This window comes from Mirounga angustirostris, unplaced genomic scaffold (genome assembly GCF_029215605.1).
Source record: "Mirounga angustirostris isolate CCGP_5_RB_7025 unplaced genomic scaffold, mMirAng1.0.hap1 SCAF_2, whole genome shotgun sequence".
NCBI lineage: Eukaryota > Metazoa > Chordata > Mammalia > Carnivora > Phocidae > Mirounga > Mirounga angustirostris.
In genome coordinates, this window is record NW_026991710.1 from 107,145,845 (window position 1) to 108,299,277 (window position 1,153,433).

The 1,153,433-nt window shown below is 38.4% G+C and overlaps 5 protein-coding genes, 1 long non-coding RNA gene and 2 pseudogenes across 44 annotated transcripts; 5 read left to right on the top strand and 3 right to left on the bottom strand.

The window, feature by feature from the left end:
- Positions 1 to 3,695: 3,695 nt before the first annotated feature.
- On the bottom strand, positions 3,696 to 22,829 carry PGRMC2 (progesterone receptor membrane component 2). The gene is made up of 3 exons (XM_045880465.3): positions 22,395 to 22,829; positions 7,006 to 7,161; positions 3,696 to 5,872 (listed from the first exon to the last, which is right to left on the bottom strand). The coding sequence occupies exons 1-3, from the start codon at positions 22,810 to 22,812 to the stop codon at positions 5,775 to 5,777; spliced, it is 672 nt and encodes a 223-aa protein (XP_045736421.1). The 5' UTR covers positions 22,813 to 22,829; the 3' UTR covers positions 3,696 to 5,774.
- A 427-nt stretch (positions 22,830 to 23,256) lies between these two features.
- Positions 23,257 to 250,457, top strand: LOC129045977 (uncharacterized). Of its 7 annotated transcripts, none has more exons than XR_008506538.2 (4): positions 23,283 to 23,690; positions 27,874 to 27,981; positions 28,574 to 28,752; positions 249,795 to 250,457. It is a non-coding gene; the product is annotated as an uncharacterized LOC129045977 (long non-coding RNA). The 7 variants fall into 7 exon arrangements; XR_008506539.2 differs by lacking the exon at positions 249,795 to 250,457 and adding an exon at positions 164,105 to 164,267; XR_010409548.1 differs by lacking the exon at positions 249,795 to 250,457 and adding an exon at positions 50,518 to 51,202.
- Positions 250,458 to 260,823: 10,366 nt separating this feature from the next.
- JADE1 (jade family PHD finger 1) lies at positions 260,824 to 554,113 on the top strand. Of its 23 annotated transcripts, none has more exons than XM_064585051.1 (13): positions 260,867 to 260,958; positions 343,444 to 343,492; positions 356,196 to 356,265; positions 511,733 to 511,810; positions 523,876 to 523,961; positions 526,990 to 527,147; positions 529,086 to 529,273; positions 532,208 to 532,419; positions 535,398 to 535,565; positions 537,028 to 537,144; positions 540,766 to 541,287; positions 546,638 to 546,755; positions 550,259 to 554,113. In XM_064585051.1, the coding sequence occupies exons 2-13, from the start codon at positions 343,478 to 343,480 to the stop codon at positions 551,164 to 551,166; spliced, it is 2,640 nt and encodes an 879-aa protein (XP_064441121.1). In that variant the 5' UTR covers positions 260,867 to 260,958; positions 343,444 to 343,477; the 3' UTR covers positions 551,167 to 554,113. The 23 variants fall into 23 exon arrangements, with proteins under 23 accessions (XP_064441122.1, XP_064441121.1, XP_064441127.1 ...); XM_064585056.1 differs by lacking the exons at positions 260,867 to 260,958; positions 343,444 to 343,492 and adding exons at positions 396,899 to 397,002; positions 524,304 to 524,346 and having other exon boundaries at positions 356,236 to 356,265; XM_064585052.1 differs by lacking the exon at positions 343,444 to 343,492 and having other exon boundaries at positions 260,824 to 260,958.
- LOC123847540 (FAS-associated factor 2-like) lies at positions 356,237 to 450,550 on the top strand. The gene is given in 3 exon segments (XM_045879390.3): positions 356,237 to 356,265; positions 396,899 to 397,002; positions 447,339 to 450,550. A coding segment is annotated over 1 exon segment (1,578 nt). The 5' UTR covers positions 356,237 to 356,265; positions 396,899 to 397,002; positions 447,339 to 448,291; the 3' UTR covers positions 449,870 to 450,550.
- Positions 553,955 to 755,872, bottom strand: SCLT1 (sodium channel and clathrin linker 1). Of its 9 annotated transcripts, none has more exons than XM_045880459.2 (21): positions 755,485 to 755,872; positions 744,218 to 744,282; positions 734,211 to 734,269; positions 733,318 to 733,390; positions 729,582 to 729,637; positions 713,680 to 713,815; positions 708,105 to 708,227; positions 701,822 to 701,892; positions 671,127 to 671,217; positions 665,617 to 665,708; positions 656,058 to 656,235; positions 653,171 to 653,269; positions 641,538 to 641,609; positions 632,206 to 632,280; positions 629,736 to 629,881; positions 619,862 to 620,054; positions 612,856 to 613,052; positions 569,757 to 569,835; positions 567,140 to 567,235; positions 561,874 to 563,102; positions 553,955 to 555,468 (listed from the first exon to the last, which is right to left on the bottom strand). In XM_045880459.2, exons 2-20 carry the CDS (start codon positions 744,248 to 744,250, stop codon positions 563,040 to 563,042), a joined length of 1,932 nt encoding a protein of 643 aa, XP_045736415.1. In that variant the 5' UTR covers positions 744,251 to 744,282; positions 755,485 to 755,872; the 3' UTR covers positions 553,955 to 555,468; positions 561,874 to 563,039. The 9 variants fall into 9 exon arrangements, with proteins under 9 accessions (XP_045736415.1, XP_045736414.1, XP_064441135.1 ...); XM_045880458.2 differs by having other exon boundaries at positions 755,260 to 755,872; XM_064585065.1 differs by lacking the exon at positions 744,218 to 744,282 and having other exon boundaries at positions 755,260 to 755,872.
- On the bottom strand, positions 621,823 to 623,312 carry LOC123847702 (proteasome subunit alpha type-2-like; annotated as a pseudogene).
- A 121-nt stretch (positions 755,873 to 755,993) lies between the features above and the next one.
- CUNH4orf33 (chromosome unknown C4orf33 homolog) lies at positions 755,994 to 776,515 on the top strand. Of its 3 annotated transcripts, none has more exons than XM_045880446.3 (7): positions 755,994 to 756,304; positions 760,311 to 760,530; positions 765,878 to 766,067; positions 770,249 to 770,309; positions 772,855 to 772,906; positions 773,053 to 773,252; positions 775,459 to 776,515. In XM_045880446.3, the coding sequence occupies exons 3-7, from the start codon at positions 765,887 to 765,889 to the stop codon at positions 775,562 to 775,564; spliced, it is 600 nt and encodes a 199-aa protein (XP_045736402.1). In that variant the 5' UTR covers positions 755,994 to 756,304; positions 760,311 to 760,530; positions 765,878 to 765,886; the 3' UTR covers positions 775,565 to 776,515. The 3 variants fall into 3 exon arrangements, with proteins under 3 accessions (XP_045736402.1, XP_064441138.1, XP_064441137.1); XM_064585067.1 differs by having other exon boundaries at positions 756,009 to 756,093; XM_064585068.1 differs by lacking the exon at positions 760,311 to 760,530.
- Positions 776,516 to 814,647: 38,132 nt separating this feature from the next.
- On the top strand, positions 814,648 to 816,052 carry LOC135363654 (prothymosin alpha-like; annotated as a pseudogene).
- Positions 816,053 to 1,153,433: the final 337,381 nt, after the last annotated feature.

Below are 1,153,433 nucleotides of genomic sequence, written 5' to 3' on the forward strand. Positions count from 1 at the left end.
ACTTACTCAAGTTCACCAGAAGGCAGCAGACCTCCTTCGAGGCCTAAACTCATTCCACTAGACACGGCTGAAACGCAGAAGGAATGAAAATGCTTGCTCCTGCGTTTCTTACATAAGAAAGGTGATTTATTCCTATCTTATCTTGCTTTTGTCTCCTTTTTCAGTGTTAGCACAGGTTTTAAGGGCAAAGGTCTTGCTCTACAAATAAGGCATTTCTTCCTAGGCAAGTGCAGCAGGTTGGACTGTTCTCATTATATTTTTATTACATCGCAGTTTATTTTGGGCAAGATCAATTCAACTTGTCTCTTCCTAAATTACCCCTGGAACAGACTAGCAACTGCGATGAGCAGCTCTGTAATGGGAGTAGTGGGGATAGAGGGGGAGCGGGTGGTGAGGTCCATAGTGGAGGGGGCAAAGGACTCCCTGGGTGGGATTTCAAAGGCACTGATGAATGTTTTTAGCCATAAGGGGAAGAAAGAAATGGAAGTCCTCTCCCTTTCTCCATTTTTTCCCCCTTTGGTGCAGCCCATGCCCTGTAGCTGCTGCAAAACAATTCTTATTAGACAGGCAGGTGGGTCAGGGTTGCATTGTGGTGCTCAGGCCGTTGTGAAGATCTATCTGTATTTTGCAGTCGTAGAGTAAGTATTGCTAGGTATTTCTGACTGCAGAGTTCTGCCCTTGAATTGTATTCATAAACAGAAAGGGTACTAGAGATCATCTCGTCCACTGGTTTCCCCACATTTTTTTCTGCAGCACAGACTTCAAAGTCCTACTTGCAAGCCCAGGAAGCAAAGCCAAGCAGAGGCGCTGCTCTCATGCAGCCCTAGGCTCTCTTCCGAGTCTTTAAAAGGTTTCCTTGGAGACCCCGTTTTAGAACTATTGGAATGTCTACCCTCTGACTTTATAAATTTAACAAAAAACATTTTGAACAAATACTATGTGTCCAGCACTATACCAAGTTTGGGAAAACTGGGGCCTAAAATAGGAGGACGTTCTGGTCCCTGGCTCATCAGGGGAGACAGATGATTACAACACATGAATAAATCACTGATACAAATGCACCTGGGATATTATGGAGGCATGGAATGGGGGCTCCCTAATTCATTCTGGGGGCACTAAGTTGAGTCTGAGCCTGAGTCTCTAAGACTGAACAAATGATCTGGGAAGGCAGTTAATTTGGGAAGGTGTGGAGGACAGTATAATTCAGACTGAAGAATGGAGTGGGTAAGTTGCTAGCGGCATATTCTGGAAGATACAAGTTGTTTTATGTAACAGATAGTGCTGTGGGAATTGATGAAGAGGGCATTAGCCTTGTCTTGATTCTTTAGGAAATAGGGAGCCACTGAAGGCCTTAAGGAAATGAGGTCAAACTTACATTTTAGATTGCCAACAGGGACTACGAATCTGATGAGAACAAGGGAGGTCGGAAGGTAAGTCAGGAGACTATAGCAGTGGGTCTCTGACAGAGAACATAAGAGTAGGAGCAAATTTAAGGGGAAAATGATGCATTCGTTTTGCGGTTCCAGGTAGAGATGTCCAGCATGACTGGGTGGATACCTCTTGTCTGAAGCCTTGAAGAACACACTGTGATCCTGTACATAGAAAGGGACTGGAGAGATGTAGGAAAAGGTTAAGTTTGCTTAACTGTTGGTTATTTTCTTAATCCTTTTCTATACGCTGAGCATATATTACTTTTAAAATCAGGGAAAAGCATCGTTTAGTTTTTAAATTGTTGATCTGGCTTCCAAACTTTGCTATTTTCTTTAACCAGGTTGGCACCACACCATATATGGAATATCCTGCATTTTCACTGAAAATTCTGTTTGGAAATGATACTATGTAGTCATTAAAATCATGCTTTTAAAATAAATATACAAATATTTACCAGTCTTCTTACACCAAACTTTATCATTTGGTTTATTTAGTTGGGTCCTATGCAGATACAGTGATAGAAAAATCTCGAGAACAAACTGGAGTGTTTACAGCATGTCAAGTGCTCTCTTGAATGGAGTAATCACAGGCAAATGTTCTCTCAGTCACTAGTGATGGTATAATAAATGTGAAGCTGAATCTAGCTCCGGTCACCTCAAAGTCTTGACTTACAGAAGTGTGGTAAGGAGATACAGCCTTTTCTGACAGTGCCCGGGAATGATGATTCTTGCCTAAAAACATTAAGTTGGGGGGTCTTTATTTGAACTTTCTTGCCACAACAAATAGATCATAATGTTATTAGAATCTACCAAACTGAGAGCTGCTTAGTGGGACACATACTCAAAAGCTATCTTTGAGCATTTGGTACTTAAAAAAAAGATGTATTTATTTATTTGAGAGGGCACACACCGGCATGCGTGAGGCGGGGAGGGGGGGGGGCGCTGGAGGGAGAGAGAGAAGCAGATGACCCGCTAAGTGTGGAGCCCAACAGAGGTCTCGATCCCATAACCCTAAGATCATGACCTGAGCCGAAATCGAGTTGGACACTTAACCGACTGAGCCATCTAGGTGCCCCAAGCATTTGTTTTTAACTCATTAGAGGAAAAGAACCATCACTATAATATTTGATGACTCAGTTCCATTATGCTCAAAGCAACTTGTAAACTTTATATATTTATTACCAGCTTATTCTGATCCATAAAAACTCTGTAAGGTTATACACTGTGTTAACATGCCAATGGCATACATTTCTGGCAACTTGCTGCACTTCTCAGTTACTAATAGAAGTAAATGGAATAATCAGATAAGGAGTCTGATTCATCAAGTTTTCTGGAGACAATTTTCTTCAGTCCTAGCTTTCCCGATTATAGGTAGAGGTAGGTATAGTGTTGGATTCTACAGATTTCAAAAAAAGGCAGGTAGAATTACTGTCAGGAGAATATATATATATATTTTTAAAGATTTTATTTACTCGACAGACACAGCTAGAGACGGAACACAAGCAGGGGGAGTGGGAGAGGGAGAAGCAGGCTCCTGGCTGAGCAGGTAGCCCGATGTGGGGCTCAATCCCAGGACCCTGGGATCACGACCCGAGCCGAAGGCAGACGCCCAACGACTGAGCCACCCAGGCGCCCCTGTCAGGAGAATATTAAGAAGCCTTCACATCATGGTCAAGGTTTTAAAAACTTGATGTGTATCTGAATGGGTCCATTTCCTAATGGAGAGAAACTGACTAGTACACACAGTATAGATTTGAAAAACATGCCAACTTTGAGATGTTATCAAAAGATAAAAATCTGAATATAAAATTCTTTAAAAAAATCACATTAGATTTTTTATGTGGAATCTCCTGATACTTTAACTCTGAGGAAGTTTGGGGGATGATATGAAACCAAATATAGGAAATTAGACCAAAATTATCCAAGAGTAAGTTCCATTTCAAGTGGATGACAAAGATGGACAACATACTTGAAAAGATTACGGTGGTTTCTCAAATGTGCCTGACCACAAGAATTACCATGGCACTTCTTACAAATAAAGAGTCTGAAAACCATTCTCTTTCAGTTCTGGCTCAGTGTGTGGTAGGTTTGGACTGGGGACCAAGGATTTATATTTAAAGCACTTCCAGTGGTTCTAATCATCAGGAAAGTTAGGGAAATTGAGGCTAAGGGGAAATCAGCAGCAAAAATACCACCATAGCTCCCATCTCCTTACTCCAATACTACCCAGCAAACTACCTGAGAATGAGAAACATTCAACTAAAATTGAGGAATTGTCTGTAGAACACGGTTTATTTCAAGTCCAAAACACAAAATTACTCAATTTTCTTAACAGACTGCATAATTTTTACTGCATGGATATTTAGGGTTTCTCTATTCACAGGTGTAGATTTATTTCTGAACTTTAGGCTCAAATGATTCATATATATATATTTATATGCTTACTACAGAGGACATGTACTTTAACAAATTTGTTTAAAAAATATTTTACATAAAAACACACAAAGCATTTACCAATACTCCTCAGTTTTTACAACCAGTCTTCAGCAAAGATTTGGCTGATGTTCATCATTTTCTACAAAACATTCCAAGACTGAATATAATAGAATGTAGTATTTTACATACTTTAGCTTATTATTGCAGTTTACATTTCCCCTTTCTTTGATGGCTTCTGCATATATTATACTCATAAAGCAGAATAAATCTTTTCTTTAACTGGTGACTTGTTTAATAAAATTATCTTTTTTGGTGTAACTTGTATCCAACCAAGAACCTAAGTAGTCGTGATGAAATCAAGTAACCGACATATAGGGCTTTTACAAATGAACAATAGAAGGATTCAGTACCTATCAGTAGAATATCCTTTATTATTTTGTGTTCAGTAACTACCATCTGGTGCTATTACTTCTAGTATAATCAGTTGGCATCAAAATATAAAGTAAAAATATGTACATTTTTATATATCAATTCTTACCTGAATAATCTCAGATCTCTTGAGAATGTTCCACAAAGTGGAATTTCTTCCTAAAGTTACAGTGAATGTGGTACAATGTGTACAACTTGTTTAACCAGTGCCTGCTTTTCATTTCCAAGATTTTTCCTTATCTTGAATCAAATGCACAATCCTGACTACCATATCATAATGCACTGGCTTACAGTTTGTATATAAAGTCCAACTCAAGCTTATTTTGGTTTATTGTACATGCTTTATTAAAACGGTACTGGTATTTACAGTATCTGCAGAGTCCCTTCCAAGGCGCTCTCACACACATTCAGACACACCCATACAACATCCATACTACGGCCCCATGCACCCACACCAATGAGATGTGAGGGTCAGACTCCTAAAATTAGGCAGCTGTTGGGGGACAGAGTTGATTTGTTTTTCAATTTTTTTTAAAAGAGAAAAAGCATGAGGGAATGCATTTGGCCATTACAATGCTAATTAAGATTGTGTATATTAACATATGTGGCAGTAACACTGAATATTCCTTTTACATTCTATATACACAGAATGACTTCAAGGTTTTGCGGTCAAGAGAATATCCCAACTTCAGTCTCAATGCTGCTTGTAGTGACTTCTGAATTCACATAGGGGCTTTCCCTAAAATAATTCAAGTCTATATAAGTGAAATAAGGCACAATTAATATTGATTTGATCAATAGGGGAAGGGAAGGGATAAAAACTAGTTTCAAATGATCTTACTATTGGGGAATTAGCTTTGACTTAGATCCACTTGAAATCCCTTCTCTTAATTTCTTAGAAATAAAGGTATTTTTCTTTTCCCTGACAAAACCCAAAAAGAAAAGTTTGGGAATTCACATTTTAATGTTTCAGTAACCTAAACTACCCAAATTGATGTGCACCCCCAACTTCTCCTGCCCAAGTCTCTTCCCTCAAAGCTAAAACAAGAACACAGCACATGAATCCCTTGCTGTTTTTGAGATTTGTACACTTATGTAGCAAATACATATCTGGTTGTCTTTGATTTAAAAAAAAAAAAAGAGGAAGGAAGGGAGGGAAGGAGGGTAGGAGGGAGGGAGGAAGCAAGGAAGGAAAAAGTAACCTTGTGACTTTCTTGCTCTTTAAAAAAGTCCCTGTTTCCTCCTTTTCAGGATGATGAAGCCCCACCAGACATTACAAACAACTGCAATAAATGAGTTTGGCAGCATAAATAATGTCTAGTATTCAAATCTTCGTAGTGAGACTCATTTAGCTTGTATACAATCTGTTGAATGTTTTTTGCAGCAGGTGAACCAAACCCAAAGATGCTGGACATTCTGTGAAAGGGAGTAATAAGAATTGCAGTTCTGAAGGCCCCTGACTTTGGTTGTTTACAAAGTTCAATCCTGTTTATTGTGATCCTTGGTATCTTCTTCATCTGTATATTCTGATGGTTCTTCCCCTGGTTTTAGGAGTCTGCCTACATAATCATATTTTTCTGAAAAATACATCAAAAGAAAATCAGTAGTGATCAAATTCGTTTCGCTATTCCATTATACAGTGAGGAAGGTGTTTGCCTCTTTTAAAATTATATAGAATAGGCTAAGTTGTTCCTATTGTTCACTGTGGCTGGTCTTTGTACTCATGTAAGGCTTGAACAAAAGAAAATGGGATTAAGGAATTTACAAAGCTTGGGGACTGTCTTTGCAGGAGAGTGTTCCATATATACCAGCTCTTAACCAAGGACATTTCATCAGAATCACTTAGAGCTCATGATAAGGAGATCCAACCAGAAAATATTCTTGGGAAGAAAATGTGACATAGGGTACTACTCTCCAGGAAAATAAACCAAATGAAAAGCAAAGTCATTTGTTACTTATTATCCTGTGTTCTTTGAGATCTCAGTGTGTGGCTCCAGTCATACCATTATTCTTTCTCCTATCAAACTCTCTTCTTACATCTCTGTTAATATTGTTTGTTTCATGTTACCAGGTATTAATTTAGAACATTGTGGTGTCCAAGGTGATCCATATTTAGTTATTTCTTGGTCAGGAATCTGAACCTAGGTTAAGTGAATTAACTGACAAACCAGGAGGATAAGATAGGAGGACTGCTTCCTACAGTAGAACCGGTTCAAGTGCCAAGAAGCCAGAAGAACCAGAAGTGTTGCCAAGGGATGCAGAGGTCACATAAATAGCTATCTGGATTGTCACATAGGAGGTAATAACGGATGCCACGAGGGTATAATAAAGGGGAAAGATATTTTTTCTTTATGGTTTGAGAGTAAGATCAATAAAATCATTTTGGAATAAATTATAGTATCAATATCAAAATAAATTCAGTTTTAAATAGAAGCCTATATTTAAAAATACTCTATCTTAATTAAAAAGCCTTATAAGACTAAAGGTGCCACAGTTTTTGTTAGACTTATAGGTTGTAACAAGTCAAATTTTAAATATGAATTTTTAAATAATAATAATATGCAATCATTTTCATACTTAGCTTTTTTATCATCAAATAATGATGGTGATGAAAAGAGATATCCTCAGGCTCTTAAGGAATGTGACATAGTATACACTTTCTTTGGCCATAAATTTAATATTTCCGAAGAACCCGACAAAATGAAGGTACCTTTAAACTGCATTTCCCATTCTCGAACACTCTCCATTTGTACAGCATTCAAGTCTGAGAGATCATCATATTCATCTTTAAGTGCATCTTTATCTAGGCAAAATGTCGCCAGTCCTCTGGAGGCATCCCTACCAGCAAATATTCCATATGGACCAGCTGGGGGGGAAAAGAAGAAATTATTGACATTACCTTAACATTATTTTAGAATGCCTCAAAGGAAAAAGTGAAATAAAAGAAACCTCATAATGACTCATATTTGGTACACAGCCTTAATTTTTAAAACATGACAGATACTAAATGGGAAAATGAGAAGAAACTTCTTGGAAATCTGCCTGTAGAACAAAATAAAGTTTTTCTCTGAAATTTAAATACCTCAAAACTTGTATTCAAAGTTGAAGACTATAACATATTAGGGAGAAGAGGAAACTTAAGCAGTTAGTTAGGTTTGGAAGCTGGTTTGTTTGAGGGGAGATAATGCTTCACTGATTACTGTTAATTAATTGTGGCATCTAAAAATAATCAACAGAACATCCACTAGATAAGCATTTGTTAAAGACTCAAGTCAACTGTGGATCTAAAATATTTTTCTTTCTCTTTTTCAAAGTAGGTCGTATGAAAGCAGAGACTGTATCATCTTTGTACCCCCAGTGACTAGTTCAACGCACAGCACATGCACATCCTCAACAGGTCTTTGCTGAATGATTGGTTTTATCAGAAATATGACCCATTTTCAAAATAAGTATCACCTGACTACCAGAATATACTCACAATTACCTATATAAACTATGAAAAGTCATTAAAAAATGGTTTTCATTTGTCACAGCTCTTGCGAAACAGGAGATGTGGCTACAAGGAACAGTTTTTATTTTTTAAGTTTTTATTATTTTTATTTTTGGGGAGAGTAGAGTGTGAGGAGTGGTGGGGGAGGGGGCAGGGAATCCTAAGCAGGTTCTAAACTCAGTGCTGAGCCCGATGCAGGGCTTGATCTCACGACCCTGAGATCACGACCTGAGCCGAAATCAAGAGTTGGACGCTTAGCCAACTGAGCCACCCAGGCGCCCCAACCGTTCTGAGTGACACAAAATGATTAGCTTTTTGTCCAAGGAATTAGGAACCACCCTCCCTAGGGAGGAATGGCATGATTTTTATGCTGACAGAAATGAGCCATTCCCAAAGTCTGTGCTTGAGAGCAGCAGTTGTCATGCTCAGGTCAGTACTCAATGCCTAGCACGGGCCTGGCATAAAGCAGAAACATAGGAAACTTCTTCCAAAATATTAGCTGCAATTTCAAATAAGGAGTAACTCTCGATTTTGATCCTTTAAACAGATTCACGATGGTGAGCAAAATCTCCACCCAAATACATGATAAAAAAGACACTTCAGTTCTTTAAAACATATAATAAACAAAACTGAAACAACCTAATTTTCCCTATCAAGAAACTGGTTAAATTACAGTACATTAATTTAATGTAATAATAGTACATAACTATCAACAAGAATGAAGTATCTCCATATGTATACACAGACAGAAGTTCATAATAGAGTAACTGAAAAGAGCAATTCAGAAGAGTATGTATATATAGCGTATGATTTGCTTTGAATTAAGAAAATACACATACATGTGTTTGTGTATCTGTGAAAAACACCAGAAAGAATACAGACCACACACTGAACAGTGGCAATCTTTTCTGGGGAATGGAAGAAAAAATTTTACCTCATATAACTGGTAAAGTCTGGCTATTTAGAAAATTATTATTGTTATTACTACTACTACTTTCCTTTATTATTATTAATTGAAGTAGAGTTGACACATAATGTTATATATTAGTTTCAGGTGTACAACATAGTGATTTGACAACTCTATACATTATGCTATGCTCACCGCCAAGTGTAGCTACCATATGTTACCATACAGCACTGTTACAATACCACTGACTATATTCCCTATGCTGTACCTTTCACCCCTACGATTAATTCATTCCATGACTGGAAGCCTGTATCTCCCACTGCCCTTCACAGATTTTGGCAATCCCCTCAACCGTCTCCCCTCTGGCAACCATCAGTTTGTTCTCTGTATTTATGGGTCTGTTTCTGATTTTGGTTGTATATTTGTTAAAAAATTATTTTTATAATAAAAATCTTTTGAGAGTTACTTCTGTCTTCACGTTAGGCCGCAGAGATCATAAAGTTTTTCTGTTTAAAATGTTGGTTTAAAAATTAAGTGGTGTCTGGCTGGCTCAGTCAGAAGAGCATGCGACTCTTGATCTCAGGGTCATGAGTTCGAGCCCCACATTGGGTGTAGAGATTACTTAAAAAAAGATTGCCAAAATACCTAATTTTACAAAATAAAAACATTTTTTTCCTGAGGCTACAGTTTTCTGTATATGACCAAGGTAATTTAGAGAAAATAATTTTAAAACCAGAATTACTATTATGAGCAACGGAGTGGTAAGAGAGCTTATTGTCCAGTTAACAAAATAAAATACTTTCTAAGGAGAAGTAAACAAGAAAAAAACCTAGAAATTTGTTAATTTTTAAATGAGTAATGATTATACCCATATTCATATTTGAAAACATTTAGGAAACTTCAAAATCTACTTAAATGGGCAATAATCTAAACATTTATGAACATTAATTTGAGTTACAGAAAGCAGTGCACCATAAAGTTCATCAGGTCTAAGAAAGCCATTGTCTGCAAAGTTTAAGGCATGGAACCAGAAGCGGCATTTGCGATAAATTTAAAAAGTAGCATTACTAGGTATTACTAGGTACAACTTACATTAACATGAAAATAAAGGTAATTCTTCCCAGTAAAGTACTTTTTTATCCCAAGTATTTTCCATATTGCTCCTTAATATTAGGTGACATTCACAATTACCATTTAATGGTTATATATTTTCTTACTGAATGAATATACCTAAAATTTAATCATTTTCCTATTAGTATACACTTAGGCTACCATTTTAAACTTTTAAATTTGTCTTCTATAGGGGCGCCTGGGTGGCTCAGTCGTTAAGCGTCTGCCTTCGGCTCAGGTCATGATCCCAGGGTCCTGGGATCGAGCCCCACATCGGGCTCCCTGCTCCGCGGGAAGCCTGTTTCTCCCTCTCCCTCTCCCCCTGCTTGTGATCCTGCTCTCACTGTGTCTCTCTCTGTCAAATAAATAAATAAAATCTTCAAAAAAATAAAAAATAAATAAATTTGTCTTCTATATAAGAAACTGGGACACTATTTACAATTGGCCAACATTTATAACCTTCAAACTATTGCCCATTATATCAATTCACCTTGCAAAGGGTATTAAGCATTTAAGAAAAAAATTCAATATTGTTCCTTAAATTGGAATTATTTTAGAGAAATATTAACTTTGAAAATTAAGCAAGAACAGTCTCTAGGGAAGAGAAAAGTAGTTGTGTTTTTTTTTTTCTTTTGCATAACTCCACATGCTTTGCGCCAATAGCTGTTTTTCCCCAGATGGAGGCCATAAATAGATAGATAAACAGATAGATAAATTAGATAAACAGAACTACTATGACTTTTTTTTTCCCTCAAAACAAAGCAATGCTGACAAACTTAAAACAGCGATGAGTCATACACACAAAAGAAAAAATAAAATTGATCAGGGCTATAAAAACCTACCAGTGTAAAACGATAGTTTTCAACCTTTTAAAGAACTTTCTAGCATGTGACTTTCCTTTCTCACAGTCTTGCAAAGGGGAAGGAACAATTTTTGTCCACCGGGCAGGTGAAAAGGAGCAGAGACATTCAGTAACTTGCCTAAAATGACCACCAGACTTGGGAAGTACTATCTCTACTTTTCTACCCCAAACACAATACACTTGAGAAAACAGACGATCCGATCCACAAACCCAAAGATGGAATGACAACCCTGAAAATTGGAGCATTTCATTAATTACAAAATTTCAGGGGAATAGACACTTTGGAATACCTGGTTAAATCAAAATGAAGGAGAATTAACAAAAAAGCTGTATACACCGACAGCTTTTCTTATCATTTTGTTATAGTATTTACCTCCCTGGCCTGCAAAAGTCAATCTACTTCAGTGTACTTCAGAGTGTAAATCATTAAACACATCTCAATGGTAAAAAGGAGAGAAGAAAAGATGATCATTATAAAAAACAGCAACCAGAAAATCCTCCATCTTTGAGTATATTAATTATGTACCAATGCATTCTCTAATAAAATTCTCTGCCAATTTCTCTAAGGAGACCTCAACACTGAATAAATGTAAAAACGAAACTTCATAGAACACGTTCTTTTTTTGGTTTTAGATGGCCGATTTACTCAGAGTGAACTAGAGTCAACAACCATCCCCATTCTAGGCAAAATGATGTTTTATTAACTCTTGAATAGAAAATAATGATTCAGTGATTAATGTACTGCCCCACCCTCTAAACTATATTAAGCTGTCTTCTCCACATTTTAGGATTTCCCTCAGGAAGCATTTAACTTCTGAAAAGGTCTTTTTGGAACAGTTTTCTTTACTTTTTCCCGTAAGACCATAAAGAACATTAACAACTAGAATTGGAACTGGACAGATGTGCTCAGAGAAAGGAGGATCTGAGGTCTACATAAAGTACATATTTCTGCATTCATAATTCAACCAGAAGCGTTATCTGAGAAGCCAGTAATACCTCCCCATTCTACTACCCCCTTATACAACAAACATAAATGTTACGGATTCCAGTATTTTGATAACCGTACTTGCCTATCCATAATACTAAAATAACAGAACTACCCAAGGAAAGCAAATTTTAAATGGTACTAAGTCTTTTGGTAAGGCCAGCTTATATAAACTGTTATTTTGACTATTAAGGCTCATTTAGACATTAACATTTCAGTAATAGCTAAGGGAATTATATTCTGTTGCTTTATCAAAGACTATAATATAATGCTGATATAAAAGTGGATTTACAACTTCAATAAAATTCTTGCTACAAAAATGAACAGCAATTATTCAACCAAAGCAGTTTCTCTTAAATATACTTATATAACAAATGTTCTAAGACATCATTTTAACAAATCTTTTTTTAAAAGATTTTATTTATTTATTTGAGGGAGCGCATGAGTGGGGGTGGTGGGAAGGAGGGCAGAGGGACAAGGAGAGGCAGACTCCCTGCTGAGCAGAGAGCCCAATGCAGGCTTAATCCCAGGTCCCTGGGATCATGACCTAGGCGGAAGGCAGATGCTTAACCGACTGAGCCACCAAGGCACCCCAAAGTAAATCTTTCAAAAATATTAAATATATCAAAATGACATTATACTAGAATTCAGATTTCATTAATACTCTGAGAGTTAAACACAACCTGTGGCACAGATTTTTAAAATTCAAAATTCAATAAATCTACTAGTTAGTGTATCCTGAAACTGCTTACTTTAATAAAATCAGGTAGAATGGGGTAACATTTTTTTTTTTAAGATTTTATTTATTTATTTGACAGAGAGAGATAGCGAGAGAGGGAACACAAGCAAGGAGAGTGGGAGAGGGAGAGGCAGGCCTCGCACAGAGCAGGGAGCCCGATGCGGGGCTCCATCCCAGGACCCTGGGATCATGACCTGAGCTGAAGACACTTAACGACTGAGCCACTCAGGCGCTCCTGGGGTAACATATTTTTGAAAAGGCAAAAACATATGGTCACTGTAAGAAAATGTTTTAAAGAGTAATTTAATGAACAGAAAATTCCAGGAGGAAATAAAATATCTAAAATATGTTCACAGATAATTCTGTGATTATTAGGATGACTGTGTAGCTACATTAGTATTTATGAAGAGGAGAAAATTCCAGAATGAATAGTTCAGTTATTTCCATGGTATAAAAACCATAGTTCTCAGGGACAAACTATAATCCATTAAAGTTCATAAACAGCCTAGTTTTCTGGCCTGTTTTGATAATAGTCTTTTGTGATTATTAAAACAACTTAAAAAAAACCTAATTATACTTGGTATTTGAGTAATTTATTCCAAATAAGATCACAATGGGCCTTGGAATAAATGAAGCAATAATGTAAAAGTGATTAAAAGAAATCCAAGTAATAAATATTATTTTTTTTATATTTAGATTTAGGAAGTCCCAAGACTTTTAGAGAGAAGGTAGTGTGGTCAAAATGAAAGAATACTCCTCAAGAAGCCAAGATACCTGGGTTCTAGAGGCTTCAACCAACATTTAACAATGGGCAAATCTTAGAGGCATTGGTATAAAATGGGTCAAGTATCTATCTAGTTTGGCCCTAACTTTAGGCAGGTAAAATACTTTTCCCAGCTCAATCTTGTTTCTGAAATTCAAACTAGAAAGCTGTCAGCAATACTGTGGGTTCAGCTCAGTGGCCTTGGCCCCAAGGCTTATGGCTAGAGTGGGGACCAGGAAGACTGAAAAATTAAAATCCCAGGCCTGTGCCAGATGTGGGAGTGGGGACTGAGTTTACACAGCCACCAGAGAATGAGAATTCTAAGGTGAAGAAATAGCATGGACTTGCTCTTTTCCTCCCCAGCTGCTTGAAGCTTGGCCACCATCATGAACAACACAGTAACTATCTAGACCAGGAAGTTCATGACCAACCGACTACTTCGGTGGAAACAGATGGTCATTGATGTCCTTCACCCCAGAAAGGCAACAGTATTTGGGAAAAAATAGCCAAAATGTACAAGACCACATCAGAGGTCATATTTGTATTTGGGTTCGGAACCCATCTTGGTGGTGGCAAGACAACTGACTTTGGCATGATTTATGATTCCTTGGATTATGCAACAACAACAAAAAAATGAACCCAAACACAGACTGGCAAGACATGGCTGATATGAGAAGAAAAAGAAAACAGCGAAAGGAAGGCAAGAACAGAATGAAGTCAGGGGGACTGCAAAAGCCAATGTTGGTGCTGGCAAAATGTGAGCTGGAGATTGGACAAGAGAAGGAGTAAAGATGCAGCAGTGGCTTTATCTGTGGTGGTTGTGCAGATTTTACATGAGAGGATTAATAAACCATGAATGTTAATGTGATAAAAAAAAAAGAAATAGCACGGACTTAAATATCTATTGGAATTTAGAGAACAATAAAAGTAATACTGCAAGTGTTGGGGGAAAAATTATTCTATAAATAGTTGGGAACTTAATTTAATTAAATTAAATAATTTTCTGTAAAAATCCTTATTTCACATCTTAAAATAAATTCCAAATGGAACTAAAAAACCCAAACCATAAAAGTATTTAAAAAAAACTACATATTTTTTTAAAAGATTTTATTTATTTATTTGACAGAGAGAGACACAGCGAGAGAGGGAACACAAGCAGGGGGAGCGGGAGAGAGAGAAGCAGGCTTCCTGTGGAGCAGGGAGCCTGATGTGGGGCTCGATCCCAGGACCCTGGGATCATGACCTGAGCTGAAGGCAGACGCTTAATGACTGAGCCACCCAGGTGCTCCAAAAACTATGTATTTAAAAAAAATAATCTTTTTAGTGCAAAAAACCTTTAAGTAACTTATGATAGAAAACTCAGCAGCCATAAAAAGAAGATAAATTTGAATACATAAAACCAAAAATTTCTGTGTGGTTTACAAAAACACCATAAATAAAGTAAAAAGACAAACTAGGAAAAATGTTTGAAGCTAAGGTTGATTCACTTTTTGAAGAACACCTAAAATCTCTAAGACCAATACCATGATTGAAAAACTGTGGCAATGAATGTATGAACAGGGGCGCCTGGGTGGCTCAATCGTTAAGTGTCTGCCTTCAGCTCAGGTCATGATCCTGGGGTCCTGGGATGGAGCCCCGCATCGGGCTCCCTGCTTGGCAGGAAGCCTGCTTCTCCCTCCCCCATCCTCCCTGCTTCTGTTCCTGTTCTCACTATCTTTCTGTCAAATAAATAAATAAAATCTTAAAAAAAAAAATATATATATATATATATATATATATGAACAGATAATTTGTAGGAAAGGAAACATAAATGGCTCAAAATTCAGAAGGTGTCCAACCTCACTAAAAAAGAGAAATATTGTTAAATTAAAACAATACTGAGATACCATTTTAAATTCTCAGACTGACAAAGACCAAGAAGTTTAATATCACATTTTTGGCAAAGGGGTGAGAAATAGGCATTTTCATGAAGTGTAAATTGCTCCAATTTCTCTGGAGGGCAATTCAAAAATAAGTACCCAAATTAAAAAATGTCCCATACCCTAAGAATCCGTGATTTTACTTCTGGGAATTTATAAGTTTACTCACATGTGTAAAAGGACATGTACATGAATATTTACAGCAGCACTAAGTATTAATAAGAGATTGGAAACAAATGTTTCTTAATAGTGGACTGTTAAATTATGATACATTCATGTAACAGAATATACATATATTCAAAAGAAAAAGATGACTCTTTTTATGCTGAGATGAAAGGCTCTCCAGATAGTAAAGGCTGTATAATATGCAACAATATATGTGTGTGTGTGTGTGTATGTGTGTGTCTGTGGAGGGAGTACACAGGGAGTACATATCCACATGGTCATACTTACAGATAATAGCTCTGGAACAATACTCAGATTGGTTCCTCACTTCTAGGAAGGGGAACATCGTCACTGGGTTACTTTTCACAATATATGCTTTAAAATATTCTATTCTGAATATGTATTATCTAATAAAAATATAGTTTTTTTAAAAAAACTTCCATGAGGCCCTATTTAGAAATAAATCTAAGCTACTCTACAGGAAGACTTCTAAAACCCAGGGCTTAAGGAACAGCATAGAAAAAAAATCCCCCAGAAACAAAAAGACTGTAATTGCTGAAGATGTGTTTTTGTAGTAAAAATTATAAACTACATGAAGAAACAAACCACCATGAAGTGAGCATATATAACAGATGAGAACTGGCATCCCCAGAATAATACAAGCAGATTAAAGAACTATAGTATGTTTGCTTAAAATTTTTAAGTAATTAAGAGATGGAACATTAAGGAAAGATTAAGAGACATGAAGGATAGAATGAAAAGCTAATGTGTATCTATTAGAAGACAATGGGGGAGGCAATAATTGAAGAGGTAATGGGTTCAAATTTTCTAAAATAAATGGATGACACACATCCTCAAATTTTAGTAGAGTCTGGCACATGTTAAAAAAAATCAAATCCCCACCTCGGCAAATCCTAGTAAAAGAGCAAAACTCTAGACAAAAGGAAAAACAGATTAATCAAAGGAATGAAAATAAACCAAAAGCAGACTTGAAGAGAAGTGGAAGACAGTGGCATACTACTACTGAAGATCTAAAGGTAAAACAATCAGCCTACAATTTTATATCCAAAACCTATACTATTATTCCTGCATAAGGGCATATACAGAATTTTTTTTGTGTCAGTGAAAAAACTACAGGACATACCTTACTAAAATAAGAGCTGAACCCTGAGCAAAGGAATGAGATGCAAGAAATGACAGTGAATAAAGACAATGGTAACTATGTTGGTAAATTTAAATGAGGGTGACAATAAAAAAAGGTAATACTTTAATCAATTTGGGGGAGGAATTTGAAAAAATACAGTAGATCTACAAGTCTAATAGTAATACCATAGAAAATAAGGGTGGAGGAAGGATTAAAGGTTTCCTAAAGCAGGGCCACAACCTATGGCTGTATACTACACAACCCAAGGGACACCATCCACATTTGTGTACATGGTAGTTTTGTATATTTATTAAGAAATATTCTCTCAAATGACAGTAAAGTGTCTTAAAGAGAGTTTTTCTAATTCACACAGATAGGGTGGCTAACATTCCTATATTCTTCAGAAGAATAGTGTCTTCTATAGCAAAAACTTTAAGGATATCACTAAAAGAATGTTAATAGAATATATCCAAATAAGTAGGGAGAAAAAGTGGAAGAATTAAAAAAAAAATTAATCTGAGAAGGAAAAAAGGTAGAAAAAAGAAGCAAAGTATGACAAAGATAAATTACTAAATAAGAAGGTAGAAATATATCTAAATATATTAGTAACGTGAAAACATATAAACTGATTAAGCTGTTAAAAGACAGTGTTGAGGGGCACCTGGGTGGCTCAGTCAGTTAAGCACCTGCCTTTGCCTTCCGTTTGGGTCATGATCCCAGGGCCCTGGGATGGAGCCCCGAGTCCGAGTCCAGCTCCCTGCTCAGCGGGGAGTCTGCTTCTCCCTCTCTGCCCCATCACCCCTCCCCTTCATTCTCTCTCTCAAATAAATAAATAAAATCTTAAAAAAAAAAAAGTATTGATACTAGATTCAATTAAAAAAAATCTAGCTATATTATAAAAGGATAATAAAACATACCACAGATCAGTGGAAAAAGAATCACTGAGGTAATACTAACCAAACAAAGGCTGAAGTCAAATCTCAAAATCAGTAAAGGTTAAGGATGTTTCTTTCTCTGATGATTAACACAATATGATCAGTTCTAGATCTAGTGCTAGATGGCATCAGAACATTCTCACACCCAATCTTTGTAAGGCTGACTCCTTTAGGTTTTTGCTTAAATATCAACCCCCTTTTCCTGATAAACTAATATAAATAAAGCACCTTTCTTAACCATCTATTCTAAAGTCCTTTGTTACCCTCTATTACATATCCTATTTCTTTCATTGAATATTTAATTACAAATTATAATTATATGCTGAATGCTTATTTATTGTCTGTTTTCCCAAATATACTATAAACTCTACACAGGTAGGAACCTATCTGTTTTGAAAACTCAGTTAACTCATTTTTCACAGCATCTTATTTAAGCAACAGTGTAATGAAATCCAGAGAACTCCTTCTCAGTATTTAAAATGGAGATGAAGTCCTATATTAGTGATCTTGAGACAGGATGCAGGTTCTAAGGGCACAGCAGTTATTTAGTCACGTCTAACATGGGTACAGAGGGGAGGAGAGATCTTGGTCATATATTATTGAAAGAATTATTATTATTATTATTATTTTTTAAGATTTTATTTATTTATTTGAGAGAGAGAATGAAAGAGAGAGAGCACAAGAGGGGGGAGGGTCAGAGGGAGAAGCAGACTCCCTGCTGAGCAGGGAGCCTGATGCGGGACTTGATCCTGGGACTCCAGGATCATGACCTGAGCCGAAGGCAGTCGCTTAACCAAATGAGCCACCCAGGCACCCCTTATTGAAAGAATTATTAAAAGAATTTGAATAGCTAACTCCAGATGTTACTAAATCTATTTTCTTCCAGCATGAATAACATAGTCTGGTTTCATATATGCTTTCAGCTATTCTTTAATAATTAGCATTAGCATTTAACACAAATACAATTCCCTCAAAGATTAAAAACAATGGAATGATGCTGAATTCAGAGTAGGTATTATAGAAATAACTAGTATAAATTTGAGCAGAGTATCAAAACTCATCAGAAAACTCAGCTGATCCTTTTATTTTACTGAAAGGTAATGGGTGTGTATGGCCATTAGCCCAAACAGACCCAGTTGGCCTTGAAGCAAGTAGCTGGGATGTGAGCTGAGTAGTGTCAATAGGATATCCATGAAGGAAGAGGTCAGGTTGGGCCTAGTCTATATGTTGCAACTCTTGCTTCAACTGTAATTTTGCAAACTATAAATAAAAGTTAACATCGCGAAGATAAAGTTATAAAAAGGAGGAAAAACACTTGAAAGCTACATGTGCTCCTTTCCCCATTCTCCTAGATATTAGGCATCTCATGGGGTACCTCTTTTATATATGACTTTTTCTTTTCCAGTAGAATTCAAAAGGTAAGTTGGAGAAAATACTGCTTCGGTCTGTGTCAAAGAATATGCTACATGGAATAAGGGGGAAGCAACAGATTTAAATTTCAGAAATGCAGGATAAACTATTAGAAAGGTCAACTGTATAATTTCTTGCCATTCTAAAGAATAAAAACACTATTTTGGTAGAATTTCATTGTAGTAATATTAAATCAAGTTACTTAAAATTATACTATCTGTTCCAGTCTTCCTACTCTGTTATGACGCTAGAAACATATGAAAGTATATTTTGTAGTGCTACAATGGGAAGGGATGGCCTGTAAAGCCAGTTAGACTGTGTTTGATTTCTAGTTTTGCCACTGAGTATGTGATTTTGAGCAAAACCTCCCTGAGTTCAGTTTCCACATTTGTAAAATGGGAACATTACTTACCTCCTAGGGCTGTTTGAAAATGAAATGAGATAATAAGCTCAATAAACGGAGTTTCCTCCTCCTCCTCCCTTGACCTATAGAATCAACGCTGTTGAACAGAACTCTTTGGGAAGATGGAACTACTCTATAAAGTGCACTAACATGGTAGCCATGTAGCTACTGAGTAGTGGAAATGTGGCTAGTGTGATGGAGGGACTCAATTTTAACTATATTTAATTTTAATTAACTTAAAATTAAAAAGCCCCATACGGTTTATGGCTACCATACTGGACAGCACAACATACGGCCATGAAAGCGTATCTGAGGCTTTAAATCCTTATGGGAACCAGAAGAGGATATAAAAACAACAGTAAGATTCTCCAGAAGTTTATCCCAGAACGCAGTTTACCTGAAGTACAGATAGGCTTTGTGGTTAAATATATCTGGATTTGAACGCCATGTCTGTATGACCCAAGCCAATTTACCCCAAATACCTACACCTCAGACTTCCCATCGGAGGACAGAAATACTTACTAACCTCACTGAGGCATTGTGGAGATGACAAATTAATGGATCTGATGTAGTAGGTGCTTAACAAATCTTATTCCCTTTCTCCTCCCATATTCATTGTTTCTTATATGACCACTTTCCTCACATGCTGGCCAAGTGCCTGAAGTGTTACTAAATTTAATGATGGCAAATGTAGTTAATGCCAACTGTTTGCCAACATGTGTTTACTCCACTAAATTGTCAATATTTAATTTTTTAAGAACTTGAACTTTAAAAATGACTAAGAAAACAGCATCTTCGACATAGGAAAAAAACCTCACAAAAAAACTTTTAACTCCAAGACCAATACTGTGAAATGGGAGTAGATATTGGCTAGGCATAGAAACGAGGTTTTCTGGCTTCTTACCTCATTCTTTCAAGCTACTAAGATTGTCAGGCTAAAATCATTGCTTCTGAATTATTCTGTTACAAAGTGCTCAACTGACTTGAGGATGAAAATAAAAATTCAAACCCAAACTGAACTTATATCTGTTTCATAGTCAGAAATTTGGCTTTTAAGACTTTTGGAAAAAGTGTTACATCTCCTATTAATGTGAAATATCAACATATTCCAAGCCCATAGATGATCTGGCTACTTTCAAGTTCCTTTCCATAATATAACATTCCAAACGTCTGTACTAGGTTGATCAATAAATACTTAGAAAATAACTAATTACCCCTAGGCTGTTCATCAGGACCTGGGAATTGGTGGAAGCCAACCTAAAACTGACTTCTCCCCCCAAAAAGAAAAATAAATAAAACTGACTTCTCCCTTGTTATCTGAGGAGCCCCCTCAATGCCCAAGCCACATGAAGGCTATCTACATCACATCTATGACTCTCATCTTAATTTTTAATTTCTGTTGCAGAACATTTGCCACTGGAGGCTGCTAAACTGTGTCTAAAACAGCCTTTCCTAGCTATTCCCAGATAGTGGCAAAGCATAATGTGTGAGGACTAATATGCTTCTTTGCACTAATACTTTTGTTTGTTTCATCATCAGTTTAGATAGGGGCTACAAAAGCAGATCTTTTAGTTGGGTAAGTGCTATATTAAAAATCTAAGCCTGTACACAATTTTTAATTCCTGCACATACATTTTAATATCAATGAGGAAAAAACTTCAGGTACAAAATACTGTGTAAATCCTTGATTTAAAAATAATTAACTATTTAATTTGGTCTGTCCATTTAATTACTGTACTTTGGCCCTATTCCCTATTCTCTTGTCCCATATACTTTAAACAAAAAAAAGTATTAACCGTTTCAGTAGAGTTAAGTAGGTAGACATCTGCTTTTCATATTTATACAACCAGAAGCACTATCTCAGACTTGCTTAAACTGAATATAGTTCTACACACAAAAATACAAGCAACTAAGAAATAGTTCAACACATAAAATCTCCAATTACTTATCTCTATTCCACTTAACAGCAAACCAAAGCACTTCTAAAATATATTCCAACCACCAAGCACTGAAATCAGAGGTACATATTTGCAAGTGCCAATAAATCTCATGTACCAACAGATTAAATCAAGAAGAAAACCAATTTTTCTAGACTTGCCAACCCCCTTGACTTTAAGGCTTGGATGTACTCTTTCGAACACCAGGTCACTCTAGGTCCCTAATTTTATTATTTTTTATTGTAGTCACTTTTTTAAAGCTTAGAATTAATTACTACATAATCAAGATGTACAACGTTACTCAATTTTACTGTATACCAGCAGGTTCCATGAGTTTGGACTGAAGTTTATTGGCATAATCTGGAATGTATGCTATAACTACATTGTAAAGGAAGGGTTTCTAACCCAACTACCCTACACACACGGTTCTCTGAAAGCAAAGTTCTAAAAATCTTCAACTTGCAGAAGTGGTGCACTGGGGTGTGGATTTATAGCTCTTCTAAGTTTTTTCTGCTCAGTGAAAACACAGTAAGTCATTATCGACGTGTATTTGAATACTTGCCTTCCTACTATCAAAAAAAAGGAAAAGAAAGAAACCAGACAGGCCCGCCTGCTGGGTAGTTGAGCTCCACCCCCAAAACTCAGGGAGACTATCCTTGCCAGTCTTTATTAAGATCTACATTCTGGTCTGTCCTCATCCTACATACATTGTTAATCTTAGAAAGCATCTCCATCCTAAAACTGGTTTAAAAAAAGAGTCTGAGGTGTTGCTTATATGCCCAGACTTCACAAGCTAAACGCTGGGGACTTGGAACGACGTGTACCTAAACGTGGCCTTATGGGGAATAGTAGAGAAAAGGGAGATCAGTGGCAAAATAGAGTAAAGAAGGGAAAGCTGCGAATTACCTGGCCCACAACTTTGGGTCCCTACTTTAGATAATCTCCCGTCCCTCCTGCCCCCACCCATCCCAGGAATCAGAAAGCTCAGGGAAGGTTGGTTGTGGGCCAGCACGGGCGACAACTGAAAGGATTTTGAAAAATTCTGCACAAGAAAAAGCTTCGTGGAGGAACGGGATGGTAGACAGATGAAAGCTGAGAGCTGGTTCCTGGGGCGACACTGAAACCCGGACTTCGGGGGGGGAAAGCTGGAGGTGCCCGCGGCTGGGGGTGTGTGTGGGGCGGGCCGTCCCAGGTGCAGCAGCCAAGGCGCAGGGGTCCAGACGTCGAGAAGGCTCGGAAACTAACCCAGTGCCCAGGGGCCTCCCCATCAGAAGGGGGTCGCACCTGAGCTGCAGGAGGTCCTCCCCCTCCCGTTCCAACTCCTCCTCACCCGGGCCGTAGAACTTGCTGCCTTTGGTCACGTCGAAGACTTTCCCATTGACCGCGAGCAGGATGCGCGGGGTGCGGGACCCGTCGTACTGGCGCAGCTGCTCCAAGCTGAAGTCCCGCTTCTTCATGCGAGGCAGAGAGGCAGCGGGACTCTCCTCGCCCGCTCCGGCCCCGGCGCCCAGACCCCGCCGCCCCCAGCGCACCCACAGCCGGTAGGCCCCCAGCAGCACCAGCGCCACCAGCGCCACGTTCAGCAGCATTTCCCCGCCCCCCGTCAGAAGCGCCAACACTGCTGCCGCCCAGCCGCCCCCTTCTGTTGCCGCTCCCGCGCCGCTGGGGCTCTCGCTGCTGCCGTCGCTGCTGCTTTCACTGCCACTCCCCAGGGTGCCTAGCTTCACGTCCCCATCACCCGCCGCCATCACTGCCCGCCAGCGCCTTCCTCCTCCTCTCCGCCCCCTGCCCTCCCCAACCCCACGGCCAGCCCCGCCCATCTGGGGGCCTCCCAGCCAATAACATGAGGCGAGGGGGCGGGGTCAAGCCTGCTCTCCATTGGGTGTTGACGGGGTAACGATGTCTTGGATCTCTCCCTCCTCCTCCCTTCTTTAGCAGGCCGCGCTCGCGTGCGACGCCCCGCCCACCTCGCCCCACACTTCCCTGCTTTCGCTCCTCGCCTCCGCTTGCTGAAGTAGAAGAGGGGGGCGGGCCTGAAGGAAAGATGCAGCGCCGGCCGCGCGCGCGCAAAGGCCGGGTGAGACTACAGCGCGTGCGCGGGTTCCGGAGCGCCACGCGCTCTCCTTTCCTTTGCACCCCTTCTGGGAGGCTGGCTCCGCCCCGTCCCTCGCTATGCGCGTGCGCCCCGGAATCGCTGCCCTTCCCAGGCCGGGGTTCGCGTCCGCGAACTCCCGTCACCTCGCTGTCACTCCGCACGGGGACTTCACGTGCGCCGAGGCCGCCTCGGAGGCGGGGTCTGGTTGGGTCGCCTTTTCGAGGGCGCAGGTTGGTGGCTTGTGGGAAGCCACGACACAGTTTTAATTGTTGGAGCCAACTACTGAGCGGCGTCTCTTTTTCACCCGGGCGCCGTCGCGCCTGTCCGGAAGCCTGGAGCGTGGGCGCGCGGACAAAGCTACCACCCAAAAGTTTTGGCGACTGGCTGGAGTCTTCCTGGCGCAGAATGAGTGCACGGAGCCCTCGCCGGGGCTGTTTGGCATCCGGAATCTACTTGCTGTCTTCGGTGGCACCGAGCAGCCGCTTCCCGGGCGGTTTTGGTCACGGCTGCTCTTGCAGAGTTTTCTTTCAGGTTTTAGACTAAAGGTGTTATTCCGATAGGGAAGTTGATAGAATAAGGTGGTCCTTCTGTTCTCTCATTCAGCTTTATTTACAGCTTCTTTTGATCTCCTTAGGTCTTGTCTTTTTAGACTCCCAGGTCCTTAAAAAATCTGGCGTAAATGTCACCTCTGAAGCCTCATTCTGGGCCCTTTACTTAAAGCACTCAACTCGTTTGACTTGCTCCTTCCTGCTCTAGTTTGTTTTCTTTGTTGTCAGTGAGTTCCCTCACACCCACCTCAAGAACAACCTGCTGTGAACTACTGGTGTGATGAGTGAATGAAGGTGTATTAAGGGAGTAACAGTTTCGGTTTAATCTTGAGGAACCGGTGCGATGGAGGAGAGACATGGGCAAGCAATGGGGGCGTGTGATATGGACTAAAGTTCTTATTAGGGAAACGGCAAGTGGTCCATTTAAGGTTTAAGTAGTCAGGAGGACCAAAGTCTGGAAAACTAGGTTGGTAGTCTTCAGTCAACGGATAGGCTTGGACTTAATACTCCCCGTTTTGGAGGAGCCATTGAAGATTTTACAGCAGCAAATGACAGGATCAAAACTTTTCTAGAGGAGGGGCGCCTGGGTGGCTCAGTTGGTTAAGCGACTGTCTTCAGCTCAGGTCATGATCCTGGAGTCCCGGGATCGAGTCCCACATCGGGCTCCCTGCTCAGCGGGGAGTCTGCTTCTCCCTCTGATCCTCCCCCATCTCATGCTCTCTCTCCCTGTCTCATTCTCTCTCTAAAATAAATAAATAAAATCTTAAAAAAAAAAAAAAACTTTTCTAGAGAGATTATCTACCAGGGATATTAAGGATTGGAATGAAAAAAGAATGGAAAACAAGTTAGTAGGCTACGGTATTTGTGCAAGAAATGAGGAAACTTAGAACTAAGTGGCATTAGAGCAGGGGTCTGCAAGCTTTTCTATAAAGGGCCAAACGTTAATATTTTAGGCACTGTCTTTCGTAATTAGTTATCTGTCTTAAAATAAGAAAGCAACCGTAGAAGATACTTAAAGGTATGAGCACGATTGTATTCCAATAAAACTTATTTATGGACACTGAAATTTTAGATGTCATGAAATACTGATTTTTTTCAACCATTTAAACATGTAAAAAACTTTTTTTTTTTTTTTTTAATCTCCAGAGGTATAAAAAGAGTCTACAGGCCATAGTTTGCTCACCCCTGCTTTAAAGGTAACTTTCTTGAGGCAGAGTGAACAGCATTTAGTTGGGAAAAGTAAGTGTCCATATAATCTAGCGTCCAATCTAGAATACTTCTAGAACTGAAAGGGGGCACTATGTACTGGGAGAACGGGATTAAAATTAGATTGTCCCAGACAAATCTGAGTGAATAGTCATACTGAGGTTAATGGTTAGAAGCCAAAACTGCTTTAGGACTTGGTAACAGGAAATGCCAGTGATGGAAACAGGATGATTGGGAAGAAATTGGTTTTGGGGAGAAGATGGATGCTTGTAGCAGTACCAGGTGTCATACAGTTGGGATGACATCAACAGCAGGAAGAAACCACCCCAGAGGTTTCATAGCAGGCCAATCCTTATATGTTATTGACCAGTGAGTCACTATTCCCTGAAACAGTAACTGACAAGGAGCTTGGGACTACCATGATTGGTAAGAGTTTATCTAGCTTTTGGCAGGTTTTGTGCAGGATTGTGGCATGCATTTTAGCATCTCTGGTCTCTTCCCAGTAAATGTCAGTAGCACACCTCTGGCATTGGGGCACCAAAAAAACCAACCCTCTTCCCACCCCACACACTCCCTAGAAAGATGATGCTAGTTGAGTGGTTAAACCAATTGGCTTAAACCTATCAGGATTTACCTTGGAGCTCAATTATATATGTGTAGATTTCTTTTCCTTGATTGGTTTGGAGGGAAGAGAGGAAATGAGCAGTATTGTCAAGAAAGTAGGGTGGGGAATGTTGGGTAGGTAACCAACCTTCTCTGCCATGGAAGTAAAAAGTTAAACATTTTCTTTTATATCCTTTTTCTTTTTTAAAAGATTTGAAAGAGAGAGAGAGGGCACAGTAGGCAGAGTGGCAGGCAGAGGGAGAAGCAGGCTCTTGCTGAGCAGGGAGCCCGACATGGGGCTCGATCCCAGGACCCTGGGATCATGACCTGAGCCGAAGGCAGCAGCTGCTTAACTGACTGAGCCACCCAGGTGCTCTTCTTTTATATCCTTGATAAATATCTCAACTCCTCCACACTTGAACCTCCCCCCCCCCTTTTCTTTTCAGTTCTCTTAGCAACTTATTCTAAACCTCCTGAACTGGTCTAGAAGGGAGTTCTCCCCCTGGCCCCCCGCCCCCACCCCCGCCAGGTAATTCTCCCAGTAGGATACTCCTGCTTTGAATACTGTAATTTTCTGACTCATGGCTTGCTCTGTCTTTCCCTTCTTCATTCTACATGAAGGGACTAGTGCTGTATACTGATTTCCTTTACTCAGGCACCCTATCTCCAGTGGTGCTCAGCTATTTAAAATGAAATAACTCAGAAATCTCAGTTAGCAGTCAAAGGTCTCCATAAATCCACAAATGGCTTTCCCTGCAGCAAACGTAATCTACTTTACACATAACTTTTATTACATTGATGTGTTTCCCTTTACAATACCTAGTCCCTGTTCTCCCAATTGCTAAATTTATTCCCCACTTCAAGACTTTATTTCCTCACTGAGAGTGACCTTCTTTCTCCTTTCCAACCATCCAAATTCTGTTGTCTTTCATTTCCTTCTCTAATTCTACCTCTGTTCCAGGCCTGTGACTATATCAGCTCACATTGATCTCTTTGAATTTTTACAAATTCCTTGCCTATACCATCCATTTTATTTTATGTTCTTGACTGTTCTGTTCTTGAAACTCCTTTGGATCCCTAGATGTCTCCTTTTGCCTTTGTAGATGTTTCTTTTCTGAGTCTTTTCCACCTTCCTTTACTTCCTTATATCCATCCCTACCTTACCTAGAAGTCATCTACAAGCATCTGTTGTTATCTATGTTCTTTTCTTCTCTTGTTACTCTTTTTTTTCTTGACATTTTATCTACTTAGTGATTTACTTGTCTTCTCTATGGAGGATGTACCTCTCCAGCCCTGACCTTTCTCTGGGAGATAATAGTACTAGCCACCAAATATTTCCATTTCTTTTCTACACACATAGTAGAATTGCATTTCTCTAGCCTTTTGAACTCAGTGTGGCCAGTGAAATGTGATTGGAAGTGATCTGTGTCACTTCCTAGTAAAAGCTTTAAGAATGCACAGTTTCTCATGCCCTCTTTCCCTTTCACACAGTGAGGGAATGTTTTAGTTATCTATTGCTGCATAACAAACCACCCCAATCTTAATGACTTAAAACAGTAATTGTTTTTACTATTGCTAATGGTTTTGTGGGCTCATGGGCAGTTGTCCAATCTTTCTTGGGATCTCATGTGGTTCCAGCCAGGTATTTTCTGGGGCTGGAGATGCTAGAATGTCCAAGACTTTCTACTTCCCATTGTTATCCGAGGGCCTCGCTTTACATGGCTTCTCCAGCAGAGTAGCCTGATTTCTGACATGGTGGGTCAAGACTCTCAGAAGTGCAAAAGCTTCTAGGTCTTGTAAGTCTTAGGCCTAGAAATAACACAGTCTGTTGGTTAAAGCATTCACAGGGCCAGCTCAGTTGCAAAGGGTGGAGAAATAAACTCCACGTCTTGATGGAGATTGAGGAGAAGAATGACAAAGAATTTGTGGCATTCTTTAATTTGTCACCCCAACAATGTTTCAAATGGTGGCTGTTTCTGTCAGTGAGGGTCCTAAAGTCAGGACAAAGTGGAAAAGAGCCCTCAGCTAACATACACAGTTGTATGAATGAGAAACACATCTCTGCTGTTCTAAACCGCTGAGATATTTGGGGTTGTTTGCTAGCAAACAAAGCCTAATCTACACTAATACAAAAATTGGTACTGGAAGTAGGGTACTGCTGCAGCAAAAACCTACAATATGTGACATATCCATATACGTATATGTTACAAATTTTAGTGGTTGGTCGTTAGGCAGCATCCAGCTCTGATTCACTTATGAATCTGCCAGCAAATCTAGCTCAGAAATTTGTGCTCAACAAATATTTCTTAAATAAGAGAGCCTATGTCTTATAATTCTTTTCTATTTCTTTATTTTAGGGGAAAACACTTCTTTCCCACATCAGATGTTTCTTGAAGTATGGAGTGGGTGCCACTACCATAACTCTCAATACTCTATTCCAGTGCTCCTAGCAAGTTTCCTGATGTGTAAGTTTGGTGTGTGTAGCCCACCTTCTTCCTCTCCCCTTTCCCATAGAAGTCAGACCTCCCACAGAAGGTGTGCCTTCTACTTCATACCGTAAGTTTCACAGGGTCCTGCCCATGCCAGGGGATGTTTGGGGTAAGCTTAGCAAGATAGGCCCCTTGGGGGAAGGGGAGCTTCAGTTTTGGGAGCTAAGTTCATTGCCAGGGAGTGACAAAACCTGTTGTTTGAACTTTAATTCACAAGATCATGAAAGTTCAGTGTTGGACATCAATAATTTTAGATTTAATAGGAGGTTAGTACTGATTACTTTGGGCTATAACTTAGAAGAACAAGATAATTTAATATCTGAACTTTTCATTTCTCCCTGGAAAATTCATATTGGGGAGGGTCATAATCAAATTGAGCACATCTTTTTGGCTTTTAATTTTTGGAGTATTTTTATGTTATTGTTTGATCCTTTTAGAACCTCTGTTAATGTTGAAAAAGGTAGGGGGACATAATTTGAGATGGAATAGAATAGGTTGTCAATTATAGCCTTGGGTACAGAACAGCATTGGAGCTGATTTAGTGATATGTTGTTCTGACCCATTCAAGGCATTCTGGGAACAAAATCTACACTTTACCAGTGACTCCAGGAGATCCCACAAAAGAGGTGAACATTGTATTGGAGAAGTGACCTTATGAAGGTGGGAGCAGAAAGTGGGAGCAGGACTGCCCTGACTGCTGACTTCTTATCCAAGGAGGATAATCATCTCCCAAGTTGATCTCAGTGGGTAAGCTGAAGGGGTTAAGGCAATGGTCTTCATACATTTTGCTGACATAACCCCCAAATAATTTTTAAGTTGACATGTAAAATTTTTTTGTCCTTAGTTGCAAAAGATGTAATTTCTGGTTAAAGTAAATACGAATATTTTAAAATAAAGAAGTTTAAAATACATTTAATGAAATTAAATTCCATAGAAATTGAATACTCATCATCTATTTTTACAGAAATTTACATTATTTTTTCTCTTTGAGTTTGTATTTTCATTCTACTTCCCCACAAAAGGTTTAAAAATATATTTTATGTTCAAATATATTTTATTGCTTACCTTATCATTCTTTTCTGCAATAAAAATTTGTTTATAATTTAAACAATTTTCTATTACTGAAAGGTTCTAAGTGTCAAAAACTTCTTTTGGATTGAATTATTATTACAATTATTATTAGTACATAATTGATCATAACTGTTATAAATTTTTTTTTTTAAAGATTTTATTTATTTATTTGAAGAGAGAGACACAGCGAGAGAGGGAACACAAGCAGGGGGAGTGGGAGAGGGAGAAGCAGGCTTCCCGCCGAGCAGGGAGCCCGATGCGGGGCTCGATCCCAGGACCCTGGGATCACGACCTGAGCCGAAGGCAGACGCTTAACGACTGAGCCACCCAGGCGCCCCCTGTTATAAATTTTTATACATCATTACTAAAGAGAACTAAAATTTTATTGGGAATATGTCTCTCAATGAAATGGTTGGAGCTCCCCCCCATCATTAGTTCATGAATGTAATTTTTGTTAGGAGACAGAATAGGAAAAGACAGAAAAAGATAGGACTATTAGGTATAGGGCTTACCAAAAATGATTAAAATACAATAGAAAACTATCTAAATCTACAAGATGGGGATGAATAATGAGGTGAGATGGTTAACAAGTGACAATGAACAGTCGTGGGAGTAAATTAGTATAGATTTACTGTATTCAATAATCGTTAGGTAAAAATTAATGAAATTAATGAAATATTAATGAAAATATTTTCTCCTATGAGTCTGTATAATTGCTCAAGAATACAGAACATTGACTTACCTCTGATATATGTATGTTTCTTTTACATGTAACATTGATCTGTTGATGGAAATTTGGAACTTTTTAACATCCTTTTCCTTAAAATCATCTGAAATATGTAACTGAGACATAGAATGAGCCTTTACATCAAGTTCTTTCTCATTCCTGAGGCAGGTGTGCCTTGTAGCTGACTGGTATTTACCAGAATATTTTCCACAAATCATCCATACTTGAATTCTGAGATAGATATATGAAATCTTGCTGTGAGTTTGTTACCCAGTTGAAGTAGGGCTCAACCTCCTTCAGTATTTCTCTTGGCTATCTCAACAGTGTTCTTTGGCATTAACAGGGAATGGAAGAGGAAATGGCATTGGGCAAAAATGATCATGACTCCTGCCATCCCACTCTACAATGTAGATAAAACTCAGAACACCCCTGGAGCGTCTGGGTGGCTCAGTCAGTTGAGTGTCTGACTCTTGGTTTCAGCTCAGGTTATGATCTCAGAGTCATGAAATCAAGCCCTGCCTCAGGTTCAGCGTGGAGTCTACTTGGGATTCTCTGCCTATCCCTTTGCCCTTCCCCCACACATGCTCTCTGTCTCTCAAATAAATAAATAAATAAATAAATAAAATCTTTAAAAAAAAACTCAGAACACCCCAACACAGACCAAAATACCCGATTTCTAGCACCATGCTTTTCTCTCTTTTTTTTTTAATTTATTTATTTGGCAGAGAGATAGCCCAAGTAGGCAGAGTGGCAGGCAGAGGGAAAGGGAGAAGCAGGCTCTCTGCTGAGCAGGGAGCCTGATGTGGGGCTCGATCCCAGGACCCTGGGATCATGACCTGAGCCGAAGGCAGCTGCTTAACCGACTGAGCCACCCAGGTGCCCCACCATGCTTTTCTCTTAATAGAGTATGTATAAGATAAAGAAAATCAGGAAGTCCTCCTATAGGTTTATCATGCCTCGATTAAATTAAATATTGACATCGATATTAGAGTTGTTCTTTAGTGTGGTGACTCAGAGGCTTTTTGTACATGGGAACATTTGCCATGGTAAGATCTGGGATGAGTGAGAGGATGCTTGTTTTTTATAAGTGGGAAAAAAATGATTTTTAAAGGGAGTTGGATAAACAGAATTGTTGTGACATTTCAACCTCAGTCACATTTTAGGCAGCTCAGTTTTAGGAAAGAGTAGGTAAAAGTTGAATAAATGGACTTGATTTCCTAAAAATTATCTGTGTTCTCCTTGGAAAGTACTTGTAGAATCCCATGGTAGACTGACTCCAGTTTGGAGACTACTAAGGTTAAGACAACAAAATTATGTGAGCAATGTGTAGTTGCAGGGGATTCTATTAATGCTCTCAGCCTCTTGGGTCTCTTAGTGGCCCACTGGCAAGATGCTGGATGGTGAGAAACTAGGTGAGAAAGCTCAGCCCTTTGCCAGCCTCACTCTTGTGAGGCTGCCATCAGGAATCATGCCTTCTGGTCTGTTTCTTTATACTGCAGATTTTACAGGGACAAGTCTGTGAAATGGGTGGAGGGGAGAGTTTCTATAGTCCTGCTCTGCTAGTCTGTGACTCAGTGGTATGTATGCCTGGTCCCAGGGTTCAATGTTGGGAGGCCCATTAGTGCTGCCTTGTTCCCAGCATCAGCTTTATCAGTAAGAGTGATAGTTCTCAGCTGTCTACTCTTTTGCCTGTTTTTCAGTTGGTTCACAACTTGGTAGGAAGAGGGGTATGGTTTATTGTGTTCCCTAGATACTCTCCATCCTTAACAGTGCTCTGATTATTAACACAATAAATATATACTGTGAATTTTCGTAAGTTCTTTTAGCCATGAAATTATATTCAATCCTGCTTGCATTTTTTCCAATAATATTTTGTATATATCTTATAGGTTTGTGCATAGTAATAAGTGTAGTTTGTTTTCAAAATGTTTTCTTTTTTTTTTTTTTTTAAGATTTTATTTATTTATTTGACAGAGAGAGAGACAGCAAGAGAGGGAACACAAACAGGGGGAGTGGGAGAGGGAGAAACAGGCTTCCCGCTGAGCAGGGAGCCGGATGCAGGGCTTGATCCAGGACCCTGGGATCATGACCTGAGCCGAAGGCAGATGCTTAACAACTGAGCCACCCAGGCACCCCTCAAAATGTTATTTTCTAAGAGACTATCACAGGGCAATATATAAAACATCAAAGGAGTTAAGTTCAGGAGAAAAAGAATCGCTCTGTAGCCTTAAACAGTTCTTTAAGACATACTATCTCCCGAGTTTCACAGGTGAATGAATACATTAGGGGGTTGACTAAGGAAATCAGGCTTGCCATTCTGTTTCTTTTTGTGCTATAATTTACCGGGCCTCCTAAGCCTTGGTTTTAACATTCGTAAAACAATGATATAAAGTATAGCCATGATATGAGAAAATAAGATTATAAAGCAAAATAAGGAAGTGATAACTAATAGAAGCTCTGGGCATAAAGATCTGTAACATTTCAAGGAAATGACACTTTGTGAAGGGACACAAGCCTAGGTTCTATAAGCACTTGGGTCTTTTGAAAATGAGCTATGTTCTAGATTGCCAAAAAAAAATATATATATATCAGCAGGTTAAAAGCTTTAGTTTAACACAAAATAAACTTCTTGAATTCTCTACAATAAATCGATGTGGGTAATTCAAATATTGTCATACACTAGGAGAAATTTTTGTTGTCGTTATTGAAAGGAAGTTCTCCAGCAGAACACTAATTTTTAGGAGCAAACAGGTGCAGGAATTTCTTTTTAAAGATTATTTATTTATTTATTTATATTTGAGAGAGAGAGCACAGGAGCATGCAAGCAGGAGTCAGGGGGAGGGGCAGAAGGAGAAGCAGACTCCCGCTGAGCAGGGAGCCCTATGCAGGACTCGATCCCAGAACCCTGGGATCATGACCTGGGCTGAAGGCAGAAGCTTAACCGGCTGAGCCACCCGGGTGTCCTGGATGCAGGAATTTCTGACAAGAAGAGCCAGAAGATCACAATTTTGATTCTTCTTTTCCTCTTGCCTCCAACATCTAATTTTACATCAAATCCTATTGACTCTGTCTCCAAAATATTATCCCAAACCTGACCAACCACCTCTCACCAGATCTACTGCTACTGTCCTAGTACAAGCTATCAGTTGCTCTGATTTGGACCACAACAATAGCCTCTTGTTGTCTACTCTTGCCTTCTTAGAGTTCATTCTTTGTCATTAGCCTTTTAACAATATAAATCAGATTCTATTACTTCCCTACTTATACTTTACTAATGTCTTTCTTTTGCATTAGAATAAAATCCAAACTCCTTATAGCCTGTATGATCTATTCTGTACCTACCCTCTGGTTGCTCTCATATCACCCTTCTTGCTCATTATGCCCCAACCATACTGATTTTCTATCTTTGTTTGAATATTCCAAGCTCATTCCTATCTTAGAGATTTTGGATTTGTTCTTCTGTAGGCCTAGAATCTTCTGCCTCCAGATTTTCTAACGCCTGACTGAGAATATTCTCATCACTTAGGACTCAGCTCAAATATTCACCCCTCAGAGAAGCCTTACCTTGATCATATGTCTAAGGAGCTCTCACTCCCTCTCCCTCAACTTTAATCATTTCTTTTCCTGTTTGATTTTCTTTACAGCATTTAGCACTACCTGAAATTATCTTATTTTTACATGTTTATTATCTGTCCCTCTGTTAACCCCCAGTAGAATGTGATTCTGTGATGGTAGATCTTGTCTATCCTATTTCCTGCTGTATTGTCATAGCTTAGAATGAAGGTTGCCATTTGGTGGGAGTTATTATATTTGCTGAATGAGTGAATGAATCAAGGTCCAGATATAACAGGAAAGTCCTTCCAAAAGGCCTTTGCTATAATAATTTGCCATAGTTTAGACTTGTGGCCCTTCATTTTGAATGCTCAGACATCTGCTTTTGCCAGTATATAGAGGTTTTTTCCTCTAGGGCAGAACTTAAATTAACCAAGATACAGAATTGACATATAAAATCCCTATGCCAATTTGTTAGTTTTAAGTGAGCAATATGACTGTCACATGGACCCAGTCTTGCACTGATATGACCTGTTGAGGATTCTCTGCCTATGGGCTAACATATATAAGACAGGGAATTAAAGCAGAAACTTCTTGGGAAAACATGGAATACAAGAAAGGGGATTAGATGGTTTGTATAGTTAAAGATATCCATTTGTTTATTTGTTTATATTTTTTATTTATAGATCTCTGTGTTTTGTGTTCTGTGCTAGGTACTGAAGAATGAGCAAGGAATAATATCAAGTACCACCCCTTAATGGATTTCCAGTCTAGTTGGCAAGGCAGGCAATAAATGCACAGTTACGAATAAATGTCAAAAGTACTCTTTTTAGGTTAGTTTCAGGGTGATAGGAGAGGACCTAGAAGGGAAACTGAGCCTTGGGAGACTGAGCTGAGTTTCCCAGGAAATGGAGTGTTTTAGCTGAGCTCTGAGGAGTTAGCCAGGCAGAACAAGAATGGCATAGGGGAAGGGCACTGCTGGCAGAAGCTGTAGCCTAAGCAAAGGTCTTAGAACCTGGGGAAAGCAGAGCTTTCTAAAAACTCCAAGTAGTTCACTGTAGAGTTTTGGGGTTGGAGTAGAGTTTAGGGTTGGAGTAGGGTGGAGTAAGAAGGCTGGTGATAAGACCCATGGACTTAGGTTTGGACTTTATCCTGATACAGAGTAAAAGGGAGCCACAGAAAAGTTTGTGTTTCCTACTATCTATGGACTCTGAGAAACAAACTGAGGGTTCTGGAGGGGAGGGCGGTGGGGAGGATGGGTTAGCCTGGTGATGGGTATTAAAGAGGGCACATATTGAATGGAGCACTGGGTGTTATATGCAAACAATGAATCATGGAACACTACATCAAAAACTAATGATGTAATGTATGGTGATTAACATAACATAATAAAATAAAATTTAAAAAAAAAGTTTGTGTTTTGGTGGAGAGGTGTTCATCTTTCATATTGCCGGGGTACAGCCAATACTTTGCATTTCTTTTGTTCTACAGAATTTTCCATGAACATCTGGGTAAAGTCCACACTCCTTTTCCTTGAACACACGACCCTTCCTTGGGTCACCCTCAGCCTTATACCTGCGGCTCTCCATTGTGCATTCTGTGCGCCAACCTGCCAAACTTCTCAGTTTCCAGATTCACTCCCCAGTCTTTAATTATGCTTTTGTATCCTCCATTCCTGCTAGCACCCTCACCCACCCCACTTCCAAAAAGCAATACATGTTTGCAACAAGCCAAATGACACAGAAATGTGCAAAGAAAAAGTTAAAATGTTCTTTCCTCTCACCACCAAACACATCTACATATACAGTGTGCTGAAAATATTTTTATGCTCTAAATGTTCAACTATATTTAATAAATGCTGTAAAGTATTTTTTAAAGATTTATTTATTTTAGAGTGAGAGAGAGCGTGCGCATGAGTGGGAGAAGGGGCAGAGGGAGAGAATCTTTACGCAGACTTCCAGCTAAGTGCAGAGGCACATGAGGGAATCTATCCCATGACCCATGTGATCATGACCTGAGCCAAAACCAAGAGTTGGATTCTCAACTGACTGAGTCACCCAGGTGCCCCAGTGGTCTAATATATTTTTAACTAAAATAGACCTATGCTATGAAATGTGTACAGTTCTCACCCCCACCTCCCAGAAAGTATGGACATTATTCCAATACGTGCTAGATGCCAGGTCCTATGCTTTATCTCATTTACTCCACAACTACCATATGAGATAGGTAGTTATCCCCATTGGGTTGATGAGGAACTGAGATGTGATTAATTTGTCCTCAATTGCACAGCTAGTGATTGTGGGACCAGCAGTTTGAACTTGGACAATGTGGCTCTTGAGTTCACATTGGCTAGTAGTAAAAGTAGTAAAAGGCTAGCCACTGCCTTTTACTACCTCTCAAATAATGTTATTTTTATTCTTTTTAATAACTACACAATGTTTATATGGATATTCAGAATTTATTCAGTCATCCCCCTACTGGTGAATGTTGAGGGTTTTTTTTCCCCACTACTTAAAATGCCTCAATATCAAAGTGAATACGCTAGTTATTTGCTAGCTTACTTTGTTTTGGAAACAAATGTGTCCAATCTTATTCAATAATTATATAACACATTTCAACACTTCAAAAAACAAAGACTGGGACTAGTATTCAGCATGACGATTTATTCAGAGGTTGTTCCTTATATGGATTTTTTCTCCTGACTGTACTTTCAGCTTACATCTTAGTTTGTCATTATCTCACATAACACAAAGTACTCCCTAAATGACAGCTGATAAGTGAGTTATTATTGTTTTAAATACATTTATTTTTCTTGCATTATTGAATGATCTTCCCCTAGAGAGAGCAACCTATTTTATGAAGAGTTTATTTTCATTTAGCTTTATGTATATCTTCAAATAAGAAAATTAAATCCTATTGTTTTCATAAATGGCAGTCATCAATTCTGAATTATTTTCTTGTTGTTTAAAGAATAACCCAGATAGAAGTGCTAAAGGGCATAGCCATGGCTTACCTGAATATTTTATAAAATATTGGCCATCTACTAATACTGCAACTCGGCAGATATCTTCCTGCCCATCTCAGACAAGAAGTTTGAAATGGCACAAATAAAAAATATACATCATCATTTGTTCCAAAACTTTGAACATCCTCACCATGAATGACATTATGTGCTACATTTTTTTTTAACCTACACACTACCATGTAAAAACAACTATCAGAAGGTTTTGTTGTCTAGATTCATTTTTAAAAATTAAAAAAAAAATTTTTTTAAAGATTTTATTTATTTGACAGAGAGAGACACAGTGAGAGAGGCAACACAAGCAGGAGGAGTGGGAGAGGGAGAAGCAGGCTTCCCGCTGAGCAGGGAGCCCGATATGGGGCTCAATCCCAGGACGCTGGGATCATGACCTGAGCCGAAGGGAGACACTTAACAACTGAGCCACCCAGGTGCCCATCTAGATTCATTTTAATATTGCATATTTTTTACATTATCTGAGCTTGTGCACCAAAGATGCAAGACAGGGCTGGAATTAGGGCAGTGAGGCACTAATTTCATACTCAGAATTTAAGAGGGTGCCAAATAACTCCATAATCAAGGTATATCATATTTTAGTGCAATAGTTTTTAAATAAAAATTAAGCCAAAAATGTCAAAAAACTAAAGATCAAAAGAGATCTACATTCTGGCATGTTAGGGAACTGTTCTCTGACTACAGGGTGAAAAAATGAGTGGGGAAAGAATCTTGCTGTTTTCTTCTTTGGTTTAAAGACAAAATGGGTCTAAACTTAATACCCCCAGCTCATAGAATCATTAGATAAGCATTATTTTAGTCAACATGATAACTTTAATGAATTGAAACCATTATTTCCTATCTATATTTACTGTATGAAACTTAAGTGTCATTATCTTACCTATGAATTTGTTTAAAGTATTATACCACTTGGAAAGCTGAAAGGAAGTTTACAAAGAAATCCAGTTGACCCTTGAACAGCACAGGTTTGAACTGCATGGGTCCACTTAGGGATTTTGCGGCATACTTATTTTTTATTATACACAGCCAAATTATGATTCAAGGATTATATATATAGCATTCATATACTCCCCAAGAAATGTGGAATAGTATCTGTTTCCCTATGCCCTTACTAGTCCTGATGTACTGATATTTTTAGTTCTTTAGGTTTTTTTTTTTTTTCCCCCAGCACTGTGGTTGATAAAAACAATGTTCCTTAATTTGGTATGTTTCCTGACTGCAGGTGAGGTTGAGAATTTTTCTGTATGTTTTTGAGATATTTGCATTTCCTGTTCCATGATCTGTCTATTCATTTCCTCTCCTGTGCATTTTTTGTTGTTGGGTTGCTTGTTCTTGATCATTTTTTTTGGTGGAGGGATATTTATGGTAGTGGTAATATTAACCCTTTTTCTAACATGTGTTCAAATAGGTTCTCCTCTTTTATGTTCACTAGTCTTGATTTTTTTTTTAAGGCATCCTTTACCTTATAAAACTGTTTAATTTTTTATGTGGTTAAATCTGTTGGTCTTTCCCTTCATGGCTTCTGGGCTTCCTGAAATTGACCGGTTTTAGGCATTTCTTTTCATTGAAGGCCAAGAGTCTGGAGAGTGCCTAATGGGCTTTGATAACTTTTGTCTCAGGCTCTTTTACTTGTGTTGCTACCTCCCTATCTCCTTCAGAGGGATCTGTTCTTTTTAAAGATTTGTTATTACATTCAAGCAAAGCCTTTCTGGCCTAGGAGTCATTTGTCACTTATAAAAGTGTGTTTGCATATCTTTGCTCTGATTCACTATGTGCTGATTCTCTGTTTCTTTCATTTTTTTTTTTAAGATTTTATTTATTTATTTATTTGACAGAGAGAGAGACTGAGAGGGAACACAAGCAGGGGGAATGGGAGACCCTGATGTGGGGCTCGATCCCAGAACACCAGGATCATGATCTGAGCTGAAGGCAGACGTTTAACAACTGAACCACCCAGGCACCCAAAATTTCTCTCATTGTTTTAAGAAGCAATCATCATGTGGTCTTCTATTTTATGCTTTACATTTTGGGCCATATTCAGCCTCTTGAGTTCTTAAGCTTTTTAGAGGTAATGTAGAGGGAAGATCTGCCCTTGGTATAAGACCTGTGGATAGTGAAGATAAATTGGTAATGGGGAGGTCATGGGCTTGAGAGTAAGATTGACTCTGTCTTTGATGATAACTGTATAATCCTGGGGGGTTGGTATAAGCCTCAGAGCCCTTTTCCATAAAATGGAAGTATAGTAATACTGCTCTGAGGCTATTTTTTGACAGTGCAAGAAAGGCCTCTAACAATTTAGATGTTTCTTTCTTTTTTGTCGTATTTCAAGAATATTTTAATGAGGTCAGGTCTTCACAAATTACTTTGGTACCCCTTTTGGCAAAACAAACTTTCATTTGCTGTCAGCCCATAAAAGAAGGATAAAATTTCTTGGCCTTAAAGACTGGAATTCTTTACAGCGCATCTGGAACGAACTGCCTATATTTCATTATTGAAAAGAGAAACTTTTAAACTCTCAGTGGAAATTAAATTTGAGACCATTTTACACAAACCATGGCTTAGGACCAAAGATCCAAGATAGAGCATGTGTAGGTAGGGGGTGGACACTAGGGAGAAGAGTCTGGCCTGCATTTTGATGGATTTCAAAATGTGCACAGAATTTGTTCCAAGTCTTCATTAATGGGCTCATAGAAAATAAAGTTATAGGGACGCTTGGGTAGCTCAGTTGGTTAAGCGTCTGACTCTTGATTTCAGCTCAGGTCATGATTTCCAGGTTGTGAGATAGAGCTCTGCATTGGGCTCTGTGCTGGGCATGGAGCCTGCTTAAGATTCCCCTCCCCCCACTCCTCCCTGTCCCCGAAAGAGAAAAGAAAGTTACAAGGGACCTCGAGTCATCACCCACGCCTGTCCCCTGCCCTCAAGCTGGTGATCACAAAACCAATTTGTGAAGGCAATTTGTTGAATTACTCAACTGATAGTATTCCTGGATGGTAGCTCAATTTAGAGGATTTGGGGCTAAGTACAGGAGCTGAGAAGCTAAATAGCAGAAGTGGGTCTCAGGAGAACTTAATGCCTGACTCAGTGTAGTGTTCTGCTTTATTCTTTGCTCCCACATCCACATTTGAGGCAGCATAGACCTGCTCTGAGGTCTGGATCCAATAAACAAGGGGAAAGAGGACTGACTAAACCAGCTCCTAGCTTAGAAGTCTTACTGTCCTTCAAGCTCAGGCCTTGAAGTGTTCTGCTTAATGCAGGAAGTAAAAGCAACTAACATATTTGAATGCTATCTTAAGACACTGTGGGATGGTGAGTGTGTATGTATGAGACAGAAAGAGAAGGGGGTAAGGGAGAGGGAGGAGTGGATGTAGAAGTAAGGCAGGGTTTTTGCCCTCAAGTAGCAGAGGTTGCTAACTCAAATGCCTAGGAGGCCAGGCACATTAAGTTAGTTAAGTGGTTTTGCACGTGTAAGGAAACAACAGAGAAAGCATGATGAATGACAAGATACTTGTGTCACCGACAATAGGAGGTAGTGGGGGCTATGGCAAACTGGAGTGTGCATCTCTACTCACCAGGAGCAGCCCATGCAGTGATCTGTCTAGCACAGTAATTCTCAAAGTAGGATCCCTGGACCAGCAGCATCAGAATTGCCAGGAAACTTGTTAGAAATGCAGGTTTTCAGGGTATCCCAGACTAATAGAATCAGAAATTCTGAGGGTGGGGTCCTGTATTCCATGTTTTTTTTCTTTAAAGATTTTTTAAAAATTAGCATATAATGTATTATTTTTTTCAGGGGTACAGGTCTGTGATTCATCAGTTTTACACAACACTCAGTGCTCACCACAACACATAACCTCCCCAGTGTCCATCACTCATCCCCCCACCCTCCATCCCCCTCCCCTCCAGGAACCCTCAGTCTGTTTCCTAAGATTAAGAGTCTCTTATGGTTTGTCTCCCTCTCTGGTTTCGTCTTGTTTCATTTTTTCCCCTGTGATCCTCTGCCTTGTTTTAACAATCTCTCTGTGATTCTGATCCTCCCTAAAACTTGAGTGTTGCCTTGTGGGAATTTGGACCCAGTGTTGCTAGATATTTTTAATTTTTCAAGAGATTCTAGAAAACTAAATTTTTGGGGTGCCTGGGTGGCTCAGTCGTTAAGCATCTGCCTTTGGCTCAGGTCATGATCCCGGGGTCCTGGGATCGAGCCCCGCATCGGGCTCCCTGCTCTGCGGGAAGCCTGCTTCTCCCTCTCCCACTCCCCCTGCTGTGTTCCCTCTCTCACTGTGTCTCTCTCTCTCTGTCAAATAAATAAATAAAATCTTTAAAAAAATAGAAAACTAAATTTTTATGGAACTCTACAGATTTTTAAATATTTTTTTTTTTAAGATTTTATTTATTTATTCATGAGAGACACAGAGAGAGAGGCAGAGGGAGAAGCAGGCTCCCAAGGAGCAGAGAGCCCGATGCGGGACTCGATCCCAGGACCCTGGGATCATGACCTGAGCCGAAGGCAGACGCTTAACCATCTGAGCCACCCAGGCGCCCCAGATTTTTAAATATTAAGAACTGTAGTGGGTATGTGTAATTTGGGGAGGAGGAGCAGAGAGGTACCTGTGTAGGCCACACTGTAGCCAAAGAAAGTATATCTGTGGGCCTTGTGGTCTCCAGGCCTCCAGTTTCAACTTACAACATAAATCAAATATCATGTTGACAATAAGTAACTGAAAATACTGTTGGACTGGAGGAATAACTCTCACTGTGCGTCCGTGGGGTTGGGGGGAGAGAGACAGCGGGGCATTGGAGTCTGGCAGGAGGAGGCTTTTAAAAGCTTGTAGGTTCTGATACTTTCCCAGCCCAGATACTTCTGTACTTCCCTCCATGGTAAAAGTTGAAGCATTAAGAACTATTGTTCTCTTATAAATCCAGAGTGTCCCTCAGGTGTGCAACAAAAGGGAAAGAAGCCGTGTCACAGGTCTAGAACACTGTGTGTGTGTGTTTCAGAACTTTGTGGTTTTTAAACTGCTTTCACACCTGTCCTTTCATCACACCTGTCCGTTAAACCTGTGCAACAGGTGTGACAGGTATTATCTCCTTTAGAGCTGTCCAAATAGGCTGAGTGAGATTAGTGATTTGCTTAAGGCTCCCAGTTTGTAAGGAGTAAACATGAGACTAGATACCTAATCTTATAATTTCTAGAATTTTTCTCCCATACATAGTTTTATGTATTTACATGTATTTTTCTATCCCTACCACCAGTAATTCCTAAAAAGATCTGATTTGGCTCACTTTATTATGGTTGGTTACTGGTTTTGCCATGTCCTATGACCAAGCCCCAGATTATCTTCCTGGCTTGGTGTGCTGCCTGGGGCCCTAGATCTTCTTTTTGTCTCCTGTGAAAGCCAAATACCAGTCATCCCTCTTGGGACCCTTGACCATCACCAGCTCTACTCCTGGGCTCTATTTGGAGTTCCTGGTTTCCCTCTTCTGGCCTGTCTTGCCACTCACTGAGCCTCATGGGGATACTCTGAGTCCAGATGTCCCTGGTACAGGTGATAGGTGACATGGACATTGGTTGTCTGGAACTGGAATGAGTACCCTGACTCATTTTGTGTAGGCTGTTGAATAGCTGCCATAGCAGTGGCTTTCTGACACATGGCAAATTTGGATGATAAAAGATGTACGTTACTAGGGGAGCTAGAAGTTAAAATTCTTCAAGTATTCTCCCTAGTTTAGCTTAAAGTGGAACAGTCATGCATCTGAATAGCACTACCAGAGAACTGTAGTAGTTTGTAATTTCTAGGATACGTTAAATACTACTTTGAGGAATTCTGGAATATACAGGGTTTATGTGGACATTGTGACTATCTTCCACACAGTCTTTTGAAGGAGGTGGGGGTTAGAGAAAGAGAGACACACACAGAGAAATCTAGAGACAGAAACAGAGAGACACACGGAGACACAGTGAGAGACAGACAAAGGGAGAGAGAGAGAGACAGAGAGTGAGAGGTAACTACTTAGCGACTAGGAAAGTCCTGCTGTGGGTATTTGTAAGAGGAAATGGAGAAGGTTCCTTTTGCTAGCACATCGCTTTTGCCAGGATTGGCTTTGTTACAGTTTTTTAATCAGGGATAGCAGATCCCCAGTGGGAAGGGTGTATTTTAGCCTTATCTTGGATGCTTTCTTACTTTACTTGACTTAATTCAAAACTACACACAGCTTAGTGTGTAGCTTGTACCATTTCCTTTGCATATACTGGAAGTTTTATTTAAAGTCCCCATAACGATTTTTGCTGTTTTTCTACAGAAAATAATCAAATGAGAATTGTAAACACTTTTTGAGCCATTTTTTACTTGACAAAACAGTTCTTCTGAGCCAGACCTCTCTCTTTCTCTCTCCGAAACATAGGGGCAGGAGAACCAGACTTTTAGAGGAAGACTAATTCTTGTGCATTGTCACATATTGCTCAAGGCCTTTTTATTTTTATTTATTTTTTATTATTTTTTTAAGATTTTATTTATTTATTTGAGAGAGAGAGAATGAGAGAGAGAGAGCACTTGAGGGGTGGGGAGGGTCAGAGGGAGAAGCAGACTCCCCGCTGAGCAGGGAGCCCGATGCGGGACTCGATCCAGGGACTCCAGGATCATGACCTGAACCGAAGGCAGTCGCTTAACCAACTGAGCCACCCAGGCGCCCGCTCAAGGCCTTTTTAAAATAGATTTTTTACTTTTCCTATTTTTATTAGATGTAATGGTAAAACCCAATTATTATCCTCAAAATAAGGAGAACATCAAACTTCAAACCAAAATATAAGAAGAGAAATTTCTTGCTGATTCCAACTTATATCTTTTTAGTGAAAATATTAAGCAGAAAAGTCATCATGTAGGAAAGTCAAGTAAAAAAAAGCCATCTTTGATTTCAGTACAGATTTCAAACATCGTATTTTTAAACTGTGGGAGAAATGTGTAAGTTCTGTTTTTCCCATTGGCCTGGACTCAGCACCTGTCTTTCTTTTGCACAGTTACACCTCCCTTAACAAATGATCTGGAAGCAAAGATCCTTTAGTCAGCTGTGGTCAAACAAGAAAATCCTCATGAGGTATGCCAGACAGGAAAGCATGAGCTCAGCCAAGCCTGCCTGAGAATAGTGTCATCAAGGACCCTCAGGCAGCAGCATCTGTCTGTCTGCACTCAGCTACAGAGCAGCAAGGCTACAAGTTCTCACAGTTTCTCTTTGGGGTCTCTGTCTTTTTCTTTCTCTGCTATTCCCCTGTCTTGGCCATGATTCTCCCCACCATCACAGGGCTGGTCTCTAGCCCTTCACTCTGATATCAGTTGTTTTCACGCATTGTCAGGCCCCCAGACTCTCCTTTCTGGAGCCTGGGATCCTCTTTGTGATGATTCTTCCTGTCCCACCTTCAGGCACTCTCTCCTCCTCCATCTAGATCAAAACATAAAAGGATCATGAGGCCCATATGGGATGGTTCCAGCTGTACACTTCTGCTGGTGAGCCCTGTTGTTTTGGGGAGGAGGTATGTAGGACTAACCACGGTGTACTTTCTGGAGGCCCAGGTGCCTCATCCTCAGGCAGTGAAGACAGCAGCAAAATCACAGGTCACCTGTATGCAGTGAATTCTCATGCAGCAGGTGTTGCCCACTCTTCTCTCTTGTGTCCTTACTCCCTTGACTTTAGCCTCTCCCTTCCCTCTGCCTTAGAGACTTCTGTTGCATATTTTATGTTTTCAGAATGGTTGGTGCTATTTTAGTAAACATTTAATTCTGTTTTCATACTGTATAAAATAGTTTTTCAGAAGTTGGGATAAGACTCTCAATGCCTTGGGGTGCCTGGGTGGCTCAGTCGGTTAAGTGTCCAACTCTCTCTTTTTTAAGATTTTATTTATTTATTTATTGGAGAGAGAGAGAGAGAGAGAGTGCACCTGTGCGTGCACGCAGGCAGGGGGAGGGGCAGAGGGGGAGGGATAGAGAATCTCAAGCAGACTCTGTGCTGAGTGCTGAGCCAGACGCAGGGCTCGATCTCACGACCCTGAGATGATGACCTGAGTTGAAACCAAGAGTGGGACACTTAACCGACTGAGCCACCCAGGAGCCCCTAAGCATCAGACTCTTGACTTTGGCTCAGGTCGTGATCTCAGGGTCATGGGACTGAGCCTCACAGTGGATTCCATGCTGAGCATGGAGCCTGCTTAAGATTCTCTCTCTCCCTCTCCCTCTGCTCCTACCCTCCCCCCACTTGCTCATGCTCTCTCTCTTAAAAAAAAAAAAAAGAAGACTCTCAGTGCCTCTTATAGTATTTCCATGTCAAAAATGAAGTTTATTACAAAGAAATATATTGATGGGCTTTAATATCTTCATTAATAGAAACAATTTTAGTAAGCTGACTCAGTTGTCATTAAGGAATATTTTAATTTGCTTTTTGACAAAATAGTGATGGGTAAATAGCAAGTAATACATTAACAATAGTTAATTCCTTATTTATTGCATCCATATTAAAATAAAAATAAGGGAAAATAATATAGAAAACTTCACTTATAATCCTACCAATCTACATTATTGCTGTTTTTATCTTCCTATGTTCCCTTCGAGGCCCTCACCATATATTTATGAATCTGCTCGTTGGGATTCCTAATGTACTTCTATGATATAGGAATTCTTGTGAAAAGTTGTATTCTGTTTGAGGATTATGTTAAAAATAGCTCTCAGTAGTATCCACATTTTAACTAGCTGCATTAACTAGCTTTATTCTATTATCTCAGAACTCTGGCTGTACCATTATAGTATTGAGATGCATGCATTTATTTATTTATTTACTTTTTGTTAGTGGGGCTATGACTTTACCACCAGGACATGGAAGAATAGCTGTGTGACACTAAGATTTTCATTGTATGTTTCACTACATGTAGTGAGTTTGTGAGTATTAATCGGCCTTTATACATAAGAGTTAAAATCCCTCTTTATCTTGGATTCCTGCGGACATCATGGAAATTTTCTCTTCAAGATGGGCAGTGGATTGGACCTGAAGTAATAATCTACCTTGTCATATTCCCAATGCATATTCCCAAGCTCAGGGGAGAAACACCACTGGCCTCTCCCTCTTCATGGTTTTCTTTCTGAAATTGCAGATTTCAAAACTACAAAACTTGTGCTTATAAAACTTGCTTGAGGGCACCTGGGTGGCTCAGTTGGTTAAGCGACTGCCTTTGGCTCAGGTCATGATCCTGGAGTCCCGGGATCGAGTCCCGCATCGGGCTCCCTGCTCAGCGGGGGGTCTGCTTCTCCCTCTGCCCTCTTCCCTCTCGTGCTCTCTCTCATTCTCTCTCAAATAAATAAATAAATAAAATCTTTAAAAAAATAAAATAAAATAAAATAAAACTTGCTTGATTTCAAAAATCATCTGAAGTACCAGTGAAAATTTCCTGGGCCCTTTTCAGATATTTTGAATCAGAATTCTGAGGCATGGCTTGTTTTAAATAGGCACCCACTAATTTTTACAAGCCAGGCAGATCTAGGAAGCAGTCATTTATTTGAAACTAGCTCATAGCTGCTGGCTCACACATTTGCTCAGCCCACATTTAAAGAGAGGACGCCAGCAATTCCATCCTTGGGAGACCAAGAGCTGTGCAGGTCCTGTCCTTATTCCACTCCATATACGGCTGTGGTCATGGCTATATGAAATGTAGCACAGGAGAGCAGGCCAGTGTGGGAAGATAATCCCCTCCCCCCATACACACCCAGTGTCATCATATAGGACTACTATAGTCTTCAGTTTGCCTTAGTGAAGAGGGGGAAATATATGGATGGGGTTATTTTCTCTGCATCATTTACAACTTTAGAATTCTGTTCCTCACCGAAATTATAGTTATGTACATGATGGGATGTGTACATGTGTGTGGGTTTAGAATTTTTCCTTATGCTTTTTTCATGTGGTTATTGGGTTATTTTAAATTCAGTTTATGTACTGAAAAATTGCTCCTCTATTAATCTCAGTACTATTAATTTGAAAGTTAATCAGAGTTTATGCCAGATTGCCCAGATCTGGAGTAGTATTCCCTGAAGTAGGCTGGTCCCAAAGTTGGGAAATAATAGGGTTTTTTGAGTTTGCACTCATTTCCTGGGTCCTTCTCCTTGCCCTGGGGGATCAAGGCCCTCCTGTTGTTCTCAAGCTGCCCATTCTATCTACTCCCCCTCCTCAATTCCCTTCCCTGGTAGTGCCCCATGCTCCAAAATTCTCTTTCCCTCCTTTTTAAGTTCTTCTGGGTCAAAAGATAAAAATAGACTAACAACAATACAACATAACCCAATAACTCTCATCCCCTAGATTTGGTGATCTTAGCCAGCTGGTAGAAAGAAAGGAATGGATGAAATGAATTCATGGCATAGTGAGAATGATTGATTGGATGACTTACTACATTAACAAAGTATCCCAAGGACATTTACATTTTAAGGCAATGCTTTTTTTTTTTTTTGAGAGAGAGCGCTAGCGAGCACGAGCAGGGTGGGGGAGGGTCAGAGGGAGAAGGAGAGAGAATCCCAAGCAGGCCCCATGCTCAGCATGGAGCCTGACACGGGGCTCGATCCCACAACCCAGAGATCATGACCTGAGCCAAAATCAAGAGTCAGACACTTAACTGACTGAGCCACCCAGGCACCCCTAAGACAATCCTTATTAAGCTAAAGGAATACATTTCAAATATAGGCTATCAGCCACTTTTAAGGAGAAGGGTAATTTGGGGGCAGAGGGATCTTTAAATCACACCATAAGGGCCGTAGTTTACTCTGCCACCTAAGTTCATCTGTTGTTCTTGGAAACATGTTGATACGGTATTCAGCCAGGAAGGGCAGAGAAACATGCTTGGGTTGGGTTAAAGGGCAAGTCCAGGCCTTTATCCCCACCCTCGTGATGTCTCTCATCTCCAGCAGGGCACTACATGGGTGCACTCTGTGCAGGGTGGATTGTCATGAGAATAAACGGATCACCTGCTAGTGCAGGGTCCACCCCAGCAGAAGGAGCCAGGAGCCGCACAAATCTGCAGTCAGTGTCCTTATCTTTTCATTAGTTAAGGCTGTTGACTTGTGGACTGGGTGTCAGTTATAGCCCTTTCATGTAGACAGGATCAAGAACCTTTGGCACAGTTGTTATCACTGTGTATAAAGGTTAAAAATTGATTGGAAGAAAATGTGGTACTTTATTCTCCCTTGTGTCAGTTGAAAGTTTAGTTTCTATGTCTTTTTGTGTCACCGAAATAATAAACAACTAGCAGGCTTTTTTCTTCATTAGGAAATGGAAATCTTTTACAGAGTAAATGCAGAATGAGTAATAGAGCAAGCACACTGTACCCCTGCCCATAAGCCTAGATACAAAGCTAGTCATTTATTAGGCTATGTGTTAGGACAGATTATGCTTCCTGCTGTCCTTGGGTCCTTAGGTATCATGACTGCTTGGTGATTTTCACTCAGATGGGATAGACCTAGGGAAACAAGGCTGGATGTGGCTCTCTTGAATTTTAGTTTTCCTTTCTCCCCCACCCATTTAATATTTCCCATATTAAGTAAAAATCTGAAACATTAGCAACAGAATTTTGATAGGCCTGTCTTCCATCTGCAAGGTGTACCATTTGAATGATACTGAAGAAACCTTTTTGGCTCAAGAGCAATGATTTTTTTTAGTGCCTTTGTACTTAATGTGCCACTTTGAGTGACTTCTTTTGAGTTAGGGTGTTTAAGTTACTTACTCTTCAACTGTATTGAAGGAAGCAAGTGTAGATATTTTATTATGAAATAGTGAACAGTTTATCAGTAATAACTGATACTCCTGGGTTCCAGGCTCTGTTCTGTTTTATGTGTGTCATATCTAGTTCTCACAACAACCTCGTGAATGGTTGCTGTTTTTCTTTTTTTTTCTTTTTTTTAAGATTTTATTTATTTATTTAATTGACAGAGAGAGAGAGAGAGGGAACACAAGCGGGGGGAGCAGGAGAGGGAGAAGCAGGCTTCCCGCTGAGCAGGGAGCCCAATGCGGGGCTCGATCCCAGGGCCCTGGCATCATGACCTGAGCCGAAGGCAGTTGCTTAACCAACTGAGCCAGCCAGGCTCCCCTTTGTTGCTATTTTTGGATAGGGAAACTGAAGCATGGGGAGTTTGGGTGACTTCAGCAAGGTTCTACACTGGCTAATGGTGCTACTGGGCAGTAGACCTGGGCAGCATTACTCCACAGTGTTCATACTTAGCCACAGAACCATACTGCCTCTTTAGCCATAACAACAAAACAAAGCCTATAAGAATACACTACACCCTGGCAGGATGGTCCCCTCTAGGATTATGAGAAGGGGGCTGGAGGGAACATTTGCTTTATCTATATCATTTGAATTTCTATTTATAATGATAATATATTCATGTATTACTTAATATAATTGAAACTTCTTAGGTTAAAATTGTTAATGTCCTAAGGTTATTAATTTCCATAAATTCATTGCTACTTTAAAAAAACTGTCAGTTAGACTCTCTGGTAGGGAACTTAGGAACTGTGTTAAAGAGATCATTTAACACAGTCTCCTTGCTTTTCAGATGAGGAACCTGAAGTTATATGATGTTTAAACTCACAGAATTAGTTTGTGGCCGAGCAGGTCTGCTGGCACCTAATTTTGTGTGCTTTCTACTGCATTTTTTGGGACATATCTTATGTGGAATGAAACATACAGTTCTTAAGTGAACAGTTTTGAGTTTCAACAAATGCATGTACCCATGTAACTGATTTCAAACTGAGATATGCATCGTTTCCATTACCCTAAACTTTCCATGGTGCTAGCAATCTCTTTGAAAACTTTACTCTTGTTCATTTGTATTAGTAAGAATTCAAGTGCTTACATTCTGTATATATCCACACATTTTATAGTTCTCAGCTTAGATACATCTTTGTTTGTGTTGTATACTCCTTGATAGGTTTCCACGAAGTCCCATGTTTCTCTTATACTTTACAAACCAGTTCCTAGTTGCTGAAATTGCTAATTGGTGTTCCTTGTTTACAGTCATTCATTCAAGTTGGTCTTTAGCCTGACATAATTATCATTACATACACATTTAGTCTTCTTTTGGTGCTCAAGCTCTCTCAACACATTTATAGTCAAAGTATATATCTTTTTTGTTATTGTTTTTTAACTAAGCAGTTCCTATATTAATATCTTGGGAGTTCTGTAAGAATAAGACATATTTACCAAAACCAATGCATTTGAACATAAACAAGTTTGGTCGTCAGTGCTTTGTGTTAACCAGAAAAGCTTATTCTCCATTTGCTTTGCTCTACAGGCTTGGTGAATGGTGTGGGGGGGGGAGGGGAGAGCTGTTATCTGTCAATGGTACCATGTGCTAATGAGCAATTTTCAAAACTGACTCCATGTTAGGAAGTATGGAAATGTCCTCTGGCATGAGTATATATCAATCCATATAAGTTTGACATCTAAAACATTTTAGTTTTGAGGCGCCTGGGTGGCTCAGTCAGTTGGGTGTCTGCCTTCAGCTCGGGTCATGATCCCAGGGTCCTGGGATCAAGCCCTGTGTTGGGCTCCCTGTTCAGCAGAGAGTCTGCTTCTCCTTCCCTCTCTGCCTGTACTCTCTCTCTCTCAAATAAATAAATAAAATCTTTTTACAGGAACAGTATAGTTTTCTTTTTAAATCTTGTTCTATAGAATTATTCTAAAACCCCTAGAAAATTTTCCCAAAGGAAATAATTTCTATAGATATTGTCACAGGAGTGACATCATAATTGTGAAAACTGGAAACAACAGAGTGTCTAATAGAAGAATGATTACATAATAAAAAACTATATAGTTACTAAAAATGATAGCTATGTGATCAAGTTGATACATGGAAATGTTTAAATAAGACAGTATTAAGTGAAAAAGAGGATCTTAAAGTTTTAAGTGCTATATAACATAGTAATTTACACCTATGTAAAAATATGTATACCTTAATAGAAATAAGTTATGAAACTTTATGCATGAAAATACTTTTGATTTTAATATTTTATAGTCTTTAAAACTTTTTATTTTGAAATTATTATTTTTTGCTAATGACAAATATTTATTTATTTTAATTCCAGTATGATTAATACAGTGTTACATTAGTTTTAGGTGTACAATATAGTGATTCAGCAATTGTATATATTACTCAATGATCATGATGGTAAGTGTACTCTTAATCCCCTTCACCTATTTCACCCATCACCCCACCACCTCCCCTCTGGCAACCACCAGTTGGTTCTCTATGTTTAAGAGTTTGTTTTGGGGGTGCCTGGGTGGCTCAGTCGTTAAGCGTCTGCCTTCGGCTCAGGTCATGATCCCAGGGTCCTGGGATCGAGTCCCGCATCGGGCTCCCTGCTCAGCGGGAAGCCTGCTTCTCCCTCTCCCACTCCCCTTGCTTGTGTTCCCTCTCTCGGTGTCTCTCTCTCTGCCAAATAAATAAATAAAATCTTTAAAAAAAAAAAAAAGTGTTTGTTTTGTTTTCCTCTTTTTTTTCTTTGTTCATTTGTTTTGATTCTTAAATTCCACATATGTGTGAAATCACATGGTATTTGTCTTGTTCTGACTGATTTATTTCACTTAGCATTATATCCTCTTCATCTATCCATGCTGTTGCAAATGGCAAGAAAACAAAAGTTAAAGGAATTCATCACCACTGAACCAATCTTACAAGAAATGTTAAAGGGGATTTTTTGAGTGGAAAGGAAAGACCATAAGCAGGACTAAGAAAAGTGGGAAAGGGAAAAATTTCACAGGTACATATAAACATAATAAAAGTAGTAGATTAATCACATAAAACCAGTATGGAGGTGAAAGCACAAAAGCAGTAAAATCAAATATATTTATTAAAAAACAGTCAAAAGATTCACCATATACCTAAAACATTGTGGGGAGGGGAGTAAAAATTTAGTGCTTTTAGAATGGGTTCAAACTTAAGTACCATCAACTTAATATAAACTGCTATATGCATAAGATGTTGTATATAAACCTAATGGTAACCGCAAATCAAAAACTGGTAATAGATATGCAAAAAATAAAGAGAAGGAATCCAAGCATTATCACCAAAGAAAGTCATCAAACCACAGAGAAGAGAGCAAAAGAAGAAAGGACCAGAGAAGAATTACAAAAACAACTGTAAAGCAAGTAACAAAATGGCAGTAAGTATATACCTATCAATAATTACTTTGAATGTAAATGGACTAAACACTCCAATCAAAAGACAGGGTATTAAGGAGGGCACGTACTGCATGGAGCAATGAGTGTTATACGAAAACAATGAATCGTGGATCACTACATCAAAAACTAATGATGTATTGTATGGTGACTAACATAACATAATAAAATTTTAAAAAAAAGGATGACTAAATTGAAATAGTTTAAAACTGCAGAGAAGGTGCAAGAATTATTCCAAGAATTCCCCCTTACCCTATATACCCTTTACTTGTAGTCATTGATTTTTAACACTTTGCTACATTTATCACTTGCTTTCTCTCTTTCCATATACATATGTACATATATATTTTCTGAATTATTTAAGAGTAGATGGCATGCATCATGCCTGTTTACTCCCTAATTCTTTAGTGCATTTTTCCTAAAAACAGGGATATTCTCATATGTAATTACAGTAGAGTTATTAAATTCAGGAAATTTAACATGTAGAGTTAAAATGTACAGTTTATATTTCAATTTTGTCAGTTGCCTCAAGATTGTTTTTTCTAGCATTTCTCCCCTCCAGTTCAGGATCCAATCCAAGATCATGTATTGCATTTAGTCTTGTCTTTTCAGTTTCCTTCAATCAGGAAGAACTCCCCACCTTTGTCATTTATGACTGACGTATATGAAGAACGTGGGCTAGTTATTTTATATTATATTCCTCAATTTGGGTTTGTGTGATGTTTCCTCATGATTAGACTCAGATTTCCTCATGACTAGATGTCTGGCTAGAAAACTACATAGAAATGTGGTATCCTTCTCAGGGGGTATGGCATCATGTTAACACTGATCACTTGATTAAAGTGTTGTCTGATCTCTCCACAGTACAGTTACTATTTTCTTTCTGTGCTTCAGCCCTAGAGGGGAGATGTGTTAAGAGCACATAGACATAATGCTCCTCATCTCACTCTTTTCCCTAGACTTAGCATCTATCTCAGTTCCTTTTAAAAGTCACATTTCCCTAAGTGAATTAAGTCAATCAGAGAAAGACAATTATCATATGATCTCACTCATGTGGAATTTAAGAAACAAAACAGAGGATCATAGGGGAAGAGAGGAAAAAATAAAACAAGACGAAGTCAGAGAAGGAGACAAGCCATAAGAGACTCTTAGTCAATCATAGGAAACAAACTGAGGGTTGCTGGGGGGGGAGGGGTTGGCAGATGGGGTAACTGGGTGATGGACATTAAGGAGGGCACATGATGTAAAGAGCACTGTGTATTATGTAAGACTGATGAATCACTGACTACCTCTGAAACCAATAATACATTATATGTTAATTAATTGAAATTTAAATTTAAAAAAGTCACATTTCCCAAGATTTATTTACATATACCCTAGGTAAACAGAAAAACTTGAATGATTTTGCTGAGGCTCTCAAAAATAATACTCCCATCCAAAGCTGTCTAGTTTGTACCACGATGTTAAACCTATCTCAAAATGCTATCTGATTACCTGTCCATAATCAGATTTAATGTCTTCCTCTTTGACCTCCAGGAACACTTTGTACTTTTCTTGGGGGCACATATTAACTTCTGCTTTATGCTTGTAACTAAAGGTATACTTCCCTTATCCAACTTACCAGACAGCAGGTGCCTTGAGGGAATGGACTGTGTCCTAATCATTTCTATGTCCTCTGCAGAGCCTAGAAGAAGCAGTCAATGGGAAGCACGTGATCAGTGTTTATTCATAAAATGCATATTTATTCCTACTACATACTGCTCTGATGTCCTAAAGACCCAATTGCATATTTAAAGAACTCATCTCTAGCATCTCTACACCTTCTGTTTAACGTGTTGCTATTTTGCTCTTGAAGAATGGAAAACTTCAGTGTCTGTCGTTTATGTATTCTTAACTCAGGCGTTAAGAAGAGTGTTGTTGAGTAAATGAGTCGCTTCCTCATCATGAGGATTTGTGTTTGATGTTTTCATCTAAGTCTTTTACTAGGGCACTGGGCCAGCTTCTCATTGCTCTGATAAGAAGGCATGATGAGGTCTGCTCTTCCTTCAGGGCATTCTTCTAACACTCATTAAGAATAACTCCGTATGTGTATTGATAGGACAGCAGATCCCTACCTAAGGATTCCCTTATGTACAGTCTTTAGAAAGTAAAATATAACCTGCCAAAATCACAGGAGTTAGGAGCCTAGGTTATTAATTTGTTTGGATAGTATTAATTTGTTTTGCCAAGACATGTAAGTTTAATTAATGATTGGAAGAACCAAAATTCTAAGTAGGTCAATCAAATCTTATGGTACAACTAATTTGCAATTAATTATAATGGGAAAAGTCCAGACGATGACACTGAGCTGCTTGTTACATTATATAGAAAATAAAGAAATTACATAAAATCCATCTTTTCTAAAGTGTACTTTTTATGTTAAGTTTTTGAAATGGATAAAGCCACATCATTCTTTGTAGTGGGGCTTTTCTTTAGAATATGAACTGATCTATTATTTTTTTAATAATTTAAAAATTTTATAATAGTTTTCGATTTCCAGAAAAGTTGCAAGAGAGTGCAAAGAACTCCCATATACTCCTCACCCCATTTCCCCTATTGCTAACAATCTATATCACTATGTACATTTGTCACAGGTTAAAAATAAACATTGGTACGTTAAAACTAAACATAATGCTTTATTCAGATTTTACCAGTTTTTCCTCTAATTCCCTTGTTGTTGTTGTTCTGGGATCCCACCCAAGATATTACATTACATTTAATCATAATACCTCCCTAGCCTCTCCTGGTCTGTGACAGTTTCTCAAACTTTCCTTAACTTAATGACCTTATAGTTTTAGAAATACTAGTCAGGTTTTTTATTTTTTGTTTGTTTGTTTGTTTTTGTTTTTTTTTTTTCAGAATGTCTCTCAACTTTGGATTACTCCAGTGTTTTTCTCATGATTAGGCAGAGATCATGGGTTTTTAGGAAGAAGACCATAACATGTAGTGCCATTCTCATTACATCATATAAAGGTGACTTATCATGTTGATCTTAATCTTCATCACCTGGCCAAGGTAGTCAGGTTTCTCCACTGTTAAGTCACTTCTTCCTCCTTTTCCATACTCTTCTCTTGGAAGCCAGTCAGTATGTCCAGCCTACTGTAAAGGGGGAAGGAAGGGTGGGAAGTTAAATTCTACCTCTTGAAGGGGAGAGTATCAACATAAATTATTTGGAATTCTTTTGTAAGGGAGATTTGTTTCTTCTCCCTATTTATTTATTTCAACCATTTGTTTACATCAGTATTGATCCATGGATATTTATTTTATACTTTGGGTTATAATACAATATTTTGTTATTTATTAGTTGCTCAAATTGCTCCAGCATTGGCCATTGGGAGCTCTTTCACCTGGCTCCTGTGTGTCTTTGATATGCCCCCATCATTATGTTTTTTTAGTACTTCCTTACTTTCTAGTACTACAAGATGGTCTAGACTATCTTGTATATTCTCTGCTTCAGCCCTAGAATCAGCCATTTCTCCAAAGGGCCTTGGTTCATTTTATAGGAAGATTGTATTAGAGACTGGCCCATATTTTGATAATATAATAATGAATTTTGGAAATGAAAGTGAGAGCTGTGAAGAGGTAGGACACATAGGCTTTGATGATAGGCACTGACTTGGAATCATAACTCTGCCATGAGTAGTAGGCTGATCAACATTCCCATTTTGCCTGTGAGTGAGAGATTTCCAGGGATGTGGGACTCTCCACGATATAACAAGGATGAGTTGGCCACCTTAGTCATGGAATTGGTTATGTCTCATGGGTGCAAGGGACAAAAACTCAAAGTACCTCAGTTTAAAAAGGGAATTTAATGACTCATTTAACTGGGAAAGCTAAGGATGTATGGGTTTCAGGTGGAGCAGCATCCAGGGAGCAATTGATGTAATTAGGGCTCCCTTTGACTCCATGTTTCAGCTCCGCATCCTTCTGTGTGTTGTTTTTTTTTTTTCTTAGATTCTCTGCATGTGGTGGGAAAAGTGTGGGCTTTCTTTAATGGAGAAGAACAGCTGTCCTCATTCCCTAAGACAGGGGTCAAAACTGAAATATCTAGAAGGGTGAGGCACGTAGTATAAAGAGTGGAACAGGCTGGGTGGAAGACAACAGAGAGTGATGGGACCTTTAAGGGGGAAGCTTTAGTTGTTGAAGCTATGTAGGAATGTAGGTTCACTATTGCCAGATACTCCAGTTTTTCAAAATAAGCCAGAAATGTGAAACTCTGATTTTTAAATGTTGGTAAGTAATTCAATTAAATAACAACAACATAATTCATACCAAGAAAATATACTCATGGATCATATCGCTGTCTACCAGTTTATAACCTCCTCCTTCATTAGTCCAGGGCCATTTCCCGGCTGCCTTAGGGATACTTGGGCACATACCTGCAAAAGGTGGTTCCCTTAGTAGTTTCAAGATATATTTACTGTTTTTGAAAATAGATCCCATTTGACTAGCCTAGTGGTTAAGTGCTTGAAAGTTCACTGTGTCTGAACCATCCTTCAAAGAGCATCTTTCATTAAGATATGCAGGTATATAAACTTATGTGTGGAAGCATATGGGAATAACCTTTAGTTAATTGCCTAAAACTACAGTATGCATAATGGTTCCCTTCAAGTAACATCTTTTAATAAGATATAAGTGTTGGTAATCTTATATATAGAAACATACTGGGATAGCTGAGTGCTAAACTGCTTGAACCCGCACAATGTATAAAGCATCCATTAAGTACCATCTTCTTTCATTAACATATATGTGGTTGTAAACGTAGGTGTAGAAGCATAAGGGAATAAGTGAATGCTTAACTGCTTGGCGGGGCGGGGAGGGGGGTAGGAAATAGATCCCATTTAAGTTAATAATCATGAAATTCATCAAGTGCTTGCTATGTGCCAGGCATTGTGCTAAGCAATTCACTCATCTCTTTTAGTCCTTACAATAACCCTTTGAGTAGTTACCAATATTATTATAACTTTCCTGCAGATGAAGAAACCGAAGACAGAGAGATTATCTATCTTCCTTGATGTTACACAGCAGAGGGGTCAAGGCAGGATTTAGACCTCTGCTGGGTCTGACTGTGGTGCTCAGATTGTTTGCACCTTTGCTGTATTGCTTCAAATGGCTGCAGAGCAGAGACATCTTAATATCTCAGATTCAGAGACGATCAGGGATAGAAGGAACCTTAGAGATTACTCAGTATGTTGACTTACTTATTTTATAGATAGGGAAATTGAGACCAAAAGCAAGGAGTGACATTGATAAGGTCTCATAGGCTATCAGTAGCTGAGCTGGGATAAGTCCAAAGCCTTTTTGCTGCACCATGTAGCTTCTGGGACTTGCTAACTGCAAGGATTGAAAGTCCCTGTGGGTTTTACAAAGTATTCTGAAGCCTTGACAAATTATCCCTGCCACTCCTGTTTCTGAATTGAAACATTTTTCATCTCTCATTTACTAGGCTCTTCAGAGGAGGAAATATTTTCTTGTCTTTTTAAACAGGAAAGAAGATTACAACAATTACTTTTCTCTAAGTTGATCATTTCATCCATAAGGTCAGCCATCACTGTGATTTGAGGGAGAGGCCAAGGTGGGGTAGAGAAGATACTTCACGGCTATGATAAATATCTGTCTTTAAGACCTTTATGTCAATTCCTGGGAGATATGTCACCAAGAAACCTTGAAAACTACATTTTGTCCACATAGATAAATGATCCTAATGATCGGTTTCAAAAACACTTAATTCCAGTATGTGATTTCTTAAAGATACACATATGTGAATTTAACAGATAATTACTGTTGGCCTTTTAGGTGCAAAGAATATTGCTGGGTCCTTTGAGGGTATAAAAATTAATAAAGCATCATCCCTATCTTCAGGGAGCTTATTAAAGAGTAGCAAAGGCAGATATATAAGCCCTTTATTACAATAGAATAAGAGTCACAAAAATAAAAACTATTGAGGAAGTACTAGAAAAAAACCCAACTCAGAAGGTCAGGGAAGACTTTCCAAAAGATTTAAGCTGGGCTTTGAAGGCTGGTCAGCTTTCAGTAGCTATAGCTGGAGGACGAAAGCTCTACAGGCAAAAGAAAGCACATGAGCAAAGACAGAAAGGTGAGACACACAGGGTGTGTTACAAAAAAATGTAGTAACAATTTTGATCGTATGTGCAGGGCTCTAAGGGTTGGGTGCTGGGAGCTTATGATGATCCTCCTCATGGGAGAATTCATATGTACATCAGTTTAAGAACTTATGGTCCAGGATATGTCTGTCTTCTCATCTGAGTCTCTGGAATGTCATATAGCTTCTATAGCCAAAAATAAAGCCACAGTGTTTATTTAAAAGAAGAACGGAAGTCTTATGGCCCCTGAGAGAATAAACTCACTATGGGGATTTTAAGTGAGTACTGCTCAAGCAGTGGCTCTTGAAACTCTGCTCCTGACTCCCTTCTTCAGCTGCCATAATCCACTGGCTGGTCCTTCTTGAGAGATGATGCCAGTTCTTCATTATTATAGTGAGATTAATGTTGACTTAAGAATCTTGTTTTCCTAGGAAGTGCAGGGTTCAGGTTAGCAGGTCTTTGGACTACAGCTCTCTGTCTTTGCCTCTGAATGGATTCTTTTACCCCAGGGATTTTAAGATCAGTTCTGAGTCAGAGGTTAGGAAGACATTTCCAGAGTGGCCTTCCAATTTTTCCTCATGGCTTTTCCTACTTCAAATTCACCTTTGTGTGGAAGCTGTCATAATGTTTTGAATGTAGAAGTCGGGGAATGAGGAAATTAGCTTTAATTTTGCCAATTAGATTTCTAAACAAGATTATTCTTTTCACATGGGATTAGTTCAAAGAATATCTAGACATTTTTTCTAACCATCAAAGGGTTGCCCAAATCTTATCTCCCTCTTCTCCTCCCCTATCCTCCCCTCCCCTCCTTTCTTTTTCTCTTCTCTGTTTTCTCTCCCTTTTTTGTCGTTCCTTCCCTTCCCTAATTTATCTATTGTCCATCTATCTGTCCGTCAGTCTATCCTATTCTTTCTTTCTGTCTATCCATCTGTCTGTCGTGTGTCTTTGTCTACCTATATTATTTTGTTTTGATGCAAATTGGAACAAAGGGTGATAGGGAGCTGTAGTCATTGTCTGAAATCTCAAATATCATTGGAGTTTGTTTGAAATGTGACAGCATTTGAGCAACTGACGTTTGTAGAGAAAGTTCATGCAACCATGCTGACTGGGCTTGCCTCAAGTTTTCCACCCTAAATCCCAAATAGTATCCAATGCTGCCAGACAATGCTATTATACTTCCCTAGCACATTCACTCTGCCATACTCTAGGACAACCTTTCTTTTCAAACCTCCATACTTTCATCTCATTTATACTCAATAATCTTAACCAATTAAATGCAATTAACTAAAAAATTCCCCCATTTTGCCATCACTATACCTACCAAACTACCTCCATCTGTACTCTCCACATTTTTACTTTTCCTTTCTGTTTCATTGGGAGTAGTGTTTCTGCTGCTAACATCCAGCCCCTCCATTGGTGTCTTAGATCACATCCTGCTTGTTTACTCAAGGACCCCAATACTATCCTCTGTCTACTGTCTACTGCTTTTCTCTTTCATCATTTAATTATTACCCACACAATACAAAAATGGATTATTATGAGTCATCTTTAAAAATAACTTCCAGGCGCCTGGGTGGCTCAGTCGGTTAAGCGACTGCCTTCGGCTCAGGTCATGATCCTGGAGTCCCGGGATCGAGTCCCGCATCGGGCTCCCTGCTCAGCGGGGAGTCTGCTTCTCCCTCTGACCCTCCTCCCTCTCGTGCTCTCTGTCTCTCATTCTCTCTCACAAATAAATAAATAAAAAAAATCTTAAAAAAAAAAATAACCTCCCTTGGCCCCACATCCCCCTTTTATGTTCCATTTCTCTCCCTCTCTTCACATAATCCTCAAACTATTTGTTTATACTTTGTCTCTACTTGCTCACATTACATTTTTCCTTTTATAAGCCCTTTCCAAGTGTACTTTTTGTTCTCACCATTCGGCTGAAATAGGTCTTATTAATAGCATCTAATCTACCAGTGATCAATAGCATCTAAGCTAATGGTCAGTTTCTGCCCTAATCTATTCAGCCTCTCACTAGCATCTGACACAGTTGACTTCTCTTTCTTCCTCCTCCCATTCACATTTAATGCTGTTTATTGTTTGTTTCACAAATGAAACATGGTACTGAATAATTCTGAAGTGAAGTTGTAAATAGGTAATGAAAGCCTATTCAAGAATTCACGTTGACTCTTTCATAGATGCAGCTTTTCATTTTGAAAATTTTCAGATATCTCCTGATAATTCACACTTGGAGATAGTTGAATATATGACATGTTTTGAAGGGTAAATGATTATTCCTAATTGAGTGGATAAATATCTCCTTCCTTCTTGAAACTCTTGCTTCATTAAGCTATCACATTTTCCTCCAGATTTTCTCTGGTTTTCTTCTACCCCATTGGTTGATCTTTTTGGACTTTTGTTGGTGTTTTTCTTTACTCAACTCTATGTTGGAATAGCCCAGTATTGGGAATATAGACTCTAGAGTCAAATTTCTTGGGTTTGAATTCAGATTCTGTCACTTCTTAGCTGTATGACCTTGGGAAATTTACGACATCATTTTCCTCTTTGAAAACTGTAGGGGGAGGGGATCATAGTACCTGCTTCCTAGAGATGTTGGAAGGATTGAATGAGGTAATATACTAAGTGCTATATTAACGGAAGCTATTATTATTCACCTGACATTTTTATTTGGTACTGAAGTGGAAGAGAACTTGCTTTTTGCGTTATAAAGCTGGAAAATGCTAATTAACACCTGCTGGTTGTCCTTTTCTCTGCCATGCTCATCATGATAAGCATAGTCACTATACAATGTTACTATGCTATTATTATGTTCCCTATGCTGTACTTTTCATCTACATGACATTTATTTTATAACTAGAAGTTTGTACCCCTTAATGCTCTTTATCTATTTCTCCCATCACCCCAACCACCTCACCTCTGGCAGCCCCTAGTTCTCGGTATTTAAAAGTCTTTTGTTGTTGCTTGTTTGTTTTGATTTTTAGATTCCACATCTAAGTGAAATCATATGGTATAATCCTTCTCTGACTTCTTTAACTTAGCATAAGACCCTCTAGGTCCATCCAGGTAGTCACAAATGGCAAGATCTCAGTCTTTTTTATGGCTGAGTAATGTTTCATTATATATATAGATATAGATATATAGGTATATCTTTATCCATTCATCTGTTAACTCACTATATATATATCTTTATCCATTCATCTATTGATGGACACTTTGGTTGTTGCCATATCTTGGCTATTGTAAATAAGCTACAGTAATTATAGGGGTCCATATACCTTTTCAAATTAGTGTTTTTGTTTTCCTTGTGTAATTACCTAGTAGTGAAATTACTGGATCATATGGTGGTTTTATTTTTAATTTTTTGTGAAACCTCCAAACTTTTCCACAGTGGCTACACCAATTCACATTCCCACTAACAGTGCACAAGGGTTCCCTTTTCTCTACATCCTGACCAACACTCGTTTCTTTCTTTTTGATACTAGCCATTCTGACTGGTCTGAGGTCGTTTCTTGTGGTTTTGATTTGCATTTCCCTGATGATTAGTGATGTTGAGCACCTTTTCATGTGTCTGTTGGCCGTCTGTATGTTTTCTTTGGAAAATTGTCTATTCAGGTCCTCTGCTCATTTTTTAATCAGATTGTTGTTTTGGATTGAGATGGTATGAGTTATTTATATATTTTAGATATTAACTCTTCAATACATCATTTGCAAATGTCTTCTCCCATTCAGTAGGTTGGCTTTTTGTATTATTGATGTTTTCCTTTGATGTGCAAAAGGTTTTGAGTGTGTTATAGTTCCAGTAGTTAATATTTGCTTTTGTTTCCCTTGACTGAGGAGACATGTCCACAAATATATTGCTAGGGATGATGTCCAAGAGATTACTGCCTATGTTTTTGTTTAGGAATTTTATGGTTTCAGGTCTTTTTTTAAAATTTAAATTCAAGTTAGTTAACAGGTAGTATAGTATTGGCAGTATTGGTTTCAAAAGTAGAATTTAGTGATTCATCACTTACATATAATACTCAGTGCTCATCCCAACAAATGCCCTCCTTACTACCCATTAACCATTTAGTGTGTCCACCTACCTTCCTCCCCTCCAGCAACCTTCATTTCTCTATAGTCAAGAGTCTTATGGTTAGCCTCCCTCTCTCTTTTTATCTTATTTTGTTTTTCCTTCCCTTCCATTATGTTCATCTGTTTTGTTGCTTAAATTCCACATATGAGTGAAATCATATGATATTTGTCTTTCTCTGACTGACACTCTGACACTCTAGTTCCATCCATGTTGTTGCAAATGGCAAGATTTCATTCTTTTTGATAGCTGAGTAATATTCCCTTGTGTATATACACCACATTTTCTTTATCCATTCTCTGTTGGCGTTTGGCCTCTTTCCATAATTTGGCTATTGTTGATAGTGCTGCTATAAACATTGGGATGCATGTACCCTTTCGAATCAGCATTTTTGTATCCTTTGGATAAATACCTAGTAGTGCAATTGCTGGGTTGTGGGGTAGTTCTATTTTGAACTTTTTGAGGAATCTCCATACTGTTTTCCAGAGTGGCTGCACCAGTTTGCATTCCCACCAACAATTGCAAAAGGATTCCCCTCTCTCCACATACTGGCCAACATCTGTTGTTTCCTGACTTGTTAATTTTAGCCATTCTGATAATTGTGAGGTGGTATCTCATTGTGGTTTTGATTTGTATTTCCCTGATGATGAGTGATGCTGAGCATTATTTCAAGTGTCTGTTAGCCACTTGTATGTCTTCTTTGGAGAAATGTCTGTTCATGTCTTTGCTCATTTCTTTTTTTTTTTTAAGATTTTATTTATTTGAGAGAGAGAGAGAGAAAGAGAGAGAGCATGAGAAGGGGGAGGGTCAGAGGGAGAAGCAGACTCCCTGCTGAGCAGGGAGCCTGACGCGGGACCCAATCCCAGGACTCCAGGATCATGACCTGAGCTGAAGGCAGTCGCTTAACCAACTGAGCCACCCAGGCGCCCCTTCTGCTCATTTCTTAAGTGGATTATTTATATTTTGGGTGTTGATTTTGATGAGTTCTTTATAGATTCTGGATACTAGTCCTTTATCCAATATGTCATTGCAAATATCTTCTCCCATTGTGTTGGTTGCCTTTTGTTTTGTTGATTGTTTCCTTTGCTGTGCAGAAACTTTGTATTTTGGTGAGGTCCTATTAGTTCATTTTTGCTTTTATTTACCTTGCCTCCAGAGATGTGCCTAGTAACTAGAAGTTGCTACGGCCAACGTCAAAGAAGTTGCTGCCTATTTTCTTCTCTAGGATTTTGATGGTTCCCTAGGTCTTTCATCCATTTTGAATTTATTTTTGCGTATGGTCCAGTTTCATTCTTGTACATGTTGCTGTCCAGTTTTCCCAACACCATTTGTTGAAGAGACTGTCTTTTTTCCATTGGATATTCTTTCCTGCTTTGTCAAAGATTAGTTAACCATAGAGTTGAGGGTCCATTTCTGGGTTCTCTATTCTGTTCCATTGATCTATGTGTCTGTTTTTTTGCCAGTACCATACTGCCTTGATGATTATAGCTTTGTAACATAGCTTGAAATCTGGGATTGTGATTCCTCCTGCTTTGCTTTTCTTTTTCAACATTACTTTGGCTATTTAGGGTCTTTTGTGGTTCCATACAAATTTTAGAACTGTTTGTTCTAGTCCTGTGAAAAAATGCTGGTGTTCTTTTGATCAGGATTGCATTGAATGTGTAGATTGCTTTGGGTAGTATAGACATTTTAACAGTATTTGTTTTTTCAATCCATGAGCATGGAATGTTTTTCCCTTTCTTTGTGTCTTCTTCAATTTCTTTCATAAGTGTTCTATGGTTTCCAGCATACAGATCTGTTACCTCTTTGGTTAGGTTTATTCCTAGGTATTTTATAGTTTTGGTTCATTTGTAAATGGGATCAATTCCTTGATTTCTCTTTCTGCTGCTTCACTATTGTTGTATAGAAATGCAACATATTGCTGTACATTGATTTTATATCCTCCAACTTTGTTGAATTCATGTATCATTTCTAGCAATTTTTTGGTGGAGTCTTTTGGGTTTTCTACATAGAGTATCATATTGTCTGTGAGTGAAAGTTTAACTTCTTCCTTGCCAATTTGAATGCGTTTTATTTCTTTGTGTTGTCTGCTTGCTGAGGCTAGGACTGCCAGTACTATGTTGAACAACAGTGGTGAGAGTGGATATCCTTGTTGTGTTCCTGACCTTAGGGGAAAAGCTCTCAGTTTCTCCCCACTGAGGATGATATTAGCAGTGGGTCTTTGGTGCATGGCATTTATGATGTTGAGGTATGTTCCTTCTATCCCTGTTTTCTTGAGGATTTTTATCAAGAAAGGATGCTGTACTTTCTTGAATGATTTTTCTGCATCTATTGAGAGGATCATATGGTTCTTTTATCCTTTCTTTTATTAATGTGGTCTATCATGTTGATTGATTTGCAGATATTGAACCCACCCCTGCTGCCCAGGAATAAATTCCACTATTCATGGTGAATAATACTTTAATATACTATTGGATTCAATTTGCTAGTATTTTGTTGAGAATTTTGCATCCATGTTCAAAAGGGATATTGGTCTGTAATTCTTTGTAGTGGGGTCTTTGGTTTTAGGATCAAGCTAATGCTAGCCACATAGAATGAGTTTGGAAGTTTTCCTTCCATTTCTAATTTTTGGAACAGCTCTAGAAGAGTAGGTATTAATTTTTCTTTAAATGTTTGGTAGAATTCCCTTTGGAAGCCATCCAGCCCTGGACTCTTGTTTGTTGGGAGATTTTGATTACTGATTCAACTTCTTTGCTGGTCTGTCCAAATTTCCTAATTCTTCCTGTTTTAGTTTTTGTAGTTTATATGTTTCTAGGAATGTATCCATTTCTTCCAGACTGTCACGTTTTCATTTTCATTTGTTTCCATGTATTTTTTAAAAATTTCTTCTTTAATTGCCTGGTTAACCCATTCATTCTTCAATAGAATGCTCTTTAACCTCTATGTATTTGTGGTCTTTCCAAATTTTTTCTTGTGGTTGACTTCAAGTTTCATAGTGTTGTGGTCAGAAAATATGCATGGTATGGTCTATCTTTTTGTACTTGTAGAGGCCTGGTTTGTGACACAGAATGTGATCTGTTCTGGAGAATGTTCCATGTGCACTCAAAAAGAATGTATTCTGTGCTTTAGCATGAAATGTTCTCAGTATATCTGTTAAATCCATCTATTCCAGTTTGTCATTCAAAGCCGTTGTTTCCTTGTTGATCTTTTGCCTAGATGATCTGTCCATTGCTGTGAGTGGGGTGTTAAAGTCCCCTATTATTATTGTATTATTATCGGTGAGTTTCTTTTTTTTTTTTTTAAGATTTTATTTATTTGACAGAGAGAGAGACAGTGAGAGAGGGAACACAAGCAGGGGGAGTGGGAGAGGGAGAAGCAGGCTTCCTGCCAAGCAGGGAGCCCAATGGGGGGCTTGATCCCAGGACCCTGAGATCATGACCTGAGCTGAAGGCAGGCGCTTAACCAACTGAGCCACCCAGGCGCCCCTATCAGTGAGTTTCTTTAAGTTTGTTTTTAATTGATTTATGTATTTGGCTGCTCTCAAGCTGGGGGCATAATTATTTACAATTGTTAGATCTTCTGTTGGACAGACCCCTTTATTATGATATAGTGTGCTTCTTCATCTCTTATTATAGTCATTGGTTTAAAATCTAGTTAGTCTGATACAAGGATTGCTACCCTAGCTTTCTTTTGATGTCCATTAGCATGATTGATAGTTCTCCACCCCCTCACTTTAAATCTGGAGGTGTCTTTGTTCTAAAATGAGTCTCTTATAAGCAACATATAGATAGGTCTTGTTTTTTTAATCCATTCTGATACCCTATGTCTTTTGATTGGAGCATTTAGTCCATTTGCTTTCATAGTGATTATCAATAGATACGAATTTAGTGCCATTATATTACCTGTTTCTCTAGATTATCTCTGTTCCTTTCGAGTCTTTATTGCTTTTGGTCTCTCCTTCCCGCTCAAAGGGTCCCCTTTAATATTTCCTGCAGAGCTGGTTTAGTGTTCATGAACTCCTTTACTTTTTGCTTGTCTTGGAAACTCTTTATCTCTCCTTCTACTCTGAATGACAGCCTTGCTGGATATAATTTGCTTGGCTGCATATTTTTCTCATTTAGCATGCTGAATACATCATGCCACTTTCTTCTGGCCTGCCACGTTTCTGTGGACAGGTCTGCTGCTAACCTTATGTGTCTGCTCTTGTATGTTAAGGACCTTTTGTCCCTAGCTGCTTTCAGAATTCTCTCTTTATCTTTGTATTTTATAAGGTTCTTTATGATATGTCTTGGTGTTTGCTTCTCCCTCTGACCCTCCCCCTTCTCATGCTCTCTCTCTCATTCTCTCTCTCTCTCTCTCAAATAAATAAATAAAATCTTAAAAAGAAATGAGCAAAGACATGAACAGACATTTCTCCAAAGAAGACATACAAGTGGCTAACAGACACTTGAAATAATGCTCAGCATCACTCATCATCAGGGAAATACAAATCAAAACCACAATGAGATACCACCTCACAATTATCAGAATGGCTAAAATTAACAAGTCAGGAAACAACAGATGTTGGCCAGTATGTGGAGAGAGGGGAATCCTTTTGCAATTGTTGGTGGGAATGCAAACTGGTGCAGCCACTCTGGAAAACAGTATGGAGATTCCTCAAAAAGTTCAAAATAGAACTACCCCACAACCCAGCAATTGCACTACTAGGTATTTATCCAAAGGATACAAAAATGCTGATTTTATTTATTTATTTGACAGAGAGAGAGACAACGAGAGACGGAACACAAGCAGGGGGAGTGGGAGAGGGAGAAACAGGCTTCCTGCGGAGCAGGGAGCCTGATGTGGGGCTCAATCCCAGGACCCTGGGATCATGAACTGAGCCGAAGGCAGACACTTAATGACTGAGCCACCCAGGTGCCCCAGTGTTAACTGTTTTTGTTGATTTTTTGATGGGAGTTCTCTGTGCCTCTTGGACCTGAATGCCTGTTTCCTTCCCCAGATTAGGGGAGTTCTCAGCTATAATTTGTTCAAATAAACCTTCTGCCCCTTTTTCCTACTCTTTTTCTGGGACTCATACGATATGGATATTATTTGCGCTTTGTGGAATTGCAGAGTTCCCTAAGTCTGTATTAATGGTCTAATAGTTTTCTTTCCCCCTTCTTTTCAGCTTCATTATTTTCCATGATTTTGTCTCCTATATCACCTGTTCAATTCCCTGCTTGTTCCATCCTTGCTGTGATTACATCCAGTTGGTTTTGCATCTCAGTTATAGCATATTTTATTTTGGCCTGACTAATTTTTAGGTCTTTTATCTCTGAGTCAGGGTTTTTTTCTCTGGTCTCTTTATGCTTCTTTCAAGCCCAGCTAGTATTCTGATGACTGTTGTTCTAAATTCTTGTTCGGATACCTTTCTTGTATTTTTGTTGAGCAAATCCCTGGCTCTTGATTTTTCTTTTGGGGAGAATACCTCCATTTTGTCATTATGTCTAGGTTTTTGTCTTTTGTGTGTAATGAAAGCTTGTTATATGTCCTGCTCCTGAGAGTAATACTTTATTAATTAGGGGTCATACACTCTCCAGGGTCTGGCGCTTCCGGAAGTTTTTCTGGTGTATGCTGTGAACACTCCGCTGTTGTATCTTGGCTGCTCTTTCCCACAGATCAGTCCTCTGCAGAGTTCCTCCTTTCTTGCATGCAGTGGGGAGTGTTTGGACCTTTAGGTGTGCTTTGATTTGTTTGTTAAGGTAAACCTGATTAAAAAAAAAAAAAGCCTGATCCAAGAAAAAAGGAAAAGGAACAAAAAAAGCAAATAAACAGACAAACAAAAAACTATAAGCCCTGATGAAAAAGAAAGAAGGAAAAAAGAAAAGAAAAAAAAAAAAAGCCTGATCCAAAAAATGGGAAAAGGAAACCAACCAACCAACCCACCAACAGACAAAAACTATAAACCTGATTCCAAAGAAAAAATAAAAATTAAATTAAATTAAAAATTAAAAAAATAATAATAAAAAAGAAAGCCTCGTCCTATTTCCATAACTGAAGCTGATGCTTTGGAAAACTTTATGATCAGTAGACTTGGTACATGCCAGGGGCCTGTGTTGGTCCTCTGAGGGAGAGGCCTGGTGTGCTGGCTTACAGATCTGTCCTAGTAAAGATGCCCCGGCTGGACGAGGTGGGTGGGGTTTGGTGTAAGCAACTCTAGCACCCACTGGAGGTGTTGTGTTTCTCTCTGAAGTCTGACTGTGCTGATGGGCTAGGGGGGTGGGGTGGTGGAAGATGGCGTCACACCACCCTCTTGTCCCTGGGGAGTGGGACTTGTGGCCTCTGCTTTTCAGGAGGCCCTCACAGAAAAGTGAACAATTTCCCCTCCTGTGTCCCAGGCTTTCTTCAGATCCCTGCCCTCAACCTTTCTTTGCCTGGGCCATTGGCACACTGAGCACCATAGTTCTCCTGTGTTTTATCTCTTGCTGGTGGCTGGGATTCAAAACTCCACTCAGGCGCCCCTCATCTTCATTTTTTTTCTACAGTGTCCTATAGTTTTCAGAGTATAGGTCTTTCACCTTGGTTACATGTATTCCTAGGTATTTTATTCTTTATGGTGCATTGTAAATGGAATTGTTTTCTTAATTTCTCTTTCTGCTACTTCTTTATCAGTGTATAGAAATGCAATAGATTTCTGTATATTAATTTTGTATGCTGCAACTTTACTGAATTCATTTATCAGTTCTAATAGTTGTTTGTTTGTTTTTTGGTGGATTTAGGGTTTTCTATATATAGCATCGTGTCATCTGCAAATAGTGACAGTTTTACTTCTTCCTTACCAATTAGGATGCCTTTTATTTCTTCTTCTTGTCTGATGGCTGTAGTTAAGACTTCCAGTACTATGTTGAATAAATGTGGTGAGAGTAGACATCATTGTTTTCTTCCCTATCTTAGAGGAAAAGCTTTCAGGTTTTCACCATTGAGTATGCTATTAGCTCTGGGTTTGTTATATATGGCTTTTATTATGTTGAGATATGTTCCCTCTAAACCTACTCTGTTAAGAGTTTTACGAACAAATGCTGTATTTTGTCAAATTTTTCTGCATCTATGAGATGATCATATAGTTTTAATCCTTTCTCTTATAAATGTGATATATCACATTGATTGATTTGTGAATATTGAACAACTCTTGCATCCCTGATTATGGTGAATGATTTTTTTAATGTATTATTGAATTTGGTTTGCTAATTGATTATGGTGAATAATTTTTTAATGTATTGTTGAATTTGGTTTGCTAATATTTAGCTAATGTTTTGTTGAAGATTTTTGCATCTATGTTCATGCTTTTTTGGTAATGTCTTTGTCTGGTTTTGCTATCAGGGTAATGCTGGCTTCATAGTATGAGTTTGGAAGTTTTGCTTCCTTTTCTATTTTTTGGAACAGTTTGAGAAGAACAGGCATTAACTCTTTTAAATGTTTGGTAAAATTCTTTTTTAAATGTTTGGTAGAATTCATCCATCTGGTCCTGGACTTTTGTTTGTTGGGAATTTTTTGATTACTGATTTAATTTCATTACTAGTAATCTGTGTTCAAATTTTCTATTTCTTTCTAATTCGGTTTTGGGAGATTTGTATGTCCCTAGGAATTTATCCATTTCTTCTAGGTTGTCCAATTTGTTGGCATGTAATTTTTCATAATGTTCTCTTATACTTTTTATTTCTGTGGTGTTGTTATTCCCCCTTCTTCATTTATGATTTTATTTGAGTTCTCTCTCATTTTACTTAATGAGTCTGGCTATAGATATATCAATTTTGTTTCTCTTTTCAAAGAACCAGTTTCTGGTTTCATTGGTCTGTTCTTTTGTTCTTTTAGTCTCTATTTCATTTATTTCTGCTCTAATCTTTATTATTTCCTTCCTTCTACTAGCTTTGGGCTTTGTTTGTTCTTATTTTTCAAGTTCCTTTAGGTGTAGTTAGGTAGTTTATTTGAGATTTTTCTTGTTTGTTGAGCTAGGCATGTAGCCCTATAAATTTCCCCTTAGAACTCCTTTTGCTGTGTCCCAAAGATTTTGGACCATTGTGTTTTCTCTTTTTTTGTTATTATTATTTTGTTCAGTTAGCCAACATATAGCACATCATTAGTTTTTTTTTTTTTTTTAAAGATTTTATTTATTTGACAGAGAGAGTCACAGTGAGAGAGGGAACAGAAGCAGGGGGAGTGGGAGAGGGAGAAGCAGACTTCCCGCAGAGCAGGGAGCCTGATGTGGGGCTCGATCCCAGGACCCTGGGATCATGACCTGAGGCGAAGGCAGACACTTAACGACTGAGCCACCCAGGCGCCCCGCACATCATTAGTTTTTGATGTAGTGTTCAACAGTTCATTAGTTGCATATAACACCCAGTGTTCATCACAGCATGTGCCCTCCTTAATACCCATCCATTGTGTTTTCATTTTCATTTGTCTCCATGTATTTTTTATTTCCTCTTTGATTTCTTGATTGATCTGTTTTGTTTAGTAGCATGTTGTTTAGTCTCTACATATTTGTATTTGTATTCTTTCTAGATTTTTTTTCCTGATAATCTAGTTTTATACTGTTGTGGTTAAAAAGATGCTTGATATGATTAAATCTTCTTAAATTTATTGAGATTTGTTTTGTTACCTAACATTGATCCATCATGGAGAATGTTTTATTTGAACTTGGGAAGGATATGTATTCTGCTGTTTTTGTATGGAATGTTTGGTATATATGTTAAGTCCTTCTGGTCTAAGGTGTTGTTCAAAGCCACTGTTTCTTTATTGATTTTCTGTCTGAATGATGTCTCCATTGATGTAAATGAGGTGTTAAAGTCCCCTACTATTAACATATTACTGTCAGTTTCTCCCTTTGTGTCAGTTAATATTTGCTTTATGTATTTAGGTGCTTCTATTTTGGGTGCACAGATATTGGCAGTTGTTATATCCTCTTGTTGGACTGATCCCTTTATCATTATATAGTGCCCTTTTTTGTCTCTTGCTACAGTCTTTGTTTTAAAGAATATTTTGTCTGATATAAGTATTGTTACCCCAGCTTTTTCTCACTTCCGTTTGCATGGTATATGTTTTTCCATTCCTTCATTTTCAGTCTGTCTGTGTCTTTAAGTCTGAAGTAAGTCTCTTGTAGGCAGCATATAGATGGGTCTTGTATTTTTATCCATTCAGTCACCCTTTGTATTTTGATTGGAGCATTTAGTCCATTTATATTTAAAGTAATTATTGATAGGTATGCTTTTATTGCCATTTTGTTAATTGTTTTTTTGTTGTTTTTTAGTTCTCTTCTGTTACTTTCTTCTTCTCTTGCTCTCTTCTCTTGTGGTTTGATGGCTTTTCTTAGTGTTGTACTTGTTAAATTTCTCTGTAGTTTTTGATGTATCTATTATAGGTTTTTGATTTGTGGTTACCATTGGGTTCATATGTAACAGCTTATGTGTATAATAGTCTTTATTAAGTTGATGGTCGCTAAGTTTGACCACATTCTAAGTGCACTAAATTTTTACTTCTTCCATGTTTTATGTATATGATGTCACATTTTACATCTTTTTATTTTGTGTATCTCTTGACTAATTTTTGTAGAAATAAGTAATTTTACTACTTTTGTGTTTTTACTTTCATACTGGCTTTATAAGTGATTAATCTACTACCTTTACCATATGCTTGCTTTTATTTGTGAAATTTTTTCCTTTCATAATTTTCTTACTTATAGTTATGGCCTTTTCTTTCCACTTAAGGAATTCCCTTTAACATTTCTTATAAGACTGGTTTAGTGGTAATGAACTCCTTTAACCTTTGTCTGGGAAACTCTTTCTCTTTCCTTCTGTTCTGAATGATAACCTTTCTGGGTAGAGTATTCTTGGTTGTAGATTTTTTCCTTTCAGCACTTTGACTATATCATGCCACTCTCTTCCGGCCTGCGAAGTTTCTACTGAAAATTCAGCCGATAGCTTTGTGGAGTTTCCTTCATTTGAAACCGTTTTCTTTTGCTGCTTTTAAAATTCCCTCTTTATCACTACATTTTTCTATTTTTAAAAAAGATTTATTTTTTTCTTAGGGAGAGAGAGAGAGAGAGAAAGCATGTGCATGTGAGTAGGGAGAGAGGCAGAGGGAGAGGGAGAGAATCTTCAGCAGACTCCCTGCTAAGCATGGAGCATGACGTAGGGCTTGATCCCATGACCCTGAGATCATGACCTGAGTCAAAATCAAGAGTCAGATACCTAACTGACTGAGCCACCCAGGCACCCCTACATTTTTCCCTTTTAATTATTATGTGTCTTGGTGTGGACCTCCTTGGGTTCATCTTGTTTGGGACTCTCTGTGCTTCTTGGACTTGGATGTCTGTTTCCTTCTCCAGATTAGGAAAACTTTCAGCTATTATTTCTTTAAATAAAACTTCTGCTCCTTTCTCTCTCTTCACATTCTGGAATCCCTATAATGCAAATGTTATTACACTTGACAGTGTTGCTGAGTTTCCTTAACCTCCTCTCATTTTTTATTATATTTTTTCTTTTTGCTGCTCAGCTTGGTTGCTTTCTATTACCCTGTCTTCTAGGGTATAGATCGCTGATCCATTCTTCTGCATCCTCTAATCTGCTATTGATCCCCTATAGTATGTTTTTTATTTCAGTTATTGAATTCCTCCCCCTCTGACTGGTTCTTTTTTATATTTTCTTTCTTTGTTGAAATTCCTATTCAGTTCATCCACTGTTTTTTGAAGTCCAGTGAGTACTTTTATGACCATTACTTTGAATTCTTTATTAGACATATTGCCCATTTCAATTTCATTTAGCTCTTTTACTGTGATTTTGTCTTGTTGTTTCATTTGGGACATATTCCTGTGTCTCCTCATCTTATCTACCTCTGTGTTTGTTTCTCTGTGTTAGGTACATCAGCTCTATCTCTGGGTCTTGAAAATAGTGGCCTTGTGTAGAAGAGGTCCTGTGGTGCCTTGTAGTACAATCCATCCTGGTCTCCAGAGCTGGGAGCTTCAGGGGTGTCCCCTGTTTGGGCTGCATGCATCCTACTGATGTGGCTGAGCAGCAGTTGCTTTCAGCTAAGCTGGCTACATTGACCCACTTTGCACCTATGGGTGCATGGGTAGGGTTTCGTCCATACATTTTTGAGATGCCTGTCTATGGCTGCCATAGGCTCATTAGTGGATGGGGCCAGCAGTCGGCCTACATGTCTATAGTTAGCCTCTCACTACTGCAGGCACATGGAAGAGCAGGGCTTGCTTTCTGTCCAGTGGCTAATTGAGAGGCCCTCTTTGGTGTGCTGGTCTGGCAGTCAGCCTAGGTGTCTGTATTTAGCCTCTCCACCACAGTTGCAGGCACACTGAACCACAGGGCTTGCTCCCTACATAGCCAGCTAAGAGGGCAGGCTGCTGGAACTGTGGGCATGCTGGTTTGTGGGGTTATCTCCCCCTTCTCCAGGGCAGGAGTCATTTTGGAGTGGGCTGGTCCCTACTGGGGCTGCTTGCAGGGTGTGGTGGGGCAGGAGCTTCTTTGGAGGGATCTTGTAGAAGTGGGTGGGTTGGATGGGGTGAGTCTTCAGGGGAACATGAGGTTTGGGCACCTGGTTAGCCAGGTAGATGGAGAGTGTTAGTGTTGGCTACTGCAAGTGTTGGCTATCTGGGCTGGGGATGGGGGAAGAGAAATTATGTCCACCAGCACTTTGGTCCTGGAGAAATCTCCTGCAGATCCCTACCCCTCCAGCACATGCTCTAAGATTAGTCACTAAATCTCCTTTACTTATATACCAAGCACTTTTCAAACTGCTGCTTCTGTGCTATGTCTTGGGCTGAGTTATTTTTTATTCTGGCTCTTTAAGGGCAGCAACTCAGTTTCCTATTGCCCTTTGGCTCTCCTGGTGTTAAGCCCACTGAATTTAAAAGTTCCTGAAGTTAAACACCACTGGTTTTTGAAGCCACAAGTTATGGGGACTTGTCTTTCCAGTATAGGTCTCCAGGGACCAGGGTGCCTGGTATGGGGTCTGATCCTCTTGCTTCTCCATGTTTGTGGTGCCCCTCCTGTTTATGGCTATTCCTGCCAGGGGTTTAGTTCAAAACCATGTCTTTGCCTCTCCTACCCTTTTTGATGTGACTTCCTCTCTACAACTGTGGAAGATCTGTTTTGCCAGTCTTCAGGTTATTTTCAGAGTTAGTTAAATAGATGTAGCTGTTATATTGGTGTGTCCTTGGAAGAGGTGAGCTCAAGATCCTCCCACTCTGCCATCTTCCCCTGACTTCCTGGTAAATGTAATTTTTTACATTCTACTTTTGGGAGGCAGGATTCACAATGTAGAAAACTCTAAAATTATAAGAATGATTTTGGGCAGACATAAGTGACATATTTCCAATATAGATTTGTGTGGTGAAGGGGGGCCTGTTGACTTCATGTGAATCCCTGGGTCCAGGTGCACCTAAGGCTACTCCTTGGACCTTCCTGTTTTATGAGCAGAGAAGTTTCTCCCTTTAATTAAGCTAGTTAGAGTTAGTTTTTTGTCAGTTCTCTTTAGTGTTCTTATTAATACAGCTTTTTCCTCTTCTGATCCAAGCTCCACTATTGCATTATCCTCTTAATTGGTCACTCACTGTAGGCCTGCCCTCCTTTCTGTGCATTTTCTTCTCTGGAGTCAGGTAATCTTTCATAAATATTAAGTCTGTTTATGTCACTCTTCTGGCTAAAACCCTGGCTTTTAATTGCTTTAGGATAATAACTATAGTCCTAGCATAGTATATGGCTCTAATCTGGTTTCTGCTCCCTCTTTCAGGTTTATCTTTTTGCTGCTCTCTCTGTTCAAGTCATGGTAGACTTCATTCTGTTCTCTAAACATATCACCTTCTCATTCTTATCTGGGCTCTTAGAGAGGCTGTTTCTCGCTCCTGAAAAGCTCCTTCCACTCTCTCATTTCTTCTCCCTTATTTTCCTCCTACTTACCTCTAACAAACTGCTCTTTATTTTTCATCTTTCAGCTAAGATGTTGCTTCATGGATGTCATTAGAGTGGGAGCTTCTAGGGACCCAATAATTTGTCTATTTTTTTTAAAGATTTTATTTATTTTTATTTTTGCGAGAGAGAGAGTGCATGAGAGCACGAGCAGGGAGGGGGATGGGGCAGAGAGAGAAGCATACTCACCACTGAGCAGGGAGACTGATGTGGGACTTGATCCCAGGGTCCTGGGATCATGACCTGAGTCGAAGCCAGGTGCTTAATGTATTGAGCCACCCAGGCACCCAGAATTGGTCTATTTTGTTCACTGTTGTATCCCCAGTGCCTTAATTCAGTGAATGTTGAGTGAGTGAATGAGGGGGGAAGACCTTCAACTTCTCAGTCTAGGTGAGGTTTCTTATTATTTATCCCGATATCTTTAACAGTATCCCTAACACTTATAATATTTAAGTCTGTGTTCACATCAAAGGGCACTATGAACAGAGTGAAAAGACAACTCATGGAATGGGAGAAAATATTTGTAAATCATAAATCTGATAAGGGATTAATATCCAGAATATATGAGGAACATCTACTACTCAATATCAACAAAACAAACAACCCAATTTGAAAATGGACAAAGGACTTGAACAGACATTTCTCCAAAGAAGCTATACAGATGGCCAATAAGCACATGAAAAAATGCTCAACTGGGATGCCTGGGTGGCTCAGTCAGTTAAGCATCTGCCTTTGGTTCAGGTCATGGTCCCAGGGTCCTGCGATCGAGCCCCACATCGGGCTCCCTGCTCAGTAGAGAGCCTGCTTCTCCCTCTCCTCCCCACTCATGCTCTGTTTCATTATCTCTATCTCTCTCAAATAAATAAATAAAAATCTTTAAAAAAAGAAAAATGCTCAACATCATTAACCATTATGGAAATGCAAATCAAAACCATAATGAGTTACTACTTCATACCCATTAGGATGACTCTCATTAAAAAAAACCCCAGAAAATAAGAAGTGTTCATGAGGATGTAGAGAAACTGGAACTCTTGTGTAATATTGTTGGGAATATAAAATTGTGCAGCTTCTGTGAAAAACAACATAGTCATTTCTCAAAAACTTAAAAATAGACTTACCATCTAATCCAACAATTCCACTTCTGGGTATATACTCAAAAGAACTGAAAGCAGCAACTCAAACATATATTGTTATACCACTATTCATAGCAGCATTATTCGCAATAGCCAAAAGGTATGAAACAACCCAAATGTCCATTAACAGATGAATGGATAAACAAAATGTGGTATATACATACAATGTATAATACCAATGTATATACCATATTCCTTAAAAAGTAAGGAAATTCTGACACATGTTCCAATATGGATAAACCTTGAAGACTAAGTGAAATAAGTGAAATAAGCCATACACAAAAGGACAAATGTATGATTCTATTTATTTTTTTAAAGATTTATTTATTTATTTATTTGACAGAGAGAGACACCAAGAGAGAGAACAAAACAGGGGGAGTGGGAGAGGGAGAAGCAGGCTTCCTGCTGAGTAGGGAACCTGATGCAGGGCTCGATCCCAGGACCCTGGGATCATGACCTGAGCTGAAGGCAGATGCTTAATGACTGAGCCACCCAGGTGCCCCTGTATAATTCTATTTATTTTTATTTATTTATTTTTAAAGATTTATTTATTTATTTATTTATTTGACAGAGAGACAGCAAGAGAGGGAACACAAGCAGAGGGAATGGGAGAGGGAGAAGCAGGCTTCCCGCTGAGCAGGAAGCCCGATGGGGGGCTCGATGTCAGGACCCTGGGATCATGACCTGAGCTGAAGGCAGACGCTTAACCGACTGAGCCACCCAGGTGCCCCTGTATGATTCTATTTAAATGAAGTACCTAGAGTAGTCAAATTAGCAGAGATAGAAAATAGAATGGTGGTTGCCAGGCCCTAGTGGGAGAAGGAATGGGGAGCTATTATTTAATGGTGCAGAGTTTCAGTTTGGAACGATGAAAAAATTCTGGAAATGAATGGTGGTAATGGGTACACAACAATGTGAATATAATTAAACATTAGGGGAACTGAACTATATGCCTAAAGATGGTTAAAATGGTAAATTTTATATTTTATTTTACCTCAATAAAAAGTTGCAAGTAAAAAAATCTATATTCCTTGCTAGATGTAAGCTCAGTAAGGGTAGGGATTCTGTCTATCTTGTTCACTGTTATATTCCCAGCATCTAACACAGTGCCTGGAGCACAGCAGGATCATTTGTTGGGACTGAATGAATGAGCATATGAGGACTGCTGTAGGGGAGGAAAAACCAAGTCATTTGGAGTCCATTCAGGGACTATTGGCCAAAAGTCAGTCTATCATTTTATGGTGTAGATCCTGGCTTTTCTCCTTACAAGTTGCCTAAACTAAGTCATAATCTCTCATGGTCTTAGTTTCCATGTCTCTAAAATTTGGTAGATAGTTCTTGGCCTGCTTCTCATTGGAGTTCTTGAGACAATCAACTGATGCACTCTGTAGGGACTTTTCCAGTGTAACGAGTTACTCAGTTACCTTTTGTATGTGTCCTGGGCTTTTCCCTGAGGTGATATCTTTTTTTTTTTTTTTCCCCCTGAGGTGATATCTTTGCTGCCCATGCCACGGGAGGCTTAAACTCACCTCCCTCATTGTGCCTCTCCACTGTCAGATGTATCCTTATGTATTTTAGCTGCTGCCATTCTTTCTCCTACCCTGGAAGCATTGGAGCTGCATTGTGCTTTAAATGGACGGACTATAAAGCCTTTGTTAAGTTGCCCGTATATCCTTTATGTCTGTACATATATCAGATTGTAAGCCCCCAGAGGAGCAGAGCCAAGTTGTTAACTCACATTCATGGTTCTAAATTCAGTGCAGTGAGCAGATCGGGTTTATTCTCATGATGATGATGAAGAGGAGTTGGAAGATTTTTCTTCCATTATATCGAATGAAACTACTGACTTTTATAGGCTCTCTCTTAGAATTTTCTGGATGGTCTCCTCTTTTTCATTTGAATACCTTAATCCCCTGGAGTGAAATGCAGGATAGAAAGGTAAATGGTCTGAAAACAAATGTACTGTAATACATTCACTTTGGCTACAAAAATAAAACAACCCAAACCTAGTTTTTCTTGCAGTTTTTAAATCCAGATGGTAGTAAAATTTGACATTTCAATTCTGTTTGTGAAATTCATTTTGTTTTTAAATTGGGAAGAACCATAGAGCTAAAAATTGTCTGAAGTACTAGGAAGGCCTGGTGAGACCTCTTTGGGAGTGTTATTAATAAGGACTTGGTATTTTAAAGTGAATTTGGAGGCACTATAGATAGAGACTGCAAGTAACTGTGATGGATATGAATACTGAGAAGTAACGTGCTACTAACGTGCACCTAATATGAAAAAGGCAGAGGATTGGCCTAGACAATAAAAAAAGGGAAATCTGGACAACAAGAGACTGTTTTGGTAGCCGAATTTAGTTAATTTTTAATAGTTCTCATTCCAAAAGGTCGGCTATTGTTCTTAATAAGTCTATCTTTATAAAGTTCTGAAATTAAGGTTATGTAAGTTTTTTTTATATAAATAGATATCTATACTGTCAGATCCAGTTTAATTAAGTTCAAGATTTAGGGGTCCAGAGTGTTCAGAACAGGTAAAAGCCCCCTTACAGAATACTTTATTGGCAACGTTTATTTCTCACTGGATCTGTTCTATATATATATTCTTGGAAGAAATCATAGAAACATTAGCATCTGTACCTTAGAAGCAGTGTATCAATTAAGTTTCTTTTGGTTAAAAGTAAAGAAAGCTCAATCTAAATGGATTGAATCAAAAGGGGAATTTAATGACTTTTATAACCGGCAAGTCCAGTGGGGAGATTGGCTTAACTGTTGCTTGACACACGTGCTCCAGAAACATCTCCAGGGCTGGGTCTGACCTCATCTTCTCTCTCTTCCACATGTAGCCCTCATTCTTAGACAGAATCGCCCCTCATGGTTGGAAGAAGGATTGAATCTGCTGATTAACTTAATCCAGTCATGGCTCACACCTGATTTAAGTGTGGGGCCAAGCCATTCAAGCCATATGGCCTGAAGTTGGATGGGCCTGAAGTTCCTTTAAGGAGATTCATGATGAATACAGGAGCTAAAACAATAGATATCAGCTATAAGTAATATTCAATTAAAGTACTTGAAATTTTAATAGAATATTTACTAATACTGAATGTTTACTGTGTGTTAGAATTTGCAAAGATGAATAAGAAAAGTCTTCAGGTTTGTTACGGGAAACCTAGGACACCATCTAATTCTTTTTTTTAAAAAAGATTTTATTTATTTATTTTGAGGAGAGGGGTGGGAAGAAACAGAGGGAGGGAGAGAGAGAATCCCATGCTGACTCCCAGCTGAACGCAGAGCCGGGCATGGGGCTTGATTTCACGACCCTGAGATCATGACCTGAGCCAAAATCAAGAGTTGGACGCTCAACCGACTGAGCCACTGGGTGCCCCAGGGACACCATCTAATTCTTAAAGTTGATGCTGCTATGACAGTTTTATGTTTCCTAGTTCTCATGTATGTAGTTATGAGCATATGAGTACCTGACTGCTCTGATATATTGTAGAAAGATACACTAATGAGCTATTTTCTCCCTACCTTTCTCCAGGGAAACACACATTCTTTGGAGATGGAGAGAACAAATTTCTTCAAATTCTCCCTTTCTTTTACTAACCACATTCTATGTATAGACTGAAAAGAGAAAGAGTTATTTCTGGCACTGGGCTGAAGGAAATTCCTCTGTGTGTGTATTGCTACTGTATATATAAACTGTATATTTGTGAGTGCAATGACAGTTATAGTTTCCTCCACTGGCTCTGGTTCAGTTATTTTCTCTCTGGTGATTTCTTCTCTGTTTCTTTCCATGTCTCTTCCCCCGCCTCCAAAATTGTATAATACATATGTGTGTGTGTTTGCCTGTGTACGTACATGTGTTTGTGTACATGTGTGTATGCACCGTTGATACTGAAAATATTTAACAGACGATACAGCATATTCATCTACCAATCAGAGTGGATACCACTAGAAACAACCAGTACAACTGTAGAGGGACATAAAGGGACATATTTATGAAGAAGCAGAAGCCATGTCTTAGGTGAGGAAGCAGAGATTCAATGTACAGAGAAGAGGGTGTGGGAGCCAGTCAAGACAGAGAGAGCAGAACTAGGTCGTGAGTGAAAGAGCAAGTAAAGTAGAGAGAGTACTCAGCATCCAAGCTATATCCAAGTTCAATGGCTTCCCATTCTCCTAAGGGCTGAGGGCTGTCTGTACTATGGTTCCTCTGACATTCCCATTTCCCTTATTGCTTAATTGATTCTTCCACTAAATACACCGCTTCCCTTTAAAAGCTACCTTGAGGGACTCTTAGTAGAAACTAAAGCTAGCTAACTAAAATGAATGGACCTTACTATATATAACATTTTGTAACTTGCTAGAATAACTCTGTTATTCCCTTATCAATAACAGATATCTTTCATGTCAATAGGTAATAGAACCATATCATCACTTTTCTGGCAATATTTGTGTTAGACACCTCTAGCTCTCATACCTCACATCCTCTCAGCCCCAATTTTACTCCAGCCATTGCACAAGTGTTACCTTACATGTACCTGCTTTAGCTGCACCATATATTTCTGTTTCTGCCTGGGGCTTCTCACACTCCATGTGGGATGCCTGTGGGGGTCTGTTTGGCACTTGAGCGTGGGCAGACTTGGCAGTATGAGGATGTAAATCCTTATGGGAAAACCTTTACCAGTGGGAGATGAGAGCCAGTGAACAAATGTTCCCCAACTCTGTTGTGTAGGCTGATAATTCTGAGTGGCACATTCTGTGTGGCTTCTTAGAGGTCTCCAGGCAGATCAAACTCCATTTCCCATAGTTTCTGGTTTGATAATACACCTTTAAGTGGATTTTCCTTCTTCCTTGTGCCATTCCTCTTGGTCCTGCACTACTATTCCCTGAGTTCACCTCTCAAAATAAACTACCTGAGTGCAAGTCCTTGGCCTCTTCTTTCTGGCAAGAATCCAGACTAAGACAGTTTTGCATTGCCTGGTTGCATCTTTATTTAATAATTATTTCTGTATTAATTTCTTTATTAATGGACACTTATTTCCTTTCATTGTTATAAACAAAGTCATGATGAACATTCTTACAAATATATCTTTGCATACTTAATGCTTATTTCCTTAGGAAAAAATTATTACAAGTTAAAATTGCTGAGTCTATTACCGGTCAATAGACTTACACATTTTAAAGGCTTTTGATACACCCTGGAGCAAAAACATTTGTATTTAACAGTTTCATATGTTTGTCCAAAAAAATTAGCCACTAATTTTTTGTGGTAGATATAATTTTTATAGATAGATTATGTCAGCATAATCACATAAATGACTGATTATATCTTGAAGGCTGGCTGCCTTCCATAGCTATTAGCTGACAGCCCAGTCGTGACTGAGGTAAAGAGACTTGCTTCACTTGGTCCCAGTCAAACTTAGTACTGAGTTCTTTGTGCTTAACTTTGCCTACCACACTTTAGGTCTTTTTAACACCATGAAATAAGAAGTGATGAGAGATTAAAAGATGAAAATTTAATTGAGAGGCTCACTTTTAGTTATTATAGGGTGATTGTGGTAATAATACTGCCATTCAAGAAAGTTTTCAAACACACAAAGATCTTTAATTTAATCTCTAGCACTTAAGCTTTTAAGTTTACTATAAGATTTTTTTCTTGAGAGTAAAAAAGGGTACCAACCATATGATATGTCTGAACCAGTATCACTGAAAAATGTTGCAAGTAATCCTAGGTCTCTTTTTCTCAAAGATGCTGTCAGAATTGACCCAAGTAAACCTTCTAAATTCTATGTCCTTAGTGAAGATGTCTCTTACCTTCTGCATTACTGCAGTAAAAATAAAGTGGAAGTTATCAAGTAAACAAAGAAAATTATATAATGTTTTGATAACATATTAAATGCATACTTATGATTGTATTACCTTGATTACTTACATACACTTTAGAAATACTTATATTTTACAGTTACAAAGAGATGACTTATGGTTAATAATAGATGGTGATTGTGGGTTCCACAGAGGGGTGCTTGGTGGATGTGTAGTTAGAAGTATAGCTTTTTCCACAGAAAAGAAAATCCTACTGACATTGTTTTAACTTACAACATTTTTCCACTGTCTTGACCTGCAATAAAAATGTTGGGCATTAGCTTCTTATTCAAGAGTGATAATATTTATAATAACATTGTTTCTATGGGAAAATAAAAGTCTATTTACTTTACGTTGATTTAAAATAATTTTTCCAGGAACTTAACCCATATAAACAAAAGAATTGCTCTTCTTACAAATCTTTTCTTTCTTTGTGTAAACTTATAGGATATGTGGTAAAACGAAACAAAACATTAATTCAGTTTAAAATTGCTTCTGAATAGTATTCTTGTTGATTAAGTTTGGGCAGAGAAGTGGAGCCAGGACTCAGAGGCTGGGATTTGGCAGTCAGGAGTTTGAGGTAGGCTATGTGGAGCCATCCGAAGCTTTTGAGAATTGAACTAACTAGAATAAATCAGGATTTTTAAAACTATTATTTGGTCATGGTGTACATTTTAGATTGAAAGAAGATCGGGAGTTTGAAAACTGTTTTAGGCCTGAGACAATGAAGCCTGGGCTAATGTGCTAGTTCCAAAAGCAAATGTAAAGGAGAAAAAGAAATAAAGGAGACACTGGAAAGGACACAGGACGCTGGATAATAGAGGGGTTAGAAAAGAAATTGTCAGAAGGTCTGTGACTTTGTGTTTGAGTGACTAAGAGCAGAGACTTTGGCTTTTCTACCACTGGATCTTTAATGTCTAAGTCAATTCTGGGTACAGAGTAGGTGCTCAGTAAATATTTGCTGAGAGAATGAAGGGAATTTGGGGGCACCTGGGTGGCTCAGTCGTTAAACGTCTGCCTTCAGCTCAGGTCATGATCCCAGGGTCCTGGGATCAAGCCCCACATCGGGCTACCTGCTCGGCAGGAAGCCTGCTTCTCTCTCTCCCGCTCCCCTGCTTGTGTTCCCTCTCTCACTGTGTCTCTCTCTGTCAAATAAATAAATAAAATCTTTAAAAAAAAAAAAGAATGAAGGGAATTTTTATCTCCAAAAATGAGATGAAATTACCCATATGACTTTCTCAAATTAATTTCTCACTTGATATTTGTGAATCACCCACCTGGAATTCAGTGCAAATATTTACCAACATATGGTGTGAACTTTTTCTCCCACCAGCAGACCTCATCTGGCAGATTTGTTTTGTAGCATGTATATCATGTTAGCCCTTCATCTTTCTCTAGGGATGAATTTTAGCCTCCCCAAGAGGTGATGCTTATGACTCTTCCTTTATCTTTGGAGCAACAAAATAATTTGCTGGTAGACCTGGCTATCAATTTACTTCCTCCATAAAGTCATGAGGAGAGACATGTTGTATTAGTATTTGTTTGTTTTGCATGTGTATGGGAGCTAGAAGGAAAGGGTTGACTTGAATGGAGGAAGCCTAAGGGGCCAGAGTTTATACCCATGAAATCCCTGATTAAACAAGGATTATGGAATGCAAGGATGGTCTAAAAGTCTAAAGTCCCTGTCCTCAAGAAACTTAAGTAGGGGAAGCCAAAATAATATGGTTAAGAGTCTAAACAGGGAATTAGGAAAACTCATGTGTCACTGGGCAAGTAACAACTTTCCTCGGTCTCGTTTTCTTCATATGTTAAAAAAGAGAGTCTTGTGTTAGGTAATCCTCCAAGATTCTTTCAAGCCCGAATGTTTGTCATTCTTTTTCTGACCATAAATGCGTTGATGAAAATATCATTTATTCTTCACCATGACATCTGTTCAGCTTCCTTCTGAATCCTTAACCTGTGTTCCAGCACTTGTTTTAAGCCTTTACCAACATTTGACTGTGTTCCATAGCTTGTTATCATAGCAGCAACTCCTCCTCATTTGGTTAAGACTTAATAACTTAGTCTATTTAAGTCAGACAACACAGCTGTTGTCTTTGGAGCAGCTAGTTTGGTAAGGTTGTAAAAGGTACCCAGAAATTTATTAGAAGCTTCCTGAGACACAAATCACCCTGTCTGCCCTTAGCTAGCGTCTATAACCCACATATTTACACTTCCACTGTATTTTCCCTTGAACCACAATATTTCACTTAGCACTTTGTGTCTGTGGTTGGCCTTTTCAACCTTAGTCCATCCCTGGGAACCATCTTTCTTACCTAATGCCACATGGATACATAGTCCATCATAAACAGTAAAGAATAAGAAGGTGTCTTGTTAGGTGGCATCTCTTACTTACTGTGAAAGAAGGTCTGAGCTCTCTCTCATATGCTGATTCAACAGATTTATTATCAGATCCTTGCCTGTTCTGTTTTTAAAAGGCTACTACATCATTTTTCCTCTTTCAGAAAATTCCTAAATAAATATGTGTAGGAGTGTTAACCTCAGATTCCTATGTACTTATTAAAGAGAGAGGGAGAGCAAGCACGAATTGGGGTGGGGGCAGAGGGAGAAGCAGACTCCTTGCTGAGCAGGGAGCCCGATGCAGGACTTGATCGCAGGACCCTGGGATCATGCCCTGAGCTGAAGGCAGATGCTCAACCGACTGAGCCACCCAACGCCCCCTGAGTAAACTTTTAACCTATGCTTATAAATGTGATGGTGTTGACACCCTTATAAGAGGCATTTTCTTATGATAATAGCATAGAGGTGCCAAGTATCCAAAGAGTACTTTTTTTGTTGTTATTGTTTCCAATGCTTGGATCACTGTCTGGAGTTAGTAACTATCTCATCTGGATATTCATGGAGTTACAATGGGGACTCTCTTGTTAATGAACCCTTCATTCAAAATAGAGACTAACCAAGGCTTTCAATTTCAGAGCTTGTTTCTTAGGGAAACTTGTATACCCCTTGATATATTTTACATCAGGAAGTGGAAACTTGGAGAATGCATATCTTCCCACACATTGCATGAGGTTTTAAAATATAGAGACAAAAATAAATCTTATTAAGATTGGATTCCTTAGGGATGCCTGAGTGGCTCAGTTGGTTAAGTGTTTGCCTTCGGCTCAGGTCATGATCTCTGGGTTCTGGGATCGAGCCCTGCATTGGGCTTCCTGAACAACAGGGAGTCTGCTTCTCTCTCTCTTTCTCTCTCCCCCTCTGCCCCTCCCCACTGTTCATTCTCTCTCTCTCTCAAATAAATAAATAAAATCTTAAAAAAAAAAAGACTGGATTCCTTAGAGTGTCTGCTTGGGTAGCTCTATAGTCAAATAGGAGCCACTCAGACCAAATGCCTGTGATTGGGGTAGCGTTTACTACTGTCTAGTCCCATTCAAGTTCACATGGTGCTGAGGCCTCCCCTTTCATGATCTGCTGCTCCTCTGGGTGTCATGGACTTCTGAGTTTATTGGGATGTCCTCAAGAGGCAGTTCAGAATTCAGCATGCTTTAGGCTTGAGTGGGTCTCCATCCAGTAGATGCTTCAAGGATGATGTATAAGCCTTTGTCAATGGCAGACTCTCATTCTATAGCTCCCCAGCTTGGCTTAGGAGCCAAGGTTTGCATTTGAATGGTTTGGTGGTTGATGAGGATTGGCTCAGCCTCCATTTGGTTCCCTGGTATTAGTTACCATGTTGTTCCTTCAAGTCCATTTTTCTTATTTGCTCAAAATGTCACCCCTACCCAAGGGATCCTTGGAGAGAGAGAGAGATTAACCTGGGAGAGGAGAGAGGATCATTTGCCTTTCGCTATTCTCTTTCCAGTTTATTATTAAATAGGACATGAAGTTTATACCCCGCTTTTTTCAGTCTTGATATAATTCTCTGTAAGGATAGAGTACAAGAAGTACAGAAAACTTAAAAAGCCATAAAGGTTAATATTTCAAGATGCTATTTTACTACATACTTCAATATTATAATGCCTGAAAGGATTCCTTAACTTGAGGTTTTATTAAGATGTCGAAAATAGTTGTTGGAGCAACTGAACCTAGATTGTCAAAAGAAAATTGTAGAGGCTTTCCAGGGGTTCTGACATCCCTAACAAGCCAGTGAGAACACAAGTTGTGTGGCTTAGAAAACAGTTTAGGTTAGGATCCTGTTCCCGTTGCTCTACATGGCTTAGGGAGATCTCTTCTAGATCTGAGTCCTTTATTACTGATTCCAGTCTTGTGCATTTGCCCAAAGTCTAGTCTTAAGCACTGAGCCTTCATCAACTGGTTTCTACAGGATATTTTGCCTCTATCTGTAATATTCCACCAGAACTGGCAACGTGTGTGCAATATCACAATCTCTAATGAGCTTGGTATCAGTGTCTGTGTCCTCCTTAGCAGATGAATTCTTTTTGAAGGATCAGATCTTTCTGTCTCATTGTGTTGATGTGAGAGAAGTTTTAGAGCTTTTTTTGGTGGCAGTCCATTTCTTCTTAGTGTTCCTCATGTGGGCAGTGCCATAGACATTCTGAGTAATAACTTTAAAAATCTCCTGAACCCAAAAAATGGTCCTTAAATATTCAGTGTCCACTATATAACTGGATTTGGTCTTGGGCATTTAATTTTTAGGAAGATGTTTGATGATTAAAAAAAAAAAAAAAAGAATGGGGCACCTGGGTAGCTCAGTTGGTTAAGCGACTGCCTTTGGCTCAGGTCATGATCCTGGAGTCGCGGGATTGAGCCCCACATCGGGCTCCCTGCTCAGCAGGGAGTCTTCTTCTCCCTCTGACCCTCCCCCCTGACATGTGTGCTCTCTCTCTCTCATTCTCTCTCTCTCAAAATAAATAAATAAAATCTTAAAAAAAATTTAAAAAGGGTGTGACTATTTTGCCAACATCTTTGAATGGAAGCAATTTGTCTTAGCTACCCCCTTTTATTTTTTTTAAAGATTTTATTTATTTATTTGACAGGGAGAGAGGGAGAGAGAGAGAGAGAGAGAGAGAGGGAGCACAGGCCAGAGGAGCTGCAGGCAGAGGGAGAGGGAGAGGCAGGCTCCCCGCTGAGCAGGGAGCCCTATGTGTGGTTTGATCTCAGGACCCTGAGATCATGACCTGAGCCGAAGGCAGACGCTTAACTGACTGAGCCACCCAGGCGCCCCGCTACCCCCTTTTATATTAATATATACACATCACTTAGGTGGCAATGTGAATATATTTTACCAGGTATGGTAAGAGAAATGGTGGTAATCTTTTTACACGTAAGTGAGAATATAACATATTCTGATGTTTGTGTATATGTTTTATATGTACATTGACTAGCTTTTTACCACATCTCTTTCTTTAATTTGAATAATGTTCAGTGTTTACTTGAATAATGTTTATGGAGATAGTAAATAGGTTTTTAAAATTAACAGTATCTGAAGCTTTGCGTAGAGAAGAGACCAGCTTACTTTTAAAAAAAGACTAAATGAAAATTGTGTCCAAGTGAAAAAAATAATCTCCTGGACAACAATGGCTTGGCACATTAGTGTTTCCTCACTTCATTCCCACTTTTCCATTACATTTTCTCTGCCAAGTTTGGCCTCAGTTGGGCCTGAGAAGTTAGTCATCTTGGCTCCTTCTTGATATTTTCACTTTAGATATTATTTCCTAGTATGAAAAATGAAGTTTAACTTTCTTCCACTCTCTCCCTTGCACGTATCACATATTTGCATATTTCCCATTCCTTCATCCTTCTAATATAGATATATAGTTATTTTAGTAGCATCAATATCCAATAGTTACCCGATTATGGTTATGTAAATTTTATTCCCATTTCTCTGAGCCATGATAACATTTACTTCTCTGCACAACTTTTATTTTCCTGGGAATTAGTAATCTTCATGTTTATAAAGTTGAATTTTTTCTTTTCCTTTTTCTTTTTCAAGTTTTTTTTTCCTTTTTTATTTTATTTTTTAGAGAAAGCACATGTGCATGAGCAGGGCGGGGGTGGTGGGGCAGAAGGAGAGAGAGAATCTTAAGCAGGCTCCACACCCAGTGAGGAGCTGTACATGGGGCTTGATCTCAAGACCCTGAAATCATGACCTGAGCCAAAATTAAGAGTCTAATGCTTAACTGAATGAGCCACCCAGGCACCCCTAAAGATTTTTTTTAAAGTAATCTCTATACTCAATGGGGGGCTCAAACTCACAACTCCAAGATTAAGAGTTGCATGCTACACTGACTGATCCAGACAGGTGCTCCTGTTGAGTTTTTCTATGCTTATATCAGGAGTCAGCAAACTGGCTCATGGGCCAAATATAGCCTGCCATCTGTTTTTGTAAATAAATTTTATTTGAAACATAGCCTTGCCTGTTTGTTTACATATTGTTTATGTCTGCTTAACCCCACAACAGCAAAGTAAAGTAGTGTAACAGAGACTCTATGGCTTGAAAAACCTAAAATATTTACTAACTGGCCCTTTACAGGAAAGTTTGTCCACATTCAGTTTATATAATTCAACCTCAAACTCTGTAGATTTTCAGTATTACTTTTCAGTATATTCAGAAACATCAGGTATTCAATTGACTTTATTTCTTGGGGCAGTCTTTCTGGAGTTTTCTGACTTGGCTTTTGATCTCTCAGTCTTGACTGGTTGCCCCTGGCCTGGTACACAGTTGTCAGTCTGGTGGCACCCTTTATCCCAAAACTGGGGATTCCCATTGTTCTCTTCTGTGTCAGATCCTTTGTTAAGAAAGGAGCTCCTGTCTTATTTTTTCTCAAAATATTCTTGTTACTCTTTCATTTTAATGGAACACAATCTCCAAAAAAGGGTGTGTGGAAAGTCAAATTTTGAACCCTTACATGTCTGAAAATGCTTTTTATATTACCTTCATATTTGACTAATAGTTTGGCTGGGGGTAAAGTTCTAGGCTGGAGATAATTTTCTTCTGATTTTGAATCCATTGTTCCTTTATCTTCTAGTTTCCAGTATTGTTGTTAAGATGTCTAAAGCCATTCCTATTCCATATTCTTTATATATGACTTTAAAAAAAGGAATCTCTTCAGAGTCATTTTCTTAGTATTCTGAAATTTCATAGTTACCATGCCTTCATGTGGATCTATTATCATTTAGGCCATGCATTTGTTGAGCCCTTTCAATCTGTAAATTCATGTTCTTCAGTATGTGAAATGTTCTTGAATTATGTAATTGATGTTTTCTTCCAGAATCATATCTGAAGGCAGAGCTTCTTAACCAGATGAGTGTATAAAACTTGGGGGAGTTTTTAAGATATATGTGCCCAGGCCCCACCTCTATAGTTTCTGATTGATATATCTGTGGTATGGCTCTCAGTATGTATATTTTGAAAAAGCTCTTGGGGTGATTTTGAGAAGCACTTCTGGATAAGAGCCATTACTTCGGGACAACAACTCTTATTAGAGTATAATGTAGGGAGTGTGGCACAATGGAGCAAAATAATGTGGAAAAAATATTCTTTGAAATTAAACTTGGGTTCAATGACTGCTTTCCAACCATCCTATTTTGTTGCTGTGTGATCTTGGGCAAGTATTAAGTGGGAATAATGATGATGATAAAACTAGCTTGGGTTTTTGTGAGGTTAAATAGAAAAATGCCTACCAAAGTGCCTGGCAACATAGTCCTAGATTTCCTCTCCCTGACCCCTACATGTGAGATGAAGAAAATAGATCAGGATTAGGATTGTTTCTTGACTTCAGAGGAGTGAGTAAACCATAGTCTATGAGGTATGAGAAGGGCAGTGGGTACCAGATAAGTGCTCTGATTTTGTGTAGTTCATATTTCACATTCTCACAGCACATAAAAGCTTGGTTTACACTATATTGACTCATATGTGTTTAGAACTTATGTTACTCTATAATTACTCTTAAATAGTCCTAATGGGGGACGCCTGGGTGGCTCAGGGGGCTGAGCGTCTTCCTTTGGCTCAGGTCATGATCTCAGAGTCCTGGGATCGAGCCCTGCGTCTGGCTCCTGGCTCGACTGGGAGCCTGCTTCTCCCTCTCCCTCTGCCTCTGCTTATGCTCTCTCTCTCTCTCTCTCTGTCTCAAAAGAATAAATAAAATCTTAAAAAAAAAATAGTTCTAATGGGCATTTTGCCTACCCAGTCAGATGGGAAATTACACAAATGTAGGGATATCTTCCATGAACTCTGAGTTATCCATCGTGCCTAGAACAGGATTCTGTGTATCAAACATTTCTTTCCAAGTGATAATAGCCCAAAATGAGATATTTACCCACTCTTCTGATTTATTGAGGAGACAAAACATGAATAAAACAGGGCTTAGAAGTTTAGGAGAATGTGATGACCAACTCAAGTATCCAGCATAATGTTTCTTAGTAGTTGTTTGGATGACAACATGATGATTCTATTAATTGGTGCTTTGTTTAAAATATCACTTAGGAAGCTAATAGCAAAAAGTTATTTATGTGTACTTACAGTTGACTCTGGTTGCCTATTTATCCCTCTACTGTTCTGGGTGGCATTATTGGCATATGTAAAATCATATGTAAAACATTCATGGTTTCCATTTTATTCCTAAGATCCTTCAGGGAAAGGACTTTGTTTCAATAACTTTTGAATTTCCAATGCCTAGAAAAGTGCCTGACATATAATAGGCACTCAGAATAAATTTTTTTGGTGAATCTTCATATTTAGTCATGAATCTTCAGGTTTATATATAATGCTGAATAATGATATAGGCCAGTTGTTCTTTGGGATGCTGTAAGTTTATTGGTTTTCAAAATAAAGCATTAGTTTTTCTCAGACTTCTGAGAGTTTGTGGTCTTCTAAGGCATTTAACTGTAGATACGTGTAAGAATCTTACATTAACCAAACTTATAAATTTGGGGTTTATGTTGACTTCACAGTATTACTACTTTTCTTTGTTTTTTAGTTGAAGTATACTTAATATACAGTGTTATATCAGTTTCAGATGTGCAATATATTGATTTGACAATTCTATACATTACTCAGTGCTCACCAGGATAGGTGTAGATAACATCTGTCACCATAAAAAGTTATTACAGTATTATTGAGTATATTCCTTAGGTTGTACTTTTCTTTTTTTTTTTTTTTGTTAATGTATTTTTTTTATTTTTGATGTTTTTTATTTGGATTCAATTAACATATAATGTATTATTAGTTTCAGAGGTAGAGTTCAGTGATTCATCAGTCTTATATAATACCCAGTGCTCATTACATCACATGCCCTCCTTAATGCCCATTACCCAGTTACCCCATTCCACCCACACCCTTCCCCTCCAACAACCCTCAGTTTGTTTCCTATGATTAAGAGTCTCTTATGCTTTATCTCTGATTTCATCTTGTTTTATTTTTCCCTCTCCTCCCCTATGATCCTATATTTTGTTTTTTAAATTCCACATATGAGTGAGATCATATAATTGTCTTTCTCTAGACTTATTTCGCTTAGTATAATACCCTCTAGTTCCAAAATGAAGGGGGAGAAATCAGAGGGGGAGACAAACCATGAGAGGCTATGGACTCTGAGAAACAAACTGAGGGTTTTAGAGGGGAGGGGGTGGGGGGGACGGGTTAGCCCAGTAATGGGTATTAAGGAGGGCAGGTATTGAATGGAGCACTGGGTTTATATGCAAACAATGAATCATGGAACACTACATCAAAAACTAATGATGTAATGTATGGTGACTAACAACATAATAAAATAAAATTAAAAAAAAATACCCTCTAGTTCCATCCATGTCATTGCAAATGGCAAGATTTCATTTTTTGATGGCTTAGTAGTATTCCATTGTATATATATACCACATCTTCTTTTTTTTTTTTAAAGATTTATTTATTTATTTATTTGACAGAGAGAGACACAGCGAGAGAGGGAACACAAGCAGGGGGAGTGGGAGAGGGAGGAGCAGGCTTCCCACAGAGCAGGGAGCCCGATGAGGGGCTCGATCCCAGAACCCTGGGATCATGACCTGAGCCGAAGGCAGACGCTTAATGACTGAGCCACCCAGGCGCCCCCCACATCTTCTTTATCTATTCATCTGTCAATGGACACCTGGGTTCTTTCCATAGTTTGGCTATTGTGGACATTGCTGCTATAAACATTGGGGTGCAGGTGCCGCTTTGGATCACTACATTTGTATCTTTGGGGTAGATACCTAGCAGTGCAATTCGGGGTCATAGGGTAGCTCTATTTTCAACTTTTTGAGGAACCTCCATACTGTTTTCCAGGGTGGCTGCACCAGCTTGCATTCCCACCAACAGTGTAAGAGGGTTCTCCTTTCTCTGCATCCTCGCCAACATCTGTCGTTTCCTGACTTGTTAATTTTAGCCATTCTGTACTCTTCATTCCTGTGACTTATTTTATAACTAGAAGTTTATTCCAGTTATGAACCTTTTAATCTCCACCTATTTCACCCACACCCCTCTGGCAACCACCAGTTTGTTCTCTGTATTTAAGAATCTGTTTCAGTTTTGTTTGTTCATTTGTTTTGTTTTTCAGATGCCACATATAAGTGAAATCATATGGTATTTGTCTTTCTCTGTCTGACTTATTTCACTTAGCCTGATACCCTCTAGGTCCATCCATGTTGTTGCAAATGGAAGATTTTATTCTTTTTTTATGGCTGAATAATGTTCTGTCATGTAGATATACCACATCTTCTTTATCCATTCATACATTGATAGATAATTCAGTTGCTTCCATTATTTTGGCTATTGTAAGTAATGCTGCAATAAACATAGGGGTACATATATCTTTTTGAATTAGTGTTTTCATTCTCTTTGGGAAAATACCCAGCAATAGATTTACTGGAGCATATGATATTTTTATTTTTAATTTTTTCAGGAATTTTCATACTGTTTTCCACAATGTTGTGCCAATTTTGTTGTGCTGGTGCCAATTCCACCAGCAGTGTGCAAGAATTCCCTTTTCTCCACATCCTCAACAACACTCGTTATTTCTTGTCTTTTTGATACTAGCAATTTTGACTGGTGTGAGGTAGTATCTCACCGTGGTTTTGACTTGCATTTCCCTAATGATTGGTGATGTTGCACATCTTTTCATGTGTTGTTGGCCATATGTATGTCTTCTTTGGAAAAATGTCTATTTAGGTCCTCTGCCCATTTTTGGATTGGATTGTTTGTTTTTTGTTATTGGGTTGTATACATTCTTTATATATTTTGGATATTACCCCTTATTGAATATATCATTTGCAAATATCTTCTCCCATTCAGTGGGCTGCCTTTTTGTATTATTGACGGTTTCCTATACTGTGCAAAACCTTTTTATTTTGATGTAGTCCCAATAGTTTATTTTTGCTTTTGTTTCCCTTGCTTCAGGAGACATATCTAGAAAAATGTTGCTATGGCTGATGTCAGAGACATTACTGCTTATGTTGTCTTCAAGGATTTTTAAGGTTTCAGGTCTCATATTTAGGTCTTTCATCCATTTTGAGTTTATTTTTGTATATGGTGTAAGAAAGCAGTCCAGTTTTGTTCTTTTGCATGTAGCAGTCCAGTTTTCCCAGCATCATTTGTTGAAGAGACAGTCTTTTCCCATTGGATATTCTTCCCTGCTTTGTGGAATTATAATTGACCATATAGGTGTGGGTTCATTGCTGTATTTTCTATACTGTTCTCTTGATCTGTGTGTCTGTTTTTGTGCTAGTACCATACTATTTTGATCACTACAGCTTTGTAATATAACTTGAAGTCTAGACTTGTGATGCTTCCAGATTTGCCTTTTATTTCTTTTCTTGTCCAATTGCTACAGCTGAGACTCCTGGTACTGTGTTGAATAAAAGTGTCAAGAATGGACATCCTTGTCTTGTTCCTCATCTTAGAGGAAAAGCTTTCAGTTTTTCACCATTGAGTATGATATTAGCTGTGGGGTTTGTCCTTTCTGGCCCTGATAGCATTGCTGGTTTCTAATGTATTACAACAAATATTCACCATACATCATCTATTTTCAAGATTCTTTGAAACTCTACTGTAATGGTAAGCTTATTTAGAAATGGAACAATTACATTAAAACTAACATTTGGTAATTTAAGCAATTTATAAATGCTTGTATTGATAAGCATACTTTACTCAGAAGTATTTTTACTGTGGAATATCTCAGAATTGCATTACATCTTTGAGAATTATTTGGTTTGCCAAATGATTTTTTTTATTGTGGTAGAATTCACATACTATGAAAGTCACTGTTTAACCATTTTTAAATGTGCAATTCAGTGGCACTTAGGATATTCACAGTGTCATGCAACTTTCAACACTATCTTGCTCCCTCATTTTCATCACCCCAAAAAATCAGCAGGAGACATTAAGCAATCACTCCCATTTTCCCCTCCTCACAGCCTTTAGATACCACTAATCTGTTTTCTGTTTCTGTAAATTTGCCTACTCTGGGTATTTCATATAAATAGAATCCTACACTATGTGGCCTTCTGTGACTGGCTTCTTTTACTTAGCATATTTTCTAGGTTCATAAATGTTTTAGCATGTATCAGTACTTCATTCCATTTATAAGGCTAAATAGTATTCCATTGCATGTATATACTACACTTTGTTTATTCATTTATCTGTTGATTGACATTAACATTTATCTGACCTTTTGATGTGAATAGTGCTGCTACGAACATTCATGTTCCTGTTTGAGTCCTTGTTTTTTATTCCTTTGGGTATATACCTAGGAATGAAATTGTGGTCATATGGTAATTATATGTCTGAGTTATTGAGGAATTGCTAAAAAGTGTCACCATTTTACATTCCCACCAGTAATTGTATGCAAGTTCCAATTTTTCCATATCCTCATCAACATTTGTTATTTTTGTTTTTTAAAAATAAGTATAGCCACTCTACAAGTGATTTTAAACCTTAATATAAATTCTTATCCCTCCTTGGGGCATATTTATAACTCTACATTGTGTATTTTCTGGACACTTTTGAGTTGGTCCATTGCTGCATTGAGGGCACTTGTTCCCTGGGCAGGAGTGGGGTGCTCTTTGTGATTTCTGGTTAATGATAATAGTGCTCTCTGACCACCTGCACTATGTTGTTTGGGTATGTTAGACTTGGAGTGTTACTGTTGATTGCTGTGGACAGTTTTCATCTTTGCAGGGAAAATTTAAAGGTTTATGGCTAGAGTGAAGACTGTTCCTGGACATATTTTTACCACCTCCAAGTAATTCTATGCCAACAAATATAGGATAAGTAATTATTCATACTGTTTTGATGTCAGAGGGTACATTTGTAATAACTTCTGTAATTAGAGTTATTTGTAATAACTCTTATTACACTTATAATAACTCTTCTGCTAAAAAGAATCAGTGTCTTCTATTGTTAGAAAATTGTTTTAGATTGCAGTATTTTGGCAACTTTAAGAGTTTTACTGTCTATTTTATGGTAACATTTTCTTCTCTGAGAGACAAATTTACATAATAAAATATGTAAGGAATTGTATTAAGCAGCAGTGTTTAAGTACGTTGTTATATACAGGCTTAAGATCCTAACCTGAACTTTTGAATAAATATACAACAGAGGTGTTTTAGTTCACTTAGGGGTGATCAAGGCTACAGTATTTATGCCACATTTTCAATGTCACAGTCTGCTTTCAGAACCCAGAGGAGGTCTTTGAATTAAGTACAAAGATCTAGAGATAAATATAGAAAGACAGAGGTCCATTCTATTACTTAACAGTCTTCCTCAGGATGTGAGTTAGATGCTTAGGTCATTCAATTAGGAAAAAAACAAAACAGAAACCAAATACAACTTATTGATTGGTTAGGGATGTGGGTTAAATATTAGGCTGCTATTTACTTTATCCTGCACTTCCCCAAAGAAGCCCATTAAGTAGAAACACAAATGTATGGAAATCACTTTAACACTACCTGATACTATACTATTGGGAAAGAAATTCTAGCTTTTTCGGAGAGAAACACTTATTACTAGTATAAAGCATCTCAAAAGATATCAGATAGTCTTCAAAGTGCTAATAGTCTGTTTAACTGGGGCAGAAACCATTAGTTAAATAAGAAAATTAATGAAAGAGTGGTAGAGAATAAAAGGCAAAGAAACCTATATCTCATAGTTTTTAGCACATAAACATTGGATTTTAAGAAACACTGCTATAGAAAAAGAAAGAAAAGAAACACTATTGTACAATGACCTGCATAGTAGGCTTTCAAAAAGTTTGTAGAAATAATTTGAATAATGTAGGAAAGAGAAAATGCTATAAATTGAACTGAACTAAAATACTTAAAGAAACAATCTGTATTTGTTGCTATCCTCAAAGGAGTTCAATTTTTCTATTTACCTGTCATTCAGTAATGTTTATCTAGTGCCTTCTACATGCCAGGCACAGAGCTGAAGCAAGGAGTTGAGATGATGAACGGACAGGGAGTGAGAGGAATACAAACAAAGATGTGCAGTCATAGAAGTACGTACAAAGGTCAGGAGCATTCAGGAGGAAGAAAGAGGAGGAAGACATTATCTGTCAATGGTGGCATATTTGAGGAAATTAACAAAGGAAGTGACTTGAGCTCAATTTTGAAGGTAAATACTGGTTTATCAGGAAGACAATGTGCAAGGAAATTTTGAGTAGCTAGAGCAACGTGGGCTAATACAGAGGCAAGAAACAATACAGTGTGCTCAGGAAAGACAAATAGTTTGGCATTGGTAGTTTTGAAAGTGTAAGGTTTGAGGAGGAATAGTGAAACATGAGTCTGGAAAGATATTCAAGGCCTGGGTCATGGAGTCTTTTATTCCATGATAAGAGGTTTAGAATTTATTCAGCAGGTACTGACCAGCCATTTGATTGCTTTAAACAGAGGATTGGCTTGGGATTTTTGCCAAGATATTATGTGGAGCAGTGTTTCTCCTAGGACCATACACATTAAAATCTTCTTCACTCATATGTGGAATTTAAGAAACAAAACAGAAGAACATAGGGGAAGGGAAGGAAAAATAAAATAAGATAAAAATAGAGAGGGAGGCAAACCATAAGAGACTCTTAACTCTATGAAACAAACTGAAGGTTGCTGGAGGGGAGGTGGGTGAGGGATGGGGTACCTGGGTGATGGGCATTAAGGAGGGCACTTGATGTAATGGGCACTAGATGTTATATGCAACTAAATTCTACCCCCAAAACTAATAATATACTATATATTAACTAAATTGAATTTAAATAAAAAATTTAAAAAAAATTGTGGATTTGTTAATACCTGTTAGAGTCAACTTACCAGGTAAATATTTATTCATTTAGTTGTATTTCCCAAAGTACCTAGTTGCTTCTATGAATAGAATGAACAAACAGTTTTATTTCTGATGTTTCTGAGAGAATTTATACTTATAAAATGTAAAGTCTAATTAATCTTACAACCAAAGCCATTGGAAGCATGAGCAATGAGCTGGAGACACAGTGAGTTTAGTAGATTGATCTTTCAAGTCAGGCAAAAATCAACAAAATTTCAAGTATGTACATTTGTCTCTGTCACTGTCCCTTTTTTATCTCTTCCTTTCTAGTCCTATCCTGAAGAAGAGATTCCTCATATATTCCTTGGGCCTATTGTTACTCTTACCAACTAAAGTGCTGACAGATAAGAACCAAAGCTATAATTCTTTTAAGGAGTTTGGCAGGGATTATAGTGCTCACCCATCTCTATGCTTCCCTACATTTCCCAGCTGCCTATGCAATTAGGTTGGCCATGTGACTGAATTCTGGCCCACAGAATATAAGTGGAAATGATATTCTCCACTTGTAGGCTTCCATGATCTGCATGCTGTGAATCTAAAACATCCTTTACCATCCATCTTCTATCCTCTCTTTATCTCATCCCTGGTTCCCTTAAAGGATTCCAAACATCTGCATTAGATGTTACATGAGCAAGAAATACTTTTATTAATGTCAGGTCACTGAGATTCTAGTTTATTCTATAGCATAGCATTGTTTATTCTGATCAACGCATAGATTATTTTTAGTTGACTAAGGGAATTTCAGTTACAGATGGATGAAAATAATGATAAAATGACAGTAACCAGGGTGACTTTCTTGGGGTAAAAAGGGATTCTTTTGATACAGCCTTAAATCACATCATGAAGACTGCTCTCCTTGAGCCCTGAGAATATTGTATTGACATTAGAATTTGTTTCTTACTTCTTTGGTCCTGCTCACATCATGTGTCAGGTTTTTTTTAATTAAAATGGGGTGACTAATACCCATGTAATAGAATTATTATGGGGATTAAAAGAGATGCCATATGTAAAGTGTCTAGACCAGCGCCTAGCACATAGCAGGTGCCAGAGCCATCCTGGGAGAGCATCAGAGATGCAATCCCCATAATTAACTTTGTAAATTTCTGATGTGATTCACAGATGGGTGTTATTTACATTAGTGACATTTAGTAGTTTTTAAATTCTTATTTAAAAATTGCACTCTCCAAATTCCAGTGTCAAGGGGGTCTGACTGCCCTGCCCAAGTTGATGCATAGATAAGTACCCAAGTAAATGATAATTATTGTTATTTCCTGTTGCTCTTCAAAAGGAGGCAAGGGCAACACTGCCATTGTGAGGATGATTATTCTCCAGGCTTGGGCCAGAAAGGCTGAATCTCTATGGTTTTGGCTATTAGCTGGGCTGTGGTGTGCAACTGATTGGATTGATGCCAATCTGACTGATTTGTTCTAAAGGCCAGAAAAACTGGACTGAGTCGTGGGCATAATAACCATGTGTTCTAATCATGTTTATCCTCAACTTGTTTCTTTCTGTTAACAATAGCAGGAAGAGTGTTGGTGGGGGTGGTGTGATGGATTTCAAAAGACCTGAGATCAGACCTCAATAGTTCCCAGCTTTACTACTGTGTGACCATGAAAACTTACTTAACCTTCCCAGCTTCATTTCCTCACCTTTGAAATGAGAGGTTGGACTAGAGGATCTTTAAGGATCCTTTCTCTAATCTATCATAACCCAAACGTAGTTGAAGTTCCACATGGCTCAGTCTCAGTGCAAGAATGAATTCAAAGAAGTGGTATGGTACCCAAAAAGTAACTAGAGTTCTTAAAATATTTTTTTACTTTCTCAATAAACTGCTAGGTGGGGTGTGCATTTTCTTGGGAGGGTATTTTTTTTTTTTTAATATCTTTATTGAGATACAATTCACATACCATACCATTCACCCATTTAATGCATACCATTTAGATTAGATTTTAGTATGTGATAGGCATTCTTAATATAAAAAAAATCTCTCTACTTCACTGTCATCCTCATTCCCTTCCACATGTACATTTGGGGCTCCCCAAAATTCTGAATCTCTCACTGACACCACCCAATCTCACAAATTCTCCCCAGCATCCATTCCACTTGATTCTCTGGCCTCCCTCCCTCCTTTCTCCTCTTAACACCTCTCTTAGCTCTTTAATATAGAGATCAACTGGGACTGGTTTGTTTTCTATTTTTATCTCTATCTGCTCATTATTCAGATTCTGAGCAACAAAGGAGAGTCCAAGAATAACCTGGACAGGTGAGAAAATTTTCCCTTTAGACATAAGAGGGGGACATGGGGTCTGGAGAGAAGACTGTGAAGGTTTCTGCTTAAATATTCCTCTTCCTATTGCACTATGGGCACAGCATGGCTTGTTCTCCCACTTGTTCTTCCTCTCTGTGCCTCCAGTCAGCTCAGCCATCGTGCAGAAGTGGAAGTACAATGTTCTTCTGGAAGGCCTAGAGTTTCAGGGGTTAAACTGTTGAATTAATTTCTCACAGAGTGACACAGATTCCATTTGTCTCATTTGTGCTGTAAAATTGTAAGGCTGTACTTGCATTGCTTTTCACCTCTACCAGAAGGAAGCAGGGCTCTTGATAACATCTCTGGTATGATGTGGGTGTGTCCATGCAGTGCAGGCCTGCCCTTGCCTGCTGCGGCAGGTCTCTGCCTGATAAGGCCACACCAGGCCTCTCAGCATTTTGGGAAGTCATCTCCATGCAGGGTGAAAATTTCAATGTGACCCAGTTTATTCAGTGGGTTGTTTTACTGAATTTCATACTGATGAAAATCAATTAAAGAATAAATATTTATTAAGCACCTGCTGTGTTCAAAATACACCCTAAGTATTCTGTGTAATGCATAGTCCCTAGCCTCACGCAGTTTTAAAATGGAGAAGTACATAAAAGCACATTGAACATTATGATATTAGACTGGAAAAGAAGCTTATCTTTTAGGACAAACTTGAATTTTGTTTAATGGAAAATATTTTTGTAATAGATTGATTAATAATACATTGTTTTTTTTTTTTTTAGAAACAAGTCATTTATTTTTTTAAAGACTATTTGAGAGAGAGAGAGAGCGTGCATGCATAGGAGTGGGGGGAGGGGCAGAGGGAGAAGCGACTTCCTGCTGAGCAAGGACCCTGGGATCGTGACCTGAGCCGAAGGCAAACACTTAACCAAGTGAGCCACTCAGGCACCCCAATAATGCATTGTTTATTGTAAAATTTTCTGTAGCACACAGAAGGAGAAAATATAAAGGATGAGAAATTCTGCTTCCTAGAAATAACTAGTGTTAGACTTTTGATGAACATTCTTCCAGCCATCTAGCTATGCATACACACACACACACACACACACATATATTATACATACATAATTTTACATAAATAGATTTATAATATACTTACTATTTGTAACCTGCTTTTTTCTCAGAAGTTTGTCAGAAACTGTTTATCAGTAAATATAGATGAACATCATTATATTTAATTATAGCAGAGTGTTCAATTGTATCACCATAATTTAACTAATCCTCTATTAATAGAAATTTAAATTATTTCCAGTTTTTAAAATATTACAGACAGTCATTACATATGTGTCCAATTATGCCCTTAACATAAGTTCTCTGGAGGTGGAATTGCTTGGTCAAATAATATGAGCATTTAAACTTTTTTTTTTTTTTAAAGATTTTATTTATTTATTTGAGACAGAGAGAATGAGAGAGAGAGCACATGAGAGGGGGGAGGGTCAGAGGGAGAAGCAGGCTCCCTGCCGAGCAGGGAGCCCGATGCGGGACTTGATCCAGGGACTCCAGGATCATGACCTGAGCCGAAGGCAGTCGCTTAACCAACTGAGCCACCCAGGCGCCCAGCATTTAAACTTTTGATACATAATACCACACTTCCCTGAAAAAACAAAGCCCCTTGTTTCAGATGCTGTCATCCCCTTGGTCCACTCTGGAGGGCCCTCAGATGGAACAAACTTACGGCCTCTTGTGTGTCTTTGTTAAGGACATTCTCTAGCTGTGGAGTCCTTCCACAATTGAGGAGCAGGAAGTGCCTAAAGTTTGGGAGTTAATGTGACCCCTGACTTATAAATGACATGAATTGGTAAATAATGCCCCAGGTTTTTTGCCGCTTGGTGGGACTGTTCTGAAGGTGTTCAGAGGAATTCAGTCCATTGCCTGTAGTGGTACCCTGCTCATTAACTCACTTATTTGCCTTCCTCTCTTACTGCCTCACTTCTCCACTCCTTGCTTGGCTTCCTGGGACTTGTACTTAAATCTTAGACTCAGTGTCTGCTTTGGAGGGAACCCATCCTTCTTATTGCAGCTGAAAAGTATGCAGAATATGCCCCCACCAAAGTGGCCCATGTCTTTTTTTTTTTTTTAAAGATTTTATTTATTTATTTGACAGAGAGAGACACAGCGAGAGAGGGAACACAAGCAGGGGGAGTGGGAGAGGGAGAAGCAGGCTTCCCACTGAGCAGGGAGCCCGATGCGGGACTCGATCCCAGGACCCTGGGATCATGACCTGAGCTGAAGGCAGTCGCTTAACCAACTGAGCCACCCAGGCGCCCAGGAGGTCCATGTCTTAATCTCTGGAAGTTGTGAAAATGTTATCTTACATGGCAAAAGGGACTTTGTAGATTTAATCACATATTAAGAACCTTGAGATAGGAAATTATCCTGGATTATCTGAATGGCCCCAGTATAATCACAAGGGTCCTTCGAAGTGAAGGAAGGAGGGAGAAGAAGAGAATCAGAAGGAAATGTGAAGAATAGTCAGATGCAATGGTATTTGCTTTGAAGATGGAGAAGGAGGGCCATGAGCCAAGAGTTATGGGCAGCTTCTAAAAGCTGGAAAGGGTAAGGAAATGGATTCTCCCTTAGAGCCTCTGGAAAGGAACCTGCCCTGCTGACACCTTGATTTTAGCCCAGTAAAACTTGTGTTGGACTTCTAACCTAATAGAACTGTAAGATAATAAATTTGTGCAAAGTTTGTAGTAATCTGATATAGTAGCAACAGAAAGTTAATACAGGAAATTAAAGAATACAAGACAACTTATGCCAGAAGCATCATATGGTACTTATTATTCCAAAAGAGAGGTATGAACAATGGGACTTGAAGAAGGAAGGAATCATGAAATGTGTTCCTTCCTCTTGAGTGCTGTCATTGTTGCTTGTGGGTGAGTTTAGAGTAGATGACTCAAAGACCACTAAATATATACTTGTGGCCAGAAACTCTTCCCAACAAGCTGAGGGTTTGTGTGAGTTTTAATTTACTTGAAAATTCTGTCAGGCTTTTAAAAAATTTAGTGTGTATAAAAATTACCTGGGAAAATAAAACGTCAAAAAAAAGATAATCTGGGGAAATAGTTAAAAATGCAACTCCTTGGATCTCATTTGCCAGAGGTTTTGAGTCAAAGGTCTGGATTAAGGTCCAGGAATTTGCATTTAGAACTGTTATTCTGGGGCACCTGGGTCGCTCAGTAGGTTAAGTGGTTAAGTGTCTGTCTTTTGATTTCAGCTCAGGCCATGATCTCAGGGTTGTGAGATCAAGCCCTGCCTTGGGCTCCGCCCTGGGAGCCTGCTTAGGATTCTCTCTCTTCCTCTAGCTCTGCCCCTCCCCTGCTCATACTTTCTCTCTCTCTCTTAAAAAAACAAAAAACAAAAAACAAAAAAAACACAAGGGATACCTGGGTGGCTCAGTTGGTTAAGTGTCTCTCGGTTTTGGCTCAGGTCATGATCTCAGGGTCATGAGATCAAGCCCTGCAGTGGGCTCTGTGCTCAGCGTGGAGTCTGCTTGATAGTCTCATTCTCCCCCGGCCCCAACCCCCTCACACTCTCTGTCTCTCTCTAAAATAAACAAATAAAATCTTTACAATAAAAAAAGCAAAAAACAAAAAAACTAGGTTATTCTGACACATGTTGCTTCAGGGACTCTCTCACTAAAAACCCTTGCTCCTTGGAATGGCTAGGGATGAGGTCGCCATGGCACATACTTTGTCAGGCAGATTGTGTAGATAAGATCAAAAAAGAAGGAAATCACTAGAAATTATCTACTATTGTATCGTGAAAAAATCCTATTTTAGTTTCTGTTTGAGGGACTCAGTCACAACAGTAATTAAAGTGAACTGAAGCCTGCTTTTAATAGATGGAAGTGAACTATGTCACTAGAGACAGAGTATCTGGACCCTTGGACCCCTGAGGATCCTTTGATCTTCTGGTTGCAGTAACATTTCCTCATTTAGCTAATGGGCATATCATTTCCAGATGACCTTGGAGAGCAGGGCACTTCGGCTTTTACTCACTGGTAGAAGCACACTCAAACGTTTGGGCCATGCTAAGGATTGCAGATGTGCTAAAGGGTGTCTTGGATCTTGTCCAGTGAGGGCTGTTGGAGGTCACCAGAAAAGAATGCTTACATTTGCCTCATGCCTGTTTGAAGGAGGGTCTATGCTTGTCTAGCTCCGTGCAGCTCTCTGAAATGTCAGAAGATAAGAAATGCCTCTCAGCACGGAGGCTTCCAGACACATATGTGACAAGAAATCTGGCATGAGCTTTACAAGTGTCAGATGTCTAGGATAAAGCAATATGGGTATAGTATTTCTAGTGCTATTTTGGTGCCTTGTGCATGAGTCTGCAGCATTAGAAAAACTGCTTTTCAGCTTTGGGTGATATAGCCTTACTGGCGCTCAGTGTGCATGTCTGAAAGTACAGTTGGGTCACAAACTAGTGACGGGCCTCAGCAAGTCACCTACCATCATGGTACCAAGATTTGAGGGAATGCTCTTGAGGGACCCAGGCATTCCATAGCCTATGATAACTGTTAACAGCCACAGAACCTCTCATCAGATGGTGCTGTATAAGCATTAATCAACTCTTGCAACACTCGTGTGAAGTTGGTAAACACTCTTATCCTTGTTTCTCATACAGGGAACTAAAGCACGGAGAGGTCCAACAGAGAGGGTCACAGACTTAGCTGATCTACTTTTCTTATTGTTTAATGATATCAGGTGAATGATTTCAAAATGAATTTCCATTTTATATAATTCAGGGAATATGTCTCCTGGCGAGAGAGCATTTTTGGCAGTTGTGACTTGCTGAAAGACTTGAAGTTCCCAGTCTGGCTGTTCATTGGTTAGGAGCAAATGCCTGGGGCACTTGGCTTAACAACTGTCATAAATGGTGAGAAAAAATGTGTAAGAAAAAACAAAATATGGTAATGTAGTGAGGTTGTTACGGCAATAATATCCAAATAGGAATATTGTATATAAAGTCTGAATATTACTCCCTTCTCACCCTAGATATTTGACACTGACTGGATCCTCTTTTAGTTTTGTTTCTATTTATTTATTTTTTGGAAGTCCATTGGTAAGCTGTGGACACCATAGTTTAAGAAGGTTAAGAAGAACTTAAAATGGAAAGTCCCTTGAATGATTCAAATGTGGAAAAAGAAAACCTTTGAGAAAAGATAAAGGTATTGTTATTAACTTGTAGAAAGAAGGTTGATGGAGAATTGTGTGGTCTCTAAACATATCACAAAGTATTATTTTGTAGAAGGCAACTGATTCTCTTAATTCTCTTAATTGATAACAAAACTTGAAAAAGTGGGTTCAGACCAGAGTCTGAAGTGTTTGAAGAGTCATAAGAAATAATTTTCTGGTGTTGAGAATGACTAAAAACCAAAATGAGCTACCCAGAAAGGAGCTGCCCCTTTCGGAAGGTCTCTTATAAATAGGTTAAATCAGCAAGGCATGGTAGTGTTTCCAATACCCTAAATGGTCCGCCTGGTAGTCACAGGAGTGAGTTTTTTTCTTTCTTTCATCCTTTTACTTGGAAATAAGTTTAGACTTACAGAAGAGTTGTAAAACTAGTACATAGAGTTCCTATACCTATAGGTATACCCATACCCAGCTTCTCCTAATGTTAACATTTCACACAACCATGGTACAATTACCAAAAGGAATTAACAGCACTACAAAGTGGGAGTGGGAACTTTTGAAGAGGAGGCAGGATGGGCCTATGGACAACCACAAATCCTTCAACAGAACAAATCATTTTTATTTGTTTGATATATTGGAATTCCACATGAGACTTTAAACAAATGGTTTTATTGCAAAAACTTTTAAAAACATAAACCTAGAAGCAGGTATAGTTACACTGACCTGTTAGGGATATTGTGTTTGGTAGACATTTGTTGATATAGCTCAATGGTACATATACTTTTTGTTGTTTCTTTATCTCTTCTGGTTTGTCCTGATTCATGCGGGGTCTTTATACTTGCTTTCTCACCAGCACCAAAAATGATTCCTGGCCCATAGTATATGCTTAATTAATATTTGTTCATTGAATCAAATAGGTATATTTACCCTTTTTTCATTTCTTCACATGGCTTGCTCCTTATTCAAATATCTGCTCAGGCCTTTCCTGACCACCCTAACTAAAATAGCATTCCCTTCCTCTCTCTTTCTACCCTGTGCTATTTTTTTCTTTTTATTCAGAGTGTTTTTCACTACCTAAAATATTATTTATTTGTTAATATGTTTGTTAGAAGTGTATGGTCTGTGTCCTACTAGCAGTAAGCTCCTCAACTATGACTTTGTCTTGTTTTGGATCCTTATGCCATTCTTATGCCTAGAATGATATCTATTACCTGGGAGTTTACATGAACACTTACTAAGAGAGTGAATGAATGAACACAGATATTATCACCTGTACTTTAAAGATACAAATAGTCACCTTCAGAAAGGTTAGCTTATTCATTTTTTTAAATTTACAATTTGTATATATAAAGACAGTTTGACTATTTTTTCCCAAAGATTTTTATCTATTTGAGAGAGAGAGAGAGAGAAAGGAAAGAAAGGGGCATAGGGAGAGGGAGAAAGAGTCTTAAGCGGACTCTGTGCTGAGCACAGAGCCTGACGTGGGGCTCGATCTTATGACCATGACTCTGAGATCACGACCTGAGCAGAAACCAAGAGTCGGATGCCTAATCGGCTGCATGACCCAGGCGCCCCTGGTTTGACTATTTTTTCAATCAGATCATTATATTTATAAACTTCCTTATGCCTTTCACTGATGTTGGAAAATTATTTCTCATTTTAATCTCAAATAGTTATACTGCAGCCAGTAATGTTGTAGGCATATTTTTGAAAGAAAAAAGATAAATCATATGAAACTCCTTGAGCTCTGAGAAAGATAACTACATTCAAGATCATTGTATTGTCATTATTAATTAGTGTTATGCAAAAGCAAAAGAATCACACAGCCCTATCAGTATCATGGGAATCACACCACTCACTAGCTTAATAGGAACTCAGATCCCAGTAAATGAATTAAAATCATTCAAAATATTATGCATGTGGACATCCCACAGTAAGACAGCTGGACCATTTCTTAGGGCCAGCATCATTTATACACAGAGAAGTGTTAAAATGTTCTTGTTATCTGTCTGTATGCATATGAGGAAAGTGCCTAAGGTATGTCTGCTATTTTTTTAACATTTTTTTTCACACAAAGGCAAAAAAAAAAAAAAAAAATCCTCATCATGATTCACTTGTGCAAGGTTTTAGAGAGGGCAATTTAGGGCAGCTCAGTCTGGACCTCTGTGTTTTATCATGGCAATTTTTGGTTTAAGAGCTAGATAGAGGCTTTCCATTCCATTCTGAGTGTAGGGGGCAGAATAATGGCCCCCAGAGTTGTCATGTCCTAATTCTTGGAACCTGTGAATATTTAAGTTTATATGGGAAAGGGGAATTAACACTGCTAATTAGCTCACCTTAAAATGGGGAGATTATCCTGGACTGTCTGAGTGGGCCCAGAGTAATTACAGGATCCTTAAAAGTGAAAGAGGAAGGCAGAAGAAAGTGTCAGAGGATAACGATGTGAGAAAGACTGACCATTGCTGGCTTTGATGTTGGAAAAGAGTAATGAGTCAAGAAGGTAGGCAGCTTCTAGAAGGCAAGAAAATGGATTCTCCCCTAGATCATCCAGAAAGGAATGCCCATTTTAGCCTAGTGAGACCCATCTTTGACTTTTGGCCTTTAGACTTGTAAGATAATAGATTTATATTAAGCCACCAAGTTTGTTATAATTTGTTACTGTAGTGATAGGAAACTAATATACTGACTTTCATTTATACCCCTCCACAATCTTATCCCACCCGCCCTACCCAACTTTATCTCCCTTTTCTATCCAACTTCTGTTTTTCTGCTCCAGGGAGATCAGTTTCCTCTCTCCACATGCACCATGCTCATTATCACTCCCTAGCTGTTTGCACTTGTGGAGGTTTCTATGATAGGGAAATAATTTCTCTATCTTGCTGAATGAATCTGTGTGGACATGCTTTCTTCTTCCCATAAATTGCTAGGTGAACCTTTTATCTGACTCTTCCGATGCCCAGATATAAAAGATTTCACCAGAATGAATTGAATTTTTGCATGTGCCAGCACTGATGTCATGAAAATGACAAAGATTAAAAGATGTCCATCGACTGATAAATAAATAAAGAAGTTGTGGCATATATATATATATATATATACACACACACAATGGAGTATTATTCAGCCATCAAAAAGAACGAAATCTTGGGGCGCCTGGGTGGCTCAGTTGTTTATGCATCTGACTCCCATTTCAGCTCAGGTCATGATCTCAGGGATGTGAGATGGAGCCCTGTGTGGGACTCTGTGCTGGGTGTGGAGCCTGCTTAAGATTCTGTCTCTCCCTCTGCCCTTCCCCCACTGCTCATGTGCTCACATGCTCACTCTCTCATATGATTTCACTCATATGTGAAATTTAAGAAACAAAACATATGAACATAGGGGAAAGAAAAAAAAAAGAGGGAGGGAAGCAAACCATAAGAAACTCTTAACTATAGAGAACAAATTGAGGGTTGACAGAGGTGGGCAGGGGATGGGCTAAATGGGTGATGGGGATTAAGGAGGGCACTTGTTGTGATGAGCACGGGGTGTTATCTGTAAATGATGAATCACTAAATTCTACACCTGAAGCCAATTTTACCATATATGTTAACTAACTAGAATTTAAATAAAAACTTGAAATAAAAAAACCCACTTTTGCAGACACACACATTCACTAGTTGAAGAGATGTACACAGAAGCAGTTACAAAGCATCATGCCATATACTATAACTGAAATATGTTTAGAGTACTTAAAGAATGGAGGGAAAGGAATGACTGATTGCTTAATGGGGGCAGGCATAAGGATCACCGGTGGGGTTTAGGCAAGACTTCTCAGATAAGGGGATATATGAGCTGATTCATGAATGATGAAGCACCAAAAATATCCAAGGCCTCTGCTTCATTTATAGCATAGGCATGTTCTATAAATCTCAGAAAAGTTTTAAGATTTTTTGCTTTGCCTTTGAAAATAATAGTTGGCAGGACGCCTGGGTGGCTCAGTCGGTTAAGCGTCTGCCTTCGGCTCAGGTCATGATCCCAGGGTCCTGGAATCAAGTCCTGCGTCGGGCTCCCTGCTCAACGGGGAGCCTGCTTCTCCCTCTGCCTCTGCCTCTCTCTCTCTCTCTCTGTCTCTCATGAATAAATAAATAAAATCTTAAAAAAAAAGAAAATAATAGTTGGTAAGATCTAACTAAAGTACAGAATAAAGATGGTAATAGGACCCACAGAGAAGGATCTGGAACCCTGGCAATGTTTTCAGAGGGCACCAATATAGCCTAGCCAATGCAGCAGTCCCTGAATCACTGTGTATGCAGGCAGATCAAGATTAACATGAGCAAATGAAGTGATTCCAATGCCATTAACATACTGATTGCAGTTAAGTGCATTGCTTGTTCAATAATTCTTCAGTACACTAAAAAATATTTAAAGTAATGGGAAACCAAAAACCTTTCCTATTCATAATACTACAAAAGTATATTTGTTTTGCCTTCAACTTACAGTTCTATGTTTATGATTCTCAAATATATCTATCTCTAGTTTGTTAATTTTCACTTTTACTCTAATCCTGGATTGAAAACCTCCTATAGGACATTTCTGGTTAGAAGTTCTGTCATCACATCAGTGTTTACATGTCCAAAACCAAATTAATATTATCCAAGAACCCCAGTAATCTCTCTACAAATCTCAATTTCTGTTATATATTACCAATGTTATAGTCCCCAAGATTTTCTGAATTGAAAACAAGTTATAGCAGAAAAAATTCAGGAATAGTTGTCAGGATTTGGGGGTTTAGTTTAGATTCTGTTGCTCACACAAATAATTTTGGTTAATTCACATAACCATAAGGATCTGTTTCCTCATGGGAAAAATGAAGGGCTTAGGTTGGTAGTAGATGACTCATTCATTTATTTGACAAACATGTTTTCAGCATATATGATGTGTCAGTGGGTCATTAATAGAGCCTAGTGTGAGGATATGATGTTAATGAGCTAGGCACAGATCCTTACGTCACAGACCTATTATTCTCTAAATGTCTCCTATATCAGTCTTTCACTAAGCCCTATTGATTTTGTCCTCACTGTATCCCTTCTTTCTTTCTGTCTCCTGCTGCTATCACTTGAGTCAGAGAGAGTGCTCACTGACTCATGCTGAGGTGCCTGCGGGAACCCCCTCCCTGTCTTTCTCCAGTTTCTCCACACTAAGCCATGCTATGTGGTGTCCTCTTGTCAGGTAACTCTCCTCCTCAAGAATCTAATGCTTCTTATTGCCTCTTATAAATGATGTCCAGTTTTTTTAGACTATGTCAAAGGTCTTCTGTAATCAGTCCTTACCTTATGTCTAATTTTATCTCTCTTTACAACCCATCTTTTGTCAGGCCATTCTTCCCCAAACAAGGCTCACATCTGCATCTCCACGCTTGCTGAGTCTCCCTCCTGAAATATTTCCCGCCACCACACCTCCTGACTAACTTGATCCCACAAGACTCAGTGAAAGCCACATATTTTCCAGGAAGGCTTCCCCAGAACCTACAGGCCACCACCCCCTCCCCCTCATTTATCTTCCAAGGCCCCTGGTGTGTATTTTGCATATTTTGGACATTTGGCTATAGAGTATTATAGCATCTTCATTTGTTAAATGTGTAGGTCTTATAGCTTCAATACATCTGAGAGCCCTTTAAGTATAGGTACTGTGTCAGACATTTCCTTTATGGCCCAGCCCAAGTCCAGGAACATGAAAGTCAAGTTTAAGATTGTAAAGACCTAAATCTAGCTGCCTGAGTTCTTAACATGGCTTCATCTTTTCCTAGCTATGTGACCATGGGTGATTTACTCCTCTTCTCTGAGCTTTTGTTTTTATATTTGCAAACTTGGAACAACAATATTACCTGCCTCAGTTACTCACTAGTTAATATGAGTAAGGGTCTAGAACAGATCTTGATACGTAGTGAGTGCTCAAAAAGTGTTAGCTAATATTCTTTCATTAGATTATTATTAGAATTAAATGAGGTAATTCATATAAAACCCTCACCGTAGTGCCTGGCCTGTAGTAAGTGTTCAGTAAATATTAGCCCTCATTATTACTATTCTATTTAACAGGTGAGGAGGCTTTGTGGGGGAAAATGGCCATCATCATAATTATTGTCAGGTATTTAAAATTTATGAGATAGCATTATAACAATCTCTATTTTTTAAAGATGAGGAAACTGAGGTTTGGAGAGGTTGAATAACTGATGAAGTCACACACCTAAGAAATAACAGAGCAGATTGAATGCCCAGGATACCTGACTGCAAAATCTGTACCTCTTAAGCCATTATTCTTCTGCTTCTGGTCCTGGACTAGGCAGTATGGGAGAAATTTGATCTGGTAGTGAAAACAAACATGGAATTTGTATCACATGGTCTTGGTCCTCATCCTGACTTAACCACTTACCTGGGTAGGATATTTAATCCTTCAGAGGTTATGTTTCCTTCCTTATCTGTAAGATGGAGACAACAATACCTCCTTCATATGATTGTGTTGGGAATTAAAGAGGTAACATAAGTAAAGTCCCAGCACAAGGCCTGGCCTTTAGTAGGTATTCAATACATTTTAGATTCCTTCTTCTTGCTCTCCCTTTTGAAAATTTGTGCTCAAGATTGTACTTTTTAGTGTGTTTAATTAGTCTGTGATATTAATTAAAATGCAGCATAGTGACCAGAGAAGATTCCTATAAGAGTCAGTATTCCATTGCCCTGACTTTGTGTTATAAATAACCAAACATGGCTGGTATTCATGACATGCGAACTCCTGGCACAGCTTATTCTCGACCACTGTCAATGCAGTGTTTCTAACTGATATAATTCTTTCTACAAGTTGGGGCATGTCCCAGGAGGGAAAATCTTTTGCCAAGCAGGTGGGGGTGAGTAAAGTATTTGAGATTGCAAATATAGTCTGAGTTGGGACTGCTTGGTTGTGCATGTGAGCAACAGAGAATGCTGGGACTTTGAGCAGGCATTTGAGTGAGCCTTTTGAAGGTCATATCCCTCTGGATGAGTATGCCACTGGAATTTTCCAAGGATTGTTTTATTTTAGTCTTTGGACTGAGTTGATGGTGATATAATATGTGGTTGAAAATAGCATGAATAAGTTAGAGGCAACATTAATGTCCCTAGATGTTAATAAAAACAGCTACCAGGAATTCATAGATAGGAATTCCCTTCCCAAACTTGATTCCTAAGTAGGCACAAATTATAAGATACATTCCAACAGCTAGTAAGAGAAAACATCAGCCGGTTGTATGTGCCCTAACTTTCAAGTGGCAGTACAGAGGCTACACTTTCCTTTTCTTCCTTTTAAAATTTAATCAAGACGTGTTACATTACAGAGTGGATGATCCCCTGTGACTTCAATGCTCCCTCTGAGGGACAACTGCTGGGCAGTACAGCCGGCAAAAGACAATCAGCACCTTGCGTTTCCATGTGCCTTCCTGTTCTGTTTCCCATCTGAGCTCTCATTTCAAAGATTCTTCATAATAGAATTCTATCTCATTCTATGGGATTAATTTTTTTTTTTTTTTTAGAGAGAGAGAGGGTGGGGGTGGGAGGGGCAGAGGGAGAGGGAGAGAAAGAATCTTAAACAGGCTCCATGCCCAGCAGGGTTCGATCCCAAAACCCTGAGATCATGACCTGAGGGGAAATCAAGAGTCAGACGCTTAACCGACAGAGCCACCCAGGAGCCCTCATGGGATTAGTGAAATTATTTCCTAAGTATGTCCTGCTTAATAATTAGCATTAAAATATTTGAAATATTGCACATCTGTGATAGAATGAAAGCAGTTGATCATTAAGAATAAAACCCTCAAGGGTTGCCTGGGTGGCTCAGTTGGTTAAGGGTCTGACTCTTTGTTTTGGCTCAGGTCATGATCTGAGGTTTGTGAGATCAAGCCCCGGGTGGGCTTCATGCTCAGTGGGGAGTCTGCTTAAGATTCTCTCTCTCCCTCTCCCGTTGTCCCTTCTCCTGCTTGTGCTGTCTCTTTAAAATAAATAAATATTTTAAAAAAGAATAAAACCCTCAAAACAGCTACATAAGAGACATGTGGGTGATTTTATCAGAGAGATAAAAGTGTAGAACTCTGAACTTAGACTGAGTTCGAATTCTGGCTCTTTTACTTGTTAGCTGTGCATCTTGGGTAGGCTACTTAACCTGTCTGAAGCTCATAGGGTGTTGATGAAGATTAAATAATGCAATATATGTAAAGCCATAACACATTGCCTGGCATGGAGACCTCTCAATAAATGTCAGCTTTTTAAATTTTTGTACATATCAATATTACAGTGGTCTGCAAGGTTGGACTCTTCAAGAGGGAAATGAGGTGACATTTAAAAAGCCACTGAACTTGAAACTGACTGAAAAAAACAAACAAACTGACTAAATGTATTCTTTTAAAGAAACTTGCTTATCTGTAAAGAAAATGGCTGGATGGAGGAGCCTGGGACTCTTTTCATGGCCTCTTAATGGCTAGGAGAACCACAAAGAGAAAAGAAATAGGAGATGTTGGTTGATGGTATTGTCATCTCTATAATCTCTAAATTTATAGTCCAGTGAAAAGATGACACCATAAAAGAGAGAAATTCAAGTTAGATTAGCTTAAACATCTGCTTCTTCACTAAATCTGTCCACCATCCATCCATCCATCCATCCATCCATCTGTCCATCCATCCATCCACTTGTTGATCACCTACTAGATTTCAGAAACAGCATTTTGCTGAGGATACAAAGACAAACAAAACAAAGTTCCATCTCGTAAGGTACTTACAGACTAGTAGGGGAGACAAATATGAAAACAAATGGTTTTAAGGCATTTCTAGACTAGTAGGGGAGACAGATAAGAAAATAAATGGTTTAAAAGATGATAGAGGAACATACAAAATACCATGGGAAATCAAAGGAAGGTATTGTCTTTATTTGGCTTTTACTGAATTCTAAGCAGTTTGTAAATGTCGATGCATCATTGTAGTAATAATTTTTGAGAAAAAAAGGGATACTTCCACATCAAATGCATGCATCTATTGTGTGACACATTCTGACTTCAGAAATGAAAATGGGTGAAAACTTTGTATCTTGCTCTTACAAGTAACAGAAATTGGAAGACAGGAATTTAAAGGAGTCTCTCAGAGCACCCTTCGTCCAATGTGCCTTTCTGTTGAGACGCATGTAAAGATTTAGGAAAGGTCTTGCTGGAATTTAGTCTCCTGAAGTATCAAAGATAGCAGTTCCTGATGGATGAGGAAAGGTATAGAGGAGAGTGGTAATTGAACCCAGAACTGGGAAGAGATAGAACCTTGAGTTCTGGGCCTGAATTCTCCACATTCCTAGCGCTAGTGAGTGACCCATGCCAGAGCCTGAAAGCAGCAGCCCAGATGTTGCCTTTTCCACTCTCCTCCAAACAATGGGGCCCCCAACTCCAGTTTAAGAAGTCAGTGCCTCAGAAATGATTAATTGATTTGGAGCCTTTACCTATAAAGAGGCTTAGAAGAGCCATAGGCCCAAAGTCTTTGAGATAAACATCATTGCTGGGCTTCTCTTGGGAAGTCATCAGTGCCTGAGGGAGGATCACTTCAGGTTACGTTGTAAAGACACATCCTTGTTGACTTCAAAATAAAACTTCAAAGATGACAATCCAACAGTTGTGAGGATGATTGTATGCTTATGAACTGTGGACAGAAACTGAAATGGGCTGGAGTCAGACATCTTTCTGGAGTGCAGATTAAATCTGTGAGTGTGTCGCTAATTTCACTGTAACTATGTCACCAATGGAAGTGTCTCATCTTCTGAAGCATGAGAGGCACCTTGGCTTAATGGAGAAAACAGGGGCTTTAAATAGCTACTGGCTATTCTTTTATTTAAACAAATTAACTTTGGGTAAATGACTTCTATGAGCCTATAAAAATAGTGAGAATGATGTTTACTTCAGTGGTTGTTGTGAATATTAAACTATGTGAGCGTGGTCCAGAATAATGCCTGGCAAAAAAAGGATTTACTTTTAGAGTTTTCTTGCTGGATATGGCAATCAGTCAGGCATTAAAGTGATTCATTCTCAGGGTATAACAATAATGAACATTTACTAAGTGTTTACTATGTGCAACATACTATACTGGCTGATTTACACATTTTGCCGCATCTATATAATAAACCTTTAAGATAATAGTGTTATCCCTATTTTACAGATAAGAAGACTAGGCTCACGCAGGGTCAGTAGTTTACCCAAGTTCACAGAATTAGCTGAGTATTAGATCTAGGATTCTTTCCTAGGGGGCTGACCCTGGAGCACATGTGTCTAGCCACAGTATTATGACATATGTGGACTTGATAAGTGAGGACACCCAGAACTGTGGCATTCTCTCCTACACTATAAGGACCACTGTGGGCTGTGGTCAAGTGGGCAGTGAAGGGAGCATGGTACCATTCTGGCGTCTGGTGGGTTTATAGATTTGTGCACAGTAGGCACAGAATCCTAGGCAAGGAATTAGGATTTCCACAGACTAACAAGGCGCTATATTCTGTGACTTTAAGTGTAGTATGAAGGGTGGGCAGAGACAGAGACCAGGTCATAGGAGGACTGTCTGTGAACACACAAGTGGTGGCTACCATGTAATTAGAAAAGTTGGGCAAGGATGGCATTGTTGAAGTCTTTCATTACTCAAATACAATGAATGAAAGGGGAGATACTATTGTCAATGATATCTCATGTGAACCCACAATCTGATGAAATTTAGATTATATTACTTTGTTTTTAACAGTATGGTGGTTCTCTCCTCACCATATGCACTGGTGAAAAATGGTGGGTCTGGAAGCTCATGGAGGCTGGTTCACTGTATCTGTGTAGTCTGAAGTTGTCATGGTGGCCTCAAAGTGCTTCCTTTGTTTGAAAAAAATGTTCTTAAAATTTTAAGATTTTTATCATCCTAACCTTTAGTTTGAGAAGGAGACTCAGTTTATTTCCTTTTTTCAAACTATAAGTTAGTTTGGAAGTTCAGTGATACCAAGGATATACCTGATCAAACAGATATTAAACATCTACTTAGGCTTAATACCTTGCCAAATATCGGGTAGGATACAAAGGAAGTGGAAGCCACAATCCTGTCCTCAAGGATATTTTAATTTTGATTAAAGAGAAAACCAAAAGATCAAAACCAGCTAAGATTAATTGCTGTTTTAAGGAATAAGATCACATCTATCAAGTGGAGTTAATTGAAACACTTTATGAGGAAACTCATGAAATTTTACTGGCAAAATTATTTAAATGTTTACAGGTCTGAACACTTGACATTTGGATGTGAGCCTAACTGAATGTTTATGAACAGAGAACGATGATTAATAACTATTTCTCTCAAAAGATTGAAATGTTTAGGTGGCATGAGACAAGTCTCTTTTTAAATTTAGCACATTTACTAATAGACTAGACGAGGGGGTAAATAATATATAATACAAGTAGTAATTAAAGCCCATTCGTGATAATGAAGAGCAAATGGTGCTAGGTTGCTTCTGTGTCACCTCAGGCAAGTCATTTGATATCTTTGGACTCAGGTAAGACATTTTTTAAAAAATCATAGAAAACTCATTATTTTCCAGGCATTTGCTAAGATATTTATGTATGTCATTATCAATTGGTTCTTACTATAATTCAATGAAAGTAGGTACTATTATAATCTGCATTTGAGCCCTGAAGAAACAAAAGATCATAGAGGTAAATAAACTTGCCCAAATTTACACAGCTGCTAACTGAAAAACCCAGAGTTCAAAGCCTTGTGTCTCTGACTCCAAAGCTAATACTTTTAATCACTCCTCCCATAAATTTTACAAGTGTGGTGGTTGGGAGTGAGGTAGGGTTGTTGTATGCAGCAAACCTCAGAGATAAGGTTCCACAATTATGAATAATGAGGATTTGATGTGACTTATCTGAGCTGTTTCTCTGGTCAGCATTAACTCCCTTGGAAACATCCCACAGATGCAGGTGTTAAAGCTGATGCTTGAGCCCAGCCAGATGTAGTGGACAGAGAAGACTCTCAACCCCAAAAGTGGAATCCAGTGAGAGACTATGGCAGTACTATGATGGACTATTTAGGCAACCATGTCTCCTCCTGTGTGCTGTGGTCTTTTCAACTAGATGGATTAAATCTTCGGCCAGAAGTACTTCTCAGCCTTTGGTATTTCTTAATTCAGCAGAGTATTTCATGAGCTTCAGAATTAGAGACATAATCAACATGTCTCAAAATCAATTCCCTCCTTCAGAGACCACTGACTGGTTTGTTTGCTTTTGGATTCTGTGGATTAAGTACATAGCAAATAGTTCTTTGAATTTTTTTTTATTCTGTACTTTCTCTCTTTGCCCTTCTTATTCTTCCATCACACCCTCTAATGCATACTTCTTTTCTCCTCCTTCTTTTTCTAGCCTTCTTTCCCAGTGACCTCTGAGAAATGGTGTTGAGTGATTTTGTCAGTGTCATCTCATAACTCGGAGCCCTGTATTGAGCTGATTTCCTCATGGCTTCTTGAGTGGGGACGTGCTAGAAATGCTAAATACACTGTGCGGGTGTTTGGGCTTCTGATCTACATACTTGAAACCAGCAGTCCCTGGGCTCTTGTGGTTCATGCTGGTATTCAGGCCTGAATACAAATCAGACCTCCATATTCTTCAGGAAGTGTCAGCATTCATGAAAGTTGTATATGAGTGAGCGACTCTTATTTTTATAATTTCATTTAAATAATATAATTTATTATCATAAATTTACATGTTACTCTACTGTAAATTAAACCATACTAGGCTTAGCTCCAAGCACAAAGTATATCCCTTGTGAATATTATCCTTTTCATAGAGACTCTTAGGAGGGGCATAGATTGCATTTTACATTTTAAGAAATCATTTATTTTCAGAGAATTCAGGGACTCAACCACTGTGATTCTTTGTCCAGTCTTAAACCAAGATCCCACAAAGCAGTCAATGTCAGGCTGGATGGAATAGTGCAGTTCATTTATTTATTCACTGCATATTTATTGCATGCTTCCCTGTTCCAGGCCTTGCTGCATGTTCGAGTTGTAGGGAGAATGGAAATGGAGTCAGACTGATGCCTTGCCTGTAAAATGTGTCACTTGAGTCCACACCAAAGAGCCCAGGTGTCCAGAAGTAAAACCACTTAGCAATGGACACCAGGGAAAATGTCTTCTCACGAAATGCCTGCTTCAACACTGAAGAGAGCTTTATGACTAAAACAAAATATTGCCTGCCAGTACTCCCAGCTGCTTTAGGGCTGTCTACCTCAGCTTGCCTGCCGAGGGTAACCTCTTACCTCTCAGAACTGGGTTTTTTTCAGGTGCCACCACTCAGAGGGCCACAAGAGGGTGCTTTCCTCCTTTCAGGTTACGCTGTTTTGAAATGCAGCTGCTCTTTGCACTGAGTTCCTTGGGCCCTGGAGAATTCAGTATATTCAGCTAATTCTAGGGAAGAGAAAAGTGTAGGTTTGTAAGTGTGTGTTTATTTCTCTAATGTCTGTGTCCGCCATTGAAATGTAAGCTCTGTGGACAGGGTCTTGTCTTTTTGCTCATCCCTCTTTCCTGTGACTGGCTTCAAGTCTGGCACATACAAGGCCCTTAATAAATATTTGTGAATTTAAAGAACTGATCTTCACTGTGAGTTTTAGCTCAAAGTTTTTCAACTTTTCTGCTCATCAGAATCACTGGGGGTCAGCCAGCCCTGGGATTCTCATTCAGTAGTTTGGGCAGAGCTGGGAATGTGATTCTGAAAAGTTGTTGTGTTATTCTGATTTGAGGACGGCTGTCCGGCTCTTCCTGCCTTATACACAGCTATTTCATTTTGCTGTTCTGGTCTTTTGGGCCTGTGGGTCCTCAGCTGCTTGAGTCTGGGTAACACATTCCTGCTTCCGGAGCCTGCTGCCGTTATGCCTTCATTATGACCCACCCTTCTTCCCACCTTCCTCTTCCTGTTCCTCTTCTCATGAACATCTCTTCCTATCATCCCATCCTTAGGAGAGGGGAATGTCGCCAGAGATGCCTTCACCTGCTGATCCTGGGAGGATATCTGGGAAGACACCTACAACACAACAAGATCTTGGTTACCACCCACAGGGGTCAGCCTCTTATGCAGGCTTATGCTTAGGGACATTGTTGATAGGCACCACCTACTTCAGTTACATTTAAATGAATACTTAAATAAACACTGATGCTGGAATAGAAAGCACCCCAAAGTTGAGGAGAGCCTTTCTCTTACAACAGAAACTTATAATACTATCTCCTGAGAAAATTTATTTTCCATGTTTTTGAGAAGGAAATACATGTGTATCATGATGACTTTGGAGGAGAATAACTTTTGATTAAAAGGAATCCTTTTGTTATGTGGTTTAGCATTGCTGGAGTAGTATAGATAATACAAAGAGCTTGGACCTTGAAGTCAGTTGGCCCTGTATAAAACCCCAAAACCTGAGTGTTCATCTTATTGGGTGTGTCTTTGGACATACTGCTTAACCTCTTTGAGTCTTAATTTCCTTGTCTACAAGGCTAGAAAATAATACATACTTCATAACTCTGTGAAATGCAGACTTGCTTTTAGTTAGTTATAAAGTCATCAGCTTTTATTCAACATCAATATAAGAAATAGTGTTTGAAACTTGTATTTAAAATTCTATTTTGGGGTGCCTGGGTGGCTCAGTCGGTTAAGTGTCTGCCTTCAGCTAAGGTCATAGATCTCAGGGTCCTGGGATCGAGTCCCATGTCAGGCTCCTTGCTCAGCGGAGGGCCTGCTTCTTCCTCCCTCTCTGCTGCTCCGCCTGCTTGTGCTCTCTCTCTCAAATAAATAAATAAATAAATAAAATCTTTTTAAAAAATTCTATTTTAAGGATACTGTTGAGGAACTTGTTTTGTCCATCATGCAGTGTTCCTCTCCATTGCAGAAATTCTTATTTGGTCTTAATACCAAGAACAGCTTCACTTCTCTTGCTCTGCTTTAATCTTATGGACTTGGTGATTTATATAACTGACTGGTTTTCCTTCTTTGAACTAACTGCTAGAAAGCCTAGAGGCAAATGTATGGTCCATCAGTACCAAGTGTGTACACATCATATGGTATATGCATTTTGGGCCTCATACATGGCTCTATTTAGGCACTCACCATTGTGTACTTCTGTTTTTTAAGTTTGCTCTCACTTTTCATTTATGTTATTGTGTTTCAAGTACTCCTATAAGCTGCTTTTTAGCCTTTCTGAAATGAGACAGGATAAAAATATTTCATTACTACAGAAGGGAGCAAACACATTTATTTTTAATTTTTTAAAAAATTTCATTTTATTATGTTATGTTAGTCACCATACAATACATCATTAGTTTTTGATGTGGTGATCCACGATTCATTGTTTTCATATAACACCCAGTGCTCCATGCAGTATGTGCCCTCCTTAATACCCATCACCGGGCTAACCCATCCCCCCACCCCCCTCCCCTCTAAAACCCTCTGTTTGTTTCTCAGAGTCCATAGTCTCTCATGGTTCATCTCTCCCTCCGATTCCCCCCCTTCATTTTTCCCTTCCTTCTCCTAGTGTCCTCCATGCTATTATGTTCCACAAATAAGTGAAACCATATGATAATTGACTTTCTTTGCTTGACTTATCTCACTTAGCATAATCTCCTCCAGTGCCATCCATGTTGATGTAAAAGTTGGGTATTCATCCTTTTCATGTCTTCTGCCCATTTTTTGATTTGATTATTTGTTTTTTGGGTGTTGAGTTTGAGAAGTTCTTTATAGATCTTGGATACCAGCCCTTTATCTGTAGTGTCATTTGCAAATATCTTCTCCCATTCTGTGGGTTGCCTCTTTGTTTTGTTGACTGTTTCCTTTGCTGTGCAGAAGATTTTTATCTTGATGAAGTCCCAAAAGTTCATTTTTGCTTTTGCTTGACTAGCTTTTGGAGATGTGTCTTGAAAGAAGTTGCTGTGGCCGAAGTCAGAGAGGTTACTGCCTATGTTCTCCTCTAGGATTTTGATGGATTCCTGTCTCACATTGAGGTCTTTCATCCATTTTGAGTTTATCTTTGTGTATGGTGTTAGAGAATGGGCAAGTTTCATTCTTCTGCATTTGTCCAATTTTCCCAGCACCATTTATTGAAGAGACTGTCTTTTTTCCATTGCATATTTTTTCCTGCTTTGTCAAAGATTGTTTGACCATAGAGTTGAAGGTCCATATCTGGGCTCTCTATTCTGTTCTATTGGTCTATATGTCTGTTTTTGTGCCAGTACCATGCTGTCTTGGTGATCACTGCTTTGTAGTATAGCTTGAAATTGGGCAATGTGATGCCCCCAACTTTGTTTTTCCTTTTCAACATTTCCTTGGCGATTCGGGGTCTTTTCTGATTCCATACAAATTTTAGGATTGTTTGTTCCAGCACTTTGAAAAATGTCATTAGAATTTTGATCGGGATAGCATTGAAGGTATAGATTGCTCTGGGTAGCATAGACATTTTAACAATGTTTATTCTTCCGATCCATGAGCATGCAATATTTCTCCATCTTTTCATGTCTTCTTCAATTTCTTTCATGAGTGTTCTGTAGTTCCTAGAGTATAGATCTTTTACCTCTTTGGTTAGGTTTATTCCAAGGTATCTTATGGTTTTTGGTGTTATTGTAAATGGAATTGTTTCTCTAATTTCTCTTTCTACAGTTGCATTGTTGGTGTATAAGAAAGCACCTGATTTCTGTGCATTGATTTTGTATCCTGCCACATTACTGAATTGCTGTATGAGTTCTAGTAATTTGGGGGTGGAGTCTTTTGGGTTTTCCACATGAAGTATCATGTCATCTGTGAAAAGAGAGTTTGACTTCTTCTTTGCCAATTTGAATACCTTTTATTTCTTTTTGTTGTCTGATTGCTGTTGCTAGGACTTCTAGTACTATGTTGAACAATAGTGGCGAGAGTGGGCATCTTTGATGTGTTCCTGATCTTAAGGGAAAGGATCTCAGCTTTTCCCCATTGAGGATGATATTCACTGTGGGTTTTTCATAGATGGATTTTATGAATTTGAGGAACATTCCCTCTATCCCTATACTGTGAAGAGTTTTAATCAGGAAAGGATGCTGTATTTTGTCAAATGCTTTTTCTGCATCAATTGAGAGGACCATATGGTTCTTCTCTCTCCTCTTAATGTGTTCTATCACACTGATTTGCGAATGCTGAACCACCCTTACATCCTGGGGATAAATCCCACTTGGTCATGGTGGATGATCATTTTAATGTATTGTTGGATCCTATTAGCTAGGATTTTATTGAGGATTTTGGAATCCATATTCATCAGGGATATCGGTCTGAAATTCTCCTTTTTGATGGGGTCTTTGCCTGGTTTGGGGATTAAGGTAATGCTGGCCTCATAGAATGAGTCTGGAATCTTTCCTTCTGTTTCTATTTTTTGAAACAGCTTCAGGTGAATAGGTATTATTTCTTTTTGAATGTTTGGTAGAATTCCCCAGGGAATCCATCAGGCCCTGGACACTCTTGTTTTTTGGGAGGTTTTTGATCACTGCTTCAATTTCGTTACTGGTTATTGGCCTATTCAGGTTGTCAATTTCTTCCTGTTTCAGTCTTGGCAGTTTATAGGTTTCCAGGAAGGCCTCCATTTCATCCAGATTGCTCAGTTTATTGGCATATAGTTGTTGCTAATAATTTCTAATAATTGTTTCTATTTCCTTGGTGTTAGTCATGATCTCTTCCCTTTCATTCATAATTTCATTAATTTGGGTCCTTTCTCTTTTCTTTTGGATAAGTCTGGCCAATGGTTTATCGATCTTATTATTCTTTCAGAGAACCAGCTTCTAGTTTCATTGTTCTGATCTACTATGTTTCTGGTTTCTAATTCATTGATCTCTGCTCTAATCTTAATTATTTCTCTTCTAATGCATGGCTTAAGCATCGTTTGCTGCTTTTTCTCTAGTTTTTTAAGGTGTAGAGTCAGTTGATGAATTCAGGATTTTTCTATCTTTTTGAGTGAGGCTTGGATGGCTATATATTTCCCCCTTAGGACCGCCTTTGCAGCATCCCATAGGTTTTGGACCAATGTGTTTTTGTTCTCATTGATTTCCATGAATTGTTTAAGTTCTTCTTTGATTTCCTGGTTGACCCAAACATTCTTGAGCAGAGTGGTCTTTAGCTTCCAAGTGTTTGAATTTCTGCCAAATTTTTTCTTATGATTGAGTTCCAGTTTTAAAGCATTATGGTCTGAGAATATGCAGGGCATAATCTCAGTCTTTTGGTATTGGTTGAGACCTGATTTGGTGACCCAGTATGTGGTCTATTCTGGAGAAAGTTCCCTGTGCACTCGAGAAGAATGAGTATTCTGTTGTTTTAGGGTGGAATGTTCTGTATATATCTATGAGGTCCATCTGGTCCAGTGTGTCATTCAAAGCTCTTGCTTCTTTGTTGATTTTCTGCTTAGATGATCTGTCCATTGCTGAGAGTGGAGTATTGAGGTCTCCTACAATTAACATATTGTTATCAATATGACTCTTTAGTTTGGTTAATAATTGGCTTACATAGATGGCTGCTCCCATGTTGGGGGTGTAGATATTTACAATTGTTAGATCTTCTTGTTGGATAGACCCTTTAAGAATGATATAGTGTCCTTCTGTGTCTCTAATTATAGTCTTTAGTTTAAAATCTAATTTGTCTGAAATAAGAATTACTATCCCAGCTTTTTTTTTGAGGTCCGCTGGCATGAAAAATGGATCTCCAACCCTTCACTTTCAGTCTGGATGTATCTTTAGGTTCAAAATGAGTCTCTTGTAGGCAGCATATGGATGGGTTCTGTCTTTTTATCCAATCTGCAACCCTGTGCCATTTTATGGGAGCCTTTAGGCCATTCACATTGAGAGTGATTATTGAAAGATATGAATTTATTGTCATCATGTTGCCTGTGAAGATGTTATTTTTATAGATTGTCCCTGTAAATTTCTGTGGTGTATCACTCTTGGAGTCTTTCTCCTTTTATAGAACCCCCCCTTAATATTTCTTGCAGGGCCAGCTTAGTGGTCACATATTCTTTCAGTTTCTGCTGGTCTTGAAAGCTCTGCATCTCTCCATCCATTCTAAATGAGAGCCTTGCTGGATAAAGTATTCTTGGCTACATGTTCTTCTCGTTTAGTACCCTGAATATGTCTTGCCAGGCCTTTCTGGCTTGCCAGGTCTCTGTGGATAGGTCTGACGTTATTCTGATGTTCCTCCCTCTGTACGTAAGGAATCTCTTCCCCCTAACTGCCCTTAAGATGGTTTCCTTGGTTCTAAGATTTGCGAGTTTTACTATTACATGCCAGGGTGTTGGCCTGATTTCCTTGATCTTGGGAGGGGTCCTCTCTGCCCCTAGGACATGAATGTTTGTTTCATTCCCCAGATTAGGGAAGTTCTCAGCTATGATTTGCTCCAATATATCTTCTAGTCCTCGCTCTCTCTCCACCCCCTCTGGGATTCCAAAAATTCTGACATTGGAATGTTTATTATTTATTTATATGTATATTTATGTATATTTATTATTATTTCTCTGATTCTATTTTCATGGATTCTGAGTTGTTTTTCCCTGGCCTCCTCTTTTCCCTTTTTATCTATTAAATTGTCTTCCAGGTCACTAATTTGTTCTTCTGCCTCACTTACCCTAGCTGTTAGATTATCTAGATTAGATTGGATCTCATTGATAGCATTTTTAAATTCTGCCAATTCAGCTTTCATTTCTGCCCTTGAGACTCTGTGTTGCCATTAATTGATTTCTCCCTTCTAGCTATTGTCTTCACAGTTGCTAGCCTGAATTCCATCTCCGACATCTTGGTTATATCTGAATCCGTTTGTAAATCTGTGGCATAAGTCATAATCTCTGAGTCTTTCCTATTTTGGGGGTTCCTACTCCTAGTCATTCTGTTGAAGGGTGGTTGAGGGAATGTATAGGGTCCAAATTATTCACCACAACCCAAGCAAGATGCACCTGTTTTCTAGGGACCTTAGGGTTGCTGGCCTCTTGTTTTCCCAGCCTGTCTTCTGGGGGAGGGGCCTGCCGTGCTGTTACTCAGGCAACCCTGTTTGGGCAGAGTTGCCCTGCCCCCTGTGGTGGGGGATGGGCTAAGTGAAAACCGGTTTTTTGGGGCTTTTGTTCTTTGGTGGCTTTCCCTGGTGGCTTTCCGCATCTCTTCTGCGAATCAGAGCAGAAGAGACTATTTCCCACCCTCTGCCTCAGAGCAGAGAGATCGCAGTCTGTTCTTCAGTGAGCTCTCCAGGACACACTATCTCCGTTTCTGTCCATGCTGCTATAAACTGTAGCATCCTGGGTTGTGTGCCCTTCTGCTGTGCTCCCAGTCCTCGCGCAAGGCTGTCACTCACTGGTGGTGCAGGATCCCCATGGCCAGCCTCCCTCCTGCTGCTGTTTATCCTCCGATATCTGCCTGCAGAATCACGGCTCCCTGCTTCATACCTCGAAACCAACCACCTGCAATATTCTGTTTGTAGACATCCAGATCTATCTTCTTACATCTCAGGCTGATTTCTTGGGTGTTCAGAGTGGTCTGGTAGATATCCAGCTCAATCCCGGGGACTGGTTAGAATAGGATCCCCTACTCCTCTGCCACCTTTTCCCCCTCATCCTATTTTTAATTTTTTTTTAAGATTTATTTATTTGAGAGAGAGAGAGCATGCAAGTGGGGGGAGGGGCAGAGGGAGAAAATCTAAGCATACTTCCTGCTGAGTGCAGAAACCCAACGTGGGGCTCAGTACCACCACCCATGAGATCACAACCTGAGCTGAAACCAAGAGTTGGACGCTTAACCAACTGAGCCACCCAGGCACCCCAGGAGCAAACACATTTAAAGCAGTTTTCACAGTGCCTGGCCAATAGTAGGTATATAATATAAAAGTTAATTTTATATCTACTTTGTAAATTTAAGTCTTTATTCTTTGTGGATCCAAGTTGGTCCCTCATGGATTATATTAGAAAGGGTATGGTAAAGTGATTCTCACATAGACAAGTTTCCAAAGATGGAAAGGTATTACTGAATTTAGGGGGTAAGTAGGTACAAGTGTAGAACAAGCTGAGAACCCAAACAGTCGAATCTCTGTGGTGGAGTTTCCTGTAAATAAGCCAGCTAGACCAAAAATAATTTAAAAGTGATTTCAATCTGTAAGTCTCTCTCAAAGCACATTAAAGGGGAACTTGTTCTTATCCACCAGCCACATATCATAAAATTTTGCTACTTTTCCTTTCGAATTATCTTTCATTCATTATCTCCCATCATATCTACTGACAATTAAATTTACACCCTCTGTCCCTCCCCACCCCGCCAACTCTTTATAGACTGGCCAAACTTCTCTGTTTAGTTTCCTGGTTTTCTCACACTTCTGTGGACTTATTTCCCGCTACTCATTCTCTGATTCTGTATCATAAAAGATTTATGAACTAGGCTGACAAAGACAATACTTTTGCTTGCGGGTGCGTTGAGGAATTCTCACATGTTAATAAATCTTCTCTGTCATCTAGGAAACAAAGGGTGATTAATGTTGTGTGGGTAGAAGAAGAGAAACCTCTGGAATGTGGCTCTACCTCAGGAATACACTCAGGCATGTTGGGGCACACATCTGAGTTTCATTTTTCTGGTCCTGCCTCTGCCCAAGGTTCCCTTGTCCCAGGATAAGGGACTTTATGGTAACCCTGGGAATAGGGTCATAATACCCTTATGTTGGATGGGGCTGATGGTATTGGTGCAGAGTCAGGGGATAATGACAGGGAACAAATGATCCATCCAACTCTTGGTCTCCTGTGGATTATGTGGGAATGGCCACCCAGGCTTGTTCTTCTTCCGGGTAGATAAGGAGAAAGGAACAGTCTCAGATTCATACACCCAATTTACTAATGGAAAATGGAGACATCCGTACACTAGTTATTTTCTTGCTCCAAGAAATCCAGTAAATCATATGTCAATTTATTATAAGCCTATATGCATATATATCTCTTATGTATCTGATACTTTAGGGTAACTAATCCAGTCTCTGAATTAAGAATCAGAGTTGAAGAGAATCAGAATGAGAGCTAGGCCAAGTCAGAAAATTGAGCCACAGAAGTATTGACCCAGTACCACAGGGTTAATTAATTAATATGATCATTCTGAATTGCACTGATGCGTTTTCTCCCTCATTTTAGATCACATTCTTTTCTTCAGTGAATATTTATTGAGTGCCTACTTGCCAATTCTGCTAAGTGCTGAGAACATTAAGGTGATAAGACACTGGCCCATGCCCTCCAGGAGCTATAGTATAGATAATAAGGGAGACAGATAGAAAAATGGTAATTAGAATACAACATGCAGTGCCATAATTGAGGTATAAGCAGAATGCCATGGGAATGTAGAAGGAGAGACTAACTTGACTTGGGAGAGTTACGGAGGAAGGAACACTGAAGCTGGGATTTAAGGATCAAGAGACATTTGCTCATTTTCTGGGATTATATTTACCAGACTTTAGTTTGATCACACTAACTCATAAATATTAGAAAACAAGTCTGGCCAAATGTGGTCTTAGCATTTGGTCTTTTGGTTCTGCAATTAGTGACGGTCCACAGTAGCATCTCTGGAATGTTCTTCTGAGCTGAAGAATTTAAAAGCTGTCATACATAGTCAGAGATAAACCACATCCTTGGGGTTTAGCAGATGAATGCTCTGGTACTTTCTTAATGAGGCTTATGGGAGACTTTCACTTGGGCCACCCAGTATTTACTTCCTATGAAAATAACACCATGTAAAATATATACTGATGGAGAAAGATGATCATTCTGAAGCATTAATGTAGAAGCTCTAGGTCTGGACTGAATGGACAGAAGTTGCTGTCACTGGGGATGTTGGAAATGACTCTGCACACACAGTGGGGATCCCCTTCAAGCAGGGATAGCAAGGTTGTTGGATTACAGCTTGAAGCTGGAGGTCTTATTTGATGCTTGCATCAGAATTACCACCAAGGAGGGTACATGGTGGCACCATCTCTCTGTGGCCTTCCTTAGCACTCCAACACCTTTCTTTCCATTCTTTAGAAATAAGCTCTGATTTAGACCTTTGTATCTCTTTCCTAGTGTTTGTTATAAAAGTGACCGTTAGGGCACCTGGGTGGCTCAGTTGGTTAAGTGACTGCCTTCGGCTCAGGTCATGATCCTGGAGTCCCGGGATCGAGTCCCGCATCGGGCTCCCTGCTCGGCAGGGAGTCTGCTTCTCCCTCTGACCCTCCTCCCTCTCATGCTCTCTGTCTCTCATTCTCTGTCTCAAATAAATAAATAAAATCTTAAAAAAAAAAAAGTGACCGTTAAATACAAGGTTTTAGTGACTAAAACAGTTGGAGGCCACAGCCAGGCTGACAGCTTTAGGAGAGAGTTTATTTTCAATTTTTTTTCCCCTCTAGCCTGGCTTCAGCTTTAAATTAGATTGTAATAATCATAACAAAGCTCCTCCCTGCCTTAGTTGAAAGCACATTGCAGACCTGGAATCTTTCTGGGACTTTATTTATGACAGAATTTCACATCATTTTAGAGCTTTCATCTTCTATATTGCTCAGCATTTTATGGGTCTTTGTTTTCTGTAGCATTTTACAAACCATGGTTCAAAACAATAAGATTCTCTAGGGCACTAGAAAGATCTTTAGGGAAAGCAGGCTCCCCCCATCCCCAGCCATTGTCTTTGTTGTTATAGCTCTTACCGTGTTAATACTGGAATACACAGTAAAGTGGGTTAGCAAAGGTATTGGTTCTGGGGCCTTATTATCTGGGTATATTTCCCAGCCTAGTCATTTACTAGCTGCTTGACCTTAGACATCTTACTAAACATTTCTTTGCTGCAGTTTTCTCAGCTGTGAAGAGAAAACAATGGTCGTACCAACTTTGAAGGATGTTTGGGAGGATTCAATGAATTAGAATAACTTAAGCACTTAGAAGAGTTCTTTGCAGTGGCAAGTGCTTAACACTTAATAGCTGTTGTTATTAGCTCAGAAGTTTGTGAAGTTATGTAACATAATTGATGAAACTGATTGGCCTAGTACTCATCAGATAATTATACTGTGATTGTTTTGTGTGTACATGCTTGCTAATAGTGTGGTTAGAGAATTTTAAACTCTAGACAACTGTACTCAATTGGTTTCTACTTTCTTATAATTTCCTACAGACAATAGGAGGCAGAGCAAAATAGAGCATTGGGTTTGTTCAATTTGAGCTACTAACAGCATTGGGTTTAGAGTCAGAGAGTGTAGTCAAGTACCAATTATGTTACTTATGTAGCCTTTTGGTGGTTTGGCTCCCTCATCTATAAAATGGAGATTATGTCTCACAAGATCATTATAAGGATAATGAATGTGAATGTTTGGAACACATACCAAATACTCAAAACAATTGTAGAGGGGGATGGGAGGAGGGATTGACTGTGCGTCAGTTCTGTTTATGATTAGTTCCCTGGTAACAAGTGATGGAGATGGGAATTTGCTCAGGGCATTAGGGATCCAACAGCAGAGGGGAAACAGTCCTTTTAAACTTCAAGAGTGTTGGGAGAAATTACAAAACTAAGAAGGGCAAATGGCAATGTGTTGCTTTTGTATTATAAACATAAGTGTGAGGGTGGACATTTTAGTTCAGATGAGTCATTTTTCATGTGTTCAGTCTTGTCCAGGAATTCTACTTGCATAAGATGGGCAACACAGACGGAGAGAAGAAGACGAAGGACTTAATCTTGCCTCTTAATGTTGGAAATAGTGACGGTGGTTGAACTGCCCCAGGGTTTATTCATTGTATAAGATTCTCAAATTTTAGTGGATATATAATCAAGTGGGGAACTTGTTTAAAGGGTACTTTCCAAAGCTTAATCCACAGAAATTCCATTTTAGTATACTGTCAATGTGGCGTGGCAGTCTACTTGTTGGGGGCTTTCTAGGTGCTTCTGATGCAGGTGGTTAGAAGACTACACTTTAGGAAGGACAACTCCAGTGAGACTGGGCAGAGTAAATTCCCTTGCAGAAGGCAGCTGCCCCATCCACTGACCTTTTTCCCAGCATGATGGTTTTTCTCTGAAAAAGCAGAAACAAAAAAGCCAGTTTTGCTTTATTTTGAGCCAAAGCACTATTTAATAACCTATGTTAATTGTTTCTCACAACACTGCATGGAAGACAGTGTTCATTCCATTTGACACAAGAGGAATCAGGAACACAAGGAAGATTTCTTTAGGGGTGCAGTGTGGTTTGGTGCAAGCATGAATTATGGGCAAACATTACACAGGTCCTTCAATTTGTCCCCAGCCATCTGGGTATTGCTAAACACATCTGTTCCTTCTCCTGGAGAGGATGCTCCACTACTGCCACATGATTTAAATTATGTCAAGAGAGGGGGCTCCATTTGTCCACTTCTCTGGTTCACAGGAATGGCTCAGGGGAGCCTTGGTTTTGCTGTGATTGGCATTCATTCAGGGCCAGGGTACTTAACTCTGAATTTTGATTTGGGCATTTGCCAGGTACAGTATTCTGCCAGGGCCTTCCCAGTCTGTTCTCTGCTGTTTTGTTCCTGAAGATTTACAGCTAGTGAAGGGATAAAGAAAGGTCACTGCAAGAGGCGGCAGCATGTGGTGGTGACTCATGGTCTGGCCCTGGTGTGGAGCCAGTTTGGGTGGAACGCTTGACTGGCTGCTGCGCTTGTTTTCACGTGGCTCTCTGCCATAGCCCTGCAGGAAGCAGTTTCTCTCCTGTTGCTGGTCAGAGGGAAGGCCTGGTCATTCTCCCCATGCCTGCTGTTATGGACTCAGGTCAGACCAATGAAGCCTGGTGGCCATTTGACAAAGAATCCGACCAGCTAGGAGCTCAGGAGCTCAGGAGACCATGGAATGGGCCAGTCCTGGGGAGGGTCAGGTCTTAGATACCAGCCACAGCTCCCAGCTAGGGGCACATTGACAGCAGGGGCTAAGGGAAGTTGGGAGATGCTGGTAAGCATGGATTTCTGGCAAGCAGGATTTCTCCGCTTTGGCACGATTACATTTTGGACCAGATAATTCTTTGTTGTGGGAGGGAGTGGCTGTGCTGTGCATTATAGGATGGTTAGCAGCATCCCTGGCTTCCACCCACTAGATGTCAGTAGCACACCCTGCTGCCTTCCCATTGTCCCCCTCATTAAAGCAACAAACAACTTCTCTAGATATTGCCAAAAGTCCCCTGGAAGCAAAAAAATAATTCCCAGTAGAGAACCACTGCAGTATGGTTGAGTCCCTAGCATGTGGCCAAGGTTAAGAAGATCCATTCTCTATCATGATATCCTCATCCTTTGTCATCATTATCACCATCATCATCATCAAGTTTATTGAACACTTACCATGTGACAGGTACTATATTTTGCATCTCAAATTCACACAACAATTCGAGGATGAAAGAGCTCTTTTTTAAAAGATTTTATTTATTTACTTGAGAGAGAGAGAGAGAGATAGCAAGAGAGAGCACAAGCTGGGGGCAGGGAGAGAAAGAAGCAGACTCCTCGCTGAGCCGGGAGCCTGAGGACGTGGGTCTGGATCCCAGGACCCTGGGATCGTGACCTGAGCTGAAGGGAGATGCTTAACTGACTGACCCTCCCAGGTTCCCCAACGGATAAAGAAGCTCTATTGCTCTCACTTTATGGATAAGAAAACTGAAGTTTACAGAAATAACTTGCCCAAGGTCACACAGGTGGTATTTGGGGCTTAAGCCCAGGTATAGATGCCTCTTGCTCACCCTGTTGCCATCTGTAATGGAGCCATAATATAGGAGAAAAGCTGAGATGCTGGACAAAAGCTGGCATGCCACATAATGTGGCTGCCAGCTGGAGGCAGAGCCTCTACCTCAGGGCTGGAATTCAGAAATATAGCTATAAACACTGTGGAAATAATTAAGGGCTTAGATGAACTTGAATACCAGGTAAATGATTCAAATAGAGATCCAGCTCCTTGAAACGAGATGTAGGTTGGGACTTGGTCACAGATAAACCTCTACCTGTGCCCAGCTGTTCTCCTATCTGTTCATGGTACCTGACCCCTGAGATATAACACCTGATATGAGCCCAAATGTGTCTTTTTCATTTCAAATACTGTTCACTGGCCTGTAGCTTTTCATATTAACCTCCATTCCTTCCTTAGGTCCCAGTCCTTCTTTTTTCTGCTTTTTCTGCTTACTCCCAGCTACCTTGGGTTGGGGGCATGTATGTTGGAATGAATGGACAACATGAGGTTGCCAGTCACCTCTGGTACACTAAAGACCCTGTAACATGACAACTGAAGCTGGTGTGATCTCTGGTGTGTGTAATATACTTGTAGTTTGTAGGACTGATGATTCTGCACTAAATGTCAATAATCATTTGACACTAAATGTCAGTAAGTCCCAAACCTGGGAAACTTTGTTTGGCAACAACTTCATTTTTTAAAGGAAGGGTCAGGGTTTCCGTTATTGTGGTTTTCTCACCACTGCGGTGGTGGAAAATGTACTTGAAACCAAACTGAGCCTCTCCAATGGGCCCTTTAAGGAAATTTTTTCATTAATGGAGTAGCAGAAGAGATTTTAAAGTGCATAGTTGTTTTGTAGTCTGCCTGATACCTAGAACCAAATGGCCTTTGCTTTGAAAACGACATTATCAGATAGCACTAGCTTCAATTATAGGGATTTCTCCATCCACACCCAATTAATTAGTACTTAAACTCATGCCCAGTTTGCAAACTGTGAGTACCCTTGGGAAAGGGAAAAGTCCAACTAAGTTGCACAGGGCCTACCTGGGATTGGCAGTAGTTTGGGGGCTTTTGCTATTCATGGGTCTGGTAGGTGCTGATGTTCCACCAAGCCTCCTCAGAATGTTAAAGTGTATATTCCTATAAGACTGTGAAATCATCTCTGTGGTTTCCTTGTGTGCTGAATTCCCTTTGTCCTTCCCTGGTGGTCTTGCCCTTTCTAGAGGATATTGCAGTTGGTACTTGCTGGTTCAATGAGGTGTCATTTGAGGGAACATCATAAAACAGCAAGGCTGCTCATTGGAAATGTCTTGTTTTTGCTCACTCTATTGTTATCTTTAACATAGTAGAAATACTCGAAATTAGAAAAATAATACATGTTTAAATATTAGAAAATTACATATTTATTGAAGACAAATTAGAAAGTACAAAAAACAAAGAAAAGGAAAAAAATTACTTTGTAATCTCACAACTCCGATATAGCCACTGTTAACATTTTGTTTGTATCCTTGTGTTTTTGTTTTGCTTTTCATAAAGGGAGGGGGTAGAAGAAATTGGTATAAGACATGTAGCATATTCTTAATAAGAATATTTAAAATGATGCTTAAATAGATCTTTTGATTTCTTGACAAATGGTTCCTGATAATTTTCAAAGATATACATGCTTTTAAAAATTGAAAAAGAAATGCCATATTTTTCTCCTTGCTGATAAAGGGTTTATCTACAAGATAGTGTGTATGCATGTAAGAGTGTTTGTGTGTGTGTGTGTGTGTGTGTGTGTGTGTGTGTAAATGGACTGTCTGTGGTTCCTGAAAAAGAAATTCTGTTGCTGGATTTGCTGACTCACTGCCAAACCCTGCTGTAGGCAGGGAGCAGATTCTGAGTTATTCAAGCCAAACATTTGGCCCTCATGGTTTATTGGCCACTGTGACAGACTTCTTCTCACACCTCACCTCCTCACGTCTTCCTTGTTGGCATGTGGGCATATCTGGCATTTTGTTCATTTTGCCTCCTCATCTCCTCCTCTTTCTTTCAGTTACTCTTTAGCATTTCTCAAATTTATCCTAGTACTACCCCAACTCCCTAATGCACAGTGTTAGAAATACCCAGACACTTCCTTCCTGAGGTCACTGCAGGAGTTTGCTGTCTCCTTCTAAGTAAGACCTCATTTGTTCATAAGTGTGCCTTTTCAGGGTCCTGTGCTGTACAGACAACTCATCAGTGGAGGCAGCTTTAGTCACCTTCATCTGTTCACAATCACTCATGGAGGGATTCTCCATTCTCTTTCCTAGCCCGGAGTAAGATCAAGGCACACAGCTGAACTCTGAAACCCTGAGGTGGACAGGCTTGGTAAGAGGAGGGAGAGAAACTGTACAACTTCACTGGATAATTCCTTAACATACTGGGTAAAAGATAGTTTTGTACAGACTGGCATGACCAGCACTACTCTCACTGAGAGGATGCATCCTAGGACCATAATTTTTAAAAGTTAAAAAAAGAAATGTTTAGCTTTAGTTGGCAAAGAACTCGACACGGGGAGAGTTGCTGTAGCCTGCCTTAAAGCATCACATGGTATTGAGGTGACTGGGATGGCAGAGTTTTGTGCGAAGAGCTTGTTTTCCAGCTCCATGGTGTTTCTTCCCTTTTCCAGTCAGGTTTTTGTTGTTTTTGTTGTTGTTTACTGTTTGAAAAATTTGGGAAGAATCCTAAGCTAGAATGAGGCTAACAATGATTGCTTTCTAAGTTCCAATAAGTGCCATTCTAAACATGGATCATATAGTCACTCATTTAAACCTTAAAAAAAAAAAAACCCATGTGAGGATCAATCACCCCCATTTTACAGTATAGATGTGGAAACAGTATAGACTTTAAGAAACCCAAAGTCACGTAGCTGGTCAGCCACAGAATCCGTATTCAGGTCAAGAGTCTACCCTCAGCTTCCTCTTTTAAGAAATCAGGTGCTAGAACTTTGAGTTCCAGTCAGAGGTCTACTAATAATTTGCTGTGTTATCTCAGTCAGTCACATCACCTTTCTGCCCCTCAGTTTCTTCATTTAGCTAAAACATTCTGTGATCCTATGCATATATTTATGCCATTCTCCTCCCCAACCCTTCAATTCCTGGATGTAACTATAGAGAGAAATGCAGTTTGCCTCAAAGGAAATCCAGACTTGGTTTTGCATCTAGCTCTTCTTTTGGTCTTGAGTCTGCTTCCTCTGCGGGAAAGAATTGCCCTTCTACAGCAGGACCACAGTTATAAGCAGAGACAATTACCTGGGGGCAGCTGATCTCATTGAGCCAATTCTACTTAGTGAAAAAGAGAGATTTGTTATAACTTATCCAAGAAAAGGTTTAAGAGAAGGCAATCCAGAGAAATGGAGACATTCTTCAGTTAGGAAGTATAACCATTTCATGTTTCCAAGGGAAGTTCATAGCCCATAGAGCAGGGACATGTTTAAAAGCAGAGAGAATATGATTCTGAGGATGGAGCACTAAATTGGCTGAGGGAAACCCCTTTTTCCTGCTGATTTGCCACATGTTCCCAGAAAGTTATGTGGCCATTTTGGGCTTCTGTTTCTTTGGTGAGGTTGCTATGGTAAGGCCTGAAGAATCACCTGTAAAACTCTCTGCAAATATTGATTTCTGATGATCTCATTCAATCTCAGGAAGTGAGGTTTCTCAGCATCTCATATGTCCTTAAGTCTGCTGGGGGTCCTGTAGCCCTAGACCTTACTGGTTGAGCAGTATTTTCTGTGGTCTGATTCTGTGTGGTGGTCTGATTCCATCATTGCAGGGCTCTGGGTGTACAGAGAACCTACTCCAGGTAGGAAGGCTGCTGTTGACCCAAGCAACACAAATCCCTCACTGTTCTTGTTCTGATGATATGATCAACTGAAATTGAGTTCTTTGTGATAGTGATGATAAACATGCAGGATGGACCAGTGGTGTTGACTCTATGTTCACCCATCATTACCAATAAAATAACTTACTTCATGAGATACTGTGTAAGGAACTATGCATATATTTGTGAAACTAGTTCTGTTCTGGATGTTAAATTGTACTTGGGATCAACTTTCAAATTATTTATTTCCCAGAGCAAAGCCCATACCTTTCCCCCTTTTCCTGTGAATAGGTAAACAGTACTCACAGTCATGTTCTAGTCTTAGAAAAAAATATTTAAGCTGAAATTTCTTCTCTCATTCTTTTACAATGTCTTTGTTTTCTGGCTTTTGTTTCCTGCATTCCACGACTGACTCTTGTCTCTGCTTCTGACCTTTATGGGAATACCTCAAGACTCAACTTCCATTAAGTGAGATCATCATTCATAAATGTCTAGGCAATGTGCCTAGGAGGAGAGCAAATCTTTGCCTTGACACTGGAGAAGCTGAACCCAGATACGGTGCTGAGGTGCAAGAGCAGGGGATGATGCCAGAATGGAAGACTGGCGTCAGACTGGGAAAAAGCCCTATGTCACATTGAGGAGGTTAAATTTTAAGCTATAAAACAGCAAGACATTCACAGAGGCTTTATACAGACCACGCACACACACACACACACACACACAGATTCAGGCATCTTGTTTAATAAGGTTTCATTTATAGTTCAACACAAACGTTCAATAATCTCCAATTTTGTGTTAGGCTACCAAATTACAAGGCTATAAATATGTCAAGTGTACCTTCCTATAGGTAGGTGATTGGGGTACAAAGATGGGTAAAACATGGTTCTTGCTTTCAATCAGGAGTCTGAACTACATCGTGACAAATAATAATACAGGAAGAGTTCAGATTAAATGCTTAGTCTTCATGCTAAAAAGATTTTAGACAGGAGAAGGATAATTTTTTAAGTTAAATAAAAATAACTCTGTTGTTGGTGAAGAAGGTAAACTAGAGAGAAGAAACTGGCAGTGTTAACTATAAATTTCCATTCATTGTTGTCTTCATTGTTAGAATGTTGCCAATCAATTTGGGGGTCCTTTTGATACACACCTTGGGAAATGCTACTCTTTTGATTTCTTTCTAATATTCAGTAGCTAACACCCACTTGGAAAGAACAAAATGATGATACCAAGAGGAGTCATGGTCAGATTTGCTTTACATACCAAGAATTCTTGCCTATTTCCAAATGTTCTGGGTAGATGTAGATTATTTGGAGATAGTCCAGCTAAGACTTCTTATGAATAAAAAATGTTGCTATAATTAAAATCTTTCAGGCCCAAGTTACCTTTTTCCAATAATTCACTTGTGATTTATACTTAGAGACACATATAATATCAAATTACCTAAGTGGAGGGGAGGAGGGAGGGAAAGAAAACTAAGCTCTGTTGTAAGGATCAGTTGTCAGAATATTGCTGACTTCATAAACCACTCGGGCTTTTTTCCCAGGCCAACACTTGATGTATTTATAGCCTTGTAATTTGGTTACCTATCACTTAGCTTATATGTGGGTCACCCATGAAATATATGCACAGAGACCAGATGTACTAATTACAAAGGTAGAGTGCAGGTGGGAGGGCCCTGTTAAAAACCCTGTTTAACAACAGTGGCAGATTGTGGGGAAAGGATCATTTATCATTAAAAGGCAGTAAGACTTAAATGAAAGAACTTTCAAGTCAGGCTTTAGAGAGCTATTCAGCTTTGCTCCTGTCAAGCTGAGCTTCCTTTCTTGGAGTCACAGTTTTCCAGTTTGATGTGGTATGGTATGTTTCATAGAACAGGGAGAGGCAGCAGAGAGAGGATCACAGTGGGAAGGATGGTAAGGGAGGCTATGGGAGAGGGAAAAGCTGTTTGAGTAGAGTCATTTGTGGTGACTTATTTTTCTTCAGAAGTGATTTTGGACCTAGCTGTCAGAAAATACTTTTTATTTATTTATTTTTAAGCTTTTCTTTTCCTGGAATGATTTTTCATTCCAGATTCTATCTGGCTGAAATCTTTTTATTTTTAAATGGAAGTATAGTTGATACACAGTGTTACATTAGTTTCAGGTGTACAACATAGTGATTTGATAAGTCTATGTATTGTGCTCTGCTCACCACAAATGTAGCTAACATCAGTCATCACAACTATTACAGTATCATTGAATGATATTCCCTATGCTGTACCTTTTCTCCCTGTGACTTATTCATTGCATAACCAGAGGGCTGTATCTTCCACTCCCCTTTATCCATTTTGCCCATCCTCCCACCCCTTTTCCTTCTGGCAACTATCAGTTTGTTCTCTGTATTTATAGGTCTGATTCTGCTTTTGGTTTATTTGTTTTGTTTTTTTTAGATTCCACTATCAGTAACATCATATGGTATTTGTCTTTCTCTGTCCAATTTATTTCACTTATCATAATACCCACTAGGTCTATCCATGTTGTCACAAATGGCAAGATCTCATCCTTTTTTATGGTTGAGTAATATCTTCCTTATCCATTTATCTATTGATGGATATGTGGGCTGCTTTTATATCTTGGCTATTGTAAATAATACTGCAGTAAACATAGGGGTGCATATATCTTTTTGAATTAGTTTTTTCATTTTCTTCAGGTAAATACCCATTAGTGGAATTACTGGACCATGTCATAGTTCTATTTTTAATTTTTTAAAAGATTTTATTTATTTGTCAGGGAAAGAGAGAGAGAGAGCACACGCGGGGGAGTGGCAGGCAGAGGGAGAAGCAGGTTTCCCAATGAGCAGGGAGCCTGATGCTGGACTTGAACCCAGGACCCTGGGATCATGACCTGAGCCAAAGGCAGACACTTAACCAACTGAGCCACCCAGGCGTCCCTCTATTTTTAAATTTTTGAGGAAACTTCATATGTTTTTGATGGTGGCTGCACCAATTTACATTCCCACAAGACTGCACTAGGGTTCCTTTTTCTCCACATCCTTGCCAACACTTGTTATTTCTTGTCTTTGGAATTCTAGCTATCACCTGGTGAAACCCTGTCTATCTCTCAAAATCCATTTCAAAAATGACTTCCTCTATGGAAACTCAGGTCTTATATTGTCTTTTTTTTTAAATTTTTTCTTAAGATTTTATTTATTTGCGAGAGAGAGAATGAGAGACAGAGAGCATGAGAGGGAGGAGGGTCAGAGGGAGAAGCAGACTTCCTGCCGAGCAGGGAGCCTGATGCGGGACTCGATCCTGTGACTCCAGGATCATGACCTGAGCCGAAGGCAGTCGCTTAACCAACTGAGCTACCCAGGCGCCCAATAGCAGCTTTTTCTAAACAGTTTATATATCATTTTAAAAATAACTTTTTAAAATGTAAGTAATTGGGGCACCTGGGTGGCTCAGTCAGTTAAGTGTCTGCCTTTGGTTCAGGTCATGATCCCAGGGTCCTGGGATCGAGCCCCGCATTGGGCTCCCTGCTCAACAGGGAGTCTGCTTCTCCCTCTCCTGCTGGCTTGTGCTCTCTCTCTCTCTCTCACTCTCTCAAATAAATAAATAAAATCTTAAAAAAATAAAATGTAAGTAATCTAGTTAATCTATGACAAAGGAGAAAAGAATGTACAGTGGGAAAAAATAGTCTCTTCAATAAATGGTATTGGGAAAACTGGATAGCTACATGCAAAAGAATGAAACTGGATCACTTTCTTACACCATACATAAATGTAAACTCAAAATGGATGAAAGACCTAAATGTGAGACCTGAAACCATAAAAATCCTAGAAGACAACACAGCAGTAATTTCTCTGACATCAGGCATAGCAACATTTTTCTGGATATGTCTCCTAGGAAAGGGAAACAAAAGCAAAAATAAACTATTGAGACTACATCAAAATAAAAAGCTTTTGCACAGCAAAGGAAGCCACTGGCAATACAAAAAGGCAACTTACTGAATGGGAGAAGATATTTGCAAATGATATATCTGATAAGGGGTTAATATCCAGAATATATAAAGAACTTATACACTCAACACCAAAGAAACCAATCTGATTAAAGAATGGGCAGAAGATCTGAATAGATATTTCTCCAGAGAAGACATCTAGATAGCCAACAGACACATGAAAAGATGCTCAACATTACTAATCATCAGGGAAATGCAAATCAAAACCACAATGAGATATCACCTTCCACCTGTCAGAATAGCTAAAGTAAAAAAGACAAGGAATAACAAGTGTTGGTGAGGATGGAAAGAAAAAGGAACCCTTGTGTTGGTGGTAATGTAAATTGGTATAGCCACTATAGAAAACAGCATGGAGGGATGCCGGGGTGGCTCAGTCGGTTAAGCTGATAAGGAAAAATATGTATCCTAAGATGGCCGATCAAACCAGCAAGGGAGTCCCAGCCCCTGCCCCAGGGTTCTCCCGGGTTCTTCTCTCTGCTCTGCTTCCTGCGAGCGCCATTCTGGGTTCCTCTCCCTGCCTCGCTTCATGCACATGCCAAGAGAGCCCAGTATGTGGAAGTAGAAGTGTATAAATTACCCCCTTTGTGCTTGGGGCTCAGACCTTTGGAGATCACTCTCCTCTAAGTCTGCCGGTGTTAAATAAACCTCCTATCCTCCAAGATCTCTGAGTGCTGCTTGGTTCTTCTGTCGGGTGATCCAGTCCAGGTTCTGTAACATTTGGTTCCCTGACCGGGTCTATAGTTTCTGATCGTTAAGTCACAACACTGAGACTGCTACGGCTAAGCCTCACCTAAGCTCCTTTGGGACACAGCCAGACGGGCATCTGATTGGTCTCCTCACCTCAAGAGGCACCCACCCCATTGTCTGTCTCTGTGCCACCACACATGGGAACATCACCAGGAGGTCAGGGCAGAGTAAACCTATGGTTTTAGAGACGATGATCAAAAATTTCAAGAAGGGGTTTTTGGGAGACTATGGAGTCAGGATGAACCCCGGCAAGTTGAAAACCCTATGTGAATTGGAATGGCACACCTTTGATGTCGGGTGGCCTTCAGAAGGGACATTGGATGTCCCAGTGATTCGCTGAGTAAGGCTAGTTGTAATAGGAGAACCAAGACACCCTGACCAGTTTCTGTACATTGACTCCTGGCTAGGAATTGCCCAGACCCTTACCCCAGGGTGTGATTCGCTTGCAATAGGCAGGGACAGGTCAGGGCCTTAATGGCCTCATCTGAGAGACCTAAAGAAAATCAGCAAAAGCCCCAGTGTCCACAAATCTTAGCTGGAGATCCTGAGGATGAACCGATCCTGCCCCCACTGTTCATACTTCCAAGACCATCTACACCTGGCCCTTCGGCTCCAGACACTACACTGCCATTGGTTTCAGGCCCCAGACCCAGAGGATCCACCGATGCCCCCAGGCCCAAAGAATCCACCAGCGCCCCCAGGCCCAAAGGATCCACTTTCTCCAGGATCAGCAGCCAGGCTGCACCCCAGGCCAGGTGCAAGCGCCCTCCAAATGCCGGTACGAGAGACACGGGAACCTGAGAGGCACGATGAAGATGGGATGGTCCAACCTGGTCGTCCCATGATGTATTATCAGCCTTGCGGGAATGGACTCAGACTGAGGGGGACCAGGCTCTTTCCTCCTTGGCCCCCATGAACCCACAGTCAGAATGAAGGTGGGGGGCCAACCAGTGACTTTTATGGTTGATACTTGGGCTGAGCACTCTATTGTCACCTCCCCAGTGGCCCCTTTCAGCAAAAGGACTGCGACCATCATTGGGGCCACCAGAACGCGGACAATACAACAGCCCTTTTGCCAGGCTCACCAGTGTGAACTCGGGGGGCCACAAGGTCTGACATGAATTCCTTTATCTGCCTGATTGCCCCATCCCTCTCCTGGGCCGAGACATACTCTCCAAGCTTAGGGCTCAGATAACCTTTGAGCCCACTGGACACACTAGCCTCTGATTGAACCCAAGGCAAGAGGAGACAGGGTCTCTGGTACTAGCAATTACCATGCTGAGGGAAGAAGAATGGGGCTATTCTGTGCCCAGGCCCAACCGAGCAGCCCACTGGAGTTCAGACTCGCCTTCCCTTCAGTATGGGCTGAAGACAACCCACCTGGACTAGCCCGGAATCGAGCCCCTATCATTGTTGAACTGATCCCAGGAGCCCAACCTCAGAGGCAAAGATAATACCCCCTTCCACAAGAAGCTAAGACTGGCATCCAAGAACATCTGGCCAAACTCAAAGAAGCAGATATTCTAGTCGAGTGCCAGTCGGCCTGGAATACCCCACTTCTGCCAGTCAAGAAGCCAGGAGGGGGATACCGACCAGTTCAAGACCTGCGGGCCATCAACAAGGTGACCATCTCTCTGTACCTGTGGTCCTGAATCCACACACCCTCCTTGGCCAAATCCCAGGGTTGGCCAGATGGTTCACTTGCCTAGATTTAAAGGATGCCTTCTTCTGCCTCTGCTTAGCTCCCCAGAGCCAGTCACTGTTTGCCTTTGAATGGACTGAACCTGATACAGAGCGCCAGATGCAACTAACTTGGATGCGCCTCCCGCAGGGGTTTAAAAACTCACCCTCTTTGGGGAAGCGCTGGCCACGGACCTTGCCAGCTTCCCAAGAGAGGCCACATGATGTACCCTCCTCCAGTATGTGGATGACCTCCTCCTCGCCAGTGACACACAAGAAGACTGCACAAAAGGCACAAAGGCCCTCCTACAACTCCTGTCAGACTCGGGATACTGAGTCTCATGGAAGAAAGCACAAATCTGCCAACAAGTCCATACCGTGGTTTCTTCCTCACCCAAGGGAAGAGAGAACTAGGGCTGGAGAGAAAGAAAGTCATCATCTCCCTGCCACAGCCCCAGACAAAAAAGGGCCTACGAGAATTCCTGGGGGCTGCAGGATTCTGCCGCATCTGGATCCCTGGGTTCTCAGCACTAGCAAGACCCCTTTATGATCTCTTAGGGGGACCAAATCGAGAACCCCCTGCCTGGACTGAGGAAGCAGAAGCCACCTTCACAGAGCTCATGCTGTTCAGTGACGGCAGCAGTTACCTACAGGAGGGTGCCCGGAAAGCAGGTTATGCAGTAACCACAACCACTAAAGTCCTAGAAGCTAAGGCACTATCAGCTGGATGGTCAGTTCAACGGGCTGAATTATATGCCTTAGTCTGAGCCCTCACCCTTGGTGAAGACAAGCAAGTCAACATCTATACTGACTCTCGTTATGCCTTCGCTACTGTACATATACATGGGGCCATCTACAAGGAAAGGGCCCTCCTAACCGCCACAGGAAATGCTATCAAAACCAAGGAGGAGATACTGAGACTCCTTGAAGCCATCTGGCTTCCAAAGGAAGTAGCAATCCTGCACCGTAAGGGACACCAGAAAGGAGACGACCCCATAGCGTGGGGAAATTGTCTGGCAGATGAGGCAGACAAGACCGCAGCCAGTGAGGACATGGACAGAGCCCCTTCCCTCACCATGGTCCTGACACCCCCGGAAGAAGTCCCTCCTCCCAGTTACACTGACAAGGAGAAAGAATGGGCCATGGCTGAGGGAGCCACCCTGACTGAAAAGGGATGGTGGGTAATGCCAGATGGGCACATCTTTGTTCCAACAGCGACTGGAGGGCATCTAGTCAAGGAATACCACCAACTCACTCATCTGGGAAAAACTGCATTAGAGGCCCTTCTCAAGAAGCACTACTACATCAGTCAGCTGCCAGCACTATGCCGAACAACGAGTGAACAGTGCATAACGTGCTAAAAATAATCCTCTATTTGCACCATGGCCCCCCCAGGTGTCCAGAGGATGGGAGCAACCCCCTTCAAAGATCTAGAGGTAGACTTCACAGATGTGCAGCCAAGCAGGGGGTTCAGATATCTCCTAGTAATAGTATGCACATACTCTGGATGAGTCAAAGCCTTCCCGGCCAGGACGGAGCAAAGCTGAGAGGTAGCTAAAGTCCTCTTGCTGGAGATTGTGCCCCAGTTCGGCCTGCCATTAACAATCCATAGTGACAATGGACTTGCATTTGTGGCAGGCATTGTACAGGTCTTGACCAAATCTCTCAACATCACCTGGAGACTCCACACCACTTATTGGCCCCAAAATTCAGGGAAAGTAGAACAAATGAATCACACCCTCAAGGGAACCTTAGCAAAGTTTTGTCAGGAGACTAACCTCCCATGGCCGGATCTGCTACCCCTAGCTCTCCTGTGTGTTCACTGCACACCTGGGACACTAGGTTTCTCCCAATTCTAATTAATATATGGATGGCCTCCCCCATGCCGGGGGAGCCTTCCAGGAAACTTACATCAGGGTGGAGATAAAAAAATAAAGGAGCAGCTTCAGGGCCTGGGGGCCACCCTAAATAAATTACAAAAGTACACCATTGAGAGGGCCATAATCTCCTTAAGGTCTCAGGTACACTCCTTCCAGACAGGGGACTCAGTTTGGGTCAAAGATTGGAAGAAAGACCCCCTCAAACCACAGTGGACAGGGCCCCACACTGTTGTTCTAACCACCCCTACTGCCCTCAAGGTCTCAGGTGTCACCCCATGGGTCCACCACTCAAGAGTGAAGAAAGCTCATCATTCGGATGAGGATCCGTGCCAGTGGAGAGTCCAGCCAGATCTCACGAACCCGCTCCAGCTTCCCTAGGGTGTATTATTGCACTTACTTGTCCACAGGTTTCATCTGCTGATGGGTTAGCCATGATGGCTCCCTCTACCTAAGGTCATATTTTACTGGCCTTCTGCTGTCTACTCCTGAGTGCATTTCACCATGGTTTTCTTGGCCCCTGTCAGTCCCGGTCTTCTGCTACCTGGTGTGGTGTTCCTCCTCACTGCCTCTAGCTTGTCCAGCCCAGCAAGGGGGGCAAACTCTCGTATCACCGTTACTGGCAAATGGACTTTCCAGCTTATCCCCCTCAATCCTGCACCAACGCCCCCACTGACTTCTTCCACCTGGGATGGACACACACCGAAGTTTGACCTCCACTCTGATGGATGCCAACTTCTTGATACCTCCTGGGAACCTCATAGACGGTGTTCCTACCATGGCCCTCACTCAGGTTACCGGCTGGTAGATATCTACATCTGTGGGGGCCCTACACCTCAACAGCCAAACACCTGCTCCCAGTTCTGCTCACAAGCCTGGGGATGCGAGTCCTGGGTGGCAACTTGGCCGGGAATGGAACAATGGTTCAATGGGTGGTGGAGCCTCAAACAGTGCAGTGACATCCGGATTTCCTTGTCACGCAATGCCACCCCATCCTCTTGCCCTAACAATCACTGCATACCGCTCACTCTCTCAGTCCTAGAACCCAATGCCACATCATGGGCCACAGGAATCACTTTCCTGTTGGGCCAATATCACTCTATAGGGACCGACCCAATGGCCAAGTTTATGATTAAGTCCGTGTTCACCCCAAGCCTTGCAGTCAACCCTCAGAGTCAGACAGAAAATAACTCACCCTGGCGTATCCCTGGGTCCCCCATCCACACACAGCAAGCATCTATAGCACAACAGTTAGGTTTGATAAACGCCTCCCACCAAGCGTTTAACCACTCAAATCCACCCTTAGCATCTGACTGCTGGATCTGTATGAAGCCCGGTCCCATCCCATACTGAGGTGTCATCCTCAACCAATCCACCGTGTCATCTCCCACCTTGGGACCGGGGACCTCAGATTATCCCTTTCTGGCTCCAGTACCACTGCATGGAAACACTTTCTCTCCCGTCACGGGTCACAGTTGGGTCTGTGCGCCTAACAACACTTTTTGGCTTGTGATCAAGATGTATATATTTGCATCACTCCGCACAATCAATCATGCATGCTTGTCAATCTCTTACCCGATCTTTCAGTCCTCCCCGGGAGCTATGCCCCACTTATATGGAGACCTCCTAGCCACCCCCGACATTCCCCCATGGCCATCCCTCTTATTGTGAGCCTGCTGGCCACATCCGGTGTTGCCCTCGGCACCACCGGTGTCAGGATGTCTCAAGTACAGTACCAGGGGCTAACTCAACAACTCACTGTGGATTTTTCCACCCTCACTCAATCAGCCCTGGCCCTGCAGCGCCAACTTGATTCACTGGCCTCAGTGGTCCTCAAAACAGGCACAGGCTCGACTTGCTTGTGGCCGTACAAGGGGCACTCTGCTTCTTCTTACAGGAGGAATGTTGTTTCTATGCTAATGAGTCAGGAGTGGTCCAAGAAACTCTGACCCAATTACAGGAATGAGTGAATCACAGGTGGGAAGCACTCCAGCAGACGACTTGGTGGGATTCCCTCTCACAATGGTTCCCTTGGTTCACCCCCCTCATCGGCCCCCTCCTAATGCTCCTCCTCACAGCAGCATTTGGTCCTTGTGTTCTTAATGCCCTTACTAGGTTTATCACTGCTCAAATTGCTAAGATCAGACTCCAGTTGCTCCTTACTCACTATCTCCCCTTAGAGAATGAAAATGATGCCCTCTAAACTAGGTGTTTAAAGGGGCATCAAAGGCGGGGATGATAAGGAAAAAATCTGTGTCCTAAGATGGCTGACCAAGCCAGCAAGGGAGTCCCAGCCCCTGCCCTGGGGCTCTTCCAGGTTCTTCTCTCTGCTCTGCTTCCTGCGAGCGCCAATCCGGGTTCCTCTCCCTGCCCTACTTTGTGCACGCACCAAGATTGCCCAGTATGCAGAAGTAGAAGTGTATAAATTACCCCCTTTGTTTGTACTCAGGGCTCAGACCTTTGGAGATCACTCTCCTCTGAGCCTGCCTGCGTTAAATAAACCTCCTATCCTCCAAGATCTCCGAGTGCCACTTGGTTCTTCCATCAGGCGATCCAGTCCAGGTTCTGTAACAAAGCATCTGCCTTCAGCTCAGGTCATGATCCCAGGGTCCTGGGATTGAGTCCCAGGTCGGGCTCTGTGCTCAACAGGGAGCCTGCTCCTCCTTCTGCCTGCCGCTCCCCCTGCTCTTGCTGTGTCTCTCGCTGACAAATAAATAAAATCTTAAAAAAAAAAAAAAAAGAAAACAGCATGGAGGTTCCTCAAAAAATTAAAAGTAAAAATAGTGTATGAGCCGATAATTCCAGTACTGGGTATTTACCCAATGAAAATGAAAACACTAATTTAAAAAAATATATTCACCCCTATGTATATTGTAGCATTATTTACAGTAGCCAAGATATAAAAGCAACCTCAGTGTCTATTGATAGACAAATGGATAAGGAAGATTTTATATACATATATATGTATGTATAAAATGGAATACACATACATACAATGGAATGTTACTCAGCCATAAAAAAAAAAATAATGAGATCTTGCCATTTGTGACAACATGGATGAACCTAGAGGGTATTATGCTAAATGAAATAAGTCAGACAAAGACAAATATCATATGATGTCACCTATATATAGAATCTAAAAAACAAAACAAATGAATAAGCAAACAAACCAAAAGCAGATTAAGACTTAAAAAATGCAGAGAACAAACTGATGGTTGTCAGAGAGAAAAGGGGTGGGAGGATGGGCAAAATGGGTGAAAGGGGTAGGGAATACAGGCTTCCAGTTGTGGAATGAATAAGTCATAGGAATAAAAGTGCAGAATAGGGAATATAGTCAATGATATTTTATAACAGAGTATGGTGACAGATGGTGGCTACACTTATGAGGAGCATAGCATAAAATGTAGAGGAATTGAATCACTATGTTGTATACCTGAAACTAATGTAACATTGTATGTCAACTATACTTAGATAAAAAAGAACTAAAAAGTGTAAGTAATCCATGAACAAGGTTTTATTTTTTTTTAAGATTTATTTATGTATTTTAGAGAGGTGGGGGAAGGGCAGAGGGGGAAGGAGAGAAAGTCTTAAGCAGACTCTGTGCTGAGTGTGGAGCTGACGTGGGCTCAGTCGCAGGACCCTGAGATCATGATTCAAGAAGAAACCAAGAGATGGATGATTAAGTGACTGCGCCACCCAGGCGCCCCTCCATGAACATGGTTTTAAAAAGTAAAAAATATGTCAAGGCTTAGACCAAAAAGTATTATTACTGTGTCCCACTCCTCACTTCTCAGAAGTCCCCACCTTGGGGTGTGTGGGTGGCTCCGTCATTAAGTGTCTGCCTTCAGCTCAGGTCATGATCCCGGGGTCCTGGGATCAAGCCCTGCATTGGGCTCCCTGCTCCATGGGAAGCCTGCTTCTCCCTCTCCCACTCCCCTTGCTTGTATTCCCTCTCTTGCTGGGTCTCTCTCTGTCAAATAAATAAATAAAATCTTTAAAAAAAAATGTTCCTACCTTTAACCATTTCTTTGTTTAGTTTTTTGTCAGTGATCCCCATACCTCTTAAAACATGCTTACTATGAATTCTTGATTCATCTGCTGCAGACACTTTATACTGATATCCTGCAATGGTAGGTGAGAATTTAGCTCATTTACAACCCCCATCTTTCTTTCTCTTTGTATTGTAATTATATTAGTATTTTTAGTTCTAAGGGTTACTTTTGTAATTCAAAATAAGGTACCTAAAACCTCTCTTGATCTATTGACATAATCTCTTGACCATTCACTTTATTAGGTGAGAATATTGATATTCTGCCCTTTGTGATACACACACACACACCCCTCTTCACCTTCCATCTCCTCTCAACTGTAATTTCATAACGTCAAGGTTGATAATATTTATACTCTATTCTGTAACATAATTATTCTCAAAAGTCAGAGTGATTTATTGTAAGATTTTTTTCTTCTTTCTTTCTTTCTTTCTTTCTTTCTTTCTTTCTTTCTTTCTTTCTCTCTCTAAAGATTTTATTTTTTTATTTGAGACAGAGAGCATGAGCAGAGGGGAGGAGCAGAGGGAGAGGGAGTGGCAGACTCCCCGCTGAGCAGGGATTCTGATGTAGGACTCGATCCCAGAACCCTGAGATCATGACCTGAGCCAAGGGCAGACACTTAACTGACTGAGCCACACAGGTGCCCCTCATTGTAGGATTCTCTGAGGATTCATGTCAAGCTTAGTGGATCATTGCTTCTGGAAAAAAGCCCCTCTTTGAAAATTGGAGCAGTATTTTGTTTTCAGTATTCTGGCCTCCTACCTACAGACTGTGGTTTCTCAGTTTATTGAAAATGGTTCTGAGCTCAAACCTAGAAGTCCTTTTAGTACCTTGTATTACAATGTATCTGGCTTAGAGTTTTGAGTTAAAGTTGTCCAATGATTTTTTTCTTTTTTTAAATTTTATTTTATTATGTTATGTTAATCACCATACATTACATCATTAGTTTTTGATGTAGTGTTCCATGATTCATTGATTGCATATAACACCCAGTGCTCCATGCAATACGTGCCCTCCTTAATACTCAACACTGGGCTAACGCATCCCCCACCCCCCTCCCCTCTAGAACCCTCAGTTTGTTTCTCATATCCATAGACTCATGGTTCATCTCCCCTTCCAATTCCCCCCGCCTTCATTTTCCCCTTCCTACTTTTTTTTTTTTTTAACATATAATGTATTATTTGTTTCAGAGATGCAGGTCTGTGATTCATCAGTCTTACACAATTCACAGCGCTCACCATAGCACATACCCTCCCCAATGTCCAGTGATCTTTTAATATCTTTTCACCCAATCTTTTTAGCCTTCATTTTCCTCCTGATGTTTTTGTTTGGTCTTCCGCACTTGAGGACATCCTTAATGGAGGAGAGTACAGTCATTCTCTGTTACCATCTTCTACCATCTGTTGATGCTGTGCCACATTCCTGGGGCTACTCCAGTCCTGCTTTATTCTTTTTGTCTAAACAGAACTTTAAACATCCCTCATCCCAGTATGCAGTACTTTCCTCGTGAAAATGAAAGCTCAGGCAAATTGTGTGTCAATAATGAGAAATTTGGGTTTAGTTATTTATGTTGCTGGATTCACATTGTGACAGTAAGAACACTAATTAATTAATTAATTTTTACTTATATTTATATTTTTTGAGAGAGAGCGAGAGAGCATAGGAGTGAGTGGGGTGTGGGTGGGGAGGGGGGGCAGAGGGAGAGAGAGAATCTTAAGCAGGCTCCACACCCAGTGTAGAGCTCTACACCGGGCTCCATCTCACGACTCTCTTCCATGCTAACATGCTGCTGGTACAAGTTCTCACTATTAGGACATTTTTGTAAGTAACCTAAAACTCTCTTGCTGTAATATAAACCAGTTCCTTCTTTTCTCCCAGCTTTATTGAGATATAATTGATATATTACACTGTATAACTTCAGGGTGTATAATGTGTTGATTTGGTACACTTATATATTGCAAAACGATTACCACCATAGCATTAGCTAACCCTTCCATCCTGTCACATAATTACCATTTCTTTTTTTGTGGTGAAAACATTTAAGAACCACTGTCTTAGCAACTTTCCAGTATATAATACAGTATTCCTAGCTATAATCACCAAGCAGTACATTAGATCCCCAGAACTTGTTAATTTTGTAACTAGAGGTTTATACCTTTTGGCCAGTGTCTCTTCATTTCCTCTACCCTCCATTTCCTGGTAATCACTATTCTACTCTGTTTCTCTGATAAACTGATTTATTCTTGTTCTATTCTCAGTGAATTTTTTTTTAAAGAATATTCAATCACCCTAAATTAAAGGATTTTTCCAAAATGGTATGATTTCATGCAGGATTAAGGTTATAGGAACCTAAGGAGAAAACACTGAAAAAAACTGACAGGTTTCAGATGAGGCTTACATCACATGGCCATACTTCTCATTTCCAAGCAAAGTGTGTGTGTGTGTGTGTGTGTGTGTGTGTGTTTGGCTGACATGATGGTCCCTTCTTCCACTTCTTTCCAACACACTAAAGCCTTTTCAATCTAAAGTTTAAAACTATAGTGAAGAATGTAAAATTGCAAATCTAGGTGTTCACAGGTATTATAAGCTTCTGAAGGAATGTCAAAACACTTTTTTTGTTCTGCTCATGGATCATCCACATGGCACTTTCTCTCAACCTTGTCCTAAGTGACATGTTCTTTCTGGGGCTGAGTTCAGAGGCTCAGATCCATCAATCTAGAGTGGACTAAGACCCTGGCCTGGCTTAGATGAGGGTGCAGGGATCAGTATCAGAGTTATGATCAGGACTCAGGCTAAGTGATTATGGGGGAAATGGCTGACAGGTGGAAAGAGGCTGAGGCAAGTCCCAGAACAGGTAGGCTTGGGAAGCGAGGAGGCCCTCAGACTGGAGATGGGAAAATTTCTTATCTAATAGTTACAAATACTAACTGAAATAATCAGTGCCTCTTATCAGGAGGCAACCAAAATTTATGCCTCTAATGCTACCCCCAAAGAAGGCCCTTTTTGTTCTATAGGGCTGAAATCTTTATTTAGTTTGGTGATCGAGTGAGAGAGATGGCTCTTCCATGCAAATGTCCTCAACACCTCATCTGCTGGTAACACTGCACCTTCAAATGGGTTTACATTTCTTTGAGGAGTCAGGTTTTCATTTTGCCTTAATTTGGAGCAAGTAGATTACCTGGGATCATTGTGTTTTTCTTCATTGTAGTTTTCCTCCTCGGGAATTTTGTGTCCTAGACTAAAATAGGCTTAAGCAGAACCGTGTGACTTGGTTTTGACAGGCTTGAATCTTTTCCACAGAGAGTATGATTTCCCTGGATACTTATTTGGTTGGGGATGGCTGAATCAACATGTTTTAAGTTGTAATTCACTTTGTGGGTTCCAGAAACAAGATTTGACCAGTTTTTTTAAAATTAGGAAGTTTTTCAGATCATACCTATTGAAGAAAACATAAGAAATACGCATACTAGTGTAGAAATTACTTCAGAACAAATGTTCATGGATGGATTCGTTTCATCCCATTCAACAGATGTTTATAAATGTCTAATACTAGAAATTGAGATAATAAGAAAAAATAAGGAATTGTCTCTTCCCTTAGGACATCCATAGGAGCCGTGGAGGCAGAGAATTACCTATAGAAAGTGCGATGAGTGCTATGGCCATTTTACTTCGTATTAGAGAATTTCAGCACAGCTCTGCAGCCAAAGGTCTTCATATCCAATATTGTCCTCTAAACAGGAGGTTTCTTTAAATGACCAATCTGATATGGTGGCTAAGTATAGCTTTCATAGCATGTGGTTGTTTTGATTTATCACTATGTGTCCTATATCCCCAAAGAGACTAAAATGGATTGGTTTGTGTTTCCCACACTAGCTTGGAAGCACTACAGATATATTACATTTGAAGTGTCAAAGAGAAAATTATCAGTTTGGAATTTAATCAATCAATCTTTATTTCTGCTGGAAGAGCTAAGTGTATATTATATTGTATACTTCAGAGTCCCTCCTTTCTGAAAACAACACAAAACCCTACTTTTTATTAATTAGCATGTTAATTTTTTCAAAGGTGAGCAGGAAATTGTTTTAGGTTAGTTCCTATTTAATGCAGTTTCCTGATGAATATTTATTTTGAGATGTGAGGTTTGTCTGTTTCTTGCTAGAAGCCCAAATGAGAACTCAAAGTGTGTGTGTGTGTGTGTGTGTGTGTGTGTGTGGTGATGGGGGGGCATCCATTACTTTCCAGTGCATCAGTATAAGTCCTTATTCTTATTCATTATTATTCACTTGGTTCCTCTTACAATGTGAATAGAAGGAGAAAAACATTTATAGATCACTTAAAACATTTTACCAGAAGAAAGGGAACAAATTAGCCTACTTGAATCACTGGCTTTGCAGAGGAGAATGAGCAGAAGATATATTTAATCTTTCATCAAAGACTTTATTTGAAATTACTAATATACAGTTCTGCTCAGAACAGTGCTAAATGAGTTATTAGAACATTTAAACAAGATCATCATTGTTTTTATTAGCAGTATTATTCCTTCCTCCTTTTGTTAGAAAAACACCCTGCAGTGTGTGCAGATCTGTTTAACTGCAATGCTTTTACATTTTCCCTCAAATGTAGTTGACTTATTTTATAAATATTTCAAGTACATAATTGCTATTTTGCTTTAATGAAAATTACAAATGTATTTAGATAATCTAAGGGGTTAGAACTCATTTGCTCCTGTGTCGGGTTTATAGGAGAGGTAAGTGTAACTTGCTGACTGTATGGACTGTCATTCTGAGAGAGGGTCTCCTACCCTCAGAACCTCCTTTTATATATTTTCAGAATGAAAGATCAAGGGATGTAGTGAAAGCTGTGGTATCAGACAGACTTGGGCTCCAAGCCCAGTTCTGTTACTTACTAGTAGGGAGAACTTGGGCAAGTTCTTTACCTACTTTTAGCCTCTGGAATGTTTTGTAGAATTGATTGAGAATAATAATACTAAACTTGCCAGAACTATATGAAGATAAATAGGTAATATTAAATACCTAACAGAGGGTCACGCAAAAAAAAGTACTCCAGGGCGCCTGGGTGGCTCAGTTGGTTAAGCGACTGCCTTCGGCTCAGGTCATGATCCCGGAGTCCCGGGATCGAGTCCCGCATCGGGCTCCCTGCTCGGCGGGGAGTCTGCTTCTCCCTCTGACCCTCCTCCCTCTCGTGCTCTCTGTCTCTCATTCTCTCTGTCTCAAATAAGTAAATAAAATCTTAAAAAAAAAAAGTACTCCATTAATGTTAATTTCTTTCTTTGTTGGCTGTTTTTGACTGATAGAAGAGGCTTACTAAGGAGATTCTTGAGGTTCTGATGCCAGTCAGCAGAGATCCAACCGCTTTTCTTTATTTATTGGGGTTAAGCACCTCTGATTTAATCCAGAACCATTCCTTCTGTATGCTGTGCTGAGAAGTGGATCTTTATCCTCAACCATCCTCATTGTTATGGATCAGCAGTGATCATAATAGCAAATGTGAAGATGTGGTGCTCATCTGGAATGGAAAAAAAGTGGAACAGATGTAGAATCTAGGGCTTAGCTACTGATGCTGGGAAATTATCATGAGGTGGACTCTCTGTAATCCAAAAAAGCAGATGTCTTTGCAAGGATGTGACAGAGGATGGGGAGTGGTGGTGGGGGGGGGGGGTGCTGGGGAGGACAGGAGCAGGGAGGTGAGCAGGACTATTGTTCTTCTTATTGGGGAAGAGATGGCTATGTATATCTGCAAAGAATCTGTCCCACAACCAGTGATTGCTATTTGCTCCTAGGAATTATCTGGGAAATGATCAATGTTCTTGTTACTTAACCCTACAATGTTGTGCCCACACTTTGAAATGAAACTGGTAGTGGGGCACCTGAATGGCTCAGTCAGTTAAGCAACTGACTCTTGCTTTCCACTAGGGTCATGATCTCAGGGTCATGGGGTCAAGCCCTGCGTCGGGCTCTGCATTCTAGACATGGAGTCTTCTTGTCCCTCTCCATCCCTCTCTGCCCCTCCCCTGCTCTCTCTTTCAAATAAATAAATAAAATCTTAAAAAAAGAAAGAAATGAAACTGGTTGCTTCAATTAATGGCATAGTTAGGTGACATCCTATACAGATACATCTTTCTTAAGGCCTTGTGCTGCTGAAGATAAATTGCAGGCATGAACTCATGTGGCTTTCATATGCTGCTATCCTGCTGTGGTCATAGGAGTAAACTTTTCTTGAATGCATGGCCTTGAAAATGTGGAAAGTACAGTGCTTTTCCTAGTGTGGTTGCCCAGAGAATGAGTAGAATTTACTTAGCTTTGTTGTTATTTGTCCCATATGCTATTTTCCTGGGCCAATTTTCAGTCCTCCTTAGACATGTGATGGAAACTGAGGCAGCAAGCCTAAACTATCTGTCAGTCATTTCTGAGGCCTGGAGAAACCAAAGGCTGTCCAGGGAATTTCTACCCATTTCAGAGTGAGCTTGTAGGATCCCTAGGCCTTCCTATGGGTGGAAACATTTTATGAACATCTCACAAAGCCCAGGGCAACATCTTAACCACAAAATAGTTGTTCAATAAACACTTGTTAGAGGGTTAAAAGTTTCTTTCTTTTCTCAGACACTTAACCAACTGAGCCACCCAGGCGCCCCTGGATAAAAGTTTCTTTGGGATGGGCTCTTTTCCTATTTGCCACTTAAACTTGTGGACAGCTATGCTTTTCACTGTCATCATCATCGATATCTTTACAGTAATTGTCATCAGGCAGAAATATCTATGAAACACTATGCAAGGTGTGATGCAAAACAAAAACCAAAAACCTGGAGACACAATCTAAGTAGAATTTTTGAGGACAGGGACCAAGTCTTAATTGACTTCTTATTGTTAGAGCCTGGCACAGCGCTAGTCACATAGTAGAGGCAGTTTGTTGAATAATACCTGAAAGAGTGAATGTGGAATAACCAGTCTGTACTTATTACACAATATAGCTGAAGAGAAAACTTTTCCATTTCCATTTCTCTTTCTTATTATCAAACCACCTCTCTAACACCTCCCACCTCCCACCTGAAAGAACTCTTTTTTTTCTCCTTCAGTTTGGACACGTAGTGCATATTGTATTTCAGTACTATTACTTGGATCTGTTGAGGTGAGGACAGAATGTAGTGCTGCTGTGATGTTAGGATCTTGGCTGCCTTGAAATTTACAGAGAGAAGAATCCTTTCGAATACTAGAAATAGATCAATATCCTGCTCCTGTTCTTTCTCTGTGCCCAGAAACCCACTGAAGTCAGGAGGAGCTGGGTGGGGGGTGTGTGTGTGTGGGAACAGTGGAATGGGGGCCTTTGTCTGGTAATTTGAGTTTCATTCTGTCATTTCACTCCATAAGGTGATTCTGGAGAATGAATGCATTTGTAAGGCTATTAATAACCATATTTCTCCCCTAATCATTATGATTAAGTCGTTGGTACTGCCAGGTGCCTGGAGCTTCCATCACAAAGCCCTGAAAAATTTTGCTTTACCATTTGACTACAGTGGGATGCTCTGACTGACTATGCCAGAGGAGTTGCTGCTGATTTTCCTTCTCCTGTCAGCCAATTTAAATTCATACTGAAAACAGAGAGTAAAGTTTAAAATAATATTCTAAATCATAAAAGTCATTCTTCAGTTAAGGAACAATAAGTCAGCTTTCCTTTTATTAGACTATTCCCAAAGAAGGTTTTATGGTCAAAATGTCACAGCTGGTTTTTCCCACATTTTCTCTTCTTCCATCCTGTGTGTCTCATGATCCAATCATGTAATTCCTGACACTTTATTCTCCCCTTTGTATTTACTGCAAATATGTCCCACATCTCCACAGATTAATTGCTCTTTCTCCTCCAGTATTCCAGTTTATACTTGGCAGTACTACAGGGCAATTCAGAGTACTGACCCTGGAGAAAGACTGCCTAATTTTGAGGCCCAGATCTGCTTTACTAGCTGTGTGACTCTCGGCAAATGAACAACCACATTAATCCTTCATTTCTTTTTTTTTTTTTTAAGATTTTATTTATTTATTTGACAGAGAGAGAGCACAAGCAGGGGGAGTGGCAGACAGAGGCGAGGGAGAAGCAGAGAGCCTGATGTGGGGCTCAATCCCTGGACCCTTGGATCATGACCTGAGCTGAAGGCAGACGCTTAACCGACTGAGCCACCCAGGTGCCCCAATCCTTCATTTCTTCATACGAAAATTGGAATTATAATAGTATCTGCCTCCTGGGTTGGTACTATTATACCAACCCAGGTCTAATAGAACCAACTATTGCTACTATTCCAAAAGCATATTAAAAGTTTCCTAGCATATTAAAAGTGCTCATTAGATGGTAGTTTTATTATTATGAGAAAGAGAAAAGCACTTCCCCATGTCTGGGAGCTGGTCTGACACAGAGAGTTCTTGGTATTCCATGGTTGAACATAAACAATTTCACAAAATATCAACAACAGACCAGGCCACTCTGTGACCATGGATTAAGAGAAAAAAAAAAAAAAAAAAAGACCACTATGTAGCCATGTTTCAACACAGACAAAATATGGACATCATCCAATCCACAAATATGACCAAACATCTTTATTCTAGCTGATATGAGTGACTGCTGATTCTTTAACAATTACAGCTTTAGCCTGGCTCCAGTCTTCCCTCTTTCTAAATAAGATTTATTAAAACACTCCATCATTGAAGTGCTCCCACTTCCTGGTAACATCCAATCCATAGCGAAACTCACTTTCTTAAACCCTCCCCCAAATCATCTAACAAAGCTCAAATTCTGTAATAAGTCCTTTTTGCACTTTCTTACACAACCTCCCACAGTTTCTTACAGTGTGTGTTTTTCTTTGCTGCAGCATGCAATAATCCCAATTTATTCAGCTACGGGTGCGTGTCTGGTGGCCGCTGGCTGGAGGGCATTGACAATTATTATTCCTTTTGCTAACCACAAATCACAGGATTTAAATGCATGTAGCATAGAGCAATGGGAAGGACACTTGGGGACCTTGAACAAATTATTTAATGTCTCTGTTAGTTTTCTCATTGTTAAAATTAGGGGATTGGATTTAGGAATTTTATGGTCATTTTCAGCACCAACATGCTCTGGATATCTGTGTCAGACACTTACCAACGTTAGGAGTGCTATGGAACAAAAATAATTAACATGGGAATGTTCTCAAACTTCCTATCATTTCTAGCCTGCCAAAGGGAATTCTGTAATTACCAACCCAATTTCTCCCCTCCTCCCACCTCTTTATGAGAAAGCTCTGTCTTTATAGGAGATAGGCTAATACACTGAACTAGAGGGGGGAAAAGGGAGGCTGGGGATAGAGGAGGTTTTCTGAGGATCACAGAGGGTAGTAGAGAGAGAGACATTAGACTATCAGAAGGAAGTAGATGAGAGGAAGCAGGGAAAAGAGGAAGGTCTTGTGTAGATCATGTATTTGGATACCCTTTATTGCCTTCAAAAAAGAAGCAAGTAAATAAGTAGGATTAATTATTAATTATTAAATAATTTGGGTTGTTGAATTATGCTTTCTGAAGGGAGATCTAATCAAAAACTGAAGAATGTGAGCTTGATTTTATTAGGATTACAGGAGTACCTTTCTTATATGTAAGAGAGAACCCACCAAAGAGGGGACTTCTCTTCTGGAAGGCTTGCCATTTTATAGTTAGTAAAGGAAAGAACATTTCCAGCAGGACCCAAGATTTATCCACACATAGCTGCTTCTGATCTGCAATTGGAAGGACCCATAGAGGCAAACCCTTGTGTAGGTGATAGTGAGAATATGCTTAAACAGAGCTGGGCAGAAAGGGCAGAAAGTATCATTTGTTGAAAGAAGGTAATTCATTATCTCCCAGTCAAGGGATTCATGAGGCTTAATTAATTAAAGCTTTTAGTCTGCATGGAAACCCAAAGAAGCTAATCTTTGTCAAATCCAAGTAGTAGGGTGACTAGCCATCCTACTTTGCACAGATTGTGGGGTTCCTGGGAATGTGGAACTTCCAGTGCTAAAACTGGGACAGTTCTTGGCAATCTGGGATCACTCTAGTTAATATTACTCTTTGTTCACAGCCTCAGCTTCTCTTCATCTTTTCATCCTGTTATAGGCTGAGTGCTTTTTTCTAACGTGTTCCTTGTATAATAGATCTCTGCCAAATAATGGAGTCCCAGACTGGAAGGGATCCTCAGATGTCATGAAGTCATCCACTACCTCCCAGCAGGTTTCATTTGGATGGTCTGTTCGGATCGTCTGTTCCCAGTGGCAGGCTGGGCAGGGATATCTACATATAATGAGCAATCAGTCCAGTGCTCATTTCTGTCATTTTATCATCCTTACTATTTGCTATTTGAATTTCTTCCCTCTAACCAATTTTTTTCTTCTTACAAGTTATTATGGGATTGAAGAGAGGTGTGGCTGCCAAGTTTTTTTGCAGGGGAGTTATGAGGGTGTCCTAGAGTTTAGAATTGCAGAGATCTTAATATTTAGTAGGAACAATGGTTTGGGGGTAATTACTGCTTTGTATTGGAACATTTAAATAAAAATTTCCCAGGAACAAGGGCCTACAACTGAGAGTTCATTGTTTACAGCATTCCTCTAAATTGCTGTTAGAATATAAAGAGATAGCTTGTCTGGTTCTTTTAAAACATTTAAAAAAAATTTTAATTGCGGTATATTTGACATAAAATATTATTTTAGTTTCAGGTATACAACATAGTTATTCAGAAAGTATATACATTATGAAATGCTCACCATAGTAAGTGTATTTATCATCTATCACCACACAAAGTTATTACAGTATTATTGACTGTATTCCCTATGCTGTACTTTTCATCCTTGTGAATTATTTATGTTAGAAGTTTGTACCTCTTAATCTCCTTCACCTATTCGCCAATCCCCACCAAACACAAATTTATTCTCTGTATTTATGAGTCTGTTTCTGTTTTCTATTTGTTAATTTGTTTTATTTTTTAGATTCCATGTAAAAGTGAAATGATACTGTATTTGTTTTTCTCTGACCTTTTTCATTTAGCATAATATCCTCTAAGTTCATCCATGTTGTTGTGAATGGCAAAGATTTCTTCTTTATGGCTAAGTAATATTCCATTGTATGTATATGTATATATATTACATCTTCCTTATCTGTCAATGGACACTTAAATTGCTACCATATCTTGGCTATTGTAAATAATGCTGCAATAAACATAGAAGTGCATATATCTTTTTGAATTAGTATTTTGTTTTCTTCAGGTAAATACCCAGAAGTGGAATTACTCATTTGGTATTTCTATTTTTAATTTTTTGAGGAAACTCCATATTGTTTTCCACAGTGGCTGGACCAATTTACATTCCTACCAACAGTGCATGAGGGTTTCCTTTTCTCCAAATTCTCATCAACACTTGTTATTTCTTGTCTTCTTAGTACTCACTATTCTGACTACTCTGAGAAGGTATCTCATTGTGGGTTTGATTTGCATTTTCCTGATGATTAGTGATGTTAAACATTTTATATGTCTGTCTGTTAGCCATTTGTATATCTTTGGAAAAATGTTTATTCTGGTCCTCTGTCCATATTTAATTGGTTGGTTTGTGGGTTTGGTTTTGGTTTGGTTTTGGTGTTAAGTTTTTTACATATTTGGATATTAACCCTTATTGTACATATCATTTGCAGATAATGTTCCCCAGTTCAGTAGGTTGCCTTTTCATTTTGTTGATTTCCTTTGCTGTGCAAAAGCTTTTTAGTTGGATGTGGTCCCGATAGTTTATTTTTGCTTTTGTTTCCTTTGCCTGAGGAGACATATTCAGAAAAATATTGCTAAGGTCAATGTCCAGGAGATTACTGCCTATGTTTTTTTTCTGTTAGGATTTTTATGGTTTCAGTTCTTAAATTTAGGTCTCTAATCCATTTTGAGTTTATTTTTGTGTATGGTGTTAAGAAAGTGGTCCAGTTTCATTCTATTACATATTGCTGTCCAGTTTTCCCACATTTTATTGAAGAGACTATCTTTTCCCCATTGTATATTTTTGCCTCCTTTGTCATAGATCAACTGATCATATATCAGTGTCGGTTTACTTCTGGACTTGCATTTTGTCCGATTAATCTGTGTGCTGTTTTTGTGCCGGTACCACACAGTTTTGATAGCTATAGTTTTGTAGCATAGCTTGAAATCTGGAATTGTGATACCTTCGGTTTTGTTTTTCTCTCTGAAAATTGCTTTGGCTACTTGAGGTCTTTTGTGGTTCCATACAAATCTTAGAATTATCTGTTCTAGTTCTGTGAAAAATATTGGTATTTTGATAGGGATTGCATTGAATCTGTAAATTGCTTTGGGTAGTATGAACATTTTGACAATATTAATCCATGAGCATGGTATATCTTTCCATTTGTTTGTGTCATCTTTAATTTCTTTCATCAATGTCTTATACTTTTCAGAGTATAGTAGGTCTTTCATCTTCATGGTTAAATTATTCCTAGGTATTTTATTCTTTTTGGTGCAATTGTAAATGGATTTATTTTCTTAATTTCTCTTCTAGTTTATAACTAGTGTATAGAAACTCAACAGACTTCTGTATATTATTTTGCATTCTGCAACTTTACTGAATTCATTTATTCTAATAGTGTTTTGGTGGAGTCTTTAGGGTTTTCTATATATAATATCATGTCATCTGTAAATAGTGACAGTTTTACTTCTTTCCTAACAATTTCAATGACTTTTATTTCTTTTTCTTGTCTGATTGCTTCAGCTGGGACTTCCAATAGTTTGTTTAATAAAATTGGTGAGAGTGGACATCCTTGTCTTGTTCTGATCTTAAAGAAAAAGCTTTCAGCTTTTCACCATTGAGTATCATGTTAGCTGTGGGTTTGTCATATCATAGCCTCCATTATGTTGCGATATGTTCCCCCCCAACCCCACTTTGCTGAAAGTGTTTATCATGAATGGACGTTGAATTTTGTCAAATGCCTTTTCTGCATCTATTGAGGTCATAGGATTTTTATTTTTCATTTTGTTAATGTGGTGTATTATGTTGATTGATTGTGGATTTTGAACCACCCTGGCATCATTGGAATAAATCCCACTTGATAGTGGTGATTGATTGATTGATTTAAAAAATTTTATTTATTTATTTGAATGAGAGAGAGAGCGAGAGCCAGAGAGTACAGGCAGGGGGAACAGTAGAGGGAGCAGGAGAAGCAGGCTCCCCACTGAGCAGGGAATCTGATGTGGGGCTTGATCCCAGGCCCCAGAGATCATGACCTGAGCCAAAGGCAGACGCTTAACTGACTGAGCCACCCAGGCATCCTGTGAATGATCCTTTTAAGGTACTGTTGAATTTGGTTTGCTTATATTTTGTTGAGGATTTTTGCATTTATGTTCATCAGGGATATTTTTAATTTTCTTTTTTTGTAGTGCCTTTGTGTGTTTTTGGTATCAGGGTAACTGAACTCTTGTTTGTTGGGAATTTTTTGATTATGGATTCAATTTTGTTATTAGTAATCAGTATGTACAGGTTTTCTATTTCTCCCTCATTCAATCTTGAAAGATTATATGTTTCTAGGAATTTATTCATTTCTTATAGGTCATTCAAGTTGTTGGCATATAACTTTTCATAGTAGTCTCTAATAATCCTTTGTATTTCTGTGGTATTGATTTTTACTTCTACTCTTTCATTTCTGATTTTATTTGAGTCCTCTCTTTTTTTTTCTTGATGAGTCTAGTTAAAGGCTTATCAGTTTTATTTTTTCAAGGAACCAATTCTTAGTTTCATTGGTCTTGTCTCTTTCCTTTCCTTTCCGTCCTTCCTTCCTTTCATTCCCTCCTTTCTTTCTTTCTTTCTTTTTTTTCTTTCTCTTCTCTTCTTTCTATCTTTTTCCTTCCTTCTTTCCCTTCCCTTCCCTTCCCTCCCCTCCCCTCCCCTTCCCTTTCTTGTCTCTATTTCATTTATTTCCACTCTGCACTTTATTATTTCCTTCCTTCCACTAATCTTGGGCTTTGTTCTCCTTTTTCCTAGTATGCTTAAGTATAAGGTTAGATTGTTTATTTGAGATTTTTCTCATTTCTTGAAGCAGGCCTGTATCACTATAAACTTCCCTTTTAGAATTGTTTTTGCTGCATCCCAAAGATTTTGAACCATTGTGTTTCCATTTTCATTTGTCCCCAGGTATTTTTTTTTTAATTTCCTCTTTGATTTCTTCATTGACCCATTGGTTTTTTAGTAGCATGTTGTTTAGTAGCCTTCACATATCTGTATGTGTTCCAGTTTTTTCTTGAAATGGATTTTTTTTTGTTTGTTGGTTTTTTTGGTTTTTTAATATATCAAATATATATGTAATATATAAAAATATATTTACATGGTAGAATGATTACAAACATATTTTGCTTTCCTGATTGGGTTGAAATTGCCAATATGAAAGCACTTTGACCTATAAAAATGTCCATATCACATGGGTTGACCTGAGATTTCAGTGCTCCATGATTTGGCCCACAATAAGCTTGTGACAGCTCCAACTTCACGGTGGACCAGATTGTATTTCCATCATGATGAAGTGACTGTCTGTGTCTGCTTTAATGTCTCTTGCCTTCTGAGTGATAAAGGTAGTATAGTCCTTGATTTCTTTTTATTTGCATTTGCTTAACGTACCTCTGTCCATGCTTTTTTTTTTTACATTTAAATTCAATTAATTAAGATGTAGTGTATTATTAGTTTCAGAGGTAAAGTTCAGTGATTCATCAGTTTTATATAATACCCAGTGCTCATTACATCACATGCCCTCCTTAATGTCCATCACCCATCCCCCCACCCCCCCCCTCCAGTCACCTTCAGTTTGCTTCCTATGATTAAGAATCTCTTATGGTTTGTCTCCCTCTCTGATTTAAATGTATTTCTAGTTTCATACCATCATGGTTGGAAAAGATGCTTGATATGATTTCAGTCTACTTACATTTATTGAAACTTATTTTGTGGCCTAACATGTCATCTATCCTGGAGAATGTTCCATGTGCACTTGAAAAGAATGTGTATTCTGCTGTTTTTGGGTGGCATGTTCTATATGTATCTGTTTAGTCCATCTGGTCCAATGTATCATTCAAAGCTACTATTTCTTTGTTGACTTTCTGTCTGGATGATGTCTCCTTTGATGTAAGTACGGTGTTAAAATCCCCTACTATTATTATATTATTGTCAATTTTCCCTTCATGTCTGTTAATATTTGCTTTATATATTTAAGTGTACCTATGCTAGATGTATATTTGCAATTGTTATATCCTTTTGTTGGGTTGATCTCGTTATCATTATGTAATGCCCTCCCTTGTTTTTGTTAAAGTTTTGTTTTAGAGTCTGTTTTGTCTGATACAAGTATTGCTACCCTACTTGTTTGTTTTTTGTTTTGTTTTGCTTTTTTTGATTATGTTGCTTCCATTTGCAGGGGATATCTTTTTCCATCCCTTCACTTTCAGTATGTAAGTGTCTTAAAGTCTGAAGTGAGTTTCTTGTAGTTGCATATAGACAGGTCTTGTTTTTTAATCCATTTGGTCACCCTGTGTCTTTTGATTAGAGCATTTAGTCCATTTACATTTAAAGTAATTATTGACAGGTATGTATTTATCGCCATTTTGTTAATTGTTACTGGGTTTTTTGGAGGTTTTTGTTTGTTTGTTTTTGTTTTTTTGTTTTTTTTGTAGTTCCTCTCTATTCCTTTCTTCTTCTTTTGCTCTCTCCCCTTGTGATTTGATGATTTTCTTTAGTGTTATGCTTGGATTCCTTTCTCTTTATTTTTGTGTATCTACTGTAGGTTTTTGGTTTGTGTTTACCATGAGGTTCATATATATATACTATGTATATAGCATTCTATATTAAGTTGATAGTCACTTAAATATGAACACATTCTAAAAGCACTATTTTTTAACTCCTCTCCTCCATGTTTTATATTGTGATGTCATATTTTACCTCTTTTTATTTGTGTATTCTTAACTAATATTTGTTGATATAATCGATTGTACTACTTTTGTATTTAACATTTATACTAGCTTTATAAGTGATTGATCTCTACTTTTACCATATGTTTGCTTTTACCAGTGAAAATTTTCCACTTTCATAATTCTCTTCCAGTTATGGCCATTTCTCTTCTGCTTAAAGGAGTCCTTTTAACATTTCTTATGAGGCCACTTTAGTGGGTGATGAACTTTTTAAACTTCTATTTGCCTTCAATTCTGAATAATAACCTTGCCAGATAGAGTATTCTGGGTTATAGGTTTTTTTCTTTAAAGTATTTTGAATATATCACACCACTCCCTTCTGGCCTGCAAAGTTTTTGCTAAAAAAAAATTAGCTTTTAGCCTTATGGGGTTTCCCTTGTACAGACTATTTAGTTTTCTCTTGCTGTTTTTAAGATTCCCTTTTTATCTTTAATTTTTGCCAGTTGATCATCATGTGTCTTGGTGTGGACCTGCTGTATTCATCTTCTTTGGGATTCTCTGTGCTTCCTGGACCTGGATATCTGTTTCCTTACCCAGGTTAAGGAAGTTTTCAGCTATTCTTTTGTCAAATAAGTTTTCTACCCCTTTCTTGCTTTTCCTTCTGGGACCTTTATAATGAGGATGTTACTATACTTGATGTTGTCCCAGAGGTTCCTTTATGTATCCTTATTTTTTTTAATTCTTTTATCTTTTTGCTTTCAGCTTGGGTGATTTCCACTACCCTATCTTCCAGATCACTGATCCATCAGCTCTAATCATGTAATTGAATCCCTCTAGCACTCACCATGGTACGTACCCTCCCCAATGTCCATCACCCAGCCACCCCGTCCCTCCCACCGCCCCTCCACTCCAGCAACCCTCAGTTTGATTCCTGAGATTAAGAGTCTCTTATGGTTTGTCTCCCTCTCTGGTTTCATCTTGTTTCATTTTTCCCTCCTTTCCCCTATGATCATCTGTCTTGTTTCTCAAAATCCTCATATCAGTGAGATCATCTGATACTTATCTTTCTCTGATTGACGTATTTTGCTTAGCAAAGTACCTTTAGTTCCATCCACATCGTTGCAAATGGCAAGATTTCATTTTTTGATGGCTGCATAATATTCCACTGTATATATATATACCACATCTTCTTTATCCATTCATCTGTCGATGGACATCTAGGCTCTTTCCATAGTTTGGCTATTGTGGACATTGCTGCTATAAACACTGGGGTGCACATACCCCTTCAGATCACTACATTTGTATCTTTGGGGTAAATACCTAGTAGTGCAATTGCTGGGTCATAGGGTAACCCTATTTTCAACTTTTTGAGGAAACTCCATACTGTTTTCCGGAGTGGCTGCACCAGCTTGCATTCCCACCAACAGTGTAGAAGGGTTCCCCTTTCTCTGCATCGTTGCCAACATCTGTGGTTTCCTGACTTGTTAATTTTAGCCATTCTGACTGGTGTGAGGTGGTATCTCATTGACGTTTTGATTTGGATTTCCCTGATGCCGAGTGATGTTGAGCACTTTTTCATATATCTGTTGGCCATTTGGATGTCTTCTTTGCAGAAATGTCTGTTCATATCTTCTGCCCATTTCTTGACTGGATTATTTGTTCTTTGGGTGTTGAGTTTGATAAGTTCTTTATAGATTTTGGATACTAGCCCTTTATCTGATATGTCACTTGCAAATATCTTCTCCCATTCTGTCGGTTGTCTTTTGGTTTTGTTGACTGTTTCCTTTGCTGTGCAAAAGCTTTTTATCTTGATGAAGTCCCAATAATTCATTTTTGCCCTTGCTTCCCTTGCCTTTGGCAATGTTTCTAGGAAGAAGTTGCTTGGCCGAGGTCGAAGAGGTTGATGGCTGTGTTGTCCTCAAGGATTTTGATGGACCCCTGTCTCCACATTTAGGTCTTTCATCCATTTTGAGTCTATTTTTGTGTGTGGTGTAAGGAAATGGTCCAGTTTCATCTTCTGCATGTGGCTGTCCAATTTTCCCAACACCATTTGTTGAAGAGACTGTCTTTGTTCCATTGGACATTCTTTCCTGCTCTGTCGAAGATTAGTTAACCATAGAGTTGAGGGTCCATTTCTGGGCTCTCTATCCTGTTCCATTGATCTATGTGTCTGTTTTTGTGCCAGTACCACACTGTCTTGATAATGACAGCTTTGTAACAGAGCTTGAAGTTTGGAATTGTGATGCCACCAGCTTTGCTTTGCTTTTTCAACATTCCCCTGGCTATTTGGGGTCTTTTCTGGTTCTATATAAATTTTAGGATTATTTGTTTTATTTCTTTGAAAAAAGTAGATGGTATTTTGATAGGGATTGCATTAAATGTGTAGGTTACTCTAGGTAGCATAGATATTTTCACAATATTTGTTCTTCCAATCCATGAGCATGGAACGTCTTTCCATTTCTTTGTGTCTTCCTCAATTTCTTTCATGAGTATTCTATAGTTTTCTGAATACAGATTCTTTGCCTCTTTGGTTAGATTTATTCCTAGGTATCTTATGGTTTTGGGTGCAATTGTAAATGGAATAGACTCCTTAATTTCTCTTTCTTCTGTCTTGTTGTTGGTGTATAGGAATGCCACTGATTTCTGTGTATTGATTTTATATCCTGCCACTTTACTGAATTCCTGTATGAGTTCTAGCAGTTTTGGGGTGGAGTCTTTTGGGTTTTCCACATAAAGTATCATATCATCTGCAAAGAGTGAGAGTTTGACTTCTTCTTTGCCAATTTGGATGCCTTTGATTTCTTTTTGTTTTCTGATTGCTGAGGCTAGGACTTCTAGTACTATGTTGAATAGCAGTGGTGATAGTGGACATCTCTGCTGTGTTCCTGACCTTAGGGGAAAAGCTCTCAGTTTTTCCCCATTGAGAATGATATTCACTGTGGGTTTTTCATAGATGGATTTTATGATATTGAGGTATGTACCCTCTATCCCTACACTGTGAAGAGTTTTAATCAAGAAAGGATGCTGTACTTTGTAAATGCTTTTTCTGCATCTATTGAGAGGATCATATGGTACTTGTTCTTTCTTTTATTAAAGTATTGTATCACATTGATTGATTTGCAGAAATTGAACCAATTTGCAGCCCAGGGATAAATCCCACTTGGTTGTGGTGAATAATCCTTTTAATGTACCGTTGGATCCTATTGGCTAGTATTTTGGTGAGAATTTTTGCATCCATGTTCATCAGGGATATTGGTCTGTAGTTCTCCTTTTTGATGGAGTCTTTGTCTGGTTTTGGGATCAAGGTAATGCTGGCCTCATAAAATGAGTTTGGAAGTTTTCCTTCCATTTCTATTTTTTGGAACATTTTCAGAAGAATAGGTATTAATTCTTCTTTAAATGTTTGGTAGAATTCCCCTGGGAAGCCATCTGGCCCTGGGCTCTTGTTTGTTGGGAGATTTTTGATGACCACTTCAATTTCCTTACTGATTATTTTTTTAATTCTTCTTTAGTTTCCTGGCTGACCCATTCATTCTTTAGTAGAATGCTCTTTAGCCTCCATGTATTTAAGTTCTTTCCAACTTTCCTCTTGTGATTGAGTTCTAGTTTCAAAGCACTGTGGTCCAAAAATATGCAGGGAATGATCCCAGTCTTTTGGTACTAGTTGAGACCTGATTTGTGACCCAGGATGTGATCTATTCTGGAGAATGTTCCATGGGCACTAGAGAAGAATGTGTACTCTGTTGCTTTGGGATGGAATGTTCTAAATATATCTGTGAAGTCCATCTGGTCCAGTGTGTCATTTAAAGCCTTTATTTCCTTGTTGATCTTTTGCTTAGATGATCTGTCCATTTCAGTGAGGGGCGTGTTAAATTCCCCTACTATTGTTGTATTATTGTCAATGTGTTTCTTTGATTTTGTTATTAATTGGCATATATAATTGGCTGCTCCCATGTTAGGGGCATAAATATTTACAGATGTTAGATCTTCTTGTTGGATAGACCCTTTAAGTATGATGTAGTGTCCTTCCTCATCTCTTATTATAGTCTTAGGTTTAAAATCTAATTTGTCTGATATAAGGATTGCCACCCCAGTTTTCTTTTGATGTCCATTAGCATGGTAAATGGTTTTCCACCCCTCACTTTCAATCTGGAGGTGTCTTTGGTCTAAAATGAGTCTCTTGCAGACGGCATATTGATGGGTCTTGTATTTTTATCCAATCTGATACCCTGTGTCTTTTGATTGGGGCATTTAGCCCATTTACATTCAGGGTAACTATTGAAAGATATGAATTTAGTGCCATTGTATTGCCTATAAGGTGCCTGTTACTGTATATTGTCTGTGTTCCTTTCTGGTCTGTTGCTTTTAGGGTCTTTCTTTGCTTAGAGGACCCCTTTCAATATTTCCTGTAGGGCTGGTTTCATGTTTGCAAATTCCTTTAGTTTTTGTTTGTCCTGGAAGCTTTTATCTCTCCTTCTATTTTCAATGACAGCCTAGCTGGATATAATATACTTGGCTGCATATTTTTCTCATTTAGTGCTCTGAATATATCATGCCTGTCCTTTCTGGCCTGCCAGGTCTCTGTGGATAGGTCTGTGCCCATCTAATGTTTCTACTGTTGTAGGTTACAGATCTCTTGTCCCGAGCTACTTTCAGGATTTTCTCTTTGTCTCTGAGACTTGTGTGTTTTAGTATTAGATGTCAGGGTGTTGACCTATTTTTATTGATTTTGAGGGGTGTTCTCTGTGCCTCCTGGATTTTGATGCCTGTTTCCTTCCCCAAATTAGGGACGTTCTCTGCTATAATTTGCTCCAATATACCTTTTGCCCCTCTCTCTCTTTCTTCTTCTGGGATCCCAATTATTCTAATGTTGTTTCATCTTATGGTATCGCTTATCTCTTGAATTCTGCCCTCGTGACCCAGTAGTTGTTTATCTCTCTTTTTCTCAGCTTCTTTATTCTCCATCATTTGGTCTTTTATATCACTAATTCTCTCTTCTGCCTCATTTATCCTAGCAGTTAGAGCCTCCATTTTTTATTGTACCTTATTAATAGCCTTTTTGATTTCGACTTGGTTAGATTTTAGTTCTTTTATTTCTCCAGAAAGGGATTCTCTAGTATTGTCTATGCTTTTTTCAAGCCCAGCTAGTATCTTTAAAATCGTCATTCTGAAATCTAGTTCCAACATCATACTAATGTCTGTATTGATTAGGTCCCTGGCAGTTGGTACTGCCTCTTGTTCTTTTTTTGAGGTAAATTTTTCCATCTTGTCATTTTTTCCAGAGGAGAATAAATGAATGAGAGAATAAAATCCTAACAGAGTAACAACGACCCAAATCAGAAGAGACCTGAAACCAGGGGGAAAAGAAGAGGAAATAAAAAAACAAAGAATATGATCAAGATGGCGAATAGAACAGAGCCACACACTAGATTTTGGGCGAATTTTGGTCTGATAGAAGAAATTGCCTCCCCAAATTTTAAAGAATGAAAAACTTATACACACACATACACACACACAAATAAGGGTAAATACAATGAAGGATGGAATATGATTGTAATGATGAAAATTTTAAAGATTTTAAAAAAGGAATTGATAAGAAGTTGGTTGAAAAAAGAAAGAAAAAAAATTTTTAAAAAAGGGAGAGAATGTGATCAGGTGGTAGACTAGGACAACATCATACACTAGATTTGGGGTGTATTTTGGTCTGTTCGAAGATAGTGTGTCCCAAAATTTTATTTTATTTTTTTAAAGATTTTATTTATTTATTTCACAGAGACACAGCAAGAGAGGGAACACAAACAGGGGGAGTGGGAGGGGGAGAAGCAGGCTTCCCGCTGAGCAGGGAGCCCAATGCGGGGCTTGATCCCAGGACCCTGGATCATGACCTGAGCCGAAGGCAGACACTTAATGACTGAACCACCCAGGTGCCCCATGTCCCAAAATTTTAAAGAAAGAAAAACTTATGTATATATATAAAAAATAAGGTTAAATACAATGAAGGGATAAAATATGTCTGTAAAAATGAAAATTTAAAAAGATTTTTAAAAAGGAATTGGTAAGATGTTGGTTGAAAAAGGGAAGAAGAAAAATTCAACTAAAAAAATGGAAAAAGAAAAAAAATAAAGAAAATTTAAAAAAAAATACCTTTGAAAGGTTAAAGAATTATGGGGAAAAAGCCATGAATTCTATGTGCTGTATTCCCCTAGCTCTGGGGTTTTGCTGTTCTCATTGATCGGTAAACTTGGTCTTGGCTGGATGTTCTTGCTGATCTTCTGGGGTTTGGGCCTGCTGCAATGATTCTCAAATGTCTTTGCCTGAGGCGGAATTGCACCACTCTTGCCAGGGGCCAGGCTAAGTAATCTCGGGTTTGCTCTCGGGAGCTTTTGTTCCCTGCAAGCTTTCCGTACAGCTTTGGAGGATGAGAATGAAAATGCGGGCTCTCAATCTCTGGTCCTGGAGGAGCCGAGAACTCAGGGTCCCCACTCCTCAGTGAGCCCTCAGAGAAAAGCAGTCAATCACTCCTGTCTCCCTGGTATCTGGCCGCACTCCGTGCTCACCCTGCCTGTGACCGAGCGTTTCTATCTCTGGCACACGACCCCATTTAGAGTCTCCAAACCCAGCAGATTCCTGCAGCGGGCTCCTGCGCCACTCCTCCTGGGGTGGAGGAATGGGAATCTCCATGGATCTTCCACTTGTTGGGTCCCTGCTGGAAGAGTAGTGGCCCGACTGTGCCACAGATCACAGTTTATGGCAACCCTGAGCTGAGAGCCCACTCTTTGGCTCTGTCTTTGCAGCCGGCTTCCCTGCTCCAATACCTGAGAGCTCTGCCATACTCAGGCACCCCTGGTTTTTCTGTGACCCCGAGGGTCCTGAGACCACACTGTCCCAGCAAGGGTTCCATCCCTCACTTAGCCACTGGAGCGATGTCCCTCAGTGGAGCAGACTTCTAAAAGTTCCGATTTTGTGCTCTGCTGTTCTATCACTTGCCAGTAGCTGGCTGAGGGAGGCTCCCTCCCCCTGTGGTCTGTCTTCCCATATATTGCCTCAGATTCACTTCTCTGCACATCCTACCTTCCAGAAAGTGGTTGCTTTTCTGTTCAGAGAGTTGCTGCTATTCTTTTCTTTGATCTCCTGTTGAGTTTGTAGGTGTTCTGAATAGTTTGATAACTAGCTGAATTACTGAAACCAGACAAAATTTAGGTCTCCTACTCCTCTGCCATCTTGTTCCTCCCCCATGTATTCTTCAACTTTGATTGGTTCTTTTTTTCTATCTCTTTGGTGGAGTTCTTATTAAGTATATCTACTCTTCTTTCAAATCCAATGAGCATCTTTATGACCATTTGTTTGAACTGTTTATCAGGAAGACTGTTTATTTCTGTTTCATTTAGTTATTTTTCCAGGGTTTTGTCTTTTCTTTCATTTGGAGGGCATTCCTCTGTCTCATTTTGTCTGACTCTCTGTGTTTGTTTCTATGTGTTAGGTAGGTCAGCTATGTCTCCTGGACTTGAATGTTGTAGTCTTTTTTTTTTTTTTAAAGATTTTATTTATTTTTTTGAGAGAGAGGCGGGGTTGGCGGGGTGGGGGGAGAGTGCAGGCATGGGGGTGGGGGGAAGGAGAGGCAGAGGGAGAAGCAGACTCCTTGATGAGCAGGGAGCCTGATGTGGGACTCAATTCCAGGACCCTGGGATTATGACTTGAGCCAAAGGCAGAAGAAAATTGTAGTCTTATTTAAAAGGTGTCCTGTGGGGCCCAGTAGTACAGTCCCTCCCGGTCCCCAGAACCAAGTGCTGTAGTGGTATCCCCTGTTTGGGCTGTGTGTCCTCCTGTTGTGACTTGGCTGTAACTGCTGTGGGTACAGTGGTGGGCAGTACTGGCCCTTAGTGAAGCTGTCTGCAATGACAGACTGTGACTATTACAGGTGCACTGGTGGGCAGGGCTAGGCCCTGATGTGGCTGGCTGAGAGGTTCAGCTGTAGCCACTGCAGGACACTGGTGGACAGGGCTGGCCTTTGGTGTGGCTGGCTGAGAGGCCCAGCTGTAGCCACTGTAGGTGTGTTGGTGAGTGGGGTCAGCCCCTGGTGCCACTGGCCAAGAGGCCCAGTGTAACTGTTGCTGTTGTGCTGGTGGGCAGTGTTGCCCCCCCCCCCCCACCATGGGACAGAAATTGCTTTGGAGAGGGGTTGTTGCTGGCTGACCTGCCCACTGGGTGTGGCAGAGCAGTAATCACTTTGGGGGAATGCTGGTGCCAACTGAGTCTGCCCGCCAGGTGTGGTAGATTGGGAGCAGCTTTGGAGGGGTGTCTGCTGGGGCAGATCCACAGGAAATGCTAGAGTGGGGTAAGCTATGCTAGCAAGGTAGACAGAGTGTGTCAGAACTGCCTCCCACAAAGTCTGGCCAGCTAGGCTGAAGGAAGGTAAGAAAAAAGGCACCCAACACTTCTGTTCCTAGAAAAAGCTCCTACAGATCCCTGCCCCTCTGGCACATACCCTAAAATTAGTCAGTAAATTTCTTTCAGATATAACTCAAACACTTCAAACTGCTGCTCTTCTGTTGGGTGTTCGACTGAATGATACAGGGTGCTGACCCTTTAAGAGTGGAGTTTTGGTTTCCTATAGCCCTCTGGCTCTAAATAAGCCCTGCTGTAATTAAGCCCTGCTGATTTTCAAAGCCAAACGTTTTGAGGGGCTCATCTTCCCAGTGCAGGTTCCCAAGGCTGGGGAGGCCAACAGAGGGCTTAATTCCCTTGCTTCTCAGGGAGGACCTCCATGCCTGTGGTATCACTCCCTCTTGTGTGCTGCGACACCAGATATTTAGTTCCCTACCATGCCTCTGCCCCTCCTATGGTCTCAGTGTGGCTTCTTCTTTATGTCTAGCTATGGAAGATTTGTTATGCCAAGTCTTCAGGTAATTTTCAGAGAGAGTTGCGTTATATGTAGTTGTTGTCTTGATGTGTCTGTGGGAGGAGGTAAGCTCAGGATCCTTCCTCCCCTGCTCTTATCAGCCTGTCTAGTTCTTAAATAAGAAAGTTGCTGACATTTCAAATTCTGCTGGTTTCTCTTAGACATGGCTGAATTTCAATCTTTGGCTGGTTAATTATTTATATTTGCTTTTTTCTCATATCCTACTCAGATATATGTATAGGTCTCAGTAACTCTTATGGTTCAGGAAATGGAATTCATTTTGTTTTGTAAATATATTGTCCTTTTCTAGCTCACTCAGGGTAGACAATCTATATAACCTGGTAGCCAAACTGATAAGGGTCCCAGTTATTTGCCTGGGGTAAACTATAGAGAACTGGTTCAGATACTCTATTTGTCAAATTCTGGATCCCAAACCTTGGCTCAGTTTAAGACTTCAGACACACACACATATATATTTGTTGTAGTTTTAGTTAGAGAAGTTGTTTTGCCCCAAAGTTACAACTAGTACATGCTCCCTATAGCAACATTTGTAAAATACAGAAAAATACTAGGAAAAGGAAAAAATTACTCTGATTCTGCGTAGAGACAATGACTGATTTTGGTGGTATTTTTTTCTCTTCCTTCCTATTTCTTATGCATTTTTGCTTACTTCATATATTACTGTATTGCACCCTACTTTTTCACTTCAATTATAACATCAGCATTTTTCCATTTTACCACAAACTCTTTTTAATAACATGTTTAATGGTTGCATAACATTCCATGGAGTGCTGTAACATTTCAGGTAAGACACAGCTTGGTGGAAGATACTACAGCATACACATAGAGTCAGCTTTGCTTATGTTCCCAAATTAGTAAAGCAGGAATATAAAATCTTAGGCATAGCAGGATGTCTTCAGAAGATGGGAGTGGATGTAGTATATCTCAGCATAGCTTCTCTTGCTCTATACTGATCCAAATGTGGCACATAGTATCAGCCAACACTCTCCATAGTAGGTCTCTGGATCCGGAAGGTTTCACAATCCTTTCACCACCCTTTTGTGTCCTTGGAAGAATTTATACCAACAAACCATGCACTTTTGTTGAAGATACTTATTACAACACTGAACTTTCCTGGAACCACACTCAATAAGAATAAGTGGTGTTCTTGTCTTGGAGGCTATGTCAGTTATCAATTTATTGCCTTGCAATTTACAAATTCACTCTTTGTTGACTATTCTGAGAAAATGGATAAAGTCCCTTTAAATAATTTTTCTTTACCAGATGGTACCATGTTAAGCTTTGTCAGTAGGAAGTGCTTGAGAGACATTGCAAGAGAAAAAAAAATTGCTTCCTACTCTGGCCTGTTCCCTAAACAGGCTCTTGCAGTGCCTGTAGCTTCTCAAGCACCTGGATCCTGCCATGCATGGTAGCTAGCAGCAACCAGTGGCCAGGCACTTACCCTTTTACCTCATCTTGGTGGTTTTATAGTGGAATGCCTTCAGTGAGACAGTGTGAACAGCCTCCCAACACCTTAGAGAATGTATTTCCAGCAAGTTCCAGAGAGTAGATTTCCAGTAAGTTTGGTTAACATGGCACCATGGCAATTTCTCTGCTATTCATGGAGCCTTGACTGTGCCCTCTCCACTGAGGTCTGAATTTCAACCCTGGTTGGTGAAGATTTGTGTCCTTCCTTGGGCACTGTATCTCAGCCCTGAGGGGTAGGGAATGCTCCTTACTCCTATATTCTTTAGAATTCTTTTTACTTCTTAGTAGCCAATTGCCTTTTACTCCAATCTCTGAATATAGTTAATAACTATTTATATTAAACATTCCTGTTCAAATCACTGTACTGTGTTTTTCTCCTGATTGGACTCAGGCTGATAAAGGGGAGCGATCAGAGTGAGAGGTCAGGTATTTCTGTCTCTACCTTTCTAGTATGATGGAAAAGCCATTTCCCTCATTAGTCTACTCCCTGACTCTTAGCCTTCCTGAGCCTCAAATTCCTCATTTGTAAAATAGTGTTAAAAATGGTATCTGTCTTGAAAAACCATGAGAGACTCTTAACTATAGGAGACAAACTGAGGGTTGCTGGAGAGGGGTGGGTGGGGAATGGGGTAATTGGGTGATGGGCATTAAGAAGGGCACATGATGTGATGAGCACTGGGTGTTATACACAACTGATGAATTATTGAACACTACATCTGAAACTAATGATGTACTATATGTTGGCTAATTGAATCTAAATAAAAAATAGTATCTGTCTCATGGGGTTCTTGTGTTGGTTAAAAGAGATAATACATATAAATTATTTAAACATTGCTTGACACATAATAAGTACTCAAAAAATGTTATCTGTCATTATAGTTTAATCTGGATGTGTCTGACATAGATTTTGGTTGGAGGACCACAAGTACAAATCCAATTATCAACAAAAGCATATACCACAATTTACTTAACCATTTCGGGATGGTAGACATTTGGTTGCTTTTACTATTTTACTATAATAAATAGTGCCATGATGAACATTTTTTTATATAAAACCAATTTATTCTGGGTTTTTTTCTTTATGGGGGGAGATGTAAAATCATTTAGCCTTAGGGAAGTGCTTCATTAACAGGCATTCTGGCCTGACCCAATAAAAGAAATAGAATTAGGAAGTATAGGATAAATTATCTTGAGAATCTCAATGACTCTGAGATTTTTGCCTATTTCTCAAGAACCTCTTTCTGATTCTGCTCCTTAACTTGTGACAAAATTAAGTTTTTCTTAAAGCAAAGCTTGAGGTATCACAATTCTGGACTTCAAGTTATATTACAAAGTAGTAGTAATCAAAACAGTTTGGTACTGGCACAAAATTAGACATGTACATATATCAATGGAATAGAATAGAAAACCCAGAAAGGGACCAAAACTATGTGGTTCTTTTTTTTTTTTAAGATTTTATTTATTTATTTGAGAGAGAAAAAGAGAGCACAAACAGGCAGAGCAACAGGCAGAGGGAGAGAGAGAAGCAGGCTCCCTGCTGAGCAGAGAACCCCATGCAAGGCTTAATCCCAGCGTCTTGGGATCATGACCTGAGCTGAAGGCAGATGCTTAACTGACTGAGCCACCCAGGCACCCTCACATTTTGTTTTTTATTGAAAGAATGTACTGTAAAGAAGCATGTTTCTAGAAATTATAAAATGTATCAATAAGTTTGCCAATCTAAAGAATGCTAATGTAATAGACAATTCACGATTGCTTATTTATTAGCTTTCACTAGAAAGGCTTGGCTTTTTTTTTTTTTTAAGATTTTATTTATTTATTTGACAAAGAGAGATCGTGAGAGCAGGAACACAAGCAGGGGGAGTGGGAGAGGGTAGAAGCAGGCTTCCCGCTGAACAGGGAGCCCTATGTGGGGCTCGATCCCAGGACCCTGGGATCATGACCTGAGCAGAAGGCAGACACTTAACTACTGAGCCACCCAGGTGCCCCAGGTTGGCTTTTTTAAAGGATAGTTAGGGTAGGCCTCCTTGAGGTAGCATTTGAGCAAAGATTTGAAGGAGGTAAGGCAGTTAACTATGTAGCTATATGGGGAGAAGTATTCTAGGTAAAGAGGAGAGCAAGTACAAAGACCCTAAAAGCGGGAACAAGTTAGGCATGTTTGAGGAACAGTAAGCACACTGTGGTTGAAGCAGAGTGAGTGAGAAGGAAAATGATAGGTAACAAATCTCAGATCATGTTGGACCTTCTAGGCCATTGTCAGAGCTTTGGTTTTACTCTGAGTGAAATGGAGAGTCATGGAGGGTTTTTCACAGAGGAAGAATGTGATTAGATTTATATTTTATCAGAGTTATGCTGGCTCTTGAGTGAGGACAAACTCTGGGCGTGAAGGGTTTTATTGCAATTCCATCTCCTTCCTGTTCCTTGCCACATGGTAGAAATAGCATGGCAGCTGAAAATGTGGGGATGTGAGGGGCTTTGGGGAGCCATACAGAGGCAATGGAACCCTAGGAACAATAGTACAACAAGCACCCAGATATTGGTTTCTAAATACCCATCCTGTACTAAAAGAAGCCAGGGTCCTTGGAGAAATGGCCAATGGCTGGTTCCAGAGTGGGGGACATTGAAAGTGTAAGATGGGCCTGGAACATCTTCTTATACTGGAAAATAAGGAAATGCTAAATGAATATGTGGACATTTCAAAAGGATATTGGGGTTCCCACTGGCCAAATCAGGGAAAACTTAGCTTTAAAAATATGATAATAATGGATTACAACCCACTGAATAAAGTAGGAATTCATGAGTCCATATAGATAAATAAATAAATGAAAAGGGAAAGCTTGTCCTTACTGTAGAATGCCAACTAATAAGTGTAGAAGGAATCATGTAAATAGAGAATCACCATTTGGCAGCCTTCACAGATGTGGTTGATTTTGTGAAGATTTCATGAGGAACAGGGCACTTTGACATAATCTAGGAATATCTCCCCATAAAATATTAATTACAAAAAGAAAAAAATGGTGAATTTAAGTGGAGAAACCTGGCAGACATCAACATGACGAATGACCAAGGTTAGCATCACCATTATGGTATGGATTGATGTTGTGTGCTTTTTGATGTAATGCACTGAGAAATGCATGGCATTGTTTGTTGGAATTCTTACCAAGAGTAAATTGTCTGAGTCTGATCATGAGGAAACATCAAATGTTCCATGTTGGAGGTTGCTATCATCTGAATGTTTGTGTCCCTCCAAAATTTACATACTGAAATCCTAAAGCCAACATGATGTCAGAAGGTGGGGCCTTTGGGAGGTGCTTAAATCATGAGAGTAGAACCTTCATGGATAGGGTCAGTGCCTTATAAAAGGGGCTCTGGAGAGATTCCCTAGATCCCTTCCACCATATGAGGACACAGTGAGAAGGTGCCTACTGTGAACCAGGAAGAGGGCCTCACCAAAATATGACCATGCTGGCACCTTGATCCTGGACTTCCCAAGAACTGTGAGGAATGAATGTTTGTTTGTTGTTTTTAAGCTACCCTGTCTGTGGTCTTTTGTTAGGGCAGCCTGAATGGACTAAGGCAGAAGTCATCCTACAGAATGTAATACATCCTACAGAGTGTCTAGTACATGAAGAATGGGGAAACACTGAGGAATTGTTCCAAGGCAAATGACTCTAAAGAATCATAATTGCTAAATGCAACGCACGTTCTTGAGAGGATCCTGGCCCACAGAGGAAAAAGAGCATTCTTGAGATAATGAGCAAAATTTGAATGAGATTGGATGGTAGTGTTGTATTGTTATTTCCTAATTCAAAGAGTTATAGGCTCATTACATAGAAGACTGTATTTGTTTTTGGAAAATACACATTAGAGAATTCTTGGGGTGATAGAACTTACTCTCAGAAAGTCCAGAATATCGGGGCGCCTGGGTGGTTAAGCATCTGACTCTTGATTTCGGTTCAGGTCATGATCTCAGGGTCATGGGATTGAGCCCTGCACCGGGCTCCCCACTCAGTGTGGTGTCTGCTTGGGGTTCTCTCTCTCCCTCTCCTTCTGCCCCTCCTTCTGCTCTCACTCCCTCTCTCTCTCTAAATAAATAAAATTAAAAAAAAAAAAAAGGAATTCAGAATATATAGTTTACAACTTTTCTTTTTTTTAAAAGATTTATTTATTTATTTTACAGAGAGAGAGAGAATGTGAGTGGGGAGAGGAGCAGAGGGGTAGAATCTTGAAGCAGACTCCCTGCTGAGTGCAGAGCCCAACATGGGGCTTGATCTCACTACTTACGAGATCATGACCTGAACCAAAACCAACCTGTTAAGCCACCCAGGCGCCCCTAAAAATAATTTCAAAATAGTTTTCTTTCTTACTTTTCTTCTTCCTCTTCTTCGTCTTTGTAGAGCACATGTGCGAGTGAGTGCGAGCAGCAAAGGGAGAGGGAGAGAGAATCTTAAGAGCAGGCTCTGCACCAATCATGGGGCTCGATCTCACAACCCTGAGATCATGACCTGAGCCGTAATCAAGAAGCCAATGCATAACCAACTGAGTTACCCAGGTGCCCCTAAAATAGTTTTATATCTAAAAGAAGCCTTTTGGAGGTGAGAGATGATGATTTAGACCAGGGAGCTGACAATGGCATTGGTGGGAAATGGCCAGATTCTAGATATATTTTGAAGGTAGAACCAATGGGACTTTCTGATGAATTGGACATAGGTTATGAAAGAAAAACAGAATGACTCTAAGGTTTTTGGCTTGAGCACCTGAATTAATGGGATTATCACCAACTGACATACAGTCTGTGGGTGGGCAGGGCTTTTTTTTTTTTTTTTTTGAAGATCGAGAATTCTACTTTGGAACTCTGTGTGGAGTTTGGGATACTCACTAGACATCCTAATGAAGATGTCAAGTAGGCAGTTAGATACCAGAATCTGGAGTTCAAGAAGAGATCTAGGCTAGAGATGTAAATTTAGAAGTTGTCAGCAAGCAGATGGTATTTAAAGTCACAAGGGGATGAGATCACCAAGGGAGGGAATGTAGATTGAATAGAAAAGAGGACATTCTCAGGACTGCTTGGCAGGGATTTTTTAGCCTAGGTACACTTACTGAAAAATTACTCAAAAATATCCAACTATGTAAAAATCCATGTCTAAATCCCAACATTTTTTGTCCTCAAAGAGAGAACAGTTTGACACATGAAAAGAGGGTTAACAAAATTAAAAAACAGTAATACTATAAACATTAACATTTACATTGTATTTACTATGGTCAGGCACAGTGCTAAGTCACATTTAATCTTCACTTCAATGTTATGAGGGAGGTAATATCATACTATTTTTCATATGAGGAAAGTGAAGCTTAGGGGATTTAGAGAATTTGTTCAAGACCTCACAGCTAGTAAACAGTATAGCTAGAGTTCATACTCTTGTGGTCTACCTACACAGCTTTCCATTTTCGTGACTGTGTTACCTGCCTGAAGTCCTGGAGAAGGGCAAAAAGAGGACTGTAATGGGGCTCAAGATTGCTCTTGACTGGCTAAAACAACCAAACCAAACCAACATATTCACACACACACACATAATAGCTGAAGATTTAGAGAATTTGAGAAAATTCCACTCCCCAGAATGACTGTCTCTCACTTACTGGGAGTGCCATCCCTCAGAGAGGGGTTCTAGAAACTCTGGTACAACAGAGAGAGGACTATAGGGCAGTAAACACATGTTTCCAAGGACCACAGTCCAATAACAGGCAGTGGAGAGAGTATCCCAGGCTCCAAAGAGAACCAGCTGCTCCTGGATTCTGAATATGACCAACCCTATGTTTTTAAGAGCCTTGTCTTTCCTGAAATTCCCTTCTTTTGGCTTGCTGTTATTTGCCACTTTTACAAGCTACTGAACCACATCACTGGTGTGAACAGTTTCAAAGCTTACATATTTCTTCTTGTAATCAGTTTAGTCGATCTTGTAACTATAAAGAGTGAGATGGTAAATCCCGAGCTCCCATTCTGAGTCAGAATTTATGACAAGAACAACATGCTTGTGCCCAAACAGAACCATGCATGTATGGTAATATGGCACTTGAAATTTATGTACTTCCTTTTATCCAAGGAACAGAAAGTGCTTCTATAAAATGGATTGAGAGCCAACTGTCTACAGCAGGCAATGAGAACAGTTCAAAATAGGACTGCTGAAGGAATCACTTAATTTCTGCAAGGCCAGAGTTCATGCTAAGCAACCAAGTTTCCCAATGTTTTACAGAAGTGGTTCCAGGAGGCCACTGCCATTTTAACCCCTGCTCAGCAGTGATGAATTTAACTGCATCTTTGCCTACCAGTTGTATAATTGAAGACATTTCTTCATCACTGCTGTTTGGTGTTGGTTGCCATACAGGATATCTCCTGGTATTTGCTGAGGTTGTCAGCAGAATGGATCCCTGTCATTCCCTTCCATTGACTAACTAGTTAGCTCTTCTCCTTAGTAAGGTCAAATTTATGATTCTCTTTGCTAGCTTTAAAAACTAGTCTTGTACATAAGCCCACTATTATTTACAATCACCCTCTAAAATAAAATGGCTTCTACATATTGCGTACTTTATATACTATATATTTGTATACTTTAATGTGGCCATGGTGCAATAGGTCCTTGTATTAGTTACCTGTAGCTGCAGCATAACAAATTACCCAAAATGGCATGCCTTAAAACATTATTATCTACTAGTTTCTGTGGGTCAGGAGTCCTGGTGTGGGCCTGACTGGGTCCTCAGCTTCAGGGTCTCTCACAAGGCTCCTGTCAGGATGTTACCCAAGGCTGTGGTCACCCCAGGCATTGACTAAGGGAGAAATTGCTTTCACTTGGGTTATTGGCAGAAGTTCTTTCCTGTGGGCTGTTGGACTAAAGCCCTAGTTCCTCACAAGCTGTTGGTCAGAGGTCTACCTCAGTCCCTTGCCATGTGAGCCTCTCATAGGCGAGAGGGCAAGGGAGAGTGCCAGCAAGAGAGAGGACTAGCAAGATGCAAGCCACAGTCTTTTGTAACCTCATCACAGAAGTGACATCCCATCACCTTTGCCCTATTCTATTAGTTAGAAGCATATCACCAGTTCACACTTAAAGGCAGGGAATTATATAGGGCATGAAAACCAGGAGTGAGGATCATTGGGAGCCATTTAGAAGGCTGCCTACCACAGTTCTCCACATACATTGTTTCACTTTATCCTTTTAAAATTTCCCAATGCAGTGCTAGTCCTCCCATTTTGCTGATGGGACAAGTTCTTGGAGTTTTCTACTTGCACCAACTGATGTTGAAATTCATCTTTAGGGGCGCCTGGGTGGCTCAGTCATTAAGCGTCTGCCTTCAGCTCAGGTCATGATCCCAGGGTCCTGGGATCAAGCCCCACAACAGGCTCCCTGCTCCGCGGGAAGCCTGCTTCTCCCTCTCCCACTCCCCCTGCTTGTGTTCCCTCTCTTGCTGTATCTCTCTCTGTCAAATAAATAAATAAAAGCTTAAAAAAAAAGAAATTCATCTTTAGTGATTCATAATGTTTATTCATTTATGTATTTATTCCTTGAGTATGTAGAATTAAAAGATATTAGGTGTGCTTCTATGCTAGGTGCTGGTGAATTTTTGTTCTTGGTGAACAAAATATATAGGTGTATACAAGTATCCTAGTAGTTCTTAAATTAATGTTCTTTGAGAGGAGGAACTATTCATTAAGTATATATATCATAGTGTCTAATTTGTTGTGTTATACCAATAGTGGATATTCATAAGAATTATTATCTATTTTTAAAATTTTCAAATTTATAACTGGGAGCACTCTTCTGGTTTTTAAGTGGTTCCATTTCAGAGATTAAGAAACACAGATGAATGGTGGTTATGATGTGAACAATGCCCCAGAAACTGAAATGGAAAATTTCATTCTAATCCTATTTATAGCTCGACTTCTGTGTACAAACTACATGGGGAAAGCTTACATGTAACTTGAGTTAGCTCTACATTAAACACATGCGTACCCACCACAGGCATTAAAGAGATTTGTAAGTGTATTGCTAGTGAGATAGTATACAAAAATAATTTTATAAATTGAAAAATGCTCTTAAGTATAAAAGGTAAATTTTAAAAATTGTTGGTGTTGGGGGTGCCTGGGCGGCTCAGTCGTTAAGCATCTGCCTTCAGCTCAGGTCATGGTCCCAGGGTCCTGGGATCGAGCCCCACATCGGGCTCCCTGCTCCGCGGGGAGCCTGCTTCTCCCTCTCCCACTCCCCCTGCTTGTGTCCCATCTCCCGCTGTATCTCTCTCTGTCAAATAAATAAATAAAATCCTTAAAATAAAATTGTTGGTGCTGCTGCTTCCTCAACTCAGGGGCGTCTACAACATGCCAAGCACTTTGCTAAGTGCTTCTTAGAATGTTCCTCATTTAATCCTCCTGACAGCTGCTCCAAAAAACAAGGTCAGTGCTGGTGGTCACCGATGATGCAAAAGCGGTCCTGTTTTCTTTGCTGAGGTGGGTCTGGGGTCTGCAAGTCCTTGGCAGCCAAAGACAGGGAGCGTTCCAAGTGAAACTTCCCTTACTGACGTAGTGAGGTCCCAGAGTTTATTGAAGTGGGGATACGCCCCATCACCTTGCCCCACATAGAAACAGATCTGTGCAAGCATGTTTGAACTTTTTAGGAAGATACAACACCGTTTGAGATAATGGAAGATACTCTGGGATTTGAAAGTTAGAGTATTTCTTGACTATCAGAAAGGCAGGAGTTCTTGCGGGAGCCATCATCTAACAGACTAGATGTAGCCTAGAGACAGTGATGTAGTCATCTCTGATCTATGCAATTACTCAGAGGCCAAAAGAAAAGACAAGCTCAGTTTAATAAAACCCAGCAGCCGGCATCCAGAGAATCAATAAATGTTGGTTGATGCCCACAGGGCAACTTGGAAGCAAAGTTACTCCAACTGGAAGACCTTTTGCAGATAGTTATTTTTGAACAACAGTCTAAGATGTGTAAAAACAGAAATAGAAATGACTGATGGCAGGAGCACTGACTTGCTGCTTTGAAATCATTAGTATGCTGTGGTTGATTTGCAGCTTTTTATAGTGTGGTCAAGAGGTCCCCATGATTCAATACCTCCTTTTCCTACCACCTACCTCTCCTGGGGCGGGGAGGGGGGAACACAATACTAAAATATTCTATAGAATCAGTACTCTAAGTAGCAGCCTCTATAGCAACAAAGTAGGTAAAAGGTATCTGCTGTAGTTTCTTTTGCTTTTTTTCCTCCAAATATCCAGACTTCTAAGTGGTGAGAAAACACAAACATCAAAAACCTCATTAGAATTTTGGATTAAAGACAGCTATCTGTCTTGTCTCCTTTTTGATACGCCAGCTGATAATTGGGCTATAGCTGAGTCTAAAAATAACATACAGTACATTAAAATAATATTCCTTGGCTACATTTCCAAAGTGGTATTCTGGGACTTCTGTGCATTAATCCTGTAACAATAACAGGATTTGCGCTTTTAACTCCCCTGGTCTAGCTTTGAAAATCTACCCTAAAGCAGCTAATGTTGCGGTTTAAATCATCCTCTCACTATCCTTAGGGAAATGGGGAGATTAAAAAAATGACAACCCAACTGCTCAAGTGACCTATACCTGGGAGAATAAGAGAAACAATCTATTTCCTCTCAGGAACTGGGCTGATCAATATAAATATTTCAAAAGGACCATCATACAATAAAGGCCTTAGCATTTGTATCCTACTTCAGAGTACCCTAGATATTTCCAATGTGGACATATTAGGTTTCCCACAGGCGAGGGAGATGTGGCCACTGCATCACTGGAATTGAACTGGGGTGCACGTGTGTGTGTGTGTGTGTGTGTGTGTGTGTGTGGAAGAAAGGGAAAGAAGTTGTCATTATGGTGTATGTTTCTGGTAAACATTCTTTTTTCCCTGCAGAAACTTGGGAGTATCCCAGAAATTAGGTGCTGTTTATCATGTCAGCTAAAAAATGCATATCCTAAAATTTGCACATAGTTCTAAATTGAAGCTCTAAATAGCTCTAAAGTGAAGTGTCAGGAGTTTTTCAATGATGCCATTAATTGCATTTTATTAATTGAGAAAAAGAGCTTTTGTGTAGCTGTGGTTGTGATGGGCTAGATTTAATCAGTGTAGGTACCACTAACAGGCTGGCACTGTTTTCTGCCTGCAATGCCTTTGAAATTCTAAAATGGAAAAGGAGGCCAACACACTGAGCAATTATTTCAGAACAGATTGCCCGTTAACATTTCATAATATCACCGAAATACATCCTTTCTGGGACAGAGACTTGCTTTGGCTACAAATATCCAAGAGGTGGCAGCACCCCATGCTCTGTTGGCTGGCAACATCCCTCCAGACAGCTCACCGCAGAGGTCTCATCATTGCGTCACCTGAAAGCCAGTTTGCAAGGGAGGGGGGATGAAGAGGAGATATGGCATTTTGCATCTCAGTTCTTCCGGAGAATTCAGGAAACAGCTGCATGGATTGTTTTAAATGGATTTGAAAAGGCCTTTCTTTCTTCCTTTCTTTCCTTCCTTCCTTCCTTCCTTCCTTCCTTCCTTCCTTCCTTCCTTCCTTCCTTCTTTCTTTCTTTCTTCTTTCTTTCTTTCTTCTTTCTTTCTTTCTTTCTTTCTTTCTTTCTTTCTTTCTTTCTTTCTTTCTTTCTTTCTTTCTTTCTTTCTTTCTTTCTTTTCTTTCTTCTTTCTCTCTCTCTTTTTCTTTCTTTCTTTCTTTTCCTGAAATCTTCTGCCCTATGTGATATCTTTCTAAGGGGACCACAGGCATACCCTTATGTGTTCTCTGGTTTACTGCCTGAGGGAGGAAGAGTTTCAATTGCCAGAGATCCCCTGAGTCCTCATTTTCAATTGCCTATACTTGGCCTTTATAAACACAGGGAGGTGGGATTGACATGGCATCATCAACCTTTTTTTTTTTTTTTTTTTGAGCATGTATGTGTGCAAAGCACTTAACACAGCATGGAGAATGTAACACCATCCTGACCTAGGACAGTCCTCTTCACCAACTGCTCTTCTAGCACCTCCCTCATCTCATGCTAAAAATATTCCACAGCACAAATAGCTGTTGAGACAGCATCAAAACCTATACAAATAAGTAACAATATAACCTGACACGCTATGCATCAAATGCCTAGGATGAAAAACATCTGGTGACATGGGTGAAGGAGCATCAGGGCTGGTCTAGACTGGCCGGTGTCTAGATGTCTGAGGAACCTGGCCCTCTGTGTGTGTTTTAGGCAGTTTGACGACAAGAGCTGGGACACACTAAGCCAACTTTGCTGATGGGGTTTATTGGCAGGGTACAGGAGACAGGAGTCTCATGGGAAACTAGTCTTCAGGAGGCCATGAGGAAGCTGGAACTGGGAGGTCCAGCACAGCTCAGCCTTGGGAGTTCCTGCCTCCTCCCTATCCATCACAGTTGACTTGGCCTCTGTGTCCACCACAACTGTTGCCACCAATTTGGCCTAGCTTTCAGCTCTGTGTACCTTTTCTTTAGCTCATTTCTTCAGCTTAGTCTTGACTTTGGCACTCTTATACCCTCTGTCCCATAGCTTTCCAACATGGCACATGCTCTCTGTATACATCTTTTCAGCTTCTGTTCCCACTAACAACTCAATGGCTATCTTCCCTATATTACCCATTCAATTTCCAGAAAGAGAAGAGAGTGCGGGAGAGACACATTGGCTCAGTTAATCACATAATTACATAGTCTCTTTCTAGACAGAGCTTTGGAGGCCAGACCACCTCCCCCAGTTTATGATCGGCAGTTCTTGAGTTGCCTTTATTAAAGACCTGCCCAGGATGCTCCCCAGCCTGGACAGTGGGCATAGCGATTCCCTTCAGAAGGTCTGTGGATGTGGATGGCACTGACTTTGCCATTTTGTCCCTTTCTTTATTGCAAAGGAAGAAGCAACAGTGTTCTCTCAGACTTAATGATGCTGGATGTTCTGGTGTCGGGAGGCTGCTACCTGGTGGGTTGCTCAAACTCTAGTAAGAAATGAACTCTTCACCCCTTACTTCTTTGCAGGAGTTCAGTCATACAGCTTAAAGAACTCACTTAGGGGCGGTAATTTACACTCAACCTTCAATGACTCCAGAGACTTGGAGAAAGAGGAACAGACCTTCATCTGAACCATGATGTCATGTAATTCGTACAGCACAGGTTTGTTGGGGCCAGGATTAGTCTCCTTGGTATCAAGTTTTCCTTAATAAGATCTCAAACTTATATTTTAATTCAAAGACAGATTCTCAAGTGCTGCCTCTAGGTGCCATGACATATGCAGCAGTGAGCTCCTTACCTGTTGCCCAGTGAGTTGGCAGCATTCCTGCTTGTTATAGACAAGCCATCTGGAGCAGGGCTGGTGGCCGTGTGGGGCACATGAATATGATAACCAGATAGCTGCTGCATTTCTTGGCTTTGGCCTTCCTCTAGTCCTTTCACTGTTACACTGAGGGCATGCAGCAAAACAAGGCAGGCCCTGCAAGGCAGCTTTTTTTGCTTTTGAATATTTCTAGTTGAGCCACCAAGAACTTGAGGAACTCTTTCTTCTTCCGCTATTTGCTTTGAGAGACTGAACATCCTCTTCATCTCTTCTACTTGTGGCCAGTCTCAACCACAAGGCACTGAAAGGAATATATTAACTGTGCGTGTGAGGATGAAGCAGTATACAAACTATGGTAAAGTTTTCAATGGTGATTGAATCCCTTTAGGTCATCAGTAGGGATTTCTATATATGGTGAATTTGGTCACTAATTTCACTACTTTGTGGGAACACATTTATCCTTTGAAGCTTTTATTTAAAACTTTCATTACTTGATGTTAACTGGTGTTAAGTTTGAGCTCACTAATTAGATATAAGTTCCCTGAAAGAAAGAAGGGGCTTCTGTACTCTTGAGCATCTCCCGCAGTGTTGAACACAGTGTTTACAAGGAGTAGGCCTTCAATAGATACTTGTTAAGTTGATTTGACTCAATCTCAATTCCATGTTCAGCTCAGGAGATTTCTTATTAGGTCCTTAGGAGTCTAGATACTTTCCAGTCATCCGTTTAGAAACCTGAGGGTACAGATCCATTCAACTTTTCAACTTCTACCTTCTTTTGCCCACTTCAGGAAGAATGGCGGCCTAGACACTGAGTTTTCCAGCACTCAGAGTCCCAGGTTTCCAGTGGAATTCAATATGTCCAGGACTCTTTAGTTTTGGCTTCTTTTCACTTTTTCTCCTAGTTAACCTTCTCATCCACCAAGCTATTCTTCTCTCCTATTAGGATAGGTAAAGTTATGCTGGGGTAACAACAGGTTCCAAAACTCAGTGGAGATTCTGCCTGACAGGAGTAACTCTGAGACCCAGTTGGCAGGCGGCCTGTCGTCACAGTGTGTGAGGCCACAATAGTGGCAGCAGAGGAAGTGAGCATGGATAATTGTGCACCGACTCCTCCACTCAGAAGTGACACACGTTACATCTGATCATATTCATTGGCCAAAGTAAGTGACATGGCTATGCTTAACCTTAAGGGAATGGAGAAATGCCGTCCTTCCATGTCCTGGAAAGGATGGAGAACCAGAAACACCGGTGACCTCCATAATGCTGACCACACCTCCTCAGAGAGCTTGGAAGTCTCTGTCTTCCAGTTCATTCTTTAGTGAGGCATGGACCCCTTGAGAATAAATAGACACATTTTATCATTTGGGTTTCACAGGAATTAAAAACAAAATAAACCTGTAATAAAGATGACTTAAGTCAATAAAAACTTTTCCTCCTATATTATGTAAATATCAATGGGGGGGGTTGTTCGTTTTTTTGTTTTTGTCAGATCAGTGCTCAGAAGTAATAGGTTGCAACCCTTTCTAATGCTGTCTGTAAATAGATGGTTGATGAAAGCAATCTGCTTTGTTTATGGTCACCAGGCCTGTTCATGCTTCCGTTGCTTCCTTTACCTCACAAACACTCAAGGACTCCTTCTCCACAAAGCAGAGTCACTTCAGACTCATGGGCTATGGGCATCTGCTCTTCTTTCTCTGCCCTATGCCTGATTAGATTCTGTCAGTCAGGAAGCAAGACCCCAGGTTCCTCAAAAGCAGGCAGGGAGTTGACCTCACTCACTTAATCATCCTATGTTCCTTACTCATTCAATAACTCCCCTCCCTCCCAAGAATTAATTCTAACTATAAGAACAAGAAGTTTACTTACATATGTAATGAGTTTGGTAGTCAGCTCTCTTTTAACCCAAGTCAGAGGACTATTACTAATATGCCAGATAAGAACCAACCATGATGTGTTGAAAGAGCCTTGGCATTAGTGTCTGAAGATAGTTAGTGCCAGCTCTACCACATTCTAGCTGTGTTACCATGGAAAAATCACTTGACTTCTCTGAATCTTCACTGGTAAAATTAGGATAATTACACTTACCTTTTAGGATGGAGTTGCTTGTCTATAAAATGTAAATTACAATATTTCCCTCTCAGGGTTGTGGGGATTTAAATTATTTTGACAAAGATAATTTCTGAGCAAAATATATGTGTATAAGTATGTATATCCCAAGCTGGGAACTTCTTCCCTCCTTTTTTGCTTGCTAATTAGGAGTCATAAATAAAATGCTGACGAGCTGCAGTCTGCCGTCTGTGCTGTAGCTGGAGGGCTGTTTTGACTTTGCCTGACAAATGGCTAACCAGCCGCTCCCACCATGCCCAACTCAAGTGTTCAGCACTGAGAAATCCAGCTACTGCCAACAGCATCTTATAAACTTGTCACTGTTTACTTACTTGGTGACAGTGTTTTTGTTCACTGATCATCCCTGAGATTTCACCCGTCAGGGTGTGTCTGTTTCCCTCAAAATGCCAAAATGCCATTTAAGTACAATCCTTTCCCAAACCACATGAAAATAGTGAAGATCTCTAAATGAGACTTGATGCCTTTGCAGTATATCCCCATGAATTGCAATGCAGCTGGGGTGGATGTGGTCTTTACAGAGCAGTAACTGGGCACGCATGAAACTTAATTAAATGGACATAAACTTCAGAGCTGATTCAGTATGCTGCTAGCCAAGACTTCCAAATAACCTATCAAGTGGCGTGCTTGAGATAACTCATACCAGCTTGGGAGAACTGATTTTCAGGAATTCTGCAAGGTGGTTGATGTCATGTTAGTAGACTGAAATTGGCTATGGTGGGAGTGTTTACACCATGGAAACTGGCAAACACTACAAAATCATGCTTTTTTCCCCCAGAGATCTGATTACTAAACATATAGCAGCTTACCACATACAGTGCACCTGTGTCAATCCCAAATGTGACTGAGGATGTGAGAAGGAACATCCCAAGTCAGAAGTATAAATAAAATCATGGTGCTGGATTAAGGGAGAAAGGAACTAACTTTTAGTGAGACCCTACTGTATGCCAGGTTCTATCCTAACTTAGATTGGGACTGATACATATCAGGAGGTGTGTAACAAATTAATGGGGTGGGTCAACAAAAATGTGTTCACATGAAGGATAGAGAGCCCCCCGAGCCTGACTCAAAGCTGGTTGTGGGAAAGGAGGGATAATGCAAGGTTTGCATTGAACCTGTCACTCAGGTTTTGATCCAGGCCCTGGCTGAGACTGGTGAAGCGTGGGTTGGAGGAAGACTGTAAGTAAAAACTAAAAAAGCTGCTTCAGCAAAACTCTGTCATGGAAGGCAATGTATTTGGATTTAGCATTATATTTGTTCCAGGACCTCGGCTGTAGCAGTTTGAGGACAACAGAGGCTTGGCTGACCCACTGGAGTTCAGCAAGGTGGGCTTGCCTTATGAGCACCTTTTCCAAGAGTACTTTGCAGTTGGGTGCCTGGGTGGCTCAGTTGGTTAAGCGACTGCCTTCCGCTCAGGTCATGATCCTGGAGTCCCAGGATCGAGTCCCGCATCGGGCTCCCTGCTCGGCAGGGAGTCTGCTTCTCCCTCTGACCCTCCCCCTCTCATGCTCTCTCATTCTCTCTCTCAAATAAATAAATTCTTTAAAAAAAAAAAAAAAGAGTACTTTGCAGAGGGGCACAGTTCTGTGTGAGCAGATAAGAGCAAGGGCCAGTAGGACTTTTCTATGTGATCACATATGTACCTTACACTAGTAAGGTGAGGGGGAAACTGGTGGCATATTTATTTTCTTTCACGCCCTACATTGGGCTGCCCACTCAGAGTCTGCTTGTCCCTCTGCCCCTCCCCCTGCTCATGCTCTTTCTCTCTCCTCTCTGTCTCTCAAATAAATAAAATCTTTTTTTATAAAGGGATTCCAGATGAAGAGAACATTGTGAGCAGAGCTTGAGCACATGCATGTGTATTAATTTATTTGAAGGTTACCCCCTTTATGCCCTGAACTCCTTAAAGTCAAGAATTGTGCATTTTCCCCCATTTTGATTCCCTGATCCAGCATAATACGTACTAGGCGTTCAATGAATGTTGAATGAATGAGTCCAAATTTGCTGATAACTTGGTGCAAAATTGTGGCAGTCCTTATATAGGAATTTAGACTTTATTCTGTGTGCAGTGGGCTTGGAGCCAACAAGGGCTTTTTCCTCATTTGAGTGACTCGATTGGAGCTGAGTTCCAGGATGACTCATCTGGCTGCAGTTTGTATTTAAAAACTTGCGCCATCTTCCTCCCTTGCCCTTGCTGTTCCGTCTCTAATCAGTGGTCCAATCTTGTTGGTTTTACTTCAGAATATGGCTTTATGGCTTGTATCTGTGTTTTTGTTTCAATTCTCATGGCCACCTCCCAAGGTCAGCCCTAATTACCTCTTGCCTGGACTTCAGGGCTGGTCACTCCCACTCCAATCACTGTTTATCCCTTTCCTGTATGCCACAGGCTTTGAATATTTTACTAAGGGCTAGTCCTGTGTTTGAAAAAGAAGAAAAAAGAACAAAGCTGAATTGGTTCTGGGAAAGTGAGGATAAAGAGGGCTAATGTAACTTTGCGTTATCTGCCTTTAATCCTGTGGGCCCTTTAAATCTGCTGGCTGCTTTGGGTTTTACCCTTGACTTGTTTGAGTGGGTTTATCCTCTCATTGCTCCTTGTAACAAAGACTGGGGTCCCATCCCCACAGTAAAGCCAAGTTCTGGGAGAAAGAGAGTGGACCGTTGGAAATGTGAGTTGACTGCGATGTTGAAGAGAGGCAAAGGTCAGGGAAGAATATCCTTTAGGCAAGGGAGAGCAAGAGAATGGGAAAAATCAACAAGGAGATAGGGAGAAGGTCTTCGAGATAATATTTCTAGATGGAGGGAAGAAGAAAAGAGGAAGACAAGAGCTGAACTCCTGCCATTTTCTCATAGCTAACTGTGGGTAAATAGGCCTTTTCTGAAAATCTTTTCTTAGGATTTTTGTGGGTCTAGAATTTATCCTGATAAAATAGTGAGCTAATGAACTTTTGGGGGTCTCTTTGGGGACTCTTACACTTAAAGCATCTAGATTAGTGTTAAACAAAATGTCATTTGCCTTCTGCAAATGTACAGAAATGACAGTATTTTGAAACTTTATAGTAATCGGACATTGCTCAGTGATGTGCTGGAGGTGGGTGGTACTGGCTGGAGGGAGCTGATGTGGGCATTTCTTTCCACCTTTGTGGCTCAGTGACTTCATGTTGGTAAGTTGAAATCAGCCATGCGGAAGGTATTTTTATCACAAAAATGGGCAAATGCTACAAATCAGGACTCCTGCCATCCCTAACAACTGGGTGCTGAACATTTACCAGCACATTACTACTTGGCCATGACATCCATGCACCTGATTGGGGGACATTATTGGACAGGGTGTTGTTAAATTTGTGTGATGAGTTTCTTGCAGCTGCTGCTGCCTATCTAACATGTATAGTAGGATCATGTATCTGTTAGCAAAGGAATGGGGGATAATTGGTCCTTCACTATAGGGAATTTGAAGTGCACTGCCTTAGATCACCTTCAGCTCATTTCGGAGGTCCAAGTATTCCAACAGAGGTCTTCATGATAACCAAACAGAATAGCTGCCCTCTTTAGAAATCCGCTACTCCAAGGTTCAAACTCTCTAAGACAGGATCAAAGGTAGCATAGGACTGGGTGGCAGGTCCAGCCAGGGCAGGGAAATTATATGTGAAGTAGCTGCAGGTGTGTGCAGTTGTCTACGAGGACTGCCATAACAAAATAACAACAGAAATTTATTCTTTCATAGTTCTGGAGGCTGGAAGTCCAAGATCAAGGTGTTGGAAGGTTTGCTCTCTCGTGAAACCTCCTTAGCTTATAGGTGGCTGCCTTCTTGCTGTGTCCTCACATGGTGTTTCCTGTACACTTGAGCATCTCTTCTTATAAGGACACCAGTCCCCAAACAAACAAACAAACAAACAAACAAACAAACAAACAAGTCCTATTGGATTAGGGGCCTGCCCTTATGACTTTATTTAATTTGACTCACCTCTTTAAAGGCCCTATGTCCAAATACAGTCACACTGGGGATTAGTTTCAGCACACAAATTTTAAGGGGACACAATTCAGCCTATAGCAATGTCTCATTGTGCTTTAACTATCTGGGGTCACACTGTATTCTGATCAAGCACCTTGTAGTGAATGATGCAAGACTGTGGATGGAGCAAGGAAACCTCTTGCCAGGGATTCCTTCTCACTTCTTCTGGATGCCCCTTCCACTTTTCAGTAATCACCAGCCTCACCAAGTCTTACCCCATCAATCAGTTCCCACTTCAAGTCCCATTTCTCTGATCTAGTTTTACCTGACTCCTACTGGTGGAGAGAATGCTCCCTCACCAGACTCACCTTAGCACTTTTGCTCTGTATTGTTAATTTGGTAATGAATCTCATCCAGCTTTGCACTGCTCTTTTTTATATTATCTAAATATATACATAGCATGTATTTAGGGCTTGTCTGCCCGGCTAGATGGTAGGTACACCAAGAAATGGACCACATCTTATTCTTCTCAACAACTTCCTCCATTTAGTGATTAATTAGCTGTGTGCCTTTTATAGAGTAAGAAGTCAATAAATATCACAGTGTTGATGTACTTTTTCTTGAGTTGGTTAAGGTCATTACATGCTCACAAGTGTGTGTGGAGTCAGTAAGTAATACAGAGTATTACTTAGTAAGTAATATACTCAGTATGTACTGAGGCTTTTTTTTTCTCTTTATCATGGATATCAAGCTGGAATTCACCAGTAAGTGCTCCTGGAATGTCATTTGTGGGTACCATCATTCCAGTGAGTTATAATGACTTCTCACTAACTCTGGTATAAAAGAGACCTAAATTTGAGCTCTGATTTTCCCATTTACTGGCTGTCTGGCCCTGGATAAGTTAGCCTCTCCAAGGCTCAGTTTCTTCATCTGCAAAATAACACTTTATCTCACACAGTAGTGACAAAGGAGTAAAATAGAAATAGTAGCACTAAATAAATAGTGGGTGTTTATCATTAATATTGCTATGGTATACAGAGATAAAAAAAAGTACAAACTTTAACCATAAACATCAGTCTCTATTCTGAACCAAGAGTAACTTGGATAAAGAGAAATATTTGCACACTATCGAAGAATCAGTTCTTTGAAGAGCCTATTTAGTGCCCTGTGCCAAGTGCCCCTGAAATTAAGAATATTGTGAAGAATCCAAAAAGAACACTTTCTTATTTATGACGAGTTGACTTCTAAAAACTTTTGACCTCGTAGTGTCATCACGTCTCTCCCCAAGTTCTACTTCTCTTTGTAAAGCATAAAACATTTTTACCTACAAAACACTGTATTTTGAATTTTATTATTCTGGAGCCAGTGAGGTTTCAAGGAAGTACTATGTCATTAAACAGAAATAAGTCAGCATGACATTTGTCCTGAAGTTAATGATAAAATGAAATCATATTCAGTGTTTCTCAGAGATGTTAAAGAAAAAATCTTAGTGAAGCAAGAAGAAAGTGATAGAGGAACACAAATCCCACATAGTCTTCTAGCTGGACCTTCTGTGTACTCAGGAGTGAGCTCAGGTGGGAGGGATCCTGTAGGAAGAGCAAGAGAGTGGTGAGTAGGGAGACAGTGCAGTCCTGTCTTTCTTTAGGGCAGCCTGTACAAAGGAGAAGCTTCCCGAAAGGTACAAAATGGCTTGTCAGCTTCTCTACATGTTCTAACAAATTAAACATACATCCCAAAAGGTATACTGCAATATTAAAGTCCATTTATATAAGCTGTAAAGTTTCCCTTGTGTGTCCTGGCAGGCACAAATGTGACTGGAAAATGTCTGTGGGTTGATTCCTTTGTGAATTATATGGAGCTGACACAGCCGAAACCCACAATGACCCAACGAGGACAGAAGCTTGTGCTGGTCAAGGGGCTGTGGCTCATATGTATATGAAAGTAATATTAATCCCCACAGAGCAGAGTGGTGAAAAATTATCATTCAGGCTGCTTCCTGAAGAAACTTCTAACACAATGCATAATGAAAATGTCAGGTGCAGTGAGGTATTAGGTGGCCGCTCTGCTGTTCCGAAGTGCCAGGTTATTTCTCTACCTGTTATTCAAGTAGGCGAGTCTTGTGGGGAAGGCATTTCCAGCCTGAGGAGAGCCTCAGCAGTTATCTGTGCTGAGAAGATCATAAAGTGAGTGACAACAAGGAAGCTAGTAGGAAGTGCCTAAGGAAATGGTGGGGACTTCTGTAGGGGCGGTGACGTGAAGAGGTGAGCCATGGTGAAGGTGTGCGGAGAAAGGACACTGCCTGGTGTACAATACTAAGTAATGCCATGGCCCAAATCATCTAGCCCTGTGGATTTGAAAATTGTTCTCAGGGAAGCCCTTTATTATGAAGAATTAAGAGGAGATCACTGAAGCAAGCAATATGGCTTTGGTTATTCCTGTAGTCATTCTAGAAATCCAAGCTCACTGTTAGGCATTTATTTGTGTTTATTATTTATTTTAGACTTCCATAGCAGTTTGAGTCTCTCTGACTTGTGTAATACTTATCTCAGATGGCTTCTTAGAGTCTCTGTAGATGCTTCTCCTCCCTTGGTCGTGCCCACTCGTCGTCAAATGGCTTTGAGGAAGTTAATCTTTCTTAAGTCTCTGTTTCCGTGGATTCTGCCTTTGTAGTGTCCCTTGCTTTCTATCTCATTTTCTCTTTGCCACTCCCCTTACCTGAACTCCATCCAGCCCAGCCGCTCTGTGTCTTACGGGGACCTCTCTGAACTCCCTCTACCCGTCTCGTCCCCGTTGACCTTCCTACTTGGAGCACAGCTCAGTGTTAGCACATGCCAGCTAAGACTGTTTAACGGGTACTTTTCCTGCACCTAGCCCTGGGGTGGATGTGTTACATACATTTTTTCTAATGTTGCAGTAACTTTGGAAATGGTATTGTCACTTCCACTGTATAGCTTGAGAGGCTCCAAAAGGGTGATAATGTGCTTATACTAGCTAATGAGAGCCAGTGTTAGAGTTATAACCCAGGGCTGATGGACCCCATAGCTCATGCTATTCCCTACTCATACTGTTTTCTCTCCTCAAAAATCTTCAGTGGCTCCCATTGTTTAATAGAGTAAGTCCAGGCTCTTTTATCTTGCCATTCCAGGCCCTCTAAAATCTAGGCTTTCCTATCGACCTTGCTCACACATCCTACTCTTTAGCAAAAAAAATAAGCGGCCAAATAAACAAAAACCTTATTTTTATTTACACCTATGTTTTCTTTCCTAAGTACATTATGCATGCTCTTTCTCCTGCCTGGAGCAGAGACTCTGTCACTTCTTCTTCTATATAAGTAAATTTTGCCCAAGAAAACGTTGAGCAGAGTTGGGCCAGCGATCCATTCATTTTCTGGTTCACAAAGGGTATATTGGATCTTTATTAAATAGTTTAAAATGTCCTTTCAATAATTGTTTTTCTTTAATATCTTTTTAAAAGACATTTAAAGTGAATCAGAAAGCAATTAAATGATTAATTGCTGCAGTCTGATTCTGCTGCCCTCAGCCTCCGTGGATGCTATCTGACCGATTAACCCCTGTTTCTGAGCCCTGTCTGATTGAGGAAGGCAATGACGGAAAACGCTTGGCCTATCACATGACTGATCTTTGCTGTCATGAGCCATCGTTTTCTAACTGCAAGCTTTCATTTTCAAAGTCCTGGCATGATTTCAGGAGCTGTAAACCCTCATGTGAGTAAGCGAGCAGTAAGAACTGGCAGTTTTTCAATCTCAAGTCTTTTCAGCTTTAAACCCACATTTAGCTGTGATTTTTTTCTGCTTAAGTTGGACATTTTTTTTTTTTTTTTTTGGTAAATACTCTTTTGATAAATAAAATAGGGTGGAGGTGAAAATGACTGAGACAAATATGGGTCAATTCAGTTAGGGCTGACTCTAGAAAAAAAGTCATAAGAGCCCCAACATTAATTATATAGTCAGAGCAGGAAGTTAGAGAGTAATAGGTAAATGTATGGGGTTCCCAGCCTCTTCACTATAACCATTGACTCAGGATAGGGAGCACTGAAAATGCACTCCCAAATTATGAATACATTGGTGGAGATAGCCCACATGCTAGTTTGGACAGGTTATTTTTGATGTCTTGGGGGAGGTCAAGGAATATCTACTCCAAGTTCTAACTCTGAATGGAACAGGTTTGTAGAATATTGGGGAAGGGTATATCATTCAAAAGATTTCTAGTTACAATGCTTAAGTAATTAGGTTCAATTTAATGCAGAATTAATTGTTTTTAGTTCATTCTTAGCTGAACAATGCGGCTAATAATATTTGCATTAATGTTTAAGAAATGAGTAGTCTGAAAACAAAAGTGTGAATATAATCTGAAGGACTTTCTCAAAGATTTGTTCCTGTCTCTTGGTTTGGTTTTGGTTTGGTTTTTGTTGTTGTTGTTGTTGTTGTTGTTTTGTTTTGTTTTGTTTTTAGAGAAGGAGAGAGGTGGGGGAGGGGCAAAGGGAGAGGGAGAGAGAGAATTGAGAGAATCTTAAGCAGACTTCATGCCCAGAACAGACCCTGTTGCAAGGCTTTATCCCACAACCCTAAGATCATGACCTGAGGGGAAATCAAGAGTCAGATGCTTACCCAATTGGGCCACCCTGGCGCCCCTCCTGCCTGATGGTTTTATTTTGAAATTTTTATATCCAATATTTTATTATCCTCTTTCCATTTTATTTCTTAGATTTCAAAACAAATTAGAGGAAGAAAGGGGAGGGGGAGAAACTGTACACAGCATCAGAATGTTATAGTCAGCAATGTAATGAAATGGATTGTAACTTCTTACTAATTTTTGATTGTGCATCTATTTTTTGTTATTGTCTTCTTCATCTTCATATCTAGCAAATAATTATTGGCCATCAAATGTCCTTATAGTACCATCTTGGGAAACTGAATATAAGGAATTCTATAAGTAAACAAACAAACAAACAAACAAAAAACATATTATCAATGTATGGAGTTCATTTAGAAGACAGTTGTAGACACCTGCAGAAATAATAGTAGCTTATATTTATGGAGCACTCATAATATGCTGAGCATTGTTCTAAGTGCTTCACATAGTATTTGTTCATTTAATCCTCTCAACAGCTGTTTGAGATAGGTTTCCCCTGTTTTATGAATGAGAAAACTGAGGCATAAGGAGATTAGGTAAATCATTATAGTCACATATGTAGGAAGTGGTAGAGCCATAATTTGGACCCAGGCAGTCTGAATCCAGAATTAAAAAACTTTTAAAGTATAACCAGAATTAAACTGATTGTGTTCTTTTTAGATTTCTTAAACTTACCATCACCACCAGTGAATTCTGAGTAGTGATTTAGTATGGAATTTGTAAGAATAGAAGAATTATTTAGAGTAGAGAGATGGGGAAAGGGAATGTAAATGAAGAAAGACACTGGTAAAAACACTATAGCAATCCTGAGATAAGGATTCTAGGGGGGTTGGCCTGTCTATATCCTCTACTCTGTGCTCACCTGGGCCTCAGCCTGCACTGGTTGACAATGATAGGCATTTAATTAAGTAGTGTGGCTGGTTACTAATTTTTGTCACTCATTGCACTGATTTCCTGTACCTCATGCTGGGATGGATAACACTGACAGCTTCCTTTGGATTCCCATCCATGTGAAGCACACCACCCTTCTAGATTTGCAGTTCATGTTTCCTTCTTAGAGCCAGAATATGTCTTTTCTTTTCAGACCTCTTCCCACTCAGAACACTTAGGACAGGTCCACCATCCTTTATCTAAACCCATGGGGCCAGTTATGTTTTGAATTCAAAATTTTTCAGATTTTAGAAAGGCTAAATGATATATATTCCATATATTGTATAATATTTCTAATGGGATCTGGGTCAGCACCCCATAAACAAATACAGTCATATATCTACCACAAAATGTATGCATCTTCATCTTAAGTGAGACAAATAATGACCATACTCAGCTACATGTCAAGAAAGTAAGATTTTGCCACCAAATGAATTTTGTGTCAGATTGTGGAAAAACCTTTGGTTATAGGACTTTTGTATTTTGGAATTTAGGATAAAGGAATGAGAACAGTTTCATCACCTATTCTTTCCATTCTAATCAGAGGCATGGGAATGAAGATGCCGACAAAGCTATTCCTACATTTCCTGGACTGGCCAGGAAGGAGTCTGACTCAGGCTCAGCCTGAAGAACCTCAGGTACTCAGGGAGGTAGAGTCAGTATCTACACTGTCTACATTCCCTGAAGATTGGCTGAGCAAAAAGTAATAAAATACAAACTCAGGAAAGAAAAGATTCAGATTTTTTTTCCTTTGAAAGACCTATTTATATTACTTAGAAAGACCTCTCCCCTTCTTCCCTTGGGAGTTACTTAGCTTAGCTTGGAGGACCACAGATTAAAATACAATATAGAAAGTATTATTAAAAACAATCTGTAAAAATGTATTATCCTAAAGATTTAGCCCTAATTTTCTGTTGTCTTTACTTACATCATTTTTTTTCCTCCTCATTATATAACCTTCTTTAAATTTTATGTTCTGCTCTCAAATTCCTTCTGGGTTTAATGACTAACCTCTATTTGTGTTACCCTGGTGAAGCCTATAGAAGGAAAATCATAAATCAATGGCATATGTTTGTAGCTATAAACGGGACAGATTCAGAAATATACAAACATGCCAAATACCCTATTTCCTAGAATTGCAATGCTCAACTCCCAATTAACCAATAGTAGCAAATATTTACTTACCACCCATCTGGGTCAGCTAGGCATTTAAAAAAAAATCTCTCTACCTATGAACTCATTTAATCCTTTTAACAAAGAGGCAGGACCCATATGATCTTCGTCTTATAGATGAGAAAGCTCAAGCACAAGGAAGTTAAGTAAATGGACCAGCGAGCCTCAGCTAGTGAGTGTGGGGAGTGGGGCTCTGAATCCTGGCAGTATTTCTCAAGTCAATCCACATAATCATTGTCATGCTGCTTTCCAGGATATTGCATGTCCTGTGACAAAACCTGTCCCAATGGTATGAAGCTTACCACTGGGATTTCCTTAGAATGTCTCCAACCCATTAGTTTTCCAACCTTGAGGCTCTTTAGAATTCTTAGGGGTGATGGGAATGAGAGGAAAAGGGGACTTCATACCCATTTTAGCGAGAACAAGTCAGCATTTTAGGTATTACTAGCTGGCACTAAGATTTTATTTGAATGAGGAGTTCTGCAGCTCACAGAAGCTAGAAATGACAGCTCTAAACAGTTGAGCCATTTAGCTCTCACCCAGTGGGCATACCAATTACAAAGAGAAATGGGATGTAGAAACCTGGATTCTAATGCTATATGATGCTATAATACTCTTTCTTGCTCTAGACGAAGTCATAAATGTGAAATACATGTGGATTTTGGAGATTACATTTCAGGGTGAACTAGATGCTGCTGTCTGGGTGAGACCATAGGATGGTCAGACCAAATCAAGAGCCGATGAAGTGGAAGGTGGAAGTCTACCCAATTCTATGTGCCTGGTCTATGTTTGAGGAAGGGGTGATGATAGAAGAAAGCTTGGTGTGTGGGGTGCCTGGCTGACTCAGTCAGTAAAGCATGAGACTCTTGATCTCCGGGTCATGTGTTCCAGCCCCACATTGGGCCTAGAGTTTACTTAAAAAAAAAAGAAAGAAAGAAAAAGAAAAGGAAAGGAAAAAGAAAACTTGGTGTGGAAGAAGAGGCTTGTGATTAAGGAAGGTGGTAAACAGAGCTGGGGGCAGGAACTGAAATGAGAAGCCATACTGTGTGAATTAGATTGCTGAAAGTAGGACCAGAAGAAGTAGAAAAGAAACCAATTGAGGGAGGCAAGATCAGAGCCAGAATGGAAATTTCCCATAGAAAATGACCAGAGCACAGAGGACCTAGGAAGAGACTCTCAAGGCTTTATATGAATAAAGCCCAGAGGCATAAAAAGCTGGTATGCAACTTTTTAAAATAAAGTTTATGAGTTGGTAAATTTGAGAAAAGCAAAGGGTTACTACAAAGCATTTTACCAGGTACCTTATCTTGTTCTTGATTAGGTGCACTGCAACCTGGTTGAGTGATCTTTTTCTAAAGGTTGCTTTCAGTCTGGAGGGCAAGTGTGGGCTGCACTCTTCAAACTTTGTTTTACAAAGCAAATGTTCTATCAAGGCTCTGATGCTGTATGCCATCAAATAATGATGTTCTCTCATTTATCCTATGTGTTAATTTCCTTATTATTTAATAGGTTGTTAATGTGTGATTCCTGGATGAACTTGAGGAGTTCCTGAATGACCCCTCTGAAATTATTATACTAGGATGATCTCCTTATATTTCTGTCTCCCTTTTTAGACTATAAGCAACCTGAGGGGTGTTAAAAAACAAAATTAAACTGAGTTAATTTGAAGATCTAATTGGCTTTGTTTAACAACTCATGAATCAGGCAGCATCCTATCTAGCAAATAGAAATGAGCTCAAGGAGCTGAACAAAATGGAAGACTTTTGGGGTGCCTGGGTGGCTCAGTTGCTTAAGGATCTGACTCTTGATCTCAGCTCAGGTCTTGATCTTAGGATCTTGAGTTTGAGCCCTGCGTTTGGCTCCACACTGGGCATGCAGCCTACTTAAAAAAAAAAAAAAAAAGGAAGACTTTGATAATCAGAAGGGGAGAGAAGTAAGATTCTAACAAAAAGTAGATTGTTTCAGACAAGATCACCTTCTTTTGGGGGAATGGCAGGCATTTGTCCTGCAGATTACCTCACTAGTGCTGATCAGGTAATTCTAGATTGACTGGTTTGAGGTCACATTCTTAGGAAAAGCTGAAACCACAATTAGGTTAGATATTAAATCTTGGTTTGCTGGCTTGGGGCTTAGCACAAGTGACTCGAATTTGGGCTTGTTGTCTTTTTTTCTTTAACAGGAAGTGAAGCAAGTTGAAACTGGAGGGGAAAAAGCAGAATATATATTAATCCATGCTTGAGCTATAATTCACTTGTTCACTCATTCAACATTTTCTTGAGTGTCATGCTTACAATTGAGTAGTGAACTCACAGGAAAGAGGATTATAAAGAAATTAACAAAAAGCAAAATAATAATAATTATTATAATGTGTTTTATAATAGAGGAAGCACACAGGAGGGACACCTAACATAGCCTTGGAGACTTGGGGTTGTTTTCCTTCACAGGAAACAGCAGTGCAGCTGTTTTTGGAAAGATTCATGGGAGTCAGTTGGGTTGGGAGTCCAGCAGGAGGTAAGGGGGAAGGGCATTCCAGTAATAGAGGTGGGAAATAACACTCTGTACGTGCAAAATGCAAGTTGTTTGGGATGGCTATGGCAAGGGACACATGTAGGGCCTGAGATAGACAGGGCTGGGTAGTGATAGGCCTTTTATACTATGCTAAGAATTTAGATTTTATCCCCAAGACCATAGGGACTATCAGAAGATTGAAATGGAGTCACATGACTGAATTTCTATTTTGGAAGAATTACATTGACAGCAATGTGAAGAATGTAATAAAGGGAACATCAAGGCCAGGGAAAAGTCTTAGAAGGCTCCTGTAATAACTAAAGTTAGAAACGATAATGCCATCTGTGCTATTACTTACTGCTCTTGCTACTATCACTACCATTGGTGCTATTCCTCCACCTACTGCCACTACTCCCACAGCAACAGTAAGGAGAGCAAGGTTGTCTAAGACTATGAGTGAGGATGAAGTCACTGACAGTATGTAGAATGAGGACAAAAGTGGACTGATGAGGAGGAGAGGCATGAGAAACTCAAGAAGAGTCTATGAGAAGAGTGACTGTGATATTGTGATTTATAATAAGAAATATATATTTGGTCTTTGTCCTGGAATTTCCTAAATGATGAGAGCAATAGGGTGTCTTCTTTTGTTAATGAGTAATAACTTTTGGAGAGCTGAGGAACCTAAAGATTGGGGCTGGTTGCCAAGACATCCAACCATGTGATGAGAGGGGTTGGAACTTTTAGTCCCACCCCCCCAAACATCCAGGGAGGGGAGAAGGGCTGAAGATTGAGTTCAGTCACCAGTGGCCAATGATTTAATCAATTATGCCTCTGTAATGAAGGCTCCATAAAAAACCCAAAAGAATGGGGTTCTGAGAGCTTCCAGGTTGATGAACACCTGGAGATTCAGGGAGAGTGGTTTGCTCAAAGAGAATGGAGTCTTGGTACCCCTTCCCCATGCCTTGTCCTATGCATCTTTTCTGTTGGCTGTTCCTGAGTTATATCCTTCTATAATAAGGCAGTAACCTAGTAAGTAAAATGTTTTTCTGTGTTTATGAGCTGTTTTAGCAAATTAATCAAACCCAAGGAGGAGGTCATTGGAACTTCCAAACTATAGCCAGTGGATAAGAAAAACAGGTGACAACCTGGACTTGTAATTGGCATCTGAAGTTGAGGATGCAGTCTTGTAGGATCTGATTGCTATCTCCAGGTAGACAGTGTCACAACTGAATTGAACTGTAGGACATTTAGCTTGCATGGTTGCTTGGTGGGGGGAAAAAAGCCTACACCCTGGAATTGGGTGCAGAATCGGAGTAAGGAAGGACAATCCAAGAGGAAGAGGAAATTCAGGAGATGGGAATCTCCTGGAAACCAAGAAGAGGTGATGAACACTAACAAGTGATGAGGAAAGGTGAAGGAAGAAGAGAACTCAAAGTGCATTTGTTTTGGTAGTAAAAGAGTTTGCTCTCCAAATGCCTCATCAACTGACTCTGATTTGATTAAGTTACACTAGGGGGAGGCAGAGCATGAAAGGCTTAATACCTGCTCCTGGGACTTATCACAATTCTTTTCAGTTTTTGAGAAATACTTAAATACTTAGTTAATGAGGTCTGCCAATGATGGGTGCCTGTTGTTGAGGATGATTCCTTTAGAAACTTCACCACAGAGGGACGCCTGACTCAGTTGGTTAACTGTCTGCCTTCAGCTCAGGTCATGATCCCAGGGTCCTGAGATCGAGTCCCACATCAGGCTCCTTGCTCAGTGGGGAGCCTGCTTCTCCCTCTGCCTGCAGGTCTCCCTGCTTGTGCTCTCTCTCTCTGACAAATAAATAAATAAAGTCCTTTAAAAAACAACAACAACTTCACCACAGAGAAAAGATGACTTATTCATTAATTATTATTATTGTTGTTGTTCTTCTTTATTTTAAACAAGCTACCTTGTATAAATCTGTTCTCAGATAATAAAATACAGGCTAAGATATAATTTGCAGAAATACTGCATCATGATCAAAATGTGTACCAAGGAAAAAAATGTGTACCAATTCACATCTGATGGCTTCAGATACTACATGTATTTTCTTTTTTAAAAATTTTATTATGTTATATTAGTCACCATACATTACATCATTAGTTTTTGATGTAGTGTTCCATGATTCATTGTTGGCATATAACAAAAACCCTGTGCTCCATGCAATACATGCCCTCCTTAATACCCATCACTGGGCTAAACCATCCCCCCACCCCCCTCCCCTCTAAAACCCTCAGATTGTTTCTCAGAGTCCATAGTCTCTCATGGTTCATCTCCCCCTCCGATCCCCCCCCTATCATTTTTCCCTTCCTACTATCTTCTTCTTCTTCTTCTTTTTTTTTTTTTTTAACATATAATATATTATTTGTTTCAGAGGTACAGGTCTGTGATTCATCAGTCTTACACAACTCACAGCACTCACCATAGCACATACCCTCCCCAGTGTCCATCACCCAGCCACCCCATCCCTCTATCCCTACACTGTGAAGAGTTTTAATCAAGAAAGGATGCTGTACTTTGTCAAATGCTTTTTCTGCATCTATTGAGAGGATCATATGGTTCTTGTTCTTTCTTTTATTAATGTATTGTATCACATTGATTGATTTGCAGAGGTTGAACCAAACGTGCAACCCCGGAATAAATCCCACTTGGTTGTGGTGAATAATCCCCTTAATGTACTGTTGGATCCTATTGGCTAGTATTTTGGTGAGAATTTTTGCATCCATGTTCATCAGGGATATTGGTCTGTAATTCTCCTTTTTGATGGGGTTTTTGTCTGGTTTTGGGATCAAGGTAATGCTGGCCTCATAAAATGAGTTTGGAAGTTTTCCTTCCATTTCTATTTTTTGGAACAGTTTCAGAAGAATAGGTATTAATTCTTTAAATGTTTGGTAGAATTCCCCTGGGAAGCCATCTGGCCCTGGGCTCTTGTTTGTTGAGAGATTTTTGATGACTGCTTCAATTTCTTTACTGGTTATGGGTCTGTTCAGGTTTTCTATTTCTTCCTGGTTCAGTTTTGTAGTTGATACGTCTCTAGGAATGCATCCATTTCTTCCAGATTGTCTAATTTGCTGGCATATAGTTGCTCATAATATGTTCTTATAATTGTATTTCTTTGGTGTTGGTTGTGATCTCTCCTCTTTCATTCATGATTTTCATTATTTGGGTCATTTCTCTTCTCTTTTTGATAAGTCTGGCCAGGGGCTTATCAATCTTATTAATTCTTTCAAAGAATCAGCTCCTAGTTTCGTTGATCTGTTCTACTGTTCTTTTGGTTTCTATTTCATTGATTTCGGCTCTGATCTTTATTATTTCTCTTCTCCTGCTGGGTTTAGGCTTTATTTGCTGTTCTTTCTCCGGGTCCTTTAGGTTTGGGTTAGGTTGTGTATTTGAGACCTTTCTAGTTTCTTGAGAAAGGCTTGTGTTGCTATATACTTTCCTCTTGGGACTGCCTTTGCTGCATTCCAAAGATTTTGAACAGTTGTGTTTTCATTCTCATTGGTTTCCATGAATTTTTTAAATTCTTCTTTAATTTCCTGGTTGACCCATTCATTCTTTAGTAGGATGTTCTTTAACCTCCTTGTATTTGAGTTCTTTGCAACTTTCCTCTTGTGATTGAGTTCTAGTTTCAAGGCATTGTGGTCTGAAAATATGCAGGGAATGATCCCAGTCTTTTGGTGCTGGTTGAGACCTGATTTGTGACCCAGGATGTGATCTATTTTGAAGAATATTCCACGGGCGCCAGAGAAGAATGTGTGTTCTGTTTCTTTGGAATAGAATGTTCTGAATATATCTGTGAAGCCCATTTGGTCCAGTGTGTCATTTAAAGCCTTTATTTCCTTGTTGATCTTTTGCTTAGATGATCTGTCCATTTGAGTGAGGGGCGTGTTGAAGTCCCCTACTATTATTGTATTGTTGTCGATGTGTTTCTTTGATTTTGTTATTAATTGGCTTATATAATTGGCTGCTCCCATGTTAGGGGCATAGATATTGACAATTGTTAGATCTTGTTGGATAGACCCTTTAAGTAGGATATAGTGTCCTTCCTCATCTCTTATTATAGTCTTTGGTTTAAAATCTTACTTGTCTGATATAAGAATTGCTACCCCAGCTTTCTTTTGGTGTCCATTAGCATAGTAAATGGATTTCCACCCCGTCACTTTCAATCTGGAGGTGTCTTTGGGTCTAAAATGAGTATCATGCAGACAGCATATCAATGGGTCTTGTATTTTTATCCAATCTGATACCCTGTGTCTTTTGATTGGGGCATTTAGCCCATTTACATTCAGGGTAACTATTGAAAGATAGGAATTGTGCCATTGTATTGCCTGTAAGGTGACCGTTACTGTATATTGTCTCTATTCTTTTCTGGTCTATGTTACTTTTAGGCTCTGTCTTTGCTTAGAGGACCCCTTTCAATATTTCTTGTAGGGCTGGTTTCATGTTTGCAAATTCTTTTAGTTTTTGTTTGTCCTGGAAGCTTTTTATCTCTCCTTCTATTTTCAGTGACAGCCTAGCTGGATATAGTATTCTTGGCTGCATATTTTTCTCATTTAGTGCTCTGAATATATCATGCCAGCCCTTTCTAGCCTGCCAGGTCTCTGTGCATGGGTCTGCTGCCAATCTAATGTTTCTACCATTGTAGGTTACAGATCTCTTGTCCCAAGCTGCTTTCAGGATGTTCTCTTTGTCTCTGAGACTTGTGAATTTTACTATTAGATGTTGGGGTGTTGACCTATTTTTATTGATTTTGAGGGGTGTTCTCTGTGCCTCCTGGATTTTGATGCCTGTTTCCTTCCCCAAATTAGGGAAGTTCTCTGCTATAATTTGCTCCAATATACTTTCCACCCCTCTCTCTCTTCTTCTGGGATCCCAATTATTCTAATGTTGTTTCACTTTATGATATCACTTATCTCTCGAATTCTGCCCTCATGATCCAGGATTTGTTTATCTCTCTTTTCTCAGCTTCTTTATTCTCCCTCATTTGGTCTTCTATATCACTAATTCTCTCTTCTGCCTCATTTATCCTAGCAGTTAGAACCTCCATTTTTGATTGCACCTCATTAATAGCCTTTTTAATTTCGACTTGGTTAGATTTTAGTTCTTTTATTTTTCCAGAAAGGGATTTTCTAGTATCGTCTATGCTTTTTTCAAGCCCAGCTAGTATCTTTATAATCATCATTCTGAACTCTAGTTCTGACATCTTACTAATATCCGTATTGATTAGGTCCTTGGCAGTCAGTACTGCCTCTTGTTCTTTTTTTGAGGTGAGTTTTTCTGTCTTGTCATTTTGTACAAAGGAGAATAGATGAATGAGAGAACAAAATGCTAAAAGGATAACAAGGACCCCAGAAAAATATACACTAAACAAATCAGAAGAGACCTGAAACCAGGGTGGGGGTGGGGGGAGGAGTGGGGAAGAAAGGGAAAGAAAGAGAGAGAAAAAAAAGAATATGTCAGGCCAGTGAATAGATCAAAGCCACACACTAGATTTTGGGCGTATTTTGGTCTCTTAGAAGAAACTACCTCCCAAAATTTTAAAGAAAGAAAAACTTATATATGTACAAAAATAAGGGTAAATATGATGAAGGGATGGAATATTACTGTAAAGATGAAAATTATAAAAGATTTTATAAAAGGAATTGATAAGATAAAAGTTGGTTGAAAAAAGAAAGAAGAAAATTAAAAAAAAAAAAAGCAAAAAAAAAAGGGAGAGAATATGATCAGGCAGGAGACTAGAACAAAGCCATACACTAGAGATTTAGGGTATATTCTGGTCTGTTAGAAGAAACTGTATCCCAAAATTTTAAAGAGAGGAAAAACTTATATATATATAAAAAATAAGGTTATCTACAATGGAGGGATAGACTATGACTGTAAAAATGAAAATTAAAAAAGATTTTAAAAAGAGGGATTGATAAGATGTTGGTTGCAAAAGGGAAAAAAATTCAAAAAAATAGAAAAAGAAAAAAAATAAAGAAAAATTTTTAAAAATTAACTTTGAAAGACTAAAGAATTATGGGGAAAAAAGCCATGAATTCTATGTGCTGTATTCCCCTAGTGCTGGAGTTCTGCCATTCTCATTGATTGGTAAACTTGGTCTTGGCTGGTGGTTCTTGCTGATCTTCTGGGGGAGGGGCCTGTTGTAGTGATTCTCAAATGTCTTTGCCAGAGGTGGAATTGCCCTGCCCTTGCCAGGGGCTGGGCTAAGTAATCTGCTCAGGTTTGCTCTCGGGAGCTTTTGTTCCCTGAAAGCTTTCCGTGTAGCTTTGGAGGACGAGAATGAAAATGGCGGCCTCCCAATCTCTGGCCCCAGAGAAGCCAAGAGCTCAGGGCCCCACTCCTCAGTGACCCCCAGAGAAAAGTATCCAATCACTCCTGTCTCCCCGGTCTCTGGTCGCACTCCGTGCTCACCGGCCTGTGACCAAGCATTTCTATCTCTGGCACACGACCCATTTGGAGTCTCCAAACCCAGCAGATTCTTGCACTGCACTCCTGTGCCACTCCTCCTGGAGGAGGAAGGGGAGTCTTCTGGATCTGCTGCTTGTTGGGTCCCTGCTGGAGGAGTAGTGGCCCAAATGTGCCAGGCATCATGGTTTATGGCAACCCCGAGCTGAGAGCCCACTCCTCGGCTCCATCTCCGCAGCTCCCTTCCCCACTCTGATACCTGGAAGCTTTGCTGCACTCAGGTCTTTCTGTGACCCCAAGGGTCCTGAGACCACACTGTCCCAGTGAAGGTTCCACCCCCTGCTTAGCCACTGGAGTGACGTCCCTCAGCGGAGCAGACTTCTAAAAGTTCTGATTTTGTGCCCTGCTGCTCTATCACTTGCTGGTAGCTAGCTGAGGGTGGCTCCCTCCCTCTGCACTCTCTCTTCCTGTGTATCTCCTCGGATTCACTTCTCTGCACATCCTACCTTCCAGAAAGTGGTCGCTTTTCTGTTCAGAGAGTTGTTGCTATTCTTTTCTTCAATTTCCTGTTGAGTTTGTAGGTGTTCAGAATGGTTTGATACCTATCTAGCTGAATTCCTGGGGCCAGACAAAATTTAGGTCTCCTACTTCTCTACTCCATGTATTTTCAAGTTAGCAGAAATGAGGAAGTAAAGATGAAACTTGCTTTTCACTTCTCCCCATGTATTTTTTAAATTGTTTCCTCCTTGGTTCCCCTGTAATAGACCAGCAGTCCCAGTGGTGTATGTTCAGTGACATGTGGGGTGATTCACTTGTCTCAGGGTCAGCTGTCCCCTGCCCTTCTGTACTTGCTAGGTGTACCTGAGGGGAGAAAAAGCACTGGCACTCTAACCTCTGACCTGATTTGAAGTGTCAAAGCATTTTGGAAATCAGGTCTCCATGTTAAAAACTCTCAATTAACTCTGGTGGGCTGCAAGGGCAGTGCGCACCTTAGAATATTGATGAGGAAAAACCACCTGGCCTATCCATGGTGAAAACCCTCTAAAAACCCATGAACAGAACTATTTTGAGTCATGGGTAAGAAGATGAGAGAAACTGGTTTTTGCTATTTGCCTATTATTTCTCAGAAACACAAGAATTTGTACACGTCTTTTCACCCTCTCCCCATCTTCTTGCAGCTATTTAAAGTATTTTACAAAAGGGAAATTCCAAGGGGGAGCTGTGTTATGAACAAAATTGAGATATCTTTTACTGTAAAGTACAGGCTCTCCTGGCATTTACAAAGATCTAGATAACAAATGTATTCCCCTCAGTTCCTGTAATTTTTATAAAGAAAACAATCCCAGCATCAATGGAATCTTTTCCAATGTTCTCTGAAGGGTCTTTTGTCAGTTGAGAGTAAGGCACATGTTTGAAGAACTTTCAAGTAATTCTCATTTGCACTACTTATCTTTAGTAAATCTGGGGGTTGACCCTAGATAAAGATAGGACTATGCTGGCTGAGCTCCCAGCCTACACCAGCAACTTACCAGCCATATGAGTGAACCACCTTAGAGATGGGTCCTCAGGTCCAGGAGAGTCATTCTGTCTGATGACTGACACTGCAGGAGCACAGATGACAGGTCCACTGAGCCCTGCCAAAATTGCAGATTTCTGAGAAAAATAAATTACTGCTGTCTGGTTAAGCCATGAAGTTTTGGGGTGGTTTTTTATGTATCAGTAGACAATTGGAACATTTGATTTCTAGGATACCATGCTTCTGGTTTTCTTCCTGCCTCACTGTCATTTTTTCTTGGTCTTCTTTGATAATTCCTCTTTATTTCCCTTCTTTATTTTCACTTCTTATTGTGTAAAAATTTAGTCATAGAAAATAGACAGCAGAGTATAATGAACCTCCATGTACCCATTACCCAGCTTCAACATTTATCTACTCAGGCCAATCTTATTCATCTGTGCTCCTACCCACTCCCCTCCATCTGCCTCCATTTTATTTTTAGACAAATTCCTCAGATCCTTTTTGCGATCATTTTCTCTTAGTGATCTCACCTTAATTAATAGATTTAAATACACTTCATATACTGAAGACTCCCAAATTTATTACCTGCACTCTAGCATTATGGCTCAAGGCATGGATTTTGATACTTACATGCCAGGATTTGAATCATGGCTCTTCCATAAAGTACCTTTGTGACCTCAGGCAAGTTAATCTCTATGTGCCTTAATTACTCAATCTGTGAAATAAGATGATAATATTTCCTACTACCTCTTGGGGGTTGTTGTGAGGATTAAATGAGTTAGCGTATATAAAATGCTTAGAACAGCGCCTGTACATATCCACTTGTTGGCTTTATTATTGTATCTCCAGGCAGGCATCTTGCCTGAACTCCAGGCAACTCCAGATGGATTTACTTGGCACTTTCACTTAGATGTCAGATAGGTATCTCAAGTTTATTATTCCAAATTCTTGATCTCCCCCCAAACCCCACACAACTCCTCCCTAAGTCTTCCCCATTTCAGTTAATGGCATCTTCATCTTTCCATTTGCTTAGCCCCAAGTGCCATGATGTCATTCTTGACTTCTCTCTTGCCTTCATATCTTACATTATATCCTGTTGGCTCTGCTTTCAGAATATATCCAGAGCCCATCACCATTATTACTCTTGTGTAAACCTCCATCATCCCTCACCTGCAATATTGCAATAGCTTTTTAACTGTTCTGTGTACTTCTACCCTTCCCTTCCCATTCCTCCCCAATCAGAGTGGTCCTTAAAAAATTTAAGTCAGATCATGTCACTCTTCTGCTCAAAACTCTACAGTGGCTTCTAATGTGATTCAAAGTGAACACCAAAGGTTTTACAATTCTCTCTGATCATATCTCTGTCTATACTCACTCATTTTTCTCTAGCCCCACTGACCTTTCTATTCCTTGAACATGCTAGTAGGGCTCCCACCATAGGTCTTTACAATTCAGCCATACCTCTTCTTGAAATTCTCTTTGCTCAGATCTTCATGGCTAACCCCCTCACCCTCTTTGGTCTTGGATTAAATGTTATGTTCTCATTTAATGAACATTCTTTTCAATAAGCTTGACTCCTAGTCAACATCCTACTTCCACCTTCAACACTCTCAGTCTCCCTTTGTCTACTCTACTTTTTCTTTTTTCCTTGGTATTTATTATCTTCTAACATACTTTATAATATATTCATTATTTTGTACATCATTTATTCTTTATTTCCCTCTACAAAAATGTAAGCTTCATCAGGTCATCTTTATTTGTTTGCTACTGAGCCCCAAACATCTAGGACAGTGACTGTCACAAAGTAGACACTTATAGATAGATAGATGATAGATAGATAGATAGATAGATAGATATCATACAGCTGTACATACATACATCTGTGTTTTAGAAAGATCACGTGGGAAGCAATTAAAGGATAATTTGGAGGGAAGAGAAAGGAAACTCTGAAGATCTGTGCAATAATCCTTGTAAGAAATGATGATGAGAGAGAAAAAAAAAAGAAATGATGATAAAAGCCTGAGCAAAAGGGAGATGAGTAGGTATTTATTGGTAGAACCAACAGAAATGGATGGCAGTCTGTTATGGGTTGGGGGTGAGGGAAGAGAGAGAGACAGTGGTCAGTGGTGACTTTTAGATAATTTTCCCTCTAACCTTCATTGTTCTTGGCTGAGACCCCCCCCCCCATAATAAAAGATAGTTTAAGAGAAAGGTCAAGAGAAAAACAATCAAGTTTAATAACATGTATACCTCATATATACATGGGAGATACCCAGGAAAACTGAGTAAAATTCCCCTAAATGGCCCAACTCATCATATTATACCACCTTTAGATAAAGACAAAAGAAGAATGTTATAGGGTGGGGAGGCCAGTTACAGGAGTTTATCAGGAAAAGTACAGTAAACAAAGGTAAGGTCCTTAGGCAAATTTAAGTGGCCTTCTGCATTGGTATGAATTTCTTGTGATTTAGAGTCATTCTTCTCTTCCTGGTATAAATGGAGATTTCCCTTATACAGGCATACTTTGTTTTATTGCACTTCACTTTATCACACTTCACATATACTGAGGGTTTTTGTTTGTTTGTTTTTATAAACTGAGGGTTTGTGACAACCCTGAGTCAAGCAAGTCTATAGTGTAATTTTTCCAACTGCATTTGTTCACTTTATGTCTCTGTGTCATATTTTGGTAATTCTTGCAAAATTTCAAATTTTTTCATTAATGTATTTGTTATAGTGATCTGTGATCCATGACCTTTGATATTACTGTTCTGATTGTTTGAGGGCACTACGAACTGCACCCATATAAGATAGCAAACTTAATTGATAAATTTGTGTATGTTCTGATTGCTCCACTGACCAGCCATTCCCCTTCCTCTCTCCCTCTCCTCAGGCCACCCTATTCCCTGAGACACAACAATATTGAAATTAGGCCAATTAATAATCCTACAATGGCCTCTATATGTTTAAGTGAGAGGAAGGGCCATACATGGTCTCACTTTAAATCAAAAGCTAGAAATGATAAAGCTCAGTGAGAAAAGCATGTCGAAAGCCAAGATAGAACAAAAACTAGGCCTCTTGAGCCAAACAGTTAGCCAAGTTTTGAATGCAAAGGAAAAGTTCTTGAAGGAAATTAAAAGTGCTACTCTAATGAACACATGAATGATAAGAAAGTAAAACAGCCTATTGCTAATATGGAGAAAGTTTCAGTGGTCTGGATAGAAGATTAAACCAGTCATCATTCCTTTAAGCCAAAGTCTATTCCAGAGCAAGGCCCTAACACTCTTCAGTTCTATGAAGTCTGAGAGAGGTGGATGGTGAAAAAGAAAAGTTTGAAGGTAGCAGAGGTTGGTTCATGAGGCTAAGGAAAGAAGTCATCTCTATAACATAAACTGCAAGGTAAAGCAGCAAGTGCTGATACAGAAGCAGCCCAAGCTATCCAGGAAACCTAACTAAGATCATTAATGAAGGTAGCTACACTAAACAACAGATTTTCTATGTAGACAGAACAGCTTTCTATTGGAAGATGTCATCTAGGACTTTCATAGGTGGAGAGAAGAAATCAATGCCTGGCTTCAAAGCTTCATAGGACAGGCTGACTCTCTTGGTAGAGGCTAATGCAGCTGGTGACTTTAAGTTGAAGCCAATGCTCATTTACCATTCTGAACATCCTAGGGCCCTTAAGAATCATGCTAAATCTACTCTGCCTGTGCTCTATCAATGGAACAACAAAGTCTGGATGACAGCATGTCTATTGACAAAATGGTTTACTGAATATTTTAAGCCCACTGTTGAGACCTACTGCTCTGAAAAAGATTCCTTCCAAAATATTTCTGCTCATTGACGGTGTGCCTGGTCACCCAAGAACTGTATTGGAGATGCATGAAGAGATTAATGTTTTTGTGCCTGCTAACACAACATCCATTCTGCAGCCCATGGATCAAGGAGTGATTTTGAGTTTCAAGTCTTATTATTTAAGAAATACATTTTGTAAGGCTATAGCTATCATAGATAATGATTTCTCTGATGGATCTGGGCAAAGCCAATTGAAAACTTTCTAGAAAGGATTCACTATTCTAAATGCCATTAAGAACATTTGTCATTCATGGGAAGAGATCAAAATATCAACATTCACAGGGGTTGGAAGAAGTTAATTCCAACCCTCATGAATGACTTGGAGGGGTTCAAGGCTTCAGTGAAGGAAGTAACTGCAGATGTGGTGGAAATAGCAAGAGAATTAAGATATATACCTTATTTTTTAGACATAATTCTATTACATACTTAATAGATTACAGTGTAGTATAAACAATTTTTGTATGCACTGGGAAGCCAAAAAATTCCTCTGACTCTCTTTATTGTGATTTGGCTTTATTGCAATATTGGCTTTATTGCAGTGGTCTGGAACCTAACCTGCAGTGTCTCCAAGTTATGTCTGTAAACGTAAATTTCCCTTACAAAAGAGTAAATTCTACTCTGTATTTAGAGATCTCCTATGCCTGCTTTTTCTAAAAAATAATTAGCTCAAAATAATCTTTAGGCCAAAGAAGTATATTTTGGGGTGGCATATTCTGCTACCCTTCAGTTGTCACCTCATTTTTGTGTTTCTTCTACCACCAACAGTGAGCTAATAGCAGGACTTTGACAAATACAGATGGTCCCTGACTTGGTTTGTCTTATGATTTTTCAATTTTGCAATGGTGCAAAGGTTTTCTACATTCAGTAGAAACCATACTTTGAATTTTGATCTTTTCCCAGGCTAGTGTTATGAGGTACAATACTCTCATGATGCCAAATGGCAGTGGGCTGCAGCTCCCAGTCAACCACGTGATCATGAAGGTAAACCAGAGAAATACTTACAATCTTTTTGTACCCATGCAACTATTCTGTTTTTTACTTTCAGTACAGCATTCCAATAAATTACATGAGGTATTAAACACTTTATTATACAATAGGCTTTGTATTAGATGATTTTGCCCAGCTGCAGGCTAATGTAAATGTTCTAAGCTCATTTAAGGTAGGTAAGGCTAAGTAAGCTATGATGTTTGGTAGGTTAGGTATATTAAACGTATTTTCATTTTTTAAGATTTATTTATTTATTTGAGAGAAAGAGAGCAGGAGTCAGAGGCAGAAAGAGAAGCAGACTCCCCACTGAGCAGGGAGCCTGATGCGGGGCTCGATCCCAGGACCCTGAGATCATGACCTGAGCTGAAGTCAGGCACTTAACCAACTGAGCCACCCAGACACCCCTTAAATGTATTTTTGACCAATGATATTTTCAACTTAACAGTGTATTTATCAGTTCATAACCCTATCACAAGTTGAGGAAGATTTATAGTTGTGATTGACTGATAGGCTGAAGCATATTTTAAAAAGTAAAAAACAGATGAATGGATAAAGAAGATGTGGTATATATATACAATGGAATATTATGCAGCCATCAAAAGGAATGAGATCTTGCCATTTGCAACGACGTGGATGGAACTGGAGGGTATTATGTTGAGCGAAATAAGTCAAACAGAGAAAGACATGTATCATATGACCTCACTGATATGAGGAATTCTTAATCGCAGGAAACAAACTGAGGGATGCTGGAGTGGGGGGTGGGGTGGGAGGGATGGGGTGACTGGGTGATAGACTGGGGAGGGTATGTGCTCTGGTAAGTGCTGTGAATTGTGCAAGACTGTTGAATCTCAGATCTGTACCTCTGAAACAAATAATGCAATATATGTTAAGAAAAAAAAAAAAGAAGAAGAAGAAGAAGGTAGCAGGCGGGGAAGATTGAAGGGGGGGAAATCGGAGGGGTAGACGAACCATGAGAGATGATGAACTCTGAAAAACGAACTGAGGGTTCTAGAGGGGAGGGGGGTGGGAGGATGGGTTAACCTGGTGGTGGGTATTGAGGAGGGCACATTCTGCATGGAGCACTGGGTGTTATGCACAAACAATGAATCATGGAACACTACATCTAAAACTAATGATGTAATGTATGGGGATAATATAAGAATAAAAAAAATTAAAAAAAATAAATGGTGAAAATATATGTAAAAAAAAAAAAGTAGAAAAAGGCTTAATTATCTCACCCCCAGTATTTGCTACAGTTATAGCTATGACACACTACTAGATTATCTCCAAATATATTTTCCCCTTCTTTCAGAATAATGGAATTTTAGCTGGATACATGGTCACTTAGCTAGAAACTATTTTTTCTAGATATCCTTGCAGTTGGATAAGCCATATCATTGAGGTTAAGTCAAGTGATGAGAGTAGAAGTGTTGTGTGCCATTTCCAGAACTTGGCCTTAAAACAATAAGCTTGTGCTCCCATTTGATCTGGCTCCTTTCCCCTGAGATGAAACAGGGCTCTTTCGTGGCTTAGCTTTGACCATGCAAATTAAGCAAAATGCCCCATAGGATGGTGGAAAAGTGAGATGAAAGGTATGTGGGTCCTTAAATGACCAGAGCTACTCTGTCAGAATAGACTTCCCTGACTTTTATTTGGGAGAGATAAATATTTATCTTCTTTAAACCTCTGTCTTTTGGTAGCTTTTTGTTACAAAAGCTTAGCCTTCATCCTGACTAACACAATAGATAAATTCAATTGATGTCTTTGTTCCTTAGTGTCTTTTAAAGGAAAGATGAATACATTGAATTGAGAAGTTCTTGATTAGTAATGAATTAAAATCCCCCTAGTTCTGTTTTTGTGTTAGTGAATACTTGTTCTAGGGATGTGATTAAAAAAATACAGAATCATAAAGGAAGCAGAGTTAGAATCAGCCCTATGGGCACTCAAGGTAGGTTAGTACTTTGCTGAATACTTTGATATTCATGGCAGATTAGCAATTTGGCACATCAACAAAGTAATATTCTTAATTTTTCTCACAGCATCCAGATCTTTTCTTACAGTTTTCATTCATTCCTTTTTAAATCTTTCTAGACATCCTGTTTTAAATAGCTCATTCCAAATTATTTTACTGTCTCAACTATTTGGGGGTGCTAATCCTTCACAATTTTTGTGTCTATTCTCACTCAATGTAGATTATTTCTGTGTATGCTTTGTGAACTCATCTTCAGTGGCAATGGTTTTTCCTATAAAGTCTGTGTGCCTAGAGAATGGTTTCCATTTGCTGCTGTCACATGCCGTCTGGCTCCAGTTTTTATGTTCATTTCTAGCACCTCTCAGTGTAAATGTGAACTTCCAAACTGGACATGACATAGACCTGTGTTTTTTATTTTTCACCCAAATGCTCTGGAAGAGACACCCTCCCTTGTGTTGTGCCTTCTCTCAACTGATGAAAAGATATGTTTAGTTCCCTTCATTATGGATGTTTAACTTTGTGGGCACCAGCTTTATTTAGGGGTTTCATTTCTAGCTTCCTGTCATATATGAGCCTAAGGCCATATCTCCTGACACTCGTCACTACTAAAACCCTAGCACTTAGCAGACCAAGGTCTTAGTCCAGTCCCCTCTCTGGTCCACTGTTACTATTTCAATTTTATGTTTCCTTTTTATTTCTGGTATCTGGGATATCCTTTCTTTTAATCTCAACTATGTTAAAAATGTTGGTTATATTATGTCTGTCATTTTTAGTCTATAAGATGAAGAGGATTCTGCATTAGCTTAGTTGGCTACATGTTGAAATGAGATGCCTCTAAGTATTTTTTAGTATTTATTTAGAAGAAAGATTGAAATATTTTTGTTTGTCATGTTTTCACTGGTTTATTCCTAGCACCTCAAACAGAACATATATAGTAATCACTTGATACATATGTATTGAATGAATGATTAAATGTTGGGTGGCAAGGCTCAGCCTCTCCCGGGAAATCCAGCTCTGGATTCAAATATACAAGCCCCACCCTATAAAACAAGGGCCCTATAGTCCTTTGGCCCTCACCTCCTTAAAACACAGTTGAGGGCTTATCAGCCATGACTTTATCATACCCCTTGTGAGTCTCTTTTGCTTACCCCAAGCAGCTTATTAAGGCATTCTTTTCCACCACATATAGTATACTCCCTGACAGGAGGCCTGATAAACAAAATTTTCTATACTCTTAGGTTATATTTCCAATAAACTTTGAGCTCCCAGTCCTGTTATAGTGCCTGGTAAAGACTGGAGTCCTGGGCTTTTTTCCTGGCTAACCTGTGGCTTACCCATCTAGGAATGGAAGAGGCCATAGTCTCTCCATACTTTTGTCCATACAGAGTTCCAGTAAAAGAGAATTAATTTGTAGTCAGCAGAGTTAGTGCTTTCTATATGATTGTGAGAGCTCAAAGAACTTCCCACCAGGTGATTAGGGGCTTTCTGGAAACCCTGAAATGAAAAAGGGATCAGATTGGTCCTTAAGACTTCTGTCAACTTGAGAGTGTTGGCAGCCACACATCTTCAGTATGCTCGAGGTATCAGAGTTCTCTCACTCCCACCTATATGAGGGTGTTTCACCTGTTATGATCCAAAGTACTAGGTAAAATAAGACAACAAGAATAACATATTTTATTGTGTTGTGCATGTTGTAAAGTCTTTTATACCATAAACAGTAAGGCAGTCTTAGATTTATATTGGCTCTGCCACTTACTATCTTCATGCATTAGGCAAGTCACTTGGCCTTTTAGAATTTCAGTTTTTTTCATCACAAAGTGAGGATAACAATACTCACTTTATGAGGATAATTATGAAGATTAAATAATGGTTATAAACACTTAGCACAGTACCTTGCGCAAAATAGACATTCAATAAATTTTTTCGGTACTTTTATTCCCGTCTCCTTTCCAAACCAGGAAAAGTACAACAAATATTGCATTGAATTTCTTTTTAAACCTGTGAACTTGGGGCACCTGGGTGGCTCAGTCATTAAGTGTCTGCCTTCGGCTCAGGTCATGATCCCAGGGTCCTGGGATCGAGCTCCGCATCGGGCTCCCTGCTCTGCGGGAAGCCTGCTTCTCCCTCTCCCACTCCGCCTGCTTGTGTTCCCTCTCCCGCTGTGTCTCTCTCTGTCAAATAAATAAATAAAATCTTAATAAAATAAAATAAAATAAACCTGTGAACCTCACTTCTCAAGAACCATAGACTTGATCCTAAAAGTTACCTGTATATTGAAGGTTTTATAAATAAAGTTCTATTTTAAATGTACAGAGGAGCTTTCTGATAGAATTTCTCTCCCCTAAAAGTCATTGTGAGTTTGGCATCCTCTTCAACCTGATGAGGGTCAGGGAAGCTGAACTATAATGACATGCAGATGTACTATTGTTCTATAGAAATGGCCTGCCTCCAGATGGGGTTAAGGAGAAAGGCATGATGATTCCTGTTGAAAGGAGTGAGAATGCTGATCCACTGAGCTTGCTGGTGAGGAGGGAGAATAAGAGATTAGGGGTTTATGGGGGGGGTGCAGGTTAAAAGAAAGGAACTCTGGATCAACAGAGAGCCTACCGGAAAAATACTAAAAATAAACAAGGAGAAAAAAACAGACAAGAGAAAGAAAAAAGACAGGAAACACCCAGGATCATAGTTCTCATCATGAAAGCTCCCATTTATTAAGCACCTGTTATGTGACAGGCCCAGGACTGGATGCTTTATCAACATTTAACTCATCCTACCACTCTTCAATGAATTGGATATCATTACTCCCATTACTGATGGGAAAACTGAAGCCCCAGAATATTGCAGTCAGTTGGCTACTAACTGTTGGGGTTAGGATTGGAATTCAGACTCCAATATTCATATTCTTTCCATTGAACGTAGACTCAAATGAGAAGAGATTGAGTGCCCAGGACCATGAAAAAAGCCTTGCCAGAGGGCCCCTGAAATGCTGGTTAATTGTTTTTACATAAAGCTGAGGATAGAAGACCAAAGGTTGTGGACAGCTAACAATAGGCCCCCTTTCTGACACAGGGTGCAAGGATTGGTAGCCAACTTGCGTCAGACTCTTAGATGTGCTCTCAAAAATGGATCTTGTCAGAGAGAGGAGGCTGGGAAAGGTTTACTCTTTCTTTGAAAGAGAAATAAAACCCTTCTCTTTGATCCCCCAAATGTTGACAGGAGAAAATTACCCAAAGTGCATAGTAGCAAGAGCCCACCTGAGAGTTACAGGTTCTCTATTTCATCACAGGGGTTTGCTATGAAGGAATTCTGTGGTGAACCGTTGCAGAAAATGTAAATATTAGGGGTACCTGGGTGGCTCAGATGGTTAAGCGTCTGCCTTCAGCTCAGGTCATGATCCCAGGGTCCTGGGATCCAGCCCCGCATCAGGCTCCCTGCTCAGTGGCAAGTCTGCTTCTCTCTCTCCCTCTGTGATCTCTCTCGCTCTCACTCTCTCTCTAATAAATAAATAAATAAATAAATAAATAAATATTTTTAAAAAAGAAAATGTAAATATTATACATCCTCTCTCCAATTTATCTTTTCTGTAAATCTGGCTTTTCACATCTTAGGTTTTTTTGACAGTAAACTGAAACCTTAAAGAATAGATCTCAAAATAGTTACTAAATGGCCTATTTATTTTGAACAATATTCAACACCATAACACTACAATATTGGAAAGATATTTGGACAACCCCTCAATGTTCATCATGATGATTTGACTTGTAACTAAGTATAAAGCGTTAATTAAAAAAACACTTTTTTTGGTACATCACTTTTGTTTTCAAAACTTGAAGTAAATTACCATCCTGAATTTGACAGTTTTTATCCTAGCAGGCGTGGAAACATGTGATATATATTTAATTACAAAGAATGCCACCCAGTGGTAACAGTGGTACTGGGGTTATGATTATGTTTTAATTTGTTTTGTGCTGAAAGGCATGACCATTTACAGAGCGGTCCTATAAAGCATGTCATGTACTAGCCGCCTCACATTATCAGCATCCTCCTGGAGGAATAGGCAGCGTATTTTTTTCCATTTCATGCTGTGCAATCTCTTCTTCATGTATGTGAACTTTGCAGGATGTCAAGTACCCCATTAAAAATGAATGGAGTATTTGAGGGGCTCCTGCAAACCCTCTAATGATCTTCCCCTTTGAACAGACAGCATTTGATTGTGTAAATTACAAAAAACAACAGAGCCTGGCATAAAGAAGACAGAAAACTGGCATTAAACCAAGAAAGAATCTGGACCTCTGTCTTAGACCACAGGAGCCGTCCAAGTATTGCAACATAATCATTTGAGTTACATAGGAACCCTGACAGACCAGGATCCTTTATAATGTGGAGTTTGGAGCTAAGTCTTATTGTCGTGGAACCAAGTGAAGAATCACTGTACTCTTTGTTGGGCCTTATCCCTTGTTTCCTAAATGCATTAAGATCCCCTTTGATCAGCCACAGTGTGGGAAAAACCCTCCTTCAGCATCTGCTATTATCCTCAGTGTTATTTGATATCTCCACTACTTGCAGTTGCCGTGCCTGTTTTTGTTTTTTTTTCAGCAGAGCTTTCACAGTACCCTAAAAACTAGAGACTCAGTATTAGAAGGTTTATTAGAGAGCTTAAACTCTTTTTTTTTTCAATTTTATTAAGGTATAATTGACAAACCAAATTATAAGATACTTGAAGTATATATCATGGTGATTTGATAGGTGTATACATCATGAAAGGAGTCCGCTCCCCATCTAGTTAATTAACACATCCATTACCTCACATAATTAATTAATTGATTAGTTAATTAATTATTATTTATTCATGAGATCATTTAAGCAAGTGATCAGTTATACAATACAGTATATATTATCAACTGTAGTCATTAGGTTTTACATTAGATCCTCACACTTTATTCATCTTATAAGGTTAAAGTTTGTACCCTTTTACCAATGTCACCATATCTGCTCCCACCACCACCACCCAGGCCTAGCAGCCACTTTTCTACTCTGTTGGCATGAAGTTTGACTTTTCTTAATTTTAGATTTCACCTATAAATGATACCATGCAGTGTTTGTCTTTCTCTGACTTACTTTGCTTAGCATAATATCCTTTAGTTCCATCCATGTTGTCCCAAGTGACAGGATTTTCTTTCTCAGGGCTGAGTAATATTCCATTGTGTGTATGCTTTATATTTATATCTGTCTTCTTTTTTATCCATTCTTAGGCTGTTTCCATATATTGGTTATTGTGAATAATGCTGCAGTGAACTTGGGAGTGCAGATATCTGTTCAAGATAGTGATTTTGTTTCCTCCAGTTATATACTGTGAAGTGAGAATCCTGGATAATATGATAGTTTTATTTAAAATTTTTAAAAAATATATCAAACCTATATACTGTTGTTTTTTTTCCCCTGTGCTGAGACTATATTTTACTATACTTCTTTATTATACATCAGTACCTCTCCTCCCATTTCCAGCCAGCAATTCATCTTACTTTTTCCATGCATTTCAAAGTAATGCCAGTTCACCCCTAAACACTTCATAGGCATATCATTAACTATATTTGTTTATGGTTCTTTTCTTTTAAAAAATATTTTGTATATTTATTTTAAATTTTAATTCCATTGTAATTAACAGTGTTTCCATACTATTTTCTATAGTGGCTGCACCAATTTATGTTCCCACCAACAGTGCACAAGGTTTCCTTTTTTCCACACCCTCATCCAATCTTGTTATCTCTTATCTTTTTTTTTTAAGATTTCATTTTTAAGTGATCTCCACACCCAACGTGGGCCTTGAACCTACAACCCTGAGATCAAGAGTCACATGCTCTACCGACTGAGCTAGCCAGGCACTCCTATCTCTTGTCTTTTTGATGATAGCAATTCTAACAGCTGTGAGTTTCGATTTGCATTTCCCTCATGATTAGTGATGTTAAGCATCTTTTCATGTACCTGTTGGCAGTTTGTATGTCTTCTTTGGAAAAATAGCTATTCAGTTCCTCTGCCATTTGTTTTTTTTAATTTTTTTAAAGATTTTATTTATTTATTTGAGAGAGAGACTGAGAGAGAGAGAGCATGAGAGGGGGGAGGGTCGGGAGGGTCAGAGGGAGAGGCAGACTCCCTGCCGAGCAGGGAGCCCTATGCGGGACTCGATCCAGGGACTCCAGGATCATGACCTGAGCCGAAGGCAGTTGCTTAACCAACTGAGCCAACCAGGCACCCCTTCTGCCATTTTTTAATCAGATTGTTTGTGTGTTTGCTATTGATTTATATGAGTTATTTATGTATTTTGGATATTAGCCCCTTATCAGATTTGCAAATATTTTCTCACATTCCATAAGTTGCCTTTTCATTTTGTAATTTCTAATTTAAGGGTATATCTTACATGTTGGATATATTATTATGGTTGTTGTTCTTATTTTAGACAGCAAATAAAATGAGAAAACAAAATAGCTTTCATGCTGTAGAATTATGAGTTTATTAAAACTATCAACTGACACTTAGCCTTGAATTATTTATATTTTTTCATAAACTGTTGACAGGGATAATGGGACCAGGACCACAAGCTGGTATAGAAAGGTGATTGACTTGTCTCCTTTCTTGCCCTTAGGGGAAGTTGCAGACAAAGCATTATCTTTATCATGACTTGTCCTTTTTTATGTATTAACTACTTACAGGTGCATTATAGCTGCATGAGGGAGAAAGGGAAGCAGTACACCTCTTTCCTCATGTGTGTCCCAAGTGTGCCTAAATTCTGATAAAGGAATACCTGTTAGAAGAGGCAGAATGTGAAGGGTTCATTTCAAGATACTGAGTCATTCCCTGGCTCCTTTAAGTGCCGGAAGTGGTCAGATCAAGAGACCAGTCCTAAAACTTCACAATATAACAGATTCTACTTGATCCCCATTAGACTCAATTTGTATCTTAGCTTCTCATTAATCTCCTATTCCTTATTTAATCACTGGCAACTTAGTTTATTCTCTGGCTCCTCCCTTGTTTGTTGCATTTTAGCTTGAAATGACAGACACTCCATTCTTCCTCTGACTCATTTTCTTGGACTGCTGACTTTCTCCTAAGAGAGGTAACACAATTGGCCTCTGATCTTTCCAGTTTTCCATACTCCACACAGATTGTCATCCCCAAACTTGGGGCAGTGGCCCGTGACCAGAAGGGGAGTCTAGAAATAAACACAGTTTTCCAGTGGAAGCTGGAAATAGGATTGTGGTTGTAGCCAACCTACCCTTTTGCCTTCTCCACCCCTGAGATCCAGAACTCTACCCTACCAGCCCTGCTTCAGGCTCTCTCACAATTGCAATGAAAAAAAAAAAATCTATGGAGGGGGAAAAACATCTCAGCTTGGGGTCATAGCCTGAGGGGAGGAATAAAGTGAGACCAAGAAAGTGTGTTTGGTGAACTGGCTTGACCAGAGCTCATGTTTCAAGTTGAAAAGTTTCAAGTAGGAGGAATGTAAGTGAGATAATAATATTAAAGAATGTTTAATACTAATATTAAAGAGTTTGGAATCTGATAGTCAAAAATAACTAGATATTTTTATGATACTACTGATTTTTAGGATTGTCAGTTACTGAGTAAAGTGTATAAAAATCTCCCACTATGATGTTAGAATGTTTATTTTCCTTGACATTCTCTCAATCATTGCTTTATTTATTTTGAGACTGTGTTATTTATTGCATACAACTTGAGAACTCTTATATCTTCCTTGTAAGTTGACTTTTGTCATTATATAGTAACTCTCTTACCTGGAATAATTAATTTTCTCTTTAAGTCTACTTTGTATGACATTAATAGTCATAGAACATTAGTTTTCTTTTGGTTAGTGTTTGCCCCAGACTAAAATACTGTCTTTGCCTTTGGCACACTTTGGAGTTTTTCCTCCTGCTTTTCCAACCTGACCTTCTCCTTCTTCTTTGTTTTCTCCTACTCTGAAGTGCATTAAACACCCAGGTCTTGAACCTGTAGGTATATGAGTATGTGTACATGGATGCACACACTAACTTGTATGTGTTGCTCATTAATCTCTCCCTAGGAGAGCTTATCTCATGCCTTTAACTGTTACTCTATTTTTGAAGCTACATTTCACATCTCTCCAGTCTCATATTCCTAACTGCCTCTCAGCCTACCTCTGTCCTCTTTCCTTCAAAAATTAACCCCTTGCCTATATCCTCTACTGCATTCTCTTTTTCTCTTGGGCTTGGAGTCTGGGAGTCATCTTCCTTTCTCATTTATTCTCTATATTATGTTGTCATAAATCCATTGCCTTGGCTGGAATGTCTAACAGAATCTCAACAATAAGCTCATAGGGAAAGAGCAAAGCCAGAATTGGGGGAGGGGGTAATTAATAGCAGCTATTTTATAGATTATCTACTATAATTCTTTCTCTTTCTCTCAATTTCTACTCCTTTGAAGTCTGGATTGCAATAACTATCCTGGAAAGTTTTCTAGTCCAAGATGCCAAAATTCTTAATCAGGATCTTTTTGGTGAAAGTGACATTCAGTGAAAATTTCTGGATTCATTTCCCTAGATTGGAAAAGGAAACAAGAATCAGATGAAGATGCTGGAAAGCCATGACTTCACAATGTGGAAAACATGTGCTCATAGCTTATAAAAGGGAGCAAAAGGAAGTGCTTGTCCCAATGAGGGTAACTTCTTTCTAATTAGAATCTTTCTTCCAAGTTCCTTCTAAATCCCAGGATGAACTTTTTTTTTTTTTTTTTAAGATTTTATTTATTTTTATTCATGAGAGACAGAGAGAGAGAGGCAGAGGGAGAAGCAGGCTCCCAAGGAGCAGAGAGCCTGATGCGGGACTCGATCCCAGGACCCTGGGATCATGACCTGAGCTGAAGGCAGTCGCTTAACCAACTGAGCCATGCAGGCGCCCTCCCAGGATGAACTTTAAAGAGGAAAAAAAAAATCCTTCCTAGATTTTTCACTATTTTTTCTTTTCTGTATGGATGCAGCATGGATGAAAGAGTTCTGAGACTGAGTTGAGGTTCACATCTACCTGTCAGGCCATGGCAACAGATATTGAGCATCACTATTGGTTGACATATTAGGAAGTTACTGGGGTTTATAGTTTTAAATGTTACTGTCTTTCTCTATTGTAAAATCCCTACAGTCCCCTTGGTAATCTCTCTAGGGTGATATAAAATGCCCTGATTTTTGTCAGTAATTTGTCCTTAGAAAAGTCCCTAATCTTTTTAAAAATCCTTACCCAGCTTTCTTTAACCTGGAGAATTTGTTTTCTTCCTGAGAAAAACCACCTTCTTTTTACTGAACAGTAGACTAAAGAGCTCTTAAATAGAGTGGTGGGAGATGGGAGTGGGGTGGGTTGAATTTGCCATTCTGTCTTTTCAGGAAAATGAGGGAATTAACATCTAGTTGTCTGGGATCTAGAGTTTCAGGGGTCTATTTGAAAGAAAAAAACATTCTTTGGTTATTGTGACCTATTTAAACATTCTGTATAAATTGCAATCATTTGAGGTTTTCTAAGAAAAGAAAAGAAAGTCTAACTATAATAGTAAAAGGCAGCTAACTGGACAACAAAGTACACTAGTTGGAGATTATTTCTCTGGAACTTGGTAAAATAGGCTAAAACTCTTCCCTGGACATTACTGAATGTACCTGCTGCTACACCTTATTTAGTGCTCCCTCTTCCTGGCAACACAGTTGGCCTTCTTCCAACTTGGCTTTTCCAAACTTCATGCCCAGGGATACACACATCCCTTTCCTCCCATCTGGAAATTTCTGCTCATTTCTCACAAGTCCTCTTCCCAATGGCCTTCAAAGAGTTGCTCAAGACCTTCCCCTGTGGACTATGGAAAGATATCCTGAATGCCATTTCCTCCATTATGCCCTTAGGTCTTTCTCTTTTCAGTCCACCCCCAGAGCTCTTAGAACCTGTTAGCAGTATATCATACCCAATGTGCTGTAATACAGAGATAGCAAAGAATGCAGGGCCAGTAGTAGGAATGGTTTTTTCCAGTTTACCCACACTCTGCCATTCAGTCTCCTTATGATGAGGATTTGCCAGCAGAGGCTGGTAGTGCAGGCCAACCATGGAACAACATGAAGCTCATCACAGCTCAGTTGAAGAGATGCAGCCTGTAACAAGCAGTGCATTGTTTCATACATTCCTGTCCTTGATCTTTATGCACATTTGAATTTCATCTTTTCTCCTGGTGACAGGTATTTCCATAGGCTTTGTGCTTGCATATGTTAAGGAATGTTACATAGTTGAAAGATGATAATAAAAGCAGCTAATAGTTATTGAGAACTTAAAATGTTGTAGCATTCATTTAACATGTATTAAACTCATTAACTCATTTAATCCTTGCAACAATACTATGACATAAGCATCATCCTATCTTATGGTTGAGGAAATGAAAGCACAGGGAGATTGATTAGGTTACTTTCCCAGGACCAAACAGCTAGTAAATGCCAAAATACATGCTCTTAACCCTGAGCCTATGATCACTCTAGGCTTTGGAGTCATATAAGACATGCAAAGCTAGTGAACATTGATTAGACTAGAGAGGCAGTTCAGTTATCTATTGTTTCATTAAACTTGATTTGAAGGAGTGACTCAGAAAGAAAGTTCATAGAGCTTAGAAATTTAGTTATAGGTGAGACCTTAGAGGTCATGTCATCAAGGAACCTGAGGCCCTAGAGCAGTTAAATGAGAATCCTATGTACTTCATCTCATCTGACCTGGATTGTCCTATCAAGGCTGCCAGCAGGAATGAACAGGGAGTAGGACTTAGTCTGTGTTGTGTATTCATAATGTTCCAGGTGCCAAACAGAATTCTCATGAAGTAGAAGTTTTGCCTCTGTGGAGTTTTCTATACTAGGACATGGCTGTGGTTTTAATAGTTTTTGTTATTAAAATCATCAGAAGGTAAATGTGTACTACAATGAAAACCTTTCTATTTTATATGAAAGAGAAACTTTGAAAAAGATTTAGTAACTAGCTTTTATTTAGAAATGCCATATCATCTAATGTAAAATTTGTTCACAATCTGAATCTGAAACTTTCAGAATTATTTTATTAAGATCTGAAAAAGTAATTTGACATACTGATTATAAAAGTGTGAATTACCCTGGGGATTAGGAGGTGAGTTTCTATAGTAATTAGGTGTGCCAGAAATAATTCCCTCCCTTCCTCCACCTCCTTCTCCCTCCTTTTCTACATTTACTTATATTGGTCTTGGTCTCTCATGTCATTCTTCCGGGATTGTCTAATATAATGAATTTCTCTTCTTCTACTCTAGAAAAGTACCACTGTTTCCATTATCTCATGGACCTATAAGTGTGTGCATTTTGTCGATCTTGCAGTGTTTCAAAGAACTGTCAAATCTCAGATCAGGAATGCCCAAGAAAATGGAATTTTAATGGACTTGGTTTTTCACTTGAACTAAGGGTTAATCAGGACCCTTTTCGTCACAGCTTCTCAACTTTTTGGTTGTAAATTTTTTCCTAATCCATGAATGCACTCTCCAGACTTTGATGAAATGAGAGGCTATCTGGTAAAAAATACAAATTGAGTGGCAATTAATAAGCCCTGGTGTTCAAGTCTACATGTTTTCACTTTCTAGCTCTTTGATCCTGGGGAGTTATGGATCTTCAGTAAACCATCTGTAAAATGGAGGAAGTAACACTTGTTTTACCCACCTTATCAGGGCTGTAGAGTGTATTGAATTAGATAAAGAGAGTGGAAGTGCTTTGAACAAGTCTTAGGTTTTATCTTGATGAAGATGACAACCAAGTTTTGAGTGCCTAGGGGCCATGTGCTCTATACATATTATTGTTATTTTGTAACAAGCCTAAAAGGTATTACTTTTTTTATAGATGAGAAAAGTGAGGCTTGGGAGATAAGTAAATTGCCCAAGATTACAGAAATAGCTGTGAACCAATTTCCTTTATAACAAATTGCTTCTTGATTAATCAAAGGCTTTTACCCTGAGTACCAGTTCTTACAGATGAAGTATAGAAGATTGGTCAGAAGTCCTAACCTTAGGATGCATTATTTTGCTTAGGGTACTTTGAGTTACAAGGAACCTTAGGTTTCACCAAGATTTCGGAAAAATCCAAGGACAGTAACGGGAATTACAGTTGGGTCTAAAGAAGAGTTGTCATGAACCAAAGCTGCTCTTGCCTACCCCCACCTCCTCCTCTCTCTGGCCACATGATCAAAACATTCCTTTTGTGTGTTGCCCCTACCCTCTTGTCTCTGTTGCTTGGCTCCCTTACACTGTAGCTTGCACATGGCCCATAATAGGAACTCAGACTTTGCTATATCATGGCACCTGCTGAAATGTCTGTTTGGCTTTTGCTCTTACTGCTAAATGAAAACTTCCCCAGAGTCTCCTGGTTCAGATTCCTGAGGGAGGAATCTGATTGGCCCAACTCATCTCTTCTACTCAGATCCCAGGTCATTGCTGATAAGCCTGTGGATTAGCTGTCTTTGCACCAAATGTTCTCTGCTGGTTATGCCCACTTAGCAGAAGCTATAGGAAAAGTAGGAAATGAGAATAATATGATAGCTATGTCTGTTATATCAATTATGGAAGGTATTTTTGCTTTGTTTTGGGAATTCCCAATATTTTTCCTACCTTTATTGAGATATAATTGGTGTATAACCCTAATATTTTATTGTTACCTTTTAGCCCTTATTCCTTTTTTTCCCAAAATACCCCTGCTTCCAACATAATTCTCAATAATTGGGTCCCAGGTGACTCAAATTTTATGGTATAGGCTCTAGGAAACACTGCAGCTTGTTTTTAGCTTCTGCTCTGCTTCTAGATTTTGGTGGGAAGATACTCTCTGTTTCTCTGAATATCTATTTTACCCACAAACTTTTTTCTTTCATTATGGTTGGTAGTAAACATGTAGCACCAGCTCAGCATTTTAAAGTGCAGTGGGGTGGGGTAGTTTTTGTATCAGCTATGAGCCAGAAATGGAACTGGAACCTAATTAATATCTATGTTTTTATTGTAAAATGAATACCATACATCTAAAACCCCATCACATTGTGTTAGATAGCTGCAACTTCTAGACTATTCATGGCCTAACTTTTAAGATTTATATGCCTCTTGAAGAGGAAATGTTCATCACTACTGAAAGTTTAACTTTCTATTTTTGGTAGGTCTCCTTTCTGCTTCCAAACATTATTCTTCTTAACTTTATCTATCACTTTATTAGTGTGATACCAGATTCTTTATAGATGAGAAAAGTGTATTGTAAAGTGTGGGCTCTTGTGTTTTTAGGCCTTAATTATACAATTCTTGTCTTAAAGTACTCAAATTGGGCTAAAGAACCTAGTCCTCTATGAGTTGGCATTAGGCTATTGTTACAGGCCCTCTTCCTACTCTATATGCTTCATACTCTCTTGGGGCAAATATCTCTCCAATAGTCTATTAGATATTTCCATCCAGTTTAAATCCTGGCTCTGCTATAATTACTAACTGTAATCTTGGGCAAGTTACTCAACCTCTCATTTTCTTCATTTCTAAAATAACCATATGGTATTATTATGAGGACTTAATAAGTTAATATATATAAAGTGCCTAAAACAGTGCCTGAGACATTTTGTGCACTATATAAGCATGTACTATTATCGGTATTCACCTTTGTATTCCCACACCTAGCACAGTACCTACCACTTAGCGTACCAACTTGGTACCTACCACATGCATTAACTAATTAGCCATGAAATGAATGTTGATACCTAGTTACTAAGTCCTAATCATCACCCAAAATTTGTAACATCTCATCAGCACCAGCCCTTAAGCCATCATCATTCTTATTTAATATCTACTGTGTATAAGGTATTGGTGCCTTAGGGATACCATCATGACCAGATATGGTGTTTACCCCCAAGGGAATTATATAGCAATAGGAAAATAAGACAGAGCAAAAAGTTACTGTGACACTAAACAAAAGACAGTAAAACTTACAATGAGTTTTAGGATGTCACAGATAGGGAAGAACAAAGGTGTGGTATTTCTCGTTTTTGTCTGCAGGGTACTGAAGAACAGTAGGAATGATCTTATGTTCTTCATCATATTGACAAATGTGATAAAAAAAACAAGGTAAATGGGTATATTTTTAGAAACATGAAAAATAATTACGGCAATGTATTTGACATTCAAAAAATATTGCTGGGCTAATGGAAATGAGAGAGTAACTTAAGCTGCTACTTCTGACCAAAAATGCCATTTGACTGCTCATGATATAGCCACTGGCTAAATTTTTTTGAATGGCTTCCTCAAGTCTCTAGTTTTCACTTCTGTCACTACATTTCTTTCTTTTTTTTTTTTTTTAAGATTTTATTTATTTATTTGACAGATAGAGACATAGCGAGAGAGGGAACACAAGCAGGGGGAGTGGGAGAGGGAGAAACAGGCTTCCCGCCAAGCAGGGAGCCCGATGCAGGGCTTGATCCCAGGACCCTGGGACCATGACCTGAGCTGAAGACAGACACTTAATGACTGAGCTACCCAGGCGCCCTCATTTATTTATTTCTAATATCATACTCCATGTTGATTTTTGACTCTTGGACCTGATGGCATTTGCACCTTAGATTAGGACCATAAAAACAGAGTGCCTGGGTGGCTCAGTCAGTTGAGCATCTGCCTTTGGCTCAGGTCATGATCTCAGGGTCCTGGGATGGAGCCCTACATCAGGATCCCTGCTCAGTGGGGAGCGTGCTTCTCCCTCTCCCTTTGCTCCTCCCCTCCCCTACCCTCCCCCTCTTCTTCCCTCCCCTACCCTCCCCCTCTTCTTCCCTCCTGCTCCTCTCCCCTCCTGCTCATGCTCTCACTCTCTCTCTCTCAAATAAATAGATAAATAAAACCTTTAAAAAAAGGACCATAAAAAGACATATTAATATTAAGATGATCATTTCCTTTTGTAAACAGGGAAGATTTTTGCAAATATTAAATGTTAAAAATTATTCACTTTTCCCCATACAAATCATGTTTCCTCGCAGTTGTCCATTTCCTAGTCTTTGCCATAAGAATTTATGTGCTGGGAAGGAGAAAATGGGAATTACCTGGAACAGAAAAAATGGATTGAGTTAAATCGGGGTTAACTTTCTTGACTTCTTTAGTCAGGTAGTTGCCTTGAAAGGCAGGCTTTGTGCAGAGAGAAATTTCATTGCTTTGCTTTTTTTTTTTCCAGATCTATTTTTTTAAACTTTTATTTAGAAATAAATTTAAACTTACATAAAAGTTGCAAAAATAGGACAGAGTTCTTAAATACACTTCACTCAGTTTTCCCTAATGTTAACATTTTACATAACCATAGTAAATTTATAGAAGCCAGGAAATCAACACTGATTTAATACTGTCATCTTATCTACAGATCTTTTTCAAACTTTACTAGATTTCCCACTAATTTCCTTTTATCTGGTCCAGGATCCAATCCAGAATCCTACGTTACATGTAGTTGTCATGAATCCTTAGTCTTTTCTGATCTGTAACATATTTTCAATCTTTTTTTTTTTTTTTGTCTTTCATGGCCTCAACACTTTTGAAGAGCACCGATCAGTTATTTATAGAATGTAATTTGGAATGTTCTTTTATTTTTTAATTTTTACACTGAAGTAATGGTCTTTGGACCATAATTTGGGATGGTTTTTAATTTTTTTATTATTACATTGAGGTTATGCCTTTTTGGCAAGGATACCACAGAAGTTATGTTGTGCTCATCTTAGCACATCATATCAGGGGACACATGATGTCAGTATGACTTATTACTGTTGATATTAACCTTCATTTCTTGGTTAAGGTGATGTCTGCCAGGTTTCTTAACTATAAAGCCACTATTTTCCCCTTTGCAGTCAATAAATATCTTCTGGGGGAGATACTTGAAAACTTTGTAAACATCCTTGTCATACTTTTGCCCACTCATTTTAGCATCTTGCCTGAAACATTTATTACTGTGGTGTTTGCCTAATGGTGATTTTTCTATTTCCCAAATTTCCTCTAAAATTATTAATTGAAATCCATTTTAAAAAAAAAAAAAGAACTGTCCCTTTCTCTCTCTTTTCTTTATTCAATTTTTATTTATATTAGTATGGAGTCATGGGTCATAATTCAATACCATTATTATTATTATTTTTTTTTTTGCTTAAATGGAATAAGCTTTGGTCTTTGGGAACTCGTTCAAGCTGTTTCTCTACCCTTTCAACATGCCCAAATTATTATTTTTATTCTTTTTTTTTTTAAGATTTATTTGTTTATTAGAGAGAGAGAGAATGTGTGCATGAGTGGGGGAGGGGCAGAGAGAGAATCTCAGGCAGACTCTGCACTGAGCACGAAGCCCAACTTGGGGCTTGATCTCATGACCCATGAGATCATAACCTGAGCTGAAAGGAAGAATCGGACGCTTAACTGACTGAGCCACCCAGGTGCCCCATCGTGCCCAAATTATTTTTGAGCACATTCTTACTTGGCAGCATAGGTTGTTTCAGACCATCTTCTATTTGCCTTACCCTACCCCTGGAATCAACTTATTTCTCTAAGGTTGAGTCTGTAGTCCTGATTCCTTTTATTGAAGAATGGTATTTTGAATGAAGATCTGGGCACCAAGTATGCTCATTGCTGCAAGATGTCTTTGTTTCTAGTCCTTCTCAGTCAGCAGAACTAGGAAATATATACATTCATATTTATTTCTGCATATATCCATATGTATACATATTAAAAACCATGCATTCTTACCTTGCTTAACATCACAAGTTTCATTCTAGCCTTTCTCCTCTCCTTTGTAGCTTTTTTTTTTCATAGTGAAAAACCTAGCTCTTATTATCCACAATATATTTATTAATTTTTTGATCCTAGTATAAATATAAAGTAGTTTCAGAATTCACAATGCATACTAACCTAGAGTACAGAATTTCTGTAGTTTTATTTTTGGTCTTCAGCCTTATAGGTATCCAGTCAAAATACTTTTTTCCAAAGATACTGAGATAATTTCTTTTCTTTACCACCCCCTTCCATTTGGTTATGTTAGCCATTTATAATTCAGTTAGGTTCATTTGTTACTATTTATATTCCATTTGAGTGTCCTATCACATTCTGGTTGATTCTTAATTATTGGGTTTTTTTGGTATGTGAAATAATAATGTGTACTAGTCAAGGTTCTCCAGAGAAACAGAACCCTGGAGTTATGTGTGTGTGTGTGTGTGTATTTATATTTATATATATTTAGTATTTCACATAACAAAAAAATTATATATATAATTTAGTCCATGTCTGAAGGTCTGAGAACCAGTGGAGCTGTTAGTTTTATTTTTCCTTCATTTTTTTATTAACATAATGTATTATTTGTTTCAAGGGTACAAGTCTGTAATGCATCAGTCTTACACAGTTCAGAGCGCTCACCCTAGTACATACCCTCCCCAATGTCCATCACCCAGCCACCCCATCCCTCCCACCCGCCTCCACTCCAGCAACCCTCAGTATGTTTCCTGAGATTAAGAGTCTCTTATGGTTTGTCTCTCTCTCTGGTTTTGTCTTGTTTCATTTTTCCCTCCCTTCTCCTCTGATCTTCTGTCTTGTTTCTCAAATTCCTCATATCAGTGAGATCATATGATACTTGTCTTTCTCTGATTGACTTATTTTGCTTAGCATAAGTTCCATCCACGTCATTGCAAATGGCAAGATTTCATTTTTGATGGCTGCATAATATTCCATTATATATATATATATTTCACACATATACATATACATATATATACACACACACACACCACATCTTCTTTATCCATTCATCTGTCGATGGACATCTAGGCTCTTTCCATAGTTTGGCTATTTTGGACATTGCTGCTATAAACATTGGGGTGTACATGCCCCTTCAGATCACTACATTTGTATCTTTGGGGTAAATACCCAGTAGTGCAATTGCTGGGTCGTAGGGTGGAGCTGTTAGTTTTAATCTCAGCTGGAGGGCAGAAGAAAATGAGAACAGATATCCCAGCTCAGTAGTGAAGTAGGAAAAAGAGGGTGAATTTTTCTTTCCTCTGTCTGTTGTTCTATTTAGGGCTTCAATAGGTTGGGTGGTGCCCACCCACACTGGAGAGGGTAATGTACTTTACTAAGTCCACCAGTTCAAATGTTAATGTCATCTAGAAACATCCTCACCCAGAAATAATGTTTAATCTAGGATCACTTGGCCAGTCAAGCTGACACATAAAATTAACCATGATTTTAAGATGATTTTAAGAACCAGAATTATGTAAAAAGGTATCCTCAGAGAAGTAGGACTTCCTCACTCTTCTCTGTTCTTATTCTCCCATTCTTTCCACTCTGTTCCCACCTGCCCCTGCTAGGTAACCAATTTTGTAAGTTTCTGGTTTATTCTTCCTACATTTCTTTTATATTTGTACAAATGAGCAGATACGTGTATTTTCTTACATTTTTGTTACTTTGAGGGTAGCACTATAGATATTCTTTTGAACTTTGCTTTTTTTAAAAAAAAGTCACATAGCTCTTCCATATTCTTTTTTTTTTTTTTACTGCTTCTTAGTGTTCCATTGTATGAATGTACCATAGTTTATTCAACCATTCTATATATGAGAATTTTGGTTGTTTCCAACTTTTTGCAATTACAAAGCCACAATGACAAATCTTAGGCCTACATTTTTTTTTTTTTTTTTTTGCATGTTGTCAGAAGTATATCTTCAGGGTAGATTCCTAGAAATGAGATTGCTGGGTCAAAAGGTAAGAGGATATGTGGTTTTATTAGGTACTGCCAGACTTTCCTCCAGAAGGCTGTACCAGTTTGCATTAACACTAACATTGTATGAACATGCTTTTTCCCCATAGGCTCATCAACAGATTGCATCCTCATGCTTTTTAATTTTTTTTCTAATCTAAGAGGTACAACATATCACAGTATTATTTTAATATTAGTTCTCTAATTATGAATATGTTTGAAGATTTTTATACCTATTTTCTATGAATTATGTTCATGTCTTTTGTCCTTCAATTTTTAAAAAAAATTTATTGTTATGTTAATTGTCCCTCAATTTTTAAGAATTTGTCATGTGTAGGGCTATTAGCATTTTGTGGCATATGTTTCAAATATTTCCTCTCAGTTTTTCAGTTGCTTTTGCCCTTATTTTTTTGTAATGCAATTTAAAACATTTTTTACGTAGTCAGATTTGTCAGTTTTTTTCATTGTTTTCTGGATTTTGAGTCATAGAAAGCCTTGCCCATACCAAGGCTGAAAAGGAATTCCCCTATGCTTTCTGGAATGGTTTTATTTTTTTCCATTTATATTTCTAATCCATTTGGAGTTTTTGTGTGTATGGTGTAAGTTATAGATCTAATTGATCTTTTTCCCAATGAATGCCCAGTTGTTCAAGCACCATTTATTATAAAGTCCATTTTTGTACCAGTGATTTGAGATGCCATCCTTATAACATATTAAAATTCCATATGAACTTGTGTCTACTTCTGAGCTTTCTGTTTTAGCCCACTGGTCTATTTGTCTGTTCTTATACTAGCATCACACTATTTTAATCATAGGAGCTTTATAGTATATTTAATATGGTAGGGCTACTCTCCTCTGTCCTCCATTGGCTTCCTTTTTTGGTGCTTTCCTGACTTTTGCTTCATGTTTATTTTTTTTCATGTGAACTTTAATACCAACTTGTCTAACTTAATGAAGATGTTTGCTGGTATTTTCATTGAGATTGCTCTAAATACATGAATTAACTTAGGGAGAACCAACATGTTCACAGCATTGAGTTGTCCTATCTAAGAACAACAAACATATCTTTCCATTTATGGAAGTCTACTCTTGTGTGTTTCAGAAATGTTTCTTGTTTATTCTTTATTCTTTTATATGCATTAGAAATAATTTATCAAGTTCTATTAAAAACCTGGTTGATTGGAATTACATTAAATTTATAGATTGATTTGAGGGTAACTGAGATGTATATTATTTTGAATGTTCAATTCATGAATAAACCTGTATCTCCATTTATTTAGTTTTTCTTTTAGACTATCAATACATTTTTATAATTTCTTTTCATAAAGTCTTGCACATCTGCTGTTTAATTTATTCCTCAGTTCTTATTTGTTTTTCTTTTTGTTGCTGTTGTTGTAAATGGAATCTATTTTAAAAGTTACATTTTCTGGTTGCTTGTGGCTGATGTATAAGAATGCTATTTATACATACATGTTGATATTTTAATCCATCAGCCTTGATAAACTCTTTTGCATCATCTACAAATAATTATAGTTGTTTCTTCCTCCCTAATCCTTTACTCATTTTATTTCTTGTCTTACTGTGCTGTTTATATCCTCCAGAACAAAATTAACTCAAAGTGATGATAATGGGCATTCTTCTTTTATTTGGAATTTAAATAGGAGTATTTCTGAATCATATCATTAAGTATAATATTTGCTGTATATTTTTAGTAAATACTTACAAAATTTTTTCGAGTATAGTTGACACATTGTTACATTAGTTTCAGGTGTACAACAAACTGATTCACTTTCTCTATATATTATGCTACACTCACCACAAGTGAAGCCACCATGTGTCACTATACAATGCTATTACAGTATCATTGTCTATATTCCCTATGCTGTGTTTTTATCTCCGTGATTTATTTATTCCATGACTGGAAACCTGTGTCTCCTACTCCCCTTCACCCATTTTGTCCATTCCCCCATCCCTCTTCCCTCTGACAACCATCAGTTTGTTGTCTTAATTATAGGTTTGATTCTGCTCTTTGTTTGTTTGTTTATTCATTTGTTTTGCTTCATAGATTCCACATTTAAGTGAAATCTGGTATTTGTCTTTCTCAGTCTGGCTTCTTTCTTTTTTTTTTAAAAGATTTTATTTATTTATTCAACAGAGAGAGACACAGCGAGAGAGGGAACACAAGCAGGGGGAGTGGGAGAGGGAGAAGCAGGCTCCCCGCCGAGCAGGGAGCCCAATGCGGGGCTCGATCCCAGGACCCTGGGATCATGACCTGAGCCGAAGGCAGACGCTTAACGACTGAGCCATCCAGGTGCCCCAGTCTGGCTTATTTCACTTAGCAGAATACCCTCTAGGTCCATCCATGTTGTCACAAATGGCAAGATCTCATTCTTTTTTATGGCTACATAATATTTAATTGTATATATACACCATATCTTCCTTATTCGTTCCTCTATCAAAAGACACTTAGGTTGTTACCACATCTTGGCTATTGTAAATTATGCTGCAATAAACATAGGGATACATATATCTTTTTGAATTAGTATTTTCATTTTCTTTGGGAAAATACCCAGCAGTAGAATTACTGGATCTTATATTTCTATTTTTAATTTTTTGAAGAACCTCCATACTGTTTTCCATAGTGGCTACACCAATTTACATTCCCACCCATAGTGCATGAGGGTTCCTTTTTCTCCACATCCTCACCAACACTTGTTATTTCTTATCCTTTCTATTTTAGCCATTCTGACAGGTGTAAAGTGATATCTCATTGTGGTTTTGATTTGCATTTCCCTGATGATTAGTGACGTCAAGTGTCTTTTCATGTGTCTGTTGTCCATTTCAATGTCTTCTTTGGAAAAATGTTCTTTCAGGTCTCACATTTAGGTCTTTAATCCATTTTGAGTTTATTTTTGTGTATCATGTTAGAAAGTGGTCCAGCTTCATTCTTTTGCATGTAGCTGTCTAGTTTTCCCAACACCATTTATTGGACTGTCTTTTTTCTATTGTATATTCTTGCCTCCTTTGACATAGATTACTTGGCCGTCTAAGTGTAGGTTTATTTCTGGGCTTTCTATTCTGTTCCATTGATCTATGTGTCTATTTTTGTGTCCAGGCCATACTGCTTTGATTACTACAGCTTTTTATTATATCTTGAGAGCTGAAATTGTGATACCTCCAGCTTTGTTCTTCTTTTTCAAGATTGCTTTGGCTATCCAGGGTCTTTTGTGGTTCCATATAAATTTCAGTATTATTTGTTCTAGTTCTGTGAAATATGCTGTTGGTATTTTGATAGGGATTGCCCTGAATCTGTATATTGCTTTGTAGAAAGTACTTTCTATCAGCTTAAGGAAGTTCACTTTGTTTTTTGTTAGCTATCAGTTTAATCATGAAAAGATGATTGAATTCTATAAAATGCTTTTTCTACATGTATTGAAATGTATGTGTATTTTTCTCTTTTAACAGAATTTTGAGGATTTTAAAATACTTTAATATGTATTTAAATATATTGCTGGATCCATTTGGTAATATTTAAAGTTTCTGGGTCTTTGCTTAGGAGTGTGATCGACTTTTCAGTTTGTATCTGTTTTTTGGGATCAAAGTATATTTGCCTCATGAAATAAATACACTGTGTGTAGATTCCTTTCCTTTTTTTCTATTCCCTGAGTGGTTTTGGACTTGTTTATTCCTTGAAGGTATAGTAGAAACCTCCTAAAAAACTATTTGGGCCTCGTGTTTTTTAATGGGTACATTTTAATCTCTGATTCAATTTCTCTAGTTGTTCAAAGCTTTATTCAGATTTTATTTATTTTTGAGTCAGTTTTGCTTCTGTATTTGTTTCAAGAAAATTGCCCATTTTACTTATTTTCTAATTGATATAATTATCCAAGGCATTCTTTTATGATTAAGTATCAACCATATTTATAACTAGGTTTCCTTTTGTTCATAATATCTTTTAGTCTTACTTTCTCTTTTACTGAAAATCTTATATGAAGTTTGCTTTCAGAACAGTTTTGGGTTTTGGGATTCCATTATTCCATTGCTTTAGATTCATTAATTTTCAGTCTTATCTTTATTATTTTTTTCCTCTATTCAACTGCCTTTGCTGGCATTTTTAAAAATTTTTTGAGCTGCTTATGTAGTTCATTAATTTTCAATATTTTATGTCAAACATATGTATTTAAGGCAGTAAATTTCCAAGTGTAGCTTTTTCTGAACTTCACATATTTTTATAAATAGAGTTTTAATTTTAACTTAGTATTTTCTTTTTTTTTTTTTAAGATTTTATTTATTTATTTGACAGAGAGAGACACAGCGAGAGGGAACACAAGCAGGGGGCGTGGGAGAGGGAGAAGCAGAATCCCAGCGGAGCAGAGAGCCTGATGCGGGGCTCAATCCCAGGACCCTGAGACCACGACCCTAGCCGAAGGCAGACACCCAACAACTGAGCCACCTAAGCGCCCCTTAACTTAGTATTTTCTAATTCCCATTATCGTTCATTTATTTTTTTGATCCATCATTTACTTAAAGGCATTTTCAGAAACTTCCTTTCATAAACGTATTAAGACTTTTTCTTCTGGATAATAGGTTAAAACTAGAAGTTGACTAAGATCTTGCCTCCATTTAGAAAAGCATGTTTAAAATCCCCCAATATATGGAGTCTTTTGCTTTTTTTGATTTATATCATTGATTTATAACTCAATTGCATTGTGGTAAACAACATGGTATATATGATATCTGTTCTTTGCTGTATGTTGAGATGTGCTTTGTGCCCTAGAATCTGGTCAGTCTCTGCAAATGTATAGTGCACACTTGAACAGCATGTGAATTTTTTTTATTGTTGCTAGGTACAGAAATTTATATATGTGAATTTATATCAGCAATTCCTATCTTTTTCACACCATGGCACTTATAGAAAATTGTAATAGTTGTACAGCACAGTAGCATAAGCTGGAATTGATTTTGAAAATGTTTTATAAGGCTTAACAAAACATTTATTACACATTCTTTATTTTATATAATTATAAGGAAAATGTAAAACATTAGATATTAACTATTAAATTTCTATAAATCTAGGGGCACTTGGCTGGCTTAGTGGGAGCAGCATGTGACTCTTGATCTTGGGGTCATGAGTTCGAGCCCACATTGGGTGTAGAGATTACTTAAAAAAAAATAAAATCTGAAAAAAAGAGAGAAATGATTATATATCATTCCTGGTTAAGACTTTTCAATAATGATCTAATCTCTTCCAAATCTTGGTAGTAAAAAAGAAATTAAAAAAAAAAACAACGAAAAAACTTTGCCCAAATCAATGACAAAAAATATTTAAAACATTTAAAAAAATCAACATCATTGAAATTATTTTGAAAGCATATAAAGCTCTTTCTTATTTCACTGACAAATGTTATGTTGAAATTTCTTGTGATATGGCATGAAGGCTCTGTAATGTGTCAAATTGGTTAAGTGGACTTCATTTCCCAGAAGTCCCCTCTCTGTGGGTTTATAGTTAGGATGGCCTATAAGAGATATTTTTACATGAGATTTGGAGGGTAAAATGAAACAGAAGCAATTTTGTTTTGTATGCTGGGAAGTTGGGGCAGGTGCTTGTTTATTTAGCTCACACACATTGCTTTATCTGTTGCCTCATCTCATTTGCTTAGGGTTGCATCCTGGCCTGAATCTGCTACACCTTACCCAGGGTCTTCCCTCAGCTTCTCCAATTCCTGAGCCAGGTGTGTGGTTAGCTTTGTGACAAAGGGCATCAGCATATACTGCAGACACTTCACCAAGGTTGGAGATGGCAAGAACTGACACTGGTTCCAGGCCATCCTTATGGGTTCCAGCTCATGCTGGTGGGTTCCCATTTGACTGCTCTCCCTCATTTATGTGCATCTTGCCTATTTTGTGGGCTTCCAATACAGCATTAGATGGAAAAATAACAGCCTTAGAGAGACTGCTTAACTAGCTCCCATAACTGCATAAGGCTGTTATCTATCTATCTATCTATCTATCTATCTATCTATCTATCTACCTACCTACCTAGCCAGCTAGCAAGCTAGCTATCTGATCTAGTGTTTTTGCTTCTGGGACTGAACCCTTACTTATACAGGGCAAATAGATTTCAAATCCAAACAAAGTTTCACATAGAGAGTGATAAAAATTCTAGTGGAAGTGTTACTATGCAAATGTACTGGTAGAATAGTTACTTGCCTCTAGCTTGAAGATCATTCAAGTGCACTTTAGTTACAAATAACTAAAGCATTGGTGGTAGATTAAACATGACTGAGAATTCTTTGACACTCCTCCCATTAAGAGGTGGTGTCTAGATCCCCTTCCTTGAATCTGGGCTGGCCTGTGACTTCTTTAACCAAATGAATAAGGAAGAGTGATGCTATACCATTTCTAGGCTTGTTCTTTTTTTTTTATTCTTATGTTAATCCCCATACATTACATCATTAGTTTTAGATGTACTGTTCCATGATTCATTGTTTGTGCATAACACCCAGTGCTCCGTGCAGAATGTGCCCTCTTTAATACCTATCACCAGGCTAACCCATCCTCCCACCCCCCTCCCCTCTAGGACCCTCAGTTTGTTTTTCAGAGTCCATCGTTTCTCATGGTTCGTTCTAGGCTTGTTCTTTAAAAGGACTTGGCAGCTTCTGTCTTGGCCTTATGGCATCTGAGCTGCCATGTAAGAAATCTGATAACCTTGCTGGAGAGACCGCATAGAAAATACTTGACACTATGTGGAGAGGTAAGGGGCCCTGATTAGTCCAGCCATCCAGCCATCTTGTCACAATAACAGATGTGAGTAAAGCTGTCTTGGGCCCTCCAGCCCAACCCAGCCACCAGCTGAATACCACCAAGTGACCCCAATTTCATGCCCTCATGTGGCATGACAGAACTGCCTAGCCAAGCCCTGCCCAATATCCTGACTCAAAATATTGAGATACAATGAAGTGTTAAAGCCATAATGTTTTTTTTAAAAAAAAAAAAAAGATTTTATTTTTAAATAGTCTCTACACCCAAAATGGGGCTCAAACCTACAACCCTGAGCTCAAGAGTCACATACTCCACCAAGTGAGCCAGCCAGGTGCCCTTTAAGCCATAATATTTTGAGGTTGCTTGTACATTAACAGATTCAATATTTATGAAGACAAGTATTTGGGTCCCTTGCCTGAAACAGCACCTACCAGGAGTCATGTCTCCCCATTCCCCTACCCCATGGCTGCAGTTTAGGCTACATCCCTTGCTCCTTGGGCACCTGAAACACTATCTCACCTATAGCTGCACTGGCCTCTTGTACCCAGTAGGCAGGAGCTTCCTCAAGTACACCTCCAGGTGGGAGAGCATCTTAGCTATGCAAAGTACATGTGACAGAGAAGTAAGTGCTCCAGATTGCTTATTGTGCTCAGTTTCTCCAGGAACTGTGGTCTCCCTGTCATACCTTTTCCCGTTCCCACCACCCTCCAAGGAGCCTTGGATGAGGCTTCTTATAGCCTGGGGATTCCAGGAAGCCAAGCCCTGCCACACTACCCAGAGGGGTAAAGGGAATCAATATCTGTAACAGATTCTTGGCATTCCAGTGTACCTGGCATATCTGTTAGCAGGTCTGAATTATATGAAGCTTCTTAAGTGTGTCGCTGAGATTTTCTAAATCCTTACTAATTTTTTATTTACTTGATTACTCCTTTCCCATCTTATATCTTTTATTATTTAATTTTATCCTTTTTTGAAACCTTAACTTAGTCATTATTGTTGTGCTAATCAGCTGCCTTTTGCTCTCAGATCCATTTCCTGCCCTTCTGTACTTTTGCTAAGTACTAAAGGCAACTACATTTCCAGGCTCCCTTGGCTGCTTTCTGAGTAAGTTTACTCAGTGGAAGACAATGGTAGAAGATTGGGTGCCTCCTGTAGCATCTCTGACTATTGAGTATGCTCCGTAGCTGCAGCTCCCTCTGGAAGTAAGCTCCTACTTACTTCATGGTCCCGGTTCCAGCTGAGAAGCCTTGTCTTGATTTTAGTGCCTGGCTTCTCATCCCTGGTCCTCCAGGCCAGGGATTCGTAGCAGCTTTTTGCTGTTGCTGATCTCTGGGTTGCCTCATTTCTATGTTTGACTTCTGCACACATCTATCATCTATGTAAGCAATTAAATTCTCTCTGTTATAAGACTTAGGTATTTCTTGGGTTAAAGGAGTATTGTCAGCAAAATGGTAGTATAGGAGTTTTCTACCATCTTCCCCCAAAAGAACACTGATTTTGACAATCACCCACAGACAAGAGTACCTTTGTGGGAGTCTGGGAATCCATTGGAAGAGTTCTAGCACACCATTGGTGGAAAAAAATCTGAGATTACATGTTTTGAAGAGGGTAAAAAGAAAAGTTTCACTTGATTTGTGTCACCCCTTCACCTAGTCAGCAGAGCTCAGTGCCAAGAGAGACTCTTTCAGCCTGTGATTTCCCTAAAGGGGTAAGTGAGAGCGTGTGAGTGAGCCTACCCAGTTGTGTGGATGCTGCCAAAGAGGCCCAGTTCTTTCCCACCCCATCCAGAATATTGAGGTGATCTGCCGACTGTAGGACAGAGAGGCTGGGAGCACAGCAGGCAGGAGTTAGATCACACCAAAGGAACAGCCAGCCTCCTGAACGGCTTTACAGACCCCACCAGAAAGCCCACCAGAAAGCTGTTGGGAACACCTGGTGTGTTTATTTCCCAGCTGGGCCATGGGCACCCCCAATGCTCCTTGTGCCTCACCCCTCAACCCTCTTCCCAGGATCAGCTTTTGCAGATTAAGTTTAGTGAGCACGCACAAAAAACCCACCTGAAAGCCAGTCTGACTCTTCGGGATTAGGAGAAAGCATCATCACTGCCCTAAGGAAAGCAAACAGAAGCTGTCAGCACTTGGCCTGGCTGACTTGAAAGTGTCCATCAAGGGATGAATGGATAAGGAAGATGTGGCATATATGTTACTGAATGATCTGTCATAACCATTAACCCAGGAAACAAATGGGTAAGCCCTGGCAGGCTGCCAGAGCCCATTGCTTGGTCCCAGGGAATCCTGAGGGGGCTAGACAAATCGAAACCATAGCTCCTGGCTTGTTTTATCAAAAATGTTGCCGAATAAACTCAGGTAAACTCATTGCAAGAGAAGCCAATAACTGAAGATGAGGATTTGGAAAAGAGAAAGGGAGAAATTTATTTTGGGTGCTGGCAGCTGGGGGCAGGTGGCAGGCTCAAGCCTTAACAACTGACCTCTCCACGGGCAAGTTGAACCTCTGGAGTTTAATAGGAGAAGTTCAGGGGGGTACATGCAAGAGAACAGGCAGGGAGCTCATGATTATGGGTGGGGTCGGAATGTGTTCAGCCCATGATCATGGGCAGGGAAGGGAGATGTGTGGGATGTGGTCTTCTAGGCATTCCATTGCTCTCAGGGCTTTGTGGTTGGGATGTTCTGGGTCATTGCAAAATACCTTCATCAATGTCTCAAGAAAGTGTGATAAAAAATAAGCACAATAGGTTTTAGTTAGAGCATGAGTTAAGCAGTCTTGTCTATTTCTGGTTTTAATTGTTGGGGTCTATAGTTGAGCAAGATGGTTCATTAACATATATATATAATGAGATATTATTCAGCCATGAGATAAAAGGAAATCTTGCCAAAGTGGTTGAACCTAGAGGACATTATGCTAAGTGAAAATAAGTCAGAGAAAAACAGATACTGTATGATCTTATTTATACATGGAATCTTTAAAAAAAAAAAGTAAAATTCATAGAAACAATGGAGAATGATGGTTGCCAGTTATCAGGAATTGGGGTGGGAAGGGGGAAATATGGAGATGCTGGTCAAAGGGTATAAGCCTTTAGTTATAAGATGAATATGTTCTGGGAATCTAATGTACAGCATGATGACTATAGATAATAATACTTGAAATTTGATCTTAAGCATTCTCACCAAACATACATACACAAAAATAACTGCGTAAGGTGCTGGATATGTTAATTGACCAGACTGTGGTAATCATTTCACAAAGTATATTTATATCAAATCATTATATTGTACACTTTAAATATATATAATTTTTATTTTTCAGTTATACCTAAATAAAGCCTGAAGAAAAAAGAAGACTTAGGATGATTCCTGTTCCATGGCTGGGTGCTGACTTATTATTACCTTCAAAGCTATTATTATTACTCTTTTTCTTATTATTTAATACTTTCAGTACTTGTGATGGTTCATTTTATGTGTCCAACTTAACTGGGCTAAGGGATACCCAGATAGCTAGTGAAACATTATTTCCAGGTGTGTCTGTGAGGGTGTCTCTGGAAGAGATTAGCATTTGAGTCTATAGACCGAATAAAGAAGATCGCCCTCACCAATACATGTATCATTCAATCTCTTGAGAGCCTGAATGGAACAAACAGGTGGACAAAGGGCAAGTTCTTTCTCCCTGTACTGAGACATCTGTCCTCTTCTGACCCCAGGCATGAGTGCTCCTGATTCTTGGGCCATGGGACTCTGATTAGGACCTCTCAGGCCTTTGAACTTGGACTGAATTACATCTGGTTACACCAGTTTTCCTGGTTCTCCAGCTTGCAGGTGGTGGTTTATGGGACCTCTATAATAAATTTCCTCTTCTCTCTCTCTCTCTATGTATACATCTCTCTCTCTCTCTCTATATATATATATGTATACATATATATATGTATATATTTCCTAATGGTTCTGTTTCTTTGGAGAACCCTGTCTAAAACAAAGCTTGTTAAATTTACCCACATGTTTATTAATTATTCTGAGCATTCTTGCTCTTTGCATTCCATTTCTTTACTTTGGTTATAGTTTTCTTCTTTGTGAGTATATCCTTAGTATTTCTTTCTATAAGGGTCCGTGCTTTGGAAAACCTACAGATTTATAATTTTAAAATATGCCCTTTTGGGGTGCCTGTGGCTTAGTTGATTAAGCGTCTGCCTTCAGCTCAGGTCATAATCCCAGGGTCCTGGGACAGAGCCCCTCATCAGACTCCTTGCTCAGTGGGGAGCCTGCTTCTCCCTCTCCCTCTGCCTGTCACTCCCCCTGCTTGTGCTCTCTCTCTGTCAAATAAATAAATAAAATCTTTTAAAAAAATAAATAAATAATAAATAAATAAAATATGCCCTTTTGTCATTTATTTAAGATCTATTCTAAGATTTATTTAAGATAATTTCAGCCATTATTTTTTCAAAGATTGCCTCTGTGCCATTTTTTCCTATTTCCCATTTTTTAGAATTAAATATATGTTGGACCTCCTTATTACATCTTCTATATCTCTTTATCTTTCATATTTTCCAAATCTTTATGTCTTTGTGCCTTCTAGATAATTTCCTCAAATCTGTTTTCCAGTTTATAAATTTCCTTCCTGGATCTAATTGCTATTTAACTCATCCATTTACATTTTTAATTTTCTTGATATATCCCTATGCTAATGGCTGGATTTTTACTTAAGCTACTCTTTCATGTAGGATACAGGCCTTTAAGGATTGCAGCTTTTATGCAGTGTTCCTAGTTCCAATTCCTTGCTTGTTTGGGCCCAATGCCTACTTTATATCCCCACATGAGCATGAAATTCCAAGTCCTTAGGTGAATAGATCAATAATAAACCTCTGTCACTATAATATAGCCACATCATGAGCTGACACTTTGAAACTTTGTTCTGTTTTCAATTACCTCTTTGTTTCTGGTGCATGAGGATTTCTCTTTCTTTCTTGAGAGCTTGGCTATGAATAGAAAACATTTTAAAATTTATATTTTATCCAGCATTTCTAGGTTTTTGTCATGAAATTTATCTTAGCCTGCATTTTTTTAAAACAGAATACCTTGAGTAATACTTTTATAATGAGAAGAAAAAAAAACCCTCCTTATTACTTTAAAAAAAGAGAGAGAAAAAAGCAATCTGTATTGTTCGGGGACCAAGACAAATTACTCAAACAGGACAAGCCAGAAAGTTGGCTGTCCTTCTTTTGAAGTATGTTGACCAATGGATCCCAAAGCTATCCTATATTTGCATCTTTGTGGCCACATAATCTGCCATCAAAGAGCAAGAACAATTACATGATGGGTTTCCTGGAAGTCCCTGTGAAGTAGCTTATCACAGTGGGTATCAGAATTTTGAGTTCTAATCATTGCTCTACCACTGACTCAAAAGGTCAGGGTGGCCACGGCCTAATTAGTTCATTCAGTAATTTGTAATCTTAACTAATTAATTGGATTTTATTAATACAACAATATCATCAAGCACCTATTAAGCCAAATCCTGGAGATAAAGAAGAGAAGCAGATAAATTTGCTGTTCTCGAGGAACTTAGAGTTTAGTAGTAGGATACTAGCTTTGGAATCATCTATCATATAATAGAAGTTTGGATGGATATTGTTAAGATACAAAGGACAGAGTGGCCTATTGAATCTTGATGGGGTTATAATCAAAAAATTCTGAGAGTGAGAAATGAGAGAATTAGAGGCATAAAATCTTGCAATCAGAGATTTGTAGAAGGGTATTTAAGGAGTGCAGAGTCCTCAATGCCTTTGGTGGAATGGATACAAATGTACAGGATTTTATATTCTTTCCCAGGTATCTGGAGGCTTACAAGCAATATCTGCAAAATGTCTGAGCTTGCTGAGGAGCAGCCCTACAGGACCCATGGGGTCTTGCCCTTCTCTAACCATTCAATAAATAGCACTCAATGGAGATTCTGGCTGAGGATACTTGTTTTCAAAACAACAATCCTGAGCCAACCTACTTAAGTAGTTCCATATGTTTCTATGGAGAGTTTATGGATTGTGGCCTTCAGAATTCTTTTGTTTATCACCGGGAATCCAAGTCCTGAAGGCTGCTAACTAACCATGAGGTTTGCTAGTTATACAAGCTGTTGGACCTCTTAAGGACTTTGACATAAAGACCACTTTCTGTGGCATAAGAATTAGTGGTTTAAAAAGGGTGCACTTAACAGTATCATGTTATTATCAGTTTCTGTATGCCATTACTGGCTGGCCTTTTTTTTTTTTTTTTTTTTAACTTGTCTGCTGCCTTGTGTGTGCATTTAAACAAGGCCCTTAAAGGGAAATCTAAGCAGAGCCTTCAAAGACTTATAATCAGAGGGGTCTTAAAAAAAAATGAATGACTATCTTCAGTAGACCTAAAGCTGGTACAAAAGGTGGGTTCTTCACTACCTGAGGCCCAAGGCACAGCCCCTCAAGATACTCAGGACCCATCCTTGCCCTGGGCAACTATTCCTCCCCTTCCTTCCCCACCTCCATCAATACCCAGCTGACAGTGATATTCCTCTACCCTTTACCCATCTAATACCAAACACATGGGGGATCTATCCTGTTTCCAGGAAAGAGGTTTCCATGGATTGTCTCAACAGCCTTAATAAAAGCTACTATTTATTGAGCACTTTGTGCCAGGCACTGCATTCTTTTTATACTTTATCTCCTTTAATCCTCACAATAGCCCAAAGAGGTGGGTGCTATAATCATTCATCATTTTACAGATAAGGAAATCAAAGCTCACAGAGTCTGAGGAATTTGCTTAAAGTTACTTAATAGCTACATTAGCTTCCTATTTAGAATTCCAGTCCAAGTGGCAGAGATGGGACATGAATTCAGGATGCTTGATTCAAAGCTCTTACCCATTTTACTATACACCCTCTCACCCTCTCTCAGCAAAGTACTTTTAGCTTGATCTCTAAGCCTCCCTTGTAGTTTAGAAGTGCTGTGATTCTTCCCGAATGTCAGTTGTGCTCCTGTCCTTCATATTTTCATATGAACCAGTGCAGGAAAGAGGCTGGTCATCTGCCTCCATAAAACAGTCCTTCACACACCCGTGGCTCCTTATAGAAGCTTCACCACAAAGCAAATGGACGTGGCTGGGACTGAAGGGTAACACCTTAGAAAGGCAGATCTGAGACTTTGCAGCTCTGCCCAGGTACACATTTCTTAGGGCTGACAAGTGAGTCAGCAGAAGTGAACAGACAATACCATGTTTAGTTTTAACATGATGAGTCAGTCCTGAAACCTGTCCAACTTTAGGGTAGCCCCCTGAAGTTGTAACAGAATATTAATTGCCCTGTCACTTCCCGTTCCACACAGCTGGGTGGGATTGCTACCAGCCACACCGTTGAGAAGTTACACATTTCAGCCCAGCCCAGAAAGGTTTCCTGTGGTGGGTGAAATGACAACATGCACAAAGGTCAAACTCCAGATGTGAGATCTGACTTTTTCTTCTCTTGGGGAAAACATTGCCTCATTATAATCTCAGAAGATATTCAGTACATGTTTAAGGCCAAAGTCTACTGAAACATCTGAGTTCCTCTAACCTGGAGGATGCCAGTCTGCTTTATGTAAATTTATCTAAGACTTTGAGACCACCTATTAGATTCCTGAGCCAAGGGACCAGAGGAAAGAGGAGGGTGTTTAGGCATCTCTGAACAAAGGGAGCTAGACCTGAAAGTAGCTTCTTGCTCCTTGAAGTTGGAAGGCAGTTCAAGAGGAGGAATAAGTTATTTCTGGACTAATACCTTAACTGGATAGAAATGCCAGAAGGTGGTGGGAAGAGTATATGGCAATATGGTGGGGAGTTTACCATCTGTTTATTCATTCCACAAAAATTCATACCAGGTTTGCAAAATTCATTCATATTATACTGAGAGATAAGAAAATATAACTTCTTAATATTTCTGTATCAATTAAAATAATGTTACTTCCAAGTTTCCACTCCTGGATCCCAGGGTGGGAATTAAATCTTAGTCTAATTTGGTAAACTTAATCCATTATAATAATCTAAGTAAATACTCAGTTTCCTTTCATCTTTCAGATTTCTTCTCCCTACCTCTGCTCCTATGCAAGCTGACCTCTGGGTATGCAGCTGACAGTGCATGGAATCTCTAGCTTATAGATTTTGTGGTGCTGTCAGCAGGATAAGGGGCCTTTTGGATCCTCACTGGTCACCATGGCAGAGAGGCTGATGTTGTTATGCTCCTGGACTGGGAACCACTGAAGAATGTGACATTCTTTGATGCACTGGCATTCATCCTCGGAGCCCCTGGTCATGAAGTCCATGCCTGTGGTGGTGAAGAGGAAGGAGCTGGTTTTGTTCTGACGCTGGGCCTCAGCTTTTCCACCAGTACTCTTTGCTGGGGGGACAAGAGAAAGGAACTCACTTCCGGAGGACAAAATGTGTCAATGAACTTTTGCTGCTGTGTAATAAAATACCACTAAGCCCCAGGGGCCTACAGCAATGAATATGTATTTAGTTCAGGGTTTGGCAATATTTTTCTTTAAAGGGCAACACAGTAAATATTTTAGGCTTCTCAGAACATGCAGTCTCTGTTACAACTACTCAACTCTGCCCTTGTAGTGCAAAAGCAGCCATAGACAATATATAAAGGAATGAATGTGCCTATGTTCCAATAAAACCTTGTGCACACTCAAATTTGAATTTCATATAATTTTCATGATATGAAATATTATTTCATATGTTATGAAATGGTTTTTATATATTTTTCTGCCATGAAATTGAATGGCTTGTGATTTTTTTTCCATGGGCTGTACAAAAACAGGTGGTGAACTGGATTTGGACTATGGGTCACTGTTGGCTAACCCCTGATTTAGCTCTTTTTTTTTTTTTTAAGATTTTATTTATTTATTTGTCAGAGAGAGAGAGAGAGAGAGAGAGCACAAGCAGGGGGGAGGGGCAGAGGGAGGGAGAAACAGACTCCCTGCTGAGCAGGGAGACCGACGCGGGGCTCGATCCCAAGACCCTGAGATCATGACCTGAGCTGAAGGCAGACCCTTAACCAACTGAGCCACCCAGGTGCCCCCTGATTTAGCTCCTGACTCTGCTTGGGCTTCGATGCTCTGGGCTGCACTTGCTTGTTGAATATGCAGTCAGTTGTAAGATGGCTCAGCAGTTCTCCTGATTTAGGTTAGCGTCATTCACATGTCTGGGGATTGGTGGACCGCTGTAGGATAACCTAGCTTGGGTGACCGTAGCAACTTGGCTCTATTATATGACTGGCCAGCAGGTCAGTCAGAGCATGTTCTCATAGCAATGGCAGAGGCATATGAATACAAGTGGAAATGTACAGGCACTTTCAGAAGTCTCTGCTTGAATTATATTTGCTCACATCCCATTGACCAAAGCAAGTCACCTATCAGAACCCAGAGTCAGGGTAGGGCAGAATGCTCCACCCAGAGTGTGAGGGCACTGCCAAGTTACATGGCAAAAGTGAAGTACTAGGGTCATTAATACAATCAACCTACTAAAGAACCTAAATTGGGAAAAAAATTGTAATATTCTACTTGTGACCTCTTCCTTTAGGGGTGATGCTAGACCCAGGTATGAACATGAAAGACATAAATGAGGAACACAGGCATGTGAAACAAATAAGTATGATGGGAAAGGGAAGACTGTGTGCAAAGGTAAAGAGGCATGAAAGAGCTTGTTCTTTATTTTTTAATTTTTTTAATTTTTGGAGATAATAAGAATGTGTTCTGTGTGTGTATGTGTGTGTGTATGTGTGTGTGTGTGTGGGTTTAGAGCTTGCTCTTTAGTAAGATAATTCTAGTTGTAGTGAGTATAATGTTTGAGGGGAGAGTGGAGAAAAGCAGGCACATTTCAAAGTAGACTTGATAAAACTTGGTTATATATTGGATGCAGTGGGCAAGGCCAAGTTCAAATAAACACCATTTGAGAATGAGAGAAAATGGGGATGCTTGTTTTAACCTTTTAGCAGTAGAATGGCACTGTAGTAAGGATGTACAAAGCAATAGCTCTCCTCCCTTTTCTTTTCAATAAGATGAAGGCACAAGGAAAAACACTCAGAGTATAACATCGATTCTCAATTCAAGGTGAAACTTAGGATTTTAAATCCGGTTTCATGTTGCAGTACTTTTAGAGTGAAAGATCAGGAAATATGTTATTTTCTGGTATAATGAGAGGAACCATATACTTCCTTTGCCCTTGGATCAAGATTTAACAATTCCAGGAAAAAGCTAAGCTTTTTCTTTGACCTCTAGGAATAAATTCATGTTTTCCTTCCTCCCTTCTTCTCACCCTCCTTCCTTCCTTCCTTCCTTTCCCTTCCCTCCTCCTTTCTTCCTTCCATATCTTTCTTTATATCTGTCTTTCTCTTTCTTCCTCTTCTTTCTTTCTTTATTTTTTTTAGTTTTTCTATTTATATTTTAAATCAGTAACAGGGAAAAATGGTCCCCCATATACTGAAAACTCAGACTAGAGTCCTTGGCATCATGGGAAATTCTTTGACTTGTTTTGTGAAGGTTGGCTGCACCCCAAGATTCCACTGTTTCAAAGTAGAGTCATGTATACAGCTTAGGTTTTGTGTAAGGACTCTGGAGGATTTTGGTTATGAAACATAATGTGCAGTCTGCCTAGTTTCCCAGTGGCAAAATAGAAAACTAGATCTATTTGTTATAGAACTTTAAGCTTTAGTTTTACAGATTTTAGTTTTACAAAATTACAGATGTGCCTTTGAAGCTTATTGCAATAAACACAATGAAACCTTACAATTTAAAATGAAAATCAAATATATTTGGGACGAAGTATCATGGGATACCAAATATTCCATACTCAGAATGGAATATTTTTAAAGTGTAAAAAAAACAAAAATGTTCTGTGTTTATGTTACCTAAATGTTAATGGTTTGCCCTTTTTCTTATCTGCTAAGTCCTGCTGTCCAAGATGTCTTGATTCTTTGGCTAGAAAATTGTGTCATTAAAAAGGAATGTTTGGAGGCTCTTTTCTACCTCCACCCCCAGCATTTCACATGGCATTAGCTTCACTAAAAAAACAGACTTGAAACCAAGTTAGAGAAGAATGATTATTTGTGATTGCTTTTATATTTTGCTGCTTTCCCCTCTAGATTGTCTAGTTTAAAAAGGAGCTTTCATCATTCCTGAAGTTTCATGTAAATCAGACATTTTGTCCCTATAATTTTCCCTAATTTGTTCACATTACATCAACAAGAGAAACAAGAATGTGTCTGAAAGAAATCTGGCTATGAGCTAGCAGGATGCTGGGGAGCTCTCCACTAACCCAGAACTGGTCATCACTGCAGAAGATGCTATTGATGCAAAGCTATTCTGCCTGTGTGGTTTCATCTAGGCCCAGAGTTTGTCCTACCATGAATATGCTGATGACTCCTGAGTCCCTATCTGCAGCCCTGTTTGTGCTCATACCTTTAGATTAGATCTGTATATCCAGCTATTGCTTGACATCATGAAACACTTGAATGTCTAACAGTCAGCCTCAAATTCAACATGGCTAAAACATATTCTTTTTTTTTTTTAAATATACTCTTGATTCTGTACCCATCCCATACACCTGCTCCTCTCTCAAACTCCCCACATTAGCAAATAGCACCATCATCCACTCAATTGCTTAGTCAAAATGCTAGAAGTCACACTTCATCCCTCATTTTATTTCCTACCTCATCTGCCATCTGTCAGCAGGTCCTGCAGCTGTATACTGTATCTAAAGTTGACCACTTCTTACAACCTCCACTGCCACAGCCCAATCAAGCCACAGCAATGATCTCCTAACTGGTCTCTCTGGTTCCCCCCATTGCCATTCTTCACACAACAGCAGGAGAGATCTTTTTAATGAGTAAAGATCAGCCTACTCCTATGCTTAAATTCATTTTATGGTTTCTTTGTACTCAAACTAGAATGTCAGCTCCTCACCAAGGACTTCAAGGACACACACCTCAACTTTCCTTCTCCTCCTCTCAGCTTCTCAATGCACCTGTGTCTCTGGGCCTTTGATCTGGCTGGTTGGAATGTTCTCCCAGAAGGCCCCTGGCTGCTTTCTTCTCATTATTCAGGTGTCAGATCAAATATCTGGTCCTCAGAGAGGTCTTGTTGGACTGTCCTCGCAGAAGCAATAGCACTGCTCTTCCCCCATCACTCTGTCCTGTTTTTTTTTTTTTTAATTTATTTGACAGAGAGAGACAGAGAGAGAGAGAGAACACAAGCAGGGAGAGTGGGAGAGGGAGAAGCAGGCTTCCCGCTGAGCAGGAAGCCTGATGTGGGGCTCGATCCCAGGACTCTGGGATCACGACCTGAGCCGAAGGCAGACGCTTAATGACTGAGCCACCCAGGCACCCTCACTCTGTCCTGTTTTAATAATTATATTCTTCTTAGCACTTAAAGCTCTCCAAATTACCTATGTGTTTGTCTTCCCTACTAGAATGTAAACTTCATGGAAATACGGATTTTGTTTTATTTATTGTAGTATGTCAAGCACTCAGACAGTGCTTAGTACAATATAGGTACTCAATAAATATTTGCCAAATTAACAACAACAAAAACAAAACACTAATAAGGGAGGATTTGCTTTGATGGTCTAGTTTTTTTCTTTTTAATTAACATATAATGTATTATTTGTTTCAGGGGTACAGGTCTGTGATTCATCAGTCTTACACAATTCACAGCACTCACCCTAGTACATACCCTCCCCAATGTCCATCACCCAGCCACCCCATCCCTCCCACCCCCTCCACTCCAGCAACCCTCAGTTTTTCCTGAGATTAAGTCTCTTATGGTTTGTCTCCCCCTCTGGTTTCATCTTGTTTCATTTTTCCCTCCCTTCTCCTATGATCCTCTGTCTTGTTTCTCAAATTCCTCTTATCAGTGAGATCATATGATACTTGTCTTTCTCTGATTGACTTATTTCGCTTAGCATAATACCTCTAGTTCCATCTACGTCATTGCAAATGGCAAGATTTCATTTTTTGTTGGCTGCATAATATTCCATTATATATATATATATATATATATATATATATATATATATATATATATATATATATACACACACCACATCTTCTTTATCCATTCATCTATCAACGGACATCTAGGCTCTTTCCATAGTTTGACTATTGTGGACATGCTGCTATAAACATTGGGGTGCATGTGTCCCTTCGTATCCCTACATTTGTATCTTTGGGGTAAATACCCAGTAGTGCAATTGCTGGGTCATAGGATAGCTCTATTTTCAACTTTTTGAGGAACCTCCATACTGTTTTCCAGAGTGGCTGCACCAGCTTGCATTCCCACCAACAGTGTAGAAGGGTTCCCCTCTCTCTGCATCCTCACCAACATCTGTCATTTCCTGACTTGTTAATTTTAGCCATTCTGACTGATATCTCATTGAGATGATCTAGTTTTTAAAAAGTCTGTGATGTGTGTTGAATTTTGCTGGTGCAGCTACCTTTGTCTTACTTCTAGTGCATAAGAGCCAGGCCCATGTTGCTGAGTTCCTTCTGATTCATACTCTCATCTTCTCTGCATCAGCACCAACCCACCAAACACTAATCCAGCCCCTATAACATGCCAGGAACTGTTCTAGGCCCTGGGGAGGTAGAAATGAATAAGGTATGCAGAAACACCTGCTTCTGTGGAGCTCATATTCTGTGTATCTGGCCCATGTGTACCTTCACTCAGTTCCCGATACCACACAAATATGTGAGGGAATCAGTACCACACCAGGATGGCCTTGATGGGAATTGGTCCCGACAGTGCACAAGTTTCCTCTATTTATCAGAAATGTAAGGGGTTTCCCAACTGGATTGCTTGGTTGACCCAAAAGGAGAAGGTGAGGCAGATTCTTGGCCGGGGTAGGGCCAGGATGGCCTTAAGCATGGGGTACAAACAGTAGAACAACAAGTTCTATTTGGCACCTATGCTTGGCCTCATCAGAGCCAAGTCAGCTCTGTTTGAGAAGTACAGGTGGACTTAATTAGAGCTCAGAATCATGGAACAACCCAAGTGTGCCAGTATCTACTTCCTGCTCAGAGAAGGAGGGCCTCAGGGAGCCAAAGCTGCTGTCCTTGGTTTGTCTTTGCTGTCTGTGGGCAAAGCTGTATTTTAAACCTGAAATTATAGTGAGTTCACTAGTAACACTGTTGGAGACCATTGTTAATTAGAAAACTCCTGTGCAGTCCAAGTAAACTAAATTATGAAGATAAAGATTTTGTCTCAAAGAACAGCTCACTGTTAAATTTTTAAAGCTAGCTTCCAACTTAAAAAACAAAAGTCACCATATTTAAAATCATTTCATTATCCCAAAAAGAGTCAACTTCTTTTCTCTACAAAAACTACCAAAACAAAGAGAATGTTTTACTTGACAACATCTTTTGCGGCTGTCATTCTAGAGATCTTGAAGACCTGGTGGTGGAGTTCCCAGAGGTCACAAAGAGAGGACATTGCAAAGCTCAGACTTGCCAGTGCTTTTGAACACAGGCCAACTATCATCACCTCCAGCCCTACTCCCACCACCTTCCTGGTAACTCCACTGCCTGGAAAGTTAAGTGTGATCTTAAGGGCCAGAAGTGACATTCTGGAATTTAGGGTGGATTAGATGTATATCCTCAGATGGGCTGCTTCTTGTAAGTGAATAAGCCTCTTGATATTTTAAGTATTTGCCATCTCTCTTGAGACCAAGCAGATTAATGATGGAAGGAGGGATGGGTTTTTGGGTTTTTTTTCTTTCTACTCTTAGCCTTTAAACTTCCTGCTGCCACAGTGAGAGTTCTTCCTCCATATTTGTCATGTCACCGTCACTTGAACAAGCGTTTGTCCCCAAGGCCCAGGAACAGTACTCTTTCATTTCACCTGCTGAGCCTGACACACACTTCCTCTTAAGGGTGTAGTTGTTCTAAATACCACGGGGCCCTTCTGAACCTTGGATTTGAGATATTGGTGCCTACTAGTAGGCTCTTGCACCTTGTAATTTAGAAGGTTACCTCTGCATAGTCCATTATAAATCTAAAAAAAAGAACAAGACCTATGATAGTTCTAGTTTTTAAAAGAAGGGCAGATTCTGGGACGCCTGGGTGGCTCAGTCGGTTAAGCGTCTGCCTTCGGCTCAGGTCATGACCCCAGAGTCCTGGGACCGAGTCCCGCGTCGGGCTCCCTGCTCCACGGGGAGTCTGCTTCTCCCTCTGCCTCTGTCTCTCATGAATAAATAAATAAAATCTTAAAAAAAAAAAAAAAGGACAGACTCATGACTTACACCTGGAGATGCTAAATTTTCCTTAAGTTTGTTGTGCTTCTTTGGTAACTGCTGAGATACATAGTCTAAATTTAGTCACTTTATCAAATGCCTAAGAATTTGGCTATAGAGAATCATTTTAAAATCACACCCATGTTAATTTTGATTACTTGTTTATATCCATGGTAAGTGTCTCCTTCCCTCTTTGTAGATGTCCTTCAGGGTCTTTTTCACTTCTAAACATTTGGTGATTCCAAATAGTTTGCGTTAGGGGTTTATTTAGACCATTTTTTAGTCCTTGAAAATCCTGAGGAATAAGCATGGCTGTTTCTTTGTTTGTCTTTAAGGTGGTTTACTTCCTGGGTGTTTTCCCACCTCCTTAGGAGTGTTTATTGAGTTATGTTATTTAAGGCTGCTCATCTTAAGGGTAGTCCCTTACGTAGGTGATTATTCCAAAGCTGACAGCTGCCCCCAGTACACAATAAACTCTTATGTATGACTTAAGAGTAAAGGTCTGCTTGGGGCACCTGGGTGGCTCAGTTGGTTAAGCGACTGCCTTCGGCTCAGGTCATGATCTTGCAGTCCTGGCATTGAGTCCCGAATCGCGCTCCCTGCTCAGCAGGAAGTCTGTTTCTCCCTCTGACCCTCCCCCCTCTTGTGTTCTCTCTCTCATTCTCTCTCTCTCTCAAACAAATAAATAAAATCTTAAAATAAAAAAAGAGTAAGGGTCTGCTCAATTGCTTCCTGTCAAAGTTTCTAAGAACTGAGTTTTTCAGTTATTTCTTGAGCTTACAAATCCCAGTTTTTATTTAATCAAAGGAGCTTCAGGGGAAAGCAGCAGTATATGAAATATTCATTCACAACAGTGATAGTGAGATTGAAGAGTAGCAGCAGCTGCCCTAAGTCCATGGCTGTGAAAACACAATTAAAATTTTAACACATTTTTTGAAACATTCTTTTCTGAAGTGCTCAGTTTTCAAAGTAACGGGGAAATGTATATGGTACTTAACTATTAGCTTCTACTTGAAACCCTGTTGTAAGTTTAATGATGAAAAAGTATCTTTCCTTTTTTTAAGATTTTATTTATTTATTTATTTGACAGAGAGAGACGCAGCGAGAGAGGGAACACAAGCAGGGGGAGTGGGAGAGGGAGAAGCAGGCTCCCCGCCGAGCAGGGAGCCCGATATGGGGCTCGATCCCAGGACCCTGGGATCATGACCTGAGCCGAAGGCAGACGTTTGACTGAGCCACCCAGGTGCCCCAAAAAACTATCTTTTTGCTTTGACAAACTCAAACATATTGACCTTATGGATCTTGATAATTGCTGAAATTCCTGGGCTTATTCTCAAAGTAAATCTTCAAAATATCAAATTCAAAGATTCTCAAAATTTCTGTGTGCATAAGAATCAACTGGTGAACTTGTTAAAAATGCAGATATGGCTCAACTGTTGATGGACTGTTAGGTAGTACCAAGTTTTTGACTATTAGGAACAGCAGTGAACATTCTCGTTTGTGTCTTTGTGATAAACATATGTATGTATTTCTGTTGGGCCTGTATCTAGGAGTGGAATTTCTGTATTGCCAGTTAGTTATATACTCAGCATTAGTAGGTACTGCTGGAAGGTGTTCCAGAGTGGTGGTATATTTATGGTCTCTCTGTCAGCGTGTAAGAGTTTGTATTGTCTCCCATCCTCACCAACACTTGGGTATTTTCTGTTTTAATTTTAGCTTATTCTGGTGGTACTGTAGAAGTATTTCACTGTAATTTAGATTTAAATTGAATGAATACATACATTTAGGTCTAATCACACAGTGAAATACCATTTAGTCAAAGAGAGTGAAAAATCTAGAGGTACAGCAACAATATGGATGAATCCCACAAATACAATTGGTGAAAGATGCCAGACACAAAAGAATGTATATTGTATGATTCCATTTGTAGACAGTACCCCTCCAAAAATCCCCCCAAAACCAAAAAACAACAACAACAGATGAAACTAATCTCTGGCGTTAGAAGTTAAGATAATGGTTAACACTGGAGTCGGGGAATAGGTTGTGACTGAAAGGGAACAACCTGGGAAGGTGATGTTGTGGTTCTTGATCTAAGTACTGGTTTTACAGATGGGTTTAGCGGTGAAACTTCAGCAAGGTGTCCACTTAGGGTATACGTACTTTTCTGTATGTATATTATACTTCATTAAAAGTTTTTTTTAAGTACAGGCCCTTACCATGAAAAATGTAGTCCTTTGATGGGACCTGGGACTTTACATGTTTAACAAACATGAGGGTGGTTGGGATGCAGGTGGTCTCAAAGTGCACTTTGAAAAACATTGGTAATTGCATTCAGTGCAGAGATTTTTAAAGCATTCATCAGCTCTTCAAAATAATTTAATCAGCTGCTTTGCACACTGCAGCTATTTTGGGTTATTTCAGAGATGGTTTCAGAGCCCCCCCACCTTTCACTTCTAAGAGTGAATCAATCCTAGAAAATGAAAACACTGAGTGAGCTCCGTGTGGGAAAGGGCCGCAGCTTATACTTAATGTGGAAAGGACAGTCAAGTGAGAAGTAAATCCATTAGGTGGGAAGGAAAAAAACCCCATCAAGTGCTGGAATCATAGAAACTCTCTCTGGGAGGAGAACTGATCATTTCTGATGAAAGCCCATTTATTTTGCTAAGAGTGATGGAGTGTGTTTTGGTCTGAGGCATTTGGTAGAGGCTCTGTAAAAACTAGGTTAAGGACTGAATCAAAATCTCTTCCAGTTACATGAAGGAGGAAGCGTAGAATGCAAATAAATGTAAAACTATTGCTTGTTGTGACTAAAAGTCCCCCACATGATAAGGCCTGAATCAGCTTTCATTTCATTGCAAAGGGGAACAGCAGAACTACCCAACACAATTAAAGGCAAGTTTTTAACGGGGAACAAAAAGAGTGAAAAAAATCACTCAGTGTTCTTTTAGGGCTTGTTCTATCCACCTAAGTTCTGAGAAAGTGTTCTCAAATGTCAAGAGCTAATAAAACCCCTCAGCTCTTAAAGGAGCCATTATTCTCCCCGGACATGCAGAAGTATAGATAATATTACCCGATTTACCTATAGGCAACCTGATATTAAGCTGATAGTCACTGGTGTGGCTGTCCCAATTGTTAAGAAATTGAAATAGTCTCATACCTGTTGGAAAATAGCCACCATTGGGGGTTCTCTGAGAGCCCCTCTCTACTGTCCATACTTCCTGCCTTCTCTGGGATCCCTTAGACCTCCGGACAATACAGCAACTACAGGGTTAATGTCTGACAGTCCCTGGTTTTCCAGCCCTCTCCAGCCACAGATTACCTCTGAGATCTTTGCTCAGTGGTAATACCTGTGATGGGGAGAAGTGGCCTTGTTTGGGAGGGTGGGATGAGGGACCACTTCCAAGGTCCTCTCCTCTCCTATGTCTTTTCACTGACCTCACCTCCCCCAGTTCTGCTTTCCTTATAATTTCTCATTCTTTGGAAATTTCTTATTGGAGTCATATTCTTAGGCAATGAAGAATCAGTAATTAAATGTAAATGTTTTGTCACTGGAGTAACCTTTGATTCTGTCAGTCCCAAATATCCAATGGCTTACATATGCTCTGTGATTCACTTGCTCACTCACTGTCTCACTCATTCAGCAAACATCTATGGAATGCCCGCTACATGCCAGGCACTGTGCTCACCAGTAAGACTCCATCCTTGGCCTGAAAGAAAGCTCACAGTCTGCTGGGGACGACCAACCCATAAACAGATAATTCTGGTGCGGTGAGAGAGCCATGCAAAAGAGTATGACAGGAACATAAAGGAGGGCCAACAAGGGTAGCCTGCAGTTGGTCAGAGAAGACTTCCTAGAAGATGTGGTTTGAACTTAGTTTTAACAGAAGAATAGAAGTTGGCTAGATGGGGACTGGGAGTGGAGCACATTTTGGACATAGAGGACTATATGAACAAGGTAAGAAATAGCATGGTATGCGCAGGCAACAGAGTATAAAGTGTGAGACTTAGGTTAGTAGGAGGTGAGACTCAGAGGACAGCAGGCTCAAGAACACTGCTAAGGGTTGAGATCTGATGCTGTAAGAGGCTTTTTCACTCACCAGGAAGCAGCCAAATAATGTGTTACTAATAATAAAGTATTAGATTTGTGATAGCTTTACTCCTTAAAAATCTTAAATTAGAGCAAATTCAAGGTTATCCCTATAATATGGTGACTCTCCCCCACTGGCATTCCGTATGCTTTCTTCAGAGAAAGAGATAGAGAAAGAAAGGGACTGAGCTAGGGCTAGGAGCCAGGGCTTGAGAATAATTCTCTGCTCACCTCATCCAAGCAGCAAGCTAGTAGACGTATTAACAAATTGTTTCTGTACTTTATCTCCTTATCAGTATTTTGGGGTTTCATCAAATCTGCATACACCCAGGGGATAGGACACTTCCATGAGTGTATTTCACCCCTCTTGTTGGTCATGACAGGACTGTGGCTGTGTAGACGGGGAAGCCGTGGAAGGGTTTCCATGCTGTGGGCCCACATGCATTTTATGGCGAGTCCTCTGGCTTCATAGAGCAGTGATTGGGCATCCTGTGGGTAAGGAAATCTCAGCCACACATGCCCGATGTAGTTATTTTTCAAATAAATTACATGCTTATTACTGCATGACTATATTGTGCCCACTTAAAAACATACTCCAAAATGGAAATTTAAAAGAATGAGATTAAAACATTTAGAGTAATTTTTATTTTATTTATTTATGATAAACAAAACCTCATGATTTAGTGTGTCTATTTTTTTAAAATCTTGGTTTATACTTGTGATACTATGTAGGTCTTGCTGTAAGTTTATTTCAGTTTTTGGGTTTAATGGCTGATGGAGATGCCAAAAGCCTCTTAAAGTGATATAGCTCCCAATGAAAATATACCTCCTAAATGATGAGGCTCGGTTCTAGTTCTGTGCAATGATTATGCATACGTTTTTGTTGAAATTCAAGTTAGTACGTTTCCTTTATCCCTGGTATCAATCAGTTATTCTTGTGAGCTAATTGGAGGGGTACATATTTTTCATAGTGTTGACAAAACACTCTGCTGCACTTCTGTTTAAAAATTTAAAAAACAGGTTAGTAAATTCTGTATCCCATGTCTTTAAAGCATTCTGATACAAATATTTGTACACATGACACCCTTATATCATTTTTGGCAATAAAATTTCAAAATGATGGAAACATTTCCAAATGTCTGTTTTTAAATTTCTCTTCAGGAGGAGTTTCTTTTGAAATGTAGTTATTTTCTCACTTGTTAAAATGTTAACTTTACTCTGAAGGGCCTGAATAAGGTTTTTTTTGTTGTTTTTTTTCTAAAACAACTGTGAGGTAGTGTACTGACCCCATCAAAGAAAGGGGCAGGAAACGTAGGCTATTTGTCTTTTTGTAGAAGAAAAAAATATGGCTCTTATTTTGGTTTGGCAGTTTGAAAATTGGCCTGATTGAATGTTGGAATAAGTGAGAGAAAGGAGTCCAGAGTGAATTCTGAGCTTTGCAGCTGAACAACTGCCTGAACGGTGGTGTCACCAAATGAGGTAGATGGAGGAGAGAACAGAAGCCAGTTTAGGAAGAAGATGATGAGACACCAAGTGAGACTCTAGAGTTGTTGAGTTCAGTTGTTGAGCTACAGGACTTCCTATGGTTACTTTATGCCCAACATATTAAAAACCAAACTAATCTTTGGCTTTATATCCCAAATTTATTTTTCCCTTCTGTTCCTCTATCTCTGTCCATGGCACCACCATCTCTCAGTCATTTAAGGCTAAAATCTTCAGAGTCACATGCGACTCATCCTTTAGTTTCCACCTGTATCCAGTGAGTACCTTAGACCTTTCAACCGTCCTTTGTTCATTCCACATATATTTACTGAGGACCTCCTCTGTGCCTGGTACTGATCTGGGCCTTGACGAGACAAGTGTGAAGAAAACAGACAAGGTCCTTGCTCTCGTGGAGCTTATATTCTAGCTGGGGAATGTATGTAATAAGTAAATATGTAAACATAAATAAGAAAATGATCCGATATTGGTAAATGCTAAGAAGAGAACTAAGGTGGGCGCCTGGGTGGCTCAGTCGTTAAGCGTCTGCCTTCGGCTCAGGTCATGATCCCAGGGTCCTGGGATCGAGTCCCACATCGGGCTCCCTGCTCAGCGGGAGCCTGCTTCTCCCTCCCCCACTCCCCTGCTTGTGTTCCCTCTCTCGCTGTGTCTCTCTCTGTCAAATAAATAAATAAAATCATTAAAAAAAAAAAAAAAAGAAGAGAACTAAGGCAAGTGGTATAATACTACCCGGCTGGCTGCTGAAGAGAAGCTGTCTGGGAGGTTCTATTTAAGGTGAGGTCCGAAAATCCATGCACTATTAGGGGAAAGAGCTTTCCAGGCAGGAAGGTCTAAGTTCTGGATGAGCTTGGTGAGTTCTAGGAACAGAGAGAAGGCCAAAGTGGCTAGGGCTTGGCAGTGGTATTAGGTAAGGGTAACCCTTTCATCATGGCTACTCCCTTCTTGTGCTCCATCGCCTCATACCTGGCCCCTTATATAGTGCCCTTTAATTGCCTCCCACTTTCACTCTTTACTCCTAACTGTTTCACACACTAATCCTTATTAGCCTTCTGAAGATTTCACATTGCTGTGCTATGGTAAAAGCCTTCAGTAGTTGAAGAGTAGTAGGCTGACCTTTGGGAGCCAGGAAGACAGGCAGTTCTGCACCTGGGGTGTTTGCTCCCTGTGAGGTCTCCAAGAGGCCTTGGGAGGAAACTATGTCTCTCATTACCCTCTGTTTACCCACCTGTGTATTAGTTTTCTATTACTGCTGTAACAAATTACCACAAACTTAGTGGCTGAAAACAACATAAATTTATTCTCTTACAGTTCTGGAGGTCAAAAGTCTAAAATGGGTCTCACTGGGATTAACATCAATATGCCAGCAGGGCTGCATTCTTTTCTGGAAGCTCTGGGGAGAACCCATTTACTTACCTTTTTCCAGCTTTTAGAGGCTGCCCATAGTCCTTAACTTGTGGTCCCTTCCTGCATCTTCAGAGTTAGCAGGGTAGCTTCTTCCCATCTCTCTCTGACCCTCATCCTCTTCCTTCCCACTTCCACTGATAAGAATCCTTGTGATTACACTGATCCTACCTGGATAATCCAGGGTAGGATAATCTCCCCATCTCAAATTAACTCCTTAAAAACCTTATTCCACCCCCCCCATATATCATGTAATATAATATATCTATAGATTTCAGGGATTAGGATGTGAACATCTTTAGGGGATTATTATTCTGCCTATCACACACCCTGCTTCTTTGATATATTAAGATTTAGTAGATATTTGAAGCTAATGGAGACTTCCTATAAATAGAAAAGCCACTGAGACTAAGAAAAGGCCTATCATGGGAGTCTCATTGCTTTGGCTCTGTAAACATGGTAAAGCTATGCCCACGGATGGGGCAGGATTGCTAGTTTTTCCTGCACGGGAGACTGAATGTGGGATGGCGGAGATAGCGGTAGCAGTTCTTGGATAGAACTGGAACAGCAGGGAATATTTCTTTTTCTCATTTATTTTCTATCCAGATGGAGATTTGGATCATTGACCTGAATGTTTATGATCATCCTATTTGGTGAGATGGTTCTCACGAAGGAACTCATTTCTGTATGGAAATAGAGGGATCATAGCACAAGTTCTAACCTCTTGAAAGAGTTAATATTATTCTGTCATCTCCACACTTGGAAATTTATAGGAAAAGAGGTACCAGAACGTTCCTCAGTGAGACATTCTTTTGTTGTCTTCAACCTCTATGTTATGTCTACATGCCAAAGAAGTTATTCTTTGGCAGGAAACGCAAGCAAACTCTCATTATATTGATCTCCTTTGGACAAGGACCGTATGTCCTAAATTTCTGGAATAGTTCTTGTTTCATATAATTTTATTCTTCTCAATAAAGAATTAATTAAATGTATAACTAAATACAATGTAATTTTATATCTTGGTAAGACTTTTCATACAAATAATTTCACAAATCAGAGAAAGCACCTCTGTCTTAATTCATCTTAATTTTTAGTTTGAGCAAATGTGGTCAAATATCTGTTTTTGTGGTGGTGGAACTTTTTGCCTGAAAAATTATATTGCTACTAAACATTCCTAATCTGTAGAGCTAGAGACAAACAAAACTTATATCCAGGCTCTCTGTATAAGCAGCAAATTGGTACCTGGTAATGAATTTGCTTTGAAAACAGATGAAAGAAACATTGAGAGTAATGATATCTAATGTGTATAAACACCTAGCATAATTTAGGCACTGTGCTAAGTGCTTTACATATATAGTTTTGTTTCAGCCTTAAAAATGAAAACTCTATGAAGTATCTCCTCCCTGTCCTTATTATAGATGGGGAAGCTGATAAAGCACTTTGAGCAATATGTTCTAATAATGTATAAAGCTAGAAGGGAGAGAATTGATATTTGGATTATTCACTGCCTCCTAATACTGCTTCAACATTATGCCTTTCTTCCTCTAAGCTCCTCAGGCAGAGGAGAGGCTTTGGAATGTAGGTGGGTTTTGATGGGGGAGGTGGTTGGGGTAACTTGGACAAGAAGGCCAATACAGCTAAGGCAGGATTACGATGGTGTTCTGAAAAGTTAGAAGTCTTTGGGTTGCAGAGAGAACCAAGAATTTCTCACCACATCATGATCCAGGGACATTGATATCTGGGGTTGTAGAGTTCTTTTTTTTTTTTTTAAAGATTTTATTTATTTATTTGAGAGAGAGAGAATGAGAGACAGAGAGCCTGAGAGGGAGGAGGGTCAGAGGGAGAAGCAGACTCCCCGCTGAGCAGGGAGCCCGATGTGGGACTCGATCCCGGGACTCCAGGATCATGACCTGAGCCGAAGGCAGTCGCCCAACCAACTGAGCCACCCAGGCGCCCCTGGGGTTGTAGAGTTCTTGCTTTGGCATCTTCTGTGATAACAACCTGGTCATGCACTCCAATCTGCCCATTCTAGAAAATAGCTCACCATCCGCCCAGCCACTCAAACCTAAGCTAAGAGTCATCTGCAATTTTTCTTTTTTTCTCCTTAAATTCTATTGTTTTTAAAGACTTTATTTATTTATTTGGCAGAGAGAGACACAGCGAGAGAGGGAATATAAACAGGGGGAGTGGGAGAGGGAGAAGCAGGCTTCCCGCGGAGCAGGGAGCCCGATGAGGGGTTCAATCCCAGGACCCTGGGATCATGACCTGAACTGAAGGCAGACATTTAACAACTGAGCCACCCAGGTGCCCTCTCCTTAAATTCTACTCTTCAGCAACTTCTGGTTGTCCTACTTTAAAATACATCTAGAATCTGGGCCTTCTGTCCATCCCAATAATAACCACCACCTCCCTTAGTCCAAAGGTTCATCTGCTCCCTCTCTCCTGAACTACCATAATAGCTTCCTAACTGGCCTCCCTGCTTCTACTTCTGCTTGCCTAAAATCTCATCCTAAAGTAATCTTTCAAAACATAAAGCAGATTTTCTTTCTCCCTATTGCTTAATCTTCAACATTTACCTGCTACACTTAGAATAAAATCCAGTCCCTTAGCATGCCACGCAAGGGCCATTGTGGGCTAGGTTTTGTCCGTTTCTCTAAACTCGTTTCGTGTTCCCTAAGTCTTTTCCCATCTCAGGACCGACTTTGCATCTGCCTTCCCTCTGCTGGGATCACCTCTATCCTTAGATATTTAACATTATCTCTTCAAAGAGGACTCAAGTAAACTCCACATAAACCTCTAAAATACTTTATCACATCACCCTTTCAATTTTTTTATGTAGCAATTATTCCAATCTATCATTATTTTATTTGCAAGCTTGTTGTTCTTTTGCTTATCTCTCTCACTGGAGGGCTGGACCTCTGTCTAAATCCTCAGAGCCTCGCACAGTGGCTGACAAATTAAGGATTTACTAAATATCTGTTAAAGAAATGAAAGAATGCATCATAATGATTTAAAAAGCATTGTTGTATTCTTAAGCACAGGTGCACATATTGGACATATTTTGGAGCATCTGCTTAGCTTATAATGACCCTCTTAATAGAGCTTCCTAATTCAGGGGAAATGGCTCCCATGACCATTTGTTTGAACATGCCCTTGACCTCTAGCTCTGGTGAATTGGACAGACTCAAGCTGGGCCAATCAAAATTGGAATCCTGGCCATTTGGAATTGGGGCTGACAGTCATATAGTTGGATTATCTTATGTATCCTCAGGAGCCCCAGACAGTCATGAGTTCTGATCTGGGGATCAAAGAAGGCTGGTGATCAGAGAAAGAGAAATCAGACCGAGTCAATGGGCAATAAGAAAATGTGATATAAGACACAGGCGGAGAGTCTGGGTGACTTTCCAGGTCTTGATTTCAGTATCTTCTTGCTGCCCAGCTAAACTCCTGCCCTTGGGTTCAGGAAAATATCAGAAGCCTGCCCTCCAAATGCCATCTCATGGGTGAAGCTACTGTGGTAAAGATATCTCAGTCAGTTTAACACTTCATGAAAACAAATTTGCCATTAACATGTTCGTTCTGCTTTAGCACATGCTACTTCGTGCCACTTTTACCTCATATGATGATAGATGACTTACTTGCTCTTTAGCTAGCAACTGTGTGTAAGTGAGAAGGTTTCTAGAAGAAGAAAATGGAGAAAAAGCAGTGAGAGCCGAACATGTTTGTGGCATCCCCTACAAGGAGAGGGCCGAGTAAGCAATGTCTAAAAGGGGGAGGTGTGGGTGATGAGAAAGCAAGTGCCGAAGCAAATAGTAGGGAGCTCTGTGGGCTTGATCGTAAGTGAGCTGGGGTTGCTGATGACTGGGAAACTTGCAGAATATAAAATGTCTGGTTGCAAGATATGAGTTTAGAAGCAGCAGAGTGAATCTCTTCAGGTGATGGATCATTATGCTGAAATCAATCTTCACAATGGAAGACAAAGTCGGCAAAAATGAAATATTCCCTCAGAACAGGGAGTTTAAAGTATAGTAGGCTGCTCCACTGTTAGTAACAATTAATATTGACTCAGTTTAAGACCACGCAATCCCCTCTTAGCTTGACCTCATTATACCTGATACTAATGAGGGACTAAAGTCCAGTGGTCATGGATGGGCGTTTAATATTGCAACAATCACATTGATTCAAAAGTCCTTTATCAGCAAAGGCATGGTTGGGGGCGGGGGGAAATACATTGGCTTCTCAGCAATGCAACCAGCTGTAAAATATCTCTCAACGAATCCACCAAGGTGTGAACATCAAAAGCCCAGGAGGAGCTATTTATATTTGAAGATTATTAGGCATTAACTGCACAGAGGAATTACCTCCAAAAATGGCACCCCTGACTAGATACTTCTGTGGTAAATCCTAGAAAATGCTGAGCTCTCCCAAGCAATTTTCATTCTTATGAGATTCTGTATCTTGGTTTGGAGTGTTGTTCCTCCTATGGTGTGTATCTGGACAGGATGGGGAGGGAAAGTGGATTCCGAGGACATGGGTGAGTTGAATGTCAGTTACTTTTGTACAGACTGCCTACCATCCATGGCTGGCACTTTTAAACCCTAGGTGAGACTGATATATACAGTTCATGTCTGTTGATGAGGACATGTGCAAATATAACATACTAGGATTCTTAGACCCAGGAAAAGCTCTGCATCTGCGGCTGCATCCTGGTCCTGCTGGAATAATGGCCATGAATCTTGGCTGGACTGATTCTCTCTGCCAAAAAAAGGAGGTTTTAAAGCCTAGGGCTGTGTTTCCCAAACTGAACACAACAGGGTGTGAATATGTGTGAGGAGATATAAGGATTACATGGACAATGCTTGTGAGAACTGAGTTAAACAAATTAAATTAAAATTTGGAATGTTTGCATGTAATATTCATACATAAAAATATATAAAAGCATATATAAGGGATAAAGAACAATAAAAACCCACCTTAATAAATACAATATTACCAATCCCATCAATCCCCCTGGTTGCCCCTTTTGATTCTGTCCTCCTTTCTCCCCAGGTAACCAGTTTTCTGAATTTTGTGTATGAGTTTTATTTTTCATAATGGTTCAACTATATATGTACATATCCTTAGGTAATATATTTTGAAATTTTACATGCTTTTGAATTAGCTTTGTATCAATCACATACTGTAAGTACTCTTCTGAGACTTGCTGTTCATTCAATTCTATGTTCCTGGCCTTCCTATGTATTGATACACACAACTGTAGTCCTTTTTCATTGTTATTATTCATTCTATGGATATACCACAATTTATTTACCATTCTTTTGTCTGAGGGATATTATGTTGCTTACATTATGTTGCTTATTCTGTTTTGCTATTACAAACAATGGGATTGTGAACTTCCTTGTACATGGTTCCTGGAGCATATGTGTAAGATTTTCTCTAGGATAGGGGCGCCCGGGTGGCTCAGTCAGTTAAGCGTCTGACTTCGGCTCAGGTCATGATCCCAGGGTCCTGGGATCGAGCCCTGCATTGGGCTCCCTACTCAGTGGGGGGAGCCTGCTTCTCCCTCTCCCTCTGCCTGCCGCTCTGCCTACTTGTGCACCCCTTCTGTGTGTGTCAAATAAATAAATAAAATCTTAAAAAAAAAATAATTTCTCGAGGATATATACCTAAGGGTAGAATTACTGAATGTGAGGGTAGGCACATCTTTAACTATAGGATAAATCAGATTGTGGTCAAAAATGATGGTTGCTGGGGCGCCTGAGTGGCTCAGTTGGTTAAGCTTCTGCCTTCGGCTCAGGTCATGATCCCAGGGTCCTGGGACTGAGCCCCACATCAGGCTCCCTGCTCAGCAGGGGAATCTGCTTCTCCCCCTTCCCCCTCCTCATGCTCTCTCACTCACTCTCTCTCTTTCAAATAAAGAAATAATATCTTTTAAAAAAAATGATGGTTGCAGGGGCGCCCTGGGTGGCTCAGTCAGTTAAGCATCCGACTCTTGGTTTCAGCTCAAGTCATGATCTCAGGGTCATGGATTCAAGCCTCTCATTGGGCTCTGTGCTCAGCATGGAGTCTGCCTGAGATTCTTTCCCCCTCTCTGTCCCTCCGCCTCTGTTCCTCCCCTCCCCACCCCTGCTCCTGCTCTCTCTCTCAAATAAATGAATGAAATCTTTTAAAGAAATGATGGTTGCAATTTTCATTCATTCCAACAGGCTTTAAGAGTTCATTGTGCCACATCCTCATCAACAGTTGGTAATGTCAGACTTAAATTTTTTGTCCATTTTGTGGTTTTAATTCTTATTTCTCTTATGAGTAAGTTGGATCATCTTTTTACATATTTATTGGTCCTTTGAGTTTTCTCTTCTCTAAATGAATTTCTTATTCTTGCCCAATTTCTGTTTGTGTTGTTTATCTTTTCCTTATTGATTTGTAGTTCTTTATGCATTCTTCATTATAATTCTTAAATCACGTTTGTAAATTTCTTCTCCCAATATCCGATTTGTGTTATTACTTTCTTTTTTTTTTTTTAAGACTTCATCCATTTATTTGTGAGAGAGTGAGCAAGAGAGAGAGAGAACACAAGCAGGGGGAGAGGCAGAGGGAGAGAGAGAGGCAGACTCCCTGCTGAGCATGGAGCCCGACACGGGGCTCCAGGACCCTGGGATCATGACCTGGGCCAAAGGCAGATGCTTAACCGACTGAGCCACCCAGGCACCCTGTGTTATTACTTTCTTAATGGTGTTCTTTCATGAAAAAAAGTTGTACATTTTAATATAGATATATCATTTTTTTATGTTGTTGTGCTTTGGGGTCCAATTTAAGAAATAATTTCTCTACCCAGTACCAAGAGGTTATAAAGATATTGTCCTAAATATTCTAAAATTTTGCTTTTCACATTTAAGTCTCTAATCTCTGTTTTCGTGAGATTTTTTTACTTCAGGACTTCTCTTAATTGTTAATAGGCATTGTGGATTTCCCTGAAGGGAGACAGAATGCAACATTTCCCTGTTGTATTCCAGCCTTGGATTTATTTTTCAGAGCATCTCCAGGGATGCCTTGGTATGTATTTTGGGAACTGTTGCTCTGTAGAGTAGGAAAAAAGTTTCTACTTTCTACTACATTCTTGACCAGTTCTGGGACCCCGCCCTGGATCAATTGCTGCGTAACTTCCTTGTGATTTGGTGTTTGTTTTTTTTTATTTTGAAAATAAAGACATTATTACCCAAGTTAAAATATAAAAAACAATAAATAATTACTATGTATTGCAAACACTAGTTAGGATGATAATATTAATGTGTAAAAGGATAAAAATTATTACTGTATGAATATTCTCCATCCTTTCTCTTCATTCCATGCCTCTCACTGGGATATGGGAGTGTTGTGTGGACGGTTCCTGCCTGCTGGATTCTCCCCTAGGCTTTGCTGTGGAGAAGCTGGAGGATGACTGGGTTGTGGAAGGCAAAGAAGCTAAAATGATGTATGTGATGAAAAGTTTAAAAAGCTTAAGGCAAAGGGGCAGTACACAGGGGTTAAGGATGAGAAACACATAGACAGGCCTCAAGTCCTGGCTCTTGGAGTCATTTTTCTTTTACTGTAAAACCACAGTAACACTGACCAATTGGGGTCCCACATACTATAACTTTTTTTACTCATATGATTTTATTTGATCATAACAATAATCCAGTGACACAGATAAGTAAAACATTATCTATCCCCTTTTAATCCCTGAAAATACTGACTTAGAAAAGTGGAGTGACTGCCAAAGGACAGAGTTTGAGAATGGTTAGACAGGATTCAAATCCAGGACTAACAAATGTAGCATCTGTGTCTATCCAGCATATCATGCAACATGTAGGGAAAACGAATATATAAATGCTCTTTGAGAAAAATATTTACACAAATACTAACCACCTCCAAATAAAGTGGCTATTTTCTATTATTTGGGTTTAATAATCACAATTTCTTAAGAAATGCTATACAAAGATTACTGGAAAGTACCTGTATCTTATGTAATTGAGTGAGATAATTTTGTTTAACTCAGCATTTCCCAAGTTTAGAATGATGACCCTACTTTTTAAGTGAGGGTGCATTTTTATGATAATAACAATAATGTATTCACTTCTCTCTATATTCCTAAGAAAATGATGGCAGAATGGCAATGGAAGAGGCAGCTTGATATTTGTATTCAAAAAGATTAAAAAGTTGACCATCCCTAGGGAAATAAGCCCCCCTAATAATTCAGTGAAATAGAGCTAGAAGTCTTCATTTTCTGACGAATGTAATTAACACTATGGTTAGATAGATCTCACAAAATACATATGTACATTACTGTGTACTCTCATGTGGCTGAACGGGGCCATCTTACAACTGGAAATGAACATAACTTTTTTCCTTCGTGTAACATGGATGATAGTCAAAATATTTCAGCTGCAGGAAATATTTTAAGTGATTATTGTTATTTCAGTAACAAAGTCTCTCCTACTTCTAGCAATTAATTTTTACCACTTCCAGCTGAAGTTATAGCTTTCCTACTTATTCAACTGTGGGATTTTTTTTTTCTTCAATAATGCATGGAAGTACATTTCCTGTAGTAGCCCCCTCTTGGCTGCAGTATGTGGTCATTCTGTGCATCATTTCCTCTAATGAATGGAGCAAACCTGTGAGCATACACAGCACTACAAAATATATAAAGTCAGATCTGTGGTCCCAATACAATTGCAACAAAAGTGATTAATAGTTTGTTTTAATGAGGTAACTGGGATTTAATAAGTTATTGATTTTTCTTAGCATCTGACTAAAATGCTTTGGAATGTGGGGAAAAAACCCTCCACTCATATAGGGCAGTATTGATTAAGTATGAATTCATACATTGGGATTCTGGATGCTTTGTTATCTCAGGGCCAGTGCATATTACCTGATTAGTATTGATTGCACTGTGGCCATCAGTGAATTCTCAAGGCATCATTTTTAGTCAAGGAAGAATGAATTGTTTAGTGTGACCCTGAAATCACTTTGTAGCAGATCCAGAAAAAGTTGAGTTGTTGATGACTCAGAGCAAGAGGCCATGGATTTAATTTGTTGAATGGATTTAATTTGTTCCAATGATTTCAATATTATAGTTATGGTTAGGAGATGTTCTCTTTTGATATTCTTTTACTTCATTTTTCTTACACATTTTCCTCTGCCCTGTATATGCTTTCTCCTATTTTCTGCTTGGCAAACTTCTACTCATCCTTCAGTACCCAGCTGAAAAATCATCTTCTCTGTGACTGCATTCTTGATTTCCTTAGAGAGATTCTGTTCTTCTGGGTCACCCTATGTTGTGCTTAAGTCTTCACGACTGAGTGATAAGTGCCAGTAATTATGTTTTTATATCTGCTCCCTACTAAACCATGAGCTTCTTTTGAGGGTTGTATTTCGTCTCTTATGACTTGCTTGGCCCTTAAAATCCCCCGTATTTAAGAAGAAGGTACATGGTTGGCAGTGTGTAAATGCTTGCTGCTGTTACACATTGGGTGGATATCTCTTTTCAACGCTCAGAATCTGAAACCTCTGGTCCCACAAGATTTAAAAGGGCTTTACTGCCTTGGAGTTGGGAGTTACAGGCACCACCATACTAAATACCTTCAATACTCACACCACCACCCCTACATACTGAGTGCGTCACACTCGGTGCTGAACACTTTAAATACAAAATCCCATTAATTTCTCACTATGGAGCAAGATCATTGCTCCATTTTAGAGGTAGATAGAGGCTTAATACGTAATTTTCCCAGGGCCACATCACTAATTAATGGTGAATCAGGGAGTCAAACCAAGTTCTCTCTGACTCCAAAGCCCATGTCTATAGTGTGATTTGAGACACTCTGAGAAAGGCCCATCCAAACCAGGAACCTAAAATTCCACCCTTAGAGATTTTTTTTTTTCAGTCTTCAAGGCTTTATAGAAGTGAGAGGGTGAAACACGCCCAAATAGAGTATTCTAATATTTTGGAAATAGTTGGTGAATAATATTTTTAAGTTCCTAACAACTAACTTCTCAACATGGATCAGTTGACAATTAGAAAAAAGTTTTCCCTTTAGCAGTAGTTCATATGGGAAAGAGGATACAGAGAAGAGAACCAATGAGGGGCCAGAGAGAAAGAGGGCGTCTAAAGTTCTAAAGAGTGAATTTTGTAAGACTGATGAATCACAGACCTCTACCCCTGAAACAAATAATACATTATATGTTAATAAAAATTAAAAAAAATAAAGTGGGTTTCTTATAGACAAAAATAATAATAATAATAAAGTTCTAAAGAGAGCACAACGAACGTGCTAAAGACCAAAAAAGGTGGTGGGGGTGGGGGGTCCTTTTTGTTTTTATAAAGGCTGATCACCACTGAGATAAAGGTGTTACTTCGAGTAGCTCAAAATGAGGAGTAAATGCAATGCCCATCTAGAGCATTGTATCAGTTTCCTATCGCTGTTGTAAAACCCTACCACAAATTCAGTAGCTTCAAACAACACAAATTTATTCTCTTGTCGTTCTGGAGATCAGAAGTCTAAAAGGGTCTCACTGGGACAAAACCAAAGTGTCCCTAGGATTGCATTCCTTCCGGAGGCTCTAGGGAAAAACCCATTTCCTTGCCTTTCCCAGCTTTTCTAGGCCACCGGCAGTTTCTGCCTTGTGAACCTTCCTCTGTCTTCAAAGTGGCTTTGGATCTCTGACTCTGACTCTGACCCTCACTCTCCTACTCCCTCTTTCTCTTATAAGGACCCCTGTGATTACACTGAGCCACCCGGATTGACCCGGGATAATCTCCCCATCTCAAAATCCTTAACTTAATCATACCTGCAAAGTCCCTTTTACCATGTAGGGTGCCGTATATACAGGTTCTGGGAATTAGGGTAAGTAGACATCTGAGGTGCATTATTCTGCATACAATAAGTATGTTAGAGGGGAAATTAGAGATCAAGAGACAGTGTTCCAATCTCGGTGCTGCCATTGAGGAGCTATATTCTTTGGGGGCAAATCTCAATCTCCCTGGGTCATTGCTTCCTCATGGTGCCTTTAACCTAAACACTGGGAGGCATGGTTCTGGCTAATTAAAAGCCAGACCTGTTTTACACACCTGCAGATGACACCATAGCATTTATTTAAGGCCACTTCTGAACAAGTCACTAGTCCTTCTAATGGTGTTTCTGCAGGTTCTAAGCTGATTTCTGCTTACCATCCGACATTTACTTACCCCTTGCCTACAGAGCATGTAAGTTTTCCATTTCTCATTTTAAAGAGGGGGCTCCAGTTCTGTAGCATGGCTGCTGCATTAAATATCCACAGCCAAATTGCTTAACGCCCAGGTTTTTTATCCCCTTCAAATTAAGGCTTTTAAAACACCCAGACTCCATGCTGGCTGAATGACACACACAGACTTTCTGCCGGCTTTTGGGGGCAGGCGATACTGGTTCCTGTCAAGTTCTAAATCTGGATGCTTTTTTATAGTGGAACAACTAAAAGGAATTGCTGCCTTATGATATATAACTACTACTTATTATAGACTGATCCATTTTGCAGTAGGGAGGTGGAAGGCAGGGGGCTGGAGGAAGAACAAGAACCAATCTTAAACCTGAGAGAAAGTAACCTTCTAATTGCCTTTTCCATGACAGCATCATAAGCTTCTTTATGGCAGCTTTATTTCACAGTGACCTGCCACACTGCTCTAATTTTCCTGGTGTCACTCATGCAGGTTTCAAAAATGATTGGTTTTATGGCTTTTATTTGGGAATTTGTCAAGGTTTCACATTTGTGGAAGCCTTGAAGCAGTAGCCTAATAGTCCATAATTTGGTGTTTAAAGGAATATTGGTGGGTAACCTGCTTTGGCCCACAGGTGCCTACAGTGATCCCATCCTTATGCCTAGCGGGAAAATCTCCATAATTTCTTTTACGCTACAGTAAACCTTCGCTGTCAGAAAACTCCATTCCAGGTTCCAGAGAACTCCTGGCATCCTGAGATGGGAGAAAAGCCTTTCAAGCTTCATGATCAGGCTGATACTTAAACCTAATTCCCATGAAATGTACTTTAGGTGTTAGTAAACCCAGACTCGGGTCAGCGTATTCTGGCGATCTAGATTTACGCACTCTTTTTTTATGACTCACAGTCTGGAAATGAAAAGCACTGGACTCGGAGTCCAATCTCTCTCTCTCTCTCTCTCTCTCTCTCTCTCTCTCTCTCTCTCTCTCCTTAGGATCTCAAAGCCCCTAACAGATGTTTTTTAAAAGCCTCACTTTTGAGGACTGTTTTGGCCTCCTGCCACTGTGTGTACTTTTAGGTTTAATGAAAATTGGTGCCTCCCAAGCTCTCCTAAGAGGGAAAGAGCTACTCTTGCAGTGAACTTGCTTTCCTTGCTCAGCCAGAACACAAGGGACCCCCCCCCCAACACACACACACACCTGCTTCACTGGGCTCCTTTCTCTTCCAGTTGCCTGGGTTGGCCTCGGTTTGGTGCGTACCTGCTAGTGTTTATCACAGTTGGCATTTCTCCCCCTCAGTGTGCCTCAGCATAGCCAGTGCTTATTTGAGCAGCAGGCGATTTTTCTGAAGTGACCTCCGCCGGGCGGGAGATTTATGGTGGCGTTTGCTTTCATTATGTGTCGAGGCTGCCTCATAAGCTTACTGCCTCGCTGTCAGAGGAAGAGCAGAACGCTTCCCAGAATAAGCCTCCGGTATTATCTTTGAACATATGTTCTTGATTAAATGAGAAGAGGAAAGTCTCTTCGTTTTTCCCATTTGGAGGTTAAAGTGGAGGGTTTGTCTAAAAACAGATTGCAGTAAATTGTGGGTTTATTTGAACAGTATGTCAACATTATTTACTCATGGAAAAAAAATCTCAAATTGATAGGTTTCTTTTAATTACCTCATCCTGAAAGCTGCTCTCAACAAACAGCAAATATTTCAGAAGCCATTTGGATAAGTCTGGAAATGTTGAATTACTGGAAACCTGCCGAGAATAATACCTTTGAAAATATTTCCATAGTTCTGAGTGTAAGAAAACTTGATTAGAAAACAGCTTGTCTCTGAGCAAACGGGGTATTGCCTTCTGTGATCTTGCTGGCCTCCTTGTAAAAGATGGTTTGCAAGATTCTTGCCTAATGCTGATCACACCACCCTGAAAAACAGGTACCTTTTTTGGAGCTAGGTGTTACAGTCTGTCACTCAGACCAGATGACCTTGTTTAACCCCAATATAATAATATCCTCCTCTTGGGTTCTGTCCAGCAAACACAAAAGCTGAACGAAAGAAGATTCAGTAATTGGGCAAGTTCTGGGCAAGTCCAAAGGGCTCTTCCAGCAAATCCAGGCCAAAACACATTTTACCAGATAATGTCTTTTGACTTTATTGCTTGGTTCTGACTAGATGAAAAGATGATCTGAAAGATACAGCCATTTCCAGGGCCTAAACCTGTTAGGGGAAGTAGCTAAGGGGAAGAGGACAAAGAGATTTACATGCAAGTGAAGGACCCTTGGACACATACACCCCTAGACTCATATTTTTGTGACTTCCTTTTTAAAATTGCCTGTATGCTTTCTTTGTGTCTGTTGAAGGGATTGTGGCGGGGGGCTGTGTAAGTGAGAGGTTGGGGTGGATTGGGAGCCTACACACTATGATTTACCCTGGGCCTCAAGTTCTTTGGGCACAATCCCACACTTCAGGAAACATGTCATGCGGCACTGTATTGTATTGAGTTTACTTCTCTGAAACTTAGAAGCTGAGTGTCTCATTAAGAGTATTTAATCTGAAATGTATGGGGATTAACATAAGAATAAAAAAATTTTTTTTAAAAAGTATTTAATCTGAAATGGACATATGCAGGGCTGATTTCAGGACTGCTGTATGTGCTAATACAGTTGTTTGGTTAAATATTATTGTTAAATATTGAAATCTCTCCCAGTTGGTACATCACTGCCTGAGATCCGCTGTCAGCACGAAGTGGGGGCCTCCAGGACTGTGCCGGGGCCCCCGCCACGGGTACTTGAGCCTCATGGTGAATCGTGGCCCTGGGTATATGTATGGATGCCAGTGGCCTGTGCCCCAGAGAAATAAACTCTCCTGTCCAGACCCACTAGGCAGCCAGAGTGCTGAGCTCCCCTGGCTGCAGTTTAGGTTTATGTGGAGGAGATTGGACAAAAGAGACTTGCCAGGGCAGTGCTCCCAGTCATGCCAACAAAAATCACTTTTTAAAAGACGTTTTGAGCCATTTGGGAGATCAAAGCTGCTTTCTTCCTACCCTTGCAACTCTTTTCCTCCACATACCAGTGTGAAGTCCAGAAGCCTCCACCGTGGAGACCAGATGTAATTCTAGTCCTGGCTCCAACACTTAATAACTCCATGACCTTGGGCAAGGGACTTAACCCCTCTACACTGCAGTTTTCTCATCTATAGACTATTGATGTTGGACTCAATTTCTTCCAGCTGTAACAACAAATGATTTTTAGTCCTTAACTTTCTGTTTACTAGCCCATTCACCCACCCCTATCAATGGATATGCCATTTTCACTTCAAGAAGAAAGAAAAATAGTATCATCTGCTAACGAATAATGTTTGAACACAAGTTAAGGTAAGAATGATGCCAAGTGCTCCGATGTGGCCCGAAAGAGGGAGTTGACAGGCACGGGATGCGGCTAGCTTATTCCACCCCTGTTTACCACATCAGTCACCACAGGTGTGCTCTTTGGCTGAGCTCAGTTGAGAGAGCTTCATGCTAAGGAGGCTATGGCCACTGGTTCAATTCCTGCTCCACCTGGCTAAGGTCATCTGTCTTGTGGTCCTACCCTGGCAGCCACCTTTAAAATGTATGTTGTGGGGCGCCTGGGTGGCTCAGTTGGTTAAGCGCCTGCCTTCAGCTCAGGTAATGATCCCGGGGGCCTGGAATTGAGCCCCACGGTGGGCTCCCTCCTTGCTCACGGGGAGCCTGCTTTTCCCTCTCCTCCCTGCTCATGCTCTCTCTCACTCTCTCTCTCTAATAAATAAATAAAATCTTTAAAAAATGTGTGTTGTGACTCATCAAGGACCCCTAAAAATGTATGGATGGGTTAATGCAAATCCAGTATAATTAATAGGGAAAATTATCTAAACATACATGAAACAGTGTCATATATAGAATGGCATTGTGTTATTTATGGAATTTGCTGTGTCTTTTATTTTGTGCCAAATCCTGAGGATTGGTAGTTATAATTTATATATTATGTTATTTCTTTGTGATTTTTTATAAGTTTGGTCTTTCAAATTGTAATTTTTATACCTTGGGGGTAATTTTGGAGTGAGGGAGAGGAGGGAAAGCTTCCACCTCTTACATTTTAGAATAAATATCAGTCATAACTTCAGAGCTAATATCTAGAAACTTATTTTATAGATTTTTTTTAATCAACCTTTTCCCTACATGGAGATTGTTCTTTAGTCAGGTAACATTATGGTCATCAGTGAAGATAACTAGGACTAAAATACCATGATACTTACAGCTGTCTGCTATTGGGAGGATTGTTTAATGCTTGTTAGGAACAGAAGTTATAGATACATGTGTTTGAGTCTGTGGTTTTCTGGAAGTTTGAGTTCTGGCCTGGAAGTTGATAAATGCCACTTCCAGGTTCATGTAATAAATTCAGTCTCTATAATAATGCCAAAGTGCAGTATGGATGGGTTGTTCCTTCAGCAATTTAACCTCTGTCAGGATCTCATGCTGAGGGTTTGTCAGTCATTGTTATGATTACAGTTTAGCTTTGATCCTGGCTTTCCTATAATGCTAAACTTACCAGCCAACCCTCCCCACTCCTCCTTCACATGTTCATAAAGGAAACTGCAAGACTCCTTTGTAAATCAAAGCCTGATCCATCAAGATTTAGCAGTGAAGGAAGAGTCTTCACCTTGGGAGGAACAGCCAGGTATTATGGCCAACATTTGTTCCCAGGATTCCTCTCCCCTTGGGGATTTCTTATTTATGCTGTTGTCACCACATGACTCCTTCTGGGATTTTCCTCTTCCAATAATGCTTAGGCCCGAAGGCAGACCTGCTCTCTCCTTAGTTCTCCAAAGCACACATGTCTGTGACCAAACTAGAACAAAATTTTTAAGTCCCCAAAACTTCGGGATAACAAAAGGGAAATAAGTTCTAAGGTTTACATAAAAACAGATGATCTGGTTTGCCAGATTCAGCTCTCTGCCCTGTTTCTACCTCCTTTGGAGGAAGTCTTCAATTTCTTCCACCAGGCAGTGGCCTCAGGCCAAATCCCAAAGAGAGATGACTCTTCCCTTTCTACCTATCTCACAATATCTTTTTCCAGCCAGAGACCCTTTTCCTTGGATGACACATATTGGGAATGTCCACCCCTGCAGGGTTTTATTCTATGGGTTCCATAAGATCAGAGTGTACCTGGACTGGCCCAGGAGCCCCATAAGACCTTCAAGAAGAGGCTGGGGCTTGGGCTTGGGCATTGTAGTAAAGTCAGGACCAAACCCCAAAGGCTTTCTTGTTATGATGATCTTCACCCTTTTTGTGTTTACAACATACTTGCAAGTGTTAGGATTTTTGTCAGAATACTTGAAGAAATTGAAAAATTAGCAAGTCAACAATAACTATAAAACAATCACTTCTATGATGTAACAGCTCATACTGGTTGCATTTTATCACTTTGCTTCTGTTGAGCAGACCAGTGTGTTGACCTGACTTATTCTCCTCAGGCCCCTAAAGGCAGAGTTCTCCCTTGTTCCAGTAAGAACTTTTTTGTTTTGGTTTGATGTTATCACCACCTATGTCCCACTCCCAGCAACTGTCTATTTGCCCATTGAACTCTATGGGCCACCTGATGGACATCTTAATAACAGCTTTCATACTCAGATGTAGCCAAGATAGATTTTGCACACTGTTCAAGATTTGTTAGGACCCTTATGAAGCTTTCTCTGACATGTCAAAGTGCTACAGGACCCTGGTTGACAATCACTGTACTATACTATTAGGATAATTTGAACAAGATCACAATTTTTATACTGCATATTTCTGATTAATCTTGTAATATAAACTTGCTTTTAGCATACATATGAAAGGTATGCAAAAAGATATTTACATTTTGGGGTGCCTGGGTGGCTCAGTCATTAAGCGTCTGCCTTCGGCTCAGGTCATGATCCCAGAGTCCTGGGATCAAGCCCCGCATCGGGCTCCCTGCTCTGCTGGAGGCCAGCTTCTCCCTCTCCCACTCCCCCTGCTTGTGCTCCCTCTCTCTCTGTGTCTCTCTCTGTCAAATAAATAAATAAAATCTTAAAAAAAAAAAGATATTTGCATTTAGATTTCCTACATGTACGTGAATTTAGGTGTATGCATATGTTTTATATAAACAATATGGCAAGGAAGGCTGGCCAAAATACAAAGAATTATAGATGCCTTTCTCAGTATGGGCCCTTGGGTTTTGTGGTGTTGTGACTACTTCAAAACAAAGGGAAATGTTTTGCTATGAATTTCCTGTTCCTGGAAAACTACATGGTTGAAAAAAATCTCTTCTTTCCTCTTGAGAACTATCTGTGTGCCAAAGTAAGAAGAAGCCATTGAAAGGATTACTCAAGCTTCCCCCTACATCTTCTCACCCCCAAAGTCTAATAATTTTTTAAAAAGAATGAACGGAAGAGCACTTGTCACTAAACTTCTTTGCATTTAAAATAACCAGAATGCATTGCATGCAACTGTGTCAAGTTTGGACTCACACCAGCCGTGAAGATACTTTGTCTTTTTTTAGGAAGTAAATTGCATACACATCACCAAGCATATTCAGAAAAGTGGTTTCCTGGGCGCCTGGGTGGCTCCGTTGGTTAAGCGACTGCCTTCGGCTCAGGTCATGATCCTGAAGTCCCGGGATCGAGTCCCGCATCGGGCTCCCTGCTCTGCAGGGAGTCTGCTTCTCCCTCTGACCCTCCTCCCTCTCATGCTGTCTCTCATTCTCTCTCTCGCAAATAAATAAATAAAATCTTAAAAAAAAAATGGTTTCCTTTTTGCTTTGTCTGAACTACTAGCACATCAGTTTTAACCATGTTAAAAAAAAATACAAGAACACTTCAGCCTTATTATTTAAAAAATATATTAAGAATTTTAGATTTTTGATAATCTAGATACAAATACATAATTCTTATAGAGTAACTTCAAAATAATCATTTGTTTTCAAACTGATAAATACTTATAAGAATAATTTTGTTTAAAATCAGTAGCTCAGATGGGGCACCTGGGTGGCTCAGTCATTAAGCATCTGCCTTCGGCTCAGGTCATGATCCCAGGGTCCTGGGATCGAGCCCTACATCGGGCTCCCTGCTCTGCTGGAGGCCAGCTTCTCCCTCTCCCACTCCCCCTGCTTGTGTTCCCTCTCTCGCTGTGTCTCTGACAAATAAATAAATAAAGTCGTTAAAAAAAAATTAGTAGTTCAGAAAATGAAAGATCTCATTAAAATGACTTCATATTCTAGGTTCAGCATCTAATTCTATAAAAAAAAACATAGCGTTTATATTTTAACATAACTATGCAACATTCTGAGGTCCACTGATATGTGATGATTTTCATTCACATTAATCTTAACTTTTATCCTTCCTTTAAATATGGGCTGTATGTTATTGCAATCACAAAAATAAATAACAAAATAAATGATCCACTCCCCTAATTCTGTGACTAGCTTTTGTATCTCATTTTTCTATCCCTTTTATCCCTTCTTCTAGTGCATCCATATGATCGAGGTTCGAATATGCATCATTTTCCCAATAAGTCAGAAAGAAATCCCCTAGAAATAGAGGCAATGGAACAGAGCCACTTTCATGACAAAGATCCCAAGGAAGCACCTTTTGCACTAACTGGGTTATATCAGACATCTTCTAAAGTGTATTTCCTGTGGGTATGATTTGGGCTGTGGTATCTGTAAGTCTATAAAAACATGAACCATGAAATTTGTTTTTAATTTGTTTGGAGGCCAGATTTCCTTAGTTCCTTGTCCAATGCTAATTTCCATGCTTCTTCATGGAACCATACCCAAGTTTATGCAGAATAATTTGAGACAACTATGAAGCAGGGTCAGGCTGCCTGCCTTCTGGGTGAAAGTAACTTGATTATTGAATGGCCAAAACTCAATGAAGTTTATTCTTCTCCTGTCAATACCTGCAAACACGCTTTTAGATCTCCCTTCCCACGCATAGCTTTCTAGCCACTCTCAGGTGTGGTGTTGAGGTCCCCTTAAGTTAAATCTCCCTGCTTCCATATCAGACCTAACCACAGGTTTGGTGTCCCTGAGAGGGAAAGAGTGTGGTCTTTTCTTTTACCTGTTTTCTTTTTCCTCTCATTTTCCTTCTCTGTGTAGAGCCAGGGAAGAGAGATCAGATGTAAATGTATTTTACCTGTCAGTGTTGTTGTAATCTCATCTCTGTACCCTTTAGGTTCTTCAAGAGCCCTTGACTCTGTGACTGACTTACTGTTTGACCCTTAGCAGTATACACCAAAGAGCTAGGGTCTCCCTGTATCCTGCTCAATCCTGGAATATAACCTACTCTTCAGTAGGTTCTTGGATTACTGTCAGCACCTATCTTCAGAGTAATTTTGTCCTTCATGTATATGCTGTTTTACTTTCAAATCAAGAGTTTTGTTGTTTTACTTTGGCTTTGTTTTTCTACCGTGGGTGCTTATCCTTATTTGATTGGAGTCTACCTGTGTAATTAAAATTTTGTTTCATGCAGGATCAAGATATTGTAAGTGTATCAAGTCTGCTATACTGGGGAAGCAGAGGTTGGACCTTTGAGTATGGGAAGCTTTGCAAATATCCAGATGGGAAGTAAGATGACCATCTCCCCTCATTGTAGGCTCGCCTGTCCCTATGAATGTGTCTCTTGGAGAGATGGTGTCAAAGACCTCTCTATTTCTACATGGTCTTTTCTAATAATCTATATAAAGATTTCTAGTCTTGGGGCACTTGGGTGGCTCAGTCGGTTAAGCGTCCAACTCTTGATTTCAACTCAGGTCATGATCTCAGGGTCGTGAAATCGAGCCCTGCTTAAGATTCTCTCTCTCCCTCTCTCTCTGCCCCTCCACCACTCTGTGCACATGTGTGCACATACACTCGCCCTCTCTCACTCTCTAAAAAAAAAAAAAATAATAATAATCTAGTCATATAGAGAGTCTAGAGGGGATGGTAATTGATGGACTGTTTTTTCCATGTTTCATTAAGTCTTTTTTAAAAAGGTTTTGTATAAGTACTTAGTACTTACTGTCCTCAGCTTTGGGCCCTTAGCCAAAATTCTGAGACAGCAGGAAATGTCCCATCTTGTTCTGTTACTTAGAGCAAGGTTGATCCCTAGGGTTTTTAGGCCATAATTCTTAGTCTCATTCAGGAACTCCAAACATCACTTAAGCCAATAAATCTCAGCCTTCCTAAAGACCTGGACTCTACCATTGATTGAGATGGTTGGTGAAAACTTGGGTTGGTCAAACTATTTATATGTTGACTTGAAGTTTCTTGTGCCTTTTGCAAGGTGTAAGGATTTAGAATATAACCACCACGGCATATTTAGAATCTTTTTTATTTTTTATTTTTTTTAAAGATTTTATTTATTTATTTGAGAGAGAGAGAGAGAGAGAGAAAGCAAGAGTGGGAGAAGGGGCAGAGGGAGAGGGAGAAGCAGACTGCCCGCTGAGCAGGGAGCCCGACGTGGGGCTTGATCCCAGGACCCTGGGATCATGACCTGAGCCAAAGGCAGACGCTTAACCGACTGAGCCACCCAGGTGCCCCACATATTTAGAATCCTTAATGTAATTTCTAGAAAAAGAAAATCAGAGCAGTCCATCCTACAGTGTTTCCAACTTGACCTTGGACTTCTCTCAGACAAGACTCTTTCTAGGCTTGATCTTTCTTTCAAGAATTTGGAATTGACACCAAGAAATAGGTAGTCTGTACTTGGAGCTGAAACTTAAGTAATATAAACTCAGGAACTGTGCATGAAGAAACATAAATTATATTCCTTGTCTACTGACTGTTTTCCAGTTCCCAGAGCACTGCACAGCTCTTAGTATCCTAGGGAATTTTCCTTTTAGACAAAAGATAGCTCAAGTTAACGTCTCTTATTTAAAACCAGGACAGCCTTGACTAAGACAGTTAGCCCTCTAGTTTGATAGTATTTCTTAGAGAAATTTATGTGAAATTTTAAACATGGTTATACGTTGGTTTATGTTGTGAAAGGAGGAGAAATAGGAGTAATGGAGAGAGGGTTACCGCATTGGTCAGAGTTCTGAGTTGCAGGCAACAGACTCCACTGGAGTCAGTCTAAACAGAAAAGGATAAATTAAAGCGTATTAGGCAGTTCATAGAATCTCTGAACAGAAGAGGCTCAGAGGTTATGTGACTAAGAACAAATCAGCCAAGTACAACACATCCAGAAGAATTGCTCAATTACATTATGGAATTTTTCTTAGAGGCACCTATGATGTTAGGAACTGACGGCAGAAATGCTTCCACAGCAAACCCAGGAAAAGCCAAAGGCTTCTTCTACCATATTTATTAGAAGAGCCTGTCTCACTGTAGGTTCAGCCACTGCCTCAAATTACCTCCACCTCCAAATTAGCGGTTCCATCTGCACCTGAAAGGAGTACACAGAGGTTTTGGTTAACTGGTGAATCTGCAGGGACCTGGGGAGAAAACAAGGAGGTTGCAAAAGGTGGAGGCCTTAGCCCTGGAGCCCTGCGACCAGCAGTGGGTTCCAGCATAACCCCCACGAGACCAACCAAGATTACCCACACCTTGTGGGCACCAGCAGAGGGCACTCAGAGACCAGACCAATAAGAAAATCTAGCGGGAAGACCAGAATTCCCATTCCCGACTTCTGTCTCTCTTGAGAGGCCATCTTGGGAAGGAGGGAGAAAAGAGCCCCCTTGAGGGATTTTGGAGAATCAGCACTGATAGGAGATTGAACTTTGCATTGATTGAATATTTACCTCAGAGTTAAGTTAAATTGAAAGAGATTTTTCTAAAAGCAGACTGAAGTTTAAGTTTTCAGAAATTGTCTCTGTTGCTGAGTGGGAATGGGGTCCCCATAGCAAGCTGAGATCCATAATAGAAAATAAGGGAGGGGACGCCTGGGGGGCTCAGTCGCTTAAGCATCTGCCTTCGGCTCAGGTCATGATCCCAGGGTCCCGGGGTTGAGCCTCGCATCGGGCTCCTTGCTCAGTGAGGAGCCTGTTTCTCCCTCGCACTCTGCCTACTTGTGCTCTCTCTCTGTGTCAAATAAATAAATAAAATCTTAAAAAAAAAAGAAAGAAAGGAAGAAAGAAAAGAAAAGAAGGGAGAACTGCATTTTTTGCACATCTGAGTTGTAATGTTTGCATTCCAGCCTCCCTGAATGCAAACTGCAAATATGTAAGCTCCTTTGCAGCAGCATCTGGTGGTGGTTTGGAAATCACTTGGTAGCATGATGAGAGTCAGGAAAGGACAAAGGTAGTCTTTTCCTGTTTGTTGGGGCTGACATTGACATTGTAAGGATTCCAAGGTTTCAGTGGGCCTAGAGAAAACCAAGAGCCTGCTCAACAGGTTGAAGGGACTCAGTGCCGAAGCTGAGGGAGTGGATGGTTGCGGTGGAGAGTGGACACACCTCCATGGGATCCTCAATGCCAGCAGGCCGCAGCAGAGGTGCCCTTCTGGCCCCTCATGACCCCTCTGTCATGGCATGGCATGAGATAGCCAGCTGCTAGACACTGCCAGTGCCAGAGACCAGCCAGGTGAAGAGACCAACAAAGAACAGACTGCAGGACTTCCCAGTATCCTCTCTGTAGTGATGTCTACTACATGCACCAGCAGGGCCTCTGTCCTAGACACAAGCACATGATTGAGCATTTACCCAAAAGAGATTGACTTTGTTTGAAAGAGACTATTTAAACTCGACATGAATAGATCCTTTTAAAATTGGAAATTTTCATTTTCTTCCTCACAGTTCTTATAGTGAGGAAGAACATGAACTCTGGAGCCAGATGACCCGGGTATGAATCTACTCCATTTGAGAGCTATCTGGCCTTGGGCAAATAAATTAATTCTCTGATATTGGTTGCTCATTCTAAATGGGGATTCTAATAGCACCACGTCCTAGGATGTGTGAGGTTTAAATGGTTACTATATATCAGGGCGCCTGGGTGGCTCAGTCGGTTAAGTGTCTGCCTTCCGCTCAAGTCATGATCCCAGGGTCCTGGGATCGAGCCCCACATTGGGCTCCTTGCTCAGTGGAGAGCCTGCTTCTCCCTCTCTCTCTGCTGCTCCCCCTGCTTGTGTGCGCGCTCTCTCTCTCTGTCAAATAAATAAATAAAATCTTTAAAAAAAATGGTTACTATTATCAAGTCATTAGATGACTTCCTGGCACACAAAGCAACCACTAGTAAGGGTTTGCTATGATCATTGCTCTACACAGGATGATGGTTCATGAAGAAGTCAAAATTCGTTAGAGAAAGTTTTATTTATTTTATTTTTTATTTTTTAAAGACTTTATTTATTTATCTGACAGAGACACAGCGAGAGAGGGAACACAAGCAGGGGGAGTGGGAGAGGGAGAAGCAGGCTTCCTGCCGAGCGGGGAGCCCGATGCGGGGCTCGATCCCAGGACCCTGAGATCATGACCTGAGCCAAAGGCAGATGCTTAACGACTGAGCCACCCAGGCGCCCCTCGTTAGAGAAACTTTTAAAAAGTGCTCCATGTTTGCTCTATATCATCTGTGCTGTGTAAATTTTGGACCCTACCACAGACAGAGACTTGGCTCCAACAGAGTCACACCTAAGAGAGCTGCCCCTAGGGGTAGTATGTCAAAAGTCCTGCTTCCTTCTGGAGGCTAAGCTCAGAAACACAGGCTTCAGAAGTCTGTTATATGCACCCATACACCCCTCTTTAGAGTGATTTTTTGTCTTTCAGCATTCAGGGCCATTTTCAGCCCAGAGACAACAGACTGCTTCCCTGCCTTGGTCTGACTGCCTGTTTTAGTTGCTATTTTTTTATCTTCCACAACCGGGTGACGTCGCTCTCTGAATTTTTATAGCACTTCAGGATGAGGGAAGCTATTGTTACCAGGAGAATCTTGAAGCGTATTGTTCACTCCTTTGAAGAGAGATTTGTGGTTGTTATTTTAAAATGCTAAACCTTTGGGGCAGTGAGAGTTGTAGGAGAACAAACTCTTCAGTGTACAATGAGCCTGGATCCGTGCTATTATAAAGTAAGAGGATCCTAGTGTCAGTTGCTTGTGGTAGAGCCTGGTGTTAACAAAACTCAGGTCAGGCTTTTGTCTTACATGGGCTGAGGCTAACCGTGCTCCCCGTTCCCTGGCAACAGACCCTCAGGCGGCCACCTGTGGATTCATACAGGTATTTACTCATTGAGGAGCCAATGAAGACAAGTGAGGAACCCACTATATACCACCATTTGCTGAGCACTTGTCACATATTAGCATCACACCAGGCACTCTGCATTGGATATTGTGTTAGTGTCCTAGGGCTGTGGGAACAAATTACCATGAACTTGGTGGCTTAAAACAACAGAGGTTTAGGAGTGCCTGGATGGCTCAGTCCTTGAGCATCTGACTCTTGATATCGGTTCAGGTCTTGATCTCAAAGTTACGAGTTCAAGCCTGTGTTGGCCTCCATGCTGGGTATGGAGCCTACTTAAAAACAGACAAACAAACAAAAAAACAGAAGTGTATTCTTTCACAGTTCGGGAGTCTAGGAGTCCAAAATCAAGGTGTTGGCAGGGCCATGCTCCCTCAGTAGGTTCTAGGGGAGAAGCCTTCCTTGCCTCTTCTGATCCTTGGGATGTGGTTGCATCACTCTAATCTCTGCCTCTGTGGTCACATTGCCTTCTCCTCTTTTCTGTGTCTTCTCCTCTTCTGCCCCTTATAAGGACAGTCATTGGATTTTTTCCCCTAAGATTTTACTTAATTATTTGAGAGAGAGAGAGCACAAGCAGGGGGGAAGGGCAGAGGGAGAGGGAGAAGAAGACTCCCCACTGAGCAGGGAGCATGATGTGGGGACTCAATCCCAGGACCCTGGGATCATGACCCAAGCAGAAGGCAGACACTTAACCAACTGAGCCACACAAGTGCCCCAAGGACAGTCATTGGATTTAGGACCCGTCCAGATAATCCAGGAAGACCTCATCTTGGGATCCTTAACTTAATGACATCTGCAAAGCTCTTTTTCCCAAATAAGGTCACATTCACAGTTTCTGAGGATTAGGACATGGATATATCTCTTGGGGGACCACCACTCCATCTACGATAGGTACTTCTGAAATTCTCACAATTATACTCTGAAAACAACATTATCTCAAAACTTAACTTCAGAAAGTTTTAAGTTGCTTAGTGTTATGCTCCTTATAAGTGACAGAGCTGATTTAAATACAGGGTTGTATGGTTTCAAAGCTGTTGTTCTTTCTACTGTATCATGCTAAAAATAACAATAACAGATACAGCTATTATTTATTGAATACTATCAGGTGTACTAGAAATATTGTTTCTAAACAAAAATCCCAGGACTTTTTATTCACAATTTATAAATGAGGAAACTGAGGCTCAGCTGAATTAAAAAGGCTCCAAGTCATACATATAGTAAATGGTTTGGCTGGAATTTGAAATCAAAGGCAAAGCAAGTCCAATGCCACTAGAGAAATCTTCAAAGCACTGAGGAAACCTGCAAATAGTAGGTTAGCAGCATGACTTTTAGTAGATGAAGGCTTGGCTAAGTCTCTTAAAAAGGCATTTAAAATTCCTAAGACATTTAGGATCAGTTTAACCCTATCTGATGCGGTGTGGTTTGGGCATTTTCCACACTGTGAGCAAAACAGAGATTTCAGGCATTTTTTTTTTTTTCCAGCCCTTTAGCCTGTCTCGGTTGTCAGGTTCTGTCCATGCCTTGACTTCGCCCAGTTAAAGAGGACTGCCTATGACTTTACAGAAAGCACAGTAACTTCATTTTGAAAAGCACTTTAGTATTTTCAGAGCTCTATCTCATTTAGTTCTTCAAACAGTCCCTGAGGTTGGCAGGGTAAGTACTATTATCTTCATTTTCCAGTCAAGGAGACCAAGTTTCAAAGTGAGTTGTTACCAGCTATTTGCTTCACACAGAGTCAGAAGCAACTTGAGGCTAACTGTTTGACTGGAATTCTAATTCCTTTTTCAGTGCACCAAGCCTATTTTAGATTAGAAAAAAAAAAAAATCCAAAGGAAAAATAAGGATTAATTTGGCTAGTGTCAGCTTTTGATTAGTTAAAAAGTAGGAAAAAGGTCTCCTTTCCCTCTTCAGTCTTGAGGGTGAACTCTTGCATTCTGGCACTGGTACTCAAAAGGGATCGGCAATTGAGAATTTTTTCTCTCAGAGGGCTCTTTTGTGACCTTATTTTCCTTGCAAACAAGAGGCCTAAGTGTGCTCCAGTATGTCCAGATTGGTGTTTATAGTCCCATTCTCAGATGATAAATGTTACTTCATGATGCTGAACTTGATATTACACAGTTCTGAACCCCTCTTCCAAAGACTGGGGCCGTACATGCCAAAATTTTATGACAAGTCATAGAATTGAAATGAAAAAAAAAAATGTAATATTCAGGTCATACTAACTCAGATAATATACAGGAATATCTTTAAGCCAATGGTTCTCAAGCTTCAAACTTGAGAGAGAGGTGATTTTCTAAATAATGTTGCAGGGTAAAGGGTTTAACCCAAGAGACATAATTGCCCACCAAAACAATTATTCCCTAAGTATGGTATGAATGAATGCTCCTCTTTTCTCTTGAATCATTATTTCCAACACAAAACTTATACACCTCCTTAGATATCATGGCCACTGCTCACTTCTAGGACCTTCAGAAACTCAGCTACCATCTCCTACTTCCTCTCCTACCCAACACTGGCTGAGACTGACCAATCGCTTGTCTTGGCAGTCCCTTGACTCCTCACCTCTCAACTACACACACACACACACACACACACACACAGCCAAGCTGACCAGCACTCACCTAGAATTGTTAGCTCTTCCCGTAACTCCCAGGCTTAGATGAAACACCATTCATTAGGTTGTGGGATCTGGTGACCCTAGGAGTTGGGCATGTCACTTGATTTCTGAGATAATTAATTCTCAGTGGGGCCTATTTTGACCAACAAGAAACAGGCAGTGGGAGGTAGCTGAGAAGTAGACTCCCTCTCTTTTGTCCTTCCCAAGGAATACTAGAGGCAAGGTTTTTCCTTGTGCCCTATTCCAAGATGTTCATTGCCACCAGGAACAGATCTGCTGAGCTACTCACTTTGCCTCATCATGGCTTATCATAAAGTAGAGGCTAGTTCCGTCAGGCATTTTTCTTTGCATTACTTCATATCCTTCCTTCCCTTCTTTCCTTTTTCGTCAGCCTCACTGGCCTAGGTTTGCAATTCCCAAATAATGTATTAGCACTTTAATCCTTGCTTCAGGCTCCGTTTTCTAGAGAATGAAGGCTATTTCTAATTGGATTGTTACAGAATATATCCAGTGTGTTGGTGTTCTCACTTCCAGGCACTTCCCTTTCCAATTTAGTCCAACACACCCCTGAAGCACACATTGAATGTGGCATTCATTCTCCTTCAGTGGGATGCCATTGTCTGTAAAATAGAGTTTACATTCTAATCATCTGGCATTAACAGCCCTGTAGATTTGCTCTCAAAGTAATTTTCTAGTTTTATTTTCCATGATCTTTCATTTATACACCCTGTTCTCTGGCCAAAAGGAACTACTTGAAACTTTTTTTTTTATTACCCCATATTTTCTGAGCTCCATGCCCTTAATCATGCTGTTCCCTCAATCTGTAATGTCCACACTTACATCTTCTTTCCACATTTTTAAATTCTATCCATCCACTTCTCTTATGGTACTTCCTACTTTTTACCTTACATTGTAGTATTTTGCTATATTTATTCTCCCCAATTAAACCATAAGTTCCCTGAGGGCATATCTGACTTATTTACCTTTGTTTCTTTGACACATAGCATGGTAACTTGCACATAATTGGTGCTTAAGAAAATTTCATGAAATGAATAAACACTCCATACCTTATATAAAAGCCTAGGATTATGGCTTAAAACCAAGTAAATTAAAATATTTCTTATCTCAAGCCCTAGATTCTTGGTTTTTCAGGGATATACAAAAGAAAGAAAAGGCCACAGAGATGCTTCTATTTGTAAATCAAAAGGTCAAGAGATATTAATAGTGAGAATGCTGTGGTTTTGTGCCTGTGGCCATCAAACAGAACACGCCATAGCATTTTGCTGACCTTGGACAGTTAGCTAAGACACATTACCAAATGATCTAGCTTCTTAAGCAATAATTAATCTACAAGGTTTCTGAATAATTATTCCTTCTGAAAATGGAAGAAAATTTTGATTAAAAAATTCCAGGCTGAGGGTATCTTTACAGTTCTTTTATATCATTATAAAGTCTAACAGGTTAAAGCCCACAGCAAAAGAATAACTACACAGAAAATGTATAAACTATTTAAATGAACTATTTATAGTGACTCCATATTAATCATTTCTAAGACAAGTGAAATCTTCATAGGAAGATTAGGCAAAAACATTGGCTGAGTATTTCTCTTGCATGAAATGATAAACTATGAAATTCAAATATATTTTGGAATCCAATCATTTATTTATTCATTAATAACAATTAATGAAAATCATATATAGAAATTCAGTAGCATTAGAAAGGTAAATGAACACACTAATGGGCATTGTTATTTTCCAGTATATATTAAAACTATGGTATTATATCGCTGACATCTGCATGATAGTATTTTAGATTAGGAAAACATTTTATTAAAACAAAGATAAATTTTACTCAATAAATTAGTACGAATGGAAAATTAAGAAGTTCCACATATAAAAAGGTATAATGATGTGGTCATGCATAGTTAAATTCTGTTGGTAGAAATTGACTTTATTAAATCAGTAGAATTGGATAAGTAAGACTTGGTGGGCAAGACACTTGGAAAAGTAATCATGGTGAAGAGAAAGACGTGGTCAAATTTTTCTTTCTTATAACCACAAGAGAGGGAGGGAAGAAATGGTGTTCAGTTGGAACAATAACAGAATATGTAGAAATGGTTGGGTTGGGGATCAAAGAGGATGCAGTGAGCCTGTGAACTCAGGAATTTGTGGGCAGATCATTGTCTCTGGTTCTCCCATTGACACCATCATGCCCAACGTAAGTAACCCAGGTGTTTGTGGATCCATGTTGCCTTACTACTCCTACCTGTAAGTGTCATCCACTTCATGGGAAGCAGCACAGCTCATTCTTTTCAGGGCCCTTTAGTGGGTTGATCCCTCTTGGGAATTACTGTGATAGCTTGCTGCCCCAGTGGGTCTCCTTGCCTCTGCTAAAAGTGGACATGTCCTCCCAGAGGAGTCAGTCCAGGTTTCTCCCAAAGGAACCAAATGACTTCAGTCTGGGGGCAGGCTCACAAAGGCCCTGTTCTGATTAATCCCCTATAAATAAAAGAGGTATACTTTTTGCTGGCATGATTTCAAGAACTTGTGTTTTATAACTTCCTCTTAAAATGGTAAAAGAAGATACTTCATTCCTTATAGCTATGTATGAAGTTAGTTTCCCAACCACTTTTTTTTCCCCTAGAAATTCAGAGAGACCACAGTATTTGAAACAGTTTCAGTGCATCCTTGAAATGCTTTTTTCTGTCTTTTCTGATGGTGACTCTCATAAGTTCTCTGTAGTGTTTGCCATACAACCAAATCAATTTACTAAATTAAGTATGCTCTGTGTGAGATGTGAGCAAAGAAAAACCTACTCGGGACAGAATGAGTGCAAAATAAGATATGAAAATCCTTTCACCCTAACACAAACAAAAACAAAAATTAGTATCTTGAGTTTCACTTATTGTGGTTCTTTTAAAATTCCAGAATGTTTTTTATGCATTAAATAGGGACAGTGCAAGGCTCAAAATTGGATCAAAGACCAAGAATTCTAAAAAGTAAATCCAAATAAAAAGTATAAGCTATTGATTGAAAAGAACTAAAAAATAGTTGGGCAGCAGCAGTCAGAGAATTTTGGTGAATTTCCAGGGTTTCTAACTTTTTGGTTGTGTTTGTCCTATCAATAATAGGCCCTTTATAGCAGAAAAACCCAGGTCAGAAAGCACAGCCCACACACAAAACCTTCAGTATAGTAAGTTTTCATTATTCCCAGAAGAGTGAGATTGGCTGAGGCCAATTGAAAACTGGTAGTCATAGTATTGAAGAAAGTGCATTCTAAGAATGCTTCATGGAGGGGCATCTGGGTGGCTAAGTTGGTTAAGTGTCTGACTTCGGCTCAGGTCATGATCTCAGGGTCCTGGGATTGAGCCCTGTGTTGGGCTCAGCATGGAGTCTGCTTTTCCCTCTGCCCCTCCCCCTGCTCATGCTCTCTCTCTCTCTCAAATAAATAAATAAAATCTTAAAAAAAAATGCTTCATGGAGTGACTCTTCTATTATATCCGCAAGATGTTTTTCTTATGTATGCACTTGAGTTTGGGATTCAAGTAGTCAGTCAGTGAATGTCTAAATCTACATCTCCACAGAATCTGGTCCCCCAGAGGACAGTAAGAATTAAATATTAAACAGTGGTAATAATGCTAATCTCAAAGAGTGTCTAAAGTTTAATGTTTAATTCTTACTATGCTCTAGGGTGCTAGCTCCAAATACCTGTCAAATAATAGTTACATGGGCAAACCCATACTTATCTACTCCTTTGGTTGTGATGCCTTCCAATTATATAGCTTTTTGAGAAACACTTTCATTGAAATAATCTCACTTAAACCTTTAACAACGCTTTGTGTTATATATCATTATTATATTCTCACAAATGAGATCGAAGAGATTAGGTGATTTGCCTGTCTCACAACTAAATAAGTGTCAGAGCTGAGATTTCAGCTATTACATATGACTCCAAGTTCAACGCATGCTACAGCCAGAGTTGCCCCATGTAATTACTTTCAAGACATAGTCTCAAGGGGCGCCTGGGTGGCTCAGTCGTGAAGCGTCTGCCTTCGGCTCAGGTCATGATCCCGGGGTCCTGGGATCGAGCCCCGCATCGGGCTCCCTGCTCCGCGGGGAGCCTGCTTCTCCCTCTCCCACTCCCCCTGCTTGTGTTCCCTCTCTCGCTGAGTCTCTCTCTGTCAAATAAATAAATAAAATCTTAAAAAAATAAAAAAGTCTCAAAAGAACACTTTAAAAGAGCTAAGATGGCGTCCAAGTAGGAGGACCCTAGGCTGGTCTTACCTGTGGAACACAAGATAACTATCAAATCATCCTAAATACCCCAGAAATAGGCCTGAAGACTGACAGAACAAACTCCACAACAAAAGGGAAAGAAGAAGCCTCACCGAAGAGGCTAGGAAGGGCAGAGACATGGTTTGGGGCAGAAGGGGATCAGGACTGCTGTGGAGGTGAGGGAGCCATGGTCGCGGAAGCAAGAGAGAAACACAGAGAGAGAGAGAGGGCAGAAGGCACAGGAACAGCCATCTGAAGGGGGCCTGTAGCACACCGCAGGGAGATGATTTGCTCTTCTTGGAGGAGTCCCGGAGAGGTAGTATTCCCCGAGACAGCTCTCTGGGCACACAGGAGACGGCTGGCGCCATTTCTCTCCCCGCCCCCCAGCAGAAACACGGACGCACCAGCAGGAGGCAGCACCGAGCCAGCACAGGCTGCCTCACTTGCTCCCCGCAAACCCCACTTCCCCGCATTCTGGTGAGACTGTCTTTCCAGGTCATGCTCGCCTCAGTCCCAGCGCAGTGAGACCCTTCCCCAGAAGACCAGCGCAGGCCCCTTCCCAGGTCACGTCCCTAAAGGTGGAGTTTGCATGAATCACTGAACTCTACCTCTGAAACTAATGATACACTATATTGTTAATTAATTGAACTTAAAATTTAAAAAAAGGACCCCCCCCCCCCCAAAAAAAAGATGGAGTTTGGAAATTCAGCAGGCTTGGCTGGGATAGAAGCCGTAGGGCTCTGCACTGCTCCTGGTGAGGAGGCAGGCCAACAAGCCAGGGGCAGAGGGTGTGGAAACAGCGATCTGGAAAAGGCCTGGACACACCAGGGCAGATGATTTGTTCTTCTCAGAGTGCCTTCCTGAGAGGCAGAGGGCTGGGAGACTGCTCTCCGGGGACAAAGGAGGTGGCCACTGCCATTTTCCAGCCCTGCATGTCAGCATCAACACAGAGCCATCTGGGGCAGTCAGTAGAACAGTGAGGACACGGGCTGCCGAACCTGCTGACGCCAAGTCCTGCACCTTTGTAGTCCGGCGGTGCTGCCCTTCTCAGCCAGGCTTGCCTCAGTCCCAGAGTGGCGGGCCCCTTGCCCAGAGGAGCAGCACCAGGCCCGACACAGACCTCAGCCCCTGACCAGAGAGTTCTGTGGGGCTGCGGTTCTAGTGCAAGGCGTGTCAGGTCCCCTCTCACAAGCGGAGCAGAGCGCAGCTAGTCCGAACTTGAGCCACATTCAGACCAGGGACCAAACACTGCCCACAGCAGGCCAGGGGAGCCTCTGCAGGTGACCGGCCTGAAGACTAGAACAGCCAAACCACAGCCGCAGAGCGCACGCAGCACAGCCCAGAGACGCTCGCTCAAGGGCCGGACACCGAGCACTGCATTCCCTCTTCTTCATAAAGCCATTTCTCTCCGAAGTGGGAAACAAACGAATGGACTTTTCCTGCACCTAGAAGAGGGCAGAGACTTAGACGAAATGCCAAGATGGAGGAATTCATACCAAATGAAAGAAGAGCAAGTCGTGGCCAGAGATCTAAGTGAGACCGATAGAAGTAACATGCCTAATGGAGAATTTAAAGTCATCCTAAGGATACTCACTGGGACTAAGAAAAGAATAGAGGACTTCAGGGAGGCCCTTACCACAGACATAAAGAGTTAACAAAAATCAGTCAGAAATGAAAAATACAGTAACTGAGATGGGAAACAGACTTGATGCAGTGAACACAAGGATGGAAGGAGCAGATCTCTCCACAGACACTTGGCAAGCCAGAAGGGAGTGGCGTGATCTATTCAACATGCTGAATGGGAAGAAAACTCTGATCACAAATGGTAGGATTTCATATTTTTGGTGGTTGAGTAATATTCATATATATATATATATATATATATATATATATATATATATATATATATATATATATCTATCCCACATCTTCCTTGTCCATTTATCTGTCGATGGACATCTGGCCTCCTTCCATGGTTTGGCTATTGTGGACATTCTGCTCTAAACACTGGGGTGTAGGAGCCCCTTCTGATCACTATGTTTGTGTCCTTTGCATAGATGCCTAGTAGTCTAGTTGCTGGCTCATAGGGTAGCTCAATTTTTCACTTTCTGAGGAAACTCCATACTGTTTTCCAGACAAATGTGGAAATTAAGAAACAAAACAGGATCATAGGGGAAGGGAGGGAAAAATAAAATAAGACAAAAACAGAGAGGGAGACAAACCATAAGACACTCTTGACTATAGGAAACAAACTGAGGGTTGCTGGAGGGGGAGGTCGGTGGGGGGATGGGGTAACTGGGTGATGGGCATTGAGGAGGGCACTTGGTGTGATGAGCACTGGGTGTTACATGCAGCTGATGAATCACTAAACTCTACCTCTGAAACTAGTAATACACTATATGTTAATTAATTGAATTTAAACAAATTAAAAATTTAAAAAAAGAGTGGGAAAAAACCCTCAGCTGAGAAGACTCTATCCAGGAAGGTCACCATTCAGAATTGAAGGAGAGATCAAGAATTTGCCAAACAAGCACTAAAGGAGTTTGTGACTCCTAAACCAGATCTTAATTATTATTGTCAAATGGGGTTTTTGTGAGATGTCATTTCCCATTCTATTCTTTTCTGGGTGGTAATTATTACATAGAATGCCATCTTTTTTTTTGTTTTGTAGAATCTGCTTATTTTTCTGTTGCCTAACAAATTTTTTTCTCTCTAAAAGAAAAAAGAACACTTTAAGGAAAGTTTTACACACGCATCTATCATCACAAATAAAAGAGACTTTACTACCCAAGACAAGTCAATAGTTTGGTGTAGACTGCCTTAAAATTCAAATCATAATCAACCTGGTTGGAAACAAAACTAAGACGATAGAGGAATGGGAGTATAATTTAAGAAAAACCAAGTGGTTGGTTTTTACTGCTCAATTTTATTTTTTTAAAAAGCTAAATATTGGTGACTTAGTCGGTTAAGCATCTGACTCTTGATTTCAGCTCAGGTCAAGATCTCAGGGTTGTGGGATGGAGCCCCGTGTTGGGCTCGGCGCTGGGCATGGAGTCTACTTAGGATTCTCTCTCTCCCTCTGCCTCTGCCCCTCTCCCGCTTCAAAAAAAGCTAAATGTTTAGAATTATTTAAGATCAGGTGAAGCTGATACTATGGTTTCAGCACAATGTTTTAAGAGGTCTCAAGAATATTGGCTTGTTTTCACCAGCAGGGGGCAGTAGGCATTCCCCATTTGTTACTTATGCATTGTATAGGGGCTCCCCATCTCCAAACTCCCCATTTGAGAAGTCTAAGGAAAATGGACTGAAGTGTGCTGACTTAGTTTAATTCTTAAAAGTACTCCTAAAGGTCTGGAGCACTAAAGCTTTCTAGCAGAATGCATCATAGTATTGAATTTCTCTACAAATTTTAGGTAAATTACAGGAATTGGGGAAAAGAAATTCAAGAATGTGCAATTAACTTTCATTATTCAAGATTAGAATAAGCTGTTTAAATACTCTTTATTATTGGAAGTTCAATTTGTACTTGTCTCTAAACAAGGGATACCAGGGTCTGCCAGGGACATTGATGGTAAATAGTGTGCTCATTTTCTAGGGAGAATCCTTTTCCCTCTACCCCACAAAAAAAATGCTGAAAAAAGAAAATCACAAATTTGTATCTGTCTGGGTAGTTGAGTTATGAGTTAATTACATCAAGGCTAGCAAAAATGGCGGAATGCCTGGATGGTACGAATTATGTCGTGAATAGTGAGAAAGCATGAGGAATGTAAGAAACAGACATAGCCCCCCAAAGAGGGGTTCTGCAGATAAAGCTGCAGCAGCCTGACCTCTGAAGAATCCTGACTGACCCTTCCTCCACATCTTCAGCCTCTAACCCTTCACTTTCCATACCTCCCCAAAAACCCTCAGGTAAGATGTAAAACCTTAATATGCACAGTCTATCAGAAAGCACTGATGTGTTTTAAACTCCTGAGAGAATTTCAAGGAAAAACAGGCTAATACCTCAGGACCCTTGGTTCCCAGGCTATGAACTGATCCTGAAGCCAAAACTTAATTCACAGAGAAGTCTCAGCATCTGTCACAGAAGCATTTTAAATTGGAATGTACGGTGCCTGAAGGCCTCCTTCCCCCATTCACTGGGGGCAACCGTCTCCAGTCCTGGACCAGACCCATCACTGTTACCTTTTAGGAGAGTTACTTAAAAGTATGAGAAAAATAACAAGTAGTGCTTCCTCACCAGAAAGGTTACAGGCTCTTTCAAGTGAATCCTGATGAGGAGAAGCTGTGACTTTAGGCTTATGGGCTCTATAGAAGGCCAGAATTATTACAGATGGAGGTTTAAAAGTGCATCTTAAAGAACAACAAATGCGGGTGCCTGGGTGGCTCAGTTGGTTAAGTGACTGCCTTCGGCTCAGGTCATGATCCTGGAGTCCCGGGATCAAGTCCTGCATCGGGCTCCCTGCTCGGCAGGGAGTCTGCTTCTCCCTCTGACCCTCCCCCCTCTCATGTGCTCTCTCTCTCGTTCTCTCTGTCTCAAATAAATAAATAAAATCTTTAAAAAAAAAAAAAAGAACAACAAATGCATTTTGTTGGGGTGTAATTTTAATGTTTGAGTGGGCATCAGTACATGAAGTGGATGGAATCTAAAACAAAGGCACTTTCTTCTTTAATATGCCGCATTTGACATCTAATATTATTCTGTCTCTGGGAACTGGATTCTGAGTTTTACAGACTCCCTCTGCCAAGTCCATGCCCCGAGCTACCCCGGTCTGACACTAGTGCTCTACTGTCCGGCTATGTCAGCATCACCGAAAGAATGCCCTAGCATCCAGACCATTACTGGTAAAGCAGATCTTGAAAATCAGTGAGCCACTGCAGGGGAAGCAATTGAAGTTGTTAACTTGATTTCTGACAACACAGAAAAGGGCATTTCCTTTGTCCTCAACTGACCAAAAATGCTTTTAAATACTCAAGCGGGAACAGTTTGCAAGTGGCCAGTGTGCTCATGGTTATCAATTCAAGTCCTGTTTCCCAGGTTGGAGAAGCCCATGTGTGCAGTTGCCTTTCTGAAGGCACACCTCCTGCAGAGGTGTTGACAGAAAGGAGGAGGAAGGGAAAATAATGTGACCTGCTTTCACCAGGAAGCTTCAGATCATTTCCCTTTGTCTCTGCGCCTCTTTGGGAGATTTTGATCTAATCTGCTGTGGTGAGAAGAAACTCTCAACATTTAAAAAAAAAAAAAACCCAACTTTCATTTTCCTCCTAAGAAATGGAATTTTATTTCTGGATGACAAGGGCTTTGGAAGGCCATGGTGTGGTATATGACTGATCCTTTCACAGCTGTTGAACATCAGTGGACTACACATCCAAAGTATAGAGATAGCTCTTAAAATATCAGCCAAAGGAAGAGTTTAGAGAGAGCAGTATGTCTTTAAGGAACGATTGAATGTTACTGAATCTTTCAAGTAATGGTGTAACCTTGGTGACAGGGCAACAATCTTCATGGGCTGTATTCATACAGCACTGAGTTCATGGAGATAGCACGGGGGGTCGGACATGTGGGGCCCCTGTTAGCCATTTATCTATTATTAGTATTATCCTACACCCATTATCTACTTTTTCTCCAGTCCCTTGGATCTCAGCAGAGATGCTTTAAGAATGTCTATAACTTAATCTCCTGCCTGGCATAACCTAAAAGTACAGTTGTACAGTGACAGGGGGTTAACTAAGCTCTTAAAATAGGTGCTATGGACACAGAGGTACAAGATGGTGGAGGGACACTTCCCTTGATGACAGGGAAGAAGAAGGCTGAAATCCCAAAGTGCTTTCTGACATTTGCCACCCAAATAAATTGATGAGTTCGTTATTAAGGGCCTTTCTGCTTAATTAGAAATCAAACCAAAGACCCTGGTGTCATAATTTATTCTCCTGCAAAATGATGTGACCCAGAGGTTCTAGCCATAACCACAGAGGAATTGGAGGTTGGTAAATGACTCTCTGAGTGAAAACGTCAAAGACACAGGAGGAGCAGAGGGAAGAAAACGTATCATTAATAAACAGGATGAGGCAAATGGGCAAACATTCACCTATGATGTCCCCTACCTGCTTCTATATGATGAAATATTACACAGCCAGTTTCAGAACACTATATATCATAGGATTCCATTTTTCATTACTTCAGCAATGTGAGGTACTAAATTAATGTTACATTATTTTTTATAGTTAAATTTAAAAAGAGTCCAATTCTGTTTGCTGAAAGCCACAAATGAGTGAAGTACATGGTATGAACGTACCATGGTTTCCTCAACTACTGCCCTGTCAGTGGGTGTTGGCATCGGTCCCAGTTTTACAAACATCCTTGTTCATGGAATCTTACGTATTGAACCTTTTGAATTTTTTTTTATTTCAAACATACAGAAAAAAAAAGTTGGAAATCCAAAAACACTCAAGTACTTAACATTATTTTTTAAACTGTTGTTAACATTTTGTCATATTTATTTAAGGATTTAAAAAAATGTTATTTATAAAGACCTCTTTATTCCTCTTCCATTCCACTTTTTTCCCTCCCTAAGCACTATCTTAAATCAGCTATATATTTTTCTCATCCACATTTACTATGTATTTTAAAATTCATTTAACTAGGCTCATACTTTAGGTATCTATTGCAATTTTTTTTTATTCAACATTGTATCTTTTAAAACTTCTCCACATTGACACATGTAGATCCAATTCTTTAATTTTGACAAATTGACTCTACCACAGTTTATGTAACTGATATTTACTTATAAAATATCATGCTATTGGGGTGGCTGCGTGGCTCAGTTGGTTAACCGTCTGACTCTTGGTTTCAGCTCAGGTCATGATTTTGCAGTTGTAGGATTGAGCCTGGCATCGGGCTCTGTGCTCAGGGCAGAGTCTGCTTCAGATTCTCTCTCCCTCTCCCTCTGATTCACTCTCTCTCTCAAATAAATAAATTAATTAATTAAATTAAAAAAAAAATACCCTGTTATTCATATTGTTTCCAGTTATTCTCTATTATAAACCATGCTTCATTAATCCCCCTTGTACAAGTCTTCTGAGATTCTAGTTGGTGTATATACCCAGCTATGAAGTTGATGGTCAGCTACTGTGCTTTTCATCAACTTCACATGGTATTGCCAAACTGGTACCAATTTGCACTCCTATAGTGTGTAAAAATTTCTATTTCTCCACATTTTTACCAATATATTTCATCTTTGTCAACCTTGTAATATGAAACAGTATCTTATCATAGCTTTTCTTTTTCTTTTTTTAAGTAGGCTCCATGCCCAGTGTGGGGCCCTTATCATAGCTTTTATTTCACAGATTTCTAGTGAGTTAAGCATATTTTCATTTATTGGCCATTTGGTTTTCCTCATCTGTGAATTTATATCTTTTGTCAAATTTTTTTTGCTTGGATTAGTTATGTTTTTCTTATTGATTTGGAAGAATTCTTCGTAGTAGATTGAAACGTATGAAATTGCCATTTTTGTAGGTGAAAAATTACTGATTATTGGCAAGTTCATATAGATAAAACAAATATTTCTGGATATTAATCTTTTGCTCATTATATGAAAGGCAACTATCTTCTGCCAGTTTATAGCTTTTCTTTCAAATGTGTTCTGGACATCCTTTGGTATGTAGAAGTAAATATTAATAGAGCCAGTTTATCAACATTTTCCTTTATGTTTCATGCTTTTTCTGTGTCTAATCACAGGAATCCTTTCCTACCCTTATACCATAATATTTCTATGGTATAGATTTCCCAGAAATGGGATTTCTGGGTTAAAGGGTGTGTGTGTGTATGCGTGTGTGTGTTTAAATTTTACTTAAATTTCTAGTATCAATGTGTGAGTATATCTCTTTCAAAAAACTATCTAATGAATGAGAAGAAAAATATCATTGTTATTTTAATTTACATTTCCCTGACAACTAGTGAAATAAAGCATCCATCATTTTATGGGTTTAATCATCATTTGGATTTGTTCTTCTGTGAATTTTCTATTCATATTATTTGCCATTATGTCTATTGCTTTGTTTATCTTTTCTTATTAATTTGTAGGAGTTGTTTGCATTTTATTGATATTAACACCTTATCTGATATATCTTTGCCAGTTTTCCCTTAATCTAGGATTTGTTTTAACTTTATCAATTGTATGTCTTTCCATACCCAAATTTTTACATTTTTAGGTATCATATATATCCATCTTTTCTTTTTTTTTTTTTAAGATTTTTTATTTATTTGACAGAGAGAGACACAGCGAGAGAGAGAACACAAGCAGGGGGAGTGGGAGAGGGAGAAGCAGGCTTCCAGCTGAGCAGGGAGCCCAATGCGGGGCTCGATCCCAGGACCCTGAGATCATGACCTGAGCCAAAGGCAGACGCTTAACCACTGAGCCACCCAGGTGCCCCAAATAAAATCTTTTTAAAATAAATTAATTAATAAAGTTTAAAATATTTGTGGGGCACGTGGTTGGCTCAGGGGGAAGACCACGCGACTCTTCATCTCCAGGTAATGAGTTCGTGCCCAACGATGGGTGCAGAGATTACTTAAATAAATAAATAAACTTTAAAAAAATGTTGTAAAATATAAAGAAGATCTAAAAGATGTACACCAAATCTTTATTGTGGCTCTCTCTAGAGGTTGGGAATTATGAAAACTTCTATTTTTTATTTCTGTATCTTTTGAATTATTATTTTCATCTTTGCAGTTAGAAGAATAAATATATTTAGGAAAATGTCACAAAATGTTAGAAAGGATGTTGGCAGCAAATGAAAACCTTCTAAACAAAACTTGCAAAATCTTTCCAGATATTTACCCTCAGAAACACCCTCTTTAGATACTTGGGGGAAGGGAGCTATGATGACTGTGCGGTGACAAGAGAGAAATGTTTTACATGTCCACAAAAGCTGTTAGGTATAACGAAAAGATCCCTGGATTAGCAGTCAGGCCATTGGGGTTTTCATCCTGGCTTTGCCATGAGATGGCTGTGTAATTTTGGTAAGTCTCAAACTCTCCTGATTCTTTCCCAAAACTAGACAATCTCCAAAGTCCCTTCAGCTCTAGAATTTCATGATAAAGATGATTTAAAGAATCTTGGTTGGTAGCTATGACTCTAGTTACAAGTATCATATTGTAACTAGCCATAAAACATCCAAATTAACTTTCTTCTTTGAAAGGGTAGATGTATCTGCCTGTCATTCATTCAGCCCTTCCTGATTTACAATGACCACTGAACTAAATGCTTACCAGAGCTTTTGCCTGGAAAATGCCCCACTGACTAGAGAGCTGGAATTTTGCTCCCAGTATCATCAGGAGCAAAAAATAGACTGCCACCAGACCAACAGCTGGACTGGCTCCTTCTGGGCAGCCTGCCAGCATGTGAGTACAGGGACGCATTCTCTGGGCACTGGGATCTCCACAAACATGCTCGCCTCTGCTCGCTTTCTCTCTCCTTAGGCCCTCAAGGCCTGAGCAGCTGTGCGACTCATGTCCTGGTCACTGAGAAGAGCCACCTTGGTTCCATCAGGATGGCTCTGAGACACTGTTCTCCACAGCTAATTGCATTTCTGTAATAGATTTGTTCTCAGCTTCTACCTTTTAATAATCTCACTGAGCTCTGCCTTAAGGCAACACAAATGGTTTTTCAGTCTCCTATCTGACCTAATTGAGTAGTCCTTCTCAACCAGGTCGAAGAAGGATCTATTTCCACCTTTCTAACACCAAACCCAACCCACCTTGCTGTTTGCCTTTCTAGCTGGGGCTTCTTAAAAATAGCATTTTGGAGAACTAGACTGAGGATAGCAAAAGATAATGCTGCTTCTCTATAAGAGAATCAATAGGCTTTTATCCCTAAAGATGAAACTGCTATTATACTGAGTGGTTTGGACTAGAAATCATAGGATTTTAGGTCAGGTGGGTCTCAGTGTCACATTATCCAGCTAAATTTCCATATACTTTATTGGCTCACATTAAAGTATGGATATATAACCTGCCCCAGTTCCTGTTGACCATCCAGCTTAGGAGTATAATCTTTTAATTTATTAATCAACAGGTATTTACTGAACATTGTGCCCTACTTAATAGTGGATAACAAGATAGAATGTAACGTGATTCTAGAGTAGCTTATAGAGTTAGAAATGCCTAGAACCGAGATGACAAAAGATTCAGTCTTATTCAAACCCAGAAAGGTATTAAGTGTAAAGTTAAGAAACTAAACTTCTCATTTCTCTTGTGCTTTTGGTATGTTGCATATCCAAGCACACTGTTGTGTTCTTTCAGCCTATTGAAAAGACAGCCATAGGAATGAGGGAACAAAGAATATGGGGAGATGGGTTCCTGCATACATTTCAGTTATGAAAACTCAATATGTATTTCTCTCAATAAATATATAGAGAGAACCATTTTAATTGTACTGGTGATTCTTTCTGCCATTTCACTTACTGAGGATATGTTTGAGAGAGTGTGATCTGGGAGACATGTGTAGCTGACTTATAATGCATTAACTATTCATATGAGCAGAAATGTAACTTTGTTTTCTATAACTGAATATAACTTAACTCTCAAGCCCTCATTTCTGACACAATGTAAACATACCGTTATGTCAAAAATAACTCAGTCTCCTCTAGTTTAATACTTTTTCTGTTAGGGTACATATTTAGGCAACTGCAGGATTCTTCTCCTTACCATCCTTCTGCCCTTTTGCTCAGGAGAGACCCAAGTTATGGGTCTCATCTGAGCACTCTACTCTGGTCTTTGCTGACCTCAGTTGAGATGTGACTTTTTCCTTCCTAGTGTCTGGGCATTGTGACAACATCCCACTGTGGATGGTTGGCAGTCCAGGCTCCAGATCCACTCTCTTCACATTGTCCTTGACCCAACCCAGGCTTCTTTTGGTCCTCTAAGCATGTCTGCACCTTCCCTGGGGAACTCAGGAATGCTCAACTGGAGATAGTGAGGCTACTTTCAGACCCATCCCCATAGACACTTCAGTGCATTGACTCAATGGTTAGGATCTGCAGGGCCATTAGAATTATTAAAAGCAAATGTAACTCATCAGTTACTATTTCAAAATAGCCTACATATTGATCTGCTGTTCTCTCAATCTGTCCTAGTATATCAGATGCTGAATGTAATCCTAGTGTTTTAAAGATACATTTACATCAATAATATTACCCCTAAATGCAAGTCAACCATTTAATTTAGTGCCTCACCAAAGCTGGAGGAAACATGGGCTGAGTTAGATTTATTTAAACATGGTGTGTGTTGGTTTCCAGCATGGTGTCCTCCTAAGGGAATTTCAAAGCTACTTTTGCTTGCTTATGATTTTCACCTTATATTCTGATTTTATAAATGTTTTATAACATTTTGAAGATGGGATGTCACAGAACCTGTGGTTAATGACTTGGTTGCTAAAACTGGGTGTAGTGCTAAAAGAGAACTAATGACAGCAGTGTTCTTAGAGCATTGCTAGAATCAGGATTTCTTGGGAGAGTTTAGAGAAACCCATTTAAGAAGCCCAGAGAGATGTGGTCTGTACCTGCTTGCTGGAGAGCAGGAGCCTACCTGTCTTGTCCTCCTCTGGATCCCTGGCATGCAGCACTGTACTCTGCGTGTATTGGGTGCTTAATATATTTGTTGAATAAGTCAATTAACAAACTTCCAAACAGCAGTTTTATCTCAATGGAACATAGAATATACTGGTTATTGAAGTAAAATATTCAATTTGAACAAAGCTAGTGGAACTTCCAAGGAGCTATTCATCAGAGTCTCTATGTCATGACAGAGATACTGACTTAAAAAAAAAAAAAAAAAGAAGGTGGGGTACCTGGCTGGCTCAGTTGGTAGAGCATGTGACTCTTGATCTCTGGGTCATGAGTTGAAACCCCACGTTGGGTGTAAAGATTACTTAAAAAACAAACAAACAAACAAACAAAAACACTATTTAAAAAAAAGAAAGAATACGGCTTATACATTCCCTGGATACCCTGGATTGGACTGCCTCCTTTGAATTTATAAGCCAGGCAAACTCCCATGACGCCTGGCCTTTTGATTTTACATTAAGGAATTACATTTACTTCATACGGAATATTCTGTGGTGCCTAGCATTTCAGCCAACTCAACTCACAGAAATACAGACACGATTCTTAGAGAAGTCCTCTGAGGAACCCCGTATAGCTCCAGGTGTAAATGATCCCCCTTAAATTCTCGTTCAGACCATACTCATACTTATATGCCAGGTATCTTTTAAAGGCCTACTTACTGGGTTGCTTGACCCACAGAAACTTGAAGCAGTAAACCTCAGAGGGATGGGGAAGGCTGCCAAGGTGAGCACACTGGCCACTGAAGATGGGGCCACTGAAGGAAAAGGAAGTGAAACTAAGGCCCCAACGTGGAACTGCAACGCTGCTTCTAGTGGACACTTTTCCTAATGCAGCTTCCTTTTCTTTGAGGACCCTTCCTCATCTCTGTATGGTTCTGTGTAACACCCCCCAACTCCAACTACTGCAGAGGTAAGCACAGAAGTGATACTTAGCCCCCCTCAAAACCTGGAGATGCACAAGCTGGTGCCAGGAGCAAGATGCATCTGAACCTTACTAGCATAGAAGGATGTTGCTGTGGGGCTGCGGATGGCCCCGTGGAGAGACAGGTTTGGAGGTTTTCTATGAAAGGAGTCATGCCAGTTAGAAAGAAAAGGTGTTTCGATGTCATCAGGTCCAGGTGCAGTCCTGAGGCTCTCATTCCTGTTCACCAGCTGAAATGAAAACTGGGTTTGCTGATGTTTCTCTCCAGGCAGTTTTCAGTGGCTCTTGACATTTATACCTAATAGTCCACATCAGGCCCAGCGCCTCTGGCTTCAGATCACTCTGTAATCTGCCCACCCACCCTGCCTGCTTGTGCCCACCTCTCCCTGGCAGCCCCTTCTTCTCCTCTGGCCTGATTCTCACGGCCATCTAGGCACACTCTGCTCTCCCTACCCCATGCCTGGAAAGACCTGCTCTCCCGCTCCTACGACCTCCTTCTTGTCTACCTAGATCACAGAAGTTTCCCATGATGCTTTCAGTCCACATTCGTTTTTCACCCTCTCTAACTTCTGTTGCACCTTTTTGCCCTTACCTCATAATTAGCAACTTGTTACATAGTGCGTCCTCTGTCACTCCTCAGCCTCTTACCCTGCTTTATTTTTCTTGATAACACTTAACATCCCTTGACATAGTACGTGTGTGTATGTATACAGATGTACTTTGGGGCTTTTTGGTCTGTTTGTTTGTCTGACTTGCTAGAATGATCCAAGTGCACACACTGAAGCATCCCATGCCATCCAAGGCCCAGTGCATTGCTGCATTCAGATACAGAGGACCATCAGAGAAAGCTGACTGGTTTCTCTTCCTCTGCAGGACAAGGCCTGAGATGTCTTGAGGACTGTATACCTCACAGGCTTTGAAGTAAGCCATCAGAGTACACAGCCATTCCAGATTCATTTCTCTCACATCTCTAACACCATAATAATAATAACCACCAACTGCTGGTGAGTCCTCACCATAATGCCAGGAATTGATCTACTGCTTTGCATACATTTTCTCAATTAATTCTTAATTGAGGCATGGACTATCATTATCTTCCTTTTACACAAGTGGAAACTTAGGCACAGAGAGATTAAGCAACTTGCCCAAGGTCACACAGTGAGTAATTAGTGGGACTAGGGTTTGAACCCAGTCTCCACAGTCTGTGCTCTTAATCCCTTCGCTCTGTTGCTGCCATGTTATCTGCTTAACACATCTAGTGACAAAGGCTCTAGCAGCCAGATTAGCTTCCTGTTTCATGACTAATCTATTAAGGTAATATTATAGGATGTGATTAAAAGTTTAAAACAAGGGGCCCCTGGGTGACTGAGTTGATTAAGCATCTGCCTTCACCTTAGGTCATGATCCCAGGATCCTGGGACCGAGCCCCACGTTGGGCCCTGCTTTTCCTCCCCTCTCTCTCTCAAATAAATAAATAAAATATTTTAAAAAAACTTAAAAAAACAAAACAAAACAAAAGATCACCACTTGTAATTGAGTGGCCCTTCAGCTGCAGTGTGCAGGGAACATGGGCACTACCTGGACCCTACGCTCTCATGCTCCAAACTTCCACAACAAGCCCAGGCCTATTGATGTTTGAAATCTGCTTCTCGGTCCTGCATTTGTGATTTTATAATGACTTCCACATGCATTAGTATCCCATTAATTGGCTAGTATATAGGAACAGTTGTCTTATGAAGGGAGGGGATTTTTTTTTTCTTTTCTTTTCCATTAAAACCGCAGGTCTACAGAATGAAATGCTCGATCTAATGAGTGCAACCTGGAAAGTAATTTCATGGGCTGTAGTACTTTGATGGCAGTAATTCTTGGATGTCAAAAGGATAAGGACACAGTTTTCTGCTTCTAATTTTATTCTTAGAAAATGATGATATTGAGTTATCCATAGAGTGCCCCTGTAGATTAATTCCAGTTTTTCTTTTGTAGAGGAGATTTAAAGGAAGTATTAATCTGCTTTATATTTAACTCTTATCTCCACACTCAGTATTTAAAAATAGAAAGCTGGACTATAGCTAGTCTCACCTCCACAGACTCTCAGAGGGCTGAAGTTAACCCCAGGGTAAGGATGGGCTGAGAGCCGTTCCAGGTCTCTCTCTGGTTTAGCACCCCTCACTGACTTTCCCAACAGCCCCATCTTTCCAATTTTCAATCCAAGAACCTCATACTAACATGGCTGAAATAAGCAGTTCTTATTCTATGATTCCTGAATGGCATTTAGCATACTGATCAGGTACTTTTCATTTGTCATGAAACTCGATGAATTCTGAATCCTTTCAGAATCTGCAGTCTTGGAAATGTTCTGCATCCTTTAGTTGTTTTCTCCTGAATCCATGCTTAAGGTGGGAAGAGAAGTAAGGAGTACTTTGATTTTTCTTTTTCTCTTCAGCTGGTGAAAACTGCTCTGGAGGGGCGCCTGGGTGGCTCAGTCATTAAGCGTCTGCCTTTGACTCAGGTTGTGATCCCAGGGTCCTGGGATCGAGCCCCGCATTGGGCTCCCTGCTCAGCAGGAAGCCTGCTTCTCCCTCTCCCACTCCCCCTGCTTGTGCTCTCTCTCTCTCTGTGTCTCTCTCTGTCAAATAAATAAATAAAATCTTTAAAAAAAAAGAAAACTGCTCTGGAGTACTTTCCTCTCTCCCTCTTCCTCCCTTCCCCCCCCCATTTCCCTTTTCCTCTCTCCTACTCTTCGCACTTCCTTTTCCCATCTCACTTTTCCAAATCCTCTCTTTTCTTCCCCTTGTCTCTCTTCCCTCCTCACACCAACGTCTGAGGCAGCAGGAAGGACAGGAAGAGTTTAGGAGGTGGGGAGAGCGGGAGTCAGGGCGGTGTCTTCTTACCTACCTGTCGTTCTCCTTCCAGTTGAGGGTCATCTGTCCGAGAACTAATAATCTAGTCAGTCTAGATCAGAAAGGGTAAGACGCCTCTATGGAAACCTCTGCAGTTCTGGGTTTCTGGCATTTTCAACCTGGCAAAGTTAGCAAGCCTGATGAACTGTGGCTTGTGCAAGGGCAGAGGGAAAGCCAACAGCACAGTATGAGAGCAGAGCATCTCTGTATGTTATTCCTGCCCTCAATTCACATATACTCTCCCTCCAGCACGTTCTTCCTCCTGGTTTTACCCCAGTGGCATGTTTTCAATTCTAGTTTCTTTTTTTTTTTTTTTTTTAAGATTTTATTTATTTTTCAACAGAGAGAGAGGGAACACAAGCAGGGGGAGTGGGAGAAGGAGAAGCAGGCTTCCCGCCGAGCAGGGATCCCGATGCGGGGCTCGATCCCAGGACCCTGGGATCATGACCTGAACCGAAGGCAGATGCCTAACGACTGAGCCGCCCAGGCGCCCATCAATTCTAGTTTATTAAACCAAATACCAAAAGGAGGCTATTTTGTGCTTTGTTAATTGAAAAAAAAAATTACAGCTCTTCGGGGGAAAAAGAGCCTTTGTATCTTTTCTGTATTCCCTCTTCTTCACCACGGCAATCGTTAAGAGTAGCAGTGGAAACCACTTACTGAGTGCGTGCTGTGTGCCTGACTGTGGGGGTACTGAATGTACATTCAGAGGAAACAGAGCCCCTCAAATTGTGGGCCACCCACAATTTGAACAAGTACCAGTGGGTTCCAGGACAGTGCTTTCCAAATGCAATTATTTAGTAGAACATGAAATTAATTGTGAAGACTGGCATTTTAAAAAAATTAAGAGAATGGAATGGAACAAAAGAGAAAAATATCAGAGGATATTGAATGCAGTAGGAATAAGGATTATTTTGTGAAAGTTTGGTTTTAGTTAAATACACACATCTCTACCTATCTAAAATGGAGAGTCTGAGGGCGCCTGGGTGGCTCAGTTGGTTAAGCGACTGCCTTCGGCTCAGGTCATGATCCTGGAGTCCCGGGATCGAGTCCCGCATCGGGCTCCCTGCTCGGCAGGGAGTCTGCTTCTCCCTCTGACCCTCCCGACCCTCCCCCCTCTCATGCTCTCTCTCTCTCAGTCTCTCTCTCTCAAATAAATAAAATCTTTAAAAAAAATTAAAAAAAAAATAAATAAAATGGAGAGTCTGATAGTGCTTACTGATATCTGGGAGCTTCTCTACATTTCCCGGTCTCCCTTACAACCAGCAGTATGACTGAGATCTGGCCGCAGGAGTGTGTCCAAAAAAGGCCACTTCCAGATCCAGCACATAAACTCTCCCACATAGGCTCCTCCACTCTTTCGTCCTTCCACGTGCCAGCTGGATGACACCAGGCAACCTTGACGCCACAAACTGTCAGAGCCACAACGTGGCAGCAGCCTGGGTCCCTGAGTCATCATTTGGAGGAGGGCCACTCACCAGAGTCACGTGACCGGGGATATCAGCTTTGGGCTTTATGCGAATGAAAAGTAAACTTCTACACTATTAAGCCACATTGTTTCACCTACCTGTACATGTGCACGTGGGTGGGTGCTCTCGGCTTATGCTACAGCATGTATTTCTTAACGTACATTTTAGTCAAAAACATTTGAAAGCCACTACTCTGGATAGTGTGTTTCAGATGTAGTCCTGGATCAACTGTAGTTGAATCACTTGGGATGTGCATTATAAATGCAGATTTCTTGACCCTACTGAGATCTACTGAGTAAGGAAGGATCTTGGTGCTGGGGCTCAGGAATGATTAACATGTTCAACAAGCCCCACAGATGAACCTTATGAACACTAAATTTTGAAAACAACTATTGCCCCAGCATGGTAGAAACATACTTTGTTGGCAACCCCGGGGCTGGTTTAATCCACCAAGCTTTATACCTATTTTGTTTGGTCACTGTCTAAAGTGTGAGTCTCTCCCTATTCCCCACTCTATCTCTCTGTGTAATCTTATGACAGTAATGCTCTATAATGATTCACATAATCCTTTTCTAAGAACACCTCCCACTCCTCTCCTCCTTCCTAAACACTTTAACTGTCCTCTAAAAGCTTATTGTGTAATTAACAAAAATACTTACCTCTAAAACCATTTTCCTGAACATTTTCTTAACCTTCTGGCTCTCCACTGAGTTATCTGTTCTGCTTCTCAATGGAAGCTGTTTATTTCCCACATTTTATAGACAATTCTGAGGGTTGGCAAGTGGGGCAAGTCCCTTCATCTGTACTCACTGCCACTTCCCAACCATGACTGTTCTACTCTTTTGGATAGGGCTGTATCAATTAATATGCTTTTGGCTGCAAGTAACGAAATATCCAACTAGAAGAACAATAAACAATAAGGACATTTAAGTTCTCACATTATGGGGCACACGTCATTAAGCGTCTGCCTTCGGCTCAGGTCATGATCCCAGGGTCCTGGGATCGAGCCCCGCATCGGGCTCCCTGCTCAGCAGGAAGCCTGCTTCTCCCTCTCCCACTCCCCCTGCTTGTGTTCCTGCTCCCGCTGTCTCTCTCTCTGTCAAATAAATAAATAAAATATTTTAAAAAAGAAAGATCTCACGTTTTAAGAAGTCAAAACCTTCAGTGACAACTGGCTAATTCAGCAGCTCTTCTCATATTTCCATTCTATCCTCTCCAGCATGTTGAGTTTTATCCTCAGGCTTCTTCCCTCATGATCATGGGATGGCTGGTGCAACCCCAGACATCATATCCCTCACAGCTATGTCAGTATTAGTTTCCTATGTCTGCTGTAACAAATTATCACAACCTTGGTGGCTTAAAACAATAGAAATTTATTCTCTCACTGGTTGGAGACCAGAAGTCTGAACTCAGTATCACTGAGCTGAAATCAAGGTGTCAGCAGGGCCATACTCCTTCCAAGGCTCTAGAAGAGAATCTGTTCCTTGCCTCTCCCAGGTTCTGGTTGTTGCCAATATTCCTTGGCTTTTGGCTACATCACTCCAGTCTCTGCCTCTATCTTCACATTGCCTTCCTCTCTCTGTGTATCTTTCTTCTGTCTATATCAAACTTCCTTCTGCCTCTCTCTTGTGAGAGACATTTAGGATACTTGTCATTGCATTTGCAGCCCACCTGGATAATCTAGAATAATCTCCCTATCTCATGATCCTAAAATTAATCAGAACTGCAAAGATTCTTTTCCCATGCAAGGTAACATAAATTCTAGGGATAAGCAAACTAGATTTTTCTGAGGGCCATTATCCAACTTATGTCTATGTCCAAAGTAGAAAGAATAATTCTCCTCATCTATAATTTCTTAACAAGGAGAAAATCTTTCCCAGGAGCTACCTGTCTTAGTCTGTTTGGGCTATTATAACAGAATACCACATACTGGGTGGCTTAAACAACAAACATTTATTTCTCACAGTTCTGGATGCTGGAAAGTTCAAGATCAAGGCACTGGAGACCTGATGTCTGGTGAGAGCACTCTTTTTGGTTTTCAGACTGCTGAATCCAGTTGTATCTTCACATGGCCCAGAGAAAATTTCTCTCTCTTAAACTTCTTTTATAAGGGCACAAATCCCATTCATGAGGCTTCCACCTTCATGACGTTAACTACCTCCCAAAGCCTTTACTTCCTAATACCACCACATTGTGGGGGGCAGGTAGGATTTCAACATATGAATTTCCAGGGGACATAAACATTCCGTCCATGACAACCCCCCCACCCCAGCATATTGCCTCCTATTTCTACTGGTTGACCTTGGGTCATGAAATCATGTATGTGGCCTCTTTGGAGGAGGAAAACTCTATTAGGAAAAAAGAAAAGATGAGAGACTGAGGGAAGATGGTTGATTAGAAATCATCAATATCTGTCTCAGGATTCTTGCTCCTTTGAGGCGCCTGTCATTAGAGCACTCTCTCCCTTCTATGATGCTATTCTCTTTTGTTTTCTGCTCACTTCTGCTCAGATATTGAAGACTTCAGCATTTGTCTCAGAGTCTTTCTCTGTGGCCCATTTAACCACTGGACAGTCAGTTCTTTGACCTCTTCCTGTTCCAATGACCATCCCCATTTCATCCCTGCCTTCCATTCCCACAACTTCTCCCTGGACCTGGTTATCACCTGAAGCTGCTCCTTCTCTGAAATAACATCTACATAAAATTGTCCCTCTGACCACATCCTCCCATCCTTCCAGCTTACTCAGTTCACTCTTCCTCTCTCCTTTCTACTTAGCCAACAGCCATTCTTGTCTTGAGCTTCCTCCTATCCAGAATATATTGCCCATATTTCTAAGTTACTGTGACCTTTGGTTCTTCCATTGAAGTTATCTAGCAAAACCCAAATCCTGGATGAATCCTACTATCTGCTTGCTCAAATTTTTTTCATTGTCTTTAATTCCCACTCCTTCCCTCTCAGCAGATAACTTTACTTCATACTTCACAATTAAAATAGAAGACACCTGCTAAAAAAAACTCCTCAACTTCCCACCACTACATTTAACTTGTCTATGTCCTGAGATGCTTAATCTTCTGCCCCTGTTATAGTGGAATGAAACTCCTTCTATTAGAGGGCAATTCATCTGCTTGTTCACATGGAAATGTGACTAAGTTCTGGTCAATGAGATGTAAGTGGTATTGTAGTATAGAAGGATTTAGAAAGTGTCATTAAAAGATAATGGGCACATGGGATGCCTGGGTGGCTCAGTCGGTTAAGTGTCTGCCTTCAGCTCAGGTCATGATCCCAGGGTCCTAGGATTGAGTCCCACATCAGGCTCCTTCCTCAGCGGGGAGCCTGCTTCTCCCTCTTCCTCTGCTTGCTGCTCCCCCTGCTTGTGCTCTCTCTCTCTGACAAATAAATAAATAAAATCTTAAAAAAAAAAAAAAAAGATAATGGGCACATGTCCTTTCCCTATTCTAGTCCCTTCCTCCTTCCAGATACCTGGAATATGGATGTGATCACTGGAGTTCTTGCAGCTGAATTATGAGAATGATGCTCATGGAATTTCAGAGGAGTGAAATAGAACTATGTTTACCTTCTTTAAATCATTCCAGGGGTGCCTGGGTGGCTCATTCAGTTAAGCATCCAACTCTTGATTTTGGCTCAGGTCTTGATCTCAGGGTCATGAGATCGAGCTCTGCATCGGGCTCCTCACTCACTGGGGAGTCTGCTTGAGATTCTCTCTCTCCCTCTCCCTGTGTCCCTCCCTCTACTCACACACACACACACACACACTCACACACACACACACACACCACGCTCTCTCTCTCAAATAAAGCTTTTTAAAAAATCATTCCAATTTCTAACTTAAACAGGAACAACTCTTTTATGTTTCTAAAACCCACACTTTTAGGATGTTCTTAAAATTTTGTTATACTAAAATTACTTCATTTTTATGTTAAAAGAACTTCTATCTCTTTCCCAGCCTTCATATATATTACAAAGTCTGCTTCCGTTGACTTAACTCTGGAAGATTCCATGTCCCATTGTCTTTTCCCAATGCCTGGCTTTCCTCTCCATGATAGAGGTGATAGGGGTTCTGGGATAGGGTTGGATATGGAAGAAGAAAAGGTAGCCCCATTATGCATACGTAATTCTAGTCAGTTTTTTTGTAATATTTGTATCATCTTCTCTACCCTCTTGTTTGTCTTTTCTGCTTTTTCCATGCTTCTTTTACCTTGTTTAGAAGTTGACCAAGAGCAGGAAAGAGGGCGCCTGGGTGGCTCAGTTGGTTAAGCGACTGCCTTCGGCTCAGGTCATGATCCTGGAGTCCTGGGATCGAGTCCCGCATCGGGCTCCCTGCTCGGCAGGGAGTCTGCTTCTCCCTCTGACCCTCCTCCCTCTCATGCTCTCTGTCTCTCATTCTCTCTCTCTCAAATAAATAAATAAATAAAATCTTTAAAAAAAAAAAGCAGGAAAGATACTCAAACTATACATCCACATCATCAAGCTTTCATTCCTGTCTCCTGTATTTTCTTTCTGGTTTCTGATTTAGTGAAAATATTAAAAGTAAAAAGAGGACTTATTGTTTGATAGCCTCCCACATGGGCATAGAAAACATCCTCTTGTAGAAAAATACAATCTGATGATCTGTCTCAGAGTCTGAGCTGAGCAGAGAGAACGTTCTCGCCAAGGGTGGCCAACAAAGAAGTATGAGTAGGTAATTTACCTCCCCCAGGCCCGATATACATTTTTCACTTTGCTGCCCAAGTGGCAGCTCTGGGAGGCAAGCATGATTTGTTTATTCCCCTGCTTTAACCCCCTCAGAGGCTCCTTTCCAACTTCACCTTTCACCTTCGGCCCTCCCCACACCCTATGACTCCAGTTACCCTGATTGCTTATAGTAGTCTGGGCTGTTTCACATCTCTGTGCTTTCTTTCTGTTGCTCTTCCCACCTCATCCTTCTAGCAAATACCTATTCACCTTCACAGCTCAGCTCAAGAACCTCCTAGTCATTTGCGAAGCTGCTTGTGCCCTTTCACTTCCATTCTCCCAACTGACCTTTTCCTTCATTTTGTCCCCCTCTAAAGAAGTATTTTAACATGTGTCACACTTTATTACAAAATTATTTGATATGTTTGTATCCTTCTGGGTTTTTAAAAAATATTTACTTATTTATTTATTTAAATTTGTCTTTTGTGGTCCTTTTTTAAAATTTAAATTCAATGAATTATCATATAATATATTATTAATTTCAGAGGTAGAATTCAGTGATTCATCAGTCTTATATAACACCCAGGGCTCATTACATCACATGCCCTCCTTAATGTCCATCACCCAGTTACCCCATCACCCCACCCCCCTCCCCTCCAGCAACCCTCAGATTGTTTCCTATGATTAAGAGTCTCTTATGGTTTGTCTCCCTCTCTGATTTTGTCTTGTTAAATTTTCCCTCTCTTCCCCTGTGATCCTCTGTTTTTTTCCTAAATTCCACATATCAGTGAGATCATATGATAGTTATCTCTCTCTGATTGACTTGTTTCGCTCAGCATAACACCCTCTGGTTCCATCCACGTCATTGCAAATGGCCGGATTTTTTTGATGGCTGCATAATATTCCAGTGTGTGTGTGTGTGTGTGTGTGTGTGTGTGTGTGTGTGTATACACCACATCTTCTTTATCCATTCTTCTGTTGATGGACATCTTGGCTCTTTCCATAGTTTGGCTATTGTGGACATTGCTGCTATAAACATTGGGGTGCACATGCCCCTTCGGATCACTACATTTGTATCCTTGGGGTAAATACCCAGTAGTGCAATTGTTGGGTCATAGGGTAGCTCTATTTTCAACTTTTTGAGGAACCTCCATACTGTTTTCCAGAGTGGCTGCACCAGCTTGCATTCCCACCAAAAGTGTGGGAGGATTCCCCTTTCTCCTCATCCCCGCCAATATCTGTCGTTTCCTGACTTGTTAATTGGTGTGAGGCGGTATCTCACTGTGGTTTTGATTTGTATTTCTCTGATGCTGAGTAACGTGTATCCGTCTGTTTGACCATAAGCTCACCAAAAGTAGGCATTGTTGCTTACTCATGCTTTCATTGCCCAAGTAATTCATGAACACTTTCATTTTGTAAAAGAATCAATTAACACAGAAATATAACATGAAAATCCCCCTTTACTTCTAACCCCTAAGTAACCCTCCCCTCTCATCTTATTCGTATTTGAACCTTCCATGCCTAGTTCAGCATCTGGCACACAGAAGCCCCCACAACTGTGTTTTGAATAATGAATGAATGAATGACTCTCCTTCCAAGGTTATTCTTCTCAACCAGTGACATTTCTGATCATAAATCTGAGTTTAAATAACCATTCACAGCATGCAGCTTCCTCACTCCAAGGTAACACTGTCTGTGCTCTCTTGTGGTTTATTTTTGCTAATTCGCTGTCTGAGTCTTCAGTCTCCTCCAGGTCCTGTTTACTTTGACTATTCAAAGCTCTGCTCCTCTGCTGGAGCCGTTTACATTGGGAGGAAGTTTTCTCCCTGCCTGTGCAGTGTAAATTGGTTTCTAAACAATCCAAACAGTCTCCATTAATATTGTACTGTAGAACAAGGCAGGATAAAATATTCAAAGTAGCGGAGTTACTTTTTAGGATGATTGAATATGATGAAGGAGCCAAGGACAAAGGGTAATTTATTCCAAAGGAAGTCAACACCTTTGCTTTGCACTAGCTCTTGCAGTTAAAAAATAGGGCTGGTAATTGGACTTGCTTTATGAAAATCTCATTAGCATTAGCATATAACTAAAATGCACAGCTCCATAGTTAATTGCAATCCTGTACTGCGGTTAACAACTACAGTGATGACATTTGCATACCGCACATAAAATTAAAAATGCATGTCAGATAGGTGCTCTTTCAGAAAAAAAATCCTTGAATAACATTGCATTCACTACAATAATCAGAAAGATTTTGAATTTGAATGGAAATTATATGTATAGTATGAGCTTTAGAAAGACAGAGGAGCCTGATCAAGGAGGAGGGGAATCTAAATCGGAAACATCACATAGGCAAAACTCCAGCAGCTGGAATCTTCTTCAAGGGCAGAGACCTGTAATACTGAACTGTGTGTGCTTTGTGGAAATGCAGCCCTTTCATCTGAAAGTCTCATTTCCCCTCCCAGGCATCAGTCCTATCTTGGTATTTTTCCTCCAGACTGTAAGCTTCTTGAGATCATGGGCTTGATCTTTTTAAATATTTATATCCCACAATGCTTAGCATGTAGCAGGCACTCAGTTGTTCGAGGTGTGAACCAACTCAAGCCCTCTCTGTTTGAATCCGGTAGACACAAGAGGCTGTAGTGAAGTGTAGTGAGGGGGGATGTTCACTTTTATGTCCTGGAGTCAGTTACCTTGAGCCAGTTACTTCAAGTTCCCTAAGCCTCAGTTTCCTCCTCCATAAAATGTTTTCTGCCTTCAAGATTTCTGAGAAGATTCAGAAAGAGAATAATACGTAGTACTTAGCACAACACAGTGGCTGGCATATAGCAAGTGCTATTATTGTTGTAACTGTTGTTTTGGGATTAAAGATCATGGGAAAATGAAGCTTTCAGGTTTCTGTTTCTGTTTTTGCAGCTTTTCCCATGTTGAAGCTGAAGTACAAATCACTTTGTATGTCAGTTCTAATGCCAGTCAACTACAAGATGGATCAGTGTTACCATGAGTAACAACAGTACTTGCCACAAGGGCAAATGAGGCCATGAAAAGAGAGTGGAGGGGCCTAAGACAAAAATACCACTCTCTAGGTGGATGATACAAGAATCCACTATCAAGCTTTGTCCATGAGACTCCTCTATTGACCCTAATGTGCCTGCTTTGGGGGAGACAACAATGCACCAGGAACCAGAGTCAACATATGCAATGCACTGTGCTAGCAACTCAGAGACACAGATGACCTTGGACGTGGACCTGACTGATATACAACTGGAAATTTTGGACTAGAACTAAAGTGAAGGATCAGAACTAGAGTTAAAGATATGGGTGTCAGCAGCATGGAGAAGAGTTAGAACACTGGACATAAGTGAGCTCCCTGTGGCTATTCATTGGGGAACACTCCCACTTAGGGGATGCAAAAGGGAACCCATTATCAGATTCATTATCGGGCTTTGTACCTGAGACTCCTCAGGGACCCTGAATTGTCTGCTTCTTGGAAGACGATCGCAGTCCAGGAATGAAGCTGATGGTGTCAATGAAGCAAACAGAGAAGGAGAAATGTGGGAGAAAAGGGGCAGAGAGGCCTGGGAGGTTGAAGGAGGGAAGAATTTTAATAGGTAGGTGGTAGTTACCAGAGTTAGCTCTGTGTAAGATCAAAAAGGGCCATTGGATTTGGTAATAAGGATGTCACTGGTGATTCTCGTTTAAGAGGGAAGCTGCTATAGAATGGGATGAGTGAGAACTTGACATCAAGGGTAGGTTAAGGATGAAAGGATGGGAAGGAAATGTAGGAAAATGTAGGCTATGCTTTGGCAGTAAAAGAAAAAGCTCAGCTAGCAGCTTGAGGGCATAGCAGAGTTGGAATGGAATGTGTATAGTACTGGAGAGACCTAAAGTAGGAACCAGTGAGAAAAGAGAAAGAGAAGATATGAGACAGCTGGAGGGGGTGATACCCTTGGAACCAGTCCAAGTCCCAAGCTGTACAGGATTCTTATGAGCTATTTGTTCTGTTCTGTGAGGACTGAGGTCAGGACCTTCTCATTTGGGTGAGGTTCCCCTTTTCTTTGGCCCTGTGCCCCTGGTTCTCACCTATATCCCAATATGTATGGAATCATAATTTTCAGTTTTTTCATCTGTCTCCTCCTTTGAGGGTGAAATCCTCGGCTGCAGGAACCACATCTTATTCATCTGAGCATCCCCAGTGCCTAGTTCAGGGCCTGGCACAGTCATAAGGATTATTGAACTCAACCTATATAGTCCCTCATGGCTAGTCTCTTCCATTAGCTGGAGTTCCCAGTAATTACACAGCCCCTTTATAAATCCTCCCACCTCTGCCCCCATCTCACATATATCCGATATTGAGGTGAAAAAAGACTAGATATAGTTCACTTCCTTCCCCATACTTGGGGAGCAGACCAGAAAACATGGGAGCCCTGTCTCACCTTGTACTAAATGAATTGTGTGAGGCACTAGCTGAAAATGAAGCCAAAAAGCCATGATCCTATTCTCTCCTAGCTTTCTTTAGAGAGTTTCTCCCCCAGAGTCCACTTCTCTCTCTACTCTTTCTCTTCTGGCTAGTAGGTTTTGTTTTTTTTTTTTCCCCCAACTATCTAGTACCTGTTTCTATTTCTACTTTTAAAAGCCTGTTTTTAGACCCAAGCCTTTCATTTGCCTTTACTCAAAGGCTTTCTGCAGACTGACTATCTCTAAGAAAATGATCTTGAACCACAATCTGACAATTGAAGCTGAGCCAACCTTTTTCACCCCTTTCAATGTTTTTCACCATTTTCATCCTGTGTGGGTCCAGCTCAGACAAGACCCCAAAACACAAAAGCTTCTGTTAAAGAACAGACCCTGGGGCCTCCAATTTAGAGCAATAGGCCTTCCTGGAAAGGGAGACAGATAAATCCATGAACTCAAAGCTGTGTGCCAGACTGTCCTGATTTTCCTTAATAAATCAATAGTTGCAAAGCTTTCCAACTAGCAACAAAGAAACTTCCTTTCTCACTCATGCTTAAAAAATAATTTTTCTTCTTCCAGAAAATTTTTTACTAGTAATCTCTTTAGGTCTAATGCCCTACCGTTCAATCTGAACACATTGACTTCCCACATGTTGTGGGATTAGGACTGGCCTGGCAGTGACCCAGGGGCACCAAGGGGCAGGCAAAGTGGGGTGTAATTCTATTCCTCTCACTGACTGCCTTCTCTGCGGGGCCACTGCACACCCACCGTCCTGTGAGTCAGTTTGCAGATCCTGGGGTCCAAGAAAAGGAAGCATTGTCTCACAGCTATAAATCAAGAACTGTGTTTGTGGATTTCATTTTCCTGCTTCTCACTCATGCTCGTTCTTGTTTTCCTGGCACAAGGGCATTTGCACCTAGAATGGCTGCTTACCTCAGCTGACTGCTATTTGCCGGTATCCAGCTCATTTTGTTGTTCTGAAAAGCCACATAAAGGAAAGGGTTGGTAATTCTTCCTGATGCTACATTAAACTTATCTGTGCTAAATATGTCTCAAACACCCAAACTGCCTTAAAACCTCAACGAAGCTGAACAAATGACTCACTTTTAGGCATGCAGGGGCGGAAGACACACACACACACACACACACACACACACACACACCCTCATCACCTAACTACACAGTTTTTGTCAACGGTGCTCTACCAGTGACTTCCACTTTCAGCCTCTACTTGAGTCTTTTGGTTCCTGCCCAACACAAGGCTCTGCTTGTTCAGTGGGGTTCAAAATTCAGTGTGGAGTGGTTTGGGTGATGGATGTAAGACACACCGCTCCTACCATCTTTGAGTGGAACTGCAGGGAACCGAAGGCACCTGGCCAGCTGCCTCTTGCCCCTGATGTGTCCACGTAGAGCCTTTCCTCTGGCTTGCTCTGTGGGCCTACACAGTTTGCCACTCTACCTCTTTCCCTCTGCTGGTGCCTTTGCTGAAGGAGAGCCACCCCATTTCCAAAGATGTCATGCTGGTGTCCCTGTCTAATGCTGTTTTCTAGTAGCTCACGGCAACACAGAGTCATTAAAGCATACACCTAAAGACTATCTTCTGTCCACCCAGCTTCCTCTGCAGCTTACCAAAAGGAGCTGCTTGTTTATCCAGCTGTCAGCCATTTCCCATAAATGTCTGGCCCAGTAAGCTGTGTTGTGTCAGGCATTGCTTTAGTACCAATGGGCTGGCCCTCTGCCAGGACCTCATTGTTGGTGACTCCATCTTGCTATTGAATGCTAAGTATGAGTCAGAGGTGGTTCTGGTGAAACCTCAGGCAGGTCCTGACAACAAGGGCAGACCAAGCCACACAGGGAGAATGTTACCTGACCTCCACTCCGCAGACCCGTGGATAGTTCTGAAGCTTGATGCCATGTTCGTACAAACAGTATGAAATACAATTCAGCTACTCCTGTGCACTCATCACTAGGCTAGGCTGTCCAAGGCAAGGAAGAAGTGTATGTTGGTTTCTGTAGGAGCTATGGCCGGCAGCCCAGCTTCTTAATTGGGTTTTGTTTGAAAATAAATACCTCACTGGACAGTAACACTTATCAACTCTTTTTGGAAGAAAATTGTTGCTGTGTGTAGGCTGCTGTGTAACTTTAATAATCTTATCGTTAGTCCTGAGTACTGTACTAATAATTCAAAGTTGTCCTTCATCTTTTGTATGTATTATCATATTTATTCAGCAGCAGCTGGTGAATGACTGTATCATTAGATAATGCCCACATTTTGAGAGGTTAAATTTCCTGGAAACCAGTTCCTAAGTTTCATGTATCCTTGCTTATGCTTTTTAAAGATACTGAAGAAGAATATTCTACAAAACCCTTTCTTGCTCTATGGTGATGAGGTCAGACAGACCTCCCCTTGAGGTTGACTAAAGCTGTCATACAACTTTGGGGTGGCCTTGGAAACTTGGAGACATTTGGGGCATGCTTAGTCACCACCACAGCTCAATCCCATGGCTCCTGTCACCACTTTAGTGAGTTGGTATTACAATAGAGATGTCACCGTGGTAAGGCCTGGAATGAGGGCCAGTCACAGGGCTGTTTCCTTGGTAAAAAGAACAATAAATTGTTTCTAGTTATTTTTTATTAGAAGGAATTTCCTAATGGAAAATGGTCCTCCACTAAATAGGATTTTATCTGTACAAAACTATAATGCTTATGACTGTCGGGATCAATTCTCAATTCTCCAATTCTGAGAGCTGAAAAATGACATCTGTCATCACAAGAGAAAGAAGTATTTTTTCTTATGTTGGTCAAAAGCCATTAATTGCCAACCAATAAAGATACAGCCAAGGGGAAAAGAATTATTCAGAGTTTTAATTGCCCCTGAAATTCCAGAAAGAAAATTTTACATTCATTTACACCTTAGGTAGCAAAAAACACTCCAAGGGACTAAGTTCTTTGGCCAACCCAGAATTTGGTTTGTCCAACATTCCCTAGAAATGGATCATTGGCTGGGATTTGTACATATGTTTGTTATAACCTCATATGGATTATAATAAGATGAATACATACACACACACATACACACACACATATCAGTCTGATATATTAATCATAAGTTACCAAGTTATTCAAATTATTTTCAAAGACACAAACTTTATGTGAGGGTAAAGATATTAACATGTAAAATGCAAAAATATTTCCTAGCTATGCTGCCATTTTATGTCAACTGAATACAGAATGTAGCTTAAGAAAATCCTAATTTATAAATTAAAATGAAATGAATGAGATGAATGGGGAGCCTGGGGTGGCTCAGTCAGTTAAGTGTCTGCCTTTGGCTCAGGTCATGATCCCAGGGTCCTGCTCAGATGGGAGCCTGCTTCTCCCTCTCCTGCTCCTCCCCTTGCTCACATGCTCACTCTCTCTCTCTCTCTCTCATAAATAAATAAATAAATAAATAAATAAATAAATAAATAAATAAATAAATAAAAAATGAGATTAAAAAATGTTGACCAGCTATATAAAAAATGTCAGCAATCAAGTTGTGCAATCTGGGTTATTTTTTCTTTCCACTGCCCAAGGTTTTGTTTATAGTTTTATTGTTATATACTCTGGGTTTTCCCCACACTATAAAGCATTGATAATGTTTTCAATCCATTACTACCTTCTGGAGTATAATGTAAATTCTTATGTGTGTTTCAATATTTTTTTAGAAACCATTCTTTGGGTTGCTTAGATTGCTATTCAGAGAGTGAGAAGGAATTACTTGGTATATTCCTTGTGTTTTTATTAAAGCTGCCTGAGGACCGGGTGGGGGGGGTGGTGGTGCGTGGCTCGATCCCAGGACCTTGGGATCATGACCTGAGCTGAAGGCAGACGCTTAACCGACTGAGCCACCCAGGCGCCCCAAAGTTACCTCAGATTTTGATCAGAGGAGGCAGAAGAAGAGTGGAAAAGTATGGGATGACGAAATGGTTGTGGTAGTAGAACCACTTGAAGGAGGACACTCAGAGGTTGTCTTTGATTTTAGTTTATATCTTAAAGAACATTTTACTTTGTTTCAGAGAAATAGATTGACAACTTACATTTCACAACATAGCGTGTGCAAAGCCCTTAACACTTTTCCTGGGACACGTTGTCTTCACGCTGGGATGCTGGGAGAGAGGAGTACCACAGTTACATGGAAGGCAGCATTCCCCACACCTTTTTACGTTGTGGTTTCAGAAAAGAGATCTGATTCTTTGTTTTTCCCATCCAACACTGTAAATGGATTTACTCATTGATTCAGCAAGTATTTATTGAGAACCATTATGCTAAAATAGTCTGGGAAATAGGCTTTTATGAATTGTGATATGTGACAAATTAGTATTAATTGTTGAATTAACAGAGGATTCTGAATTACCAATCAATTTAAATAAGTCAGGAATAGCTTAGAACTCTCCCTGAGGCATGCCATATATCCTAGTTGTATAGAAATTAAAGTAAATATGCATTTTGCTATCTGGGCAGATTGCTAGTAGTCACATTGCTACCATGCATCTTGGAGGATGAATAGGCAAAGAAGTCCATCAACAAAGTATAAATCTTCAAAATTAGGGTGCATTCTTTTTGTGATATAGGCAAAAGCGGATTTGTTTGTAGAGGGCTTATATCAGGAAGGACTGGAAGGTAGGGACCAGAGTGTCATGAGTTTACATGATCAAGAAGGAGGTGAGCTTATTATTCAGAAATTCAGAGTCAGCACAACCTAAATAAATCTGGTCTTAAAGGAGCAGCTGTTTCACGATGACTCATTTAAGATGCCTTGCAAAACCAGAAGCTCTAGAACTAGAGCTTGAAGACAGGAAAAGTAACTACAAATGGAGTAACGTTTAATAGCTGGCTCCTAGTAAGTATTGTCCAAAGGAAGCTTGCTTTTTGGTTGTCATCTAGGTATGTTTCTATTGGAATGTGAATGCGGTTTTCCCCATTTCACAAAACCAAAAAAGCTCCTGAAATGGGCAAGTTTTCAGGATGATGTTCTTTTGACTCACTAATATTATGCTTATCATGACTAGTAGAGTAGGAATGAAGTTATTCTAAGAATGAGGAAAGTTACATGCAAAAATCAAATTGATATAAAGTATTACCATAAAATGAGTGGAAGAAATGTCGTAAGTCAATACCTAGTGGCTAAAATATGATTTAAATCAGTAAAAGGCAGGTGCTACTGTCTAGGAAATGATCTGATAGCTGATCTCTTGTGAAATAGACACTGATTTTTATACTCCTCAACTCACATATATAAATAGTGGAGCTAAAACCAAAGGAGCTTAGAAGTCGAGAATTTTTAATGGCAATAGTCATAACTGGAGAAAGAACACTTTTTTTTCTGAATATGCTAAGAGCCAGTGTAAAATAGTAGCATTGTTTCATTGCCGAATGCACCTACATCATCCAGTGATTTCCGTTACGAATGATTTAGATATAATTCTATTGCATTGTAAGAAACAGTTCAGATAAACTCTTGGAATATCTCCAATTTCTATAATTCCCTTGTCAAAAGTACATATAATAAGCAAAAAAAAATTTTTTTTGTATTTTGCCTAAGACTGTCTCTGTTCAGTGATTCCATTTTCTGCTTTAACTATTGGATCAGTTCCTGAGATATTGAATGGCCAAATATATAACAAAAACAAAATATGGTTAAAACTCTTTCTAATGGTTCCCCACCTAAGGGCTATGGACTATGGTAGTGATATGGGAATAGGAGAGCAAGTGTGTGTTTCCACCATACACATTGTTTACATTGTAAGTAAATAATATGCATATGTTTATACTCTTATTTTTTAATAAGAAGTACTGTGGCAGTTATTAACTTCAGAATATTACTGGGTTTATGGAAGCTTTTATCATTATATGTTTTCTCACTCAACTGAACACTAAAAATGCAATTACAATAAAATGGAGAGTCCTTAAAAATTTTTGACTTGGAAAGGAGTTCTCAAACTTGTTACTGGAACAATTCTGGTGTTAGATATGGAAGGACCTCCTTGAGGTTAATTTTTTTTTCTACTTTTTCCTGAGGGGAATATCAGTAGGAGATGCAGCTGGAATATTTTAGGATGTTCTAGATGATATATCTCTTTCCACAAAAATTACATGCCTACATTTAATTATGTAATTCCTTAAATAGGGGAAATTATAATTCTATCCATTTGAGAGTGTATAATCTTTTAAAAACACATTTAGATATAAGCCATATGTTAAACTGAGTAAATCAGGTGTTGAAATAATGTGCTTTACTTTCAAATTAATTACACCAGTATTTTTAAAATTACAGCAAATCAGTAGCAGCCAATGTACACCAGAATACATTATCAGGTCCATAGCTCTGTTAGAGGAAGATATTGTTTTGGCACTTGGTAACGTGATAGGATGTTGATAATGAGATGATACTTATAGTATGAGGGCCAGGAGCTTGCCTTTAACCTGTGAGTTCATTCATCCACCGGGACCAGTGTTGGCCAGTTGACCCAGAGGATGGGTTGTCCTGTTGACTCTTTAGTGGCACCTCAACTCCAGGAGTTTAGTCATCTTTCTTTGGACAATATGCACTAAAGATGATTGGCAGCAATTTTAATCTGCACCCACTCTTTTTCCCCTAGCAATGTTCATTCATTCATTCTTACATTGAAAAGTATTTGTGATGTGCCAGGAGCTATGCAAGATGCTGGGGATATAACGGTGAGCAAACACAGACAGGATCAAATAATCACACAACTAATAAGTAATTACAAACTAAGATAGGTACTGTAGGAAAGGATAAGGGTCATGACGGAGAAGACTCTGATGGGGACTTAGAAAAGGCTGCCCTAAGGAAGCTTGGCTTAAGTAAGATCTAAAGCTATACCAACAGAACTGGTAATTGACAACTGTGTATGATTTAATTTTAAATTAATTAAAATTAAATGAAATATAAAATTCAGTTTTTTAGTCACACTAGCCACATTCAAATGCTAAATATCCACAACAGGACAAGTGCCTACTATATTGGACAGTGCCAAGTATAGAATATTTGCCTCACTGAACAAAGTTATATAGGACAGCACTGGTCTAAATGATGAATAGGGATCAACCAGCAAAGTGGTAAACAAAACCATTACAGGATGAGAAAAGGCCATGTGCAAAGGATGTATTAGTGAAAGAGACAGTTTACAAACTAAAAGAAGGCCATTGTGGCTGGAAAGAAAATGTGAGAACAGTATAAAATGAAGCTGGAAAGATAAGTAAGATCAAAAGCTTGTAAGGACTTTGGAATCTTCCCTGAGAATAAAGAGATTTGGGTGGGAGGTGGGAAATGAGTATTACAGGTTGAAAAGAGTTTCAGATCGTTGTAGAGAGTGAGTCCAGGAAACTATAGGAAGCTTGCTAGGTAGGCAATGTTGAGGAACTCTCTCAGTTTGGGGATTATGAATTCATAATAACACCAATCCTTTCTACAAAAAGGCAGCTCTGGTGTAGAAATAGAGAAAAAAGGAGGGTAAATGCAGAGCTTAGATTCTGCCAGAAGAGTGTGGGCTAGGGAATTCAGGGTACTGGCAAGGGTGTTACTGAAATAGGCCATGAGATTTTAGCTGGATAAGGAAACAAGGCATGAAAAAGAGGGCTGATGAATTGGTAGAAAGTGAAGGAGGTCAATGGACTAAAAATCCAAAGTCAGATACAGAATAATCATAGCGGGAGGGACAAGCTGAAGGAGAGGCAGGTGTGGTCAGTGAGCAGGATGTAACTTTGACAGTGGAAAAATTGCAGAGGATGACAAGATCCAGGTGTGACCTCAAGAGTGGGCAGCTGAGGGCGCCTGGGTGGCTCAGTTGGTTAAGCAACTGCCTTCAGCTCGGGTCATGATCCCAGGGTCCTGGGATCGAGTCCCGCATCGGACTCCCTGCTCTGCGGGGAGCCTGCTTCTCCCTCTCCCACTCCCCCTGCTTGTGTTCCCTCTCTCGCTGTGTCTCTCTCTGTCAAATAAATAAATAAAATCTTAAAAAAAAAAAAAAAAAAGAGTGGGCAGCTGAGATGGAAAGAAGTTAAGGCCATTAGAGAGGCGGAGAGTGAGACGTGGAGGCCAGACTGTCATATGGGTCAACTCTGAATTCTGAAATTGCTGGGGTTGAGAGGAGTATTGCTAGGAGACTAAAGATGGCAGGCCAAAAGATGAAAGCTACTAAAAGGTGGAAAGGAGGTACTATTAGGGAATGTGACACTGACTCAGAGGAGAGGGTTATAAGAGTGTAATGGAGTAAGGGTCTAGAAATGGCAATGGGGGCAATGAAACACCAACTCCCCCTCTGCCTGGTGTGTGAAAATAAACAACCACTATTTGAGAGGTCCACAGGAGAAGTGGTGTCTTCAGGTTTAGTTGGAGCAAGAAGGTGAAAAGACTCTTTAGAGAAGTGGACGATATAGGAAGGTTTGCTGAATATGGATCATATGGAGGGCATAGTGGCAGGTTTTAGCAAGTGAGGAGGAATGGAGGACACATCCAAAGAACAGTAGGAGAATAATCATGCTAAAGGATTAATGACTAAGATGGATTATATTTTGGCATTAATTGGTAAAAAATAAGTTGACAAGCATAGGAGTGGTCACTGGCCCTAATGGTCCAAGGGTTTGGCTCACTTGGCCTGAGGTTGGGGTGTTTCTGCAAAGATTTCTGCACATGCCACTGTTCTGGATGTTCTTGAGTCAGAAGGTGCATTTCAGCCCCTTTACAGCTTAGTGTAGCTTTGGTCCCAGAGCCTTTAATTTCAACACCTGCTAGGTATTGGCAATTTCACAGGTGAGGTATTAAGAATCCCACAGATAGGGGATGAAGGATCCTATGTGAGGTGTTAGAGACCTCAGAGGTTGGGTGTTATCCAACCCCAGAGAATGGGGTATGGGCAATCCTAGAAGATGCATCTCTATACTCAGACAGCCTGGGGTATCCTGGTCCCAGGAATCTGCAAGTGATATATGCCATATATACATTTTTTATATATAGTGCTGTGGCTTATTATTAGGACTCAAGGATTTAGGATTTATTCTGGGTCATCATATATAAGCTTCTCAACCTTTTTGAGTCAACAACATGTCCTCATTAGTCCCTAATTATAGATCAGAGGATCTTATATCAAATATAATCATTGAGCTTTGTAATTTAAGAACTCTGGTTGCAGCATTATTTTCACTTTTTAAATTGTGAAAACTTGCATGACCTGCAAGTTATGTGCTATTTTTAGTTAGTTCTAGCAAAATATAGCTGGAGATCTTGTCACAAGATTAACAAACATAAATTATTAGGGAGGTTATTTATTATTTTAATTATGTGACATTATCTTTCCCCACTGACAAAAGCAATCAAGATGACTAAAATTGAATCAGTGAAAATGAACAGATTCCCAAAGGTTATAAGTGTTGTTTTAAAAATGTCATGCATTTATTAAATTTCTTAGATGTTAACCAAGTGAAGTAAAAACCCAGTGGCCCCCTCCTTATGGGTTCAGAATCTGGCTAGTAGTAGACAGAATTCTAGAAATCATCTCATCAATCCTCTCACTTTCTAGATCAGGAAACTGATACTTAGGTCTGTTGCAGTGAATATTTCCAATGACTTTAACCTCTACTGACAAAATGTCAGGCAAGACTTTGATAGTAACAGGCAATGGATGGAATGACAATAATATCGTAAGCATTAAGTCTCCAGTATCGTAGGATTTTGGATTACTGTTTTAGCAGTGTCTGGTCCAGTGTTGGAATCCCCTTGAGAGTAGATTTGCGGATGGTCACCTGCTGCTCCTTGAACACTTCCTTGATGGGAAGTGGATTCTCCCAGAGCTGCCCATTCTGTTATGAGGTAGCTATTAATGTTAGAAAGTCTTTACATTGAATTGGTGTTGTTATGCCTTTGACCCATGGGTTCTACTCTCTGGAGCCAAGACCTCCAAGTGTTTGCAGTAGCAGTTATGTCTGATCTCATTCTCTTCTTTTCCAGGGAGGACATCTGAGTTACGTGTCATATGTGGGGCAAAGGTGAAGTGAAGAAAGAGAGAGAAAATAATGTGCTGTAGCTTATTATTAGAACTCAAGGAGTTAGGATTTATTCTGGGTCATCACATAGAAGCCTCTCAACCTTTCTGAGTCAACAGTGTGTTCTTTTTAGTCCCTAATTGTAGATCAGAGACTCTTATATCAATTATAATCACTGAGCTTTGTAATTCAAGAACTCTGGTTGCAGCACATCTTCAATTTTTAACTTATGAAAGGAGTAGCTATACTGAAAAGAAATCAAATGCTACAAATTGTAATATGAAGGGGAGATTCAATGAAATGCTTTTGTAATAATAAGACTTTTTATTTGTAAAGACTGTGGTCTGAGACACTTAATATCAGAATCTATAGACTTCATGTTGCACTAAAACACAGTAATACTCAAGGTATTACAGCTTTGTAATAAAAAAAATAAAATTCTTAACAATTATTTAACTGTTTCTTTAGAAAAAGAAAGAAAATATCCCTTCCCACCTCCTCAAATATTAGTTTAAAATTCCAGGAAACAGGGGTGCCTGGGTAACTCAGTTGGTTGAGCATCTGCCTTCAGCTCAGGTCATGATCTCAGGGTCCTGGGATCGAGCCCCAGGTTGGGCTCCCCACTCTTCCTCGGCCCCTCCCCCTTCTCTACTCCTCCCCCTCTCCCTGCACTTCCCCCTGCTCTCTCTCTCATATAAATAAATAAATAATGTTTTAAAAAATTCCAGGCAACAACTGATATGCTAGGATCTTAGCTAAGATTTAAATTAGATTTGGGGGAAGTTGTGCATATGTCATTTTCAGTAGGTTGCAGACTGTAAAAATATAAATTTACTTTGATTTTTTACTTTAATTTAAATCCTAGAAGGCACTGTTTTTCTTTATTCTCTAGAAAATATAGCACATGGGTGGTGCTGAAGGGGAGCAGAATTTGTCACCCCAAAATACGCCACTTTGGCCTTGACGATTATTCTGATCTGAAAGCAATCAAAACCCAGCAGATTTAGCAAAATCTCTTTACCTCCATCTTAATAGCCTAAATTTACATTGGAAAGGGGGCCATGTCGGGAAAAGAGCTATTACCATAGATGGACCTTTTTACCTAAGAAACTTATCTGCATAACAGGGCAATCTTTGTTTTCTAAACATCTCTTCAGTCTTTCTCTGAATGGCCCTCCTTCCCTTGGTAACGCCAGACTCCTACCCCTTTCTTTAGCTCTGGTTGTTCTATACCGTGCTTTTTGAATTACTTGGCTGCCTTTTGAATCTTCATACATTTATGGAGCACCTGTATATAAATAATTTTGTTTTTCTTCCATTAATCTGTCCAGGATCAATTTAATTATTAGATCAGCCAACCTATAAGGGAAGAAGGGAAAATTTTTAGAACTTCACAATGCTTATTTAAATATCCACTGATACAATTGTCCTGATAAATTTAAAATATAAAATTACTTATTTTCTAAACACAGAGACAGATGAATACACACATTCATCTGACAAATCTAGCCACGCAGATGTTGATGTTTGTTCAAAGACTGATTTACCTACAGACAAAAAGTATTTTTAAAACACAGTCTAAGAAACCAGAGACAAATCGCTTGAAATGGAATTTTATTACAAATTGCTTTGAGTCTGGTGGGATTTTCAAATTCTGACCATAACTAGTTTTGGTTCTATGTAAATTTGCTGTTAAAAGGTTTCACTATGTGTAGACCAATAGCCCTTATTCACCCACCCTTTACATGTCATTTTGCATGGTGAGAACAGGAGAAATGTGAATTCTATTTATTAGATTGCCCATGGGAAGGAGGCTCAGTGAAAAACATTTTTGCTAAGTGTTTGCTATTTATTTGCTAGGATGATAGTGATGTTAAACTTGGGAGATAAGTGTAGGTGCATGTTAAAATTATATTTGGTAATTAGGTTATTTTACACAATAACCATTGATTTTATTTAGACTCTACTACATCCTAGGCATCTTGCCAAATGTTGGAAAGAGTATGAAGATAAGATAGTTCCCATCCCACACTGTGATTGGTGAAACCAATGCTGAGAAATAATTATGATACAGCGTGCTATCTTACAGGATGTACAGAAGGTTATAATACAGCATAACATATTGTAACATGGTAGAAACATAGTAGAAAGTTTCAAATACAAGTTTCCTGCTGAGTGAAGACGTTGAAACAATATCCACTAAATCATGAAGAAAATTTTAAAGTCAGGGATGCCTGGGCGTCTGCCTTCCTCCCAAGTCATGATCCTGGTGTCCTGGGATCCAGCCCCGCATCGGGCTCCCCCTGCCTGCCGCTCCCCTTGCTTGTGCTTGCTCTCTGACAAATAAATAAAATCTTTTATTTTTTATTTTATTTTATTTTATTTAAGATTTTATTTATTTATTTATTTATTTATTTATTTATTTATTTATTTATTTACAGAGAAAGAGACAGAAGAGAGGGAACCCCAGCAGGGGGAGTGGGAGAGGGAGAAGCAGGCTTCCCGCGGAGCAGGGAGCCCGATACCGGGCTCCATCCCAGGACCCTGGGACCACGACCTGAGCTGAAGGCAGACGCTTAACGACTGAGCCACCCAGGCGCCCCAAATAAAATCTTTTAAAAATAAATTAATTAATAAAGTTTAAAATATTTGTGGGGCACGTGGCTGGCTCAGGGGGAAGACCATGTGACTCTTGATCTCTGGGTAATGAGTTCGAGCCCCAAGCTGGGTGCAGAGATTACTTAAATAAATAAATAAACTTAAAAAAAAAAGTTGTAAAATGAAATGAGCCACCTCTTTCAAAATCTTTAATTTTACATGTTTCTTATTTTAAACAAAGTATATTGTTTCATTCTAGCTTTCTGTAAGAGTTTTCAGAGAACTTTATGGAAGAGATACTTTTGAGCTAGACCTTGAGGAAATGAAGGTTTTCTGAGCAGGAAAGGAGCAGAATAATCTTCAGGCATAGGGGCCTGCATAAGCAAAGGCAGGAAGCTGTGGTGTGTTTGGGGAATGGGAAGCTAATTGGGGCATGAGGTGGGTAATGGTAGCAGTTGTAGTTAGAAAGTTCTGAGTCAGAGCCAGTTTGCTAAGTGTCTGATTACATCCTCAGGCAGTGGAGAAACAGTGGACGGTTTTTTGTTTTGTTTTATTTTAAAAATTTTATTTGTAAATAGTATCAAATTAACAGAAAAGTTGCAAGTATAAATAGCACAAGAAATGCCAATATATATATCCTTTACCCAGATTCCCTTACTGTAAATATTTTGTCCCATTTGTTTTTCATTTGATTTCTCACTCTTTTTATTATGCACATTTTTTTCTGTACCATTTAAGAGTAATCATGGCCTTCTTCTACAGAATACTTCCGTGTGGTTTTCCTAACAATAGGGATACTCTCATCATAATCATAGAATGAGGGGCACCTGGGTGGCTCAGTTGTTAAGCATCTGCCTTCCGCTCAGGTCATGATCCCAGGGTCCTGGGATGGAGCCCTGCATCTGGCTCCCTGCTCCGCGGGAAGCCTGCTTCTCAGTCTCTCTCTCTCTCTCTCTCTCTCTCTCACGCTGTCTCTCTCTCTCTGTCAAAATAAATAAATAAAAAATCTAAAAAATAATAAGAATAATAAGAATAATCATCATAGAATGTTTATCAATTTTGAATGTAATCCTGATATAATACTTTTTATCTAATCTGGAATTCACACGCCAATTTTGTCAACTGCAATAGTGACATCTTTTATAATATTTTCTCCCTTCCAGTGAAAGATCCATTCTAAGATAAAGTATTGTATTTAGTTGTTGTGTCCTTTTACTCTTTTAATCTAGAACAATTTCTACAGCCTTTCTTTGACTTTTATGACATTGACATTTTTGAATAATATAGCCTCCCTTCTTTTTTTAATAGAGGGGGCTTCATTTTGATGCGGAGGATTTTATATAGGGGTAATACTATGGGATTATGCAGGGGTTTGATACTATTTACAATAGTATCAGACCATGCATAATCAGACATGGGTTTTAGAAAAAGTCATTCTAGAAGCAATGTTAAGGATGGATCTGAAGTTAAGAGAGTATTGTTTTGGTAATGAGATAGGAAGCTACTGTTGGCCAATATTACCTTCTAGGCTGGCAGGAGTAGATTCTGGCTCTGGCCAGGATCCCTGGAAGTTTGGGGCAGGTGTAGGAACCAAGGCAAAGGGATTCAAAGTATGAGTCCTGGGTAAGGTTGCTTCTAGAATAGTGTAAAATGTCAAGTCCACAAAGGTTGATGGAGAAGCAAGACCCAGACCTAAAACAGTGGGCTTGAATTTCAGATTATAGCATAAATCAGATTAGATAGTGGCGTTCCTTCTGAAGAATAGTTTTTAATGCATAGCTGAGCTTACAATTAAGGGAAGTAAATCCCTGAGTACTAAAAATTAAAAGGGAAGAGAAATACCAAAAACTAGGCATGAACTGATATTCTAGCAAACTTGAGGGGAGGTTTCTGGTCTTGGATATGACCTATGAAAACCTACAAAAATACAGGAAATTAGGCCTTGATTGCCAGTGAAGTAGTTAGAACTGAGATCCTTGCATAAAGCCAGGATCAATAAGGGCTATACCCTCCATAAAAGAAAAAAAAAATCAACTATAGGCACTAGGAGGTGATAAAAATGTTTGCCTGTCTTGGCCTGGGCTTTGGGTGGAGGAAAAAAAAGAAAGCTTCATGTAGGTTTGGGTTTGAATTTACACTGGATGGTCTAGGAATATTTCAGTCTAGAAATCCACGTAAAAAGACCCTGTGAGTGATAACACAGATTTGGCGGATAGAGGCAGATGGAAAACTGCTTGGGAGGGACAAATAATCCATGCAGGATTCCTACAGATAAAGTCTTGCTGAAAATGAGCTCAATCAAAAACTATAAGGTACACGTAGAGGAAGAGAAACTCCACCATGAATAAGAAGCCACAGAGACAACAAACAGCAGAGTTAAATTCCCAGTAACTTCAAATAATAGAACTACTGGCTTAAGACTAGAAGGTGAGCATGAAAAATAGTTAAAGACCTAAAAGAATTAATTTAAACCATAAGAAAAGTATAAGATACTTGATTAAAAGACAGGAAAATTTGAAAAATGAACAAGATAGAACTTTTTTTTCTTATTTGTGAGAGAGAGAGAGAGCACAAGCAGGGGAATCGGCAGGCAGAGGGAGAAGCAAGCTCCCTGCCGAGCAAGGAGCCCGATGCGGGGCTCCATCCCAGGACCCCGGGATCATGACCTGAGCCCAAGGCAGATGCTTAACCAGGTGTCCAAAGATAGAACTTCTAAAAATATAAAATATAGTTGTTTAATTTTAAAACTCAGCTAAATAGAAATTTTTTTACAAAAAAAGGAAAACTAGTAAATTGGAAGATAAAGATATTTAAAAGAGTAAAAGATATGAAGAATGAGAATTACTTGGATTACTGGAAAAAAAGAATACAGATAATCAGGGAGACATAATATTCAAAGAAATAATAGCTGAGAATTTTCCAGAATAGATTAAAGACATGAGTCCTCAGATTCTGAAAGCACAATGAGACCCAAATGAAAATATATACTTAGACACATTGTGGGGATATTGTAAGAAAAAAAAAATTAAAGGAAAGAAAATATATGAAAAGTAAGCAGAGAAAAAAGACATTTATCTTTAAATGTTAGTTACCGTGAGAGCAACAGTAGAAGCCAAAAGAATAAAGTAATAAAGTATTATCTTGAAAACGCTGAGAAAAAAATAACTGTTAACCTATAAATCCAACTCTGATAATCATTCAAGAACATGAGAAAAAAAGAACATCTCTGGACATACGAACACCCAACATAAGCATACATTTATATATATATATAAGTATACATATATACAATCAACTCAGTAACAATTTCTGAAGGATGTACTTCAGGAAGAGAAATTTTGCCCAATTTAAGTGCAATAAAGAATGATGAGCAAAGTAATTGTTAAATATGTAACTGAATAAACATGTAATTAAATAACAATATCTGGGTCACCAGGGTGGCTCAGTCGTTAACCGTCTGCCTTAGGCTCAGGTCATGATCCCAGAGCCTGGGATCAAGCTCCGCGTCAGGATCCCTGTTCAGCGAAGAGCCTGCTTCTCCCTCTGTTACTTCTCTCACTGTCTCTCTTTCTCTGTCAAATAAATAAATAAAATCTTAAAATAAATAAATAGGTAACTATATAATTTTGGGTTAATACAGAGAAAGAACTAAAATTCAGACAACAATTACATGTAACAAAGAAGGGATGATCAAAGTTAAAAGGGTGTAAGTTTCTTGCATTGTTTAAAAAATTGGTAGAGCAATTGACTTTAAGTACATGACTTTATTTTTTAAATTTAAGGATAAACACTAAGAGAATAGTTACCGAACAAAGCATTAGTTGGGGGGGCGGGGAATAGGGAAAAACTGTAATTGATCCAAAAGAGGGTTGGAAAGAATTTTTATTTTTAAGATTTTGCTTATTTATTTGAGAGAGACACACACACACAGAGCATGAGCATGAACAGGGGGAAGAGCAGGGGGAGGGGAACAGAAGGAGAGGGAGAAGCAGACTGCCCACTGAGCAGGGAGCCCAACATCAGGCTCCATCCTGGAACTCCAGGATCATGACCTGAGCTGAAGGCAGCCACTTAACTGACTGAGACACCCAGGCGCCCCAGAAAGAATTTTTTAAAAGAAAAAAAACCCAGGCATATAAATGGACTAAATGCTCCAGTTAAAGGCAGTTGGACTGAGGAAAAAAGAAATCATCTTTATACTCTTTATAATAGGAATACCTAAAATTTAAAAGCATAATTTGAAGTAAAAGAATTGAAAATAAAATAGGCAAATTCTAAACAAAAGAAATCTGTTCTATATTAATATCAAACAAAATATTCTTTAGGGAATGGAATATCATTGGGGATTAAATAATAAGAGGAACAATTCTCAGGACAATATAACAATTTTTTTTATAGATCTTATTTTTAGGTAATCTCCACACCCAATGTGGGGCTCGAACCTGCAACCCTGATATCAATAGTCACATGCTCCATCAACTGAGACAGCCAGGCACCCCTGCAATATAACAATTTTTAAGTAGGGCTAATAACATAGCTTTAAATTATACAAAGCAAAACTAGATGGAGTTATACTGGGGAGACAGGTATAGAAACAAGCAATAAACAAGTTGACTGGAGGTGAGTGCCTGTGAAACCTCTAATTAGAGATGTTAAAGGCACTTGGACATAACTAGTATCTAGGCTGGTTTAGATCTAAAAATTTGGAAGTAGAAGGATGTATTACCCCAACTTCAATAGATTCTGGACTTCTTGAGGAGAAGAATTATACTCAACTTTGAAGGACCCTTGTGCCTATTACAGTGCATTTTACAAGCGCTCGGTAAGGGTTAAATTGAACATATTCTCATAGATACTGATTTTTTTTAGGATGTACACATTTTTAGTTCTAGAGATTAATATTTACGAAATGAATACTAAGGGGACTGTAAGAAAGGTTTGAGATATGGTTCTTGCCTTTAGGGATATTGTAATTCAGTTGGGAGATTTTAAGACCCCAGTAATTTGAAAAATTTAAAAGTAATAATCAGTTGTCCATAATCAAGTTTTAACTGCTGTGGTATTTGAATGAGAAGAGAAAGAAAGTTCACCAAAGATTTGAGATATTGGAGAAAGCTGTATATAGGTGAAATTTTAGTTGGTCCTTGAAAAATGTGCATCTTTGGTTTAAAAAGAGAAGAGAACATTTTGATTTGAAAAATAGGCATAAAGGTTCAAAGGCAGAAATTATTGTACCTATTTGTGTGACATTGATCATGCTCGTTTCAGTGCAATATAAGTGCTAAGGAGTGGTACGAGAGAAAGCCCGATTGTGTTGCCTCTCTCGGTTTCTCTCTCTGTCAAATAAATAAATAAAATAAATAAAATAAAAAAGGAAGTGGCTAGACCCAAAGCCTTTAGTGTGTTGCCCTTAGGATGACTTTAGTCTTTTTTTTTTTTTTTAAGATTTTATTTATTTATTTGACAGAGACAGAGAGAGAGAGCACAAGTAGGCAGACAAGCAGGCAGAGGGAGAGGGAGAAGCAGGCTCCCCACCGAGCAGGGAGCCTGATGCCTGGGAGCCCGATGCGGGGCTGGAGCCCGATGCGGGGCTCGATCCCAGGACACTGGGATCATGACCTGAGCTGAAGGCAGACGCTTAACTGACTGAGCCACCCAGGCGCCCCTGACTTCAGTCTTTTGTTATTTATTTTATTTTGCACAAAACTGTGTCCTGCATTTTTATGTAAATATCCACCATATAATCTGTCAATACTTTATTTCATGTTGATTTTTACCCTATGCATGGTCTTTTTGTTTGTTTATTCATGTTTATTAACTTTATAAGCAAACATAAACTAATGTTTCATGTTCAAAACATTGACAGTAGGGGTGCCTGGGTGGCTCAGATGGTTGGGCTTCTGTCTTTGGCTTGGGTCATGATCTCCAGGTCCTGGGATCGAGCCCCATGTCAGGCTCCCAGCTCAGCGGGGAGTTTGCTTCTCCCTCTTCCTCTGCCTCTCCCCTGTTTGTGCTCTCCCTTTCTCCCTCTCAAATGAATAAATAAAAACTTAAAAAAAAACATTGACAGTAATCTTCCTATATACCATTTTTCCATCCCACATTCCTCCCTCCCCACACCTAATATAACCACTATTCGTTGCACTTTTATATAGTGTTATCACTACATGTATACACAAAACTACTAAGTAAATTCCTTAGTTCCTTTTTAATTTTAAAGTGGCTTTTATGCTGGAAGTAATCCTTGGAACTTACTTTTTAAAAAATATTTATTTATTTATTTATTTATTTATTTATTTATTTATTTATCTATCTATCTATCTATCTATCTGAGAGAGAGAGAGAGAGAGAGAGAGAGAGCATGCCCATGAGCATACAAGCCAGGTGAGGGGCAGAGGGAGAGAGAGAGAAGCAGACTCCCCGCTGAGCTTGGAACCTCCCAGGACCCTGAGATCATGACCTGAGCTGAAATCAAGAGTCGGAGGCTTACCCAACTAAGCCATCTAGGCACCCCTGGAACTTAACTTTTTCACATGATATTTTGTTAAGAATCATATTCTGTGTGTAGTTGTAGTCCATTTTAACTGTTTACAGCCTTCCATGTCTGACTATGCCACACCTGTCAATGGTTATTTAGGCTATTTCCAAATACTTTAGTCTATTTTAAATAGTGTTAGTATTAACATTTGTACATGTCCACTGGTATTACAAGGACTTCTGTGGGGTACATTTCTACTTAATATTGATTTAAAAGTCTTTCTGTAGAGCATAGCACATTAGAATGACATTAGGCAAATGTTCTGATGGTGGAATTTCAAGTCTAAAATAATCAACATCTTTTCCTAAGAGGAACAGATTTAAATACCACCCTAGGAGTCTTATATAATATAGTGTGCACTCAAGATAAGAATTATTTACCAAATGTTTCCTTGGGGGCCAAAATTATAAGCAGTAGTTGATGTCAGATTTTTGTCCCAGTGACCCAATTTAATGTCAACGTTATTTTCAGGATACAAAAGGAAAACTGAGGACCAGAGGGAAGGGAAAGAGATACCAGGTTAACTGAAGCTTAGGATTGCTTAGCAGCTAGTCCAGAATAATTCACTTTCATCTCCTTTGAGGGTCTTACCCTACCTAGCAGCCCTCCTTGTGTGAGAGTGAACAATATGAACAAAGAGAACCAAGGAAAAGGGCTCTGTCAGATTTCTTCTCTCAGAATCTGTTGATTGTCTACTAAGAAAAGTTTCTTACTCTTAAGAGGTTCTGAGCTTAAAAGTCTTGTCTCTTTGTGAACATGTAAGAAAGAACCCTTTTCTGCATGTGTGTATGTGTGCAGACATGGGCATGGACATGCAAGGGAAAAGTGAACGCTGGACAGTCACAGAAAGGATCCTGCTGGGGCGCCTGGGTGGCTCAGTCGTTAAGCGTCTGCCTTCGGCTCAGGTCATGATCCCAGGGTCCTGGGATCGAGCCCCGCATTGGGCTCCCTGCTCCGCGGGAAGCCTGCTTCTCCCTCTCCCACTCCCCCTGCTTGTGTTCCCTCTCTCGCTATGTCTCTCTCTGTCAAATAAATAAATAAAATCTTTAAAAAAACCCAAAAAACGATTCTGCTAGTCTCTCTATTATTGTCCTTTTGTTTTTTTGAAGTAGTACAAAATCTTTTCACTTAAATGAAAATCATCCCTATACCTTAAATAACAATAACTTTAGGGGCACCTGGGTGGCTCAGCCGTTAAGCGCCTGCCTTCAGCTCAGGTCATGATCCCAGGGTCCTGGGATCGAGCCCCGCATCGGGCTCCCTGCTCAGCAGGAAGCCTGCTTCTCCCTCCCCCACTTCCCCTGCTTGTGTTCTGTCTGTCGCTCTTGCTGTCTCTCTTTCAAATAAATAAATAAAATATTATTTAAAAAAAAACAATAACTTTATTGCTGAAATTTCCCATTCGTTTTTACTTGCAGCAATCACACCAGAAACCATGCACATTATTTAGTGAAACTACCTAATTTCCTGCTTGAAGCAAGCATCTGAGCCTTTGTGCCCAATGACAAACCTGTCTACCCCCTTTCATACCTACCACCCATGGTATTATGATGGAAGGGAAGGAATGGTTATCTAAGTAGGTATGTTTGTGGAAAATGAGGAACACACCGAGGGCCAATGGATTACCAGTGCTACACGGGTCTTCTGTCTTACAGTGGGGTCTTCTTTGACAGGAGTCGGGGAAGAATCTTGTGGTCTCTGACTTCTAGTCATTTGCTATACTCCCATTCTTCTTTCCTTTTTGGAAAATAGGTTTTTTAAAAAAGTTAAATAGTGTACAAATGCCATGCATTTAGGTGGAACACAGTGCCAATGCATTACCAATTATTCCAAGCCTACACATAAAACATACCTAAGGAAAATATTGTTTCTGAATTGCAAGGTGTGTTCTACAAGGAGATATTTTTTAAAAATATTTTATTTATTTATTTGAGAGAGAAAGAGTGCACAAAAGGGGGTAGGGCCAGAGGGAGAAGCAGACTCCCCCACTGAGCAGGGAGGGAACCCAATGCAGGACTTGACCCTGGGACTTCAGGATCATGACCTGAACCGAAGGCAGTCGCTTAACCAGCTGAGCCACCCTGGCGCCCTACAAGGAGATATTTAAATCAAGAAAGAAACAGCAGAGGTTCCTCCTTATTTGGATAGTACTTTAGGACATAACAAGGAACTGCAGCCCTTTTTCCTCACTATATCAAATGAGGATGCATTCCCCAATTTGTTTACCGCCCCCACAGAAGAGCTGAACTAAGTTGCATCCAATTAAGGTCTGCGCTTGCAAGTACATTACTATAGAGTCAATATTATTTGGAAATTCTATATGTAATCTCTCTTCAGCATGTATCTAAACATAATATTAATATTTAAGGTTTATAGGCTCAGCCCTATAAAATAGTATTATCATTGCCTGTTTATTCACCTCCAGTTTTCCTCTAACAAAATATTAAAATTTGATTGTAAATATATAGAGAGTAGAAAAGGTGAATTCCTCTTGTGAAAAGAGCATTAACTAGAGCATTCTGATTCTCACTAGAATTAGTGCAGCAATTTTTCTATAGATAAAAGAACCTCTTGTCTTATGAAGAGCTGCATTAATTACAGCCTGAGATTCTGTTTCACGCATCCTCTTTTAGAGCCAAAGAGAGAACAGAAAAAATGTGTGCTGTTGGAAGTCTGTACTCCCATTTTCTTTTTCTTTTTTGCAAATAGCTTTTCTGAAAGGTAAATAGTACACAAATGCTATGAGTTCAGGTGGAACACAGTGCCAAAGCAATACTAATTATTCCAACAACAGCAGTAGCTATAACTCCAAAAGCAAAAAACAAATTCCAATGTTATGAGTAACTTTGCTGATCATAATAAAAGAAGATGAAATTTAATGTCAATAGCAGTATGAGTGTAGGAGGTAATTCCATTTCATTTTCTTTTCAGACAAAACAGAAACGGAACACGGAGATACAAGCAAATGAAAAAATCCCAGGTAATAAAGACTATAGAGATATCTGTGATCTATACTGAGGCCAAAAGCTTTGGTTTTAGAGCTATAAAAGGCAGTTTCCACTTTCTAGAATCTATATTAAGACCTATACTTCCTTGTGTGTCAACTATACTCAAATAAAAGAAAAGAAAAAAGACCTATACTTCTTATTTCCTCCCATCACCCATATTGGGTGATGGTGACCAACCAATAAATGGACACAGAGGAGGAAAGTGAGAATAATTTATTGAGCAGACATTCACTATAATATCAATACTATTGTACATGTAAAATTTACCAATACAAGCTTCCTGTTTTCTTTGCACCTCTTCATGACCTTTGTTCCCTTTCCTAATTAGCACCAACCCTTGACCAAGCTTTGTCCGATGATTGGTTTGTCCTGCTGCCTTTCCGACCTGGGCCGGTTCACCCCTCCTTAGGCAACCTGGTGGTCCCCCGCTCCCGGGAGGTCACCATATCGATGCCGAACTTAGTGCGGACACCCGATCGGCATAGCGCACTACAGCCCAGAACTCCTGGGCGCAAGCGATCCTCCTGCCTCAGCCTCCCGAGTAGCTGGGACTACAGGTGCGCGCCACCGCGCCTGGCTCCGATGATTGGTTTGTGTCAAACACTGTGTGTTTGCCTGCCATGAGATGGTACTGCCTACGTGCTCAGGTTTGGGAAAATGTCTTTCCTCATTTATTCGTGCATCTATAAAGAAAGCCAGGATATTCTTATGCTCTGTTACTATAGACCATGTTCTCTATACCACCATTCCAGGAAAAGAATCAGGTGAAATGGAATACTTAGAAGATAGTAGGGAATTAAAAGTAGCAGTAGATAAGCGTAATTCTACAAGTGAAAACCCAGATAATAGCCCTAAGACTATTCTCTAAGAATCCTGAGATAAATAAACATATTGAATGCGTTAAAATACCTGAACCCAGTGTATGGAATTGAGATTCATTGAAGTAAAGCCAGTTTCCCTTTGATGGTTTGGAATGGGTTCACATTTGCAAATGGTGTTGCCTTGTATGGTAGAAAGGACACAACAAATCTAGTTTTGAATTTCAGATCTGCCATTTATTGGCTAATGACCTTGCCCAAGCACCCTTCTAATTCTCAGTGCTCTTCCACAATGCAGAAAATGATACTTGCCTTGTAGACCTATTGGTGTGGGTAGAGATATTGTAGAAAGTATCTAGAATGGTACCTGGTACAGATGGGCTGAAAAGCAGGGAGCTTTTGTTGTTACTGTTATTAATCATCTTGGCACACTACTTTTTCATAAAATCTCTAATATTGTAATGAATATAGAGACCCTATTAACTTGTAATAATAAAATAATAAAATGCCTTAAATTCAGAGACCACTTTTGATCCAAAGTACTCAAAGCCTATTTCTATTTCTCTGCTCAGTTCTATAAAGGGAAAGATACACTACCGTGGAGAACATGGGGACATCCAATACAGGTAGAGGGGTAGGACAGGATATCACTGTCCGGCTACAGTCTGGCTGCCCTTCTTCCAGCAGCCAATCCAGACTAAGTGAAGAAACAAAATGGCACCGTGAGGAAGGTGAGCAAAAGGAAAAGGATCAAACTGTTCACATTTTAGGCCACCAGGGATGTCTTAAATGATCCTACGAAATACAAATCACTTCAAATCACCTGAAAAAAATTAAAGAATTTTGGAAAATGAGCAATTTACATAGAAGCTAAGAATTGAAGCAAAGATCTGGATTCCTCTCAAAAATCATTTTTAAAAAATTTTGTCCAGAATTAGCCCAGTCATTGCTTCCGTTCTCAGCTTTTCTCAAGCTGTAGAAACAGAGCCAAACTTAGTTCCTTCAGGTTTCTTGCTGGCTGCAAAATGATGAGGCCCTTCATCTCCTCCCTGGTGTTGCAATCCTTTCTCTGTGCGATTGCCTCATCCACCACCTGCCTCACGCCAACACTTTGCCTACTATTTTCTTTTCTGTCCCTCCTTCCCGTGTGGCCACTAGGCCGGCTTGCCAGCAGTGGATTGGCCAGGAGCAGTGGGCTGTCATGTGACCAAATCCAGGCGGCTGTAAAGCACCTAATTCTGAGTTTTCCATGACGCACCTGCTGTGGTCACATTGGCTCCCAAGTAAATAAATGGTCAAATCTTTTCCAAAGTGGTTTTGACAAAGAACAACTTAAACTGCCAAAGATGTTGACACATGGGCTGTTATCTAGGAGAGTGAGTAAAGCAACCCATTTGAACAACAAGAACAGATAAGGCCCACCTCTTTGTCCCCTTGCCTTTTTACATTGGTATTCCTGTGGAGACAAAGGGAAAGAAGAAAAGGAAACAAAGGCAGATCTTTAGTGCTGGCTGTCCCAGGGTTGATTAGGATGCTGATCCGTGTGGCAGGTTTCTAGGTTCTCACCCAACTTCTTGGCTGCGAGTCAAAGGATTTAACAGTGCGCTTTGTAAATAGTAGTGTACAAAGCCGGTCTAAAAATAGTGCATTTCCAGGGTCTGAATTGGGTGAGTGGAATGAGTGGCAATGGCTGTATTGTACAAGACAGATTACAAGCGAGTTACTCGACGGGACTTGATATGCAGGGTTATTCACATGCTTCATCTGGTTTGGTTAAATAATGCAAACACATTTACCAATGTACATGCTCATTTTGTTTATTTGTGCTCTAGAGAGCTCGTGTGTGTTTAGGACAGACAAATGTACATGTTCTGTTTTCTGACAATCAAACAAAGCTCTCCCGGATGAGGTAAAGAGCTGAGTTAAATAGTGGAGCCGACACTCCTGAGAATCGCTGATGTGACACTCTGGTGGTTGTTAATGACAGGTTTCCTGCTGCACTTGCTGCCCTAAAGGATTTTTGCTGAAGGTGGGAATCAACAAGAGGCTCTGACAACCAGTGGGACTGCTGGGTCTGGCTGAGATCTCTCTTGAAACCGTGTGTGCGAAGGCTTGTGCCTCCCTAGAAGTTTTTCACCGTGATAGCAACTGGGCTTGTTCTTCCTCCCCTGACTCCTGTGGCCGGGCTGTGGGGACAGCCAAGGTGAGGTGCTCGTCCCTAGACCAGAGCAGACCTTGCAGATGACAACTGTGGAAGCCAGCGTCGCAGAAGACTCAGGTGCAGGGAGAAGCCTAAAGGAATTTTGAGTAGGAATATTATTTTCTGGGGCACCTGGGTGAGCTTCTGCCTTTGGCTCAGGTCATGATCCCAGGGTCCTGGGATCGAGTCCCACATCGGGCTCCCTGCTCAGTGGGGAGCCTGCTTCTCCCCCTGCCTGCCACTCCCCCTGCTTGTGCTCTCTCTCTCTCTGTCAAATAAATAAATAAAATCTTAAGGAATATTATTTTCTGAAATGAAAGTGCTGGGAAAGTGTTTTGCAGTCTTTTGAAAGCAAAAACCACCCCACCTAATGTTTTCAGCCGTTAAATGGTGGTTATTCCTATACGCTTTGAGGAAAGAAATTTTCTCATACCAAAGTACAATATCATTATTTCCTACATAAATAATCATCTTTTAGGCAGTTTGGAGACCTTATTATTTAATGCAGTGTGGAAACTCTTGGGCGAAGCCCTCATTCTGGCAGGTTGGTTTCTAAAAATTTTAGAAGACGGAAACTGAGAACAGGAACAGTGCTTGAAGTAATTGGATTAGGGAAATACCTTATAGAGGATAACACCCCCCTCCCCACCCCCGGCATATCCCTTTGGCAAACATTTTTCCTACCCAAATTTCATGCCTTTAATCTGATACAGTAAATTGGGTCTGACAGTCTCTAGGAGCATATATGTTGGTGCTCCTCTCTCCCCTCCTTACGCTCTGTGGCTTTAGGAAAGTTACATAAGCACTAACTCCCCAGTTTCCTCATCCGTACAACAGTCAGAACAGTACCCACCTCATTAGGTACATAGTTGTGAGGATTCAATGAGGTAATGTAAGTAAAGCAGTTGGCCTGTGGTAATGAATGGTCATCACAATGAGATGCAATTAACATTCCTGGGCATAGCCTCTTACCTGCCTAATAACATCCTCTTCTTTCTAAATGGGTATCATCTCACAGGCTGAACACTATGCAAATGTCTAATTCCTTCTGTGAATTACCACCACCATCATTATTATTATCCTTCAGTTGTTGAAGAAGGAACACTTCAGAAAGCTTTAAGTCAGACATTCCATTTCCTATCATTTCCCTCTTTATCACCATCTACATGATAATGAGGGTTAATTTCTCTTTACAGCTATCTTGGAAAATAACATAAATCATTATTTTGGCTATTCTGGATTTTCTCAATCTGGCTTTTATTTCTTATGCTAAGGAATTGTGATTTTTTTTTTTCAATAAAGTAGATATTTACTTACATCCCCAAAGAGTCTGGGAAACAATATAAATTTCATCTCTTATTTGAGCCTGAATTTTTCAAATGAATGAGAGGATATAAGTGGATAGTCTTTTGGGGGAGCACACCCTCGGACATGAGCAAAGTGAGCTCTGAAAGAGCCTGATGTAGTTATGGAGACGTGATAAGCCAAATAACTTCCTAAAGGTCATGGTCACAGCAAAAACATTTACTCACCATGTTTGTAAAGTTAAGAAGAGCACTATAAATGGAAAAACCAAACTGTGCAAAACAAAATGTAGATGATATCTCTGCTGGTAATTGTTTTCAAGATTTGCTTTCAGTATCTGTATTACAGTGTTGGTATTTTTTTTCTTTAAAATTTTATTTATTTCTTTGAGAGAGAGAGAGAGTGAGCGCAGCAGGCAGAGGGAGAGGGAGAAGCAGACTCCCTGCTGAGCAGGGAGCCTGATGTGGGGCTCAATCCCAGGACTCCGGGATCATGACCTGAACTGAAGGCAGATGCTTAACCGACTAAGCCACCCAGGCACCCCTGTACTACAGTGTTTTAAATTCATTCCAAAAAGAGGGATCACTGTTACTACCACAACTTTTAATGATTATCATCCAAAGTTAATTAAGTTCTTATAAAGAAAATCTTTTCAGCCAAATATATGAAAGTATTGGAATTGACCCGTTTATAAAATTCTCACATCACGATACTTAAAAATCATATCAGAAAGACAAAGGATTCTGATAATTGTCCAAGTTCAATTTTCACTGGACCAACTAAATGAATTCCTTTGCTTTCTCTGCAGAGGGGGCCCAATCTTGCTTCTAAGGGGCTTTTCTCAAAGGGATAAAATGTACAAACACAGCAACTAAAAGATTGACGCTTCTCTTTCAATTCATTTGAGATTGGTTTTGTTTTATTGTAAGTCTATCTACTAATGTGCTGACTGGGTTCTAAGTATTGAGAGGGATTAAAAACTATACCTGAGCTCATGAGTCTTGTTGGGCAAGAAATTACTTTCATCTAAAAACTACTGAAGACTGTGTGCATAAGTGTCCAATTACATTCAACCAGCTGCTAAAATAATGTCAGAAATCACCAAGGGTATGGACAGTCAACCCCAAGGTAGGTTGGTGTGGCAGGGAAATGGTACTTGGTAAAGGTAGATGATGGTGGCTATTATGGGCTGAATTGTGACATCCCAAATCCATATGATGAAGTTCTAACCCCCTAGTACCTCAGAATGTGACTGTATTTGCAAATAGAGTCTTTAAGGAGTAATTAAGTTAAGATGAGCTCATTAGGTTGGGCCGTAATCCACTATGACTGGGGATCCTTCTAAGAGGGGATATTAGGATGCAAACATGCACAGAGGAAAGACCATGTGAAGACACAAGGTGAAGATGACCATCTACAAGCCAAGAAGAGAGGACTCAGAAGAAACCAACCCAGCCAATACCTTGACCTCAAACTTCTAGCCTCCAGAATTGCAAGGAAATAAATTTCTGTTATGTGAGTCTTTGGTACTTTGTTATGACGTCTGCATAGACTAATGCTATGGCCTTGAAGGAAGAGTGAGACTTGTTTAGGTAGAGAAAGGTGGCACACGGGTTCTACACTTTTCTGTCTCATGTTATTAAATATCTTCTTCTCCTTTTTAAAAAAAATGTTTATTTATTTGACAGAGATAGTGAGAGAACACAAGCAGGGGGAGCACCAGAAGGAGAGGGAGAAGCAGGTTCCCCGCTGAGCAGGGAGCCCCATGCGGGGCTTGATCCCAGGACCCTGGGATCATGACCTGAGCTGAAGGCAGATGCTTAACTGACTGAGCCACCCAGGCGCCCCTAAATATCTTCTTCTTATTTGCACTTTATTTTCCTTGTTCATCTCCTTGGTTCTACTCTTAGAGTTAGAATGTTACGAGATTCTGGGGAGAAGGAAGATGGGAAAGGAATTGGCGGAAGAGAGAAGAGGAAGCACAGAAAAGAGACTATATGATACCTGATAACATACTAGTGTTTTAGTAGAGGTGATCAGATAAAGAAAAGCAACAAAAAGCAACTATAAAAGCAGTGAGCAGTCTTAAAACTAAGGAATGGCTTTAAGAATAAGGAACTACAGAGTATTTAACAAGATTATTGAAATTCTGAAATTTATCTGCGCTCAATAAAGAAGTCTTCATTGCTCACTTGTGTCCTCTTGATAAGTTCAACCTTTATCTTTGAAAATAAATTCCAATATTATCATTATAGTTATGAGTTTTTTGATATTTATAACATCCCAGGGTTACCTTCCTGACACATTATTTTTACACTTTTGAAATACTTTTTTTTTTTTTTACAATGGATGTAATGATGTAAATATAATATGAAAGCATTTATATCAGTAGCAAAGACATGGCTGGGCTATTTAGTCAAATAAGACTTGCCACTCAAGTGATTGTCATTACTCATTAAATATTCCCACTGATTTAGGAGTTTTCAATTGGTTGAGAAATATAGTAGAGACAATGACAATAGAAGAAGATAAAATGGTACCTCAAATCTAGGATAATCTAGGAAAACCCTGAAACTCATCTAATATATTTTACCACCCAGACATAATTTGTTTTCAATGGTGATGTAAAGAAATGCTTTAAAAAAAGAAGTGCTTAAGTGACTACATGTGCATTGTTGTTTCTTAAGGAAAGAGCGTATGTTTGGTCTAAGCTCCTGAAAGTATACTTCAGTCTCAGTAGTGAATTTATAGAAATCTGTGTTCAGGAATGGGCAGGAAATAGGATTAGTGAGGAGAGTTTTTATACTCTGATCTAAACTATTAAGAAAAGGGGACCTGGCTCTCTTAGTTGGTAGAGCATGCCACTCTTGATCTTGGGGTTGTAAGTTCAAGCCTCATGTTGGGTGTAGAGATTACTTAAAAATAAAATCTTTTAAAAATTAACAAACAGGGATGCCTGGTGGCTCAGTAGGTTAAGCGTCTTGCCTTCAGCTCAGGTCATGATCCCAGGGTCCTGGGATCGGGTCCTGTGTTGGACTCCCTGCTCAACGGGAAGCCTGCTTCTCCCTCCTATCTGCTGCTCCCCCAGTTTGTGTGCTCTCTCTCTCTGACATATAAATAAATAAAATCTTTAAAAACAAACAAACAATTAAGAAAGGTATTTGGTGTGGAAAACATTTCTTCCTTCAGAACTCTTTTTTTTCCCGTAGGCCCAAAAGTCCTGGGTACCTTCAGAGGTCCCTCCCAGGCCACAGCCTGTGGGCTTCCCATGAGAGGTTCTTGCCTTGGGTTGTTTATAGCCTCTATCAGACTCTTCCTCAGCATGCTGGCTCTGCCTGGCATGCTCATCTTTGTTGACTCTTTTTGGTCCAGATCCATGCTCTCCATTTACTCTCTTGGTCTGAGTGCTTTGGCCTTACTCAATTCCTGGACTGCCCTTACCCAGTGCCACTTTGACCTAGCATCCTATAATTAGGGGACGTCTTCTCTACTCTAGTGCCTAGCCCTGGTTTCTGAAATCCCAGCCTGGACCCTCTGCTTTCCCAGGAGAAAAAGGTGAACATGTAAAACATCTTGAATGGTTTTTTTTTTTTGTATGTCTGTCAAAAGCACAATGCTCAGCTCAGTAAACATTTATTCTATGAAAGAAAGGAAGGAGTATTGGCTTTGTCCATGGGTGCTACACTTGGGAATATGGTCTGTAGCAGTAGGAAAAGGCCAGCAATGTTTCTGTAGCAATTCTGTTCTTAGTATATTCTTCAACCATTAACCCCAACCATTACCTCCTAACCCACCTGCTTCCATACAGAACACTTTTCCCCATAGAAGGATTGTTCTTGACATCATTATCACCAGAAACAAGGAATTTTCCAAGGGTGGGCAGATACATTTCAGAGAACACAGCTAGAAGCCAAATTCAGGAAGAACAAGGAAGGTCTGAAAAGTACGCAGCTTGCCTTATTTATCCCAGTGCTGTTCTTATTGCCAGATACTATGTTGACCCTATGATTTCCATTTCAGTAATCAAAAAGCCCCAGAATAATCGGAGCAATTATTCCAAACTCTTCTCTTAGATCATCATATCTAGTATAAAGGAAGGGGAAAAAAATTAATACCCTCATTATGTGACAGATATTGAGGTAAGTATCTGTTGAAAACATTTTATTATTTATTTATTTATTTAAAGATTTTACTTATTTGACACAGAGAGAGAGCCAGAGAGCACTAGCAGGGGGAATGGCAGAGGGAGAGGAAGAAGCAGGCTCTGCACTGAGCAGGGAGCCGGACACGGGGCTCGATCCCAGGCCCCTGGGGTCATGACCTGAGCCGAAGGCAGATGCTTAACCATCTGAGCCATCCAGGCGCTCCTGTAGAAAACATTTTAGAACATCTACCCAGCCCGTAAGGATCCCCTCAGCCACACCACTCACCACAGGTGAGCTTCTTCAGCCATGTTTACGCTATCCAACACTACTACTCCCTCCCACTGTCTCCAGCTGCCATACACTCATGCACAATGAACTCCTGTTATAAGGTAAGGAATCAGACTCATTGTGAGATTTCGTAATTGGGATTATGGGATTCCCATTCCCTCTGAGTTGGTGTCTTAGAAAAGGATGTGTAGAACTCAAAAGCTATGGGCAGTCACACTATGTCAGCTCTGTTGGCTTAGAAGAGAAAAGACAGATACACAAAGAGAAGCTACAATCACTCCTGATGATGACTTTTTATGTCTCGGTTCTAACCTCCTTATAAGGCTTAGCTAAAGTCTTGACTTTAAGAATAATGAATGGAGGGCACCTGGGTGGCTCAGTTGGTTAAGCGACTTAAGTGACTAAGCCTTCGGCTCAGGTCATGGTTCTGGAGTCCCAGGGTCGAGTCCCTCATCGGGCTCCCCGCTCAGCTGGGAGTCTGCTTCTCCCTCTCTCTCTCAAATAAATAAATAATATCTGAAAAAAAAGAATAATGAATGGAATATCATTACCTTATAATTAATTCTCTGGTCTCTCTCTCTCTCTCACTTTTTCTCTTAAACTAGCTCAGGTTGGTTTCTGTTACCTGGAATGAAAGGAATCCTAACTAATAAAGTGACACATGTGCTTTCCCTTATTTAATATGATTTTCACAACAGATCTCTGAGGTATTTTTTATTTTACAGATGAGAGAACTGGTATTAACTAAGTTGCATAGGCTTTCTTTATGCCTTGTACATTTTAGCGATGGCATTTGAACTCTAGTTTTGTGGCTCCTAAAACCTGGGCTTTTTCTGCCCCTATCCCTTTGGAGGTATTCTGACAGCTGGGAGAATCCTCCCCCATGGCCTCAGATGCTAAAGTTTTGTAAACTTTGAGGTAACAAAGATTCCAGGTATAACCATCACCCTTCAGCTATTGATTCCCTGGCAAAACGCCAGTTTCTGCCTACCCCTCCCCATTAGGAACACAGACTGTGCATTCTTCTAGGGCTGGAGGAGCTGTTCTTGGGCTCCACAGGGAGTAGGGACCCTCCCCTAAAAGAAATAAAATCAAATCCAAAAGATTGTACATGCTTTGGATATGTTTCTGACCTCTGTCAGTCAGCAGGGCCCTAGGGCATCCAGGCTTGTACTGCAAAAGGTCTCTCCTTGCATAACATTCACAACACTCCTTCCACTGGAAAATCTGACCAAGGTGGGTCAGTCTATTCTTTCCCAGGAACAGAGGGTCCTTTATCCTTCCACTGAAAGCAGGCTACACCAAAGGCTGTTTTTTATTTATTTGGTGATTAATTATTAGGAATCTGTCATTCAGATCCTTCCAGAGAGGAGAAGATGCTTTCTGTGTGAGGCCTGTGGCCTGTGTTTGTCCAGGGAAGTGCTCTGGAGCTCCTGTGTTGCCCAGGCCCTTTGGTACCATGATATTTGCTTAAGAACCTGTTCTATGTTAAAGACATGGACATATTTCCCCTGATCTTCCTAATGATGTGGGTCCTAGTTAAATGACCTATTTTGCACTCAGAAACAGAATTTATTGTCTTTCCATGGATCCTGAGCCCAAGTATTGGCGCCGAGTTCTTGGTGTTTGAATTGCCTGTCTTCTGAGGGAGATCCAGTGTAGCTCCACAGAGATGGGAATTGATTTTTATTTCTTGGATGATGATTCAGATGGCCATTGGTGATTGCAGGAACCACGGTAGCCGGCCCAGAGTTTACAAAAGCGAAATAATAATCACAATCTGGAGATCTCACTCCACTCTTATCCTCATCTTCAGTTCTTTCTCCCTCCTGACAAAATTTTGAAGCAAAGTGGTCACCAGTTCAAGAATCTAGATTAATTGTCCATGTGCCACTGATAGTTTCCTTAAGTACCATAGGGAAAAGTAAAGGAGACTAAGATTAGGTTAATCTCCCTTTAGCATCTGGCACAGAGTAATCTCTGAATGAATGTGAAAAGAATGAATTACAATAAGAGCTTATAAAACATTGAATGAAAAAAGAATCTATACATCATGATATTCGGTGAGAGAGAGAAAGGGAAGATTTTCTTTATAGAAGAATGGCAGCTAGGGGCGCCTGGGTGGCTCAGTCATTAAGCGTCTGCCTTCGGTGCAGGTCATGATCCCGGGATCCTGGGATCGAGCCCCGCATCGGGCTCCCTGCTCCGCGGGAAGCCTGCTTCTCCCTCTCCCACTCCCTCTGCTTGCGTTCCCTCTCTTGCTGTGTCTCTCTCTGTCAAATAAATAAATAAAATCTTTAAAGTTAGATCCTTTAAAAAAAAAAAAAGAAGAAGAATGGCAGCTAATAAAGTAGAAGGGATGATAAAAAAACAAAACAAAACACTATTTTGCAATATTAGTGTAGTGTTTGATCCAGGCAAGGATCATCAATAAATGCTAATACCTTTGGGTGAAGGATTGTTGGGAAAGGAGTTATTCAAACTATCAACTACCAGATCACTTAATTACCAAGGGGAAAGGATACCTTACCATAGAGAAATACAGCAAATAATATCTTAACCAAGCACCACTATTCCTCAAAGCACCACCAATAATGGGACAGTGATATTATATGCCTCTTGATATGGGGCAGTTTGAAGTATATAACATTAGTACCTATTAATCTTTTGTCAAAAATATTTAAACTGAATCTAATTATGAGGAAACGATCACACAAATTTAAGATGTTCCACATTCTACAAAATAAATGACATGGACTTTTCAAAAAAAGTTAATTTTGTGAAAAAGGAACAAGTTAGAGAGATGGTTCTAGATCAAAGAAGCCAAGAAGACATAACCAAATTCAATGTGTGAATGGATCTTGGATTTTGAAAAAATTTATAAAAAACATTTTGGGGTCAATTAAGGAAATTTAAATACAGAGTATACATTAGATGATATTAATTAGAATTAAATTTCTTATGTGTAGAAATGATTCTGAGGTTATGTAAGAGAATGTTCTTGTCTTAGGAGATATATCTTGAATGTAAAGATAAATTGTCATTATGTCTGCAATTTATTTTCAAATGGTTCAGTGGTAAAAATATATATATAGTACATAAAGTGTGTTTGTGTGTGTGTGTGTGTGTGGAGAGAGAGAGAGAGAAATTGGAACACAATGTTAACAACTGTCAAATCTAAGTGAAGAGTATATACTTACTCTACAATTCTTTCACCTTTTTTGTGGGTTTGAAATTTCCCAAATAAATAAATTGCAGGGGAAAAAGGATGAAGAATAAACTAACTTTCACCTTATGAATGAATCAGAGTCCAGGTAGTTCTTTTCCTGAAATAGAGAAATTGGGAAGTTGGGCAGAATAAATAGGCAATAGAATCATAGAATATCGTAAGTTGAAGTTCTTTAAAGTCTAATATTTAGACTGGTTCTGAAAAATGATCTAAAAGAAAAAGTTTTCTGGTTAAAAAAATGAGGGAAACAATGTATGTGCTCTGTCTTCCTTTTGCTGAATCACAACGAATACTGTTAGTATACCAAAGTTCTGAGTAAAGAAATGTGTTTGATTTTGTTTAATGTCACAGTTTTTAAACTTATTTGACCATGGAACCTCCTTTAAAAAATGTTACCCCTATTTTTAAAAAGATTTTATTTATTTATTTATTTATTTGAGAGAGAGAGAGAGCATGAGCAGGGAGAGTGGGAGAGGGAAAAGCAGACCCCCCACTGAGCAGGGAGCCCGATGTGGGGCTCGATCCCGGGACTCTGGGATCATGACCTGAGCTGAAGGCAGACACTTAACCGACTGAGCCACCCAAGCGCCCCCAAAAATGTTACCTCTATTAATTTCCTCAGAAACGATGTTCCTCAGAAGAGAACCTAGAGAAACCCTGATCTAGCTCAACAACATCCTCATTTTACAGGTGAAGAAATGGAAGCTCAGAGTAGTTGATGTCTCAAGGTCCCAGAGGAAGAACAGAGCCCAAAACTCAGGTATGGAGAAAGGTAATGCAAACACAAGGTTTATTGATATTCACAGAGAAGGAGAGACGTTTATTATAAAAATCATGTGGACTGAAATATTTAACACTATTTCAACCCAAGAAAACCCCATATTTTATCCCATTTATAGATGTTCTACATATAGGATCTGTTTTGCAAACATGACACCTTTGTTTATAACCATGGAGACATATGTTGTTTGCCCCTAATATTGTACCATACGTGAGAAAATGAAATGCCTTCTATCTGTGATGCTAATTTAAGTTTCATCCTGTTATAGGGACTAAACATTACATGGAATTGTGATAGAATTGCCCTGTCTTAAGTTACAGTATTTACTCTAACGGTTGTGATAGGCTAAGGGGGAAAAAAAAATCCCTGCATTTTATTGTTTTCCAAGCCAACCACGTTAAGAACATACATCTGCTTTAAAACCACACAAGTTCTTTTCTAGTGCCCAAGCAGATTTGCTGTGGGCTCTCGCGGTTCTCCATCCGGGCTGTGTCTCTGGTGGCTGCAGTTTGCATTCCGAGCATGAGCACAGCCCTGGTGCAGGATGGGCAGGCTCAGTCAACAGATGTCAGCTCCCCCTGTAAAGGCGCTGCTCTGCCTCACAACTGGCAAAGAGAACTGAAGGAGTTCCCTTGCCTTTATGGCTTTCATCTCTCTGGTTAGTAGGAGATGATGCTTAAAGGAGGCAATTCTTGAGCAATAAATCCACACTGCAAATAAAGCAAGGGGAGAGGGAGGAAAATTACAATGTAAGAAGTTTCCTTTGTTTACTATGTTTAATTGGGATTCCGCACATGAATGAAGAAGAGAAGAGTTTCTCTCCCAGGGTGCCTGGGAAGGGGAGAAAAGGTGGGTTTCCTCTGTCTGTGTGCTTTTTAATGTACAAATTAGTCAGAGCTTTTCCCAGCCCAAGAAGAGTTTGCAGTTTTGAGTACAGGGCCAGTGTCTCAGTGGGTGCTCAGTAAATATTAATTGAAGAGGATGATGGCTTTGAGGAGTGGGCTTCATTACACTCTCTCAGGTACAGCCCACTAGCGATACACATAAAGGTCACTCTGTCTCTTGCCCTGGGCCCTACCCCAGTAACCCCTTGGGTTAACGAGAGAGGTCTCCGTTCCCTCATTTGTCTTCCCTCTTATCTGCAGTTCTCTCCAGCCCACTCAGCCTTCTGCACTCAGAGGCTGCTGAGAACAAAACAGGGAAGAGTAGAAGCAACAGCTGTTGTCGCCTCACTTCTTGTGCAATCTTCCTCCACGCAACTCCACAGTATCTTACTTGAGCTGGCAGGAAGAGAAGGGGGCTGAAAGAATAGTCTGGAGAATTCGTTGGGGGCTGCAGCAGGAAACACGGTTGTGGTAGACTGTGTTTTCATTCCCAGCAACTCAACCTTTCTGACAGAGGATTACCCAACCTGCGGTGCCTCCTGGGGGCGAGGAGTCCACAATTTCTGCACCTGTGATGTTTGGCTTGGGCATATGAGTACTTCAGCCGACGGTATGTGGGTAACCTTCACTGTGTCTCATCTGAGCAGAAGTTCTAAGAGCCTACTGTGAGCTGAATGTGTTTCCACCCCAAACGTTCATGTTGAAACCCTAACCCTCACTGTGATGATATTTGAAGGTGGGGTCTTTAGGAGGCAATCACCTCATGAGGGTGGAGCCCTCACGAGAGGGATTAGTGCCCTTATAAGAGGAGACGTGAGAGAGATGAACTCTCTCAGCCATGTGAGGATACAATGAGAACACGGCTGTCTGTAGGCCAGGAAGCAGACCCTCACCAGACACTGAATCTGTTGGTACCTCGGTCTTGGACTTCCCAGCCTCTAGAACTGGGAAATCTGAAGCCACCTACTCTATGGTATTTTTGTCATAGCAGCCTGAACCAAGACAGGACTATTGTATGTTTCCAGCAGTTCTCTTGCTATTTTTCTCTTTGCCTGAAGAATGCCACATCCAAAAATGGCAAAGGCTCTTTCAGCCTGGATCTGGAATGAAGAAGACAGGAGGCTAATTTAATGCACATGTCTTTTTTATTACAGATCCCAGAAAAAAAAGCCTTTGTGGTTGTAACTGGGATTTGAGGGGTGTTTGTTATAGCAGCAGAGCTAATTTATGCTGTTCGAGTAAAGTAGGAAAATGAAGTTTGTGACTTCAGTATCCCACCAGTCCTGGTCTTTACCCATCAGGCTGCAATTTGTGATGAATAATGAAAGCTCTGGAGCCCTTGTACCTCCTGTTTTGACACTGCCTACAAGAGTCTCCTTGAACTGAATAAAGCATAGTATGTTGTATGATACTCCAGCTATCAACAGGTCAAGCAAGGGGCTTTATATGAGGGTAGGCTCTCCAAGAATAGAAAAACCTTAAGTTTCTCCCGAGGCTTTTATGAAAGTATCTTTCACTTGTCTGAGTAGCAATCCGGATTAACCTTAGTGCCTTCTCCAACACTGGAGGCACTCACAACCTTCGAAGAGGAGCAAAGGGCCTACGGCAGACTAGCATAACAACACAGGTAACTTTGACTCATTTGTGCTTTGCCTTACTATATAAGGTCTTGCCCCAAAGCATATGCCTATTATAAATTGTAACTAAATAGTGACTTCGACTAATGTCACGAACAGGGAAAAACTACCTAAAAAGTGAAATATTCATGAACTTGAGTTTAATTATAGCTTTGTGTTATTAGGGATAATTACTTGTTGGTGTAAGTAAGCACTATGCCTTTATGAAGATGGTTGCATGAAAATATTGAATCACAGTCTCCCTCAGAAACTCTTTGACTATAAAAGTCTCATGCTCTTGTGAAATTTAAGCAGATTACATCATACCACTAGATTTTGTTAGTTATCATAAAATAAGGAGTTCAAGCCAACAGATGATTATAATTGACAATAGGAATGTAACTGTGAACTTTAAAAATATGCTAATGCTTGTCCCTGTATAAATATAGTAGCCTAAGTTCTTTCTATGGCATATGTGTGTGTTTATAATCTATTTTTATAAGAGTGTAAAAAAAATCAGCTCCAAAAATATCACTCTCCCCTTTGACATTTATCAGTGATAATAATGTCAGGGAGCATTAGGATCCTGAAGAAGTACAGAGATGCTGCCTAACGCATAGGTTTGGGTATTATTTTATTAGAATGATATATATTCTGATTCCTGGTCTAATTTTAATGATATTTTAGATCAAATTCCTATATAGTAGATGGTGACTATGTTGAGGTCTGGCATCTGGTCCTATTTTTTGTAGTCTCCTGAACTTGCATAAAGCCAGGTAAATAAAAGGGCCTTAAAAATTATTTGCATGGACAGACGGACAGATGGACAGACGGATGGGTAGGTGGATGAAAGAATGAGTGAAAGAATAGACAGATGTGTCTCCTCCCCAAAAATAAAATGAGGAAAAAAATGTTACTGTTTCTGTGTTGATATTAATTTAATCTATTTCAGAAGGAAGGCCATATTTTCTTTTAATATAAATGAGATAAATACACATTAATATAAATTAAATTGTGATAATTATCATCATAGTAATCAATCAGAATACTTATCTCAAGGCATGTTTTGCTTTTTTTTTTTTTTTAAGATTTTATTTATTTATTTGACAGAGAGCACAAGCAGGGGGAGTGGCAGGTAGAGGGAGAAGGAGAAGCAGGCTCCCCGCTGAGCAGGGAGCCAGACAAAGGGCTTGATCCCGGGACTACGGGATCATAACCTGAGCTGAAGGCAGACGCTTAACCAACTGAGCCACCCAGGCACCCAAGTCATGTTTTGCTTTTAAGTGCTCCTCTTCTGTTACTCCTTAGGGTCTTGGTGATGGATAGTTTTCTTCATGCCCCCAAAGGTTTTTCTTGAGAACCCTTCCACAGTGGCCCACAACAAGATAGGGTTTCACGATCTAGGAAGGGCACATGGCTTAGAGTTCCTCAGTTACTCTAATGTAGTCACAGAGTGTGGACAGAAGTTTCTGTCCTATAATCCCTTTTATAGGAACAAGAAAATTTAGATTGGAATATGGTTTCTTGGTGAAACTTGATGAGGCCTGTAATTGTCTTAATGAGAGGTTGGTTCCCATACTCCTAGACCTGTTAGGTTTTAATTATCAACTACATGTTTCATCCATGAAAATAAGAAATTTCCAAAAGAAATTTTCACTTCCTTCCTTTAAAAACCCTATCTTGACTTTGCACTCCTCTCTAATTGTTGCCCTAGTTCTCTAGCAATTGATCCCAGTCACCACACCTTCCTTCTTGAATTTGACTCCTTTCTTAGCTTTTGTGACCTCACTCCCTTGTTCTTTACCTATTTCTGAAACCATTCCTTCCCAGAGTCTGCTGCTGGAGCCTGTCCATAATTCACCCTTACATGTTGTCTTTTCTCAGGATTTATCCTCCATCCTCTTGCTCAATGCCCTCTTCTTCAGTGCTCTCACCCACTCCTATGGTTTTAATTCTCACCTCTACATTGGTAACTTCCAACTCGTTATATCTAGTCTTGATCTCTGCTCAGTTCCAGACCTATGGATTCAATGACTGCCAGATATCTATGTCAGGATACACATTCACTTTAAGCTCCTACTGTGCATCCTGTATCTTGGTTGGTAGAGACTCTCTGTCTCCCATGCCTGGAATTTGAGAAAATGATTCTCCCAGAGCTTAACAAACAGTAAACTAAGACATTAAACATTCTAGTGCTTATATTATGGCAGTCATTATGCTAGATTGGAGTATACAGACATTTCCTACCATGAAGGAACTTGCATTGTAAGGGAGGAGGAGGACAAGCAAGCAAAAAATGGCAAACAAAGGCAAAGCAGGGGTGACATTTAAGAAGTAAAACACTGTGAGTGTAAGGAGGAGAGATAGAATGATACTGAGTGAGGACTTCCAGAAGCTGCAGCAGCAAGCTGGGCCTTAAAAAACAAGTAGAAATTTTTTCAGTAAAAATGTGATAGTAAGAAGGATAGTATTCTAAAATCAGGTAAAGTTGGGATGCCTGGGTGGTTCAACTGGTTAAGTGTCTGCCTTCGGCTTAGGTCATGAACCCAGAGTCCCAGGATCGAGTCCCACATCAGGCTCCTTGCTCGGCAGGGAGCCTGCTTCTCCCTCTGCCTGTTGCTCCCACCTGCTTGTGCTCTCTCTCTCTCTCTTACAAATAAGTAAATAAAATCCTTAAAAAAAAAACAACAACAGGTAAAGTACGAAATTGTTCTAAGCTTCAAGCTTCAAGGAAAGGGAATGATATGATGTGCTAAAAGGTGTGTGTGTGTGTGTGTGTGTGTGTGTGTGTGTGTTAGGGAAGTGGGGAGTATGGTAGAAGAAGAAACTAGAGAAGTAAGTTGGGGCCAGCCCATGAAAGCAGATGTTTGTTTCATTTACTTGAATGAAATATACTTTGTACTTCCTGTGAGAAGAGTAGGCCCCTAAATTTCAGGGCTGACATTCACTTATGTAGTTACAAAATAATACAAGTTGACATTAAGTTGAAAAAGTGCAATCACGTGATTTCCTGCCATACACCAGAGAAATTCATAGCAGTAAAACAAGTATTTAGTGACCCAGTATGTTGTAGATTCTTTTCCAAGTCTCATTGCTTCCCTGGCCAGCCCTGGACAAAAATGCAAGTCAAGAAAAAGGGGAGAGAAAAAGAGGACAAGGGGAAAGGAGAGCCACAGGGGGAGAGAAGGATTGGGGAAGAAGGGGGCCGAAGGAGATTAACAACTCTATTGTTCATGTAGAATGTTCTCCTACTGAGAGACAAGTTTAGCAGAAGAGGAAAGCAGATTGATCAAACCGGTTTTAATAAGCCTTATATTCCTGTAATCCTCACCAGAAACATAAAATCTGGGCTCTCCAATAAGAGGTGGATGTTTTTACTCTACTAGTTTTAAAGGGACATGGAACATGATCACCATTTTCCAGGATAGGATTTACCTGAGACTGACTGGCTTAGAAAATGCCTCATGGAATCCATCTCTTCCTTCAATCCTTGGATAAGGAAAGCAAGAGAATTTTCTGTAAAGAACAGCGCCAACAACAGCTTATAAAGAGACAATATGGAAATTTGAAAACATTTTAAAACCCAGATTACGTGTATAACTGAATCAGAAGCTGTGTTTTACAAAGAGATAATATATATTGTCTGAAAGGATTACAGTTCAAGAAAGGGAACAGGTTAATGTCGATGGTGGTTGGCTGCCATGATGGAAAGGAAAACCTAGAAGGTAGAGAGAGAGAAAGCTCTGTGTTGGGTTCCTATCATGTGAAGAGGACATCTAAAGAGGAAAATGAATCAGAGGTTGGTCTTCCATGAGTTGCTACCGAAAAGGTTGGGAATAACATCTGTATGAAATGGCTGGTGGGGAACAAAGAAAAGTTTTTTCCCCTTTTTGTGCTAAGTAGTAGTGTGACACACAGGAGAGTCCACCTTATATTCAGAGCATGAGGATTGGTTTATCTGCAGAAACAATGCGTTTGAATTGAAAAAAAAAGTGCACGTACAGGCCGTGTAAATGAAGAAACTTGCACCTCAAAGGGTGCATGAGGATTTATGAGTAAAGCTCCAGAATGCAGAAACAGTGACATTAACATGGTGTATTTAAAGGAGATGAAATCCAAGGGAATTTGCCAGATTCAAGAGGAACTCCTCTGTGTTCTATCCAAGCTGAACATTCCATTTTTACAAGGGCTCCTTTGTTGTCATGTTTATACACAGACTAATAAATGCTTGACCTTTTTTAGTGATGAAGGAACAGTCTGTGCCTCAGGAGCGTATTATTTCAAGAAGCACAAATGAAGAGAAAGACCAAACCCTTCTGGGACAGATGGACTAAATATTTTGATATTGGAACCACATGGGGAAAGGCAGGGACTGGGAAACAGAAATGGAGGCCTGATAAGGGAACCTGGAAACAGCATCAGTCCTCTCAGATGTTTCCAGGGACTCCAGGTTTGTAGGGCACTGACACCAACCTCACATGGGGAAGGGAGCAAAGTGAGATAAACATTTATCTTGATGTGTAGTAAAAATGAACAATAAATGAGAAAAATATTTGTGATCTAGCAAAAGTGTTGATGTCTCAACTTTTGACGTCTGTATGAGAACGGAATAGTATTCATCCAGCCTTTACTTTCTACCCAGAATTAAGTGTTTTGTATGAATTAAGTTAATCATCACATTGACCCTAAGATGCAGGCACTATTATTTCCACAGCTGTCTTTTTTTTTTTTAATGGACATAGAGGTTACAGAGAGAGTAAGTAACCTCTAAGAATCACAGAGGTTTGGAGTGGCGCTTTTTTTTTTTTTTTTTAAGATTTTATTTATTTATTTGGGAGAGAGAGAGAGTGCCCAAGAGGGGGTAGGGTCAGAGGGAGAAGCAGACTCCCTGCTGAGCAGGGAGCCCTACGTGGGACTTGATACCGGGACTACGGGATCATGACCTGAGCCGAAGGCAGTCGCTTAACCAACTGAGCCACCCAGGCGCCCCAAGGTTTAGAGTGTCTTTAACCCCATTTGGTCTGATCTTACCCTGCCCCTCAGTGACTTGAGCAGTCACTAGCCTCTCTTCGCCCTCCCTCCTCTGATGCTGCTTTCTTCCCCACTCCCGGTTCCAAACAAGAGCTGCTGCTAAATTAAGGGGGAATGCCAGAGCATCCAAGCTACCTGTGTAGCTGCCCTTAAAAATATTTGTGTGTTTTTGCAATGATAAACCACTGGTGATTGTTACAGTAGTGTGGGGCATGCTTAGACTGTGGTATCTCATTACTACTGACTCTTTTGCCTAACATCATATTAACAGTCATTTCAAGAGTAATGAATACTAATTGATGATGGTGACAGAAAAGTTTATTTTAAAAATTGAAAATAACTTTAGATTCAAAAAGCACTGGTCGAAGATCAGTGATGAAATGTGGGACTCCAGTTATCGAACCGAAACCACAGGTATCTAAAATGCAGCAGAAAGAAGCAGTGAAAATGTGAAAGCCCTAAGTAACGTGAAGCGATTGGTCTCGCTGTTGGGCATAATGAACTCCTCCATGCACTCAGTGCCACATGATGCAGAGTTTATGGCACCTCTGAGACTGTTCGTAAAGAACAATGTGGAATGGGACTGATAACAGCTCTCTGCTCAAGGACAGCAGTGTGTTCAGGGGGTGTCTGCCTGTGAGTCAGAACCAACCTGTCCTCCTCCCCCCTTCTCCCCGCCAAGGAATCTAGGTGCTCAAGCCCTGCCTCTCTTTCTTCCAACCTCCCCTCACCCAACTCCTGTTTTCAGAAGCAATCAGATAAACTCAATCATTCTGAAAAGTTTAATGTGTGACTCTTCCAAGGGCAGGTGGTTTTAACCAAAGATCAAGCCTCAGAACAAAGGTGCCACAGGTTTCAAATTTAACTCATTATATTCAGGAGTGTGAAAAACCAAGCGGTAGCTTTTTTGTTTTCCATAAATGATCTAATCTTACTTCTCCAGCCTTTCCCACACTGGGTGATATGGGGAAAAAAAAAATCTTAAAATTGACATTTAAAGCCACCTCAGTCTCTTTCAGTTTTAGACAGCTTTATTTTGAATAATTATTCAATCACTTACAATTTACCACTTGTATTAGTTTTCTGTTGCTGCTATAAAAAAAATGAACACAAATTTAGCAATTTAAAACAACATGAATTTATTATCCTACAGTTTTAAAGCTCACCGGTCCAAAATGGGTCTTAAGGTGTTGGCAGGGCTGCTTCCTTTCTAGAAGCTCCAGGGGAGAATCCCTTTCCTTGCACTTTCCAGTTTCTACAGGCTGCCTGTATTCCTTGGATTATGGCCCTATTCTTCCATCTTCAAAGCTAGCAACAGCTGGTGGAGTTCTTCTTCCATCTCTTTCCTCTGATCTGACTCTTCTGCCTCTTCCACATTTAAGGACTCTGATCACACAGAGTCTGTCCAGATAACGCAGGATAATCTCCCTACTTTAAGATCAATTGATTAGCAACCTTAATTCCATCCACAGTCTTAATTCCCTCTTGCCATGTATAGTAAGTTTTCATAGGATCCAGGGATTAGGACTTGGACATCTGTAGGGGGTCATTATTCCACCTACCATACCACTTTTTGAACTTGTTTCTCTCCCTCTCGTTATTCCTTCCTAAAATGTTGCATGGGTGCATAGAGGTGGGGAGAGAAGGCCTCACACCCAAGATTATCTCTCTTCTGGATCCTTGCTGGTTTCTACTACAAAGTGCTGGACCAAGGTTGTTTCTGGCCAGACTGGATCCCACTGATTAAATCTGTGACTTGTGAATTTGTGTTTGTTACAGTTATTTTATGATGTGTAACAAACCATCTCCAAAATTCGTGGCTTAAACCAACAGTGTTTTAACCATTAAACCAACAATTACTTTTCATGAGTCTATGTGCATATTTAGCTGAGGTCACTCATTTGGCTGTATTCAACTGAGAGCTTGGCTGGGACTGGAATGTCCCAGATGACCTTTATCCTCCACAGTCTTTTTCCCAGTGTCCTCTCACCATTCAGGATTATGGCCTCAGTTTCTTTACAGCAAGGCAACTGGCTTCCAAGAGAACAAAAACAAAAGCTGCCAGGCTAGGGCCTCATACGTGTTCCACTAGATACAATCACTTGGTCAAGACAAAGTGCAAGGGCAGCCAGATTCAAGGAGAAGGAAAATAGACTCCATGCCTTTGTAGATACAGGTAGGAGAGGAAATGATAGCAGCAATATGTGCAGGCAAACTTCCATATAATCTGTTCTCTTAGCTTGATCAGGGCCCGAGGCACTGGCTTTGTGAATCCTGAATCTAGCTTGAATATAAATCTCAGTTAGTCAGCACTTTCCTCATTCTAGGCAGGGCTCTATGCTTATGACCAACCTGGGCAGTGTGCCCTGCAGCCCTTTGCCCCAAGGTCACTGAACTTCTACTGTGGTAATCCCCTGGTAAATGCTTCAGTTGGCCCCATTATCTACATTTGCTGCCCCAGAGCTAGTGGGAAATCCTGGGCACTTTGGGGGCTACAGACTGCTAAAGGAAGCTTGGGAATCCTAACTTAGCTCCCTCCGATGAGCTGGGCTGTGCCACCATTTTTACTCTGCTGAGCTTCTTGGCTACAGTGGAGCACCTTGCATGTTGGTCTCCTCCTGGAGTTGGAGTTAGAGATACAGCTTGCCTCCTGATGAGTTATGCAAGTAATGCATTCCTGATCTGAAGGGAGGGGTACAAACTCTCTCCGCTTTTAGATTTCTCCTCAAATCTACTTCATTGCTTCTTCCTCTTGGATTTTTCCCCAGAAGGTCAAATCAGAGCATGCATGGCCAACTGCTTGATTCTCATCATCTCCAGAACAAAAGGACTTTCCTCCTTTCCCTTTCGGGTAGTGGCTTTTCTCACTTTGTAACTCCTTTATAAAAGGTAGCATTAGTCTGGTCCAATCTTTTTTTTTTTTTTTTTTTTTTTAGAAAAGATTTTATTTATTTATTTCGGCGGGGGGAGAGAGAGAGAGAGAAAGCATGAACAGGGGGAGGGGCAGAGGGAGAAACAGACTCCCCGCTGAGCAGGGAGCCTGACACAGGGCTGGATCTCAGGACCCCGGGATCATGACCTGAGCTGAAGGCAGATGCTTAACCAACTGAGCCACCCAGGCACCACTTGTCTGGTCCACATCTTAAGCTGCTGGGGATGATAATGGGCAAAGAGGGAGATTACAAATAAAACAGATGACTATTTCCCAAAACTCCCATCCACATTAAGAAATGAATCTCTAATTAGGATAATTAAAGCATCAGTCATTCAGGTTGATGAACTGGAGGCTCTGCCCTGGAGTCTCCCTGTACTGTGACCACAGCAGCCATTTCTCTTTGGAAGGTGACTGTTGCCAGTTAAGAGCTTCCAGGAAGCCAGCGCATAGGGGGAAGTATAGAGAACCTCTTCATTCTCCACCATTATGTTCTTCCCACCCCCGAACACCTCCTTGCCCATACACACATTCTGAGAGTCTCTATCACTTGGGCTTTCCAGAGACCAGTCACCTGTCCTGCTCACTCCTTGGGGCTTCCCTCTCCTTCAGACAGCAGGGCCCCAGCTGCTCCTGCTCCTGCCCAATAAACTGGCATCAAGCCCAATTTATCTGTGAGTTGCATAGGCAGCTCATTTCCCGAGGACTCTATGTGCTCTGCCTTTGTTGGGGTAGTTAGAAAATGCGTGATTTTAGACCTGTAGTGTATCGCTGGGAAACGCAACTATGCTTACACCCATTGCCTCGTATATATGTGTTCAGTGTATTTCTTACGAAAATCCTGCCTCATGTTGTCACTAGACAAAATTGTCTGCTAATGTGGAATATCACTGCCGCAGCACTTTGAACATTCTAGGGGGCTCTAAACCTATGGCATTAAATATTAAAGGAAAGGACGAATAAGACAACTCCATAATGCCTAGCGGTGGAAAAGATATTGATGCTATAATGTTCCTACAATGTGTACACAAAAGCCATCCAGCCTTACTTCCAAATTAGGTGGTTTTGATATAAAAGACTCAGGAACTATACCTGCGACTCTTCAGTTCTCTTGGGGTCTGGAGACATGTTGGAGATACCTGGATTTTCAATGCACACAGTCCTTCATAGCCACGTGGGTGAGAGGACCGGAAGCTAATAGTAATGGATCCAGGCTGAACACACGATGGAAACCTAGGAGGTGAGAGTCAGAAACTGATGTGAGGGTCCAGAGAATTCTGTCCACCAGCAGAGACCTGCTTCGAATTATACTTTGCTAAGAAGCAGCAACATGGTGTTTGGCAAGAGCACTGGGTCAGGAATCAGAATACCTGGGTTCCAAGCCCTCGTTCTGCCACTGACTACTCATGTGAACTTGAGTGACTCAATCTCTCTGAGTCTCACTTTCCTTGTGTATAAAATGAGGGAGGTTGGACTGCAGGTCCTTTATGGTCTACAGTTCTCCTCTGTCAGTATGCCCACAATAATTACACACCAGTGAGAAGAAATAGAAGACATGAGATTATACTAAATCTTGTTGACACCAGTAGATTGCTGTTGAGATCTCTGACATGACAAATGAGAAATAGTCATAAGAATCCATTAAGATCCAAATATTCTCTTTCTTGTTGAAAAAAGCTAGATCAGAGAACATAATTGTGTCTGAAATCAGGCTTTTCACTCCTTTACCTCAAGTCTCTACCTGGTGACCCATGGAAGAAGCAGAGCACACACCCAGGCAGCTGATGGAGGGTGGGGGTCTGCTTCTCACTATGTGGTCCCCCAGACCATGTGGGATACCATGTGGAAGCTGGAGCAAAGGGGCAGTTTGTCTTGTAGGCAGGCAGCTTTAAAGAGAAAGCCCAGAGGAGCTAAGCTAGTTCAGTATTTTCCTATTATCACCAATCAGATTATATCTTCACATTCCTTAGGGGGAAAAATAAAGGAAGGAATTATAAGAACAGAAGTAACATTTACAATTCATTCTACAGAAGAAAAATTCCTATTTTGGAGCCAAAGCTTTTGAATGTTGGGAGAAAAAAAAATGTTTTTTCCTGCAAGTGCCCCCACCATTCTTGAATATGGGGGTGTTTAGAGGGGAAGAAGACATGACAAGTGGTGGAAGAAGACATGACAAGTGGCAAACATGATATATAGAAAGGAAGTTTGGGAGACATGATCTCAAATACCAGGCCATTCATAATGAAAGAGCAGCTTATAACTTTTGTCAACCCAGCACTCTTTACATTGCTCTGTACTTGGTCAGAAGCTGAAAGTTCATAAAAATGATTGGAAGATTTTGTCATTCATCGCCTTAGTTAAAAGTATGCAAAATCCAAAGGACAATGGCCTGAATGAGACATAGATTAATTATGAAGAGAAGAGAAAAATGAAATGGCTCAATGTTTATTGAGTATCTCCTATGTATCAGGAACCATACTGGGTGCTTTACATACATGAATTATCTAATGTCATTGCAATGACTTCCTTAAGAAGATAAATATACTGAAGCTTAGAGAAGTAAAACAGTTTTTTAAAAAGATTTTATTTATTTATTTTTGAGAGAGAGAGAGAGAGCATGTGTGAACGTACAAGTGAGGGGGAGGGTCAGAGGGAGAAGCAGAGTCCCCACCAAGCCCGGAGCCCGACTTGGGACTCCATCCCAGGACCCCAAAATCATGACCTGAGCCAAAGGCAGATGCTTAACCGACTGAGCCACCCAGGCGCCCCAGTAAAACAATTTTCAAAGGTCATGTAACTAACATGGGACAGAACCAGAACTAGAACTCAAGTTTTACACCAAAGTCTGTGCTTTTTAAAAATACTCCACACTGAGTATAGAAACACTTTTATCCAAGGCAAAATCCCAAACATCAGTGCTGGTATTTGGAGAGTATTAGAACAAGTAGGAAAATTGAGAAGTTTGGAAACTGAAAACACCAAGATAAGCTCAAAGCTCCGTTCAGTGACCCTTCGATTAGAGAACAGTTAGGTACCTTAACCTGGGTTTGGGAATGTAGCTCCCAAATTAGATCTGATGGATGATACGATAGGCAAGGTGGGACAAAGGACCGAGGAAGCACTAACTGTGTCCTACACAGAAACTGGTAGGCCCACAATGATTGTTGTTAGTGATAAGAACTGCGATGACAATAATTATTCCAAATCCAGGAAATAACAGTAAAGATGGAGGCGGGTTGGGAGTTCAAGATGTAGGCTTGCTAAAGAGGGACTCCATGGAGGTTAATCCAAACCCCGAATTGCTGAACAAGGACCACTCCAGTACTTGCTCAGATACAAAGTGGTTAATGGTAGTATCTGGCACCAGGGAAACATGAACTGAAAACAGTGGCCACAAAATGCTGACAGTTGTTTTAAAAAAAAAAAAAAATGAAGAAATCACATCAATGTCAGTTTCCTAATTTGAAGAAAGTACTGTTCTACTTAACATTTGCTGGACAATGCTTCCTTTCTGTCTCTGGAAGTAACTGTTATATTATAGTCTTAGGGTCCATTATAATGCCCAATGAATATGTCTAAATTAATATCTTGCCAATCTATATCATCAGAAAATGAGGTGTCACAAAGAAGTGAGTTTTCCAGCGAATTGAAGCTTGCACCCTTTAAGGACCAAGCTTTTTGAAAATTAGGCTATTTTATGGAAATTATAATAAAATGGATTCCATTCTTGGCCTCATTAAACAGAATATATTGAACATCATTTAACATGTTCTTAATGACTCCGAGTTCTTGCTGTGAACATCAACTATACTACTAGGCAGTGATACAAGATATCCTCAGGAGGTGGTGAGATATACAGTGTCTTACTGCAATCTTTCCTGAACCCAGAGGTGCTGTCTATGACCACTATGGTGGCTTCTGCTCTTAAACCCAGGTCCCACATATGTACTGGTTTCTAGTCTTTCTGCTTTAACCAGTAATGCTCCTACTATATCATTTTTAACCTTTGTGTGAACTGATAGTTGTTGTGGAAATCAAATCACTAATCTTTATAAAACTGCCACCATATTTATATAGAATGCTCTATCAGCAGGTTATAATATAAAGGCTCAGAGATGACCTATGCTTCTGACATAAATTACACAGACTTTATAGCAGAGAATTTCCTTGCTGTTTGAATATCTTTAACATTGATGCTTACCTAAATTCAGGACTGTATGCTGGATGTTTATGACTTTTGGTGTCTGATCACCTGATAGAAAATTATTGAAGTTTGCAAGTTTTGTTGTTCTTTGTTTTCTAAGATGACAAACTCTAAGAGTCTCATTCTATTCAGAATTAAGTTAGTCCAGAGAATAAGTGCAAAAGGAAGGAATCCCATTGTATTGGGTAGTTTTGGCTGTGTAACAAACAATCCCAAAATATAGTTGCTTACAACAACAAACATTTCTTGTCTCTTACCATTTTGCGGCTCACTAGACAATTTTCCTGGTCTGGGCAGGTTCCACTGGGGTTGGACTCACATGTTTGGGGCCTCAGCTGGAACAGCTGGGGCCTTTCTCCATGTCATCTCATTCTCCAGCAGAAAATCCCAGGTTAGTTAACGTGATAGAAAAGAGCAAGTGAACCCGTTATGCAAACACTTTTTAAGGCTTTATTTGTGTCATGTTTGCTCATGTACCAGAAGCCAAATCAAGTCACATGGGCAAATCCAGATTCCAGGGAGAAAGACTCTATGTTTTTTTTGTTTTGTTTTTTTTAAAGATTTTATTTATTTATTCATGAGAGACAGAAGCAGGCTCCCAAGGAGCAGGGAGCCCGATGCGGGACTTGATCCCAGGACCCTGGGATCATGACCTGAGCTGAAGGCAGATGCTTAACCATCTGAGCCACCCAGGCACCCTAGACTCTATGTTTTGATGGAAGGGACTACAAAGTCACAGTGCAAAGCAGCATGCGTACTAGGGAAGGATTTTATGCTTATCTTGAATCTACTACATTCACAGCACTTATGTCATGGTTCAGCATGTATACGTTATGGAAACTCCAGCTCTGCTACCCCTTTGATATGCTGAGCTAGTAGCGCTCTTCTTCCTACCACCATCTTGGAAGAGTAGCTTTTCTCATCACCTCCACTTCCTTCTGGATTCACTTCTCAGTTCTTGCAAGCTGGTTCTTGCAACAACTATTCTCGTAATTAGGTTAACTAGCTACTTTCCAGTCATCGATGATGTCCTCCTGTCTTCCTTAAATATTTTAGTTTTTAACACAATCTTTTTTTGAAAGTAACTTTAAAAAATTATTCAAAAAATTTGTTCATTTATTTGATAGAGAGAAAGAAGGAGAGCGTGAGTGGGGAGAGGGGAAGACGAGGAAGAAGGAGAAGGAGGAGAGAATCCTCAAGCAGACTCCCTGCTGAGCCCAATGCATGGCTCCATCCCAGGACCCTGAGATTGTGACCTGAGCCGAAACCAAGAGTTAGCCACTCAACCGAGTCACCCAGGTGCCCCCCAATTTTTTTTCTTTTAAGATTTTATTTATTTATTTGTCAGAGAGAGACAGAGAGAGCACAAGCAGAGGGAGTGGCAGGCAGAGGGAACCAGGGAGCCCGATACAGGACTCGATCCCAGGACCCTGGGATCATGACCTGAGCTGAAGGCAGATGCTTAATGGACTGAACCACCCAGGCGCCCCTTTTTAGTTAGTTTTTTTTTTTTTAAAGTAATCTCTAAACCCAACATGGAGCTTGAACTCATGACCCTGAGATCAAGAGTCACATGCTCTACTGACTGAAACAGCCAGGCACCCTCACAATTAATCTTTTTTGAAACTCACTTCTTGTAGCTTCTATTACAAGTAGATATTCATTTTTTTCCCCTAGTTCATTGACTGCTTTGTCAATTTTTTTCTGGAGCTGTCATTCCTTCTATGATTAAAATTGGGGTTTTGTCCTCAACCACCTTCTCTTTCCTAAATCCTCTCAGGAAATCCATTTACTTGCACAGCTTCATTACAAATCTCAGTAGACGATTTCCCAATTTATACCCCCAGTTCCTAAATTTATTCTTAAATTTGGTTCCATTTTCAAATGGCCCACTGAATATTTCCACCCAAATATTTTATCTAGAGTTCCTGTGAAATCTATTTTGACTACAAACAAAGAAGACAGTGCTGGAAACAACAGAATGCCTTCGTAGGTCCTAGGTCATTTGATCTTAGATTTTCCTTCAGATAAAAGGGACTGGGGGTGGTGGACAGAGGCAGCATGGGGCTAACTAACATTTGTTGAATGCCTACTGTGTGCAAGGCATTGTTGTCTGTCTTAATGGACAGAGGTGAATACCTTCTAGGATTACTTTCACATAGTAGATGGAGGGGCTGATCAGATGCAGATATGGAATCTGCACAGGTAGCCCAGCAGGCAGCCACCGATACCCCAGGGAAGGTTTCAGTTACCCAACAAATTGAGGCTGCAAAAATCTCTGTTGGAAAAAATAAAAGGTGTCTGACAGTTTCAAATGACTTTAAAAATTTTCTGCTAGAAGTATCTTAGGGTTTCCAAAAAAATAAATAATCTTCCCTTAAGAAAGGTCTGGTTTCTGGGGGAAATGGATTATAAAATAAAATTCTAGGGGCACCCGGGTGGCTCAGTCAGTGAAGCGCCTGACTCTTGGTTTCAGCTCAGGTCATGATCTTGCAGTTGTGGGATCCAGCCCCACCTCAGGCTCTGAGCTCAGCATGGAGTCCGCTTCAGATTCTCTCTTCCTCTCCCTCCCACTCACTCTCTCTCTCAAATAAATAAATAAAATCTTAAAAAAAATAATAAAAAAAATAAAATTCCAGTTCTCCCTTTTCCCCCCTAATAAATTAGAGACTTCTAGGGCCCAAACTAAGCTCCTGGCAATATTTCTTCTGTTCTATGAGTAAATTTCACTCAATGAAAGCAGTTATAAGGGTGCCTGGGTGGCTCAGCTGGTTAAGCGACCACCTTCGGCTCAGGTCATGATCCTGAGTCCCGGGATCGAGTCCCACATCGGGCTCCCTGCTCAGCGGGGAGTGTGCTTCTCCCTCTGACCCTCCCCCTTCTCATGTGCTCTCTCTCTCTCTCTCTCATTCTCTCTCTCAAATAAATAAATAAAATCTGTAAAAAAAAAAAAAAGAAAGAAAGTAGTTATCAGATGGGCATACTTCTGGTTATTTCCTGTGCCAGATTCCTTGACCGAACTCTTATTGAGAGGCCAGGTGCAGAACTGAATATGTTTGTAGCCATGCCTACTATTATGGTGTTACTCTTCTGAGGGAACTCTGATAAGCATAATCAATCAAGTCATCAGGCTTGATGTGGAACAGATTTTCTTTTTTTTTTTAATGTGGAACAGATTCAGAAAATAATATGAGAGGTCACTGATGGCCCAAGAATAATTTCTGAAACTATGTTTTTTAGGATAATTTTTTTAAAGTATTTATTTATTTATTTATTTATTTGAGAGAGAGAGCGGGTCGGGGGGGGAGAGAATCTGAAGCAGATTTCGCGCTGAGCAGAGAGCCCCCCACTTGGGGCTCGATCCCACGACTGTGAGGTCATGACCTGAGCTGAAACCAAGAGTTGGATGTTTAACAGACTGAGTCACCCAGACACCCCAGGATAACTTTTAAAAGTAAGTAAATAAAGTAAAATAAAACTAAACAAAAATAAAATAAAAATTATGTTTTCTGTGTTTTATTTTCATATCAATAATGCACATAGAATTTTCCCAATGCCAAAATGGAACATGGTGTGATAGAATGCAGGCTGATAATAATGAATGGAACCTCATTCTTTAAGAAGCAGCAACCTACTAGCTTGCCATATGGCTTGAATTTTATTAATTTATCCCCTTCTTTTATTTTTTATTGGATTGCGTAAGAATTTGTGAGAGTTACTGATTCTTCTTTTTGGTTTGTTTATATTGCTGTAAATATTCTTGTAGTGCAATTGCAATTCTTCTCACTGACCATATTTTCTGAGGGTTCATTCTAGGAAACTGATATTTAACTATTGTGTATTAGGTATGAACTATCCTGTATGGTTCATGCCTCTTACTACATTGTCTTTCTTATTGTCAATGGCTATAAGTATCATCCTTAGTGAATTTGGCTAACAGTGTTTGGAGCAGATGAGATTTTAGCTCTCTCCTTGATAGCTGCATTGGCTCAGTCTAAGCTAAAGTCTTATTTTCATTAAAGGGAGCAGACATGCTGAGGAAGAAGGTGCTATTTTTACATAGGGACTTTTTCTACTGAAACCACATGATAACACTATGCTGTTAAAATGATCTCAAGCATGCTGAGTTAGCTGCAGAAACAATATGCGTGTTGCCAAAATCAAGGCAGTACTATTCTGAGCCTCCTCTAAGGTCCTCTAGCTCTCCTTGGTGGTCATGAAGAGGAGACTGGGGAGGAGATGGTGGGAATGTACAAATTATAGGTAAAGTGAAGGTCACTTACTATTCCCTCCAAGAGATTATCCAAATTCTTGGTTATTGTCATCAATCATTGAGATATGAAAAGTTTTGTTACTCAGATATTTGCGTATTACTCTTACTGGTTGAGTATTCTAGATTTTTTTAAGGTAGAGATAGCATAAAACAGTACTAAGCCTAACTTTAGAACATTAGAAACAGAAGAGGTTTAGACAGAGACCCTCCAACTCCAGTAAAACAAAAAGCAATAATAGTAATATATATAATTATAATATATAAATATAAGTATAATGCTATACTTAGCATTTTACAAAAATTATTTCATTTAATCCTTACAATAATCTTGCAAAGCAGCTATTATCTCCATTTACGAAAGACAATGCTTCCTTTTCTTTTCTTTTCTTCTTTCCTTTCCTAATAATAACTGTCGCATTTTAAGTTATACTCAAGCTAGAAAGTGATTGAGCTGGCATCCAATCCTAAGTATAAATACCTAGCTCCAGAATCTATGCTTTTTCATTAGGCCATGCAGCATCTGAGAGGATGACATAGAATTAATAAGGAAATTGGACCTCTATCATACAGTATTTTTATTTTTCATTCTTCCTCCTCCATGTTGAAAAAGTATTAATGAGAACAAGTTACAACACACCAAAAATGGAAAAGTAAAAATTTCTCTTCTTGGTGGTCTTCAATTGCTAAATGTAAATCACCTTTAGATTTGGCTTCCCTTGTCTTCAAATACTGGAAGATTCTTTCCTCAGCCACACCAGAATTTGAATCAACTGCTTGGTCACAGACAGGCTTATACTTGACAAAAAATCTTTGGGGAAGCTCTTGAACAGATAAAGATGTTAACATATAGGAACTCACATCACTTCCCTTCTGTCGGTATAGCAGACTTCTTTTTGTGGCCAACGTATTTCCCACAGTCTTGTGCAGATTGGGGGTTTTGAATGAGAGCATTATAGCTACTTGACGGGGAAGCCAGAGTTTACAGCTACCAGAAGTGAGTAACTTTGGAATATGGCAGAGGACAAGAAGATGGGACCAAAGTTAGCATGTCCTGGATTTGGGAAGAAATTGGGAAAGTTTGCAGAGAGAAGAAATGAAAGATCTGGGGAGTAGCTGCCAAAAATGTGAGAAATGGAGAGAGACTTATAGAAAGAAAAATTTAAGACATTTACCAAGTGTTATTAATAAAATCCGATCTCCAGAGTCATTTTTCTTAAACAATCTGCAAAAAAAGATATTAACTGATGTTCAATTATTTTTGGAGACTGAAGTTTTTTTGCTAAGACTAGGCTACCAGGTGGATTAACTTTATATGGGCTTTACTTTCATAGAACCGTGAGATGTTGAAAATATTAGCAAAGATACCAGCAAAAAATATATAATGGATATAATGAGAGCCTGGAGTCAGACATAAGGAATTCTGGCCTTTTAAGAATGAGGGAACTAATTAGCATTTTGCAGGCTTTATGCCTATGCAAGCAGGATTGGATTTACCTACTGAATGTGTATATACTTTCCCCAACAAATCCTTATGACAGGCGGGCAGGAAGTAGGGAAGGTGGGGGAAGCCTTCTGCTTTCTAGGAGGATGTTCTCTCTAGATCTTCCTTTTTTTAGCAAGAGAAGGGACCTTTATAACTGCAATTGACCTTGTCCCAGGACATACCAACCTGGGATAAAAATAGATGCATAACAGGAACAAAACAGTATTTTTTTGATTCCAGTCCTCAATACTGCAGAAAACCCATCCTCTCTCAAATTTTTCCTTAAATTAGCCAATTTCTTTAAAATGTTATCATCTAAGAGTTCTTAAAGAATCCATTTTAGCCTCCTTCATTTTACTCCTTTCCAGCTGTGGCTGCCTATGGTGGTATTTATTGCAAAAGTCACCAATGTGTCAATGATTTTGTGAAAATTAATCTTTGCACACTCATGTTTAACAAGCATTTTAGGAGATTTCTCAATCTTTGTTTATTCATAGTTAATCAAAAACCACTTTTGATTTATTTTAATTTCACATGAAGTAACAGGTATACAGAAAGTTAAAGAAAGTCTTAAATGTAAGGTTGATTTAGCAGAAATTTATAAAAGTCTCATTTTGCAGTAAATTCCAGAAATTGCAATAATTTCCAGGTCTTAGTTTCTTTGGAATCAAATTCTAATGGCTTTCAAATAGCACCACAGCTACATATTTACCACTAAAATATATTCTCCAGAAAAATTTATCCTAAATTTCATTAAATTTGGTAAAACTTCCTGAAGTTTTTCTTTTTGGCAAATATCAGAGAAAATGGCTAAATGGTAATGAGTATTGGCATTATTTGATCTATTGCTTTAGGGTGAATGTCCAGTCTTTGGTGAAAATGACGGAGGTTCAAATATTACTCTTTTGATGTCCTCTGGCAATATAAGAGCAGCATCTTTGGTCATTTCAATAGTTTGTATCTATCTAATGGTTTGAAATGTCATCTGTTGATTATAGCCTAATAATACTTCACATAAAAAATTTCCACTAACTAGTGAGTTACATTCCACTAACTAGTGAGTAATAAAACCACAACTTCAGCAGAAGGTACTTATTTAGATAACTACTAAGTTACATCACTGATGTAATATATTCTTGCTTTATTTTTGGCTTTAAAACGATGAACAATTTTAAAAGAATAAATTTTTCTCTTAAAGATAACATTCAAAGTCAATAAAATATTTTGCATATAAACTGAAATTTGCATGTAAACAAAAGTACCACACAACTAAAAACAAATGGTCACACAGAATGGCAGAATTGAAGTAACTGAAGTTCTATTTTTCATCTTTAAAATTTCTGTGCTATCATTACTTACTACACATCAAAATTTTAAATGCAGACATGAAGTACCACAGGGGTTGGAGGGCTTACTATTAAAAGAAATGTGTGGGGGCGGGCGCCTGGGTGGCTCAGATGGTTAAGCGTCTGCCTTCGGCTCAGGTCATGATCTCAGGGTCCTGGGATCGAGTCCCGCATCGGGCTCCCTGCTCCTTGGGAGCCTGCTTCTCCCTCTGCCTTTCTCTCTCGCTCTGTCTCTCATGAATAAAAAAAAAAAAAAAAATCTTAAAGAAAAAAAAGAAATGTGTGGGGGTTGAGTCCATGTGTATCAAAGGCAAACTGGGTAATGGGAAGTTCTCTGAATTCATTTCTATATAGAATACAATGTTTATTGAGGAAAATGTGCTAAATTGAGGCTTTACTTATATATTAAAACCCAATAGTAACTGCAGCAATTGCTTAGAATTTAGACCGACAAAGGATTTTTTCAGGGAGGACGATTTTATCATTGACATTGTTTAGAGTTGCAGAGAATGGTGATCATAAAAAACAGATCAACTCTTTTTTTTTTCTAACTTGAAAAGATTTATTTCAGCTCTTATTTTATATTTTTGTTTGTTTGTTTTTAATTTTTTATTGTTATGTTAATCCCCATACATTACATCATTAGTTTTAGATGTAGTGTTCCATGATTCATTGTTTGTGCATAACACCCAGTGCTCCATGCAGAACGTGCCCTCCTCAATACCCATCACCAGGCTAACCCATCCTCCCACCTCCCTCCCCTCTAGAACCCTCAGTTTGGAAAAACAGATCAACTCTTAGTTTTACTATAGTTTTTAAATTCTCTAGAGAAGGCTCCCCCTTATGCCTGCCTCAGGAAGGCCTACTTCATAGCTCTGCTCTTGATTAGCGGCTGATGGAGTATGCCTGAAGGATTTCTGCAACAAGCAAATTGCAGGTAATTTTGAAATTAACAACTAAATAAATATAACAAGTATAATAAATAAATATATTATAATAAACAACTAAATAAACTAACAACTATAATAAATTAATTCATTACTTAACAGCTATAATAAATACAATGGTACATAAAACTTTTTTAAAGGTTGGAATTGAGATAGTAATTCAATGATAAAAAATCAAAAAAATATTATTTTCTCGGTTTTTAAGACTTTTGTTATTAGCCAAGTTTTTGTGAGAAAAGTCATTTAAATATGTATTATAAATGCGTTGTGTAGGATTGCAGCAATTGCTCCCTTTGACTTTCTAAGCATCCATCTCAGTGCATCTCAGTGGAATGATCTTTAAGACACTTTCAGTTCTAAACATCTATTATGTGTTTTGTGAACGAAAGAACTATCTTCCCCCTTCATTTCCCACAGTCCTCCTCTATTCCCTAAACCTCAGGGGTTTGCTTGGAGAGATTAACCTGCACATCTTTTTGCATTTCTATTATCTCCACAACGGAAGGTTGGGAAAGTAAGGGCTAAACAGTAAAGGGGAAAAAACCATAAATACTAAAGTTTTTTCCGGGTCTTTGTGAGCCTAAAGGTGTCCATGGAGAGGTAGATTGCTCTGGAATGGATCCCATTTCTTATGCAATGGTAGGTCTCAGGATACAAATAAAGGGAACTGATACTTCCCTGCATAAAAATGTCAATGAAAGCTACCTCCTTCCTGGGAAAAAGCAGCTCTGAAATTATATTGAATATGTTAAAAATGGATTTTGACTCTACTGCTTCTGAAAATTAGTTTTTGTCCTTGGAAAATGGGGTGTGTGTGTGTGTGTGTGTGTGTGTTATGCATCATATGCCCACTGGACTACTCCGCTGGGATCTGAAAGTGTATCTTCGCCTCACACCTCCCACTGGAGGGAAAACTTGAGGTGGTTCAAATTTGAGTCTTAAAGCCCTCCTTCAACTGTCCTGCTGAAGCACTGTGATACTGCTCGGGACAGAATGCTCACACTTTAGAAAATATACTGCTGGAGATTGTTGGGTCCTACTGATTGGAGGCCAGGTGAAAAGAGAGATGAACCTTAGCGTAAGCCCAGATCCTAGCGGTGTTGTCTTTTTTCTCCGTCTCCTTCTTGTCCTCCTCCTCCTTATTTTTTAAATTAAGATGTACACAAAAAAGACAATAGATTGACAAATCTCCATGTTCCCATCACCCATTCATAAACTTTGACTAATCTTACCCTCCTGCCTCACACACAGAACTTTAAAGTAAATCCCAGGCACAAATGATTTCATTCTCAACTAAAAAATGATTACTTTTTTTACGTGACCATAGTATTCTTATCTTACCTAAAAAATTAATAATAGTTCCTCAGACTATCAAATATCCAGTCAGTATTCACATTTTTGATTGTCCAATGACTGTCTTTGTTTTTCTTTTTCTACATTTGTTTGTTTGAATCAGGATCCAAATAAGGCTTATACAATGTGAATGATTGATCTTCCTAATAAGTCTATTTTAATATATAGGGTACTGTCCCACTTTTTCTCCCCCATTGGGGTGCAGTTTTCTAAAAGGAAAGTTAAGGTTGCATTAAGGAAGTGTACATAAAAACAATAATATCTAATAGTTATGGATGTAGTAATTATAATTACTTAACACAACATGTACTTTGTTTCCATGTTATATGAAGTACTTTACACATATAACTCATTTAATCCTAGTGACAACTCTATGGGTTAGGACCTATGATTTCCTAATTTTGCAGTTGAGGAACTGGGGCACAGAGCTTAATAACTTGCCATAATAGTTTGTAAGTGGTGGAGTCAGGATTTGAATCCAGCTCTTAATCACACACTGCTTCTTTTTTTTTTTTTTAAAGATTTTATTTATTTATTTGACAGAGAGAGAATGAGAGAGAGAGAGAGAGAGCACATGAGAGGGGGGAGGGTCAGAGGGAGAAGCAGGCTCCCCGCTGAGCAGGGAGCCCAATGCGGGACTCAATCCCAGGACTCCAGGATCATGACCTGAGCCGAAGGCAGTCGCTTAACCAACTGAGCCACCCAGGTGCCCTCAAGTTACCATTTTTTAAATTTTATTATTATTATTATTTTTTAAAGATTTTATTTATTTGATAGAGAGAGACACAGCAAGAGAGGGAACACAAGCAGGGGAGTGGGAGAGGGAGAAGCAGACTCCCCGCCGAGCAGGGAGCCCGATGCGGGACTCGATCCTGGGACTCCGGGATCATGACCTGAGCCGAAGGCAGTCGCTTAACCGACTGAGCCACCCAGGTGCCCCACACACTGCTTCTTAACAGCTAACATTTTCTAGCACTTACTAGTTTCAGACACTATTCTAAGTGCTTTACTTAAGTTAATGCATTTAAACCTCACAACATCCCTGTGAGGCCAACAGGCTCGTGGTCCCCATTTTATAGATGGCTAAGCCAAGGCACAGAGTTTAAGCAGCATCAGGCCCTTCAACCCTGTGATTACACAACCAACAAATCATAGAGTTGGTCCTTAAACTCAGTTGTTTCCTGCCACAACCTGGGCTCTTTAACATAGGTACTTGCTTTCCTTGAAAGTGGTACATTCTTGAAGAGCTGGAAAATTAAGTTAAGACCTGGAGAATGTCTGAAGAAACCCCATATGAAGTTCAACCTTAGAGCTTTTCCTTGGATTATGGGGACAGTCATCTTTAGCAAACAGCCCAGAAACTTCCTTTTACTGTAGGCAGTTGGGATATACATGAGAATGGCCTATGGAAAAGCAGCTCTCAGATGGACTTCTCAAGAGTAGACTAAGGAGACTACTCACCTTTGCTCCAAAATCCTAAAGGTGGAGGCTCTTGAAGGGGGATGGAGAGGTAGACACCTACCTTACACTCTGTTGTTCTCTCAGCTCATCTTTTTACCTGGTCCCTTCCTTCTATAGACACTTCACCATTCAGATACTTCAGGAAAACTTTAAAAACCATACCATTGTTCTCAATATTATTCTCTTCTTAAATCCACTCTAAACATCAGCTCAAGACATTTATAAATGACTTCACTCTCTTTGGCCCTGGAGGCCCAGTTAGTGCCCAGCTACAAGACTTTATGATGGGGGCACCTGAGTGGTTCAGTTGTCAAGTGTCTGCCTTTGGCTCAGGTCATGATCCCAGGGTCCTGGGACGGAGCCCCAGGTCAGGCTCTGTGCTCAGTGGGAAGCCCGCTTCTCCCTCTCCCAATCCCCCTGCTTGTGTTCCCTCTCTCGCTGTCTCTCTGTCAAATAAATAAATAAATAAAACCTTCAAAAAAAAAAAAAAAAAAAAAGACTATGAGGGATAAAACAGCTCCACAGAGCCCACCTTAAAAGATTATCACTGTCCCATACATCACACTTCCCTTTCTTCCATCTTTTCTCTCAGATTTTCTCTTGCATTTTGAATACTTGTAAAGACTTCTAGGGGTAAGCAATGGCTGTGCTCATGTCCTTAGAAGCTCTGTAAAGTCAGGCTTAGACCAGGCGAAACTCACAGATTGTTTTACCATAGAGTAGTCGAGAGATCTATCTATCCACTTTGGAGGTAGAGATTTGTTTCAGTTCTGGGGCCTGGTCTCCTTTCACAGTTGCCTAAAAAATGTGAGGCCTAGGAGCCTGGGTGGCTCAGTCGTTAAGCGTCTGCCTTCAGCTCAGGTCATGATTCCAGGGTCCTGGGATGGAGTCCCACATCGGGCTCCCTGCTCTGCGGGAAGCCTGCTTCTCCCTCTCCCACTCCCCTACTTGTGTTCCTGCTCTCGCTATGTCTCTCTCTGTCAAAAAAATAAATAAAATCTTAAAAAAAAAAAAAAATATGAGGCCTCCTAGGGAAAAAAAAATTATTAATGGCTGCTGAAAAGAATTAATACACATTTAATTGAGGTTGGAGTTGTTAAAGAATGATTTTTTTAATTAAAATCAAGTCTCTTGTACAAATATGAAATAAACACTGCCAAAGATTTTTTAGAACTCTTTTGTTAATGAGGAAACCAGTAAGACGTTACAACCAGTTTAAAGGAAAAATCTGAAAAACAGACACTTAGATACTCAGTAAATCAGGAATGAGAAAATGAAGTTGCTAATGGATGCAAAACTTCATAGGCCAATAAATATAAAGGTTAGAATATTCTTTTCTACAAGGGAAAATCAAATGCATCTTTACAAAACAAAACCTATTTGCATCTCTGTGGACAAGAATCATTTGCATTACTATCAGTTTCCTACAACTTACAGAGTTGTAAAGTTGCCAGCCTAGTCAAAGGCAGTGAAAGGCATAGATCGCTATAAAATCAGATAAGCCCCAAAGGTCTTCCAGACAATGCCGAACTTTCCATCCAAAGGACACCCCATAATCTTTTGCCCCTTTCAAAGTCTTTCACAAATTTTCCTGACAGATTCATAAATAAAAACTTATTTTTCAAGTACAGCAACCAGGAGAGATGATTTCTTGAACAGATTTTTTAAAACAGTAATGATGTTCACAGAGGATCTCTGTCAGCCACTCTCCTGCCCCATCTCTCTGTTTTCCCCTAAATTGTCTCATTCTTTTAAGATGTCATTGTGGAAGATTTGATACTGAAGTAATATAGAAATCTTTGATATTGTATCCAACAAAGTTTGACTTTAAAAAAGTGAGTATATCCCTGTTGGCAGATGGTTTACTTTGGACAGTTTTGTACCATCCACAGAAAGTTGATTACTTAATTCCCCTATTGTAGTCTCAAAATCAGGCAAACTGAGGGCGGTCTCTCAGCATACTTTATATTTAACAAATTGCACTGACATTTGCTATATCCAACTTTGAGTTAAAAATATTTGCCACCCTAGGGCGTCTGGGTGGCTCAGTCGTTAAGCGTCTGCCTTCGGCTCAGGTCATGCTCCCAGGGTCCTGGGATCGAGCCCCGCATCAGGCTCCCTGCTCGGCGGGAAGCCTGCTTCTCCCTCTCCCACTCCCCCTGCTTGTATTCCTTCTCTGACTTTATCTCGTTCTGTCAGATAAATAAATAAAATCTTAAAAATATATATATATATTGGCCAGCCTAGAAACCTCACTCTTCCTGTTTTAGTGGCAGCGGCCATGTTGGGATGTACAATGCAACCCCTGAAATAAGTTTCACATGTGAACCCTAGTATGTCTTCCCAGCTGCCAGGCTCCAGATACACTTGAGGCCGTGATCTATCCTGCTGGCTTAGAGCTTAAGTTGTGTTGGTCGATACCATTTCCTCCCACTTGCCTGGATCTTCTTTTCATACCAGGAGCCAGAAAACTTCAGAGTCACAGTGTTAAAACATCCAGGAATTTCCCTTGGCTCAGGGGCAAGGGATCATGACCATCAGCAGCCATATCAAAGTCCACACCCAGTAAGAATGATCATCCAAGCAAAAGTGAACACAAGATATGGAAACTTCAAATAGCAGCATAGGAACAGCCTACTGGAAATAATTCTCAAGTGAAAGTACAATGAGATACTATCCCCCTCACAAAATTGGAAAATATTTTAAAAAGTAAAATACCTAGTTCCAGTGAGGGTGTGATATATATTGGTAAAGACATTTGGGAAATTAAACAGCTCCATGATCAAGAGCCTTAGAATTTCATACCTCTCAATTCACCAAGTCCTTTTCTAGGGATAATTTAAAATATAGTGAAAAGTCCATGCATTAAAAGGTGTATTCCAATATTATTTATAATAATAAAAAACTGAAAGCAACCTAAATTCAACAATAAAGGTGAATAGTAGTCATTTGTATATATTTTGAAATAAGATGTATATATTGAAATAATGACTATGAAGAGCTTAAAAACACAGGAAAATTTGTGATAATAGAATTTTTTTTAAGATTTTATTTATTTTTTATTTTTAAAAATTTTATTTATTCATTTGACAGAGAAAGAGAGCACAAGTAGGGGAAGAAGCAAGCAGAGGAAGAGGGAGAAACAGGCTCCCCACTGAGCAGGGAGCTGAGGATCCCAGGACCCTGGGATCCTGACCTAAGCTGAAGGCTGACATTTAGCCGACTGAGCCACCCAGGCACCCCTAAGATTTTATTTTTAAGTAATCTCCATACCCAATGTGGGACTCTTGAATTCACAACCCTGAGATCCAAAGTCTCATGCTCTTCCAAATGAGCCAGCCAGGCACCCCGATAACATAATTTTTTAACCAGTTTTTACTGTGGAAAAATAGCAAACAGATAAAAAAGTAAAGAGACTAGCATTATGAGCCCTCATGTACCTATCACCTTGCTGAACAATTATCAACACAGCAAATTAATTTCATCTACCTCCTCCCTCTCACAACCAGATTATTTAAGGCCAATCTGAAATATCGTATCATTTCATATAAATATGTTTCAGCATGTACCTCTAAAAGAAAAGAATTCCTTTAAAAACAACATTTGCCACCTAAAAATTAATAATATACCCATCAGAAAGTAGAGCATTAAAAAATACCAATAATATTCCAAACAAGTAACTACAACTATTTCATTTCCTTTTTCAGTTCTTTTGATCGTATAATTAATTCTAGTTCCACTGGGTCTTGCATCAGCATTCTGGATTTACAAAGTTATTAGCTAAATGCTCATCTAAAAAACAGAGTCCTGGATATCCTGACTCAGAACCCTGGTACAGACTGAAAGGGCTGTCAACTCAGAAGCCTTATATTTAGGAGTCCATTTCTGAAGTATCAGTAGCTTGGAGTACCCAGTACAGTCCTTTCCTCGAGGCTCTAAGAGTTTTTTTTTTTTTTTTTGAAGATCTGATTTGTAGCTTGTAACTTACAGTAGAGCCTTCAGGTAAGCATGAGAGAAAAGCAGAAAGGACGCCTAAGACTGAATGGCTATGGTTAATTTATTGCAGTAACTAGCACTATGAGAATGGAGAACAAAGTTGTCAAATGTGTGCATGTTTCATAGGGTTTGATCAATGTCTCCCTGAGGATAAGAAGGGCAAGGACAGGGCACTGGGTGGCTAAGTTGGTTAAGTGTCTGCCTTCGGCTCAGGTCATCATCTCAGGGTCCGGGGATGGAGTCCTGCATTGGGTTCCCTGCTTAGTGGGGAGCCTGCTTCTCCCTCTCCCTCTCCCTCTGCAGTTCCCCCTGCTTGTGTTTTCTCTCTCTCTCTCTCTGTCAAATAAATAAATAAAATCTTTAAAAAAAATTTACCTTAACTTAGGGAAGGCTGAACATGCCTTTTGATTGGACAACTCTTCCCATGCTACTCTTATCACAGTATTGAGCTTATTAAACAGTACTGAGCTACCCCAAAAACCTAACTATTCCTAACATTGCCTTTTCTTATAAGGTTCAAAAACAAACCTTTGTGATTTTCCAGAGGTTCTTTGGGAATCTGCAAGGTAGATTTATGTGTAAGGACATTCTGAGAATTTTATTTTTTCTGAATCTGAATCTTAGGAAGGCAAAAGCAATAGATTTAACAGAGGAGATTTGATCCATGATTAAGATAGGATTATGAGTGCTTGAGATAAAAAGATTAGTTACCTATTCATTAAAGCAACAATATAATATTTTAAAATAGACATAGAAGTAGGTAAAACAATCTTAAGGAATCTTGGCTCCTTTACATGTGAGGAGATTTTGTTCTTTGTCCTTAAAAAAAAAAATCACAGGCATGATAAAATCAACACAAAGTACAGAAACTTATTCTGGTGCAATATAAATTTCTGCTAGCTATATATATGTATTACACAAAAGGTAAATAATCACTGCTTATTACCCCTTTTAAGAGTTCTAACACTGGTTTATCATTTTAATAGAGAGAAAGCCAAATTCTATTTTTGCATTAATTCAATATTTTGCAATAAAAGATTCCAAGTTCCTTTTTTAAAAAAATTGTCTTTTGAATAAGCCCATCAAATGTGAGAGAACTTTGCCAAAATTTTAACATATTTTATTGCTTCTTTTTAGACAACCATGACAAATCTGGTTAACTTTCAGTAAACCTTCTACAGTTTTCTGTATCCATTCAAATTTTGTCTTGCCCTATCCTATTTCATGTTCTGGAATACACATCTTCCTTTAGAACAAAACTCACTTTTTCTTTGAAAAACAAAACAAATTCCTTTATTTTGCAATCATTTGTTGTTCTTTTTTTAATTATTGCTTATACTATTGTCATTATTCCTCCTAATATGGTCTTAATCACCCATATTAACTATAACTTTTAAACAAACTAACCCTTATTGTTCAGAAAAAACTAGGAGATGGGTAATTGATGATTGAGTGTTCTATACAAGCATAAATAAACATGTTTATTAACATGATCCAAAGGTTTGCCACTCTATAGTACAATAAAATAAGAAACAAAAGTATATATATTTAAAAACTATATTTAGTAATCAGTGTTTTAGCATCCTATCTTATTAGAAATAATCTAGGTATCCAAAGATTTAAGATTAGTCCAATATTTTAAAGTTAACTTAAAGATATTAGAAGTGATATTTCAGCTAACATACTATAGAACATGACTGTTGATAGCAAAAAGATGGTCAAAATCATAATTCAGTTTGCTTAGACAAATAATTTTACATTTTTCATAATCCTTAACATTATTAAGTAGTCATGTTAACTTATTTCACCAATAAGTTAGTGCAGGAAGTTGCTGAAGTTCAGAAAACAAGCCTATATCTTCTCAAAAATAAAATGTACAAATAGATTTACTACTACTCAGATCAGGGGAAAAGATATAGATTTTTTTTTTAAGATTTTATTTTATTTATTTGAGAGAGAGAGTGAGAGAGAGCACAAGAGGGGGTACAGTCAAAGGGAGAAGCAGACTCCCCGCTGAGCAGGGAGCTCGATGCGGGACTCCATCCCGGGACTCCATCCCAGGACCCCGGGACCATGACCTGGGCAGAAGGCAGTCGCTTAACCAACAAAGCCACCCAGGCGCCCAGATACAGATTTTTTTTTTCTTCTTAAACCATTTTTTTTTTTTTAAGATTTTATTTATTTATTTGAGAGAGAGAGAATGAGAGAGAGCACATGAGAGGGGTTAGGGTCAGAGGGAGAAGCAGATTCCCTGCCAAGCAGGGAGCCCGATTCGGAACTCGATCCAGGGACTCCAGGATCATGACCTGAGCCGAAGGCAGTCGCTTAACCAACTGAGCCACCCAGGAGCCCTCTTCTTAAACCATTATTAAAACTAGTCTGATTTATCCAAAGAGTCATCTTAATCATGTGAGTTTAGATTATGTATTATATATTATATGTATGTATTTAGATTATCATATAAAATGCTTCTGAGTTAGCACTTTTTTTTAAAGTAATCTCTATACCCAACATGGGGCTCAAACTCAAGACCCCAAGGTCAGGAGTCATATACTCTATTGACTGAGTCAGCCAGGCATCCCTGAGTTGGCATTTTCTGAAAGAATTTTTTGTTAAAAGGCTAGAATATTTAGAGTATTAGAAACTTAGTTTATTTTCTAGGAATTCTGGAAATATTAGATATATGTAAGCATACTGTAGGTATAAATAATTGGTTTATCCTCTAAGTCAATTAAAACAGAGTTTCCTTAATTTAAAAGACATTATACTCAATTTTATTACTGTCCTCCAGAGGTAAGAAAACATTTCACATACACAATGAAAGATAAAAGCTTTTTTTTTTTTTGGTTTTTTTTTAAAGATTTTATTTATTTATTTGACAGAGAGAGACACAGCGAGAGAGGGAACACAAGCAGGGGGAGTGGGAGAGGGAGAAGCAGGCCTCCCATTGAGCAGGGAGCCCAATGCGGGGCTCGATCCCAGGACCCTGGGATCATGACCTGAGCCGAAGGCAGACGCTTAACAACTGAGCCACCCAGGCGCCCAAGCTTTCCTTAATTATAGAGAACTGGCTGGCTTTAGCTCTATAACCTCAGCTACAGGTCAAGGGTAAACATAGAAACAAAAAACTCACCAGTCCAGTTTTCAAAGGACTGTGGCACAAGTTCTTTCTAATGGGCACACAATATTTTCTTTTTTTTTTTAATTTTTTATTGTTATGTTAATCACCACACATTACATCATTAGTTTTTGATGCAGTGTTCCATGATTCATTGTTTGCGTATAACACCCAGTGCTCCATTCAATACGTGCCCTCTTTAATACCCATCACCAGGCTAACCCATCCCCCCAACCCCCTCCTCTCTAGAACCCTCAGTTTGTTTCTCATATCCATAGACTCCTGGTTCATCTCCCCCTCCGATTCCCCCCCTTCATTTTTCCCTTCCTACTATCTTCTTCTTCTTCTTTTTTTAATTAACATATAATGTATTATTTGTTTCAGAGGTACAGATCTGAGATGCAACAGTCTTGCACAATTCACAGTGCTCACCATAGCACATACCATCTCCAATGTCTATCACCCAGCCACCCCATTCCTCCCATCTCCCACCACTCCAGCAACACTCAGTTTCTTTCCTGAGATTAAGAATTCCTCATATCAGTGAGATCATATGATACATGTCTTTCTCTGATTGACTTATTTCGCTCAGCACAATACCCTCCAATTCCATCCACGTCATTGTAAATGGCAAGATTTCATTCCTTTTGATGGCTGCATAATATTCCATTGTATATATATACCACATCTTCCTTATCCATTCATCTGTTGATGGACATCTTGGCTCTTTCCACAGTTTGACTATTGTGGACATTGCTGCTATAAACATCAGGGTGCACGTACCCCTTTGGATCCCTACATTTGTATCTTTGGGGTAAATACCCAGTAGTGCAATTGCTGGGTCATAGGGTAGCTCTATCTTCAACTTTTTGAGGAACCTCCATACTGTTTTCCAGGGTGGCTGCACCAGCTTGCATTCCCACCAACAGTGTAGGAGCGTTCCCCTTTCTCCGCATCCTCGCCAACATCTGTCGTTTCCTGACTTGTTAATTTTAGCCATTCTGACTGGTGTGAGGTGGTATCTCATTGAGGTTTTGATTTGGATTTCCCTGAGTGGGCACTCAATATTTTCTTAATTTGTTCTCACAAGTAGACAAATGGACAAACAAAAAGACTGACAAATGATTAGCTATCATCTCTTATGTGACAGAAAATAGATTCCCATTATCCACCTGCAGAGATCATCCAATGGTGAGGTCATAAAAGCCAAATTCCCTGTAATAATCAGCTATGTGCATATCATTATTATATATACACAAGGTCCTTTCCTTTTTTTTTTTTTAAGATTTTATTTATTTATTTGAGAGAGAAAATGAGAGAGAGAAAGAGAGAATGAGATGGGGGGAGGGTCAAAGGGAGAAGCAGACTACTCGCTGAGCAGGGAGCCGGATGACGGGACTCAATTCTGGGACTCCAGGATCATGACCCTGAGCTGAAGGCAGTCACTTAACCAACTGAGCCACCCAGGTGCCCCACAAGGTCCTTTCTTAACCATGGAATCAAGACCTGCTTAGGAATCCTGGGTCCGGCTCAAGAATGTGACATGGCACGAACCACAAGTTTTACAAGGATGTTTTCTAGATTTTGTGGTTGAGACCAGTTTAATGGTTAGAAATAGGACATGGACCTACCAGTGACTGGACTCAGTTGTGAAAAGAGAAGCGTCAGTTCAGATACATCAGCTCTCCCCAAAACAAGCCCTAATGTATAGGATTTACCTATTTCTGTTGTGTAAATTTTCCCCTAAGGGCTATTTTCAAGCTACCAGCACAATGTCACTACCCAGAATTGGGAAGAGATGCATATATTTAATTCTCACAAACCAGTATGATCTGTTCCAGGACACAACTGTGCTTGATCATAAGTTAATGAAAACAAAGTCAGACTAGCAGAGTTGACCAAGAAATAGAAAAAAACAAAACCACAAAATCAGAAAAAAGGAAATCTTTTAGAAATGCAGAGTTAGTCATTTGGGAGTCATTCTGGGAGACAAAAAAAGACGTGCCTGGGTTTAATCAATACCATGCAGCTTAATGGCACCAGCAGGGTAAGTCTACTTGTGTATCTCAATGGATCTTCCAAAATGGCCCTAGTACTCAGTACTTCAGAAGACAGCTTGTTCTTTTTTTTTTTAAATGGCAGTCATTTTAACAGTTTTATTTTTATTTTATTTTATTTTTTTAAGATTTTATTTATTTATTTGACAGAGAGAGACACAGCAAGAGAGGGAACACAGCAGAGGGAGTGGGAGAGGGAGAAGCAGGCTCCCTGCCAAGCAAGGAGCCTGATGCGGGGCTTGATCCCAGGACCCTGGGATCATGACCTGAGCCGAGGGCAGACGCTTAACGACTGAGCCACCCAGGCGCCCAACACAGCTTGTTCTATTTGTTAACATTTCCCACAGTTAGAAAGTTTTTCTTACACTCAACCAAAAATCTATTTTCTGTAATTTCTAACCAGAGAGCTTATCATGTTCTTGGGAAATGCATGAAAAAATTGAATCCTTCCTTTATTCAATAAACTTTAAATATTGAGTATAATTATCTTAGGACTTTAGAGCTAGTCCAACTCATTCGTTTTACAGATAAAGAAACTGAGACCCAGAAAGGTTAATGACTTTATTCAATTCATACAGCACTGTGATTTGTCATATTTGATAGAGTCAGAGATGAAATTTTAAAGCTTCACAATGCATCTCTCTTTGTTCTATAAATACCTCATCTAAAATGTTTTCAAGACCCCTCATCATCCTAGGTCTTCTTCTTGTCTCTGTTTAGACAATATCCCTCCAAAAGGGAGGCATCCAGAATTGAATCAAATGCCACAGGTGTCAACTGATTAGTTCGGGGAACAGTGTGTGTTCTAAAGTCTGGATTTATTATTTTATTTACCATTTGAACAACCACTTAACTTTTTAATTCATGTCATTGTCAAATAAAAATTTTTCAAAAATTAAAAACATGATTTTCATAGAAATACAGAATGAGCACAGGTAAAAAAACTTAACTCATTAATTAGGAGGATAATCAGTAGGATAATAAAGCTGATTTTGAAAACATTTGAGGAAATAAGGCTTTTATAGTCCATCAAGAAAGGCACATTGCAATAAGGTTTTTTGTTGTTGTTTTTTTTTTAGTTAGGAAAAAAAATCTAGGTAACATCCAATAGAACAATAAAGCATACATTTTGAGATTATTTTTTCCCACCAAAGAGAAATCATTTGGATCTCTATCAGGTAAAAACCTACAAGTTAACAGGTACCTTCATAGTGTCTTGGCTTTAATCAATAATAAATAACAAAGCCAAACTCTTCACACTCTCCTAGAAAATTAAAAAGTCCTACAAGGGGACTCTTGAACAATGTATGACATTGAAAGGACATACAGTCCTCTCTTTTGCTTTATCTTCAAGCATCACAGAACATTTCCTAATATCTTTTTCTTGTGAACCATTGTTGTGCCAATATCCTACAGCCTGTTAAAGTATCACAAGATAGGACTTTACATTTATCTATATGAAGTTATTTCTGTCTGTTATTCCAGTTTATCTTCCTTCCATGTGCAGAATTCTTTTCTGTAATGTCCATGATAAATAGCATTCAATGTTGAGGAACTCTCTACTTTGCAAGGTAGCTCAATTTATTTTTAGAAACTCTAGTTCTTAGTGAGGTACCCCCAGAAATATGCTCCCTGTAATTTTTACCCACTGGAGATTTGAATTAAGGGACAGACAAACCATGCAGCTCCTGAGGATTAAACAAAAAGTGGTGCTAAGCGGCGCCTGGGTGGCTCAGTCGGTTAAGTATCTGCCTTCGGCTCAGGTCATGATCCTAGAGTCCTAGGATCGAATCCCGCATTGGGCTCCCTGCTCAGTGGGGTGTCTGCTTCTCCCTCTGCCTCTGTCCCTCCCCCGGCTGTGTGTCTTCTCTGTCTTTTTCTCTCTCACTCTCTCTCAAATAAATCAATAAACTTTTAAAATAAAAGTGGTGCTAAGGGGCGCCTGGGTGGCTCAGTCGTTAAGCGTCTGCCTTCGGCTCAGGTTATGATCTCAGGGTCCTGCTTGGCAGGAAGCCTGCTTCTCTCTCTCCCACTCCCCCTGCTTGTGTTCCCTCACTCACTGTGTCTCTCTGTCAAATAAATAAATAAAAATCTTAAAAATAAATAAATAAATCTAAGCTCTCTTTAAAAAAAAAAAAAAAAGTGGTGCCATAATATCCCTAAACCCAGTTGTTAAATGGTGCCACTCTTCATAATACTGAGGTCATATAAACCAGTCCTGCTATATGGAAGTAGATAGTGCTCTCAAAGGGGAAATTTAAAAAACATATATTCTTCATCTACATTAAGCTATCTTTGTTGAATATTTTCTTTTTTTTTTTAAGATTTTATTTATTTATTTGACAGAGAGAGAGACAGCAAGAGAGAGAACACAAGCAGGGGGAGTGGGAGAGGGAGAAGCAGGCTTCCCGCGGAGCAGGAAGCCCGATGTGGGGCTCGATCCCAGGACCCTGGGATCATGAACTGAGCCGAAGGCAGACACTTAATGACTGAGCCACCCAGGCACCCCTGTTGAGTATTTTCTTTAAAGATTATTTATTTATTTATTTGAGAGAGAGAGGGAGAGGACAAGCAGGGGGTGGGGGAAGAGCACAGGGTGAGGGACAAGCAGACTCCTGATGCGGGGCTCCATTTTAGGAGCCTGAGATCATGACCAGAGCTGAAATCGAGTCAGAAGTTTAACCAACTGAGCCACTGAGGTGCCCCATGTTGAGTGTTTTTGAGAGACAAATTCATAAGTAGCCCAAGCAGAATAAAGTTTAGTCCCCCTAACTTCAACACTTGCCCACTGAAGTATGAAGATCTGGTCATCTGAAATTCGAAAACTCAATAATGCCATGGTATTTTTACTAGGAATAGGTGGTTTATTTTATTATCTAAGTCACAAACCCTTTATTAGGTCATGATTTTTTTCCATGGAGATAATTGTAAAATAACCTAAGAAGACTATATTACAGTAACTATTGGACAAAACAAGAAAATGTGTGCCAACATAAAAGTCAGATGGACGAACTCTTACCTATGTTTGGACAGCATACTTAATGATCCCATGTAAGTGACCTCTATTCTTACTTTGTGGGTGTAAGTGATTTATATTATGCAGTTGTGAGTCATATAAAAACCGGAAAAAAATTTCAAAAAGTGAAACAATTATTGTTATGTTACCACATGTAATAAGTCCTTTATTTTGAACGTAAAGAAAGACACATTTTATTAGTAGGAAAAAAATGGTTTCTCCTCTTGCCAGATAAATGTTTAGCAAATATTAAAGGAACACAGGTTTGCATTATTGCCAAATTTTGGGCTCACATGTCTCATTCTAGTTCTGCTGATAGGTTCCAGTTCTAACTTCTGGAGCCCTGCAAAATAAGTTTAATCCAGTTTCCATACGACTGACCTTCAAATACTTGAGAACCGCATCCTCCTGCAGTCTTCTCTTCTTCAGATTGAATAAGCACACCCCTCACTGGGAACGGCTTCAAGATTTGTAATTTTCGTGATTACCTTCGTGTGAAGCCCTTCTAGTCTGCCGTGTCCAAGTGTGACTCCCAGAATCGAACACAACAGGCAGTTATCTTGCTCAACCTGTTTTGCCAACTCTGTTAAATAACAAGGGAAGTTAAGGGAAAATAAACATCCCACATCCGTTTAATGGAGTGGCTTAGTCTCTTAAACTTCCTGGAGAAATTAAGAGTTTTCACGAAGCTCAGGGGCACCCAGTCTGGGTCTAGTCAAGAGACAGAAACCACAACAATTATTTCAAGAGAGAAGATTTAATATAAAGAATTGTTAGCAAGGTAGTGAGTTGTTTTACTAGGTAACTGAAAGAGTAGAAAGAAATACTAAAGCCTCACCGAGTACTAAGTAGGAAGCTGCTCCTACCCTGTGTTAGCCTACCTTGTGTTAGGTACTAAGACAGGATTAAACCTGCAAGGATTTCACTAAGGGGAAATGCATGTGTGAAAGGAAACCTGGAGGGAGCTGGGAGAGCTGTAAGACTGAGATGTCTAAACTGCCTGAAGGAGAAAGGGACCATAAAATCTAAGGAAGTTTCTGCTAGGCCATAGGAGAGTTGCCAGTCACAGGAGTTGAGCCAAAGTTGCCAGTCACAGGAGTCCCAGGTGTCCCAGGAATCTGCCTCGGTGGTCTGGCATGCTCAGTCATCATCGGGAACAGGCCAGGGGAGAAATTGTTTCAGAGCAGACACAGCAATGGATGGATTTCAAAAAGCAGTAGTCGGGGCCCTTGGTTAATTAAGCTTAGGTTTGCCAGATAAAATATAGGACATCAAGTTAGATTTGAATTTCAGATAAACAATAAAATTTTAGTATGAGCATATCCCAAAATATTGCAAAGGATGTACCTACATTACAAAGTTATCTTTTGTTCACATTTAACTGGTATCCATCTTGTATTTTTTTTTAGTTTTTTTTTTTTAAGATTTTATTTATTCATTTGAGACACAGAGATACAGAGAGAGAGAGAAAGCATGACCAGGGAGAGAGGCAGAGGGAGAGGGAGAAGCAGGCTCCTCGCTGAGCCAGGAGCCTGATGTGGGGCTCGATCCCAGGACCCTAGGATCATGACCCGAGCCGACGGCAGACGCTTAAACTTCTGAGCCACCCAGGCGCCCCCATCCTGTATTTTTATTTGTGAAATCTAGCAACCCTAATTATTTTCTCTGTAGCTGAAGGTGTGTGAGGGGCATTCTCATGACTGTCACCCACTCCTAGGGCTAGGAGAAGAAAGGTAAGAGGTTGGAATTCAAACTTTAGAAGAGGGTTCTGAGAAGCTGAAATTCAGACAGCTAAGGAAAGGGTTCCCACAAGCTGGGGCTAGTGGTGGGGAGAGGATGAAGCTGGTTATACAGGTGCTGGAAAACTCTAACGTGGATTCAACTGCTACTATGGGAAGGAACTGCTGTTCAGGGATGAAGAAGCGTTGCTGGAATGAAGCTCCACAGGAGCCACAGGTAGAGAGGAAGCAAAGAGAAAACAAACAGGCAGAAGCAAGTCCCTCTCCCTCTAATTTCGCAGTCTCCCTCAGCAGCCCCTTTTGACAGAGCCTAACAGGGACCTGCTGGTAAAGCAGAAATGCAGAGCAGAATAGAAAAGACTGGGTCTGAAATTGAAAGTAAAAATTTAATAACTGGTACATAAGCAGAAGATTTCCAAAGATCACACTCAGTTCATGTAATGCTGAAAAATGACTGGCTATTGGCACCATATGATTTCAACATGACTCCAGACATGATTTTCATGGTTTGCTGGTGGTGGGGTTTAGGACACACTACCCCAAAATATGGCATCTTGGCATATTAAATATTTTAACTTGAGGGATCTTTTTTTTTTAAGATTTTTTATTTATTTGACACAGAGAGAGACAGCCAGAGAGGGAACACAGCAAGGGGAGTGGGAGAGGGAGAAGCAGGCTTCCCGTTGAGCAGGGAGCCCGATGCAGGGCCCGATCCCAGGACCCTGGGATCATGACCTGAGCCCAAGGCAGACGCTTAATGACTGAGCCACCCAGGCACCCCTAAGCTGAGGGATCTTGAGAAATAGATGTTGGAAGGACTCTCTGGCCTTCTCCCCTAAAGCCAGTCATAAGACCCTCATGTGAGAGGTGCCTGCCCCATACCCAGAGGAAAGGAGCATCCTTATCTCTAAATATGGGATAGTGGGAGGAATCTGAACAGACTTTGCTAAACATCCCCCAGTTTATTACCCTTACCTCATACTTTTTGTACCATCACATTTTTCCATGACTTTCCACTCTTCATCAAACCTTGTACAAAAATGTTAAGGTTTAACTGCTTCTTCAGGTCTTATATAGGCTCCCATGTCATGTAAAACTTATATTAAATAAATTTTTATTTATTTATTTTTTCTTATTTATTTGTCTTTTGTTACAGAGCCCCAGCAGAGAACCTAGAAGGGCAGAAGGAAAAAGAGATTTTCCTCCCCTACACTGTTTTACAGGAAGATGCTGCTCACCAACTCCCATCCACCATTTCAGGTAGATTACATTAATGGCCACCATGACTAGAGATGAGTTCACTTTCCTTTGAAATTCTCTTCTTAAAAAAACCAATGAGTTAGTATCTCCAAACCCATCATGAAGATTAGCAGAGGGATAGGAAAGAATAGATAGTCTTGTATTATGTAGAAAATAGCAATAAATCTAAAAGATTCCAGTAAACTTCATTACCCAAGGAAAACAGGTATTACTAAACTGGGGTTACCAATGGATTCTAATTCCTTAGGAAATGGAAGACATTATGGGGTATTATATAACATTAAGGAAGAGGCTATGTCATACTTATACATGCCTTATGGTGGATAAAACATTCTCCCAGACACTGTCTTGTTTTAAGCCCTGTATATGACCACACATGGTGTAGGTATTTTGATGACTGACCTCAATCTAGAATACAGTGAGTAATCTTTGAAAGTTTTTTTTTTTTTACATCTTTTTTGGGTTTTTTTATATTATTATGTTAATCACCATACATTACATCATTAGTTTTTGATGTAGTGTTCCATTATTCTTGAAAGTTTTGAGTGAAAAGGTGATATAGTCAGATCCAGGCCTTAGAAGAGAGTTTTGCCAGAGGGCAGAAGATGAGAACTTACCAGTAATTCACTGAAGAAGTGAAGGCCCTAAAGAAGCTAGTACTTTGGAGCTAACACCAATCCAAAACTAAAGCATTTTCTCCAAGACAAAAAAGAGATTTCAAAGGAGATAATATGTGTAAAATATTTAATATGTAATAGGGGACTGTATCTAACTTTCAGTTTTCTTAACCCTTTTTGGCAATTCCTGTTCCATTCACATCCATGCATTCACATGCAAATAATGCATATCAACCTTTCAAATGTGAACAGATGGAAAGAAAAATAGAGATTCAGAGCATTTTGGGTGGGATTTTTGTAATCCAAATGAATGAGAATAAACTGTAAATAGCTGGAAAAAAAGAGTTTTCTGATTGTACAATAATTGTTATTTTCACATTTCAAAAATAGGGTTTCAAGAATAGAACAATATCCTCTGCTAATTGCTTCCTATATTAGTTATCTATTATTGCACAACAGATTTCCCCAAAACTTAGTAGCTTAAAACAACAATAAACATTTATTATCTCTGGCAGTTTCTATGGGTCAGGATTTCTGGAGCAGCTTAGCTGGGTAGTTCTGGCTTGGGGTCTCTCATGAGGCTAGAGTTGATATTAGCTGAGGCTGTAGTCCTCTGAAGACTTGATGGGGCTAGAGTATCCTCTTTAAAGATGGCTCCCACATGTGACTTGGTTTGGGGGGCAGGGCTCAGGTCTTTTCCACATAAACCTCTCCCAGGGATGTACTAGTGTTCTCATGACATGGCAGCTGGCTCCTCGCATGCCTCCCACCTCCAGCAAGTGATCCAGGAGAATAAGAGCCAAGCAGAAGCAATCCTTTTTTAATAACCTAGCTTTGGTTGCAGCATAGCATCATTTCTACCACATTCTATTCATCCTAAGCAGTTCACCAAGTCCAGCCCACATTCAAAAGGAGGAATTAATTTCCACCTCTTGAAAGGAGGGGGCGTCAAAAATTTTGTGAACATGGGGCGCCTGGGTGGCTCATTTGTTAAGCATCTGCCTTCAGCTCAGGTCATGGTCCCAGGGTCCTGGGATCGAGCCCTGCATCGGGCTCCCTGCTCCGCGGGAAGCCTGCTTCTCCCTCTCCTACTCCCCCTGCTTGTGTTCCCTCTCTCGCTGTGTCTCTCTCTGTCAAAAAAGTAAATAAAATCTTAAAAAAAAATTTTTTTTGTGAACATGTTTTTAAAACACCACACTTCTTTAACTTAAAACTTAATTTGTGCTGTAAATAAAATCCCCAACTTATTGAAGAACTTCACAAAAACAAGTAATCTGTGTATGGGTATCAGGAGTTCTTTAATCAAAAACTGTTTGTCAAATTGCTTTGAGTTGCCTAAGAGTTGTGTAGTTATAGAAAAGTATAACCTTTTAACCTAAAGAGGAAAAAAAAAAAACTAAAAATCTAAACCATAGTAGTTTCATCATTTGAATTATTTTCCTTGAATTTCCATAGAAAGGACAATTTTTGAAATCCAGGCTTTAATTGTCAGAGGAAGGGAAATGCCCTCACTAGTTCCTAGGAGTATAAGCTGTGAGTGATAGAATTACAACAATTTGATACTTATTAGGAATCAGGAAGAATGTCCTTGGATAACTGAAACATCATTACACCCAAACAAGAAACATTTTTGCATTTATATCTTTGTCCATTTGGGTCACTATAACAAAAGGTCATAGGCTGGGTGCTTATAAACAACAAACATTTATTTTCACACTTCTGGAGCCTGGGAATTTGAAGATTAAGGCATTGGCACGTTCCATGACTAGTGAGAGCCTGCTTCCCAGCAGCTGTCTTTTCACTATAATCTCATAGAGTGGAAGCGATGAGGAAAGGGTGACCTCAGAGAGATCTGGGGTGTCTTTTATAAGGATGAATCCCATGCGGGTTCTGCCCTCTTGACCTAATCACCTCCCAATGGGCCCACCCCCTAATACCATCACTTTGGGTGTTAAGATTTCAGTGTATGAATCTGGAGGCGGGGGGTTGCATAAACATTCAGTCCATTGCAGTTTAGCTAAGTGGAAAACAAAAGAATCCTCAAGATGTTGAGAATGCTGTCTGGGAGAAGAATCAAAGACCAGTTATCCTAGTGACTGGTTGCTTTTCATCTTTGTCGATGTGGCAGTTAAACTTGGAATCCTGACTTCTTTTGCTCCTGCTACCGCTTTCCCTTTTGGAAGTTCTGCAACTGTACTATTAGATCTAAAATATAGGCAACGCTTTTCTTCTGCTTCTTGGCTTGTCAGAATTTCTTTGCATCTGAGCTAAAATCAGGAGTTAACTTCAGAGAGCAAAACCCAGGAAGCAAGGTGAGTATAGCTAAAAAGCAAAATAATACTTGGCCAATAGCAGCAATATTAACAAGAACCCTCTCAAACTGGTGTCACTTCCTTCCCTCTGGAGTAGAGGAGAAACATAAAATCCAGTGACTATTGCTTTCTTAAGAGAAAGGAGAGAAATTGTGTACTGAGGGTGGGGTGGGTGGGTTGGGTGGGGACAGGAATTTGGTGTCCTTGGAACCTTAAAAGGCAGAATAAAATGGATTTAGAGAGACTGAAAAGCAATGAAGATCATCCAGCATTGGCAGAAAACTGAGTGTGTCTATTTGTAAATCATGGGACTCGATGGCAAAGGGACTGATGTTTGATATAAAGGTGTAGGAGAGAGGCAAGCAATGGGAAAATCGAATACTAAGAATTTAAGAGCCTATGAACGGAGGGGATCCCAGAGGTATCCTCTCGCACTTGGCTTCCACACTTGAGTTTGTTCTAGAAGAATAAAGAGTATTGATCTAAGTGACATTAATCTTCTACCTCCACAACCCAGACTGATTTGTGACTTTACACCATCTGTTGACACTAGTGATATGATTCCCTCCTATTACTAATTAATAGCTCATGAAGAGCTCTCTATATATCAGAGACAAACAACTTCAAGAACCTATTCATAAAGTGTTGGCAGTTTCCACGATGAAGAAATTAAAGTTTCATCTTGATCTAAATCAGTGTCCTTCCACTTGTCTTCAAGCCCTCAGGGATCTGCCTTCTCACTTTCAAGAAGTTCAGTTGTCTCCTTTTTTCATCACACCCCTGCCCCTACTACCATATTTCTACTGGAAACTTCGAGAGAAAGTTTAAAGTCTGAGCCTCTAAGCAAAACTTTAAAAAATTACTTTTACCTCTGCTAATTACAGTGAATAGAGACTTTCTTTTGTTAAGTCCCTTCACACTGGAAGGGAAATTTGACAGTATTTTTAAACAGTGAAAAATCCAATGTAGTAAAAAGAGAAAATGCTAGTCAATCACTCAATAGACAAACAAACAACAAGAAATGTTAGCTTTCAGGATAACTGTTTCACAGTGTGGTGCAATAACCACAAAAATCAAGAGTCTTGCCTTATATCCCCAGATTTACTGCTGAATTATGTATGACCTTGGAAAAGTCACTTAATTTTCTGGATCTTTGTTTATCTCTCAAATGAGAAACTTGAACCAATTACTCTAAAATATGTTATAATTCTAAAATGACATGTTTATATATATCAACATGCCTCAAAAATCATTGACCATGTGATATTTGCCACTATCCTTCAGGCCCAGCAAATTATGTTCTATGCCTGGACACGACCCCTTCTAAAACCAGTGTGAAAACTGTTCCAAAAGGTATTTGAGAAATAATCAGGCAATTGAGGGGCAGCTGGATAATGGTTGGCTGTCTAACTTCTTAATATGACCACTCTCCCTCTCCTAGACTTACCACTTCTTTCCCCTTCTCCTTTCCTCCATGCCTCCCCACCCCAGATTCTTAATACCTCTCCAGGGTTTGAAGTCACAGAGAGAATCACATTTCTTCAGAGCTATTCCAAATAGTATCACCTGTGGGTTCTCTTATATTAGGTGGTGGGGGTAGCAAAATATCTTACCTTCTAAAAGTAAGGGTCGTCAGGTGGGAGAGGTAGAGATTGTTTTTGAACTTATTTAGTTAGTCCCTTTTGCTTCTCAAAATAAACATCTTTGTGATCAGTGAAAAGCTTTCCAAGATGTTCACAAGAGAAGGGGAAATTCTTGCCAAAAACTGAAGCCCAGCCAGACAAGGATACTGAAATTTTGCTGCCTGTGGAAACACGTGGCCAGGCAGGACTCTGGCATAAAAACAGGAATCTGTGTTTCAACGATGGCAGTGTTGACTTCTGGTGGTTCAGAGGCTTTGTTCAGGGGACCCAGGCACAGTGTATGGGATCTGACAACGCTGTCAACAGTTCCCATTCAGTTACAGTTCACAGCATACCCTTGTCTATTTACAGAACTTAAAACTCGGCAAACCTTGGTCCTTATGGTTGGAGGGGTAAAGAGAAACACCTCTCTCACTCTTCTCACAGTTTTAGTTCTGCTTCCAATTCTTAGCAGTTGTGAAATTCTTCAGAAGATCTAGGTCCCAGAGCCCTGTCTGCATTTTACAGTGTTGTGACCTTGGGTGAGACACTTAACCATCTCTGAGCTGCAACTTTCTCACCCATAAAATGGCTATGGTAATGCCCATTCTACTTTCCTTTAAGAATATTGTGAAAATCAAATGAAATAACACAAAAGAAAATACTTTGTACACTAAAAAGTCCTATGTAAACACAAGCTATTTTTAATTATCAGGTGTCTCCTCTTTTTCTCTGCTCTTTCCTGTACGTCATCTGTTTCAGGTGTCCTTTAAATATCTTCATGGTCTTTTCTTAGCCCCAAATTCTCAATGTGGTTAATGCTCAGCTTCTTAAATGTGGGCTGGTTACCAACCAGGAAACTGCAGCTACCCTTGCTCTGGCTAGCTCCCCATTCAGAGACCAACTACAACCTCTAGTAGTGCCTCATTCATTCCAGGAGTCATGTTTGGAGCACTTAATGACACTGTGTCCTGTGTTAGGGATACAAAACTGAATGGGCAGGTTCAGCCCTCAAGAAACAAACGATCAGATCTAAGCATCTCAGACTTGTCAAATAGGTTAAGCAGGTCTACATAAGCTGTAGCTGAATCTTCTCTCTCTGCTCCATTTGGGGCAAAAGTTGAACTCAGAAGTCCCTCAGTCCTGCTCTTCTGGAGAAAGCAGCTAACTTTAAGTCTCCTTGAAATTATTTTGCATATCCCTTTGTTGACTGGCCCTCATACTTCCATGCTTCCCTCTTTTTTATTCCTAATTCAATACGTAATTTGATGTTGAGGTTCCATCAATGCTGGATTCCATTTTAGGCAATGAGAACTGACTCCACTCGCATCCACATAGTTTAACTACCAATTCTAAGAACTTAGACCACCTGTAGCAACATGACGTACTATTGTTCCAGGAAATTCTTGTCCAGGAAGATAAACTAGTAGAGCAATAAGTAATTTCATTATTTGCATTAGGAAATTTCCAAAACCCAATTTATTTGAACAATAAATTGATCATCTGGGTAAACAACCCTCTTCTCAAAACAATAGATTAGTTACCTGGGCAAATGTTCTGTTATCAAACAACTGTTTACTTCTCAAGACTCGCTTCACGACCCTCTCATTGCTGTGTCCATCAATCTCAAACTACTATATCATAAACTTTTCCCATTTTTTTTTTAAGAGAGAGAGAGAGAGAGCACGAGCACATGGAGTTGGGGGGGGTGAGGGAGAGGGGTAGAGGAAGAGAGAGAATCCCAAGCAGGCTTCACCCCCAGCGCAGAGCCTGACATGGGGCTCGATCTCACAACTCTGAGATCATGACTGGAGCTAAAATCAAGAGTTGGACCTCAACTGACTGAGCCACCCAGATGCCCCAGCTTTTCCCAATCTTATCCTGATCTTATTTTTTTAAAGATTTTTATTTATTTATTTGACAGAGAGACACAGCAAGAGAGGGAACACAAGCAGGGGGAGTAGGAGAGGGAGAAGCAGGCCTCCCGCGGTGCAGGGAGCCCGATGTGGGGCTCGATCCCAGGACCCTGGGATCACGACCTAAGCCAAAGGCAGACACTTAACTACTGAGCCACCCAGGCGCCCCATCCTGATCCCCACTTTAAAAGACCCATACCCCAAACCCTATAAATTTCTGCCTCTGACCTCTTCTGAGATCTCCTAAGACTGTTGAAGTGGTAGTCTCCCTCTTTGCAGTAAGTTTAACAAATTTAGCCATACTTGATCAATAGATTATTCTGGTGGCTTCTTGGGGAGTTTGCTGTTGACAACTGATACACCAATGAGCAAAGCAAGAAAAACAGGTGTTGTTTTTTTTTTTTAATTTAACATCTGCCATTTCTTTAAAAAAGACCTCTATACCATCATCACGTAACAATTCAGAATTTTGTTGGAGCTCCTTGTTCTTATTATATGGTTTGGGATAGTTTTTATTTTGAATTATATATGAGATGGTAAACCATAATTGTTTTATTGCTTGGAGCTTCTGGAGGATTCCACTCAGTCCTGAGTACTTCCAAAGATCTTTCCATTACAAAGCATTCTTTTTTCTTTCTTTCTTTCTTTTTTTAAGCATTCTCTTTTCTATCCATTGTATTTCTGTTGTATGTTGGAAATTCATTAGCTAGCTCCCTTCATACTAAAGTAATTGGCTAATATTTGAGGAATTTAACTGGAAGTCTTGAGAGGGGCTATATCAGTTAGCTCACTGTTCACACTAAGCAAATGTGGCTTGTAATCTGGCTCTCCTATCCAGTTTGAAACCTGGAAGTTTATCAAAAATATCACACGTGGAAATGAGCACTTGTTTAAATTCATGAAATAGCAGTCATTTCAGAGAGAGGAGCTCTGTGAGTCAGAAGCCAATCTTACAGCTCAGTCTGAGACCTGCCGAACTTAGCCTATTCTGAGTTTATAAATGGAGAAAATTGAAACCAACATAGGGATCATAATAGTTTTCATAATCTGTGATACCATGTGTCATGATATCATGATACCATGGCTTATATATTTCTACAACTTTTTAGGCTTCAAAAGGAAATATTTAAGTTCAGTACCCATCTTTTGTTGACCTCTAAAGACTTAAAATCATTGTAACTATGCATCCCATGATAAATTGAATCTTAATTTTTTTTTCCCTTGGATACTTCTTATTTTTCCCTTGGATACCTTTTATTTTAGTTTATTTCAGAAAATCCAAAGGTTGTTACTATTCTAAATTAGAGTACTTTGCAGGCACAATTCAACATAGCCTCACTTCCTGAGCAGGTTAAGACCAAGATTTCTTGAGTACTTGTGTGCCCAGCAGAGACCAAGATGCTTTTAAATAAGTTATGTTGATTTAAACAACACCCATGTGAGGTGGGTAATAATCTCTCAATTTTAAAGCTGGTGAAGCCAAAGCTCAGAATTTAAGTAGATTATTACAGTACTTGCAAGTAAATGGTAAGTCAGGATGTACCTGATTTTAAAGCCTGATCTCATTTTTACCTTACCACAGTGTCACAGATGTTGTTCTAACCATTTTTGAGTTATCTTTATCTTTTAGTTTCATCATTGATAAGTGTTAGTGAATGATATCATTTTCAAAGAATACATAAGGGTTTTTTAAAAGCAGGTACCCAAGCTCAAAAAACACCTTAATGTACTGATATGCCTAACAAGATCCAGGATCTGACTTAAGCAAACAAATTGTTATCCTAGGGTGAAACGATGAATTAAACTCTAATTCATGAATTATGATATTTGCTAATTTGTCTTCTCTATTTGAAAACATTAGTCTCTGTTTCTGATATATACATAACTCTCTTAATGTAATTTTAAGTATTTCACCAATAGATATATTATGTGTGTTCTTTATCTTATCAAAAAGTTACTTTTCTAATCTTGAAATTATAATTTGTATCCTATTTTATTTTATAAAATAATCAAATGCCAGAACATTATTTTTTAAATCCATCTGATTTAGTTAATAGGAAACTTATAACATTTTTATTTAAAAGAAGAAACATCTTTACTATATTCAGTACATCGCCATTTTTTTTAAACTAAAGATTCAAGATACTAAAGAGATGAATTTGTGTTGGACTATTTCTCTTTTTTTTTAGAGTGTATTTATTTATTTGACAGAGAGAGAGAGCACACAAGCAGGGGGAGCGGCAGGCAGAGGGAGAAGCAGACTCCCCGCTGAGCAGGGAGCCTGACGTGAGACTCGATCCCAGGACCCTGGGATCATGACCCGAGCAGAAGGCAGATGCTTAACTGACTGAGCCAACCAGGCGCCCGGAATATTTCTTTCTTTCTTTTTTTTTTTTTTTTAAATGTTATTTAACAAGCTCTATGAGTGATCAGAAGGCATTCTCTTCTGTTGCTTATTTTCATCTTATGCTTTTTTCCTCTTGGTCTGTTTTCTATCCCATTTCATTTTTACATCTTCTTACTTTTAAGGACATTTATCACATCCTGAAAATGCTGCTTGTACATCTCTGTTCTGTTGGTAATGTCAGTGGCATTTTAATATTTCACAGCAGCAGTCATGACCAGACATTACCCTTTTTTCTTTTTTCTTTTTCTCCTGTAACTCTTCCTCCTTATTTTCTTAAGGCTGAATAATAGAGCACCTATGTGAAATCAAAAGAAAGCTGATTTTTAAAAAGCATGACCAAAGCTTTCAGGGAAAAAACAAATCAGTACTCTGCTCCAGAAGTAGTAAGCTAGCATAAAAGCTAGAATGAGAAGCCAGTGAGAAGCATGCAGATTTGTTGGAAGAGAGGAGATTCTGATGGGCGTGACTACTTGAGAGAGGTTATAGGAAGTGTGGAAAACCTAACTCTCCTTTTTTTTTTTAAAGATTTTATTTGACAGAGAGATAGTGAGAGCAGGAACACAAGCAGGGGGAGTGGGAGAGGGAGACGCAGGCCTCCTGCTGAGCAGAGAGCCCGACGCGGGGCTCGATTCCAGGACCCTGGGATCATGAACTGAGCCGAAGACAGGCGCTCAACGACTGAGCCACCCAGGCACCTCGAAAACCTAACTTTTCTTGAAATGAAGAATGCCCTCTGGGGATTCCCCACACAAAACAAATAAAGGTTCACCAATAACCTGTGTATTTCCATTCTGTATACAGAGCAAGGTAGCAATCTCTTGGTTATTCTCTTTTTTTAAGTAAACTCTACCCCCCAACGTCGGGTTCAAGCTCAGGACCCCAAGATCAAGAGTCCTATGCTCTACCGACTGAGCCAGCCAGGCACTCCTCTTGGTTATTCTTTAGTAGATTTCTTCTACTGTGGCAAAAAGCCTGAACTGATGACCTTCCAGATATGTATTTAAAATAATGTTTCTGGGGGTGCCTTGGTGTCTGAGTCGGTTAAGCAGCCAATTCTTGATTTTGGCTCAGGTCATGATCTCAGGGTCCGGAGATCCAGCCCTGCGTCAGGCTCCACACAAAGCAGGGAGTCACTTGAGGATTTCTCTCCTTCTTCTCTGCCCCCACCCCCACTCGCACCCTCTCTCTCTTAGATAAATAATCTTTAAAAAAAATAATAATAAAATGATGTTTCTGAATGGGTAAAATAACACAACTGCTGTCTTCAACTCAGGCATAGCATAAAAGCAAAGAAACAATCACTGGCTTCTTCATTTCCACACCAGCACTTCAGCCTTTCGTTAGTCTTTCACTAGTCTTCTTACCTTCTAAACTTTAAATGTCTCAGTAGTAAATGTGATAAGTGGCTTAAAGGAAAGCCAGACTTTTGATGAGAGAAATATTATGAGTTATCAAAACCCTAAATTACCCCTAATAATAGTACTTCTTCGTATTTGTGGATTTTTTTTTTCACAGTACTATCAAAATTATCCTTTCATTTGTCAACAAATATTTATTGAAAATCTACTATATCCCAGGAATTCTTGGGTGATGGGGGATACAGCAATGTACAAGATAGACAAGGCTTCTGCTACCATGTATCTCATATTCTAGAACAGTGGGTGAAGGGAAAGAGACAGACAATAAACAGGAAACAGTAAATGAACAGAATATTTTCAGATAATAAAGACAATAAAACAAAGTGACATAACAGAGAATGACTCTGGACTGTGACTCTTTCAGATTGGGTGGTCACAAGAGTCTGTATAAAAAGAAAGCTGGGCAGAATTTCTTAGACTTTGTGGAGAACTTTAAAACCTATCTATTCCATCTTACCTTCTAGATAAGGTATTCTCCTTATCTTATAGAGGAGAAAAACACAAGTTCTTTTAAAAATATTTTATTTATTTATTTGAGAGAGAGAGAGAGAATGAGCAGGGGAGCATCAGACAAAGGGAGAAGAAGCAGACTCTCTGCTGAGCAGGGAGCCGATGCGGGACTCGATCCCAGGACCCGGGGGGATCATGACCTGAGCCGAAGGCAGGTGCTTAACCAACTGAGCCACCCAGGCATCCCCTTTTTTTTTAATTTAAAGATTTATTCATTTATTTTGAGAGAGAGAGAGCAGGGGGAGGGGCTTGGGGAGAGAATCTCAAACAGATTCCCCACTGAGTGCAAAGTCCTACATGGGGCTCATCTCACGATCCTGAGATCATATCTGAGCCCAGTCGAATGGCTGAGCTACCCAGGCACCCCTGTGCTTTAATTAAAAGACAGTACTCCTTTCTCAGGGCAAAAGCCCTTTTGCAATGCACAACCTACCCAAACATACATAACATTCCTCTTCGTGAAGTTGGTATATCTGGGAACAAGAGATGATCCCCTGCAAATCTGACTGAGTAGAAGAACAAGTCATCTAGGAACAAGAGGGCTTTCTTCAGGGAGCATGCAAGTAATCGATGTTCCTTAGTTATGTAAGTTAGGATGAATAATTACCTACTTGCTGGGGGAAAGATGTGGTGAAAATTTGGGGTACCTGTCAAGGTGGGTTTTACCACCATGGCAAACAGAGCTTTACACTGAAAAGGATAAGGAAATCATCAATAGGGAATTTCTCTGGAGAAGGGACTGACCCCCCTCTTTTTTTAAAATTTTAATTCCAGTATAAGGTACTGACCTCTCTTAACTAAACTTACAAATCAGAGAAACCTATTAATATGGACCAAGGGGTCCTAACTAAGTCTCAGTGTCAGATAAAAGCAATAGTATACCTGGTATAAAATTAGCTTGAGGTAAAAAAGGTAGAACCAGAGAGTGTTGAGGTAGAAGGGAGAAAAGAAGTCAGTGGTGTGGATATATAAGGTGGCAGATCTTACATTTTATCAGTTAAGGTTGTGTTCATATACAAGTAAGAAAGACCCCCAAATAGTGGTTTAAACTAGATAGCTTATTCTCACTCATAAAAAGGAAGTCTGGAGGTAGATAGTCCATGTCAGAGCCCCAGGCAGCTTCTGTATTTTTTTCTGCCGTTTTAAATGTCTAGTCTCAAAGCAACATCATGGCTCGAGATTATATCCATATTCTAGGTAGCACTAAGGAGAAAGGAGACCAAAAAGATGTATGGCCTCCATGAGTTCCACTTGGCATTTCCGCTTACATCTCATTGGCCGAAATGCAGTTGTGTAACCTATGGGCAAGGGGGCTGGGAAATTTACTCTGTTAGCTGAGTGGCTGTGTGCTCAGCTAAAATTAGTTCTCCTTTTAAAAAAGAAGCAAAGGATGGATATTAGAAGGCAATTAGTAGTCTCTGCTATGCCAATCAGACCCAGATTTCCTGTTTCAGACCTGGAGATCGTTGGTATGAGTGTGTGAGACCTGAAAGAGCTAGTCGTAAGAGTTGTAATATTTGGGGGCTGAGACTACCACTCACTACCTATGTGGCCTTGAGCAATTGACATACCCTCTTTTAGCCTTAGCTTTTTTCCCTGTCGGGAGAAAGAAGGTAATATGTCATGTACAGGGTTTCTTGATGATTAAGAGGTATTTATAAAAATAAAGCATCTAACAGTACCTTGGCATGTGAGAGGCACTTAGTGAATATAATTTTCCTTGTTTTCATCTGTTACAGTTTCCCCAGCTCTGCCTATTACAGCTCCTTAGTTTTTATTTTTGACTGTGTGTTTTTTTAAAGTTCTTGAGATGAGTCTGTTTATCACTATCTCTCCCTGTCTCCTTCTCTACCAATCCCATATTATGTGTTTGGAGACCTGCTTATGCCTCAGAGTTCCTGCACCGGGGCAGCTGCCTGGAAGGTCATGTATGGATGATTCAGACATGGCCAAACAAAGTCCCTTTGGGGATGGGATAGCCAGAGAACTGGTAAATTGCAAGGCTGCCATGCAGTAACGTTTGAAACCTGTGATTATCCAGATTGTGTCCAGCACAGAGCATTGGCCGAGGGCTGGAGGAGGGCTGACATCTAGCCTGATACTCCCTTACATCAACTGGGAAAGGGGGCTCTTTTCTAAGGGCTCTACTCTTAAGGGGGGCAATTCATATGCCTGCAGGGGCTCTATTTTCTAAATCTCACAAAGGAATTTTCCCTTCTGGCTTTTGCCCTGCAGGTATTGTCTCCCCAACCCCCCCCCCCCCCCCCTTTATCAGAGCAGGTGTAAACTTCAGCCATGCTCCTTTCTTCAGTGCTCTGGCCACATTCCCCACTCCATATACCGTCAAGAAGCAGAGGCTTGGATCTGCTTTTACAGTGTGGACTTTTCCCTGCTCCCTCCATTACCTATGAGTCATGAGTATGCATAGTGGTCACTTGGCTCCAACTTTTTCTCTTTGAAAAAGAACAGGCACAAACTTTGTGGCTTAAAAGTAGAAGTGTCAAGATGGTGTTACAATTATAGCACCAAAGTCTGGAGAAATGCCTCAGACATGGAAAGCATTAAAATATAGAAAGCTGGTTTTCCAAAATAGTTTTATGGCACTGATTTAAATGGTTTGGATTTTTTCCCTTTTCTTTTTAGGTTTATTTTAAAGTTTATTTTACTTTTTTTCCTCTTTTGATAGTAATCAGTCATCTAAAAGATAACTAGGAGAAGCCTTTGGGAACAGTAGTTTTTAAATGATGATGAGATATCAAAGTGACTTTAAGAGGGGAAAAAAGAGGAAACTACAAGTACAATGACCCAAAAAGTAGCTACATGCATGCAAGGAGATATAAAACTCCAGAGCTTAAGTTCAAGGCCATTTCTCATTGCTTAAAGGCTTGAAAACAACGAAGAAGAAAATTCCACAACCCCAAACAACAGCAGTATAAAAAACTGTCACCCAAAGTCTTTCTTCCCAGAGGAAAAATGTCAAGGGTATTTCTAAGTTAATTGGACAAACCTTCGAAAGTGACTGTCCTTTTTAGATGTGTCCTTCCTTTTAAAGACTTTCGGGTTGACATCTCTAAATCAGTCTCTTCATGAAGGTATTTTGTCTTCAGCAAAAAAGTGTAGCAAATCATATATTGTTTCTTTTTTGTTTAAGATTTTATTCATTTATTTGACAGAGAGAGAGCGAGAGCACGCAAGAGCACAAGCAGGGGGAGGGGCAGAGGGAGAGGGAGAAACAGGTTCCCCGCTGAGCAGAGAGCCCAACTTGGGGCTCAATCCCAGGACCCTAGGATCATGCCCCAAGCCAAATGCAGACGCCCAACCAACTGAGACACCCAGGCACCCCTCATACATTGTTTCTAATTTTTAAGTTTTTAGAGCTAATTTTTTTGAGCTACCAACAATGTTGGGTCTCCTGGTCTATAGGATTGCTAATGTAAGAATCCTATAATCCTGAGCCCTGTAACTCTAGAAATCCACCCAAGTGGGCAATTTGTCAGTGTCTGTAGCTGAATGAAGAGCTTGTGATATTTTTTTTGTATAGTCCATCATCTTCTCATTATATTAATTAATGCCACCCACAATAAAAAGTAACATTTTCTGAATTAGAGAGAGGAAAGTAAGGTAAGATACTAATATTGCTAGCCATTTCTTCTGGCTACATATCAGCACCTGCAGCATATGCCATAGCATTTCCCATTTCATATAAATATAGCCTCAAAAAATGCTCTTTTTTGTCCCACGCCTACATTGCAGAAAGATAAAAGTCAAAATTTTAGTTTAAAGTTCATTTTTTTAAAGTTTATGTAACTTGTGAGGACTAGTATTATAACCAGAGCTAATTCAAATTAAAAAGTTGAGTTATGGTATCCTGGAAAAAGAGTAGCGGACAGATAAATATAGAATGCAGCCTCAGTAATAAATGACTCTGAGCAAAAGTGTCAGGCAGTTCACAAAGCAAACAGCAAGCTGTAAACAGCTCTAGGCAGAGGGCAGTCTTAATATGCATGTTGTTTTTTGAAAGGCCTTCAGGGCATCAATCATTTCAGTTACAATACACACATACACAATATAGAAAACCTCTGTGACAAAACCTAACTGAAAGGAAAATTGACATCGGTGTATAAATAGAAAGATTTGAATGATACCCCAAAATATACTAATTTGTGTGGTGTGGCTGTAAGTCCTGAAGGAAAGCTAATTGGCCACAGAAGGCATCTATTCATTCATTCATTTAGCAAAGATTTATTATCTACTGAGTACCAGCCACTAGTTTGTCCTGGGACCACAGAGAAATATGATCCCTGCACTGTAAATCTCAGGTTTCATTAAAATAAATGCCATCTACATATACTCAGAGACATGTATTCATATGTGCACCAAAAAATAGTATGAGAATTTCATAACAGCTCAATTTGTAATTTGCCAAACTAGAAATAACCCATATGCCCATCAACAGAGAATGGATAAACTATGGGGTATGCATACAACGAAATACTTTCTAGCAGTGAAAATAATAGCATCCGCAACAATATGAATATATTTTACAAACAATGTTGAGCAAAAGAATGTCGATATGAAAAAGTCATACTGCATGATTCCATTTATGTAAAGTTTAAAACAAGCAAAAATAAAATGTGGTGAAAGAGCACAAAATAGTGCAGACAATGAGGCTATAGTTGCGACTTGTTGGTGTATAAGGGGGGGCTGCTGCATAATGTGGTTTGTTTTGTTTGTTTGTTTTAAGATTTTTATTTATTTATTTATTTGAGACAGAGAGAATGAGAGAGAGAGAGCACATGAGAGGGGGGAGGGTCAGAGGGAGAAGCAGACTCCCCGCCAAGCAGGGAGCCTGATGCGGGACTCGATCCCGGGACTCCAGGATCATGACCTGAGCCGAAGGCAGTCGCTTAACCAACTGAGCCACCCAGGCGCCCTGTTTGTTTGTTTTAGAGGGAGAGAGAAAGAGAGTGAGGGGAGAGGCAGAGGGAGAGGGAGAGTGAGAATCTCAAGCAGACTCCCCGCTGAGTGTAGAGCCCTACGCGGAGCTCAATCTCACACCCTGAGATCGTGACCTGAGCCAAAATTGAGTCAGACACTTAATTGACTAAGCCACTCAGGTGCCCCTGTTGCATACTGTTTTTATAAATTTTCTTTGTTTAATTAATTTTTTTAATTGAAGTACAGTTGACATATAATGTTGCATTAGTTTCGGGTGTCTAACATAGTGATCCAACGACTGTATGCTATGCTCACCACAAGTATGGCTCCCCTCTGTCACCGTACAGTGCTGTTGACCATTGACTATATTCCCTTTGCTGTACCTCTCATCCCCATGACTTGTGAAAAATCCATTGACCCATACACTTATGTGCATATTTGCACATTTCTATTGAAAAATAAATGCCAGCTGTTTTAAGGGATATATCTTAATGTATATTAGTTGTTGGTAGTGTTTTCATTCTAGAACCTATTCTTGACCTCTATCTGACTTGCCTCAATTTTCCTATGCCTCACTGCTATTCAACAGAGAAGGGGTATTTGAAGCTGTATCACTGGAGATGTATTAAAGACCTTTAAAGAATTACTGCTTTTCTTTCAATTTTGAAAAAATTAACCACATTTTTGTCCATTCATAACTTAACAGTTACTCTAGAATTTTAGAATTCTGGTAAAAAGTTACCTGAAAGAAATTAGTGTACAAAAACTTGGCTAATTTTTTAAAACCAACCTCAGATCAAATTAATTAGTTTTTTGATGTCTGCCTTCTTCATATCAAAAACCTATGAGGAGATCTTTGTCAGAACGTTGCATTCTGAGAGATATGTTGTAGGCATAAGAAAGTCACAACCCTGCCAACTCCTGCTTAGTAGAGTTTGCTTATATGGGCAGAGGCCCTAGATGGAATCAGAATTCGTCATTGAAGGAGGTTCAATTGGTGTTGGGTGTTGAGGAGAGCACCATAATTCATATTTGTCCAGGTCTAAGACCTTGAGTTGACAAGTTTTGTTCACTTACCTAGTAAAGCTTAGAATTTCCATAGTGCCTTTTCACCTAAGTCAGTGAGTATGTTCTTGGAATGAAATGTACTTGCATGGGCATTCCAGAGGTATAAAAACTCCTTCTGTTTCATCTAAGTGGCCTGCCTTGGGGACTCATGCAATGTTTAATTTATAAATGGTATTTCATAAAGCACAGAATTCAAGAGCTAGGTAAGGTTGTGTTAGTGAATAAGCAGGAAATAAGTAGCCCTTCAACTACAGTAAATTATGACACAAAAACAATGCTAGAATAAGTCCAACCTAAATCACATTATGTGTCCTTTAAGAGCTCCTACATTGTTTGCTTTAAAATAGGATGAAAATTTCTCAGTCTATAAATCCCAGGGAGCAGGGTAGAATGACATCAATATTATATCCGCCCAAATACACCAAAGCATCCATTAAAAAATGTTTAGTTATGGAAATTTTCAAACATACACAAAAGTAGAAAAAAAGTGTAATGAACTCCCATGTACCAATTATCCAGTTTCAACAATAATTAACATTTTATCAATGTTGTTTCATCTATCCTTCCCCACATACTTTCTTTTTTCCTTTACTTCCTCTGTCTTTCTTTCCTTTCTTCCTTTTCTTCTTTTTGCTGAAAAATTTTCAAGAAAGTCTCAGATATGTCATTTCCCTTGCAAATACTTCAGTAAAAGGTCTCTAATAAGATTTTTTAAAAAAGCATAACCACTACACCATTATCATACCTAACATAATTATGAATAACTGCTTACTATATGACACTGAGGCCATCTTCAAATTTTCCCAGCTGTCTCAAAGGTGTATTTTCCAGCTGGTTTGTTTAAATTAGGATCCAAAAATTGTTCACACGATGTATTTATTTGTTATGGTTCTTAAATCTCTTTTATTCTGTAAGAGCCTCCTCCCTCCCCATTTTCCTCACTTTTTTCTTTTTATGCATTAATTTGTATTAGAAACTGGCTCATTTTTTTCCCTGTAGAATGTCATCATTCTGGATTTGGCTGTCTCCTTGTAGTTCTATGACTTGTTCTTCTATCCCCTGTAAGTGATGGTTCAACCTGGGGGTTGATTAGATTCAGGTTCAATTTTTTTTTTTTTAAAGCAGTATAGCCATTTTAAACCTTAATCCGCTTTAGTTTACTATGCTCTTGGACTCTGCATAATTTCCTTCTACATCTTTTTTGTTTTAACTCCTATTTTCTATAATATTTTATTCTGTTAGTGGTTACCCAGCCACCTATTGGCAGAGTTGAGAATAGAACCTCAATCTTTCCAGGCCTCATCTGGGGCCCTTTTCTGTCACAAAATGCCTCTGGAAAGAGAAGAGTTCCCTTTTCCTATTTCTCACATCCACCATAATCTTTTGAAATTAGAACTCTGCAGTAGTCTTGGAAGAAGTAAAGTACCACTCTTCCCAGTCAAGGTCTCATAAAATCCACAGTAAAGGCAATGTTTATGTTGTTGTTTCAGCTGAAAATTTTCTTTACCGTGCAGTAATTAATTTCACAGTATTGAACAAAACTGAATGCTGGGCCAGCAGAAAGGAAGTTTCTTACAATTGACTAGCATTCCTTTCATTTTCTCCTGTTTAATTTTTCAGATTACCTTGTCGTATTTTTACTGTGACTGTCTTAATTATGCTACCTCTCCCTAGTGTTAAAACTCTTTTTCCTTGGGGCACCTGGGTGGCTCAGCCGTTTAGCGTCTGCCTTCGGCTCAGGTCATGATCCCAGGGTTCTGGGATCGAGCCCCGCATTGGGCTCCTTGCTCAGCAGGGAAGCCTGCTTCTCCCTCTCCCACTCCCCCTGCTTGTGTTCCCTCTCTCGCTGTCTCTCTCTATCAAAAAATAAATAAAAATAAACAAAAAAACAACCAAACTCTTTTTCCTCAAGACTGGCAAAATGATAATTGTTAAAGTTAGATAATAAGTAGTGGGGTTTACTGTAATAATCTCCTTTATTAAAAAAATACTTATTTATTTTAGAGAGAGAGTGGGGTGGAGAGGGAGAGAGAGAATCTTAAGCAGACTCTGAGTTGAGCATGGAGCCTGTCAAGGGGCTTGATCTCATGACCCTGAGATCACCACCTGAGCTGAAACCAAGAGTTGGATGCTTAACTGATTGTGCTGCCCAGATGCCCCTAATAATCTCTTTTAAAATAAAGAATAAAGCTGGAAAATAATTATTTTTTCTTCTCTCATCATGGCTAAACCAAGTGTTCGGAAGATAGCAAAACCTTAAACCAGATTATTGTCACATTGACTCAGGGTTTTGGAAGTTGTCTTTTGACTTAATGGCTCAAATAAGCATAGGCCTTTTCTGATATAGAAAGGTCCCTGCATTTGGTGCTATTTATTATACCTGAAGTCAGTTATTGTGAGTTTAGCCTTGCCTCTGTGGAAGCCCTTCCATTATCAAAAGCTACTACGCACTTAATGTTCAAAGACACCCCCTAATAGATGAAGTCAGTCAGCTCAGGGAGATTTCTGCATTGCTGAAGAGCTGAGAGAAGGAGATTACAAGGCGCTTGTCTGAGTTCGGCATGGTTGTACTGAAGTGAAGTAATAAAACTCATCAGGCAGGGGCACCTGGGTGGCTCAGTCGTTAAGCATCTGCCTTCGGCTCGGGTCATGATCCCAGGGTCCTGGGATCGAGCCCCACGTTGGGCTCCCTGCTCAGTGGGAGGCCTGCTTCTCCCTCTCCCACTCCCCCTGCTTGTTTCCCTCTCTCGCTGTGTCTCTCTCTCTGTCAAATAAATAAATAAAACCTTAAAAAAAACACAACTCATCAGGCACATTTTTTTTCAAATGAAAAGAAATGTAGCATTTTGTATGCAATTATGGACCTTTAAAGGCAAATAAATGAGCATTAGGGAGCATGATAGCTTCTTTACTGAAGCTAAAGAGCCTTAAGATCACTTTGGAAAGAAACTCCCAACACCCTACCCTAAGTGTAGCTAAATTTTAGTGAAGAGTAATTCAAGAAGTAAAAAGCTGTAGGTAATCAAGTGTTTCCTATCCAAAGGCTATTTTTTGGATTCTGGGACTTTATTCTACGTCTTTTTGCTTGTTTGTTTTTAACTCCTAGTTTACATGGTATTTTATTCTGTTAGTGGTCTCTTCAAAATCATGTAGCTTTACACTGGGTGGGTTTGGGGCAAACCTTACCTTCTCCTGAATCATACTAAGCCTTTTGGCCAGATTCAGCTTCTGAATTTCTAATATCTAATTGCATAGATTAAATTCCATTATAACTAGCATGGTGGCATTTTTTTCAGTTATTTTATTGTAAAGGTGTCATGAAACAACAAATGAGAGGCCAGAAGTCATAGTTCCATTTCACAAATGAGTAAAATAGGAGAGGTTCGGTGTAGTTTTCTTAGTATGATTGTGTATCATTTTGAAGTGGAGAGAAAGTAAACAAGTTAAAGAAAAATGGCAACTTGCATGTTGGATGAAAAATGACAGAGCACTAAGACAGCTGATCTCTTTTCTCTCTTTGCCAACGTACAATATCGAGAGACTTCCACTGGTAGAGTCAATCTTCTATGGGGAGACCATGGAAAACAAGCATGGTCCAGGGTTACTTATTGTGACCAAGGAAGCCAAATCAGCCAAATGCTTCAACCTGTTCAAAGATGGAAATATTTGATTAAATAGAACTCTTGTGTTAAACTTGAAAGAACTATACTTTCCCAGCCTTTTTACTTAAATGAACATAAGTTTGCTGAAATTAGAGATTCAGAAATATGTTTTACATTTGGACAAGAGTTTATAACACTGACTTACCTCAAACATGTATTTTGTGGTGTTAAAATATTCATATTAGGATTTAGAAGCATTTCAAGAAATTCCTATAACTACTCATCAGCAGAACTTACCATGACTGTTAATATTTATGTTTCCCTCTGTTTTCACTCTCATTCAGTGTTTCTAATTGCTGCTGGGCATGTTGCAAAATGAATTTAATTAATCAAAAAAACTTGGATCTCATTGGCTTAGATTTTAGTTTTACATGTATTTTACCTTTTACCTATTACGATTTTCCATATGTAGCAGCAGGGCACTATAGGGAAGTGTTTTCCAATGCAAAACAGGGAAATTAGAGATTGAATAAACCAGTTCCCCTGACGTATAAAACTGGAGTCCTACAGCAACTGAATATTCTGCTCTATACAACCAGCGTGTGTGTGTGTATACACACATATATACGCATATAAGTTTATATACTGATATATTTGCCTTAGTAAAATGATTGGGACCTCTAAGAAGGGTATCAGATGGAAAGTTTGGGGATTCTTATTAGGAATGTTGAATCCTAGGGGCGCCTGGGTGGCTCAGTCGTTAAGCGTCTGCCTTCGGCTCAGGTCATGATCCCGGGGTCCTGGGATCGAGCCCCGCATTGGGCTCCCTGCTCAAGGGGGAGTCTGCTTCTCCCTCTCCCACTCCCCCTGCTTGTGTTCCCTCTCGCTGTCTCTCTCTGTCAAATAAATAAATAAAATCTTAAAAAAAAAAAGGGAATGTTGAATCCTAGTGAACTTAAGCCCTGGTGAGTAAAAATAATACAATGAAAGTATAGAGACTTATTCTATATTATCAAAGAACAGAGGCTAGGAAGGGAAAACAGCAAGGTGAATTTTGTTTATATTTCAAATAGCAATAGATGCTTTAAGAATTAACTGAAATCTTCACAATATTTACAGTTTCCACAATGTATGTTTTATTATTTTGTTTGTTGCATTAGAAACCCTTAAAACGAAAGGGATTCAAAGAAGAAAGAGACAAATCAAGAAATGGGCTCTTAATTATAGAGAACTGATGGTTACCAGAAGGGAGGTGGGTGGGGGATGGGTTAAATAGGTGATGGGGATTAGGAGTGCACTTGTGATGAGCACCAGGTGTTGTATGGAAGTGTTGAATCACTGTATTGTACACCTGAAACTAATATTACACTACATGTGAACTAACTGGAATTAGAATAAAAACTTAAAAAAAATGAAAGGGACTCTTTGCAGGAGAAAAATCCAGAGAAATGGAAATATTTATTGTATGTCCAACCCCAAAGGAGGAACTATAAGAGGTAAGTAAGACAAGTGGGTACAGCTGCTGAAAGAGGGCTTCTAGTCATACCCCAATGGGCTTTGGGAAAAACCAAAGATCTTAGCCTAGGATGAAAAGAGCAATGGGGAACTGGGCAGGAAGCTTTAACCAGCCTGAGGTTTAATTGTTTCCTTAACAGGTGGTGGATTTAGGTCTTGGTCCTCAACCCTGGCTGCACATTAGAACCACCTGGGGAGATTTTTCAACACACCCATGCTAGGCTGGTATGACTAGGTTGAAGTGGGGGCGGGGAGGGGTGGAATCTGAGCATTTTAAATGCTCCCAGGTGTTTCTTTCGTGCTGTTAGGGTTTAGAACCACTGACTTAAGGTTTTTCTCACTTAATATCTTTATTTTTGCAAGTTCAGCATTGGAAGATTTTTCTTGCTAGTTTATTACGTGCAATTGCTATATCCTGCTGTTACATGACTAAGGATCCCTTAGTTCTGTAGATCACAGTAAGTGTACTTCTAAAAAAGAGCTAAATACAATTAGAATCACTACACCCCATTTTAAGATAATACTTAAAATAAGCTTTAAAGAAGTAAATATCCAGAACAAATCTTTCTCACTAATCCCTAATTGTTATCAATTGATGTTATTATCTGCTTGGTTATTAATAATCAGACTTCCTTAAAAAGTTATCTTCACTCTCTAAACCTATATCTTGGAAATAGACCTCTATTTTATTTTATTTATTTATTAGTATTTTTTAAAGATTTTATTTATTTATTTGACAGAGAGACCGTGAGAGAGGGACCACAAGCAGGGGGAGTGAGAGAGGGAGAAGCAGGCTTCCTGCTGAGCAGGGAGCCCTATGCGGGGCTCAATCCCAGGACACTGGGATCATGACCTGAGCTGAAGACAGACGCTTAACGACTGAGCCAGCCAGGTGCCCAGAAATAGCCCTCTTTATATTAAAGACTAGTGTGGTCTTAGATGACTATTTTCATCCAAAAGAAGCCCCTACTTTTTGGAAAGAAAACTAAAATATTTGTCCATTTTCCCATACCTCTTTAATTTTTTCTTTTATATCGCCTGTGGTCAAAAATGTAATGCATTTTTTTTCACATCCACAGTCATAATACAGATTTATTTCCAATATATCTGCCATATAAAAGAATGCATTTATTTGCTACAAAATATTTAAAATTAAATTACATTTAAATTAAATTACATTAATTTATAAATTTATTACAATTGTACATAATTATACATAATACGTAAAATTATAATTTATTACACATAATAAATTAATTACATTAATTTATAAATTTAATTACATTAAATTACATTACAACTTTTTTTAAGATTATTTATTTGAGAGAGTGAGAGAGAGAGAATGGGGGTGGGGGGGTGGGGGGGAGGAGAAGAGGGAGAGGGAAAAGAAGGCTTCCCATGGAGTGGGGAGCTGGATGCAGGAGCTTGATCCCGGGGACTCTGGGATCCTGACCTGAGCCCAAGGCAGATGCTTAACTGACTGAGCCACCCAGGTGCCCCAAAACATTACATTTTAAAACAATTATCTCGTAAAAGAAATGATCAAGTTAGAAAATTACCATTTTGCAACTATCATAGAAATAATTAATTAGGACTAGAATCATCAGTAGATGGGAAAACCATTGAGTTCAACTTTGACAGGATATTTACTTCATTTTAAAGTACTTCCCCACAAATTACAACAACAAAGGGAAAAATAAGGGTAACAAAGGGTAACCTTATAGTTGAGAAACCTGGTGGACGCTCCCTTAACCAAGAGAGAATGCAAAAGAATGGACAAACTGGTGTCATGTGCCTCATAATGTGATACACTCAGAAAGACACAACATCACCTATGTGGTATTCCTGCCAAAAGTGCATAGCCTGAAACTAATCATAAAAATGAATCAGATTAACCTCAAGCAAGGGACACGCCATAGTTGGCCTGTACTCAAAATTATTTAGGTTGGGAAAGGCTGAACTGTTCCAGATTAAAAGAGATTAAAAATCTTGCCATTTGCAACAATGTGGATGGAACTAGAGGGTATTAGGCTGAGAGAAATGTCAATCAGAGAAAGACATGTATCATATGACCTCACTGATACGAGGAATTCTTAATCTCAGGAAACAAACTGAGGGTTGCTGGAGTGGTCGGTGGGGAGGGATGGGGTGGCTGGGTGATAGACACTGGGGAGGGTATGTGCTCTGGTGAGTGCTGTGAATTGTGTAAGACTGTTGAATCACAGACCTGTACCTCTGAAACAAATAATACATTATATGTTGGAAAAAAAAAAAAAAAGAAGAAAGTAGGAAGGGAAAAATGAAGGGTGGGAAACCGGAGGGGGAAACGAACCATGAGAGACTATGGACTCTGAGAAACAAACTGAGGCGGGTGGGGGGATGGGTTAGCCTGGTGATGGATATTAAAGAGGGCACATACTGCATGGAGCACTGAGTGTTATACACAAACAGTGAATCATGGAACACTACATCAAAAACTAATGATGTAATGTATGGTGATTAACATAACATAATTTTTTTAAAAAAGGAGAAAAAAAATAAAGAACACATCTCAAATGCAGATCCTGGATTGGATTCTGGATAGAAAGGATAATTATTTTTTCTATAAATGACATCAAGAGGAAAACTGGAGGGACATTTGGGTGGCTCAGTCAGTTAAGTGTCCGACTCTTGATCTCAGCTCAGGTCTGGGTCTCAGGATTGTGAGTTCAAGCAGCACATCAGGCTCCACGCTGGGTATGGAGCCTACTTAAAAAAAAAAAAAAGAGGATAACTGGAAACATTTGTATATGCATTGTATAATAGTGCATCAATGTTGAATTTCCTGATTGTGATCAGTGTAATGTAGCTACATAATACAAAATCACTGTTTTTTATGAAATACATGATAAAATTATTTAGGGGTAAAGAATCATGATAAGTGCAGTTTACTCTCTAATCTTTAATAGTTTATCAAAAATAATAATATAATTACAATAATTATATATATATTAAGAGACAGAAAGGTAATGTAGCAAATTGTTAAAAATTGATAAACCTTGGTGACAGATATAAGGAAGTTCATTTTATTATATCTGTAACTTTAAACCTTTTTTCAAAACAAAACATTTGGAAAACCCATATAAGCAAAATACTTAATAGCCTTGTAAAGAGACATCTAGTTTTGCAAAGGTCTCTAGTATATTTTCTTTTCCTTTTACTCACTTTTAACTGCTTTAACAAATGTTTAATGATTTGTGAAAAGATGGGATAGTTCTAGGAAAGAGCTTCTTTAAAGGAGATCATTTGAAAATTGAGAAATCCTTTTATAGCCCCAAACCATCTCCCAACTTACTAGTTTAATAAATTCGGGGGTTTTGGTAGTTAGGTTATTCTTTTTTTTTTTTTTTTTATGGTAAAATATACATAAAACTTACCATTTTAGCCATTTTCAATGGCATTAAGAACATTCACATTGTTATACAACCATCATCACTAACCATCTCCAGAACTTTTTCATTATCCCATATTGAAACTCTATACCCACTAAGCAATAACTCCTATCCACACCTTTATGTAACTTTATATATTCTGAATATTAATCTCTTATCACATATGCAATTTGCAAATGTTTTCTACCATTCTGTGGGTTCCGTTTTTACTCTTTGATGCACAAAAGTTTTTAATTTTTATGAAGTCCAGTTTGTCTATATTTTCCTTTGTTGCCTGAGCTTTCAGTATCATAGCCGAGAAATCATTTCTATTTTGCTTCTTTTTTTTTTTTTTAAGATTTTATTTATTTTTTTTGACAGAGAGAGACATAGCAAGAGCAGGAACACAAGCAGGGGGAGTGGGAGAGGGAGAAGCAGGCTTCCCGCAGAGCAGGGAGCCCGATGTGGGGCTCGATCCCAGGACCCTGGGATCATGACCCGAGCCGAAGGCAGACGCTTAACGACTGAGCCACCCAGGCGCCCGCTTCTTTTTTTTTTTTTTTAAGATTTTATTTATTTATTTGACAGAGAGAGACACAGCGAGAGCGGGAACACAAGCAGGGGGAGTGGAAGAGGGAGAAGCAGGCTCCCTGCTGAGCAGAGAGCTCGATGCGGGGCTCGATCCCAGGACCCTGGGATCATGACCTGAGCCGAAGGCAGATGCTTAACCAACTGAGCCACCCAGGCACCCCTCTATTTTGCTTCTTAAAGTGGTGAATAGCCATAGATTTTGTGTGTGTGAGTGTTTTAGAATAGGAATGATAATCCTGGTTATTTATAATTTCTGGAACGTGCCACCCATACTTTTTGGCCTCAGCAGTGTGTAACTTTAAAATGAAATTATATTTCTTTTTTGTAACTAAATTATCACTGATTCATTTGCTGAAATGTAGTCCTTTTACGTCTTCCCTCTGCTATTTCTGGAAATTTCTTAGGGGATTTCCTCATGTGCTGCAGAACAGATCTCTCGGTTTTTTTGTGTTTGGTTTTGGTTTTGCTTTTTCCATACAAGCCTCTTCTTTTTGCCTGTGATACCAGTGACCCTCATGAAATGTCCATCCTGCTGGGCACAGGTGTCTCCAAGTGGATATGCCACTGAAGTCTCCAACTTGCCCTCTGACCCAGAGAAACAGGGAAGCTTCAGCCTTTCCTCATCTCTGATCCAGGTATCTTGAGCTTCTTGACACCTGTCTTGACTTTGCTGCCCCCAGGCAGGCACTGCGTGTGTTCCCGAAGTCACAGGAAGGGAATCCCACAGGCCATGTGCTGAGTCTCAGGATGGGAACCTGAAGTTCTGTTAAGGAAAAAGTTATTCTAACACTTATTAAAATAGTAAGGGAGTCTTTATTCAGGATTGTTGCAATAGGTGTCCCGACTATTGCAATAGGGGAGAGAGATCAGGCTCATCTCTGAATACAGCAAGGACAAGTGGAGATTTACAGCCAAGAAACAGAATGGGAGGTGTCAGTAGATGGAAAATTACTAAGAGGAGACATCAAAGGTAGCGGGATTGTTAAACTGACAGGAGAGCATTCTTGCTGATGGCAGGCCACGGTGATCAGGTATAAAGGGTGGGGGTTGAGGAATCTGATCAGATAGCAAGTGATGGGGGATTATCTTTAAACTGACTTAGCAAGATTCATCCTATACCTGGGTATTCAGACCCAGCAGGGATGGGGGCCAAGGCCAAGGCCTAGTTAAGAAAAAGGCTCAGAGGAGTCTTTCTAAAAGTTTGATTAAGAAGTTCAGTGGTATGGCCTCAAAGTTTTTTAAGCAACGGCACCAAAAAGCCTGTGTCCTGGAGTATCCATCCTATTCTTCTCCATGTCTCTCTGAGACAGTCACTTTTTGTTGAGGATGAAACACTCTGACCTATAATTGATTCCAAACACTTTCAAGAAAGCATCAGAGTAAAGCAATAACTACCTGTGAACAAAAGACTTAAAAAGGCTATGGTTGAAGATCCAATGTGAGTTAATTTGACCAGGGGTTTGGGTTATTTCTGTAGCATACAACATTTAAGAATAATAACTGGAATTTTAATTGATAACATTATACTGGTCATATTATGGACAGTGAGAATATTAAGAAATTGCTATGAACTTTGCAGAATTTCTGAAATATTTATATTAATGACATTTACCCATAGAGATATAATCTAGGGAAGGTTAAGCATCCCTTCTTACTTGACAATCATTTTTTTTATGCCATTCAATGTATGAATAAACCTAATTATTTTTTGGCATCTCTCTTTTTACAAAATGAAAGAACAAATCCCTTGTGATTTTCCAGAGGCCCTCTTGGAAATCTCATAGTCTGGGATCAAGATTTCACTTAGGATTTGATTTTGGGAAGGCAGAATGTCAACAAGTTTGAACAGTTGATTAAATAAGATCCTAGGTCACTGTGAAACAATCCTGAGCTACCTATTTAACCAAAATGACAATAAAAGAATTCAAAAGTAACTATAGGAGGTAACCTGATTGTAAAAAACCTTAGCTCTTTTAAAAAGTGAGAAGACTTGGTCCTCTTAAATAACTGAGGACATGATAAAAGTTGACCTAAAGTTGTGTCTTATTCTGATAAGACACAAAATCTTTATTTCCTAGACATATTATTCAAAAGGTAAAGAAAAACCTTTTACAATCTCTTATCAAGAGCAGACCAATAATCCAAGAAAATTTTATCATTTTTAATAGGGAGAAAACCAAAATCTAGTTTTGTATTAGTGTGCTTTTGATATCAAAGCTCATTTAAAAAAAAAAACAAAAAAACCTTATAAGTGAACCGGCTCTGACTGGCTGAATCTGAAGCAGCTTTGACCACATGAGGTAAAATTCCTTTTCTAAGATTCCTTTTCTGCAAACCTACAATATTTTATATCCATTCAGTTTTTGTCCTACACTTTTCCTCTTTCTCATTCTGAAATAACTAGTCATTTAATTTAGGACAAAATTACTCTTTTTCCCTAAAAGAAAACACGTCCTACATTCCTTGCTTTCTATTCATGCTAAGTTGTTTCTCTTTACCCTTATTATTTGTGGTAGTTTTATTTACATATACTTATTATAATTTTTAGCCATTAGTAACCTTTTATTAAACAGAGAAAATGGGGAAGTAGAGAATTGTGAATTGTCTGTTGTATACCATTATTCTGCAGCAGATTGGCAAATTTTATGAGTATATTATTTGTATTAGTCAGGGTTCTCCAGAGAAACAGAACCAATAGGATATATATGGATATATATATAAGAAGATTTTTTTCTTTTAAGAGAAGATTTATTATAGGAGTTGGCTCATGCAGTTATGGTGGCCAAGAAGTGGTATCTGCCATCTACAAATTACAGAACCAGTGGTATAATTTAGTCTGAGTCTTTTTTTTTTTTTAAGATTTTATTTATTTATTTGACAGAGAGAGAGACAGCGAGAGAAGGAACACAAGCAGGGGGAGTGGGAGAGGGAGAAGCAGGCTTCCCGCCGAGCAGGGAACCCGATGCGGGGCTTGATCCCGGACGCTAGGATCATGACCTGAGCCGAAGGCAGACACTTAACGACTGAGCCACCCAGGTGCCCCTAATTTAGTCTGAGTCTTAAGACCTAAAAATTAAGAGACCAATGGTATAAGTCCCAGTCTGAGTCCAAAAGCCCAAGAACCAGGAGCTCTGATGTCCCCAAGAGCAGTAGAAGATAGATGTGTCAGCTCAAGTAAAAAGAGGGAATTTTCTTTTTCTTCACCTTTTTCTTCTATTCAGGTTTTTGATGGATTGAATGATGCCCACCAGCACTGGTAAGGGCAGTCTTCTTCACTCGGTCTACTGATTCAAACCCTATCTCTTCCCAGACACCCTCACGGACACACGAGGAAATGGTGTTTTACCAGCTATCTAGATATCCCTGAGCCCTGTCAAGTTGACACATAAAATTAGCCATCACTCCATCTCACAATTTTTATGGGTATATGTTTCCTTATAGTACAACTTTTCAATGTGGCAAAAAGAACTTATTAACAGACCCAAATATGTTTAGCTTCTCTGTGCCATATTAAAATAGGAAGCCAAAAATATATAAACTTCAATTTATATTTAGTGATGAATGTTTCAGGAGTTTATCTTACTTAGAAATGATCTAGATAGGGACGCCTCGGTGTCTCAGTTGGATAAGTATCTGCCTTCAGCTCAGGTCATGATCTCAGGGTCCTGGAATTGAGCCTGGAGTCAGGCTCCCTGCTCAGTGGGGATTCTGCTTCTCCCTCTCCCTCTGCCTGCCACTCCCCCTGCTTGTACTCTCTCTCTTTCTCTCAAATAAATAAATAAAATCTTTAAAAAGAAAAAAAATTTGGGATAATTTCTATGCTTCTTTTTTAAAATTTTTTAAAAATTTCTATGTGTCTGATAGTTTTAGGATTATTATTTTTTTAAGATTTTATTTATTTATTTGACAGAGAGAGACACAGTGAGAGAGGGAACACAAGCAGGGGGAGTGGGAGAGGGAGAAGCAGGCCTCCCGCAGAACAGGAAGACCAATGCGGGGCTCGATCCCAGGACCCTGGAATCATGACCTGAGCCAAAGGGGAATTTTAAAAGGAGCCACTCAGGTGCCCCTAGGATTATTTTATTTATTTAAGTTTGTATTTATCTCTAAGCCAATTTGAATAGAGTTCCTTTATGGGATTTTGTGAATTAATTTGGTAATACCATCTGGAAGTAGAAAAATGTCACATATACATGACATTATACATGCATAAATATACACAAACATACAGATAGACACAAATAGAGATCAAATAGCTTTCATTGTAAAATTTTAGCCAGTATTAAAGTTCTAAGATTTTATTTATTTATTTGAGACAGAGAGAATGAGAAACAGAGAGCATGAGAGGGAGGAGGGTCAGAGGGAGAAGCAGACTCCCCGCCGAGCAGGGAGCCCGATGCGGGACTCGATCCCGGGACTCCAGGATCATGACCTGAGCCGAAGGCAGTCGCTTAACCAACTGAGCCACCCAGGCACCCAGCCAGTATTAAAGTTCTAAACAGTAATATAAACTGACTGGTTTATATGAAATACTTGGGACACATCTTTGTTCCACTTTATCTTTTTATCTGAATTATGTTTCTGACAAATGGGACAAGTTGAGCTTAACCACTCAATACTTGTGGAGGAGATTAAGATTTTCTTTTGCTCTGATACGTAATTTTATGGAGCCTGTGGACTAAATTTTAGGTGAGAGCTTGAGGGGACATCAATCCCTTGTTTGAATGTTTACAAAGCACATCTGAGTGGATAAAATATCCAGTCTATTTATAATCAGCCTTCTTTATCCTTTTTATTTTTTTAAGATTTTATTTATTTATTTGACAGAGAGAGACACAGTGAGAGAGGGAACACAAGCAGGGGGAGTGGGAGAGGGAGAAGCAGGCTCCCCCTGAGCAGGCAGCCCGATGCGGGGCTCGATCCCAGGACCCTGGGATCATGACCTGAGCCGAAGGCAGACACTTAACGACTGAGCCACCCAGGGGCCCCTTCTTTAACCTTTTTAGCCTCAGGTAGTTGCTTCCAGGGTCCCTGAGTTTCTTAAGAGCCTCCAATGGGGGCAGGAGCTTAAAGTTCTAGTGATTATGGGGATTTGAGGGCCTGGAGTGGGACAGGAAAGCTCTGGAGGGGTCGATAGGAGGATGGAGGAGGCAGGAGTTGGAAGGTGGACATATCAAAAGGTTCAGGGTACGAAGGGAAGATCGAAGGTGGTAAAAGGAGTAGAGGCGATGGAAAAAGAGAGGTCTTAGATGAGCCAGTTAGGAGAGATCCTAAGTTCCAAATTATCCTTTGTGAAATCACATCAACTAGAAAGAAAGTGGGCAGAATTAGTGCCACAGTGGTAGAGCATATAGTTAACAGGAGTTTGAGAAGGAGGCTTCAGTTGACTGAGACATTCCCACCGCAGAAGCAGGATCAAACAGAGAAAACAAAGAGGCTTCACAAGGAGCCAGGAAACAAATTTCCAGCCTAGGAGTCAAGAAATAAATCACGCTTGAAACAAAGTGCTAGGAAGAAATTTCCAACCCAAGAATCGGGGAGTGAATCTCCTTTTGAAAGTTCCAGAAAGAATTTCCAGCTCAGGAGGTATCTTTCGAAGAGGAAAACCTGTGACTGCATGTAACCCGGCCTCAGAGAGTATACTCAGAATCCTAAGAAATCAAAATCTGCCCTTACAGTGCTTCAGTGGACTGTCATCCAAAGCACTGACTTAGTAGTCAGACTCACCAACAGATCCCCAATCAGTCAGGACTGAAGACAAAGGCTTCAAAGATGTGCACTTGGGATCCTGGGTGAAGGGTCCAGGGGTCTGATGATGAATCGGATCCTGAGTGGCAGGATCATAACTGTTAAAGAAAAAGTTATTCTGACATCTGTTAAAGCAATAAGGAATACTTTATTCGGGACTATTACAATAGGTGTCAAGACTGTGGCAATAGAGTTGAGAGATCAGGCTCTGCTCTGAATACAGCAAGGACAATGGAGATTATAGCCAAGGAGCAGAGTGAGGAGTCTGGGGATGGAGAATTACTAAGAGGAGATACCCACAATAGGGGGATTCTTGTTAATTGACTTCACAGGATTCTTGCTGAAGGCAGGCCACGATGCTCCTGTATCAAGGGTGGGAGATTCTCTCTAAACTGACTTAAGACTCTTGTTACAATTGGGCTATATAGCCAGGATGGGGGTCATGGTTCCGGCCTGGTCAAGAAGAAGGTCAGAGGAGTCTGCTTACTGTCTGACCAAGGAGAGAGTCTTTGTCAATATTTGTGAGTATCTGAACTTGCCCGTGAGTATTCTGGTGCTAAAGGGAGAGTGACATTAAGTAGCAAATAAAGAATACCATCAGAGGTAGAGAAAGAGACAATGGAAGAGAGGAAAAAGCTTTACATTTTAGTAGCTTTGATGGTATTTGTTTCTTGCTTTTTAAACAAAGTGCTCTGCATTTTCATTTTGTACTGAGCCCACAAACTGTGTAGCCGGTCCTGTATACTACCCAGGGAGCATGTGTACACATGCATCCATTTTCCTGGGATTCTATTTCCTCAGGCATAAACTGGAGAAGAGGTTAGTCTGAAAATCCTACTTGCCATAATCTGGTTTCCTTATCTCCTTGCAAACAAATGCTTGGATAAAGCCAATCAAATATCTTCAGAGAAAGGGATAATTTTCAGGCATGAGGCAGCTGAAATTCAGATTGTGGAGGAAAATATTTTCTTTATCTGGAGAGGCAAGGTTCCGCCGATAATGAACTAATTTAAAGGACTAAGCACAACGTTAACGTCAGTTTTTGCGTTTGTGTAACGTGCTGATTCAGAGCATCCCTGAGGGGTGATGCTATGGTCTGAAAGTTCATGTTCCCGCAAAATTCATATGTTGAAACCCTGGCCCCAAAGGTGATGGTGTTAGTAGGTGGGGCCTTTCAGAGTTACTTAAGTCATATGAGAGGGGCTCTCATGAAGGGTTTGATGCCTTGTGAAAGAGGCTCCAGGGAGACCCCTAGCCCCTTCCACGATGTGGGACAGAGTGAGAAGGCACCAGGTGTGAACAAGGAAGAGGGCTCTCACCAGAATGTGATCACGCTGCTACCTTGATCTTGGAATTTCCAGCCTCCAGAAGAGTGAGAAATAAATTCCTGTTGCTTAGAAGCTGCCCAGTCTATGCTATTTGGTTATAGCAGCCCAAATGGACTGAGCAGTGTGGGGACTGACTGAGCTTATGTTTGTATCACTAAAAGATTTACCAAAATAGTACTTCCAGGAAAGAAATGAGGACTTGACCTAAGGACAAATGCCAGTTCCGTGCTGACACTCAAAATGCAGAAGCAAGCCCCCAATTTGCAGACTTCCAGCTTTAAACACTTGAAATAGAGACTCCACTAATTCCCTGATCGCAGAAGTTTTTGCTGCTGTAATTATGATACTAAAATTCTTTTATTTTATTTTCACCTGGCTTTACAGTGTGCAGTTTGTCTTTGGCTCACACTTTTCTGCCTTCTGAACTTGCCCTTCTTTACTTTCTTACCTTCTTCACTTTCTCATTTGAAGAACAGGACAAACCTCACATGAGAGGTGAGAATGGGTCATTACTATTGAAAATAAAATTATTCCCTGATCTCTCCTTTCGGTCTCCATTTTAAATATTTACAAAAACATATCGTATCTTAGTCTCTAGGTAAAACAGGATAATAAATGGATTCACAGTCTAGTGTTTTCATTCTAAAAAATTACTGCTTTATGAAAAGTTCTGCACGTGTGTCCCAAGTGATTATTCATATTGCAGTCTAATCTCCCTTTGGCCAGAATATTTTACAAGGAACTGCTCCTTGCCCCAAATTCGTGCCCCAACATTTCCTTTCTTTCTTCTTTACGAAACATTTTCCCATTTTAGCAGGTTTTACACCCTGTTGATATAAACATCCAAGTTTTAAAGTTTCTATGCCTGACATTTCATTTTAGTTTAAAGACATCAAAGCTGTAAGTAACCTCAGAATAGCAAATAGTATTCTTTTAAAGAGCTAATGCTAACAGTTGATAGCGGCTGTCTGCAGCGCATTGAGAAGTACTGCAAGGGCACATCTGAGTTTAGCAAAAACAGAAAGTCACGGTGGATTAAGGCTGTCTAGCCTGAGAGTGGGACGGGGCGTGATGGCACAGGAGCCACTTTCTAAACCCCCCCCCCCCGGCTCCAAGGGAGGGTAATGTGACATTTTCAAACACCGTGGTGGAAACAGCCTCTGGTAGGAACCAATTAAGAGTTTGGATTGAGAAGGCCTTTCTCAATGCCTCTAACACCTCACAACGGCGACCTCTTGGCTGCTAATTATGTATTCTTCCTCCGTCCAGTTGGTTACCTTTTGATGATTCGCCTGCTATTTTACATAACCCGTGATGGAATGGATGATAGAACATCTTATTAAGGTGTAACACAAATCTGTCAAATGTGACCTTAATTGAGCCAATAGGTGCAAATACCTGTTCAGGTTCACATATTTCTCTAGAATCTTATAAGGGAAGAGAAAGAATAAACAGAGATCAAGACCAGAGAGTGGACGTAACACATGTGTTTGTACATTCTAGATTACTGAATTTGTTCAAGCTGCCGGTGGTGACGTGATCCAGGTGGAAGGGAAAAGGGCAAGTCAGAAGACCATGATAACTGCAACTTTGATGAAAAAACTGATAGAGGATGGGTTTAAGATTTGGGCAAAATTAAGCTTGTACTTTTTTGCTGTGCCTATCTCTGATTACTGATAATGAGCGTCAGGATATTGAAATTGAAGTTACATATAAATCTTCTCAAATGCCTTGGTTTATCATTTAGTTGTTACTTCAACCTATCATGATAGAGATGTTTATTTGACATGAGGTTTCCTAAAGTCTGACATGAATCCTTTTGATTTGGAGACAGTGTGTGTACTCACAGCCTTTAGGTAACACATCTGCAAATATACAGAGCCTGCGTTCTTGAGTGGATCTCTGCTGATTTTAAAGATTTAAGAAGGATAGAGGAAGCAGAGGTCTAGTTTTACTTAAAGAGACCCCAGGAATAAAAACCTAGGTCAGGTTCTCTGTAAGCTGCTGTTGAATTAACTTCAGTTCCAAGAGCTGAATTGGGTCAGACTAACCTCCAGGTGCTGGGATTCCTAAAGGTGACTTACCTTCAGAAGACTCAAATCAGGATAACCTCAGAAGTCTACTAACCAAGGAGAATCCTGCCTAGTGAAATCAACCCTAAAATAGCTCTTCCCTCTCATGGCAACCTCAGTTTCCTCTAAGATCCACACAGGAGCAAGCCAAGAAGTTATTACATATCTAAATCAGTGTTTTGAGCAAAATATGAGAATGTATGTTGGGTTAAAGGGCATAGGGAATCTTTTTGGTGATGTTGTGATGGCTCTTCATTTTGTATTCTTTGAGTAGGGAACTGTTTGGAAGGAAACTCCTCAACGTAAACCACAGTGGCTTCTGTGATTGGCAGTGATGCTTGAGAAATATGTTGGTTGACACTCGGACTTTTTGAACTATGTGTCCAAGTATTTGTATAAAATACTGCTGTGAGGGGCCCTTATGTAAAGGTGTCTATAAACATTTTCATTCTCTTATGAATAATCACTGTAGTACGGAAGAAAAAAACCAAACAGTAGGAAGGAGTTCAGTATCCTAAGTCGCTGTGCCCCATCCAAATCTGCTCTAAAAGTCTCTATGGAAGAACCGGGAATCTGATTTTAATGACCTGGATGGGTTCTTGCATTGTAAGTGTACAAAAGACTATGTTGAGAAAGCTTAGTGCTCTGAATCACCCAATGTACTTTATACATTTATTTAGAGAAGAATAGTTTAGTTTTAATTATTTATGATAATAGCTCTCAGTGCACTAGTAAATGTCCTTGGGTACATATTTTGTAAAAGTAATGAAGTCTTTGTAATGTGAGCTTTCTCTTTAGCTATAAGCTGCCCTCTCTTTACTAAAGAACCAGGGCAGAAGAGTGTGTCTGTGTTTTTTTTTTTTTTTTTAAGATTTTATTTATTTATTTGAGACAGAGAGAATGAGAGACAGAGAGCATGAGAGGGAGGAGGGTCAGAGGGAGAAGCAGACTCCCTGCCGAGCAGGGAGCCCGATGCGGGACTCGATCCAGGGACTCCAGGATCATGACCTGAGCCGAAGGCAGTCGCCCAACCAACTGAGCCACCCAGGCGCCCTGTGTCTGTGTTTTTATATGAGAGTGTATATAAATTACCAGGCTTGAGATTTAGCAAGATGTTACTGAACTGCATCAAGAATTTCTAAAACTTATTCCTGAATATACTCATTACTGCCATCCTCCAATCACCCTCCTTCTCAACCATAACATTAGCAACCTGACCAGAGAAAATATCACCGTGTGGGAGATGAGCAGCCTGTCAGAATATTTTTGTTGTTGTTGTTTCTCAGTGTTTTTCATGTTGTTCTTCCTCTGTTGCTAGAGTCTTCTGGTATTGTGATAAAACACACAGCAAGAATGTAAATCTACTATATTTCCCCTCTGACTTAAGTTATCTATATATGGTAGCTTATGGGTAAGTCTTAAGTCAAGGAAACTTTTTCTTTTCTATTACTTCTTTCTTCTACTCTTCTCCCTCTGTTTCCTCTGCATGGGATTAGCTTTTTATTTCCCCTTCTAGGAAATTTCCACACACCAAAAGCAGAGAGAGTGTCCAGAGGGCAACCAATGTGCACACATCATCCATGTAGCTCACAACTGGAAGGGCTAAGACCACCAAAATTATAGGTTCTGCTTCACACTTTTTTAGTAGCCCTCTGTAATTGTCTAGTTAGAAGTCCTGGAAACCTTGATGATGGTAATGATCAATATTCACATTACAGTGACTAGAGCAAAACCCTAGCACACTTTGATTTAATATCAGCAGCATTTGTTCTTTACAGGTGACCTAAAAGGTGCTGGTGTGTTGTGGTTTGCAACAGGAGTTCCTATGTCATGGGGGTTTGGTGAGAATTACATGAGACAATGCCTTTTAAGTATTCTGCAGGAAAGAATCAGCCAACCTAGAAAGCTGGTGGGTGAGAATCACTTGGTTAGTGAACAAACCTAGTCATCTTAACTACTGATGTTGGAGATTTGGAGACTCAAGAAGTTTCCAGATTCAGCTCTTAAAATTTGACTATAAAATGTTATTGCATTTAGGTTCCCATCACTCCATAGGCTCCAACACAGAAAGCAAATATTAAGAAAGTTTATATGTGGGGCGCCTGGGTGGCTCAGTTGGTTAAGCGACTGCCTTCGGCTCAGGTCATGATCCTGGAGTCCCTGGATCGAGTCCCGCATCACGCTCCCTGCTCGGCAGGGAGTCTGCTTCTCCCTCTGACCCTCCCCCCTCTCATGTGCTCTCTCTCATAAATAAATAAATAAAATCTTAAAAAAAAAAAAAAGAAAGTTTATATGTAATTGCCTCATTCTCAAATGAGATTCCACATATTATAGTCATTCAGACAGGAGAAACAGTTCCAGTAATATCCAAATTATCCACCTACAAATTAGACATGACTTCTGTGTAAGTAAAGGAGACTGACCAGTTTTGCTTAAAAATTTTCTGTCCCCAGAAAAAGAAGTCCCAGACACTGGATTTGAAGTAAATGGTTCACCAATGAATTAGAAGCAATAGCAGAAACCAGAGAACGTGATCATGGGCAGGGAACTCTTGAGGGGCAAATGCAGTGATGATCCATGAGGCAATAATGCCAGAAAGGACATGTGGGGAACACACTGGACTGCTCAGGCACCCTGCTACATGTGGATGGGTACAGAATGGGGAGCAGTTTCTTTTTTTTTTTAATTTTTTTTAGATTTTATTTATTTGAGAGAGAGAGACAGAGATAGTGAGATAGAGAGCACAAGTGGGGAGGAGAGGGAGAAGCAGGCTCCCCGCTGAGCAGGGAGCCCGATGCGGGGCTTGATCCCAGGACCCTGAGATCATGACCTGAGCTGAAGGCAGACGCTTAACTGACTGAGCCACCGAGGCGCCCCCTGATCAAGACTTTAGACCTAACTATGATTTCACAAGAAATATAAGAGACAGTGGAACATATTTTTGGGTTTTTTTTAAACAAACAAATAACACTGAGGATGAAATCAGCAAAATCGAGACTGTGGGAAACTCAGTAAATAACAAAAACAAGTTTCTTTAATTAAAAATAAAATTACGAGGGGCGCCTGGGTGGCTCAGTTGGTTAAGCCACTGCCTTCGGCTCAGGTCATGATTCTGGAGTCCCAGGATCGAGTCCCGCATCGGGCTCCCTGCTCGGCGGGGAGCCTGCTTCTCCCTCTGACCCTCCCCCCTCTCATGTGCTCTCTCTCTCAAATAAATAAATAAAATCTTAAAAAAAAAAAAATAAAATAAAATAAATAAATAAATAAATAAAATTACGAGATGAAACAGGTAGAGATGGGTAGAAGATGTAAAAAAAGAAAAATGTAAGACAATGAAGACAATTAAGTATGAACACTGACTAGATATTTGATAATATTAAGGAATTATTGTTAATTTTCCTTAGGTGTGATGATAGTATTATAATGATGTTTTTTAAAAAAGAATCCTTATCTTGTAAAGATACATAGTAAAATATGTATAGGTAAAATGATATGTTGTCTAGAATTTCTTTTTATTTATTTATTTTATCCTTTTTAAAGATTTTATTTATTTATTTGTCAGAGAGCGAGAGAGAGCACAAGCAGGGAGAGGGGCAGGCAGAGGGAGAAGCAGCCTCCCTGCTAAGCAAGGAGCCCCATGAGGGACTCGATCCCAGGACCCTGGGATCATGACCTGAACCAAAGGCAGATGCTTAACCGACTGAGCCGTGTAGGTGTCCCTGCTATCTAGAATTTCTTCAAAATAATCAGAAGTGTGGGTTGCCTGGGTGGTTCAGTTAGAAAAGCATGCAACTCTTGGTCTTGGGGTGGTGAGTTTGAGCCCCATGTTGGGGGCAGAGATTACTTAAATAAATAAATACACTTAAAAACAAAACAATCAGAGGTGTAACAAAATTGGCTATTTATTTATACCTGATGAAGGTGATGATGAATACATGGGGAAGTTTATATTATTATCTCTATTTGTATGTGTTTGAGAAATCTCATCATATATTTTTTTAATTAGTGGAAACCGCTAAAAGAAATGAAACATCATAGCCTCCAAACAGTATAGCAGGAGGGAAGGATAGAGAGGGCCAGGGGAAAAACAAAAACCAAAAAACAGTAAACGTTGTTAATCTAATAGAAAGTGGGAAAGAAGGAAGAAAAAAAAGTTTCCCAAATAGTAGCGTCTCCTGGTAAGTGAAAGCTCTTCACTAAGCCTTGCATACCCATGTTTAGAGTCTGTAAACCTAGTCTCTGTAGTGAAAGTGCATTTTAAGCTAGGACACTGGGTTCTATTCTGGCCCTCCTTGTGGCAAGTGGTGGAGCTTCTTTGGGCCAAAGGTGTGCATGGATCCTCAGGCTATGTTAAGAGCCCGGACATCCTTTGACCATTGGCAGCCTTGTGACAGCTGGCTGGAGCTAGAGATTCAGTTTGCTGCCACAGAAGAAAGCCAAGCCAACTGGGTCACATGAGGAAGTAACCTGAGCCCTTTGCTCCAACCTGGTGAGCAAAGTTTCGTTTTGCCTGGTGCTGTTGTGGCTATTCAAGGATAGCCAAATGTGTATGACCAAATGAAACAGCCGACCCCAAGACACTATTGGAAGAGCATCAAGTCTTCTACAAACTTTTGAAATATGATTTGGCAAGTTTCTAGTAAAAGTGATTTTCAGCCTATTTGAATGAAAAGGAAGGAAATGGGGTGAATACCACAAAGATGGCTGCATCTTAGTGACCACATTTTCAGAGGACGTGGGAATCTTGAAGAGGAAGAAAACCTTTCTTCACTCTCTCAAACATTGTTGTGAATTTAAGCTCTTTTCTTCTTTCCTGGTTCATCCTTTCAACAGCTTTCTAGTTATTTTCCCATATGTTCTCCGATTTTTTTTTCCCATTGGATTTTTTTTTAAAGTAGAACTGTACTTATTGCCATCTACAAAGCCCTGCATTAATTCCCATACCTCTCACTATGCAGCTTTCTTATTGAATTTCCCATTTCCATTCCTGCTCCCATTGCCTCCTTGCAAAACTTTGTCTTTTTTAAAAAAAAAATCTCCTCTTTTTCATCTGAATTTCCATTATCTTATTCCCTCTGAAACTCTATTCTGTTCTTGCTCTTCTCCTCTCTAGTGCATATAATGTCCATGAAAGGATTAAGTAGCAAAACACTCTCAGAGTAAGATCAGAATGTGTTGTGATGTGGAAAAACTTCTATATTAACTACTTTATTGGTTGAAGTTTTTGTCCCTTTTTATCCTCCTGGAGCATTTACTAGATATAATGTCTGGATTTTTCTTTGTTTTGTTCATAAAATCTCTTAGGGCTCTAGAAGGCAGGTTGCCTTTTCCTTTCTAAGTTGCTTCTCAATTCTATTATCACCTTAAGTGGCATCTGTTGAAGATGAGAAGAAAGAATTCAGAGAAAGACTAGACTGAGAAAAAAAGTATCTGTGTTACCTACCTAATCCCAGCCTGGGCTTTGATAAAGTCATAACTAAGTTTTCCTGTGGGAAATTGAGGTAAGTCAGCATCGGTACTAAATAATACATTTTGATGATAATGGAGATCTAGAACTCTTCTAAAAAGGGAAAACTACATGAAAGAAAGGGAGAAAAAGAAATTATTTTTTTAAAAAAGGGAAAGTAATAAAGGTCCCAGGTAACAGACCCACAAATTATTTGGGTAGAAGTAACTAAACTTACTACATCAACGCTAACTACTTTGCATATATTCATTGTTAACCTTCTTAACAAACTTATGGGGGAGGTACCATTATTAGCCCAACTGTGCAGGTGGGAAAATTGAATCATAGAGAGGTTAAATCTCTTACCTGTGGTTACACAAGTAGTAGCTCTGGGATTTGACCCCAAGCAGTCTGGCTACACTGTTCATGTAATTAACCACAGTAGCATTTGGTTTTTTATAACAATTAGTACTTGCTTTTCACAAATAAACCTTTAAATGAAGTTTATTTCACTAATATTTCAGTAGAAAGGTGAGTTTCAAGATATGGGCAACCTAAAAATTTTGTGTGAACCTGATCACATTCCAAATCTTTGTTCACATCCATGATTCCAATGAAGTTGTCATAAAGAATGTTTGGGGCACCTGAGTGGTGCAGTTGGTTGAGTGCCCAACTCTTGGTTTCAGCTCCGGCCATGATATCAGGGTGGTGAGATCAAGCCCCACGTCCAGCTCTGCCCTCAGCACGGAATCTGCTTACAACTCTTTCTCCCTCTGCCCCCCTACCCCACTCGCATGCTCACAAGCTCTCTCTCTAATAAATAAACTTTTTTTTTTTAAAAGAATGCTTAAAAATAAGTCACAAAGTTTTCATGGTAGCAGTAAGGAACATAAGACAATTACTAAATGATGGTTTTCAGAGAAAAATACTTTATGTGCAAAATTCTAAGTAAAACCATAACATAGAACATAATTCAAAAATTTAAAAAAGCTAGAAAAGAGGGGCATCTGGGTGGCTCAGTAGGTTAAGTAAGCATCCCATCAGACTCTTGATCTCAGCTCAGGTCTTGATCTCAGGATTATGAGTTCAAGTCCTGTGATGGGCTCCAAGCTGGGTATGTAGACTACTTAAAAAAAAAAAAAAAAGCAAAATATGAATCTGTTAAGGTTAAATTCTAAGAAATCAGAATCTATATACTGGAAGAAAATAAGTGATTTTAAAAATCCATATGCAAATTTTAATTTAGAGGAATTTTATTTAAAAAATTTTAAGTTATTTATTTTTTTAAGCAATTTCTACACCCAACATGGAGCTTGAACTCACAACCCTGAGATCAAGGGTCACGTGCTCTTCCAACTGAATCAGCCAGGCACCCCTAGAGGAATTTTGATATAGAAATATATAGCTGAGACATGGATGTGCTATTGATGAAGGTATTTCAGGTAATTGTCATATGATATAAATTTACTAATGCTGATAGTAGTAAGGATAAAACTCAAGTATATAAAACAAAGTAGGAATTATCTATCACTCAGAGAAGGAATTATCTGTGAAATGCAAGATTTTGATTATGAGCCAGAAAAAAGTCTATTGAGCCTTACTGTTAGCTCTTTTTCTTGAGAGGCCATAGAAAAGCTATCTTGTGTTGTTTACAGTGAATCGTCTATAATCATTTAATGGTTGGCAATGAATTTGCTGGGATAGCTGAGTGATTATCAATTCTTATACTACACAGACCAATATTCCATCATTAAACTTTAGGCATAGATTTCAGGTGGCTGGGAGGAGCTAGAAGAAGCTGACCAAGTTGCTTTTCTGACATCCTCATGGCAGGTGCTATGGGACAATAAACTGATACTGTATCTCATGGTTAAATATCTTTTATTATTTTTTAAAAAGATTTATCCACTTAGATGCTCCTGGGTGGCTCAGTCAGTTGAGTATCCAACTCTTGGGTTTCAGCTCAGGTCATATCTCAGGGTCGTGGAATCGAGCCCTGAGTCTGGCTCCACGCTCAAAGGGGAATCAGCTTGAAGAAGATTCTCTCCCTCTGCCTCTACCCCCACATGCATACATGCTCTCTCTCTATCTCTCAAATAAATAAATAAAATCTTTAAAGTATAGATTATTCCAAGAGGGAGTACACTTTGAGGATGACTTAGACTCACCTGTTCAATAATTTGTTCTTAGTTCTACTCTAGTCACATCAGTGGATGTTATATGTGGCTACTAGACCTTGATAACAGACTTGGAACTTTTACCATGGTCTCTTTATTTTCTCACTAATATAGGGTTGAGTTAGTGGCATTGTGGTACAAAAAAAAATTTTTTTAAGTTTTTATTTTAATCACCCTGTGCTAATCACAGCAAGTGCACTCCTTAATCCCCATCATCTATTTAACCCATCCCCTAACCCACCTCCTCTCTGGTAACCATCAGTTTGCTCTCTATAGATACAAGTCTGTTTCTTGGTTTCTCTCTCTGTCTCTGTCTCTTTCTTGTTTTGTTTCTTAAATTCCACATATGAATGAAATCATATGGTATTTGTCTTTCTCTGACTTATTTTGCTCAGTGTTACACTCTCTAGCTCTATCCATGTTGTTGCAAATGCCAAGATTTCATTCTTTTTTATGGCTGAATAATATTCCATTATATATGGGTATATCTATTCCAGTATATATACATATATATACACATGTATATCATACTTCTTCTTTATCCATTCATCAATCAATGGACACTTGGCCTGCTCCATAGTTTGGCTATTGTAAATAATACTGCTATCAGCATATGGATGCATGTATCTCTCTGAATTCGTGTTTTTGTAGTTAGAGTAGTTCTATTTTTAACTTTTTGAGGAAACTCCATACTGTTTTCCACAGTGGCTTCACCAGTTTGCATTCCCACCAACAGTGCACAAGGGTTCCTTTTTCTCCACATCCTCAACCAACACCTGTTATTTCCTATGTTGCTGATTTTAGCCATTCTGACAGGTGTGAGGTGGTGTCTCATTGTATTTTTGATTTGCATTTCCCTGACGATAAGTGATGATGACCATCTTTTCATATGTCTGTTGGCCATCTGGATGTCTTCTTTAGAAAAATGTCTATTCATGTCTTCTGCCCATTTTTAAATTGGATTATTTGTTTTTTGGGTGTTGAGTTTTATAAGTTCTTTATATATTTTGGATACTAGCCCTTTATTGGATATATCATTTGCAAATATCTTCTCTCATTCTACAGGTTGCCTTTTAGTTTTGTTGATTGTTTCCTTCTCTGTGCAAAAGTGTTTTTTTTTTTTTCTTTGAGGTAGTCCTAATAGCTTATTTTTGCTTTTGTTTCCCTTGCCCCAGGGGACCTATCTAGAAACAAGTTGCTTCTGCTGATGTCAGAGACATTACTGCCTATGTTCTCTTCTAGGATATTGTGGTTTCAGGTCTCACATTTAAGTCTTTCATCCATTTTGAATTTATTTTTGTGTATGGTGTAAGAAAGCAGTCCAGTTTCATTCTTTTTCTGTTCCTGTTCATTCTTCCCAACACCATTTGTTGAAGAGACTGTCTTTTGTCCATTAGACATTCTTTCCTGCTTTGTTGAAAATGAGTTGACCATAGAGTTGAGGGTCCATTTCTGGGCTCTCTATTCTGTTCCATTGATCTATGTGTCTGTTTTTGTGCCGGTTCCATACTGTTTTGATCACTACAGCTTTGTAATATAACTTGAAGTTTAGGATTGCGATGCCTCCAGCTTTGCTTTTCTTTTACAAGACTGCTTAGGCTATTTGGGGTCTTTTGTGGTTCCATATAAATTTTCGGATTGTTTGTTCTAGCTCTGTGAAAAATGCTGTTGGTATTTTGATAGGGATTGCATTAAATTTACAGATTGCTTTGGGTTGTATAGACATTTTAACATTATTTTTTCTTTTATTTTAGGGAGGGGGGAAGAGGGGCAGAGGGGAGAGAGAAGGAGAGAATTTCAAGCAGACTCCACACTGAGTATGCAGCCCAAGGAGGGGCTCAATCTCACGACCCTGAGATCATGACCTGAGCCGAAACCAAGAGTCAGACACTTAACTGATTGAGCCACCCAGGTGCCCCAACATTATTTGTTCTTCCAGTACATGAGCATGGAATGTCTTTCCATCATCTTTAATTTCCTTCATCAGTGTTTCATAGTTTTCAGAGTATAGGTCTTTCACCTCCTTGCTTAGGTTTATTTCTAGATATCTTATTATTTTTGTGCAATTGTAAAAGGGATTGTTTTCTTAATTTCTTTTCCTGCTGCTTCGTTGTTAGTGTATAGAAATGCAACAGATTTCTGTACATTGATTTTGCATACCGTGACTTTACTGAATTCATTTTTTTTAGTTCCAGTATTTTTTTTGGTAGAATCTTTTGGGGTTTCTATATAGAGTGTTACATCATCTGCAAATAGTGAATTTTACTTCTTCCTTGCTGATTTGGATGCTTTTATTTCTTTTTGTTGTCTGATTGCTGTGGCTAGGACTTCTAGGACTATGTTGAATTAAAGTGGTAAGAGTGGACATCCTTGACCCTAGGGGAAGGCCTCTCAGTTTTTCCCCATTGAGGATGATATTAACTGTGGGTTTTTTGTATATGGCCTTTATTATATTGAGTTATGTTCCTTCTAAACCTACTTTGTTGAGGGTTTTTATCATGAATGGATGTTGTACTCTGTTAAATGCGTTTTTTTACATCTATTGAAAAGATCATGTTTCTTCTCCTTTGTCTTATTGATGTGATGTATCACATTGATTCATTTCTGAATATTGAAACATGCTTGCAACCAGCAATAATTCCCACTTGATCATGGTGAATGATTTTTTTCAATGTCTTGTTGGATTTGGTTTGCTAGAATTTTGTTGAGGATTTCTGCATCTATGTTCATCAGAGACAGTGGCCTGTAGTTCTTTTCAGTGGAGTCTTTATCAGGTTTTGGTATCAGGGTAATGCTAGCCTTATAGAATGAATTTGGAAGTTTTCCTTCCTCTTCTATTTTTTGGAATAATTTGAAAAGAATAGGCACCTTCTTTAAATGTTTGGTAGAATTTGCCTGTGAAGCCATCTGGTCCTGGACTTTTGTTTCTTGGGAGGTTTTGATTACTGATTCAATTTCTTTGCTGGTAATCAGTCTGGTCAAATTTTCTATTTCTTCCTGTTTCAGTTGGTAGGTTGTATGTTTCTAGGAATTTATCCATTTCTTCTAGTTGTCCAATTTGTTGGCATATAGTTTTTCATAATATTCTCTTACGCTTATGTGTATTTCTGTGGTGTTTATTGTTATTTTTCCTCTTTCATTTGTGATTTTATTTACTTGAGTCATTTTTTTTTTCTGCTTGATAAGTCTGGCAAGAGATTTAGCAATTTTATTGTTTTTTTTTTTTTCAAAGAACTAACTCCTGGTTTCATTGATCTGTTCTATTGGGGTTTTTTAGTTTCTATATCATTTATTTCTGCTCTAATCTTTACTATTTCTTTCCTTCTGTTGGCTTTAGGTTTTGTTTGCTGTTCTTTTTCTAGCTCCTTTAGGTGAAGTTTAGGTTGTTTATTTGAGATTTTTTTTGCTTCTTGAAGTAGGTCTGTATTGCTCTAAACTTCCCTCTTAGAACTGCATTTACTGCATCCCAAAGGTTTTGAACCATTCTGTTTTCATTTTCATTTGTTTCCATGTAATTTTTTATTTCTACTATATTTCCTGGTTGACCCATTCATTGTTTAGTAGCATGTTATTTAACTTCCATGTATTTGTGGTCTTTCCAAATTTTGTTCTTGTTGTTGACTTCTAGTTTCACAGCATTGTGGTCAGAAAAGATCCATGGTATGACTGCAATCTTTCTTAATATGTTGAGCCTTGTTTTGTGGCCTAATATGTGATTTATTCTGGAGAATGTTCCATGTGCACTTGAAAAAAATGTGTATTCTGCTGTTTTACAATGGAATGTTCTGAATATATCTGTTAAATCCATCTTGTGCAGGGATGCCTGGGTGGCTCAGTAGGTTAAGCATCTGCGTTTAGCTCTGGTCATGATCCCAGGGTCCTGGGATCGAGCCCCATGTCAGGCTCCTTGCTCAGCAGGGAGTCTGCTTCTCCCTCACCCTTTGCCTGCCACTCCCAGCACTTGTGCTCTCTCTCTCTCTCTGTCAAATAAATAAATAAAATCTTTATTTTTTTATTTTTATTTTTTTTAAAGATTTTATTTATTTATTTGACAGAAAGAGACACAGCGAGAGAGGGAACACAAGCAGGGGGAGTGGGAGAGGGAGAAGCAGACATCCCGCGGAGCAGGGAGCCCGATATGGGTGTCCCAATAAATAAAATCATTAAAAAAAAAAATCCATCTGGTCCAGTGTGTCATTCAAAGCCATTGTTTCCTTGTTGATTTTCTATTTGATAGATATATACTTATTGCTATTTTAATTCTTGTTTTGTGGTTGTTTCTGAAGATTTTCTCTCTGATTCTTGTGTTTCTCTCTTTAATGGTTTGCTGGTTTTCTTTAGTGATATATTTGGATTTCTTTTTCTTTATTCTTTGCAAATTTATTGGTGGTTTTTGATTTGTGGTAACCATCAGGTTTGTATATGGCCTCTGCATATAGCAGTCTATATTAAGTTGAAGGTTGTTTAAGTTTGAACCTATTCTTTACTCCTCTCCTCCACACATTTTAGGTATAAGGTGTCATATTTTACATCTTTTTATTTTGTGAATTCCTTGACTGATTTTTTACAGAAATATTCATTTTACTTCTTTTGTGTTTCCTAACTTCACATTGTCATTTTTGGCCTCTCCCTTCCACTCAGAGAGTCCCCTTTAATATTTTTTGCAGAGCTGGGTTAGTGGTCATGAACTCCTTTAGTTTTTGTTTGTCTGGGAAACTCTTTATCTGTCCTTCTATTCTCAGTGATAGCCTTGCTAGATAGAGTATTCTTGGCTGCAGGTTTTTCCCATTTAGCACTTTGAATGTATCATGCCACTGCTTTCTGGCTTGGAAAATTTCTGCTGAAAAATCTGCTGATACCTTTTGGACTTTTCTTTGTATGTAACTGTCTGGTTTTGTCTTGATGCTTTTAATATTTTTTATCATTATATTTTGCCATTTTAATTACAATATGTCTTGGTATGGATCTGATTTTGTTGATTTTTTTGGGGGTTTTCTGTGCTTCCTGGATCTGGATATCTGTCTCCTTCCCTAGATTAGGGAAGTTTTCAGGTATTCTTTTTTCTTTTTTTTTTTTTTTTAAGTTTTTACTTATTTATTTGAGAGAGAGGGAGAGAGAGAAAGCGCACAAGCAGGAGTGGGGAGGCAGAGGGAGAGGGAGAAGACAAGGGGCTTGATCCAGGACCCTGAGATCATGACATGAGCTGAAGGCAGATGCTTAACCAACTGAGCCACCCAGGCATCCCCAGGTATTATTTCTTTAAATAAATTATCTGCCCCCTTTCTCTCTTCTTCTGGGACTCCTATTGTACGAATGTTATTATGTTTGATGGAGTCACTGAGTTCCCTAAGTATATTCTCATTTTGCATAATTCTTTTTTTCAGCTTGATTACTTTCCATTACTCTGTCTTCTAGGTCACTAATTCATTCCTCTGCTTCTTCCAACCTGCAGTTCATTCCATCAAGTGTGTTTGTCATTTTGTTTATTGAAACTTTTATCTCTGCAATGTTATTTCTTATCTCTGTGTAATGGTCTCATTGATGTCCTCCACTTCTTTCTCAAGTCCAGTGAGTATCCTTATGATCATTGCTTTAAATTTTCCATCAGACATGTTACTTATATCTATTTCACTTAAATCTCTTGCTGTGGCCTTGTCCTGTTCATTCATCTGGGACAAATTCCCTTGTCTTCTCATTTTGTCTAAGTCTCTGTGCCTGTTTCTCTGTGTTCGGAAAGTCAGCTATGTCTCCTGTTCTTGAGGGTAATGGCTTTATAAAGAAGAGGTCCTATAGTGCCCTGCACTTTAGGGTCCCCTGTTCCCTAGGGCCTGGCACTTCCTGGGGTGTCTCCAGTTTGTGCTGCATGTGCTTTCCTGTTGTGTCCTGGTTGCTTTATTTTTCAGGATAGTCATCTGCAGAGGCTCTCTTTGCCTGTTGTGGGCAGTGTTTGATCCCTGGCCTGAAAGTGGTCTAATGTTGGTAGGGGTTTGGACCAGTCTTCTGGGGGAGGGAAACCACTATGCTGGGACTGAGGCGAACATGACTGGAAAGGGTAGTTCCCCTGAAGTGTGGGCCATGAGTCTTGGTGTAAGCAACTTAGGTAACAAGTGTGGGTATTGTGCTGGTTCCCATGTGACTCTGTGCTAATGCTGAGAGGCCAGTGGGGGTGGTGTGGGTGGGGGAGGTGTGTGTGTGTGTGTGTGTGTGTGTGTGTGTGTGTGTGAAATGGCACATTCCAGGTCCTTTGTTTCTGGAGGGGTTTCTCCATAAATGCTGCCTCTCTGGGACATGCTCTGAGATGAACAACTAACCTCTCCACTGTGTGCTGCAGGAGCTCTTCAGATCTTTGTTTCCATACTGTAAGTCTGTGGGCTGTTTGCCCTGCCTCTTCTCCAGCCCCAATGTCCTCTGAGCTATCCCAGAGCCAAGCACACTGACCCTTAAAACTCCAGGCTTTAAACCCCACTCATTGCAAGAACTCACAAAATTCAGGTCCTTTTGCTTTCCAAGCCAATTGCTACGGGGATTTGTTTTCCCTGCGCATTCATTCCCCTGTGTGAGAGTCTGTCTCTCACCCTTCTCTGTGACTGTAGCTCCTTCCCCACCACAGTGAGCACAGTCCATTTGTCTCCCAAGTCATGTCTCCACACTTACTTCCTTGAGTGGCTTCTACTCAAACTTTAGTTGTGGAGTTTGTTTTGCCCGACTTCAGATTGATTTCTGGGATATTTAGGATGATATGATAGTTATAGTTGTATTCGTGGGACTAGGCAAGCCTAGGCTCCTCCTATTCTGCCACCATCTTTCCCTCTGTTGGTACAAAATTATTTTGATGTATGTGTATGCATTCATGCCTGTTTTTCCTATTTAATATTATAAATATTCTGGAAATTTTTTTCTGACCCATTAACTTTTTAAGCTTAATTTTTAAAAATTTTAAATAGATAATTTACATAATCCAATTTTTTAACAATTTAAAAGTGTATACAGTAAGCAATCTTTCTCCCTCTCTGTTCCCATTCCAAACCACCCATTCCCACTTCTGCAAACAACCAATGTTATTAGATTTTGTGTATCCTTTCAGAGATATTTTAAATATATACAAGAAAAACAATGTATAGATAAACTTTTTTCACACATGTGATAGTCTATTTTGCACACTTTTTACAACGTTGTTTTTAGGCAACAATAAATCCTGATTATCTTCTAACACTTTCTCTACCTAGGTGCTCTCTATCCTCTCTCTTCCCACGCTCCCATTTCTCACCCTTGATATGCATTTGCTCTGCACTTTTGTATGCCGGAATTACATTAGTCTATTCACTAACTAGTTTAGTTCTTATTGTGCTAAATCTTGTATGTGTTTATCCATTCAATGTTGCCCATTTAAATGTAAGCCTCCAACTGATGTAACATATGCACTTATGTCTTTTTTGGGTACAAAATTTAGCATAGCACCAAGAATAATTGTGAGTTTATATAGAATACTCATGAAAGAAATTGAGGAGGACACAAAGAAATGGAAAAACGTTCCATGCCTATGGACTGGAAGAACAAATATTGTGAAAATGTCTATGCTACCTAGAGCAATCTACATATTTAATGCAATCCCTATCAAAATACCATCAACTTTTTTCAGAGAAATGGAACAAATAATCCTAAAATTCGTATGGAACAAGAAAAGACCCCGCATAGCCAGAGGAATGTTGACAAAGAAAACCAAAGTTGGTGGCATCACAATTCCGGGCTTCAAGCTCTATTACAAAGCTGTAATCATCAAGACAGTATGGTACTGGCACAAAAACAGACACATAGATCAATGGAACAGAATAGAGAGTCCAGAAATGGACCCTCAACTCTATGGTCAACTAATCTTTGACAGAGCAGGAAAGAATGTCCAATGGAAAAAAGGCAGTCTCCTCAACAAATGGTGTTGGGAAAATTTGGACAGCTACATGCAGAAGAATGAAACTAGACCATTTCCTTACACCACACACAAAAATAGACTCAAAATGGATGAAAGGCCTAAATGTGAGACAGGAATCCAACAAAATCTTTGAGTAGAACACAGGCTGCCACCTCTTTGACCTCAGCCACAGCAACTTCTTCCTAAACACAGCACCAAAGGCAAGGGAAGCAAGGGCCAAAATGAACTATTGGGATTTCATCAAGAAAAAAAGTTTTTGCACAGCAAAGGAAACAGTCAACAAAACCAAAAGACAACTGACAGAATGGGAGAAGATATTTGCAAATGGCATATCAGATAAAGGGCTAGTATCCAAAATCTGTAAAGAACTTATTAAACTCAACACCCAAAGAACAAATAATCCAATCAAGAAATCGGCAGAAGACATGAACAGAGATTTCTGGAAAGAGGACATCCAAATGGCCAACAGACACATGAAAAAGTGTTCAACATCACTAGGCATCAGGGAAATCCAAATCAAAACCTCAATGAGATACCACCTCACACCAGTCAGAATGGCTAAAATTAACAAGTCAGGAAACGACAGATATTGGCGAGGATGCGGAGAAAGGGGAACCCTCCTATACTGTTGGTGGGAATGCAAGCTGGTGCAGTCACTCTGAAAAATGGTATGGAGGTTCCTCAAAAGGTTGAAAATAGAGCTACCCTACGACCCAGCAATTGTACTACTGGGTATTTACCACAAAGATAAAAATATAGTGATCCGAAGGGGTACGTGCACCCCAATGTTTATAGCAGCAATGTCCACAGTAGCCAAACTATGGAAAGAGCCAAGATGTCCATCAACAGATGAATGGATAAAGAAGATGTGGTATGGGGTGATGGTGCCGACGGGTCAGAAGCCTAGAGGTGGTGGCAAAATGGTAGCGCCTGAGGAGCGGGATCTAACCCAGGAGCAGACAGAGAAGCTGCTGCAGTTTCAGGATCTGACTGGCATAGAATCTATGGATCAATGTCACCATACCTTGGAACAGCATAACTGGAACATAGAGGCTGCTGTACAGGACTGATTGAATGAGCAAGAAGGTGTACCACCTCCATCCTGACCCGTGCAAGTTAATACAGCTGACCACAGGATCTGCAGTTATGTTGTCTCGAGACCACAACCAAGGGGGCTGCTTGGATGGGGTTATTACTTGATAATGCTTCCATTCCAGTTTACCTATTACACATTACTTGATATATTTAGGTTTGCTCTGCGTTTTATATGGCCTGACCCTCGCAGCCGGGTCACTGACCCCGTTGGGGACATTGTTTCATTTATGCACTCTTTTGAAGAGAAATATGGGAGGGCACACCCTGTCTTCTACCAGGGAACGTACAGCCAGGCACTCAATGATGCCAAGTGGGAGCTTCACTTCCTTTTGCTTTATCTTCATGGAGATGATCACCAGGACTCTGATGAGTTCTGTTGCAACACACTCTGTGCACCTGAAGTTATTTCCCTAATAAACACTAGGATGCTCTTCTGGGCATGCTCCACAAATAAACCTGAGGGATACAGGGTCTCACAGGCTTTACGAGAGAACACCTACCCATTCCTGGCCATGATTATGCTGAAGGATGGGAGAATGACTGTGGTGGGATGGCTAGAAGGCCTCATTCAACCCGATGATCTCATTAACCAGCTGACATTTATCATGGATGCAAACCAGACTTACCTGGTGTCAGAACGGCTTGACAGGGAAGAACGAAACCAGACCCAGGTGTTGAAACAACAGCAGGATGAGGCCTATCCGGCCTCTCTCAGGGCTGACCAGGAGAAAGAAAGGAAGAAACGAGAGGAGCGGGAGCGGAAGCGGCGGAAGGAGGAGGAGATGCAACAGCAGAAGTTGACAGAAGAGAGACGGCGGCGGAATTTACAAGAGGAAAAGGAAAGGAAGTTGGAGAGCCTGCCCCGGGAGCCTTCCCTTGATGACCCTGAAAGTGTCAAGATCATTTTCAAATTACCCAATGGTTCTCGAGTAGAGAGACGATTCCACTTCTCACAGTCTCTAACAGTAATCCACGACTTCTTATTTTCCTTGAAAGAAAGCCCAGAAAACTTTCAGATTGAAGCCAACTCTCCCCGGAGGGTGCTGCCCTGTATCCCTTCAGAGGAGTGGCCCAACCCCCCCACGCTGCAGGAAGCAGGACTCAGCCACACAGAAGTTCTCTTTGTTCAGGACCTAACAGATGAATGACACTTTTTTCTTCCTCTCCCCTCCTACCCTAATCCCTAAAGGAAATGGAAAAACAAAAACAAAACAAGAGAGAGAAATTCATATTATTATTATTATAATACAATATATTTTTTTAAAAGACTGCTGCATCCTAAGGAAGGATCAGAAACCATGCTGCCTAAAAGAGTCACCACCTGTGTGTGCGCGCGCGAGGTCAGCAATGAACGTTTCCGCTGTCAAGCCCACCCTCCCCTACTGCTTCTGCACCAAGCACCTTCCAACGAAAGGAGACTGTTCGCCTCCAACCCAGTCATTGTCCCTACTGTGGAAGGGGACATTCCCACTAGTTCTCGTTCGTTCCTGCTTTTATGGAAAATAAAAGTGAAAAAACCTCCATTATCCAGCTACTGCAGCATCTCCTGAAGACTTGCTTCTTCCACCACCGGAGAAGAGAGGGAAGAGAAGGCACAGAACAGAGATGTTCCTTGAACTTCCCACAATTTATAAATAACTTCCAAATGTTTTCTGTTGCTTTGTAATGACCAAAGGAATGAGGCTGACATAGGTGTTTTTTTTCCTTAACTTTATTTGATAAGAGCCAATTCTTAAGCCCATGAATTCATGCCCTGGGTTCCTTAGCCCACAAGACTGTAATAAAGGTGCCCTGGGCTGGTTTGTGCTTAAAAAAAAAAAAGAAGATGTGATACACACACACACACACACACACACACAATGGAATATTATGCAGCCATCAAAAAACACGAACTCTTGCCATTTGCAATGACGTGGATGGAACTAGAAGGTATTATGCTAAGCGAAATAAGTCAATCAGAGAAAGACAAGTATCATGTGATCTTACTGATACGAGGAATTTGAGAAACAAGACAGAGGATCATAGGGGAAGGGAGGAAAATGTGAAACAAGATGAAACCAGAGAGGGAGACAAACCATAAGAGACTCTTAATCTCAGGAAACAAACTGAGGGCTGCTGGAGTGGTGGGGGGTGGAAGGGTTGGGGGGGTTGAGTGAGGGACACTGGGGAGGATATGTGCTATGGTGAGTGCTGTGAATTGTGTAAGACTGATGAATCACAGACCTGTACCTCTGAAACAAATAATACATTATATGTTAAAAAAGAAAGTGGGAAGGGAAAAATGAAGGGGGGGAAATCGGAGGGGGAGACGAACCATGAGAGACTATGGACTCTGAGAAACAAACTGAGGGTTTTAGAGGGGAGGGGATGGGGGGATGCGTTAGCCCAGTGTTGAGTATTAGGAGGGCACGTATTGCATGGAGCACTGGGTGTTATACGCAAACAATGAATCATGGAACACTACATCAGAAACTAATGATGTATGGTGACTAACATAACATAATAAAATAAAATAAAAGAATAATTGTGAGTTTAACAAATACCTTTTCATGACTCGATGTCTGATTTCTTTGCTATTCATTCAGTGTTTTGAAACTAGTTCTATCTCCTTTTACTACTATTCAGTTAAATACTACCTTGTTAATAGGCATATAACATAGATTGGCCAGATTCTAATGCAAGAGACATAAGACCATTACTTTATTAAGTCAGTGTGATAAAAAAAGACATATGAAATAACTATAAACCCCTCATTACTTTCTAATTGTATCTATAAACTCAGTTCAATCCTAATCAAAATACCAGTTAGATTTTTTTTAAGAACTTAATAAATGGGTCTAAAGTTTATATGGAAAGACATATGTATAGCCAGCTTAATTTTAAAAACAAGAATAAAGGAGTATTAAAATATAACAAAGCCTTAGTAATAAAGGCAGGATAATATTTGTGCAAGAACAAATCAATGAATGGAATAAAATAGAATGGACATATTAGACATAATAGAATAGAGCAGATGATAGAGATATACCAATGTATACAAATAATTATTGTTAATTTTGTGGTACCACAAAAGAATGAACAGAAGATAATTTAACAGATGTTTTTGGGAAACCTTGTTCTCTATATTTAATATATATAAGGAAATATATAACTGGATCCCTGCCAAAATCATACATGGATTAAAGACCTCAATGTGAATGTTGGAAGTATAAAACTAATAAAAGAAAATATAGAAAACTATTCCTGACCGAGCGAAATAAATAGCTCATTTTTCATTTTTTTATGTTAAAATTTCCAAATATATCAAAAGTAGAATAGAACAGGGGTGTCTGGCTGGCTCAGTAGGTAGAACATGTGACGCTTGATCTCTGGGTTGTAGTTTCAAGCCCCATGTGGGGCATAGAGCTTACTTAAAAAAAAAATAGTAGAATAGAATAATGAACTCCACATAGTCATCACTCAGATTTTATTTATTTATCTTTTTTTTTTTTTAAAGATTTTATTTATTTATTTGACAGCGAGAGACACAGCGAGAGAGGGAACAGAAGCAGGGGGAGTGGGAGACAGAGGGAGAAGCAGGCTTCCCTCAGAGCAGAGAGCCTGACATGGGGCTCGATCCCAGCACTCTGGGATCATGACCTGAGCCAAAGGCAGACGCCTAACGACTGAGCCACCCAGGCGCCCCATCACTCAGATTTTAAAATTAATAAGATTTTTATCATATTTTCTTCTTCTATCCCCTTTTTTCATTTTTTTTTACTTTACCAAATTATTTTAAAGCAAATCCAAGATTTTTTTATCATTTTATTCTTTATAGCCCCCAGTGTACTTTTAAAAATATGGCCATATTTTCTATGTGTGTCCACAATGCCATCAGTGCACCTATAAAAGATAGTAATCATTAGGTAATGACTTTTTTTTTAAATAAAGACTTTATTTATTTGACAGAGAGAGACACAGCGAGAGAGGGAACACAAGCAGGGGGGATGGGAGAGGGAGAAGCAGGCTTTTGCTGAGCAGAGAGCCCGACATGGGGCTCGATCCCAGGATCCCGAGATCATGATCTGAGCCGAAGGCAGATGCTTAATGACTGAGCCACCCAGGCGCCCCTAGGTAATGACTTTTAAAACAAGATTTCAAAATGTAAAATATTGATGCATTTGATTATATCAAGGTTAAGAATTTCTCTTCAAGGAAGAACACAGTAAAGATATGACAATGCAGAATGAAGACATTTGCATTATCTAAAACTGTTGAGATTAGTATCTAAAATAAACAAGGAACTCTTGCAAGTCAACAAGAAAATGACATCAAATTTATTTTTTTAAAGATTTTATTTATTTATTTGAGACAGAGAGAATGAGAGAGAGAGCACATGAGAGGGGGGAGGGTCAGAGGCAGAAGCAGGCTCCCTGCCGAGCAGGGAGCCTGATGCAGGACTCGATCTAGGGACTCCAGGATCATGACCTGAGCCGAAGGCAGTCGCTCAACCAACTGAGCCACCCAGGCGCCCCAATATGACATCAAATTTAAAGGGAAAATGGCAAAGGCTACAACTGGCAATTTATAAGAGCGCAAATCCAAAGTCCAAGAAGAATGTGAAGAGATGCTCAAAGTGACTAGTAGTTAGTGGAATTAAAATGAAAATAACAAAATATTACTTTACAACTTTTATCCTAAAAAAATTTGGCTAGCTAATGCCTCGTATTGGTGGGATATGTGCTGGTGAAGTGTAGGCAGTATAATCTGGGAGAGCAATCTGGCTCTACTTACTTAAATTAAGTTTACAGTATTCCAGGATCCAGCAGTTTTGCTCCCGGGTATACATCTCAAAGAAACTGTCACATAGATCCATTCAGTGGTGTGTGTAAGGATGTTTGTTATAGGGTTGTTTGTGATTGTGGAAAGTAGGAGACAATATGGGAGAGTGAATAAATGAAATATAGGGTACCAATCAGCAATTAGAAGCAAGGCAAAGATAGACACATAGCCACATGTGTGGACATTGAGAATATGGATGAGTAAAAAAAGAATGAAATATATAATAGAACACCATTTGCTTAAGAATACCTGAGCACAAAACACTGTACATTTTCCTAAAGTACATACAGCCAAAATACACATTAAGTACATAGTTTACAATAGTTTACAATAGTTTTCTGGGTGGGCGGGGGGGAGGAGGAGAAGAAAGGGGAAGTGGGAATGGAGTCTAAGGGTAAGAGAATAAATAAGTAGAGTAAGAGCAGAAACTTGCACATAACGGTGATGATAACGTACCGTGTACTGAAGAACGTGTCTAACTCATCTTTCTGTGCCCAGGCGGGGAAAGGGCTAGGAGGTGCATAGCAGAGACAGTGTATATATCTTTGGATGAGCCTAAAATAATGGGCAACTTCATCACAAGATTTGAGAAACTAAACTAGATGCCTGAAAAAATATCTTTCCTTTTGATTGAATCTCAATATTAGAAACTATTAAAGACTCCTGTGTAGAATAAAAAGGAGTCATGAAGTGCTCAAAAAAGCCCACCCTATATTTCTGGGTGTCTATCAAAGGGTCACAGGTGCCAACTGAAGTGCTCACAAGAGCCACATTTGGACCGGCTCAAGCAACTAAATAACAAACTAGTATCAGATTATAACCCAACATGTAAGTATCCATGAGTCTATACTAATATAAGTAAATGATTGAGTCCATTAATAAATGGGAAAGAAGACATAAATCTGTTTGTATGCAGAATTCCAAATAATTTGGGTAGATACTTAACCCATAATGAGGGGAGCATAACTCCCCACTCCTTAAGCATGGGCTATACAGACTTCCTTGCAGAGGACAGTATGGAAAGGGGACACAAAGAGTAACTTTGTGGTGGAGAAAGCTGACAGACACTGCCTCAGCATGGTGATAAAGGGCAGCCACAGCAGTCATAAATCATGTTGATAGTGTGTACCCTTAATATGATGTGATGAAAATGGCACTATACCCAGTGACCTTCTTACCAACACCCCATAACCCCAGTCTAATCATGAGGAAGAAAATCAGACGAATTCCAGCAGAAGGGCATCCTACAATATACCTGATCAGCATTTCACAAAACTGTTAAAGTCATCAAAAACAAAGTCTGAGGAACTGTTACAGCCAAAGGAGCCTAAGGAGGCATGAGAACTAAAATATAATTTGGTATCCTGGAACTGAAAAAGGACATTAGGTAAAAACTAAGGGTATCTAATAAGTATGGTTTTCAGATATGAATAGTGTATCAATATTGGTTCATTAATTATAACATGTACCATATTAATGTAAGATGTCACTAATAGGGCAAACTTGCGGTTTAGTGTGGGGTGGGGATGCAATGTGGGAACTCTTAGTGTATCTTCTCAATTTTTCTGTAAATCAAAACTGTTCTTGGGGCACTTGGGTGGCTCAGTCGGTTAAGCATCTGCCTTTGGATCAGATCATGATCTCAGGACACTGAGATCGAGCCCTGTGTCAGGCTCCTTGCTCAGTGGGGATTCTGCTTCTCCCTCTCCCTCTCCCTCCCCCCCCACCACTGGTGCTCTCTCTCTCTCTCTCTCTCTCCCTCCCTCCCTCTCTTCTGCACACTCACTCGCGTGTGCATACACTCTCTCTCAAATAAATAAAATATTAAAAAAAAACCCCACAACTGTTCTTCAAGAAAGAGATATGAAGTCAGTGGTCAATGGACTACCTTATAATATGCCCTGATTTGTTCCTCCATCCCCCTCTCTATATAAAAAAAAAGACTTTCCTTTCCTCCCTTCTAACTAGGGAAGTATTTTGTTTTCTTTTTCTTTTTTTCTTTAAGATTTTTTGTTTATCTGATAGAGAGAGAAAGAGCAAACACAAGTAGGGCAGGAGGCAGAGGGAGAGGGAGAAGCAAACTCCCAGGAAGCCCGACTCAGGGCTTGATCCCAGGGCCCCAGGATCATGACCTAAGTCAAAGGCAGATGCTTAACTGAGATGCCCCTAGTTTGGCCCCCTGAGCCACCCAGGTGCCCCTATTTTGTTTGTTTTCATTTCATTTTAGTTTTTTGCTAAACACAGAAAAGATCTTTGATCAGAGTGTGCTTGTCAAAGTTGAAGACAGATGCCTTAGCACCCTTGAGTAGATAATATAACTAAATAACTAGTTGGAACTTGAAGAGATTTCCAAGGCAGCTGAGAAATGGCCAGTATTATACACTGATAGTCAGTAGCTTCTAAATGTTAGAACAGTGGACCCATTCCTTTGCAGTCTTCAAAGTTCAACTAATGCAATTACAATGATAGGTTTTTGGTTTTTTTTTTTTTTAAGATTTTATTTATTTATTTGACAGAGAGAGAGACAGCGAGAGAGGGAACACAAGCGGGGGCAGTGGGAGAGGGAGAAGCAGGCTTCCCACCAAGCAAGGAGCCCCGATGTTAGGCTCCATCCCAGGACCCCGGAATCATGACCTGAGCCAAAGGCAGACGCTTAACAACTGAGCCACCCAGGCACCCCTACAATGATAGTTTTAACTGATCAGAAGTAACCACCATTGGAAGTCTAGTTGTAGGATCTCTGAGCACAGTGTTCAGACAGGATTCCCTGTTGGGGCTTTCATCTCCAGCACCTAGCATGGTGCCTGGAACCCAACAGTTACTTAACAAATGTTCATTGAATTCATGGTAATGTGCTCCTAGAGTTCAGTGCAGTATTAACAATATTTCACATATGGTTCTAATAAAGAGCTATATAGCCTAGCTGACAAAATAATTATTGCCCTCCCCCAAATCCTATTTATTTGATTTTTAAAAATATCTTCTAGTTCATGAAATTTATCTTTTATTAGTTCATCTACGATTAGTTTCAAATCTTTGAATAGCAGAACTGTTCTTTTATTATGAGGAAAGTTGGACCATGTCATTTGAAAAGTATCTTTCCCTAAGTATGTATAAATGTGCTAGCTTGAACTCAAAACTGGCCTATCAGGAATGCCTAATGTTTTCCTTGAGGAACCTCGAAGCAGTTGAATGTTACAATTTTTTTTAAAGATTTTATTTATTTATTTGACAGAGAGAGACACAGCGAGAGAGGGAACACAGCAGGGGGAGTGGGAGAGGGAGAAGCAGGTTTCCCGCGGAGTGGGGAGCCCGATATGGGGCTCGATCCCAGGACCCTGAGATCATGACCTGAGCCAAAGGCAGATGCCCAACGACTGAGCCACCCAGGCACCCCGAATGTTACAATTTTTGTGCGTATTTTTATTAGCTACAGAACCCTGCCAATTCACTAATGCTAATCTGCAAGTCCTATAATTATCACAAAAAAGTACTCTGGCAAATTAACCCCACTTCTCAATGCAAGCTTAATAGAAAAGAGTTATTTTGAAAGCTCAATGAACTATAAGCACTACTTTACAAAACACAGTGTAACACACTCATACTTTGAGATACAGTCTTAAATAGTTAAACAAATTCATTGGCATTAAGTGGTTACATTTCCATCCTTTATTTTTTCCTATTGACTTCATTACTTAAGATGTATCTGACTGGAGCTGGCAAAGGGCCTCCTGGAAGTGGGCAGCCATGGTGGAGGGGAGTGGAGGGAGCCCCATGTTTGTGAAGGAGCATATACATCATGGCAGATACATGTGATTTGAATAACTAGCTCCATTGGAATATCATTAAGAGAGTAATATTGGTTATAATCAGGAGTTAAGCAGTGAAACTGTGGATTCAAAGTAACTAATAATTGCTTCGTATAATCTAAGACTCAGAAAGACCCACAATAGAACGACTTCAAAGAAGTAAAATCAAAACACTGTCTTGAATGTTTTGATCACTGAAGCTGGAACAATAGGGATAACCATGAAAGCTTATCTCTAAAATAAGTTCTTGCAGGAGTCAGGGAGTGGAGACCAAAAGCAGACTCTTAGAAGAACTAACTTCAAAAAAGATTCTATATAATAAGGGTCAAACTGTTAGACTGAAATGATGAAGACCTCCCAGGGATTCTAGGTCATGCCTAAACCATCAAGGTCAGCACAGACATTTCTAGAGACCTAGTAAGAATACTCGCTCTTCCACCCTCAGCCCCACTCACGGCCCAGGTTAGGCATTGAAGTTCCCCACCAGCCGGTCGGACGGGGCAACAGGACAGGCCTCTTGAAACACAGAACTGGATACTTTAAACTGGATGCTGCGGTACACTGGAAGTCTCGTGAGAGCCAGTAAGTGCTGCCTGAGTGTCTGGGGAGATCAAACCCGAAGAGAGAGTGAGATAAGGAGAGAGTCGAGTCATTAGTCACCTCTTTTAACTAACTCTCTGAAGTTGGCTGGCTTCACACTAGACCTGCTGATTAATGGCAAAGAGAGAGCTCTTGCAATTCAACTTCTGTAAGTAGAAGGACATTTAAAGCCTCCCCCGAGCATTCGCTTCCTCTTTAAATGCTTCAGAACAAATCTCAGCCTCTGAGGCTGATCCTGGTTCTGATATTGCACATAGTCCTTGACGGGGAAGAGGGGAGGGCCCGGCTTGCCCTACTGGACGGGAACCCATGGTTCTCTGGCTTTTCACAGCATTCTCTCTAAGGGAGAAACAAAGTGACAAAATCATGGGACAAAATGGCAGCCCTGAGAGGTCATTACACTGTCAGTACACACAAGGTATTATGCTGAAGAGGAGAAAACTACTTGCAATTTTCTAAAGATAGTCTGGAGTTTGCCGAAGAAGTGCTTTTTGTTCAATTATCCCTTGTAGACAAATACATATGTAAAAGTTAAGAAAATTCAATACTGAGAATGTTTTTTCTGGCTTTGAAAATTTTCCTAGGGACGCCTGGGTGGCTCAGTCGGTTGAGCATCTGCTTTTGGCTCAGGTCATGATCCCAGAGTCCTGGGATCAAGTCCCTCATCGGGCTCCTTGCTCGGCAGGGAGCCTGCTGCTCCCTCCGCCTGCCACTCACCTGGCTTGTGTTCCCTCTCTCTCCGACAAATAAATAAATAAAATATTTAAAAAAAGAAAAAGAAATTTTTCCTAATACATAAGCAAGATTCTTACTTCCGGAGCCTCAACTACTCAGTTACCGAAACATATGGATAAGATGACAAACCCCACTATCAACCCAGCTGCTCAAACAGAAATCTGTGATTCCTCTCTTCTCATATCCAATCCATTAGTCTCATTAATTCTCCCCTCAAAATAGTTTAATTCATCCACTCTTCTCCATTTCCATGGCACCATGCTGGTCTAAATCATAATCATGTCTCACCTTAACTATTACAATATCTTTAAATAGAGGTTAAATAATCTTACAATAATCTTAAATAGAACTTACTCTTGTTTCTTTATAATCTATCTCATGGCAGCCAGAGAATTTTTTAAATAATCTCTATGCCCTATGTGGGGCTCAAACTCATGACCTTGAGATCAAGAGTCATATGCTCTACCAACTAAGCCAGCTAGGCACCCCAAGTCAGAGGAATATTTTTGAAACTCCATGAGATCATGTTACTCATGAGAGCGTGTCATCTTCAATAGCTTCCTTCCAAGGCCATACATGATCTGATCCCTATCTACCTCTCAACTGCATTTCCTGCCACATCCTGCCTGAACACCACTGGCCTGTTTGGAGTTCCTTGACTAAAGCCAAACTTCTATCTGCTTCAGGGATTTTGCCCTCATTTCCTCTGGCTGTAATGCTCACCTCCTATGACTGGTTCTTTTTGTCCTTTAGGTCTTAGCATAAGTGTCCTTTCCACAGATAGGATCTCTCTGATCAACTTGTCTTGTCTCCTTCTCCAGTTATTGTCCCTGTACTAGAATCTCCTGTTTATTTTGTTCACAGCATTTATAATTTGCAATCGTCCTATTTATTTATTAATGTATATGCTTATTGTTGGTCTCTTCTCACCCACAACAGAATCTAAGCTCCTGGGCAGGAACGACATTTGTCTTGTGACATCACAGCATCTCCAATACTTAGAACAGTGCCTAGAATATCTTAGATATTCAGTGAATATTCATGACATGAATGAACAAAGAAAGCTCATCTAGAGTAAAAGTTGGCAAACTTTTTCTGTAGAGGGCCAGAGAGAAAATATCTTAGCCTTCGTCACTTAAAAATCTCTGTTGCCTATTCTTTTTCATGGAAAAAACATTCTTGGTTCTTTTTTATTTTATTTTTTTGAAGATTTTATTTATTTATTTGACAGAAAGAGACACAGCGAGAGAGAGGGAACACAAGCAGGGGGAGTGGGAGAGGGAGAAGCAGGCTTCCCCCCGAGCAGGGAGCCCGATGCGGGGCTTGATCCCAGGACCCTGGGATCATGACCTGAGCCAAAGGCAGATGGCTGAACGACTGAGCCACCCAGGCGCGCCACCATTCTTGGTTCTTATAAAAACAGACCACAAGCTGGATTTGACCCAAGGGCCATAGTTGCTAGCCCCTGATATAGATTAAGAAAGAAGTTTATCTATGACCTCAGTTATCTCTAATGCCTAACTTTTGCATACTTGTTGGAGTTCTAGGTTGTAGTATACAAATTGGAATAGATGCACCAGCCGTTACTCCTTTGCCCAAGATCCCTTCTTAGTGACCCTGTTCCACTCACAGTTCCTGGAAAGACAGCTCTACATACTACTTATTTCCTCAACAATTAGTACTCACTACACTCATGGGTGATTGAACTAGAGCTGAACACTACCCTAATCAGATAATGTCTCTAGAAATTTGAAATTGGGCTACTAAAACTGAACAAATTACATGCTGATGGGCTCTTGATCTAAAGTAGTTGGGTAGGTCCATGATAAACTAAAACCAATTATAAGCTCATATTTTAATTCATTTTTAGAATAAAGGTACCACAGTAAAAAGATCAGTCTACTAAGGAATCTTGAGAAAGGAGAGGCACAGATAGAAACACAGACCTGAAGCCACATGGTCCTAGGGAGAAAGACTGGCCTTGGGTCTTGATCGTCCAGCTCCATGTCTCATATGGTCTGGGTGTACTTTGCTTATGTCCTTGGACATCTACGAAGTGTCTATTGTTATCTGTTCTTAACTGACCTAATTTGAGAGAGTTTCTATTCCTGACAAGAGGAATGGGTGTTTCACATTACCATCAAAACTATCAATCAATACACACGTATCTAATGGATGTCTATATTTAAGACACCTGATAGACAGGCTGAGGGCAAACAAATATGTATAAGAGATTTTTATTGCCCTCCAGGAGGGTAAGTTTAGTTGAGGGATGACACAAAGATACATGAAGTGATAATTAGCAGTGCAAGGCTGTATATGGTAAGTACCACATGACACGATTCTGCGAGTCCAAGACTTTTTAAGAATCAATTTTAATAGTCTTTAAAGCAAAATGAAAGTAGAAGCTGAGGAAATAATGGCTATTGTTTCAAAAGAGCCACATAATAACGAAGTTTCACAAATTTATCAGAATTATACTTTTATCTAAGTATTTAAGGCACATTTTAGCAAAATTTCAAAACTGCTGACCATGAGTCAAATCTATTCAGATTAAGAATAAACCATTCTTGTGCTCTTTCTGAAAGAGATAATGACTATCCTCAGAATATCTAAAAAGTGTTTGGTCTTAACAACAGAGGATAGATAAAGTCCCTGGCATGTCCAAAGTGAACTCTTGGGTATTTCATCAATACGGGCATCATGTTACCAATCGTTTTAAAAAGGCACTGCCTGATATTGTCTCTGCTGACAAAACTCAGTAAAGCAATCGCTAGAGACATGTGTCTGATGTGAGTGCATGTAAGAACTAGTTTTTCTGAACCTAGATTTGTAGAAATACCATCTTCTAAGGATGCTTGCTCTAAGAGCATCTCAATCTAAAGTAGAAAGAAACTCTGTAAAGGCAACAAGTTTATTAGGATTTTTTAAAGTACATTTTTTATCAAAACATGTTTAAAAGGAAACAAAGATGGGAGATGCGGAATAAGGGGTTGTCTGTCATACCAATGCATAGAAATCCAGCATATATATCATGATCTGCTGTTTTGTCCCCAAATGGTGTTCCTCGTCTTCCATCAGGTATATACGCTTGATACAAAACCGAGTATGAGTCAGTGATCTGTGTTCACGTACGAGTGCTGACATTACTATACCAGTTAATGAGTCAGCGGTTCTCAAACTTAAACGTGGATTGGAGTCACCTGGAGGCTTGTTGGAATACAGATTTACCAGGCCCCACTCCCACGATGTCTGACTCAGTGGGGCTGGGGTGGGCCTGAGAATCTGCATTTCTCTCAAGTTGCCCAGGTGCTGCTGGTCTGAGGCAACACATGGAGAACAATTGAACTAATGACCACTCTGTTCGTGTAAGCTCCCGCCCCTCTTACTAGCCCGGACACTCGGGGGAGTCCACTAGAACAGTTTGAAGAAACAATCCGAGCTGGTTTTCTTATGAAATCTATTGCTCCAAGTCATACAGTGGCTTGGAGGATTCTGTCTGTAATGCTGATTGATTTTTAGTTTCCTGTCTTCACATAAGGCTCAGTGCCAGCCGATAACGGTCGCTTAGTAAAGAGGCACACATAACAGGCACCAAGGAGACTGCCCGCCAGGAACCACTGCAGATGCAAACCTCCCCAAAGTGGAACAGGCTGGATCACACCGACGACTCCGCGACAGTGCTGGGCCAGGCCAGTTTCGGTGTCTGGCAAGGACTGTCTCTGGAGTGCTGACACGTGCTGCAACACGGCTGTGCCTTGAAAGCATTACGCAAAGTCAGAGAAGCCAGTCCCCAAAGATTCTATTATAGTATATGATTCTACTCACATGAAAGTCCGCAACAGGAAAGCCTATAGAGACAGAGAGTAGATATGTAGTTTTAGGGCTGATGTGGGCAAGGGGGGAGTCAGGCAGTGGGGGAGGACGTTAGCTAAAGGGTACAAGGTGTCTTTTTGAAGTGATGCAAATGTTCTAATCAGAGTGATGGTTGCACTCGTCTGTAAATAGACTAAAAACCAATGATTTGTGCACGTCAAGTGAGTGACTGCTGTGGTATGTGATTTCTATCTCAATAAAGTGCATACTTCATTCATCTTTATACCATGCTCATTGTCTTCCTACTCTTGTGCATATCCAGACTGTCTCAAACACAAGGCAACGCACTAATATCAATGGCCATATCTAAAAGCAAAGAAGGGATTCCCAAAATATGATTAAGCCTGTGGTACCTATTATTTTGATCCAAAGTGAAAGAAAAAAGGTACAAAAAAGCACCAAAGGTATAAGACTGACAAAACAGGAAAAATGTTTTCTGACTTCTTTGAGGAGGTGATTTATAAAATTTAAGTGCTCCAAGTGTGAGACTTAGGAGGAAACCGTTGAGGCCTCCACTCCAGGACGCACAGTTTGAAGGGGAGCATAAGGTCGAGGCCCCAGAAAGCATTGCTATATGTCCTTAGGTATAAAGATGGCGTTAAGAAGCTAAATAACATTTCCTCTCAAGGGCAACAGGAGACACTGGAAAGGAGGTGTGAGGAAAAAGGACCTGAACAGTCCAGGCCTTGAACACAGAAAAAGGAAAGGCTTCAGAAGATGAAACTCATCCCAGAAGCAAATTATGTTAGAGTTCATGAATGTATTCACAAGACATTTTCTGAGGACATATACTGGCCCCCAATACTGTGGTCAGATACCATCCTGGGCTCAAGCAATATCAAGAAAAAAGATGCCACATCACCCCTCAAAGAGCTTATTATCTAGTGGGAAAACTGGACAAACCAGAGGTCACAGTACTTTCTGATGACCACTTTGATAAATGGTGCTTTGCAAGCCCAGAAGAGGGACAGGTAAATTATACTGTGGGCTCAGAGACAGCTTCCTGTAGAAAATAACCTTGGAACTGAATTTTAAAGGACAGGTAGGAGTTAGCTAGCTAGAGAATGAGGAGATAGTGTGTGACAGGTCTGACTTAAGAGCAGGTGGGAAACCCCAGGTTTGGAAGGCACCATTGGCAGGGCCTGGGTCCTCCATAGTCCCAGCATCTGCAGACCAGATCTACCATGGTCCTAGATTTCCCTGGGCAACTTGACCCATGGGATCTGGTGACATCACTTCCTCCTGTTATTCCTCCAGCCCTAGGACTTACTGTTGGTAGTGGCTTGTTACTGTTGCTCATCTCTGGTTGCCTCACCATCCCAAATGACTTCTTAGCTCTTTCATCAGCTGTGTAATCGATTCACCGAAGTAAATGTCCTCTGGTCCAAAGACAAAAAAAGAGCAGGTGGGAAGACATAGAAACAACCAGTTCCATTTCTGACTGGAAGCTGCAATTAACTGTGAATAGCTGGGGTGAACCAAATGTGTGAGAGGAGAGAAACAAATAAAATAAGACAAGTACAGGGGCACCTGGGTGGCTCAGTTGGTTAAGCATCTGCCTTCAGCTCGTGTCATGATCCTGGGGTCCTGGGTTCGAGCCCCACATTGGGCTCCCTGCTCAGTGGGGTGTCTGCTTCTCCCTCTGCCTGCCGCTTCCCCTGCTTGTGTGTACTTGCTCTCTCTCTCTCAAATAAATAGATACTACTCTTTAAAAAAAATAAGACAATTATGGTGTTAGGTACCAAACTGAAAGAAACAGGGAGCCATTGACTAAACAGGGATCTGATTAGCATTTGGTAAGATCACCTTGAAAGCAATGTAGGGAATGGGTTTACTGGGATTGGCCGTGGACAAATCAGCAGCAGAAGAACCATTTAGGAAACTGTTCAAATAAATCCTGGTAAGGGATGATGCTGGCATGGACTAGGCAACAGTTCTCAAACATTTTGTTCTCAGGAGCCCTTCACATTCTTGAAAATTATTAAAGTCTCCAAGATGGCTACCTTAGTTCTAGACATATTCAGACACAACAATGTGATAGAAGACAGATGAACAGTTAATGAATATTTGTGTTTAAAAGCCAAGATAACTTTTCTCAAAAGTCCCTCAGCTGACTCTCTCCCAGTGCTTAAACCATTCACTAGAAAGTTGGGGGTGGGGGAAGAGGGAGCATCATGTTTGATTTAAACCAATCATGATTCATTCTCTGGCGTCCAGTCACCTCTGAAGCTCACAGAGGTGCCTACTAGTAAGGAAGAAAGTGGGAGGGTAAGTGCTATTGGGTAAGCAGCTACCAGGGCAGCTATAGGATTCATCAGTGTAGAAGTTATCAGTGGAAATCTCATGTCTACTGGTAATTAACCAGAGAGGCAATAAAGTAAGCTGAGCTAAGAACTGAGGACTGAACTCTGAGGAACATGGACACTTGAGGAATGAGCAAAGGAAAAGGAAGCTCTGAAAGAAACTTCTGGGGCAGAAGGTACAGTGGTTAAGAGTGTGTGTTCTGGGATGCCTGGGTGGCTCAGTCATTAAGTGTCTGCCTTCGGCTCAGGTCATGATCCCAGGGTCCTGGGATTGAGCCTCACATCGGGCTCCCTACTGGGCGGGAAGGCTGCTTCTCCCTCTCCCACTCCCCCTGCTTGTGTTTCCTCTCTCACTGTCTTTCTCTGTCAAATAAATAAATAAATAAAATATCTTTTTAAAAAAGGGGGGGGCCCTGGGTGGCTCAGTCATTAGGCGTTTGCCTTCGGCTCAGGTCATGATCCCAGGGTCCTGGGATCGAGCCCCACATTGGGATCCCTGCTCCGCGGGAAGCCTGCTTCTCCCTCTCCCACTCCCCCCGCTTGTGTTCCCTCTCTCTCTGTGTCTCTCTGTCAAACACATAAATAAAATCTTAAAAAAAAAAAAGAGCATGTGCTCTGAGTCAGACTGTTGGAGTTGGATGCTACTAACCTCATTAGCTGTCTGATCTGAAGAAAATCGCTTAGATTTTCTTTTCTTTTTTTTAAGATTTTATTTATTTATTTGACAGAGAGACACAGAGAGAGAGGGAACACAAACGGGGGGAGTGGGAGAGGGAGAAGCAGGCTTCCCGCGGAGCAGGGAGCCCGATGTGGAGCTCGATCCCAGGCCCCTGAGATCATGACCGGAGCTGAAGGCAGATGCTTAACGACTTGAGCCACCCAGGCGCCCTCGCTTAGATTTTCTATACCTAAGTTTTCTCATCTAGAAAATGGGGGGATTAATTATGCCTGTTTCATTAGTGCTGTTAAGAGGGAGGATTAAGCACAACAATGTGTGTGGTTGGCCCAGAACCCTTAGTAAATGAGGGCTATTGTATTATTCATGTTAATATTAATGAGGATCTGCTTCAGAGATGGAAAGATAATCAGATGTAACCAAAGCCAGGAGAGTAGAGAATTTTTAAAATATCGCTGATGGTAAGTACAGAAAGAAGTCATAAGGTAAGGACCATCATGAAATGCTTATGGGTTGTCCTATTTGCAGTTTTAGCATCTACTATTAGCATATATTAAATTAGCAGTCCACAAGTTTTATTTATTATTTATTAAGTTTTTAATTTTAATTCCAGTATAGTTAACACACAGTGTTACATTGGTTTCAGGTATACGATATGATTCAACAATTCTATACATTATTCAGTGCTCGTCATGATATGATAAGTATACTCTTAATTCCCATAACCTATTTCACCCATCCCCCCCGGACCCATCTCCCTTCTAGGAACCATCAGTTTGTTCTCTATAGTTAAGGGTCTGTTTCTTGATTTCTCTCTCTCTTTTTTTTCTTTTGTTCATTCATTTTGTTTCTTAAATGCCACATATGAGTGAAATCTTACGATATTTGTTTTTCTCTGACTTATGTCACTTAGCATTATGCTCTCTAGCTCCATCCATGTCATTGCAAATGGCAAGATTTCATTCTTTTTTTTTTTTTTTGGCTGAATAATATTCTATTATATATGTGTATATCTATTCCAGTATATATACATAACATATATATCACACTTCTTCTTTATCCATTCATCAATCGATGGACACTTGGGCTACTTCCATGGTTTGGCTATTCTAAATAATGCTGCTATAAACATAGGGGTGCATGTATCCCTTTGAATTAGTATTTTTGTATGTTTTGGCTAAATACCCAGTAGTGCAATTACTGGATGGCTGGGTCGTAGGGTAGTTCTATGTCTTCCACAGTGGCTGCACCAGTTTGCATTTCTTCCAACAGTGTGCAAAGTTTTCTTTTCTCCATATCCTCACCTTCACTTCTTTCTTATATTTTTGATTTTCGCCATTCTGACACAGTTTTATTTTTTTACAAAAACTCCAGGGGCGCCTGGGTAGCTTAGTCAGTTAGGCCTCTGCCTTCAGCTCAGGTCATGATCTCAGGGTCCTGGGATCGAGTCCGGAGTGGGGCTTCCTGCTCAGTGGGGAGTCCACTTCGCCCTCTCCCTCTGCCCCTCCACCACCCCACTCCCTGCTTGTGCTCTTTCTTTCTCTCTCAGATAAATAAATAAAATCTTTAAAAAACACAAAAAAGAAAACAAAACAAAACTCCAGTTAAACTTTCTGTACCTGTAGCTGCCTGCAGGATTTACATTTTATCCACTGTAGTGTATTTAACCTTTGGTTTTAGTTAAGCGCTCTAGCTTGACAAGATCAGTTTGAAACTTTGGTCTATCATGCTTACATTAGGTGGCTTTTCCACTGTTAATGCCATCTATATATTAAATGAGTGTGTCTTGTATATTTTTATCCAATCTTATAACAGGTAAGTCATAAGAATATTTAAAAGAGAAGTACTTTTCTCTAAATTTCATTCCATTTCCTCATCAGTAAAATAAGTATAATTATATTTATTTCATGTAGGGTTGTGATAAATAAGTAAATGCCTGAACATGCTTAGTATCGTATCTACACAAAGGTGTTCCTAAATTCTTCCTTGTTTCCTCCTCTTCTTCCTGATATTGTTCCTTTCCTTTTTTCTTTTTAAATTTCTTTAAAACATTGCTTTAATATATTGCCTTGCTTATAAAGAGAAATCACATATAGAATAGAACAATGTTTTGAAATCCAATTGGCTAGCATAGATTAAATTGAATTTCATGTTTTGAATTGATAACAATTCCCTAAAGTGAAGATAAAGGCATAAATACACTTCAATCTCCTTTCTCATGACCCCCTAATCCCCACTCACACACTATACCTCACACCCCCTCTTCCCACATCCCCTCAAGCCCCTCAAAGCAGATCATAGTCACTTCACTGTTAATAGAAATATAATCATTGAGTACCTATGATGTGCACAGCATCAAGTTAGGGCTAAAGATAAATAGTAGGAGCCAAAAACAACTCTGTTTTTAGTCCTAATGTACTCAAGTACCAGGATTTAATCTCCTCAGGGTAAAATCTCTCCTTTCCCCTATAAATCAATTACCTTATGCTAACACACATGGGGGAAAAAAAGTTACAAGAACCTTTCTGGATTTTTGCCCTGTCTTCCAGGTAACATGCACATTTCATACATGTATTCCTTCATGCTTTCAACAAATATTTCTGAAGCCCTTATTATGTGCCAGACATGATTATAAATACTAGGAATACTGTAGAGAGCAAGACAGGCAAGGTCCCTATTCTCACAGGATTTACATTCTGGACGGGGGAAGCATATAATAAATACACAAAAAAGTACATGAACAAGACGGTGTTAGAAGTAAATGTGATGTAGAGTATTTGAACAAGTTTACATGCTAGAATGTAGTTCCTTTAGACTGGGTGGGGAGGAAAAGCCCCATTGAGCAGGTGACATTTCAGCTGAGACCTGACTCACAAGAAAGAACCAGTCACACTAAGATCTAAAGAACATTCCAGGCAGAAGGAACACTAGTACAAAGCCCCAGAGGGAGGGATGAAATTGCTGTGTTCAGAGGGCTGAGAGGAGGCCAGTGTGGCTGGATGATAGCACCTGAAGGGGAGAGTGGTGTGAGATAAAGGGGGAGAGCCAGGGGCCAGGTCATGCTGGCAGGACCTCAAAAACATGGAGGCCTGTTAGAATCTCTTGGGAAGCTTTAAAAACTATGTGGGGCCCTCCTCCAGGGATTCTCATTCACTTAGCCTGAGGTAGGGCCCAGCCACCAATAGTTCGCAGAGGTTGAAAATCAGTGATGTCTGGTCTTCACAAGCCATGGTGGGGGATTTGTTTTTTTCTCCTAAGTGGGATAGGAAATCACTAAAGGATATTAAGCAGAAGAGTGATGGAATTTGAGTAATTTATTTAAAAGATCCCTCTAGCTGCTGTATGGAGAGTGAATTGTAGTGGATCAAGAGAGGAGGCAGGCTATTACTGTCTTTTTGTGGACATAGGTTTTCTTTTCTCCTGGGTAAACACCTAGGAATGGAATTGCTGGAAACAACCCAGATGTCTATCAAAAGGTGAATGGATAACCAAATTGTGATATGTTCATACAATAAAATATTATTCAGCAATAAAAATAAGAACTACTGATACCTGCAATAACATGGATGAATCTCAAAACCATTGCATGTTAAGCAAAACCAACCAGACAGAAAACAGTATGTGCTATTCTATTCCTTTTATGAGGTTTAAGAAAAAGTAAAACTAGTCTAATCTATGGTGATAGTAATCAGAAGTGGCTGCCTCTAGTGGGTAGGAACTGGCTGGAAGGGGGTTACTAGGGAATTTAGTAGGGTAGTGGAAATGTTCTACATCTTGATTACATAAGTGTATGCTTTTATCAAAACTCATTGAAAACTTAGGATCTGTACATTTCATAGTGTGTGAATTTTGCCTCAATTAAAAAAAAACAAAGGATACTACTACACACCAAGTAGAGTGGCTTAAAAAAAAAAGAAAGAAAGAAACCAATACCAAGTACTAAATAAGATGTGGAAAACTGGATATAGAACTCTCATATTTTATTGGTGGGAATGCAAAATGGAAAATAGTTTGGCAATTTCTTATAAAATTAAATGGGCACTTAGCATATGACTCAGCAATCTCACTTCTAGGTATTTACTCAAGAGACATAAAATATGTCATGCAAAGACCTGTAAGTGAATATTTATAGAGCAGGGATTACAGTTAGAAGGCTATTTGTAGTGTCCTGGTGAAAGATGATGGTTTAGTCTAGGCTGATAGGAATAGAGATGAAGAGAAGTTAACCAATTCATGATATGTTCTAGAGGTAGAACCTCATTGCTGCTTGTGTGAGAAGAAGAGAGGGATCAAGAATGACTTAGATTTTTGGTATGAGCATCTGGGTGGTTGACGATGCCATTTACAGAGCTGTAGAAAACTGAGAAGAGTAGGTTAGGGGGAAGGAAAGTTGATGGTTCTTTTTTAGCCATGTTAAGTATGAGATGTTTATTAGACTTCGTGGACATTTTAACTATGATGAGAAGTGGCAATAGAATGCTGTTCCTTTAAGTTGTGATAATAGAGTCAGCAAGAGGCCTATGAGACACAGCTTGACATACTTTAATGTCTAAAATTGTGGATCAAACAGAAAGAATAGGGGAAAAATCAGGATGAGATGAAGCAATACGTAGTTTAATCCACGCAATGGTATAGTCACATGAGTGGAGGTTTATAGGAGCTAATAGACTTAAAATTAGATAATGACATGTTTTAGATTCAGGGGTGTGGCCGATAGGACCATTCCTTATTAGTTATCTACTGCTACATATCAAAATCTCCCAAAGTTCAGAGGCTTAAAACACTAGTAAATGTTTACTATCTCACAGTGTCTATGGCTCGTGGGAGCAGGGATTTTGCGTTTTGAACAGGAATCACCTGCTTGCTCTTAGTGTCAGTCAGGGCTACAGTTAGCTGAAGGCTTGACTGGGGCTGGGGGATCTGTTTCCCAGATGGGTGATTCATACACATGGCAGGTTAACACTGGCTGTTGGCAGGAGGATTCAATTCCTTGCCGCACAGACCTCTGCGTAGGGCTGTATGAGTACGTGGCTTCCTCCAGAGCAAACGATCCAGGAGCACACAAGGTAGAAGCGATGTCTTTTATGACCTTGCTTCAGAAGTCACTCTGCAGCATTTCCACGGTATCTTATTGGGTACACAGGTTAGCCCTGTTTGGAATGGAAACGTCTACCCAGGGAAGTGACTATCAGGAGGTGAGAATCATTGCAGGCTATTCGGTGGTACTGGTGACAGGCAACTCTCTTTGTATGTTTTCGAGTTTATGATACATTAAGAGTATAAAGGGACTTGGGTGCCTGGGTGGCTCAGATGGTTGGGCGTCTGCCTTTGGCTCAGGTCATGATCCCAGGGTCCTGGGATCGAGTCCCGCATCGGGCTCCCTGCTCGGCGGGGAGCCTGCTTCTCCCTCTGCCTCTCTCTCTCTCTCTCTGTCTCTCTGTCTCTTATGAATAAAGGAATAAAATCTTTAAAAAAAAAAAAAAAGAGTATAAAGGGACTCACCCGGATGGTGGTGTCATGAGCAAAGTTCCCTTAGATATTTGTGGCTCCAAACCTCACATGCAATTCAACCAACTCCGGAAGATCTGCTCAAAAGATTTTGAGAAAATAAACTTTTTAAAAAAGCAATAATACATTACATGTTAAAAAAAAGAAGATGATAATAGGAAGGGAAGAATGAAGGGGGGGGAGTCGGAGAGGGAGACGAACCATGAGGGATGATGGACTCTGAGAAACAAACTGAGGGTTCTAGAGGGGAGGGGTGGGGGAGGGATGGGGTGACTGGGTGATAGACACTGGGGAGGGTATGTGCTCTGGTAAGCGCTGTGAATTGTGCAAGACTGTTGACTCTCAGATCTGTACCTCTGAAACAAATAATGCAATATATGTTAAGAAAAAAAAAAGAAGAAGGTAGCGGGAGGGGAAGAATGAAGGGGGGGAAATCGGAGGGGTAGACGAACCATGAGGGACGATGGACTCTGAAAAACAAACTGAGGGTTCTAGAGGGGAGCGGGTGGGAGGATGGGTTGGCCTGGTGGTGGGTACTGAGGAGGGCACATTCTGCATGGAGCACTGGGTGTTATGCACAAACAATGAATCATGGAACACTACATCTAAAACTAATAATGTAATGTATGGGGATTAACATAACATAATAAAATAAAATTTAAAAAAAGCAATAAGCATGTTTTTAAATGGTGGGAAGGTTTATAATTAAATATAGAAATGTGTAAGGAAATCGAACACCTTGTATTAGTATTTTTGTGTAAAGAAATTTGTACATTTAGTATTTTAAGTATTTAGAGTGTTTAAGAGAATATGGCCTATTAGAGTAACAACACATTATATGTAGAGTTAATTTAAAATGTGTAATCTAGGGGCGCCTGGGTGGCTCAGTCAGTTAAGTGTCTGCCTTCGACTCAGGTCATGATCCCAGGGTCCTGGGATCGAGTCCCGCATCGGGCTCCCTGCTCTGCGGGGAGCCTGCTTCTCCCTCTCCATCTGCCTGCTTCTTTGCCTACTTGTGCTCTCTCTCTATCTCTCTGTCAAATAAATAAATAAAATCTTTTAAAAAATAATAAATAAATAAATAAAATGTGTAATCTAAGTAAATGATTTATAGTTGTGATTTTAAGTGGAAATTTTTCAAATGTAATGTTAGACATTTAAAAGAACCTAAAGTTAACATATTTGTAAGATTAATTCATTAAATATATATGAATTACTTAAGTATTTGGAAAGGTTTTTTGTTTTGGGGTTTTTATTTTTTTGGTCAGACAGCTGAAGTATTTAAAAAATAAATTGAGTATATTAAATTTATAAATGCAGTTAAAATATTCAAAATAGGTTAGTTAGGTAAATTTGAGAATGTGACCAAACATTAATCAAAACCCCCCTTAAAACTGATTGTTTAAATTTAGCTATATCTAGGGGCCCCTGGCCGCCTCAGCTGATAGAACACGTAACTCTTGATCTCGGGGTCGGGAGCTGGAGCCCTATGTTGGATGTAGAGCCTATCTAAAATAAATATAAATAAATAAGTAAATAAGTAAGTAAGTAAAAAAATAATAATAAAATAAATAAATAAATTTAGCTGTATATGTAAAATGTATAAGTTGAATCTGTAAGCTTACAGAAAAATATCAAGGGGTTTTGACTTTGTAAAGTCAATTATTAATTTTCAAAACAAAAGTAACTTCTGAATAGTTTTTCTATGCACCAAAGTCACCCTTGAGTGAAGAGATTCTCTTGAAGGGCAGGTAAGGAAATGGGGGAAGAGAGATTTTGGCTGATGAGCCAGGCCCTACGCAAATAAGCTTGGGCCTGACCTTTGGTCTTGCCTGATGGCTGAGCTGGTCCACTTGGATGAGCAACTCCCTGCCAGGGCCTGGTGGTCAGGGAAGGCAAGCAGGAAGCCAGGCCGTGTCCCCGACGGTCAGTCCCGTTGTCTGTCTCCCCATCTACCTCCTTTGTCCTCACTGTGCTCTGTGCATGTAAAAAGTGCTGTACCGGCCTTCGTGCCGATTCACAGCATGATCCTTGTTCTCTCCAAAGAAGCTAAGCACGTGGCATAATGGTCTTTCTTTATTAACTTGCTCTTTGATTGTCCAAGGGATTTTTAACTGACCTGTGGGACTGAGCAAAGAGTACAGTAAAAACCTGCACAAGGTCCTGGACATAGACTCTGCAAATTCATCATACTGTCATCGTATGACCTATGGCTATAAAACAAAAATATAGACAAACATTGATTAATATTGGGTAGCACAGTCTCACATTTTGTTTTTGGTTGTCATATTGAAGTTTTAAATCGACTCTAACTGATCTTACATCTGAAACCCCTACCCGGCTGTTTGATGGGCAGGAGTACTCTTATATTTTCTTTTAACCATATCTGTGTGTCTTTCACAGTTTGTGCTCTTTGAAATGGCAGTAAGGTGTAGGAAGGGAGCCTCAAAAGTCCCTGAGTGCGGGCGTTAGGGGGTACTCTTTGATGCTGGATGACAGGGTGGCCTGCTCTCTGCAATGGCACCTGCCCAGTGCCCAGCCCTACTGGCCTTCGCGTGAGTTTTAACATCCCACGAACTGCCTAATGAGCTGCCACAACCTCCCAGTCTGGATTTCTCCCCTGCCCCCAGGCCTTCTCCTCCCCACCCTAGCCCTGCCCTTAGCGCCTGCAGGGCACAGCGACCTCTCACCCAGGCACAGGACTGCCACCTCCACTCCCTGCCCTACCCTGCTCAGACAAGCAGCTCAAATCCCAGCCCTGGGGGGCCAGCTGGCCCAGCTCCAGGCGTTTCCAGCAATCTAAGCACTATAAGGCTTTGCTTTCCTAATAGGGGAGGCAGACTGTTTACAGAATCTTGGCTCTGACAAGACCTACTTCCATTTCTCCTTCACCAACTTCATCTTCCTGGATTGGCAGTAAAACTTGCCCACTCAGTCCTCTGTTTTTCTCTTTAACACAGGCAAAAAACAAAAACAAAAACAAAAACAAAACACTCTGTTCTCGTCATCCCTGTTCCTGACGTGTCAGCCAGCACTCCTCCCTTCCTAGGTCCTCCGCAGTTTTCTTACCTCTGTCTTCCCCCTCTCCCACAGTACTCAGAGCCTGGAGGGACGGGCTTCTGGCAGGGATGTCTTTCTTCAGGGTCATAAGCTCCAAGGATCTTTAGGATATTATGCAACAAGGTATTGTTTGAGTCCATCATGTGAGCGGAGAATGATCAAAGCTAGCTCATATGTTGAGGACAAAAATACATTGATATTATATATGTACCTGTATTTCAATTGAAATTAACTTTACATACTGTTAATTGAATTTTTGAGAGGGTAAGGATGGGGAATTATATTTAACAAAAAACTACCACCCGACTGTTATATACAAAGTACTGGACCTTTTCTACAAGGAGTGGACACTGTAGAGAGGGAGAAAAACATGTTTAGAAGTGTCTTCAGTAGGGCGCCTGGGTGGCTCAGTTGGTTAAGCGACTGCCTTCGGCTCAGGTCATGATCCTGGAGTCCCTGGATCGAGTCCCGCATCGGGCTCCCTGCTCGGCAGGGAGTCTGCTTCTCCCTCTGACCTTCCCCCCTCTCATGTGCTCTCTCTCTCTCATTCTCTCTGTCTCAAATAAATAAATAAAATCTTTAAAAAAAAAAAAAAAAAAAGAAGTGTCTTCAGTCGAAGCCAGAAGAGGCAAATGCTGTAAGGAGGTTCCAACAGAGTTCTGCAGGTGCCTAGGGAAGGGTGGGAAGAATCCCAAATGAATAGATCCAAGAAGGCTTCAAGGACCAGCCACAAATTTCCGAGGACTGCTTCCAAGGGAAGGGGATAGAGGAAAGAATAAGATCTATGGGTTTCTGCTTTTGAAGATTCATGGTCTAATGGCAGAGACCAACATAATTTGTGGAAAAGGTGACATTTAAGCTAGACTTTGAAAGATGTGTGATTTCAGTAAGCAGGGATAGAGAATGAGAGAAAAAGGAATTTCTAGAAAAAGGGAAGCATGGTTATCAAGGCACCAGTGGTTCTTTTTCCCTTCTCCTTCCTAGTTCTACTTCATCTACATGATTTCTGTGAATATCATCTTCTTGACGCCAGGGGATCAATGGTCTCCGTAAGAATCATCTTCTGTTCATTGGTTGGTGAATGAGGCTGAATTCTGACCCAACAGGATGATCAGTTCTTCCTTGGGAATTTTGGAACAGAAACTGAGAAAAAAGTAGTTTCTTTTGGGGGTACCAGAAGGTAAACTTTGCAGTTGTTGATGACTGTGACCTTGAGAAATGTAGGAAGAGAGAGAGAGAAAAGGGAGAGCGAGAAGAGAGAGAAAGAAATGAAGCAGATACAAAGGGGAAAAAATGTCACAGAGTGAGAAACTGGTGGCCTTTGTGTCTTTGATTTTGGATGTTCCTGAGGCTCAGTCACATTTCTGCTCTTGGTTCCCTGAAATACAGTAGTATCTTTGTGGTAAATTTCTTTTTCTTTAAGCCAAATTGAGTTTTTTAGATTTTTGTTGTTGTTATTTGCCACCAAAAATCTCCTAGCCAGTTGTGCTAGTTTTCTAGGGTTGCTCTAACAAGTGACCTCAAAGTTGGTGGCTTAAAACAACAACTCATTCTCATAGTTCTGGAAGGTGTAAGTCTGAAATCAAGGTGTCGGCAGCGTCATGCTCCCTATAAAGGTTCCAGGGAAGGGTCCTTCCTTCACTCTTTCTAGCCTCTGGTGGCAGCTGACAATCCTTGGTGTTTTCTGGCCTGTAGCTGTATCACTTTAATTTGTGCCTCAATCGGCGCATGGCCATTTTCCTTCTGTGTATCTCTTTGTGACTTCACACAGCCTTCTTACAAGACACCAGTCATTGGATTTATCCCACCCCAATCCAGCAAGATTTCACCTTACTAATTATATTTGCAAAGGCCCTATTTCCAGGTAAGGTCGGATTCTGGGGTTCTAGGTCAATATGAATTTTGGGAGGGACGCTAACCCAGTACACCAATTCAATACACCAAGACGCTGGGGCAGCAAGTTCAGGCCATGTTTACGGCCAGGTGCTTGAAGACCTAGGATGTTGTGTTGAGGATGCTGAGGTTTGCTCTCTACCCAAAAAGGAGGCATCAGCGGCTCTGTGCAGGAGAGTATCATGGTCAGAGTTTCCTGGAGGATTGCTTTGGTTAGAGTGTATAAAATACATTGGAGCAGGGAGGGCTAAGGAGGAAGGAAAACCAATTATACCAATGGATAATTCAAGTGGAAGGTAATACAGTCTTGAAGCAGGGTAGAGGATGTAGGAATAGGAGAAAGGGACAAGTGGGAGACACATTGCAAATTCAGAGTTTTCCAGACTTGGCAATTAATTGTACAGGGGAATAGGAGAAAGAGAGTGAAGAAAGAGAAGAGTCTAAGTGGATTGTACAGTATAGGTGGTCCATAAACATCCCTGAGTTGTTACCAAGTGAGAGATGGTATTAACCAGAGGGCTGGTATTAAAGAGAAGGGCAAGGCCTGAGGATCTCACGGGAACCCAGAAACATTATGGTCAGGGAGTTGGGAGTAGACTTTCAGTTTGGATTACTTCCATGAAAATTATTACACGTTTGTCTAAGAGGATTCCATGGCATAGTCCTTATTTTCTTTTGTTTATTTGTGTTTTTAAAAACTTTTTCCCTGCATCAAGGTCTTCGTCTGAATAATTTTTTTTTAAAGATTTTTTATTTATTTATTTGACAGTGAGAGACAGTGAGAGAGGGAACACAAGCAGGGGGAGTAGGAGAGGGAGAAGCAGGCCTCCCCGCGGAGCAGGGAGCCTGATGCGGGGCTCGATCCCAGAACCCTGGGATCACAACCTGAGCCGAAGGCAGACGCCCAACGACTGAGCCACCCAGGCGCCCCGAATAATTTTTAATTTTAAAAAATCTTGCCAGATCACTTTCCTAAAAGGCTATAGCAATTCATGTTTCTACTGGCATTATATGAGAGTCCCCTTTCTTTATTTTTTCCACTATTAAGGTTATTTCACTCTTTAACTTTTATGATTTAAAAAGATGACTTCTTTTAGTGGCTATAAAACATTCCACCATATCAACATGCCAGAAATTACTTAAAGATTTTGTAATTTTTTTAAAGTTTGTTTGTTTGTTTGTTTATTTATTTATTTATTTATTTATTTTAGTAATCTCTACACCCAACATGGGGCTCAAACTCATGACTCTGAGATCAACAGTCACATGCTCTTCTGACTGAGCCAGCCAGGCACCCCAACATTTTCCTATTTTTGGACATTAGATTGTTTCCCATTCTTTGCTATAATAAAATTAATAATCCAGAAATGGGCATACTTTATACATAAATCTGTGTCCTTCCAGTGATGCTTACAATAATGCTTATACTTTGAAAGAAGAAAGATTACATAGGTATAGCTTCCCCAGATTCTTTGCTTTGCTGTTTTTCTTCCTGTGTGCCTTTATTTCATTTCATTGAAAATATTCTAGGTGGACAGGGAGGGGTATGAGAAAGGGAAAGGGTTAAAACACATAGATTTTTTTATTGTCTTTGAATTCTGTTTATATATGCTATTCCTATCCTCCATTACCAAAGTGATCTAGAATTGCTATCAAGCCATTATTAGTTCCCTAATTTTACCTTATACGTAAATAAGTTTCTCATTTTATTGATGGATGAACAAAAGCAAGAATTTCCTGGCATTGTCTGGAACCTACAAAAGCAGCTTGACTCTTTTTTCTTAAAGAAGTTCTGAAAAGCATCAATCTTTACTTCCATCATGAAAAAAAAAGATGAGGGGCACCTGGGTGGCTCAGTCGTTAAGTGTCTGTCTTCGGCTCAGGTCGTGATCCTGAGGTCCTGGGATCGAGCCCCGCATCGGGCTCCCTGCTCGGTGGGGAGTCTGCTTCTCCCTCCCCCTGCTCCTGTGCTCTCTCTTTCAAATAAATAAGTCTTTTAGAAAAACCAACCAACAAACAAAAAGATGAGATTTATATCTTGGTACCATAAATGGTATATAATATATGAGTAGATAAATAAATATCCTTTTCTGTATTCTTTTCCCTTAAACATTAGCTATTAGAGTCAGAATGCTTCGATTGCAGAATTCTCACTTGAGCAAGGTTTTTCTATAACATTATCCATATTCTTGGCCTTGGATGCCAATTAAGTCTCTCAAGTCTAAAATTGCTTTGTTTGCTTTTTAAAGAAATCTGCCCACCTTACAGACCTACAAGTTAACTAACCAGCCTGTTTTGTTTTGTTTTGTTTTTTCTCCCAGAGGACTTTGCCCTGTTGGCTTCCTGCCGGCTCTTACTTTCAGATTGAAATAGTTCAAGTTTCTCTTTCTAGAACATAGAATTCATTACGCCTGGATTTTTGCCAACAATGTCCCTCTCATGTTTTTAAAACTAAGATGAATGTTACAGAATGACCTAGTGGGCTTGACCCATGATTAGAAGTCAGGGATTGAAATATTAAATGCCCGCGTGGATACTCTGTTCTGGGTAGCAGGGCTGCTACGGCAGTGGGATTCCGGGAGGATGGGAAGGGCATTCAGGGTGAAGCCTAGGGACTAGGGTGGAGAAATATGTGCAAGAGATTAAGTAAGATTCGGCTGATATGAGGCAAGACTTAGATTCTTCCTCTCCCCTTAGGCCTCCGGCGGGTCTCTACCGTAGAAAGGGCATAGTCATTCATTCCTATTGGCCATTTGGGTAGAACACAGAAAGCCAGGTGAGAGAGAATATTTATAAAGGGTTCTGGGAAGACCTCTAGTTTTTTGTTTTTTGGTGGTTTTTTTTTTTTTTTAATTTTCAATGCTCTTTTTTCTTTTCCTACCTCTGTTGCCCTGCTTATATTGTATCTACCACTAGGTATTCCTTCCTGCAACAGAACAGAAGTTTTAGGAATGTATACATCAGCATAACCCTATAGGCAGATGAATTTTTCATTTGTGTGGCCCTGTTGAATGACATAAAGGAATTCCTTTGCTTTTTAGGTTACTTTCTAGGAATGTGTAAGAGTCTAAATTTCTTTCTTTCTTTTTTAAAGATTTTATTTATTTATTTGACAGAGAGAGACACAGTGAGAGAGGCAACACATGCAGGGGGAGTGGGAGAGGGAGAAGCAGACTCCCCACTGAGCAGGGAGCCTGATATGGGGCTCAATCCCAGGACCCTGAGATCATGACCTGAGCCAAAGGCAGATGCTTAATGACTGAGCCGCCCAGGCGTCCCTAAATTTTTTTCTCTTCTAATTGGTTATATAGTTTTTAAATTAAACTTTTACTTTGGGGGTAATTGTAGATTCACATGCAGTTTTAAGAAATAATGCTAACAGATCCTGTGTACCTTTTACCCAGTTTCTCCCAATAGTAACATTTTGCAAAACTATGGTACGGTATTATTGTGTGATGTATTTATGTACAATATCATTAACTTTGATATAATCAAGATTTATAACATTTCCTTTTTTTTTTTTAAGATTTTATTTATTTGTCAGAGAGAGAGAGAGCACAAGCAGGGGGAGTGGCAGGCAGAGGGAGAAGCAGGCTCCCCCCCAACCAAGAAACCAGATGTGGGACTCGATACCAGGACCCCAGGACCCCAGGACCCCAGGATCATGACCTGAACTGAAGGCAAATGCTTAACCAACTGAGCCACCCAGGCGTCCCAATATATAACATTTCCATCACCACAAAGATCCCTCATATTACCCTTTTTTTTTTTTAATACTTTATTTATTTGACAGAGAGAGACACAGCGAGAGAGGGAACAACACAAGCAGGGGGAGTGGGAGAGGGAGAAGCAGGCTTCCCGCGGAGCAGGAAGACTGATGCGGGGCTCAATCCCAGGACCTGGGGATCATGACCTGAGCCAAAGGCAGACACCTAACGACTGAGACACCAGGTGCCCCCTTCATATTACCCTTTTATAGTCACATACCCTTCCCTTCTTCTCTGATCCTTTCACTATCCCTTGTTAATTGCTAATCTACTCCATTTTTGTAATTTTGTCATTTCAAGAATGCATATAAATTGGAACCATACAGTATATAACTTTTGGGTATCGCCTTTTTAACTCAAAAATCTGGAGATTTATGTATGTATCAATGATTTATTTTGTCTGTATTTGTTTAATTGCAGAATAATCTTTTATGGTACGTATATACTATAGTTTGTTTACTATTCACTCATTGGAGGACATCTGGGTTGTTTCCAGTTTGGGGCTGTTACAAGTAAAGATGCTATGAATATTTGTGTACAGGCTTTTATGTGAACATAAGTTTTCATTTCTCTAATATAAATGCCTAAGAGTGCAATTGCTGGGTCTTGTGGTAGTTGCACATTTAGTTTTATAAGAACCTGCCAAACTCTTTTCAAGAGTGGCTAGACCAGTTTACATCCCCACCAGCAATGTATGAATGATCCAGTTTCTCCATATCCTCGCCAACATTGGATGTTGCCACTATTTTTTATTTTGGTTATTCTGATAGAAGTGTAGTGATATATCATTGTGGTTTAAATCTGCATTATTTTCCTGACGGCTAATGATGTTGAACATCTTTTCATGTGCTTATTTCCATCTGTATATCCTCTTAAGGAAATGTGTTCATGTTTCTTTTTTTTTTAAAGATTTTTATTTATTTATTTGACAGAGAGAGAGATAGCGAGAGCAGGAACACAAGCAGGGGGAGTGGGAGAGGGAGAAGCGGGCTTCCCCCCGACGAGGGAGCCCGATGCGGGGCTCGATCCCAGGACCCCGGGATCATGACCTGAGCCGAAGGCAGATGCTTAACAACTGAGCCACCCAGGCGCCCTGTATTCATGTTTTTTGCCCATTTTTTAATTGCATTGTTTGATTCTTTTTAACTGTCGAGTTTTAAGTGTTCTCCATATATTATGGATTCTAGTTCTTTCTTGGGTATGTGGTTTGCAAATATTTTCTCAGTCTATAGCTTGACATTTTTGTCCTCTTAACAGGGTCTTTTGGGGAAAAAAATAATTTTGAGAAATCCAGTATATTATATTTTCTTGTACGGTCTGTGCTGTCGGTGTCAAGTGTAAGAACTCTTTGCCTACTCCTAGATCCTAAAGATTTTCTCATGTTTTTTCCTACAAGTCTTAGACTTCACAGTTAAGTCCTTAGCCGCATACTTGTGTAGGTGTTTAGATGCCTGCTGTCTGCAATGAGCCTTAGCACTTGCAGTTCTTTCTGTTCTCATTTTCTTTCTCAAATATCTACTGACTCAAGTCACCGATACCAAGTCATGGATACAATTTGATGAGGCACATGATTCTGACTTTGTAATGAGTCAGTTGAGTGATGTACTTAAAAGCATGAACTTGGGAGCCAGACTGTTTGAGTTCAAATCCTGGGGCCACCTCTCTCAAACTTTGTGATCTTTCGCAAGTTACTTGATCCCTCTGAATGTCAATTTTTCACACCATTTACACCTGGATTAAAATAATAATACCTATTTCTAAAGATTGTTGTGAGAAGTGAGTGAAATACTGTATGTCAAAATGCTTAGCTCAGTGCCTGACACAAACACAGGAAACATTCAATAACTGTTGGTCCCCGTCCTTCCCACACTCTGTGCAGATTCTCTAGGCACTTTCCCCAACTCAGTCTCCTTCCCCACAGTCTCCATTTCTTCCTCTCTGCCTTTCTCTCTCCTGGTCCTGATTATTCTCCTTCATCTATGAAACCTTCTCAATCTCCTTTGTCATTTAAAAGATTTTTCAATCTCCAAACTATCATCGTATTCATATATGTGGTCAGGTTACCTTTATTGTTTCATGGGCGTATTATGTACACAGTACATAACTCCTTGAGGGCACGCTCCTAGCCCTTCCCCACGGGATCTAGCTCTATGCTGGGCAAGTGGCAAGTCCTCAGCAAGTCCCCACCACACAGATAGTGGATATCTCAATTACCACAGGTTTTGTGCAAAGCAACTTGGCAAAATGAATCCAAAGTCTTAAACCCTTTGACCCAGTAATTTACTTTTTTTCAGAATCTATCCAAAGAATGCTCAGATATATGAACAAAAATTTATATGTAGGAATATTTCTCATAGCCTTATCTGTAAAAGTAAGGACTTAGAAAGACATAAAGATATAGCAATAAAAAATCAAGAATCAAAAAGAAATCAGGAATCATGCAAATTCTACTTATATGGTAGAATATTATGCTATTAATAAGATTCTGTTTTCCTAATCATGGATTATATAACTATAAGGATAAAGCAATTTTTACACTAGCAAAAAACATAGAAATAAATTAGAAGCCCAACTATATGGATAAATTAACTTTAAAAGTCACAAAATAGAATCAAAGTTTGATCCCACTTGCTTAAAAAAATGTATATACATATAGATACACAAGCATACAAAAGACAGGAAAAATATACATCAAAATTTTAATGGTGACTGTCTTTGAGTAATAGCTTTTTGGTAATTTTAATTTTAATTTTGGCTTCTCTAAAGCATGATATTTATATTTTTAGCGTAAGAAAATAAGAATGAAAGTTATAATCTGTTTTTTAAATAGTGTTTTGGAGACTATTTATTACATGAATGTAATCATCATTCATCCATCACATTCAAAACATTTATTAGTGCCTACCAACTGTTAGGCCCTCCTAGGAACACAGTGGAGAACACAACTGACAAAGTTCTTGAATCACAGATAATCTAGTGAGGGGTACAAAACAATTACAAAACAGTAAGAGCAGTGATAATACAGCGATAGTACTGAATATCATGGGTGATATTTAGAGAAGTGTGGGGGTTAAAGAGGTAGGATAAGCCTTTTTTGTGGAACTTGAGTGAGCTGGAGCCAAAAGAAAGGGGACAGATAGCGGAGAATGATTGAAGCTTAGGGATAAAGATTTTCAAACTTCTCTCGAGATATCACTGAAGAAATATGAAAGGCCATGAGTGTGGGAGAAGGACTTGGAAGGAAAACTAGGAAAAGTAAGTAGGAATTGGAACATGAAGGACCTGATAGGCTCTGTCGGTGACATGTTCTATCCTTAAGAATAAATAGGAAAAAAATGGCAATTAAAGGTTCTAAATGGAAATGGCATGCTCCTATTTTCTGCTTTAAAAAGATCACGCTGACTACTGGGTAGGAAATGAATTAAAGGGAGACAGAATTGGAGGCAGGGAGACCAGTTACGTGGTGGTTTAGGTCAATGAGATGATGATAGTAGCTGTGGGGATGAAGAAATGAGACCCGATGGAGAAGTGACTTGGGGATAAATTGGATTGGTGGTGTTGGTGGAGAAGGTGTTGTTGGGGAGGAAGAGTTTCCTGTGCCCTTTGAGGTCCTTCTAGATGAAGTAAGAATCAAATTGACATGAGACAGATTAACAGGAGAAAATAAAATTTAAGAGTAAGTATGGGGAATCCACGGAGACAGGAAGTTCCAAAGACAATGAGACAACATGCTGCTTCTGTGAGCTAAGGGGAGGGGTAGGGATCTGAGGATACAAAGGGGAGAAAGACCATTAGCAAGAAGGTGAAAAGAGATATCTGGAAAACAAAGGTTGCTCTATTATGTAGATAAGTTTCTTAGGTAAAGAGAAATCCCTGTTAATAGCTCTCCTCCTGATACTGGCAGGCAGTTGAAGGGGAGGTAAAGAGCTTTTCCTAAATCAGTTAGGTTTTGATTGCTTTTAACTCAAAATAAAGTTCATGCCAAAATGGCCGTCTTAGGGCAGCCTGCCCTTGGCCCCCACAGGGTCAAAGAAAAGCAGGAGTCAAGGAAGATGTTTTGGCTCCTGAATTGGCCTTTGTGGATGGTGGTACCACTAAGTGAGATATGGGACGGATGAGGAAGTACCAAGTGGGAGGGAAAATGAGTTCAGTTTGGGATATGTTGAGTTTGAGCTGCCAATGGAGTGTTCAGGAAACTATTGGAGACACGAGTGTGAAGGTCAGGTGTGAAAGTGGCTGCACAGACACGTGTTTTGAGGCGCGGGAATGAGGGTAGATAAGATCACCATGAGATATATATATAATGAGAAGAGAAAACGGCTTAGGACGGAACCCTCAGGAAAACCAACATTTAAGAGGCTGAAAATGAGAAAAAAAAATGGACTCAAACCTGGTCTGAAACAGAAATTTTTGTGTGTGATGTAATTTACAACTCCTTCTGGGAAGCAATTAGCATTCCTGATAAAGTGCGTGAACAGTTTTCTGACAGACTTTAATAAGACTAAGAACTCCTTCTGGGAAGCTAGGGTTACCCATCCAGCTGATTGACTAGCCTAATAATCTTTAACCAGATGTTCTTTTTTTTTTTTTGGTATCCATTCTAAATGGTTAATGGTTAGTGAGCCATTCTTTTTTTCTTGTAAAATGTCTCAACGAAAACTATTCCTTTAGTTGAATTTTTCAAAAAGCTTCTTCTCATATACTCAAGGCATTGCTTTAACAGAAAAGAAAGATGAACCTGCAAAAGAATTAGAAAAGGCTAGAGAGGTAGGAGAGAAACCCGAAGACTGTTGGTGTTATGGAAGCCAGATGCAAGCGTTTGAATGAACAGGGCATGCATGAGCAATAGTGTCACATGCTAGTGGGAGGTCAGGTGAAGCAAGGATGCGAAATTGCCACTGGAATTAGTAATAAGAATGTCAATGGTGATCTCGGCAAGAGCGGTTTCACTGGGGTGACTGGGGACATCCGTCAGATATCAGTGGCCTCCAGAGTGAGTGTAGACCATTCTTTCAAAAACCTGTAGCTATGAAGAGGAAGGAATAGGAAGAGAGCTTTGAGAGTTTTTTGTTAGTTTTTTGTTTTGTTTTGTTTTAGTGGAGACATTAACTATATTTAAATGTATTTGGGAAGAAGTCAATAGCCAGAGCAGGCAAGGTACCTGCGAGAGGGGCTAATCTAACAGAGCGAGTGGGCCATTCTCCAGGGATGCTGAGTCCAGGTGTAGGAAAGGTCATCTCTCTCCCACTGTCACAGGAAAGAAGGGAGAAGAATGGGAAGGGAAGGCTGCAAGTTTAGTGGTAGAAAGTTTAAGGCTTTCCTGTCTGACAGCCTGTTACTTCTGTGACGTAGGAAATTAGGAGCTTGGCTCCAAGTGCCACGGTTAAGTGGCAGGATGGCAGACTAAGGGTGGGAAGGAAGTTCTGAGAAAGATCCTGAGGCGATTGGGAGATTGAACTGACTGGGGAAATAGAGAGTGATTTCAGGACATTGTGGAGGTGGAGGATAATGAATACATTGGGAAACCAATCTGCACAAGTCTGTGATTTTCTCCAGTAGTGCTTAGAAGTCCGGATTTAGGCATGAAGTAGTCTAAAACATTTCAGTTAATCTGGACTGTCTTCAATGAAACCATGGAAGCTTTGCAGCTTCCTTTGCCCATCCTTTAAATGTGACACCTTAGTTTTGAGCCTAGGCTCTCTTTTCTTACTTTGTAGACCCTTCCAATTAATCTCATCTACTTCAAGGCCGGAGTTAATCTCTCTATGCAGATAACTCCTAAACCAATACGTTCGACTGTAGGTGCCAGGGGCAGGCTGCCCCAAGATGGGCCACTTTGAAATGAACATTATTTTGAGTTAAAAGTAATCAAAACCCATCAAATGCAGAAAAAGCTCTCTTCTTGGTCCTAACTGCCTTAATTTACATCAGAAAGGAGAGCCTGTACCAGGAAGAGAGCTATTAATAGAGACTCCCCTTTACCTAAGAAACTTATCTGCATAATAGGGCAATCTTTGTTTTTCAAGACATCTCCTTTCACCTTCCTGCTAATGGCCTTCCTCCCCTTTGGGTCCTCAGACCCTCCCCCTTTCCTTAGCTCATATAAGCTTCATGTTGCCTCATGGTCTTTGGAATTTCGTTTCCGTGTGGATTCCCTGTACATATGCCTATTAAATTTGATTTTCTCCTGTTACTCTGTTTCCTATCAATTTGATTCTAAGTCCGGCTAGAAGGACCATAATACAGAGGAAGTTCTTCCTCCCCAACACAACCCAGCCTTTCTCCAGAACACCAGACTCCTGGGCCCATCTGCCTTCTGAGCATCTTTAGTCAGTGTCTCCTCAAGCTCATGCATTTCCTCTACTCTGAGAATGAATGGGAGCTTCAGGAGGGCAAGGCTTTATTTGTCTTTTTCACCATTGCGTGCCCTGAGCTCAGTGTTCAATGAATGTTTGTTAAATAAATGAAAGAATCCACTCAGTTCTCTAAGCCTGAGATCTGGGAGTCATCTTTTACTCCCATTTCTCCTTCACCTCTGACATCCAATCCACCAAGTCATGTCCAAAACTAAGTATGTTTTTTGGCAGAAAAAAAAAAGTGAATTATCAAACAGTTTTAACACAGAAACTTGTGTTTGCTCTGCTTCCTTTTCTTGGCTTCATTAACACTGGAACTAAACTAGTGAGAGGGCACCTCCCTCCCTGCTTCCTCTCTCTATCTGCACCAAGCCTACTCAGTCTTCGAGAAAAGGGAGCCTGTTTTTCATTTGCTAATGATTTGGGCTCAGGTTATAATGGGCCATTGAGGTATATTGTGGAAGAAAAGAGGAAAATAGAGCTTTTCGGAGGAGGGATAAGGACCTCTTGGGGTGGCCGACCGAGCGAGAAGTGAGGGAGGAGGGGCCTGGGATGGGATCCAAGCTTGCGCGAGAAGGGGGGCTGAGAAAGACCCTGCCAAGGGCACAAGTCCTCCCAACCACATTGGGGGAAACTGGGTTTTTGATCGCCTGGGTCCATGAGGCTTGAGCCACTGCTCTGTGTATAGGCTCAGGGCTTAGACCCCTCTGCACTGGGGCTTTAATCTGTTCACTGCCCAGCAGGACCTTCATTTGGTTCCCCTAGAAGATGCTGTCTCCCTGAACAACTGCATCTATCTAGCAGGTGTCTCTTAAGAGGCCCCAGGGATCCCCTAAGGTCTAGAGACATCCCCTTGGCAACTAATTAGTTGGAGAAAGGAGTTCCCATACCCCTTCCCTGAATGGGTGCTGGACTGAGTGAGCTGGAGACCTCCGAAGAGCGGGGACAGTGTTAACACTGCCTCCATCATGGGCTGGTTTGTCTGCTTGTCTCTTTTCCAGGATCAATAACTGTAGTCCAAGTCTCCTTCATCTCTCACCTGGTAACTGTGGAAACCTCCTAACTAGCCTCCCTACCTCCTATCTCACTCCCACCCCATCTGTTCTGCACGTAGAAGTCAGAGGTTTTGTTAGAAAGCAAGAAAGAAAGAAGGAAGAAAGAAAAGAAGGAAGGAAGAAGGAAGGAAGGAGGGAAGGACGAAGGGAGGGAAGGAAGGAAGGAAGAAGGGAAGGAAGGGGAAAGAAATCTTGCCATTTACAATGATGTGGATGGAACTAGAGGGTATTGTGCTAAGTGAAATAAGTCAATCAGAGAAAGACAAGTATCATATGGTCTCACTGTTATGAGGAATTTGAGAAACAAGGCAGAGGATCATAGGGGAAGGGAGGGAAAAATGAAACAAGATGAAACCAGAGAGGGAGACAAACCATAAGAGACTCTTAATCTCAGGAAACAAACTGAGGGTTGCTGGAGTGGTGGGGGGTGGGAGGGAAGGGGTGGCTGGGTGATGGACATTGGGGAGGGTATGTGCTGTGGTGAGCACTATGAATTGTGTTAAGACTGATGAATCACAGACCTGTACCCCTAAAACAAATAATACATTATATGTTAATAAAAATAAATAAAAATAGACTTAAGTCTTAATAATGCCCCCCCCCCCCCAAAGAAGAAGCAGCACTTCACAATACTTGACCCCCTCCTCCTCCTCACCTGGCTAACAGCTATCCTCCTTCAGGTTTCAGCTTTAGGGTCACTTATTCTCAGATGTTTTCTCTGACCACCCTCTTCCCAGGACACACACACAAGATTAGATGTCTAGGGTACATACTTCTTCCAAACCGTGCAGTTTATTGTAATTACTTGTTTATATTTTTAACTAACTTGTGGGCAGAAAATAGGCCTACTTGTCTGTTTACTTGTCACCTTCTCTCCAATGTCTATCCCTGTGCTTTGAGTACGGTGGGTAGAAGTAACATCTACGCCAGTGGTTCTCAAACTTGAGCATGGATCAGAATTACCTGGAGGGTTTGTTAAAACACAGGTTGCTGGATCCCCCTTACTGATTCAGTAGGCCTGGTGCGGGGCCGGAAATAATGCGTCTCTGACAAGTATCAGGTGCAGCTGCTGGGGCTGGTTGGAGATCACATTTTGAGTTACCACTGCTCTGCACCTAGAAAGAAGAAAGGCCGGAGGGGTAGATTGGAGTGACTTTTCATTTTTTTTTTTTTTAAGATTTTATTTATTTATTTGACACAGAGAGAGAGCATAAGCAGGGGAAGCAGCAGGCAGAAGGAGAGGGAGAAGAGATGTGGCACTCGATCCCAGGACCCTGGGAACATGACCTGAGCTGAAGGCAGACGCTTAATGACTGAGCCACCCAGGCACCCCCTGGAGTGACTTTTCAGATAAAGAAAGGTTGAGTGAGAAGTATACGTTTTGGACATCTCAGAAGTAGTGGCTAAAATGGGAGATATTTGAATTTGATATTAAAGATGGCAGAACTTTCCAGTAGTTGACAAGGTCCAGGGAGTAACTATGAGAATATATGGTTGAAGTGACCGGTAGATGAAGGTATGGTGTGTATGGAGGCAAAGACCTGAAAATTAAAAAAAAAAAAGTAAATAAATTTTTTTTTTACTTGAAAAAGTACAATATTGAAATAAAGGTGTAAGTGAAAGGAAAGATTGTAAAATGAAATGTGTGACATCACTCTAACTTTATTAAAAATGCCTAGAAAAAATACTGAAAATACACAGCAGTGTTTATAATAGTTATCCCTGTGGGTGAGTTATATTACCTTCATAAATTTTCAAAATTCTCTCCATTATCATATTTTCCTTTCATAATTAGAGGAAAGCTTTTCTTATTTTGAACCTCTCCAGTCTTAGACATTTCCATCTGGTTGGGTTAAGTTGTATGCCCTCCTATTCCCCTCTTCGACTTGTTTCCCACTGACATCTGAACTTGTGCTAAAGGTATGAAAATCAACAAAATTGAAACAACCAAAATAAACAAGCAAGACGAAAGGAAAAGAAAGAGAGAAACTCAGGAAAAAAATAATGTAGTTGTTCCCGACACCCACAAGAAAGTATCTCAGGCGTTGGCCTTCTAATTATTCCATATATTTGAAGGTTGTAACCACCTACCTGGAGGGGTGACCAGGCCTTTCAGGACTGGTGACCTCATTGACTGGTCAGACAGGGAACTCTAGTCCTAATCTCTTACCCATCACCTCTTGTTTCTTCTCATGGAATTCAGGCATGTGCTGAATATGGTTCCCAACCTTACTCTTCTTGTTCAGAATTATACCTCCTTATCTTTCTTTGAACTCAATCCCCTCCCACCCAAATAATACCATTTTTAAAAGTTAACAAAAAGTTATTCTTTTCTATCATTTAGTATTAAAATTATTACTTTTTAAAGATTTTATTTATTTATCTGACAGAGAGAGAGAGAAAGAGAGCACAAGCAGGGGGAGCAGCAGAGGGAGAGGGAGAAGAAGGCTCTCCGCTGAGCAGGGAGCCCGATGTGGGGCTTGATCCCAGGACCCTGGGATCATGACCTGAACCGAAGCCTGACGCTTAACCTACTGAGCCACCCAGGCGCCCCTAAAATTATTTTCTTAAAGACGACTTGACAACCTAAACCCTCTTTATAACAAGGTTTATTTGGGACATAAATTCAAAGTTACAAACAAGTGAAGTTCAAATAAACTTTTAGAACACAGCCCATTTTATCCAGGATAGCCTTTGTGCAATAAAGAATTCTCTCTCTGTGTCATAATATACCAACTGGCAGTGGTATTTACCAGTAAGAATGTTTTGCTCACTTCTCTAAAGAAATGAGATATATAGGACTTTCAACATATGCATTTACTTCATTTTAATTATGAACAATTCTGTTGGCACCTGGCTGGCTCAGTTGTTGGAACATGCAACTCTTGATCACAGGTCGTGAGTTCAAGCCCCATGTTGGGTGTGGAGCCTACTTAAAAAACAAAACAAAACAAAAACAACTATTAATTCTGAATAATTCTGAATCTCTTATCAAGACCTTATAATTCTTGGGACGCCTGGGTGGCTCAGTCTGTTAAGCTTCTGCCTTTGCTCGGGTCATGATCCTGGGGTCCTGGGATGGAGCCCCCATCCACCTCCCTGCTCAGCGGGGAGTCTGCTTCTCCCTCTGCCTGCCACTCCCCCTGTTTGTGCTCTCTCTCTGTCTGACAAATAAATAAATAACATCTTTAAAAAAAAGTCCCTAAAAAAAAAAGGCCTTATAATTCTTTACCTACAGAGAAGTACGTACAAATGAAATGACTAAGTAAACATTCATGGGTTTAATCATGTATGCTTTCAAAATTAGGAATATGAATATAAAGTTACAAATATTTTTTCGTAAGAATTCATTATTATGGAAGAAAATAATTTTTTTTAAAGATTATTTATTTATTTATTTATTTATTTATTTGAGAGAGAGAGAAACAGCATGAGAGGGGAGAGGGTCAGAGGGAGAAGCAGGCTGCCCGCTGAGCTGGGAGCCTGATGTGGGACTCGATCCCAGGACTCTGGGATCATGACCTGAGCCGAAGGCAGTCGCTTAACCAACTGAGCCACCCAGGCGCCCCTGGAAGAAAATAACTGAACAGTGTATGACTACAGCAGAACATAAGGGATATATAGAATTACAACTTTCATCACAAACATGGATCAGATCAGACCAGATGAGATCAGGAAAGACTAGAATCTTGACATTTCAACCACACTGATGACTTCGTGGTTCTTTTCTTAAATGTCCTTTCATCTCTGGTAATAAAGTGTGAATTAACAGAACTGTTCTAAAGACTAGGAGATGATGATCCTGAATGATTGGGCAAGGTAAGACAGTAAGTGACGGAACAGAACAGAAAGTCTAATTGCCAGCTTAGTACTTCTTATTCTAGATTGTATTACCTGTGTGGCTGCAAGGCAAACCATGTCATTGCCTTTCCTATTGTATAAAAGTTTCCTTTGTGGTCTGATGGCAAAAGGCACATACTATTTTTTAACCATCTGAGCCACCCAGGCGCCTGGCACATATTATTTTTTAAATGTCAACTGTTGGGGCGCCTGGGTGATTCACTTGGTTAGGCATCTGCCTTCGGCTCAGGTCATGATCCTGGGTTCCTGGGATGGAGCCCCTCTTTGGGGCTCCCTGCTCAGCAAGGAGCCTGCTTCTCCCTTTCCCTCTGCCTCTCTCCCTGCTTGTGCTCTTTCTCTCTGTCAAATAAATGAATGGGATCTTAAAAAAAAAAGTAAACTGTTGATCATCAATGATAAAGTGTTTTTATATATTCCTTATGGATTCAAGTTGTCCTTCATTTCTTCAAATAATTATCACTTTTTAAGTTAGGTAAGAACAATCAGAAATCACTGAATGTTGAAGAAAAAGGGGCATCAGATATCATCTTGTCTACCATCTCATTGGGGAAACTAAGGCCCAAGGAAACCAGTCAGAGTCACAGTGTGAGTTGGTGGGAGTCTCCTGACTTCTAGCCCAGGGTTATTTATAACACATGACACAGTCTCAGTGCATCAGTATTTTGAAGTCATGGCATAATTGGGAGAATATTCTTGAGACCATCAGTCCTGATCAGTCTAACAGCTAGAGGAGTCTGTGTGCCATTCTACCTCTTTAGTTTTCTCATCAACTTATTCAATACACTTCCATTTTATTGCCTGATATTTTAGGAGTGGGATAGTCAGAAAAAACAAGTAAAACATTTAAGTGGCAAATGTAATTTGAATTTTTTTTTTTAGGGAGAATATGTGCAGTAAGGCTGGCTGGAATTTAGAAAAGTTGCAATTTTCCAGAGAAGACCAAGAAAGAGATATGGAGGAATTGGCCCAGGGGATTGATAACCTCCAACTGCCAGGGCCTCTGCTGGGCACTTTTATGGACCTCTATCATTCCTCTTAACAACCCTTCAGCTTAGGAGCTGTTAACCTCATTTTTTTACTCATGAAGTTCTGTAATTTACCCCACAGCCATACAAGTTGGTCAACTGGTAGAGCTAGATCCAATGTGGTCTGTCTGGCTATGAAGCCTGTGTTCTCTTATTTCTACAGGAGAGTATGTGTAAGGTGAACCAAGGAAGGTAGCAACAACTGCAGTGTGACCTAGTAATAGTAATAATGACAGCATAGTGCTTTATATGTGTGATCTCTGAACATGATTAAATGAGCATATTGAATAGGACTGACAGGGTGTCTCTATACTCTTCCTCAGTGAAACAGGAGAGGAAGGTAAGAGACATACACTTGAGATTTCCTTTGGCTTATTTGTTTTCTGAAAAGGTATCGAAAGGCTCAATTAGTTTTGTTTTCCAACATTTATCAGATTATTACATTCGTTTTTGTTTTTGTTTTTGTTTTTTTTCGATTATTATGCTCTCCCTATGTAGGTGGATAGGTTGGTGTGTGATTGTGTGAAATCAAACCTGGTATCTTCAGAAAGAATTCTTCTAGCAGATAAGCATGCCTTTGGGGTCAATATCCAATTTTGTAATTGGTGATCACTGTTCACATTTACTGAATGGGAGTTTTTATCTGCACCAAGGTCTTTTTTCTTTTGAAGCTAAATGACATAAACATACGCATTTCCTTTATGTTAACCTCCACATGAAAAAGCAAATTTGTATTCTGTGGAAAATCGGCAACCAGTTATTTTTTATTTTTTTTCAAAGACTGTTTTTAAGATTTTATTTATTTGAGAGAGAGAAAGAGAGAGTGACAGAGATAGCGAGAGAGAGAGCACAAGCAGGGAGGAGAGAGAGAAGCAGGCTCCCGCCAAGCAGGGAGCCTGACGTGGGGCTCGATCCCAGGACTCTGAGTCCATGACCCCAGCCAATGACCCCAGCCAAAGGCAGACACTACCCGACTGAGCCACCTAGGAGTCCCGGCAACCAGTTATTTTTACACATACCCCCCCCCAAATAAATCTCTGATCACTAATTTTATATGAGTCTGCAACTCCTATTTCGTCTCCATTCTATCTGTAAGGCAATGTCCAGTTCTGTAATCCTGTGCAATATAAAGGCGGTGTCCATTTATAATCACTGTCTTCTAATGAATTAATCCTCAATTGCAATTATCAGTTCGATATAAACTTGGGTAAAGATACAATCTGTCTCCAAAATTGGATTCTCTGTATTTAAAAATGTCATTCTAATTCTCAACTCCCTAGAACTGTTACTACAAAAGAACTATTTATTTTGCCATTCAGCCTAAAAATAAAACCTTTCACCCAGATAACACACTTTAATAGTCCCATTTTTATCTAAATAATTTTAAACTAATGTGAAAGAATCCATTTCTAGGTGCAATGAGATTAGACAAGAGTTACAACTGGGGCAGTATGAAGAGGGTAAGCTAAAAGCCCCTCTCCCTGCTTGGAGACACCTCAAGAATTTCTAGACTCACAAGGGAGGTGAGGGAAGCGATTTTAAAAGCTGAGCGGTGCCGCTCTTTGCCAGCTCCCGCGGACGAAGGCCCTGCCGGCTGCGGCGAGGACCGCGAAGAGTTAACGAGGGACGAAGCCCCCCGCGCCGCGGACTCCCGGCGCGCTCCCTCCGCCCTCGTGTCCCCACCCTCTCGTTTTGGCAAGGGATTAAAGTGCTCCCCCCTGTGGCAGCAGTGACCCAGAAATGAGTTTGATTCACATAGCCCTTCCTCCATAACAAGCCAAACGCCCGTCCGAGAGTGCCTCCCTGCGCGAGTGCCGAGTGTGTGCGCGCCGGCGAGAGCAGGGGCCCGCCCGGCTCCCCGCCCGCCCGCCCGCCAGCCGCGGCCCGAACTCATGCAGCGCGGAGCGAGCGGCGTGGAGCCCAGCGCCTCCGCCGAACCCTTCCGCAGCAGGTATGCGCGCGGGCCGCGGGGGGCGCGCGGGGTGGGCGCGCCGCGCGTGTGTCCGCGCGTGTCCGCGTGTGGGTCCGTGTGCGCGTCCCGGTACCGCGGCGGCGGCGGCGGCGGCGGCGGCGGCTTTGGCGGCGGCGGCGGCGGCGGCTGCAGGACGAGCCGAGAGGCTCAGCCATATTTGATGGTTTTGTTGCTTTGCTCGGGAGTTCTCGGGAGTAATTTAATGCCGAAGGTCGCTGCCTAGTGGAAATAATATAGTACGTCATTAATATGGCGCCAAAAGATAGGGTTCTCGATATGTAGCGAGGAGGGAGGGCAGGCAGCCGCCGAGCGCAGCGTTACTATCCCACCAGTAACTTGGGCATTGCTGGGGCGGGGGCCAGAGGAGGAGGAGGAGATGATTTTTGGATCTGAGAATTGATCTCTGTTGGATCAGTAAGTTTTATTATGATTATTTTTCAATTTTGGGGGGCTGAAGACTTAGAGCTTTTTCTTCTTTCGGATTTGCGAAGAACATGCGGTTTTCAGGTGAATCATCGTTTAAACGCGTTTAGGAACAGAAGCCTAGTTTAGTTGGCTTTAGTTGATACAATTTTTTAAAAAGCCAAAGCGCATTAGGCTGCATGAAAGTGGAAAGCATAGTAGCAACTTGGTAGACAGATGGCAATGGCAGAACGCAGGTCCGCGTACATATATGAATCCAGAGCGTGTGTGACCGTGGTGGCGCGGGGACGACTATATTTGTCCAAACATAGGTGTGTGTGTCTGTGTGTAGGTCCATCTCTGTAGGGTGGCCGCAGCAGCCCTGGCTCTTGTCACCGCGTCACCACATGTCCAAAATATTTTTTGCATCAATTCAAGGGCAGTGAGCAGGGGTTGTAGGGACAGCTTGGCAATTAGATTCTTCCAAATTGGGTTTCCAATAATCAGACCTTTTACTTAAAGCGAGACTGTCTGTAAAGTGTAAAACCCTTCATCGGTGAAATTAGGAAGGAGTTGCATTGGTAGAGCAAAGTACCGATTAACCATGAACTTAAAACGGATTGCAAATTGCAACCTTTGGCACCATCTGCAAATTGTGGGGGTGGGGTCGCTTGGGCTTCACTGCCTTAAATGAACGTGCAGTGTGTACCCCGGGACTGCAAGTTGCAAAGCCCTTCAGTGCACGTGTCTGGTGCTTGTGAGTGTGTGTTTGTGAGTTGGGGGCTGTTGTTTGGTAGCCAGCAGGCTTTCCGGGTTGTTGGCGCTGGCTTGCAAATGCGGGAGAGGGATGGAATGTGGAATGTTGACCAGGGAACCGAATCCTGTCGGAACGGTCCCATTTGCTGGAGAAATTCGATCCCTTCCACCTCCTTCCCGCTCCCCCCCGCCCGCCTGCGGGCAGGAGGCGGGGCCGAGGACGCGGCTGCTGCTCAAAGTGGCGGAGCGCGGCGGCGGGAGGCAGGTGCACGGCACCCGCCAGTGGGGGTGCCTCAACTTCCGCGGGCGTTTAAATAGCAGGCTCTCTCCCCTCCCACCGGTAATAGGTGACCTGGCGGACGAGGGCGGCGGGGGGAAGGGGACGGGGGAGACCCGGGAGCGAGCCTCCGCGGCACGTGGGCAGGTGCTGGGTGGCCCCGGGGCCAACTTTTGTAGCCCGCCTCTGGCGTTGGAGGAGAGGCGGCTCCATGTGGAAATGGGGGCGGGCGGCGGCCGAGGCGCTGGTTTCTCGGCCGGGGCCGGAGCCTCACCTAACGGTCCCAGAGGCGCTGCCGCGGGGCCCGGGGTGGGGGGCTTCGGGGGCGGGGACGCCCGGCCCTCCGCGCCCGCGCCGCGGGAGCCCCGCACAAAGCCTGCGGCGCGGGGGCGTCCGCCGCGCCCCCGCCTAGGGAACGGCCCGAAGCCCGTCGCCGTCCCCGCGCCGATTCCGGCGGCGGCCGCAGGCGTTTGTTTGTTGGTTCCGCGCCGCCTTCCTCGCCGGATGGCTTCCTGTGACAGAGGTGATACACAGTTTCCAGAACTGTCTGGGGGCGGGAGCGGGAGCCGAGCCCGCTCGGGGCTGCTCGCCGTCGTCGCCGCCGCCTCTCCCATCTCACAGCCGTTTCTCGCCGGCGCGCCCGCCCCAGCTCAAAGGTGCCGCCCGGGAGGGACTCGGGGAGGGGGACGGCGCGGCCGTTTCCAGCGGCGCAAGTGGCTTCTGGACGCGAGGGAGCGTTTGATTTGCAACTGGGGCCGTGCGGATTGGTGCAGCTGGCGGCGGCGGGGCGGGAGGAGCGGCGGCGGCGGGGTGGGGGGGTGGCCACTTTCAAATGGAGAGGGCGGCGGCGGGGACGCCGCTGCGGAGGGAGCGGGGCTTGGTTGCGCCACGAGAAGGTGTCATCACTGCACCGGGGCTAATTCCGGCGGAGGTGCCGGGAGTTACTTTCCCCTCCTTCCGCGCTGTTGTTTCTGTCGCCTCGGGAAGAGGAGGAGGAGAGGCAGGCAGGCGGGCAGGCAGGGAGGGAGGGGGCGGCGCCGCGCGGAGCCGCGGCCCTGCGCACACCCTGGCGGGAGGCGGGAGCCGAACGGAGCGTTCTCTGGTGCGGGGCGGTGGCCTGGCCCCCCCCCGGGATTTCCCCCTCTACAGCCTTTTCCCCCACAGCCCACCCCGCGCTCCTCCCTCCCACACGGGCTCCGCGACCCAGGGGCCTCCACCCCGCCTCTCGCCCCGGTTCTCCCCCGCTCCAGCCCCTCCCCCACCCACCCGGCCTCGGGCTTCCCGACTCTGGGCTCCCCCTCCCGGGCGCGCGGGGGCGGCTGCAGCCCCGGCGCCCGGTGAATGCAGCTAGCAAACAAAAAAGCGGGCGATTTAAACGTGCCTTCGAAACCCGTTAGGAATGCGTCGTCACCCGGAGACCGTTTAAAAGCTGCTGTGGCTGGCTTTCTAGTAGCGAGGAGACAGGCACCCCACCTCGCCCCTGCGGGGGCGAGGGTCTGTCGTCCTCCGTGTAGTCAGTCCCAAGAGGGAATTTAAATTTTCGTAAAACGATAGCTGCAGTTGAATGACACGACAGCAGCATTTTTAGGGAAGTGGGAGAAAATCTGAGGTTTCCATTAATGGGGAATGCTTAGGGGCTTATTTCCCAAAGGTTTTTATTAGGTGAACTATTTTTCCGTTTCAGGAAACCCACGGTGAAAGCCTTACTCTAGTTACTTGTAGCTCAAGGCTATTATCTTTCAAAGCTGATGAACTAGTTCTAAGGTACAGGGAAATTATTTCACTGAAAGCTGGTTTAATAGTGGTCCACCAATGGTTAGAGATTACTACAGTAAGTTGCATTTTGATCAAATTACAGCTGATCAAGATTTAATCACTTCTCGGTAGAGAAAGGAAGAGTTCAATATAACTATGCTTACACAGATTTAACACTTGAGATAACAGGAATTGTAGTAGAGTGGGCAACACATGTTGGAGAGAGAGAGGATGTTTTGGGGGTGACACTTCGTAACAAAGATTTGCAACCCAGAATTTTATTGCTCTTTTATTCCAAATATTTCAGTCTCATTTAATGTCACTTTTAAGTCAGATGACTTCCTGATTGGTATTTTGCTTTTCTTCCTTAAGTTTGTGTATTTTTATATTTGTATATGAATTGGCTTTTTCGATGTCTACAATAAATAAAATTTACAGCCAAGTGTTTTTACCCATATCTCCCTTCATTTGTATACTAGCCAGACATAAAGGGAGTTGCCTGATAGGATGTAGAACTTGAACTTGATTCCATCTTAAGATCGGAGGCTGCTCTTTAGTAAGAAAAGTTGGATGGGGTGCCTCAGAAATTTTAACTATGACAAAGCTAGGTATATATGTTCCTTTAAAAGGAAAAAAAAAAAAGTCCATCTTACTAGTTCCTCCTTCGTCCCTTGACAGGTTTTAGCCTATAATGAGCATTTAGTCTTACATTAGTTACTAAGGTTGAAAGAATAGCTGTAATGGGAAAACTGAAAAATGGTAAGTGTGCTTGAGAGTGAGATGAGAGGAAAAAACTTAGGAGTTTAAGAAAATGTTATATTTTGAAGGGACTGTTGCTTAGCTCAGAGGCTTGGTGGGGGAAGGATTAGCTAAAAACTTGGAGAACTTGGAATAAAAGCAGGTCTCCATGTGAATTGTCTATACTAGGCACTTAATACATACTGGTTTTTGACTTAAGGAGCCCTTAGTGACTTAAAGTATTATTACAGAGGTGGTGTTACATGTACATTGTTGGAATTCAGAAAATACAGAGAAGCAAATATAATAACACATTCCTACTATCCAGAGATCACCACTATCACTTTATAGGTAACTGTCTATACATATGTATATAGTTTTTTTTTTTTTAAAGATTTTGTTTATTTATTTGACAGAGGTTTATTTATTTGACAGAGCGAGAGAGCAAACACAAGCAGGGGGAGTAGGAGAGGGAGAAGCAGGCTTCCCCGTGGAGCAGGGAGCCCGATGTGGGGCTCGATCCCAGGACCCCGGGATCACAACCTGAGCCGAAGGCAGACGCTTAACGACTGAGCCACCCAGGTGCCCCATGTATATAGTTTTTAATCAAAATGAGATCATAGTATATATACAGTTCTATAAAGATTTTTTTTTTTTCCCTCTCTCCCCTGTCAGCCAGCTTGGTAAATTTTCATCCCCTCTATTACTGGGATATATTCAGATTTCCTCATTTGGCCCTAAAATATAACAGAGCAGCTTTGTCTAAATTAATACTGTCCAGCTGAGGATCAATTATTGCATCTGGTTATTATTTCCCATAAGTAGATTTTAATTCATAGTTACTTTTTGACAGAACCTCAGACATTGCGGAGTCAAGCCTTTGGAATTAATCATGACTGGATTTTTAAAAAGAAATGAAAATAGCATTTTATTGTAATTTGGGCTTAGATTTGGAAATTATTTCCTTGAAAAATACTTGAAGGAAATTTGCCTGATGTATTTGTCTTTAGGCTTGTTGGGAAAAGAATTATCAACTGTTTGTTTCAGTATTGAGGTGGTTGGAACAGCAAACATTAAGATCTCAAACTGATCATGTCCTATATCTAGGATTTGTCAGGAGTAAGAAAAAGGCATATGAATCTCAGTTTGCTTACTTCCTGTTGGTGAGGCTCTTCCCTCCTTTAGTATTGTGGGACTCCCGTTATACCATTACAGTTAACAGTCTGTCAGAATATGCATTGTAAACCCAGTTTTCCCACAAGGTTAATAAAATAGACATCTTGGCCAGTACATTTTGCTTTTATTTGGGTTGGCATCAAAAAGTTTGGCTCAATTGTTCAGTTTTACCAGTATTAAACTTCTTTCCTCCCCTCCCTGTAATTTAAAACATTGGTATCACATTCAACAATACTTTAAAAATTTAGGTGGCTTTGCTTGAGTTGTTAGTTTCTTAGTTATCAGAAGCCTGGTAGGAAGCTTAATTGGCAAAGTGTTTTAATTCCTGAGACAACAAGTTATTTCCTTGAAAGTTTTACTGTTTAGTCTGTTTTCTCCATTTTTAAGATCTTGCAGCAGCTTATGTGATTCATTTTTTAAAGTTTGGACAATATGTTATTTGTAGTATATTATATTTCAGTAAGTTTGAGACTTATTTGAGAGTTTTGTCATTTGCCTGGCGTACTTATATAAAAGTATTTGTGATCGTGAGGGGTGCATGTTTTGATGTTTTTGCTGTTGGTGGACTCTGATGGAATAAGTTATCCTGCATTCCTTAAATATGCCAGGGTGGCCTTAGTGGGCCTTTTTAACCTTTGAGTGGAAGTGGTATCTTGTCTGCAAATTTAGCTTAGAGTCAAGTGTCCTGAGTCCAGACAAAATCTAGTCTAAGAGGATATTGCTCCTGACTCTGGCCATGTTTATTGTGGCCTTATCTGGTCTAGGCTTTGAATGATTACTAAGGATGTCTTTCCTCACCTGAGAGCAACAAAGATATTGCCAGACATGGAATGGAAAGCTTAGTTGTTGGGGAATTTCCATTCGTATTAACTCTAGACCAATGGTATATGATGGGCACTTAACAAATGTTCAGGATCAAACTTTTGATACTCTAAAACCAGTCCAGTATTTACTTTTTGCTTTTGGTTCTCCAGGTAGAGTCAAAACATAATTAGGTGATTGAGGACAGTTGAAGTAAGTTCATTTTAAAAACCTTGGGTTCTTTTGGGCTTGTTTGTTGAAGGAATTAAACCACAGATTCTCTTTTTTTTAAAAGCACTCACAGTTGGCAGTGGTATATATATGTATATATAGTATTGATTGTTTGCACAGGAGGGTTTATTAATCTTCTGACAGCTTCTAAAACTGTTTCTTAGCGCTGATTTTAAGTGACGATTTCAGTGGTGAGAGTCCAAACTGAAGAATAAAATGAATTATTTTTTTTCTTTACTCCTTACTCCAGAGTAAGGCGCAAGAATTGGCAAGGGTAACAGGTTGCTGGAGTTGGAGCCGAGCTGCATGGTTTGCTTTTGTTTAACACAAGGTATACTCAACATGATTTAAGATTTTTTTCTTGATTACTCATGGTCATCTTTACAGGCATCAGTTATTTCAGTGTTGAAATGTAATGATGCGTTTAAGATGTGGAGGCTGAGTACTGGTGGCTTTTAACTTTTTTAAAGTCAAGGACACTTGAGATCTGAGACCTGTGAACCTCTCCCCAGCAAAATCGAGTTGCACTGAAATTTGTGTGTCATTTTAGGGATTTGGGGGATACTTTTAAATGTATTGTTGGATTCCAGGTTAGTGTTTACATTCTGGTGATTTCTTTTTATGATTTCTCTTTGATACTTTTACATCACTGTTAACCATGTATGGTTAAATGCCTGTCTAGGACAGTCTTTTTTTTTTTTTTCTTATTGGTCATTGGCTTAAAAGTTTTTAAAATTTAGTGTACACTGGCTCCAAGTAGGAGTCTTCAGGGGTTTGAGAAAAATTCACAGGTTTCTAGATATGGCCTTTAATTTGCGTAGAGCATCCCCATCCCCCTTCTCCCCTTTGAGACTTAACCCGTTCTAGTTAAAAACTTATTAAGGAATGCATGTGTCTAATCCTTAACTCTGTAAGCTTTAAGGCACTTGTTTGCCCAGGACCTGGTCATTGATTCACATTTCACTAAACATACATAATGTTGGTATATAAACATACTATCGGTATGTTGATTTGTAGCAGAAATCAGTACACTCTTTGCCAGAGGGCCAGATAGTACATATTTTAGGCTTTGTGGGCCTGATGGTCTCATAAAACCGTTCTGCTTTTTAAGTGTGAAAGCAGTCAATGGACAAAAGGTATGAATGAATGAATGAATGAATGAACATGGCTATGTTCCAATACAGCTTTATTTATGGATAGTGAAATTTTGTATCATGAGATGTTCTTTTGACCCCCCCCCCCATTTAAATATGTGAAAACCATTTTTAGTTCTGGGGCTGGACAAAGATAAGCTGTGAAACTTTGATTTATAGTGAGACTCACCATTACCTGGTCACCAGATTATTCCTGTTGGGGCTAAGTTACCTTCCTGGTAGGAACCTAAAATAAGCTGAAATCAGAAGTTGCTTTGATAAATATGGAAGGAGTTTGCTAGTCTGAGGGCTGTGGTTCTTAACTCTTTGGTTCTTAGATCCCCTTTGAGGATAGAATTTATACCATGGGCCCTTGTGTACTTGGGAAAGCACACTTAGGTAGTCACACCCTCCAAGGGGGCCAGCCCAAGAAGCTCCATGTAAGGGAATGTGCATTCTAGACTGGAGTTCCCTACAGAGGGAGATGAACTCTCTGCGAGGAGGATGCGTGTGTCCTACCAGTCAGACGCTAATGCCTGCTGCTTAGAGGACTCCTACCCCCTGTGATTCAGGTAGTGTTCACGAAACTACCAGCACACTTTTCTCCCAGCTCTACCAGGCTTTTGTATGCTCTACCAGGCAGAGTGGCATTTACAACGGTCTTCATACCGGCTTGCCAGGAATCCGTGTTTCGGTTTCTAAGTTAATGGACTGTTTTTCATTGATTATGTTTTAGTTGTCTGCTCCCTGATAATATATAGTACGTGGCCTTAATCTTCTAGATGGCATCTTCCTAATCACAGTAGGTGTCCAGGAGGGGAGAAGCCCGTGGTCTAGGCCCCTGGGAGGAGGTGGCTGGCACTAGAATGCCCACTCACGTTGGGAACTGATCTTTTGTTTGGAGACTGGCTTTGTTCTGGATCTGTGTGTCTTCGTTTATGCTGCTTAACCTCTCCAGAATTCAATGTGTTCATCTTTAAAATTAGGAAAAGTGGATTAAATTATCTCTGAAATGTTTTCTAGCGCTTCAGCCATTATTTTCTGGGCTGCTTTTGGGGAGATTTCCTGTAGACCCAGTCCATGGGGTGAGACTCTTTTCAGCCTTAAACTCAGAATACTTTTCCACACCTTGTTGCTGGGTTTTGAGACCATCTTTATGTGTCAGTGACCCTAATAACAAGAATTGTGCAATTGTGATAATGTCTGTTTTCATACGCAACTCAGATCACGTGTAAATGCGGTTTTTGTTAAGTGTGCTATCTAGGTCTTCAAATACACAACATTGGGAGTCTTTTTTTTTTTTTTTTTTTAACAGTACTTTAAAAATTTTTGGTGACTTAACATTGTTAGTGGTAACTGATAGTTTCTGACAACCGGCTATAATCAAGGAACAAAGTTCCTCAAAACAGCTGCCTTTCAGTCTGTGCACAATGTCATTGTCATTAGCTGGTTGAGTCTGGTTTCTGCAGAAGCTGCTTTGTGTATCCGGTGTAAGAACATCTGGTTTAAGCATTTAAAAATCTTTTTAAAATTACCCTGTAGACACTTTGCATTTATTGACTTATTCTTCCATGGGCAGAATAAAGGTTTGTAGACTCCTTTCCATCCTTACCCTTACCTTGGTTCATGCAGAAATATCTCCTGTTAACATTTGGTTTTTCTAAAGTGTTATCCTTCAGTGGACTTTGAGACTTTGACCCGGTGTGTGTGTGTGTGTGTGTGTGTGTGTTATATAAATTAGAATTTGGTTCAGAGACCCCAGGGCAGACTGGAAACAACTCCTGATTTCAGTAAATATTTTAGAAAAAAAAAATTTTAATTTTCCCTGATAAATTGTCAAAAAAAAAGCGCGTGTAAACAGGGTTAGGACATATGGGGTGAATAGGCTTTATCTCCTGAATTCTGACTGAGTGGTAGCACTGTGTTAAGAAGGATTCTGAAGTCATGTTTGGGCTTGTGGAAAAGGATGACCTAATTTATTAACCATGCCTGCTGTGGGTGGGGGAAATGGCTTATTTGGTAGCCATCTCTGGAATGTAGCTTTTTTTATTTTTATTTTTTTCTAAAATGGTAGTACTCTTCCAATGGCTAGGAAGTGGAAGGTTTATTTTATTTTATTTTAAAGATTTTATTTATCTATTTGACAGAAAGAGACACAGCAAGAGAGGGAACACAAGCAGGGGGAGTGGGAGAGGGAGAAGCAGGCTTCCCGCTGAGCAGGGAGCCCGATGTGGGACTCGATCCAGGGACCCTGGGATCATGACGTGAGCCGAAGGCAGACGCCTAATGTCTGAGCCACCCAGGCGCCCCTGGAAGGTTTATTCTCTAAAGGTAGTTTAAACCCTAGTTTTCCTGTCTAGGTTAGTTTTTTCTGTTCTTATTGCATATATTTTTAGTGCAAAGTATCTGCTACTGGTAATGGTTGTTCTTATGTGTTGAAAACTTTCGCTTTTAAGTAAATAATGAGTGGGTGATAATAGCATTTTATGGTATTATCCTATTACCTTTTCCATTTTTTTCCTTCTGTACTATTCCGTCAAACATTCTTTAGAAGGCAGACATAAGCCTTTGGTACCTCATCTTAGGAAGGGGGTGTGGTATACATAGTTTATTGATGGCTGCTTATTTTAGACTGATGCTTCACATGGGACTCAGAAGTTGTGCTCCCAGGGTCTTGTATATATGGTGAGGAGCAGGGAAGAAGGGTGTTGGATTTTAAATCTTTATTATTATTTAATCTTTACTATTACTATAAATATAGGACAGTATCATGGTTAAGTAATTGAAGTCATACAGAAGGTCAGAAAGAGAAGTAAAAGTTCTCATCCCATTCCATCTGAACACTTTGGTCACATTTCTCAGAAATAAGCAGCATTATTAATATCCTTTATATTCTTCCAGAAATTTTCCATGAATATGCAAGCAATTGGTGTGTGTATATATTCTCTTCCTTTGTCCTTTTTATATGTAAATGGACCTATATTTCAGGTTTTTTTTTTTCTCCCTTGCAGTTTGCTTTTATTTCTTAATATGCCTTTGGCACTTTCCATATCTGAGCATATAGATTTTTTTGAAATATTTTATTTATTTGAGAGAGAGAGAGAGAAAGAGTGACAGCATGAGTGGGGAGGAGAGGGAGAAGCAGGCTCCCCGGTGAGCGGGGAACCCAACATGCAGCTCAGTCCCGGGACCCTGGGATCATGACCTGAGCTGAAGGCAGACGCTTAACACACTGAGCCACCCAGGCGCCCCCTGAGCGTATAGATCTAACAGAAGAGACTTCTGAGTAGATGGAAGTAGGGATAGAAGCTCAAGATTAGAGGCCGTGGTGACTGCCTTATTGTTTGGGTGTGAATTCCTTTAATCCCATGTCAAGGGAAGTTAAAACAAATAAATTCTAAATACACATGATTGGAATGTTTTGTCATAGCTGCTCTTCAGTTGCTAACTCTAATTGAGTTGGTGATTACAGAGACCTGTGAAGGGTTTGATTGTTTTTAGAGCTCATAAGCAGGGATTGGATTATTTATAAATTGGCAAATGGGAGCTGCTTGTGATTCATTTAGAACCACTCAAATTTGTAAATTCTTTAAAATCTTGAAAAATGTTTTTATTGACTTTTAAAGGCTGAGTTTACAAATAATTCATGAAGAATTTACAGTGAACTAATGTGTTATAGCATTCAGGCTTTATTAGTAATGTTTCTACGAGTAAATATTGTAGTCCTGATTATCTGGTCAGTTATAATCTGTTTTGGGAGAGGTGGTTATTTATTGCTAATATAAACTCTTTTCCACTGAATATTTTCAAGTGTGACATTTTCACAAAGGCTCTATAGTAGCTTGGGCAGCATTTTTAAAACAGATTTTGATGTATGACATAAATGACATTTTTTTTTTTAAGATTTTATTTATTTATTTGACAGAGAGACAGCTAGAGAGGGAACACAAGCAGGGGGAGTGGGAGAGGGAGAAGCAGGCTTCCCGCTGAGCAGGGAGCCCAATGTGAGGCTCGATCCCAGGACCCTGGAATCATGACCCGAGCCGAACGCAGGCGCTTAACGACTGAGCCACCCAGGTGCCCTGACATAAAGGACATTTTTAAAAGTTCCCATTTTGGGGGGTCTGAAATATTTGAACAGGGTTAAAACTTTAACACTTAAGATCTAAGCAGTTTGTCAGTTACATCAAATATATGACTTTTTTTTTTTTTAACCAGGTATAACCCTTTGTTTAAAGTGAGGGATTGAGTTATAGTCACACTAGTATTTTTAGACTCTCAGTGAGCATATGAATTAGATAATGTTGCCAATTTGAAAACTTCTGAGAAATTAATGTTGTCTTTAAAAACAGGTAAGAAACCAGCTGGATTTTCACATTCATTTGGGGAATAGAAAATTACTATGAAGTATAGATCATTATTATATTTGGATACTTTGTTACATTGCGTATTGTGTATGCCACAGAAGATAAGAAGGTGACTTATTAAGAAAATATAAGTTTTTTTTATGGGGGGTATTCAATAACTTAGGAGTCAAAGTATCTGTTAATGTTTAAAAATAATATCCAAATTGTATGAACTTATCGAACAGAAAGGAAGTTGCTCATTATAAAATACTTTTTATGTAAAGATGAGTTGGTGTCTGAAAATATTCTCCTTTATATACATTTTTATGTTACACATTTTCTGAATACATTTTTAAATATAGTACATTTAGGTATTAGATTAACTTGGACAGAAAATGGAAGGACACCAGTAAATTTAAAGATAATATGACAGGGGGTTCCTGGGTGGTGTAGTTGGCTGAGTGTGTGACTCTTGGTTTCAGCTCAGGTGGTGATCTCGGTCTTGAGATCAAGCCCCACAGCGGGCTCTGTGCTCAGTGGGAAGTCTGCTTGAGATTGTTTCCCTCTCCTGCTTGTGCTTTCTCTTTCTCTCTGAAATAAGTAAATAAATCTTTAAAAATAATATAACAGAAGTAGCTGCAGTTAAAGGTCAGTTAGATATTAAAGTGAAAGCATCTCAAATTCTGTAAAGCCGAGTGAGCATAAGATACGCTTTGTGTATGAGAACTCATTCATCCAATAGTTTATTTTAATACATAGCATTGCATTAGGTGGTAACAGAGAGAAGTAGTTTCACGTGTTTGAGTACCTTCTAGATCTTCTTTAGAGTGAAATAAATAAGAATGAAACATAATGGATAAAATAGATACTTTGAGGAAGAAACCTGACTTTCTACATAGGAACCATAAGATAATTAAAATCACTAGGGTGTAATCCTTATAACTGTAGAGTTTATGGCCTGATAAATGGTCCTGTTATGCCACAGAGAGAGATTCTAGTAGCTGGACAGTTTGTTTTCCTCAAATAGGTCCCTCTTTCCCAGGAATAGTGTTAAGTAAACATCCTCAAATTCTTAATCATCTTACTCTTTTGTAAAACCCCTTCACTCCTTATCCCGGAGGTCATTTCTCATTCTTTTTTCCTCAGAATCACATACCAGTCATGCCTCCCTGGGACCACACCCAGGCCACTGAACTACACAGTTCATTCTTATTAAATTCCTGAGCCACCTTGGAGATGGATTCCTTCAGCTAATGGCTGCTCTTAACTTCCGTCATGCTGATGTTTTTTCCCCGTTTCATTCTGAGGAAAGTTACATTCCAAGGTTTGGAGGTACCTTGCTATCTCCTTTATGTATCCCGTGTCCCACTGGAATCCGTGAATGGCAATCCCGTAACTTTTATAGCAGTTATCACCGTGAAGCTACCTGTCTAGTTGTTTGCCTACTGTATCTTCCCTTGGGCCATTCCTTATCTTGTTCACCATATCTCAGGTATCCAACTCAATACAAATTTAATTGAATTAATGTACTAGTTAATCCACTAGTTTTAACCTGTGTGAAGAGAAGATTGAAGGAAAGTGATTTGCATGTAATGTCCACAAGGATGGTCATATAAATAGTGCCTGCGCTTCCTGAGGAGGTGGTGCCCTGAGCAGCCACCACACGGGCCTGCTCGTCTTGGCACATCCCTCCATGCAGCACAGGTGCCCAAGGATTGGCACTTGACGCATCCAGCCAGAGTCTTTGGCCAAGGACCTCCTCTTACTTGGCCTTGCCAGGCAATGTTCTTATAATCAGGCTTCCTAGGTAGTCTTCCTCTCTTTGGACATAGTCCCAAATGCCTAATCATTAGTATTTTTATCTGCCTAGTTGTTCTGCTTCTCATAGCAAATGGACACTCCAGGCTCCTGTAAATCGCATCACTTTGAGTCACTTTTGATGAAACCAGGCAGAATGTCTGGGTGAGGACTGAACCCAGAGTTGTGGGTGTGTCTTACAACCTATGAGGTTATTTTGCTCAGGACCCTCTCCATGATGTCTTATTTTCATATTTAATTAAAGAGGATCTCTGTTCTGAAGAACTCTATAAATTTCTAGAGACACACATATATGGAACATTTATGTGATGATACAAAGCAAGAATTGATTATTAAAGAAAATAACACGTTAGAAAGCAGGGTGAAAAAGTTCTAAAAGAAGAAAGATGGAATGAGTGGTACAGAATGTAAGTGCTTTTTTTTTTTTTTATTTATTTATTCATGAGAGACAGAGACAGAGAGAGAGGCAGAGGGAGAAGCAGGCTCCCAAGGAGCAGAGAGCCCGATGCGGGACTCGATCCCAGGACCCTGGGATCATGACCTGAGCTGAAGGCAGACGCTTAACCATCTGAGCCACCCAGGCGCCCGAATGTAAGTGTTTTTAATTGGAATGGTAGACCACGCTTAGTGGCTTTGCTCCGAGGTCCCAGGAAGAGGTGGGGCTGAGGGGTAGGGAGAAAAGGGCAAAGAAGCCACATTAGCAGAGGCTGAGAACAAAGAGGCCTGGCCCAGCAGAGGCAAGCCTAGCCGAGGGGCAGATGTTAGGAGAGTGCTTGGGTACAATTGCGAGGGGCCGGGTGGCAGAAAACATCTTGAGTTTCTGGCTGGACCCATTTGTAAGTGTGCAACAGAGAGAGAGATTTGTTTAGGGAATGACTTGATGTGGTCCCTATTAGAAAGGATTAATTTATTGTAATAATCAGAAGGGGTAAGAGATTGTAGGCATGGAGAATGGAAGGGAGGTGCTTAAAGCTATCCAGATGTAGGTGTTTGAAGACAAATCTGAGACAAAGGGGAACTTGAAAGAGTCCTACATTTTGAATCAGTAAGGCTTGGCAATTGGATAAAAAGTAAAAAGGGATATATATATATTAGTAAAAAAATTGAGCTAATAGTAAGATTCTGGATGTGAAGATGCTGTGCAGAGTAATATGGTAGGTTACATGTATGTTGTCAGATATTACAATGCTTTGCCCGAAATGTCGTGCTTCCACTTCTGGCTACCTCCCCTTATTCTTTAGGACTCTGCTCGGAAATTTTCCCTGACTCCATCAGCCTCTGTTCCTACAGAGCCTTGTGTCTACCACTGTCAAGCACTAACCATTACTGAATCTCTGTTGACTTGTCTATCTCCTCAACCAGACCAGGAGTTCCATGAGGTCAGGAACAGTTCTTTTTCTCCAGCGCCTCCTAGTTTTTTTACTAATAGTTTACTAATAGGTTTTCACATGTTGGTGGGATGCATTATATGCTATTGTATCTTCTTGTGCTTTCTCTGGAGTGTTGTGAGTTGTAATTATTACTTATTCTACTTTTGTCTAGATAATAATCAGCCGTGCCCTAAAAGAGTCAGCAAAGGTAATGATGAGAAGGGCCCTCTCTTTTCTCACACTGGATTTTATTGGACAGATGTTTGAAGCATACAACCACTGTATTGTGTGTCTTAAAGATACTAACATGTATTTTGATTTCTTGATACAGCACATAACCCCAGGTGAGATAAATCAGCCTGATGTCAAGATTTAAGTACATTAGAGCAACAGAGGAGGAAATTCTGCAGTGCACTAACCCCCATTATTGAGCCAGATTCCCTGAAGAAGTACAATATAGCATCTCAATCCTCATTTCTCAACATCTTTCAGGGTGGGTGAAAATGGGATTCATTAGGAGGATATGCTATTTTTATTCTTTTTACTTGCATAATTTTGCTTGAGAGTGTTTATGTGTGTTTAGGAGCATCATTCTATTTTGGCCAATGCTTGCATTTTTCATTTAGTGACTGTTGAAGTGGGTGTTTTCTCTGGGAGTTGTGTTTGAAGGCTAGGAGGAAGACTTTTTGATTGAAAAAGATGCTAAGTTCTTCAAGCTCTTCCATTTAGATAAATTTAAGTTGTCTGAATTAGTAGAGATGTGATCAGCACTGGTTTTCTTGTTTCTAGCTTGGGGAGTGTTTCCTGGGCTTTCTCAGCCTCTTTCTCTCCCTCAGTTCTCACACCCGTTCCTGAGGTGGGAGCTGCATCCCTCTTGTGTCACATCACACCCTTATAGTTTTAAGGAATTCCTCTTTAGGTAGTTCACCCTTCCTTCCTGCCTTCCTGCCTTCCTGCCTTCCTGCCTTCCTGCCTTCCTGCCTTCCCACCGTCCTACCGTCCGTCCATCCGTCCAGCTGTTTGGTGTAAAGAGGCTTTGGGGAACTGAAGCTGTTAGGAACGAGTTGCCTTTTGCTTTTCCCTCTTCCCCTTGTGCCTCCTGTTGGAAGGGAAACAGGGCTGCCCTCCCTGGGGGGTTGGAGGAGGAGTGTTTAGCTGTCAGTAGTTGGTGTTTTGGGCATGTGGTGACGGGGCAGGGAAGACAGTCCTTCCAAGTGGGGAGTTGGCCACAGGTGTTGGTGTGGAAGCTTCTGATTGGAATGGGTCTGCCCCAGGCCAAGTTATAGATTGTTGGGTGTTAGTTAGTTAGTTATGGGTGAATGGGGCTCTGCAGAAAAGGGGTGGGTGGGTTCTAGGACTGACCCTGCCCCAAGTATGAAACCTTAGCACACAAGATAGCCCATGACCTGTCTGGGCTGCCACTTGGTAAATTCTTTCATTAATGGTTTTTGAAGAATCAGTTGGTGAACAGAAACCCACAAACCTTAACTGGTGTCTCAGGAAGAAAATACAAAGTGTTGGAATCATAGATTAGGGGCCTGAACATTTGAGTCAATCATATAGGTCTCTTTTGTAGGTGGGAACAGACTGCACTGTATGATGGGTTTTCTGCTTTTTTTGGTCTGCTCTTTAATAAGTCCATTTAGAATGGAGCTTTGGGTTTCTAGTTTCTATCTTATTCTAACACAGTGGTTCTCCACATTTTGATCCACACCATTCCTGTGCTCCAGGCTGTGAGAAACACACCACATTCTAATGCTGTGATTCCCAATGAGGAGAAGCTTGGGATGTACTTTTCTTGAGGGGCTGGGTGGGTACTTCTGACTTGAAAAGCCCTCCTCTCTCATCGGGAATCATTGTAAGATCAGTAAGATCAAGTTCCTAAAAATGTCAAGGGGATCAGTAATTTCAGTTTGGAAAAGCTTTTTGAATTTCTTTAGAGAGCTCCCTGTGTAAATATGACCGGGGAATCCATCTTTATAAGTTAGTTCATTGACTGGCTTTTAATCCCTTGCACTGTCCTCCTTCCTAAGTAGAGTCTTTCTCTTACTTGGTGATGCTGGAGGCCTCTTGTCACCTGGAAGGAGTCAGCAAGGTGGGCCAGGTGTCTGGCTAGGGTAGGTTGGACCAGGCTGTAAGGCACTGGGTGAGGTTCAGTGAAATTGGATTTGGAATTTGAAGCTCCCCCCACACAGTGGGACCTTGGGCAAGGTGCTGCTTAAACTTTTTTTGGCTTCAGTTTCCTCAGGAGTAAAGGGGAGGGGGCTGGATCAGATACTGTGTCTGGTCCCTTCCTGTTGGAGCTGTGAAAGCCGAGGGGTTGGAGATGGCCAGAGGAGATATTTGCTTTCCTAATACCCCATTTATTTTGTTCTAGAACTCCATCCAGGTTACTTGGCTTTTAGGATTATTTTAGCGAAATTTGCCTGAGAAGCATAATCATGCCCAGTGCAGTGTAAATATTCACACATTCAGGCACAGCCTTATCCCCATCCCCCATATACATGCGTAAAATATGAATCTGTCTGTAGTGAGAGGCACTGTTCTCACTGCCGCGGGTTTTTTCTGCAATGCTTGTCGCCAGTCAGCTAAAAAGACTCCTGGAGTAGTTGTAGTGATAATGTCCCTGGAACTAGAGAGAAACCTGGCACCTTTGGGAGACGTACTGATATGCGACTTCTCCACTCCCCCCCCCCCCCCCTTTTGGACCTGTTCTGTTAATGATTGCTCCTAATTATGTATCTTTGGTCTTTTTACTGTTTACAATTCAAATGCTACTTAAAGCCGATTGTTTGCTTTTGTGTGCTGTAAATCCTGGGCTGCCATCTGAAGCGCAACTTGATGATTGTGTATTATCATCTTGGGTTAAGTGCTGTCTCACTGCTTTGCAGGCTGCCTGCTGTTTCCCCGGGAGATCATGAAACGAGGTCGCCTTCCCAGCAGCAGTGAGGATTCTGACGACAATGGCAGTAAGTCCTGCTTTGTTGTTCTTGGAGCCTGCCCGGGTTTGGGTCAGTGTAAAAACACGTTTTTTTAATGTAATGCTTTAAATAGCTGAGGCCCTTGGCATATCAGGCAGGTCAGAGAAAGCCAAGGCCCGGAGAATCACATCTGAGTGTGATACCGCAGGTCTGTGTAACCAAGTCTTTCTGGAAAGGTTGACTGCAGGCGGGCATTCCTCAGGCTTCCTGTTTGTTATCCAAGGATGAATAATCCAGTTCCAAGAGTCACTGGTGTGTCTGTTTTTTCTAAACATCATTTATGGCACTTAGAGTTGCTATTTATGAAGAGGGAACTTAATTGAAGCCAGTTAATTATCAACTAGTCCAACCTGATACAGGGTGGATTGAAAACTGCCTAGTATGATGTGAGAATATTAAGTATAGGTTTTTAGTAAGTCGAGAGTCCATGCTCTTCACTTGATTTGTAACGTGACTGTATTTAATACTACTACTGTCTGCATCTCTGCTCTCTGGCATCCTCATATTTTCACAGTGCAGCTGAGAACTAGAAGTTAGTTGGCTTCCAGGCAGTCAAAATAAATGCCATACAGCTTCTGTGTATTGAGAAGCTAACATACTACTCGAAGAGCTCCTCTCAGATAACAAGGAAATTTCGTACCTAGCACAGTGCCTGAGCTCCGGCCTGTTAGCTTATGTTTTCGGTTACAGATTAAACTTGGGAAACCTGCTTGCTCTGCTGCATGATGGGAAAGGTATTAGGCCTCCTTTCAAGGAACTCTGTCTTAGACATATGTAAAATCCAGCTCTGACGGAAAGTCCTTAGGGGAGTAATAGAGATGTCTTTTTGAGGCCTGGTGGAGATGCATATATGTAGGCATTCAGATTCAGAGGACAGGAGGGCCAGGGAAACACAGGATTGAAACTTGGGCTGGTCCTGAAGGGTGAAATCGTTTTTAGGCAAACAGGATTGTTTTCAGTTTTCTGGTGTTGAAGCCGTCGGCAGACTAAAAGCTGTAAATTAGACAGCAAGGCTTTGCTGCTAAAGGTGGGCCTCACTGCCAGCCATGAGAAGCGTAGGGGGAGGGACCCTGAGAAGCAGAAGAACTCCAACACGGCATTCTGTAGGGGAGCTTTGGGGGACAGGCGTGGGGTAGTGGGATGTAGATTTGGTGGCTGTAGGAGGGGTGTTGGGTGTTTGGGGTACATGTGATGGTAAGCTGTGACAAGATCGCTAAGGGCTGGTCTTGAGGAGCTAAGGGCTTGGGACTTTGGGGGCAGACAGTGGGAGCTGCTGATGTTTGGCACAGGGCAAGAGTTAACTGGGTGAGGGAAGGAGAGACATGGGAGAGCAGGGCTTCCCTTGTATTTCAGGGAAAGGTGTTGAGGGTCTGTGCCCGGGCACAGGCAGTTAAAACCACTCGGGAGAGCCCTTGGCGGGGAGCCTTCTGAACTTCTTACCGCTTATCTGTATGCAGCCCTCACTACCTGTTTTTTTCCTCTGATATTTACTTAGGCTTTTTACTCCTTGAGGCAAAAACATGCTGAGATATTTCTTTTCTGCCCCCCCGTGGTGCCTATCAAAGTGTCCTCAGGAGTCATAAGTACTCTATAAATGCTTGCTGTTTGCTCAAATACACAATTTTGTCCTACAGCAATTTTAAAAAAGTCTTGGTGTTTAGGTTCAGAATTAATCAGAAGGTTTCATGAATTACTTTCACATACTAATAATGCTTAATACAAAACTTAGAGTCCTATTTTAATGTATTTTTTGGCATTAAGCAACAGATTTATGCTCACTCTGTTTGCTCTTGTTGCTGCTTCATTTCTTCCCTGAGAGAGTTGGGTTAGAAAAGGTTCTCGGGGAGGCACCTGGCTGGTTCAGTCGGTAGAGCCTGGGACTTTCAGTCTTGGGGTTGTGAGTTCGAGCCCCACATTGGGTACAGCGGTTACTTAAAATCTTTAAAGAAAAGAGAAGGTTCTCCTGGAACGTTCTCTCAGAGCCCTCCCCTTTCTGGTCTAGAGCTGCCCAATAGAATGGAAATGTTCTAATCTGCTCTAATTGAGGAACTCCGGGTTTTAAGATTTTGTTTAGTTTTAATTAATTAAAATAAATTAAAAGAAGTTGCACGTGGCTAGTGATGACCATGTTGAACAGTGCAGTTCTGGACCATGGCCCAGTCTACTCCTCCTCAGCTGCCCAGAGGCTCCTAATAGCCCCAGAGGCCCTTGTATTGGTCTTTTTGGGCCGCCCTCACATATACCACAGACTGGGTGGCTTAAACAGCAGGTGATTATTTTCTCACAGTTCTGGAAGTCTCAGATCAAGGTGTCAGCAAGTCTGGTGTCTTCTGAGGCCTCTCTCCTTGGCTTGCCTTCTTAGTGTGTCCTCACATGGTCTTCTGAGCATGTGCATCCTTGGCGTCTCTGTGTCTTTCCTCTTAAGGACATCAGTGAGATAGGATCAGGGTCAACCCTAATGAACTCATTTTAACTTAATCACCCCTTTAAAGGCTTTTATCCAAATGTAGTCACATTTTGAGGTACTGGGGATAGCCTTCAACGTATGAATTTCCTGGCGCGCCTTGGTGGCTCAGTCGTTAAGCGTCTGCCTTCGGCTCAGGTTGTGATCCCACGGTCCTGAGATCGAGCCCCGTATTGGACTCCCTGCTCTCTGCTCAGCGGGAAGCCTGCTTCTCCCTCTCCCACCCGCCCCTGCTTGTGTTCCCTCTGTCACTGTTTCTCCCTGTCAAAAAAAAAAAAATATATATATATATATACACACACACACACACACACACATATGAATTTCTGGGGGACACAGTTAAGCATGTAACAGCTCTAGAAGACCAGGTGTTTCATCTAAATGGGAATTTGCACCCAGAACTCTTGTTAGAAAGGAAGGAGGAAGAGAGTGCCCAGAGTTCATCAAAATTAGTTCACTAATGGGGTGACAGCCATTTCCTTCTTCCTTTTAATACATTCCTATCTGTGCTGGCCTCCCTAAAGAAGGTGGAGGCAGAGCATTAAGGAGCATTAATATTTATAGAGTGCTGGAGGGTTAAACTACGTAGACCACAAAGCGGGGTTCTGTCCTCTAGGCTAGATGTGGAAATCATGGTAGCTCTACTAGAAGGTAGGCGGGCCATCCTTTGGTCATACAGTTGGTTCAGTATAAAGCATATGTTGATGCTTTAGGACTGTACTGTCTGGGCTTAATGAGTTGCTGGTTACGGTAGACGATGATAGTAGTAAACAAACAGCTCTCATGAAGAACCTTGGAATGCCAAAGCTTGTAACAGTCCGTACCTATCCACGCCATGGAATACCCTTTCCAACCCTCTCTGAGGGCAGTTGCTTCACTGCATAGGCCTTTGGCACCAGCCAGCTTATTTGTGTTGGAGCCTGTCGTCTTGTGTCAGCCCATGGTGCTGTGAATGGGGTGCTTTCTGCCCTTGCGTTTGGGTCCACGGAACTGGGCCCGCCCTCAGGAGGGTCTGGGCACTTGGAAAGCCCTGATTGCAAGAAGGGCTAGGTCTCTGCAGTGGCCACTGCCCAGACTCTCCAGCCTCCAGCCCTGACCGAATTTTGGCAGCAGTTGCCAGTCTGATGCAAAACTTGTCCAAGTGGAGGAGAGGCCGCCGCAGACGTCAGCATGGGGCCACGACACCGGCCGCAGCCACGGCAGGGCCCTGCTGGCCTCTGGGCTGGAGTCCTTCACTTTGTTTGCTGGCTGGATCCAGGGGAATACCGGTGTGGTATTTACAGTTGGGGATGGATGGGCATTTTCTGTGCCAGTGCGAGCCCTCATCCAGCTGCAGTCGGAGCTGTGGAAGCCTTTCTGCAGGTGCCCTTTGGAGGGCTGGCCCTACTGTTGGATGAAGTAGCGTTGGGGTGTTTGCTGGCTGTGTCTGTAATTGCTGGGCTCCTGGAACTGGGTGGCCCTCGCCAGTCTCTGAAGTTACATACTGTGCCAGGGTGTGGCCCAGGGAAACAAGCCCTTCATTTCCTGCTTCCCAGCCCAGGATGCTCTGTCCTTAGGAGTTTTGGCAAATGTGGGAATGGGATCCACCAGCTATTGTTGGTATTTCCAAAACCTGAAGGAGATTGCATTTTTATCTTCAATAAAGCTGCAGAGGCTAATTAAAGCATTGAGTGTCCTTTTGGCAGGAGTTATGGATTGTTATCTCAGGCCAATTAACAGCTCTGACCACCATCATTTTTTTTTTTCTCTGTAAAAGTAAGATAAGAATTAAATATTACTCAATGAATACTGTCCATTTGGCACAGTTTTTTTTTTCAAAATATGGGATCTTTGGCTAGGAGAAGGGAGCCAAATGTAAATGATGTTTTGGGTTTTTTTGGTTGTTTTTAAATGTGCCTCTCAAAGACCCAGAGGGAAATTAAATTTTTACAAATAACGAGAGAAGTGTGCTGGTACTTTAAAGTTTTTCCTAAAGTTGTGAAGCAGGGCTTGCTTTTCCTGTTGAATTTCCTAACTGTCATGGCTGTGTTGACTTCCCTGTGGGAAGGCCTGGACTGTTGCTGGGGGTCTGGAACCAGGTACCTTGGGGATCCTCCTTGGTCGCCTACTTTCCACACCTGTACTGGCCCCGAAACATTTCTCGCCTTCTCCAGTTACCACCTGAGCTCTGCTCCATCACCCATGGTGATGAATGCGCAGAAAAGAGTGCTGAGCAAAATTCAAACCTACTGATTTTGCATTTAGTAATTCAGGTTGATGAGGGGTAAACATAAAGTTACAGGAGGACTTCTGTTTTTCTGGGCGCTCTCCAGCTCACAGATAAACAATGAAGAGGGACCAGAATTTTAGTGGATGAAACATACTTTCTGCCTTATACCTCTTTATGTCTCATTGCATTTATATTTTTTTAAATTAATATTTATTCATTTGAGTCACAGAGATAGAGAGCAAGAGCAGGGGGAGAGGCAGGCCCCCCGCTGAGCCAGGAGCCCGACGTGGGGCTAGATCCCAGGAGCCCGGGATCACGACTTGAGCCAAAGGCAGATGCCCAACCATCTGAGCCACCCAGGCGCCCCATGTCTCATTGCATTTAGTGAGTTTCCGTACATTTTTTGAATAACTTGCCTTCATTTCTTAATTCGATTGGCTGTGCTTGGTTACCTTCATGCAAGCCTTTGGTGATTTCTCTCTTGCATAAAAGTTAACTCTGCTTCCACTTCCATTCATATTTGACTATACTTTTAATTTGTTCTTTTCCCCCATCAGTTGCATCTTGTGACACTAAGGGATTGTGTAGGCATTCTTGAAATGTAGGGATTTTTGGTTCAAATATTGCAGAATGTGTACTGAACCCAAGTCTCTTCAAGACACACAGAGATGGCTTTGCCCCTTTTCAAACCCGACTTGTGGCTTGGCTTTGAGAGGCAGAGCAAGCATCCTCTTGGGCTAGAGGAGCATTTAGCACAAAACTAGTCCATGGGCTGGTCTTCGGTAGCCATTGGACTTGGACCTTGGCAGGAGCACTGGATAACTGTGAAGCACGTGTGTGTCAGTTGGTTAAAGGCCCAAGTATATTTATGGTGAAACATTCCTGAGCCAGTTTTTTGAATATATGCATGAAGCTTTTGTATTGTGGAATGTGGAAGTGAGTTGGACAGTGGAGCTAAACTATGCTGGGATGGAGGAGCTGTGGGAGGTGTAGGGTCAGCCCCTGCTAGAAAGAGCAATTATGTGAGAGTCTTGTCTTCTATCATGCAATTAAAGCAAATAGTTAATAATAACCACATTAAATTTACTTACTTTCTGGTGGAAATTTCCACAGCAGCGCTTTATTTGCACAGGGTTGTCCCTAGCTTTGAAGTAATGCATAGGGGTGTGTCTTGGGTCTGCACTTTTGTGACATCAATTGACCTACTGGACTCGATACTCATTGGTCCTAAGTGCTTTACTTTGTTAAGTTGGTTTAACATTCCTGAAGACACCAGCCTGTTACTTAGAATCTAGAAGCAAAGCAGTGTTGGAGACATAGGAGATTCGGTATTTGGGAGGTGGTGAGGTTCTCTCATAGTTTGCATTTTGTGGTGGTGTGAACACCCAGACCACCACTCATTCCAATTTCTGAACCTCGCATGCGCTCCGCAACCTGGCTTATCACACATAAGTTACCAGTGGAGTGTGTGCTGTGGGTATTAGATTTACTCTTGAGTTTTTTCCTTATTTTAGATCTAGGGCAAGAAGCATGGCTATTTTTAATTTCAAAGGAGAGTGTTCGAGATACTTGACTAGAAGGACCCGAAAACAGGGTTGAGTGCTCTGCATGTACAGGGTCCATGCTCATGATACTGTGATCTATGAGCCTTTTATAACTTTTATTGTTACCCCCACAGAGTTCTGTTTCAGTGGGAGTTTGGGGATATTAGAACAGGATATTTTCTCTATTCTTTCCAGTGTTTAAAGAGAGAATTGTTCTTAAATGGTGTACATGTCCAGAATTTTTAAAGTCACTTAAACTTGTCACTAGAGTGGACTTAACTTTAGGTAATCCTCTCTTGTGTATGGGCAATTAAGTAATTTTAGACATCGTTGCCAAAATTTTAGAGTTCCCAACTCCTCCTGAAAGCAACAAGAAAATAAAAAAGAATTTTACTTGCTATAGTCTTAGTTTAGTGTGCCATTAAATGTTAACGTTCTGAAAACAAAAACAAAATACAGCAGCAACCAAGTGTGATCTTAGCCTGTGTGAAGTAAAGTGGAGCATTATCTGGTTTTTAAGAACTTACAGGTGGCTATAGTGTAAATCACTATCTCCTAGTCCTTGTGGTATTTGAAATATTCTCAATTCTGGTTACATTGTTTGTTTTCACCCAACATACTTCAAGAAAAGTTCTGTAGGGTTGCCTGGGTGGCTCGTTCGTTAAGCATCTGCCTTCAGCTCAGGTCATGGTCCCAGGGTCCTGGGATCGAGCCCCACATCGGGCTCCCCGCTCAGCGGGGAGCCTGCTTCTCCCTCTCCCACTCCTCCTGCTTGTGTTCCCTCTCCCTGTCAAATAAATAAATAAAATCTTAAAAAAAATTCTGTAACATAACTTTTTTTTTTAGTTAAAAGGGGATGCAAATTATTTTGCTTGAATAATATTCTGGGAGCTTCTTGACCACTTGGGAGGTTCCCTGGAGAGAGAGCATGGCTGTAGAGAGAACTGGTATAATACTGTAAAGACTTGAGTCTCTGGCCTGTAGGCTTTCTGTGAATGTTTCTGTAGATGTTGGTGCATTCCTTTTAAGAGGCAGTGGCCCCAGCAAGTTGTCTTTAAATGCATTCTTGCTTTATTTTCCATGACCTCGTTTTCCTAGAACTCAAATATCTTTTTTTTTTTTTTTTTTTTAAACCTATCTTCTAGAGGCGCCTGGGTAGTTCAGTTGGTTGAGCTGAGCATCTGACTCCTGATCTTGGCTCAGGTCATGATCTCAGGGTTGATATCGATCCCCGTGTCAGGGTCCTCGCTCAGTGGGGAGTCTGCTTGAGACTCTCTCCACTCCCCCTACCCTGCGCTCGCTTGAGTTGTCTTTCCCTCTCTAAAATAAATAGTCGATCTTTAAAAACCAAACCAAACCTATCTTCTAATAAGTAAAACGGGTATGTTCTTGGTGCCTGCCACCTTCAGTTCTTGAGTTACACTGGTGGTGATTCTTGTTGAGCATGACTGTTCTCAACAACACTATATTTTTTTCCACTTAATTGTTTTTGAGACTCTGCTGTGTGCACAACACCAGCTTAGGTATACTGTATGTTGTAGTCACCTGTGTCTTGTGCCTGATGGCTCTTGACAGTGCTTAAAAGCAAGTAAACCAGAAAGGAGATCATCAGCAACACATACCTGCTGTTGGACATGGCAGGGTCCTCTAGTTCTCTGTCCAGATTCTCACCTTGTTCAGCAGCAAAATCTAGGTTTTATGCAAATTACCTGTGTGAAGTAAAGTGGAGCATTCTCTTTTCCTTTACTGTTCATGCATGATAGAAAATCATCACTTATTTTCTGCATGCATTTAAAGTATGCACTTTGATACATTTTGAAATGTTTATACCCATGAAATCATAATACTCAGGATAATCCTCCTCTCTCTCTTTTTCCTAGTCAACCTCTGATCTACTTTGTCACTATAAATTGATTAGTTTATATCTTCCAGAGTTTTGTGTAAATGGAATAATGCAATATGTACTCTTTGGCTTCTTTCATTCCACGTAATGATTCCAACATTATGTTGTGTGTATCAGTAACTCTTTTTTTTTTTATTGCTGGGTAGTACTCCATTGTATGGATATACCATAATTTGGGTAGTAAATTGTATGGATACCACTGTATGTTTACTCATTCAGTTTGTTTGTGGCTATTTGGGTGATTACTGGCTTTTGGCTTTAATGAACATTCCTTTGGTCAGTGATAATTTAAATCTTGCCTTTTCCCCAGTCTTTCCCTTTCTGCAAAGTGAGCTTAATAGATTCCTTTTTCTCTTCTTCCTTTTGCATTAGTTAAACTAGAAGGAAGAGAAACAGACTATTTCTGGGTGGGCCATCATTTCCCTTGGATAAACCTACCATATACCACCTTTGTAGCATCTTTGGATACCTGGCTTTCAAAGCAGATGTGGCACAGACCCCATTATCAAGAATATAAAAGCAGCCTTAGGGAAAGTTTCTAAGTGATTGCAATTACTTGGGTTGTGTTCTTGGCCAGCAAAGCTGTGCACTTCTTGGGAACCTTGGAAACTACCTGGGAGGGACTCTGACAGATCCCTAAGAAGAGGCAAGAGTGTCAAAAAAAACCAAGAGTGGGCAAATTTGGGGGCACCTGCCTGGCTCAATCAGAAGAGCATGTGACTCTCGGGCTCCTGGGTGGCTCAGGGTCCTGGGATTGAGCCCCGAGTCACAGCAGCACCCCCCAACCCCCGTTTGTGTGCTCTCTCTCGATCTCAAATAAATGAATAAAATCTTTTCTTTTTTTTTTTAAAGATTTTATTTATTTGACAGAGAGAGCACAAGCAGAGGGAGAGAGAGGGAGAAGCAGGCTCCCTGCTGAGCAAGGAGCCCGATGTGGGACTCGATCCCAGGACCCTGGGATCATGACCTGGGCCGAAGGCAGCCGCTTAACCGACTGAGCCACCCAGGCGTGCCTAAATGAATAAAATCTTTAAAAAAAGAGGGAACATGCAACTCTTGATTTCGGAGTCGTGAGTTTGAGCCCACGTTGGGTGGAGAGATCACTTAAATAAAACTTCATACAAAATGAGCAAATTTGTTGTTTCTGCTTTACCTCTGAAACTATTTGACTATAAAGACTCACCCTGGGGCGCCTGGGTGGCTCAGTCGGTTAAGCGTCTGCCTTCAGCTCTGGTCATGATCCCAGAGTCCTGGGATCCAGCCCCGCATCAGGCTCCCTGCTCAGCGGGGAGTCTGCTTCTCCCTCTGCTGTTCTCCCTCACTCTCTTTCCCTCTCAAATAAATAAATAAAATTTTAAAAAAGAAAAACTCACCTCCCCTCACTCTGTTTGTTTTCAAAGTGTAGCAATGGAATGATTCTTCTAAAATTTCTGGTTTTCTTATATTTATAACCCTTTTCATAGTAATTCAAAGGAAAGGGGCCATACCTTTTTGCCCTGTTTCTTCTTTCCCCTCCATGAACATTTGGGCATCCTTCTAGAGTTGTCTATTCTCTCTCAGCCTGTGGGTTGGCTGGATGAGGGCCTGTAGGACCAGAGGAGAAAAGAGGCCAATCTTCCTCTCCAGGTTCCTGCCTTGGTTTCTGTCTTTCCTTTTTCCACTGGGGACCAGATTGAGGACTTCTGCAAGTTGGGTTTGCATCCCTGTGTGCCCAGAATATTTCTTTCAATGTGGGAGTGAAACATTCTTATTCATTGGAGTCTAAAGAGACATACTTACTTTTTAAGGAAGAATTTTCTAAAATATTTACTGAACAGTACAGTATGGCCACCTGTAGGAAATCTGATTCTGCTAACCTAACAGCAGTCAGTTGACCCAGTAACAGCCTTCAGAACTGGTGATCAAGGGTACTACCCACATCCTCCCTGTCAGAGAGGAGCTTGGAAATCTCCTTTAGTCTTGGTCATTGCAAATCTGATGATAGGCTTATGTGCAGAATCTATTTCTTAATGTCTCCAAGGTTTTAAGGGTACTTTGATTCTGTGTCCCTTGTCTCTGGAATCCGCAGAGATAAAAGCTTCCTGTTTGAGTGGCAAATGATTTTACTGTTGGATGGCAGTTCCCTCAGGTTTGGGCTTTTCTTTTGCGGAGGTTTGTTAATTTCTGGGAAACAGTACAGTATGTGTTCAGGGTAGAGGTGAGTGATTAGGAAGTTCAACACCCACTGGGGGCAGTTGTGAGGGCTGTTTCAGTTGTCTGGTGGTGGTATGGTACCCACAAACAGGAGGCCACTGCGGTTGACCAATAAAACAAGCGACACGAGGCGGATGTGGAGGTGGGGAGAAAAGAGGCTGGGATCTGAGGTATTGTTAGTTGCATTGAATATAACTTGGCCAATGATTGGATGTATCCTGAGTGAGGAGAGTTTAGGATGACTCTTAGATTTCTGAATTCTAGTAGAAATGGTAGTGGTATTCATCAAAGTAGAAATAGAAGAGGAATAACAGGTTTGGGTAACTGTTGAGTCCAGTTTTTATCATGCTGAGTCGATTGACCTAAGGAACCCTGAGCTTAATGTCTTACCTGAAGGTGAACGTGGACCTGGAGCTTGGCTGGGAGGTGAGTGTGGGAATGCAAGTCTGACAGTCTCCTGGGCACATGGGGAAGACCGAGGGCAGGGATGGGCGCTCCCTGGGGAGAAGACTTGGAGCAAGAAGGAGAATCACTAATGTGTGCAGGATTCATAGAAGGCTGAAGGACCACTGAGGAGACACCAGGAAAGAGAATTGCCACCCGAGCTGGAGGGAGCATCTCAAGCAGGATGGAGTTGGTGCTGCAAAGAGGTCTTAGGCCTGAGAGGAGCTTAGACATGGTGATAGTTAGGAGACATGGGTACCCTGGTAGGGCTTCCAGATTCTGTGGCCTGGTGGGGGAGAGGCTGGATAATAGAGCATTAGTTGCGGAAGAAAGGCACAGAAAAGAGCCAGTTGGCATTTTTTTTGGGAAAGGGGAGTAGGAAGTTTTTTTTTTTTTTAAGATTTTATTTATTTATTTGAGAGAGAGAGAATGAGAGACAGAGAGCATGAGAGGGGGGAGGGTCAGAGGGAGAAGCAGACTCCCTGCCGAGCAGGGAGCCCGATGCGGGACTCGATCCCGGGACTCCAGGATCATGACCTGAGCCGAAGGCAGTCGCTTAACCAACTGAGCCACCCAGGCGCCCGGGAGTAGGCAATTTTAAAAGTTATTTGTCTATAGCACTTAGTCTAGTGTAGTCTGAGCTTCCCCGTTCCAGGGCATGCTAAGTTCTTAAGTTTTGTGGTGTCAAAACTTTTTTTTTTTTTTTTAGGGGTGGCATTATGATTTAACATAATCTAGCATTTAGAAAGTTTACTGAGAACTCAGTCAAATGTTTTTCAAATTGTATTTACCAATGTGAGAGACTTTGAACCTCTTAAGAAGTACAGGCTTCATATGCATGATGCTCTTAAAAGGCCTCCCCCTCCTGTGTGCTGTACCGGGCTACACAGCGAGCCACCAGAGTGATCTTGTTAGGCCTGCTCTGGAAAGTGAGTGGTTTAAGTAAGTACTGGGAGTGGAGGAGCATTGTGGCTTATGTCTTGGGGAGGTGCTGAGATGAGCCTTGCTGAATTTGGTTAAAAAAGCCCCTGTGGGGGCGCCTGGGTGGCTGGCTCAGTTGGTTAAGTGTCTCCTTCAGCTCAGGTTGTGATCCTGGGACCCTGGGATCAAGCCTGGGGCTCCCTGCTCAATAGGGAGTCTGCTCCCCGGCCCCCTGCTCCTGCTGGTGAGTGCTCACGCTCTCTCTCTCTCTCAAATAAATAAAATCTTGGGAAAAAAAAACACAAAACCCAAACCCTGTGAACACACAGTGATTTGTGTACTTTAAATTGTTCCTCTTTGGATATTTGTCTTTAGGCCTCTCAACTACTTGGTCACAGAATTCCCGATCCCAGCACAGGAGAGGTTCGTGCTCCAGACATGAAGATCGAAAACCTTCAGAGGTATTTCCTGAATGATGGTGTGACTGTGCATGTCCTACCGTGTGCATGATACATACGATTGGCACACACCTGGTTGATTGATACTGATGTTTCTGCAATCATGGGCAAGTTCTCTTAACTTCTTTGTGCCTCAGTTTCCAAATTTGTAAGATGGGGATGACTCAGATGTTTGCCTCATAGGATTCTTGTGAGGATTAAGTGGGTTAATACACAGACGTTAATACATACTAAGCACTTAAAAGAGTGCTCAGTAGTAAATGTTAGCTATTATTATTAATTATATTCTTTTTTTCCTTTTCTGTTTCATCTTCGCTGGCTCCCAACAACTTTTCCTCTGGCCAGGAGATCAGCGGGTTCGGCTGCTGCCAGTCACTGCCAGCCTCAAGTTAGTTTTGGCCATGAATTTGTGGCTTCTTTGGCAACAACCCATTGTAATTCTGGGAGTTTTGTTTTGGCAATTACGTTTAAGGCTTTTTCCCCCTTCTTTTTCGATTTGTTTCTCATCTTCTGTTTCCCTGCTCCCCCACATTTTGTTACCTACCTACCTACCTACCTACCTACCTATTATCTATTGTCTCTTTATTTAAAATTGCTTTTAGGTGCATTTCTCTGCTGGCCTTTGTTGATTAGGGGCCTCTGCCAGTCCTGAGATAGGTTTTCTTTGACAACCTTTGCCAGGCTCTGAGGATTTAGGTGATTGCAGAAAGGGCATTTTAGTTCTGTTACAGTTTTCAGGTGGGCAGGTTGCGGGGCAGAGAGCCTTTGGCTCAGCCCCGTGTTTTGTGCTGCCTCTGGAACGGGACGGCTTCAAAGAGCACCTCGTCCTGTAGCTGCAGGGCGGAGGCCTGGGTCCCACCAGGTACTCCTTCTCCTGTGCCTGTAATGGGAGTGCTGGGGGTCGCTGTGTTGAGGAGTGTGGGAGTTCTTCGTCGTGGAATAACATTCTCCACGAGGAAGTGTAGTATATATCCTTTAAAATCGTAGAAAACCATCCCAGGAGACACCTAAACATTAGATCAAACCTTCATGGGAAGGTGGCCGTTTTATTGCCTTCATTTTCCCAGGCCTTTGTCATTTTGAACCTGCAGTGCTCCCCTCCTTTTCTCTGGGATCTGAGAGGCTCTGCTTGTCTTTTTTTCTTTCATTCTCTGTGCTGCCTCCACAACCAGTGTACTCCCATTCACACTGTACTCCTGTTACTTCAGGACCAGAGGACGGAGGTGCGGGGCGCTCGGACAGGGGAGCTAGTACTGGGCCTGATGGGCACCATGCGCAGCAGGGAGGTTGAGCAGCATGGATGGCACCGGCCTGGTCCCTGACTCGGGTTTTGTTTCTGATGTTTTTTCTAAAACTCTCTGAGTTGAGCTCTTAGTTCATACTACTTGATACGTAGGTTAGCACTAACGTCGAGTTCTGCCAGAGACTGGCGAGTCCGTTTAGGGCATCTGTTTCAGGTCTTGACTGTCCTCATCCGAGTCTTCCAGTAAAGGAACGGTGGGCTGCCTTTTCTCATCTTGTTGCTTCAGTTTGATAATTCCTTCTTCTTTGGCATACTCCCTTATTTTTTACTTATAAGGCTTAGTTGGAATGTTTTTTTAATTGGTTTCCTGAAGATGTAGACCTGTGATTTTTGTTTTAAAGGACTTTTCTCTTTTGGGGGTAAGAGGGCATGGGTGATACGGTCCTGTGCACCTGGGCTGGGCGCCTGCTTCAGGGAGCTCAGTGCTGCATGGGAACCTGACCTTGCTTGTGCTTTTGTGGAGGGTGCACCCCCAGGTTATTGCTTGTTACTGGGACTTGAGAAACAAGAAGTGGCATACTGGGGAGAAGTCCGGGTCGAAAAATGGCAGGCCAGAGGAATGGCCTTTTTATTCAGACACTGCCCTCCGACTTTATTACGGTGAAGTTTATTAAAGTGGTCACCCGTCTGAAAAGCCACCAGGAAAAACAAATATGGACCTATTAGCAGGCATATAATGTGAACTGTGCTTCACAGCATAAGAAAGAACTCCCTGTCCCAAGAAGAGAGAGTTCAGCACTGTGACTTGTGTAAACAGAGAGTGTAGCTTACAGATGCAGGCATGCTCCGTGCCAAATACAACTTCGGGCCAGCGCTAATGCCAGGGCCCGAGCTTCCTTACGCAGCCCTGGGAGCTTGGCGGGTTGAGGATGAGGCCCCGGCCGGCAGGCAGCCCTGCGCTCCAGCCCTTTGCCCTGTCGGAGGGCCAGCCATGCGAGGGTCACCTTTGCTCTCGTCTCCTCTCTGCCTCTGATGATGGGTGAGGAGCTCCCTCCGTACAGGGATACTTTGGAGTTTTGTGGGTCTGTTTTTGGCGGGGTGAAGAGAGGGTAGAGTAGCTTGCTTGCTTGCTTCTTTCTTTTTCTCTCCTTCCCTCCTCCTTTCCCACAAATACTGCCTCCCATATAGAAGTTATGCCAGGTAAAGGTGGGTAAACATGTTCTTTACAAGCCCCTTTTCTGACTTGACCCATTGGTCTGTCGTTGCTTCCTTCCCGGATTTTCCCCACCTGTACTTCTGTGTGGCACCTGTCAACCAGGACCTGACTCCCCGGATACCTTGCCATAGGCCCTGGTGCCCTGGGTGGTGGCGGTCGGAGTATGGGGGAGGAGGCCCTGGTAGTTCCGGGTTTTGGCTTGAAGTTGTGCTGCATGGTTCGTGGAGTTTTATTTCTTAAACATTTACCAAAAGAGCACCCTTGAGTGAAATCTCAGCAGCCCTCTTTTGAATTGGGAGTTCCTAGAGTTTTTCGGGGGAGGACAATGAGGTTTCTGCGGTCAGAGCTGCTGCAGGCTTGAGGAAGCGAGAGGGTAGTGAGAGCCATTGCCTCCCCAGCCTGAGAGACCAAGGGCGTGGCAGGCCGAGGGGTTCCTGCAATAGGTCAGCCCCGGGCTCTGCTGATACAGTGACCTTGTTCCATGGCAGCTCCATGGTTACCCTGCAGCTGCCAGCACTCGGGAGTCAGAATGCAAATATGAAATGTCAGTGACCCTTTCTCTCCCTTTCCAGGTGTTTAGGACAGACCTGATCACCGCTATGAAGTTGCATGACTCCTATCAGCTGAACCCAGATGAGTACTATGTGTTGGCAGATCCCTGGAGACAGGAGTGGGAGAAAGGGGTCCAGGTGCCCGTGAGCCCTGGGACCATCCCTCAGCCTGTGGCCAGGTAGACGTGCCTCTCCACCTGCCATTGCCTTTCTGCCCTGACAGGTGCCTGAGAAGAGCAGTGAAATAACAGGGGGCCTCAAGTGGCCACAGAAATGTGTAGAAACACACGTTAGGTCCACAGAGTAGTGATTTTGTGGGCCATGGGCCTCGAAACTTAGTATTCCAGCCATCTTGGGAAGGTGCTGCTCTCTTACGAGAGGAGGGCAAATTCCAAGACATTTTGGGGAGGTGACTGGTTGGGGGAGGGAAATGTGGATGTTTACACAACTGCTGCTTTTTTTCCCTCACCCCACCCCCACTCCTGTTCACCCTGGAGAACAGTTCTACTGGAGAGGAGTGCCTGGCTTCTTGGGTGTTGCAGGGATGGGCTCCACCTCCGGAGGAAGGCAGGTGTGAGGAGGCCTGCCAGGTCATGGTTATGTGGAAGGGGAGCCTTCGGAGGAGGGACGTTTGAGGAGTTCTCCCCCGGATGGACTTTGCCCAGTTGTTCTTGCCGGGCTTTCTCTGGAGTGACCTATAAAGCACTTTTCCCCTTAAGGGTCTTGTGGGCCCGGGTCCTTGATGACTTACCTCCGACGCGGAGCTGGAGCCAGTTCGCTCATTTGTTCACTGTGTTGCTCAGCTGATGTGGAGGCCCCTCAGAGGGAGGGAAGATTCAGGGCCTCTGTGCTCAGCTAGTGCCTGGTTTCTCTGCCGTGCTGTCGGTCAGCTGCCAGCTTTGTGAAGTGGGCTCTTGTACCATTGCAGTTTTGGGGTCTCTGTGACAAATGTCCCCATAAGTGTGCAGGTTTAAATGACCACTCCGGTGCCTCCGTAGGCCCGAGTCCTGGACTCTGCAGGATAAACACCGTGCTGGCCTTTGAGTCTACCTCTGGGGCACAGCACGAGCTGTTTCAGCATTGGCAATCCCCATCCAGGAGTGACTCGCCAGATCATTTTTTTATTTGGGAGCCCAGCACAAGAGCAGCTTATGGAGTATTTAGCTGAAACCCTGCTCTTGGCTGAGTCGGAGAAAGAACTCCTTTTGGTTTGCCTATTTCAGTGTCCTGTGGATAAAATCAGTCTGGTAATTATGAGGCAGATGACAGTACTCTGACACTCTTTGGACCACTTGTTGATGCTGACACATGGCGACGTGGGGGAGGAACCGTGTGGACGTGCGGGGCTGTGATGCTGGGGCTGTGTCTTTAGGAAGAGCGCCCATCCTTCCAAATTGGGAGGGATTCGATCTTGTGTGCTGACATTTCTTTCGAGTGGGGTGCGGTAGAAGGCACTCCAGGTGTTAACAGGTTTGGGGAGAGGGTGGCAGTGTAAGGAGAAGCGGGAGCTTGTGCTCCTCTCCTGGGATCCCAAGGGTGTGTTGGGAGAGTCCCCTACTTGGCTAGGCCTCTTTTGGATTCTTAGCCTGCTTACTAACGGACAAGGCCTAGTCTGGTTTTCACGATTAGAGGTGGTGGGTTTGTCCCCTTGGTTCCGCAGTGCCCCGCTGTGCAGGTCCTGCCTTTGTGGCTCTCTGCCGTGTGTTGTTGAGAGCCCGGGGCTAGGCCTTCAGCAGGGTGCACATGCCTGATCGGTGGAAAGTGATTTAGTCTCGAACCCTTGAAACCCAGGGGGCCAGTGTTTCGGGGCTGCTGGTGGGTCGGGGCAGCTGCTGTCTTAGATCAGGGCAGGCCATGCAGCATCCCGGGAAGCAGATGGGAAAAAGTGGGTGTTGAGGATGTCTCAGTGTTTTCACTCGTATCTATTTCCCTCATGGGGGCTTTAATGAATCCCACTTAGTTTTATTAGCAGTGACATTAGGGTTTTAAGCCTGTCTTTCTGGTGATAACCTGGGGTTTAGGGCGTTGGAAGTGGAAGCAAGTTTTGGGCCTTGTGACAGACTTGCTTTCATGTGGCAGGAAGGGTAATCTGGCTGCTTTGTTTCCTTGTTAACTAGGCTCGTGTCTGAAGAGAAATCCCTCATGTTCATCAGGCCCAAGAAATACATTGTGTCGCCGGGCTCGGAGCCTCCAGAGTTGGGCTATGTTGATATCCGGACACTGGCCGACAGTGTATGTCGTTACGACCTCAACGACATGGACGCTGCGTGGCTGGAGCTGACCAATGAGGAATTTAAGGAGATGGGTGAGAGACCGTGGGTTATATTGTTCTGTTAACGAAGGACGACTAGAGAAGACTTCCCGGCATACGGGTGTGTAGTGGAAGCTCCTCAGCGTCACCTGGTGAGGCCAGCGCCATCCTCGCTTCAGTCTCAGAATCCTAGGGTCTTGTTCGGGATTCGCGTGTCTGGCCACGGCACCTGGGTTCAGAGGGACTGAGGCTGTGAGAGGCTTGTAGAGCAAGTGGGGGGATTGAAGAACGATATTTTCCATGGGCGTGGGAGGCAGGATTCCCCATCTCTGCCCTGATCTACCCTCCTCCCTTACTTACCTCAAGGGAACCGAAGCCCAGAGCAATGAAGTGACTTCCCCAAGATGACAGGAGGGTCTGGTCCACACAGTTTCCTGCTCTGGTGGTGTTTTCCAGCAATTTCATTCAGATCCTTTCTTCTTGTGGCCTGTTGTTTCTCACAGTAAACTCCATGCCAGCCAAGCTCACCGTTTTCTAATACACCTCTTGTATTTTACCTCCATGCTTCTCCTCAAGTCCTGCTCCAAACCCGGAGTGCTTTTACCTTTTACCTGTTCACCTCGGTCCTGCTCTCTTTCTGTGAAACCCCCGCTTGGCTGAACATTTTGCCCATTGTGGTCTATTTTCTATGAGTTCTTCTTTTTGTGTGTACCCACCGCTCGGAGCTTCTGTACCTTGTTTTACTTGCGCCTCCTGGTGTCAAGACCAGGATGGCACGTAGGTTTCCTTGACGCCCCTGACTGCTATGTGCTGCTCGAAGGGCTGTGATGAGCAGGCGCACGGAGGTCAAGTCTGGGCTCGGTGTGAGAGACTCTGAGGACTCGTTAGAATTAGTGCTGTGGGTCCTGGGTCGGGGAGAGGTGGCAGAGAGGTCTTTTGGCGGTTTGGCACCCAGGGAGCATCTACAGAATGCTTGGTGGCTGATCTCAGAGCCCTGAGGGACAAAGACTGCTTTTGCTGCAGATCAGTCCCTGAGCCTCGCCCAGGGCCCTGCAAACAGCAGCTGCCTGCTGGGCTGCCTCGCTGCTCCCAGCCCGCTGAATGGGAGCAGCAGTGCCGACTGAGCCGGGAAGGTTGTTGCTTTCTCCTTGTTTGATCGCTCACGTATTTTGACAAAGAGCAGTGCCTTCCTCCTGGTCCCTGCTTTTAAAAGGTGTTAGTGGCCAGGATGTTGGCAAGCCAGGAGGCTGTTTTACCCAGTCTGTTCGTAAGTTTTCAGAGCTCTCTTGGACCTGAATACCGTTCAGTTCTAGCTTCAAAGATCATAAAGTTCTGCTTTGTGGCAGCTGTATCAGGACCCGTGTCATGCACTGGACTGGCTCGGTGTCCTGTCTTACGGCAGCGGGTACGGCCAAAGACGCTGAGGCCTTTGCGGGTGGTTTAAGTAACGCGTACGGGGCTAACTCACCAGATTGAAAGGTAGTGTGGAATACTTTGGCAATCTATGTCTAACATAAATTGAACATACGCTTTTTAAGATGTTTCAGTTTTTATTGGTCTTTGTAATGGGAGAATTTAATTATAAGGCATAGGATTGTATTTTCAAAGCCAGTGTTGGCTTCACAACTGGTAGCAAGAATTGAGATGTAAGTGCCTGGCCAGGCTGTGGAGGATCTTACCAGTAAATAGAGTGTGAGAGATGGATAGGTGGCTTTTTTGAATATGTGCTTAGAGCTTACCACGGTGTCAGCTCTGATGTGTTTTCCAAATTTTTGAAAAGTGTTAATTTGATGGTTTTATGTTTATCAGAGTCATTAGAGCCATAAAAGTTGGCTCTAGTGACCTTTCTATTGTTTGTTGCCACTTACGTGTTCTGTCAGAATATTTTTATAGCCTGTTTTTTTCTTTCTGCATGAGTATTTTCATTGTAGGAAGTTTGGAATAGATCCACAAGTGGAAGAAAATAAAAGTCTTACCTCACCACTACTGTAACCACGATAACCACTTGAAATTTATTTTTGATCATTCTTGCATAAGAATGCATTTTATTTGATTCACAATGAGCTATTTCCTTTGCTTCAGACATTCCTTGTGTTTCATGTGTCTTTCATGTGTCTGATTAACTATGCATCTCAACTTTGTAAATTCAGAGGGTGAGGAGGGATAAACCAGTTAAAAACATTTGTGTGCTCACAGTGAAATCTGTTCTCAGAGCAACATTTTCAGCAGCGAGAAATGAATGTTTTGCAGAAGACACCCAAACCATAATATATGGTCATGGTGTTTTTAAAAAAATATTTATTTATTTAGAAGATTTTATTTATTTGAGAGAGAGAGCGAGCATGAGCAGGGAGAGAGGCAGAGGGAGAGAGAAAGGAAGAAGCAGACTATCCACTGAGCAGGGAGCCTGACTCGGGGCTCGATCCCAGGACCCTGGGATCATGACTTGAGCCGAAGGCAGACGCTAAACGACTGAGCCCCCCAGGTTCCTCCCCCCCCTTTTTTAAGATTTTATTTATTTGAGAGAGGGAGAAGCAGACTCCACACTGAGCAGCTCTATCCCAGGGTCCTGGGATCATGACCTGAGCCAAAGGCAGATGCTTGATTGAGCCACCCAGGCGCCCCATGTGTTATGGTTTTGAAGTCACTTACATGTTAGTTGTTATGTATAATATAATGAAATGGTAGTTTGACAATATATGTATTTAATATCCTTAAACCCTTTCAGGATTTATCTTTTGCTTTTCTACTTACAGCACTACATCTCAGTGCGTGACCATAAGTAACAAACTGTTGCATGGAAGATTCTTCCTGCCTTTTAATTTGAAGATCCTTCTTTGGAACAGTGTGAGAGGCATTCAGTAGAAAATGGGACACTCAGGATGGATTTATTTATAAGATGATTTATACATTGTAAATATAAATATACTAATAATGTCTTACTGTAATATTTTTATTAAAAATGTTTTTGTGGCATTTTTCCTTTAGGAATGCCTGAATTAGATGAATACACCATGGAAAGGGTCCTGGAGGAATTCGAACAGCGATGCTATGACAATATGAATCATGCTATAGAGACTGAAGAAGGCCTGGGCATTGAATATGATGAAGATGTTGTCTGTGATGTCTGTCAGTCCCCTGACGGTGAGGACGGCAATGAGATGGTGTTCTGTGACAAATGCAACATCTGTGTGCACCAGGTATGTGGGCAGTAAGGCCCAGAAAGAACGGAGCCGCCTGGGGCGTGAGCTCACCTGCCGCCAGGGAGGCCAGAGGTTTTACCCCGGATGGGGTCTATTTTCCTGCTGTCCTAAGTGAGTGAAAGAAGTGTGCTCAATGGACGACATCTTTTTGTTCCTAATAGGTTCTTACTGTGTTTGAAGTATTTCCTGCTACTTCTTACATAACTGGAAGAATAGGATCCTCTGTGGAAATCTTCTTCCCTCACATGTTTTTATTCCTATCCATAGAAGTAAGGTTTACTTCAAAGGAACATATGAGCCCCCTCTATCCTGGCTCTCACAGCTGAGTTTAGAGATGAACACTGGGGCGGGGGGTGGAGGACAGTTTCTAAAAGGTGTAGTTAGTTTGCTGTATGAGTTTGTGAGGCTGCCATAACGAAATCCCCCAAACGGGGTGGATAACAGACATTTATTATTTTGCAGTTCTGAAGACTAGAAGTGTGAAATCAAGGTGTATTGGCGGGGCCATGTTCTCTCAGAAACCTATGGGGGAATCCTTCCCCTTGCGTCTGTCTGGCATCTGGTGGTTTGCTAACAATTACTGTGTTCTTCGGTTTGCAGCTGCACAATTCTAGTCTCTGCCTTTGTTGTCCCATGGTGTCCTCCTGTGTCTGTCTGCACATGGCTACCTTCTCCTAAGGACACCCGTCATAATGGATTTAGGGGCCCACCTTACTCTCCCGTATGACACCATCTTAACTGATAATTATCTGTTACGACCCTGTTTCCAAATAAGGCCACCTTCTGAGGGACTGGGGTTAGGATAACTTCGTAACTATATGGGACTCAGTTCAACCCATAACATTTGCTAATGTGTTATATAAAAACTGTGATGTTAAAGAAGAGTAAGGAGGTTCCTTTTCTTAAATGTTATTTCCTGTCCTTTGTGATGCCCACTAGCATTTGGTGGTTGCTTGCTACCATCCGACTTCAGTAAGGATGGGCACTGGTCGATTTTAACAGCTGTGACCATCTCTGTCTCTTCTTCTCTCTTCTGTATTCCTTAATGCAATAATGAAGTAATTTGGATTTCTGGGGACACTTGTTCACATATACGCTCATGATTTAAAAGGCTATCCATCTGTTGTTGAGATTTAAAACAAACTTAAAGACTCCTGTGGAGTAGTTCTTTGGGTGACCTCTCAGAAAGAAGAATCAAGTTTGTTCTGTGAAGTTCTTGCTGATCATATTCCTTCTAATACGTCTTCCTCTTGGGCTTCCCCTCTGCCCGAACACGTCACCACCGGTGGCCTTGTGTCCGCTCATCCTGACGAGGAGATGGGAGGCCACAGTCTCTTGCTTTAGTCATGTTACAGGCTACCTTTTGGCTCTAGATTTTCAAATTATCTGGGAAGTTTCCCTGGGATAACAGAATTCTCAAAGTGCTTTTGTTGTGTCAAGATCACTGTGACTACCAGTGTTGCCGTTCTGTTGCTGGTTTTCTTTTCCTGGGTGAAGCTTCAGTATTTTTTATGCCATTTTACTTATTTTTCCTCCCTGAGAATTTTGAGAGCAAGGGTTCTCCTTGAAAACTTGTTGAACCCCCTGTTTTATAAATGGGCTCACTGACGTCAGGTTGGGCCGTTTAGGGCCCCCTGTGGTTTAGTAGCAGCGTTGGAACTGGGACTGGGGACCCTGGGCCCCCAGCGCCCCCCCGTGCCCAGCCTTCTGCCATGCTACATTGCCCCTTTGCCCTCACATTTCACCTTCCTGTTGGGAGGTTCTTGAAGGCTTCTCTTGAAGGCATACTGTATTTAATCTTTTAATTTAGCGGAGACTTGATTTTCCAGTAAAAGAAAGTTCTCTCTTCAAATGTGACTTTCTCTAGAAAGCCTGATGCAGACCTTTTTAGTGTTTGAAACCTTAATAGTGTCTTTTAGCCCTATTAGAAGTTTTTTTTTCTGGGAAGTCTGTGTTGACAGTGGCTCACTCATGGTACCGACCTAAGGCTCCTAAGCTCCAATCTTGGTGTTACTTAACTTTGCTCCTCTCTTCATGCTTGTGGTTTCCTTTCTGGGTCCTGGCTATTCAGATTGCAGAGTAGCTGTGTTTTCCTGTCTGGAGGATTGGAGCTATGTTACTGTGTCTCTCGACTTCCTGACTTCTGGTTCATTTAAGGATAAAGTTCTGAACAGTTTGGTGTTTTTAAAGGTTCTGAATGTGCTCCTGGTACCATCTTGGTTTTGTTTCTTCACTTTTCTCTTTTTGAACCATCTTAATGACTTGAGTGGTAAAATCCTCGATTTCAACAGTTTTATGTTGTCTTGTGTAATTTTGCCACCTTGTGCAAAGCAGGCTTTGTTTTAAATATTGGCTGAAGAGACCAAATTCTCTTTGTCTACAAGGTCTCATTTTTCTGTGCCTGTTGTGTTCACTTGGGAGAGGTGGTGGGGTCTAGTGAGGGGATTTTACTTAGCTATGGGAATGCAGAAGCTCTGTAGTTCATCCTTCTTTCAGAGGTCCTCTCCTTGAACAGCTTTCGGAGACTCCACTGCTTTGTGCATTTTTCCCTCCCTTTGTATCCCACCCACATCAGTAAATCAGAGAAGGAAAAGCTTCCCCCACTTAGCCTCATGGAGTTTTTTGAGAATTTACTGCCCGCTATTTAGAAACTTCGTGTAGATAGATAGGTGCCTGTAGCAATTGAGCAAAGCAGATTTTCTGCAAACCTTTTTGTCCTCCAGGAGTTTTCAGGACCACCTTCTGGTAAATAAGTATGTGTTGATCCCCAAAGATCCCAGATACCTCCTGGCTGCTACTGTGAGGCTGCCTGGCATTTTTGCTGAAGGGAGAGTGTTTCCAGCTGGGTGGATGTGGGAGAACCTCTGTTCTGTTCTGTTAAAATCTTTCTAGGTGTTTTTTAAATTGATAGATACATGGGGAAAAATAAATCCTGTTTCTCTGTTTTCCGTGGGGGATGTGCTGTGTCTTCACAGGCCTGTTATGGAATCCTCAAGGTCCCCGAGGGCAGCTGGCTCTGCCGGACGTGTGCCCTGGGGGTTCAGCCAAAGTGCTTGCTGTGTCCCAAGAAAGGCGGGGCCATGAAGCCTACCCGCAGTGGCACCAAATGGGTCCATGTCAGCTGTGCTCTGTGGATCCCTGAGGTAGGTGTGGTTCTTTTTTTTTTTTTTTTTAAAGGTTTTATTTATTTATTTGACAGAGAGAGACACAGCGAGAGAGAGAACACAAGCAGGGGGAGCGGGAGAGGGAGAAGCAGACTCCCCGCAGAGCAGGGAGCCTGATGTGGGGCTCGATCCCAGGACCCTGGGATCAGGACCTGAGCCGAGGGCAGACGCTTAACGACTGAGCCACCCAGGCGCCCTAGGTGTGGTTCTTAATAGGAGCCTAGCTCAGGAGTACTATGGGCTTTTAGCTGGGTGTGGGTGTGGGGAGCCGCTCATAAACACGGGGAATTGCAGCTGATGAGTAAAAAGACACCTTTTAATTGCTGTCTTTTTTACCCCCTCTTAAACGGTATCTCAGGCCTACTGTCATCTTGCCGTGGTATATAAATTTGTGGGAGTGTTAACTGGGAGTAGCAGTGAGTTGGATTCTCAGGTGGTTGTGTTGAAACTTCGCTTCAGAACTGTGTCCCAGCTAATCCCCCACTGCTGACGCGCGCTCCCGGGAGTGGGCCTGCGGCGCTCACAGCCATGGCCTCGCTCTGGCCTTCCCCAGGGGTCAGCCCTAAGTCCCTGGGCCTGGTGAGCCGTCCGTGCAGCACTAGGATGGTTAAAGAACCACTGCCTTAGGTCACATTTTTGTGATTTTCTTTCTAATTTCAGGTCTGGTCTAATTTATTTCAAGTCCAGACCTGACTAATTTAATTTGCATGGCTCACTATGAGACTATCATTTGTGATTCAAATGTCAAGCATTTTTTTTGGTGTGTGATTTTGGTGCATTTTTCCTCCTGAGGAAAATTATCTGGGAATGATTTGGATTGGAGTCTTGGTAGCACCGGATCTCATGGTTTGGTATTAACAGGGATACAGTTCAGTGATCCAGGCTGAATGCAGACAGGATGCCTTACTTATCTTGGGAATTTTCCACTTTGAATGTAGTAATGTTTTCTGACTGAAGAGAATGGTTTTCTTCACTGAAGGAGATACTAAAATTAGTATGTATTTACTTCATTGTTCACAAACTATTTAAATATATTTAAGAAGGCTATTTGGTCTTGGCCACTTCGTTGTGGGCCAGAGGTCTAGTAGATTGCATTGTGTCGATACAGACCCATCTTTGCTGCCCAACACTCAGGTGAGAAATGACTGTTACCAGTTATCTGAGTGTATTTATCAACAGGACCCCCCATCCCCGATGCACGGAAGGCATGGAGCATGGCGACTGGGCTCTGGGTTCTCTACTGCCGCTGGCCCAGAGCTGGCCCCTGCACTTGTCCAGATGCTCGAAAGTAGGGGTTTTCCTGCCCTAGGAGAGTGCATGCATGCCCCTTGCCACTGGCTGGCAGGAGGTCTGTAGGAAAATAGGTTGCTGCTGTCCGTGCTCAGCTCTTGCTTGTCTGATGGTCTCTGCTGCCTTGTCTTGCTATTCCTTGGGCCTCTAGGTGAGCATTGGCAGCCCCGAGAAGATGGAGCCCATCACGAAGGTGTCTCACATCCCCAGCAGTCGGTGGGCGCTGGTGTGTAGTCTCTGCAATGAGAAGTTTGGGGCCTCCATACAGGTAATCCGCTTGGTCATAATGGCGTCATTTTCCTTCTCTGTTTGCGGGCTGGACGAGGGAGGGCTCTGTGAATGGTCAGGGGATTTGGGGATGGGTCTAGGATCAAGGTTCTCACAGGTCTTCTGAGGCTGCTGAGGAATGATTTGAGCCCAGTGCAAACACCTTTAGCTGGTGGATTGTATCCAGTGTAACTGGAGCCCCAGCTATAACAATCACAGAGCACCTCGGAAGGCCGCCTGAGCTGTAAGGCAGGTCCAGTTTGTCTCTGGTTTCTGCCTTCCTGCCCCAAGCCGGCGCTGCAGCTCTTCCCACAGGCGAACACCTTCCGGGACGCACCAGTCTCGACCCTGGCGCCGTGGCCGCCCTGCCTCCTGCACTTGCAGGGCCGGTGGCAGAGCCGCCTCTGTGGCTGCCTCCCGACCCTGCGAGACCTTAGCTGGGCGCTGTTCGAAGTCCGCTCGGTGTGCCGATACCTTTGTGTTTGCTGGAAGAGAGTCCTCGGAGCGCCAGCCGGGTGGACGGACACCCACGAGGTGCCGCACCAAGTGTTGTTTGCAGAGGCTGCTCTCTGCATGCAGGTTGGATATCTTGATGCGTCGTGGCACCACGTGTGGGACGGGGTGCTGCTGTGTGAAAACCGGGCCTGCGGTTTTTGCGTCCATACACACAGATGTAGAAAATCATTAGGTAGGTAGAATTATGGAGGGAATGTAAATGATGTGCTGGTTTTGCAGGTTTTCTCAACCTCTGTGCTCCAGAGGTTGGTTCCGGGCTTCACCGTGATGCTGTTCCATTCGCCAAGGTTTCAAATGCCGTTTGTGGCGGACGTTGGCCCTGAAGAGCTGGCCGAGTGCCGCTCTTCCCGGGAGGTCCCACGTCAGGGCCACAGGCTGGTCTTCAGTCTCCGCCACACATGCTGAGAGCAGAGGCACTGTTTTAGAGCAGCTTCTCATGGGGCAGGAAACCCAACAGATCGGCACAGAGACGAACTGCCAGGCTTAGGTTTTAAGGAAAGGACCTCGTTGGGCAAAATCATTTTCTGTTTTGGCTGATAAGACTTCTTTCAGTAAAGTAATCCACTGACCGGAGGTTTTTAAAATTTTTCATTTTGTAAACCTGGTATTTCTGCTTTTCTTCATGATCACCTCCACTGGAGTTCAAGAATCCAAAATGTAACATATTCAGAAGTTGAGGCATGAGATAGCTGGTGGGGTTTGGCTACAGATCTTGAACGTTGTGCAGGGTTTTGCGTGTGAATAGAATCAGTCTAAAACTAAAACATGGCAAAACCCTCTGGCCTTTTGGGAAAGAATGGAAGATAAATTTTTTTAAAAGTCTCAGAATTAAAAACAAGCATTAGAGCCCTGGGAGTGCGTTTCTGCGTAGACCTACCCATGTGAGCACTTGCAGGACACAAGCTGAGGGAGACTGAGGGAAATGGAAGTTATTTCTTCCATGTTACCTGATGTTCTGCGGATAGGAATTTATGCCCTTTCCTGAGTACACCAATCCTGGTCCTGAACTGATGTTTGTGAGAGGTGGGTGAATGAGATCTTCTGTTTCTCTTTTGAAGAGAGAACGGTAAAATGACTTTTTTTTGTTGCCACTGACCTCTTTTCCCAGAACATTAATTTGAAGGAGTCTAAGAGGCCAAGTAAGGTTGATGATTTTTCATATCTTCACAGAATAGATTGATTTTATTAAAGAATTCCTCTCTGAAATGTCTGCAGCTGTGAAGGCTCTGGTTTATGTTTCTGTAACATCTGTTTGCTGAGTCAACCTGAATAGGAAAACCCAAAGGAAGGCCATTTGGCGCTTTTACAAAGTCCTGTATAAATATTCTGCTGCAGTTCATTCCTCTTTAAGGTTGGAGCGTTTGGGTTAGGTGTAGTTTAAGCCAAATCCAGAGAGTGTCACAGTCATCTGTTCCTACTTTTTCTGCCCACTTGGCCGTGTGCTAAAAGGGAGGAGCACTTTGTCTTTTAATGATAGTGGCCAGGTGTGTGTGTGTGTTCTGCCTGCCGCTAAAGCTGATGTCACACATTTCTTGGAATTGAGATTATTTATCGGTAAAATTAAGAGATTTATGTGAGTTCATGTGCCTTAAGTGTTTGTAATGGGGGGATTGGTGAAGGGAGCTGGATTTTCTATACTTCTGGGTAAAAGAGACTTTATAAAAATGGAAGAAATCACGGCTGGCAGTGAGTCACCTCTTAAATACTGAAATGATTAGGGGAAAAAGCCCCCACTCCAGCCTCTGTCATTTGTGGTTATGGGATTCAGGGTCTGTTGCATAAGTTTAGTTAAGCTTTTCAGCTGGCCTGGGGCCACTGGGTTCTGCTCCTCTCTGCAGTCCTGATGTGCCCGGGGGTCACTTGGCCTCACACAAATACAGTGTTGCTTTTAAGGGACTGGCTTCAGTCACTGCAAGGAATCTCCTTCCAGGGATTTACTCAGCAAGATCAGATGGGGAGAAGTTAATGACTTTTCTCCTGCTAGCCTTCTGGCTTGCCACCTACATCAAGGCTCTAATTGTCGCCCTGATCAGGCAGTGAGAGCGAAGGTGTTCAGTGAGGAGGAAGGCACAGCAGGGTGGTGCCTGGTCTCTAGGACGACCTCCCTTTGACCCACCGGGAAGCGGCTCCTTCACAGTTGTGCTGCCACTCTGCAGTTAGTCGCGCGTGGTGCTGGGCCACCCCTGGCCCCGGAAGCCTTCCGCATCTGGTGGAACTTCTTCACCAGTGAGGAGACCTTTTCCCATCCCCCTTCCTGTGCTGGATTCTCCTTTTTCCTGTTCTTTCCTACTCTTCCAGGAGTTTTCTATTCACTCTCCTCAGACTTGAGCAGCCCTCGGCTGCTTGGAAGAAATGTACCATTTATTTTCCCACTCATGTAGGGCTCTTCCTGGCTGGAAGTAAGCGTGAGGATTCACGTTCCTTGAGAAACTCTGACTAGTAGTTATTTTTCCTGAAGAGATTCTTTTTCAAGCTTTTTATATAAGCACTTAAAAAAATTTTTTTTTAAAGATTTTATTTATTTGTCAGAGAACGAGAGCACGAGTAGGGGGAGCAGCAGAGGGAGAGGGAGAAGCAGACTCCTCGCTGAGCAGGGATCCCGATGCGGGGCTCAATCCCAGGACCCTGGGACCATGGTCTGACCTGAAAGCAGATGCTTAACCACCTGAGCCACCCAGGCGCCCCTATATAAGCACTTTAAAAAGAGTTCAAATCTAGGAAAACCAATTCCTCAGTTTACTCTGCATGTAGAGCACATGTTCCTTGTAGTATAATCTGTGTGCCAGACCGCCTTTGTCTACATGTGTCTTTTGTCGTCATTGTGTCTGCTTTAAGAGGCGTTTTGGATGCACTTACTTTTCTGAGAGAGTGATGGTTTGGTTTATGAATCCTTTCATTGAAAGAGTTCCCTTAAATAAGCCTTACCTTACTTAAGACTGGACTGGACATGCCAGGGTTAACCCAGGTAGAGCGCCCCCTCCTGGCATGTGTTTGAAGTGCCCCTCTTCCTGCACCTGTATGTGAAGAGGGTGCCTAGCATGGAGGGCCTTCGGCCACCCTGTCACTCCATAACCGTCTTTTCTCTCATTCTCTGTACCCTTTCCAGTGCTCTGTGAAGAACTGCCGCACGGCCTTCCACGTGACCTGTGCTTTCGACCGGGGCCTGGAGATGAAGACCATCTTGGCGGAGAACGATGAAGTCAAGTTCAAGTCCTACTGCCCGAAGCACAGCTCGCATAGAAAACCCGAGGAGAGCCTCGGTGAAGGGGCCGCGCAGGAGAATGGGGCTTCTGAGTGTTCCCCTCGGAATCCGCTGGAGCCGTTCGCCAGCCTTGAGCAGAATCAGGAGGAGGCCCACCGGGTGAGTGTGCGCAAGCAGAAGCTGCAGCAGCTGGAGGATGAGTTCTACACCTTCGTCAACCTGCTGGATGTTGCCAGGGCCCTGCGGCTGCCCGAGGAAGTAGTGGATTTCCTGTACCAGTACTGGAAGTTGAAGAGGAAGGTTAACTTCAACAAGCCCTTGATCACTCCAAAGAAAGACGAAGAGGACAATCTAGCGAAGCGGGAGCAGGATGTCTTGTTTAGGAGGCTGCAGCTGTTCACTCATCTGCGGCAGGACCTGGAGAGGGTAATGATTGACACTGACACCTTGTAGTGACTTAGAAGAGAAGATTGCAAAGAGGCGGCTGCTTGCCCAGAGCAAGGAATGGTAGCCAGTTCCTTCACTCGCAGACCCTTGTACACACTGCAGCATGAGGTGGTGTCGGTTAAATATATTTACGGGCTGGCCAACTCCTTGTACATATGTGTGAGACTGCCACAGGGTGGGGAGCTTCTCTGTGATTTATTTTTAAAACACTTTCCCACTAATCCTTGTTGTTCTTCTGTAAGATCAAATGGGGTGTGTCCCCTTCCCCCTTCATTCCAGTACTAGAGGGAACTGAGCCCCAGGAAGATGACCCAGGGATTGGCTCGGAATTGTTTGCAGACGGAGTTAGACCAGGTGGATTTGATTCATGGTGGGGGCAGCCAGAAGTAGGACGCTCTCTCGTTCAAACCTGGGCTAACACTGGGTGCTGCTGACGGGCTCATCAAGGAGAGCCAAGCACTGCCCCTCTGGCGCACCTTCGCTTCTTGGCTAATTCACAGGGACGCTCCTGGTGCCGCCCCGGGGGAGAGCAGGCAGCGGGTGCCGATGTGTGTGCGTGACCTTAACGTACACATGTGGATCTGTTCCCGAAGGTTCTCCTGGCAGTGAGGTGCTAAGTCATCACTGAGGCAGAGTATATATACTGTGCGTGTGTGCTCGTGTGTCCCTGTCCACGCGTGTCTGTGCAGGGGTGGGGCGGGCTCGCCGGCGCATCGGGCTGCCTGATCTGAGGGGCCCCGAGTAATGCTCAGTACACTACTTGAGCCCATGACTGGCTTGTGGACGTAGTGGCTGTTGGCTGCCTGGAGCCTCGGCTGATGGCACTTCCTTCAACTCTTGGCTGCTTTGTGCCCCGCCAGCTCTCCGTTACCTTTGGAGTGCCAGTCTGGACCTCCCTCCCTGCTGCAGGAATAATTAGGAGTGGGCTGTCTTCCCTCCAGGGCCTCCTGTTCCCTGTAGGTAGTTTCTGACTGAGATTGCTAATTGGGGATGCGTCCTAGAGCACCTTCTGCATCAACTCCCCTGACTGCCAGCTACGATTAAATTCATTAGTGCACGGGAGCTGGGCCCCAAGCTCTCTGGCCTGAAGCTTCCTGCACTGAAAGGCACCCAAGTGGCCTGAAACCGTTAACGCATCGCCCCCAAGCACCTCACTTACTAGCAGGGAGTGATTCACCTGCCTGGGAGATGATTTGAAATGAGAGTGTAGGCCAAGAATAGGGATAAATTGGAGGAATATTAAAGCCGAAAGATCCAGCTCTCACAGAGACCTGCGTGGCCCTGCTAAAGATGGCATAGGAGCGGAAGTATTAAGTGATCATTAGAGATCCTTTTAGTATGAGACCCGAGTGCCCGAGGGCCAGCATGTTGTGCCACCCCCTCCCTGCCCGGTTCCGATGGATTCCAGATTCAGGCGGAGGCAGGCGGGAGGAGGGTTTGTGAGGCTCTGTGCTGCCGTACCCCCCCTGGTGGTGAGTGTAAAGAAGACCTCGCCTCAACCACACATGTATGTGTGGCAGTTTTGTTCAGAGAGGAGAAAGGGATTCAGAAGGATAAACTGGAATCCTGGTGAGAAGCCGTTATTCCCAGCCTTGACGACCGCTGTACGTGGGGGTGCATGAGCTATGGAGTCAGATAGTCCTCAGGAGGGAGGACGAGAAGTCTAAATGTTTGGACTGTTGTTTGTCTCACGATCACCACAGAATAAAAGTGTAGAAAATGCTTGTGGTGTACTAACTCTTTTCTGTACTTCAGTTACTCAGATTAACACGCACTTACAATTAAATTCTAAACATTTTTTTGGAGTCCTCACTGTTGGTTTTTAAGTAGAATGATACCAATGATGTACGAGAAACAGGGAATAAATCAGGATTTTTGTGTGTGTGTGGCATTACTTACATTTATTTTATTAAAAGCCTAAGAGATTTTAGGGAATTTAGTGTCAGTTTAAAGTGGGCTTATTACAATGGAAAAACAAAAAGTTTTTCAGAATTTGCCGTGAGGCCCGCGATGGTGGTGGCTTTAAAAACCATTGCAATCGTTGCTGTGCCCCTGAGAGCGGCATGGTGCTTTGTAATCATAGACAGTAAGTATGTCAGGCCAAAAGTTCGTCAGGGCAGGGGTGACCGGAACAAATCATAAATTACGTTGTCTTTCAATTAAGAGTTCTGCTAATAAACACAGCAGTAGTTCATAGCAGGTATGCAGAAGCCGTGACTACACGGGATTATAATCAAGGCTGTGGTCAATCCTAAACTGACAAATGAGTAGCCTTCATTAGAAATGCGAACAACTGATGAACGATAAGGTTAATAGCTTTCTTGGAAATACACACCTCGGGGCATTCCACACCTGGGTACAGTTCTGGATGGGAAAGTTAGGTGGCAGGAGTGCATTTTAGGAGGGCTTGGGAACCCCCATCTTTAAGAAGACACAATTGCTGATGTGTAGTCCATGGCTAGGTCAAGTTCCCAGGGCCGCCACTTCACTCTGCTGGGATCCCTTCCCCCTAGACGTTGTCTTTTACAAGATGCAGTAAACAGTTCAGCAAGTGAGAACTTACTCAAAGACCTGCCCCCTCTGCACGTGGGGCTAGCTCATCGAGAGGGCCAGCTCGTGGGAGACTGTCCTACTCACCACTCAGTGGAATGGTTACCACTGAGAATCTGATGGAGGCTACAGTTGTCCCTGAACAAAAGGCATGTTGAGCTCTAGTGTGCGAACAGTGTTTGGGATTCAGGAAAACCCCTTGAGGCCATTCTTGAATTCCTGAGGACAGTGGTTCTCGGAGTGTGGGCCCCAATCAGCAGCAGCAGCAGGACCTGGAAACTTAACAGAAGTGCCAAGTTTTGGACCCCACCTCTGACTCCAGAAGCTGGGACGGGGGGTTAGTGGCCAGCATTCTGTGTTTGAGGGGTCCCACGTGTGTGTTTGAGAATCACTGCTTTTGGGGAAAGCCTGACTCTGGTTTAGCATGGTGTGAGAGTGCACCCATCAACTTCTTTTTCTGGTAACTCCTTGCTGGCAGCTCGGAGAGGATGAAGCAGGGGAGGACGTTTGGTTGAGCGGCGCAATGGAAGGGCCGAGCAGGGCCTGTTTCCAGGGTCGAGCCCCCAGGCACAGGCGGGGCTGCTGGTGGAAGTTGTCCTGTGAGGAGTGCTTTGTGCATAAAGGAGGGAAGGTTTAGGGCACTCACTAGTCTAAATGTGGTCAGCCGGGCCTGGGTTATTCAGGGGTTGATTTGTCCCAATGAAAATCCACCCTGGCCTTAGCTTTTTGGGGTTACAGGTAGAGGTTTCTCATCAGAGATCACGGGGGGAACAGAAGTGGAATTTTCCCACCTAGCGGCCATTGTGGGAGCCTTTCCTGGGGATAGTGATTGAAGCTATCAATTAAATTTAAATAGTATGCAAAGTTCAGGTACCCTGGTTTTCCTAGTTTCTGTTTTCATGGATACTTTCAAGTCAGAGAGATCTAAGTATCTTGGCTGTACATCTGACTTGAATAGAGTAATAACCTCATCTGCTCCTAGGAGGTCAGAATTTGTTTCTATTTCCTATTTCCAGAAGTCAGATTCCTTGATGTAAAAACCGTTGGCCAAAAGTTTTTGGCCCCCGTGGAACAATACTTATCAAAGACAATAGCCTGTGAGCCACTTCATCCCCAAATTGGTCCGGATTTTTATAAAGGACATCTTCTTCCTGGCCTGGAGCTCTGAGGCTGTCAGAACAGGCTCTAGCCAGGGTGAATTACACCAAAATAGTATTTACTCTGAGACAGGGAGAGTGATTTTCTTCTCAGTTCTTTAATTCCAAGATTACACACACAAGCGCACACATGTCTATACATCAGGAAGAGCTGTTAGGAGGATCCTAAGTAGTCGGCGAGTTGATGAAGGTCAGCAGAAGCCTGACTGGGTGCTCCTGCGTTAGGTCCGGAAACTCCACCACGATGCAAATGTGTGAGCCAGCCCCCAGCCCGTTCTTGTCTATGCCTCCTGTCCTCTTGCAGACAAGACAGCTGTGAACACAGGGGAGAAGGGCTGGAACGCTTAGGGTTCAGAAAGGACTGGAAACCTTAGGGGAGGTGCTTGCACAGAAGCCAAAAGTGCAGAGTCCTGTGTGGGGGGCTCGTTGCCATCCTTCCTTACGTAAGAGGTCGGGGACCCGTCAGCTTGTATGGTCGAGGTGGCAGGGAAAGGGGTTGCCCGCGCCTCAGGAAACGTTCTGAGGGGAGTGTCGTCATGCCTGGGACGGAGGCCCTGTACTCCCACTGCTGAGCTGTTCTGGGGCTCTGGGTCTTCATCTTGTGGAGAGGTTTAATTGTAGCTCTGGGGTGTTGCATTTGACATTTGTGTTTTCAGGCGCGTGCAATCTAGTCTGGTTTCCCAGTAGGTTTGGGGACTGAGAATTTAAGGGCACTTATTGACTAGTTTGTTTTCGTATCAACTGGTCACAGGTGGCTTTAAAAATGGGGAACAAATTTAGGGGTGGATGAGTTAGTATTGGTTAGTGGGCATATACGTGGGGTCCCCAGTGACTGCAGTCAGATACAAGGTGGAGCTCTTAGCACTTGGGTCTTTTTAGTTACTTACAAATGAATGTGGAAGAGGGCAGTGGCGGTTGAGGGGGGTGATACAGGGAGTTGGACTTGAGATGTTGACAGCACAGCACTGGCAGAGCGAGGAGACTTCCTAGCTTTACATCCTAGAGGAACACATTAGCTACTGGTGAGCTCCATGCATTTCAGATACTGTCCAGTTGACAAGGAAGTTTCCTTGGATTCTCGGTGCCCATTTGGTCCTCTCGTGGGCTCGGTGCAGGGATAATTTTGGGCGGGGGGTGGGGGAGGGGTGCTCCTCTGATGGCCCTTGACACTGTGCTTCCCTAATTCCATCCTCAGGAGCTGCTTGATAAAGTGGCTTCTGAACTGCTCGAAGGCCTTCCATCATAGAATTCATGGGCAGCGGCTACAGAGGGGTGGTAAGCAGAGTCCTTGGGCAAGAGGTGGCATGTCTGGACTTGGACCCCAGTGGTCTTCTCTGCTGGGATGAGCCTCAGGCTGGGTGTGGTGGAGGAGGCAGGGCTTTCGTTTGAGGTCCCCCTCCCATCTCTCTTCCATGTTGCTGCTGCCTCCATGGAGGGGTGTGTGTGGAATCCTAGTTAGCAGCCCAAAAGTAGTTTAGAGATTGGATAAAATGTTGAAGTACCTCTTGATTTCAGATGTCACTCACGGCCCTAGTAGGACACGATCTCGGGTAAAGAAAAAAAACACCAAAGTACCATTATGATGTGTTGCTTACTTAGCGTCTTTATTCTCTACGTTCTAGGTTCGGAACCTCACTTACATGGTGACCCGCAGGGAAAAGATTAAGCGGTCTGTGTGCAAAGTCCAGGAACAGATATTCAATCTTTACACTAAGCTCTTGGAGCAAGAAAGAGTTTCAGGTATGCATTAAGCTCTTGTAGGTCAAACAACAGTGCAGGGGTTTGTAAGCCTTCACGTTCTGGGAAGGAAAAAAATAATAGTTCCTTTAATTTTCTTTTATGTATGCTACAGGCGAAATCTGAGAAGCACAGACTTTCCTATTCAAAGAAAATCTTTGGGCATCTGAAGCATCACGGTATAGGGAAAAGGGCTTTGAATTTGACCTCAAATAGGGGTTGAATCCTATATCCCCTGCTTACAGACCCAACACAAGCAAGCCCAAGTTTTCGGAGCCTCCCCCATTTCCTCCTGTGTAACGTGAGGATGATCTCTCAGGCTTCCTACTGGGAGCTCTTGTGAGACTCGAATGAAACAGCAACTTCTCTAGAGTGTTGCAAAGCACTTGATAAACGTAAAGTGTCATGGGGATACCTACAGAGACTTACAGATTATCTAGTCTTTGGATCTACCTCTAACGTGCGGTAAATAAGCTATGTTAAGACCGTGTACTCAAGGCACACATCCATGTTGAGATAACATTCACAGTGGGCGTTTTGGTGTAGGTGGAGGTGTGGATATTTTTGAGATTCAGCACCAAGTATTTATTTAGTGCCTTCTCTTTTACATTGCTCTGGGCTAGGCAGAGTGAAAAATGAAACTAAGCTACATACTTCCTCCGTTCTGGAGAGCACATCCGTTACTTGGAGGTGGGGTGCACAGTAGGGCAAGTCCTTGAACCTCTCTGGGACTCTTGATCTGTAAGAGGGGGCTGGGTTCAGAATCCCGACCTCTCATGGGTCTCTGAGCACCGACATTCTGTGAGTGTGAATCCTGCACAGCAGGCATCGGGAGGCTCTTAGGGAAGGAGATCCGCTGAATGGAGCAGGCAGGTCTCGGGTCTTCCCTGCCCCGGGCAGCGCGTGCCTTGTGTGGCCACAGAAGGCCTCCTTTTCCTGCTTCTGTGGCTTTTTGTCTCAGTAGATTACTGACACATAGAAACAGCAGAGAAGTGGTTATAACCTGTTACATTGGAATCCAAATTCTGGTTTACCTAAAACTAACCAGATGTATGGAACTAGACATCAATTGGTCAGCTGAACAAAGAGAAACAAGCTTTAGGGAGTTTTGAATGATATTCTTGAGGTGTTACATAGTTAATTCTAATGGCATTAACTTACTAATGTTACCTTAGGTATTTTCTTCCTGAGAAGAAATATTTTCCAGATGTATCATTAGCTAGAGTTTACAGTTGTAAAACTTAAATTTTTGTAAGTAGGGTTCAGAAGTGAAAGAAAGCAGTTTGATTCAGATTGTTTCAAGTGAACTTTCATTCATTATTCCTACTTGAGTGCAAATAAACGGACCTGTTTCATCCTTTGCCTTTGTGGCCTCTGTCACCAGCCCGTGGGCAAGGCCGCCGCCGACGCCGCTGAGCGGGGCCGCCAATGCGCGTTGGGCCATTGGCAGGCTTTCTGTGACTCTTGTGAGGTTGTTCTGTAATGAGTGATTACTCCTAAAAATAAGCTGTAAAGAGCATTTTCATCTGATTTCACTTAAGAGTCATTTTTCATGGATATTGCCGGCAGCTTTTTGCATTTCATGGCTGAGGTTTTTACTTGGGTTAAGTGATTGAGATTCTTCACCAGGTTAGGAAGTGTTTTGCGTAACACAGCTGTAATGAAATCCTGCTCTTCCGGAAAAGGTAAACAAACCCTCCCTCCCCTCAGATACGAACCATACTAAGTGTGATGGGTTGAAAGCAACATTAATCTTTCTGTAGGCTGCCACAGGGAGTGAAGTGGAAACCCTTTAGGATGCCAACCCTGCCCGCCCCCCCCCCCCTTTTTTCCAGTTTTAGACTTTCAGTTGTGTTCTTACTCACGCCCCAAGTGGATCTCCTGTCTTGTAAGATAGATGGTTCCAGGTGAGGAGGAGATGGCCAGACGTGTTGGTCAGGGTCCGTGGTTTAGACGTGTGTGTGAAGCTGAGAACGGGCAGGGCCGTTCTGCTGGATAAGCTTGTCCTCAGTGGGGACAGTGCTTCCGGGTCATGAGTCCGAGACTTTTCAGAGACATGGACCCCGGGTAGATGGAAATCGGGGTTTAGAAAATGTCAGTCCCTCTTACCTTTGCTTTCCCACAGTGGGTGACTGTGGAAGAGAAATAGAAGTGTGGCGTGAAGGTTGACCGTAAGGTTTGATCCTTGAGAAAGCGGGTGTCCCCGGCCCAGCAGACTGTAGAACTCCCTCCCCTGTGGCACCCACTGGCACTTTCGTGTTCGGAGCTGCTTGCTCTGCTCTGTTCATGTGTGGTGTCCGCATCTGTGGAGCAGGGAGGTCTCGTCCAGGCTCCTGCCTGGCAGAGCCTTGTTTTCCTTGTGGTTTATACCTTATGGGAGACAGAACATGAAAACAGCTCTTTATAGATGTCCTGGAGGCTCTTACAGAAACGTGGTCCTTGTGATAATCTCCAGTGTGTTATGAATTCACTCAGTGTTTTTCACACTGAGGGTTATGATTCATTAGTTGGTTGTGAGATGAATTCGGTGGGTCACCACCAGCATTAAAAGCAAATGACGTGTCAGTGCCACATCACATGGGGAAGGCTAATATGGTTCCCTGAAATGTGAGCTCTTACTGGGTTACATTGTGAAATTTAGTTATTGTGATTTGCAGCAAAAATGTTTGCAAAACACCATTTTACCTTCTCCTCACGTTGGATGACAGTTGAGTTTAATTCCACAAATAGGCTTTGTATATAATTTTAAAAGATATTTATTTACTATGTGTCAAGAATGATTTTAAACACCTTTCTTTCTCATTTCATGTATTTAGTTATTTATCCTCATCATAGCCCCCCAGGGGTATATTTACTTTGGAAAAAGAAACTCTAAAGATTTTCATTTATTTATTTATTTGAGAGACACAGCGCGAATGCAAGAGAGCACGCAAGGGGGAGGGGCAGAGGCAGGGAGAGGGAATTTCGAGCAGACTCCGCGCTGACGTGGAGCCCGACGCAGGGCTCAATCCCATGACCCAGAGATCACGACCCGAGCTGAAAATCAAGAGTCAGATGCCAGCCAGGTGCCCCTGGAGAAGGAAACTTTAAAGCCCCAGATGCTGCCCTTGAGGTGCTCTCAGTCTTGTCGGGGAGGCAGGTGCCTAACCAGGTGCATGGGCAGAGGCAGTGCTTTTGACCAGGAGGATTCTGCGTGGATTCCTCTTTGAAAATCAGATCACTTATTTTGTTTGAAGGAAAATGGTTTTCTTGGAAAGAGGTCTCATGAAAACTTTGGTGAGCTTCAGCTATTTTAGAAAATAGAGCATATTAAATTGAGCCTGCAGACTGAATGCAGATTCTCAAGGCAGGTAATATTTTTGTATAAATTTTTTTAGACTGGGTGGTTGTATGTAGTCCTGTTGGGTGGGAAGTTTGCATTAACAGGGCCATGCTAAGGACCTAGAATTTTATATTTATGGATCTGCTTCTGTAATTTTTCTCCCTTTGTGGTTGTATGTTCATAGGTGTGCCTTCTTCCTGCTCGTCCTCCTCACTGGAAAACATGCTTTTGTTTAACAGCCCTTCTGTGGGCCCTGATGCTCCCAAGATAGAGGACTTGAAGTGGCATTCTGCGTTCTTCAGGAAGCAAATGGGCACTTCCTTGGTTCACTCGCTGAAAAAGCCCCATAAGCGAGATCCGTTGCAGAACAGCACTGGGAGTAGAGGCAAAACCCTCCTGAAGCAGCCGGACCTGTGTGCGAGAAGGGAGGGGATGGTGGTCCCAGAGAGCTTTTTGAGTTTTGAAAAGACCTTTGCAGAAGCACGTCTCCTATCAGCACAGCAGAAAAACGGGGTGGTGATGTCAGACCCTGGGGACAGAAGAGACCATCGTTTTCATTGTGATCTCAGTAAGGGAGACTTAAAGGACCGACCTTGTAAACAGAGTCACAAGCCTCTCAGGTCCACAGACGTGTCCCAGAGGCACCTGGAAAACACCAGAGCCGCCGCCTCCCCCGGAGCGGGGCAGTCAGCGCCTGGCCCGAGGAAGGAGCTGGTGCCCAAGTGCAACGGCTCCCTCGTCAAAGTAAACTATAACCAGACTGCAGTCCAAGTGCCTACAACGCCTGCCAGCCCCGTGAAAAACTGGGGAGGATTCCGGATTCCAAAGAAGGGCGAACGGCAGCAGCAGGGAGAGGCCCACGAGGGCACCTGCCACCAGCACTCAGACTACCCCTATTTGGGCTTAGGCCGAGTTCCAGCCAAGGAAAGGGCAAAAAACCAATTAAAATCTGACAGTGAGAACGACGGGTATGTCCCTGACGTAGAGATGAGTGACTCAGAGAGTGAGGCATCAGAAAAGAAATGTATGCACGCCAGCAGCACCATCAGCCGCAGGACAGACATTATCAGGAGAAGCATCTTGGCCTCTTGATGAAACCGAGATGGCGTGGGAGCGCGGCGGGCTTGTCGTGGAGTTGCCAGACCAGAGCTCTGATGTGGGGGATGGGCAGAACCCCATCACTCCTGAGCTACGCAAACACATTTACTTGCAAGTCAGATTGAGTTTTTTTTTTTTCCAGAGTCCTTTATAAATCATTGTTGTGAGAAGTGTGTTATCTGCAACTTGTTGAGGAAACACAAGAGTAGATTGTAACCGTCAGACACTAAGACTAGAGGCTGAGTTAAACACTACAATAAGAATGAATGAAATAAGTCTTTAGAGAGGGCAAGGCTTCCGGAAGCCTCCTGAGTTTGTATTGCCCTCTGTATTCTTCCCAAAGCACAAACTCTTGGTTACCTGAATATGCGGAATCAGATGCAGTTCTTGAGAAACCCTCACGCACCACTTAATAGCCCATAAAACTTACTTTCTAGGACTGTGGCAGATGTTGAAGTCGTATTTATGCTCGGGCCCACAAGGCTGTTTTCTTGCATTGTAGTCCGAGGCAGCAAGCTCTGAAGCTTCCGTAACTCTAGGGAATTCATGTGTAAATCAGAACAGCACACGGGAAGAGCGCATTTAGAAAAAGGTCAGTACTTGAAGATCTGAAGGGGCAGGGCGGAACTGCTGCGGCTTGCAGATTTAGGGTCCATGTAGCAAGGTCCCACTTGCCTGAAGCACTGGAGTGAGTGTGTTGTGGGTATGGGACTGGAGAGTGAAGCCGTTAGAAAGTTCTGTGAGAAAGGGCAGTTCGTCCCGTTTTTACCAGTCCTCTTGACCTTCCTCCTCCCTAACAACTGCCTTTCGGGCCAGCTTGGGATCTCCCTGGCCTTTGGCAATACCTGGCCATCTGGCTTCCAACAATACTAATGGCTATTCAAGTTCAAGCGATGAACTTCCAGACTCTGGTGACACACTTCCCAGAGCCAACCACTAGTGCATATGTTGGGGAATCTGGGCTTCCAGCATGAACGGATTCCTTAAGAAAAAGGAAAAGCAAAAAAAAAAAAAAAAAAAAAAAAAGGCAAAAAAAAGCATAATAGGTTATATTTTAAAAACAATAGAAAGGCAATAAGTTGCGATAACCTCTTACCTTTGACCAAGGTTATATGGGAAAGAGACTGAAGTGTAATAGGTTTCCTGGAGTCAAGAGTTCTAAGCTCCAATTCGTAACTTGGACTTTCTAATTGCAAATGGCAATAACTAGTAAGTTATCAGCAATAATGAATTTAGCATTAAATTTGAGTACAAATGTTCTGTTTTTTGCACTCACTGTAGTGCGTATGTATTAAGACAGTGGATAGTGTTAAGGTCCTGTTAATTTTCTTTGGAATTCAATGTAGTTGTGAATCAAACTTAAGAGAAGGAAAGTTTAAATAGCAATGAAATTTAGAATTATGGGCACTTGGAACAAGCCCAACTTCCCCTAAATTATCCTTAGTTTGTTAATACCAGTATTCAGATTCCTGATTCATTTATACATCTGTTTCCATGTGGCAGGGACATTCTGATACTTAACGAGTGATGCTTTGAGTTCTGTAGTTACCTTTCAAGTCTTCCAGGTGATTGTCAACAGCAAAAAAGGCTTATTGAATTCCATCTTGCTATGCAAGTTTTATTGGATGATCAAATAGTAGATCTGATGCATCCCCATTGTATGTATGACATTTTCAAACCAAGTCTTAACTTTTCGAATACATTTTAGTAGCTAATTCAGGGGAGGGGAAAGAATGACCCAGGTTTTTAGATTGACTATTTTTGAGCTATGGGGCTCATTTTGAAAGACTGCTGTCCAGATAAGCTGTTGCTACAGATATTAGGAGTTTCTTAATGAATCCAAGGTGTACATTCACTCATAGCATAATTTAAAAATCAGATTTTTTGCATATGAGCAAAAACCTTTTTGCTGGATACAGAAGAAGGTGGACACTTTTTACAGTTACCTTTTGATCACAGCAACAGCTCTGGGTGAGAGTAGAATATATAGAGGGGTAATCTTGTCAAGCCATAGAAAGAAAATCTAAATTTTAGTAAGTATATGACCTCTCACCATTTTAAGAGGTACCAGATTCATTTGCACTATTTAGGAATGCTAGTTTTGTGCAAAAATAATGCCTTACCTGTTTTTTCCCCACATTTAGGTTGAAAAGCTTTCAAACGTTCCAAGTTATGCTGAACCAAAAAAACAAAACAAAACAAAAAATAAAAACCCACACAAAAACAAAACACAAAAATAAAAAGCCCACACTTTTTATTCCTGCTTTGAAATGCAAATGGTATAGAGCACGGTTTCTCTGACAGTGTAATGATAGCTTTGGAAGTTAGTTCACGTCCTGCTGGGACCTCTGTATGAGGCGGCCGTCCGCAGCACCCACCCACCCCACCCACTTGCACTCTCTTCAGGACGAGCCATTCGCTCTGCTTTTTCGTTTCTTTTCTTTGAAGCTTTATCTTTCCTTGTGCATCCTGACCAAGAAATATCTTTGATTATGATCAATGTATTATGTCAAAATGTAGGCTAGTTAAACTTTTGTAAAGTTGCCTGGAATGTCATTTGTTAGGTTATAAACACAAAATCGAAATGAAGGGTTCTATGTGTTGTGTACAAATCTTAATTATTTTGAAATGGACAAACTTGTCATTACATTTGTAACCTTGTACAGAGGATTTTTCACTATGTGCCTAGCTTGGTGTCCATTCAGCTAAAATTGGAAAAAAAAAAGGTGCATGAAGAGTTAAAAAAATCAGAAATTAAACAAAGTATATGTAGAGATGACTATTTTATATTACATGGCCCAATCCTGTATTTATTTCTATCCCCTTTTTGAAAGTATTTATAAAACTAGTTGAGGACAGCTGTATTTTTTTGTTGAACTATTTAGTAGAATTTGTGCCTTTTGGTCTGTATGTGAATAAATGCTGTACATTTTGCAATACATTTTTAAGTGTCTTTTGAAATCTGATTTTGCCAAGTATTTAAAGATGGAGATGACATAGCGGTCCTGAGTGGGTGTGTATGTATGTCGACTGTCTCATGGTTTAGGAAGGAGAACTGTAGGGACAGAACAAGATTGTGGAAGAGCACAGATTCACTGGGCTGCTGTCTGGCTCCACTCTGATGGTGAGGCACTGGAAAATGATAATGGTTCAGTTTTCAGTCTTCCCCACCTGGAGTTCTTTCCAGAATACAATTTTTGATCTGAAAGTAACCTGTTGTTGAGTCTAAGCAACTTAAACTGCAGTTTATCAGCCATGTGACCTTTGCCAAGTCACTCACCCAGCATAAGCCTCCATCTTCCCTTCTGTAAAAAAGGATTACATCCCACCGCCTTTACGGGGGTTATTGTGATATTTCAAGCAAGTTCATAAACATCTAAAGCATGCAGTAGGCATTTAGTAAATGACAGACTGTGAGTAGGAACAAGGCCTTGATTTCTCCAAATTGTTGACCAGTGAGCCTTCTGAGGCAAGAAATGTTATTCCTGAATGACAGGAAGACTTTAAGATCCTTCAGAAATAATTTTTCAAAGGGTAGTTTCATTAAATGCTGTCTTTTGATAACAGAATTCTGCAACACTAGGACAAAGAAGAGATCTCTGTGTTTCACAAAGGAGGTAGGTCCAAGATTACAACAATAAGCATTGGCAGAACCGGGCCTAGACTCTAGTTCTAATTTCTGGTTTTGTTTTCCTGGCCTGAAACAGTCTTTATTTAACCACTACAGGCAGAAATTAGCATAGAATGAAACACACCTTCCTTTAAGGTGGGAACAGCAAAGCTGCTATGGGTTTACAGTCTGCATTCTCTTGTAGATTATGAGCCACAACAGGGTGGTGTTACTGTCCCTAATTTATAATTTTTGTAAAATCTTGGCCAGTTTTTTTTTTTTAAACATGAATTGTTCATACATTTGGCTAAAAGCTTGTTTATTTCTCCTTGTTCCTCCTCAGTGACTACTTACTTCCATGTTGCTTGCTCTGAGTAAGACCCCAGAGAGAAATAACTGTGGTTCTTCCTGCAAGGTCTTAAGTTGAATAACCACAATAGTTCCCCGGGGAAGTTAAGCCCCCAGGAGCCCAAGGAAGGGCCTATCATTGGCAGTTCTGCAATATGTCATGGGAAATGTGGCACCAGGGACTCGTGTTCATGTTTTTACCCAGATCACTTAGAAAACAGATTTTACCTTTGAAACATTAGCCATCTGCAGCAAACTTTGCAATTAACTTCAAGGTTGAAATCTTCAATATGATTTCCCTTTAATGCTCAGAACTGCATTAGATGATGTGTTCTAGTCTGGGGTAGAAGAGAAGATTGCCTGGTCATTGAAAAGTATCAACTTGCTTGACTTCAGCTACTGTCTGCTGCATAGTTTGAGGTCTGTGCCATCCAGCTCTTCCTGAGTTCTCATGGGCTGCTTACTGGGCATTTCCTCCTGGTTGTACGCAGGCGCTGGAGACTGTGGAGCTCGTCCTCTTCCCTGTCCTGCCTTAGAGAATGTCATCCACGCCTGAAACCTGGGAGTCCTCTGTGAGTCTGTCCTTTAACTCCCACAGCCACATGGTGAGCCAGGTCTCTGTATCACACTTCAGTTTTTTTCACTATTCTCAATCCCATTACCACCTGCCATGTAGTTCAAGCCTCATCATTTCTTGCCTGGATTATAGCAGCAGCCTTTTTCCCTGTTTCCTTGGCTCAAGTCTTGCTGAAATTTATACCTCCCTCTCCCCGCCCCCAGTAGCTACAGCCTTGACAATGCAATCTCTGTAGTGAAAACCTGCAATAAAAATGATTCTGTCATTCCGCTTAGCCTTCGGGGGACCCTTCAGACTTCTGAAGATAATTACAAGGGTTTATCAAATGGCAGACACTGGTCTGTATTTTATGCATTAATATTTGTTTAATTTGCTTAACCCTCACAATGTGAGGTGGGCACCACTATCTAATTCGCAGATGAGGAAACAGGCATAGAAATGGAGTCGTTTGCTCAAGGTCAGTTGGTGGAAGAGCTGGGAGTTAATCTCAGCCAGGCTGCAACTGAATTCCCTGGGCTCTACTGCCTCTCAGAATATAAAAATAGTTCACATCAAATAGTTCGTGTGTTCTTGAGTATACTGAGGATTATACATATGAACTTTAATGAATTTCTATAAAGTAAAGCTAATAATGTTGGCTTAAAACATTATGTTCATGTACCAGTTGAATGACTGGACATAACCTAATGGATAATGAGCAACATGATCGGCTTGTGGTCAGTCCCTGCCTTCTAGGGGGAATGGAATTGGTTTCATTTCATATACATTTATGTAACACACACACATATTTACAGATAAAATATATGCATATAGGATCCAGGAAAATAACACTGCCATCAGAAACTTAATTCTCCTGATGCCCTAACACACGGTTTGGAGAGTTAAAGAGAATTATTTAAAATTACATAGTTTCTTGATGATGAATCCAGAATTAAGACTAATGTCTTCAGACTTTAGACTGATGCTATGCAAAACCTTCAATATTTTTGTGATATAAAGTACAATAAGTCTGGTTAGTTTTTAGAAATAAGTCGTCACTTCTCAGTCTTTTGGCTAAGATCAAGTGTAGAAATGAATAGATCAAGCAATGCCAAATTAAATAGCAAAGATAAAAGAAAAACGTGTCATTCCTAATGTATCACTAGTGTATTCCTGATATTCTCACTACTGCTTGGCTTACATATGGCTGTTTGAAATAGTGCATTTATAATTACGGGTTAATTATGGTTATTTTACCCACTAATCTGGCTGATGGTTCTAATTTCAGGATTATTACCAGTGTGATACAATTTCTTTATGAAGCAAATCTTTTTCTCTGGTGTTTCCCTCCCCCATGTAGCAGCCTCAAAGGGCGCTTTCCTTCTTCGCTCGCTAATTATGGCTCTGCTCCAGCTTTCCTGTTTAATTGTTTGAGCTTCTCTTTTTCAGATTAAATCCCTGTGATCATATCTTTGCCTCAACTAGTCCCAAGTACTTAACTCAAAGTGAGTAAATATACTTCTCAAACATCATGCTTTAAAATACTATGCTTGTTTTGACATAAGAAATTATACAATATTTTATCAACTACTTTATAATTGCTAAACTTATTTATGACTTTTGGATACATATGACACTTTTTTGGTGAAATTGTTACCACTCATTCAAGAAATCTGGAAATCTTCAAAAGAGATTGCATTACATAGAAAACTTAGGAAAAGCATCTTCCTACCTAGTGGGATTTGGTAATTTTTTCAAACCTTGAAAAGAAACTGGCCATAACCTAAAAAGTCAAGTAACTTTAGTGGAAAACGGAGATCTAAGCAAAGGAAGTTAGAATAACCTCTTTTGAAGGTTTTCAGATTTCTTTAGGGAGTGGTAACAATTTCACCCAAAAAAAGTATATTTACCAAAAAATTGTAACTATGTTAAATTGTGTTTAACAATTGTAAAGTGGTTGATATCCTATTGTATGATTTCCTGTGTTAAAACAAGCATGGTATTCAACATGATGTTTGAAAGGCATTTTTTTACTTTGAGTACTTAGGACTAGTTGAGGCAAGTTGCTTAACTTTTATAATACCTTATATCTTTGGAAAGGGAAGGATAAAACCTAACCAGCAGGTCTGCTGAATTGTAAGAGGTAATAAATGCAAAATGCCAGCATCTATCTTACATATGACAGGTGCTCAATAAAGAGACAGTAGTCATACAGATCAGCATGATCACTGTAGATCCAGGAAAAGATTCCCCAATGCATTCTTTTGGTTACTGGTAGAAACATGATTATAACTTTTCCCATTCTCTTTTATCTCCTATAGTTTATATGAAAGGAGATGCTAGTCTCATATTTTTAATTTTCACAAATCTTAGTGCTAACAGATTTTCTATGCATCACATTTTGCTCTGATTTTTTTTAATTCTTTGAAAATAGGATGAAAATATTGAATGAAAATTTCCATGATGCTATATTAAAAGCTTCAAGGGTTTTAAATAAACATAAAAAAACCTCAGTGATTACTAGGTTGTTACATGGATCTACTAAAAAGAAATCTATCTGGGGGCACCCAGGTGGCTCAGTCGGTTGAGTGGCTGACTCTTGATTTTGGCTCAGGTCATAGTCTCAGCCCCGAGTGGGGCTCTGCGCTCAGCATGGAGTCTACTTCTCTCCCTCTCTCTCAAATAAATAAATAAATCCTAAAAAAAGAAATCTGACTACATTTTCTTCTTGGACAGGATCACTAGATTAGATCTGAAAAGTATGACAGTTGTGGCATAAAGGACCTTGTGCTGGACAGAATGGTGGGTCTTCCTTGATGCTTTTGTGATGGTGAAGCAGCAGTAAATGGGCCAGATTAAAAACGGGCTGAAATGACCAGGACCCATGGGTCCTGATTAATTATCCATTATGGGAGCTGGTGGGTGGTGTGTTCTAAGAGACCAACTGTACTCACATCTGTCAAGGTCTTATCTTTCTCATGCTTATCATGAAAATATGGGTGGTATGTTTACCAGATTGATAGATGGCATCGCTATAAATAAAAAGTTGTCAATGGTACAAGAAACATAGCACTAAAACAAAATAAAGCAGACACGGTCCCTAGGCTTATAAGTAAAAAAACTGGATGACAGAATTGGAGCTAAAAGGACCTCAGCAGCACCCTGTAATGACATAATAAAATTTAAAAGGGATGGATGACCAGTCTGGCTTCTGGGGCAAAGATACGGCTTAGCAACAAAACCTCTGGAAAAGACTTTAAGATTTGAGTCAACAATATGCTCAATATCTCCAACAGTGAAATTCAAATTCCAAAAAAGTGAACATGATTTTAAGCTGCATTAATGGAAGTGCACACTCTAGAATTGTAATTTTCTTTTTTCTCATTCCAAATACTAATGAGAAATTATGTGTACATTTCCATGAATCACTAACTATAGTAAACTCCCAAAGCATGCTTCCCTAAGAGACTATGTCAGACTGTTCTTGGGGTTGGGAAAAGGGGAAGAGTATGTAGTTTGAACCATACCCTTGCCCTGGGGATTCTAATACATCGTCTTCCCCACTCAGGTAGCTACCACTTACTCTCTCCCCACCTCTCTGTCATGATCTAGAACAAGGGAATAGTTTTTTTCACCCTGAATATAATTTTTGGTTTTGGGCATAAGACTGATGCATCGTAAGCATACCTGGTGTAAAGCAGGTGCTCATAAGTATTTATTGGATGAATGAAGCAGGATATATGAAGATGATTGGAGGACTTTCAGAGGCCAGTGCCTGGTTGGCAAAAGGACTCAAAACCAAGTCCTCTGAGGAAATGTAGATGTCTACTAAGTGCAGGGAGAACGTGATGATTATTTTCAAAAGGCCAAAGACCTGCCACATGTAAGATGGCTTAGACTCTGTTGCACAAGGTAGAACTAAGGCAGAAAGACACATCTCAGTTTGATGTAAGGAAGAACTTTCTAATGGTCAAAATTGTTGTAAAGTGGACTGGGCCAGCTCCAGGAGAGTACCCCCATCCCCTCCACCCCAGTGAATTTCAACAGCGGTGCCCAATAACAGCAGTAATTTGTTTTCTAAAAATAGTGAACTTTAAGAATGTGTATTTAGAAAGAAATAAACTAGTGAAGATTCAAAGTTCCATAATGTTATTCTCATATGCTTACATTCCAGTCTACGTTTTGAGTGGCAGAAACAAGAGTGGTGTTAGAGCTAGTACATGGGAGTGTCTACAGGAAAGTGGGGCACATGAGCATGTTTTGTGCTGAACTCTTGGGCTACAAGACCACTTCCTTAGTGTAGATTGTTTCCTTGGTAGCTGGGTGAGCGCCAGTGTTGAAAAAAATTAAAGATGCTTTCCCACCCATCCTATGATTTTTGTTATTTAAGTAGATACATATTTAGTTTCTATATAAATACTAAGATAAGACAGTTAACACTGCCCCAGAGGCACACATTTGAACAAGTCTGAAGGGCTGGTAAGGGACAGATTTCATACATAACACTGGGGTACTGCTGTGTCTGTCTCCTCTCTGTGCACATATCCCTTTTATATGTACATTTTTAAATAAACTAAAAAAAACCCTAATTATTTTTGATTAAAATGTTTGTAAAAAAGCCCATTACAGATTTGCTATTTTGGAAAAATTGATAAAATACATTATGGTTAAAGAACAGAATTTATACCAAAATGTTTGAAGTATTTTTTCATTCTTCCTTGATTTGTCTGAGAGTTGGCTTGGCAGACTGTGCAGCTATGAAATATTCATATTTGCTGAATAAACGAATGACTGAATTGTTGCTAATGTTCTCCCATATTTGGGGTAGTTACAGTGATCACACCAGAGGAGAAATTAGAAGATTGTTGGCTGCCCCAATTTGCATATTTGTATACAAAGGGAAGAAGAGGTAATCATATCTCTTTTCTTCTTCAGGGAGACACAAATAAAGAAACATGAATAAATAAAATGAACTGGCTGTGTTGTCTTCAATTTCAGATTTACATCATTTCTTTTCTTTTTCCTATTCATTTCCCCTGTCTCCTAAAATACAGTTCACAGAAAAATGATGCTATACTCTTTGTAAATGAAGGCAAGACTGACCAATCAATATAAGAAAAGTCAAAAACTCCACTACATTTTTACATTGGAAATCATTAGCTAACAAACTTCTCTGAAAGAAAAATAACATGTATGTTCAGTTCTGTTGGTAAACACAGCTTAAGTCTGTTCAAATTCAGCAGAGGTAAGAAAGGCCTATCATCTGCCTGTCAGTAGCCTATCCTTTACTTGGAGACTGTCTAAGTATTCAAGGAGATCCAACTGGAGAGAGGGTTATCAATATTCAAATGTAAAGAGTAGGTGCCTACGGCCAAAGTTCAGAGAAAGTGCTTATGCTGAAAGATTTACCTTGAAGAAATGAGTCTGGGAAGTTAGATTTTCTTCTTGAAAAAGGACAATAATCATACTTTCCATTTGTCTATGATGTTAGTTTCTGAAGTGCTTCCTCCTCCAGTCTCATTTTTTTTTTGGTACGATATAATTCTAACATCTTCTCTAATTAAAAGTTTTTAAAAATAAATTTTATATTCTATAAACATGAATATGAACATAACTCTTATTACATGGAAATTAGTCTGCGAATGACATGGGAAGAAATTTACATTAGAGAATCAATCAAATGAAAAATTCTTAGGAAACGAAAGTAAGCTAAGTGCCTAATTATCATTTAAATATCATATTTGTATTATTTCATCTCATCACGGCATTTGACACTGGGAACCATTTGTCCCCTCCTACACATAAGATCAGAATCCCTGCCTCCTTTAGTTTTTGTCATCTTGGATTCTCTTGGCTACAGCCTTCTCACTGCTCCTGTTCAGTCTCCTTCAAGGATTCCTCTCCCTGAACTCATACAACAAAATGAAGACATTTTCTAAGGTCCTGTCCTTAAAAATTCTTTTTCAGTTTCTGAATAAAACAGTTATTCAATACCCTCTGTGTGCCAGAAACTATGTTGAGTTGCTAAGAATACAAGGAAGGAGAGCAGACATGGGTCTTGTTCTCAAGGAGTCTGCAGACTGATGACATTGAAGAAAAAATGCAAAAAGAGTTAATTACAAATTCTCCCAAGTGCTATGAATCAAAAATCCAGCACACTGTTATGAGAAATACAAGGGGACCTAACCTAGTCTGGAGGCTGGAAGGCTCTCTGAGGCAGGGATGTCTGAGCAGTGGTGATCTGAAGAACGTGCGGATGGCAAGAGAGGCACGGAGATCCTGTGGGGAGGAAGGATGACGTACTGACGGAAGCAGAAGGCCACCATCAGAGCTGCAGCACAAGAAATGAGGGGAAGAGGTAGTCAGCCACATCACAGGAAGCCTCCAGGCAAGCTCCTATACTCCATGGCTTCAATTCTCAGTCCCGTGCCAAAGACTCCCTTCCTATCCTGGTTTGCTAGCACCAGTCCTAAGCTTCTGACAGCTGCTTGAATATTTGCACATGAATGTTTTCATGTCACTTCAAACTCAATTCATTATCTTTTATCTGGACCACTGCAATAGTTTCCTAACTTGTTAACCAGATGCGCATTTATCTGCACTCATCAGCAGAAAGCAGGTGTCCCAAGTTCAAACTAGGAGCAGAGAGGAGCTAACTACATGGATCTGTGAAAATCAACTAGACTGCAATAGTTCAATGCCCATGCATTCTCAGACTTGAAGATTCCACTTGATTAGTACTGCTTTGAGTAACAGAGCAAAAACAAAAAACAAAACCTCCCATATTCTTAAATATCAATATATGATAAATACTGGAAATCATGTAAATTAAAAATGAATCACTACAATTATACATTAAAATACATGACAGCATCATTTTAGAAAGTACATAATTTATTACATTTATGAGTTTATAATAAAATGGATACTTGGGAACTTAAAATGAGTTAGGAGTAACAATTAGATGTAAAATTCTCAAATCATGGAACCTGAAATATTAAAATTCTAACATTATCTTAAAAATCTCTTTCCCATGATTAGTATAGTTTGAAAATTATTATGCTCTTCCAAGGGAAGGAAGGGGGAATTGAAAAACAGATACGTTGATGAAGGCAATGAATTCTTCTCAGCTGGCTTTTTTCTCCACTGAAGCTCAATATAGGGTTATATTTTCTTTACTTACAGGAAGCTGCCACTGTTCTGTTTTCCAATAACCCTCAAAACAGAATGGAAAATGCCTATGCAAAATGACACAAGCCTTAACCATTCTCTGCAGGTTTTTACCATTTCAATACACTTCTAGTCCAACAGCTTTCCCAATTCTAAAGTTCTGTGAGTGAACTATGAACATTTTTAAATATTTTCCAGATTCATCATGGAGGCTGCTTTTCTTCTCTGCACTGTAATCACACTGAGCTGCAATTAAAATAGACAATCAGTAAATAGTTACTTTTTCTATGGAAAATCTTACACTAATACAAAGTATAATGCATCACAACTTACAATTATTGAAAATAATCTTACTGGAGAGGGTCCTGTAAGAGGTCATTTTTGGTGTTCATGTCTGTTTTACTCTTGAGACTTTAAAATACCTGTATTACACTAGAGATATGCATGTCAAATATGACATTCCATAGCTCAGAGTGATATACAGTACTTAGAATTCCAAAACATATTTCACAGATGGATGAAAAACATCTAGATAAAAAGTTAACTAGAAAAGTGAGTAAAATACAAATTAAGTGTGAGCCAGCACAACACAAGACTGGTTAATAAGATGATGATAGATCATAGTAAGAAAGCTCTAATAGGTAAACAGTCTTCAAATATCAATTGGAGTTGATATTATATATACAAATCTAACAGTACAATAGAGTATACATCATAAAGAAGCCTTCTCACCACTGTCCTTCATTCCTAGCCCTCTTTCCAGATACAATCATTGTTTCCATTTTCTAAGTATATTTCTAGAAATAAATTCTAAATGAGAATAGATGCATGTATTTCCTCACCTCTTTTTATTTAAAAAATGATAAAGTACTCTACACACTTTTCATCTTGGTTTTTTCCTTCTAAATGATCTACTTTACAAATGTCTCCATGTGAGACCTACTTTATTCCCCTTAACAGCAGCAAACTTTCCTTGTATGGATACTCCATAATTTAACTGGTTTTCTATGGATGGGCATTTAGGTGGCTTTTAATCTTTTAAAATTATAGGCAATGCTGCAATTAGTATTTTGACACGCTTCCCTGCACAGACTTGCCCAGGTCCAAGTACACCACCTGCAGAATAAATTCTTAGCACGACTGGGTCAAAGGTGATGTACATCAAAATTTTTTGAGAGATACTGCCAAATTGGGCTCCAAAGAGATTGCACCAACACACATTTACATCAGTGATGTGTGGAAGTGCCAGCATAATGTATCATCAAACTTCATGATCTGACATGATTGTGAAATGGTGAAAAATGATATGTGATTACGGTTTAAGCTTGTATTTGTCTTATGGATCAGGATGAGCCCATCTTTTCAAATATTTAAAAGCCATCTGTCTTTCCTTTTCTGTAAGTTTTATTCTTTGTCTATTGTACTGTTGCACTTTTTTTGTTGATTTAGCCATTCTTTTTTTTTTTAGATTTTATTTATTTATTTGACAGAGAGAGACACAGCGAGAGAGGGAACACAAGCAGGGGGAGTGGGAGAGGGAGAAGCAGGCTTCCCGCCGAGCAGGGAGCCCGATGTGGGACTCGATCCCAGGACCCTGGGATCATGACCTGAGCCGAAGGCAGTCGCTTAACCAACTGAGCCACCCAGGCGCCCTAGCCATTCTTTACATATATGTTAAGGATATTACTTTTGTCACAGTATTGCAGATATTTTTTCTCAGTTTGTCATTGATTTTATGACTTTAAAATGCAGATATCTGAAATTTTACCTGTTCACATTTATTAATTTCTTTCCATAGTTCCTAGGTTTTGTGTTCTTGCATAGAAAGGCTTCACCACACTGATTTTAGTGTTAAAAGAACGCAGTATGGCTTTTAGTAGTTTAGACTAATACACTTAGAACATACAACCATAGTCCAAAGATGGATGAAGAATGTACAGAGAAAGTTGATCAGAATAGCACATTCAGAGCATGGAAGACTCGGTACAATGCAGGGCTTGTGTATGATGCTGGGCTGCATGTTAGAGGAAATAATAATCTTCTAACTCCAATCCTTTGTTTCATTAAGTATCAGGCCTTTACTAGGATAGTCTTTCTAATAACAGTTTCTAGTTTTTAGAGGAAGATGGGAAAATAGGAAGAATTCAGAGAAAGCAAAGACAAAGATTTTTAAAAACTGAATATATGTCTAATACAAAAAGTTTATAACTTGGACTCATTTAAAAGAGAAAAAATATTAACTCCACTCCAGGGAATAATTCCTTTTTGTGGATAGGGACAATGCTGAATGACTACTTTTCATCTTCAATGAAAACAGGATGGAAGGAGAAAAGCTTAAGGAAAAAACTCCAAAGTGGTTACTGACACAGCATTAAAAAAAAAAAGCGCACAAAGAGAAGGGTGAAATCTTTGTCATTAGAGAGTTTAAGTAACAGGAGAAAAACATCTGTGTTGGGCTGCTTGGGTTTAATTCTGTCAGGAGGAAGACTAAACGAGATGCCAACTGGATTATCTAATTAAGGTTCTATAACTGTACTCTTTTTACTATAGAACTCAAGGTTGTTGATTTTACGTAGGCATTTTCTTTACCATATTCCTTAAAAAAGGTAAACTTGAAGCTCTTAGGACTGTGATGTAGAGATTTAACTTCTTATATAACTAAGTATTTACTAACCACTTAATGATTATACTAAATGCTTATATGTGTTAATTCCTTTGATTTTTCAGTAACTCTGTAAGGGAGGTGTTATTATTCTACATCAAATATGAAGACACTGAGGCTTAGAAAAGTTGAAATTGCCCCAAATCACATGGCTACTTAATGGCACCAGGCTATGTGCCTGACACACTCTTAAGATACTTCCCAGTATACCTTGGCTCCTGTTAACTTATAATCTAAATGAATGAATGCTTTCTTGAATGATAAACTACTTAATCTATTAATTCATAATTTAATAAGAAATTAAATTTATTTGATAAAGCTATAATTACTTTCAAGAGGGGAGGGGAACAGAAGGGCAAATTACCAGATTTTCTTTAAGTGCCATGCATTGTTCATATCAGAAGTAGATTTCAAAAAAATCTATAAATATCACATACATAAACTGAAATCAGTGAGTATTTAGAGCTGCTGTAGTATGTATGAAATACTCTTCTATCTATGCATAATATTAATTTTGATTGAAACAGTACATTTATAACCAAACATATTTAATAAGGTAGTAACATGGTTTCTTTGCCTGCCTATCTAGATCTATCCATCTAAACTGCTTCCAGCCTATCTTTATAATCGCCAGACGATCTCACATTGTTCCTAATAGGAGGGAGGAGGAACTATTGCTCCCACTTTAAGTAAATGGCCCATTTTCTTTATATGAAGTGTGTATGAGTAATTACCCCCTAGTATTTTATTGATGTTCTGCATTTTCTACTCTATTTCCCATTGGACAACTTTTATACAGTATTTTAGATTTATATGGTTATATACAAATGTGCATTAAATGAACTTAACCTATAAGTCATTTTTTCCATTTAAAAAACTACAATAAAAACAAAGTGCAATTAGAAATATTGCATTCAAAGCAATGTTTTCTACTTCCAAATCTGTCAGTGATCATGCCTAGACAGAATAAAATTTTAGAGCAGTGCTGTCCAAAAGAACTTTTTGTGATCATAGAGTTCTATTTATGCTGTCCAATATGAGGATCATAATTACATATGGCTACTGAGCACTTGAAAGGCAGCCAGTGCGGGGCATCTGGGTGGCTCCCATTCGGTTACGCATCTGACTCTTGGTTTTGGCTCAGGTCATGATCTCTGGGTCGTAGGATTGAGCCCTGCATTGGGCTCTGCACTCAGCATGGAGTCTGCTTGAGATTCTCTCCTTCTCCCTCTGCTCCTTCCCTCACTTGCACGTGTACTCTCTCTCTCTCAAATAAATAAATCTTAAAAAAAAAAAAAGAAACCCAGCCAGTGTAATGAGGATTTCAAATTTTAGTTTACTTAATTTTAATAATTAATTTAAATTTAAACTGCTGCTTATGGCTAGTGGCTATCATATTGGACAGCACAGTTCTAGATTTAGGTGTCAATTTAGGAGACTCGTGTTTATTTCTGTTTTTAAAGTTTACTTTTTCAACCTCAAATATTAAAGAGACTACTTATAAATAGTTTAATCAAGTAAAAATAAAACTACTAGTTCTCTAGGAACTTTTGAGGAACTGTTCTTATCTTTTGATCTACTCAGACTATTTACTCTCAGGGATAATGAGGAAGCTCCCTACCTGCTGGGAAACTGAAGCCGCTCTCTGTTCCGCCTGACTTAGACGCCTTTGAAGTCTGTTGGCTTTTTCTTGATGCTCTAGAATTAGTTTCTCATTCTGTTATGGGGAAATACAAACAAACAAGTTAGAAATCCATATGTGACACAGAAAGGTTTTGTGGAATAATCAATGAAAAATTTGAATATCATTTTACTTCTTATAAAACACAAAGATAATATAGCTCCAAATTTATATTTTTTCAAATTATTAATTTCAAAGTTCAAAATTGGTTTCACACTTTGACTACATTATTTTTTCCCCTCCACATGTTACCAAAGAAAGTGAATTAAATCTAAAATCAAAGTGAATCAGAAGACCAAGATTTTCAATATATATTTTTAAAATATTTGATATTAACCTTGAGATGCTAGATCACTGCTTCAGAATCACCTGGAATATGAAAACACAACCAGAGCTTCAGTAGGATGGGATGAATTTTGAGAATCGGCACTCCTACTGAGTTCTTAGGTGGTGTTGATGTTGTTTGCTAGTGATTCAGAACTACCATGTGAAAGCAAGCTTCTAGAGAAATTGTGACGTTGCCACTATTAAAGTGCAAAGAACAGAAAATATTCATTCTAGAAGTCTTGATTTTTAAAAAGATAGACTTGTCTTAAACGATTTATATGTTAAAGATGTTACTTAAAAGGGGGAAGAACTCTGTTTCTACATGCTCCCCAATACATTTGTATACTCTAGAGGATATTAGGATCATCAACAAATATGGCATTGGTATGGACTGAATTATGTCCCTAAAAAAGGATGTTGAAGTCTTAAACCCCAGTACTTATGAATGTGATCTTATTTGGAAATAGGGTCTTTTCTGATAATTAAGGTAAGATGAGGTTTTAGGGTGGATCCTAATCCAATACGCCTAGTACCTTCATAAAGAGGGGAAATTTGGACACAGAGACTGACATGGACAAAGGGAAGACCACATGAATACACATGGAAAATACCATCTACAAACCAAGGAACGCATGAAGCCACCAGAAACTAGGAGAGAGGCATAGAATAGGTTTTCCCTCAGAGGGGACTAATCTTGCTGACTTGATTTGGACTTCTGGCCTCCAGAATTGTGAGACAGTAAATTTCTGTTGTTTAAATCACCAAGTTCATAATACTTTGTTAGAGTAGTCTTAGGAAACTATATGGACATTATGAATATAAATCTGTCACAACATACTGTCATGCAGACAAGTTCAAAGAAACTACCAATTATAAAATGTATTTGTCCTTTCCATACTTACTAGCCTGAAAAAAAAAGTTTCTGTACAACTAGAATTATTATGTGGTTTTCTGGCACTTGTCTGAATTGAGAGAGTAACATCAGTCTAATCAGGAATAGCAAGAAAAACAGACTTTCTATGAAGAACTAGATAGTTCCCAGCCTAACATATAAGTGATAATGGTGAATGTCATGCCTAGTAATATAAAATACTGAAATAACAATATACTGCTAAAATGAGATTATATTTTTTATTGTGCCCAAAAGCAAAATTAAATTTTATGAAGAGAACTACACTGGCTGTTTCAATTTACCAAGATATTTAAATACGTAGTCTTAAATTTAAAAGGTGCATCATTAACACTAGAGAAAACCTGGGGGTAAAATCACATCATCTATAATAATCACTTTCATAGGTACCATCAGATTACATACAATATGCATTTTTCTGTGCTACCACCATAATGGTTAAGAAACAGTCCAGGTTAGGTAAATCATAATATATGCAACTGTTCTTTTTCAACTGATCATTTTGGTTGCTTTTGATCTTCTAATATTATTAACATTATTGTGTTGAATATCTGCCTTTAAATTTTTTCATATTTTAAATTATTTCCTTAAGTACAGATTCCTGGAAGTTTTGAAAACAACAAGTATTTTAATGGCTATTGTTTGTATTCTAAATGGCTCATATCAATTTATAATGCTTTGAAACTTAAGAGTAATTTCGTTATGGCTTCTATAGATGGCCACAAAAATATAGCCGACCATATAGTGTATTAATGAAATTCCAACAAACACATTCGAAGTTAGAACATCAAACGAAGAACTAGAGTTCTAGAAAGCTCTAATCATAATCTAGACATTGTTAACTTTTTTAAAGATTCAAAGAGAAAAATGATGAGCTCTTGCTGCATTTAGTTCTAAAGCATTAATCTGAAGAAGTACTTTAATATATTCCAGTAGGCAAAGGTAATTTCTACATTTCTTATGTGTTGAATTAAAACAAAATAAGAGGAAAGGGCTAAAAAATATAATCTTAGACATGCTTAGAAATGAAGGGGATCTTAACACATTTTCTGCAACACGGCACAAGTTATATTGGGGAAACTGAAATAGGAGCTCTACCTTTTGTCATTTACATATGATGAATCACTGACTTTCAAAGTTTTTATTCACATTATAAAATGTGGATTTTAGGGTTATGGATGATTTCTCTACAAGGAGTACTCACCTCTGTATGGTCACTTCCAAGTAGAGAATTAATTTGGAGTTGGCTCAGATAAAATTCAGAAAAAATGTGTATCAAGCTGCAGCAGAAAGTACTTCCCGGGAGAGTCATTATCTTACCTCAACTACCTTTTCATTTGCCATTTCCAGCTGAGAAAGCAGCTCTTGGGTATGAAGTTTCTGTCGACTCAGCTCACTCCTATTAATCAAGAGACAGTCCCCCCACCCAAGCCATTAATATCATTGTTCAAAAATCTAACAAAATAGAATCTTTTTTAGTGAGATATATGTTCTGTTCATGTTTTAAACAAAAATACCTTATGTGTAAAACAAAGTCTCTTTTCAATAGACCATATTTTAAAGGACTCATTTCTTTTTTTTTTTTCTTATGTTAATCCCCATACATTACATCATTAGTTTTAGATGAAGTGTTCCATGATTCATTGTTTGTGCATAACACCCAGTGCTCCATGCAGAACGTGCCCTCCTCAATACCCACCACCAGGCTAACCCATCCTCCCACCCCCCTCCCCTCTAGAACCCTCAGTTTGTTTTTCAGAGTCCATCATCTCTCATGGTTCGTCTACCCCTCCGATTTCCCCCCCCCTTCATTCTTCCCCTCCTGCTACCTTCTTCTTTTTTTTTTCTTAACATATATTGCATTATTTGTTTCAGAGGTACAGATCTGAGATTCAACAGTCTTGCACAATTCACAGCGCTTACCAGAGCACATACCCTCCCCAGTGTCTATCACCCAGTCACCCCATCCCTCCCACCCCACCCCCCATCCAGCAACCCTCAGTTTGTTTCCTGTGATTAAGAATTAGGACTCATTTATTTCTTTATAAAATGCACATGTATTCTGGAGATTAGCTGTATACTGTGAATACACTGGACACTACTGAACTGTACACTTAAAAATGATTAAGATGGTAAATCTCATGTGTATTTTATCACAACTATAAAAATGTTAAATTTTATATATATTTTACCACCACACCAAAAACCCCCAAAACACACACACACATATATTCTAAAAGTACTTAAGTGTTTTCAGTATTATCTTGAGGAATTATTTGGCATTAAAATGATCATATATTTGTATTAAACAGATAAAGTATTTGTTATTATAAAATCTCATAAGCTATTGTGATTCTTAGCTATAGTATGCATTTTTAAGATTCATATAGAGTGCTTCTTAGAGGAACTCAATTTTTGGAAATTTAAGGTAATATTAATCACTCCAACATCATTTCAGTGTAGTATATTCAGAATTGGTATTTATGTTTTGGTTGTATATGAGTTATATTTTATACATTCATATCCTTTATGCTTTAATAGCTGGATTTATCTTATGCATAGAGCTGGCTGTCTTCTTTTTCCTCTTCCTCTTTTTTTTTTTCCCCCAACATATAAGCGCATCTTGCTTTTGGCCAAAGAATTTCAAGAGTCTCAGGTTAGATGCAGAAACAATATAGTCTTTTTTTTTCCTTAAAGATTTTATTTATTTGTCAGAGAGCGAGACAGAGAGCACAAGCAGGGGGAGTGGCAGGCAGAGGGAGAAGCAGCCTCCCTGCAGAGCAAGGAGCCTGATGTGGGACTCGATCCCAGGACCCTGGGATCATGACCTGAGCCGAAGGCAGATGCTTAATTGACTGAGGCGTCCCAGAAACAATATAGTCTTAAAAATAATTTTTAAAAAGATCAAATTTCTGAGTATTAAAATACCCAGTTAATTCAGGATTGGTTTTTTATCCTTTGATCTTCTGCTTCTTAAATAAATCAACAGATTAACACTTCTAAAATAACTTCAGCTCTGAATTTTTTCCAAATGAGCTGCACAGCCTAAAAACTTGGTAAGCCCCTTAAGTGACCTATATGTGTACGAATAATTGTTAAAATCAGCAAGCAATTTTTATAAATATATAGGAGAGAATAAAAAATGTCATCCACAAAATCAATTCCACAAATATTTACTGAACACTATGTGCCAAGTACAAGGTATATGGTGGTAAACACATAATTATTGCCATAACAGAACGAAGAGGGAAATGGCTTCATCCATACAGGGCACAGTTTATGAGGACACTGAGTATCTATCATTGATTCTGTGACAGACAAACCCAAATGTTTTACCTTCGCTTTCTTCTGGTGGTAATAATAACGTAGAATAAATTACTGTGCTTACTTTCAAGTACCTTGTGTAGCTTAAAATTACTGCTGCACCTCAACATTAATGTAACAAAGCGAAGAAAGGCAAAATGACTGAAGTGGCCAGTCTTCTAGGCCAAATGTAATTAAAGGTAAAGTTATGCACATTAGTGCTACTGAGAAACAACCTTTGAGTACTACTGAGATTAAGATGATACAATGATCCCATTTATAAAGTTAGCCAACATTCAGTTTATATAAGACCTTCTCAGAAAACACTTACTGCATAATTTGATACCTAAACTATTCACTTACCCATGACATTTTACATGAAAGTAATAATTTCTGACAAGTACTATTTGACACTAATAATTTTCCACAAAATTTAAGACCACAAAGATGCAAATGATTAACTTTCAGTTCTTTTTAATCTGTGTAAATATGTTGTGTATTAAGCTCTGTAACCCCCACTGGATGGTGAGCAAGTTTGTTATCCTTAGGATCTGGTACTCAATAGAGCTTGGCAAGTAATAGCGAAGATGATGATGACGGTGATAATAACAGCAAACACTTTCATAGTGCTTACTATGTGCAGGCACTTCTGCGTGTTTTATTTAAATTATTTAGTTTTCAAGATAACCCTATGAGATCCCCAGTTTTACATATGAGAAAATTTAAAAACAGAGAAATTTAAAAATAAAGGTAGGTCATGTAGCTAGTCCAGTTATAGAGTCAGAATTCAAAAACTGGGCCCTTTTGTTTCAAGCTCTATGCTCTTAACCACTCTCCTACATTGCAACATGGCAGGTAATTGCTAAATGTTAGTTGAATAAAGAAGTGAAGAGTATATACGTGTGAGTTTGTGTATTAGATATTCGAGGAATATAAAGATTTATACATTCACTTAAAAACCTAACAAATTATTTCTGACTTCTTCCCTAAAGGTTCAGTCTTCTATTCAAATTTAACATGCCTAATATCAAACTTTTTGCATTTCCTTGAAAACCTCCTTCTCATCTTGCTACTCAATTTTTATATCGACAACATCTCTGCCCTCATTGCCTAAGTTAAACACCTCAACTCTATTTCTCACTTTCTCTTAAATGCAACATGTAGTTTGCCCCTAAACAGACTCTTCCTTTGCAATATCTCTTGCATCTTTTCTTCATTTCTGTAACAGTGCTACCATCACAACTCAAGTTCTTTTCTTTTTAAGATTTTATTTTTTCATTAATTTGAGAGAGGGCAAATTAATAATTTGCTTTCTTAAGCAATAACTTCCAGTGGCTTTCTGCTATTGGACAAAATAATCCAAATTCCTGAGGCTGGCATTCAAAATCCTCCAAAATTTTGTGTAATATCTCTTTCCAATCTTATCTCCAATAGCCACCTTCCACTTTGGTTAGGTTCTCACTATCTCACACATTAACCATACACGTAACACTTTTAGGCTCATGTTTGTCATTTTCTGTATCCTCTTTTTTAGATTTCCCTTTAAAATCCTGCCCATTCTTTAAGATTCCGCCTTTGCCCCCTTCTTTTTTTTTTTTTTAAAGATTTTATTCATTCATTCATTCATTCATTCATTCATTTCAGAGAGAGGACACACGTTCTAGTGCACACAAGCAGGGAAAGGGGCGGAGGGAGAGGGAGAGAGAGAGAACCTCCAGCAGACCCAGTACGGAGCCTGATGGGGCTTGACTTCATGACCTGAGATCATGACTTGAGCTGGAATCAAGAGTCAAATGCTCAACCGACTGAGCCACCCAGGTACCCTCTTCCTTCTATACCTCCTTCCCAGTTCATTTTAATCTAGACAGCTCTCTTCTCAAATCAAAGCTTTGATACTTATTTTATGTTCTAAGAATTTAAGCAATTCTCTATTATAATGCTAATCATTTATATGTGTGTGTAAGCATACATAACATATATGTACACACACACTTCCCCAAGTATAATGGAAACTTTTAAAAAGGGGATTGTTTTTAATTTCCATAGTATTTACCACAGTGCCTTACATACAGGATATCAATAAACATTTGCTGATTTATGGCTAAATTTCTATAGAAAATCTGGCAGTTAGAAAATTTGATTCCTTATTTGCTCAACAAACATTTACTGAGGAATCTACCACAAAACATATTTTTTAGATAAAGGTTATTTTTATTTATTTAGATTTATTTATGTTCTAGTTCTTTCTACAAAGGATTTGAAATGGCTAAGAAAAGGATATTTTTCAGTTAAGCATTTCCTTCAATCTCACTCCTGAATGAAATTTTAGAAGGTATTAAAGGGTGGAAAGAAAAGTGATTTTGCCAACTCTATCCCCTGAGACCTTCCTAGAGCCTGCCTGTCACTCCTCTGCAACTTCTTATTTCTTTGTCAGGATATTTCCCTGCAGGAATAAAGGAAAGATGCAGGAAGATGACCCAAGTCTGTATTATCTATGAGAAATTTTCTCTTCATTAGAGAACATTACTGAGAGTTCCCTGTATGAGTCCCTAAATCATTAGTGATTTAGGATAAACATAAAATAAGACTTTCCAGAGATTTTCACAGTGGTATTACACTTAAAACAATTGCCAACTAAAGCTATATAATCTCTTCACTGGAAATCTTTAAAAACAGAAACATTCTTACCTATCAGGGATGATTTAAGCATAGCCTGCCAGAAAGTAAAGAGATAGATGACATTTCATTACTGTAGGACTTTATGGCACTTAAAGGATATTTTATTCTAATTAAAGAATTTAAAGGAAGCTGTACTCAATTTCTCTATATAATTTCTAGCATGTTATACAATATGTTATAAAGTTTAAGGTAAAATTATCTTCTATCAATTTTAATGTAAGTGTATAAGAATGAGGAATTCCTTATAATATCATTGGGAATTGCTTAGCCCATCAATGTCCTAAATACTTTCAGTTCGGTCGTATAGTTCATGTGCATGTGACATAAAATCCTAGTCACGCCTACAAAATGTAATTTAGAAAGACAGTTGTAAAATACAACTGATTTACTGCCTTCTCTGTAAGCAAAATTTTATAAAATAATATATGCTGTATCTGTTAAGAAAACATTAAATGCTTTAGTAAACAAAATATTACAATCAACACTGATAAGTCATCAAATTCATCAATCTGAGATGAAAGTAGGTCAAGAGTGAGAACCTTAAGGCAAGGGTTCCTCATCTGTGGTCCACAGACAGGCTTTAGGTATGCTCCCAAGTACCCTGAAATTATCTGCAAGATCTTGTGTGTTTGTCTTTTCTGGGAACACAGTCCATAGATTTCCTGAGATTTTTAAGAGGTCTGAGGCCTAAGGAAGGATAAGGATTTGGTCTGGACTTTTCGTCTAGAACATATAAAGTTTTTGAATTTTTATTTTATTTATTTATTTTTTTAAAGATTTTATTTATTTGACAGAGGGAGACACAGCGGGAACAGGAGCACAAGCAGGGGGAGTGGGAGAGGGAGAAACAGGCTTCCCGCCGAGCAGGGAGCCCGAAGTGGGGCTCGATCCCAGGACCCTGGGATTATGACCTGAGCCGAAGGCAGACGCTTAACGACTGAGCCACCCAGGCGCCCCTAATTTTTATTTTATTTATTTATTTAATTTTTTTTTTTTTAAAGATTTTATTTATTTATTTGAGACAGAGAGAATGAGAGACAGAGAGCATGAGAGGGAGGAGGGTCAGAGGGAGAAGCAGACTCCCCGCCGAGCAGGGAGCCCGATGCGGGACTCGATCCCGGGACTCCAGGATCATGACCTGAGCCGAAGGCAGTCGCTTAACCAACTGAGCCACCCAGGCGCCCTAATTTTTTTTTTTTAAGATTTTTATTTATTTTAGAGAGAGAGAGAGAGACAGAGAGAGAGAGGGAGCACAAGCAGGGGGAGTGGGAGAGGGAGAAGCAGGCTTCCCACTGAGCAGGGAGCCCGATGAGGGGCTCGATCCCAGCACCCTGGGATCATGACCTGAGCCAAAGGCGGATGCTTAATGACTGAGCCACACAGGCGCCCCTACAAAGCTTTTTTTGGTTTTTATGTTTTAAAGTATGAGCACACTGATTGTGGAGTGTTTCAGTGTTGAATGTCTTTCTTACACAAACCACATCCATAATGTATCATCTACAATTATTTCCACTTTTGGCTCCATTAATGTGGTTCAAGTATTTAAGGGCACTTGGCAAGCAATCCAAATACAGAGTTTTCTAGATTTTCACAGTATTCCCTCTATTCTTTCAGGGTTGTCTGTCCAAATGTACTGCAATAGCAAATTCTCCAAAGTATCCAATTCAGTTTTGAAAGAAATAATAATTTTCTCTTTCTGTACTGATATATCACTGGTATATTTATTTATGTATTTCCAAAACAAGTAAAACTGGCATAACCTAGTTTGGGAGCAAACATAGTGACACTTGTAAAGCAAGTGACAGACGATAGCATTAGAATGGAGTCAACTAAGGCAAGGGCATGTAGCACGCTTTGGACACTGGTGAGCATTCTTTGCACAGCAATTTAGTTCACTGGTTAATGTTGTTACACGATTAAGTGGACATCAGCCAAGAGAGTTCTCTACTGTACCTTCACTTCACTACTGTACCTTATTGTCACTTCAAGCTTGCAAAGTAGTTATTATTCTCATCTTCTAAGTAAAGGAATTAAGACTCAGAGAAGTTATTCAATGTTCCTAAGGCCGTGCAGTGATTGAATGAAAAAAAATGGGGTTCATACCCAGTCTTTAATCAAAATCTTCTCTCAATTAAATCACACTGCCTCATAATTACAAGAGATATTAGCAAAGCATATCTGTGGCATCATATAATATCAAGACCTAAAAGGCAAAATGAAGATTCTCTTAAAAAAAAAAAATTAATCCTAAGTATGTGGCAAAATGGTCAGTAATTGCAAAGATTGTGATCTCAACTTTTTGTATGGCTTTAAAAGACCTGACTACTAAAAAAGGAAATTCATCCTAAGGTTTCAAATCTCATTCAGTTAACTAAAAATACCACAAGTTAAAGCAGTCAGGCCAGCTTTAGATATATTAGAGAACTCTTGGTCATAGTCCCAGGTTTTTTCCTTCCCTATCTGCACATTCCCCCTAAGTGATTTCATCTATTCCATGACTGCAAAGGAACACTAATGAGCACCTCAAATGTAACCTGTCCAAAATGGAAACTACTTCTTATCTAAACCACCCCAAGTTTCCTCCTTTCCAGTATAAGGCCTCACCATCTATCCAGATGTTCAAGTCTAAGCTAAGGCATCATCTTTGACTCCTCCCTTGACTCATTCCCTGTATTTGACAACAAATAAATTTTGTTTTACCTCCCTAATAGATTTCATAACTGCTTACTTCTCTCCATTTCCACTGACCACACTCAGATCTAAGCTACTATCATCTATTGCCTGGAATACTGGGTAATAATCTAATATCTGTTATTAGACTGACTCCATTTTTGCCCCTTCTCTAAGTCCATAATACACAATACACAATAGCTAAAGTGATCTTTTAAAGATCTAAGGATGTTTAAAATTCTTCAATGATTTCCCACTACTGTACACTGGTCTTTCTTTTAACTTAAAATTGTCTTAAATATTTTACTTATAGTAAGCAAAAATATTTTACTTAAAACTCCCTGTAAGATTCTCATGATCTGATCTATGACTAGTTCCTCAACCTTATACTTTGTCTCTCTTCACTCACTATACTTTAATTACATGGGCTTACTTTTTCTTAATACTGGAGCTTTGTACTTGCTACTCTTCCATCTGCCTGGAATATTTTCCTGGCTTTCTTGTAGAGTTGATTTATTTCTATCATTCAGGCCTCAGTTTAAATGCCAGCTTTTCTGACCACTTTTTAAAAAATTGTGCAGCCCTTTCAGCTCCCACCCCTGTCCCAGTTACTGCCTATCATATCAACTCATTTGTTTTTTAAAACATCTAAAATTATCTTATTTGTTGGTTTACTTTTTTACTATTTGCCTCTCTCCATTAGAATGAAAGCTCTGAAAGAGGAGGAACTATATTCACAAGGCTTAGAAAAGTTCCTGGAACACAGAGTGGTTTTTAACTGAGGCAAATTTTAGGTAATTCCATAAAATCAGTTAACTAATACATTTTAATAAAACATTTCTAATATGTTATGTTTTGCCTTTTCAAAGTTTTCACCACATATTTGCTCTCACAAGAAAACAAATCAGATGATTTAGTGATTACATTTTCAAAGTAGCTACCAAGTGGTATCATAAATTTGGGAGATTCCTACTAGGAAAATGAATGTCAGAAGGAGCTTTATGTACAAAAATCATTCACGGGAAGCTTATTAAGAAGTTATTTGAAGAATAAACTCAAAGTTACAAAGTAATATGTGAATTTTCTTCACAACATCTAATTTTAAGTGCTGATCTTAGGATAAGATTGAGGGAATATAAAGTTCATGCATTCAACAAACACTGAAATGAATGCCTGTCACATTCGACATACTATGCTAAATGCTAGGGAGACAGGGAGGACCAAGACCCAGTTCCTGCCATAGTGAAACTTATGAAGTACTGAATACTGAAAAGCTCCTACTTTAGGTAGTAAATGCTATAAAAAGTGCTATGGGAATGTACAGGGATGATTAGGGATTAGAGCTGTCTCTCCAGAGGAAGTAGGTTTTTAAGCTGATATATGAAAGAGAAACAGAAGAGTAAGCAGGGTAAAGAAAAGAAGAGTGTTACAATCAAATCCATGTGCGGAGGCCAGGCAATAAGAAAGAATAATAAATTTAAGGAACTCAAAGGAGTTGAGTATGCACAGGGCACAGAGTGTTACTAGGAGGTGGTAGAGGGAGTAAAAGAGGAGAAGCTGGAAACACAAGAAATACATATTGCAAAGGATCTATGTCTTGACACAAAGTTGAGACTTTATCTAATCAATACACTGGGGAGACACTGAAGTATTTTTTTTTTTTTTTTAAGTAGGCTCCACACCCAGTGTGGAGCCCAATGCAGGGCTTGAACTCATGACCCTGAGATCAATACCTGTGTCGAAATCAAGAGTCAGATGCTTAACTGACTGAGCCACCCAGGTGCCCTGACACTGAGTATTTTAAGAAGAGAAGTGACATGGTTAGATCTGAATATCAGAAAATCTTGCTGATTACAGCAAGAAAAAGTAGTAAGGAAATATGACTGTGGTAAATTAGTGGGTTATAGCAGTAATCCAGGTAAGCAATGTTGATAGCCTCACCTACTGGAGGGAAATGGACAGATTCAAGAGATATTTAGGAGCTAGAATTAGTAGTAATTGATTTAGGGGTGTGAGGAGAAGTTCAGGATGACATCTGGAGTTTTGTTTGAACAACTGGGTAGCTATCACCACTCATGGAATAGGAAACACAGGATGAAATAAAAACTTGGGTTATGTGTGAAATAATGGGTTTAGTTTTGAATATATTGATTTTGAGGTACCTATGAACATGCTCAGTAGAGAGTTGGAAATATGCATTATTTCAAAAATGGCAGCACTACAAGCTGTTTTATAATACTACTTAACCCTTTTAGAAATGAATATAATATCTAACCCGTGCTGAAAGGAAGAATTTCCACTCGAAATGTGCTTCAATTCTTAGCATCACTGGCATATATAACTGAACAGTATGGTTATGAGGGTAAGAACAAAATCTTCCCTACAATGCATGAGTTTCTTCTTTGAAGTTACGGTTCTTTAAGGAACGGGAGCTTAAAATTTGGGCCAATATCTTAGGCATTATCATCAATTACCGTAATTGCACAGATCATTCTGTTATTTTTGAGGCACGGTTTAAGATAAGAATAAGCCATGTATATTTTGGCTGATACAGCATAGGGGAAATTTCCTCAGTGCCTGTAAGCCTTTAGTGGTGACTAAAGATTAAATCACATAAGGCTCTATTTTATATTATATGAGAGAATTCAAAACAAAAGGTGTACTATTCGTTTCGGGGAAATGATGGCCCCGCCAGCTGCAGCAAGGGCTTTCTTTGAAACTCCCTTATGACAAATTAACATAGCGTGCGCCAGATGTTTTTCTTCTGTTGAATTATACTGTAATGTGCTTCAGTCACTTTTAGTAATTATGCATTTTGTAATCTGCCAGTACCTGCAGCTGCCTCTCATTCTATTAAAAAAAAAAAAGCAGTTATGGCAGCCAAACATTACAGATATATAGCCAAGAATAATGTTTTAGAGACTGAAAAAAATTCCTTAGGCTCAAATGCTGTGTATTCATATAAAAAAATATTATCAATAAAACTGTACTGAATGAATATACAATTTGTAATATTTTCAACAGAAAAAGATTTTCTTTAGAAAATACTACATATTGTAAAGTCACTCATTCATTCAATACAATTTTATTGGTCTACTATATGGTCTTACAGATGAAATAGATGGAAGTTCAGTAAGCGTCATAAAGAAGAATGAGCAGAATGGTATGGGAGTGAAAAAAAAGGAAAGACTATCTGTCAGGGGAATTAAAAATATCTTACAGAAAAAAATGATACTTGAGTTGGGTCTGGAAGGAAGAAAATTTTTTCCAGGTGGGAGTTGGGAAAGGACATCCCTACAAAGAAATAGCATGTACAGACTACCTCTAGAATCATCCTTGATTCTTACCTTTTCCTTCATATTTCACATCCAATCCATCAGCACCTTCTATTACCTCTAAAAAAAAAAAAAAAAACTCCCAACGAATTCACCTTTCTCTTTCTTCTTAGTCTAAGCCACTATTATCTCTTTTTTTTTTTTTTAAATATTTTATTTATTTGACAGACAGTAAGAGAGGGAACACAAGCAGGGGGAGTGGGGCCACCATTATCTCTTAATAAGAACCGTGCAGTAGCCTTCTAAGTTTTTCCCCAGCTTTATTACTCACTTTCATTTTCCACATAATAGCCAGAGTGATCTTTTAAAAAAAAAATCAGATCAGGTAACTTTTTTCAAAACTGACCATTGGCCTTCATTCACATTTAAAACCCTTCAACGTGGCTAATAAAAACCTACAAGATCAGGTCCCCGTCTGCAGCAGAGACAGTGTTCACCAAATATTCTGTTTGTTCCATATATGTTGCCTAGACTCTTATGCAGTTAGATTGGGTCCATATGACTAGTTTGGCCAATGAAGGTAAAAGGAAATGATGTGTACCACTTCAGAGCTGAGTTAGTTAAGAGCCAGTGTTCTTCCATCCCTCTCTTTCCCTGTTTCAGTGACTTCAGGAAACCACATGTTCAAGATGGTGGAATCTCTACCAGCAGGGCCTTTCTGCAAAACTGCCTGATATGAATAGTATGAGCAAGAAATAAACCTTTGTTGTGTTAAGTCTATGAGACGTCAGAATTTGTTTGCTGTGGTGGCTGGCAATCCTTAATATAATACATTTCCCAAATCTGTCACTATTGCCTTTATTTTGCATACTATTTCTTTTATTTCAAACATACTAAGTGTATTGCTGCCTTGGGGTCTTTGCACTGTTCTCTCTGCTTGGAATGCTCTTTCTCCTGATGTTTAAATGACAGGTTCCTTTTTGTCATTAGATTATCTTAAGATTTATTTTCTCACAGGATCTTCCTTGTCTACCATTCTCAGGTACCCACCCATTCATCATCACATTGACTTATTTTAATTTTCTACATACTACTTATTATCTGATTTTCAGCACACACACACACCACACACACACAAACACACTCAATAATAATTCCACTTTCCCATCAATAACATCTTCAAACAAAACAAAACAAAACAAAACAGGGGGGACCTTGGGCTTTGCTGTATCATCAGTACTTAAAGAACAAGGCCATTCAATAAATAAGCGATGAGTGAGTGGAGTGCAGACTAGGAGCTGTAAAAGGGCTGGCTGAGCACATTGGGTTTATTGAAGTGGGAGTTCAGTGTAGCTGGAACTACAAGGAACATGAAGGACAGTGGTAGACTGGCAGATTGCTGATAAAAAGGTGGAGAAAAGACTATAAAAAACATATAGGCAACAGTAAAGCAGAAGTCTTTAAGTAGGCAGGGCCAGAATCCTAATTGCTTTTCAGGAAAATAATTCTGACAGCAGTATGAAAAATGGAATAGAGCAGAATAAAACTGCTGGCAGAGAAATCAGAGTGAAGGAGGCTGCTCTAACAGTCATGATTAAAGATGTGAAGGATCTGACAGGCGGCAAGGACAAATATTTTACATGTTTACATACATGCAAGTATTTCTTCAGACAGATTCCTGTACCTGGAATTTCAAAAGGATATGTAGAGTTTAAATCTGTTAGATACTGCCACATTCCCTTATAAAAAGTATTTGCCAATTTACACTCCCATCAATACTGTATACCTATTCCTGTTTCTTCATGTATTTGCAGACACTGAATAATCATCTTTTACAATTTTGTCAATTTGCTGGGTAAAATTATTGTTTAAATTTGCATTTCTTCAGCGAATCGTGTTGCTGAGCCTGATTTGCTAAGTTTAAAGGAGCTTTGTATTTCTGCTTTTGTGAGCTCCCAGCTCACCTACTTTGTCCATCTTTCTATTAGGTTGTTAATCTCTTTCTTAATTATGGAATTCTTCATGAATTCTGCATATTAGTCCTTTATTTTTTGTCATTTGTCTTTTATCTTTGTTTAGTACCTCTCTTTATACAGAATTTTAAGTTTTTTTAAAAAGATTTTATTTATTTATTTGACAGAGAGCGACAAAGCGAGAGGGAGAACACAAGCAGGGGGAGTGGGAGAGGGAGAAGGAGGCTTCCCGCTGAGCAGGGAGCCTGATGCAGAGCTCGATCCCAGCACCCTGGGATCATGACCTGAGCCGAAAGCAGATGCTTAATGACTGAGCCACCCAGGTGCCCATAGAATTTTAATTTTTATGGTTAAATCAATTAATCAATATTTTCCTTTTTTGCATTCTGGGTTTTGTGTTTTAACTAGAAAGACCTTTCCATTCCAAGGTAATAAAAATAACCCTATTTCTTCTAATACCTTCTTTTTTATTTAGCTTGTTAATCCACCTGGAATTTACCTTATCTATGGAATACAGAATATTCTAAATGATTTAAAAATTTTCCAACATCATTTTTTCACCATTGATTTAAAATGGCATATTATCATAAAAAAAATTTCTAATTTTACATGGTTTTTGTTTTACAGTATTCTGTTCAAATTATCTATCCCTGTGTAAACACTACCATACAGCTTTACATATTTTAATATCTGGTAGGGTAACTCTCATCTTACTTTTTTCCTATAGAAGTTTTTGATTTAGGGGCACCTGGATGACTCAGTCAGTTAAGCGTCTGCCTTTGGCTCAGGTCATGATCCCAGGGTCCTGGGATTGAGCCCCGCATCAGGCTCCCTGCTCAGTGGAGAGCCTGCTTCTCCCTCTCCCTCTACCTGCAGATCCCCCTGCTTGTGCTCTCTCTCTCTCTGTCAAATAAATAAATAAATAAAATCTTAAAAAAAAGAAGTTTTTTATTTAATCTGTAAAAATAACAGGGTCTCATTCGAGTAAAATTACTATAGATATAGGACAGTTACAAATATTATACATTAATAATAACTATTAAAATTATTTCCTCTTGGAAGCTCAAAATTCCATATTACATATATTTCAAGATAAAAGAGAAACTAAGAGGGAATAATTATGGATGAATTAATAAAATTTTACAAATTAAAGCAAACTTCAAACTGAAAGAAGATACCACAGAGGAGCTCAGATTTTTAAAAAGCTTTTATACTAGCTTTTTTGAGACTAAGATGAAAAACTTCCTTCTATGGATTATTTAATTATTTTGTGTTACATTTAATTATGGCTATACTTACTTATGGTAAGATCTTAAGATATCATAGGTACCTGGTAACTATATTTAATTGTCAGTCATCAGAAGGAACAAAGGTTTCCAAAGGCAGCACAATTAGTCCAGAGAGGACTCTAACATCCTAAAGGTTTTGTGGCTACGCTGGTATTTGGTTTTGTCTCTAGTATTTTTCTTTCTTTTTTTTTTTTTAAAGATTTTATTTATTTATTTGAGACAGAGAGAATGAGAGACAGAGAGCATGAGAGGAAGGAGGGTCAGAGGGAGAAGCAGACTCCCCGCCGAGCAGGGAGCCTGATGCGGGACTTGATCCGGGGACTCCAGGATCATGACCTGAGCCAAAGGCAGTCGCTTAACCAACTGAGCCACCCAGGCGCCCTCTAGTATTTTTCTAACCACAGTAAATAGGTGGACACATAATAAGCAAGAAAAATAGCCAACTTGTAAGAATTTAATTGTTATAGGGCGCCTGGGTGGCTCAGTCGTTAAGCGTCTGCCTTCGGCTCAGGTCATGATCCTGGGGTCCTGGGATCGAGTCCCACATCGGGCTCCCTGCTCAGCAGGAAGCCTGCCTCTCCCTCTCCCACTCCCCCTGCTTGTGTTCCTGCTCTAGCTATCTCTCTCTCTGTCAAATAAATAAATAAAATCTTTAAAAAAAAAAAAGAATTTAATTGTTATAAAGCAGAGGATAGAGGCAAACAGCCAAGTAGTTTCAAGATTTGTTGAGTACAGACTAGCACTAAGTTTTTAAGGGGCACATTTTTAGGGAGAAAGCCTTGATGCTTAATATGGCACAGTAATGGCACACTGGGAAGTAGGATGCTAGGACCTAACCTTCAGAGCTCATTTTTGATAGCTAGTAATAAATACTTTTTGTTTGAATGTTAGAACGTATAAATTCATGGTATATACAGAGAAACTCTTAAAGGGAGAGTCATACATCAAATGAGCCATTTGCTTTTTAAGTACTGCTCTGTAGTTTATTTTGTAATTTATTATTAGTGGAAGACCTAATAGGTTGAAGACTTGGATTGCACCATTGAATCATTCTGAAAACAAAATCATTTCTTTTTTTTTTTTTTTAAAGATTTTATTTGTTTGACAGAGAGAGACACAGTGAGAGAGGGAACACAAGCAGGGGGAGTTGGAGAGGGAGAAGCAGGCTTTCCGCTGAGCAGGGAGCCCGATGGAGGGCTCGATCCCAGGACCTTGGGATCATGACCTGAGCCGAAGGCAGACACTTAACAACTGAGCCACCCAGGCGCCTCAACAAAAGCATTTCTACGGGTAGCAAATGAATCCTTCCCCAAAGACACAGAGATACCATCTAGGAGTTAGCCTTGTGCACTAATTGGTACAACATAGCATACATCAAATTGCTAATGCGCAATATGGATGCTACTGTAAATACGTTCAATATAGATCACCACATTTGTAACATATTTTTTCATTGGAATAAGCGTAAATTTTAATTTTCTACTTCAAAAATTATAAATTTATTGTGGTGTCCATATAATTCTCTATTATGACCAATAGGTGAGCTATCTCAGTGAAAATATTTTAGTAGCTACATTTCTATTACAGAAAGATTTTTGACTTGATTTCATATATATTCTTCAGTGTTATTTATATCTCCAAAGAGAAGAGATACAATTTATATATATAAATCTTGCCTAAAATCTAGTGCTTTCTAAAACTAGTAATGTCTTCATAAATTAAAAATGGAATAAGCACATGAACTTCTCATATAAGTCTCCTGCATTATATCATGGTTTATTTTGAATACAACAATTTCTTAGCATTTATAAAGGGTATTCCCTAAGCCCAGGGATCACTGTTTGCTTCCTAAACATTTTACATGCTAGGCATGGAGTTAACATCTTATATTTGTTATCATATGAATAAAGCCTTACAATAACATATGGGGTTTATAGATAAGTGGAAAGGATTGGGGTTGCGTGGGATTCAAATTCAGGTTTGACTTGAGTTAGTGCTCTCATCTCTAATGCTGTGCTGCCTCCTTATGTGCTAAAAACATACTGTTTTCTCAATATTATTAAATATATAATCCTTTTGTGAAAGGAAATAATCTTAATGCAAAATCTTGTGAAAATATTCCAATGTTGAAAGTTAACATTTTAGTTTTGACATGTCTGAGCATACTAGTACAATTTTAGTGACACAGAGACATGGAGAAAGTTTTTCTTAGTATAATCCAATGTAATTCTCTTTCCAACTGTGTGGTTTAAACAATCAACAGAGGACTATCAAGCAAAGGTTAACTATAACCTATGAAAGCTAGATTTTCCTGTGCAAAATCTTAAATATATGCAATGAACCTTGTTAGAATATACTGCTTTCTCACATTTTTATAATTTTATAAAAATTATCATATAACAAGAAATAGTTAACTTAAGCATAATTATTCTTTTAAAAAGATGTCTAAAGAAATATGACTACTCTAAAAATTCAAAGCATGCAAAAAATGTAACCTATTTATTTTTGATAATCGATTTACTTTTGAGCAATCTTTTTCAATCTATTCAACCTACCCCAAATGCCACAGAACGTGGGGCTTTTCAAATTTATTAAAAAACAGGTGCTCTGGGCGCCTGGGTGGCTCAGTTGGTTAAGCGACTGCCTTCGGCTCAGGTCATGATCCTGGAATCCCTGGATCGAGTCCCGCATCAGGCTCCCTGCTCTGCAGGGAGTCTGCTTCTCCCTCCGACCCTCCCCCCTCTCATGTGCTCTCTCTCATTCTCTCTCTCTCAAATAAATAAAAATCTTTAAAAAAAATTAAAAAAAAAACACACAAAAAAACAGGTGTTCTGTCACAAAAGCAGGAGAGGTAATGGCTGGAAGAATCTGTGGATTTTTGTTTGTTTGTTTGTTTTTTTGCTCCTGTCTTTAATAAGAGCGTTTAAAGGATTCTTTCCATATGTATTGTGAGTTTATTAAAAACGGTTACACTGAACTAGCATGGCAGAAGGAAAAGCAGTGATAATAACTAAGATCCATTTGAATTTGAAAGGATAAGACCATGATAAGAATTGAAGAGGATGTTGAAAAGATATCAAGGACAGTCAAGAACTAGCAATTCAGGGACAGTAAGGCAATTAAAGAACAAAATCTGGGTATATTTCTAATTTGAATAAAAATATATATTTGCTTGATACTTTACAGTTTATGAGACACTTTGATATTTACACTTTTTCATAAATAACCCTAGCAACCTAATGTAGCTTTTATTCTTGTAAATGATAAAATTGAAGCTTTGAAAAATTGATTTATACATAATCACACATTTGTGGGGCAGACCTTGGATTTGAATTTAGTATGGTAGCTTTTTACATACCCCAACTGATTCTTACACTAAGATCTTAAGTCAGTCACTTATGTTTAGGAGAAAATTTTTTAGGTCTCTAAAAATGTATTTCAGTAGCTCATTGTTTAAGGCCACTGATGAATATATGAGTCTAAGCTTATATTTTTCAATATCTAAAAGGCTGTCAAGTTAAGTTATGCATAAAAGATGGAGACCACTCTGGGAAACCATACATAGTCTTCTAAGATTCTATGTAAACTGGAAATAAAATGAACATAATGCCTTCAGTTATGTGCTGAATGGATGATTTGAAAAGTTCATATTCTGAAACCTTACTTAAGCTTTGAGAACAATTTAAGTTCTTAGCAATGACATACAAATTGAATTTGATATAAATTCAAATCCATAGGAGTGGTAAAAGAAATAAAGAATTAATTCACTAAAAGTAGAGATCAAATTGCTAAACATGTGGTAGCAGAGTAAACTTCCATTAGTATAGATCTGTATAGTCTGACTCCCCAAGTCGAGTGTAGTGTCTCTGATGGCAGGGCAATATTTGCTCACTTTTTTTTTTTTTACTGCTGTTAAAAGCTATATTTAAAAATATTACATAATATAAGAAAAATAATCTTACCCATTTTTGGTGTCAAGTGATGGTATTATTCTCTTGATTTTGAAGGAAATAATTCTATTTACTTTCTTTCCTTTTATTTAAGAGGTAAGGAAAAAAATCACTAAATTACTGGAAATTTGGTAGCTTTAACTTATTTAGAGTTTGGAAAGTTGTTTACCAAAACCTGGTTTTTGAGGCTGGACAGAGAAGAGGGTAAGGTCTGAAACTGAAAAAAATCCTAGTTATATGGACCAGATTCAAGGTACAACAGGCATCAAGACACAAACTTTCTTGACTGCGCTAGGCAGGGCTCTGCTACCTAATGTGATCTGCTGAGCATATCTGATCACGGCGCACCAGCATGGGGGGAAAGTGTAAACAAATTTACAACCCAAGATTTCATTTAGGTAGGAATGTTCCTTAGAAGATCGGTTGGTTACTTTTAAATTGCTTATTCCATGAATTATTTTCTATTTATTTCTCTCTGAGGGTAGTTGACCACTTCATGATGCTATATTAAGCATTCTATTTTTTATGGAAAGTTGTTTTCAAAAAAGATTGTTTTTAATTGAGAATTCAACAGGAGGCAGTATAGCAAAATGGAGATGAAACCTATGGGACAAATGAAGAGTTTGGCCTTATATTGTTGGAGCAGGGACAGTTTATCTCATTACAGCAGGGTATACGGGAAAAGATACACATAGAAATATAAATGCAGAAGTTCTCTTCTGATTGCTTCTCTTTTCTCAGTGAAAGAGAAATTGAGGTTACCAAATGAAAGTGATGGTGGGGAGGAGATGTAAAAGATCTGAGGAAGGACAAGAGGGTATGAAATAGACACCAAGGAGAACAGAATCTACAGACAGACTGCCTGGCAGCATAAAGACCCTTTGTGATCATGAATTTAGAGTGAGACCATGAGCATGGCTGTGTGTTTTTGTCCAGCCACTTTAAGCTGAATGGGTGAAGGTACAGGGAGGACAACAAACTGGATGTAACCAGAGCTTATTCGACAAAAGGAAGAAGAGAAAGCGTCAGCAGAGTTCACGACGATTATCCCTGCCAACTCTTTCTAAAACTACACTCCCTTCTAAAAATATAAATACTGCCTATTCCCTTTTTCTACTTTATCTTTTTCTTTAGCACTTATTATCTACCACATTTTATATTTAATTTCTCTTGTTTACTGTCTCTATTAGAATGAAAACTCTACGAGGGCAAGGATTTTTGTCTGTCTAGTTCACTGCTACTGTCTTTTAAAAGGTACGATTCCTTGCTGGATAATGGCAAAGCAGCTTCACACCCCCCAAAGCAGTTTCACTACCTGCCAATGCCCTGTGGTTTAACAAAGAGAAATGACTGGCTGGTTTATTAGCTAGAAAGCCATTTTGAAAGGACTGGGTGCTTCGGATATAATTTTGATCTTTAAAACTGGTAATATTAATTTCTTATAAAAAAAAAGGACCTTAAGGTGATGGTGGTTTCTCTAAAACGTTTTTTTTTATTTTTATTTTTTTAGATTTTATTTATTTAATTGACGAGAGAGAGAGAGAAAGAGAGAGAGAGAGCGCACAAGCAGGGGGAGTGGCAGGCAGAGGGAGAAGCAGACTCCCTGCTCAGTGGGGCTCGATGTGGGGCTCTTGGGATCATGACCTGAGCCAAAGGCAGACACTTAATGGACTGAGCCACCCAGGCGCCCCTCTCTAAAATTTTCTTAAGTAGAAGAGAGTAATAAAAAGTAGAAAGTGATAAGAAATGCTATTGGGATACATGTAAGGGCCAGATGAGAAAATCCCTGTGGCCACCTTCTTCCTAATTGGGGGTGGGAGAGTAAAATGAATTAACAACATTTATAAGAGGCATCTCTGGCATAGAGTGTGGAAAATGGATTAGAAGGAAGACAAGTTTAGGGTTCCAGAAATCAATCAGAAAGCTGTTGGAGGAATCCAGGTAAGAAATGAGGGTTGGCCTGAACTAAGGTACAGGTAGTGAGGATAAATACAAATGTCTTTGAAAAACATTAAGGAGGCAGGATCAGCTAGATTCAGCAACTCACTGTGAAGGTACAGAAAAGGAGGTACAAGGAGAGGAGCCAGTGCAATTTCCGCTTGTCGCCATTCTATGGACCACATCCATGTTGTTTTCAAGATTCTGACTACTGGAAACCATAGGACTACTTCCCACAGTATCTGAATTTTAGCTAAAAACACCATCAAAAGTCTATGAAAAACAAGTAATTTCCAGTGTTCAAAAGAATTAAGTTATGGGTGGTGTGATGACAGGCAGTAGACTGAGATTTTTTTTGACACCAGACTCATTCTAGGAAACACATTTGAATCAGTCATACATGGAGCTACCTACTCTGCTTGCTCATAAAACTGGCCTTGCATCCCAGAATTCAGGCTGAAGGGATTCTTCTTTGGCTTGTACTACTGGCTAGCAAAAACTCCTCTAAAAAATTACATTTCAATAATTCAACTGAATCACCTATAGACATTTTACAGAATACTTATCAAGTGCCCAACACTATGCTATGGATTTTGTTTACATAAGTAGTTATGCTCATATATACATAGTCATTCAACAAATATTATGTGACAATAACTACTGATGTATTGGGTGTCTGGATATACATGCAGAGTTCACAGAGATTTGTAATATATGACCAACGTGTAACCAGAAATTTAGAACAGGAGTTCAAACATGAGTTTAAACATGACTGGATAAATAATCCTAGACACATTGTTTTGTGTAATATTTCATCCTCTGACAGTATGATCTTGATTATGAGCAGTACTAGTTTTAAAAAACTTATTTCACTCAATCCTGGTGCCTATGTCTTGGACTATGTATTCCTTTATCATCAATAGTTTTTGTAATAATTAATAGAATGGGTAGCATTTTCAAAAATTTATGAGATGAGAAAAAAGTTTCACTATAAGGCAGTGGTATAATTATGGGAATTTATGTTTCTTACTCTCTTGAATAGTGGGGACACATTATACTTTATCATGTTTCACAAAGTTCAAATGCATTTCAAAAACTAAAATTATTCATAAAGGATCAAAATTGGAAAGAGAATTTGTCCTAGAAAAGAAACAATAATTGAAAAAAATTAACTAGCTTTCATTCATCCATTCAATAAATATGTTCTGAGTATCCACTAGTGTTGGACACTCTTTTATGGTCTAGGGATATAGTGGGGAACACAAGAGACAAGTTACTTTATAGAGCTGATATTATTGTGAGGGAGAAAAGATAAAAAGTGTAAAGAAATAAATATAAAATGCAATTACTGTTAATGATGAATGCTATAAGGAGAAACAAAAGTGGGTAATGGGATGTAGTAATTTCTTAAGAGCAGGGCCTTGTCTTACTCATCTTTGTGTTCCTATAGCATCTAGCAGAATGCTTAGAAAAGAGTGGTCATTCAGATGTTTTTTATACAAATTAAATTGAGTTTTTAGGTATCTGCTTTTGTTTCTGGAAGTACCTGTATAAATCTGCAAACTGAAGTATTAGACACTTTAAATTGCAATTCTGAACTTGGTTCTGAACTTAATGGAGTCAAGAGATAGTCAAGATGCAAATAATCTTGCTGAACACTTTTGAAGGGTGTACTAAAACCCCAAAGCAGAGCAAATTTGGATATTTCCAGGTAAGTTTACTAATACAATAAAGTATATAAAATTTTAATGTGCTTATATTCTTGTAGAGTTTATATCATTTTAATAATCTACATATAATTTTTAATACAAAGATAATATTAAACCAAATTGACTTATTCGTTACTTTTTTTCCCCCGAGAACTATGGAAAAATCAAGTGTAATGAGACCCATATAGAAGTGGCACTGCCTTTTTCTTAAGCCTGATGCAAAATATCTGCCAAGTGACAAAAGCTTTCTCAGAGTAGATTTACAGTTTCTAATCATCAAAGCATACTGACTGAAGAAAAAGCTATTATGTTAGAAAATGGGATGTTAAATCTTTACAGGACATCCTCAGTATGGGAAGTCTCTCACTAAGCAAGAAGTAGAGTTACAAATTGTGCTACGTTTTTCAAGATGTTTTTAAGATCTCAGTTAACATGACAGGCACTTTTTCATCTCTCATTTCAACACTGAAATAAGTAAGTAATAAATAAGTAAGTCAGAGTTAGGCACTTCTGTCCTATTAAAATAATGTGTCCTAATATCCTAGGTTTATGACTCCAAACTATTAGTTGCTTCAAGGTATAATACAGTTGTTTTTAAATGTTGTCTTGACTCAGTTTTGAGGCCCTAACTAGAGGCCCATCGGTTTCCCTTCTTGTGCAGCCAATTAAATTCACACTCCCAACCACTTTGCTTACTGGGCTCTCATAATCGGGACCACTATACAGCTGCCTTAACTGCCCCAGGGCCAGATGTCAGACAACTAGAGCCCATTGAAATCATTCAAATTAGCCATTTCTAAAACTACTTACCCTGCCTCATTTCTTCCATGGAAATTACAAAAAAGGGACTTGCCCACTGTTCCCCCTACTTCCTCTGCCTTGTGACCAACCCTGGTGCTGCCCCTGTGTGGCCTTGGGTTTGCCCCAGGGAACTGTGAATATAAGAAATTATAGAACTCTTTCCCGTGTCTCTCTCTTGATCTGTGTCTGGCCTCACTGTATCTCAAAGTAATACAGTTAAAACACAAAGGTACACAACATATGTCAGTTAAGAAATAATACTAATATCAATTGCCAATGTTTATTAATTAGAAGTAATATGTTGTACAAATGCAACACTGGTTCTAATGACCGGAATGCTAATTCCCTGTAACAGTTCTAACTGATCTATTTTGTAACTACAGTCCATTTCAACCTCCAGGATGCTGTAATTGACCAAAGACACATGTAAATTCTGTATAAGACAAAGATTATCTGAAGATTTTCACCAGGTTTTCACCAAGACACATCAATCACTGTGCTAAATGACGTGGATATTTTTAAAGAGTATATGCTTGGATCCAGTAAAAGCACACGAAGCCATGCTGATTAATCAATTCATGAAAAACTCTACAACATTTTAAAGGCATTAAAGAAATGAAAATGTAGCAAAAAATCCCAAGACAATTATTGAATGGAAGTTTGTAATGAGAAAAATAAGCAGAATACTGGAACACCAAAGCTTCTTATGCCCTGGAAGGCATTTACAATACGCCAAATTTAGGATCTGGTTCTGTTACCACTCAGAGAAGGGGGTGTGGGACCACACCCAACATTTATCTGGGACCCCAAGGGATTACTCCTTCAGGATAAAGGTGAACCATATCTTAATCCACATCCCTCCTCACAAAGTCATACTTTGGTCATAAGCAAAACAGGAGAAGAAAAAAAAGAAACATTCCTGTGAAGTTGTGGCCATAGACCAGCCATCTTACAGGATTTACCTCAAAGAACAAATACCTAGGGAGGGCCAGAAAGCCTACCTTCCGTCATGTGCTCAAAACCAGAAGTGCTCTACGCCACCCAGAAGTAGCAAAGGCAAAGCCTCTCTATGTAAACCCTGTAACAAAAATTTCCCAGGGCGGGGCGCCTGGGTGGTTCAGTTGGTTAAGCGACTGCCTTCGGCTCAGGTCATAATCCTGGAGTCCCGGGATCAAGTCCCGCATCAGGCTCCCTGCTCGGCAGGGAGTCTGCTTCTCCCTCTGACCCTCCCCCCTCTCATGCTCTCTGTCTCTCATTCTCTCTCTCTCAAATAAATACATAAATTCTTTAAAAAAAAAAAAAAATTTCCAGGGCAATTACTAGCAAGTAGATAGAGAAACCAGACAACATGCATAGAACCAGCAGAAACAAACCTGTCTGATATTGAATTTATCAGATGTAGACTTTCAAATAATGTTTACTATTTTAACAGAAAAGCAGGCAAACGTGGAAACGTCAGCAAGAAACAGGAGGCTCTAAGAATGTAAAATGGCAGATATGACAAAGTTAAATAGAACTTCTAGTAACAAAAAAAACTTAAGATAAAAGCTCAATGGAGACATACAGCAGAGTGAACACAAAAAGAGAACTTATATTAGATTTGAGGAAACTGTCAGAATATAGCACAGTGAAAAGAAAAATATAGAAATAAAGAGAGACATAGGAATGTAATATAAAAGTCTAACCTACCTTTAAGCAGAGTCCCAGATGGATGGGAGAGAGGGAATTGCGCAGGGGCAGTGTTTGTTTTGTTTTTAAAATCAACCTTATTGAGGTACAATTATGGAAATAAAATGTAGCCATTTCGTGTATAGAGCTTGGTAAGGTTTGACAAATGCATATACCCACATAACTACAATTACAGTTAATATGCAGAATATGTCCCTCACCCCAAAATATTCCCTCATGACCCCATGCAGTCATTGTCCCACCCCCAGGCCTAGGCATCTGCCATACTGTTGTCTTTTGATTAGAATTGTCTTTTTTACAATTTCATATAAGTGTGATCATACAGTGTGTACTCTTCTTTGGCTTTTGTTTCATCTCATTTTTGACAATCATTCATGTTGCATTTATCAGTGGTTTGTCCCTTTTATCGCTGTGTGTTTATCCACACACTTTTTTTTTTTAAAAGAAGGCTCCATTTCTTTCTTTTTTTTTTAAGATTCTATTTATTTATTTGTCAAAGAGAGAAGGAGAGAGAGCACAAGTAGGGGGAGCTGCAGACAGAGGGAGAAGCAGGCTCCTTGCTGAGCAAGGATCCAGATGCGGGACTAGATTCCAGGACCCTGGGATCATGACCTGAGCTGAAGGCGGATGCTTAACTGACTGAGACACCCAGGCATCTCTATCCACACAACTCTTGATGGACATTTGGGTTGTCTCCCATTTTTGGCTATTATAAATAAAGCAGCTACAAATATTTGTGTATAAGTTTTTTTGTGTGTGAATCTGTTTTCATTTCTCTTGGGTAAATATCTATGAGTACAACTGCATAGTCATACAGTAAGTACATACTTAACTTTGTAGCAAACTACCAAACCATTACTATCATTATTGAATGATAAGATTTGTTTTTAATAATCTGAATACAAGTTCTTTGCCAGTTATACTATTTGCAAATCTTTTCTCATAGTCTTGTTTTCATTTTCGTAAAATGGTGACTTTTGAAGAGTACGGATTTTTAATACAATGTAGTCTATCAATTTTTTTTAATGATTTGTTCTTCTTGTGTCCTATGTAAGAAATTTTTGCTTACCACAGATTTTCTTCATGTTTCTTCTAGAAATTTTGTTGTTTTCTTTTTATATCTAGTAGGACTATGATTCATTTCAAGTTACTTTGTATATCGTGTGATGTAATAGTGTGGTAGGTAGCCTCTAAAATGGCCCCCAATTTCCCTACCTCCTGGTATTCAGAACCCCACACTCAAGTGGGAGAGAGGGGGCTATACTCAATGACTTGCTTCTAATTAATGGAAAAAGGTAAAAGTGATGGAATGTCACTTAAGATTAGGTTAAAAAAAGACCACAACTTTTGTCTTGCTTTCCCCTCTCTTCTTCCCTCCCTTTCTCTCTCAGCTCTCACTCTGAGGAAAGCAAGCTGCCACGCTGTGAGTACACATATAAAGAAGCTCATGAGGCAAGGAACGGACATCTGCCAACACCAGTTAACAACTGAGGCCTACCATAACTTTAGGGTGAACTTGGGAGTGAATCCTCCCCTGTGAAGCCTTGAGATGATTGCAGTTTCATGACAGATCCTGAGTCAGAGGCATTCTGGTTCAGATGTGCCTGGATTCCGGACCCACAGAAACTGTGAAATAATAAATGTTGTTCTAAACCACCAAATTTTGGGAGTAATTTGTTATATAGTAATCAATAACTAATATAAAGGCTTTTCATCAAATATGGAAAACTATGGGCCATTATTTCTTAAAATACTCCTAACTCCCACCCCCACCCTTCTTTATACTGCTTGATATTGTCTCTCTGGTCACTGAGGCTCTCTGCTTATTTTTTCTTTCCCCTCCTTTTTTTCTCATTATGCTTCATTTTTGGATAGTTTTTTTTTTTTTTTTTTTCTTTTCTGTCTTCAAGTTCTCTGGTCCGTTCTTCTGCAGTGTGTAATTTGTTGGTAATCACATCCAGTAAATTAAAAAATTTCCAATATTATAATTTACATGCCCAAATTTCCATTTGGTTCCTTTTTGTATACTCCATCTCTTTTCTCATCATCTTCATGTGTTCCTTTAAATCACTGAACATATTTATAATCGCTAAAGTTCTTGTCTATTAATTGTGCCACCTCTGTCATTTCTGAATGTGTTTTTATGCACTGCTTTTTATTACTGGCTATGGGTACCATTTTTACTTATCTAGTAATAAAAGTGTTGGATTTGTTCTTGCAGGCAGTTAAATTACTTGAGAACATGCTAGATTATTTTGAGACTTGGTTTTAAGTCTTGTCAAGGTGAATTTAGAATACCTTTTGTTCTGGGCTGGTTTAATTCTATTAATAAGGTGAAATGATTCTGTAATCTTTACTGCATGCACTCTGTATTCAACAAGGATTCTCCACTCTGGCTGGGCAGAACTCTAATATCTCCTAGCCCTATGTGAGCTCTTGATGTTTTTCAGCTTACAACTCCCTGGTCATTGTTTGCCTGGCTTCTTCGAGTTATATTCTATGTATGAGTGAGAAAAACATTCAAAAGGACTACGCAGATTTCTGAAGCTCTTTCTCTGTGTAGTTCTATCTTCTCTGGTTCTCTGCCTTGCAAATTTCAGTTACTCAGGCATGAGATCTGGCAGTGGCTGAGATTACCTTCTCTGGACCATGATCCTGAAAGGACCCTCAGGCAGAAATCCAAGGTGATTCTACATTTTACCTTGTTTCTTGTCTCAAACAATTGTTTCAAACATTTTGTCCAATTTTCGAGTTGTTTCTGGTGGGAAGTTAAGTCTGGCACCAGCTTCTCTATCATAGCAGGAAGTAGGGATTCCCAGGGCCATATCTGAAGAGTTGATATCTGGCAATTTTCTGAACCAAAATACTAATCTACACTATCAAAAGGCACAAAACACAACAAATGAAATGAAACCCATACTTAGATATATTACAGGGAAATTACAGAAAAACAAAACATTTTAATAGCCACAGGAAAAGAGATTACTTTCAAAGGGGTGACAAGTGAGATGGACAGATGATTTCTATACAGAAACAACAGCAGTTAGAGGTTAACAGATGGTTGTTTTTAATTTTCTGCAAGAAAATAGCTTCAATTTAGAGTTCTGTCAGCAAGCAAAATATTGTTCAAATATGGATATAAAGTAAATATATTTTACAAACAGAAATTGAGAATTCATCACCAGCATATCCTCACTAAAGCAACTTCCAAAAGATATAATTTAGATACAAGAAAAGTAGTCCCACCTGGAATGTTTGAGATATAAGAAGAAATGAAGAACAAAGAAGGTGGTAAATATATGGCTAATATAAATGAACTCTAATTATATAAAACAATTAATAGGGTGAAATAAAAACACTACAAAGCAGACTTTAGAATCTGGCAACAATAATATGTAAGTTGGGCAAAGGAAATAAATGGTGTTAATATGTCCCAAAGTTCTTGTATTATCTGGCAGGAGGATAAAGTCTTTGATTAACTTTAGACTTTCCTATGGTAAATATATATAGCATAACTTCTAGGGTAACAACCAAAAGGATACAGAGTTATTTAATTTCCAAAGCTTAGGGGAAGAAGTGGTATGATTAAAAAAAACACCAAGTCAATAAAAAAGATGAGAAAGGAAAGAAAAAGAAAGCAAATTTGACAAAAATAGAAAGTACTAAAATAAAATAAAGATAACAAATCTCAATATACTTTGGATTACACTGAATATAAATGAACTAAATGGTCTAAAACAGAACCATATACTGTTTCTAAGAGACAGATCTATGGAAAACAGAAGTAATTGACAAAAAGATAACTAAAATATCCCCATATGTTTAGAAATTTAAAAATGTACTTATAATACATGGATTGAAAGAAGAAATAATGAAAATTAGAAAACACTCTGAAGTAAGTAAGAGAAAAAAATACTAGATATATCAAAACTTGTATGCTAAAGCTATGTCAGTATCTGGGGAAAATCTATAACATTTAAGAATCCATTCAATTAAGAGAAAAGAAAAGGTGAAAATTTGTGAGCTAAGCTTCTATTTCAAGAAGATAGAAAAGGAACAGCAACATGAAAGCAAAGAAAGTAGAAAGAGAGGTAATAAAGAGCAGAAATAAAATATATAACAAATATAAAATAAGAGAGATTAAAAAATCAAAGTTTAGTTATTTATAGAGTAATGAAATTGATAATCCTCTGGTGGGAATGATAAAGACAAAACAGACAAGGTACAAATAATACCAGCATCAGTAATGCAAAAAGGGTTATCATTACAGATACTTCAGACATCATATATTATGAACACATTGCATCCAAAATACTTGAAAATTTAGAAGACATGGATACATTTATAGAAAAATATAATTTACCAAAACTGTTTCAAAGAAGAAATAGAAAATTTGAAGAGTTCTATAACTGTTCAGTGGAATGAACAATCAAAGATATTACCATAGAAATCCCAAAACACCACCACCACCACCACTACTCCAGGCCAAGAGAATTTCATTGGAGAGATCTACCAAATATTCAAAGAATAAACATTTCTAAAATACAAAGTTCATGAGAAAACAGAAAAAGCACCAGTCTCCAATTTCTTGAGGCTGGCATAACTTTGATACTACAACTTAACAATGAAAGTTCAAGAATGAGGGGCGCCTAGTCTGGTTCAGTCTGTTAAGCGGCTGCCTTTGGCTCAGGTCATGATCCTGGGGTCTTGGGATCGAGCCCCACATCGGGCTCCCTGCTCAGGGGAGAGCCTGTTTCTCCCTCTCCATCTGCCTGCCACTCTGCCTACTTGTGCTCTCTCTCTCTCTCTGTCAAATAAATAAAATCTTTAAAAAAAAAAAAAAGAAAGTTCAAGAATGGAAAGTTTCAAGGTCAATCTCTCTAATGAACATAGATGAAAAAATAGTAAACAAAATACTAGCAAGCCAAATCCAGCAATACATAAGGAGAATGCATTCCAACTGTGTTGGTTTTATTATAGGAATGCAAACTTGGTACACTAGCAAAATTGATCTATAAAATTTATCCCACTAGCAGATTAAAAAGAAAAAATAAAATGATTACCTCAATAATACAGGAAAAGCTTTTAAATTCAATATTTACGATAAAAACTAAGTAAAATAAGAAGGAAACTTCCTGAATCTAACAGAAGTTATCCCCCAACATGGAAAACATCATACACAAAGATGAAGATTGAAAGCTTTCCTGCTGAGATTGAAAAAAAGGACAAGAGTCCTTGTCCTTTGATTCCGCACTATACTGGAGGTCTCATTGGTGTAATAGGTGAGAAAAGGAAATAAAATATATGATGACTGGAAATAAATAAAACTGGTATATTCAGAGATGATATAATTATATATAAACAAAATCCAACACATGCATTAATTTCTTAAATTATAGAAAACAAAATGTGCAGTTATGAACCAAAGTTGTAATAATACTGGCTTTTAGACTAATTGCTTTTTTAAAAAGTATTAGCCTCTTGGGGCGCCTGGGTGGCTCAGTTGGTTAAGCGACTGCCTTCGGCTCAGGTCATGATCCTGGAGTCCTGGGATCGAGTCCCGCATCGGACTCCCTGCTCGGCAGGGAGTCTGCTTCTTCCTCTGACCCTCCTCCCTCTCATGCTCTCTGTCTCTCATTCTCTCTCTCTCTCAAATAAATAAATAAAATCTTAAAAAAAAAAATAAATAAAAAAGTATTAGCCTCTTAAATCAGGCAAACAATAAAAAAGTAGAGTTATATTTTGTTTCCTGTATAATGTAGGAGACTAATGTATTTTGAAAAATTGTTTATGTTTCTGGACACAATGCATAAAGGCATAATTTTGTGATATCAACAATGAAAGGAGTGGGGATAGAGCTATAAAGGATCAGAATTTTTGTATGTTACTAAAGTTAAACTGGCATAAATCCAAATTAGAGTGTTATAACTTTAGAATGTTACATGTAATCCCCATGGTAATCACAAAGAAAACAGCTATAAAATATACACAAAAAGAAATGAGAAAGAAACTCAAAGGTTTCATTAAAGAAAATCAACTAAACATAAAAAAGACAGTAATGCAAAAAATGAGAGACAAAAAAGCTGCGAAGTATACAGAAAACAAAAAGTAAGTCCCTTCTTATCAGCCTTAAAACAGAAGGAGATTCTGGCACACACTCGAACTTGGATGAGCCTTGGGGACTTTGTGTTTGTGTGAAATAGGGCAGTCACCGGGGACAATTACCATGTGGTTCCACCTATATGAGGTACTTAGAGTAGCCAAGGTCATGGAGACAGAGGTGAAGTGGTGGTTTCCAGGTGCTGGGGAGGGGGAAGAGGGCACTAGGGTTGTTTAGTTTAACAGGTATGGAGTTTCCAATTTTTAAGATGAAAAGAAGTTCCAGAGAAGGATGGGTTGTGATGGTAACATGACAAAGTGAATATACTTAATACCACTGAAATGTATACTTAGAAATGGCTAAGATGGTAAATGTTATATGTATATTTTACCACAATTAAAAGAAAAAGTGGAATTATTTCAAAGGTCCATCAATTGGTGAGTGGATAAACAAAATGTGGTATATATCCATTCTACTGACTCCTCAATAAAAATATACTCAATACTGATCTATGATGCAATATGGATGAATCTCAAAAACATTATACTAAGAGAAGGAATCCAGATGCAAAAGAACACATAATGTGTGATTCCATGTATAGGAAATGTCCAGAACAGGCAAATCTACAGAGTCAGCAAGTAGATTATTGATTGCCAGAAACAGGACGTTGGTACTGCCTGCAAATAGGCATGGGGGATTTTGTGGTTTGATGGAAATGTGCTGAAACCTAACTGAAGTGATGCTTGCACAACTCTGTAAAATTACTATAAATCAGTGAATTATATGCTTAACAGAGTGAGTTATATGGTATGCAAATACCACAATAAAGCTGCCGAAAGGAAAAATCCAAAAGAATCTACAGCTTTTTGTACTGAGCAAGGTTAGTGGTTAAAAAAATCAGAATCAAAAAGCATTTCCATTTCTTTATACAAGCAAAGGTCAGAAAATAAAATCAGAGATATTTATAATATCATAAAAATATTGATTATTAAAAATACCAACTAAATCTAACAAAGATGTGTAAGACTTGTACAAAGAAATTAATAAACTTTATTGAGTAGTGTTTAAAAAGATGTAAACAAAATGGAGAGATTCATGTCCAAAAGATTGGAATCTTTAAAATTTTAAATTATGTTCACTTGCTTCAAATTTACTTATAGATTCAATGTAATCCCAATCAAAATTTCATCATGTTTCTTTATGGAACTTAAGAACACAATTTTATGAATATGAATTTATATGAATATGGAAATGTCCATGGGTAACAACAGGTATTTTTAAAAAACTGAATAACAGGAGTGGTTCTATCAGATATCAAGTCACTTTTCTAACCTTGTATTTGTTTTCAAAAGTGTCTTCTAAAGCTATAATGAACACAGCAGTATGGTACTGACACAGGATAGGCTGACAAACAAGTGAAACATAAGAAAGCTCAGAAACAGACACATACACATTTGGACACAAATTGTGACAAAGGGGATACTACAAAGTAGTGAGGAAATGACAATTTTGTCATTAAAGGTTGTAGGGATGAATGGCTACCACTTGGAAAAAATAGACTTCTACCTTACCCTGTAACACAAAATCAATTCTGGATTAAATAAAGACTTAAATGTAGAAGGTAAAACTATAAAGCTTTTGGCAGTTAAGCTGAAAGAAAATATCTTTAGAGGTCAGGACAGAAAGGGAGTTCTTCAAATAAGACATACAAAGCAGTCATCATAAAACCAAAGAGATAAACATGGCTCCATTAAAATTAAGAACTTCAGTTTATCAAAATAGAGGAGCAAGAGAGGAGAGAAATGATAAGCCACAGAATGGGAGAAGATATTTGCAACACCTGAAAAAAAGGTAAACAACTCAACAGAGAAATGGTTAAAAGGCCTGAAGAAACACTTCACAAAATAAAAGTTCACAAGGCCAATAAACATTTAAAGATGCTCAACTTTGGCAGAAATATGAGTTGCAAGTTAAAACTACAATGAGAAACCAGTAGTCGTTAGACTAGCACAATTTAATACATCTGACTTCATTCACTGAGTGAAGATGAGGATTATCAGAAATTCTCAGATACTCTACTACTTGCAAGAATGTAAACAGCTACAATTATTTTGGGAAAGAGTGAGGCATTTTCTACAAAGGTTGAAAATATGCATGCCTATGACTCAAAAATTCTAGTTTTAGGAATATGCTAGAAAAAGGAATGTCTAAGTGTATCAGGATAATACAGAGTAATAAAAATGAGTCCCATTATCCAGTGTGCTGCTAATGGGCATTTGCATTTGCATTTGGGACAATTAGGAAAAATGCTGGTATGAGCATTCTTGCAGCAGCTATATGTACAATCTTAAAGCTATGGTTTATTTTTGCCTGGTTTCTTTCTTTCCTTTTTTTCCCTCCAAATGGGCCACAATGAAAGCTTTAGGAGAAAGAAATTAGTAATTCAGCAGTGAAGTGGATAATGAAACTCTTGAACAGAGATCAAGTGAAAATCAACTCTGTGGAAATAGTATTCCATAACATGATTAAACAAGAACTCTCTTCTGTGGTATTTCTTTCTTAGATATCTGTATTCATTATTTTTTAGTGTCAAGATTTGTTGCATCTTAAAAAAAAGTGGATATATTTCATTATATAAACATTTGCTATTATAGAATTTATAAACTAGGAATCATTAAAGATGTCATTTACTATTAATTTTTGGTTACCAATATCTTTATGTTCCAGCAAATATATTCCTCCAAAATTGTTATTCACTGCTGAGCACTGGATCTCTTTTTTCTGCGGGGTATTCCCCACCTTCAACTCTCACGCCAGATCAATGTTTATTACTAAAATCTATTATGTTTGAAATATTTGAAAACTATGTTTTGAATAATCAAAGAAGCCTTTTGTTATCCTGAATTAGCTCATTGGGAAGAGTTTTACCTAAAGATGGATGACTTTCCAATCCAGTATCACCTTGTTAATATTATCAGTAGGTATTAAAGGAACTGAGTGACTATATCAAATAACCACAGCTACCCTTCACACCTGTCAGAATGGCTAAAATCAACAACACAAGAACAGCTGGTGTTGATGAGGATGTGGAGAATAAAGAACACTCATGCATTGCTGGTGGGAAAGTAGACTAATGTAGTCGCCCTGGAAAACAGTATGGAGATTCCTCAAGAAGTAAAAAGTAGAACTACCCTACAATCTATCAATTGTACTACTGGGTTTTTCCCCAAAGAATACAAAACCACTAATTCAAAGGGATACATGCACCCCGATGTTTATAGTAGCATTATTTACAATAGCCAAGATATGGAAGCAGCTCAAGTGTCCATCAGTTGATGAATGGATAAAGAAGATGTGGTATGTATGTGTACATATACATATACAATGGAATATTAGCCATAAAAAAGAATGAAATCTTGACATTTGCAATGACATGGATGGAGCTAGAGAGAATTATGCTAAGTGAAATAAGTTAGTCACAGAAAAACAAATACCATATGATTTCACTCATATGTGGAATTTAAGAAACAAACAAATGAGCAAAGGGAAAAAAGAGAGACAAACCAAGAAACGGACCCCTAATTATAGAGAATAAACTAATAGCTATCAGAGGGGAGGGGAGTGGGGCATTGGGTTAAATAGGTGATGGGGATTAAGGAGTGCACTTGTCATGATGAGCACCCGGATGCTGTATGGAATTGCTAAATCACTATATTGTACACCTGAAACTAATATAATGCTGTATGTTAACGAACAGGAATTAGAATAAAAACTTAAAAAAATAAAATGCTAATTGACAGCTGCAAAAAAACCCCCACACCACAGCTACCAAAGTTTCATGTTTTCAGATTCATTCTGCACATTTTCACTAAAAAAATATTTCACTCAATTTCTTTTTATGATTATAGCCCATCTGGTTTAATGTCACCAGTGTGTTCTCCATCTTCCTCTAAGGTGATTCAAGTCTACTCTTTTTTTTCATCTTTTTGTTTTGTTTTGTTTTTTGTTTCTTTTATTATGTTAATCACCATACATTACATCATTAGTTTTTGATGTAGTGTTCCATTATTCATTGTTTGCATATAACACCCAGTGCTCCATGCAGTACATGCCCTCTTTAATACCCATCACCAGGCTAACCCATCCCCCCACCCCCCTCCCCTCTAGAACTCTCAGTTTGTTTCTCAGAGTCCTTAGTCTCTCATGGTTCGTCTCCTCCTCTGATTTTTCCCCCTTCATTTTTCCCTTCCTGCTTTTTTTCTTTCTTTCTTTCTTTTTTTTTTTTAAGATTTTATTTATTTATTTGAGACAGAGAGAATGAGAGACAGAGAGCATGAGAGGGAGGAGGGTCAGAGGGAGAAGCAGACTCCCCGCCAAGCAGGGAGCCCGATGCGGAACTCGATTCCGGGACTCCAGGATCATGACCTGAGCCGAAGGCAGTCGCTTAACCAACTGAGCCACCCAGGCGCCCCACCTGCTTTTTTTCTTTTCATCTTTACTCTGTTTTAATCTTTTGTGTATACTACATGTGGGGACATCTCTATTTTGTGCTCTGCCTCAGCTTATGTTTTGGAGGAAAAATAATTTGTGAGAATCACTGATTTGTCTATAATCAAAAATAACTATACAAATTTTCCTTCCCAGAGCACTTACTTTACAGGTTATTTTAAAAGCATGATTCAGAGCATTTAAGATGATTTCATATATAAGAATTCGATTTATAGGACATTTGTTGCATAAATTAAGGTGTTTATTGGTCAAAAATATTTAATCCTATATACTAAAATATGAATGTACAGAATCTAAGATCTATAAAACTTAAAGTCTAAGATATCTATAATTTTTGAAGATGTTCTTTGATCTTCCTGAACTAACAAAATATCCTACCAAACAATATGGATGATGTTACAACTCACAGACGCTATGTAATAATGGGACAACTCCAGGGACTCAGGTAAAAGTTCCTCTATAATAAAATGAGTATATAACTTGGGTGAATTATTTTTCAAAAAATCACGTACTATTCCTAAAGTCACAAGTTGTAAAAGGCCTTAACAAGCTTTCTAGCCCAGATGAAAGCAATCGATAGGGTTGTGTTAAAACTATTTTGACAGACTCTAGGCAATTACATTCTACATTCTATGTGTGTCCTTTTGGCAAAGTACTTTGTTGATACTTCAGAGAATACAAACCAAAATAAAACACATTCACTATCAATAACCTACTGGGAGTACTTGGCTGGTGTGTGCAAGTTACATATACAATATAGCAAAGCCTAAGACATCCAAGAAAAATATTTTAGAGGTTTAGAGTAGGATAGAGATTACAATAGTCAGACATATTTCTCAGTAAAACATACGAATAGGCACAATAAATGAAATGTTTGTGTGGATGTGTATATATGTGTATATGGGTATGTGTGCACACATAGATATACCTATACCATAAATAGCCTCCTGTCAGTTCAAGTCAGGTTTTGCCACCAAAGTGTAGGCAGCTAACTTAGGAAAATTCTATTGTCAGAGTTTTTTCAAATCTAAAATTGCAGATAATGGATTATGGATCTTTATAAATTTTTTAAAGTCTAGAGTTTCCTCCTGTGTAAAATGGAGAGTGTGATGGTTAATTTTATGTGTCAACTTGTCTGGGCCATGGTACCCAGATGTTTAATCAAGCATTACTCTGGATGTTTCTGTGAGAATGTTTTAGGTGAGATTTACATATAAATCACTGGACTCTGAGTAAAGCAAAATGCCTCCCATAATGTGGGTGGACCTCATATAATTAGTTGATGGCCTAACAGAACAAAAAGCTTAATTCTCCCAAGCAAGAGGTAATTCTGCAAGAGACGGCCTTTAAACTTGAACAGTAACAATGGCTCTTCAGGTCTCCAGCCTGAATGTCTTTGGACTCAAACTGCAACTCCTTCCTGGGTCTCTAGCTTGTCAGTTTTCTCCCTCAGAAAAACTTTAAACTTGCTAAACTCCACAAGCACATGAGCTAATTCCTTAAAGTAAACCTTTTTACACTTACACACATACACACACATCCTGTTAGTTCTGTTTCTCTGGAGAATCCTAATACAGAGAATATTATAGCATTTACTTCATAAAGTTTTTGTGATCATTACACGAGTTTGTTAAGTGGCAAATAGTATATATTCAACAAGTTATAGCTATCATAAATATAATCTTTAGACTGATGTTCATTTAAGTCTACTTTATATTATATGGTTTCCTATTTCCTTATGTAAACATTGTGAACTGCTCAACATCACTAATTAAGTTATGACAAATACATGGTGGCAGCTTTGGACTATATCAACTTAGCTAAGCTAGTACTACATTTCCCAGCATTCCCTTCCCTGCCTGGTCCTGGGTTGGTGTTGACCATAAAAGAAATTTGTGCAGCAGGCTCGGAAGGCTGGCAGGGCAGTTGGCATTGCAGCAACTCATACACACTGTTGCTGATATGTTAGGTCACTATATTGGTGTGGAGCACTACTCGGATCCACAGCAATTCTATCTTTTGCCTCTTGGCAGATATCCTCTTTCAGCCTCTTGAGTCATGTGCAGATGCATGGTAAATGGCACCAGCTTTTCCTGTAGGTCATCTATGACAGTGGTTGAAGATGATGAGAGATAAATGAAAACAGGGTTCTAGTTTGTCCTTAGAGTTGCTTTCATTCATATCCAGCTTTTCTTCATGACTTCTAGCTTAGCTGGCCCATAGTGACTTCAGGCTTAACACCAGATGCAGAAACAACTGCATTGCATTGACTTCTCTACCAGCTCCCACAACGGTGTCAGACCTAATTGCCAAAATAAATCCCATATTCTATATCACTCAGAGTAGCTCTGTTTTCCTGAATAAACCCGAATACATACAGGAATTGGTTTCAAGTCCAGAAGTAGTCCCAGAGGAATATAACCTCACGAATGAGTACTCTAACTGGTTCTGGATTATCTGGAATTGGTTCTCTGCTTTCATTAGCTTTAAAGGCCACTGGTAAAGGGTACCTTGGTAATCCATGCTGTGCAATGGCAAAATAGTTACTTAAATTATCACCTATATAATCAAGTGCCTATAAAGGATAAGTTTTTGAGTGACCAAGTAGTTAAGGACATAAAACACTAGTGAATGAGGAGCATAATGGGACTTCTAGGTACACTGGAGAACTTTGAGGATCACAATAAAGAACTCAGAGTTTTAAATTCTGAGCTCAAAGTCCAGGTTAGGGACCTGAAAGCTGTTATGACTACCTTAAAAGAAACCCCATTTCCCCTGGTTACAAAGCCAAGATTTCTGATCATCAAATGCAAAGTCTAATCCTGTATGTGGTTAAATTATAACAAAAACTGAATTCCCAACGTTGCAAGGTCTCTCCTTCCCTGAAAATTGAGATAGGAACATGTGTCCAGACAGACTCCAATGAAGCTGGGGCCTTGAATCCCTAAATTCTAGCATGCCTCTCTTGCCAATAGAAGCAGTCCTTCCACACTGTTTGGAAAGGTAGGTATTCTCTGCCTTAGGAGTTTGAACAGTCTCCCCTCAGGGAGTTGTTTTACAAGGAACAGGTGATTCCCTTCAGGATTTACCTCTCATTCATTCATTCATTCATTCACTACTTCTGTATCTATAGCCAGAGTCAAGTCTGATAGGCTCTAGGGACTAACCTACAAAACAAGACCTGTGAGGAGGCAGAATACCCTAAAATCATTACACAATTCTGCCAACTGTACGTAGACAGAACCTGGGGAGTACATGCGGGAATGGATCCTAAGGGTGCTGTATTACAGCAGAAGAAATAACATTAGAATTAGACCAAATTTTTCAATGTGGGCTCACAAAGCAGATATTCTGGATTCAGTGTGTTAGCTCAAGTATCTTGATTTGTTTGGTTAGTTGAACAAAATCTGGGTTCAAGGGTGACCTATACTGAATGATACTGAAATATAAGAAAATCCTTGTTATGGTATAAAGCAAGGTTTGTCAACTTGGCATTTCTGACATCTTTGGCTGGAAAACCCTTTGTTTTGAGCATTATATGATGTTTAGCAGCACCCCTGGCCTCTGTACACTAGATCCAGAATCATCCTTATGTCTTTGGATATTTTTAAGACAAATGTTCCAGGGAGGGGAGAAGGATGAAGTAATCCCCATCTGAGAATCAGTAGTGTAGAGGAAGTTACTAAAGGCTGGGGGAGATTGGAAGACAACAGTGAGGTTTTTTTTTTTTTTTTTTTTTTTTAATGTAAAAGCAGCTCTTCCATCCTTCAACTCTGACCCTCAGGAGGGTCCAGAGGACATTTTCTCCATGAAGACTGTGTGAAATACAGTCATGAGAGTTGCTCCAGTATCCCTGCAGTGCTCTGTATATTATTCACTGTGGAACAGAAATGACAACTGCTATCATGGATCTGGGCTTCCTGAACTCAATGTTGATGATAGGATTCTCAATGGCAAGGGTGATGTAGCAGCCTTAAATCTCCAAAGAAAATGTGGTCATCATTACTAGAATGGGCAGCAAAGTTGAAGTTAGTTATCTGGAGAGTCTGATCTGCAGAGATCTTTGGGATTTGCTACAAGTTTGATCACTGTGACCCTAGAACTGAAATAGATGGGTGGTCTACTATTTGTAGACCCACCCAAATCTATTTGATTTGGAGAAGTAGAATCAAACCTGACTTGAATCACTACAAGAAAGTGTCACAGCCATATAACCATTTCTCAAACTTGAGTCAGTTCACAGACTCAAAGCCTCTTGAATAAAGAAAGGGGCTGCAGGTTCCCATACATACTTCCTCCTGGCCTTCCCCTAAGGGATCTGTGAGGAGTTAGCAGGGTGACCATGCAGTGGGGAAGGAGGAATCCAGACATTTTCAGATTACTGGACACTGTTGCTGAAAAAATTCCTAGAGACCCCAAATAGCACTGTGGTCCACCAACCAGGAGAGGTTTATGCAGATCAGGTCATCAGTGAAGTCTTGGCCTAAGTCTCACAACTAGTGTGTCTATAATCCTATTCTGTGTTTATTTCCCTGGTTCTGGGATGCATAATCAGAACAGACACATTGAGCAACTAACTGGCAAAATCCCTACGCTGGTTCCCCAATCAGTGAAGTAAGGGCTATTATGGTAGGAAAGGCCAAGAAGCATTTCATGAAGTATAGTGAGTAAAGGAAAGGTACAATAAAAGCCTGATTTTTCCCTTTATCTTTTTTCAAAAAGAGCTGGTTCCATAGGATCTTCCAAAGGTGACCAAAGGCTTTTTTTCTTTATTTAATATCATTCTGAAGTCATGGGTTTTTAATATATTTGACATGTTTCAATTTACTGCAGATACTCTTTGATGTTCAAATTGTTCCCACATCAGCCAGAGGGGGCCTACTTAAGTGGGCTCCTGGGTCCTTCTGACATGACCCAAATAATCTTGATACCTTCCTCCCCTTTTGCTACCTCAAAGTGTTTCTTTTCTTTTCTCTCTCTCTTTTTTTTAATGTTAGTCACCATACATTAGTTTTTGATGTAGTGTTCTATGATTCATTGTTTGTGTGTAATACCCAGTGCTCCATGCAATTCATGCCCTCCTTAATATCCATCACCAGGCTAACCCATCCCCCCAACCCCTCCCCTCTAAAACCCTCAGTTTGTTTCCCGGAGTCCACAGTCTCTCATGGTTCGTCTCCCCCTCTGATTTCCACCCCTTCATTTTTCCCTTCCTTCTCCTAGTGTCCTCCATGCTATTCCTTATGTTCCACAAATAGGTGAAACCATATGATAATTGACTTTCTCTGCTTGACTTATTTCACTTAGCATAATCTCCTCCAGTGCCATCCATGTTGATGCAAAAATTGGGTATTCATCCTTTCTGATGGCTGAGTAATATTCCATTGTATATATGGACCACATCTTCTTTATCCATTTGTCTGTTGAAGGGCATCTCGGCTCTTTCCACAGTTTCTAGACTCATATTATACTTTTCTATCCTAGATCTGTAATCAATCATTTCTCTAGAGTCCTGGTTTCTTTCAGGATACCTCATTGCAACTGAATACTGGTCACTGCCTCTTAGGTCCCTTAAGTGGACAGAGCCAGGAAATACATGTTTTTAAGAGTAAAACACATCTTGAGTTCCCATGATAATATTCCCAATTTCAATGTAGAAATACAAGTTTTATTTAATTTGAGTTTCTTCCCTCTTATTATAAAAATCTTGGTTCTTAAAGGCATTTCTATAATTACTCAATGCCTTTATCTTGTAATTATAAGTTTCAGAATAATAACACCAATATTATTTCTAATGATATAACTACTAAAAGCAATTTATGGTTTTTTACATTTTATTTTATCCTTAGGATTTATCTCACTAGGGATATAGTCTTTTTTTTTGGGGGGGGGGGATATACAGTCTAATTACTGTGTTTAATGTCACTTGAAATAATTTATTTGTGTAGTTAAGCCATCAGCTTCCTACACAATTAAGTTCATTTGTTTAATTTTACTTTCGATTTTTAGTTTTTTACAAAATTTTGATTTAATTTAAAAGATAATTATATGAACATTTATATAGTTTCAAACTCAAGCCTATATATCTATAAGACAAGGTTCATTCAAAGAAGTCTAGCCTTCATCCTTTACTCCTTTCTCCCTCCTCATAGAGAACCATTTTAATTATTGTTTTGGTCACCTCTCTATTTTTAAGAAGAGAATGTGCACATATGTATATGAACGTAGTGTATGTACAGCATGCTTGTATATATATGTGTACACACACACACACACACACACACACACGAACACTTTCCCCTCTTAAAGGGCAGAAATACTATACGTACTGTATAAAATTTGTTTTTTCACTTAATATATTTTGGATACTGCTCCATGTGCTAGGATTTTGTCTGGGATTACACTGAATCTACAGATGGCTGGGTGGGGGGGGGGTTGTTAACAAATTCATAACATTGAGTATTCTGATCAATTAACTTGACTTCTATTTACTTAGGCCTTCTTTAATCTTCCTGCTATCATAGTTCTCATGTAGAAATCTCACACGTTGTTATATTCCTGAGCATCTGATGTTTTTTGATGCACTGTAAATTTTACTAAAGTTTTGTTTTGAAGTATTTGTTGCAGATATGTAGAAATACAATTGATTTTTGTATATTTGCCTATTATCTATTAATTATTTTGGACTTACTACATATACAGTCATGTTGTCTGTGAAGAATGACTGTTTTCTTTCTTCCTTTCTAGTTTGTATACCTTCTATTTCATTTTCTTGCCACAGTGCACTGATGAGGACTTCTGATACAAATATTAATACAAGTGGTAATAATGAACTTCTTTGTTATCTTCCCAATCTTCAAAGGAAAATTACTAACATTTTTTTTGCCATTAAAAATAATGTTTCTTTAGAATAGATACCTTGACAAAATTAAAGAAATTCTATTCCTCGTTTGCTAAGAGTTATTTTGAAATATAAGTGGATATCTAATTTTATCAAATGCCTTTTCTGTATCTGTTGAGGAGACCTTATGATTTTTCTCTTCTAAAAATTTAATGTGATAAATTATATTAACTTATTTTCTAATGTTTTAATAATTTTGCATTCCTGGGATAAGGTCAAATTGGTAATAATTATTTTTGTTAGTTCTTCAATGCTCTTAGTAGATGCTTTTTATAATTCATCTAATTTTTTTAGTTGTGGTAGAGGTTCCAATTACCTAGCTCACCATTAAACTAGAAGCAGAAATTCTCTTCTCTTAAATTCATTCTAAATACATTTTTATTCCAGCATTCTACCAAAACTGCTCTTATCATGGTTAACAAAGACCATCAGAGGGTGCCAAACTAAAAGGTCCATTCTCTGTCTTCACTTTACTCAACCACTCAGTAGCATTTTATAAAACAATGGTTAAGAGCATACTGTCTTTACTGGTCATTTTGTTAGCTATGTGATTTTGAACAAGTTCCTTAACCTCCCTCAGCTTCAGTTTCTTTATCTGTAAAATGTAAATGATAGTGTTATCCACTTTGTAGGGTTGCTGTCAAGATTAATTATGTGCATGTAAGTTGTTTAGAACAACAAACATGTGCTAGTAAGTAAATATCACCTATTATTATTGCTTATACTCCTTCTGAAAAATAATTTTTTTTTTTAACCATTCTATCATGATTCTTACTTCTCTGGATATTCTTTCTCAGTCTCTTGCAGTGTGGAATTTTCATCTCTCCAGACTTTAACTTTTGGAACTCAGTCCTTAGTTTAATTTATCTAGACTTCCTTTCTACATGTTCTCATCCCATGACTTAAAAAATCACGTGTATGTTAATGACTCCCACATTTATAGCTCCTGCTGCAATCTCTTCCCTGAACTCCAAACTTACAGACTCAGCTGACTAGCTGATATCCTGATTTAAATGTTTTCTAGGCAGCTCATATTTAACATGGCTCAAACTTTTTTTTAATGATCTCCAACCCTTTAAAATCTAATCCAAGTTACATTTTATCTATCTATTATACAGTACTCGCCTACCTTCTCCCTTCTACCCTTGCCCCTCTACAGTCTATTCTTCAAACTGCAATCAAACTGATTTGTTGAACATTTAAGCCTGATCATATCACTTTGCTCAAAGCCTTCCACAGCATCCCATTGTATTCAGCCTAAAAGCTCAAGTACTTTCTGGGCAGGGGTCAGCAAACCTTTTCTCCAAGGGCCACAGAGCAAATACTTTAGGCTTTGCAAATCAATCAGATCCTGCTGCCCAACCATAAAACATTATTATGCTATGCCTATATGCAAAGAGTATTAAGATTCTAAACTATGTCCAACAAAAATCATTATATTTTGTGGAATATGCATAAAATTTACAAAAATACATAGTATGAGTTTCGGTTTATAATGCTTAATATTTTTCACAGCAGTTCAATAATATTTGCTTAATAAAAATACAAGATTTTTACAAGATTACGGCAAGGACCATTAAATGTTAAATAATTTATTCTGTAAAATGTATCAAACAATTAATAGTGGACTTACTTTAGATTACTGATTCTAATTTCTGCACTTTCAGTAAGTTTCTTTCTTTCTTCTTTCCACCTATTGGCCGCCTTCTGTTGAGTCACTAAGAGATGCCTCAGTTCAACAGTGGAATTTCGATTACTATCTTCCAGCTCTCTCAGTTGAACTTCAAATCCATGTTCCCTTATTGAAAATTCATGTTCCATTGTACTGATCTAAGGAATAAAATGAACACAGTATCCTTCTTTTTCTTTTCTGTTATAAAAGAGATATACTGATCAATGATAATACACAAAAGAAATCATTCATTGTGTTGTTTGAGGCACAGAAATGTTTGGATGAGTAATCTATATAAAAATTAAGTTTATGTCTTCATCACAAATGAAGACTTATCCTATATTAATTATATATTTATATGTAATTATATATATAAATTTATAGTACAATATAAATTTAGTGAAACAAAAATTATGATGGACTACAATTTTTTCGCAACACTTTCTTCAACACCTTAACTGCCAATAGGAAAAAAGTAAACTATCTAATATAAACCGTTCTTATTATACTTTAACTTCTGTTGCCAGAATCCATGGAAAATATTCATGCTGTCAGTAACTGAGAGTTTTTTACTCAAGCCATTAAAAAAATTACAGAGCTTCTACAACCTCCCCAAGTGCACCACCCTCTTGGCACCTTGATGTGTTCAACAACTCAAAATCTCAAGTCACTTTATACTAAATTTCAAATTGTCTTTCAAAGGGTTTTGTAAAGAAAATCATATACAAGAAGTCCTTTACCACTTCAGTTATGATATATACTTTTTTTTTCAGGAAAAAAAGACTAATGATTTTCAGAGTCTCATATGGAAATATCTTCCATTATCTCTAGGTAATTTATGTCATTATAGTAAAAATACCCTAATGCAGAATAAACATATAAGTAAATGCTCTTTGGATACTCTAGAAGTTTTCTTGACTGGGGATCAGGGAGAAAATGAAGCCCTAATGCTCTCTGGCATTCAATGTATGTAATGAATTGCCTTCTCTTCCATGCATCTAGAATGAAACTACCTATTACCATCCTGGAGGCAATTGAGAAAATAGTCACGAAGAAGTTCTTTGGTGTACTCTAGGGCCATCTTTATCTTACTAAAGAAATATTATAAAGAACATCTTGTGGTATTTTATTTTATTTTATTTTATTTTATTTTTTTTTTTAAAGATTTTATTTATTTATTTGAGACAGAGAGAATGAGAGACAGAAAGCATGAGAGGGAGGAGGGTCAGAGGGAGAAGCAGACTCCCTGCCGAGCAGGGAGCCTGATGCGGGACTCGATCCGGGACTCCAGGATCATGACCTGAGCCGAAGGCAGTCGCTTAACCAACTGAGCCACCCAGGCGCCCCTTGAACATATTGTGGTATTTTAAAGTAATGTGCTTTAAAAATCATTACAGCTGGTATAGCTTCTAATAATTCATTAAATATGGCTACTTTCAAAATCAAAAAAGGATGAATCAGGGACTCAACTTTCTCAACACCAAGGAAAACCCAACAAGAGCAAAATCCATGGTTTGTGGGGTAAACTGCAAACACACTGTTCTTACTACTTCTGCTTAAATGCAACGTGTTTCCTAAATTGCTTAAATTTTCTTTCTCAAATAGTACACAAGTAGAAATTTAGGACTTTCTAAATACTGGCCCTAAATACTGGGAAAACCACCGTGGATTTATTAATTCTGTACTGTACTAAAGCCTCCTGAGGCTCCCTGACTCCTGCTACTTTACTAATTTTTTTATTATTGGATTCTATAAATTTAGATTTGAATATATTCCTTCTCCTTCTCTGCCTCAATCTCAACTTTGGAGAAGCCATGGTTATGTTAGGCTGAACTGTGTGTTTCTGTCTTTGTCTTTCTCACATATATATTAAAAACTGATATATGCATCTATATAGTTTTAGAAGTCAGCCTGCCTAGTTAGCTCCCCATTTCCTCTTGGAAAACCTATTTGTAATTTGACAAGCCTTGTTCCGAGGTCCTTCATGATAACCTGGTCTCTGCCTACTTCTATAAGCTTGTGTTATGCCACTATTACCTACTCTTTCTTTGTTTCTGTCACAATGCCGTCTCATTCTTGGCTCATTTTCACATGTTGTTCCCTGTGCCTGGAATAATCTTACCCCTCTTGCTTGCCTTAGTTATTTGTATTCAACTTTTCTTTTTTTTAAAGATTTTATTTATTTATTTGACAGAGAGAGACAGTGAGAGAGGGAACACAAGCAGGGGGAGTGGGAGAGGGAGAAGCAGGCCTCCCGCTGAGCAGGGAACCCGACGCGGGGCTCGATCCCAGGACCCCGGGACCATGACCCGAGCTGAAGGCAGCCACCTAACCGACTGAGCCACCCAGGCACCCCCACCAACTTTTAAAACTTAGCTCAATTATTGCTTCTATCTAGACAAAATCAGGTCCCTCCGTTATAAGCTCCTACAGGGCCCTAAGTTTTTCCTAAAGTGCATTTATTAGTTTGTAAATGTATGTTAAAAGTTTGCCCATCTCCATGCAAAAATTATGTTTTTAAGGAGGGGGCTGGGTCAGAGGGATCATGTCTTCATTGTATCTTCAGCACCCGAAACATAGTAAAGTCATCAAAACACTGTGTAGACAGAGTGAATGATCGCTTTTTGGTATCAAAATTTAGTCTTTAAACACTCCCCAGATCCTTTAGCTGATAAAATCCCAGTTGTTAAACTGGACAGGCCGGCAGTGATGTTGGAAGACTCTGGGCTACAACCAGGTCTCCTATAACAAAAATGTAACTGATGATTAAATTCGGTATATTGGTAGGAAGAAAGGATTTATGGTCTCCCTCCCGTTTTCCTTTGTGTTCTTCCTCTGCAGAGAACCACTCACACAAATAGACTGGAATACTAAAACTATCCATTTCCTAATTTTATGTACTTATGAGGAGAATTTAGACACAAAGAAATGGAGAGCCCTGGCAGAAAAAACAGAGAAGTTAGAAAAGGGGAAAGCTAGGGCTGAAAGGAATGCAGTAGCCTTAAGATCAAATGAAAGTTTCATATAATAAGTTGTAAGGTTCTCAGCCAACTGACCTCTCAATATCCAACTGTCTTGATCTTTTTGGCTCCTTTCAGTTTGTCTATGGAAGATCACACTCTTTTTCAAGGGGAAGAAAAGCAGCGAAGTGTAGCACTAGTTTCCTATGTTGGCAAAGAAGGAATCAGCTACAAAGCAGCAGTTATCTGACAGTGATTCTCCTTTATAAAACAGAATTTACAGCTATCTAGTTAGTTAAGAGGTTCTGCCCTTTATTTACCAATAATTCTTAAGCTAGATGCAGACTTGGCAAAAAGGGAGCAGTTTTGGTGGGACATGTGGGATAGATAAGCTTTTGGTCATTCTTTTGTTCTCTAAAATATCAATTACTATCCTGAACTGTTAAAGATAGATAGAATGTAGTACCAGGTAAGGGAAAGTCATTGATTTGTCTCTTCCCCATTATAAAAACCAAAACCCCAAAACAGATGTATATTGTAAAATAATGGAAAATAAAAAAATTAAAAACAAATGTAAGGTCTCTGTAATCTACAACTCAGAGAAAACCACCTCTACTTCTACATAATTGTTTTTATTTATGAATTTTAGAATTTAGATTAGTGTATATGGAATTGCAATATATATATAAATATATATTCAGAAGTTTTTATTATTTTTAAACCTAGAACACAGCAATATAAAAGCATTACAAATTATTTGGAAACAATTTTTAATGATGACTCAAAGTATTTCATTGTTCCTTTATTTCTAGAGAGGTTGTCTCTAATTTGTTATTATGAATAATGCTGCAATGAATTTTTTAAATTATGAAATATCCTAATTATTTTCTTATGAACAAATTTTAGACTCTGTACCATTGTAAACTCTCAGCTGCACATTTACTCACACTGGTAACCATGCAGTTAATCAACAGTGAGTTTAAACTTTAAAAATTGTTCATTAGCAATTTGTTTCCTTAGTTTGTGAGTTCTGTTCATGTCTCATACATGTTTTTCTTATAGGTTACAAATATTCTTCTTTAATATTTTTCAAAGCTCCTTATATGGTTTTTGTCTTTTGATATATTTACTAAAATTATTTCCCCCAGTTATTTTTCTAAACACTTAAAAAATGGTTCTAAATATTTAAAAACTTTATATATTTAAATCTATTAATATATTCATTTGCAATTTCTTCTTTTTTTTTTTTGGTTTTGTTTTGTTAGGAAAGTTCTTTTTCATCTATCAGTTATACATTTGCCTACATTTCCTACTAATGTTTTATAGTTTCACTAGTAGCTTTTAGTTATTAATCCATATGAAATTTATAATATGAAATTTAAAATATAAGAGAAAGATATAACATTTTTTCACCAAAGTACACGGACTTATTTTATTATGGAAATGTTTTAGTATGAGAACTTTCAAGCATACACAAAACAGAATATTACAACGAATCCGTATATGCCTATCACCCAGCTTCCACAAGCATCAAACTCAAAACTGTTCTTGTTTTATCTACAATTCTACTGACCTTCCTTTGCCAAGATTTATCTTTTGCTTACAATGTACTACATAAGTCTTAGGGGTACAACTCAAGTTTTACAAATATCCTGACATATCAGAGTCACCACCCTGATTTAGATGCCCCCCCCGAGGCTCCCTCATATGCCCTTCTAATCATTACTTACCCTTCGAAAATGTAACTGCTATTCTGATCTCACCCTCATAGGTAATTATGCCTATTCTTCACTTTTATATAATGAAATTAATAGACTATGAGCTTTTTTATGTCTGGCTTCTTTGTTCAACATTAGGTCTGTGAGACTCATCCATTATTACTTATAGACATAGTTCATTCTTTTTTATTCCTGCTATCTATTTCATGATTTGAGTACACCACCATTTATTTATGTAATCTCATGTGGATGGACATTTGCGTTATTTTCAATTTTTGACAGGATTAAAACTTCTATGAATATTCTTGTATGCGTGTTTTCATGAACATAAGCACTCATATCTGTGGGTATGAAGCCAGCTTTATTTGGCATTGTATGTATGTATGTCCAACTTTAAAAGACACCGCTAACTGGTGGTTATATCAACTTACATTCCCAAAGTATTGTATGGAAGTTCCAGTTGCTTTACATCTATCTTTGTCAACACTTGATGCTCTTAGTTTTTTTTGAACTTTAGCCATTCTGGTCAGTATGCAGTGGTACCTCATTGTAATTTTAATTATATTTTGTTGATAAATAATGCAGTTGAACATTTTTTCATATATTCTCTTTTGTGAAGTGCATATTTCAGTTTTTTGCCCATTTTTGGAAATAGGGTGCTTGTTTTTTCCTTATTAATTGTGGTTTTATCATTATTAATTGGTAACAGTTTTTATATTCTAAATATTAGTCCTTTTTTGTTGGTATTATATATATAAATGCCTATTTATATATTATATTATTGTATTATAAAATATTATATTACACATGTATTATCTATATTTTATGTATTACAAATACTTCTTGTATTATACTTTCTTTCACTTTCACTCTCTTAATGGTATCTTTTTTTTTTTTTGACAATTTAGATTGTGATTTTTAATAGGCAAAACTGGCAAACCAGAGTCAGCATTGTACTGTGGTGTCTTTTGATGACTCAATAATATTAATTTAATGAAATCCAATTAATCTTTATGTTATGATTATTGCTTTTGTGTTCTCATTAAGAAATTCTTTCTTACCCAAGATCATGAAGATTTTCTCTATGAAGCTCCATTGTTTTATATGCTGCATTTAGGTCTACAAGGCAGCTCAAATTAATTTAAATGTATGGTATGATATAGGGGTCAAGGTTTATTTTTAAAATATGGACCCAACTGATCTAGCATCATTTATTATAAAGATAATTCTTTCCATATTGAACTACAGTGGTGCTTTTGTTACAAATGAAGTGATTATGAAAAACGGGTTTGTTCCTGGACTCTGTTTTGTTCCATTGATCAAGCTAATTATTATTATACTGACAGCACACTGTCTTAATTACTATAGCTTTATATCAAGTCTTGAATCCCCACAGACTAAAGCATAAAGTAGAAACCTCTCTGTATGATATAAGGCCCTCTTTCAGAGTTCAAGCTTTTATAAATAACTAATGTTTGATGCTTGCAGTAGGAGGCATTCAATAAATGTGTTGATATGAATTAGACTGGAATGTGACTTCTTACGAGTATAGAGCAACAAAAAACAAAGTGAAACATGAATACTGCCACCTCATATCCCTTCTATGAAACTGGAAGATATAGGTCTTTATCATAAAGAGTTAATGACAACTTTTATATAAAAGTTGCATGGAATGGGGTAAGGGCAAGGAACATGGTGAAGATGATACCGGTGCTTCTTGAAACTCCCTTAAACAGGTTATCTTGTTCCTATTGTCAAAGCATGTTAAACATTAGCATGAGGAAGGAGGAAAAGAGAGTGACAATAAAGGAGAATTTTTTTTCTAAAGGAGACTTTTGTCCCTTGCCTTCCTCCTAGTATGGAAATTTTAGACTACGTATGAGAGGTTCTCAGAGCGTACTGATGTAGCATCCTCTATAAAGCTAGTTTTAGAGTTCAATTTTTAAGAGGCTATTATAGAAGAAGAGAGGATGGTAGTCTATAAAGTTATCTAATCTATAGTTTTGCTAGCACTGCTTAAATTGCTTTGGCAGGAATATCAGTGTATTTCATGGTTGCAAAGAATTTTGTGTGTGTGTGGATAGTGAAAGCAATCATTTTCAAGTACGCTTGCCAAATTCTACAATACAAAAAAGACTGGTTAATGCTCTGCATTATGATTTAATGCTATCTGATGAAAAGGCAAAAAAAAAAAAAGGCCTTAAAAATGTTTTACTGGGTCTCTCTAAATACTTTTTATATTTTGACTTTCACAAGTACACATTTAACTCTAACTAGTCTTCAAAATACCTTTAATTTGGCTTTTTTTTGAGCCTCGAGAGCAAGCTTTCTTAAATCTTCAGTCTCTTTCTGTAACTGTTCATTTTCTTGCTGAAGTTTCAGCCTTTGTTCACTGACAAATCCACAGTTCTCTCTCTCAGACTCCAATATGTTTTGAAGTTTCTGAATCATTTCTTGGCAACGTGATATCTCTTCTGAGGAACTGATTAAAAAAACAAAAGGAACCTTTAAACTTAATGATCTGTAATGAAAGTCAAGAAGTTATGTTTTATAGTATAGACTTTTGTATTCTTTGTTCCAACCCATTACTCTTCACTGTAGACTTAAGCTATGTAGTTTCACAATGTTGTATTATCCCAGGCAAATACAACCAATTTAGCAATCTCATCTAATAAACTGAACTGTTACCACTCACCTAGAAAATCTATGTGAAACTTTTTTTCAAATTTTGCTAACAGTGAGAATCACTGTGTAACAAAGACTTCAAGGGGATAAACTGAAGCTAATGGTAAGGAAGGTGATGTAGGTAATGATCAAAATTCCTTTATTACTTCAATCAACTCCATAAGAAGACACATTAGCTGTCTATATTACTAAATTACAATAAGACCTATTTCATATTTTCCTGTTATATGACTTAAAATTTTTTTAAAAAATAAACTTCCAGTTCTATAAGCCTCTTGTTTTATCAGTTTAAATAGGTTATATTTCTTGAACTTTCTCCACAATGGATTACTGGGTGACCCAACCTTCAAACGTATATTGCTTCAATATATTGCTAATTTTTATTCCTATCTTTAAAAATTTCCATTTTTTCAATCCTGCTAATCAAATACTGCGAACATTATCTGGTCAATACGTGTCAGAGGGAATATATAAGGTCTTTAATTTCCATAATACTTTGGCTTTTTTTCCCTATTTCAACTTTGGCTGATAAAGTTCCTAATGAAATGACAGATCTAGGCAATGATCATCAAATGATAAAATCAGAAAGAAGCTAACATCAGAAATAATCACATATTATGTGCCTACAAACTGAAGTCCAAAATATTACGATTTATAAAGAATTCTTACAAAAAAATGTGAACTGGATCAGGTCAAGCCTCTTGATTTGATTATTAGTTTTTAGGAATTACATGGGACAGAGAAACAAGGTAAATGGCATCACATATATGCATGCAGGCAGAGGAAACTAGAATACAAACAACCTAGGTTTTCAACAAATTGTAAGAAAAAAATAGAGAACTGGGGGGATAACTAGAAATAAATATCCATCTATTCACCACCCGCAACATCCATTCATCTGTTAATGGACACTTAGGTTGTCTCCATATCTTGTCTACTGTGAATAATACTGCAATGAATGTAAGAGTGTAGATATTTTTTTGAGATAGCGATTTTGTTTCCTTTGGATATATACCCAGAAATGGATCATATGGTAGTTTTTAAACTTTTTTGAGGAACCTCCATACAGTTTTTCACAGTGGTTGTACCAATTTACATTCCCACCAACAATGTACAAGGGTTTCCTTTTCTCCATATCCTCACCAACACTGGTTATCTTTTGTCTTTTTTTTTTTTTGATTTAACAGTTTATTATGATTTATGAATGTTATTCATATGATTATCATATTCATTTATGAATGTTATTCATATGATATCATATTCATTATGATTTATGAATGTTATTAATATGCCTTCAGCTCAGGTCATGATCCCAGTGTCCCGGGATCGAGTCCCGCATCGGGCTCCCTGCTCTGAGGGGAGCCTGCTTCTCCCTCTGCCTCTCTCTCTCTCTCTCTCTCTGTCATGAATAAATAAATAAAATCTTTAAAAAAATAAAATAAAATAAAATAAAAAACATCAGTCCATTAAGCCATGTAGAAATAAGTATGCAAAAAGCCTGCAAACCAAAACATACTTTAAACATGGTTAAGAAAAAGGATTATCTGAAATTCTGGATTTTCCAATCACTTCGTTATGCTAATGGCAGCCTAGTAATCCTTCACTTCAGTTGAAGTAAGCCTCCTAAATCTGGCTTTACTGCAGGTTCCAACTTCTATGTTATCTTCTGTCATCTGCCCTTCAAAGCTTTCCTTTAGGGTTAATATGGCCACATGAATGCATCTTCAAATTCCAGGTCTTTGTTATTTTTCTTGAGGAAAGTCTTCCCATTCACATAGTTCTTTCCCATTGCTGAGGCTTACCAGGCAAAGTGAGCTCCAGATGACTGGAGCTGAAATATTTATTTCTGACTGAAATAAATACAGTTGCCCCTCATTCCAACCACAAATTAGTAAAGAAACTCCAAATGCATGACCATCACCTGACTGAGTATATGCTTGCATCACTATACCAGCTGAGCTGCTAGAATGGGTTCTTGGTAAACGAGATAGTATCACTGAGCTAGTTTTTGAGCTCTGTACACAAGCACTCTGTAATCTGGGCCCATGCCACTATACACCAAGCCTGATTGATTCCACTTTTTGTACACCTTGCTCATCATACAGAATGGATTTGTTTCTTCTCAGTTGCTAATACCACACTATTTGCAGCTTTAATTCCCACTGGAGGGGCTTCTCCAGCTACAGCAGTGAAAGCATATTCAATCCGGGTAAGTTTACATTTGCTGAATGCAGTCAGCCAAAAGCTGTAACTGTGCTCTGCCATCTTTACCTGGAGTCTATCTTTTGTCTTTTTCATAGCCATTCCAACAGGTGTGAGGGGACACCTCAATGTGATTTTGATTTGCATTTCCCTGATGATCAGTGATGAAGAGCACCTTTTGATATACCTGTTGGCCATTTGTATGTCTTCTGAGAAAAGTCTCTTCAGGTCCTTCTCCCTTTCTAAAGCAGTTTATTTGTTTTGCTATTGAATTGTTCAACTTCCTTACATATTTTCGATATTAACTCCTTGTCAGATACTGCTTGCAAATATTTTCTCCTATGCTTTAGGTGGTCTTTTCACTCTTGATTTTCCTCTTTGTTATGCAGGAACTTTTTAGTTTGATGTAATTCCACTTGTTTATTTTTGCTTTTGTTAGTTGTACTTATCGGGTCAGATCTGAAAATCACTGCAAAGACCGTCAAGAAGCTTTCCCCCTGTTTTCTTCTAGTAGTTTTACAGTTTCAGAATTTACATTTCAGTCTTGAATCCATTTTGAGTTGACTTTTGTATATGGTGTGAGATAAGGGTTCAATTTCATTCTTCTGCATATGGACATCCAGTTTTCCCAACACTACTTATTGAAAACACTATCCTTTCCCCATTGTGTGTTCTTGGCACTCTTGTCAAAGATCAGCTGGCCATAAATGCATTTATTTCCATTGATCTACATGTCTACTTTTTATGCCTGTACCATACTGCTTTGATTTTTTAATTTTTCTTTCACTTATTTATTTAAGATTTTATTTGTCAGAGAGAGAAAGAGCAAAAGCAGGGGGAGCAGCAGGCAGAGGGAGAAGCAGGCTCCTCGCTGAGCAAGGAGCCTGATGCTGGACTCAATCCCAGGACACTGGGATCATGACCTGAGCTGAAGGCAGACACTTAACCAACTGAGCCACCCAGGTATCTCCCATACTGTTTTGATTACTGAAGACTTGTAATATTTTTTGAAATCAGGAACTGTGATGCATTCAGCTTGCTCTTCTTAAGATTGCTTTGTCTATTCAAAATCTTCTGAGATTCATTATGAATTCTTTTTTAGGATTTATTTATTTGACAGAAAGAGAGAGCACAAGCAGAGGGAGTGGAAGAAGGAGGGAGAAGAGGCTCTCTGCTGAGCAGGGAGCCAGTCACAGGGCTTCTCGATCCCAGGATCCCAGGATCATGACCGCAGCCAAAGGCAGATGCTTAACTGACTGAGCCATCCAGGCGCCCCCATTATGAATTTTAGGATTGTTTTTTCTATTTTTGTGAAAAATGCCACTGGAAATTTGATAGGAATTTTATCAAATCTGAAGACTGCTTTGGATAGTATGGACATTCTAACACTATTATTTCATCCAATTCATGAAGATGGTTTCTTTACATTTATATGTGACTTTCTCAATTTCCTTCACCAATGATTTTTAGTTTTCAGTGTAAAATTTTTTTTACTTTCTTGGTTAAATTTATTCTAAGTATTTTATTCATTTTGAAGCTCTTGTGAATGGGACTGTTCATTTCTTTTTCAAATAGTTTGTTGTTAGCGGATAGAAATGCAACTGATTTTGGTATGTTGATTTTGCATCCTATAGCTATACTGAATTTATATATTAGATCTAATGACTTTTTTGGTGGCGTCTTCAGGGTTTTTTCAATATATAGGATCATGTTGTCTGTAAACAGAGTCAATTTTACTTCTAATTTGGATGATTTTCTTTTTTTTTTTTCTTGTAACTGCTCTGACTAGCACTTCCATTACTATGTTGAATAGAAGTGGCAAGAGTGGACACCACGGTCTTGTTCCTGATCTTAAGGGAAAAGACTTTAGCTTTTTTCACCATTCAGTATGATGTTAGTTGTGGGCTTGTCATATATGGCCTTTAGTAGGTTGAGGGACATTTCTTCCCTAATTTGTTATTTCTTTAATCATGAATGGATGTTATATTTTGTGAAATGCTTTTTCTGTATCTATTGAGATGGTCATGAGTTTTATCCTTCATTCTTTAATGTGGTATAGCCCATTTACCGACCTGCATACCATCCTTGTCTCCCAGGTATTAATTCCACTTGACAACTGTGTATGATCCTTTTAATGTGCTATTGAATTTGGTTTGCTAGTATGTTTTTTGGAGTATTTTTACATCTGTGTTCATCATGGATATTAAGCCTGGTATTCTATTTTCTTTTTTTTAAATTTTATTTTCTTATGTTAATCACCATACATTACATCATTAGTTTTTGATGTAGTGTTCCATGATTCATTGTTTGCATATAACACCCAGTGCTCCATTCAATATGTGCCCTCTTTAATACCCATCACCAGGCTAAACCATTCCTCCACCCAAGCCTGGTATTCTATTTTCTGATAGTGTCTTTGTCTTGTTTTGGTATCAGAGTAATGCTGGCCTCATAAAATGAGTTTGGAAATGTTCTCTCTTCAATTTTTTGGAAGAGTTTAAGAAGGACTGGAATTTAAGTCTCCTTTAAATGTTTAGTAGAATTCACCAGTGAAGCCATCTGGTTCTAGGCTTTTCCAAAACCCAAGGAGGTTTTTGATTACTGATTCAATCTCCTTACTAGTTTTCAGATTCAGTCTTGGGAGGTCGTATGTTTCTAGAAATTTATCCATTTCTTCAAGTTTATCTAATTTGTTGGCATATAAATGTTCACAGTAGTCTCTTATGGTCCCTTGTATTCGCGTAGTATCAGCTATAATGTCTCCCCTCTTTTATTTCTGATTTTGAGTCTTTTTTTCTTAGTCTAGCTAAAAGACTGTCAATTTTATCTTTTAAGGGATGCCTGGGTGGCTCAGTCATTAGGCGTCTGCTTTCGGATCGGGTCATGGTCCCAGGGTCCTGGGATCAAGCCCCACATCGGGCTCCCTGCTTGGCAGGAAGCCTGCTTCTCTCTCTCCCACTCCCCCTGCTTGTGTTCCCTCTCTCTGTGTGTCTCTGTCAAATAAATAAATAAAATCTTTAAAAAAAAAAGTTTTATTGATCTTTTCTATTGTTTTGTAAAAATTCTCTATTTCTACTCTTATCTCTGTTACTTCCTTCCTTTTGGGCTTAATATTTTTCTTCTTTTTCTAGTTCTTGAGGTGTATGGTTAGGTTGTTTATTTGAGAGATTTCTTAATGTATATTTATTGTTAAAACTTTGCTATAAACATCCCTCTGAGAAGTGATTTTACTACATCCCCTAATTTTTGGTATATTATGCTTCAATTTTCATTTGTGTCAGGATATTTTTGATTTCCCTTTTGATCCACTGATTGTTCAAGAGTGTGTTAATTTTCCAATATTCTTCCCGTTACTGATCTGTAGTTTCATACCATTGCACTTGGAAAAGATACTTGATATAATTTTAATCTTCTTAAATTTGCTAAGACTTGTGGCCTATCATCTGATCCTGGAGAATTCAACACTTGAGAAGAATGTGTCTTCTGGTGTGTAGGACAGAATGTTAGGCCAATTTGGTCTTTAGCATTGTTCAAGGGTACTGTTTTCTTACTGATTTTCTCTTCTGGATGATCTGTCTATTGTTGAAAGTGAGCTATTAGTTTCCTACTGTTACTTTATTGCTCTCTATTTTTCCCTTCAGCTCTGTTAATATTTGCTTTATATATTTAGGTGCTCTGATGTTGAGTGCATATAGTTTTATGATTGTTATTTTCTCTTGATGAATTAACCCCTTTTTATCATTATATAATAATCATTTTTGTCTCACGATAATTTTTGACCTAAGTCTATTTGTCTGATATAAGATACCCCTGCTGTCTTTGGGTACCATTTGTATGGAATATCTTTTGCCATCTCTTCACTTTTGGCCTAGGTGCTTCCTCAAATGTAAAGTGACTTTCTAGTAAGCACCATATGGCTGGATCTTATTTTCTAATCCATTTAGTCTATGTTTTTTGATTAGATAATTTAATCTACTTAAAAGGAATTATTAACAGGTAATAACTATTGTGATTTTGTTAACTGTTTTCTGTTTTGCAATTCCTTTGTTCCTTTATTCTTATTTTAGCTGTCTTTTTTTGCGATTTGTTGAATTTTTATACTGGTTGCTTTCATTCCTTTATCTTTTGTCTACTACACATTTTTCTTCTGATTAGCATGAGGCTTACATAAAACATCTTATAGTTTTAAATTTGTAACAAATTTAACTTCAATCACATAAAAATCTCCACACTTTTACTTCTCTGCTCCCTCACATTTTTGTTACTGATGTCATACATGTTTTTATATTGTATATCAATTAACACACTATTGTACCTCTATTATTTTTAATACTCTTATCTTTTAACTTCTATATTAGTGTTAAAAGTGATTTATGTACTACTATTACATTCAGAGTATTCTGAGTTTGACCATATACTTACTTTTACCAGTGAGTTTTATACCTTCATATATTTTTGTGTTGCTAACTAGTATCCTTTCATTTCCACTTGAAAAACTCTTCAGCATTTCTTATACAGCAACTCTAATGGTGATGTAACCCCTTTTGAGCTTTTGCTTGTCTTAGAAAATTTTTAGGGTGCGTGGGTGGCTCAGTTGGTTAAGCGACTGCCTTCGGCTCAGGTCATGATCCTGGAGTCCCGGGATCGAGTCCTGCATCAGGCTCCCTGCTCAGCGGGGGGGTCTGCTTCTCCCTCTGACCCTCTTCCCTCTTGTGCTGTCTCTCATTCTCTCTCTCAAATAAATAAATAAAATCTTTAAAAAAAAAAAAAGAAAATTTTTAATCTCTCCTTCATTTCTGATGGACAACTTTGCTGGGTATAGTATTCCTGGTTTGCAGTTTTTTTCTTTCAATACTTTGAATATATCATACCACTCTCTCTCTGCTGCAAGGTTTCTTCTAAGAAATCCATTGACAGTTTTATAGGGGTTGGGGGGAGTCCTTTGTATGTGATGAATCATTTCCTGTTTTCAAAATTCTTTTTTATTTTTGGCAATTTGATTATAATGTGTCTAACTGAAGACCTCTTGATGTTGAGCCTATTTGTGATTCTTTGGGTGTCATGGATCTGGATGTTCAACTCCCTCCCCAAATTTGGGAAGTTTTCTATTATTATTTCTTTATAAACTTTCTGTTCCTTTCTCATTCTGTACTCCTTCTGGGATTTTCATAATGTGTATATTGGTTTACTTTAAGATGTTCCATAACTCATGTAGGTTTTCATCACTCTTTCATTCTTTCTTCTCTTTGTTCCTCTAACTAGATGATTTCAAATGACCTAACTTCAAGTTTGCTGATTTTCTTCTGCATGATCAAGTCTGATGCTGAAACTCTATAGAATTTTTCAGTTCAGTTCTTCAGCTCCAGGATTTGTTTCTTTTTAATGGTTTCTATTTCTTTGTTAAACTTCTCATTTTGTTCATGTATCATTTTTCTGATTTCATTTAGTTGAATGTGTTCTCTCATAGTCAACTGAGTTTCTTTAAGACAACATTTAAAATTTTTGTCAAGCAGTTCATGGGTCTCTGTTTCTTTTGGGTCAGTTAGTACAGCTTCATTAGCTTCCTTTGGTGTTGACATGTTTGTCTGATTCTTTCTTGGTATCTGTGTATTTGAAAAAGCAGATTCCTCTTCCAGTCTTTATAGACTTATTTTGGCAGGTAGACTTTATCCCGCCAAGTCCTACAACTGATAGGGCTGCTTCTGGGATTGTGGTTGAGTAAGGCTGAAACCATGTCATGTGGCTATTGGCAGGTTCATGGTTGGCAAGCATGTCATCGGGGTACAGTCAGGTGTTGTGTCCCATGGGTTCCTAAGGGCGCTCCTGTCATGTCACTGGGCTGGTCCATGGGTGGGTAGGACTGCTTTTGGACTGTGGTAGAGTGGGACTAAAGTTGGGTCACAAGACTGCCTCAGGGATTGTACTCAGGTCTGAGGTCAGTGGGTGTTTAACTGGAAGCATCTACAAGTGTGGCTTCTGCTGGGTCTTTTGGGTGGATTCCTGGCAATGAAAGACTACCTCAAATTGTGGTAGAGCACTGCTGGATCCATGTCTTGTGGTTTTTGCTAAGTCTGCAGTCAGGTATGACTTCTGCTGGGCAACAGTTAATACTCCCATCAGTTTACTGGGCTGGTTCCTGGGAGAGCAGGACTGCCTCCACACCATAAGAGAGTGGAACTAGAGCTGGGATGCAGAACAACAGTCAGCTCTGAGGGCAGATCTGTTATCAGAAGTACCCACAGGGATGGCTTTTTTGAGTCCCTTGGTGGAGGGGGCCAGGTGTAGGACTGCAGACAAGTAGGCTTAGAGCCAAGACCATAGGTAGATGGGACCATAGTGTGCACTGCCACTGGTGCGTAAGCTTCCCTCCCTGTTTTTGGGCTCCAGCAGTGTTTTGTAACCTCCTACCTGGATCCCAAAGCTCTCACAAAGGCATTTTTGTCCAGGGATGCCTTTCATATATTTTTCTGTGGAGGGACATGGGCTGGGTACCTCCAATTCATTCCACTGTGTTGCTGACATTATTCCTCTTTATTTTTAAAATATTAAACATATTCTGTAACAGACTGAGATTTCACGTAATTCAAATTAAGTTTTACTGTATTAAATAACACTCTGGGGGAAAAGGTAGAAAAATATTCAGAAGGGATATGCCAGACTATAAATTTACCATTTTAGTAGACAATGTAATAAATAAACATGATGGATTATTATAGAATATTCAATAACAAAAGAAATGTAAGTATAAACTGAGTATAAAAGCAATAATTATAAGGAAGCTACTGTAAAAGCTGCATAGTTAGTATGAAAAGAACTCAGTCTTATTAGCATTCTATTTAACTGCCAAAAGGGAGAAATTTAAAATAAAACGGTATAATACTGTTAAATCTTTTCTTCCTGAGGAAATTAGTTTTCAGAAATAAGCTTAAAGGGGCAACCGGGTGGCTCAGTTGGTTAAGCGTCTGCCTTCAGTGCAGATCATGATCCCAGGGTCCTGGGATCGAGCCCCACATCAGTCTCCTTGCTCAGCGGGGGGCCTGCTTATCCCTCTCCCTCTGCCTGCTGCTTCCCCTGCTTGTGCTCTCTCTCTGTAAAGTAAATAAATAAAATCTTAAAAAAAAAAAAAAAGAAAGAAAGACGCTTAAAAGATTCTATTTGGTGCTAAAAAGTTTTTTTTCATCATATATGTAAGTCCTATTTTAAAAAAAGTAAAGAATCTGTCAGAAAGTGTATGAATTCTGAAAATGTTAACAGAAAATCGAAAAGAATAACTTACTTTATTTCAAGTTGTTTTATTTTATTTTCTGCTGTCTTAAGTCTTAGTTGAAGATCATCTTTTGAACGCTCTGCAACCAGACATCTTTGGTGCATTTCTTCTAGTTTTCTGTAATCACTTTGATTTACTCTACCTTCATGGTAAATCTGCAAAAGATTATATGTATATTACCTTACAGAAGAAAACTGTCTTAAGAAATTACAGTTTAGAAACTGAAATCAATGATAAATAAAAACCCATAATCATGTGTTCATTTGTTCCCATCGTTACACAGTAAGACATATCAGTAACTTTGGTTATTTCATATTTAAAAAATGTTGAAAACTGACACATAAAAATTATTTTTGAAAGTATTCATGCTCACTGTAAACTAGTTTTAATATGTTATTTAAAAAATTATTTATTTTATCCTTTCATTAATGTGATGTGTCATGTTGATTGATTTGCAAATATTGAACCACTCTGGCAACCCAGGAATAAATCTCACTTGATCATGGTGAATGATTTTTTTAATGTATTGCTGGATTCAATTTGCTAGTATTTTTATTGAGGATTTTTACATCTATGTTCATTGGGGATAATGGTCTGCAGTTCTGTTTAGTAGTGTCTTTACCTGGTCAGGGTGAAGCTGGCCTCACAGAATGAATTTGGAAGGTTTCCTTCCTTTTCTGTTCTTTGGAATAGTTTGAGAAGAATAGGTATTAACTCTTCAACTGTTTGGTAGAATATGTTGTGAAGCCATTTGGTCCTGGGGATAGTTTTATTATTTTAAAAAGAAATGTAAAATATTGAAAGAAAAGAAATATTCTAAATGTCACCAATTAGAGATAACTGTTTTGATTAAATTGTTTTGAACACCCTTCAAGACAATTCTATATTCAGGCACACCTGGTGGCTCAGTTGGTTAAGTGTCTGTCTTTGGCTCAGGTAATGATCTTGGGATCCTGAGATTGAGCCCTGCTTTGGGCTCTCTGCTCAGTGGCGAGTATGCTCATGCATGTTTTCTCTTTCAAATAAATAAATAAAATCTTAAAAAAAAAAAAAAGACAGTTCTGTATTCTGATATTAAAGAATACAGACATATGCTATGGTGCAATAAACAGAACTATCTGAAAGTGATTCTATAATCTTACTCTGGATTAACTAGACCATAATCTAACTGAAAGGGGGGTGCCTCTTTTCCCAACAGGAGTGGGTGTACCCAAGCTCAGCTTCTTATAAGACAGGCTTCCTACCACAACACAGGGGCTGTAACATCCTGAGAACTGTAAAGTCTCCAGGTGCTAAGCAGCTCACATTTCAGACAAATTCTACCCATAGCTACCCCCTAAATCCAGACTGCCTGGTCAAGCAACCTGTATCTTCTCCCACTGAAAAGACTGCTTTGTCACTCCTGCTCTATAAAAAGGTAGGATATCAGCAAGTTAATGTCCCACTACTAAAATACAGACACGTGTATATCCTGTGCCTTTTCTTTACCTGTTGTCTTTAGTCTTGTTTTACATTTCCCCAATTAAGCCTATTCCTTAATCTATGCCATGTGATTTAAAAAATTTATCCCAGCCATGATGTACAGTAGGTAGCAATCTAAATGGGATCTATCCCTATTCCATAACAGTAACTCAGAAGGAATCAACCTCACAGGAGACTGGTGACCATAAATGTCCTACCTGGAACATGACATATATACTTTTGCTAAATGCTGCTTTTGTGACTCTTTTACTATCTGATGTCATTATCTTTTTATGTCACTAATACAGATATGTCACATGCTTTTTATACTATGTAGTTCTTCTTTGGACATCAAATTCTGGCTCTACCATTTACTACTTGTTAGCGTGGGTAAGTTACTTAACCTCTGTGAGTTCCTAAGGCAGCACTTAAAACACAGTATATGCTGCATCAAGTTTCATTTCCCTGTTTTCCCAAGGCATTTTAAGAGAGTGGGATATTTACTGATGGTAAAAAAGTTATTTAAATAAGAAATAAAATTTTAAAGTATAGACTTTTCACATTATTTTTTCTCAAATATCATTGGGGTAATATTTTCCTACTTAAGAAATAAAAATCTATACTTTTAAAAGGTTAAAATTAGAGTAATGATATAATTTTCTAGTTATATATACTTGTTTTTATAAATAGCTTACACCCAATAAAAGTTGGCATTAAATTTAAAAACAGAAGGGAGACCAAGTAAAATTTACTATTGGGATGAAGTTTAAACAAGGAATATAGCTACTTCATAAAATTTATACCTTTAAGTAAAAAGTACATATACTGTGGCCACTCTTACAAAGAAATGTATTCAGGCAATACTAGTATTTAAGTGTTGACTGTGAATATATTCCAAATAAAAACACTCACTTACAATGTAGGGGTTGCTAGTAGGCAGTGTGATGAAAGTGGAGAGTAATAGTGAGCATTTGCAGTTGAGTTTTAGGTTAGGTTTTTGTTTTTTGTTTTTTTTTACCTTTTCTAGTTCTCCTTCCACTGCTTTTTTCTCCCTAATGGCTCGTTCAATTTGTCCTTGTTTTTCAGCACACTCCTATAAATTCAATTCATATTGGAAATAAATATATTTGTAAAATCTTAAGAAAAAATGGATACATAAAATGATTTGTTCATAACAAGAATACCACACTTACCCTATCAATACAGCAGGACCATACTGATTATTAAGCAAAAACAAAACCAAAAAACCTCCATCTTCAAAGAGCTACCTATCTCAGGAGTTCTAAGTAAACATTCTAAATTGGTGACAGAGGTTGAGGGATTCTAGAGAGAAAAAAATGAGACCCTTTTCTCACATTAGTTTTATTCATATACTCTTACGACTTATTTTGAAAAGGAACACAGAACTGGACAGTGACACAACACCCTGAGGATAACCTGTGGTCTAAAAGGCACAAAGGTATATAAATAAATTCTAAAACTTTTTTTTTTTTGCAAAACTTATAAAGAGCCACCTGGTGGCTCAGTTGGTAAGCGTCTGACTCTTGATTTCAGCTCAGGTCATGATCTCAGGGTTGTGAGATCAAATTCTGCACTGGGCTCTGTGCTCAGTGGGGAGTCTGCTCAAGATTCTCTCTCTCCCTCTACCTCTGCCCTTTTCCTCCCCCACCCTCTGTTCACATGTTCTCTCAAAAAAAAAGAGAAGAGAGCCAATGGACACAGTAAAAATTTTATTAGCATGATCATAAAACATTTCTGCTCCAAAGGTTTTAATCAGTAAAACTGAGCAAGCATATCAATCAGTTGATAAAATTTAGTATTTTGCAAATGAGAGTAAAACTGAAACAACCATTTATAATGACTGGTTCCTCATAGCTATTTGTTTTTATCTATTTATTTTCGAGAATGGGTGTGATTATTTTCTATTAATTGTATTTTATGCTTTGGATGAACCTCCTTACTGGCAGTACACTACTGATATTCAATTATCTTTAGCATAACTCTATTTTACAGAAGTACTGTATATCAATGGTTTTAAATTTTAAAATGAGCTTCTAAATTGTGACCCCAAATGAATTCTGATTATAATGAAGACCCTTAACCCTATGTTACTAATCAGATGATTGATCCAAATTTATTATCTTTCATTAAGGCAGAATTGTTAGTGTACAAGAAATGAAACTTTAATGTGCCATATGTTCATACAGTAAATTGCTAATCTATAAAAAAGTGGTTTTATGGTGTGAAATTTGGGATTTCTCCTATGTTCATAACTCATCTTATGTGATTGTTAAAAGACTATTTTTAGAGCAGTTTTAGGTTAACAGCAAATTGACAAGTTAGAGATTTCCACTATATTTCTTGTCCCCATATGTGCAGAGCCCTCCCCCATTTTCAACATCCCTCACTGTAATGGTATATTTATTAATACTGATGAACCTACACTGACACAACATTATCACTCAAAGCCCATAGTTTACATTTGAGTTCACTCTTGGTGCTATACATTTTACAGGTTTGGATAAACTTGCAATGACATGTACCCACCATTATAGTACCATACAGAGTAGTTTCACTGTTCTAAAAATCCTCTGTGCTTCACCTATGCTTATTCATCCCTCTCTCCTCCTAAACCCCTGAAAACGTTTTTACTGTCTTCATAGTTTTGCCTTTCCCAGACTGTCAATTAGAATCAAACAGTATGTAGCCTTTTCAGACTAGCTTCTTTCACTTAATAATACACATTTTAGTTTCCCCCATGTCTTCTCATAGCTTGATAGCTCATTTCTTTTTAGTGCTGAATAATACTCCATTGTCTGGATGTACCAGTTTATTTGTCCATTTGCCTAACCAAAGGACATTTTGGTTGCTTCCAAGTTTTGGCAACTGTGAACAAAGCTGCTATAAACATCCTGAATGTTCAGGTTTTTGTGTGGATATGTTTTCAACTCTTTTGGGTAAATACAGAAGAGTGCAATTGTTGGACCATATAGTAAGAGTATATTTAGTTTTGTAAGAAACCATCACACTGCCTTCAAAAGTGGCTATACCATTTTGCATTTCCACCAGCAATGAATGAATTGAGAATTCCTGTTGCTCCACATCTTTCCCAGAGTTGGGTGGTGTCAGTGTTCTGAATTTTGGCCATTGTAATAGGTGTATCTAGTACATATTTGGTGTAATGAGTAGCAGCTCATTATTGTTTTAGTTTGCACTTTCCTGGTGAAATATGATGTGTAGCATCTTTTCATAATCTTATATGCCATCTGCATATCTCCTTTGATGGGGTGTCTGTTAAGATCTTTGGTCCACTTTTTTTTTTTTTTATTATGTTCAGTTAGCCACTGATTCATTAGTTGCATATAACACCCAGTGCTCATCACAACATGTGCCCACTTCTTATTTTTTTTTTTTTAAAGATTTTATTTATTTGACACAGACAGAGAGAGAGACAGGGAGAGAGGGAATACAGCAGGGGAGTGGGAGTGGGAGAAGCAGGTTCCCTGCCAAGCAGGGAGCCCGATGTGGGGCTCGATTCCAGGACCCTGGGACCATGACCTGAGCCGAAGGCAGATGCTTAACAACTGAGCCACCCAGGTGCCCCACATGCCCACTTTTTAATTGAGTTGTTTTCTTATTGTTAAGTTTTAAGAGTTCTTCATATATTTTGGATAATAGTCCTTTATCTGCTATGCCTTTTGCAAATATTTTCTCCCTGTCTGTGGTTTGAATTTTCATTCTCTTGACAGGGTCTTTCACAGAGAAATTTTTCATTTTAATTCAGTCCAACTTATCAATTGTTTCATGGGTCATGCCTTTGATGTTATACCCCCAAATTCACTGCCAAACCCAAGATCATCCAGATTTTCTTCTATTTATCTTCTATGAATTTTATAGTTTTGTGTTTTACATTTAGGTCTGTGACCATTTTGAATTAATTTTTGTGGAGGGTGTAAGGTCTTTGTCTATATTCATTCTTTTACATGTGAATGTCTAATTGTCCTAGCACCATTTGCTAAAAAGATTGTCTTTGAATCATTGTATTGCCTTTGCATCTTTGTCAATGATCAGCTGACTGCATTTATGTGGGACTATATTTTATCCCATTCCAGATTCTGTATTTTATTCCATTTGTCTATTTTTTCACCAATATCATGCTAGCTTATTATAGCTTTATAGTAATTCTTGAAATCTGGTAGTGTCAGTCCTCTGATTTTGTTCTTCTCCTTTAATACTGTGTTGGCTATTTTTGGGTCTTTTGTCTCTCCAGATAAGTTTTATTTATTTAAAAATTATTATTTTTTGAATTTTTATTTAAATTCTAATTAGTAACATACAGTGCAATATTGGTTTCAGGAGTAGAATTCAGTGATTCATCACTTATATTCAACACCTAGTGCTCAACATAACAAGCGCCTTCCTTAATACCCAACACCCATTTAGCCCAACCTTTATCCACCTCCCTCCACTGGCCCTCAGTTTGTTCTCTATTGTTTTTTTTTTTTCTTCAAGATTTTATTTGAGAAAGAGAGAGAGTGCGCATGTGCACATGAGCGGGGGAGGGGGAGGCAGAGGGAGAAGCAGACTCCCTGCTGAGTAGGGAGCTGAGCAGGGAGCCCGACCTGGGACTCAATATCAGGACCTTGGGATCATGACCTGAGCCGAAGGCAGACGCTTAACCAACTAAGCCACCCGGGTGCCCTGTTCTCTATTGTTAAGAGTCTCTTATGGTTTGTTTTCCTCTCTCTGTCTTTTTCTCCCCTTGTCATATGTTCATTTGTTTCATTTCCTAAATTCCACATATGAGTGAGATCATATGGTATTTTTCTCTGATTGACTTATTTTGCTTAGTATAATACACTCTAGCTTCATCCACATTGTTGCAAATGGCAAGATTTCATTCTTTTTGATGGCTGAGTAATATTCCCATATATATAACACCTCTTCTTTATCCATTCATCAGTCAATGGACATTTGAGCTCTCTCCATAGTTTGGCTATTATTGATAATGCTGCTATAAACATTGAGGTGTATGTACCCCTTCATATCTGTATTTTTTTATCCCTTGGGTAAATACCTAGTAGTGTAACTGCTGGATCATAGTGTAGTTCTATTTTTAACGTTCTGAGGAACCTCCACACTTTTCCACAGCAGCTGCACCAGTTTGCATTCCCACCAACAATGCAAGAGTGTTCTCCTTTCTCTGCATCCTCACCAACACTTGTTGTTTCTTGTGCTATTAATTTTAGCCATTCTGACAGGTGTGAGGTGGTATCTCATTGTGTTTTGATTTGTATTTCCCTGATAATGAGTGATGCTGAGCATCTTTTCATGTGTCTGTTGGCCATCTGGATGTCTTCTTTGGAAAAGTGTCTATTCATGTCTTCTGCCCATTTCTTAACTGGATTATTTGTTTTTTGGGTGTTGAGTTTGATAAGTTCTTTATAGATTTTGGATACTAACTGTTTTCTCCAGATAAACTTTAGAATCAGTTTGTCAATATCCACAAAATAACTTGCTGGGATTTTGACTGGGATTGTACTCAATCTATAGGTCAGACTGGGAAGAACTGACATTTTGACTTTGAGTCTTCCTATCCATGAACATGGGCTATCTCTTCATTTATTTACTTATTCTTTGATATCTTCCATCAGAGTTTTCCTCAAATTTGTTAGATATATAACTTAGTAATTTTTTTATGTACTAAGGTAAATGGCACAATGTTTTTAATTTAAAATTCCATTTGTTCATTGCTGGTATATGGGAAAACACTTGACTTTTGTATATTATCCCTGTATCCTGCAACCTTGTATGCTGTAATTGTTTTTTTGCTCCACAGTTTTTTTGTTCTTTTTTTTGGTTTGTTTTCTACATAGACAATCATGTCATCTGCAAACAAATTTCTTTCTTCCCAATCTGTACAACGTTTATTTCCTTTTTTAGTCAAATTGCATTAGAGTACTTCCAGCTTGATGTTGTAAAGCAGTGGTGAGAGGGCACATGATTGCCTTGTTCCTGATCTTACTGGGAAAGCTTTTGGGTTTCACAGCTGTAGGCTTTTTGTAGATATTCTTTATCAAGTTGAGGAAGTTCCCCTCTGTTTCTAGTTACTGGGAGTTTTTATCATGAATGGGGGTTGGATTTTGTCAAATGCTTTTTCTGCAGCTATTGATATGATTCCCATATGATTTTTAATGTAGATATTAATAACCAGGTTGGATCACACTTCTGAATCTGGTGAATGACATATAAAGAAAGGTACATGATAAATACACTATGCATCTCTCTCCACACAATCCACCATTTCACTGATAAAATGAGGACTGAAAGAGTATTGGGTTAACCTCAAATAAAGTTAAAATAAGACAGAAAAGTTGAAACCTTTATAGAGAAATATATTAATTCTATTAAAAATTCACTGTAATGCTAAAGCAAACATTTAAAATTACTATTATTAAAAAGCTTTCATGGACATTTGCTATTAATCACCACCAATACTCCTACCTTTTGGGAAAGATATGACCAAATGATACTAAATATTTTTTCAAGTACTCATGGAGTATTTTCAAAATCATATCCTATATAGTCTACCATAAGGAAAATCATAACAAATATTAAGAATCAATATCATATAGGGCGCCTGGGTGGCTCAGTTGGTTAAGCGACTGCCTTCAGCTCAGGTCATGATCCTGGAGTCCCAGTATCGAGTCCCGCATGGGGCTCCCTGCTCGGCAGGGAGTCTGCTTCTCCCTCTGACCCTCCTCCCTTTCATGCTCTCTGTCTCTCATTCTCTCTCTCTCAAATAAATAAATAAAATCTTAAAAAAAAAAAAAAAGAATCAATATCATATAGATTATAATCTGTGCCATCTATTTAACTGGATTAGAAAACAATAAAAAGATATCTAAATACCTACGGATGTGGAGATTCAAAATTAAAAAAAAAATTTTTTTTTTAAATTCACTGACCCAAAAAAGATCATAAGGAACTTTTCATTTAAATTGTATAAAATTAATAACCAATCTTCTTACTCATTTGTTGTAATCAAATTCTGCTAGTTGGCAGAATTAAAACTTTGAGTATTTTTTTTTTTGCTTTTTAATTTTTTTAAATTTTATTATGTTAGTCACCATACAGTATGTCATTACTTTTTGATGTAGTGTTCCATGATTCACTGTTTGCATATAACACCCAGTGCTCCATCCTTAACACCCATCACTGGGCTAACCCATCCCCCCACCCCATCCCCTCTAAAGCCCTCAGTTTGTTTCTCGGAGTCCATAGTCTCTCATGGCTCCCCTTCTGACTTCCTCCCCTTCAATTCTCCCTTCCTTCTCCTAATGTCCTCCATTCCTTATGTTCCACAAATAAGTGAAACCATATGATAAATGACTTTCTCTGCTTGACTTATTTCACTTAGCATAATTTCTTCCAGTCCCATCCATGTTGATGAGAAAGTTGGGTATTCATCCTTGCTGATGGCTAATATTCCATTGTATATATGGACCACATCTTCTTTATCCAGTCATCGTCTCAAGGATCGGAAGAATAAAAACTGTTAAAATGTCTATGCTGCCCAGAGCAATCTATACCTTCAACGCCATCCCTATCAAAATTCCAATGGCATTTTTTAAAGTGCTGGAACAAACAATCCTAAAATTTGTATGGAATCAGAAAAGACCCTGAATAGCCAAGGAAATGTTGGAAAAGAAAAACAAAGCTGGGAGCATCACGTTGCCTGATTTCAAGCTGTATTACAAAGCTGTGATCACCAAGACAGCATGGTACTGGCACAAAAACAGACACATAGACCAACAGAACAGAATAGAGAACCCAGATATGGACCCTCAACTCTATGGTCAAATAATCTTCGACAAAGCAGGAAAAAAAAATGCAATGGAAAAAAGTCTCTTCAATAAGCAGTGCTGGGAAAATTGGACAGCTATATAGAGAAGAATGAAACTCAACCATTCTCTCACATCATACACAAAGATAAACTCAAAATGGATGAAAGACCTCAATGTGAGACAGGAATCCATCAAAATCCAGTAGCCTCTTCGACATCAGCCACAGCAACTTCTTTCAAGACACGTCCCCAAAGGCAAGCGAAACAAAAGCGAAAATGAACTTTTGGGACTTAAGATAAAAAGCTTCTGTACAGCAAAGGAAACAGTCAACAAACCAAAGAGGCAACCCATGGAATGAGAGAAGATTTTTGCAAATAACACTACAGACAAAGGGCTGATATCCAAGATCTATAAAGAACTTCTTAAACTCAACACCCAAAAAACCTTGAGTATTTTTTTTTTTAAAGATTTTATCTATTCATTTGAGACACAGAGATACAGAGAGAGAGAGAGAGAGAGCACGAGCAGGGGGAGAGGCAGAGGGAGAAGCAGGATCCCCGCTGAGCCAGGAACCAGACATGGAGCTCAATCCCAGGACCCTGGAATCATGACCTGAACCGAAGGCAGATGCTTAACCATCTGAGCCACCCAGGCGCCCCAACCTTGAGTATTCTTAAAAGAAACTGTACCCTGTAGGAGAAAGTAAAAGCTGTGCTGCTTTCCAAAGGGAGATATGTGGCTAGACCGGCTCTGGTCTTTTCTTAAACCTATCAAAAAATCTGCACACTAACCTAAAACACAAGTTTTTCTCCTTCCTACAAGCATAACTTAGTTTTGGGTTAGCTAAAGTATGCTTAACTTCTCTCCTTGACTTCAGTACTTAAGAATATAAATCAATAGCCAATGTCAGGTTATTATGTCTCAAACCATAGTCTGAGTTTTTGAGTTACCTGAGAAAATCTGCTCTTTAAAGTGTCTTCCTTCAGGCATATTTCTCAATGCCTAATATTTAAAACACTTTTCAATTAATCAGCACAGTTTTCCCCATGGAATCAGTATGACATCAGATAATATTTAATATCTTTGGAAAAATCCACTTAGCTATGGATTACAATTGTTTTACTATAAATCATAAGAAACACCTTTTGTAATAAACTGAAATAAAAATTTTTGCTCTAAAGTGAGTTTATATAACTCTGGTTGTGGTTGTTAAGAGTTATTATTTTAAAAATTGCTGCAGATCTTATCCAATACACATTCCTTTGGGGAAAGAGAAAGAAATAGTGTTCTTGTCCTTTCAGAGTTTACAAGCCATTAAATGATGCTGGACTGGGGTAGGACCTTCTTTTTCTAAGCTGTGAATCTGTTGATAGCTAAATCAGTCCACGTAAGAGAACAAGCAAAATAGGAAGGTGATAGAAGAGGAAGCAAAACTGAAAAACAACAAATAATTAAACATGACTAATTGGCCACATGGCATCCCACTAATTTTACTTAATATTCCTCCATCCTTAAAACAGATGACATTAAACAAACAATAAGTAACAATTTCTTATTCTATTACTCTCAGGATCTATACACAAAGACAAAGGTCTCATCATGTACATTACAGAGTTTGTAGAATGTGGAACATGTGCTCCTTCTTTCAGAGTTGTTTAAATACCAGTCAGTAAATATTTATTAAAGAACATGCTGTGAAAACACTGTGCTAGGCAATGGGGAAAATAAAAGGAGGCTTAAGACTCTTCTACTTTGAGGTATTTACAATCTAATTGGAAAGGTAAGATTTTCAAGAAGAAAGAGGAAGGGAGAAGGTAGGAGGGAGACAGGAGACAGAGAGAACTAACATAATGTAACATATTTATTACAAAACATTATTCATTGCTAAGTTTTGTAGTCAAGATTAAAAGCAATATAGAGATTCAGAAAATTAGAGTTTGTGAAGTTGAAAATATCTTCCCAATCTCTGAAAATTCTTGTACTTTTATTCCACCGTAAACAAGGCTATTAAATTCCATTTCATCAAATCTTGTTGTTAAATTTATATTTAATTTCACCTCTAGACACACAAGTTCTCTTTTCCTTTCTCCTCTTTGCTTATTTATATTTCAGTACTCATTTCTTTTGGGAAGCTTGTCTTTCTTCTTTCCCACTGTCATATATACGTTCTCTTTCTCCCTCATCTCCCAGATGAACCTGGCATATGGTAGCAGTTGCAGATGGGTGCTTCAATAGCACCCTGTGTGTTCTTTGTCAAAAAAAGTAATTGTAGTAAAATCTGATAAATGCCATCGATCTTTCTTGCTAGACCATAAGTTCCAAGATTGCAGGTAACATGTTTATTTTGATTTTTACTCTGCTCCGAGCATCTAGCATAATTCCTGGCTTAATAAGTATCTTCTGAATGAACAAGAATGCCCATTACAAGATACATTAAAATGCATCCTGGCCTTTAAAATAATCAATATTCAGAAGAAAATATCAATATAGTCTTCTAACATACCATTTGAAGGGCTGAAAGTTCTTCTTTTAGTCGAGAAATCTGTATATTATACTGTTTCCTTGTGCTTGTAACCTGTAAATTAAGACATTTATAAATTGTTTAGGTTTTCAAAAATTGATTAATACCCAATAAAAATATTTAGGATAATAATTTTGATAAAAAATAAAATTGTAACTCTTAGGTCATAAAAAACAAGCACTTTTTCATGTGTCTGTTGGCCATTTGGATGTCTTCTTTGGAAAAATGTCTGTTCATGTATTCTGCCATTTCTTGATTGGATTATTTGTTCTTTGGGTGTTGAGTTTGATAAATTCTTTATAGATTTTGGATACTAGCCCTTTATCTGGTATGTCATTTGCAAATATCTCTTCCCATTCTGTTGGTTGTCTTTTGGTTTTGTTGACTGTTTCTTTTGCTGTGCAAAAGCTTTTTATCCTGATGAAGTCCCAATAGTTCATTTTTGCCCTTGCTTCCCTTGCCTTTGGCGATGTTTCTAGGAAGAAGTTGCTGCGGCTGAGGTTGAAGAGGTGGCTGCCTGTGTTCTCCTCTAGGATTTTGATGGACACATCCAAATGGCCAACAGACATATGAAAAAGTGCTCAATATCGCTCGGCATAGAGAAATCCAAATAAAAACCTCAATGAGATACCATCTCACACCAGTCAGAATGGCTAAAATTAACAAGTCAGGAAACGACAGATGTTGGCGAGGATGTGGAGAAAGGGGAACCCTCCTACACTGTTAGTGGGAATGCAAGCTGGTGCAGCCACTCTGAAAAACAGTATGGAGGTTCCTCAAAAAGTTGAAACTAGAGCTACCCTGTGACCCAGCAATTGCACTACTGGGTATTTACCCCAAAGATACAAATGTAGTGATCTGAAGGGGTACAGCACCCCAATGTTTATAGCAGCGATGTCCACAATAGCCAAACTATGGAAAGAGCCAAGATGTCCATCAACAGATGAATGGATAAAGAAGAGGTGGTATATATATACAATGGAATATTATGCAGCCATCAAAAAAATCTTGCTGTTTGCACTGACGTGGATAGAACTAGAGGGTATTATGCTAAGCAAAGTAAGTCAATCAGAGAAAGACATGTATCATATGATCTCACTGATATGAGGAATTCTTAATCTCAGGAAACAAACTGAGGGTTGCTGGAGTGGTGGGGGGTGGGAGGGATGGGGTAGCTGGGTGACAGACATTGGGGAGGGTATGTGCTATGGTGAGCACTGTCAATTGTGTAAGACTGATGAATCACAGACCTGTACCTCTGAAACAAATGGGGGGGTGGGGGGATGGGTTAGCCTGGTGATGGGTATTAAAGAGGGCACGTACTGAATGGAGCACTGGGTGTCATATGCAAACAATGAATCATGGAACACTACATCAAAAACTAATGATGTAATGTATGGTGATTAACATAATAAAATTAAATTAAAAAAAATAAGCACATGGTATATTAAAGAGTCAAGACTTTACCATGATAGTGGAGGGAGAGTGAATTTCTATTAAAGTTTACCATATTAGGAGTGAAAACTGGGAATATTTCAAAATATTTACTAATCTCTTCAAAGATAATAACTAAAGCCATTACAGGTTAACATAAATAACATTTTTTATGAAAAATAAGTACATTTTCCAAAACTGAAAATTTTTTAGAAGAATGGTATTTTACATTTTTGCAAATTTCCTTAATGTCTGGCTCAACAGAAGACAGCCAGATTCTCATATCTACTTCTATGTTCAATCTGTTGTATTGTTGCATATCATCTGCCTCTGGAAAACACCACTGTACACTCATGAGAGAATGAGTATGAAAAAAGCAAAGAGTAAACTCTAGGTACGAAAGTTAGGTTTGACCTTGCAGACTCTCTGAACAACACTTTTTGAGAACTCCTGCCATAGAGCAAGTCAAGAGAAAACTGAATTACACACTAAAAATGTAACTAATAACTTTAAAGGCACTTTTGTTTTATAAACAGAAGAATATTTTTATATTGCACATATTTCAGTACTAAGTAAATCACTTTGTGAGGAAAACTCTTATTTGAATTAACATTTAAATTACTTTAAAAACAGTATGATTTATGTATACAGAATATTTTGAAGAATTAGTTACATCTCATCGGGATGGCTCCTATGACATAAATTTTTCTAATAACTACTCATGCTTTTTAAAAAGACCACGAGGAATACTGATACTGATGCTATGTCATCAGTAAACATGTATGATCCAAAGAGTTTTGGAATTTTCTAGGATCTTATAAAATAGATTATTTCCAAAACATGAGGTAAGCCTTTTTTTTTTTTAAAAGATTTTATTTATTTATTTGACAGAAAGAGACACAGCAAGAGAGGGAACACAAGCAGGGGGAGTGAAAGAGGGAGAAGCAGGCTTCCCGCTGAGCAGGGAGCCCGATGCGGGGCTCGATCCCAGGACCCTGGGATCCTGACCTAAGCCGAAGGCAGACGCTTAACGACTGAGCCACCCAGGCGCCCCGAGGTAAGCCTTCTTTAGAACATTTATAACACTGACATATTTTATTAAACTGACATATTTTATTTGGTTAATTAATACGAGTTACCTTTCTGAAGACATGAAAAACATATGTGGGTCCCTCTGAGCCTTATTTAGATTTTAATTTGGTGCAAACTTTGCCTATGAAAAATTATACGAAGGATCAATCCATCCTATTTATGGATCAGTGATAATCACAGTTAGCATTTACTGAGGTCTGATGTGTGAGGAACCGTTTAGAGTGCTTATTTAAGTGTTATTATCTCATTAATTCTCACCAAGAATCTGATCAAGTAGTTACTATCCACATTATAGATGAGGAAGATTAAGGCACAGAGAAATAAAGTCATGGTTTTCAGAATATAAAAATTTTAGTTCCTTTGAGTGCAGTCATGTCTGTCTGTCTCTCACACAAAAAATGTTTTTAGTATCTAGAAATGATGCAGCTAGTATGAGGGTTTATGACCACAGCAGTAAATATATTTTGAAATATTTTTACAGTAATGCTGATAAATTCACTGAATTAACCTATTCATACTTACTAAAAAGACTGTGTAGGACTACTGAAACTGATGGTATATCATCAATAAAATCCTATACTGCAAAGGTCACAGAAAATATTTTAAGGTTAGTATCTGATAAAACACAATGTAAATCTTGTTACGTGAGCAAATACACATATTTGAGAGGCAGTTTAATGTGGTTGGGGTTCAGAAGTCTGTATGGGAACTAAAGTCACCTCTCTTACCCTAACCTCACTTTCTTTATGTAAACATTTTTTTTGATAATTTATGGATAGTAAGGGTACTTATAAACCAAATAGTAAGGTAAGCTACCAAGAGACAGAAATAGAAAAGACCAATAATGGTGCAAATATTGCCTAACTGGATGAATATAATTTTGATCACAAATTTTAAGCCATGATTTAAAATCAAAATGAAAATAAAATGTTATTTTCACAAATTAAGTTTTACTTGTTTGAAAGAGATCTGAGAAAAAGCTATATCTGTTTTAAAGAAATAAGCTATGGTCATATTTTGTTCGGTTTTACAGCCAGAACATGAATATGTGATGATTCATTATATTTGTTAATAAAAAGATACTTCTAAAGTCATTAGACATAAGTAATCCCCAATTCAACAGATTAATTCTACATATTTGGAGGACATGTCAAATTATGATAAGTGGGGCAATTATCACCAATACGGCTGAAAATTTTTAAACAAAAACATTAAAAAATATATTTTAAAAATATAAATGGATATAAGGATATACTACATGCTCTATAAGATATTATATATAGTTTATTTATATATAGTTAATGAAAATAATACCTACTCTTTGAAATTCCACATACTGTAGAATTATAATATGTAGAAAGAAAGGTTCCTCATTATTCTATCTTCTAGGCTTAGCACTATTTGAAGGTTGATGTATATATCTCCAGAATTTTTTGTTTCACAGATAACTATACCACATCATTAATAATTCACAATTAAATGAAAATTCAGAGGACAAATGCTAAAAATAGTGTTTACCTCTAGGTAGTGGAATTGTAAGTGATTTGTAAGTTATTTGTTTTTTGGGTATTGAGTTTGATATGTTTTTATGTTTTGGATACTAGCCCTTTATCTGATACGTCATTTGCAAATATCTTCTCCCACTCCATAGGTTTCCTTTTAGTTTTGTTGATTGTTTCCTTTTGATTGTGCAAAAGCTTTTTATCCTGGTGAAGTCCCAATAGTTCATTTTTGCTTTTCTTTCCCTAGCTTTTGGAGACATGTCTACTAAGAAGTTGCTGCAGCTGAGGTCAAAGGTTGCTGCCTGTGTTCTCTAGGATTTTGATGGATTCCTGTCTCACATTTAGGTCTTATTCCATTTTGAGTTTATTTTTTGTGCATGGTGTAAGAAAGTGGTCCAGTTTCATTCTTCTGCATGTGGCTGTCTAGTTTTCCCAACACCATTTGTTGAAGAGACTGTCTTTTTTCCATTGGACATTCTTTCCCGCTTTGTCAAAGATGAGTTGACCATAGAGTTGAGGGTCCATTTCTGGGCTCTCTATTCTGTTCCATTGATCTATGTGTCTGTTTTGTGCCAGTACCATACTGTCTTGATGATTACAGCTTTGTAATACAGCTTGAAGTCTGGAACTGTGACACCTCCAGCTTTGATTTTCTTTTTCAACATTATCTTGGCTATTAGGGATCTTTTCTAGTTCCATACAAATTTTAGGATTGTTCTAGCTCTGAAAAATGCTGGTGGTATTTTTTTTTTTTAAGATTTTATTTATTTGTCAGAGAAGCACAAGTAGGGGGAGCGGCAGGCAGAGGGAGAAGCAGGCTCCCTGCCAAGCAAGGAGCCCGATGCAGGACTTGATCCCAGGACCCTGAGATCATGACCTGAGCTGAAGGCAAACACTTAACCGACTGAGGCACCCAGGCGTCCCAATGCTGATGGTATTTTGATAGGGATTGCATTCAACATGTAGACTGCTTTGGGTAGCATACACATTTTAATAATATTTTTTCTTCCAATCCATGAGCATGGAATGTTTTTCCATTTCTTTGTGTCTTCCTCAATTTATTTCATAAGTGTTACGCAGTTTTCAGAGTACAGATCCTTTATCTCTTTGGTTAGGTTTATTCCTAGGTATTTTATGGTTTTTGGTGCAATTGTAAATGGGATCGATTACTTGATTTCTTTCTTCTGCTTCATTGTTAGTGTACAGAAATGAAATTGACTTCTTTGCATTGATCTTATATTTCATGACTTTGCTGAATTCCTGTATCAGTTCTAGCAATTTTTTGGTGGACTCTTTTAGGTTTTCTACATAGAGAATCATGTAATCTGCAAGGAAAGAGAATTTGACTTCTTTGCTGATTCGGATGCTTTTTATTTCTTTTTTGTTGTCTGACTGCTGAGGCTAGGACTTCCAGTACTATGCTGAACAACAGTGGTGAGAATAGACTTCCCTCTCATGTTCCTGACCTTAGGGGAAAAGCTCTCAGGTTTTCCCTGTTAAGGACGATATTTGCTGTGTGTCTTTCATACATGGCTTTTATCATATTGAGGTATGCTCCTTCTATCCCTACATGGCAGAGAGTTTTTATCAAGAAAGGATGCTGTATTTTGTTAAATGCTTTTTCTACATCTATTGAGAGGATCATATGGTTCTTGTTCTTTCCTTTATTAATGTGGTGTATCATACTGATTGATTTGTGGATGTTGAACCACCCCTACAGCCCATGAATAAATCCCACTTGGTCATGGTGAATAATCTTTTCAACGTACTGTAGGATCCTATTAGCTAGTATCTTGGTGGGAATTTTTGCATCCATGTTCATCAGGGATATTGGTATGTAATTCTCCTTTTTGGTAGGGTCTCTGGTTTTGGAATCAAGGTAATGTTGGCCTCATAGAAAGAGTTTGGAAGTTTTCTTTCCATTTCTATTTTTTGGAACAGTTTCAGTAGGATAGGTAGTAATTCTTCTTTAAATGTTTGGTAGCATTCCCCTTGGAAGCCATCCAGCTCTGGACTCTTGCTTGTTGGGAGATTTCTGATTACTGCTTCAATTTCTTTGCTGGTTATGGGTCTGTTCAGGTTTTCTATTTCTTCCTGTTTCAGTTTTGGTAGTTTACATGTTTCTAGGAATGTATCCATTTCTTCCACATTGCCTAATTTGTTGGCATTTAATTGCTCATAATATTTTCTTATAATTGTTTGTATTTCTTCAGTGTTGGTTGTGATCTCTCCTCTTTCATTCATGATTTTATTTATTTAGGTCTTTTTCTCTTTTCTTTTTGATAAGTCTGGCTAGGGGGTTATCAATCTTATTAATTCTTTCAAAGAACCCGCTCCTAGTTTTGTTGATCTGTTCTACTGTTTTTTTTTTTTTTTAATTTCTATATAATTGATTTCTGCTCTAATCTTTATTATTTCTCTTCTCCTGCTTGGTTTAGGCTTTATTTGCTGTTCTTTCCAGCTCCTTTAGGTACAAGGTTAGGTTGTATATTTGAGACTTATCCTGTTTCTTGAGGAAGGCCTGTATTGTTATATACTTTCCTCTCAGGAACGCCTTAGGAGCACCTGCATCCCAAAGCTTTTGGACTGTTGTGTTTTCATTTTCATTTGCTTCCATGTATTTAATTGTTCTTTGATTTCCTGACTGACCCATTCATTCTTTAGTAGGATGTTCTTTAGCCTCCATGTATTTGTGGTCCTTCCAATTTTTTCTTGTGGTTGACTTCAAGTTTTATAGCATTGTGGTCTGAAAATATGCATGGTATGATCTCAGTCTTTTTGTACCGGTTGAGACCTGATATGTGGCCAAGTATGTGATCTTTTCTGGAGAATGTTCCATGTGTACTCAAGAAGAATGTGTATTCTGCTGCTTTAGGATGAAATGCTTTGAATGTATCTGTTAAGTTCATCTGGTCCAGTGTGTCATTCAGAGTCCTTTCCTTGATATTTAGATGATCTGTCCATTGCTGTAAGTGGGGTGTTAAAGTCCCCTATTATTATTGTATTATTATCAATGAGTTTCTTTAATTTGGTTATTAATTGGTTTATATATTTGGCTGCTCCCAAGTTAGGGGCATAAATATTTACAATTGTTAGATATTCTTGTTGGATAGATGCTTTTATTATGATACAGTGTCCTCCTTCATCTCTTATTACAGTCTTTGGTTTAAAATCTAGTTTATCTGATATAAGGATGGCTACTCCAGCTTTCTTTTGATGTCCATTAGCATGATAAATGGTTCTCTACCCCTTCACTTTCAATCTGGAAGTGTCTGGATCTAAAATGAGTCTCTTGTAAGCAGCATATGGATGGGTCTTGTTTTTTAATCCATTCTGATACCCTATGTCTTTTGATTACAGCACTTAGTCCATTTACTTTCAAAGTAATTATTGAAAGATACGAATTTAGTGCCATTGTATTACTTGTAAAGTTGCTGTTCCTATAGATTGTCTCTGTTCCTTTCTGGTCTTTGTTACTTTTGGGCTTTCTCACTGCTCAAAGGATCCCTCTTAATATTTCTTGCAGGGCTGGTTTAGTGTTAATAAATTCCTTCAGTTTTTGTTTGTCCTGGAAACTATCTTTCCCTCTATCCTGAATGACAGACCTGCTCGATAAAGTATTCTTGGCTGCATTATTTTCTCATTTAGCATGCTGAATATATCATGCCAGTCCTTTCTGGCCTGCCAGGTCTCTGTGGACACGTCTGCTGCCAGCCTTATGTGTCTACCCTTGTAGGTTAAGGACCTCTTGTCCTGAACTGCTTTCAGGATTTTCTCTTTATCTTTGAAATTTGCAAGCTTCACTATAATATGTCGAGCCTGTGACTTTTATTTATTTATTTATTTTTTTTTTTAATTTTTTATTTTTATTCTTATGTTAATCCCCATACATTACATCATTAGTTGTAGACGAAGTGTTCCATGATTCATTGTTTGTGCATAACACCCAGTGCTCCATGCAGAATGTGCCCTCCTCAATACCCACCACCAGGCTAACCCAGTTCTCTGCGCCTTCTGGACTTGAATATCTGTTTCTGTCCCCAGATTAGAGGTGTTCTCAGCTGTAATTTGTTCATATAAGCCTTCTGCCCCTTTCTCCTACTCCTCATCTTATGGGACCCCTATAATATGGAGATCCATATATATGTATATATACACACACATATATATATAGATATATATATATGGATATATATCTCAGGGATCTTGAGAGGATGCTGTTACCCCTGGAATTCTGCCCTGCTTCACCACCTGAGCACCTTTAGGCTAGGGACATCCCCCACTGCAGCAAACTTCTAAAAGTTCTGATTTTGCACTCCTCTGCTTATAATACTTTGCAGTATCCTTAAGCAGGTTCCCTCCCTCCTCCATATTCTCAGCTATATAACCCTGGATTCAAGTCTCTGTACCTCCTACCTTCCAAACAGTGGTGGCTTTTCTACTTGTAGACTTGCAGCTTTTCTCTTCTCAGATCTCCAGTTGATTTCTTAGATATTCAGAATGATTTGATAACTACCTAGCTGTATTCAAGGGATGAGATGACTGAGGGTCCCCCTACTCCTCCTCTGAGAGAAGGAATTTTAAGCAGCTTCACTCCCAGGGCAGAGCCTGTCACGGGGATTGATCTCACAACCCTGAGATAATGACTTGAGCTAAAATCAAGAGTCTGATGTTTAACCAACTGAGCCACCCAGGTGCCCCAACATGAATGTATTTTAGGATTAGGAAATCAATTACAGGGTTTCTCATATCATGAATACTTTGATAAAACATTTTTATCACTAAAAGTCACAAAATTTATTAAAGATTTTAAAGATATGCCATCAAAAATATTTCAAACTACAACCAAAGATAACAGTATTCTTAACCCTAAAAACAGGACAAGGATTTCTAGAGAAATGGTATACAAATTGATGATTTAAAAAAAACCCAGGTTTTTGTTTGGATTCTGCTTCAAATTAGAAATTTTATCTTAGGAAATCACCTAATTTCAGCCTGTGACAAAGTAACAGATTTCTAAGGAACATTTTTGCATTAAGAAACATCATACAGAGAATTTATAGTAATGAAAAATCTACCAGTTAGTTGCTTGGGAGGAAAGCAAGCACATTAGCTTTACTTTTTTAACTGATGAAACTGTTTAAAACAAGTTTACTTCAGTCTGTCTAGGAGAGAAATAATACTGCCCACAGAAAAAATACAGGTAAGAAAAGAATTAATACCTTTATTTTATCCAGTAATGGAGTATACAGTGTATCCAACTATCTTATAGGAGCTCATTTTAAAGGAAGGGATTATTAGTTTTCAATCCTTTATGTTAACCATTTCATAGATAGTCTTTATGAATATATAGGAAAGCATTTTAATGTAAATATTACAGTAAAAATGAAAACAGTAGTTTTGCAAATTCATGTCTCTGGCACAAATATCAAATAAAATTATAACCAAGGTTTCTTGGAGAAGTGGCTGATTCTATAGCTGAGGTTGGGAAAGTACAAGATGAGAGAGGAACATAGTTTATGCAAAAAAGCTACAGAGACAATATAAGAAAAAAAATTATGGTAATGGATTATAACAAAAAAATAAAGACCACTGAAACCATCATGATATTAAAAAAGAAGGGAAAACTCTTCTTTACTGAAAAATGACAGCTAATAAATGTATAAAAATGATAGAATATAATCATTTGTAATCACTCCTTATAATATTTATCTCAGGCAAGGATTATCAATGGATGCTAAGACCACTGGATGAAGTTTTTGGTAGAAAGTATACCTGTACTGTCTTCGAGTATTTCCTCCAATTATTTATAAAGTATACAAATGGAAAGTTCTGGTCTTACCACCTTAACCATGTGGTCAAGCTTAGCTTCAACCAATGCACAAGCTTATATTTTAGCTTCCTGATGTGATCAAGTGGGAGATACACATATCACTCTGCCAGAAATGACCTAAATCTAATCAAGAAGAAATGGTCACATGAATCTACATGTGGAATATTCTGGATTGTACAAAGGATTCTTTGCAGACACAGAGGAAGGCTGAGGACTAGGTTAAATTGAGGGAGACTACACAGACATATCAGTCAAATGCAATGATACATAAATTTGGATTGGATCCTGGATTTAAAAAACCAAAAAGCTAACAAGGATATTTTAGGGAAATTTGAGTGTACATTAAAATAATGATTTTTTTTTTTTAAGGTATGGTAATAGTGGTGTGGTTGTATAGTAAAATGTCCTCAGGGGAAAAACATGCCAAAATATTTAGGAGTGAAGTGTCATAATGCCTGCAGTCAATGTCCAAATGTTTGGCAAAAGAGTGTGTGTATGTATAGAAAGAGATGGAATGGATGTGGTAAGGCATTAAGAATTATCTGGCTAAGGGGAAAAGAAGTGTTCACTGTACAGCTTTTAACCTTTTTATGGGTTTGAAAATTTCTAAAAACAAAACAATACAAAATTAATGGGAAACAATTTCTCACAGTGAGTGAGAAGAGACCTCTAGAATCAACAGACTTGTATTTACATCTAGTTTTGCTACTTCCTAGAGGGAGAACCCTAAAGCAAGTTACTTGTTTCAGTTTTTTTAATCTTTAAAATGGGTTTTTTTTTTTCCTCCACAATTCACTTTACACTTTCAAACTTTACCACAACACTTATGAATTGATTCATATCCATACAGAAGAAAAGGCAAATAGATGTTATGTCTTGTCTTTTTATATGAAAGTAAACTTACATTTCCCAGTTTTAATTTGCATAAGCCTCACAATTCAAACCAAGAAACAATTCATTAGTTTAACACAAAAATATCAGATTTAGTCTTGATAACAGAATTGAAAATAACAACACATTCACATATTGTACAAGTGCCAGCATGATATGATCAAAACAATGCTGGGCTCAGCACAGCAGGAGAAGGTATGAGTCTAAATTCTGGCTTTAACTGGGTGGCTCAGTCAGTTAAGTGTCTGCCTTCGGCTCAGGTCAGAGTCCCGGGATCGAGCCCCGGATTGGGCTCCCTGCTCAGTGGGGAGTCTGCTTCTCCCTCTCCCTCTGCCCCTCCCCCTGCTCCTTCTCTCTCTCTCTCCCTCACTCTCTCTCAAATAAATAAATAAAATCTTAAAAAAAAATAAATTCTGGCTTTAATTCATATATAACTGAGTGAGTCAACAACCTCTCATGGTTTCAGTTTCTTTACCAATAAAAAAAAGAGGTCAAACCAGATTTCTCCAGTCCTACGCTCCTCTAAGATTCTGCAAGCAAACAGTAGGTTTTCTTCTCTTACTTCTTATGCATTCTATTTTCTTTTTGAGGCTTCTTTTTAATTTTACACTTCAGGTGTATTAATCTTCACGATATTCTTAGCCTAAACCCCTCTCCTCCTCTCTAACTTCCTCTGTCCCCACCTCAGCCCCACTCTAGCTCAAATGGTAGGGGTATCCTGAGATGACTTTTATTTGAAATTTAGCACAATTGGTTTAGTTAGCTGATAGTTAATTAGCTAGGTCCATTAGACAAAAGCTTAGGTAGTATTTATTCTTGGGTTGTGAAATTCTGTAAACTTTTAAAGTTTAAAGACTCCTTACTTCCTTCCTGGTTCTTATGGCAGCATCTTGCATAAGCCGAGAGACTGTTTCTTTCATTTTCTCTATATTTTCTTCTTTTTGCTTCTCTTCAAGTAGAGCCTTCAGAAAAATAATCACATAATCATTTCATGTTATTATAAATCACATCATTATTAATAAAGATAACACAGTAAGTGATTAAAAACCTCTCCACTGATCACTTTGTTGAAAGCAAACATCTTATTCTAAACTTCTGGGACAGTATCGTGGTTTTAAATATCATTTATATGCTGACAACTTCCAAATTTACATCTCTAGACCAAATATCTTTATGAACAGGTTGTTAATACACAACTAATAAATTACTGAACACTACATCTGGAACTAATGATGTACTACACTATATGTTGGCTAATTGAATTTAAATAAAAAATTAAAAAAACCAAAAATATCTTTCTGAGCCTGAAACTGCTCCAATTTTAGGTCTGATTGAATCTCTTTTTTTATCATTACATAATAAATGGCCTTGTGTTCTGATCCCACTACCTTCCAAAGATACCATACACATTCCCATCTGTATTTTTTAAATTGTTTAACAAATTTCTTCCTGCTTAAATAGGTAAGCTAGTGAGAATTAACAGCTATTTTTTATTTAAATAGAATTAATAGGGTGTTATATTAATTTCAGGTGTACAATATAATGATTCAGCAGTTTTTTTTTTAAATTCTTTTTTATTTCTTTATTTTTAAGTAGGCTCCATGCCCAATGTGGGGCTTGAAGTCATGACCCTGAGATCAAGAGTTGCATGCTCTACGACTGAGCCATCCAGGCACCCATGATTCAATAGTTCTATACATTACTCAGTGCTCATCATAAGTGTACTCTTTTTTATTTTTTTAAAGATTTTTATTTATTTATTTGACAGAGATGGAGAGAGACACAGCGAGAGGGAACACAAGCAGGGGGAGTGGGAGAGGGAGAAGCAGGCTTCCCGCAGAGCAAGGAGCCTGATGCGGGACTTGATCCCAGGACTCTGGGCTCATTACCTGAGCTGAATGCAGACGCTTAACTGACTGACCCACCCAGGTGTCCCGATAAGTGTACTCTTAATCCCCTTCACCTATTTCACCCATCTCCCCACTCACCTGCCCTCCCTCAACCACCAGTTTGTTCTCCATATTTAAGAGTCTGTCTCTTTTTGTTCATTTGTTTTGTTTCTTAAATTCCACATGAGTAAAATCATATGGTATTTGTCTTTCTCTGACTTATTTCACTTAGTATTAGACCCTCTAGGTCCAACCATGTCGTTACAAATGGCAAGATTTCATTCTTTCTATGACGGAGTAATGTTCCATTGTATATATACACCACATCTTTATCCATTCATATATGGATGGGAACTGGGTTGCTTCCATATCCTGGCTATTGTAAATTATACAGTAACAGCTGTTTTGATGTAACAACTTTGTGGGAGAGTGGGACAATGAAGAAATAGGGAAACATCATAAAAGAACAATAGTAGGCTGTGTTTCATGTCTGTTTGTATGATCACTGGAGAGAATCCTTGACTTTCTGGAACAAGCAACTAAAGGTGGGACTTCTGTAACAATTAAACAGTGGGTCAGGAGGGAGCTTAATACTGTAGCCATAAATGGGCTCTTTAAGGGTCTGTTGACTTCGGACCTGAGTAGATTTAAGGGATAGGCAATGAATATCATTACTTCTCTGTCCATTGTGCTTTACACAAAATGTTCATCTTTAGTGACCTGATATTAACAATGCTCATATGACTAGGCTTCAGAGGGGAAAGATAAACAATTTTGTCTTGCTCTGAACTGTTTTAGTTAACTTAGAGTTTAGAGCAATTTCCAAGTATATTATGTCTATGTTGTGCCTTTCAACCATTCTAAGAGACAGTATTCAAATCACAGATGAAATTATTAGCTGAAAGGCATGACAAGCACCTTTGCATTCTCACAGTTTACATTTGAATATTATTTCCTTCTTATTTATTAGCTTCTTAATATGTGACTTATATAGCTTGTTTCATTTTTAACAGCCCTCTTGAAAAACCCTCTACTATGTAAAAAAGGAAACATAAATAAAGCAAAGTATTTCCTTTGTATTCCCCATATTTCCCAGTAATTATGCTTATGTTAGGTATTTAATAAATGTTGGTTAAATGAAGTAATGATTTAATGATCTCTAAATAAAGGAGGCAAGAACATTAAAAACAAATCTATCCACTTGGTGACCTCTATGAACTATATACCATTTATATGGAAGTGATAAAAGAAAAAAACTATAATATGTGATAGCATAGGAATCACAATTGTTAGAGGGTTAAAAAAAGAACAGTGACATGAAGGTTCTAGTTAGTAAATTTTTACAGCTAAATTTAATTCCTGTCAATTAAGCTTCTGCTCTATTAGAGTAATTATGTAGGTGATGAAGGGGAAATAAAGATGAGTAAAATTAATCTGATTCAACTGAATAAAATACAGGGTATACTGCATTAAAGTGCTATAGCAGATTTTTTAAAGTATGAGACTATAGAGGATGAGTATTATTTACATCAGGATTGGAGACATAAGATCTGATATGAAAGCTTTGGGAAAAGGTTTGACATTTTATCGTATTTTGTTTTATTTTATTGTTTTTTTAGTTATCTCTACACCCAACGTGGGGCTTAAACTCATGACCTAGAGATCAAGAGTCGCATGCTCTTCCAACTGAGTCATCCAGGTGCCCCCATTTTATCATGTTTTATGATTAAGTCTTACCATGAAGAATATGTCTGTTAATGGAGAGTATAGCAGTTTCATTTTCATGTGTTCATTCTGTAATTATTGACTCCCTTATTAGGTCATATATATTATTTGTAAACATGTTTACTAGTTTTCTTACCTGATTTTTTTGAAGGTTAGCTTCTTCTAAGAGCTGCATGCTATTTCTGGCTCTTACAATAGCTTCATATTTTTCACTTTCTAATTCATTGCACTTTGCTTGTAACTCTCTGGTCTGTTTTTCCAAATGTGTTTTTTGTGCTCTTAATTGGGTGGCTTCTTGGATTGCTACACAGAGTCTAAAAGTAAATAATTACATTGCAAAAGTCAAATATTTTTAAAGGGAAGAAGGGAAATAGTAGATTTACTGAGCATCTATAATAGAACAAACACTATTCCGGTTACTTTCACGTGTATTTTCTCATTTGATCTGCACCGAAGTTTTATAAAGTAGGTTTCATTATTTCCATTGTAAAGAACAAGAGACCCAAAGAGGTGAAGCATTTGATTAAGGCCATATGGCTAATGAGCTGTGGGGCTGAGACTGAGCCTAGATATTCTGACTCTAATTATGTTACACTTTCTACAGTATCACAGCATATTATATAGTTACATGACAATGTTTTAAAGCAATTCCTTAAAGAATGAGTTATTCTTTCTATTTATATGGTCTTTTAAAATTTTTCCTTTTTTGCTTGGCATCCTTTACCCACTCTCTACCCCGGTAACCCATGTTGATTTACTAATGTGTATCGTTGAATATTTTTCTCCATGTTCATAAAACCGTATACACATATATACACAAGTAATACACAGATATACAAAGTATATACACATTGGTCCATAGGTTTTTAAACATAATTTGTGTTATAAAAATGCAAATTATAATATACACCCTTCTCTGCACTTGCTTTTCTCATTCTGTATCTTAGAGAAATCCCCTCAAGCAATACATCCAAAAGCTCTTTCTTTTCCTAGTCTGATGGATGGAACTTCATCTCACTGTTAATTTGTATTTCCCTGATTACTGGAGGGTTTAAGCATATTTTTAGTTTGTTAGCCATGTGAACTGTCCATTTTGAATTTCCTCTTCATATCCTCTGTCAGTTTTTTTCTGATTTGGGTTATTTGCTTGTTCTTTTATATGAACTCTTTGAATGTTAAGATATAAACCTTCAAGCTGTTCTGTATGCTACAAATATTTTTCCCCAAATCTACTTTTTTTGTTGCTGCCTACTGACTCTATTTAGGAATTCTTTACTACACTAAAACGTTCACTTTAATAACAGCTAAATTTGATTTTTTTTTCAGCTTGTAGGATTTCATTTTTTATAAAGACTATTTCCCTCTTCCATAGATTGTTAATGTAATTTCCTAGATTTCCTCAAAAGACTGCTATGCCTTTAATATTTTTACTGGTAAATCTTAAGTGCCTCTGGCGTTTACTTCTCTCTTTTTTTTTTTTTAAGATTTTTATTTATTTGAGGGCGCCTGGGTGGCTCAGTTGGTTGGGCGACTGCCTTCGGCTCAGGTCATGATCCTGGAGTCCTGGGATCGAGTCCCACATCGGGCTCCCTGCTGAGCAGGGAGTCTGCTTCTCCCCCTGAGCCTCCCCACTCTCATGCTCTCTCTATCTCATTCTTTCTCTCAAATAAATAAATAAAATCTTTAAAAAAAAAAGATTTTTATTTATTTGAGAGAGAGACAGAGATAGCGAGAGAGAGAGAATAAGCAGGGAGGAGAGGGAGAAGCAGATTCCCACTGAGCAGGGAGCCCAATGTGGGACTTGATCCCAGGACCCTGGGATCATGACCTGAGCCGAAGGCAGACACTTAACCGACTGAGCCACCCAGGCACCCCTGGAGTTTACTTCTGAATGTGTTATAAGAGAGAAGTCCAATTTAACTTCCAGATTGATGGTCAGTTGTAGGAATACCATTAGTAACTGATAAATTGAAATAATCCCCTTAACATACTTAAAATATGCAAATATAATGATTTACTTATGGATTATCATGTTTCATCGATCTGTCTATTCTATACCCAAATCAGATCAATATGGCTTTATAATAGGTTCTGATACATTCTGGTAAGACAACTCTTCTCTTACATTTCATACTTTTCTTTGTTATTTTCAGGCGTTTCTTTTTTCTAAGTGATGGCAGGAAAAGCATTCTCTATCCTCTTCCCACGCCTGCTACCCACACCAAAGAACCGGGAGGAAACTTCCCTGCTATAGCACACCTCAGACTCTCCCAGTTTTGGGAAATAAGAGAACTCAGCCTACCTTTTAGATCTCTATCTTTAAACATTTTTGTTGTTGCTGTTTGGTATATCTGCTTCATTTTGAATGGAGTTAAGGTCTACTACCATTTTAGTCAGGGTTCTTAGTTGCCAGTAGTAGAAGCCAACTCTAACTTAAGCAGAAAAAGGGTTTATTAAAAAGGATATTGGTAAGTTCACAGACTTACTGGGAGAGCTGGAAAATCAAGTTTAAATCTTTGTAGCAAGGGACATGCTCAAAACTTCACCACAGAATTAGCTGATTCTCTCATGAAGAGCTATACTCTGGGGAATTCCAGATTCAGATGGCCCAAAATAATGACCATAACTATTTTTATCAAAACCACCCTTTCATCAAATTCCCTAGCTTTTGCATCACATATTTAGCTATCCTATTATTTGCTGTACTTAGGTATATTAATGTATCTTTTTCAAAATGGTGTCATTTTTCAATACATAAGGTCCCTCTTTATTCTGTTTACTGCTTTTTACCATGAAACCAGACCTTGTGTAATATTAAGACTGTCACTCCTCCTTTCTTTTTAAGTTACTAATGTGCTCCACTAAAACCTTTATTTTAAATTTAAAACTAATTCTCTTCATCTTCCCTTCCTTGAGAGCTATGTTCTAGTTCATTTATTCTTTGTTTTAGGTGTTTTCTAATATATTACTGGGCCTTACTTTTTTTTTTAGATTTATTCATTTATTTTTAGAGAGAGAAAGAGAGACAGAGAGCAAGGGGGGAAGGGCAGAGGGAGAGAGAGAATCTCAAGCAGATTCCCCACTGAATGCAGAGCCTGACTCGGGGCTCAGTCTCATCACCCATGAGATCATGACCTGAGCCAAAATATATGACATTATTCATTCTATTTTACTGTAGTTAAGGCATTCGTGGAAGAAAATGAAGCAGCCCCAACCACTCTCAAAGAGGCATAGGACATATAGCACTTTACTAGTATTAGTTCACTGTTTGTTTCACCACGGTCTCTTCAGGCCCAGACAGAGCAGGTGACTCATGAAGGGCATGCACCAACTTCATCTCTCAAGAACAAGCTTTGTTTAGGACTGGGTGAATTCCAACCCTGAGTCAAGGCTCCTTGACACTCTTATCCAGGCTTCACACCCAGTCATGTCAGAAAAAGCCTTGCAACTAAAAGTTTCACATGCATTCAACAGTCTAGCAGCCCCAGCAACCACTTGGCTCTGAAAAGTCAGACTGGTTTTAGAAGTGGAGTGGAGTTACAGTAAAGCAGATTCAGATCATCAGCTTCATAATTTATAGGTTTCCATAATTTTATAACATAAAAGACATATTACTACTATTCTTATTCTCATAAAGGCATTTTTACATGCTCTTATAAGCCAAATCTTATAAGAATCCTGTCAACTTGCTAAAATTGGGTCAAGTTCCCTCTTTGTAATAATGGTAACAAAAAGGATAACAGCAAAAACTTATAATTCTTTGTGCTAGGTACTTTATATGAAAGAAAACATAATCCTCAATATCTTCAACAATGCTGTGAGATAAGTTTTATCATTAACCTATGAGGTAGGATATAAGCTTATATTATAGAAGATATAAGACAGGTTATTGCATTACATTTATTTCATAGATGGAGAAAGAGTAGTACAGAAAGGGTAAGCAACATGCCCAAGGTTATTTATCTAGTTACTGGTGAAGTTACAGTTTGAACTCAGTCTGGGTCCAGAGTCCATGTTCCTAATAAATATACTATACTGCCAAACACAAACTTCCACTTAAATGATACAGATTCAGCCCACAGATCTATGTACCTATAACTACACAGCAAGGGGCTGTCATTTCAAGTAAAGTTGGGGGTAAGAAGGCATACTAAAACCCAGGGTATTGAATAAAGTCTGAATATATTACTCTCAGACTCTTTCTTCAACTTTGGAATACACTCAGGCTAGCGCATTTTTACTCCCAGGCCACAGCAGAAGCCTGATGAATTCTACCCTGGGGAAACTGGCCCAGGAAAGATTCTGATATATGGGAACTGCTCGAGGAAAAAGCCAGCTTACTGCCTAAACATAATACAGTAAAGTCTGCCAGATCACAACCCACCTATGCACACTTAGCCTCTTACCTGCTTTTTGGTGTCTCTTTTTTTTTAACTGAAATATATTTGACATGTAACATTATATTAGTTTCAAGTGTACAACATAATGATTTGGTATTTGTATACAATGTAAAATGGTCACCACAATAAATCTAGTTAATATACATCACCACATATAGCTATTTTTTTTCTTATGATAAGTGTTTAAGATCTATTCTCTTAGCAACTTTCAAATATACAGTACAGTATTATTAACTATAGTCACCATTTTATACATTACATCCTATCATGTATGTCTTTTATAACTGGAAATTCATAACTTTTGACCACCTTCACCCATCTCACCCCCCTCCCCCCAACCCAACCACCAGTCTGTTCTCTACCTACAAGTTTGGTTTTTAAAGATATGGAATGATTCATGAATTTGTCTGTGGGCCATGCTAATTTTCTCTGTATTCCAATTTTTAGTATATGTGCTGCTAAAGCAAGTACTTTGTTATCTTACTTTTAAATATCAATGGATAGAAAGGATCACCAAGCACCAAGAAAGACAGAAGGGCACATAGGAAGAAAAGGAATGTTGAGAGAGCAGACAATAATAACAGAAGAAAACCTTATAAAATATATATTTAATATACTGAACTAAGATATAACATCTGTTAAATAAGAATAAGCTACTACAGAAAAAGAAACAGAATAAGAAATGGCTCTTTAAAATAAAATTAAGATAGCTAAAATAAAATATTCAATAGATGGTTAATGAGAAGAAAATTTAAGGAAACCTCCAAGAAAGGAGAAAATAAATGAAGGAATGAAAAACAAGAGAGAAAAGAAAGGAAAATTAGGGAATCGATCCGTAAGGTCCAATATTTAACTAATATTAAGTTCAAGCAAAATGAACAGAGAAAAAATGAAGAAAACTATCAAATGACAAAATCTATAAAAAAATTCCTTGAACTGAAGGACATGAATTTCTAGACTGAAATTTCCCTGGTAAGATGAATGAAAAATGATTCTCACTGCATGTACACACTGTGCAATTTTAGAACACTCACTGTGGTGGTGGTGGGTGGATGATCCTAAAAGTCTCCAGAGGGAAAAGAGGAATCACATATAAAAAATTGTAATTTTGAATGACATAAGAATTTTTTCCTATAGCTAGAGGCTAGACAATTTAAGGAAAATATCAACATTCTAAGGAAAAAGGATTTAAAACCTTGGATTTCCAACCTATGATTCATTACTCAACAAAACTATCAAACACCTTTGAAAGTAGGATAAAGATATTTCTAAATAAGCAAATCTTAAAAAATGCATCCCATGCATGGAGGACATTAGGAGAAGGAAGGGAAAAATGAAGGGAGGGGGGCAATCAGAGAGGGAGAAGAACCATGAGAGACTATGGACTCCAAGAAACAAACTGAAGGTTTTAGAGAGGAGGGGGTTGGGGGGATGGGTTAGCCTGGTGATAGGTATTAAGGAGGGCGTGTATTCCATGGAGCACTGGGTGTTACACGCAAACAATGAATCATGGAACACTACATCAAAAACTAATGATGAAAAAAAAACTAATGACGTATTGTATGGTGACTAACATAACGAAATAAAATTAAATTAAAAAAAATGTGTCCCATGTATCCTCAGAAAGCTGAGGAAGAATTAAAATGAGAGGGTCAACAAAGAAAGCAGCAGCCATGGGGATGCAAAAGACACAGGCTCCAATACAGAATGGCAAGAAGGAAATCCCAGGACCACAGTGAATTAAAATTTCAAAATGAGAGCTCTCATCAGTCCTAGTGAACGGTCTGAGGCAGGGGATGGAGAACACCAATGGATTTCTTCAAGAAAAGGATGTAATTACAATGACCTCATGTGGTTGACCATATTGAGAGGCATTTTAGAACTTTGATAGAGTACTTAGCTATGAATTAGTATCAAGTACACAGAAAACTTGCTATGTGAAGAAATGAGATAATTAACAAGAAACCATTGTTCATTATAATGTTTGTGGTACTATATGATTTTGAAACAATGCTTATATATTTTTCCTTTGATAAAAATAAAAGTAACAATGAATAAAGCCAATTTATCCAATTTATAACTAACATACAAAACCTTTCTTACAGAACTGATACAATAATTAATTTTATTTGGTCAATAGCAATATTCAAAAATATCCAGATTAATTTGCAAATATTTCATAATAAATCAAGGAGTTATAACTATGGAAAAGATTTAAGACTTTTATTCTTTGTAACAATGAAGACTGTTACTCTTTGTGACAGTTTATTATAGACCTTTTTTCTACCTTGTTCTATTTCGTTAAGACCATTAAAACAATTAAAATACAAAACCGTTTTTTACCATTGGGAATAATTATCATTTATTATTATAAGTAGACTCGTTTTAAAATAATAAACTTGGTGCTGGGTCCCCTACATATTCTTCTCTCATTTAATCCTAACGAAACTGCAGCTAAGTGAGGTTGGTTAACTTCTCTAATATATAAAGACAGAATGTACTAGAACCAGAAATCAAAGCAATTCTGCCTCTAAATCTCAAAATCTTTTTACTCCAACAATTTATAGTCCTGTCCCCAGATAGCCTTACTTTGAGAATATCATCAAATTAATCTTCATAAAATATTAATTTCATCATGCAGTCTTGGATAAAGAATTTGTAATACATCACATGAAATTCAAATTTGACTAATTTTATTTCCAAGCTCCTCCATATTTTATCCAACAATATTCACCAATTTCCAACGCATGGCCTTCCAAAAGACCATATTTCAACATCTTTAATTTTTTTTTTTTTTTAAGATTTTGTTTATTTATTTGACACAGAGGGAGACACAGCGAGAGAGGGAACACAAGCAGGGGGAGCGGGAGAAGGAGAAGCAGGCTTCCCGCCGAGCAGGGAGCCCGATGCGGGGCTCGATCCCAGGACCCTGGGATCATGACGTGAGCTGAAGGCAGACGCTTAACGGCTGAGCCACCCAGGCGCCCCTTTCAACATCTTTAATGAAAGAATTTATGTATTCTATTATGCTTAGGAGTACGGCAGCAAACAAAAAGCTGAACGATGATTAGAATGAAATTCACTATTTACCAGTCACCTAAATGAAGATTTCTTAGTCCTATTTGTATATTATTTTAAAAGAAACACCAAATTTAAAAGTATGAAGAGGTAGTTTAAACCAATTCCACTCAGCCTTATTTAGCTGAGCATATACAAACCAGCAAAATCTTTCCCAGAAAGAACTGTCATTCTCCGGAGGCAATTCCCAGGATCCACGAATCATCTAAAAAGGGGGAGAGGAGGGACCCTTTCTTTGGAAGACAGAAGGAAATAACTTATGCTTCTTAGGTATTTATGACATTTGAAAGGATCACAAATAATAATTTTAAAAATAATAATAATAATTTTAATAATGGCAAAAAAAGCATTTATTGAGGCCAAAATGTCTCTGATTTTGTGGAACAGAGATGACCATTAAAAACAAAACTTTTCTTTTCTTTCTTTTTTTTTTTTAAAGATTTTATTTATTTATTTGACAGGGAGAGACACAGCGAGAGGGAACACAAGCAGGGGGAGTGGGAGAGGGAGAAGCAGGCTTCTTGCTGAGAGGGAGCCCGATGCCCGGCTCGATCCCAGGACCCTGGGACCATGACCTGAGCCGAAGGCAGACGCTTAACGACTGAGCCACCCAGGCGCCACCAAAAACAAAACTTTTCTAACCAGCAGTTCCATTAAATAGGATACATTTACACCTAAAACAGATTGGCTGAGTGGTGCTTAGAAACACACGTCAAGTACACTAGTAACTCTGCTTTCTCTTTTATATAAGTACAAGAGATTTTTTAAGCTTTAAAGTATATAAACTTTTTTTTAATCATAACAGTAACAATATTAGTTTAATAGCTCTAAAAGGCAGTCAATGTAAAAATTTCCTTTTCAGAGGTGGCTAGCTGCATACTGGACTTTAAAAATATCCTTAGATTTTCTTATACATGCACTGATCTCTTAGAGAGCTATTTGGTTAGGCTGTATTATAGCTTCATACTAAAAGCAAAAAAATTTAAAACAACAATAACAAAAATCCGCACTCTCTCAACACTAAAAAGACAAAGCACTGTTAATGAAAAAAACAACTTGATTCTTTATGATTCAGTATTATTAGAATCAAAAGGAATTAAAATTCACTATTCAAGAGTTTACTGTTTTAAGTCTCTAGCATTTATTTTCATAGCATAGAATATCTACTAAGATAATAGAAATGAAAATCTAGAACCACAGACTTTTTCTCTAAGGTTAACACAAAGAAGTTCAGGAAAGCAGTAGTACAAGCAAATCAATCAATAAATTGCTGAAAAGTTTAGAAAAGTGCAAAGCAAAACCCCAAAACCCTAGCACTTAAAAATCACAACTCTTTTCATCAAAGTCTCAAGTTAGTAGTTAAAATCAATTAGTTCTCAACTGCCATGAGGAAAGAAATTATTTTTATTAATACTCTGAAGAACAGGAAACAAAAGGTCAAACATACTAATTTTTTTTTTCTCAACAAACAATAAATTAGCTTTGGATCTATGACTAGAACTGAGATCTCAATTTTTAATGTGCTCAGATCAGCAGACTATTTCTGAGTGTAAAAGATTCCAATCATACAGAGTAGATTTTTCGGCTATTAATCATAAAGTGAATTTATGGGCTATGGTCACTGTTATCTTTAATAGGTTACAAATGACAATTTTCAAGTCTTTTAAGGGAACATTCAACAAGGACTAGGAAACAACAAAAACAACAAAAGATTTTTATAGTGCATATTTACATTAAGATAGCGATTAAAGACAACCTACAGAATATATTTAAAGAGTAGTCCAGACCTTCAAAGATTACTGAAAATTACTGCTCCAGAAGACTCCAGAGAAAACACCTATAATGATTTCTTGAGTACTTTTTCTCTTGTGTACCTACTTAGTAAGATAGTTTTTCTGTTTAATTTTTACCCAATTTTGTTTTTCTGCTTTAAGATGGAAAGAACATTTTTGATTTGGGGATTGACTAAACTTGACTATGACTGCTTTGGGGAAAAGGAAGAGAAAAATGATCTTTGAATATACATTCAAAATATATCAATGTTTTGAACATGATTTTTAAAATAAATAATGTCCAGTAAATCAGATTTAAAACCTAGGATTATAGTTTGTTTAGCAGTTATAAAATACATATTCTAGAAAATATCATAAACTGAAACTCCAATGTGGAAAACATTTTGAAGCTTATAGAGAAAGCTAGATGTATTTAACAATTTACCTTGTTTCTAATTGTTTTATACTAAATTGTAACTGCTGTAAACGCCTATCTGATGCTTCCTCTCTTCCTTGGGCAGACAACATTTCCTCCTCCTAGAAAATAAAGAAACTGGAAGCTTGAGTATGTGAAAATACAATACATCATTATACAACATAAAGAATTCACTCTATAAAGTTATTACACTTCTAGAATTTAATATCTAAGTTTAAAGAAGGGATACCAATACAGCATTATCTAATCAACTCCTTAAAAATTGATCTAGATGTCTGAGAGCTGTCCATGAAATCTGTTTCACTAAAAAAAATTCTGTAGCATAGTATTTATGGTATGACTCCTTTTACACTAAAAAAATTAAAACATATATGCATATATATATATACACACACAGAAAATCATCTTTAAGCTATAAACAATCTGTTAACATTGATTATTTCCTAGGGATAGACCTGCAAGGTAATCTTGCATTACCTCTATTATATATTTTGTATATATGTTGTGCTCTTCTTTATATTTTTCAATATTATTTGAATTTTTAGGAATAGCATGCACTACTTTTATAACTAGGAAAGTAATAAAATTGAAAATAAACAAGCAATAACAGTTTGGAAATAAATCATGTACATACTAAAAAAAGGGGAAGAAAACCTCACTATCGATTTTGTATTAGAAAAACAATAATAAAAAGTCATTGCATATAAATTTCTACCAATATTTCAAACTATTTCTATAGTGCAAATCTAACAAAACAAAGCAGGGATTTGTATGTAAATAATCTGCCTTTATAATATGCTCTTTTAAAACTTGGTTATACAGCATACCATTACAATCATAGGATATTTCTTCTCTGACCTAGCAATGCTTTGAAATAAACAGGTTTGATTTGTACCACCTTTAGAAAAAATCCTGTTTATCCTTTCTTGCCTACTGTTGTGTTATTTTTTACATACCATTTTAATTCTATTGACTTTTAGCTATATCTCTGAATTAATTTTTAGTAGTTGCTCTAGAAATTATAGTATGTATCTTTAACTCATCCCAATTTATTCAGAGTTAATATCTAGTTCAGAGAAAACATGGGAACCTTGCAACAATGTATTTATCTCCATGTACCATCCTAGTCTTGAGTGCATTGTTCTATTACATCTGTGACTTTACAAATCCATCACATAGGTAGAGGTCATTGAACTCTACCTTTGAAACTGATAATACATGGTATGTTAATTAATTGAATTTAAATTAAAAAAAAGACAAATAAATAAATCCATCACATACACTGCTCAATCCTCCTTTAAAGCAGTCATATATTTTAAGGTATTAATTAGAAAAATATGTACAAAAATATTTCATATTTACAATTGTTGTTCCTCTTAATTTCTTCCTATATCTGAGTCACCATCTGGTGTCCTTTCCTTTTAGCCTAAAGAATTTCTTTTGTCATTCTTTGGATAACAGCTCTGCTAGTGACAAACTCTCAGTGTCATTTATCTGAAAATTTCTTTATTTTACCTTCATTTTTGAAGTACAGTTTCACTGGACATAGAATTCTTAGTGAGCATTTTTTTCCCTTCAGCACTTCAAATATATTACTCCAATGTTTTTTGCTTCCACGTTTCTTGTAAGAAGTCAGCCATTACTCTTACCACTGTTGCTCCGTTCATGCCATTTTCCTGTTGCTGCATTCAAGTTTTCACTTTATAACTGGTGGTCAGTATTGTAATGATGTGTAGAAGTAATTTTCTTTGTGTTTATCCTACCTGTTTTCCACCAAATATTGGAAGTTTCCAGCCATTATTTCTTTAAACATCTTTTCTGTCCCCGTCTCTTCTGCAATTCCAATTACATTCCTGTTGGCTTGCTTCGTATTTTCCCCCAGATCTCTGAGGTCTTGTTTATTTTTCTTCCATCTTTCATTTTAAAGATTTTTATTTAGTTATTTGACACAGAGAGAGAGAGAGTGCACAAGCAGGGGACAGTGGCGGGCAGAGGGAGAGGGAGAAGCAGGCTCCCTGCTGAGCAAGAAGCCCGATGCGGGGCTTGATCCCAGGACTCAGGGTCATGACCTGAGCTGAAATCAAGAGCCAGCCGCTTAACTGACTGAGCCACCCATTTTTCTTCCATCTTTTAAACTGTTTTTTTTTTTTTTAATTTTATTATATTATGTTAGTCACCATACAATACATCATTGGTTTTTGATGTGGTGATCCACGATCCATTGTTTTCATATAACACCCAGTGCTCCATGCAGTATGTGCCCTCCTTAATACCCATCACCGGGCTAACCAATCCCCCCTCCGACTCCTCTAAAACCCTGTTTGTTTCTCAGAGTCTCATGGTTCATCTCTCCCTTCAATTCCCCCCCTCATTTTTCCCTTCCTTCTCCTAATGTCCTCCATGCTATTCCTTATGTTCCACAAATAAGTGAAACCATATAATTGACTTTCTCTGCTTGACTTATTTCACTTAGCATAATCTCCTCCAGTCCCATCCATGTTGATGTAAAAGTTGGGTATTATCCTTTCTGATGGCTGAGTAATATTCCATTGTATATATGAACCACATCTTCTTTATCCATTCATCTGTTGAAGGGCATCTCGGCGCTTTCCACAGTTTGGCTATTATGGACATTGCTGCTATGAACATTGGGGTGCATATGGCCCTTCTTTTCACTACATCTGTGTCTTTGGGGTAAATACCCAGGAGTGCAATTGCTGGGTCATAGGGTAGCTCTATTTTTAAATTTCTGAGGAAGCTCCACACTGTTTTCCAAAGTGGCTGTACCAACTTGCATTCCCACCAACAGTGTAAGAGGGTTCCCCTTTCTCACAACCTCTCCAACATTTGTTTTTCTTTCCCTGTCCATTTTTGCCATTCTAACTGGTGTAAGGTGGTATCTCATGTGGTTTTGATTTGAATTTCCCTGATGGCTAATGATGATGAACATTTTTTCATGTGTCTGTTAGTCATTTGTATGTCTTCTTCAGAGAAGTGTCTTTTCATATCTTCTGTCCACTTTTTGACTTATTTGTGTTTTGGGTGTTGAGTTTGAGAAGTTTTTTATAGATCTTGGATACCAGTCCTTTATCTATAGTGTCATTTGCAAATATCTTCTCCCATTCTGTGGGTTGCCTCTTTGTTTTGTTGACTGTTCCCTTTGCTGTGCAGAAGACTTTTATCTTGATGAAGTCCCAAAATGTCACTTTTGCTTTTGTTTCACTAGCTTTTGGAGATGTATCTTGAAAGAAGTTGCTGTGGCTGATGTCAAAGAGGTTCCTGCCTATGTTCTCCTCTAGGATTTTGATGGATTCCTGTCTCTCATTGAGGCCTTTCATCCACTTTGAGTTTATCTTTGTGAATGGTGTTAGAGAATGATCGAGTTTCATTCTTCTGCATGTGGCTGTCCAATTTTCCCAGCACCATTTATTGAAGAGACTGTCTTTTTTCCATTGCATGTTTTTTCCTGCTTTGTCAAAGATTATTTGACCACAGAGTTGAGGGTCCATATCTGGGTTCTCTATTCTGTTCCATTGGTCTGTATGTCTGTTTTTGTGCCAGTACCATACTGTCTTGGTGATCACAGCTTTGTAACATAGCTTGAAATTGGGCAACGTGATGCCCCCAGCTTGTTTTTCTTTTTCAACATTTCCTTGGCGATTCGGGGTCTTTTCTGATTCCATACAAATTTTAGGATTGTTTGTTCCAGCACTTTGAAAAATTAAACTCTGTTTTTTGGATAGGAAAATTTCTGTTGATCTGTCTTCAAGTTCATTGCTTATTTCTTCTGCTATTTCCAATCTATTCTTGAGCCCATCTAATTAAATTTTTATTTTGGTTGCTGTACTTTTAAACTCCAGAATTTCTATTTTTAAAATTATTTTCTATTTCTCAGTTAAAATTCTCTATCTGCTCCATCACTGAAGCCTTATTTTACTCTAACTTAAATACACATTTTCTTTAATTCCTTTAACATATTTATAACCGCTTATTTGAAGCCTTTGCCTGCTAAATCCAAGAGCTAGGTCTGCTGAGAGTGAATTTCTATGGACTGCTTTGCTTCCCCTACCCCAGCCCCATCAGTCACACTTTCCTGTCTAGAGAGTTTTGGTTGAAAACTGGATAATATAGATAATGCATTGCAGTTACTTTGGATTCTGTTTTGTTCTTGAGGATTATTAGTTTTTCTGTTCAAGGAGGCAATTATCTTGCCTCGATTCAAGCTCTGGAATGTTTCCCCTATAGTATGCAGCAGCTGCCATATGTAATCAGTTCTTGTTTCTTTCCATGGTTGCTTTTTTACCTAGGCTTCCTGGAAATTCTCTTGTGCCTACATACTTAAAGGATTGGTCAAGTTTGGGCAGGGGTAGGGCTCATCCTCTTCATGATGTTGTTGGTCTTGGAGATTCCTCTGTAATTTCAAGCTGCTCTGGCTGCTTTGGGCTCTGTCCTCTGATACAAACATTAAGGCTTCAGCTTTCTGTTGCTTGAACAGTACACATTTCAGGAATGCAATCAATTATAAGAAGTGGTAAACTCAGATATATAGTTCCATATAGCTCTATCTTTCAAGAGTAGTTTTCTTTCAGGTCTCTGCCTACTTTTTCACTCAACTCCCTCTCCTACCCCCATATGCATACTTTGGCTGTCAGCCATGGATCTGGTCAGAGTTTATACTCAGAATTTAGGTTTCTCTCTCTGTTTTTTGTTGTTGTTGTGCTTTTGTTGCCAATATTTCTTCTTTATGTTTTCAACTGCTTTTCCTACCTTTAACTTTGATCTTGGCTATTTAAGTCCATATAAAGCTGTTGTTTTCTGAACCCACAGCTATGGCGGCTGGCAAGAACTCTCAGGTCAGAAATTCAAAAACTTACAATTCGTACCTCTTTCAGTGTCTTTCTGTTTTTGGGTGTGTCCCAATGTTTTAAAGAATGTATCCAAGTTTTATAACTGTTATCTATGGGCAGTTTTACATAAGCCTTTCACGAATCACCATTATTAGAAATCTATAATCAACTTTCACTTATTAGGAAATAAAGCTTAGAAAAGTTACACAGCTAGTAAATACCACAGCTAGAATTTTTAATAATTATATCCACCTAAATCTAAAGCCTAACCTTTCCTTGACACCTTCCTGAAATGTCACTATTACACATAAAAACCAGGGTCTCTTATGCCAATAAGCATTTCCATAAATAACACAAAATGTAGTATTACATGCTTCTTTTTATCTATGTATTACCAATTAATCAAACTTCATCTTGTCTTAATATGTCTTTCAGTAATGATGTTATCTAGGAATGATTACAATGTTTTACTGACTCAGGATAAAGTGAATGGAAGTAATTTCCAAAATTATAATTTAGCTTCCTAATTTCATATTTTATATTTAGAGAGCAATAAAATGATTTTTAATTTCTTTTCCAGCAACCCTCTTTAACACCTAATCCAAAAAATATTAATAAAATTCACAGAAACTAAACTATAGGCTTCCAGTTGTCTTAGAAATAAGAAAATACCTTCTTTTGCATTTGTCCTTGAAGATTTTCAGCCATGTTATTTAACTCTTCCACTTTTGCTGCTGCAACTCTCATATCTAACTTGGCTTGCCTAAAATAGAAAGTAAGTTAATAAACACTTTTCATAGGCCATAAAGAATTAAAAAAGCTAGAAAAGAAATCTAAATTTGGTAAAATCACTAGTAACTCTTATGCACCTAAAAATGAATCTAAGGGGTAGATACTGAAAGATTCCTTTATTACTGATAAAATGCATGTGGAAGAGTAAAGAGGAAAAGTATAGGTGAAGGGCAGGGGTATAAAGTGGGAGTTATTAATACTTTATTTGGATAAATTATATTTCATACTCAAATGATTCATATTTCATGAAAAAGCACTTTATCATCTTAGTAAATTACCTAACAAGAATGGCAGTGCTAAGTAGAATATCGTTACTTTAATAACTTCCTGAATTTATAGAGTTAAAGAAATATCACTGATTGGCTTTTCTATGAAAATGAACCAAAGCTTCAATATTTGATCACTCCTTAAATACCAGGAGTATGTATTATATAACCACTTAATATAATGAATTCAAACATTTGTCTCAAGATAGTATAATAGTTAATTTTTTTAGAAATTGTAGTTGCAAAAGAAAAAATAACAAGTTTTTTGAATGTTCCATTAGTATCAAATAAGTTTCAATATCTTCTTGACTCCCCACAGAAAAGATTTTAGAATAATAAGACTTTCTGAAACAGAAAAAAAGATTTTTAATATCCTACCAATTAAGCATTAAGTATGAAACAAAACACTTGGATTATGTAAAAAACATAAACATATTTAGGAACAAAGCTACTTTAGTGTAGGAACTGCCCATATTTATTTCTTAATTATATTTTATGTAGGTATTATAAATCAACCATTTCAGTGCTATTGGGCTTAAAAAATTATTTGATGAGAAATTCACAGTATATGTTAACTGATTTACTTTTGGCTAACAGTATTTATATATTACATTACTGATTAGCATAAGACAATAGGAAATAAAAATCTAACAGTAAATTGTCTTAGCATAAGACAATAGGAAATAAAAATCTAAAATGTATCAGATAATTACTAGGTAACAGAAACTGTCATAAATGCTTTGCAATCATCTCACTTAGTACAATTAACTTTCTCTGTGAATTAAGTATTATTAAGACTATTCCACCAAACTAAAGTTGAGAGTGAGGTTGACAGAGATTTACCAACTTGCCCGAGGATTCACAAATTAAGTAATGAAACTGGTATTTAAACAGAGTTCTCTATGATACACTGTCTACAAAAAAAAAATGGTTCCAATAATATAAAATTAAGCACTTTAGGAAAATGCTTTGTTTTGAATAAATCTAATTTATAAAAATCTGAATTTATCAGACATAAAATAGACTTTTTTCTACTTGCAAAATGGTTCACCAACAACAAAGCTAAAACCAAAAACCACCTTATACCAATGTATTTTAAATCTCCCTCAAGGTTAGAGATAATTTCAGGACTGCAATTATCATATGAATCAATAAATGAACCTACCATTTATAACATCCTGTATATTTTAAAAGGAAAAAATTAAGCAGTGAGATACTTAATAAGGCCATGGCATGATTAAGAAAAAAAAAAAGATCAGTTAGAGAGACAATCAGAATACGATGCAATATGGAAAACTCCAGAGTCAGGAACCTAGTTCTGTCACTAACTAGGAATGTGGCCTAAGGCAATTCACCTGACCACAAGCGTCTCAGCTATCTTATGTCCAACAACAGGGAGGTGGATTAGATAATCTGCAAAGACCAAGACCCTACAATAGATGATCTCCTGATTTCTAATTTTCCTAATGATTCTACTTCTAAATTGTCTTTCAATTATGTATTCCATTTCCATTTCATGGCCCAACCTTTGGTCCCATCATTACTTCCAGTACTAGTCCAATAGTTTCCAAACTGAAGTCCTCACTGTGGGTCTCTTCCTTAATTCAATTTCTATAATGCATCATATCTGCAAATTAAGGTTAGCTACTGTTAAAAATCCTTGTTTAATAACATTTTCTGGATTCCCTACTTCTTTGGGCACACAATCAACACTCCTCTGCATGGCATATAAGGCTAATCATCATTTGGCCCCAAGGAGTCTCATCTCTTGCCAATTCCCTTCATGTTAATTTATGTTTCAAGTATAACAGAGCACTAACTAACTGTTTCTTAAAACAGATCCTTGTCTATTTTTTCACATTTGATTGAACTAAACTCCCTCTTTTTCTGATATATTCCTCAAAAATCTTCAAGACTTAGCTCAAAAGACTCCTCATCTCCAGTCTTCCCTAACTTCTCCTAGGCAAAAGACCTTATAATGCCAGTCTGCATAATACATAATACTTTGTACATTAACACATACTTCCTTGTGGAATTGTAGAGTTTATAAAAAAAATGGAATATAAGATCATTAAAGGCAAGAATCACATTTTATTAATTTTAAATCCTCAGGAGATAGCACAGTACCTGGCATATGGAAGACATGTAAATATGTCATAAATCAATGAAAAAGCATAAAAGGAAAGGAGATAAAGAGTAACAGTTACAACTTATATCTTGATATTTTACTTTAGATCCTGCATATTAAATTTGATATTCATGTGTGTGTGTGTATATATACATATATATATGTATATGTATATGTGTGTGTGTGTATATATATGTGTATATATATATATATATATATGACAGTAGGAAATAAAAATCTAACACTAGCTAAAATGTATCAGATAATTATTAGGTAACAGAAACTATATATATATACACACACACACACACACACACACACACACACATGATATATATAGAAATATATACAAAACTATATATAAATATATAAACTATATGTTAAAAAATATATACAAAATACATATATGTTTATTCCTACCTTGTTTCACAAGATAGAAATGAACTAAATACTTCCTTCTACTTCTGGCATGAAATACTAAAAGATATTCTAGAATAAAAGTTGTAAGGTCTGTCTTCTGGATCTTACTCCACCACCACAAAAGCCATGTGAACTGGGCCAATCACTTAACCTTTCTGAGTCTCAGAACTGTAGCTGTAAAATAGAGATTAAGAACAATTTTCCTGCATAGCTCACAAAATTAACATAAAGTTCATATAAGTTAATGCATATTAAAGCACTTTTATAAACTTTATTGTAGTTTATACAAATGCAAACTATTATAATTTCGCCCTTTTTAAGAATTTAAATTGTCAAGAACTGTGTGGTAGAGCTAGATTACAGCTGAGAAAGCTTTGGGATCCTTGAATTTTTAGCCTTAACTCTTGGCCAAAAAATGGAAAGTAGTATTTATGATGTGCTGCTTCAAGTCTGAATCCCACCTGGTAACCCCCAAACAGGATTTGTCTACTGATGGTTTTCACCTTGGACTGGTTAGACAACAGGGATGGACTATGTGAGCAGAGGGGCAAAAAAAGACACATCTTGGTAACTGAATCTGGAGACAAAGCATGTCTTTGTCTAGAGACCCTAAGGGTGCTTGTGGCTGAATGTCACCTGTACCCCCTATGCTTGTTTATGCCTTTTTTTAAACTGCCTTAAATTAAAAATAAATAAATAAATAAAATAAAAGCCTTATGTGAGTATGCTCTGCAGAAACCTGTCGTTCCTTTCAAATATTCAAACTTGTGAAACCTTTAAAGAAATCAACAAAAATAATATTAATTTTATTTTCTGAAGGAAGTTTAATAACTATATGTTTATACTATTTTACATGCAAATGTCTTAAGATATATGTCTCTTTATGGACATAATTTTATAAAAGACAAAATAGTTTTCTTTTTAGAAAAACACATTTGATAAGAAAGAAATAAGAATAACTAAATATTAACAATTTTAATGTTATAACTACTCATATATTTATTTTTTGCTCCAAAGGAATAGTTTTTAAATGCATAGTATTTCATTTTCTGGTATGCTTCCTTGTCAAACAATTTAAAACTTCTGGGATTTGATTAGCAGAGAGGAACACAGCTGTGGAGTAAGAGGAGTCTAGGCTCGTCTCGTCCCACAAACACAGCTAGATAACTATCAAATCATCCTAAATACCCCAGAAATTGACATGAAGACAGAAGAAACTCTACAACTAAAGGGAGAGAAGAGGCCACACTGAAAAAGTTAGGAAGTGCAGAGACAAGGTTTAGGGGAGAAATGGATCATGGGTGCTGCAGAGGGGAAAGGGTGGTGGTCAAGGAGAAGGACAAGAGAGGGGGAGTACACAGGGGAACACACAAGGATAACATTTCCCCATTGGCTTAGAAAATGAAAAGGGTTGAATTCTGAGTTCTTGGAACCAGCAGGGCTTAAAGCATTGGAATTTTATTTATTTATTTATCTTTTTAAAGATTTTATTTATTCGACAGAGAGAGACACAGCAAGAGAGGGAACACAAGCAGGGGGAGTGGGGGGGGGAGAAGCAGTCTTCCCACGGAGCAGGGAGCCTGACGTGGGGCTCGATCCCAGGACCCTGGGATCATGACCTGAGCCAAAGGCAGATGCTTAAGGACTGAGCTACCCAGGCGACCCAAAGCACTAGAATTTTAAAGGTCGGTGGGCTTGACTGGGATAGAGTCTAGAGGGCACTGTGCTGCCCCTAGAGAAAAGGCAGGTAAACAACTGGGAGCAGACAGCACAGAAACAGTGATCTGCAGAATGTATGGGGAGATTATTTGCTCTCCTCAGAGTGCATCCCTGAGAGGCAGCATTCACCGAGACACCTCTCTGAAAACAAAGGAGCTGGCTGGTGCCATTTCCCTCCCCCACCCCTCAACATAAATACAAAGCCACCTGTGGGAAGCAGCACAGCGTGAATATTGGCTGCCTAAGGTGCTTATACCAAACCCCAACCCCCTGAGCTCTGGTGGGACTGCCCTTCTTAGTCAAACTTGTCTCTGTCTCAGCATGGTGGGCCCCTACTCCAGAAGACTAGCACAGACCCCTGCCCACACCATGTTTCCAGACCAGAGGGTCCTGCAAAACGAGAACAGATTTAGATTTAGGGCCTCAGTTCTGGTGGAGGTGGCATCAGGTCTCATTTCACAGGCAGACCAGAGCACACCTCCTTAAAACTCACTACATTCAGTCACGGACCAAATACTGCCCACAGGAGGCTAGGAGAGCCTCTGCAGAAGACTGGCCTGAAGGACAGAGGAGCCAAAACACAATAGCAGAGCATACTCAGTACACAGTGGAGACACTCCCTGAAGTGCCAAACCCTGGGTACTACATGATTTCTTCTTCATACGCCCAGTACTTTCAGAAGCAGGAGACGTAACTGGCTTTTCTAACACACAGAAGAAGGCAGAGATTAGACAAAATACTAAGATGGAGGAATTTATCCCAAATGAAAGAAAAGGATAAGACCATGGCCAGATATCTAAGCAAAACAGATATAAGTAACATGTCTGATGAAGAATTTAAAGCAACAATCATAAGGATACTTAGCAGGCTTGAGAAAAATAGAATACATCAGTGAGACACTTACCACAGAGATAAAAGAGTTAAAAAAGAATCCATCAGAGATGAAGAATACAATAAACGAGATTGGAAACAAGTGTGATGCTATGAACATCAGGTTGGAAGAGACAGAGAAAGGAATTGGTGATCTAGAAGACAAAGTAATGGAAAATAATGAAGCTGAATAAAAGATAGGAAGAATTCTGCAAAACGAGAACAGATTGTATGTATGTAATAACATTCGTATTCTAAGAGTCCAAGAAGAGAGAGAAAAGGTGGCAGAAAATTTATTTCAAGAAATAATAGCAGAAAACTTCCCTAACTGAGGGAAGGAAACAGACATCCAGATACAGGAGGCAGAGAGAACTCTCATCAAAATCAACAAAAGCAGGCCAACACTAAGACATACTGTATTTAAATTTGCAAAATACAGTGATAAAGGAAAAAAAATCTTAAAAGCAAAAAGACAAAAGAAGTCCTTAGCTTATAAGAGAAAACCCACAAGGCTAGCTGGAGATTGTACAACAGAAACTTGGCAAGCCAGAAGCGAATGGCATGATAAAGTCAAAGGGCTGAATGGGAAAAATCTGCAGCCAAGAATACCCTATCCAGCAAGGATATCAATCAGAATAGAAGGAGAGATAGAGTTTCCCAGACAAATAAAAACCAAAGGAATTCATGACCACTAAACCAGCCCTGCAAGAAATATCAAAGAGGATTCTTGGAGTGCAAAGGAGAGACCAAAAGTAACAAAGACAAGAAAGGATCAGAGGAAATCACCAGAAAAGTGACAAAACAAGTGATAAAATGGCAATAAATACATATCAGTAATTGCTTTGAATGTAAATGGACTAAATGCTCCAATCAAAAGACAGAGGGTGTCAAATGGATTAAAAAAACCCAAACAGCACCCATCTACATGTTGCCTACAAGAGACTCATCTTAGACATAAAGATACTTGCAGATTGAAAGTGGGGGGGGGGGGTGCCTGGGTGGCTCAGTCATTAAGTATCTGCCTTGGGCTCAGGTCATGATCCCTGCTTCTCCCTCTCCCACTTCCCCCTGCTTGTGTTCCCTCTCTTGCTGTGTCTCTCTCTGTCAGATAGATGAATAGTCTTTGAAAAGAAAAAAAAAAAGAGAAAGAAAGTGAGGAGGTGGAAAACCAATTATCATGCAAATGGATGTCAAAAGAAAGCCAGAATAGCAATATTTATACTGGATAAACTAGGCTTTAAAACAAACATAAAGGAACTAATTGACAGTAACACAATAACAGTAGGGGACTTTAATACCCCACTTACATTAATGGACAGATCATCTAAACAGGAAAACAATGGCTTTGAATGATACACTGGACCAGATGGACTTAACAGATATATTCAGAACATTCCATCCTAAAACAGCAGAGTACACATTCTTTTCAAGTGCACATGGAACAATCTCCAGGATAGGATCACATATTTGGTCACAAAACAGGCCCAACAAATACTTGATTGAAATATTTGAAAATTGGGCGCCTGGATGGTTCAGGCGACTGCCTTCGGATCAGGTCATGATTCTGGAGTCCCGGGACTGAGTCCCACATTGGGCTCCCTGCTCAGCGGGGGGTCTGCTTCTCCCTCTGACCCTCTTCCCTCTCGTGCTCTCTGTCTCTCATTCTCTCTCTCAAATAAATAAATAAAATCTTAAAAAAAAAAAGAAAAGAAATATTTGAAAATTATTTGAAGACTGAAATAATACCATGCACCTTTTCTGACAACAACACTATGAAACGAGAAGTCAAACACAAGAAAATAATCTGGAAAGACCACATACATGAAGGTTAAACAACATGCTACTAAACAAAGAATGGGTCAACCAGAAAAGCAAAGGAGAAATACAAAAATCTATGGAAACAAATGAAAATGGAAACAGAATGGTCCAAAACTTTGGGATGAAGAAAATGTAGTCCTAAGAGGGAAGTATGTAGCACTACAGGCCTACCTCAAGAAGCAAGAAAAATCTCAAATAAACAACTTAACCTTACACCTAAAGGAGCTAGAAAAAGAACAACAAATGAAGCCTAAAGTCAGCAGAAGGAAGTAATTAAGATTAAAGCAGAAATACGTGATATAGAAACTGAAAAAACAATAGAACACATCAATAAACCCAGGAGCTGGTTCTTTGAAAAAAAATGAATTGATAAACTTCTAGCCAGACTACCAAAAGAAAAGAGAACCCAAATAAATAAAATCACAAACAATAGAGGAGAATTAACTATCAACACCACAGAAATCCAAACAATTATAAGAGTATTATAAAAAGTATATGCCAACAAATTGGACAATGGAAAAATTCCTAGAAACATACAAACTACCAAAACTGAAACAGAAAGAAATAGAAAACTTGAACAGACTGATAACCAGGAAAGAAATTCAATCAGTAATCAAAAACTCCCAACAAACAAAAGCCCAGGACCAGATGGCTTCACAGGGGAATTCTACCAAACATTTAAAGAAGAATTAATACCTATTCTTCTGAAATTGTTCCAAAAAATAGAAAAGGAAGGAAATCTTCCAAATTCATTCTATGAGGCCAGCATTACACTAGTACCAAACCCAGATAAAGACTCCACTGAAAAAAAGAACTACAGGCCAATATCCCTGATGAACATGGATGTAAGAATTCTCAATAAAATACTAGCAAACTGAATCTGACAATACATTTAAAAAATCATTCACCATGATCAACTGGGATTTACTCCTGTGTGGCAAGAATGGTTCAATATTTGTAATATCAATCAATGTGATAAATCACATCAACAAGAGAAAGGTTAAGAGTCACATGATTCTTTCAATAGATTTAGAAAAAACATTTTACAAAGGACAACATCCATTCATGATAAAAACTCTCAACGAAATAGGTTTAGAGGGAACATACCTCAACATAAAGGCCATCAATGAAAAACCCAAAGCTATTATCATCCTCAATGGGGAAAAACCTCTACTGTTAGGAACAAGACAGGGATGTCCACTCTCAACCACTGTTATTTAACATAGTACTGGAAGTCCTAGCCACAGCAATCAGACAACACAAAGAAATGAAGAGCATCTAAATTGGCAAGGAAGAAGTCAAACTTTCACTATTCGCAGACAACATGATATTCTATGTAAAAAATGTGGAAGACTCCACCAAAAAATTGCTAGAACTGATACACGAATTCAGAAAAGTTGCAAGATACAAAATGAATATACAGAAATCTGTTGCATTACTGTATGCCAATAATGGAGAAACAGAAAGAGAAATTAAGGAGTCATTCTCATTCACAATTCCACCAAAAACAATAAGATGCCTAGGAATAAACCTAACCAAAGAGGTGAAAGACCTGTATTCTGAAAACTATAAAACACTGATTGATGAAAGAAAGTGAAAAGAACACAAAGAAAATGAAAAATATTCCATGCTCTTGGACTGGAAGAATAAATATTGTTAAAATGTCTATATTACCTGAAGCAATCTACACATTTGATACAATCCCTATCAAAATACCACCAGCATTTTTCACAGAGCTAGAACAATCCTAAAATTTGTAAAGAACCACAAAAGACCCTGAATAGGCAAAGAAACCTCAGAAAAGTAAAGCAAAGCTGGAGGCATCACAATTCCGGACTTCAAGTTACATTACAAAGCTGTAGTAATCCAAACAGTATGGTACTGACATAAAAATAGACACAGAGATCACTAGAACAGAAAACTCAGAAATGAACCCACAGGTATATGGTCAATTAATCTTCAACAAAGCAGGAAAGAATGGAAAAAAGACAAATGGTGTTGGGAAAACTGGACAGCAACATGCAAAAGAATGAAATTGGACAACTTTCTTACACCATACACAAAAATAAATAAAATTTCTAGGATTTTTCATTAGTGTAATTTTTGTTACTTGTAATAGTAAGAGATTTGAATTAAACCTGTAAAAGAAAAAATCTTCGCTGTTAATTGAAGTATAACCAAGTATAAAAGATACAATACAGTACTATACTTAAATTATAGCATTAACTTGGACAGAAATTAAAATGTCTTAATTATCAATACGTATTTTTTGAGATTTAACATCAAATACAGTGACTCTATTTTAAGATAAATTTTTATACATTTCTTTTGTAGTCTCATATCAATAGAGTTCTAGAAATGTTTATATTTCTTTCATACAATGAAAAATGGTAAGGTTCTGAAAGAAATAAAACCCAGGTTTTACTGATTTGATATGTATACTAAATTTTTTTTATTTTTTTTGTTTCAAGTTTTTGTTTAAATTCAGTTAACATATGGTGTATATTACTTTCAGTAGTAGAATTTAGTGATTTATCACTTACATATCACATCCAGTGGTCATCACAAGTGCCCACCTTAATACCCGTCACCCATTTAGCCCACCTCCCTGCCCCCTCCTCTCTAGCAATCCTCAGTGTGTTCTCTATAATTAAGAGTTTTATGATTTGCTCTTTTTTTTTCCTCCCCTATGTTCATTGTTTTGTTTCTTAAACTCCACATGAGTGAAATCATATGGTATTTGTCTTTGACTTGTTTCTTTTATCATAATACATTCTAGCTCCATTCACGTCATTGCAAATGACAAGATTTTCATTCTTTTTCATGGCTGAATAAAACTCCAGTGTGTGTGTGAGTGTGTGTGTGTGTGTGTGTGTACCACAACTTCTTTATCCATCCATCAGTTGATGGACATTTGGGCTCTTTCCATAATTAGGCTACTGTTGAATATTCTAAATTTTTTTTTTATTTTAAAGGTTTTATTTATTTATTTGAGAAAGAGAGCGAGCACAGAGGGAGAGTGAGAGTGAGAAGCAGACTCCCCACTGAGCAGAGAGCCCAATGCAGGGCTCAATCCCAGGACACTGAGATCATGACCTGAGCCGAAGTCAGACGCTTAATTGACTGAGCCACCTAGGCACCCCAAATATTCTAAATTTTTAAATGTAAAAGAAAAATGCACACATTAGGTACTTTAATAAGTGCTTCTGTAATTATCTGGTATAAATAAACCAATCATTTGTGCTTAAAAACTTTAGAAAGTCCCCAAACATAATTTTAGACAAAGTTCTGAATTTTTAAGATCACTTCTTACCATAATTGATACTGTACTAATAATTCAGTACATGAATCATAATTCATGAATAATTCATAATACATGAATTATGATTCATGTACTGAGCTATCAAAATTTTAAGAGTTTCTACAGTCTAAAAACAGTTCATTTGTGTAATTTTTTATACAATTTAGTTCAAAATTATACAAAATTTAGTTCAAAATGCTGAATTCTATGTTAGAATATAATTTTCTATCATACAAGTAGTTCTGTATACCTTCTATGTATGAAAGTGAGCTTTTTGCAACCATATGTACATAGTCTCTATCTGAGTCTTATTTCAGAATGTTGGGGGGTGGGAGGGTAGTACCTGGCATCTCTTTTTCAGAATCACTATAGTTGATTCTGATATACAGCCACTGTCTTAGATTTTACAGAAAAACTACACAATCAACATGTTTATCTTTGCAAAAATACTGTAAACAATGATTACAAATATAGCTTTAGAGTCTTACAACTTTAAATATCACTGATAATCTGGAGAATATATTAATTTTCTGTTATTATATAGGCTTATGCAATGGACATGTTCAAAAATTTTTACCACACACCTGTCATGTATCAGACACAAAAGATGTTATGCAAGGTGGTACAAAGCACACGAAGATAGGTGAGATACAGTAATCTTTAGAAGGGCCATAAAGCACACTTCTTCAAGCACTACCAAAGATTAAAAGAAAGTATTATGATTCAGAGTAGGTAGTTATTTGCATTTAGATCAGAGAATATTGAAGCAGGAGGTGTTTAAAATGAGAATTGGCCAAGAAATGGTGAATCACACAAGCACAGACAAAGAGAAAGCTTCAGAAAGGAATAAAATAAGTACAAGCATGAAGGTAGGAAAGTGTAGAACTTGCTTAGAGAAGATGGGAAATAAGACTGGAAAGGTGATGGGAGGTTACAATGTGGCTCAATTAACAAATTAAGTGATCTGTATTAATTTAAATGTAATGGGGGAGTTGCTCAAATAATGGGATCAGAGCTGTACTTTTGGAATTTAAATCTGGCATCTGTACATCAAAAACTAATGATGTACTATATACTGGCTAACTGAATATAATAAAAACAAATAAAAAAATAAATCTGGGATTTGTGAAAAAGGATGGACTAGAATGATGGTTCTGCCTCTTTCTTTAACCAACAGATCATAATAAATGAGCCAGAGGCAGAAAAGATCTAGTTTAAGTGATGGCGACAATAAGTAAGCAGTTCCACTGGGTAAGATGGCATAGATTTTACCAAGGCAAAATCTAAGAGATTCCACCCATTCATTCTTTGAACAAATATTTACTGAGTGCTTATAATATGCCAGCAATTTCAAAAAAGGGAAAGGAGAAAATATAGTAATCTGAAGAAACATCAGGTGACACCTATATACTGGAGGTCTTGGAAGATTTACGTGGGATAAGAGTGAAAGCAGAGAAACCAGATAGAAGACTAATACAAGCAAGAGACAGTGATGGCTTGGGATAGAGGTGAGGGTGGTAATGACTGGATTTGTGATAATCTGGATATAGAGCCAACAAAATTTGAATGGGGGGGAAGCAAAAGAGAAGTATCAAGCAAAATTCCTAGGTTTGATGATGGTATTAATTACAAGATGGGGAAGATTTGCACTCCTCACTGCAATCATAGCAGTTCCACTTTTATCAATTTTATATATTGGGGTTCTATGTATTAGATTTTTTAAAGGGTTCTGCTGCTAAAAAAAAAAGTTTGAAAACCCTTGCTCTAGCAATTTAAGTATAGAGCTCCACAAAGTGATCATGACCAGAGGCACATATTTGGGAAACAATATTATTGAGATTAAAGTTTAAGTTGGGTAGGATAAATGTGATCATGTAAGGAGGGGGGAAAGTGCATAATATAGCTAGAAATTTAAGAAATGTCTACTTTCAGTAGGTAGACTAAGGAAGTAGAAAAAGCTAAAGAAGAAAAGAAATGGCCACAAAGGTCAGAGAGGAAATGAGGGCACGAACACAAAAGACAGTAGAGAAATGTTCGAGAAGGACAGAAAAATCATCAACCACAGAGAATGGAAGATTTTGTTTTCAGGCAAAAAAGGTAAAACAGTACCAGTAAACTTGAGGAAAAGAACAGAGAGGTGGGACTAAATCCAAGTTGAAAGGAATTCCAAAGAGTGACTACAGCAGATACAGATTCTTCTTCCAAGCAATTTCAAAAAAGGAAAAGGAGAAAATACAGTAATCTGAAGAAACATCAGGTGACATCTATATACTGGAGGTCTTGGAAGCTCCCCACAGAAGAGAGACTAAATACAATTGCAATGAAAATCCACTGAGTGTTAAAAAAGGTGAGTGATGTGATTTGTTTTATGCTTTGAGGAGACTACTTGGGCTGGTGTGTAAAAAAAATTAATGATGAACACAATGATTATGTAACTTAAACTTTGTTGCACTAAACATAATAAAATTGTATCAAAAATCACATTTCCATCACATCAGCTCTTATGCTCTTCAATAAAACCATTTAGTTCTAAATCACATTTTAAAGATTTCTTGGATTTTGTCATATTTAAATAGAACACTAAACATAAAAAATACTTAAATATGTCTATCATGCATTTAAACCTAGAGATGATTAGTAATAAAAACAGATTTAAAAGTAAATATAGTTTAAAGCCTGGATCCATAATGGGAAACACTGAAAAAAATCTCTTAATTTAGTCTGCAAAGCTACTATTAGTTATATTAAAAATGTTTTTTTTTCAGGTGTACTTTAGAAATCAAACTACTAAGTAGACATACATTACTCCACAACTGAAGACCTTAACATATAATTTTCTAAATAATTACAGTTCAAGAAAAACAGTTGTGCCCCCAAAAGACCAAGGGTAAAGTACACTAATAAAAAACCCACATAAATTTAGTTTTGCCCCTCCAATGAGATACAATTACTTAATTAACTGACTTAATGACTCAAAAAATATTTTTTGAGCACTTGCCATGTGTCTAGCACTGTGTTAGGTGATGGCAAGATAAAAATGGCTAAATTAGGAGCTTATAAACTAGCAAAGAGAGATCAATTTGTAAAGAATTATGTACATTAAAGTGTTAAAAATGCTGTGACAGATGTATGTGCAGTCTATGGCTGAAGCAAAAGGTAGGCATGCTTGGTTCCTACCCAAGGAAGAAGAAACCATAAAGATTTTGAAAAAGATTTCTAGAAAATGTGACACTGAAGCTGAAACTTGAAAGTTGAGAGGACATTTATCAGCAAAGGGCATCTCAGGCACCCTGAACAATGTGAGCAAAAGTAGGGAGTTAAGAAATAGCATGGCTTGTTCGGGAAACTGAAAATAGTTCAGGAAATTGAGGTGAGGACTGACAAAATATGAGTTAAGTTGCCAGGAGTCAAGTCACAGAAGGCTTTAATGTCATTTTGAGTAATTTGAATTAAATCCTATAGGCATTTAGTAGCCATCAAAGAAGAAAGACATGATCAGATTTTATTTTAGAAAGATAATTTGATGACTATGAAAAAAGAAGATGGGGAGGGAGAATTAATTTGGAGGTTACTGGAGCACTGATGGACTGAGCAAAATAGTAACAATATAGTGATACAAAAGTGGAGGATCTGAGAGACATTTAGAGGGTAGAGCTGGGACAGCAAAAGATTTCGGATGCCTCCTGGTTTTCTGAAGCAGGAACTGGATGGTGTCATTCACAAATATAAAAAGATTCAGGAGATATGGTAAGAAGCTCAGTTTAGTACCGCTGACCTATGTGACTGGAAATAACAAAAAGAACCTCAAGCTAGAAAAACTGAATGGGATCTCATCTTTAGAAATTGTTGAATCCACAAAAGATGTGTGAAATGAGTCCAATTACAACAATTTTGAGGCTATATCACACAGAAACTTATTAAGGACTGTTTCTACACTCTGAGCACACATGTATATGTTTATGTTTTCAATAAATATAAAATAAGGTGATTGACAAGTAATAGATTCTTTATATGAAGATAATATCTGTATCTGTTAATGAAATCATTCCTTAGTGGCTAAAATTTTTTTTAATAAATATTCTGATGATGCCAATCTGATGAAAAGTTAATATGGATCCCTATGCAAGTACTTTAGTCAATCTTTACAGTTAGGTCCTTTTACAAGTTATTCCTGAGGGGTGTCTGAGTGGCTCAGTTGGTTAAATGGTTGGCTCTTGATTTCAGCTCAGGTCATGATCTCAGGGTCCTGTGATAGAGCCCTGCATCGGGCTCCACACTCAGTGGGAAGTCTGCTTCTCTCTTTCTCCTGCTCTGCTCCCTCTGCTCCTACCCCCCCGCCCCCGATCACGCTCTCTCTCAAATAAATAAATAATCTTTAAAACAAAAAACAAAATGAAATAAAAATAAGTTATTCCTGAGATATACAAATGACAATCCTTTCCTTCAAAGACATTACAAGGCAGGGGCACCTGAGTGGCTCAGTTGGTTGAGCCTCCAACTCTTGATTTTTGGCTCAGGTCATGATCTCAGGATTGTGAGTTAGAGCCCCATAGTGGGCTCTGCCCTCAGTGCAGTCTTCTTGAGATTCCTTCCACCTCCCTCTTGCTCCTACCTCTGCTCCTCCCCCAGCTCGTGCTCACTCGCTCTCTCTCTAAAATAAAAAAAAAATTTATAAGGCAGATGTACAATCTGAGCACTTGAAAAATAATCGTTTCTACAAGTCAGCTAAATATACATTATAAACAAATATATATGACAAAAAAGCACTGAAAGAGAAATAGCATAAAATCTCATCTGAGTATATCCACAAGAAAAGAGTAAAAATCTGGTGTAATGAATTGAGAGAAGTCTTCTTGGAGAAGGCAGATTTTAACCAGATTTTGAAAGTTATAAGTTTTCTGAGAAACAGAATAATGATCAAAGGCAAAAGGAAGAAACCAAAAGTTTTTCCATGAAAAACAGTAAAATGACTATTTAGAGCAGTTTGTACATAACTGGAAGGTTAAGGGGGGCAGGTGAATGACAGTTCTTAGAAACCAGGCTGAACACTCTGGAAAACAGTATGGAGGTTCCTCAAAAAGTTGAAAATAGAGCTACCATATGATCCAGCAATTGCACTACTGAGTATTTACCCCAAAGATACAAAAGTAGGGATCCGAAAGGGTATGTGCACCCCGATGTTTATAGCGGCAATGTCCACAATAGCCAAACTGTGTAAAGAGCCAAGATGTCCATCGACAGATGAATGGATAAAGAAGATGTGGTATATATATATATACAATGGAATATTATGCAGCCATCAAAAGGAATGAGATCTTGCCATTTGCAACGACATGGATGGAACTGGAGGGTATTATGTTGAGTGAAATAAGTCAAACAGAGAAAGACATGTATCATATGATCTCACTGACATGAGGAATTTTTAATCGCAGGAAACAAACTGAGGGTTGCTGGAGTGGGGGGTGGCGTGGGAGGGATGGGGTGACTGGGTGATAGACACTGGGGAGGGTATGTGCTCTGGTAAGCGCTGTGAACTGTGCAAGACTGTTGACTCTCAGATCTGTACCTCTGAAACAAATAATGCAATATATGTTAAGAAAAAAAAAAAAAGAAGAAGAAGGTAGCGGGAGGGGAAGAATGAAGTGGGGAAAACCGGAGGGGTAGACAAACCATGAGAGACGATGGACTCTGAAAAACAAACTGAGGGTTCTAGAGGGGAGGGGGTGGGAGGATGGGTTAGCCTGGTGGTGGGTATTGAGGAGGGCACATTCTGCATGGAGCACTGGGTGTTATGCACAAACAATGAATCATGGAACACTACATCTAAAACTAATGATGTAATGTATGGGGATTAACATAAGAATAAAAAAAAAAAATAAGAAACCAGGCTGAAGAGTTTTATCTGCTATGACAGAGCATCACCAGAAACTCCTGAAAAGGAAAATTATAAAAGCTTTCTAAGTTCCCATGATTCTAATTTTCTTTTTGCACTATAAAACCAGACAGCAAATGAAACTAATTGTTTTCAGTGTAAGTACAAACTTAAACAAATCTAGTATTTAAAGAGTTTTCAATTTAGTTATTCTTGGCATAGTTATAGGGGCATCTCAAAACCTAAATTCTGGTAATGTCAATATGCCCCATCATTCAGAATCTGTCAAGCTTGAAAGCAACACCCTCTTCTCTAAAAGAAGCATCTGCTTATCCTTATGTTTCTTCAAATCTGTGGCAGGAAAAGCAAGCTTAGTTTTATGTATACAACCATGAACTGCTTAATGTTAAGCTATGGAATACTGTCAGTAAATATTGTGGCAAAATTGCTCATGGACAATAAAACACTTAAAACCTTTTAGGCTTTAGAAAACCACAACTAGCTTTACTGATCTCTAACCTTAATTTAAAATTTTTAGGCCCAAATGTCCAAAAACCAAATGAAACTTCCATGCAGATGTCAAAAGTCCATGTAACCACTCATGATCCTTTAATAATTAATTCTCATTCTCGACTTTCTTACTGCTGTGAATACTATTAGAAAGCCAGGTTTAGAAACTCACCAGATTAGCAGTTCTAATTCCATGAATTTGTTGTGCAACTCTGGACAAGATAATTTCTGAGCCTTTGGTTCAGATTGGTTTCTTCTATAAAATTGGGAAGTTAAACTAAGATGATCATTAAGATATGTTTAGCAATAAAATTCTGAAATTCTTCCACTGTCCTTTAGCCCGATATCACCAAGTTCTGCTCATTTTTCCTACATGGAATCTTTTATATGCATTTTAATTTTTCTATTTCTATTATCATATGACTGTAGGTCTTTATGAGTCAATTTCCTTACTCATCTTCCTTCCAGAATCTCCACACCCTGATTTATCCTACATACACCATAAGTCATATTCTTTTATCTTCCACTCCTTCTGAACCTTGAGTGCAGAGTAATCACACTACTCTTTCCATGGCCCGTTATCACTATTAGATGTGAAAGACTGCTCGTTTGTTTCTTTTATTTTCCTGTTCATTCCCAATCCCTCTCTCATTCCCCTTCATTTTGTAGGTTCACATTAAAATGTGATATATTCTTGGACATACACATATACTGGTAAAATATATATTGTTATTTGCATGCATGTGTGTGTTTTTTTTTTAAAGATTTTATTTATTTATTTGTTATAGAGAGAAAGAGCACAAGCAGGGGGAGCGGCAGAGGGACAGGGAAAAGCAGGCTCCCTGCTGAGCAGGGAGCCCAATTTGGGGCTTGATCCCAGAACCCTGGGATCCTGACCTGAGCCAAAGGCAGACACTTAACCGACTGAGCCACCCAGCCGCCCCTGCATGCATGTGTTTTTATGTTATAGATCCAGACCTCTTTTTACTTTAATATAAACCTTGTTTTTTAGATCTATGTTGCTGTAACTACACCTTTACACGTAAATACATGTTTCTAAATGATGCATAGTATATCACAGGATGCAAACACCACATTTACCTATCCATTTCCTCAGTGATAGACACTTAGGCCGTCTCCAATGCCCTACTTCTACAAATACAGACAATCATTAACTTGAAGTTAGGGTATCAGTTCTAGTAATTTTTAAATTTTATTCTTTTATAATATATACACACACATAGAATATATATATATTTTATTTTACTGTATACTGGTATGTATATAACTAAAAAAGTATATATCCATAACCAATATACACTGTTTAAAATATTTAAAATGTATATCAACTGTATCTGTATTGTAATTTCCTTTTGTAACTTGTTATTACACTCCACATATTTCTGATACTAATTGGTATCATAATTACCACATTATTTCAGTACTAGTATTTAGAAATAGTTTCACATTATTTTAACTTGCATTTTCTTTTTTTTTCTTAATTTTTAAAAAATTTTTTTTAAAGATTTTATTTATTTATTTGAGAGAGAGAGAGAGAGCACAAGAGGGGGGAGCGGGAGAGGGAGAAGCAGACTCCCTGCTGAGCAGGGAGCCCGATGCAGGACTCAATCCCGGGACTCCAGGATCATGACCTGAGCCGAAGGCAGTTGCTTAACCAACTGAGCCACCCAGGCGCCCTTAACTTGCATTTTCTTGATTGTTATGACTTTTGAAATGTTCATATCCTTTGCCCAATTTTCTATGGACTTCTACTTATTATTATTGATGCTTAGTTAATGTATCCTCAACACTAACGCACTGTCAAATTGTATGCACTACAAATGTCTTCTCACAGACTATGGGTTGCCTTTTCGTTTGACATACTGATTTCTGAAATAGAACTTTTACATTTTAACATATTCAAATATATCAATCTTTTCCTTTTTGGCCTTCATTTAAATTCTGATTAAGAAACACTTTCCTAGCAAAATGTTCAAGAGAGATTGTTCAATATTTAAAAAAAAAATCTATACAGTTTTGCTTTTTATATTTAGATACTTAATCCATAAAACCATATAAATACTTAAATATGAAAAGCAAAACTTTACAGATTTTTTTTCATGGATAGCAACCATTCCTCATCTGATTATTTCCCTATTGATTTATAATGCCACCTCTGTCATATACTAAATTTCTATTTACTCTTTTTTCTGTTCTATTTTGTCAAACTCATGCTCTTGCAAATAACATTGCATTTCATTCTTCTAAAGAATGGTCTTGGTAAATGGAACTTTCCTATTTAATGATACTAGGATTAGATTACCAAGTTTCTCTCTCTCAGACACATACATACACACAAACTACAGGAGTTTTAACACAAATTACACTGAGATTAATTTTAAAGATCTGGGAACACTTATTCTCATTAGGGAATTTAATCTTCCCATCCAAGAAAAGTTGACCATTGAACAACATAACATGGGGGTTAGGAGGACCCCCCCACCCCATGTAGTAAAAAACCCGCATACAACTTTGGACACCACCAAAACTTAACTACTAACAGTGTACTATTGACTAGAAACCTCACTGATAACATTTATAGTTGATTAACCCATATTTTTTAAATTATACATATTATATACTGTATTCTTATAATAAAGAGAAAAAAATGTTAAGAAAATCCTATGGAAGAGAAAATACATTTATAATACTGTATGTATTTATTGATAAAAATCTGCATATAGATGGACCCATGACGTTCAAACCTGTGTTGTTCATGAGTCAACGTACTTATCTATTCCAGTCTCATGGCTTTGAACACTATTCTTTTTTTTTATTTTTAAGATTTTACTTATTTGACAGAGAGAGACACAGTGAAAGAGGGAACACAGGCAAAGGGAGTGGGAGAGGGAGAAGCAGGCTTCCCGCCGAGCAGGGAGCCCGATGCGGGGCTCGATCCCAGGATCCTGGGATCATGACCTGAGCTGAAGACAGATGCTTAACGACTGAGCCACCCAGGTGCCCCTAAACACTATTCTTACGTTGATCATCAAACATGTCATATCTTGAGTCCAGATATCTATTGAACTGTTTGCTAATGGTTATCAGCATTAGGATTTCCAGTAGTTACTGCAAGCTCAATTTGGCGCAAACTGCCTCCTCCCCCACCAAATCTGGCCACCTATACATAGACTTCTCAGTTCATTCTTCAGTTGCTTGTGGAAAAAAAAAAAATCAAGTCACCTTTGATGACTCAATCTCTGTTACCTCCAACCAATCTATCAGTAAATCCTCTTGAACCTACCATATAAAAAATTAAAAAAAACATATCCAGAACCTGACCACATCTTAACCATCTCCCACCGTTACCACCACAGTCCTACTCAACATGATTTTTTGCCTGGATTACTGTAATAGCTTCCTCACTGGTCTCCTTGCTTCTATTTTTGCCTCATTAGAGTCTATTTTCAATATGGCAGTCAGAAAGATCAATCAGTTAAAATATAAGTCAGATCATATCAATCTCCTATTAAAAACCATTCCTAAAAAACAAACAAAAAACCATTGTCCTCACAATAGCCTATAAGGCCCCATATGATCTTGTCTTCCACTCTCCATAACATTTCTGACTTTACCTCTTACTGCTCTCCTTGTTTACTCTGTTCCAGTATACTCTGTATACTAGTGAGAGAGAGTATAAAAAATGGCCCCAAATTCTTCCCACTGTACATCCACATCTTTGTAACATGATGTTGAAAATCTTCCCATCAAGAGGGGTATCTATTTCCCTATCCTTGGAATTTGGGTTGACCTGATGAGGTGCTTTGCCATGAGTAATTAACAAATATGACTCAAGAGAGGCTTGAAAAGTATTTGTACATTGGGATTTGCTCTCTTACTATCTTTAGGAACCCTACATGACCAAGTGAAGAAGTAAGACTTTCCTTGTAGTCCTGGTGCAGAAACTGCCAATTGCCAAACAGAGATTTTTATTTTTTATTGTTATGTTAATCACCATACATTACACCATTAGTTTTTGATATAGTGTTCCATGATTCATTGTTTGTGCATAACACCCAGTGCTCCATGTAGAACGCGCCCTCTTTAATACCCATCACCAGGCTAACCCATCCTCCCACCCCCTCCCCTCTAGAACCCTCAGTTTGTTTCTCAGAGTCCATCGTCTCTCATGGTTCGTCTCCCCCTCCGAATTGCCCCCCTTCATTCTTCCCCTCCTGTTATCTTTTTTTTCTATTTTTTTTTTTTAAGATTTATTTATTTGAGAGAGAGAGAATGAGAGACAGAGAGCATGAGAGGGAGGAGGGTCAGAGGGAGAAGCAGACTCCCTGCCAAGCAGGGAGCCCGATGCGGGACTCGATCCCGGGACTCCAGGATCATGACCTGAGCCGAAGGCAGTCGCTTAACCAACTGAACCACCCAGGCGCCCCTTCTTTTTTTTCCTTAACATATATTGCATTATTTGTTTCAGAGGTACAGATCTGTGATTCAACAGTCTTGCAAAATTCACAGCGCTCACCATAGCACATACCCTCCCCAATGTCTATCACCCAGTCACCCCATCCCTCCCAACCCCCCCCACTCCAGCAACCCTTAGTTTGTTTCCTGAGATTAAGAATTCCTCATATCAGTGAGGTCATATGATGCATGTCTTTCTCTGATTGACTTATTTCACTCAGCATAACACCCTCCAGTTCCACCCACGTCGTTGCAAATGGCAAGATCTCATTCCTTTTGATGGCTGCATAATATTCCATTGTATATATATAACACTTCTTCTTTATCCATTCATCTGTCAATGCACATCATGGCTCTTTCCACAGTTTGGCTATTGTGGACATTGCTGCTATAAACATTGGGGTGCACGTACCCCTTTGGATCACTACATTTGTATCTTTGGGGTAAATACCCAGTAGTGCAATTGCTGGGTCACAGGGTAGCTCTAGTTTCAACTTTTTGAGGAACCTCCATACTGTTTTCCAGAGTGGTTGCACCAGCTTGCATTCCCACCAACAGTGTAGGAGGGTTCCCCTTTCTCTGCATCCCCACCAACATCTGTCGTTTCCTGACTTGTTAATTTTAGCCATTCTGACTGGTGTGAAGTGGTATCTCATTGAGGTTTTGATTTGGATTTCTCCGATGCCGAGCGATGTTGAGCACTTTTTCATGTGTCTGTTGGCCATTTGGATGTCTTCTTTGGAAAAATGTCTGTTCATGTCTTCTGCCCATTTCTTGATTGGATTCTTTGTTCTTTGGGTGTTGAGTTTGATAAGTTCTTTATAGATTTTGGATACTAGCCCTTTATCTGATAAGTCATTTGCAAATACCTTCTCCCATTCTGGTGGTGGTCTTTTGGTTTTCTTGACTGTTTCTTTTGCTGTGAAAAAGCTTTTTATCTTGATGAAGTCCCAATAGTTCATTTTTGCCCTTGCTTCCCTTGCCTTTGGCGATGTTTCTAGGAAGAAGTTGCTGTGGCTGAGGTCAAAGAGGTTGCTGCCTGTGTTCTCCTTTAGGATTTGGATGGACTCCTGTCTCACATTTAGGTCTTTCAACCATTTTGAGTCTGTTTTTGTGTGTCGTGTAAGGAAATGGTCCAGTTTCATTCTTCTGCATGTGGCTGTCCAATTTTCCCAACACCATTTGTGGAAGAGACTGTTTTTCCATTGGACATTCTTTCCCACTTTGTCAAAGATTAGTTGACCATAGAGTTGAGGGTCCATTTCTGGGCTCTCTATTCTGTTCCATTGATCTATGTGTCTGTTTTTGTGCCAGTACCATACTGTCTTGATGATGACAGCTTTGTAATAGAGCTTGAAGTCTGGAATTGTGATGCCACCAGCTTTGCTTTTCTTTTTCAACATTCCTCTGGATATTAGGAGTCTTTTCTGATTCCATACAAATTTTAGGATTATTTGTTCCATTTCTTTGAAAAAAAGTGGATGGTATTTTGATGGGAATTGCAATAAATGTATAAATTGCTCTAGGTAGCATTGATACCTTCACAATATTTGTTCTTCCAGTTCATGAGCATGGAACGTTTTTCCATTTCTTTGTGTCTTCCTCAATTTCTTTCCTGAGTATTTTATAGTGTTCTGAGTACAGATCCTTTGCCTCTTTGGTTAGATTTATTCCTAGGTATCTTATGGTTTTGGGTGCAATTGTAAATGGGATCGACTCCTTAATTTCTCTTTCTTCTGTCATGTTGTTGGTGTATAGGAATGCCACTGATTTCTGTGCACTGATTTTATATCCTGCCACTTTACTGAATTCCTGTATGAGTTCTAGCAGTTGTGGGGTGGAGTCTTTTGGGTTTTCCACATAAAGTATCATATCTGCAGAGAGTGAGAGTTTGACTTCTTTGCCGATCTGGATGCCTTTTATTTCTTTTTGTTGTCTGATTGCTGTGGCTCGGACTTCCAATACTATGTTGAATAACAGTAGTGATAGTGGACATCCCTGCCATGTTCCTGACCTTAGGGGGAAAGTTCTCAGTTTTTCCCCATTCAGAATGATATTCGCTGTGGGTTTTTCATAGATGGCTTTTATGATATTGAGGTATGTACCCTCTATGCTTATACTCTGAAGAGTTTTGATCAAGAAAGGATGCTGTACTTTGTCAAATGCTTTTTCTGTATCTATTGAGAGGATCATATGATTCTTGTTCTTTCTTTTGTTAATGTATTGTATCACATTGTTTGATTTGCGGATGTTGAACCAACCTTGCAGCCCAGGGATAAATCCCACTTGGTTGTGGTGAATAACCCTTTTAATGTACTGTTGGATCCTACTGGCTAGTATTTTGGTGAGAATTTTTGCATCCATGTTCATCAGGGATATTGGTCTGTAATTCTCCTTTTTGATGGGGTCTTTGGTTTTGGGATCAAGGTAATGGTGGCCTCATAGAACGAGTTTGGAAGTTTTCCTTCCCTTTCTATTTTGTGGAACAGTTTCAGAAGAATAGGTATTAATTCTTCTTTAAATGTTTAGTAGAATTCCCCTGGGAAGCCATCTGGCCCTGGGCTCTTGTTTTTTGGGAGATTTTTGATGACTGCTTCAATTTCCTTAGTGGTTATAGGTCTGTTCAGGTTTTCTATTTCTTCCTCGTTCAGTTTTCGTAGTTCTTACATCTCTAGGAATGCATCCATTTCTTCCAGGTTTTCTAATTTGCTGGCATAGAGTTGCTCATAATATGTTCTTATGATTGTTTGTATTTCTTTGGTGTTGGTGGTGATCTCTCCTCTTTCATTCATGATTTTGTTGATTTGGGTCATTTTTCTTTTGGATAAGTCTGGCCAGGGGTTTATCAATCTTGTTAATTCTTTCAAAGAACCACCTCCTCGTTTCGTTGATCTGTTCTACTGTTCTTTTAATTTCTATTTCATTGATTTCTGCTCTGATCTTCATTATTTCTCTTCTCCTGCTGGGCTTAGGCTTTATTTGCTGTTCTTTCTCCAGCTCCTTTAGGTGTAGGGTTAGGTTGTGTACTTGAGACCTTTCTTGTTTCTTGAGAAAGGCTTATATTGCTATATACTTTCCTCTTAGGACAGCCTTTGCTGCATCCCAAAGATTTTGAACAGTTGTGTGTTCATTTTCATTGGTTTCCATGTATTTTTTAAATTTTTCTTTAATTTTCTGGTTGACCCATTCATTCTTTAGTACGATGCTCTTTAGCCTCCATGTATTTGAGTTCTTTCCGACTTTCCTCTTGTGATTGAGTTCTAGTTTCAAAGCATTGTGGTCTGAAAATAGGCAGGGAATGATCCCAATCTTTTGGTACCGGTTGAGACCTGATTTATGACCTAGGATGTGATCTATTCTGGAGAATGTTCCATGGGGACTAGAGAAGAATGTGTATTCTGTTGCTTTGGGATGGAATGTTCTGAATATGTCTGTGAAGTCCATTTGGTCCAGTGTGTCATTTAAAGTCTGTATTTCCTTGTTGATCTTCTGCTTAGATGATCTGTCCATTTCAGGGAGGGGGGTGTTAAAGTACCCCACCATTATTGTATTGTTGTCTATGTGTTTCTTTGCTTTTGTTATTAATTGCCTTATATAATTGGCTGCTCCCATGTTAGGGGCATAGATATTTACAATTGTTAGATCTTCTTGTTGGATAGACCCTTTAAGTAGGATATAATGTCCTTCCTCATCTCTTATTACAGTCTTTGGTTTAAAATCTAATTTGTCTGATACAAGGATTGCCACCCCAGCTTTCTTTTGGTGTCCATCAGCATGGTAAATGGTTTTCCACCCCCTCACTTTCAATCTGGGGGTGTCTTTGGTTCTAAAATGAGTCTCTTGCAGACAGCATATTGATGGGTCTTGTTTTTTAATCCAGTCTGATAGCCTGTGTCTTTTGATTGGGGCATTTAGCCCATTTACATTCAGGGTAACTATTGAAAGATATGAATTTAGTGCCATTGTATTGCCTGTAAGGTGACTGTTACTGTATATTGTCTGTGTTCCTTTCTGGTCTATGTTGCTTTTAGGGTCTCTCTTTGCTTAGGGAACCCCTTTCAAGATTTCTTGTAGGGCTGGTTTTGTGTTCGCAAATTCTTTTAGTTTTTGTTTGTCCTGGAAGCTTTTTATTTCTCCCTCTATTTTCAATGACAGCCTAGCTGGATAGAGTATTCTTGGCTGCATATTTTTCTCATTTAGTGCTCTGAATATATCCTGCCAGTCCTTTCTGGCCTGCCAGGTCTCTGTGGATAGGTCTGTTGCCAATCTAATGTTTCTACCATTGTAGGTTACATATCTCTTCTCCCGAGCTGCTTGCAGGATTTTCTCTTTGTCTCTGAGATGTGTAAGTTTTACTATTAGATGTTGGGGTGTTGACCTATTTTTATTGATTTTGAGAGGGGATCTCTGTGCTTCCTGGATTTTGATGCCTGTTTCCTTCCCCAAATTAGGGAAGTTCTCTGCTATAATTTGCTCCATTATACCTTCTGCCCCTCTCTCTCTTTCTTCTTCTTCTCGGATCCCAATTATTCTAATGTTGTTTCGTCTTATGGTATCGCTTATCTCTCAAATTCTGCCCTCATGATCCAGTAGTTGTTTATCTCTCTTTTTCTCAGCTGCTTTATTTTCCATCATTTGGTCTTCTGTATTACTGATTCTCTCTTCTGCCTCATTTATCCTAGCAGTTAGCACCCCATTTTTGATTGCACCTCATTAATAGCCTTTTTGATTTCTACTTGGTTAGATTTTAGTTCTTTTACTTCTCCAGAAAGGGTTTCTCTAATAACTTCCATGCTTTTTTCAAGCCCAGCTAGTATCTTTAAAGTCATGATTCTGAACTCTAGATCCAACATCGTACTAATGTCCGTATTGAGTAGGTCCCTAGCAGTCGGTACTACCTCTTGTTCTTTTTGTTGAGGTGATTTTTTCCGTCTTGTTATTTTGTCCAGGGGAGAATAGATTAATGAGAGAACAAAATGCTAACAGGGTAACAACGTCCCCAGAAAATATACTCTAAACAAATCAGAAAAGACCTGAAGCCGGGGTAAAAGAAAGGGAAAGATAGAAAAAAGAAAAAGAAAAAAAAAGAAAAAGAAGAAGATAAAAACAAAGAAAAACAGAAGAAAACAAAAAAAAACAGAATATGATCAAATATGATCAGGCTGGTGCATAGATCAGTGCCACACACTAGATTTTGGGTGTATTTTGGTCTGTTAGAAGAAAGTGCCTCCCAAAATTTTAAAGAAAGAAAAACTTATATATGTACAAAAACAAGGGTTGATATGATGAAGGGATGGAATATGACTGTAAAGATGAAGATTATAAAAAATTTTATAAAAGGAATTGATAAGAAGTTGTTTCAAAAAAGAAAGAAAAGGATTTAAAAAAAAAGAAAAAAAAAGGGAGAGAATGTGATCAGGCAGGAGAGTAGAACAAAACCATATACTAGAGATTTAGGGTATATTTTTATGTTGAAGAAACTATTTCAAAATTTTAAAGAGAGAACAACTTATATATATATGCCAAAAATAATGGTAACTACTATGAAGGTATAGAATATGACTCTAAAAATGAAAAATAAAAAAGACTTTTAAAAAAGGGATTGATAAGATGTTGGTTGAATAAGGGAAAAAGAAAAAGTCAAAAAAAAAAAGACAGCTAAAAAAAAAATTAACTTTGAAAGACTAAAGAATCATGGTAAAAAAGCCATAAATTCTATGTGCAGTATTCCCCTAGCGCTGGTGTTCTGCTGTTCTTATTGATCGTTAAACTTGGTCTTGGCTGGTTGTTCTCGCTGATCTTCTGGGGGAGGGGCCTGTTGCAGTGGTTCCTAAATGTCTTTGCCAGAGGCGGAATTGCCCCGCCCTTGCCCGGTCCAGGCTAAGTAATCTGCTCGGGTTTGCTCTCGGGAGCTTTTGTTCCCTGCAAGCTTTTGGTACAGCTTTGGAGGCCGAGAGTGAAAATGGCGGCATCCCAATTTCCGCCCCGGAGGAGCCGAGAGCTCGGGCCCGGCTCCTCAGTGCGCCCCCAGAGAAAAGCAGTCAATTACTCCCGTCTCCCTGGTCTCCGGCCGACTCCGTGCTCACCCAGCCTGTGACCGAGCGTTTCTATCTCTGGCACCCGACTCGGTGTGGAGTCTCCAAACCCAGCAGATCCCTGTGGTGCGCTCCTGTGCCTCCCCTCCCGGGGGAGGAAGGTGAGTTTCCCCGGATCTGCCGCTTGTTGGGTCCCTGCTGGAGGAGCAGTGGCCCGACTGTGCCGCGGGTCACGGTTTATGGCAACCCTGAGCTGAGAGCCCGCGCCTCGGCTCCGTCTCTGCTGCCGGCTTCCCTGCTCCGATACCTGGGAGCTCTGCCGCACTCAGCCACCCCCGGTCTTTCTGTGATCCCGAGGGTCCTGAGACCACACTGTCCCACGAGGGTTCCACTCCCCGCTTAGCCACTGGAGTGACGTCCCTCAGCGGAGCTGACTTCTAAAAGTTCCGATTTTGTGCTCCACGGCTCTATCACTTGCCAGAATCGGCCAACGGGGGCCCCCTCCCCTGCCGTCTATCCTCCCAAATATCGCCTCAGATTCACTTCTCTGCATGTCTTACCTTCCAGAAAGTGGTTGCTTTTCTGTTCAGAGAAACATTCTTCTCTGAACTTCTATTGCTATTCTTCTCTTCGATCTCCTGTTGAGTTTGTAGGTGTTCAGAATGGTCTGATCCCTATCCAGATGAATTCCTGAGACCAGACGAAATCCAGCCATCTTGCCAAGCATCCCCCGCCAGACAGGTTTATCATCCACTGCCAACTACTACACTAACTGTTAGCAGACCAACCATCTGACTAGAGACACATAGGCAAGTCCAGTAGATACAGCCCAGTAAGCCCAGACCAGAAAACTGCTCTATTGTCCCACCCATATCATAAACTAAATGGGTTATTGTTTTGAGCCACAAAGTATTGGAATGGTTTGCTACTCAGCAATAGATCACAGAGACATCCAGCTTCTTTGCTGTTCCTTAGGCATGTTTCCAACTATGCAATGGCAAGTTCTATACTTGGAACACTTTCCCTGTATTATATGGATAATCTGTTCACATCCTTCAAATCCTTGTTCAAATTTCAACTGCTCAGTGAGATTTATTCTGAATACTCTATTTAAAATTGCAAGCCCTTCACTACTCCCCCCGCCTCCCATAGTAGCAGTATCTTTTTTTATTTACAGTAGGTCCTTGGAACCACATCTGAGTTTATGCTAATGAAGTGACTCAAGGTAGGACCCTAGATAGTTTCAGAATGGGAGCTGGGCCATGCTAGAAAGAGCAACCATGTAATTAGAACATTGGGGCTTTGAGCCATGTGATATAGGCCCAACTTTCTGACCTCCAGGGAGGGGAGGGAGACTGGAGATTAAGTTCAATCAAGTGGCCAATGATTCAATCAGTCATAATACTTAAATTTCAGAAGTATAGTCAAAGTTTTGTTCTATGATGCAGTCATTTCAGAAATATTAAAAAGTAAATTTATTTACATTTAACATAAATCATATGCACATAATAAAAATCCAATAAAATCTCTGGACACCAAGTCTTAGCTGAGCTTCCTATTTGGTGAACACAGTGATGTGCTAGGAGGGTGATGCTCCCTGGTTCCATGTCCAGAGGATATGAAAGTTCAAATTTTGAGAGCTTCCTAGATCTCACTCAATGGGTTTCTTCTGTTGGCTGGTTCTGATCTGTGACCTTTATAATAAAACTAATCATAAGTATAGTGCTTTTCTGAGTTCCCTGAGCCATTCTAGAGAATTACTGAGCCTGGGTAGTTAGTGGGAACACTTGCATTTATAGCCAATTGGTCAGGGGTGTGGGTGGCCTGGGGATCCCTGAACTTGTGTCTTAGTGAGGGTAGTCTTCTTGGGGATTATGCTAGTAACTTGTGGAGTCTGGACTAACTGTAGTTAGTGCCAGAATTATACTGCAACTTGTTATACTTTTATACTACCTAGAGTTTTCTATACTGGACTTATATTACTTTTATAATTTAAAAAAATCTACTTCTGGGCGCCTGGGTGGCTCAGTTGGTTAAGCGACTGCCTTCGGCTCAAGTCATGATCCTGGAGTCCCTGGATCGAGTTCCGCATCGGGCTCCCTGCTCGGCAAGGAGTCTGCTTCTCCCTCTGACCCTCCCCCCTCTCGTGTGCTTGCTCTCTCTCATTCTCTCTCTCTCAAATAAATAAATAAAATCTTTTAAAAAAAAAATCTACTTCCATCTTGAAAAAAAGAATAAAATCTTGCAATTAAGTAAGCCATTACTATTTTAAACTGTAAAATCAGTAACATCTAAAGAAATAAGGAGGACCAAATAAGAGCCCACAAGTAGAAATGTCTAGGGGAAAAGAAAGTAAATTTATTTAAATTAAATTAAAAAGTTGATAAAGGCAATAAAATAAAAATATAAAAAGTGGTACATAAAATTTTGTAAAATAAATTCTTTTTTTAAAAAAGCAAAATATTTTGTGGGGTAAAATACAGGATGGTACAAAAAATAAATAGGAAGGTTCATTTAACAAACAGAAACTTACATTTTTTATAAAATGTTGATTTATATTACAATTTAAAGATATTTCTAAATGACTGCATCATAGAGCAAAACCCAATTATGACTCTACTTGTGAATTTTAAGTATTATGAATAAGGGGAACAAAAAGTAAAAAAGTTTTTCCTGTGAAGTCAGTGCAATGATTATGAAACCACTGGGCCACAATAAATATGTATAGTATTAAGTTGCCAGATTTTTAAAAACCCTCTGTTGGCTTTGTCTTTTTCCCTGTCTCACTTCCCCACTCCTCTACTAGTGCTCCCTCGTATTACATTTAAATAAACTACATGATTTGACACCGTTTCCTCAGGGTCTGCTTATTGGGGAATAAAAAATATGTGCAGAAAAAGTATTTCTAAGAGAACTGATTTTCCTCCATAAGCACTGGTTTTACCTTCATGGAACATCCCTTCACATACATATTATAGTTGCCTCCTCCTAACCATCTTGATTTCAGTCTTTTCTGGTACTAACAGATCATACATACAGAAAGCTATGGACAGAAGCCTAAAAGGGAAGAAAAAATGCTCATGGAAAAATTATGGCATCATTACTTACTCTGAAGAAAAATAATTATTAATAAAATAATAAAATTCATTTTTGAAAATACCTGAGTTTTTTTTGGAGGCGCTCAATTTCCACATTTTGTTCAGTTACTGTTTTCAGAAACTGTTGGTTAGTCTGCCACAAGAAAAAAAAACAGAAACATTCAGTATTAGAACACTTAAAACTACATCTTTAAAGATTAACTGTAGGGTATATAAGTAGAAAAAAACGGAGTCATGATAATGATTAGAGTTTCTGACAGTAAAATATAACCTTGGCAATCCTTCCTTGCCTTCACTTTATTCAGTGGACACCTGCTTCACTTCAAACTACCTGCAACTGCTTTTTGATGTCTATGGTTTTCCTTGGCCATTCGAGCCTTCTTTGTTTACCTAACTGCACAGAAGATGACAGGTGCTGTAGAATTCATATCCCCAGCCTGTTCTGGAAGAGCTGGATAACAATGACTGAAGAGAACTGGTGTGTAAATATCCCAAACTCCTCCTGTGCCCCATGGTGGAGTAAGTCTGAGCCTGTTCTACACTGGCTTCCAGAGTCCACTGGTAGGATTAAGTTTCAGTTACCCAAGGTATTAATTTGCATGATTGTTAGAAACCCTTTGGCTGCCTTCTTTTCTCTTCCCAGTCTCACTTCCTCATTCCCCTACTGGTACTCCTTGGTATTATCTCCTAAATAAATGATATGCATTAGAATCCTTTTCTCAGGGTTAGCCTGAGAAGGAACCTAACAGAAGATACTGAGGCAGTCTTCGAAGTGTAGAAAAAATTTTTCTAAGGGAATTGATTTTCTTCTTTAAGTGATGATTTTACCATGAAGGCACAAAATCCTTATCCTTATCATCTTTATCTATATGCCTATGGGCAATGTTATTTAGACTATAGTTACCTCCTAATCGACAGTCTTGATTTCAGTTTTTTCCTATCCCAACAGATCATGCATACATCTTTCCAACTGCCTCTCCCGGAAGCAGTTTTCATTGTGCTTCTCTCATACTCTACCCAATCTTACGGACTTCATATTTTTAATACACTATTTTATTTCCCTCTGGAATTGGAATTCGATTCTGCCATCATCCATTCACTTTAAGACAGAAGTAATTGTTTCCTTTCTGCACTCTGATAAAACTTTATATGTACTTTTACAATGCACGCTGCATTATATTCAAACACTAAATTTAAAGTTCATAGCTACAATACGAGCCATTTTTTGAAGACTACCTTCTCCCAGAATTTCCAGTCACTGGCACATGATTTAATGTATTCTAAGTACTTACACCTTTAAGGAATAAATGAATGAATGCCTCCAATGAAACATAAAGAGAGACTGAAGACTGCATTTTTATCTTTATTTTGGGAAGCAGACTATTGCAGACCAGAATTTAGTGTTCAATTCACAGGCCACTATCTATCTATCTATCTATCTATCTATCTATCTATCTATCTATCTATCTATCTATCTATTTATTTATATTTTTAAAGATTTTATTTATTTATTTGACAGATAGAGAGAGACAGCGAGAGAGGGAACACAAGCAGGGGGAGTGGAAGAGGGAGAAGCAGGCTTCCCTCGGAGCAGGGAGCCCGATGCGGGGCTCGATCCCAGGACCCTGGGATCATGACCTGAGGCGAAGACAGACGCTTAACGACTGAGCCACCGAGGCACCCCTCACAGACCACAATTTAAAAGACCGACTATCACATGCAGGGAAAGAAGGCCAGATAATGAGAGATAGGCAAATTATACCATACCAGAATAGTTTAAAAAAAAATTGGGTGCAACACTGGGCATGAATCAGGAAAGACATAATGCTTGCAACGCAAATAAACTAAAGGGTTGATTTGAAGACATGAGCTTGTTCTGTTACTCCAAAAGATGAAACCATGTATCAATGGGAGGAAATTTAACAAGATTTTAGCTTTCTTTCTTTCTTTTTTTTAAGATTTTATTTATTTGAGAGAGAGAGGATGAGTGGGGGGAAGGGGCAGAGGGAGAAGCAGACTCCCTGCTGAGCAGAGAGCCTGATGCAGGGCTATGTCCCAGGATCCTGAAATCATGACCTGAGCGGAAGGCAGACAATTAAGCAACTGAGCCACCCATGCCCCAGATTTTAGCTTTCTAATAATCAGAATTCAAAGGAACAGACTCTTTGAGGAAGTGATAAATCTCTTACAGGGAATAGTTAAAGAAGAGGCTAATGATCATCTAACTGAAAAGCATTTAATAAAAGGATGCCAATATCATTTGAGGAAATAGATGACCTTTAATATCATTTCAAATTCTCCTGTGAAATTATCAATGACTTCAGTCCAAAGTGATTCACAGCTCTGAATTCTTTTGTGTCTGTAATGTACTGTTAACGTTTTATTATATATACTGTCTTGGCTCTAATATAAATAATGCTTGTGTTTTTTACCATTTGGGAGCACCCTAAAGGTAAATGATTTAGAGTGATTAGGAAAAGTATAAATTGGAATTGTGAATTTTAAAAAAGCTAGTGTTAGGAACTAACTTGTTAGCAAGCCTAGTAGGGCTCAACGACTGCATCTGAATATGGTGTTCTCTGTCATTACAAAGAAAATTATATGCTATATTAACATTCTAGAATTTGGAGATTCATAAAGGTCCAGGGAAGCATCCCTTTCAATCACTGATCATGATTACTTCATATATCATCCCTGTTTTACCAAGTAGGACACGAGTTTGTGGATATATGCACATTTCTCTTGCAACTAGAGAATCTTTAATAGTGAAAGGAACTTAATATGCAATTAGAAAATATTTCTGACATCAGACGAGATCGGGCACGTTCAGGCTGGTATATCACAGACCTGTACCTCTGAAACAAATAATACCTTAAATGTTGAAAAAAAAAAAAAAAAGAAGATAGTGGGCAGGGAAAAATGAAGGGGGGAGTCGGACGGGGAGATGAACCATGAGAGACTATGGACTCTGAGAAACAAACTGAGGGTTCTAGAGGGGGGGGGTGGGAGGATGGGTTAACCTGGTGATGGGTATTAAAGAGGGCACGTATTGAATGGAGCACTGGGTGCTATATGCAAACAATGAATCATGGAACACTACATCAAAAAATAAATTAAAAAAAGAAAAGAAAATATTTTTGAGTAATTTTACAGAGATGAACAAATCTCAAAAAAGAATATGATTTCAGTAAAGATAATCTCTAGGAAATGTAAACTCCCATTTTATCTATAGCCATAGTAAATAAACTTGTACTTTCATGTACCATTCACATCAGGGGATTCTACCTTCTGTAGGTTACAAATGTGCATTGGTTATGAAGGATATTTACTTCTGTATACTCATCAAATGATTGTACATCTATAGGGACCTATTCACTTAATCAGCTTATTCGTGAAATCAGAAAACTTTTTAATGAGTACTTTTCTTCAAGTTTGATTTTGACTCAAACTTGCTCCAGCGACTATTCTCTGAATGCTCTTTGAGATGCACAAGATCTTTATAATCACTTAACTATGTCCCTTCACATTTTTAAGAAACTGGGCTCTTCATTTAACAGTTCCACAATTCTTATCATATACCTACAGCATACTAAATGAAATACTAAGAATAAAGCATGAGTTCTACTCTTGAGAAGCTCACAGTCTAGATTACTCTCAAGAGATCCTACCGAGGACCCTAAGATTACTAATAGATTAGGTGATATTTCAGAAAGATGTTAGCTTTAGATCTCTCGTGAGTATTGTGAACATTGTCATGCTACTGAATGTGAAAGGAAAAGACAGATAAAGAGAAAAGAGTACCACCTACTTATTTTCATTTCACATACATGGGCTTTTTTGTTATTGATTTTTATTAGCATAAATAAATATTAAAGTCACAATCTGTTTATATCAAGTACACTAAATGGATATTTTCACTTACCATTTCTATGTTCTCCTTAGTTACATGAAGTTGCCTGGTCAATTGTTGAAAATTGGTCAATTGATCTTACAGTAGGAAGGTAGAGGTGTACATGAATAGCATTCTGTTTACAACCCATATGTAAAATTAACCTAAAATCAAGTCTAAAATCATTATGACTAAGTCTAGATGAAATTAGTTGTCTTCTGTTATTGTGTGAATTAACAGTTGAAGAAATAAGTTTTTTTTAAATGACTACAAAATTAAATAAGGTGACAATGTAGAAACAAATGTGGCTATTTATGTTTTATGTAAGGCCATTATTTCTAGAAATCATTCTATTAAGTAAATAAACATGCTGGAGAGACATTGTACAATATTGAAAAACTACATTCAAACTGACTCAAAAACTACAATATAAACCCTGGCACAGAAATTATTGTTTCTCTCTCCCCTTCTTAAAAGTCTCATAGCTTGAAAGCCCAAGTTTCAAACTGTGTGATTATCTGTTATGATCCTACTAAACACTGTATGTGCAGGTGACACAAAGCTGGAAGGGGCTATTAATATGTTGGATGACAGAATTAAAGACTGACAGATAACTGGAGAAATAAGGACAAAGTATTATTTGTAAAGGCTTGTACAAAAAAACCTAACTGCATAGCTACAGTACAACAATAAAGGTGAAAAAAATACCACAGGACTTAGCTGATTGACCTAAATGGGGAAACAGCCTCAAAGAACTTACTTTTTTTAGAAATAGTTTCTTAGATCTCACAGGTAAAAGCCTTTTCTTTTTGATAAAATGCCATGTGTGTATGTGTGTGTGTGTTTTTAAAAAAATTTTTAAATTTGAGTATAGTTGACATACAATGTTACATTAGCTTTAAGTGTACAACATAGTGATTCAACTTCTCTATACATTATGCTATGACTCACTGCTAGTGTAGCTACCATCTGTCACCATACAATGCTATTACAATATCATTGACGATATTCCCTATATTATGCCTCTTATTCCCATGACTTACTCATTCAATATCTGGAAGCCTATATCTCCTACTCACTCCCCTTCACCCATTTTGTCCATTCTGCCCATTCCCCCTCCCTCAGAGGTAAAGGTCTTGCCCAGACTACATATAGGTTATTTTCTTTTTTTTTTTTTAAAGATTTTATTTATTTATTTGAGAGAGAGAGAATGAGAGAGCACATGAGAGGGGGGAGGGTCAGAGGGAGAAGCAGGCTCCCTGCTGAGCAGGGAGCCCAATGCGGGACTCGATCCTGGGACTCCAGGATCATGACCTGAGCCGAAGGCAGTTGCTTAACCAACTGAGCCACCCAGGCGCCCCATATAGGTTATTTTCAAACCAGGGCATATATAGAAAAATCATTTTGTAAACTGCAAAGCGTCATGTAAGTATTATTATGACTCCTTTAGGTAGAAATTCCCAATTATGATGATAGTAATAGGAACATTCATAAACTGGATTTGAAAAGTCCATAAATGAGAATTGAAGTAAGGAGTGATAACCAACATATTTAAACATCTGCCTTCTCAAAATCCATAGAAAAGGAATCAGAATTTGGAATACTCCATAGTTTTCAATGTTCCCAGAAGAAAAAGAACCAATGGAAGGATCAAGGAGGCAGATTTTTCAATGGAATGGATCGTCTTCTGAGATAGTAAGTTCTTGTCAACAGAGGTTTACAGCAAAAGCTTAGATGTCCACTTTGAAAGAATACAAAAATCATTCTAGCTCTGAATAGAAAGAATGCCTTAATAACCAATAAGATCTCTTCCTATTGTAAAATTCTATTCTGATTAATTTATGCTAAATACACTTGACATCCATTTTATTTTATTTTTAAGATTTTATTTATTTGACAGAGAGAGCTAGCGAGAGAGGGAACACAAGCAAGGGAAGTGGGAGAGGGAGAAGCAGGCTTCCCGCTGAGCAGGGAGCCTGACGTGGGGCTTGATCCCAGGATCCTGGGACCATGACCTGAGCTGAAGGCAGACGCTTAATGGCTGAGCCACCCAGGTGCCCCCACTTGACATCTATTTTAGAGGTAACTTTAAGAGTGTTAACATTTTCACTTCACATGGTGTTGTCATTATATTTGAGCAGGTTTCTTCACTGGCCATAATCTAATGAATAGTTCCTGTCATAAGCCAATATAAAAGCTTTGGGGGTCCATTTATACAGAATCATCATATAGCTGCTTCTTAGAACTAAATATAGCTTTCATTGATAATCACATTATAAAACCTAATGTATAGCAGGCATTGCTGTAATTGTCCAAGAAATTTCTAACCAGCAAAGATCTATTTAACATACATAACACAGTAGACACTTAGGCATTCCTCTTCAAAACAGAGTTTCTCAAGAATGAAGATATACATGAAAACTGATACACAAGAAAACCATGAAACCCAAGATTACCTTTTGTTTTTGACTTTCAACTACATGAATCTGGGCCTCAGTCATATGTTCCTGGTAAAGTCTCTGAAGTCTGTCCAGCTCCTGAGAAACAGTCTGCCAGAGTTCCACAGCCTGAGTTTTTTCCTATAAAACAAAAAGAATCAAGAATTCATTAAATTATTAGCAGGCTATTGCATAGTACAAATGAATCATACTCGTTTACAGAATGAATTCTTATATATAAAGTCACAAACATAAAAATGGAACTTGTGTAAAGATGGTATAGTTGTAATATTTCTGATGTTATACACTTGATTAATAACAATTCAGAGAAGGGGAACTCAGCTGATTAAGCACCTGACCTTTGATTTTGGCTCAGGCCAATCTCAGGGATGTAAGACAGAGCCCCTCATTGGGCTCTGTGCTGAGTGTGATGCCTGCCCAAGATTCTCTCTCCCTCCCTCCTCCTCTCCCTCTCTTTCCCTCTAAAAAAACCGAACAACAACAACAACAAAAACACCAAAATCAAATAAAACAACAACAAAAAAGCATTTCAGAGAATAAACCTAAAGATGAAAATTCCTTATGTTGAAATTTTCTTTTTATTCAGATTTCATAGCTAAAATTTAACTCTTAAATCAGAGATACGGATTTAAAGCACTATCTTTGTTCCATAAGAAAATGTAAGCCTTGGAAATTACTAAAGAGAATTGCCCCTGATAAAGTACAAGATTTTTTTCAGATTGTAAAAGTAATAAATGTTGTAGAAAGTTGGGAAAAGACAGCAAAACAGAAAACAAGAATTACCTGTAATTTTACCACCTGATAGTACATACTGCTAGTGTCTGGGTATAAGCATCTTTATAAATTTTGGATGTATTCATGTTTTTAAATGTGATTTTGGAAGAGAATTTTGTATTTCTGTTCTTTTAACAAAACTGGGAATCTTACAGTGTACTATTTGTACTGTATTATTTTCACTTGGGATTTTATAATCAGAGTTTTCTCACATCATTAACTATTCTTTCAACATAGCAAGTCTCAAAGTGTGATATAGGGACTCCTGAAGTCAAAATTATGTTCATTATAATATGAAGACATTATTTGCCTTTTTCACTCTCATCTTCTCAGGAGTGTACACTGAAGTCTTCCAAAGTTTATATGATGTGATGTCACCTCTCTGATGGGTATTGGAATGTGTTCTTATGCTCCCATTTGTTTTTAAAAATGTCTCAGTTTTAATCTATAATATGATAAATACTGATAGATATATAATCCACAAAAAGAGAATTCTTCGAGGTCCACAATAATTTTTAAGCATCCTGGAGAGGGGTCCTGAAACCAAAAAGGGTAAGAAATGCTAAGCTCTTAGGTACAGAGCATTATTCTCTTTTTATTGTCTAAAAAGAAAAGTGGAGCAGGTTTTGGCCATTTGCTGAGGGTTCCTCAGCAAGTTGTTGACTGAGTCAGGAGGAAACATTTACCTCTTTGTTTCTAAATCCCAAACTTTTAAAGATTTATTTATTTATTTATTTGAGAGAGACAGAGAGAGAGAGAGGGGTAGGGAGGGGCAGCGGGAGAGGGAGAGGTGATCTTAAGCAGACTCCCCACTCAGTGCGGGGCCCGATGCAGGGCTTGACATTGGGCTCAATCCCACCACCCTGAGACCATGACCCAAGCTGAAACCAAGAGTTGGATGCCCAACTGACTGCGCCACCCAGGTGTCCCAAAAGCCCAAACTTTTAAATCCCAGGTCAGAACTAAGCCACCTTGTTTTAGTAAGAAGGTAACAAGGTGTAGTGAAAAGATAAGCATTTTAAGAAGATAGTGAGTATATATTTAACGTAAATAGAGGTTCATGAGTTTTAAGGAGACTATTACTGAAGTATAACATGCATTCAGAAAACACACAAACCATGAATTTTCACAAAGCGATTGCCCCTATGTAACCAGCACACTGTTCAAGAAAGAGCATGTTATTACTAGCACCTAGAAGCCCGATTCCCCTCTCTTCAAGATACTACTATTCCCTCAAAATAACTATGATACTACTATTCCCTCAAAATAACTATTTCTACATCATCAATTAGTTTTGCCTAAAACTTACATAGTTTTAAAACGTGTAGACAAACAGAATCTGGAGCCATAAGACTTGGATTCAATCCCTGATTTTTGGCTGAATGATCTTGGACAATTCATTTCAATTCCATAAAAACATTTTCTTTTCAGTAGAATGGTCAGAAAGACACGTCATAACCTCAAAAGGTTGCAGTTTTACAAACCTGCCTGATGGTAAGAATCATCTGGACAAATAGAAAACCAAGAATCTCTAAAGCAATGGTTCTTATAGGACTAAACCATCAGCATTACCTCAGAACCTGTCAGAAACACAAATTATTAAGCCCAGACTTCTTGAATCAGAAAGATTCAAGATTCAAGATACCCCTTGGGGAAGGAGAAGAATAATCTCTATTTCAAAAAGCCCTTGGGAAATTATAATGCTCAAAAAAATTGAGAACCAATGTACTAATATAAAATTTTTAAATGGTATAACCCATCATTTGAGAAACCAATTTAAGTGATTCCATATTGTTAGATTTTTAAACTATTTCCAATTTTCATTATCAAATATAATGGTATAATGAACATATTTATCCATCAATTTTCACATACAGTTTCTTAGGATAGATTCCTAGAATCTATGTGATATCCTAGTCTAATTAATTGATCAAAGATATAAACGTTTCTTTTTCTTTTTTTTTTAAAGATTTTATTTATTTATTTGACAGAGAGAGAGAGAGAGAACAAGTAGGCAGAGAGGCAGGCAGAGGCAGAGGGAGAAGCAGGCTCCCCGCTGAGCAGGGAGCCCGATGTGGGGCTCGATCCCAGGACCCTGGGATCATGACTTGAGCCGAAGGCAGCGGCTTAACCGACTGAGCCACCCAGGTGTCCCTGGATATAAACGTTTCTAAGGCTCTTACTGCCAACCTGCCCCCAGAAAGATTCTTACAAATCACATTATCATAGCAGAACAAAATACTCCAAACTAAAAATATTTAGTTAGGTACTCAATATTGTGCAGTGTTATCAGCTTCCAAGGCCATTACATTTGCTTTACCCAGCACCTTTTGTACTCAATTTTAATTCTTTATCTTGCTGTTTAGTAATGATGATGATAAAAATAATACATAACTTTATTAATTTACATGTGTGTTAGGCATTACATTAAGTGCTTTATGGGAATTTCTGAATTACCATAAGAACTCCATGAGATGAGAATTAATAATCTCCATATATAATCTCCATATATAAATGAAGGTAAGGTAAAAAGACATTTCCCAAGATCACAGAGCTACAAATAGAGAACAAACTCAAGAAGTTTGACGAGAGGTTTTTTTGTTTGCTTTTTTTTAACAAAAGCCTGTTTTCCACGAAAGCAGGAACCAACACTCTCTACTGTATCCTCAACAATTAGCACAGTGCCTGGTATCTAACAGACGTCTAATTAATACTTGTGAAATAAATGAAGATATCTGAATAGTCAATTTCTTTATGCCCATCATTTTGATAAAGCATAATATAAAAATTATTCTATTTTTTACTATAAATTGTATTTAACTTTTGTCTCTTTGGTTTGGATTCAACTAGTCTTCATGCATAACACAAAGGTCTTTCAATTTAGTGATGGATACCAAAATAATTTTATGTGTTTTATCACACCTTAAAAACCAAATAAACATATATGAATAATAAGCAGAATATTTGACATTACTATTTTGATACTATTGAGTTATTAACATTTTCTATTATTTATACTTCATAAGATACCTAAACTCTCATTCAGTTAAAATTTTATATTTATTTACAAAATACATTACAGATTTTGTGGGAAATTGTGTTTATAACCATCAGCTTTTTCCTTTTTGACTGCTCAGAGTTGGACCTCATCAATTTCTTCTATGAAGTGACTGATCCAAAATGTAGCAAAAAAAATAGGACCATCTTCAGAGAAATAATATGAGGTGGAGCAAGATGTAGGAGAAAGGCAAAGAGAGGGTAAGGCAGGAGGAGAAAAAGAAGGAATGAGAGAACAAATTTGGTTTAATAAGAAAAAAAGAATAAGTAATTTTGAAGTTTTAATAAAATTTAACATTGGAAATTATAGCAATACAAGTACTGCAGAGAGATGCCTTTTAGAGATAGGGTTTTGTTTTTGTTTTGTTTTTTGAAACTACAAATCTTATCTAGTTTTCATTCCACTTCCTTTAAAAAAAAAGTTTTTTTTCAGTTTTATTGAGGTAGAATTGACAAATAATCATTGCATATATTTAAGGTATATAACAGAGGATTCTTTTACATATGGTCTATCACAATCTTTTTCCAGAGTACCAAGAATTGCATATTGTGCACTAGCTTTTGATAGATAGCCTGTTAGAAAGCCTTCATAAGTCTTAATTAAATTAATTTCCATTTATTTCTATATAAACATTTATAAATCCTTTTTGATAATATTTTGAACAGAGCTCAAACTAGAGCTTGAAAGTTGGAAAAGTCTGAAAGAGCATGCTTTCTCGTTTTTTTTTCTCTATTACTTTTTCAAATTCCTTCCCTTTACACATGAAAAAATAAAATCAGTGTTAAATACATGCTCCTTTATCATGGTAAAAATAGCCTGTTTAAATCCAGTTTAATTTAATCAGGTAATTATCACTTTCATAAATATAAGAATTCCAAAACTAAATTTCTAGGGTATAAAAAATGATTTTTCATAGATAACTATAAAATCAAAATCACAATAAGGAATTTGTAATCTCCATTTATAAATGAAGAAACTGAGGTACACAGCTAGAAAGTAGAACAGAGATTCAAATCCATATAAGATATGAGATGCCTAGGATATAAAATATAGCTTCCTAAATATTTGAATTACTACGAGGGAGGAAAAAAGGAGAAAAAGTAGTACAGAGAAGAGAAGTGTAATTTTTGAAAAATATAATTCTATAATCTTTGAAAATTGAGGAAAACACCGTATCAGAAGAAAACACAGAAAAATGAAAAATGTAAATTTAGGTGAGTGGATGATTATTTTTTCTTTAAAAATTTTCTTGGGCATTAAAATATATTTTTTAAAAGATTTATTTATTTATTTTAGAGAAAGAGAGTGCACGCATGCATGCATGTAGCCAGCTGGGGGAGGGGCAGAAGGAGAGGGAAAGAGAATCTCAAGCAGACTCCACTGAGCATGGAGCCAGATGCAGGGCTTAATCTCATGATCATGACCTGAGCCAAAATCAAGTCAGATGCCCAACCCACTGAGCCACGCAGGCACTCCTGGCATTAAGATATTTTTATAAGACATAAAAATGTCAAAAGATTTATGATTCAATTAAAATATACATTTGGTAGCTGTATTTTTAACAACCAGGGAGGGTATATATTACAAGTTTTGTTACCTGTTAACTATTCTTATAAATTGTAGAAATCAATAAGTACTAATTTTGCTATTCTGTTATTATCATTCATAAATAATGATTAACACAGATTTTAAAAATTCTGTTTATTCAGAATATAGTTTAAAAAAATTTGTATCACTCACTTGATTGGCTAGTTGTAATTGTTCTCGTAGATTCCTAACTGTTTCATCGTCTGTATATATATCATTTCCCATGTCTGTGCCAAAGGGAAGGGACTCCAGTTGCTTTTCAACAGCATCTTTTAATTCACTGTGCAACCTTCAGAAAAAAGAGTTAACACAGTAATAATATAAATTCATTTTACCAACAGTAATCACTGTTTCAAGGTAAACTAAATAAACATTTGGGCACCAAAAACATTCTTTAAAAAAAATTTCTTACACAAAAATAATTTTTAAGTAGACTTCAAAAATTAAATAGTTAATCACCATTAAATACTGTGCTATGAAAATAAAAATATAACAATTTCAAATGCATTAAATTTGTCATAATTAATTCAACCATAATTCAGTTTGTCCTAAGGAGATTTTAGTTATTCAAGAAGGTAAAATTCACATATTACACCCTATTAATTTATGAAACAGGCTATTCAGGAAAAAAATATAATAGTGGTTTTCATCTAGGCAATTAAAAGGAAATGGGATATAAAATATTATAGAATTATTTTCTTCATTGTGTTTCATAAAACTCAGGTAACATCTCACTTAATCCAATTAATAAAAAGAGTTGAATAAAACTGTTGGTTATGAAAGCAAGATGATTAGAGGCTTTAGTTTTCAGCATATTTTAAATAAGCTTGACCATAACTCTGAAAGCCTTAAATTCAAAATTAATCTTAACATTAAATTACAGATATTTTGTATTTTAAAACAGCTACCAAAAGAAGGCTTTAGAAAGTACATTTGAAAAGACTGATTAAGTATTTTACTTTAAAATGATACAAACCTAAAAGGAAAAAAATATTTATAGTATCAGAAAAACTTGAAAACCTTTAATGTATAAATTATTAGCAGAAAATGTTATTTATAATAAACACATCTCAAGGTAGTTTCGCAAAGAAACTGCATCTATATATTTAAAATAAAGAGAATTACCTACTGCATTTAAAATCTCCTTTGAAACTAGAAAAATTCAATTTTAATTTTTAGAATATATTTATTGAAAACAAAGTTCATCAAACACATGAAATTCATAGGTAATTAACCTTAGAAACAACAAAAAAAATAATTACTCCCTAAGGAAAGGACAGAGGTTGCTAATTATTCCCTAGTTAAAAATTTTATCAAAAACACAAACGTTCATATTTTAAAACATTTCTAGTATTTTTATTTTTTTGTTTTTATTAAGTTTTTAATTTTAATTCCAATCTAGTTAACATACAGTGTTATATTAGTTTCAGGCATACATCAATTCAACAATTCTATACTTCACCCAGTTCTCATCACAAGTGCACTCCTTAATCCCCATCACCTATTTCACCCTTCCCCCCCAACCACCTCCCCTCTGGTAACCATCAGTTTGTTCTCTACAGCTAAGGGTCTGTTTCTCGGTTTGTCTCTCTTTTTTCTTCCCCCACTTTGTTCATTTGTTTTGTTTCTTAAATCCCACACGAGTGAAATTGTATGGTATCTGTCTTTCTCTGACTTATTTCACTTAGCATTATATTCTAACTCCATCCAAGTCATTGCAAATGGCAAGAGTTCATTCTTTCTTATGGCTGAATAATATTCCACTGAATGTATGTATACACACACACAAACACACCTTCTTTATCCATTCATCTGTTGATGGATGCTTGGGCTGTTTCCATAATTTGGCTATTGTAAATAATGCTACAATAAAGATAGGGTTGCATGTATCTTTTCAAATTAGTGTTTCTGTATTCTATGGGTAAATACCCAGTAGTCTAATTACTGGATTGTAGGGTAGTTTTATTTTTACTTTTTTGAGGAACGGAACTTCCATACTGTTTCCTACAGTGGCTACACCAGTTTGCATTCCCACCAACAGTGCACAAGGGTTCCTTTTTCTCCACATCCTTTCCAACACTTGCTGTTTCTTGTGTTTCTGATTTTAGCCATTCTAACAGGTGTAAGGTAATATCTCACTGTGGTTTTGATTTGATTTCCCCAATGAGGAGTGATGTTGAGCCTCTTTTCAGATGTTGGGCATCTATGTCTTCTTTGGAGAAATATCTGTTCATGTCTTCTGCCCATTTTAAATTAGATTATTTGTTTTTTTGGTGTTGAGTTATATAAATTCTTTATATATTTTGAACTGTTTAGCAGATATGTCATTTGCAAATATCTTCTTCCATTCTGTAAGCTTCCTTTTAGTTTTGTTGATTGTTTCCTTTGCTATGCACAAGCTATTTATTTTGATGTAGTCCCAGTGTTTTATTTTTTGCTTTTGTTTCCCTTGCCTCAGGAGATCTATCTAAAAAGAAAATGTTGCTATAGCTGATGTGAGAGACATTTCTGCCTACGCTCTCTTCTAGGATTTTTATGGTTTAAGGTCTCACAGGTAGGTCTTTCATCCATTTTGGATTTATTTTTGTGCCTGGTGTAAGAAAATGGTCCAGTTTCATTCTTTGGCATGTAGCTGTCCACTTTCCCCATATCATTTGTTGAAGAGACTTTTTCCCATTGCATATATATATATTTTTTAAGATTTTATTTATTTGACAGAGAGAGACACAGTGAGAAAGGAAACAAAAGCAGGGGGAGTGGGAGAGGGAGAAGCAGTCTTCCCGCAGAGTAGGGAGACCGATGTGGGGCTCGATCCCAGGACCCTGGGATCATGACCTGAGCCAAAGGCAGACGCTTTACGACTGAGCCACCCAGGCGCCCCTCCCATTCCATATTCTTACCTTTTTTTGTCGAAGACTAACTGACCATATAATAATGAGTTTAAGTATTTCTGGTATTTGAAAAAATATTTACTTTATAACATAAAATATAATAAGAGTTTTAAAAAAGACATCCCAAGTCCCAGAGAAAAACCATTATTAATGGTGTGATATATTTTCTAGCAGAATTTTTGCTCTCCATTAAAAATAGACAGATATACCATATTGCTAATATTTTATAACCTGCCTTTTAAGCTGTATTACTGAAACATACGCATTCTTCCAGATTATATTTTCCTATAAATACTTTAATGATGGCATAATATTCCATCATTTCCATTATACAGATATTTGCATCAACTCAGGTAAACCCCCTAGAGTCATTTTAAAATGAAATGAAAAAAATAGTAAAATTAATATTCACTTAGTATACTAAAAACATTAGAAACATTGAGAATTAAAATGTTTTATTTCTTTGTTAAAAAAAAAACTCATTCCTTATAATCAACAGTACAGTTATAAACAACAAGACAATTAGTATTTTTGCAAAAATTTTTAAAGGTCACAGAAAAATCGTAATTTTCATCCATTGATTATTAAGATCACTTTCCACAGTTTCAGCTTGCATGGTCATTTTTAAAGTCCTGCACTATCAAACACAGCAAGGACTGCCTATGTATAGCTTATTTTTGTTTTAGTATCTTAAGTACTTAGGGACGGGGTGTCCAATCTTACAGTTTGCAATGCCTGCTGACTCTTGCCCAACGTGCCCAGATTCCCCAGGTGTTTTATAATTTTGGGTTAGTTTACTGTCCTTTTTCTGACCTCTTTTGCAAATTCTTAGAGATCACTGATTTTTAGACTTTCTTTTCTAATATATGTAGTTAAGACTTTGGATTTCCCTCTAAGAATGGCCTTAGTGGCAACCTGTAAGCTTTATTGATTTAATTTTCATTATCAACCAGTTAAAAGTATGCTCTAATTTTTCACTGTTAATCCTTTGACCTATAAGTAATTAGAAGTTGCTTAACTAAAGAACAGTTGGGGATTTTCTAGTTACCTTTAAAAAAATTGATTTCTAGTATAATTTTCACTGTCATCAAGGAACATAAGCAGAGTAATTTTGAGATTTTAAAAATTCCTGAGTTACTTTTTTGAACTGGTTAATTGTGGAAATATTATATGTGTACTTAGGATGGCTATGTATTCTGAAGGTAGTAGTATTCAATATGCGTCCCTTACAGATTTGTTAACCGCATTGTTCAAATATTACATACTCCTACTTTTTTTTCTGTTTTTTTTTTCAAATTACTGAGAGCAATCTGTTTATATTTCCTACTATCACAGTTTTTCTCTGCGGTTTGGGGTGCCTTTTTAAAAATTCTTGTTATAGGGACACCTGGGTGGCTCAGTCTCAGTTAAGCGTCTGCCTTTGGCTCAGGTCATGATCCCAGGGTCCTGGGATCGATTCCCGCATTGGGCTCCTTGCTTGGCAGGAACTCTGCTTCTCCTTCTGCCTGCTTCTCCCTCTGCTTGTGCTCGAGCTCTCCCTCTCTGACAAATAAATAAAATCTTTTAAAAAAATTCTTGTTATATTTATGTATTGGTCATTTTTCTCTTATTAAACATTTTCTGTCAGGAAAAGTAAATATTTAAAAAATAGTATAACATATTTAAAAATAACCTGTTGTTATTGATACTTTTAAGTACTTTAAAAAAAATTTAGTCTATCTTGCCACTCAGTGCTATAATTGAATTTTTTGATTCTAGAAGAACAGAAAAATTGAAAATTTTCCATTCTGAGCCTTTGTTATTGAGTGCTCACAAATTTAAAACTGTCACATCTTTTGGGAAAAATGAATGTTTTGTCATTATGAAATATCCCTTTTTATCTCTAATAATCTGTTCTGCATTAAAGTCTACTGTGTCTGACATTACCACCTTTCTTTTGGTTAGCACTTGCATGGTGTTATCTATTTTCCATCCTTTTATCTGCATCCATTCTATATTACATTTTAGGAATCTCTCTGATAAGTATATACCATAACTGGTTTCTTTTTTTACTCTCCTCTGATACATCACTTTTAATTGTAGCATGTAATACACTGAAATTTAATATAATTACTGATATATTTGGCTTTATATCTACTACCTTAGTATTTGTTTCTATATGCCGTGCCTATTAGGATTTTCTTTACTTTCATGCTTTCTTTCTTTTTTAAAAAATTTTTTTATTGTTATGTTAATCCCCATACATTACATCATTAGTTTTAGATGTAGTGTTCCATGATTCATTGTTTGTGCACAACACCCAGTGCTCCATGCAGAACGTGCCCTCTTTAATACCCATCACCAGGCTAACCCATCCTCCCACCCCCTCCCCTCTAGAACCCTCAGTTTGTTTTTCAGAGTCCATCATCTCTCATGGTTCGTCTCCCCCTCCGACTTCCCCCCTTCATTCTTCCCCTCCTGCTATCTTTTTCTTTTTTCTTAACATATATTGCATTATTTGTTTCAGAGGTACAGATCTGTGATTCAACAGTCTTGCACAATTCACAGCGCTTACCAGAGCACATACCCTCCCCAGTGTCTATCACCCAGTCATCCCATCCCTCCCACCCCACCCCCCACTCCAGCATCCCTCAGTTTGTTTCCTGAGATTAAGAATTCCTCATATCAGTGAGGTCATATGATACATGTCTTTCTCTGTTTGACTTATTTCGCTCAGCATAATACCCTCCAGTTCCACCCACGTCATTGCAAATGGCAAGACCTCATTCCTTTTGATGGCTGCATACTATTCCATTATATATATACACCACATCTTCTTTATCCATTCATTCATGCTTTCTTTTGATTATTCTTTTTAATGTGTTCATTTTAGGTGACTCTTTTTAATAAGACTTAATTTTTGAGTAGTTTTAGGTTCACAGCAAAGAGAGCAGAAAGTAGAGACATTCCCCAGTATACCCCTTGGCCCCCCTCAGCATGACCTCCCCCACCAGAGTGGTACATTCTGTCACAACTGATAAACCTACATTGACACAATTACCCAAAGTCTATAGTTTACATTAGGATTCACTCTTAGTGCTATACATCCTACATCCTACAGTGACATGTATCCATTACTAGTGTCTTACAGAATAGTTTCACTGTCCTAAAAATCCTATGTGCTCTGCCTTTTCATTCTCTCTACTCCCGCCCCCTTCCCCCAGCCCCTGGCAACCACTGATCATTTTATTGTCCCCACAGTTTTGTTTTGTTTTGTTTTTTTAAAGGTTCTTTATTTGAGAGAGAGAGTGCGTGTGTGTGCAAGCATGGTCAGGGGAGGGGCAGAATGAGAGGGAGAGACAGTCTTAAGCAGACTGTGGGGCTTGATCTCATGACCCCGAGATCATGACCTGAGCTGAAATCAAGAGCTGGATGCCCAACCAATTGTGCCACCCAGGTGCCCCTTGTCTCCATAGTTTTGCCTTTTCCAGAATGTCACATAGTTTGGAATCATACAATCTGTAACCTTTTCAAATTGGCTTCTTTCACTTAGTAATATCTATTTAGGGCTCCTCCATATCTTCTCCTGGCTTGATAGTTTGGATGTACCACAGTTTATTTATCCATTCACCTATTGAAGGAAATCTTGGTTGTTTCCAAGTTTTGGCAATTGTGAATAAAGCTGCCATAAACATTCATGTGGAGGTTTTTGTGTAGACATAAGTTTTCAACTCCTTTAGGTAAATATCAAGGAGTATGACTGCTGGATTGTTATGTTAAGAATAAGTTTCATTTTTTAAGAAACCACCAAACTGTCTTCCTGGGTGACTGTACATTTTGCTTTCCCACAAGTAATGAGTGAGAGTTCCTGTTGTTCTATAGGTTTTTATTACTCTATTTTTCTACTCTATTAGTTTGGCAGTTAGATGATTCTTTACTTTCAGTGTCTACCCTAGAGATTATAACATGCATACAGAATTAGCAACACTCTAAATTATATTAGTATTCTATTTCTTTTGGGTAATGCTGGAAGCTGAGAATATTTTAACTCTATTTACCCTTTTCCCAAATTTATGATATTGTTGCCTTGTATTTTAATTCTCTACAGGTATTTTAGAAACATTATTATTGTTTCAGAATAGTTGATCTTCATTAGACTTTCTCCCATAGTTACCCTTTCCTTTCTTTTTGTAGAATATCCTTTTAAGATTTTAATTTTGCTAATGGTAATTTTCTCAATTTCTTTTCATCTGAAAATGTACTTATGTGACTTCTAGAAAAAAGTTTCACTAGATACATAATTTTAAGTTAATAGTTTTTCTTTCAGCTTTGAAGATAGTCCACTGTTTCCTGATTTCCATCATTTCTGTTGAGAAGTTCATTTATGTCTTACTGCTGTTTCTTTGAAGATAATTTTTCTGCTTTGAACATTTTTAAAAATTGTCTTTGATTTTGTATCTGATCTTATAATAATGTATCTATAGTTTTTTGTACTATCCTGCTTATGATAAATGGTGTTTCTTTAATTTGTGGATCAATTGTCTCTCTGCCCTCTCTTTCTGGGACTTAAGTTATATGAATTTTAGCTCTTTTCACTATTTCCCTCAAGTCTCTTACATTATTTTCTGTATTTTTTTTTTTTTATCTTCTTGTCTTTCTGATCTTCCTTCTGAATATTTTCTTCAGACTTGGATTCCATTCCATTAATTCTCTCTTCAGTTATATCTTATTTCATCCCTGTATTTTTTTTTTCAGTTTCAGAATTTCGGTTTGGTCTTTTTTTAGTGCTCCCTATTCTCTTATCAACATTCTCAAAATTGTCTTTTTTCATTGAACATATTAAGCAGAGTTATTTTAAAGACCAATCCTGTGGATTTTCTTCTATTGCCTACTATTTCTTATCATTTTAAAAAAATTCTGTCTTAAAAATATGAGCCAGGTGTTACATGTAAAAATATCTGGAGATATTTTGAGGCCTAGCAATAATGTTATCTTCCTCTAAAATGGTCTTCCTTTTTTTTTTTCCCAGGTGTCTAGGTGCATTATCAATCTCTGATCACCTTATATCAACATCAGAGATTCAGATAATTCCAAGCCATGTTTTAGATCTTTTTAGGACTAGTATATTTTGGGGGTCACTCTTACTTCTAGGGTATCCCAACCCAATGCCTGGGAAGTTCCTAAGCCACTCACCCTCAAATCTGATGGGCCCTGACTTTCAAATTTAATCTCTCTGGCCCTATGAATTTGTTTCAAGCTCAGTTTTTCAACCTCTCTTCACCTCCTCCAGGATAGGGAGATGCACCTAGGGGCAGGCAGCTCAAAGGCAGGCTCATATCCCTGGATTTCATTATTTTCCTGGTCTTACTCTATAATTCTCCACTGAGTCCAATGCATTTAAATAGATCTGATTGTTGTCAAATTTTTGTTCCAATTTTCTAGTTTTTGTCTAGAATTTCTGGTTTTTCTCAGAAGGAGTCTGATTACCTAGTCTTGATATCATTGTAAACAAAACTCCCTATTCACTTATTTTCAATTGATTAAAAATGTTCTAAGTACTAGTTTGGCTACATCTCACTAGTTTGATATGTTGCTTATTCTAAGTTTTTAATTTTAGTTTTCAATTCCTTTTCATCTCAGGGGTTAGTTGAAAATGTAGTTAAAAAATTATTTGTGCCTGTTTTTTGTTATTTTTTTTAAGATTTTATTTATTTGAGAGAGAGCATAAGCATGCATGGGTAGGGGGAGGCTGAGGAGGAGAGGGAGAGGGAGAAGAGGCAAACTCCTTACTGAGCAGGGAGCCTGAAGCAGGGCTCAATCCCAGGACCCCAAAACCATGACCTGAGCCTAAGGCAGACACTTAACTGACTGAGCCACCCAGGCACCGCTGTTTTTTGTTATTTCTAATTTTATTGTAGGCATCACTTATATTGTTTTAAATTTGTATGTGCATATACGGTGGGCAAGGTTTGCAGTCCATGTCTATGTTTATAAACGTTTCACAGGCCTTTAAAAACAACAGTGTATTCTTGTTGCTTGATATGAGTGCATATAAACAGAAAAATACATACTCAAACTTGTTAATTGTTCTTCCTATCCTCTATATCCTTATGCTTATTTTTATCTTATATATTTATTTTTGCCCTTTTCTTTGAAACATAATATATTTGTAATATATAACATAATAATATATTTATAAATACTGATTAAATGAATTTTATCTAATTCTCCAAAGATATTAACAGTATGATTGAGAAAATAAAACCATTTAATTACTGCAAAGATTTAAGGAATTACTCTTTTTCAAAGCACTGTTTTTTATGTATTGTTAATAAATCTTGAAGATTAGACATCAATAATTTAATCATGTTCAACAAATATTTGAAGCAGTATTACATACAAGATAGTAAGACTTCTGGTTCTAGTTGTACTTATTCAAATATATAATAATTAAGTCAAAATGTAAGAGCCTTAGGGCCGCCTGGGTGGCTCAGTTGGTTAACTGCCTTCGGCTCAGGTCATAATCCCAGGGTCCTGCCACACTGGGCTCCCTGCTAGGCAGAGAGCCTGCTTCTCCCTCTCCTGCTCCCCCCCATCTCTCTGTCAAATAAATAAAATCTTTTTTAAAAAATCTAAGAGCCTTGGGAAAATAAAAAGAAGAAACTTCCATCATTTTGGATGGCTTGATAAGAGAAATCATATAAAGCTTTGTGGAGGTAGACAGTGTTATCATTATTATTTTTTATAAGATTTTTATTTATTTATTTGTCAGAGAGAAAGAAAGAGCACAAGCAGAGGGAGTGGCAGACAGAGGGAGAAGCAGGCAGAGGGAGAAGCAGGCTCTCAGCTGAGCAAGGAACCTGATGCGGGACTCAATCCCAGGACCCTGGGATCATGACCTGAGCTGAAGGCAGACGTTTAACGAACTGAGCCACCCAGGTGTCCCTATCCTTATTATTAATAACTAGATTTCATTTTTTTCTGCTGTCACCATTGATTAGTTGATCTCTATTTTCTAGTGCAATTTCTAGAAAAAGTCAATCTTGGTTTAGCTAATTGCAAAACTGATTTGCTAAGAACTGATATACAGGCCACAGTTAGGAAGCTAGATAATCAGGAGGAAGCAACTATACCAACTGCTGGTTCCAAGATCACACTTTCTCATCTGAGATCCTGGGATTAGGATGTTACTGTCAGAGAGCTATTGCCTGCAGGAACACCCTGCCTTAGCTTCAAGAGAAGCGGCTGCCCAGAATTATCAGCTCTAGAACTACACTACACTTGTTAGATTCTCAGCCACAAAAATAGATCCTCAGATACTGCTTCTCCTCCTACTTATCTCCTAATTTAGGTCTCTTACAAGTACTTATCATTAGCAGAACCTAATTCATATCCTGAGCTATTTTCCAGCCTCTGTAATACGGAAAGCATACTAAAAAGAAGTTGGAACAGTCAATCTACATCATAGCTGCATGAACCTGTTCTTATGATTGCACAATTTAATTAAATATGACCCAAAGTGGTACAATTAAAGTATAAAAGAGTTTTTTTTCCATGAAACCTAAACTGAAAATGAAAGGCTCAATAAAGATGAGTCATTAAATAACTACTGTTAAATTAGAGGTAAGTAAAATAATTACAAAAAGTCAGAAAAATTATAAAATCACAGAAGATCAAAAGGAGATCAAAAGCATCTCTAAGTTTTTACTCTTCAAAGTAACTGAAACTGGAAATCATAAAGAGTGAATTATATGGTTTTTGCATAAAGATAAAGCACTATTCAATGGTGTTAAGGATACAGTGGTAAGAATAGACAAGGGCCTTGCTCGCATGAAAGATACATTCTAGTAGATAAGACAAAAAAATAAGCAAATAGGCGAATAAATAATTTCAAGTAGTAATAGGTGCCATAAATAAAAGAAAATTGTATTATAGAAAAAAAAAAAAGAAAGGGGAAGACGGTGGAAACAGCTAGATAATGTGGTCAGGGAATGCTTTCCTGATAAAAGATCTGAACAAAGGGAAGACAGTCCTGTGTGGGTCTGGAGAAGAGTATTCTAGGCAGAAGAATTAGGTAAGGTCTTCAGGGGGACACTGGTTTGCCAGGCTTAAGGAAGCCAAATAAGAAGGCTGGCATGATTAGAGACTAGTAATCAAAGGGAAAATATAAAATGGCTCTTATGGAGGCAACAAATGATGTCTTCCATAGCTTGAATAATAATATAACAAACAGAGTGTATGAATATACACATAAATAGAGAACAATAAACTCAGTTATAAACAGAGACACAGAGAAATCAGGGTAGCTCTGGCTTTATATGAGATTTGAAATGGAAATTTGAAACTTTATAAAGCTTAGGATTTTGGCAGACTTTTGGGGATGATCTTCCTCACAGCACCTCAAGTAGCACAAGAACAGCAGTGTTTACCATAGACAATATATCAATGAATGAATGTGGCTGAGTCAATAAACTTTTATTTACAAAAGGTAGCAGGCCAAATTTGGCCCACAGGCTGTAGTTTATGCATCTGACAGATGCAATTAAGTCTCTCTATCAGTTAGTATATTTTGGCTGTAAGTAACAAAATGACTAACAAAAAATAAGGACGGTCATTTTTTTAAAAAGATTTATTTGTTTATTTGAGAACGAGCCAGAGAGAGTACACACACTAGTGGGGGGAGGGGCAGAGGGCAAGAGGGACAAGTAGACTCCCCACTGAGGAGGGAGCCCAACAAGTGGCTTGATATCAGGATTCTGATATCATTACCTGGGCCAAAATCAAGAGACAGATGCTTAACCGAGCCACCCAGGCACTCCAAGTACGTTTGGTCATTTTTGTCTGTTTTATCACTGATATATTCACTTGAATAGTGCTGGTACATATAAGCACTCAATAAATACTTATAAATGAATGACTGAATGAATATTTTATTACTTCATCTAATATTAAATCGGGAGGGTAAGTGGTTCCAGATTTGTTTCAGCAGTTCAATAATATAATAAGGACCAAAGGTTTTCTCATCTCTCCCTTCTTTCAATCTTGGTATCTACCTCCACTGATACAAAATGGCTATACCAACTTCGCATATCACTTTCTAAAATAACAAGAAGCTGGAAAGAGGTAAAGCTTTCTTCTTGCCAGCCTTTTTTTTTAAATCAGGGAGAAAACTCTTTACGAGAAGCTCTACAACAGATTTTCTCTTAACTTCACTGGCTAAAAGTAGGGTCCCGTGTTCATTCCTAGACCAATCCCTGGCAAAAAGAAATTCAAACTAGTGTGAATAAAAGACTTATCACTTAAAACTGTGGAAGCAGCTCATCTCCCCTGAGCACAGTGACACTGGAACAAAATCAGAGCTGAATGAAAGAATTAAAAATGGCTCTTATTGGGCACCTGGGTGGCTCAGTTGGTTAAGCGACTGCCTTCAGCTCAGGTCATGATCCTGGAGTCCCGGGATCGAGTCCCGCATCGGGCTCCCTGCTCGGCAGGGGGTCTGCTTCTCCCTCTGACCTTCCTCCCTCTCATGTACTCTCTCTCTCTCTCATTCTCGCTCTCTCAAATAAATAAATAAATCTTTAAAAAAATAATAATAATAAAATAAATAAAAATGGCTCTTATGGAAGCAACAAATGATGTCTTCCATAGCCTGAATAATAATATAACAAACAATAAAAATTAGTATTTAGTGCCAGAAAGTGTTGTACATATAATCCTGCATTTCATTATCTTACCCAATTTACTTCCTCTGATAAGTTTTGAGGAGAAAAGATGGTATTACAGAAAAAATTTAGTACAAAACAAAATATAAAACACTATATTCTCAACATGAACTAGATTTCAAGGAACAGACTTAAAAATGGGAGGAAGGAAAATATTTTTTCACCTCTTCCTTAGCCTGATTTAAATGACTTCATTATCTCCTATCTGTAGTCAATTCCCACATTATATCCACCCATATAAAAATGTAAATATTAAAATGTTTCCAAAACCCAACAGTGTAGAATTGCATACTACTATATAATCCATGTCACTGCTAGCTTCCATTACTCAGAACTGACCATGTATACACATTTAAGATACTTTCCTTAAAAATGATAAACTCTCTTGATTTTGCAGTCCTTAACTGCAATACATAATTAAAGATAGGATGTTGCCCTAAAAACATAATAAGCAGAATTCACTTTAAAACCTGAGAACATTTTCAAATTACTAAAAGTGTCTTTTTAATAAGCTCAGAATCCATTTTTTCCCACTTTCCTGTTGTACTAGGAATAAATACACTCATGAGACATGACCACATTACTGTTAAATAGGTAAAGGCAGATTTTTAAAAGACTGGCTTAAAAAGACCTGGACATGAAAAGAAGTAAGTATGTGGAATCAAATATAGGAAACAAAATGATTATCTCAACCATATAATACATTTTCTATCCCCATTACATTAAAATACAAGCTTAATTTACATACATTGGTGATTCAAAAATCTTAGCAATGTTCTTTGTTAGGAACAGCATGGCTTATTTAATAATTTTTTTGAGATAGAATAGTAAATCATAAAAAGTTAAAGTTAGAAAAACTTTTCCATGAGGGAAAAGCAAATAAGAAAACTGAAAACCCAATTAAAAGATTTATTTTACACTTCAGCCAACTAGCTTAAACATATGAAACTTTCAGAAATTAGAAAAGAGAAGAAATAGTGAAACATATTTTTTAAAATGGAAGGGAGAAAATGACAAAATAGTCAAAAGCAAGACATACGAATTCCATGGGAGTTCTAGATTATTCTATTCTAAAGAACAACATGTATTACACTAAAATAAATTAACAATAAAAAAGGAAACTGCTATATATAGCAAAATACATACAAAAGAATGCTAGCTTTAAAAGAGCCCATGTTTAGGGGCACCTGGGTGGCTCAGTAGCTTAAGCGGCTGCCTTCGGTTCAGGTACCCTAGAGTCCTGGGATCGAGCCCCACGTCAGGCTCCCTGCTCAGTGGAGAGCCTGCTTCTCCCTCTCCCTCTGCCTGCCTCTCTGCCTGCTTATGCGCTCTCTCTCTCTCTGGCAAATAAATAAATAAAATCTTAAAAAAAAAAAAATAAAAGAGCCCATGTTTTAAATGAATTTAGAACTAAACAAAATTATTTCTTCCCTGTTTGGTCTAGTTATACAAGTCAACAACAAAAGATGTATCAGATTTCAGCCCAGCTACATGATCTTTAAAAGTTAAAGTTGAGAAACTTGGGATAGAATAAAACTTTAAACATTTTTAGCCCAAAACAGATCTTTATGATCACAGGCTGGGGGAGGATTTGTTAGAGACATGAAGAATAACAACCATAAGAAAAAAGATGGAGTCACCTACCTTCAGATTAAAAACAAAATAGAAAATTCTTTTCATGAAATATATCATAACCTGGGAACAGATATATGAAACACCTATTGGCTAGCATGTTGTATGGTACTGTAGCAACATTATTCATTCCCATCCCTTTTCATCTTCCAGCCTCTAGCACAGTGGCTGAAAGTCTAAAACTATATTTCTCAGTGGTTCTTGTAGCTGGAGTTGTGGGTGGGATTAAAGTTTCACCAGTGAGAGGCACTTGAGGGGGATATGGAAAACAGAAGTGAGCTGAAATATTTTTCTATTGGTATGACAGATAGCAAGCAAAACTGGACAGACATGAGAGTATCCTTATAGTCAATACCCTGTGCCTCGCTTTCCAATGGCAAGACTCTAGCTTTATGGAAATGATGCTGTAGGAGTAGCAACAGAGATGGTGGCAGCACCATAAATTTCTGACCTCCAGATCACAGCCCCTAAGTTATGATCTTAAAACCAGCGATCTAGTAGTACTTACATGTAAGTGACTAAATCCCTTCCTCTCTGAAATTTCTACAATGGTTATCGTTTACAGTATTATTACTGCATTGACACAGATCGGCACACCAACAAATATTCAGATTACAGAGTATATAAAGTACTTTGACAATTTAATAAGGAAAAGGTATATAGAAAGTGGGAAAAAGAAATGAACAAGCATTTAACGAGAGAAGAAAATCACATGGGTAAATAAACATATGAAAAATGGTTAACCATATTAGCATTCAGGGAAATGTTAAATTATAACCACAATGAAAAACCATTTAAGACTCAAAATAACAAAAATTAAGAAACCTGGTAAGACTAAGTGCTGATAAAAACATATAGATCAATAAGAACTCATAAATATCACAGGTGGGAATGTAAATCGGTATAGCCACTTTGGAAATTAAGTTGGTGTTATATTGTAAAACTGAGTATTAATATAATCTATGATCCAGCAAGATTATCCCTTGAAACTCTTGTGCTTGTTTGTGCACGATACTGAGTAGAAGAAAAAGTCCCAGGAGACTAAATGATATGATTTTTATATAGCTAAAAAAAAATACAAAACTGAATAATAATTGTTAAGGATACACACACCTATTAAAAAATTTAAAAAGCGGGCACCTGGGTGGCTCAGTTGGTTAAGCGACTGCCTTCGGCTCAGGTCATGATCCTGGAGTCCCTGGATTGAGTCCCGCATCGGGCTCCCTGCTCGGCAGGTAGTCTGCTTCTCCCTCTGACCCTCCCCACTCTCATGTGCTCTCTTTCATTCTCTCTCTCTCAAATAAATAAATAAAATCTTTAAAAAAAAAAAAATTAAAAAGCAAGGGAATGATAAACCCAAAATTCAAGAAAGTGTTAATATCTGGCAGAAGGCAGGAGAGGAATGGGATAGGGAAGGAAAACATGGGTAGATGTACCAGTATTGGTAACTTTTTTAAACTCTTAACTGGATGGTGGATTGTCAGTTTTTGTTTTATCAGTATGATTCATAACATACGTGATTAAAATAACTATCTTATTAATGATTGCTAATATTTATAAAGCGTTTATTATGTACCCTATCTTCCCCTACAGTCAGCACTATGAAATAAATTATTATTTACAATTCATAGATGAGAAAACTAAAGCACAAAGAGGTTAAGTAACTGTCTAAGGTTGCATAGCTAGTAAGTAATGGACCTAGGAGTCAAACAGAAAATCAGGCTCCAGAGTCTGTACTCATAACCAGTATACTATATGAATAAAATATCAAATAACAACAATAAGAGTTACCTAGAATAACAATAAAAAAATCAACAGTTAATTGATCTACCTTGCGTTTTCCTTGATGACATTTTCAAGATGTAGTTTCATCTCGCCCATATGTTTCTGAAAGATTAAAATATGGAATACATTTTGCAGACAGGTCTCTATTAAGTAATCCATTCCTATGCAAGCAGTCAGATTCCATGGCACTAGGCTACTGATAAGAAACAATAATTCTTTACTCCTAATGAGCACTAGTAAATATGGATATTTTAATGATACACAGAACATAATAAAGCATTCATTTTGAAACAAATATAAAGAAAATATTTATATGACACACTGAGAAATATTCACAAATGCAATCCTATGATTTATAGATGTTTACAAAAAAAACAGATGAGAGATATTCCTCAGTATGTCACTATAACAAATACCAGATGATCCCCATACCCTGAATGTATTCTTAATTCACTTTAGTTTAGTTGAAGCCCATATAAGAGCTTGTATCTGAAAAAGTAAAAGGTTAATGGTGAAAAAGAAAATAGAGATCTTCTTTAGCAGTAATTCACTTAGGCTCCTATTCGCCACCTTTATTAACTGTCTAAACTCTCCACACCATATAAGGTTGCTATGGTAAACCTATATCATCACTAACATATACTTTAATAGGAAAAATGGAGAAAAAAAAAAGTATCACTAATTAAAATACAAATGAGAATAAAATATACCGTAAAGAGAATGAGTTTGGTATGATTAATTCTGAGGAGAAAAAGGGATTGTAAAATTTCAACAGGAAAGGAAAGGCATTTCAAGTAGGGAGAAATATGTGTAAAAGCAGAGAGGCAAAAAATATTAGAACACAGGCATAGTTGTCAGCTCTCAATGAGAGTAAATGGGCAAGGGGAGAGCAGGAAGGAGGCCATGTAAAATCACACTTAAAACAAAACTGCAATCAACTCATGATATGTCCATTAGTCTTGAATGGGTATCCTAGGCTAAAGGAGAAGAGCCAAGCCTGGAGTGAACCTGGCAAGGGAAGGGTGGAACAGGCAATGCTCCAAGCCCTTCTGCCTCCCTTTCAACCAGAGAAGCTAGTGGCAGCTTGGTCTAGGAAATCAGTAACAGCCAACTCTAAAGGTGAACCTTTCCCAGGTCCTTGCTGTGGATGAATCACAATTAAACCAAAATGAATGAATTCACTATCAGATAATTGAGAAGTGACCATACATTGAGTGATGATGAAGTGAAAGAAAACTGGAAAGGCAGTCTTGAATGCCATGGTAGCTAAGAAGTTTGGATTTTATTGTAGCAATTATCCTGATTCTTGTCATTAAGACAAAACAAAAAACCTGATCTTAAAAGTTGCAAAATCTTGCAAGATCTTTAAAAGTTGCAAAAATGTTGGTGTATCTTAAAAAATATTTACTCAAATAGTTAATATATATATATATATAGCTAGGATTACAGGTGAACCATTATGGTCACACTAAAGATTCTTTACTGTAAAATATTTCAAAATATTTAATAGTTGGAAGGAAACAAAATCTCAGCAGTCCCTCTCATATTATCAAATTTTCCCTTATTTATATTTTTGGAAGAAAATTTTTCATATAGAGAACTATAGCGATACTTTTCTTGCATTCAAGGTAAACCATTTTTTTATTGGGTCAATAAATCCTAAGAACTAGTTCTAATCAGTAATATCCATGTGAGCAACTGTTCTTAGATTTATCTGTCAGCATCTTTTGTTCTCTCTAAAAGTAGCAACTACTCTTGTTACAGGTCCTTAGGCTTTCTGCTACAGTTTTTTCTCTCTTGTAATTAATTCAATAATCACTCTTAGATTGAGAATGCTAAATGGGAAAATGAAGTTAAACACCTTAGTAAAATAGCTGATTAAAGAGATATATGAATCAGATAGATTATAAAAAATTAAAAATTTACAAGTTTAATTCAAAATAACTAGTTACCCCATTTTATAACAATCAAACCACATAATATGTCATTATAGCAATCCTGAGTGAATTCAGCAGAAACTTTAACTCACTAGCCCTAAAAATAAAAGCAAAATGCCATGTGTACAGAAGAGAGCTTTCTGTTGCTCTTTAATTGTCAATTAGAAAGATTAAAAGACATTACTATGGTTGATTCAAACTTAAATGACCAAAGGTTAAAAAAAAAAAAAAAAGCACATAGTAAAGACTAGGAAAACACCTAATTAACTTACAATAAAACAGGAACGGCAATTTAAAGAAATGCTTGTTTTTGAAATTTGGGTCTACAGGATCACTTTGTAAATGTATATTAGAGGATTAATCCTGGAAATGAGAGTATAAATAATTTCAAATGCAATGGAAAACCTAACTTATTTTTAGAAGATGAAAGCATTATGTGTTCTTTTAGTAAAACACTTTTAGTCAATCCATTAATTTATAAACAGGATATTGTTAAGCTAGATCTAATCATCTTGTTCTAATAAGCCCTGGTTTTTTATTCATTCATCAAAAATTGAGGGCTTATTATACACTAGACTTCAAACCATATGGTAGGATCTCTTGCTGTCCCTGCATGGAGAAGAGATATAAATAAAGTTTAGTGTTTGCCACACTTACAGCCCCATTCTGAGGAAATCAGTCTTAAGGTGGTGTTTTTATATAAAGTGGCTATACTTTCATTTGCATTAAATTAAATCAACCTTGCTACCCAACTGAACTGATCCAGGGATTGGTATCTAAACCAAACACAATGATGAGTATATTCAAACTCTAAGAAGTTTATCACCTTCTGGTGGACTTAGCTTGAGACATATAGCATCTCTTTAACAAATGCTTCCTTTGTATGGTTACCCAACAATCAGAAAGGTCAAAGTTGGGGCGCCTGGGTGGCTCAGTTGGTTAAGCGACTGTCTTCGGCTCAGGTCATGATCCCAGGGTCCTGGGATCTAGCCCCGCATCTGGCTCCTTACTCGGCGGGAAGCCTGCTTCTCCCTCTCCCACTACCCCTGCTTGTGTTCCCTCTCTCTCTGTCTCTCTCTCTCTGTCAATTAAATAAATAAAATCTTAAAAAAAAAAAGTTTCTTTCTAAAAAAAAAAGTAAGTCCAAAAGTTTGGGAGGAAAATGTAAAAAACTTTTAAAATCAAAGAAACAAATTATAAATATTAACAATATTCTAAAAATGTCGATCATTGAAACTCAGATTGTATCCTGAACAATGTTGTGCTGTTATTCTAGTTCTCCATGAGCCTGCTATATATCCTAATCTTAGAAATTCTAGGATGTAGAAGTGTCCTTGGTTTCTTCACTCTGTTCACTCCTAAAATAAACCCTCATTACCAAGAGGATTTCAGACAAAAGCTGCCATAGCTTAAGCCTATATTAGAAACTGATCAAATGCATCTAAAATTTGATGGACATAATATTTGAAATTGGGTGAAAAATCCATTCTCCAAATAATGGGATATACAGGTAGAATGAGGGTAAAGAAAAGATCTCAAAGTATGAGATGGTTTTGGGTCTCCCTGGGGGAAAAAATAAAGATATAATAATGAGTTTAAGAGCTTCAAGCATCTAAGAGATCTTCTTGGGAGATACCAGGAGCAAGGAAACAGTGGATTAAAAAACAAAACTGAAAATAATTTTTAAACACACACTCACACACACACACAACTCTTTCTCTCTTACAGACAGCGAAGAACTGATTAGTTATAGCTAAATATTTTATTCCTCATCAATGTTTTTGAAAAGAGTATAGTTTACTTTTTTAATAGATTATAAAAAGCTTGATAACTACGATTTCATACCTGATAATACTTCAGCTGCCTATTCAGCTCTTCCAGATGCTTATCATACTCAATAATAAGAGGAGCTAAAAAGCTAAAGAAAAAATACATAATTTAAAAATGGCATATTGTTTAATATAGGTTAATGTATAATATGTAAATTAAATTGAACATCAACATTTTCATGTTAAATGTATCCATAGCAATCAATACTTTGCCTTTTTCCTGTTCTCAATCTTAGCTCAATTAGTATTTCCAGATTTGTCAAATATCAACGGAGGGGAGGTAATGAAGGAGTTCATCAAGAAAACAACTGCGAATTGACCCTTGAGCTGAACCTGGCCAATTGGAGCCTACTCACCCCCTCCCCTATCCCTGGAATATGTGTTCTGCTTGCCTTCCGCAGTTCCAGAAGCTGCTCCAAAGATACAGCCTTAAGATAGTAAAGTGATGCTGAGGCTATCTACACTAGGTATGTAAGTGAACCCAGTTAAGGCCTCCTGTTATATGTGACTGAACCAAGTTAAAGCTTCTATATAAACTTTTAAGGCAGGTGAGGAAATACAGTTGTCTTGTGTCCTCCCAAGACAAGCCTCATAAATAGATTCTATTGCTTAATAAATTTGCCACTTACCAGTCTGGAGTGGTCTGCCTCTTCCTTCAGTCTCTCTTAGCCCTCCACATTTGAGGGCCAGTTTCTAGAAACTCCAGAGGAGGTTACGAATAGGAGGGAGATAAAATCACCCCAGTTGAGAGCTACTCTTATAGATTATAATGCTGGCTTTTTTCCCCCTTGTACATTCAATATTTAAATCTAATTATAGCAGACTATGAAATAATCCTAATACTAAAGGAATTATTTCAACAATAAATATACTTAAGAAAATAATATTTTTCTGGTAACTCAACCTTACCTTTGATCAACTATTGTGTTTTCTAATGTGTCATCTCCATCTCCTTTGAAGACAGTTTTCTGTAACAGAGAATATTGCATCTTAAAATGTTTTCTCACATCATCCAAGCCCAAAATTGGCTGTAGTTTAAAATTAAATACAATTAAAAATTTTACAACCTTAGAAAATCTAATGCAATTAAAAAGATGAAGAGAAACAAGTAATCATCTAAACTGACGTTGAAAGTTTATTTGGTTAATTTTAACATCCATGCATAATAAAAACTCTTGGCAAACTTGAAATAGGAAGAATTATCTCAACTTGATAAAGACTCTCTACCAGAAACCTACATCAATTACTATTTTCCATGGTAAAACATCAAAAACACTGCATTAAATGCAGCTTATTAATGCAAGGCTGCTCACTATCACTGCTAACTTCAACATTGTACTAGAGGTTCTAGTCAGTGGAACCAGGGTAGAGAGTTCAAAATTTAAAGGTTGAAAAAGAAGATACAATACTATTATTATTTACAGACAATTTGACCATTTACCTAGAAACCTATGTATAATCTACCAATTATTAGGTCTAATAAGAGAATATACTAAGTTATCAGAAGATCAACAGAACAGCTTTCCCAAATGCCAGCAGTAATTTGAAAATGTAAAAGGCAATAATACCCTATTCACTACTGTAACAAAAGGTAGTACTTGAGAATAAAAAACAAAAACAAAACAAAAAAAAGTTGCAATAACTACTGAAAAATCAACTTTACTGAAGGACATAAAAACAGATATAAATAAATGGTACTATACCATTCATGGATATGTGAACGGTCAATACTGTAAATATATTAATTCTTTCAAATTCACTGTAACTGCAGTGCAATTCCAAAAAGATTCCAATAGAATAATTTATGAAATTTTATCTTAAACAGATTTTTACAGTTCCTATGAATGAGTAAATGTACAAGAATAGCCAAGATAACCTGGCCAAAAAAAAAAGGTAAATGGGAAAAGAAAAAAGAGGAAAGGACTTGCCCTACTACATATCAAAACATTGTTAATGCTAGAGTAATTAAAACACTATGGTACAGACACAGTAACAAACAGAAGAGTATAGGAAATCCAGAAATAGATTTAAAAATTTATAGAAACATGATGTATAAAAGAAGTGGAATTATAACTGAATAGACAAAATACTGCTTTTAAGTAACAGTGTTAGGTAACAAAATAAAATTAGATTCCAGCATGTACTAAACGGAAAAATAAATTACAGATAAAGATCCAAATGTTTTAAAAAATATTTAATAATTATTGAAAGAAAATGCATTTTTGACCATGGGATAGAGAAAGCTTTCTTAAGTTCCAAAAATGTAGAGACTTTTGTTTTGTTCACCAATATACCAAGCAGTGCCTAATACTTCCATTCAAAATACATTTTCTAGCTGGAAGACACCAGGAGTAAAATCTATGAACAGAAAGACTGAGATATCTTACAACATCCAAATTTAAAGCTTCTATGCAGCTGAAGTACCATAAGCAAAGTTAAAAGGCCAGCAACATTCGTAACATGACCAAAAACCTACTATCTGGTGTAAAGTATGAATAAATACTCAAACACAAGGAGATGTACAGGATGTTCAGTGCAGCTTTTACTGTAATAATAGATAAAATGTCCATCGATAGGCTAAAGGAAAGTAATACAACAGGATCCCATAAGTAGTTCAAGGAATTAACAAGATTTATATGTATCACTACGGACATACCACAAAAGCAAATAGGTTACTTCAAGAAGTTATTCATATAGAGAAAAACCAGACATCCTTCCTACATAATACACAATAAGAAATTCCAGATTGATTAAAGACTTAAATATGAAAAGCACATTTATGCAAGTGAAGGACTTAAGACACAACAGTAAAGCACTGACACATTTGACTATATTAAAAGTTAAAACTTTTCCACTATAAAGCATATAAACAAGATAAATAAAAACCCACAAACTGAAAACTTTTCACATGTGTCAGTGAAGAGTATTGACCAGCAAAATAAAGAGGAAATCTGAGATCAGACAAAAGCAAGCACACCTCATTAATAATTAGGGAAATACAAATAAAACAACAGTGAGATATCATTTTACACCAATCACACTGACCAAAACAAAATGTCTGATAATGCCACCGATGGCTCAGAAGGATGTTTTACAAGGATTTTAAACTTGCCAAATGATACAATAAAATGATTTCAAATATGAACCTATATACTAAAAGTATTGGATCATGTATCCTATTGAAAAACACTAAATTTAGGATGGTGATTACCACTGGGAAAGGACAGAAGGAAATGGACAAGAGGTACAGAGACTAAATTTTTTCTGCGATGTTTTATTTCTTTAAAAAAAAAAAGACTAAATAAACATGGTAAAAAGTTAAGAACGGACACAACTGGGTGGCAGCTACACAGATATTAGTTTTAATATCTTCTGCACTTTGATGTATGTCTGAAATAAATTTAAATAAAGGAACAATACGTGCAAAGTGTTGAGCATAATTCCTGACATATAAAAAGCTCTTAATAAATCTTTGCTCTTTATTTTTTTTAATTTCTTTTTTCTTAATATGGAGGAAAATCTATTGGCTAACCAAGGTATATGTTATGAGCATTCAACCAACACAGAAAGCATTAGTTCCCAAAATATACAGCCTCACAGACATGTTGACATGGATCCAGGACTATAAGATGAATCAGACAAAAAAAGGTAACCTTCCAGAGAGAACCCTGATAGATTAAAGAATAAATGCATTCAGTAGTCTATGTAATTTCAGGGAAGGATTTACTTAATCCTAGACTATTAAAAATAGTTATTGTATTATTTAAATAATTAATTAATGGACAAGTGGTATTTTAACTTTCAAATGTTCAAAAGTTAGTTAAAAATCTTGGGATAACTAAGTAGTTCAAACTTTAAAAATATTATTTCTCAAATTTCTTAGGAATTTTTATAAAAATCAAATCAACTACCAGTGTTATGACAATAGTTGGGAGATGGATAGCAGTCTACAAAATAGTAATTCAAGCCCTCATTTACCTCCCACCCACCAATTATAAGTTTCCTAATTGTTATTCTTATTATGTTTCACTCTATCATTCTTCTAAACAATATTTAGGAATCACCCAGTGTTTACTAAATTAAATCCAAACTCCTCAACTTCACCATTTAAGGCACTCTACAATGTACATACAAACAACCTACCCTCCCTAATGTTATTTTCCGTTACTTCTTTCATATATGTCAAACACAGTATAAAAAATGAAGTATGTTTTACTCCCTAAATACAACCCCCACTTTCTCACCTCCTTTTGCTTATCATGCCAGTGGGTCCATCTGCAATGTTCTCCACTACCCCTTCTTTTAGCTCTCACTGAAGTTCTTTAGAAATCTTCCTACTTTTCAGTACCCATCAGACATGCTACATCCTTCAGGAAACTTTCCCTGATCTCTCCAACTATATATGATCTCCTTTTTCCCTGATACTTGCATTTGGCTTTAAGGTTAAGACATGAATAATATGCTTTATACCTAGTTATTTAATATTTGTCTCAGCCCATATTTTTATTAGTCTTTAGGTTCCTGTGAAATGGTAATTTTATTATATACATTTTCATATCACTAAAGCTCTTGGTATAGTGCTTTACATAAAGGAGGTACTCAAGATATATTAGTTAAACTGAATTCTGTAAAGACATTGTTCTGAAACTATTTTCTAATGATAGTTGCTAAGGAAATACTGATGTAAGATTCCAAATTATAAAAATTACATGATTATAAAGATAAACATAATAAATCAAAATATAAGAAAAATATTCAAAAGAATAAAAATTTAGATTCAGCAATCCTTTCCCACTTGCTAGCAAACTTTTAGAATAAAAGATCATATGACTTAATAATTCAAGACCCAGTGGAAAAAATCAAGTTGGGAGAATAAGATTGAAATCGACTAAAAAGGCATTTATATAGGGGTACCTCGCTGGCTCACTCAGTAGTGTGACTCTTGATCTCGGGGTTGTAGGTTCGAGCCCTATGTTGGGTGTAGAGATACTTAAAAAAATAAAATATTTTTAAAAAAGCATTTATATATATGTATTTATACATTTACATCTATTTATGTTTATATATTTTTAATTGAAATATAATTGACATATAATGTCATATTAGCTTCAGGTGTACAAGACTAACAATCCTATCCATTAAGCTATGCTCACCAAAAAGAAAAAAGCATTTATAAATATCCTTTTTATATTCTCTAAATCAAAATTTAAACAAACTATACTAAATAAAAGAAACATACGGAGCATTTTATATATCTTGAATAACAGATACTCTACAATTAATTTCTATTTATTTTGATCCGAAAATGACTTCCTGAGATGATGGTGAGAGTGTATCACAGAAAGAATGTCAATAATACTGGATTTTAGTTGGGTAGACAAATTTTCTGGATACTTCTCTTCCTCTAAGGAAAATACACACTCTCTAAGTATTCTAATCACAGTTCTGAATGTTTAATTTTGTGCCCCTTACTTTATATCACTGGCTATGAAATATGTTAATGGCATCCTATCTACCATCCTTTGGAAGAAAATATAGGCTGACTAGCATTTTGTGAAAGTGTTGTTGCATATTTTCGAGTGTTGCAGCAAATCATATCATGAGGAGATGGATTTTCATCATTTATCAATGAAGGTTGATGTACAGTGTAAGAAATTGCTAAACTCTTACAATTAGACTCTCTTTAAAGTGTTAAATAGTTTGGTTTTTTTTTTTTTGAGAGAGAGAGAACGCGCTTGTGCATACATGTGACAGGGGAGGGGCAAAAAGAGAGGGAGAGAGAATCTTAGGCTCCATGCTTAGCACAGAGCCTGACATGGGGCTGGATCTCATGACCCTGAGATCATGACGTGAGCTGACATCAAGAGTCAGATGCTTAACCGAATGAGCCACCCAGGCACCCCAAATCACTAATTTTCTAATATCATCATGGGAATGTAAAATCAACCCTTCAAGGTTTTAAACCTGAGTAATTCATCAGATGGACAGTCTAGAACTGCACTGCCCACTTCAATAGCCACAAGCCACATGCATCTATTTAAATTTAAATTTCATGTATTTAAAATGAAAATTAAATAAAACATCTATCAATTATACTAGCTTAATTTCAAGTCCCATGTGATTAATGGCTACCATATTGGATAGCAACAAAATTATACAACATTTCCATCACCATAGTAAGTTCTATTGGACAGTGCTGGCCTAGAAAGCCAGTAATTTGACTCAATTCAAATACTACAGGTAGTTTGCTATATTTTATCTATTGAGTCTTATATTTTTTTAACTCATGATCAACAGGAGTGGCCCTCCTGTTCCTGTCAATGTATTTTCAAATAACTATTATTTGATTATAGTTGGGACCAGCTCCTATATATTATACAAGAAGTCAAATTCTTTCCTGCCTCAGGGCCTCTTTTTGGTCTACTTGTCTAGATCATTCTTCCAACTTTCAATGCCAACCTGAATACTACTGTGGTAGAGAGGCCTACTCTGACCTTTCTACCAAAAATATGTCTCAGCCTCAACCACCACTACTACACTACATACACGTTAATCTCTATTTCAGGACACTGTTTTCTTCATATGATATAGCAATTTTATTTTATTTTTTAATTTTTTAATTTTTTTAAAGATTTTATTTATTTACTTATTATTGAGAGAGAGAGAATGATAGAGAGAGAGCATGAGAGGGAGGAGGGTCAGAGGGAGAAGCAGGCTCCCCGCCGAGCAGGGAGCCCGATGCAGGACTCGATCCCGGGACTCCAGGATCATGACCTGAGCCGAAGGCAGTCGCTTAACCAACTGAGCCACCCAGGCGCCTCTGATATAGCAATTTTAATTACTTAATTATTCACTCATATCTCTTCCACTGAAGTAGGATCCTTTGTCTATCTTTTTTTTTTTTAAGATTTTATTTATTTGTCAGAGAGAGAGACACAGAGAGAGCACAAGCAGGGGGGAGTGGCAGAGGGAGAAACAGGCTCCCCGCCGAGCAAGGAGCCCGATGCAGGACTTGATCCCAAGACCCTGGGATCATGACCTGAGCTGAAGGCAGATACTTAACTGACTGAGCCATGCAGGCGCCCCTCCTTTGTCTATCTTAATCATAGCTCTGTCCCCAAAGCTTACCCAGCACAGGCATGCACTCAAGATTTGCTGAATTAATAATGTTTGTTGAATCAATCAATACATTTGCACTATGACTGTCTTTCCCTTCCAGAACCAGCTCATACCTTCTTGGCACTATGCTTTTATGTTTATTCCTTCCCTCTTTCCAGTTTATGTGTTCCATTTCTTTCCCAGCAGACTAGATCTCAATTTAACTTTAAATTTGGGTTCAAGTAGAATGAGTAGAAACAGTCCCAAGCTAGAAGAGGAAGATATTTTTAGGAGAGTTTTCAGAGAAAATAAACTTATTTTTAATATTCCATCCTGTCCCTCCAGCAAGTTTGAAGAGAACCAAAACACTAACCAGTACACAAATGTACTGGTATGGCATAGATTTTAAAGAGGAATTAACCAGCCTACAAGTGAGAAAAGACAGGTATTTAAGGGGGAAAAAAAAAAAAAGGTAGGAACAAAGAATTCGGAAAAGAGGGAAATTTTCCACAGTCCTGACTAAAATCTTTCAATATTTGTCATGCAGTGCCCGCTAGTACACGCTCAGAGAACAATGCCACTTGAGATACTTTTTATTTATATAGAAAACACAAAATAATCAAAGAAAGACAACTAAATTTTATAACAACCCTGAAGGGATCATTCAAGAAACTAGTTGTTATTTAAATATCTTTAGAAGGTTACATACAATTTTAATTAGTTTTTTTTAAAAGATGAATGGGGGTGCCTGGATGGTGTAGTTGATTAAGTCGATTCCAGCTTTTGATTTTGGCTCAGGTCATGATCTCAGGTTGTGAGATCAAGCCCTGTATTGGGTTCCGTACTCAGCCCAGAGTCTGCTTAAGACTCTCCTCGCTCTCCCTCTGCCCCTCACCCTGGTGCATGCGTGCACATGCTCTCTCTCTCAAATTAAATGAATAAATCTTTAAAATAAATAAATAAAAGATGAATTATTAAAGTATAATGAACCAAATATACTAAATATACAAGCTATTCTACACATTGGAAAAGTCCGATTTTCAGTTTAAATCCATACAATTTATGTATCATTAGTTATTATTAATGTATCATTTATTTCCCTAAGAAACAATACTATACCAAAAAATCTTAAGACAATTCACAAAACTTTCTTTGATCCATGGGTAGCCTAAATGATCATTATATAGTGATAGCACAAAAGAATTTTAACTATCACTTATTCACAGTTTCTACAGAAAATCAAGTTTGAAATTCCAACTTAAAATACAAGAAATAAATATCAAATTCTGGCAGCTTTATTCGTCTATAGAAAAGTTTCATAAAGTATGTTCATTTAACACAAGTCCTGGCAATTTTCCTAGTGTGAGCAAGGAGGAGGGCATTTCATTGGGATTTTATCTTGAAAAATAGAACTAAAAAGCATGAACTGTATTTCACAAAATTGTATGAATTTTTCATCTCCACTTTCACTGTACGTGGCATACAGAGCTCAAATGACGTTGGAAGATAAGTAGGTAGGAGGAAAGTAAAGGAGGGATATAATTGTTTCATTCATTCAACAAGTATTTATTGTGCTTTTACTAACAAGAATTGTTTTAGGCACCTGGGAAACATAGCTGACAAAAAGGGCAAACAAATTTATGAAGGATTTCTGTTGCTAGTGGCAATCACTAAAGTTAGTGACAAGAGATCTCAGCCAGTGCTCCTGGGTTTCACATAACCTTTGATAATGGTTTCCTCCTACGTCTATGTCTACAAACAAAAAAAAGTAAAAATACTATAAACTGAAAAAAGTACAAATTAAAAAATTCCTCTTGGACATTTTTTCAGAAACCAGAATAATGTTTCTGGGGTGAAGAACCGAAGAATGCACTACCTATGGCCAAGGATATGGACCTTATTGCTAGAAAGCAGATTGATCTCTCTCTTTCTCTCTCATACTCTCATGTCGCCTCCTTTCTCATTACTGCAAACTACGCAGTGAAAGGCGAGACCCATGGGAATTGGTATTTTGAGACAGCAACATGTTCTGAAGAGACAGTGAACTGCAGAAGACTCTTAGGCAATAACAATACAGTACTACCAAAAATAAGAGATAGGAATCAAGATTTGACTGTATGACTATAAGAATAGTACCCGTGGGGCGCCTGGCTGGCTCAGTCGTTAAGCGTCTGCCTTCGGCTCAGGTCATGATGCCAGGGTGCTGGGATCGAGCCCCGCATCAGGCTCCCTGCTAGGCAGGAAGCCTGCTTCTCCCTCTCCCACTCCCCCTACTTGTGTTCCCTCTCTCGCTATGTCTCTATCAAATAAATAAATAAAAAATCTTAAGAAAAAAAAAAAGAATAGTACCCGTAAAAGAAGAGCATGTACCTTTAGAGAATTAAAGGAGCTATAATTTCACAGGAGAGTACACTATTAAATAAGAGAAGACTTGACCTTACGTAGTATGTTACCATGAGGCTTTAATTAATTAATCACAATGTACAAGGCAGGTGCATCTAAAGGGTTACATACAGTCATTGTTTTATCTGGTAAAACCATCTTTCATAACCAAGTCAACCACAGTGACGGTAGATATAATACCATGCCCAGAGATCTTCTCGGGCTTTAAAATCACTCTTTTGTTTGAATCCTCCTTTTAAGCATATTCTATATGACACTAAGCAGAAGAACCTGCTTATTCTATATGACATTAAGCAGAACCTAAGAACCTGAACAAAATTTAGAGGCTGCTGTATTATGAAAGATTCTCTATCACCTAAATGATAACAGTTCTTAGTTAAGTATGAGTTAACAAAATAAGGTAAGTAAAACAATATGATTAACATAGTGGTTGGATAGTTTTAAGACCCTCTGGACTCAGTCTGGTCTTTGTAAATAAAAATAGAGCAGCAGGCTAAATGTTGAGACTACACTAAAGAAAGTATCTTTAATATCTTTAGGGATAAGTATAGTCAAGTCAACAAGATAAACTATTACTTTTTAATTTCTTAAAAACAACTTCCTTTTTAATACCTTAAAAACAATTTTTTTTTTTTTTTTAAGAGAGAGGGCACATGACTGGGAGGGAGGGGTGAGGGTAGAGGGAGAGGAAGAGAGAGAATCCCAAGCAGGCTCCATGTCCAGCACGGAACAATGCAGGGCTTGATCTCACAACCCTGAAATCATGACCTGAGCCAAAATCAAAAGTTGGACACTTAACCGAGCCACCCGGGTGCCCCAAAACAATATGTTTTGGTTACAAGATTCATTGATGTCAAAAGCAAAACATGTCCTTATTAATTCAGTAGGGTGCTATCACTAACATAGGAGCTACTGTTTTTCTTTTAATATTGTGTAACTCAAGAGTCCACCAATAAATATAGCTTATTGCTCAAAAAAAATTTTAACAGGATATTTAAATAAGAACATGCACCCAAGGAAAGAAATATTAAAACAATGCCGTATATTATTTACTGTTTTGATTTAGTTTTTGCTTGCCATAATTTATGAGAATTCCAAGTTAAAGCTTACTACGAAATGTATCTTAAGAAAAGATTTTAGGAGGTTTCAAAACGTCAATGAATTCTCATTTTAGAACTCAGACATTTTAACATCATACATAATACCTAAGCTCCAAATCAGAAAAAAAAAGGCAATTTCTATGGTCAAAGAACTTTTATTAAGCAAAAACAAGCATTCCCTTATAAAAATCCCCATTGTAAGCAAATTTCAAAGTGCTATAGGCAACTTCACATGAGAATAATCCTAAATAGAATTTATTTATTTATATATATAAATTTGAACCAAGTTTGTTAGACCTTAACTAATATACATACCTGCACTGATGAATATTTGGAAAAATTTTCCATTTGATACCGTCTAAGTACTTCATTTAGTCGATCTGAAACAAAGTAAAAAAAAAAAAAATCTGTAGTTCACTGGCTAATGCTCAATATTTAAAAACTACAAACAAGGTAGTTATTATCTGATATATCCAATGCAAAACTGCTAGTCTCCACTGCTTTTCAAAATGAATGATCAATTTCAACACATGTTTTCGGAATTTAAGAAAAGGCCCTTCTATACACGTAAGCCAACCACCTACTGCTAGTGGGAAAAAGAAGAGCTGCAAAGAACTAATTTTCCTGATTTCTTACATTTTAATTCTCAGTTTTCCCTGGTTTACTCTTCAGGTTAGCAGAAGTAAAAAAAATACTCTCCACTTTTTTTTTTTTTATTCCTGCTACTAGAAGTGAACTGAAAAGATAAACTATAGCCGTATTTTTTCCAATAGTGAAAATTGGCTAAAATTCTGTTCCAGGACAAACCTCCACACAGAAGAGAAATGGCAGGACAAAGATTCCACATTATACAGGAGTGAGTAAGAGATACTAGAAATGAAGGACTAGAAAAAAGCCAAGTGCTCTCAGTAAGCATAAAATGATTGATATTTTTATTCACATCAAGAAAACATATAATAGAACACAGTAAATGTACAAAACTTATTATTTCAAGATCACATGGATCATTTAAAACTGATAATTTGCTAGCAATAGAATGAATCTCAACTCTCAAAAAGACTGAAAGCCAACAAGAGTATGTTACCTGACAAGAGCGCAATGAAGCTTAATCAAAAACCAAAAAGGGAAAATTTTAATACATTTTGAAGTTCAGAAATTACTTTTTAATAACCCATGGGCCACAGGAGAAATTACAAAACAAATCTGGATGTATTCTGAATTGATCAACAGTGAAAATGTAATACCTCAAACTTGCTCAAAAAAAAATCTATAGCTTTAATTGTATATACTAGGAAAAAAGGCTTATAGTCAATGAACTATAGGTCCATCCCAAAAAGTTAGAAGAAAAGCATATTAAACCCAAAGAGCATCAAGTGAAGGAAATAATAAAGATAAGCCTACCCCCCCCAAAACGGAAAATAAACATGCAAAAAGATCAACAAATATAATCGTCTCAAAAGTTACAGTAAAAGCATCTGATGAAATTTAAGATATATTCATGATAAAACCTCAGGAATTTAAGAAGTTAATTTCCTTAATATAACAATAGATTCCTACATAAACGCACAGCAAACATCATACTTAAGGATGAGAATGTTGAAAACTTTCCCTTGGAAATTGGGAATGACACAAGGACAAATTTTCTTGACATTTATTCACACTCTACTGGAGGTCTAAGTTTATGCAATAAGGCAAGTAAGAAATAAAAGGTATAAAGACTGAAAAGGAAAAAAAAAAACATTATCCATTATCCATAGTTAATCATGTACAGGTATAGGTAAATCCCAGAGAACACACAGATAAAGTCTTAGAATAATGATCCTCAGCATGGTTGTCGGATACAAGGTCAATACACAAAAATTAATTATATTTCTATATACTGTCAACAAAGTTAGAATAAAAGATATCATTTACAATACCATACAAAAACCCAATGTCTAGGAATAAATCTAAAAGATTTAAACAAAAGATGTGTAAGACTGTGTACAGAAAACTACGAAACATTCAGCAGAGAAATTAAAGACTAAATAAGTAGACAGAGATACTCATGGTTTATAGGAGCCAGTATTGTGAAGATAGCAGTTCTCCTCAAGGTGATCTATAGGTAGTCAATGCAATCTCAGTTAACATTCCAAAAGATGATATTGCAGAAATTTAAAAGTTGATTCTAAAATATAGGTGAAAACATAACAAGAATAGCTAAGGCATTCTTGCAAAAGTAGAATGGGGGAGGACTTGCTTTACCAGTTATCAAGATTTATTACAAAGTTACAGTCATTTAGTGTGATAGTTGTATAAAAATAAACAAAACTGACAAATGGAAGAGAATAAAGAATACAAAGATAAATTCATGTTCATTTAGAACCTGAATTATGATTGAAGGGGCACTCCAGAGCAGTGAGGGGTAAAGAAAAATCTTTTCAAATTCCACCTATCAGTGAGATCATATAATTGTCTTTCTCTGGTTGACTGATATGTGGAATTTGAGAAACAAGGCAGAGGATCATAGGGGAAGAGAGGAAAAAATGAAACAAGATGAAACCAGAGAGGGAGACAAACCGTAAGAGACTCTTAATCTCAGGAAACAAACAGGGTTGCTGAATTGGAGGGGGTGGGAGGGATGCGGTGGCTGGGTGATGGATACTGGGGAGGGTATATGCTATGGTGAGCGCTGTGAATTGTCTAAGACTGATGAATCACAGACCTGTACCTCTGAAACAAATAATACATTACATGTTAATAAAAAAATGAAAAAAAAAAGAATAATCTTTTTAAAATTGGTTCTGGGTCAATTGGATATCCTCATAAAAAATAAAACATTACCCATAAAAATCAATTCTAGGTGAAATGAAGATCTAACTGTGAATGCCAAAACAATTTCTAGACAAGAATAGAATATCTTTATAAATCTTAGGTTGGGAAAGATTTTTTAATCAGAACACAAAAAAGCACTAAACATAAGTGGAAAAAAAACCTGATAAACTGAACCACATTAAAATTAAGAACTTTTGTTCAACAAAGAGACTTTTAAAGAGAGTAAAAATACAAGATACAAACATGGAGAAGGTATTTCCAACACATAAAATAGACAAAGGGCTTGTATCTAGAATATACAAAAAACTATCAATTAAAAGGCAGACAATCCTATAGAAAAGTGTTAAGAAGACATGAATGGGCACATCACATAAAGGTTAAATGGAGAAAAGCTGCTCAACCTCATTAGGCATCAGGAAAATACAAATTAAAATTACAATAAAGAGCTAAAATTATAGAACATGTTGGTGACGATGTAAAATAATGAAAACTCTCCTACACTGCTGGTAGGAATGTAAATTAGTACAACTTTAAAATTAAACATATATATAACTCCTAAGAATGTACATTAACCAAAATGTGTGCCCTTGAGCACCAAGGGCCATGACAAAAAATACTGGTAACAGCATTATTCTCAATGGCCTCCAAACTGGAAACTGCAACTATCCATCAAAAGAAGAACAGATAAACATGATAAATTTAAAACTGGAATATTTTATAGAAGCAAAAATAAACAAACTACATCTACATACAAGAATATGGATAAACTTCAAAGACATTATGTTAAGCCAAAACAGAAGAATACATGGTTTTGATTCCACTGACATAAAGCTCAAATACAGGCAAAACTATAGTGTAAAATTAAAGACTATGGTTATCTTCAATTACCTTTGAGGATAAGGGAGAGATTACGATTACAAAGGGGCTTCTGAGGTCCTGGAAATGTTCTATTTTTTTTTATCTGAGTTGTGGTTATATGAGTTTTGGACCTTGTAATCATTCACTTAGCTTTATATTTGTTTTCTTTACTTTTCTGTGTATGTTATACATAGCACACATATATATGGAATACATACTAATTATAATTATAAAAATTTTAAAAATGCATATATAATATGCACACACAGGGTATACATTCTATGTTAGTTTCTTCCTTGAAAGTACACATAATTTAGTGGTGAAATATGACAAATATATGTAATTCTGATAAATAATCATGGAGTACTGATAACATAAATGGTTTTAAACTTTTTATTGAGTTTAAAAGAAATTATCCATGTTTTTATTGTTACTCACAGGACTTTTAAGATAGTTACCTGACACAGCCCACTAAAATTTTACCATCATACAGGATCTGGTTCCTGCCTATTACTCTTATACCCTATGAGTCTCAAGAGGAGGTTGGAGTTATGGTCATGGATACAATAATTTCAATGCAAACCACCTTTTTTCTCCCCACCTGATAGGGTTTTCAAATGAGAAAAAAACACTAAATCTGAGTTCTCAGTGATTAAAATAAGTTCAAAAGTCAGTTGTGGGGATGCCTGGGTGGCTCAGTCGGTTAAACATCTGCCTTCAGCTCAGGTCGTGATCCCAGAGTCCTGGGATCAAGCCCCGCATCGGGCTCCCTGCTCAGGGGGGAGTCTGCTTCTTCCTCTCCCTCTACTCCTCCCCTGCTCATGCTCTCTCTCAAATAAATTAATAAAACCTTAAAAAAAAAAAAAAGAAGTCAATGTGGATTACTGAGGGAAACACATTCAATCCTCAGAGATTGACTTTAATCTGGAGAAAATTTTACTATAACTTAAATCTCTTATATCCTTCATTCATTCAACAAGTACTTATTATACTGTTGTTTAATTTGCATTTTCTGGGTTACTGATGAGATTGACATTTTTCATTTTTTAGTAGTTCTTCAAATTTTATTTTTTTGTAAATGGCCTGCATATTCTTTAACCATTTTTCTATTAGTATGAATTTATTTTTGTGAACGAACTTTCTAAATTCTGGATGCTAATCAATTCTCAGTTAAATTTACTGTAAATATATTCTCCCTTTCTGTAGCTGGGGTAGTCTTTTATTGATGATGTCTTTTGTAATACCCAAGTTTTTATCTTTAATGTACTCTATTCATATATTTTTTCTTCTAGTCAAAATGTTTATATCTATTGAAGAAATCTTTCCCTATCCTGAGATCATAAAGACACCCTCTTAAATTTTTTTCTGAAAGTTTAAAGAGAAATTCATGTCTTCAATCAACCTGCAGATTATTTTTCTATATATGTCAGAAAGGTATCTTTATTATTTTTTCCTTCCTATTTGGATAGCCAATTATCCTAGCACCATTTGCCAAATATCCTTTTCCCACTGATTTGTATTGCTCTTCTTTCAGATAACAAGTTTCATGTATGTGTCTTTCCTGTGCTAATTTATTCCGCTGATCTATGTATGTATCAATCTGACAATCTAATATTGATTTAATAATTGGATTTCTTAAGTTTTAATAACTGGCAAATAAATTTTCCCACCTTGATATTCTTTAAAACTCTCTTGGCTATTCTTAGCTCTTCCACTAGATTTTTTTTTTTTTCGTGAGAGAGAGAGCAAGCTAGTGGGGGTAGGAGGAAGGGGCAGAGGGAGAGAGAGAATCTTAAGCAGGCTCCACACCGAGCATGGAGCCCGACGTGGGGCTCGATCTCACAACCCTGAGATCATGACCTGAGCTGAAATCAAGAGTTGGATGCCTGACCAAATGAACCACCCAGGCACCCATCTTCCACTAGATTGTAGAATCATGCTGTCAAAACTAAGTTTGAGAATGCATTGAGTCTAATTAATCTGTGGAAGAACTGACATATTTAATATATTGAGTGTTCTAATCCACAAATTTGATATGTTAATGGTTTCTCCATTAACCTAGGTCTTCTTTATTGTATTCAATAATTTTTTAATGCTAACTATCTTTCTATTACTGGGATGAACCCAATATGAAGACAACTGTATGGACACATATATGTACATATATATACACACATTCATTGCTGGATTTATTTATATTTTATGTAGGATTTTTTTCTTTTTTTAAGAGAGGGAGAGACAGGATGGCGGGGTTGGGGGGAAACGAAGAATCTTAAGCAGGCTCCATACCCAGTGTGGAGACCGACCCAGCGCTCGATCTCACAAACCTGAGATCATCACTTAAGCCGAAATCAAGAGTTGGACACTTAACCCACTGAGCCACCCAGGCGCCCCTTTTATGTAGGACTTTAGTTTCTATGTGCATAGGCCTATAATTTTTTTTTTCTTGCAAGTCTCTTTGTTGGGTAGAAGTTAAGAATATAGACACTGGAACTAGACAGCCTGGGTTCAAATCCCAGCTCAGTCACTTTTTAGTTATGAGTTAACCTTGAGCCTGTGGTGGTACTTATCCAGAGTGTTGAGTTTTTTATCTATGGTTATCAAACAGTTGGGTGTGAAAACTATTAAAGCAAACTAAACAACTGACCAAGGGATAAAGTATTACTGAGTATGTGCTACTCAAAAAAGCAGTATAATCATATTAAGATTACTGACAAAAGAGGGGTGCCTGGGTGGCTCAGTCAGTTAAGCGACTGCCTTCGGCTCAAGTCATGATCCCAGGGTCCTGGGGTCGAGCCCTGCATCGGGCTCTCTGCTCAATGGCGAGTCGGCTTCTACCTCTCCCTCTATGATCTCTTTCGCTTTCACTCTCTCTCAAATAAATAAATAAAATCTTAAAAAAAAAAAGATTACTGACAGATGAACTAATGGGCAATGGTTACAGGCAATGGTTACAGTAAAGAAAGTAGTAAAAACAGGGGCGCCTGGGTGGCTCAGTCGGTTTAGCTGGTTTCTGCTCAGGTCATGACCTCAGGGTTGTCAGATAGAGCCCCATGTCAGGCTCCGTGCTCAGTGGGGAATCTGCTTGAGAGTCTCTCCCTCTGCACACCCCACTTGTGCACATGCTCTTCCCTCCCCCCGCCATGAATAAACCTTTTTAAAAAGAGAAAGTAGTAAAAACAAGCTGGGAAAGAGTTAAGGAAATAGAGGAAAATGAAGAGTTCAAAGAACAGAAGTCTTGATGAAGCCAAAGAACAGTTACAGTGGGAGTAAGAAACTTGTGTTTAAGATTTCAAAAGCAGGGTAACTTGAATAGACTTCTGATTATGTCCAATATGAAGTAACAAGGACGACCTTCCCACTCAATACAACCAAAAGCAAATAAATGAATGAAATAATGGTTTGCAAGACGCTAGACAATAGACAATGATGATGAGAGATGCAAAACAAATAAGGTAAACCCTATGACTGCTCCAACTTAATGACTTGAGAGTCTTTCTAGTCCATGGCGCAAAGAGGGAAAATGCAGGCCTCAGAGATAGGCCGATTCTCTGAGCTAAGGAAGTGGAGACAAAGTGAACTAGAATTGGCAAGGTAAAGTATGAGAGAGAGCTACACAGAGAGAGAACTCTGGATATATGAAATCTGTGGAGGGTCTCTGTATACAACAGTATGCAACAACAACAACAAAACCCCAAACAAAAACAAAACAACAGTACACAACAGACTACTGAGTACCTCTTCATCTATTAAAGAAATTAAATTTATAGTTTAAAATCTTTCCACAAAGAAAACTCTAGATCCAGTTGACTTTACTGGTAAGTTCTACCAAACATTTAAGGAAGAAATAATGTTAATCCTACCTAAACTTTTCCAGAAAATTGAAGAAAACAAAATATTTCCCAACAAATTCTATGAGGCAAGCATTGCCTCATACCAAAATCAGGCAAAGAAATTAGAAGGGGGGAAAAAAGGCTTTATGAACATAGAAAATTAAAATTTAAAATAAACTTAAAAAAAAATTAAATCTATAATATATAAAAAGGATAATACATGTGTAAGAGTATTTTTTCCCAAAAAGAGAGGTAAGGCAGGCTTAAAATATGAAAATTAATCAATGTAAGTCACCCTATTAACAAACTAAAAATGAAAACAAATCTGATCCTCTCAATAAATGCAGAAAAAGCATTTGAAAAAAAAAATTCAACATCCATTCTGATAAACTCTCAGAAAACTAGGAATAGAAAGGCATATTTTCAACCTTTTAAAAACATCTACAAAAAATCTATAGTATCATACTTAATTTTGAAAGACAGATGTTTGTACCCTAAGATCAGGAAAAGGACAAGGATGCCCACTCCAACCGCTTGTGTTCAACACTGTACTGGAAGTTCTAGCCAGTAAAATAAGGCAAGAAAATGAAATGAAAGGCATCCAAATTGGAAAGGAGGAAGTAAAACTGTATTAACAGATGAAAAGATTGTCTATGCAGAAAATTTGATGAACTCTAAAAAAAAACCTATTAGAATAAATGAGTTTAAAAAGGTTTCAGGGTACAATATTCCAAAAAAAGGATGTATTTCTATATATTAGCAATGATAAATTAGAAATCAAAAGTAAAAGAATAATACCATTTACAATAGTATCAAAAACAGAATACATAGGGATCAATCTGATAAAAGATGTGCAAAACCTATATATTAAAAACTACAAAATACTGCCAAGAGAAATAAAATAATAGATACATCAATGGAGAGAATATATCTTTTCATTCATAAGAGGACTCAATATCATTAGATGTGAATCCTACACATATTGATCAACAGATTCAATGCAATGCCTCTCAAAATCTCAGCATCTTTTTGAAGAAATTGACAAGCTGATCCTAAAATTCATATGGAATTGCAAAGCACCCAGGATAGCCAAAATAACTGAAAAAGAACAAATTTGAAAGGCTAACATCATCTGATTCTATGACTTACTATAAAGCTGCAATAATCAAAACACTGGAATACTGGTGCTCAAAGAGATAAACAAATCAATGGAACAGAATAGAGTCCAGAAATGGATGGACACAAATAAGAACAAATGATTTTTTTTTTGAAGATTTTATTTATTTATTTGACAGAGAGAGAGCAAGCGTGAAAGCACAAGAGGGGGAGTGGCAGAGGGAGAAGAATCAGGTTCCCCACTGAGCAGGGAGCCTGATGCAGGGCATGATCCCAGGACCCTGGGATCATGACCTGAACTGAAGGCAGACGCTTAACCGACTGAGCCACCCAGGCTTCCCAAGGCCAAATGATTTTTAGCAAAGGTGCAATGGTAATCCAATGGAGAAAGGATAGTCTTTTCAATTGCATTCATATGAAAAAAGGGAACTTTGACCCTTATCTTGTACCTTATACAAAATGGATCATAAATCTAAATGTAAAATGGATCAAATATGGATCATAATGGACCACAAATCTAATGGATCATAAATCTAAATGTAAAACCCAAAATTACAAAATTTCTAGAATAAAACAGAAGAAAATCTTTGCAGCCTTTGATTAAGCAAAGATTTCTTAGATATGACATCCATGAAAGAACAAATGAGAACTTCATCAAAATTAAAAACTTTTGCTCTGTGAAGAACACTTCACAGAGAATGAAAAGAAAAAATAAGTTCATCTCCACTTCCTAAATCCCTACTACAAGAATGATTTTTCATTCTTTAGCTTGATAAACAAGTATCTCTTTGAACAGGTCCCTAAGGACTATCAGATTTCCCTTCTCAGATGGAGGTGGGAAATATGCTAGGAGTTTACTAGAAGCATGGTTGGTTTGGAATTGCCTGTAGTCATTTGTAAAGCTAATGCTTTATCACAGGGGTTGCCAAGTTGAGAAACACCAAATCCAAATGGAACAAATAAAAAGAGGCAATCAAGATCAAGAAGTCAGTGTAGACAAGGTTAGAATAGGTGGGAGAAGGTCAAGCCATCTATATTTACCTCAGCTGGTGTCTAGGTGTTTTGCCTATGCGGGTAACCCACTCAGCTGTAACTGGCACACTAGGTCCAGTTAAAAGGAAAAAATGGCTGGCTCATTCCTCTAAAACTCATAGTTTTTGAGTGACTCGGGTATCCTCCCCACCTCAACCAAACTCATCACCCAACTATTGTCTCCCACCACCCAAGATGGTGGCCAGCCAGTCTTCCTTATGGGGTGGCAGATATTCCCACTTCAAACCTGAGAAATAATGCTAATGCTATAGTATCATTATAGTGCATCAATAATTTTAGATAATATATATATAGTGCACTTAATATGTACTAGAAACCATGCTTTATTTACATCATCTCGTTTAATCCTTACAACCCCATGAGGGTTATTGTGCTAATCTTCCCATTTTACAAATGAGAAAACTAAGGCACAGAGGAGCTAAGTAACTTGCCAAAGGTCAAAGACCTGAAAAGAGATAAAGCCAGGATATGAACCTAGACAGACTGAATCGAGAGGTTGAGTTCTTAACCACTGATTTATAAAGCTTCCAAAATGGAACTTAGCACTTTTTTCCTACCTTCCCTGTTGCTTAATGCAAAAAACCTCAGTTGCCCTCTACCTCATTCTCTCTGATTCCCTAATCTCCAATCTAACTGTACTACCTTAGTTCACCTCCTGTGTAATAGTCACCTAACTGCACTCTGCTATAATGCATATTCCTCATAACAGCCATACCAGGCTTTCCAAATCACAATTTGATCATGCTACTCTCAAGTGAATTCCTTTCAGTGGTTCCTATAACCTGTGCAATGGTCCAAACTCAACACACAGCAGACAAGGCCCTTCACTATCCAGCCCCATTCTTCCCTTTCAGCTCCACTTGCTATTTGCCTATATAAACCACATTCCATACAAGCCAACCTTCTTGCAAATCTTTAACAAAACATATTCCTAATCCCCGCAGCGCTGCATATACTGTTCTATTTGGGATACCCACACAGTTCTTTATCTAGTAAATTCATATTAGTACTTCAAATTTCAGCCCAAATGGCACCTCCTTTGACCACAGTTAATAATAATCCTGTAACAGTTAATATTTGTTTAGCACATTTGTTTAGTGTCAGATACTATTATAAATCCTTTACATATTTTAATACTCATTTAATCATTCCAACAACCCTATGAGGAAACTGAGGCAAAAGAGTTAGCACTTGCTGCCACTTCAGTGTATGGAATTTATGTATTTCCTCACTCAAATTAAATTCTTGGAAGGTAGAACTGTCCTCCTCATCTTTGCAGCAGCTCTGCCTGTATAGAGCCTGGTACATAACTGAAACAGGAGTTCAATAAACATCTCTTTACAAATGGCCAGAACTGTGCCTCCAGGTTCTAATGGCAGACTTGGAAACTCTTCCTGGCCATGAGCCCTCTAATTTCTCCAGAGCTTGCAAGGAGCATAACAACCATGTTTAGTGTCTAGTAGAGTCCCACGTAAGCTAAAGGAACCTTACAAGGATTTACCAAACAGTTCTGCTTAAGTATATACACATCCTCATACATACTACCAAGCTTTTTGCAAAGCTAACTTAAGTTTTTACAAATTTCCATGCACAAAACAGGCATTAGAAAAACATTAGTTGGTCAGCAATGACGACATTAAACCTTACATGTAAGAATTCTCAATAAAGGAATATGGAGCTTACTTTGATCTCTCAGAAAGTCGATTTCTGTGGCCATTCCGACAGAATTTTAGTTTGGAGCTTTCACCACCTTCGCTTTCTTCAAAAACAACAAAAACAAAACAAAACCCCACCACCACCACCACCGAAGAAGAAAAAACCCAGAGCTCGCTGTGCGGGAAAACAAAACTAAAGCAACGCTCCGGAGGTTGTCAAGCACTCGAGCGGTATTATCAGCATCCTACTCACGCGGCGTCAACAGCCCCGCCGCGCCTTCTTCTCCCGAGTCCCAGCGTAGCCCCTCGCTCAGGCAGCAGACTTCAGATTTCAGGTCTGCTGGGGACCCACCAAGTGAATTTTGTTCCACGTTCACCCGAATCCCGGCCGGGTAAAACGGGGACGCAGGTGGCTATAGGCGTCCCGCAGGTCACTCGGGGTCGTATCGGGCCACTTAGGAGACAGCCGAAGGAGCCGGCAAGAAGCCGGGTGACGGCGTCCTTGGAGGAGCGTTTGGGGTGGAAGCGTTGACTCCAGGACGGCGGGGAAACCCGGGGCCAGCAGCGGAAGTCCAGTCGGCCCGCCCTGCGACTTTGAAACCGGTGCCCCGGACCGCTCCTTGGAGACGGTAACGCCGTCTGCGTCATCACGTGGCCGTCAACGCTTACGTCATCGCGCTTCCTAGAGTCCTTACACGCCATTGGCTATCTATCAAGCTATGGGCGGAGCTGTGAGAACCTGGATAACAGCGGGTTGAGCCACTAGCGAGGCAGTGGTCAAGCTCGCTGGCCTGAGTCTTCCTGTGGTGGAGCCTGGTGTTTGTGTGTGTTTTTAAAGAAAACCCCCAAAATGTAAACGTAGGTAGGGCATCAAGTACATATGTTAAATGCCCCCGGGATCTTTGATACTTAACACTTCTGGACTGGGAGAACCTGCTGGCCAAAAAGAGTGGGTGGAAAATAAGTGGATTTCTGTGGCTGGAGGCGGAACCCAGACTGGCGGCTTCAGAGCCCACCACCAAGGCTGACCCTCTGGGGGATTGTTGAGTATGGACTTCATCTCCAGAAGCTAAGTACGATCCTGCCTCTTTGGGTCTTTAGAGGAAAGAAACATCTGTTTAAATATTTAACTGTGTGTCAATAAGGCTTATAGTTAGAGGTACTCCAAAGATCCTGCAAATTCAGCAGTTATTTCTTTAGAGATAACTTTACTTCCTCAAAAAGAAGAAAAAAGTTACATTTTTTTTTTTGTCACAAAAAATTAGGCAAAACTTTATATTTGGGGGTAAATGACAATTTCCAGCATTAAAAATTGATTTTATCTGGGTTTAAGCCTTATCTTAATATTGCAGGAAATTTCAACACTTAGCAATAAAAATGTTAACTTGAAGCTAGCCACTAGTTTTAGTGCTTTTTAATAGATTGTGTGTTTTTATTGAAGTAATTTCACTAAACAGGCATGTCAAGAGGTAGCTCCATTTGGCTTTCTCTTTAACAATTTAAGTTTTATTTTCCTGTACTCTTAATGTTATATAAACGAAGTAATGTTAGCAGAATGTATTAAGAAATTTTTAAAATGTGTCCAACTATGTCCAGCTAGGTATTTGAAATCCTGAAGCTTTCTCCATACTCACTACTAAGAGAAAGCGGTGGTCCCTTCCTCTAAAGACTGGCTGTTAAATATGAAGGTATATCTAATAACCATTTAAAAAGTTTAGCTTTGTATCAGTGAAGATTGAACTTGATCTGGTTTTTGGTAGCCATGAAGTTAATACAAATAACTTATTGGAAGGAGAAACTGAGTGGGCAAACTTCCAACTTTTTTGAAGGTCAGTGTATGACTTTCTTCATGAACTCCTCACTGACTCCCCAAGGGCTTGTGTTTAAGTTCTCCTACCTTTGAGTCTGTATGTTGTCATATTGTAGTTTAATTTGGCACCAAACAGTTATAAACTTAATTCTACATTTACACTAGAAGTTGATAAGATACATTAGTGTTTGTGAAAGCAAAGAGTACCTTCTTGATATAAATGATGAGTGGTCTTTGTGTAAAATAAATATCTGAAGTTGGAATTTTTATCTCTGTACTTGAACTATTTGGCTTATATGGTCAAGTTCAATACAAACCACATTTTTGGGATTTGGGGTTTATTTGGGGAGCTGGTTTGCAAGATTCTGCTGAATTTCAATGGAGTTTTTTCAAAATATTTTTCATCCTTATGAAACATAATTGTTATGCTTCCACTTATCCTTAAAGTATTCCCTCTAGTGTTGCTTGCTTTTAAAAGTTCCTTTGTGTCCTCTACCCACTTTCTCCAAGGAAGGTGCTTTCTTAATACTTCATGCTTCTTCCTCCAGTCTCTATCATATTGTTTTGCAGTTTGTCTCCAGGCTCCATCAGAGTGCCTGGAACTCAATAATTGTTCAGTAAATATCTGATGAAGGAATTAATTTAAAGAATTCAGTGGATGTACTTGGAAAGTATCTATTAGTGTAATTGAGTACAAGGAATAAGAAGTGGGAGAAAAATTAGTATGTTTTTAACCATTCTCTAGCAACAATTTCATGTTTTTATGTTAGATATATTTCTTCAATAAAGAAAACCCTTGAAAATTGATAGCTTTTACTAATATTAATTTGTATAATAAATTGACGTTGAGCACCCAGTACTATGTGGAAAGCATCATGAAGTATTTAAAGTTGGAAATTTAAGCTAGGGTCAAAACCATATGAAACATTCTCTGATACAATTAAATGCCATAAAAAAAGATATTTTAAAAATTTTCTTAATAATTATGTTTATTTTAGGGGTGCCTGGGTGGCTCAGTCAGTTGTGTCCAACTCCTGATTTCAGCTCAGGTCATGATCTCAGCTCAGGGTCCTGGGATTGAGCCCCACAAGGGGCTCTGCTCTCAGCGTGGTCTGCTTGTCCCTCCCCCTCTGCTTTTCCCCGTTTGTGCTCTCTCTCTCTCTCTCAAATAAATTAATTAATTAAACAAATAAGTAAAATCTTTAAACAAATTATGTTTATTTTAACCAGCCAAGAGAAGCATGGCCTAGAAATTGGGAGCTCTCTTTTTAAGCTTGTCTTTTTTATTATTATAATTTTTGTAACAAAAAAATGATATGAAATCTACTCTCAGATTTTTTTTTTAAAGATTTTATTTATTTATTTATTTATTTGAGAGAGAGAATGAGATAGAGAGCATGAGAGGAGGGAGGTTCAGAGAGAGAAGCAGACTCCCTGCCGAGCAGGGAGCCCGACGCAGGACTCGATCCCGGGACCCCAGGATCATGACCTGAGCCGAAGGCAGTCGCTCAACCAATTGAGCCACCCAGGCACCCTACTCTCAGATTTTTAAGTGTAGTGTAGTAGTCTTAACCATATGCACATTGCTGTACAGAAGATCTCTAGAACTCTTCCATCTTGCCTGACTGAAACTCTATATCTACTGAACAATAACTCCTTTATTTCCCTCTCCCACCAAAAGTGATTTTTAGAAAACAAAAATAATAGTTTCGGTAAAACAAATACAAAAGCTATTTTCCCCCAAAGAGGTTTTAAAAAGTATGTTATAAGCAAAATATATTTAGGCTGAACCATGTGAAATTGTGATTTTCTGCAGTTTCATATGGTATAGTTTAATACTTTACCTGAAAATATTTGAATAATGGCTACCCACTAATGTAATCTCTGCTCTTGCTGATCAGGAGGAAATGGTGGTGTCTTTACTTTAAAATGTAGAATATGAGGGCGCCTGGGTGGCTCAGTTGGTTAAGCGACTGCCTTCGGCTCAGGTCATGATCCTGGAGTCCCTGGATCGAGTCCCGCATCGGGCTCCCTGCTCGGCAGGGAGCCTGCTTCTGCCTCTGACCCTCCCCCCTCTCATGTGCTCTCTCTCTCTCATTCTCTCTGTCTCAAATAAATAAATAAAATCTTAAAATGTAGAATATGCACAGTATTCCCAGAGTAGCTGTGAAGTTCAGGTGCAGTGACTCCTTCTGAATTAAACCCACGGATGCTATAGGCATTTTGGTAACTCGCAGCAACCAAAATACAGAGTGATTCTATTATTTGGAAATATTGTAGTTCTGTAAATTATTACCTTTTCTTGAGAAGTTTAGAAGTTTATGTATGATTATGTTATGAATTTACATTTAATCCTGTGTAGAAACAGTAAGTTCACACTGTCTTGGGTGAAAGAGACACTAAATGAAGGAAAATAGGTTGATAACTGCTGAAGCTGCTAGGATAAGTAAAACTGAACCAACCAGAACCATGTTGTACATCTCTAGGGCACTTAACCATATTTTATTATCTCAAGGGTCAGTTAGACCATCCTGCCTGGCAATCTAGTTTTTTTAGGAAAAACACTTAAGAAACATGTAATTTTAATGATTTGAAACAGAGGTATTTCCTTTTTTTTAATTTATTTTTTTAAGATTTTATTTATTTGAGAGAGAGAGAGCATGAGCCTGGTGAGGGGCCGAGGGAGAAGCAGACTCCGCAGAGCAGGGAGCCCCATGTGGGACTCGATCCCAGGACCCTGAGATTATGACCTGGGCCGAAAGACAGACGCTTAACTGACTGAGCCACCCAGGCACCCAAGAAGTATTTTCTTTAAGCAAACCTGTATATACTTTAATAATAACAGCTAATCTTTTCTGAGTATTTGCTACATGCATTCTAGGTGCTAAATACATATATATATATAGTGTATATAATGTATATATTATGTATCTCCACTTAGAAAATCCTTTTTACAGTAACTTGCTGATGATCATAGTTGGAAAGTGTCTGAATTGGAATTTGAATCTAGGCATTCCAACGTCACAATCTTTGACCACTATGTATATGCCTCCCAGTAGTGTAATATCATTTACATTTAGAGTAATATTATTTACAGCCAGTGTAATATAATTAATGTACAGTTTCTGCTTATATCGCCAGTTAACCTTTAGTTACATTAAGTGAATTACTGCTGTATGTGTTCTATTGTAATCTTAATGATTCACAGTTCATTTTCAGATTGTTACACGGTATTTATATTACTAAATTACCCTTCCTTCTCCTTCTAGAAAACCACTCAAACTTGAGTGGAATAATTAAAAGTTCAGATGTTCTCTGGTGGTCCTTCCCACTGGCTCTTCTCCCCTGCAAAAACCCGGAGAGTGGGCTTCAGCCCTCCAAGCCCGCCCCGGGCTGTGTAGGCAGCTGGGTGGAGCCGAAGGCGGAGCGCTGTCCGGTCACCTCCCCAGAAAGCTGCGAGCTGAGTGTGGCACGGAGAAGAGCTTCCTGGTCTGTGTTTTCTTCTTGGGTTCTCCTGTTATGCGTTGTTTCCTCGGTCGTTACTTGCAGCTTCGCCCAGGCTTGTTAGCTTTTTCTCTGGTAACTTATTTTTCAGCTGCTGCTTCTGCTGGCGCAGTTTACTCCCGCTTCCCGGCTGACTTCCTCATTTCTTCGTTTTTCTTATAAATGGGCGGGGGGCCGGTGGAAGCAGAATGCAAACTGAAAAATAATTATTGTAGGAAACTAAAGAACATCTCGTAAATAGAGGAATTTGGGAATTTCCCTTGTAAAACGTTATGTTGAGAAAACATCTTTTTCCATAACTTCCTTCTTTTAACCTTTGTGGAACATTTTTCGTCTTCTAGGCACTTAGCGCGCTGCGGTTCTGTCTCCTTTCTCTTCCTTCATTTCCATAGTACAGACAAGCAAGAAAATAATTTAAAAATTGTGTGACTTTTTTGATGAAAGAGTAATTTGAAGAATAGAGGTTAAAATGTGGAAAAACACAAATTAACAATAAACATTCTTTTAAGAAAGTCTAAATAGCCAAAATCAAAATTGCATATTAGGCTGGTGATCATTTTGAATGAATATATTCTAATATTCCCAGTATTCATTCTGACATTTAAGAAATGTTCAGCATATATAATATAGAGAAGAGGTATATCACGTGCTCTGAGAGATCCAGCCATAAAATGGACTTTAAAAAATATTTTTAAATTATTCATTTAATTTTTTTTTTAAAGATTTTATTTATTTATTTGACAGAGAGACACAGCGAGAGAGGGAACACAAGAAGGGGGAATGGGAGAGGGAGAAGCAGGCTTCTCCTCGAGCAGGGAGCCAGACGTGGGGCTTGATCCAGGACCCTGGGATCCCCACCTGAGCCGAAGGCAGACGCTTAACGGCTGAGCCACCCAGGTGCCCCTCATTTTTTTTTTAATAGTAATGTATATCTATCATAGTATAAAATTCAGGTAGTTTTTGTTTTTTTTTTTTAAGTAATAACAGTTGAAAGTAAGCCTCCCTTGCTCTCTTGTCACAAGCAGATAATTCCCTCAAAAGAGGTAACCACTGCCACCACTGGTTTCTTGATATGCTTCCTGAGATAGTGTATGCATTCACAACAATAGATGCAAATAGTCTTCTTTTTTAATAAAATAAATTCATACTTTTTGCACCTGGCATTTTTTCACTTAATATATTTTAGATATATAGAGAGAGCTGCTTCACTCTTTTTTAGCAGCAACGTAGTATTTCATTGCATGATACAGCGTAAATTCCTTACTGGTCCTCTACTGATGGGTATTTAAATTGCTTATGGTATTTTGTTATTGTAGACAGTGTTGCAGTGAATATCTTTATACTTAATGTCATTTTGAATATGTGCAGGTGTGATAACTCCTAGAACTAGAATTATTGAGTCAAAGGATATTTGCTTTTTTTGTTTGTTTGTTTGTTTTGATAGATTTTGAGGGATTGCTATTCACAGAGGCTGTACCAGTTATGTCCCAACAATAATGTGATTATTTCTCAGTGTCCTCATTATCACAGCATGTTACCAAACTTTCCAATTGGTGAAAATAGTAATTTATTGTTGTTTTAATTTGCATTTCTATCATAAGTGAGATTGAACATTTTGTATTTACTTTCTGTCAACTGTTTTTCCCATTTTTCCATTGGGGTATTGAATCTTTTTCCTTATTGATTTTTAGGAGCCCTTTAAACATTAAAGAAGTTAGTTATTTGTTTGAAATACAAGTTGCAGATATTTTTTTCCCCAAACTATCTTTTGATTTTGTAATGGTGGGCTTTTTTTGATGGGTGTAGGCAGAATTCTGCTTTCAGTTTTTTTTTTGTTTTTTTTTTAAGATTTTATTTATTTGATAGAGAGAGACAAAGCCAGAAAAGGAACACAAGCAGGGGGAGTGGGAGAGGGAGAAGCAGGCTTCCCGCTGAGCAGGGAGCCCGATGAGGGTCTCAATGCAGGGCTCGATCCCAGGACCCTGGGATCATGACCTGAGCTGAAGGCAGATGCTTAATGACTGAGCCACCCAGGCACACCCTGCTTTCAGTTTTGTTATTTTTATGCAGCCAAATATATCACTTTTTTCTTTGATGTCTTTTGGGTTTGGGGTTATATTTTAAAAGGCTTTTTCTACTATAAGATCATCTTCAAAAATTCATTTTTTTCTTTTTTAATATGGCTTTTATTTGTAAATCTTTGATTCATTTAAAACTTAGTTTGGTGTAGGGATTCGACCTTATTAAATTGGACTACAAAATGAACCGATTGATAATAGACCTAGTTGGTTTAGCTACATGAGACCTGGTTGGTTAGCTACATGAGAATCATCTCTAACTCCCCATAGGCTTATGCTTAATTCCCCTAGCACCTGGTATGGTACTCGAAACAAGTGAGTAGTTAATAAACCTTTGATAAACTAAACTGAAAGGAAGTTTCTAGATATATTACTTTAGTTACTTACCTTTGTTTTGGTTGAAAGAGAATGATAGCACAAACACAGCTGATTTCTTTTGCACAAAACCTTAGAATCATGAAATTTTGGATCCAGAGACTAGGATGATTATTCACCTGACAAATAAATAATGAGTTCCTATTACTTACAGGCATTCTAGCTGGGAATGGGGAGAGGGCAATGTACAGGCAGTAGAGAATGACAGGAGGTAGAGCAGGGGATGCACACTAGCACAGGTCACGAAGGACATTGATAGTTGAAGTGTCTTTACTTCATACGAGCACATGCGCAAACAAACAAAAAAAAAATTGAGAGGTAGTGAGAATTACGCTTCAGGAGACAGTTCTAAGTATCCCCAGGAAGTTGGAAGGAGAATCCGTTGTCTCTGTCTTGGTCCATGTCATCTTTAGATTACATTGTAAACTAGTGGGCAGGACTATGCTTTTTAGGTTACTTTTGTTACAAATATTATGCACACTTGGATTAACTTGGATTAACATGAGTGTTCTTTAAACAAATTAACAAATTGTCATTCTAATAGGAACCTGTGCCACTTTATGCAATTAAAGCCAAAATTACATTCTACCCTTGGGCATGTCAGCCATGGCACTCCTCCCTGCTGATGGAAGTCTAGTCAATATTTCTTGCAGTAATTTCAAACACTGCTCAAAAACATCAGGGAAAAGGGCCAGTAGAAAGTCTTGAGGCACCACTACTTTATACTCTCAACAAGAGTAGCTCTGCTTTTATATTTAATTTCTTCTTAACTTTCAGGTAAGATTACATTTTGAATTAATTTGAAACTATAAAGTACACCTCGCTCTGACCACAAGACCCGCCATGTGTGCATGGAACTGACCGGCCATTTTTAGGATCAAATCCCTGGATATGCTTTAATTCCATTTAGATGTAAAGATGATTGCCTGCAAGAGCTGGGAGCTGGAAATTCCTAGTGGAAACCCTACTGATTAGGATAGGGATCCTTTTAATGTGTGTGGTGTTTTTGTAGATACGGTGGTTCTGTGGAGAATGAGTGAATCTGCCAAAACTTCTTAGTCGCTAAGTTATATTTTGCCAGAATTGTCAAGCTCCAAGTTAGGAGAATAGCATATTCCCTCAGCATATTGGTATAAGAATCAGATTTAATCAGCATTTCTAACATCTTGATTTATTCTTATTTCTTCCTATACGCTTCAAGATGATACTTACTAGTACCAAAATTTGGGATAGAGATTTATCCATTTATATATGAAGAATGTGCCTTGATATTTCAACTAAAGAAAATCAGTATATTATTGAGGTATTTTATTCCATATAAATCAGTACTAAATTCTACAAAAATCAGAATCAGTTTATAGTGTCTTATCACTCACTGAGCTTATTTTAATAATAAAGAATATAAATTATTGAATATATCCTCTTCTCAAATACTGTTAGTTGCAAATGGGTTATATAATACCAGAATTATTTTTTTAAATTTTTGAGGTTATCAATTAAAATTTGGTAGCCTGGAGTGAAAATCAGGAAGAGCTGCATACTTTAGAAAAAGGTTTTCGGAGATCTTGGATTCCTGTGTGCCACAGAGCTTATATATTTGGATCTCCGAATGATTGGTACCTCGTAGGTACTCAGTATGTATTAATTGAAATAAATTTATCCAAAACTTAACTTTATTATTTGCAGTAAAAATAACATATGAAGCAAGGAAATGTATTCAAAGGCTTCAGATAAGGGAAATTGAAGTCTGGAAATAGCATCATTACTAATCAAGAATAAGATATAAGGACCTAGTATGATTTGGGTAATCTACCACTCTTAAAATAAATTTTGCATCTCCTTGCAGATTCCTGAAATATCTTCATCTGGGAAAACATGGCTTACATTGGTTCAGTTTCATGATTTGCCAGCCATATGACCTTGGACAAATCGATTTCTTCATTTGTAATGAGGATAAAAATAGTTCTTTGCAAGTTTGTTGTGAAATTAAATGAGATAATGTTTGTAAAATGCCTGATATGTAGTGTTTAATAAAAAATGTAATTTTATTAATATAATGCTATTTATGTCCATTTAATCCTTAGAGAAAAAATCTAAAATGCAAATACTGCTTGTAGCAAATGTATTTAGTCTATTTCAAAGTTTAAATGATAAATTCTGTTCCCATTTTTCAATTGGAGAGAAGGGATTAACCAAACATGTGGTCATTTAACATGTGAAATTTCAACAATTGAAGCAGCTAAGAAAATCTATACCCTGAGACCAAGGAAGACAATATTAAACTCTATTAACCTTGAAATGGTTGGAGTACTCCCCTCCCTGCAACTCCCACCCTACAAAGAAAGGGTTTTAGCCAAAGAAACAAGTGTTAGCAGCAGTGCTTCTGCTGATTTATAGAGGTATTTTTTTTATCAGATTGAATTTTATTATAAAGATCTTGATTCCCAAGGGATCCAAAAATTCGGACACTTGCACACTTTAGAATAAAAGACAAAGGATGGCATAGGAACTCGTAGTGTTTATAGTCGTTAAGTATATAAGTTCATAAGTATATATGAACAGTTTCTTCTGTGGACTTAATTACAGTTTTTAAAAATGATTTTGATACACTCTTTACAAGGTGACTTGAGCTGGATCTAGACTTAGTTCTTAAACTTTTCTAGTTCTAAAACTTTTAGGATCCAGTTACCTATTTTACAGTAGAACTCCTGTCCATGGTTTGCCATAACACAAATGACCTTTTGACTCTCAGAACTGTGTTCTTGTCACTCTGCTTCCGTCCTGTCTGCTTTTTGACGTTGAAATTTTCATTTCATTTCCAACTAAAGGAAACATTTGTTTATTGTTAAAGAGTTTTTAAAAATTTTTTTTTCCTTTAGAATCTTCAGATGGATTTTAAAATTGAACACACTTGGGATGGTTTCCCAGTGAAGCATGAACCAGTGTTTGTCAGGCTGAATCCAGGTGATGGAGGAGTGATGATGGAAGTTAGTGCTCCATTTTTCAATGATCCTCCAGCTCCACTTGGAGAACCAGGAAAACCTTACAATGAACTGTGGGATTATGAAGGTAAGTGGAAGTACTGTATTTTATTGCAAATATAAATCTCTTTATAATAACCTCTCCTTGAATTATTATTTTATCTTGCTGTAAGGAAGTGAGTGCTCTTCTGAGCAACTGACATGTGCAGTTTCTTCCATTCTCTACCAGTCTCTCATTCTGACTTTTTCACCATCACCTATGTGACTTCAGCTATATAACTAGAACAGTGAAAAATGGCAAGTACAAATCCAGATTTTTAAATTGCTGCCACATTTCTTTCCTTTACTTCTGATACCTATTTTAAAAAGAGTTTACCAATTCTGTTTTGTCTTTAAGTATCTTCAAATTGCTGCTTTAACCTTATAAACCTTCTTTGTGGAAGTTTGGGGATGTTTTACTTATTATAGAAATACTATCAACTTTAATATGAAATGTAGTTTTTATTTTATACTGGCAATTAATCTCACATGTCAAATGAAGGCTAAAGGACATGCCATAAAATGACACTGTGCCAGATTTGCTATATGATCCCCTTCTAATATATTGTAATTAAGCTACCAAACTTATCTTTCTGAAATACTCTTTATGATTCCATTCCTCAGGTCACAAACCATAACTATCCCTGAAATAAAGTTCAAACCCTCATATAAGCTTTCAGAGTACTCATAAATTGGGCTCTTCTATTCAGTCAAAAGCTCTTTTTTAATATAGCAATGTTACATTAGTTTCAGGTTCACAACATAGTGATTTGACAAGTCTGTACATTATGCTATGCTCACTGCAAGTGTAGCTACCATATGTTACCATACAGCACTGTTACAATACCATTGACTATATTCCCTGTGCTGTGACTTTTATCCCTGTGACTTATTCATTCCATGACTGGAAGTCTGTATCTCCCACTCTCCTTCATCCATGTTGCCCATCCCCCTACCCTCTGCACCACACCTTCCCCAGCCCCTGGCAACCATCAGTTCTCTGTATTTATGGGTCTGTTTCCACCTTTTGTTTACTCATTTGTTTTGTCTTCTAGATTCAATATGTAAGTGGAATCATATGTCAGCCAAAAACTCTTGACTTCTGAAAGGCTAGTGGTCTTACTATCCATGCATATTCTCACCCATGTACCTTTTCTCATTCTATTCCCGCCCCCCACCTCTAATGCACTTAGTTCAAGGTCTAATATAGGTTTCATTTCTTTAAAGAAATCTTTGATGATTCCTGTAGTCCATACTAACATCTGTATAGCATGCATTTTTCAGTGTTAATTTATCATATGTAAAACATATGTTATCTTTTACTGATACAGAACTTTTACATACCAGCTACCTACTGGTGTAGACACTAATGTGACTTATCTACTAGAGGTACTATACACACCAAACTGAAGAAGCCCTAAACTCAACTCATCCACTTCTCTCATAAATCTGCTTCTTTCCCCAGTTGCCCAATCACTATAATACATCGATTCACTAAATATAAAAATATGAGATCTTTCCAAGATGTCCTTTTCCGTCATTCTCCATATTTGGATTTATTTATGAGTCCTATCAGCTTCACCTCTAAATGTTTCTCTAATTTAGTACCTCTTCTTCATTCACACCATCCCTACCATAGGTTAGGCCTTTATGATCTTTTACCTGGGCTAGTCAAAGCATCCTTAATAGTCTTTTTACCCTTCAGTCCATCCTTCACTTAGAAGCCAGAGTGATCTATCGAAAATGAAAATTCAAACTCATAATTCAGGTCCTTACAACCTTCTCAGGCTTCCTGTCCTCTCAGGATAGTTTCACCCTTCTTATTATGATCTCTATATAAGATTTTCCATGACCTAGCCCCTTATTCTCTTTGCAGCATTACTTCTTTGTGCATTGAAATGTTTGCCTAGGAAGACTGAACTGCTTGTAGTTCTTTAAGGGATGATATTTCCTAATCATGTACATTTGATTATACTTCTCTCACACCCTGGAATGCCCTTTCCATCATTCTTCTTCCCCCAATTCCAACTTATCTTTCAAGGTGGAGCTTAGATAATACCGTCTCCAGGAATCCTTCCCTAAACCACTTTTTGGAGCTAAGTGTCTGTTTTCTTTTGTTGTGTGTAGCAGCAACCCATATCTCCTTCCCTTGTGGTATTTTTATTAAGAGTATCAACTTGCAGGGCACCTGGTTAGTAGTAGTAGGAGTAGTAGAGCTGAAAGCAGTAGGTTGAACATCTGCTTTCAGCTCAGGTCATGCTCCCAGGGTCCTGGGATCGAGTCCTGCATCGGGCTCCCTGCTCTGCGGGGAGTCTGCTTCTCCCTCCCCCCACCCCCACCCCCCGCTCCTGCTCTCTCTTCCTATCTCTCTCTCTCTCAAATAAATAAATAAAATCTTAAAAAACAAGAGTATCCACTTTCATGTCTGATTAGATTGTAAGCTAATTAAGGTACTCCCAGAATTTGATACAGTATTTAATACAGAGAAGATGCAAAAATGATTTTAAGATGATATGCAAAATAGTAATTAGAAGATGTATTAGAGTTCTCCAGAGAAACAGGACTGAGAGGGGGAGAGAGAGAGAGGGAAAGACAAAGAGAGAAAGAGAGAGAGAGAGAGAGAGAGAGAGAGAGTGTGTGTGTGTGTGTGTGTGTGTGTGTGTGTGTGTAGCGAAAGCAAAAGATTTATTTTAAGGAATTGGCTTATGCAGTTTTGGAGGCTGACAAGTACAAAATCCGCAGGGTAGAGCAGTAGACTGGAAACCTAAGGAAGAGCTGATACTGCAGTTTGAGTCTGATGGTCTGCTGGCAGAATTCCTCATGGTCAGGGGAGGTCTGCCTTTTTTCTGTTAAGGCTTAGATGATTGATTGGATGAGACTGATTGATTGGGTAAGACTCAGCCACATTATGGAGGGTAGTCTGCTTTACTAAAAGTCTACTGATTTAAATGTTAAATCTCATCCAAAAAAACACCTCCACAGAAACATCTAGAATAATGTTTGACTAGATACCTGGGTACTGTGGTTAAAGTTGACACATAAAATTAAGCATCATGGAAGCATTCTAATTCATTTAGAAAGGGACAAGACTCTGAACTGTTGATGGAACTGTATCTAAATCTTAGATATTTCATTATAAAAATAACACATGGAAAACTGGAAACAACCTAAATGTCTATCATAAAAGGATTATGTGAATAAATTATAACATTCTATAGAAGAATACTATGCAGTAATTTAAAAGCATTAGGTTTCTATATGCTGGAAAGTCTTTTTGTGAAAAAGGATAGTTGTAGGGAAGTATGATTCCATAATTGTTTTTTAAAATCCATGCTGGTAAAATAGGTTGTAGAAGGACAGAAAAAGTCTGACAGGTTTTAGAGCAAAGTGTGAAGAAAAGGACTTTGACTTTTTACTTCATATGTGTTTATATTGTTTTAATCATTTATAAGAAATATATATTACTTTCATAATTAAATAATTTTTAAAGGATGACATGCTCAGAAAACTCCAGGAAGTTGTAAAAAGAAAAATCACCTACCTGTATTCCCTCTATCAGAGATAACCAGTCATTTTTTGTGTGTGTATGCATACTTTGCAGACATCTAGACACACAGGCACACATGCACATTCTTATTCCATGTACATTTGGTTATTTTCTGCAGCCTGCTTATGAAATATCATGGCTATCTTCCCATATCAAAAAATATGTAAATATATAGTTGTTTGTAATGACTGCATTATATTCTATTGCATGGAAAATATAAATTCCATAATTTATTTAACAGCTCTCCTATATAATAGTTGTATTTATATCATAGGAGATAACCATGTAGATCATTCCCTATTTTTGAGCAATACTTTGATGAACAGCATTATACTTACTTTTCCCAGTTGTCTGGTTATTTCCTTAAGATAAATTCCTAGAAGAAGGTAACTGGCTCAGAGTCTGTTGTAATAACATTCATTTTTTTAAGAACCTCACCTAACACTAGGCTTTATTAATATTTTTAACTTAGGACAATCTGATATGGGAAAAAATTGATGATTTATTTTCTATGTATTTCTTCTTCCAGGCAATGTGTATTTATTTGCTTTTCACCTTTTCCTATGGGGATAGAATTATAGTTAAAAATAATGAGTTAATTCATTTTATATTCTAAAAAATAAATTATTTATTACTGAAGTAAAATTAAATTTCTCGGTATGTCTTATCTCTGTTTTCAAAAGTTGTGGAAGCATTTTTCTTGAATGACATAACTGAACAGTATTTAGAAGTTGAACTTTGTCCGTAAGTATAAAATTTTTTCTAATTACTACATAATTTGAATACAGTTAATTTCTAGTTATAAATTATATGGTTCATGGTAAAAGCTCAACCAAAAGGAAGAATGCTAATCTGAATAATATATAATTCTTTATTTTCAAGTAAGCATATAACTTATATTTTATAAATATTTGAAAATATTACATTGATACTATTTTCAATTCACTAATGTGGCTGGTTTTCTAATAAATTGAAAGTTTTTTTGTAAAATGAAAAATCATTATAAATATCAGAAACTCTCACTCTTTATTCTGAAATTTGCATCATTATGTATTAGCTATTCAGAAATAAAGGGAGATATAGATACAATGAATTGAACTAGTTTCTTTTAGAGAACTTTTTAAATAACTAGATTAAACTTGAATTTTATGTATTACGTATTATATATTTATGTATTCTTTCCTTTATTCATCACTCATTTATTGAGTATATACTGTGTCACTTCGTGTTCAGTGCCAGGGATAAAAATTAAATCACACATAGTTTTTTTTAGACTTATTAAAAATATTAACCTTGGACTCTTTTGTTCAAATTTAACCAGTCCTTTGGGAACCCTCTTTACCTTGTTGGCAGTTTTTTCCTATATATGTGAAAAAGTAAATTTATGCCTATCTGTCATCTATATGATAACAAATTTTAAATTAGTAAACTATTTGGTAATGAAATATTTCTTTGTATTGCCATTATTCATTTTAATTGACCTTTAAATACCTCTCAGTATCTAATATCCAGTAGCCTCTGTCCCTTTGTAGGGTGGGCAGCATCCCAAACAGTTGATTTAAGTGAGATTTTAGATATCATTTTCTTTTTCCTTAGTTTGATTTCTTGCTAATTCTAATGTAGAAAACATAGCTGTTCACAGTTATATTTTTTGAGAATAATCATGTATCTTCGTGTGTTACCTTTTAACTAACATGCCAGAATCTTTTATTGAAAAATATGATTTAACTGTCATGTGAGGTAAGAAAACTTCAACTCTTGTGTGATTATTTTCATCATACAGGTGAGAAAGCTAAGGCAAATAGATTTATAACTTGTCTAGAAAGCAGTTAAGAACTTGGATATGCTAGAATTCTAGTTTTATCCTTAGTTTTAATTTTATTAGATGATATCAATTTATTTTCCCAAGGTGATGACTTAGTAATAGATGAATAGGATAATTAGATTCTCTTATTTTAAAATTATATGATAACCATTATGTATAAAATCAATAATTTAAAAATATATTTTCAAGTTAAATTATTAATAAGTTAAAAAAAATCCATAGAGTAGTTTGGTTTCATATATTACGGGACAGTTAATAATCAAGAATCATGGTTTTGCTTCAGGCAATCAACTTCTCTGACAGTTAATTAACCTCTGGGAATATCGTTGTTTTAATTTGCAAGGACTTTTATCCCTCTTAGGATATTCTTAAAGTTGCATAATAATAATAAAAATAAGCAGAGAACTTTTAAATGAAAAATAATACTTGTCTTCTGTTAGAATAGTTTACTGCAGGGAAATCCTCCCTGAAAAGCTCACAACAGACCATCTGAGGAGAAATGTTTAGTCTTTTCCACTGACAGTAAATTTGCTTCATGTAACTACTTGAAATCTTTTGATTCTTACTGATCTGGCTAATCCCAACTATGCTCTCTTAATAGAATTCCATCTGAGGATATATTTTGTTTCTTTGAAAATGTGTCATCAGTGTCTGAAACTAATGGTAGAAAGCAGGAAAACACAAGAGGCAGGCCGGTCGAGGACAGTTGTGGGAGAGAATAGATCCAAATTAAAATCTTCAGCCTGTTGACTTGTATTAGACAATCTATGTTTTTATTTTCTGTCTTCCTAATGAGCTTCAAGATAGTTTTTTTACTGAAATAACCTTTAGTAAAGTTGTTGGATTCAGACTTAGAAGTTGGTACCAGCTTCCCTTAGGGTACTGTAGTTTTTGAAATGGGTTTTATTATGAGCACCAGATACTATGGTATCCCCCACCCCTTTTTCATACTTTGCACCATCTAACCAGTTGAAGTATTTTATATAATTTCTTATTTACAGAATATAAAAAGCAGTCTGGACATGTGTAGCTTTATGCATTTGACTGCAGTTGTCTGAAAAATGATAAACTCAAAGATTGGTATTTGAAGTAACTGAACACACTGGTTCTCCCTATAATTATCCAATATTCATACTGCATCTTTTTTTTAAAGATTTTATTTATTTGTTTGACAGAGAGAGAGACCAGCAAGAGCAGGAACACAAGCAGGGGAGTGGGAGAGGGAGAAGCAGGCTTCCTGCCGAGCAGGGAGCCCGATGTGGGGCTTGATCCCAGGACCCTGGGATCGTGACCTGAGCCGAAGGCAGATGCCCAACAACTGAGCCACCCAGGCGCCCTAATTCATATTGCATCTTTTAATTATTTGGAAATCTAGTTATAAGCACATATTGCAGATATGAAGGAAAGTAAAGAAAATAACATTTGTTTCTTTTAAACACTCATGATGAGTTTTAATTTTGACAGTCATGGACAACATTTGGTGCTCTTACTCTCTGGAAGACGAAATGTGTGGAAAGTAAGTAAATAAAAATAATAGACAAAATCTTTAAATATAATCTTAGAGATATATATGCCATATGTAAAAGATATATATATCTTATATAAAATGTTTAAAGTATAAATCTGAATTTACCTTTTGTGTTTCACATGTTGTTTCTGTAGCAAGAACTTGCTCTGTCATACAAAGTGTCTAGAGGAGAGACAAAATGGGAAGGCAGAGCTTATCTTCCTTGGAGTTATTTTCCACCAAATGTGACAAAATTCAATTCATTTGCAATTCATGGATCAAAAGATAAAAGAAACTACGAAGCTCTTTCCCCCGTACCTCAACATGAACTGCAACAAGGACAAAAACCTGATTTGTAAGTAGAAAATAAATGAAGATAGGTTCCAACTCTGAGTTTTTTGGAAACTAATTTTGGGTAGAACAGTAGTAACATTTTTCACTCCAAGAAGACATATGTGTACAAATGCCTAGCAGAGTTATGTGTTCCCTGATTGTCCTCAGTAAGTACTCGACAGACTGACTTTGGACAGACATAGGCTCTCTTACTGCTCTCAGTAGAGCACTTATATTTCCATAGTGCTATGAGAAAAGTCTTACTTAGTGAGTATTGCCACAGCAAGTATCAAAGTATGGTTGCAAATTCATTTATGATCCCTTTCAGAGCTAAATGACCAGAGACGTCTGTGTTTCCTGGTGTGGGTAAAGGGTTAATAAATCCTTTCTTGTGGCTTGAGAATGTGATCTTCAGTTAACGCTCTAGCTCTCTTCCCTTAGTAACCTCATAAGGATAAAAATGTCAACTATATTTCTAAGCAACTTTGCCTGTCATAATAATGACCCTTAATTGGTAAACTGATTCTGATCTGAGAGGAATTATGAATAAACTCTGAATACCTGATAGGGGCCACATGGCTTTGGGATTTCCCTTTAGCAGTCTTGTTTCCCATGGGGATGCTAGAAACTATAATAATGAAGTTATTATTACAAGAGATATTGGCTCCTGTGGGGCAGCAGGCATGTAAGCTAAGGTATCTCCTACACTTTTTCAGTTTGAGTCTTAGCTCTTTGCACCTAAAGTTGTCACTTAAGGAGAATAGAGCTCCTGGCCAGCCTTATAAGTGCTTCATGGACTGCTATAAACACAGTAAAGGCAGATGCTGTCCTGGGGCAAGCTGAGATTCCTGCTCTGTATCTCTCTGGGTGTACTTGGTGTGGCCCAGTCTGGTGAGATTTCATGTTTAGAAGAGCCTAAAGAGATATCCTGGTGGACTTTGAACCATGGTAGACTTTCCTGCCTTTTTCCCCTTAGAAAGTGCTATACTGTCCTTCTCCCTGTTAGCTTTTTCCTTCCTGTCGTGCTCTTACTTCACTCACTTTGCCTTTATCTTTTCTAGCCTAGCCTTTATTCTGCCTGACACACATTTCCCTTTGCTTTTGTCCCCAGTCCTGACCCTTTTTCTTATCCTTCCCTGTTGCCTTTCTCTTCATGCTACCTCTAATCCATCTCTGTTGTTTCCCTAACCTCTTTTTTTATTTTAATTTTTTAAAAATTGAAGTATAGTTGCTACACAATGTTACATTAGTTTCAGGTATACAACGTAATGATTCAACAAATCTATATATTATGCTATGTACACAAGTATAGCTACCTTCAGTCTCCGTATAATGAACGCTATTACAATACCATTGACTATATTCCCTAGGCTGTACTTTTTATCCCTGTGACTTAGTCATTTCATAACTGGAAGTTTCCTAAACTTCTTAATTCTGGATTGACAGTGTGACTCTAAGCCAGGTTCATCCTGGGTCAGCCTGCTCAGTGGGGGGCAGAATGGGACAGGAATCCAGATGGAACTCACTCAGGGCCCTCATATCAAGATGGCTTTTTTCTCTGGCTCTTCACCACCTAATGCCTTCCTGTATTCAGGCTCCTCATTTACAAGTTATTGGAGACTTACCCTAGATAAAAGTATGAGTATACCATTGGTCAAGGTAGAGTCAGGGCAGAATGATTTCCTGCACAGCTGAGATCCACTGTAACATGTTAGTTAAGCCATTGTCTCCTCATTAAGCCACAATACTTGAACGGTTTTCTTAGAAAGAAAAGAAGTAGGATTAAATCTCTTACATTAACCTCTCTTGCTTTGGCAAAGTAGTGTATCCTCTAAGTTACAGAGCTGAAACTTTAAAACGATTATCTATATGGCATATAAAATATATCAAAATTTGAATGTAAAAACATCTCTAAGAGTATAATATTTGTTTAAGGCTGGATAGAATGAGTCAGATTTTGAGGGTTGATTTTTATTTCTTCCCTCAGCTGTGAGGGAGCTTTTCTAGAATTAAGAGGAGAGTGTTTTGAGATGTCAGTGAATTTCAGAGCTGAATGTTTGATAGCAAGAGTGAGAAAGTTGTACACATAGAATACATCTTACCTTTGGTATTTTTAAAATAGTATGTTGTTCTATCACAAATGTGACAAAATAAATAGCCCTTCAGGATGACTATTTCACAAATGCGTAATTCATTTCAATTCTCACCTTCTTTTTATTTGTGTTTAGTCATCGTCTGGAATACTTCAAGCCTTTCAGTTTTAATACACTGCTTGGAGAAGAATGGAAACAACCAGAATCAGAGCTGTGGTTAATAGAGAAACCTGATGTATAGGAGTATAGTAGATGACCATATCAGTCATTTCTTCTCTGTGTCTTTTAAGGTAAATCAATAATATGTATAATCTCTTTTAATCACGATACCACCAGCACACTTCAAGAACAACTATTTTCATAGAGGTCAGTGAAAATATAGTATCTTTGCAGCAAGTTGTATATGAGTTAACAAGAAAATGGAAAGTTTGTAGATGACTTTAACTAGAAAGTTAAAATGTTTCTCAGAGTCATTCAGTCTAGGAGCCATCACATCAATCAGTTCTATCTGCCTTGCATTACCATCACCCCAGATACCCCTGACTCTGTCAACCAACACCATTATTTCTCCTCCCACTTCCCTAAACCTCAGCCAGCCTGAGACTGGAACATCTTATTTGTGCATTTTTTTAAGTTCCATATAATGTACAGTAATTCTTTACTCAGAATCTTCTATGCATTCTTGAAGTGGGTTGAAAACAATGACCTATTTCAGTTGAGCAGGAGATCTACATCTGTTAAGGCATCATTAAGATACATATGTATTTAACCAGCTGTTTTTCCTGTCTTGTGACTATTTTTAGTCTGTAGAAGGAAATGGATTGAAGTAGTCTTGAAGTTGGGCAACAGATTCTGCTTTCATTTACAAACAAATGACATTTTCTTAATGCTGTTAAACCAAATGCCAAAATATCTTCACTTTATTTTGTAAACATCAAATACTCCTGGTCTAGGATTTTTCAAGTTTTGTGATGTGATATAGTTCAGAGTTTAAAGCCATCTAGTAGATCATCTATGAACTTCTCCACCAAACCTGGTCCTTCACTAGCATTCTTAACTCAGAGAATAGCAGTCTTGCAGAAGAACTTTTTTTTTTAAAGAACTTTTTTTTACTTGTACAGAATACCTAGTTGTCTACCCAACAATATACTTTATCCTCTTCTTTTTTACTAACAGAGCTTGAATTTTTAGGGTCACTGCTCAAAAACATTTTTCCAGATTCCTCTACAGATAGAAATGACATGATAAAACAGTTCAGTTTAATGAGATGTAAGTATACAGTGTTAGGTGGAACTTTAAGAAAAGATGTTTTAGAGATGAAAGATTCAGATGCCATACACATTTTACCTTTTGTCCTTTGCCCTCCCCCTTCCTTTTTCCTGAATTGCATAATTGAAACCTGAGGTAACACACTAGCTGTATTGTATCAATGAGGAGACAATCCAGGGTCAGCTGAGCAGTAAGACGAAGGAGCTTGGGTTCTAAACAGTGCAATAGAGTAATGTATCATATCTGGACTGCCTACCTATAGATTTCTTTATATAGGAGAAAATAAGCTGCCTAATTTGCTTTTCCAAACTGATCTCTAGATTCAATACAATCCCAGTTAAAAATCCCAGAAGGATTTTTGGGTTAAGAGAGAAAGAGACATTAGACTTCACCAAAATCAAAACTTTCTGTTCATCAAAAGCTTCCGTTAAAAAAGTGAAGAACTAAGCCACAGATTGGAATAAAATATTCAAAATATCCGTATCTGACAAAGAAGTTTTACCCAGAATATATGAAGAACTCCTATAAACCAGTAATAAAAGGAGAAGCCAGTTAAGGACACTTCACAGAAAAAAAATATACAAAAGGCCAATAAGTATATAGAAAGTCAACATCACTTATCATCAAGGAAATGCAAATTAAAACCACAGGATACCGCTAAATGACTAAAACTACAAAGTATACACACTGGTTAAATGGTTAAAACTGAAAAAGACTGACAATATCAAGCAATAATGGGAATGTAGAGTACCTAGAACTTTCATACACTATGGATAGGAATGTAATATATGGTACAACCACTTTGGAAAACTGGAAATTTCTAAAGTTAAATACACACCTACTCTGTGTTTCAGCAGTTTCATTCTTAGGTATATAGAGAAATGAATGTTTATGGCAGTTTTATTCATAACACAAAACTATAAACAATCAAGTTTCTATCCACAGGAGAATGGATAGACAAACTGCAATACAGTCAGATAGTGGAATAACACTAATGAAAACGAATGGACTACTGGTACATGCAATAACCTACATAAATCTCAAAAGCATCACATTGAGCAAAATAAACCAGGTACAACATTCTGCATAACTGTCTATATGAAGGCCAATTATAGGCCAAACTAGGCTGTAGTGATGCATCTCAGAACAATGATTGCTCTGGGTGAGGGCAGGGGATTAAAATTAGCTGGAAAACGGACATGAGGGAATTTGCGGGGGGGAGTAGTTGAAATGTTTTGTATCTTGATCTGGCTAACAGTTACTACATACATTTATCAACATTCCCCAAGCTGTATATTTAAGATTTGTGATTTTACTCTATGTAAATTATACCTTAATAAAAAATTGTTATAAAATAGCTGTAAATTAAATGGAGTTAACTTCTACTGTATATTGTTCCATCGAACAATCACTAGTGCTAGCTAAATGTGGCTTATTAACTAATTTTTTTCATTTATTAAGTATGTTTTCTATCTGAAAAGAGAGCTGGTATAAGATAAATACTGACTTTTACAAAAGGCCATAAGTGTCTTCATAACTACATATCATGGTGGCAGTGTTAGGCATCCTAGATAAATTCAGAAAATAATTTAAAAATTGACAATAGCGACTGACTAATATGGTAACAATATGCCGGTTTTGGATAGGAAAGGCATATTTAAAATAGTCTGTGGTGACTTACTAATAAAATACCTGAAGCAATTTTAAAAATGCATATAAAAAGATCCCCCCAAAAAAGAGATATATATTTAGTGTGTCCTGATTTGAAAAGTGAATCAATCATTCTGAATCACAGGTTCAGATATAAAGTGTAAGTGTTTATAATATGGGGAAAAGTAAAGCACAAATATTTTAGATATAACCATAAAAATACTGAATTTGAATGTTGTGATTTGTGAACTTTCTAAAACCCAGTAGGGATCCTCTTTTTATCTGTTTAGGTGTCTTTAGAACATCTTAACTTTTTCTCATCTAGGTAAGAGATATTTTCCTTCTTCCAATACCAGGCAAGCAAAAGCACCTTATATAACCATTTTCTTTTGAAAGGAGCATGGAGTTCAACCACAGAATTTTGGAAAATTTGTCCATTAGTAGCATACAAACAGTGCACCCTATAGAAAGTTAGTATTTGAGAGTGGGGTTTGTAATCACTGTTTCAAATTTGCTTTTCAACTTCAGGACTATGAAAGAATAATCATTCCTTTGTTTAATATATGTATAAATGCATTTCCTTGCTGTGTTCTGAATTGTTCACTAAGGTATCATGCAGATTCTCTCTTCTCACCCCCTAAATAGATTACACAGTACATGCATTTATTCAAGTGTTTTCTCATGCTGCTTCACAGCTCCAGTAAAGTGCAAGTCACAGTCCAGGGGTAAATGCAGTAGTCCCCCCCACCCCTATCTGCAGTTTTGCTTTCATTGGTTTCAGTTATCTGTAGTCAACTGTGGTCCAAAAATATTAAATGGAAAATTCCAGGAAGAAATAATTTGTAAGTTTTAAATTGCATGCCATTTTGAGTATCCTGATGAAATCTTGCACTGTCCTGTCTGGGACATGAATCATCTCTTCGTGCAGTGCATCCACGCTGTATATGTGCTACCTGCCCATTAGTCACTTAGCCATCTGGGTCATCAGATTGGCTGTCACAGTATGCTTGTGTTAAAATAACCCTTATTTTACTTAATAAAGGTCCCAGAACTCAAGGGTGATGATACTGGCAATTCAGAGGTGCCAAAGAAAAGCTGGAAAGTACTTCCTTGAAGTGAAGAGTTGAAAGGTCTCAACTAAATAGGGAGAGAAAAAAAAATTATATGCCAAGGTTGCTGAGATCTATAGTAAGAACAAATCTGTCTGTGAAATTGTGAAGAAGGAAAAAAGAAATTCGTGCTGGTTTTATTGTTATTGACCTCTCACTGTTCCTAATTTATAAATTAAACTTTATTGTAGGCATGTATGTAGAGTAAAAAGCATAGTATATATAGGGTTGGGTACTAATCATGGTTTTAGGCATTCACTGGGGGTCTGGGACATATCCCCTGCAGATAAGGTGGTGGGGAGGGCTACTATCTACTTTGTATTTTTAGCCAGTAACTACTTTTTTTTCACATAAAAAAATTTGCACAGAAAATATATTTAAGTTTTTCTCCTCCTTTTCCTCCTTTTTTTTTTTTTTTTAAAGATTTATTTATTTATTTGATAGAGATAGAGGGAGAGCACAAGCAGGTGGAGTGGCAAGCAGAGGGAGAGGGAGAAGCAGGCTCCCCGCTGAGGAAGGAGCCCGACGTGGGGCTCGATCCCAGGACCCTGGGATCATGACCTGAGCTGAAGGCAGCCGCTTAACTGACTGAGCCACCCAGGCGCCCCTCCTTTTCCTCCTTTTTAAAACATTAGGCTTTAGGGGCAGAAGATAATGAATATGATTAATCCAATATTTAAAAAGAAAAAGGATACAAATGGGGAAACAATGATGGGAAGCCCTCAACTCTTCCAGTCGTGCTTCAAAGCCCAAGGATCATCTTCTCCTTCCCATTTAAGGTTCCACACTATTTTAACATTTCTTTATTAGAGGACTTGTCCTACTGTGTATTGGAAAGCTCTTCTCATCCTCTAAGCCTAACGTTTTTACTCCAGCAACCAGTTGTACTCCGTGAACTCACAGCACCTTGCCTTAGCTGCACTGTGTACCCCTTGCTTCCTGCACCAGAGCTTTGCTGCTGCCTCAGCTGTGTGGAACACATGCAGGAACCCCCTTACCCATTCTCACCATAGACTACCCTGGATGTGTGAAGGAGCTAATAACCCAGGGGCAACTCTTGAACAAGGAGGATGGGAGGCAGTGGTTAAATGCTCCTCTCTTGTTCTTCAGGTTGGCAATTCTGAGGTCCCTTCCACACAGTTCCTCAGAGGGTCACTAAAGGAATCACACTTCAGCTGCCAACTGATAGCAGCTGCAATGGCCAACTAATAACACACTTCATATTGCCTTTTCCTCATTTCCTGTTTTGCTCTTCCTACTTCCCTACTCCTGTTTGTAATTACTTTACCAAAATCAACCTACATGCAGGCTCTTGTCCCAGATCTGTTTTATGGGGAACCCAGGCTAAGTCAATTGTTACCTGAAGTGGCTCTAGAAAGTAGCCTGTCAGAATGGGAGTCAGGTACTGTATCACTCTTGGGGCAGTTAGTGATAGGGACCCCTCTGGTGGTGGTGATGAACCTGGTGTAATATCACAGTTACTAAGACTTTCTCCAGTGGTAGATTGGCTTGGGGAGCAGATGAAGGTCAAACATCAGTATAAGTGATAGGTAACACTTGGCATGGAGAGAGTGGTAATAACAAGGACTATGAAGTTGATGGCTTCTTTTCTTTCTTAAATAATTCTGACATTGAAATAATTTTATTTGGTATTTATCCACTGATAAAAAATGACAACTTGGAATTTGGAGAGGATTCTGGGAGGATGGTCGAATAAGAAGCACCGGGAATCTCTGTCTCCACCTAGACAACAATTGCACTGGTGGAATGTCTGATGCAACCTTTTTTTTTTTTTTTTTAAGTTCTGAAGTCTGTTGAAGATGGAGTTGACTGCTTTTTGTTAAAGTCTTTAGGAGATTTGAGAAAAAAATAGGTAACTACAAACTCAAGGTATATTGTGAGCATCAGAAAAATGCACCTCAGTATTTGAAAAACCCTATTTACAGCAGCTGGAGCACAAACAATATGGAAATTCAAACTCAGGGTTTAATGGTAAGGATTGCTACACTACTAAATATTAAACCTTGACAGGTTTCCTATTTTGAAATGAGGGGTCCGTTATGGAAAGAGTGGGACCCTGAGACCTGGGATTGGGATATTTGTGTAGATGAGCCTATTCTGGCATATCTTGAACCCCAGATTTTCTGTCACTCACTGGGCTGGCAGAAGCAGCTCTCTTACCCTAGTTGGAGGCAATCATCCTCAACTTGCCTTGACACTTCCCCCAAAAACCTCACCTGAAGCGGGTGTCTCATAAATAATATGCCCATCTCCTCACCAGACTTAAAACGAGGGTCAGATTACAGCACTTCCCAAGGGGTGATGGAAATAATAAGAACTTGCAGTGAGAAGTATTGTGTACACTGAAAGGATCCAGGACCTGGAACAAGGGGAGCACATGTGTATCTAGAAAAGTCAGTATCTGTGGCTGGAAAGGGAAAAAGTTTATTGACATGGGATGTTAAACTTGGGGCTTAACATCTTCACGAGGACACCTGGAACTTAATATGCTGCTGAGCTAATTCTTGAAATTGGATAAAATGGTGGCTTATAGTATGTGAAGCAGAAATGCTAAAACTGCCTTGGAGTATCGAGGAAAGGTCAAAGGCTTGGAGAGATAATGTTACGATGTTAGACTATAAATGTATAATGTTATATGAGACCAGAAAACCCACCATTGGACTGTGTTTACCTCGAGGAGAATAGAATAGAGGAGACTGTAGAGGGGAGCACTATCATTCTTGAGAAACTCAGTTATGACCTGGATAACTATAGGTAGCCTCTGTAGCCCAGGACTGAGTAGGCAGTGTTGCCATAGAACTGGAATGTCTAGTGTTGATGGGTATGATAAATTTCCAGAATATCAGATTCCTATGGAGACATTAATTAACAGAAGCCATGTGAATGTAATTACTGTAATGAGCAGCAAGGCTGGCGTGGCAGTCAGAGTGCATTAACATCAGATATCCATGACTTCAGCTAATAGTCCAAGGTGTACCTGAGAGTGATATGGGTAGCTAGCCACCTTGACTTATAAACCAGAAAAAAAAAAATTGAGAGCTGATGAGCAGTAGGCTATTTTCAGCTCTTGGAATAGATCATTTTGGTTTGTCACCCTTTTTGTAGATCTACTGCAGTTTTAAAACCCAGAGCCTATTAACTGAAAGAGAAGCTGGGTACCCTTAATAAAATAACCAGAAATGTTACCCTAAGAATATATGATAAATATTCTCCTAATTTTTCCCCAGGGAGATATGTGGACATTTAACCAGAATAACTCTAGTCTGAAGAAAGGTGACTACTAAGATGTTTGGGATTGCTGAATACAGTAAATTTAGTGACTGAGTCAACATTGATAGTAAGGGACCTGAATTGCCATTATGGCCCTCTATTAGAACGGGACACATGGAGACCAGGTGATCAAAGGAATCTTGGCTAAGAACATCTCATAGTCCAATAGGTCCACCCCTCACCCTGTGGTCATTCCTAGGAGCAAGAGAGGATATCATAGCAGTTTTGGCCATGGTGCAATTGGCCCTGTCACCCAGTAGATCTGATAATGCTAAAGGTTTCTGTGGTGAATAAAGATATGGGATAGAGTCTCTGGAAAGCCCCAATAGGAGAGATAAAGTATAGACTTTTTAGGTTTCTGGAGCAAGACCATGCCTTCTTAGCTAAGAATATTTGAAAAGCAGTTCCTGCCATGTCCCTGGCTTCTAGTAAAGGATGAGTACCTGACCATAGAACATACAAATGACTATGACCAGAGCTGTCTATCATGGAATAGGTATTATCAAATCTACCAAGTCATAAGGTCAAGAGGGTACAACAACAGTCCATCATATGATGGAAGTACTACTTTCAGGACCCAGTCTGACAAGGTCAAGAGGGCACAAAATAAGTTGCATGAATAGATGTCCCAGAACCCTATGTCAACTTTGACTTTCCCTCCACTTACACGCATGGCTTCATGGGAAGATTGCCACAAGTAAATAAGAGAGGAGGGAAAAAGACAAGTCTAATGGGTTACCTTGAAATGTTGATACTAGCTGAAAGTGAACTGTTCCCATACTATAGATCCATTCAGGAAAGGCCCCACATGACAGTGATGAAGGGAAAGCCTTCTAGTGAGCAGTCATGTGAGCAATCTACTTTGTCATTTACTTGTGGAGAAATGTCCGTAAGTACACATATTTAAGGACCCCTGGCAAATGGTTTGGCTAGTGGTCAGGATAAGATTTGAAGTTGGGAGGCAAGGAAGTTTGGGAAAGAGGTATGTGCATGGGTTTACGGTAATAGGCACAAGGCATGAGGATCTTTATGTTTCACATTAATTCCTATCAGAGCAGAGACACCGTGGAGGAAGCCCTGAACAACCAGGTGGACACAGTGATTCATCCAGTGGATATTAGCCAGACTCTGTCCTCAGACACTCTAGAGTTTACATAATGCATTCATGAGCAGAAGAACCATGTTGACAGGGATAGGGGCTACGTATGGGCCCAATAGCATGTATTCCTTCTTACCATGTTGAACTAGTGACTTATTCTTTAATGCCCCAAATCTCAGCAGTCGAGACCAATACCAAGACCTTAACATGGTACCATTTCTTGAGGAGACTTGCCCACTACTTGATAGCAAGTTGATTATATCGGACTCCTATTTGAGAAAAAATAATTCATCCATGCTGTGATCAGCATCTACTCTAAATTTGGATCTGCTTCCCATGCCTAACACATCTTCCAGAATCACCATCCAAAAAGTTTACAGGATGCCTGATTTCCTGATATTAGATCCTGTATCTTATCACCCAAGAACAAGTGACCCATTTTGTGATAGAGGAGAAATGAAAATAGGTACATTCCTGTAGAAGCTACCATATACTGCATTAGCCGAGAGCCACCAACTTAAAAGAATGAAAAGAAGAAATGGCTTATTAAAGTGTTAACTAAGTACAAGCTCAGGCACAGCTTTCTATAAGGTTGGGCTGCTGTTCTGCAGGATATAGTATTCACCCTGAACCAATGACCCATTATTTTGAAAGAAGATGGTCCTCTCAAAAAGGAGAAAAAGATATATTGCCCACTATTGCAAACAGTAAAATATTAAGGACAGGAAAGCAGACATTCACTCTTTAGGTTTTCTACACAAGTAGTCTACAAGATTATTTAGAATAAATTATTGCTAAATTACTTCAGTTTTTGATACGTGCAGATAAAAGGCTATGGGATAGAGTCTCTGGAAAGCCCAATGATATTGGTTTTAATGAGGGAAGGAAAGGAGATGGAAACACATCCATACATGACCTTTTTCTCCTCTTAGCTCTTCATCTTTATCTTTTACCTTCTTATTCTCATTGGAACATAGACTGAAGACACAGGGATGGTTAGTTTTGACTGGGAAAATGGGCCCATATTTAGGAAATCGAAGAGTTCTTACTTTTTCCCAGATCATAACTCAGACTTCAGCAACTTGCAACAAAGATTTTTTTTCCTGGAATACAAGCCACCTTCCGTGTCCTACATGTAATAGATAGTAGACAAAAAAAGAAAGGAACCATGTCTTACTAATTTATTCTAGTTTCAGCTGTGCTTACACTAAAATATTGTTTGTATAGTACATAGCCAATAGGCATCGATTTCTAAACAGAATTTCTTTCAGAATTTCCATAGCCACTTCTGCTGCTTCTTCTGGCCTCTAAACATGAGGGACCTCCCACTTCCTCTGTCTGTCCCAAGTTTCTGTCTTTCCCAGTCCTCTTTACCCACCCCCAACTTGTCCTTTACTCCTCATCACAGTAAAAAATTTTACTCCATTAAGTCTGATTTTACTAGGTATTGACTCAGTGACTTCATTAGGTTAATTTATACTTAATGGATTTTTGGACTTAAGTCCAAGAGATAGCATATGCATCTTGAGATGAGTATTTCTGCACAATGAATCTTCTAATTGAAGATTTATATGGGCAGCATATTTTTTGTTAAATCATCATTCCTGGCACTATCTGATCGTTTCTTACCCTAATTTTGCTCTTGTAGAGCAAATTTATAAATTGACAGTCAGAAGCATTTATCACCAACTATCATTTTTCATCTAAGGAATAATAAAAAGTTATCACTAGAGCTAAGATTACACATGTGTGAGGAATATAGGAAACCAGAAATTATTAATCTATGAAAAGTGAGGGGTGTCTACAAATCTCACCTTATGTGGTACACTCACAGAGAAGATGAATGTTCAAGCCACTTCTTATTTAAAGCTACTTGCCAAGAGAAACACATTTTTTCCACAGGCCCCTCTAGGGTATTACTTATTGCAGCAGTGTCACACCTGAAAAATTTGTCATTGCAACAGGTGTATTTCGGTGGTGGACTAGTGGCTAAGTGAATGCAGATCTCTTAGGATTTATCATGATTAAGGAATGAATCATAGTGTAGGAGAACATTAGAGAGGCAGGAAAACGAGGCTGCATCTATACTAAATGCTTTTACTACCTTGGTTTTTGTCAAAGATCAAAAGACAAGCTTCAGAAGATCTGAAAACTTTGGCAACCAAATCACACCCTTGAGTAACCTGCAATAACTATAATAGCCTTATATCTGTACATATCAGAAACTGAAGTAATTTAGCAATAATTTATTCTAAATAATCTTGTAGACTACTTGTGTAGAAAACCTAAAGATAGTGAATGTCTGCTTTCCTGTCCTTAATATTTTACTGTTTGCAATAGTGGCAATATATCTTTTTCTCCTTTTTGAGAGGACCATCTTCTTTCAAAAATAATGAAGTAATTTATATCAATGCCTTTTCATACTGCAGGTTGCAAACCTGTTAGGGAGTGGATTGTGGAATCTATATAGTGAGTTGTAACACACAAATAATTAAATAGAATTGAAAATATCAGACTGCCTCACGTTTATTATGTGTATACATTTGTTTCAAGAGTTTTGTTCTTATTTTGGATCCAGTCACAAATGTTCAAGATCCATCAATTTAGAGTGTTTACAGAAACCAGTTTTAAACACTTTGCAGTTTGGTTTTTCACAGTATTATCTTTTGGGTAACTAGTCAATATCCAAAATATTTTCAATGATTAATGACTGGAGAAGATTTGGAGGGGAACCTTACGCTTAAACATGCCTCCAGTGCAGCTTAAAAACTAAGGAAAGAAAGACAGCCTGCCAATTTACTCTTCAATTTGATTTTATTTATAACTTGAAAAAAAACAGATATATGGATGGATGACTGGATGGATGACTGGATGGATGGATGGATAGATAGAACTTGCATATATAGAGCCTCGAATTGTAAGTGTATTCATTGGAAGTGGTTCATTTTCATAGTATATAGCTCCCTTTCTAATCGATAAATTAAGAAGCTTTGGTTTACAAGTAAAAGTAAGTTTAGCTCAAACCAGCTTAAACAGTAAAAGGAGGTATGACAGACTTTGCAGTTTGACGTAGAAGTTGATAATCACACTGTGTCATCAGGTTTCTAGCTCTATTTATATTGGGGTTTTCTTGCTCTGTCGTCTTCTAGGTCATCTTCATCTAAAGACAGCTTCTTTTTGCAGATGAAATGACTGTGGGTGTTACGGGTCTCAAAATGACAAACCACAAAGTCCAGTGCAAGAGAAAATACTCTGATTTTTGTCACTATTCTAAATATTTTCCTCATATTTTAGAAAATTCTGCAGCCTTGGGGCACCTGGGTGGCTCAGTTGGTTAAGCGTCTGCCTTCAGCTCAGGTCCTGGGGGATTGAGCCCCACATTAGGCTCCCTGCTCAGCGGAGAGCATTCTCCCTCCCGCTTGTGCTCTCTCTCACTCTCTCTCAAATAAAATCTTTTTTTAAAAAAAAGATTTATTTATTTATTTATTTGACAGAGACATAGCGAGAGAGGGAACACAAGCAGGGGGAGTGGGAGAGAGAGAAGCAGGCTTCCCACCGAGCAGAGAGCTTGATGCGGGGCTCGATCCCAGGACCCTGGGACCATGACCTAAGCTGAAGGCAGACACTTAACGACTGAGCCACCCAGGCGCCCCTAAATAAATAAAATCTTAAGAAAATTCTGCAGTCTGGATTTTGATCATTGTGTTCCCGTGCTCTCATCTACCTCCTATATTTTCTGTGAATTACATCTAGAAGCTTGATTACATTCAGGTTCAATATTTGGTAAGAGTATCTCATAGATGGTGTTGTATTCTTCTGTCAGGAGATGCATAATGACTGGCTGTCTCCATTTTGTGATATTAGGAGCCATTGATGACCATTGCCTGAATTCACAAATTCATTAGGGCTTGTAAAATGTCGATAATCCAATTTTGTCATATTACATATTTCTTAGCTGGAATATTTCTATTTAAAAAATGATCCTTGGGGCACCTGAGTTGGTTAAGCAACTGCCTTCAGCTCAGGTCATGATCCTGGAGTCCCAGGATCTAGTCCCGCATCGGGCTCCCTGCTCAGCAGGGAGTCTGCTTCTCCCACTGACCCTCCTGACCCCCACTGACCCTCCTCCCCCATTCTCTCTCTCTCAAATAAATAAATAAAATCTTAAAAATAAATAAAAGAGGGCGCCTGGGTGGCTCAGTCGTTAAGTGTCTGCCTTCGGCTCAGGTCATGATCCCAGCGTCCTGGGATCGAGTCCCACATCGGGCTCCCTGCTCTGCGGGAAGCCTGCTTCTTCCTCTCCCACTCCCCCTGCTTGTGTTCCTGCTCTCGCTATGTCTCTCTCTGTCAAATAAATAAATAAAATTTAAAAAAAAATAAAATAAAAATAAAAGAATAATCCCAATTCAACTATTTGGATACCAAGAAACACTGTTTTTACAGGATAAATGCTTGATTCTTTTATTTAGCAGTTTTATGAATAATTGGTTCTATAGCAATCTCCAAAGATGACCAATGAGATTTTTTTTGAATTATCTCTCAGACTTCCAGGGAGAGGCCTGGCTTCATGAGTTTTTGCAATCAATGGGGCTTAACACTGGGAACTTTAAAAATCAGCAGGCTCCACTCTGGGAGAGCTGGAGGGCAATAGGAAAGAGTCCCCATCCTTTTTTTTTTTTTTTTAAAGATTTTATTTATTTATTTGTGAGAGAGAATTAGAGACAGAGAGCACGAGAGGGAGGAGGGTCAGAGGGAGAAGCAGACTCCCGGCTGAGCAGGGAGCCCGATGCGGGACTCGATCCCAGGACTCCAGGATCATGACCTGAGCCGAAGGCAGTCGCTTAACCGACTGAGCCACCCAGGCGCCCTCCCCATCCTTTTTTAAAAAAGATTTTGTTGGGCGCCTGGGTGGCTCAGTCGTTAAGCATCTGCCTTTGGCTCATGTCATGATCTCAGGGTCCTGGGATCGAGCCCCGCATCGGGCTCCCTGCTCCGTGGGAAGCCTGCTTCTCCCTCTCCCCTCCCCCTGCTTGTGTCTCTCTCTGTCAAATAAAAAAAAAAAAAAAAGATTTTGTTTATTTATTTGAGAGAGAGAGAGAGCTCCAGTAAGGATGGTGGGGAGGCAAAGGGAGAGGGAGAAGCTGAGTCCCCACCGTTAAAGAGACAATACAACAAACAACCCTGCTGAGATACACCCCCCCCCAAGAAGTTTCAAAAATACCTGGGGTATATGGGAAGATTTATTTAATAATCTCAGAGCATGTGTTAGAGGGACAGGGAACTTAGGGAGACTTCTCCAAGAGCAAAGGAGCTGGCGTGTGCCATTTCCCTCCCCTAACCCCAGCCCCCACATGAACACCTGCAGGAATCAGTGCACTGAAAACACCCTCTACCTAGCTTGCTAACAGCACATCCTGTTCCACATGTTTCTTCAGATCTGCTCCCTCCAAACCAACCAGCCTCGGCACGAGTTTTCCCAGGTACCTGCAGGTCCCTTCCACAGCAGACCTATGCAGACCTGTGCCCCAACCCCTCGTCCTCCTGCAGACACACCCTTCAACATGCCAAAGTGGTGCCACGAGCCTGGCAGTGTGCAAGCAGCCCCAGTAGGGGCCAGCACCACCCCAAAGCAACTCCTGCCCCAGGAAAGGGTGAAGATAACCACACACACCAGCTTCAGCAGTGGGTTGGAGGCAGACATGTGGTCTGACAGCAGGCCCTACCATCCCGTGAAAGCTTCTGATAGGACAACACAGGGAGAGTGCCCTGCAGGTTGGTGCTACTGCAGTCCTGGAAAATACCTGGTCTGACTCAACTCAAGCCAGATGGACCTAAGAGATATAGTCAGAACATTTGATCCAAAACAACAGAATACACATTCTTTTCAAGTATACATGGAACATTGTCCAGGAGAGATCATATATCAGGTCAAAACCAAGTTTCCACAAATTTAAAAAGATCAAAATCATAGCATGCATCTGTTGCATTTCTATATCCTAATAATGAATAATGAAGTAGCAGAAAGAGAAATTAAGAAAACAGATCCATTTACAATTGTACCAAAAATAATAAAATACCTAGGAATAAACTTAACCAAGGAGGTGAAAGACCTGTTCTCTGTAAATTATAAAACATTGATGGAAAAAATTGAAGATAGCACAAACAAATGGAAAGATATTCCATGCTCATGGATTAGGAGAACAATGTTAAAATATCCATACTACCCAAAACAATCTACAGATTTAATGCAATTCTTATCAAAATACCAACAACATTTTTCAGAAAACTAGAATAATCCTTAAATTTGAGTGTAACCATAGAAGATTAGCCAAAGCAATCTTGAGAAAGAAAAACAAAGTTTAAGGTATCACAATCCTAGATTTTAAACTGTACTACAAAGCTACAAGAATCAAAACAGTATGGTACTGGCCCAAAAATCACACAGAGATTGATAGAGCAGAAGAGAGCCCAGAAATAAATCCCCACTTATATAGTCAATGAATCTACAACCAAGGAGGCAAGAATATGCAATGGGAAAAAGTCTCTTCAACAAATAGTGTTGGGAAAACCGGACAGCTACTTGCCAAAGAATGAAACTGGATCCACTTTCTTACACCATACACAAAAATAAATTCAAAATGGATCAAGGACCTAAACATGAGACCTGAAACCATAAAAATCTCAGAAGAGAGCACGGGCAGTAATTTCTCTGACATTGGCCATAACAACATTTTTGTAGATATGCCCGCTGAGACAAGGAAACAAAAGCAAAAATAAGCAGTTGGGACTATATTAAAAAAGCTTCTGCATAGTAGAGAAAACAGAAAACTAAAAGATAACCCATGGAAAGATATTTGCAAAAGACATATCTGATAGTCTCCAAAATATGTAAAGAACTCAACACCAAGAAACCCAAATAATCCAATTAAAAATGGGCAGATGACATGAACAGACATTTCTCCAAAGAAGACATACAGATGGCTAAAAGATATCTGAAAAGATGATCAGCATTACTCATCATCAGGGAAATGCAAATCAAAACAACAATGAGATATATCACCTTACATCTGTCAGAATGACTAAAAAAAACAAGTGTTGTTGAGGACATGGAGAGCAAAAGGAACCCTGTGCACTGCTGGTGGGAAGAGATACTGCCTCAAAAAATTAAAAATAGAATTATCATTATGATCCAGTAATTCCACTATTGGGTATTTACCCAAAGAATATTAAAACACTAATTCAAAAAGATACATTCATCCCTAGGTTTATTGTAACATTATTTATAATAGCCAATTAAGGGAAACAGCCCAAGTGTCCATCCATAGATGAATGGATAAAGAAGATGTGATATATATATATATAATATGTATATATATTACTCAGCCCATGAAAAAGAATGAAATCTTGCCATTTTTAACAGCATGGATGGATCTAGAGAGTACTATGCTAAGTGAAATAAGTCAGTTGGAGAAAGACAAATACCATATGATTTCACTCGTGGACATTTTTTTCATGTGTGAAATTTAAGAAACAAAACAAATGAGCAAAGAAAAAAAGACAAACTGAAAAACAGACTCTTAACTATAGAAAACAAACATGGTTACCAGATGGGAGGTGGTGGGCGGGGTGAATTAGGTGAAAGAGATTAAGAGTATGCTTACCATGAGGAGCACTGAATAATGCATAGAATTGTTGAAACACTGTATTGTACACCTGAAACTAATGTAACACTGTATGTTAATTATAATGAAATTTTAAAAAATCTCTCTGAACTCATGGATTTAAAAATAGTGTATTTATCCATTGCAGATTTCTCATTAATGGTCAGTGTTTTCCATCTTTGGCCAATGGGAATCTCTTTATGTTGGCTTCTAAATCTTTTGACATGACTTTAATTAGTAGTCTTTAATAGCTTATTTGCTTTTTGGTATGGCAAGATGCTCTAGGTTCATCTTGCATATTGCCTGCTATAGACATAGAGGTAGCCATTTCTCCAGTAAGTCTTGGTTTCTATTAGTGGCAAATGGTTTTTACAGACCACTTATTTGGACATTAGGAGTGCCCATTGCTAATGGTTGCTTATTTTTTTTCTAGGCCTTTTATTTTATTTTATTTTATTTTATTATTTTTTTAAGATTTTATTTATTTATTTGACAGAGAGACAGCAAGAGAGGGAACACAAGCAGGGGGAGTGGGAGAGGGAGAAGCAGGCTTCCCGCTGAGCAGGGAGCCTGATGTGGGGCTCGATCCCAGGACCCTGGGATCACGACCTGAGCCAAAGGCAGATGCTTAACGACTGAGCCACGCAGGCGCCGCTATTTTATTTTATTTTAAAAAATATTTATTTATTTATTTATTTATTTATTTGGAAGAGAGAGAGCATGGGGGGGTATTCTGGGGGTGTCAGAGGGAAAAGGAGGAGCACAGGAGGGCTCAGCAGGGAGCCCAATGTGGGGCTTGATCCCAGGACTCTGGGATCATGACCGGAGCCAAAGGCAGAGGCTTAGACGACTGAACCACCCAGGTGCCCTTTTTCTAGGCTATTTATTTATTTGAGAGAGAGAGAGAGCACCAACAGTGGGGAGTGGCAGAGGGAGAGGGAATCTCAAGCAGACTCCCACTGAGCAGGGAGCCTGACTCAGGGCTCAGTCCCAGGACTCTGGGATAATGATCCGAGCCCAAGGCAGACGCCTAGCTGACTGAGCAACCCAAGCATCCCTCTAGGTCTTTTTAAAAGTTTTTATTCATTTATTTGAGAGAGAGCGAGCTCGAGAGAGGGAACACAGGCAGGGGGAGTGGGAGAGGGAGAAGCTGGCTTCCTGCGGAGCAGGGAGCCGGACACGGGGCTCGATCCCAGGACCCTGAGATCATGACAGAGCTGAAGGCAGCCACTTAACTGACTGAGCCACCAGGCGCCCCTAGGCCTTTTTTTTTTTTTTTTTTCTTAAAGCTTTTATTTATTTATTTGATGGAGAGAGAAAGTACAAGCCGGGGGAGCAGCAGGGAGAGGGAGAAGCAGGCTTCCCGCCAGCAGGGAGCCCAACGTGGGACTTGATCCCAGGACCCTGGGATCATGACCTGAGCCGAAGGCAGATGCTCAACTGACTGAGCCACCCAGGTGCCCCCTCCCTCTAGGCCTTTTAAAGAGCTAATACATCATGACTTTGTATCGATACTTCCTACTTAATATTTGTTTCCCTTCTAACCCAAATAGGCTTTCAGTGATTTCAACAATTTCTCATTTGCCTTTTCCCACAATACGCACCATAGACTCTGAATAAAATAATACTGTCAGCAACAATATGATTACTGAAAGGAGTTTAAAGAGTGTATTATTTTGGTTTTTGCTATTGCTTTTCACCTTAGAGTATATCCCACCAAGGAAAGATAGCAAATTTCTGTGTTTAAAGTCAGTTGAAAGTAGTTTCTGTCGTTGTATTATGCCACTGAACTCAATACACAGTTAGATTAATTGCTTTCATTCCCCTTTCACTCTGGGGGAATTTTTAAAATAATTTAAAATATTTGTGAGTTTCCAAATTCAAATGTACCAATTAAGATATACCCAGAAAAGTCCGGCATCTGTTCTAGTTCCCGCTACCCCATAACCCCCCTCTCTCTATAGATTACCATTAACAAAATTTAGTTTATGTTTCCATTTTTTAATATAAGCAAATATGTGTAAATAGTCATATTCTCTTCTTCCAACTTAGATATAAATGTTACCATACTAGAGCTAGTAGAAAAGATTGCACTGTCAAAGTAGACTTACATAAATAATCAGTCTTACCCAGATTTACTAATATGTTCAAGGATATAAACAGTCAAAAGACTCAGGCGAATCAGAGAAAAATCTAATCTATCCTTTGTGGCTACTTTGGCCCTTCCTTTCTGCATTGGACACCTTCTCTGGCCAGTAATAGATGAGGAATTTAAATGAGGTTTATGAATGACCTCACATAATAAGAGGGGGGTTGTTTAAGTTATGAAACATCCATTTTGTATTTAGATTGGTAAAGGGTTTATGTGATATTTTCCCAGGAGCCATGCCTTATAAATCCACAGATTCTAGGAACAGTCTTCCTAAGAGAATTCCACAGTTAAGAACACTCCTGCTAGCAAGTATCTTTAGCCTAAGAAGGTCAGTTATCAGCATGTTTACAAGAAAATTAGATGGGGACACCTATCTTTTTTTCTTTCCCAGAAAATGTTCCCTTGGTAATCAGAGAGAAGCACATCACAGGCCAGCAGCTGCTGTGTAGAGAATTCTCTCTACAAAATACCTTAATGATGACCATACAGCTCCATAGACCTTTTAATTTCTTTTACCAACTCAGTACTTTTTTCCTCCTTTTATCCACAGTTATTTGAACATTTTGTAATGTATAGGTGGAAGCATTTAACTTCAGTGTATATTTCTTCTAAGGCCAATTTCACTGCCTTCTCTGACTAATCAGTTTTCATAAGTATTACATCTTTTGGGATATTTAATTCAGCTTCCCAGAATATTTTCTCATGTTGGCAAATCATTGTTTACATATATCTTGCTTTTTATTTAATTGTATAAATAAAGTTACAAATCCTTTGTTAAACCATACAGATGTAGAAGTGTGGTTAAAATGTTTGTCATACCAGAGATCAGTTAACATTGCAGGATTATTCTATTTCTTCCCAAAGAAGTGATTTCTCATATGCTACATTCCCATAAGGTTGGTCCCTCGAGTCCATTGTTCAGTAAATTCTGGATCCCATTTGCCTTGTTCCAGATGTTATAGTACAAGTTTTTATAGATGTCCTACTAGGGAAGACACAGGTTGCTACTGTATCTGAACATGCCTACCTATTAGATAGGTAGCTTAGGAATTGGATTAAGGCATCTGCCTTAGTGTTCCAATCTCCCCTCTAAGCTGGACTGGATGTTTTGTTTTGTTTTGTGAGCATCCACATGACCCCCTTTAATTCTCCTTAATTCTCACAGAGATTTACTTAATTGAGTGCCACATAAGGTATTCTCTATTGTCTAGTGATCTAGGACCCATTTGCTGTTGACTACAACCCAGAGTCTGTAAATATCCACATGCTCCTCTGAGACCAGGAGACTAAATCTTCTCACACTGCTAAATTAGCACTTCTCAACTCTGCCAAATTTTCAGACTTGCCTGTTCCTTCTCTCCTTAAGTTTTTTTTTTTTTTTTTCCTATCAGTAAGGCACATAGTTGGCAATTTCCAAACAGTAACACGGCCTTCCATCCAGGAACTCCTATCACTGAACCAGTCAGCTGCTTTGTCAGAGTAATGTGGGGAAGGGAAATTCTTAGAGGGCTCTCTCATTGGATGGATGAGCAGCTTGCTTATGTATTCAGGACACTCACCCCGAACTTCCCACCTTAGGGCACTCTACCATATTAGCATTTACTCTGGGTCATTGACATCATCCAAGACATGATTATTATTTAGCCTCAGAATTATCTAATGCCCTTCTGTGGTCTGGGGCTACTGACCAAATACCCAGTAACAAGCTAGCAAATGTCTTTCAAATGGACTTTAATGAGCAACTGACACAGTTAGTTTTTAAATCCAAATCCAAGAAGTCTTTGTGGAGTAGCACTATTTGATTTCTTCCAAAGGCTTCACAGCTACAAATATCCTAGGCAGTGGATATTCTTACATAACCAGTTGGATCATGAGGTCTCAGTGGGGTTCCCTGTGCCATCATCCTCTGTAAATCCTTTAACACTTGTTTCTTCTCAGGACCCCACTTGAAATAAGATTTATTTTTAATGACTTTGAGATAGTGGCTAACAGTATTCTTAATAGGAGCAATGTGATTTTGCTAACTCAGATAGCCCTCCCAGCTGTGACTTCCTTGCTTGTTGGAAGGGTCTGTTAAAAGACAATAACTTACTTCTCACAGTTTGAGGAATATCTCTGGTTGCTCCAGGAATTTCTCAGGTTGGTCTGGACTTAAATTTTAGCTGGATTTTTCAGCCATCCTCTATTTGTCATAAAGGTGACCGTGGTTTTTCACTCCTCTTGACTTTCCTTTGAGGAGTCAGTTAGCATGGTAGCATCTATGTAGTGGACTTATTTGCTCTTAATGGGTAAGTCCAAGTACTGACTCACTAGATTGTGGTAATATGCCAGGAAATTTACATATTGCTATGGCAGTACAGTAAATTTACACTGATTTCCATTACACATTTACACAAAAAGGCATATTGTGTCCAGCCGGATTCTGAACTTGGGATTGAAAAAAAAAAGGCATTATTTTTTAGATGTATACCAGGCCCCCTTGGCCAGTTGTATACATCTAACTCTTCCTATATAGTCTTTACCATATTAGATGTAACTGAAGCAATCCAAGGAACTACTTTGTTTGATCTTTGACAGTCTATTGTTTATCTTTAGGAATGCTCTGGAAACTTCTGTATTTTCTTTGTGTGTTGTTGTTGTTGTTGTTGTTATTGTTGTTTTTAAAGTAAGCTCTAGGCCCAACCTGGGGCTTAAACTCATGACCCCAAGATCAAGAGTCACATGCTCTACCAACTGAGCCAGCGAGGCATCCCTTGGAACTTTCTGTTTTATATGGTAGCTAGGACTGCTAAAAAAGGAATTAATGGGAATCACAACTGCTTCCTCAGCCATGTCCTTAATTAGAAGTGTGATCTATTGGTGCCTTCCTAGAATCTTGTATTGCTTAATGTTTACTACTGAGGAGGATTCAGCCAATTCCAGAGATGCTCAGCATGGCCAATTAAAGTTAGGTGAAGGGTGGACTTAGTCAAAATCCCCTATAAAAAGGGCAAAGGCCATATGACCCATGTTTTCAGCTATAGGACCTAACACCAAAGGGGGCTATATTTTAGTCAGTAACCATCTTCATTTTATATTCAAATTATTACACTGCTTATATGATATTTTCCAAAGATCCATACCCCATAAATCCAAGTCTAGGTTTGTTTGTTTATTTGTTTATCATAAGCAGTCTTAAGCTAACCAAATACATCCTGCTAAAAGCATTCCATAGGTAAGGAATCTCTTGCTAGCACATATTTTGCCAGATTTGTCATGATTTTATTTACAAGGAGATTTGACTCGATCATTCTTTTTTTTTTTTTTAAAGATTTTATTTATTTATTTATTTATTTATTTATTTATTTAAGAGGAAAGGAAAAACTGTAGGGAGCCCCAATGATGTAGGACTCAATCCCAGGGCCCTGGGATCATTACCTGAGCTGAAGGCAGATGCTTGATGGACTGAGCCACCCAGGCACCCCTAAAATGTACTCATTTAAATGTACAGTTTGGTCACTGGAAAATATCCCCTGTGCCTGTGTATAGTCAATCCCTACTCCCATCCTCAAACCCAAGCAACAGCTAATCTATTTTTTTGTCCCCACAGTTTTTCCTTTCCTAGAAATTTTATATATTTATAATTGTACACTATGATCCCAGTTTTTTGTGTCTGGGATGTCACTGGCATGATGTTTTTGGAAATTTTTCCATGTTGTTGCATGTATCAATAGTTTGTTCCTTTTATTGCTCAGTGCTATTCCATCATATGGATAGACTACAATTTATTGATTGATTTCACCTGTTGATGGAGATTCAGGTTGCTTCCAGTTTCTGGCTATTTTGTGTAATGCTGCTACAAACATTTGTATACAAGTATTTTTGCAAACATAAGTTTTTATTTCTCTTCAGTAAATGTCTAAGAGAACTGGATTATATGATAACAGTATATTTAGCTTCTAAAAAGATGATAAATTATTTGCAAAGTGGTTTTACCATTTTATAGTACCAACATGCACGAGGATTCTTGTTCTACATTCCCACCAACCTTGATATTGTCAATCTTTAAATTTTAGACCTTCAAGTGTGGGTGTGCTGGTTTCTCAATATTGTTTTAGTTTGTATTTCTTGATTGACCAGTAATTTTGAGTATCTTTTCATGTGCCTCTTGGCCATTCATATATTTTCTTTTGTCAAGTGTCTGTCCAAATATTTTGCCCATTTCTGTCTTTTTATAATTGAGCTGTTTTAAAAATATATATTCTGAATATAAGTCCCTAGACAAATTTACAGATTGCAAATATTTTCTCAAAGTCTATGGCTTGCCTTGCCTTTTAATTTTCTTAAATGTGTCATTCAGAGTAGATGTTTTATAATGTCTACTCTTTGAATTCACAATACAATCTACCGCTAGAATACATTCTTTTACTCTTCTATCCACAATACAATATTTTTATTTTTGCTTGAATTAGTCAATTATATTTTATAAAAATTTAAAAATGAGAAAAGTAAGGTTTGTTTTTTTTTTTTGTATGTCTGCCTACATATTTACTATTTCTAGTGCTCTTCATTCCTTTGAAATCCAAGTTTCTTTTTCATCTGGCATTGTTTTCTTTTGCCTAAAGATCTTCCTTTAACATTTACTAGAGTATAGGTCTGCTGTGAGGAATTCACTCAGAATTTTATTGTCTAAAAAGTCTTTATTTTAATTTTTGAAAGATAGTTTCACTGGGCATGGAATTCTGTGTTGGCTTTTTCTTTCAGTATGATAAAAATGTAATTCCATTGCCTTCTTGTTTGTGTTGTTTCTGATAAAGTGTGCTATCTTTTTATCTTTTTTATTTTGTTTGTAATGTGTCTTTTTTAATTCATTCACTCAATTTTGTGATTTTCCTTCTATCACTGGGTTTTTGGATTTTGTTTACAATTTGCCATGGTGTGGATTTCTTGGTATTTATCTTAATTGGGGTTTTATTGAACTTCTTGGATCTCTGAGTTTATAGTTTTAATAAAATGTGGAAAGCTTTTAGCCATTAATTTTTAAAATACTTTTCCTGTGCCTTCCTCTTCTCAATTAAGACTGCTTGATTTAGTCACATGGCTCGTTGAGAGTCTGTCTATTCATCCCCCCTCCGCACCACCCACCTGTATTTTTGCTCTATGCTTTTATTTTTGGAGAGTTACTATCATTGTGTTTTCACATTCACCAAACCTGTCATTTGCAGTGTCAAATCTGCTATCAATCCTATCAGGTTAAATTTTCATTCCAGGTATTGTAATAGGTACCTATAGATGCATATAAAATGAGTCCTAAAATTAGCATCTTAGTACAGTATTTATTATCTCACAATTCCTGTGGGTTAGGAATTTGGAAATGGCTTAACTGGGTGGTTCTCAAGGTCTCTCATGAGATTATGGTCAAGCTACTGGACTGGGCCTGCAGTTTCGTCAGAGGGCTTGACTGGAGAAGGATCTGCTTCCAAGCTCATTCAACCGGCTGTTGACACTCAGTTCTATACACTCTGGACCTCTCCACAGGGTGCTTCCTGACATGGCTGCTGGCTTCCCCCCAGAACAAACAATCTAAGAGTGTAGGAGAGCAAGTGTGTGCACCCAAGACAAAAGTTGCAGTCTTTTATAACCTACTATCAGAAATGATATCCCATTACTCTGCCAGATTGATCCTTTTGAGACTATTTAAAGCTCTCTCTAAGTTCTGGAAATTTCTTCCAGGCCAAAAGCAAGAGTAGTTACGGGCTCACTTTGTTTCCCTTTCTTGTGCTGCATGTTGTCTAATAACTGACAATAATGGGTCCATATATTTTATCCAGTTTTTCTAGTTGTTTATGGCTGGTCCTATAGCAAGTCCCATATACAAGTCTCAAAGCAATTACCTTTTCATAGGTAGAAGCAGAAGTTCAGAGACTCCAGTTCCATCCATGTCATTGCAAATGGCAAGATTTTGGGTTTGTTTGTTTTTTTATGGCTGCATAATATTCCATTGTATGTGTATACCACATCTTCTTTATCCAATCATCTGTCGATGGACATCTTGGCTCTTTCCACAGTTTGGCTATTGTGGACATTGCTGCTATAAACATCAGGATGCACGTACCTCTTTGGATCACTACATTTGTATCTTTGGGGTAAATACCCAGTAGTGCAATTGCTGGGTAGTAGGGCAGCTCTATTTTCAACTTTTTGAGGAACCTCCATACTGTTTTCCAGAGTGGCTGCACCAGCTTGTATTTCCACCAACAGTGTAGGAGTGTTCCCCTTTCTCTGCATCCCCGCCAATATCTGTCATTTCCTGACTTAATTTTAGCCATTCTGACTGGTGTGAGGTGGTATCTCATTGAGGTTTTGGGTATTAAAGAGGGCCCGTACTGAATGGAGCACTGGGTGTTATAGGCAAACGATGAAGCATGGAACACTACATCAAAAACTAATGATGTACGGTGATTAACATAACATAATAAAATAAAAAAAAAGAAAACCGTAACTATGGGAGGTGATGGATGTTAAAAAAAAAAAAGTTCAGAGACTATTTTTATAATGTTAGATCATGCCACACCTCTGCTCAACAATGCCAGTGGCCTGTCATCTCAATCATTGGCCTCAATCATTTATCTCTCAGACCTCATGTGTAACTAGTTTTCCTCTCATACTCTCCATTCCAGCTTCATCAACTCCATTGCTCCCCAGATATACCTAGGAGAGTCCTGCTGCAAGGTCTTTGCTCTTGTTAACTCTGTCTAGAACACATATTCCCCAGATAGCACTGGGACTAATTTTCTCAGTTGACTTTAAATCTCTAGTTAAATGTTACTTATCACATAGGCTTTCTCTGATTATGTCATATAAATAGCAATTTCCTTCTTGTTCATTCTTTATTTTATATACTCTGATTTATTTTTATTAATAGCACTTATTACCACCTGGCATATTAAATATTTATTTGTTTATTGTATGTATATTCCCCTCACTAGACTACAAGCTCCAAGTGAGATTTTCCCCAGTATATGGGGAAACAACACAGTATAAACTGGATACATATTTATTGAATTCTTGATACACAGTATAAACTGGACACACAGTATAAACTGGACACATATTTATTGAATAATTGAATATGTAGCAGATATGAATTTTGCTTTTATAACATGGGTAAAGATATATTATAGTTTTTAAAATTTACCTAAAACAGATAATCTATTCCCAGACTGCACTTGCATCTGGCAGGAAACTCAGTACTAATCATGGTTCGAGGGTCTTTTCACCCTTTCTAGGATGTTTTAAGAACTCTGAGAGTTTTACTTACTGCAGAATATTTATGGAAGGGTCTTACGTTCTTTTTTTTTTTTTTTTAAGATTTTATTTATTTATTTGACAGAGAGAGACACAGCGAGAGAGGGAACACGAGCAGTGGGAGTGGGAGAGGGAGAAGCAGGCTTCCCGCCGAGCAGGGAGCCCGATGTAGGACTCGATCCCAGGACCCTGGGATCATGACCTGAGCCGAAGGCAGATGCTTAACAACTGAGCCACCCAGGCGCCTGGGTCTTATGTTCTTCTATCTACATTGGTTACTATTAATATTATTATAGTACAAACCAATATGCTCCCTTGAACTCATAACTCTGCTGCTTGCAATTCAAGCTTGGACATAGAAGTCTTTTATTTTCTTTGTGGTCAGCCTCTTTGAATTTCCATCCCACCCAGGCAAAGGTTCTGTCCCAAGGGCTTTGTAGAGGAGTAGGAAATGGATCTCTACCTCCATACAAAATCCTCTAATTCCCTAAACCTCTGTCTGTAGTTTTCATTCAGAAAATATTCCAAAACCTCCCTCCTCCTACAAGTTGACCATTTAAATGCTTCTTAACCTATTCTTATCTCCTTTCCATACACACACACACACACACACACATGCATGTACACACACACATATAATTGGAGATGTTGGTTGAATTTCAGATTTCTGGGAACTTCTAGGCCCTACAATGCAAGAGTGAAGAATTTCAGAACTATATACCACATTACATGGCTATATTCTGGTTAGTGGGGAAGGAAATTACAAATTCCTCTCACAGAGTGGACAAATCTAAATCTGTGTCCTAGTAGAGTGATTGGCTCACACATGAATGAAAAAGAATGAATGAGTGAATGAATGCAGATCTTTTCCTTAGAACATACATAATATCCTATCCAACTTTCAATGTTGTGTTGCTAGTAAAATCTCTTTCCAAAAATTTCATAAAACCTTTTCTCTGCATGCTTTTCTTATTGTGCTTTATTATTTTTGCATTTGCCTTATCTATTCAGTTATCTCCCCAACTAAACAGTAGAGCTTCTTGGGGACATGACTTATGCCTAATTTGCCTTTTCCTTACTGCAATATAAGCTGAATGTTTTGTATCCAGTAAGTCCTAGAAATAATTTTGAATAAATGAAAATAATTTAGTTAATGAAGATCTATTCCCAATTTTAGTTTAGAAGATGTAACAAATGTCATATCAAAGGCTTAAGGCTGATTACTAATTAAGAGTTGCTAAAAATCTTTCCTCTAGACTTATGCAATGAGTCTATATACAGTTTCCCTCCATTAATAATATTATTGTGATATTTTAAAAGAACAAACAACTTTTAAAAAAAGTAAGCATTCCTTGTAATGACTATAAGTGTCCCTATCAGGGTTAGTCTATGTTATATTGGTCTTGCCACCTTGTTCTGACCATATAGTTGCCACACTGATCTGTCACCATTATCAATAAATAAATACAACCAAAGACAGTAAATATTATTGGTCATAAACTTTCTAGTAAATATGAAATCTAATGTCATAAGCTTGATAAGTTATATTAAGATATAAACAATGTCCAAAATGCATTTTTGTTTTACGTTTAAGAGAGAGAGCGAGAGAGCGGGGGTAAGGGCAAAGGGAAAGGGAGAGAGAGAATCTTAAGCAGGATCCACTCCCAGTGTGGAACCCAACCAAGGGCTCAGTCTTACAACCCTGAGATCATGACCTGAGCTGAAATCAAGAGTTGGATGCTTAAGCACCCCTTTTTGTTTTAGTTTTTAAAAGTGAAGGTAATCCTGATCCTAACTCTTATTGCAGGATGCTATGGAGGTCCTGCATGCTGCTCTTTACCAAAGAAGCATTTGACTCATTTTTATCATTTTTCAATCCTGCAGGGAAGTTACTATTTGTTAGGGAAGGTCATAGTTCTTCCTGTCTTATGAAGAATTTTGCTTGAGTATTTTTTTTCTTTTTCACCGTGTGCTTAAAATAAAACTGGTGCAGTAAAATTTTTATTAGATATTATAGAGGAATGAGATATTGGTTGTACTGGTAAATATTTCTAATTATTCAGGTTTCAGATAAATAAGTTTTTATTGTGGAAGGGTTACATTTAAATCATTGTTGAATTGGGGTAAACTTTTTCAGGGGCACTTGTAGAAACATCTAAAAGAATTTCATTTCAAAAGATGAGAAAGAAAGCTGCATGCCAGAGGCCCTTTTGCTAGTGAATAGTTAGCAGAACAATTTAGAACCATTAAAGAATGTTCAGCATCAAATCTCATGTTTCATGGGACGTACAGATTGGCATGGGTAAATCAGAGAAAATTCTACATTAAAGTCCAATAGATTGAGTCAAAACTGGGTCACATCTCTATATTCTGATTTTATTTAAAATGATGTGTAGATTCAGAAAGACGAAGCAAGTATGTGGCATGCAAAGAAGAACCTTTCACTTAGAAGCCAAAAATATTTTAAGGTTATCTTGTATTTTTTTTTGTAATCTTAGGAGTCTGTCAGAAATATTTTGCATGTTAAAGATGATCAATTAGTAATTACAAGTTGGCTTCAGAAAAACAAACAAGAGTTAGTGGATACATTTGTGTGCAAATTATAACAGTCCTTTCTTCCTCCTTAATTATAAAGAATAGAGTTTCAAATCTTGAATAGGCATTTAGTATTGAATGTATTCTATCCAGGTATGAAAATATGTCTCTGTTCTCTAAATACATTTTTACAAAATTTTTTTTTACCACATTGTAGCCTCACTCCAACTCAGATTACACAGGGACAGAAAAATTGATTGGGTGCTTTGGAATGACTTTTTTCCATTCCATTTCATTGCATTGCAGCCAATCCTACTATACTCATATTTGCTTTTGGGGTTGAGGGTGTTAAGGCAGGGTTTCTTTGTTCTTGAAAATTAGGAAACAGACAAAAAGTTAGACTTTTAATAAAACATATTGGATTTGAAATAATTATGATATTCACTAATACTTACATATCCCGTATGTAGTCTTAATATATTTTTAAATGTTGACAAACTCTTAATTTATTTATTTTTAAGATTTTATTTTTAAGTAATCTCCACACCCAAAGTGGGGCTAAACCCACAACTCCAAGATCAAGAGTTGCACACTCCACCTACAGAGCCACCCACGAACCCCAATAAACTCTTAATTTATATTACCATTCTAAATTGTTAACATGTTATGTGGCTCACTTAAATAGGGGAAAGGGAAAAGCTTGCTGTCTTGGAGAACATTTTTTCCATTTCTGTATAACCCACATTTAACTTCTAAAACATTAATTACATTTGCAGTGAGGCAAACGGAGTCTTAGAAGGGCAGTTAGACCTCATGTATTAGGGATAAGCTGGTAGCCTTTGAGAGTGCACAGAATGTACAAATTATGCTGTGCATTACATGTTATTTTCCATTAATGCCTGTGAAGGAGCTCTAACAATGCAGAATAGCTGATTGTGCCTCCTTTAAACTTTGTCACTTTCCCCACCCGGCACTTGACCCTATGCCTCAGGTCATAAAGTATTTTACTGACTATTATTGCAGAAGTATTTTGACTGGTAATTCCAATGGGATAGGTCAATTTCAGTGGCTCTCAATTATATTTCTTGAGGCTTATATCAGCACAGGAGCCCTGTGCCTATAGTTGAGGAATAATGAATTCTAAATAGTTATCCAAAATTTGGTCCAGGAATATAATTATATACTCAAACAAATTCATCCCAATTTAGTACAGGGTGATATATACATTTATATATGTGTCAGAAGTCTTGGGGTGCCTGGGTGGCTCAGTCGTTAAGTGTCTGCCTTTGGCTCAGGTCATGATCCCGTGATCCTGGGATAGAGCCCCGCATCGGGCTCCCTGCTTGGTGGGAAGCCTACTTCTCCTTCTCCCACTCCCCCTGCTTGTGTTCCCTCTCTCGCTGTCTCTCTCTCTGTCAAATAAATAAATAAAAATCATAAAAAAAAGAAGTCCTTGTTAAAATGTGCAAATACACATATGAATTTAAGTGACTCTGACAGTTACCCTAGCTGAACTCTATCAATTTGCTAGAATTATTTTTATAATATTTTAATACACTTTTTATATACTTTATATACTTTTCTTTTATATACTTATAACTTAAACCTTGGATGTTGTACTCTCAGTAGTTCCTGAAATGGCGTTTAGAACCATTTGATCATGGTGTTTTTCTGGGACATTGTTTCTTACTGCTTATTGCCACTAGATGGAAGAAGTAGGTTAACAAAATGATACTTTTGGTGCTTCATTCAATTCTACCCAGAAACAACCACAAGACTGTGTTTAAAATAATGCAGTCTCAGCATTCTTTCATTTATATATTTTTACTACAGTATTTCTTTTCATATGAATACTGGGTTTAAGAATTTTTTAATTTTTTGTATTGGTTAGTTTTCTTTTTATTATTTTAAAGTATTGGAATTTTCAAAAGTAACCAAAAAAGAAAATAATGGCCAGCTGGAAGAAGAGAGGTAAGAATTATATAAAGATATTGGTAACAGGTATGCCACAAAGTAATTCTTTACATGCATTATTGTCCAAGGAGGCACACACACACATAAACATCAAACCTCATTCATTTAATTATTCTTTGGTGCCACAGATGCTTACTGAGCAATTGGCACATTGAAGACACTGGACTAGGTGCTTAGAAACACACAAGGGATGACTTAGGCATAGCAACTGTTTATAAGATTTTTACATTCTACAAGAGAGCTAATCAAGGGGTGAGCCATTTTCATTTATGCATACATTTTGAATAAGGCAGAAATGGATGAATCTTAGAAATATAGATGCCATATTTTGGACATACAGGCTGGATAGAGAGATTAGGTTTGGAGTATCACTTTAATCTGAAGAGATCAGGGATCACTTCATGAAAAACTGGAATTAAAATAGATCCTTGAAGTGGGAGAGGCAGACTATGGCATTCTAGTGATAGAGGCAGAATGAGAAGGCAGAGAGGCAAGAAATAACAACTTAAAAAATGTTTAAAGATAAAAGGACAGTACATTTTAAAAAGCAATTTAAAAGTTTGCATAGGAAAGACATTGTAATTTATATTTTTTAAGCAGATGATAGGTATAGGAAGTATCCTCACTACATAAAGTATCATGTAGGGGAGAAGAGTGAGCATTCTGGAAAGGTGAAGTTTTTCAGTTTAGAAACAGAAGATCACTCAAGATGAAATAACCTGGAAATAGGGGTACTAGCATCCATCTGATGCCTGTGTTTTATCAAACATGAGCTAACTGTGCATGTGGGTCTGTAAACTGATGGGAAGACTTCATCATAATAGAACGATAATAGAATAGAAGCTGACTTCTGAAGGCAGCTTCCTGTGGCTTCCATTCTTCACAACTCTAACATATGCTAGAAAGGAGACTAATGTAGTAAACAGTGTCATTTGACTCCCAAGAAGTTATTTCAGTATTTAACTTTAAGACAAAATATAGTACCCACACACATTCATACCTAGTAGTCTACTGATATGAATGATCAAAGAATTCTATTCCAGCCCCTGAAGGTAATGAGCTTGAACCTTGATATTATGAGTGGCTATAAAATTATCCAGCTTTTAAATCCAACCACAGAATTTGATTTTATGACCTCCTATGGAACTGTAGCTATAGGTTAACTAAAGGTTATGAAGTAATATTTCCTTTTTATAGTTCTGAATTCACTGCCTTGTAATTTCAGAGATCACCTTATTCTACAGTGGGATAAGCTTTATGGTATTATAATTTGTATAGTTCAATGTGGGTCTTGCAACTTTTTTTCCCTGAATTCATATTCCATATTACTCATATAATATTATTTGTATCTAGTTCATCACTATTTTAGTTGATAGAAATGTATGTAGGAGACCCTTATATAATTTTAAGCCTTATTTCCCTATTTTGTTCTTTGTATTGCTTACAGATAAGGCTTAATTAAAACTTAAAATTAAATATTGTTTTATATCTTAATGGGAATAAAAATGTTATTCATTAAATCCTACTTTAATTTGATAATACAAGATTACCTAGAATACACACATATATATGTATTTATTATTTATAATTGCAAATGAATAAATTCAGATTATAATTAGCTTCACTATTTTATTCTATAAAGCGACTTTGTATCAATATAACATATATGCCTATTTTCCTGAATTCAAGATAGTAATCCCAGTGATTTTAATACAAATAAATTATTAGCCGTGTTTAGATCTCATTAGACAAAGCTAATAATTTTATTTTGCTGACACTTCATGCACTGTGTAAAATAAGCTGATCTTTCTAAAGCGAGAGTGACAGTTTGATTTTATAATTTCTCTGCTCATTTATAATTAAAATCTTTAAAAAAGTAATTGTAACTCAGTACTAATGTTAGATGTGAAAAAGTATAATTTCAAATGTATTTATCAGAAGGATAAAAAATGGCTGTAGAAGCCTACATAAATTATTGGTTTTTTTCAAAAGGTAGTGTCTACATAGCCAAGGTAGAGAATAGAAATACATATTTGAAAAAAGCTGGACATAAATTATATGCTCTATAATTGAAGAAATGATATAGCTAGGAGTTTTTAGCCTAGTTACCCAGACTGTGTATTTACATTGACTCTCTCAACTCAACATAATTGCATAACTGTAACTCTTTGCCTTTGTAGATGCAAGTAGAAAATCTAGAAATAAAATTCTCTAATTTGATATAGTTCAGCCCTATCTTTAATGCAGCTTGGTTTCCAATTATTATCACTTGAAAATCGTTGGTGATTTTCCTATAAAAACTTCTAAAAAAGAAAACTATCAACAAAATGGCAGCACAGGAAGAACCTGAACTCACCTCCTTCCACAGACATGCCAAATCTACAACTACATATGGGACAATTCCCTCTGAAAAAGAACTGAAAACTAGCTGAACAGCTCTTCCATAACAAAAGATAAAGGGGCTTCTCTGAGACAGTTAGGAGAGGCAGAGATGTGGTCTTGCCAAAATCCCCAGCCCTAGTGCTGTGACCCACCATTGGGAGGGATCTCACAAGTCCAGAGCTCCTTTCTGAGGAGTGAGTGGTGTGTGCCTCACATCAGGCACCCCAACCTTGGGAGCTGCCCTGGAGAGACAAGCTCCTAAAATGTCTGGCTTTGAAAACCAATGAGGCTAATGTCCAAGGGACCCAAAAGGCTGTAGGGAATGGAGATACTCTTTTTTAAAAGGCTCACATGTGGGTTTACTTGTCCCAGGATGCAGGATGAAAGAAGCAGTTTGAAAAGTACCTAGACTAGGGCGCCTGGGTGGCTCAGTTGGTTAAGCGACTGCCTTCAGCTCAGGTCATGATCCTGGAGTCCCGGGATCGAGTCCCGCATCGGGCTCCCTGCTCGGCAGGGATCCTGCTTCTCCCTCTGACCCTCCTCCCTCTCATGCTGTCTCTCATTCTCTCTGTCTCAAATAAATAAATAAAAAATCTTAAAAAAAAAAAAAAAAGAAAGAAAGAAAAGTACCTAGACTATATGTGAAGGAGATTCATTTGCTAATATTAAAGCATCTACCAGAGGGGCAGGGGACAGTTGGGATTGTCCAATGATGGAGGCACTAGTTGGTGGCATTTTTGTTCTCTCTGGCTCCTCTGCTAGCACTGGTGGTCACAAACAGTCACAGCACCCTCCTGCTGCCTTGCTAAGGTTAGCAGATGCACACAGTCAAAGTACTCTACTATTGCCTTGCAAAAGTTAACAGGTGTGCCCTACCACCCCCAGTGCTCTTTCACTGCCTAGCTGAAGCCAGAGGGTGTGCCCCAGCCTCAGCACTCTCCCACTGCCTTACTAAAGCCAGTGGTTGTATGCAGTCCACACAGGGGATGCCCCTTGGTCATCTGACCCTGATGGTCAGGAGGACTTGGGCCTGGGCCCCACAGGACTGTAGCAATCAAAAAGACAGTTCTCAGCAGGCTACCACCGCCAGGGCACTACACAGACAGCAGAGTGAAACACACCCCCAGTCTCCCTGTGACAAAGGTCTATTGGTCTAGAGCTTTAGTCTGAGAGATAAGCTTTAGGTTTGCCATACATCTAGAGGGTATGGAGAAGCTTTCAGGGAACCTAGACAGGGAGACATCATCTTTGCATTCTCCTTTGCCCTCCCTACAGCTCACAGGTGCCTCCTAGAAAGGAGCTTATACACTTGTCTGAAGCCCAGATTTTTGCAACAATTGGCCAGGGGACACCTCCAGATCTCCTAGTCTAGAGGCCAGCAAGATTTAAAATTGCAATCTATTTAAAAATGAGATACATAAGGTATGTATCTGCATACCTTAAAAGCTATTGCTTGAAGATCTGGCTTCCAATCAGTCTGAAAGTAGGTGCTGAGATGCCACCCTTTGGAACACTGACATATCTTGGCACACCTTCAACAACTGGGATTTATCAAGAATAAATTAGGCTACTTGGGTAATCACAAAAGTTGGAGAGACAACCAAAGACTAGGGCAAGGTTGAATGATCAAGTTCATCTCCTATGAAAGACCACCCCTTCAAGATTGGGAGAGGTAGCTGTTATATCTAATACATAGAAATACATATAGTCAAGCAAAATGAAGAAACAGAGGAATATGTTCCAAATGAAAGAAAAAGATAAACTTCAGAAAGACTTTAATGAAATAGAGATAAGTAATCTACCCAATAAAGAGTTCAAAGTAATGGTCAAAAGATGCTCACTGAACTCAGGAGAAGAATAGGTGAACACAGTGAGAACTTCAGCAAAGAGACAGAAAATATAAAAAAGTACCAAACAGAAGTCACAGAGCTGAAAAATACAATAACTGAAGTGAATAATACACTAGAGTGGTTCAATAGCAGACTGCATGAAGGAAAAGAACAGATCAGCAGTCTAGAAGACAGGTAGTGGAACTCATCCAAAAAGAGAGGCAATAAGAAAAAAACAATTTTAAAAAGTGAAGATAGCTTAAAAGACTGGTAGGAAAACATCAAGCAGAATAACATTTACATTATGGGGTCCGAGAATACAAGGAGAGAGAGAGAGAGAAAGGGACAGAAAACTTATTTGAAGAAATAATGGCTGAAACTTCCCTAATCTGGAGAGGGAAACAGACATCTAGGTTCAGGAATCACAGAGGGTTCTAAATAAGATGGACCCAAACAGATCTGTACCAAGACACATTATACCTAAAATGTGAAAAATTAGAGACTCTTAAAAGCAGCAAGAAAAAAACAACTTGTTACATTCAAAAGCTCCCCCATGAGATTTTTCAGCAAAAACTCTTCAAACCAAAAGGGAGTGGCATGATATATTCAAAGTGTTGAAAAGAAAAAAGAATTCCAACCAAAAATTCTGTACCTGGCAAGATTATCATTCAGAGATGAAGGAAAGATAAAGAATTTTTCCAGACAAGGAAAAGCTAAGGAGTTCATTGCTATAAACTTGGCTTGACATGAAATATTAAAGGCACTTCTTTAAGCTGAAAAGAAAATGGATTAATTAGAAAGAAGAATGTTGGGGAAGTATAAATCTTACTGGAAAGGTAAATATGTAGTAAAGGTAGTGGATTAATTACTTATAAAGTTAGTATGAAGGTTAAAAGGCAAAAGTAGTAAAATTAACTACAACCATAATAACTAGTTAAGAGATACACAAAATAAAAAGATGTAAAATGTGACATCAAAAACATAAAACATTTACACTTAAAAGAATAAAAATTTAAAATACATATAAAACACAAACTGTTGTTGGGGGAAATACAGAGTTTTAGAATAGTTAAACTTAAGTTGTTATCAACTTAAAATAGACTGTAATATGTGAATGTGACCCTCATGGCAATCACAGTGCAAAAACCTGTAGTACATACACAAAAGATAATGGGAAAAAAATCTAAACATAACACTAATGAAAAACATCAAACTACAAGGGAAGAGAGCAAAACAAACAAACAAACAAACAAAAAAAACAGAACTACAAAAACAGCCACAGAACAATTAACAAAATGGAAAAAAGTTCATAGCTATTAAAAGTTACTTTAAATGTAAATGGACTGAATTCTCCAATCAAAATACAGAGTTGCTGAATGGATTAAAAAACAACAACAACAACAAAAACAAGACCCATCTATAGGCTGCCTATAAGACACTCACTTCAGATGTGAGGACATACAAGACTGAAAGTGCAGGGATGGAAAAAGATATTCTGTGAAATTGGAAATGAAAAGAAAACTGGTGTAGCTATACTTAGACAAAACAGACTTTAAACAAAGACTATAATAAAAGGCAAAGAAAGGCATTACATAATGATAAAGGGATCAATCCAACATGAGGATTTAACATTGGGAACTTGGGAAGTTGGTGGAGTAGGAGGATCCTAAGCTCACCTCATCTCACAGGTATACCTAGATAACAGCCACATCAGTGCAACTAACTCAGAAAACAACCTGGAGACTGACAAAACAGATTCTGCACAGTTAATCATAGAGAGGAGGCCACATGGAAAAAGGTTGGAGGGTCAGAGACCCAGTCAGGTACCAAATTCCTGGCAAGACTAACATAAATGAGAGGAACACCACAGGCACAGAGGAGAGGAACAGACCCCACACATGACATGGGGGACCTGCACTGGGAAGACAAGTCCTTATAACATTTGCCTTTGAAAACCAGTGGGGCTTAAGTTTTTACAATCTGTGGGACTTAACTCTGGGTACTTCAAAAATCAGCAGGCTCAGCTCTGGGAGAGCTGGAAGGAAATAGGAAACTGAGTCCCTGCCCTTAAAGAGACAGCATAACAAACAACCACCAAGATACACCATAGAAGCAGCAGTTTGAAAAGCACCTGGAGTTTATGGGAAGGAGATTTATTTACTAATCTCAGAACATGCTCTGGAGGGGCAGATCTTTAGGAGACTTCTCCAGGAACAAAAGAGCTGATGGGCACTATTTATATCACAGAATACAAGGATGTAAATATCACATCATTTACATAAAATGGGGGTGAGGTGGGTGGGGAGGAGAGTGTAAAAGTTTAGTGCCTTTAGAATGGGTTCAAATGTTAAAAGTGACCATCAACTTAATACAGACTGCTATATGCACCGGATGTTATATATAAATCTAATGGTAATAACAAATCAAAAACCTATAATAGATATGCAAAAAATAGAAAAGAATCCAAGCATACCACTAAAGAAAGCCATCAAATCACAAGGGAAGAGAGGAAAGGAACAGAAAAGAGCTACAAAAACAACCATAAGATAAGCAACAAAATGGCAATAAGTATATACCTATCATTAATTATTTTGAATATAAATTGACTAAATGCTCTAATTAAAAGACTTAGGGTGACTGAATGGATAGAAAAGTAAGACCCATCTATATGCTACCTACAAGGGACTCATTTATTAAGTAGAGACACATGCAGATAGGAAGTGAAAGGATGGAAAAACATTTATTATGCAAATGGAAGCAGGAAGAAAGCTGGGATAGCAATACTTATATTGGACAAATAGACTGTAAAACAAAGACCGTATCAAGAGACAAAGAAGGACACGACATAATCATAAAGGAACAAATCAACAAGAAAATATAATTGTAAATATTTATGTACCTAAACAAAGCAACTATTTTTAGAAATAAAGGAAGAAATCAATAAAAATACAATGATAGTAGGGGACACCCCACTTATATCAATGGATAGATCATCCAAACAGAAAATCAACAAAGAAATAGTGGCTTTAAACAACATATTGGATCAGATAGACTTAACGGATATGGTCAGAACATTTCATCTTAAAGCAGCAGAATACACATTCTTTTTAAGTGCACATGGAACATTCTCCAGAATAGGTCACATGTTAGGTCACAAAATGAGTCTCAACAAATTGAAAAAGATTGAAATCATATCATGTGTCTTTTCTGATTACAATGGTATGAAACTACGAAATCAATCACAAGAAAAACTCTGGAAAAAACCCACAAATACATGGAGGTTAAATGACATGCTACTAAAAAATGAATGGGTCAGGCAAGAAGTCAAAGAAGAAATAAAAAGAATACGTGGAGCCAAATGAAAATGAAAACACAATGGTTCAAATCTTTGGGATGCAGCAAAAGCTGTTCTACGAGAGATGATAGTAATAAAGGCCTACCTTAAGAAGCAAGAAAAATCTTGAAGAAACCACCTAATCTTACACCTAAGGAGCTAGAAAAAGAAGAACAAACAAAGCCCAAAGCCAGTAGAGGGAAGGAAATAATAAAGATTAGAGCAGAAATAAGTGAAATAAAGACTAAAAAAATAGAACAGGTTAGTGAAACCAAGAGCACTGAATTTAATTTGGCTCTGACTCTGAAAGAAAGGCAACAAAAGCAAAATAATTTAAGTGGGATTACATCAAACTAAAAAGGTTCTGCACAGCCAAGGAAACCAACAAAATGGACAGTCTACTAAATGGGAGAAAATATTTGCAAATCATATATTTAATAAGAGATTAATATCCAAAATATCTGAAGAACTCCTACAACTCAATAGCAAAAAATCAGATAGTCCAATGAAAACTTAGCAGAGGGACTAAGTAGACATTTTCCTAAAGATATAAAGACACATGAAAAAAATGCTCAACTTCACAAATAACCAGGGAAATGGAGATCAAAACCACAATGAGATATTACCTCACATATGTTAGAATGGCTAGTATCAAAAAGACAAGAAATAAATGTTGATGAGGATGTGGAGAAAAGGGAGCCCTTGTGTACTGTTGGTGGGAATGTAAATTGGTATGAATGTAAATTGGTACAGCCACTATGGAAAACAGTATGTGGTTTCCCTCCAAAAATTAAAAATAGAGCTACCATATGATCCAGCAATTCCACTTCTGGATATTTATTTGAAGAAAATGAAAAAAAAAAAAAACTAATTCAAAGATATGTGCTCCCCTATGTTTATTGCAGCATTATTTTCAATAGCCAAGATACGTAAGCAACGTAAATGTCCCTGGGTGGATGAATGGATAAAGAAACTGCGGTGTATATATACAATGCGATACTACTGATCCATAAAAAAGAATGAAATTGTTCCAGCTGCAACAACGTGAGTGGACCTTGAGGGCATTATGCTAAGCGAAGTAAGAGAGAGAAAGGCAAATAATGTATGATTTTACTTATATGTGGAATGTAAAAAAAAACCCAAAACGAATGAATAAAGAAAGCAAACCTCATAGATACAGAGAACAGATTAGTGGTTGTGAGAGGGGAAAGGGATTGGGGATGGGAGAAATGGGTAAATGGGATCAAGAGGTACACACTTCCAGATGTAAAATAAATGAGTCATCATGGGGATGTAATATACAGCATGGTTATTATAGTCAATATATTGTACCACATATGTGAAAGTTGCCAACTCTTAAAAGTTCTCATCACAAAGATAGAAAAGAAGATTTTTTTTCTTTGTATGATGATGGTAACCAGCCTGATTGTGATGATCACTTCACATGAATACAAATCTTGAATGATTCTGTTGTACATCTGAAACTAATATAATATTATATGTCAATTTTACTTAAATTTAAAAAAAATGAAAAAAGAAATCAGTAAAAGGTTATATAGCTAAATAAGACATGTCTGTTAAGAGTGTTATCTGCTCTTTTATTGACTTTTAGAAGTTTACTTACTCCAGTTTAGAAAAATTCAGTGTTGCCTTTCAGGAATCGTAACATTTTTGGCCAAATAGCATGTCCCTGTTACTATAGGTGATGTATTATTCCTTTGTGGAAGTTTGATTTAAGAAACCAAAACTGCCCCACTGGCTGCTCTGAAAAGCCATCTTTGCACTGTTCCCGCGTCCGGCTCCGCGTTCGCCACAACCACCTCCGCCACCGCGGACTCCGGCAGCTTTCTCGCCAGAGTCCTCGAACTCTTGCTTTCTTTTTAATCCGCTGCATCGGATCACCCGCTGCCCCATCATGTCAGACGCGGCCGTGGACACCAGCTCCGAGATCACCACCAAGGACTTAAAGGAGAAGAAGGAAGTTGTGGAGGAGGCAGAGAATGGAAGAGACGCGCCTGCTAATGGGAGCGCTAACGAGGAGAAGGGGGAGCAGGAGGCTGACAGTGAGGGAGATGAAGAAGAGGAAGAAGCGGGGGAGGAGGAGGAGGAGGAGGAGGAAGGCGATGGCGAGGAAGAGGATGGAGATGAAGATGAGGAGGCCGAGGCAGCTACGCGCAACGGGCAGCTGAAGATGATGAGGATGACGATGTCGACACCAAGAAGCAGAAGACTGAGGAGGGTGACTAGGCAGCAAAAAAGGAACAGTTAAACTTAACCAAAAAAAGGCCACCGTGACCTAGTCACCCTCCACTTCCCGTCTCAGAATCTAAGCGTGGTCACCTTGGAGTAGAGTCCCGCCCGCCTGCCCAACGCGGCGGCGCCACCCGCAGATGACACACGCTCTCCGCCACGCAGCCAAAACCGCAACGTGAATTTGCAACAGGGGAGGAAGAAAGAACCCAAACTTCCAAGGCCCTGCTTTTTTTCTTAAAAGTACTTTAAAAAGGAAAATGTGTTTGTATTTTTTATTGACATTTTATATTTTTGTACATATTGTTAGGGGTCAATCATTTTTAATGATCTCGGATGACCAAACCAGCCTTTGGAGCGTTCTCTGTCCTACTTCTGACTTTACTTGTGGTGTGACCATGTTCATTATAATCTCAAAGGAGAAAAAAAACCTTGTAAAAAAAAGCAAAAACAACAACAAAAAAACAATCTTACTCCGAGCATTCCAGTAACTTTTTTTGTGTATGTACTTAGCTGTACTATAAGTAGTGGGTTTGTATGAGATGGTTAAAAAGGCCAGAGATAAAAGGTTTCTTTTTTTCCTTTTTTGTCTATGAAGTTGCTGTTTATTTTTTTTGGCCTGTTTGATGTATTTGTGAAACAATGTTGTCCAACCATAAAACGGAATTTTATTTTGCTGAGTTGTTCTAACAAAAAAAAAAAAAAAGAAAAGAAAAGAAACTAAAACTAAAACTAAAGCTTCATCAGGCCAAATTCTGTTCTATGTAGTGTTGGCATCAAATGGGAAATTCACCAGTTGAATAGAAAGCTTTCTTTAAGCAGTTGAGAATTTAGTAAACATCAGGTATTTCAGAATGGGATTGACATCATAATTGCATCAGCAATTGAACATTAGGATAGCCCAAAACTGCCACGTATGGTGTTGTGGGGTTTTTATTTTATTTTTGCATTTAAGCTTTTCTTTATATACTAAGTGTGTTTAATAAAATAAATACCTCGTTTAAGAAGTTTCATACCAGAGAACATTTGAATACTAGAATAAAAGATATGTGCTTTCTGTCCATGCATATTAATTTTATTTTGTTCTTTAAGTTTTCTTGTTGGCATTTGATATTTTTAAACTATATAACAAAACAACTAAAATTTCCTATAAAATTAAGATAATTTGACATTTTGAATTTTTACTAAAGGTGATAGTTTTACTGATATTTGCAAGTTGCCAGAAGAATGCCTTTGACCATTTTGAGATATTAGAACATGATCTATTTGTAGAGAGAAAAAAAAAAACCCTCAACATAATACATTTTAAAATTGTTCCAACTCTTTTTCTATGCAAAAGTAGCTCAGAGCTAGACATAATTTGAGAATGTTTAGGAGCAAAAGAACAATAATACCATTGAATGTATGGAGTTTTAAACTTTTGTGCAGATAAATTTCTTTTGCTTTTATGATGGGATAGTTCTCTAAATGGCTGTTTAAACCTATAGCATTCAGTGCTTACAGTAATTTATTCTTGGCCTAAATTTTGCTTTCTTTCCTTCCCTCAGAATAACTTTGGTTAATTTTCTTTATATAATGAGAAAGGAATAATTGAGGAAGCATGAGTGTATCTAGCATGGGGACATTCAGGAAGTATTATGTTGCAGAGAGGGAATAAAGAGTTCCATTGTTACTGAATTGAGTTGAATTCTTTAAGATCATTTTCTCTTAAGACATTTCAAAAGAATCATTTGAAATAAAAGACTATAACTTTGAAAATGAAAGTTTACCAGTGTAGTTAGGGGAAGTTGGGTTAGAAAAATAAATTTTAGATAAGACTTCAAAATTTCTTAGAGTATTTTTGTTCTTCTATACATCCTCCAAAGTGATTCTTCTAAAACATAAACCTTGTCAGTAAATTCTCTGCTTAAAACCCTCCAGTGGTTCCACGTGGCTTCAGCATAAACTCTGATGTTAGCTCCTGGGATCTGCACCCACTTCTACCAGCATTACCAGTTTTCAACATGCTCTGTGCTTTTGTTCATGCTATTTTTTCCCCATTTGTAACACACTGTTTCCTTTTCTCTTCTGTTCCTACACATCTTTAACTGTAACTTCTGTCAGATCTTTGAGGTACTCCCCACTCTTCCAGTTCCCACCGTCAGAACTAGAGGCTCCTGCTCTGTGTTCCCAAGCTTCTATTAAAGCACTTTTCACAGTTTTCTCATATATTGTTTATAGTTCTCTTTTCCACTAGATTGTGAGTCACCCGAGGGCAACGGAAATGTCTTGTTTTTGTAGTTTTAACATGTAGCACAGAAAAAGCAGATGGTGGCTACACAAAAAATGTTTCATTAACTGATTAACACTTAATAAATATTTAATGTATACCTAGGTAAGAACAATGTTCAAATAGATTTAGGGTGGTGGAATACATAGGAGTCAGCGCCTAGCATGGAATGTGAACAGTAAATGCTGACCAACTGATGTCGGTATCTTCAGCTTTTGAAAAACTTGAAATTAAAGTAGGCTAAGTAAACACTCCAAATAAGCTATCCAAGATAGTTATATTCAGCATATGTATTTTCCTTTCTTGTGAAGCTCAAGTCCCAGGAGGCATTTTCTGACTACTATAACTTCACATTTATCTTCATGTTTCTGTTACTTTTCTGTGCAATCCAGTCTGGTTCTAAATCTATGTTTCCTTGAACTTATTAATTATTTTGTAGATATACATTTTGTCTTCCTTTCTGATTATAAAGATTAGATGTTCTTTTAGGGCAGGGATTATATCTTCAGTTTCTTTCAATTTTCTCTGTAGGACCTAGTGAGAAACTGCACACACAGTTTGTCCTCAAAAATTATCTGTGGAATGAATAAAAGCAAATTCACGTTGTTGAACACTGTAAATACTACATAAATAAATGTACCTGTGTATTAAGTCACAAAAAGCAATTCCTCAAAGTATTTTTGGTGCAAATTTTGCTATGAGTGAATACCATACAAAAACGTTTTACTGCAATTAATAGAATTCTTTAAAATATAATGGGATGTTGATTGCCTTGAGGATATTAGTAAAAAAAAATGCTATTTAAGTTTAATTTGATCAAGACCTGGGGAGCAAGAAATACATTGCTTTCTTTACTTACCGTATTTGCTCTTCTGTCTCTTTTTGATGGCTGGAATATAGGGTTACTACATGGGACAACTTACTAATGTTGCACAGGCCTGTGACTCTCGAGTTTAAATTTAGGATTCAAGGCTTACTGATAGAAGTGAATGCTTTCTTTGATGATCCGCCATCACCACCAGGGTAAGCAGATCAGCCTCTTGATGGACTCTGGGAATTTGAAGGTGAAAAATTTTCTATTTTGAGTACCAAAGCTGAGAGAAATAGAGGTCACATATTATTATATATGGCAATGCTCTCTTACGATATCTATTACTCATCTCAGAGTTTCCAAATACCTCATGCTATTTAACCTGAGTATCTGAAAATTCACTGAAATGGTTAAGCTGGGATAAAAAATTATGTGACTTGGAATTAAGATTTTGGAGTGAACAGTCTATATCTCATAGGCACTTAAGAAAATTATCTATGAAACAGTAATAATTAGCAAAGCTTGTGAAAATGTTAGTCCAAGTAATAAATATAGATAATTATTTTATTTCAGGTGTTGAGTGGTATTTGCCAAGCATGCATCATTGAATTTAAATTGACAGTATTCTCTAGGTTCTAGGAACTATAAATTAAAGATGTACCCCCTTTTTAAATTTATGGTAGTATTGTGATACTTCTAAAAAATTTAGCTATATATTTTGAGAAAGATTTTTCACCCATATGTTTTTTGTTGTTGTAATTTATAGATTTAATTGAATAGTTTAGAAAAAATAAGGTGACTTTGTCATGGAATCATAGTATATTGGAACTCTGTCTCTGAGGGATCCAGTAGTCTATAGCTACTTTAAACATACCTGTGTCTACATATAGAGCCTCTTGACTCCAAATCCAGTACCTTCCAATATATGCTCTAGTTCTGCTAAAGAAAAATCCATTTTTTAAAAATTTTATTTTATATGTTATGTTAATCACCATACATTACATCATTAGTTTTTGATGTAGTGTTCCATGATTTATTGTTTGCATATAACACCCAGTGCTCCATTCAGTACGTGCCCTCCTTAATACCCATCACCAGGCTAACCCATCTCCCTACCCCCCTCCCCTCTAGAACCCTCAGTTTGTTTCTCAGAGTCCATAGTCTCCCATGGTTTGTCTAGCCCTCCGATTCCCCCCTTCATTTTTCCCTTCCTACTATCTTCTTCTTTTTTTTTTTAATTAACATATAATGTATTATTTGTTTCAGAGGTACAGGTCTGTGATTCAACAGTCTTACACAATTCACAGCGCTCACCATAGCACATACCCTCCCCAATGTCTATCACCCAGCTACCCCATCCCTCCCACACCCCCCTACACTCCAACAACCCTCAGTTTGTTTCCTGAGATTAAGAATTCCTCATATCAGTGAGATCATATGATACATGTCTTTCTCTGACTGACTTATTTCGCTCAGCATAATACCCTCCAGTTCTATCCACATTGTTGCAAATGGCAAGATTTCATTTTTTTGGTGGCTGCATAATATTCTATTGTATATATATACCACATCTTCTTTATCCATTCATCTATCGATGGACATCTTGGCTCTTTCAATAGTTTGGCTATTGTGGACATTGCTGCTATAAATATTGGGGTGCAGGTGCCCCTTCGGATCTCTACATTTGTATCTTTGGGGTAAATACCCAGTAGTGCAATTCCTGGGTCACAGGGTAGCTCTAGTTTCAACTTTTTGAGGAACCTCCATACTGTTTTCCAGAGTGGCTGCACCAGCTTGCATTCCTACCAACAGTGTAGGAGGGTTCCCCTTTCTCCACATCCTCGCCAACATCTATTGTTTTCTGACTTGTTAATTTTAGCCATTCTGACTGGTGTGAAGTAGTATCTCAGTGAGGTTTTGATTTGGATTTCCCTGATGCCGAGCGATGTTGAGCACTTTTTCATGTGTCTGTTGGCCATTTGGATGTCTTCTTTGGAAAAATGTCTGTTCATGTCTTCTGCCCATTTCTTGATTGGATTCTTTGTTCTTTGGGTGTTGAGTTTGATAAGTTCTTTATAGATTTTGGATAGTAGCCCTTTATCTGATACGTCATTTGCAAATATCTTCTCCCATTCTGTCGGTTGTCTTTTGGTTTTGTTGACTGCTTCCTTTGCTGTGCAAAAGTTTTTTATCTTGATGAAGTCCCAATAGTTCATTTTTGCCCTTGCTTCCTTTGCCTTTGGTGATGTTTCTAGGAAGAAGTTGCTGCAGCTGAGGTCAAAGAGGTTGCTTCCTGTGTTCTCCTTTAGGATGTTGATGGACTCCTGTCTCACATTGAGGTCTTTCAACCATTTTGAGTCTGTTTTTGTGTGTCGTGTAAGGAAATGGTCCAGTTTCATTCTTCTGCATGTGGCTGTCCAATTTTCCCAACACCATTTGTTGAAGAGACTGTCTTTTTTCCATTGGACATTCTTTCCTGCTTTGTCAAAGACTAGTTGACCGTAGAGTTGAGGGTCCATTTTTGGGTTCTCTATTCTGTTCCATTGATCTATGTGTCTGTTTTAGTACCAGTACCATACTGTCTTGATGATGACAGCTTTGTAATAGAGCTTGAAGTCTGGAATTGTGATGCCACCAGCTTTGCTTTTCTTTTTCAAGATTAGTTTGGCTATTTGGGGTCTTTTCTGGTTCCATACAAATTTTAGGATTATTTATTCCATTTATTTGAAAAAAGTGGATGGTATTTTGATAGGGATTGCATTAAATATGTAGATTGCTCTAAGTAGCATTGACATCTTCAAAATATTTGTTTTTTCAATCCATGAGCGTGGAACATTTTTCCATTTCTTTGTGTCCTCCTCAATTTCTTTCATGAGTATTTTATAGTTTTCTGAGTCCAGATCCTTTGCCTCTTTGGTTAGATTTATTCCTAGGTATCTTATGGTTTTGGGTGCAATTGTAAATGGGATTGACTCCTTAATTTCTCTTTCTTCTGTCTTGGTTTTTTTTTTTTTAAAGATTTTATTTATTTATTTGACAGAGAGAGAAACAGTGAGAGAGGGAACGCAAGCAGGGGGAGTGGGAGAGGGAGAAGCAGGCTTCCCGCTGAGCAGGGAGCCCGATGTGAGGCTTGATCCCAGGACCCTGGGATCATGACCTGAGCCAAAGGCAGATGCTTAACTGACTGAGCCACCCAGGCACCCCTTTCTTCTGTCTTGTTGTTGGTGTATAGGAGTGCCACTGACTTCTGTGCATTGATTTTATATCCTGCCACTTTACTGAATTCCTGTATGAGTTCTAGCAGTTTTGGGGTGGAGTCTTTGGGGTTTTCCACATAAAGTATCATATCATCTGCAAAGAGTGAGAGTTTGACTTCTTCTTTGCCAATTTGGATGCCTTTTATTTCTTTTTGTTGTCTGATTGCTGTGGCTAGGACTTCTAGTACTATGTTGAATAGCAGTGGTGATAGTGGACATCCCTGCCGCGTTCCTGACTTTAGGGGAAAGCTCTCAGTTTTTCCCCATTGAGAATGATATTCGCTGTCGGTTTTTCATAGACAGATTTTATGATATTGATATCCCTACACTCTGAAGAGTTTTAATCAAGAAAGGATGCTGTACTTTGTCAAATGCTTTTTCTGCATCTATTGAGAGGATCATATGGTTCTTGTTATTTCTTTTATTAATGTATTGTATCACATTGATTGATTTGCAGATGTTGAACCAACCTTGCAGCCCAGGAATAAATCCCACTTGGTCGTGGTGAATAATCCTTTTAATGTACTGTTGGATCCTATTAGCTAGTATTTTGGTGAGAATTTTTTTTTTTAATTTATTAAAAAAAATTTTTTTTTTTAAGATTTTATCATTTATTTATTTAAGAGAGAGAACACAAGCAGGGAGAGCAGGAGAGAGAGAAGCAGACTTCCCGCTGAGCAGGGAGCCTGATGCAGGGCTCGATCCCAGGACTCTGGGATCATGACCTGAGCCGAAGGCAGTCGCTTAACCAACTGAGCCACCCAGGCGTCCTTTTGGTGAGAATTTTTGCATCCGTGTTCGTCAGGGATATTAGTCTGTAATTCTCCTTTTTGATGGGATCTTTGTCTGATTTGGGGATCCAGGTAATGCTGGCCTCATAAAATGCGTTTGGAAGTTTTCCTTCCCTTTCTATTTTTTGGAACAGTGTCAGAAGAATAGGTATTAATTCTTCTTTAAATGTTTAGTAGAATTCCCCTGGGAAGTTATCTGGCCCTGGGCTTTTGTTTTTGGGAGATTTTTGATTATTGCTTCAATTTCCTTAGTGGTTATAAGTCTGTTCAGGTTTTCTATTTCTTCCTGGTTCAATTTTGGTAGTTGATACATCTCTAGGAATGCCTCCATTTCTTCCAGGTTATCACATTTTCTGGCATACAGTTGCTCATAATATGTTCTTATAATTGTTTGTATTTCTTTGGTGTTGGTGGTGATCTTTCCTCTTTCATTCATAATTTTATTTATTTGGGTCCTCTCTCTTTTCTTTTGGATAAGTCTAGCCAGGGGTTTTTCAATCTTATTAATTCTTTCAAAGAACCAGCTCCTAGTTTCGTTGATCTGTTATGCTGTTCTTTTGGTTTCTATTTCATTGACTTCTGCTCTGATCTTTACTATTTCTCTTCTCCTGCTGTGTTTAGCCTTTATTTGCTGTTCTTTCTCCAGCTCCTTTAGGTGGAAGGTTAGGTTGTGTATTTGAAACCTTTCTTGTTTCTTGAGAAAGGCTTGTATTGCTATATACTTTCCTCTTAGGACTGCCTTTGCTGCATCCCAAAGATTTTGAACAGTTGTGTTTTCATTTTCATTGGTTTCCATGTATTTTTTTAATTCTTCTTTAATTTCCTGGTTGACCCATTCATTCTTCAGTACGATGCTCTTTAGCCTCCATGTAAGTTCTTTCTGACTTTCCTCTTGTGATTGAGTTCTAGTTTCAAAGCATTGTTGTCCAAAAATATGCAGGGAATGATCCCAGTCTTTTGGCACTGATTGAGACCTGATTTGTGACCTAGGATGTGATCTATTCTGGAGAATGTTCCATGGGCACTAGGGAAGAATGTGTATTCTCTTGCTGGGTAATGGAATGTTCTGAATGAAGTCAGTTTGTTCCAGTGTGTCATTTAAAGTCTTTATTTCCTTATTGATCTTTTGCTTAGATGATCTGTCCATTTCAGGGAGGGGGATGTTAAAGTCCCCTACTATTATTGTATTGCTGTCGATGTGTTTCTTTGATCTTGTTGTTAATTGGCTTATATGACTGGCTGCTCCCATGTTAGGGGCATAGATATTTACAATTGTTAGATCTTCTTGTTGCATAGACCCTTTAAGTAGGATCATCTCTTATTATAGTCTTTGGTTTAAAATCTTACTTGTCTGATATAAGGATTGCCACTGCAGCTTTCTTTTGGTGTCCATTAGCATGGTAAATGGTTTTCCACCCCCTCACTTTCAATCTGGAGGTGTCTTTGGGTCTAAAATGAGTATCTTGCAGACAGCATATCGATGGGTCTTGTTTTTTTATCCAGTCTGTTAGCCTGTGTCTTTTGATTGGGGCATTTAGCCCATTTACATTCAGGGTAACTATTAAAAGATATGAATTTAGTGCCATTGTATGGCCTGTAAGGTGATTGTTACTGTATATTGTCTCTATTCCTTTCTGGTCTATGTTACTTTTAGGCTCTCTCTTTGCTTAGAGGACCCCTTTCAATATTTCTAGTAGGGCTGGTTTCATGTTTGCAAATTCCTTTAGTTTTTGTTTGTCCTGGAATCTTTTTATCTCTCCTTCTATTTTCAATGACAGCCTAGCTGGAAATAGTATTCTTGGCTGCATATTTTTCTCATTTAGTGCTCTGAATATATCCTGCCAGTCCTTTCTGGCCTCCCAGGTCTCTGTGGATAGGTCTGTTGCCAATCTAATGTTTCTACCATTGTAGGTTACAGACCTCTTGTCCCAGGCTGCTCTCAGGATTTTCTCTTTGTCTCTGAGACTTGTAAGTTTTACTATTAGATGTCGGGGTGTTGACCTATTTTTATTGATTTTGAGGGGCTTCTCTGTGCCTTCTGGATTTTGATGCCTGTTTCCTTACCACAATTAGGGAAGTTCTCTGCTATAATTTGCTCCAATATACCTTCTGTCCCTCTCTCTCTTTCTTCTTCTTCTGGGATCCAATTATTCTAATGTTGTTTCATCTTATGGTATCACTTATCTCTCATATTCTGCCCTCGTGATCCAGTAGCTGTTTATCCCTCTTTTTCTCAGCTTCTTTATTCTCCATCATTTGGTCTTCTATATCTCTAATTCTTTCTTCTGCCTCATTTATCCTAGTAGTTAGAGCCTCCATTTTTGATTGCACCTCATTAATAGCCTTTTTGATTTCGACTTGGTTAAATTTTAGTTCTTTTATTTCTCCAGAATGGGCTTCTCTAGTATCTTCCATGCTGTTTTCAAGCCCAGTTGGTATCTTTATAATCATCATTCTGAACTCTAGATCTGACATCATACTAATGTCTGTATTGATTAGGTCCCTGGCAGTCGGTACTGTCTCTTGTTCTTTTTTTTGAGGTGAGTTTTTCCATCTTGTCATTTTGTCCAGAGGAGAATAGATGAATGAGAGAACAAAATGCTAACAGGGTAACAATGACCCCAGAAAAATATACACTAAACAAATCAGAAGAGACCTGAAACCAGGGGAAAGAAAGGGAAAGAAAGAAAAAAGAAAGAAAAAGAAGAAGATAAAAAAAATGTATATGATCAAATATAATCAGGCTGGTGAATAGATCAGTGCCACACACTAGATTTTGGGTGTATTTTGGTCTGTTAGAAGAAACTGCCTCCCAAAATTTTAAAGAAAGAAAACTTATATATGTACAAAAATAAGGGTAAATACAATGAATGGAAGGAATATGACTGTAAAGATGAAAATTATAAAAGATTTTATAAAAGAAATTGATAAGAAGTTGGTTGAATAAAGAAAGAAGGGAAATTAAAAAAAAGGGGGGAGAGAATGTGTTCAGGCAGGAGACTAGAGCAAAGGCATACACTAGAGATTTAGGGTATATTTTGGTCTGTGAGAAGAAACTGTATCCCAAAATTTTAAATAGAGAACAACATATATATATATATATATATATATATATATATATATATATATACCCCCCAAATAAGGTTAACTACTATGAAGGGATAGAATATGACTCTAAAAATGAAAAATAAAAAAGATTTTTAAAAAAGGGATTGATAAGATGTTGGCTGAAAAAAGGGAAAAAGAAAAATTCAAAAAAAAAAATAGAAAAAGAAAAAAAAAGAAAATTAAAAACATTAACTTTGAAAGACTACAGAATCAGGGGGAAAAAGGCCATGAATTCTATGTGCTGTATTCCCCTAGTGCTGCAGTTCTGCCGTTCTCATTGATTGGTAAACTTGGTCTTGACTGGTGGTTCTCACTGATCTTCTGGGGGAGGGGCCTGTTGCCATGGTTCCCAAATATCTTTGCTGGAGGTGGAATTGCCCCACCCTTGCTGGTCTGGGCTAGGTTTGCTCTTGGGAGCTTTTGTTCCCTGCAAGCTTTCCGTACAGCTTTTGACGACAAGAGTGAAAATGGCAGCCTCCCAATCTCTACCCCGGAGGAACCAAGAACTCAGGGCCCCGCTCCTCAGTGAGCCCCCAGAGAAAAGCAGTCAATCACTCCCATCTGCCCGGTCTCCAGCCGCACTCCGTGCTCACCCGGCCTGTGACCGAGTGTTTCTATCTCTGGCACCTGACCCCATTTGGAGTCTCCAAACCCAGCAGATTCTTGTGGTGAGCTCCCGTGCCGCTTCTCCTGGGGGAGGAAGGGGAGTCTCCCCAGATCTGCTGCTTGTTGGGTCCCTGATGGATGAGCAGAGGCCCAACTGTGCTGCGGATCATGGTTTATGGCAACCCTGAGCTGAGAGCCCACTCCTCAGCTCTGTCTCTGCAGCCAGCTTCCCCGCTCCAATACCTGGGAGCTCTGCTGCATTCAGGCACCCCCGGCCTTTCTGTGACCCCAAGGGTCCTGAGACCACACTGTCCCAGCGAGGGTTTCACTCCCCGCTTAGCCACTGGAGCAATGTCCCTCAGTGGAACCGACTTCTCAAAGTTCCGATTTTGTGCTCTGCTGCTCTATTACTTGCTGGTGCTCTGCTGCTCTAGCACTTGCCAGAAGCAGCAGACGGAGGACCCCACCCCCACCATCTATCTTCCCAAATATCGCCTCGGATTCACTTCTCCGCACGTCCTACCTTCCAGAAAGTGGTTGCTTTTCTGTTCAGAGAGTTGCTGCTATTCTTTTCTTCCGTCTCCTATTGAGTTCATGGATGTTCAGAATGGTGTGATCCCTATCTAGCTGAATTCCTGGGACCAGACGAAATTTAGGTCTCCTACTCCTCCTCCATTTTGCTCCTCCTCCCCCATTTCTTAAGCTACTAGAATTTGATGAGTAGAAATTCTTTCTCTTAAATCTCTCTTGAAACCGTATTTACAACTTTGTTATAGAGATGAAAACCTGAATATGTTTTTTCTTTATCCCAGATTTTCATACCTAAATCTGAACTTGTTGTCATACAAAATCACTTTTATTTCTGACTTTTCCAGTTTCTGTTAAGTTATTCTCTAAGTTATCACCCTTGAGATCCCAGTGTCATCATTGACCTTTTCAACCTTCCTGGCCCAGTAGTTATCAAATCCCATTGATTCTTCTTTGGGATGTCCCTTGAGTATGTCCCTTCATTTCCATCCTTAACATTACTTCTCAAGGACCATCTAAACTATTATAATATGCTCTTAGATAGTGTTCCTGCTGCAAGTGTCTCTCTGATCCTGCTTATCCCACACACAATGACGTGGCTGGTGGTCCTAAAACACCACTTTTTTATTTTCAAGAAGATTAGTAGCTCCATTTTGCTTGCAAGGTTAAGGCCCAAATTGTTAGACTGCTATTCAAAGTCTTTAATTGGCTGCTCTCAAACCGTATTCAGTTGCTGTCTTCCAGAAACCTCTGCCTCAATGAAGCTGGTCTGTCATTTTAACTTAAATGATTTGAAGCTTTGAACACATAGAATTTTCCTTTCTTTCTGCCTACCCTAATTCTCCCTTTTCAACCTGACTAAAATATAACCTCCTCTGTGAAGCCTTTTAGGATAATCCAGTTCATGGTGATCACTCTGTCTTTTGAACTCCTGTAATATATATTAACTCCACCTTCATTTAGAAATTTATTATGTACTGCTTTGTGACCTTTATGTATCACTATATTGAATTTTGTATTATAATTTATACTGCTGTCTAAACTCTTAGGTCCTGTCTTATTTCCCTTATTATATTTAAAACTCCTTGAAGGCAGGAATATATATTTTCTGTCCCCTGAGTGGATTTACTATAAAGCTAATAAAGGTTATGCTTCAGGGCCCCTTGCATGGGTTCCTTCTAAGGTCCTATGTCTGATTTTATATTTCCTTTTTTCAGACAGAGTCCTCCCAAATTGTATGAGCTTCTGCCCCACAAACCCTGGATCCAACCCTGAATGGGAATGATAGTTAATAGTTCATATTCATTATATGCTTATGTTGAGGCACTGTTTTGTGTTTAGCTAAGATAGAAAGAACTCCTGTCTTCCATCCCACACAAACCACAATATAATTAATTACATTAATTTTCCAATTTATAATAACAAATACGAAATCTAGCAGAAGCAAGCACACAAAAAACAGGATAATATATAGGATCTCTCTGAACAGCTTCCTTTGGCCCTCCTAAGTCCTAGTAGAGACATAGTCCCAGCAGGGCTCAGTCATAATGCTGAATAATTTGTTATGCCATAGTTCTTTTATGGTTGGGATTAATGTTATCATTCAAAAAAATCTTATACTAGCAATAATGTATCCTTAAACAGAAATATTTGGAGATATCTGAATTCTCCTGGTTCTCAAGTCATTTTCAGCATCAGAGGGTCATAGACTCAGTTGGATGGGGTGGGGGAATGGAGACACCTCAGTGCACAGGATGTTCCAAGCATAATCTTTGTCCCCAGTTTGACAGCATTCTGGCAAGTACTTTACAAATATTGTTCCATTTAATCCTCACAGCAATCCTGTGAGATAGATATGGTTACTATCATCATTTTACAAATGAGGAAACAGAGGCTTAGAGAAGTTCATTATCTTGCCTAAGATCACATAATACATAAGTAATGGAGCTGGTACTCAAAGCCAGGTCCTATTTTATTTTATTTATTTTATTTTTTTAAGATTTTATTTATTTATTTGACAGAGAGAGAGAGAGACAGTGAGAAGGGGAACACAATCAGGGGGAGTTGTAGAGGGAGAAGCAGGCTACTAGCTGAGCAGGGAGCCTGATGTGGGGCTCCATCCCAGGACCCTGGAATCATGATCTGAGCCTAAGGCAGATGCTTAACGACTGAGTCAGTCTGATTTTAGAAGTAGAATTTTAACAATTTCTTACCAAAGTGATTGTAGTAGATAGATTTGCTTGTATTATCTTTTTTTAAAAATTCTTTTTGAAATCCTCTTTTCATTTACTTATATCCTTCAGATCTGTTCATTGATTAGTTTTGAAAAATATGTTGAGGGAGGAAAAAAAGATTCCAATGAGAAAAGTTTAGAAAGCATTGCAAACTCTGTTTGTCCTTGGAGTCACTATGAATATTAGCATATTAGTAACTCCAAAATCCTTCAAAAGAAAAATATGTTTTATATTATTAACCCCAAATATCACAAACATATTTGTCCACTGTACTTTTTTTTAATAACAGCTGTATCAATAACAATAGCAACTGCCACTTATTGAGTATTTACTATGTGCCAGGCACTACTCTAAACACTTCATACATTAGGCCTATGATCCAGATACCATTTTTATCTTTACTTCATAGACCAGGAAACTGAAGCATACAGCAGTTAAGAAACTTGTCCAAGATCACATAAGTGGAGTAGGCATAATTTGAACTCAATTATTACTCTAAGCTGTCTCCCACATTTAATACTTACTATTTATAAATATTCTGTGGAATTAATGTTTCAGTGAAATCACTCTGGGAAATAATGTGAACAGGATATATATATATATATGTATATATATATGTATATATATAAATGTATATATACATATATATATTTGGAATAAAATATTTTGTATGGACGACAGATAAATCACTTTAACATTTAATATTCATAAGGTCATGAGAATGTTACACTGAATTTTCTTTTTTTTTTTTAAGTTTTTATTTATTTATTTGAGAGAGAGAGCACATGGGTGGGGGGAGGGTCAGAGGGAGAAGCAGACTCCCCACAGAGCAGGGAGCCCAATGCGGGACTCAATCCTGGGACTCCAGGATCATGACCTGAGCTGAAGGCAGTTGCTTAACCAACTGAGCCACCCAGGTGCCCTACACTGAATTTTCTAAAGACAGTTTGCAGTAATATTAAATATAGAACTTTTGTTTGTAAAGGTTTTAGATTTCCCTTTAGAATGTGGCTTTTTACAAATGTTTACTTTCTTGACTCCTTCTGGATTAAATTTCTCAATACAATGATTGTTTTTCATTTGCAGTTGTTGAATTTTTGTTTGTTTTCTGCAAAAAGTTTTGTTTCCATTTGTTCCCCAGCTTGGGAGAAGCCCTCAGAGTGGTTAAAAAGCTACCTAGTGGCTGCAGGGAGAGGTTCAGGCAGAAGCCCTGACAAGAGGGGGATGCCAGAGAGGCCCCTCAAGGGCCACTGGGCTCTGGAGGCTCCTAGCCTGCTTGAGAGTGAGCTTTTCCAGGAGATACTGGCCCAGCCCAGCCTGGAGACCCAGCCAGCCCTGGGAGGTCAGTCAGGTGGTCGCCATCTTGATGAGCTTCACCTCCTCATCTCGGAAGTAGTTCTCCAGGAAGTCACCGAGATGCAGGTCTGGAATGCTGGGCATGCAGATACAAAATGGCCTGGTTCAGGGTCTTCTCTAGACCATGGCAGCTTCAATGGCATCCAGGGTTTTACCTCACTTATCCTGGGACAGTTTCTGCATATCTTAGAAGAGGGCACAGCTGCTGAGCTGGTTTTGCATCAAGAGACATTGGTGCCCTTGAGCTTCTCAGCCAAGTCCAGCCAAATCTCTGAGAAGCTGCCCATGCCCTCCAGAGCCACATTGTCATAGTCAAAATAGAAGCCTAGAGAAGTAGGTGTAGGAGGCTTGAAGATGTATGTTGATCAAGCAGTAGAGGGCAACCTCCACACTGGTGGAATAATTCTTATGAATGTGGGAGCTCATGGTTGATTGGGAATAAGGAGCTATGCTCAAAATATGGTGTTGGCTTATTACCAGAGGCAGAGGATGGCTGAGAAGATGGTTCCAAAGGTTGCTACTGGAAAAGAAGTTGAAGAATGGTCCGAGGCTGAAAGAAGGGGCATTCTTGGGTCTGTTTGGTTTAAACACTGTTGAAGCAAGAGACAGGTCCATGGGACTGCTAGGTGCACTGCCTTGAAACGTTTTGTTTTATTTTTGTAAAGCAAGAGGGAAAAGTACCTCGAGGTGGAACTCTGCTGGTAAATTCTCTTTTAATGCATACTAAAACTGCTTGCTGCTTTAGGGTACCTTTCCAAATAGTTTTTAAAAATCATTAAACTCTCAAACATTCTGTTTGGTTTGCAAAATATGGACGAGTCTCACCCATATTTATTACTGTAGGCATCGTACAAAGTTAGAAGCATTAAAGAAACTATGCATTTCCTCTGAAATGCAAAATCACACAGGTGACAGTGATTATGGTATTTCCTAAGGCTGACCCACTTCCTGATTTAAATTCATCAGGACTGGTGATTTCATGAAACTAGTCTCAAAGATCTGAACACTGTAGAGAGCTTCTAGGTAGTCATGATACCCAGTGACTTTTAGAATATTATTATTATTAGAATATTAATTCAACTTCACTAAATAAGTTCTATACCTCCCCCATGCTTTATAGACTTTAACTTAACAAGCAAACAAGGTTTAGAAGATAATTTCCTAATGAGATGAATTCTGAGCTCCAAAGCCTTTGTTTTAAGCTTTAAAATTGTAAAATTTAAAGCAATCAATTCAGTTGTGTCCAGGACATCACTCATTTCTACACAAAGTCTGTACAAGGGTATATGGAATCTTCTGGCCCTAATTTTGCTGGACAAACAATATTGATATCTGTAAAGATGTTCAGTCAAGGAGTATGGTTTAGAGATGCATTGCATGGCTGTAACCTTAAAAAAATTATTTAGTCATTTTGGGTGGTTAAATACAATTTTACCATGCTAAAAAAGAACTTACCACATTCAGTCTATTTGGATCACTTCACATTCTGCCTGCTGAAAATGCTACACTGGACTTTTCTATATGATAGCCAGTCATCTAAGGATGTTCTTCACCTCCTCAAATTAACCTCATCCACAGATTCCTTTATCTTTTGGTAAAGTTTTTACTTAAAGTGCTTATTTATGCTGTGCTCTTCTTCCAAGGCTTGTTTTGTGATTTCTTAGATGCAACAGATTAGCAAATTCAGTTCGATGTAGCTGAGTCATGAATCTATAATTTTTCAAAAAAGATCACATATTTTAAGTCAATCAGAGAAAGACGAGTATCATATGATCTCACTGATATGAGGAAATTGAGAAATAAGACAGAGGATCATAGGGGAAGGGAGGAAAAAATGAAACAAGATGAAACCAGAGAGGGAGACAAACCATAAGAGACTCTTAATCTCAGGAAACAAACTGAGGGTTGCTGGAGTGGAGGTGGGTGGGAGGGATGAGGTGGCTGGGTGATGGACATTGGGGAGGGTATGTGCTATGGTGAACACTGTGAATTGTGTAAGACTGTTGAATCACAGACCTGTACCTCTGAAACCAATAATACATTATATGTTAATTAAAAAAAAAGATCACTTCCCCTTTGATGATAAAAGATTCTATACATTGTAAAATACTTAGGATAAAATAAAAGATACATTCATAAATAAAAGTTATCTGTAATATTACTCTCCAGATAAAGTCACTATTCACCTTTGGATGTATAGCCAGGCATCCCAATGGCTGAAAATGGCCAGCATATTTTTTTTGAGCTTACAGTGTGTTTTTAAAATTTGCAAGACTCAGAATGCTTCTCATGGTTATAGTGCATGCATGGTCCTCTGCATTTTTGTGCATGCAATCTCTAGAGTCACAGGACAGCATTAAAAAAAACCAAAACATTATCATATTGTTGTACAAAATAAGCAGAAGCAATTAGTATTAGATTCTTTCAGTCTCAAGTCCCAGTCAGGTAATTTGATTTCCACCACATTCCTCTTCCTTAGAGGAAAAAGGGTCAGTGGCAGAGGGAACCACCATGCTATTCTTGGATTTGACACTACTAACATTGCTAAAATGCTTCATCAGTTTTGATGTGTACGCCTAAACTTCTGTGCATCTATCAAGCAATTCTGATCCTCATTTCTTTCACTGAAGCAAACTGTGAGATGATAAAATGAGCCAACCTAATGAGGCATTTTTTTTTTCTCTTTTCAATGAGGCATTTTAAAGCACTGTATTGTTTTAGATAGCAAGAGCAACAATAATGACTAACACTAATGTAATGCTTACGTTGTGTCAAATGTCATTCTAAGCACTTTTCACATTTCACATCCTTTAACCACACCATAATCCATTTTACAGGTGAGGAAACATATCTCTTTTGGATAACTTGACCCAGGTCTCACACCTCAAATATGGAAGAGTCTAAATTTGAATCCAGGCAGTCTGGCTTCAGAGTCCAGGCTCTTTAATCCCTGTGCTATACTCCCTCTGTTAATAACTTAATAATATATTAACTTGAGTTGCTAGTATAATTTCTTCAAAATGAATCAGTTCTTCACTTTTATAGTGTGGGCATTCACATCTCAAAGAGAATAATTTCAATTAGTAAAACCCAAATGTTTTTGCAGTTTTAATCCTATAAATGGATAAAACATTAAAAATATGAAAGAAAAAAATAGTCCCCAAAGTTGAAAATCTTGAATATTCATAAGACTTAAATATTTTGACTTATAAACTTACACTGTACCTCTATATGTTTTGTAACTAAGTAAAATTGAAAGTCTCCTGTATTCATCAAAATTCTTTTATTTGTAAGTGGAAGAAGTAAAACTCAAGGAAATGTGAGCAGAAAGAGAATTGTTGGCTCAGGAACTTAAGAAGATGAGGACTAGCTGGCCTGCCTCAGTTTGCCTCAATCCAAAGATTACAGTGATGGCAACTGGTATTTTTCTCTTCCTCTTTTCTCTTCTCACATCCCCATGTCTGACCCCCCCCTCCCCATTCATCTCTACATCTCTCCATATCTTTGTGTATCTGTCTTAGTTCTTTCCCCCTGTAGAGAGGGGCTTCTTTTATGAGGTGGTGGTGAGGGAGATGACTCAGGTAGTTGAAAATCTGCAGTAATCTTAAGTTAGCCACTATAAAGGAAACAGATTTCTTCTTCCCACTTCAGTATGTAAAGAGGCTGTGACACTGTAATTGGCAACCCTGCCTAAATCACAGTCAGAAGGGTAAGGAGCAGTTCTTCAAAGGCTAAAAGGCTTTTGAAAAAAAGGGAGAAGGAAAATGTGATAGAGAGAAGTGACTGGTGTCCATTTTATCTCCACATCTCCAGTACAGTCATTATATTACTCTTAAATGTAAATCCTGGTGGGTTATTTAAGTTCTTTATATTTTCTTTCTTCTTTTCCATCTGCAACCCTGGTGTTTGGCAGATTTTCTGGAATACTGAATGGAAAAACAAATGTGCATAAGCCATTTTGCCATATACCAAGAACTACTAAAATTTGTTGTTGGGATATAAGATTGGAATTATTAATATTTTAATTTCTTCTGTTAAAAGCATTTGTCTTCTGTTGTCCTGAGATTAATAAGAAAATCAAGAGTTCATCATTTTGGGTTTTTCAAGTTCGTAAGTGTTAAGACTTTTTTGAGTATCTAACAGGTATGTTTAATTAACTCACCACATTTATTGCCAATTTAAAGATTATATTTAGATTATATAGAGAAGTAGGCATTTTACTGTAAGTAGTTTTTTTATTATGTATTTTTATTGATTTCAAAAAATGTTTTATTATGTTCACTTAGCCAACATATCATTAGTTTGTAAGTAGTTTTTAAAAAGTATTTTAATTAGTTAACATACAGTGTTATATTAGTTTTAAGTGTACAATACAGTGATTCAACACTTCCGTACAACACCCAGTGCTCATCACAGCAAGTGCACTTAATTCCAATCACCTATTTAACCCATCCCTGCACCAACTTCCTTTCTAGTGACCATCAGTTTTTTCTGTATAATTAAGAGTCTGTTTCTTGGTTTGTCACTCTCTCTCTTTTTTCCCTTTGCTCATTTGTTTTGTTTCTTAAATTCCATATATAAGGGGTGCCTGGTGGCTTGGTCGGTTGAGCGTCCAACTCTTGATTTCAGTTCAGATCACAATCTCAGGGTCGTGAGATCGAGCCCTGCATCAGGCTTGCACTCAGCTCAAAATCTACTTGAGGTTCTGTCTCTCCCTGTCCCTCTGCCCCTCCCCCTGCTCACACTTTCTCTCCCTCTCTTTCTTAAATAAATAAATAAATAAATAAATAAATAAATAAATAAATAAATAAATAAAATCTTTAGATTCCACCTATCAGTGAAATCATAGGGTATTTGTCTTTATGTGACTGACTTACTTCACTTAGCATTATCCTGTCTAGCTCCATCCATATTGTTGCAAATGGCAAGATTTCATTCTTTTTTAGGGCTGAATAATATTCCAGTGTGTGTGTGTGTGTGTGTGTGTGTATAGCACTTCTTCTTTATCCATTCATCAATGAGTGGACACTTGGGCTGCTTCTATAATTTGGCTATTGTAAATAATGCTGCTATAAACATAGGGGTTCTGTATCCCTTTGAATTGGTGTTTTTGTATTCTTTGGGTAAATACCCAGTAGTGCAATTGCTGGATCATGTAGGGTAGTTCTATTTTGAACTATTGGAGGAACCTCTATACTGTTTTCCACAATGACTGCACCAGTTTGCATTCCCACCAACAGCACAAGAGGGTTCCTTTTTCTCCACATCCTCAGCAACACCTTTGTTTCTTGTGTTGTTCATTTTTAATGTAAGTAGTTATTGCCTGTATAATAGTCATTATCTTTCTAAGAGAGCATCCTGGAAGGAATTAGATTATCTTGATATGTTAGAAGTCATGCTTTATTTAATCTTTTTTTTTTTTTTTAGATTTATATATTTATTTTGGGGGGAGCAGAAGGGAAAAGGAAAGGGAGAGGACCTTAAGCCAAGTCCCTGCTGAGCATGGACCCCAACACAGGGCTTTATCTCACAATCCTGAGATCAAGACCTGAGCTGAAACCAAGAGTTGGATGCTCAACTGACTGAGCCACCCAGGCAGCTCTTTATTTAATCTTAATAGAGCATTTTTCCATGTAGTTAGTCTCTAATTCTTGAAATTAATGTCTTTAATAAAGAAAATGAAATCATTTTAAATATGTGTTTATTACTGATTCATTTATTTAAACACTTTTTTTTTTTTGAGTGCTTACTATGTTCCAGGCACTCTTTTAGGCAGTAGAGATACAGTAATGAAAAAAAAAATAGGCAAAAAGTCTTTCCTTCATGGAACTTTTATCCAATGAATTATAGTACATAGATTATAATATGAATGGTTGTATTATTGACATTATTTTATAGACACTATGTGATTGACTTATAAATAACATTTATTAAGGACTTATCATATGCCAGACAATGCTAATCACACTGTATATATTATCTCATTTGGTTTTAACCTGGGAAGAAAGCATTGTTATTTTGCCCATTTAATAGGTGAGGAAACTGCAGTGTAAGAAACTGAGGTATACTAAATGGCAGAGCAGGGATTCAAACCCAGACTCATTCAACCTAGAAACCTGCACTCTTAACCACAGGCCTGTATCATTTCCAGTGCCCAGAGCATTGGCAGGTATAGAGTAGGCCTCAATAAATGATAATTGAATAAAAGTATTTCTGAGGCCCACTTATAACAATGGCATTGTGTTAGGAGAGACAATAGGCAGTAAAGACAGAGATGTTATTTACTTTAATTAAACTTATTAATAAATTGGACGGAGCCATTAACCAAGATGTTTGTAAACTGACAGAATCTAGGGGAGATATAAATATAAGGATGGCAAAAGTCAACAGACATCATGTTATAAATTAGGATAGTAAGTTACTCTGTGATTGTAACATGAATCAATCAAGCAGTCTAAAACTGCTACCATAAATGATGAATGAAAGGCATTTTCAATTCTAGCCAAATTAATCTCAAAACCATGAGATATAATTTTATATCACTACTCTGAATTTGGAGCTTTCCCTCTAGTTTTTCAAACATATTTGTTTGAAAGATGTTGTGGTTATTTTTTGTTTTTTTAGAAAGGGAAGAACATGTGAAACTTGGTATGGTATTGTAGAGCAGTTTTTTTTTTTTTCTAGATACTCAGATGTATTTCCCAGTAATCTATTTCTTGGTTATAAATTAAAACAGTCTTTTCTTTACTCCTTCTTCTTCTTTGCCTCCTATCCTATCCTGCTTCCCATTTCCTCATCCTCCTCCCAACTTTCCTTTTCCTACCTGATGTAGAATTGCAGAGTGTTAGGCTGTAAGAAACTTTAAGGGTCATCTATTCAAAACTTTTATTCCGTTCAGAAATCCCTCCTTCCCTTTTGTTGGTAGAGGATATTATCCAACCTTTGAAAAACAGATTTGGGGCACCTGGGTAGCTCAGTCGTTAAGCATCTGACTCTTGGTTTTGGCTCGGGTCGTGGTCTCAGGATTGTGGGATTGGGCCTTGCGTTAGTCTCTGCACTTAGCACAGAGTCTGCTTGAGATTCTTTCTCCCTCCTCCTCTGCTCCTTCCCCTGCTCACGCACTTTCTTTCTCTCTCTCAAATAAACAAATAAATAAATAAATAAAATCCTAAAAAAAAAAAAGAAAAGCAGATCTAATGTTGGAAGTACAGTAACTTCTAAAGACTACCATTATTAAGAAAGTGAATTACTATATTTAATTGAAACTCACTTCTATATATTTTCTAGGTGTTATTCCTAGTTTTGCCTTTTGGATTAACAAAAACAAGTTTTATTTTTCATCTATATGATAAGTTTGGCCAAAACCTAGCTACAGGGCCATATTTAGCTGCAGGGGAAGCTAGGAAATGTTCCCTCTAGCCAGGCAGTCGCAGGTTAGGTAAACCTAATGGTTTCTATTATGAAAAGGTAGCAGGGGAGAATAGATACTGATGGACAGTCATCAGTAATACTGAATGTAGAAAACAGGAAAATAAGTAAAACAAAATCATGCTCTGTGTTCTTTTATGTGGTGGTCAGTCAGGTGTGGCCACAAGAGGAGACAACGAAGAAGCTAGGGAAAACAAAGTTTATTATATGCATAGGTCCTAGAAACAGGAGGCATGACATGCCACAAAGGACCACATGGGAAAACACTAGCATGGGTCAGGAGGCAGAAGGGACAAGAGCTAGGGGAGAACCTAGGCCAATGCCTTTATTGGGGTTTCTGAAAGAAAGGCAAGGCAGGACAAGGAAAACAGTTTAGGATTGGTTAGTCTGAATACTTTTGGTGAGCTCTAAGCTCTAAGAGAGGTCCCTCATTGCCTGATACCTGATTTTGGGATGATTAAGGCAGAGGAATATTTCCTCCTGAGTTGTATAGCCAGATAGAGGAGGAGTGGCTTTGGATTGGTTAGTGTACATACAAAGGACATGCTCCCAGATGGGCCTTTTGCTATATCTAAGAATTGGCTAGACCAGGGAGGGGCAATCTCTCTCCAAACAGAAATGTTTTTTTAAGATGTTAAAAGGTCATAATATATAGAAAATAAAATATGTAAGTAGTATACATCACTGTAAGAAATTTAAAATTTGAATTCAAACAGTGTTAAATAAAGTGACATTTTTTGCTCATGATTACAAATGAACTAAGGATGTTAATAATTAAATTTAAAGAAATAAAATTTTAAAAAAATACATGGAAACAAATGAAAATGAAACACAACAGTTCAGAACCTTTGGGATGCAGCAAAGGTGGTTCTAAGAGGGAAGTATACAGCAAAACAGGCCTTTCTCAAGAAACAGGAAAAGTCTCAAATACACAATCTAACCTTACCTAAAGGAGCTGTAAAAAGAACAGCAAATAAAGCCTAAATCCAGCAAGAGAAGAGAAATAATAAAGATAAGAGCAGAAATCAATGACATAGAAATCAAATGAACAGTAGAACAGATCAAGGAAACTAGGAGGTGGTTCTTTGAAAGAATTAACAACACTGATAAGCCCCTGGCCAGACTTATCAAAAAAGAAAAGAGAAAGGACCCAAATAAATAAAATCATGAATGAAAGAGGAGAGATCACAACCAACACCAAAGAAATGCAAGGAATTATAAGAGAATATTATGAGCAACTATATGCCAACAAATTAGGCAATCTAGAAGAAATGGATACATTCCTTGAAACATATAAACTACCAAAACTGAAACAGGAAGAAATAGAAAATCTGAACAGACCTATAACCAGCAAAGAAATTGAATCAGTAATCAAAAATCTCCCAGCAAACAAGAATCCAGGGCCAGGTGGCTTTCCAGGGGAATTCTACCAAACATTTAAGGCAGAATTAATACCTATTCTTCTGAAGCTGTTTCAAAAAAATAGAAATGGAAGGAAAACTTCCAAACTCTTTCTATGAGGCCAGCATTACCTTAATCCCAAAACTAGACAAAGACCCCACCAAAAAGGAGAATGACAGACAAATATCCCTGATGAACATGGATCCAAAAATGCTCATGAAGATACTAGCTAATAGGATCGAAGAGTACATTAAAAGCATTATTCACCACAACCAAGTGGGATTTATTCCTGGGCTGCAAGTGTGGTTCAATGTCTGCAAATCAATCAGTGATACACCACATTAATAAAAGAAAGAACAAGAATAGATGCATAAAAAGCATTTGACAAAGTACAGCATCCTTTCCTAATAAAAACTCTCTGCCTCCTGTCTCACATTTAGGTCTTTCTACCATTTTGAGTCTATTTTTGCGTGTGGTGTAAGGAAATGGTCCAGTTTCATTCTTCTGCATGTGTCTGTCCAATTTTCCCAACACCATTTGTTGAAGAGACTGTCTTTTTTCCATTGGACATTCTTTCCTGCTTTGTCGAAGATTAATTGACTAATCTGAATTCTTAAGAAATACTTCCAAGTTGTTCATTCCTTAAGATTTTGGATGAGGCAAGTTTAATTTCTGACCTTGTAAATATGACATTGGGCAAGTATGTCCTTAATGCAGACTTTGGCTGAAATGCACACATCTCTTGTGAGAATGTCAGTAAATTGACTGGGTTGCACAGATGCTGGTACATTGCCATCTCTGACTATTTTGTGAGTGGAATACTTGAGCGTATCATGTACAGTGTGTTGAACATTATTAACATGAATCCAAACAGCTGGTCCTGAAATTGATATTCTTTTATCCGGCAATTAACTTCCCCTGTTAATAGAAATAGAGCCGAAAATTTAGATGAAGTTTAGATTTATGGGCAATGCTTAGCTTTTTTTTTTATTATTTTTTATTCTTATGTTAATCCCCATACATTACATCATTAGTTTTAGATGTAGTGTTCCATGATTCATTGTTTGTGCATAACACCCAGTGCTCCGTGCAGAATGTGCCCTCCTCAATACCCACCACCAGGCTAACCCATCCTCCCACCCGCTCCCTCTAGAACCCTCAGTTTGTCCATCGTCTCTCATGGTTCATCGACCCCTCTGATTTCCCCTGCTTCATTCTTCCCCTCCCGCTACCTTCTTCTTCTTTTTTTTTTCTTAACATATATTGCATTATTTGTTTCAGAGGTACCGATCTGAGATTCAACAGTCTTGCACAATTCACAGCGCTTACCAGAGCACATACCCTCCCCAGTGTCTATCGCCCAGTCCCCCATCCCTCCACCCCACCCCCCACTCCAACAACACTCAGTTTGTTTCCTGCGATTAAGAATTCCTCATATCAGTGAGATCATATGATACATGTCTTTCTCTTTTTGACTTATTTCACTCAACATAATACCCTCCAGTTCCATCCACGTCGTTGCAAATGGCAAGATCTCATTCCTTTTGATGGCTGCATAATATTCCATTGTATATATATACCACTTCTTCTTTATCCATTCATCTGTCGATGGACATCTTGGCTCTTTCCACAGTTTGGTTATTGTGGACATTGCTGCTATAAACATCGGGGTGCACGTACCCCTTTTGGATCCCTACTTTTGTATCTTTGGGGTAAATACCCAGTAGTGCAATTGCTGGATCATATGGTAGCTCTATTTTCAACTTTTTGAGGAACCTCCATACAGTTTTCCAGAGTGGCTGCACCAGCTTACATTCCCACCAACAGCGTAGGAGGGTTCCCCTTTCTCTGCATCTCCGCCAACATCTGTCATTTCCTGACTTGTTAATTTTAGCCATTCTGACTGGTGTGAGGTTGTATCTCAGTGAGGTTTTGATTTGGATTTCCCTGATGCTGAGTGATGTTGAGCACTTTTTCATGTGTCTGTTGGCCATTTGGATGTCTTCTTTGGAAAAATGTCTGTTCATGTCTTCTGCCCATTTCTTGATTGGATTCTTTGTTCTCTGGGTGTTGAGTTTGATGAGTTCTTTATAGATTTTGGATAGTAGCCCTTTATCTGATATGTCATTTGCAAATATCTTCTCCCATTCTGTTGGTTGTCTTTTGGTTTTGTTGACTGTTTCCTTTGCTTTGCAAAAGCTTTTTATCTTGATGAAGTCCCAATAGTTCATTTTTGCCCTTGCTTCCCTTGTCTTTGGCGATGTTTCTAGGAAGAAGTTGCTTCGGCTGAGGTCGAAGAGGTTGCTGCCTGTGTCTGCATGTGTCTGTCCAATTTTCCCAACACCATTTGTTGAAGAGACTGTCTTTTTTCCATTTAGGATTTTGATGGACTCCTGTCTCACATTGAGGTCTTTCAACCATTTTGAGTCTGTTTTTGTGTGTCGTGTAAGGAAATGGTCCAGTTTCATTCTTCTGCATGTGGCTGTCCAATTTTCCCAACACCATTTGTTGAAGAGACTGTCTTTTTTCCATTGGACATTCTTTCCTGCTTTGTCAAAGATGAGTTGACCATAGAGTTGAGGGTCCATTTCTGGGCTCTCTGTTCTGTTCCATTGGTCGATGTGTCTGTTTTTTTGCAAGTACCATACTGTCTTGATGATGACAGCTTTGTAATAGAGCTGGAAGTCCGGAATTGTGATGCCGCCACCTTTGCTTTTCTTTGTCAACATTCCTCTGGCTATGCGGGGTCTTTTCTGGTTCCATACAAATTTTAGGATTATTTGTTCCATTTCTTTGAAAAAAGTGGATGGTATTTTGATGGGGATTGCATTGAATGTGTAGATTGCTCGAGGTAGCATTGACATCTTTACAATATTTGTTCTTCCAATCCATGAGCATGGAACATTTTTCCATTTCTTTGTGTCTTCCTCAATTTCTTTCATGAGTATTTTATAGTGTTCTGAGTACAGATCCTTTGTCTCTTTGGTTAGATTTATTCCTAGGTATCTTATGGTTTTGGGTGCAATTGTAAATGGGATCGACTCCTTCATTTCTCTTTCTTCTGTCTTGTTGTTGGTGTATAGGAATGCCACTGATTTCTGTGCATTGATTTTATATCCTGCCACTTTACTGAATTCCTGTATGAGTTCTAGCAGTTTTGGGGTGGAGTCTTTGGGATTTTCCACATAAAGTATCATATCATCTGCAAAGAGTGAGAGTTTGACTTCTTCTTTGCCAATTGGATGCCTTTCATTTCTTTTTGTTGTCTGATTGCTGTGGCTAGGACTTCCAATACTATGTTGAATAGCAGTGGTGATAGTGGACATCCCTGCCGCGTTCCTGACGTTAGGGGGAAAGCTTTCAGTTTTTCCTCATTGAGAATGATATTCGCTGTAGGTTTTTCATAGATGGCTTTTATGATATTGAGGTATGTACCCTCTATGCCTATACTCTGAAGAGTTTTGATCAAGAAAGGATGCTGTACTTTGTCAAAAGCTTTTTCTGCATCTATTGAGAGGATCATATGATTCTTGTTCTTTCTTTTGTTAATGTATTGTATCACATTGTTTGATTTGCGGATGTTGAACCAACCTTGCAGCCCAGGGATAAATCCCACTTGGTCATGGTGAATAACCCTTTTAATGTAGTGTTGGATCCTATTGGCTAGTATTTTGGTGAGAATTTTTGCATCCATGTTCATCAGGGATATTGGTCTCTAGTTCTCCTTTTTGATGGGATCTTTGTCTGGTTTTGGGATCAAGGTAATGCTGGCCTCATAAAATGAGTTTGGAAGTTTTCCTTCCATTTCTATTTTTTGGAACAGTGTCAGAAGAATAGATATTAATTCTTCTTGAAATGTTTGGTAGAATTCCCCTGGGAAGCCATCTGGCCCTGGGCTCTTGTTTTTTGGGAGATTTTTGATGACTGCTTCAATTTCCTTAGTGGTTATATTTCTGTTCAGGTTTTCTATTTCTTCCTCGTTCAGTTTTGGTAGTTCATACATCTCTAGGAATGCATCCATTTCTTCCAGGTTATCTAATTTGCTGGCATAGAGTTGCTCATAATATGTTCTTATGATTGTTTGTATTTCTTTGGTGTTGGTGGTGATCTCTCCTCTTTCATTCATGATTTTGTTGATTTGGGTCATTTCTCTTTTCTTTTTGATAAGTCTGGCCAGGGGTTTATCAATCTTGTTAATTCTTTCAAAGAACCACCTCCTCATTTCGTTGATCTGTTCTACTGTTCTTTTAGTTTCTATTTCATTGATTTCTGCTCTGATCTTTATTATTTCTCTTCTCCTGCTGGGCTTAGGCTTTATTTGCTGTTCTTTCTCCAGCTCCTTTAGGTGTAGGGTTAGGTTGTGTACTTGAGACCTTTCTTGTTTCTTGAGAAAGGCTTGTATTGCTATATACTTTCCTCTTAGGACTGCCTTTGCTGCATCCCAAAGATTTTGAATAGTTGTGTTTTCATTTTCATTGGTTCCCATGAATTTTTTAAATTTTTCTTTAATTTTCTGGTTGACCCATTCATTCTTTAGTATGATGCTCTTTAGCCTCCATGTATTTGAGTTCTTTCCGACTTTCCTCTTGTGATTGAGTTCTAGTTTCAAAGCATTGTGGTCTGAAAATAGGCAGGGAATGATCCCAAACTTTTGGTACTGGTTGAGACCTGATTTATGACCTAGGATGTGATCTATTCTGGAGAATGTTCCATGGGGACTAGAGAAGAATGTGTATTCTGTTGCTTTGGGATGGAATGTTCTGAATATGTCTGTGAAGTCCATTTGGTCCAGTGTGTCATTTAAAGTCTGTATTTCCTTGTTGATCTTTTGCTTAGATGATCTGTCCATTTCAGGGAGGGGGGTGTTAAAGTCCCCCACTATTATTGTATTGTTGTCGATGTGTTTCTTTGCTTTTGTTATTAATTGCCTTATATAATTGGCTGCTCCCATGTTAGGGGCATAGAGATTTACAATTGTTAGATCTTCTTGTTGGATAGATCCTTTAAGTAGGATATAGTGTCCTTCCTCATCTCTTATTACAGTCTTTGGTTTAAAATCTAATTTGTCTGATATAAGGATTGCCACCCCAGCTTTCTTTTGGTGTCCATTAGCATGGTAAATGGTTTTCCACAACCTCACTTTCAATCTGGGGGTGTCTTTGGTTCTAAAATGAGTCTCTTGCAGACAGCATATTGATGGGTCTTGTTTTTTAATCCAGTCTGTTAGCCTGTGTCTTTTGATTGGGGCATTTAGCCCATTTACATTCAGGGTTACTATTGAAAGATATGAATTTAGTGCCATTGTATTGCCTGTAAAGTGACTGTTACTGTATATTGTCTGTGTTCCTTTCTGGTCTATGTTGCTTTTAGGGTCTCTCTTTGCTTAGAGGACCCCTTTCAAGATTTCTTGTAGGCCTGGTTTTGTGTTTGCAAATTCTTTTAGTTTTTGTTTGTCCTGGAAGCTTTTTATTTCTCCTTCTATTTTCAATGACAGCCTAGCTGGATAGAGTATTCTTGGCTGCATATTTTTCTCATTTAGTGCTCTGAATATATCCTGCCAGTCCTTTCTGGCCTGCCAGGTCTCTGTGGATAGGTCTGTTGCCAATCTAATGTTTCTACCATTGCAGGTTACATATGTCTTCTCCCGAGCTGCTTTTAGGATTTTCTCTTTGTCTATGAGACTCGTAAGTTTTACTATTAGATGTCAGGGTGTTGACCTATTTTTATTGATTTTGAGAGGGGTTCTCTGTGCTTTCTGGATTTTGATGCCTGTTTCCTTACCACAATTAGGGAAGTTCTCTGCTATAATTTGCTCCATTATACCTTCTGCCCCTCTCTCTCTTTCTTCTTCTTCTGAGATCCCAATTATTCTAATGTTGTTTCATCTTATAGTATCGCTTATCTCTTGAATTCTGCCGTTGTGATCCAGTAATTGTTTATCTCTCTTTTTCTCAGCTTCTTTATTTTCCATCATTTGGTCTTCTATATTACTGATTCTCTCTTCTGCCTCATTTATCCTAGGAGTTAGCGCCCCCATTTTTGTTTGCACCTCATTAATAGCCTTTTTGATTTCTACTTGGTTAGATTTTAGTTCTTTTACTTCTCCAGAAAGGGTTTCTCTAATAACTTCCATATTTTTTTCAAGCCCAGCTAGTATATTTAAAGTGATGATTCTGAACTCTAGATCTGACATCGTACTAATGTCTGTATTGAGTAGGTCCCTGGCAGTTGGTACTACCTCTTGTTCTTTTTGTTGAGGTGATTTTTTCCATCTTGTCATTTTGTGCAGAGGAGAATAATGAGAGAACAAAATGCTAGCAGAGTAACAATGTCCTCAGAAAATATACTCTAAACAAATCAGAAAAGACCTGAAGCAGTGGAAAAAGAAATGGAAAGAGAGAAAAAAGAAAAAGAAAAAAAAGAAAAAGAAAAAGATAAAGATAAAAACAAACAAAAACCAACAAAACAAAACAACAACAACAAAAAAAACCAGAATGTGATCAAATATGATCAGGCTCGTATATAGATCAGTGCCACACACTAGATTTGGGGTGTATTTTGGTCTTTTAGAAGAAAGTGCCTCCCAAAATTTTAAAGAAAGAAAAACTTATATATGTACAAAAATAAGGGTTGATATGATGAAGGGATGGAATATGACTGTAAAGATGGAAATTATAAAAAATTTTATAAAAGGAATTGATAAGAAGTTGTTTGAAAAAAGAAAGAAGAGGAAATAAAAAAAGAAAAAAGAAAAAAAAAGGGAGAGAATGTGATCAGGCAGGGGAGTAGAAAAAACCATATACTAGAGATTTAGGGTATATTTTAATCTGTTAGAAGAAACTATCTCAAAATTTTAAAGAGAGAACAACTTATATATATATGCCACAAATATGGGTAACTACTATGAAGGGATAGAATATGACTCTAAAAATGAAAAATAAAAATGTTTTTTAAAAAAAGGGATTGATAAGATGGTTGAAAAAGGGAAAAAGAAAAATTCAAAAAAAGAAAAAAAGACAGTTAAGAAAAAATTAACTTTGAAAGACTAAAGAATCATGGTAAAAAAGCCGTGAATTCTATGTGCAGTAGTCCCCTAGCGCTGGAGTTCTGCCGTTCTCATTGATCGGTAAACTTGGTCTTGGCGGGCTGTTCTCGCTGATCTTCTGGGGAGGGGCCTGTTGCCGTGGTTTCCAAATGTCTCTGCCGGAGGCGGAATTGCCCCGCCCTTGCCCCCTCCCGGCTAAGTAATCTGCTCGGGTTTGCTCTCCGGGGCTTTTGTTCCCTGCGAGCTTTCCGTACAGCTTTGGAGGCGGAGAGTGAAAATGGCGGCTTCCCAATCTCCGCCCAGAGGAGCCAAGAACTCGGGGCCCCGCTCCTCAGTGAACCCACAGAGAAAAGCCGTCAGTCACTCCCGTCTCCCCGGTCTCCGGCCGCACTCCGTGCTCACCCGGTCTGTGACCGTGCGTTTCTATCTCTGGCACCCGACCCTGGCTGGAGTCTCCAAACCCAGCAGATCCCTGCGGTGCACTCCTGCGCGGCTCCTCCCGGGGGAGGAAGGTGAGTCTCCCCGGATCTGCCGCTTGTTGGGTCCCTGCTGGAGGAGCAGGGGCCCGACTGTGCCGCAGATCACGGTTTATGGCCACCCCGAGCTGAGAGCCCGCGCCTGGGCTCCGCCTCTGCAGCCGGCTTCCCTGTTCCGAAACCTGGGAGCTCTGCCACACTCAGGCACCCCCGGTCTTTCTGTGACCCCGAGGGTCCTGAGACCACACTGTCCCGGAGGGTTCCAGCCCCCGCTTAGCCACCAGAGTGACGTCCCTCGGTGGAGCAGACTTTTAAAAGTTCCAATTTTGTGCTCCGCGGCTCAATCACTTGCCAGAAGCGGCCGACGGAGACCCCTCCCCCGCCGTCTATCCTCCCGAATATCACCTCGGATTCACTTCTCCGCACGTCCTACCTTCCAGAAAGTGATCGCTTTTCTGATGAGAGAGTTGTTGCTCTTCTTTTCTTCAATCTCCTGTTGAGTTTGTAGGTGTTCAGAATGGTTTGATCCCTATCCAGCTGAATTCCTGAGAGGAGACGAAATCCAGGTCTCCTACTCCTCTGCCATCTTGCTCCGCCCCCTCAATGCTTAGCTTTTTATTAGTAAGTTTTGTACAAGTTGAAGAAATTCATATAATGTACACAAGTGGAAAAAAGACAATCCACTTCCTTTTAACTATGTCAATGCAAGTACTCTGTGTCCCACCACCAATTATTCATAGCTTCAATCAGTTAAGTAGCCTACAGTTTTCTGAGAAGGAGCTACTGGAAAATCGTGAATAAGATTAGAGAAAAATGAAAATTGGATGCCATTTTAATTTGAAAATGCCTTAATTACCAGCCTAATTTCAACTTTATCATTATGATTCTCTTTTTGTGCACTTAGGCATAGACAGCACCTAGTCCTACTGCTTTCCAGCAGTGATGCATTTGCAGTGAGTACTACAAATTTTTACTCAATCAAATCAACCTTTGTTTTAAAATAACTATTTTTAAAGGCAAGTTTTTTTTTTTAGAAATTTGAATATTGATATACTTGGTGTTTAACCTTTATTTCCTTCTCTGAAGTTGTGGGAAAAGGAGCAAAATAAGGAAGTTCAAGGACTTGAGTAAGGCTGATATGCCTGAGGTTATTTATTTTTTTTAATGAGTCACTGTTTTGGATGGTTTATGGGTAGGTCATTAATAAGGCTTGTTATTTTATATGTGCCCTTGCACATTGGATTTAATAATGATAACTGCTCTTCTGGGGATAGAATTTCTACTCAGCTCCCTAAAAGGAGCAGCAGAGAATAATGTGTATTTAGTTGGCAAATCTTATATAAACTGAGGACACTTTCAACAGTGAAGAAGCATAATTTTTTTTTTAAAGTAGTATTTCCAAATAACTGAAAAGTATAGAAAATAATAACACCCACCACCTAGATTTAACATTTACCACCTAGCCTTGACAGATATTGAAAAGTAAATCCTTATTAGACAGACCCAATGTCCGTCTCTTATGACTTTCCTTTCCCTCACTCCTTTCCTCTTCTTGCCTTTTCCAGTTTTTTCAATTTTCATTATTCCACAGTTGGTCTATATCATTTCCATATATTTTCTTGCTTTTTAAACGTGTATATCCATAAAAGTGTTATATTTTGTATATTTTAAAAGTTTATGGGCGCCTGGGTGGCTCAGTTGGTTAAGCGACTGCCTTCAGCTCAGGTCATGATCCTGGAGTCCCGGGATAGAGTCCCACATCGGGCTCCCTGCTTGGCAGGGGGTCTGCTTCTTCCTCTGACCCTCCTCCCTCTCATGCTTTCTGTCTCTCATTCTCTCTGTCTCAAATAAATAAATAAAATCTTTAAAAAAATAAAAAATAAATTAAAAATATAAAAGTTTATGAAGTGGTATATTCTTTTTAATAAATTGGGAAGAGCTGTTAACTAAGATGTCTTTGTGAATAGCCCAATCCAGGGCAGATACACACACACACAGGGCAAAAGCCAAATATTTTGCAATGGCTCACTCATTTTTTTGTGTGTGTGTTCACTCATTTTTATTTATTTATTTATCTTTAAAGATTTTATTATTTATTTATTTATTTGAGAGAGAGAGAGAGAGAGAGTGCACCCTTGGAGGAGAAGAACAGAGGGAGATAGACAAGCAAACTTGGTGTGTTAAGCCTGACACAGGGCTCAATCTCAAGACCCTGAGATCATGACCTGAGCCAAAATCAACAGTCAGATACTTAACTGACTAAGTGCCCAGATGCCCCTGTGTTCACTCATTTAATTGCTGCATTTTATTCTAATACATAAAATTTCTATGTTCCTCAACTGGCGGACAAATTGTTTGCATAGATTAAAAAAACAATTTTATTATTTAAAAAAACTTTTTTTTATTTTTAAAATTTTATTATGTTATGTTAATCACCATACATTACATCATTAGTTTTTGATGTAGTGTTCCATGATTCATTGTTTGTTTATAACACCTAGTGCTCCATTCAGTATGTGCCCTCCTTAATACCTGTCACCAGGCTAACCCATGCCCCCACCCCCCTCTCCTCTAGAACCCTCAGTTTGTTTCTCAGAGTCTATAGTCTCTCGTGGTTTGTCTCCCCCTCCGATTTTCCCCCCTTCATTTTTCCCTTCCTACTATCTTCTTCTTTTCTTCTTCTTTTTTTTTTTTTTAACATATAATGTATTACTTGTTTCAGAGGTACAGCTCTGTGATTCAACAGTCTTATTACACAATTCATAGCACTCACCATAGCACATACCCTCCCCAGTGGCTATCACTGAGCCACCCCATCCCTCCTACCCCCCACCACTCCAGCAACCTTCAGTTTGTTTCCTGAGATTAAGAAATTTTTTTAAAAAGATTTTATTTATTTATTTGACAGAGAGAGAGACAGCGAGAGAGGGAACACAAGCAGGGGGAGTGGGAGAACAAGCAGGGGGAGTGGGAGAGGGAGAAGCAGGCTTCCCGCGGAGCAGGGAGCCCAACATGGGGCTCGTTCCCAGAACCCCGGGATCATGACCTGAGTGGAAGGCAGAGCCTTAATGACTGAGCCACCCAGGAGCCCCTAAAAAAACTCGTTGTAAAATGCACATGGTTTAAAAATCAATTGAAGGGCTTATAGGACTAAATACAGTATTCCTTAGCCCCATTATTCTTCACTCCAGCCTTATTCCCACATACAACTGCTTTCAGGAGTTTTAGCTGTCTTTTTTGGTTTCCATATGTAAAGTACTTGGGCTGTGTTTTGGTGGTTCCTTTTAATCATTAAGACACAACAGTATGTTGTATCTGTTTTTTTCTACTAAAAAATGCATTAAGGTGTAAACTCTCTGTTGTCAAGGCTATGTCAGTCAAAAAGTGTGTGATAAGAAGGCCAAGATTAGAGGTTTGGTACTTATGTTGGCCAGTTATTCTTTGTGTGTTTCATGACTATAGACTACAACCCTAACTTTTGTTAAATTTTCACATGTGTAGTCTGTTGGTTTCAAGCTTTTCAGAAAATAGGGAAACAAGGAAAAAACCAGATGCCTATTATTAAGCTGCAGACAGTGGTAAAAATACAGGATATAGGAACTGAAATAATGACCCGTCTGTAAGAATCATAACAAAATATTGGGGAGTTCTTTTCCAACTCTAGCAACAAAATTCTCAGCAAGGGCCCACCAATAGGAACATCATTGGAATTTACAAAGGGTTGCATATTCTATTAAGAAGGTATGTTTTACTTTGTTTTGTTATTTAAGTTTTGGAACAAGGGGAAATAACAAAGAAGTGACTCAAGGTCTATTGGCTATTTTAAGAAAAAAGTTATGGAAGACTTTTTGAATTAGAGGACATTGGCGTTATTGATATCACATTGTAAAATATTTCCAAGACTATTACTTCAAAGTGGTAGTAAGTAGAAAAATTTATAAGGGCTATGTATTGGTGATAAAAAAAGAAATAGGTAGGAAGGAAGATAATTTTTTTCAATGGTAAAAAATAATTTATTTTCTGCCATTTGTTTCCCTCTGAACCATGCCAGATATAGCCCTAAACTTTTAAGTTTACAATACATTATTTATTGCTGATTGAAGGTACAATGTTGTACATAGCCGATCTCTAAGCGAATTTATCTACATAAACTGAAACTTTATGCCTGTTGATTAGTAACTCCCTATTTTGCATTCCTCTAGCCTCTGGTAAACACCATTCCACTCTGATTCTATGAATCTGACTGTTTTAGATACCTCATAATTGGAATCATACAGTATTTGTCTTTCTCAGACTGGCTTATTATTTCACTTAGCATAATGTCTTCAAGATTCATCCATGTTGTCCCATATTGCAGAATTTCCTTCTCTTTAAAAATCTGAGTAATATTTCATTGTAGGCACATGCCATATTTTCTTTATTCATTCATGGAGGGTAATAAGAGAAGTAGCAAGACATACTAAAGATTGACTTATCTATTGAAAATCATAAATCAGCACTAAAAGAAAATTCTGTGATGTTGGAAAATGCTCTATATATGCTCTGTCCAAAACAGGAGCCACTAGCCACATGTGGCTTTTGAGTACTTGAAATGTGGCTCTTGCAACTGGGAAAATAAATTTCATTTTAACTAATTTAAATTTAAGTTTAAATTGCCAGGTATGGCTAATGGCTCAATATTGGACAGTGACGTTCTAGAGAAAGTATCACATATAGGCATAGCATTTTATTTTTTTCTTTTAAATATAATTGTGTTCTTCAATTTTTAATGGGTTTGAGAAGATACAAATATAACTATTATTTCAAATGTGAAAGTAGAAGGGAGAGAAAAGTTATAAAAGGAATGTAATAAAGAACCAATATATGTTGTCTGAGAACTACTTAATAGAAAACATGCTGCTGGTTTAATACCATTAAATTACATATGTATGTTTGTATATATATAAAAATAAAAAAATTAACAGTCACACTAAGATACAGAATATGAAGATATGCTACTAACTTAATACCATTAGTGTGTATATACTTATAGATACATGATATATATTATATCATGGATAAGAAATAATATATGTACTAAGTCAACTCTAGAAGATGTTTCATAATATTGATGAAAATTAAGGAGTAATTTCAAATTGTGGTCTCATGCACATTCATGCTATCTACCAGTAAATATGCATTCAGAGTAAGTAGGATAGAGAAAAGAACAGAGAGAATGACAGAGGGAAAGATCTATTAAAACAACTCATGGGTCTCTTGGGAGACAGGATGCTGCTTGGTAAAATTATGAAGAGAAGCTAGAAAAACGCACAAAACATTTCTTGAATTCTATACTTTTGAATATTTTGCATTAGGATGAACTGGAATTGACAGATGCCTGCTTTCAGTAATGAGAATTTGTTTTGTGCAGTGTTCCAATAATGAAAATGTATTAACGGATGATTGATATTCTTATAAAGTAAGACTATAAAAGGATTGAAATAGAATTTTCCACAAGATAGGTAATGAACATTGGAGTCAAATCGATGTGGGTTCAAACTCCAGCTTTGTTGCTTACTTGTTGTGTGACTGGATTAGTGACCTAATCTTTCCAACATTCAGTTTCCTTGTCTATGGGTTGAAGTGAATAAAAATATTCATTTTAAAGGGTTTTGGAGATGATGAAATGAGATAATGAATGTCAAGCACTATACAAAATGTTTGCTACGTAAAGTAAACCCTCAAAATCTAGTTAATATTAACTATTGATGAAAATATTTATAAATTAGAAGAACCAGAATTTTCTGTTTCAGAGCATTGCAAATGCCATATGGTACATTTCAGTATGGTGCTGAAAATATGACTTAGAAAATGCTTATGAAAAGGAGATGCTATCCAAATACAGATGAATGGAGGTATGGCCAATTCCTGAGGGAAAAGTGTGAAATTTATGAGTTTGAAGTTAAGGAGGCTATTAAAGAAGCTATGAAAATTTGATGGTAATTTAAAATCTCAGGAGGAAGATGATTAAAATGGAAAAAAATGCTGCTTAAAAAAATGAAGGTTTATGGAGGGGGAACAAAGCTTGTGTTGATGGGAAGTAGAAATGGAGAAGCTGCTTTGTGGTAGAATGCCCAAATGCTCATAGGCTTTCTCAGAACAAGGCAAAGATAAAATCATCCATCATGATCACTGGGGTCCTACATACAAAGGGATAAACTCCATCAAAGACTTATCAGAAGGCTTTTTACTCATTATAATATCCCGGTCATGAAAGAAGAAACTTTTAAGAAGTGGCCAGAAATCAGATACTTACATATGTTGTACATCTATTATTCACAAAGCCTTCTTACCAATCCATCTCTGAAGTGTTCTTAACATTTTCCTGTTTGATTTCTAATAGGAAAATTCTACACTTGCAGCTCCTTTTTCTCAAATGTGTTTATTTCTTAAACTCTTATTTTGGTAATTATCTGTTGAAGTTATCTTGGTCAGTGGGATTTAATGGAATCTTCTTATTCTTCTTGATTTCTATGTAGCATGTGACGATCATTCCTTTCTTCTTGAGATTCTTTTCAGGATTTTTTAATTTCTCCTCTGATTAATTCTTTTTGATTTCATTCTTTTCTTTTCTCTTGGTCTTCCAAATATGTCTTCTCTTTGTTTTTGCTGTCAGGTCTCTTGTCTTTACATTCTCCATTATGGCCATTTGATCCTCTTTCATGCCTCCAACTCTCACTTTTTTTTTTTTTTTTTTTCAGATTTCTTCAACATCTATATATCTGGGTCTAAGTTATCTCCAGAACTTTAGTCCTACATTCCTAATAATGTCTATTGGATATCTGTACCTGGATGTCCCGCCAGCAACTCAAACTTAGTATTTCTGAAACTAACCTATCAGTTCTCAGATTTGGCTTGTGCCTTCTCTATATCTAAAATTGCACCATTATTTTGTAAGTCAGGCAGACAAGAAACTTCTGCTATCTTTGTCCCATCTCCCTTGCCCCTCATATATAACCAGTTGCTATGTTTTGTAACTTTTCAGAGTTTTGCCATATCATTCTGTGAAGCAGTGTGAATGACCCTGCATGTTATTACTATATATTGAACCAAACTTAGCAAATAGTGATTAAAGATCTATTAGAACTCTAGGCATTCCCCAGTAGTAGGTCAGTCACACAAGGGCATTAGTATTGGAAATAAAAGCCTGGCTGAATTATTAAAATAGGAAGTGATTAAACATGGAGAGAGGAAAGAGCCCTGGCCTAGGCAATTGGGCATTCACATTATATACAACCTCTTGACAACTGCAGTCCTTGAGCTCTGTCTTTCAGACTAGGTTTTCTTCTGTGTAGCATTGTTAGAATTCTGTGGGTAGCAATACCTCTAAAAACATCTTTGACTATCCTAACAGACTTCCAGTGCTATTGGGACATACATGGGATAAGAAAAAAACATTTAGTTAAAAATTAAGATATGATTTCTTTAATTTGCCCCCCCCTTTTTTTAATGCTATGAGACATTTGAAAAATGGAATAGAAAGGAAGTGATTTGAAGAACAAACTGTGTCTTGTGAGAGGCCCAGAATAATGTGTAGAGTTGTATTTTGTCACTTTCTTGCTTTTTATAACTAGAGGCTATATTTTTGTCAGCTGCTTTCCTAAAACCACACTTCTGGTATCTGAAGGTCAAGTTCTTGTCATTTGTTTTTTAACTCCCTCCTCCTCCCCAATGGACTGATAACAATATAGTAAGGCCTATTTGTGTAATATTGCTCTCTCTCTCTCTCTCTCTTTTTTTAAGTAAAGCAAATGGATTTTTGTATCTTGCCTTAATGACAAGTTTGCAAATTGCCAATCTTTGCTCTTTTCTCTCCTCCCAATTTTTCATGGTGGTAATTAAGGACTGTAAATTTCACTTTATCATTTGTGTTAGAAATAGTAGCATAAATCATAGTAATAGCACCGTTTATTTCAGTAATGCCAGCCTGCCTGCAAATCACTTGTAAATTGGTTCCATGGATGTACCTCTATCAAATTAATCAAAAAACCACCTGCATACATTTCCTGAGCTTAATTCAAAGACTTAGTAACAGTGAGGAAGAAAGACCATTACTGACCTTTCCATTTTTATTTATTCATAAGTTCTGAATGGCTCATGCATATATTTTCATTTTGAACCCTGGCTAACATCTAATTGAACATTTTGTGTAGTGTTTTGTTTTTTTTTTAAACACAGGTTGGCATTTGGCCCCAAATAATATGCCTGCCAGATGGTCCTACTGTGGTCCATACAAAGTAATAATAATATTTGATTGGACACAAAATTTTATACTACTTAAGAATCTGTGAGAAGTAATGCTTTTGTGCTAAAAAAATTTTTTTCAAGTGAGCATAATAGTTTTCAGTATTAGGAAGAAAGGCAACAGTCAATTATGTTTGTCTCCTTGTACCCAAGACGGTGATTCAATGTATCATTCTGATTATGAAGGAAAAAAGAGAATCATTCCTTATGTGTTTTCCTTATGTGCCTGTTCATGCTCCCTGGAGGAATAACTAAGACAACTAGTCCATATGAGCTTGGCTCTGGTGCACTATTTTTATAACACGTTGAGTTCCACTCTGCATATGATGTGTCCTTTGGGAGAATTCCTGATGTACAGTACTCATGACCAGCTTACCTTTTACTTATTGGTCCTACCCTAAGAGGAGAAGGGAATTTAAATTTAGTAATAGCTTACTCTTAGTCTTACCCTAAATCAAACATGAAAAAAACCAGATTGTTTATTTTAATTTTACATTTGAAACTACAAAAATGAGGCAAAATCAAGTTCTAGGGCTCAAATAACAAAAATATAATAATAAACACGATATACAACTATATTTTTATGTATATTTTCCTCCTACTTCTGTTTCTGGTATATAAACTTGGTTTTGAGAAATCATTATCTGTATGTGTATTCAATATAGTGGGTTTTATACATTGTAGAGCTTTCAAGGTTAGCATAAGAAATCAGAAATATGTATGGGGCTTAACTTTCATAAAGTGTGCTTTTACATCTAATTAAGAAGATAATGACAAGTTTCCTTTAAATTCTTAATAGTTATATCTAGTTTTAGTTTTTGTATATTCTCCAGGATAGTCTCTGTACTATTTACTAGTCTATATCAAAGATTTCACATTTGGAAAGTTGGAATAATAGTCTTTTAAGCAAATCAACTCACTATTCTTTCTTTTCCTCTTCCTGGATGAACATGTAAGTAATAGGCAATAACTTACTTTGAAGAGTTTCTTCTATTAGAAAAAGAGGAGACAAGAGCAACAGATTGCCTTGAATTTTGCTATTCTCTAAAGAAATTAGTCTAATATTTTATTTCTATGTAGCAAAATCAGGGCATTCCGCAGTGAGTTTGATACATTTTGAAATGCTGTTAAATAATTGTTTCAGTAACCATTTTATAATTTAGTCCTAAGTATATATGCAGTAATTCTCATGGGGAAAAAGCTTTGGAAAGCAATGTATTTAATAGTCAAGATATTAAGTACAGGTCTTAGAGAGTGAGAGTTCTGGTTATTATGGACTCTTTCATGTGTGGAAGAAGCTAGTGTTTAAAAATATCAGAAAGGACACCCACAGAATAAATAAATATTGGTTTATATATAGATCCATATATTAATAAATATATTATAAATGTATTTGTAAATATATATAAGATTAAACGTGTTTTCTTGTCTAGTGTTACAGTAATCCATTTTACCATATTAATGTGGAAGGGAATAAATTAAAATTACTTTATCCACAGGGAATATTTTTGGCCTATTGGATTTATTCCCTGAAATTTTAAAATAATTTAGTGTTACTTCTTAAACAAAGATAAAAGCAATAAAATTAAATGTTGAAAGCCATCACATTTCATTTAACAATAAACCTATAATTAACTGATAACCAAGTTCTCAAAGATGGTAGAATAAATGATCTTTCTACTCCTTTCACCTCTATTCTCTTCTAAAATAAATCATTTCTAGACCATCAACAAGCATGAGAAATTTCTAGCTAAAGACCTTTCTTTCTTGAAGGCCCTGAAAAGAAGGGCTTAGAGTGAAAAGTGCCATAACTACAATTCTACCAAGAATAAATAAAAATTACAAAGCCTGACAGTGAGGAATACAGAGAGGAATTCAAGTGACTAAACCTCAGATAAAGGATTATCCTTGTTTGTGAGGAATCTATTCCAGTAAGAAATTGATCTAGGAACGGCTGCATACAAAAGCAGCTGGACCGTGTTTTGAGCTATAGGGAAACTGTAGCTGAGACCAGCAATCCTAACTGGGCAGTGATCAGCCAACAGGTCTTCAGGCCCCAGCAATGGACATCTGCCATGCCTTTTTCTGTAGTTATTAGGCCTTGAATCTATTTATTCAGAGAGCAGCTGTCCTAAACTTCACTCACAACGTCATTAAAGTAAATTTGGTACTATGTTTTCTATAGCTCTATTACCTTTACCATTTTATTTTCTATTTTGTAAAAGGGGAAAAATGAAAACTGAGAACTGTGAGTATACTGTTTGTTAAGGGGGGCCAGCTGGATTAAAATCCCAGTAGTGGAGGTTACAGAAACAAAGTGATGGGTTTAACACTGTTGTCTATTTAAGTGTCAAATGGAATTAAGTGTTTCGCTGAATTCTTAAAAGGGTTTGGCTCTGTCATACTGTAGTATTTAACATAATCAACACTGAAAACTGGAGCACAATTTTGTCTTAATATGTAGAAAAGGTATGTGTACTTGAGTATCAAGCAAATTGCTACTGAAAGTGGTTCATTAAAAATGGGTTTGATTAATGAAAACAAAATTAGTTATTTAAATATATTTATTAGGCAGAAATGAATTCATTCATTTGTTCTTTCATTCATTCATCAAACTTTCACTGAGTGCCTTTCATGGGCCTGGCTCTGTGTTAGGGCCATAGGATACAGAGTCAAATAATACATCACCTCTGCTCTCTTGGAGCTTTCACTTCAATGACATGTATTCACTTTTTCAAATGTTTTCTTAATTTAGTTAACATTGGATTTCTTACAAGTTTCATGTGAATTTTTTAGTATGTGTTTTCTTTATATCTGCTTTAAATATCTCTTCTTCTATTTTGGAAAACAAAAACAAAAGGAAAAGCCAAGTAAAAAAATAAAGAACACAAACACATGCTATTACACTGGGAATCTACAAAATAAGGAAACCTCCTTTGCTCTGAAAGGAGAAAAAAATCCTTCTGTCTTAAGGAATGTAAGTTTTTCCTAGGTGGTTCTTTGGATTAGAAGTTCATTGAAATACTTGTGCCACCTGCAAAATCTGCCACAATGTTAAAAACAAATACATTTCACATTTTTAGCATATTGGCATATAAGAGGCATGTAATTCTATAGGACATTATTATACAGGTTTCCATAAGAAGAATTTGATCTCTAAATGATAGCGATTACAGTCCTTCCCAAATTGTAAATGTTATTGTTTGAAGAAAGCAAATAGGCTATTAAAAGGGTACGTGCACCCCGATGTTTATAGCAGCAATGTCCACAATAGCCAAACTGTGGAAAGAGCCAAGATGTCCATCGACAGATGAATGGATAAAGAAGATGTGGTATATATATACAATGGAATATTATGCAGCCATCAAAAGGAATGAGATCTTGCCATTTGCAATGACGTGGATGGAACTGGAGGGTGTTATGCTGAGCGAAATAAGTCAATCAGAGAAAGACATGTATCATATGACCTCACTGATATGAGGAATTCTTAATTTCAGGAAACAAACAGGGTTGCTGGAGTGGTGGGGGGTTGGGAGGGATGGGGTGGCTGGGTGATAGACATTGGGGAGGGTATGTGCTATGGTGAGCGCTGTGAATTGTGTAAGACTTGTTGAATCACAGACCTGTACCTCTGAAACAAATAATACATTATATGTTAAAAAAAAAAAAAAGATAGCAGGAGGAGAAGAATGAAGGGGGGAAATCGGAGGGGGAGATGAACCATGAGAGACGATGGACTCTGAAAAACAAACTGAGGGTTCTAGAGGGGAGGGGGGTGGGAGGATGGGTTAGCCTGTTGATGGGTATTAAAGAGGGCACGTTCTGCATGGAGCACTGGGTGTTATGCACAAACAATGAATCATGGAACACTACATCAAAAAACTAATGATGTAATGTATGGTGATTAACATAATAACAAGACAAGCCCTCCTTATATTTTTGTGTAATGGACATATCTATTCTTTTTTAGTGAAATTAATACATACTGTAGAAAAAAATTAAGAAAATACAAGGGGGAAAATAAACATTGCTTATCATCCCACTATCTAAAGGGAAAAAATACTGTCAAAAAAAAAAAATACATTGAAGTCATCAATGTCAACTTTCAATCTTTCTGGCTTTGATACACCTGTGTTTAATATTATAGGTTCTACTCTGATTAAATACTCTTGGCATTATGTATAGGGCTTGATAAATATGAAGTTTATAGACTGATTCATTTATTCAACAAATATTTTGTGAGCACTTACCATGTATATGGAGTTGTTCTTATGGCTGGGGTTACAACCGTGAATAAGACAGTCATACCTTTCAAAGAGCTCACATTCCAGGGAAAATCTAGACTAGCAAAAAATGCAGGTGGGCAAAATCTTAATGATTCTGTCCTACAAAATAAACTGTCTTCAGGAAATGGTTTGTCTTTTTTTTCTTTGTTTCGTAAATTCCACATATGAGTGAAATCATAAGGTATTTGTCTTTCTCTGACAGATGTATTTCACTTAACATTACGCTCTCTAGCTCCATCCATGTCATTGCAAATGGCAAGATTTCATTCTTTTTTAGGGCTGAGTAATAGTCTGTTGTATACATATACCACATCTTCTTCATCCATTCATCAGTCAGTGCACATGGGCTCTTCCATAATTTGGCTATCGTAAATAATGCTGCAATAAACAAAGGGGTGCATGTATCCCTTTGAATTAGTGTTTTTGTATTCTTTAGGTAAGTACCCGGGAGTGTGATTGCTAGATTGTAGGGTAGCTCTATTTTGAACTATTGGAGGAACTGCCATACTATTTTCTACAATGGCTGCACCAATGCATTCCCACCAATAGTGCAAGAGGGTTCCTTTTTCTCTACATCCTTGCCAACACCTGTTGTTTCTTGTGTTGTTGATTTTAGCCATTCTGACAGGTGTGAGATGATTTTGCATTGTATTTTTGATTTGCATTTCCCAAATGATAAGTGATGACCATCTTTTCATGTGTCTGTTGGCCATCTGGATGTCTTCTTTAGAGAAATGTCTGTTCTGTCTTCTGCCCATTTTTAATTGGATTATTTGTTTTTAGGGTGTTGAGTTTTATGTTTTTTTAAACAATTTTATTTATTTTAGGGAGAAAGAGAATGAGAGCTGAGGGAGGGGCTGATGAAGAGGGAGATAATCTCAAGTAGACTTCGTGCTGAGCATGGAACCTGATGTGGGGCTTGATCTCACAACCCTGAGATCACGACCTAAGCTGAAACCAAGAGTTGGAGGCTTAACCAACTGAGCAAACCAGGCACCCCTAAGTTCTTTATATATTTGGACATTAACTCTTTATCAGATATGTCTTTTGTAAATATCTTCTACCATTCTATAGGTTGCCCTTTATTTGTTGATTGTTTCCTTTGCTGTGTAGAAGCTTTTTATTTTGACATCGTCCCAATAATTTATTTTTGTTTTTGTTTCCCTTGCCTTAGGGGACCTGTCTAGTAAAACTTTATTCTGGTTGATGTCAGAGAAATTACTGCCTCTGCTCTTATCTAGGATTTTTATGGTTTCAGGTCTCACATTTAGGTCTTTAATCCATTTTGAATTTATTTTTGTGAATGGTGTAAGAAAATGGTCCAGTTTCATTCTTTTGCATGTTGCTGCTCAGTTTTCCCTGTACCATTTGTTGAAGAGACTGTCTTTTTCCTATTGGATATTCTTTTCTGCTTTGTTGAAGAGTAATTGACCACATAGTTATGGATTCATTTCTGGGTTTTCTGTTCTGTTCCTTTGACCTATGTGTCTGTTTTTGTGTCAATACTATACTGTTTTAATCACTACAGCTTGGTAATATAACTTAAAGTCCAGAATTGTGATGCCTCCAGATTTGCTTTTCTTTTTCAAGATTGCTTTGGCTATTTAGGGTCTTTTGTGGTTCCATAAAAGTTTTAGGATTGTTTGTTCTAGTTCTGTGAAAAATGCTCTTAGTATTTTGATAGGGATTACATTAAATGTGCAGATTGCTTTGGTGGTATATACATTTTAACAATATTTGTTCTTCCAGTCCATGGGCATGGAATTTCTTTCCATTTCTTTGTGTCTTCTTCAATTTCTTTCATCAGTGTTTTATAGTTTCCAGAGTACAGTTCTTTTACTTCTTTGGTTAGGTTTATTCCTAGGCATCTTATTGTTTTTGGTGCAATTATAAATAGGATTGTTTTCTTAATTTCTCTTTCTACTGCTTCATTATTGGCATATACAAATGCAATAGATTTCTGTACCTTGATTTTATATCCATAACTTTACTGAATTCATTCATCAGTTCTAACAGCTTTTTGGTGGAGTTTTTTGGGTTTTTGTTTTATAGAGTATCATGTCATCTCCAAATAGTGGAAGTTTTACTTCTTCCTTACTGATTTGGATGCCTTTTATTTCTTTTTGTTGTCTGATTGCTGTGGTTAGGCCTTCCAGGACTATGTTGAATAAAAGTGGTGAGAGTAGACATCCTTTTTTGGTCCTGACTGCAGTGGAAAGAATCTGTTTTTCCCTAATGAGGATGATGTTAGCTGTGGGGTTTTTCAGAGATGGCCTTTATTATGTTGAGGTATGTTCCCTCTAAATCTACTTTGTTGAGAGTTTTTTTTTTTATTATGAGTGACTGTTGTCTTTTGTCAAGTGCTTTTTTGCATCTATTGAAAGGGTCATGTGGCTCTTATCCTTCCAATCATGTTGATTGATTTGTGAATGTTGAACCACCCTGGCAACCCAGGAATAAATTCCACTTGATCATAGGGAATGATTTTTTTAAATGTGTTGTTGGATTCAGTTGGCTAGTATTTTGTTGAGGATTTTTGCATCTATCTTTATCAGAGGTATTGGACTGTGGTTCTCTCTCTCTTTTTTTTTTTTTTGTGGTGTCTTTATATAGGTTTGGTATCAGAGTAATGCTGGCCTCATAGAGTGAATTTGGAAGTTTTCCTTTCTGTTTTATTTTTTGGAATAGTTTGAGTCAATAGGTACTGACTTTTGTTTAAATGTTTGGTAGAATTTGCCTATGAAGTCATCTGGTTCTGGACTTTTGTTTGTTGGAGTTCTCTGATTACTGATTCAATTTCTTTGCTGGTAGTCGGTCTGTTCAAATTTTCTGTTTCTCCCTGTTTCAGTTTTGGTAGGTATATCTTTCTAGGAATTTATGCATTTCTTCTAGTGTCCAATTTGTTGACATATCATTTTTCACAATCTCTTATAATTGTTTTTCTGTGGTGTTTGTAGTTATTTCTCCTCTCTTATCTGTGATTTTATTTATTTGGGACTTTTCTCTTTTTTTCTTGATAAATCTGGCTAGAGGTTTATCGATGTTTCTAATTTTTTCAAAGAACCAGCTCCTGGTTTTACTGATCTGTTCTATTGTGTTTTTAGTTTCCATATCATTTATTTCTGTTCTAATCTTTAATATTTCCTTCCTTCTGCTGTTTTTGGGTTTTGTTTGTCGTTCTTTGTCTAGGTCTTTTAGGTGTAAGATTAGGTTGTTTGTTTGAGATTTTTCTTGCTTTTTGAGGTAGGCCTGTATTGCTTGCTATAAACTTTCCTCTTAGAATGCTTTTGCTGTGTCCCATAGATTTTGAACTGTTGTGTTTTCATTTTCATTTGTTCTATGTAATTTTTTATTTCTTCCTAGATTTCCTGGTTGACCCATTCATTGTTTCATAGCATGTTATTTAACCTCTATGTATCTGTGATCTTTCCAGATTTTTTCTTGTGGTTGACTTCTACTTCCTTAGAGTTGTAGTCAGAAAAGTTTCATGCTATGACTTTGACTTTTCTGAATTTGTTGGGTCCTGTTTTGTGGGCTAATATGTGATTTTTCTGGAAAATATTCCATGTGTACTTGAAAAGAATGTGTATTCTGCTCTTTTAGGATCGGATGCTCTGAGTATATCTGTTAAATCCATCTGGTTCAGTGTGTTGTTCAAAGCCATTTTTATCTTCTTGATTTTCTGTTTAGATGATCTGTCCTTTGGATGTAAGTGGAATGTTAAAGCCCCTTACTATTATTGTATTATTATTGATTAGTTCCTTTATATTTGTTATTAACTGTTTTATGTGTTTAGGTGCTGCTATGTTGGGTGCATAAATATTTACAATTGTTATATTTCCTTGTTGGATTGTCCCCTTTGTTTTTATAGTGTCCTTCTTTGTCTGTTGCTACACTTTTTGTTTTAAAGTCTATTTTGGGGCGCCTGGGTGGCTCAGTTGGTTAAGCGACTGCCTTCGGCTCAGGTCATGATCCTGGAGTCCTGGGATCGAGTCCCGCATCGGGCTCCCTGCTCGGCAGGGAGTCTGCTTCTCCCTCTGACCCTCCTCCCTCTCATGCTCTCTGTCTCAAATAAATAAATAAAATCTTTAAAAAAAAAAAAAAGTCTATTTTGTCTGATATAAGTATTGCTACTCTGGCCTTCTTTTGATATCCATTTGCATGATAAAAGTTTGTCCATCCCTCACTTTCAATCTGTAGGCAACTTTAGGTTTAAAATGAGTCTCTTGTAGGCAGCATATAGATTGGTCTTGTTTTCTTATCCATCCTGTAACCCTATGTCTTTTGATTCCAGTGTTTAATCCACTTATATTCAAAGTAGTTATTGATAGATATGTATTTATTGCCAATTTATTACTTCTTTTCTGGTTGTTTCTGAAGATTTTCTCTGATTCTCTCTTGTCTTGGTTTTCTGGTTTTCTTTAGTGATATATTTGGATTTCTTTCTCTTTATTCTTTGCATTTTTTTTTTTTTTAAAGATTTTATTTATTTGACAGAGAGGCACAGCGAGAGAGAGGGAACACAAGCAGGGGGAGTGAGAGAGGGAGAAGCAGGCTTCCCGCGGAGCAGGGAGCCCGATGCGGGGCTCGATCCCAGGACCCTGGGATCATGACCTGAGCCGAAGGCAGACGCCCAACAACTGAGCCACCCAGGCGCCCCTTCTTTGCATATTTATTAGCAGTTTTGATATATGGTTACCATTAGGTTTGTATATAAGATCTTCTGCATATAACAGTCTATATTAAGTTGAAGGTTGTTTAACTTTGAACTTATTCTTTACTCCTCTCCTCCCCAAGTTTTAGGTATATGGTGTTATATTTTATGTCCTTTTATTTTGTGAGTTCCTTGACTGATTTTTAAAAAAAGATTTTATTTATTTATTTGTCAGAGAGAGAGAGCACAAGCAGGGATTGCTGCAGGCAGAGCAGGCAGAGGGAGAAGCAGGCTCCCCGCTGAGCAAGGAGGCTGACAGGGGACTCCAGGATCATGACCTGAGCTGAAGGCAGAAGCTTAACTGAGCCATCAGGTGTCCCTCCTTGACTGATATTTTATAGAAATATTCATTTTTATTGCTTTTGTGTTTTCTACCTTCACATTGTTATTTTTGGTCTCTCCTTTCTACTCAAAGGGTCCCCTTTAATGTTTCTTGCAGGGCTGGTTTAGTGGACATGAACTCCTTTAGTTTTTGTTTGTCTTAGAAACTATCTGTCCTTCTACTCTGAATGATAGTCTTGCTAGATAGAGTATTATTGGCTGCAGGTTTTTCCCATTAAGCACTTTGTATATGTCATGCTACTTCTTTCTGGCTTGGAACGTTTCCGTTGAAAAATCTGCTAACTTATGGGCTATCCTTTGTATGTAACTGTTTTCTTTTGCCTTGTTGCTTTTAATATTTTTCTTTATCACTATATTTTGCTATTTTAATTACAGTATGTCTTGGTGTGGATCTGCTTTCGTTGATTTTGTTGGGAGTTCTCTCTCTGTGCCTCCTGGATCTGGATATCTTTTTCCTTCCTCAGATTAGGAACGTTTTCATGTATTATTTCTTCAAATAAATTCTCTTCCCCCTTTTTTCTCTCTTCTTCTTCTGGGACTCCTAAAATACAAATACTATTACATTTGATAGAGTCACTGAATTCCCTAAGTCATTTTGCATAATTATTTTTTCTATCTTTCTTTCAGATTGATTTCCATTACTTTGTCTTCTAAGTCATTAATTTGTTCCTTTGCTTCTTCCAGCCTGCTGTTCATTCCATCAAGCATGTTTCTCATTTTGTTCATTGAACTCTTTATCTCTGCTATGTTATTCCTTACCTCTGTGTTAATGGTCTCATTGATGTCCTCCACTCTTCTCAAGTCCAGTGAGTATCCTTATGATCATTGCTTTAAATTCTCCACCAGGCATGTTACTTATATCTATTTTGCTTAGATCTCCAGCTGTGGCCTTATCCTGTTCTTTCATTTGGGACAAACTCTTCTGTCTTATTTTGTCTAAGTCTCTGTGCCTGTTTCTCTTTGTTAGGAAAATCAGCTACGTTTTCTCTTCTTGAGGATAATGACTTTATGATGAAGAGGTCCTGTAGTGCCCTGTATTGTAGTGTCCCCTATTCCCCAGGGGCTGGCACTTCTGGGAGTGTCTTCAGTGTGTGCTGTGTGTGCTCTGTGTGTGTCCTGGCTGCTTTATCCTTCAGACCATTCAGAGGTTTTCTTTTCCTGTTGTGGCAGTATTTGGTCCCTGGCTTGAATGTGGTGCTAGGGTCTGCCTGTGAAATGAGATCTGTTACTACTGCCACTGGGACTGAGGACTTTCAAAACTCCCAGGTGGGGAGATGTGGTATTGGCAGAGTTTGGGCTGGTCTTCTTGAGAAGGGTTCCCACGATGCTGGGAGTAAGGCAGGTATGACAAGGAAGGGTGGTTCCACCAGAGCACAGAGGGTCAGGACTTGGTGTAAGCAAGTTAGGTAGCAAGTGTAGGCCCTCTGCTGGTTTCCACATGTGGTCCTGTGCTTATGCTGAGGTGGGGGGAGGGGAAATTGAGCCTACCAGTTCCTTTCTTCCCTGAGTGGGGGCATACTCCAAGATGAGCAACGAACCTCCCCAGTCTGTGCTCAAGGTGCTCTTCAGATCACTGTTTCCACACTGTATGTCCAAGGGCTATTTGCCCTGCCTTCTCTCCAATGTCCTTGGGGCTCTCCCAGAGCCAAGCATGCTGGCCTTTAAAATTCCAGGCTTTAAGTCCCACTGGTTGCAAGAACTCATGAAATTTGGGCCCTCTTGCTTTTCAAGCTAATTGCTATGGGCATTTGTTTTCCCCATGCACTCCCCTGTATGATAGTCTGTCTCTGGGCTTTCTCTGTGACCACAGCTCCTCCTTACCACTGCGGCCTCAATCCATTTCTCTCCAAATCTGTATCTCTGCACTTCCTACCTTCTTCAGTGTGGTCTCTTCTCTAACTTTAGTTGTGGAGTTTGTTCTGTCAGTCTTCAGATGGATTTCTGGGGTATTTAGGATGCTATGAAAGTTATCTGGTTGTATTTGTGGGACTAGGGGAGCCTAGGGCCCTCCTACTCCACTACCATCTTCTCCCTATCTCCAGGAATTTGTGTTTTTATAAGTAACTTGGATGAGTTTATAATCATAAATATTTTGAAATGACCACTTTAATCAATTTCTTTTGAATATAATTATCTTAGCTGGGTTTGTAATAAGAACCATGTGGCTGAAAATTCACAGTGGGAAGCAACAGCAAGCACACTATGATGATGACTTCTATTAAGTGTGGCTGATTGATAGAAGATTATTCTGATCTTAATCAGCCAAATTGATGATCAAAATGGTTTTCCAGGGGGAACATTGAAAAGCCTGACTTATGTTTTGGCTGGAATGAAAATCCAACCTATGTAAAAGGAAATAGTGTGCAAATGCCTCAGTTAGAGCTGAAGCTTTTCTCAAAAAAGCAACTGTGCTTAAATAAGCACTTACTCACCATAAGCTTAGAAGATACTGGCCTGGAATATTTTTGAGGGCCTGATTTTAATGTGGCTCCTGGGCCATGCTTAATTTTTAATTGGAAAAAATTAATCCATTTAGCAATTTAGTAGGAGAAACTGGAGTAGGGTTTGAGAAGGTAGGCAACAGGCTGATGATGCAGCAGTTTTGCAAAACAAGGGAACTCCCCTTTGTGATAATACATAAATGGCAAATTGATTGGTTCCTTCCTGTAGCTACTATATGGAATCTTTTGCCTCACCACTCAGAGAAAAATATAAAGAATTTAGCAGCAGAATATTCAAATGTTGGGAGGTAGAAGAAGGAGTGGGGTGAGGAGCACAGAAATAGCTACCTGAACCTATGACTAGTACACTTACCATTTTTCTTAGGATTTTGCCTTTTGCCTAATATAATAGGAAGGTCACTTGATAGAGTCACTTTGGGAAGCAAGAAGAATGATACTGTGAACAATTAAGGGTGTTAAATCAACCACAGATATAGGGTTGCCTATGAATATGTACTTCAATGATACTCATTTACTCATTCTTTATTTTGCCTATTGTTCATTAGTCATTCAACAAATGTTAAGTTTGCTAGACAATGGGGCTGTGCTAGTGTACAAGGTAGACATCATCTTTGACCTCTTAAAATTATATTCTTCTCAGGCAGAAGAAAATAGCAGATGATGAATGAGAATATTATTCAGGTGAATAATGATTTACTATAATCTGAGTTCTGAACATTAATCAGTCTTTCTGCAGTGCTTTTAGCAAATCAAAAATGGCATCCTGTTCTTCTCTTGGTAAATGGGAAAAGGAATGCTTGCCTTAGGTGTCTGCTAATACTCAGGAGTCTCTTCTATGAATGTAGCTAGAATATGAGATCCATGAGGACAAGGACTTTGTTTGTTGATTACTTTTGCTCAGTTTGAAAAGTGTCTACTGCATGGCAAGCACTTAATAAATTCTTCTTGAATGACATTCCAGAGCTTGATAAAGTCAGAAATTAATGTAAGTTTCTTGCTACAGAAGCAAGTGAAATGAGAAGAATAATGGTGTTATATTTAGATCCTAACACTTGTTAGAGCTTGATAGTCTCAGAGCTTTATAAAAATATCCTTTTGTGAAAACTGGTTTGGAAAAATAACATCACAAACAATTAGTGCTTGGCTCTTAGGATACACTTATCCTCTTAAAACAAATCAATAAATTCTAGCCCAAAAAACCAAATTCTAGCCATAATGAAGCACTCTTATGAGTTTCTGTTTTGAAAGGAGATCAAGCAAGTTATTCAAGTTTGTCCTGGCAGCAGGATAATATATAGGATTCAAATTATTTGATGATAGACCTTTTATTTAGAAAGTTCTCTTTAAAAGTTCTAGGAGGGAGACAATTTTTGGAAGCTTTATGGAGTTACACCGGAGTGAGCTCCAGAGCTTCTGTGGATGAAATTCCTCTCATGCTTTCTTCTCTAGATGCAGAATAGATGGCTAGGGAAAATGACTATAATCAATGGATTGTGTTTATCAGAGACCATAGATTTTAGTTTATGGGTTTCTTCATAGAAGTGCTCAATTGTTCTGTGTATAACATTGTTACAGCAGTTTCTTGAACAGTTTTTTATAATTAAATTGTCTTGATCTCTGAGGGACTGTAGTTGGAAGAGCAGAGGAGGTAATTTGGCTTTTGATCACCACAGTTTTCCAAGTGAGTAATTCTTAGAATGGGATTGTCAGTGATTCTGGTTGACTTCATTTAATATTAGATTCTTCATTAGGGCTGATAGGATCTGCTTTGGGAACAGGGGAAGAAAGTCTATGGGGAGACAATATGAATACAAAAGGAATCCAATATTCCATGTTTGGCACATGGATGTTTTCCAAAACCTATCCCTTTTATGCCTTATCCCTGTTAAAAGATTATAGTTAATAAGCATTAATAAGGAGACAAACAGTTAAAAAGGTAGAAAATGATATTAGCAAAAAAAAAGATAGCAAAATATAAACAAATAATAAAATAAGAAAATAATTATTGATGATTGAATGAAAAAGACCATTATAATAAATATGATCAGCTTCTGAGATCATGAGAAAGAATAAAATGACTAACTCAAGCAGGTAGGGGCATAACCTGACTTATAGTAAGGTCAGGTTCCTTGGGCTAAGGTGGCTGCTTAACAGGTCTCTAGATTCTGGATTTGCCTGCTGGGGATCAACACAGACATTAACAACTACAATAAAGTTTGGGCTAATGAGCAAACATCAGCTTTAGTTGCTTTCCTTAGAGCTCCAAGCCTTAAGAACCAATGCTTAGCACAGCAGTATCATTATGCCTTTTAAGAAGTAGTCATTTGCACAAGTCGAATCTGACATTTTATGTGTTTTATAGCAGACCATAAATACTTTTAACTTCTTATAAATAATAAAACTACAAATGGCTTTACTAATGAATTTTCAACCTAGGAACCATGACTGACAACTTGCCTTCTAAAGCAATTGTATAATTTATGTTTAGTTTAAACCTTGGTTCTATTTGTTTACACATTAAATTTGCCAACTTAAAATTATGCCATTTTGATCATTTCCTCCTATGAAAAAAACTGCTGAGCTTACAATTTAAAGTCAACATTATCTGGAACCAGTAGAATAGGATTGCATTTCTTCATCGGGAATATTTGCCACCTGATATTGATAAAAGAAATTCATATACGATTCATGGGTTGGGGATTAGATGAATTTATGGAGCCGTTTATTCAATACTATATGAAAAAATTGAGGCCCAACAGGGGCCTAATTTATGAGTAGGCAACAATAATTTGATTATATATTTCCTTTTGGCTTTTAGCTACAATGCGTTGTGAGAGGGAGATAAGAGCTTTAACAATTCCTTATTTTTTTTTTTTAATATCCAAGAAAGATCTTTTTTGTATTTCTGATAATGAGAATAAGAGGCTGTATTCATAAATGAGATTTTTACCAAATTTATTCTAAAACATTTTCTACATGTACTATATGAGCTAATAGGAAGTGAGAAATGCCAAGGGACAATTGTAAATTAGTTAAGCTTTTTAAAATGTAGAATAAAATCTACCATGTAGTCTTTCTTGGATATTTACATTATTTTCTCAACTTTTTATAACTCCAAAAAACCAAATATAGTTTACCTTTTACAAGTATTCCCTATGTGTTACATTTTATGAATATTTGAGTTTTTTGGTTTGATACCTGCTCATTTCAGATACTGTACAGTTTTTTGGAAGATAACTTTAAACATTCATAATTTTTTTCACAGTGCCTAAAGTTAAAAAAAAGTGTACATATAAAATTATAAATATATAAGTATGTATACATTATATGTACATATAGGTTTTGTATTCTTTATAGCACAAGTGAATTATTTTCAGCATATTTGTTTGAATTATGTTTTATACTTTAACAACTCTATTATTTGGATCAATTCCCACCTAATTTGAAATGAACCTATATAGCAGTCAGTTTGGATCAATTTCCTTCAGGCTGTGCTAGGCACTACACAAGACTGCATGATTTCTATTTGCTTTTAAGAATAGTATTAGTGAGGCAAGAAGGCAGAAGAGTAAGGGACCTTGTTTCATCAGCTCCTTTGAATTTAGCTGGATTTCTATCAAACCACTCAGAACACTCATGAATTCAGCCTGAGATGTAAGAAAATATATCTGGAACTCTACAAGTAGAAAAGTGACTGCTTTTTGCAAGGTAGGAGTTGTGGAGACGTGAATCTGTGGAGAGATATCAGAAGATAAATGAAGGAGGGAGGGAGCCTCCAAAGCTGGCTACTGGAAAGTGATAATGGCCCTGGAGGGCAAAATCAGAATCCTTAGAAATCTGCTCCAGTGAGAGACATCCCTGTCTGAAAGATGTTCAGATGAAAAGGGCAGAATTCTAAGTGGGTCAGTGTGGTCTCAGGATCACAGGAGTCACAGAAGGATCAGGTATGCCTGGGCTGATAGAGTGCCCAAGCAGTGGAGCAGGGAAACTAGTTTAGGTCAGCAAACCCAGGAGGGGATTCTCAGCTTGGGTCACCATAAACTGAGAGTTGGGCCATTTGGGTGACTGCTGTCCACCTGAGCACACTTAAAAGGACTGGAACACACAGGCCATCTGCCATCCCCTGGGAGGGGTGAAATGGGTGCACCCATGACCAGGCAACAGCTCTCAGGGTGGTGGCCCCAGAAAGGACAGTAGGGTGACACTCAGCAGTCCCATGCAAGCAGCAGAGCAGGTATTTGCATGAGACTGTGACTGCTCTCAGCTCCAGTGCACACAAAGAGCAGTGATGCCAGACCCTCAGCATCCCCCCCGGGAGGATTGCAGAGGGCATGTACTGCAGGAGTCTGAGGAGTTTGGCACACACAAAAGTGAAGACTGTTCCAGAGGGTTTGTTGCAAGGTGGGGGCGCATGATCTTTTGGCTCTGGGGCTGGAGATCCCACCGGCTATTTTTATTATGATCCTCTAAAGAGGGGTGGAAAGCCTCCAGGGAACAAAAGCCACACAGAGGACCAGCTTACACTGAACCCAGCCACCCCCCTCCCCCCAAGGGGCTGAGCAACTCTGCCCAGTCAAAGACACCTGAGAAGCAGCACAAGAGACCCCTCCCCCAGAAGACTGACTGAAAGAACAGGTGGACCACTAGTTTATGGATCCCACAAGGCTGTAAAACTCCAGCACCAGGGGAAAATAGTATATTGAGCTTGAGGTTTTTTTCTCATGATTTGTTTATCTTTCAGTCTAAAATTTTCCATTTCTTTTTTTTCTTTTTTCCATTTCAACTAGTCTCTTATTTTACCAACTGTTTTTAAGTCCCTTTTTATTTTTTAATTTATTTTTTATTTTTAAAAGATTTTATTTATTCATTTGTTGGAGAGAGAGAAAGCACACAAGCAGGGGGTGTGGCAGGCAGAGGGAGAAGTAGGCTGCCCATTGAGCAAGGAGCCCGATGTGGAACTCGATTCCAGGACCCTGGGATCGTAACCTGAGCTGAAGGCAGACGCTCAACTGACTGAGCCACACAGGAGTCCCTTACATCATTTTTTAACTTCTATTTTTTATGTCTGTATTTTATAGACACATGCTTCATTTTTGTCCTTTTTTCTCTCTGTTCAATTTTATTTTTGTATATAGATAAGTTTTGCTTTCTTTGCAATTTTGGGATTTAGTGTCTTCTAACACAGAGAACAAAATAAACTCAGGAACAAGTGGATCACCCTGTTTTGTCCAGCCTATGAGATTATAGTCTGTCTCCCCTTCCTCCCCTTTTTTTCTCTTTTGTTTTGTTTTGCTTTGTTCTTGTTTGCTTTCCTATTTTGGTTTCTGACTACTTCAGATTTGTCTAGTGTGTATTTTGTTTGGGTCATGGTTGATATTTTGAATTCTGCTCACTTGCTCACCCATTCTTCTCTGGGCAAAATGACTAGGGAAGGAGGAATTCACAACAAAAGAAAGAACCAGAGGTAATGCTCTCTGCCACAGATCTAATTGATATGGATATAAGTAAGATGTCAGAGATGGACTTCAGGATAGCAGTTATAAAGTTAATAGCTGGGCTTGAAAAAAGTATAAAAGATAGAGAATCTCTAAGTGCAGAAATAAGGTCTAATCAGGCCAAACTTAAAAATACTATAACTGAGATACAGTCTAAATTGGATGCTCTAACAGCTAGGCTGAATGAGGCAGAAGAGAGAGTAAGTGATCTAGAAGACAGGCTAATGGAAAGGAAAGAGATTGAGGAAAAGAGAGAAAAACAACTCAAAGCCCATGAAGAAAGGCTTTCAGAAATTAATGATGTCCTGAAATGAACCAATGTTAGAATTATTGGTGTGCCTGAGAGGGAAGAGAGAGAGAGGGCCAGAAAGTATATTTGAGCAAATCATAGCTGAGAACTTCCCTAATCTGGGGAAGGAAACAAGCCTTCATGTCCAAGAAACAGAGAGGACCCCTCCCAAAATCAATAAAAATAGAACAACATTCCCAACATATAATAGTGAAGCTTACAAATTTTAGAGAAAAAGACAATCCTGAGAGCAGTTTGAGAGAGGGGTTTCCTTACTTACAGAGGGAGGAATATCAGATTAACATCAGACTTATCCACAGAGACCTGGCAGGTCAGAAAGGGCTGGCATGATATATTCAGGGTACTAAATGAGAAGAACATGCAGCCAAGAATACCTTGTCCAACTAGGCTGTCATTCAGAATGGAAGGAGACATAAAGAGCTTCTAGGACAGATAGAAACTGAAAGAATATGTGACTACCAAACCAGCCCTGCAAGAAATATTAAGGGGGATCCTGTAAGCAATCAGATAGCCCAAGAGTAACATAGACCAGAAAGAAACAGAGACAATCTACAGAAACAGGGACTTTACAGGCAATACAATGGCACTAAGTTCATATCTTTCAATAGTCACTCTGAATGGAAATGGTCTAAATGCTCCAATCAAAAGACACAGGGTATCAGATTGGATAAAAAAACAAGACCCATCCATATGCTGTCTACAGGAGACTCACTTTATACCTAAAGACCCTCCAGACTGAAAGTGAGGGGGTGGAGAGCCAGTTACCATGCTAATGGACCTCCAAAGAAAGCTGGGGTAGCAATCTTCATATCAAACAAATTAGATTTTAAACCAAAGACTATAGTAAGAGATGAAGAGGGACATTATATCATACCAAAAGGGTCCATCCAACAAGAATATCTAACAATAGTACATATTTATGCCCCCAACATGGGAGCAGCCAATTATATAAACCAATTAATAACCAAAGTAAAGAAACACATTACTAATAATACATTAATAGTAGGGGAGTTCAACCCCCACTCACAGCAATGGACAGATCATCTAAGCAGAAGATCAACAAAGAAATAAGGGCTTTAAATGACACCCTGGACCAGATGGACTTCACAGATATATACAGAACATTCCATCCTAAAACAACAGAATACTCATTCTTCTTGAGTGCACATGGAACTTTCTCCAGAATAGATCACATACTGGGTCACAAATCAGGTCTCAACCAATACCAAAAGATTGAGATTATTCCCTGCATATTTTCAGACTACAGTGCTTTGAAACTTGAACTCAATCACAAGAGGAAATTTGGAAGGAACTCAAATCCTTGGAGGTTAAAGAGCATCCTGCTAAAGAAAGAATGGGTCAACCAGGAAATTAAAGAATAATTTAAAAAAATTCATGGAAACTAATGAGAATGAAAATACATCTGTTCAAAACCTTTGGGACACAGCAAAGGTGGTCCTAAGAAGGAAGTACATTGCAATACAAACCTCTCTCAAAAAATTAGAAAAATCTCAAATACACAAGCTAACCTTACATGTAAAGGACCTGGAGAAAGAACAGCAAATAAAGCCTAAACCAAGCAGGAGAAGAGAAATAATAAAGATTAGAGCAGAAATCAATGAAATAGAAACCAGAAGCGCAGTAGAACAGAACAACAAAACCAGAAGCTGGTTCTTTGAAAGAATTAGTAAGATTGATAAACCTCTGGCCAGACCAATCCAAAAGAAAAGAGGACGGACCCAAATTAATAAAATTATGAATGAAAGGGGAGAGATCACGACCAACACCAAGGAAATACAGACAATTTTAAGAACATATTATGAGCAACTAAATGCCAACAAATTAGGCAACCTAGAAGAAATGTATGCATTCTTTGAAACTTATAAACTATCAAGACTGAAACAAAAAGAAATAGAAAATCTGAAAGACCAACAACTAACAAGGAAATGGAAGCAGTAACCAAAAGTCTCTGAAAAAATGAGTCCAGGGCCAGATGGCTTCCCAGGGGAATTCTACCAAACAATTAAAGAAGAAATAATACCTCTTCTACTGAAGCTGTTTCAAAAAATAGAAATGGAATGAAAACTCCCAAACTCATTCTGTGAGGCCAGCATCACCCTGATCCCCAAACAGACAAAGACCCCACCAAAAAGAAGAATTACAGATCAATATCCCCAATGAACATGGATGCCAAAATACTCACCAAGATCCTAGCCAATAGGACACAACATTACATTAAAAGGATTATTCACCACAACCAAGTGGGATTTATTCCTGGGATGCAAGGGTGGTTCAACATTCGCAAATCAATCAGCGTGATAGATCACATTGATAAAAGACAAGAAGCATATGATACTCTCAATTGATGAAGAAAAAGCATTTGACAAAATACAGCATCCTTTCTTGATTAAAACTCTTCAAAGTGTAAAGATAGAGGGAACATACCTCAATATCATAAAAGCTATATACGAAAAGCTCACAACAAATATTATTCTAAATGGGGAAAAACTCAGAGCTTTTCCCTTAAATCAGGAACATGACAGGGATGCCCACTCTCACCACTATTGTTCAACATAGTACTAAAAGTCCTAGCTTCAGCAGTAAGACAACAAAAAGAAATAAAATGCATCTGGATCAGCAAGGAAAAAGTCAAACTCTCCCTATTTGCAGATGGCATGATACTTTATGTGGAAAACCCAAAAGACTCCACCAACAAATTGCTAGAACTTGTACAGCAATTCAGCAACATGGTAGGATACAAAATCAATGCACAGAAATCAGTTGCATTTCTATACACTAACAATGCGACTGAGGAAAGAGAAATTAAGGAATTAATTCCCTATTTACAATTGCACCAAAAACTGTAAGATGCCTAGGAATAAACCTAACCAAAGAGGTAAAGGATCTATACTCTAAAAACTACAGAACATTTATGAAAGCAATTGAGGAAGACACAAAGAGATGGAAAAACATTCTGTGCTCATGGATTGGAAGAATAAACATTGTTAAAATGTCTATGCTACCCAGAGCATCCTTGGGTAGCATAGCATTCAATGCCTTTCTTATCAAAATAACACCGAAATTTTTCACAGAGCTGGAACAAACAATCCTAAAATTTGTATGGAACCAGAAAAGACCCTGAATGGCCAGAGAAATTTTGAAAAAGAAAAACCAAAGCTGGGAGCATCACAATGCCTGACTTCAAGCTATATTACAAAGCCCTGATCAAGACAGCATGGTACTGGCACAAAAACAGACACATAGATCAATGGGACAGAATAGAGCCCAGAAATGAACCTTCAGTAACAATGGGGCACAAGAAAGAAACCAAGGAATCGATTCCATTTACAATTGCACAAAAAATCATAAGATGCCTAGCAATAAACCTAATCAAGAGGTAAATGATCTGTACTCTGCAAACTACAGAACACTTATGAAAGAAATTGAGGAAGGCACAGAGAAATGGAAAAACATTCCATGTTCCTGGATCAGAAGAACAAATGTTGAAATGTTAATACACCCCAAAGCAATCTACACATTCAATGCAATCCATATCAAAATACCAACAGCATTTTTTATAGAGCTGGAACAATTCTGAAATTTGTATGGAACCAGAAAAGATCCCAAATAGCCAAACTAATGTTGAAAAAGAAAACCAAAGCTGGAGACATCACAATTCCGGACTTCAAGCTCTATTACAAAGCTGTCATCATCAAGACAGTGGGTACTGGCACAAAAACAGACACATAGATCAATGGAACAGAATAGAGAGCCCAGAAATGGACCCTCAACTCTATGGTCAACTAATTATTGACAAAGCAGGAAAGAATATCCAATGGAAAAAAAGACAGTCTCTTCAATAAATGGTGCTGGGAAAATTGGACAGACACATGCTGAAGAATGAAACTGGACTATTCTCTTATACCATCCACAAAAATAAATTCAAAATGGATAAAGAACCTAAATGTGAGACAGGAATCCATAAAAATCTTAGAGGAGAACATAGGCGATAACCTCTTTGACCTTGGCCACAGCAACTTCTTGCAAGACATGACTCTAAAGGCAAGGGAAACAAAATAAAAAATGAACTATTGGGACTTCATCAAGATAAAAAGCTTCTGCACAGCAAAGGAAATAGTCAACAAAACTAAAAGGCAACCTATGGAATAGGAGAAGGTATTTGCAAATGACACATCAGATAAAAGTCTGGTATCCAAGATCTATAAAGAGCTTATCAAACTCAACACCCAAAAAACAAAAAATCCAGTCAAGAAATGGGCAGAAGACTGAACAGACATTTCTCCAAAGATGAAACAACAAATGTTGGCAAGGATGTGGAGAAAGGGGAAGCCTCTTACACTGTTGGTTGGAATGCAAGCTGGTATAGCCACTCCAGAAAACAGTATGGAGTTACCTCAAGAAGTTAAAAAATAGAGCTACCCTATGACCCAGCATTTGCACTACTTGGTATTTACCCCAAAGATACAGATGAAGTGAAAAGAAGGGGCACCTGTGCCCCAGTGTTCATAGCAACAATGTCCACAACAGCCAAACTGGAAGGAGCCAAGATGTCCTTTAACAGATGACTGGATAAAGAAAATGTGGTTCATATATACAATGGAATATTACTCAGTCATCAGAAAGGATGAGTACCTACCATTTACATCGACGTGATGGAAGTGAAGGGTATTATGGTAAGTGAAATAAGTCAATCAGAGAAAGACAATTATCATATGGTTTCACTCATATGTGGAATATAAGAAATAGCACGGAGGATCATAGTGGAAAGGAGGGAAAACTGAATGGGAAGAAATCAGAGAGGGAGACAAACCATGAGAGACTCTTGACTCTGGAGAAAAAACAGGGTTGTGGAAGGGGAGGTGGGTGGGGGGATGGGGTAACTGGGTGATGGGCATTAAGGAGGGCATGTGATGTGATGAGCACTGGGTGTTATATGCAACTGATGAATCATTGAACACTACATCAGAAACTAATGATTTACTATATGTTGGGTAATTGAATTTAAATGAAAAAGAGAATTATATCAATATTCCATATTTGTATGTCCTTATGTGTGAATAATTGTCAAGTAAAAAAAAGAATAGTAGTAACATTGCTGCTGGTAGTAAAAGCTTGTGTGCTTTAACATCTATATTTAAAGCTCATCTTATAAGACTATTTTATGAATGAAAGTAATTAGTATACATTGTGTGAACTGAGTCTGTGTATTTTGTAGTAATCAGGGACTCACAGAAATTATCAATAGGACATGACAGGTTACCTTTATTTTTATGTGGTGAACCTTGGATTTGGACCATCTTGACATAAAATGTGAATTCAACGACTGGCTGAGACAAACTCTTTTAGGTGTGATTTGAATTAGGAGATATATATATGACATTATCTATCTATCTATCATCTATCTATCACCTATCTATCTATCTATCATCTATCATCTATCTGTCATCTCTCTAATCATTAGCATAGAAGAACAGTTTCTCACTCTTCAATGAATATTACAGCAAGGTCTGTATATTTACACATAAGAAAGAGTGCATATGTATGTAAAAAAGTACATAATACATAATGCTAATATAAATATAACTTAAAAATAATGTAACATTAATGTACAATTTCTAAGCACATTTTTTCTTTTGAAATTTCATTGTTTTTCATTAATAAAGAAAAACATGGTTGTGTATTGAATACTTCAAATTTGAATTTTTTATTTCAATGTGACCTGAAGCCATTACCTTTAGTATTTTAAACCTTTCAATCTGAAGTGGATTATGGGAGACAACTGGGGGCATCCAGACTCAAAGTTGTGGAGGGAACTTTGCTGTGATCCTTCTGACAACACAGGTTATAACTCATAAAGGAAAGCACTTAACAGATAGAACTCCACAAACCACCTTTTGGCTTCAGTTGGATAACTGAAGTTAAATCTTTGTCTGGTACCACTGTAAATGTTCCAACAACATGCCCAAAATAAATCATTTAATTGAACATGACTTTTACTCTTTATGTTTTACTATATAATGATTCTTTTTAATAAATGGTAAGAGAAAATAATTGTTGGAGTGCTTCTTCCCTATCAACTCATCCTTCCTGGCAAGTTTTCTGTTCCCTGAAACAGATCTTTGGGAAAATCAGAAAAAAGAATACAATGTTTCTGTTAAAATGCGAGTGATACATTGCACAGTGCTGAGACCTGATGTAGGAAAATGAGCTGCTGCAAATTTTCCTCTAGGGACACGTCAGTACTGTGCAAATACATAGAGGTGAACATTATAGCTTGCACTCAATATTACACCTTAACATATTATCTAATTCTTAAATATGGGAATTTTCTTGGTAGGGATGGCATGCAGGTCATCTGTCAGAATAAACGCTCACTTAGCCTGAAAGACCAGGAACAATATTGGTTTAGGGGACTGTAGTAAGTCCAATAGGCCTTATATGATTATATCATTGGGCACTTGTAGGATTCAGGAATGTCTTGTATGTTAAAGATATATCTAGTCTTTCTTCAGCTACCAAAACTTTAACTAACTTTCTGAGGAACGAGTTTATTTATGGTGGCAACATTAGTTGATTTTTTAGGCTATTAATTTAAAGATAGAGTATTTCTTTTGACATTGGCCTTTGAATTGGGGTGGCCAGAAAGAAAAATAGGATAGTAGCACCAAACAGTAGCCATGAATAACTGTTGGGCAAAGACTCTTATATTGCCCTGGAAAAAAATGCAATCTGATTCTGAGAAATTCGTCCTCTTATCTGCCTCTCTGAAAACAGTTTAGATTATTTATAAATAAAATTCTTTAGTTAAAATGTGTCCCGAATTGCTGTATGAGTTCTAGTAATTTGGGGGTGGAGTCTTTTGGGTTTTCCACATAAAGTATCATGTCATCTGCGAAAAGAGAGAGTTTGACTTCTTCTTTGCCAATTTGAATACCTTTTATTTCTTTTTTTGTCTGATTGCTGTTGCTAGGACTTCTAGTACCGTGTTGAACAATAGTGGCGAGAGTGGGCATCCTTGTCGTGTTCCTGATCTTAAGGGAAAGGCTCTCAGCTTTTCCCCATTGAGGATGATATTCGCTGTGGGTCTTTCATAGATGGATTTTATGAACTTGAGGAATGTTCCCTCTATTCCTATACTCTGATGAGTTTTAATCAGGAAAGGATGTTGTATTTTGTCAAATGCTTTTTCTGCATCAATTGAGAGGACCATATGGCTTTTCTCCCTCCTCTTATTAATGTGTTCTATCACATTGACTGATTTGTGAATGTTGAAGCACCCTTACATCCTGGGGATAAATCCCACTTAGTCGTGGTGGATGATCCTTTTAATGTATTGTTAGATCCTATTAGCTAGGATTTTGTTGAGGATTTTGGAATCCATATTCATCAGGGATATCAGTCTGAAATTCTCCTTTTTGATGGGGTCTTTGCCTGGTTTGGGGATTAAGGTAATGTTGGCCTCATAGAATGAGTTTGGAAGTTTTCCTTCTGTTTCTATTTTTGAAACAGCTTCAGTAGAATAGGTATTATTTCTTCTTTGAATGTTTGGTAGAATTCCCCAGGGAATCCATCAGGGTCTGGACTCTTGTTTTTTGGGAGGTTTTTGATCACTGCTTCAATCTCGTTACTGGTTATTGGCCTATTCAGGTTGTCAATTTCTTCCTGTTTCAGTCTTGGCACAGAATGGGAGAAGATATTTGCAAATGACACTAGAGACAAAAGGCTGGTATCCAAGATCTATAAAGAACTTCTCAAACTCAACACCCAAAAAACAAATAATCAAGTCAAAAAGTGGGCAGAAGATATGAAAAGATACTTCTCTGAAGAAGACATACAAATGGCTAACAGACACATGAAATAATGTTCATCATCATTAGCCATCAGGGAAATTCAAATCAAAACCACATTGAGATACCACCTTATACCAGTTAGAATGGCCAAAATGGACAGGGAAAGAAAAACAAATGTTGGAGAGGTTGTGGAGAAAGGGGAACCCTCTTACACTGTTGGTGGGAATGCAAGTTGGTACAGCCACTTTGGAAAACAGTATGGAGGTACCTCAAGAAGTTAAAAAATAGAGCTACCCTATGACCCAGCAATTGCACTCCTGGGTATTTACCCCAAAGACACAGATGTAGTGAAAAGAAGGGTCATATGCACCCCAATGTTCATAGCAGCAATGTCCGCAATAGCCAAACTGTGGAAAGAGCCGGGATGCCCTTCAACAGATGAATGGGTAAAGAAGATGTGGTCCATATATACAATGGAAGATTACTCAGCCATCAGAAAGGATGAATACCCAACTTTTACATCAACATGGATGGGACTGGAGGAGATTATGCTAAGTGAAATAAATCAAGCAGAGAAACTCAATTATCATATGGTTTCACTTATTTGTGGAACATAAGGAATAGCATGGAGGACACTAGGAGAAGGAAGGGAAGAATGGGGGGGGGGGGAATTGGAGGGAGAGATGAACCATGAGAGAGTATAGACCTGAGAAACAAACAGGGTTTTAGAGGGGAGAGGAGAGGGGGGATTGGTTAGCCCAGCGATAGGTATTAAGGAGGGCACATACTGCATAGAGCACTGGGTGTTATATGAAAACAATGGAATGTGGATCACCACATCAAAAACTAAGGATGCATTGTATGGTGACTAACATAACATAATAAAATTAATAAATAATAAATACATAAATATAAAAAAATAAAATCTGCCTATGAATTAAAAATTTTTTTTTGTAAAAAAAAAAAAAGTGTCCTAAATAACACATTGTATTTCTAATCTTGTGGCAACATCATAATCAATTCTGGGGATTGCAAAACTGAATATTCTTTTTTTTTTTTTTTAAGATTTTTATTTATTTATTTGACAGAGAGAGACACAGCGAGAGAGGCAACACAAGCAGGGGAAGTGGGAGAGGGAAAAGCAGGCTTCCCATAGAGCAGGGAGCCTGATGCGGGGCTCGATCCCAGGACCCTGGGATCATGACCTGAGGCCAAAGGCAGATGTGCTTAATGACTGAGCCACCCAGGTGCCCCACAAAACCGAATATTCTTAACAAAATAAATAAGCAGTGACAATGGCAAACTAACAAACAAAAACCTCAAGAGAATTTATTGAATAATAACTTGACTTGGAAACCTATATGAAGTACTCAAGTCCTGGAAGAATGAATAAAAAAACAAATTCCATTATTTCTGAGCACTTATGGTAAGCCAGTTCTGTTATAAATCTTAAGATTGCCAACACTTCAGATTTAAGTTTGAAAGCAGACTATAATTTAAATATATGGTACAGTGAAATTTAAATGTGAAATCATCCCCTCCAGACTACCAGCATTCCTAGTTGGAATGAAAACAGCATATTCTTATGTTCTGATTCATCAAAGTCCAGTTTTCAGATATTTTGATGATTAAATCTGTCTGGCGAGAGGCCATCAATTTTATGCAGAGGTTTCTCTGTAGGGTTGCCTTGTCATACACTTCTGTAAATGGGAGTTTGAGAACTTTAAATGAAAGAGTGTATAAAGTTTTCTTTGCTGAGTGTTATTAACTGAGGGACTCTGGATTAATTTAGCAGCCAGGTCTGTTCTTTCAGCCATAAGCCATGCTGTCAGAGAAACTTAATTACACTTTAAGTGGGATGCAAATGCGTTGTGACACTACATCATTTCACATGAAAGGTTCATTACTTACACTAACTTGCACAATGCTTGCTCCTAAACCTAGACCTCATTACAATATTCCTGGGATTTTTTTAAAAAACATAGCTAAATGCAACTAGGGTTTTAACTTTTAATAGCCTGTTTCTTTGTTAATATTTAAGACTACAAATGTTCACTTTATTAAATGATTATGAATTCAACTACTGGGTACATGAATGCATTAAGACTGGCAGGAAAAAATGTTCTACCATGTTCTACTCAATTGTATATGTTCTGCTCAATAGCACATTCTTAGTACCAGTTTATTTTCTGAAGTAACTATATGAATAATTTCCTCAGTATTGCTATCCATGGCTTGAAACAGGAGATTTAACAGGCTTTAAAATCAGAAGCTTAAGGACTCTCATCCTAGGGTTTAATAGATTTTTTCTGAGCATCAGTTGGGTGAGAAATATATAAATGTAAACATATAATACGATTCATATTGATAGGTCACCACCTTGAGTGATAGGGTTAAATTAGTCATGACTATCTGACAAGGTGTTAGGAAAAGTACAAAAAATATATTTGCTCCCATTTTGAAGAAATAGTTAAGTGGTCCTGGAATTCTAAGAGGAGAGAAAGTTCACTTTAGATTTATCCCTCGATTCTCTGATGTGGTGATAAGAGAGTTTTAGGGAAAATTAGTTGTTTTTCTTAACATAATCAGCATAATCAGTCACCATAATCAATCAAGAGTGTCTGATACTTGTTCTCAAGGATATAGATAAAAGGAAAAACAATAGTGAACTTTCATTTGACACTTATTAAGCACTTTATTTCTATTAGCTCATTTAATATACACACAAAAAACCCTGAGGCAGGTACTCTATCCCCATTTTACAAATGACAAAACTGAGAAAGACAGTGGTTAATCTTGCCCAAAGTTTCATGAGTATGAGAGCCAGGCTTCAAGCCTACTCAGTCTATTTTCAAAGCCCAAGCTTTCACCACTGAGGCATGCTGCTTAAGTTATACAAGGCATTTTTCTATTTATTAAATATAATAGAAATATTTTAAAAATAAGTGAATGGTGAGATCGAAGAAAATCATAGTGGAGAATAGACCTTTATTCTGTAATTTGATGTAATGTATGTTTAGTGCTATCATGCTATCTCTGTTTATTCAAATAAGCTCCTAGAGATTAGAGTCAAATATTTATTGTATTATAATATACCAACCACTAGATGCTCTTTTATTTTAAGTCATAAGCCTGCCTTTTCCCCCCAATGAGTGGCTCATGATATTTATTAAAAATAGACTTTGATATCAAACTCTGTAAGTTTGGAAAGGTGATATATGTTCTCCAATTGCAAAATTAGAAAATAAATTGAAAGCATATAATGCACTGAGCTGCTCTACTACAGTTTAATATACTGAAATTGTAGTTTATTAACTAGTACTTTGTTGTTTGAAAGAATTATATTATTGTTTAAAAAAATCCAAATTTATCTCCTCATATCATAATATGAACATCTATCTTTTAAATTTTAGGGAATCTGCTCCTAAGTTGAGGATAACATGTATGTAATGAAATTTATATTCCTTATTTTGCCAGTCATCAGTTCATTGCCACTCAACTTTGAACACATCCTTCACTGCCTGGTCTGCAATGATGGAGCTGGATCCTATAATAATTTCTCATTTTCAAAAAGGGTAGTGTTAAGCTAAGACAACAGAGGGCATTGGAGAGACATTGTAGGAGAAAAGAGTTTCTCCTCCTGTTTTAGTGTTTATTTGCTTCTACTGCATCTTACGATCATTTCTTATTTTTAGCAAGCGTAGTGTTAAGCTAAGACAATAGAGGACAGTGTTGAGACAAAGTAGGAGGAAAGTTTCTCTTCCTGTGTCTAGTGTTTTCTGTTTGTCTTTTATTTGCTTCCCTTGCATAGCTTCCATGCATGGAGGGAGGGGAGCACCCAGTTGCACTTCACCTTAGCTGTGCTCCCGGAAGACCAGATTCCTTGGTTAACTTGCATTCCTGGCCCTAACTGGGTGACTGCCTCACTGCCAACAAAAATGCTATGCCCTCTGACTGAAATATACATGAAAATGTATATGAAGTTGGTGAAGAATATTAGCATATTAGAGATAGCAGAAACCTTAAGAGTCATTTAGTCTAAATGACTCTTCCCTTTTTGTAGGAATCCAGAAAGGTTTATTCCAGGTGTTGTCACACCTTTTATGTAGCATGAAACACATTTATTTATTTATTTATTTATTTATTTATTTATTTATTTATTTATTTATTTATTTATTATTTCATGTAGCACTTTTAAATCTCCCTTTGCAGGGTTTATATTTAAAAAAAATAATGACACCTTTATAATAATGTAAAGCAATCAATTTGAATTGCAAAGGAGCTTTTATTTATTATGAAACTATGTATTTACTGACTTTTAACAAATTCTCAAAGTATTTCATGAAATATAAGAATAAAAAATATACTTTTATTTTCTAAGCTAAAGCAAAATTTAAAACCTCAATGAAGCAATAAGCTGTGAAAGAATGTAATAAGGACCACAGAGTTGTGCAGAAAGAAGACTGGAGATCAATTTGGGGCAATAAAGAGTGCTTTCATGAAGATGACACTCTTATAAGCAGGGCCTTGAAGGATGTGTAGGTTTGAGAGTTGGACTTGAGGAGTGGGGAACAAGAGCATCTGGATAGTTTAAAACATGGCAAAAGCTCAGAGGCAGAAAAATGTTTCACATATGGATGGAAAATGCCCTCCAGTTTTTTTTTTTTTTTTTTTTTTTTTTTTTTACTGTGGCATAGGCTAGATATGGAGGAATAATGGGAAAACTGGCAAAATAACTGAACTGACAGTTTGAATTCTTCTAGATCATGACACATAGCATTCCAATACAAATCAAGAAAATGTAAGAGGGGTTGAGTAAATGAGTTAATCATAATGTATATTCATATAAATTCAAATACATTAACAAATTACATGAGTTAAATAATAGAGCTTTAGAAGAATTTAGAAGAATTTTAGAGGAATAACCAAATTCTTCATCTATGACTTCTGAAAAAAGAGCTTTAAAAAGAGCTAAGAAAGAGTTAAAACCATTTTGAGGGCGCCTGGGTGGCTCAGTCATTAAGTATCTGCCTTCGGCTCAGGTCATGATCCCAGGGTCCTGGGATCGAGTCCCACATCGGGCTCCCTGCTCGGCAGGAAGCCCGCTTCTCCCTCTCCCACTCCCCCTGCTTGTGTTCCTGCTCTCGCTATCTCTCTGTCTAATAAATAAATAAAATCTTTAAAAAAAAAAAACATTTTGAATGTGACATTAATATAAGGATTTCTCACTGAACCATATGTGACAGATTTTGGTTTCATTTTTAGTAATCCTAAAATTACCTTCTTCATCATTGAATTGAATATTAAACGTAATATCCAATATTGACTTATATTAAAACAACTTAAAGAGCTTTGTTTTCTGGATAGTAGGAATTATATAACCAGAACAGCCTTCAGTTTTTAGAAACCTAGAAATACTAGATAAAACATAACCATTCATCTAAATGCTCATAATAAAATTTGGAAAATCCCAAGGGAGAGAAATGATGAGTAAACAAAACCCCAGGGCAAAAGTTGATGTGGCTACCTAGGGAAGTGGGAGTGGGTTGGTTTCATTTCTGTCATCAAGAACTAAAATTTAATGGCTCTGTGGGGACAGAAAATGATGCTGTAGATCTATATGAGTTAGGGGATTGAAAATGAAATAGAAAATAAAATGAAAAACTATTGAAGAGTTGCAACACCAGTGAATAGGTCAAGGGTGAACTGGAAAAATATCTATCTACTGGAACAGAGAGCCAATTAAATAACATACCTGTCTTAGTCTGAGCTGGGAGTTGGGGTAACAGAATTTTTGTTGGAGAACTTATAAATAAGGGCCCACCTTCACATTCATTTGGAGCTCAACTTTACACTGTCTAGGTGGTTTATACATTTGATTTTTTAAGTTTTTATTTAAATTTCAGTTAACATACAGTGTAATATTAGTTTCAGGTGTACAATATAGTGATTCAACACTTAGATACGCCTGGTGCTCATCACAAGTGCACTCCTTAATCCCCATCACCTATTTCACCCATCCCCCCACCCATCTGCCCTCTTGTAACCATCAGTTTATTCTCTACAGTTAAAAGTCTGTTTCTTGGTTTGCTTCCCTCTCTTTTTTCCCCTTTGCTTGTTCGTTTTGTTTCTTAAATTTGACGTGAGTGAAATCATATGGTATTTGTCTTATCCTAATATGTCTTATCATATTTCACTTAGCATAATACTCTCTAGCTCCATCCATGTCATTGCAAATGGCAAGATTTCATTCTTTTTATTGGCTGAGTAATATTCCATTGTGTATATATACCACATCTTTATCCATTCACCAATCGATGGACCCTTGGGCTGTTTTCATAATTTGGCTATTGTAGATAATGCTGCTATGAACATTGTGGTGTATGCATCCCCTTGAATTAGTATTTTTACATCCTTTGTTTAATACCTAGTAGTGCAATTGCTAGATTGTAGGGTAGTTCCACTTTTAACTTTTTGAGGAACCTCCATCCTGTTTTTCAGACTGTCTGCACTAGTTTGCATTACCACCAACAGTGCATGAATGTTTCCCCTTGTTCTGCATCCTCACCAGTACCTGTTGTTTCTTGTGTAGTTGATTTTAGCCATTCTGACAGGTTTGAAGAGTTATCTCATTGTAGTTTTGATTTGCATTTCCCTGATGATGAGTGATGTTGAGCATCTTTTCATGTGTCTATTGGCCATCTGGATGTTTTCTTTGGGAAAATATCTGTTCATGTCTTCTGTCCATTTTTTAATTGGATTGTTTGTTTTTTAGGTGTTGTTTAAATTCTATATATGCTTTGGATACTAACTCTTTATGAGAGATGTCATTTGCAAATATCTTTTCCCATTCTGTAGGTTGCCTTTTAGTTTTGTTGATTGTTTTCTTTGCGGTGTAGAAGCTTTTTATTTTGATGAAATCCCAATAGTTTACTTTTGCTCTTGTTTCCTTTGCCTCAGGAGACCTATCTAGAAAGAAGCTGCTATGGCCAATGTCAAAGAGGTTATTGCTTATGTTTTCCTCTATGATTTTTATGGCTTCAGGTCTGACATTTAGGTCCTTTATCCATTTTGAATTTATTTTTGTGTATGGTGTAAGCAAGTGGTCCAATTTCATTCTTCTGCATGTGGCTGTCCAATTTTCCCAGCACCATTTATTGAAGAGACTGTCTTTTTCCATTGGTTTTTCTTTCCTGATTTGAGGAAGATTAATTTGACCATATAGTTGTGGGTTTATTTCTGGGTTTTCTATTCTGTTCCATTGTGTTTGTTTTTCTTCCAGTACCATACTGTTTTGATCACTACAGCTTTGTAACATGAAGTCTGGAATTGTGATGCTTCCATCTTTGCTTCTCTTTTTTCAAGGTTGCATTGGCTATTCAGGTTCTTTTGTGGTTCCATAAAAGTTTTAGGATTGTTTGTTCTAGCTGTGGGAAAAACGCTATTAGTATTTTGATAGGGATTACATTAAATGTGCAGATTGCCTTGGGTAGTATAGACATTTTAACAATATTTGTTTTTCCAGGCCATGAGCATGGACTATCTTTCCATTTCTTTGTGTCATCTTCAATTTCTTTCATCAGTGTTTTATAGTTTTCAGAGTACAGCTCTTTCATCTCTTTGGTTAGGTTTATTCCTAGGTATCTTATTGTTTTTGGTGCAATTGTAAATGAGATTGATTCCTTAATTTCCCTCTCTGCTGCTTCATTATTGGTGTGTAGAGATGCAACAGATTTCTGTATGTTGATTTTGTATCATGTGACTTTACTGAATTCATTCATCAGTTTTAGCAGTTTTTTGGTGGAGTTTTTTGGGTTTTCTTTATAGAGTATCATGTCATTCGCAAATAGTGAAAAGTTTACTTCTTCCTTACTAATTTGGATGCCTTTTATTTCTTTTTGTTGTCTGATTGCTGTGGTTAGGACTTCCAGGACTATGTTGAATAAAAGTGGTGAGAGTAGACATCCTTTCTTGGTCCTGACTGCAGGGGAAAGAATCTCAGTTTTTCCCTAATGAGGATGATGTTAGCTGTGGGTTTTTCAGAGATGGCCTTTATTATGTTGAGGTATGTTCCCTCTAAATCTACTTTGTTGAGGGTTTTTTTTTTTTTTTTATGAGTGACTGTTGTCTTTTGTCAAGTGCTTTTTCTGCATCTATTGAAAGGGTCATGTGGCTCTTATCCTTCCTCTTGTTGATGTGATATATCATGTTGATTGATTTGTGAATGTTGAACCACCCTGGCAACCCAGGAATAAATTCCACTTGATCATAGTGAATGATTTTTTTTTTTAAAGATTTTATTTATTTATTTATTTATTTATTTATTTATTTATTTGAGAGAGAGGATGAGAGGAGAGAGAGAGCACATGAGAGGGGGGAGGGTCAGAGGGAGAAGCAGACTTCCCGCCGAGCAGGGAGCCCGATGCGGGACTCGATCCAGGGACTCCAGGATCATGACCTGAGCCGAAGGCAGTTGCTTAACCAACTGAGCCACCCAGGCGCCCCGTGAATGATTTTTTTAATGTGTTGTTGGATTCAGTTGGCTAGTATTTTGTTGAGGACTTTTGCATCTATCTTTATTAGAGATATTGGACTGTGGTTCTCTCTCTCTCTCTTTTTTTTTTTGTGGTGTTTTTATCTGTGTTTGGTATCAGAGTAATGCTGGCTTCATAGAATGAATTTGGAAGTTTTCCTTCCTGTTTTATTTTATGGAATAGTTTGAGTCAATAGGTATTGACTTTTGTTTAAATGTTTGGTAGAATTTGCCTATGAAGTCATCTGGTTCTGGACTTTTGTTTGCTGGAGTTTTCTGATTACTGATTCAATTTCTTTGCTGGTAGTCAGTCTGTTCAAATTTTCTGTTTCTTCCTGTTTCAGTTTTGGTAGATATACCTTTCTAGGAATTTATGCATTTCTTCTAGTTGTTCATTTTTCATAATATTCTCTTATAATTGTTTTTCTGTGGTGGTTGTGGTTATTTCTCTTATCTGTGATTTCATTTATTTGGGACTTTTCTCTTTTTTTCTTGATAAGTCTGGCTAGAGGTTTATCGATGTTTCTTTTTTTCAAAGAACCAGCTCCTGGTTTTACTGATCTGTTCTATTGTGTTTTTAGTTTCCATATCATTTATTTCTGTTCTAATCTTTAATATTTCCTTCCTTCTGCTGTTTTTGGGTTTTGTTTGTTGTTCTTTGTCTAGGTCTTTTAGGTGTAAGGATAGGTTGTTTGAGATTTTTCTTGCTTTTTGAGGTAGGCCTGTATTGCTTGCTATAAACTTTCCTCTTAGAACTACTTTTGCTGTGTCCCATAGATTTTGAACTGTTGTGTTTTCATTTTCATTTGTTTTCTTATACTTTTTAAATTTCTTCCTAGATTTCCTGGTTTATTTCATAGCATGTTATTTAACCTTTATGTATCTGTAGTCTTTCCAGATTTTTTCTTGTGTTTAACTTCTAGTTCATGTAGCGTTGTGGTTGGAACGGGTACATGGTGTTATTTCAGTCTTTTTGTATTTGTTGGGTCCTGTTTTGTGGGCTAATATGTGATCTATTCTGGAGAATGTTCCATGTGCACTTGCAGAGAATGTGTATTCAGCCATTGTTTCCTTGTTGATTTTCTGTTTAGATGATCTATCCATTGATGTAAGTGGGATGTTACAGTCTCCTATTACTATGTTATCATCAATTAGTTCCTTCATTTTTGTTATTAAATTTTTATATGTAAACAGTATGTAATATATTTTTGGGTGCTCCCATGTTGGATGCATAAATATTTACAATTGTATCTTCTTGTTGGATTGTCTTCTTTATGATTATATAATGCCCTTGTTTGCCTCTTTTTACAATTTATTTTAAAGTCTAGTTTGTCCAGTATAAGTATTGATACTCCAGCTTTCTGCTGACATCCATTTGTGTGACAAATGTTTTTCCACCCCCTCACTTTCAGTTTGCAGGTCTAAATGGTCTAAAATGATCTTTAGATCTTTAGGTTTAAATGAGTCTCTTATAGGCAGCATATAGATAGGTTTTTTTTTTTTTTTTAATTCATTCTGACACAGTATGTCTTTTATTTGGAATGTTTGGTCTATTAACATTCAAAGTAGTTATTGATAGATATGTATTTATTGCCATTTTATTACTTGTTGATTCTGGAGATTTTCTCTAATTCTTTCTTGTCTTTGTCACTTTTGGTTTCACTTTCACACTCAAAGAATCCCCTTTAATATTTTTCACAGGGCTGGATTAGTGGTCATGAACTCCTTCAGTTTTTGTTTGGGAAACAGACAAACTGTTGTTCCAAATGATACAAACATCTCAACAACATTAAATGTTTAGTTAATAGACTAAACATTCCAAATAAAAGACATACTGTGTCAGAATGAATTAAAAAAAAATCATTTGGAATATCATTTGGAATATCATTCATGTTATTCTGAATGAACAGACAAATTGCTGTTCTGAAACAGACAAACTGTTATTCTGAATGATAGCCTTGCTGGATAGAGTATTCTTGGCTGCAGATTTTTTGCATTCAGCCCTTTAAATATATCATGCCACTCGCTTCTGGATTGTCAAATTTCTGTTGAGAATTCTCCAGCTAGCCTTATGGATTTTCCCTTGTAAGCTAAGTACTTCTTTTGTCTTTTTGCTTTTAAGTTTTTTTCTTTTTCACTATATTTTGCAAATTTAATTACAATATATCTTGGTGTTGGCCTGCTTTTGTTGATTTTGTCGGGAGTTCTCTGTGCCTCCTACATCTGGATGTCTGTTTCCTTCCCTCAATTAGGGAAGTTTTCTGCTATTATTTCTTGAAGTAAATTTTCTGCCCCCCTTTTATCTCTCTTCTTTTGGGACTCCTATAATACAAATGTTATTACATTTGATGGAGTCACTGTTTCCCTAAGTCTATTCTTGTGTTGTATATTTCTTCTTTCTCTCTTTTGTTCAGCTTCATTATTTTTCATTACTTTGTCTTCTAGATTACCAATTCATTTCTCTGCTTGTTCCAACCTGATGTCATTGTATCACTCCTGTTTCCAATCTCATTTATTGTATTCTTCTTCTCTGATTGATTCTTTTTGAACTCTTTTATCTCTGTGGTAAGGGTTTCACTGATGTCTTCTATTCTTTTCTCAAGCCAGTGAGTGTCTATATGATTCTTGCTTTAAATTCTCCATCAGTCATGTTATTTATACCTGTTTTGCTTAGGTATCTGGCCATGGCCTTATCTCATTCTTTCATTTTGGATAAGTTCCTCCATCTTGGCATTTTACCTAAGTCTCTGTCTTCTATGTATTTAAAAAGCCAATTATGTCTCCTGCTCCTGAAAGTACTGGACTTATGAAGAAGAAGTCATGTAGTGCTCAGGGCCTGGCACTTCAGGGAGTGTCTCTGGTGTGTGCTGATTGTGCTCTGCTGTTGTGTTTTGGCTGCTCTGTCCTTCAGGTAAGTTATCGGTAAAGGCTGTCTTTGTCAGCTGGGCAGTGTTTGGTCCCTGGCCTGAATGTTGTGAGTTTTAACCAGGTGTGCTCTGGTCTGCTTGTGAAATGAGACCTGACACCACTTCCACAAGAACTGAGGCCGTGTAGAACTCTCTGGTCTGGAGATGTGTTGTGGGCAGGGGTCTGTGCTGGTCTTCTGGGCGAAGGACCTACTGTGCCGCTACTGAGGCAACCTTGACTGAGAAAAGCAGTCCCCCTAGAGTGCAGGGGAATGGGGCTTGGTGTAAACAAGTAAGGCAGCGAGTATAGGTACTGTATTGCTTCCTGCAGGTGGCTCTGTGTTTATGCTGAAGGGCAAGAAAGGAAAATGACACCAGCCAGCAACTCTGTTTTCAGACAGGTGTCTCTGTGAATGCTGCCTCTTAGAGAAGTGCTTAGAGAAGTGCTTTTAATCTACCCCTGTATGCCCCATGTTCTCTTCAGATCACTATTTCCATGCTGTCTGCCCCCAAGTTGTTTGCCTGCCTTCTTTCCAGGAGCAGCGCTGTTCCCTCTGGGCTCTATCCCAGTGAAATCTGCTGACCTTTAAAATTCTCGGCTTTAAGCCTGGCTGGTTGCAAGAACTCACAAAATTCACCCTTCTTGTTTCCCAGGCCAATGGCTTGGGGGAAACATTCTCCTTGTGTGTTCCCTTGTGTGCTCCTTCCTCTCTCTCTCTCTTGCCCTTCTCCACCACCATGACTCCCTCCCCTCTGCAGCAGCCAGGATCTCTTTCTTCCTTAAACCATTTCTTCATACTTCCTATCTTGTTTGATGTGGCCTCTTCCCTCCCTTTTGTTGTGGAGTTTGCTCTGTCAGTCTTCAGGTCAATTTCTGGGGTATTTAGGATGATTTGATAGTTACCTAGTTGTGTTCATGGTGCAAGACAAGCCTAGTGTCCTCCTACTCTGCTGCCATATTCCAATAGGTCTCCCAGTGGTTTATATATTTAGAAATTAACCCAAAACATAATTTCAACTCGTAATATATCTGGCAACACAGAAATGAAGAACCACAAATAATCCTAGAGACCAGGCTTCATAGAGTTTAGAGCATTTTAGTGGTGTATAGTATTGTGTGTGTGTGTGTGTGTGTGTTTGAAGGAGGGTAGAGACACAGATAAACTTCAGACTTTCTTATGTCAATTACTTAGTCATATGAAAACAAAAATGAATCCATAGGTGACAACATAAATCAATTCTAGATGCATTAAAGATCCAAACATGAAATGCAAAACTAAACTTTCAGAATAAAATATAGGAAAAACTATTTTGGATCTCATGGATAGATTTCTTAAACAGGACCCAGAAAGCATAAAATTGATTAACTTAAATACAAAATTTTCTGTGCATCATAAGGCACTGTAAACATTGTTGTTAAGAGTATAGATTAATACAGCTACTTTGAAGAGCAATTGGAGACACAAACTTGAAGTTGTGCATAACCTTAGAACTCAATAATTCCATTCCTACATGTATAATCTAGAGACACTTCCTTACATATGTACAGGAAATATAAGAATGTTTATTAAAACATTTTTTTAAAAACTGAAAACAACTTGGGGCACCTGGGTGGCTCAGTCCTTAAGCGTCTGCCTTCGGCTCGGGTCATGATCCCGGGGTCATGGGATTGAGCCCCACATCGGGCTCCCCGCTCGGCGGGAGGCCTGCTTCTCTCTCTCTCACTCACCCTGCTTGTGTTCCCTCTCTAGCTGTCTCTCTCTCTCTCTGTCAAATAAATAAAATAAAATCTTAAAAAAAATTGAAAACAACTTAAATGTCTATCGATAGATGAATGAATGAACAAATTTCATTATATTATTTTTTTTAGAATAAAACAATTAAAATTATGAGTTAATAGCTAAATTACCAAAATAGATAATCTACAAAATATAACCTTGCTTATATATAGTATAAGCACGGTATACTACTATTTTATAAAGAATAGAAACATGCAAGATAACACTTATTGCATACACATACAGAGTTTATATAGTAAAATTTTAAGAACATGATTAGAAATGATAAGCAACAAATTTAGGATAATGGCTGTTTTGAGAGAGGGAGGAAGATAAATAGAATTTTTTCTTAAGTTGGGTATGTTAAAAAATGATTAAAGAAGACAACTTAGGTGATACAAACAAATTTTAATGTTTTATGAAGCAGGAAGTCTCCATTTGGAGAACCGCAAAATGGGTGAAAGGCAGGAAGCTTTTATAAGATAAAGAATAAAGAACAAGGAAGAGGGGCACTTAGGTGGCTCAGTTGGTTAAGTGTCTGCCTTTGGCTCAGGTCATATCTCAGGGTCCTGGGATCGAACCCTGTGTTGGGCTCTCTGCTCTGCGGGGAGCCTGCTTCTCCCTCTCCTGCTCCCCCTGCTTGTGTTCCCTCTCTCTGTCAAATAAATAAATAAAATCTTAAAAAAAAGGAACAAGGAAGAGACAAATAGACAATTTCTGACTGGCTGTGGCCACATAGTTAACCTCATTTGGGGTGAGAAGGAACAAGAAAATAAGTATAAAGCTCAGAGTTGGCTTGGTGTTTAGGGACTGGCTGAATGGATACACTGTATTTCTGATCAAACAGAACATTTATAGGGACATGAAAGTTATATGAATTTTGTTTTGCTGGTGTGTAACCTAGGCAGGAGTGGCTCCATCTCAGAAAGTTATTTTTGAAATATTTTGAAAGTTATCTTTGGAAGTTATTTCAACAGGTAGTAGATGTTTATTATACCTATATCTTTCAGCATGGCTAAAAGATTTCATAATAAAACAACTATGACAGCTTCTTAATATCAAAATAAAAAATTAGCATACCGGCCTGTTCACAACATATTTCCCCAATATTCCTTATGGGTGTGATTTTTGAATCTATGTAAATCAAAAGATTAATATTAAAAATAAACATAAAAATTATAAAAATATAGATAAAATCTTGACATATTTTAAACAATAATATCATAGATTAATATCCCATGGAAATTACAATATTTTGAAAACAAAAACAAAGATCTTTGGAGTTATAAGGATTTTTAGAGTTAATGTCTCTTAGCTTTCTCACTTCATTTCTTGACAAATGATAAAGTCCTAGATGCACAAAGATTAAGTAGTTTACTCAAACCACTCAGGAAAATAGTCAGAATCCAATTCTTTTGCTCCCTAATCTAAGGTTGAGATATCAATACTTTAGACTTCCTTCTTGCTAGATTATATGTTTTAAAATAAAAAGCAACCTGAAACTATACTGATTGTTATCTTTAATAACACATTCTTCCTTTACATTTTCCACCATTTCATGCATATACGGTTCTAAATTTTAGTATGTAACAAAATTACAGAGGGCAATCAATATTGGAAAGTGCACTAGAGTGGCAGTCTTTAGTCTTTCAGAACTTTACTTTTGTATATCTACTGAACATAGATAACAATGGCTCATTAACCATGAAATCTGGGCAATTTGTCAAAAAGATATCAGTGTTGCAAGGCACCATTTGACTCAGCATTCTAGTACTCCTCGCCAACTCCCTACCTGAAAACTAAATAATAATCTGCCACTCCAGCAGTGACCTGAAGTATGGGTCTTTCTCTCCATTGGAGAAGAACATTAGGAGGAAATGTTCTTAAATGTTTCGTTCTTATTTCAGAACCTCAGCAAAACCACTTGTCTGATAGTTTTCTGATTGATTACCATAAAACCGACAATCTCACCCCCCTTGAGGGCAAGGGTAATGCATGCTAGGATTTTAGGCCTGAAAAATGGCACATACATAATCTTTACAGTCCCACTATCAGCCTTTGATCTGCTTCCTGCATCCTTCAATGTTTGGGAATTCTATTTTAAAGTAATTTTCTCTTTTAGCGAAAGAATCTGGCACTGCACACAGTGGTTTTTCCTCAAACAAAGTTTTATTTAGAAAGCACAATTTTGGGGAGATGTAAGTAGGATTTTCCTAAGCTTTTGGTTGCGTTGAGACAAAGCTATTAAAAGTCTGCCTAAGCTGTTTTGGCATGCAATAAGGCAAACCTCCATTTGTGGTATAGCATTAATGAAGTATGTATCTCTAGAGCTGAGGATGTTGTTGTTGGCTTTGTTTTTTAAAATGATGGCTCAAATGTTTACAGCCTCGTACATGCACTAAGATAAAAAATCAGTGCAATTGGAGAAAAAAAACATAATGGTTTAAAACAGTTTGGAAGAAAAGAAAGTATCCCAATAAATCACTTGTCATTGTGGATAATAGAATACTGAATCATCTTCTATCAGCTAGAATAAAGGTTAAAACACTTTGCTCTCTAAAATCTATGATCTTGCTGGCACATTCAATAGTGAATTCCATCATTATTGCCTTTGGTAGTGGAAACACTTCTCTTTCCTGTAATTGTTTATAATTCCTGAAAACTCTTAAGGATTGTCATCTGCTTTAATAAATAATAACTCCTCTGCTGAATGTGTTGAGAGATAGCAATAATAGGAAGAGAGAAGGAAATTTCTTTTCCCAGCAAGAATAAAATACTGACAGAATGTTTCTCAAATTATTTAAAGCATTTTGCATTAAAAAAAGGAGTTTCAAAAAGAAAGATTGTCTTGCTCTGAAAGATGATAGGATTAAAATGCAAGGGTATAGCATTGAAAACTTAATTTGAAAACCTTGAGGTATTCATTTAGACCATGATCAGCAGCAATTTATCACTCAGTCCAACCATTAGTCCTCCTGAAGTTCATCTCTTGACTGATCACCTGTTAATCTCTTTTGCATCACTTGCATCCTCTTTTTGAAAACTTTTGAAGATTTTATTTAAATAAAAATTGTGCATGCACATTATTTAAGGAGTTGAAATATGCTGCCAAGTTTACTATAAAAAACAATATTCTCCAGACATGCTTCCCACCATTCCCTCCAGCCCAGAGGAACCCCTTAGTTGATTATTTAACCCTTTGTGTATTTATATTATAGTTTGTTAGATAGTTAAGGATTGCATGATTATAACCATGTAAGTACTCTTCAAAGAGTTAAGTTAGGTAGTAAACTATGTTTACATTAACTTTCCTATGCAATTTATGGTTTTCCTAGAAAATATGGTTGTCTTATTTATTGATTTTGCTCTTCTATATACCTTTCATTAATGAAACCTCAAATTCTCTGCAGTTGTCTAAGTCACCTCCCTAGATGTTCAGTTGTATCAGGCTTTCTATCAAATTAATTTTTTTGGTCATCTCTCCCAGAGCTTGTTCCAGTCTGGGCTGTTTTCCCTCCATATCTGGGGTACAGTTGACATTCTGGGATTTGTCATTATGCTGGGGATCCCTTCACCTTCTCTCCTTGGTTTGATCTCCTATTTTTTCTATCCTAGGTCTTCCTCATGGTTGGTTTGCTCTCATTTGGTAGAGTATGTCCTCGAATAGCTTTCACAGAAAGCATAGTTTGTAACTTTACATGTATAGATATGTTTTTATCCTACCCTGAAATATCAATTATGTCTTTCAAATTTTATCAAGGTAAAATTCATATATAGTATTGCACAAGTCCTAAATATACAGTTTGATGACTTTTATATATATGTCCCTGTATACACCCAAATGAAGATATAGAACACTTCCATTAGTCAAAAAGTTTTCTTAGTGCCCCATGTTAGTCAGTATCCACTCTTCAGGAGTTACCATTATTCTGACTACTATAACATGGATTAATTTTGCCTTCTTGAATGTCATAAAAATGGAATCATATAGTATGTACTTTTTTGCATTTATGTTTTTTCTCTCCATATGTTTTTGAGATTCATCCATATAATTGTGTTTAACAATAATTTTTCATTTTTTAGCTACTTAATATTACATTGTATGGATAGGTCACAAAATATTATATTTTCTTTTGGAAGCTTTTAAAAATGATACTTTATGTTTAACGTTTAGGTCTATGATCTACTTAAAATTAATTTTTTGAATATGATGCAAGGAATGGACTAAGGTTCCCTTTTTTTCCATATGGATATCCAATCGTTAGCATCCTTTATTGAGAAAAACATTGTGTTCTTCACTGAATTACAGTGAACCTTTGAGTAAATCAGATGACTGTATACATGTGGGTGTCTTTCTGAATTCTGTTCTGTTCTATCAATCTATTTACCTATCCTTGAACCATTAACATAGGCTTGATTGTTGCAGTTGTATCACGTAAGTTTTGATATCTAAAAGTATAAATCCTCCAGCTTAATTCTTCAAGGTCATCTTGGCTCTTCAAGGTTCTCTGCATTTTCATATAAATTTTAAAATCAACTTGTCAATGTCCACCAAAAAAAGTCCCCAAAACAAAAAACAAAAATAAAATATAAAAAGCTAGGGATTATAACTGGGATTGAATCAAATCTATAGGTCATTTTGGGTAAGATTTAATATTTTAGCAATATTGATTCTTCTAATCCACAAACATGTTATTCCACTTATTTAGATATTTTTTGCTTTCTCTCATCAGTGTTTATACTTTCCAATAAAAAGATTTTTGTACAAATTCAGTTGGCTCTGTATAAATTTGTTGGATTTACTCCTAGGTATTTTATATTTTTTGATTCTTTTGGAAATGATATTTAAAAGAATTTCATTTGCCAATTGTTTGTTGCTAGTAAATAAAATCCAATTAATCTTTGTATGTTGAACTCATATTCAGTGAACTTGCTCAGTACTTATTAATTGAAATAGTTTGTAGATTATTTTAGATTTTATACATATATAAAAATATCACTGCAAATAATGACAATTTTACTTCTTTCATTCTAATATTTATATCTTTTATGTGTTTTCCTAACCTTGTAATAGTAGTTTGGATCTCTTCAACAGTGATAAGTAGAGTGGTGATAGTGGGCATTCCTCTTGCTCTGCTCTTTCTTAGGGGGAGGTGTTCAATATTCACCATTAATTATAATATTATCTGTAATTTTTTCTTTGGTGCCCTTTATTTGATTGAGAAATTTCTTTTGTATTGCTAGTTTGCTGAGAGTTTTTATCATGAATGGATGTTGAATTTTATCAATTACATTTTCTTAGTCTATTGATATATTGTTTTTCTTTATTTTGTTGATGTGGTAATTTACATTGATTGTGTTTCAAATGTTAAATCAATCCTGCATTCTGGGAATAAACCCTACTTGCTGTTAATATCTTATCCTGTTAATATATTGCTGGATTTGATTTGCTAATATTTCATTTAGGTCTTTTTAATCTATGAAAAATATTGACCTGTAATTTTCATTTATTGTTGTATCTTTGTTAGATTTTGGTATCAAGGTTACACTAGCTTGACACTTGAATGATAGCTTAGTTGGTTATGGAATATTAAGTTGGAAATAATTTCCTTCCAATGTTTTCTAACGTCCAATGTGCTCTGAGGAAGAATTATATCATTATAATTTATATTGTAGCCTATAGGATCTTCATATGTTTCTGATATTCTACAATTTAATTATACTGTACTTTACTCTGTCTCCATTTTCATCACTGTGCTGGGAAGTAAGGTGTATTTTTAATTTTCCAACTCAGATCCTTCAGTTGTCGGATATTTTCATGAATTATTTCATCAGTAGTTTAGTAGCCTGCATAATACTCTCCAACACCACCCCCTTCCTGTCAAGATGTCCATATCCTAATCCTTAGAACGTGTGATCTTACCTTATATGCCAAAAAGATGTGGTCAAGTTAATTATCTTGATATAGGAAGACTATTATGGATTATTTGGCTGGGCCAGATATAATAGTTCTTATAAGAGGTATGCAGAAGGAGTTAGAGTCCTAGAGAAGGCCATGTGATGACAGAAGCATAGATATGTACTTTGAGGATGGAGGAAGGGAACCGCATGAGAAAGAATACAGGTCGTTGCTACAGGCTGGGAAAAGCATGGAAATGACTTCTTCCTAGAGCCTCCAGAAGGGACCAGCCCTGCCAACACCTTGACATTAGCCCAGTGAAACTGATTTTAATCTTCTGGTCTCTAGTAGTGTAAAAGAATAAATTTGTGTTTTTTTTTTTTTTTAAGCCATCAAGTTTATGATACTTTGTTTCAGCAGCCATAGGAAACAAATACAGATGATACCACACTGGAAATTTTCTTAACTTTATTTAGTTTCTTTATCTTTTTGCCCAACTTTCTAGAATATTTCCTAACTTTCTTTTCACACTTATGTTTTTGATTTTTCATTTCTACTATCAAAGTTCTAATTTTCTAGGAAATTGCTTCTCTTTTTGTTTTCAGAATGTTCTTTTTAAAAATGGTATTCTGTTGGAGGGGAGAAGTTAAGATGGTGGAGGAGTAGGGGGACCCTGAGCTTGTCTAGTCCCTTGAACATGGCTAGTTATCAAATCATTCGGAATACCCAAGAAATCAGAGTTCTGAGAGAACAAAATCTGCAAGTCTATAAGTAGAAAAGCGACCACCTTTTGGAAGGTAGGAGGTGCATAAGTTCACTTGGGGGAGGCATAACTGGACACTGCAGTGGGGAGGGAGCCTGCTTATGGAGGCTACCACAAATTACTAGAAGTGGTGGAGCACAAAATCTGAATTTTTGGAAGTTTGCTACTGTCTGGGACCTGCCTAGCTTAAAGGTGTTCAGGTGGCAAAGAGGGGTGGAATCCCAGGAGTGACAGGGTGGTCTGAGGATCCCCTTGGCAGCAGGAAGAACAGGTGGCACCAAGCTGCTGCACTGTTCCCAGGTATAAGAACTAGGAAGCCAGATGAGGGCAGCAGGTCTTAGTGCTGGCTTTCTGCTATAAACTGCAAACTGCCTCATGGTGGTGTGATCACTTCCCTGGGCCTGGCCAGCAAGCATGGTGAGACCATCCCCCAGAGGAACAGGGCAGGTACATGGCACAGGAATCCCTGAAAATTGGAATTTTGAAACCTAGTTATGCCTGAGATAAAAAGGCTTAGATATGGGCAGGGTGAAGATAGGATGAAGATGGAAACTGGGGACACAAATAGGGTAATTGACTGCTTTTCTGTGAGAGCTCCCTGAAGAGCAGGGGCCACAAGCTTCCAACTCCAAGGCTAAATAGCTGGGTGCAGCCATAGTCATCCTGCCCATTAGGGCTAAAAGTCTTCAGGGAACAAAACAGTGCCACCTAGTGAAGGCTGCAGCTGATATAACAAGCCTCCCCCTTTTGCACCCTGGAGTCCCATCTCCACTGAAGCAAGTCAGCATGAGAATGAGCATAGTAGGCCGCTCCCCAGGAAGACTAGCACAAACATCTAGCTCACATCAAGTTTATTGATCATAGAGTGCGGCAAAACTTCAGCTCTAGGGAAAATAGGATCTAGCTTCCTTTTTACTTTCATTCTTTATTTTTATTATTATTATTATTTTCATTTATTTTGTTTTCCAATTCCTTTTTAAAAATTTTTATTTATTTAAAAATTTTTATTTTTACATATGTACTTTATATATGTATTAAATTTTTTGTTTACTTTCATTTTATTTTATTTTTAATTTTGGGATTTAGAATCTTTTAAAAAGCAGATCAAAACACATCCAGGATCCAATTTTTTTGGTATTCTTGTTTTTGTTTTTTCTTTGGTTTTGTTGTTTGTTCTTTTTTCTCTTTCTTCTTTTCTTTTCTGAACAAGATGAGAAGATAAGACAGAGAAATTCATCCCAAAGAAAGAACATGAGGTGGAACCCATGGCCAGGGATTTGATCAATATGGATATAAGTAAGATGTCTGAAATAGAATTTAAAACAAAGATTATAAAGATACTAGCTGGGCTTGAAAAAGAGCATAGAGCACACACTAGAGAATCCCTTACTGCAGAGATAAAAGAACTAAAGTCTAGTCAGATGGAAATTAAAAATGCTATTACTGAGATGCAAACACAAATGGAGGCCATAAAAATGAGGATGGATGAAACAGAGTAGTGAATCAGTGATATAGAAGATAAAATTATGGAAAATAATGAAGCTGAAAAGAAGAGGGAAAGGAAAATACTAGATCATGAAGGTAGATTTAGGGAACTCGGTGATCCAATAAAGCAAAAATAGTATCTGTATCATAGGAATCCCAGAAGATGAAGAGCAGGAAAAAGGGGCAAGAGGTTTTTTTGAACAAATTATAGCTGAGAAATTTCTTAATCTGGAGTAGGAAATAGACATTCAAGCCCAGGAGGCACAGAGAACTCCCTTAAAAATCAACAAAAACAGATCAACATCATGACATACTATAGAGAAACTTGCAAAATACAAAGATAAAGAGAGCATTCTGAAAGCAACTAGGGAGAAAAGGTCCTTAATCTACCAGGGTAGACACATAAGAGTGGCAGGAAACCTGTCCACAGAAACCTGGCAGGCCAGAAAAGCATGGCATGATATATTCAACATACTAAATGGGAAAAATATGCAGCCAAGAATACTTTATCCAGCAAAGCTGTCATTCATAATAGAAGGAGAGATAAAGAGTTACCAAGACAAACAAAATTAAAGGAGTTTGTGAACACTAAGTCAGCTCTGCAAGGAATATTAAAGGGGACACTTTGAGTGAAAGAGAGACCAAAAGTATCAAAGACTAGAAAGGAACAGAGACGATCTACAGGGACAGTGACTTTACAAGTAATACAATGGCACTAAATTTGTATCTTTCAATAATTACTTTGAATGTAAATGGACTAAATGCTCCAATCAAAAGATATAGGCTATCAGAGTGGATACCACTCTGTCCATTTATCATGATAATGGACATCAAAAGAAAGCTCAAGTAGCCATCCTTAAATCAGATAAACTAGATTTTAAACCAAAGGCTGTAATAAGAGTTGAAGAAGGACATTATAACATAATAAAGGAGTCTATCTAACAATAGTAAATATTTATGCCCCTAACTTGGGAACAGCCAAATATATAAATCAATAACAAATTTAAAGAGACTCCTAGATAATAATACAGTAATAGTAGGGGACTTTAACACCCCACTCACAACAATGGAAAGATCATCTAAGCAAGATCAAGAAGGAAACAAGGGCTTTGAATGACACACTGGACCAGATGGACTTAATAGATACATTCAGAGTATTTCATCCTAAAGCAGCAGAACACACATTCTTCTTGAGTGCCATGGAACATTCTCCAGAATAGATCACATACTGGGTCACAAATCAGGACTCAACCAGTACAAAAAGATTGAAATCATACCATGCTTATTGACCACAGTGGTATGAAACTTGAAGTCAACCACAAGAAAAAATTTGGAAGGAATACAAATATATGGAGGTTAAAGAACAGCCTACTAAAGAATGAATAGGTCATCCAGGAAATTAAATAAGAATTTAAAAATGCATGAAAGCATATGAAAACAGGACAATTCAAAACCTTTGGGATGAAACAAAGGCAGTCCTAAGAGAGAAGTATATAGCTTACCTCAAGAAGCAAGAAAAGTCTCAAATACACAACCTAACCTTACACCTAAAGGAGCTGGAAAAAGAACAGAAAACAAAGACTAAATCCAGCAGGAGAAGGGAAATAATAAAGATCAGAGCAGAAATCAATAATATAGAAATAAAAAAAACCTAGTAGAATAGATTAATGAAATTAGGATCTGATTCTTGGAAAGAATTAACAACATTGATAACCCCCTAGCCAGACTTATCAAAAAGAGAAAGAACCCAAATAAATAAAATCATGAATAAAAGAGGGGAGATCATAACTAACACTGAAGAAATACAAACAATTATAAGGGAATATTATGAGCAAGTATATGCCAACAAATTAGGCAATCTGGAAGAAATGGATATATTCTCCAGGCTAACCCATCCCTCCACCCCTCTCCCCTTTAAAACTCTCAGATTGTTTCTCAGAGTCCGTAGTCTCTCATGGTTCATCCTTCCCTCCAATTTCCCCCCCTTCATTTTTCCCTTCCTTCTCCTAATGTCCTCCATGCTATTCCTTATGTTCCACAAATAAGTGAAACCATATGAAAATTGACCTTTTCTGCTTGACTTATTTCACCTAGTATAATCTCCTCCAGTCCCATCCATGTTGATGTAAAACTTGGGTATTCATCCTTTCTGATGGGCTGAGTAATATTCCATTGTATATATGGACCACATCTTCTTTGTCCACTCATCTGTTGAAGGGCATCTCAGCTCTTTCCACAGTTTGGCTATTGCAGACATTGCTGCTATGAACACTGGGGTGCATATGGCCCTTCTTTTCACCAATTCTGGCACGTACTGCATGGAGCATAGGGTGTTAGATGAAAATAATGAATTGTGGATCATTACATCAAAAACTAATGATGTATTGTATGATGACTAACATAACATAATTAAAAAAAAAAGAAATGGATATATTCTTAGAAACATATAAACTACCAAAACTGAAACAGGAAGAAATAGAAAATCTGAACAAACCCATAACCAGGAAAGAAATTGAATCAGTAATCAAAAACCTCCCACAAACAAGAGTCCAGGGCCAGATGACTTCCCAGGGAAATTCTACCAAACCTTTAAAGAAGAATTAATACATATTCTGAAACTGTTCCAAAAAATAGAAATGGAAGGAAAACTTCCAAACTCATTCTGCATGGCCAGCATTACCTTGATCCCCAAACCAGACAAAGGCCCCACGAAAAAAGGAGAATGACAGACCAATATCCCTGATGAACATGGATGCAAAAATTCTCATGAAGATACTAGCTAATAGGATCGAAGAGTACATTAAAAGGATTATTCACCACAATCAAGTGGGATTTATTCCTGGGCTGCAAGTGTGGTTCAATGTCTGCAAATCAATCAGTATGATATACCACATTAATAAAAGAAAGAACAAGAACCATATGATCCCCTCAATAGATGCATAAAAAGCATTTGACAAAATACAGCATCCTTTCTTAATAAAAACTCTCTGCCATGTAGGGATAGAAGGAACATACCTCAATACCATAAAAGCCACATACAAAAAACCTGCAGTGAATATCATCCTCAGTGGGGAAAAACTGAGAGCTTTTCCCTAAGGTCAGGAACATGACAGGGGTGTCCACTCTCACCACTTTTGTTCAACATAGTACTGGAAGTTGTAGCCTCAGCAATCAGACAACAAAAAGAAATAAGCATCCAGGTCAGCAAGGAAGAAGTCAAACTTTCACTCTTTGCAGATGACATGATACTCTATGTAGAAAGCCCAAAAAACTTGACCAAAAAATTGCTAGAACTGATAAAGGAATTCAGCAAGGTCGCAGGATATAAAACCAACACACAGAAATCAGTTTCATTTCTATACAGTAACAATGGGGCAGAAGAAAGAAATCAAGGAATTGATCCCATTTACAATTGCACAAAAAACCATAAGATACCTAGGAATAAACCTTACCAAAGAGGTAAAAGATCTCTACTCTGCAAACTACAGAACACTTATGAAAGAAATTGAGGAAGGCACAAAGAAATGGAAAAACATTCCATGTTCCTGGATCAGAAGAACAAATATTGAAATGTCAATACTCCCCAAAGCAATCTACACATTCAATGCAATCCATATCAAAATACCAACAGCATTTTTCATAGAGCTGGAACAAACAATTCTGAAATTTGTATGGAACCAGAAAAGACCCCAAATAGCCAAACTAATGTTGAAAAAGAAAACTAAAGCTGGAGGTGTCACAATTCTGGACTTTAAGCTATATTACAAAACTGTAATCATCAAGACAGTATGGTACTGGCACAAAAACAGACATATGGATCAGTGGAATGGAATAGAGAACCAAGAAATGGACCCTCAACTCTATGGTCAACCTAATCCTCGACAAAGCAGGAGAGAATATCCATTGGAAAAAAGAGTCTCTTCAACAAATGGTGCTGGGAAAATTGCACAGCCACATGCAGAAGAATGAAACTGGATCACTTTCTTACACCATACACAAAAATAAATTCAAAATAGATGAAAGACCTAAATGTGAGACCTGAAACCATCAAAATCCTAAAGCAGTACACAGGCAGCAACCTTTTTGACTTTGGCTGCAGAAATTTCTTACTAGCCATGTCTCCAGGGGCAAGGGGAATAAAAACAAAAATCAACTGTTGGGATTTCATCAAGATAAAAAGTTTCCCCACAGCAAAGAAAACAATCAACAAAACTAAAAGGCAACCTATGGAATGGGAGAAGATATTTGCAAATGACATATCTGATAAAGGGCTAATATCCAAAATCTATAAAGAACTTATCAAAGTCAACACCTAAAAAACAAAAAATCCAGTCAAGGAATGGGCAGAAGACATGAAGAGACCTTTCTCTAGGGAAGACATACAAATGGCTAACAGACACATGAAAAAATGTTCAACATCACTCATCATCAGGGAAATACAAATCAAAACCACAATGAGATACCACCTCACACTGATCAGAATGGCTTAAAATAATAACTCAGGGAACAACGGATGTTAGTGAGGATGCAGAGAAAGGTGGACCCTCTTACACTGTTGGTGGGAATGCAAACTTTGCAGCCACTCTGGAAAGCAGTATGGAGGTTCCTCAAAAAGTTAAAAATAGAGGTGTCCTAGACCCAGCAATTGCACTACTAGGTATTTATCCTAAGGATACAAAAATAGTGATTTGAAGGGGTACATGTACCCCAATGTTTATAGCATCAATGTCCACAATAGCCAAAATATGGAAGGAGACCAGATGTCCATCAATTGATAAATGAATAAAGAAGATGTGCTATAGATATACAATGGATATACTCAGCCATCAGAAAGAATGAAATCTTGCTATTTGCAAAGACATGGATGGAACTAGAATGTATTATACTAATGAAATTGGAGAAAGACAGTTGGAGAAAGACAAATACCATATGACTCCGCTCATATGTGGAATTTAAGAAATAAAACTAATGAACATAGGGGAAGAGAAGGAAAAAAATAGAATAAGGTGAAAATGGAGAGGGAGGCATACCATAAGAGACTCTTAACTATAGGGAACAAACTAAGGGTTGCTGGAGGGTAGTTGGGTGGTGGGGGGTGGGGTAATTGGGTGATGGGCATTAAGGAGGGCACTTGATGTAATAAGCATTGGGTGATATATGCGATTGATGCAGCACTAAATTCTACCTCTGAAAACAATAATATACTATATGTTAACTAACTTGCATATAAATAATATATAAAAATAGTGAAAAATAATATTCTGTTCTTATTAATGGTGGCAGTATTTTAGTTATTTTCTACCTAAGGGTATTAATAGCAATTTTTTTTGGAGTTTCCCCCCCCCCCCCCCGGAAAATCAGTCCCCTCCAACTTTTATTTAACTGTTTTGATTGTTGTATTTAATAGTAGAAATTCTCTTTTGTTTTTGGTAATACTTGGTTGTCTGCTTATTCTTAGAACAGTTGACAGCTAAAAAAATTTATGGAAGCACTGAATGTATGGGTAGAGATTTGCTCCAACTTTGTGAATTATATGGTGCTGCCAGTTCTTATTGAGCCTTTTGGGGTGATGTTACATAAATTGGCCTAGGTCTTGGGCATCCTCAATACTGGATAAGATTCTAGTGGTGTTTTTTCCCCTTAGCCTATGAAATTATTTACCATTTGTCCAAATATTTATCACCTTCCTAAGTTGTATGCTCTTCTTGTCACACTTCTGTTCTGCCTGTCCTTATGAGCTATACTTGTAAATAAAACTATCTGTATTCTTGATTTAGTGTCATTTGGATGGGCTGAAAGTAGATGAATGTGTTTAATCTGCCATTCTGGCATAACTTCCATTCTTCAGCTTAATCCTTAAAATTGATACTCTTCAGGTGCCATCCTAATTGTCTTTCCCTTTTTATTCTACAGTCCATTGTTTCTCAATTTTATCCCTTCCTATGACTTCAATTATCATCAATAGACCAATGACTTTCAACTTTGTATCTATTTCTCACTTTTTTCCTGAATTTTCAGAGCTTTACTTCCAGTAAGATGTTCTCAACCAGTAGTTGGATCTACATTTCTCTCAAATGAAATGTTTTCAAAATTAACCTGACGATTTCTCTACAATTTTATTGTACCTTTTCTACCTGCAAACTTGCTGTTCTTTTTGTGTTTCCTCTTTTATTGGCATCACTCATGATCTAAGATCTAAAACTTGAGTCATCCTTAACTTTCTTTTTTCCCTTACCACCTATAGCCAGGTAGTTACCAAGTCCTACCAAATTTACTTTCTGAATCTTTCACTACACTTCACTCATCCTCCACACTACACTTCACTCATCCCCCACACATCATCAGTTGTCCTGCCTTATTTCAGGTTTTCAACATCAATTATATAGATTGTCACAGTAACCCAACTTGAAACCTTCCTCTGATCTCTCTAAACCTACATTTAACAAACATTTATTGAGTACCTGTATCTGTGCCAGGTATGGTATGCTCTAAAAATACCACTGGTAAAAAGACCCAGTTACTCTTTGTGTTAGTAGAGAAATTAATTTACCAGGGAAATATTGCATTAATAGGAAATTACAAAACAGCATGTTAAGTGTTAGGAGAAATACAGGGTACTGGGGGGACAATCTAACCTATACTTGGGGATAATTGGAGAGACTTCCTAGGCAAAGGTCATGTGTATGGAGACCATAAAATTAGAGAATATGTTCCATACAAAAAACATAGTCCCTATCAAAGGCTCTGAAGTGGTGGGCAATATTTGATGGACTAAAATTCAATATGGTTGAGGTGGAGAGTGAGAAGAAAATGGAATGAAGCTGGAGAAATAATCAAGAGCCAGATCATTTGGCACCTTCTAAATCAATTTCAGGAGACTGGGAATTTCTCCTAAGAAAAGCAAGAGACAAACAGGAAATTTTATGATTTACTTTGCATTTTAGAAAAAATTATCTTTCTGTGGGGAATGGATTGAAATTAATCAATTTGAAGAGGGAGACCAGTTGTAATAATTCAGGTGAGAGACAGTGGTGGCCTGAAATAGGGTGATGGAAGTGGAGAATGAGAAAAGTAGTTAGCCTTGTAGGGTTTAAGAGGTAGGTTTGGGAAGATAAAAGAGTGGGAAGAATTAAGAACCACAGAAATGTTAGGTTTGAGGGGCACTTGGCTGGCTCAGTCAGTTGAACATCCGATTCTTGGTTTTGGCTCAGGTCCTTATCTCGGGGTCCTCCAATTGGGCCCCATGTCTGGCTTGTGCTCAGGGTGGAGTCTGCTTGAGATTTTCTCTCTCCCTCTACCCCTCCCCCCACTAAAATAACTAACTAACTAACTAAATAAATCTTAAAAGAAAAAAAAAATGGTAGGCTTGAAGTAATGGTTCAGTGATGAGTTAAATTTTGACCATGCTGATTTTGAAGTACCTATGGGACATCCAACTGCTGAAATACAGAAATCTGATTATATATACTCAGACATACACACACTCCATAGTTCCTTACTATGTTCAACATAAAACCAAACCCCTTTACATGGTACACAGAGTCCTTTCTGTTCTCTAGTACTTCTGTCTGGCTTCATCTCTTAATAATAACTTCTAACTTCTTCAACTACTTATTCATACCCTTTTATGCCTATTTGTCTTTAAACATACAGCTGCACATTTGACCCACACCACATCAATACTTCTGTGAAATTTAGCTTTGTTATTTCTGGCAACACAAATCCCCCACACCAAGTATTTGTGAGTATGGTAGACCTCCCTCCTAAATTGTCAAATTCTTCTTCCTCTATTCCTCTATTATGCAAAGTGGTTTAACTCCACGTTTTACTCAAATTTACCAATCCAATCACATCAAGGACTGTCATTTTACAGCCTCTTCTTAGGAGGAAGCTGTTATTATATATGCCAAGACCAAAAAATTCAAAGCCCAAAACATTCATATTTCTACTTTAGTACTCATTACACTGTAGTATGATTATTTTAAAAATTTCTCTTTCCTTCCTTAGGCTGTAAACAAAAGCATGTCTTTTTCATCTTTCTCTCTGCAATTCTAAACATAGTGGCAAGCACATAGTAGGTACTAAGAAATGTTTGAAATGGCAGGATTGGGTTCTTTATTATCTGAAAAGAAAATATTAGCTGAATTTGAAAAGTATGTTCATGGCAATTGGTTTGGTGTAAATTAAGGATAGTGGTAAATGCATCTTGATATACTTATATCCCTCCATTCTCCTTTGACCTTACAGATTGATCCAATAGTGATCACGTTAAGCTGTTCATTGCATCTTTGTCACAAAGTCTGTGCTAATATCATTCTCCTCTAGACATATAAGTAGAAGCAGAGAAGGAATTTAAATCAATAAAGCTAACAAATAAATAACAAGCTGGAGAAGTGGAACCTGTCACTAAAGTACATGTGAGGTGAAGGGCGTATTGACAGTTCCTGGTAACTAAGTGGATTGAATATTGATAGCAGAAGTCATTATGAAATAAACACTTACTTGAGATCATGTTTACATAAAGTCGTTAAAGCAAGTAGGTATTATAGATACCACGATAGCACTGTCCTTGAACCTGTTAGGCCAGGGTTTTATAGCATACTGCAATTATTGACTGCAAATATAATTCCTTTAATGCATATTTTAAAGTTTGAAATGCACTTGCTGAATTCACACAACAGTAGTTGCCTAATGACAGAAACTTTGCCTGTATTTCAGAAGAAAATTTCAAGACAGACCATGCATAAAGTGGTATGGTGAAAAATGATAATACAAAGAACCAGATTTCCCCTGTGGCTTAGGTACACCTTGACTTTAAATTTAAAAGTTTTGGAAGTTGCATTCACTTTTTAAGGCCATACATTCAGTAATCTCAAGAGGCTTCTCATGATTTCTACCCGTGGAAGACTCTAAGTTCTAAGAGAATACATATGAATAAGAAAAGTGAAGCAAATATTAGTTTACATTTCTGACAGTTAAGGTATTAATGTCACCCTGAAATCCTCTGATATTTCAGATAGTGTGTGTGTATCTTTCTTTCAGAATAAAGGGTACATACTTAGTAAGCAATAGCCATGCTGCAGGTAAATGGATGATATGTGCCTGGGAATCATTATAGTCTATGACACAGAAAACTGTAGAAATACCAGGCATGCTTTACAATATACTTGCAATGTCTACATTCTCTCTTCCTGAAACTAGGTCTGTAAGAGGAACAGAGCAATCTTAAGCCACAGCATCCCTCCCCAATCCCTCATCAGTGTTTAGATAATACTTTGAACATTTCAAGCATGCTAAGTGAATGAATAAAAATTTTAAAAACTAACAGTTTACAATGCCTGTGTTTTCATAAGTGCCTTAAAGCAAATGCTTTGGGTTTCGTCAAAACCAGTAAATTTACCAGAAACAGAAGTGACAACATAAATATTATATCTTCTCTCTTTTCATTGGTCCCAAAGTATCAAAAAGGCTCTGAAGGCTCTTCCCAGCAATTTAGAGAAGTCTTAGTATAGGCTGAGATGAGTTGGAGAATTTATTGCAGTGTTACATTTCAGTGTAATGTTAAGCTAAAGTCAAGAAACCAAATTTTCCCATAATAAAATTTTCTCAAATGAAAATCAGCAACCTCTTAACTTACTTTTTAAAAAGTCTTTTCTGAAAAGATAAATTATACCACAGCATAATGGCTTGTTAATTTAGAGAATTGGTAAAATTACTATCCTTATTTGTCATTCATTCCTGGAGATTATAAATCTAAACAAGTTCAAACTAAAATGCATACGGAGGAAAAACTTGATGACAATGGGAAAAATAATGTAGTCATATATACACCTATCCATTTAATCAACTGGTTCTCTATCTTTTGTTTTCTTTTTACCTGAATAAATAGAACTAAGCAACTGATTTATTGCTTGGCAACTTCTAATCTTTCAAATTCCTGTTACTTTGGCTACTAACATTTCGATGTTGCTTTTTGACTAGTTATTCTCTATAATAATAGTAATACAGTAATGAATATCCAACTTTCAAACTGTGGCATAGTTTTTAAAAATCCTATATTGCAAAGAGAGAGAAAGAGAAGAAAAAGAGTCATTAGGTAGTTTAAATGATAAGCTGACTATAACAATGGCCACCCCAGAAAAATACCTCAAAAATATGGAAATTGGCCAATGCAGCATACCTGTCATTTATCATACAATGAGAAAACAAAGTAGGAGGGAATAGTAATTTCATTCTAATGCTTCTCTAACTCAAAAGCCATATTCAATTAAGAAAAGTTTGTAGGTATTCATAATATTCATTCTCCTTGAAATTAACGAACTCTTTAATCCTTAAACTTCTTAATTTTCTCTGTTCTAGTCAATCACTTTTATGGTTGTGATCCAGCAAAAGCCCAGAGTAAGCATTTCTCCCAAAATATTTATCTGCAGACATACCACAGTGGAAAACAGAGCAAGCTGGAAGACTAAGCATAACCACAGGAGCCAGAAGCTTTACTGGTTTTCTGGAGCAATTCACATAATCCTCTCTACTACTTGAAACAATACTTACCTATAGTGCCATACTCTCAATTAAACTGAAAGGCTATAATTTAGGGTTATTTCTACTTCAAAGATCCTTAATAAGCCTTTTATATTTCAATAATATGACTCAGTCATTTTGTAGAATCCTCATGCAGCACAATGTTGCACACTGATTAATATTCATAAAAGTCTCAAGATTTAGGTTTAGAAGTAGAAAATGACATGAAGAAACTGTAACTTCTCAAGGTGGGTGATAAAGGATAAGTAGAATTACGATTTCAGTTCCTGTGTATAGGACATGGAGATCAGAAGAGCAAATATCCATGAAGTTCAAAGTAACTGCATAGGAAGCATATCAAATGAAAAACAGTTAAGATGGTGGTCTGAAAAGGATCATGTTTCAGAAACACAGAAAGCTAATGCCAGGCTGATAGGCTTTGTGAAGAGGATGGAAATTGGTGGGAAGTAATAGATTTTGGCTAAAAATCAATGTAAGAATCTTAAAAGATAATCTGCATATAACTGAGATGTCTCCAAGTCAAGTAAAACACATCAGCAATTTCATTTTGATGATAACTCAGATTATTCTCACATTAAAACAAGTGCAACTTTTTTCTCAGTTTTCTTGTTTATTTTTTGGTCTCTGGCATTTTTTTTCAGTTTTGTTTTCTGACTTTGAATAGAAAAAAGACCTGATCCATCTTCATAGGGAAAAAAAAAAAAAAAAAAAAAGAGCAGTGATGAGCTCAGCAAAGAACCTTAATCTCTTATCCAAATGAGGTCCTACCTCAAGGAGTCTGACTTGACTGCTTTCTAGAATAGAATCCATTCAAAGATAAATCTCTAAAGAGAAAGAAAATCTTTGTTCCAGTTGTTTCATGATAATTAAACCCAGCAGAATTAAGGCAGGTACCAGAAGGTTAGGAATCTAGTTGATTGTTCAATATTGGTGTGCTAAGATCACTAACATGTGAGACAAACGAGACACTGGTATGCTGCATAATCCTGGAGGGAGGAAGAGAGAACTTGGTCAGAGTTACAATATATTTAGGAGGGCAATTATCTGGACTGAAATAAACTCATCAGATATTATAGCCTCATCTGTAGCTAATGGGCATTACTGCTACACCAAATAGTAACCTCTTCTCCCCCTCCCCCGATTTGGTCCTCGGTATCTCTACATCAGTACCTCTACACTTACTTGCTTATTTGTTTACCGACTTTCTCTGCATTCTAGGATGTAAGTTTAATGAGGACAAGGAGTTTGTCTTATCATTGCTGTATTTACTGTACATGGTGTGTAAATGTTGAATCAGTGAATCAAATACATTTGGCTTAATGAAATGTTTAGAATGTGGCTCAAATGTATCCGTTGAAAAATAAAATGATGATTTTAATAGTTATTCTGCATAAACAGATATAAGAATACATATCTGGTGGTTAGGTGATACCTAAAAATAATATCCAAGTATGAAAACTCAAAGTTATTTTAGTAGAGCATATCAAAGTGAAGTTGCAAATAGGCAGGGATTTAGGCTGTCACACATTCTAAACTATGTTAGGCACAGAAAATAACAAATGTTATTTCTAAACAAATAGCTCCAATTATAAATTATACTGTACAGTGTTTTACTTTTGGGCAGAGCCCATGGATTATGGAGACTAAGGAAGTACACCTGAGAAATGAAGTTCATTTATCTGCTTTGACTCTATTTTTAGCAAAAAGAATCACAATGATGGTTTGGTTACCTCACTCAACTTGCTTTAGGTATGTGAAAAGAATATCAGAAATCCATTCGAAGAGAAAAAGCATAGCCTTTTTCAGTTCTCTTTATCATAATGAATCAGGGCCTTGGTTATTATAAGACTGCAAAATGGAACGTGAATAGAAGTTTTTTAAACAGAAATTATTCTCTAAAGGGCTAATTGTGAGTTCTGTCAAATTTAAGAAAAGTGGTTGTTCTTGATCAAGCCATTTTGAGGTGTAGTTCAGAAGGTAATTATACCATATAATTAAGCATGCCAATTAAAATGTATAAATTTAAAGCAGTTTTTCCATGGGATGAAAAAAATAAAATATGTAGCAGTCTTTGGAAATGTGTAACAAACTGTAAATAAGTGGGAGGTGAGCTACAGTCCTCGGCAAATTATTTATTCTATTTTATAGACAGGTAAGTGAGTAAAGCACTGAAGTGTTAAACTACAAATAATTACTGTAGTCACAAATACAATTCAACTAGTTTGATTTTCTAAGCAATTTATAAATATTTTGAAAGAGTAATTCCTCCAGGATGTCTGATACCTCCCGCCAGCTACATGGGGGTTGTTGGGATGGGTTAGTTACCAAGAAATATGGCAGGATGGCACTGGAGAGAGTTATCTATACCTGAGAAGATTCCTACGGTTATTCCAGACAAATTGTATCAACTGACAGGAGGGGCAAATGTGGGGGAAAGAAGTAGGCAAAGCAAGAGGTCAGGAGTTGGAGAAATATAGTGTCAATTTGGAAAGAAGTGATGCAAAGGAAGAGTGAGGTGATGAAGTCTAGGAAGTTGGTTGCTAATAGGCTGAAGATCTTACGGATTATTCTTAAAGATGCTGGTCTCATGGTGCATGGATAGGTTGTGAACTAAATATAGGTAAAAATTATAGATACTGGATTTTTAAAAAAGATTTTTATTTATTTATTTGACAGAGAGAGAGAGAGAGAGACAGCGAGAGAGAAGCACAAGCAGGGGGAGTGGGAGAGGGAGAAGCAGGCTTGCTGCTGAGTAGGGAGCCCTATGCGGGGCCGATCCCAGGACACTGGGATCATGACCTGAGCTGAAGGTAGACGTTTAACAACTGAGCTACCAAGGTGCCCCTAGATATTGGATTTTGAAGTACTGTGATTGGATGAGTCTTGAGAGGGTGCGAGTAAATTTTGCATGTACAAGGAATATAAATAATTATGACAGAAAGTGGACTATAGAACAAATCCTTTGCAATTTCTGCCTTCCAGAGGTGGAATACATTTCCCCATCCCTATGTGGCTTGGCCTTGTGTCTTTCTTTGACTGACATATGTGGTGGAGGAAATGCTATGTGGTTTCAAAGACTAGGCCTCAAGAGGTCTTACCGTTTCTCTCTTCACCCTTGGAATGCTGCCTGGACTCTGATGGGCAGCCTGTCTAACTTATTAGAAGATGAGGGGCCATGTGGAAGAGAACCAGAGCATTCCAGTTGATAGCCAGTACGTACTACCAGATGTCTGAATATGACTATCTTGGATCTTTCATGCCTGTTGATCCTGCAGCTAAATATAGCAAATGAAGGAGGCTAGTCAAAACCAGCAGAAAATCTGCCTAGCCAGCCCATGGATTCCTAAGGAATAATAAATCATTGCTGTTTTAAGTTCTAGAGCAGTACTTAACTTAAGCAGTTGGGTCACATTGAGTTTGTCCATTCTTTTGTTTATTTGTCCATCCTTCCACCCATCCATCCATCCATCCATCCATCCATCCATCCATCCCATATTTCTTGAATGTCTATACTGTACAAATTACTGGGGACACAAAGGATCCAGATAGATGTATTATTTCTTTTCATCTCTGCTTACGTTGCAATTTTTTATGTTGCACAATTAGAACTCTGCAGGTAGTGAGGTGAGAGAGAATATATCAGAAAATTTCTGTTGTAAAGATCTGAGACTAGACCTTGATGGTGAGAAGATGGAAAAGTTAGCATTTCCAAGTTGCAGTTTTCTGTTCCCCAGAGACTTAAGTTCCTCTTTGGGGAAGACTGATTCTTTGTTCTGAAGGGGAAAAGTGGGGGAAAAAAAGTGCTTAATTATATGGTATAATCATCTTCAGAACTACACCTCAAGAACAACCACTTTTCTTAATTTTGACAGAACTCACAATTAGCTCTCTAGAGAATAACTTCTGTTTAAAAAAACCCACAAAAAAACCCTACCAAAAAACCACAAAATCACCAAAATCTAAAAAAACAAAAACAAAAACAACAAAAACCAAAAACATTATAATAGGTCTTTTAGTTGTAGGAAGTAAATAATTATCCATCACTTGTTTTGAAAAGAGACTTTGAAATAATTTAAATGCAGGTATTCTAAACTAAAAAGGTAAATGTTCTGTTTAAGGTTATATAAATTGAGTATATATTTTATATGTATTAGGTTTTTGAAGATTCTTTGGGTTTTAAGGGGTAGAAGGTTGAAGATAGAAGTGTTTCTTTAAGTATAGATTTAGAAAACACCCTGAATAGATATTGCTGGTTGGTCCTGGAATGCATGCTCTTCTTTAAGCAACTGCTGATAGATTAAATAGAAATTCTGAAGACTGCAGGAAGAGCACCCAAGCCTGGACTCCCCTGGGACTGGAGGCAGTCCTGTTAAAAGGGAATGGATTGGGCAGGCTCCGTGTGACCAAATGGGAGCAGATTGCTGGAGTCTCCTCATAGAAGTTATTGGGCACAGTTGAACGAGAATTGGAGGAACACACTGTATTTTTAGGGAATTTCCCAGTTGATAATCATGGACCAAATCCTTCCCCTGTGTAGAGTTACTGGTATTTTCCCTTAGAGAAAGTGGATATTTACTCTCCAAAAAGTCTGGGGAAGCAAATAGGAATTTAGAAGGTTGGTGTAAGGCTGAAGTAGATGGGGATTCTCTTCCTGTTGACTGGACCTATACTCTGGGTAGTGTAGACATACTAGAAGATACTCCCATTGTGGGAAATCTTTCCAAAGCAACCCAGGAGAAGCCATGGTATTTACCCTTGTGCTATCCCCTAACTTTTAATAAATCTTTTTAAAAGGTGCAACTTTTAGTTGAATGATGGAAATTATAATGGGGTCTGTGCTCATGATCTTTGTCATTTCCTATCTCTAAGAACCCAGGTAAACCACTTTTCTTCCATGAACCTCAGTTTTCTTGTTTTCCAAATAAGGATAATATATGACTTAGGGCTATTGTATGGATCAAGTGGAATAATTTGTTCCAAAAATACTCTGAAACTCCAAAGAACCGTGAAAATATAAGGAATTATAATAAAACTTCTACTAGATATAGTTCTTATAAATCTTCCTGATTCCGACCCAGACTCTTCTAAAATCACATCTATGCAGTAGAAGTTTGCACCTGTGTTGAAAATAAATTCCATGAGTCAGCAGTCAGAATCAGATGTTCTATAACAACACTAGTCTAATACAACTTTAAACTTTAGCTCAGAAAACTGAGAAGAGAGAATTGTAAAACGGTGGTAGAACTCTGTGCTTCTTCTCTACAATCAAAGTTCTTTCGGGGAAAAATGAGGGAATTCTTAAATAGAGTACTGCAGGCAAATAAATACTTTCTGATCAGATTTTTTCCCCTTCTAAGATTCTATTTTTAATAGCAGAAGAACCCAAAGAGATCTTTTTTTTTCTTTCTTAAAATGAATGGCCAAACCCTCAGATTAATTGGATGACACCCAATTAATACATGTACTGTCACTCTTACAAGGCACATGGGAAGTCTGAGTTCTGTTAGCTTTTGAATAGTAATGACTCGTCTTGGGGATACGTCATTAAAGAACCTAATTTATTGAGGACACCGATTAAGTAAATGTCTTTCCTCCTTGTCTTAGCCTGTTTAGGCTACTCTAACAAAAACCATAGACCAGGCAGAAATTTATTTCTCACAGTTTTAGAGGCTGGAAGTCTTAAGAACAGGATGCCAGCATGGTGGGACCCTGGTGAAAGCCCTTTTCTGGGTTGCAGACTGCTGGCTTCTTACTGTGTTCTCACATGCCGAAAGGGGCAAGTTAGCTCTTTGGGGTCTCTTTCACAGAGGCACTAATCCCATTCATGAGAACTCTGCCCTCCTGACAGAATTATCTCAAAAGGCCCCTCTTAATACCATCACCTTGGGGGTTAAGATTCAAACATATGAATTTTTAGGGGGGGGGGACACAAACATTCAGACCATACCACCCCTATTGTAGAATTTTCACAATAGTATTTGTGTTTGCATAGTTAGAGGAAAATTGAAAATAATCTTCCAAAAAAGCATAAATGCACCCTTATGAATAATGAAAGTTCGTCTGTTTAGTTATTCTTTCCTTGTGCAAAGAACTGTTTTAATTTGCACTTTCAGTATTTATGAAAATATAGTAAATACAGTTAAGAAGTTTAAACATTTTTTTTAATTTTAAAAAATTTCCTATCTCTAAGTTTAAACATTTTTTTTATTTTAAAAAATTAAAAAAAATATATACCAGAACACTTGAAAAAGAGAAAAATTGAAAGAAAAAAATTTAAAAGAGATAAAATATCAATTGAAGTAGAATAGAAAGATATTATCAGGAACCTCGATTTTTTTTTTTTTTTTAAAGATTTTATTTATTTTTTTGAGACAGAGAGAATGAGAGACAGAGAGCATGAGAGGGAGGAGGGTCAGAGGGAGAAGCAGACTCCCTGCCGAGCAGGGAGCCCGATGCGGGACTCGATCCCGGGACTCCAGGATCATGACCTGAGCCGAAGGCAGTCGCTTAACCAACTGAGCCACCCAGGCGCCCCAGGAACCTCGATGTTCTAACTAACAAGATGTTAGTTATTGCACATTTGTTTCTGAGATCCCCTAGGAACCAGCGCCCCCACCCCCCACCCTAGCCATAGAGCCTGGAGAACCTAGAGGAATAGCTAGATAATGCATTTCCCTAGAAAGTCTCTCATACATATTGGGTCTTTCAAGTCAACTTTTGGCACCTATATTTGTGACTTCTCTTAGAAGAACTTGAAGAGTTAAACTTCTGGGCTTCTTATTAATGCAAGAGCTACCCAAAGTGCAAGAAGCAAATTTATAATAAGGTGTGAGAGTTTAGATTTACATTCTTTTCTTGAGGTAGGTCTTATTTCCTCATAGAATGGGGTTTATAGAGTGAGGTAGAGTGTAAAAAGAAAAAGTTCTGAATTTTGTTAAACACTTAGAAAATTTTGTTTTATATCATAGATCAGAGAATAAATGTAACAGTGTTTTTAATCATAGGACCTGTGTTACCAGTTTGTTTTCTAACCATAAAAATACTTTAATAATTTTTAAAGTCAATTGTCAAGTAGAACTGCAATGAAATGATTTAATTGTTGCTAACTATATCCCAAACAGCTTAATGATTTTACTTGTTCGGGATTATTTTGAATTTTCCGTTTAAGCAATTATACAATTTTAGTTTTAAGCTTAAGCACCCACAAATATATGTTGAATAAATAAAGTAAGAGTAAAATGGCAGGATGAGCTGCTACTTTTAAAATATATTTTTTAAGTTTGACAATATGTTTATTGTAAACATTCAAATAATAGAGACATACATGAAGAAACAATTATAAGTTTCTCCTTCTTCCTTTAGTCCTGTCTCCCTGATAAAACCAATGTTAACATTTGGTGGGTATCCTAGTATTCTTCCATATTTTTTCTAATTGTGTGTGTATACATGAATATATATATATATATATATATAGTGAATATATATGTATATATGAATATATGCATATATGATATATATGCATGTATATATATTCATGTGTGTGTGTATATATATACACGCATACATACACACATTTATAGAGGTTTTTCTGTATAACATAATGTGATCATATTATACATATTGCTCTAAAACTTGCATTTTTTTTTTCACTTAATATGTCTTAGATTTTCAGGTCAGTACAAAAACTCAACTCCTCTTTAATAACTGTAGGATCATCTGTCATGTGGATGTACCTTAATATACTTAATTGTGACTTTATTGGTATCCATTCAGATTGTTTCCAGTTACTTTGATGTTACAAACAATGCTGCAGTAAATACTCTCCTACACACATTATTTCATTTTTGTGATTTTGTTTCAATAGGATGAATTTCTAGAAGTAGAATTGCTGAGTCAAAGATTATGCACATTTAATATTTTAACAGAGACTGCCAGATACTTTCCAAAAAAGAAGCAATTCAAACTCCCATCATCAGTGTATGAGATTGCCCAGGTTTCACATCCTCATTAGCACTGGAAATACCAGTCTTAAGTGTTTGCAACAATAATGGGTGAAAATGATATCTGGTTATTTTACTTTGCATTTTTCTTATTATTGTGAAGTTGAGTGAGCATTCATGTCATGGTGACTTGCATTTCTTCTTTTTTAAACTGCCTTTATATTTTCTTTGCTCACTTTTCTATGGCAGGATTTTTGTTTTGCCTATTAATCATTGGAAGCATTTTCTATTTTAGAAATACAACTATTTGTCTGTCATGAGTTTTGTACATATTTTCTTTTAGAATATGTTTTGTTTCTTGATTTTGTTTATTGTTTTTTATGCCAAGCAGAATTCTTTTTGCTTTGCTATCAAAAAACCCCCCACATTTAATTATCTTCTCTCTGGCTTCTGGATTTCCTTTTTGTTTAAGAATTTTCCCATCTTATGGTTTTAAAGATAATCTCCTATTTAAAAAATACTTTTGTTTGTTTCCTTTCCTTTTTTTTTTAAAAAGAGAGAGTGTGTGCATGCTAGTGGGGGTGGTGGGGAGGGGGAGAGGGAGACTTTTAAGCAGGCTCCACACACAGTGTGGAGCCCAGACACAGGGTTTGATCTAAAGACCCTGAGAACATGACCTGAGCCCAGATCAAGAGTCGGTTTCTTAACTGACTGAGCCACCCAGGCACCAGTTAAATTTTTTTTTTGGAGTTTTATTTTTAGATTTAGACTATTAACCCACCTAAAATTTATTTTTATATAAAATGAAGGTCTGCCTTTATTTTCTTCTATTTCTTCTATTTTTTCCATATACAGTTATAAAAACATTCTCTTTTTCCATAGATTGAAATATTTTTCTTATATATTTTAAATTCTTTTTTATAATTAATTATTTTTTTTGATGTAGTGTTCCACGATTCATTGTTTGCGTATAACACCCAGTGCTCCATTCAATAGGTGCCCTCTTTAATACCCATCACCAGGCTAACCCATCCCCCCACCCCTCTCCCCTCTAGAACCCTCAGTTTGTTTCTCAGAGTCCATAGTTTCTCATGGTTCATCTCTCTCTCTGATTTCCCCTCCTTCATTTTTCCCTTAGTACAATCTTCTTCTTTTTATTTATTTATTTATTTATTATTTTTTATTTTTTAAAGATTTTATTTATTTGACAGAGAGAGACAGTGAGAGAGGGAACACAAGCAGGGGGAGTGGGAGAGGGAGAAGCAGGCTTCCTGCTGAGCAGGGAGCCTGATGCGGGGCTCGATCCCAGGACCCTGGGATCATGACCTGGGCTGAAGGCAGACCCTTAACGAACTGAGCCAGCCAGGCGCCCCTTCTTTTTTTTTTTTTCTTCAACATATAATGTATTATTTGTTTCAGAGGTACAGGTCTGTGATTCATCAGTCTTACACAATTCACAGCACTTACCATAGCACATACCCTCCCCAATGTCTATCACCCAGCCACCCCATCCCTCCCCACCGACCACTCCAGCAACCCTCAGTTTGTTTCCTGAGATTAAGAATTCCTCATATCAGTGAGATCATATGATACATATCTTTCTCTGATTGATTTATTTTGCTTAGCATAATACCCTCTAGTTCCATCCACATTGTTGCAAATGGCAAGATTTTTTTTTTTTGATGGCTGCATAATATTCCATGGTATATATACACCACATCTTCGTTATCCATTCATCTGTCGATGGACATCTTGGCTCTTTCCATAGTTTGGCTATTGTGGACATTGCTGCTATAAATATTGGGGTGCAGGTGCCCCTTCGGATCTCTACATTTGTATCTTTGGGGTAAATACACATTAGTGCAATTGCTGGGTCATAGGGTAGCTCTAGTTTCAACTTTTTGAGGAACCTCCATACTGTTTTCCAGAGTGGCTGCACCAGCTTGCATTCCTACCAACAGTGTAGGAGGGTTCCCCTTTCTCCACATCCTCACCAACATCTATTGTTTTCCGACTTGTTAATTTTAGCCATTCTGATTGGTGTGAGGTGGTATCTGAATGAGGTTTTGATTTGGATTTCCCTGATGCCGAGCAATGTTGAGCACTTTTTCATGTGTCTGTTGGCCATTTGGATGTCTTCTTTGGAAAAATGTCTGTTCATGTCTTCTGCCCATTTCTTGATTGGATTATTTGTTCTTTGGGTGTTGAGTTTGATAAGTTCTTTATAGATTTTGGATAGTAGCCCTTTATCTGATATGTCATTTGCAAATATCTTCTCCCATTCTGTTGGTTGTCTTTTGGTTTTGTTGACTGTTTCCTTCGCTGTGCAAAAGCTTTTTATCTTGATGAAGTCCCAATAGTTCATTTTTGCCCTTGCTTCCCTTGCTTCCCTTGCCTTTGGCAATGTTTCTTGGAAGAAGTTGCTGTAGCTGAGGTCGAAGAGGTTGCTGCCTGTGTTCTCCTCTAGGATTTTAATGGACTCCTGTCTCACATTTAGGTCTTTCATCTTTTGAGTCTATTTTTGTGTGTGGTGTAAGAAAGTGGTCCAGTTTGAGTCTTCTGCATGTGGCTGTCCAATTTTCCCAACACTATTTGTTGAAGACTGTCTTTTTTCCATTGGACATTCTTTCCTGCTTTGTTGAAGATTTCTGGGTTCTCTGTTCTGTTCCATTGATCTAGGTGTCTGTTTTTGTGCCAGTACCATACTGTCTTGATGTTTACAGCTTTGTAATAGAGCTTGAAGTTAGGAATTATGATGCCACCAGCTTTGCTTTTCTTTTTCAACATTAGTTTGGCTATTTGGGGTCTTTTCTTGTTCCATACATATTTTAGGATTATTTGTTCCATTTCTTTGAAAAAAGTTGATGGTATTTTGATAGGGATTGCATTGAATGTGTAGATTGCTCTACATAGCATTGACATCTTCACAATATTTCTTCATGCAATCCATGAACATGGAACGTTTTTCCTTTTCTTTCTGTCTTCCTCAATTTCTTTCATGAGTATTTTATAGTTTTCTGAGTACAGATCCTTTGCCCCTTTGGTTAGATTTATTCCTAGGTATCTTATGGTTTTGGTTGCAGTTGTAAATGGGATCGACTCCTTAATTTCTCTTTCTTCTGTCTTTTTGTTGGTGTATATAAATGCAACTGATTTCTGTGCATTGATTTTGTATCCTGCCACTTTACTGAATTCCTGTATGAGTTCTAGCAGTTTTGGGGTGGAGTCTTTTGGGTTTTCCACATAAAGTATCATATCATCTGCAAAGAGTGAGAGTTTGACTTCTTCTTTGCTGATTCGGATACCTTTTATTTCTTTTTGTTGTGTGATTGCTGTGGCTAGGACTCCTAGTACTGTGTTGAATAGCAGTGGTGATAGTGGACATCCCTGTTGTGTTCCTGACCTTAGGGGAAAGCTCTCAGTTTTTCCCCATTGAGAATGATATTCGCTGTGGGTTTTTCATAGATGGCTTTTATGGCATTGAGGTATGTATACTCTGAAGAGTTTTAATCAAGAAAGCATGCTGTACTTTGTCAAATGCTTTTTCTGCATCTATTGAGAGGATCATATGGTTCTTGTTATTTCTTTTATTAATGTATTGTATCACATTGATTGATTTGCAGATGTTGAACCAACCTTGCAGCCCAGGGATAAATCCCACTTGGTCATGGTGAATAATCCTTTTAATGTACTGTTGGATCCTATTGACTAGTATTTTGGTGAGAATTTTTGCATCCATGATCATCAGAGATATTGGTCTGTAATTCTCCTTTTTGATGGGGTCTTTTTCTGGTTTTGGGGTCAAGGTAATGGTGGCCTCATAAAACTAGTTTGGAAGTTTTCCTTCCTTTTCTATTTTTTGGAACAAGTTCAGAAGAATAGGTATTAATTCTTCTTTAAATGTTTGGTAGAATTCCCCTAGGAAGCCTTCTGGCCCTGGGCTCTTGTTTGTTGAGAGTTTTGATGACTGCTTCAATTTACTTACTGGTTATGGGTCTGTTCAGGTTTTCTATTTCTTCCTGGTTCAGTTTTGGTAGTTTATTCATCTTTAGGAATTTATCCATTTCTTCCAGATTATCTAATTTGCTGGCATATAGTTGCTCATAATATGTTCTTATAATTGTTTGTATTTCTTTAGTGTTGGTTGTGATTGCTCCTCTTTCATTCATGATTTTTTATTTGGGTCCTTTCTCTTCTCTTTTTGATAAGTTTGGCCAGGGGTTTATCAATCTTATTAATTCTTTCAAAGAACCGGCTCCTAGTTTCATTGATCTGTTCTACTGTTCTTTTGGTTTCTATTTCATTGATTTCTGCTCTGATCTTTATAATTTCTCTTCTCCTGCTGAGTTTTGGCTTTATTTGCTATTTTTTCTATAGCTCCTTTAGGTGTAGGGTTAGGTTGTGTATTTGAGACTGTTCTTGTTTCTTAAGAAAGGCTTGTATTGCTATATACTTTCCTCTTAGGACTGCCTTTGCTGTATCCCAAAGGTTTTGAACAGTTATGTTTTCATTTTCATTGGTTTCCATGAATTTTTTTAATTCTTTAATTTCCTGGTTGACCCATTCATTCTTTAGTAGGATGCTCTTTAGCCTCCATGTATTCGAGTTCTTTCTAACTTTCCTCTTGTGATTGAGTTCTAGTTTCAAAGCATTGTGGTCCGAAAATATGCAGGGAATGATCCCAGTCTTTTGGTACAGGTTGAGACCTGATTTGTGGCCTAGGATGTGATCTATTCTGGAGAATGTTCCATGGGCACTAGGGAAGAATGTGTATTCTGTTGCTGGGTGATGGAATGTTCTGAATACGTCTGTGAAGTCCATTTGGTCCAGTGTGTCACTTAAAGTCTTTATTTCCTTATTGATCTTTTGCTTAGATGATCTGTCCATTTCAGTGAGGAGGGTGTTAAAGTCCCCTACTATTATTGTATTGTTGTCGATGTGTTTTTTTGATTTTGTTATTAATTGGCTTATATAATTGGCTGCTCCCATGTTAGGGGCATAGATATTTACAATTGTTAGATCTTCTTGTTGGATAGACCCTTTAAGTAGGTTATAGTGTCCTTCCTCATTTCTTATTATAGTCTTTGGTTTAAAATCTAATTTGTCTGATATAAGGATTGCCACCCCAGCTTTCTTTTGATGTCTGTTAGTATGGTAAATGGTTTTCCACCCCCTCATTTTCAATCTGGAGGTGTCTTTGGGTCTAAAACGAGGCTCTTGCAGACAGCATATCAATGGTTCTTGTTTTTTTTTATCCAATCTGATACCCTGTGTCTTTTGGTTGGGGCATTTAACACATTTACATTCAGGATAACTATTGAAAGATATGAATTTAGTGCCATTGTATTGCCTGTAAGGTGACTGTTACTGTATATTGTCTATGTTCCTTTCTGGTCTATGTTACTTTTAGGCTCTCTCTTTGCTTAGAGGATCCCTTTCAATATTTCTTGTAGGGCTGGTTTCGTGTTTGCAAATTCTTTTAGTTTTTGTTTGTCCTGGAAGCTTTTTATTTCTCCTTCTATTTTTAATGACAGCCTAGCTGGAAATAGTATTCTTGGCTGCATATTTTTCTCATTTAGTGCTCTGAATATATCCTGCCAGTCCTTTCTGGCCTGCCAGGTCTCTGTGGATAGGTCTGTTGCCAATCTAATGTTTCTACCATTGTAGGTTACAGACCTCTTGTCCCGAGCTCCTTTCAGGATTGTCTCTTTGTCTCTGAGACTTGTATGTTTTACTATTAGATGTCAGGGTGTTGACCTATTTTTATTGATTTTGAGGGGGGGTTCTCTGTGCCTCCTGGATTTTGATGCCTGTTTCCTTCCCCAAATTAGGGAAGTTCTCTGCTATAATTTGCTCCAATATACCTTCTGCCCCTCTCTCTTTCTTCTTCTTCTGGGATTGCAATTATTCTAATATTGTTTCATTTTATGGTATCACTTATTTCTCGAATTCTGCCCTCGTGATCCAGTAGTTTGTTTATCTCTCTTTTTCTCAGCTTCTTTATTCTCCATCATTTGGTCTTCTATATCACTAATTCTTTCTTCTGCCTCATTTATCCTAGTAGTTAGCACCCCCATTTTTGATTGCACCTCATTAATAGCCTTTTTGATTTCAACTTGGTTAGATTTTAGTTCTTTTATTTCTCTAGAAAGGTTTTCTCTATTATCTCCCATGTTTTTTTCAAGCCCAGCTAGTATCTTTATAATCATCATTCTGAACTCTAGTTCTGACATCTTACTAATGTCCATATTGATTAGATCCCTGGCAGGGGGTACTGCCTCTTGTTCTTTTTTTTTGAGGTGAGTTTTTCCATCTTGTCATTTTGTCCAGAGGAGAATAGATGAATGAGAGAACAAAATTAGTTTTTTTGGGTAACAATGACCCCAGAAAAATATACACTAAACAAATCAGAAGGGACCTGAAACCAAGGGAAAAGAAAGGGAAAGAAAGAAAAAAAGGAAGAAAAAACAAAAAGAAAATGAAAAAAAGGATACAAATATATATGATCAGGCTGATGGATAGATCAGTGCCACACATTAGATTTTGGGCGTATTTGGTCTGTTACAAGAATCTGCCTCCCAAAATTTTAAAGAAAGGAAAACTTATATATGTACAAAAATAAGGGTAAATATGATGAAGGGATGGAATATGACTGTAAAGATGAAAATTATAAAAGATTTTATAAAAGGAATTGATAAGAAGTTGGTTGAAAAAAGAAAGAAGAGAAATTAAAAAAAAAGTGGGGGAGAGAATGTGATCAGGCAGGAGACTAGAACAAAGCCATACACTAGAGATTTAGGGTATATTTTGGTCTGTGAGAAGAAACTGTATCCCAATATTTTAAAGAGAGAACAACTTACAGATATACCAAAAATAAGGTTAACTACAATGAAGGGATAGAATGACTCTTCCAGAAAGTGGTCGCTTTTCTGTTCAGAGAGTTGCTACTATTCTTTTCTTCAATCTCCTGTTGAGTTCCTAAGTGTTCGGAATGGTTTGATGCCTATCTAGTTGAATTTCTGGGACCAGATGAAATTTAGGTCTCCTACCCCTCCACCATCTTGCTCCTCCTCCTGTATTTTAAATTCTTATATATACTTGGGTCTGTTTTTGGATTTTCTAATTTGTTTTAATTATCTATCTGGCTATTCCTATGCCACTATTATACTCATTTGATTTGTCTAATTTAATGATTTCGATGTCTCATAGGCACAATTCACTGTCCCTCCCCCCCAAATATCTTGGCAACAATCACATATTGATTTTTCCATGTCAACTTTAAAATAATTTTCCTGTTCTTTAAGAAACCTAATGGTAATTATGTTGAATTTCTGTAATTATTGGGGAAAGTGCCATTATTATGGCATAGTTTTGCCCCTCCCTTCCTCTCCTTAGCCTTGGGAGGATAATTTCTTCCTGAAAAATCCCTCTGGGATGAGTCCTTCTAAATCTAAAATTCCACAGAAATTTTTGGTTCTTCAACATTTAACTGACAGAGAATTTCTCAAATTTATGTAATTGAACTAAAGTGAAACAACAGTGATAAAGACAGAGGAATAAGACAATGTGAGTAATGCACAAGATCGTCACTAGTGTAACTAGCAAGCTGTGAGCTCTTGGAGGGAAGAATGGAAGGAATCATAAGCCAACCACATCACTGTGAAGGTCACAGCATGCTGGGGCTTATCTCCAGGTGTTTGGCTCTAAGTGAGTCTGAAAAATTGCAGAGATACCTCATTAGCTGAAAGAGAGTGTAAGATGAAACAACTCATTAAGTCACATTCTTGTAACTTGAATGGGCTTTCCAAGAACATGGTAGACCTCTGTAAACCTTTTCCGCTTTTGTTGTATATCTTTACCTAACATCCAATACATTGCTTCTACACTGTAGGTTAGTAAATAAATGTTTGCTAACATTGTGACTTGATTCATTCAGGAGAAAAAGTTAAATGAATTAATTTCTGGAAAACTGGCAGCAAATCTTTTGCTTCTGCAATTTCCCTTGCACCACCCATACTGTAGGAGACAATATTCCTGAATCCACATTTATCTTTGGCACTGTGAGCTGTCTTCTAAACTTCCTATTAAGATCTATTGTAAACCCTATTTTTGAAAGGGTGATCTACTTTATATAGCAGGTTTAGTTCTGTACATGTTCATGATTGCATCTCAGTTCTATTTGGCATGCTATCTTCACCAGGATTTTCTGGTTTGTTTGTTTCTTTCTTTCAACGTTTATTTATTTATTTTGAGAGGGAGGAGGAGGGGCAGAGAGAGAGAGAGAGACTCTAGAGGAGACTCCCGAGGAGTGTGGACCCTTGGGCTCGATCCCATGACCCCCAGATCACAGCCTTAGCCGAAATCAAGAGTCGAATGTTCAACCAACTGAGCCAAGTAACTGTCCCCCACTTTTTAAAAGATTTATTTAAGGATTTTCAGGTTTCTAAGCATATTTTTTGCATAGAAAAAACTTCAGGACTTGGGCATCCCCATATGAAGTGTCCATCTACAGTATTGAGCCAATTTGAAAGGTTATGGGGTTCAAAGAAGGTGTTCATTATATTTTAATGACCTTGAGGATATCACTCAAATAGGCAGTCTTCTGGTTGGAGGTCAGAAGGAAATATAGAGAGAAACGTCCTCTTGTCAAGAAACTAACAGTGGGGAAATACACAAATACACAGGCAATTTTAATTCAATGTGATACAAGTAACTGAGAAGTAAGCATTGAATGCCACAGGCACATAAGGTCATCCAGTTGATTATTTTGAGAATCAAGGCAGGCTCAAGAGAATCAACTAGAGGTTTTGTGATCAGAGATGAGTGAGTTTCCAATAATTCAAAAGGACCTGATTTCTGGGTGGTTTAGAGAAAATATATTCCAAATATATTCTAAAGGACTGTAGATAAAATACATTCAAAAGGAACCTCCAAAGATTACTTAGTGGGGAATGCTGGCTCCTACCTCTTTTTCTGCTTTGTTTGTACAGATTTCCCTTTTGAGGCTCCAGCTGTACTCCCTAATCTGCTCCAATGGAGAAGAGGGGTAGTGAGGAGGAAAGGCAGGAAGGAATTGGTTATAATCTGTTAGCCTCACTGATGATCTGGCCAGAGATGCCATCCATGATGCTACCTACTAGAGTCCAGTCATTACCTGAATCACAAGTAACCCTGTGAACACATGGTGCCCTGTTCTTATAAAGCATTTTGTTTTCTCCAATAGGCTAAGCCTTCCTATGCCTGGGCTAATTCCCTTGGGTGCATCCTAGTGGAAGAGTGGATTAATGTCAGGTTCCTGATGCTCCAACTAGCCCATGTGGAGAAATCATGTTTTTATTAGTTTTAACTTTTTATCTCTACAATACCAGCAGTTTAAATATGCATATTTAGTTTGATATATGATTGTATTTGTGGCACAGTTTTGAGAGTCTGAGAAGTTTGGAGAGAAGTCACTTTCAACTCAGTAAAAATAACAGCTAACTTTGTACAGCTCTTTTACATTTATAAGCATTTTATATATGCATTATCTTCTTTAATCCTAACAAGTCCATGAAATTATTGAATAAAGAAAAATAGAGACTGATTTTATAAGATACAGAAGGAAAAATAGAAAGGAAAGTTGAAAAAGTATTTTCCGGGTTGAATATCACTTTTGCAACATTAGTTTTTGAGGAGGTTATAGGGTGTGTGGGGTATTTTGGTATCTTGTGGAAATACGTTACAAATCCTGAAAATCAGCACATGCATTCATTGGGCACCCAGTTTTGGGGAGTGCCATTGTATATTTTATAGACACATTTCTCACAGTTTAGCAGTGCCCATGTGTTACTAAAAAGGTTCTGTTATCAACTGATATACTAAAATATTTGCTTTTATTATGCCTACTTAAATCAGAAGTAAGATACCCCTTGGCTTCCTATAATAAATAGGATAGCTGGCATATTAGAATTATGGTGCTCTGCCTCTTCTTGTGTCTTACGCTTCAAGGGATGGAGGCTAATTATCAGACTAGGACAAGGACTGGCCTCTTCCCTCATTCATTCAACATGGGTCCATTTATGGAAGCCAGTGCAACTGGTAGAGCTGCAGGAAGAGCTGTACTCTGGGCAGATGACAGCCAAAAGTCTGATTACATTTAGACTAATTTATGAAGGGAGCCGCCTTATCCATGCCTTTGTCCAATCTAAAGACAAGGGGAAAAAAAAGTAGTATGGACCTTAGGAATATTCATTTTCCTAGTCCTTTTGTGTTGTGATGTGGACAACTGTGTTTATAAAGTAAATTTGACTTTGGTGTTTATGGAAAAACAAGCATGTAGTTTTCAAATTTATGAGCTATCAATCTTTTATTCTTTAAGAAATTCCTTTTTTAAAATTTTATTTTATTATGTTATGTTAGTCACCATACATTACATCATTAGTTTTTGATGTAGTGTTCAATAGCCAAACTATAGAAAGAGCCAAGATGTCCATCAACAGATGAATGGATAAAGAAGATGTGGTATTCAAGAAATTCTGAAGCCTTCTGATAAAGTCTACTTGGTCTCCCTTTCAGGTATTCTTTAATTCTTTGGCACAGTGGAGTCATTGCCTCCTTTTATATATTCTTCTGTATATTATTTGTGCATCTCTTACCTAATTCTGCCTGGTTTGTTTTCTGAGGCAAGGCCTCTGTTCTACAGAGGAATCATTAATTGGCTGACTCATTCTTTCTGTTGATTTTTTCTTATGATATTTTTAAAGATTTTATTTATTTATTTGAGAGAGTGAGAGCGAGCGAGTGAGAGACAGAGAGAGCATAGGAGCAGGGGGAGGGGCAGAGGCAGAGGGAGAAGCAGACTTCCCACTGAGTAGGGAGCCTGATGCGGGGCTCAACGCCAGGACTCTGGGATCATGACCTGAGCTGAAGGCAGACGCCTAACTAACTGAGCCATCCAGGCACCAGGGATAGTTCATTTTTTATCCCTTATTCTTTTCAAGTAAACTGAGTCAATTATTAGATATTTTTCAATATTTTTAAAAAGGATCAGAAAAATCATTAGCATTAACTTGTACCACTCTTATATTTATTTTCACATTGACAGTGGCTTAATTTCCATAGAGAAGTTTGCTTGTGAGCTTTCTTTTCTTTGAAGTTTTAGCAGGTTGCTTCAAAATGATGTCAGTTGTCTCAAGGATTAGAAAACTTTATTTTAGAAGATTTATAAGCCATCATCAATGAATAACCTTTATTTACTTATTTATTATATTCAGTTCAGTTCAAACATTTAAAGGTTATTGTGTTGCACTTTTTGTTGGGAACTAAGGTTTTAGGTACAGAAGACACTGTCCTTGGTGTAAAAGATACTATAATCCAACAGGTGGAAAAAATGATATAAATTCCGATCTTGAGCATGGACTGCCTAGACTTTACATGTTAAGAATTCCTTAACTAGGGGCACCTGGGTGGCTCAGTACGCTAAGCGTCTGCCTTTGGCTCAGGTCATGATCCCAGAGTCCTGGGGTCGAACCCTGCATCAGGCTCCCCTCCTCAATGAGGAGCCCACTTCTCCCTCTCCCTCTGCCTGCCGCTCCCCCTACTTGTGCCCTTTTTCTCTGTCAAATAAATAAATAAAAATCTTAAAAAAAAAGAATTCCTTAACTAAAGACAAATACCATAGGATTTCACTTACATGTGGAATTTAAGAAACGAAACAAACGAAAAAAGAAAAAGAAAACAAAAAACAGACTCTTAACTATAGAGAACAAACTGTTACCAGAAGGGAGGTGGGTGGAGGGATGGGTGAAACAGGTGAAGGGGAGTAAGAGTACACTTATCTTGATGAGCACTGAGATAGAATTGTTGAATCACTATATTGAACACCTGAAACTAATGTAACACTGTATGTTAGCTATACTGGAATTTAAAGAAAATAAAATAATTCTTTGACTATATTTAAAAGGTCTATTCTGTTCTATTGGGCATTTAGGATATGTCTTTTATCAGAGTACCTAAGGGTTGGTATATGATCTTTTGTTAAAATATGAAATGGCTGGTCATAAATGCGTTACTTTATCTTAAGTGTAGATATGTATTGTTCATATATCAGATGTTATCTGTAGACTAAAGAGTTGTGCAATTATTATATTGTATATTTTTGATCAAACATAAATAATCAGGGTCAGAGCAGGCACTCTTTCTTCCCCAAGTTATTCATTCATGTCCTTTGTGTTCACTACATTGCTATTGTGAACAGTCTGCAACTTGTTATATATGACTTTGAACCTCAGTGTGCTTACTGCCTGTTCACGGCTGAGAAGTACCCTGAGCTTTCCCTGAGGGTGAACTCTTTATCTTTTCTTTATGTGCCGGTCAAGGGGGCCTGTTTGGGCAGTAACCACCCTACAGGCAGAAGTTTAGCAGATTGAAAAGCATTAGAAACACCCTTTTTCCCAATTTAGGATGTTTTCTAGGAAAAACACAAATCCTTGCCCTGCCTTCAGCTTTTTTATTACCCTCTTTTATGGTCACTGGCAAATGGAATCTCAGTGTGCACTGTCTCCTTTAGAGAACTTGTTCATTAAAAAATGGATTTGAATTTATAGTAATTCAATATATTCAGTGCAGACCAATTTGTCAGTAATTCTTTGGGTTGTTACAGAGATAAAGGTATTCATGACAAACTATTTTTCTATTATCTTTAACAGTGTGGAAATTAGATGTGCTATTTTAATGGGATTTCTTCTGAATTTGGGATTTTGCTAATGAAACTCTCACTTCAAAGTGTGACTTTTATTTCCAAATAAATAACCAATAGATATTGTATCCGTGATCTAATAACCATCGATAGCTGCAAATATTTCGAATCACCAAAAGTTTTTCTATTAAAGATGCTTTCACATACAGTCACTTTGGAAAATCCCAGGACATTTTTCTAGGGCTATAACAACTCTCCATTTTGGGCTGTTCTTGTCATCACAGTTTCCTGGAGATGGCAGCAAAGTACACAGAAGCAAGGGAGCCAACCATAACACATAAACAAGTGGTGTGCAGTTCTGGGGATGACTGCCGAGATGCATCAGCCTCTTCTGCTCTCAGAGGACAGGGTAGGTAAATAGAGAGCTGATGTATGTGTTAATTTGATTTTTAATTATGTTGGATAGCTTCCAAAAATCCTGTACAAACAGCTAGTTTTATTTTATTCTTCACCTGTGGTCAGGTCCCTAGCTCTCTTTTCTCTCCGCCTGTTTGTTGCCCTTTTTCCTTTATGGCAAAAGTATTCAGAGATCTCCAGAACGAACATTTTTTGAAGCCTTTATTTTATGTACCAATCTACAACACTTGTTATCCTTACTTCATTTTCATATAGCTATTTCTAATCTTGTAGAACACTGCATTTCGATCCCTCTGGGAAGTGAGATTTTCAGAATCTATAATGGAATGATTAACTGGCAAGGCGATGCACAGGCTAATAACACATTGCAAAGGACATCATATTAGACATTGTAAAAACCCTCTTTATTCCAAAGTATACATCCAATAATGCCCCAGTAAACATGAGTAATGAGCATCGTACCCAGAATAGCAGGGGCCCTATTGTTTTGGAATTTGTAAAGAAATGTTATTAAAATGAAAAAGAGAGAACTTCTTTCTACAGAATTGCAACTGTTGGTTTCAATGCTAAACTTGTTTGTCAAAATGCTATTGCCTGGAATCAGTGAAAAGCTTATATAAAACCAAAATATTTCACAAGTTGATTGAGTACTATAAGAGATTTTGCTTTGGAGGAAGCTCGATGAAAGATCTTAAAATTTAAAGATCCAGTGTCTTTCAGCTAAAATGGATAGCTATCTTTTGAGAGTATTTTTGAAGTAAATTTTACTTTTAAGATGGGACAAAAAGAACACCCTTGATGATGAGTAAAATTCCTAATGTCAGATCTTGAACATAAAGTTAAAAAAATAGAAGGGTATTTACTGTCTCAGACAATAGATAAATAAGGTGAATTGATTAAATTGCTGTTTTTGGTCAGATTGTTCAGTTAGTAATGAGAACTTGGTGCAATGAGAACTTGCTTTTTAACTAGAAATATACCAGAAATGTTTTTCTTTTTTTTTTTTTTTAAGATTTTTTAAAATTTATTTGTCAGAGAGAGAGAGAGAGCACAAGCAGGGGGAGCAGCAGAGGGAGAGGGAGAAGCAGGCTCCCCACCGAGCAAGGAGCCCGATGCGGGACTCGATCCCAGGACCCCAGGATCATGACCTGAGCTGAAGGCAGACGCCCAACGACTTAGCCACCTAGGCGTCCCCAGAAATGTTTTTCTGTACTTATATGCTATAAAAAGTTCTGAAGCATTCATTTAAATAGTTGATGGGCTAAATACAAATGATTTCCACCTATTTACTTGAGGTAGACAACTGGTGATAAGGTAAAGGAACACTAAAAAGAAAGGCCTAGAGTCTTGGCTTCAAATTTGGGGGCTATGTTTTTTTTTGTAGTCATTTAACCCAATGATGCTTTTTGCTGGGTGAGAGCTTGTCTACATACCATCTGAACTTTCTTGCATCTTATATTTCTTTATTATGGTGCAATCAAGCAATCTTAACTAACAGACTTGAATAGATGTAGAAACCTGAACATAAAATGGTAAAATAGACTTAACGGTGTGCATAGTCCTAATATAAGAGATGAGTTATTTAAAAAAAATTAATAAGTATTAGTAACTTCTTTCCCTATTCTTGCTTTAAGGGAAAAAGTCTCAGGAAAGACCTTTTGAAAGGCTCAAATTTTCCTTTTCTCACTCTAGAGATCGCTTTCCTTCAGAATCTTTGAGAAGGAGGTATGTAGAAAGAGAGCATATAACAGAGAGGCAAAAGTGGCCAAATTTAAAGGTAATAGGGGTGAGGAATGTTGAAAGTCCTTTAGACTAAGAGCAGTGTTGGGATTTTGTGACCCCACTTGTGTAAGTACCATATGCTAACCGATTGTGCCAGTGGAGCATGCGTTTTTTTGTTTTTTTTGTTTTTTTTTGTGTGTGACCTCACTTGTATATCACATATTGGGTGGAGGCTGCTGCAGATTCTTGCAGTAGTAATGGGAACAACAGCTCTTTATCGCACAATTGCCAAGTACCACTTTATAGACAGTAGGGTGCTTTATGATTATAAACAGATTTAATGTTCACAACAGTCCTTTGTGGTAGATTGTGGTCGTGGTGTATTCTAATAATTTTACAGATATGAGGTACAGACAAGTTAAATAACTTGCTCAAGTCAAAAAGTAAGTTGATTTGATTATGGTGGTCTCAGCCTGTGTTGTTGATGACTGGACATTTTCACTGTGTCCTGAAGGTCATCTGTGTCTCCCTGTGAACGGGTCTGTGGACAATGGAGGGACAGAGTCCCAGCTTTTCAGAGCATCATGAAAGGAAAGAAGAAGCACTGGCAATGTTTAGAATTACCATGGACTAAGGACCAGGGGATCTCCTGGTTTTCTAGTATAATGTAAACCTGTGTTCCTAATATCCAGTGGAGAGGAAGATAACCCTGAGAGTCAGGTAGATGGGAGCCTGCCACAGAATATGTCCAAGACGTATATCCAACTAGCTTCTGAACATCTTTAATTGGCTATCTAATAGGCATTTCAAGCTAAATGGTCCATACTGGGCTCTTGAGTTTCCCTTTGAGATATTGTGATTTATAATAAGAAATATATTTTGGTCTTTGTCCCCATTTCTGACACGGAGTTCCTAAAACCCTTGGAAATTCCCAAGTGATGAGAGAGATACAGGTCTTTTGTTATGTGAATGAGGTGACTTTTGGAATACACCTAAGGGGGTGGTGTGTGTGTGTGTGCTGGGTGCCAGGGCAATCAACCTTGGGATTAGAAGGGAATTTTCAGGCCTCCCATCCCCCAAGTGAGGAGATGGGGCCTGGAGATTGAGTTCAATTGCCAATGGCAAATGGTTAAATCCATCAGACCTATGTAATGGAACTTCCATAAAACCCAAAAGGACAGGATTCAGAGAGCTTGTGGGTAGTGAACACTTGGAGATTTGGGGAAAGTGGTGTGCCTGGAGAAGGTATGAAAGCTTCTTGCCCCTTCCCGCATACCTCGCCTATGTATCTCTTACATCTGACTGTTTCTGAATTATATCCTTTTATAATAAACTGGTGATCTAATAAGAAAAATGTTTCTTTGAGTTCAGTGAGCTGCTCTAGCAAATTAATTGGACCCAAGGAAGGAGGTAGTCATGGGAATGTCCGATTTATAACCAGTTGGCGACAAGTACAGGTAACAATCTGGGCTTGCAACTGACATCTGAAGATGGGAACAGTCTTGTAGGACAGAGCCTTTAACCAGTGGAATCTGATGCTATCTTGAGGTAGATAGTGTCAGAATTGAGTTATATTATAGGACACCCAACTGATGTCCTGAGAATTGCTTGGTGGTGTGTGGGGAAGAACTTCTTCCCACCACCAACAAAAGCTGGAATTGGTGATCAGGACACTTTCAGCCCTCAAGTTGGTTCTTCCTATAGTCTTTTCCATTTCAATTGTGACAACTCCGTTTTTCCAGTAGTCTAGCCCAAAACCTCGAAGTAATCCTTGACTCATCTCTTTCTCTCATACCCCAAATCTGCTTTTTCAGCAAATCCTTTTAATTCTCCTCTTCAAAATCTGACCATTTCTCACTGTGCCTACTGATAGCAACCTGGTCCAAGCCACCATCATTTCTGGATAATTGCAGTAGCCTTTGGACTGGTTCCCTGATTCTGCCCTTACTGTCCTTTAGCTTATGTTCAATGTAGAGGACAGACTGACCTTGTTGAGCATGGGTCTGATTATGTGACCCCTCTGTTCAGAATATTTAATGCCTTCCCATTTCATTAAAAAAAAAAGTCTTAATCATGACCTACAAACCTTATAGATTTGTATATACCTATATACATTGGTTATACCTAATACATAGGTTATACCTAATACATCTGGCTCCTCATTTTCCCTCTGATTTTATTCCTACCACTCTCAACCTTTTCTCTCACCTCCCACCAGTACCAGCCTCCTTACTTCTACCTTGCAGTCCTAGGGCCTTTGAACTTGCTATTCCCTTTGTATGGAATGCTCTTCTTTTGGACACCATGCATAACTAATTGATCTCACTTCCTTCCCATTTTAACTAAAAGTCTCCTTTTCAGTGAGCCTTCCCTGGCTACCTTGTCCAAAATCTAATCTCCTCACACCCTCAACAATTCTCACCCTTTCCCCTGCTTTATTTTTCACATTGGAACATAACACTATCTAACATATCTTTGATTTATTTATCATGTGCATTGTCTATGTTCCTCACTAAAATGTTAGCTCTCCATGAAGACAAGGGTTATTGTGTTTTTCAGTCACTGATTCATACCTAGCCCCAGTGCCTGGTACGTAGTAGATACTCAATAAATTATTTCTGAATTTATGTATTTATAAAACTAGAAGAATGTAATATGACTTGCACCTTGGGATGTGCACAAAATTCATACTACAACTTTTACCTAATTTTACCAGTAGGCTGATAAATAAATAAATTGGTAGTGTAGTCTGACAATTAAATTTCCAAGGCATTTAAAATATATGATGTAAAAATAAAGAGGGTTTGTCATCTGATCTTGTCAGTTTGCCCTAGGATGCAGAAGACACATATTTATTTGTTTTTGTTTATTTATATCCATCTGAGCTGGTGACCAGTTAGATGATGATCCATTGATTATCTTAGTTACTCTGTCATTTATGCTGATGTATTTCATTTCCACATGTTCACTGGAGAGATGAGACTAATAGGTGAGGGACTGTTACATTGCATTGGTGTGGGTCTCTCCAGGAATATTTACCCAGGATTATTATTTATCTTCCTACTCAAGAACTCTTTTTCTCTTGTGTAGCTATATGTCCTTATTTCATTCCTGACACATATATGAATGCCTTTTAGTGTTCAAAATGGTACACTAAGGTACAAAAACACATAAGATAACAGTAGCTGCCCCCAAGGAAGCTATATTATTTCTGGCTTAACTTTGTTCAGTTTATTAACTCTGCATTCAGTGAGAAAAGGGAAAGTTTGGGATTGCCATGGACTCGAACCTTTCCAGAAGGTGGCATCAATAAACAATGAAAAGGATCTCACAGGGGGAAGAGGTGGGGGACTTCAAAATATAGAAGTCTGACAGTAGGAGAGTCAGAAGCTTGGATGTTCAGGAAAAAAGACCTAATAGTTATGTCAGTGCATGAAGGTAGGTAGGAGACAATAATTTAAACTGAATAGTGGATTTAAAAAAAAATTTTTTTTTTAATTTTATTATGTTATGCTAGTCACCATACAATACATCATTAGTTTTTGATGTAGTGATCCACAATCCATTGTTTTCCGTAGGACACCCAACTGATATAACACCCAGTGCTCCATGCAGTACATGCCCTCCTTAATACCCATCACTGGGCTAACCACTCCCCCCTTCCCCCTCCCCTCTAAAACCCTGTTTGTTTCTCAGAGTCCATAGTCTCTCATGGTTCATCTCTCCCTCCAATCCCCCCCCCCCCATTTTTCCCTTCCTTCTCCTAGTGTCCTCCATGCTATTCCTTATGTTCCACAAATAAGTGAAACCATATGATAATTGACTTTCTCTGCTTGACTTATTTCACTTAGCATAATCTCCTCCAGTGCCATCCACGTTGATGTAAAAGTTAGGTATTCATCCTTTCTGATGGCTGAGTAATATTCCATTGTATATATGGACCACATCTTCTTTATCCATTCATCTGTTGAAGGGCATCTCGGCGCTTTCCACAGTTTGGCTACTGCGGACATTGCTGCTATGAACATTGGGGTGCATATGGCCCTTCTTTTCACTACATCTGTGTCTTTGGGGGTAAATACCCAGGAGTGCAATTGCTGGGTCATAGGGTAGCTCTATTTTTAAATTTTTGAGGCACCTCCACACTGTTTTCCAAAGTGGCTGTACCAACTTGCATTCCCACCAACAGTGTAAGAGGGTTCCCCTTTCTCCACAACTTCTCCAACATTTGTTTTTCTTTCCCTGTCCATTTTGGCCATTCTAACTGGTATAAGGTGGTATCTCAATGTGTTTTTGATTTGAATTTCCCTGATGGCTAATGATGATGAACATTTTTTCATGTGTCTGTTAGCCATTTGTATGTCTTCTTCAGAGAAGTGTCTTTTCATATCTTCTGCCCATTTTTTGACTTGATTATTTGTTTTTTGGGTGTTGAGTTTGAGAAGTTCTTTATAGATCTTGGATACCAGCCCTTTATCTGTAGTGTCATTTGCAAATATCTTCTCCCATTCTGTGGGTTGCCTTTTTGTTTTGTTGACTGTTTCCTTTGCTGTGCAGAAGCTTTTTATCTTGATGAAGTCCCAAAAGTTCATTTTGCTTTTGTTTCACTAGCTTTTGGAGATGTATTTTGAAAGAAGTTGCTGTGGCCAATGTCAAAGAGGTTCCTGCCTATGTTCTCCTCTAGGATTTTGATGGATTCCTGTCTCTCATTGAGGTCTTTCATCCACTTTGAGTTTGTCTTTGTGAATGGTGTTAGAGAATGGTTGAGTTTCATTCTTCGGCATGTGGCTGTCCAATTTTCCCAGCACCATTTATTGAAGAGACTGTCTTTTTTCCTTTGCATGTTTTTTCCTGCTTTGTCAAAGATTATTTGACCATAGAGTTGAGGGTCCATATCTGGGTTCTCTATTCTGTTCCATTGGTCTGTATGTCTGTTTTTGTGCCAGTACCATGCTGTCTTGGTGATCAAAGCTTTGTAATATAACTTGAAATCAGGCAACGTGATGCCCCCAGCTTTGTTTTTCTTTTTCAAAATTTCCTTGGTGATTCGGGGTCTTTTCTGATTCCAAACAAATTTTAGGATTGTTTGTTCCAGCACTTTGAAAAATGTCATTGGAATTTTGATCAGGATGGCATTGAAGGTATAGATTGCTCTGGGTAGCATAGACATTTTAACAATGTTTATTCTTCTGATCCATGAGCATGGAATATTTTTCCATCTTTTTGTGTCTTCTTCAATTTCTTTCATGAGTGTTTTGTAGTTCCTAGAGTATAGATCCTTTACCTCTTTGGTTAGGTTTATTCCAAGGTATCTTATGGTTTTTGGTGCTATTGTAAATGGAATCATTTCTCTAATTTCTCTTTTGACATTTGCGTTGTTAGTGTATAAGAAAGCACCTGATTTCTGTGCATTGATTTTGTATCCTGCCACATTACTGAATTGCTGGATGAGTTCTAGTAATTTGGGGGTGGAGTCTTTTGGGTCTTCCACATAAAGTATTGTGTCGTCTGTGAAAAGAGAGAGTTTGACTTCTTCTTTGCCAATTTGAATACCTTTTATTTCTTTTTTTGTCTGATTGCTGTTGCTAGGACTTCTAGTACCGTGTTGAACAATAGTGGTGAGAGTGAGCATCCTTGACGTGTTCCTGATCTTAAGGGAAAGGCTCTCAGCTTTTCCCCATTGAGGATGATATTCGCTGTGGGTTTTTCATAGATGGATTTTATGAACTTGAGGAATGTTCCCTCTATTCCTATACTCTGACGAGTTTTAATCAGGAAAGGATGTTGTATTTTGTCAAATGCTTTTTCTGCATCAATTGAGAGGACCATATGGCTTTCCTCCCTCCTCTTATTAATGTGTTCTATTACATTGATTGATTTGTGAATGTTGAACCACCCTTGCATCCCGGGGATAAATCCCACTTGGTTGTGGTGGATGATCCTTTTGATGTATTGTTGGATCCTATCAGCTAGGATTTTGTTGAGGATTTTGGAATCCATATTCATCAGGGATATCAGTCTGAAATTCTCCTTTTTGATGGGGTCTTTGCCTGGTTTGGGGATTAAGGTAATGCTAGCCTCATAGAGTGAGTCTGGAAGCTTTCCTTCTGTTTCTATTTTTTGAAACAACTTCAGTAGAATAGGTATTATTTCTTCTTTAAATGTTTGGTAAAATTCCCCAGGGAATCCATCAGGCCCTGGACTCTTGTTTTTTGGGAGGTTTTTGATCCCTGCTTCAATCTTGTTACTGGTTATTGGCCTATTCAGGTTGTCAATTTCTTCCTGTTTCAGTCTTGGTAGTTTATAGGTTTCCAGGAAGGCATCCATTTCTTCCACATTGCTTAATTTATTGGCATATAGTTGTTGATATTAAGTTCTAATAATTGTTCCTATTTCCTTGGTGTTAGTCGTGATCTCTCCCCTTTCATTCATAATTTTATTAATTTGGGTCCTTTCTCTTTTCTTTTGGATAAGTCTGGCCAGTGGTTTATCAATCTTATTAATTCTTTCAAAGAACCAACTTCTAGTTTCGTTGATCTGATCTACTGTGTTTCTGGTTTCTAATTCATTGATCTCTGCTTTAAATTTAATTATTTCTCTTCTAATGTGTGGCTTAGGCATCATTTGTTGCTTTTTCTCTAGTTCTTTAGAGTTAGTTGGTGAATTTGGGATTTTTCTATTTCTTTGAGTGAGGCTTGGATGGCTATGTATTTCCCCCTTAGGACTGCCTTTGCGGTATCCTATAGGTTTTGGACCGATGTATTTTTGTTCTCATTGATTTCTGTGAATTGTTTAAGTTCTTCTTTGATTTCCTGGTTGACCCAAACATTCTTGACCAGAGTGGTCTTTAGCTTTCAAGTGTTTGAATTTCTGCCAAAATTTTCTTGTGATTGAGTTCCAGTTTCAAGGCATTGTGGTCTGATAATATGCAGGGAATAATCTCAATCTTTTGGTATCAGTTGAGACCTGATTTGTGACCCAGTATGTGGTCTATTCTGGAGAGAGTTCCATGTGCGTTCGAGAAGAATGAGTATTCTGTTGTTTTAGGGTGGAATGTTCTGTAAATATCTATGAGGTCCGTCTGGTCCAATGTATCATTCAAAGCTCTTATTTCCTTGTTAATTTTCTGCTTAGATGATCTGTCCATTGCTGAGAGTGGAGTATTGAGGTCTTCTACAATTAACGTATTGTTATCAATATGACTCTTTATTTTGGTTAACTGTTGGCTTATGTAGATGGCTGCTCCCATGTTGGAGGCATAGATATTTACAATTGTTAGATCTCCTTGTTGGATAGACCCTTTAAGAATGATATAGTGGCCTTCTGTGTCTCTAATTATAGACTTTAGTTTAAAATCTAATTTGTCTGATATAAGAATTGCTACCCCAGCTTTCTTTTGAGGTCTGCTGGCATGGAAGATGGATCTCCATCCTTTCACTTTCAGTCTGGATGTATCTTTAGGTTCAAAATGAATCTCTTCTAGGCAGCATATGGATGGGTCCTGTCTTTTTATCCAATCTGCAACCCTGTGCTGTTTTATGGGAGCATTCAGGCCATTCACGTTGAGAATGATTATTGAAAGATATGAATTAATTGTCATCATGTTACCTGTGAAGACGTTGTTTTTATAGATTGTCCCTGTAAATTTCTGTGGTAGATCACTCTTGGGGTCTTTCTCCTTTTATAGAACCCCCCTTAATATTTCTTGCAGGGCCGGCTTAGTGGTCACATATTCTTTCAGTTTCTTCTGGTTGTGGTAGCTCTGCATCTCTCCATCCTTTCTAAATGATAGCCTTGCCAGATAAAGTATTCTTGGCTGCATGTTCTTCTCATTTAGTACGCTGAATATGTCTTGCCAGGCCTTTCTGGCTTGCCAGGTCTCTGTGGACAGGTCTGATGTTATTCTCCTGTTCCTCCCTCGGTACGTAAGGAATCTCTTCCCCTAACTGCCCTTAAGATGGTTTCCTTGGTTCTAAGGTTTGCAAGTTTTACTATTACATGCTGGGGTGTTGGCCTGTTTTCCTTGATCTTGGCAGGGGTCCTCTCTGCCTCTAGGACGTGTATGTTTGTTTCATTACCCAGATTAGGGAAGTTCACAGCTACAATTTGCTCAAATACATCTTCTAGTCCTCTCTCTGTCTCTCCACTCCCTCAGGGATTCCAATTATTCTGACATTGGAACACTTCATGGTGTCACTTATTTCCCTGATTCTATTTTCATGGATTCTGAGTTGTTTTTCCCTGGTCTCCTCTTTTCCCTTTTTATCTATTATATTGTCTTCCAGGTCGCTTATTCGCTCTTCTGCCTCAATTACCCTAGCTGTTAGATTATCTAGATTGGATTGGTTCTCATTGATAGCATTTTTAAGTTCTGCCAATTCAGCTTTCATTTCTGCCCTTAGAGACTCTATGTTGCCATTAATTGATTTCTCCATTCTAGCCATTATCTTAACAATTGCTAGCCTGAATTCCATCTCCGACATCTTGGTTATATCTGCATCCATTTGTAAATCTGCAGGATAAATCATAATCTCTGAGTCTTTCCTATTTTGGGGGCTCCTCCTCCTAGTCGTTCTGTTGATGGGTGTTTGAGGGAATGTATAGAGTCCAAATTATTGACCAGAACCCAAGCAAGATACACCTGTTTTCTTGGGACCTTAGGGTTGCTGGCCTCTTGTTTTCCTGGCCTGTCTTCTGCAGAAGGGGCCTGTCGCACTGTTACTCAGGCAACCCTGTTTGGGCGGTGTTGCCCTGCCCCCCTGTGGTGGGGGATGGGCTCAGCGGGAATCAGTTTTTGAGGCTTTTATTCTCTGGTGGCTTTCCCTGGTGGCTTTCCGCGTCTCTTCCACGAGTCAGAGCAGAAGAGACTGTTTCCAACCCTCTGCCTCAGAGCAGAGAGACTGCAGTCTGTTCTTCAGTGAGCTCTCCAGGGCGCACCATCTCCGTTTCTGTCCGTGCTGCTATAAACTGCAGCGGCCTGGGTTGTGTGCCCCTCCACGGAGCTCCCAGTCTGCCTCCAGATCAGAGCATGTCTGCCCTTTGTGCTTCTAAAACCACCAGCCACTCCCAGTTCGCCCGCGGGACTCTGCTGCTCCGGGTTTCTGCCCTAGGGGCTGCCCTAAAGTCCTTTCCCTGCCGCTACTGGTCTGTGAGTCTGTGCCCACCCCCAGTGTCCGAGGCTGTTGCTCACTGGCAGTGTAGGGTCCTCATGGCCAGGCACCCTCCTGCTGCCATTTATCCTCCGATATCTGCCTGTGGAATCAGGGCTCCCCACTTCATTCCTCGAAACCGACTGCCTGTGATATTCTCTTTGTAGAGATCCAGATCTTCTTACATCTCAGGCTGGTTTCGTGGGTACTCAGAGTGGTCTGGTAGATATCCAGCTCAATTCCAGGGACCAGTTGAAATAGGGTCCCCTACTCCTCTGCCATCTTTCCTCTCTCTGAATAGTGGATTTTAATTTAATTTAGAAAGACATACCTGGGTGTATATTCCCTTGGCTCTGATTTTCATGATGGAAACATCCATCCATTGACTAGGCAAGTGAAAACTGGAAGAGTAACAAACAGCTCTGTGACTTAAACATGCATCATGCAATTTCTGACATTTTTAGCTCTATAAAAATTGAATTAATAAAAACAGTAATTGACTTGTCTTCAGAAAATGTTGATTTAAAGAAAAAAATGTAAGTTAAAAGAAGTAGAGGCAAGGAATCCCTCCACCTCTGATTTAAAATAAGAGACTTTGTGGTATATAGAATAATGGCCCCTGAATATATCCACATTCTAATCCCCAGAACCAGTGACTATGTTACCTTCTATGGCAAAAGGGTCTTTGTAGATGTGATTAAGTCAAGGACCTTGAGAGAGGGACGTTATCCTGGATTATCTGGATGGGCCCCATGTAATCCCAAGGGTCCTTGTATGCATGAAGCAAGATAATTGGAGGAGACGCAGAGGTTGGACTGACTGGCCATGAGTCAAGAAAACAAATTCTTTCCTAGAACTTGAGAAGGAATACAGCTCTATTGACCCATTTTAGACTTCTGACCTCCATGACCATAAGATAATGAATTTGTATTGTTTTAAACCACTAATATTGTGGTAATTTGTTGACAGCAACAATAGGAAACTAATACAGGCTCTGAAAGCAGATCTTTAGAATTGTTGAGTGATTGAATCAAGATTATTTTCCTAATTTTATTTTTGTTTCCTTCCAAGGTTTTCATAGACATAATAAAGTAAATACTATAGCTCTTCCGATAAGTGATACCAAGTGGCTGTGGCACTAATAGTTCTCCGGATTTACAAAGTACATTTTACTCCTAGAAAAAACTGAATATATTAGATATATGTTTTGAATGACCATATAGTCTTTGTTCAGTGGGTATCTATTTAACCTCTGTCCAAGTGGCTGATAGATGAATAAATAAGCAGTATAACCTGCCAATTAAGTTTCCAAGGAATTTAAAATACATGAAGTAAAAAGAGACAGAGTAGGCTTCTTTTAAGTCTTGCAATTTTCAGAATGTTTAAAGCACCAATCTTTCAGGCCTCACTCTTGTGATAAAAAGTGTAACAAAACCAGGAAAAATGGAGCTGTTTGAATCTACTTTTGAGTCAGAGACTAGAAGAAGAATGGACAAACAGTATGAAACCTTTGTACTATTTTTACAAGTCATTCTCATTAAAGTCTGAAGACTGTAAAGCTATTGGGCTCCTTCTAGGATAATGTCCCCCCTACTGTTATATTCCTTCCAATGAAACCCATCTGTGAGCTTTTTCAGGATGTTCGTGACATGCATTTAAATTGCCTGTTGTGTTCCAGAAACCTCTTCTTCCTGCAAACAAGTGGTGACCTCTCTGCTCTATGTTCATTCAAGGGACAGACACTGTAGATCATCCCAGGCAGGCAGCCAAATGATGGCCACATCCTGTTCAATGCAAAAATACACATTTTCATTAAACCAAGATAATTAGAAAAAGTAGCATAGAGGAATATGAGTAATTCCATCAGTAATTACAGCAATTATACCCTTAATTGTCATGCCACCTCCAGTGTCACATTATATATATGTACTGGCATTTTACAGAGAAAACACTCATATGTTTTATATTAAAGATGTACCTGGTTACATCAGGTATTTCTAGGGGTTAAGAGATAATTGAGGTAGTATTGTTTCATCCTTGTAATGACCAAAATAAAATGCAATGTATTATCCTCATCATTGTCTTTATTGAGTGCTTTTTGAAGACACAAATTTCTCTGTATTCAAGAAACAGAGGAGTGAAAGCCAGTATACTAGAAACCATCATTTCATACAGTTTTCTCCCCAAACTGGTGAAAACCAGTTTCTCAAATTTCCCAAGAAAGATAAAAATACCTGCTATTGGATGTTTCTTCAGTTCTGTTCCTAGAGCATATGCTTAGAGTTGGCCTATTAAAAATTTTAAATATTTATCTCTGGATTTGACTTTCCAGTCTCCCATTTCTCTGCTAGTGTATTAGAAACAAATCTTTATGTTCACCTGATTGTTCTTGCAGTAGGAAAGCCAGTCAAGGCCACATTGCCTTCAGTTGCCCATTGAGCTGATATCTATTCCTCAGCCTGCAGCCTATGTGTATAAGTGGTAAGGAAGAGAATTAAAGTTCGTCTGTCTTCTTGCTCAGCTCTTAGGAATGACTTTGGGTTTGGTTCCCTTGATGCCAAGCTTGCTGGTAAATGTTAGTCCTCAGAGAGATATGATATAGTTCATCACTGTGAGGAAGGAGACAGCTGAACTGCATAGGGAAGATGACTTGTTTTGCATCCCATCAAGGCAGATTGTCATAGCATTTGCCTTTTTGATTCAACATCTTGTATTTAATTGGGATGATTTTATAATCTCACAATAAAAGACACTCTCATGTTCATATTTATTTGTTCGCATTAACCTATTCTCACCTCACTGAATGGTCTCAAGTTGCCTCAATGGCAGCATCTCCTGGAGCACCATGCCCAAACTGCCAGCCACCACATGGGAAGAATGTGCTTTACTGTTCCCTAGACCTGGGGCTTAACTTTATGTAGCAATATTGCTCGTAGAAAACAAGTGAAGTTATGTACATTCACAAATATGTAGTTGATTTACATTAAAGCCTGAGACTGTGTCAGTTTGTACTTCAATGGCCCTGTGGTATCTCAGAAGTTCTCCTAGGCAGAGAGAATTCAATCACAATGTACAACTGAGACCAGCCTTTTGGGGGTGCATCTTTTATCCAATGTACAGATTCCTTCCAGGCACCTTGTTAAGTCCTTCCCTGAAGGTGAATATAGGTGGAATGTGTTGCTTTCTCCCTGATTACTTACTTTGCTTGTGACTTTTCTCATTAAGGCATTCTTAACATGGTTAACTTTCAACTGTGTTCTTGAGAGATAACATCTCACTTTTGAGTTTTCAGGGATGCAAACATCCTGCAGTTTCCTTCTCTTTATTTTGTCTGTTATCCTCCAATATTTTGGTAATCTCTGCTGTTTACTTGTGGTGCATTCTGATCAAATGACTGAAACTCTCCCTGTCTCAGTTTCCTCATCAGAAAAACAAGGGTAACAATACTTGTTTTACAGAGTCATTGTGAGGACTTAATAAATTAAAATTCTTTAAGTACTTAGATGATGTCTGACATAAATCTTAGCTATCTTTATAATCATGATTAATATTACCCTGAATTCACTAAACTTTCACATTCTCTTTTCTTAAACTCTTCACCACTTAGAAACAATATATCTTTTTCTGATCAAATTTCTCATTAATCTTTACCTTTTATCTTTGTGATCCTGAGTAAATTAATATCTCTGAGCTCTAGTTTCCTCATCTGTAAAGTGAGGGTCATGATAAAAAATGGTTATCGTGAAGATAAAGTGAGCAAAATCTATTAAATATGCTCACCTAAAGAGGTTCCTACTATATATATAGCAAGTGTTCAATGACTATTTAATGATATTATTACTTTGCAAGTGTTCAATGAGTATTTAATAATATTATTTAATGATATTATTACGCTCTATGTTTTGGGGCATGGGCAATATAGAATTGATTCTGTGTGTTTTCTATGTGATTATTTCTCTTTCCTTTTCCTTTTTATTGAAGTAAAATTTACATACAGTAAAATGCACAGATCTTAAAGGTACAGGTCAATTAATTTGTCCATGTGACCAACAAACCAAACAAGATGCAGAACATTCTCACCATTCCAGAAAGTTCTACTGATCCTTCTTCCAGGCAGCCTTGATCCCCAGTAGGCAATCATTGCTCTGATTTCTAGTGCCATAGATTAATTTTGTCTGGTTTTGAATTTTATTCCTGTAACAGAATAATAGAATATGTGCTTTTTTGTGTCTGGTTTCTTTCACTCGACATGATGTTTTTGAGGTTCACTTATGTTGTTTCATGTATCAGTAGTTCATTTTTTAAACATTAAATGCTGATTAGTATTATATGATATATACCACATTTTGTTTATCCATTTTTTTGTTGATGGTATGTATGTGTGTTGTTTCACATTTTGGCTATTATTAAGAAAGCTTTCTGTCAAAGTCTTTGTGTGGCCATGTTTTCATTGCTCTTTAGGTAAATACCTAAGGATGGAAGAGATAACAGGGTAGGTGTATGTTTGTCTTAAGACACTGCTGTACAGTTTTCCAATATGGTTATACCATTTTACACTCCTACTATCAATTTATGAGAGTCTTTTTTAATTTTAGTTATTCTAGTGAGTAGGAAGTGGCACCTTACTCTGGATTTAATTTGCAGTTCCCTGATGACTAATGATGTTGGGCATCCTTTCATGTGTTTATTGGCCATCCCATGTCTTCTTTGTGAAGTGTGAATCCTGTATCTTCTTGTGAAGTATGAATTCAAAACTTTTTTACATTTTTTAAATTGGGTTTTTGTCTTTTTATCATTGAGTTCTTTATATATTTAGGATATAAGTCCTTTATCAGATAAAAGTATTACAAATATAGTCTCCCAGTTGGTAGCTTCCTTTTTCACTTTCTTAGCAGTGTCTTTGGATGAGTTTTAAATTTTAATAAAGTTAGTACTTCATGGTTGGTATTTTTTATGTTCCCTAAGAAATCTTTTTCTACCCCAAGTCACAGAAATATTCTTCTGTTTTTTCTTCTAAAGCCTTTAGAATTTTAGCTTTAAGTTCAAGTCTATATACATCTCAAATCACATTTGTGCATTGTGTGAAAAAGGGGTCAAAGTTACTTTTTTCTCTTTTTCATACATTTATATAGTTGTTCCAGTGCTATTTGTTGAAAAGACTTTCCTTCCTCCATTGATTTGCCTTGAGTTTTTGTCTAAAACATATACACCATATTGTATGAGTTTATTTTTGAACATTCTGTCTCATTAACCTATTTGTCCAATGTTATTTCAATACCACACTATCTTGATTTTTGATACTATCGTAAATGGTATTGATTTTTATTTTATTTTTTTAATGGTATTGATTTTTTTTTCTTTACAAAGGCCTTTAGTTTATTCTCCTCATCAGTGTCACTGATATTCTCATGGTATTGATTTTTAAATTACCTTTTCCAATTGTTTGATACTGGTAAATAGAAATACATTTTTTGTATGTTGATCTTGTATCCTTCCTTTACTGAATCTACTTATTAGTTCCAATAGTAGGTTTTCTGCAAATTCTTTATGATTTTCTACATTCACCGTCATTTAGTATGCAAATAAAATCAATTTGTTCTTATCTAACCTTGATACCTTTCTCCGTTCAATTCAACTGATGATTTTTATGATAAACAGCTCAGTTTACCTGAAAAAAGGAAATGTTGAATATCTCATTACTTCTATTGTTTATTAATCTAAAAACAGTTTTGGGAGGCATGCCTGATTAGGATGTACTACAGAAATCATATTCAGGAATATTATACCAAAGGAAAAAGTTTTAAGGTATGAAAATCTAAAAGGATGAGTTCTATTGAAGCTGCTCTTAACTGGCTATGCAAGATGTTTTGTGAGTAACCATTTGTTCTGCGGACAGCTACAAGTAGAGATATTTTATTAGTCTGATTTCCAGTGTTAGGATTTCACATTACTATAAAACTTCGTTGAACTTCACAGCTTTATATATCATTAGGACTCCCTGTCTTTCAACAGGTGTTACTAACCTCATTTCAGACATGTGGCAGTCTGGAGAAAATTTGGCAAAACATACTGAAATAATCAGCAGGACTACAAAGAAGCCAATTGATAAGAATTTTTATCTTGGGCCAATCCCTCTTTCATCAGATACTATGGGTTATCTAAATTAATCTAAACAATGACTCTTCCCCGCAGAAAAAGGAAAATAAAACTTTAAATCAACCCATCATATTTTCTGCAGTGGAGAAGGCTCCAGTCAGTGGAGAAGGTCCCTTGGATGCTCTTTCATTATCTTAGGCAAATAAGCAGCAGGGGCTTCTGTGTAAATATGCAAATGCACATGCTGAATTAAGGCATATTGTTTGCTCAGTTAATATGTGCTTTGGAAGAGGCATTATTTGCTTATAAAGCTCTGAAATCCTTTTGTAGATATATCATCTCGGGCTGACAGCTTTGAGAGGTGGAAGTTGATGGAGTACTTATTCTAGCAGCCCTGCTTGAAGTGCCGTTGGCACGGCTTCGGGGGAGGGGGTTGCTGATGGGTGATGCTTCTTTCTGTCACCCCAGCAATGGCACAACCAGAAATAGCAGACAGCATGTGAAGACACGATGATAGAGTATAAGGGATACATGGAATGAAAATTACCCAGAATATGGCAGGACTTCTCCCTGAATAATTGAGAACTGGCTGAACAGTCACTCACAGAGATGTACTCAGTGGGCATCTTTCTATTGCTGTTCATATAGGAATTACTTCTGATATTCAACAGAGAAGGAGTATGTGAAGAGAAGCTCTATTGCTTACTGTATGTCCCTATCCACCTCACAGTTTCTAAATGAATGACAAGGAATTAGAGAGCTGTTGGTTTTTTGCTGAATTATGGCCATCTGGCTATTTTAGGTACAATTAGAGATCGTGAGAATTCCCTCTCTCCTGTCTTCCAGAAGTTGGCATGCTGAAATCTGGGCTCATGGCCTTGTATTTGGAAGCCCAACAGGTATATTCTGAGTCCTTCTATATAAAGAGGTGTGACCTCAGAATAGCACTGCATATATTCAGCTCCGATTAATGATCTCTAGGTAGTCAAAAACTTGGCCTTACACAGTTAAATGTCATCTTGACCTAAGTTAGGAGCACTTGATTTTCTTTTAATGACAGGAGACTTTAAATTAAGAAGTGCTTGGATAAAAGTGCTATTGCAGGATGTCTCCTGTGAATGTGTATCTTATGGCTGATGGCTCCATTAAGTGAGTGGTGCAAAAGCATTCTTTTTTTTTTGTTTTTTAAAGATTTTATTTATTTATTTGACAGAGAGAGATACAGCGAGAGAGAGAGAACACAAACAGGGGGAGTGGGAGAGGGAGAGGGAGAAGCAGGCTTCCCCCTGAGCAGGGGTCCTGATGCGGGACTTGATCCCAGGACTCTGGGATCATGACCTGAGCTGAAGGCAGACGCTTAACCGACTGAGCCACCCAGGTGCCCCAGTGCAAACACATTCTTTAGTCAAGCTTCCTTTAACTCTGCCTCTGGTGAACGCTCAAGAATATAGAAGTTATTGTAACAAGACAGAAGTAGTTAAAATAAAAAGTTAAGGGGAAAAAGAGTGAGCTTACTCACTTTGATGAATTTGCTAAGAGAAGTACATCCAACTTTGGCATTTTTTTTTTTTTCCTGGCCAATTTGCTTGAGAGGAAGGTATGGAATCAAAAGTTTTGAAAAGTGTGACACACCAAGTGAATTCATAAGCCAACTTTCTCTACAAAACAAAGCTCAAAGGCACAAAAGCACAAAGCAAGGTTTCTGTGCCTGACACAAACTCACTCCCTTGAAGTTGTCCTGTTGCTTTTATAAGCTAAATTGCAGCATAGCCAATGGGCAGATAGAAGCAGGTGAGGTCCCACCGTGGACACATTCCATCTGTAGACCATTAGGAGTCTGCACTAGCTGCCCTGTGTGGTTCTCATTAAACAGTAATCAAAAGGCTGGGGCTCTTCTTTTTTGAAGTGCTCCTTATTTCTTTTAATGCACCTGCAAATAAAATGAAATGGGCTTAATGGACTGAGGCTTTGACTGATTCTCTTAACTCTGCTGCATGGTCACTAGTTGCTTCTCTTGGTAATTTACAGGGTTTCCTGCTGTATGATAAAACACAGGTGCTCAGTCTGTCATCCAGAGCAATGATTTATTAGCTTTAGTGGTACCACAGACCTCAGGCAGCAGGCACTAAATCAAGAGAATATATACTGAAATAATATGTTTTCCAATGATGACCCATGGAGACTCTTTAGCTGTTCATGCCCTTTACCCACTGCTGTTGGTTTTGCCATTTCTCCTCATTATTTTAAAGCCCACAGGATTCACTTCCTGTCTTAATTTCTCACCTGCTAGGACAGTCTCACCACCAGCTTTATTGCTATAGATTTCTAGTTGATCCCTCACACCACCAAAGAGTTCCAGCTAATGAGTAGGAGAAAGGGAACCTTAGGGGTTTTTTCAGGCCTCAGGGACCCTCAGAATTCCTATTCCAGGCTCTACTTTGATATGGTTGCCAGACAATAAAGCTCACATTGTCCTTTAAAAAAAAACAAAACCCTGCTTTGAAGTTAAATTTGTCTGGACATTCATTTGGAACATTTCATCTACTGAATATTTCTTCATGGAAATTTGTTAAGAGGCTCTGCCTTCCTATTTTTGTGACAGTGACTATCAATCAAAGTGACTTCTTGTTGATTATCAGAGAGCCTTATGAACAGATCAGGGAAATCTTTAATTACTATTAAATGCCTGCCAAACATGGGCACAGGGAAGAATTACTCAGTCAATCAAAGCAGAAGACTGGTGTGGACTCTGAATTTTAATGAGAGGACAGATCAGAGATGCAAAGGGAGTCCTAATAGGTAAGAAAGTGAATACAGGGAGCAAAATGTCCAAAATACTACTGAAAACTAAACTAAAAGAAGCAGGACTAGAATAGAAAAGTCAATGATGTGAAATATTAAGTAAGATAACACAAATGAACATTAATTATACACAGCAGATAAAGAAATCCAGAACGTTGCCTTAAATAGGGTAAAATAGGGAGATCCAAAGCTTCAGCCAAAGCCACGGGGAGTCAGTGGTTATTGCCTTGCATGTGTAGTGTGGGATGACAGGTGCAGACTGTGTATGACAGGGCAGTGGGTGTTGGGAGGCGTGAGAACATATATGACTGAGTGAGGATCCTGGGATTTGGCAACACTGAAGTGAAGTAGCTGAGTGGTAGAGATGGTGAGGGTGGTGACTGCAGATTTCTGAGTACCCTCAAAGGCAACAGCTACCTAATTTGTTAAAAGAAAGTATACATGATTCCCCAAGGTGATATTCAGAACTTTCAACAACTGATGTGGCATGGCCCTGACCCTTCAGAATAGAGACCAGCCATGTCCTGGAATGGGATCCTGGATGCCCCTGCATCTAGGCATCATGGCTATGTCATGGGGAGGAATCCTGAGAGAGGGCTGGGCAGCCAGGCCTGTGTGGAGCTCTTAGGGGTTTCAGGGCAGTGACTTCCTACATTAAGAAAATATTTCTTTTTTCTTTAAAAAATTTTATTTTTTAAATTTTAATTCCAGTGTAATTAACTTAAAGTGTAAGTTTCAGGTGTACAGTATAGTGATTCAACAATTCCATACTCAGTGCTCAGAACAAACCATCAGTTTGTTCTCTATATTGAAGAATCTGTTTTTTGGTTTGTCTCTTTTTCCTTTGTTCATTTGTTTTGTTTTCTAAGTTCCACATATGAGTGAAATCATACAGTATTTTTTTTTTCTCTGACTGACTTATTTCACTTAGCATTATACACTCCATGTAGCTGCAAATGGCAAAATTTCATTCTTTTTAAATGGCAAAGTAAAATTCCATTGTATACATTCCATTCCATTGTGTATATACATACATACATACATACATACATACATACCACATCTTCTTTATTCATTTATCTATCGATGGACATTTGGGCTGCTTCCATATCTTGGCTATTGTAAATAATGCTGCAATAAACATATGCATGCATATATCTTTTCAAATTAGTGTCTTCATATGATTTGGGAAAATACCCAGTACAGAAATTACTGGATCGTATGGTAATTCTATACACTTCCATACACTGGAAGTTCCTCAAAAAATTAGCCACTGTTTTCCACAGTGGCTGCAACAGTTTGCATTCCTACCAACAGTGCACGAGGATTCCTTTTTCTCCATGTCCTTGCTAACACCTGTTGTTTCTTGAGTTTTTGATTTTAGCCATTCTGACAGGTGTGAGGTGGTGTTTTATTGTGATTTTGATATGCATTTCCCTAGTGATTTGTGATGTTGAGCATCTTTTCATGTGTCTGTTGGACATCTGTATGTCTTCTTTAGAGAAATGTCTGTACATATCTTCTGCCCATTTTTTAATTGGATATTTGGTGTTTTTTTGGTGTTGAGTTTTATAAGTTCTTTATATATTTTGGATACTAACCCTTTATTGGATATGTCATTTGCAAATATCTCCTCCCATTCAATAGGTTGTCTTTTACTTTTGTTGACTGTTTCTTGTACCATGCAGAAGCTTTTTATTTTGACACAGTTCCAATAGTTTATTTTTGTTGTTTCCCTTGTCTCAGAAAACATACCTAGGAAATGTTGCTGTGATCCATGTCAGAGGAATTACTGCTTGTGCTCTCTTCTAGGATTTTTATGGTTTCAGGTGTCACATTATGTCTTTAATCCATTTTGAATTTATTTTTGTGTATTGTGTGAGAAAGTGGTCCAGTTTCATTCCTTTGCGTGTTGCTGTCCAGTTTTCCCAGTACCATCTGTTGAAGAGACTGTTTTTTCCCATTGCGTATTCTTGCCTCTTTAGTCAAAGATTAATTGACCATAGAATTCTGGGTTTATTTCTGGACTCTATTTTGTTTCACCGATTTGTCTGTTTTTGTGCCTGTACCATACTATTTTGATCAGTATAGCTTTGTAGTATATCTTGAAATCTGGAGTTGTGATACCTCAGTCTTGTTCTTCTTTTTCAAGATTGCTTTGGCCATTTGGGTCCTTTTGTGATTCCATAGAAATTTTAGGATTATCTATTCTAGTTCTGTGAAAAATGCTGTTGGTATTTTGATAGGGATTGCACTGAATCTGTAGATTGCTTTGGGTAGTATGGACATTTTACAATATTTGTTCTCCCTTGAACATCTTTCCATTTGTTTGTGTCATCTCCAATTCTTTAGAATCTCAGGAGTGTTTGATTATAACCACTATTAGTATTGTGTTTTTTTTTTTTTTTTTTTTTATGATCACTGTTATTGACATCTGACTGGGACAGTTAATTTTGGGAAATATCCATGATCCCCTAGGAAGCAGCAGAAAATTTTCTTAGACTACTATTTTGAATTACTGGTCATTTGAGAAAGAGGCAAATAGTGAAGTATAATGTTTGTGTTTACTAATAGTATATTCAATTAAATACAAAGAGAAAATTTCAGAATTCAGCGTTAAACAGGTTATGTTGTTGGAATCATTATTCAGTTTCTGCTACTTTTGTGCATAAAGGCACAAATACATCATAATTCTGCACATGCCCATGTATCTGTTTTCTCACTCACTTTGCCCTCTCTCTTCACTCTGTGGGACTTCTGGTCCTACTCTGCCTGTCCAGGGCTTTCAGCCATCTGCTTTCCTTTGCTCTGTGATAGCTATGCCTTCTGTTTTTGACATGCCTGCTTGGTTTCTGACCTGTATTTGCCTGATCTCTGGGAGCTGTGAGGCTCTGCCTTCCCTGTGTCTGCCTGATTCCTAACTCACTGCTCTTGCCTGCTCTCTGACGTGCAGTCTTGCTGGACTCTGCCTGCCTTATGGCTAACTCACTGTTCAGCTCATAACTCCTCAATGTGGGTGAATTTCTGGTTTGTTCACTTTCAGCTTCACCACCCTAACTCTGCATTCCTATCATAGTCCACCATTCTAGTGTTAATGCCTAGGATTCAAGACCCCTTCTTTTTGCTTTCACATACTGAGGAAGAGAATGTATAATATAAATACAACTTTACTAACTCCACAAAGGCATGAGCACATTTTGGGACGGAGGGCAAGTCATACACAAGTTAATAATTCACAGGAGCACTTTCAAGTAGTTCCTTTAGTTAAGCATAGACTTGAGATGCATCAATGTGATTCTTTGTGATTTCCTTTGTTTAAGATTTTTCCTAACTCTTGGGAGCATTGTCCTCTTAAAATAAATTTCATTCTAATTTCTCCTGAAATCTCAGGATGAAATTTCTTTAGATAGTATTATTCCCAGTTCCTGGAGAAGTCATGTTGATACCATGTCAAAATGGTTCCTTGAAGCCATCTGACTCATACCTCAGTCAATGCTATTTGCATTCTGCTCACAAGAAAATCTCTGAAAAGTCAGTGTCCCCTCTACATTTTTCAGCAACCTGAGGTTCAGCCTCAAATTCTACTTATACATCCTTTGTCTTCTCAGCTCTTTTTTTTTTTTTAAAGATTTTATTTATTTATTTGAGAGAGAGAGAATGAGAGACAGAGAGCATGAGAGGGAGGAGGGTCAGAGGGAGAAGCAGACTCCCTGCCGAGCAGGGAGCCCAATGCGGGACTCGATCCCGGGACTCCAGGATCATGACCTGAGCCGAAGGCAGTCGCTTAACCAACTGAGCCACCCAGGCGCCCTGTCTTCTCAGCTCTTATTTCATCCCTTCTTGAACTCACAAATCCTTAAAGGCTCTAGGTCTCCATATAATTTTGGTCATAGAATTATATACTTCCTAGATAAGGTGGACTTTCATAATCTCCAGGCATTCTCACTAAAAACCTTCTTCTGTTTCCCACATGCCACATACTCTTTGTTAGGATGTTACTAACAATGTAATGTTTACATTTTTGTCTCCATTATTATTTATTTTTTAAGGAGATGTGCTAAATCTAAAAACAGTGTTTGTTTTTGCATAACATATGTCTTTTCCTCAAGTTAAGTAGTTCATTCAAAGTGAATTATATAGATGACATAAAAAATTACAGAGAAGGGAAAAATTAAAAATTAAAACATAAAATTATTATAAATAAGGTATTGCAAATAGATAGTAATTGTATGAAGCCCATTATTGTTAATTTTAGGTATATAAAATACTATATATTTTTAAAGATTTTATTTATTGATTTGAGAGAGAGAGAGAGAGTAAGAGAGAAAACACCAGCAGGGGGAAGGGCTGAGGGCAAGGGAAAAGCAGACTCCCCACTGAGTAGGGAGCCTGAAGCAAGGGGCTCGATCCCAGGACTTTGAGATCATAACCTGAGTTGAAGTCAGATGCTTAATCGACTGAGCCAAGCAGGTGCCCCTAGATGTGTAAAATACTATTGCTATTCTATTTGTTTGTGAATAAATGAATGTAAGGGTTTTTGTGGGTTCCCTCATAATTTCAGTCCCCTCACTACAATTTCCTTTAAGGCTTAAGATTTAATTCATTAAAATGTAGAATATCTCTGACAGCTCAGGGAGGCCCATGCTATCTGTTCCTTGGACTTGTTGTTTTAGGATCTTACCATACTCTGGAAGTGAAATTTCCAGCCAAGGGGATTTTCAGGGTCACTCAGTGTAATTCAAAGACCTGAGTCTGTGACTGAGGTGATACGTGAGAAGCAGAGTCTAGCCTGGAGGGCTAGACGAACAGGGCCTGGTAAGGGGATCAGGCTTTAGCTGCTAAGTTCAGCTCATTCTGTTATTGATCCCAGAGGAAAACTGGGTAAAAGTCAAGGCAGATGTCAAGTCAGGCAGATATTTAAATGACACACATAATGAAACTGAAATAGAGTGACTGCAGCTCAGGGGGCTAGATTCATTCCAGGCTGACCCTTCACCAGGAAGGGGGCAGCACCCTATATCCAGACGCTCACTTACTGGCGATCACTGGTTGCAAGTCTGCAGAATGGAGCAAAGTTATTCAGAGATGGATTTCCATCTTCTGTTTAGTGTCTTGGACAAGAACTTTCTCTGTGCTTTAATTTCTTAACCTATATAATGAAAATAAAGCTATCTCATATGAAATTAAATTTGGTTAACATTGCAATTAAATTTGATAATGTATGAAAAATACTTAGGGCAGTGACTGGCACATACTAAGTACTCAATAAAAGGCAGATACTATTTATTGTTGTTATTGCCATCGTTGTTGTTATTTTTATCATTATTTAGGGCTGAAGCTGAGGACCCAGCAGAGGCAAGCAGGAAGCTGTACACAATGACTTTTAGGAGTGAGGTTTTGCTACTCGTGCTCTTTAGAAAAATTCATTCCAGTGGTATTTTAGCTTTTGAAAGTAGAAATTCCCTAAGGGTAAGCAGTGCCCTTATCAATATCTTTTCAGAGAAGAAATGTTTACATTAGATCTACTTCTTAAAAACTTAATGATGATGGTAAATGATATATAAAGTGGGGATGTTATGTAAAATGCCTCTGGTCTTTTAAGTCAGTAAAAACCAGTTACATTCTGGCCCATTTGAGACTGGACCCAGATTGGAAGAGTTCTATCTGGCAGCTATAGGGTTGAGCGTTGTAGAACATGTGGGGTGAAGTTTAATAAACTTTAAGTTTTAGTTTATAGTTAACTTTAAGTTTAAATTCCTTTAGTAACTGCTGCACATAATTTTCTTCTCTTCTATTTAATGTTAAGATATTGAGATAATAGGGTATGGTACGTAAGTTCTGTAAGAAACCGAGTCTCCCCTCAAAAATCTTACACTCTTGTAGGAAGATAAGATATATACAAATGTACCAGAAAAAAAAATTACTCCTACCCTCCACCCACCAGTATGGCTGTCGATGAAGTGGTGGGTGTAAAAAGAAGACTTTGCAAGGAATAGAGAAGTCTAATGGAACATTTTGTTAGGTTAGAGACAAAGGACATTGGGACCATTATAATTATTCTTACTGTTGTATTTTTTTTATTATGTTATGTTAATCACCATACATTACATCTTACTATTGTGTTTATTGTTATTTAGGACAGAAGCAGGAGGGCCAAGCAGAGACAAGCAAGAAACTGGTATACGTGACTTTCAGAGTGAGGACCTAGTCCATGCTATTTCACCCATGGCAAATATATAGCAGAGAGAAAGCAAGGAAGGGTGACTATGAGGGCAATCATGTCTACGCAGACTCCTTGCTGACTCTGTCTCCTGCTTTAAAAATTTGGACAGGAATTAGCCACACAGAATCAGGAGCATGGGGGTTTGAGAGACAGTGCTCAGTAGCTGCCCGGCAGCTAGTCCATGAGGGCTTATAGGCAGCTGGCATTAGGCGAGACCTGGAAAGTCCTGCTGTGTGGTATGAAACATTATGAGGTGGATCATTTTCCTTTTCTTTCTGTGAATCCATAAATAAAATGGGCATTACTCACTACTGGTGCTTCTGGTGTTAGATATTTTGGGGGGAATTTTCAGGGTAGAGAAGGAGTATTGAATCTGGCCTCAGGTGAACATGAAGTATAAATAGAGGCTGCCCAAAGGATCCCCGGACACATTTGGATTAGAATTTAATAACCATAATAAAGCATAAGACTGATAAGTGTCATAAAAGAAGTAAAAAGAAATATCGTCAGAGGTCTGAGAAGTGGAAAGTTACCACTAGCCTAGAATAGAGAGTGGAGTGAGAAAGGAGGAGGAAAGCTTTGCCAAAGAGTTAATTGGATTGGGCTTTGGGAGATGGCATGGTGGACACTGGCTAACCCCCTACCATCCACTCTACTTCTGATGATTTGTGTCATGCCATTTAGAGATGGATAGGCCCGTGCTTATTTAGACCAATAAAACAGGCAAAATACATTGGGACTTTGGGGAAGAAGCAACTCTCTTTCCGATATTGGATGCGAACAAGGAAATACTTAGCTTCATCTGCTTGCTACCACAAGAAAAGCCAGTCTTCCCACGAAGCTACAATGAAGTAGAAAGACTGAAAGGAGAGAAAGAGCCAGTCTTCCTGCCAACAATGGTGCAGAAGGGTAAGGTTTGAATATGTGGAATTACATAAATTCTGTAGAACTATGAGCAAAGGCACGAAGGTAAGAAAGTTTAAATTATGTGTGGAGAACATCTAGGAGTTCTCCACCAACAATCCTCTCCACACTCACTGACCCTGTCTATCCAGGATCTGAAAACAGTGTACAATAAACCATTTTTGTTGTTTTTAAAAAGTACCTAGTTGTTTTCACTCCAAGAGTGCATTTACTATTGCTTTTGAGCATTATACATTTGAACATGGTAGGAAAAAGAAATATGTTGGTTGATCATTTTCCTAAATGGTTACTTTTTAAAAAAGTAATTTATTTGAGAGAGAGAGCACGTGAGAGCAGGGGAAGGGGGGAGAGAGGGAGAGAGAGAATCTCAAGCAGACTCTGCGCTGAGCACCCCTGTATGATTTGGGGCTCGATCTCATGACCCTGGGATCAAGACCTGAGCCAAAATCAAGAGTTGGAGGTTTAACCAACTGAGCCACCAATGGTTACTTAATTTTTAGGGGGTTTTAAGAAATTGCTGTATCAGTAGTTGTGTTTGAGTTTCCATCACATTCTCTAGGTCTACCACTTTCTGCCACAGCAAGGTGTTGTGGGGAGAGCTTTGGAGAGAATTACCTGTGGCTTTGAATCCCAACGTTTGGTTGTGTGATAGCTAACTTTGAAAGTACATTTTATTCTACTGTACCTTAAGAAACTTTTTTTGTTAAATAAAATCTTGTTCATGGGCGCCTGGGTGGCTCAGTTGGTTAAGCGACTGCCTTCGGTTCAGGTCATGATCCTGGAGTCCCGGGATCGAGTCCCGCATCGGGCTACCTGCTCAGCAGGGAGTCTGCTTCTCCCTCTCCCGCTCCCCCCTCTTGTGCGCTTTCTCTCTCACTCAAATAAATAAATAAAATCTTTAAAAAAAAAAATCTTGTTCATGTTTTATGTTACTGTAGTCCCTGGACTCAAGACTTGACCTACTATTTTAGGTCTTTACTGAAACAATGGTTCCTCTTACAGAGTTTTCAGAGAGCGATGTCTCTGAGAAAAAAGTTTATTATGTCACAGGAGAGGAGATTGTTACTTTGGTACTCTGACCAAATTCCATTTGGGATATTTGTGTTCTACCTTATTAAAATTTATATAATAAAAAAGTTAACCACTTTTGGGTGGTTATGTCATTTTTTATTATTTCTTATTCCTTGTTTTTCTGAATGGTTTTCAGCTGGCTGGAATGTAAGTTCAATGAACAGAAGAAATTTTGGGGGATTCTGTTCACTGTCATATGACTAACACCCAGAAGAGTGCTTGAGCCATAGTCAACTCTCAATAAATCTTTGCTGTATGAATGAGTCTATTAGTCAGTGCTATTATATACCAATGATTTTTTCATTTTGGGAAGAATGATTTCTTCATCACTATATTTTATTTCATTAATTGGATTTAATTGTTGTTTATTGGAAGTTTATTTTCTAGATGACTAACAGTTATATGAAGTGTTTCAAATTAAACTATGTAGGCTTTTGTTTATGAAATTTTAAGATGAATTTAGATTTTGAAGACAACACTATAATCCATACATAAAGAATATCTCCTTTGTTAAGGAAAACAGGTGAATAGCTTAAGTAATACTGTCCATTTTGATGAGCTTATTACTCTTTGATGTTTTAGTGTAGAACAAAATAAAATGAGAAAAATCATTTAATTCTGCCACCTGCGCTTAATCTATCTATACTTAATCTTATTGGCTGTAGTTGTCACTCTGATAATCAGATTCAAAAGTATCAGAGATGAGGAAAACATCAGTCTAGCAAAATGAAGACTCTCCTTTACCAGTCCCACCAACTGAAAAAAAAAAAATAAAACAAAAATAACTTATTCCCCAATGGCAAGTTAACTGAAACTAAAATATTTGAAATGATAAATGTCTCCAGATACCTAGATTTACACATTGTTTGCCTTGCTATAAATAAATGGCTGCTATAAGTAAGAGCGGGCATAAATGACTGTGACTGCACTGTATGTATAGGGAAGGCATATGTCTTGATGGGAAGGGAGGGACAAGGAACATAATGAGATTCAACTGAGAGGGATTTGGGACTTAACTCCTCTTTATGTTGGAGTGAAACCAGATTCATAGCAGTAGAAGGACTCCATAAACATAATTCACTGAAATGAGAGGGTGATAAAAGGCCTTTTTTCTTGCCTTTTGCAGGGATAAATTACAGCCGAAGCTACAGAAATGTTCCTTTCCAACTTCAGATTAAGTGTGTTTGTATAATAAACATTTCCGTAACATTCAGCTTCTTTAACCTAGACAGCTCAATTAGAGCTGTACGATAAAATACAACTTCCATGCACTTTGTGAACACTTAATGTGACTGAGGGCCTGTTAGCAAGAAATCTCACAGAAAATAGGTCTTGTCAAGTGTTTAAGGAAATTGAATTGGCATTGTGTTTAACAAATATATATGTATATATATTCTTTTAGATTCTATGTAATTTAATTATACTGATGTATTTTTGACTCTTTTCTATGTGAAAATCTCTTATTCATTATGTCCCATCTTTGCTGGAACACTATGGGGAAACTTGGGATAGTTATAAGTAGGCATAGATGTTTAAAGAGTCGGGAACTCTGAAGACTTGCAAAGAATATGGAGAGAGCCTTAATCCAAATCTCAAAATTGTCATGAATGTAAGTTAAAGCTAGTGATCCCCTTGACTTGAAGTTGTATTGCTTGATGAATTTGCATATTTCTTTTCTGGAGCAAGGTAAATATCCTTTGCAGGACTGGTTGAGAAAAAGACCTCAGATGGATGGGTGGTCTGCAAGTAGCACTGTGTGCTAGAGACAAAATTTGACAATCTGCCCCACTCACTCATCTGCACATTAGCATTAGAAGCCCCTTCCAGGCTGTAACTGTTGCTTTTGTGTGGTACCATTACTGTGTCATAAACATTGTCATGAAATGGGCTCCTGGGTGGCTCAGTTGGTTAAATGTCTGACTTGATTTCAGCTCAGGTCGTGATCTCAGGGTCGTGAGATCGAACCCCGAGCCGGGCTCCATGCTTGTTGTGGCGTCTGCTTGAGATTCTCTCTCTCCCTCTGCCCCTCCTCCTGCTGTGGTCTTTCTCTCTAATAAATAAAATCTTAAAAAAATAATGTCATGATTATCTATCAAATAAAACTTCAATTTCCTAGACTGGTTTTTAAGGACCTCCTAGACTAGCCTTATTGTAATTTACCCCACCTTGTATTCAGATTTTTGTTTACTTATGTGTGTAAAGTCCCTGTTCCAGGCCAGTGTATTTCATGTGATTCATCTACTTAATTGGAACTTACTTTCTACCACACTACTTCATGCTTCCAACTTCATGACAAAGCCGAGACTTTATTATGCCTTGTTTGCCCAACTTTCTCCTGTCATTCCCTCTGTGCAGGCTAGCAGGTGTGGCTCTGCTTCTTTAGTTGTTTAAAGTCTTTGCTGCACCCTCACAGGTGGACCATTTGTGTGAATCCTTCACTGGTCCCCCAGCCAGGAAGAGTGTCCCCTCGAACTCCTTTATTGCTTCATTTTTACTTCTCTTTTGACACATCAATTTCTACTTGTATTATTGTTATTTTTGTGTCTGTCTCCTTTCCCTTGAGGGCAGAGCAGGTGATGGATTTCCTGTCATGCTTGGTACTAGTGCTGTATATTCAATTCCTATTTTTCCATTTATATTGAACATATTTATAAACAGATCCTGCTTTCTGAGAATACCAATAGTAGTTTTTTGAATATACAGAAATACCATGTATATGTATAATTTAAGTACCTATAATAATTTTGTGAGGAGGACCTGGACTATGATGAATAGAATACCAAATACATTTCCACTTGTAGAGGAAAAGGATCATAGCGTCTTCCTGAAAACTGTGTTACTTCTAGCTTAAAAGAAAAATCCTACAGACTAACAGAGAGAGAAAGTTCGGGGAACATCAAAAGGTAAAAAGATTAATTTTTAATGTTACATGATGTCTCTCGAAGGAGATAATTCAGATGTCAGTTGCACTTTTTCTTTACTAGATTGGTTTATCATCATGGTGAGGAGAAAAAGGGAGAAAGTGCCTGAACTTTTCCAAGGGCTTGTTTACCAGTGTTCCAATCACACAAGATAAGTGGGACTTTAGGGAATTCTTTATTTGCACTTCTAATTGTTTCCTTACATGTGTCCATAAAAATTCATTCAGAAAATTGCAGCAGATTTAAGGAGATAAAATAAGACCTCAGATGGCTGTTAGTAATAAAAATAACTTAAAACGTTTTTGCAAATTGCATGTCAGCCACAATTAACAATATGATGTTTATTTTGGTGTGGATGGATACCCTCGGTAAGCAGTCTCTCCAAGTATATCAATAATTCCTTTTATAATGTCATCGTAATTGAAGCATTTTGCCTTGCATAGACAGATGGGTGTGCAGCCAGTGCTGACCATTTATTCTGATATAGCTTGCGGACGGACACCAGCTCCACCATGTCCTATGAGCAGTGGCTATCTCCTTGGTGAAGGAATCCATGCAAGCATTGGGGCTTGGATCACAGTCACCACACACTAAGAATTCTGCCAGACTGCAGCAATTTTGGCATTGCCTAATTTACATGCAGTGTGATGTGGGACGATTTTGAACAAATATTGATTGGTGAGAAACAGATGAGTGTTATGATCACCATTTTTAGTGTTTCCTTTTCTCACTTAGTGTAAAAATGGTCTACCCTCTTGAGAAGAAGCAAATAAGATATGGAAGTGTTGCTCTACTGTGTGAGTAGCAAGACAAATATTTTTTTTCTACCGCAGAATGTTTTCTGGTGCTTGTCAAAATTTCTTGTGTGCTCTGTGACTCTATCCTCATACACCATGGCAGCGCTTGCTTTGTTAAAGCACTGAGCTTGCACCTGTTACCAATAAAAACAATATTTGGAGACTTATTGGGATGGATTTAAAAGCCCGTCAATGAGGCTGTTAATTAGTCTGCTAGCCCGTTCCTCTTGCCCTGCCATTGGAACGTTCACTGTAAGCTATGCCCGAACCAGCACAGCCCTTTTCTGATGAGGTATGGCTTAATGATAATGATTTTATCTCTTCTAGGGATATTTTTGTGTCTATACTCAGTCATCTTGATGGCATTGTTTTTACCATAAACATCAAATGTCGCTATATTGGGAACATTATGTAACAATTAACCACATTTTAATTTGTCTGACGATTATGGAGACATAGTGCTGCCATGGAAATGGACTGCTTCACAGCTATATTAAAGATGTTGGGTGGAATAGCTTTTCTGTGTAGGACTTATAAACAGAGGTGCTGCTTCCATCAGTTAAGAGGGTATTTGGCTGCAAATAATGGAAAACCCTATTACAATATTTGAACACGTTCTGTTATTCTTAGCACATATAATGACAGGAATCTTGGTTGCAAGCTGATTGCTGCACCTACAGAATCTGAGTACCAGGCAGAAAGAAGGAAGGAAGAAGCAGAGAGGGCAAGTCAGGAAATCATTAGCTTCCCAGAATTCTCAATTCATACCTTATTAAGCATTTAGAGATCCTTAGCTATGATGGAATCTGGGGAATCCTGCAATGAGTCAGATGTTGATTCTGCATCTGATGGAGAGAGGATAATGATACTGAGTCAATTAGTAATATTAGTCATACTCCTTAAATGTGATTTTAAAATAAAAGCGTTGAGAGACACCTGGATGGCTCAGTTGGTGAAGTGCCCGATTCTTGATTTTGGCTCAGGTTATGCTCTCACGGTTATGAGATTGAGCCCGGTCTGGCTGTGCAGTCAGTGTGGAGTCTACCTGAGATTCTCTCTCTCCCTCTCTTCCTCTGCACCTCCCCACTGTGTGCACATGCTCTCTCTCTCCCTCTCAAATAAATAAATTTTTAAAATGAAATAGTTGAATACGATTGAGAGTTGCTTTTCTATATTATAAAATATCAGTTTGCTGGACTGAATATTCCTGGAGAGTGGGCTGGATTGGGAAGAGTTGGACAGAACTAGAACACTGCAACAGATTGAATGCTTTTAGTTCCCAGGTGGCTTTGGCTTAGAAGCCAAGGAAAGAGACAGAAAAATCCTCTGGTGACTGAAATATAATTTCTTATTTTCATCCTCCTTTCCCTTTTATGCACTCTAACCTTATCCTTGATGTGGAAAAGCTTGTAAAAATTGTCACTCCATTGTTCATGACCTGCGCTATGAGGACAAATGTTTTGAGAAGATAGATGGTGTTCAGGTAAGAAAAGACTAGATTAACACCTCCTGCGTGAGAAAGGAAAGGAAAGGAGAATATAAGGAAAAAACCATGAAATGCTGGCAAATATGATCTGCCAGAAAATTGATGTTTGTAAACATTTGCCTGGTTTTATTTTCAGTATTTATGATTTTGCTGAGATTATGGAGTCCTTGACATTAAGTTATATTGAGGGAAAGGCAGGTAAGTGATCAATTGCTTTAGGCAAAAGTCATTCATTGGTATCTGACCAGATTCTCATAGTTAATTTTATACGCTGACAATTACATAAATTAATCCAGTAAATCCAGCAAAGCCTACCAAGATTTGTGTGGATTTGTCATGAACATTAAAATGTCATCAGCATACATGGTAATTTATACTGCCTACAATTAGTGGTAATCCTTCCTGTCCCCTGTGAGAATCTAATAACAAGAGCTAATGGCTGTAATGCTAAAACACACAGCAGAGGATCTGAGCAACCTCTCTTCTTTGTAGCTTTTGGAAATGGTCTGGGGTGTGTAGAATATTTTCATGGTGCACATTTTCTTTTTTTGGAAGAATATCAACTGCTTATTCCTATTCCAAATCAAAGTATTTCAATACATCATGGAACATATTGTTTCATTAGGTGAATTATACATCTTGTGTTCAATAAAATGGTAATTAGGGTTTGTATGGTAAATATTTAGAAGGTTCATATTTCCTCAAATAAATCCATAACTGTAATGTTGACAATATTTTAAGCCACTATTAACTAAATTACTAGTTTTGTTGTTATAACACAAGGGTAGCAATAGTGACACAGCTACCACTAGCTCTTACAGGCCTATGTACAAAATTAAAAGATTTTCCAAGGTAGATGGAGCTTGTGGCATACAGATTGGTAGGCAAAACTTGGGCTACTTTTTAGTCCCTGGCTTGCCCCGCTCAGCTAGGTCCCCTTGGGTAGAGCACAACCTGTATATGATGTGAACATACCCTGACACTAAAATTCCTCTTTATGAGTATAAATAGAATACCTCTAGAAGAGTTTGTATTAGGTGCCAACACATCTGAATAGACAATATTATATAGCAAAAATCAATTAAATATATGTTTATTTGCTATGTAAAACCATACGGATATTTTGATGTTGGAAAGGCTATGTAAGGGGGCGCCTGGGTGGCTCAGTTGGTTCAACATCTGCCTTCAGCTCAGGTCATGATCCCAGGGTCCTGGGATCAAGCCCCACGTTGGGGGGGGGGGGTCTCTGCTCAGCGGGGAGTCTGCTTCTCCCTCTCCCTCTGCCTGCAGCTCCCCCTGCTTGTGTTCTCACTCTCTGTCAAATAAATAAATAAAGTCTTTTTTTTTTTTTTTTTAAAGAAAGGCTATGTAAGTCCTTTTTCTTTTCTTTTTTTAACTATACAGAAAATATTAATTCCTTACCAGTCATATGCCAGGAACTTTCCATATACATAATTGCATTTGTTATGAACAACAGCCTTATTTTATCAATAATGAAACCTAAGCTTAAGGAAGTGTGCTGGAAAGGGCTAAGCAGCAGGCCCGGGGTGCTGAAACTCTGCACATTCCCTACGTCTTCGGGGCTCCTGGAAGATGACCTCTGAGGCTTTGGAGAATCCTACCTGCTACAAGTGTTGTGGTAGCCTGAGGCCTTAGGCCATACCAGATAGTTATGCAAACAATGTGATTTTGGTGAATACCTGTTTTGTGTGCTTGGAGATTTGCACCACTCTGTATCACTTTGGGAGGCTGTGGTCTAAGTAGCTGAGGTTAGTCAAGTAGGTGTTGCATCCTCTGTGACTGATCTCCAATGAAATCTTTGGATACCAAGGCTTGGGTGAATTTCCCTGGTTAGCAACACTTCGCATGTTTTGCCACACATTATTGCTGGGAGAATTAAGTACTGTCCTTGTGACTCCATTGGGAAGAGGACAAATGGAAGTTTGTACCTAGTTTCTCTTCTACTACTCCTTATGCACATTTCCCTTTGCTGATTTTAGTCAATACTCTTTCCTTATAATAAACCATATATGAGTATAACAGCTTTTCTGAGTTCTGTGAGTCCTTCAGGAAATCACTGAGCCTGAGAGTGTTCTTGGAGATTCCTGCACAGGAGGTTATGTGACTTGCCTTGGTTTTGCAGATAATTGTAGCAGATCAGGATTTGAAAAGACACTTTTGGCTCTGAGTTAAATGCTCTATTTGTGTTGATTATCTGTTGGAAACTCAACAGTGCCCCCTTTCTATCTTCTCCCTTCTATCCTTCAGTGAGGAGCATTTCTGCAATATATAAGGTAGGTGAGAAAAAGATACCATATTTTTATTCCTCTGACAGTGGCAGGAAAATGCACGGGCTTCAGAAGACATGAAAATTTTCAGTGACCTTCAGGCTTTTTTCCTACAAGTCACTTGTCTTTGTGATGGAAGTGTAGAAAATTACTGTTTGTGGTTTGCTATAGTTTCTGCAACTTCCTAACTCTCTCAAGACTAATAGCAAATCTTAAATATAGTGGTGACCTTCCCTGATGTTCATTCTTCCAGCATTTCCGGTGGTGTAATAGTCATTTATTTACCTGTATTAAAGCCATTCCTATTTGAAATACCTAGATTATGTCCATTTTCCTAACTGAATATTGAAAGGGTATTTGGTACCAGAAGTGGTCCCAGAAACTAGACCACAAGCAAGGATTGTAGTCACTGAGAGAACTGAGACAAACTAGATGACTTTTGATTGCCCTGACTTTCTTCTTGAAGACAAATTGTGTATCATGTGACAGGAAGAGAAATCCAAGCAGAGTATAGCAGTTTCACTGGGTTGAGAGACAGAAATCAGAATTAAGTAGGCTGAGGCAACTGGAATTTGTGAGGCAATGTTCCAGAGAAGAAGGAGCTATATACAGAAAGAGCTCCAGAATTCTGTTCGAGGATTTTCTTGAGTCTGCCTTTATACCAGTCTTTTCCATATACAGAAGTGAGACTCTATGATGCTGGGCAATGAAAAGCCACTAGGTATCTCTAGCTGAATAATTCTGAGTTCACACAGGGCCTGGAGAGCTTATGGTCTGACAAATGACAGTAGAGAGATTATCCTGAACATTTCATTTTTTCTTTTCATTCATGTGGCTATTAGGTTGTTTTTGCAACAAATTAAAATTTGTAAACAACTGGTCTGGTGTTCACCCTGTAGATGTGCAGCCCTAGAACAGTTGCAGGGAACTCTGTAGATGTGGCTGAGCTCTCCCTATATTGCTCCTCTAAATTTTCCCATTGCCATAAAAAAATGGATGAAGGACCTGAACAGACATTTCTTCAAAGAAGACATACATACAAATAGCCAATAGGTACATGAGAAAGGTACTCCACATCACTACTTATCAGGGAAATGCAAATCAAAACCAATGTGATATCACCTCACACCTGTTAGAATGGTTATTATAAAAAACAAAAGGTGAGTGTTGCTGAGGATGCAGAGAAAAGGAAACCCTTGTACACTGTTGGTGGGAATGTAAACTAGTACAGTCATTATGGTAAACAATGTGGAGTTTCCTCAAAAAATTAAAAATAGAAGTATACTATATGATCCAGCAATCTCAGTACTGTGTATATATCCTAAGGAAATGAAATCTAGATCTCAAAAAAGATGCCTGCACTCCCACGTTCATTGCAGCATTGTTCACAATAGCTAATATATGGAAAGAACCTAAATGTCCATTGACAGATGAATGGATAAAGAAAATTTACATACAATGGAATATTATTCATCTTTCAAAAAAAGTGAAAATCCTGTCATTTGCAACAACACAGATAAATCTGGAGGACATTATGCTAAGTGGAATATGCCAGACACAGACAAAGACTGCATAATTTCACTTGTATGTGGAATGTAAAATAGTCAAACTCATAGAAGCAGAGGGTAGAATGGTGGTTGTCAGGGACTGTGGGGAGAGAGAAATGGGGAAATATTAGTCAAAGGCTACAAAATTTTGTTATACAAGATAAATAAGTCCTAGAAATCTGCTGTATAGCATAGTGTCCATAGTTAGCAATATTTTGTTGCTTAAAAATTTACTTAGAGGGTAGATCTTATGTTAAGTGTTATCACAAAATAATAAAACAATAACAATAATATTATTATATAAGAGGGCAGGAGGAAACTTTTGTAGGTGGTGAATAGGTTTATGGCATAGATTGTGGTGAGGGTTTCATGTGTTATGCATATCTAAAAAATCTAGGTGTAAATAATAATTATATAAAGCTTTTTGTATGTCAAAATTTTTTTAAGAGAAAAGAATTTTAAAACAATTATAGATGCATGCAAGGATTAAAAGAAAACATAACATGATTATGAAAGAAATGGAAGATACATAAAATAAGCAAATGGAACTTCTAGAGCTAAAAATACAGTATCAGGAGTTAAAAAAAAAAAATCCTGGGAGGGCTTATGAGGATACCAGACACTGCAAAAGTAAAGATCAATGAATTTGAAGACATAACAATAAAAATAAAATAATCCAAACTGAAGCATGGAAAGTATAAAGTTGAAAAAAATGAACAGATCCTTAGTGGCCTCTGAGACAACATGAAGCATTATAAGATATTGTAATTGGATTCCAGGAATGGAGCAGAAAAAATATTTGAAGAAATAACACAAAATTTTTTAAAGATTTATTTATTTATTTGAGAGAGAGAGAGAGAGTGCATGTAGCAGGGAGAGGCAGAGAGAATCTCAAGCAGACTCCATGCTGAGAGTAGAGCTGGACTTGGGGCTTGATCTCATGACCCTGAGATCACGACCTGAGTGGAAACCAAGGATGAGATGCTCACTAATTGCACCACCCAAACATCCTCTTATTTTTTTTTAAAATATATGATCAAAACTGTAAATCCACATACCCAAGAAACTCAATGAACACAAACAGCATTTAAAAAAGAGAGAGAAAAAGAGGAAAAAAGAAAACTATCCCCTAAAGTACACAATAGTAAAATTTCTGGAAAAGTGATAAAAAGAAAATCTTCAAAGTGCCTACGGGACAAGGGACTTATTAACATGCAAGGAAAGAAACCTAGAAATGGCCAGGTACTTTTTATTTGAAGCACACATGCCAGGAAACTGGAGTGACTTCTTTCAACTGTAGAAAGGAAAAAATTTTTTTTTCTATCACAAAATATTCTTTAAAAATGGAGTCAAATTAGAACTATTTTCAGAGAAACAAGTTGAGGAATTTTGCTATAGCAGGCCAACAATACAAAAACAGTTAAAAAAATCCTTTATAAAATATATAAGAATTTTTTCTTATTTTCTAATTTTTTCTTATTTTCTAAAAGATAATTGAGGTCGCCTGGGTGGCTCAGTCAGTTGAGTGTCCAAATCTTGATTTCAGCTCAGGTCATGATCTCAGGGTCATGAGATTGAGCCCCATGTCAGGCTCCATGCTCAGCAGGGAGTCTGCTTGAGATTCACTCTCTCCCTCTCCCTCTGTCCCTCCTCCCTGCTCTCTCTCTCTCACTCTCAAATAAATAAAATCTTAAAAAAAAAAAGATAATTGATTATTCAAGGAAAAGGTATAATAATTGTGTTATGACATTTATAAAGTATTTAGAAATCAAGTATGACTGGGGCGCCTGGGTGGCTCAGTTGGTTAAGTGACTGCCTTTGGCTCAGGTCATGATCCTGGAGTCCCTGGATAGAGTCCCCCATCAGGCTCCCTGCTCGGCGAGGAGCCTGCTTCTCCCTCTAACCCTCCCCCCTCTCATGTACTCTCTTTCTCATTCTCGCTCTCTCAAATAAATAAATAAAAATCTTAAAAAAAAAAAAGAATAAAGTATGACTAAAATAGCTTAAAAATGAATGGAGGAGAATGAATCTTATATAATAATCTTATATTGTTATTTTACCTAATTGATATTAGTTAGACTAACATATTACTTAGAATGATCAAGAAAATAAAGAGAGAAAACACAAATTACCAATAACAGAAGTGAAATTGAAAGAGTGGGCATTGCTACAGATTCTAGAGGATATAAAAGTATAATAAAGGATTAGTATGTACACCTTTATGCCAATAAATTAAATAACAAATTCAGTGAAAAAACACAAGTACTAAATTGTTTCAGAAAGAAGTAGAAAACCTAAATAGTCCTATATCTATTAAAAATTGAATTCATAGTTAAAAAAGTTTCCACAAAGGAAACTCAGACTTAAATGACTTTGAAGGAAATTCTGTGAAACATTTGGAGAAGAAATAAAACAAATTTTGCATTAATTTTTTTCAGAAAATAAAGAGGAAACACCTTCCAATTTATGATACCAATATTAATGTGGTACAACAGCTAAACAAATACATTATAAAAAAATAATGTTAAGGATCAGTATCTCCCATGAATATAGATACAGAAGTGCCCAGCAAAATAATAGGCAAATCAAATCCAGCAATATAAAGGAGTTGATAATAAGTCAGAACCAATTAGAATTTATCTCAGGAAAACAATGGCTTAAAACAAATCAACCAATGTAATTCACCACGTTAACATAGTAAGGGACAAAACATGATCATCTTGATTAGATGCAGAGAAGTAATTTGACATAGTTTCACCATCACACATGATAGAGTCCCATCAACTAAGTAACCACTGGGGACTTCCTCAAATGGATAAAGCAAATCTATGAAAACCTACACCTAACATAATGCTTAATAGTAAAAGACTGAATGCTTTCCCACTGATAAACAGGAACATGTCAAGGAGGTCCACTCTTGCCATCACTTTTATATAAAGTAGTAGAGGATCTAGCCAGTGTATTAAAATTAGAAAAAATAATCAAAACCATATAGATTGGAAAGAACTAAAACTTTTTGTATTCACAGATGGCATAATAATGAATTAGAGAAATTTAAAATATCCATAGAAAAGCTGCTAGAGTGATTATGTGAATTTAACAAGGTCTCAAGGTACAAGGTACAATTTGTAAAAGTCAGTTGTATTTTTATATATTTGTAATGAAAAATTGGACATGGGAATTGAAAATATCATCTACAATAGTATCAGAATATGAATATCTAGGGATAAGTTTAACAAAATATGTGCAAAGACCTGTATACTGAGAACTACAAGACAAGGATGGCCACTTTTACCACTGCTATTCAACATTGTAGTGGAAGTTCTAACCAGAGCAATTAGACAAGAGAAATAAAAGGCAACCAAAGTGAAAAGAGCAAACATATATTTATTAACAGATAACATGATCCTATATTTAGAAAATCCTAAGTAATACACAAAAATACTATTAGAACTAAAATAATGTCAGCAAAGTTGTAGCGCACTAGATCAATACACAGAAATCAGTTGAATTTCCATATACTAGCAATGAACAGTCCAAAAAGGAACCTGAGAAAATGATTCCATTTACAATTGCATTATAAAAATAAAATACTTAGGAATGAATTTAACCAAAGAGGTGCAAGACTTATATTCTGAAAACGTTGCTGAAATAAACTAATGAAGGCCTTAATAAATGGAAAGGCAGCCTTTGTTTATAGATTGGAAGACTTCATATTATCAAAATTGGAATATTCCCCAAAGCAATCTATAGATCCAATTCAATCCCTATCAAAATCTCAATGGCCTTTTTTTCAGAAATGGAAAAGCTGATCCTAAAATTTGTATGGAATTGCAAGACCTCAAATGGCTTTTTCTTTCTCTTTCTTTCTTTCTTTCTTTCTTTCTTTCTTTCTTTCTTTCTTTCCTTCCTTCCTTTCTTTTTTTTTGATAATCTCATGTAAAAATACCTTGGTTCTCTCACCCACATCATTGTCTTGATGGTCTGCTACATTGATGACATCATGCTGGTTAGATCTGGAAAAGAGGAAATAGGAAATAACTGAAATATCTCAGAAACTCTCATAAAATTTCAAGGAGACTGCACGTGGTTGAAGGTTCTAGAGTTTTAGTAGTCTGGGAATGTTGATGTGTCCCATTTAAAGTGAAAGACAAAATGTTGCCACTGTGTCCTTCAATAAGAAAAAAAACAGACTACCCTTTGGATTCAGGAGGTAAAATATACCATGTCTGAATAACCATTTTTTAAAGATTTATTTATTTATTTGAGAGAGAGAGAGAGAGAGAGACAAAGGGAGAGAGAGCACGTGCAGGGGGAGGGGGAGAGGGAGAGGGAAAGAGAGAATCCCAAGCAGACTCCCTGCTGAGTGAGGAGCCCGAGATGGGATTAGATCCCATGACTCTGATGCCATCATGATCTGAGCCAAAATCAAGAGTCTGACACTTAACTGACTGAGCCACCCAGGTACCCCTGAATAACCATTTTTTGAATAACTCATTAGGGTGCTGGTTTTGAGTGGGGCCAATAGCAAAAGAAGGATTTAGAAATGCTTCAAGGTACTATGTGAGCTGTTCCACTACTTTAACCTTGTGACCTTGTGGATCCAATTGTGTTAAAGTGTCTGCAGCAGATATTTATGCTCTATGGGAGCCTTTGCAGTTCCCAGGAGAATTGCACCACAGATCCTTAAGGTTTTGAAGCAAAGCTATACCCTTTTCACAAATAATAATTCTCTTTTTGAGACAAATCTTGGTTTGATATTGGGCCTTGACCATGCAACAAGGAACATGTAACCTAAGCTGCCTGTTATAAACTGGTGTTACCTGAACCACCAAGCAATAGCATTCTCTCATCAGGTGAAAGTTCATTTATGTCCTATCAGGCTCTAGCAGCCCTAAAGACACTTGAGAATCAAGAGCAAGTGCTTAAACTTTCTATAGCATTTACCCCTGTTGCCTTGATATCTCTCACTCAACCCACACCTGTGCCTCATGGGGTGAATCCTGACTTAGAAAGAAAAAATTCAGGCCTGGTTTGTAGATGGTTTTGCATAATATGCAGGCAGCAGCCAGAATTCAATGCTTAGCATTACAGTCTAACTTAGGAGAGGTTCAGAAGGACAATGGGGAATGAAAATCCTCCCAGGGGGCAGAATATCAAGCAGTGTATCTTGTCATCCTCTTTGTCTAGAAAGAGATATGGACAGAAGAAAAGATCCACGTGGATTCAAGGTAAATAGCTAACAGTTTATCCAAATGGTCAAGGGCCTGGAAACAACACATTTGGGAAATCAGTGACAAGGAGGCATGGGGAAGAGACACATTGTTGGAAGTTTGAAATGTATGCAGAGTGTTGAGGATATTTGTGACTCACATGAAGGCTCACCAAACCCACCCACTACAGTGGACTTTCAGTAATCAGGTGAATGAGATGACTTGCTCTTTGGACCAGTAAGTTTCTTTTCCTTTTCAATGCTAGTGCTTGCTTGATGGGATCAAGAATAAAGTGTACATAATGACATGGAAGGAGATTATGCATGCTCAAAGTAGAGATTCTTCTCACTGAGACTGATCTGGCCACTTGTACTGCTAAGTGCATAATATGTCAATAGCCACAAATCAATGTTAAGTCCCAACTATGACACACATTGCATGGGAACAGGCCTAGCCCTTCTTTTATCATTGAGGGATCAGTGATGTATCCTCATTGAAATTTTGTAATGTCTACAATGCTTTTGTGTTATCATGCATGGAGATGGGGTATATACGTTCAACCAATGACTAATGTATGATGCAGCTTTCCCCATAGCCAGAACACATGGATGTGGGAATCAAGGTGTGAGAATAAGAGTGCCTCCATTCACTATTATTTCTTATAACTTACATGCCAAATTTTTCTTCCTGTTGCTACATACTTGGATTGTGTTAGTTGAGAGGTTTTAGTTCCCAAGGGAGAAATGTTTCCCACAGAGAACACAACATTGATTCCACTGACCTAGAATTAGAGATTTCCCTAACCACTTTGGGATCCTCATACAATCAACAGGCAAAGAAGTTGTCACAACATTGACTTGATAGCAGATTCTGATAAAGAGTACTATGTTGGAGCCTACCGAATAAGCACTTAAGCTGTTCTGGGTTTTCAAATCATAGGGTGACCTAAACCTTTACTCCTGAAGTATAGGAGTAAAAATTATGCAAGCACAAAAAATACATACATAATTACAAAACACATTGTGTCATAAGAAGAACATAATGGGGAAATCAAATTTATATCAAGAGATCAGGGAAAGACCGTGAAAAAGTAAAAATCCGAGATGGGATCTTGATAATATGCTTGGGACTAGCATGGGGAAGAGTAGAGGAGGGAGCATTCTGGGAAGAATGAAATGCTGTAGAAAGATTTTCTCTTGAAGAATTGCATGATGATTGATGTAACTAATGTGTGCGTCAGGCTCTCAATGGCAGTAGATGGGGCTGGAGAAGTAGGCAAAAGCCAGGGCATGCAGGGAGCTGTACATAATAGTAAGGAGTTTGGAACTCTTTTATTAGCTATGAGAAGACACGGAAAGGGTAAAGTAAAGGGATGACGAGAATAAATTTATGTTTTATAAAGATATTTGCTGCTGAGGAGGAAGGTCGAATTAAAGGTGATACAATAGAAATGAGGTTGATGATGAGGTTATTGCAGTAATCCAATTAAGAGATAATACAGCAAAAAAAAAAAGATAATACAGAGAAGATGGAGGAAAAGGACAAATGGGTGGATCAGCAATATACATACAGGTGGAATAAACAAGACGTGGTGGTGGACTGTGCATTGGAAATGATGAAGAGGAAGGAAAGGTTAGTTCCTAGGCTTATGGCCTGAAAAACTGGATAAGTGGAGGGATCATTTACTGAGATACAGCAACAGGAATTCAAGCAGGTTTTGTATTGAGTTAACTTTTGGACATGATAATTTTGATACACTTGGTGAGATATAAAGTAGAGATACCTGGAAGACGTTTGGATCTATGAATTCTAGTCTAATTTATTGATTGTGGGTCACTGGCAAAAATGATTTTTGAATCCCTGAGAAGAGGTTAGCTAAAGAGACAGAAAAGAAAAGAAGGTAAGTGGACCTAGGATAGAGCTTTGTGGGATTCTAACACTGGGAAGAGGGGAAGAAGCGAGCAAAGGACAATTGGAGTGAACCATTTTGCTAACTGAATAATAACTTCTGTTTATATAACTTAGTAAATAATAGTTATATAGCACATACTATCATTATCATAGTTTTATAACATATAATTGTATAAAACACTACCATTGATTCACTCTAATATACTGTATGTGGTAAATATTCTTACCAGTATAATTGTTCCTTTAAGAATTAAGCATTCTGATTTAGAATCAGAAACTTGAGTTCAAAGTCTTTCTCTACCACTTAGTACCTATGGGATCTTGCAAGTTGACTGACCTCTTTAAACCTCAGTTTCATTGTGTGTAAAATAAGTTAATACTAATATCTTCTCTAAGGATTAGAAGAGTTAATATTGAATATGTATAAATCACGTTGACAAGTACACAACAAATACTTTAAAATGGTTTAACTATTATCATTGTGTTATTGTTGTTGTTACTGTTACCTTGGAATCTTGTGGTTGCTCCACTTTCTCCTCTATTCCCAGGGAATCACTCTATTGCTGTCTATTCCTCTCTACTGACATCTTTTGCCTGGACTTTCACAATAGCAGGTTCATCATATCCTTGCTTTCTCTTTATTTCCCATACAGCATCCTTCTTAAAATATACATTGAATCCCTTTGTTTGGACATTTTCAGTGAATTCTATTTTTGCTTAAGTGCCTGGGAAACCTTCCATCTCATTTTCTTAATCACTCATTTACTTATTTTTCTGTCTCTCCACTCAAATGTGAGCTCCAATAGGACAGGAGTCTTCTTTGTTATATTCAGTGCTATATCTCCAGGTCTAGCACAATGCCTGGCACATAGTAGGAGCTTAATAAATACCTTTTGAAAAGACAAGGATTGTTTGGTTAACTACTGCATTGTTAGCATCTAGCACATTGGTCAGCATATAGTAATTACTCAACATATATCTGCTGAATGAAAAAATGCATGAATAAACGAATGTACAATTAATCAAAAGTGATTCTCCGGTCTTATCTCCAATAGCTCAGACTGCATCTTTTGTCACAAAATATGAATATATTAGCACATTGGAAAATAAAAAACAACACCAGAAGTACTTAAAATAATTGTGTCAAATACATAAAATATGAAATCACCATGTTCTAACTATGAGCTCTCTGACAACAGAGTAAATTTTTTGTTTATCACTGTATTCCAGCTCCTGGCACACAATCATATATAGAATTTTCCTCTTCAGCTGATCTGTAGATAAAGAGGAAATATAATTATTACACTGCAACTTTAGATGGTTTCCTCCAAAAATGCCTTTGAACCAGTTGCTTCTGAAACATTAGGAAACATTTCTGAACAGTGTGTTTTCTTCCTTCTCACCTGTGACTGTCGTTCAAATAATATGATTTTTCCACAGTCTGGATAAACTGAAAAGGGGAGTTAATCAAAGAGCTCTCAGCTGGAACATTTGACTTGCTACACATATTCCTACACATAATGGGGATTAGGTTATTTTAAAAATAAATTGCTAATGTGAAAGGCAAGGTTCAAATGAAAAAACACACATGTATAGATCTAGATTAAGTCCCTTACCAGTTCATACTTCTTGACATCTGTTGGGACTATTGTAATCCAGGTTTCTGGGTTTGATTTAATAGAAGGGCAAAGTCTTGTGGTGACAATTGATATGATGCCCCTCTCAGGTGTAGTTTCTTTCCTCTCAAAGCTAAGTTTAGATGTACTCTGGGATTTCTTTGACTTAAAAGTCTTGAGTGTGTTAAAACTTTATAGCTATTACTGGATTTTTAGGATTTTCTGAGATTTAAGTCTGATTCTAGACACCATGTCTAACAATTTTTTTCCTTGTTAGGAGAACACCTAGTCCTAGACCTCCCTATAGTGACAAGGGTGTTCTGGGGATTAATGATAATGTTTAAAAAATACAGAGTTCTGTAGATGAAATATGCTTCTTCGGTTCAAAACATTAGTGGTCCAGCTGAGTCTTTTCAGTTATAAAAATTGAACCAATGTGTTTACCAAAACAGTGCTTCCAGTGCAAATGCTATCCACACGTTTTTATATATCTAACATATGCATATCTTATTAAAATATCTTACAGATGCAGTTGGATGAAAATGATGCACTTGAAATTTAATAACATTTAATTTACCAAGTACTTTATCACTGTCCTGGCAGAAAAGGCCTCAAATTCTGTTTGGTAGAGTTAGCAAAAGAACTGAATCTTCTAGATAATTTATCCCTCTCATATCACTCTGTCCTCCTGGTGGAAATTGCATCCTTCCTTGGCAAATTTTTTTTTACTTGACTTTAAGACCAATCTATATGATAATAACCGCCTGAAGTCTGCAACTTAACACACCCTTTCTGTACCTCATCTGTGATCTTTTAATTTATTACTGCTGGTGTTTTCTGCATTGATTAGATGTTTTATTTCAAATGTACCACAGAAAATTGTGTTTCTTTAGACTGAAAATCAAGAGTCACTTTTTTTTGATGTTGAGCAAAGCATTATGTATGAAAACAGGGAGGTTATTAGCATCTTACAGATTACAAATTGGGCACAGCTGGAGACCATATCAATTTCTTCAGGCTAAATAATACAGAAAAGCAGTAATTTACTAATGGTGCTGGACTTCGTCTATTATTGAATAGGCATAGAATAAAATGTTCTAGAATCATTTTGTTCATATTCTGTGTTACCTTTAAGATAGAGTAGGAGATTTTTATGGTCTGAAGGAACTCAATTAACTTTTAGAACATGAAGTATTTTAGGTTAGGAAAGTCAGGCTCTATAAGGAATATTTTGATGGACATTTTGGTCATTAAATGAAGAAAAAAATTTTGAATAAATATGAAAAGAATGTAAATATACACTAAACAAAAAAATAAGTATTTAACAAAGAATTTGTCATCTTTTATGGAAGTAAGCCTAAAAGAGAAATAAAAATCTCATTTCAGTTATTTGAAAGATAACTCATAGTTGATTTGCATTAGATGTTGATTTAACAAGATCTTCTTTGGTTAGCTTTTAATAAAATGTTTATATTGTACCTGTAAAATAGTTTATCTCATTTAATATTATCATATTTATTAATATTATTAAATATTTATTGATTTTTCTTGCATAATGCTTGGCATATAATAAGCATTAAACAAAAATTCTTGAATTCATTAAATCATATTGAAGAAAATTAATTTTTAATATAGAAAGATAGCACTAAGGTGTGTTTGAGCTAAATGCAGACAATACATCCAAAATTAAGGTCTGGCTAGTCTGTTTATTCTAGACCACATGCTTTGGAGAACAGTTGTATTTTGGACCCAAATGTTGCCTATTTTTTTCTATTAAGCCTTATAGGTCAACTTAATTCATGTATGGAGAAGAAACTTAGGAGCTTGAGTTAGAAACTCCTGGATGCATGGCCATAGAACCTGACTTAATAGTTGCAGGAGTTCGTAAAACCTCAGGGTGGAAGACCCCTCAGAAATCTAACATACTTCCCTTCTCTGGGATTTCTCAGAGTGTCTTCCAGCGAACTCAAAGTCCTCCTGAGTTGTTCCAGAAAAAAAAAAAAGATTCTATATCCAAATAAGTTTGGGCAATGTTGCTCGCTATAGTTCTCTCCTAGTGTGTCATAATGCACATTAACATATTAAAGCTCCAAGCACCAAAAAATATATCTATATGTATTTAACACGGCATTTCCTAAAATATACTTGACCTGGAAGTCTTTTTTCAAATAAATCCTATTAATATAGTAAGGACCTATTATTCTTTTCTGCATATTTTGGACAATTCTGTCTTAAGTTGCTATCAATAATTTACATTAATTGTGAAAGCCAGATGAAGAAAAAGAAAACACGAAGATTTTGGACATTAGAAGAAGTCGGAAAGGGTGCCCTTGAGGGGGGAAAAGAAACAAACTGGGAATCAATGGGGGTAATGGAGACCAGCTTCACAGTTTGTCAAGTGGTCGTCTGTGATTTCATAACTATTGACAAGTACCATATGTAAATGTTAGGGATCTCTTTTGATGCAGAAGCTATTATCCATAGTGATTCAGAACTAAGTTTATTTGAACCAAGGGGCAAAGATGGTTAGGATAGTTTAATTTGTAACAAATAGAATCTAAATGGAGATGAAAACAATAAAGGAAAATCATAAAATCGCAACACTGGAAGAGTCCTTTGAAAGATTCTGTTTTATTTTTATTCCATTTGGAAAGTTCTTCATTTAAAACAAAGCATATCCAATTACTTTGTTGATAAATTTTCATGACTGTTATGTCATTAAATTCTTTATAATATCAAATCCAAATCTCTTCTCTTACAACTGGAGCCTGTTTTCTCATGTCTTGCCTTTGTGCGCATATTGGTTTACTGTCACTTAATGGAATTTTGTCATCTTTTGTCTGAGTTCTTTAACTGAGCCCTTCTTGTCCTGAGAAAGAGGGATTTAAAATGTGTTCTGAAGCTAGATTTCTGCCACGGAGAAAATGGCAGCTATATCTTCATTCCTGACTGGAGTGTTTTCAGAGTCTCCTGCACAAAACAAGCGGCAAGGATGCGTAAGTGTCTATTTGCTGGGAAGAGGACAAAAGAGGTTTTCAGTAATACATTTAAGAAAGAGCTGGGACTTCTCTATATTTGGCACCTGGAAACACAAAAGCAGTTTATGTGAGGATAAGTTAGTGACTTAATAACCACCCAGGTAAATAAAGTTAGGCAGCATGTGGATTTTTCAGTTCTCTTTCAAGTCAAGTCTGTGGCAACAAAGAGGGACTTTCTTGGTGTCAGGTGGTGCTTCAAGGACAGAAAAAGTGCCTTGGAAAGCAGGCGCAGGTGCTCAGAAGGGATTCTAGATAGAGACTCTGCTCCCAGAGTGCTTTTGAACACCAGGAAGAATGCATTCATCTACCTTGAGTTCAATAATTAATGTCACTATTCCTACAGCTACTCTTAGAATTACAAATACAGGCAACTCAATAAAGAGATTTCACTTAAGATGCTTCATTTATGGCATATTTTAGCCTTGATATTATTATGTGTTATAGTGACCCAAAGTGGAGATAGTTTTTTCACATTTAGGAGAATTCTTATGACCTCCACAGAAGAAGAGACAGTGGGCTATTTGACAGAATACTTTATTCAGTTTTTATTTATCATAAAAGGAGAGTAAAATGTTTACATGATTGGCATAGCACTATGGAACTGAGCTCTAATTGGAAGCTAGATGATTATTTGCGCTTGACATGGAAGGTGACTTTGCCTTCAGAACTCTGGAGTTGTTTCATACAGAGCTTGGTGCTCTCTAAGGGGATTTCAGTCCAGAATCTCACCTGAATTCTAAGGAAATTCTGAAATTGAAACAACTTCATGGAGAAAAGAAAACACTCACACACATGCACAGCCCCACCCCCACCCCGCTGCCCAGGCACAGGAGAGGATATCTGTACTTGGCTGTTTTTCTCTGGAGTTCTATTTCTGTGAATCTCTGGCTCAATGATGGCTGTTTTTAACCAGCATCTTGCATGTGCTTTCCTTTGTATATAACGGACATTTTACTATGTATATAAAGGGACATGATTATTCTACCACTGACCAAATTTTCTATCATATTATTATTATATTATCATGTTTATTTTCCATATTTTATATATGAAAATTAATTTTAACACTGTACTTCTTTTTGTGACCTGATTATTTATTTATCCTCCTATTCATTTGGTGCACAGGATATTAGTTCTGAAAGAGGCCTTTGAGATCATGTGCTCTAAACTCTCTTTTTTCCCACTGTGGTAAAGTTATTTATTTGCCTCAGGACATGTGATAGCTTATTAAAAGACTGGCAGTTAGAATATGGGCAACCTGAAATCGTATGGATCACAGACTGCCTATTCTGAACTTAAGAAACAATTTCAAAATTAGCTGATTTGAATACTCAAGCAGTCTGGGTAGACGGTAAGTTCCCATTCAGTATTTGTAGACTGAATGAATAAATAATAGATGTTGAGTAATAGCCAATTTAAATCATGATTTTTGTGGACTTGTTTGTTTTATTTAACATTCTAGATCATCCTTGACCCATTTATTTTTCTGCATAAATTAATAAGCTCACTTTCTGCATAAATCCATAAATTTAATCTCTTTTGCATGGAGACAGTCTTTTCTTGATTCAAACAAATGATTTCTCAAATATTCAGTATACCTGTGCTGGTCCATTCAGCAAGGCATATCCACTTGTAAGGACAGAAACCAGCCTTCTCTGAGTTGGGAGATAATATCCCTTACACATTTGGAGGTGTTTATTTGTAAATGGAAAGATAAAAAGTATCCCAAATACCAGCTAGTTCTTTGATATTTAAAATGTTGTCTAGGCTTATATCAACATTTTTACATCCATCTCAAAAGATATAATAAGAAAAACAATTTTTACTCAGAAGTTTATGTATTTGGTTCAAAAAAGTTATAAAAGCATTTTTTTTTTCTGTTAAGTAATTATAGTCTAACACTAGTATGGTAAAGTCACCAGTAGGAGAACAATGACATCTATGAGTTAGGCTCTTTAGTAATTAGCAATTAGATGATACAAAAAATAGAAAAGTTTATTTTACTTGTCTATTTGCATATGTGTCCTATATATCCATCAGAAATACAGCATGTATTATTTAAATAAAGTCTAGCTGAACTGATACAAGTGTAGAGGGTATAATCATTTGTTAGTGTCTTTATGAGGACATTTACACATGCAGTGATAGAGATGGATAATTAAAGGTGTATTGATTTCAATAATACTTTAATGGCATGTAATCAGTCTTTCAAACTTTGTATCATCCCCGATTCTCAAAATCTTGGTTCTTAGTATCAAGATTGTTCATTAAATAACCCACTTCTATTCCTCTTTGCTTTTAAATTTTGAAAATGCCATAATTAACTTCTTTCTCGAAACTGCATTTATTGTCTCTCAGACCCCTTCTTTATGACATCCTCAGCATCATCAATTTCAAAACTGAGATGCACCATCTTGTGTTCAATTTGCTATTACTCAGTTGGTTATGAATACTATTACTGCCTTTAAGTCCTTTAGGCCTTACTCTGCTGTTCTCTCTCATTTTCACATAAACTGGTATGTGAGCTGAAATAGATCCTGTTACGTGGAAAGAGTCAATTAATTCACACTTTGATCTAGTAAGATAAGCCCTATCCTTGGATAGGATTTGTGGACATGACAGTAAAGTCTCTCACTCTATCCCAGTAGAATCCTCCCAGTTCAACAAGCTGTTAGGCATTTGGAAATCTTTTCTGATTTTCTAAATATGACTTCCCAGCATAGCTTTCCAAACTTCCTTGGTGTAAATTATCCTTTTTTAAAATCTAAAATGTGCTTGAGATATTTCTGAAAATTTTTCTCAATATAGACAGTGTCTAATTGAAGATGGAACTGTAGTTCAAATGCATTCTTCTGAATTGTCATCAGGTGTCTAAAACGGCAGGCAGTAAACTAGCTTCTTTTCAGCTAAGCACCTATTAAAGCTACTGGCTGTATTTGTTATAATACCAGCCGGTTGGATTGAAGCCATTCCAGACTGACTTATCAATCATATATACTACAATTTCGACCAACCTGCTCTTTCCATGTAGTAATCTCATTGCAGTTTCCTTTTTAAAATTAGCCAACACATCTATTTTTAACCCTTAAGTTCCTTGAGCCTCTCTGGTATACTCAGCAGACAAAGGTATGGAACAACACAGTTCCTAATTTATAGACAGATTATATTCTAAAATGTCATTTGTCAATTAGCTTAAAATAATGCCACTCATCCCCCCCCCCAAAAAAAAACCCCAAAGCTATTCTTGTTGTTTAGGTTCTTATGGTTTTCTTCAAATTTTTATCCTTATTATTTATAATAATACATTCCTGGTCCATGGTAGGTGCCAAATAAAATTTGTGGCATGAGTGACTGAATGTAAGGCCAACACTGTAAAACCTAATCACAATGTAGAAAAACCATTCATGTGAGAAAGCGCTTTCTGAGTTCCACTTTGGAATAATGCTAGCTACAAACCTTTCTATAATACACTGGAGTAAGAACTCTTTACCAATTTCCCCCACTTGTGAACAGACACTTCTCTGGTCTGTCTTCCTAGGAGCCCTTGTAAGTCTTGCATAGCTTGCTCTCCCTTTCTTTTCTTCTGCTTGTTCTATGAATTGGTTTCCTGTTTCCCTGGCCCTGTATGTAGTTTCACATATTTTATTTAATCTGCTACTCCTGAAATAAGGGAATATTTCTTGAGAGGTTTTCTTCTTCGTTTTTTATTCCTTCCTTATGTGAATAACAGGAAAGTAAATTATACCAAATATTTTAAAAGAAAACAACACAACCCCCCCACCCCCAAATTCCTTTTTATATTTACTCATTATATTTCCTTTTCTGGTTGCTCATAATAAGAAAGTAGGGTTTTATATAAAATCTTTTTTATTGAGTTTTATATAAATTCTAATAGACAAATGTATTTTTACTCATAAAGGGCAATGAAAATATTTTTCTACTTAGAGTATTTGTGGTTAGGCTCTCTTCGGCCAGCGTCCAACAGTAGAAGGACGGACTAAAGCTTCATGGGTCTTGAGCAAAATTTATCAGTTAATTTTGGCCAAATTGATGCTGATTAAAAACCACTCCGAGGGGTGCCTGGGTGGCTCAGTCAGTTAAGCGTCCAACTCTCAGTTTCTGCTGGGTCATGATCTCAGCGTCATGGGATCGAGCCCTGTGTGGGGCTCTGTGCCCATCGTGGAGTCGGCTTGTCTCTCTCTCCCAATGCTGTCTTTCTCAAATAAATAAATAAAATCTTAAAAAAAATAAAAACCACTCAGAAACTCAGTGACAGGCAACAATAAGCAGTTCTCTCCTGCTCCTGCATCTGAGCTTTGGCTGGGACTCAGCTGATGGAGATGGGGCTTGGCAATAGACTGGAGGTGAGGTTTAGGTCTGTTCTAGACATCTGTCATTCTTCTGGGATTAGTGGGCTACTCAGGCATTTTCTTCTCTTGTCTGTGGCAGAATTTAAGGATAAATCTGGCTATATAAACACATATCAAGCCTCTGCTTATTTATATCCCATTGACTAAAGAAAGTCACATGACCCTGCTCCAAGTCAAAAACCAAGAAGTAAACTCCCCATCTTGCAGGAAGAACTGCAAAGTCATATGGCAAAGGGCAGATACAAGGAAAGGTGTAGGACTGAGAACAGCAATGCATTCTACCACCTAGGACGAGATGGTGAACATGTGCATGCCCTAGGGAAGCTAATAATTTGGTACCTTTTAAAACCAGTGTTCTTTAGCATGTTGCTGTCTAGTTTTCCTGACACCCATTTGTTGACAAGACTGTCTTTTTCCCATTGTATATTCTTGCCTCTTTGTCATAGATTAATTGACCAGAAAAGTGTGGGTTTATTTCTGGACTCTGGCAAGGGAAACAAAAGCAAAATTAAACAATTGGGACTACACCAAAATGAAAAGCTTCTGCACAGTGAAGGAAACCATCAACAAAACAAAAAGGCAAGCTACTGAATGGGAGAAGATATTTTCAAATCATATATTCAATAAGGGCTTAATATCCAAAACATATCAGGGGCTTATACAACTCAACACCAAAAAAAAACCAAAAAAAACCAAAAAAAACCCCCAAAAAACAACAACTAAAAAAACAGGCAGAAGATCTGAATAGACATTTTTCTGAAGAAGACATACAGATGGCCATCAGACACAAGAAAAGATGGTCAACATCACTCACCATCAGGGAAATGAAAATCAAAACCATGGTGAGATATCACTTTACACCTGTCAGAATGGCTAAAATAAAAAGGATGAGAAATAACAAGTGTTGCCGGGGATGTAGAGAAAAAGGAAATCTCATCTACTGTTGGTGGGAATGCATATTGGTGCAACCACTGTAGAAAACAGTATGGAGGGCCCTCAAAAATTTAAAAATAGAATTACCATATGATCTAGTAATTCCACTACTGTTTTTTTTTTTTTTACCCAAGGAAAATGAAAACACTAATTCAAAAAGATATATGCACCCCTATGTTTATTGCAGCATCATTTGCAATAGCCAAGATTTGGAAACAACCCAAGTGTCCATTGATAGATGAACAGAAAAAGAAGATGTGTGTAAGGTGTGTGTGTATATGTATATACACATATACGTGCATATACTATGGAATATTACCCAGCCATAAAAATGAAATTGTGCCATTTTCAACATGGACGGACCTACAGTGTATAATGCTAAGTGACAAGGTGTGATAAGTCAGACACAAGTAAAAATCTCCTTTAAGTAGTTGTTTAGTATTTAGTGAAGGTGGTGAGAAAATGAATATCTAATGGAACAAACTGTGCAGAGAAATATTTACTCAGTAATTTACTTTTGCTTGCCAAACCAGTGTCAATATTTTGGGGGAAAAAAAGACAAAAACAGTGTAATAGTTAAGAGTGCAGGTTCTGAGCCAGGTTGCCTGGATTTAAATACCAGTCTGTTCTTACTAGCTGTGTGACATAGGCCAAATCATTTAACCTCGTTAGTTATAAACATTATTAATATGCTGCTGCTATCTCTTCAACTTTCTTTTCTATATATCAAACCAGACAACTTCTTAGAAGGCAAAGAATTTAAAATTTAGACAATAGAATAAATTACATTTCGATAAATGTGCATCACTCTGTTTTGGGAATTTCAGCTGATTACAACTGACCTAATCTGCCCACAACTGCAAATGTTCATTAAAAAATTATTCAGTAGAGCTCTATCTGCAGTAGAGAGGGCCATTTACTTGAGGGCATAAGCTTATAATAAAAGATGAATTTAAAATTTGATCATTTATTCCAATATTATTTTAACATCTTCATAGGTTGGCCCCTCATGGCCATTGTCATGACTTTCCTTGTATTCCTACTCTGGTTCTCTGGTCTCAGACAAGGGGAGAGAGCTAAACTGGTTTAAAAAACTGAGCAATCAGGAAGATAATGCTGATTGATGAGAGGTTCTGAAACATCACTAGTCATAGCAGAACATATATTCTATTGAGTTGGAAGGGATATGTTTATAAGCTGTTTGCAGTGGGAGGTGGGATTGCAAAAGACGTATTTGAATAATGAAGCTAAATCATTCTATAGGAAAAAAAGTGTAGTTAGCGTAGGGACTTTAATTTTTTGTGTGAGATATAAAAATTTGGGACCAGGGTTTAATTGTTGGGGACAATAGAAGAAGGTGACCATGTTCTCAGTGGAAAGCAGAGGAGGACCACAGTGGCTATAATGTTCTTGCCTCTAAAAAGTGATTAAATATTTTGTTTTTATTAAAAGCAATACTAATTTTTAAGCCTTTCTAAGTCATCTATGTGTCTTTGTCTCTCATATGTGGCTGGCTTGCTTTTTCCCTTTTCATGTCAGTCTTGCTAAAGTGATCTTGGACCAATGGGAAAATTAAGATATGGAAACTGGGGGGGTTGCTTATCAAGTACTTATTAAATAACTATTATGTACTAGACATTCTTCTAAGACACTAAAGGGAAAAAAGTAAACAGTTCCAGTTTAATAGTGGAGCTTACCATGTAAACCAATTATTTCCATATAATCTGAAAAATTTATCATTTATTGAAGATTTAGCGCCTGGCTAAAATATTCATTTCTACTACAAATCCTTCCATCACTTTAGTAATAACCACTTAGACAATCCATGCATACTCTGGCCAGTCAGTGCCTTGACTTCCTCATTTCCAATGGTCTTGTCCTTCTCATCACCCACTTCAGAGTCCTACCCTAAACCTTGTCTTCGGTGATATTGGACCCACCAGCAAAATATTAATTTCAAGCATCCCAGATGAAACCATTACTTCCTATCTTTTAGCTCACTTTCCCTGTATTCCTATTTCACTTTTTCTTGACCCTATTAGGACCTTTAATCCATTGACCCTCTCCCACTTCCACACCACTTTTTTACAGTTCATTTCTTCCCACCATCACCCACCTATGTCCTCACTTCTCTCCTCATCTACTTTAGAGTCAGACTCTTTGGTCACTCCCTTTGCATACACCCTCAACCCCCCTGCTTTTTTCTTACCTGGCAAAACTCTACCCTATTTAAATATAACTGCTGTATTTAATGACTGGAATCAAATAGCTGAATGTGGCTTAACATCCAACAATGCTTACTAGTTTCTTTAGATTTGTGATGACAGATCTCAAGTGAGCACTCAGTCCGGTAGTCCTCCTAGATTTCTCTAGTAAGTTCATTTTCCTTCTCTCTGAGGTGATGATTTTACACTTTACACTTTATTCTCTCTTTTTAAACTTCTAGTATTTTTTATTTTACCCTGATTCTCAGCTTATGACAGAAGTGCTCAGAACTGCTTCCACTTCCCATCACCAAATTTGCCTACATCTTTACTCTTTTCTGCTTTCCCTCTAGTTCCTACAGATAAACCGTCCTTGCTTCTCCCCATAGCCAGCTCCCTCTCTTGTGCTCCATTCCGTCTTATTTTCTGGCATTCTCTGCCACTGCAATATCCCATCTCTTGTCTGCTTTATCGGTTTTTTTCCTAGTGGATCATTCCCATCAGCTTATAAATATGGTGTCATAGTTTCCAACTTTCAAGGGAAAATCCTTCCTTTACTTTAGTTTCCCTTTATACTAACATTCTATTCCTCTCCTCCTTTTGACAGTAAAAGTCTTTGAAAATGTTGCCTCAACTTTCTGTGTCCATTTCTTCTCATTTCATTCTTTGAAAAAAATGTACTCTCATCACTCTTTTCTTTCTGCCCCTCTACTGAAACTGCTCTTGTCAGTGGCTAGCCCTGACTTCTAGCTTGCCAAAGTCAGTGTCAGTTACTTGTGTTCATCTCATTCAACCTCTCAGCAGCACTGCAACCCTTTACTAGGCCTCTGTGGGACTAGATATCCAAGTTTTCTTTCTGTTTCACTGGTTGCCTCTTCTCAGCTTTCTTTATTGACTTCTCCATTTTCCAATTTCTTGGCCTACCTTTTCTGACTTTAGATGATTCCATCCAGTCTCTTGTTATTTAATACAACTATGGACTGGTGGCCCATTTATAACTCCAGCACCCACTTCTGTAAGTTTCAAGCTTGTATATTCACTATTCATTTGACTCCACTTTATTGTCTATTAGGTGTCTCAAGTGTGGCATGTCAGAAACAGAACTCTTGATATTTTGCTAGCCTTTCTGCTTGTCTCTCCTTGTTTTCTTTTCAATTACTATTTCTACACTGCCACAGTTGTTCAGGTGTAAGAGTCCCTCCTCTTCCCCCATATCGATTCACTTAAAAAGCCTTGTTGGCATTTGCTTACTCTAAAGATCTGTCTCAACCCAGCACTTCTTTCTACCACTGCTGACACCTTGTCCAAGCCACAGTCTTTTCTTTTTTGGATGATTGGAATCTTCTCCTTGCCCTGGTGCGATCCATTTTCCATAGAGCAATTAAGATCTTTTCAAAATATTTTTAATTTATTTTTTTAAAGATTTTATTTATTTATTTGAGAGAGAGAGTATGAGAGAGAGAGCATGAGAGGGGTGAAGGACAGAGGTAGAAGCAGACTCCCCACTGAGCAGGGACCCTGATGTGAGGCTCAATCCCAGGACTCTCGGATCATGACCTGAGCTGAAGGCAGATGCTTAACCGACTGAGCCACCCAGGCACCCAAAGATCTTTTAAAAATATTAACAAGGTCCTGCCATTCTCTTACATAAAATTCTTTAGCACTGTAAGGTACCTGGCTGGCTCAGTCAGAAGAGCATACGACTCTTGATCTTGGGGCTGTGAGTTCAAGCCCCACATTGGGTATATAGATTACATAAATAAATAAAACTTAAAAAAAATCCTTTAGCATTGTGGGTATGGTTTATACAGATGACACAGAACTTGGTGTTGGTCTTGGTCTACTTCCAAAGTTTGATGGAAGAGTATATATTTGTGTTTTAAATTGTAATTATACGTTCAAAGCGTGTACACTGATTTTTATGAATCTGCTTTTAACAATTTTTTTTCTAATCAAATATCGATTAACTTGAAGAGGAGGATCTCTGTTTTGTATCTGTATTTCCACCTTGACTGAGAAAAGGGCATTTCCTCAGCTAATTATTTGATTAATCTCTTTGAAAGTAGCTATATAATATTTCATTGTATGCATGTGCCATGACTGAAAATTTTCCTATTGTTGAGTATTTTGGCTATTTCTACATCTTACTATAAAGAATAAGAATGTTATAAATATCTGTGCAAATTATAGCACAAAATGTGTAATTAGTGGGTCAAAGATTTCATACATTTTAAAGCCTTTCATTAAATATCTCTGGGGCTTTGTTTAAATGCCTTGTAGAAAAGGATTGGTTCAAGATTGAAGGGTCAAATGAGAATAGAACATTGTGGTATACTCCACATCATCCTCTAACCTAGATTTTTCTTACTGGTTTCGTGAATCCTCCCCACTTTTGTACCAGTGCTCCTTGAGGAGAAGGCTATCATGTGATAGTATTTCAAAGATTTTTATAGGATTCTGGGAGCAAGAGTGGTTCTCCTTGATAACCTCATTACATTGGTGATGTAAGGTAACTGTTGAAGCATGGAAGAGAGAAGTAGGGTGGTCCATGCATTGAATCAGTAGCAGGAACGTCATCAGTTTAGGATTAGCATTTTGGGGTCCAGGAGGCTGTATGTTAGTGATTATTAGTGACTGTTAACTGCAGGAAGATTATAGAGAATGGGGGCCAATGAGGCTAAGTTGATCTATGCAATGAAAGCCCTCTCTGGGTAGGGCAAGGGAGAGAGGAGAGGAGAGCTAAATTGGAAAGGGCCATGAGAGAGGTAAAGGGACAGCTGCGATGTTTGGGAAAGTTGAAGGAGAGATGGAGAAAGAAGATCATAAGTTTTTCTGTTGTCTTGTGAATGTTTCCAAGAAGCTGCAGTAAAGATCTAAATTGCTTTAATTGTTTTTCAGTTCTTAAACACATACTTATTTGGATAACACTTCATGCTGTAACTTGCTTTTAGGCAGAGAGTGAGTTGGCCTGGATTAATGTGGGTTACCATTATGATCAGGAATATTTATTCTGTGAACTCTGAGTTGTGCAGAAATTCAAGCTGTGGCAATTTTGTTATAGTCATTGGGACTTACTTGTATCTTCAGGTTGATATGATCTAGGGAAACATGGTTACACTCATAATTGCTGAAACTTGCAAACCGTTAAAGAGGTATGGATATCATAGGGATAAAATAATATATCCTGTGTGTTTTCAATTTACATTATATCACAAGCCACACTATTTTTTAAATTGGACATTTTGTGCATTTTGATGAATATATGTATTTATCTTTGAAGGCCAAGAAAAATAACAGTGATTTTATAACAGATTTTAATTAAAAGTCAGCTAATAGCCCAGCAATCAGAATTATGACCTACTTGACCAGGTAGAGTTCTGAAAGCTTGAGAAAAAGCCTAATGGGTATATTAAAAAAATCACAGTAGATAAACAGGCTATGAGCCAAACACTTTATTATTTTAGTGATGATTACAACTAATTGTAATTATTTTTCAGGAAAATAAGTATCTTGAAAAATGCTTACTTAATTTGCCTTCATGGGAATAAGACTTTCTTTTTAGGTAGGAATGCAGATTTATTAAATAATGGCATAATGTCTCATGGTTTCATAGCAAATTAACAATTAAAAATGGGAATTTTGGAATTTCTTCAATATATACTGTTTACTATGCCTCAGATACATTATATATGTATTTGAAATGATGTGATGCAAATAAACCCAAGGCATTATTAGAGTTTTAAGTACCAAATTGCAAACCAGGGTGACTTTTTTCTAAGATGCAAATAAATAGAGCATGCCCTTGCAACTTCCATCACCTTGTGTATCCAAACAGTCCAAATGAGTTGTGATGAGTATGCTTTTAATATCTTAGAACAACTGGTTTTTGAAATGTCACAATTGGAGATTTTATGGTGTCACTTAATGTGAAATAAAACATGAAAGGATTTCAGGGGAAACTTGTCTGTTTGTGGATGTGACAGCAGGCCTAGCTCAGCTGTGCAGTAGGTGAAGGCCTGGGGCCTTGGTGGTCCACCTTGTCATGTAGCACTGTCTTTTTCCCTCTCAGAAATTCATTCTCCTGAATTCATATTTTGTTAAACTCAGTTGGTGTTTATTATCACTTTAAATTCTGTTTGGAAGGAGATAGAATATTAAACATATCCATTTGTTTTAAAAATATACATGAAATTTTATGGAAGATACTAATGAAATAAGGTGCTGGGCCAGCCATCAAGGAATTAACAAATTAATTGGGAGACAACCTATAGAAACATGAAATAGTCATATAACAAAATAAAGTTCTATATTTTTGAGTGGGAGAATGAAAGTCATATGTGAATGCTATTATAGGGATCCAGACGTGGGAGAATGTGTTCTGCTATGAAGTTGTTAAGAAAGGTGGTATTTGAGTTGAGTGCTAAAGTTTGGGCAGGATTTCTGTCAGAAGCAAGGAAGGGGAGTGGTTTTGTAGAGATGGGAAAGACACATGTGTGCAGAGCTAATAAGGCAGGAGTCTTTTCCTTCTGAATGCACAGTGGCAACAGCTAATGTTATAAATATGTTTATGTTAATGTGCTTCTGAAATTATTTTAGGGTAGATGTTGTTGCGTCGTTGAGTTTCTTTTCTTATCCAATAGTAATCTTAAAGGTGGGAATGCCAAAAAGAAGGGGAGATAGCCAAAATAATGTGAAGAGCAGTTTCCTGGTAGTTAGGAGGTCTTTTAGTTCCTGTGCTGTTGTTTCTTACACTTTTGTTAAAGTGACCTATGATGTGCCATTTTATTTCTCCTGATTTGTAAGATGAAGTTGCTGAGCAGGATGCTTTTGAGGTCCCTTCAAACACTGGGATTCCATGACTTGGTTCTATAGTAGGCTAGGGAAAGGGGTTCTGGACAGAAAGACCTTTAGGCACCTTTTAGTTCATGCTGTTCAAGTGACCTCTTATTATGTGTGATAGAGATAGAATTGTTCATCTTACACTCTAGAAAGATAGTGGATGATCTGTAGGCCATTGCATTTTGCCCTTTCAGACTAACTAGACCATTAAGTTTAGAAGGCTGATGTAAGATTTCCTTTTTGGTTATTCTACAAGAAGAATGAGGTTACTTTTATTCTTTTATAAGAGAACCTTTTGAGAATAAAATGGCTTTAATGTTTCATAGGGTCAAACAATTTTGAACAGCCCAGAGTGCATTATTCTTATCATGGCTTAGCAGGTGTCCCTGAGTCAGAAGACTATCTAAATATTTAATGTGGAACTCAAGAAGACTTGCCTGTCTTTTCCTCTTGGACTAGTTGCATCGTTAGTATTTATTAAGAAATATACATGTATTCAGATTTATAAAACTTCATTATCTAAGTTTGGTTCTGTTGTCAGTATCGACTAACATTTATTGAGCACCCACTGTTTCTCTGACATTGTATTATGCATTAGGGATTCTGCATATTAAGGTCTTTTCTTCTCAAGGACTCTGAAATCATCCTTTTAAGGTTAGAAATAGGAACTGAAACTGTGGGATAATAATAACAGCCAGTGACACAATAGGTCATTGTAAGGTTTATATTCTTTTATCATCATTTGATATACTGTATTCATCTCTCTCTATATAATTATCTTATTATATTTTCAATTTCTTCTCCTGTTATTTAAATGTGGCAGCTGTAACTAATTTGGATATCAACCACCTGCTGTGGTGTGCCCATTTCTAGAAAACTTTATTCTACAATCTGGAATATATCTAAAAATATTCAGAAGTAAATACATCATCATTAAGCTGTCATGTATAGTGACAATCTCACAGAAATAAAAAATGAAAGCAAACTGAATGAATTGTGAGGTAGAAGTTCTAAATTAGCCCCTAATTCTACATCTGACCTAGAAAGACTGTTTGGAGTCAGGGCAGCATCAGGAAGCTGGGAGTAATTTCTCTTTCATTTGTCTTTGTGTTTTCCACAAGTGTGGTGCTGTGAAGAAATGGTTTCCAGTCAGGTTAGGAGCTTCCATCAGGGCAAACATATAGGATTCTGTTCCTTCCTCAGTGGAGGGTATAGTGCGGAAATGAATGAGTCAAATATCATCTGTTCTATGTATATATGACATTGTGACTATGTAATACCAAGAATATTTCTAAGACCAATTATAGCATTTTACAAATGACTTTAATAAAATCATTCTTCTGTGGGTCGGTGATGAGTATTCCACAAGCTAAATCTGATGGCCCTTTATTTTTTATAGTTTTTATCCTAACTGAAATCATTCTTCTTGAGTTTTCAACACTGTTGGCCACTCTTCCTTTTTTAAAGCAAAAACTCCTCCTCTTTGTTAAAATAAACAAGCCCTATTACTTATTAAAAACATTAGAAAATAAACTGGAAAATAAGAAAAAGGAAACTGACCCATAATGTTACTACTCAGAGACAGAGCCACTGTTAACAACATAGGAATGTAGCCCTGTCTTTCTTTTTTCAACTGTGTATACTGTTAAAAAATGGGATCATCCCACAATACTATTTTTAAACTAATTTTCTTGTTTCACAATATGTTATGTGCCGTTTTCCATGTTATCAAATATTTGTAATAGGTATAACTTGAGCAGCCATAAATCAGATCTGTGCAAAAATGAAAGTGTTTCATAACTGCACGGGCTCTCTTCAATTCTCAGCTTAAGCCTTTTTTTTGGGCGGGGTTCCCAGTGGCAAAAAATTTAGTGAGTCTTCAAGTTATTCTTATCTTTTCCAATTTAAGACATAGACTCTTTGGCAGTCAAATTCAAGTACTACAATCTCAGGTATTGCTCAGAGTTTGTTCTCCAAATCTCTTTCTCTTCTCAAGAGTTTTTCCTTGCCTTGTTCTTTCTCACTCTAATTCAGGTGCTTGTGTTCATCTGAGGTGTTAAGGAAGGATGGGGATTCTGTGAAAGTTAAGTACAGAATGGGTGGTGGGTAGGAGATGCATCCCATTCACAACTCCCCTCTCTGCTGCTTCTTGTCACTAGTGTCTTTGCCTGGTTGGTTCCTGGCATTGGGGATGCTTGCTGCAACCACAGCTCTGGGTCAGCAGAGAAGGAAGGTCTCTATTGGTTCTTGTCCTTTTGTTGTCTCTGGATAGCTGCTGCTGCTGCTTTTGGTGTTGATGGACCTGCTGGGGTCTTAGAGCACATGATAGCTTCTCAGGGTGCCTGTCTGGGTTCCTATGAGGCTTCAGAAGCATAATGGCTGTTACTTTCCCCTACCATCTCAGATTTGTCCTGCTTAAGACTTATGCTGTTTGGGGGCCCCCTTTATTCCTAGGCAGTCTTTTGTGGTGGAGGCTGGTAGTTTGTCTGTTGCTTCCAACCAACCAACTTGCTCTGGGTTCACAGAAATCCACACCTCTTCATCTTGTACTTTTCTGCCATCTCTTGGGATTAGCTTCTTTGTTCTCTAATTTCATGGGGAAAGTACTAGGGGGTAGGGCCAGGATGAAGGGAGAACAGTGTGTTCACCATGTAGTTGCCAAATGCTGATTTCCATTTTTTTCCTCTAGTATTCTTCATCTGCGCCCCCCCCCTTTTCTCTTGTCTTGAAAAAAAAAAAAAAAAAAAAAAAAAAGACTTGTAAACCAGTGCATTCTTTTTGTGGTACCAGAGCAATGGGCAAAGTTAGACACTGAGGTAGGAACCCTTCTGAATTTAGCCTTTTTAGATATCTACAGTGGAGATGGATCAGCAAAAACAAAAAGGGAATCTGTCCATGTTTCGGTTTTTAGCAACAAAGAAGTTTTTTTTGTGATTTATTTGGCATAATTTTAATTACTGCAAGTTGCTGCATGGTGTTCTGTGTATGTGCCATCATTTATTTTATAAATTCTTCTTTTTCACTTACTATGCCCCACCCACATATTTTATAATAAAAATAAATTATTTAACTGGCTTTTAATTAAAGCACTAGAAGTCATGTCTCTATTTTTAAAATTATCTTCTTTCTAACTTCAAATATCTCTGCTTTTTAAAAGTCCTTTCTTGTTTTTTTCTCTTCTGACCACAAACCTGATTTTTGGTCTTCCTCTGATTTCCTTTCTTTGTGGTATCTCTTTTGGAAGAGATCCTATCCAGACTTATGGCATGACTCTCACTTCTAGTCCTATGACTCCTGAAGTTTTACCTCTAGTCCTTAGGCACTCTCCTAAGAACTAGTCCCAAGGTTACAAGTATTTGCTAAACATCTTTACCTGAGGGTCTCTCTGGCACCTTTAATTCAAAATATAAGGATTGAATTTAGGTCTTTGATATTGCTGTTTGATAAAGAATGGCATTTTGCTAACCACATGACATAGGGGAACGATTGGTGTCTGGGTGTGTAACTAGACCAACCCAGTAAAGACAATTGCTGTGTGACCCAGGACATTTTGACATTGTTTTGATTTCACTATTTTGATCCAGTACACTTTTTTTTCTATTTTAATAATGCCAAAAAGTACCCAGGGAACTAAATGATTAAAAGGATAAAAATTAGATTAGTAGCCGAATAGACCAATGCTGGAAAATGGAGTAATCTTGGAGTTATCTGAGAGGACTATAATAATTAAAAAAAATCACACCATTAAATCCTTAGCATCTAAAATAATGTCCAGTACATAAGAGGTAATCAATAGGTATTTTTTACTTAATCAATAAATGAATGTGCAAAATTTAAAACTGACCATAGCTGAAAATGAATATTTGTTTTTGACAAACAAATGATTGTCTTAGTCCATTCAGTCTGTATCAACAAAAACACCATGAACGGGGTAACTTATAAATAACAAAAATTTATTTCTCAAAGTTGCAGAGGCTGGGAAGTTCAAAATCAAGTTGCCAGCATGTCCGGGTTCTGGTGAGAGCTCTCTTCCTCGTTGGTTCATAGCCAGTGACTTCTTGCTGTTGTCTTCACATGGTGGAAGGGACAAGGAAGGTCTCTAGGGCCTCTTTTATAAGGGCACTAATCTCATTTACGAGGGCTCTGTCCTCATGACCTAATCACTTTGCAAAGGTCCTAAGTCCTAATACCATTAGGATTTCAACATATGAATTCTGGGAGAACACAAACATTCAAATGCTAGCACTCCACCTGTGGCTCCTCAAAATTCATGTCCTTCGTACATGCAAAATACATTCATTCCACCCTAATAGCTTCAAAAGTCTTAATTTCCAGCATCAACTCAAAAGTCTAAAGTCCAAAGTCTCATTTAAATATTATGTAAATTAGGGATGAGTGAACTCAAGGTGGTTTCAGAGAATTCCTCCCCAGCTGTGAACCTGTGAACAAGTTGTGTTTCTGGTGGGACAGGCATAGGGTAAACACTCCCATTCTAAAAGAGAGAAATAGGAAAGAAATAGGCGACATGTCCTGAGCAAGTTTAAAACCTAACAGGGCAAACAACAGGAAATCTTAAGACTTGATAACAATCTTTGACTGGATGCTCTGCCCACCAGGCCTACTAGGGCAGGAGTCCCACTTTCTGAACACACTGGGGCATCCCTACTCCCAAGGCTTCGTTAAGCAAAGCCCATGTGAGAGTTCTCACAGGTTGGAGTTTGTGTGATGTGTGCAGCTTTCCTGGATTATAGTCACACACCAGGGTTGGAGGGCAGCCCTAAATAGTTTCCAAATGCTAATTTCCATTTTTTTCTTCTACTGATCCATGACTTTGTTGGGCATTTCCCTAGTAGGGGCTTTCTGCAGAGGCCTCACCCTTACTTTGGACTTCTGCCTAGGACATGTGCCTACAAGTCTGGGTAGCTTCACCTTCGAAATCTAGGTTCTTGGTAGAGATAGGACCCCCATGGCTTTGGGCAGGGTTTGCCGGGCCTGTGGAAACCCCGGCAGTGACTTTCTCCCTTTGAAACTGAGGAGACAGCCCTGATGGTCTCTGAATCCCTTTGGGTTCCTTCTTTTCTTATCTTAAAGAATATTGCATGTTCACAGTTGAATAGCTCTATGGCCTCATCCTGTAAAATCTAAGAAGTCTGACAATCTTCCTTCTTTCCTTTCTGTCTCCTTTTCTTTCCCTTCAACTGGCTGTTTTTTTGCTGAGATGGCTGATTAAGTCTGTGGTTCACAGCCATACTAATCTTATCAAAGGTTGGTTTGATCACAGACTTAGTGTTCTCTTCTGAATACGTTTTCTCATTTTTGCAATAGGAATAGACTGAGAATTTTCTGAATTTTTAAAAAAGATTTTATTTATTTATAAATAGAGACAGAGAGAGTATGAGCAGGGGGAGGGGCAGAGGGGAAGGGAGATAGAGAATCTCAAGGAGACTCCATGCTGAGCAGGGGGCCCATACAGGGCTTGATCCCATGACCCTGAGATCATGACCTGAGCTGAAACCAAGAGTCAGATGCTCATCTGACTGAGCCACCCAGGTGCCCCCAAATTTCTGAATTCTTAAGTTCTGCTTCCCTCTGGGTTAATAATTTTGTCTCAAAGTCATTTCTCTCTTCTCCTATTTTACTATAAACTTTAAGTGAAGCCAAGCTGCACCATCAATACTTTGCTTAGAGATAGGTTCAGCCAAATATCCAATTTCATTACTCACAAGTTCTACTTTTCACAAAACACTAGGACATAAATGTAATTCAGCTAAGTTCTTTGCCACTTTATAACAAGAATCACCTTTCTTCCAGTTACCAATACATGTGCCTCATTTCTGTCTGAGACCTCCTCAGAACGGCCTTTATTGTCCATATTTCTACAAACATCCTGTTCATTACGACTTCATTATTCTCCAAGGAGATGGAGGCTTTTCCCACAGCTTTCCTCTTCTTCTGAGCCCTTACCAGATTTGTTTTTACTAACAGTCTGTTCACAGCAATGTGATATGCCAGCATGGTCAGGTTCTGGTGAAGACCCTCTCATGGGTCTCTCATGGAAGTTAGCATCTGAGATCAAGTGTAGGATCATATCAAAGAAGTGGGAGGCTAAGGCATTGGAAGGCTCATTTACATGGATATTAAAATCACAGAAATTATAGGCATAATGTAAAATATGACAGCAATTCAGGAAGAAAATTGTTCAAGGAAGGAAGGGAGTGACTATAACTAGTTGAGATTCAGATATAATCTGATTATGGAATACAGAGGTGGGCATTTCTAAAGTGGAGGAGGATGAATGGTCTGAAAGTAGAATGAGGAGCATGAAAGATATTTACTTCATCTCAAGTACTATGAAAAAGAAAACCAGTCACTACTTGAGAGGGCTACTGGGGAAGTAGTATCCCATCAGAAGGGTACTACATCTATGTTTCCTTCCAGCTGAAAATTCAAGGGGAATTTGGAGATAGAAGGTTATAGGGGTTTGACAATGGCTGATTGTGAATTCCAGAGGACACAATGGAAGGTTCAGGACTTGGACAGATGAGGTCAGAAAAAGGACTGTGACACCATGGAGGGATTAGAATGCAGGGCCTGAAAAGATCAGTACTGACCATCTCAAATGAGGCAAGGCAATTTGTGAAGAAGCTGTGTTGGAGAATGGGGAGTGTGGAGGAACTGTCAAGTTCTGAGTATTTTCTGTTTTTGCTAATGGAGCTGTGATGATGGGTGAGGTGCATACTCGCTGTGATCAGATGAGTCTCAGAGATTTTCTCGTGATTTCTGCTGAGATGACAGGTGTGGAGTCCAGGAAAGAGGACTCTACTGGATTTTATGAAAACCCCTCATGATTAGGCAAAACTCATGTTTTTACAAAATTTTTTATGATTTTAGAATATCATACTGATAAAAGTGATCTTTTGTCTCCTCAAGGACCTCCCCAGTAGGCTATAAGAGAAGCAATATAACTGCTTGAATTGAACTATTTAAGAAGGCTATTAAAATTTCACTGGTTCTAATAAAAAATGAGATATAGTATCTATAATGAACATTTGTTGAAGATGATGGCAATTTATGTTGAAAATTATGTAAGAAGCAACATTTATGGTTCTTGTGTCTTTATCTATAACATTATGGTTATTTTATCACCATGGGTTGGCACAGTATTTTAAGGATGTGTTATTGTCTTCATTTTATAGATGAAGAGTCTGGTTCAAAAAGTTAATTAAGTTAAAGTCAAGATTTGAACCTAACTTTATTTTGGCCCAGGCCCTTACAACTGGGCATGTGCTCTTTCTTCTACAGTGTTTTCATATAAATTACCTCATTTGCATATATAAAGGTTTAGTTTAGTTTTACTGATGCTCCTCAAAGCTCCCCAGAATGTCACAATTCATTTCAGCCAACAAAACTTGCTCTAAGTGTATTTTAGAGTTATATCTTATTGATCCTTGGAACTCACATGTCCTTCTTGTTGTTCTGTAAATAAATAGGTTAAAGAAGCATAAACTCCTGTCCACTAGAAATCTCATGGTTGTCCTAGGAAAACAAACTGCCATGAAAGTTTGATAAAAAGGAAATTGAACAGAGAACAAACTGGTGGTTGCTAGAGGGGAGGAGGTGGGAGGATGGGCAGAATAGGTGAAGGGGAGTAGGAGGTACAGGCTCCCAGTTATGAATGAATAAGTCATAAGGATGAAACATACAGCATAGGAAATATAGTCAGTGGTAGTATAATAGTGTTGTATGGTGACAGATGATAGTTACACTTGTGGTGAGTATAGTATAACATATACACTTGTCAAATCACTATATTATATACCTGAAACTAATGTAACATTGTGTATCAGCTGTATATCGATTAAAAAAAAAAGAACTTGGAATAAAGAATACAGTAAATAAGTAAATAAACCTCTTTGGATTTTTGGCATGATTTTCCTTAGGTCTGCCTTGATTTCTTTTGAGACTAAACATTTTCATATTTGGTATGAAAGAATATATGCAATATACATATAAACAATGTAAGCAAATTCACAAAACCAAACAAGCCTACTCCCCCAACTTTGAGTTGGATATTGCCAAAGCTTCCTGAGGGCTCTTCCCAAGCCCATCCTCCTGCCTGTCCACACAGAGGAAAACATTCTGAGTTGCTGTTTGTCATTTTCTTGAAGACGATGCATCTCTAGAAAATATATTGTTATTTTTCATGTCTTTGAACATTACAAAAATGGTATCATATAATACCATAATGCTACTATATAATGTTTGGTTTTATGCATCTTGTGTTTTTTCCTACATTATCTTTCTTTGACTTGTTGTGTTTCTTCCACTTGACAGTTTGTTTCAAACTATATTATATGGTATAGTATATAGTATATAGGCATATATATTAGTATAATGTTGAATAAAATGAGAGTCGTGGATAATTTGCCTTATACTTTATTTACTTATTTTTCTAATCTATTTTATATTTCTTCCAGTTTTACTGAAGTATGGTTGACAAAATTGTATATATTTAAAGCATATAATGTGATGATTTGATATATGTGCGTGTTGTGACAGGATTAATCCTCATACTTACTTTTAAAAGGAATGTTTCTAATGTTTCTCCATTTAGATTGATTTTTGCTCAAATGACTCTTAATTGAACTAAATTCCTTTTTATTCTATATCTAAGAGTGTATTTAAAAAATTATGAACAGGTTGAAATTTATCAAATCATTTTCTGTGTCTATTAAAATGGCAATATGGTTTTCTCTTTTAATAAGTAAGTGTGGTATCTTACATTCATAGCTTTTCTAATGTTAAACTTTCTCCCTATTGGAAAAAAACTAATTTGGTCTCAATGTATTATTTTTTAAGTATGATGGCATTCAGTTTTCTAATACTCTATTTAATTTTTCTTCTATATTCATTTGTAAGGTTGGACTAAAAATGTTCTCTTTCGCTTTGTCTGGTTTTGGTAATAGGGTTATGCTAACCTTACAAATGACTCATCTAAGTGTTACCTCTTTTTCTATTCTCTGAAAGAGTCCATAACATCTTGGAATAATTTGTTCCTTGAAAATTTAATAAAATTCATTGGTTAAACTGTTTGGGCCTGCCAGTTTCTTTGTATGAAAAATTTACCTCCTGATTCTCTTTCTTTGTAATTATAGAACTAATAAGGCTTTTTCTTTATTCTGGAATAAAATCATTTATGGGAGTTTTCGAATTTATTGACATAAATTTTTTATTGTGTTCTTGTTATCCATTTCATTTTTGCCTGAGATAAATCTTCCTTTTCATTTCTAATATTGTTTATTTGTGGTTTTTACAGTGTTTATCAATCATGTCACTGAAGTTTCTGTATTTTAGTAGTCTTCTCAAAAGATTAATTTTAAACTTTCTATGTTGAAATAAACATACATTTAAAAAAACTAGCAATAATAGCACAGAGAACATTTGCTTTATTATTTATCACTCCCCACCCACACAACACACACACACATACACAGATACACACAATTTATTTTTTCTGAACCATTTGAAGAAAGGTTACATACATCACACCTACTTCTTTTTTTTTTTGTAAAAGTGATGTAAAATAATTTATATTATTTACATTTTATAAATGTACATTTACATTATCAGTGTTTATTCAAATAAGTATAATAATAATTATCAAAAAATAGCCACAATAATAAGAGTAGCCAACTTTTACTGATTGTTAAGTGTCACAAGCTATTTATATGAATTAGCTCATTTAACCCTATTTTATAGATTAGGGAATTAAAACTCAGAGTTAAACAATTTTCTCAGAGTCAGAGGGCTTTAACTGGCAAAACCTGCAAGTTTTACCTATAACACATACACACACATACATACACACAAACACACACGTGTATTAGTATGACTTTTCTAGAATTAAGGTTATTCTGCTCCATGACCATAGTACAATTATTCAATTCAGGAGATTTGATATAATCCTTTAATCTTTAGTCCACATACCTTCCACAGAACTTTAAAATTTGACTCATATTTTTAATTCAATAATTTGTATTTTGTTCTTTTAAAAAACTGATCATTGTTGATTATTCATTTTTAAAAACAGCTTTATTGAGGTATGATTTGCATACTATAAAATTCACCCAATGTGAACATGCAATTTGAATGATTTTTTAGGAAATTATATTGTTGGGCAATGTTCATCATGATCCAGTTTTAGAACACTGCCATCAACTCAACAAGTTCCTTCATGTCCATCTGGAGTAGGTCTCCACTTCCATACCTACCTCCAGGCAACCACTGTCTTACTTTGTCTCTATTGTTTTGCCTTTTCTAGAAATTTCTTAAAAGTGGAATCATACAGCGTTTGGTCTTTTGTATCTGATTTCTTTAATATAGCATGTTTTTGAGGTTTATCTATCTTGTTTCATGTATCAGTAGTTCCCTTTTATTGCTGAGTAAGAGTCCATTGTTTAAATATACCATACTTTTTTTTAATATAGTCATTAGTTGATAAATATTTGGAGTTGTTCCCAGTTTTTGGTTATTATTAATAATGGTCCTATGAATATTCATGTACAAGCCTTTGTGTGGGTATATGTTTTCATTTCTCTTTGGTAGATAGCTAGGTGCGGAACTTCCGGGTTAAATGGTAAGTTTATGTTTAACCTTTTAAGAAACTGTCAAACATTTTTCGTAAAGGTTGTATTATTTTACCTTCTCATTGGCAATGTATAAGGATTTCAGTTCTTCCACATCCTTGCCAGTATTTGGTATTGTGAGTCTATTAACTTTAGCTATTCTAGTGGATATGCAGTGGTATCCCATTATGGTTTAAATTTGCATTTCCCTAATGACTATATTGACCATCTTTTCATGTTCTTATTAATCATTCATATATTTTTTTGGTGAAATGTCCATTTAAATCCCCCCCCCCGTTTAAATAACTGGGTTGTTCACCTTTTATCACTGAGTAATATGAGTTCTTCTTATATTCTAGATATAAATTTACTTTATCAGATATATTATTTGCACACATTTTCCCATGGTCGGTGGCAAGTTTTTTCTTTTTCTTAATAATTTCTTTTGAAGAGCAAAAAGATTTTAATTTTGATGAAGCCTAATTTATCAACTTTTTCTTCTCTAAATATGTCTTTAATATCATATCTAAGAAATCTTCATCTAATCCAAGGAAAAAATTCTTCCAGAAAATTCTAGAAGTTTTTAAATTCTAGCTCTTAAATGTAAGTCTATAATCCATTTTGAGTTAATATTTGTGTGTGGTCTGAGGTAAAGTTAATTTTTTTTATATGCATCAAATTATCCCGGTACCATTTGCTGAATACACTATCCTTTTCATCATTTGGTATTTCTTGTTGAAAATCAATTGGCCATAATTGTGAGGATTATTTCTGGATTCTCTTTTTTGTTCCTTTAATCTGTATGGATGTATTTATGCCAGTACCACAGTTTTGATAACCTAACTCATTTTTCATTCCATGTTTTGTGTCTTTAAATATTCATTTATATTTTTATATAATTTATATTAATTATCAGATATTCCAATATCCAAAGTCCTTGTTTGTCCAAGGAAATTTTTTTGTTGTTCTGCTGATTCTAGTTCATAGAGTTCGTTTCCTTGTGGATTTAGTGATATTTGTGAACTCATATTTGGTTGAACTTCATCTGTGAGAATCCTGAGGGCCTTAGTTGGGAATTCCTTCATCCACAGAGATTTGTATATGTTTCTGGCAGAGACAGGGCTATGATATGAACCTGAGACCGGGGTTCGGACTAGGGTGGGGCAAGAGAAGCTATCTAGGGTACAAAATTTAAGGAGGCACTTACTCTCAGAGTTATGCAAGTGTGCCATCTTAAATTTGTACCATAGGTGCCTCTCTCACCTCACCCTAGTCCTGGCCCTGCCAGAGACTGCTTTGATCCATTTGAACGTCTTCATTTACTGTGGGTGTCAGGTTCACCTTTCTTCTCATGACAGTGACCCTGAGACTCAGTCTCCTGATATTTATTTAGTCCCCTTGCATTTTCTAGACTCAATGCAGGAGTCTCAAGTTTAGTTCCCTTCCCAAGCAAGGGGCCCAAAAGCTCAGTTTCTTGGTGTCAGTGACATACAAAATTTCCATTCTTGGGAAACTTGGCTTTTAGATTTGTTTATACTCATCATTTCCTTTAGGCCAATTTCTTTTTTGTTCATTGTTTATTTTAGATTCTCCTTATTTTATCATAAACCATTAATGCATTGAGAAATATTATTTACCCAGGATTTGATTTTATTATGTGAGAAGCCCCCAAAATATGTATCCTCTGGTATGTTTGAGATAGTGATACCTAATTTCTTTAAAGACTATTATTTTTGTGTTTCATTTAACTAGAAAATATACCTTAACATTTTAAAAAGCATTTTTTAAAGAATGATTAGTGAATGAAAAATGTAGACAACAGGCTGAGTAATAAATATTTGCCAACTGATTTGGTTTGACCTTAAATAATAGAATAATTTTTATTTTGACTCATTCATCAGTCCTCAAAATAGTACTGTTATATGCTTGGTGATTTTCTCCCTTGACTGTGATTAAGCCCCTACTAAGCAGGAGAGCCTAACCTTGTTTTAAGAATTCTGATTTGCTTTCTTAAGGCGTTTTGCTTACAAGCAGGGTTTCTGCTTGTGGTATATGTTCTGAAGCTTAAGAAAAATGAAATACAAAGCCTTATAAGGTATAACAGAGAAGGTAGAAATTGAACAATTTTATACTAAACCTATGGTGAATAAATACTCTAATTATTAAATATTCTACCTCAGTGATAATAGGAATGAGAAACATTGATTTAATTAAGAAACTAAAGTGTTGGAATATCTAAACTTTTGGTGGAGACAAACAGGAAGAAAAAACTTAAAATGATCTTTTGTTATTTAAAGAGCAAAAGTAGAATCAATTGGCCCGGGTTTCAGTTACATCTAATAATAATGTAGGCTCTCTCTGGGCCCCCTCAGTGTCCTTCCCTATAAACATATATAGGCGTTGGACCAGGAGGTTTTTAAGGTGACCAGCTGGGGATAGTATGTACAGCCTGTTCCATGGGCGTCATGAAGCAGTATTCATAGCTGGAGCCAGACAGGCCTGGTTAGAATCAAAGTTCTGCCACTACTAGTTAAGTGAGCTTGGATTAGTTACCTAGTATGGCTAGGCATAACTTCCACATAAGAAAATGGAGATAACAACGTCATAACAGTGTTACCTCAGTAGGGTGTTTTGAGGATTGAGTGAATTAAATTAATATTGCATGCAAAGTGCTTAGCAGAGTGTTTGATAGAGAGTAGATGTTGAATAAATATAGTCAGTGTTACTGTTGTTCTCTTCCTGGTTCAGGGAATTTATGCTAAGTCATTATAGGCATGGATCTTCATGCCCCTTTGATGTTATGCTATGTATCTTAGAATTGAATGAGAGAAATAAGATACTTTATAAAAAATGTTCCCAGTAGCTGAATTTTGAATGTTTCATTAGTGATGTTATGTTGCAACCACCATACTGAGGAGTAATTTCTGTAGTTTGATTCTGGCAGCACTATCTGGCATTAGAACCAAGCTGATCAATTTGTCATAATTCAGAAAGAAAACAAACATTTTGGTCAGCATTGTTTCCTTATGTAGGCATAGCTAGATGCTGGTTTTAAGTGATTGAGATAGCTAACTCTATTCCAATCATCTCCCTCATCTTGTTATTTAAGTGAAAATTACCATACATCTCATTATACTGTGTTCCTGGTTTATTGAAGGCCTGTGACCTATACAATGTGAATGTTGGCCTTCTATTCATTTCCCAACACCACTCAATGGCTGGCATAGAGTAATTGGTTTAGCATGGTTACTTATGTTCATTTCAGATCTCCATGAAGCTTGATAGAAACATTTCAGAAAAATGTTATGACAGGAAAAGGGATAGAATACTGATTTTGATATCTCTGGGACTTGGAGTGAGAGTGGTTTTTCCCTAAAGGGGTAGATAAATGCTAAAAAGATTTATATGCATTTAATGTATACATTTATATAAAAAGATTTGTAACATATATTCATATGTATGTCATATGTATCATATATTATAATAATTATATATTATATGTACTTATAAAATATATAATGTATTTATATATATAAAACCTATCCATACTGCATGAAGCTGTTTTTGGAACAGTTTGAAGCTATCAGGAGACTCATGTGGTTGTCAGGTAATTGACTTCACTTGTGGGCCAGGCCAAATTGCATTAATTGAGTTGATCACAAATAATAGTCTCAAGCACCACTGTATCATGTGAATAATTACCTCAGGTACACAATGCTATAATTAAGACTAGTTCTAAATCATACTTATCCAATTTGTTCTTGCTTGCTAAGCCAGGCATCTCAAGTGGCTTAAACTTAGCAGCTAACACTGTAGGTTGTTACTGCAGGATTGAGAGGAGAAAACATCCTGTTGGCCTGTAGAATGATTATATAGTCTTTCAAGATAGGCAGATCAAGCACCTTTGTGAGGTGCAGAATGGTGCATCAACATGGTGCAAGCCAGTGTTGTAAATGAGCAGTCTCTGAAGCCAATTCCTAAAATGCACCACAGACTTCCATTTTCACCCAAAATTCTGATGACTTTTAAAATACCTAGTGGATTTTACACGTTTTCACATACAGACCCCAGGGTTTTGTCTCAATGATGAAAGAGTAAAACCTGGAGAGAGGTGTGCTCCCTGATCTTTAGGGTGGGAGTTCTCTTGTCCTATCTCTGCATCCATAGGTCACACCGCATGCCTCCACCTGCATGTGGTGGACTAGACAGTACCCTGAATTCCAGTCAGAGGAGCTGGGGTTATTACTGGGCTCTCTTACTGACCAGCTAATTGAGGTGGCGGGCAATTTAACCCTTTTGAGTCTTGGTTCCCTTTGTGGAAAAGGAGATTATTAGGATTGTTTTTAAAAAATGAGATAATTGGGGCTAGCATGAAGTCAGTACAAAATAATGAAGGTAAAACACCCTATACAAATAATATTTTAAAATTACTATATAATTGTATCTTGTTGTTTAACTAATCTACTTCCCTACCCTCTACCAGGCATTCCTTCCCTTGATTTTGGCTCTGCCACCTCAGCCTTGTTTTTTGGGGGACCATCCTAGGATTCACTTCTCATTCTTAGTTGTTCCCTTCAACCTGACTGATCCTACTCTGGCCCCATGTTCACTGGCTGGCTCTTGGTTTCTTACTCTGGAAGGGTCATTTTGCTACTTACAAATGGCTTTTTATGCCTTTATTTAGCCCTGGCCTTGTCAGACCACAGTTGTAACATCCTCCCAACTGAAGCCTATGGACTGATCTCTTAGGTGATAACCTTGGGTGTCCCTTAATGACCTTAACTATTGCTCAGCCTTCCAAGAAAAATCAATCTTTGTGAGGACTTTCTTAATGGACCACCTGTATTGGAATCACCTGGGGACTCACAAAGACTCATACCTCCGTGTCCTGCTCTTGCGGACTGTTAGTTTTTTCATAAATGTTCTTGATTAGTTTGAGAAATTTCCCTTCCATTCTTAGTTTATCAAGAATTCTTATTGTGAATGGGTGTTATATTTTGTTGGATTCAATATGCAAATATTTTGTTAAGAATATTTACGTCCATTTTAATGAAGGATATTGGGTTGTGGTTTTCCTTTGTTATGATGTCTTCATCAAAATAATAATGGCCAAAGAAAATGAAAGAGACTTTCTCCTTGTCTATTTGCTGAATGATTTTGTGTTGAACTGGTATTATTTCTTCCTTAAATATTTGGTAGCATTCATCAGTGAAGTCATTTGGGTCTGATGCTTTCTTTCTTCTTTTTTAAAAATACTTATTTATTTGTCAGAGGGAGAGAGAGAGAGAGAGCTAGCACAAGCTGGGGGGAGAGACAGAGGGAGAAGCAGGCTCCCCGCTGAGCAAGGAGCCTGATGCAGGACTTGATCCCAGGATCCAGGGATCATGACCCAAGCCGAAGGCTGATGCTTCACTGACTGCGCCACCCAGGTGTCCCGGGCCTGATGCTTTCTTTAAAGCAGGATTTTTAAGGTGGGAATGCAGAGCGGTGCAGCCACTAAGGAAAATGGTATGGAGGTTCCTCAAAAAAATTAAAAATAGAACCGCCATATGATCTAGTACTTCCCCTTCTGGGTATTTACCCAAAGAATGTGAAAACACTAATTCAAAAAGATATATGCACCTCTTTGTTCATTACAGCATTATTTACAATAGCCAAATTATGGAAGAAGCCCAAATTTCTGTCAATAGATGAATGGATAAAGGAAGTGTGATACACACACACACACACACACACACCATGGAATATTACTCAGCCATAAAAAGAATGAAGTCTTTCCATTTGCAACAATGTGGATGGATCTAGAGAGTATAATGCTAAGTGAAATAAATCAGTCAATGGCGAATATCATGATTTCACTCATGTGGAATTTAAGAAACAAAACAAATGAACAGAGAAAAAAAGAGACAAACCAAAAAATAGACTCAACTATAAGAGAACAAACTGATGAAGGGGGTAGGGGGATGGGTGAAACAGATGAAGGGGATTAAGAATACACTTATAAACACTAAGTAATGTATAGAATTGTTGAATCACTATATTATGCTCTTGAAACCAATATAACACTGTATGTTAACTCTGCTGGACTTAAAATTGAAAAAAAAAAAGGATTTTTAAAAGTTACTAATTCAGTTTCTTTACTGATATAGGCCCGTTTAAAATTTTTATTAGTAGTATGTAATTTATTTTATTTTTTATTTTTATTTATTTTTTGAGATAGAGCAGGGTGGGGGGGAGGCGAGCAGAGGGGCAGAGGAAGAGGGAGAGAAAATCTTAAGCAAGCTCTATGCTCAGTGTGGAGCCCGACGTGGGGCTCCATCTCATGACCCTGAGATCTTGACCTAAGCCAAAATCAAGAGTTGGATGTTTAACCGACTGAGCCACCCAGGTGCCCCAGTAGTTTGTAATTTAGTAGCATGTAACATTAGTTACTAATATTAGTAGCATCAGTCTTTCAAGGAATCTGTCAATTTTATTTAGACTGTCAGACGTATTCATAAAACATTATTTGTAATATTCTCATAATCGTTTTGATTTTTATAGTCAGTAGTGATGTTGTCTTTCTCACTCTATCTAGATATTGCTAATTTGAATCTTTTTATTATTGTTCAGTCTAGATAAATGTTTATGCATTTTATTAATATTTAAAATATCTAGCTTTCAGTTTCATTGATTTTTTTCTGTAGTCATTTTTTTAAAATTACTGATTATCATTCTGATTACCAATCTTTATTATTACCTTCTTCTAGTTAATTTGGGGTTTAATCTGATCTTCTCTCTCTTTTTTTTTTGGCTTCTTCAGGTAGAAACTTTGATAATTGATTTGAGGCCTTTCTTCTTTTTAAGTATAGATGTTTAGTATTGTAAAGTTTTCTTTAGGCACAGCCTTAGATACATCTTACAAATTTTGATATGTGTGTTTTCATTTTAAGGCATTCAGTTTAAAGTATTTTCTAATTTTCCTCATGATTTCTTCTTTAATCCACAGGTGATTTAGTAGTACATTGCTTAATTTCCACACATTTGGAGTTCTCTCAGGTTTCTTTCTGTGATTGATTTCAAATTAAATTCCATTTTGGTCAGAAGACATATACTGTATTATTTCAATGCTTTTAAATTATTGAGCCTTATTTATTACCAGAATATGATTTATCCTGGTGAATATCCTATCTGCACTTGAAAAGAATGTGTTTTCTTCTGTTGTTGTGTAGAGTATTCTCTAGATGTCGATCAGGTCAAGTTGTTTGATGGGTGCTTTTTCAATTCTTTTACATCCTTTGTATATACAAGCTGTGTGTGGGTTGAGGAATGAATTCAAAGGCACAACATATTTACCAATCTCTTCAGGCTTTAATACTTGTTAGACTTTCCAGAGGTCTCCTACATTCATGCTTAGTGTAGAAGTTATCTAGGGTTATTTTGGGGAGTTTATTATCTCAGCACTTCAAAGACTTTTTCACTTCCAAAATCTCTCAGAATTTTAGCTCATCTCTTGCCTCCTTTGAACTGCATATACCACCTCTGACAAATAAAATGTGTGTTTCTGCAGTGTGAGCTGGGTGGGATTAGAATTGTACCTGTCAAGAAGGCCATCAACTCACAGTTGAGTAAGTTTTCCATGGGCAAACAATTATGAGGCTGTTTCTTGCCTTTGTTGTTTTCCAGTTCTCTGAAATTGCCATTTTTAATATTTTTCCCATGTTAGTACTTGTTTTCTGTGGAATGGAAATATGGTCTTGTTATGTCACCATTATTAGAAGTTGATCTCTACTCCTTCCCTTAGAAACTTTCTTTTTTCTTTGCTGCTATGACCCTGAGTGTCTTGCTACCTTTCTGTCTACTCTTTAAGTTTCCTTTAAATATTAGAATGTCTTGGTGTTTAGGATAAACAACTTTTAAAAAATGCATAGATTTCTTTTCTCTTCTTCACATGTTCCTCTAGGCAATCTCATTGATTTCCACAGCTTTAATTGCCACTACATGCTACTTCTAAGATTTATATCTCCAGCCTAGACTTTTCTTTTGAGCTCCAGACCCTTATGCTTATCAACTTATTCTTTATATTCACTTAGCTCTTTTATTTGCACCTCAAAAGCAAGTCTAGAATTCAGTATTTTCTCTCTAACCTGCTTTCTCCAGGATTCCTTATCTTACTAATACTGCTATCATCCACCATTGTTCTTGGTATGTCCTTAGCGTATCCATTCCTCTCTCTATACTTCCATAAATAATTGGTTGCCAGTTTCATCTCCTAAATATTTCTTGAATGTGGCCACATCTTTTCATTTCCATTGTCATTGTATGAATCTAAACTATCATCCCTTCCATGAGCTACTTAAGAACATCCTTATTTTTCTCTCTAGACATCTGGGAATCATCTTTTAAAGATATAAATCTTATTATCATTCATATCTGAAAACATTTTTTTGAAGATTTTATTTATTTATTTGACAGAGAGAGACACAGTGAAAGAGGGAACACAAGCAGGGGTAGTGGGAGAGGGAGAAGCAGGCTCCCCGCTGAGCAGGGAGCCCGATGCAGGGCTCAATCCCAGGACGCTGGGCTCATGACCTGAGCCGAAGGCAGACGCTTAACGACTGAGCCACCCAGGCGCCCCTCTGAAAACATTTCTGTATCTTACGCCTTTAGAATAAAAAGCAAAACAGTCAACAAGCTCTATATGACCCTACACAATCAGGTCCTTCCTGGCCACTTCAAGCTCATGTCACACCACTCTCTGTGTCACTTTCTGCCATTCAGTCTTTAAGGATCTTTTTTAAGTTCCTCACATATACACCTTCCCTGACTCTCCAAGACTACCCTATTATATGCTTTTAAGTACACCGTATCTCTTCATGGCTTCTATTACATTTATTAGGCAGTTTAAAGTTTTCCCTGCTTATTGGTAAGGCTCCATACCCAAAAACTGGTCTCTTTTTTGTTCACCACTATATCAACAATATCTTATGGAATACCTAATATAAATTAAGCTCTCAATAAAATTTGTTTAATGAACAAATGCAAAGGAATACAATTTTGTATTTATTGGTCTTATTGCATTTATGTATTGCTTCTGATTTGCTGTATGACCACTGAGGTTAGAGAATCACAGAGTTAAACAATCAGGCTAGTCCAAAGATTATAATAGGATAAACCTTTACAGAAGTGTCTTTTGTCTAAACCTTACCCTGTTACAGACAGTTCTCTCTCTACCTGGCTAAACTCCTCACCTTTTCCTCATCTCTTTCTGATATTTTATGACTCTTAGCTGATGTTGAGTAGGAAATGATTGAAATAGTGGAAGTAACTCCCACTATTTGGAAATGTCTGCCAGATATCTCTTAACATTTTTCCTTAAAGTCTTTGTTCTGTTCAGACACAATGTAATTTTTAGTTCATTTAAAATGGAATTATCTCCCTTTAAGGCTCAGTATATGTTATTATCTACTAAATAGTTAAAATGTGCAGGCTCTGACACCAGCAAGTTCCACTTACTCGCTGTGTGACCTTTAGCAAGTTTCTGAACCTTTCTACAGTATTCTCATCTATAAGATGTGTAAATGATAGCACCTACCACATAAAGTGATAAGAAGAATGTTTGACATTTATTAAATACTTAATATACATATTAGCATATATCTAGTATCTGGCTCTCTAGTTTCTCTTACCATATATCACACTTTTCCTCCCAAATTATGGGACCCAATTGCCACTTAATTGTACAGAATCAGAAATCTTGGAGGACAGGAATCCGTATCTTGGTCCTTCAGATTGTACATTCCTTGAAAGTAGGGACCATGTCCTATTACAGTGCAATATATAAAAAAACCTCAGTAAATATTTGTTGATGGGCTTTCTCTAATATTATCTTTCTTTCTTCCCACTTCCCATTCAAACTATCTCTCCGTCAATTAATTTAATTTAGTGTATTTGTTCTATCCCACCAGAAACCCCCAAATTAGTTTGCATTAATGTCAGAAGTCATACCTATTTAATTAGCACTAATTAAGGCAGTTAGTTACCATTAATAAACAAGGAAAACATGGAATAAACTGACTCTTTAAAATCTTTAAAATATTCCGGCTGTTGGGCCTTGGTGAAAGTCTACTTATTAAAATGTTTAAAATATCAAGGACCGTGAGACTGCCTTTGTATCAAAGCAAGGTCAAACAAAACAAAAAGAAGCATGGAGAAAAGATGTCAGCTTCAAAGAGAGTAACTGGCTACTGTGGATACCTTTCAATCAGTTGGAGTTATGAGCCAATCGCACAGTGTAAAGTTGAATAGAGGTGAGCAAAAATTAGGCCAATTGATTGAACTATTTTAACAGGCTAGTCAGAGTGCAAAAAGAAGAAGGGGGAGGAGGAGGAGGGGAAGGGGAAGGAGGGGGAGGTGGGGGAGGAGAAAGGGAAGAACTTAACTTGGTGTGCTGGCATCTGTTGGACAGGAAGCTGAAGTCCAGTGTGCCTTTTTGTCATTAAGATGATTCACATTTGATGAATCTGAAGGACATGTTCTGTCTCTCTCTGTTTGCTGTTATAGATAGGACCTACCATACTTTTATTGCCACTTTTCACTGCTGTCATCAGCTGGAAGTACTCACAGCTGAGGCTGGAAAGAGGCATAATAAGGAGGCTTTGCGTGGTTCTCTGTGGTCTTCTCATCTGTAGTTCTCCATGGGAGAGCAGTGCTGATTGAGAAAGACAGGGACTTAAGGAATCAAAGAGAGGGACACTGGCATCTGTCAGAATCACATCTCTTAGGCTGCTTTAATCAGGGTCAAGAGCTCATGAGAGATGAGAACAGTTCCCCACCTTCTGTTTCCCTCTGTATGGTATTTATCATGTTTTCTTTCTGAATTAAGAAAAAAATTCCGCTTTTCCCTTGTAATTCAAATCTGAACAGTTGCTTTTATTTTTCAATTTTTCTTAAACTCTATTTCCATGACTTACATGAATTGCATGTGTGTGCATGCCTGTGTGTGTGTGTGTGTGTGTGTGTTTAATTCTACATTCCTCTCCCCATGGCCATTCAATTTTCTCTTCCACTCTATTTAAATATATTCCAGAGAATGTGATAAGGCTGGTCAAAAAGTAGATACTTGTAATCACTAACTTCAAGTAAATCATGGAAGATTAACTTTATCTTTCTATAAAAGATGGAATAGTGTGTGAAATGGGCAATTTGAATATTTTCAGGAAAGAGGATTCTTGCCTTACTTGATTGCCTTAAACCAATTGGAGAGATAAAAAACATTGAACACTTGCTCCCCCCAGCTCTTCTCCTACCAGGCACTCTCTCCTTTATAGAACTCACATTGACAACATAATGAACACACAGCACAGCTGTCAAAGGAAATGTTTGAGCACTTGTGAAATTACAGGCTGCTGCAGAAATGACTTAAGCATGCCTTTACCTCTTGCTGCATTTAGAACAAATAAGCCACCTGCCCTTTAGGTATTATCTGATCTGTTTGAATAGACTGCTATATAGACCCACATAGAAGACTCCAAACATTCTCTCCTACAATTCTGCTCAAAGAACTGCAGCTTCAGCATCTCACACTTCCTTTTCTCAGTGCTTTCCTCTTCGACACAGCCTTTGCATACATTATATAAACAGTCACACTGTGTTAAAAGAAGCCTCATTTTTGTGATTGCAGTTACCTAGCCCTGGGCTGCTGTATCTGTAAGCTATGCTAGTCTGACTTCAAACCTGTGTACCCTCTTGCCTCTAAAGCAAATTGTTTGATTGTGAATCCACATCATAACTAAAATCCCTTTCTTTTCAGACATGGATTGAGTTTCAGAATTGTTTTTTGATTGCATCATCAATCTAAAATGGATAAATTAAGATACCATGGATACATTACCATAGCTATTATCTCCTTAGCAAGGAAGAACATTTTAGGTTTGTGCCCTCAAGAGTACCACTCTTGCCTTTCTATGCTCTTGGCCAACACCCTGGCTCAGGGGCACTTAGTGGTTCCTGCCCCATTCAGGACCCTGGCGAGACACCAATGGCATACTGAAAGTGAGAATGTGGATAAAGCGTTTATTTGCTAAGGTTTGGGCATAGTGTAGGGAAACCATGGTACTTCAGGCCTCCTGGCTGTCTACTGTTACCACCTCGGACTGAAGGGATAAGGAGAGAGAGTAGCTCCCAGGTCCTTAGGGCATGGAGAGGGTTGTCATGGAGCAGGCCAACTGACAGGAGCTCTGACCTTATATCAGGACAGGTCACAGTCTGCGCAAGGTAACCTTGTAGTGGGGAAAGTTGAGGATATAGTCTCTTCAAGCTCACTCTCCTGCTTCCCCCAGACCTCCTGTGGGTCTTCACCATTGGATGAACATAATAGGAATCCAGAGGGGAAGGGAGATGGTGATGCAGCCAGTCTCTTAGGTAAGAGAGCAGATAGAGAATCTTGGAAAGTGGCCTTGAGGACAAATAGAGGCTATATAGCTCACTTTCTGAGAATAAATATCTAATGTTTCTAATGATTTCTAATGATTTTTTAAAAAATTAATTTAATTTTATTATGTTATGTTAGTCACCATACAGTACATCATTACACCTGGTGCTCCATGCAATACATACCCATCACCGGGTTAACCCATCCCCCCACCACCCTCCCCTCTAAAACCCTCAGTTTATTTCTCAGAGTCCATAGTTTCTCATGGTTCATCTCTCCCTCCAATTTCCGCCCCCCCTTCATTTTTTCCTTCCTTCTCCTAATGTCCTCCATGCTATTCCTTATGTTCCACAAATAAGTGAAACCATATGATAACTGACTTTCTCTGCTTGACTTATTTCACTTAGCATAATCTCCTCCAGTGCCATCCACGTTGATGTAAAAGTTGGGTATTCATCCTTTCTGATGGCTGAGTAATATTCCATTGTATATATGGACCACATCTTCTTTATCCATTCATCTGTTGAAGGGCATCTTGGCGCTTTGCACAGTTTGGCCATTATGGACATTGCTGCTATGAACATTGGGGTGCATATGGCCCTTCTTTTCACTACTTCTGTGTCTTTGGGGGTAAATACCCAGGAGTGCAATTGCTGGGTCATAGGGTAGCTGTATTTTTAATTTTTTGAGGAACTTCCACACTGTTTTCCAAAGTGGCTGTACCACCTTGCATTCCCACCAACAGTGTAAGAGGGTTCCCCTTTCTCCACAATCTCTCCAGCATTTGTTTTTTTCTTGCCTTGTCAGTTTTTGCCATTCTAACTGGTGTAAGGTGGTATCTCAATGTGGTTTTGATTTGAATTTCCCTGATAGCTAATGATGATGAACATTTTTTCATGTGTCTGTAAGCTATTTGTATGTCTTCTTTGGAGAAGTGTCTGTTCATGTCTTCTGCCCACTTTTTGACTTGACTATTTGTTTTTTGGATGTTGAGTTTGAGAAGTTCTTTATAGATCTTGGATATCAGCCCTTTGTCTGTAGTGTCATTTGCAAATATCTTCTCCCATTCTGTGGGTTACCTCTTTGTTTTGTTGACTGTTTCCTTTGCTGTGCAGAAAATTTTCATCTTGATGAAGTCACAAAAGTTCATTTTTGCTTTTGTTTCACTTGCCTTTGGAGATGTATTTTGAAAGAAGTTGCTGTGGCTGATGTCAGAGAGGTTACTGCCTATGTTCTCCTCTAGGATTTTGATGGATTCCTGTCTCACATTGAGGTCTTTCAGCCATTTTGAGGTATGGTGTTAGAGAATGGTTGAGTTTCATTCTTCGGCATGTGGCTGTCCAATTTTCCCAGCACCATTTATTGAAGAGACTGTCTTTATTCCATTGCATATTTTTCCTTGCTTTGTCAAAGATTATTTGACCATAGAGTTGAGGGTCCATATCTGGGCTCTCTATTCTGTTCCATTGGTCTATATGTCTGTTTTTGTGCCAGTACCATACTTTCTTGGTGATCACGGCTTTGAAATATAGCTTGAAATCAGGCAACGTGGTGCCCCAGCTTTGTTTTTCTTTTTCAACATTTCCTTGGTGATTCGGGGTCTTTTCTGATTCCATACAAATTTTAGGATTGTTTGTTCCAGCACTTTGAAAAGTGTCACTGGAATTTTGATCGGGATGGCATTGAAGGTATAGATTGTTCTGGGCAGCATAGACACTTTAACAAAGTTTATTCTTCCGATCCATGAGCATGGAGTATTTTTCCATCTTTTTGTGTCTTCTTCAATTTCTTTCATGAGTATACTATAGTTCTTAGAGTATAAATCCTTTCCCTCTTTGGTTAGGTTTATTCCAAGGTATCTTATGGTTTTTGGTGCTATTGTAAATGGAATTGATTCTCTAATTTCTCTCTCTGTAGTTGCATTGTTAGTGTATAAGAAAGCAACTGATTTCTATGCATTGATTTTGTATCCTGTCCCATTACTTAATTGCTGTATGAGTTCTAGTAATTTGGGGATGGAGTTTTTTGGGTTTTCCACATAAAGTATCATGTCATCTGCGAAGAGAGAGTTTGACTTCTTCTTTGCCAATTTGAATACATTTTATTTCTTTTTGTTGTCTGATTGCTGTTGCTAGGACGTCTAGTACTATGTTGAACAACAGTGGTAAGAGTGGGCATCCTCGTCGTGTTCTTGATCTTAAGGGGGAAAGCTCTCAGCTTTTCACCATTGAGGGTGATATTCACTGTGGGTTTTTCATAGATGGATTTTATGAAATTGAGGAATGTTCCCTCTATCCCTATACTCTGGAGAGTTTTAATCAGGAAAGGATGATGATTTTGTCAAATTCTTCTTCTGCATCAATTGAGAGGACCATATGGTGCTTCTCTCTCCTCTTATTAATGTTTCCTATCACGTTGATTAATTTGCAAATGTTGGGGATAGATCCCACTTGGTTGTGGTGGATGATCCTTTTAATGTATTGTTGGATCCTATTAGCTAGGATTTTGTTGAGGATTTTGGAATCCATATTCATCAGGGATATCGGTCTGAAATTCTCCTTTTTGATGGGGTCTTTGCCTGGTTTGGGGATTAAGGTAATGCTGGCCTCATAGGATGAGTCTGGAAACTTTTCTTCTGTTTCTATTTTTTGAAACAGCTTCAGGAGAGTAGGTATTATTTCTTCTTTGAATGTTTGGTAGAATTCCCCAGGGAATCCATCAGGCCCTGGACTCTTGTTTTTTGGGAGGTTTTTGATCCCTGCTTCAATCTCGTTACTGGTTTTTGGCCTATTCAGGTTGTCAATTTCTTCCTGTTTCAGTCTTGGTAGTTTATAGGTTTCCAGGAAGGCATCCATTTCTTCCATGTTGCTTAATTTATTGGCATATAGTTGTTGATATTAAGTTCTAATAACTGTTCCTATTTCCTTGGTGTTAGTCGTGATCTCTCCCCTTTCATTCATAATTTTATTAATTTGGGTCCTTTCTCTTTTCTTTTGGATATGTCTGGCCAGTGGTTTATCAATCTTATTAATTCTTTCAAAGAACCAACTTCTAGTTTCATTGATCTGATCTACTGTGTTTCTGGTTTAATTAATTGATCTCTGCTCTAATCTTACTTCTTTTCTAATGCGTGGCTTAGGCATCATTTGTTGTTTTTTCTCCAGTTCTTTTTTTTTTTTTAAAGATTTTATTTATTTATTTGACAGAAAGAGACACAGTGAGAGAAGGAACACAAGCAGGGGGAGTGGGAGAGGGAGAAGCAGGCTTCCCACTGAGCAGGGAGCCCAATGCGGGGCTTGATCCCAGGACTCTGGGATCATGACCTGAGCTGAAGGCAGATGCTTAACGACTGAGCCACCCAGGCGCCCCTCTCCAGTTCTTTAAGGTATAAAGTTAGTTGGTGATTTCTGGATTTTTCTATTTTTTTTGAGTGAGGCTTGGATGGCTATGTATTTCCCACTTAGGACTGCCTTTGCAGTATCCCATAGGTTTTGGACCAATGTGTTTTCGTTCTCATTGATTTCCATGAATTGTTTAAGTTCTTCTTTGATTTCCTGGTTGACCCAAACATTCTTGAGCAGAGTGGTCTTTAGCTTCCAAGTATTTGAATTTCTGCCAAATTTTTTCTTGTGATTGAGTTCCAGTTTTAAAGCATTATGGTCTGAGAATATGTAGGGAATAATCTCAGTCTTTTGGTATCAGTTGAGACCTGATTTGTGACCCAGTATGTGGTCTATTTTGGAGAAAGTTCCATGTGCACTCGAGAAGAATGAATATTCTGTTGTTTTAGGGTGGAATGTTCTGTAAATATCTATGAGGTCCATCTGGTCCAGTGTGTCATTCCAAGCTCTTGTTTCCTTGTTGATTTTCTGCTTAGATGATCTGTCCATTGCTGAGAGTGGAGAATTGAGGTCTCCTACAATTAACTTATTGTTATCAATATGACTCTTTATTTTGGTTAACAGTTGGCTTATGTAGATGGCTGCTCCCATGTTGGGGGCATAGATATTTACAATTGTTAGATCTTCTTGTTGGATAGACCCTTTAAGAATGATATAATGTCCTTCTGTGTCTCTAACTACAGTCTTTAGCTTAAAATCTAACTTGTCTGTTATAAGAATTGCTATCCCAGCTTTCCTTTGAGGTCCGTTGGCATGGAAGATGGATCTCCATCCCTTCACTTTCAGTCTGGATGTATCTTTAGGTTCAAAATGAGTCTCTTTGGACAGCATATGGATGGGTCCTGTCTTTTTATCCAATCTACAACCATGTGCCCTTTTATGGGAGCATTTAGGCTGTTCATGTTGAGTGATTATTGAAAGATATGAACTTATTGTCATCATGTTGCCTGTGAAGTCCTTGATTCTATAGATCATCTCTGTAAATTTCTGTTCTATATCACTCTTGGGGTCTTTCTCCTTTTATCTTAATATTTCTTGCAGGGCCAGCTTAGTGGTCACATATTCTTTCAGTTTCTGCTGGTCTTGGAAGCTCTGCATCTCTCCATCCATTCTAAATGACAGCCTTGCCGGATAAAGTATTCTTGGCTGCATAGTCTTCTCATTTAGTACCCTGAATATGTCTTGCCAGCCCTTTCTGGCATGCCAGATCTCTGTGGATAGGTCTGACATTATTCTGATGTTCTTCCCTCTGTATGTAAGGAATCTCTTCCCCCTAACTGCCCTTAAGAAGGTTTCCTTGGTTCTAAGATTTGCGAGTTTTACTGTTACATACCAGGGCATTGGTCTGTTTTCCTTATCTTGGCAGGGGTCCTCTCTGCCTCTAGGACATGAATGTTTGTTTCATTCCCCAGATTAGGGAAGTTCTCAGCTATAATTTGTCAAATATATCTTCTAGTCCTCTCTCTCTTTCCACCCCCGCGGGATCCCAATAATTCTGACATTGGAATGTTTCATGGCATCACTTATTTCTCTAATTCTGTTTTCATGGATTTTAAGCTGTTTCTCCCAGGCCTCCTCTTTTTCCTTCTTTTCTATCAATTTGTCTTGTAGATCACTAATTCGTTCTTCTGCTTAGTTTACCATAGCTGTTAAAGTATCTAGATTAGATTGGCTCTCATTGATAGCATTTTTAAGTTCTGCCAGTTCAATTTTCATTTCTTCCCTTAGAGACTCTATGTTGCCATTAATCAATTTCTCCATTATAGCTATCGTCTTCATAATTGTTACCCTGAAGTCCATTTCTGACATCTTGGTTATATCTGTATCCATTTGTAAATCTGTGGCAGAAGTCGCAGTCTCCGAGTCTTTCCTATTTTGGGGGTTCCTCCTCCTAGTCATTCTGTTGAGGGGTGGTTGAGGGAGAATGTACAGGGTCCAAATTATTAACCACAACCCAAGCAAGATGCACCTGTTTTATAGGGACCTTAGGGCTGTTGGCCTCTTGTTCTCCCAGCCTGTCTTCTGGCAGAGGGGCCCGCCACACTGTTACTCAGGCAACCCTGTTTGGGCAGAGTTGCCTTGCCCCCTCTGGGGGGGTATGGGCTCAGCAAAAACTGTTTTTTTGGGGCTTTTGTTCTCTGGCGGCTTTCCCTGGTGGCTTTCCACGTCTCTCCTGAGAGTCAGAGCAGAAGACACTGTTTCCAACCCTCTGCCTCAGAACAGACAGATTGCAGTCTATTCTTTAGTGACCTCTCCAGGCCACATTATCTCCATTTCTGTCTGTGTTGCTAAAAACTGCAGTATCCTGGGTTTTGCGCTCAGCTTCTAGGTCCAGGCACGTCTCTGCCCTTTGTGCTTCTAAAACCACCAGCTGCCCCCACTTCACACACGCAGCCCCGCCACTTCAGGTTTCAGTCCAGGGGGCTGCCCTAAAGTCCTTTCCCCACCATTACTGGTCTGCGAGTCTATGCCCCGTCCCCAGTGTGGGAGGCTTTCATGCACTGACATTGCAGGCTCCCGAAGGCTCCTAAGGCTCCCTCTCCCTTCCATTTATCTTCTGATATCTGCCTGTGGAATCATGGCTCCTCACTTCATACCTCGAAACCAACCGCCTAAGATATTCTGTTTGTAGAGATCCAGATATATCTTCTTACATCTCAGGCTGATTTTGTGGGTGTTCAGAGTGGTGTGGTAGATATTCAGCTCAATTCAGGGGACCAGTTGGAATAGGGTCCCCTACTCCTCCGCCATCTTTTGCTCTCCAAAACCTGATTTCTAATGATTTGTTTCTTGGTCACCTCCCCCAATTCCCATTTATCCTTTAAGTGGCAGTCAATGTATTATTCTTAAAGTATAGCTGATTCTATTACATCCTTACTAAAAGACCTGTGATGGCTCACTCCATAGGGCATAAGGTCCAAATTCTTTTTCATGGAATTCAAGGCCATACAAATATCCTTTCCAAGCAACTTTTGAGCCTTTGCTAGCCACCTTCCTTCTACCCCAATTTATTTCTTTAGCCTGGTAATGTCCTAAACTTACCCCACCCCTTTCCTTTATTCACTCTCTTCCCCTCCTCCAGAGTTCTCCTAATGCTTGATAACTTCTTCCTTTTTCTTTAAGACAAATCACAAACATTATAGTTCCATGAAGCTGCCTTCTTTCTTCCTACTGAGAAACAATCTTTCTCTCCATTATGCTGCAATGGCATTTTGCTTGTTTGTTTTCCATATAACATTTAATACATTCTGGCTTATGATTAATTGTGAATATGTTTGCTCATGTCTCCTGGTATACTATGAATTATATGATACTCACTTTGGGGCTCTGGGTCTGATTAGAAAGGATCCTCATTCACATGGATAGAATTGGAATGGATTAGGATATGCCAGGAGTGACCAGAGGTAGGTGGAATTCATGGGTGAATCCAGGTCATGTCTGAGTACATATATAGAGAGAAGGGCTAGAGGTACAATTGAGGCTGAGAAGTGAATGAAGATCTGAATACAGGGGAAAAAAAAGCCAAGAGGGAATCAGATGTTTGAACAGTTCTGAAAGCATTGGGTGTTAGGGTGGGAATAATGTAAATGTAAATGATTACAATTCCCTGACTATGAACAGAGCTATGATGGCAAGAACTATACTTGGGGTTCTGGTCATCTGGAACATCATCTCTCTGGCTGGCTAAAATGAAGAGTTGGGTAAGTACATGAATATTAGTATTTTGAAGGCAGGGGCCATGTTTTATCCATTTTTGTTATTATCTTTCTCTCCCCCCCCCCCCCACCATGCCCCTTTAACATAGTGTCTGGATCTTAGCAGGTGCACTAAATATGTTTGTTGAATCCACTGGAAGTCAGCAGATTTTATTTATATAAAAGTATTAAATGGAATGTGAAAAGATGTGTGTACATAATGATGATATTTTAAGAACAGTTAAAAGATAGCCTGCTGTAAATATTTTTCAAAAGTGCATCCTTTGTATTTTCAGTGTAAGCTGTTGTACCCACCTCAGGTAAACTTGCCTTCAATAATGTCTGCATAATTGGGCTACATTGGGTACCTGATACTTGTGCCCATCAAGTGCTTCTGTGGAGTCTGAGTATTTGAGGATGAGGCAGAGATAAGGAAGTGAATTTGACCACTGTGGTCCTGAACATGTTGATGATGTAGGAAACTTTGCCCATTTCTCAGATGTCTTCACTGATGGCACATTGGAGTTGTATGGGAGAATAAGAATTGCACAGTTCAGTGCTGCCTGAATCAGAATTGCCTGGGGTGGGTCCTGATGAAAATGTCAGTTTCTGAGCCCCCAGCTGTGGTCCTGAATCAGAATTTAAGATGATTTCTGTGAACACTAAAGCTAAGCATCTTTGCCCTGGATCACTGACGGCACATTAAAATCACTTGAAGAGATTTAAAAGATATTGATACCCTAGTCTTTCCTCTCTCCTTTCTAGGGAGTCTAATTTTAAGGGTCTGGAGTAGAATTTCTAGTGTCAGCAAACCTCAAGCTGTCTTCAGTAACAGCATATCTTGTATGGGCCTTGGAAGCCTACCACATTGATTGATAGGTTAGAAAGAGATCATCCTAACTTCATGGGGACATAAAGGACAGACTAGCTAATGTGCTAAGGAGAGCAAACAAGGTGTTAGGAAACTATCAAAGCCTAGTCACTAAGGGTGAAGGCTCTTGGGTCTGAAGCCTGGGTCCCCATAATGGCTCTAGCACTTGTGCTGGCAGGCATCTCTGTGTACCTTCTGAGGATCATAATAATGCATACCTCAGAGTGTTGTTCTAAGAATTCAAATAAGTTAATATAAGTAACTTAATATAAATAAAGTATTCAAACAAAGTCTGTCTGTGACATTGTAATTTATAAAGAATATATATTTGGTCATTCAGATGACCAAAATATATTTTTCATATATATTTGGTCTTTGTTCACAGTTCCTAGGTCACAGCAACCAAAATCCTTAGAATTTTCTAAGTATCGAGAGTGATAAATGTGTCTTTTGTTATGTGAATGAGGTGACTTTTGGAAGCATCTGAGTCTGGGGGCTGGTTGCCAAGAGAACAAGCCAGATGATTAGAGGGTTGGAACTTCCAGTCCTACCCTTCCACCTTTGGGGAGGGGAAAGAGGCTGGAGGTTGAATCACTTGCCAATGGCCAATGATTTAATCAATCATGCCTATGTAATGAAGCCTCCATAAAACCCCAAAAGGTCTGGGTTCTGAGAAATTCTGGGTTGGTGAACATGTGGAGATTTGGAGAGAATGGCTCATTCTGAGAGAGAGCATGAAAGCTCTGGGTCCTTCCCACTTACATTGTCCTATGCATCTCTATCATTAGGCTGTCCCTGAATTATATATATTCTTTTTTAACAAACCAGTGACCTAGTAAGTAAAATGTTTCTCTGAGTTCTTGAGCCACTCTAGCAAATTAATTGAACTTGAGGAGGAGGTCCTGGGAACCTCTGATTTATGACCAGTTGGTCAGAAGTACAAATGATAACCTGGACTTGCAACTGGCATCTAGAGTGTATGTGTGGGGGGCAGTCTTAAAGGACTGAACCCTTAATCTGTGGAATCTGATGCTATCTCTGGATAGATCAGAATTGAGCTGAGTTCTGACACCTTGAGTATTGCTTGTTGGTACAGTGGGGAGCTCTTTCCCATCATGTTGGAAACTGGGTGCTCAGAATACCAATTTATTGTCATACCATAAGGACTCAATAAATGTTAGTTATTGCTGTTAATATCAGTAATTACAAGAAATAATAATAGCTTCCAAATATGGTTTCCAAAATAGTGACAGGAGGATCTCTTATGATAAAAAGGTGCCAAAGGACTAGAGGTTGTGCATATTTTGTGAGATTCAGTGACAAAGGAGTGAAGGTCGCTGGGATTTTGACTAGGATCATTATGTGGAGCATTTTAACAACTAGATTCTCTAAGCTAAGGAATGAATGACTCTGTAAGGTAATGAATTCTCAGTCTCTGGAAATATTCCAAACAAGTTGGTTGACCATTTATTTGGAACTTTGTAGAAATTAATTCATGTAAAGAGTAGCAATTTGGACTATAAATAAAATTGATAAACCCTGAAAGTGCTTTATAAACTCTAAAAGCACCAAAGTCCAATTAGTTATTATTAGTGCCATAATTACTTCTAACAGCTAGCTCTTAGAGTCCAGAGTCCTGTGGTTTTATCTTAGTTTTTGGAAATCATTTTGGTCATTCTTCTCCAAATCTTGTTGGAGGAAGCAGTTAAGAGTAATCACTAATAGATGAAGATGCGTAGATGGCTTTAAGGCTTTTGTTTATCATGAAATGTAATTATGACCAGGTTTGAAGAGATGTAAAAGTGATGCTGCATAAGACATATGCCAAAGGATGCTCAGAAAGTTTATTCTGTTAGGATTAACATTTTTAAAAGTAATGATATATTTTAAACATGAAATTTTAAGAACAGAACTCATTTATATGGCAATAAATCACTTTATCAGAGCACTGGAGATTTTAATTAAATAATGTGTTAGATGCAGCACCCCTTGAGTCCCAGCTATTAGACATAGTTATGGCTTTCACCACAGTTTCTTTATCTCAAGTCCCAAATACAAGGAGAATTGTATTAGACCTCTAGTTTTTGTTTGAAATAATATATACAGGGAAAAATTAAATGGGAATTGAGTTGAATGTGTGTGTGCATATGCTTGTGTGTAATTTTGTGAATATCTTATTGCTGTGGATAGAACTGTATCCTCTCCAAATAGGCATGTTGAAGCCCTAACTCCCAATGTGATAGTATTTGGAGATGAGCCCTTTGGGAGGTAATTATGGTTAGATGGGTGTCATAAGGTGTGTGTGTGGGGGGGTCCTTGTGTGGGATTGGGGCCTGTTGGCTTGTAAATCAACCCCTCCACACAGAGGGCAAGGAGAGACTGAAGAAAGAGGCAGACTATCCAGACTGGAAGGTAGCAGTTTTAATAAGCAAGGGAACTTATTTATGAGGCTTATCTTAACAGTTTAAGTAGGAGATTTAACTAGATTCAATTATGTAATCAGTCAAGATGGTCTCAGCAACATATAATTTTCTCAAGGTTGTATCTTTGAAGCTGGTTCCTACTGTGGGAATGATAGGCAGAACATATATTCTAAGGACAGGGGAGAGAGTGGGGGCCTTCAGTTGCTCAGGTTCAGCTCATGGGTCAACTGGTGGTCATATCCTCTCAGTGATCTCCTCCAACAATGCCCTTTTAAGAAGAGGAAGAGAGAAATCTCATGTTCTCTTTCTACACATTGCTTACAAAGAACAAGTTATGTGAGAACACAGGGATGTGATGGTCACTTATAAGCCCAGAGAAGAGACCTCAGAATGAAACCTACCCTGCCAACATCTTGATCTTGGACTTCTAGCTTCCAGACTATGAGAAATAAACTTCTGTTTATTTGTTTAAGCCATCCCATCTGTGGTATTTTATTATGGCAGCAGGCTGACTAAAACAATTATCAAATGGTTTATAGATTACAAAGTAATATGTGTTCATTTATTCATTCAGTAATCTTTAGTTGAGCACCTAGCATGCATGAGGTCCTGACGGATAGAAAGATGGATAAATCACACCTTCTGTCATTCTGAAATTTATAATGGGTAGTTGAATAATGTAAATCAGAATAGAGTAGGGGCACCTGGGTGGCTCAGTTGGTTGAGCATCCAGCTCTTGGTTTTGGCTCAGGTTGTCATGGGATCACACCCTCCATGGGGCTCTGCACTCAGTGTGGAGTCTGCTTCAGATTCTCTCTTCTTCTCTCTCAAATAAATAAATAAAATCTTTAATAAAAAGGCAGAATAGAGTAAGTGAGGAGTTGAGGAAGCTATACCTGATTTAATCCTGACTAAGGGATAGTTTTCCTGGAGACTGCAGTATTAGACCAAAGGAAGAATTAGATTTTAGAGAAAATGAGGAGAGAGGCTATTGCAGAGTGAGAGTAAAGGCATAGAGGACTGAAAATGTTTAAGCCTGTTAGAAAACTAGTATAAAGAGGAATGTATATCTGTGATCTAAACTGAGAAGCCTCACTTATTTCTGCAACCTGGCTAGCAAGCTCACACAGTCTAGTGAGAAGTTGAGTGGTAAAGAAATAAAATAATAATTTTCTTGAGTGAAACTGATCTTTTGGGAAACTGATAAAAATATTATTAATGTAGAATTAAATTTTATTTTAATTTAAAGAGTTACTACGTCTTAAAAACATCTAACTTCCTAATGGCAGGAAGACTTAAGCTTGCCGCAAACTCACATTTGTGCCTTTATAAGTAGAAGTGAAATATAAAGGGTGAGCTGCAAATCCTAACAATAAGGTAGCTATAATATATTAGGTGGCTCTTCTGGGTGGAATATTTGTAGAGGACGAGTGAAGCAAATTATCTAGGAACTTCAGCTGGGAAGATTGAAATGTTGGTATTGCAACTGGTGACAGAGTGGAGGTAAGGGTAAGGGAGAATTAGAGAAGTTCTGTAAGAACAGAGGGAAGTTTAATCAAATGTTTCTCATGCTATTAACACTGATTTCTGCCGAGTCAGTTGTCCCTCTCCCTGTACTCTCAAAGCAGTTTGTCATTCTGATGATGCACTTTCCATATTATTGTCTGTATGTTTGCCTTGTCTGATTCTCCAGCTAGTACATGAACACCTCGAGGTTGGGACAGTGGTGTTTTTTTTTGTAGTTCTAGGATCTAACGTGGAGCCTGGCAGATATTATTTACTTATTTACATATTTGCTGAATGGTGGATAAATTGATGATATGACATAGCTGAAATTTTGCAAAACAAAAATCAGTAATACAGGATTATTAAATAGAATTTGAGAGTGGGAGTAGCTAATTTTGGGACTTAAGCAATTGAAGAACATAGATAAAAGCTGCAGATAAACATTAGATTGATTTAGTATTTTTCAAGGGAGGGAGCACCTGCTGAGGGAAGGAGGAAGAATCATTAGTAAAGGACTGTTCTCATGGTCTAAATAATGGAGTGAGCAGGATGAAAAAGACAGGCACACAATGAGCATCAAAACTGGCATTTGATTAAATACAATAGAAAATCATATTTAAGGTGTAACTTTACAGCATCAAGACTAATTTCATTAACTACACTAGAAAGCATTATTATTAACTCATGGAAACTTGAAACACAATTTTCTAATAAACTTGCCATTTTCTTGTTGATTCACATCTGAGGATCAGGAGGTGCTCTGAATGTAAGGACCAGCAAGGAAGAAGCCAGGAAGTGCTTACTTACCTACCACTGACTTGTTTTATGAGGGGCTACTGGGGAACCATTCCCATCTGTATCTATATTGCAGTCCTTCAAGGGTATTGATAGACTGAAGTTTTATTCCAGTGAAAGGGGCTTGTTCTGCAAAGTGACTGGCTTTATTCCATCAGCTCCTGCAGCATCATATCCCATGCTGAAATCAATCTGCTATGTCAGTTGCCATTTTCCAATTATTTCCTAGTACCTTTTTCCTCTGTATCTGTTGAGACAAAATCAAAATTTAAAAAAAACATGTAGAATTCATAGCTCATAGTAAAACAGACAGTAAAATGCTGAAAACTTGAAGCTTTTATCTGGCCTGTCAGGAAAAACTCTCCAATTCTAATTTGAATTAGGCCAGAGATGCACAGAATAATTTGAGTAGCTGTTGGTTAATGAGCTGTGGTTTACAGGTTGGGCCTCTGCAGGCTTCCCCTGGAGTGCATTGCATGCTAAGTAATCCACTCTCATTATAACCTCAGCCCAAGGAGCAGCCCATTTGGAGGCCATGTAATGATGTGATGTTATATATCACAAAAATTAGAAAGAGGGAACAAGAATTGGTAGGTCATCTTGACTCTCCCCTGCTGGGGCAGGCTTGTTTCCCACACTGTTTCCTTGAGTGCTTTTGTCCAGTCCGGTTTTAAATGACCCAGACAATGGAGCTCAAACCTCTTCCCTTGAGAGGCCATTTGGCAGTCTAATAGGCTTTGCTGTTAGCACACTCTTCCTTGATGTTCAGCCTAAGTTTTCCTTTGCTCAATTTCATCTCATTACTGCTGTTACTCCGCTTTTGTGCACCCCAAACAATTCCTCTTTCTCTTTCATGTTTAGCCTTTCCTTGTGCTTGTAAATGTTTTCCCCATACCTCTTAGTCATTGCCTGGCCACAGAATGCTTGCTACAGTCTTTTAAAACTTTCTACTCTTCCTCCATTCACATTTGTTAACTCCCCTCTGAGTTCTTCCCTCTTTGATCAAAACTTTCCTGATTTGTCAGGGCTGGGAACAGTATACTGTATTTCATGCTAGATGATGCTTCTAAGGGCAACACTGGGGCATTCTTCCCCTGCTCCATGACAGATGTGTTTGTGTACACAGCCTAAAATTGCATTGCTTCTCTTTGCTGCCAAGCCACACTAAGAAAGTTGAGGCCTGATGTACTATCAGGGCTCGCACTCTGTTGAACAAGAGAGAAGAGTTACTCACCTGGCAGTGGTGATTTGGCATGTGCATTTGGCCATTTTTCTTTTCGAAAGTCTGATTTAGGCTCTTGGCTTGATTAAAGTTTGATTAAGGACTGAAGAGAAAAACAAATTGCCCAAATAACAACATTAAAAATAATAATACCTTGTACTCCGAAGCAGAACATTCATTTTTTTCTTTTTTTTTCCTTTTTACCCTGTAATTGTAATGTGATGATGGTAAAGTGAATAAGCTCTAACTTTACCTGTTCTCCTTCATGAAAGGAATTAAACACAGGGTGTTACAAAAGATATTTTTTTCCTTAAGAACATTACAGTTTCCCAGTTTGAAGGGATTAGTAAATGGGAGAAACAGAAATGAGAATTTATTAAACCTCACCTTCCTCTTGCTCCTCAGAGATGAATTCACATATGTGGAGGCCAGACTCTAACTGAAAAGAGTCTCTGAAATATTTTGCTTCAATTATATTTCATGAAATACAAATATATGTTCAATAAAATAATACTTACTACAACATAATTTGACAGATATTGTGTGGATGTGTTAGCTGTCTGTATTATTTACTCCAGTAATCCTAGTATAATGAAGCAAGAACTATTTTTTTATTTATTGCTATTCGTGATTCTACTTGTTTGCCTCGAAATACAGTCGACCTCATTTGTTTAGAATGAGTCAACTGATTTTTGGGGTTGCATCTAGGTTGGTTCCTATACAGTCTGCAGTGATGTGGCATCACTTGAAACACTGGTCAGGAGAAATCTTATAGTTTTTTTCCTCCGGATTTAACTTAGCTTACCATGCAGACAGGTGAATGTTGGGATGGCGCTACAATCCTCTGCAGAGGTATGCTATAGTAAGAATTGCTACAAGCCAGGAAGTTTGATGAATAGTGAAAGCTACCATCCATGTGCCAGGCTACATTTTTTGATTTGTAGGAAAAATGTTTATTCATAATATGATTAACATGTGACCCTGGGTTATCTACTATGTAGTATTTGACCAGTCATATGATATTGAGGTTCATGGGTACTGTGCTGGTCACTCTTGGCTTTGTGGGAAAAGGGTAAGCTTTAAGTTTGGCCCATATGGAGATTAAAATTTCTTGTTGGAGACAGGACTATACATGGAAAATTAGGAAACTATCAATGGTAGTAAATCTAATGTTCTACAAATTCATGCTTTTATATGTTAAGTAATATAGGAGAGCCTGAAAATGTAATGGTGAGGACAGTGAGAGTTCTTGGGATACAGGCTTAATAGCTATAATGAGCATTTACTGAATGCTTGCTACCTTTCAGGAATAGTGCTAAGTTCTACTGATGGATTATCTCTTTTAATCTTTGCTAAAAAAAAAAATCTCACCTTTTTACTGATGAGTCTCAGAGAGGTTGAGGAACTTGACTATCACACAGGTATTAAGTAGTGGACTTAAAATTCATATTCTGAGCTTTTTGAATGCAGAGCTTATGGTATTAATTGCTGTAAAAGAAGGATTTGAACTTAGCCTGGAGGGGTGGATATTAGTCACAGTTCGAGTGAGGATTTTATAATATTGGCATCTGACCGAGAAATCTCATAACACTTGACTTCTTCCTCAAACCCACAGCTACTTCTTTGCTGATGAGATTCCCAAGGAGAGATGAACACAAGAAATAATGGCACATAGTAAATGAAGTACCACTCTGCCAGCTGTTTAGGGTTCTGCAAATGACCCAGGAGAAATGTAGATCTTTCTCTATCTGTTTCCAAATCTTAACCCCACCTGGACACAAAGAATGTCAGATTCCCTGACAACATTTATGGCAAGAAGAGGGACAGAGATGGCTAGGTTTATCCGAGGACACAGGTTCTGGCTTCGCGTAACTCTGTGGAGTACAGGGCATTGGAGAGTACCAGAGAGAGAAGCTACACCAACATATATGACCCACTAATGCCCTGTCACCCCAAACACTGTGGTTCAATTATATCTATGGAAAATGATTCCACTCAGATTAATATTCAAGAGAGAGAAGAGGTGTAAAGACCTTTTCCTTTTTCATTACACTCATGACAATAAAGAGGAAGAGAAGGAATCAGGCATCCCATGATAGGGGAGAAGTGTGACCATCACCTACATTAGAGATGGGAGAGTCTTTCATTTTCTGAATATACAGATTTTGATGGGCCACTGAGTCATCTGAATGAGGTATATGGATGAGTGGACCTACGTAGGTGAGGAGCCAGGGCTTAAGATGCAGGTTTGGTAGTCATTTGCATTGAAATGTCAGGAAAGAACAGAGGGCAAATAGACTGAATCTTCAAGAGAACTCACTGGAAAGGGGTCATTAGTAGGAAGACAGTCCAGTAAAAGGAATAGAGTAAAAATGGCAGTAGAAGGTGATGGGGCAGATGGGGAACAGAGCAGTAACTCCAAAAAGAGGAGAATTTCAAGTAGATTCTAATTATCTGTACCAACAGTTTAGAGAGACTTAAAGGGATGTAATTTCTAAAAGGACTTTTAATCAAAAGGGAGTTAATAATGACCTTTGAGAAAATAGTTTCAGTAGAATGGAGGGAATGGAAATTTAAATTATGGGTGTCTAGGAAGGAATTGTTAATAAAAAATAGAAGTTATAGAATACATATATCTTAATTGTGGAGGAAGAGTAAGGTAGCTACAAGAGGGAAGCAAGACTCAAGATTATTATTATTTGTATGAAAGAGAGGTAGGGGAAAGCAAAATGGTGAACTGATTATGAGTTACAGTGATGCTTATCACTACCTGATATTCTTGTTTGTTTGCTTATCTATTAGACAATTTATTGCCTGTCACCTCCAGCTAGAATGTAAGATTCAGTAGGCTGGGGATCTTGTTCACCATGATCAAAGGGTAATATTTCCACTGGAATGTAAGCTCTATGACACTTTGTCTCTTTTGTTCTTTGATAGATTCCCAGTACCCCAAACAGTGCCTATCTCACTGTAAGTGTTCAATAAATATTTGTTTAATAAATGAATAATTTAATGAATTACTTCCTATTGTCTACAGTAGTGCTTAGCACACAATGGGTTCTCAAATACCCACATTCATTATTTAATAAATTAATGGTGAATAAGAGATGAATAAGGCAGTGATAAGACTCAGCAGAAGCTAAATGGCATATATTTGTAGTGGGTAAAGGTAGCATGTTCTGTTTTTTCCTTTAGAAGTGCTTGGTGGCCAAAAGTAATGGAATAATATTATTAATAAGAAAAAAATTAATGTCTTTTGTGACTCCACTATATTTTAAGGTCGCTTCTAAGTGCTTTCTGTATTGTAACTTGTTTAATTCTCACAGCAGTCATATGATGAGCACCATTATCATCCTCATTGTTGTACCAGGAAGAAACTGGAGCACAGAGAGGGTTAGCAGAAAAGATGGTCGAGATAAATCAGGATTTGGAATTATAACTTGTATAAATTGTAACAGATTGGGGTGACAAATTTTAGTATAATGGTGAAGACAACATTAAAATGGCTTCCTCTGAGGTTCAATATGATGTGGAGCCCAGTGTAATCGGGAGATGAGCATTCAGAACTAGGTGAGAAAGAGGGATGATGAATGGCTTTGTGAAAATAATGGAATCATAATATCAGACTCAAAAGGTATCTTAGAGATCATTTAGCAGAATTCCCTTATCTTACAAAAATACTTTGACTAACCTTTAACTGAAATTTTGGATTTCCTCAGTTTAAGAAGGTAGGTCACAAATCACAGTTTTATAATAGTACCTATAATTTTGTTACCTACAGAAATCACAGATATTTTCAGATAGTTATTATCATAGCAGATATTTTGAAGTATCATTTATAATCATCTCTACCTCAAAATTAGTCTTTTTTAGACCTACTAGTAAATCATTTTATTCATTGAATTGATATAGATATTATTATATCATAATTCTGTTTTTCAAATATTTGATGACTGTATTTCAGTGTAATTGGCTTTCTTTGTATTCCTATTATTTGATTTTATACATTTAAATGCATTCTTCTGAGAAGGATTTTACAGGCTTCATCAGACTGTCAAAGGGTCTATGGTCTAAAATGATTACCTCTGAGGAAAAAAAAAACAAAAAACAAAAACTGAGGCGTGGAGGTCTTATGGTACCAAACATCTTATGGCTAATTGGTGTTACATATGAAGCCAGAACCCAGATCTCCTCTAACTTCTAATTAAGCAAGGCTCTCACCACTACCATACTGGTCCATTTTGGTATGGAGGAGAATGAGAATACTTTCAGAAATAGAGGAGATCTGGAGGTGTTATGGACGGAATGTGTGCCCCCCAAATTCACATATTGAAGTCCTAACTCCTAATGTGATGGTAATAGGGGGTGGGGCCTTTGGTTGGTAATTAGGTCATGATGGTGGAGCCCTCATAAATGAGATTAGTGGACTTATAAAAGAGACACCAGAGACCTCCTTTGCTCTTTTGTCTAGGAAGACACAGGAAGAAGATAGCTGTCTATGAACCAGGAAGAGTGTCCTCACCAGACTCTGAATCTACCAGTGCCTTGATCTTGGACTTTACAGCCTCCAAAACTGTGAGAAATAAATGTTTGTTCTTTAAGCCACTCACTCTATGGCATTTTTGTATAGCAGCCCAAGCAGACTAAGACAGAGTGCATATGGAATGGTTAGAGATGGGCAATTTATTATTTCATCTCCTTCAACTCTCTTTTACACGTATGTTGAGTAAAGAGAAAGTAAACCCTTCAATTTAATGTAGTGGAGAGAATTTTGTGAGCAAACTCTGTTTGGGATAGTACATAAACTCTGTTTATGTATAGTATTTGATGAATTATATTTCTTTTATTTCATTATTAATTCCCAACTTATCTGCTCAACCTCACCAAAGCTTGAATCCGAACCCAGTCTGTCTTGGATTCTGACATTTCCTTCTGCTGTGTTATGCTTTTGTAAATCTATCAAATTTTTCCAGAGATGTTTTACTATTATAACTTTCCCACTTTGGACACTGTTTCCGTGGAAAGCTTTCCAATCTTCTTTGTCTTCCTGGAGAGGAAGTACTTGGATATTTCAAGGGAAAATGAATTGGGCGATAGGAACAAAGGAAGTGCTAGAAGAAGAGAAGGAAAAGGAGAGGATTATTGGGGACATTGGTCTGGAATGCAAAAGGAATTCAATAGGGTACAACCAAAGGATCTAGCTGATAAGGCTTAGGTGGGTATTGGGTTAAGGATATAGTGGCATAGTTAAAAGATTTGCTCAGGAAAGTTTTTGTGAAGAATGGTGAAGGGAGAAGCTTTGAGGAGTACTTTAGTGAATAGGTGAGCATGATGGATAGGTCAGGTGTCCTGAAGGAAGATAGGAGGACGGAACTAACCTTGACTGGGGTTTCTATCATGTGGCGGACATGTATACACTCAACATATTATCTCATGTAATCTTTAGATGTAGGATAGTTGTGATCCCCATTTTACATATGAGGAAGATTAGATGCATAAAATCAAATGACTGACTTATCTAGTGTTACAGGGTTGGGAATTGAGATTTCAACTCAAATTTAATTTATACCAAATCCCTTGTGTTTTTCTGTGTGCCTTGATGCTTTCCAAAGAATAAGGAAACATTGAAATGTCTAGGAAGTAGGACACAGTGAGATCTGTAGGGGGATGCATGCATAGATTGGTAATACAGTCTGGGAAGTCTGCCCAAGAAAAAGGCAGAGAGAGGATTAGAGGTATTGTTACTTTTCCTTTCAGGTGTCTGTTATTGACTATTCCTCCATGTGAGATATGGGTTTCTTTTGGAATGAAAATGACTACATTCCTATATTACAGTAACACAATATAACAGCCCTCTAAATAGTTTGCTAATAAAACAACAATGCATTGCCAATGTCTTTGCTTCTGGAGATTTTTATTGTAGTATCCTGCTAAGAGTGAACTTTGTTTGAACTGCAATGAACAAACTATTTGGGAAACAGATTTTTTTTATATAGTGCATAAGAATAAAATGTCCTAACTGCCAAGTTACAATATCACATAAGCCTGAAGAAAGATGGTCTCATTGCTAAGGATGATATGCAGCTTTTGAACAGACTGGGACTGAAAGAGAAAGGTGTCATTCCATTGAAACAGAAGATACTGGCTAGAAGTACTTGCAAAATATTAGATGTTGAGGGACACCTTGGTGGCTCAGTCGGTTAAGCATCCGACTCTTGATTATGATCTCAGGGTCACGAGATCAAGCCCCATGAGGGCTCATGCTGGCCATGGAGCTTGCTACAAGATTCTCTCCATCTCTCTCTACCACCGCCCCCCACCTGGATCATACACACTCTCTCTCTCTAAAAAAATAAAAATTAGATGTTGAATACTTCTAGAAGATATATATCCATTTGCCATTCCTCAAAAAGCAGACATTTAAAAAGCAGCTCTGAAATTTTTCTCTCTGATTGATCTTACAGAAAAATAGCATACTTCCCAAGTTAGATTCTAATATATCTGTCATATTACATCAAGAAATCAAATTTCCTTAAAAAAACAAAAAGCCAGAAATAGTGTAGTTTTTTTTTTAGATTTCACTTTTATTTTGTAGTCAACAGTTAAAAAGTTAAGGAAATAGAAATTAAAATTTTGAGAATGAAAAATTTGTATAAGTAATAAGTCCAGTTTGTCAAAAATCCTTATCATTTTTCATTTATTCAATAAGCACAGTAAATATAATCAGTAAAAACTTTAGTCATACAAAGGATTTTTGTACATGTCTATGTGGAATGAGAACCAACAATTTAATTCCGTTAAGTGATCTTCTTAAGTTTACCTCTGTGTGTGTGTGTGTGTGTGTGTGCACGCGTGTGTGTGAGACCTCTCTTTCCCTCAAATATCTCAAAGCAAGGTATTTTTCTCCCCATTCGGTGCTCTGGGCAATCTACATATCACATGTGCTTTAGTAAAACAGGTTTTCTGTTTTTATTTCTTCTTGGATGAACATTTGGCTCTCCTGTTCATTCATCTTTCTTATTTGTTTGTTTATATGTGTCAGATAACTAAAGGTATGGAAAACGATATTTTCTGCTCTTTGCAGTTTTTCTGGGATGCCAGGTTCTGTGACAGTCCTGGCTTATTAATGTACCTGACTTTTTCAGCATTTATCACAAATGTAAATGAGCAGTCTATGGTGTAGCCTGTTTTCAGGATTGCTCTGATGATTACGTTGCTATGGTGATAACAGAGCATACAGGTTCATGAGATAGTATTAGTAATGCAGCAGCTTGAAACTTAATCAGTGCACTGCAACTTCTCCCCCATATTTCAATATCAGTTCGGCAAATTGAATTCCAGGCAGTTGTCAGTCCAATGTATTCCCTGTGGTTTCTCCTCTGCAAAATTGCCTCTTTATTCTATACACTGATGATCATGGAGTAATTGAAATCTGCAGCTGTTTGTCATGCTATTTATACAACTCTGTCTTGTAGCCAGCAACCTTTGTATGGTGTGCACTGCAGGTAACAATTAGATCTAGAAACCTTTTCTTCGCTGAACAAGTGAATGATTGTTTTCCCCCAATACTCCTGATTTCGGATACTTTATGTGATACCTTGTTTTGTGAGGGAAAGTTCAACCAAGGTTTAATCACAGTCTATTAGGGCAGCATGCCGGGCGGGGCTTTGCATTCTTTGCTTCCAATGACTGTGAGACAACTGGAGTGTTGAGAACAAGGGCTCACTTCTCAGGGAAGGTGCCCCCCACCCCGCCCTCCGCCCGATCCCTGACAATCTGCTCTTCAGCCGTGTCAGGAACAGGACCCTCCAGCTTCTAGTGGCCTCGAAACATTTGCAACAATAGATGTGAAAACACAATTCAGTGTGGAAAAGAAAGCAACAATTGGGACATGTGGCATGGCTGGGGCATGAAATAATGCTTTCTCTTTAGGTTGCTTTGTAACTCGGGAACTTAAGCCTTTTGCTCTTTCCCAGTGAACTATTCCATTATCAGGTCTCCCTATAGCCATTTTGGGGTTGTTTAGAGGGTCACTATATGATTTTTTTTTTTTTTTTTCTGAATGTGAACTCCAAGGGAACATAAACAGAGCTTTATTTGGAGCCCAGCAGGCTTCAGAAAGTGTCCTTTCTCTCCTCCTTGTAATATGTGCTGACAGAAGAGGGATGCTGTGGTCTTCCCCACCCAGCTGAAGGTGGATGATTTCATGTTATGTGTTCCCCTCGCCAAGAAGGTGGGCATGATAGTATGGGATGGGAATGGGGGATTTTCTGTTTTTACAAAATTAATTAAAGAAATGACTGGAGTAAAATCAGATCTTTAGAGATTGGAAGGGATTTGGTGTTTCCTGTCTCCCCACGACCCATCAATAGTCTTCTCCAGTACACTCTGTCCTTTTCCTAGCATTGACTGAGGACCACAATTACCTGCTTTCCTGCTAAGCCTCTTCCCTGCTGTGTGCATTCTTCTCTCCTCCTCCCTCCAGCTCTGGACACTCCTCCCCAGGGCTATTATGGTATTCAGACACTGACATTGTCTAGGGGTTCTTTGTACAGTTTAGAAGTTACTGAAGGTCAGTCTGTGAACAATCGTTTTATAGTTGTTGTGGAATACCAACTGGGTATAGAAAAGAAAGTTGCTGGAGAACTCTTAATAGAATAATCAGAACAAACATGGATTGCATCTCTACCTTGTATAGCCAATGCAAATATGAGAGCTAAGTTTTGCACTATTTTGAAATATCAGGGTTTTTTCCCCCTTATATTTATCAAGAAAGTTGACAGTGCTCTGACTTAGCTAGCTATCACCTTCCAGCCAGCATGTATACCACACGATACTGACCTCTTCACAACACATGACTTTATGTGTTGCCAGTGACAAGGCTGAAGATCACTGGCTATTGGGGGATTGATGGTAGCCAGTGATCTTGGGCATCTGTCTTAAGCATCACTTAGATTTATCCTTTCTTTATTTTCCTCATCATAAATATCCCCCACCCCCAATCCCTTTCAATGACGCTTTAGTTCAAATGCCAGTGAAACAAATTTCAAGGGCAGAGTTGTAACTAAGGCAGAGGGCACAACAATTTAGAGGATACCCAAATTTAAAATAATGTTTAAAAAGATTGTTACATTTACATGTTTACAGCATGTGCACTCCTTCAGCATTACAGGAACAACTGATCTTAATACCTACTTAGCAAGAATGATCGGCTGAAACAGGAGGCTACCAGATGGTTCAGCATTGTTAAAAATGCCCCTCTGGGAGCTGCATCATGAATTACAAAGTTGAGGGCAAACTTTAAGGCTCCAGGTGGCAAAATTAAAACAAGAGATTGTTTCAATTTTTAATTTTTTTTTAAAAGAAAGGAATGAATACTAAAATGCAAAGTGGTAGCACTCTTGCTCTATGCTCATTGTTACTCAGTTATACAGAATTTGCTATAACTTGACTTGCTGTAAAAAACCCCAAGTTGTTTAAATATGTCAGGCCATGGGTTTTTCTTTCTTTTGAATTTTTTCATTTTGAATTATTTTCTTTTCTTGCTTTCTTGTGTTAAGATTATCTTGTTACAACAAAATTACATGCTGATGATACTAGGAAATCTGTATGGTTATCACCCTGGGTTTATGGTTTTTTTTTTCCCCTTTAGGAACTGACTAGACCAGGAATAAATAAATTAATTCCTAGCCCACCTTGGGTCCCAGAGTCATTGAATTGATTTAAATGTATGCATACTCTTAAAATTATTCTCAGTGGCTTCATGGGCGAGTATGAAAACATTGCCTGGCCAAAACAGCTTGTGGATTTTCATTACTTGTGGGCCCAGATCACATTTCTCTGAGCCCCTGTCCATTCTACCCACATGGAACTCATCCCCCTCCAAGTTCCCCAGGCTATTTTTGGGAGCCCCTGAATAGGTGCCTCATGCATATACACAATCCAATATACTCTTCTGTTCTCAGGTCATGGGGCCTCTGAAAGCCTCACCTTGGTACTGCTAACAGTATTCACTTTTTGTGTCTTTGGATGGTCCCAAAGCTCCAGTACTCAGAAGGGCAGGGATGAGGAGAATTTTCTTTTCAGCTCTATGCTGTATTTGGTCATTTAGGCTCCCAGGTAGCTCTATTTGTACCAAAATTTAATTATTAACTACAACTTTTGAGTGCTTGTTATGTATTATTGCTTTGTTTGTTTGGTTTTTTTTGGTCTTACAAAAGCTTTAATAAATAGTTTCATCAGTGCCAGGCCATCCACCTTTCACCAACTTTTCAACTTCTCATGAAATTCATCTGTCAGTCATCTATCTCACCCCAGAGATATTCAGATCTTCTACAGGATGATGGAGGGGAACTTTCAACACTCCATTTCCTAAAACAACCCAATCTTCCTGATGTGATTATCTTCTCCCCAAAACAGTCTATTTTGTTTTTCTTTTTTTGAACTCTCTTCTGTGCTCACTAGGCCAGGTAGTATTTTCTTCTTGAGATTAAAGTAACCTGAATACCTCAAGTCCAGAATAGGTGCTTTGCTTTGTGTTTTGCACAATTGAAAATGAGTAGTTATTCTTAAGAAATGCCTGTTCAAAAGGTAAATTCAAACTTCTTGCAGAAAAGAGAACTGCTTGAACCTTTGATTTTTAGTTTTTCTGGGTTCTTCCTTCCCTATCGAGACACAAAGACTTCTGGGCCAAGCCTAAGTCACAGCTTGAGCTCTCAGAAATCTGTGCTGTCCCATCCTTTAGCAGAATCTGGAAGAAAGTTGCATCTCTGAAGCATATATCTCAAGAATGGGATCTTAGTCTTGAGATGTAGAAAGATCAAGGTATCTCTACTTTTCTTACTCCTGTGTGTGTGTGTGTGTGTGCAGGTGTGTGTGCATGCTCATGCACATGTTTCCCAGGTAAATCAGGGACAATGTCATCACCGGGCAAATAAAGTTGATTCTGTTTTCACAGCCACACAAAAGACAGCAGACTCTGCATACTGGTCATGAGGTTATATAAAATAGATTGGCAATCCCAATAAAAGTCTTGGGACATTTGGTTTTACCACTGGAACTCAGGCACAGTATGTGGGCTTGTGTGACCCTGGCCTTCACTCATTCACTCACCCATTCACTCACTGAATACCTGTTTTATACTACGTACCAGGCACGAGCGAGGACAGCCAAGAGCAAAATAGTAAAAAATTCCTGTTCTCGTGGGGCTTTATAGTCTAGTCAGACAATAAACAGAATACGTAAGCAAATTATGTAGTGCTAAGGAGATGATAAGTCCTAAGGAGAACAATAAAGCAGGGATGGGAATATGTGGTGTTGCAGTGGAGATGGGTTGTAATTTTAAATGGGTGATCATCAGGGCCATGTCTGAGCAAAGATCTAAAGAAGGTGAGCCATGATGCTATCTGAGGGAAGAAAGCATGTGGAGGGACAGCAACGGTGGAGGCTGTGGGGTGAGAGTGAGCCTGGCATGGAGAAGAGGCCAGTGTGACTGGTGCTGGCTAAGTGTGGAAAGTCAGTGGGAGAGAAAACAAGAAAGGTCTCTATGGGGCGAGGTCGTGGAGGACTTCCAGAAGACTTCCAGGGACTTCCAGGACCCTGAGGGAGGTGGAAAGCAACTGGAAGAATGGAGTTGCATTTCCTGAGGTGGGGAGGCTGTAGGGGAGGCAGATTTGGGTGGGGAATGGTGAACAGGAGCTTGGCTTTGGCCATATTAAGTTTGAGGTGTCTGTTAGACCTCCAGGTAAAGATGCTGAACAGGCGGTTATAGACACAAATCTGGAGCCCAGGGGAGATAGCAGGGTTGAAGAAATAAAATGGTGTCACCAGCACAATGACGTTTAGAGCCATGAGGTCAGATGAGATTCATAAGGGCAGCACTAAGGCCCACCTGGAGTCAGTGTTGACTAATTTGAAGTGAGACCAGCAGCATGGCTGAATGTCTACCCCCAGCTGTGTTCACCTGCCAGCATGTAGGCCCAGAGTTCACAGAGTTAGATTTAACCAAGCCTGGAGTTTTACCAGGACAGTAAGACAAAGCAAGAGGGAACAAAGGAGGAGAGACTCTGCAGAGAAGTGATTATAATAACGAATGATGGAATTTATTTGGTGTGGAGGGTAATGAGGATATAAAGGGATGAATTCAAGGAAAAGCGGTAGAATCAATGGGTTATATGTCCTGGTGGTGTAGAAGAATTGTAGGAGCTGGGGTTCTCCAAGGAATAAGCTGGAAAGAAAAGAGGGAGAGAATTGGGGATCTGGGTACTTTAACAGGGGCTATGGAAGTGTTGGAGTTATTTGTGATGACACAATTTATGTCTATCATTTCAGGGTGGGTCATGACCCGTGTCAACTACTGTGAAAAAGGTTTAGTGGGTCAAGATCAGCATTATTAAAATAAAACAAGGTAGAATGGAAAATTAGAGTGTGTTAGAAGTAACAAGGACAAGTATTGCTTTGTGGCATGTTTTTTCAGTTATATATATATATGTATATGTATATATATGTATATAATATATATTACATATGTTCATATAAATTATGTATATAAACAGGTCTTTTTATAATGGATCATAGTACACAATGCATTTCATAATTTACAGCAAGGTCAGGAAGCTTAGAAAACACTGTAGGGTTTGTTCATGGGAATGAGTAGCTGAAGATAAGGTTATTGGAGGTGTTTTTGTGTTTTGAACAGTCTAGAAAAAGCCAGCTAATTCCTCAGCCTCTGGTATGTAGTGAAAGTTCATATGCAACCATGCCCAAAGCAATGACTCACTTATGAGAGACTCGGGTCAAATTTGAAAGTCTTCTTCACAATTAAATACTATTAAAGCTATTCTTTTCTTTTTCTGTCTCTTACAAGTACGGATTCCTTTAAAAACTAGATAAAAAGCTAGCCTTGTTATGATCCTATACCCAAATAAGGTCACATTCTGAGGTACTGGTGTTAGGTCGTTAGGTCTTTAACATATCTTTTGAGGGGACATAGTTCACTCCTAACAGTGAGCATTTGGGAAGCCATGAGGGGTTCTAGCTGACAGAAACCTAGTATAGAGGACTGGGGGCTTCCATGGCTGGTGTGTTATTGGCAGGACCTAGAGAGCACTAGTTGGATGTGTAGATGACCCATAAATCAACTGGGTCATGGATGCTTCTGTTTTAAAGTTCACAGTTATACTGGGTGGAAATAAACAAATAGGAGAATTTAATATGTAAAGGAATTCTATTCACATCTATAAAACTTTCATTTGAACCATGTCTGAAACAGAATCATTCCTTCTCTAAGGATCTAACCAGATCATCATCAGAGTGAACTGCAATTTCAGGGAAAGACGGCTTCATGTGAATTAGACAAAGGGTGGTGTGTTACATAACACCTGGTGAATTACTGAATGAGGTGCACAAAGACTGCTGGTTGTCAGCTGGAGTCTACTCTCTGCACGTAGCTCCTCGGCAATGGGCAGGAGAGTGAGCAGCTAGGAGCAGGGGTGAGCTTTGAAGCAAATTGCTTTTGCTACAAATGTTCTTTTCTTTCCAAGCTCACTTCAGTGCAGATGTGTCTCCTGAATAAGTAAATTTCAAGGACCAATTTATAATCTTGGATTCATTCTGTGGATGCTGTGCTAGTCATTGTCAGCAGCAAATGTGGGGACTAGAAGGCACCAGGGATTATGGTTCAGACTGGCGAACAGGAGGATTAACATTAAGACAGCTTTTCTTCTTCATCGGGTTCTTAGAGAAATGTTCTTTCATATAAAAGGACCTCTGATGTCCCAGTTTATTTCTTTCTCATCCTTTGATAGGTAAACTTTAAGCTGAATTAGAATTAGGGGTAATAGGCGAAAGATATCACATGTTTACATCATATAGTTATTTTAGCAAGCTTCGTAAAAAGTTGAACGTGTTCAGGGGAAAAAAAAATTAAAACAGTGAAAAAGGAATGTACCGAAAAGTAAGTTTCCTCCCCCCAACAGCATATTCTTGTTTTATCTTCATAAGAAATACGACAAGATATTCCTTTTAGTGTTGTCTTCATTTGTAAAGTTGCCACTCCTGCCTCCTTGTCAGTAGAATTGGTGTGAGGAGCTGCTCTTCCAGGACAAGAAAATGGTTTCCTGATAATCAGACTCTCCTTTCGGTGGCCAGTGTCAGGAATTTAAAAGGTGGTGGTCAGGAAGGGGAGCAGTGTCCGTGATCCGATCACCCCTGGCATCTGCATGTTGTAGCTAGACACTCTGGGAGAACCAAGTGCAGAAAAGCTCTCCCAAATTGAAATCAGAATGAAAGAATTATCCAGGGGTATGATTTTATCTTTCTCTCATTAGAAAAAAGGAAGAATGGGCTTGAGAGTTTTTCTTTATTTGGATGGAACTTAAAGCCAATGATATAGGCAGTCCTCATTCGGATGCCACCTGGGTCCATCCATCCTCCTGGGAAAATTTGGTCGAAGTTTTCCCAAGGAAGGGTCAGGCCTGTTCAGGAAATTCTAAATCACATCAATTATTCCTATGCAACCCCAGAATCCAGTTTCTGGTTTAAAACCTTGAAACTTACTAAGAGTCTTTTGCTCTTGCTCTGTGGACCCCAATGAAAAGGTATTATAAACGGTTATTGCAGCCATAAAAGTCCTGTGGATTGAGAGGGAAGAAAATGCAAGTAGGCATTATAAAAGATTACTTTTTGTGCCACTAATGGTCACTTTTGGTTTTGGTTTTCCTGAACGCTCAGGAAAGAAAGAGAGCTCACAGGAAAGGAATTTGTTGTGAAAGAATAATTGTCCAGTATATTACACAGCACAGTGGGGTTATAATGAGTATGAGAAAGTGCAATATCTAACCAACCCTTAGAGTTACAGTAATAGTTTGATTCAACTTCTCAGACAGAATCCTGAGCAAGCAGATAGTTTTGCCCAAAGGATCAGACTACAATTGTTTTGAAAGTTTCTTGGGGGAAATGCAATTAGTGACAAGATTTAATAAAGCCAAAACAACTGAATGTGATGAAATGAGCCCCTATTCTTTTGTTATTTCTATGCAATGTAAAAAAATAGCAAGACAACGATTACATTATAACTAAATGAATTAAACAAAGCTCGAAAACATAAATTAGAATTTAACTATGCCATTAAAAACTAATTTAATTTGCAAGCCATCATTACTAGATAATAAAGACCCATTGCAAAATGTACAACCATATCTTGTGAACATGTGAAAAAAAAAACAAGTAATAAATCTCATTGAGCAGATGAGTTTCTGTTACATTAGCAGAAAAAAATGCTGAATGGATGTTTCAGTATATAATGAAAACTAGCAAGTAATGGAACAATTGGTTTCCTTTATGGGTGAGGGGAAGCCATAAATGGTTTTATGGTTAAAGGAAGTCCTGAGAGAAAGTTAGAGAAGCACACACAGTGTATGGATTTGGTGTAATGAAACCTGTTCTCAAACCAAGACAAAGAAAGGGCGCTTAAATATTTGTCAATATATGAAATACAGTGCAGTCTACTTCATTCAAATGCCAACAGTATATTGTTTTAGCTAATTGAAAATCTGTTGGCAAATGCATCCTTTTCCCTATAGTGTATCTTATTAAATTGTGCTGGAAAAAAAAAGTTATACATAAAAAATTCAAGAGATGCGAATAAAAAATGTGTTTCTTCTGGGGTTATTATTTTAAAACTTAGTTAGAAAATATCATTAACATTTCCTTATCTGATTATAATACAATGAAAATGAGTTTCAGGAAACTCATTTTATTGGAAATGAGTTTTAAATGTATATTCTCTAATAAAATAGCTAATGAGCTGCATTCCCCACCCCATACCTGTACTGGATTGCTGGCAGAGCCCAATCAGAGCCTGCAGGTAGAATCCAGCACCCATTTACTGACAGTCATCATGGAGTAGTGCCAGCAGATGGCAGTATAACCTTGTTGTTTTTTTTTTTTTCAGTTGGCCCGTGCCGGCATTTCAAATTATAACAATTTTTATGGCATCGCAGCATTAATAGAGGGTGGAAAAGAAAACTATATTTTCCCTGCTTGTGTCATTTCCTTTGAGGTTCAGTGACTGTGCAGTGATCCTTTGAAGGACCTGGCTGATTCAAAGGACTGATCCTTTGAAGGACCTGACTGATCCTTCTACATCATGATGCTCTCACATAGGTTTTTACAAATGGTCACATGCCAAATTATTGTGGTAATAATGTTATTAAATTTCTTAGTGATTTGATACAGTTGGACATGATCATTATTAGAGACTGAATGTTTGTCTTCTCCCCCACTCAGATGTTTAAGCCCTAACCCTCAGTGTGAAGGGATTAGGAGGCAAGGCCTTTGGGAGGTAATTAGGTTCACATAAGGTCATGAGGGTTCAGCCCCATGATGGAATTAATGCCCTTATGAGAAGAGGAAGAGACATCAGAGTTTGTCTCTCTACCATGTGAGGATGTAGCAAGAGGATGGCTATCTGCACCTTGATCTTGGACTTCCAGCCTCTATAACTGAAAAATAGATGTCTGTTGTTTAAGCCACACAGTCTATGGTATTTTGTTACAGGAGTCCAGACTGATGAGACGACTCATTTACATTTTATATTCTGTTGTGAGATCTTAATGCTGAAAAGAGTTAAGGTCTAGCTTAAATATTACCCTACCTGTGCAGCAAGCAGTCCCTAAATTACTACTCACTAGATTGTAAGCTTCTCAAGGACAAGTATGATAGGTTTGTTCTTGAATCCCTGACACTTCACCCAGTGTTGAGCATTTTGTTCTTTCTCAAAAGAATTTGTTGAACTGACTCAAGACTAGTCTGAAGGCTCACAAGAAGTAAGTTTTTACCTGTTGCTCCATTTTACAGAGCTACTAAAAGAAGTATTTAAGGAGAAGCCAGGAATTTTTGCCTTCCAAAATGTAGCAAAAGACCTCTAAATTTATTTTGCTGAGCATAAAGAAACTTTACTGATTATAGTAATTAATGGAAAATGGTATTTTGAGTTTCATTGCCCAACTCTGAAATGGGGCTACTTTCTAACATAGGAACTTTCTTACAGTTCATTACCAAGAATGAAAAAAACTTAAATCTAATGAAATGGCAGGGGAGACAGAATGTCAATACTAAGGTGAAATGAACCTTTAAATGCAGAATTATCAATAAATGTATTATTGATTTGGGGAAAGTAGTCATAGATACAGTCATTTATTTATGAAACCACTTACTTTTTGTAAATGATTTATTGTAGAAGGAGTGAGGAAAGGCTATGTTTCATTTCAAAATGCTGGATACAAAGGGATGAAATAATTGTCCAAATGACCCTTTCACTGTCTACATTTCTTTTATTTATATTACTTTTAATGTCATATTGTTCTTTATTATATTATGTACTAAGGGACATCTTCAAATTTCTAAGTTGAAAGGTGCCATCTATAAACTACTATGCATACGGAAACATTTACTGAACCCCTGGGACTTTTAGCTGGAGAACATTCCCCCCACAATTCAAGTTTACTTGTCCTCGTGACGAGATTTACTGGTTTCATCTGGCAAAGAGGAATGTCAGTGCTGTGTGTCTGTGATTCCTCACTGCAATATTATCTTGCTAGCACCAATTCTAGGACCTTCTCGTCTTTAGAGGAGAAGGATTCTTCCTGGCAGAGGATTTTCCTGTCAACACTTGGGCAGACCGTGTGGATTCTAGGTCCCAGGGTCCATGGGCTCTGCGCGGGTTGTGATTACTTAGTACTCAGGCGGCGTACTCATTCACATGCTCCTAGGTTTTAGCCTTGGCAGGTCTTCTTTCGACATAATTCATTTAAATGTAATTCATAAAAGGAAAAGAAGAGGCTGCTGAATTTGAAACAGACTTTGCCTAGTCCTTCTGCATTTGAAAAGTGTTCTTGCAATTTATTTTTAGTGATTTAGATTAATACAGGCCCAGTGAACAGTTAAAGCTTTGTAAAGCCTTGTTATATAGGGAGGAAAACTGAGGTACCTAAGGAGTTTTGTATAGCAGTGATCCGTTTGTTGTAGAAATGAGGAAGATAATCAGCTACTTATCTCTGCTTTTTATTCTTCCTAAGGATCAAATAAAAAATGGAAGTCAAAATATGCCTTGAATAGGACCGTTCCCATTATAATTGTTATTATTATTATTATCGGTGGTGAATACAGGCCTTGGGAGGAGGTAAATCACATTTGATGTCATTGGGCTAATGATTTGAGGAGCAGTGATTCTAGTCAGTTGCAACTCCTGTCATTATGACACTATTGGAACAACATTCCCTGATTCCTTTGCCTTTTACTGAGAAACAAAGTAGATCATACTTTAATAAAAACCAGACTGATAGGACCATCTTCAGAGATCCTCTCCCATGACTGCTGATCTGTGTTCAGGAAGGGGTGGGTGGGAGGGGAGGTATACTGTGTTGCACATAATTTTCTCTTATCTGACCTTCTTAGTGGCAAAAGTCCTCAGCAGGGAGTGGCTGTTAATCTAGAGGCTCCTGCTTATTTTATTCACCATGCTAATTTACACTAAAGAAGACAACTTGGCACTCATTTGTTCCTAATAGGGGAATTCTGCATTCAGGTGGTGGTATTTAGCAGTGGGTTCTGCTGTTTCTTCTTTATCCGTGGTACATTGGTATTGCTTCTCACAGAGTTAAATTGTAGTAGGGAAATAAGAAAAGAAAGCTCAGAGATGTCTTGTATGCACCATAATGCACAGTTATAATAAACAGAGCTTGATAAAATACCAGCAGCAGGGAGCACAGTTATTTATTGCTTCAAGGGAAAATCAAGCAAAATAGCTACAAATTGCTTAAAATATGTTCTTCCGCCCCGCCCCATTTTTCTTGAGTTTCAGTCTCTTTGGCTCTGAAACAGAAAAGACCTTTGTTATTTTCTAAGCCAAGATCTGCCTTCCTTGGTGTGCAGTGCCTGTCTTGGCTTCATGTGAAGGAATGAGCTTAAAGCAAACTCTGAGAACAATGATCTCAGAACCATTACAAAACATGTGCAGAAAGCCAAGTGTGTGCCTCCTGGTGGATATACCTCTGGGGGTCTTGACGTGGGAGCCATGGCTTGGGAGCTAGCTCATTATAAAGTCATTATCACATTTCTGCTTTCCACTGAGAGGATCCTGGGGATGCCCTCTCTTATTTCATGGACAATATTAAAGAGTTAGATGAGTTGAGTACTGAGTCAAGGGTAAAAACCTTTGGGAAAAGTGCCAGGCTATGTGGAAAACCTCTAATTTCTGTCTTTCCCCAAATCCTGTAGTGTATTTCCATCATTTCTGATTCATACTGCATCGTTACATCATTATATGAGACAGTAACAAGCTTACATGTAGGCACGATCCCCTGGCAGAGAGCTATGCATCTCATGGATCATCTAAAAAATATTCCATGCTTCACTGACACGGCTGACTTCAAAGATCTATAGTAATTAAGAGGAAGGTTGGCTCTACGAGGCTGAAGGTGTGCTCATAAATGTTGTGAGAGTATGTGGAAATGCCCATGTTCAAGGCAGCAGATGACCACACTTTATCACTGAAATATGTATTATTTTGGTAATGTGTTCTACAATCTTCACTTTGTTCTTCTTATAAGAGTATAAGGTCAGTTGGAGTATAATTATTGAAAATAAAGAATAAAGTGGAATCTAGTTAATGATAGGGACTGGCAATGTATGGGGGACTAGTAAAATAATTGAACATAAAATGTATATGCCTACAGGCTTCTGGGGATTATTTTAGTAAATAGAGCATGCTGCTGAGATTAAATATTTGCAATTAGTCCTCAAATAAGTGTTAAGAAGTAAAAAAGCAAAGATCTGGAAGTACTACTACAAGTCCAATTTAGAGACCAGCTGCTCTAAAATATTCTGGGTTAGAACCATCAAACCGAGCTAAGAAGTGTGGACAAACCTTTGAGGTACAGATGCTGCTATTTAACAAAATCAGTCATGCAAAACATTGGTTTGTTTAGCTTTCTTAAGTAGAAACGGGATAAAATATTTTGCAGAAATGAATGAGTAAGAATGTGGTGATAACCCTTATCAAAACATCAAGAATGATTGCGTAAATGAACACAGCTAGTGAATGGCAGAGGAGTGAAGGCAAGTGCAGAAATTATTACTCAGCTAAAGCCAGTTATGATATTTCTCAACAACATTTTTTTCCACATGAGTTCACTGGTTGGCTATTTTACCAATCTGGACAACTACTATGCTTTGGTATCAGCTAGGAATATAATGTCTTTTTCTGATGTTTATATTTATCAATTCTAGATTATTGATGTGTATTGGATTAGTGGGGTCCATTCTGTTATTATATGATTGTCCACAGATTATTTCATTAACTCCACAAGAATTGATTAAATATTTCCTTGGGATTTCTGGGGTTACAAAAATGGTTAAGACTTGCTTCTTGTTCTCAGGGAGTTTACAGCTTAGTAGAGATACAAGGGAAGGGGCTTATAAATAATGAATAATTTGACGAACTGCCTAGTGGGTGCCAAAAGTTAGATCCACTCTGCTTTGGGCAGCTCCATTTAAAACTGGAAGCCGGGGACTGGATCCTCAGCCATATGCCGGTAGTTTGAACTTAGCAGGTTGCATGACTTTTCTCAGCTAAATATTAGAATGGATATTATAATATTTTTGTAAGTATCAAATACACAAAACACATGAAAAAGAGCTCTAGGAATATACCTTGCTACCTTCTAGACTGCAGGTAGGATTCAGATGAGGGTGATATTGCATCTGGTTGAGGGATTTTACTAAGAGGAGTATTTAGTCAGCAACCTTGAATGCAGGGTTATGTTTCAAAAGCTGGAGGTAGGGTGGGGACATTTCAGTTTAAAGGGACAAAGTTACAAAAAGCAAAATAAGAATAAGATTAAAAAAAACCACTGTGGTAAAATAATGCCACATAAATTTACTGTTTAACCATTTAAATGTACAGTTCAGTGGCATTAAGTGCATTCTCATTATTGCATAACCATCACCGTTATCTAACTCTTTTTTTAGCTATCTTTTTCATCCTGCAAAATTGAAATTCTGTACTCATCAAATAATAACTCTGATGCCGAGTGATGTTGAGCACTTTTTCATGTGTCTGTTAGCCATTTGGATGTCTTCTTTGCAGAAATGTCTGTCAGCCCATTTCATGATTGGATTATTTTTTTGGGTGTTGAGTTTGATAAGTTCTTTATAGATTTTGGATACTAGCCCTTTATCTGATATGTCATTTGCAAATATCTTCTCCCATTCTGTTGGTTGTCTTTTGGTTTTGTTGACTGTTTCTTTTGCTGTGCAAAAGCTTTTTATCTTGATGAAGTCCCAATAGTTCATTTTTGCCCTTGCTTCCCTTGCCTTTGGCGACGTTTAGCTGCTGCGGCTGAGGTCGAAGAGGTTGCTGCCTGTGTTCTCCTTTAGGATTTTGATGGATTCCTGTCTCACATTTAGGTCTTTCATCCATTTTGAGTCTATTTTTGTGTGTGGTGTAAGGAAATGGTCCAGTTTCATTCTTCTGCATGTGGCTGTCCAAATTTCCCAACATCATTTGTTGAAGAGACTGTCTTTTTTCCATTGGACATTCTTTCCTGCTTTGTCGAAGATTAGTTGACTATAGAGTTGAGGGTCCGTTTCTGGGCTCTCTATTCTGTTCCATTGATCTATGTGTCTGTTTTTGTGCCAGTACCATACTGTCTTGATGATGACAGCTTTATAATAGAGCTTGAAGTCCGGAATTGTGATGCCACCAGCTTTGCTTTTCTTTTTCAACATTCCTCTGGCTATTCGGGGTCTTTTCTAGTTCCATACAAATTTTAGGATTATTTGTTCCATTTCTTTGAAAAAAGTTGATGTTATTTTGATAGGGATTGCATTAAATGTGTGGATTGCTCTGGGTAGCATAGACATTTTCACAATATTTGTTCTTCCAATCCATGAGCATGGAACGTTTTTCCATTTCTTTGTGCCTTCCTCAATTTCTTTCATGAGTATTTTATAGTTTTCTGAGTACAGATTCTTTGCCTCTTTGGTTAGATTTGTTCCTAGGTTTCTTATGGCTTTGGGTGCAATTGTAAATGGGATCGAATTCTTAATTTCTCTTTCTTCTGTCTTGTTGTTGGTGTATAGAAATGCAACTGATTTATGTGCATTGATTTTATATCCTGTCACATTACTGAATTCCTGTATGAGTTCTAGCAGTTTTGGGGTGGAGTCTTTTGGGTTTTCCACATAGAATATCATATCATTTGCAAAGAGTGAGAGTTTGACTTCTTCTTTGCTGATTCGGATACCTTTTATTTCTTTTTGTTGTCTGATTGCTGTGGCTAGGACTTCTAGTACTATGTTGAATAGCAGTGGTGATAGTGGACATCCCTGCCGTGTTCCTGACCTTAGGGGAAAAGCTCTCAGTGTTTCCCCATTGAGAAGATATTCGCTGTAGGTTTTTCACAGATGGCTTTTATGATACTGAGGTATGTACCCTCTATCCCTACACTGTGAAGAGTTTTAATCAAGAAAGCAGGCTGTACTTTGTTAAATGCTTTTTCTGCATCTATTGAGAGGATCATATGGTTCTTGTTTCTTTTATTAACGTATTGTATCACACTGATTGACTTGCAGATGTTGAACCAACCTTGCAGCCCAGGAATAAATCCCACTTGGTCGTGGTGAATAATCCTTTTAATGTACTGTTCGATCCTATTGGCTAGTGTTTTGGGGAGAATTTTTGCATCCATGTTCGTCAGGGATATTGGTCTGTAATTCTCCTTTTTGATGGGGTCTTTGTCTGGTTTTGGGATCAAGGTAATGCTGGCCTCATAAAATGAGTTTGGAAGTTTTCCTTCCATTTCTATTTTTTGGAACAGTTTCAGAAGAATAGGTATTAATTCTTTAAATGTTTGGTAGAATTCCCCTGGGAAGCCATCTGGCCCTGGGCTCTTGTTTGTTGGGAGAGTTTTGATGACTGCTTCAATTTCCTTAGTGGTTATGGGTCTGTTCAGGTTTTCTATTTCTTCCTGGTTCAGTTTTGGTAATTTATACGTCTCTAGGAATGCATCCATGTCTTCCTGATTGTCTAATTTGCTGGCATTTAGTCGCTCATAATATGTTCTTATAATTGTATTTCTTTCGTGTTGGTTGTGATCGCTCCTCTTTCATTCAGGATTTTATTTATATGGATCCTTTCTCTTTTCTTTTTGTTAAGTCTGGCCAGGGGTTTATCAATCTTATTAATTCTTTTAAAGAACCAGCTCCCAGTTTTGTTGATCTGTTCTACTGTTCTTTTGTTTCTATTTCATTGATCTGCTCTGATCTTTATTATTTCTCTTCTTCTGCTGGGATTAGGCTTTATTTGCTGTTCTTTCTCCAGCTCCTTTAGGTGTAGGTTTAGGTTGTGTATTTGAGACCTTTCTTGTTTCTTGAGAAAGGCTTGTATTGCTATATACTTTCCTCTTAGGACTGCCTTTGCTGCATCCCAAAGATATTGAACAGTTGTGTTTTCATTTTCATTTGTTTCCATGAATTTTTTTTAATTCTTTAATTTCCTGGTTGACCCATTCATTCTTTAGTAGGATGCTCTTTAGCCTCTATGTATTTGAGTTCTTTCCAACTTTCCTCTTGTGATTGAGTTCTAGTTTCAAAGCATTGTGGTCCGAAAATAAGCAGGGAATGATCCCAATCTTTTGGTACTGGTTGAGACCTGATTTGTGACCTAGGATGTGATCTATTCTGGAGAATGTTCCATGGGCACTAGAGAAGAATGTGTATTCTGTTGCTTTGGGATGGAATGTTCTGAATATATCTGTGAAGTCCATTTGGTCCAGTGTGTCATTTAAAGTCTTTATTTCCTTATTGATCTTTTGCTTCGATGATCTGTCCATTTCAGTGAGGGGGTATTAAAGTCCCCTACTATTATTGTACTATTGTCAATGTGTTTCTTTGATTTTGTTATTAATTGGCTTATATAATTGGCTGTTCCCATGTTAGGGGCATAGATATTTAAAATTATTAGATCTTCTTATTGGATAGACCCTTTAAGTATGATGTAGTGTCCTTCCTCATCTCTTTTTATAGTCTTTGGTTTAAAATCTAATTTGTCTGATATAAGGACAGCTCTCTTTTGGTGTTCATTAGCATAGTAAATGGTTTTCCACCCCCTCACTTTCAATCTGGAGGTGTCTTTGGGTCTAAAATTAGTCTCTTGAAGGCAGCATAATGTTGGGTCTTGTTTTTTTTATCCAATCTGATACCCTGTGTCTTTTGATTGGGGCATTTAACACATTTACATTCAGGGTAACTATTGAAAGATATGAATTTAGTGCCATTGTATTGCCTGTAAGGTGACTGTTACTGTGTATTGTCTGTGTTCCTTTCTGGTCTATGTTACTTTTAGGTTCTTTCGTTGCTTAGAGGACCCCTTTCAATATTTCTTGGAGGGCTGGTTTGGTGTTCGCAAATTCTTTTAGTTTTTGTTTGTCCTGGAAGCTTTTTATTTCTCCTTCTATTTTCAGTGACAGCCTAGCTGGTTATAGTATTCTTGGCTGCATATTTTTCTCATTTAGTGCTCTGAATATATCATGCCTGTCCTTTCTGTCCTGCCAGGTCTCTGTGGATAGGTGTACTGCCAATCTAATGTTTCTACCATTGTAGGTTACAGATCTCTTATCCTAAGCTGCTTTCAGGATTTACTCTTTGTCTCTGAGACTTGTAAGTTTTACTATTAGATTTCGGGGTGTTGACCTATTTTTATTGATTTTGAGGGGGGTTCTCTGTGCCTCCTGGATTTTGATGCCTGTTTCCTTCCCCAAATTAGGGAAGTTCTCTTCTATAATTTGCTCCAATATACCTTCTGCCCCTCTCTCTCTTCTTCTTCTGGGATCCCAATTTTTCTAATGTTGTTTTGCTTTATGGTATCACTTATTTCTCAAATTCTCCTCTTGTGATCCAGTAGTTGTTTATCTCTCTTTTTCTCAGCTTCTTTATTCTCCATCATTTGGTCTTCTGTATCACTGATTCTCTCTTCTGCCTCATTTATCCTAGCAGTTAGAGCCTCCATTTTTGATTGCACCTAATTAATAGCCTTTTTGATTTTGACTTGGTTAGATTTTAGTTTTTTTATTTCTCTAGAAAGGGATTCTCTAGTATCTTTTATGCTTTTTTCAAGCCCAGCTAGTATCTTTATAATTGTCATTCTGAACTCTATTTCCAACATGTTACCAATGTCTGTATTGATTAGGTCCCTGGCAGTGGGTACTGCCTCTTGTTCTTTTCTTTGAGGTGAGTTTTTCCATCTTGTCATTTTGTCCAGAGGAGAATAGATGAATGAGAGAACAAAATGCTAACAGGGTAATAACAACCCCAGAAACATATACACTTCCAGAAAGTGGTTGCTTCTCTGTTCTTAGAATTGCTGCTATTCTTTTCTTTGATCTCTTTTTGAGTTTGTAGGTATTCTGAATGGTTTGATAACTATCTAGCTGAATTCCTAGGACCAGATGAACTGTAGGTCTCCTACTCGTCTATCATCTTGCTCCTCCCCCGGAACCATATTCAAATGTGAAGTCTTGTGAGAGCAATGTGTTGTTGAGACCATCTGGTTGTACACATGACCAAACCCTGTTAAGGCCTCCATATAAACTTTTATGATTCTGGCAGGTAGGTGTAGAGATCTATTTATCTCATGGTTGCTCAAGGCAAGTCTCAAAGAGAGGCATAAGGTCTCTCTTTGCCTTTCATATAAGGGGGCCCATTTCAGATTTCACCCTGAAAGTTCCTGAGGTTGCAAACCAACTTTCCTCATTCCCTTTTCCTTTCAATTCCTGGCAACTACGCTTCTGCTTTCTGTCTCTATGAATTTGACTACGTACCTCAAATAAGTAGAATCATACAGTGTTTGTCCTTTTGTGACTGGCTTATCTCAGTTAGCTTAATGTCTTCAAGGTGCATTCATGTTGGAGCATCTGTCAGAATTTCCTTCCTTTTTAAGGCTGATTAATATTCCATTGCATGTATGTACCACATTGTGCTTATCCATTTATCTGTTGATGAACACTTGGGTTGCTTGCTCTGTTTGAGTATTGTGAATAATGCTGTGATGAACAGGGGTGAACAAATCTCTCTTAGAGGTCCTGCTTTAAATTCTTTTGAGTATATACCTAGAAGTGAAATTGTTGGATTTTATGGTAATTCTGTTTAAGTGTTTGGGGGACCATGCTGTTTTCCATAGTGCTGCAACATTTACTTTTCCACCAGCAGTGCATAAGAGTCCCAACTTGTTCATATCCTTGAGAACACCCATTATCTTCTGTTTTTTTTTTATTTCATTTTGATAATGGCCATCCTAATGGATGTGAAGTAGTATCTAATTGTAGTTTTGATTTGCATTTCCCTAATTATTAGTGATGTTGAACATCTTTTCATGTGCTTCTTGGCTTTTTGTGTATCTTCTTTGAAGAAATGGGTATTTGAGTCTTTTGTCCAGTTTTTTGACCAGTTTGTTTTTGTGTTGTGGAGTTGGAGGAGTTCTTTATATATTCTGGATATAAGCCCTTACCAGATATATAATTTGCAAATATTTCTCCCAATCTATAGGTTGCTTTTCACTCTGTTGATAGTTGATGCACAAACTTAAAATTTTGATGTAATCCAATTATCTATTTTTCTTCTGTTGCCTGTGCTTTTAGGGTCATATCCAAAAAATTATCATTCCTAAAAACATCATCATAAAGTTTTTTCTCTGTTGTGAGTTTTATAGTGTTAGTTCTTAACATTTAAATCTTTGGCCCATTATGATTTAATTTTTGTGTATGATATAAGGTAAAGGTCCAACTTCACTCTTTTGCATGTGAGTATCCAGTTTTCACAACACTATTTATTGTTGAAAAAACCATTCTTTCCCTAATGAATGAAATGTTTTTGAAGGAGGGAGCATGCATGCAGTAGCAAAGGATTAGTCGAACAATAAGCTGAAGAGTTTGTTTGTGGTCATATTCTAGACTGAATGTAGGGCTCAGTAGTTTGGACTTAAGAGACTAAGGTATCACTGCTTAAGACTTAAGAGTTTGTTTCTGGTCATATTCTAGACTGTGTTCCTGAATGTAGGGCTCAGTAGTTTAGAGTTAAGAGACTAAGGTATCGCTACTTAGGTCTGAAGTTTAGGAAAACAAATCTGTTGGCTAGCACAGGGTGGGTTAGAGTGGAAAGGAGTGTGCAGTAAAAGTGTGTTTGGAGGCAAAAGAGAATATTGTAGAAATGTTTCGTTTTCTTTGTTAATACTCATATCTGGTATGGAAACTCTCAGAAATGTTATTGACTGATACTTTCACATTTTTATGATTTATAAAGCACTGTTAATGAATTTTGCATTTTGAATTGTTTTTCTCATCAAAGATTTGATGGCTCATCATTTAGAACTTGAAACATAAGAGAGCAGCATAAAAAAAATGCAAATCACTGTTAATCCCACAATCCAGATGTTATTGCTGCTAATATTGGCTGCCCACAAGTCTAGTTTTATAAACATATGCATTTTACATAACTAAGAATAATATTGAATGTGAAAATTTTCCATTTTTTATTTCACTTGACGTTGTTCTGTGAGCACTTTTCCCTGCCATTTTGATGAGTTTTAAAGTGTGTTTAAGCAATAGGTATTGCAAAGGAAGGTAGAGGAACTGGTTTTTTTTTTTTTTTTTAAAGATTTTATTTATTTATTCATGAGAGACAGAGAGAGAGAGAGAGAGAGGCAGAGGGAGAAGCAGGATCCCAAGGAGCAGGGAGCCCGATGCAGGACTCGATCCCAGGACCCTGGGATCATGACCTGAGCCGAAGGCAGACGCTTAACGACTGAGCCACCCAGGCGTCCAAGGAACTGGTTTTAATCTCGGCAACAGCACAGACTTGCTTTGTAACCTTTACCCACAAGTTCACCCAATCACAACCTTACTTTCACTGCCTGCAAAATTGGATAATACTGGCTACCTACTCCCCGAGGGCGTGACGAAGAGCAATGAGGTAATGCTTTGGAATTGCTTTTTCTCCCCTATAAGAAAGTTGCTATGCATGTACAGATTATTATATCACACTGGGCCCTTGCTGAGCTACTGGTGGAACAAGGGCAGAACCACTTTCTTCCCTTCTCTACCATCAGCCTCAGCATCCTATCTCTGTGAGCTTATGGTCCTGCTTTCTATATGGAGGGCTTATTGCATAAACACACAGCTCCATTGTGTTTCTGCAGCTACAGAAAATATTTATGACTTCGAAAGCAGTCATTCTCGATGATTTGATTAGCACATTATGAACATACAGACACTGTCAGGAGCATCCATTAGCGTCTCAGTATTCCAACTTCATGTGTTCCTCTAGTTATAGTTCTCATTGTTCTTTAACTCTGAGGTGGCTGCTTCCTCTGCTGACAGTGTTTCTGTCTGTGTGAATAAGTGTGACTGTGCGACCCACTGTCCTTGCCACACTCCCTAACTGTGTCATTTGTCTGCTTATTGCAGGGCCGGCGTGTGTTAATGTAGCTTCCTTTTTCTACATAATGCAGTAGGCAAGGTGATTATTTCATGCCTTTCTTCTGATTATAGGATCCCAGGTTTATCTATCACCTCTGCCCACAGACCCTGCCCATAATGAGTGATATGACTCTCAGGTATTCATGGAGCAAATTTCTTTGGGGACATTGACTACATTATTCATTTCATGAGACCAAGGTTTTTGTGTTCTTTGCAAACTTCTTTTCACCCTGAATCCACCCACTGCTCAGTTTTCCACAGATGGTAATTGAATGATTTCTATGTAGTCTTCATGAAATTAAAAGGCAGTAGATAGAGTAACCTTCTTTTTACAGCTTCTTACATTGAGAATTTACAGTTGACAGCATCTTTGGAATTACTTTAAATAGCTTTTTAAGCAGCCATTCTTTAAGCCACCCATGGTGTAGGAATCACATATGTGCATTTTAAAGATGAGTGCACATAGGTGTGAAGTACCTAAGTCTTGCCCTAGGTAAGTGGCCAAATCTGGATGCTAACCCAGGACTCCCCACTCCAGCCCAGCTCTCCACTCACTGCAGGGAGAGAAGAGGAAAATGATTTTCCAAGTGGAGCAATAAGAAGTAAGAAATCAAAATAAGAATTTAGGATAGCTGTATTTTAATCCAGCACTTTGTCTTTACTCTAGTCTGTGTGATGTTAGTCAGCAGAGACTTAGCTTTTCGGCTTCTATATTGTACAGAATCTGAAATAGCACTCTGGACAGTCAGCAAAGGCTCAAGGTCTTATTCTGTTCTCCAGATCAAATGGTGAACTGTTTGTTTTGCCACAGAGGCCTTTAAATATCACACCCATGTGGACAAAGCCTCCAGCATCTAGAGAAATCTGCCCAAGTATCAGGAATATTTGAAAGAGCACTTCTGAATAGCAGCCTTTATGCTTTATTTTCATTACACTTCATCTGTGCATTTTGAAATTCATTCCCAGCCTGGTTTTATTAATCCTGCTGCCTCTTATATGAGGAAGGGAGTGCATCTTTTATCTCCATTTTACAGATTTACAGACTGAGTGATGGGCTGTGTCGAGAGAGGCTTTTTGGCTTTCTGACTTACACGATCTATTAATGCTCTTCTGCTCCACGTTATTTCCAATTTGCTTTCTTGTCTGGAGAGGGCATTTTCATCCTTGATTTTTGGATAACAGTTTCAAGTTTTATTTGCACCACCAGACCTGTAAATTCTCTTGTTCTGTAGAAGGCCTGGTCAGGGTGACATCTCTCTCTCTCTTTTTTCTGGGAGGTGGGGGAGTGGGGGTGGGAGATAATCTAATAGAAGGACCTGCACCAAAATGAATCATTTTCTTTGCTTTTAATTCTGCTTAGTTTATTATACACTGAAGGGTTAGATTTAGATTTAAAAGAACTGGCAATAATATCTATGATAGTATCATTTACAATTGGTAATACAATACCTAACTTATTTATATCTCCTAGTACTGCTTATAAACACATAAATATAGATGAGCCAATCTTAGAAAATTAATTGGAAGTTAGAAAATATATTCACCAAGGTTTTTTTTTTTTGTTTGTTTGTTTGTTTGTTTGTTTTTTTTAAACTATGCTCAGGGAAACTAAGAATGACTCTCTATTTCCATGTAGGAAATTGGTATTACAAACCGATTCTTGCTGGCCATTATGCTATAGAATGTGGTTTTTGTCTATGCTTTCTTTAAAAAAAAATAAAGGATAATCATAACAGGAACTATGTGATGTGCTTAATGACTCAACCAGCAGAGAGGTCCTATCTGCTAGTTCTGTGCCTTGTTCAGTAAATGCATGCTGAAGGGATGAATAAATGAGTGGATGAGTATATAAACTGAGTTGGATAAAGAAAGCTAATAGAAATAAACTGGACATTGGAGGGCAATTCGTGTGATACTTGTTAGGAGATCAATAGGGACAGCCACCAAGACTCTATTAACTGACCTAAGGAAAGTCAGGTGGGAAAAGTTATAAACCAGGAGGTGACATTTAAGAGTTAATTTCCAGTGAGGGAAGATAGTCTAGAGAAATGGCAAGGGCATTGAGCTTAGCAGGCCAGGTACAACTCTCCTAGATTCATTTATTTAATCAACAAATATGTATTGACTGTCTATCCTGTGCCAGGCACAGTGCTGGGGCTAAGACTACAAAAGTCAATCCAGTTATGGCTTCTGTCTTATGCACAATTCAAATGGATGACACAGACTGAAAATCTAATGATATCAATGTAATTTTATTTATTACATTATTATTTATTAATATTATTTAGAAATATCTATAAGATTTGTCAAAATACATAAAAAGAGAGTGGTCACTTTTGCTTGGCAGAATTACAGAAAATTTTATAGAAAAAGGAACAGGAAAAAGTTTAGTTCTGTATAGGAACAACACCTCAAAGTGAGGGAGACATTCAAGAGCATGGAATACCGGGGGTGAGGCGGGGGGAAGTGTCTCCTTGGATTAGAATTAGGGGCTATGTTGTGTGCATGACTGTCAGAGGAGAGCTGTATCAATAAAAGGATTTTAATGTGTCTTCCAGCCTGAGGCTTTATAGTAGTTAAAAAATTATTGCTGGCCTCAAGGGACTTATTAAATCCTTCATTAATTTGCAAAACACTATTAAGCATTTACTATTCAGCAGGCTCTGTTGTTGTAGGTGCTGGTGGTATAGTAGTAAGTAACATAGAGAAAGTCCCTGCTCTTATGGAGCTTATACAGAAAGGAAAATAGATCACAAGCAAAGGAACAACAAAGAAACAATGTCACATAGTGATAATTACTATGAAGCATAAAAGTGACTGGTGTGGGTTACATATGAAAATCATGGAAGGTCTCTACAGTAAGTTGATATTTGAGCAATGTTATATGGCGGAGGAGACCAGACATATATACAAGCAACCACAGAATGAGATAGTATGTGATAAATGCTGAAAAGGACACAATATAATTTAAAGAAACAAATGAACATTTATTATGTTCATATGTCAGACAACACTCATTTTATGCCTAAAAGCCTTTATCTGTAGCAATTTATAGTTGAAAGAACTGAGAATCAGAGAAGTTAGGTAACTTTTCTAATGGCACATAACCTGGCTTCAAACTCAGATTTGTCTGAATTCATAGCTTGTGGTCTGCCCTGCTCAAAGGACTATGAGAGCCTTCTGACATGAATATAGAAGCTAGAAAGAAGATTTCTTGGTAGAGGAGGGTGGAGGTGCACTTCAAAGGATGGGTGGGAATTTGATATGTGAAAACAAGAAAATGAATGGGAATGAAACAAATAAAGCAGAAGGGGAAAATATGGGTTATGTCTAAAAGCAAGTTGGTTGAAGCCCAGGCTAAGAGTGGACCCACAGGGAGAGAGAAAGCTAGGAGGATCAGGTTTCAGAACAGAACAGAAATGGGAACAAATGTGCAGGACCTGGAGACTCCTGCAGAAGAGTTTGTTTTTTATTTAGTAGACCATGGGGAGTCACCAAAGATGTTGCTCATGAAAGAGCTGCTTAGCCATAGGATGGATAGACCCTTTGGGGGGGATCTTATAATTCTCTCTTTCTCTGAATATTGCAATAACTCACCAGACTGAGCAGCTTATTGTCAGTGGGTATTATCCACACTTGCTCACAGTAGGATTAGATCTAGCATTAACCTGATGCAATGTAGTATCAGGTTAAGGTACTTGGACATAGCTTTGCATGAAAAATTTCAAGTGTGCCAATTCTCAATTGATTCCTTGAGAAATAGCATTGCCTCAGATGCCACATTGTTAGATGGATGTAGTGTATTGGATGAACTCCATCTGGCTGATCCAGGCTCCAACAAATTGATGAGATACTGATAGGATAAAGAGGTAGAGGCTAGAAATGCTGCCATTACAGCAAGCAGTCAGGGAGATGTTATTCATGAGAGAAGAAAGAGCACAACTGAATTCACCTTTGCTCCCAGTTGGAAAGCAGATTACATTCTTACAGCAATGTGATGACTCAAACCACCTGCAGTGGGGGGAAAATAGGCCGGGTGAGTTCTTTAAGGAAGAGCTCAATGGTATCATAAGAAACCGATATATGCCAACATGGTGCCATGCAGGGTCAGACTCCTAGAGTATCCTTCAGGCGTTTTTGGTGGCCTATTATGTAATCTGCCCTTCTTGTGCTCTCTGTCTATATTTTTTCCACTTGTGTATTGTACATCCCAGTCTTTGTATATCAAGCTGCTGAATGCCAAAGGTGACAGCCAAAATTGTGTTTGAAAATCATCTTTCAGTTATATTTTCCATTCAGAGACATGGTTTCACAATAAATCCCAATGCAGTGGTTTAATCTATGAATGGGCTTGGAGAGAGGTCTGTGTACTCTTGAACTTTTTGCAGATTTTTGTATTTAAATGCATTTTCAAGGGCACAGTCATGAAACATTCTGTTACCTTGTTAAAGTCAGACTGTTACTTCTCTTGGAATTTCTCTCTTCCTCCCTTTTCTCCCTCCCCTCCCTCCCCTCCCTCTTCCTCCCTCCTCCCCTCCCTCCCTCCCTCTCTCCTTCCCTCCTTCCCTTCTAGCCAACTTCTCAATCTTCTCTATCTCTTCTCTCAAGGAAGTTTTCAGCTCTCCTTTTCCCCCACGTGGCACAAAGAGGAAAGGTTGGGAACCAATGACAAGGGGAGAATGGGAAGAAATGAGAATAAGTAAGGAAGGGTTACAGGAAGTTAGTCATGGGTTAAATTTGGGCACCAAAATAGTTGTTATTATTTCTTTTCTCCCACACTTCTCATTCTTACCTTTTATTGGTAACAGTAGTTGTAGCATTTACAAAACAAAACCAAAAAGGTAAAGGGTAATCAGAAGAGATTGTGAAGGCCTAAGTACTGCTCCATACAAAATTAACAGAAGATGGAGGGACACCTCATACTAGATTTATTATTTAGGGTTTGAAATGGAAAGTTTTCTTATTGACATAAAGGTTAGGATTTCAAGTGGGTCAAAGAAATGATGTTAGATCTGAAGCAACTAATGAACAGAAGACAGAACCTGAGTATAATGAAGAAAAATCTGGGAAAAAAGGGACTCTAGTTATATGGGTGTAAACAATATCACAATATGTGTTACTATTTTTTTAAAAGATTTTATTTATTTATTTATTTATTTGAGACAGACAGAGAGAGAGAACAAGCGGGGGAAGGGGAAGGGACAAGCACACTCCACAGTCAGTGTGGGACTTGGTCTCATGACCTCGAGATCATGACCTGAGCTGAAACCAGGAATTGGATCTTCAAGTGACTGAGCCACCTAGGAACCCCACAGTATGTGTTACTCTTACAAAATATCCATAGGGGTGTCTGGATGACTCAGTCAGTTAAGCATCAAACTCTTGGTTTCGGCTTAGGTCATGATCTCCCCGTCATGAGATTGAGCCCTGATTGGGCTCCATGCTCAGTATGGAGTCTGCTTAAGATTCTCTCTTCCTCTCCTTCTGCCCCACTTCTCTCAAAAAAACTTTTTTTTTCCTCAAAATGTACATGAAGTCAAAATTCCTCTAGAATTGTGCTCTAATAATGGGCTATCAGGAATTTCAGGGTCTTTCTCTATTTACAAGGTAAATTAATACTGTTGTAAACTTGAAAATTGATATTATTTGTATGTTAAATTAGAATTGATACAAATGAAAAAAAAGGGGAACTAGTTAGGACTAAACAGACCTAGTTTTGAATCCTGGCTTTGACAGTTATTATTGCTGTGCTATGAACTACTTATTTAAGCTCTATGGGTCTTAATTTCTTTTATGTGAAATAGGACTAATAACATCTAATCCATAAAGTTAGTGTGAAATTGAAATTGAATGATTTGTACCTGGCATATGATAGATGTTCAATAAATGTTTGCTTGTACTATAAAGACAGACCAAAGCAAACAGTCACAAACATTTTAAAATTAGTAAAGTAAACCGTCTTTTGTATAATTTGGTATTTTTCTCTCTAATCCAGAATTTTGACCTTATCCATGGGTTTTGACACTAATTATTTATCATGGTATGATGTTTACTTTCCAACTCAGCAAGTAAGTGGTTTCAGACTGTCTCAGTGCTGCTTTTGCTATTACTATTTTTTTTTTTCAATTTCCTCCTCGTTCAACTACCAAAGAGGAAATAGTCAAAGAGAAGTGAATCACAACCCCAAAGTGTTTTACTCTCTGGTCCTCTGGTCCCCCTTTTCTAGCTTCACTCACCCTCCTGCCTGCCACATGGTGCAAGTTCAAAAAATATTTGTTGTTGTTATTATTACTATCATTACTCCACTCTTCTCTGCAGCAAAGTCAGGAAGATGAGAAGCATCTAAGTAATGGTATGGAGTTCTTGAAAGGGTTGAAGGCCCTATGTCTGCTTTTCCTCTAATTAGAATGAAGTGTTTCTCCTGACATTCAAATGGGGGGAGTGAAGCTACCCCTCCCTTTTCTTCCTCTGATGTGGGTTATTTTTTTATGCAGTAGATTGTTCACTCATTGAATACTTCACACTTGGTTCCCCTTAGCTGGACCCCTACACATACTTTAAAAGAAAGCATTAGATAATAGCTTCTATTAAAACTGCTTCAATCATACTTTTCTTAAAGGACCATTATCCATTAATCAGAACCAAATATTTTGAGCAGAAATTTAAATATGATTTTTAATAGAGATTTTAACTTTCTTATTAGTAGCTGAAGCATATGTGCAGCTTTAGATATCCAAACACCTCAAGAATTACTATAAGACAATTCTGATAATGAGACAATTCTGAAGAAACAGCTCTTCAAATAAGAGGGATTCCAAGAGACATGGACAGGGCCTGTGTGCCTGTCGATCACACCATCACTATCAGAGACTGGCTGACACAAGTTCATCCACCCTTTCCCTCCTAACTCCTGTTTATTTCATTTTTGTTTTGACACCTTTGACTCTTCTTTAATTATCTGAATCTTGCTCTGTGGAAATAAAAACATTCAAGGTTGCCACCTACTTCTTAGTTGAGACTTTTTTTTCTTTCAGTTTTTGTTTGTTATTGTAAATTTGAGAAAGGTAGAAATCTTCTCCTCCATTATATTTTCTGTCAGTGGAAATATTTTCCATGATGTTGCATATCAATTGTATCCAGAGTAATAACTTTTTCATTTTGTGGAGTTAATCTAGCTTACCTGACTCAATACTCAAACTTTTTTATGGTTTGTCTTATTTTTCTCAAGGGTGGAGATGTAGTATCCCCCAATACTATTAACGTTTTCTGTCATTTGGCTCTTTGCATGGAATTATATCTAATGCTATGAGTGTTGTTTCCAAGTATTTGGATAAATAAAACCTCTACAATGAACTCTTGGGGAAAACAATTTGATAACTATGGCCCGTCAAAGGTTCAGTTTATTTTTCTTGTGTACTTACCTTCAGATTAACTTTATTTAGACTTGCCTATAATTGAATAGCAGAAAGTACTTGTCAGCTCATAATTCTAGTTTACCTAAGTCATTGTTAGTTTTATTGTTTTCCTACCTTGTATTGGCGAAATTTCTCTACTTTGTATCATCAGCACATTTCATCACCTTACTATATTTTCTTTCCTTTAGATCAGCAAAGTAACTAAAACCAATACTAATGCTGATCTTTAGGACATGCCACAAGTCACTTCCCTCCATTTGGCATAGCTGCCACTTATAAGCACCTTTGGCTTCAATATCCTGTCCAGGTCATTATCCACTTCAGCAACTCGTTTCTCCTGTTCACTGTGTGTCTTCCCATAGTCCACATTGCTCAAAGGAGATCAGGCTTCCTTTTAAAGAGACTCTCCTGTCTGGAATCACAGATTCTTTTTAAATTGAATAGAAGTACCTTTGAGAAAGCAGTGATCATACAATAGCATGTTACTTCTCAAGGTAAAAAAAAAAAGCTCAGTTATATTTCAATAGGAAGGTGGATAACAGCTGGACAAAATTCAGGAATGGGAGACAAATGACATAAATATTAAACTAGTCCCTGATTTACTCTTTGCCATTGGTGACACCACTGGCATTTATTTAAACATCTATTAAATGTTTATTTGTTTGATTGTATCTTTATACTGGAATCCTCATTAAGATTGTGTTAGGTTGCTGTACAATATCAATATAATAATAATGCATTGAGAACAGGGGTGCTGGATGGCTCAGTTGGTTAAGTGTCAGACTATTGACTTCAGCTCAGGTCATGATCTCAGGGTTGTGAGAGCGAACCGTATGTTGGGCTCACACTCTGGGCATAGAGCCTGCTTAAGATTTCCTCCCTCCCTCTCCCTCTGACCTTCTCCCCCCTCTAAAAAAATAAATTAAAAAAAGTAATGCATTGAGAACATTATCTACAAAGAGAGAGATTTAATGCTTACCATTAGAAAGTGAGAGAGAAGAACTGCATTCCTCCCTTAGAAATGGGATTTCACAGACCTTATCATAAAATATGTCTAAGATTCTGGAAAAAATGACTATTTAATTTAGATCCAGAAATTTTATAATTATAATTCTGAAGCTGATTCACGAATTCAATTAATTCTCTTACACGTCATAATTAATGAACAGAAAAAGAAATTGCTTATATTATTTTTTTTTCTACTTCTGTAAATATTTCTAAAGAGTTAAAGAATAAAAAACCCAAAAGTTTCTAGGGACTTTCCCCTGCCCATGTTACTGATAATATTGTGGGTTTTCAATACTCTGTGCTCTAGATTTCATGATTTTTAAATTTACTCTATTGTGATATTTTCAGTGTGGCTTATGATATATAGAACCTGGCATACTTCATTTGCTATAAAGAATGATGTCCATTGTGCAAAATTATTATCATGTCTATAAATTGCCACTTTGCTCTGATTTCATCAAAATCAAAGGGTTGGATGACTAATTACTTCTGTATTTAAAAAAAAATCATAGTAGTTGATGCAATTTCAGCCTGAAATTATTTAACTGGCAGATAATTTTGTAGCATCTGTATAATATTGGCTAATTCAAACTCTTCAGTTAATTCTGAAGGAAAAAAGACATCACATAATTCCTGAAGGCAGTGGATTAGAAACACACACAAAAAACGAGGGACTGAGGGATCAGAGAGGGTGAAGAAGAAAGAAGGGTAATATTTATGTGACTTGTAGGTATATCATGCTGTACTTTCCCTTTGGTTACACACAGGCTAGATTAGAGTCTGTCTACCTCTAATCATTTTAGCTGTTGTTTTAATGAATGTCAAATTACCACAATCTCCTAAGATTTCAATTAGGAAGATCTTCTGATGAGTCTTTTACCTTGTTTTCTTTCAGTGCAGTTGGAATTATAATGGAGAAATTAAATCATTCTTTATAGACAATAGGAATACAGTCCCAAAAGCTTTTTATGATTTGATGTCCTCTCGGCAATAGCATTAACTGAGTTTCAAATTTGTATTTAAGATTTTGGAAGATTGCCTTTTCAGGATAAAAAATAAGGCTCTGAAATAGCTATGTCCTTAAAGTGAATACAGATCCCCATATCTTTGTATTACTCAATAATTTATGACTCAATCAAATAGAAATACCCATGCACAATGATACCTTTGTTTATAATTAAGAAAAAGCTAAAAGATACTTTATTTTTACATAAAAAATATTCATTGAGTGCCTGTTCTGTTATGTTGCAGGGATTGTGGTAAGTGCCAAGTATGTATCTGAACAGGACAAGTACACCTGCTTTTATAAAGCCTGTGTTATAGGGTTATAATTATAGCTGTAGTAAATATAGTTATATATTCGGAAATACAAACAAACCATTGGATAATGGTGTGGTAAATCTGTGATAGGGAATTAGGTATAAGGCTCCATGGGAATACCAAGGAAGGGTATGACTCAACCTGGGTTTAGGATTCAGGGAAGGCCCCCTACAGGAAGTAGCAGATAAGCTGAAACTTGAAGGATGACTAGGAAGAGAATAGTGCTCTAGCAATGAACAAGTGAAAAGGTTTAAGAGACTATGACTCAGTAAGACCCAGTGATTGTGATAATGGTAATGGTGTTGTTGGTAAAGAAAGGGGAGGCTGAAGAGTTGGACAAGATCTATGCATATTGTTATATATTGTTAGGGAGACTGAATTTTATTCTGGTGCAATGGACTGATATGACAAAGTTTAAAGGGGAAAATGGCATAATCAGATTTATTTTGAAAGATCAGTCAAATTGTTAAGCAATATGTAGCAAGAAACTGAGTTTTCAGTATCTCAAGTCATAGGGAATGCAATACACATATAGGTTTATGTGAGGATTTCAATACAAGTGGACCTCTGTTTTTAGCAGGAAGTCAGTCTATATTCTTTGACAGATCTGGCTGAAAAACAGCTGAAAATCTCCCACATTATTATGTCATTGACATTCTGGCAAGGAATTAAGAAACTCTCAGAGGAAAAACATAAGTCAAAGTCAGAACTCCGATTTAACTAGAGGAATGAGACCACCTTTCTCTGAGAGTATTTGCCAAATCCATGTGGCCTGATCTTTAGTTTTCATGTCTCCATAGGGCATGGAAAATGGAAGAAAAAGACTAGGACCTTCTAAATTTGGGAATTTAAAAAAGAGACCCCATATGAAAATGGGAACTTAAAGCCCTGTGCTCTTAAGGTAAAGACAAAGTAAAAACTAGAAATAATACTCCTTGCCTTGCCACTCTTATCACAGCAAGAAAAATAATTTCTTTCAAAGTTTGACATTAATTTGAGAGAAAAAAGGTCTCTTTAGAATTTCTAGCCACAGGGTAGTTCGCAGGTAGGTTTGAAGTGATGTGAGATTGGCGTGCTTTAGGATTGTGGAAGAAGCAAATTCAAATCCTCTTGGAAGAATCTGTCTTCAACTTAATTCTCAAATAATTCCCATGAATATCCTAAAGAATAGGAGCTCACAGCTCAAATCCCCAAATACACAAAGAAACAAAACAAGAAAGTGAAGACTATCAGAAGATGGTAGTATCAAGTTCAAAAAGCCTTCGGCTATTGGCAGTATTAGATAAAAACAGAAAATGAACACATTTGGTGTTTTTATAGAAATAAAAGCTATTTTATTTTATTTATTTATTTATTTTTAAAGATTTTATTTATTTATTTGACACAGAGAGAGAGAGAGATCACAAGTAGGCAGACAGGCAGGCAGAGGGAGAGGGAGAAGCAGGCTCCCTGCTGAGCACAGAGCCCGATGTGGGGCTCGATCCCGGGACCCTGGGATCATGACCTGAGCCGAAGGCAGATGCTCAACCATCTGAGCCACCCAGGCGTCCCAAGAAAAGCTATTTTAAATGAATAAAGAGCAAGCTAATGAAAAATGACTATGCAGATATAAGAAAATAGGCATTTTTAAAAATGGAAATGCATTTTTTTAAATTAAAAACTTAATGAACAGGTTTAACAGAAGATTGGAAACAGAGTAAGAGAAAATTAGTGAATTGGAAGACATTCCTAAAGAAATTACACAGAATGAGGTGTCAAGAGACAAAGAGATGAGATATATGAGAGGTTAAAAGTATATAAGACAGAATGAGAAAGTATGGCATATATCTGGTCAAAGTTCCAGAAGGAGAGGATACAGAGAATAGGGGAGATAAAATATTTCAAGGAAAACTGGCTGTAAATTTCCCAGAATTGACAAGAGATACTAACATTCAAATCACAGAAGCCTAATGAATCTATCCAAGGGTGAATAAGAGAAAATTTGTATCTAGATTTAACATCATAAAACTGCAGAATCAAAAATAAGAATATATTTTTTCATAATGAAATAATTTGACTTTAATAACTTACTACATGTTCACATTTTTTCTTTCTTTTTAATAAGAAGGTAAGCTAATTACCTCCTTAAAACCTTTATGTAATAACATTTATAGGGCCAGAAAAGTATTCTGCTCTATGAACTCCAAAAACACTTATAATAAAAACATGTATTTAGGATAAATTTAGTAGATTGTGGATGAGAAATTATTTTTATGTACTTCACTGTAATGTTAAAAAGTGTAGTGTGTTTTTTTTAAAGTTTTTACTTAAATTCCAGTGAGTTAACTTACAGTGTAATATTAGTTTCAGGAGTACAATATAGTGATTCAACACTTCCATACAACGCCTGGTGTTCATCACAAGTACACTCCTTAATCCCCACCACCTACTTAACCCATCCACCCCACCCACCTCTCTTCACTGGTTTCTTCTCTATAGTTAAGAGTCTGTTTCTTCATTTGTTTTTTTCTCTCTCTCTTCTTTTTCCTTTGCTCATTTGTTTTGTTTCTTAAATTCCACTAATGAGTTAAATCATATGGTATTTGACTTTCTCTAACTAACTTATTTCACTTAGCATAATACTCTCTAGCTTCATCCATGTCATTGCAAATGGAAAGATTCCATTCTTTTTTATGGCGTAGTAATAATCCATTGCATATATATACCACATCTTTCAAAAATAAGAATATTTTAATTCAGTATAAAACAATTTGTTAGGATAAACTTTATCCATATCAACATCAAACTTTTTATTTATAGGGATTTTTCCACATTACCATAGTGATTAATTATAACTAAGTTTTTAATCAGAAGAAATATCTTGGGTAAAATTTTGGCTGTACTCCATTCATTTATTTGCCCATATTTATTCATCACTTTATTTTAGATTGAATCTAATTTTAACTAGATGACCATATGGTAATACAACTAGGACTTTGGACTCCTAGAGTGAAAAGAGATCATTAAGGTCATTTAGTCTAGTTCTTACTTTAAAAAAAATTTGAGGAAATAGAAGTATTGCTTTCCTATATTGTAGAGCCACTTCATAGCTGCAGACTCATGTTCAAATAAGAAATCATCCTAAATGACTAATTGCTGGTTGGTGTTATTCCCCATCTGTAATATGATGAAGGGAAAGACCATAGTTTATAATACTGACAACACTCATATGACAGGTGAAATATTCAGTTTTACCTAGTAAAACTGAAGGTAATTGGAGTCTTTTTAAAATAGGAATTTTGGGCGCCTGGGTGGCTCAGTCATTAAGCGTCTGCCTTCGGCTCAGGTCATGATCCCAGGGTCCTGGGATCGAGTCCCGCATCGGGCTCTCTGCTCCTTGGGAGCCTGCTTCTCCCTCTGCCTCTCTCTCTCTGTCTCTCATGACTAAATAAATAAAATCTTTAAAACAAAAAAAAAATAAAAAAAATAAAATAGGAATTTTAAGGGCAGAGTGGGAAGAAATATTTTTTTAGCAATATCATTGACTATATTCCCTATGCTGTGCCTTTTATTCCCATGACTTATCCATTCCATAACTGAAAGCCTATCTCCCACTCCCCTTCACCCATTCTATCCATCCCCCCATCCCTCTCCCCTCTGGCACCATCAGTTTGTTCTATGTATTTATAGGTCTGATTCTATTTTTTTGTTTGTTTATTCATTTGTTTTTTTAGATTCCACATGTGAGTGAAATCATATGGTATTTTTTCTTTCTCAGTCTGACTTATTTCACTTAGCATAGTACCTTCAAGGTCCATCCAGGTTGTCTCAAATGGCAGGATCTCATCCTTTTTATGGCTTCATAATATTCCATAGTTGTGTGTGTGTTTGTGTGTGTGTGTGTGTGTGTGTGTACCACATCTTCCTTCTCTATCCATCTATCAAAGGACACTTATGTTACTTCCATAACTGGCTATTGTTAGTAATGCTACAATAAACATAGGGGTTCATATATCTCTTCAAATTAGTGTTTTTTTCTTCTTTGTTTAATTACCCATAGTGGAATTGGATCATATGGTATTTATATTTTTAATTTTTTGAGGAAACTATATACTGCTTTCCATAGTGGCTGTACCAGTTTACATTCCCACCAACAGTATAGTAGAGTTCCCTTTCCTCCACATCCTTGCCAGCACTTGTTATTTCTTCTCTTTCTGATTTTAGCCATTCTGACAGATATAAGGTGATACCTCATTGTGGTTTTGGTTTGCATTTTTCTGATGATTAGTGATGTTAATCATCTTTTCATGTGTCTGTTGGCCACCTGTATGTCTTCTTTGGAAAAATGTCTATTCATGTCCTCTGCCCATCTTTTAATTGGATTATTTGTTTTTTTGGTGTTGGGTTGTATGAGTTCTTTATATATTTTGGATATTAATCCATTATTGGATATACCCTTTGCACAACCTTCTCCCATTCAGTAGGTTGCATTTTTTTGTTGTTGTTGATGGCTTCCTTTACTGTGCAAAAGTTTTTATTCTGATGTAGTCCCAATAGTTTATTTTTGCTTTTGTTTCCTTTGCCTTAGGAGACATTTATAGAAAAATATTGCTATGTCCAGTGTCAGAGGATTTATTGTTTGTGTTCTCTTCTAGGATTTTTATGGTTTCAGATCTCACATTTAGGTCTTTAATCTATTTTGAGTTTATTTTTTGTGTATGGAGTAAGAAAATGGTCCTGTTTCATTCTTTCACATGTATCTGTCCATTTTCCCAGCACCATTTTTTGAAGAGACAATATTTTCCCTATTGTACATTCTTGCCTCCTTTGTTAAAGATTAATTAACCATATAGTTGTGGGTTTATTTCTGGGTTCTCTATTCTGTTCTATGGATCTATGTGTCTGTTTTTGTGCCAGTACCATACTGTTTTGATTACTACAGCTTTGTAGTATATCTTGAAATCTGGAATTATGATACCTCAGTTTTGTTCTTCTTTTTCCAGATTGCTTTGGATATTCAAGGTCTTTTGTGGTTCCATAGAAATTTTAGGATTATTTGTTTTGGTTCTGTGAAAAATGCTGTCGGTATCTTGATAGGGATTGCATTGAATATGTAGATTGCTTTGAGTAGTAAGGATATTTTAATGATATCAATTCTTCTTATCCATGAACATGGAATATCTTTCCATTTGTTTTGTTATCTTCAATTTCTTTCATCAGTGTTTTCTAGTTTTCAGAGTATAGGTCTTTTGTCTCCTTGGTTAAGTTTATTCCTAGGTATTTTGTTCTTTTTGTTGCAATTATGAATGTAATTGTTTTCTTACACAAGAATTTTTCTTAAATTCTTAAGAAATACTGTTTTTTGAGTCAGAGCCACAAATTGCATTTTAATTAACCACTAAATAATGATATCATATGTAGAGATTGCTATTACAATTCACAAAACCTCCTTTCCCCAAGACTTCTGAGAAGAGAAAGAAGCTACTTTCTTTTCCAAGGGAGAGAATACTTTTAAGAGATGTAGTTTTATTCCTTGTAGACTACATTCTATTTCTAAATTAAACCTACATTTAAATAAACAATTGTATGTCCAAAACAATTAATAATATAACATAATAATTCCTGTCTTCTTACTGTACCTGGCCTGAAAATTAACAGAAACATTAACTCCCTTATTTTCTTAGCCTCCCATCTCCACAAGCTCTATATGATTAATGATATCTCCAAATTTGGCTTCTTTTTAAAGAGCTATAGTTATTCTTGTTTTCATAATTTCCTAGATTATTTTATTTTACTGTATATTAAGTATCTTCACAACTTCATTTAGGGGAATGGCAGAAATTTTTTTTTAAGCGGAAATTTAAAAAAAAATTCTGTAAGACAAATTATGCTGTTGGGGGAAACGTCATAAAGGTGTGGAAAGGAATAGGCATACTGACTTTGGATCCAGAGGTCTAAGGAAAACCCACATGTGATCCTCTGAATGTTAGAATAAAGTCATTTCATTCAATTACATGGGTATCACATCAACTCGTATGTACCTGTCAGTAACTCAGAAGCATCTTGCTAGGAGAGAACCATTTTTCATGAACTCCCACATCCATTTGTCCCCACCAAGTCCATGCATTTTTAGAACAAAGAGTGAGTAAAGGTGACCTCTGCACACTAAATGAATAGGAAAATTACTGGCAATGCAGGATGATAATTAAAATCGTTTCCCTGCTTATTGAATTGATAGCTGGCTACTATCATTTCTCCCTGTAGATGGCAGTGGTACTCTTTCATTCTGAGACTGTTTTGCCTTTTTTTTTTTTTTTTTTTTTTTTAAATCTGTTCTCTCTCACTCTCCTGGATAGTTGTTCTCAGCTCTGCTGGGTGATGATTTAAACAACACTTTGATGCAGTAGGATGTTGGTGTTCACAAATCAGGTCTATTCTTCTCTTTTTTCTAAAAAGATAATATACTGCTTTTTCAAAGTCAATTAACACTTAGGGCAAATGAAATGGGGAAAGCAAAAGGTCACTTTCTAAAGGGTTGCCTTGAAACATTTTGGTATTTTTCAGGTTTCATCCAAGAATTACAAATCATTGGAAAAAGAAAGGAAATAATAATTAGTTCATTTTGTTTCTTGATCACACCCAATAAGATAGCTTAATAAGTTTTTTCTGCTCTATTTCCTAGTGATGGCTGTGGTGTGCTCAGAGTATCGGCTAATAATTTCTATGTGTCTTGCAGTCACCAAGGCAATGGGGTGCTTTGGGGAAAATTTATGTGTTGGGAGAAGGCTGATGGAAAGGATCAGTAAAATTTCTGGATTGCAATGTGGTCGAGTTATATTTTATAAAAGACATTTGTCCAGATTGTGGCATGGCAGGAGAAAGGGAGGCGATAGTCAGAATGGCAAAAATCATAGGACTCTGTTTTACAATAGAATCAGCATCAAATCCTACTCCAAAGCAATGCTAAGTGAGCTAAAGTTCAAGAGTTAGGAAAAGAAGACTGCATAAACGTGGAGGTGGTCCACGTTCTGACCGCAGATGCCCTTTGCAATTATTGCTTGAATATCAAGATCTTTCCCAAATGAGCATCTCAGAATATAACAGCTCAAAGTTTGCATAGCTTACTTGAATTTCATTTAGAAAGCGGGTCTGGACACCCCCAAACAATAAGCAGGTATTAAAAACTAACCCAAACACATTGCAAATGAAATTATTAACAAATTGACTTTTGACTGCTGGCAATATGCCAGTTTGGGCAGCATGATTTGGAGCTGTGCTCTGGTCCCACTTCCCGCCTTGCACCTCATAGTTACAGGTGCAGTCAAAGTTCTTTTCTGTCTTTTTATTTCAATAAAGAAAGGCCTTCACTTGGTTTAATAACCTTTTCCTTCTTCAATAAGAAGTTTCTGTTTGTAATCACATGAATAGAAAAAGACCTGCTCCAGAAACTCGGAGATTATTTCATGCCAAGCTACAAAAATAAGGTTTTGAAAGAGCAGAAGGGATGGAATAACTACATAATAAGCAAATTCTTGTGAGGTAAATTATTGATCGGGATTTTTGAACTGATCTTTTAAAAAAGCTAATAATAATAATAATAATTACAATCCTGCAAATAGTGTTGCCTGGTGGGAGACAACACTAGCTATGCTGGAAACACCACTGGGTGCCCGCACTATGTTCTCCTCCCATGGTGCAGCCTGAAACATTCTAAACCCAGGAAAAGACCTGCCTTCACCCAACAGCAATGTCTCCTTGCTTTGAGTCTGCATACATTTCCACCTATACAGGGACAGATACCATAATGTGATCGTTTTCACCTATATGGGTCAGAATAAAGTTTGAGGCTTCAGGTCAATTATAAGCTAGCAGAAGAGTTAATCCAAACTAATGCTATTTCATCTTTAGAAATGTTTCTGTTGGGGTGTGGGTGTCATCTAAACTTCCTTGGTCAAAACCAGCAATCGGGTCATTGAAATTAATTGAAGGAGCAAAGGACAAGGTGAGTGCAAGCCTGTGTTCACGGGTCAGAGTTTCTCCCTCTAGTTCTAATATTCCCATTAGAATCTTCTGCTTCACTAAGCCTGGACCTGTAGCCTTCTTCACCACGTCTTTTCACATCTAATAGGACCCACTTGATTCCCATTCTCAAAACTTTAATGATGACAAATATCTTCTTCTGCATTCAGCTGAAGATTTTAGCTGCATTTTGCGAGAGAGGTTTAAATTCAGAGCTGATGAGAACAGTTAGGAAGGTGTCTGGTAGGAGGGAAGGGGGTGTGGAGGAGTGATTTCTCTATCATCTTCAGAATTTCTCTGTGAGGAAAGTCGTAGTTGATTTGAGGGGAGCATCTTACTGTGCTCTTGACCTGTTCCTGGTCCGACTGCTCTCTCCCTCTCTCTCTGTGCTCTCATGAAGAACTTCTGTGGCTGTCTTCCCCTCATCTCCCACATCAGCATGTTCCATACATGAGACACAAGATTGTCACCAGAAACAGACTGGGCCTCCCCTTGTCAAAAGGACCCTCAGCACCTGACTGCCCTCTTCCCCAGTGACTCAGCCTCTGGCAGGTGTCACAAGCTAGAGTTGAGTTCTGTGGTCGCTGCTCCCGGAACCTCCGAGACAGCGCGGTGCTCCTAGAATGAGGGGAAGTAAGGAAGCTGCCCATCACGGTCTTGTGCCAGTGCCTGCTCCCGCTTCTGGAGAATGTGGCTGCCAGCAAAGAAAAGTTGTTTTATCTTACATGAAAAGAATTGTTTTTTGTTTCTTGTTTACCCAGTGTTCACCATTTAAAAATAATACAACGTCTTCGTTAAGGGGTAAACTTAGGAAACATTATTCCTACTTGCATTTTTCTCTAGATGCCAACACACCTCAGCAAGCTTTCAGACAACGGTCACCTAGCAACACTTTTTTCATACATTAAATGATTTCAAACTCTCACATTTCCCTCCATGAGAGCTATATATTTCACCTTTTCTTCCCTCTTACAGCACAAGGAAAGAGCAACCAAGAAAGAGAATGGGCTATTCAGTTTCTTCATAAAATATCCGTTTTAAACTATTGCTTTTAAATGTGTATATGTTTTCTGTAATCATTTGCTAATCCATTTGTGACCTTTTATTTAAGTGGGCCAGGTATTAGTTGGGTTTAGGTTCCCCTGCAAGTGATAGAAATACCAAAATATCGTGAGTTTAAGCAGATAGAAATGGAAATGCAGGCAGTCCTAGGCTAGTATGGCAGGGCCAGTCTCCCTGGGAATCCAGGTTCATGAGTTCTGATTCACCTGCCAACCTCTATATGCAATGTGGATTTCTTTGTCTGATGAGGCTGTTGGAGGGCCAGTCATTGTATCCTCATTTCAGATATCAGGAAGAAGAAAAGAGAAATAAAAGGGTATTATTCCCTCACTTTAAGGTTACTTCCCAGGGGTCTGGAAGATTGATTCTGCCTACATTCCACTGGCCAGAACTTAGTCCTGTCACATGTAACTTCCAAGCAGTCTTTATTTTGTGCCTTTGTGTGATCAACTAATGTTCAGGAGTTCAATGAGGAAAAGGGGAAGATGGATATTGAAGAACACCTAGTAGTGACTGCTATAGCTCAAATATTAAAATTTAGATAAACTGCAGAATTTATATTTAGTTACTAGCTCTTTTGTTCTTCCAGAAGGAGAAATACTTTCTTTTTTCCTTCTGAGACGAATAGATGGCAGAGATGAAGATAAACATGATCTAAGTTGCAATTGCTACCAAGTTTTGAAAACATCCTAGTGGATTACACAGAAGCTTAAACAATATTGGAACAATATTACACAGATAACAATATTAGAACTTGATTGTCCTATTTGTTACCATAAGAAGATCCACCTTGGTGTCCATCCATGGGCATTTTCATTAAATGTCTTACTAGAAGAATTTCCTATGAGCTGTGTGTCACAGAAGAGAGACAAGGTTATAGAGTACCAATCATTAAAAGAAAACTTACTGAGATTGAGGAATGTATGCTGAAAAGTATCTGGGTTTATGGAAATACTGAACACTTTTGATAATACATTTGGGTATAAAGACAGGAAGGATTCACATGGTATGTGGCTTGGCATTTAGGTCTTTATAAGCTGCCTATGTCCTGAGTCAACATTGACCACCCTTTCATTAGTAGAATACTTTCCAATGGTTAGATCTACACAATTAAAACACATACTAGTATATGGATGCCTGTTCCTCACCCTGGAGGTGCTGATTTATTGGTCTGGAGTGGGTCCAGACAGTGGTGATTTTTAGAAGTTCTCCAGATAATTCTGGCACTCAGCTAGTCTTGAAGACTAGCAAATAAGATGCCTCCAAATCAAACTCCTATGAATCCCTGCAGTAATCTCTTAGGGAGCATCTTCAAACTGAATATTAAGGCTATGAATAACTTTCTCATCTTACCAAGGTAGTTCAGTCCATATATTAAATGATTTGTCATTTCATGTTTATATTTTTGGGACCAGTCACTTAATCTTTAGGTGGCTTCCTTTCCTTACCTGAAAAATGAGCCTCCCTCATCTGAAATGGGGTTAGTTTGATAATTAAATGAATGATTTAGGTAGAATGAACTGCATGGCATAACACAAGAGCTATTAAAATATTTTTTTATTATTCCATAATTATATTTTATAGTATGTCTTTATGATAAGACAGATGTCACTAGTGTACTTTGGTAATTAAATAATTATAGGTAGGTTAAATACCTTACTCTGGATAATTTAATTCATCATATTTGTTGATGCCTCCAATGTGGAAATCTTGACTGCTCTAGACCCTATGAGAATATTAAATGTAGATGTAATATCCAGTGCAGTTAGGGAGGCAGGGCATGTGTATAGAAGGGACAAAGTAGAAATATAAGTGGTATATTTGTGGCAGAGATTGCATATTGACCACTAAATCTATTTTCTCCATGTTCCATTTTTGAATATAATAGAAGGCTTCTAAATTTTCCTTGCAGTTACTGTGGTCAGATGACTTAGTTTTTGCAGTTGGAATGTGAGTTAAAATGACCTGTGTCACTCCTGGGTCTGGACCTTAATTTATTGGGTATGATTTCCCATTCTTATTTGATGGAACCTGCACATGGCTTAGTCCCAGCTTTGACCATGTAGAAAATAATGTCCTAAGGAATGGTGGAGCAACAAAATAGAAGAAATCTGTGTTCCGAATGGTAATCCTGATGTGAGCTGCCCTAGGTATTTGTACAAGGGATAAATGGATTTTGTTTTTTTAAGTGCCTGAATTGTTGTATTTCTTTGATAGGCATGCATAGCCTTCACCCTGATAGATACTATTCACTGAGCCCCAGATTAGTTGCAGATTCTACAATGATTCTGCAGAACACTGGTTTTCAAAGTGAGGTTCCTGGGGTAGCTATACTTGTTAGAAATACAACAACTAATGATGTACTATATGTTGGCTAATTGAACATAATAAAAAAAATGCAAGAAGCCAGGCCCCACCCCAGACCTTCTAAATCAGAAACTTGGTGGTGGGGCTCAGTAGTCAGTGTTTGAACACACTTTTCAGGTTATTGTGAAACAGACTTAAGTTTGAGAATCACTTCTATGTGGGGAGATGAGGTTAGGAAAGGGTAAGAGAGTAGAGGGAACAGGCTAGAAGTGCTTTAAGAGAATGGGCAGTGGGAAGAGAATGCCTGGGTTTGAATCCTGGCTCTGCCACTTACTCTGGGTGACCTTGGGCAAGTCAGCCTCTCTGTTTCTTAGTTTATTTATCTGTAGAATGGGGCTAATAATTATACAATAATCATAGGATTTTTCAAAGGCTAAGTGAACCAATATGCATAATGCATTTAGAACAGTGCCTGGCATATAATGAATTTAACTATAATTATTATAAAGCAATGAAGTTGAAGACTGGAGAATTGATCTATATGAACAAAGTTGGAGAGTTGGGTCACAGAACCTGTCTATGGAAAACAATGGGTCTAAGACTTATTAAATAATTTAATACATATTTATTCCTTTGCTTAATACTTCAAGAACATAACTCAACAATCCCTCTTTTGTGGAGCTCTTCCTAATACTGACTTGATTCTGTCTCCCTATTGTATTCCTAACTCTCCAAAGTGGCATAGAGTAAACTTGATTCTTCTTCTACATCAACAATCATTCTTTTGCAGTGATAGTGGTAGTGATTACTCCAGGGGAATCAGAATATTTGTAATAATAATGATCCAGCCGCATTCTTTTAAAAATGCTTCAACATAATATCTACAACTTCTGACACTCCTAGCCATTCCTTCACACTCAGTCAGCTTTATAATTACTTCCTTTCCTCCAGATCTCAAAGCCTGGCTGCGTTATCCAAGTATGTCCCAAAGACTGGAGCCTTTGGGGTCTCTAAGCTAGATTTTAGCATTGAGGTCTAATTCCCTCTAATGTCTTTGAAGAGTATGTAACAGAGTCATTAGCCTGTAAGGACAACCTTGCATAGATCTTTGTGTCCTAGCTTTGTCCTCTTATAGACAGCTATCATGTCAAAGCCAAGCCCCCATTGTGGACTCATTTCCTTTCATTATCATGGGTTCCTATTGCACAGCATAATTATAACTATATTATAAACAAGTCATAGGGTACTATATCAATAATCAGTTACAGGTCTTAGGTCCCAGACAGGAGCATAAATCATCCTGTCTCCTCCTTCATATCACACCCAAGTCTTAGTTGGTTTCTTTCCATTTCAAGATGTCTCTCATCCCCCCGAAGTAATAATAATAATAATAAAAATGAAGCCCCTTCCCTTGACCTCCCTTTACCTTCCTTCAGCCACCATTTCTCCAAAGAGTTTTTTGTAATGCTATCACTGTTCCCTCACCTCTCATTCTTTCTAATATAGTAAAAAAACCAAAAACCAAAAAACAAACATTTATTGAGCATTAGCTCTATGCAAGATACTATGTTAGATGTTGGGATAGGTAAAGAGGGAAAGGACACATTAGATATGAAAGGCTTTAAACATGGGTTTACTCACCTCTAATTCCAACCTAGACTCCACTGTCTTGAAATGATCTAATATCTATAATTCCAGCCAATTTCTAGTTAATTTCAAAATGTGGTTCTCAGTTATTCCCACATTCATCAGAAGACACACCAGTTGGTTAGAGTTACAAAGCACAAGGCATTTAACTGCTTATCTGTCTGATTTTAATGTTCTATAAAAGCTATTTTTTATCAGAAAATCTGAGCTTTTACGTCAAGTGATGATTTGACATTAATGCATATACTTCTTCAGAAGTAATCAAAGAACTGAGGTTTTCTATCAAAGTACCTGATTGCACTTTAAACTTTATTTTTCTATGGTATGGAATGAACTGAGAGCACTTCTATATTCCATCTCATTCTATATATAGTAAGTAGTAAGTTCAGGCTTACAAGCACTGTAAACTAATTACAGAAGAGAAATTCAAGGTTTGGTATGAAGTACAGTTTATTATTGCTGCTAGGAGGACATATATTTCAACATAAAGAAGGCCTTGCCAGTTTATTTTAGACGAGAACATCAGCAAATGTACACAGAAGAGACCATAGGATTTTAATTTCCTAAGCAAAATTTAGTCAAATATTAGAATCTTTGTTCTGTTCTGATATTGCTTTTAGAAACAGGAGAGACTGTTTTCCTATGAGATTCATGCTTTTTCTTATTAGAAGCTCAACATCTGTTCCTCTGCAGCTGAAAGAAAATTTGGCTAATGGAAAAAAGAGAGAGAGTGAGAGAGAGAAAAGAAGAAAAGAAAACTCAACAATAACTTCAAATCTCAACAATTAGAATGTAGGCCTCTGTGACTTGGCATCCTTAGAACTATTCTGAAATAGGGTGAGAGAAAAGAGAGGTTTAGGTTGGATATCAGAAAAAAAACAGAAGAGCGACGTATCTTTGAAAGAAATAGAATTCTCCTGAGTAGAGGACACACTTGGAATCAGATTAAACCAAGCATAGAAAAATATACTGAGGAAGTACTCTTGACCAGTAGAAAAATGCATGTTATGACCTTAAAATGATTTTCCCATTATTAATATGAGGATTTCTAAGTAATTTTTAGAAATCTAAAAATCTATCTAGTTTGAGATGCATGTAACTAGTTTGAGAAAAATTTGGGTACTTAACTGTAAACGTTCACTGTTGCTCTTGTTTTTTTTGTTTGTTTTGCTATTAAAAACTATATACACACACACAAATCAAGTGTATTTTTAATCTTCTTCTTTCTCTGCCTCTGAGTGTACTTGAACCATGATGAATATAATGAGTTGTTATTTGTAATACAAAATGTGGAGTGAAACTAAATGTTTGTCTTTGTGGAGAAGAAATTTCTTTCAACCTGATATGTTATGGCTTCCTTCTAGAAATTAGCTATCATTACAAATGATGAGAAAAGTTTCAATTAATTATCTAACTACATGCAGGCATACATGCAGCACTGAGCAGACAGATTTACACAGTTACAGCTAATCTGTCCTGTTGGCAAATGTAGGTAACTGAAAGCTTATTCTTTTTTTTTTTTTTTCTAGGAGAGAGAAATTTAGGTGAAATTCACTAATGTTTGGTAGGAAGCCCAGTTGCCACTGTGCTGATTTATTCCGATTCATGACTTTGAGGAATAACAATGCAAGTTTCTGAGTTTGGCTAATGCAGGATTTGTTTTTCAATTAATTTTAGATTTCAAACACAGTTAATTATGTATTAATAACTCAATGTTACCAATCAAAATAAATATCTCTTCCTGACCCCTGCTAGTTTGCAAAATGGAGAATGCAGAGGATTCAGACTTCTTTGCACATTCTCAGCCTGACTCGAGGGTCCTTAAAACATTACTTCTGCTAACTAGCCTTAGGTTTGCCACCTCTCTTTACTATTGCTTGTAACTCAGTTCCTTTCAGAATGTGAGTAATCATCCAGGGATCTGGTGCTCAGTCTGGCCTCTGCTTCTTGAATGGCTTCCTTTACTGCCTATTAAAATTCTAACCCCCTCTCATGGTTCATTCCAAAAGCCACCTTCACCACAAACCGTGTCCTGATCCTAATGACTGCGAGCCATCTAGTCTGCTTTGTCTCCCTGTCCCTGCCATTGTTTATAGCCTCCTGCTTGGCCTTAGTGTAGTCTGCCTTTTATATTTACTTAAGTATTCCCCTTCTCTCTCAACAGCTTATATTTGAGGTAGAGCCTGGGTCTTATTCATTATTATTTCTTGTGGTACCTAGTGCAGTGCTATATATGGACTGTGGCTGACATTAAATAATATTAAATAAACCTCAAACAACAATATTAAATAAACCTCAAATAAGTACAGGCTTTCTTTCAGGCACTGGGTGGGCACGATGAAAGACTATAAACTATTACTGTCAAAAATGATCAAACTGGTGGGTAAGACTTAAGACTTATGACAAGATAACTGTTTTATGAGAAATAATTCATGAGAAGTCAAATGAAAGATAATGAGCACCATAGGTACTTGCAAAATGGAAAAAAAAATTATTGTGTGTGTGATAGGGTAGGGGGTGGAGTAGGCAGTGAGTATCAAAGAAAACTTCAAGGAGAAAATTCCAGCTAGACTATGAAGGATGCTAGGGACAAAGATAGGGATTGATAGAAGTGCCAGAATTCCATGCAGAAAAGATTAAAGGAGCAAATGATCAAGCTGGATGACTGAGTGTATTCAAAATTCTTATGGGCTTGGGGATAAGCTTTTAAAATGGCCCTCAGTGCCAGTCAGAAATCATTGCAAAGGCATGAATTAGGAAAATCCATCTGGTGTTTGTGTATAAGCGTTTCCAAGGGAGCTGAGGCTTGTCACATTAATATGTTCTCCATAAGGTTCTGTCCTTCTAACATACATACAGGGTAGTTCTCCATGTAAAGGGTAACAGTTATTGACATTTATACAGTACAAATGTTCATAAAGGATTCATTGCTTTACAAGAGGTTTAAACATAAAATTCTTTGGAGAACAGCAAACACTGCTGGTGAGCATAAAGTTATTTTTCTTCAACTTTTACAAAAGTCTCTCAGAAACATAACTAGAATGTAACACAAGGCACAGCTCTCTGCTATGTTAGTATGCCAATGTATTTCTGGTTTATAAGGAGTAGTATCCTGAACAAAAGCTTCTGCCCTATTTCATTTAGATTTTAAGTCTTCCTCAGAGTCCTAACCTTCGAAGATTTCAAAAGTGAATATTCTAAGCTGCACAGAAGTAGACAAGACAAAGTGTAGAAACTTAAGAACTCATAGATTTTTTTCTTGAAAAAATGCTGCAATGACTTCTTAACTTCCTTGAGATATATGAGATTCACAAGGCCCACTCATCCATCTGTTTTGCTTGACTTCGGACCATTTCCACATTTTCCAGGGACACAGGGGCAAATAATGTATGTGCATATTATGCATGTGTGTGCATGAGGAAGCACACACACACATACACAGTTTAGGTTGTGTTCTCCATATCAAGTTTTGGAAACTTTTCTTTTCTTGGGGTTTGATGTAACTGGTTATTTAGCAGGAATAGTTACTTTAAAGTTACTGTTATTTTTAAAATACAGAAACTTTTTAAAACCTTTTTTTCTTTTAACAGAAAAAGAGTAGCATGGGTGATTATAGCAAACTTTGGAAGTCAGTGTTACTGTCCTTTCATGGTAGCAGGAATAGTTAGCTTTAATTTTTAAACAGTGTTCAGAAGCTTTTGGTGGATATTGTTGAAAGAGTTTTTGTTAAGAATTAGGAGATTTAGGTACAAATATGTATTATCACAGTGTTATGGTTTGAATTATGCTCCCTCAAAACATTTGTTGAACTCCTAACATCTAGTGCTCAGAAATATGACCTTATTTGCAAATATTCTTTGTGAATGTAATCAAGTTAAGATGTGGTCATTAGGGTACCTTATAAGAAGAGGAGATGAGACACTGAGCTACACAGGGAGGAGAAGGCCATGTGAAGATAGAGTGCCATGTTAAATCAGAGGCAGTGATGGTGTCTATAAACCAAGGAATGTTAAGGATTGCCAGTAAATGTCAGAAGAACATTTTCTTCCCCAGATCCTCCAGAGAGACCATGGCTTTGCCAACACCTCGATTTTGGACTTCTAGCTCCCAGAGCTATAAGAGAACAAATTTCTGTTCTTTTAAGCCATTCCAGTTTGTAGTACTTTGGTATGGCCACCCTAGGGAACCTAATACAGAGACTGATATTACAGTTCAGCTCTGAAAGTAAATGAATCTAAGAATGTCAGAGAGGACAGTATTTTCACTCATGACAGTTGAGAAGAGCACAAGTAACCTATCCTGCCAGGGACCACAGACACACCACTGATTATGTTTTGCAATGGTCTAAAGTCTAAAGAGGAATTATCAAACAAAATAACAATAATAGTTAACATTGAGCACTTATTAAGTGCCAGGTCCTATTCTAAGCACTTCATATGTTTCATCTTGTTTAATCCTACAAACACCTGTGTGATGTAGATGCTATCATCATCCCCTTTACAGATGAGGAAATTGAAGTACAGAGAGGGTAAGTTGCCCAGAGATAACAGAGCTGAGAGCTGTGGCTTGAACACTCACAGTTTAGCTTCCTCCTACCAAGTGTCCACTTCCTTTTTAGTCTTTCCAGAATTCCAAGGCATCATGCCTTTTTGGAGCAGTGGAATTAGAAAGAAGAAAATTAGTGTTAGAGAGCCCCTTTGTTACTCAAATATGTTATCCTATTTTATTACTTAATTCTCATAACAACTATTCAAGAAAGTTGTTATTTGTATAGCTTACAGATAAAAAAACATGTCCTATAATTTGAAAGTGGTGTCAGGATTTGCCAGAACCTAATTAATGGCCTTTGTTCAGTGCCTACTCTGTGTAGGGACTTTATATATGTTCTCTTTGATCTTTATACAGTTTATAAGGCAGTTGTCTCTGGGAGTCATGAGAATGAGAAATGAACAGAAAATTTTGAGTAGGTTTCAGCCTGTGGAAGGCAGGCTAACTCTGTTGCTGTGCTATACTGTACCTGCTCATGGAATCAATAAGATCTAGATTAATCCATTACATGGAACTTGCTTTGATTAAGAGCGAGGCTGTGAAAACAGTGAGAAAAAAGGGCATTGGCTTAGGGTCATGCTATCTGTATAGATGGGTGGGAAGCTGGGCAAAAGCAGGGAAAATACATCATTGGGAAGGAGACATGACATAGGAGGTTGAGATATATGGCTGTGGAGAAGATGGTTCTCATCAACACCACTGGAACTGAACGTTTGATCCTGAGGTGGGGAAATCACTGGCTTTTGTAAGTCCCTTCATACACCTTGGTCAGATTGTCTATTGTTTGAGCCAGATGGAAGCTGCCTATGTCCAACTTCCATGACATCTAGCCAGTATTCGTGACTATAAAATTTCCCAAGATTCTGTGAGTCTGATTGGCTTCTGCCTATGTTTAAATTACCCCTGATGCTTCTGGGTGTCTGGCTGTTGAAAGAGGTTCCTGGTATCGATGACAGGTAAAACTCGCATTTTTCAGATAAGGATCTGAGACTTAGAGAGGTCTAATATCTTGTCTGAGGTTAGACAGATAATAAATGACAGAGCTTGGATTTGAAGTTAGGTCTATTGATTATTATATATATCAGAGTACAGCAACACACTCTTTTGTTTATATCATTATTTTTCTCTCTTGCTTGTACAGTTTTTCATTTCAGCAGTTTCTTCTGTTATTCAAACTTTATGTGAAGCTGTTCCGGCAAGCTTGTGTAATGAAGAATACCATTAGATGTTGGCCAGTCTATATTTAGGAACTACTTTTGATGCCACTCATTCTTAAACTATTGAAGAATTTTTCTAAACATTCTCCAGTCCTTGACTTCCCTTCCTTTACAGAAAATTATCAGGAAAAAAATTATTAAAATAGATCAGATCACAAAAACCTGTAGTGGCTCACCATTGCCAATAATAATTGTTCCTGACTTCTGTGCCCATGAGACTCAGGTTTGGAATGTTTTAAAATATGCAGATGTTCATGTTTCACTCTGGACAGATGCTCTTAAGCTGAGTACTGAGCAGATAGGTTATGTATGTATATGTAATTTTTTGATTATAAGAAATTAAATTTATATGTCCATGATAATCTCCCCATCTCCTACAAAAAACAACAACAAACAAAACACCCAGTAACAAAGGGCATAGCATGAAAATCAGAAGTCCACATTTCACCATCAAATCCATTTCTAGGCCTTAGGAACAACTTCTTCCTGGTGCAACTTTTGTTCCTTTCATGAATGGCTCTGTAATGCTAGATAATGGCTCTCATAAGAAAATGCTTCATGGGTGAATCTGACTCACACCAAAGGTTGCCACATACCGATTATAGAATGAGGACCAAACTTGAGTTGACATTCAAAGTACTTCATAATCTTACTCTTTAGCTACATCTTTCTCTGGGTCTGATGTTCCAGACATAGGTATTTTCATGATCCTAGTGTCTTTTCTCACATTGTTCTCTCAGCCTGGTATATCTTAACCTCCAGTCTCTGCCTATTATTATTATTATTATTATTTTTTTAAGATTTTGTTTATTTATTTGAGAGAGAGAGAGAATGAGAGAGAGCACATGAGAAGGGTGAGGGTCAGAGGGAGAAGCAGACTCCCTGCCGAGCGGGAGCCCAATGTGGGACTCGATCCAGGGACTCCAGGATCATGACCTGAGCCGAAGGCAGTCGCTTAACCAACTGAGCCACCCAGGCGCCCCTCTGCCTATTATTATTGTTATCCTTCATGCACTCACTTCAAATGCATCCTCTATGTAAGTGTCACCTAATCGATTTTTTGTTGTTTTTTTCCCTCTCATTTTCTTGATGCATCAGAGCACTGATTTTATTCTACTCAGAAATATTCAATGACATTGCACGCCATGCTCATTTAACTCACCAGACTTGAACTGCAGACCTTCTGAAGGGAGAAAGAGAAAGAGCAAGAGATGTTGAGTAGAAATCTGTTATTTCTGCAGTTGGAGTCAGTTCTCCTGTTTATGATGTTGGTCATTGTGAAGCTTTTAAAGTAAAGTGTGACTCTACTCAATTTTCACATAACTTGCTTATTTTAGATCCCCATCCCCAAAGAAAGTACTAGTTCCAGTCAATTAGTTGTTTGTATGTGTCAGTGCAACTTTACCCATATTTGACTACTTGCATACATTACACTACAATGATTTCTAAGCACATTATTCCTCTATTTCTTCTTACTTTATAAAGGAAGTAACCGCTAAGTATATCTTAGTGGTTAAAGTTGCAGGCTCTAGAGTTAGTCAGCTTGGGTTTGAATCTCAGCTGTACTGCATCATTGAAAAGAATAACACATATTCTAGTTTATCCAGGACAGCTCCTTTTTATATCTACTGTCCTAGCATCTTATCCAGTTAGTGCCTCCTTTCATTCTCAAAAATGTTCCGGTTTAGGTGATAAAACTTTATAAAACTTTATATATAAAACTTTACCTTGGAGTGACTTACTTAGTCTCTTCGAGCCTCAGATTTTTACCTGTAAAATGTAGAAAGTGATAATATCTACCAAAAGGCTTATTTCTAAAGCATGAGGAATAGAATTTTATACATAGTAAATTTTCAGTAAGTATTAGCCATATTTATTGTTTTGTTTTCACGTGGAGTGCATGTCTAAGTCATACAGTATAGAACTTTTTCACCATTATTCAGGACTGTAGCTTATTTATACAATTTTCCTCCCTCACACTATTTACTTTCAACTGTAAAAAAATTGTTGTGATATACAAATTTTGTTAGAACAAGACATTTCATTGCCTCATGTCAAAGTTGTCATTATATTTACATATATAGAAACACATGTACATGTATCTATCATCTATCATCTACCTACCTATCTATTGATATATAGACATACATGCAAACATAAGCTTGTAAGGTTTTAATGTGAATACTGTACACTCCCTTAGATAGGGTTCCTTCATGCACAACAGAACATGTACAACCTACAACGTCACATAGTGGTTTGCAATATTCAAATAATCTGAAGAATAGGGATAACAACACATAATCTTTTATACCTTTATGAGCTCAGGTTTAAATTTTTTACAAGCTTAAGGGATTGAAGAAGTCAGAAGTCAAAATTACTTATTGACATACCAACTAGTTTTTGGGTTTAATAAGATTGGGGCCAGAAAGCACATTTTAGGGACACTCTGTAAATAATACAAGACAGAGAAAAGGATAGCGAGTAATTAGGCCACAAATTCATTAACATAAAATTTCATATGACATATATAGATTTCTAAACTAGTTATTAGACCTCAGTAAGTGGTTGAGAATCTGAGCTGTAAGAAATGAAGCTCACTGAAATAAATAACTACCAAGATCAGAACAAACAGTCTTTGCTTTATAAACCTTGCTCTGTGTGCCTTCAGAGTTGAGGTAGAAGCTATCTAGAATGCAGTCTCATTCCTAAGCCTCTGAGAAGCATGTCGTTACTCTTTCCACTTTGAGAGAGGAGCCTGTCAATCAAGCAAGCTTATTTTGCAGGTCCTGGAGGGGAGGAATAACACATTAAGTTTTACTCTCTCTTATTCTTGGTAACACTTTATCTCAAGTGCCCATTAACCAGCACACTCTATAACTCGGGCTGAATTATGATGAAAGCACTCTCTTGGGAGTCCAGGTATCTGCATCAACCAGTGCTGCCATTAGTTTACGAGAGTGAGCCTCTGATCACACCCCAATATAGGTGAAGGGCCCCTGTCCAGGAGCTACACAGAGCCTATCCTAATGAAGGATCAGAGAAAATTCCTTTGTTCTCTGGTGCTCTCAAACCACCTGTACTACCTTAAGAAGTCAGTGGGCTTCATTTCTTCTTTTTATAATGACATATGTGACACTTCATCCTAGGATTCAGATCTTAATTTTTTAGTTCCTTTTTTCATGTCATGATAAAAAATTCTGGGGAATATATAGTGTCAGCTTCCTTTCAGATTCATCATTTCAATATTTTCATATGCTACAACTGTTTAATTAGGAAAGGCTTCTTTTGGTAGGCTCCTTTTGTATAACTTTAATGAAACTGAAGACCATGAAATGTGGTTTCCTTGCTTTTAAATGAAGCTACTTTTATAGAAATAAGATGAGAAATGGAGAAATTGTTGAAGTCACAGTGCATGAAATTAAGGGAGTCCAAATTGTATTGGCAATAGTGCCTTTTTTTTTTCCTTCTTCTCTTAAGTTGATGTTTTGAGGACCAAGGTTGTGGTTGCTAACAAACAGGGCTGATGCTGTTTTCTCTTTTATTTTATTTTTTTCAAGTTCATAGGCTTCTGACAGATATGCCTTTAAGGATTCAATTTGTTGTTGTTTAGGAAAATTATATGAAGCAAATTATTTATGATAGAGGGTTGTTTTCAAATAGCACAAAGACAAATTAATGATGGCATCTAGTTATGGGATAAAACCTGAAGTTGTGCTGGATTTTTTGTAAAGCAGGATTCAATGTGTAGAATTGAAACAGAATAATTACAGAAAATTTCAAGCAGCTTGTGCTATAATCATAAGGCATATACTTAGAATGCCCCACCAAACTGCTAAGGGATTAGTTATGTGGGTATTCTAGTCATCATCGAATTTTCTATCATACTATTCTGTCTCTACAAATACAAAGGGAAGAGATGAAGCAACACTTTCTTATACATTAATCAATGTAACAACCACTTTGAAAATTCAAGTACCAAATTCTGGGGATCTGCATTGCCTCACTATACAATCTAGACTAATTTGATAATAGGCATTTTTTGGGGGGGCAGATTTTAGAAGTGGTTTTAAGTGCCAATTTCATATTATGAAGATACTGAGTAAGATTTTCCTGCTGACCCAGAATAGCTGATTAGTATTCTTAGAACAAAGAGTTATTAAGTACCCTCAAATTCAAAGAGAGATCCTCTAAGAGCCAGCAACAATTGGGGTCAGAAAACTCCATCAGAGATTATTAGCTCATGAACTATGATCTTTACTCCAGCACCCTCCCATTCTCATCCCAAACTCTGTAAAGGACAATCTGAGGAGGCAAAGAGAGCAGGAGAACCTCATGGGCTCAAGTTTAAGTGCTGCAAAATTTCCCTCTTCTCCTCATGGGATAGCTGGGTGTTTGTCAGTTTTTACTGCATCATCTTATAATGTGGGGGAGTCAGGAGTTGAGGGGGTTGGGAGATATGACCAGATATAGCTTCCTCTTCCGGAGAACTGAGAAATGAAGAGAATCTCCAGGGCCTTCTGATAAACTCTGAAAAAACAACCCCTCAGTCAGGACTTGAACTTCTGACATCCAGTGGGCATAGAGGGCTGTTCAGGGTTAGCCGGGGAGGAGGAGGAGTAGGAATAGGCTGCAGCTATGAACAGCTTGTCAAGAGAACTTGGCTTCTTCTTTCCATCTTTCCCTCAACCTACTCCAACTCCAAACAGATCAAAACCACAGTGAGATATTATTACCTTGTGTTTGTCAGAATGTCTACAATCAAAAAGACAAGGAATAACAAGTGTTGGTGAGGATGTGGAGAAAAGGGAACACTCATGCACTGTTGGTGGGAATGTAAATTGGTACAATCTGTGGAAAACAGTATGGAGGTTCCTTAAAAAATTAAAAATAGAACTACCATATGATCCAATAATTCCACTCCCGGGTATTTACACAAAGAAAACAAAACACTAATTTGAAATGATATATGCACCCCTATGTTTACTGCAGCAATATTTGTAACAGCCAAGACATGAAAGCAACCCAGTGTCCATCGATAGATGAATGCATAAAGATGCGGTGTGTGTGTGCATGCACGCGCATGCACACACACACGCGCAGGAATATGCCATTAAAAAGATGAGATCTTGCCATATGTGACAGTATAGATGGACCTAGAGGGTATTATGCTAAGTGAAATAAGTCAGACTAAGGAAGACAAATACCATATGATTTTACTCATATGTGGAATCTAAAAAAACCAAAACAAATGAATAAACAAACAAAAGGCAGAATCAGATCTATAAATATGGAGAAAAAACTGATGGTTGCCAGAGGGAGGCGGTTGGGGGAAGGGCAAAATGAGTGAGAGAGTGGGAGATACAGGCTTCCAGTTATGGAATGAATAAGTCACAGGAATAAAAGGTAACACTGTAGAGAATATAGTCAATGATACTGGATCAGCATTGTATGGTGACAGATGGTAGCTACTCGTGGAGTGAGCATAGCATAACGTACAAACTTGTCAAATCACTGTGTTGTACACCTGAAATTAATGTAACTCAAATTCCAACTGTACTCAAAAAATAAAAATATAGCACAAAGTAACTAAAGATTTTATAGTTAGTTGTCTGTTTAGAATGACTAACTTTCTATTTTAGCTCTGGGTAGCAGACTATCCTTCTTATCCCTCTGTCTCAGGTTGGGTTTTTTGAGAAACAGACTCTCTGGTGGAGATTTGTGTGTGAGAGGCTTATTGGAGAGTGCTGTTGGAACAACTTACAAGGGAGTGAAGGAAGCCAGAATCAATATAGGGGGAGGTCAAACTGTGATGTAGTCATTGCAAAGATTGCAATGGCTCCCTAGAGTTGTCCTGAATTGGGACCAGGGGGCTGAGCTCTTATAACTGTCCGCATAGACCAGTCTTGGATGAAGGACGCCCTCAGGAAGGAGACATGACTTGACTCAGCTGAGAGCAGGCTCTCGAATGTTCTTGATTCAGTCCGGGTAGGGTGGGGGAAGATCTTGGTGGTGCACCGTTGCATTCACCACACTGACCTTTTTCCATGTAAAGAAATACTTTTAAAACTTTAAATTTTTTCAGCTGTATTGGGCTCACCATAATAAATAGTTGCAAGTTTCAACTCAGTGAAATTAAATCACCCAGAGTGAGAAAGTCATTTATATTCCATGATATCCCAACAGCCTATTCTTATTTGGCAGTCTTGGGCTCGGAACCAACAACATCTGCTGGCAATTTATTCTCTATTATCTTCTGCCTACTACTTAACCTACTGGATCAAACAATTCTATGTTCACTGTTCCCTATCCACCTGTAAGTTGGAGTGCTCACTGTAAAAATTGAAATGTAGCTTTAGAAAAATTTTTAAACCCTGTTTGGAATTTCTTTATAAAGATTTCAAATATATAATAATCATTTCCTCTAATCCATTGCTGTCTTTGGCCATTTTATAATTTATTTCCTTATGACTGCAGCCTGATTGACTTTCTGAAGGCTTAGGAAGGGCAAACAGTACAAAAGGACTGATGAAACAAAATGGAGAGGTGCTGAATGATGGTGCATGCTATTGATGTTTTGCTTTTCTGGAACCCATAGAGATTGCTGACCTCAGAACCTTATTTACTTTTCTTACGCATTCATCAGAGATTCCCATCTTCTATCTGGAACTCTTTCTTCTCTTGTCCATTGTGGAATTGAATGTAATACACAACTTCTCTCATCTTCTCTCTAATCTAGGGGAAGATTGTGTGCTTGCAATGTAGGAGTTGCACAATAAATACATATTGTTTTGTTGGATGAGATAGTATTACTCTAACAATGAAAGCAAGAAGATGGGGTCCATGAAATTAAACACAAGAGGACAATAAGGTATTTTCACAATAGTGTTTTCATAATAGTTATCTGTAGTCTTCATTGAGGTGTAAAATAGATACCAGTTTGATTTTTTCATCCATTTAATTTCTTTTTTTTAAAAAAGATTTTATTTATTTACTTGCAAGAGAGAGTGAGAGTATGATCGGGGGAGGGGCAGAGGGAGAGGGACAAGCAAACTCCTGCAGAGCAGGGAGCCCGATGCAAGGCTTGATCCCAGGACTCTAAGATCACGGCCTGGGCCAAAGTCAGATGCTCAACCGACTTAGTCACCCAGGCACCCCCATTCATTTAATTTCTTAGTTTTCTATGAATTGGTGATTTCCTTTATTTCTGGAGAGGACTCCCCCCTGAATATTCTTATACACATTTTTTTACCATCTTCTTGTGTCCCAAGAGAGACAGTCCAAAGTCCCATCCATTACTGCATCAGATCAAACTTTAGGAACCCTGGCTGATTATGGATAGTTTTCTTTAATAGGTCTAGATGAAGTTCTCCATGATCTAGTGACTATAAACCAATAGACAAATTATCAGCCTAAAATATGATAACTACAGTTCAAAATCCCATTCATAAAACAGAAGAATTGGAAACATATCAGTCCTTAGTTATTATAAACACTTCCTGTCTGAGCAGAAAGTAGAGTGTGGTCTCTAATTAGCCCATCTGCCCACCTTGTTTCTGCTTTCTGGGAGAGTTCCCTTGTCCATTATCCCCTGTGGACCCCAGCTTTATCCTTTGTAAGAGTCTCACTTGTCAGTTTTTCTCTATCTGAAGTGGGTATTGGAAAGTAAAATTTTTGTAGTCTGCTCTGGCTGAACCAGGCCAGAGGTCTCTCATACTTGTGGTTTCTTTAAGTAATACAATTTCCTAAAAAAACCTTAGGCCTTTAATCTATTTTCCTCCAGCCCTTAATACTGACAAATAACCTTAAATGATTTTTTTTTTCTAGACATCGTTCTTATGCCTGCTGCTTTTCTTTTATTTGCTGGCATCTCTGCTCAGTCCACCCCCCAGTTTCTTCAGTTAGGCTTGGTTTGGAAGACAGCACTCTTTAACTGATTTCTATAACTGGTTGCATCTTATGCCAAGACATCTTTATGGGAGGTGTTTGAGAGAGGCTCCAGGTAATAGACTTGTGTTCTGCTGTTCCCAGGTGTAGAACCAATCCAGTCTGTGTCTCCAATACTCTGAGTCTCCAATTTCTGGATTCTTAAATATAGATACAGATTTCAGACTGCAGGCAGAGAGTGTCTCAGTTGGCAGATGTGTAGCTCTTTCCATGTCTGCTTTCAAACTGGCAAATTCTTGCCTGAGTTTATCTCTTTCTTAGGTATCTTATTAAAAGTGGCGAGGCACCACTAATCCCTAAATTTCTGGTTATTTCCCACCTCTTCCTCTAGAACTTATAGGCCCCTTGGGCATGTAGCCTGCTTTCTGAGTTACCACAGGTGAAAGTTTTGCTAAATGCTTTAAGTTAACATGGGGTATAGAAGACCAGCAGGCAATATCTAGTTCTTCAATGCCTACTACCTAATTTCTAAATCAGTTTAGAAATATGTTTTAGGTTTTGTTACTTAGTATCCTGTTTCCAGGTGCTAATTTCTGTATCACGCTAAGCCAAAGTAAAGGTTATGCTGCTATAACAAAGAGATTCCAAAACAGGACTTGAATAGGAAGGATTAGTCTGACTGGTCCAGTCTCTTTGGGTGATTCTGCTACTCAACATCACTGATAGATCTGAATTTCTTTTATTTTTGTTGTTCTACCCACCTATACAAATGCCTGTTTTTGTGGAAGAGGAGAATGTGTTTGGGGGAACAAATTAGTAGTTTGCCAAAATCGTTAGCAAATAGGCCCCAAATGTTCCAAGATTAATCAGTAACTTAGAAATCACTATAACTCCATCTTACTCTCACAAAGAGTAAGAATCTAAAGCTATTCTCCATAAATACTTTTTGACGGAAATCATCAAAATTGTCCACTGTTTCTCACTTGGAGGTAGTCCAGCCTCCCTCAGGGGCATTTGTAGTGATGTTTCGTAGTTGAAATGTCTGAGGATGACCGTTAGCATTTAAATATCCAAAAGGCCCGGATTATGGGTGAGGGTTATGACCTCAAAATTCAGCTTTGCCCCACCCAAAATGGGTGAAAAACGAAATTCCTAATCCACAGCCCTCATTTTCAGGTCATTAGTGTCAGAACTGAGATAAGAATATAGATTTTCTCACTCTCTATTAAGCTCATTTTCTAAAACCCAATCCCTGAAGAATAGTCTTGAGGGAAATTATACTTTTTTTTTAATGTGCTCTTGGCTCCCACCTGTTCTATAACAGCAGCAATTTACCTGCATAATTCTGTCTTTTCTTACCATATTCGAAGAGTGAAAAGAATCTGTTAAAAATAGAATGCCAGTTGTAGGGGAAGGAAATAAAAATCTAAATACAGTATCTCTATATGCATATATAAATAGGAATATAAACAGACAAATATAGACTATGACTATAAAGCAGTAAGACTTTATTTTGGTATGAAATTTGTGGAATTAATCTCACTGCTTTATATTCAGGCTTATATATCTGAAGGTGCTGTGCTTTCCCTACTTATATAAAGAAGGTTCTGGAGTGAAGTGTGAAGGCATCAAGGATGGGAGTGACTGAATCCATGGCCCCAGGCAGAAGGCTGTGGATCAGGTGTTAGGACAGAGGCTTAGTGTCCAGGAGGCTGGGATCAAGAAACCAAGGGAAGGAGAAGAAGCAAGGGAGAAAGCTTGAGTCAGGAAAATGACAGGGACCCGTGCAGAAGGGAGCCAGCAGCAGACTTGTTATGTAGGCAAGTGTCAGGGAAATGAGCCAGGAGGCACCAGGAAAAGGAGGTCTCAACACTGAATGACACAATAAAGCCTGGGTGTACTTTATATGTTTCCTGCTGCAAACCACATTATCAGCAACAACAAAATAAAGTAGAAGCACAACATAGAAATACCAACAATAATAATAAATACCCTAAGAGGATTCCCCGAGAAAGCCACCATGTTGCCTGGAAGGGAAAATGAAATAAGGAGCAGTAAATATAGTGTCTTGACTGGAGGCACAGAAGTTAGATATGAGCACAAATTGCGACATTTTTATCTTAGCATGTTGAGGATGCAAAAGAGCACATTGTGACTGCAGGTTTCACAGTGGCCCCTGAGGAGGGACAATATAACATTTGGCTTAGGATTTTTGTGTCCTTCCTTTTCACGTGTTGTTTAAACAGTGAAAAAAAAATCCATTAAGCATACAGATGACAGGTTTTGGAGATGAAAATGTAAAACTAAACACATTAGGCATAGATGCGTAACTAGGACTAAGACCACAGAAAGAGGAAAGAAGACATAATAAGAAGGCTGTGCCCCTGACAGCAGTCTGCACTGGGAGTGGATACAAAGATGCATCCTTTTCAGTAGGTCCCTGAGCTGTTTATTTTTATTTGGATATTGCTGAGAGGGTTGAGAATGTGTGAACTTGCTCACTTTTTTAGAGTCGAGACTGTCAGGCTCTGGAGCTCCTCTGAGTTCCCCACAATGTTCTGACTTTAAATAGTTTAATATATGTTTTTTAAAAAAAGGGTGAGTAACTTCTTATTTGCCTCCTTAAAAACCTGTCCCATTTTTACTGCTGTATAGTTGCTACAAATGGGCATTTTCAAATCTGGTACCGGGGAAGATCACCTGAATCTACTTTTTTTATCCACTCCTTTTCTCAGAACCCAAGCACAATCAGACTTCTGTCTTTTCTCTGTCAGTGGCCCTCTTTCATTCCCATGCACATAGCATTTACTTTAAAAAAAATATAGCTTCAGTTTAACAACTTAGTGGGTGTGTTTGAAAGATGAGCTGGCTAGCTGCTCACCAGCCCACATACCAAACTTCTCAGCTGGCTGTTCTCTAATCCAGAATTCAAGAGTTTAGAATGTTCCTTCTACTCCTCTAGAAGTAGGAGATCTGTAATGCAAAATCATTCTTCTTGCTCCCTCCCCATTGCTAAAATCTCTTGCTACCATGAACTGCAGAGCCACGGTTGACTCATGACAGTGAGGGGGGTGGTCATACCATGTCACTGAAATCATGTTCATCTCATTCTTGAGGCTTCTATGCCCCAACTGCTTAGGTCATCTAGATGTGTCTTTGCCTTCCTCTGACTGGTTCCAGCCTTCACTGTGGCAAGTGATCTCTCCAGCTGCTGAGAGAGAATCAAAGGAGAGGATCTCGGAGAGTTAGAGTGTTAAGGGAACTTAAGGACCATCTGCTTCACCTCCTCTTTTGCAGACTGGGAAGAGAAATCTGGTGAAATGCTAGCTGCGGAAGGTAAGAGAGTCAGAGTTAGTCCTGGAACTCAGGTCTCCTTCTGGGCTGTTTCCACCAGGCCATGCATATTTCCTTGCCATTGGCAGGAGACTGCACAATGGTATCCAAGTATTTGCTCTATAAATAGACACTTCTCAGGGTGCTCTATTCTTTATGTTCTATATAATAACATTGTTGTTAGCAGCAATTTCCTACACAGCACAGTTAGCAAACAGAAGAGTGAAAAATCCCTATCCCTTCCTTTTCTTTTCCTTTGTTTTGTGAATTTCTCCAAAGAAGACCTGGATCGAACCTAACAAAAAGAGGGATGTTTGAATCCCTCTTCTCTGCCCTGTGTAGTTCTTGTATTTGGAAAAAAAATTATATCCTGTGCCAATTTCCTGAGAAGACAGTAGATTCCTCTGCCCCCCGTCGGAAATCTCCTCTTTTCTTCATACCGGTATCCTCTCAGATTTAATCTTGAAGGGCAAAACATTGTTGGACTGCCTTGGCTAATAGGTGAGGTGGCTACCTGCCGCTGTAGGTGGAGTCACAGACCTTGTTCCTCACAGATGGCTGTGTCCCTTTCTCTTTGTGACGGTATCTCAGCTAAAACACTTTCAGGCGTCTTGTTTCCCCATGGGTGGTTGGGCTTGTGACTGCCATCTGGTGTCAAGAGCAACATCTGCATTGATAGTTTCTAGATAATAAGTACCTGAAAAGCATTTGTTAGGGGTTTGTGGGAACCGTAGAGGTCTGGGTATGCAGTCATAACGTGATATGCTCTTTATTTGTCCTTTCTGTGCTTTTTTCATTCAACATTTCCTACTGTGAACTGGCTGCTGGGGTTATGCACCAAATGAGACACAATCCCCGCTGTCCATGAGCACAGAATCTAGTTGGGGAGATGGCTAAAAATGAGAATTATTACATAACCTGGTGTGATAATCACTCTGAAAAATGCATACTGGAAGAATCATAGAGGAAGCGCAAAGAGATTGCATTTCACTTGCTCTCTGAGAGCAAAGAAATCTTTTGCGCTTGAGTGAGTGTTTAAGGATAGGTAAGCATAGGCCAGGTAGTTAGGGAAGGAAAGAAGCCCCAGGCAGAAGAGAGAGCATGCTAGTGGCACAGAGGAGTGAGAACACATGTCCTCTTGGGAAGCTGCAATATTTTGGTATGGCAAAGGGGGACTACCTAAGAGATACGACTAGAAAAGCAGTGGAGGCCCAGATCTCAGCCAGCCTTCTCAGCCAAACCTGGACCTTGTCCTTTCCTGTGAATTTAATGGAAACCATTAAAGCCTACTGTGATGACATTTATCGATTAGAAAACTGACCTAGACAATAGGGTGGGTTTGCGGTGAGACTGAAGGCAGAGAGGTGGGTTAAGAATCAGCTGTAGTAGTTTACACAGAAATGTTGGTGGCTTGAAACAAGGCTGTACAGAGTGGTCCCAGAGCTGTTGTGGTGTTAGAATTGATAGCACTTGGTAACTGCCAAATGTGGAGAAAGCAGCGGACTGGAATGCCATTCAGCAACTGAATTGGAGCTACCTGCTGTGATAGGAAGCATGGGGCAGGTTATCTGATGGGGGTGAGTTTGGGGTTGGGAAACACAAGTGAAATGCCTGTGGTGCATGCAGGAGGATCTGTCTAGGAGGCAGAGGGGCATGTAGGTCTGTAACTCAGCAGACATATTAACCCAGAGATATACACTTGTTGGTCATTGGCAACTGTTTGGTAGCTGAAAATCTACGTATGGCAGGGGAACCAGGAATAGACACTAAGTAAAATACTGGGTATGAATCAGAGCTTCCTGGATTCAAATCCTGGGTCTACCACTTATGCGCTGTGTTAACTCTGGGCAAGTCATCTCATCTCTCTAAATCTTGGTTTCCTCTTCTGTAAAATAGGAATAATCATAGTAAGCACCTCATGTGTCATGTGAATTCCTTAGTCAAGTGCCTGGTGAATTGTAAATGCCAATCAATATTGGCTACAGTTATTGATGTTGTTAAATTGAGAGTCTAAGGTGGGAACCGAAGAGAGGATTGCAGATGAGGGATACTTAACATTTCAGAGAGAAATAGAGTGAGAGGATTAGCTGTGGAGCTGGGGCTAAGCCATGAACAGCTGAGGATGGGAACGCATTTTGGCAGTGGCCAGCAGTGTCAAATATTACTGCGAGCTCAAGAAACAGTAGGTTTGGCAAATAGTGTGATCCTTTTCAGGGAAAAACATATTAGAGTGTAGAAACAGAAGGCAGGCTCTAGTGGATTTAAAAGTAAATGGAAGAGGAGATGATAGAACTGGAGAATGGAATATTGTTTTAGTAAGTTTGGCTATAAGAATAAAGAGAATTTCAGCATCTAGAGGGGGTTTGGAAGAAGAGAGAGGGCTTTTCTAAAGTTGGAGGAAACTGGCATGTTCAGAAACCGAAGGAAAAGAAATATATGCAGGATGATGAGACCCAGCTTAGAACTCAACATTGATCTCTCCTCCTATGCCAGATAAAGTTGAGGTACGTCCTCAAGTCCAAGGTCAAGGGAGAAAAAAGGAAGAGAAGCAACTTTGGCTGATTTCCAGGCCTCGTGCAAGATGCGTTCCATTCAATCACTTATTGAATCTTCATGGAGACTCGGCAAGAGAGTTGCCCATTAATAATTCAAACTAAGACTTACTCAGAGTAGATACTTCACACAAGGTCACAAATAAAAGTTGGGATTTGACCATGCTCTGTTGCTTTCAAAGCTTGTATTGTATCTCCTGTGCTATTTAGTGGTTTTATTTACATGATAGGTTTTTGGAGAGGGCATATTTATTATGATGGACGGTTGTAGCCGATAGTATCAGCACTTGCCCACATCCCCTTGTATCCCTTTGCTATTTTCTCACACACTGGCTCTCATTGCTTTCTTCCTCTTCAGCCAGCACCTGAACCTCTTTGTTGGAAATCTGTTCTTATGCCATATTTTCCTATGCAGAGAGCAGGAAATTCCTGGAAAATTAGGTTCTCCACTGCCACTCCATTCTCTTTGCCCTTAAGCAATGCTTGCTGGGTGCCATGGTGTAATCCCAGCATTCTGGTCCCTGATATAAAAACTCTGAGGTGTGACCCTACACTGCCACCAGATTTCCTCCAGGGAATTCCGCTAGTTACCCTCTATGGTACTCTGCGTGATAGCATGTCTTTACTTTTGTAAGTTTCCTATTGTTGTAACAAATCACAATTTTAGTGACTTAAAATAACAAAAACTTATAACTGTGTAGTTCTGCAGGAGTCCTGTGCGCAGAAGTCCTAGGCTAACAGGTGTTGATAGCATTGTGTTCCTTTTTGTAGGAGTTATGGGAGAATCCTTTTCCTTGCAGAAATTCAATTCTGTGTGGTAGAGGTCCCATTTCCTTGCAGACTATCTGCCTTTAGCTCCCAGAGGCCTCTCTATGGTCCTTGTACATAGCCCCTGATGCCTAAGAGGCGGCACAGGACATCGGTCCCTGCTCACGCTGCCATCTCCCTGACCTACTCTTCTGTCACTCTCTTTCACATTTTCGGACTCTCACAATTAGGTTGGGCCCGATCATATAATCCAGGATAATCTCCCTATTTTATGCTCAGCTGATTAGCAACCTTCATTCCATCTACAAGCTTACTTCCCTTTTTCCATGGAAGGCAATACATTCAGAAATTCTGGGTATTAGGAAGCAGACACCTTTTTTGAGGGGAGCCGTTATTCTGCCTACCATGACCTCCTCGCCCTGTGGATCCTTTATCCCACTCCCCCTACTGGTTTTTTTGTGAAACACTTCCTTATAAACCACTTACCCAAAAAACTTTGTCTCGGGATCTGCTTTTGGGGACTTCAACCTAAAACAACAATGCGTGTTCAGAATTCAAGAACTGTTTTGGTTCGTGACTTGGGAATGGCCAGTGGGGGGTGCAGGCCAGCACGCCAAGCACAGGCAGACAACAGCCGTTACTGTGGCTGTGTTTGTACTTGCTGGGCTCATTGGCTTCCCGGCCGTCAGACAGGAAGAACGGGGAAGACCTTGCTAATGAGACTCTCCCCGCTCACCTGAAGTCCTCTGCACCTTATCAGCGTGGCACCCTCAGCAGCCTTGCCTACAGCCAGTCTCTGTGCATGACATTTATAAATATAAGTGTGCCGCTCTGCCACAATTGTCAAAGGCAGCAGCTCGTTAGTTAGCAACAGATACCAGCCAAGGCTGGCCTGGCCCCGATGCTACGTGGTGAGGCATAGAAAATGAACATGCCACCCAGTTCAGGGTCAGTATGCAAAACAGGAAAGGGAAAAATGGAAGCTTGACAGCCTGTCACGATGATTATTAGCTGTCTCCCAGAGTCCTCTGGGCCTCAAGCTCCATGTACGCATTTAGCCAGTCAGCGTTCTGTAACAACGCTTTCTCTCGCACTCCTCTCGCTGTGTGCATCACTTGGGTCTGTTTCATCATGTGCCAAATGCCTTGTCCTCTAGATACACAGATGCTCCAGTTATACCCAGTGTGGCACGGTCCCCAGGGATGGGGGTACATATCCTTAAAGCAAGGATATCCTCTGATGTGCTAGCCAGGTTGATCACAGGCTCTGCTTGGTAGTAAAAGAGGGAAGGGGCTCAAGCAGAGTGCACCCTGCTGAAGCGAGTTTACACCTGGTCCTTGAAAATACCACTTCAGAAACCATTAGTTGGGAGGCCATGACTGAAGGAGGCCTCAGTGTTAATGGTTGTGATATGTGCCCCAGGCTTACTTTGCCTTTGCCTTTACTCTCTTTCTTTCACCCACTTAAAGCTCCAGTTTATGCTTCCACTTCCCTTTACAACATAATTCTCACTCCCTGAATTTACACCTACATTCCAGACTCCACATGATAGCATGTTCATAATGCCACCCATGAAAAGGCTTTTATGGTCTTGGATTTTATACTTCTCAACATTTTTTACCACGACTTTCAGAATATACATTCTTAATGTCTCAACAAAGGGGAGCAGATTAAAAAGAAAAATACCCTAAAATAATTCAGGGAAGACCTAATAAAAGATGCAGTCAATCAAGTGAGTGCCAGTAGCAGGTTCTTTGAACACCAAATCTAATGGTTTCTTTTCCTAGTACAAAAGTGCTCCGTTAACAGTGCGAGTCTTTTATTTGGGTAATTCACACGAGTGGTTGCCAGATGGAGTTTATTTTCAGGAGGGCACACTTACAGAAGCAGCACATTGAGCCAAGGCAGCGTTAGCTCCATCTAACATACTCTCTGATGACCTTTCAGAGTGGAAATGGCAGTGAAATCCGAAAACCAAACCCCTCAGAATTAGATCCAAGTAGCGCTTCACGTCTCGAATGATGGTTGGCTGTCAGGGCTGGCCTCTAGAGCATTGTGGAGTGATTCTTTGCCTCCCCATCTGTCCCTAATGCAGGGCCGTGGTTGGTTTGCCGGGGCCTCCGCTGGCACTGCTGCAGCCACCGGCCCTACCAGCCACACCTGCTCAGGCTTCCCACCCGTTCTGACTCCCTCTCTTCAATCAGAACGCACCTGTTTGAGCCCCTTTCCCCTAAATGCTTCTTTTCTATGAGGCCCTCCAACCAACGGAAGTTCACTAATATATTCACTTTGTACAGTGATTGATGAGTGTCTACTCTGAGTGTCCATTAGTCAAGAAGGCTTGCGAAGATGATGCCTTTGACCCCAGAGAAGTGGCTGCAATGGTGTCAAGTAGGAGGGGAAGTAGATGGGCTTGCTTTCAAAGAGACTTGGGTTGGAATCCAGGCTTGTGGTGGATTACTTAGTGCCTTTGGATACATTAACTGTGTCCTAAAGACTTATGTCCTATTTTGATGGCAATGTGGACGATAGTGCCCAAATTGTATTTCTTCTTTCAAAATTAAACCTTGAGTGTTGATTTTTAGTGATTAAATGAGAAGAGGTAGATTGAAATACTTAATGTGATGTGTATCTAAGAGTAATTTCCCTAAAAAGTTATCAAAAGGATGATGAAAATTTCTGGGAAGATGGTTTTGAGTTGTGTAACTTTTGTTCTCTTTCAAACCTATCGTAAGTTAGCTGCTTATTCCACTGACCAAAGTGGGGGAAGTAGGGCCAGCTTTGGGTGACATAGCTCTAAAGTGCTTCAGAAGATGTTTGGGGACATTGAGATCTGATTGTAGTGAAACGCAGCAGACAATCTTACTTCAGTCCATCTATGGTTGACAAGATAGGCAAATGCCTTAAATTAAAGATGACTTCCTATCAGTGGATGAATGAATGGCTTCTTAGGTTAATTACTTTGGGGACATGAAGATTTAGGGATAGCAATTCAGTCCTAGGTGTAAGGCAACTAGAGGTTTTTTTTTTTTTAATTTACTTTTTAATTTAAAGTAGGGTTTAAATCTTGGGTATGTCATTCAATAATACATACCCTAAGAAAAATTATTTAAACATTTTATGCCTTAGTTTCTTTATTTGTAAAGCATTTGGGATGTAGCATGTTATCTCTAAGATTGTTTCTGGGTCTAGAATTCTCTGCAGACTATGTTCTCATAATGTCCTTAAACATCTCAATGTAGGAGCTGCCATTGCATATACTATATTTGGATTGAAGCTTGATCAAACCCTTTCCACATTTCATTTGGCTGACTTTTCTCCTTTTTTTCTTTCCTTACCTTCTCTCATTCTCTCTTTAATCTTTTGCATTGGACAGGTCAAGCTATGAGTAGAATTTACTTTATAGAGGGCTAGGCAATTGCATCCTTGAGGGATTCAATAAGCCACTTTGTTAGTATAAAGACAAAGAGAAGAGTAATTTAGACAAATGAGTGGGATGCATTACGAGAATGGGAAGGAAGGGTTTCTAAACAATCAACAGTTCTAGGATGAGGACAAAATATCATTGTCCTGAAGGTAAGCAGAAGGAAGAAAAGCAGAGCAAAGCTATGTGGCTTGTTCAATAGGACATAATAAAAGAAAAGGCTGATATTTATTGAATTTTCACTATGTAGAAGGAACTGGGTTAAGTTCTTTGCTAAAACCTTAGAAGAAGATACTTTTAATAATCTGACAAAGATGAGGAAACTGAGGTCCAGAAAATATAATTTTATTACCCAAATTCACCCAATGAAGAAGTGGCATAGTTGGCAAATACAGTCAAGTCATTTGCGTTCAAAGCCAGGGATGTTTGCCCCTATAGTCTATAGTTTTCTAGGACCTGAAGATATGAGTTTGGGCAGAAACGAGGCATGAACCCTAAATCGTATTCACCTGACTGTGACAGACAGGTGCTGAGCAAATCAAGAAGAAACCAAGTTGAGTCAGATTGGGAAGGATATTACTAAACATGACTTGGGTGGGGGCCAGGGGGGTGGGAATGAGGGAGATTGCTTTACCTGCTGTTTATATTAGAACAAAGGGGAACATAGGATATTCTCTATTAATATCCACAGGTTTTCTCAGATTAGTCACAAATAGCATGGAGAAACATAAGGTAAGACATTTTTAAATTGAGAAAATGTGTGTGTGTGTGTGTTTGTGTACTTGCTGAAGTGTTATTTGGATGACTCACTGAAAAGGTAGGTTAATGCATTCACTGAATTTTTCAGTTGTTTAAAGAATAATCTGCTCTCTTGGGGCGCCTGGGTGGCTCAGTCGTTAAGCGTCTGCCTTCGGCTCAGGTCATGATCCCAGGGTCCTGGGATCGAGTCCCACATCGGGCTCCCTGCTCAGCGGGAAGCCTGCTTCTCCTTCTCCCACTCCCCCTGCTTGTGTTCCCTTTCTCACTGTGTCTCTCTCTGTCAAATAAATAAATAAAATCTTTAAAAAAAAAAAAAAGAATAATCTGCTATCTTGCCTTATGCCAGACTAAAAGGGCTTTCCAAATAGTCACATAAAAAAACAAAATAGAATATACCAAACGGTGTTGTCCTTGAACCTCTCTTCATACACTTGTTTAAAATTAATATACTTGAATAGAATAATCTACCTGTCTGTGGCACCCAGTGGCTTAAAGCTATATATAATACATATTAATAAACTAGGAGAATGTGGTTCCTGCCACACTTGTTTTGTTTTCATTCTCCTGATGGGACTCTTGCTGTCAGAGGCTTCTTCTCAGATAATGAAAGGCAACACAAGACATATACATTCACTCCTTCTTCCCCTCAATCCCCTGTCCTGTCATCTGTGAGCAACAGAACCCTCCATTAGTGTTCATTTTAATAAGCCAATTTCTTTGAGTTTATAACTGACAACTTTTAAATTACTGGGGATCCATATCAGTTTTTCAAAGGGGGTATCTACATGTTACTCTTTCACAATTAGGTTTTGATTTAGCAAGGTCTTTACTAATTTTAAGAGAATGCAGCAGGGTGATTTTTCTCTGCCTCGTTATTTTGGTAATGTCTGGTTGTTAATGGAATGATATATTTTATCAGGACACACCTAGATAAATGTCAACAATATCAACAAGGAAGTGGGCCAGAGCTGATCCCTCTGACACTTATACATAGATTTCCTCTCTCATCATAGTTCTGCCCTGTATGTATGTCCTATTTCTGTGATTTATGGATGCATATCAAAAGACTTCATAAAGTTGTGTATGTGTCTCTGTGTCTATGTGTGTGTTTGATTCATGTTTTCATTTCTGTTTAGAATTGTTCAGGAATTAAAAAATAGAGCTTGGTATTAAGTTTGGGCAAAACAAAAAGGCAGGGCAAAAGTTGGGGAAAAACAGGTTTGGTTAAGGAAAACAATCCATTTTCAACTGGGGACTCAATAAGAAGGTAAGTCAAATGAGGGTTGTTTCCTGGGGCACTTCTGACCATCTAAGTTCTTTCTGTAGATTTGAGGGTAGGTAGTGGGAGTGTTGAAGTTTGCTTTTGTCCTCTTCAGTCACGGTGGCATTTTGGTATCCCAAAATGCTTCTGGAGCATTTGACCATCAATATTGCTATACCACACCTGTTATCACTGGTGGAGCCTCCAAATGGTTTTGTCCACAGCCCCCACATCTTGTGCAGAAGGCTTTTGAGCTAGATGTTGAGACTGAACAGTGGGGATGGTATATATCATTGTAAACCCCCCTTACTCAGCTACAGCAAATAAGGGCAAGCCAACTGCTCTAACAAAAAGAGCAAAAGTCTAAAAGCTCAAAAGGAGTTTATTTCTCTTTCATATTAACAGTCCAGGTAGGTGTTCCTAATTTTATGCTTCTGTTTCTTTTAGAATCATCCCATAAAACCAACTTTATGTATGGTTGTGAAAGATAAACTATATTAAAATTGTGAAAAATAAACTATATTAAAAATGATTTCTCTAGAAATGGGCACTTAACAATTGGAAGGGATCTCACAGATCTTCTAGTCCTGGAGGAACAATGAGTGAATGTTACTAAAAAACAAATTATGGCTGGCAATTGAAGAATCATTCTGAGATCAGAATAAATTTTCTATTGGTTTTTAAGTTCACATTTTCTTGCTTGGAATATAATCCTTGTTACTGTGGTAATTTTTGAAAATGAGTGAAAAAGTGTGTGTGTGTTTGTATTTAGTTAGATGAGTGATATTCCTGTATCTCAATGTCATGGAGATGACCAAGTATTGAAAAGACTTTGTCAATGAGGTTATTTCTCATTGAAATCCCAATCTTCTGGGCTCTTCTGTTGTTTCTCTTGGCTGTGTAACTTAGAGGAAGTAGAAAGGATTATGTGTTGTCAGGAAAGAAAGCCAGCATAACATTTCAACTCAATACTAACAACTTACACTTTGGCAGTGTCATTCAGCCTTCACTGTGAACTCTAATTAACTTAAACTTCACTGGAATCTGACTTGTATTATTTGGCACTTGTTAATGGTTAATTATTTTGCTCTCCAGACCTATATTGTTAAAATATCAAATGCATATTTGTAAGTAATATTGGCAACTTTTCTTCTTTCATGACTACTAATAGTTTTTCCCATGATAAGAAGCCACCTCTTGGGGCGCCTGGGTGGCTCAGTCATTAAGTGTCTGCCTTCAGCTCAGCTCATGATCCCAGGGTCCTGGGATGGAGCCCTGCTGCTCAGTGGGAAGCCTGCTCCTCCCTCTCCCACTCCTCCTGCTTGTGTTCCCTCTCTTGCTGTGTCTCTCTCTGTCAAATAAATAAATAAAATCTTAAAAAAAAAAGAAAAAAGTAAAAAGAAGCCACCTCTTGCTAGTCTTAAAGAAAGCTATCATTTCTTCCAAAGAAGGACTGAGTGTTATTACAGAACCTGACTAAAAAGTTTGGCAGGAAAAAGTGTGTGAAAAGCAGAAAACAAAAACATTGCATCTCCCACCATGGGCTTTCACACTGCTCCCACAGAGCTACTGACCTCCTTCTGAAACGGATCAATTTTATCTGTAAAATAGGTAAAAAATGTATCCCAGCAAGATAAACTCTGAGCTGTTCCTGAGTTAAAAAAAGCACCAAGAAGATATAAGTAAGGCTAGTATTTGAAGGGACAGAAACACATGTGATAGGTTCCAGCGACAAAGCTGGACTCCAACATGGGTTGAATGCCAATGTTTGACCTGTTGAAAAAGCACTTAATATTGTTGTCTATATAAAGAGAGTTTATGTTTACAAGGCAGTCTGGCAAGCTGAATCTTTTCCCTCTATAATCCTATCAATATCTCTGTGGCAGTAAATAATTCAAGTCAACAAAGATTTATTGAACAACTATTATGAGCAAATCACTGTGTAAGATTCTCTAAGGTTTAAGAAAATAGCACAACATAAACCATTGTATAAAGGAATTAGACATTTAACAAGAATAAGATAGCTAAGCAAATAACAGTATAATGAGGCATAATATGTCATTTGATTCTATACAAGTATATACTGATGGAATTGAAAGGGCTTAGCAAAAAATATTTTATACAGTTAATTAAACATCCACTCCAAAAGGGCCAAGGCTGTGTTTTATGTTCTGTTTAACATTAAACACTCAACACAGATGACATATTTCATAGGTTTTTCAAATCACTGAGGTTGTATCCATTGGATGTTCATTAGCAAATGTTATACCAAGAAATCACTGGAAAAAAAAAAGCCATCTCTAAAATTAACAAGTCAGGAAACGACAGATGTTGGCGGGGATGTGGAGAAAGGGGAACCCTCCTACACTGTTGGTGGGAATGCAAGCTGGTGCAGCCACTCTGGAAAACAGTATGGAGGTTCCTCAAAAAGTTGAAAATAGAGCTACCATATGATCCAGCAATTGTACTACTGGGTATTTACCCCAAAGATACAAAAGTAGGGATCCGAAGGGGTACGTGCACCCCGATGTTTATAGCAGCAATGTCCACAATAGCCAAACTGTGGAAAGAGCCAAGATGTCCACCGACAGATGAATGGATAAAGAAGATGTGGTATATATATACAATGGAATATTATGCAGCCATCAAAAGGAATGAGATCTTGCCATTTGCAACGATGTGGATGGAACTGGAGGGTATTATGTTGAGTGAAATAAGTCAAACAGAGAAAGACATGTATCATATGATCTCACTGGTATGAGGAATTCTTAATCGCAGGAAACAAACTGAGTGTTGTTGGAGTCGGGGGTGGGGTGGGAGGGATGGGGTGACTGGGTGATAGACACTGGGGAGTGTATGTGCTCTGGTAAGTGCTGTGAATTGTGCAAGATTGTTGAATCTCAGATCTGTACCTCTGAAACAAATAATGCAATATATGTTAAGAAAAAAGAAAAGAAGAAGAAGAAGGTAGCGGGAGGGGAAGAATGAAGCGGGGGAAATCGGAGGGGTAGACGAACCATGAGAGACGATGGACTCTGAAAAACTAACAGGGTTCTAGAGGGGAGGGGGGTGGGAGGATGGGTTAGCCTGGTGGTGGGTATTGAGGAGGGCACATTCTGCATGGAGCACTGGGTGTTATGCACAAACAATGAATCATGGAACACTTCATCTAAAACTAATGATGTAATGTATGGGGATTAACATAAGAATAAAAAAAAATTAAAAAAAATGTGAAAAAAAAAGCCATCTCATGCAAAAAGATGGATTTGCCTCAGTGAAGAATGTCGCTGGTCATTTATTTTCCACATTTAATTCTAGGGTAATTTTAGATACTTAAAATGTCTCTAAGGGATTATAAGGGAGTCACTTCTGTTTAGGGATCTTGATGATGTCTTTATGAAGATCACAGTGAACTGAATTCCAGGTGCAAATGTGGGGTCAAATTAGAATTCTTGGGTCCTCTGAAACAGTAATATCCCAAGTATTGGGTGGGTCTTTAAAAAGTGGCAAGAGTTGGGTATTCGTATCCCAATATTAGCCTGACTGCAATTAGAGATGCTAGTGCATGAGGATCCGAAGATCTTTGCCGGGCTTTTGGAACCATGGATACTTGGGCTACTTCTATTTTTCCAGTTACTCTAGTGGTTCCTCCCCATGTAATTTGTATTTTTAGTTCTTCTGAATGAATCTCTAAACTTCTACTATATCTATCTATCTATCTATCTATCTATCTATCTATCTATCTATCTATCTATCTATCTATCTATCTATCATCTATCTATCTATCTATCTATCTATCTATCTATCTATCTATCTATCTATCTATCTATCTATCTCAGGGGCACTGGGCCTGGGCTTTACAGAATACCCAAGAGGGGTGGGTGGGGGTTCTAGTACTGTGGTTCTGAGGCTGTAAGTTATTTGAGTGCAAGAACTGGACTTTACATTGTACTAACATGCTCAACAGCATAAGTCAAGAAATATTCATGTTGACTCAAAATGTCAAAGGTAGGGGCACTTCTGCTTTATGTATCAAGTCTAAGGAATGACAGCACTTTGCTCCAGTTTTTAATTGAACTTTTTATTCATTTATTTTTATTTTTACTGGGCAAACAGCCGGGAGATGTTATGCTTCTGGAGGAATCAGTGTATTGCATCAGACAAACTGGAATATGCGTGAGTCGATTTTCCTCACATACTGTGTCCTACCAAGCTAGTGAGAAAAGGAGACAGAGCAGTGCTATAGCATGGCATTGAGTTCAAATTATAGAATTCAAACTTAAAATATTAAAATATATGTGAGGCTGAATCAGGCTGTGCTTATAGCTTGCTAATAAATCACATTTTCCACTTGCTGCTCTGATTTTCAGAACCCAGCAATTGGAAACTAGAGGCATAAAAGAATAAGCTTGGAATGAATTTTAGGGAATAATCTAGTTCATTTTTCAGCTGTTGGCAGATTTTGGCTGAACTCTTCTTTGCGGGGGCGGGGGTCTCTCCTATTTGAAAATACCTGCTGGGAAGGAAATTCTAGCATTCCCTATAATGCCATTATGATCTGTGGAAACAACTTGTTTCCTTCAAAAATAAATGGTTTTCTCATTTTTTTTTTTGTTTTGTTTCTGGCAATGCCCATTTCAGGAATAATAAATTCCAGTATAAGTGCCACTTTTTAAAAAGGTTTTAGAAGAATATATTAGATGGAGAGGAATATGTATTCAATAGTGAAGAAAAAGTTTTTTCTTGCAGATGAAGTTTAATTCTAATAAGAAAATAGAAAGTCCATTACTAATGCCTTTGATTAAAGCTCACTTCCTCTTGAGTGAACCTGAGGGATGTTCTTGCATATCAATGTTGTACCAAAGGCTTTCATTATCTCTGTGGTTTTGTTTATTCAAATGTTTTCCCCACATGTGATTTCTTCATGTATAAACTAAATAGATGCAAATACATGTCTTTTACGAAGTCTGTAAATCTTTTTTTAATGAAGGTGCCCTTCAGAGCAAAAGGCCTATTTGGGGAATGTTTAAAGATGGGTTTACTTTCATTTAATGTGTTTTTATTTTACTTTTAATCAGAAATGGCAAAGTGCAGATCAAACAGAAACCAAAATTTCTCCTTTTTGATATTATTCAAGGGCTCTTTCTCTTCTAGCGTTCCAGGTAACTGATTGTTCTCAACACAGCAGGATTTAGGCCTATATGCAGAAAGGGTTAGAATCACCCCATATTGGTGACCCAGGAAAACTGCCTGAGTTAAGCAGAGAAAAGAATTTTTATTTGGTTAGTTGGTTGTATAATTTAAATCATTAACCACATAAGTACGGCAATGTGCTATGACTAAAAAGCAAATAATAACTCACCCCTGTCAAAAAAAGGTAGATTTTTTTTAAGCTGTGAAATTAACTATCAATTCATATGCAATCCCAGATAAAAAATGGTGGTAAACCAGATGCACTGGTGCATGAGAATGGAAGTAATTGTTTGTGTTTTCATGAGAAGATTGCCAGTTTGCAGCATTTAAATTACACACAAACTGCTTTTTACATCTCTAATTGTAGCTCTGTTGTTTTCAGGGAGGGTTGAATTGACATTGACAAACATAGACTTAGAAAGAATACAAAGACATGAAAACAGCACTAAATTTGCCCCAAAAATGATTCAGTGAATAATGCTGCAGTGTTCTATTTATTCCTTGATATGCCAGAATTTCCTTTTTCCCCCTAAGGAGCAATGCTGACTTTGGTAAGTAGTAACTGCAGAGATGTTGAGTAAATCAAGCACAGGACTTTGGTGAATTATTATATGCCTGCTCTTTTATTTTTTTAAGAATTACTTAAATTTAATGCACTCCTTCTCCTGCTCTTTTTCTTTAACTCTTCAAATTCTCCATTTACTTTTAGCCTTTAATTCACCTGTACCAGATTTTCTCCATTCAAATCTTGCTATAGTAACATTTAAGCTCTGGGGAAGGGTAAAAGTAGGATTCTATTAATATTCTACTCATCGCTTTTTGTTTTAATGTCTGACTTTTCTGTAAAATAAGGCCACTAACCTCTTGAGCCTAACGAATGAAAAGCTGGCTTATCAGAGAAACAAAACAATGAAACAAAGAGGTAATTTAGATTTTGAATCTGTAAAGCCAATTGAGTGTGTAGTGTTAATTTTAGTGCACAAACAACTGCAACAACGTCTAGATCTACAATTCACTATTGGTTTATTGTGAAAAATACTTTTTTTCTTAAAGGGTCATACTGAGTTAAAAATACAGTTATGAAGATAAACAAAAGCTTAGCAAGAGGGAATTCAAAGTACAATATGTTGGGGGAAAAGGGCCATGTTAAAAGCAGGAAACAAATGGAAAAAATTTCAAAAACTTTCTGCATTTGGGCAATGCTACAAAGAAAACTGCCCACATTTTGCTTGGTACAGCCTTTTGAAAGTTCATGCAGTGAGAATAATTAGCAGAAGCCATTTACGGGTGCACTGCCAGAAGAACTGGGCCCCTTGCAGGCTTGCAGAGGACTGTGCTGGGCGAAGAGTCATCCTTTATCTTTAAAAACCCTAAGGAAAGCAAGGGGCCCTTTGTCCCACAATGTTCACAAGCTCTGAAGGAAGTAGAGATGTGGGACCCTGACACAGCAAGCGGACATAGCAGCATAAAGATTCACCCAGGTTCAAGAGGAGGGAACGCAGATCCCATCTGGTGATGGAGGAATGTCAATGTCAATTATAAAGTCATATGGGATGCGGTATAGATTGTTATAGCCTTCTATGAAAAATACCTTCTGCTGCAGTGGCTTAGTGTATCCAGAGTACTCTAGATCAATAGAGGACATGGTAGATTTTAACAGTGCACAATTCCCAAAGAAAGACAAACAAGAGCTAAAAACTGTTAATGTTTTATAATAAACTTCTTGGCTATTTTGGATAAAGTGACATTCTCCTGAAATAAAGAGAAAGTTTCATCAAAACTGACTTTCAATTTCACAGACATGTAATTAATTTGTCTTGTAATAGAGATATTACACATTGTCATGATTTATATCTACCAATTTTATCTCAAGATGCTTTGTTATATTTTTCTACTTTTCCTAGTTTTCTCATTTAAACTAATACTTTTTGATACAGGATGGGGGAATACCCTCAAACTTTTAAGTAAAATTCTTAGGCTAGAAAGTGATATTCCTGTATCAGATATTTAATTTTAATGTCTATATGATGACTACATAAATGATTAAACTGTATTATACTGAATATTGAGATTATCTCAGTGGAAGAAAAGTAACTATTTTTTATCTCTTTCTCTCTTTTTCTGTTATCAGTAAGGTTGTTTTAGGTTACTGTCCCTCATAATGGCTTCACCAATGTGGATCACTATTACCTTACTAATTAAGAATTCAGGAAACAGGACTTCTCAAGACATCAGGACTCTGGCTCTACTTCTCCCAGGTGCTCTTAGCTCTGTCTCCTCAGTGTGCTGAATTATGCCCAGCCTGGGAGCAGCATTTCTACTAGGCTACAGCAGTTCTAGGCTTTATATCTGCAGGCAACAATGAAAAGCACAAAGAGATGCTCTCTTCTGATGTTTTCTTCTTAGGAAAGAAAAACTTTTTCCAGGAAGACCTCTCCCTCACATCTCTTTGACTAGATCTGAGTTATGTGCCCACCTCAAACAACTATTGGCAGAAGAATAGGATCAGCTTGATAGGTTTCTACTAAAGAATAGTTAACTCTGAGAGCTGGGTTAAGGTCATGTTTCCTAAATCAAGATTTGGCAAACTATAGCTGTGGGTCAAATCCAAGCTTTTACCTGCTTTTATAAATAAAGTTTTATTGGGTTGTGGCCATGCACATTCATTAACCTATTGTCTATGGCTGCTTTCACACTAAAACTGTCAAGTTGAGTAGTTGCCATAGATACCATGTTATCTGCAAAGCAGAAAATATTCGCTATCTGTCCCTTTGGAGAAAAAAGTTTGCTAACTTTTATTGTAAATCATAGAATAAAATTGGGGTTCTGTCATCGAGGGTAAAGCGGGTATAGGATATTCGATAGACAACAGGTTTTTACTAAATTTCCTACTTGAATTTCCAAATAGAACCTCCTGCTAACTTTCACAAACCTTATAGACATTATTACATTTATACTGTGACATTTTATGCTGATATTTTATGTCAGTGGTCCTGTTAGTTTATTAAATTTATTATGCCGCTCTATGTAATTTAAAGGTTTCTTTATGCTCTGGATTTCATGACATAATCTACTGTACTTAACTGTAGGTTAAGATTGAACTCTTTCTCTTTGCTTTATAGAGTAGCCATGAAGGCCTACTGACTTCTAATCCTATCAGTAACGAAATCACATTTTCTACTCAAGACTCTACTTGGCCCAAATGTACAGAATGAATTAACTAGAACAAAACTTCACAAAGGACATATTACAGAATGAATTAACTAGAATGAAACTTCACAAAGGACCTATTCTATTTAAATATTAATATGTGTTTTTTTCAGATTTCATTCATTCATTCATTCATTCATTTTAAGTAGGCTCCACACCCAGCATGGAACCCAAAATGGGGCTTGAACCCACAACCCTGAGATCAAGACCTAGTTGGACACTTAACCTACTGAGCCACCCAGGTGCCCCCTTCAGATTTTATTTTTAAAGCAGTTTTAGGTTAACAATAAAATTGAGAGTAAGATAGAGATTTCCCATATATCCCTTGATCCCATGCATGCATAGCTTCCCCCATTATCAACATCACTCACCAAAATAGTACATTTTAAATCAAGGATTAACCTACATTGATATATCATAATCATCCAGAGTCCGTTGTTTACCTAAGAGCTCACTCACTCTTGGTATTGTACATTCAATGGGTTTGGACAAGTATATATGGCGTATATCCATCATTATAATATCATACAGAGTAGCTTCACTGTCCTAAAAATCCTCCTTGATCTGCTTATTCATTTCCCCCCAGTTATCTTTCTGTTACTGATTTTAGTTTAATTCCTTTGAATTCTGAGAACAGATATATAATTTCTGTTCTTTTAAATTTGTTAAGCTGTGTTTTATGGTACAGACTGGATTAATGTGCTTTTTATTTTTATTCATAGGACAATTTCCATCTAAGCAGAGACCAATGCAGATGAGTTATAGCTATTTCCTGAGAAGGCCTGGGTGCCTCGGGGCACCTGGTGTCCACTGTTAGGGTGTGTGGGTGGCATGGGCATTGATTAAGGCATATGTTCTTTTTTTTTTAATAAAGTTTTATTTATTTATTTGACAGAGAGAGACACAGCGAGAGAGGGAACACAAGCAGGGGGAGTGGGGGAGGGAGACGCAGGCTCCCTGATGAGTAGGGAGCCCGATGTGGGGCCCAATCCCAGGACCCCGGGACCATGACCTGAGCTGAAGGCAGAAGCCGAACGACTGAGCCACCCAGGCGCCCCTAAGGCATATGTTCTAATTTGAACCTTTTAGAATAAAGAATGTGAAACCTACCTTCTATCCAAGAATGAACTGGTATAAGCAATCTAGAAAACTTACTAGGTAATATTGCCTTGAACACATTGGTCTAAAAGTTTAATTATGAGAAACAATATTAGTTGCTGGGAGCTAATGCAGTCTAGTTATATATTCCCCAGGAATCAAAATATTTAAAATTGCATTCTTCCCTCAAGTCTGGAATATCTGAGAACTATATGCGTGGGTCATATTATTTTGACTTTTCTTAGAGTTACCAAAGAATTCTTTGGCATTATGCCCTCCTTTGGTACCAAAAAAATGTTGTAAGACATAGCCATGTGCAAATCTCTATAGCACAAGTTGTAGGGATGTTGTTGAAAATAATGTCAACTCTATCACTCTTATAGCTGTGTGAATTTCAGCATGAAATTTAGCATGAAAATGATATCTCTCCTCAGTAACTGGAGTGTTTTTTAATGTATGGTTAATGAGAATTTTTTTTTTGGTATCCTATTTTCATATATAATTATATCTAGACTTCAAGTAAAACATGTCAGACCAACAGGGGACCTAGCAGCTGAATCACCTACTCCACCTGTCCTTGCAGCCCTGTGACTGCTTTCAGGGAAATCTCAGGTTCTGATGAGCTAGACTGGAATCTACCCACAGACCTATTGCATTTTCACTTGGCTCCGCACACCAAGAAGCCTAGAGCAAATTTGTAGCGCAGCTTTAAATTGTCTAACTTAGACTGCTTGACCTGATGATTCTAACCTTGCTATACCTTTCCTCTGAATTCTATACCTTTACCAACAAGAGCAAAAATAATTTATTGTGTAAGAAAAACATTTATTTCTAGAAAATGCTTCCAGTCCTTTTTAGAAATGGTAAGGTATAATTTGATAATTATTAATATTTCTAGGTTTGTGACCAAGAATTTTACCAAGTATCTATAATAAGCTCATTATATACTTGTTTTATGCAGCATAATAAGCCTGTCACATTCTTCCTGTGATATTCTAAACTACAAGTAAACACACAGATTAACACCTATATTTTAAAGATGTTTGCTGGCCTCCATGTCACCTGAAGGCATAGCTGATAAAAGGTGAGAATTGTAGGTGGAGGCTGTACCTTATGAAACTTGTTCCTGTTTCTCACATGGAGTTTTATCTTTTCACCTTTGAGATTCAAAAATTGTATTAATTCTAGCTCCCTTCATTCTCCGGAAACTAGCTGAAATCTAAGCTGGCAACCCGCTTCACCATTTCCTCTATTAGCTTTTTATCACAACAGAGCAGCAGAACTTTCCAGGGACTTTCTCACAACCTCTCTGGGAGTTGGGATTTTGCTCCGGCTCTTAGAGACTCTCAACTTTTATGAAAGCATTCAGAACCTGTAACATGCAAACCACCAGACACAAAATCTGACACTCTTCTATGTGGCATTTTTATAATGCTTACATCTGTAAAAACCCAGGTTTCTTTGGAATCAACTGAAAATCGAAATACTTTTAAAGACTTTTTTTTAAGAAAAGTGATATGCAAGTATCTTAGCAAATCCAGCTGTCTTTGGTATAGACATGGGGCAAAGTTCAAATAAAGTATCTGAGTGATAGTTGGAATTGGAAATAAAATGTGTATGTGGGTGCTTACTACCTCACTGGCATCCTTTCCTTCTGTGAGATACCCTCTATTACCTTTATTTTTTTTTTAATTTTATGTATTTACTTGACAGAGAAAGAGAGAGAGAAAGAGAGGGCACAAGCAGGGGGAGCAGCAGAGGGAGAAGGAGAAGCAGACTCCCCGCTGAGTGGAGAGCCCAGTGCTGGGCTTGATCCCAGAACACTGGGATCATGACCTGAGCTGAAGGCAGATGCTTACCCCACTGAGCCACCCAGATGCCCCTCTTTTACCTTTATAACCAGGCATTCCAATGTGGGTTCAGGAACGGTTTCCATGTGTTGGTAGCATTACCTCCCATTCTGCTTCTAGTTCAGGTGGCTTAAACATTTCTGGGTGGGTAAATGAAATAATGAAAATAGGCTCTTCATTCTTAGATTTGATATTCTCTCTAATAGAATGACTGTATTCACAGAGTGACACATAATAGATTGAACCTGGACAGATAGATAATATGAAGGATAATAGAATCCAGATCACTTTCATTTCAACATACTCTCAGAATAGCTACACTATCTGAATAGAAAATAGTGGTGGGATTAGCTGCTTTAATAGGGAAGGTGATAAACTAGAAAGTATCTAAAGAACAGAATTTAGGACAAGGAATATATTATGGAAAAATACTATATGAGAAAGAGGAGAAAGAAGTAAGCCTTTTTACCTAGAGAACAGGTAAAGTAGATATGTATATGGACTGTGTGTGTGTGCACACACAGGTATGTGTATAGTGTATATTGATATGCAGGGTTGATGAAGAGAGAATTTTGAGAGCTATTATATAGAAATAGAAAAGATTAGATACTAACCCTATTTGTGGCTTCAGAGGCTGCAATATATATATGAGGAGTTTTCTTTAGCAATTAGTTGATAGCAAATCACTACTTGGAAAGGCATGATTTTCTGTCATTGGATTTCAGTCACTGGCAATTTTCCAAAAATTGTTAGACCCTTTTTAGAGGTGCTGTGGGAAGCAACCTGCATACAGGTTGGCTTAGAGAGCTCAAGCTAAAAGTCCCTCCAACTCTGAGCCAACATAATTCTCTAATTTTAGTGTAGACTGACATACTTTTTCCTGATTTCACCTGGCCAGAGTTGGGCAGGTTCTAAAATAGGCATGACAGTGATGCTCTGCCTAGTGTGTTCCTAGATATCGTTATAAAATTGTGACTTTTCTTTGATTTCTTGGTGGTGAGAGGGCTTTCAGACAGCTGAAATCTTCTTTCTTTCATTAGAAAAGAGCTAAACATTCCTACCTGTGGCACCTCTTCAAGATGGCAGGTCATGGTGTTCTTTCTGTGCCTAATTCTTGCAGTAGCCAACTTTTTTTCATCATGGGCTTCACAGCAGCTTCTTTGATTCTGTAGAGAATTGACTGTTTCCCTATTCATCTAAGTTACTTCCACCGAAATTGTTAAGGCGATAGAGAAGGTAAGATCTGATACATTCTAAATGTGAATATTATTATCAGTTGCTTGGGAAGATTAGAAATTTCCTTCTCTTTCTTATAGTTTATCACATCACACCTTGCTGCCACACTGCTTGTTTCCTAAGGAATATATGGCTAAAGGCACACTCCAGGAAAGACTGAGCAATAATGCACTACTTAGGGATTAGTATGGTGGACCTAGGCCTGAAGGGCGGAGGGAGAAGGCAGTTACTACCACCTGGAAGGAAAGACTCATGTAGGGATAGCTGTCTTGAGAGGAGCTTTGACCTTAAGTGGAAGCTAAAATCCAGTCTGAGACAACCCAACAGGGAACCAGGAGAACAAATACCTGACTCAGTGATCTGATCTCTCTTTCTTCTCTCCTGTAGGCACTCCACTACCGCCGCCACCCCCCCACACCCATTTTATATATTGTAGTCTCTGAAGCTACAAGTAGAGTTTACATTTAATGAAAATTCTTCTGCTTCTTCCATATGATAGCCCTCAAATTCTTCCTTTGATGTAGTTTCTTATTGTCAGTCTCCTGGAGCCTGGTGGAGCATGAATCCAAAGGAGAAAATGGCAGGTTTCTGGTACCCAACATTTGCCTGCTCTGGCAGCATGAGTAGAGCTTTGGGGAGGCCTTAATTAAACAAATTTGATTCTTCTCCTTAAATGCCTAGGACAGACTGTTTTGGGCCCCTTTCCCCTTGAACCTTTTGTTTTACATGCTTTCTGAGATAGTATCCCATGAGTAATATAAAGGGAAAGAACTGGGAGAAAGAAGATAACTTTGTTTTTTACCCTTCTTTCACCAAAAATTCCATTCTCCAGCATGGTGGCCCTTAGTGGCACCTTTTATTTCCTTGCTGACCTCTGTCAGGAACAGGTTCATTCTCCCTGGGGGTAAAGTAGAAGGCTATCCTTAGTTTTTCCTTAGACTTTGGATTGAAGACTGTCAGGGAGCAGAACCCATGGTCATCCTGAAATTCTCAGGGAAAGCTACTGTTCTGAGACTGTGCTAAGAAAATAGACCTGAAAACAGTCCTAGAACATGAACTTCCATTTACTTCTACTGACTTTAATGTCATATTGTCTCTTGTGGGATGTGAGTCCATCTTCTTCCTTTTGTAGTCTTTTTAGGTAATACTCATTTTGAAGAGGTATTGGTTAACATTACTATCTCTGTTTGATTACAGCCTGTGTTTGACATTTGCTTCTTTCTTACATGTTGCTGAGTGAGAAATCAGAATACTCAACCCAGCAAACCCAGGGTAAGACTGCTGAAAGTCATACTATAATTTTAAAAGAAGTCTTTAGCATATTTTTCTGTATATCTGAGAGAAACCATGACTGTTTTTGAGGACTTGATGGGAATTAGTTGTTTAATAAACAAAATAAAGGTAGTAGACTGGAAAAGTTTTTTTTTTTTTTTAAGAATTAGATGAAGTAATAAAAATTTGCTTACATTAATGTATATATTATTAATACAAAATTAGAAGTTGAAAGATATTGTACCCTGCAATATGATACAGAAAAAATAATTATACTTGATTTTATATTTTAAAAAAGGCTTAAATAGGTCTCTGGCGAGCTATTTTTCTACTTTTTAACTGAGATCTGGGGCTGGCAAATGTTTATGTGAAGGGCTGGATAGTAAATATTTTAGACTTTGTAGGCCAGATGGCCTTTGTCACAACTACTCAATTCTGTCATTGTAGCTCAAAGGCCACCATATACAGTACATAAATAAGTGGGCATGGCTGTGTCCCACTTATACTTTATTTACAAAAATAAAGGCATGGGCTGGACTTGGCCTGCAAGTTGTAATTTGTGGAACTCTTGAACTAGATCTAAACTTTTTTTGTCTACCATTTCTAAAATTTTATATACTAATGGCCTTGGTAAAATTGGGTAAATATTAGATATTTCATTAAATTTGAGTTATGATGCATTTCACAAGAATTCAGAATGTTTGGACATCATTACATTCCTAGCAGTCACCATGTTGAGAGAATGACACCCTGGTAGGTACGATTGCATTTTAAAGATACTCTGGAATATCTGATCATTTCATGGTTTCAAAACAAAACCTTAAGTGTTCTTATCACACATACACACACACACACACACACATATACAGACACACTAATAATAATAATGGGGAGTGAATGAGGAAATTTTGGTAGTGACAAAAGTGTTTATGACATAGATTATGGTGATGGTGATGTTTTTACAGGCATATATTTATCTCCAAACTCACTACATTGCATACATTAAATATGTACAGCTTCTTTTATGTCAATAATACCTAATTAAACTGGTTGAAAAAAAAGGACCTCAGGACTCATTCCAGACAAGAAAAAAAACAACCAAAACCCTAAATATGCTCTTAGCAAAAAATGTATCAATGTGACCCAGCCATTGAGTACATGAAGACATACCTTTCATCTTGTTTGAAATTGATCCATCAAAGAACCAAGAAGCTGTACTAAATATTAGTAGGAGAATTTTTTTCTTTAATTTGAGAAGAATGGAGTTAAGTCAATCATGAGTGGAAAAGCAAGCTATGATTCTTCTTCAGTTACTGAATCTCTCTATTTTTTTCTTGCTTTTGTCAATGCTCTTCAGCCAAAGACCACCAGGAACACATCTATGATTGAACAATTACTAAATGAAGCTAGAGACAGCAGACATCATAGGAACTGACCAAGACAACTTTTAACATTTCCCTCAGCCTCACTAAAGTGTAGACAGGCTTCTTCCTGACTATAGGCCCCTGACTTCCCTTTCCTTAAAACATTTAGTTTCGAAAACTGACTATCATAAATTTTATAAATTCTTTCTTTGCCTTTTGGATGTAAATCTTTTCCTAGGCTTTTGCCAGTTTTAAAACAGAAATGTGTGACTCCAGGACTTGGAAGCTCTCCCTCTGAAATGGAATCATCAAAGAAGATTGTGTCCCTGTCTCCCATTGTCTTTGGGAGGGTAGGAGCCTAACTTCAGTAAGCACCAGTTAGTAAACACAGATGGTCCAATCACATTGATCATCCTCTTACTTAATGTCTTCTAGGACTTTTCCATTAGCTTGACCTGGGCTGTGAACTTACCCACTTTTTGTTTTAGTGGAGCTGAATTGAATCTCTCTTCCCTATTGCAATAGTCTTGAATAAAATCTCCCTTGTGAATTTAACTCCATTGGTGCAATTTTTCTTTTTCTTTTCTTTCTTTTTTTTTTTACAGTAATAATATAACTGACTGAAGTCAGTCTGCTTTTTTTTTTAATTTTTAATTTTAATCTCCCAGTGCTCATCATGACAAGTCCACTCCTTAATCCTCATCATCTATTTAACCCCATCTCCCCACTCAACTCTCCTCTGGTAACCATCAATTTGTTCTCTATAGTTAAGAGTCTGTTTGTTGGTTTCTCTCTCTCTTTTTTTTTGTCCCTTTTCTTGTTTGTTTTATTTCATAAATTCCACATATGATTGAAATAATTTGGTATTTGTCTTTTCCTGACTGACTTATTTCACTTAACATTATAATCTCTAGCTTCATCCATGCTATTGCAAATGGCAAGATTTCATTCTTTTTTATGGCTGAGTAATATTCCACTGTGTATATATATATATATATATATATATATATATATATATATATATACCACATCTTCTTTATCGATCATAAATCAGTGGACACTTGGGCTGCTTCCATAATTTGGCTATTGTGAATAATGCTGCAATAAATATAGGGGTGCCTGTATCCATTTAAACTAGTGTTTTTGTATTCTTTCTGTATGTACCCAATAGAGCAATTGCTAGATTGTAGGGTAGTTCTATTTTTAACTATTTGAGGAAACTCCATACTGTTTTCCAAAGTGTCTGCACCAGTTTGCACTCCCACAACCAGTGCAAGAGGGTTCCTTCTCCTTCACATCCTCGCCAACACCTTTTGTTTCTTGTGTTGTTGATTTTAGCCATTCTGACAGGTGTGAGGTGATTTCTTGTTGTAGTTTTGAGTTACATTTCCCAGATGATAAGTGATGATGAGCATCTTTTCATGTGTCTGTTGGCCATCTGTATGTCTTCTTTGGAGAAATGTTTGTTCATGTTTCTGCCCATTTTTAATTGTTTTATTTTTTCTTAGAGTGTTGAGTTTTATAAGTTCTTTATAGATCTTGAATACTAACCCTTTATCTGATATGTCCTTTGCAAACATCTTTTCCCATTCTGTGGGTTGCCCTTTAGTTTTGTTAATTGTTTTCTTTGCTGTGCAGAAGGTTTTTATTTTGATGTGGCCTCAATAGTTTATTTTTGCTTTTGTTTTTGTTGTTTTTGCTTTTGTTTCCCTTGCCTCAGGGGTCCTGTCTAGAAAAAAGTTGCTATGACTGATGTCAGAGAAATTACTGCCTGTGCTCTTTTCTAGGATTTTTATGGTTTCGGGCCTCACATTTAGGTGTTTAATCCATTTTAAATTTATTTTTGTGTATGGTGTAAGTGGTCCAGTTTCATTCATGTTGCTGTCCAGTATGTATTTCCTAATACCATTTGTTGAACAGACTGTCTTTTTCCAATTGGGTATTCTTCCTTTGTCAAAGATTAATAGACCATATAATTATGGGCTTATTTATGGATTTTCTATTCTGTTCTGTTGTTCTATGTGTCTATTTTTGTGCCAGTACCATACTGTTTTGATTACTACAGCTTTTTAATATAACTTGAAGTCCAGAATTGTGTTGCCTCTAGCTTTTCTTTCCTTTTTCAAGGTTGCTTAGGTTATATGGGTCTTTTGTGGTTCTGTACAAATTTTAGGGTTGTTTGTTCTAGCTTTGAGAAAAATGCTATTGGTATTTTACTAGGGATTACATTAAATGTGTATATTGCTTTGGGTAGTATAGACATTTTAACATTTGTTCTTCCAATCCATGAGCATAGAATGACTCTCCATTTCTTTGTGTCATCTTCAATTTTTTTCATCAGTGTTTCATAGTTTTCAGAGTACAGGTCTTTGGTTAGGTTTATTCTTAGGTATCTTATTATTTTTGGTGGGATTGTTTTCTTAATTTCTTTTTCTGCTGTTTTATTATTGGTGTATAGAAATGCAACAGATTTCTATACATTGATTTTGTATCCAGTGCAATTTTTCTTTGATAAGAAGTGTGGATATCTCAATAAGGGGGAGTAGGACTTAATAGGTTTTGGTTACATAATTTTGGAGAGGCTTTAAGGAAGTTGGTGCCCACTCTGTCAGAAAGCAGGGAAATTTAGAATGAGTATCTCAGTAAATCTTATTTATAGGGTGGGCAGACTAGCATGAGGTCACAGCTGTAGTTGGCAAAGAAGTAGCAGTCAATCATTTAATAAGAGGGGATAGTTTGTGTTTTGTGGGTTGCACAGTGACTTTGCTTTTGCCTCAGTTTATCATGGTCTCAGAGTGACCTTATCTGATGTTGATGTTTTGTGAGGCTGTTTAAATCTAACAGGAGAACAAAATGACCTAATTGTGAGTATAAGAGAAGCTTGTAATAATATTGAAGCTTAACTGAGTTTCTAAACAGCTCCCAGATGTGGAAAGCCACTTTTTATCTTTTTCATTTTGTTACAAAGAAAAGAAATATTGCTGGTATAAATGTGAAGATTTTAAAGGCTTAGGACAAAATAATGGATTTGGAATTCATAGTTTCAGAAGACCAGAAGGGTCTATTCAGACACATATACACAAACATACACATTCTCTCAATCTATCTTTCTCTTTTATTTTCATAATAGCAATAGTATCTGATTCCTATGGTCTTGATGAACTAGGAAAAAGCTTTACCTTAAAGTACTGGTATGAGTAAAATGCTCTTAAGTAGTTACAAGATCCAGGGTTCTTTTATTTATGCTTACCATATACTCTGGATCAGTCAGTGTGCTTTGAGGTTGATTTTTAGTATTTGTTTTATGTTGGAATGAAGGTCCTTTAATAAATAAATATCCCATGTTCTCATCTATTTTTGTTGAGTTATACAATCATTCTAATGAACAAGGTCTTTGCTGGAGGTGAGATGAAGCCCTCTTGGATGAATAATATGCCAGAGACTAGACTGTGAGCTGACCATATTGAACATTCAAAGCCTGTTTTTGTTTGGTGAGAATTCATTTGGTCAACTGGTTTCAGCAGCCTCACTTTGATCTTGGTGGAAATTTCTCCCTAGTCTATTGGATCTTCTATTCATTGTGTAAAAGGCACCTGGTATCTAAGTGAATTAGGTTTAAAAGAATAAGATTTACTTATTCATCCAAAATATTTACTGAGCATCTCCTATATATAACAGACACTGTCTTAAATACTGGTAAACTGGTAAACCAAAACAGACTCTCATAGATCTTAGCATTTATGGAGACAGACAATGAACAAAGAAATCAATAAATAATGCAGCAAGTATTATGAATGAAAACAAAGACATTGGAGGGAGGAGCATAGAATTAGTTCTTCTGAAGAGCTGGGTTTAAGCTGAGATCTTAAAGTTGAGAAAAATTTTGCAAAGATGGAGGTGAAGAACTAGTTCCTTATTTTTACTCTCCTTCATAGTTGATCCATCAACATAGATTTAACTAATAGCCTGATGCCATTGTTTTGTTTTATTTATACAATTTTTCCTTGTTTGGCTGGGTCTGTAACCCTCATTAAATTTTGTTCTTTTACATTCATACTTACACTTGTTATTAATATAGTTGCTGTTACAGTGTGATGGGTAATGTTTCACATAGATACTGCCTTTAAGTTGTGGAGTCAGGATATTTAACCTGTCTTACTTTTGGAATTTAGTTTTCTATGGTGCTAAGGACAGTTTCTTTTCATCGGAGTTTCTGACAGAAGTACCAGCTTGTATTTGTAGGTTTGATATATAGGTTAAGTTCTAACAGCTTATCACATTTTTATATAGATCAATACAGCTAGGGAAAACATGAAACCATGGTTCCTGGTTGGTTTAAATCTTTTTGTCATTTCCAATGTCCTGTTGACAAGTTTAGGAGATGTCTATTGAAAGGGGGGAGGAGGAGAATAAGAAGAGGGGATGGGGGGGGAGAAAAAGAGAGAGATGGAAAGAGAGAGGAGAAACATTCTCTGAGTCTTTTTCTTTTCTCTCTTCCAATCCTTATAAGTAGCATGAGCATATTTTATTTCCTCTGATTCTAAATCTTGATATCAGCTATAGCAGGAAGGGAAAGATGAAGGGGGGAAATCGGAGGGGGAGACAAACCATGAGAGACTATAGACTCTGAGAAAAAAACTGAGGGTTCTAGAGGGGAGGGGGGTGGGGGGATGTGTTATCCTGGTGATGGGTATTAAAGAGGGCATGTACTGAATGGAGCACTGGATGTTATACGCAAACAATGAATCATGGAACACTACATCAAAAACTAATGATGTAATGTATGGTGATTAATGTAACATAATAATAATAAAAAAACCAAACCAAACCAAACCAAAACAAAACAAAAAGTAATGATGTAATGTATGGTGATTAACGTAACATAATAAAATAAAAATAAAAAAATAAATCTTGATATCAGTTAGGATTCTCCCTCTCCCTCACTATGCACATCCAATAGTCACTAAGTTTCTTCACTCGATCTGTTTTTGCTCTTTTTTTTTCTATCTTGATGTCTCTATCTTGAGTAGATAATACTGTGGTCTATGCTGTCCAATAGGATAGTAATTAGCTATAGATGGTGATTTAAATTTCAATTCAATTAAAAAAAAATAAAAATTTAGTTCCTCAGTTGCACTAGCTACATTTTAAGTACTTAAAAGCAACATGTGGCTTGTGACTACCATATTGGTAGAACATTTCCATCTTTGCAGAAAGTTCTATTGGAGAGTGCTGCCCCACACTTATGATAGCCTCTCTGCTTATGAAATTGTGTGGGTTCTCAAGGAAAGCCAATCCTATCTTATCGTATTTCTTGCTGCCAAAATTTATCTTTTTAAAAGGGCTGATCTAGATATTTTGCCCCCTTGATCAAAAATCTTTAATGGATTTCTCATTAACTTCAGAATTAAATTCCAACTCCTGATCCTTATATTCATAATGCCCTAAAATCTAATCCTGGTCTCCATTCATACAACTAGCAAATATTATCTTTTAAATGATGATATTTAGTTCGGGTAAAGGGGATAGTGAAACTGATATTCTTACATGCTGCTGATAAATTGGCATCCTTCTAGAAATAAATATGGCAAATGTTACAAGATGCATAAAAGGAGTATACCATTTATTTTGCTAATTTCGTTTCTGGTAATCTGATCTTTAAGAATTAGCTAGAGATATAGTCAAAGATATGTACAGAAAGGTATTCATCACAACTTAATATGTGGGAAAAGTTGGAAATACTGTATATTCTCAACCATTAGGGAAATGCTTAAATCCATTATGCTGGATCTGTACCATTGAGCCTCAACTTTCTAATCCTGATACCAAAAATATATTTATAGCTTCCTTTCTTGCCACCCCACTCATTTGTCTCTACTTCTTTATTTCAGGTACATCAAATACTTTTTTACTAAACCTTCATTTTTTTGTGTGTGTAAGCTGTTCTGTGGAATATTTTCTCAGTCCAGATCACCAAGTGTCTACTCATGCTTTAAAACCAGCTCAGATTTCACTTTCTTCATGAATTCTTCTTGGACTTTCTCCACCAGATATGCTGGTTCTTTTCTGCATACTCCCATGGCACTTGTATAACATTTATAATATTGTATTTGCAATCCATAACTTATCCATTCATCTCTCCCACTCTCTCACAAAACACAAATCATAAAGGCTGAACTAGTGTTTTTTAAAAAATTTATCATTATACTTTTAGTATGTGACACAGTACCCATTTTTGGTCCTAAATAATGTTCCTAAATAAATGAATGCAGAGAAAATAAATGTAACTGTAATCATTAATGCCCAGAGGAGTTTAATGAACACTGTAATGTACCTCCTCCTCCTCCTCTTTTTTTATGATTAAGTTGGGGAAATTGATGCGGGAAAAGAAGAGACAACCATGGAAATGAACTGGAGGAATGTCGAAGGTTTAATTTTATATTATTGTTAATGTTAATCCTCCTCAGGCTGTGTAAACTTTGTTCAGTTAAGCAAATATGCCAGAAGACAAAGATTTTATATTTGCTGGGATATTCACAGTTGCAAATGCCTGTGTGTTTTCACTGTTCTTAGGAACCTTAGCAAATAACTAACAGATTTTCATTTTCCTTCCACCTAGAGTGAAAGGTCTCTAGGTCCCTTACTGAACAATGACATTAAATAAATACTTAGAATATAGGCACAGAGTTGGTAGAAGGGATTTGGGTTGATCTTTGGTTTTGAAATAGATTACTCACAGATACTGTAGCCCGGTAAAGAGAATAAAACTAACATTACATTTATAATTATATTTGTACTTACTCCATATGCACTGTTAACATAAGGTTTTATAAATCATGACTTCTATATATCAGGCAGGTCATGTAATTTTGTAACAAATATTCAACTCAGAGCGAAGCAAACTCATGTAATGGAAAAAAAAGAGAAAGAATCCTGATATGTAGCCAGTGGTAGCTTACAAAATTACATTGAAAAATTCATGCATAGTATTTTGCCACCAAATCACTCTATTTTATAACATATGTTTGGGGAACAGAAACACTAAATTCATCAAACTTACCTAATTTTGGATGCTTCATAAATAAATAATGAAAGAAAGTCGAGAGATCCAAATCTCCTTTCCACATATTTAATTATATATACTTATACTTTCGAGAATTTACATAATAATTTATGCGGGGAAAGACTGCAGGGATTTTTGTCATCAATCTTTGTCAAAGCACTTTGACTTTAGCCAAATATATGAATTTTTTTTTACATATGGTTAAAAAGGAGATAGAAAGATAGTGATTTCCTAAAAGTGACAAATCAAGATACTGGAAACTTGAGTGGAAAAAAATTCTTGAATTCTACTTGAAAAGAGGACCTTTGCATATCAGCATTATTAAAAGCTAGGAGTGTTATCAATAAGAATGGTACAGAGAGGGAGGTGGTAGAGTCTTTGGGATCCTGGGGTGATATATAGATGTGAGCAGAGTTTAATGAAAGGATGGTCTGACTACCGTTTGTAATCTTTGCTCCATGGAACAAATATTTATTTGTCTATTTCTAGTTTCTTATTAGTTTTTAGTAATTTATTGTTTTACATTATGTTTGTAATAAAATGTAAGGATACAATTTCTGATTTATTTTATTCCTTAAAATAAATTACCCAGTCTTGGAGTATCAAAGCTATTTCATCTGTGTTCCCAAATAAGAGGCATCTGTTCACACATGGTGACAACAATACTTGAAAGATGAAGAAAAAACTCTTGACTGGATTCTTAAAAGTCCAGTTACAGAAGTAGATCCAGGCTCAAATACAGGGAAGTAAGAATGTCACCACAGGTGGCCATAGAAGCCTTTTCCCAATTAAGGCAGGAAGTTGAAGAGTAGGAAGCCTTTGAGATTCCCTTCACATGGGAGCGTGCAGGCCCAGTGGGTTGTTCTGCTGGAGAATGCATCCATGTGCCATAGAATTTGTCTTGAGTAAGTTGAGTCATTGTACTCACTGGAACATGACTCTCCCAGAGGCATAGTGATTCTCTGAGGGAGACCACTGAGCAACTTGGAGAGTTCTTAGAGCATTTCAGAATTTTCTAGTAGAATTTGTGTTGTATAGTCTTGGCCCACTTTAGAAAATAATACAGTATATTTTTGCTTCTAAATACATTTGATTTTCATTACATTTTCTCAGCCTGGATCCTGGAACGAGGTGACAATTTACCTCAGCAAGAGTCCTCTATTTCCTTTTATGCATTGCTTTTTTGGAAAGAGGCAAAAATCACTTTGCTGACAAAGTAATTTCTAAAACTTGTCTAAACTGCTTTTGCTAATGTGACCAGGTTATTCTTTTCACTAAATATTTTCCCAAATTTTGTTTTTGGTATTAAATTATTTCTTTTTTATAACCTTTATCGAGTCTGCATAGTTTATGTTATACGTATTATCTCCTGATGATTTGTTTGTTTCCTTTCATCAAGAAATGAACTTTTTGGTCCCCTTGTCTGGTCCTTTACATTTATACTAAATGTCTTCTTTGTTATTTATATATCTAAAATGAGTGATTTCTTTTTTTTTCTCTGTATCTATGAGTTTTATTTTGTTTGTTTTGTTTTTTATATTCCACAGATAAGTGAGATCATACAGCATTTGTCTTTCTCTGTCTGATTATAAAATGAGTCATTTCTCACTCTCTATAGATACAAACTGTCTTCCAAGAAGTCTAGCTTCATTAGTTAAAGCGAAGAGCCCTCATTCGTTCAAGTATGGCTCAATACCCTGGTCAGTTTCTCAGTTTAACTTTACAGTAGCTTCAGGAAACATTTTCACTCAGGTTTCTTAGGCTTTTTTTTTTTTTTTTAAATCTGGGAAAGAAAAGTTAAAAGTTCTCAGTTTTGAGTATGACTTTAGTACATGTACAGGACAGAACATCATTACACATCTTGGGTTAATTGGTCAAGCACACACAGGGAATTCAGACAAATGATCCTTTAGCCCAGTATTAACCAGGATAGGGGAAGTGGGAGTCTATGTTGGAGTTCCAGAATGTCCCCTCCATTCTTTAGAATTGGCCTCAATTCCATAGAGTGTAAGGGTACTGCAGTCTCAGGGCTGAGGTCTTCCCATGTGGCTTTTCAAAGAGGTGAGGAGGAGATTCTTTAAAGTAGTTCTCTTTTGTTCTTTAAAATAGTTCTCTCTTCTTCTGGTCTTCTGTGGTACTGGTTGTTCATGACTTAAATTTATCTGCTTTCTCTATGGATGAGCCTAGGGCCATGGGAGTGGGGGGACAAGTTTGGATCACAATGATTGAGTATCTAGAAGACAATTAGAACATTCATACTGTAAGACTGCTTGCTTTCCATCAGATCCCCATATATGAATTAAACATCTCTTTCTCATTATTACTATTTGACCAGTTCTGCCACCTTAACTTTGATTTTGATACATGCCCAGCTTCAAAAAGGAAGATGGGGAGAAAAAGGATCCTATTTATAACACTTTCCTTCTGTGGAAATACCTTTTGAGTCCTTGAAAGTAAGACTGCCCATTTTCATGTTAATGGGTAGAGAAGCCTGCTGAATTGAGTTATCATGGATAAATTTAAGGAGTATATGATATCACTTCCTTGCTTAAAACCCTCTACTGGCTTCCCGTCACACAAAAAATGAAATCCAATCTTCATGACAATCTGTGTAACCAAACAGGATCATTTCCCCAACTTCTTCTCCAGTCACATTTCTTACCACACCTCCTTGAACATTCGTCTCTGGCTCTATTAGCCCACTTGCCATTCCTTGAGTATATCCAGTGTGATCCTGTCTCAGAGTCTCTGTACTTGCTAGTCCCTTCACTCAGAACAATTTTCTTCTAAATGTTTACTTCCTATCTCTGGTGAACTGCCACTTCCTTGAAGGGGCATTCCTGACTAAGATTGCCTGCTCATACAACTTTTATTTCCTCATAGTCCTTCCTGATCATCAGCTGAGGTTATGTTACATAAACCATCAGTATAGGGACTTTATTGTATATACATTGTCCTATTACCCAGTGCTTAGAGCAATGCCTGGCTCATAGGAATTAGTAAATATTAACTAATTTTGATTTTATTAATGGGTCATTATATTGACTACTATTATACCTCCTAAATGGGCTATGGTTGTCGCTGGTACTGCCTTAGCAATGCTCTGGTCCTGAGAGCGATAATGGAATGATGGTTTAGATACCTAGGGAGGATATGAAGAGTACATTTTATTAGAGCATGATTCTTATGGTCCAAGATGGTAGAGAATATTAAGGCAAAATATGACACATAGGCTTAATTCACTCAGGAAAAAAATCAATGTGACACATCTTTAGTAAGTTATAACCTGTGATCCATTAAAATCAGTTTGCACTGATCTTTTGTCTTCGGTAACTATCATCTGAAACATGGGTGACATACCATGATGACAGCTTTCTTTATCTCCTCCACTCAGGAATGGGTAGTTCTTGGGATGAATATTTTTCCATCCTAGAATGATGTTATAGGGGAAAAAAGAGGCTCCCTGCTTTTATCCATTCTGACCACCAGACAAATTTAAGAGTTAGTTACCATGGAAAGTGTTCCAGTTATTGAGGATCAAATAGTTTAAGACTATTGCATATCATACTCAAATAGATCCACAAGTAGTGAAACTTAGTAACATTTATTTAAAAATTGACAGAAACTTCTGTGATAGCAAGCTTATAAAGCTGGTACATGGGTTTTCCACTTCATGCATACACGATGATTTCCCTTCATGTTGCTGCAGGTTCACAGGCCCATTAACATCTACTTTGGGATGACGGGAACAGACGGCAGGCAGGGGTAGCTGCTGTAAATATAATATTCCCAAATAGAAAAGAATGTTTTCATATCCAGCCAAAGTGCCAGGGATTGCAGACTGGAGACTGCTTTATCAAGACTGATATCCTTTTGGCATATTTCCTCTGCAATATTATGCTTGCAGAGTCTCTTTTTCTTTGGCTTGAGTTGCAGTGCCACATAACCTTTCTGGCACTGTAGCCATGCTCTTTCAATGGTAGCCAATAGAAAAGGAAAACTGTCTTACACCACCCAATTTCCCATGGGTTTATTTATTTTATTTTTTTTAAAGATTTTTATTTATTTATTTGAGAGAGAGAGAGAGAGAGAGCGCACAAGCAGGGAGAGCTGCAGGCAGAGGGAAAAGCAGGCTCCCGCTGAGCAGGGAGCCCAACGCAGGGATCGATCCCAGGACCCTGGGATCATGACCTGAGCCGAAGGCAGACGCTTAACTGACTGAGTCACCCAGACACTCTTTCCATGGATTTAAACACAGCAAAATTTCTTTGGGATTCTGGATAAAAAGTTAATTTGGTTAAAAAGAAGTTACAAATGCTATAACTGACTTGAAAAGAAATGTTGTAACTCGTATTCCTTTCCATTGTAATTTCTTTTTTGATCATGAACTTCATCTCAATAGCAACATTAAACTGCCACCTGTAGATTTCAATTAGATCCCAGTTTTGACTAATAAGTGTGGCTTTTTATATATTTGAGTAAAAAAACCCCACCTTATTTCAGTAAATTACCATCTGCACTGCATCTCTGCAGGTTCAACATTGTTTTGGTCTTATTCCTGTAGTTGTGACTGTAATCCATATTCTTAAAGTTAGGAACACAAAGCCTGCAATCAGCTCATTAGTGGATTTGGTCATTATGCTCGAATTATACATTAATTTTACCTGAATTACTTGGAACTAAGTAACATAAAAACTGCCTCTAAATGTGCTGCCTTAAAGGTTATTGAATTCAATTGTATTGAGATAATAGTTTTAAATTAACATTTATATTGAACTTTACATATATGCAGTTCTTTAATTATTGAAATTGGTTACTCAAATCATAGAAATGACATCCCAACTAGAGCTCCTTGCCTCCACGCTTTCTTTTCTCTCTCTCTCTCATACATTAGCTCGTCACCAAAATTGTTTCTCTAAGTCACAGATTGGCTTATGTGGCTTCCTGTTCAGAAATTTGGGATGATAACTTCCAACTTACAGAACTGAGTTCAAACCCCTTTGATTAGTTGTCAAGGTTATTTATAATGTCAAATTAACTTATCTTTTTAACCTCATCTCCGGCATACACCCGGCTTCTCCCATACCTACTTTTACACACTGATCTTAACCAATAAGCCATGATTTTCTGGTTATGCACACACTTCTAAAACTCTAGAATTGTGCTCATGCTTTCTTCTCTGACATGAGCTTCCTCCCCTTCCTCATTTGGTTAAACCCAGCCCAATCAATATGTCACCTCTTCTATGCAGCTTATCCTCCACTACCTCAGAGCGAAGTTATGATTATCTTCTTTAATATTCAGCGTAGAGGAGAGTGTTGCTAAAAAGTAAGTAATAATAAAGTAAATTTCTTACCCCTGTACCAGGTAAACTATTGGGCCTGTAGTTTTTTTTTTTTTTTTAAGGTATTCTATTTATTTTAAACTGACAAACCTTCATCAAATGACTTGTATGCAAAAATCTGTGCTCTGTTATTTATGTTTAGAGAACACGTCCAAGAGGATTTGTTCAAGTTGGCTGTCAGCTGTTAGCCCTATGAATCACATAAACTACAGTACCTACCAGTTCATAGAGAGGTCATTCACACAGAATACTCAGGGTCCATTGCTAGGCTGAGTGTGGTTGCCTGGATTTTCCTGGGAAAGGACCCTAGCTGTTGCTCTGGTCTGACAGACACATGCTCATCTGCCCATCGGCCAGTGCGGAGGAAATTAAGTGTGAGATGAGCTATGATAGAGGAAGCAGCAAGATACAGCAGGTTGGTTTTAGAGGGTTAGAAAAGGCTTCCAGAAGGAAGGATCGTTAACTCGAGACTTGAAGTAGGAGTCAGTTTAGCAGTCAGTAAAAAAGTTAGGCAACAGGAAGGAGCGATGCTCAGAAAGATGAAGGACACTTGGACGTAAAAGATGGCAGAGAAGCAAAAGTGATTCAGTACAGCTGGACCTGTTTGAGTCTGTGTGCATGTGTAGCTGCATGTATACGTGAACATGGGTGACGGAGGCTTCCCCTGGAGAGAGGACGCAGAAGAGGCTAGATGTTCTAAGGAAGCTCAGTTCAAATACTTTTTATAAAAGTAGTTTTTAAACATTAATGTTTTCCTTATCTTGTCATTGTTAGGGTTCTTTCAAATAATTAACACTAATGAGTGCCTACTATGTGCAAGACAGTGTACTAAGTGCTGTGGGGAACAAAAAGAATTTTGTGATCTTATAATAATATAAGAGAGAGAAAAAACCTGCATACAAATAATTATAATACAAGGTAGAAAGTGATAAGTGCCATATGAGAGATAAAAATAAAATGCTAAGGGAGTTCAGAGGAGGCAGAATTCACACATTTATGTGTGGCTGACCTATTTTTACTAACACTATGATAATCTTAGCTATGCAGCTCATCTCAACTATGGTGATGTTAATTTTGCAACTACTTTGACCTTCTGTAGGGGACAGTCTTTATAAAAACATCCTATTTATAATACAAACTTGGTCCAAGTACCGAGTGTCTGTAGGCTGACAGACTAACGGCATCAAAGCTGGAGTTTCAGTGGGTTTAAGTTCTAGATGAGTAAAGGTAACAGAAATGGAGGCTTAACATTAACCAAATTTGGGGGCTGTACCTGTTAAATGTGAGCCAGTGTGGAGTTTTAATTGCTGATAATGGGCAAAGGGAAAATTTAATTATTAAAATTATCATTAATGTACCAACAGTGGGGTTTTTCCTTGGTATAGTTGCTAATGCTCTGCCTGTGGAGGAAACAATATGTGAAGAGACATCCTTCCCTTTACTATTAAGACACCTTCTATACACTCCCTCTGAGCAAACACCACCAAACTGGAGGGTCTACACCCCATCAATAGACTGGTGCACATAGTTGGTGCTAGTCAGCTTCCACTTTCCCTCACGACGCCAGTCGGTGAACCTCAATTTGCCAGGTCTGGTAAATGGATGTTCCAGTGTGTCAGGTAAAGAGATTAGAATTAGTTCTTCCACCCTGAGTCTGGCTTTGTGCTCACTGAATTGTTACCATTTCTTCTAAATTCTGCTGAACTTGCCTGGCCTCTGAGATTGGATTTCACACCCTTCCATCTTTAAGCAATGGTGCTATCCTGTAAACAGGAAAAAATTATTACTTTTAATCTCCTAGAAATAATAGTGGTCAAAGCCAACATATAGTACTTAAATCTGAGCCTTCAATAAACGTTTATAAAAGGCAAACGTAGCAAATGCAACATAGTGGAAAAGCTTCAGACTTAGAGCTGGAATCCCAATTCAGTTGTTTAGTAATTATGTCACTAGGGCAGATCGGTGAATCTCTTTGAGTATCTGCTTAATCATCTGCAAAATGCATTGTTCTGGGATTAAATGTGAAATATAAACAAACATAAGTCTTAAAATGCTGTATAAGGCAAGGCATTATTTACTGAAGATCAATGGCTCTTTGGTATGGAGAAAAGCTTTTGCTTTCCCCCCCAATCTTACACACATGGACCTTTATTATAGCCATTCAATCTGTAGATCAAAGTGAAGACGCCATTCTTCTGGACATGTAGTTGGAGGCACTTCTATAGAGTGGGGGTGGATGTGATTTTAGGTACCTTGTCGAGGGTATATACTTGGAAGCTCGTTAAAGAAGTGGTCCTCTTGTTAAATCCAGTCAGCTGAAAAGGAGCCATGTATCCCTTTTCTAACTGGCATATTATTTCATCAAATTCATTTTCATACATTTCACGTAGAACATGAACATTTAAGTGAAAGAACATTTCAGAAAAAAAAAAAAAGAAAAAGGGACAGGATAGTAATTACAACCAAACTTTCCTTGTGCTGACAGCAACCAACTCATTTATTAAGTCAATGTAGTCAAGTAACACAGCAACATCACACTTGATTGAAATCTTGGCCAATTCTGACAGATGTTCTCTACTCATTGTCAATCTCAAGTATGTTTTAATGAGTTTCAAGTGGCTGGTGCTCCCATCTGCAGATGCCACTGTTGCAGAGATTGTGAACAGATTCTTCAGGGCAATGGGTTTTGTATTTAATAAGTGGTGCATGGTAGGTGACGGGTAGAAATCATCACTGAAAATGCAATTGCAACTCCGGAAACAGCCGCTCTCCGTCTGTAGTTGAGTCTCCTTCAAATCAGTTAAATTCAGAATAGTGCCCAAAGCTAGTCTGTGTGTACATAGCATCTCTGATCTTAAGAGTTGATGAGAGTATTTCAAAACCTCATCTCTTTGGAGATCCAAAATTCCCAGTGTAGGAGACTCACTAAAGCCATAACATTTTAAAATTTGCTTTGATATATATACATATATATTTACCATTGTTCCTTAATGAGATTGCAGTGTCTAAAAGTGAGAGAGGGAGAGAGAAAGCTTACAAAGTAATTCCTATTTACTTGTTTGTATTTCAGATAGGTTCAGTACAAGGTTTTAGATGCTTTTTTAAAAAACAGTTTTCAGAGAAATAGTTTGATATTTCTACTGGTTCATAGATCTGTTCTTTTCACTTTAAAAATTATTACTTGTGTAGAGAAAAAACATGAAGATAATATTTTCTTTGGTCAGTCTTTATCTCAAAGAAAATGGTTTATATATTCTGTATACCATGCCATAAAAATAAATATTGCTTAGTTGCTGCGGTGTATTAGCTCCCCCCCCACACACCTGGATAAATCTACTTCTTCCTGTTGCTAGTCTAACTCTTCAGTTTAAGTGTAATAGTTTCTTTCTTTCTTTCCTTTTTCTTTTTTATACATCGGATATAAACCTTTTAATGAACTAAAGTGTCTTTACATACGGTCGTTGAACAACAATTCCCAAGAAATTAAGAGCAAAAAACTCTTGAGAAAGGTGTAAACATCGATGTACGTCAGAGGAGAGGTGTGGAAGTCCTAATTTCATTTATCCAACACATTGTCTAAAATAAACGAAACTTGCAAGTATTAAAGGAGTGCTTTGTCAGACTTTTGATATTTACAACTCTTCGTGCTTCATGCTCGATTTAAAACCCATGCCTGTCAGAAAGCCAGGTGGCAAGTAAGGGCATCTCTGATACATGCCTGTTTAGCTACCCCAAGGCGGACCAGGATTTCCTTGCTTCTGAGGAAGTGTGGCGTGGACTAGAACACGGCTGTCCCAAATATGTACCAGGGTGTGATAACGGTGAGAGTTCCTATGAAAAGATGGTTTCTTTAGAAATACTTATTTATTATTATCTGTTCGGTTTCTATAGCTCTGCGACCCGCACGTTTCCAGAGCCTGACGGCGGCATACAGCAATTAGTTTGTGCAAGAGAGAAAATGAGTAGTGAGAGAAATCTCTGGGCTGAAATGCAGCATGTGGCAGACACAGTGGAATCTGAAAGAGCTGCTTGTTAGCTAGAAATTAGTCGTTGGCTAGCCCCAGGTGGGTGAGTAGTAACTTCAGATTATTCATTCTCATCTTTCTTTGGGCAGCCTTTCCCTTCTCTCAGGCATGGCAGGCCCTCTGGGGAGTTGTTGACGGCACTGCCAAAAGAATACAACAGTTAAATGGAACACCAAGTGAGAAAAGGGTTCTTTGCAGCTTGGAAAGGCAATCAATAAGATGACTATGGAGTCTGGGAAGGGATCTTTCTTCTCTCCCAAAGAGAAGGGCGGGAAGGGGTGAGGTCTCTTACTGTAGGTTGATTACCGGGTGCAAAGATGGTGGGTTGTTTGAAGGTGTGCAAACAGACCCCAGAATTTCTGTTATCTAGGAGGGCATATTTGAATATGCTCGTTCGAATGTAAAGCTGAAAAGTGGCTTAGATCAACTGCGATATTTAAAGTTCTTGTTTACCGAAGCGGCATTCCAGTGTCCTTGGCATTCTTATAAATTATGGGAAGGATACACGGCCTGAAAAATTCAACCTCTGAAAAAGTACAGCTTCAAAGCTGTAAAAAGCCACTAACTGCTTTAGCTGATTACATAGCAGGCTCTTTAGACAGCCAATCTCTCGGCAGGCATCCCTGCCGCACGTTTTCCTATTTATTTTTGCTGAAACTCTACCATGGATTTTAAGCTAAAAGAAAAAAATAAACATGCAAGCATTTGTTTAAGAAGAATCTGGAACCTCTCTGATACGCTATGTGAGCTGAGGAACACCGGTGTGGTGGTTTATTATATGCAACTAGCTGTAACCACTTCAGCTGGAGAGCACTTTATATTCTTCTTCTTTAAGGCAGTAATTGGTAAGTATATTTTCTGCCTGTAATCAATAGCTTTTATATTCAATGTAATATTTCTCTTTGTTTAGAAATATTACATTGAATATAAAAGCTATTGATCACAGGGAGCAACCGTCTTTTCTGCATACCACTTTCCATGACCAAATAATACCAAAATTCTATAGCACTACCAATATGACAAATGCCTCTATCATTAATTGGCCCTTCAATCTTTAAGAACCAAGGAAGAAAAGACATTTCTTTACTGAATCTCCAATGAAACCATAACTTATATATAAAAACAATGTCATGGATGTGATGTAAACCAGAAAGTATGATTCGAATTTTTCTAGAAGTAGTGATGAGTTTTCTAGAAGTAGTGATTGATGAGTGTATATATATATATATTTGTTATATATGCGTGTGTGTGTGTGTATATAAATACATGCATATTGATTTTGCTTGAGCCACACGTCCCTCGTCTTCTCCATGACGGATATGGATTGAACTTCCCTATTGCATCTGTATCTATACCTGTATACCACCTCACTCTGTCATATATATATATACACTCACACGTATGTATACACATATGTGTACACACATACGTATATTTATACTGATTTCTAGTCTCTTATCACTTGGTCTTCACGTGACTGAAGTAAAGATTTCCAAAGTAGCTGCTTCTTATCAGCAATACGGCCTCTGAACTGAGCTATTTTAAACCTATGTGAAGATGCTTCCTGCTATGTAAACCATGGCGGAGATGTGTTTTCATAAAAGAGGCAGTCTTTTTCTGATTTGCACAACAATGTTCTATGGGTTAGCTGTGACCTTGCCTGCAACATAACCTATGAATTTAGCTGATAAATTAGACACTGATGAATTAGTATTTTTCATATAGATTCATAAAATGTATAATTCATAACAGCTGGTAGCCTGTGGGTGATCAAGTCAGAAAAAGTAGATTATTTTCAAATGAGAAAATACTGCGAAGATGTGAAACTTTGTCAAATGTGGCTAAGCCAATAAGGGGTGGGATTCAGACATTACCAAGGAGAGATGGAGTATCCAAGAATCTTTGAGGTAGAAATTGACAGTATAATGTAGCCAATCTTACATTATAGATTCCATCAGGATACTGGCCACTATATAAATAAATGAGGAATCATTATAGAAATTTTTTTCTTTGGATTTGATAGTTTAGAAAGATATTCTGAAATACAAATATGTAGGAGTGAGGTAGATTAGAATGGGGATCCCCCTATATGAATAGATAGATCAAAGTTAGATTAATAGTGCATTCTTTTAACACTATTTCATCTCTGACCTTTAGTCTTATTATACAAAATAATGTAAAGCTTGAACAGATAGCCTCAATTTTATACTTTGATTTACATATGGAGTCCAGAAATAAATGAAGGTCCTCATAAGCTGTCAATAGCTTACTGGTGATGAGCTGGCCATCTTGAAAATTTCCCCATGAGCAGGATCTTTATTTCTGGGTTCACAGTCTCAAAGGCAGGTTCACTGGAACACTAGTGCCTGAACAAGAAGAGGCATCAAATACCCTTCACCACCGAAAGAGGTCCCTTTAGAAGGGGCTGCAGAGGCAAGAAGACAGCTCTCTGAATTTACTTGGCATATGAATAGAAGAATTCGGGTTCCAAAAGAGACCACCTGCTACCCTTTATAGGTGCTAAGAAATACCAAAATTAAAAGTACAAGAAATATGATACTCTAAATAGGGAAGGGAAAAGAATGGTAATGAACTTTCAGAATAGACAAGTAGACTGCACTGGTTGCTATTAAAAATACATATCCACAGGCAGAGACACATTCACCCAAATTGTACAAGGATGCTATAGTGCTCTAGGGTAATGCTTTTAACTTATAATGAGGCATTGTTAAAAATATTCCTTTTTTTGTGTGCATATGTCTGTAGTTCTGTGGGTTCACTCATCAGAACGTGCACTGCTTTTTCTTGTGTGTGTGTGTGTGTGTGTGTGTGTGTGTGTGTGTTGGAGGGAAATTCATTTCTTTCATAGTGTTTCATTCCCTAAGGAAAGCCATAAAAGGAGAGTTGTTTGTTGTATGAAAGAGTATTTTATACAGTATTAAATCCAGGAGTTTATTATTTTGGGGACAGACTCACATTTCCCAGCAAGACCAGTAAGCACCTTGGTCTATTCTGTCCTTCTCCTGGCAGAAACATCCCGTAGAGATCTCCAAATAGCAATTCCCTTAAGTCATAGTATCAGAAAGTATATTATTCTCAGCAGAGAGGCATTTTTTTCCCCCAAAACATGCTCTGAGCTATAAGATTCAACTGTAAATCTTAACTCTCCTAGTGCTCAGGAATGGTACAAAGGGAGTTTGTTGATATTTCATGGAAGCACTAAGTAGAAAGTTGTACATTAAAATTGTTTTAAAATGTTACACTTTTTTTTTTAAAGATTTTATTTATTTATTTGAGAGAGAGAGAATGAGAGACAAAGAGCAGGAGAGGGGGAGGGTCAGAGGGAGAAGCAGACTCCCTGCCGAGCAGGGAGCCCGATGCGGGACTCGATCCCGGGACTCCAAGATCATGACCCGAGCCGAAGGCAGTCGCTCAACCAACTGAGCCACCCAGGCGCCCCTAAAATGTTACACTTTAAAAAGGGTTTTTGTTTTGCATAGTTTAGGACACATGCTTATTCATGGATCCAGGTCCTAATACTGAATATTAGACCATAAATCTCCCTATTCCAATGTAATAATCCTACAAACATTATTTGGACCAGCAGAATAGAAAGAAAATCAACACACAAATTAACTAATGAACTGGTTGAACCCATGACAATTCATAATTCCTTGTGTAGACATAATCTGGCATGGATATACAGGTCACAGGACAAACTTTGTAACTACCATCCTCATCACAAATACTACAACAGTGCCTTACATTTCTGGAATTTTCAGGTTTTCTGCTTCATAATCTAATCCAAAAGGCAATTGTTAATTGATTAGAGTATGCAAAAAATGAAGTTTTTGCAAGTGCTTAATTTAATCCACACGATCAGTGTTAGGTAAAAGAGAATGCTTTAGAAACAAATGGCAATTTCTATTTGGATAAACATATTCCTTCTGATATTTGAACCTGAAAGCTTTCCTAGCTGCAGTATAACTGTTTGTGATCACTTGGATGGTCACCCCTGAGGATGAAACATACTTAACATATTAGCGGTGGCTCAAATGAAGACTCCACTCTTCCTTTTCTGCTCTGTAGAAAATGGAGTTCTAAGTCATCAGGCTAAATGAGTCCACATGCTATGGGCTCACTCCTAATGTTTCCCACTCTATGCCTCTTGTCTAAAGCTAGCAACCTGCTTTGCATCTGAATATATGTAGCCAATTTACATATACTGATGTTAGAAATGAGAATTAATGGTTTTTATAAGCACAGGTGAGAGAACATTCCATCTAAAATGCTGAAAACTCTGGTTTAATGTATAAAAATAAAGCAGCCAAAGAAAGATTTTTTTTAATATGGTCTAGGCTTCATGCTGCAGCCTTTCATAAGAAAGGTAAGATGACAGACAGAAGATGGATTTATCTTTTTACTTAGCTGCAAAACTACAAATCAATTTCATATAAACAGATCTCTCAGCCAAATATAGCTTGACAGTAATTCTGTAAGATTCATCAAGTCAAGGAAAATGATTATGTCTGATGACATGAAATAACGTAAAAGTAGGATATATCACATGATTTCAATATATTAGGCTTCATGATCCATTAAATATAATCTTTTTAATGAAAATGTTTTCTGTGTACCAATGACTTTAGTACTCATTTACTCTTTGGAATGATAAATAATTCTTATACCTTTCAAATTTTTTACCCAGAATAACCTGAAAGCATTACTAAAAAATAGTCTTCAGGTTACAATGTTTTTAAATTTTTAGAAACATCAGAGATCAGGGTATGGTTTTAAAAATATTTTAATTTTACTTATTAGACTAACATTTGTGCATTGAAATTGCATTATAGGATTTAGGTAATTCAATTTCTTATAAGAGAAGGAATAAGACATGATGTGCATAAAGCACTTAATCAGTTGTAGTTTAAAGCCTCTTTTACTTCTCCGTAATATTTGGAGGCAGACCCAAAACAATTCCAGAACAGTGATGGTGAGAGATTCTGTACATTAGAGCAAGGCTCTCAGGCTGCACTTAATTCTGGTATAATGACATCTGGCCAACATTCTAAGATGAAATTTTCAATAAATGCTGGCAACTAACACAATTCATTATGGTTTCTCCTGATAAAGGATGTGGGCAAAAATTGCTTTGGCTCTAAAAAAGCTTTCACTTCATTATGAGACCGGATCAATCACCATCAGCAGAAGACACTCATTGGGCTACTTCTTTTGCAGCTGTTATGCACTTTGTTATCAGGGCCTGTTGAAGGCACTAAGAAATTGTTTCTATTAGGCAGGCATTATTGCTGGACTCCTCTAAGCTAAATTTGCTTCTAAGTGTATTTCTTTAGTAAAGAGATGGAATAATCAGTCTGAACTGAGATCAGTGTGAGATCACCTGCTTATCCCTATAAAAGCAATGCCATTTAGATGGCATTTTATTTGTATTTCTGCACAAAAAGAAATGAAAATATATTTTTCCACTAAACTGAGAAAGGGAAGTCAAGTTACTCAGTGATCACTATGCATTTGAGACAAGTGGAGAGGTTAAATTTCATATCTAGCACTTCTTCTCTTTTTAACCCCCTTCCTCATAAGGAAAATTTAAATGCTGTTATAGGTTGAGGTTGTAGTATAAACGAGCTTGAAACCATATCTACCTGCTTCATCATTTCACATCTTTTTTTTTTAATCGATTTTGTGTCTATGTTACTGGGACCACATAACAAAAGAATTAGATAAAACTTGAAATAAAGGTTTTCAGACATTGAAATGGGTTTTTAATAACCATCTCACCAAAGACAATCTGATGTATAAGCATTATTTTGCATTTTACACTTGTGGTAAACACTATATTGTAGCAGCTTCCTTTGGACAAGCCATATTTAAATTTTTACTGCTTTCCTCTCTCCTGAGTCCTTTAGGATAAAAATTGCAGAATGTTATGTTACCCAGAGTATCAATTAATCCCTTCAGTTGGGTTCCGTTTATTAGCAAAGAAAAATTCAAAATGTCGCCTACCATTTCATAGATAGTTTATGTTGAATGTGCCTAACGAAAAGCATATAAATTAGAATATATGACTATGTGCAAGGGTTCTCACACGTTAAAGAAGTGTGAATTATTGCAAATGAAAGAGATATCTGAGAATAAGCATGCTGCAGTGGTTGAGAGTGGAAACTAAAAAATTCCAAAATAGAACTTCTGAACCACCGCAAATATCCAGCATAACATTTTTCTCTGCTCTATCTCCACCAGCAAAAGAAGAGTGGCAATTTACCACCAGTTTTAAGTTGCTTAGTGTTTCATAATTGCTAAGGCACCAAAGCGTTATTGGTTAGGGCTTATCATTATTCAACCTTCTTTAAACTGCTTGGATCAATAGTAAATAATTGGCTAGAAAATATAGCTGGAAAACTTTTTGAAAGTGGATAATTCTCAACTATCCTGTAATACCATATTAGTGCTATATAGGAGTCTTGTCAGAAAGTGTATTTTGATAAATTGATAGCATTTATGAGTTTCTCTATGGGCCCTAAATGAAATAGCATTTTAATGTTCGGTATAGATAAATGCCAATTCCATTGTCATCTCTATCAGTTCTTGAGAAACAATTAATGTGGTTAATGAAACGTTCTAAAGATTTGGTAAATGGTTAAAGGAGAAAAAAGAGTATGTTCAGTGTTCACGTTTGTACTAGTCAAGGTAACATCATCTGCTGTAACAAATGAATCCTAAGATGTCTTAATGGCTCGAAAAATTACATGTAGGTCCAGTTTACTGAAGTACATTTTTTCATAGAGTCATTCCAAGATTCAGGCTAAGAGACTGCCATCTTCAGCCTGAAGCTTTAAGATTGTCCTGGTTATTAACACCCAGCAGTTAGGAGGGAAAAGAATATGGATGGCTTAAATGGGCTGGAAGTGTGAAGTTTACTTCCCCTCATATTTTGTTAGTTAGCACTCAGTCATATGGTCACAGCATTATAAGAGAGGCTGGAACTGTAGTCTAGATGTGTGTCCAGGAAGAAGAGGCAAACCAGTCATGACTGGGCACTGGCCCACTCTTCTCATTCTCCATCTTTCCCCTCCATTTTGCTTATCTTTGGAGAATTACACATCATATCACAAACTCTAAGTACTGCCTAGTTTGATTCAGCCAATGTTTAGATATTTTCAGCAATGGTACTGAAAACTTAATTATATTTATTTATATTTATATATTAATATAAGGACCCTTATTAAAATTGAAATATTATGCAGAATCTCAGTTTGGAAACCATGCAAAATCAGACCTGTTTTGGTTGAAGTAGGGGTAGGGACCCAGAGTCTCTCCCATTCAGCTTGCCCTAACCTCATTTCCTACCCCATGCCAGACCTTAAAGAATCTCTAAGAGGCAGAGCTGGATCAGCTGTTCCACATTAATATCACCAAAAGTCATATGTTAACAGTCAATTTTTTGTGTGTGTGTTTAATCCAGAATTTAGTTGCCACTATGTCTCCAAGTTTTCTAGCCTATTTGGGTCATTCTGTTGTGTAATGTTTAAATGAAAATGATTCAATCTCTTATCCATCTTAACTTCATCTATAGAATACTAATCAATATTTCCAGAGAATCTCAGACCAAATCCACTTGTTCTAATCACTTCTTATTCCAATTTGTTGAATCTGATGAATTCAGCATTGATCTTCATTTATAATCTTTTCCATTTCCATCTGTCTGTTCTGAGTTGATCCAAGTGGGCAATATAGCTCCTATGCCACAATTTTCATCTTGAAATTTACAAAAGACAATTGTGTGAATAGACTTTGCTGAAGATGAGGGGTAATTCTTTCTCCTCCTCATGTCCTTCTCTTGCCATTTTGCTGGGCCTTCTTCCCTACTTCTCACATCCCCTCTGTTTATCCAGGTTCCTAGGGCTGCTGTTGACCTTTCTTTATAGGTCAGCTAGTGGAAACTCAATTTTCCCCTTTTTTTATTTGCAGAGTTTTCTTTGTTTCATTTGAAGTCTATTCTAGTCATGCCAAGGAAACTATCTGCTCATATAAAAAATAACCTTTTAAGGCTATTTTGTGCTAAGCAACGCATTTCTTTACTTAAAGAATTTTTCCATCAGCTTTTAAAATAATGTTCCCTGCCCCCACCCTACCCCCTAAACTGAGGCTCCTACAAAAGGAAGCTTATATGTGTAGGCTCTTCTCTTTTGGAACTCATGGCTAAAGAAAGATATCTTGGAATGAACACACAATTGGGACCTGTATACAGAGACAGAGAAATTAAGATCATAAAGTCCATGTCTGGCTCTCAATAGAGACAATAAATATATATGGGTATCAACTTCCACACTGTAATACCTCCTTTCTTTACTTTCTTTGTGTATATGATCTCTTGGGTTTAAAACTTTCTTTGCATTATTGTACCCTTTGAATGAATAGTGCATTGTACTAAATAGAGGGGTAGGTTGCTCCTCAAATATGTTAAGCAGAAATCTTGACCAGGTTCTTTAAAAAGAAAAACTCTTTCTGATATATAACACTTATGATTTTTATGATCTCACTACACTCACATTTCTTACTCTATTATCGCTCTCTGGGCTCTCCATCTGATTTCCAAAATGTATGTTCATAGTGCATATGTTTATTACAACAGATTGCTAAGTTAACTTATCATGGCTTTTCTGCACTTATATTTTCTACCAATTTAAAATTTTAAGAGACACCAAGGCAAATTTGACAGTTACCTAATAAAGCTGAAATTCTGTCTACAATTGGAGTACCCTGGGACCCTGACTGCCTTTGGCTCTATGAATGCATGCTGTATGCCTTGTTGCATTGATCAGAATGAGTCTGCCTGCAGTGAGCCCTGGGCATGCTCTGGGCCATGAAACTTAAGGGGAGTGAGGGATGGTGTAATCATTGTGAGAGCAGCTTAGGTACAATCGATCGATGCTCATGACACCAACAACGAACCTCTCTCTAGAGGGGCATATTGCAGTTGTGAAGTCAAGCAAGTATTAAGTGTGATGGGGTGGAACTTCAATTTTTCTCCAAGTAAAGAAACTAGTCCAGAGGTCACAGTTGATGAATGATCACTGCTCCATTCTTTGGGGTGTCTGCAAAGATGGGCTAGTATTTACAAAAACTTATCATCAATTCCATAAAATGTCCCTCTTAATTCTAAACATACACCTTTTCTTTGGCTATTAGAGAAAGGAAATTAATTTAAAATAAACCTGGCTAGGTGCAATCAAATATTGGGAAAAACTGCACTCAAAAATCTCTCTTGAAAGGAAATGCTGATGGTCCAATGGGTTTGGGGTAGAAGGGACTTTTAGAAGTTCCGCAGTGTAGCTTCTTCCATAGTGCTTGAATGAGTGCTGATAGTCATTTCAACCCATAGTTGGAACATGTCAGTGATGAGGAGCTTACTTTCTTGCAAGACTATAACAATTTTATTTACTTGGAAATTGTACTGGGCTAAAATTGTCTTCCTATTACTTAGAGTTTTAGTCTTAGTTCTGACATTTAGAGCTACCATGAAGTTCATTCTAATCTTTCTTCTGAAATCTTTCGAATATTCAAATGTTGCTTTTAAGTTCTTATTATGCCTTTACATTTCCAGTCTTTGTTAATTCTAAAAATCCTCAAATGACGTAATTTGTAGAACCTTCATTATTTTTGTTGATATCCTCTGGATAGTTCCAGTGTGTCATATCTTTTAAAAATGTAGAGCCCAGGACAAAATGCAGTATTCTAAATTTGGAGGGAAAAATTCACAGTACAATGGTAGTATACCTCTCCTTTTTTTGATATTGATATTTATCTATAACTCAAGGTAATCTGTTTTAGCAGCCACATCTCATTATCATTTTATGACAAGCATTTTATAAGAACTATTCTTATATTAGGTCTTTCTCATTCTGAAATTGTAAATTTGACTTTTTGAGCCATTAGTCAGTCTTTATATTTATTTCCATCAAGTTGCATATTGCTAGATACAATCTACTCTTCTAACTCAACAAGATTTTTAAAAAAATTGTTGTCAATTATTGTCAATAAATGGATCTATCCCTTAAGTTAGAATCACCTATACAGTTAATAAAAATGCCTATCCATTTAGTAAAAATGCCTTGTGAGACTTAATCAGATCACTGATAAAAATTGGAAAGGGCAGGGTGAAGTGTATGTCTCACCTGGTATGCTACCTTGAGCTGATATCAATATATTAATTTACTGTTTGTATATAGTTCATGTAGCTATGAATCCCCTGGATTCTACTATAATCCAGCCTCTAATTCTCCTAGAGAATCATAGAAAAATTGGTCATATTTCTTTCTGGAATTCATCTACTTTATGTAGATTATTCTTTACAAATGTAGAAATTCTATTGCAAAAGAAATGAAATTGGCATGATTTCTTCTCAGTGGAGCCCATGTAACTGCTAGTAATTAGTTTAATTTGAAAAATGTCCACAAAATACCCATTTAAAAGTTTGTTTTTAAAATTTTGCAGAGTTGAATAAAAGGAAGCATGGAGGGTGGTGGGGACCAGGACACTTAGCAAAAAGGGTCATGAGTGTTAGAACTACATAAAGAACTCAATTCTAATTCTCACTTGTAGGATAAGATTAATATCCATCTTGGGTCAGCTCGAGCTGCTATAACAAATTATTATGGGCTAGGTGGCTTAAACAACAAACATTCATTCCTCACTGTTCTAGAGGCTGGGAAGTGCAAGTTTAAGGTGTCTGGCGAGGGTCTGCTTTTTGGTTTGCAGATTGCTGTCTTCTTGTATCTTCACACGGTGGAGAGCTGGGACTGAGCAAGCTCTCCTGTCTCTTCTTATAAGGGAACAATCCCATTCATAGCTCTACCCTCATAACCTAATTACTTCTCAAAGGCTTCATCTCCTAATACATTCATATTGGGGGCTAAGATTTCCACATATGAATTTTGGGGGACACAGACTTTCAGTCCATAACATCTTGTCTCAAAAGATTGGTTCTAGAAGGAAGTCTGACCCTGATGGATTCATTGCTGGGTTCTCCCTTGAGGAGCAGAGCATAACAAAAAGCCAGAGCAGGAAGTAGGGAGATTGTGGCAAAAGCTGATACTGCATAGCATGCTATAATTTCCAAAGTCTGCTTTCTCTCACTTTTGAAAATTGGGGAGATTTTTGACTATGTTCAGTTTTTCTGAGTCTTATCCCATTGTCTAGATATTTGCAAATAGCCATTCCACAACTGCACATGGATGTTCTTTGACTGCCCTTGCATATGTTTCATTTGTGCTTGAGATTTAAAGGTAATTTGAAGCAACTTGGCTTTCTCTTACCATTTCCTTGTCTATTTTTTTTTTAAGATTTTATTTTTTTGAGAGAGAGAGAGAGAAAGCATGAGCAGGGGGAGGGGCAGAGGGAGAGGCAGAAGCAGAACACCACCCACCACCCCCTGCAAAGCAGGGAGCCTGTTGCGGGGCTTGATCCCAGGACCCTGTGATCATAACCTGAGCCAAAGGCCGACACTTAACTGACTGAGCCACCCAGGCACCCCTCCTTGTCTACTTTAAACTCTGTCCCCTGGTAACCAAGTCTGTTCTATGATTTCCAGTTTGAGGATCATTCTTTTTATTAAAGAAGTGGAAGTAAAATGGAAATTGAATAGCTTTGCTTTTTCTCTGACTGTGGTTATCATTGTATCATGTATCTCCTATCTGAGGCCGTACCATCTCTTTTTCCAAGCACTTAAATAAAGCAAATGTTCATTGTGTGCTAACTATGTAGTGGATACGGGGCTAAGTGTTTTATTTATGTTATTTTATTCAGGCCTTAAAAAACAATGTAGAAGTATTGTTATTCTAATTTTACAAATGCAGAAACCAGGGGTGCCTGGCTAGCTCAGTTGGTTAAACACCTGCCTCTTGCTTTCGGATCAGGTCATTATCTCAGGGTCCTGGGATTGAGCCCCTCGTTGAGCTCCATGCTCAGCAGGGAGTCTGCTTGAGGATTGTCTCTCCCTTTCCCCTCTGCCCCTCCCCACCACTCTCTCTCAAGTAAAGAAATAAATCTTAAAAACAAAAGAGAACCCCAAAAACAAATGCAGAAGCCATAAACAGGAAATATTAGGTAAATTTGCCAAGGCCACACAGCTAAAGAAACAACAAAGCCAGGATTAAAATCAGGTCTGTCTTAAAATCGTGTTCTCACAAGCAATATATTCTGTAAAGTCATTTTAGAGTTTTTAGCGTTTTATTTTAAAGCCTCAGTGTAGGACTTTTGCCATCTTAATTATATTCTTCTTAATCTTTTCCGCCCAGGTTTGTGATAATATGTTTTCTCTGTTTCTGGCTATGAGAGTTTCCTTCCACTTTTTTTATACATCTTTTAAAAATCCAAACTCACTGCGTTGATCTATCTATAGCTACATTGATTTCTCTTGATAATTACCCATGTTCCTTTATTTAGATTGTATTTTCAGGATGATTCTTAAAAACAGCTCATTCCTCTTGAGCTACATATCTAAACTTTCAAACTGATATCCTTTGTAAATGAATTTAGGTCATCAAGGCAAACCTATACTCATCTGGAGCCAATCTCCACGGGTCTATTCTAGCGCTTTCATCAACAGGATGCAGCATGGGAGTGGAGGCCATCCTAAAGGCATCAAGTAAGTAATGCAGGGCCTGTGAACAGCCATCGCAAAAATTGCAGATTGAATTTATTATAGTCACATAAAGTATAGCACACTTCTACACATGCTTATCACTCAAAATCACCCATGTAAATTTGTGACAGTATTGGTTAAACTGTCATCAGCAGGGGTGACACTAGTGTTGTGAAATGATAATTATCTGGCTAATTCTGATCCTTGGTAGTATTAGTGAGGAGAGAATAGTAGAGAGGGGGTGACACACTGTACTTTACTTTTTAGATTAGAAGTTTGAATTGGTTGTTACCAGATTATTACTTAGGCCTCATTTTCAGACTTTTCTAGTCATGTTACCTAGGCAAAATTTAGGTTCCTTGAAAATCTAACCATTTAAAAAATTGTTTTGTAAATTAAAAAAATACCGATTTGCCACTCTTTAGAACACAGCATAACTCTCAGAGTTATTATTTGTTCATTTATATTAAGGTTTTCTAATGAGAAAAGAACAGTTTTGCAAATACAATCAATAGGTACACTAACTTCCTACTCTAATGTTTTTGTTTATATCTAAAGGTAGAGTTTTTGACCTCCCTCTCTTTTAAATAGATTCAACAGTTAATAAGTAGATGTAAATGTATAATTTTATAATTTTTCCACAGTTGTCCTCATGGTAACTCTTTGGAAACTCCATATATCTAGAGGTAGTTTTTGCAAACACTGAACCATGTGTAGTACTTTAATTCCTTCATATCTAAGTGTCCACTCTATGTATAAAATGTGACTTGAGACATAGAAACAGGACTAAGTGAAGCTCCTGCTTAGGATGGGCACTTGACCATCTGGCTCTGAGCTGTGAAATAGGAATAGTTATACTATTTACTTCACACAGTTTGGTGA

What these genes read in the sequence shown, in the direction of transcription:
- PGRMC2 (XM_045880465.3), bottom strand. Translation starts at nt 22,812, where the DNA reads ATGGCGGCGGGTGATGGGGACGTGAAGCTAGGCACCCTGGGGAGTGGC. An exon ending in CAGCAAGTTCTACGGCCCGG is followed by an intron (nt 7,162 to 22,394) that starts GTGAGGAGGAGT and finishes TTTCCCCCCCAG; the next exon opens with CTGGTCCATATGGAATATTT. An exon ending in ATGGGAAATGCAGTTTAAAG is followed by an intron (nt 5,873 to 7,005) that starts GTACCTTCATTT and finishes TGTATTTTTCAG; the next exon opens with AAAAATATGATTATGTAGGC.
- JADE1 (XM_045880447.3), top strand. Translation starts at nt 495,693, where the DNA reads ATGGGGGCGGGCGGCGGCCGAGGCGCTGGTTTCTCGGCCGGGGCCGGA. An exon ending in GATGGCTTCCTGTGACAGAG is followed by an intron (nt 495,997 to 511,732) that starts GTGATACACAGT and finishes ACTGCTTTGCAG; the next exon opens with GCTGCCTGCTGTTTCCCCGG. An exon ending in AGTTTGGGGCCTCCATACAG is followed by an intron (nt 537,145 to 540,765) that starts GTAATCCGCTTG and finishes TACCCTTTCCAG; the next exon opens with TGCTCTGTGAAGAACTGCCG.
- CUNH4orf33 (XM_045880446.3), top strand. Translation starts at nt 765,887, where the DNA reads ATGGATTTTAAAATTGAACACACTTGGGATGGTTTCCCAGTGAAGCAT. An exon ending in GAAGACGAAATGTGTGGAAA is followed by an intron (nt 772,907 to 773,052) that starts GTAAGTAAATAA and finishes TTGTTTCTGTAG; the next exon opens with CAAGAACTTGCTCTGTCATA. An exon ending in CAAGGACAAAAACCTGATTT is followed by an intron (nt 773,253 to 775,458) that starts GTAAGTAGAAAA and finishes ATTTGTGTTTAG; the next exon opens with TCATCGTCTGGAATACTTCA.
- SCLT1 (XM_045880458.2), bottom strand. Translation starts at nt 755,293, where the DNA reads ATGGCCACAGAAATCGACTTTCTGAGAGATCAAA. An exon ending in CGACTTTCTGAGAGATCAAA is followed by an intron (nt 744,283 to 755,259) that starts GTAAGCTCCATA and finishes ACTTTGTTTCAG; the next exon opens with ATCGACTAAATGAAGTACTT. An exon ending in AAAAAAAAGCCAAATTAAAG is followed by an intron (nt 613,053 to 619,861) that starts GTATTTTGAAGA and finishes TTTATTCCTTAG; the next exon opens with ATCAGTACAATGGAACATGA.